Below are 1,153,433 nucleotides of genomic sequence, written 5' to 3'. Positions count from 1 at the left end.
AATTGGTTACAAATTCTGTGAAGTAATAGAAGATTTCCTAATGAACCGATAGCCGACATAGGGCCTAGTAACTACGAACCGTATTCTGTCCCAGAGCGTACGAAGATAAGGTTAGTTGTTCATAGACTATATTGAAGTTACATTTGGCGCGTGCCGCAGATACTAACAGGGAACATTTACACCTATTTTGTGCTGCAGTTTACGTTCTATTCATGATTCGAAACTAGACCACATACACTGTTTACAACGCATTATGGTGATGAAAATTTATTTATTTGTATGATGATGGAAGAGTGGAACAGAGGAAAATTCTCTCCGGCACCGGGATTTGAACCCGGGTTTTCAGCTCTACGTGCTGACGCTTTATCCATTAAGGCACACCGGATTCCTATCTCGATGCCGGATCGAATCCTCTCAGTTTAAGTTCCATCTCTTGGGTTCCCTCTAGTGGCCTACCTCATGCACTACGTCGTAGATGTATGACAGTTGGCACAATGTCCACACATGTGCAGAGGTGCACTCATTATGAGTGACTAAGTGGCCGGGATCCGACGGAGTAAGCGCCATCTTTAATAACAAAGTGATTATTTTTCGCATGTCATATATCATGATGTACCGAAATACATATGATATTTCAGTTCAGAAATTCTGCGTTATCATATGACGATGGAAGATTGGAACAGAGAAAAATTCTCTCTGGCACCGGGATTTGAACCCGGGTTTTCAGCTATACGTGCTGACGCTTTATCCATTAAGCCACACCGGATTTAATTGATTTATTTTTACGGGCAGAGTTAAGACCATAAGGCCTTTTCTTCCACTCAGACAGTATAAAATACGTAGCAAATATAAATAACACCAGCAAGAAAACAATGGAACAATAATAATAATAATAATAATAATAATAATAATAATAATAATAATAATAATAATAATAATAATAATAGGGTTTGGGGGCCTTTAGTCTACTACCTATTGTCCACCATTTATTTCATCCATTACCTTTCGTCCACTCACTTTCGTCTACGTTCTCTTGTCCACAATCGATTGGTCCATACAATTTAAGTCCATCTATACATTCTGTCCACAACTTTTATGTCCATAACCTTTCGTCCATCTTAGAATACATATTTGTGTTTCCCACCTAAAATTACAACAGAAGGTATTGTCATCATTGTCGTCTGTTTCTTAGATACGTTTCATTTTCCTTTGGATATTAAAAAACTATGAATATATTATATGTTTTCCACTTTGGATATTAAAAATTATGGCAGAGGTTGTATATACACGTCGGAGACAACCAATGTTACATTATAATGGGTGCTACTACCACTTCCACTCAGTCAACAAAGATGGAAGAAGAATATATTTGAGATGTGAGGATCGACAGAATTGTAATGCAAGATGCACGGCTGGGACTGACTTAGATGACATCGCTAAACACAGGGTACAAAGATGGCACCGCAAAACATCAACATAATACAGGTGTATAGGGCGAAGTCAGGAAAGTCATGAATTACCATAAGAGACGTGCAGAAGAAAATCCCAACGAACCTCCGGCACAAGTCATGCGTGCAGCTCTTCACGGCGTGGCGGACCGCGAAACCCTTCTGATGTTGAAGAGACATGTGAACCGAACCATCAATTCCTCAAACGTTACAAGAACTTGTTCTCAGATATAAATAAATTTAAATAAATAACATTTTCACAAAATGAAATATGTTTCATGTCATCCATTTTTATTGCCGTAGTGGACAAAACAGTCAGTGGACGAAAACATAATGGATGAAGCATGAAATTGGATTAAATGGTCAGTGGAAAAAACTTAATGGACGAATCATGAAATGGAAAAATTTGTCATTGGACAAAATAAAAGTGGACGAAACGTAGTGGATCAAAGGCCCTATAACAGCAAAATGTAGATATGTTTTGTTACATGTAATTCCAAAAGAGCCATGTCAACGAAGTGGACCTGGGGGGGGGGGACATTGTGGCGAGACTACATCAGACAAGATGGACCCATGCAGTCACGATATGGGACCCCTACGTCGGAAAGAGAGGACAGGGAAGACCACGACTCAGATGGTCTGACATGTTTACCAAAGAGGCGGGGAGACAATGGTCGAGGACAGCAAAGAACAGAATTTTGTAGAAAGAACTCGGGAAGGTCATTGTAAATAGATAACGTAATAAGTGTTAAGATATTGTAAATAGTAAAGTCAGTATTAGTGAAAGTGTAAGATAAGTTTTGTAAATAGTAAAGTCAGTTTTGAGAAAGTGTCAGGTAATAGTGTAAATAGCAATCAGTGTTTGTCAAAGTGCAAGTGTCAGTATAATGTGTGTAGTGCAAGAAAAAAAATGAACAAAGAACAGAGTGCTGAGACTAGTTAAAGTTGAACAGGGTTATTAACCATATCACAAAAGTAGTATACACGACAAGCTCGCCTGGATTGGCTCACCAAGCGAGTACATTTGAGCCATCCCTGTCGAGGGGGTTCTAACCCCATCATAGGAGGCCTGTGCCCAACATGGGACATCATGGCTAACATTCATCATTCATTCAATTCCAAAAGTTAAGCAATTACAATTAAATGCTAAAAAAGACAATTTCTATCAATTAAATGATACACATAATGAAGGACAATAAAATTGATATATTAAAAATAAAAATTATATTCTACTAAAGTTGTGAAGAAACATCATATTCTAGAGGTGAATAGCAATCTTTTGACAATCCGCTCTTAAAAGTAGTCAATGTCTGACATCCATTTTACGTATAGTTATAGACTATTATTTTCCAAATAAGTAGGGTATAGTATTAAGAAATAAAATACCTGGCGTTACAATACACAACGCTGTAGATAATAGTGTAAATAATATTTTATCAATGTAAGCCTGCATTCTTAAACCTAGTGTAAATAGTAAAAATGGTGTATTCTAATGTACACAGTGTAAATAATGTAGATACGAGCAAATATTGGGTAACTTTCGGTGCTGGACCCGGGCTCATTTCACCAGCATTATCACCTTCATATCATTCAGACGCTAAATAACCTAGATGTTGATACAGCATCGTAAAATAACTCAATGAAATAAAAATGAAGTGTATACGGCAAAAAGGATGAATAGAGTTGCTAGAACATTCAGCGTCATATGCTATTGTTGTATAAAGCTTAAAAGGCACACCGGACCTAGCTGGAACGTAAACACAGAAACAAAGCGAATACAGTGTCATTCTACAAGTATACGAGTGTATAGTGTACGTTCACGTACAGGAAGAAAAGACACAATGATATCAGAGAGTTTATTATCATAAACTTTGAGATCAGCCTGAAACTTGTCACATGTACTGCAAGTGTCTCGGCGTGGATATCCAAATGATATGTTAAATCTGGTGTTGGAAATCTTTCTTTAGTATTCATAAGACACATCGGAACGACCTTGTGAAATATACATTTCATAATTTTTTTTATATTGAGATTGTCAGGAAGACATATTCGATCACTTTTTGACTGACCATAATGACTTTTCCGTCCCTTGAATGATTTAATGTAGTTGAGCACATTTTCGAAGACATCATCAGACTTTTTGTTGTGGTGATTATGATATTTTCCTCGCTGATCTTTAGGTGGCATACCTGTAACTTGAGACAGTCCTATACTACCTGAACGCGTGTGTAAGATATCCCATGCAAGGAAATGAATGCTTTCAAACACACTGGTATTACAACCATGTCGTAAGATTTTAACACGCTTACCTTATAAGAATACTTCCTATAATGTAATTTAGCTGCTGCAAAGGAATATATCAGAAGTGTCCTATAATTTCAACAATCAATGAACTTTTGTTTTTATATGTGAATTTATTATTTATGACTGTACCTAGTGCCTCTTTATTACATTATGCATTAATTGTACCAAAGCACTTAGAACATATTAATATTTTTTCCTTAAGAATTTATGCTCATTAAAGGCTTGATTTAAATAGTTATTAGGCTATATTATAACAATTTATTTGTTTTTCTTCTTTAACTCGATCATTCATTCTCTTCTCTTATATATTATATTACTCTAATATTTATTAAGTTTAATTAATAGCCTGTCGTAAATTGTATCCATTAAATAAAATAGACTCTATGATTACATTGCATTGCAAACTCTTTGCTCTTTGCTGCGAGTTACTACAGGAATAGAAGGATAGTAGAGTAGTGGACAACTCCTGGGTCGTTACTCCTTCCTCCGCATTCGAATGTTTATTCATCCTTCTTGCCGTGTAGTCCTCAAATATTAGTTGAAGTGGCCTAATCTTTGTTCCGCGTAATTTTACCAACAAGAGTCGTGTGAGCAGAGAGGTACTTCGCTTACTAGAAGCACGTGCATCATCCGATACAGTAAAAACTCCAGTACTAATCTTGTAGCTTCCTGGGACGAAGTACGGTTCCTACTAATAACTAGAGGGTTAAGTGAGATATGGTCCACTTTGCAATAGGTCCTTTCTACGAAAAAGTCCAACGTTTACAAATGTCCACGCAGAAAATTCGTCCATGCCAAAAAGTGTCCTTACCTGAAAAGTCCACTGTCAGCAAGTCCTCTTCTTAAAAAATGTCCTACATTTAAAAATGTCCACAAATAAATTCGTCTATTTCCCTAAAATGTCCGACAAGGAAAAGTGCAAGGAAAGTGCCGAGAAATGTATTGTCATTTTAATTATCTTATACATATTACATATGTAATACAAAAGATGCATCTATTGTTCATCTTGAGGGTCACTATATAATTTTATACGGTATTATATCGCTCTAAGGTAAAATATCGAAAAATTTCATTCCTATATTTGTAATCTTGGTAATTACCGACAATGTTGAAAATTCATTATTGATATACCGTTCATTTACTGGTCGCTTAATATTTGTATGCCCACCAAGAACCTGGGTTACTAATATTCTGTTTCCGATTGCTGTTGTTGCAAATGGCTAATGAATCGCCAAATGTTCACGTGATGTGCCACCACAAGTTGCTGGAATTGAGAGTGGACTCCTTCAACCACGCTGTCTGCCATTAATTACTAATTCATAGACGTTCCATGTCTCAGGAGAAAATCTAGGGGGAACTGCTCGCCTTCGCCTTCTTGCCGGATGACCAGTAGCAATATATGTAATTTCAATGTAAAATGCTAAGTCCAAGACATCGTCCACAAATATTTCATTTAATAAACCCCAAAGAAATTGCAAGTCATTTAGCGGAATAAACAGCAGTCCCATAATTTCCTGTATTTGGTTTCTTACTTCAGGATTCTCAATATCCAAATACTGTGCCCTCAGACCCTTGTTGACTACATTTCTCCATATTGCTTGATTGAAATGGAAAAGACACCCACTCACTACTGCCTGAGGGAATGTCAGTCAACAAGAATTCATATTGGCGATTTAAAAATCATACGTTGTATAGGTAGGATTGCAAATGAGATTTAAATGTGCTGAATAATTTTTTTATCTCATTATGCGATAAGTATTTTCAGTCTTATTTGCAGTTAGGTAATATACTAAAGGAAATACAAAACCTCAAACAATCCCATGCACTGTGAAAAACTGAAAGAATTGATTTAGTACAGTCTTGAACGTACCATCACTGAAAATTGTGTCACTTGCAGCCAAAAGTTCTAAATTTCTATCCGTGGCAAACATTAACACTCGTCCTTCATATTTAACACCTGAATCAAAGAACATAACGTTTTCTCCCCTCAATGTTTTGTTGCAGGGTTCAACAATGTCAATTTCTCTTATTGATTGAGGAAGTGGAGGACGATTTAGCTTCTGCTGATAAGAAACAATTCTGATTACTGCATTTTTTTGTGGAAGACTTACGATAGTTTCTTCGTTATGAACTCATGCAAGTTCCTGTCTGACAACAGAGCCAGGAGGTTTGTTAGTAAATCATCTCTGCTGAACAACTTTGTATGTTGGACCTTTTTGTATGGACCTTTCGTATGATGGGCTTTATAATAAGGTGGACCACATAGATGTTGGGCTTTTTCACTCCATGCACAAATTGTATGTAGGACTTGAAATGTTGGACTATTTAGTTTGTAGACATTTTTTGTGGACCTTTGTACTTATGGACATTATGTTATGGACCTTATAACCTGCGGAATTTAGGTAAAACCTATTATTTTTCCTTGATAGATACAGGTTTGAGATTTAATATTTCCATGGAAATATAGGTATAAATAAAGGGATTTTACAATGCCTAAAATGCCTATTTCGACGTTAGTGCCTATTTTTAACTTTTTAAAAAATTTTTGCATTATTTTTTCGTAACTGTTCCTGTACCGTTTACATTCCAAGACGGATAACAACTCCTTCCTGACAGTGAACAACACAATAGAGAAGTACCTCTGGGCCATCCTTTCTCATTCTTACAATCATACAATCCTAAAATTCCAAATTTCAGTCGGCCTGGGTAGCGTAGTCGGTATAGCGCTGGCTTTCTGTGCTCGAGGTTGCGGGTTCGATCCCGGCCCAGGCATTTAAGTGTGCATAAATGCGACAGGCTCATGTCAGTAGATTTACTGGCATGTAAAAGAACTCCTGCAGGACAAATTATTATTATTATTATTATTATTATTATTATTATTATTATTATTATTATTATTATTCCATCTTCCTCTGTCTGTCAGCAATTTAACACAAACTCACTGGGTTGTATAGGAATAAGCATTCTCTTACATTCCAAGACAGATAACTACCCCTTCATTTTTTTCTTACCATTTGTATGTAGGCTACAGCAGCGAGCGACACATAGCCACAATAGGTGCTGATCATCTACATCTATGGACTTGTGATTGGTGAATGAAAAACACTAACTTAAAGACAGAATGTCTTCATTTTGTGTATGCATGTGTACCCTTGTAAACTTTGAAATATGTGGAAGTTTCTTTTAATCCTAGAATTTTGTATTAAATAAATGTTGAATCTTGTATTAGTGACATTCTTTAACAAAAAAGCCTATTTCTAGTTTATATAACCTAAATAAAGAAGTTTAAGAGCCTATTTTAGGCGCCTAAAAAGCCACTTTTTAGGACCTAAAATTCCGCTCTCTACTAATAACTTACATGTCCTCAGAAGCTTCATTCTATACCTCGCTTTTAAGGCAACTAGTTTAGATGGATGGATTTATTCATACAATATCAGAATTTGCCCCTAAATCAAGTGCACGAGTCTTTTGACCGTAGGTACGTACTTTATAAAGACAAGTCCTACTTTGTAGGTTCAGTCCCCCTCAGCTATGATTAAATCAAACCACTCTCCATAAAATACACAGATTAATACGAAAATGGTACAAACAAAATACATTATATCATAGGCTATATCCAACCTAACATACAAACAGGCATAAAGTGTGTAATTCAATAGTTAGGATTATCCCTTCGTCAGTTCTTATCATAAACTTCTTATCATAAACAGCTGATGATCTTGAAGAGAAACAATCCAGTATTTTGTTCGTATTCTCTATTCTCCAAGAGGTCAAGACGTGCAAACGAACCCCTATTCCGACTTAGCATGGAGGGTGGTAGATTTTTCTCCGGAGATGTTCTGGTTTTTCACATTGCGCTAAAATATGTTATCAAGTCTTCTTTTCCACACATAACGAGCAGATGCGGTCTCCTTCTTCGGTTACAATTTTATGACTCTTCCATGCCCCTCATCTTAGCCATGCTCAACCCGCTCTACTATCTTTGCTACAAGAATTTATGTAGTCACCCTTCCCCAATTAAGCATGAGATACGATTGTAAATGTAGTGAGGATTTTCCCGAACATTGGAGTTCAATCTCTTGCCTCTAGATATCAATTAAACGCATCTTCACATTACGCCATACATTTCTCCTGTTATTTGCTCCATTATCCCACAACCAACCCATTGCTATATGATGCAGACCTCTTTGCAGTTTATAAACCCATTATTTTCCGCACCCCTCTCTTTGTTGAACTCTGTAACAAATCGCCCGTAAAAGCGACTGGTCCGCAAATATAATTCTTAGCCAATATATCATCAACCTTCATTTTGAAGCCCAAACTCCTTTATCACCTCACAATTAGCAATTCTTCCAAAATTACTATGTATTAATACATGTACCGAAGTACATACGATATTTCCGTGCAGGAATTCTTCATTATCTTATGATGAAGAATGGGTAGAACGGGGACTCGAAACCGGGTTTTAAACTCTAAGTGCTGACGCTTTATCCACTCTTTCTCCGTTCTACCCACTTTTCACCATATGGTAATGTAGAATTCCTGCACGGAAATATCATATGTACTTCGGTGCATCATAGTAATATGATATACGTAAGTAATCACTTTGTGATTCAAGACGGCGCTCATACCGTCGGACCCCGACCACTTTGTCACTCGTAATGAGTGCACCTCTGTACATAGTGTTGGACATTGTGCCACTGTCACATATTTGTGACACAGTACATGAGGGTAGGCCACCAAAGGGGGAACAGAGAAGTAGAACTTAAACTGAGAAGGATTCAATCCGGCATCGGAACTAGAATCCGGTGTTGCTTACTGGATAAAGTGTCAGCACGTAGAGCTGAAAACTTGTTTCGAATCCCGTGCCGGAGAGAATTTTTCTCCGTTCTACCCATTCTTCACAATATGTTCTTCCAATGTCAAGTATTCGTTTTAAGAAATTCGTTTGTATCTTATTTAATTTTTCCAACCCCAAATTTCCGCCATAAATGACTTTACAAGCCTCATATACTATTTCCAATGTTACAGCAGGAATGCTGGCACTTTAGTGATCAATTTCAATACTTCCGCGCCCTTTACCCCGCACTTACGTTTTGTTATATCAATATGCTTAGTCCATCTCCCATTAATTAATAAAGTAACCCCTAAATATACTAAATGTTTCACATTTTCCAATATGTGCCCAGCGTAATGGTATTGAGTTATTCGGCTTGCTCATAGGTGCTCGAGGGACTACATCAGCATTTTTTCGAAGAATTTCGACGGAAATTTATTCTGCGAACATCTTGGAAGAATGACATTGTGTTAAAAAAATCCTGTCAAATCCTAATTAATCACATTGTGCCACATTAATAGCAATTGTAATTTTTCATGCCCTTTTCTTTGTTTCTTTTTTAAATTTAATTATCTATGTTTACATATGTAGGATTTATTTTTTTGAGGATATACTGAGTCCGTAAGAGCTACCTTTAATGGGGGGGGGCTGTTTGTAATTAAAAATCAGATCCATTTTAAAGATAGGCTTAATTGTCTTGATTAACAGACATAAGGTAAAGGAGGGTAAGTATGCGCACCTAGTGTATTATTTTCTGTGGAATCTATTGTATTATAAATGAAATATTGAAAAATTGTTTATGAATGACAGTATTATAAATTCAGCAGATGGACTTTAGGAGAAGATAGTAAACAAATCAAATTTATTTTTTTTAAGAGGCAAATGCACACTTTTAGCCGCACAGGTGGGTAAGAGTAAGCATAAAGAGTTTGCAGTGATTGAGTTATGAAACAAACATTTGAATTCACGCCAAAACAATTTGTTTTGTATGAGAAGACTTTTGAGGCAAACATAGAAATTTTCAGGGCTTTCAATACACTTATAATTGAGTTCTTTTTACACTATTCCAGAGCACAAAATGCCCACAACGGAAATATGAGCTTTGGTAATAAATTTAACGACAACTGTAGAACGAGAAATAATAAGCAATGATTACAAAAAGGAGTTCAAGAACAATAGTCCTTATAGTCCAATTCTGTTCAGGGGTTTCTTTTCAATTGCCGCCCAACATCCAATTCTCTTATCGATAGCGCTATATCATGTTGTTCTTTCTGTTTAAAAGATAGTAGGGAATAGATAGAAGAATGCTGTTTGCCGATAATCAATTGGAAACGGTTATGCCAACCTTCCGCAAGATTGAAAGTACAGAGTTCGTTGTTTAATGCGGCTTCAAATTGTTTCCATATTGCTGGAGGATATCTCGGTTCAGCTGGTCTCCTTCTTCCTCTTGCTGCTTGCTGCTACATAATTAAGATCGAAATAATCTCCTATATCAATCAATGTGTCCGGAATATTGTCATATAAGGCATCAAAGGCTCGAAGGTACATCTGCTGTTGGTACAAAAGCCAAACTTAATTATGAATGAACACTAGTTTTCACTGTTCTGTCTTCGGGATCGCTGTAAATTCTTTGAAGGCCATAATTTTGCACAGCACGATACACCGATTGCCCAAGGTGAAAAAGCATAATCTCATATTTGACTGAGGGAACACAGTTATCACATAATTTATTATTACGTTTACGAAGATACTTACAACAGTGGTTGGTTGTAGATTGATGTTGGAATTTCTGGAGAAATTAACAATTTCTTATAGTACCTATGTATAAAAGATCTTCCTGTTTTGGCGTAAGTAGCGCGTACACAAAAGGAAAGTATTTTCTCTGTACAGTGAATACTTGTGTCATTATGGGTGGTGAGACCTTGAACGTGCCGTCAAACAGCACACAGTGCATTGAATCAAGTCTTACAGACCATTATTAGTTGCAAAGATAATTTTAGAATTTCCTGCGTGGTCCAAATTATCAAATATATGAAAACTATCATCTCTCATACTAACCTTGAAACTATCGTGAATTTCATTCAACTCTTCCAATGTTCTTGGATTAGGAGGCAAAAATGCTTCGCGTCGTCGGCTGAAAGTGCGACGAATTATAATTGTCTCTGGCATATAGGGTAATATATCATTATCTACATCCTCACAATGTTGTCTTATTATTCTAATAAGTGGCTCTTCGGGATGAGCAGATGCGTCTCCTTTCATGGCCACTATTTTCTTTTTTTTTTTACTGTTAGCACTTCCTGATTTGGAGCATGGTTGTGTTCTGTGTGCTTAACAACTGTAGGATTGTCATCATTCTCAGTGACCGCTCTTCCTCGGCATCCTGCTTTCTTCACACACAAGCAATAAGTTCTAGCATTATTTTCATTTATTCTCTGTTTATGAAATGAAAACTCTTCATACGAAAGATGCAAACCATTTCTATCTGTGGGAATCAATTCTCCTGCCACCATAAATACTCTTACACTGAAATTCGAAAACGAGAATACACAAAACGAAATCATGGATACAGGTTACCTGGAAACAATAATAATTCATAGTTTTGATATCGTGTAATGAAACGTTCAAAATATGCTAAGGGACAATATGTCAAATTATATAGGCAAAGTTCGTGTAAGTAAGATGTACAGTATGTCAGTTCGAACGTATTTCACAAGACATTAGGTAAATTTATTAGCATGTAGAAAATTGTTATACAAAATTGTAGCATGCGACACGGAATATGTCAAACGACACAAAATCCTCATTTAGGGGTTATTACCCATTGATAAAATTGTCATGCAACTGTGACAACATATCGGTCACTGTGAAATTGGCATGTCAGAAAAGTAATACAAGGGTCAGCAAATTTATTGTCATTTCTCTTATTGATTATTATAATTATTTTACGAACTTATAGAATGTATTTCCTGGTTTCCTTTCTCGCTGAGTCAAATCGAGTTTCGGTGCATAATATTTCCATATACACTGAGAGTGTTTGTTTTACAAGTCAATTCATAATGGTATAAGTTACTTCCAATGCGACACATCAGCAATGATAACACTGAACAACAAGAATTTTTCTCCAATTTAAAACAATGTGTCCCTTATGGTTTGATTAGCGCTGAATCCGAAAATGCATCTCTTTTCTTCGTATCACGTAAGGTTTTTAAGATATACTATGATTTCAGTTTTCGATAAGCGCTTCCCCAGGAAACATCTGGCGCGGGTTGGGGGTATAAACCAAAACAAAAGCTAATGCATTTTATGAGTTTATGACTTATTTCCGGTTTCTTATTGTTGTTGGCATATTATTTCGTACTTCTAATAAATAAATAGTTATTGTCCCTTCTATTAAGTAAATTTCATAACAGTTCAAAGTGAGGTCTAAGCAATGAAGAAACAAGGATGTGGTTTTCAGTATTTAAAGAAAAAGTTTACCATTTTCAGTGAAGGCAAATTAAAAGAGGGCATTTTCATCGGTCCACAAATTCATAAAGTTATGGCTGACCCTTTGTTTGAGGAAAAACTTTCCGTTACAGAAAGAATGGCATGGCGTGCTTTCAAAGACGTTTGCTCAAATTTCCTACGAAATTCTAGGGTAGAGAACTACATAGAACTTGTTGTGGAAACCATGTTAAGTGCATATGACAAAATGGAGTGTAATATGTCTCTCAAAATACACTTTTTACATACTCATTTGAATTCCCTTCCTCCTAACTTTGGAGCGGTAAGCGACAAACATGGGGAAAGATTTCATAAAAAAATATCTAAAATGGAAAGGCGATATGAAGGAAGATCATCATCCGGCATGCTCGCAGACTGTTGTTGGTTCCTTGTAAAATACAGTCCCGAGTCTAGTTATAAACACAAGTTATCCAGAAAATTATTTTAAATGTAAGTTCAAATTCAGAGATTTTTCTCATTATATGCATGATATATTTTTATTGTTGTTGTGTTTTAAATTATGTCACATCATTTTTGTATCCAGTACACATTTTTCAAGTATTATGAGGAATTTTGAATCTCTAGTGTGTTGTAATTTTATCAGTAGCAGTGAAAAATTAAAAACAAATACGTTTTATCATAAAAATTCAATTCATTTTCCCCGGAAAATGGTACGTGATGGGGAAATTTGGATTTTAATTCACATTTAGGACACACATTTAGTAATATTCACACATTTCTATTTCGGAGCAAGACAAAAAATAAAAATTTGTTGTTCAGTGTAATCCCCTCTATTAACTCAGCGTTGCCAACTGGCTTCTTAAAAACCCACTAAAAACAATGAAGAATCGGGTGCTATATTACTATGGTAAAATGTGATTATTTTGTTGCTCGGAGTGTTAAAAATAACTCGATAAATCCCTATACCAGCAATAGAAATCTGATCAATTTTACCTGCTAAACTAACAAGGGAAAACCGCTGAATTGGCAACACTGAACTGACTTTATGGTTGAAATTATAGTTCACGTCTGACACTATAGTCGAAGTGGCAATATTTACGCTTACGTAAGCAGCATATTCATATTCATACCTCTTCTAAAGAATGTACACCTAGAAACAGGTTTCACTTAGTACTGGGCCGTTCGAAAAGTGGTATGAGCAAGTAACATCCCGCTTAGAGATTGAAGCTGTAGTCGGGTGGTCCGGCGATAGTGAGATATTTTTTCTCCTATATAAGTTATCGTATAGTTTCATTTTAGATATTTCTATATTTCTTTGAGATGTTTGTTTAACCTACGCCGCGGGGATCATTGAAGCGCGTAATAGGTTTCTTATTCACTCAGTCTGACAGGCGCCTAACGCATTTAAAACCAGTAGACGCGAGGTAGGTTACTGAACTTTAGTATAGCATAAAGGGGTTTTTCCTGTCTAGGAACGCGCTGGTAGCGTTGTTTGAATCTGGAAAACATAGTAGCGTCTGGTGAGCGCGTCACCTTAGTGGGTATTTAAAAGGACGTGAGCCGAGAGCGCGCCCCCAGACGATTACCGGCCTGTGAGCCGAGCGCGTATTTTCTCAGAATATTACCGGCCAGTGAGCCGATCGTGTGTTTTCCCCAGACGATTACCGGCCTGTGAGCCGAGCGTGTATTTTCTCAGAATATTACCGGCCAGTGACGTGTTTACTCACTAATATAGTATACGGCCTGTGAGCCGATCGCGTGAGTATTAATAATATTTCCGGCACTTGTTCCGATCGTGTATATATTATCATTCTCAGTTTTCCAGCCGATCGAAGTGATAAAGTATAGATTTCGCACTTTTTAGCTTTGTGTTTTACTCAAAAAGCGACAGCAGCGATTTTAAACTGGCGTTAGACGAGAAGCCGAAATCACACGGAAGACAACAGCCAGTATTCCGTCGCTTGGACTCAAGCAAGGGAAGTGAACCGAATAAATACACTTAGTGGAACTCTACTCCTTGGTTTCTTTTCGTGAGAACGACGAATATCACATTATATCCTACGCCCACAAAACCACAAGGTCCCTGAGAAGAGATCTCCTCTACCGGGGGACAAGATCTTCCCGCATCTGTCCATCAACTTCTCCTCTGCCGGCGACGCGGCAGAACAAGAAGAGGCCTCCACCAGGTTGAAACCCGTCGCAAGATGACTCAGATCGTCAGTTTTCGGAAATAACATTTCTCAATGTATAGACTACATTGAAAGGTGTAATTTGTCATTATACATTATAACAAGTGCTTCATCCGTCGACCATCTTCTCTATTGGATATTTTACACAATATGACCTTCAAACAATTTCAAAAACTTTCTAAACACTCGCAGAATTTCGCCCCTATTGATCGAATTGAAATCTAGTTATATGGTTCGTTCCATAGTATTTATCAGGGGCGGCTTTCGAAGGGGGGCTGCGGAGCTGCAGCACCCCCAGACATTTGTGGCTATTGTCTCGTTTTATGCTGTGAAATACATTTATTATACAGTCTCTATTTAGCGGCTCGAATTTTTTTAAGAATTTCGCTCTCATTGACATGCACGCAATCGTTAGTGAAGTCACTTCCTCCCCTGGTGCTGCCAGAGCGAAACGAGAGGCAAGGACGGATTGGTGAAGCCACTTCCTCCCCTGGAGCTGCCAGTCTCGTCTCAGATGCTTTGCGCATTTAGTTTTACCCCTCCCCCTGCTACCCCTCGCCGTGAGTCCAGAGTTTCCAGACGCTCCAAAATTTGCAGCAGTTTGTCAGTAGCGCGCAGTTTTAAATACATTTTCTTTAATGTTGTGAGTATAACAAGTGCAACAATGTTTAATTCTGTACAATATTTACAGTCTATTCAGTTCAGTACCTTAACAGTTCAGGAGAAATGTGAAATTAAGTGCCCATCAGTTGAATCTCATAATGGAAAGAGCCGCTAAACAAAATAGCCTGCAAAGCTCGCATATGTTTTGCTAATTTATCCAGTATCCCTGCTTTCTTCTCTCGATCTACACACAGTCTGTGTTAGATTAATGTGTTTCAAAGACAATTCCATCAGCTGGGGCAACAAGATGGAGTTTTAAAATAAGAACAGTAAATATTGTTTATGAGAAGGAGATATTGCTAGAATGTTTTCAAACCATAATGAAATCTGAAACATCTAACATCACAATAAATTAGGTAAGAGCCCTGGTGCGTACTCTTGAAGATCCTGAATTCAATTTCTATCTCAGTTTTTTTCATTTATTGATGCATCATGTAGATATATTATGCAACCAACTACAACATCGCCAGTTAGATATTTCTAAGGTTCAAATCTGCATATAAAAAATTAAATTATGGTTTATTACACGACACTCGCAACTGCAGGGGTTATATCAGCGTCGCCGGTGTGCCGAATTTTGTCCCATAGGATTCTTTTAAATGCCAGTAAATCTACTGACATGAGCGTGTCTCATTTAAACACATTTAAATGCCATCGACCTGAGCCGGGGTCGAACCCGCAATCGACTATGCTACCGAGGCCGACTCTGCAAATCAAGCTTTGTTAATGCCATACAGACAATACGGAACAGTGCACAGGTGAGCAACGAGATCTGTGAAAATGAAAACCCTAAAAAGTGTCGTAAGGTCGAAGGGATTCAGACAATGGTTGCGGGAGCCAAGGAAGTATGTGACCTCATTATCACACAAGCTAACACCCGATTCCAGTTCATAGATCATCTGATATTATCTTCTCTTCTGTATCAAGAAAAATTTGAATGCTACAAAAGCTCATTTCCTGAAAATGACCTAAATATATGTGTAAAGCTTTTTCCAATGTTCGATAAAGACAAACTAAAAACGGAACTCACTGTCTTGTATCAGAGACAAGAATTCAGAAATATCAGTGACGCAGTCAAGCTCTTGCAGTTTCTTCTATCTGAGAACTTGCAGGCCTCATTTTCAGAAGTTGTGGAACTACTACGCATAGCTATCACCATACCAATGACAACTTCCGAACCAGAAGAAGAGAGTAAAATCCTATCTCAGAAATATGATGAGAGAAGAGAGACTGACCGCAATAGCTATGTTTCCCATTGCAAAGATTATGTTAAACGACATATCGAATTTTAATAAGAAGATGATTCAAAAGCTTGCAACCTACAGGACAAGGCGCATGGAACTAATCTTTAAATAAGGTAAGTTGCATGGATTATTTTTGTATGCAGCCCCCCTGAATTCAATGCCCACGAGCCGCCATTGGTATTTATGAACCATTGTTGTTTCATAAGGCTTTAGTTTTAGCCATTACGTGGCTTTCCATGTTCACGTCTTGGATACACAGCCTGCTCAGCCAATTTTGTTAACGATTGGGAGACTATTCTGTCCTATAACTTATGCCATAAAGTTTCTCTCAGTTCGAACGCGATCTATATGTTTTTTTTTTTTTTTGTTTCATTTAGAAATGTACCAGTTTCTCCCACTTTTTAACTAATTTCAGGATTGCTGAATCAAATGGTTGCTGAGCGCCAGGGTATTTCAGTAGAAATATATTACGACACTTTTTGTATAATTACTTCTGTAATATACGTATCTTAAATGAATATTCGTTTTTCTAATTTGTACTGCACAGAGAGATCGCTTACATAACATAGGTTCGTGGAACACGAATCAAACCGTCTCGCACAAGCTCGCCAGTCCAGTTGTCTCTCTGTAGAAGTGGTTGTGTTGACGTTAGGTATTCTAGCGTGTTCTTCTTCTGACTCTGTTAGTGAAGTGTTTAGATTTAGATTTGGGAATGGTTTTTGCTTGCGTTGGTATGTGGAACGGTAAACCTATGAAATTTTCTTGCAAATCATATATTTACCTTTCCGCAATCGCTCTTTTTTCAGATGTCCCTACCATGAAAATCCTTTATTCTGATGTAAATTTCTGTGGTGCCATTTCAACAAGCTAATCTAGACACTGAACTAACACAATTAGAAGAATAACACGTAATCCAACGTCATCACAACTACTCCTAAATATAAACACTTCACTAACACAATCAGAAGAATAACACGCAATGTAACATCAATACAAGTACTCCTAAATCTAAACACTTTACCAATACAATCAGAAAAATAACACGCAATCTAACGTCAACACAACCAATCCTAAATATAAACACTTAACTAACATCGTCAGAAAAATAACACGCAAACTAACGTCAACACTACCACTCCTAAATCTAAATAGTTAATTAACATATTGTAATCAGAAGAATAACACGCAATCTAACGTCAACACTACCACCCCTAAATCTATATAGTTAATTAACATAATCAGAAAAATAACACGCAATCTAACGTCAACACTACCACTCCTAAATCTAAATAGTTAATTAACATAATCAGAAGAATAACACGCAATCTAACGTCAACACTACCACTCCTAAATCTAAATAGTTAATTAACATATTGTAATCAGAAGAATAACACGCAATCTAACGTCAACACTACCACTCCTAAATCTATATAGTTAATTAACATAATCAGAAGAATAACACACAATCTAACGTTAACACTACCACTCCTAAGTCTAAATAGTTAACATAATCAGAAGAATAACACGCAAACTAACGTCAACACTACCACTCCTAAATCTAAATAGTTAATTAACATAATCTGAAGAATAACACGCAAACCAACGACAACACTACCACTCCTTAATCTAAATAGTTAATTAACATAATCAGAAGAATAACACGCAATCTAACGTCAACACTACCACTCCTAAATCTAAATAGTTAATTAACATAATCAGAAGAATAACACGCAAACCAACGACAATACTACCACTCCTAAATCTAAATAGTTAATTAACATAATCAGAAGAATAACACGCAAACTAACGTCAACATTACCACTCCTAAATCTAAATAGTTAATTACCATAATCAGAAAAATAACACGCAATCTAACGTCAACACTACCACTCCTAAATCTAAATAGTTAATTAACATAATCAGAAGAATAACACGCAATCTAACGTCAACACTACCACTCCTAAATCTAAATATTTAAGATAATCAGAAGAATAACAGACAATCTAACGTCAACACTACCACTCCTAAATAGTTAATTGGCATTATCAGAAGAATAACACGCAAACTAACATCAAAACTACCACTCCCAAATCTAAATAGTTAATTAACATAATCAGAAGAATAACACGCAAACCAACGACAACACTACCACTCCTAAATCTATATAGTTAATTAACATAATCAGAAGAATAACACGCAATCTAACGTCAACACTATCACTCCTAAATCTAAATAGTTAATTAACATAATCAGAAGAATAACACGCAATCTAACGTCAACACTACCACTCCTAAATCTAAATAGTTAATTAACATAATAAGAAGAATAACACGCAAACTAACGTCAACACTACCACTCCTAAATCTAAATAGTTAATTAACATAATCAGAAGAATAACACGCAATCTGACGTCAAAACTACCACTCCTAAATCTAAATAGTTAATTAACATAATCAGATGAATAACACGGAATCTAACGTCAACACTACCACTCCTAAATCTAAATAGTTAATTAACATAATCACAAGAATAACACGAAAACTAACGTCAACACTACCACTCCTAAATCTAAATAGTTAATTAACATGATTTGAAGAATAACACGCAATCTAACGTCAACACTACCACTCCTAAATCTAAATAGTTAATTAACATTATCTGAAGAATAACCCCTAAACTAACGTCAACACTACCACTCCTAAATCTAAATAGTTAATTGGCATAATCAGAAGAATAACACGCAAACTAACGTCAAAACTACCACTCCTAAATCTAAATAGTTAATTAACATAATCAGAAGTATATCACGCAAACTAACGTCAACACTACCACTCCTAAATCTAAATAGTTAATTGACATAATCTGAAGAATAACCCCCAAACTAATCAACACACCTACTCCTAAATCTAAACACCTCACTAATATAACCATAAGAATAACACGTAATCTAAGTCAAAACAACCACACCTAAATCTATAGACTTAACTAATATAATCAGACGAATAACAGACAATCTAACGTGAAAACAACCACTCCTAATCTAAATAGTTAACTAACACACTCAGACCTAGGTACATTATATAAGCTATGTCTCTATATTAATCTTATTTACACTGCATGGTAGTCAGACCTGTACTAATACTGTGCCCACACCTGTGGAGTAACGGCTAGCACGTCTGGCCGCGAAACCAGGTGGCTCGAGTTCGATTCCCGGTGGGGGAAGTTACCTGGTTGAGGTTTTATTTCGGGGTTTTCCCTCAACCCAATATGAGCAAATGCTGGGCAGCTTTCGGTGCTGGACCCCGGACTCATTTCACCGTCATTATCACCTTCATCTCATTCAGACGCTAAATAATCTAAGCTGTTGATAAAGCGTCGTAAAATAACCTAGTAAAATAAAAATAAAAACTAATACTGTAACCTAGACGTTTTTTCATTGTATGTTATCTGTCCATACTACACAATACAAAACATTCCCACATTAGATGAAGGGGAAATGTACACACTCCCATTCCGAAAATTTTGATAACCATTTTTGCAGGTAACATTAAAATGCTACCATTACCAGTATATGTCTAAACCATCACATCAGTATAACGTATGTGCACAGAAAGCTACAGTCAACGATTTAGGCTATAAAAAATGACACCTTGAAAATACTCGAGTAATAGTAATGATTTGAATTATGTGTTAACTAGGATGAACACGAACGCTCTGCTAGATCAAAAGACTGAGAGACTACATGAATAATAGCTATGTGAAGTACATAATTTCTATAATGATGTTCTTTCTTAATGCAGCGACATTATGACTAAATATTATTTATCGAAATTTCTTGCAGATCTTATGTCTTTAGGTGTTGTTGGTGTTCATCTGGATACAAAATGCAGATGCATAAAAAATAAAATAGAATCCCTATAAATAGTCAGGATGGCAAGAAGTACCCCATTAAGCACATCGTGGAAAGAGAAGTTATGAAGATGGTAAGATTAAGGATTCGGATGTAAACTTCGAATGAGATTTATGGGCTAATAATAATAAAAAGAATTCAGAAGAAACATTTTCTTTTATTTCCTTTGTAAAATTTTTCTATTTACGTTTAAAATGATAAGTCCTTAATTATCATTTTCCCCTTTCAGATTAACTGGAAAACTCACAGTTTCGAGTAGCCATTGTGGTATAAAATACAGGTAATTTAACAGTTCACAGAATGTCTGGGTGAGTGTGTCGAACATTCTGGGTAGTGATGGAAGGCGTCGAAGGGACAAGTTCTTCCAGTGCAGTGAACTGATAAGCAACAAAGCAGTAACACTTTACATCTTTCCATAGAAGAGTCGTATCATAATTGGATGTTAGATAACTCTGTTGTTTGTTTTTATGATAAGATGCCAGGTTCCAAGTAATACTTTTTACAAGGAAACTGTAGATGAGTTGACGTCGAAATCTCCCCACAAACTGAGCAAAAAGGAACTTCACAGCAGGTAGACATATGTAACAAATTAGCTGGCCACATTAACAACAAGGGTGTAAAAACTGGCTTGAAATATTGCATTATCAGGAAATGGCACATACCTTCAGAGAATAATTAACTTCCCATTGTCCATAAATTACTTCCCTGCCACGTGAAATGCGAAGCAACATTGCAGTCAGCGCGCAGCGGCAGCGGAATAGGCATCATCTACTCAAGAACACGGCTACCCAATTTTTCATTAATCTTTTTCATTGACGCTTAAATATCACAAATTTATGGTTATTATTAATGTACAGCTAATATTTCTGCATTTTATATCTCCTCAGCAGATTTTGCAATGTGCGAAATTTAAGTCGGTGTTTTGTCATGAATTCATTAGTAGTATTTCAAGTTACAATGACGCGATCGGCCATGAATTATACGACGGCGCTGCACCAAGATCACTAAAGACGGTCATTTTCGCCAGCCACCTTCAACCCTCACACACCTATTCCAACGGGCGGGAATGATGGAAGTATATGCCCACATCAAATTCTGAAAAACTAATATTCTCAGTAACAGTAGACTACTCCTTATACTTAAAAAATAAGACAGTGCAAAAAATTACGGTCGTAGGAATGTGTGAAAAGATCAATAACCACAAAGGTCACATTAAGGAAGGAATTTTGCAATTTCGATTTCAAAAAGAAGAAAAGACGGCAGTAATTTGATGATGATAAGCCTATAGAAAGGTACAAATGTGGTTAACTAGCGGGACATGAAGCAACTCTAGACACTGCAGCCTAAACATATTTTTTGTGCAACCATGATGAAATGAGTTGCGTAGAGAATGTGCTGCGCTGCCCTACCATCCGGCACCATATGAATTCCTCTCTATTCTACAAAACCGTACATAATACCGTTGGTGTTGATATGTTATTCCTCATAGATCTATTTTTAAGAATCTTATCCCCGTCATACCAACCAACTAACGTACATACCGGGTTTCGAAACCTCTTTACAAAAAAATATGAGTCGTAGGCAACTCTCCACCAGTGTCATCTGCCAAATTTTGTACAAACCGTGAGATTTGTGATGTGATTCTGACATCACGCAAATAGAAGAGATACAAAATTTTCAAAATGGAAATGATAATGGAAAGGGAATTGCGGACTATGTTCGTTGAATGGCGGGAGAAAAACTTGAAGATTCCGAGGAAAACTCTCACAAGCTTGGTTTTATCCACTACAAATACATTTCAAATTAATAATAATAATAATAATAATAATAATAATAATAATAATAATAATAATAATAATAATAATAGGCTAACAGAAAATTCTACAAAAGCATCTCATCGGGGTAGGAAGTACCATCAATTTAAGCACTTGTAAATTTCAAGAAACTCAAAAGCTACAGTAATATACCTAACAATAAATGAATAAATTAATAATAATAATAATAATAATAATAATAATAATAACAATAATAATAGGAAAGTCTACAAAAATATCTCAATGGAGTGGGAAATACCATCAATTAAGCAATTGTTAATTTTTTGAAATGAAAAGCTGCAATAACATATAAATAAATAATTAAATAATTAATTAATTAATATCGCAGCGGGGTAGGAAATACCCCAGATTGGCCATACTCATGTTAAAAATGGTAATATGTGCAAGAGAACAACCACCAGGATCGCCACCGTCCGTCGTTTGAAAACGACTGCTAGATGGAATTACAGTTGTTCCATGCGATTGAAATGAAAGTTATAAAGTGACTTTTTATGCAGTAGCCACATGGGAGGATAGTAAAATTGATATAAATAGTTGCCGTCAAAGTATATAAGACTGAGCACCTGTTATATGTATATTATCAGGGGAAATACCATCAATTTAAGAATTTTTTGTTTTTATGAAACTCAAAAGCTGCAGTAATATATAAATAAATAAAGAGAAAAATAAATAAATATTAAATAAATAAATAAATAAATAAATAAAGTATTAATTAATAAATAATAAATAATTGATCCTACGATCAGATTTGAAAATTCAACCACTAAATCATTTGAAGTGAACGAAGAGAAAAAGGAACTCTGCGAACCCACCATTCCGTTCTTATCCGTCAACTACAGCAATAAAACCATCACAGTTACAGGTCTGTTCTTTGGAGCGAGAGGCACCATTCCAAAAATCTCTGTAGAGTGGAGGGAAAAATACAAGCTGAGGAGAGAACTTCAAGATGACATCGTCACCACCATAATAACATTTTCCTTATCGATATTTTAGCCAGCATCTTTACGGTATACATTCAATTTAAATTGTACTATATCTCTCTTTTATTGCTGATTTATTTCTTTGCTTGAAACCTCTTCACGTAATTTTTCATTTTAAAATTTATTGTGTCTCAAGATAAACCCAAACTGTTACATCAAACTATTAACAATAATAATAAATAAATAAATAAATAAATAAATAAATAATAATAATAATAATAATAATAATACTTACTTACTTACTTACTGGCTTTTAAGGAACCCGTAGGTTCATTGCCGCCTTCACATAAGCCCGCCATTGGTCCCTATCCTGAGCAAGATTAATCCAGTCTCTACCATCAAATCCTACCTCCCTCAAATCCATTTTAATATTATCTTCCCATCTATGTCTCGGCCTTCCCAAAGGTATTTTTCCCTCCGGCCTCCCAACTAACACTCTATATGCATTTCTGGATTCGCCCATACGTGCTACATGTCCTGTCCATCTCAAACGTCTGGATTTTATGTCCCTAATTATGTCAGGTGAAGTATACAATGCGTGCAGCTCTGCGTTGTGTAACTTTGTACATTCTCCTGTAATTTCATCCCTCTTAGCCCCAAATATTTTCCTAAGATCCTTATTCCCAAACATCCTTAATCTCTGTTCCTCTCTCAAAGTGAGAGTCCAAGTTTCACAACCATACAGAACAACCGGTAATATAACTGTTTTATAAATTCTAACTTTCTGACTTATTGACAGAAGACTCGGTGACAAAAGCTTCTCAACACAATAATAACAGGCATTTCCCATATTTATTATGCGTTTAATTTCCTCCCGAGTGTCATTTATATTTGTTACTGTTACTCAAAGATATTTGAATTTTTTCACCTCTTCGAAGGATAAATCTCCAATTTTTATAGTTCCATTTCGTAGAATATTCTGGTCACGAAATATAATCATATACTTAATCTTTTCGGGATTTACTTCCAACCCTATCACTTTACTTGCTTCAACTAGAATTTCCGCGTTTTCCCTAATCGTTTGTTGATTTTCTCCTAACATATTCACGTCATCCGCATAGACAAGTAGCTGATGTAACCCGTTCAATTTCAAACCCTCTGTGTTATCCTGAACTTTCCTAATGGCTTATTCTAGAGCGAAGTTAAAAAGTAAAGGTGATAGTGCATTTGCCTGCTTTAGCCCGCAGTGAATTGGAAAAGCATCAGATAGAAAATGGCCTATACGGACTCTGCTGTAAGTTTCACTAAGACACATTTTAATTAATCGAACTAGTTTCTTGGGAATACCAAATTCAATAAGAATATTATATAAAACTTCTCTTTTAACCGAGTCATACGCCTTTTTGAAATCTATAAATAACTGATGGACTGCACCCTTATATGTACTCCCATTTTTTCTCCAATATCTGTCGAATACAAAAAATTTGATCAATAGTCGATCTATTACGCCTAAAACCACACTGATGATCCCCAATAATTTCATCTACATATGGAGTTAATCTTCTCAAAAGAATACTGGACAAAATTTTGTGCGACGTCAACAAAAGTGATATTCCTCGAAAGTTACCACAGTTGGTTTTGTCCCCCTTTTTAAAAATAGGTACAATTATGGACTCCTTCCATTGTTCTGGTACAATTTCCTTTTCCCAAATAGCAAGTACAAGTTTATAAATTTCGCTATATAATGCACTTCCACCCTCGTGTATTAATTCTGCTGGAATTTGATCAATACCTGGAGACTTGTACTTTTTCAGATTTTCTATCGCAATTTCGACTTCAGAAAGTGTGGGTTCCGATATAAATGGCTCAGCAGTTTGTATTTCAATTTCGTCCCGATCATTTCTATTTGGCCTATGTATATTTAGTAGTTGCCCAAAATAGTTTTTCCATCTGTTCAGGATTGAATGAGAATCTGCAAGCAAGTCACCATTCTCATCCTTGATCACGTTTACCCTTGCCTGATATCCATTTTTAAATTAATTTATACCCTTATATAAATCATGAATGTTTTATTCTTAATAATAATAATAATAATAATAATAATAATAATAATAATAATAATAATAATAATAATGATGATAATACATTCTACAAAAATATCTCAACACGGTAGGAAATATAGGTCGCGCCAGGGAGTCCCTCACCGCTGCAAGATCGGCTGTTATCTCTGTCCCAGTGGAATGGGTAGGACATAAGAGTAAACATGCACGCCCGAGTATTTGTGCACTCTGGACAGTCACCTCCAAAAACTAAACAAATATTACAGTAGTCTATATGTGTCTTCGGTATTCCCAAGAAACTTGTTCGATTAATTAAAATGTGTCTCAATGAAACTTACAGCAGAGTCCGTATAGGCCAGATTCTATCTGATGCGTTTCCAATTCACTGCGGGCTAAAGCAAGGAGATGCACTACCACCTTTACTTTTTAACTTCGCTCTAGAGTATGCCATTAGGAAAGTTCAGGATAACAGAGAGGGTTTGGAACTGAACGGGTTACATCAGCTTTTTGTCTATGCGGATGACGTGAATATGTTAGGAAAAACTCCACAAGTTAGGGAAAACACGGAAATATTACTTGAAGCAAATAAAGCGATAGGTTTGGTAGTAAATCCCGAAAAGACAAAGTATATGATTATGTCTAGTGACCAGAATATTGTACGAAATGGAAATATAATCTGTTATATATGGAAATATATATGTATATGGAAATATGTTAATCCTTAATCAATAGATAAGACTGAGTTTTACGAAATACGAACATTAAGGGATGGAAAATGGGAGGCAGTAATGATCAAAACAATTATACGGATTTATTTTTTTTAACCAGCAGACGTGCAGCCTTTCAATTTAAAACAAAGATTCACTCATAAAATTGGGTTGGACTAGTCATCTCATCTCTCAGAATTGTTTCTAAAATGTATAATGAGAGTAAAAAAATTCAATTTCATGTAGGCTACTCCCTTGAAATAACTTCAGTTTTTTTTTTTATTTATTTATTTTTTTTTTTACTTCCGAGCAGAGAGTAGAGAGAAAGAAGTCGACGATTTTAAAAATTCACTAAACTATATTTAACTAGAGACGTAAAATTTAAAATGAAGGTTACTCTTTACAATATTGGTTAAACATTCTTAGATTTTTTAAATACCATATCCTAAGGTACTGATGAAAAGGCAGAAGGGAGTGAGAAATCTCATGTCATCCGATCCCGATGAAAGTCGATATCTGGGGATCTTTACGATCACAGAATACGAATAAGGTATTATTTAGTCCGACTTTGTCCCTAAAGTGGTGGAGTGGGACAAAAATGGGTGAAAAATTAAATTAGATATCTTAGGGGTTTTCGAGACGAAAATTACGAATATTACAATTTGTGCGAATTCAATATGGCAGTTTCAGTACTATGAATTACATTTTAAAAAATTAAACATAGGATATCGCACAGGTAACACATGTACAGTATTTAAGGGGGTATGTAACACCTTTTGATAGTAGGCCTCTACATTTAGTAAAATCCAAAGTGTAATTTCTACATATTCTAAATGAATGAATGTTGTGCTGGAATTTAATAGAGCCATCATCCAATACCTCTAGATTAATAAGCAACTTTTTAGAATCCATAAAATATAGTATTTATTGTGAATGGTAATTATATTTTTCAATTGGTGCAATTTGCGCAGGGAAAATTGGTTTCTCCGGTATTTTGTACGATTTCGAATATTTTAAAATGCTTTCTTCTCTGTTCTATTCACAATGTGCGTGTGAAGAAGTTATTACCCTTGTAATATCCATTACAATCCTATTTATTATACTCTTATATAAATCTAACTTCCGCAGCATGCAATTTTGCCCAATTAACCAAATTATATTTTGATTAGTAAGAAGAATCGTAATTTTATTAACTTGAATTGTCGCACCACCAGTAGACGATCCCTAGATTATTACTGGACAAATCTTGTATATTGATCTGGTAAGGGTAGGATTATATATATACATATATCCGCAATGCAATGCTTTTTCCTTTTAATTAAGAATTAATTTAATTTATAAAATGTAGGAGATGTATTGTAAAATCATTGCGAACGGAAGTCATTTACATTTATTAAAGATATTCTTTGAGTAGGACTGTACCGTAGTGTGTTTCATAATAAGGATAATTGATATCAGCTGCTGTTATGAAAATATGGACGACTCAGAATGTTATCGCATCTCATTCTCGCAGCTTACATAAACAATATTGGCTCGCCTACTGGAAATGTCATCGAGGTCATCTGCCAAAATCGGTGCCTCCGACTATACCATCAATTTAAGGATTTGTTATTTTTTTTTTACTCAAATGCTGCAGTAACATATTCACAAAGTTTCATACTAATGTACATACACCCGACAGAGCAAAACGATCAATTTCGTGGGCACATAATAATGAATCTTCTCTGTGTGATTTTTATAACCTGCGACTGGTTGAGTCAAGTAGAGTTTCGATAACATTCATATATAAATCCAGAGCGTTTGGATTCCCAATCACTTCAGAGACGCGTTTCCAATACGTCACAACATGAATAAGGCATTGGTAAGTATACCGACACAACATGCTGTTGTTATTATACTGATTTCATGATTCATTTTATTATTCACGTCTCACGTTACAGTCCAAATGCTAATATTAGAGGTCATAATTTCAGGAAATTGGGTTTGTTTTCTTGGTAAGGACTAAGACAGTGGTTCCCAAGCTATTTTAAGGCGCGACCACTTTTGGGCGAGATTTCAGTTTGCGATCCCCTCCCCCACTACAGTGCCAGTTTTTGACTCCGTTTAGAAAATATAAATCCTTGCAAACTCGTAAACAACTATAAAAAACGATTACTCAAAGCTAGTAGATAAGTGTTCACCAGGAGTACGGTTTTAAACAACAGATATTTTTAGTGTTTTCCGAAAAAATTCAAAACACTTACGACGGTCAGGTATGGATACTGAATCCATTGCGTTCAAATGGCTGATATTTAAAAAAAAAAATATCAAGAAAAATTTAATGAAATGTAGAAACTAGACCGTTTTTCGCAGAGCGTTCACTAGTTTTGAATGAAAAGAATATTGCGACTTTGCAAAGAAGCTTTTATATTTTTTATAACATTTGCAACTTCGTATTCATGCAAATTAAGTATCTCGTCTATGATTTTCATCAAAATAAAAGCAAGAAATCTCGAATTTTAAAATGATATCACTGTGTGTATCGAACACCGGTACTTAGTGCAGAATTGAGGGGCTAAGTTCTGAAAAAAGAGGTGCAGTTATCATATTGTAATTATTTTTTACTTTATTACTGCTGAAGGATTTCTTTAATTTTTATGTTCAAAGTTGTTTAGGTTTCTAAATGCAAAATAAATATAGGCCTATGTTAATAAGGCTTTTTTTTTCATTTTGTAAATAATCTCCTTACACCAGCGATGTCAAAGTCAAGGTTTAATTTAGTATATTCCCTGTTGTTGTTGCTATTATTATTATTATTATTATTATTATTATTACTATTATTATTAATTATTGTTAGTATTAATTATTAGTATTATTATTAATTGTATTTTTAATTAATAAGTTTATTATTGTCATTATTGAGTGTAATTACTTACCACTGCCACCGGGTATATACCTACTGCAGTGTGCATAAATACATACACATACAAGAGCACGTAGACGGTTCTGCGTGCGATCAAGCGCTCACTGGTTGCAATGAATCAATTCTGCAGGTAGTAGCAGTGAAAAAGAAAGGGTGTGCAAAGTGAACTCTATTGGCCTATCACTGCAAGATGAATTAAAATGTTTTTAAGTAATAGATAACGTGTTACATTCATACAAGACAACAAGAAATCAGAACATGTTTTGTAGAGTGTGCCTCTCTAATAAATGCAATGAATTATAAAATAGTAAGCTACAATAAATAATAAACAGATAATAGCTGGAATATAATTAATTTTTATATAATTATCTAATAACCCAACTAGTATAAAACACTGTTTTCCTGTTTTAAACTTACCAATGCAATGTGAAAGAAATTACAGGACATTGTGTATACAGAAAAATGAATAATAGGCTTGCAAAAAATAATAAACATAGTAGGCCTGTATTTTCTTTATCTTATCGGATTTAGATGAAACCTACCTTATTAATGTTATGTAATTGTTACATACCTAATAATATACTTATTATATGAACATCGCATTTCTAGAAACAAATTAAATTCCTGAGTTCTCGTCTAATACAGAAGTGTTTTCTCTTGTTTTTGCCGACACCAACCTTCTTATGTCCGGCGAAATTATGTTTTCTGCAGCATGACGTAGCATAGCACGCTTATTACCATCTGATAGTCTTGATATTAGTCTTGGTTTTGTGAGGTTCATAAATGAGAAAAATTGTACACATACGTGCTTACTGCCAAATATGGAAATAATTTGCTGCGCAAATATTCGTACCCTGGATATATTACCTGGTACAGCGAACTACCAACTTGGCTCTGTTCACGCAATTCAAAGAACCTGGAGAGAACTTTTTCTCGGCTTAACCAAAGGACATCACAATGGTAACGAACATTGACAAACTGAAAATCTATGGACGACATATCTCGACAATTTTTAGACAGAATTCGTAAAGAGTCTACGCTATTAGTATCATACTCTGTAAACTAAAGTGCAATGCAGTGCGGAAGAACCTCTAAGTATATCTAAACATATATTTATTACTATTTTAATGTCAATAAAACGACAAAATTTCAATACATCATTATGTACATCAATTAATAATTTCAGGCGTTTCACATTGTTTCTCTTTGTAACTAAATGCTTTCCGTATACAGTAAAACCTCCCTGAAACGAAACGCGATCGTTCCAGAATTTATTTTCCGTTTTCACAGGTTTTTGTTTTACAAAGGGTTGAGTTTTGGGAAAACTAAGAATAGACTACTGCAATATGCTGATTGTAGGCTGAACACAATGAAGAAATAATTTGAAACAAAAGTTACTACAGTACATGCAAAGTGAATTTTATTTTCATAATTATTAACTTACGTAATTGCAGCGTCTCTCTCTCTCTCTCTCTCGATCTCTCTGCGCCCTAGTTTCTTGGCCCCCACATTTCTTTTAAAGTGCATTACCGCGACGGTTTTTTGAAGGGAAAGTTATAGGATTTGCTTCGCGCCCTGCATCAATTCAGAGTGTAAATTGCGCCCTGATCCATCGGTTATGCAACTGAAGTTGTGTTTGATGCACTTCACGTTAGACAAATCAATCCTTGGATGGCAGGTAGCATTGTCTAAAAACAGTATGACCTTACGACCTTGACGTTTCATTGCTCCATTAAAATTCTGAAGCCACTCTTCCATGATAGAACTGGTAATGTAAGCTTTTTTTTTATTAAATCTCAGTTTTACTTTATTCGCACTGTTATTTAACACTGTATTGGCATATTAACACAAAACTCAGAATAAATAAACGGAAATGTGAAACTAAATTGACACTACAATACAATTATTCACAGTTTTATTCTACTGGCACTGTCCTTTATCACTGTATTGGCTTGTTAGCACAAAACTGACAATAAATGGAAGAAAATGCAAGAGGGTTGGAAGAAGTACAGGAGGTCAGTAACCTGCCCGGGTCTTTGACAATCAGCACAGAATAGTGACATGGTGAGAGAAGCTTCAGCTTCAACGCCTGAAAAAGAATAGCGAAAGCCTTCCAGATCATTGCATGTACTGATCCGGAGCTGCGTTCGGGCTAGGGTTGGATACCCCTTTGGTCTTTGGTTTCTTCCGAGGTTTTCCACAGCCGTGGACTGAAGCCGGATGGTCTATGGCGAGTCCTTGGCATCAACCCCTTTGATTTGATTACCCCCTTTGATTTGATTACCTGGTTGGGGTTTTCCGAGGTTTTCCCCAACCAAAAGGCAAATGCCGGGTAATATTTTGGCGAATCCTCGGATCTCACCTCATCTCACTACATCTCGCCAAAATATTGTAAAAAATTGCACAAAATTGTAAAATATTTGACTTGTTCCACATCTTAAAGCTTCACTGGTCATGTCAGATCTATGGAATAAAATAAATGAATGAATGAATGAATGAATGAATGAATGAATGAATGAATGAATGAATGAATGAATGAATGAATGAATGAATGAATGAATACGAATAAAATATCTCATAATGTCCAATGGCAGATTTTCCTAGTAACCATTATTTAAATTTTTCATCAATGTATAAATGAATTTCTTGTTTGCACACTGCATTAATGGATCCTAAGACATACTCCAAGTAACATTTGCGAAATTTAATGTCAGAAGTTAACTTACTTCATCACTACATCTTTTTAAAGAGACGTTTTAACTTGACAATTTGCAACGAGTTAGAAACTGGGTGAGAAGTAGGCCCTACACAATTTTAAAGCGATAAATGACACCCGATTATTACTATACATAATCAACGAACACTTGATTAATTAGTGATATGGAATATTTAATAACTATTAATGTACTTTGATATAGCGTAAACTTTGTTGGTAGGTTTTCCTGCCACTAGGCTAAGGTATAGTCATCATCATCATCATCATCATCATCATCATCATCATCATCATCATCATCATCATCATCATCATCTTCAACTTCATGATATAGTCCTTAGGCCTGTTGCGTTCCCGTTGAATTTGCAGTTTCTCATTGGTCCTTCCATCTAAGTCTAGGTCTGCCAATGTTCTGTCTTCCTCTTTGTGTGTACTGAAATGCTACCTCGGGAAAGCGTTCCTCATCCATTGCTTCTGTGTGTTCTTTCCAGTTAATTCTGTTACTTTCTATACGGTCATTTATGTTATATATCTTTATTTTCTGTGTTATATCTTCATTTCCCTGGTGTTCCAAGCGTGAAATCCCAGCTACGGACCGTAGAGAGCGCATTTCAACAGACTCTATTATTCTTTTCTCTTTCTTTGTTATTGTCCATGTCTCTGCACCATACATAAGAGTCGGGACTGCCATTGTTTTGTAAACTTCAACTGAGTATCTTGCCTTTTTTTGTTCTTCAAACATCGTCTGATTCACCCAAACATATGTTGCATTTTGCTAATTTGTCTTCCATGTCTATATTCTCTTTATATGTTATTTTGCAGCCTGGATATCTAAAATTACTGACCTGTTGTATTATTTGGTGATTTATTAGAATTTCTTTTTATCGTTTATGTTGGGAACTTTCAAATGTCAAATGCGAGACGTTTTACCAAAAAAATACATCTAGCTCCGCCATCGTTCGAAAACGGACCTATATTGGTATGAACTTTTTCACTCAAAATGGCCTAAGATATCGTATACGGTACCTAAATGTTTGACTTTTCCACGTGAATTACCATACCATAATATGTATGTATGTATGTATGTATGTATGTATGTATATATATATATATATATATATATATATATATATATATATATATACACTATCTACCCAAAATCAATGGGCACCCAGGATTTTACGTGCTAGACGCCATGTTTCGGCGGTTATTATGCAGTGGTATGCAGACAATAATGTTCACCGGTTGGGCTGGCCTGCACAGAGTCCTGATCCCAATCACATTGAGCACCTCTGAGACGAATTGGATCGGTGATTGAGGTTTCGGGAAATGCGGCCAACTTCCATTGTCCAACTGAGAGACATATTGCAGGAGGAATGGTGACGCATTCCAGTGGATATCCTACACAAACTAGTGGAGAACATGCCTGACAGGGTGGCTGCTGTTATAGCAACAAGAGGTGGTATCACGAGGTTCTAAAGGGGCAAAAACAGTGCCCAATTATTCTTTGGTAGATAGTGTGTGTGTGTGTGTGTGTGTGTGTGTGTATATATATATATATATATATATATATATATATATATATATATATACAGGGTGATATATTTTGTTTGTTTACAGCAAACATGTTGCAGCAAAACACGCTTTTCTGATTCAATAAATATGGTCACATTTAATTGACCATTTCATTCCATTCCGAAATATGTCTTCAACGTCAAATGTTTGAATTAACTATGTATTAGGAAATAATAACAGAATTACAAATTTAATTCTTCAATACAAATAACGAACGAAAGATATTTATAATACACAACTCTAATAACAATACACGTGATTATACACAGAGCATTAAATGATTAATGATACATTAGAACGTAAACTAAAAAATAATATTGTCCAATTAACAAAATTTCATGGAAATGAGAAAAGTTACACAAATGCGTATTTTCCATATAGAGATTATTAAATAATATATTCACCTTAAATACAATTTGAATGTTCAATTAGTTATAACAATTTATAATAATATTATGTGATCGATGTTTTTAACTTTTGACCATGTATATACAATATGATATAGTATTTAGGGTTAATAGTAATGTCACAACTTAATTTTAATGTGTTTGATTTTAAAATAGATGTATATTCAACTACAATTAATTATCAATATCAAATATTGTCACGCATGTGTAATATGACTTTATATTAGATATTGTAATTGTAATTGAAGCCTGCTAATGTCATAAGGCGAAATCGTTAACATTTTTAACAATGAATACAATGACAAATTATTATATTCTATAGTATTAGTTTGATTGTAAATGATTGATAAGTCATTCTGATGGAAAATATAAAAAGCTATCAAATATCACAGAGACTTTTTAGAATAACTAAATGAACTTTGATAATTTGTTCATATCTGGTTTCAAATCCGACGAACACAATCGCAAAACCCAGACTAAGTTATAATCTGTTACCCTGGCACGTGACGGTTGCTTGATTGTGTTTATCTTAGTAAATAATTGTTCATAGCTGTTAGTATGTTCAGCCAAACATACGCAATAAAAGTCTAGCAAATTAACTTCACTGAAGAATACAATTCTCGAACAGAGACATATAATTCGAATCCATTTGGTTGCTGTCCTGTAAATGTAATAATTATTTCTAATTGTAGGGATTGTAGAGATTCCACTGGATTAAATACCAGTGGATTACAAAGGAAAACATTTCATTCTCCAGTGACTTACATTCTAGTAGTTCCTTATAGTGTTTAACAAAAATTATATTTGCGTAGAACAGACTTCAATACTCGAAAATGAAACAAATTTCCTCAATCTAATTACTCTTCCCATAATGTACATAAGCTATGTATTATGGGTCCCTATCACAACGGCATGGCGCGTCCTCAGGTTGCGGATAGAGGAGACGGCCTCCAGATATGGAGGGTAGCTGCGAATATATTGAATAAGCAGTCGTGGACAGCCGATAAGGGGTGGTCCTCCAGCTTAGGGGTTGGGCGAAGGGCTAACAACCCATCGCCGTAAAAACAGCTTGTTACGAATCCTTCAAATAAGCCTCGGAATGGGACTGATTCTCTGGCACGACCACAGCAAAGGAATAAGGTTTTGAGATTAGGTACATGGAACGTAACTAGTCTTTATAGAACAGGAGGAGTAACATTAGTAGCAAAAGAACTAGCTAGATATAGAACAGACTTTGTGGGAGTACAAGAGGTTAGGTTAGATGGGAATGGCATATCTCAAGTAGGCGAATACTTGTTGTATTATGGGGAAGGAAACATTAATCACCAATTAGGAACAGGATTCTTTGTACATAAAAGAATAAAATCAGCAGTAAAAAAGATCGAATTTATCAGTGACAGGTTACCGTATTTAGTACTTAAGGGTAGATGGTGCGATATCGTAGTTATAAATGCTCACGCCCCTACAGAAGAGAAAGACGACCACATAAAGGATAGCTTCTATGAGGAATTGGAACGCACTTTTGATCATTTGCATAGATATCACATGAAAGCTTTATTGGGAGCTTTCAACGCTAAAGTAGGACGGGAGGATATTTTAAAACCAACAATTGGAAAAGAGAGCCTACACATAAGTAGTAATGACAATGAAGTTAGGTTAGTCAACTTTGCCACATCAAAAAATTTAATTGTCAATAGTACAACATTTCCCCATAAGGATATACATAAATATACTTGGACTTCTCCAGATGGAATGACACACAACCAAATAGATGACATCTTGATAGATAAACGGAGACATACTAGTATAATAGACATTCGAACCTTCGGGGGGACAGACTGTAATTCTGACCATTATTTGGTAATTGGAGAATTAAGGGAAAGACTATCAGTAGCCAAGCGAGTAGAGCAACAAGCTAATATTAGTAGATTCAATATTCTGAAATTGGAGGACGACGAAACTAAGCAACGTTATCAGGTTGAAATTTCAAATAGGTTTGCTGCTTTAGCAACTTCCGACGAAGCTATGGAAGAGTTAGACGTTAATAGCGTGTAGGACAATATCCGAGATAATATCAAAATTGCAGCTGAGCAGAGCATAGGCTATCATGAAACTAAGAAAAAGAAACCATGGTTTGATGAAAATTGTTCCATTGTAGTAAATAGAAGGAAAGGGGCAAAATTGAAATTCGTACAGGATCCAATTGAGGAGAATAGAGAAAATTATTTCAATGAAAGACGGGAAGCAAGTCGTACACTTAGGAATAAAAAGAGAGAGTACTTGAAGGAAAAACTGAATGAGGTAGAAACAAATAGAATAAAAACATTCGAGATTTATATAAGGGTATAAAGGAATTTAAGAACGGATATCAGGCAAGGGTAAACGTGAATAAGGATGAGAATGGTGACTTGCTTGCAGACAGTCATTCAATCTTTAACAGATGGAAAAACTATTTGGGGCAACTACTAAATATAGATAAGCCAAATAGAAATGATCGGGACGAAATTCAAATACAAACTGCTGAGCCATTTATGCCGGAACCCACACTTACTGAAGTCGAAATTGCAATAGAAAATCTGAAAAAGTACAAGTCTCCAGGTATTGATCAACTTCCAGCAGAATTAATACTAGACGGTAGAAGGGCATTATCTAGCGAAATCTATAAACTTGTACTTGCAATTTGGGAAAAGGAAATTATACCAGAACAATGGAAGGAGTCCATAATCGTACCTATTTTTAAGAAGGGGGACAGGACTAAATGTAGTAACTTTCGAGGAATATCACTTTTGTTGACATCGTATAAAATTTTGTCGAATATCCTTTTGAGAAGATTAACTCCATATGTAGATGGAATTATTGGGGATCATCAGTGTGGTTTTAGGCGTAATAGATCGACTATTGATCAATTTTTTTTATTCGACAGATATTGGAGAAAATATGGGAGTATAAGGGTACAGTACATCAGTTATTCATATATTTCAAAAAGGCGTATGACTCGGTTAAGAGAGAAGTTTTATATGGTATTCTTATTGAATTTGGTATTCCCAAGAAACTAGTTCGCTTAATTAAAATGTGTCTTAGTGAAACTTACAGTAGAGTCCGTATAGGCCAGTTTCTATCTGATGCTTTTCCAATTCACTGCGGGCTAAAGCAGGAAGATGCACTCTCACCTTTACTTTTTAACTTCGCTCTAGAATATGCCATTAGGAAAGTTCAGGATAATAGACAGGGTTTGGAGTTGAATGGGCGACATCAGCTTCTAGTCTATGCGGATGACGTGAATATGCTAGGAGAAAATCCACAAACGATTAGGGAAAACGCGGAAATTCTAGTTGAAGCAAGTAAAGCGATAGGGTTGGAAGTAAATCCCGAAAAGACTAAGTATATGATTATGTCTCGTGACCAGAATATTCTACGAAATGGAAATATAAAAATTGGAGATTTATCCTTCGAAGAGGTGGAAAAATGCAAATATTTTGGAGCAGCAGTAACAAATATAAATGACACTCAGGAGGAAATTAAACGCAGAATAAATATGGGAAATGCCTGTTATTATTGTGTTGAGAAGCTTTTGTCATCTAGTCTTCTGTCAAAAAATCTGAAAGTTAGAATTTATAAAACAGTTGTATTACCGGTTGTTCTATATGGTTGTGAAGCTTGGACTGTCACTTTGAGAGAGGAACAGAGATTAAGGGTGTTTGAGAATAAGGTTGTTAGGAAAATATTTGGGGCTAAGAGGGATGAAGTTACAGGAGAATGGAGAAAGTTACACAACGCAGAGCTGCACGCATTGTATACTTCACCTCACATAATTAGGAACATTAAATCCAGACGCTTGAGATGGGCAGGGCATGTAGCACGTATGGGCGAATCCAGAAATACATATAGAGTGTTAGGAGGGAGGCCGGCGGGAAAAAGAACTTTGGGGAGGTCGAGACGTAGATGGGAGGATAATATTAAAATGGATTTGATGGAGGTGGGATATGATGGTGGAGACTGGATTAATCTTGCTCAGGATAGGGATCAATGGCGGGCTTATGTGAGGGCGGCAATGAACCTCCGAGTTCCTTAAAGCCAATAAATAAGTAAGTAAGTAAGTATAATGTACATATATCTCCTGAGAAATCATTAAGGAGACGATGAGTGAAAGTTTTACATTTATTTTAAGATAGAGACTTGATGTTTGTATACATATCCAATTGATATCAGTAACATCGGGTTTAAGTTATATGCTGTATTTATAGCTTGAGCAGTTCAAGATTTATTTAAATTAAAAGTATGTAATTTCCATTGTTTGAAAATTTAAGAATCACTTGGAGTTATCTTGATGTCCTACCTTCCATGAACGTCACAGACGTATCACAAGCAGTGTTTATTTTTCAAACCTGTTTCCCCTATCAGGCGGACTGGTATGTGGCGAATGAGACCAATGACGTCATCTCTCATTGAGTTATAATTCCCTCACACATAGGGATGATCCAATGAATGTCCGGATTGAAAGGATTTGTAACAGATAACATTGAACTGTACCACATCAGACCAACACTACCGTCCCATAAAATCCCATTGTGTTGTTTATATTATCAGCGTTAAATGAAGCTGATTATAGCTCACTTTCATCACTGGTGGTAGACGTTAGAACTATTCTAGGCGGCAGGAAAATTTGTAACGGTGGTTGTACAGTACGGTAAGCAACAAGGGAAAGTATTGGAACTGCAACTCAGCCCTGTATCGACAGATTGAGTAAATAGTTCCAGTGATTGAGGGTCCTTCTAGCAGCCTATAATGACACATTCGGATGATAAGCAGATAATATACAATGTAATCTAATTCTGTGAATACGAGAATACAGTAGAACCCCGATTATTCGTCACTCTATTAACAGATTCTTGGGTTATCCGTCTGTCATTCTATCCTTTTTTTTTTTGTTGCAAAAAATATTTAGTACTGCGCAATATCTAAGTGGGCGGCCGGATAGCTCAGTTGGTAGAGCAGCTGGCTACGGACTGGAAGGTCCGGGGTTCGATCCCAGGTGGTAACAGGATATTTTCTCGTTACCAAACTTTCAGAACGGCCCCGAGGTTCACTCAGCGTTCTATAAAATTGAGTACGGGGTCTTTCCCGGGGGTAAAAGGCGGTCAGAGTGTGGTGCCGACCACACCACCTCATTCTAGTGCCGAGGTCATGGAAAGCATGGGGCTCTATCTCCATGCCCCCCAAGTGCTTTCATGGCATGTTACGAGGATACCTTTTACCTTTACAATATGTTAATACGTATTTTTTTAGAGAGTGATATTACAAGCCTTTGGCCTTACACATTATGATCTACTGTTCGAGTGACCTGTTTAATTTCTCTGCAAAGCGTCTTCCAGAAGTGCCAAAAGAATACATGTTGTGCTAAGTATCGAATAGAAGTGGATATAATTGAGTGATTTTGGAAAAGAGGAACTGTGGTTTGTCTCACATCGGAATAAGAGACTGGAGTTACAACTGTACAAGATTTAATAAAAAACAAGGATAAAGTGTATAAATTACTTAAATCTACAACATGATACCTATACTTTTCCTGTCTTTACACAGAAATCCACCATAGGAGATTTCCTTGACCCTTAGAAACCAGTCATTGACATTCATTCACTCATTCATAGTATTCTGTCACTGCAAGCCCAGCATTCTTCAGTCGTTTCCATTTTTTGCCTTTCTCTCAGTCTCCGCAAACGATCCATATTATTTATAAAAGTTTTCTGTATTTCTACAGTGAAAATGTAGTGTTTTGATATTCTTAAACTATATAAATTAGAAATGTAAACGGAATTTACCCCTAAAGTAATAAGTTAGCAGCTTATACTTGTTCTAAAATTTTAAAAGGAACTAGGCAAATATTTAGTTCTCGCATGTTTATCAAAAACATCTTTTCTTGTATTTAATTCTTAATGCCGTCTATTACTTGATATCTTCTTCTGCCCCTAAATCTTCTCCCGTTCACCATTCCTTCCAGTGAATCTTTCAGTAGGCAGTTTCTTCTCAGTCAGTGACCCAGCCAATTCCTTTTCCTCTTCCTGATCAGTTTCAGCATTATTCTTTCTTCACCTACTCTATGACGAGGAAATAAACAATGCCTTCAACGAACTTCATCAGAACTCACATGGTGTGATTGCTCCTGTGTTCGAGATTCTGGAAACAAATTTTCTGTTGGGTCGACGAGCAGGTAGAGGACATAGGGAACCATCATTTCCCATGTCCATTTGGAACTGTTATGACCATGTTAGCGGGGGTTATCCTAGGACAATTAATACAGCTGAAGGCTGGCATCACCTGTTAAATATTAATAATCGCAACCTTCATTCGAGTTCCTGCAAAAACTCCAAAACGAAGAGGCAGAAATTAGTAGACAAATTCTTCACCATGATACAGGTGGATCCCCGAACAAGAGGATGAGATCACATCAACAAGTCGACCGTCGAATCGAAATAATTGTTTGTCGAATCGAAATAATTGTTTCCCGTTACCGAGAGTACAAAGAGAATGGGCAAATTCAGCAATACATCCGAGCTCTGGGGCACGTGATAGCAGGAAATCTATTCTAAATGTATTACGTAATGTGCATTAATATATACATGTGAAAAGACTTAGGATTTATTTGGCACAAACGTGGGACGAAATCGTGTTGTGACAAATATTTTGGAACGATTTGTCGGGGTACAAATCTTGTAGCGGTATCAAGACGCGTTGTGACAGTATGGGACGAATTGTCGCGCTACGATTCTTCCGGGACGAATAGTCGTAGATTCGATTTTTGTGACTCTGCCAAGGAATGTGATACCTTTCTTAATAAATTATCACTCACTCCTGGCTAAGGATTTCAATAGCCACTTCCCATTAATATATACAAGGCAGTCATTCAAGGAAGACGAATTGTGGAAAGATTTTAACATCCTCAAAAGAGGGCAGTCTTTCCCAGCCATCACAAATATGCACTCATTACTACATCTTACAAAGAGACCGGTTTTAAGTCAACCGAAAAAAGGACCTACTAGCCATGCTGAATTTACCGGACAAGAAGTACTGCAAGTTTTATCGGAAAATTTGTGTTTCAAAGTAAGAAGTGGTATAAATTGATGTCGTTAAACTTACAAGCTCATTTTCCTTTAATATTTAGTTACTTTCGTACAAGCAGAATAAAGTTCCGTTACATAAAATCTGCTTAATGGTGTTCTTTAAATAAAAATACAGATTGTTATAAACCACGTAAGTTTTCTGATATTCCCTGAACAATAATACACTTTCTTTGTAATGAATATACTTTCTGGCATTCTAAAAAGTATTTTTCTCCTTGCCTCTAAAATTTCATTTTTATGACTTACAACCTCATCCATGTTAGTGTCTGAATTATATAGTTAAAGGTAAATGAAAATTATTATACCGAAGTACTTTCAAGTATTTCCAAATTAAATAGTTAAAACAATTTTGGAGACATATGATTTGTTTGAATTTGTCACTTTGAAGTTGTGTACAGATGTAAGAAGAAATTGGCTTCAGCTTGTATTGAAAGAAATTATGCATTTATTTTGTGATAATTTAAAGAAATGTCCTGTAGTATAACCAAACAGGCCATTTTTTGTTTAAAACTCCTCCATCAATTGAGCCGCAATTAATTAAGTGAGAACGAAATAATTCATCCACTTGCTCTACAGAAATGGACAGTTTCCAATCCAATTTTTGGGTTCGGGAATGATGGCAGCATACGCTCACATTAAACTCTGTTAAACTAATATTCTCAGTAACAGTAGCTACATCTTCTAATACCTAAAAAAAATAAGAGAGAGCAAAGAATTACGGTCTTAGGAATGTGTGACAGGATCATTAAAAACAAAAGTCACATTAAGGAAAGAATTTTGCAATTTCCATTTCAATAAGAAGGAAAAAGCGGCAATAATTTGATGATGATGATGATGATGATGATAATGATGATGATGATAAGCCTATAGAGAGATACAAATGTGTGTATCTGTCGGGACATGGAGCAATCCTAGGTACTGCAACCTAAACAGATTTTTTGTGCACCCATGATGAAATGAGTTGCGTATCAAATGTGCTGCGCTGTCCTACCATCCGCCACGATACGATTACCTCTATATTCTACAGTACAAAACCGTACATAATACCGTTAGTGCTGATATGCCATTACTCATAGATCTATGGTTATGAATTATACCCCCGTGAGACCAACCAACTAGCATACATTCCGGGTTTCGGTGCCTCTTTACAAAGAACTATGAGTCGTAGATAACTGTCCACCAGTGTCATCTGCCAAATCTTGTACAAACCGCGAGAAACATCTCCTGCAGAGGAATGTGATTCTGACGTCACGCAAATAGAGGAGATGTCAAATTTTTCGAAATGGTAATGATAATGAAAAGGGAATTGCGGTCTATGTTCGTTGAATGGAGGGAGAAAAACTGAAGATTCGGAAAAAAAAACTCGACCACAAATACAATTATTATTATTATTATTATTATTATTATTATTATTATTATTACATTCTACAAAAATATCAATGGGATAGAAAATAGCATCAATTTAAGAATTTGTTACTTTTTTGAAACTCAAAAGCTGCATTAATATATAGATAAATAAATAAATAAATAAATAAATAATAATAGGAAATTGTACAAAGATATGTCAACGGGGAAGGAAATACCATCAAACTGACCATTCGTTAATTTTTTGAAACTGAAAAACTGCAGTAGTAATTAGATAAAAAGAGATATAGATAAATAGAGATTAAGATAAATATATAATTAAATAAATAAATAAGTAAATAAATAAGTAAATAAATAAATAATCTGAACAGGGTAGGAAATACCCTTGATCACATATATAACAGATTGGCCATCTCCATGTTAAAAACGGTGACATGTGGAAGAGAAAAACCACAAGAATAGCCACCGTCGTTTGAGAACGACTGTTAAATGGAAGTACAGATCCTTTACGCAATTGAAATGAGAGTGATAGCGTGATCTCTTATGCAGTAGCAAGATGGGAGGACAATAACTGATAAAAATAGTTGCCGTCAAAGCCTATTAGGCTGAGCAATCTGATATATTACTCGTATATATGATTAGGGAAATACCATCAATTTAGGTATTTGTTGATTTTATGAAACTCAAAACCTGCAATATAAATAAATAAATAAATAAATACATAAATAAATAAATAAATAAGTAAATAAAGTAATAATTCATAAATAATAAATAATTGATCGTACGATCAGATTTGAAAATTCAACCACTCGACCATTTGATGTGAACGAAGAGAAAAAGAAAATCTGCAAACCCACCATTCCGTTCTTATCTATCAACTATAGTATTAAAACCATCATAGTTACTGGTCTGTTCTTTGGAGCATGAGGTATCATTCCGAAAATCTTTATAAAGTCGAGGGAAAAATACAAGCTGAGCAGAAAACTTCAAGATGCCATCGTCACCACCATAATAACGTTTTGCGTAGCGATATTTCGCCAGCTTATTTATGGTGTACAATCAATTTAAATTGTACTAGATCTCTTTTTTGTTGCTGATTAATCGCTTTTGTTTGAAACTTCTTCATATAATTTTTCATTATTGGGAACTATTCTGCGTCTTAAGACAATTAATTAATAATATTATTAACAATAATAAATTCCACAAAAATATCTCAAACGGTAGGAAATACCATCAATTTAAGAATTTGTTAATTTTTTAAAACTTCAAAAGCTGTAGTAACATATCCACAAAGTATCGTACTAATGGACATACACCCCACAGAGCGAAACGATCAATTTCATGGGAAGATAATAATGTATCTTCTCAGTGTGATTTTTATGAGCTGCAACTCGTTGAGGCAAGTGGAGTTTCGATAGAATTCATATATAAATCCAGAGCGTTTGGATTCCCAATCACTTCAGAGTCGTGTTTCCAATACGTCACAACATGAATAAGGCATTGGTAAGTATACCGACACAACATGCTGTTCATATTACTGATTTTATGGTTCATTTTATTATTCACGTCTCACGTTACAGTCCAAATGCTAATATGTGCGACCATAAATTCAGAGAATTCGGATTTGATTCTTGGTAAGGATTAAGATATAGACTTCACGCTCATTCTAAAGGGAATGGGTAAGTTTCTCTTTTTATGCAATATCTTAGCATTCTTCCAAAGCATCGCTTAACTACATGGTAGGACTACGGAGTGGAGTTATTTTTTTACGACGCTGTATCAACATCTAGGTTATTTAGCGTTTGAATGAAAGGAAGATAATAATGCCGGTGAAATGAGTCCGGGGTCCAGCACCGAAAGTTACCCAGCATTTGCTCGTATAGGGTTGAGGGAAAACCCCGGAAAAAACCTCAACCAGGTAACTTTCCCCGACCGGGATTCGAACCCGGGCCACCTGGTTTCGCGGCCAGACGCGCTGACCGTTACTCCACGGGTGTGGACTAGGACTACTGTATTTTGGGAATAATTTAGTTTAGTTTAGTTTAGAATCTGAGAATTCGTTTTTAGTCTGAATTAGGATATAATTAATATGCCATCATCCACTTACCAATAATAATTTAATCAACCGGAAGTACTTATATATTCAATTCTATGTAATCTTACAGTTATTTCTTGAAAACGCAATATAGCCACCCTCATAGCTCAGTCGGCTGAGGAGCTTGCCTGCTCATACAGAGTTGCGCTCGGGCGCGAGTTTGTTCTCCGCTTGGTCTGATTAGCTCAGGGATGTCAAGGTTAGATGCACGTACTCGACTCTCCGTGCTATAAAACACTGAGTGGTTGGAATGAATCTATTCTGCAGGCAGTAGCGGTGATCAGGAAGGGGTGAGCAAAATGAACTCTATTAGCCTACCACTGCGTGGTGAATTAAACTGTTTTTAAGCAATATATATTGTGTTACATTCACAACAAGAAATCAAAGTATGTTTTGCAGCATGTACCTTTCTAATAAATGCAAATAATTATAAAACAGTAGAATTTAATAATATACATAGACTCTTCTTAACTTACACACTTTCAGATAATAACTAGGACCCAATTAATTGTTAGCCTATATATTTATCGAATAATGCAATTAGCAGATAAACGCTGCGTTTGTGTTTTAAACTAATAAAAAAGGAAAAGAAATAACAGGACATTCTGGATATGGTAGAATGAAATAATATGCCTACAACAAATAATAAACATACATATATTCTCTTTAACTTAGGCAGTTTTAGATAATGAAGCCTATCTAATTAATTACTACGTAACTATTACATAATCATGTACTTATTATATGAAAATCACACTTCTAGAAACAAATTTAAATTTCTGAATTGTAGCCTAATTTAGAAGTGTATTTTTTGCTTTTTACCGACACCAGCCTTCTTAGTTCGGGCGCATATTATCATCTGATAATCGTGATCTTAGTCTTGGTTTTTTCAGGTTTACAAGTGAGAGAAATTGCTTATATATGTACGTACTGCCAAATATAAAAATAAATTGCACCACAAATCTTTACACCCCAGAATAGTCTATAGTATATCAGAACTTAAAGCTTTGTAAAATATGAGAAGAACTTTATGATCATAGAATGTATTTGCTGGTACATTATAGACAAAGACAATACTTTCTAACGGAAGACATGAATTGGCAAATATCCCAAGTCCATTGAAGAATTTTTTTCAGGACACCAAAGAAACTATATATGATAGGTTTGTAATACAAGAATACCTATTGAAATAAAATACTTACATAATTAAAAAACACAGGCCTAGACACGGACTTAGAATATCCTTGCTTACAGGATGGTAGTCTATGCAAAACACAACATGTCAGGTAAAAAAAATCGAATTTGATAAATTTTGGACTTGCAACTCGTAACTGACATGTAACAAGTCTACACTATTAGCAATATACCCTTTTGTTTGTACTTCATTCTGTAAACTAGATGCAGTGCATTGAGAAAGAAGCTGTACATACATCTACACATACATTTACTACTATTTAATGTCAATAAAAACACAAAATGCGAATAGTACATCATTCTGTAAATCAAGTAATAATGTCATTGCGCTTGACACTGCTTTCTTTGTAACTAAATCATTTCTACATACCAAACAAAGAGCATCACCTCATCTTTCATTCACATACGAAGCCAAGAGTCCAGTCAGCCTAAAACTTACTGAATGATTTCTTCGTCAATGTGTAATGTACAACCCTTGTGTTCACCAGTGACTTGTACCTACGTGCCCTACGTGCTCTGAGCAGCGCATATGGGTTCTGAGGCACGTTTGCTCTCTCGTTGACTTCACTGGATTAGCTGGTTTAGTTTTTCCGAGTTCTTTTTCGAACTGTACTACAAATGTCAGGTAATTTATGGTAAATCCTCGTCTTCATCTCGCCAAATACCATCTCGCTATCACCAATACCATCGAGGTAAATAACATAAACGTCGTTCAATAACCAACTAAAAACGCAATATACGAAAATACTATACATTATGCACATGCAATAATAATTATTCTCTCTAGTACTTATATAGTATTTTCGGTAAAGAAGTTTGTCTTCGTTTTCTAGAATAAATATGAATGCTTTGCTAAAGAATGAAAGATTCACTACTGTGACAGACTACATGACTGACAGATGTGCATTAGTTAATTTTCATAACGATGTTATATCTCACAGTAGCCACACCATAACAGATAACATTTCTCGAATTTTCTTGCAGATCGTATGTTTCGTGGTGGTGTTGTTGGTGTGCGTCTGTGTACAATATGCAGACGCTGATATAAAAGAAATCATAGAGAAGATTAAAGGTGAGAAGGAAAAGAAGGAGGCACCGCCCAAGAAACACCACTGTGGCAAGTGATATTATTGTTAAGGTTTCGGATGTGAAATCCGAGTAAGCTGTATGTGCTAACAGTAATAAAGACAATATAGGTGATAAATTTTGTTTTATTTTCTAAAAATACCTCTACTTACGTATAAAATTGAAAATATAATATTATGAACGTTACCCTTCCCTCTCCACATTACCTAGAATACTTACACTTTCGAGCAGAGTTTGTGTTAAACATTACAGGCATTTTGGCACCACTCAAAATGTCTGGTTCAATTTGTAAGAAATTCTGGAGAGTAATAGAAGATGTCAAAATGGACAAGTTTTTTTTAATGAACCGATAGCCGAAAAAGCAATAGGCCTAATAACTAGAGACCATATTCTATCCGAGGGTATAATATATGCAATGATATATTGTATAAATTTTTCTCAACATATTATGCTGTCCAGATGGCCCTTCATTTTTCCTTATTTGCGTCAGCAGTCTCTTACTTACACTATTTACAGCTTAAACACAGATATATAATGCTCTTACTACGTCTTTCATGTACTTTCACTTTCACTTATCTCTCTTCTAATTTAGCCTATCTCCTCCTTATCCTACTTCACTTCTCCTATTCTCAGCTACATTGAAAACTATTACTACTAGTTTTCACAATCAAGTTCATTCCCCTTTTCTCAAACTCACTAAATACATCCTTCACTTAAATAACATAATATAATTGAAATTATGTAATATTGAAGACCCAACTCTTGTTCACTATCTCAGTAAAAATATAACCTATTATTAAATTCGCTGTCTAAACATACATACGGAGATAAGGTTAGTTCTTCATAGACTATATTAGTGTGGCGTTAAATTTGAGAGTGCCACAAATAATATCAGGGAGCACTTGCATATATTCTGTGCTGCAATTGACGTTCAATTCGTGATTCTAAACTAGACCTCATAGACAGTTTAGAATGCTTGATTATAATAAAGACTGATACTACGATGGGCTTTCTTACAATTTAAATTATTAGTTCGTTGATTTATTCTTACTGGAAAAGTTAAGACCATAAGGCCTTCCCTTCCACTAAATCAGTATCAAAATGCGTAGGAAATATTAATAACAGCAGCACAGAATGCAATGGAATAATGATGATGATGATATAAATAATAATGATAATAATAACGTAAATAATAATAATAATAATAATAATAATAATAATAAATGCAAAATGTATATGTGTTTAGTTACATGTAATTCTACAGTTAAACTATTACAATTTCTATCAATGAAGTGACAAACATAATGAAGGACAATTAATATATTAAAATAATATAAGAATCATATTCTATTAAAGTTGTAGGCTATTTGAAGAACAACCATATTCTAGAGACGGATAGCAATCTTTTTGACAATAGGCTCTTAAAAGTAGTCAATGTCTGATATTCTCTTCATACATAATTATACACTATTTGCAAAATAAGTAGACTATAGTATTAAGAGATAAAATACCTTGCGTTACAATACCCAACACTGTAAATAATAGTGTAAATAATGGTTGATAAATATAGGCCTGCATTTATTAACATAATGTAAATGGTAAAAATTGTGTGCTCTAGTGTACACAATGTAAATAATATAAATTATAAATATTAGTGTAATTTTTGAAGTGGCCTATTCTTTGTTCCACGTAATTTTACCAACAAGAGTCGCGTGAGCAAACAGAAGTACTTCGCTTACTAGAATCACGCGCATTGTCCGCTACAATAAAAACTTCAGTTGCCTACTGGGACAAGTGCGGTCCCTTGTAATAAGTTACATGTCCTTAGAAGCATCGTTCTATGCCTCGCTCTTAAGACAACTACTTTATTTAAAGGAGAACTGTTACTAACTAATGTGGAAATCTCTCCACAAACAGCACACAGCGAACTTGCCAGCAAACAGAAAAAATAAACAACTAGCTGGCCATACTTCCTGCAAGAATGTGAGACAAATAAACATTTTGTAATTGATTAAATGGTGATCTTACTCGTGTTAATTATGTAAGCATGGGCGGCTGAGTTAACTTTCTCCGAAGAATATTTTCATGTCACGTGGCATGCGAAGCAAGCTTGCAGTCAATGTGGAACGCCAAACATGTGAGCACTAATACTCAAAGGTGAAGGCTATTCAAATTTTTATATAATAGATATAAATAAATTTGAAATATAGTAAACTTATTCTAACGAAAAGTGTACCTCCCCTCTTAAGGTAATGATTTATTTCAATTAATTGGAGGAAAGATGTCGCTTTTTAAAAATATGTAATCGTTTACAATAAATGCGTGAGGAATGAGATAGACCGCCTCTAGCGATCCGGTGCGGAGCCGCGATATTCGTCAAGGCTGATTGCGTCACTTTGGCTTGGGTTACGAAAGCGAGTAGTATTTCCACCTGTACTTTGAAGATAAACTTATCAGTGGATAGCAATACGATTTACTTGCCACTTAAATTACGAGTGTTGCGAATCCTAGTTTTGTGATAGTAGTAGTGAAAATGTCAAACAAAGCGAAGAAATTCGGGAAAAAAAAAAAAAAAAAATACCGGCGAAATGTAGTAAGAGAAATGGGCGAGGGTACCAGGATTTAGAAAAGGCAATGTATGTCAGAAGGCAAAAGAAAATGAGCGTACAGCGCCCAGTTCAAGAAGCAGGATAGAGTATAAATTCGTTTCAGTTTTTAGAGGAAACAGGAATACTATTTATATAATAATAATAATAATAATAATAATAATAATAATAATAATAATAATAATAATAATTTATGTAACCTGGCAGAGTTAGGCCCATACGGCATCCTCTAACACTCAAACAGGAGTAAAACTGCGTTACAAAGACACTACAAATTTACAAAGTACACTACAATTTTACACACACAACTGAGTAAGATAATAATAATATAATGTAAACAACAAGTAAGTAGAAATCAGACATAATATATAACATACAGAAAGAAAGGAAAAAGCATAGGGTAAACATTGCTAATTTCGTGGCAGTGATTATTTCGTGATACTTTTTCTTTGCTCTTTTGTGAACTAACCAATGGTGTGACGAGATTGAAATTTCCGCCAAAAGATTGCATATGTTGTCCGGTTTCCAGAAAAATACAGCTACGCTTTGTGTGACTATTGTATCTACTTCAGTGAGCTTTTATGTTTGAAGAGAGCAAGTTAGCGTCGATGTCGCAGGCGTATAAATTTTGTGCATGTTTGTAATTACATTACAGACTTATTACTAAAGGTAAGCATATGATATTTGGTACAATGATTTATTATATCTGCACATTGTGCGCACTTCCGTTATTATTATTATTATTATTATTATTATCATTATTATTATTATATCTTAATGAAATTTTAGGAAATCTGTTTGGAATTTTAGATACAGCTGTAGTCGACATATAGGCTTAGCTTTACTGATAGAAATCTTAGCTGTTTGAGGCGAAATTTTCTTGAGCATTAAGCGTTACATTTTATACTATTTTAAAAATTGTATTACAATAGGAATTTTAGAAATCTGAAGATAAGATGTCATAACAAAAGAGAAAAAGGGGACGCAATGGGTTCAGCGTAGATTCTGTTTGATTTGTTATCATGCTAAGTGCCAATGATAAGTGCTAGATAATTTACTTGCAAGAATTGTAACAGAAGATAAAACATGACTCCACCATTTTGGACCGGAGACAGAGGCAGACAATGTAATGGCATCATGTAAATTCACCAAAGAAATAGAAATTCAAAAGTGCACCTTCGGCAGGAAAAGTTATGGCTACTGTGTTTTTCGATTCAGAAGGACTCTCGGTTGTGGACACCATGCCACACGGAACCACCATTAATTCTGATGCGTATGTGGCAACTCTCAAGAATCTTCAAACTCTAGTGAGTCGTGTTCGACGACATCGAGAGAAGAAGGATGTTCTGCTATTGCACGACAACGCACAGGCATATGTCAGTCACAAGACCACAGACCAGATCAGAAAATTCGGATAGACAACACTGAAACATCCGCCTTATAGTCCTGAACTGGCACCGTGCGATTACCATCTCTTTGGTAAACTGAAGGATTCCTTCGCGGAACGAGGTTAGAAGATGACTCCCTTGTGCCCGCTGCTAAAGAGTGGCTCAGAACGTGTTGGTCCAGACTTTTACCGTGTTGGTCTACAGGCCCTCATTCCTAGGTTACGTAAGGCAGTTGAAAGGGACGGGGATTATGTGTAAAAGTGACATTTTGTTCCTAAAGGATGTATCTACATTCTGTGAAAATAGCAAAGCTGTAGGATAAAAATATAATTTTTAAACAAATGTTAAGCATTACTTTTGGAGTTACCCTAGTAATACAGGCTATAGTAAAGTCCGTAATAAAAGTGCTCACCTTTTGAGGGCAAAGAAGATCCCTTATCAATTTCAATTTTTACTTTGATTTCATTTTTATTATGTGTTGATATGTATTTCTATGTTTTCTTGCTATGAATATTAGACGGAATTACTATGTTTGAAGTCTTGAAACAATAAATGAGAATTTCATTTGACTTTAATGAATTTTTCCACAATTCTTCTACCTCTCACAAAATTATCAATGTAATATCACGAAATTACCAAGGTTATCACGAAATAACCAACCTTTTAGCTTAATTTGTAAAAGTTGTTTTTGGCACGTGTTCAAAAACGTGTCCATTCTTTTATGTCTCCAGATTTGTACAGAAAATTATCGTCTTTTAGACGAAAAAAATAGGAATGAGGATATATTTACACATTTGTATTTTAAATTAATTTTCATGAAATTATCACGAAATTACCAATGTTTACCTTAATAAATGTGAACATCACGTCAAAATAAATGAGACATACAAAGTATAAAAAATAAGACAATTTATTGATAATAATAATAAATAATAATAATAATAAAAATGATAAATAATAAGAATATTAATAATAATAATAATAATAACAATAATAATAATTATAATAATAATAATAGTAATAAAATAGTGCAGTACAAAGCATGCAATGAATACAATATTTTTAGGTAGACACAGTAAGGAAAAATTATGATTATATATAGCTCAAGTTATCACATTATAGATACACCATTATCGGGAAATATGAAAACAAAGATATAAAATAAGTTAAATATCACTAGAACATTTAAAAAAAAATGTGAATACGTGGAAACATGCAATACAACACTTGTCATAATAGTAACTAGTTTGGAAACTCGTCATAAGATAATTTTATAACGTGGATTTGAAAGATTTCAATGTTCGGCAGCCCTTGACTTCAGGCGGCAGAGAGTTCCAGTGACGAGAGGTAGCAACAGTGAAAGACGAGGAATATAGAGACGATGTGTGAAGTGGAATTTCTAGCATGTTATCGCGTTGTGATCGAGTATTAATATTATGATAGCAAGAGAGAGTATGAAAACGAGCGAATAAATAAGAGGGGGATGAAGTATGCATAATTGGATATAAGAGAGAAAGTGAGTGCAGATTTCTCCTCTCATGTAACCTAAGCCATGATAACTTCTCGAAAGAAGGTGAGATAAGATCATAGTATCGAACATTACAAATGAAGCGAATGCACGCATTATGAACACGCTGTAGTTTCTGAGCGGAATCAATCCTGAGATCACTGAACAAAACGTCGCAATAATCGAAGTGAGGTAGAATGAGTGTCTGTACCAGCGTCTGTTTTAATTTAGATGGATAATGATACAATCTTTTTAGTGAACGGAGAATAGAGAATGCCTTCTTACATGTATAATTAATATGCGTATCCCAATTGAGATTAGATTCGAAATGCACTCCGAGATTTTTTACGGTAGAGCTAAACGGGATGATTGTTTTGTTCAGTTTCGCAGGTGGAATATTCAGGTCGTTGAAATCAGGAATTAATCTACGGTTCGCGAACAGAATAGCCTGTGATTTACATGCGTTTAGGTTAAGCCCAAATTGTTGAGACCAGGAAGAGATGAAATCAAGATCTTCATTAAGACTATTAATGGTCATTTAGTGCATCAGGCCGGGCTGAAATATACAATTGAACGTCGCGTCGTCTGCATATATTTGATATCTGCAGTGCTTAAATGATTTAGAAATTCCATTTATATGAATAAAGAAGAGCAAGGAGCCTAATACTGAACCCTGAGGAACTCCTGTATTTACAGTACGCCAGGATGAAAAACGGTTATTAGATATGACAAGCTGCTGGCGGCCAGTAAGGTAGGAATATATACAGGTGATAGCACTATGAGAAAGATGTAGCGTTTGTAGTTTAGTCGATAGTAGATCGAAGTCAACAGAATGAAAGGCTTTGCTATAGTCCAATAAAACTAGTACAGTAGCCTGTCGTTTATCCATGGTTGCGCGTATATCCTCAGTAACATTCAACAAAGCAGTAGAAGTGCTATGGCCATTTCTGAATCCTGATTTAAAGTGTCTAAAAGATTAAAGATATAAGTGACTCTAACATGAATTTAAATTCGGATAATTATGTGATTCAGATATTTGTAGTAATTTTCTTTTCTATTGATAGAAAATCTACTATACTCATAACTCGTATTTACTACGTAGTCCCGGACATGGTTCTAGTTTAAAGCTTGCACCATAGAAAGGTTATGTTCTGGAATTTTTAAATGGTGTTTTATTCAAGTTTCAATTTCGCAAACTTACAATCAGTAATGGTCAGCTATTTTTTTTCATTTGTCGGTCTGCTATGAAAATCTATCTGCACAGTTGAAGTTTGCGGTTTCCGGCACGATATAGTTAACAGATTATAAATACACACACAAAGTTCCATAAACTATTTGTATTACGTTTCTGTATATATATCAGTTTAATGTTATAAAATGTACTATTTAAACCAGGTGCTCAAAATGGCGTCCATTCAGTTCAATGCACAAATTGCAAGTTGAGGTTTAGAACATGACGCTAAGCACTAGGACCTCGTCTTCAGATTCATCGCTCAGTATGTATATAAATTTATGTAGCAAATATAATTCAGCGGGTTTGGCGTGGCTAAGATTGGGAGGAAGGAAGAGTCATAAAATTGACAACGAAGAATGAGACCGCATCTGCCCATTATGTGTGGAAAAAGATTCTTGGAGACACATTCTAGCGCACTGTATAGAAATAGAGAATTTCCGTAGAAATTATCTACTACCCTCGATGCTAGGTCCGAATAGGTGTTCGCTTGCTTGTCTTCACCTCATACAAACTGACGAAAGGATAATGCTAACTGTAGAATTATAGAGTTTTATATTTGCCTCTAAGTTAAGTTAGGGTATACTTATGAGATAATGTGTTTATATGTACCACTTGCTTTCTAATGTGTGTTTTCTGAAGAATGACTGGATTGTAATCATAGATAACAAGTGAGAAACCTACGAAATAATACAGGTTGTGCACGTGCTCTAGATTTTAAGGGAACATTTTGATAATTTATGCATTTGTAGATATAATTTCTGAATAGAGCCACAGCTATGTTATTGCAAAAAAATTTTCATCCAGGCGAGACGGTTAGCATCGTACAGAATCGCTTGTGTAAAGGTTCAATAACAGAACATTTTTTTTTCACACGTGTATCTTTAAGAATTTGTAATAATTAACCCGATTATACTATGTGCATTGTGTAAGGTGCCATCATTACGATTAAAGTTTTTGTTTATGGTAAAACTTCAGATTCCTAGTCTACTGAATATTGATGCATTTTTTTTCCCCGTTCAGTGAAGCTTTCATTTTTGTCTTTGATAATATGATCTCATCTTTATGGTGTCTGTTAAATTTTAGGGCATATTATTATTTTAAGGGGTGAAGAAGGGATAGTGACGCGAAACATACAGCCTCTCCTATCCAAATGCCATCCTCACCTTCCCGTGGTCCACCCTGTTTCTACCAACGAGGAAATGGCGACCGAGTCACAGCGGTATAACTGTTTCATCAAATGCAGAGGAAATGCTGCATTACAAGCCTGTCCAGAGGCTAAAAGTGGCAGCCCCACTACTGGACTACCTAACGATAAGGCTAGTAACCTATCTTAGGGAAAACTACATTACTTTCAAGCCTCAAACAAGCAGTATAAGGATATCCCAAAAATTATGATGCAATATAAACCTAGAGGACATCGTCGACCAGGAAGACCGTTAAGAAGACTGCTAGATGGGGCCGAAACAGGTCTACAGAGGCCTAATTCGTGAAGGATGATGATGATGATGATGATTATTATTTTAACTCCGTATCCAGTAAAGCCGGTAGTAAGTATAAAATTAATAAAAATGCCAACCCGTAATATTTCATATTATCCCCTATGATTATACAGATATCTGGAAACATTTGAAGAAACATAAATTAACACATAAAAATGAATTATACGACAAATTAAATATATATGATATAAGTGGTGGAGATCATGAATATGTTAAATTGTTTAGAAGAAATTTAATACTAAAACTTTATGTGAATATCATTATTTTCAATTAAGGATTCATTGATATGGTATGTCTTTGAATATTTCAGAGAAACTGTATGGAAGTTATTGAGGCCGGATCAAGAGTCAGGTAAAGTCGCAAAAACAACTTTAAGGCAAAAGCAGACAGAAAGCCGGAAACTTCAGCATGCGTCATAGCAATGTTTGTGATTAGTTCACGTAAATTATGCTGCTCTCTTACGATTTGATTAGTGAAAAGAGAATTAGCTCTGGTGTATTATTTTGGAGTGCGGACCGAGTTCAGCCATCGCCATCTCTGTATAATTTGTTCTTAAGTTTAGCGAACATAAAATGCCCCTATGTAGGCTACTGCAGGAAACTGTGGAGTTGATTTGTGATTTGGTGATGACGTGCAAAAGGAAAACGCTATTTTGTGATGAAGGGGAATGGTGATATTGGCTATAGACTATAGACGACAAGCGCAGCGTTAGATCCTAACAATCTATAAGAAGACATTTGCTACTTGGAACAATTTGATTTATTTCTATAGCGAATTCGAAAATAATGTTTCCAGGTCTAACAGTAGCAATATCTACAGTAAATGAGATTCCAAGCAGAAGAACACGGCTCCACAGTCTGACCGCGGATCATCTCGTTAGGTCGTAACAGTAAAATGATGGGGGGTTCTCGTTTCGAGTTGAACATAATAAACGAGTGTAACGAAGTACAGTATAATTAGTACGATAATAGTACATTATGCAACGAGCCTATACTGGCAGTAATTAAGACGCGAGTATGTTTGTTTATGAAACGAGCGCTATTGTCATCAGCACTATACATTGTTTCAGATTCGCTCCCGGAAACAACACTCATAACATTATTCAGCTACTCTCAATAACTGACACATGTGTGCAATAACGAGCCAAATGACATACCGTCACCTCATTTAGGGCCTGGTTTTTGACTCCTCTCAGGAACATTAGGTTCAGGCTTGTCACATTTTTTTGTAACTTCATGTTTTACCACACGTCTTCTTATCAGTTCAATCGACGACAAATCACGGTAATAGGACGGAAATATGAGAACTGTAAATTCGTATTCCTAAGAATTCTAATTGTCCTATAGTGGCTCAAAAAAGTATACACCTGCATACTATCTTCAAGTGTAGTAATACAAAACTAGCAAAAATGATTCTTGTTTTATCTATAACAGGCTTTCGGGGCCCTTTTTAATTTTGCTCTATTGCTCACAAGTAAGCCACACGGCGTGCTACAATATCGCAGTGCTCTACGAAGGCTAAACGTTTGTTTTTACATTTGGTAAATTTCAATCCCAAATCACATACGGTTTTCCTAAAGTTACTGTACTTCTCCTTGAAATGTATTTCTTGTTTACAAACTGATGAATTTTAAGAAGGGTTGGAATTTTCTTTCTCAATTCATAAAATTCCTGGAACTTCCTTCCACCCGCACAGTTATCGAAATCCTCTAAACTTATTATCCGTCTTCGTTTCCGCATTTTTCTCAGGGTTTAAATTTTCGATCCCGTTGTGCGTGCTTCCTCAACATCTTTACGAATGTTGTAAAACTATTTCCTTTTGTGATTTGTAGTTCAAATGTCACAACATTCACAATGGAGTGACCGATTTACACAGATATGACTTAACACAACTCCGTTATCAGAAGTACTAAAAACTTATCTTCTATGGAAGGCCCAAAAGCGAATATTTCCAGCATGACAATAATTTGTATTTATATTTCATATATGAAAAGCAAAAAATATGGGAAATCAAATGTAACTGTATACCGCACAGACACAGCGTAGCCTATGGCGTCGTACTTTGAATTAGCGTTATACAATGAGTGCTGCTTCTAGTCTTCATGGTGGAAGAAATTTTCTCGTTAAATTTCAGCTAGTATGTGACCAGTACCCACTCAGCGTCGTGATGAACTTTTGGAGCTACGGTGAATAAAAAAATCCGGTTTCGCAAGCCAGCTAAAACGGCTTCAGGATTAACCGTACCTATCACACAATACCTCCGTATTGGTTAGATGATCTTTCACCTCTGCTGAGGCGTGAGGATGAAAGACGAGCAGTTCGCTCTTAGGCCTTGACCCTACGTGGACTGTTATGGATTACATTTAACACGAAACTCTTTGTTGATTTCAACATTACATTTCGTGAGAACGAACACAAAGAGCAAACGCAACTTCAAAAGACAATGGCAGAGACGGAAATGCATTCTAAGTATATTTTAGAAGTTTGTAAAATAATTACAGTAATCAATAAGAGAAGTGATAGTAAAATTACAGACGCATTTCTTATTTTTCTAACATGCCAATGTCACAGTGACCGATGTTTCATCACAGTTGCATGATAATTTTATCAAAAAGTAATAACCCTTTAGTGTGGGTTATGTGGTTTCTTGAACCGCTGAGTCAAATCGAGTTTCGAAACATAACATTTCTATATAAATTGAGAGTGCTTGCTTTCCAAGCCAATTCACAGTCGTATTAGTTCCTTCCAATACGATACAACATGAACAAGGCTTTGGTAAGTGAATAAATACAAATTATAAAATGGTTATTAACTCAGTGTTGCTAAATGCATATTTAAAACAATGCAGAAGCGGCTGCTATGTTACTAATGTAAAATGTCATTTTATGCCGCTCAGAGTGTTAAAAATAACCGCTAAATCCCTATAAGCTATCAGCAAAAGAAAGTTGATCAATTTTACACCCAAAACTAACAAGGAAAGACGAATGGGAAAACCGCTGAATTGGCAACACTGAACTGACTTAATCTTTGAAAATATAGTTCATGTCTGGCACTATAGTTGAAGTGACAATATTTATGGTTACGTATGCAGCATATTCATATTCATACTTCTTGTAAAGCATGTACACCTAGAAACAGGTTCGCTTAGTACGGCGCCGTTCGAAAAAATGGTATGAGCAAGTAACAGCCCGCTTAGAGATGAATCAAATCGTCAGTTTTCGGCAATAATATTTCTCGATGTACATACTACATTGAAAGTTGTAGTTTGTCGTCTTACATTATAACAAGCGCTTGATCTGTCGACCATCCTGTCTATTGGACATTTTACACAATTTCAAATGATTTGTAATCACTCGCAAAATTTCGTCTCTATTGATGGTATTGAAACATAGGCATATGGTTCATTCCAACTGCTGTTTCTTAAGGTTTCAGTGTTAACCGTTACGTGGTTCTTCAAGTTCAAGTCTTGGATACACTGCCTGCTGAGCCAACTTTGTTAAGGACTGGGAGACTATTTAGTCCTATAAGTTATGACATAAAGTTTCCGTCACTTTGAACGCGATCTATGTTCTTTTTTTTTTTTTTTCTTTTTTAAATTTAGAAATGTACCGGTTTCTCCCAGATGGTTGTTGAACGCAGGGGTATTTGATTAGAAATATATTGCGAACTTTTTTATATAATTCCTTTGTATTATACGTATCATAAATGAATATTCGTTGTTCCAATTTGTGCTGCATTGTCACGTACTAACTTACAGAGTGTTCGCTTACATAATTTAGGCCTATGCAACACGCGGAAAATCGTGTCCCAAGCTCTCCGTAAGAGAGTTGTGTTGACGTGAGATTACGTGTACTTCTTCTGACTGTGTTAGTGAAGTATTCAGGTTTAGGAATGGTCTTTAGCTTCTGCTGGTATGTGGAACTACAAAACTATGAAATTTTCTTGCAAATCATATTTTTACCTTTCCGCAATCGCCCTTTCTTCAGATAAGTCTCTTCCATAAAAATCCTTTGCTCTGAAGTAAATTTCTATGGTGTAATTTGAGTAAGGTGATCTGAACACTTAACTAACACAATTAGAAGAATAACATGTAATCCAACGTCACCACAACCAGTACTAAACCTAAACACTTCATTAACACAATCACAAGAATAGCACGTAATCTTACGTTAACACAAGTACTCATAAAATAAAAACTCCATCAACACAATAGAAGAATAACGCGGACTCCAACGTCAACACAACTACTCCAGAAACTAAAGACTTCACTAACAGAATCAGAAGAATAACACGCAATCTAATGCCAGCACAACTGCTACGGAGAGTGAACTGGATTGCTGAGCGGGCGGGAGACGGTTTGCCGTGTGTTGCATGATCTTCATGCCGTTCGCGAGCCGCCGATCGACCTACATTACTTAACTCAAGTCTCTGTACTAATTTACTAAATATTATTATTTATTGGTCCTATAGAATATATCTGTTATGGCAACAATTATTATTGGAGGAGAAAAATTCGCCCTGGCGCAAGGGGATCAAACCCGGGTCTTTGGTTCTACGTACCAAGCGCTCTCATCATTAACTCACGCCGAAGTCCAATCCACAGCACCGGATCAAACTCCCCTCCTCCTATATATTTTCCTTTGTGGCCTAACTTAAAGTTGGGCATGTATGTTGGCATTTTATTAAGTCAATTGCCATTATACAAGCCCAACTTGGAGTCAGGCCACAAAGGGAAAAACACTGGAGGAGGGGAGTTCGATCCGGTGCTGTGGATTGGACTTCGGCGTAGCTCAATGCTTAGAGCGCTTGGTACGTAGAATCAAGGACCGGGTTTGATCCCCAGCGACGGGGCGAATTTTTCTGCTCCACTATTAAGTATTAATTATTCAATGCACTAAACTTATCTACACTGGATGGAAGTCAGATCTGCAATACTGCTCTAAAATAGACGTCCCTTCAGCGTGTTTTATCTGTCTATAATACTAAATACAAAACCTTCCCACGCTAGATTAAGAAGAAAAGTATACACTCCCATTCCCAAAAGTTTGATTAACAATTATTTTTCCAGGCAATATTAAGATCCGATCATCAACATTTGTCTAGTCCATCACTTGAATATGAAACATGTTTTACTAGAAAAATACAGTCAAAGATATAAATATTACACAGTGAAAATACTTGAGTAATAATAATGTGTTTTCTAGGATGAACACGAACAGACAGATTACACCTATGTGGATTAGATAAATTTATAATAATGTTATTTATTTCTACAGTCACATTATAACTAAATAATATTTCTCGAAATTTCTTGCAGATCTTATGTATTCTGATGTGCTTGGTGTGCGCCTGGACACAAAATATAGAGGATTTTAAAAAAGTAATATCTAGCATATGCAGAAAAGAACCCGAATTGGTCAATATCGTGCCTCCTCCCGGCCTCCTGCACATACATAAAAAAAAATAATGCTTATCGGTTAGGAAGTGAAATCCGAATGAGCTGTATGAGTTAACAACAATAAAGGAACTGCAGAAGAAACATTTTGTTTCATTTCTTTTGTGAAATATTTATATTGACGTTTAAAATTATAAATCCTTCATTATCACCTATCCCCCTTCACATTAGGCCCACCTACAATACTCACAGTTTCGAATGGACATTGTGGTACAAATTGTGGGTAATTTAACTGTTCACAGAATGCCTGGACGAATTTGTTCCAAATTCCGGACATTGATGAAAGGCGTCAAAGGGCCAAATTCCTCTAGTGAACTCATAAACAAACAAAGCAGTAACACCTTACATCTGTCCTTAGAAGCGTTGTATCATACCTGGCTGTTAGATAATTCTCTTGCTTGTTTATTTGATATGATGCAAGGTTCCATTTTATAATTTTTACAAGGGAACTGTAGATGAGTTCAGATCGAAACCTCCACACAAACTGCGCAAAAAGAACTTCACAGCAGAGAGAAAAATGAGGAAATTAGCTGCCTACAAGACACTAAGAGTGTTACAAATGACCTGAAATATTGCATTAATAGGAAATGGCACGTACCTGCAGAGAACAGTTTTAGGACCCATTGTCCATAAATTACTTCCCTACCATGTGACATGCGAAGCAATTGTAGGCAGCGCGCAACACCAGCGGAATGAGGACCACCTGCTCAAGGCTAGGGCTATCCAAATTTCGTTAATTTTTTATATTCAAGCTTCAATTTCGTAATTTTTTTATTATTATTAATTAACAGATAATAGTTTTTGAATTTATCTGTCTGCTCCGGGAGATTTATCAATGTGCGCAACTGAAGTCGCGGTTTCGACATGAATTCCTTAGCAGTATCTCAGGTCACACGACAAAAGCCTCCATGAATCGTAGGGCGGCGATGCGCAGAAGTCGCCGTTCTCCTTCAATACTCACATACCAGCTCCAATCGGTTTATATTAATAGTTAAGGAGCAACATTTATCCCATATCTAACTGTAAATAAATCACTGTCGTAGCTCTAATAATTTCCCTCCAGTGATCGTTGCAATTTTGTTCACTTTTTGGAACTTCCGAAACTTCATACTATTCCCTCCCTTACACATACTCGGAAAAGAACGTTTGTTCTTTATACGAGGCAATGTTAATGTTTTTGCGTGTATTATGTGCAACTAAAAATATGCGATAAAATAGTGGTCGACATCGCAGTTGTCAATAAGCACTGGTAGTGAACGGACGCAAGTTGAGCGCGGCTCTGACGTTGCAAATAGAGAGGCATTGCCCTCACCAAATGTTACGGAAGGAGATTCAATCCAAGAAAGTGAAAATGTATAGGAGTGTACAACAGAAAATATTAGCAGGGGCGAAAGAATTAGTAGATCGGAATATAGGAGATCTAAATAATGAAGAAAGTACAAATAATATGACATTGAAAGAGTTACGATAAACATATAGGGACACAGTGAGAAGATTGAAGTGTTGAGACAAGAAATAGGACGAATGAAGAGGAAAATTAAGCAGTACGAAATTAATCCAAGAAAAAGGACATTGTTATTCTTCGGAGTAGAGAAAAAGGGACGTGAATTCGCAATAAAAACCGGGGAGGCAGTACGCAGAGAATACTACGAGATCTCCAAACTGGAAGTAAGAGCAGAAGACATCGAGGAGACTAATGGAATCGGATTAGGATGTAAAAGGTCTATTGTGATAAGATTTTCAAATATAGTAACCAAAGAAAAAATAGGCTATTAAGGAACTTACACAGGTTGCGAGGAACGGAAATGTGAGATGAAAAAGACCTGAACTACGAGATCAGATGTAAAAGGAACCTACTACGCCCTTTCATGAAGGCGGCAAAAGTGAATGTACACTTTGCAAAATTATATGAAGACAAATTAAAAATGAATGGAAAATTCTATGTCACAGAATTCTGTAAAGCAAATGAAGATTATCCAATATTTGGATTAAGTACGAAGAAGCGAGAAAAAGAGCAGAGAAGATCTGAAGAAATAGACACGGGGTCACAAGGTACGAATGGGCAAACTGATGGAATTACAATTGTGAGGAAGAAGAATAGTCAAGAGGGAAATGAAATGAAGGAACCGCAGTTATCGCACAATCTGGAAAGTAGGGAAATTGAAGAAAATCATTGGCGTGGATTAATATCGACTAGGCCAACTAAACAGAGGTTAAGCAAAGATCGAAATTCGAACTGGGGCAAAATATACGTCACAGGTGATGGACAGTCTGTTCAATCACCAATTGTGGTGGAAAGTAACTATCATAACAATATCGTTGAGAAGGTACGTGTAGACGACCGAGAACTGGCTGAATTGCAGATCGCGCCGGATGGAGGAAGCGAGACAGAACCAGGAAAAGCTGAGATGAAGAATACAAAAGAAAAAAACATATGTGAAGAAATCAGATAAGAGCGGCTTAAGTACCACAAATGCAATGAAGTTTAGTGACACGAGTAAAAATTCAAGTGATTCGGGAAGTGATTTAACTAGATTAGTGGGAAGGAAGGTCAGCGGCGAGAGGAGAAGTGAAATTGTTTCTGTGAGTGCAAGGGCTGAAATGGTGACAAGTGAAGAGAAGAAAAAGAAAGACGAGTTTATAACAGAAAGGGGTGAAGTGGATGTTTCTGGTCCAGAGACGGCTAAGGACATAGTAAGTAAAATAACATCTGAATTAGAGGCGCGTAATAGGAAGTTAAGTAAGACGATAGAGATAATCAAAATAGGTGAAGAGTATGGTGGGGGAGGCTAGCTAGGATAGCGGAGTATATATGTAGAAAATTAGTGAAATCTGAAAATGGAATATACACAAGAAAGATACATAATAACGAACATATTGGACAATAATGTACTATGTTTCAGTAACAAGTATTATTAGAAACATTGTGTGTTCGATATAAGTGATCTAAAAATCAATAACAGAGTTGTAAAATTGTCAATTTTGAATGATCTAAATTAAGTTGTTAGATTTTAAAGATGAGAATACTGATCAATTTAAATGGGGTAGAAAGTTAAATTATAAGAGCGTCTACAAAAGGTATATCTGTAATGAATGTAATTGTGGCACCGGTTACAAAAATTGTGAGATCAACGTTATATGGATGTAAATGTTGACATCAATAGAGGTCGACATACAGAAGCCTGTTTCAAAAATATGAACTCCTGAAAATGAAAAAAACACTGCGCAATAATTCTGAATCAGTCCTATATTCATATTACATTTTGACGTGGAACGTTTAAGGGGGCAATTGATCAAGAATAATGTCCCTTATCATTTCTGTAACAATCTACGCTCATAGCACTCCTTTCAGGGAACGCGTGGATGTTACTTGCAACATAGCATGAAGGATACGAATAAAATATCTCTTAATGCCCACTGGCAGATTTTCCTAGTAAATATTATTGAAATTTTTCACCAATGTATAAATGTGTTTAAAGCTTGCAGACTGCATTAATGGATCCTAAGACATACTCGACGTAACATTTCCGAAATTTAATGAGAGAAGTTAACTTACTGCATCATTACATTGTTTTAAAGGGACGTTTTACCTTGACAATTTGCAACGAGGGAGGAACTGCATGAGAAGTAGGCCCTACACAATTTTAAAGTGATAAATGACACTCGATTATTACAATACATAGGCTAATCAACGAACACTTGAATAATTTGTGATATGGAATATTCAATAACTATTAATGTACTTTAATATAGCGTAAACTTTGTGGTAGCTTTTCCTGCCACTACGCTATGATAGTCATCATCATCATCATCATCATCATCATCATCATCATCATCATCATCATCATCATCATCACCATCATCATCATCATCATCATCATAATCATCAACTACATGGTATAGTCCTTAGTCCTGTTGCGTTCCCGTTGAATTTATACTTTCGCATGGTCCTTCCATCTAAGTCTAGGTCTGCCAATGTTCTGTCTTCCTCTTCGTATGTACTGAAGTGCTACCTCGGGAAAGAGTTCCTCATCCATTGCTTCTATGTGTTCTTTCCAGTTATTTCTATACGGTCATTTATATTATATATCTATAGTTTCTGTGTTATATCTTAATTTCCCTGGTGTTCTAAGAGTGAAATCCCAGCTACGGACAGTACAAAGCGCATTTCAGCAGACTCTATTATTCTATTCTCTTTCTTTGTTATTGTCCATGTCTCTGCACCATACATAAGAGTCGGGACTGCCATTGTTTTGTAAAACTTCAACTGAGTATCTTGCCTTGTTTTGTTGTTCAAACATAGTCTGATTTTCCCAAACATATGTTGGTATTTTGTTAATTTGTCTTCATTGTCCATATTCTCTTCATATGATATTTTGCAGCCTAGATATCTAAAACTACTGACATGTTCTATTATTTGGGAATTTATTAGAATTTATTTTTACCGTCTATGTTGGGAACCTTCAAATGCCAAATGCGAGACGTTTTACCAAACAAATACATCTAGCTCCGCCATCGTTCGAAAACGGACCTATATTCATATTGTAAATTTAATTAGTAATAACAATGTAATTTATTCGCCACTACAATAATTCCTTTCTACAATTCGCCTTAAACGCTCTCGTCAACAATTGGATTTTCACTTAACATAGTATTCGTTACAGCACTCCACCGACGACAATGACAATTTACTTGGACTAGTACGAACAACAATGAACTGTTAATCTTAACTAATATTTACAAAGCACTATTTACAAATCAGAACTATCTGTTCTCAGTTCACAGTTCTTCTAGCTCAGTCACTCGAGTTCACAGTATCTCGAACCACAGACCTCCAGAGACAGTTCACTGTACTCGAACTCAGGTCCCTCCAACTGCGGTCCACTGCACTCGAACTCAGGTCCCTCCAACTGCGGTCCACTGCACTCGAACTCAGGCCTTCGGATGCTGACGCAGATGCGGACGCACACTCGAGTCGAACTCCGGTACACAAGACTGGCTTGCTTGCTCTGGCTTTCTCACTGACTGGCTGACTAATCAACTGAAAACTGCTGTCGTTCCTTCGCGTCCTTAATTTATAACCACAGCGACGTAGCCTCGAAAGTTCCACGCGTCTCTAGAGATGGCACTCCAGAAAAATCCAGAGCCCTCTCCTCTCTACCAGCACCAGATGCGCGCGCACTCTCTCTCCACTCTCTCGCCGCGTTGGTCCTTTCCCCTCTCCGCCGCGCGCCATGCCAAAGTGCTCCGCGCGATCTTCTCTCTTGCGGGACACTGGTCGTGAGTTCGATTCTCACGTCGCTGTCACATTGCTCCCTCCTTAGGGCTGCTCGTCCCGGGCAGTCCCTTGGTAGGCTGCTAATCGGTCCAGATGCACCACCATCATCTTCCCTCGAGGTTGTCGCTGGATGCGGTACACCACGTCGTTGATCCGGGTCACCACGCGGTATGGTCCATCCCAGGCACGCTGCAGCTTTGGTGATTTCCCTTTGGTCCTGGTAGGTCGATACAGCCACACCAGGTCGCCCTCATGGAATCCTGCAGAGTTGGCTAATCTGTCGTAGCGCACCTTCATCCTGTCGCTGGCCATCTTGAGGTGCTCTCTGGCCAGTTGGTGAACTCCATTCAACTTCTCGGTGAGTTCTGCCACATAGTCAGTCGCTGGCTGGTCGGCGCTGGGTGGCGTGCCAAACAGCAGATCACAGGGCAGGCGCAGCTCTCTCCCGAAGACCATGTTTGCCGGTGTCATCCCTGTTGTATCGTGGACCGAAGCTCTGTAGGCCAAGAGGAACAGTGGGACTCTGGCATCCCAGTCTCGCTGATGGTTGGACACCACCTTCCGCAGGTGCTCCTCCACGGTTTTGATGTATCGTTCCACCATGCCGTCGGACTGTGGGTGGAGGGGAGTGGTCCTGGTTTTATGCACCCCCAGACGCTCGAGCAATTCTCCCATCAGGTTGGATTCGAAGTTGCGCCCCTGATCGCTATGCAATTCTCGGGGCACCCCGAATCGGCAGATGAAGTTGTCAAGCAGCGTGTCGGCCACCGTCGAAGCCTCTTGGTTGGGAATAGCGTACACCTCTGGCCATTTTGTGAAGTAATCCGTGGCGACTAGCAGGTAGCGGTTCCCGCGATCCGTGACCGGGAACGGTCTAGCAACGTCGATGGCGATCCTCTCAAAAGGAGCTCCCACGTTGTACTGCTGCATGGCTCCCCTGCTGCGTGTCCTTGGTCCGCGACTGGCAGCACAGGTGTCGCATCTTCGGCACCATTGTTCCGTGTCGGTTCTCTGATGCAACCAGTAGAACCTCTGTCTTAACTTGTCCAGCGTCTTGTTGGCTCCCAGGTGTCCTCCAGGCACTCCAGCATGAGTCTCCTCCAGCACTTCCTTCACCTTGCTCCTAGGCAGGACAAGTTGTTCTATGCGGGTCCTTCCATCGGCCGACTCCCAAATCCTCTTCAGGATACCGTCCTTGACAGTGAAGGATTCCCACTGGGCCCAGTACCTCTTGTAAGTGGTGCTACGGTTTGCGATATCGGCCCACACTGGTGTCTGGCCGGACTCCACATCACGCAGTAGCTGTCCAATGTTTGGGTCCTCCAGCTGCTCCCTCCTTATGGCAGCATTATCCCATCCTGGGCTCGGCTGGGCGGCAATTGCTCGGACTGCGTGGGCGCCATCCCGCTCTTCTATTTTCAGGTTGTGTTTGCAGCCATCCGGGCACGGACGTCGTGATAGGGCATCAGCGTTGGAATGTTTCTTCCCTTGCTGGTGTTCAGAGGTGAAGTTGTACTCCTGCAGACGTTGAACCCAACGGGCGGTCTGCCCCTCCAGATTCTTGAAGCTCAATAGCCAGGTGAGTGCAGAATGGTCTGGCCTCAGATGGAATTCCTGGCCATACAAATACTTGTGGAAATGCTTCAGGGCTTCCACAATGGCAAGAAGTTCTCTACGCGTCATACAGTAGTTTCTCTCAGCCTTGGATAGTGTTCGGCTGAAGTAGGCAATCACCCTCTCTTGCCCGTCCTGTTCCAGAGAGAGTACTCTGCCGATGCCTACGTTGCTAGCGTCCGTGTCGAGCGTGAACTTCCTTCCAGGGATGGGATATCCCTGTACAGGAGCAGTGCAGAGCGCCTCTTTCAGCGACTGGAAGGATGACTTCGCCTCGTCTGTCCACTGGAATTGTCGTTTCTCCTCGGTCAGCTGGGTTAGAGGCTTAGTGATGTTGGCGTACCCAGCTACGAACCTTCTGTAATAAGTGCAGAGGCAGAGAAAGCGGCGCAGCTCCTGCTTGTCCCTCGGTCTCGGCCATCCTCTGACGGCTTGTAGCTTCTTTGGGTCCGTGGCCACTCCGTTTGTTCCTACTACGTGCCCCAGGTAGCTGACTTTCTTCTGGAACAGATGACATTTCTTCGGGTTCAACTTCAGTCTGGCTTGTCGCAGTCTCTCGAACACTTTCCTCAGGTTCGTCAGTTGTTCGCCGAAAGTCTTGCCCACCACGATGACGTCATCAAGGTACAGCAAACATGTGTCGTATGTCAGGCCTCTCATTACGGACTCCATTAGTCTCTGGAATGTAGCCGGGGCGTTGCAGAGGCCGAACGGCATAACGGTGAACTGCCATAGTCCCTGGCCTGTAGAGAATGCCGTTTTCTCCTTATCCTCCGGATGTAGCGCCACCTGCCAGTATCCTGACTTGAGATCCAACGTCGAGGACCACTCTGCTCCGGCCAGGGTGTCCAAGGTGTCGTCTATTCGTGAAAGGGGAAAGCAGTCCTTCTTGGTGACGTCATTCAGTCTTCTGTAGTCCACGCAGAAACGCAGGTCCCCATTCTTCTTCTTCGCCAGCACCACAGGTGATGACCAAGGGCTGTCGGATTCCTCGATGACCCCTCTTGCTTTCATGCCCTCCAATTGGCTGTCAATCTCCCTCTGTTTAGCTAGAGGGACGCGTCGAGGAGGTTGTCTGATTGGACGAGCATTTCCGGTGTCGATGCGGTGCTGAACTTTCTCCGTTCTCCCGTAGTCATTTTCAGACAGACTGAACACGTCCTGAAATTCTGTCAGTAGATCGTGGACTTGTCTTCTTTCTCTTTTGCTTAAATTCGCCGGCAATTCTCGAGCCAGCTCTTTCAGTGATGGGTCTAGATCTGGACGTGGTCGGTGACACTCCTCGTTTTCTGCCAGCGACGTCACAGACACCACCGGCTCGACTCTACCTAGTACAGTCCCACTAGGCACCTCCTTCTCCCGATTGGTGACATTCAGGACCCTCACCGGTACCACCTTCTTGTTCGGGAGTAGGGATCTGGCCACATAAACCCCATCTATCGGAGTTGTCTGCGAATCAAGGAGCAGGTTTCTCTTAGGCTGTCCGTCCAGTCTTGTCGTCACCACCATCTCGCAGCCTGCTGGGATTGTCACTTGATTCTCCAAGGTGAGTCTGCTGGCCATGGGTTGGTCTTCGACGTCCCTCAGGAACACTTCATCCTGACCAAAACTGAGGATACGGCGCCGGACGTCCACGGTTGCATCGAAGATCCGCATGGCGTCGAGTCCCAGGATGACGTCTTCAGTGATGTTGGCGACGAACACCCACATCTCCAGTCTCCTCTTTCCCAATGTCAGATCCAGGAAAACCTCTTTCTGGATGGGCAGGCTCTCGCCCGAGGAAGTACGTAGCTCATACCGGCGCAGCGGCGTCCTCCCAGGTAGGCCACGCACAACTTCCGGTCTGGCGATGGGGAGCGATGCCCCGGTGTCTACCAGTACTCTGCATGGGCGGCCTCTTATCCATCCGTCAGCAATCAGCCCATCGTCGCATCTTCTGTTAACCGTCTTCAAGATCAGCCGAGGGGATGGTGATGACGGCGCCGACGTGCCCCTCATCGCATCGGCCCCTTTTAGTTTTCCTGTTTGTGACCAGATCGGTCACAGTCCCTCCTCAGATGTGCAGGTTCGCCGCAGGACCAGCAGGTGGGCACTCCTCGTCTTCGGCTCTCGGGTGACTTCGGTTGACGCTCCTCGACGTCGGCCGCCGCGACGCTCCTAATCCGGTGCGAGGCCGAGACATTCGCCGTCAACTTTGCTGCTTCCATCCTGAGGGCCGCTGCCAGAGCTGCGTTGGTGGTGCGATGTTCTGCTAAGAGTAGCTGTCTTATTTCCGGGTCTCGAACTCCGCTGCCGAAGGTGTAGGCCGCCTCTCCAGCGATGAAGTCAGTAGGCAGGCCCCTGAGGGCCTTATGGGCAAGTTGTTCCACCGCCATCGCGAATTCTTGTAGGGACTCGCCTGACTGTTGGATCCTCGTTTTTAGTTGGGTCCTGAATGCTGCAGCAAGTTGATGGTCACCATAACGTCCCTCCAAGGCCGCCATTATCTCAGCGGCTGTCCCATCTTCTGGAACGCTGTGAAGAATCTCCGACGCCTGTCCCTGAAGCGCGGCCAGCAGCTGAGTAGTTTTCTCTACTGGCGTCCACCCATTGTGCTCTGCGATGGCCTCGAACTGGCGACAGAATATCGTCCAAGACGTCGTACCGTCGAACTTCGGTGTCTTGACGTTGTAATGTCTGGCTGAAGGCGATGGTTCCGCAGGGCCACTATATGGAGCCCTCAACTCTGTGGCCGCTTCTTGCATGGCACGTCGAACCTCCTCGGCAACTATCTGTTTCTGTTCTCTAGCCTGGCGATCCACCAACGCGAGGATGTACTTGTTTTCTTCAGCATGTCGGTCCATCAACGTGAGTATGTCCTTGTTTTCCTCGGCGTGTTTGTCCATCACCTCACTCGTCTTGTCCAGCAACTCGCTCGTCTGCTCTTGACGACGCTCGAGATCGCGGATTTTGCCGTCGAAATGGTCTACCTCCTGTCATAATTCGGTTACTGTCTCGTTTATAGTTGTAAAATTCTTGTTTAGGTTGTCAAGATCGGCTTTGAGTTCGTCTTTCACGATGGCGACAATTCCATCTACGTGGGCCGAAACGCTTTCAATTTGCGAAGTGACGTCATCTTTCACTCCGCTTATGTCGCCTTTCACTTCACTTATGTCACTTTTCATCTCCGTTTTCACTTCACTTATATCGTTCTTGACCTCACTGATGTGCTTGTTCATGTCGTTCATGTCGTCTTTCATTTCTGCTTTTACTGCACTTAAGTCGTTTTTCAGTTCCGCGATGGCTTGCAGAATCAGCTGTAGGTTCTCCATTGTCGATAATGTCCCGATTCTGACACCAATGTAAATTTAATTAGTAACAACAATGTAATTTATTCGCCACAACAATAATTCCTTTCTACAATTCGCCTTAAACGCTCTCGTCAACAATTGGATTTTCACTTAACACAGTATTCGTTATAGCACTCCACCGACGACAATGACAATTTACTTGGACTAGTACGAACAACAATGAACTGTTAATCTTAACTAATATTTACAAAGCACTAGTTACAAATCAGAACTATCAGTTCTCAGTTCACAGTTCTTCTAGCTCAGTCACTCGAGTTCACAGTATCTCGAACCACAGACCTCCAGAGACAGTTCACTGTACTCGAACTCAGGTCCCTCCAACTGCGGTCCACTGCACTCGAACTCAGGTCCCTCCAACTGCGGTCCACTGCACTCGAACTCAGGCCTTCGGATGCTGACGCAGATGCGGACGCACACTCGAGTCGAACTCCGGTACACAAGACTGGCTTGCTTGCTCTGGCTTTCTCACTGACTGGCTGACTAATCAACTGAAAACTGCTGTCGTTCCTTCGCGTCCTTAATTTATAACCACAGCGACGTAGCCTCGAAAGTTCCACGCGTCTCTAGAGATGGCACTCCAGAAAAATCCAGAGCCCTCTCCTCTCTACCAGCACCAGATGCACGCGCACTCTCTCTCCACTCTCTCGCCGCGTTGGTCCTTTCCCCTCTCCGCCGCGCGCCATGCCAAAGTGCTCCGCGCGAACTTCTCTCTTGCGGGACACTGGTCGTGAGTTCGAATCTCACGTCGCTGTCACAATATGAAGTTTTTGACTCAAAATGGCCTAAGATATCGTATACCTAAATGTTTGACATTTTCTCGTGAATTATCCTGTGTGTGTGTGTATATATATATATATATATATATATATATATATAGTGACAGCCGCGTCGGGAGTCGAGCACGCATCCCGCAGAAGGTAGGGCGCGCGAGAAGACAGGCGGCGGAGAGGGGTGACGTAAGGGGACGGGCGCTGGGAGCGGCAAAGGAAGTTGCGCATGCATTTAGGCAATGGAAGGTGCGGTGTGGCGCGAAGTAAGGGGGGGGGGGGAAGCTGGAAGTTTCCAAAAGCTACGCGAGCAGATTGTTGTAACGAGACGTCCAGAAACATTGTTTGCAAAAATCGAAACATCGAGAACGTGTGATTTAGTAATACATAGAAGAGCCAGTTCAGTATAGAACAGTTAGTCAGTCAGCCTCGTGAAGCAGCAGTGAACGAGCAAGGAAGCCAGCCTTCGAGACTTGGGTTCGACTTGAGGAGGACCGCAACTGAGGCAGCGCCCAGGCGAGTGCGGCGTATCCGGAAGTCTTGAGTTCGAGTGCAGTGGACTGTCTCTGGAAGTCTTGGGTTCGATATACTGTGAACTTGAGTGAATGAGCTAGATGAACTAGTCAAGGTAAACGAACTGTGAACTGAGAACTGACAGTTCTGATTTGTAAATAGTGCTTTGTGAACATTAGTTGAGATTAGGAGTACATTGTTGTTCTCAATAATCGAAGTGAATTGTCATTGTCGTCTGTGGAGTGCAATAACGAATACTGTGTTGCTGTGTGGAGTGAAATACTCATTGTGACGGCAGTGTTTAAATTCAAAAAGAGAAAGCCATGATTGTTGTGACAATAAAAGAAACATTATTGTTTTGAATTAAAAGTCACAATATATATATATATATATATATATATATATATATATATATATATATATATATATATATACATATATTCTGTATATACAGGGTGATGTATTCTGTTTGTTTACAGCAAACATGTTGCAGCAAAACACGCTTTTCTGACTCTATAAATAGGCCCATGACAAAGCTATGGTCACATTTAATTGACCAATTCATACCATTCCGAAATATGTCTTCAACGTCAAATGTTTGAATTAACTATATATTAAGAAATAATAACAGAATTACAAATTTAATTCTTTAATACAATAACAAACGAAAGACATTTATAATACACAACTCCAATAATAATACACGTGATTATGCACAGAGCATTAAATGATTAATGATACAGTAGAACGTAAACTAAAAAATAATATTGTGCAATTAACACAATTTCATAGAAATTAGAAAAGTTACACAAATATGTATTTTCCATATTGAAATTATTAAATAACATATTCACCTTAAACACAATTTAAATGTTTAATTAGTTACAACAATTTATAATAATATTATGTGATCGATGTTTTTAACGTTTGACCATGCATATACAATTTGATATAGTATTTATTTATATTTTTATTTAATTTTTATTTATTTATTTATTTATTTATTTATTTATTTATTTATTTATTTATTTATTTACCTGGTAGAGATAAGGCCATCAGACCATTTCTTCCCCTCTACCAGGGGATTACAACTACAATATTAAGAATACAATTACAATTATAATTACAATTAATATTAAACTTACAAATACAATAAAAATTAAAGTACTAAAAGATTAACTGATTAATAAAAGCTAGACAGTTTATTGTAAAAGTTAAGGAGAGAGAAACTTTTTTTTTATTAAGTAAAAATTAAACCTACTCTACGCAGTAAGAAAATGCCTAATAAGTTTGCTTTTGAACGCTACTAAATTCCGACAGTCTCTGATGTCACTAGGTAGGGTATTCCACAAGCGCGAGAGCGAGATTGTGTATGATTATGAATACGATGATGTCTTATGTGTTGGTATGGCTAGTATGCGATTATTTTGCGTGCATGTGAAGAGATTATGATATGATGACAGGTAACTGAAACGGGAGGCAAGGTAGGTAGGTGTAGAAGTGTCAAGAACTTGGAAAAGGAGAACAAGAGAATGAAAATTTCTACGTTAGTTAAGCCGTAGCCAGTTTAGAGTTTGGAAGGATGGAGTAATGTGGTCAGCGCGACGGACGTCGCAGACGAAGCGAACACAAGAATTATGAACACGTTTTAATTTTTGCGACTGGTTGACATTGAGGTCAGTCAGTAGAAAATCACAATAATCGAAGTGGGGCATTACAAGTGTTTCCACTAGTATTTTCTTGAGTGATAGCGGAAAGAATTTTCGAATGCTGTATAAGGAATGTAGTATGGAAAGCACTTTTTTGGTAATATGGGTTACTTGGTTATTTCAGTTTAAATGCGTATCAAAGTAAACTCCAAGGTTTTTAACACAGGAAGCATAAGGTATTATTGTGTCGTTTAACTTGACTGGAAGAGCAGGAGTAATGTTACATAATAGAACTTGATATCCCACTAGGATTGTTTGTGACTTTCTTGCATTGAGAGTCAAACCAAACATTTTAGCCCATGTAGATATAGATTCAAGTCCACGTTAAGATTTTGTATTGCGCCATTGAGTGAGTCAGGGGTGTTACTTACTTACTTACAAATGGCTTTTAAGGAACCCGAAGGTTCGTTGCCGCCCTCACATAAGCCCGCCAGCGGTCCCTATCCTGTGCAAGATTAATCCAGTCTCTATCATCATACCCCACCTCCCTCAAATCCATTTGAATATTATCCTCCCATCTACGTCTCGGCCTCCCTAAAGGTCTTTTTCCCTCCGTTCTCCCAATTAATACTCTATATGCATTTCTGGATTCGCCCATAGTGCTACATGCCCTGCCCATCTCAAACGTGTGGATTTAATGTTCCTAATTATGTCAGGTGAAGAATACAATGAGTGCAGTTCTGTGTTGTAGGGATATAAATTTGTAAATCGTCTGCGTAAAGGTGATTCTTATTTTTATTGGGTTATTTTACGACGCTGTATCAACATCTAGGTTATTTAACGTCTGAATGAAATGAAGGTGATAATGAGTCCAGAGTCCAGCACCGAAAGTTACCCAGAATTTGCTCGTATTGGGTAACTTGCCCCGACCGGGAATCGAATCCGGGCCACCTGGTTTCGCGGCCAGACGCGCTGACCGTTACTCCACAGGTGTGAACAAGGTGATGCTTACAGTGCTGTAGAGTCCAGGGGATGTCAATTCCTTAAATAGTGAATAGTAGTGGTGATAGAACAGATCCATGTGGGATTCCAGAATCAACGATACGCCATGAGGAAGTTTGACTACCAATGCAAACACACTGCTGACGTTCGCTGAGATAAGAGGAGAACCAAGAAACTGTGTAATAGTAATGTCACAAATTAATTTTAATGTGTTTGATTTTAAAATTGATGTATATTCAATTACAATGAAATTATCTATTTCAAATATTGTCACACATGTGTAATATGACTTTATATTAGATACTGTAATTGCAATTGAAGCCTGAGAAAGTCATAAGGCGAAATCGTTAACATTTTATAACAATGAATACTGACAAATTATTATATTCTATAGTATTAGTTTGATTGTAAATAATTGATAAGTCATTCTGACGGAAAATATAATTAGCTGTGAAATATCGCAGACACTTATCAGAATAACAAAATGAACTTTGATAATTTGTTCATATCTGGCTTCAAACCCCACGAACACAATCGCAAAATGGAGACTAATTTATAATCTGTTACCCTGGCACATGACGGTTGCTTAGTAAATAATTGTTCATAGCTGTTAGTAAGTTCAGCCAAACATACACAACATAAGTCTAGCAAATTAACTTCACTGAAGAATAGAATTGTCGAATAGAGACATATAATTCGAATCCATTTGGTTGCTGTCCTGTAAATATAATAATTATTTCTAATTGTAGGGATTGTAGAGATTCCACTGGATTAAATACCAGTGGATTACAAAGGAAAACATTTCATTCTCCAGTGACTTACATTCTAGTAGTTCCTTATAGTGTTTAATAAAATTATATCTGCGTAGAACAGACTTCAATACTCGAAAATGAAACAAATTGCCTCAATCTAATTTCTCTTCCCATAATGTACATAAGTCTCCTGAGAAATCATTAAGGAGACGATGAATGAAATTTTTACATTTATTTTAATATAGAGACTTGATGTTGGTATACATATCAAATTGATATCAGTAACATCGTGTTTAAGTTATATGCTGTAGTTATAGTTTAATTAATTCAATAGTTATTTAAATTAAAAATATGTAATTTGCATTGTTTGAAAATTTAACATCACCAAATTTTAAGCATTACTTGAAGTTATCTTGATGGCCTACCTTTCACGAACGTCACAGACGTATCGCAAACGGTGTTTATGTTTCAAATCTGTTTCCCCTATCAGGCGGAGTGGTATGAGGCGAATGAGACCAATGACGTCATCTTTCATTGAGATCTAATTCCCACAGACATAGGGATGATCCAATGAATGTCGGGATTGAAAGGATGTGTAACATAACATTGAACTGTGCCACATCAGAGCAATACTACCGTCCCATAAAATCCCATCGTGTTGTTTATATTACCAGCCTTAAATGAAGCTGATTATAGCTCACTTTCATCACTGGTGGCAGACGTTAGAACTATTCCAGGCGGCAGGAAAATTTGTAACTGTGGTTGTACTGTAAGTAACAAACGAAAGTAAGCATTGGAACTGCAACTCAGCCCTGTATCGACATATTGAGCAAATAGTTCCAGTGATTGAGGGTCCTTCTAGGAACCTGTAATGACACATTCGGATGATAAGCAGATAATATACAATGTTATCTAATTCTGTGATTATGAGAATGCAGTAGATTATCCGTCAACCTATTAACCGATTCTTGGATTATCCGTCTGTCATTCTCTCCTTTTTATATGTTGCAAAAAATATTTAGTACTGCACAATACGTTAGTACGTATTTTTTTTAGAGAGCCATATTACAAGCCTTTGGCCTTACACATTATGATCTACTGTTCGAGTGACCTGTTTAATTTCTCTGCAAATCGTCTTCCAGAAGTGCCAAAAGAATACATGTTGTGCTAAGTATCGAATAGAAGTGGATATAATTGAGTGATTTTTGGAAAAGAGGAACTGTGGTTTATCTCACATCGGAATACGAGATTGGAGTTACAACTGTACAAGATTTAATAAAAAAACAAGGATAAAGTGTATAAATTACTTAAATCTATAACATGAGACCTATACTTTTCCTGTCTTTACACAGAAATCCACCATAGGAGATTTCCTTGACCCTTAGAAACCAGCCATTGACATTCGTTCACTCATTCATAGTATTCTGTCACTGCAAACCAAGCATTCTTCAGTCTTTTCTATTTTTTGCCTTTCTCTCAGTCTCCGCATTCGATCCATATGTCTTAATGCCGTCTATTACTTGATATCTTCTTCTGCCCCTAAATCTTGTCCCGTTCACCATTCCTTCCAATGACTCTTTCAGTACGCAGTTTCTTCTCAGTCAGTGACCCAGCCAATTCCTTTTCCTCTTCCTGATCAGTTTCAGCATTATTCTTTCTTCACCCACTCAATAATGACGAGGAAATAAACAACGACTTCAACGAACTTCATCACAACTCAGATGGTGTGATTGCTCCTGTGTTCGAGATTCTGGAAACAAATTTTCTGTTGGGTCGACGAGCAGTTGAGGACATAGGGAACCATCATTTCCCATGTCCATTTGGAATTGTTATGACCATGTTACCGGGGGTTATCCTAGGAGAATTAATACAGTTGAAGGCTGGCATCACCGGTTAAATAATAATAATAATAATAATAATAATAATAATAATAATAATAATAATAATAATAACAATAATAATCGCAACCTTCATTCGAGTTCCTGCAAAAACTCCAAAACGAAGAGGCAGAAATTAGTAGACAAATTCACCACTATGATACAGGTGGATCCCCGAACAAGAGGATGAGATCACATCAACAAGTCGACCGTCGAATCGAAATAATTGTTTCCCGTTACCGAGAGTACAAAGAGAATGGGCAAATTCAGCAATATATCCGAGTTCTGGGGCACGTCATAGTAGTAAATATATTGTAAAAGTATTACGTAATGTTTTATTTCACTCAACAGACTAGATGACAAAAGCTTCTCAACCGAATAATAACACGCATTTCCCATACTTATTCTGCGTTTAATTTCCTCCCGAGTGTCATTTATATTTGTTACTGTTGCTCCAAGATATTTGAATTTTTTCACCTCTTCGAAACATAAATCTCCAATTTTTATAGTTCGATTTCGTACAATATTCTGGCCACGAGACATAATCAACATTAATAAATACATGTGAAAAGACTTAGGACTTATTTGCACAAACGTGGGACGAAAACGTGTTGTGACAAATACTTTGGAACAATTTGTCGCAGTACAATTCTTGTAGCGATATCAAGACGCGTTGTGACAAATTGTTTGGGACGAATTGTCGCGCTACGATTCTTCCGGGACGAATAGTCGTAGATTTGATGTTTGTGACTCTCCCAAGGAATGTGATACATTTTTTTAATACTGTGCCTATCAAAATTAGCACTCACTCCAGGCTAAGGATTTCAATAGCCGACATCCCATTAATATATACAAGGCAGTCATTCAAGGAGGACGAATTGTGGAAAGATTTTAACATTCTCGAAAGAGGGCAGTCTTTCCCAGCCATCGCAAATATGCACTCATTACTACCTCTTACAAAGAGACCGGTCTTAATTTAACCGATAAAAGGACCTATTAGCCATGCTGAATTTACCGCACAAGAAGCACTGCAAGTTCTAGCGGAATATTTGTGTTTCAAAGTAACAAGTGGTATAAATTGATTTTGTTAAACTTATAAGCTCATTTTACTTTGATTTTTAGTTACTTTCGTACAAGCAGAATAAAGTTCCGTAACATAAATTCTGCTTGAAGATGTTCTTTCAATAAAAATACAGACTTTTTTAATCAGGTAATTTTCTGATATCCCCTGAACAATAATACAGTTTGTTTTGTAATAAATATACATTCTGGCATTCTGAAAACTATTTTTCTCCGTGCCTCTAAAATTTCATATTTATGACTTACAACCATTTCCATGTTAGAGCCTCAATTATATAGCTAAAGGTAAATGAAAATTATTGTACTTAAGAACTCTGAAGTATTTCTAAATTAAATAGTTAAAGCAATTTTAGTGACATACGATTTGTTTGAATTTGTCACTTTGTGTACAGATGTAACAATAAATTGTCTCAGCCTGTATTGAAAGAAATTACGCATTTATTTTGTGATAATTTAAAGAAATGTAGCATAACCAAAAACGCCATTCTTTTTGTTTAAAACTCCTCAATGAAATGACCCGTAATTGATTAAGTGAGAGCAAAATATTTCATCCACTTCCTCTACAGAAATGGACGGATAGATGGATGATGTTTCCAACCCAATTTTTGGGTTCGGGAATGACAGAAGCATATGCTCACATCAAACTCTGTAAAACTAATATTCTCAGTAGCAGTAGCTACCTCTCCTTATACCTAAAAATAAGACAGAGCAAAGAATTACGATTGTAGGAATGTGTGACAAGATCAATAACCGCAAAAGTCACATTAAGGAAAGATTTTTGCGATTTTGATTTCAATAAGAAGAAAAAAGCGGCAGTAATTTGATGATGATGATGATGATGATGATGATGATGATGATGATAGTAAGCCTATAGAGAGATACAAATGTGGTTATCTATCGGGACATGGAGCAACCCTAGGTACTGCAGCCTAAACAGATTTTTTGTGCACCTATGATGAAATGAGTTGCGTATCGAATGTGTTGCGCTGCCCTACCATCCGCCACGATACGAATACCTCTATATTATACAAAACCGTACATAATACCGTTAGTGCTGATATGCCATTAATCATAGATCTACGGTTATGAATCATACCCCCGTGAGACCAACCAACTAGCATACATTCCGGGTTTCGAAGCCTCTTTACAAAGAACTATGAGTCGTAGACAACTCTCCACCAGTGTCATCTGCCAAATCTTGTACAAACCGCGAGAAAGATCTACTGCTGCGGAATGTGATTCTGACATTAAGCAAATAGAGGGGATGCCAAATTTTTCGAAATGGTAATGATAATGAAAAGGGGATTGTGGTCTATGTTCGTTGAATGTAGGGAGAAGAACTCAAGACTCGGAGAAAAACTCTCTCAAACTGGGCTTTATCGACCACAAACACAATTGTTATTATTATTATTATTATTATTATTATTATTATTATTACATTCTACAAAAATATCAATGGGATAGGAAATAGCATCAATTTAAGAATTTGTTATTTTTTAAACACAAAAGCTGCAGTAACATATCAATAAATAAATAAATAATAATAATAATAATAATAATAATAATAATAATAATAATAATAGGAAATTCTCAATAAATAAATAAATAAATAAATAAATAAATAAATAAATAATAATAATAATAACAATAATAATAATAGGAAATTGTACAAAGATATGTCAACGGGGAAGGAAATACCATCAAATTGAGCATTCGTTAATATTTTGAAACTGAAAAGCTGCAGTAGTAATTAGATAAATAGAGATATAGACAAATAGATAATTAAATAAATAAATAAATAATCTGAACAGGGTAAGAAATACCCCTGATCACATATATAACAGATTGACCATCTCCATGTTAAAAACTGTGACATGTGGAAGAGAACAACCATAAGAATAGCCACCGTAGTTTGAGAACGACTGTTAGATGGAAGTACAGATGCTATACGCAATTGAAATGAGAGTGATAGCGTGATCTCTTATGCAGTAGCAAGATGGAAGTAGAATAAAATTGATAAAAATAGTTTCCGTCAAAGCCTATTAGGCTGAGCAATCTAATATATTATATACTCGTATGATCAATTTAGGCATTTGTTGATTTTATGAAACTCAAAACCTGCAATATCATACAAATAAATAAATAAATAAATAAATAAATAAATACATAAATATATAAATAAATAAAGTAATAAAGTAATAATTCATAAATAATAAATAATTGATCCTACGATCAGATTTGAAAATTCAACCACTCGACCATCTGATGTGAACGAAGAGAAAAAGAAAATCTGCAAACCCACCACTCCGTTCTTATCTATCAACTATAGTATTAAAACCATCATAGTTACTGGTCTGTTCTTTGGAGCATGAGGTATCATTCCGAAAATCTTTATAAAGTCGAGGGAAAAATACAAGCTGAGCAGAAAACTTCAAGATGCCATGCCACCACCATAATAACATTTTACGTAGCGATATTTCGCCAGCTTATTTATGGTGTACAATCAATTTAAATTGTACTAGATCTCTTTTTTGTTGCTGATTAATCGCTTTTGTTTGAAATCTCCTCATATAATTTTTCATTATTGTAAACTATTCTGTGTCTTAAGACAATTAATTAATAATATTATTAACAATAATAAATTCTACAAAAATATCTCAACACGGTAGGAAATACCATCAATTTAAGAATTTGTTAATTTTTTAAAACTTCAAAAGCTGCAGTAACATATCCACAAAGTTTCATACTAATGGACATACACCCCACAGAGAGAAACGATCAATTTCATGGGCAGATAATAATGAATCTTCTCTATGTGATTTTTATGAGCTGCGACTCGTTGAGGCAAGTGGAGTTTCGATAGCATTCATATATAAATCCAGGGCGTTTGGGTGCCCATTCACTTCAGAGTCGTGTTTCCAATACGTTACAACGTGAATAAGGCATTGGTAAGTATACCGACTGAACATGCTGTTCTTATTACCGATTTCATGGTTCATTTTATTATTCCCGTCTCACGTTACAGTCCAAGTGCTAATATTTGCGACCATAAATTCAGGGAATTCGGATTTTTATTCTTGGTAAGGACTAAGATATAAGCTACATGCTCATTCTGAAGGGAATGCGTAAGATTCTCTTTTTATGCAATATCTTAGCATTCTCCCAAATCATCGCTTAACTGCATGGTCAAAGGACTTCGGTATTTTGGGCATAATTTAGTTTACAATCTGAGAATTCGCTTTTAGTCTGAATTAGTATAAATTGAATATGCAATCATTCACTTACTAATAACAATTAAATAAACCGGAAATATGTCTACATTCAATTCAATATAATCTTAAAGTTATTCCCTGAAAACGCAATACAGCCACCCTCAGAGCTCTGTCGGCTGAGGAGCTTGCCTGCTGATACGGAGTTGCGCTCGGACGTGAGTTTGTTTTCCGCTTGGGCTGATTAGCTCAGGGATATCAAGGTTAGATGCATGTACTCAATTCTCCGTGCTATAAAACACTGAGTGGTTGGAATGAATCCATTCTGCAGGCAGCAGCGGTGATCAAGAAGTGGTGAGCAAAATGAACACTACCATGGCGTGGTGAATTAAACTGCTTTTATGTAATTGATATTGCGTTACATTCATACAAGACAACAAGAAATCAAAGCACGTTTTGCAGCATGTTCCTTTCTAATAAATGCAAATAATTTTAAAACGGTAGAATTTAATAATATACATAGACTCTTCTTAACTTAAAAGGTTTCAGATAATAACTAGGATCTAATTAATTGTTAGCCTATATACATAGTTATCGAATAATGCAATTAGTACATAAACGCTGCGTTTGTGTTTCAAACTAATAAAAAAGGAAAAGAAATCACAGGACATTCTGGATATGGTAAAATGAAATAATAAGCCTGTAAAAAATAATAAGCATACGTATATTCTCTTTAACTTAGTCAGTTTTAGATAATGAGGCCTATCTAATTAATTACTATGTAACTATTACACAATCATGTACTTATTATATGAAAATCACTCTTCTAAAACAAATTTAAATTTCTGAATTGTAGCCTAATTTAGAAGTGAATTTTTTGCTTTTTACCGACACCAGCCTTCTTAGTTCGGGCGCATATTATCATCTGATAATCATGATCTTAGTCTTGGTTTTTTCAGGTTTACAAGTGAGAGAAATTGCTTATATACGTACATACTGCCAAATATAAAAATAAATTGCGCCACAAATCTTCACACCCCAGAATATAGTATATCAGGATTTAAAGCTTTGTAAAATGTCAGAACTTTACGATCTTAGAATGTATTTGCTGGTGCATTATTGATAAAGTCAGTACTTTGGAACGGAAGATCTGAATTGGCAAACATCCCAAGTCCATTCAAGTGTTTTTTTTCAAGACACCAAAGAAACTGTATATTATAGGTTTGCAATATAAGAATACCTATTGAAATAAAATACTTGTATAATTAAAAAACACAGGCCTAGACACGGACTTGGGATATCCCTTTTTTACAGGATGGTAGTCTATACAAAACACAACATATCAGGTAAAAAAATCGAATTCGATAAATTTTGGACTTGCAACTCGTAACTGACATGTAACAAGTCTACAGTATTAGCAACATACCCTTTTGTTTATACTTCATTCTGTAAACGAGATGCAATACATTGAGAAAGAAGCTGTACATACATCTACACATATATTTACTACTATTTAATGTCAATAAAAAAAAAAACAAAATGTGAATAGTACATCATTCTGTAAATCAAGTAATAATGTCATGCGCTTGACACTGCTTTCTTTTTAACTAAATCATTTCTACATACCAAACAAAGAGCATCACCCCATCTTTCATTCACATACGAAGACATGAGTGCAGTCAGCCTAAAACTTACTGAATGATTTCTTCGTCAATGTGTAATGTACAACCCTTGTGTTCACCAGTGACTTGTACCTACGTGCCCTACGTGCTCTGAGCAGCGCATATGGGTTCTGAGGCACGTTTGCGCTCTCGTTGACATCGCTGCATTAGCTGGTTGAGTTTTTCCGAGTTCTTTTTCGAACTGTACCACAAATGTCAGGTAATCTATGGTAAATCCTCTTCATCTCGCCAAAACCATCCCGCTATCACCAATACCATCGACGGTAAATAACATAACCGTCATTCAATAACTAACTAAAAACGCAATATACGAAAATACTATAAATTATGCACATGTAATAATAATTATATTATCTAGTACTTATATAGTATTTTCGGTAAAGAAGTTTGTCTTCGAACTCTAGAATAAATACGAATGCTTTGCTAAAGAATGAAAGATTCACTACTGTGACAGACAGCATGAATGACAGTTATGTGCATTAGTTAATTTTCATAATGATGTTATATCTCACTATAGCCACACCATAACTAGATAACATTTCTCAAATTTTCTTGCAGATCATATGTTTCGTGGTGGTGTTGTTGGTGTGCGTCTGGGTACAATATGCAGACGCTGATATAAAAGAAATCATAGAGAAGATTAAAGGTGAGAAGGAAAAGAAGGAGGCGCCGCCCAAGAAACACCACTGTGGCAAGTGAGGTTATGGTTAAGGGTTCGGATGTGAAATCAGAGTAAGCTGTATGTGCTAACAGTAATAAAGACAATATAGGTGATAAATTTTGTTTTATTTTCTAAAAATACTTCTACTTACGTTTAAAATTCAAAATATAATATTATGAACATTACCCTTCCCTCTCCACATTACCTAGAATACTTACACTTTCGAGCAGAATTTGTGTTAAACACTACAGGCATTTTGGCACCACTCAAAATGTCTGGTTCAATTTGTAAGAAATTCTGGAGAGTAATAAAAGATGTCAAAATGGACAAGTTTTTCTTTCTTAATGAACCGGTAGTCGAAAAAGCAATAGGCCTAATAAGTAGAGACCGTATTCTAGCCGAGGACATATGATATGCTATGATATACTGTATATATTTTTCTCAACATAATATGCCGTCCTGATGACGCTTCACATTCACTTATTTGCAGTCTCTTACGTACACTATTTACAGCTTAAACACAGACATATAATGACCTTAAAACCTGTTGTTACAATGTCCTTCATAACCCTTCACTTTTACTTAACTCTCTTCTAATTTAGCCTATTTTCTCCTTATCCTATTTCACTTCTCCTATTCTCAGCTACACTTGAAAAGTATTCTTACTAGTTTTCTCATTCAAGTTCATTCCCCTTTTCTCAAAACTTACTAAATAATTATTTCATATAAATAACATAATACTCTTGAAAGTAAGTAATATTGAAGACCCATCTCTTGTTCACTATCTCCGTAAAAATATAACCTATTACTAAATTCGCTGTCTAAACACGCAAACGGAGATAAGGTTAGTTGTTCATAGACTATATTAGTGTGACGTTACGTTTGAGAGTACCACAAGTACTATCAGGGAACTTACTTACGTACTTACTTACTTACTTACTGCCCTTTAAAGAACCCGGAGGTTCATTGCCGCCCTCACATAAGCCCTCCGTTGCTCCCTATCCTGAGCAAGATTAATCCAGTCTATATCATCATATCCCACCTTCATCAAATCCATTTTAATATTATCTTACCATCTACCTCTCGGCCTCCCCAAAGGTCTTTTTCCTTCCGGTCTCCCACCTAACGCTCTGTATGCATTTCTGGATTCGCCCATACGTGCTACATGCCCTGCCCATCTCAAACACCTGGATTTTATGTTACTAATTATGTCAGGTGAAGAATATAATGCGTGCAGTTCTGAGTTGTGTAACTTTCTCCATTCTCCTGTAACTTCATCCCTCTTACCCCCAAATATTTTCCTAAGCACTTTATTCTCAGACACCCTTAACCTATGTTCTTCCCTCAAAGTGAGAGTCCAAGTTTTACAACCATAAAGATCAACCGGTAATATAACTGTTTTATAAATTCTAACTTTCACATTTTTTAACAGCAGACTGGATGATAAAAGCTTCACAACCGAATAATAACAGACATTTCCCATATTTATTCTGTGTTTAATTTCCTCCCGAGTATCATTTATATTTGTTACTGTTACTTTTAGGTATTTGAATTTTTCCACTTCTTCAAAAGATAAATTTCCAATTTTTATATTTCCATTTCGTACAATATTACTTTCTCATATACTTTGTCTTGTCGGGATTTACTTCCAAACCAATATCTTTACTTGCTTCAAGTAAAATTCCCGTGTTTTCCCTAATCGTTTGTGGATTTTCTCCTAACATATTCACGTCATCCGCATAGACAAGCAGCTGATGTAACCCGTTCAATATGAAATCCTCTCTGTTATCCTGGACTTTCCCAATGGCATACTCTAGAGCAAAGTTAAAAAGTAAAGATGATAGTGCATCTCCTTGCTTTAGCCTACAGCGAATTGGAAACGCATCTCACAGAAATTGACCTATAGCGACTCTGCTGTACATTTCACTGAGATCCATTTTAATTAATCGAACTAGTTTCTTGGGAATACCAAATTCAATAAGAGTATCATATAAAACTTTTCTCTTAACCGAGTCATATGCCTTTTTGAAATATATGAATAACTGATGCCCTGTACCCTTATATTCCCATTTTTTTCTATTATCTGTCAAATACAAAATATATGATCAGTAGTTGATCTATTACGCCTAAAACCACACTGATAATTCCCAATAATTAAATCTACATATGGAGTTAATCTTCCCAAAAGAATATTGGACAAAATTTTGTACGACGTCAAGAAAAGTGTTGCACTAACATAGAACACTTGCATAATTGAAGACCTCCCTCGAATAATGGTGTAACATCAAATTTTGCTTAAGTGGGATTATAGTGGAAACAGTACGCAACATCGATGTGTTATGTGATGCTGCGATCTGCAGATCATACTCGTAATATTAAATGAGCTAGAGACAGTTGAAAGTAGCGGTCCGTGGAATACAGATGTAACATCGGTCAAGATGGCAGCCAACTACTCTGTTGTTGTAACTCCAGTGTATAAAAAAATTATAAATAAAGGACGTAAACGCAAGATTAACATTGACGAATGGAAGCATGTCAAAAGGAAATCATTAAAGGAGCATGGGAAGGAGTATATAACAAGAAAGGATATAGTGAAACGTGCAAAAAAAACCCTCCAAATTGTATAAGTGGAATAAAGATGTAACATCATTAAAAGTCTTTATTTATGTTTAATACCCGCATTGTATACAAAAGTTTCCAATGTCATTGCCAACATACAGACAAATGCATAATGTAGTCATTATTCTACTCATTATTATTACAATACAAAAAATTAGTTCTTTAGCTTAGACGTAAATTTGGTGAGATTGAAATGTTAATGCACTTCATTGTATAAATTTAAGTGAAAATGAAATAAAATTGTCTTAATTTATACATATATATTGAAAAGTTTAAGTTTGTATGGTATATTTGATATTTAAGGAAGCTGTTTGCGAATGTAAATATGCAGGATGCAAAATTCTCGACCATGACACAAAACTACGCTTGTTTACGGATTATTATAATAAGACACATGATGAGCAGTCATCATTTCTTGTTCACCAGTGCATTGAATTATGTGACATTGGGAGACGTTACAGGGAAGAAAATCTCTCACATAGGCAATGTAGTTTCAAGTATTTTCTGTTCATTCGAAGTAAGAGAGTGCAAATGTGTTTAAAGACTCGCCTTCAGGTATATGCTATCAGCTCGAAACACATACAAATATTGCAAGCCAAAATGAAAAACAGTGAACCATTAACGGATCAAAGAGGCAAGCATATGAATCGGCCTCATCGTACCACAAATGAAACTATAGACTTGATTGTTCAACATAATCAGTCATTTCCTACTCAGGAAAGTCACTGTAGAAAAGAAAACTATATGCAGTTACCTTCCACCAGGTTTAAATGTATCGACAATGCATTCAATGTTTGAGGAAAAGTATCCAGACATCTATGTAACACTTCACCAATATAGAGATGTGTTTAGATCTAGATTCAATTTAAAATTTGGGCTTCCACGATCAGACACATGTAAAAAATGTGTTAGATATTTTGTGCAACTTTCCAATGCTACAACTGCTGAAGAGACGAGAAGGATTGAATTTGAAACAAACTTACACCATAGGAAAGCAGAACAAGCCTACGCTGTGTTGAGAGAGGACATAGAAATAGCTGGGAAAAATAATAGTGTCGTAGTCTTATGCGCAGATATGCAGCAGGTTTTGTTTTCACCTATGTTAACACACTCTAATGTATTTTATCAGAGACAGTTCTCAACTTACAACTACTGTGTGAGTAATGCTGGCTCTGGTCAAGTAACTATCCATTTATGGCATGAGGGAGTTGCAAATCGAGGAGCCTCTGAAGTTGCTTCTTGTTTATTTTCCTATATCATGCAAAATTTGAAAACTTTATCTGCTACGGAAACAAGAAGTCTTATTGTGTGGTCGGATAGATGTGTGTCACAGAATAACAATCACAAAATGCTGTCACTTTTGAGGCATTTTGTTTTGTGGGGATATTTTTCTACCGTAGAGCAAAAATTTCCGTGCAGTGGACACAGTTTTCTGCCCTGCGATAGACATTTCGCACTAATAGAAAAACAAAAAAGGAGTGCAAAAGTTTATGTACCATTCCAGTGATAGTGGCCGCAAGACCAACAAATCCATTCCAGGTTACTTGCATGCAATCAGAGGACTTCAAAAATGTTGATACGTTGGACAAGAATGTCACTCATCCCAAAGAATTTAAAATAACAGAAGCAATGTGGCAAAATGTTCACCAGATGATCCATTTTCTGTTTATGTGCGAAAATCTCATGGGACTTTACAGTCATGGGTTGTGTATCCATTTCACAAGAAACAGCGTGGGAGAAATATTATACCTGTCCCTATTCCACCAGCTTCACTGGAACCTTTGTATCAAGGTCCCTTACCCATCAAAAAAGAGAAGAAACGAGATCTCACACACACATGTGTGAGTTCATTGCTGATATTGAGCACCGCAAGTTCTACATGGATTTACCTGTTTCCAACTAGAGTATAAGGAGCAGTGTCATATCGTGTGCTGTACTTTGGTAACCTTTTTCTTACATTTTACTTTTTTTTTTCTACTTTGCAGTGAGTTTTAGCATGTGATGGCCTATATTCTATGAACATTACATTGTTCTGCCCTTAAAAATAAAGAATCTTTCATTTTTGTTCATAACTTTTCTCTTACATTGTTTTCCTCCTTTGTAGAGCACGTGATGCCTATGTTGTCTGAACATTAGATTGAACTGCGATTAGAAATAAAGAATCTTTCATTTTCGTTCATAACTTTCCTCTTACATTTTAGTTTTTTTTTCTACTTTACAGTGATTCTGAGCATGTGATACCTATGTTATATGAACATGAGATTGTACTGCCCTTAGAAATAAAGAATCTTTCATTTTTGTTCACAACTTTTCTCTTATATTTTAGTCTTTTTCTACTTTGCAGTGACTTTGAGCATGTGATGCCTATGTTGTATCAACATTACATTCTACTGCCCTTAGAAATAATGAATCTTTCATTTTTACTCATTTTCATACGTTTAATTTTTTTTTTAATTGATTATACACCCTTATTCCATTGTAATGTCAAAACAATTTCTGTTATTTCAAAACTATGAACTTGAAATGTTACTATTTCTTAACTAATAAATGAATAAACCCTGAAACGAGATTATACTGGTAGCTGTAATGTTACATGACTTAAGAAGAGAATATCAGAAGTTTTTTGTTCATAACGTAAAAGTAGTATTTTGTTGGTTACACCGTTATTCGAGGGAGGTTTTCAATTTCTGTGCTGCAGTTGACGTTCTATTCGTGATTCTAAACTAGACCTCATAGACTGTTTACAATCCTTGGTTATAATAAAGACTGATACTACGATGATCTTTCTTTTGAATTTCAATTATTAGTTCGTTTATTAATCTTACAGGGAGAGTTAAGACCATAAGGCCTTCTCTTCCACTCAAAGATGCCAATTACCGCACCTCTGAAGAAGTACATGGTCTCTCCGTCACTGGCAATACACGACGCACAGATATAATAGCTTTCAAGGAATCTACAAGATCTGGATTCATAATTGATCCCACTATGCTTTTCGAAATGAATGAGGAACAGCCAGCAGAAGTGGATAAAGAAAAAAAGAATATCCACAATCCTATCATTCCATATTACCTCCAAAAGAACCAGGTAGAAGAGCTTGAAGTAATCGGACTTCTGGTTGAAGCAAGAGGTACTGCTACTCTCTTCATGAAAGATGTGTTTAAGAGGCTTGGAATACCTACATCTGTTATTCCAATTGTTATTTTAGATGCACTGAAAGGATCAATTGCTCTCCTGAAGCATCACCTATATTCGAAATGAAACCCCAAGTTCATTAGCATTCTTTACTTTTTTTGTAACACGTACCTCTCTAAAACTAGGTATATTTCCTCCAATCACGAAATGTATTTGCAGCTATATACTTGTAGGAGTTTCATTGTCAAAATATAATAAATGGTTGAATGAACTTGTAAATATTTGTCCCTTGTGGCAGCTCACGAATAGTGAGAAGATTTCTAAATTTAAAAAATACGTAGGAAATATAAATACCAGCAGCACAGAATACAATGGAATGATGATAATGATGATGATGATGATGATGATGATGATAATAATAATAATAATAATAATAATAATAATAATACTAAAAGCAAAATATATGTGTTTAGTTACATGTAATTCTACAAGTTAAACTATTACAATTAAGTGCTAAAAATACAATTTATATCAATGAAGTGATAAACATAATGTAGGACAATTAATATATTAATATAAAATAAAAGTCATATTCTAGTAAAGTTATATTTGAAGAAAGACCATATTCTGGAGTCGGATAGCAATCTTTTTGACAATCGGCTCTTGAAAGTAGTCAATGTCTGACATTCTCTTCATACATAATTATACACTATTTGCAAAATAAGTAGACTATAGTATTATGAAATAAAATACCCTGCTTTACAATACCCAACACTGTAAATAATAGTGTAAATAATGGCTGATCAATATAGACCTGCACTTCTTAACATAATGTAAATGGTAAAAATTGTGTACTCCAGTGTGCACAGTGTAAATAATATAAATTATAAATGTTAGTGTAATTTTTGTAGTGGCCTATTCTTTGTCCCACGTAATTTTACCAACAGGAGTCGCATGAGCAAACAGAAGTACTTCGTTTACTAGAATCAAGCGCATTGTCCGCTACAATAAAAACTCCGGTAATAATTAATCTTGTAGCCTACTGGGACAAGTGGGGTCCCTTGTAATAAGTTACATATCCTTAGAAGCATCGTTCTAGCCTCGCTCTTAAGACAACTACTTTATTAAAAGGAGAACTGTTAATAGCTAATGTTGAAATCTCTCCACAAACAGCACACAGCGAAAATGCCCCGAACAGAAAAAATAAACAACTAGCTGGTCATAGTTCCTGCAAGAATGTGACAACTAAAAATTTTGTAATTGATTAAATGGTGATCTTACTCGTGTTAATTATGTAAGCATGTGCGTTTCAGCCGCCCATGCTTACATAATTAAGACGAGTAAGATAACAATTTAATCATTTTTATTCAAGTGTTAAAAGTAGTGTACGAAAGATTCAACATGGATTATCAAAAATTTTGTGTTAACAAAGAAAGGCGCATATCTGGAGAGGATAGCTGAGTAAACTTTTTCCGAAGAATATAAGGCGCATATCTGGAGAGGATAGCTGAGTTAACTTTTTCCGAAGAATATTTTCATGTCACGTGGCATGCGAAGCAAGATTGCAGTTAATGTGAAACCCCGACTTGTGAGCACTAGTACTCAAAGCTGAAGGCTATTCAATTTTTTATATAATAGAGATCACAGAGATAAATAAATTTGAAATATAGTAAACTTATTCTAACGAAAATGTACCTTCCCACTTAAGGTAATGATTTATTTAAATTAACTGGAGGAAAGATGTCGCTTCTTAAAAATATGTAATCGTTTACAATAAATACGTGAGGAGCGAGGTAGGGTGGAGAAAATGGCCGACTTTAGCGAGCCCGGTGCGGAGCCGCGATATTCGTCAAGGCCGATTGCGTCAATTTGGCGAGCAGTACTTCGCCCTGTACTTTGAAGATAAACGTATCAGTGGGTAGCAATAACATTAACGTGCCACTTAAATTACGAGCGTTGCGAATCCTAGTTTTGTGATAGTAATAGTGAAAATGTCAAACAAAGCGAAGAAGTTCGGAACAAAATACAGGCGAAATGTAGTAAGACAGATGGCCGAGGGTACCAGGATTCAGAATAGGCCATGAATTTCAGAAGACAAAAGAAAATGAGCGTACAGGGTCCAGTTGAAGGAGCAGGCTAGAGTGTAAATTCGTTTCAGTTTGTAGTGGAAACCGGAATACTGTTTATACAGGATGTTTAAAAATTACGGAGCATAATTTCAGGTATGTATTTCCCACATGTAGACAATCAAAATTGTTCATTACAACATGTGTCCGGAAATGCTCTATTTCCGAGTTATGGCCTTCACAACATTGAAATTCACCGGAACGTTTTTCTTTCCGCAGGTCGTTGCCGTCAAAGGAGACATTAAGAGGGCACTCTGACAGTTTATTCCGAGGCGAAGGTTACATTCAGTGTTCTGTAGGCGTTAGATTGTGCGACATGTATTCAAATCAAGAGCTGGCAGAGATACACTTCATGTACGGTAAGGCGGACGGCAATGCTGCACTGGCTCGTCGTTTGTACCAGGAGAGGTACCCACAGCGACAATGTCCAGATCGGAAGACATTTGTACGTCTCCATTACCGTCTGTGCGAGTATGGAAAATTTAACTCTCCTGGTTTGGGAAGGGGACGACCAAGATCTACAACTCCAGAAGTACAGCAGGAGATTCTGGAGGCTGTGAACATGACTCCTTCTATCAGCACACGAAGGGTAGCGTTGCAAGTCAATGTTCCTCATACGACTGTCTGGAGACTGTTGAAAGAGTAGTCTATCAATTGTATCCTTATTATTTGCAACGTGTACAGGCCCTGTCACCAGCAGATTACCCTGCACGAGTTAGGTTCTGTCAGTGGTTATTGCAGCAGTGTGGTGTAAATCCGAACCTTCCTGCCTTAGTATTATTTACAGATAAAGCACAGTTCACACGAGATGGCATAACAAATTTCCATAATCAGCATGTATGGGAGTATGAAAACCCACGTGCAACTGTTCCATCTCATCACCAGGTGCGTTTCTCCCTCAACATGTGGGCCGGTATCATTGGTGATCGATTAGTTGGACCCCATGTACTTGTAAATAGACTTACGGGGCAGGCGTACACAAACTTCCTGGAAAACACCATACCTCATGTTTTAGAAGACACTCTACTGATCAATCAATACATTCACTTCTTGCATGATGGCCCTCCTGCACACTTCAGTCGTACGGCTCGCCGGTACTTGGATCGAAGGTTTCCTGATCGATGGATAGGTAGAGGTGGCCCAATTGCTTGGCCTCCACGCTCACCAGATCTGAACCCTCTCGATTTCTACTTGTGAGGCCATTTAAAATCATTGGTTTATTCGTCTCCGGTGCCTGATTTGGAATCCCTTCGGAATCGAATTGTGGCATGTTCTGAGGACATACGCAATACCCCTGGAGTTTGGGATCGTGTTCGCAGGTCAATGAGACATCGATGTGAGGTCTGTATTCAAGCAGGAGGTGGACATTTTGAACATCTTCTGTAATGACAACGACCTGCGGAAAGAAAAACGTTCCGGTGAATTTCAATATTGTGAAGGCCATAACTCGGAAATGAAGCATTTCCGGAAACATGTTGTAATGAACTATTTTTATTGTCTACATGTGGGAAATACATACCTGAAATTATGCCCCGTATGTTTGAAACACCCTGTATATAAGTGACTCTGACATGAATTTAAATTCGGGTAATTGTGTCATTCAGATATTTGTAGTAATTTTCTTTTCTGTTGATAGCAAATCTACTATACTCATGATTTTTATTTACTACATAGTCCCAGACATGGTTCTAGTTAAAAGCTTGCACCATAGAAAAGTTATGTTCTTGGAATTTTTAAATGGTGTTTTATCCAAGCTTCAATTTCGCAAACTTACAATCAGTAATAATAAGCTATTTTTTTGTCTCTCTGCTAAGAAAATCTTTTTGCGCAATTGAAATTTGCGGTTTCGGCAACAGATTATAAGTGCACACTAAAAGCTTCATAAACTATTTGTATTACGTTTCTGTATATCTACCAGTTTATTATTATAAAATGTACAATTTAAAACACGTGCTCAAAATGGCGTCAATTCAGTTCGCTGCACACATTGCAACGAAACGCTGATGTCTTTCGAAATCGTTCAACGATCTTTGGTTATGTTGCAGTATCAGCACAAAGGCCTGAGATGATAACTACGAGATCGTCTAATTTGTTCACTTATATTTCACAGATTAGATTATCCACAACTTCCTAGAGGACAAAGTCGAGGTTTAGAACATGACAGCTAAGCACTAGAACCTAGTCTTCAGATTCATCGTTCAGTATGTACATAAATTCTTGTAGCAAAGATAGTACAGCGTGTTTGGTGTGGCTATGATTGGGAGCAAGGGAGAATCATAAAATTGTCAACGAAGAAGAAGACCGCATCTGTCCATTACGTGTGGAAAAGAATTCCTGGGGACACATCCTAGCTCATTGTATAGAAACAGACAATCTCCGAAGAAATTATCTACCACCCTCGATGCTAGGTCGGAATAGGGGTTCGCTTGTTGTCTTGACCTCATACGAACTGAAGAAGGGATAATGCTAACTATAGAATTGTAGAGCTTTATATTTGTCACTAAGTTAAGTTAGGGTATGTGAGATACTGTGTTTTATATGTAGCCCTTGCTTTCTAATCTGTGTGTGTTTTTGGAGAGTGACTGGATTGTAATCATAGGTAAGGAGTGAGAAACCTACGCAATAGCACAGGTTGTGCAAAGCACGTATGGTCAAAAGACATGTGCTCTAGATTTAAGGGAACATTTTGATAATTTTTGTATTTTGTATGTATAATTTATGAATAAAACCACAGCTATGTATTGCAAAAACAATTTTCATCCAGGCGAGATGGTTAGCATCGTGCTGAATCGCTTGTGTGTAAAGGTTCAATAACAGAACTTTTTGCTTTTTCACAACTGCATCTTTAAGAATTTAAGAATTTGTAATAATTAACCCGATTATACTACGTGCATTGTGTAAGGTGCTATCATTATTATTAAAGTTTTGTTTGCAATAAAACTTCAGATTCCTAGTCTACTGAATACTATACATACATCGCCGCCTCTGTACAGTTTGTTCTTAATTTCAGCGAACATATTATGTCTCTATGTGCTGCAGGGAGCTGTGGAGTATATTTGTGATTTGGTGATGACGTTCAGAAGGAAAACGGTATTTTGTGATGAAGGGAAATGCTGATATTGGCTATAGACTATAGACGATAAGCGCAGCATTAGATCCTAACAACCTGTTAGAAGACATTTGCTAGCTGGAACAGTGTGATTTATTTCTACATTTAACCTTCCAGTGCTGGCGCCAAGTCTCACAGACCCGGCACAATTACTTTTACTATTTACTCTGAAGTGTTGGGGGGTAGAAATCTGTTTCTCCACCTAGCTTCCTGTTTCTTTCCATAGTTGACATATGAGTGCCGATGTGGCTATTCGTGCAGTAGTACGCGAGATAATTATGTAAAGGGTCTGTCAGATTTGGCGCCAGTGTTTGCGTTAGACAGTTTCATTTTGAAGTTTTAGTGCTTAAGAATTATTTGTGGTAGTAACGAACTGATTGGTTCAAATATCAGCGGATTATTCTGTTTACTGATGATATGAAACATTTTGCTAGTTTTTAATTAATATTTAGCTTACGATATACTTAAAAAATGTCTTATGAAGAAAATGAAAAACGAGTTGTGACTTTACTAGATACTTCTAAAATGTCTTACAAAGAAAATGAAAAATGAGTTGTGAGATTGCTAGACGAGGTTGTAAGCTGTGAGAATGATAGTGATCCCTGTGATGATGACGCCGACACTGATGAAGAGGATGGTGAAGTGGAAGTATTTTATGGCAATACAGATACAGAAAAGGAAGGTGAGCACGAGTGGTGATGATGAACAATTTAAGATTCCGAAGAAAGTTCCTAGAGTTCCCGGTTTCAAATCTAAAGATGGTACGGTACGGAGACAACACTGCTCACCAAAGGCAGTTAGGACTCGGCAGTGTAATATTGTGACGCATCTACCAGGTGTGAGGCCATGTGCTAGAGAGGCTAAAACTCCTACTGATAGTTGGTCTCTTGTTTTTGATGATGGCATATTAAATGTTATTTATTTTTATTAGTCATCTACGTTTTGACAATACAGAAACAAGAAACGATAGAAAACAATGGGATAAGTCAGCTCCAATTCGTCAGGTATTTCAAATGTTTTAGAACAACTGCAAAAAAGGGCACACAATAGCTGAATTTGCAACAGTAGATGAAATGTTGGAGGCTTTCAGAGGCAGATGCTCATTCAAACAGTATATGCCTAAAAAACCTAATAAATATGGCATCAAAATTTTTTTCCTTAGTTGATGCTAAGACATGGTATGTCCTAAATATGGAACCATATGTTGGTCAACAACCAGAAGGTCTATTTAGGGCAAAAAATGATCCTCAAAGTATAGTCGAGCGACTTTTTCAACCAATATCAGGAACAGGGAGGAACATTACATGTGATAATTGGTTCACTTCCTTTCCACTTATTACAAGCTTGCTGAATCGCCATAGAACAACCTGTGTGGGAAGAGTTCGAAAGAATAAAAGGGAGCTGCCAATAGAATTTGTGGGTTCCAAAAGGAGACCAGTGGGATCTAGTGTGTTTGGTTTCCAAGAAGACATTACCATTGTTTCTTACTTTCCGAAAAAGGGCAAAAATGTAATTTTAGCATCTAGTATGCATCATGATGACTCAATAGATTCATCAACAGGTGACAAAAGTAAGCCAGAAATTGTCACCTTCTATAACTGCACGAAGAGATGTGTCGACGTGGTTGACAAACTTTGTGCTTATTATATTAATTGTTAAAATATGTGCTGCCTATGACGTCGCAAGAAATACCAGAAGATGGCCAATGGTGATGTATGCACTACTGAATATTGTTGGAATAAACTCGCAAGTGATTTGTATCTTTAACAATCAGAAGGAAAACAGTGTCCACAGGAAGTACGTGAAGGAGTTGGCCGTGGGATTAACAGATGATCACTTGAAACGTAGAGTTGCCCTTACAAATCTTCCATGTGAAGTACGAGAAAGAGGAAGAGGTTGCTGGAACATCTTTTCAACATGTTAAGGCTGATCAGTCTCCAGAGGGAACGAGAAAAAGGTGCTTTTTCTTCAAACAGAACAGTAAAACAAAATACTTTTGTAAAATATGTAAGAAATTTATATGTTTAAGTCCTGCTCAGTTTTCATGCTCTGAATGCTGTGCTTAAATGATCTTCTGTCTCAAACCAGTATTTAAATATTATTTTTACTTTTTAAGGAAAACCATATACAATATTTCAATTGTTTGCTGATTTGAAAGTCTTTTGTTGATAAAATTCACATTAAATTCACTTTTTTCAATCTTTTAAAATTAATTAAAATAGATGTTATATAACAACAAACTGCTTATTATTTGCAATTCACCCATTTCAGTATATCCTATGGATGCTGTCAAATTGCTAAAATATTAATAAATTGGTTGGAAGAGTAAGAAATAAAATTAAATATATATGGGTCTACCAGACTTGGTGCCAGCAGTGATGTTCTGAAAGAGGGCGCCACTACTGGAAGGTTAAATAATAATGTACTATAATCTATACAAATACGTCTATCTTAAGTGCCGGGAGAGAAATTAAGTCTTCATCTCTTCTGACAGAGAATTCGACAGTAATGTTTCCAAGTCGAACAGTAGCAATATCTCCCGAAAATGTGCTTCATAGTCTGGTCGCAGATCATCTCGTTAGCTTCTAACAGTAAAACAAAGGGAGGGGGACTTCTTGTCATATTGAATATGATAAACGAGAGTAACCAAGTATAATTAGTACAATAAATAATTGAAATTTGTAATAAATAATAGGTAAATTAAATTAAAGTATATATAATAGTTAGGTTATTTCAAATCCATTGTTCCAGTCGATTTATCCAAACACAAGATTCCTACCTACAGTACTCATTGATAAAGCTGTCACCTGATGAGTTATTAATTATTATCACTGTCATTATAGCTATTATTGTCATTAGCACTATACACTGTTTCAAATTCGCTCCCGGAAACAACACTCATAACATTATTCAGCTACTCCCAATAATTGACACGTGTGCATTCACGAGCCAAATGAGGTAGTGTCACCTCATATTTCAGGCTCTGCTTTTAGACTCCTTTCAGGAAATTTAGGTTCAGGCTTCTCACATTTTTTTGCAACTTCATGTTTTACCATACGTCTTCTTATCAATTCAATCGGCGACAGATCACGGTGACAGGACGGTAATCTGAGAACTGTAAATTCGTTATTCCTAAGAATACCATCTGCCCTGTATGCGGCTGGAGGTTTTCAGAAATTTCCTATAGCAAGGTCTGAATTTAAATTTTGCGGTTAGTGTTGAGTGGGGCCTCATTAGCTTGAATGGTATGATAAGAAGCGTTGTCAAAACTACAATGTCACCTTCTGAAAGATTTGGAATCAATTTTTTCTCCAGAATTTTTTTGCAATTATTACCATTCATATCATGATAATCCGCATATTTTTTCTTTGAACCATAAATAAGTTCTATACACTCAACTAAGTTAACCCAGATAAGACTGACGTCCTATATATAGGACACCGGACGTTTCACACAAATATGTTAATAACAATGACTATGAACAGACTAAATATAAGAAGAAAAAAAATTGGAGGCAATTTATAACACATAAGGATTATGGTATCATGATTGCCGACTATGAAAATCTTACACAGCAATGTTAAAAAAATAAAACGTTCGGATCCTATGTATAGGACGTCAGTCTTATCTGTATTCTCCTTGCGAGCTCAATTATCAACATTTCTTCCGCTCCAGAATGTTGAACTCCAGGAAAAGATTCGTCGTTGTTCCTGCTGTACCTCCTATGTGCAAGATATAAAATTTTTCAGTAGGAAGAAAAAACACATTCATTCATCCTATTGCAGCCGTACATAGGAAACTGTGAATTCTTACATTTTCGAAAAAAAAAAAACATCTATTCTAATAATAAATCTGTAGCCGAAATGTTTCTGGTAATTTTCGATTTTCCAAAAATAATTGGTCCTAACATATATAATTAACCACCCTGAAACCGAAAATCGCTTTTTTGAAATTTTTGTTTGTATGTCTGTCTGTCTGTATATTTGTTACCTTTTCACGCGATAATGGCTGAACCGATTTCGATGACAATTGGAATGTAAATTAAGTTCGTTGTAACTTAGATTATAGGCTATATGGCATTCAAAATACGTTATTTAAAAGGGGGGTTATAAGGGGGTCTGAATTAAATAAATCGAAATATCTCGCTTATTATTGATTTTTGTGAAATATGTTACATAACAACAGTTTCTTTACAAATGATTTCTGATAAGTTTTATTCTCTGAAAAAATTTGATAGGACTGATATTTAATGAGATAAGTGAGTTTTAAAATTAAAATAACTGCCATCTAAGGCGGTGTATTGAAATAAAAAACAAATGACTTCGTCTATAAGGGACCTTGGACACAACAATCGAAAGCTATGAAACATAGCCTACAGACAATGTTTCTGTGTTTGTATGAAGTAATATCAGAAGCTAAATTAACCGATTTGTATAATTAATTATTATTTCATCATTGGAAAGTGTAGTTTCTCTGGATGGACATAATGCTATAATGTTATTACAGTAACTTGTGAGTGAATTGAGGACAGGTAAGATTAAAATAGCTTCTTATGCACAGAAAACTTGATAGGTTATTCTGTATATTCATTTCCTGTATTTCTTATAATAATGTTTATGAACATATTCATTTTTATCTCAGAGAATTAACGAACAACGAGAGTGTATTGATTTAATATGCAGTAATAGTACGTTAGCTTAGCAATCCATTATTTTATAATTCAAATTTTAACTATGCTCAATTGAATCATGTTAAAATACATAAAATACATATGCAATAAATGCAATGCAAAAAAATTGGGTAATGAGCTAAGCAGATTATGTTGCGCTGTTGTAAAAGTTGTTCCCCCTGGGATTCAAGAGCTCCCACAACAAATTAAAAACTTTCTAATTCGAGTACATCCGTTATCAACACACTTTTTCATAATATAATATAATATAATATAATATAATATAATATAATATAATATAATATAATATAATATAATATAATATAATATAATATAATATAATATAATATAACAATAAATCTGTAGCCAAAAATTTTCTGTTAATGTTCGCTTTTCCAAAAATAATTGGTAACAACAATTAAGAAACATGTTAAAGCAATTGTCATTGCACCAAATGAGTGGTCTCTGGATCAAAAAGATCGCATTTTAATATTTAAATACAATTTAAATTAAGTAACATATTAAACGATTTATCCTTCTATCAAACACGAATGTTCCCTTGATCAAATGTCCTATTTTAATTATGTAATTACTTTATATTTATTTCTAACGAGTGCAGCGGAGCGCACGGGTACGGCTAGTAATTACATATAGCAGATTTTATTATTTGCTGTATCACTATTTTAGTTATTTAATAGAGCAAAAATCTGAAAATCAATAAATCACATAGGAGTTATTGCAGGAACAACGACGTATAGTATGTACGGATTCATGTTTTATCTGCAACAGGTTTTCGGGGCCCTTTTTAATTTTGTCCTATTGCTCTCAAGTAAGCCACACGGCGTGCCACAATGTCGATGTGCTCTAAGAGCGCTAAGCGTTTGCTTTTAAATTCCGTAAATTTCAATCCCAAATCGCATATGGTTTTCCTAAACTTATTGTACTCCTCCTTGAAATGTGTTTCTTGTTTACAAACTGAAGAATTTTACGAAGGGTTAGAATTTTCTTTCCCAATTCATAAAATTCCTGGAACTTCCTTCTAGCAGCACAGTTACCAAAATCGTCTAAACTTATTATCCATCTTTGTTTGCGTATTTCTCTCAGCATTTAAATTTTCGATCCTGTTGTGCGTGCTTTCTCAACATCTTTACGAATGCTATAAAAATATTTTCTTTTGTGGATTGTAGTACAAATGTCACAATCGTCACAATGGAGTGACCGATTTATATAGATGTGACTTAACACAACTCTGTTATCAGAAGTACTAAAGACGTAGCTTCTATGGAAGGCCCAAAAGCGAATATTTCCAGCATCACAATAATTTGTATTTATATTTCATATGCGAAAAGCAAAAAAATTGGGGAACTCATATGTAACTGTATTCCGCACAGTCATTGCGTAGCCTAACGCGTCATACTTTGAATTAGCGTTATAGAATGAGTCTGCTTCTAGTCTTAGTAGTAGTAGTAGTAGTAGTAGTAGTAGGGTTTAAGAAGGGCGCGTTAGCTACTATGGCTATTTGCGCCCTTATCTAAAATTCTTAATATAACAAAGACATAAATAATATAATAATCAGTGTGCTAAAAAACTAAAAAGCGTTGTCACGATAAAACGAAGCACACAAATGCAGAAGACATAAGGTGATTTCTACAGAATCATAAAAGTGAGCAATTCTACCACACTAGGTGATATTCAAAACGAACAAATAAAACAATAAAACTAAGGCCACCAGAGATAACTTGTCAATCATATTTTAAAACCATAAAATTTTATAAAATATTCGGATGTATAAAGTCCGAAAGGTCAACAATGTAAAATCAAATATAAAACAACAAATGTAACCTCCGGATGTAAAGGGTCCGAAGGATAAGTAAAACGGATCAATAAAAAACTAAATCACTTTATCCAAACCCGTATTCGATAAAAATCTCAGAACTGTATTCGTACAATTAAAATCATTTCCAAGAGCGTCACGTAATGTCGGCCGAATTCCATATTGCCTCCGTGCAACGCAATAAAAAGTGTTCCACCGTAAGTGAAACATGGCACATATCGCACTCCGGCTGAGGTTCGCCACGTAAGAGATGGCCGTGTGTCAGATGACAATGGCCAATCCTCAACAGGGTGAGTAAAACCTCCTCGTGTCGTGACGCTCTTGTAGACGAATCCCAAACTCGAACAGTATTCTTTATATATCGTAATTTGTTTCCCTCTTGTACAGACCATTCTCCTTCCCATTGCCACCATATTGTATATTTCAAGTAGTTTCGAATGTCCTGCCACCTCTCGCGCCAATATACCAGATAGCCATTCAGTGCGCCAGCCCTGGCTGCAGCATCCGCGGCCTCATTTCCTGGAATCCCTATATGACCAGGAATCCACACTACTCTAATCTCATAACCAGAGCAAAGGAGAGTATGGAACAGCTGCTGAGTGCTTAAGACAAGCGGATCATCACAATTAAAAGACTGCAAGGACTGGATGGCACTTAAAGAGTCGGAACAGATAAGGAATCTGCCCCGAGGTTGCCTAATTAAAAACAATAAAACTCTGTAAAAAGCATAGAGTTCAGCAGTAAAAACACTAGTATATTGGCTTAGTCTGTATTTAAATATCTCTCCATTTGTAACGAAGGAACAACCAACACAATCATTTATCCGGGATCCGTCAGTAAAAACTAATGAATAATTTGGATATCGGGTTAAAAGTTCACTAAAAGGAAGTCTATAAACAAAAGCTGGTGTAAAATTCTTACAACATCGGCTCAGACTTACATCAAACATGGGACGTCGCATAATCCACGGTGGTATACTCCAGTGTGCGAACTGATGGTACATGTATATACAGCTCAGAGAGCAGTGCACGAAACGGCACACCTGCTGGACGAGGTCTCCCGTGGATTTTCACTGTATCGGCCGTAAAGAGACGAATGATGGAAAGAGTCGTAAGAATTGTGTTCAGGCTGCGAGCGGAGCTTAACAGCATATGAGCAGCATATGAGCACAACAAGATATTACGTCGCCGATACAGTGATGGTTCTCCTGCTTCACAATACAGGCTCGCTATCCGACTGGTTCGGAAGGCCCCTGTAGCGAGTCGTATCCCATGGTGACGGATAGTATCTAACAGACGTAATTTAGATTTATTTGCTGAGCCATAAATGAAACACCCATAATCCAGGTTTGATCGAATAAGAGCTCGGTAAAGGCGTAAAAGCACTGTACGGTCTGCACCCCATCGGACCCCTGACAAAAGGCGTAAAATGTTTAAGGATTTCTCGCAACGCCTTCTCAAATCACGTATATGCGCCTCCCACGTTAACTTATAATCAAAGATAAGGCCCAAGAATCTCGCAGTGTCTGTATATTGCAACTCCACTCCATTAAGACGCAGTTCGGGATGTAGATGTAGTCCACGTTGGTTGTAAAAGTGGACACACTGCGTCTTCTGAGTGGAGAATTTAAAGCCATTGCGAACAGCCCATTCCGATAGTACGTTGATGACCAGCTGCAAATGTCGACCGATGGAAGGAAGATATCGGGAACTGTAATATAAACTGAAGTCATCAATGTACAACAGAGAAGATACTCGGTTACCCACACAGTGGGCAATTCCATTGATAGCAATGCTGAAAAGAAGAACGGTTAATACAGAACCCTGCGGAACGCCGTTTTCTTGGAGGTGTTCGTTAGAAGGTGTGGTGCCTACTCGAACTTGCTTCTAGTCTTCATGATGGAAGATATTTTCTCATTAAATTTCGGCCAGTATGTGACAGTACCCGCTCAGCGTCGTGATGAACGTTTGGAGCTACAGTGAATAACAAATCCGGTTTCGCAAGCCAGCTAAAATGGCTTCAGGGATAACAGTACCTATCACATAATACCTCCGTATTAGTTAGATTATCTTTCACCTCTGCTGAGGCGTGTGGATATGAGATGAGCAGTTGGCTCTTGGGCCTTGAACCTACGTGGGCTGTTATGGATTTCATTTAACACGAAACTCTTTGTTGATTAGCAACATACATATCGTGAGAACGAACACAAAGGGAAACGCGACTTGAAAAGATAATGAGAGACACGGAAAAACATTGAAAGTACATTTTATAAGTTTGTAAAATAATTACAGTAATCAATAAGAGAAGTGATAGTAAAATTACAGACCCATTTCTTATTTTTATAACATGTCAATGTCACAGTGACCAATATTGCATCACAGTTGCATGATAATTTTATCAATAAGTAATAACCCCTAAGTGTGGGTTATGTGGTTTCCTGACTCGCTGAGCTAAATCGAGTTTCGGAACATAACATTTCTATATAGATTGAGAGTGCTTGCTTTCCAAGTTAATTCACAGTCGTATTAGTTCCTTCCAATACGATACAACATGAACAAGGCTTTGGTAAGTGAACAAATACAAATTATAAACTGCTTATCAACTCAGCGTTACTAACTGAATTTTTAAAACAATACATAAGCGACTGCTGTATTACTGACGTAAAATATGATTTTTGCCGCTCGGAGTGTTAAAAGTAACCCGATAAATCCCAATATCAGCAATAGAAATTTGATCAATATTACACACAAAACTAACAAGGAAAACGCAAGTGAAACCGCTGAATTGGCAACACTAAACTGACTTCATCGTTGAAATTATAGTTCACGTCTGGCACTATAGTCGAAGTGGCAATATTAAGGTTACGTATGCAGCATAATCATATACATACCTCTTGTAAAGGATGTACACCTATAAACAGGTTTCACTCAGTACGGCGCCGTTCGAAAAGTGGTATGAAGAAGTAACAGCCCACTTAGAGATGAATCAAGTCCTCTGTTTTCGGCAATAATATTTCTCGATGTACACATTACATTGAAAGTTGTAATTTGTCATCTTACATTATAAAAACTGCTTGATTTGTCGACCATCCTCTCTATTGTACATTTTACATAATTTCAAATAATTTCTAGACACTAGCATCTCTATTGATGGAATTAAACCCTAGGCATATGGTTCGTTCCATAGCATATATGAACAACTGTTGTTTCTTAAGGTTTCAGTTTTAACCGTTACGTCGTTCTCCAAGTTCACGTCTTGGATACACTCTCTGTTGAGCCAACTTTGTTAACGATTGGAAGACTGTTCTGTCCTATAGCTTATGCATGAAGTTTTCCCTCAGTTTGAACGCGATCTATATGTCTTTTTCCATTTATAAATGCACCGGTTTCTCCCACCTTTTAACTAAATTCAGGATTGTTGAATCAGATGCTTGCCGAAGTTTAGGGTATTTCAGTAGAACTATATTACGAAATATTTTATATAATTTCTTTGCATTATACGTATCATAAATGAATATTCGTTGTTCTAATTTGTACTGAATTGTTACATACTAAGTTACAAACCATCTCCCGCATGCTCGGCACTCCAGATCAGTCTTTCTGTAGGAGTGGTTATGTTGACGTTAGATTGGGCGTTATACTTCTGTGTTAATGAAGTGTTTAGATTTAGAGTTTGGAATAGTCTTTTGCTCCTGTTGTTATGTGGAACAGTAAAACTCTAACAGGTACTTGCAAATCATCTTTTTACCTTTCCGAAATCGTTTCTTTTTCAGAAAGGCCTCCACCAGGAAAATCGTTTGCTTTTATGTAAATTTTCGTGGTGACATTTGATCAAGCTAATCTAAACATTTCAATAACAGAATCAGAGGAATAACACGCAATAAAACTTCAACATAAATTCGCGCAAATCTAAACACTTAACTAACATAATCGGAAGAATAATAATTGGCTTTACAATCAAATGTGAACACAATCACATAATCAGAAGAATAACACACACTCTAACGTCAACACTACCACTCCTAAATCTAAACACTTAACTAACATAATCAGAACAATAACACACAATATAACGTGAACACTACCACTCCTAAATCTAAACACTTAACTAACATAATCAGAACAATAACACACACTCTAACGTCAACACTACCACTCCTAAATCTAAACACTTAACTAACATAATCAGAACAATAACACACAATATAACGTAAACACTACCATTCCTAAATCTAAACACTTAACATAATCAGAACAACAACACACAATCTAACGTCAACACTACCACTTCTAAATCTAAACACTTAACTAACATAATCAGAGGAATAACCCACAATCTAACTTCAACACTACCACTCCTAAATCTAAACACTTAACTAACATAATCAGAACAATTACACACAATCTAACGTCAACACTACCACTCCTAAATCTAAACACTTAACTAACATATCAGAACAATAACACATAATCTAATGTCAACACTATCACTCCTAAATCTAAACACTTAACTGACAGAATCAGAAAAATAACACGCAATCTAACGTCAACACTACGACTCCTAAATCTAAACACTTAACTACCATAATCAGAGCAATAACATATAATCTAACGTCAACACAACCACTTCTAAATCTAAACACTTAACATAATCAGAACAATAACACACATTCTAACGTCAACACTACCACTCATCAGAAGAATAACACGCAATCTAACGTCAACACAACCACTCTTAATCTGAACAGTTAGCTAACACAATCATAAGAAGAACAAGCAATCTAACGTTGGCAAAACTACTCTTAAATCTAAACACTCAACACTATCAGAAATATAACACGCAATTTAACGTTTACACAACCATTCCTAAATCTAAACTCTTAACTAACACAATAACAAGAATAATACGCAATCTAACGTCAGCACAACCACTGCTACAGACAAACGGAACTGGACAGCCGAGCGTGCGGGACGCGGCTTGCCACGTGTTGAATGGCCTTTGTGCCGGTCGTGCACAGCCAGGTCGACCTACATTACACAAGCTAACGCTCTGTACTAAATTATCTGCACTTGAATGGAAGTCAGATCTGTACTAATACTCTAATCTAGACGTCCCTTCCACGTATGTTCTGTCCATACTACACAATACAATACATTCCCACTTGAGATTAAGGGAACATTACACACTCCCATTCTGAAAAGTTTCATAACGATAATTTTTGCAGGTAATTTTGACATCAGTATTTGCTTAAGGGAAGAGGATGGTATTTGTTGGCGAAAAATGAGTAAATTAAAAAAAAAAATTCTTTAAAATGCTCTGTGATATGTCTGGAATGCATAGCACAATATTTTGTGGATATTTGTGCCCTTATCAGATGTTGAGACGCCATTTTTGAACTTCCTGCGTTATGGATTTTTAAATCACTCCAACCTTTTTATTGTTGTTTCCGGTAAATTGAATTAAAATTTTTTTTTTTCTTTAAAATACTCTTTGATATATGTGTGAATACATTGCATAACATTTCGTGGGTATTTGTGCCCTCATCGGGTGTTGGGACGCCATTTTTAAACTTCCTGTGCTATGGATTTTTAAATCACTCGCCCCCTTTTATTGGTTTATGTTAACTTCATTTTTTTTGCCACATTGCCAGACAAAAATGGATATAATTTTTGAACTATTAAAGATACATGCACAAAATTTAGAACACACATTCTTTAGACAATTAGGAAACTTTTCTCTGCAACAGAATTTTGTTAATTGATTTCATTTTAAAACTACGTCCGTTTGTTTGCAAGAAAGGAATTCAGAAAAGTGTTATTAAATTTTAATTGTTTATTTTACAAACGTAGGGACTAATATCAGAATTCTGTTACAGACAGTTTGTAGAGCATGCTTTTGCAAGTAAATTGCAAAAAACGGGATGAACCTACCTTTAAAAATAGTTTAGATATATCGATTTTAGTAAAATCCTGCATTGGGTATATTTTTTTTATATTTATTTTTGTTTGAGTTTCTACAGGTATGAGCTCTCTACATACAAAAAAATTAATATTTTACACCAAATAGGAAAAAGGTTAAAAAAATACCGTCTTCTCTCCCCTTAATCCATCACTTCAATATAAAATATGTGTATAGAAAGATACAGTCAACGATTTAAATATTATACATTGATAACACTTGAGTAGGCTAATAGTAATAATTTGAAGTGCGTATTCTCTAGGATGAACACGACTGCTCTGCTAAAACAGAAGACGGACTACAAGAATAACAGCTTTGTGAAGTAGATAATTTTTATAAAGACGTTCTTTTTTACTGCAGTGACATTATGATTAAATAATTTTTCTCGAAATTTCTTGCAGATCTTATGTTTTGTGGTGTTGTTGGTGTGCGTCTGGATTGTAAATGCAGACGACTACAAAAAAGGCGGCGGCGGCTACAAAAAAGGCGGCGGCGGCGGCGGCTACAAAAAAGACGGCAGCGGCTACGAAAAAGGTGGCAGCGGCTAAAAAAAAGGCGGCAGCGGCAATGGCAAACCCGGCTGGAGTGACGACGGCAGAGGCGAGGAGACTGAGGCATGAAGAAATATCCCCCTAAACCACATCGTGGCAAGGGAGAGCGAGTTGTAGATTCGAATGTGAATTCCGAATGAACTGTATGAGCTAACAGTAACAAAGGCAATTCAGAAGAAATATATTGTTTTATTTATTTTGTAAAATATTTGCATTGGCGTTTCAATTTATAAATCCTTAATTATCACTTTTCCCTCTTCACATTACTTAGAATACTCGCAGTTCCGATTAGACAGTGTGGTACAAATTACAGGTAATTTAGCAATTCGCATAATGTCTAAATGAGTGTTCTGAATATTCTGGGCAGTGATGGAAGGCGCCAAAAGGAAAAGTTCTTCTGGTCAACCGATAAGCAAGCAAAGCAGTAACACCTTACATCTGTCCTTAGCGTTGTATCACACCTGACTGTTAGATAATTATCTTGCTTGCTTGTATGATAAGATGCGAGGTTCAAAGTTATAGGCTACTTTTTACAAGGGAACTTTAGATGAGTTCACGTCGAAACCTCCTCACAAACTGCTCAAAAAGAAGTTCACAGCAGATAGACAAATGCAACAAATTAGCTGCCCACATTAACAACAAGGGTGTAAGAATTGCCTTCAAATTTTGCATTATCAGGTAATGGTATGCACAATAAGGTTAAAAATGAATGATCCGGCGACAAATGTCTAAGTTCCAGAAACGGAACACTACGCATGCCCGTTTCTTTAAGCTCCAGTTCACAAGATAACACAAACTATGTAAATGTGCGATTTTTTTTCTAAAAAAATGTTATAAAATAAAATGAAGGGTTGATTGTAGCTGCATCAGGGCCTCTGAAGAGTGAAACAGCAATAATATTGTTAAATACTAAATCTATCGAAACGGGGTACAACATTTATTAAAACGAAGATGAACGAGAAAGCTAAATTAAAGTATGAACCATTGTAGCGTTGGCGGCTTAAGCATAGGTTTAAACCAGATAGCATTGGTTATAATAGGTTCGAATCTCCGTTAGTCTTAAGTACTGTGAAATATTTCTAAATGAAATAATTAAATCAATTTTAGGAGACATATGATTTGTTTGAATTTGTCACTTTGAACTTGTGTACAGATTTAAGAAGAAATTGGATTCAGCCTGTACTGAAGAAATTATGCATTTATTTTGTGATAATTTAAAGAAATGTCGTGTAGCTATAACCAAATAGGGCATTTTTGTGTAAAACTCCTCAATGAATTGATTCGTAATTAATTAAGTGAGAATAATATTATTTATCCACTTGCTTCACAGAAATGGACGGACAGATGGATGACGTTTCCAACCCAATTTTTCTATTCGGGATTGATGGAAGGATATACTCACATCAGATTTCGAAAAACTAATATTCTCAGCAGCAGTAGCTACCTCACCTTATATCTAAAATAATAAGACAGTGCAAAAATTATGGTCGTAAGAATGTGTCAAAAGATCAGTAACCACAAAAGTCACATTAAGGAAAGAATTTTGTCACTTCGATTTCAATAAGAAGAAAATAGGGGCAGTAATTTGTTGTTGTTGTTGATGATGATGATGATGATGATGATGATGATGATGATGATAAGCCTATAGGGAGGTACAAATGTGGTTATATAGCAGGACATGGAGCAACCCTAGACACTGCAACCTAAACAGATTTTTTGTACACCCAGTTGCGTATCGAATGTGTTGCTCTGGCCTACCATCCGCCACGATACGAATTTCTCTATATTCTACAAAACCGTACATAATACCGTTGGTATTGATTTGCTATTAGGCCTACTCATAGATCTATCTTAATGAATCATATCCCAATCAGACCAACCAACAACCCTACATGTAGGGTTTCGAAGCATCTTTACAAATAACTATGAGTCGTAGACAACACTCCAGCTGTGTCATCTGCCAAATCTTGTACGAACCACGAGAAACATCTACTGCTGCGGAATGTGATTCTGACGTCACGCAGAGGAGATGCCAAATTTTTCGAAATGCAAATGATAATGAAAAGGGAATTGTTGATTGGCGGGAGAAAAACTTGAAGACTCGGAGTAGTAGCAGTACATTTTACAAAAATATCAATGGCGTAGGAAATAGCACCAATTTAAGAATTTGTTACTTTTTTGAAACTCAAAAGCTGCAGTAATATATCAATAAATAAATTAATAATAATAGGAAATTGTACAAAGATATCTCAAAAGGGAAGTAAATACCATCAAATTGAGCATTCGTTAATTTTCTGAAACTCAAAAGTTGCAGTAACTAACTTAAAAAAATAATTAATTAATTAATTAATAATAATAATAATAATAATAATAATAATAATAATAATATCTCACCATGGTAGGAAATACCCCTGATCACATATGTAATAGATTGGCCATCTCCGTTAAAAACGGTGACATATGGAAGAGAACAACCACAAGAATAGCCACCGTCGTTTGAGAATGACTGCTAGATGGAAGTACAGATGCTCCATGCAAATGAGTGTGATAGCGTGATTTCTTATGCAGTAGCAAGATGGGAGGATAGTGAAATGGATAAAAATGGTTGCAATCAAAGCCTATAAGGCTGAGTAATCTGTTATATATACGATCAGGGGCAATACCATCAATTTAGGCATTTGTTGATTTTATGAAACTCAAAAGCTGCAGTAACATATAATAAATAAATAAATAAATAAATAAATAAATAAATAATAAAGTACTAATTAATAAATAATTGATCCCACGATCAGATTTGAAAATTCAACTACTCAACCATGTGAATTGAACGAAGAGAAAAAGAAAATCTGCGAACCCACCATTCCGTTCCTATCAGTCAACTACAGCATTAAAACTAACACAGTTACTGGTCTGTCCTTTGGAGCGAGAGCTGCCATTCCCAAAATCTTTGTAAAGTGGAGGGAAAAATACAAGCTGAGGAGAAAACTTAGAGATGCCATCGTCACCACCATAATAGCATTTTCCATAGTAATATTTCGCCAGCATATTTATAGTGTACATTCAATTGAAATTGTAGGGGAAGGTTGCCTATATCGTACCACTTTTCAGTCTTTCTTTATTTACTTCGAAATGGGAAAGAATTTTAATTGCATATATTGTTAGATATTCGGACAGTACCATGGGACACAAATATATTTTTCTCAGAATTTTTAAATAATTATCATATATTTTTAAAAGGTATTATTTAAAACTTTGCGAGCGGTACGATTTATGCGCCCAGTTTCCTAAATCGTACCTAGAGATTGCTTAAATCGTACCCATTTGTATAATATACACACAATTTTCAAAATAAGAACTACAACAGAGGCAAGCTTCCTTACGTCTGTTGTAGTAAGCTTAGAAAGAATATGTTGAACCAATTCCTCTTCTATTTCCAGTGGAAAAGCTGTATTCCTCCTGTTGACGAATCCATTTGCAGGACGTTCCAGACCTCTCTTCACCTTGTCCATCAAATATCGCTTGAAAGTCTGTTTTGTAATTTCGTACTTACGGCAACATTTACTTAATCCCACAGCTCCGAATCGAAATTCACTGGTCAGGAAGAGTGAAATTCAAGGAAAATTAGTAAGGCAACAAATTTCTTTTATATATCCATTTATTTCATAATTAATTCATAGTAAACCACAATTTTTATAATGAAAATTATTTTTATGTTAACATTAATCAATTTTGTGGAAAACGACAAAGCAGCACAAAATAAGTTAATGTAGGCCTATTCCAAATGTTGCACTTAATTGTAGAGGATGCAAATCTCACTCTTTATTGCAATGTGTTTTATTACACTTATGCGTTGGTTTCTTAGCATTAGCCACCACTTCTTTTGGTGGTTCGAATGTGTGGCATAGCTCAGGGATGGCCATTTTCATGGTCAAGGCAGACGATAACGTATAATCCACGTTCAATGAAGGTTTAAAAGCTGTTTTATTTTTCCTTAACGTAGAAAAAACACCTTCTTCGTCTGCATTATAATATGGAATTATCAAAATCAATTTTGCAAACTTAGGTAGCTTCTTGTACCTTAATTCTCCATTTGCTAGTTTCATCTTAGATAACTGTGCTCAAATTACATCCATTCGGAAAATGTACCGACTTACTTGCACCTCATCTTGGACTTCAGCACTTTCCATACATCTTCAGGGACACTGTCTTGTTTTAAAATTGTTTAATCCACAAATGCGTGAGATTTTAGTTCGCGTACGTGTGAGCGTGAGATCAGTCCCAAATCCTTGTCTCATGCACAATGCTTGAGACTTGGCAGGTTTGAATTATCTATACTGAAATTTAAAAATATTATGCACCTAACGTTAATTGTTCATATTGCCAAAATCTTGCTGGTACGATAAGAGCAACCTTTTAAGGGTACGATATAGGAAACTAGCACTCCTAGCAAACTATTCAGATTATAACTTAAACAAAGCTGTTACAGTGACTATTTTTAACCTTTAAATAATACAAACTATCTTATATGTTAGATGTAATAAAAGACATGCATTAAATTAACTCAATGTTTCAATAAAAGCTTACGAAAGAGTAACAAAATCTTATATGAGGAATCAGAACTTACTACTACTTACAATTTATTACAGCTGTCGTCTTGGGTGAAAGGCGGGAAACTGAACGAGTGGTAGTTTCTATTTGTATTTCATGAAAAATTCCCCAGATGGTCCCTGCATGCAGTACTTTCCTCAATATTAATAGTGGTACGATTTCGGCGCCGCTACGATTTAGGCTACTTTCCCCTACTAGACCTCTTTTTTGTTACTGAATAATCTATTTTGTTTGAAAGCTCTTCACATAATTTTTCATTTTAAATTTTATTGTGAGACAATTAATTAATAATATTATTAATAATAATAATAAATTCTACAAAAATATCTCAACACGGTAGCAAATACCATCAATTTTTTAAAAACTTCAAAAGCTGCAGTAACGTATCCACAAAGTTTCATACTAATGGACATACACCCCACAGAGACAAACGATCAATTTCATGGGCAGATAATAATGAATCTTCTCTGTGTGATTTTTATGACCTGCGACTCGTTGAGTCAAGTGGAGTTTCGACAGCATTCATATATAAATCCAGAGCGTTTGGGTTCCCAATCACTTCAGAGTCGTGATTCCAATACGTTACAAAATAAATAAGGCATTGATAAGTATACCGACACAAGAATTTGTTCTTATATAATTTTTCATCGTTCATTTTATTATTCACGTCTCACATTACAATCCAAGTGCTAATATTTGCCACCATAATTTCAGGGAATTCGGTTTTGATTCTTGGTAAGAGCAAGATATGCATGCTCATTCCAAAGGGGATGGGCAAGTTTCTCTTTTTATGCAATATCTTAGCATTGTTTAAAATCAGCGCAAAACTACATGGTCAAAGAGCTATGGTATTTGCGGTATAATTTAGTTTACAATCTGAGAATTCATTTTTAGTCTGAATTAGGGTAAATTTTATATGCAATCAGTCACTTAACAATAATAATTAACATTTTTAGTCTGAATTAGGTTAAATTTTATATGCAATCAGTCACTTACCGATAATAATTAACATTTTTAGTCTGAATTAGGCTAAATTTTATATGCAATCAGTCACTTACCAATAATAATTTTTAGTCTGAATTAGGCTAAATTTTATATGCAATCAATCACTTACCAATAATAATTAAATCAACCGGCAATACTTGTATTTTCAATTCAATGTAATCTTAAAGTTATTCCCTGAAAATGCAATATAGCCACCCTCATAGATCAGTCGGCTGAGGATCTTGCCTGGTGATACGTAGTTGCGCTCGGGCGTTTGTTTTCCGCTTGGGCTGATTAGCTGGTTGAGTTTTTCAGATTTCTTTTTCGAACTGTACGGCAAATTTCAGATAATCCATGGTGAAGTCTCGGCTATCACCAATACCATCGACGGTAAATAACATGGTAGTTGATACACCGTCGTTCAATAACCAATTAAAACGCAATATACGAAAATACTATAAATGATGTAGATGCAATAATAATTACACATACAAGTATTATTTATATTACTTACATTGTATTTTCGGTAAAGAAGTTTGTCTTCGTTCTCTAGAATGAATACGAATAGAATGCATAGCCAAAAAATGAGAGATTCACTACTCTGACAGACAGTTGTGTGCATTAGTTAATTTTTATAACGATGTTATATCTCACTGCATCCACAGCATAACTAGTAGAGATGAACAAAACTAACTGCCGCTCTCGCTCGCTGTGTTCGTTGCATTTGTCTTTCGAGTCTCGTCTCGTCATTCTAGTGCGCTTCGAGTCTCGCTCATCATTCTCGAAATAGCATTTGGTCGGTGTGGAAATATTTCGTAACTTTGAATAACATACATCATTGAAATAAATAATATTATAAATGTTTAAATGAGACAAAAAGGCAAAACAGAATAGTATCTCAGTTATCAAAATGTTCTGGTTCTATTATATGATATTATCTATGGTTATATAAATAGAAAAAAAAAAACAATTCTCAAATAAATTTGCATTTCTAAGAAACACAAAACATAACATTAATATCCTTTTACTTGAGATTGCACACTTGATTTTAAACATGTGACAATTAAATTCCTAGCCTTTTCATATGGGCCTAGTCATTAAATAAAGAGTGGGGAACGGATTATTATACACTGAAACGTAGAGATGTTACTTGATTGTTTATACATATATAAAAGTTACCAATGTAGATAAAAGTTCATTCAGGTATAAACAACTGTGGCGATTCAAGGCTGCTTGACGTTCGGGACTTCGGGAGTGATCAATCTCGACGTCTCGAAACACTCGCAAGCAGTCTTTACGTCAACGACGCGACGTATACAACACTGTCGTGCGGGTTTTCGGCTTTGCGGGCGCTGTTAGTCTCGCTTTCTCGATCGTTGTTCATCTCTAATAACTAGATAACATTTCTCGAATTTTCTTGCAGATTATTTGTTTCGTGGTGGTGTTGTTGGTGTGCGTCTGCGTACAATATGAAGACGCTGATATAAAAGAAATCATTGAGAAGATTAAAGGTGAGAAGGAAAAGGAGGCACCTCCCAAGAAACAGCACTGTGGCAAGTGAGATTATGGAGGTTGACATGGTTAAGGGTTCGGATGTGAAATCCGACTGAGCTGTATGTACTAACAGTAATAAAGACAACACAGAAGTTACATTTTGCTTGATTTATTTTGTAAAATACCTCTACTTACGTTTAAAATTGAAAACTTAACGTTATGAACATTGACCTGAGCCGGGATCGAACCCGTAACCTCGAGCACAGAAGGCCAGCGCTATACCGACTACGGTACTCAGGCCGATTTTTATTTATTTATTTAATTGATTTATTCTTACTGGCAGAGTTAAGACCCTAAGGCCTTCCCTTCCAATGCACCGGCATAAAAATGTGCAGAAAATATAAATAACAGCAGCACAGAAAGTAATGCATTAATAATAATAATAATAATAATAATAATAATAATAATAATAATAATAATAACAGCAATATCAGTATGTGTCTAGTTACATGTAATTCTACAAGTTAAACTATTACAATTAAGTACTAAAATACAATTTGTATCAATGGAATGATAAACGTAATGAAGGACAATTAATATATTGAAAAGGAAAATCATATTCTATTAAAGTTATATTTCAAGAAAGACACGGATAGCTGTCTTTTTGACAATCCGCTCTTGAAAGTAGTCAATATCTGTCATCCTGTTGATAGATAATTATACACTATTTGCAAAATAAGTAGGCTACAGTATTATGAAATAAAATACCTTGCGTTATAATACCCAACACTGTAAATAATAGTGTGAATAATGTTCGATCAATATAGGCCTGCATTCTTTAACATAGTGTAAATGGTAAAAATTGTGTATCTAGTGTACACTGTGTAAATAACATAGGCCTAAATATTTGTATAATTGTTAAAGTCGCCTATTCTTTATTCCGCGTAATTTTACCAACAAGAGTTGCGTGAGCATACAGAAGTACTTCCTTTACTAGAATCACACGGATAATCCGCTACAGAAAAATTAATCTTGTAGTCTCCTGGGACAAAGTACAGTTCCTAGTAATAAGTTATACAGGGACATCATTTTATTTTTACTTGCATTTTTATTGTACCTGCATTTCTGAATGTACTTCACTCTCACCCCTTCACTAATGTCCTTGCTCCCGTCAGACACACAAACTTACGGCCGCTGTTGCGTTCGAAGTCTTCAAGCAGTGAAGTAAACACTGCAGTGTATAGTGTGTTTTAGAAATATGGTTGCGTTTTCTATAGAAGAAAGAACCTATATTAATAATATCGTACTAAAATTATATTGAAGAAACGATAAATTCAATTTCAGAGGATATGATTCAAAATGTTTTAATAATAGTCTATGCGTAAAGAATTGAAGCCTGCATTGTAATGAACGGCAACCATTTTCAGCAACTTATTTAAAAATTCATATTAGCTTATTCTGAATTGAGGTGGCTAGAAGCAAAGGAATGCTAGTGACATTTGTAATAACATGAGTTAAGTGCATCCAGTGTAAGCTAAAGTATCTAAATTTTAGTGGCAAAGGGATATTTTAATCGCATCACACATTAAAATTTAAATAAAAATTTCACAGGTTTTACGAAAGCTTAAATATTTAATCCCCATTTTCTCAAAAGTAACTTAAGTGCACTTACAGCCCTTTACTTATGACCCCCTCAATTTAAATGCACTCTCTATATTGTATGTTAACATCAATAATTAATATGCTAAATAAAGTAGACATTACATAACGAACATAGCCGCCTGAAAAGTTGAGAGCTGATGCTTTATTCACTAAGCCACACCGGATACCACCCCGGCGTCGGACAGAATCGTCTCAGATTAAGCTCCAACTCTTGGGTTCCCTCTAGTGGCCGCCCTCTCCACTACGTCATAGATATCTATGAACGTAGGACCGAAGTCCACACATGTGCTGAGGTGCATTCATTATGAGTGACTAGATGGCCGATATCCAACGGAATAAGCGCCGTCTTAAATCACGAAGTGATTTACGCATATCATATATATTATTTTAATGTACCGAAGTACATATGATATTTCCATGCAGATATTCTGCGTCATCATACGATGAAAGAGTAATGGAACAAAGAAAAATTCTCTCAGCACGTAGAGCTAAAAACCCGGGTTGAAATCCCGGCGCGGGAGAGAATTTTTCTCCGTTCCATTACTCTTTCATCGTAACATAGCAATTAACTTGAATGCCAATGTGTGGATACGCGGGAACATTTTATTCCAAGTTCTTATAAAACACAATGAGGTCACATGGAATATTGTAATATCTATGTTTCAAACTTGTGTGACATTTGAGCCTTATCAGTTCTCTTTGAAATTTGACTGGAACCTGCTCAGTGTTTACAGAAAATAGCATCATAGAAATATTCACCACGTTCCTGCATAAACTTCAACAGCTAATGTTATGAGCTATCTCAACTTGAAGAGAAACAATCCAGCTTTTGTTCATATTCTCTGTTCTCCATGAGGTCAAGACATGCAAGCGAACCCCATTCCGGCCTAGCATCGGGGATGGTAGATAATTTCTTCGGAGATTTACTGTTTCTGTACAGTGCGCTAGAATGTGTTCTCAAGAATCCTTTTCCACTCATAATTGACAGATGCGGTCTCCTCCTTGTGGAGAGAGACTAATTGACTGAAATAACGTCACCAGGGAAGGACACAATTCGGAACTTGTCTCAATGTGCTCCGAAAGAAGGGAGAAATTAATTTTTAATGACATTATCACTGTACAAAAAATACATACATAGTTAAACAGACAGAAAATCTTTTAACAATTTAACAAATTATTTTATAATAATTCTCATATATTGTTGACAACTGTTCAAAATAAACTTACTATAACCATTAATTTAATTACATTGTCTTTAGAGTACTTAATTAGTTGAAATGATATTTACTTCGTCGTAAGAAGACTGCATTTCGACCTTTAGTTTCGTTATTAATGTCTTACTCTCTTCGCCAATAATATGAGCGTGTATATCAGAATGTTTAACTTCAAAGTGACGCTTAATTTTGTACGTTTTTGCCCTACATTGATTTAGCATATTAAACATTAAACATTGTTGTCGTCAGATTGGACAAGATATACGCCCTCCCAAGATGGGTTAAATCCTGAACCGACTGTCGACGCACTTCTCTACATTCTTGTTCACAACAGTTAAGCACAAACACAGTAACCCATATGGATGAATGAATGACTGACGGAACGCATAATCCAGCACTGCCTGCAGAATATCATCGAACAGACGAGGGGAAGAGTTGATGATCGCATGCATTCGTACACCACCACAGCCTCAGCGAATGAGAGGAGTGGGGGTCCGCCCTGGGCAGACACAGAACAGCGTCCGGACTCTCTAGCCCTCACTGTGTTGGAATGGTCTGCGTTAGGGTATATGATATACTGTATTTTGTATGTACCACTTGCTTACTAAACTGTGTGTTTTTTAGACAGTGATTGGATTTTAATGATATATAAGTAGTGAGAAACCTACAAAGTAGCACCGGTTGTGCAAAGCACGTACGATCAAAAGACCCGTGCTCTAGATCGAAGGGAACATTTTGATAACTTATGCATGTGTATGTATAATTTCTGAATAATTCCACAGCCATCTATGACTAAAAAAAATTCATCTAGGAGAGACGGTTAGCTTTGTATTGAAACGTTTGTATGTAAAGGTTGTTATTTTAGGCATGATTCGCCACTGATTAACACACACATTTAGTGGGTCTAGCTGTGAGAATTCCACACAGCCAATCACTCCACATAACTATCCAAATTTTCCACATTTGTGGAATTTCACACAGTTTGGCAACACTGTTCTAACGTAAACTCTAAAACTGTAAGTATTCTTTGTCATGTGTTGAGAGGAAAGTGAATGATCATAATGTGAGGCTTTATAATATTAAATAGAATAAAACCTTTTACTAAAGAAATAAAATAAAGTTAATAATTTTTCTGTATTGTCTTTATTATTGTTACTCCATACAGCTCAGTCCGAATTCACATTCCAATTCTTAACCGTGGTAACCTCCATAACCTCCCTTGCCACATTTTTTTTCTTCCTTGGGAGGCTCCTTGATGACAGTTTCCCCCTTCTTGCCCTTCAACTTTTCAATTATTTCTTTCAAATCTGCGTCTGCGTTTTGTACCCAGACACACACCAACAACATCACAAAACATAAGATCTGCAAAAAATTACAAGAAATGTTATCTTAAGTGTGGCTGAAGAAAGCAAAAACATTACAGAATTAAATAATGGGTATATCGTTTATTATCGTAGTCCTGTCACAGCAATAAATCTTTCTGCCTGTAACAGGAAATTTCTGTTCAATATAGAAACCAAGCAATTCTTTATTAATTCTCAAATGTTTCCAGTATTTTCCGTTTAAATCATTCATCGTATATCTTTGTAAAAATATTCCTCTACAAACATACTGGATACTAAAAATATAAATTGGAATAATATTGAAAATGGCCTCGCGATAATGCTCATTGCCAAAAATTGATTGTTACGTTTGTAGCACAACATTTTTCCGAATATGAGTTCGGATATATTTTATACACAGGAACTAAACCAGGAAATCGTCGATAGTTCAATAACCAGAAGAAACTGAGACATTACACAGGATGTTTCAGAAGTATTTTGACTACCCTTGGGGGCATGTTCCTCACACCAAAATAAGAAAAAAAAAGTTCATATAAACATATGTCCGAAAATCCGTAGTGTTTTAGTTATTTGTGAAGCATCTGATAGATATTGTCAGCTTGCTAGCAAGTGTTGCAACTTTAATCAATTTAGAAACTCTTAACAAATATTCAAAATGTTCTCCTCTTCCTTCCACACACGCATGCACTCGTCGAATAATGGACTGTCGCATCCTTTCAAACACTCCCGCACGATGTCGAAAGGTTTCGGGTTAATGAACTGTATCTGTATTAGAAATTCCTCCTGAAGATAAGTTGTTGGATTGTACCTCGAAATGCGTTGAACGTAAACTTTCATTGTTATGAGTTACATTAATAACTAAAAAAATAAGGATTTTCGGACATATGTTTATATTAACTTTTTTCTTGTTTTGGTGTGAGGAACATGCCCCTAAGTTTGTCAAAGTATTTCTGAAACATCGTGTATGAGGAAATATAAAAAATCGAATATTTTAAGTGAAAAAATCAAATTATACGTACTAGTGTAAAAGATGAAATAATAGTATCATAAAATGACACTAAAAGTGAAGAAATTATCTTCAAAGAGAGCGTTGCTATATTATTTGAGTGGTACTTATATGGGAAAGAGGAAGACATAGCGTGTGACTAATAAAATTGTAAATCTGAAGTAATTATTGTACAAAGTAAAATAATGACGAGTTTTTCCCAACATGCCCGTAATCTGAGTAGACTTTTTTACTTTTACTGTTAGGTTGGTAGTACACATTCCCCTTTTGTATCGCTAGAATTCTCCACCTTTTGTCTCCTTATCAGTTTTCCTGAATTAGTTTCTGTGGAATACAGTACATAAATTGAAGTCGGCCATGGTATGGCAAAGAACAATGCTACAATATTGAAATCTGCACATTTTCACACCTGCAAATTAGAGCATTTACTCACAATGCAAGAAGAGGATCCACTCAAGAGGACAATATATTGCAACTGGATCACACAACGTTTGCGTAATGATCGATCCTTCCTTTAGCATGCTCTGTTTAGTGACGAAAGCTTATTATTTCTGGATGGGCAAGCTCATACACAAAATGCACGATACTGGTCCAAAGAAAATCCAAAATGTATGCATGAAGCTAACAACCCTAGTACTCCAAAAGTTATGGTGCGGTGTGAGATACAGGTGATATGGTAGTGAGACCGTAAATTTCCTTGATGGAAATGTAAACCAACACACATATGGGAAATTGCTGGACATCACTGTAATGGACTTCATGTATGATTTGCTACTGAACAAACGGATAAGAATGTAGTTTGAACAAGATGGGTCACGGCACATTATGCTCTAACAGTTCGCCAGAAACTAAATTAGATTTTCGGTGTGCACTGGGATGGACGAGGTGGGCCTCAGTCATGCCCTCCATGGTCACCAGACCTCACACCTCTTGATTTTTTCTATGCTGATTTGTGAAACAGACAGAGCGTACATTTATAAATGAAACAAAGTATCACTCATGTTATCCAGCATATCTCACATGCAACACTTTTAAGCGTGAGAGAAGAATATCACGGTCGAGTGAGGTACTGTCTTCAAGTAAAAAAGAGCACATTTTTAACATCTGAGGAAGCGAACGTACTGTATACAATTGAGGGGGTCAGAAGCGAAGGGGTACAAGTGGCAATTCTAAAGAAATGAGTTAAATGCATCCAGAGTAAACTAAAGTATAAAAAAAAAATTTAATGGCAAAGAAATATATTTCAGCGATATCACACATTAATATTTAAAATCTAAACCTCACGAAATTTACGAAAGTTTAATCATTTTCAATCACATTTTGTCTAAAGTAACTTAAGTGCACTTAAACACCTCTGCTCTTAATCCCCTCAATTGTATTTCGTATTAGAGTAACGTTTCTCATTTGTCAACCGACTTCTGTGTCACAGGGCATTAGAAATATAAAATAAGTATATTATTATTATTATTATTATTATTATTATTACTTCTAGAGGTCGGATCTGTGTGCATTGCCTCTCAAGTTTATTAGGCCTATGCATGGACTGTATTTCTACTGCTCGCATCGTATGCATGGGCTGTTGCTACTGCTCGCGTCGCGTCTAATCTGTTTCGTTTTCTAACCACATACAGATCCGTTCTCTAATTATTACTATTATTACTAAGTGGCGCGTCCTCAGGTTGCGGATAGAGGAGACGGCCTCCAGATATGGAGGCTAGCTCCGAATATATTGAATAAGCAGTCGTGGACAGCCGATAAGGGGTGGTCCTCCAGCTTGGGGGTTGGGCGAAGGGCTAACAACCCATCACCGTAAAAATAGCTTGTTACGAATCCCTACAATAAGCCTCGGAATAGGACTGATTCTCTGGCACGACCACAGCAAAGGAATAAGGTTTTGAGATTTGGCACTTGGAACGTAACTAATCTTTATAGAACAGGGGTAACATTAGTAGCTAAAGAACTAGCTAGATATAGAATAGACTTCGTGAGAGTATAAGAGGTTAGGTTAGATGGGAATGGCATATCACAAATAGGAGATTACTGTACTTGTTGTATTATGGGGAAGGAAACAATAATCACCAATTAGGAACAGGATTCTTTGTTCATAAAAGAATAAAATCAGCAGTACAAAAGGTCGAATTTATCAGTGACAGGTTATCATATTTAGTATTTAAGGGTAGATGGTGCGACATCATGGTTATAAATGCTTACGCCCCTACAGAAGAGAAAGATGGCCATATAAAGGATAGTTTCTATGAGGAATTGGAACATACTTTTGATCAGTTACCTAGATATCACATAACAATTTTATTGGGGGATTTCAACGCTAAAGTAGGACAGGAGGATATTTTAAAACCAACTATTGGAAAAGAGAGCCTACACGTAACTAGTAGTGACAATGGAGTTAGATTAGCCAACTTTGCCACATCGAAAAATTTAATTGTCAAAAGTACAACATTCCCCCATAAGGATATACATAAATATACTTGCAATTCTCCAGATGGATTGACACACAACCAAATAGATCACATCTTGATAGATAAACGGAGACATAATAGTACAGTAGACATTCGAACTTTCAGGGGTGCAGACTGTAATTCTGACCATTATTTGGTAATTGGAGAATTAAGAGAAAGATTATCAGTAGCCAAGCGAGTAGAGCAACAAGTTAATATTACTAAATTCAATATTTTGAAATTAAAGGAAGAGGAAGCTAAGCAAAATTATCAGGTCGAAATTTCGAATAGATTTGCCACTTTAGAAAGTTCCGACGAAGTTGGGAAAGAATTAGATGTTAACAGCGTGTGGGAAAATATCAGAGATAGTATCAAAATTGCAGCTGAGCAGAGCATAGGTCATTATGAAACTAAGAAAAAGAAACCGTGGTTAGATTAAGATTGTTGCATTGCAGTAGAAAGAAGGAAACAGGCAAAATTGAAATTCTTACAGGATCCAGTTGAGGAGAAGAGAGATAATTATTTCAATGAAAGACGGGAAGAAAGTCTTACACTTAGGAATAAAAAGAGAGGTTACTTGAGGAAAACCTGAATGAGGTAGAAACAAATAGTAAGAATAAAAACATTAGAGATTTATATAAGGGTATAAAGGAATTTAAGAACGGATATCAGCCAGGGTAAATGTGATCAAGGATGAGAATGGTGACTTGCTTGCAGACTCTCCATCAGTCCTAAACAGATGGAAAAACTATTTTGCGCAACTACTAAATGTACATAGGCCAGATAGAAATGATCGCGACGAAGTTGAAATACAAACTGCTGAGTCATTTATACCCGAACCCACGCTTTCAGAAGTCGAAATTGCGATAGAAAATCTGTAAAAGTACAAGTCTCCAGTTATCGATCACATTCCAGCAGAATTAATACAAGAGGGTGGAAGTGCATTATATAGCGAAATTTATAAATTTGTACTTGCTATTTGGGAAAGGGAAATTGTACCAGAACAATGGAAGGCGTCCATAATTGTACCTATTTTTAAGAAGGGGGACAAAACCAACTGTGGTAACTTTCGAGGAATATCACTTTTGTTGACGTCGTACAGAATTTTGTCCAATATTCTTTTGAGAAGATTAGCTCCGTACGTAGATGAAATTATTGGGGATCATCAGTGCGGTTTTAGGCGCAATAGATCGACTATTGATCAGATTTTTAGTATTCGACAGATAATGGAGAAAAAATGAGAGTATAAGGGTACAGTACATCAGTTATTCATAGATTTCAAAAAGGCATATGACTCGGTTAAGAGGGAAGTATTATATGATATTCTTATTGAATTTGGTATTCCCAAGAAACTAATTCGATTAATTAAAATGTGTCTCAGTGAAACATACGGCAGAGTCCGTATTGGTCAGTTTCTATCTGATGCTTTTCCAATTCACTGCGGGCTAAAGCAAAGAGATGCACTATCACCTTTACTTTTTAACTTCGCTTTAGAATATGCCATTAGGAAAGTTCAGGATAACAGGCAGGGTTTGGAAATGAACAGGTTACATCAGCTTCTTGTCTATGCGGATGACGTGAATTTGTTAGGAGAAAAACCCAGATACAATTAGGGAAAACACGGGAAATTTACTGGAAGCAAGTAAAGCGATCGGTTTGGAAGTAAATCCCGAAAAGACAAAGTATATGATTATGTCTCGTGACCAGAATATTGTACGAAATGGAAATATAAAAATTGGAGATTTATCCTTCGAAGGGGTGGAAAAATTCAAATATCTTGGAGCAACAGTAACAAATATAAATGACACTCGGGACGAAATTAAACGCAGAATAAATATGGGAAATGCGTGTTATTATTCGGTTGAGAAGCTTTTATCATCTAGTCTGCTGTCAAAAAATCTGAAAATTAGAATTTATAAAACAGTTATATTACCGGTTGTTCTGTATGGTTGTGAAACTTGGACTCTCACTCTGAGAGAGGAACATAGGTTAAGGGTGTTTGAGAATAAGGTGCTTAGGAAAATATTTGGGGCTAAGCGGGATGAAGTTAAAGGAGAGTGGAGAAAGTTACACAACGCAGAACTGCACGCATTGTATTCTTCACCTGACATAATTAGGAACATTAAATCCAGACGTTTGAGATGGGCAGGACATGTTGCACGTATGGGCGAATACAGAAATGCATATAGAGTGTTAGTTGGGAGACCGGAGGGAAAAAGACCTTTGGGGAGGCCGAGACGTAGATGGGAGGATAATATTAAAATGGATTTGAGGGAGGTGGGATATGATGATAGAGACTGGATTAACCTTGCACAGGATAGGGACCGATGTCGGGCTTATGGAAGGGCGGCAATGAACCTTCGGGTTCCTTAAAAGCCATTTGTAAGTAAGTAAGTAAGTACTAAATATAAACGAAATATACTTGATGACAACTTTCATGATCAAACAAATTTCAAAAATACTTTACAGAAACCAACAATATTAGTAAAGAACTTTGAAATTTGGAGACAGTAAATGAGAAAGTCTGCTTAACTCGCTATTTCAGGATGTTCTTAGCTCGAGAGTTATATTGAAAGTTTTAAACTTAAATCTACATAGTTCTATTGTAGAATTATTAGAATTTAAATAATTTGGTGGCTTTCAAATTAATAAATGTTTATAAGATTAATATGTTTTATTATGTAATTGTTCCAGTGTCACAAACCAAGATGTTAACAACAATAAAATATAAACAATTCATTTATTTCCAAATTATTTAGAAATTATTTATTTCTGCATTTCTCCACTTTCACATAGGCCTAGTGCAACAAGATGGTTATTAATATTTTATTTCATAATAATTGGGTATTATTTCTCTCGCTGAAAGTGCTTCTGACGTCTACAAAATATTATTTTCGTGAAATACTACGTAAATAATAGAAATTGTACTTCACATGTCTATGTGCGAGATTTTTAGCACTTTATAATGCTATGTTTTTCCATTAATACTTTAGAATATTTATTTATTTATTTATTTATTTATTTATTTATTTATTTATTTATTTATTTATTTATTTATTTATTTATTTATTTATTTATTTATTTATTTTTATTGTCATCAACATTTATAACAGATATGGTGAACCATCACATTTCTGTATAGGGGTTTCAACATATCTTTCTATTTGAGTTACCTACAATTAGCATGCAATCCCGACAGTCTGTTTAATTAATAACTCTCCTACTCTCAATATTAACTCAACTCTAAACAGTCAATTTCTTCTTACTGTTCTTAAATATCTACTATCTGTTAGTTCCATACTTTACTTACGCTCCTTCCAGCTTTCTATTCTTACTACTATAAATTTATATATAATTACGATTTTTCTACATCCCATCTTACTCGTCCTACTTTACAGTTTATTCTATTGATCATTATTACTCTTTAAAATATCATTCTTAAATTTTAACTGTCTACCCTATTTAAAATCACTGTACTAATATTTCCTATTTAACACTTAACACTGCACACAGGTTTACTCATTGCGATTCTCTTCTTGCTAATATACATAACTATAATAATCTTGTTAAATCTTGACATGAGTATCAAGTTCACTTTAGTTTGATCATCCATTCCTTAACCTCAGGAACGTCATCATAAACTATCTTAAAAAATTGTAACTACCCTCACTAATATCACCTTTCAGAACTTCCCTACATCATTTTCTGAGATTTACTTCTTTACCATAAACTTCTGCCTATACCTATATTAATTAACTACACAATGTTTTAAATTTCCCAACATTCATTTCAAAATTCTATAACATCCTAACTGACCTCTATATGCAAGTTCTCTTAAACACACTTTCATCACACTAAATACGATTTACGAACATTACATCACCAAACTACTGTAGGCCTATTACAATTCCTTTCTGACATATTTATTTCACGACGCTCATGCAGTACCTTCTCAGATTGTAACTTTCTTGGCCCTTAATTCTACACGTCAGCGATAAAATATTGCTCTGTGGTGAAAAAATAAATCTCTTCTCCCCTCAACCTTGTCAAATCCTGGCGTTTTCTCTGAAAGCTAACTGCATCCTCCCTTGATCTCCCGGGAAGCTCTCCTGGCTTCTCCTTCTTGCATATCTTTAGAATAATAGCGAATTCAATGTAGGGTAAAGGTTGGTATAATTGTGATATGAGCAACATTGTGATAGTTCTCTTTGAGAATTTATTACAATATTACTGAGCGAGAGGAAGATCAGATTTTTGCGTCAACGTATTAAGGCAGTAGTGTCAGAGTTGTAAGCTCCAATACCGGTTGTGGAGCTAGATCGGAACTTGAACTTGCTTATGTCTGTGGAAACACCGGAGCACGCAACCAGTCTAGTGGAGCGCTCCGCTCCGTTTAGTCCCTGTCTGACATCGCTGTATTAAGGGAATGTTCGTGGACAAGTTTCCGCACATAACCGGTTCGTCTCTCGCTCAGTAAAATTGTAATAAATTCTCAAAAAGAACTATCACAATATTGCTCGTATCACAATATTACCAACCTTTACCCTATTTCCTGTATAGTTAGTTATTGATGAAGTGATTCACTTGATTTTAATGTGCTCCAGACACATTTTCATGGATAAAAACGACATTTTTTAAATTTACTTTCCTCTTTATGAAATAAACGATTACCTTTCTTCTGGTGAGAGAATTTCTTAGATATCTTCAATAACGTCCGAGATATGTCCTTGAACTATCGAGCATGTTACTTTACTGTCTTTATAAATTAATATTTTGTGGCTCGTTTTCAACCTTAAATATCAAATTTTCTACCTGATATATATATTTTTTCAGATATTGTAATCAAATCTTACATGCTTTTCTGTTTTTTAAATCTTGAAAACATAACGTATAATCTTAGCTATAGTATTTTTGCTTACTTTTTTAAATAATACGATTCATAAATTATTAAATTATAACAAAACAGCACAATATCTGAGTAGACAAATATTTTTGAAGAGATCAGTAAAGGTATTCATTTTTAATGCAATTATTAAAAACATTTTATAGTATTAAAATTTTTGTTAATTTGTGAAAATATCTGTGACATGTAACGGTGACTGTACAATTTACTCACCAACTATTCCAAATTAATTAGGTACTGTCATTTGTTGTTTTGTGAAAATAAAAAATTCATAATAAAGCAGAAGAAATGCATTGCAAGAATACCAACTTTTATTTCACAAGGACCGAAAGACATTGATATATCAAATGTTAAATATACTTACTTGGCATAATTGGAAAATTATACTTCTCATCTTAAATTCAATTCAGACTAACCAAAAATCTTCAAATTCTAAGAGATCCTTTGATCATCTGGTTAGCAATGTTCAAGATTATCGTCGAGCATAGTGAAAAGAAATCTATGCCACGTCCCTTTAGAAGAGACATACACCTCCCTGATCTTACCAGGAATTTAAACCTAACCCTCTGAATTTACATCAACAAATACCATCAGCTGGGCCGTAACTTAAGTTATGAACTATACCTTTAACCATAAAATCAATAATGAGAAAAGCGTCTTGTTTCTAAACCTACCAAAGCCTTGTTCATGTTGTATCGTATTGGAAGGATCTTGCACGACAGTGAAGTGACTAGAAAAGCAAACGGTCTCAATTTATATGTGAATGTTATCTATCTAAACCCGACTTGACTCAGCGAGTCGTCTTCATAAAACACGCACGAAGAATACATTATCAGCCTGGTCATGATTTTCTTCGCTTGCCTCTGTGGGGTACATATCCATTAGTATGCAACTGCATTTCCGTTACCGCAGCTTTTCATTAGTAAAGAAAAAGTCCGTAGAAATTATTTATCACTCCGTCGTCATCGTCATCGTCATCTTCATAAGAAACATGCCACGAAGACCATGTTCGATTCTCGTTAAATATATTTCGATCGGCCAGTTCAAAAGACAAACAATTCAAAATTTAAAGTTTTGATAAACCTGCAATTTAAAGCTCCACGTATCTGTGAAAAATACAAGAATCAGTGAAATTACTCCAAATTCTGTTAATTCTGTTAATGATATTTTATATAAACTGTATATATAAAACATAATTACCAGAATTTGGAGTAATTTGAATGATCCTTGTATTTTTCACATATACAAGAAGCTTTCAAGTGCATGGTTGTCAAAACTTTAAATTTTGTGTTGTTCCCCGTTTGGACTGGCCAGTCGATTTGTATAATTATTTTATATTATTCTCCGTGTCCGCAGAGGCGGAAATGTAGACTACTCTTTACCAACTCAAATTTAATAACAGGACTGAAGCATTGGCAGTGATGTGCAATATAAGGAACATAAAATATGCCTATCTAATACTTTAACAAAGTCACATGCTGATATCCTATTTTTTACTAACTATACTTACTCCTGAAGAAAGAAGAGCTTGAAAATGCTATCCCCTGACATCCACAAATTGTTAATCTTGTTAAGAAATGCCCATCAAACGAATATATCTGGGAACATTTTGCCTTAGATAATCTAAGCTGGAGTGGTGTTGTGTAATCTTTATCATATATTGTCCCAAAAGCAAAAATTGCACGGTGTGATCGAAGTGGTCACAATTTTCTGATAATTATTCGACCCGGAAAAAGTCCCTTATATTATTTAAAGTTTAATTTACTGTATTTTCAATGGTAGGATTCGACTGAAAGAGCGCATACAATCGTTTTTCCTCAGTTAATTCAGCGAAAAATAGTTGAAGAATCACATTTCTATACCTAGGTTCATTTTGAGTATTATAAACGATCGCTCGGTCTTTCAATTTTTTATTTCGAATAGAATACCAGATACCAATTTTAGAATAATGAAGTGGAAGTTCGTGAAAGGTATTTTGTTTCTCGAAATTACAATAGACCTATCTGCAGGGACAGGTATTTATGGAGATGAATTTTATCTTTTGTGTTTTTTAATATTGGTGTCGGCGGAGATTGTTGGAGATTTGATTTTTACTCTTGGCGGAGATTAATGGAAATTTTGGAAAAACTCCATTATTTTGGAATTGGTGTATTAACTCAGTATGAATATTACTTTCCAAATAATTAAAATTAAAAGTTCGTTGGATACTGGTAAAGGTGCGGTACTGCCAATAGACAATATTTATTGGATTGAGACTTTATTTAACACACATTCATTAAAATAATTTTAAAAAACTTGCAGCCCTCAAACTAAACCTTTCAAATTATTATTAGCGAAATATTGAATTCTCCGTCTTTTGAGTTCACTAATGTAATCAGAACACCTGGAATACCATGTAATGTAGCCTACTTCGATATATAACAAATTCAAGTGAAAAAATTCAGAATATGAAATTCATTATAAAACGACGCAATAGTAATAATTCGCTAATGTGTTCATATTTCGCTATTAGAAATCTATTTCGCGATTTGTCGCGATTGTTTTATCCCCATATTATTAATCAGGATCACTTAATTCGTAAACATCTGTAAAAATTAATTGTATATCTATTATGTCGTGATTTTCGCGATTTCCATAAATACCCGGCCCTGCCTATCTGTTATTTCGTTAGCATAATATCTTCCTGACAAGTAAAAGCCAAGCTTTCTTTAAAAAATATTTCATGTAGGCCAATTTCCCTATCGTAATTTGGTTCAGTTACAAAATGTTTGTCCTGCGAAAGAAAGAAAGAAACAAACAAAGAAAGAAACAAACAAACAAACAAACAAACAAAGAAGGAATGAAAAAACAAAGAAAGAAAGAAAGAAATATTAGAAAAGTTGAAAAATGTAGGGAGTCATAGAAAACTGTAGTAAATAGGCTACATCAGCTACGAAAATGAGAAAATAAATTAACGGAAACGTAAAAAGCTAACGCGAATTGATGACAACAAAGAAGGTGATGCAAATGAATTCTGAATACAATACCTCAACGGGATGTAGAACTACGTCAATTTCAGCAATGAAAACAGCGTTCCCATTTGTCAATTTTGTGACATTTAACAGCCGCAATGACAGATATGTCTTCACAGTCGCATACTAATAGACATGCACCCCACAGAGGCAAATGAATAATGACATTAACAGATAATACTTCCGTGTGTTGCGAGACCTGCAACAATAATTATCAGAAATTTGTGACTGCTTCGATCACACCGTGCGATATTTTATTTTGGGAAAATACAATACAACTAGAGAAAGACATCTTAGCCTAGTTGAACTAAGGAAAAATGTTCGCGGGTAAATTATTTTCATGGGCATTTCTTAACGAGTTTAAAAATGTATGGACGTCAGAGAACAACATTTTCAAGTTCTCCTTTAATTCTGGAGTCCAGTTAATAAAAATAGGGTATCAGCATATACATTTGTAGCTAAATAGTATTAGATAGGCCTATTTCATGTTCGCTATGTAGCCGATGACGGGTACCTTTTTGTTAATGAACATGAGTTGATGGAGAGTAGCCTACATTTTTGCCTTTGAGCACCCGGAGAAAAATATAAAATAATTATACTTACTTACTGGCTTTTAAGGAACCTGGAGATTCATTGCCGCCCTCACATAAGCCCGCCACTGGTCCCTATCCTGAGCAAGATTAATCCATTCTCTATCATCATATCCCACCTCCCTCAAATCCATTTTAATATTATCTTCCCATCTACATCTCGGCTTCCCTAAAGGTCTTTTTCCCTCCGGCCTCCCAACTCTCACTCTATATGCATTTCTGGATTCGTCCATACGTGCTACATGTCCTGCCCATCTCAAACGTCTGGATTTAACGTTCCTAATTATGTCAGGTGAAGAATACAATGCGTGCAGTTCTGTTTTGTGTAACTTTCTCCATTCTCCTGTAACTTCATCCGTCTTAGTCCCAAATACTTTCCTAAGCACCTTATTCTCAAACACCCTTAACCTATGTTAATCTCTCAAAGTGAGAGTCCAAGTTTCACAACCATACAGAACAACCGGTAATATAACTGTTTTATAAATTCTAACTTTCAGATTTTTTGACAGCAGACTGGATGATAAAAGCTTCTCAACCGAATAATAACAGGCATTTCCCATATTTATTCGGTATTTAATCTCCTCCCGAGTATCATTTATATTTGTTACTGTTGCTCCAAGATATTTGAACTTCTCCACCTCTTCAAAATATAAATTTCCAATTTTTATATTTCCATTTCGTACAATATTCTCGTCACGAGACATAATCATATACTTTGTCTTTTCGGGATTTACTTCCAAACCTATCTCTTTACTTGCTTCCAGTAAAATTCTCGTGTTTTCCCTAATCGTTTGTGGATTTTCTCCTAACATATTCACGTCATCCGCATAGACAAGAAGCTGACGTAACCCGTTCAATTCCAAACCCTGTCTGTTATCCTGGACTTTCCTAATCGCATACTCTAGAGCAATGTTAAAAAGTAAAAATAATTATACGAATATATTTAACGAAACTGGAACTTGGTCATCGTGACATGATGATGATGAAGATGACGTAGTGAGAAATAATTTCTACGGACTTTTTTGCTTAATAAAGAAAAACTGCAGTGACTGGTATGCAGCTGCATGCTAATGAACATGAACCCCACAGAGACAAACGGAGAATGACATGAACAGGCTGATAATATCTTCTTCGTGTGTGTGTTTTATGAAGACGACTCGCTGAGTCAAGTCGGGTTTAGATAGATAACATTCACATATAAATTGAGACCGTTTGCTTTTCTAGTCAGTTCACAATCGTGAAAGTTTCTTCCACTACGACGCAACATGAACAAGGCTTTGGTAGGTTTAGAAACACAAAATGCTTTCCTCATTATTGATTTTATGGTTAAAGTTATACTTCATACCTTAAGTTATGGTCTGACAGGTAGTATTTTGTTGCTATAAAGTTGGGAGAGTTGGGTTTACATTCCTGGTAAGATCAAAAAGATGTATGCCTTTTCTAAAGGGACGTGATATAGATTTCTTTTTAGTAAGTTCGACAGTAATCTCGAACATTGCTAACCACTTGGTCAAAGGACATCTGTATTTATGTCTAATTTAGTTTAGAATCTGAAGATCCTTGGTTGGTCTAAATACTTCTAAAGAAGTATATTTTCCAATTATATTATCAATTAAGTTTAAAATAAAATTTGATATATCAGTGTCTTTCGGTCCTGTTGAAATAAAATTTGACTTTCTTACAATACATTCCTTCTGCTTTTTGTGAATTTTTCACAGAACAGCAAGTAACAGTAATTAATTTTTAAAAATGTTGCAAGTAAATTGTAGTCAACGTGCACTTCACGGATATTTTCCTCAAATCTACAATTTTTAAAATATAAGTCTGACTTTAAAATGTTTTTAATAATTACATTAAAGAAACTGAATATAATACACATATGTTCAAAAATATTTCTCTCTTTAAATTATATACAAATTTAACACTTAATGAACCATATTAATTAAAAAAGTAAACTAAATGCTACGTCGGAATGTGTATTATATTTCTTTCTCGTGTTAAATTCTATAGTACCTGGTAAACATGTTTCGGCCTTGTATGGGACTTCTTCAGAACTGATTGTTGCTGATCTTGGCGCCTTTTGTTTTGCTTCCTGTGGGGGTGTGTTTGTGTAGTGTAGGAAACAAAACACAAGGCGCCAAGATCAAGGCCGAAACATATTAACCAGGTACGATAAAATTTAACACGAGAAAGACATGTAATACACATTCCGAAGTGATACAGTGTTAAAAGTTGTGTAATCAAGATGTATAAATGCTACAGCTAAATTATACGTTATGTCATTAAGATTCCAAAAGCACAAAAGTATGTAAGATTTCTTTAAAATATCTCAAAATTATTTAGAGAGAAAATGTAACATTCAAAGTTTCGGAAAATTAGAGACAAAGTATTAATTAAAAGTAACATGCTCGAAAGTTCGACATTGAACATATCTAAGAAATTCTGTCGCCACAAGAAAGAGAAAAGTGTATTTCATAAAGAAGGATATGAATGTAAAAATGTCATTTTTATCCATAAGAATATATCTGGAGCAAATTAAAATCGAGTCAATCACTTCATCAATAACTAACTAAACTGGAAATATATTGCATTCGGTATTATTCCAAAGATAGCATTATAGAGTGCTTTAAATCGCGCACAAACAAAATTAAATATATATTGTGAAGTATAATTTCTAGTATTTACGTAGTATGTAGTAGTAGATCATGTAAGAAGAATGGAAAATTCAAGAATCCCAAAAATTATGATGCAATATAAACCTGGAGGACATCGTCGACCAGGAAGACCTTTAAGAAGACTGTTAGATGGGGCCGAAACAGGTCTACAGAGGCCTAATTCGTGAAGGATGATGATGATGACGTAGTATTTCAAGAAAATAAGTTTTTGTAGACGCCAGAAGCATTTTAAGAGAGAGGGGTTACACATTCAATGAAATAACACACACTTAATATGAAATAAAATACGAGTATTAATAACGACCTTATTGTACTGTGTGAAACAGGAGCAATTCAGAAAACAAATAGTTTGGACATAAATTAATTATTTATATTTTCTTGTTAAAATTCTTGTTTCCTCACACTGAAACATTTATACAATAAAAACATATTAATCAAATAAACATTTCGTAATATTATGAAAAGCCAAATAATAGAATTACTTAAATTATAGTAGTTATAAAACAGAATTACGTAGATTTAATTTGAAACATTTCAGTATAACCCTCAAGCTCACAACATTTTGCAATATCAGGTTAAGTAGACTTTATATAAGTTAGGCTATGTCACGGTGGCTAAGGGCGGGTTAGGATGACTCTTTGCACGTCGGTCATACTGAGGTCTATTGTGCACCCCGAATGTTGTAAGATGAGGATGAGGGTGTACCAGTCCACTCACCCGCTTACGCAATGGGAGCCTACTACTCCCATCCCCATAGCTCTAAGTTCATACCGCCAAGATGACCAAGCACGACAGGATCCATTCCACGGCCCTTCTAAGGTGTCGAAGCGCCTTTGGAAGTGCTCTTAAGGAATGAATCCTGGCAGAGATATTGCGGAAGGCTAGGACCCCAGAAACGGTTGGGGATATATTGTGCATGTAGTGCATGTGTTGAATTTCTTGGCAGTTTTATTATTTTGAAACATTTACAAATTATTAAAGTTATTTTATTAATATTAATAATAATAATAATATTGTTATTATTATTATTATTATTATTATTATTATTATTATTATTATTATTATTATTATTATATAGGACTTCTCATTTCAAATATTAATACTTCTATGTCCTCCCCCATTTGCTATACAATTATCACTTAAGTAATAAAGCAACAATGTCTTTATATCTGCAGATAATTTTTTTTTTTTTTTTAACTTTTAGTGTCGCTTTCTGATATTGATAATATTTCATTAACTAGACTAAGTATAACTTTACTTAGCACTTAAAATATTTGATTCTCTTTCGTTTAAATTACCTCACATTATAACGTCTCAGTTTCTTTTGAAGTCATTGAACTGTCAACGATATCCTGATTTATTTCCTGTATAAAAATATATCCGAACTCATATTCGGACAAATGTTGTGCTACAAACGTAACAATCAATTTTTGGCAATGAGCATTATCGTGACGTCATTTTCAATATTATTCCAATTTATATTTTTAGTATCCAGTATGCTTGTAGAGGAATATTTTCACAAAGAGATTTGATGAATGATTTAAACGGAGAATAATGGAAACGTTTGAGAAATAGTAAAGAATTGCTTGGTTTCTATATTGAACAAAAATGTCCTGTTACAGGCAGAAAGATTTATTGCTGACGAGAGGACTACGATAATAAACGATTACCCATTATTCAGTCCTATAATGCTTTTGCTTTCTTCAGTCACACTTAAGATAACTTTTCTCGGAATTTCTTTCAGATTTTATGTTTTGTGATGTTGTTGGTGTGTGTCTGGGTACAAAACGCAGATGCCGATTTGAAAGGATTATTTAAGTCCAAGGACAAGAAGGAGGAACCTGTCGTCAAGGAGCCTGTCAAGGAACAAAAAAAATGTGGCAAGGGAGGTTATGGAGGTTACCATGGTTAAGAATTGAGATGTGAATTCCAACTGAGCTGTATGGAGTAACAGTAATAAAGAGAATATAGAAAAATAATTAGTTTTATTTCTTTTTTAAAATGCATTAATCCTTTTCATATTATAAACCCCTACATTAAGCTCATTCATTGATTAAATGGTGATCTTACTCGTGTTAATTGTGTAAGCCGCACATGCTTACACAATTAACACGAGTAAGATCAGCATTAAATCAATTATTGAGACGCTTTTATTTATTTATTTATTTATTTATTTATTCATTTAATTAATTTTTAATTAATTAATTAATTAATTTATTTATTTGAATATACAATTTCCTGAACGCTATTTTACCCAAAAGTACATTAGGGTTATAGTTATGGACTGATAGTTTATATTATTGCAATGAGGATTCATTTGACGTGGGTAACCCAGTCTCTCTACTTGATATTAACACATATCTACTGAATTAGTATGAATTAATTACAAGTTCTGAAATATATCACATATAAAATTACAAAACTGTTTATAGCAACATATTTTTCTGAACACATTGAACAATGGTTTGTCATATATTAAATTGCACAAATGTAAATGTCCGACCAAAATAAATATTTTGTTTTCGTATACTGGACAGTGAAACAAAGGATGGTCCACAGTTTGCTGTTCCTCACAGATACATAAGTAGCCATTTTCCGTATGTAATTTAAGTCGTTCTAAATAAGACCCAAATTTCCCATGACCCGATAAAAAATGCGTTAGTATAAAATCCGGTATAATTTTATTGCTATTTAAGCGGGTGTCGACCCTTGACCCTTTCATTTAAATTCCTTTAAACAGTTGTACGAATATAATAGTACGTAGAAGTACAGCCGATTGAACCATTGTTTTGCTTTTCAGAAAATTTCACATGATTTTTAGTATCTAAATGGCCCCCTTTCCATTTAAAAGTTAAAAGTTGCATCCAAAATGGCGGCTTTTGAGATAGCTGAGGACTAGAATCGAATGTGTCATTGGTAGAGCATTTGGTCTTACAAATGAGGGGTTCACAACCAGGGTGGACCAAGCCCATCTGGAATAGTTCTGAGATATTGGGTGGTATTAATAAAGATGAGGAAAATGAGTTTGCTTCAAATTTTGTGAGCTTCCTCCTTTTCCTATTAATAAAGTTGAGGAAAATGAGCTTGCTCATCAAAAATTTCTTCCACCTTTGAGCAAGGAGTCAGCACGTAATAGTTTCCTCGCATTACTTATTAATAAAACGGAGTTTTGCTTCTTGCCCTGAAGCATTTGCTTCAAAAAACCTGAGGCACCTAAATAGGTAACTCAAGCTTGTAGAGTGAAGCTGTTGTATCGAAATGGCTGAGTTCACGGATATTCAACGGCCTTAAAAGTTGTATAAGAAGCACAGAGATTCACTTTCGAGAGATTACAAAACTTCCTACCGATTTAATCAAGAAAATGTGGATTGTTTAACCGACTATTTCTTAGGTGACACAAACCAAACCAGAGGCAGTGCATTTAAATATTTCCTTAACAGATTTGCAGAGGCTAATGCTGTTGGAACAATTGGAGGCATTCAAGGAACATAGAGAGTATTATAAGGAAAAGCGTGCAAGACTCTTTGAAAACTACTATCAAATCACAGCTGATAACACACAGAATGTCGAATACCTCTTTATTTACAACTTACACACAAATGTAACTTACATGAAATTATCAGTTCAAATATTATGCACTGGAATGAAATAGAATTTGGGAGAGGGGCACTATGACCCAGCACTGCGACCTATCAAGGTACATTGCACTAACCCTCAAGCTAGGCACATTCCCAAACTCACACCGGCTGACTACACTAAGGTTTGCTATGTATCCAGGTTTCGAGCAAGCAACTTCACTAATCCCTAGGCCAGCCCCGTCCTTACGTCGCTAGCCGGCATTCGAGGAATGCTTTGGAATAATGACTGAATGGAGAAATGTTGACAGAATGATGTAAATTCCTCATTAGGGGAAACGGGAGAACCCCAAGAAAAACCCGACTGCAACCTTGTCCGCCACAAGTGTCACTACGGATTTTTCAATTAAAGATCCCATATGAACCCGGACAGTCATTCATCTTTATGTGCTTGTTTCACATCTTTTTTTAAATCTGGTTTTCATATTGGACACTTTTTTAATTAATTGTGCCTCGGTTATTGGCACCCCAAACCCTTTTTCATACTTCTCTCTGATATTTGCAAATGCTGCAGATTTCTTTTGCCTCGATTCCGGTAACACTGACTTCTTAAATATAACTGGAAATTTTTTAATGATATCCATAAATAAAGATAAATCTTCTCCCTTTTTCCCAACGTCTTCCTCTGTATCACTCATAGCTCAATCACTAATCCTTTCGATCGAAATACACGTGGCGGCATCGCTTGTTGTGGCTGGCCTGAACCCGTCTGACGACTCTACTGATACGAATTCCCACGCTAAGTGAAGCAAACTCTGTGAGCAAGCTTTGGCATGTAAGAGCAAGCTCCGATAGTTTTTATTAATACGACATTTCAGAGCTTCCTCATAGAAAAAGCAAGCTCGTTTTGCTCATGAGGAATATGAGCATAGTAAGGTCTTCGTTTTTATTAATACCACCCATTGAGTCTTAAAGTTCCTGGCTCACGCGTAGCAACCTTCACCTTCCGTAGGAAATGCTGCCCTCTGTGGAGTAACAAATGAGTTATGGACTTTGTTTGTTATGGCAATGAATAAATCTAAGTTTTCTTCATCCGAGATTGTATTAATCCACAAACTGATCACTGGTGGACTTGGTGCACTATGGTTGTGAGCCCCTGAAATACTGGTAATACATGTAGTAATCGAAAATCAAGCATATGGAAGATATTTATATGGCTCCAAACTTTTGATTCACTCTGTATTCTACTGCATATAAACTGTCTTTTAATAAATACTTCGTTAACATTGTTATTAAGTCCATGTAGTAGTCTGTACATGAATACTATTCCTGTTGTTCACCGACTTACACACAAGTACAAGAATAAATAGATGCAAACACACAGTGCCGGACCGTGCGAGGAGAGACAGCAGCGTGAAGTGTTGATTCGCAAACTTGCTCTACGTCCAAGCGAAGCTCTACAATTTGATCGATATACTTCTAACTTGTATTCAAAGTAATCAAACACAGGACCTTATCAGGTACTCGTCTGGGAATGGAACCTGGTTCTGTCAAGTCTGAAACAGGATGTCCCGTCTGTGAAGATCTAATTTACGAATGCCAAAGAGGACATGTACTTGACTAGAACAATCATCGCATATAGGGCGCAGATAGGTCAATCTGAACCTAAATACATGGACCAGGGTTTGAATAAGAAAGTTTCGGATTCAAAGGTAGGCGCAAGCGTGCTAACCATTATACCACGGTGGACAACCAAAGGCAATGTAATAGACGTGTTAGCTTACTGGGCCGAAGCTGTGCTCCAGCGTGGGTACGATTCCCACTTGGACTGATTACCTGGTTCGGTTTTTTTCTAGATTATCTCCAATTGTAATGTGAATGTCAGGTAATCAAATGGCGAATTCTAGACCTCACCTCGTCTAATACTATCTCGTTATCACTAATTCTATGAACGGTAGATAAGCTAGTTAGACTATTTTAGTTGATATAATGCAGTTAAATAACCTAATTAAAATTAAATCCCAGCACGCTGGAACTCCTTCTCAGAACAATCACCAAGGAACTTATTATATAAACTAGGCTAAATCACATTTTATTTCTTAAATTATACTCTGTTGATCGATCAAAACATTAAATCGAGTAACTATTTGAATTTAATCCATTAATCGATAGATTAATCGAGTTTTGATCGAGTTGAAAAAGTGTTTCAATATACTGTAATACACAATTATTGTTAAATTTAACTTGTGTTCGGTGATAAGCATAAGTATTAAATGTTGTATATCTGTATATATTGCATCGTTAGCTATATTACAAAACAACTATTTTAATTACTTACTAACATATTTATTATGAGGCTTATAATTTACTGTGTCAAATTCTCCGGGAAATTTTGAGACAAACATAAATAACAAAAAGTATGCAGACTCACTAGTTAATACAGCTTCATCCAAGATTTTAAACATGTGAGTGCATTCACATGCTCCGAATTAAGTTCTCTCTTCATTTAGTAACAATGTTTCCTGCATCATTAAATACGAAAACACTTTTTTTCTGTCAAGCACTTCTCCACGATCGTTTAATTTAAATACAAACGTTTCACCGAGTTTACCTCTCAAATTATCATATGACATAATGGAGTTTAAACTTTTCACAAACCACAGGAAACTGATTTTTTTTCTTTATCAAACTAAACATACAACCTTCATACATAAAATCAGTAGAGAAACTGTAACTGCAAAAGTATAGTGGTCGAAACAAAAGACTGGCCCCTATTGTGATCGAATTACTAGATTAGAAAGAAAAGAAGATAGTTACGCTCTCACTTGAACACAGTGTAGACACGGCTATTTTTTAAGGGATGAGGAGGACGAATCCCAGAAAATATGTACTTCATATGCTTGGAAGATGAGCTGACAACAATGTGGAAGGTTTCCCATTGTGTTTCAACTTTCAATAGAGGTAGACTAGGTCATTGTCCTCATATCTCCATCTCTTTCTGAAGTGTTTGTGCAAAGATTTTCCCTACGCTACCTGGTTTACAGTTAGAAAATAACAGTACTAAAGTGCTTTTAAGTAAGCAATTTTCGAGAGAGAAATATTGTCGAAATTTTTAGTATGAGTTTGTACTAAGAAATAATAGTTAATATCAACTACAACCGATTAATTTTAATCGACTCGATTATTCGATTAAAAATTTTTGATTGTTTAATCTTACAACAGAAATCGATTAATCGATTAAATCCCACAACACTAGTTATTATTAAACTGACGGTGTTCAGCGTGGCACAGCACGGACTGTAATGATTGTAGGAGTATGAAACCTCGTAGATATGTTAATTAAGTAATACGCTCGCGAATTATGCAAAAAAATAATTGGATCCAAGTCCTGCCACCAGGTGAAAATATGGCGCTGTAAGCAGTCAGAATGTGGTATGGGTGTAGGAAAAGGCAGGAAAGTTCAAACACATGAACACCTCGCGGGGCTGTTACGTGAACAGTGACATATAAGCAAGTTATAGGGACCTGCTTGTGCAACGCGTCATTCTAGTTTTGGAAGAACGCAAGTGTGACAACAACATTATTTTCATGCAAGATGGAGCAACACCACATGTCACCCGCCAGGTGAAAGATTTGCTGCGAGAAACTTTCAGTAGCGACCACATCATCTCTAGGGTATTTCAGATGCGTGGCCTTCAAGATCCCCCGACCTAAATTCGTATGACTTCTAGTTGTGGGGATATTTGAAAGGTCGTGTCTATCAGGGACCGGACTCTGTCTGATCTAAAGGCTAGCATACAACGACATGTCGCTCTGATTTCACCAGACATGCTGCGAGCAACTGTCATGCTACGAATGCAACAGGTGAGGTGGAAGGCCATGTTGAACAGTGTTTGTTACCATAGTTCCTAATAAACGTGCCAGAACCACTCTTATAATGTGTTTGATCTTTCCTTCCTTTTTCCTGCGCTCATACGAAGTTCAGACTGGTTACAGCGTCATATTTTCACTTGGTGGCAAGACTTGGAACTAATTATTTTTTTATATAATTCGCAAGCGCATTGCTTAATTAGCATATGTACGAGGTTTCATTCGCCTATATTCATTACAGTTCGTGCTGTGTCACACTGAACACTGTCAGTTTAATTATAACCATCTGATATTTACCAAAGTTTTGTTCATGACGTCTCTCATGAGGCAGTGTGCCAAGGACAAACATTTCGTAGGGCTGTGTAGCGCTTGTGGTAATGAATAATCTCTATATATACCTGACAATTTATCATTACAGTCTAATATTATGTATACTATATTTTTACTGCTCACACAGAATACGTAGAAAAAATATCTATTTCAAATATAATAAATAACGCCTACAGTTTAAGTGAAGGACGCTGTTAATCTACGACTCCTTGCGGAGTACGTCATTAATACTTGTCACTGTTAAACTATTAGGTTCTCTCCTAGGGAATATCATTTTGTGATATTAATTTTAAACATTAAAGATATATGGATGCAATAATTATATAAGGTTTGAAGACAGAATAGTAGTTGTTGCTAAGAAATTTCAACGTGTCCCAAAATACTTCGATTTTAAAATGGTTTTATTTCAGAAAGTATGTAAGCTGCAATATTTAATAAAATTCAAATAAAACCTACATATAAAATATATTACATTACGTTATTCAAAGGTAATATTTGAACTGATGTTCCCTTGTTAAGGTTTTGCTAAAATTTCTTCTACTTCACGTGTACTGTTTACGAATAATTGCTACGTAGATATTTATAGTCGTGTTAAGAATGTCACTTCAACTTCACTTGTCATGACTTTCTTATGTCAAAAGTTAGGTCATATAAAGTAAAGTGCCCGATCTTTTCCTCGACAAAGTCAAATGTATTTAAAAATTCTGATCACATGTTATATCAGATTGGCCATTTCCATGTTATGAAATGTCAACATACAGAAAAGAACGACCACTAGGATCTCCAATGCCGAATATTAATTTTTCAGTAACGTCCGCTAGTTGAAAGTACTTCTGCAAGCTATTACCACAGTCTAGTATATACAGTCACGAAGTTCAATAGCAGTAAATATGCTTCCATAGATAGCTGCTCACCACTAGGACCGCCACTATCGCCCCATTACAGACAATACGAAATTGTACCGGCACAGTCTAATGTTCCTAGCACCCTCAAAATTCAAGCTTCGTGACTGTATACACTAGACTGTGCTATTACTCCAAGTAATTCCATCAGAGTTATAACGTGACTTCTTTTGCAGTCGCTAGATGGTAGCATAGTGAAATTATAAAAGTTCTTTTGAAAGTGCATTACGTTGGTCAATCTGTTATATGTGATCAGGGTAAAAAGAAATGAACTTTATGTTCTACACCATCACATAATGACGTACTGCTTACAGAGCACAGCAGCTCCATGCTGAAAGTGCAGAAATAATTTATTTATTGCTGGGTACATTTCGGTTCAAACCTATTACTTCCAAAAAAATACAAACATATATATATATATATATATATATATATATATATATATATATATATACTGTTTGTGTATATACACATATTATATTCACTGAAATGGAAGGAACAATAGCTGAAGTGATAGGCCTACATCAAAGAACTTGCTTAGGCTGCAAATGATATGTATAATGACGTGGTGGAATAAAAAAAATGGACGTCGTTTGGGTTTCGGAAAAAAAGAAGCAATGACACGAAATTTATAACACGAAAATATAAGCAATACTGATAATAGGCCCATATTTTATTACAAAAAATTGAATTACAATCTTAACCATATGTTGACTCAAGTACATTAATATAAGATAAGTTATTTTTATTGTAAGATGAAAAAATATAGTCCGTTGTAATTTTTTTGTCCAAACTCTATTATATAAACATTTACAGGTTAATTCGTTCAAAGTTTTCTGTCCAAGGACAATTCTTTCAGTTCAAATCCAGCATTCTCCAACATTCCCTGTTTTCCGCCCTCCTGTTAGTATCTGCACAAGTCATATATATATTAATGTTGTCTATCATCTGATATCTTCTGCCCCAAACTATTTTCCAGTTTAACAATGGCAGTTTCTTCTTATTGAAAAGTTTCGTAACAAGCTGTTTTTTCACGGTGATGGATTAATCTTGCACAGGATAGGCACCGATGGCGGGCTTATGTAAGGGGAGCAGAGAACCTGCAGGTTCCTTAAAAGTCATTTGTAAGTAAATAAGTTTCTTCTTCTCCCGTAAAACAGCCATTTTTTTTCTTTTCCTGATCAGTTTCAGCATTACTCTTTCTTCAGCCATTCTTGAAATTTTTCTTGGGTAAGGTAAATGCGGTAGCTTCCCGTCGCTTTCCGCACATCACTCCCATTTAGCTTAACCAAATAAAAAAAATCAAATCTTCCTTCTTCATTGATTTTCAGATGATGACGATGATGATGAGGTTGATGATTATGACGGTGATGTGATGATAATAATAATTATAAGAATAATAGTAATATTAACATAACAATAATGTGAGATTTAAAATCAAGTTTATAGCTACATAACTTCAGAGTAAACTTGTAAAACTGGAGGTAAGATTGAGATTATTATTATTATTATTATTATTATTATTATTATTATTATTATTATTATTATTATTATTATTATATTAAGCAAATAATATGAAACAACGCATAATCCATGAATTCTTGAATATTGCCATCTTCTAAATCCATTTCAGCCCTTAAACTTAACTTAATCGCAGTAAAAATATTTCTCATTAGTTGTCGTTCAGCCAAAGTAAGGTATACGCATGATCTTCACGTATTTTGAATCGCTGTGACTCTGAATATAAATCTTGAAAGAGGGCACGCCAATATTCGGAATACTACTCGCGGCGGCAGACCCTTCACTGCACGAAGTTCTGACAATGTGCAAAGCGTTAACAACATGGTTGTGACTGACAAACGCGTAACAGTGAAAGAATTGTCACTCCAAGTTAGAATAGGAGAAACAAGTGTGTGCAGAATATTGAAACATTTGGGCTTAAAAAAGGTTTGTGCCATGTGGGTTCCGAGGATGTAGATAGAAACCCACAAAGAAACCTGAAAAACAGTGTGCAGCGAACTTTTGGACTAGTATGATAATGGTAGAGATGACTTTCTTGCAAGAATTGTGACAGGAGATTAAGCATAGTTCCACCATTTTGAACCGGAGACAGTCACCTTACAAATCCTGATCGGACACCATGCGATGACCATCTCTTTGGTAAACTAAAGGAATCCCTTCGCGGAACGAGGTTTGAAGATGACGACTCCCTCGTGCACGCTGCTAAAGAGTGGCTCAGACGTGTTGGTCCAGACTTTTACAGTGCAGGTATACAGGCCTTCGTTCCAAGGTGGCGTAAGGCAGTTGAAAGGGACGGAGATTGTGTGGAAATGTGACATTTTGTTCCTAAAGGAAGTATTTACAGTCTGTAAAAACAGCAAAGCTGTAGGATAAAAATGTAATGTTCAAATAAATGTGCATTACATTTGGAGTGACCCTCATATATAAGTTGTTGCTAGAGAAATTAATAGGCTACTTCCATGAAGATCTCGAAAGGAAGTTTTCATAGCTTCGTGCTACATATTCCTTACATTCCGAATAATGAGAAAGTAAAGAAAAGTATTGAAGTAGACCTATGAGCAATTTTATCCATAAAAATAGTCGATGAAGAATACAATGTCTAGTCTAAACTTACAATTGTAACATTTCTGTAGTATTCTTCACAAAATTATTACATTTGTATATTACGAGCGTCTAATGTTGGATATATCTTTTCTGAACGCATCAATACTTGTAATGTCAAACGGTGCTGTTACATTTTCGTAGATCCTGGTTATAATTATACCGAGATCAATACACTGATTTCTACCACCACCGTCCACAGTGAAAATACTTTAAGCTGTAATAAGACTGTTAATGAAAAGTGAAATTAAAATTACTAAATGTTTTTGTCTTCATTCAGATACGAAAACATTAGTTTTTACTCCATGTAGAGTAGATATAAGACCGTAAATTATAATTGGAGAGTAAAGGGGAAAATTTGATGTCACGTTTTACTTTTTTCGGTACAGGACAGTAAGTTAGTTTCAAGACTCATTATATCCTATTGTCTTCAGGTTATCATTCTTCAAATTTCTTTGGACTAATGACGTTATTTTGTGCAGTTAAATTACACAAATCTACGCTACCTGAGCTATTACATGACATTTAAATCAGAAAATCTACAATATGTTTGTATATAAACTTAGAAAAAAACATAAGACAGAAGAGTTACAAATTTAAGTATTCCAAATTGTATACATTCATAGTTCCGATACAATTCTTTGCACTCAATTAAGAAATGCATTCCAAACTATTTAAAGAAAATTTTGTTAAAGAGGACATACGCGTTTTCAAAGAGTTTTCAATGAATATGCGGTTCACTTTATTACATAGCACTTCATCATGTTAACAAAAATGTCTTACAAACCCAATTATTCAACTATATTCCCACTATAATATTTGTCACAAGGCGCTCGGGTTCAAATCGCGGTTATCCATCCCGAATTTATAAATTTATTGAGTAAGAACGTGGCCCAGACAACACAAGGATTTTCTCCGGATATTCCGTTTCCCCGCGATATCCCAACAATTCTCCATTATCATTCATTACGAGCGTAATGTGCACAGACCACCTGGTGCACTCTAGATAGTCTCTGACGAAATATTTGGTCTACGCTTCTCGGCGCTAGCGAGATCTATGAGCGCTCTCGTAGTCAGGGCGAATACCGGCATGTTAAGGGTCCTGTAATTGGGGGGAGGAAATAACAAGAAAAACAGGCATTTGCCACTAACCAACCTCTAATATTATTTTGTAATTTCATCCAAGAACCAAACAAAGGTGATTTGACAATGTGTAAAAACTGCTATCAGTCCCTAGCAAGATTTTATCAAGAATTATATTGAATAGGATCAACGATGTCATAGAAACAAAACTTAGGAAAGAACAAGCTGGCTTTAGACAACATCGTAGCTGTACAGATCTAATAAATACATTTCGTATAATTTTGGAACAATCTGCAGAATGGCAAAATACTCTCTACTTAACATTTATAGACTTCGAAAGAGCATTTAACTATGTCAGTAGACATGTTATTTGGTAAACCCTAAAGGAGTATGGCATTCCACCAAAAATTATTAATATTATTAAAGACGTGTACCAAGATTCCAAAGCACAGATAATACATGAAGGTAATCTCTCAGAATCTATAGAAACGAAATCTGAAGTAAGACAAGGGTGTATTCTTTCATAAACATAATTTTTGATGGTATTAGATAGAACTATGAGAAGAAGGAAAAGAGGAATTCAATGGGATATTAATCGTTTGGAAAACCTTGACTTTGCAGATGATATATGTTTGCTAGCAGAGAGATTTAGGGATATGGAAGCTAAAGTTGAGAAATTACAAGAAGAAGTAGGAAATCTTGTATTAAAGATAAACTCCTCTAAGACAAAATAGACGAGGGTAAATTGTAATCATAAAAATAAATTGACAGTAAATGATATAGAAATAGAAGCGGATACTTTTCTATACCTGGGAAGTGTGGTTACAAAAACAGATGGAGAGGAAGAAGATGTGAAAAGACGTATTCGACTAGCAAATGGAGCATTTGTACAGCTATATCCCATATGGCGGAATAATAACATCTCACTGAAGACAGACTGTTTAACACAAATGTAAAATCAGTCCTCCCCTATAGTTCTGAAACATGGAAAATTACGGATGTAATAAATAAAAAGATACAGACCTTCGTCAACAGATGTCTGAAGCGTATTCTAAATATAAGATGGCCGGAAATGATAGCAAATGAAGAACTGTGGAGAAGAACTAACCAATCACAAATATGTTACCAAATAAAACAAAGAAAATGGAATTGGATAGGTCACACGCTGAGAAAGCCAGATGGAGCTATTGAGGAGACTGCCATTGACTGGAATCCACAAAGAGTAAGGAAGAGAGGACGGCTCTAGAAAAACATGGAAACGATGAATAGAGGAGGAAGTAGAGAGATGTGAGAAAAGCTGGAAAGAGGTGAAATGGATGGCTGGCAACAGAGTACGCTGGAGGAACTTCAGTGCTGCCCTATGTTCCACCTAGAAACAACAGAATATAAGTCAAGAAGTCTAGTCAATTTCATCCAAGAAACCTATATTTTCTATTTATAACAGTTTTCCTTGACTGATAGCATCATAATGAAATCTCAAGTTTCCTTAGGATCGACATTGAGTAACTCTCTATGCGTGTTCTTATTTTATAAAAATCCCTTTGATATACCTAATTTCTACTTCGCTAAAGGAACTATTGGTTCTACCACCACTAAAACAAGTCATAAAAGCATTATGTTTGATTACTGAGTGAGATGCGTAAGTCGAGGGAAATCCTTTCCCTTCTGACGGAAACTATGTTAAGAATTCTATCATCCTATAAAATCCACCGCATACAATCGATTTGGACCTGCGAACCTAAAACATAACCGCTATTACCATAACCACTGAACCAATGATGACGAAAATATATTTTAGAATTACTTCAATGTTACCGTTAGACCACAAGTGAATCTATATGTATTTGCTATTACAGTCTAAGCAATCATATATATTTTTTTTTAAAATAGCAGTACATTTTTGGAACAAATATAGTGCACATAATTAACAATTAAAATGAATTACGCCACATTTATATTCTAACAGAAACTTGTATGCTATAATGATTATACGGCCATAGTAACTTCAGATTATAATAATAATATCAAGAAACTGCACAATATACTATAAAGAATACAATTTTTGAGTAGCTCTATTAACTGGAATGTCAAATGTCAACAGAATATTCATTAACATACTTCAAAACATTTTAATTAATTATTTCTTTACTCCCGTTGTGTGAAATATCAGTAATGGGTAATACTGAACTAGAATAGGCGTAGGAAATAACCAGCGAGAGATAAGAAGACTAGTATAAATAGAGGGAGCCCATTTTACCAAACTACACTAGATCGACAATTCGTTCTTCCTTGAGAAAGCAAACAAAGAGTAAGATGGCCAAGCTTATGGTAAGTTATACTCAAAGTAACACGATGAACATATTTTACTTTCAAGCAAACTGCTATGTTCTGTGTAAATAAATTGGTTTAAGAATCTTCATGAAACAAAGTTATCACATTTCACTCCATTCCTGTTTTCTTTAGTGAGTAGCTATGCCCTAACGAGTAAACCTTATATTCAGGGGCTATACAAGAACACGTACATGTATTGTACAACATAATTTAAAAACAGTCTGAAAAACATACATGGCAAAAATTAAATAAACAAAATGAATAGGAACAGTAAAGTACTATGAGAGTTTTAGGGAGAAAGAAGTTTTAAACCATGAAATAAGTAAACCAACAGTGTATTCAAGTAAATTACTTAGCCAAAAACCTTATTTTATACATTTCTTAAACTACCGCAAATTTGGTAAAATATGTATTTAATGGCAATTGTTTGCAAATTTTTATCAAAAATGCTTCATTCCTTTCGTACCAGTATATTTATTAAACTGAAATGTAATACTGTTATGTATTAAATTATTAATAACTTTATATATGAAAATAACATTTAATTTGATAATTAATTCAACAAAAAAAACTAAAACTGATATACTTATTTAACCCGAGTCAAATAATTAAAATCTGATAATTTCTTAAGGCTCTATTTTCAAAAATATTTGTAAAGATCTCAAGTAACTTTCTTGTTATACTAACTTATGTCTTCTAGAGAACCAGCAGGTTTATTGCCGCCCTCACATAAGCCCGCCACTGATCCCTATCCTGAGCAAGATTAATCCATTCCATACCAACACATCCAAACAACCCAAAATCCATTTTCATATACGTCTCGGCCTCCCCAAAGGCATTTTTCCCTTCGGCCTCGCAACTAACACACTATATTCATTTCTGGATTCACCCATACGAGCTGCAAGCTCTGCCCCATCTCAAAGTCTGGATTTAATGTTCCTAATTATGTCAGGTGAAGAATACAATGCGTGCAGTGCTGCGTTGTGTAATGTTCTCCATTCTCTTGTAACTTCATCTCTCTTAGCCCCAAATATTTTCTAAGCACCTTATTCCCAAATACCCTTAACCTCTGTTGCTCTCTCAAAGTGAGAGTTCAAGTTTCACAACCATACAGATCAACCGGTAATATAACTGTTTTATAAATTCTAACTTACATCTTTTTTTAGATGAGACTGAATGACAAAAGCTTCTCAACCGAATAATAACAGGAATATTCCATATTTATACTGCGTTTAATTTCCTCCCGAGTGTCATTTATTTGTTAATTTTCTTGTTATACCTCCAAATAAATGAAATGTAGGCCTACATTAAATGAGAATAGATAAAAGCATACGACATATTCAGAAGACAACATATAGGCAAGAACGACTACGGCCATCTGCTGTTAACTAGTCTAACTACACATAAACATCGGAATATACATTTTTATTACAGTACGATTATTTAGTCCTGACAGTCGCAGGAGATGTGCGCCTGGGCCAGGCGAGTCCATTAAGGTAAGCCAAGGGGTGTTTGTATTAGTCACTCGCTTGCCTTCGGAGCGATCGGATGTCATGCGTGCGGTAGAGCAGTATGTTTTTAGTACAATTTAAACTGTACTGCATTCCTTTACCGACCGCCCTTATCTCTACTCCGAAACTCTCCCCACTACTCCTATTACTTCCCCTCTCTCGCGTCGCTGAGCTGTCAGGACTAAATAATCGGTCTGTACAAATGCAGCTGCGTTCAAATGAATGGAAATTTAATTTCTTGAAAGTGACTGCTCTAATTATACGGCCTTTTCAGCACCTTCACACTACATCTTCATCAGTTCTCAGGAGTCATTTAATCTTTTAGATATGTTCACAATTGGTTTAATTGTTGCTAAACTTATTGGCGCTCTGCATACAGTCAATTTGATAATTTCTAAAATAGCAGTAAAATATGCATTCATATTTTATAAAATTAGATTATGTGTAATAATAAACTCAAAACATGTATTATGAATGACTGTTTAAAAAGGCTGAAATATGCAAATACTGTAACTACCAAAAATTATACATATGTAGAATGTGGATGTCCTAAAAAATGTGGACACTAAGTTTCAGAGTTGAAGTATTTCTGTAATGTCTGTAATTTTATTGTAATAAAATAAGGTTTCTATTTTGGATATTAAAATAAAAAGTAGAACATATGATAACCGTAGTAAAGTTATAGAAATATGTTCAAAACTGGACCACTTCATGTAAGTGAATTTATTTTATACACTTTATATACCTAGCTAATTTTGTGAAGTGTTTAGAATATTTCAATTCAAAAGGAGAAACAAATCTTTTCAGACCGCGCTTCTGGGAGTGATGCTGGTGTGCGTATGGGTACAGACCGCAGAAGCTGATATTGCAGATATCATCAAGGAGGCGCTTGAGAAGATTAAAGCGCTCAAGGACAAAAAGGAAGACCTAAAGGACAAGAAAGAAGAACCTCCTAAGCCAGAAGAGCCTCCCAAGGAGGAACCTCCCAAGGAAGAGAAACCCAAAGACAAGTACTGTAGCAAAGATTACAAAGGATACGGTGGCTATCAATATCACGGATAAATAATGAACGGATGTCATATTCGACAAAACTGTAACCACTGAGAATAATAAAGACAATAAAGAGAAAAAATGTTTATTCTATTATATTTGTATATTTGAAAATTACCCATATGACAAGCAATATCCCATTAGCTCGAAGAAATAATTCCAATGTCTTATTTTTTCCGGGAGTTCATCAGTTGCGCGCAAGAGTAAATTTTACCTGAACTGAATGCATCAGTTGAGCGCGGCTGTCAGATTTGGGATGCATCAGTTGAGCGCGGTGGTCAGTTTTGGGATCCATCAGTTGAGCGCGGCGGTCAGCTTTGGGCTTCATCAGTTGAGTGCGGCGGTCAGTTTTGGGATTCATCAGTTGAGCGCGGCGGTCAGTTTTGGGGTTCACCAGTTGGTCGCGGCGGTCAGTTTTAGGATTCATCAGTTGAGCGCGGCGGTCAGTTTTGGGATTCATCAGTTGAGCGCGGCGGTCAGTTTTAGGATGCATCAGTCGAGCGCGGCGGTCAGTTTTGGGATGCATCAGTTGAGCGCGGCGGTCAGTTTTGGGATTCATCAGTTGAGCGCGGCGGTCAGTTTTGGGATTCATCAGTTGAGCGCGGCGGTATGTTTTGGGATTCATCAGTTGAGCGCGGCGGTCAGTTTTGGGATTCATCAGTTGAGCGCGGCGGTCAGTTTTGGGGTTCATCAGTTAAGCGCGGCGGTCAGTGTTGGGATTCATCAGTTGAGCGCGGCGGTCAGTTTTGGGGTTCATCAGTTGAGCGCGGCGGTCAGTTTTGGGGTTCATCAGTTGAGCGCGGCGGTCAGTTTTGGGTTGAATCAATTGAGCGCGGCGGTCAGTTTTGGGATGCATCAGTTGAGCGCGGTGGTCAGTTTTGGGGCTAATCAGTTGAGCGCGACGGTCAGTTTTGGGATTCATCAGTTGAGCGCGGCGGTCAGTTTTGGGATTCATCAGTTGAGCGCGGCGGTCAGTTTTGGGGTTCATCAGTTGAGCGCGGCGGTCAGTTTTGGGATGCATCAGTTGAGCGCGGCGGTCAGTTTTGGGATTCATCAGTTGAGCGCGGCTGTCAGTTTTGGGGTTAATCAGTTGAGCGCGACGGTCAGTTTTGGGATGCATCAGTTGAGCGCGGCGGTCAGTTTTGGGGTTCATCAGTTGAGCGCGGCGGTCAGTTTTGGGATGCATCAATTGAGCGCGGTGGTCAGTTTTGGGATCCATCAGTTGAGCGCGGCGGTCAGTTTTGGGATTAATCAGTTGAGCGCGACGCTCAGTTTTGGGATTCATCAGTTGAGCGCGGCGGTCAGTTTTGGGGTTAATCAGTTGAGCGCGGCGGTCAGTTTTGGGGTTCATCAGTTGAGCGCGGCGGTCAGTTTTGGGTTGAATCAATTGAGCGCGGCGGTCAGTTTTGGGATTAATCAGTTGAGCGCGGCGGTCAGTTTTGGGGTTCATCAGTTGAGCGTGGCGGTCAGTTTTGGGTTGAATCAATTGAGCGAGGCGGTCAGTTTTGGGATGCATCTGTTGAGCGCGGCTGTCAGTTTTGGGATGAATCAGTTGAGCGCGGCGGTCAGTTTTGGGCTGCTTCAGTTGAGCGCGGTGGTCAGTTTTGGGATGCATCAGTTGAGCGCGGCGGTCAGTTTCGGGATGAATCAGTTGAGCGCGGTGCGGCGACAGTTTTGCACGACCCGCAGCAATTTCCCTTCCAATTTTGTAGAGACTTAGGTAGGACTCTCTGTACATTGACAGATAAGTATGGTTAAAAATGCTGCTCTTGTAAAAATGCTCGTTCCGATAAATAGTTGAAAATATTTATTCCAGCAATTGATTGTTCAATATCTAGGTCACTTTCTTGGATAATAGTAGGCCACTCTCCATAGGAAACCAATTCTAGTAATATTTACGCGTTTCTATCTACAAAGTAATTCTTCTACATGTTTCCTCCTTTTATATGTAGGATTGGCTCTAACAATATTCCCGTTATCATTCATTTTAATATATGTGCTAGTTTCTGTCTCAATAATGACTTGAAGAAACAGATATATGAGGATGCAGTATTAAAAAATTCAGAGAAAACGCTTTGTAGAACGCCTCACATGCGTTATTAGTTTTGTCTGACGTAATAGTATCGGAAGCCTATATTTCAGGGAGGAATAGCGAATACGGTTCTATGAAATTTGATTCCAAATAATCAGCAAAGCTTGTGATACTTTCAATAACAAGTTGGTTGCTAACTAAATCTTCAACAAATGCATCTCCAACTTCATTTGGAGGAAGAAATTAAAGACTGAATACCTAGTGCAACCATTTACCGTTGTCAGTATTGTTATCTTTATACTCATTAGAAAGTCTCAAGGACTGAATCTCCACCAAGCCTGACTTACACTGCACACAAATTTTCTCACGCGTTACGTGTCATCTCTAAGCCTAGGGAAAACTGAACACTTCGCTCAACTGATGTATACCCAAAACTTATCTCGCGCCCAACTGATGCATTTTTAATCCTTTCGCGCTCAATTGATGTACACCTATTTTTTCCTCCGGGGGAGGGCTTCCAGTCAAGCAACGCAGCCTTAGGCTTATTGTACAATCTCCTTGCGTAGGAATGATTGTAGAAGTCCAGTCAGGATCGCTCCTCAAGCTCATGATTCACTTCATGATGCCATCGTATCCAATCAGCTACAGCATTCAGTTCTGACTGGAGAACGTTCCTTCGCCTGTCTGTGATGTTATTCTGCAGCCTCCTTAGATCGACGGCATCTATTTGAAATTCGTGTGCCTGAATCTGCTGTATTCTCAACCAGAAGGCCATGCCGCTGTCGATTCCACGACTCATCAAAGCGCCATCTATCCGAGGAAGCTACACTCCTCCGATCTAACAGCAGTGTACTTACTGAAGCCCCTGAGACTTCTCTGGATATGTGCAGCTCCCAGAGTCCGTGGATATCCAGAGTACCGCAATCCTGTGCGCCGGCAAATGCCGATAAATCGGTCATTGTTATTCCAGCGCGTGCTATGCAGTATTGTCGTATAGGGAACGAAGAGTTTAATAGTTTAAATTACATGTCTAAAAACAAAATGTATAGACAAGGTCAGTTAAATTACAAAGAAAGTTTACAATCAAAAAATTCGTCAAGATTATAAAACAGATTTAAAATTAGCCAACTAGAGGTGTAAAATTTGAGAGCAGCTCTGCTTAAATAAAAAATATTTTATGGAAATTTATTTGCAACCTTTAATGGCATTTGACAAAAGTTTCTTTGCGATTTAGCAAGCCTACATGTTATGATGTTAAAATCATTTCCTTATCTTTTGTCATAGGAATGAATATCATTTCTTAATATTAAAGTTGGAAGATTATCTTTAACATACAAAATTAACTCTAGAATATATAAATTAATTACAGTCATGATTTTGTTTTTCACAAATAATGGTTTACAATGTTTATTAAAAGCTGCACTGTTGCCCCATAGCAATATTCCATAGGTAAGAGTACTTTGAAAGTAAGCAAAATAAGCATCACGAATATAGTTTTCAGGTACAACAGTTTTTAATCTCTTAAGGAGAAAAGAAGTTCTTGAAAGTTTAATAGAAATATGATCAATATTACGTTTCCATGTCAACAATATTTCCTAACATATTAAACTGACTTTGTTATGATCGGTATTTTTAAGAATAAAAATCACACGTAATATAAATGCGAAAAAATGCCGTGCTGTTGTGTTTCAAACTGTTTAAAGGAAACTAAAAAAGGAGCACATTTGTTTTCTCTATCACAAAGTGAAAGAAATAAGGAAAAAGAAAAGAAGTGATGACAAATATGAAAAGTAACGATTCACTACCTAAGCAAACATACATTAATTGTGAGATTAATGAATTACTGTACCTTGGTATTATTTTTTTTTTTCAAATTTGAGTCCCAAAATATTTTTATAAAACTAATCTAGAATTTAAGTTGTTGCAGCAATGATATTTTTACATAAATCAAATGAAAGTTATGTAACAATTAAGGAAAAAGTCAAATTTCACCATATTCTCCCTTTAACACTAAACATTTCTGAATTCGATCCCAATTGCTATTTGCCAGAATTTCATAATATAGTTATCAAAGTTCTCAATTCATTCTTCAGAACAAGAGTGTATTGTTTGGCTCTATTGAAAAATACAAATAAAGGCCGTGGAAATTGTATTAAATGCGGAAGTCGAAGCGTTGACACGAGGAATGCAAATTGGAAATGTTTAGATTTATTATTTTTAATTTGAGACTTTGTTGCTTTCATTTCTTGTTTGTAATTTACGAAGTTCATGTTACTGTATTGTGATGTGTATGAAAGAATATATTGTACACTGAAATGTATATTTAAGCTGTAATAATTATTAGATGAAGCGTGCATTTCCAGAATGTTGTAAGTGCCAATTTGTGAAGTTTACAGTAGGAACAAAAATAGTTTTATACAGTACATACAACGTTGTGACTTGCACAACCTGAAATTGCACTTTGGAGCAGCACTTTCTTCATAACCTTTCCTAATATTGTCAAACAGGACACCTACAACTGATATATATGTGAAAAAATAAATTCTCCCGGTTTCGGCACTTACAATGTTATGGAAATGCACGCTTCAAATTAAGTTTTTGTACATTAGTATGTTGACCGACAATAACGTTCTAAAATGTAAGAAGATCCTTTTGAAGTTTTTGTCCTTGAAGTTAAAAATATCTGAGTTTTACTTTAAATATTTCGATCTCAAGCGTGTTGAAATGGAATAACAATGGCGGCCTACTTGGTGATTGTTCTAATCTACTACATCCACGGACACTTCCAACTCCAGCACGCAGATCTCATCTGTAGGCGGATCCTGGACCCATGTCCATCATGACCTCATGGTCAAACCATTCTGAGGCCACACGAGCGGATAAAAGACGGACGGAAGGATTTGAGGTGGACAGTCGTCATAGATGCTAATCACCGTGCAGTACTAGTGTACTTCGAAATACAATTATTGATAAGAAAAGTAAAGATGAAGACATTGAGTACATTCAATAGTGAATAGTCCTTTATTACAAGGAACTTTTCATGTGTTGTTTAACTAGTTGCGCAAGGAGGAATCAGTTTATTTTAATTAACTTCAAAATGACATTTCTCAGCTTCGATGAATTTTATTGTATCATACTCTGAAAAATGCCTTCAGAAAGAATATATTAACGTAAGACTGGCTATACCTCCAATAGAATACTTTCTATAACATTTATGGCAAATTAATGCAATTAGTTGTATGCATTTAATTGTTGAAATGAATAAGTAATAACTGTATTTAATTTCGTATTTACTTTGGAGAAAATATATTACTGTACATATATTACCGGTACTTTAGTAGAAGGGGATTAGAAGGAATTATCAATAATAATAATAATAATAATAATAATAATAATAATAATAATAATAAATGCCAGAGTAGGCAATAAAACTATATAACCTATAAAACATGTAATGGGTAAACACGGAGAAATAACGCAGAACAAAAATGGACTACTTCTAATAGATTTCTGTAATTTTAATAACTTGAGCATAACAAACACATTCTTTCCTCATCGAGACATACATAAATATACCTGGTGTGCAAGAGGTCAAAGAAGCATAATAGATTACACTATAGCTAACGAGAAGTGCTCTAATCTAATACTTGATACAAGGGTATATAGAGGCTGTGATATTGGTTCAGATCACTATCTTCTAATTACCAAGATAGCAATTCCAGCTAAATGGAAAAGAAATAAAAAAGAAAGGTGACAGGTATAACTAATATTGAAACCTTTAAGGTACACCTACTACAAGACGATTCTATTAGAGATCTATATCAGCAACGATTAAATTTATATTTAAAACAGAAACCTATTAGTAGAAATATTAATGAAGAATGGGAAGAATTAAAAGGTACAATATTGCAGGCTGCCTTGGAGTCAGTTGGTACAAGAAATAAAAATTACAATAAAAAAAGATTAAAAGTCTGGAATGACGATATAGCAAAACTTGTCAAAGATAAGCAAGATGCATATCTAAAATACTTGAATCTGAAAACGGATGAAAATTTAATTGAATATAAGAAACTAAGCGCCATTGTACGCCGAGAAGTACGTAAAATAAAAAGAACCTCGTGGGAAAAATATATCAGCGACATTGAACACGATGTACATGGTCGACAAGACAAAGCTTATAAGATTTTAAAACACCTAAATAACCAGACTAGAGACAACCTGAAACTAAACTTAATACCACAAGAAGAATGGACATCCTATTTTAAAGATCTCTGGACAGAAGAAACAGATGAAGAAACAGTTTCGACATTAATAGATGAAAATGTAGATCCAATTTCCTTTGAAGAATTAGAAACCACTATTAATAATAGTAAGAATAAGAAAACTCCGGGTGTTGATAATATTAATAATGAATTAATTAAATATGCGCCAATTCAATTAAAATATCGTCTTTTAGATTTGTTAAACATGTGTTGGAAATCCGGTCATATCCCAGAAGAATGGAGAATGGCAAAAATTTATCAAGTTTATAAAAAAGGAGACCGTCAAAACTGTGAAAATTACAGGGGTATAAGTGTTTTGGGGATTTGTTATAAAATTTATGCATCGATACTAAAATCTCGTTTTAATGTAATAATGGAAAATATTATCCTAGAACCCAAAAATGGATTTAGGAAAGGCAGATCCTGTTCCGATTGTATTTTTACTATTAACCAGATATTTGAGAAACATAGAGAATATAATATACCAACTTTTATACTGTTTGTAAACCCTGAAAAGGCCTTTGATAAAGTTAATAGAAATAAATTATGGAATATCATGAAACAGAAAGGAGTACCTCAACATTTAATAACTGTAATAAGAAGTTTGCATGTAGAAAACAAGATATTGGCTGAAACTGGAACGAGACATAAAAATGATATAACGGCAACCATAAATAGAGGTGTAAGATAGGGATGTCCACTTTCGCCTTCTCTCTTTAATGTTTATATTGACGATGCCATATTTCATTGGCAGACATATTTAGATTCACATTTTAAAATACAAGAACAAATATTAGATACGTTACTTTTTGCTGACGACCAGGTTCTCATTTCTAGCTCAGAAAATGATTTACAGAAGGCCACATTTCAACTAAGTAATATTCTTAAAAATTATAATCTTAATATATCAACAAAGAAAACTAAAGGTTTAGCTTTTAAAGGGCCAGATACCTTACGAGCAAAAATTATTTTGGATGGGAAACCTATTGAGCAAGTAAATAATTTTAACTATCTAGGCTGTAATATCTCCTATTTTAAGAAGGAAGATCTTTTTAATAAACTTGGTAAATTTAATTTTATATGTGGCACAATAAAGAGATCCCTGAAATACACTAGAAGAGAAACCAAACTAAAATTCTATAAAGTTATGGCTGTATCTATATTGCCGTATGGTAGTGAATTTTGGACTTTAACCAAGAAAGAAGAAAAAACTATAGAAGCAGCTGAAATGAGGTTTTTATATAGTGTAGCCGGTTGCACACTTTTGGAGAAAAGAAAAAGTGAAGATATCAGGAATGAATTAAATATTTTTAAACTGATGGATAAAATAGAACAATATAGGAACAATTGGAAGGAGCATGTTCAGAGTATGAAACCAGGCCGAATACCAAAAATTATTTTAGATTTTAATCTAGAGGGTAGAAGAAGTGTTGGTAGGCCAAAGAAGTGATGGATACAACTTTTTAATTGAAATCTATGAGACCGGAACGAGCCTAAAAGGCTTAAGCCGTGAAATGTTGATGATGATAGAGTTTACTGCAATGAAATATGTTAAGGTTACCGTTTGTTTTATTTTCAGAAACTGAAATGTTATCAGTGTTATCACTTTTTATTAAAAAGTACATACAGAAATTAAGAAGTAAAAGGTAAATGTCATAAATTAAAATAATTTATGTATTATTTGTAGGCTTATGCGAGAAATATTTGACAAGGACTATTTATTAACACATTTCTTTTCTGCGTCAGAATGTTCCAAGAAAGTGAGAAACAGTACACAACAAATTTCATACCATGCTGAACATTTTTTGTTTCTGTTCTTGTACTCTTCATTTTGAATGTCCTAAATATATAGTCTTTTCTCATTCTCGATCACCTCAACGTCAACTTTCTCTACATCTATATCACTCATCGAATACAATCACAATGTGCAATGCAGCACTACAAGTTAAAAAAAATTGCAACAGCCAGTACTACAATACACGTGTGATATGCCGACTCTGACTCAAGCAGACGTTACAGAGGGTTTTCTCGGGGTACTCCCGTTTATCTTTATCATTCCACCAACACTCTCCACTTTCCCTTCATCTATCATTTGCAATAGTAAAAGGGCTTACGGATTTCAGATGCTGATATAGGAAGAGTTTGGGGCTCATATAGGATGCCTATCTGTCAGCCGACGATGACAGGAAGGGCTTGGGACTCCGGCCCCTGAGACATATCAGGCTACTTGTCCGTGAAATGGGACCTAGCTCTATTAGGGAGTGATGCAGGATGGCCCACCTGTCAGCATCAGATTCATGAATGTCACTCAGGTCACCTGTCAGATTTGGACAATCGTCGCATATAGGCCTATAGACATACAAAGGGCCAAAGCATACCTAAGGTATCGAGTCCTGCTCTCGTAAAAGCCAAGATATGTCGTCTGGACACTCACCGCCAAACTGCCGCGTCCGCTCGTGTGATTGATACAATATAATTCAATAGCCCATAGCGAACTTGCGGCCATCGTGCGGCGTCCGTTCCGCTATGGGCGATGCGGCTGGCATGCGGAGACGTTCCGCTGTCGCAGACTGTCCGTCCTGTGTGAACTGCTACATTTAAATTAGTGTGCCATAGAAAATGGTGCGGCCGCCGCGCGGCTGCCGTTCCGCAGACATTCCGCTCGTGTGAACCGGGGCTAATGAAATGATACTAATGAAGGCGAAATGAGTCCGATGTCTAACGCCGAAAGTTACCCAGTAATTCTGCTTAGAACGGTTGAGGGAAAACCTCAGAAAAAACCTACAACCAAGTAACTTTTCACGACCAGGATTTGAACTTTGGGCCGCTTGTTTCACGGTCAAGAAGGCTAACCGTTACTGCACAGCGATGGACTGTTCCACTGTCTTATAGACATAAATAAGAACAACGCCGAATGCCGCAGTCGTTCTAATGTGTTTTAATTCACGTTATTAGAGTTCATGGTCCAACGTGTCATGGCTGGTTTAATATAATACGCGAGTAATACTATTCTTATGGTTTTAACATCTGGAGGCAAATACTGAGGTATAGGTATCCTACAAGCAAAACTCAGCTAGAACTCCTCGCGGTGCGCATGCTATACCCCTCTTACACCCCTGTAGTAGGTGTGAGAGCATGCTGGGAACGGGAGCATACGTCATCTGCGCGAGACAGTCACGCCCGCTGGTTTCTGCGCACTGAGGTTTCCTTGTTGGATGCCTATAGTAGTCTATTTATAACCAATCATATCATGCTGAAAGGTAAATAGGTAAAAAACGAAAAAAAAATTACAAACTACAGGTTTTATTCCGTAGAGAAGTACACAATAATAAGACCCGGATATTACGAGAGAACGAAGTTTACTCTCCTTGCAACAACGGAAAAAAGTCGGTAATAATAAATTATTGTGGGATTGCAGACACATTATTTCTCCCCCATCACGGAAATGAAGCCTTTCAAGTAATCCTGATCACGACTTTTTTGTATTGTATTATATTGTATTTTATTGTATTTTCAATAAGTCAATAACAATGATAGATTGTTTTAGACATCGTCAATGAACAATCGAATTAGAATGGTATACTGATATTTCAATTCAGGTAGGCCTACTCTTGTACATCTTGTATTATCATAAAAAGGATTGTTAAGTAGATCAATAGCCACATTACAATACCATTTATTTGATTTAACCAATCTCATCCTGGTCTTATACGATAAATAATTACTTCTTGTAGGAAAAAAGAATTTGAAGTTAGAATTTATAATATAATTATATTACCGGTTGTTCTGTATGGTTGTGAAACTTGGAACAGATATTAAGTATGTTCGAGAATAAGGTGCATAGGAAAACATTTGGGGCTAAGAGGGATGAAGTTACAGGAGAATGGAGAAAGTTACACAACGCAGAACTGCACGCATTTTATTCTTCACCTGACATAATTAGGAACATTAAATCCAGAACGATTGAGATGGGCAGGGCATGTAGCACGTATGGCCGAATCCAGAAATGCATATAGAGTGTTAGTTGGGAGATAAGAGGGAAAAATACCTTTGGGGAGGCCGAGACGTAGATGGGAGGATAATATTAAAATGGACATGATGATAGAGACTGGATTAATCTTGCACAGGGTAAGGACCGATGGCGGGCTTATATGAAGGCGGCAATGAATCTCCGGGTTCCTTAAAAGCCATTTGTAAGTAAGTAAGTAAGTATATAAGTAAGTAAGGAATAATACTATGTCGATCCATTTCCGTATAATATTCGGGCAACGAATCTTTAATTTTAATCAGACACTCGAAAATATAACACTTTATTAAAGGTAATATTTTTTCCTGAATCAACAATGGTCTGCAGTAAGCGATAAATGATGCCTTCTGTAGAGTAAGTACCGGTATCCTATTTATTTTACTAGCATTACCCCACAAATGTGTTCCACATTTCATAATACTATCAAATAAGGCATAATATGCACTTTTCAAGAATTCTTCCCTGACTAAATTTTTTAGACGTTTTAACAAAAAAATTACTCTAGAAAGTCTTACACAGATCGAATCAACATGATCATTCCATGACAATTTATCATCCAAAATAATGTCTATGCAACACTGCTGTTCACGTCCCACATACAAAATGTGTCACCTAGTACAAAGCTCATACAACATTGTTCATGAGTTGATAGAAACATTTCTACGTCTATGATTAGAATAAGAGAACGATCGTACTTCACAGGTGATGTAACAGCAGCGCGCTGTGTATTAGTACAAGCAACTACCGTTCCACAAACAGAATGGTCGAGTAATGTATGAGTATAGGCCTACTAGCAGCAAACACTGATATTGTTACTAATTTCGAAGCTGAAAATGTACAGCAAAGATTTCCAATTTTGTGATTAATAATCTAATTCATAAATGGAGATGCGGTGTTTCACAGACTTTGTTGTGATTTCGTAATATTGTTAAACGAAACACGTACTTGTAAATTAAGCTGATGATAATGTAATATTTAATTTTCATAACTTAATTTGATTCATATAGGCCTAAAACAGTAAGCCTACCTACCTAATCTTATGTTTAAGAATTTGGATCTACTATATTGTATACTATAGGGAATGTTACACAAGTTACTAAGAAATCATATTATTTCCTTTACTTCAAATCATGCTTAGCAAGTAGGAAGAAAAACCCGTAAATAAAGACACAATGGTCAGAAAAATGTGATGTGTGACAACAGATACACAAAAAAGTATATCAGTAAGAGTTCTTGAAAGAAATAATTATATATAAATTTTGTATTGTGTACTGTATGTGCATTATATAACATCAACTACAAAGAACAGAGAATTGTTCAAGAAAGGATTTAGAAGAAGGAATAAGATCCTTAAAAATTACAGAACAGTAACATCTACCTTCTGTAATAAAGAGGCAGTACATCGTTGAGCTGCTCAAAGGGGAAATTTATCAATAAATGTTTTTCTAATTTTCTAAAGCTAGTAAATGTAGTTCCTTACCTTTCTATCCGCACACCAACACCTGAAAAATGAAAAAAAGAAAATATTACAAATTATTCTTACAATACTTCTTTCAGAATAAAGACACCTATACTCAAATTAGTGTGATATTTATAAAGATATAATATTTATATCTGTAGTATACTTTTAGAGAGAAGAAGACTTACAAAAATTAATGCGATAGAACAAACTTATTCCAAATATATTTCGCTTGCAACAAATTCAAGACTAGGGCAAGCACAGTAAAGGAGAGCTGACGAAGAAAAATTCTGAATAAAGAGGAAATCTAAATATTACAGAATAAATAAAAGTTTTCTGAACGATAAGGAGAGAATATTACTCTTAACCCTACAAATAAATATTTGTTACAATCGCCATAGACATCACTCTTCTACGTTCATTAGGTCGCTGGTACTATATACAGACAACTACAGCTTTTATGTGAGTCACTTCGCGAACCTGACCTGTTCAAAATCAAGATTGGAGCCCGCGCGTCTCCTGTCATTTACTTTGCCTGCTACAAACAATAGCTCCAGACCGTTGCATTTTCCATACATTTATAAAAAACAATTTAGAATAGGTTCTGTAAACTGAGATGTTCTTTGCCTTTTCTACGCCTAAATATGCCAATAATGAAGCATTTTTGTATTAAGTATACCTCAGGACGTACGAACAAACGAACGAACGAATGAACGAACGGACGGACGTATACATGGAGAATGAGACATGATCACGTGCACTTAACAATTTAATAATAATAATAATAATAATAATAATAATAATAATAATAATAATAATAATAATAATAATAATAATAATAATTTATTTGTTTAATCTAGCAGAGCTAAGGCCAATAGGCCTTCTCATCCGCCTAGCCAGACTCTAATTCTAATTGAATACAATTGGTTACATAGTTATTACATTAATATCTAGACCATAAAACAACATGAAAGTAAATAATAAAAGTAAAAGTAAATAATGAAAGTTAGATAAGTAATATTAGTGAGACAAAAATAAACATTGACAAGAAATAGTATTAGTAGTAATAGTAGTAGTAGTAGTAGTAGTAGTAGTAGTAGTAGTAATAATAATAATAATAATAATAATAATAATAATAATAATAATAATAATGAGATAATTGAAACATTTATTCTGTGATATATATAGCCATTAAATATTGAGAAACTTGAAACAGTTATTATTATTGTTAACAAGAAGTGTTTAAAAAAAACATTTTTTTAGTCTATTCTTAAATTGGTTTAATGTCTGACAGTCTCTGACATTACTCGGTAGGGAATTCCAAAATCAAGGAACAGCCATAGTGAAATAAGATGACTATGAGGATGTTTGGTGGGAGGAAATGGATAATATTGAGGAGTGTTGTGATCGTGTGTCTAGAAAGATTATGGTAGGTGGATAAATTTTGAAAACGAGACGCAAGATAGACAGGAGTGGAGAAATGCAATATGTGAAACAGCAGGGAAAGACAGTGGATTTTCCTAAGATCTTCTAGACGGAGCCAGGACAACGTATCGAGGGATGGTGTTACGTGATCAGCCCGGCGATTATTGCAAACGAAACGGACGCACATATTATGAACACGTTGCAGACTCTGCGTCGAAGTAACGCCTAGATCAGTAAAGAGAATATCACGGTAATCGAAGTGGGGCATCACGAGTGTTTGCACTAAAACCTTTTTCAGGGAGTAGAAAGTTCTTCAACCGTCTAAACGAGTGGATTAGTGAATACTTTTTTTGCAAGTTTCTACAACTTGAATGTTCCAATTTAAACTTTTATTCATATCTAGGTTCTTTACTGATCCACTGGACGGAATTTCGGTGCGGTATATTTTATGTCACTTATATGCACCCACTGTGTTATTACTTTCAATTTTTTTCAGCGGGCGAGAAATAGTGGGTAGAATTTGCTAGAATTTGCCTGAAAACTTTTTATTCAGGAACTGGGTTCTTTTGCTTGCCGAAAACCTAAGGCACGGGACCCCCATATTATTTACTTCCCTTCCGAAGGAAGAATTTTATCGGCGTTAAAACCTTCCTGGGCCAAGACAGAACCCTTGAACTGGACAAAGCATGGTCACAGTTAGATTACCGAATACAAAAGCAGTTTTGTTTATTCTCAACATCCTATTATATGGGCTATTCCATATGAAATCGATCAGTAAAAACCCTCGAATTTTTTATACTCTAATTTTTTCCCTATTTATACAAGGTGCTGAGGAGAGTGCATTTGCAAAAATATACTATCGGAAGTCAAACGGTTTTCGTATTGTTGAGCGACAAATTTAGCGTATTTTATAAAAACAAACCTCTTTCAGCGCTCAGAACCCTGGAACCATTTACTGCAGAACATTGAACGGGAGCTCATTTTGAAGCTGACATTTGGTAGGTTATGTTAAGAAGTAATCTGATTTTACTTACTTTTAGGCTTTTTGCCAATTTAAAAAAAATGTAAAAAAATATATATTGAGAAAAAACCTTGCATTATTAAGAGGGATTCGGCATTGTTTGCTTAGTGGTATGGCAATAAGTTTCGAGGGTATTAAATAGTTTATTTTCACACACCTGGACTTGAACGGCGCAGTACCGCACGCACTGGCCGAGAGCTGAAGATAAGCGAGCGTTGGGCGTCATTTTACTCCTGTGTTTATAAAAACTTGTGATAAAGCTAGCCCAGCTTTGCGCTACTAGACGAAACATCACATGTTTGTCTCCTGGCCTTGCTTATCTCGGCTAGCTCCCGTCTCACAATCAGCTGGTTAGTTCACGCGCGTACTATCTATTTTCTTTATTTGATATTTTCAATACTTTCTTATCAACATACCATTAGTAAAAAAAATATGTGTTTCTTTGTACTTTCAATGCGGAATCTAACTATATATTTTTAAAATATTTTTTCCTAGGCAAAGGCGTCTTAATGAGTAAAAGTCTAAATTTCTCCATTTCCATAAAAAGTAAGAAAATCTGTTTATATGTCAATATGAACTTTAACTTCTCAGCATCAAAATGAACCATGATTTTGATTATTGGGTTTCGGAGCTACAACAGTGTAAAGTTCCTAATTATATGAAAATACGATAAATTTAAATATTTTTAATTTAAACACTATGAAGTTCTGATGCCTCAAATTTCGCACAAAGCACTGTATCACAGTTCTCTACATAAAAATAATTTCATTGTATTTAGACATTATAAGGTTAATTTTCTCTATATTTAGGTCGATTTGAGATGGAATAGCTCATATAGATCTCGCAAGCACGGAATACCGAGGAAAGGAATGGAAATGAAACACTGCGATAAGGAAGAGCGGGCGACAGGAGAGGTCACGAGATAACTTGAATGATATTCAAGAGTACAGTAGGAAGAGAAATGACCGATAGAATCAATCTTGCGATGTGATAGTTACATTACAACTTTAATTTGTTTCATTGCATGTGAATACGTGTCTTGTATCGCACGGTATTATTATTTCATTCGTAAACATATGTTGCGCGTTTAATTAGCTTCGAATTTTTCTCTTGCTACGTTCTTTATTTCCACAGCGATGTCCTCATTTGTTCATGTTCTTGGAAGAGACAGTACAGATCTCGTTAGCACGAAATACCGACGGAAGGGAAGCGAATCAAACACTGCGAGAAGGAAGAGCGGGCGATAGGAAAGGTCACGAGATAACTTGAATGATATTCAAGAATACAGTCGGAAGAGAAAAGACATCGATAGAATCAGTCTTGCGTTGTGATAGTTACATTACGACTTTAGTTTGTTCCATTGCATGTAAATGCGTGTCTTGTATCGCACGCTATTATTATTTCATTCGTAAACATATGTTGCGCGTTTAATTAGCTTCGAATTTTTCTCTTGCTACGTTCTTTATTTCCACAGCGATGTCCTCATTTGTTCATCTTCTTGGAAGAAACAGTACTTCCATCGGCTCGCGCCTCTCCCCACTCGACGTGCCATCATAAATACGTCAAAACAGACAGCAACGCCACCATTGCTTTTCGGTAATCATTCCTTGCGCGAGCTATAACACATTTAAAGTTAGTCTAAACTCATCATTTGTATTTAAACTTCATGTGTAAAACTTATAAAGTAAGATGAAAAACAAAATAGTACTACAGTGCGATTCTTACGACTGTATATGCAGTTCCTGCAGGAAAAAAAAGCCCCGATTATACAATGCGCACGAATGAGCTAAAGAAAAACTATTATTAATCAATTAATGCAATTAAAAATAATCTGACTTACCGGTACTACATTACATCAGATGATCGAAATTTTCATCAGAAAACAACACTAGCTGAAGGTTTAAAGTACCACGTCTAACTGGAGAAACAAACTGCAATAAACGATTCTGGCACCGGAATCTCTAGGACTTATACTTTGTATTTCGGTCATTATCTAACGTCTAAATTTCAGGTTTTTGTTACTCTCTGAGCAGAACAATAAGGCATATAATGTTGGCTTGTTGTGCCACTTCACTTAGGATTAAGAAATTTATAGGAGATTTTTGAGATGTTCACTGATTTCCTGAAACTTTTCACGCATTAAAATTTTATAACTTTTCGACCTTTTGGCACTGAGCCTCTCGTTTTGTATTTATTCACTAGTTTATTAAACCAGGAACGAGTTGGAACTCTAAGTCGGGGAAAATGTTCACAAAACTCTCACACATTCCCTGCAGATACAACACACCGCACCGCTATTTAGTAGTTAGGCCTAAAGCAAAAAGCCATTAATCAATCACAAGACTACACGTGTGCATTAAAGAAAACGAACATAGACTGAGGAAAGCCAGGGACTACTTAGTGGGCGAATACATCCCGCTAAGATATCAAAATAATAAATGCTCGCAATAAAGCATCAGTCGTTTGTTGTTATGCATGAGTCATCCCACGGGAGAGCCAGACTGGACCGAAAGCCAGCGTGAATGAACTATGTATGTGTACAACTGTAAGAATCACACTATATCTTTTTTTCCCCGAATTCATTTAACGTACATAAAAAAATATGACATTGAAAAGCAAACAAATAACATACAAAGTATCAACATTTCAAGAAAGAAAAAATTCAAACTCTCTCGTTAGCAGATGACTAGATTCAGGCTCATAGGATAGCCTACTTTGCAAAACTCAGTACACAAAATTAGAGATAACATCTAGGATTAAAAAATTTCTACTTCTAAGTCAAAATCATAGAAAGAGTCAAATTAGAAGGAAAAAGATAATTAATTATAAAATAATTGAAAAAAAAAATTCTTTCGACTACTTCGGATGCACAATTTCATACCAAAATGAAAAAAATATGTAAACAAAAAATTGTCATAGTTACTTCAAATAACAGGTGTCATCAGCAAAATTATAAAACCACCCCAAATTCTGAACTATACCAGATTGAATGACGAGGTTCTAGCTGATATGTACAGTAGTGGCAAAAAAAAAAAAAAAAAAAAAAACCGGACCGAACTTTGTAGCTGATTTCAGAGCCTTGTTCACTCCAGAGCACGATAGATTGGTAACTAAGACTTTCGTGGTTCGAATCCTGCCTGGGAAGGAAACTTTTTTTTGTTCCTTATTCAAATTTATTCCCAATACTTCTCGATTGCAGTGATATTTTACTACTTAATTAACTTATTATTCCCAGAACATGAATTTTACCAGCTTATTTTCTAATGGGTTTCGAAATGGACTACGTCAGCAGTCGAAACTACAATAATTTCAATAGATTACTCAATATGTTGTGAATGCGGGCGTGGCATGAGCAGTGGCTCATTTCGGGGACTTTGATATTCCCGTCGGTCCGGTTTTCTTTGCCACTATTGTACATCTATTATCAGACAGTACATCTTACTAGACAATATGTGTCAGAGGAAGAACAATTGTTTGTTTACATCTGCAGTCTGATTAGTGTAATATGTTACTAGTAGGTTATTTTATGACGCTTTATCAACATCTTAGGTTATTTAGCGTCTGAATGAGATGGTGATAATGCCGGTGAAATGAGTCCGAGGTCCAGCACCGAAAGTTACCCAGCATTTGCTCATATTCGGTTGAGGGAAAACCCCGGAAAAAAACCTCAATCAGGTAACTTGCCCCGATCGGGAATCGAACCCGGGCCACCTGGTTTTGCGGCCAGACGCGCTAGCGTTACTCATCGGATGTGGACTGTTACTAGTCAATAGAGGGGGAAGGGAACTGGCCACCCTATCCCATTATCTCCTGGCTTAGTTGCCTCATGAGTGATGCATTATTATTATTATTATTATTATTATTATTATTATTATTATTATTATTATTATTATTATTGTCAGTTACGAGGTTCAAACCTATCTTCGGCCAGTTAACAAAACAACAATGACTAGATTGAAAAATACAGCACTTACTTTCGTTTGGATGTCAGATTTGGGCACTAACAGAAGACAAGCAGAACAGCACAGAAGAAATTAAGGAAAAAAAACTGCAAAATATACAGAACTCAAAGTCACCTCAGTTTTGGACAAACTCAAAATTACCACTGTAATTGGACAACTTTCATGATATGTACAGAAGCAGATTACCACATTTAATCCTGAAATATCACACTGTGGAAGAAAAAGTCTAGATCGACCTTTGAAGAGTCTTCTAGACTGAAGGATTATGGGATCGGAACAGACCATGGGTCCATCGCTGTGGAGTAACGGTTAGGACGCCTGGCGAACGGACCTGGGTTCAAATCCTGGTTGGGAAAAGATACCTGGTTGAGGTTTTTTCCAGGATTTCCCCTCAATCCAATAAGAGTAAATGCTGGGTAACTTTCGGCGTTGGACCCTGAACTCATTTCGTTGGCGTTATCACCACCTCATTCAGAAGCGTCGTAAAATAACCAATAAAAATTAAAAAAACAAGCCACGGGGTCTACAACCACACTTCCTTTATGATGATGATGACGATGATGATGATGATGATGATGATGATGATGATGATGATGATGATGATGATGATGATGATGATGATGATGAGATGAGATGATGATTATGCTATACCACCTAATCCTCTGTAGATAATTACTCGCCTACCTTCTCGGATTCAATATTGCAATTCTTGGAAGCTAAGATATTTTCATCGAAAAGACAATCAAGTTATTTGGCAAATTAAAACTTAATAACTGGAGTTACAGGCGTATAATTGAAATCTAGAGTCGTAATGACATAAAACCCTAAATATAGAAAGAAACAACAACAAAAATATCAGAAGAAAAGAATGTGTCTCTTTCTTCGTAGAAAAAAAATCAAAGTACAGTTAACAAACATTAGTACCGCTAGAAAGATAGCACACAGATAATAATTGTGGGGTCCGCTGCAAGAGGGAGCTATGCCACTTTAACCATAAAGCGAGAAAAATAAGTCTGTTATGAAAAGGGTCGTATCCTAGAATTAGTCAGTGCTCTGGCAATGGCTCCTGCACTGCTACAGCTACATAGTTTAGGGAAAGCGCAACAGATGGTAGAAACTGCCCAAAGAAACATGAAATTTCACGGATCAGAATTTTGTGGCATAGCTCCCTCTTGCAGTGGAGCCTTAAACTGACCTTGTTAGTTCTTTTTACAGTGAAACTACTTTGTATACATATTGCTGAGCGTGCTAACATAAAGAAGTTATACAACACTCGGGATACCGTAGTGAAAAAACTGATAAGTATTGAAACGAGTTAATATGTTAATCATAGGACTTCCCAAACTCCGAGGAAATTTCATTAATCGAAATTAGATTTTAACTCAGGTCTGCAGAAAAGGAAGCCTAAAATGACACATTTTCTAAGTTAAGGCGGTTTTTATGACAGATCCTCAAAACATTATTATTATTATTATTATTATTATTATTATTATTATTATTATTATTATTATTATCATCATGTTTCATTAGTTATCATTATTATAAGCAAACAGTACATTTATTAAACTGCTACGCAGCAACTTCTCATGTAGGGTCAAGGTTTATCATTGGAGGAGTGATAACAGGAGGAAGAAGCATAAATTGTATAATTTACAATTCATTTTAATATATCAATATTCCTGGTAAATTATTAATAAGTATTTAATGAATTTCAATCTTAAGGCATATAAACTTGCAAATGTTTATTTGCTATTTAATAACAATATATGAACGTTTTCGCCGTTTAGGGCATCTTCAGAAATAACAAAACATATTATCTGGACCTATGATAACATATTATGCAAATAACAAGGAAAATAGAGAACAATATATGTGGTACATGAAATTCATGAGCTTTATGTAGATATAACATGAAACAGGATGAATATTGAGATAATCTTTGAATTTGAACTTAGACTGGACGAATATTTTATTTTATACATATAGCTCATGTTACAATTAATATACAATGTTTAAAATTTTTCAATGATGTTAATTTTAAATTTAAAATATGATAATAAAATATTTAAAGTAATCATGGTTGAAAGTTGTCGTAAGTTACAAGATAGTATGCGTAGTTAATGTTCTTGTGTTTTGTAATTATTTCGCTTAGAGAGGCCGTTGGCATTTGAATGAATGTTGTTTGACGCTGATGACTACTTTACAATTGATATACAGTGATTAAATTAGTCAATGTTAAAATTTAATTTTATAATGAAGATAATAAAATATTTAGAGTAATCATGGCTGGGAATTGTCGTAAGTTCAAGATAGTTTTCGTAGTTGATGTTGTGTGTTTTGTAATTGTTTCACCTGAAAATAGAGATTAAGAGATAATAATAAATGCAAAATATAGACAAGTTATTATATAGAGACGCAGATAATAATAATTATTATTATTATTATAAGATTACTCGTTAAAAATGTTGTTTATGTTAAAGAATTACCGTTGGGTGTAATTAGTTGAGATATTGAATAAATGATTGTGAATGTAGTGGAATGTACGATAAATTTCGTAATAGATAAGTCATGAGTTGGGTATGATTTTTAATCATTCATTGAAAATTAATAGAAAGATTAATATTATAATTCGTAATAATTAGATGAACTATAATACCAGATATATGTAAAAGATTTTACGGCAGCAGTAATAATTATTATAAGATTACTTACTTAGAGGTCATTGACTTTGAAATGGCTACTCTGATGTGATGACATCCTATTACGTGTTCTCAGGTTTATTGAAGTATAAATGAAGAAGTTCTATAACTGAAAGAATATTAACTATTAATTTACTTTCAATTTTGATATGGGGATATAATTGTTTTAATGAATTTTGACGGCATTCGAATACTTACATTTGTGTGTACTGGTGTTGATGTGTTGGAGGTTTTAAGAGAACTGAAGCCTAGATAATCGTGTGTATTGAGGCATGTAACGGCGCAAGAATATGAAAGGAACTATTTGAATGGCATATTAAGATCAATGTGAATAGGTCTGTTTTAAATTGCATACAGTGAATTTTTAAAGTTTAATAAGTTTTCGTTGATTATATTTTGATCTTTATTATGGTAGTAGGCAATGAAGAATTCTTCTGCTGCATTTATGAATTTATTGTCATTGTATGTTTTTAGGATACTTAATGTGTTCTGGTGATGACCTAATTCATGTCCAGTATTAATTAAGTGTGTTGCATATTTTGATTTTTCTCTATTATTTTTGAAATCGTTGACATGTTCCTTATATCTTGTTTTTATATTGCGTTTAGTTTGGCCTATGTATTTCTTACTGCATGTGTGACATTTAAGCATATATATGCCTTTGCTATTTAATTTATCTATAGGATTTATTGTGTTAAGGATATTATTGTTTAACTTATTATTTGTTTTGAATGCTATGTTTATGTTTTCTTTATTAAAGAAGTTTTTTAATTTGTTAGATATGTATTTATTGTAAGTGAGTGTTGACCAAAATTTTGATTTATTATTGTTTGTTTTTGTTAAGGTAGTGTTTGTCTGTCGTTGTGTATTGTTTTCTTTTTTCCGAATTATGCCTTATGCCTTAAGATTGAAATTCATTAAATACTTATTAATAAATTGTATAAGATTTTCTGATGATATGCGTTGTTAGCAGAAGAGGAAATGATACTAAAGGACATGCTACTGGAGCTAAATGACAGCTGTGAGCAGTATGGGATGAAGATAAATGCAAATAAGACGAAGAGCATGGACATAGGAAGAAAAATACAGAAGATAAACTTGCGAGTTCTAAATGACGCAGTAGAGCAAGTGGACAGCTTCAAATACTTGGGGTGTATTTTAGGCAGTAACATCAGCTGCTGCCAGGAAGTCAAAAGAGGATAGCTATGGCCAATGAAGCTTTTAATAGAAAAAGGAGCATCTTTTGTGAACTCAGGAAAAATAACTAAAGAAGAGACCAGTGAAGTCCTTTGTATGGAGTGTGGCATTGTATGGGGCAGAAACATGGACATTACGTCGAAGGGAAGAGAAGCGGATAGAAGCATTTGAAATGTGGATGTGGAGAAGAATGGAACGTGTGAAGTGGATAAACAGAATAAGAAATGAAGCTGTGCTGGAAAGAGTGAATGAAGAAAGAATGATGCTGAAACTAATTAGGAAAAGAAAAAGAAATTGGTTGGGTCACTGGCTGAGAAGAAACTGCCAACTGCAGGATGCACTGGAAGGAATGGTGAACGGGAGAAGAGTTCAGGGTAGAAGAAGATATCAGATGAACCTCCGGGTTCCTTAAAAGCCAGTAAGTAAATAAGTATATAGAAGATAAAACAGAAATAGTAAACAAAGTTGGTCGACAAGAACTGTGGTCCATCTTGTTAAACTTGCGTCAGAACATTCTCAAAAACTGGGAAGCACGTCACCAGTTGCCTACATTAAAGCTATCTATAAAATATTGGAACGTATTCGTTCTGTGTAACTTATAAGAAGTAGACTGTAAGCAGTTGTAGCAAAGTCTGAAACATAAGATGTATTAGTTCTGCTTTTTTTTAAGATATGGCATTAAAAATATAATTTTGTTACCCAAACGCAAATCAGCAAGCCTAAAGCTCGTAGCTAGAACCTTCGTCACGTTTCTCGTAGGTGTCTCACATGTATCATTACCTAGTAAACCGCTTTACATTTTAAATTCTGCTTTAATTAACTGTGACTAATTTCTCAAAAGAGAATCCCGTTATGTTCGTCACTCGCGATGATATGAAGCTGTTTATTCCGTGAGCCCAAGTGCAGCTAAGCGTATCATAAGCACATGTAGTGAAGAGTATTTAAAGCGACATCCTATTCTGCGACAGCTCAGTGAACACTCTAGAACAACAGAGAAAACCATGAGTAAGTTACTGGTAAGTTGATTCCATCCAGAGTATTATTTTACACCTAGGTTTGATGATTTAAAAATTTGGAGAAAGATTTATTATTATTTTGAAACTCATTTCTAGGCTTCGAGAATTGGGACCCGATACAATAAGTTCATTGTGCATGTACTATAGGTTGTTGACTCGCTGCAGGAAGTGAAAGGTAGAGATGTGTTGAGGTAACAAAGTTGCTATTTAGAGTAGAGTACGGTAGTATGGGGAAACACGCCAAAAGAATTGGAAAAGCTTTTATTCTCCTGTCTTTTATAAGCATTTGTGTTTAATTATACACAATGTTAATGGAGGAAATAAACATGTAGCAATTTTAATTTCTTCATTTATCCTATTTGTCGTCTTTAGAAAGTGCGGTTACAGTACCGAATTACAATGCACTACAAGATATATTCTCAGTATCTCAAACGTAAATCTTTTTCGGTTATTTTTTTTATTTTATTGGGTTATTTTACGACTTTGTATCAACATCTAGGTTATTTAGCGTCTGAATGAAATGGTGATAATACCGGTGAAATGAGACCGGGGTCCAGCACCGAAAGTTACCCAGCATTTGCTCGTATTGGGTTGAGGGAAAACTCCGGAAAAAAACCTCAACCAGGTAACTTGCCCCGACCGGGATTCGAACCCGGGCCACCTGGTTACGCGGCCAGACGCGCTGACCGTTACTCCAAAGGTGTGGACTTTTTCGGTTATCTGTCCGTTCCATTACTCTTTCATCGTATGATGACGCTGTATTGTAAAAAGCTGCGCTCTACGTCGCATGAAGTAATAGGAGGAAAACGAAAAAACCCAACATCATTGCAGTCTCTAAGAAACAATCCTTTATTCTCGGGTGACTCTATGTCCACTAATTTGCTGTTTATATTACACAATGCTCCATATCCGATATTTTTACATAAAATTGATTTCCACTTGTTTTACACCTTTAATAACCGGTGTACTCGGTGTCTCATTAATTCTCTGTGTAATTTTCTCAACTAATTTGAGGGCTTCCGGAATCTCTTGTTCTGACTTTTCTAACCGTGTAATAGTTTCAGACACAGTTTGAAAATGGGTTTGTATGAAAACCAAATTATTCGTCAGAATCTTCAAATCCAGAGCTTCAATTATTCTGATTGCAGATTATCTGCAAAATTGTACGGGAGCGTTTGGCATAATAAATAGGCCTACCTGCATTAAGCCATGTACCCCATCTAGTAACAATGGGATCTGGAGGTAGAGGTAGAGTGGGTGTTAGTTCCTTGAATTTCGCAACCCTCGACGTAGCATTCTATTTCTTTGCGTATTTCAGCCGTGGCGAGAATGCGATCGTGCGCCGAGCCACTGTATAACCTACAACGTGCATAGCACCTATGGAGGGAGGCGGACACCCGAAGGGGAAGTAAAGCAACTGTCTGACATGTTAACGGTTTTCCTTACGTCAAGCACTTCATAAAATTTTATACACTACAAGGCTACAAACTAATGTTTAGTACGTGTAACGAAGAAACAAATGAACAAGAAAACATAGGACACATTATCACAACCTAAAATTAACTGTCTTCAGAATGTCTCTGCGACAAAGTTTCAAAATCAGGAATTATGTCACTTACTGCCAGTCGTAGTTGATCACAAAGATATTTGTCTGTCAGTCGTGATCTAAATTTGGTTTTTACTATTTTCATTGTTGAAAATAATTTTTCACAAACGTAAGTTGTAGCGAACATGGCTTCAAAAGAGCAAGCGAAAGAACGAAGCTTCGGATAGGCCTATTTATTTTTTGGCAAAGATTTGAAAAGTTCAACATTTGTCAAGTCCTTACATCTAGCTTTCATTTAACATCATATTGTAAATCTGTGAGTTTAAATTGAAGATCCAACCGCATTATTCGTACATCTGCTGAAAAAGGATCGACGTACAGAGATGATGATGATGATGATGATGATGATGATGATGATGATGATGATGATAATAATAACAACACTTAACCATTTAATGTTTTTTATCAGTAACATGTAGTACTTATAACGCCGTATGTTATACAACCGTTTTCCTCGCAATACTTGTGAACAAATCATACATTTAATATTCTCATCATATTGGCAGCAAAAAATGCGTCCTCCCATCCTACTTGAAACTTTCGTTTTTATAAAGGTACATAGTTTCAAGAGACACATTGCGACGATACTCTACTCGCAGTCAGAGACAAATAAAAATGGAACGGAGTTTGATTCCAGTGAGTGAGAGGGTGGGGGTTGGGGAAGGTAGGAAGCAAAGGAAGTGCACAGCTATCATTGCGAGCCACAATGTGCTCGTGAGTCGCATTTTCGCCACGGCTGGCGTATTTGTTGGCATTCATTCTACAGTACCGCCATCCACTGTACGCTTTACCACTATACTCAGAACGCCTTCATGCGAATTTCCCACTGAACTGCTCTATTGGATAAGAAATCTCGAAGCCTACGAGTCATTTCATGTTGGTGACCAACATGCTCGATTAGATTTGCAGATAGAGGTTATCCGTCTACAAAATAACACATTTACCAAAAGCAAATTATTAATATTGTTAACTTGGACATAGGTATAGAAACAACTTTGTAAATTAACATACCCAATTCTACATAGTTTCACTATGAAAATTGCATCAATGTTTGGCTCCACCTACATAAGCGAAGAGTTTTTCTTCTCGCAGATGAAGCCGGTTAAATCAAAATCGAGATCCAGGTTTACAGACGACAATTTGAAAGATCGGCTCACAAGCGCAATGACTGATATTATTCCCGATTTCAGATAACTACAGATCGATTATTTAGTCCTGACTGCTCAGCGACGCGAAAGAAGGAAAGTAATAAGAGTAGTGGTGATAGTTCCCGAGTAGAGATAAGGGCGAACTGTCGGTAAAGGAATACTGTACAGCTTAACTGTACTGGAAACACAACGCGTGGCATCCGATCGCTCTGACTGCAGGCGACAGACTAACCTGAACATCCCTTGGCGTAACTTCATGGACTCGCCTGACCCAGACGCAAATTGCTGGCGACTGTCAGGACTAAATAATCGTACTGTACACTTGTGGGATAATGATGAGTGGTTTGATAAATATGATGGATTTGTTTTCTACTAGCCTATTTCCTAATGATACATTATTTTTAATTTCTTTCTTACACTGCAATATGCATTCTTAAGTTTATACTCGTAGTTTAAAAAGTGTGTGTCACAATATGATGTAGACCTAAAATATTTTGCAGCCCACCGAATAAAAATTGAAACAAATGCGGGAATTATTTACTGTAATTTCCATTGTTGCAATGTACACTCGTCAACACAAAATATGAGCAATTTCTGTAGCCAGAATTTCTCGTAAGTCCACCTTCAGACAGCGCCTGGTTCACACGACGAGAGAAAGGATGTTTATTTTGCATCTAATTTACTCCTTAAATATATCTTTTTTCTAAATTATTTATAAAATTTGATTTATAAGCAGAAAGAGAACAAAGAAACAAAACAAAAAAACACATAGCGGAGTCACAGGCTAGCATATACAGTCGTGCAGCTTGAGTTGTGAGGGTGCTAAGAACAATAGACTGTGACGGTATTATTTCGCATTGTGTGTAATGAGGCGATATTAGCGATCCTAGTGGTTAGCAACTATCTATGGATGCATATTTACTACGTATTGAGCTTCGTGACTGTATATACTAGACTGTGGCGGAGTATTGCACTCATACCCTCTCTTTGATTAAACCGCCACGTGAACCCTGGGTTTCGATGTAACAGTTACGTGTTCTTACAATAAGAGTTATTTCAAATATTGACAACACATTATTGAAACTCTCCCGCCGCATAATACATTCGTTCACGTGTAAAAATAAGGCCTCACGAAAGGTTACGAAATTTTCCCCAAGGGGATTTAGCCTATGGCTGCTGATCATTATTTGTGTCTAACAAGCAAACATTTTGATGGGGGCAGATAAAAAAGTAAATTTTTTTCTTCAACCATGTTGATAAAGTCAAAACAAATGCTTATACAAATTTTGGACACTCGACCACTATTAAGAGGCCGTCCAGAAAGTGATTTTCCCTTGGGTCGTTTACAGAAAAAAGCACAATTTCATGGAAAGATTTATTGGAACAGATACAGCAATTGTTGCGCTATTTTTCAACATATTCCCCACCAGAAATGAGACATTTGTCATACCGGTTCGGATCCCAGGCGGCAGACTTTTACGATACAAGGATACAAAAACTGGTCCCACGGTATGGCAAATGTCTCAGTTCCAGTGGGGAACATGTTGAAAAATAGCGCAACAATTACTGTATCTGTTTCAATAAATCTTTCCATGAAATTATGCTTTTTTTCTGTAAACGACCCAAGGGAAAATCACTTTCTGGACGACCTCATAATTGCGGTATAGTGGCCAAAATTTGTATAAGCACTAGTTTTGACATTATTAACATGGTGGAAGAAAAAAAATTAACTTTTTTATCTGCCTCCATCAGAATGTTTGCTTGTAAGATGATACCTTCGGTTTGCGCAAGCAACCACTGGTTACATACAAAGTCTGCCAGATGGCTATACGTCACTATGCTTGGAGGGAGATTGCAAACTCAGTGAAAGGCGTAACTACAAAATTGAGCACAGCTGATGTAGGGTAGGAACGAGTACAGGCCTACAGTGTTTGCTTGCCTCGTATCGCTTCCATGTGGTGAGAACCAGGGGCGGATTTCGAAGAGGCTGCGGAGCTGCAGCACCCCCAGACATTTATGGCTCTTGTCTCGTTTTATGTTGTGAAATACATTTATTATACAGTCTCATTTAGCGGCCCGAATTTTTTAAAAAATTCGCTCTCATTTACATGCACGCAATCATTAGTGAAGTCACTTCCTCCCCTGGTGCTGCCAGAGCGAATCGGGGGACAAGGACGGATGGTGAAGCCACTTCCTCCCCTGGAGCTGCCAGTCTCGTCTCGGATGCTTTGCGCGTTAGTTTTACCCCTCCCCCTCCTAGCCCCTTTCCATGAATCCAGAGTTTCCAGGCGCTGCAAAATTTGCAGCAGTTTGTCAGTAGAGCGCAGTTTTAAATACATTTTCTTTAATGTTGTGAGTATAACAAGTGCAACAATGTTTAATTCTGTACAAATATTTACAGTCTATTCAGTTCAGTACCTTAACAATTCAGGACAAATGTGAAATTAAGTGCCCATCATTTGAATCATAATGGAAAGAGCCGCTAAACAAAATAGCCTACAAAGCTCGTATATTTTTACCATAAGCAGTTTCAACCAAAATTCAATTAAAATAATACCAGCCAAATTTCAATTCAATTTATTAATATTTATGCATATTGTTACAGACACGCAAGGCTGTATTAAACTCATGGACTCGACAACATCCATCTTGTACCAATAACGTCAAACCACCGATACATAGTAACATATATCTATGATTGTCACATCAATCTATTGACCAAAATCGAATGAAATGCTTTAACAATACACATTGTTAATAATATAGACATGTTAGTGATAAAAACAATACTCTGTTTTAGTTCGTTGTTAAATATCAAGATCAACAGAAGCAGCCCCATCTAACGAAGTCAAAAACTGGCAAACATAGCCAACAAGTGCTTACAGTGTTTTAAAGTGTTCTATAACGTTCATATTCCTTTGATTACATTTATAGTTTCATATCACTTTTAAATAATTTTAAATCTTTTAAACTGTACTACATGGACTGCAAGTGATTTTAACTTAATGTAACATGTGTATCATAGACCAACTTAGGTTAAGTTAGAGCAATTCACATTAGCAAGATCCGAAAATCATAATAAGTTCCACACCATAAGGCAAGATTTTCATTATAAATGTTCATTTAACACTCTACATCTGAAGATGATACAAATGTATCGAAAACGTTAATGTAAATTATTAACTTTAAGATAAGCATAGGTGGCACAGTAAATAAATAATTATAGTCGCATATTTTTGCTAATTTATCCAGTATCCCTGCTTTCTTCTCTTGATCTCCACACTGTCTGCATTAGATTAATGTGTTTCAAAGGCAATTCCATCAGATGGGGCAACAAGAGTTTTAAAATAAAAACAGTAAATGTTGTTCATGAGAAGAAGGAGCCATTGCTAGAATGTTTTCAAACCATAATGGAATCTGAACATCGCAATAAATGAGGCAAGCGTCCTGGTGCTTACTCTTGAAGATCCTGAATTCAATTTCTGGCTCAGTTTTTTTTTCATTTATTTATGTATCAGTAGATATATTATATAACCAACTACAACATCGCCGTTTAGATATTTCTAAGGTTCAAATCTGCATATAAAAAATTAAATTATGGTTTATTTAACGACACTCGCAACTGCAGGGGTTATATGAGCGTCGCCGGTGTGCCGGAATTTTGTCCCGCAGGATTCTTTTAAATGCCAGTAAGTCTACTGACATGAGCCTGTCTCATTTAAACACACTTAAATGCCATCGACCTGGGCCGGGATCGAACCCGCAACCGACTATGCTACCGAGGCCGACTCTGCATATCAAGCTTTATTGATGCCATACAGACAATACGGAACAGTGCCAGTTGAGCAGCGACATCTGTGAAAATGAAAACCCTAAAAAGCGTCGTAAGGTCGAAGGGATTCAGACAAGGGTTGCGGCAGCCAAGGAAGTGTTTGACCTCATTATCACACAAGCTAACACCCAATTCTAGTTCATAGATCATCTGATATTATCTTCTCTTCTGCGTCAAAAAAAATTTGAATGCTACAAAATCTCATTTCCTGAAAATGACCTAAATGTATGTGTGAAGCTTTTTCCAATGCTCGATAAAGACAAACTAAAAACGGAACTCACTGTACTGTATCAGATACAAGAATTCAGAAATATCAGTGGCGCAGTCAAGCTCTTGCAGTTTCTTCTATCTGAGAAGAGAGTAAAATTCTATCTCAGAAATACGATGAGAGAAGAGAGACTGACCGCATTAGCTATGTTTTCCATTGTACAGACTATGTTAAACGGCATATCGATTTTTAATAAGAAGATGATTCAAAAGTTTGCAACCTACAAGACAAGGCGCATGGAACTAATCTTTAAATAAGGTAATTGCATGGTTTATTTTTGTATGCAGCCCCCCTGAATTCAATACTCACGAGCCGCCATTGGTGAGAACACAGTTTATGAATAACACTTGCACGCACTCTGCTCGCTTCCATGCGGCGGGAATCTCAGCGTTATCGTGTGCTACACGGAAAAGGGAGTTCTCTGCGGGTAGGGGAAAAAATTCTCTGTACATATCTGCAGTGCCTGGGAAAAGTGACATAAGTCAATTTCCACAAACATTTTTATTAATTTATTGACAACTTACGGAACATTTGCTCGCTTGGGTATAGATACATAAGTATTTCTCCCATTACAATAATTCATACAAAAGAAAATCAAATCGACATAAACCAGTGTAAAGACAGTTTTCCTCCTTCTCTTGTAAAATTAACATTTTTCACTTGTGCCACTTTTCCCGAGCACTACAGATATTTATGGACGGTGAATAGAAAATGAACAGAAGGAGTACTTCTACGAAACCTGTCCACACATCAACTTCGTTCACAAATTCTACCTATAGGGCAAAATCGTCTAATTTCGTGATACTAAGATTTTGTGCAAAAATAAGGTTGAAAATTAAAAATAAAAATAATAAAAGGGTTGTTCTTAATGTACGTTCATTATTAGGGTAAAAGAAGTTACATGTCAGCATTTTTACCTAAAATAAATTTATATAATAATTACAAACAAGGAATACAAATAAACGAAAAAAAAATAGCACTATAGAAAAGTTGGTATAATTTCGTAATAGTACAAGGATATTTTCATGATAGTCTTTAAATTCAAAATATTTAGGCATATTGAGACAAATTTTAAATTCCTCAGTCAGATTTATACCTACAACCTAACAATTAAAGTTTTTCGGTACTTTGAAAGACCTTGATATGTTTCATGAAACTACTGATTCCAACTGACGCCCTGAATCAATCTTTCACCATGCTTGTAGTCCTCGAAATTTCTTGATCAAAATCCGAACAAATCATTTGGCATATCATTCTGCTTTTCTTTAAGCACACTTCTTCTTTATATGGCTCCTCAAGATGATTCTGTTTCGTTGTCTACATCTTTTAACTCACTTGAAAAGCTGGAAATGTCATTCTCCTGCTATTTTAGTCTCTTCCTGGCTCTTGTCGAACTTTCTAAGAAAAATACGAGGTTCCTCTGCGGCAGTTTTCGTTTCTTTAAGACAAAATTAATTGTCTCCTTCATATCACTTAAATTGTAATTTTTTCACATTTGAACCTACGATTACTATCACCGTGACAACGCTTTTTAGTTCTTTTAAGCATTCTGATTATTGTATTGTGTTTCTGTTTTGTGAAGGATTTTAGATAGGGGCGGAAATAGCCATAGTAGCTAACGCGTCCTTTTTTAAACCCTACTAACTAACTAACTAACTAACTAACTAACTAACTAACTAACTAACTAACTAACTAACTAACTAACTAACTAACTAACTAACTAACTAACTAACTAACGATTACTCTCTGTCATCTGCAACATGCACAAAGTCCACACCTGTGGAGTAACGGTCAGCGGTGGCCCGGGTTCGATTCCCGGTCGGGGCAAGTTACCTGATTGAGGTTTTTTCCGGGGTTTTTCCTCAACCCAATATAAGAAATGCTGGGTAACTTTCGGTGCTGGACCCCGGACTCATTTCACCGGCATTATCACCTTCATCTCATTCAGACGCTAAATAACCTAAGATGTTGATAAAGCGTCGTAAAATAACCTACTAAAAAAACATGCACAATATGCACAATATTTCAGAGATTCTAAGAACACACACAGATATTTTACGTTTCATGCATTGGTATTGCTTCCACCAGAGAGATTTGTTATACCATATATAAAATTTAAAGGAGAAAAAAATGGCCTCGTGGAATGGGAAAAACGCTAAGAAAATAATCTCCCAAGATAAAGCTTTGTTACATAATCTGTGCATTGATAACCTTATATTTCGTGTGCACCCATTTTTCCGAAATAAATTTTCCGACTGACTTTTCCGAATGACCATTTTTCCGAAACCTACTTTTCCTAATCTTTTTTTTATTTTTTCGAATAGCCATAATTCCGAATGGCCTTTCTTTCGAATGGTCATTTCTCCCAATGATCATTTCTTTTACGCGTTCACTGTTTACCGAAATTAATAATACAATACATTATTAGCACAGTTTCCGTAATAATCGTACAAAATTATTAGTGTTCATTAATATCTTGAAATTAACAAGTACCAGTGGATGTACAAATTATTACTTCAGGTAAACGGAGTATGATATTCTTAATGAATGATTATATATTGTATATTTCAAAGGCAAAATAGTCCTGGTGGAAAGATATATTGGGAATGTATAAGACTGAGACAGAAGTAGTGTTCATCAAAGCCGTAACAGACAGAAATGGTGAAGAAATAGTCATTATTAAAGGTGCTGATGTGTCGCATCACTCTCATGCTCCGAATAGAGAGGAAGCACAAGTAGAGTTGGTGAAAAGTAACTTGAAACGAACGGCACAGTATCACCTAGAACTTCACCCAGGGCAGATTTTAAGGAACGTATTACATCAAATTCCTTCAAGTGCCTTCAAGCGATGGATAGCAGTACAAAAAAGAATCAGGGTAATAACACTGGAATATGAAACATACAAGGAAGAAAACGGCCACCTTCAGTACTTAAGAAGATTAGGGTACAATGTTAGCTTCTAAAAAGGTATGAAATATAGGCCATGATTTCTAATACATTCATTTTTAAGTATAAAATGTCAATAAATTTAATGTGCTCTCAGCTTTACTAATTTTTCATTTAATATTCTTGATTTTGGAAAACAGGTCGTATGGTAAATGGCCATTCGGAAATATGGTCATTAGGAAATGAGGAATTCGGAAAAATTGACATTCGGAAAGTTAGTTTCGGAAAAATGACCTGAAACCTTATATTTTTCAGTAAGAAGTGTACAATGTCAGTACTTACCATTGAAAACAACTTGAACCACAAAACCGAGCAAAATATATATGAAAAAACCTTTCTTTTGACAATGGAAATCAGATGGTGTATTCACTCACAAATTCAAATTCAAAACTCTTTGAGTAGTTTTCAAAAACATCCGCTCGCATCATCGCAAGAGTGCAATGAAAAAAAATCTATGTTATAATACTTCTTCTGCCATTTATACGATACATCAGAATTACATTTATTGCTGGTATAATTTCGTCATGAATTAAAAAGTATATATCACGAAATTAGTCGAGTTTGCCCTACTAGACGGAATTTTAATTCTGACGTTTAGTGCAGAAATTCGACAACCTAATAGGCAATCTGAAACACTCAGAGGAAGTCTGTTTCACTTTCTCAATAGCAGTACTAAAATGTAACAGGACAAGTCGGAATAGAAATCTAGTCATTTTGTCAGGAAGTCGTGAGCTGTATGATCTAAATAATGCTTTTTTGTTATATACAGATCGGAGTCACACTCCTGGTACTTGCATTTGTGGGTCCCAGCCTGTCATTGGAAAATGAAACTGCAAGTGCTCTAAAGGAAGATGTCTCACACGGAGATCCTGAAAAGAGACACCACTGGAACATCGGATCCCCTGATGCACAAAGTGGAAATTTCAATTCTGGTGATTTTTCACGAAGCAATGAAACGTCCAACAAAAGCGTCGGGATTACAATGGATTTACCACAGATTATTTTAAAACGACAAGAAGAGCGAAAACAACAGCGACAACAGCGACAACAACAGCGACGACAGCGACGACAACAGCGACAACAACAGCGACGACAGCGACAACAACAGCGACGACAGCGACGACAACAGCGACGACAACAGCGACAACAACAGCGACAACAACAGCTACAGCGACTTCGTAATTTTCTACGAGAATTTAGTACCGATAACCCCACTACTCTTCTACGTTCGTGAAACACAATGTGTAAAAGAAATTGATATTTCTATGTTCTGCATGTATGTATAGTTATCACTAAAACCTTACTTTTAGTAGATTTTAAGCAAAGCGTATTGGGTATTTGGGGAACATCACGTGTCTAAGATTCATATGTTGTCACTGAAGAAAATGTGAACGGTAGGTATAAAAATATGCTGATAAAAACATTCATACAAACATTTTAATTACGTCTATAAAATATCTTCAATGTGATCAGGACGTTTAATTACAATAATAACACACGTTAATAATAATAATAATAATAATAATAATAATAATAATAATAATAATAATAATAATAATAATTACACTCTTCAATATTGTAAAATATTTTGTATAACTGAACTGAACTGCGCCCGTGCACGAGCTTCTGTTCTTTCGGACTGCAATGCCTAATGTAAGTGAAGCCCTAGATCATATATACAGTATAACAGATAGTTCATCCCTAGGCCTATGTTAAAATCGGGAGCACTTTGAATGGAACAACCGCCAGAATCGCCACCAGTCTGCCGTAAACGAACACGAGATGGCAGTACAGTCGCTAATGCAATTCAAATGGGAGTTACGACGTGACTCCTTATGTAACAACTAGATGGCAGCATAGTAAACCTGACAAAAGTTATTACCGTCAAAGCCTATAAGGACGAGCAATCTGGGTATATAATATGATCTAGTGTGAAACCTAAAGTACGTATTGAATAAATAAATTTGAAATAATAATAATAATAATAATAATAATAATAATAATAATAATAATAATAATAATAATAACAATATGTGGCACTCCTATAGTATTATTAATGTCAGTAAATCAATATACTACTATTCGTCCTTCATAATCCAGGCACGTATTCTTTGATTAAACTTGTTGTTGGACTTGTCACGTTCTTATTGGCCATTTAGAATAATTGCACCTATTATAGTATGATATGTGTGTTTGCCTGTAGTCCTTACATGCAATTGTAATTTCATTAATGCTGCTTATGTATGTCACTACTTTATTGATTCTATATATATTTTTGATATTACTTGAATTCTTGGCTATTTCACAGTAATTTCATTTCAATTATTTCGAGTAATTGTTTGCCTTTATGAGTACCTATATAAAGTTATATCAATATTTGTGCTTGGACTAGACATTATTTATTAAAAATATATTAGACAATAATCATTACGAATATAATACATGCTTTTAGTGTAGAAATTATGTTGATTGTTATTTAAAATCAATATTTAATTTTAAAATTGGACGAAAAAGTAAAGATTAGATCCAATCCATCATAAAAACTTAAGATCGCCAAAAATCTCTGTCCAGAACATATTATTTGTTTCTTGTTGTAAATGACATGTACTGTGTAATCAACAGAACAAATAAATAATAAATACATGAAATTTTATTATTACGATAGTGTGACTATAATGTCTTACAGGCGACGTAAACATTGCCAGCAGAAGAGGAGAGAAGTTTAATTGCTATTCAACCAATGGCAGAGGTCTCATTCCTGGCTTGTCTTGAAGTCGGGCTGGGTAGAACGCTTCAGACTACCCAAATTCAAGGTAAGCGTGGAATGAGAATGTGCCTTCTTTCTTCAATGAAAATTTCTCAAATACATTTTTGCAGCTTACAATAACAGGGTCATCTATTGGGAACTAACGGAACTATTTCAAAGTTTGTCAATTTGTTATATCTTTGGTTCTGATTTTTCCCGTAGTTACAAAGTTCGCTTATACGATCAGAAATTGGAGGTCAGATATCTTTCAAAGTCAGTGTACAATTATAAAAAAACAACTTAGAGATTTCAGCTATATAATATGTTTTTTTTTAACTTCATTTCATATGAATATGTACGGTAGTGGCAAAAAAAAAACCGGACCAACCCTTGTAGCTGATTTCAGAGCCTTGTTCATTCAGAGCACCATAGACTGGTAACTAAGACTTTCTTGGTTCGAATCCTGCCTGGGAAGGAACCTTTTTTTTGTTCCTTATTCAAATTTATACCCAATACTTTTCGATTGCAGCGATATTTTACTACCTAATTAACTTATTATTCCCAGAACAAGAATTTTACCAGCAATCGAAAAGTATTGGGAATAAATTTGAAAAACGAACAAAAAAATTTTCCTTCTCAGGCAGTATTCGAATCACGAAAGTCTTAGTTACCAATCTATCGTGCTCTCGAGTGAACAAGGCTCTGAAATAAGCTACAATGGTCGGTCCGGTTTTTTTTTTTCCCCACTACCGTACAATATTTGTGAAATATATTCGGCTAAAACAGAAGAACTGGATAAAGCGTACTATAGAGCAGCACTGATACTACGCTGGCCAATAGTCCCGGCCCGTACCGAGGCGTGTGAAATAAAAGACAATCCAAATGTTTATAGTAAAATTCACGACTACATTCTTAAATAATTGACTGCACGAGTCAAGATCAAGGATTACGGAGTATAAAGACGGTGTTTCGAAAGCTCTAAAACAATATAGAAATTTAGGAAAATTACTGTACAGTTGACTATCCGTCAACTAACTCAACCTAACCTTGTCACATTCCTAGGCATCATGTCACTTATCTATTTCGTCATCAAATTCGCTCTATCATTTTCACACTCCTCGGTCTCATCTCACCTTACCCACGTAACCTTTAATTAGCAATATTTACGCAAATACACGCCAACAGAGAGTAAAACATAGTCGAACACGAGGTCCTTTGTTAGTAATAAAACAACAATATGTAATGCTAAAGGCAATAAAAGGTAGGTGTATCAAACAAGGCCCAGCTCTTAACAAGGTCCACCCCTTCTTGTGCTGAAAATATATGCCCAGCGTTTCTCAAACTATGGTCCGCGGACCGCCTGTGGTCCTCGAGGTCTGCCCTTGTGGTCCTTCAAAAAAGATAGAAGAAAAAATAAAATTCAAGCCAAATACGTATCACACTGTAGCTTAAAATCTCAGAGTCTGGAAATGACACATGGCAATCGAATTTCACTTTTTCTCCCAGTACAGCATTTTATGAAATTGATTACCCTACCCGTCTATCGACTTCCCACTCTACTCTCAGCAACAAAAGAGGGATTTAAAACACCATATAGTGGTGTTTTTCGACATCTTTTCCCTGCACATCTGGCGTCGCGCCTGTAATCCAGCCAAGGACCACCCGAATTCATAACAGAGGACCAAAGTACCGAACCTTAATTCAATTTTAAAATATAAGTATACTGGCATTAAAATATGCTACGAAAATGATAAATTTGCTTTCGAAGGGAACAAGAGTAAGGGGTCCGCGGAACTGTTCTGACTTTAAAAAGTGGTCCCCACTCCAAAGTTTGAGAAACGCTCGACATGCTATACCTGCTAGATGGCAACTAGTGCCCATTTAACAGTGCTAATATCACAAGTCAGCTTAACTGGTTTGCCGCCATTGTATGTTGCTGTGTTTGAGTTTTTTGTGTGGCTAATTATGGAAAGTGGAATTATTTCTGAAGCCATTTTTAAGTAACATTTCAGGTATTATACACTTCTCGAAGTCCCGCGCCGTGGCGTCGTGGTCTAAGGCATCCTGCCCAGGACTCGCGTTACGGAATGCGTGCTGGTTCGAGTCCTCATGGAGGAAGAAATTTTCTCATGAAATTTCGGCCAGTGTATGGGACCAGTGCCCAGTCAGCATCGTGATGCACTTGGGGAGCTACGATAGGTAGCGAAATCCGGTTACGTAAACCAGCTGTAACGGCTGGAGGGTTCATCGTGCTAAACACACGATACTTCCATTCTAGTTGGATGATCGTCCACCTCTGCTTCGGCATGTGGCCGTGAGGCCAGCAACTGGCTCGTCGGTCTTGGCCCTTCGTGGGCTGTAGCGCCACGGATTATTATACATTTTTCGAAAGCTGTTTTATTACTTTTGAAGATAATATAATTTTATATTTAAGCTATAACTGGTGGCGAGGGAGTAGTGAGCACGAAACTGAAGAAAAACTGCAGCTCTTTATTAAGGCCCGGATGGGCCTTGTTTGGTGTATGAAGTGTCAGAACGATTACACGTTGAACTTCTCTGAGCTAAGCAAGAACTGATAGAGTTGAATTTCATATAACCTTGTCTTCTCTCTTTTGCTAGTTCTTTTACTTCTTGACAAAACCTATATTGTATACTCTTGCCTTGTAATAGCTCCCTATTCAACCTTTCCTCATATACCGGTGGTACTCGTTAATTTTTTGGTATTTTCAGGCTAATTTTGTCGAGTACCATTTTCTAGAATTTAATACTCTACTGTCATCGTTAATGAAATGTCTCACTGCAATTATTTATTTCTTTTCCCCTATTCAAGATTATTCTGTCTCAAAAAAAAAATGCTGTCAATTTACCCTAAGTGTCAGATCAAAAAGGCAACAACTCAAATTATGTCTGGAAAAACAAACTTCCAAATAAAATTCCGAGATCATGGTAATTACTTCAAATTCTCTTAATGATGTTTTATGTGTACAAGTTTCGCATTAGAGTAATGTCAATTGGATTTTTCAGAGAAATATGGAATTTAAAAAAAATGTATTTCCCTTTCGAGCAGAGCCGTCGATAACCCTACCTAATCTTTTGGGAAACAATGGCGCTACCTCTCAGTAATGTCCCTTGATCACGTACTGTAGCCTATAGCAGATTAGCCACCTGCATGTTAAAAATGGAAATATTATGTCAAAGAGAACGGCCGCTACGCTTCGGCACTGTCAAAAATGAACTTTCGATCACAACCGCTAGATAGAAGAACAACTGCATCCTATTACTCCATACTAGTTCTGCGAATCCTTTTTTTCACTGTATCGTATGCTTTTATTTTCCACTTTTAGGATGTTTTATTATAAGTACCAATTCTCTTTGGACTCATTCCGTATCATATATCATATAATATGGTACCAGGGTTATAACGTGACTTCTTTTGCAGTCGCTAGATGGCAGCATACAGAAATTGGTTGTTGTCTTGAAAGTGCATTAAGCTATTAAATGTGATAGGCTTAATGCTTAGAACGAAGAAGGTAGATAGTACAAAAATTCTCCTGGGGATGACGTCACAGGCAAACGTCAGGCCCATATGTTGGCTACAATGTGTACAGATCGAGAGCCGAGGCCTGGCATGTGAGCTACGCGAGTGGAGAAAGGAAGGGTGATCAAAAACAAAGTTCGTTTCGGCTTGGTTAGTATTACACGAATTTACCGACACGAAGTTCATTTTTCTCCATGTCCACTGGTGATGTAGCTACGGTGAGTGATAAGGTCACAGGACGGCTCTTGCCTCCTGTAGGCTACTATATTTCGTTCCATTTGGTTATCATCGTAACGTCAAGGTTGAAAGCTACGGTACCTTCTCCTCCAGTTTAGTGGTAAAAACAATATCGATTTAATAAATAAAAACTTTTCTGACATTATTTGTTTAAATTTACACTAGTACAAGTACATATCATTAAAAGAAACAAAGATAAGAGGCTTGAAAGTTAACGATGTGCGCTCTTTTGATAATAACTTGATAGCATATATTTATGAAATTAATATGAAAAAATATTATATAAAAACGTATGCCGCTGTTTAAATTTAACCATAAAACACACACACAAATTTGAAACAAATCAAAGGCATGAGCGTTAAACTTTGAGAAAATGTGTATGATTTCACGTGCAATGACCCCCTTACACACTTAAACCAATTTTATTTCGAAATTATTCTACCTGCATCTCATATATTACTATCCGCCAGGAAAATAACTTTTCCGCGCACATATACTGTACAATATATAGGCCTACACATATCTGACCACTGTGCAATATCTAGATAGTGTATGCGGGACGACTTAAGAAAAGTGAAGTTGTTTCGTATCAGAGTATAAGGCACGTGCCGTATCGTCCGTCTTTTGTGTACCTGGCGAGTACAGCAACGTACAGAACGAAGGGACCCCGGTCCGTTCATAGTAACACTGCAACGCAATGTGTGCAGTTGTGTTATCCTGCAGGATAGGCGAAGACGATTCAGCTTCGACAACTCACGAGACTATATCGTAGTTTACTGCAACGCTAGTAATTCCATCAATGATGACCAGGTATGTGCTACAGTACGTCATTTTTCTTTTCATTCTGACTGTACGGAGATACAGTAGCTTGTTGACGTCGTCTGTTTACGTTTAAAACCTGTTCAGCCAATGATCTGAATGTAAAATTGTAACATATAGTAAATGTGCACCTACTTTCAACGATAAGTCATCCCGCATCCACTGTCTAGCAATAACTAAAACTTTATTCTAAGCCTAAACTAATCCAATTTATTATAACAATGCGTTAGTGATTCCGTTAAGACTGATATCAATAATTAAATTCTTTCCATTAATTCATAACAGCGGAATGACAGCTATGTCTTATTGCAACTACAGCAATTTACGCCAACGGTATGTTTTGTTGCAATTATACTCGTATGATACTACTGTCCGTAACCCTCGAGTTAACAGACAGACAGAGAGACAGCTGTGAGTACTGGGTTCGTGCAGAAACTAAGTTTTCAGTGTGATGGCGTGGAAAAATACCATTTTATTTTCTAAATATTTCTTTCCAAGTGAGCATTGTTACGCTATGTCGAGATATTTTATAGATTTCAGCAGGCTCATAAGTGAGGGAAGCTTGCCTTTAGCACCCTTCCTAAAACCTAAAGTAACCTTTGAACGTCATTTTCCTTGACCTTGAGGTCAGACTCCTGTTAGAGTATAGACTCGATAAAGATAGTTATGTGTCTGCAAATCGGGTGAAACCGTTAAATGAAGCACAATGCTTTAACTCAAGCGAGACACTCTAAATGAGGCAAAACTCTTCGTTAACGAGAATAATAACTGGGACATAAAATTGAAATATTGTGAATTAGACTGCTGAAACCTTCACATACTGTCCAGACCATAACCTCAACGTTATCAGTACAAATAGAATATCAATAAATGCAAATGAAACCGTTACTAACAATACAACTTCTTCTTTAATTTAAGACCAAACATACTGCTTTAACGAGTAACTGACTTATGTTTGCAGTCTGAGTTTATGGTTAGGTTTTCAATGTCCACATTTTCGTCACGTATTTTTCTTTTACACACAAACATACAAAAGAATAACTGAAACATAAAAGATATAAACTCGTTTATAAATCTATATATATAATTTGAACTGGTAATGGAAATTACGGGAAAACGGCTGAATGGATTTTAATAAATGACCCCTCATTTTTAAGCTTGGAACCCAAAGTTTTTCGGAAAAATAGTAGTTTTCAGTGAAATGTCAATTTTCCTACATCATTTTCCTTTTTTCCAAAATCCATCTTTCGTCAGTTTTGAGAACTAATATTAATTGCATTCACGGCCGACTTCATGTTCACTTCCTTAAGCGAAGCGAGCATCAAGTCGGCCGTGATGCATTTCAGAATAAAACAAAACACACGCTACAATAAACAATAGGCTATTACACGAAGGCCATGACCTACAGGATTGCTGACAGAGTTCAGACGGCTCAGATTCTTTCCCATCATAATGCCAATATGTCGATCTTCATTTGTGCAATTTTTTGATAACGTATAAAAAATAATTTACAGGTCTGATTCTCTGGTCTGTAGTTTTCCGAGTACAGCTGTGTATTGGATATTAAGAACTACAAAACTTAAGAATGCTTGATGACATTATTACCATTAAAAATGAAATATTATTATAGTTAATGCAACACATAATGCTATACTGATATATGAAAGTGAAAAGTTTTGGGGCTTTATGTAAGTAAACGCAGAGAAAGAATATTTTATATTAGATCTTCATTTCTATAATTTACTGAGTAACGACTATAGGCCTATATAAACTTATGTTACTGAAAACTATAAAACTTACGTAAGGTAACAATATTGTTATTCAAAATGAAATATTTTAACAATTATTAATCAAGTGGTGTGGGTCCTTTTCATATATGTAATGGCAGTGTGATATAGATATTTATATATCTCATTCTCTAACTTTCCTTGGTAGTAATTGAGTCATGCTTCCTATTTTAGCTGCGTTTTTAAACTACATCAAAATTTATTTCATATTTCTTTGGTTTAATTGATTAGATTTGTGATCGCTGCCAAGCATATTTTGTTGTAGGAAAAATAGCATGCCATTTCACTTCTTGCTTCCGTGATGAGTAAGTTTATTTCCCGCAACCAGCAACAAATGAAACACTGAAGCTGCTAACGATTTACGATGGACAATTTTATTTAGGGCGCATATAAGATTTTACAACTCTGACATATCATTCGCCTCATTTTCCAAATATCAGCAATAAATTCCTCACAATAGCTTATATTACAGAAAATATGAAATAACATTTATTGTTACACAAATTAATCCAGCAGTATTTGATAGATCAGTATTGTCTGGAAGAAGCGCAAAAAAATTACAATTCATAAGAAAAGACCAAAAGGTATTACTTATTGATAAAATAAGAGGCCTGCAAGATTTTGTAGTCTCTTGATCACCTCAGTAAGATCTCGTAGTGGGAAAAAGTGATTCTGCCCTCTACATTTCAGGGTAGTTCACGAAACATGCAGCAGCTATACCAAGATGCTAAGTCTTTTGTTCAAAGCATGACAAACCTTACATTTTCTTAACTTTCACATACAATCCGCAATGACCCGAAATGGCTACTGCACTACTCCCACATGAAAAACCACTGATCATCCTGACATTGTTACTAGCGATTTCGCATTGAAACTCAAGAACTGAAGACGGATAGGTTCAAGGAAAAGTATTTGGCAAAAAAAAAACATGCAGAGGGAGTATGTTTCACTATTATGGAAGCAAATAACTATCAAAATGTCTGGTATTCTTCATTGAAAATAAATCTGAACAATTTTTATTTCAACTTTTTATGGACTTAGTTTGCAGCAATTGCTGCACAAGCCACTAGTATAAATATATGTTCCTCATTCACGAAGATATGAAGCTATTTATTCCGTGAAGCCTATGCAACTAAGCGTATCATGAGCACATGTATTGAAACATATTTAAAGCGACATCCTATACTGCGACTGCTCAGTGAACACTCTGGAATTAGAGAGAAAACCATGAGTAAGTTACTGGTGAGTTGATTCCGTCCAGAGTATTATTTTAATGTATCCAAAATGCAGAAACCAATCCGAATTTAAAAAGTGGCCTATATGTTATTATGTCCAATAGGGCAAGTCCGTGTTGCTTGTGGAAAGAAAGACCTGTGAAATGAGTTCATAAATCAGTTAAACTATTACTTTGAATAATTACGCTATATCTGAAACATTTGAAATCCATAAACATTTGTTCCGAATTTATTTTTCTTGAAAGGCGGCACTGTGTTTTTATTTTTTGACGCGGACCAGAGAACGACCTCATATTCTTGAGGTAAAAACGATGTTTATGCTTTGGGATAATTACAGTATTAATAGTGTTTTTCATGGTATGTAATATTATTAACTTCAACTTATATTTTTAATAACATGTTAACAAACATTTTTAAATATGTTTTATATTTAACTGAATGTAGAGCGTCTTAATGAGAGAAAGGACTACGCTGTTCATGAAGGTTTTATCTAAGTTGAAAGTGTAAGAGGAGGGGGATAGTTTCGAAGCATCTTGTGACTGAAAGTATATTTCAGTAATTTTTTATATTATTCATCTCAAAGAAGCTTGAATCACATCTTAAATATTTATTAAAACATTTAGAAAACATAATATTTATTGTTGTTGCAAGTTTGAAAATTACCACATAGGCTATCTGTCCCATAACAAGTAATATTACAATTACTTTCAAGTTCTTCTGAATCTTGAATAACACACAGTATAACCCCATTAATACGCTCGTCAAAAATATTTACATTTTTTTTTTCATAATTCAAAGTTCACTGTGCCATGATGAAGCGTTTCCCTCATAGGCCTAACTCATAAACTCGTTAACTTGTTCATCTTCTCTCTCTTTTATTTTATTGCTGAAACTCATGTTTACAATATCATGCTCTTTCAACTACATTCCTTAATAAACAATTTTTTTTTTAAATTTTGTTGTAGATATTTCATATGGTATGGTATGGTTTATTCTCACTCAAACCTTTGGTCCTGCTGGCCCTTCTCATTATAGTATTCGGGCCAGCAGTCCCTTCCATATACTATTTACAACTTGCACAATACTCGATGTTAATGACCGACTTCTCTTCATCATTTAATGTTCACCCTTTATGTCTTTCATGTTCGTTTACCACAATTCCTATATTTCTGCGTTTATTAAATATTCCTTCTTTCCCTCTAATCCTACTTTGTACTATTTCCTATTCCTAATAACAACATAACAATTACTTTTTCTACTCTGCATTTTCACAGACCCAACTTATTTACAAATCACTACAATCATTTTACTGTACTATAGTCTTAACTAGGCCTACCCTCTATTATTTGCTTTACATCTATCTATATTACTTCTTTGTCCTACTGATACCTATCTAGTCTAGTCCTACTTTTAGCTCCTCTACTCTTCCTATATTTACAGTACGTCCTATTCATTCCTACTAATTAAATAAACTCATCATGACCCTTCTCATACTTAAACACTATTCACCCATATTCACTGCACCCTTAATTAATCCTTCATTCCACTGATACAACATTTCCTTAGATTGTATGCTGGTTTGTTCTTGCTGCTCTCCGCCTTATTTCCTCTCTCTGCCCTATTTACTTTCCCTATACTTTCACTTCTTACCCCTAGCCCCTCTTTCTTATCCCTAACGTCTTTCTTTTGCACCTTAACCTTTCCCAGCTCTTGGCTAACGTTGCCTTAATTTCTTTCGCTGACACCATACACGTCTACACTACCGCTCTTATTCGTTTGACACATTACATTCTTGTTGTGACCTGGTGGTGACGTCACTACAGATTTCCTCCATGCGTCCATGCCACTTTTCCCCACTCGACTCCTCGCGGTCTTCCCTCTGTCTTCATTTTTCGTCATCCACCGGGCGGGGTCGTCGTTCTGCCGCATGCTTCTCGATCGGAATTTGCTGTTTTAGATATGTGACCATTTTTTTAAATAAATTTATTTTTATCAGACAATCTATCAAAGGTAGACAAGTGATTTTGCATCATATTGTAGATATGACATGCATAAATGCACACAAAAAATCATCACAGAATGCTGGATACTTTTTGAGGTATGAGGGAAACGCTTCATCACTGCACAGCGAACTTTGAATTTTGAAAAAAAAATATATATATATAAATATATTTTTTTATTGTAAAAACATATTTATCATATATCAGAAGGACAGTGTTTTACACATACTAATTTTCATTATTGTACAAGATACAGTAATGGAGGGAAAAAAATGTTGAATATTTCCAAAATTTTACTCCTTTAAGCTGTACCTAACCTCTTAAATAGTTTTAAACGGGACAGCGCCATAGACGGGAAATTATTTATGAAATGGAGAAAAGAATTTAGGCACCACTTCTGAGGAAACGTATATTAGCTACAGTACAAAATTCAAATGTGAGCTCATTTTATAGGAAGAATTTTTTTTATTGTTGTTTCCCGTGTGTTTGTACTGCTATTATGAATGATAACTTTTCTATACTGTTCAAGTAACTACAGATAACTTCACTTGATGCACCACTAGGAGAAACAATTTTTTTCTTAAGAGACAGATATTCCCGCTTTACCTTTTTGCACTATCAAACTTACTGCTCACTCCACAGAATTCAAAGAATGACTAAATTTTACAGAAAGGACAAGAACGTATTGACAGGGAGACTTAAGTGTCAAAATCCTTTCTGACAAAGGAAAGTACGGTAAATAAAACTCAAGTTTCGCGATTTTTACGGACTCTTTTACTCATTTCCGAATCCGAAGAAAGCGCTACAAATGGGATTTGGGAGTGTTATAAGAGCCCCTTAACAGCGCCACTAGTGGCTCATTAGTGGCGCTGCGAACGCGTGTTTGAGGCTCTGCTTTACACTAGGTAATATTTCGGTCTTCCAGTGAACATGGATATAGAAAGAGATGTACTTTTGGCAAATTTGCTTATACGAAGAAAGAAGAGACGTAAAAATATAAGAAGAATCTGGGTCCATCCGTTGGTTTTGGAAAGACTGAATCGAAAACTAACTTATATCACACTTTGTTTGATGATTTACATCAGGACGATAAAAAGTTTTTTTTTTTTTTTTTCGCATGTTTAAGAAATCTTTTCAAGAGATTCTAAATGGAATTAACAATGAAATTCGAAAAAAGACACTGTGGCACAAAAGGCTTTATATTGTCGTAGTGGTATAAGGAATCGGTGGCCAAACAGTCGTCCGTCATCAGCGCCACTCGGCGCCACTAAAATAGTGGTGTGGCTGTGGCCCCGTCTGATACCTACAATTTAATTCTTGGTATCACGACGAGAAGCACCATTTTAAATGGCCACCACCAGAGGCAAAGCCAACCACTCAGAGCGTATGCAGCGCCACTATTCTGTGGCTGTGGCTATGTCTGAAGGCTCCCATTTATATTCATTATTTACAAGCAGCAGCGCTTCTAAAAGTGGTCTCGTCTGAAGGGGCTCTAAGAGCGTAAAATTATGAAGGATTATATATGAACAGTCTTACTAATAAACCGTGTATACTTTTATACGAAACTTATGTAGAGTTGAGACAGAAAATGTTACTAATAAACCGTGAATAAGCTATGGACGTATAAATAGGCTGTAACTATACAATGGGAATTGCTTTGCAGTAGGTAGTTATATACACGAAACCCCTTGTTTAAGCGTTGTATATAGAGAAAAAATGGCCGCCCCTCTAACAGCTGTTCGTATCGACTGTCATTTTATGATGATCGTTACCTTGTAACCACAGAAGAACAAACCAAAGATCATAGAATTATTAGAATTAATATTGCTGTAGCTTGTACCCTTTGACCAAAATGTATTGTGGTAATCGATTAGAGCCAGTTGTACTATCGATATTTAACACGCCACACTAGAGCGCTCTACCGGATGCAATAGAGAACCTCACATATTCTATTACCTTTCGTAACGAAGTAATGACGAAACTATGACGTAGCTGTGTAACAGTCATACTGTTACACACGACGTATGTAGTGATTATTAGTAAGGAATTTACGCACGACTTATAAACGAGCTACTCATTGTATAAGTATAAGACAGTTAAACGTCTGTATATAGAGTTTTTATTAGTAAGACCGGAAGTGTCCAGGGACTAAAATAGCGTAATGAACGGGACAGCGTTATAAGTGGGAGCGTATTAACGAGGTTTTACTGTATAATGAAACTGTAAGCTACCTTAATTTATCACAGGTAACATTGTTTTTATCCTTCAGAGTTATTCATCTGTAATTGCGTTAAAATGTCTGATAATTCATTTGTGCTGTTAAAGTATTTAAAAGAATTTATTTCGTATAACTACATCACCTGACAGAGTAGGCTTCTTTTTGCCGATAATATTTGCTCTGCGGGCCATAACTAAACCTTTGACGGACCAAATACGGTCCACAGACAGTCTATTGGAAATCGCTATCATAAATAATATTCATAAACAGTCTTACTAATAAACCGTGTATAGTTTTTGTACGACACTTATGCAGAGTTGAGACAGAAAACTTTAGTAATATACCATGCATAAGCAATGGATGTATAAACAGGCTGTAACTATACAATGGGAATTGCTTTGCAGTAGTTATATACACGAAACCCCTTGTTTAAGTGTTGTATATAGAGAAAAAATGGCCGCCCCTCTAACAGCTGTTCGTATCGACTGTCATTTTATGATGATGGTTGCCTTGTAACCATAGAAGAACAAACCAAAGAGCACAGAATACTTACAATAATATTGCTATAGCTTGTACTCTTTGACCAAAATATAGTGGGCAATCGATTAGAGCCAGCTGTACTATCGATATTTAACACGCCACACTAGAACTAGTGTATAATATACGAATATCTTGTGCAAAAAGTAATGTTTCCCCGCCGGACTGCTTCATATTGCTTCCATGTGATGACAACTAGTTTCTCAATATTACTGCTTCCGTGTGTCGGGAACCACAGCGATCTCGTCTGCTAGACCGGAAAGTGAATTCCCCGTGGGTATGGATAAAACCTCTTCGTACCCATTTTATGCACGATGAATAGGATATGAATGGAATTTTGACGGGCAAAAAAGAAGTATTACTCCGACGAAACCTGTCCACACATCGTCCTTGTTTACAAAGTCTACCTAAACTAGCCGAAATTTCTTATCAAGTCGACGATATAATCGTTCTGCTAATTATGTGCGTACAGGAAAGAGTAAGCAATCTGAAGTACTCTAAAGAAACTTCCTGCACTGTTTCTGTATCAGTTACAAATTATAACAGGATGTCAGGATAGAAATCTGGCCATTTTGTTCGTAAATCATGAATTGTACGAACTAAATAATGTTTTTATTTTGTATACCTACAGATTTGAGTCTTACTACTGGTGCTCGCATTTGAGAGTCCCATCCTGTCATTGGAGAATGAAACTACAGGTGTTTTGAAAGAAGGGGCTGTACCAGTTCGATATGTGGCAGGGGATGGAACGTTCCCTCCCAAACGCGGCTTGGATACCAGAGTTGATACTTCAAAAGTATCTAGGAGTTTTCCTCCATTCAATAAGCAATCAGCAACGGAGCTAATATGTTCACAACCTCGTAAAGCGCTTAGCTATGGATTTACACGATGTTCAAAGAGGCCTATCCGTTCCCCACAACGTTCAAATATCCGTTCTCCTCAACGTTCAAATATCCGTTCTCCACAACGTTCAAATATTCGTATTCCACGACGTTCAATTTTTGGTATTCCACGACGTTCAAATATTCGTATTCCACAACGTTCCGTTCTGTCATTGGAGAATGAAACTACAAGTGTTTTGAAGGAAGGGGCTGTACCAGGCCGAGATCTTGCAGGGAATGGAACATCCCCTCCCAAATGCGGCTTGGATATCAGAGTTGATACTTCAGAAGTATCTAGGAGTTTTTCTCCAGTCAATAAGCAATCACTATGCGGGCTAATATGTTCACAACCTCGTAAAGCGCTTAGCTATGGATTTACACGATGTTCAAAGAGGCCTATCCGTTCTCCACAACGTTCAAATATCCGTTCTCCTCAACGTTCAAATATCCGTTCTTCACAACGTTCAAATATTCGTACTCCATGACGTTCAATTTTTGGTATTCCACGACGTTCAAATATTCGTACTCCACAACGTTCCGTCCTGTCATTGGAGAATGAAACTACAAGTGTTTTGAAGGAAGGGGCTGTACCAGTCCGAGATCTTGCAGGGAATGGAACATCCCCTCTCAAATGCGGCTTGGATATCAGAGTTGATACTTCAGAAGTATCTAGGAGTTTTTCTCCAGTCAATAGGCAATCACTACGCGGGCTAATATATTCACAACCTCGTAAAGCGCTTAGCTACGGAGTTACATGTTCAAATATTCATACTCCATGAAGTTCAAATGTTCGTACTCCAAGACGTTCAAATATTCGTACTCCACGACGTTCACTTATTCATACTCCACGACTCCTGAGAAAACTGTACCCAAGAAAGGAAATCACCACTTCTACTACGGCTTAGCAATATGTAGCAAACAAATACAAATATATCTTGAAACACAAAGCATCACTTCAAACATGTGCCAGAACCATAATATATTCCTCGTCAAAAATGAAGGCAGATACAAGTGAAGAATATCACAACAAAATTACTCAATATTGCCAACTGTGCACTTATTCTAAGTACGTATCACAATCTGTGAACGAAACTAGGTCATTCCATGCAAAAAAAGTATGCTTTTGAACCATGATGTCTCAAAACTTAAAATATTGTAGTAAGTTATTTTGTATGTTCTAAATATGAATTTATATCCTACATAGTTTGGCAGCAATCAGCATTTAAAACATTGGTTTAGCAAAGAACACGGTTTCATTCATTGAAGTTTTCTTACTATGTAAAGGAAGATGGGAAAGTGATTTCAATGCAATTCGAAAGAGGAGAGCCTTGTTTATAAATTTCCTCAAAATGAAACAATTATAATTTATTTAACTAGTTACCGCCGTAAAATAATTAAAAATGATATAGAACAGAAAATGCAATTCATTTATACAGATGAAAAAACATGTGTTTAATTCTTTAGGGTATATTGATTCCACTATGAAAATGTCAGAATATTGACTTAAATATCATGTGTTTTTAATAAAAAAAAGGCACCGGAACAAAGGAGTTCAGTAGATAGGCTCTTCCGTCATATAGAATGTTGCGCGATTAAGGTCAGGGAAACGGTCGTTTGAGATTACTCATCGTTATGAAGTCTCGCGAATGTTGCGACCACCACACATAGCAAGCGAGTTTCAACCGTCGGACCAAAAATTAATAATTTTATTAATTCAATTATTCATAGTTTTTTTAGATAACGTCATAAAACTTGAGAGATGGATTAAGAATAAAATTTTATTCAATACGAATGAAATTCGCATGAATTTAAATTGGCGCATTGAATATAAAACTATTTCTTTTTTTCAATGAGGTGTTTTTATGAGCATCCCTTAATATTATTCAAATTAGTCTTTAAGGTATTAAAACATGGTTGTTCAGGTTTACAATGGCGTCTCTTTAGTTTCGATGACACTTCATATAGGGTGTCTAGAATATTTCAAATTATGGATAGCATGTAACTGCCACCCATTTTTCAGTCATCCGTATGACTAAAATATTAATGATATGGCGGTCATACTTGGTAGTTTAATTTATTCTTATAATAACATTATTATATTAAAAGCCCAAAAACACATGACACCACTGGCATATTGTTAAAATTTTGTATGGAATGACCCAATTGATATTTCTAAGCTCAGCAAATCGTTAATATTTTACTTAAGCAGAACGTATTGAGCATTGGTGAATATCATATTCTGAGATTCATATGCTGTCTCAGAGAAAATGTCAACGGTACGTTTAAGGGACACTAGGACTGAGTTTTTTTAATTGTCCAAAATATCATTTTTCGGTTTTTCGTACGAAAACATTCCTCGGGAACTTAGGAAGTTAGCAGTAACCAGTTTTTTTTCCTCTACGTCGTCTTTGATTTCCAAGAGCAATTTTTATATAGGTCTGCACCATATGTCAGTATTTCATATCTTTTCACAAATTTGTTTTTTTCTCGAAACTACATTTTTTATGTTCAAAATGCCCCATGCGTATGCAGGTTTCACGAAACTCAATGAAAATATTCGTACCTACATGTCTATGCATATATTATCTGAGATCTAACGTTGAGACGTTTTATTTATCTTAAAAATTGGAAGCTAAAATAATTACTATGTACATAAAAATGAATAGGCCCTAAATGTCTGATTTTTTTTTAATTTATTGTGCCTAAATTATTAAAGTAGATATCATGAATTTCTCAGTGTCAAAATATTGCGTGTGAGTCTGGGTCCATATGAAAAAATATTAATTTGCTATATTTGAGTGCAATACGGATGAACATTCTGATTACATCACTAATTTCCATAATTAAAATAAAATTATCTTCGAAACTAACAGTCCGATTGGCTCGAAATTAGCACACACCTTGGTCTTAATGCATCTAACAAACATCTAAAAAATGAAATAAAGCGGGTTAAAATTGTAGAAAATTAAAAACTCAGATCTAGCATCCCTTAAACAGGTACTGATAGAACATTTAACTCAATATATTAACTATAAAGATATCTTCAATGTAACAAACACTTCAATAATAATAATAAGAATAATAATAATAATAATAATAATAATAATAATAATAATAATAATAATAATAATAATAATAATATATGAATTACACATCACATCGGGAACGTGATGTCTACACTGATCGAACTATTAAAGCTATCAGAAGAAATATAACGTGTAATATTAAAAAAAATGGAAATAATCATTTCTAATGTATATCTTTATCTAGTAAAATATGTGAAACTCAGAGTTAAACGGATGTAGAAAGTTGAAGTACGCATACGCCATAGGAATTCATTATCAACATTTTTACTAAACTATTCAGCACAAACATAGGCGGAGAGAGAACCGTTTCCTTTGGGGGGCAAAGCAAAACCATAGAATCCCCATATAACGGGGTTATGGGGAACATTATTTATCTCCTCCCTCCGTTATAGCTTGATCGTGGTACAGTACATCGGAATATGATCGTTTAATAAACGTATTTTCGGAGGCATGTTTCTTACAATATTACATTCATATTCGCGATGATTCGGACCGAGTTATATAGGGCTTGAACTGTAGGTCTACTACAAATTATAATAAGGTAAAACTTAAAACCATCTCCCTCTTTTTCTCTCTCGTACAGAAATACGTGCATACATCAATAAAACTATGTAACAGTGCTAAGAGAAACTTTTTTATATGAAGTTTACCTTCCAGAAGATATCACATGAAAAAATGTAAACTCTAAATATTTTACTTAATCTCGTCTTTAAGTTTACACATTATACCGGGAACACTTTTCTTTTTTATGGATTATTTTGCAGTGTTATTCATATTTCTCTAAGCGACGGCCTGAACACCCGCAGACCTTCAACACATGAGTATAGGCTGTTACAAAAGGAACATTACAGTGCCTCCATTCTTCAAATGAGGTACAACAATTCTTATACTTACTTACTTACTTACTTACTTATTGGCTTTTAAGGAACCCGGAGGTTCATTGCCACCCTCACATAAGCCCGCCATTGGTCCCTATCCTGAGCAAGATTGATCCATTCTCTATAATCATATCCCACCTCCCTCAAATCCTTTTTAATATTATCTTCCCATCTACGTCTCGTCTCCCTAAAGGTCTTTTTCCCTCCGGTCTCCCAACTAACACTCTATATGCACTCAGCAATTCTTATACATTCAGAAATTTAAAATAAATACAGTATTATAGTCCAGACACATGATCTGAAGATATTAATTCATCAATTTAAGCACAGAAACTTAATAATAAACAAAAGCAAAAAAGATCTCTTGTATTTAATACTTTCTAACGTTAATAGAAAAAAAGAGCGGACACAAGTTTTGGGGGGGGGGGCAGTGCTCCCCCCCATACTTGCCATAACTCCGCCTATAGGCACACATTATTAGATTCGAAATAGCTTATTCCAGCTTTACAAATATCAGGACTACTATTTATGGGACATTTCTTACATAGACAATCAGGATAACTCCATCTTTTATGGTTGTACGTTGACCAGTAGTGTATGCAACTGTAATTTAATTAACGCTATGCTTATATATTTAATTAAATTATTGATTCTACGTTTTTGTATTAGCTTTCTGTTCTTCAGTATTTGATAGTAATCTCATTTCAATAATTCCAGTACTCTGATTGCTTTTTTTTATCAATATGTAAAGCTAGCTTCCACATTTTCATTTGGACTATAATGCTTTTCACACGACTTAGTTCTTACGCCTCATCTTCTCCGTGCCCACAATATTTTGTCTTGGCTGTGTAATATTTAACTTCTTATAACTAACAGCAACTGTCTCTTAACATTACAACTCGACAAAACTGCTTAAACACGATAGCTCGTGTTGTTCCTGGGCAGCTAAAAAGCAGCGATCTCCATGAACTAAGTCGCATGAAAAGGGGTCTATGGTCCTTTCCAGAAATCTGTGGAGTAACTTGGCGCATATGGGGGCGGAGTCTATCTGTACCGAAAAGTATTGCGGGCAGCATAAGCTCGAGTCCAGTAAGGGGTAAGATGCTCGTGAGAGTGAAGTCCAGATAGAAATTATCCCCTCCTGCAAGCGATTGCTCGCTTCGTTCAAGCAATGCCTTCTCCAGAGCAGACATTGGCCCTAGCCTTCCCACATACCACTTGCGCAGAAGTCTTGTTTCGTCTTTCTACTCCACAGATTCCTGGGACGGACCATAGACGTTATTTGTTAAAATATGTATCATAAATAATCGAGACCAGCCGTGGCGAAAATGTGACTCGCGAGCACATTGTGGCTCGCAATGATAGCTATGTATTTCTCTTGCTTCCTACCTCCCCCAACCCCCACCCTCTCACTCACTGGAGTCAAACTCTGTTCCATTTGTATTTGTCTCTGGCCTGCGAGTGGCGCATCGTCGCAATGTCTCTCTCGAAACCATGTACCTCTACAAAAACGAAAGTTTCAAATGTATGATTTGTTCACAAGTATTACGAGGAAAACGGTTGTATAACATAAAACGGCATTATACTACATGTCACTCATGAAACATTAAAAGGTGAAGTTTATTATTATTATTATTATTATTATTATTATTATTATTATTATTATTAGTATTATTATTATTATCTCTGTACGTCGATCCTTTTTCAGCAGATGTACGAATAATGTTGTTAGCTCTTCAATTTAAACTCACAGATTTACAATGCGGTGTTAAATGAAAGCTAGAAGTAAGGACTTGACAAATGTTGAACTTTTCAAATCTTTGCCAAAAAATAAATAAGCCTATCCGAAGCTTCGTTCTTTCGCTTGCTCTATTCAAGCCATGTTCGCTACAACTTACGTTTGTGAAAAATTATTTTCAACAATGAAAATAGTAAAAACCAAATTTAGATCACGACAGACAGAAAAATATCTTCGCGATCAACTACGACTGGCAGTAAGTGACTTAATTCCTGATACTGAAACTCTGTCGCAGAGACATTCTGAAGATAGTTAATTTTAGGTTGTGATAATGTGTCCTATGTTTTATTGTTCATTTCTTTCTTCGTTACACGTACTAAACATTAGTTTGTAGTCTTGCACTGTATAAAATTATATTTAAGTGCTTGACGTAAGGAAAATGAAAATCCTTAATAAGTCAGACAGTTGTTTCACTTCCCCTTCGAGTGTCCGCCTCCCTCCATAGGTGCTATGCACGTTGCAGGTTACACAATGGCTCGGCGCACGATCACATTTTCGCCACGGCTGATCTAGACGATTATAAGTCTACATACCTACTTCACGTATTATAGTGGAAACTGTGTTATTTGCTATTTAAGATCTATATTTATTTTTAAAAGTGGACAAACACAGTAAAAATTAAATCCAATTGATCTTAAATATTAAAATAGGCTTACGCTTCTGTCTAGAGCATATTATTCACATCTTGTTAAAAGTGGTATATACTTTACGTGGTGTGTCTAAAAAGTTCGGTGAATGGTGTCATATCTGAACGGCAACTTGGCGCATGTGCTTGCTCATGGTTATTCAGAGACTTGAGGAGAATCAATACACAGCATTCAATGCATGTGACTGGCAGTGTAAACACACTGTGACCAGTTGAACGTAGTCAGTGTGAGAAGAAGTGTCACAGCGCAATGGAGCAACGTGTAAACATCAAGTTCTGCTACAAATTGGGGAAGACTGCAACGGAGACACATGGAATGTTGGTGCAGGTGTACGGGAGGGAAGCCGTGAGCAGAAAATGTGTTTACGAATGGTTTAAACGCTTCCGTGAAGGGAAGGAAACAATTGAGGATGAGCCACGTTCAGGTCGGCCATCGACATGCAGAACCCCAGAAATGATCGAGAAAGTACGACAGATGCTGGTACAAGATCGGCGACTGACTCTAAGATCGATTGCGGAGGAATTGGACATTAGCAAGAACACGGTGCACACCATCGTCCGCGATGATTTGGATAAGCGGAAGATCTGCTCCCGATTTGTGCCGCACAAGCTCACAGACGAGCAGAAAGCAAAACGGATGGAAACTTCTGGTGATTTAATTTCCATGTGTGACCAGGATCCATTGCTTCTGAAAACCATCGTCACGGGAGATGAGACCTCGTGCTACCAGTACGATCCGGAATCAAAACGGCAATCGATGTCATGGTGTTCACCGACTTCCCCGCGACCAAAACTAAAAAAAGCCGTCTGCAAAAATCCAATGTGAAAACACTGTTGATCGGCGTCTTCGACAACAACGGCATCATCCACAAGGAATTTGTTCCTGCAGGTCAAACCATTAATGCTGCATTTTACCAGTCCGTTTTGAACCGATTGCTACAGCGTATCCGGCGGGTTCGTCAAGAGTTGCACAGGACTATAAAATGGATGCTGCTCTATGTCAATGCCCCTGCACACTGTGCGATCATTCACCGAACTTTTTAGACACACCACGTATAACCAATAAATGATAAAATACTGCACAGGAATTATTACGAAGCCGCTTGTCCTATATATCCCAATCCAAGATAAAAGACGGTACTGAATATTAGAATGTTTATAAACTGTTAGAAACTCAAGTCTGTTAAAAAGCGATGATTAACAAAGTGTACTTAAAATCCTAAATTCTTATCATAGCATTAACAGAGCGAGTTGGCTCATGTGTTCCTCACAGGACTCGCATTCGGTAGGTCCGCGGTTCAAATCCCCGGACCGACTAACTTTATTGTAGTTTTTCCGTGGTTTTCCATAGTGACTATGGAAATTGGCAAATTCCGGCTCGGAATTTTCATTATCACTGTCCATTTCCCTTCCTCTTCTCTGTAGGAAAAGAATTTAGATTTCATATCATATCATTCACCATCATCATCTCATTCCATAGGCATATTCAGGTCATGCCGCATGTCTTTGGCCACTTACGGGAGGGGCGTCCTCTCCGAAACCGTCTCTGCTCTGGGTTCCAAACCTTCAGCAATATCTCTGCAGGAATTAATTCCTTAAAAGGACTTTCAAGGACGCTTCGACGCTTTGAAAGGACCGTTGGAATGGATTTTGTGCTGCTTGGTTACCTTGGCGGTATGAACTTAGGATGCGTAGTGTAGGGGGTCCATTGGGTGAGCGGGTGAAGGTCTCATGTGGCCGATGGGTTGGTATACCTCATCCTCACCTATAATACAGGGTGTGCCTAACCCGCCCCCTAGTCACTGTTTCCTAATCCTAATCCCTATTACAGCATTACTCATATAAGTAATATTGTAAATCCATAATTCAAGTTTAAAATTATATTTACCTTCTTGATACTGCAATTCCTCCAGGATGAAACTGGATCAGCTGGCCTAGACACAGAAGACAACGACTGCAAGTTCTTTCCGTACGCACTTATCACTCTGACTGCAACGAGGAAATAATACAACAATTTCACTTAGCGCCCGCTTTAACAACAGAGGTATTACTTTTTTATCGAACAAGAGGTAATGAGATATTAAAGACGTGATGAGATGGGATAGGAGGGGAGGCAGAAGTATTTGGAGAAAATATTTCCATCAGTATTATTATAGGCTATATTATAATCCTCAGAATTTGTGTCCGAAATTGAACTTGCATTCCTTTTTGGCAAGAAACTGACTAATTTGCGACTCAATACTATTAGAAAAAGAATGAAATCGTAGACACGCGAGTCATTCCACGTGAACTCGAGTGTCGACACACGAGAATTCTGTAATTGACAAAAATAATGTATTCTGCATTAATTAATCTTGCTAGGGATAGGGATCAATGGCGGGCTTATGTGAGGGCGGCAATGAACCTCCGGGTTCCTTAAATGCCACAAGTACAGTAAGTAATGTATTCTGCATTATTCTATATACACTTTTAATACTTGTATAATCACTTATTCATTTTATATCTTCTTTATGTCTTAATAATGAGAAAATTACCTGGATGACTAGTTTCGAAGTGTTATTCTTCATTGTCCAAAGCCAGGTAATTTCCTTATTATTAACACAGTAAGGAAAATATAAATGAAGTGAATCAGTGAAAAAACGTATGTTTATTTTATACATAAATGCACGTCTCCACTAATAAACATTTAACAACAACATGTTAAATGTTAAACTGTTTACTGTTAACATCCCGACATTTGATTGAACATGTTGATGCTAATTTTATTTAACACTTTGTCCACACTATTAAACATGTTAAACTTTACTATCTTTGCACAGTCCACCATAAACAGTCTAAGAGATTTTAATGTAGATAGTGTCTTATTTTCAAATCTTGGAAAATGGACTCAGATGAAGATGATTTGGCTTTTGCAATTGCCTCTGTAGCTTGTTACAAGGCCTTGAAATGGAAGAAATGAGAATGTGGATGCGGCAATATCTTACTAAAAGACACAATGCAAAAGGCATTCTAAACGAGCTTAAAGTTCAAGATCGATTTGGATTCAAAAACTTTCTGAGAATGTCAGAACACGATTTTAATAATGAAGTGCTGCAAAAAATATTTCCTGTCGTATCAAAGGAAGACGCACAATTAAGAGCAGCCATTTCACCTCATTTAAAAAGTTACAGCGCGATTGATGGACTGTCATAGGAGCTACGACATGATAAATGTTAAAGGAGCGGCTAATATCGCGTGGTTTTTTCCGAAGTTTTACGAATGTTAACATACGTCACAAAATACGACAATTACTGTCGTTAACATAGCATTAACGTTTAGCGTACCACGAGGATACGAGAACAGTTAAATAATAATTTCAGTCCTCTAAAACAGTCGGCCTTCTTTGGTTTGTCTGTGTATTATTTTGCAGCCACATCCCACAAACAAGGCTTTTCCATAATCAATTTTATTCTAACGATATTTTCTTTCGCCCACTCCACTACTTCGAACAACTTACACCCAATACCAATGATCGTAAAAAATTATCAACAGGTGCTTCTAGTTACGCGCCACAAAATCGAAAGTTAGTTGCTATGGAAACTGTACGAACTTTGCCGGATTGTACCGACATTGCACGAGCAAGTGAACTGACTAGACACGTTTTCCATTGCTGCTGGAAAACACGCCAACATGTTAAAAGTGTTAACTTCAACATACTCAGTTAACATGTTAAGTCAATTGAGACATGAAATGTCCATACTTACTTATTGGCATTTAAGGAACCCGGAGGTTCATTGCCGCCCTCACATAAGCCCGCCATTGATCCCTATCCTGAGCAAGATTAATCCAGTCTCTACCATCATATCCCACCTCCCTCAAATCCATTTTAAAATTATCTTCCCATCTACGTCTCGGCCTCCCCAAAGGTCTTTTTCCCTCCGGCCTCCCAACTAACACTCTATATGCATTTCTGGATTCGCCCATACGTGCTACATGCCCTGCCCATCTCAAGCGTCTGGATTTAATGTTCCTAATTATGTCAGGTGAAGAACACAATGCGTGCAGCTCTGCGTTGTGTAACTTTCTCCATTCTCGTGTGACTTCATCCCTCTTAGCCCCAAATATTTTCCTAAGAACCTTATTCTCAAACACCCTTAATCTCTGTTCCTCTCTCAAAGTGAGAGTTATTGTTGGTTTAAAAATATCCTCCCGTCCTACTTTAGCATTGAAATACCCCAATAAAACTTTCATGAGATATCTAGGCAAATGATCCAAAGTGTGTTCCAATTCCTCATACATAGAAGCTATCCTTTATATGGTCGTCTTTCTCTTCTGTAGGGGCGTGAGCATTTATAACTACGATATCGCACCTTGAAATGTCCATATACATGTTAAATTCAATATGTTATATTTAACACGTTGTTGTTAAAATTCAATAGTGGAGACGAGGCTTAATACAAAGGACCCCATGTGTGGATTCAATTTCATATGTGGCTATTGCCATCGACGTGGCTCCGGCGGTAGCGCTTTTGTCTACTGAACCGGAGCTGCTCTCAAGCGTGAGTGGATTCCCTTTTGGACTAATTTGGCTGATTTCCTGGATGACTTTCTTCGAGGTCTTCGACAACTGCAAGGCAAATATCGGTAATAACATGGCAAATCATCTGCCTCTTCTCACAAAATACCATCTCGTTATCACCAATTCAATCGACGCTAAATAAACTAATCGTTAATAAAGCATCGTTAAATCAACTAAAGAAACAATGGCTGCTAACAAGCTAATCAATTTAACCTATGAAATCTCACTCAATATTTTAAACTCACCTAAATTGTATGACACCGTTAACGCAAAGGTCATAGCGTTAACATCTGTACTGTCTCGATACTAGACTACTAGAGATTGGTGGTGGTGAGATTGGTGTATTTAACTCAGTCTTGTTGTAACTCTGTATTTAGTAGCATCGAGACGGCTAAGGAGACGAACTACTGGTGGTGTGTTACCGAGTTAGACATTGAGTGGCCAGATAATACGATTTTATGATTCGTGTTTCAAACAGTTAAAAAAATCATTAAGACGTGTTACTCGGAACATGCTTCCAAAATTATAACTACTACAAATCATAAATTTGTCCGGGAGTTTAAGAGTGTATTATCCATATAGAAAAAAATAGGACCTTCAAAGAGAAGACGAAAATGAATTGTACTAGGACTTAGTTCTTGCGCTATTCCTTCCTGTCAGTCTAATGAAAACCAACAAGGTCAGTGACAAACCAGGTTCGTCTTCTGATAAGACTGTTACAATGTAATAAAAGTCTAGTTTTGTTGGGAGAAACTTCAGTAAAAAAAATTGAAAATTGATATAAAATCATTAGCTATCTCCCAAGAGAAATTTAAAAATGTACAAGGTACGCTTACGGAAAAACATTTTCAAGTAGTAGTGCCACAACGGCACGGTTGAAAGCTACCGTAGCTAACTCCCCAGTTTGGCGCAAAATTCTAACGAGAGTATATTTCAAAATATTAATAAAAACTTAATATTAACAAGACTTATATCTTCACATCAAACCTTACTTAACTTTATCGTTAACGGTGAGGATACTTCTCAATAATGTTCAGAACGAAGGAGGTAGAGAGAAAAAAATCTCCTGGTAACGTCACTGGAAAATGTCATGCTCATACTTTGGCGACATTGTGTATTTGGTTCCATTTGGTTATCATCATAACGGCACGGTTGAAAGCTGCGGTACCTACTCTTCCAGTTTAGCGGTATAAACAATATCAATTTAATGTTTAAAAATTTTCTGACATTATTCCTTTAAATGTCCACTTTATGAGCTTTAAAATGAGCTTCAGTACAAGTCCCCATCATTAGAACAAATGAAGATAAGCGGGTTTTAATTTAACGATGTGCGCTGATATAGTAATAATTTCATAGCCTACATTTACGAAATAAATGGAAAAAATGCGGTAATTCTATAGAAAACGTTGGTGGATATAACGGACATCAATGACGTCATTGGGGACAGTGACAGGTTAGGATTGCTTTGTTGAGGTTTTGGTTTGCCTTGCATATTACACGCGTTTTGGTAGACGTACCAAAAATCTAGAAAAACAAAATCTAACCTGTCACTGATCCTGGATGTCCGCCATATTGAGTCAATGTTTTCTACTGAATTATCAAAAATGCTACAGAAATGTGCATGCCTATTTAAATTACTAGGCTTAATACAACACGCACACAAATCTGAAACAAATCGAAGACATCAGCATCAAATTTCGAGATAATGTGTACGATTTGACGTGGAATGACTCCGTTACGAACCTATACCATATTTTCTTTCGAGATTATCCTACATACTACTTGCCGCCAAGAAAATAACCTTTCCGCGCATATACTGCACATAATGTAAACGTGCTGTAACCTGGCCACTAAGGAATAACTAAAACTTTAATCTAAGCCCGAACTAACCCAATTTATTATAAGAACACGTGAGTAAATCCTTATAAGACTGATATCAATATGGAAATTTGTTGCATTAATTCATAACAGCGGAATTACAGCTATATCTTACTAGAACTAAAGCTTTACTAATGGTGTGTTTTGTTATATCATCATCATGATACAATGCGCTACTAGTATATATTATCCTACATGTTACGTTCTATTTTCTATTTTCTCACCTTTAAAATGCAACATATAACTTCGAAATTTGAACCACCATCTCTCTACGTTCACCGATAATTTAACAGCTGATTTCTTTAATACAGAGAGTAGATGAAATTCCATGGCCATCACAGTCGATTACCATTGAAGCAAAGATATTCATCCCAACTTAGAATATGATGCAAGTCCAATAAGTTAGTCTCAATTTCAATTAGAGATATCGTATATTTTATTTCGATATAGCGTCAGTGAGATAAAACTTATAAAACTACAAAATTTGGAGTAGATACTTATGCTGGTCAACCAAGTTCCTTGAAAGGACACTAGGAGTAGTGATTTCCTGGACGATCGTGATTGAAAAATAAACATTGTTCTTTAAAATTAACACATCCCGCGATTCTAGCACTCGTAGACATACACCTATTACCTAGGTATATTCGAGACTTAGCTTTCATAAACAAAGTATCCCAAATCGCTTACAGGAGTGACTACATTGCTAGAAATTTACAAATGAATATCCTTTAGCCATTAATGTAAGTTTTGAGGTATAGCCTATCAATCTACACCGTATATATCACAGTACGCATAAATACCAACCTTTTATAACAAGTGTTTTCAAGCCAAAATGAGTAAGATTTTATTCTAGAAGGGACTTTATGAACTCATTTTCCACCATGTACCACACAGACGATTTAAAAATGCAAAACTATAAACCTCTTTTCTTACAATTTAAACGTTTGTGCATTCTCTTAAATATTATAATCACTGCCTTAACTCTCTAACCCTGTACATTCATCGAGAGTTGTAGAGTTCCATGCAATATTAGTTATCTTGAGGTTTTTAATTTATTTATTAATACATTATCTCTACAAACCTTGGTATCGGTTACAATACCGTGCTCCAGGCCATCTACTAGAAACTTTAGGAACTCTTTGGTAGGGAGGACCCTAACGTTGATTTTTTACTAACAAATTGAATCCAGATGTTTTCGTTTTAAATAAAATATCTCAGCCCTGTTATAATGAAGTAGAAAACAACCCTACAATTTGCAAATCAAGATTTCAGGTATAACTCCCTGTAAAGTTGATTTGAATAATTTCCCTCAAAATTATTCAAATCAACTTTACAGGGAGTTATACCTGAAATCTTGATTTGCATAATACACGTCACTGTTCGTTAACAGAAAACCACAATTTAAGTCACACGGAGTTAGTGTGCACTCGAAGTTGGTTGCTTGACGGTTGTCGGCCCACTTTGAGGTCAGTGGATATAGAGGGAAAAATTGGATCGGTGTCGGTTAGAGTTCCCGAGTAGCTCAGTGGTAGAGCGTTGGTACGTTAAACCAAAGGTCCCGGGTTCGATACCCGGCTACGGAACAATTTTTCCCTCAAAATTATTCAACCCTACAATTTAATTTATAAAGTTATAGAGAACCAGTATATAAGATTCGAAGATGGAGAGATAATTTACTTTATTTTGACCCCGTCAGAAACACAGGCTGCTTCAGGCTGCCACTTTATTTTGCGCAATCGATAAGTAATTTTCAAACACCATACGTACGTGAAAAATTATCTTTATGTTTCATTTGTAAAAGAGATTAAAATTCGTAAGTGCACATAGAGTTTGTGAACTACAAAGAAGCCTAATATAAAAAATAAAATATCTACTAGCCTGATAAATTTGAATAAGCAGCTCTAATGGGAAACAAATACAACAGAAATAGGCCTAAGCGAAACAAGAATTAAGGGTATAAGTTTAACAAGGAAGAAGTTTATGTGTAATTCTATTAAACAATATTAAACAGGCGGAAAGACGTAACTAAATTGAAATTGAAATTATTTGTTATAATCAATATGTAACTTAGTATTACTAGGATACATAATAAATTAACGTTATCTAGCCTATACAAGAAAACTGACTCCAGTATAAGATGTTTAAGGTGAATGAAAACCCAGTACATTAAGTTATATAATTTGTAGAAGACCAGAAATTATACGCCTTCAGCCAAAATAATTAGTACGGTAAAATTATAACAGAAAACCATTTACCTACATTAAAAGACACAACACATTCCAGTTACAAAGAAAATATCACATCATACATAAATGATAGGTATATACAAAAACTACATACTTCAGTCCATATGCTGCACAAAAAATTTATAAAATCATCCAGTTTAAAATAAGAACGTACAAAAAAAAAAGAATATTTATAAACCGTACACAATAAATCCCCTTGTTCACATATATAGAATGTATATTATCCTGGATCAAACCTAAAAAGAGATAAGTCGAAATTATTTTTTTAGAAAAGTACACATAAATGGCTGCTCAGGGAAATATAGTACTACCACAGTCTAGTATATACAGTGGCGAAGCTTGAGTTTTGAGGGTACCAGGAACAATAGAATGTGCCGGTACTATTTCGCATTGTCTGTAATGAGGCGATAGTAGCGATCCTAGTGGTTAGCAACTATCTATGAATGCATATTTACTACGTATTGAGCTTCGTGACTGTATATACTAGACTGTGGTACTACGTACGAAAGGCATATATCAGAATGGAGTTATGAACGGAAACAATGAATCTCCAAATAATATGCTGCAGAAGTAAATTAACTGAACCCTTGCTGAGAGAGGACAACAGCCTATATTCAACAGAAATTTGGAAGCAGAGGCCAAAAGAACGGAGAGACCGACAGACCTAGAAAAAGATTATCTATTGAACCTGAAAGGATATATAGGAGCAAACTTTCAAAACGTGATATGTCCATTTTCAGAAAATGTACTTCAGATGCCAAAAACAAAATATTTTCTGCGGTGAAATATTAAAGATTTTTTTTGCTATAAATTATTATCAAATTTCACCACAGAAAAAATTCCCTTATTACAGAGACACATATTTTGTAGCATTTTCTGAAAAGGGACATGTCAGGTTTTGAAAGTTTGTTCCTCATATAGTCTCGAATTTAAAGATGATGAATATGACGATATTTTGTTATTATTAATATGTCGATGCGATAAAACAACGAGTTATAGTTCAGTTTCGTTACGAAGGAAACAAATCATTGAAATTTTCGCATATTTAAAAACTTGAACGTAGTAAGCGACATCTCTTAAATGCGATAGTAACTAATTATTGTGCAAAGCCGTTCTCGGTGATTGCGTGGTTACTACACTGTGTCTTCAAAGCAGGTAGCTTCTGTTTATTTCAGTTTAGTGATTCATGTTGCTAAATGTCATAAAAACTTTAAGATAAGCTTTTCATGAATGACATACGAGTAATATGGCAACTCCTCCCTGGCCAATTCGACAAGTGTTGTACTCCAACCTTCTCTAAACCTCAGCCAATTTGTTCCCAGCATGTTACGAAAGGTACGAGTACACTCTGTTCCATAAATCTTTTCAGGGGGAATTTTAGTATAGGTACAGTATTTTATTCTTTATTAATGTACGTTCAGTGGCATACAAAAAGGCGCTCTAGAGCTCCCCATATGTAGAAGTCTGGAGGGGTTAAATCCGGAAATCGAGGCGTGAACTCCGCAGCACGCCTTCTTCGTCATATCCATCATTGATTGAGTGTGCGATAGAGAAAATTCCTCACATTGACATGAAAGTCAGCTGGAGCCCCTTCTTGTTGGATGTAAAACCCATATTCATTCTCAAAGACGTCATTAAGACGTGGAATCGTGGTTTCCAACATTTGCAGGTATTTCTTACCCGTGACACTCCTTTCGAAAAAGTACAGCCCAATTATTCTTCTGGAAGACTCACCACACCATACTCTTACTCCTGGAAGATTGACGGCTTTTTCTTGAAAATGTCCGGGTTTTCGTTAGCCCAGTACACACAACTGTGACGGTTAATTGTGCCATTAAGTTTAAATGTGGCTTCATCTGACCGAACAATTAAGTCTTGAAAATCTTCCCTTTCATCAAACATGTTCAAAAACTACTCACATAATTCCAGTCGTCTATTCGGGTCGTGCTCATTTAGTGCGTGTACAAGTCTCGCAATGTAAGGCATCCATTTTTGAGCTAGCAAAATTCGATGAACACTGGATTTGCTGATACCAATTGACTTCTTTGGAGATTGTGCAAAACCCTGCATGACTGCATCGATACGCTCGTTATCGGTGGAGCTTCTCTTTCTTCCGCGCCGCCCTTTTAACATATCTTCCACTGTTCCGTCGACTTCAAACTTGACTCGGATTCTTGTGATAGTTAACCTTGTTGGTGGTTGTGTTCCAAATTCAACCCTCCAACGTCGTTAAACCTCAACAACATTCTCCACTTTCCAATAACATTTCAGTATCCACTTACGTTCATCGAACGATAATTACACCGCCATTTTTGTTTATAAACAGATGAACATGTTTCCATACTTTCCACTGCCTTCTGAATAATCATCAACATCCGTCACGAATTACTCCTGTGTAGACCTGTTTCGGCCCTATCTAGCATTCTAACCGTCGATGCCTACTGGGTTGATATTGCATCATCATTTTGGGGATTCTTGAATTGTCCATTCGTTTTACATGATGTAGCCAATTTAGTTTGTATCTGTTTATTTTTTCTTCTACTAACTCTACTTCTAATTTTATCCTTATACTACTTTTCTGAGGCTTGAAAATATCATAAACCACAAAAATCATATTTCTATCCGATCTCTTTGCTGTGAAATAGTATTTCAAAGAGTGTATACATCAATTTGGGACACTAAGTATTAATGGATAAAGGTAGTAAGTCATGAATTTATCTTTTACTAATAAATATCTTGATAATTGCATGACTGACTATCTTTATCCATTAATACTTCAGATATATTTCTGTTACTATCTTCTCCATCGTCTAGTACTCTTGCCAATCATGTTTACGCATTGAAACTCAGTCGTGGGCGATAGAATTTTACCAGTGGAAATTCTTACAAATGTTGCTTTCGAAAAGCAAACGAAGCTGAGCGTAACGTGTCATATATTCATAGCGTGTAAAAGATTAAGCCTACTACTTGTAAGTGATATGGATCCGGGGAAAATTATGCGACCAAACCATACCCAAGTCAAATTTCAACTTTGCTAGGCATTATCGTACCTTATCATCATAACTTCGGAGCCAATTAATTTCGCTCCCACCTGAAATTTATTTATTTATTTATTTATTTATTTATTTATTTATTTATTTATTTCTTTATTTATTTCTTTATTTCTTTCTTTCCTTCTTTCCTTCTTTCTTTCTTTATTTCTTTATTTCTTTATTTATTTTTTCTGTCTTTATTTATTTATTTATTTATTTATTTATTTATTTATTTATTTATTTATTTATTTATTTATTCTGGCGAAGTTAAGGCCATCAGGCCTTCTCTTCTACTTAGCCAGAAACAAAAGAAGCTATCACCTATCAGAGTAGCATAGTCCAGAAATTTCTACATTTCCTTATTTCGAGGTGTTACTAACCAGACATTTATTTATCATTCGAACAATTTCATGGACTACTGCTGTTTTAAATTTAAAAGTTTGCTCGTGAAATGCCACATGTACACTATAATTAACAGGAGAGTTATCACGACCTTCAGATAATCTCTAGTATCAGTCTCGTTCAATCATACAATAGACTGTCTGTTGCTATTGTGTATGATATTTTGTCAAACTGTGATAATAACAACTTCTTCGTGTAATTACGCTCATTATAACGACATTAGTCAGACCTCCTTGAGCTGGCGACATTACTATGAGATTAAAATTTAGATAGCTGGTAGTTCATTCCATATTTTTGTTAACTTAGACGGCATTGAAAATATTTTCCCCAAGTATTCGAATTTTTGAATGTCAATTCCGCGACTTTTTATCAAAGTGACTGTATTTCGTTCTCAAGTAGATGTTGGTTGGTAAATGTTTTGGCTAACGAAACGAGACTGAGAAAATTTTGTTTGAAATTCATCAATAAATAAGCAAATAAAGAACGATATAAGACCAAAATAATGTATATATCTTAAGAATAATTTCAGAATTAATTTATAAGAATAAATTAGAATAAAATTAATAAGAAATAAACGTAATAAATTAACGCCATCTCATCTACAGCGACTGTCATAGCCATATTGTCCTCAATTTCTATTAGTATTTGTTTCATTCGTTTTTATAGTCTTCATTAGCCAATTTCTTTTTCGAATAAATTGTCCTCTTTATGTCATTTTACAGGTTTCCTCAGAATCTTAGTTTCTTTCCCCTTTCTAGAGATTTCCAATTAACTGCTCTTTATAACAGTTTATCATGTTTAATCCTTTGCCTATAAGCAAACCAAGTGATTTTGTTCATTTTATTTTCAACCATTATTTTATTTACTTTCATTAAGTGTTTTAGTTTTCATTATGCTGCACAGTGTGTAAAAACGCTAATTTAGCTGGACAAAATTGTACCTTCTCTCCTTTCCAACATATATTTATGAAACTTTCTATAGATGTTACGGGTAGCATATATTTCTCGCGTGCAAATTTTTATCATTATTATGTAAGAGTAACAATCCATTTATAGAGGATTGTTTTAGACAAAATTAATAACTTCTCTCTTGTCTAACAAATATTCATGAAACTATGTACAGGGGTTACAGTTGTGTCCAATCTCTTATTACCTTTGTGTAAGAATAACTACTCCTTTATAGAGAGTGGTTTTAAAGAAAATTAATAACATTTCTCCTATATAAGAGATTTATACGAAAGTTTGTGAGGGAATTACAAATATGTAGGCCTACAGCCTATATATATAATTCTGAGGGGAAATTTGCGATATTTTTTGTACGCCTAGTCCAAAATGAAAAACTTATTTCTAAATAACATTTAAGCCCCGGGAAAGTGTAATACATTAAAAATATATTATTAAACCATTAAATCATACTCGAGTTTTACACTGTGTCTTCTGAGATACGGAAATCGACTACCAGCGCGATACGTCATGCCATAAAAGATAAACTTCAGACTTCCACTGAGTCCACAGTTTGATGACATATCAAACGAAAGGTGGTGATACTTTATTGTTATATTAACATTAGTTTTTGTCTTACATAATTGTTATAATCCAAAAATCGATTTTTGTTCAGCTAGAATTGAAATTTTTCACACTGCGTCGTTTGATGTCCTATAAAACAGTTTGCACCTATGCAAGATTCAAGCTTTAGTTCGATTTCATGTTGACAATTTTCGAAACCTAATAGAGTTACGTCATGATTAAACACTTCAGCATTGCATGTCTCTTTCTTAATCCTCAAGAAAACGCCGAACAGTTGTCGGATCACGGAGTACGCGCGACTGAAAATTATTAGTTTCAGTTAATTGTGCATGTTTGCGTAAGAAAACAAAAATAAGAATCGCCACAACAATAATACTTAAAGAAATACATAAATTCTCTTGAGTCTGTGTCAGTTTTTTCATCGCGTTCATCGCTAAAGCTTGAAAATTATTTTGAAAATTGATTTATGCAAGTGTTAAAAAAGATACCTTTGTGATGTGATAAGGGTAAAAATAAAAAATAATAAGAATTTTTGTTTTATTCTACAGAATGTATCTGGATTAATAAATTTTATGAAAATAAACCATATAGGCTATACTTAGCGAATAACAACCACAGAAATATAATTATAGAGATGCACAAGAATAAGACCGAACTTACAGGGGAATTGCGCTCACCGCGGCACAGAAAATAATTTCGGATATAGCACGTTTCCACAAAAAGAGAAAAAAGGTGTCATTACAGAAAATAACATGGAATATAAAAGTTTGTGAGTCCATGTGAGTCTCTAATGTACTAGGCCTATACGCTTCGTTAAAACTTGAAAATTATTTGTAAATTGCATAGTTATAAAAGTCATAAAAACCTTTTGCGATACACAGTAAGTTAATATTAAAGTAAGAATAAAAACATGAATGTTATCATGAGAACATACTTGTATTAATAGATTCCATCTCAGTCAATCAAATTCATCACACAATAACCACCAATTAAACGTTGTTACAAAGAGAGCTTTGTACGAAAGCTGAACTCGCAGTGGAGGTTGGGAGCGATAAGGCAATGTTTGTACTAACCTACAAATAACAAATAGCTGACACAGTTGTAAAAGGGGTGCATCCTAACATCCTTTGTACAGTCAAATCCATAAATTAATATTCATTTGTGCCGAAATCAGGAAGTCGAAATTGATTTTTGTCCTGCTAGATCGCGCAAATTGCACACTGTGCGCTGGGTCAAAGCCAAACTTCGGCCTATACGTTGTTACATTCTTAACCGCAAATAATTAGTGGAAGTATATTTCTAAGCAATAGAGGACAGTGAAAGAAATAAAAGATCCCTTATGCATTTCAGCATATTTCGTATTGTATTTACGCATTGCAAAAATCCGATGTTTTTAGGTTCGGTATAAGGAATTTACTTTTTTTAACAGCTGAACGTATCAAGGTATGACAGTAATCAAGCGGCTACAGAAAGTAGGCCTGCTGTGTTTAGGCTACATGAGTGACTAAGTGACTACCCGATTTTCAAGAAGGGATAGCGGAAGTATGTACTTCAACACACCATACATGAACTTTCACGGCACATAAAAATTAATAAATAAAACATGATTATGAGTGTAAAAATTCAATCATATTCTACATTAAACAGTTATATGCGCGCAAAACACACACACACACACACACACACACACACACACACACACACACACACACACATATATATATATATATATATATATATATATATATATATATATATATATATACTGTACACAAATGCATATATACGCCTATTGTATATTCACCAACGAAGAGTAACAATGCATTGAATTTCAACCAATCACAGTCGTTTATCACTGCAAACTTATAGTTGTATTATTATCGGTTTTGTTTTGTCGCTACTGATTGGCAATTGTTTCCCGACACATAGACAGTTTATAATAATAATAATAATAATAATAATAATAATAATAATAATAATAATAATAATAATAATAATAATAATCTTCTTCTTTTTCTTCTCCAAGCCTTAAGCCTTTTAAGTCTTGTTCCGGCTCCAAATTAGTTGCACTCATTGATTGATCCATCTTTTCTAAGGTCTACCAATGTTTCTCCTCCCTTTAGGTATATAATGCATAATTTGTTTAGGATATCTATCCTTGCCCATTCTCTCTACGTGTTCCAGCCATTTTTGTCTATAATTTGCTATCTGTTCATTTACATTCTAAATTTGTAATTGGTTTCTTATATTTTCATTTCTAAATCTGTCTCTTCTTGTTACTCCCAGTACTCAGAAACCTCAGCTCTGTTGCCTGCAATCCACTTTTATCTCTAGATCACATTATCCATGTCTCACTGCCATATAGCAATAATAATAATAATAATAATAATAATAATAATAATGATAATAATAATAATAATAATATTAATAATAATAATCATCATCATCATCAGAGATAGTATCAAAATTGCACCTCAGCAGAGCATAGGTTATTATGAAACTAAGAAAAAGAAAGATTGTTGCATGGCAGTAGAAAGAAGGAAACAGGCAAAATTGAAATTCTTACAGGATCCAATTGTGGAGAATAGAGATAATTATTTCAGTGAAAGATGGGAAGCAAGTCGTGCACTTAGGAATAAAAAGAGAAAAGGGAAAAACTGAATGAGGTAGAAACAAATAGTAGAAATAAAAACATTGCAGATTTATATAAGGGTATAAAGGAATTTAAGAACGGATATCAGGCAAGGGTAAACGCGATCAAGGATGAGAATGGTGACTTGCTTGCAGACTCTCATTCAATCCTGAACAGATAGAAGAACTATTTTTAGCAACTACTAAATGTACATAGGCGAAATAGAAGTGATCGGGACGAAATTCAAATACTGCTGAGCCATTTATACCCGAACCCACACTTTCCGAAGTCGAAATTGCGATAGAAATTTTTAATAAAGTACAAGTCTCCAAGTATCGATCAAATTCCAGCAGAATTAATACAAGAGGGTGGAAGCGTATTATCTAGCGAAATTTATAAACTTGTACTTGCTATTTGGGAAAAGGAAATTGTACCAGAAAAATAGAAGGAGCCCATAATCGTACCTATTTTTAAGAAGGGGGACAAGACTAACTGTAGTAACTTTCAAGGAATATCACTTTTGTTGACATCGTACAAAATTTCATGCAATATTCCTTTGAGAAGATTAACTCCATATGTAGATGAAATTATTGGGGATCATCAGTGTGGTTTTAGCATAATAGAACGAGTATTGATCAGATTTTTTGTATTCGACAGATACTGGAGAAAAAATGGGAGAATAAGGGTACAGTGCATCAGTTATTCGTATATTTCAGAAATACTTCTGACTCAGTTAAGAGAGAAGTTTTATATAATATGAAATGTTATGTTTTATTTAACGACGCTCGCAACTGCAGAGGTTATATCAGCGTCGCCGGATATGCCGGAATTTTGTCCCACAGGAAATCTTTTACATGCCAGTAAATCTACTGACATGAACCTGTCGCATTTAAGCACACTTAAATGCCATCGACCTGGCCCGGGATCGAACCCGCAACCTTGGGCATAGAAGGCCAGCGCTATACCAACTTGCCAACCAGGTCGACTATATAATATTCTTATTGCATTTGTTGAAGAACGTGTTTGTGATCATTTCATTACTTTGGGCGAAGTGTTGTAATTTGCTTCCCCCTGTTGTTTCTTGTTCAGAGACTGTAGGATTCGTTTACTGACTCGCTGATGTCGAGTTTTTGACCGACTTTGCTGTTGAAGTCCCCCATTACAAAGTCTATTTCAGATCTGTGCGCTTGTAGGGTGTCGTCCAATGTGTCATATAGATCGTTCACTTCCTCTTCTGCACTGGCCTGTATGGGTGCGTATACTTGTATTACTGTTATTGTTTTTTTTTTTTTCCGAATTTCAGTTTTATTAGTGTTTCTCTTTAATTTATGTCGATTATTTCTTCTATGTTGTTTTTTACCCTTCTTGAGATGATGAATCCTACTCCCTTCTGTCCTTGAACGCCTACGTAGTGGAATATGTCGCCATTGTTGGTTTCTATTGTGTTTGTGCCTTCTCTGCGTACTTCCCCAAGCCTAGCATGTCGGTTGAAACATCGTTTAGTGCTACTTGCAACTCCACCAGCCTCTATTCAGTGAGCAGAGTTTTTACATTAATTTAGTGTTGCTCTTTTTATATTCAGTCCTAGTGCCTTATTTATGGTTGTATCCCTCTATTTGACTTGGTCCTTATTTGGTGGGTGCGCGATTTTCGCTTTCTCCCTAATTGTTGTCCGTGTTTCGTTAGTCCCGTGCTTACGTGGTGGTTGTCTCTCTTTTACGTGATGCTCCTTCTGGTTCTCTCCTTGAGAATCGAAATCGAAAGAATCTTATCGCGACGTTGCTGGGCCAGAAATTTGGGTCGTTTACTTCCTCTAGTTTATCGCAGTCAAAGCCTATTCTGAAAGTTCTACTTCTTCCTCTGGTTTCTAATTCTTCGCAGTTGATTGTGACCGTGATTCCTTTCTCTTCTAAGTATGCAATTACATCTTGCGTCTGCGTTCTTCCCGTAGCCTCCCTATGTATAGCCATGTCATTTTGTGGCTGCTTTCTGTTGTCTGTTTTCTTTTGTGCTCGTCCCGTTTGTTTCCAGTTCCTTCCTTCCTCGCCTTTTTACTATATTGGTTCATTCTGGCTCTGGTACGTCTAGTACATTTACGTGGTTTTCGTTTTTTTTCTTGCTTCTTGTGCGGTGTTCCCTCCGTTTGCGTGGTGTTCCGACCTGGACCCTGTTTAGTTGGATTGGGATACTGTGTTGTCGATTTTCCCTGTTGTTTAATTTCCTTTTGTACTGTATATTTTATTTTATCTTTTAGTGTTTCTGCGAGTGAGTCCATCATTGTTTATTTCTTGCTTTAACTTTTCTGTGAATCGGTTTTTTACCTCCTTGACGAGGTTGTAACTGCCGTTGGCAGGTGTCAGGATATGCTGGTTCTGGTCAAGGAAGCTAGATGTCGCTATCGAACAGTTCTTAGTGATTCGACTTATTCGACTTATCGACGGACCTTGGTTCTGGTGTTTCTGATTTGCGTCTAGAGCCCAACCATCAAAAGGTTCCACTTGAGTAAGTAGTTAGAATTTCACTCACCAGGTGGCAGTGGTGTTACAGTTTTCGTATTAATAGAATCTTTTGTCGCTAGATGGCGGCAACACTAAAGCCGAAAATAGTGACTTGTCAATATAAGTAAAACTCAAGCCATCATTTTTACCAGAAGAAATCCAAAAATACCAGATCACCTCAATCTCTTCTCCGAAGATATCTACTATAAACAATCTGTAAAATACCTTGGCATCACACTTAATAAACAACTTCAATTTCATCACCATGTTGAAGCAGCTCGTAACAAAGCATTAGCCAGATTCATTCATCTATATCCATTGTTGAAGTCACCTTACATCAGACTGCCCTTGAAAAAAATCCTTTACACTTCTGTTATAAGATCTCACAAGACCTATGGTTGCGAAATTTGGAGCAATGCAAAATTCCAAATTATCAGACGTCTTCATGCTATACAGAGAAAAGTATCCCTAACTATCATTGGTGCAGACTATAGAACCACCAATAAACAACTACAAGACATGCTTGAAATAGAATCATTCTACATTATACAGAAATTTACAGAAAACTTTCATAAGGACTTGCTGTACCACCCCAATCCTCTGATAAGAGCCCTGGCAACAAGAGTATAAAATAACAACTACTGTCAAAATCGGTCACCTCAAGTAAAAATATAAATGTTCCTGTTTGTTAACCATCTCTGTTAAAATAAAAGCCTTTTAAGGCTGACACTTATGTACCATACATGTTCCTGTTAATAATAAAAAAAAGTGACTTGTGTTTTTGTTCAAGTTAAAAGTTATTGTATTCGTGTTAAAATGAGGTGTTAACAGTTAAATAATGGGGAAAAAATTTGTTTGCAAGCTGTGCTACAGGGAGTATGATTATTATAATAACCTTAGGAAGCATGTAAATAGATCTCATCCTGGGACAGTAGACGAAATTGCTCCTAAACTGAGACAAACTGACTTGAGTAAATACAAGTTTAAATGTTCTTATTGTGACAAAATGTTTATTCAAAAAATTCATGGATTGCCTTCTAACTCAGCTCTTCATGAAAGTAAAAAGTGCCCTTTATGTAATTTTACTTGTGGATCAACAGAAGAATTATGTAATCATTCTATTACAGTTGAGAGAGAGAGAGAGAGAGAGAGAGAGAGAGAGAGAGACTGTAGAATTTCAAAATAGGGATCAGTATGATAAATGGAAGTGTAATATTGAAAACGAGTCATTTTCCAAATATGCTAAAGTTAAAAGTTATTCAAATTTGAAAGGGTGTACCCATGAATATTTATCATGTCACAGATCAGGCTATTACATATCTAAAGGAAAGAGCATCAAACATCTAAAAATACAGGGCACGAACAAAATTAATGCCAATTGCCCTGCTTGTATTAAACTAGTTGAAAATGATGACGGAAAGTGCACTGTTGCCTTCTTTAAAACCCATGTAGGTCATAAAAATGATTTAGGCCATTTGACACTCACTATATCAGAGGGGGGTCAATTCGCAGCAAAGATAGCTTCTCAGGTACCATTTAATGTAATTCTGGATGAAGTCCGTTCCTCTATAAGTGGTACTAATCTCTAGAGACAGCATCTCCTCACTAGAAAGGATCTGTATTTTTTTTATTTTATTGGGTTATTTTACGACGCTGTATCAACATCTAGGTTATTTAGCGTCTGAATGAAATGAAGGTGATAATGCCGGTGAAATGAGTCCGGGGTCCAACACCGAAAGTTACCTAGCATTTGCTCATATTGGGTTAAGGGAAAACCCCGGAAAAAACCTCAACCAGGTAACTTGCCCCGACCGGGATTCGAACCCGGGCCACCTGGTTTCGCGGCCAGGATCGCTGACCGTTACTCCACAGGTGTGGACAAGGATCTGTATAACATTGAAGCTTCATACAAGCTGAATTCAAAATCCATCAGGCATCAGAATGATGCAATAAGTGTAGAGGCTTGGGTACAAGAAATGCAGGATCAGGAAAATTCTTGTCTCATTTTACAAGCCTCAGAATACAAATTCTCCGAATCGTCCGTTGCTTAAACAAGAAGATTTTGTGTTAATAATAATGACTGAAGCGCAGTGTGAAATGTTGAAAAAGTATGGCAGTGATTGCATTTGTCTAGATGGTGCGCACGGAAACCTCATTTTAACACGAATACAATAACTTTTAACTTGAACAAAAACACAAGTCACTATTTTCGGCTTTAGTGTTGCCGCCATCTAGCGACAAAAGATTCTATTAATACGAAAACTGTAACACCAATGCCACCTGGTGAGTGAAATTCTAACTACTCACTCAAGTGGAAGCTTTTGATGGTTGGGCTCTAGACGCAAGTGTGATTCTGGTTCTGGTTCTCGGCCACGTGTTTCTTTTCCAAGGCGGTAGATACCACTACTTGTCTTGCTGCGGAACTTAGATTTACCTTTGTAGTGGCTTAGCTCCTGTACTGTAATACTGTTTTTAAAAGAGGATTCTTTTAGAGTTTTTTTTACATAAATTGGAGGAGACAAATGTAAAGGTATTTAAATCGTGATATGTTTAGCGCGTTGGAATAATTTAAAGTGGTAGAACACAAATGCTAACAGTGCTAGAATTCTGAACATTGAACGGGGCGTCATATGACACCTTTGGAGATGATATCAGGAATTTTGAGGTCCAAAATAACAACATCCAGGTAAACAAAGACTATAAATGGTACACAAGAGAGATTTGTATACCTAAGGGTCTTAAAAGAAAGAACTTCGACAGCTATAGAACTAAGAAATATCGCCTCGTAGTCCTAGATATTCCAAGTGCATTTGATAACGCCTGGAACGCAGCAATTATCGCACGAAGTTAAAATTACCTGCAAATATGTACATTATCACGGATTTCCTGATAAAACGAGAAGCATCTTTCATAGTAGGGAACTACTCTCGCATGTGCAACATGTGGAAATTTCACCCTACGTCGAAGACATTATCTTCATCATACGGGGTAATTCATATAAAAGTAGTAGAAGAGACTTTAGACGTAACTCATTACTGATTCCAAACATACTAACTAAAAACAGTAAAAAACAAATCTGCCTCTATGCCAATGTTCAGTCATAATCGGCAACTAATGCCAACCACCTAACAGTGTCGTCTTGTAACCTTCAAACATTATCAAGTACCTTGTCGTCATACCAGATAAGCTAAACTGATATCCCCTCGTAAAACACCTGGAAATTATATCTACAAAGGTCTAGCGCAACATGGGGCATTTCCTTCAGTAATTTACACTCACTGCATTGTGCCAGTCCTTACATATGCCGCAGATGTTTGAGCTAAATCCTTTTCCAAAAGAGCTACTATTACAAAACTGAACCAAATTGTAAGATCCTTCCTTCTTTTGCTCGTTAAGTTATACAGAGTTGTTTCAAATTTTTGGACTATAAGCTATCACCGGAAACATACCCACTGAGTTCGCACTGAAAGTATAACAGGATCGAAAAGCTCTTCAACCCGATCTTCCATCAAACGCTATCGTTGTAGAGTTGAAATATATAGAAATTCAAATTAAAATATTGAGTACCGGTATTCATCTAAAAGGTAACAGTGTTGATTTTCCCGAAGTAGGACAAGCTGATTTTTCCATTTACACAGATAATTCTAAAACAACCAATCACGTTGGGCCTAGCACGGTCGTCTTCAAAATGTTGGAAGACATTAATTTGTTCCCAACCACAGAGATTAAGTCAACAGCGTACTGTATTTCAAGCGGAACTCACAGGAATTCAAGTAACAACAGATTGGAACAATTTACATCACACACCTCATGAAATGCTATTCACGTAGACTGACGAGGATCTCTACTCGTCCTAGGAAACAGGAAGTGTCTCCATCCTTTAGCAGTCGACATAAGAACCAAAGCAATTAATATAAATGAAACTTTCTCAGTCGAACTTCACTGAATTCAAGGTTCTTCTGGAATAAGTAACAACAAAAGAGTTCATTTTTGCCAAAATTATCACAAGCAACAAGCTTATTATACAGTATAAATCAGTTTCGCTATCATTCGTGAAAGTCTGCTGCTCGATTACTAAGTTACATCAATATTTGGAAAGCAATATACAATGTTCACTACAACGTCGCCTCACATACTAAACTAGTAATTCCTTTTACTGAACAAAAACTATCTCTATCCCTCTGGCCAAACTTTATCACCAACTATGGAGGATTCAAGTCATACCTGCAGAGAATGAAGAAAGCACCGTCACACTCTTCAAATATACAGAACGAAGTACAGTGATCCTTTTACGCTATCTGGCCGCGCAAAATTCGATCCAGTATTAAAATGATGTAGAAACATTAAAATAACAATTTGTACATACGTTAAGCATTTTCTTTATTCATATTGACATGATTTGAATTCAATTTAGGCTTAATATTAACTGTAAGTCACAGACATTATAGGCCGGGTATTCTATAGCCAACAGCACTGTAGGACTTCAGGTCTTCATCACTGCATGTATGAAATATATAAGTAAAGTACACGGAAGAAATCAGTTACATTATACATTTTATTTTAATTGCACTCTTAACTTCACACATGAGAAAATATTTGAATAAAACACTAGCCTACATGGTTTCTTTCATGTTAATCAAGTAAGATATTTCACTACAACCAGTAGATAAGTACAATTTTCTTTCCATACAGAAAGTAGTGGGTGCGTCAAATTTTAACAAGTTTATCATAACAAAATGCATAATACATTCAAACTAGATACACTATTTATACAGGGACATCATTTTATTTTTACTTCAACTTTTATTGTACCTGAGTTTTTGAATGTACTTCACTCCAACCTCTTTTACTACCGAAGTTCCAACTGTCCTCCACACACTGAGTTAGTAATTATAGTACGTTTCAGAAATATGTTCGCGTTTTCCAGTGACGAAAACTTCCAATATTGAATCATATTTTCGCACAGGTACTGTCGTCCGTTTGCCTACGTCGCATACCGATTTCCCCCACCTGCTTCTGCTCGCTCCACTGTAAAGACTAGTGGCTGGGCTTTCTTAGCTCTTTTCTGAAAACATTAATTTCTGTTAGGAATTAATTGGAAGTCTACGTAATATTATACAACTGTTTAAAATAACTTAAATAAAAGGGCCTCGTTAAGTAATTAACTTTCACGTGATCCCCCCCCCTTTCTACGATCCTGCGACATAATCACTTGGACAGACAGTAGATAGCATGTCTGAGTAATTTTATCTGTGCGGGTCGGGTAGAAGTGAAGACTGAATTTACAGTCCGTAAGTTACTCTTTTATAGAGTAGGTACAGAATTATTTCAACATGAGTTACTAAGTATGGAGGACGAAACTGGTAACTGGAATTAGATGCAATAGTCTATAGTGCGATAACAGGCACAAAAGAACTGAAGCCTGTATCGAAATGAACGGCCACCATTTCCAAAAATGTGTTTAAATATCCATATTATGATTATTTTTCATTTTAACTTCATTCTCTATATCGTACGCTAATGTGCTGTAGACAGTATAATATACACTGCATAATGAATACGTTCGCATGGATAACTCAGTTCGTGAGTAAAAACACTTATTGTTAATACTGTACTTTGATTAAACAAAACCTAATGAAAATTATCACACTCAAAATCGCGATATTTCCCACTTTACGTAAATGGATGAAGTACTTTTCTTCCCTCCTGTACCAAGTAAAGTGATTTGTTTGTATTTTACGCCATTATCATCGAACTACAGTAGTAGAAGGAGGTAGCAAACGGTGTTTCCGGGTTTCAATCATTAATCCAAAGGTATAGCCAGGTTAATATTAAAAATGTTAGTAAAAATAAAATGATGTCCCTGTATATTCACAATGATGATTTCACTTCTACAGTCGCAGAGAGGCGCGTTCCATTCCTGCAGCTATGTGTTACTTTATGTTGTCTATCTAAGGAGGGTGGTATTGTAATCAAATATTCATTTTGAGGGATGTACCACACATTTATCACTTCAGTGTTTTCTATTATGACATATCTAGTTTTTTATTATAAATTGTGAAGAAAATTTTACAAGTATAAAGTAATGAAAAAGATGGCATAACGTACACTAATAATGAACAGTTGTCACTGCTAATTTTCCCTTTAATGTAATTCAGTGTTAAAAGTGTTTTCAATAATATTTAGTTCTCAGTGCTGCTGTAAGCTTCATATTAAGTTCCTGAAGCGGGCGCGGGGTCTTGATAAACAAAGAACTTCATTGAATATAGGTCCACTTCTATTTCGCGTTTTCTTTGTGAGATTGCTTATTACACGATCTGACGACACCAAAAGCATATTCAGCATTTGATGTCAAGCCACTTACGGAAACGTTTTCTATATTTTATTCATATAAAACAAATTTCTCTCTAGTCACTTCTTGTGACTGGAATTTACTCAGGACTCGGTGACAAGGAGGGGCGACTCGCCCATAAGACCTGCGGAACTGCAGCACTCTCTGCTTTGACAGGAAAATAAAAATAATACTTATTTTAACTTGTAGAAGAATTCTTATAGCTTTTATTGGTAAATTGCTTTATATTTCATCTGACCGGGAATATGTACTATTATCTTATGCATTCTCTGTACTGGAATTGACACTGCATTCAAAGTCCTGGGATCTGCAGGGTGGGACAGATCATAGAGAGTGTGTCTTGCTAGGTCAGTGGGTAGAGAGGTGGAGGGAAGCAGAGGGAAATTGCCGCTGTTTAAAACCGATATTTCGCTGCAGTGGCTTGCAGAGCCAGGCGACAAGGGAAGATCTTTCCTCTCCTCCCACACCGCTATTGTAATGCTACGTCAAATGGATTCTCTATTCCCTTGAAACTTAATGACAATATTTTTATTTTCTCTTCACATACTTATTGTTGTAGAATCTTATCGAGTTAATATAAGAAATTAATATTCTCTTTTGCCTTATTATTACGCATATATCCAGTCTCCAGCAGAACCTAATATTTGCCTTAACTCAAAATTATTGCAGGAGTATAATCCTTTTGATATAGCACGTAAAATACGAAAGAGACTTCTTTTCCAGTTTTAGAAAATTGTTGATTATCAGTATATCTGAGTGTTGCTTTGGTATGACGTACCGTAGCTTAACCAGTGCAAATGTGCAAGCATGAGTGTGTGTGAATTACAGAATATTAATTTTATTTTTCTCAGCTTTCTCTTTCGGAGAAAATTGATGTAATGAAGCGAAATTAAAAGGGTCGTTCGTTACCAGACTTAAATCTTACTCAAGCTTCATCCAGCCGAAACAGAAACAATGAAATTTACGCTGAGCATTTGTGGTTGCCTCCTCTTCGGTGATGATACGGCATAGACTAGGAGTGGTGTGACAGATTTAGGATATTTGCCCCTAAAAATTAAAAAGCACGAATCTTCGCAATCTCACCAGAAAAATGTTGTTTCATTGGCTATGTTAGGCAAAACTAATATTGCTGCGCAATTGAGTGAAACTAACAGAACAAACATTCTCAAGCATAATCAAGAAGTGAGAAAAAATCGTGAAATTATTTTTAAAATATTGATTGTATCAAATTTTGTGGCCAATATGAACTTCCCCTTAGGAGACATGATGAAAAAACGATTCGAAGGACTCTGGTGTATTTCGTGGGTTGCTACAGTTCGTGAGTAATCTAAACGGGCCTCTCAAAAATCATTTGGAACATGCCACTGTTTAAAGGTAATTCTAAGACAATTCAGAATGAACTGGTAGACTGCATGTTGAGTGTCTGCCGATCAGAAATTCAGACTGAAATCGATGGTATTAGTTTTTTTTTTTTTTTTTTAGCGATTAGCAAATGATGCCACATACATCTCCCAACTAAGTCAGAAAGTTTTCGATATGTAGTGCCTTTATTTTTGCCCTATTCTTATTAATAATGGTATCAAGAAGTGAAATTTGTATGTACCAAAATCTACTGCAGCTTTCCCAATCCACAAGTTCACGAGCCGCCACTGGTGACAAGAACGCAAAATTAACATTCATAACAGTATGTTTAAAACGGATTATCTGTAAGTTTTCAAATCATTATTTTACAGTAAACAGTTAAATAGTTCATCACTTCTTTCTACTTTGTCATCTGTATGGCGCCAAACATGAACAAGATCGTTCCGCGATCCCTCTTCTGAGAGTACTAAAACCTGAAAAAAAGCCAAAGTTGCAAAAAGCAGCAGCTAATTTTTATGTAGAAGAAAGAATAAAGTATTGGCTTTAGTCTTCTGACAAAAATTTTGACCAATCGTTGACAATTCTAAATTTCCGGGTGTAAAAATTCTCAAAACTAGAAGTTAAAATAGCAATAATTTCTCAGTTTTCAAGCAAATTTCACTTTAAAGCAGTAAGTTGTGTGAGATTTTTAAAATATCACAAACATAGCACATATCTACTTGATCTCCCATATCCACCAGTAACTGATGAAAAACGTCGGAAAAAACACGTCCTTTCAAGCACAGTTATCGAACATAAATTTTGAGCTCGGCTTCAGGCCGGGGATACGATAAGAAACACCATACTTCTGACTTCTTTTGCAACACAAGGGCTGTACAAATAAGAATAACTATAACAAATCTGGTATCCTTGGATATTGTAGTACAATGTAATTGAAAAAGTCATGAAACTACAATATGTGAAAAACGAACAATATATCAAGAATTAATTAAAGAAACAAAGCAAAATAAGAACAAATAGTAAGATAACATAAAGTTTTGGGCAGAAAGAAGAAAAAAGTTTGAAACCATGACATAAATAAATCAACTGAGAATTAAAATAAATAATCTTCCCAAAAACGTATTATTAAACATGTAAATCTTAAATTCTGGCAATTAATACTCGTAAATATCGTGATATACCATCTGGTGAAACAAGACATGTGTATATTTTTATTCTCAAATTAAAGAAAACATAATATTGATGATGCCACCTGTTGTACTTACCACTTCTGCAAATATGGCCCTAATTTATCTTCATGGATGATAATTCCAAATCACATATATTGCTAAAACAGTCTTTTAGTAACTGAAACGAAAAATATTCAAGTATTGCAGTAACTTGTCCGGTCCCCAGATCTAAATCCTATTCGAAACCAATGGAATACATTACAAAGTATACTTTTAGAGGAAATGAAGAGAACTGACATACTGAACCAGTTACTTCATGTTCCTATGCAAGTTTGACAAATGTATTGCTATTGATCAATGTGTAATGATTCCTTAAGACACCTGATACCTTTTCGATCGGCTCTGTATATCCTCCTGGGTGCTGAGAGTACAGTATACTATACCAAACTTCATATACTTCAAACTTATGGTATAAGATGTATGTACAGAGACCCGAAGTATAGTATGATATACCTGCATTTGTACCCTAACTGTAACCTGCAGAATTTTTTCAGTATTTTTCCTCATGTCAGTGACTTCTTTTTAAGTGCAGAATTATACTGAATTTTAGAAATAAAACAGCAAATGTAAGATAACAAAAAGTTACAGCTGCTATTTCTAGGGGTTACTATGAAGATATAGCCTACTGGTCAATCCAAATACGATATTTCAATTTAGGCATGGTAATAATTTTAATGTTTTAGTACGTATAATAACGGTTTTTGTTTTGTTTATGTAACTTTGGGTGGGCAGTTATCACATTCAAGAAGTTATTCCATTCTAATTTTTAAGAATATGTACTATAGCATTCTTACATTTCATACATACTTGTGAACTAAATAAAAATGAAGGTGTACCTTAGACAATTTTGATAGCCATACTTAATTTTTAAATTATGATAAAGCATAATCTACACAAATAATGCATGAAGTCATCCAATTTGGTATAATCGGTTGGGGATGAACAACAAAACTTTTCTTCACTGATATTGCTTCAAGGGCGGATAATTAAAACTTACTTAGGCAAGTCAGTTGATTATCCAACACATTGATTTATTCCAATTTTAATGTTATCAAACTGAACAAATATACAAATGTAGACCTACATTATTAAAATATTATCGTCAAATATATAGAGAACCGTATGTTTATTCTACTAGAATAACTTTGATATGTTCTTTAGCTGAATGTAAATTTTACAAAACCACTGGACTAAATCTGCAGTGCTTGGGAAAAGTGACATAAGTCAGTTTCCACAAACCTTTTTTCATAATTAATTGACAACTTACGGAACATCTGCTCGCTTGGAAAAAATACATAAGTATTTCTCCCATTACAATAATTCATACAGAAAAAAAAATCAAATCGACATGAACCAGTGTAAGTTGTCAATAAATTATTATCAAAAAAGGTTTGTGGAAACTGACTTATATCACTTGTCCCGAGCACTGCAGAAATGAGAGTCAGAGTTAGGGGGTGAAGATTATACAACTCCATATTGATAATGAATTCAGAACAAGATAATTTTAATTTTGATCAATATATTTATTAATTCACACTTATATTCTGTTCTTGACTGGATCACCTTTTTTTCTCAGTATTTCCTGTTTTGCACATTGTACGAGTATTAAATTCTGTAATTTTAATGAATTATTTTAGTAAAAGAATGTTATGTATAGGAACTGCTCCCCACCGAACACGAGCTTGCTCAGACGGGTGTGGGCTATGTTAATTCTATATTTTCATTTTTTACTATAGTACACCTATGTAGCAATAAATACAATACAAAATACATTACATATTTAATATGTAAATTGCATGTAAAGTTCTTCCAGGTAATTTACATGTCCAAATCTTGTCAGAAAACAAGCATCCTTTCCTTGTGCACTATTCCAATCCAATATTCCAAATTCAGCGTACTGTTGTGACACGTTACATTAGCTGCGTACACTGCGGTCAGCAAAGAATGCACCAATGTTCTATATACATCTATCTCCTGTCTAGAATACCTTGAGTTTTATATGTTGTCAGCTACTTCAAATTGATATAGAAATTGATAACTTAAACATGGCTACGCCTACACTCCACATACCTATTTCCTCCAAAGCCAATTCATTTACATATTATAAAAGCTAGGCCTATATGAATTTACACATACGACTCAACAGGTGTAATTTTTTATCCATTTTTAAATTTATCTGAGTAAACATTCCTTTACACTTCAGCCATATGTTTATGCAAGTCCTGACGTAGAAGTTGTTATCGGTACAACCTTGTAACATAGAATAGGCACATTCAAAGTGTGCGTGGTCAGTAACAGTAAAAAAACTAAACAATGGAAAGTCGTGCAATGATGTACTCCATTAAATTTTTTCTATAGATAAGAACAACACGAAAGTTATTAGCATACAAAATAACTATGACAAAACTTTCTTACATGTGATGTAGTGCACATACCGGTTTTTTTTTTGGGGGGGAAAAATGTATTGTAATACTGCGGAAAATCGATTTCGAATTGAGATGCTGGGGAAAGTCCATTTCGAAATTTCCAAGGAATACGCGTTTTCATCAGCTTTAATATTATTAGTATTAGTATTAGTATTTATTTATTTAACCTGGTAGAGATAAGGCCGTTAGGCCTTCTCTGCCCCTCTACCAGGGGATTACAACTATAATATGAACAATAAAATTACAATTAACATTAAATTTACAATTACAATTACAATAAGAATTAAAGTACGACAAGATTACCTGATTAATGAAAGCTAGACATTTTATCATAGAAGTTAAGAACAAAGAATATTTTTGTATTTACTGAATTACAAATTAAACCTACAATAACAAAAATCTATAGTAATGAAATTACCTGATACTGAAATATTTTGTGATAGATTAAGAGAACTATTTACAAGAAACCATGTCTGAACGAGTCTCAATTACTGACCAAGTGCCTAGTAAGTTTGCGTTTGAATTCAGTTTTATTTCGACAGTCCCTGATGCTAGCAGGTAACGAATTCCAGAGTCTTGGCAGGGCTATTGTGAAAGAGGATGAGTATGAGGAGGTGCGATGGGATGGTATTGTTAGTATTGTTTCATGGCGAGAACGTGTGTTCAGATTGTGGTGGTAAGAAAGGTAAGTGAAGCGGGACGACAGGTACGAAGGAATAGAAGAGTTCAAGATTTCGAAGAGAAGGAGAAGTGAATGTAAATTTCTTTTCTTATCTAGTTTGAGCCAACCTATTGTTTCCAGGGATGAGGTAATATGATCATATTTTCGAACATTGCTTACAAAACGTACACACAAGTTATGAGCACGTTGAAGTTTCGTTTTGTTGTCGCTGAAAAGGTCAGTCAGTAAAATGTCAGCATAGTCAAAATAGGGAAATACAAGCGTCTGCACAAGGGACTTTTTTAAGCAAGAGGGAAGATGAACATTTATCCTTTTTAGCACATGGATAATAGAATATACTTTTCTGTAGGTTTCTGTGATTTGCATGTCCCAGTTGAGATTATTATCCATGTGAATGCCAAGATTTTTTACTGAAGAACTGAAAGGGATATGCACTGTACTTACTTTAACGGGGGAAATGTCGAGGTGCTTTACAGCGTCGGTTTGCCGTTTGTGTCCTAATATAATTGCTTGTGTCTTTCCAGGATTGATATTAAGATGGAATTTCTTTGTCCATGTCACAATCGAGTCAATGTCATCGTTCAATTTATCTATAGCGTCATTTATTCGGTCTAAGCGGGAAGAGATGTAGCATTGAAGATCGTCAGCATACAAGTGATAGTTACAATGCACAATAACAAGTGATTCATCTGTAGGCGATTCATCAAATCCATATTAGAATAATGATACAGCGGATTTTCGGTCCCTATACTGAACGTTAGGTGTACTGTACGTCAGTTGCAGGGAGGTCACTGAACTCAGTGCTAAGCTTCCTCTGTACACCAAGGGACGTGACGTCATGTCGCTGTGTCGGGACCTAAAATCCGCTGTCTGATAATTGCGCGAAACGTGTATGCTGAGAGTGATTGTTATTGTGAGCAAGGTTAAGATTGCAAGTATGTTTGGTACTTGACATAAAATGTTGGCATTTCTTTTCATTCCTGTCTTCTCTCGCTTTTATTAATGCCACACTCATACTTTTAAAGTAATACAAGAAGTGTCACTATTTTACTCAACAAGAGGAGTGTCGACCTGTACGTTTCCTTCCATGTACGATTGATTGTGGCACATATTGTTAGAATTAACTTTTGTCTAGATCAGCGTTTCCCAAAGTGTGGGTCGCGACCCCTTGGGGGTCATGTAAAGAGCTGAGGGGGGTCGCGAGATGATTTAGAAAATAAAACAAAAAATGCCTTATTGACATGTTTATGTTGTATTCAGAAACATAAAAAAATTAAACATAAAAATAAAATAAAGTTTCAGCAGTTATAGCTAAAGTAAAAAATAATTAATGCTATAAATGTATGTTTTTGAGAAAGTAGCTTCTCAAATATTCGCTCTATATTCAATATGCACACAATTGTATCATTTGTAATTTAAAAGAGATTTCTCGCTTTTATTTTGATGAAAATCAGAGACTGGAGAATTATTTTGCATAAATACGAGTTTGCAAATGCTATCAAAAGACAGAAGACAGAGGACGGACACTGGAAAGTTTTCTTTTCTCGATCGTACTTTCAGGGACTGGAATGCTTTACCTGCAGACTTACTAAAGGCTTTACCAACAACCAAAAACGTATTTAAAAATAGGTTTAGGGACTTTACTAATAGACGGTAATTATACACAGTATGTAAAGGATGTAAATGATATTTTGTTATTGAAGTGTTGTATCAGTGAAATGTGTTGTGTCAGTGACGTGTGTTGTGTCAGTGAAGTGTGTTGTGTCAGTGAAACGTGTTCGTGTCAGGGAAGCTTTATAGTTTATAGTGGCAGTGCAAAGTATTTTGAACAGTGAAATGTTTTTGAAGTGTTCGTGAAATCAGGATAGAATAAGTGAAATGTGTCGTAGTTCCAGTGCAGTGAGTGAGTTGACAGCGAAATGAGTGTAGTGTGGAAAGGTACTTGTGCAGATATGAACATATCATACTCGTGGGTTTTAGTTCGAACTTAGATTTAAGATACAAATTAGATTTACTTTAAATGTTATTTTAAGTGATCGTGCTTCATTTAATTTAGGATATATCCTATTATTATTATTATTATTATTATTATTATTACTATTATTATTATTATTTATTATTGTTAGTATTAATTATTTGTATTAATTATTGGTATTATTATTATTAACTGTGGTTTTAATTAATAAGTTTATTATTGTCATTATTGAGTGTAATTAGTTACCACTGCCACCGGGTATATACCCATTGCAGTGTGAATAAATAAATACATACATACATACATACATACATACATACATACATACATACATACATACAAAACTTAATGGTTTCTTTTGCAAGCTTGATGCATTCTTACAATCTTTTGATCTAAGACTAATCGACGCTGTGAAAAATTATACTTTTAACCTTCCACCGTTAAGAACATATTTTAATAGATTTTCCTTTTTTTTTAAATTTCAGCCAGTTGAATGCACTGTTAGAAACGGATTCAACATCTACACTGTCATAATTGTTTAGAGCAGACCATTCCAACACAGCGTTTGAGGACTGGGGCGCCCTGACGCTGCCCTGTGTCTGCCCAGGGCGGACCCCCACTCCTCTTTCTCATTGCGGTTGTGGTGGTGTACGAATGCATGCGATCATCAACTCTTCTCGTCTGTTCGATGATATTCTGCAGGCATTTTTGGATTATGCATTCCATCAGTTATCCATTTATACATATGGTGTACTATCGTTTGTGCTTAACTGTTTTGATAAAAATGAAGAGAAGTGCGTCGACAGTCGGTTGAGGATTTAACCCCTCTTGGGAGGGCTTGTATCTTGTCTAATCTGACGACAATAATGTTCAATGTCTAAGGGCAAAAACGTATAACATTAAGCGTCACTTTGAACTTAAACATTCTGATACCCACGCTCATATTATCAGCGAAGAGAGTAAGACATTAATAACGAAACTAAAGGTCGAAATGCAGTCTTCTTACGACGAGGTAAGTATCATTTCAACTAATTAAGTACTCTAAGAGCACGCATTGTATTCTTCACCTGACATAATTAGGAACATAAAATCCAGACCTTTGAGATGGTCAGGACATGTAGCACGTATGGACGAATCCAGAAATGCATATAGAGTGTTAGTTGGGAGGCCGGAGGGAAAAGGACCTTTGGGGAGGCCGAGACGTAGGTGGGAAGATAATATTAAAATGGATTTGAGGGAGGTGGGATATGATGGTAGAGACTGGATTAATCTTGCTCAGGATAGGGACCAATGGCGGGCTTATGTGAGGGCGGCAATGAACCTCCGGGTTCCTTAAAAGCCAGTAAGTAAGTAAGTAAGTAAGTAAGTAAGTAAGTAAGTAAGTAAGTAAGTAAGTAAGTAAGTAAGTAAGTAAGTAAGGGCAATATAATTCAACTAATGGTTAGGTTATAGTAAGTTTATTTTGAACAGTTGTCAACAATGTACGGGAATTATTATGAAAACGTTCGTTAAATTGTTAAAGGATTTTCTGTCCGTTTAACTATGTAATGTATTTTTCTATAGTGACAATGTCAATAAAAATTCATTTCCCTTTCTTTCGCAGCACATTGAGCCAAGTTCCGAAAGAGCTGTCCATGCAAACTATATTGTTGTCCTAAATATTGTCAAAAGCAGCCGGCGTTCTACGGAAGAAATGTTTGTAAAGGAGTGAATGATTTCAACTTCAGAGATATTGTGTCCTTCCCTGGTGACGTTATTTGAGTCAATTAGCCTCTCCACAAACAATCTGTCGCCGCGTGTAGGAACTTTGTGAGCATTTTTATGACGCCCTTTTCTGTAAATGTTGAGCAGGCTCCAGTCAAATTCCAAATAGAATTGATAAGGCTTCAGTGTCACACAATTTTGAAAAATAGATTTTACAATATTCCAGGTGGCCTCGTTGCGTTTTATAAGAACTTGAGTTTCCGCTTATCCACGCAATGACATGCAAGTTAATTGTTATGTTTGGCTCTACACTTTGCGAACACATATTCTCAGTCATGAACCTGAATAAGAGTAAAACTAGGTCATGTTTGTTCGATGTTGCGTTGGAAGCAGTGTTACGCATTCATTCTGCTCAAACAATTTTCCCCGATATAGCTGAAAGGGAAAGAAATAAATTATTGTCTTCCTAACTATAGAAAAAAGGACAATTTCATTTTGTTGTATTATTTTGTAATAGCCAATTGTAATTCTTGAATTCTTCCTATGTATCATAAAATGTGCCACCAATATATGAGCCGTTGAAAGCAGAAGTGGTGTTGGTCAGAAATGAGTAATGAGGGTTAAAGTAAACATTCTGTAAAATACAGCGCAAACTAGCAATTAATATTGAATTTATTTAAACTATCAGTAGTCGGTGGATAGCACGAAGGCCGTATTAATTGCTACATTGCGCTGTATTTTACAGAATTTTTACTTTAAATCTCATTACCCAATTTTGACTTTACATCATTTCTGCTCTGAACGGTTCATATGTACCTTACTGGCTCCCTCTACCCGTTGCACTCGTGCAACCCTCACAGCGATCGATATTCCGTCTCTTTCCCACTCACTTGCTGTCTCTCTCTGGGGCTCGGCACAGCTCCTCCGAACCCAGGGCTGCCCACTTGGAATGGTCTGGTTTAGAGTTTCTTCCGGAAGATATTCAAAAAGCTGATAATTAAAATTGTGCAAAGTTAATTGTATGTCCACAAAAACAAACTAAGAATTTGTCATGTCATACGATACGCAGCTAAATTTTCCGTGAGTTCTTTATTGCACTGAAATGAAAAAATTTTCTTCTTGTCCAATAATGTCTACCAGAAAATACGTTTCCTTATAAATTCGTCGATTTTACCTCTGGCTGTTATGTTAACATCTTGGCTTCGCAAACTACTATTTCAAGTGTTTTAAGTGTTTGAAAAAAAATATATCAGGAAGGAAGGCCAGTCTAAGAAGCCAAAAAGAATTGAAATATTATATTACGATACAAGGTTGAGAAGTGACTTTTACAAAATCGAGGAAAAGTTTGAAAAACGAGCAGAGCGAGTTTTTAAATTTCCGATATTTTGTAATACACTTCACAAATGTGTATTGTAGAACATATTTTGCACGTTCTTATTTTAAAAATTGCAAATAAAATATGTTTTGCATTGAAAGTTTAGAGCAATATTATTCCAAAGCCTTCGCAAAACTGTACTGTAATTGTAACTAAGTAACAATAAGTGCACTGTAATGGGTCTATTTCAGTATAGTTTTATTAAGAAAAATTGTTTCCCTAGCAACAATTTTCTGTGTATAATTCTAACTTTCAAGGTCTAACAACAATAGCTGTAAATACAGGAAAAAAAAAAAAAAAAACACGATCGTACGAAAAATAGATTTGCATATTGCAATTTCTCGTCTTGCAGGTATCGACACATTAGAATTTGGGTGGTATCTATTGTTTTTGAGTAAAATTATCGTTGTTCACGATCTTACAGGCATTTGTATATTCCGAATGGGGTTATTTACTGGTATGTTAATGGAGGGAGTTGCGAACAAATGTCTCACTCAAAAGTGGGTGGCATCTTCAAAAAGTTTGGGATCCACTGGTCTAGATAATTTTGTCAACTTAGGAAACACTGCAATCAAGTTCATTAAAATGTGAACTAACTAGGAGAATAGAAGATAAAGTTTCTGGTTCTTCAGGTTATAGATTGTAACAAGCACTAGTAATCTTTCCACATGAAAAGTCACTTACTCAGGAGCTTCTCGTACGATCACGGAATAAATATCTGGCCGATAAGAGAACCAATCTTCATGTTCACTTAAACCGTTTATGCATGTGAACTGATTTACATGAACAACACAATGTCAGCGGACAAGGTCAGTAACGCTCTGTCTCACAATAATTCATTTTTAAAAATAAGCATAATGTATTAGGAACGTATATAGGTCATTCACGAGGATTTACCGTCCCTTATGGAGCTTATTTCCGAAGACATTCTGAGCAAGAAATGTCACATAAACATTTGTCCTAATCACAATATTTTCAGAAATACACTAATTTGAAGTTGTTTGTAAAATATCACTATTCTTTAGTTTTAAGGGTAAAAGAATATTACAGATAAATAATGAACTATTCAGGAGTATCATTTCTTTAATTAGCTAATATTCTGAAACTAAAAATGTGTTGTGAATTCCATAGTTGCTTCGTACAGAACTTTTTTTTAGATTTTTAACCACAAAATTATATTTTCTTACGAATTTATCACAACAATTGTTGCAAATCATGCCACTCTTATAAATTATTTAAGACTGTACATTAGGATGCATAATTAAACTGTAAAGAATCAAGTTCCTAAAGTCGTATGATTTGTTAAAAATCGAAAAAAAATCTGTGCAAAACAATTACCAATTTAGCTTCAGAACACTAGCCAATTAAATAAATGACACTTCTGAATAGGTCATTCTCTATTTGTAATATTTTGTTACCCTTAAAACTAAAGAAAAATGGTATTTTACTAACAACTTCAAATTAATGTAACTTTTAAAATATTGAGATTAAGACTCATGTTTATATGACAATTTTTGCTCAGAATGTCTTCGGAAATAAGCTCCATAAGGAACAGCAAATCCTCGTGAATCATGCTGTATAATGTTATATGACTGGTAAAAATACATCATTGCAAATCACAGAATAGAATAGAATAGAATAGAATAGAATTTTTTATTTTCGCTACAGAGTTAAGGCCATAAGACCTTCCCTTCTACTCAACGAGCCTTAATGAATACAATAGTGACATAATACATATCTAAATTAAGAATATTTACAGAATACTAAGAATTCTACAGCAATAAACTTCAGTTAAATTTTAACCACTAAAACATGTTTATTTAATTTGAGATAAAGCCTATACGAAAAAGTAAAAACTTAATTTATGAGCTAATGTAATTCAATTCAATCTATATGCAATATGTAAAAAATTATAATTAAGTTGAGATAGCTAATTGGTTGTGATGAGAATTAATTTAATTAGAAGTTTACTAGAACTATGTTATATGGAGCAAAATCTAAATCTAAAATATATTGATATAATGAGAATATTAATGTAATGAAATTTTGCCATTAGAGATTCTGTATTCTATTTAAAGAAATTAATGGTAATAATAAGAATGAACAGATGTTAGTTTCATTATAAGTAACAAATAGTAATCAGTAATTACTCTGTTAAGCAAGAATTTATGTAATTTTTATCTAAATGAATTTACTGTACCCTTATTTCACTCGGAAGAGAGTTCCAATTTCTAGCAACAAAAAGTGTATAGGATGAAGAACATAAAAGATGTCTTGTGGCAGGGTATAATCACAGTCTAGTATATACAGTCACGAAGCTTGAGTTGTGAGGATTGCTAGAAACAATAGACTGTGCCGGTATTATTTCGCATTGTCTGTAATGAGGCGATATTAGCGATCCTAGTGGTTAACAACTATCTATGGATGCATATTTACTACGAATTGAGCTTCGTGACTATATACTAGACTATGGTATGACAAATTGTTGAGAGAAGGAAGATGTAATAGGAAGTAGCAGACGTGTATTGAATATGCAGCATTAAATACAAAGCATCTTGCTTGGATGTGATGCCTTCGATCTTCTTCTATCAGGTGCGCGAGTACTATAATCTCTCTCTTCTTACAGCGCCACCACCTAGCCAGATGTTATTCTACTCGGAACCTCATAGCGCAGCGTTTCTCAACCTGTGGTCCGCAGGCAGAATAACATTTTTCTCGCAAATCATCATGTGAGTTTTTTAACGAGTTTCAACAACAAGAAAAATAGAATGAATTTAAATACAATTATGCTTTATCTTGTGTATCTGTGCTCTGGATCTCCGATCATGCGCAGTATTTTGAATCTAGAACTTTGAATATACCAACGACCCTACCCTTCTTTGGGTACGAATGTAAACAAAAATATATATTTTTTTAATTTATACCGAAAGAAGAGTAACAGGATGGTCTTGCACATTTGCAGAGCGAATAGTTCATGTTGTATGTAACAAACAAATTATAATACATATCATATTGGTGGAAAGTTAAAAAGTTTTTTCAGAAAAAAAAAATTCTCCCCTCAAATGTTTAACACCCTCTTATGCGGTAACTATTGCGAAAAAGATCGTGATTTTTGTCTATAACGATAGGAAAACTAATAAAGAATAATTTATTCCTCTGAAGTTTTTCAATAGTGTGGACGGTATTCGTGTAAATTTAATTTTGAAAAACCTCTAATTTCAAGCCACTGCACGGCGTGGGAGAACAGCTCATCTAGCGAGACACACCGAGTTCGTTCACCTCTTCCATCTGTGTCACGCGAAGAGTGTGTTAGCGGCGATGCTGCCGGACTGCTGAAACTTCAAACTTAATTTTCTAATTAACCGTGAATTTAATCGCAAAATGTAATATAGACTTTTCTATTCATTTACGTGCACCCTATCGTCCCTTCCAATCTGCAAGGTTATTTCACGTCCACCTTATATATATATATATATATATATATATATATATATATATATATACATACACACACATACATACATACATACATACATACATATCTCTGTGTGTGTGTTTATCACTTAAGACGGAGGCGCACGGCAGCGGCTCAAGACGTCGCACTGCGAGACGGGAAATCGTGGGTTCGATTCCCATTGGATTTGTTCTATTGATCTAATTCTCCCGGAGGCACTATGGCTGTGAGGGATTCCTCAGCTAAGAAGTGATACCTCGTATCTGCAAATTTGCAGGTATGTCAAAAAACTGTTTCAAAAATTAATTTTTCTCAAAATAGACAACTTTTAGAAATATTTTTGCTTTGCAAGATCTTCTGCTCGGGGACAAAATATTAAATAACTGTTTAACTTTGTAAATATAATAATAATGTAGTTAATCTAAATAATAATAATAATAATAATAATAATAATAATAATAATAATAATAATAATAATGCAGTTAACTAAATGATCATTTTTGTAGATAGAGGTATCCACTTCTTAGTCATCCATATAATACATATAAATGAGGGCCAGCGGTATTTCCTTGGAGGTAAAGAAGGTAAGAACATAGGGCTGTCATTCTTACTGCTACCAATTCCGATTGAATTCAAAGATGAGAGCCTTAACCTCTTGCTCTCTTGTGTGTCTCCATGGCCTGTAATATATATTTTTAGTAGGTTATTTTACGACGCTTTATCAACATCTTAGGTTATTTAGCGTCTTGTCTGTAATATTGATAACTTTATCAGTTAAGACGAGACAAGTACTTCGCTGTCAAATGCTCGGCAATGAGATTTATCATCCCGAAGGACGAAGAAAAGTTTAACATTAACACAGTTAAAGTCACCGGCGTAGCTCAGTTGGCTGAGGTGTTTATTTGTTGATTTGAAGTTGCGCTCGGGCGTAGATTTAGTTCCCGCGTGGGCTGATTACCAGGTTAGTAGAGATGAACAATGATCGAGAAAGCAAGATTAACAGTGCCCGCAAAGCGAAAACCAGAACGACAATGAATTACGTCGCATCGTTGACGTCAAGACTGGTTGTGAGTGTTCCGAGACGTCGAGATTGATCACTCCCGAAGTCCCGAACGCAGAACAGCCTTGAATCGCCATAGTTGTTTATATCTGATTGAACTTTTATCTACTTTGGTAACTGTTATATATGTATAAAAATGAAGTAACATCTCTACCTTTGAGTGTGTAATAATCCGTTCCCCAGTCTTTATTTAATTATTAGGCCCTTATTAAAAGGCTAGGAATTTTACTTTTCATTATGTTTAAGATCAAGTGTGCAATCTCAAGTAAAAAATATTAACGTTATGTTTTATACTTCTTGGAAATGCAAATTTATTTGAGAATTGTTTTTTTTTTCTATTTATATAACCATAGGTAGTATCATATAATAGAACCAGAACATTTTTGTTAGCTGACATACTGTTCTGTTTTGTCTTTTTGTCTTATTTAAACATTTATTTCAATGATGTATGTTATTAAAAGTTACGAAATCTATCCACGTCTCCAAAATGCTATTTCGAGAACGATGAGTGAGACTCCAAGCGCACGAGAATGACGAGACGAGACTTGAAAGACAAATGCAACAAACGCAGCGAGCGAGAGCGGCAGTTAGTTTTGTTCATCTCTACTGGTTAGGTTTTTCCGAGGTTTTCCCCAACTGTAAGACGAATGTCAGGTAATTAATGGTAAATCCTCGGTCTCATCTCACTATCACGAATCCCATTGACGCTAAATAACCTAGTAGTTGTTACAGCTTCGTTAAATATCCAAGCAGAAAAAACTTTGTAATCCTGTAGGCGATGTACATTAAACATTGAGTCTACAGAGACAGACTTGACGACAGTATCTTTGTTTGCTCGGAAATAAATGCCTCTTATAAAATAATTATGGTTTTACGTGTATTTAAAGCTATACAGTGAAATTGTACAATTGTTTCAAGATTTACTTTTGGATACTACACTCATCCTATAACGAGGAAGTTTTATGCATAACTATTAAGACAGCATGGCGCTAAGAAGGAAATCCCCATATTTCAAGATTTGTAGATAGCAGAAACGACAACTAATTTCTCACTGTGACAAACTTAACGAAGGGTGACAAGTTAGTGTAACATTTAGTAAATAACATGTCAGGTACTTAACACAATACAATTTATATCACACAGTTCAATTGTATACGATTACCCTAACAGCCTGTCACTCTTATTCATAAATAATGATAACTTACGTCGTTGAAATTAAATACCGGACTATCTAACTAACTGTCCTGCCAGCTTTAAAACGTGGTTAAAACAGGAGAGAATAGGCATATATTTCCAATAATTCCGTTTCGTTTAATGTGCGTGGGAAGGGCGACGCTAGGAGGTTTCATCTGCATGTGATATAAAGCAAAGGGAAGTGCGTAGGCTATACCATCCCCCTCGCGTATGTGGTACCTAAGAGGTTACGTCCATTTTCGGTTTTCCCCTTCAAAATTTCTAGAGCTCCTTCAGTGAAGCAGCGTAACCCGAAGTGAGACTAGTGGCCAACAGGCTTGGAGCTCACGTATTTAGTTACTAACAGCCCCCAACCCCTTGCAAGGATGCGTTTTGTGTACCTTTTAAATTTGTCCTCCCATTCTCCTCTCTTTTTCGATTTTAGATTTTCGTAGGCTATATAGCCTAATATTGCACACTGTGTCCCGTAGAAACACTACCACAAAGAAATATAAATATCTCGTCACTCAGTGAATTTATAAATTTGTTTCTCATCTTGTCTTATGTAGAAACTCTCCAAGTTTGGTAACAAAATTATGACTCCGGTGCGCATGCGCGTGGTATGACAACACAGAGTTAAAATGGCGGAATTCACGGTACATCAGAAAATGAAATGTTATTAGTTAGTCGAATTGAAGTTCCCAATTGCAATGCAAAGACGATTTAGGCAGGAATATGGTGCAAATGCTCCAGAGCGTCATATCATTGTGAAATGGTATAATCAGCTGTTGGAAACAGGCTCTGTGTTAAGGAAGAAGGGAAGCGGCAAAAAAGCAGTGTCCGCAGCTAAAGTCGAAGATGTTAGGCAAGCATTTCAGCGCAGCCCAAGGAAATCAATTCGACGTACCCGGTATGGCATAGTTGCGCCCCGCGGTCAATTGGGAGGCCTAGGCATGGCATAATTGCGCCCCGAAGAAATCAGGTAGCAGATGGGACATGGCATAGTTGCGCCCCGAAGAAATCAGGTAGCAGATGGGACATGGCATAGTTGCGCCCCGAAGAAATCAGGTAGCAGATGGGACATGGCATAGTTGCGCCCCGAAGAAATCAGGAAGCAGGATGGACATGGCATAGTTGCGCCCCGATGAGCATAGTACACACGAAAGTGATTGTCATAAAATAAATAAATTACTTTAAAATATTACAGTGATAGCTGCATTGTAATCAGGTAGGCCTGGCGTATGATCAATTTTGCTATTTAAAATAACACTTTTTTATTGATCACACACAATAAATGAACTGCATTTTTTGTTTCTACATCGATATCTTAACCCTACGGTACAGGGTTTCGAAAATTGAAACTTAGAACCATTATCAATTATTAACTCTTCACCCTTTTCACTAAACTTAACATTCATTTTAAATTAACCTCACTATACGCCACAGACGGTATGAAAACCACTAATAAAATGTCAAGACTGCTAAGGCCCCATATTCCAACGGCTCACTCATTTGAATATGTCAGTTAATAAAGTACTGCCAACTTCATGGTGTTCATTTTAACGGTAGGCTATCGATAATCACTGCATAAACAGTAGAAAAACAGTTAATAAAATACTGCCAACTTCATGGTGTTCATTTTAACGGTATCGATAATGAATATAAATCGAATAAGAAATCAATAAGGTTGGTTCATTACGAGGCTCGAGTTTCTATAGTGTCTTTTTCTCTACCTATTTCATCGGGGCGCAACTATGCCAAGACCTTTTCTCTACCTGAAGGGAACGGGGCGCAACTATGCCATGCCTTTTTCTATACCTGATGGGAACGGGGCGCAACTATGCCCTGACCGACGGGCCAGTTCAGAGCTGGGTATTCCGCAGTCGACTGTTCACAACATTGTCCATAAAAGATTGCGACTTAGAGCATACAAAATCCAACTTGTGCAAAAGCTGCAGCTTGTGCTTCCGTCACACCTGTAATACTGTGGAACACATGGAGAGAGATGGAATCATCATCATCATCATCATCATCATCATCATCATCATCATCATCATCATCATCCTCATCATCATCATTGGCATTACGGCCCTTGTAGTTTAGCCTTAGCCTCCCTCAGAACATCCGACCAATTACTCCTGTCTAATGCTCGTGTTCTCCATCTTCTAATTCCAACTTTTGTTAGGTCAGCCTGAACATCATCCAACCATCTCAATTTAGGTCGTCCGACATTCCTTCTTCCTACTGGCAATGCATCTAGTAGAGCTTTGGGTGTGCGATTGTTCTCCAGCCTGGCTACGTGTCCCAGCCACTCTAACCTTCTGAGTTTTATGTCAACAACAATGTTAATATCTTTATATAATTTGATAATAGTTTTATATATTCTTAGATAGAATACCGTCTTGATATTGCCACCAGAGGCACACATGTGGAGATCTATTGAAACTTGGTGAAGTTTTCTAACATAAAATATAAGTCCGGTTATTCTGTCATTATTAGTTTAGGAGATATTCAGGTTTCTTTGTGGTAGTGATTCTACGGGCCACAATGTATAATATTTTATTGCCTCTCACATAGAAAATAACATTTTTATCACCATCCCATTGAATTCTAAGGTACTACTTCCAGCTGTGTTCCCGCAGTGTTGTACTTTTTAAAAAATCTGTAGACTTACTTTGGTCAGCCTATGATATAAATGAGTGCCGGGGGTATTTTCTAGTGCGGTAAAGAAGGTAAGCTAGTAGGATTGACAACACTACTGCTACTAATGCTGACTGTCTGCAAATTTAAACAGATTGGACTGACAGCCTTAATCCTACTACACAATCATCTTTCTCAAAATTACATTTTTTCTCCAGATATTCGTGGAGTTTTGAGAAGAAAGAATAGTCAATAGGAGCAAGATCGGCAGAGAAGGGGGGATTTTCAATAAGTTTATTTCCTGTATTGTGAATTGCATCCATAAAAATGAGAATTCCGTAGGTTGGAGCGCTGTCTTGATGGAAGAGAATTTCACAAGACATATCGCACCCTTAAAATAATACTGTCGTCACTACCAAAAGTTAGTTTTGAGTAAATGCAAAATAAATATTTCAAACTCATATGAAAAATGAGGATTACCAAGTATCAGTATGAATCCTGCAGACTTTGTCCTTTCATTTAAAGATACGACAGTTCTACAGTTTGATAGAGCATTAAATAATGATTACAAAAGCGCCTATAGCTCAAAATTCAATTAAATTTTTGGGAGTTACGGCAGTATTATTATAAGGGTGCGATATTTTGTCTTCTGTTCTACGCGATTTTAATACTGCGTAATGTTGGATAACAATTGTCTGGCCTCTATTGAAGCATTCAACAATTGAAATTCATTTAGCATCCTAGAATACTGTGGTCATAATCTTTACTGCTAAGGCGTGTACTCGAATCTTGCGAGGTGGATGAGAACCTTGATGTCGCCACTTCATGATTTTAAATCCGCACTCCGTAGACTATTAAAAAGACGCAGGGGCGCGCAGTAGCGTCGCGGTTAAGGCGCAACGCTGTAAGCCGAAAGGTCGTGGGTTCGGTTCCTGATGGGATAATGAATTTCATCCATTGATCTAATCCTTTCGGCCGAACTTTGGCCCTGGACTTTACTCGGCCTGTAACATGAATGAATATATTCTTGACGGTAAAAGCGGTGGGCATGTAGGACTGAAATCCTACTGTCATCAATACCGACTGTCTGTACAGGTGGGAATGTTAACCTCCCGGCACTCTGTGGGCCTCGCAACTACGGCATGTAACTCGTACGTGTGCTATGAGCACTCCCACCTTCTTGACTTGAGTTGCCAGCTGTCAGTCCCTTTAATATGACATTCACATTACTCCATTCCCCGTGGCGACGGCCTTGTGAGTTGTATTATTCAATAATTTATCCAAAAACGTCCATATATTTATTTCACGAATCATAGGAATTGAAATATTTTTGTGTCAAGAGAGCGACAAAGTGAAGTGTCTCATTTGTTCTAAATACGCAGTGAGGCTCCACATAATCTCCAAATGAAAATAATTGCATTAAAGAATTCTACTACAATTAAATATTCCAACAAATAATGCGGGAACTATTTAAATGTGATAGATTTTGAATGTTGCGTGTGTTTGCAACAAATGTAATGACAATCTTCGGACCTACATGCATTTGTAAGCAATCTCTTTCTAAAATGAATTACATTAAAAGCCAGTACGCGACTATCACTTGATATATATCTTTTAAGACTTTTTACGTCATCATTTGTGCTAAATATAACTTACTTAGTTATGGCTTTTAAGGAACCCGGAGGTTCACTGCCGCCCTCACATAAGCCCACCATCGGTCCCTGTCCTGTGCAAGATTAATCCAGTCTCTATCCTCATATCCCACCTCCCTCAAATCCATTTTAATATTATCTTCCCATCTACGTCTCGGCCTCCCCTAGGGTCTTTTTTCCTCCGGCCTCCCAACTAACACTCTATATGCATTTCTGGATTCGCCCATACAAACGTCTGGATTTAATGTTCCTAATTATGTCAGGTGAAGAATACAATGCGTGCAGTACTGCGTTATGTAACTTTCTCAATTCTCCTGTAACTTCATCCCTTTTAGCCTCAAATATTTTCCTAAGAACATTATTCTCAAACACAATAATCTCTGAATTTAAAGGTCATGTTGAATATCAGATAAGTTTTGTGAAATTATATCAAATAAATCAGTATTTTATTTTTTCAGTCATTCACTTATCATTTATCAATGGCAGAAAAAGATTCTGTTACGTCGAAAGTACAATTGTTAAAAATCACGAATATTTTCGACTTGCATGAAGTCATCTTTAGGTGATATTTTGACAAACAATATTTGAAAACTAGGTGAATATTTAAATACATTTAAAACACTTGTATCTGATCTGACCATGTATGCTTTACATGAATTGGTGAAGTAACATATATGGTTTTAAAATAACATACAGAATGGAGAGTCTTCCATTACTCATAAATTGTGATACAATATGTTAAGGCATATGCAGTGTGCTTAGAATATAAAATTAAAATCGTTTAAAAATATTCTTAAAATTGTTGACTAAAGTTGTTCAGTGTGACGTTGGAAGGCTATATGAAGTAAAATATAAAGGATTCTCAGTCTATTCGCCGTGGTGAGAAAAAATTAATCGAAAGGCCATATATTTTTTAAAAAGTATGTTATTTTAAAAACATGTATGTTACTTCACCAATTCATGTAAAGCAAACATGGTCAAATCAGTTACAAGTGTTTTAAATGTATTTAAATATTCACCTAGTTTTCAAATATTGTTTGTCAAAATATCACCTGAAGATGACTTCATGCAAGTCGAAAATATTCGTGATTTTTAACAATTGTACTTTCGATGTAACAGAATCTTTTTCTGCCATTTATAAATGATAAGTGAATGACTGAAAAAATAAAATACTGATTTATTTGATACAATAATCTCTGCTCTCTCTCAAAGTGAGAGTCCAAGTTTCACAACCATACAGAACAACCGGTAATATAACTGTTTTATAAATTCTAACTTTAAGATATTTTGACAGCAGACTAGATGACAAAAGCTTCTCAACCGAATAATAACACGCATTTCCCATGTTTATTCTGCGTTTAATTTCCTCCCGAATGTAATTTATATTTGTTACTGTTGCTCCAAGATATTTTAATTTTTCCACATCTTCGAAGGATAAATCAAACTTGTTAAAAATAAGAGTTGCCAGAAAAGTAATTAAGATAGATGTGAAGTACAAACGGCATGAAATCTACAATATTCAGCGTTCATACTGAGGTAATAGAATTAAATTTTGTTAAAGAATACCATAGTGCAGGGATGTCGAACAGCGCTCTCGAGCTGTGAAATGAAGAGTCTTCACTCCTCCCTTACCGTGCAACGGTTGAACACAGATAGCAGGCAGACCGGGAGTAAACAAAAGCGAAACTGCGGCGGCTGGTACTCCGATAACTTTTATACATCTTACTAATTTATTAGGAGCTCATTTTAGATTTGCACTTATAAACTCTGATGACCAAAGAATGTAGGCCTACATGAGGATGAATGTTGCTGCTGCTGCAGCAGCTGCTGATAATAATAATAATAATAATAATAATAATAATAATAATAATAATAATAATAATAATCATAAACCATGTTTCAAATATCAACTATATGTGTATGTGTTGTAGCAGCGCAACTTTAAGTTCAGAAACGTAAACTGTTTTGATGTATAAAATTAATTACTTTTAGCGTGACTTGAAATTTGCTCACAGTTTTTGTTATAGATTCAAAAATATCTTCGTCTCGAGTTCGATACTTTAGTGAAATTACATCTACAAGATCTCCATGAACATTGAAATCTGAATGACACTCATGAATATAGCTAGCTGCGCCGTATCTTTGCGGTCGGTACTTGCATCAAGAGCTGCACTAACTCTCATTTTTTATTCTTGCTATCAGTTGTCACTCCAAGTTATCTCCCATTTCTGATATGCGCTCTGCAATAATATTACGAGACAAACTTATCCTATATTTAAAATCATTAACATGTTCCGGACATATCTCTTTTGCAACAGCTATGAGACTGCCTTTCACAAATTCTCCGTCAGTGAATAGCTTTGAAGCCGTTGCAATAATTTCACAAATTTTATAGCTAGCACGAACCAAGCTTGTTCTACTAACACCCGATGATGATGATGATGATGATGATGATGATGATGATGATGATGATGATGATTGTGGAAGGTTTTCTGAATTCAGTCTTGATTTTAATTCCTCTACAGGCTTTTCACGAGCGGAACTGGATAACTTTTCTGGTCCATAAGCTTCTTCAGTATGTGTTGAATTAAAATTCCTTTTAATATTATGATGGCTTAGGTATCCAAATTCCTTTCTACATATTAAGTAATGTGTCTTTCCGTCCTTTAAGATAAAGAAATATCTATCTATCTATCCACTTATTATTGAATCTTCGTTCCATATCCATACCAGCCGCCAGAGTTGATAAACACACTGCGTACAGAACACTGCTACTGCGACTCAAGTTGACCGTACTGACTGTCGTTTGAGTTCTGCTATGGTACAAACAGTATTAATCGTTTCACAGTTTGAGAGCGCTGTTCGACATCCCTGTTATAGTGCATTGAAGCCACCACTGAAACTCAGCAAACATAGCCCATGTTTGTAAACACAGAGTGCACGATCACAACATATCGTCGCAGCTGGTGGAAAGAGGTAAACCCACCCTCCCTTCTTCCAACATCACTGATTTAACATAGTTCAAAGTGTGTCACCTGAGGAGCCTGTAATTTCAGCATTAGCTTGATTGGTCAACCAAAGATCTTCCTTCATTAAATCATTCGCGTGATAAAATATTTACAGTCTCATCAACACAGATAATCATATCATGTTTCAAAGTCACTTGTTCCTGAGATTGGAGAATTATTGCAGTAAGTGGTAAACATTATTAACAGACATCGGATTCTAGGGCAAATGCCTATTTTGTTTCTTTAGGAGAAAAGTAAAAATAATTATTAATATTTGTGTTTCATGGAAATTGAAAGGTATTCAAAGAATTTTATAGTGCCCTAAAATGCCCTAAAACGGTTATTAGAGCCTAATTTGTTAATATTCGCCTAAAATGCCTAACTCACTGTAAAGTTTCGCATTTTACTCTTACTTTTTATAATTTATACATGCATTCACTGCGAAATTTAAGGCATTTAAAAAGTGGAAAGTTTGCTTCACACCGGCCATGAAACCATTGATAAAGGAAACAAAATGTTTTGAATCTCACGACACTCGCAATAGATTTCACCGAATTTAACATGTTTGGAGGCATAAATGCCGACAAAGAACCAACCTTAGTTTTGAAGCAGGCAACAATCACAACATGTGCTGCTACCGATTCAGAGATATACTATACTACAGAGTGTCATAAAATCACAATTTTTGGAGAAAGAGTGTTTTTGAAATATTTATGAAAAGTCGTAAAACTGCGAATTAGTAGGGTAAACCGTTACAAAATATTTAAAAGAATGGCCCTCCTAGTGTTAACACTACCAGGAAATGCAACAATAAGTGGAACTTTGTATTTTTGTCCAATTGAATCTCAATAACAACGGTTCATTTGAATGCTCGTTAACAGTTGCTCTTTCCCTCACCTTATTTGTGTTGAGAAGTTTTGAGCGGTAGGACGTTTTCCTGTGAAGTTTAACGCGATAATGCCGAAAAATATAACTGCAAAATCTACATTGATCCGGCAATGGCTAACAGAATATTCAGAATTCACTTATGACGGAAAAATAATATTCTGCAAGATTTGTAGCAAACAGGTATGTAACAATAGTTGAAATATATAAATTCTATTAATTTTAATGAGTAGGCCTATAATATTTATACATTGACTGAGCTATCCTGAGGTATAATTCTTTTTAAGACCACTACACTTTAACCTTTTAAATTCCGATAGTTAAAGTATTTGCAGGTCATTAAAATTTTGATTGTTCGAACCCACTAACTTTGTGAGAGAAATACGGCAATATAACAATTAGGATTTTATTTTAATTCAGTTTACTTTACATTTTTAGATTTTGCAAGAAAAGAAGTGCCACCTAAAGCAGCATGTGCAAGGAGCGGCTCATAAGGCTAAAGCTCAGCAGGAAAATCAACTGCAACAAACTTTACTAACACAGCCTACTTCATCCAATCTCAGCAGCAATTTCTATGCTGATTTAACCAGAGCGTTTGTTGCTGCTAACATTCCCTGGAATGCAATTGAAAATCCGGTTTTAAGACAGTTTTTACAAAAATACTGCAAACAAAATATCCCATCTGAGTCGACCCTAAGAAAAAAATTACTTAGACAGAATATACAATGAAACTTTAGCTTCCATTCGGGAGGATATTGGTGATTATTACATATGGGTCTCTGTGGATGAAACCTCAGATCCTATGAATAGTTATATAGCAAATATGGTAGTAGGAAAACTTAGTCCTGATGGACCTTCGATTCCACACCTCATATGTGTTAAGGAACTTTCGAAAGTGAATAGCCAAGCTATTGCTTATTTTGTAAATAAAGGCCTACAGTCTTTATACTCAGGTAATATAGACGATTCTAAAGTTCTGTTGTTTTGTACTGATGCTGCCTCATACATGGTTGCTGCAGCTCCACTTCTTAAAACATTTTATCCTAACCTCACGCATGCAACCTGTCTAGCACATGGCCTTCACAGGGTTTCTGAAACAATCCGGAATGAATTTCCTCTTGTCAATTCGTTTATTTCTAACACGAAAAAATGTTTTTGTAAAGCCCCATCCAGGATTTCAATATTCAGAGAGAACTTTCCAGATATCCCACTCCCACCTCAGCCGGTTGTTACACGATGGGGAACCTGGATTCAGTCAGTGGTGTATTATTCTAAGTATTTTAAAGAAGTGGTCACAGTTATTGATAAATTACCTGAAACTGATAGTGTAGCGTGTGTGAAAGCAGTGAAAGATTGTCTGAATGACTCACGAGTGAAAAACGATATTGCCTACATAACATCAAACTTTTCTTTCATACCTGCAAGCATTGAACAATTAGAACGTGAAAAACAATCTCTTTGTAGCCAAATAGCAATAGTAAAGGAAGCTCAAGTGAACATACATTCTGCTTTGGGCGAAACTGGGAAAAAAGTTAAAAATAAGTGGGACAACGTATTAAATAAGAATGTAAGATTTTCATTGTTAGAAAAAGTATCAAGAGTGATATCGGGGGAAAGTGTGAATGTTCCAGTAATTATTGATGTTTCTATTGTACCTAATTTAAAATTTGCGCCTCTCACATCAGTTTCGGTTGAAAGAAGTTTTTCTGCTTTCAAAATTATTCTCAGTGACAAAAGGCAAAGGTTAACTGTGGAGAATTTAGAAAAAATTCTGGTGGTGTACTGTGCAGATAATTATAATAAAGTCTGAGCATGGAACTGAATTTCAATAACTTAAAATGAGTAATCTTGATATCAATAATCATTATTTCATTAGTTTCAATATATTAAATTTGTGCAGCTCTGTTTATAAATATAATATAGTATTCTTTTTTAATGTTTAAACATACTTTTTTGTGCGTATTTTAGTGTATAACTAAAAATTTCAGTGAAAGAAGTAAGTATGATACCTTCATGTGCCTAAAATGCCTATTTTCATTAAAATAGAGCCTAATTTTACAAATTTTGAGCTTATTTTAGGCGCCTAAAACTGCAATTTTTAGTGCCTAAAAATCCGATGTCAAATTATTAACTACATCAAAGGAATGTCACTAAAAACAATAATATTTTCAGATCTACAGTTTATGTCCTGCAAATGATTCGAAACAGTTCATGCTCAGCTACTTCTGCACACTGACTGTGACAGATGACTGTGGTTAGATTATCATGTAGTAGCATACATTTTAGCTTTTATGACTTAAAGGCCGCCGTTGATCACGTAATGATATTTTGTGCGAGATCGTGCGTATTTGCTTGCTTTCCGCACAAAACCAATACGCGGTAAGTGTGAAATACCACATTCAGTATTCCCAACGTAACACACATAACAATTTCCCTCTTCTTACCGCTTAAGCGCCATATTCATTTTACTGCTTTAGGATTTTAACATATTATTTTTAGAGACGTTTAACATAGTAATAATTATAAATTGGAAACTTACCACTGCAATTTCACCTAAATTGCACTGTTAATTATTGTTTTTAAATATTTGCAAAAATTAAGTAAACTCTACAACACCACAAAATTTACTGCATTTGTGATGCAAGTAACATTAAGGAAGCCGTGAAAAAATCAACAAGATTCCAGATGCCGATGTTATTACTGCAATATGTTATATAAATAATATTGTTAAAATATTAAAATGAAAAATAAATTATTACATAACCTTACCGTTTGTTTTAAGTTCGCATTTATAGACTGGAGTAAAAAAAGACAGAGGTATATCACGGCCTGCTGGAATATAGTAAACACAGAAAACATTTTATAACAACAATGTTGAAGATAAATATTTTTGTTTTTAAAAGTTGCCGTCATTGAACAGAAACCAAGATGGAGATTTCATTGCAACTAATTAGAAATTCCTCTTTCAGGTATGTAATAAACGATCTTCGCACAAAATAATGTACGATACACGAGCGGTATGTTTGTTTTCATGTTCTCGGAAATTAAAAAAGCTCAACTACGTTTCGCTTTTTCAATGTTTTCCTCGAACATGAAAACATCAACATACCGCCCTTGTAACGCATATTACTATTATTATCGATCGCGATTGTTTTAAACTAGCGGGAGTTGTACGCACGTCCTCTCTGTAGCTGACCTTTTAAATATTGGTTGCAGTCTGTTCAAATTACTATTTCAATGTTGGAGCATCAATGTCGCAGTGTTGTCAGTCGGTGAGAAAATTTCCGCAAAAAGGGAAATTTTGGGTACGGCGGGAGTTTTTCACAATTAAGGATCGAAATGGGGATTTTTAGTATTGGGTTATACCGGGACATCATTTTATTTTTACTGACATTTCTAATACCTCGCTATACCTTTGGATTAACTGCTGAGAACCGAAAACATCGTTTTCTACCCCCATTCAAGACTGGAGTTCGACGATACTGGCGTAATAAACAAACAAATCACTTTAACAGGTATAGGAGGGAAAAAACTTACTTCCATTTACGTAAACTAGGAAATATCGCGATTTTGAGTTTGATAATTTTCATTAGGTTTTTGTTTAATCTAAATACAGTACAATACTAACAATAAGTGCTTTTACTCAGGAACTGAGGTAGGCCCTATACATGCTGACGTATTTATTACGCAGCGTATAGTATACTTCTACAGCACATTAGTGTACAATATGGAGAATGAGTTAAATTGAAAAATAATCATAATATGGATATTTAAACACATTTTTGAAAATGGTGGCCGTTCATTTCGATACAGGCTTCAGTTATTTTGTGCATATTATCGCACTATAGACTATTGTACCTAATTTCAATTAGCAGTTTCGTCCTTCGTACTAGTAACTCATGTTAGAATAATTCTATACCTACTCCATAAAAGAGTACCTTACGTACTTTAATTCAATCTTCACTTCTGCCCGATCAGAAAAGATAAAATTACTCAGACATGCTATCTACTGTCCGTCCAAGTAGTTTTGTCACAGGGTCGTAGAAAGGGGGAAATCACGAGACAGTTAATTACTTAATGAGGTCCTTTTATTTAAGTTATTTTAAACAGTTGTATAATATTACGTAGACGTCCAATTCCTAACAGAAATTAATGTTTTCAGAAAAGAGCTAAGACAGTCCAGCCACTGGCCTTTACAGAAGGGCAAGCAGAAGCGTGTGGGGGAAACCGGAATGCGACGTAGGCAAACGGACGACAGTACCTGTGCGAAAATATTGAAAGCGCTTTCATCACTGGAAAACGCGAACATATTTCTGGAACGTACTGTACTCACTCAGTACTGTTTACTGTAACCGTACGACTCTAACTGCAGATACGGTCTTGGTTCTGTGTGGAAGATGGGTGGAAGTTTACTAGTGGAAGGAGTGGGAGTGAAGTACTTTCAAAAACTCAGGTAAAATAAAAATTGAAGTAAAAATAACATTATGTCCCTATATACAGAAGTATATGTTATTTCTTTAAATTTTTCGAGTTATGAAGTTAGTGTAGTTTAAATTTCCACTTATACACTTTTTAAAATTATGTAGGCCTAAGCTTATACTTTTTATATTTATAACTTTTCTCGTTTCACCGTTTATATAGAGCAGCCATACAGGTTTCTTGATAGTTGCGCTTGAGTGGTATATATCTTTGAGCAGCACAAGCCATGCCATTTCAGTTACTATCATGGCGTGGGCAGATGAATATAGTGTATTTTGTTGTTAAGCATTTAAAAAAATGACTGTGATTACATCGCTGTAGCAATTTCGTAGCCATTTTAGAGTAAGTCGATGCGAAAGAATTCCTGATAAGAAAACCCTACTGATATGGGTGAGAATTGTCAGACAAACGTTCAAATTTCAAACAGAAGTCGTTCGGTAGATGTCGCAACGTCCGGGCTCCCGAGAATATCGCAGCAGCACAGTCTAGTATATACAGTCACGAAGCTCAATACGTAGTAAATATGCATACATAGATAACTGCTCACCACTAGGATCGTTAATATCGCCTCATTACAGACAATTCGTAATAGTACCGAGACAGTCTATTGTTTCTAGCACCCTCACAACTCAAGCATCGTGACTGTATATAGCAGACTGTGGCAGCGGTAAGGCACGCTGTTATATCTTCACGACGTTCATCCATTATACATGCTCTGGTGCTGGGAATATCTGACCGGAGTGTCAGATAAATTTTACACCTAGACCTCAAGTTCCATCCCTACAAAATTGTGGTAGTTCGGAACTTCAGCAACGTGACTGGCTAAACCACCTAGATGCTTTCGAGAACATACTGGAAAATGTTCCAGGTGATGCTGTTGTGCTGAGTAATGATTAAGCTCATTTTCATTTATCGGGCCGCGTCAACAAACATCCTATATTGGTCCCTAGAAAACCCTGGAGAAATGCATCAGCGACCTCTACAGAATGAGCGTTTTACTGTTTGGTGTACTGTTGCACAATTTGCTTTCTTGAGGAAGAAGGACGCACAATCACTCTTTGAGGAGTTTATAGCTCGTGAGGGCAAGCATTTGGACGATATTATCTTTAAATCAAAGTGATGTCAAAATGGTAAACATTCTTCTGTAAGATGTAAAATAAAATTGTGAATAGGATCTATGTTTCTCTTCTTATTTAGGCCTGTTTCTAATCGGGAAATCATTCTGCCGGACCCTGTACAACAGAGGATGAGATACTGGAAGGTTTTTGCGGTCATTGCAATTTCACATATACTACATTCCCAATAAACCCAGCAAAGAGGGCGTAAAAATATAAGCCTTTGTAGATGCTGGAACATTTTATGTCAGTAATATAGAAATTTACGCTGGCCGATAGCCTCATGATCCTTATAAACAAAGCAGTAAACCGAATTGTTACTTCTATATTGAATACAGGAAGAAATGTGACAATGGACAAATATTTTACATCAGTGACCTTAGCAACTGAGCTTCTCTAGCAAAATACCACTGTTGTCAGTATATTGTGTTAAAATATAAGAAAGAAATACAAGCGATTTTTATCAGTATCAAAGATATAACAGTAAGTTTGCATTTTCGCAGACAGGGACATTAAGGTAAGATAAGTACCTGTATGTGGTAATCTTTTGCCATGACAACTGTGACGTTGCATTTTGTTTTGTTTCTAGAATTGTTTTTATTATCTTTATAATTAACAAGTCATTGTCAATGAGTTATTGTATTTCGTTTCTTTTAGGAATATGTTATTTTTCTTGTTTGTTCATTGTGTACCTATATGTGTGCGTGCAGGACTACATGTTTAAAATTGAAATGTCCTTTATTTCTCAAAATTAACTATTAATTTCCCTTTACGACGGTAGGTAATGAGTTCTATCATATTTATTTATTTACTTATTTATTTGATTTACTACTTTATTTATTTATTATAGATTTATATTTTTATTAACTTCCCTATTTATCTACATTTTAATTTAGGCCTTTGTATTTTATTTATTTATTGACTATCGATATATCTATATATCGATCTATCGGTCTACATGTAGATTTATCCATCCATAGCTCTATCGATTTATACACCTGTCGATGTATCTACCCAAATATATTTATTGATATATTTGTCTATCCATCCAACAATCCATCTACCTACCGATTTATCGATCTATCCACCTTCCATTTATCAATCTATCCACCTATCATGCTATAGATTATTCATCTACCGATCTATCAGTGTATCGACCTACTGAACTATAGATCTATCGATCTAACAATTTATAGATCTATCGATCTAACAATTTATAGATCTATCCATAGATAGATCTAGCAATCTATATATTTATTGATATTTCTACCGACATCGATTTATGTATCGATTGGTCCATTTATTTATTTGTTAATTGTTTATTTATTTGTTTATTTATCTATTTTCTATTTATTTACTTATTTATTTATTTCTTAATGACGGCGAATTGATTTCTTTGGGCTTACATAAACACTTTAATGACGGCGAAGTTATCAACGACCGACGATCACGAGGACGTCCGTGTGATTATCTGTCCACAATCATCTTTTCACTTAGTATTTCTTAATCAGCCTCTAAACCAGCGGTCATCAGCACAGTGCACCCTCGGGCTAGCGTCTCTTACCCGCGAATATTACATTGCACTGCATGCAACCGTGGCTGCTGGCGGGTATGCCGTCTCCCTATCCCTTCTGGACGATGGAGCATATTTCGTTGCACCCCTTGCACTTTACCCATTTCAGCGAGTGCTGACGATCACAACTCTGAACTATTGACTAGTTAGGCGAATTGAGTTTACCGACAATTCTACAAAAAGTCTTCGAATTCTTCCTGCATTATATTTCCCTTATATCTAACCTGTTTTCACAATAGTTCGCGTTGTTTCTTCGTGTAGCGCTTCATAATATTAGCCGAAGGAACTCCGCTATGCTTCCTTTATGTTATGTTTAAACAACAACTCTTAACGATAACTAATCGCAAAACAACACAGTCATTCCACTATTAACTGCTCTAAATATACTTTCTACTAAAAAAATGTCATTTTTCAATAACTAATGAGTTTTATTACGTAATTAGATATTGCGTTCCTTAATGGACATTCGTTATATACCGTCGCTAATTACAAGCATAAGTGGCTTCATTTTATCTGCAGCCTGTCCAGAACTTTTACTTCACAAGTTCTATTGTTCTCACTAATTGCGTCAGACTGACAGATATTTGAATAACATGTCAAGGAAAGGGACAACACGAAGTCGAATTTTACAACCCCCCTCCCAAACTAATTTATAAACATGTAACAAACTCCAGCATGTCATTTGTAAAATTTATACACGAGTGTAGGGCAATACACTTTTAGCTGAGAAATAAACATGAAGTTCTGTACGGTAAGTATATTGATGTTCCATATCATTAGAGAGAAGACTTAATGATGTCTGTACCAAGTTGCGATAAACATTAATTTAATTATTCAGTTAACGAAATTCTTAAGTTATAGTGGCTAGTTATTGCCTTCGGTGTTTTCGTAGTTACCAAATTGATCGTCGGATGCAAGATTCGTGCGTTCAAACCCGGCCAGCTCAATGGAATTTATGGGCGATGAAATCATTTACGTGGCTTCCTTCGGGAAGAAAGTAAAGTTGTGGTGCCTTGTCATATATTTAGAATACTCTCTTTCACAAGGGCTCCACGCACGACGCTAAACAGTCTCTGAAGTTTGAATATTCATTGAACAAAATACTGCTACTAGATTTGAGATAAGTTTAAAGTCTATGAGATGACATGATTGTAATGGAATGTCAGTAGATTGATTGGAAGTAACAATGATAAAGCAAATATTTTAAAGAACGTATAGAGCAGGCCTGCAGAACCCGTAAGTAGGGGAAATATGACGTCAGCCTCTCTCCACTTCTATTGGGGATGATAGATTTCCGCGTAGAGTTCTTTACATTCTATGCCCGTGCAAGGTCCATCAGTGGCGGAACTGTAATTTTCAAAAATAATTGTAATAAATTCATTGTATTTATAATGCGTTATCTCATTTCAAGGTTTACAATTATCCTAGATTTCCTGTAAGTAGTTTCTTTTAGATTTCTTTGCACCTAACCTGCTTTATATTTTCGAAATATTTCCTCCTATCATCACCTACATAAACATACATTTATAGCATTTAAGTAATGAACTTTGAAAGTCACTATTAATTTCAATTCAAAATGAACATAACGAGTGCCGTCCTTAAATTAGCAGTATATAAATAAATAATCAATATACAGTTCGCAATAATGGACTTACCCGAAAGTTTGTGCATTCCATAATTCTTAATATGGGCTTTGTTGAAATGTGGTTAAATATTCAAATGACGAGTAGAAATAAATTGGATGGGACAAAGTAAACAAGCAATTCTTTCGTCTTCAACAACAAAATAATCACATTCCCATTTCCTTTGGAAGTAGAATTTTTTCACGGGTTCCAGTTCTCTTTAAACTGCAGTACGCGTATATATATACTGTATACTTATTTATTTATTTATTTATTTATTTATTTATTTATTTATTTATTTGTTTATTTATTCATTCCATTAATTCATTGATTCAATCATTCATTCATTTAGAGTGCGTTACAATGTCGAATGACGGCATTGACATCAAGTTCTATAGCTATCACTCGCTTATCAATGTACAATTTATTTATCGTCCTATTACTAGTAAAATTAGTTAAGATCAATAATGCAAGTTTTGTAAAAACAGGAATTAAAACTTTATTAATGCACGAAAAAATCAGAATAAATTCTTTAAATAAAGTAATTGGTTTTTTGCCTGCATGCAAAATTAATTATTTATTTCATTTTAGTAGAATACAGAACACGGAAAAACAAGTCGGGGACTGTACTTTACTTATTTTACACAAAAAGTGGACTTAATCGGTTTCATTAGTAATAGGATGATATATATATACATAGGTAGACCTTCTTACATTATATGCACACATACATTTTAAAATTTATTTTACATGTCTTTTAACTTATTTATTTCCCTCATTCAGTTTTCTCTTACTTTCTAAAGGTATGTTCCTAAGGATTTTATTATCTGTTCATTTTTAATTCTTGATAGCGTATTGTAGGCCTATAACTGCCGCCGCGAGAATGAATGTTGATGCAGCCGAGCGTAATCAGAACGCTAAGACCGCACTGGTAGAAAAGGTGGGTGGGGTAAGAAGGGACAGTAAGGCAGTCGCTCTGAGGAGCTATAGTTCTGCAGGTCTGTTATAGACTATTCCAACTTAAGAAAAATGCATTGGTCTTATGGGTTTTGGCTAGTACAATGTTGCCGCAAGATGTCTCCGTTAGAAGAAAGAGTGAGATATACCCATAGTATCTCTGTCTCACTCTCTTCCTAACACGTACAGCGTTCCAGTAAGTTTATCGCACGAGATAGGTACGTTGAGTCTGTTCAAATGATAAAAAAACTATTAATGCCATAATGATGCCTGCAAAAACATGCATTATATATATATATATATATATATATTGTAGCGCTGGCCTTCTATGCCCAAGGTTGCGGGTTCGATCCCGGACCAGGTCGATGGCATTTCAGTGTGCTTAAATGCGACAGGCTCATGTCAGTAGATTTACTGGCATGTAAAAGAACTCCTGCGGGACCAAATTTCGGCACATCCGGCGACGCTGATATAACCTCTGCAGTTGCGAGCGTCGTTAAATAAAAACATAACATATATATTATAATTAGACTTCGGATATTTAGGCCACTAAACAACTTTTAGATACCTCAACTTGGCTCCATAATGATCGAAAGTAGCCATTAAAATACAGTTTTAAGCACCTAAAAAGTTACTGTAATTACAAATAATGATAATAATAATAATAATAATAATAATAATAATAATAATAATAATAATAATAATAATAATAATAAAACTGTGTCAAACATCAATACAGTTATTTTATTGGGTTAAGAAATGCTTATAATACAGATTTAAGATTATATGCAGCACACGTTTTCCGTTAATAAATATTAAGAAGCGCTTATAATACAAAATTAGGGTTATGTACAGCACGCTTTTTCTGTTATTAACTTCACACTGTAATCAAACAAGAACCTAAGTTACATACCTTATGCCTTTCTTGTTTTGCTGACAGTTAAATTTGTGTACTTTATATAATAAGCGCAGACAATGTTGTACGTAATTTAACAGTGTGAAATTTTAGCCTCAAATGTACCACTCCCACTTCTCTGTTAAATTTATTAGCGGGGATGTTTGACAAGAAAGTGGAAGGCTATTCCATCAATTTAGCTGTTACCCCGTTATTTGTAAATTAAATATATGGTAATTTTAGAGGTGTAACACAATTTTAGCACATGAAATTATGTTCTATGAATTAAAGGAAACTAATTAATTCCCAATTCTCAAGAAAAATACTTATAACAGCCCCCATATGCTCAATGCTATTTTCTTAACATGGAATCCTCTGTAGATATTAACCATTTCATTTTGTGCTCTGTTTTATGCTACTTCTCTATAACAAAAACGCGAATTTATCGTTCTGCAAAATTGATTCCGTTTGTAGGCGTAGACTTGATAATTTTGGAAAACAGTCATTTTTATCAAAGTTCTCTCGTTTCCTCCAACAAGTATAAATATTTATATATACATCAACACATCTCATTACACACTTACCAGTCCTCTTACATTACATCAACAATCTCATTACACACTTACCTGTCCTCTTACATAGTAACTCATGTCATCTCTTAAAAACGTTTTCTCAGTTTTGAGTATAATCCAGAGGATGGCGAATGAAGAAAATGAACCAGATTAGTGATTTATCCTGGAAAATCTCACGAATATACAAGGATCATTTATTAAAATTTCTTATTCCAAGTAGTGTTTTGAACTCTTTATGTAAATTTATTAATAATTTATTTCATAAAATATAATGTCGTAATGGAATTAATCAAAATCTTATTGGAATTTATATGAGAAAAAGCTAAATAAAGCTAATGGGTTCATACCCCATTTATAGAGGAAATCCTCTCTCCTCTAATGACTAACAATTCAACAAAAATCCTCTTCTGGCGTTACTCGAGGATATAAAGATTGGAAAATCCCGCTCGCACAAAGAAGTGTTTCCAGAGCCATTTACAGATACTCTGGGAGCCAGACTGGATGATATAATTTAGGTCACTCAGTTGGATAGCGAAATTAGTAATTTATGACAGTTAAGCCACTCATTTGGTTTTAATTGGATTACAAATCCATGAGTAGATTATTAATTAATTTAATCCTTCTCCCATTCACTTGTAACTACACTGAGCTAAATATGTTACGTGTGTGGGTTGATTTAATGTCTCCCATCTGCATAAATACGCAATTGAACAGAAACCCTGTGCCCTAAGTTAAATGTCAGGAAGATAGCGCTAAAGCCCAAGGTGAAAATATTATTTCTCTAAATATAGACTCATGATTTTAGTAAAACTCTTATTTAATGGGAAGTTTAATGATACAGTATGAATTGCAAGATTATAGTGCATCATCGGTAGAATTTGTGGTTCAAGATGGATGGTATTTGGCACGGCGACTTCGAGGATTCGTCATATGTTTCGAAGGCATTACAGTTGGAGAAAACCTCGGAAAATATCTAAACAGATAAATCAGTTCAAGCGTGATTCAAACTCACGTCCGAGAATTACAAGTCGAACTCACTACCATATTATATTAAGTTTTTGTCCAGTTGGCATTATTTTTATGACGATTATTAATTTATTATTATTAACAAGTATATCTCTTACTGAATTCCGATCTCCAGCATTTCATCTCTCGTAGGTTGACAGGTCTGATGTTACATGCGATTATCAAGAATGACGTAAGACCTTTAGTTCAGTATTCCGCCGATACAGTTGAATGCTTGGTCACTTACTACAATTATTTCATATTTTATTATTTAAATAAGCTAATCTTATATTTTCTTATAGTTTTCTCAACAGTTATTCTTTAATTTGTGATTGTGAAAAAAAAGGAAATATCACTTAGAAGAAAATTATTTTAAAAGTACAAAATTGAAACTGACTGAAATTTAGGGTAACTCCAAATTATTTAAAAAAAACTAGAAATTTACAACATTTCTAACTATACTAAAGGTATAATTAAATTATTGTATTAACAAAATGAATAGAAAAATACAAAACAAAGTTTTATACGTTGGTGGCAATGTCTGTAAATACGTGTTAATCTGCTGGACATTGACAAATAAAATTATTAAAAGGAATTCTGACTGCATTTTCTTTATATAAGATTATTTTGGAACTCAGTAAATCCAGTGTGGTCAATATGATGTCCCCCCCCCCCACTGAAAAAACTTTAGGAAGACCTATTTTAAAGCTAAACTGATAACTAACTTACCTTGAAGTTAGCAGACCTTCAATTATGTAATTTTCTTAACATATTAGGAAATACAGTTTATAATCATTTCATTATTAGCCAAATTCGAAATCATGTTACTATTCTTCTATTTCATTGAGGACAAAGATGTTGAAGAACTTCTACATATAATTTTTATTATTTTTTCGGTAAACACACTTAGACCTATGGCTTATCCAGTTATCTTCAGACACGATGAAAAAGGTAATGGACTACGAACGTACAAGAAGGTATGTTATCCGCAAAACATGTTTCATTATAGTGGTTTATGTTGCATATCTCTTAGAATCTTTTCAGAAAGGAATCCACGAATATTTCATAAGAAAGTTTTCTCATTAACTTAACATCGCATAGTTTTCATTATTTTGCTAGGAATTTATTTCGTGTGCCACTTGTCCTTAAATTCAGAGTAAATTGTGAGAAATATTTTCATTATGCTGGTCAGGAAAGGACGTTGATATCATTATCATCTTCGTCATCATTATATCTACCATCTTCATGTTTTAAAATCTTTATTGACTACTTTAGTTCTTGCAACATGTCTTCATAAATCTTTCAATGATCTTGTTGCCCTTGAAATAAACTTCTAATATCTTCCCTGAGGTTTGTGTGTCACTTTCTATCCACAGTTTCTTTCCATTCTGTTCTGTGTTCTTAGTTATAGAATGTATTTTTGGTTCATTTAATATATCTTCTATAATGACCCAAAGTGTACACTCATATGTTTTCCAATCCCGCCTCATCTATTATTGTGACAATCCAGATATTGTATTATCTTATCGATTTTGCAAATTATTATAATATATTACTCATACAGAGTGAACCGTAAGTAATGTCATTAATTGGATGGGATTATTCCTTGAGTTATTTCAAACAAAAATGTTAAATACAATTTTCTTCGTTTTTACTTCCACTTCAAGATAAAAATTGTTTTATATGAAATATTTCATAGCTTATTTTGGGAAAGCCTTTGGTTTAATCCTCAATAACCTCAGTCAATTTAGCAGATCAGTGTATTATGATAATAAATGTTTGAAAGAAATATAGCTTTGTCCTTTAAATGTGCAGATTTTTCATTTGAACAAAAATATAACCTTTCATTCTGTAAAGAAATTTTACAATATTACATTTGTTCAGATCAAATTTCTGCGCATTTAAAGGACAAAACTAAAATCCTTTCAATAACTTATTATTATAATACACTGCTTTCTTAAATTGACTGAGCATATTGGGAATTAGATCAATGACTTTCCCAAAACACGCTATGAAATGTTTCATATAAAACAATTTCGATGTCGAAAAGGAAGCAAAAACGATCAAATTACATTATATATATTATTTTAATGTACCGAGGTACATATGATATTTCCATGCAGATATTCTGCGTCATCATACGATGAAAGAGTAATGTAACGGAGAAAAATTCTCTCCGGCACCGGGATTTGAACCCAGGTTTTCAGCTCTACTTGCTGATGCTTTATCCACTAAGCCACACCGGATACCCATCCCGGTGTCGGACAGAATTGTCTCAGTTTAAGTTCCAACTCTTGGGTTCCGTCTAGTGGCCGCCCTCTGCACCACGTCATAGATGTCTATAAACGTAGGACCGAAGTCCACACATGTGCTGAGGTGCACACATATATATATATATATGCGTAAATCACTTCGTGATTTAAGACGCCGCTTATTCCGTCGGATCCCGGCCAACTAGTCACTCATAACGAGTGCACCTCAGCACATGTGTGGTCTTCGGTCCTACGTTCATACACATCTATGACGTAGTGCAGAGGGCGGCCACTAGAGGGAACCCAAGAGTTGGAACTTAAACTGAGACGATTCTGTCCGACACCGGGATGGGTATCCGGTGTGGCTTAGTGGATAAAGCATCAGCAAGTAGAGCTAAAAACCCGGGTTCAAATCCCCGTGCCGGAGAGAATTTTTCTCCGTTCCATTACTCTTTCATCGTAAAATTACATTATACTTTTTTGTTTGAAATATCTAAAAAAAATAATAACCCCGTTAACTTAATGACATTATTTACGGTAAAAATTTCCTTCTGTTAAACAAGTACTTAGGTTATTGATTTTTAAAATTCTAATATATTCCTTCACACACTATTAAATCCTGACTCATTCCTTTACAACGAACTGTTCACGATTTGTACAATTTTATTCCATTTTCTTTATTACATTTATTTTAATGGCCGAAAGTTCCAACACAAAATTTGAAGTTGTTGTTTATAAGTTCGTGATATTACTTTCTTTCAATATTATTTTCGGATTTATTTATGACTATGACACTTTTACTACGTCATACTACTTTTTACCAATAAAGCGACACGGAAGGATGTATTTCAACGAATCCTGGCTGTTTATTGCTACAATTTTATCACTTCCCTAGTATTTGTTAGTTTTTGTCACTTCCCTAGCATTTGTTTCTTTGTTTGGCAGCATCTCAAACTGCAAATTCTTTATAGTACTATAAAACATGCATTGCGATCGTCATTTGTTCCCGCATAGATAGTCAACTGAAAATGGCGGCTCCGTTCAAACGTTTTGGTGAAGCTAACATTAGTGAAATTAAGTCAATTAATACTTTATTGTATTAGAGTACTTTATTTCTTCTAATTTGTATATACACTATCTACCAAAAACTAATTGGGCACTGTTTTTGCCCCTTTAGAACCTTGTGGTACCACCTCTTGTTGCTATAAACAGCAGCCACCCTGTCAGGTATGTTGTCCACTAGTTTGTGTAGGATATCCATTGGAATGCGTCGCCATTCCTCATGCAACATGGTACTCAGTTGGACAATGGAAGTTGGCCGCATCTCCCGAGACCTCAATCGCCGGTCCAGTTCGCCCCAAAGGTGCTCAGTGGGATTGAGGCCAGTCCAACCGGTGAACACTATTGTCTGCATACCACTGCATAGTAGCCGCCGAAACATGGGGCCAACTTCCATTGTCCAACTGAGTGCCATGTTCCAAGAGGAATGGCGACGCATTCCAGTGGATATCCTACACAAACTAGTGGAGAGCATGCCTGACAGGGTGGCTGCTGTTATAGCAAAAAGAGGTGGTACCACGAGGTTCTAAAGGGGCAAAAACAGTGCCCAATTACTTTTTGGTGGACAGTGTACTTTCTTCTAATCGTATATATATATATATATATATATATATATATATATATATATATATATATATAGTCATTAAATCCCACTCGAGTTTTGATTTTGTCTAGATAAATCAGAATCTCTAGTGAGATTACTGTCGATAACTTCGTCATTAGAGAAGAGCAAGGTGTCTAATGTGCTGTTTCTAGCTACTTGAGAGCTTCGTTTCCAACACTATATTTATGTATCCATATAAATTAGGATTGGGAGTGGCATAAGTCAAGTTGGTTGTGTTGCTCCTTCTTTTACCAAGTCCACATAAGATTGTTGAAGCCTACTCTGTTATGAATTTTATCTAACGCAGATCCCATTTTTATAAAAGTCTACACGTAGTACATAATTACTATTATTTAGGTCGGTATTCCATCATGACCTATGATACTTGCAATTCTGTTAACTAAACTTAAATCTTTTACAATGACAAAAAATGATAACTTAATTTCAACAATAAATACATATTATAGGCCTATAGTACGATTTGGAACTTTCACAGTAATGAATGTGGTGTGAAATGTTTTAACATTTTTCCAACGTTTTGGGGCTGCATATAGACTCCTTCATTAAAGAAGTTAACGAAAAGAAAACTTACCTATTACAGACTTAACCCTTAACTTGGCAAAGCTTCATTTCTCACACTAGTTTATTAAACCTTGTCGGACCGTAAAGAAAACAACTATCGCAATATCCATATATTATATGTTGTACAATATTATAGTAGTGTGAAATTTTAATTTCCCTACTAATTTTTTCTATTGTTCTATTAAACTTATAGCATATAGCCTATTAACCTGTTGTATCGTATAGGATACTTTGACAATTTAAGGGTTAAGGAAAAGCTAGTTTTCAGGAATTGTTATGAAGAACTAATTCGTTAACAAGAGCCAGTCTCTAAAACTTGTTATGAAGAACAAATTCATAACCAAAAGCTAGTCCCCAGAATTTGTTATGAAAACGAATTCGTTTACATAACCTAGCCTCTAAGACTTCCTTTAAATAATTATTGTGTTACCAAGTTACGTAAGTTTGTACTCCGAATAACGATCCGGTTGTCAAGAAATACAGTATCTCTAAGATCTCATATGAAAATTTCTTATCGTTGAGCATAATCATATTCCTTCCCGTTAGAAGCATATATTTTTGTTTTGTTTTTTAATATTTTCAAATTAAAAACCTTCATGGTTTTAATTCATTCACTCAAAGGATTATGGAATTTATCTTTTGTTTCCCTTAAAATAACTCTCTCGTCAGCAAATAAAATTGTAATAAAATATAGTAATATGTCATTTATTCCTGTGAAGACCTAGTGTCATAACAAAAGTTTGTATAAAGGACTTCCAACAAATTACTTGTTTTTTATCAACAGATAGTATAGATAATTTGCTACGAAAAAGAAATTCATTACCTAAAGCAAATCTCGAAGGTTTGCTATAGAGAACCACCCAACCAACACTTTCACTGCAGGATATGTTCGAAGCAATAATAATGTACACTACCAGAAACCAGTTCCCAGGATATGTTTCAAAGAATTCGTTTTTTGATTCAAGTAACAAATAACTGCTTTCAAATGTTGAATGTTTCTACATCTATTGACTTATATGGCGCACAATCTCAAGAAACATTGCACCAAATGAGCATATGTATATGCTTCGTAATCCAGCTACCTATAAACTGGAATGAAGTTATCCGATTCGAAGTATATGTGACGTCACAACGCAGGTACAGGTACGTTCGTATACAAAATAGTTACGCATCCTCTGCCTTTTCCTCTAGAAAGTCAAAACCGGGACGCAGTCATAGTAAGTAGTCTTATCGAGCACTGCTCTTACTAGTCGTATTATTTAAATAACTACATCTTTGTCGCTGATCGAAGGTTCATTGCAGAGGTAAAATGCCTTAGATAAGACGCTCAAGCGTGTAATATTGCAGGGCATAATTGAGGATATTTAAACTAATATTTTCACTGTCAATATAGACAACATTACATATAAAAGTAAAAAATAAACGTAAACGTGACAAGAACAGTGCACTGAAAGACATTGCAATACCAAGAGGCACAGAAAGTGTGTTAAACGTAATCTAAAAGAACCAGTGCTATCACAATCTGAATATTATGAAGATATTAACTCGACGTCTAGCATGGATTTATGTAGTCTACCATGATGTTCAGTGCCAACATCCCAATTATAAATTGTGTAATCAAGATGTATAAAAATATTAAATAATCTACGTTTTAGTACATAGAAAATTAGTGAGTTTTCAGTGATAAGCGACATAGCCTAAGTAATATCCTAATGAAATACGAAAAATTATCAGGCAATAGGAATATCTTGTACTACATCATGTACCAATAACGTCATATACACGACATTCAAACATAGCTGACCCTACTAATCGATAGTGATATAATTTGTTGATGTAAGTGTAGCTTCTTTAGTCATTACTTCTATGAATAGATGGCGATAATAATAGTCGTACATAAATATACGCGCATTATAGAATTCAATTCTTCATACCACTTTACTCATTGTAAAACAGTTGGAAACTGCTGATATTGTCAACTATGAGAATAATTTATGCTTAATCTACATAATAATTTTCCCTGGCAGCATTTAATGGTTACAATAATGGTGCCACCTATTGAGAACTAGCGGAACTATTTCAAAGTTTGTCAATTTTTTCTATCTTTGGTTCTGACTTATCCCATGGTTGGAAAGTTCGCTTACACGATCACAAAATCGTAGGTCAGATATCATTGAACAACAGTTATTGAAAGAATATATTGCAATATAACATCATTTCAAGTGACATCCGCATATCTTTAAGTTTCGTAACTTACAAATGCACGTTATTATTCACTGCAAAGATCACGACGAAAGTGAACATCACGGTTCCAACATGTGTTTACTAGCATAGCTTCAGAATATCGGGAGTTGACTGTACTCCACGGACACGCAGCGACGACGTATTTGTTTACATCCTTATCCGTTGCATTACCTGTGTTCGGTGTACTATATACCCAATGTGTCCTTAACTTCAGTCTTTAGGTAGCTGGAATACGAAACCTATATATATATATATATATATATATATATATATCTGTGTGTATATGTGCGCGCGCGCGCGCGTGTGTGTATATATAATTCTAAGCCTGAAGCTTCTATTCACCATAAATTAAACGACTTACATTGTGTAAAGAATTACAACGGTAATTCTTTGTTTACAGGTGTTGCTGTTAGTTCTACTGACCACCATAGCAGATGCATATCCAAAATCCGAAGTATATCCCGATTCGAAGGAAAAACAATCTGAAGAAAAACCACTCCTTGACGTAATAATGGACGATATTAAAGATATAATAAAATTTCTACCAGTTGGTTCATCCCACAACGCAGAAGGAATTTCAGATCTACCAGCAGAGACGACAAATTTAGTCAACTCAATGGCAATTGCTCCAACGAAAATGAGAGGAAGGCTGGAATTACTGGCAATTAGGCCAATTGAATTGGAAGAAGAGGCTCCAAACTCGTCACATTCAAATCCCAGGAATTCAGCAGACACTACAGAAAGTTCACACGGCATACTGCCTATCCATTTGGTAGGAGATATAGTTAATTCACTACTGCCAGTTAATCCACTGCATGTAGTAGAAGGTATAGGAAACATGGCAGGACATGCAATGTCACTTCCCATGAAAGTGGCATCAATCCCCGTAAAAGCTGCAGAAACCATATTGTCACTTCTAGTAGAAGCTGCAGAAAATGCTTTGTCAAGTCTCAACAAAGTAGGAGAAAGTCCCATGAAGTTGGCAGGAAATGTAGCATCAGTCCCCGCAAATATGATAGAAAATTTAATGGCCAACGTTCATCCCATACGGATGGTTGAAAATGGAGAGGAAATAATATATAATGCAATCGATAGTGTCATTCAAAAGATAAAGAATTTCGTGGAAATCATAGTCATGAAATTCTTGCAATTAGGAGAAAAAGTAAGGAGCCTATTATTTACTACTATCAAGAAACTAGTAGGAGAGATAATTTATTTAGGCATAATTAATTCCTTATCAATGGCAGAAAGAGCAGCAGGAAGTATCTTAAGTGGGTTTAAAAAAGTTGTAGGTAAGGCGATTGAAGCAGTGTATTCGATTATATTGAAGTTGCCTGATCCGTTTAAAACAATTTTGAGTAAGCTACCAGTGTGGCCTATTTTAGATTATGTTTTACATTTAAATCTTAAAACAAAAGATGGGAACAAAAGACAAACTACCGAAACACCTGCCATAAGTTCGGAAATGAAACCTGTAACAAATGATCTATTAATTACTACTTTACCTGCACAAGAAACAGCTCTTACAAATGGACAAGCAACAACTCAGGTACACCAACAACAAACAACAAAAGCACCATCTTCGTCTTCACATATAGGATCGAAAGAGGAATCGTCAATGTCAACAACCGCTGCACCTGAGCAAGTAATATCTCATACAAATGGACAAGCGACAACTCAACTACAACAACAAACAACAAAAGCATCAACTTTGTCTGCGTATATAGGATCGGAAAATGAATCGTCAATGTCGACAACAGCTGCACCTGAGCAAGTAATCTCTCATACAACTGGACAAGCAACAACTCGTGTACAACAACAAACAGCAAAAGCATCATCTTTGTCTCCACATATAGGATCAGGAAAGGAATCGTCAGCTGCACCTAAGCAAGAAATATCTCACACAACTGGACAAGGACAGATATCTCCTATTCTGTCTACAACAGCATCACCTTTGTCTCCACATATAGGCTCGGAAGGGGAACCATCAATGTCAGCTACATTAATGCATTCAGCTCCAGAAGAGGTTACGTCAGCATCAGTAACGACTCTAAAACCAGACATTCCGCAGGTGATAGATAGTTTCCAACCTCATAAAGACGATATTACAGTAGTACAAAATGACGGGAAGGGAACTACTTCACAAAATCCTACACAACAGACATTGTATACTGATACATTCCTGGGAGAAACCAAAACGTTCTCTGTAGAGGAAGAAAATTCACAGACACCAACATCATTACCCCCTAACATGGGAGTAAAAAATCCTACGCAACAGACATTGTCTACTGATACATTTCTGGGAGAAACCAAAACGTTCTCTATAGAGGGAGAAAATTCACAGACACCAACATCATTACCCCCTAACATGGGAGTAAAAAATCCTGCGCAACAGACATTGTCTACTGATACATTTCTGGGAGAAACCAAAATGTTCTCTATAGAGGGAGAAAATTCACAGACACCAACATCATTACCTCCTAACATGGGAGTAAAAAATCCTACGCAACAGACATTGTCTACTGAGACATTTCTGGGAGAAACCAAAACGTTCTCTATAGAGGGAGAAAATTCACAGACACCAACATCATTACCTACTAACATGGGAGTAAAAAATCCTACGCAACAGACATTGTCTACTGTTACAGTTCTGGGAGAAACCAAAACGTTCTCTATAGAGGGAGAAAATTCACAGATACCAACATCATCACCCCCTAACATGGGAGTAAAAAATCCTACGCAACAGACATTATCTACTGATACATTTCTTGGAGAAACTAAAACGTTCTCTATAGAGGGAGAAAATTCACAGACGCCAACATCATTACCCCCTAACATGGGAGTAAAAAATCCTACGCAACAGACATTGTCTACTGATACATTTCTGGGAGAAACCAAAACGATCTCTGTAGAGGAAGAAAATTCACAGACACCAACATCATTACCCCCTAACATGGGAGTCAACAAACCAGCAGCATAGATGACATCTCCTAACACAATCTTGAATGCAATTCAAGAAGAAGGTTCAAAGACGACATAAAATAGGCTAATATTTTCAACAACTTCGGACAAAGAATGAAAACAAATCGACATATTTTTAACTGGAACTCAAATAGGTTTTCAGCAAAAGTATAAAATCTCGTAACTACTGTAAGTGTTCTCAGGACATACGAGGTTTTGAATTTTTGCAACAATATTTCCATAATACTCTGTTATTTATTATTAATACATCCGCTTGCCATAACAGGTGACCATATAGGTCCGGAAAACAATTTCAGGAAAATACATAATATATGGAATAGACAGAAATAATATAGAAGAATATTCATAGATTTAAAAGATAACATCTCAGATTTTGAAAATAGCTTCTTAACCCTTAAATTGGTAAAACTTTATTTCTCACACTAGTTTATTAAACCGTGTCGGACTATAAAGAAAACAACTATCGCAATGTCCATATTTTATATGTTGTATTGTGTAATTTTGGTTATTTAATTTTCCTACGAATTTTTTCTATTGTTCTATTCCAATTATAGCATCTGTATCCTATAGGATACTTTGTGAATTTATGGGTTAACAAAACAATTTACAAGTAAATAAGGATTAACCCATATAATATTACTTTCCGCTGCAGCAGGAGAAAATTCACAGATTCAAGTTACACCACATATAACATTGAGACAAAGAATGGATTCGATTCTGTTAGAAATCAAAAGTTATTGATTCAATGTATCATCACAGTAGTTGAAAATTAGGTAACGGGGTCCGTGAAGTATAATCGAGAATTAAAAACGTATATCTATCTTACAATGCAATTAGAAAATGGAATTGTTATTGGTAGGATATTTCATCTTCATGGAAATTTGATACAAAGTATAGGAACTCTACAATAGCAATATTTAATTACGGTGTATATATTACAGGTTATAAAGTTAATAAATTAACTTCTACATAACCGATACACTTGGAAAAAATTAAGCATATAAATTGCAGCATGTGAGAGATAATAAATAATATTAAGATTTAAAAAGTAGAAAATAAATTTTACAACATTATTTAGATTTAACACTACCCGTCTCAGTATAGGGTTGCATTCACAAAACCAGATAATTAATGTAAGGCTTGTTGTAATCAAATTCTTACCAATAGTTACAGAGTACATTAGGAAAAGTAGACAGGCCTAAATAAATAAGGAAATAGGTAATAATTTTCTCATTTCAGGATAAAATATCAAGTGAAGACATTAACTTAATGGCAATTACGTTAAACACTATAGATGCAGATTCACAAAAATATATCTGTAACATTCAATACATGTACCACAAAGTTTGAATACTTTATTTCATATTGTTTTATTTCATTTCATGAAAACACTGGAGCTGGGTTTATTAGTGCATAAAAGTGGGTAATATTTTATAATAACTGTTTATTGTTTGCACAGAACTTTGAGGTTGAAATAAATAGTCATGTGTAAAAATATTATTATTTAGAATTTGTAGCTCATATTTATATCATGTTTGAAAACAACGAAGTACTGTTGCAACAGATTCTCGTAACGTTATTGAATTTGTATTGCTGTCCATGTATCAATTTAATTGTATAAAACAGACGCAATGTAACCAAATAAAGAGTTAAAATTAATTTCCTGAAGCACTGTTTACAGAGAGTGAGCCTATATGGCTGGCTATTCGAGGCCGATCTGGGTGGACCCTTACTTACACTTGGGCTCATATCGTCCCATTCTGCAAAAAGGCGGCAAATGACCGGAGCTGAGCATTGTAATGTAATGCTCGCAGCGAGCAAATGTTACATTACAAAGTGTCAGCGCGGCGAATGCTCGGTTCAGAAGTGCTCCGATATTTTGTTAAGTCTCGTTGAGATATCGGACGTTGCGATCGCAAGTGCTGCTTTTATTGTCACGGGATGGATGGGTTATTTACAGGAAAAGAAGTGAATGGAAATTTTAGTGGCAGCCAAAGCTATATAGAGACAGAAATATTCATGATACATTAAAATTATTCACTATTTTAAAAAAAAAAAAAGGAATCAGTAGTCAGAGTTGCGAAAACACTACTTTCCTTTCAAATCAGAGTGAAGGGAATACAGTTTTCACGACCTCACTTCAGAGTGGCGGGAATATTATTTTCACCTCACTTCAGAGTGGCGCGAATACTATTTTTCACGACCTCACTTCAGAGTGGCAGGAATACTATTTTCATTTCACATCATAATGGCGGGAATACAATTTTCACGATCTCACTTCAGACTGGCGGGAATATTATTTTCACGACCTCACTTCAGAGTGGCTGGAACACCATTTTCATTTCATTTCAGACTGGCAGGAACAAAATTTTCACGACTTCATATCAGAATGGCGAGAATACTATTTTCACGACCTCACTTCAGAGTGGCGGGAATACTATTTTCACGACCTCACTTCAGAGTGGCAGGAATAGGGGAAACCCGGGCAAAGCGGATAAGATAAGAATAAACAATGCCACAGGCTATATTTTGGTGCTCCCGAAATAAAAACTTCATGACTTTGGTAGTGACACATGTTGTCCACATATCTACAAAACAACAATTCGTTTCTTGTACCTACGGAGAGTTTTTTTTAATTTTATTGGGATATTTTACGACGCTTTATCAACAATCTAGGTTATTTAGCGTCTGAATGATATGAAGGTGATAATGCCGGTGAAATGAGTCCGGGGTCCAGCACCGAAAGTTACCCAGCACCTACGGAGAGTGATATGATTTGAGAAAGAAAATATAGTTAATTATTCGCTTTGCTCGTGTACACTGGCAAAGCGAATAATTAACCCGGGCAAAGTGAATATCCCTAGAACATTTTCACCTTTCTACTTAATTTCTAATCACTGATAATAAAATTTAGTCAACACATAAACACGATGTTAATGAGCCATATGAGATTATAAGAAATGTTATTACAACCCTTTACAGCACGTTAAATTAGTACAAAATAAAAATTTGAACAAGTCGACGTTTCGCTGGCACTGAACACTTGGATTTCTTCTGCTTTTTCTCCTGCCCATAAGTTACTTCTCTTTCAACGTTTTTAATCGGTGGAGATGTAAGAGCTTCAGAGCGCTGACATTTTCTTCATTTAACTAGTATCTTTCGAGCATCCACTTTTGGCACTGGTCTAAATCAAAAGAACTGACTTGGGTTCTCCTGATGAAGATGTTGAGGGTTTTGGTGTAACCGGAACTGAAAATCTGAGTGTAATTGATGTATTGAATATTTCGTCAATCTCTGAAGATGCCGACATCACAGAAGTGGTTGATTCTGAGTGAGCATTAACTGTTTCTTCAGCTGCTGAAGAAGCTGGCACCGCAGAATTTGTTAAATCTGAGCCAGCTGTCGTTTCGTTGATTTCTGTCTCAAGTGGGCGATCTGTAAGTTGATCTGGAGCAAAACCTTCATCAACAAACACATTATGGTTGTATGGCCAGATAGCATATTTTGGAGGATTTTATTTCTTCAAGTGCTTTCTTCGTGGCTTCTTCAGACCATTTGGCTTTCTCCGTCTTCCTTTTGAAAAATTAAACCATCTGAAAACACATTACGACCTTTTTAAATAAAAATTAAGATCAGTGTTGCTGATTTATAATTTAATTAGTGTGACTTAATGCCTCTACTATGTAAAATGATTTAACACGCTTTATTACAATAGAAAAATACATACAAAAATACAGCTGACACTTATACAGTCAAATAAAGATGGCAGGGCAAAGCGGATAAGTTATCCACTTTGCCCTATTCACTGTGTCCGCAGACTCCACTTCGCTTTTCATTTAAGGTTATACAAACATAAACGTCAATAATCTTCGTAAGTACGGCATTTTAGAACTAATTCTATCGCCTATATATTACTATCACATAACAAAGAGTTTCCGCAGTACTATACGTTGTGCGTATGTTTCTCTTACCTTGAAATATTTTAAGAAAACAGTCCATTTTCTTGAAATACACGCTGACTACTCCTCTTACTAGGTAGAATGACGACAAGTCAGTTCCAGCAGCAAAATCTGGTAGGGATTCTTCCCCAACATAGCAGAAAGCGCTACCTGTTGGCGTTTCTAAGAAATAGACATTATTCTCTTTGCCCGGGTTATTCGTTTTGCCCGGGTCTCCCCTAGGCTACTATTTTCATTTCACTTCAGAGTAGCGGGAATACTATTTTCACGACTTCACTTCAGAGTGACGGGAATACTATTTACATTTCACTTCAGAGTGGCGGGAATACTATTTTTATGGTATCGATTCAACGGATAATTTTCCCCGTTCCGCTTTCTCTGAATTCTCTCCGACATGTAGCTCCAAAATGTTGGAGGTCTATACGTCTGGACACCCACAAATACGACACCAATTTCGATTTAGGATTTAAGAAAATATAGCTTACGGTTTGATTTTCATAGGATGGTGTATATCAAGATATTAATAACCTGCTTATAATCCCCTATATAAGATTAATCCTCTATATAAGATTGCATTAATATACCAAATAGATAGGTAGAAGCTAGGAAGCTTTTTATTTTTATTTTTAATTTACGAGTAAGCTTACTTACTGAAACAAAACTGCTCCAATTTCTGGTATTTTGAAAAGGCTTAAAATATCTTTGCATATATTTTGCTTAATCCCTTTCGTTCCATAAGTTACTGAGCCATGCTAAGAAAAAAAAAATCTTTTTGTCTTGTTGAAATGGTACATACAGTATATTTTTATTAAACTGAAATATAATATTGCTATGTATTAATTGTTAATAACATTGTACATGAAAATAGCAGCACCTAATATGATAATTATTTAAACTGGTAGAACGAAAGAAACTATCAGTGGAAAGTAGGAAGAAAAATGCAAACTTAAAAAGTAACATATTTTATTGGAAATAGAACTGAATCGGTTTTATTCTAACACAAATTTTAACAAAACTTTGTTTATTGCTAATGCCTGCTCTATAGGGATAAATATACAATTTTGTATAAAAAATACCACAAGTCAAACGGTATTTATGTTGTTACATTTGCGCTTGAAAATTAGGTTTCGTGGAGAATGCCCATAAGTCAGTGAGAAGGCTGACACAGAACGAATAAAACTATAGCCTAAGCTGTTGTGTTTGGTAAATTAATTATTTTGTGTCTGAATTTGGATTTGTTACAATAAGTTAATGTTGTTGTCATTTGTGTAATGTATTGTTGTATTAGATTATTTCATGTAGAACATAATTATTTATGTCCTTAGTGACATTTCATATAGGTTTGAGTAAAATTTGTTTGCAAGAAGTAACTATACGAAGTCAGCTTCTAAATACTGTTAATTGAGAATCAAATTCGTATTATTTTTGGACCAAATTTTAAATTAATTCATGAAATAAAGAAATTATTTTGTTAAATCTTTACCAGAATTAGAGAAACCGCATAATTCAAACATTTTCAAATAGAAATATTGAGTCATAATCTATTTAAAAATATTATTTTGCATACAGAAATATTCGTTAGGCCTATGTTTTTACCAACATTTCCCATTCAAAACATTCCAATTCTTTAACTCATGCATTTCTTTTAAACAGTTTCTTGTGTTTTCCCAAAACTTTGTATTTCGTGATTTAAGGGGTTTCTAAAAAAACGATTGTAATGAGAGTATGGATATTTTCAACACGTGTACATCAAAGATGAAAAATAAATAATCTTCAGTTTTTTATTGCACATTTCTTTCGTAGATTCAAATGTAAGCCAAAAATCCATAAAATGTCTGGCCTTTTTTTCAAGTCCTTAAAATTCCCCTCCTAATTACAGAAGTTCCCTTCTTTAAACAAAATTCCTTAAAACTGGCAACACTGATGATCAATGTCACCTTCGTTTCTGAGATTAATTATTTCAGATTGTATTCGAGCTACTACAATTTTTCGGCCAAAAAAATTGGCGTCGTTATTTATTTATGAGTATTATTACGAAAAATTCTGAGAGTTCAAATGAGGGGTTTGGGGGGAAAACCAGAAGGCTCCAATTTTTTTCATTTTTGAGTTATTTATGCACAGAGGACAAAAAAATACGCTCTATCGTTTGGTCGAAGAACCAAGTAGTTCCAAGAATTACATTCACAGTTATAATGCATTTTGGACCTGCCTCTTCTGTACATGCTTATTGTTTGGCAGTAAGTTTTTCTTCATTATCTCGAAAAGTACTGAATTGGAACTGCCTGGTTTTTCCCCCAAACCCCTCAAATACACAGACTATTTGTTTCATGTTCTAAAATTATTTCGAGTACTCTAACTGCGTTCCTTATTTGTAGTATGTACTAATGTTATATCATTTTTAGAAAATATATGAGCGTCTATATTTAGGAACAAAATAACCCTAACATTCTGTATTGGGCCATACAAAGAATCCTGGTAAAGAGCAACACTATACGATAACAGGTTATTCAAATGTAAAGGAAATTGAAACTCTTTTTCCTTAAGAAGTAAGTTTATACAGTGTGGAAATGAAATAACCTTGCAGATTGAAAGGGACGATAGGGTACACTTAAATTAATAGAAAACCAATATTACGTTTTGTGATTAAATGCACATTTAATAAGAAAATTAATTTCGAAGTTTCGTCGCTAACACATACTTCTCGTAATACAGATGTAAGAGGTCAACGAACTCTATCTCGCTGTAAAATAGGTAAGCTACTCTCTAGCTATGACGCGACGTTGCAATCTACTCGCTCCGTGCAATGGCTTGAAATGAGTAGTTATTAAATTAAATTTACACGAAAACCGTCCACGCTATTGAAATACGTGAGAGGGATAAATCATTCTTTATTAGATTTCCCATCGATATGGACAAAAAATCACGCTCCTACTCGCAATAGTTACCGAATAAGAGGGTGTTAAACATTTGGGGGGAAAAAAAATTATGAAAAATTATGAACTTTCCACCAGTATGATATTACAGTTTTTTTTTTTGTAAAATGCAACATGAGCTATTCGCTCTGAAAATCTGTAAGGCTATTTCACTTCCATCCTGTACTAAAAATAATACAGTTTTGTTCTTAAAAGTGAGGTATTGTTCAGATACGAACCAATTTCTGAAAATATTCCACACTATTAAGTAGCTCTTCTACTTTCGTCTCGCAACTTACTTCACATTGCAATCTCCATAATTATTGTGAATTTTGTCTAATTTCCTGGACTTTTTGTAAAAGCATCGCAATATTCGCATAGTTTTCTAAGAACTTTGATCTATCACGACGTTTTTTATCTACCACAGAACTGATCTGATCAATTTTTACAAGCTTCTACAATGAAAACAAATTGTAGACTCCTCACCTCAATCCATTTAGAGTTTTGAATCTTTTCAGTACGCTTGAACAATCTCTATTACATTTATATCACAGTCTAGTATATACAGTCGCGAAGCTTAATACGTAGTAAATATGCAAACATTAGATAGTTGCTCACCACTAGGATCGCTAATATCGTCTCATTACAGGCAATGCAAAATAGTACCATCACAGTCTATTGTTTCTAGCACCCTCAAAACTCAAGCTTCGTGACTATATATAGTAGACTGTGTTTATATTAAGACTACACAAGGCCAATTCGCCTTAAATTTATGAAGACATAAGCATTATTTTTTTTATTTTTTTTTTAATTTATTTATTTTATGTCGCTTTAACTTAGGAAGTCATATCGCGACAATACGTACATAAAAAATTCTTACAGTTTACATTAGTTTACTGTATTACAATAATCATTTAGATACATTTGTAAATGTTGATAGCTTTCAGAAATTTAATTAAGTTTGAACTGAATGATGGGTTGTTTAGAACTGTTGATAAGTCTTTTGGTATATGGAATTGATCTCGATGAAGGTGATATAGTGGACATTCAGAAATTAAATGTCGTACAGAGATCCTAATGTGGCAATTGGTGCATGTTGAAGGAGGAGTTCTGTCTAGAAGATAAGAATGTGTAATTCTGGTGTGGCCAACTCGCAATCTGGTGATTATTACTTGGTCTTGACGTTTAAAATTCTGTAGTGGATATTTCATTCTGCAATGCTGTACTATTTCGTGAAGTTTGCTGGATGATGACTCTGTCCATGATGTTTGCCAATGGTTGTGCAGTTTTCTGGTTATATATTTAATGGCGTCTGTATGAGGAATAGATGTGAAAAAATGCAATGGAAGTCTTGTAGCTTCTTTTGCTGCGGCATCTACAGTTTCATTTCCAGGAATGCCCTGATGAGAAGGGATCCATATTAGAGTTATTTTTCGTCCTTGTTTCATCAAGTCAGTGAGGAGCTGATGGATTTCTTGAATTAGTGCGTTTGTAGAGAATATATCTTGAAGAGCTTGTAAACTTGATTGAGAATCAGTGTGAAGAAGATAAGATTTATCAGTCTCTGTTTCCAGAATCTATTCTAAAGCTTTTTTGATGGCGTATAACTCGCATGTGAAAACTGAATAAAGAGATGGCAATGTGTACAACATCGTGTGATAAGCATTATTATCCGTATGAATGTACACAAAAAAAACAGTTACTCAAGAACAGCTTGAATTGCTTGTCATTTGTTTTATTTGTCATAGCAACAATAGGAAAACATTTGAAACAGATGTGAAAATAAAATCAATTTCATTAATAAAAAAACTGCTTCATTATGTAAAAAAAACGCACTTTTCAACAAGATTCTGGAAGTTTAAAATACGGATTTAATGTTTCTAATTATGTCAGATGAAGAATATAAAGCGTGCAGTTCTATGTTGTGTAACTTTCTCCATTCTCCTGTAACTTCATCCCTCTTAGCCTCAAATAATTTCCTAAGCACCTTATTCTCAAACACCCTTAGCATCTGTTCCTCTTCAAAGTGAGAGGCCAAGTTTCACAACCATACAGAACGACCGGCAATGTAACTGTTTTATAAATTCTAACTTTCACCATTTTTGAGAGCAGACTGTATGACAAAAGCTTCTGAATCGAATAATAACAGGAATTTCCCATTTTTAATAATAATAATAACAATAATAATAATAATAATAATAATTACTATTATTATTATTATTATTATTATTATTATTATTATTATTATTATTATTATAAGAAGACGAAGAAGAAGCAGAAGAAGAAAAAGGAAGAAAAACTTCAATATCTCCCCATACCACACATGGGAGAAAAAACGTACTTAAATAATAGAAAATAATCTAAAAATTGTAACTCACCATTGTAGAGGTACGATGTTAGCTCACCAAACGGCTCCAAATACGTCCCTGGAAAACAAAAGACCACCACCTTTAGTAAGACTTGAAGTTTGTGTGAATCATCCCGAACCCAGACCTTCACCTTTAAGAGCGTCAGTCTTTAAAACATACTCGGTCAGTCAAGGCCTATTGTTCTAATTAAAAACAATTGACAATAGGTAGCCTATCTGTCATAATATCAATATACCAGATGAAACAATACCTTTGTCTCTTACAAACCAAACCGGCGGTATGTCCGACATAATTTGTACAAATAATGATGCAATTCCTTGTTAATTCATCATATTCCAATACGCACTTACACCACTTAGCTGCTCCCTCATCTCACCCACTCTAACCTTGTAACATTCGTCGACCTCACGTTAATTAGCTATTCTTTAGCAAGCAATATTTAATAAAATATATGTTGGCGGAGGGTAAAACAGTACAACACCATCCCCACGATCACAAATTACCATTAATATGTGCCAAATACGATAAACCAAAAAAACACAAGAGCTTCAATCACTCCATGATAACTACCGTACACCGCACACTGAAGTATCCAAGATTATACACCTTAAAGTTGTTAAAACTAACTACATGAAATGAAAATTATTGCTTTTTGAACCATTTTTAATAGTTTGTAGGCTACATACTCTTCAATTCAAGGAGTTGTGAATAAATTTTGTCGAGAAAACGCGCCAACAGATAAAGTAAATAATTACCCAAGGATAACGTTTAACATGTTTCTATTATGATGAAGGATGGGTAGATCGGAGAAAAATTCTCTCCGGCACCGGGAAAAATGATTATATGATAAGCGTAAGTAATCACTTTGTGATTCAAGACGGCGACTTTTTTCGTCGCACCCCGGCCACTTAGTCACTCGTAATGAGTGCACCTATACATAGTGTTAGATATTGTGCCACTGTGACACTGTACATGAGGGTAGGCCACCAAAGAGAACAGAGAGGTAGAATTTAAACTGAGAAGGATTCAATCCAGCATCGGAGTAAGAATCCGGTGTGGCTTAGTGGATAAAGCATCAGCACGTAGAGCTGAAAACCCGGGTTCGTGTCCCGGTGCCGGAGAGAATTTCTCCGTTCTATTCATTCTTCACTATATGATAATTCAGAATTCCTGCATAGAAATATCATAATATGAGCAGAAGTGGTGTAAGTCAAAATTGTGTAATGAGGTTTAAAGTAAAAATTCTGTAAAATACAGCGCAAAGTAGCAATTCTAATATGTCATTCGTGTTATCCGCTGACTACTAATAGTTTAAATAAACTGAATATTGCTTGCTACTTTGCTCTGTATTTTAAAGAATGTTTACTTTATTCCTCATTACCCATTTCTGACATACATCACTTCTGCTCTGAACGGCTCATATGTACTTCGGTACATCATTGTAATTCTTAATATGTTTCTATTAGTCTTGAACAGTCTATTTTTTAACAAATCATTCCAAACCAATGTGAATATGGTGTTGATTTTGTATGGTCTTCTTCTTCTTCTTTTCTATAGGCATAAGCCTGTTTGTTTACACACGCTACGTCAATGATGATTACGTCTCATTCCATCTCTTGAGAGGTCTGCCCACTTCTCTTTTTCCTCTAGGGCGTAGGTTCTTTGCTGCCTTAATAAGTCTCGTGTTGTCAGTTCTATCCACATGGGAGCTCCATTCCCTTTTCTTCGTTGTGATGAAAGTCTCAACATCTATAATATTACATTCTTTCCTAACATCCTGGTTCCTAACTCTGTCAAATCTTGTTTTGCTTACTATGGCTCTTAAAGTATTCATTTCTGCTGTTCTCATGAGTCGTTTCGTTTGGCTAGTATCTGCTCTCGTATCCGCTCCGTATGTCATTATTGGTCGTACACATGTTTTATAAATTTTTACTTTGCTTTCTGTGTTTAGATATTTGTTTTTCCAGATGACATCTCGTAAGTATCCTGATATTCTCGATGCTTTAAAAACCTGAGTTCTTACTTCATCAATCAATCTACGAGAACTAGAAATGTGTATTCCAAGATATTTAAAATCCATAACTTGTATAATTTTCCCATTAACTTCCAATTTACATCTTATTGGATTCTTAGATATACACATACATTTAGTTTTATTTGTAGAAATTTCCATATTAAATTTTTCTGCTGTTGTCGCGAATCGATGAAGTAATCGTTGAAGTTCATCCTCTGTTCTGGCAATCAGAACTGCGTCATCAGCATAACATACTATGTTAAAATTTTTATTTCCCATCTGGTAACCTGGAAGACACTTTACATTTTGTATAATTTTATCCATTATCAAATTAAACAATAAAGGACTTAGAGAATCTCCTTGTTTTATTCCTTTTGCACACTTAATTCCTTCCGTAAATTTCCCATTTATAGAAATCTTTGTTTCAGTATTTGTATTTATATCCGTTATCACATTTATTACTGTTCTTGGTATTTCTTTCTATGCAAGATTTCTACTATATCTTCTAATTTAGCTCTATCAAAGGCTTTTGTCAAATCTATAAAACATAGAAAAACAGGTGTTGTATATTCAATTGCCTTTTCTACTATTTGCCTTATTATAAATATTGCATCTGTTGTGCTTCTATTCGGTCTGAATCCTTGTTGTTCATCACTAATACATATATATGACAGAAGTTTTCTGTGTAATATTTTCGTTAGTAACTTTAACACAGAAGGAAGGAGAGTAATTCCTCTATAATTCTCTGGGTCGTCCCTATTTCCTTTTTTGTATATAGGTATAGTAACACTTGTTTTCCATTCATTGGGGATTTTCTGATTTTTTCGTATAATATTAAATAATTTAGTTATTTCCTCTATTAGTTTCTTTCCCCCATATTTTAGGAATTCGTTCTTTATCTCATCTATTCCTGGTGCCTTTCTTCAATTTAATTCCTTTATAACCACTTGAACATCTTCTTCTGTTATTTGAAATTCTTCATTTTCTTCCTTTATTATTTCTTCTATAATTTGTGTCTCCTGGTTATCATTGTCAAGTATAATGTTATCAGAATAGAGATGTGTGAAATGCTGTTTCCATGTCGATTCATTAATTTTATTTATTTTTATTGTTTCATTTATCTCAGCTCTTCTATTTCTTAACATTCGCCAAACTTTTTTTTGCGCACCATATAAATCCGACTCCATTCCTTTTGTAAATGCTTCCCAATGGGATTCTTTTATTTGCCTTATTCTTATTTAGTTTCATTTCTAATTTTCTTATATATCTCTCTATCTTCTATTTTTTGTGTACTCCTAAATTTAATAAAAGCTTGCTTCTTCTGTTGGGCTATTTGTTTAACTTCTTCTGTAAACCATGGCGTTTTATACCCTTCTGAAGGAGGACAAACTCTCACCTTCCTCTTTCCTAGTGTCTCCTCAGCTGTGTTTAAAATGTTGTTTCTTATCTTATGCCATGCTGTTTCCTCATTATCATTAATATCTATTTTATTTTCTTCGATTTTATATGCTAAACGTCTGGCATATAGATCTCTAATTGACGTATGGTCCATTGATTCTATGTTAAATTTATATATATATATATATATATATATATATATATATATATATATATATATATATATATATATATTCTGGCTTCTGCCTTTTAATTATTTGAAGATCCCATCTTAGCTTACCAAGCAGTAGCATATGATCAGTGCCTATGTCTGCCGAATTCAGTGTTCTCACATCTAATATTTCCGTGGGTTTAAACATTCTGTTGGTTATTATATAATCTATTACCGATTCCGTACCTCGGGAACCTCTAAAAGTGAATTTATATTTTAAGTCATGATCGAAGAATGTATTGTTAATCCTTAAATTATTTTGACAACAAAATTCCACTAGCATGTCTCCATTATCATTAATAATTTCTTCATTAAAACGTTGATTAATTCCATTAATAACCTTGTTTCCTATTCTAGCGTTCAAATCCCCCATTATAAGTATTCGATCATTAGTAGGAATTCTATCTAATTGATCTTGCAGATCTACATAGAATTTTGCACGTTCTAGTTTTGGTTTACTTATGTCAGGAGCATATACACTAAATATATAGAGGAGATTTCCACTGAAATTCAATTTTACTACCATCATGTTTTCATTAATATAATCTATATCTACAATATTTTGTTCATATTTACCATGGAGTAAAATTCCAACTCCGGCTTTCGCTCTCTTGTTTTTGTCTTTACCACTATATGCAAAAATGTATGGTAATAGAATAAATATAGGAAATGCCTGTTATTATTCGGTTGAGAAGCTTTCGCTCTCTTGTTTTTGTCTTTACCACTATATGCAAAAATGTATGGTAATAGAATAAATATAGGAAATGCCTGTTATTATTCGGTTGAGAAGCTTTTATCATCCAGTCTGTTGTCAAGAAATCTGAAAGTTAGAATTTATAATATATTACCGGTTGTTCTATATGGTTGTGAAACTTGGACTCTCACTTTGAGAGAGGAACATAGGTTAAGGGGTTTTGAGAAAAAGGTGCTTAGGAAAATATTTGGGGCGAAGAGGGATGAAGTTACAGCAGAATGGAGAGAGTTACACAACGCAGAACTGCACGCATTTTGTTCTTCACCTGACATAATTACGAAAATTAAATCCAGATGTTTGAGATGGGCAGGACATGTAGCACGTATGGGCGAATCCAGAAATGCATATAGAGTGTTAGTTAGGAGGCCGGAGGGAATAAGACCTTTGGGGAGGCCGAGACGTAGATGGGAAGATAATATTAAAATGTATTTGAGAGAGGTGGGATATGATGATTGAGACTGGATTAGTCTTGCTCAGGATAGAGACCAATGGCGGGCTTATGTGAGGGCGGCAATGAACCTCCGAGTTCCTTAAAAGCCAGTAAGTAAGTAAGTAAGTAAGTAATTTTCTTGTGTTTACCCTATTGCTCATCGTTGTTTACATAAACAAAAAAAAAATGAAAAACATTTAATTTTCAATATATTTTGGTGTAAAGAGTACTTTTATGTTTTCATTTTTAACACACAAAGTAATTATAATAATTAAGAAAAAAATAACAAGATTAGTTCATATTTCCGCTTGTCATGTATGTGAAATAATATTATCGGTTATTCCATACTTGAAATAGTGCATAAAAATTAAAATTATGTGATTGAGCATATGATAACCTCGTCATTAAAGAAAAATCAAACATCAGTTCCGTGTGTGTTGTATGAAATACAGAGAGGAAGTGAAATAATTCTACAGATTGAAAGAGGTAATAGAGTACACTCAAATTAACAGAAAACTTATATTACATTTTGTAATTTAAAGCACGGTTAATTAGAAAATTGAGTTGGAAGTTTCAGCAGTCAACCAAACATCGCCGCTATCACACTGCTCTTTCTTCTCATAATATAGATGTAGATACGTGTGCAAATTATTAGACTCAGCACCACATTTTTTACATTTTCATAATTATCATGACTTACTGGCCACAAAATAATTCTGTAGGACTCTATGCGGCAGGATCAAAAAAAGTCCTAGAAAACCGAATTTTTCCACAAATGAGGGATTGGTTCCCTGATGGTGAATGTGTCTTCATGCAGGATGGAGCACCCTGTCACAAAGCCAGATCAGTAACTAATTTTCTAGCTGAAAATAATGTAGACGTCCTTCCCTGGCCAGGTAACAGCTGAGACCCAAATCCTATTGAAAATATTTGATCTATCGCAAAGAGAAAACTAAAAAAAAAGACGACTACCACCACAGGAGCATTTACCCAAATATGGCACAGGGATGAAGACATCAAGAAACAATGTGAAAATCTCATGAACAGCGTGTCAAACTGCATAAAATTGGTGATAAAGAACAAAGGGTTTCATACTAAATATTAATTGTTGGAAACAGTGTGTAATAAATGAGTTTTGTAGAAGAAATGTTACTTGAATCATATACAGTATATTATCGTTTGACTCTAATAATTTGCATATGTCTTATAAGAGGTCAATCACCACAGATCTGTCTTCCTAGGTGAACTGCCTCCCACCTCCCTCTTTGACTACAATGTTGTTATCTGTTCGCATTGTTCAGTGGCTTGAAATCTGTGGTTTTAAATTAAATTTACACGAAAATCACCCACGCTATTTAAATACGTCAGAGGCATTAGTGATTCTTTATTAGATATTCCATCGATATGGACAAAAATCACGTTCCTATTCGCAATAGTTAACCGAATAAGAGGGTGTTAAACATTTGGAGAAAGGAAATCTGAGAAACTTATGGACTTTCCACCAATATGGTATTGCACATTTTTGTTACATACAACATGAGCTATTCGCTCTGAAAATCTGCATGGCTATTTCACTTCCATTCTGTATATAGGCCTGATTATAATAATTACAGCGTATTTCTAGAGTTGTTTCATCCCCACTTTAGTTTGATCACTGAGTAAGGAACGCAAGTCAGACGTCAGTCCCGTGTAGCCTATGTTGTGGGCAGATATTGAAGATTGGCAAAAAATAATAATTTAATACCATATACAAACCAAAACAAACAACTTTGAATTTATTTTTAGTTTGCTCGCGTGTTAATGGCACATTGTTACATAAAATATTATGAAGCACCGAGGCACGAATGTTCGTGACAGCCATGGCCAACTCTGCGGGTTATGTTAGAACAATAGTAACAACCGATAGTGGCTACTGGTGCGACCTTCAACTATGCTAGCTAATGAAGCCAATTATGTGCCTGTGTCATAAGGTGTGTACTCTTTGAATTCATAAGCTTCTTTAGACCTGCAGTACTTGGGTAATACAATAAAGAGACAGGACTGACTTTTCACAAAAAAATAGCCGAAATACCATTTTTCGGTTTGTTTATACGAAAATATTCCCTTGAAAATTAGGAAGTTGACAGTAAGCGGTTTTTCGCCCCACCGTCTTGTTTGATCTCTAGGAGCGATTTTCATATAGGCCTGCTCCATATGTCAGTATTGTATCTCTTCTCACAAATTTGTCTTTTCCTAGAAACTACATTTTTATGTTCACATGCTCCATGTGCATGCAGTTTTCATCAAACTCAAAGAAAATATTCGTACATGTCCATGGACATATTATCTAAGATCTAACGTTGAGACATTTTAAGTAGGTATCTTGAAAATTGGAAGGTAAAAAATTATTATGTAATTTTAAAATTTGGACAAATAAATGTCTGATTTTAAAAATAGGTAGATTTAAATCCCTTTAGACTAGTACCTCATATTTCCGAAAGTTAAGAAAAATCACTGAATGGAATGAAGTTTTCAACAAATGAATCAGTAATGAGTTGTGTGGAGGAATGTTCTGCAAACTAAACTAAACATACCCTTTTTAAAGCCTATAATTGCTTTGTGACCGTTTTGCGAGGTCTCCTGAGTTAAAAGGTGATTATGTTGAATAAATACAATTTTTTTATATATTGCCGGATAATATAATGAACTCAAGTTTAACATGAATTAGGAATTATTTACACAGTTGCTTCCGAAAATGGATACAAAAAAAACAATAGTTAATTTAATAAAAGTACAAAACGAAAGCTCTCTTGCAGCTTGCCTCCTCCTGATGCCGCTCCAATACTTAATTGAATCTTCGTTGCGTGGTTTGAGTTCACTGCTGTAATGTGTGAGCCGGCAAACTGAAGATCATGGCTTCATTAAAGATCGGACTCCTCTCTCCTTTCTTCGTGGAAGTTTTCTCCTTGTGAACTTTCTTCCCGTGCTGAAGTAGGTACACATTAAATGAGAAAGATTTCATCCATCGAAATAGAGTTAAGGAAATGATCCCAGGATGGAAGCAGTATTCCCTCGCTGAACCGCAATTCCAATGCGTTGACGAAGGAAATTGATACATCTAGGATCGTCGATACGGGACAGTAGGCGTGTACCAATTTGGGTCAGTAGATCTTTAGCGTCTCTACACCATGGACCAAAGGTCTCAACTGCAAAAGCAACGAAGATGTAATTTGATGTTAAATGTTCATATTTACGTCGCTTAGCATGATAAGCGGATTCAGCAGCAGATCCAGCACAATTGACAGAAATTATCAATATCGCCTCGTATTATACATATTAATTAAACATAGAGACAACAAAATTAAAATAATTAAATGTACGTGCACACGAGACAAATCAAAACAGTACTTCAATAATCACCAACAATTAATCATCAACAAGAACTATTGAATCTCATGGTCCGTTCCGATTTCATCGTTATTTCAGCTAAACTGTCTCGACATCACATTTCTGGACGTCCAAAATTGTGCATAATCCAATTACTACTCGTGATGCTCTATCCCCGTACTGACGCATGTAGTTCCAAATTATCCCAACAAGTTTAATTAAATATTTCAGTTGGGCTCTAATATCTGTATTGAGATTCTACCATCTAAGCACCTTCCAGCTACAGTTCGCAGGAATCTCGAGAGATGTGTTTTTTGTTGGAGTCTGCACTCCGAGCGAGCCATATTGCAACTGGGAACTGCAGTCACTATAGCAGTGATCGCCAAAAGCTGTGTCGTGACACATGCCCCTGTCTCCACTCAAGCGTAACCATGGCATCATACCCCCACCCTCTGTTTAGAGCCTTCACTTTTTTTCCACCTTTTTCGTTTCTCTATTTCTGTTTTCTGTTTTTCCGCTTTCATAAACTAGTACGTGCACAACACCCATGCCCAAGGCAGGACTCGAACCCACAACCTTTCGGACCAAGAGATAGAGACATGCCGTGCCCCTACCGCTTGAGCGACACTTCGATGTAAGACAGAAATTTATCAGCAGCGGACGTACACATGTAATGTTACAAGTGTGTAGGATAATATGTTTCGGTGTCATTTCCAAAACATAAAACAGATAATATGTAAAAACTTAATTTTAAGGAGCATGGGAGCAAAATATTTCTTATGTGCAGATGGGAAAAATATGAGATACTTAATTTGTTGTAAAATTTTAAATGAAGTATAAAAGAACAATGTACGTTGTCATTATTATTTTTGATATAAAGACTACCAAGCCCTTAACTGTAAATTGAATATTTTATTAATAAACGAACAATAAAAAGTATCGGCTTTTATGTCATAATCGGGGTAAAATACTTCGACTTTTTTTTCGACGTATGTTTTTTAATTTGAATATTTCATTCATAAACAAACAATAAAAAGTATCGGCTTCTATGTCTTAATCGGGGTAAAATACTTCGACTTTTTTTCGACGTTTGTAGTGTAATTTGAATATTTCATTAATGAAAAACAATAAAAAGTATCGGCTTCAATATCTTAATCGGGGTAAAATACTACGACATTTTTTCGACGTATGTAGTGTAATTTGAATATTTCATTAATAAACAAACAATAATAATTATCGAATTTTATGTCTTAATCGGTGTAAACTACTTCGACTTTTCTTTCGACGTATGTAGTGTAATTTGAATATTTCATTAATAAACAAACAATAAAAAGTATTGGTTTCTGTGTCTTAATCGGGGTAAAATACTTCGACTTTTTTTCGACGTTTGTAGCGTAATTTGAATATTTCATTAATAAACAAACAATAAAAAGTATCGGCTTCTATGTCTTAATCGGGATAAAATACTTTGATTTTTTTTCTAAGTATGTAGTGTAATTTGAATACTTCATTAGTAAACAAACAATAAAAAGTATCGGCTTCTATGTCTTAATCGGGGTAAAATACTTCGACTTCTTTCTCGAGGTATGTAGCGTAATTTGAATATTTCATTAGTAAACAAAAAATAAAAAGTATCGGCTTGTAAGTCTTAATAGGGGTAAAATACTTCGACGTTTTTTCGACGTTTGTAGCGTAATATGAATATTTCATTAATTAACAAACTATAAATAGTATCGGCTTCTTTGTCTTAATCGGGGTAAAATACTTCGACTTTTTTCGACGTTTGTAGTTTAATTTGAATATTGCATTAATAAACAAACAATAAAAAGTATCGGCTTCTACGTCTTAATCGGGGTAAAATACTTCGAATTTTTTTCGACGTATGTAGCGTAATTCGAATATTTCATTAGTAAACAAACAACACAAAGTATCGCCTTATATGTCTTAATGGGGGAAAATAATTCGACTTTTTTTTCGACGTAGATGTAGTGTAATTTGAATATTTCATAAATAAGCAAACAATAAAAAGTATCGGCTTCTATGTCTTAATCGGGATAAAATACTTTGATTTTTTTTCGAAGTATGTAGTGTAATTTGAATACTTCATTAGTAAACAAACAATAAAAAGTATCGGGTTCTATGTCTTAATCGGGGTAAAATACTTCGACTTCTTTCTCGAGGTATGTAGCGTAATTTGAATATTTCATTAGTAAACAAAAATAAAAAGTATCGGCTTGTAACTCTTAATAGGGGTAAAATACTTCGACGTTTTTTCGACGTTTGTAGCGTAATTTGAATATTTCATTAATTAACAAACTATAAATAGTATCGGCTTCTTTGTCTTAATCGGGGTAAAATACTTCGACTTTTTTCGACGTTTGTAGTTTAATTTGAATATTGCATTAATAAACAAACAATAAAAAGTATCGGCTTCTACGTCTTAATCGGGGTAAAATACTTCGACTTTTTTTCGACGTATGTAGCGTAATTCGAATATTTCATTAGTAAACAAACAACATAAAGTATCGCCTTATATGTCTTAATGGGGGAAAATAATTCGACTTTTTTTCTCGACGTAGATGTAGTGTAATTTGAATATTTCATTAATAAACAAACAATAAAAAGTATCGGCTTCTATGTCTTAATCTGGGTAAAATACTTCGACTTTTTTCGACGCATGTAGTGTAATTTGAATATTTCATTAATAAACAAACAATTAAAAGTATTGGTTTTTATGTCTTAATCGGGATAAAATACTTCGACTTTTTTCTTCGACGTATGTAGTGTAATTTGAATATTTCATTAATAAACAAAAATAAACAGTATCGGCTTCTATGTCTTAATCGGGGTAAAATACTTAAAATTTTTGGACGTATATAGCGTAATTTGAATATTTCATTAGTAAACAAACAATATAAAGTATCGGCTTATATGTCTTAATAGGGGTAAAATACTTCGACTTTTTTTTTTCGACGTAGATGTAGTGTAATTTGAATATTTCATTAATAAACAAACAATAAAAAGTATCGGCTTCTATGTCTTAATCGGAGTAAAATACTTCGACTTTTTTCGACGTAGATGTAGTGTAATTTGAATATTTCATTAATAAACAAACAATAAAAAGTATCAGCTTCTATGTCTTAATCGCGGTAAAATACTTCGACTTTTTTTTCGGAGTAGATGTAGTGTAATTTGAATATTTCATTAATAAAAAAACAGTAAAAAGCATCGGCTTCTATGTCTTAATCGGGGTAATATACTTCGATTTTTTCTCGACGAATGTAGTTTAATTTGAATCTATCATTAATAAACAAACAATCAAAAGTATCGGCTTCAAAGTCTTAGTCGGGGTAAAATACTTACACTTTTTTTCGACGTATGTAGTGTAATTTGAATATTTCATTAATAAACAAACAATAAGAAGTATCGGCTCCTACGTCTTAATCGGAGTAAAATACTTCGACTTTTTTCGACGTATGTAGCGTAATTCAATATTTCATTAGTAAACAAACAACATAAAGTATCGCCTTATATGTCTTAATGGGGGAAAATACTTCGACTTTGTTTTTTCGACGTAGATGTAGTGTAATTTGAATATTTCATTAATAAACAAACAATAAAAATTATCGGCTTCTATGTCTTAATCTGGGTAAATTACTTCGACTTTTTTCGACGCATGTAGTGTAATTTGAATATTTCATTAATAAACAAACAATAAAAAGTATTGGTTTTTATGTCTTAATCGGGATAAAATACTTCGACTTTTTTCTTCGACGTATGTAGTGTAATTTGAATATTTCATTAATAAACAAAAAATAAACAGTATCGGCTTCTATGTCTTAATCGGGGTAAAATACTTCAACTTTTTTTCGACGTATATAGCGTAATTTGAATATTTCATTAGTAAACAAACAATATAAAGTATCGGCTTATACGTCTTAATAGGGGTAAAATACTTCGACTTTTTTTTCGACGTAGATATAGTGTAATTTGAATATTTCATTAATAAACAAACAATCAAAAGTATCGGCTTGTATGTCTTAATCGGAGTAAATTACTTCGACTTCTTTCCGAAGTAGATGCAGTGTAATTTTAATATTTCATTAATAAACAAACTATAAATAGTATCGGCTTCTTTGTCTTAATCGGGGTAAAATACTTCGACTTTTTTCGACGTTTGTAGTTTAATTTGAATATTGCATTAATAAACAAACAATAAAAAGTTTCGGCTTCTACGTCTTAATCGGGGTAAAATACTTCGACTTTTTTTCGACGTATGTAGCGTAATTCGAATATTTCATTAGTAAACAAACAACATAAAGTATCGCCTTATATGTCTTATTGGGGGAAAATAATTCGACTTTTTTTTTCGGCGTAGATGTAGTGTAATTTGAATATTTCATTAATAAATAAACAATAAAAAGTATCGGCTTCTATGTTTTAATCTGGGTAAAATACTTCGACTTTTTTCGACGCATGTAGTGTAATTTGAATATTTCATTAATAAACAAACAATTAAAAGTATTGGTTTTTATGTCTTAATCGGGATAAAATACTTCGACTTTTTTCTTCGACGTATGTAGTGTAATTTGAATATTTCAATAATAAACAAAAATAAACAGTATCGGCTTCTATGTCTTAATCGGGGTAAAATACTTAAACTTTTTTTCGACGTATATAGCGTAATTTGAATATTTCATTAGTAAACAAACAATATAAAGTATCGGCTTATATGTCTTAATAGGGGTAAAATACTTCGACTTTTTTTTGGGACGTAAATGTAGTGTAATTTGAATATTTCATTAATAAACAAACAATAAAAAGTATCAGCTTCTATGTCTTAATCGGAGTAAAATACTTCGACTTTTTTTCGACGTAGATGTAGTGTAATTTGAATATTTCATTAATAAACAAACAATCAAAAGTATCAGCTTCTATGTCTTAATCGGGGTAAAATACTTCGACTTTTTTTTCGAAGTAGATGTAGTGTAATTTGAATATTTCATTAATAAAAAAACCGTAAAAAGTATCGGCTTCTATGTCTTAATCGGGGTAATATACTTCGATTTTTTCTCGAGGAATGTAGTTTAATTTGAATATTTCTTAATAAACAAAGAATCAAAAGTATCGGCTTCAAAGTCTTAGTCGGGGTAAAATACTTACACTTTTTTTCGACGTATGTAGTGTAATTTGAATATTTCATTAATAAACAAACAATAAGAAGTATCGGCTTCTACGTCTTAATCGGAGTAAAATACTTCGACTTTTTTCGACGTATGTAGCGTAATTCGAATATTTCATTAGTAAACAAACAACATAAAGTTTCGCCTTATATGTCTTAATGGGGGAAAATACTTCGACTTTTTTTTTCGACGTAGAAGTAGTGTCATTTGAATATTTCATTAATAAACAAACAATAAAAATTATCGGCTTCTATGTCTTAATCTGGGTAAATTACTTCGACTTTTTTCGACGCATGTAGTGTAATTTGAATATTTCATTAATAAACAAACAAAAAAATGTATTGGTTTTTATGTCTTAATCGGGATAAAATACTTCGACTTTTTTCTTCGACGTATGTAGTGTAATTTGAATATTTCATTAATAAACAAAAATAAACAGTATCCGCTTCTATGTCTTAATCGGGGTAAAATACTTCAACTTTTTTTTCGACGTATATAGCGTAATTTGAATATTTTATTAGTAAACAAACAATATAAAGTATCGGCTTATATGTCTTAATCGGGGTAAAAAAGTTCGACTTTCGTCTTCTATATCTTAATCAGGGTAAAATACTTCGACTTTTTTTTCGACGTAGATGTGGTGTAATTTGAATATGTCATTAATAAACAAACAATAAAAAGTATCAGCTTCTATGTCTTAATCGGGGTAAAATACTTCGACTTTTTTTTCGAAGTAGATGTAGTGTAATTTGAATATTTCATTAATAAAAAAACAGTAAAATGTATCGGCTTCTATGTCTTCATCGGGGTAAAATACTTCGACTTTTTTTCGACGAATGTAGTTTAATTTGAATATTTCATTAATAAACAAACAATCAAAAGTATCGGCTTCAAAGTCTTAATCGGGGTAAATACTTAGAGTTTTTTTCGACGTATGTAGTGTAATTTGAATATTTCATTAATAAACAAACAATAACAAGTATCGGCTTCTACGTCTTAATCGGAGTAAAATACTTCGACTTTTTTCGACGTATGTAGCGTAATTTGAATATTTCATTAGTAAACAAACAACAAAAAGTATCGACTTCTGTGTCTTAATGGAGGAAAATACTTCAACTTTTTTTTTTCGACGTAGATGTAGTGTAATTTTTTTAATATTTCATTAATAAACAAACAATAAAAAGTATCGGCATCTATGTCTTAATCGGGATAAAATACTTCAACTTTTTTTCGAAGTTTGTAGTTTAATTTGAATATTGCATTAATAAACAAACATTAAAAAGTATCAGGTTGTATGTCTTAATTGCGGTAAAATACTTCGACGTTTTTTTCGTAGTAGATGTAGTGTAATTTGTATATTTCATTAATAAAAAAACAGTAAAAGTATCGGCTTCTATGTCTTAATCGGGGTAAAATACTTCGACTTTTTTTTCGACGAATGTAGTTAAATTTGAATATTTCATTAATAAACAAACAATCAAAAGTATCGGCTTCAATGTCTTAATCGGGGTAAAATATTTCGACTTTATTTCGTCGTATGTAGTGTAATTTGAATATTTCATTATTAAACAAACAATAAAAAGTATCGGCTTCTATGTCTTAATCGGGGTAAAATACTTCGCCTTTTTTTCGACGTAGATGTAGTGTAATTTGAATATTTCATTAATAAACAAACAATAAAAAGTATCAGCTTCTATGTCTTAATCGGGGTAAAATACTTCGACTTTTTTTTTCGAAGTAGATGTAGTGTACTTTGAATATTTCATTAATAAAAAACAGTAAAAAGTATCGGCTTCTATGTCTTAATCGGGGTAAAATAATTCGACTTTTTTTCGACGAATGTAGTTTAATTTGAATATTTCATTAATAAACAAACAATCAAAAGTATCGGCTTCAAAGTCTTAATCGGGATAAAATACTTCAACTTTTTTTCGACGTTTGTAGTTTAATTTGAATATTGCATTAATAAACAAACAATAAAAAGTATCAGCTTCTATGTCTTAATCGGGGTAAAATAATTCGACTTTTTTTTCGTAGTAGATGTAGTGTAATTTGAATATTTCATTAATAAAAAAACAGTAAAAAGTATCACTTCTATGTCTTAATCGGGGTAAAATACTTCGACTTTTTTTCAACGAATGTAGTTTAATTTGAATAGTTCATTAATGAACAAACAATCAAAAGTATCGGCTTCAAAGTCTTAATTGGGGTAAAATACTTAGACTTTTTTTCGAAGTATGTAGTGTAATTTGAATATTTCATTAATAAACAAACAATAAAAAGTATCGGCTTCTACGTCTTAATCGGAGTAAAATACTTCGACTTTTTCCGACGTATGTAGCGTAATTTGAATATTTCATTAGTAAACAAACAACAAAAAGTATCGGCTTCTTTGTCTTAATGCGGGAAAATTCTTCAACTTTTTTTTTTCGACGTAGATGTAGTGTAATTTGAATATTTCATTAATAAAAAACAGTAAAAAGTATCGGCTTCTATGTCTTAATCGGGGTAAAATACTTCGACTTTTTTTCGACGAATGTAGTTTAATTTGAATTTTTCATTAATAAACAAACAATAAAAAGTATCGGCTTCTATGTCTTAAATGGGGTAAAATACTTCGACTTTTTTTTTCGACGTAGATGTAGTGTAATTTGAATATTCCATTAATAAACAAACAATAAAAAGTATCAGCTTCTATGTCTTAATCGGAGTAAAATACTTCGACTTTTTTTCGACGAATGTAGTTTAATTTGAATATTTCATTAATAAACAAACAATCAAAAGTATCGGCTTCAATGTCTTAATCGGGGTAAAATACTTCGACTTTTTTTCGACGTATGTAGTGTAATTTGAATATTTCATTAATAAACAAACAATAAAAAGAACCGGTTCCTACGTCTTAATCGGAGTAAAATGCTTCGACTTTTTTCGACGTATGTAGCGTAATTTGAATATTTCATTAGTAAACAAACAACAAAAAGTATCGGCTTATATGTCTTAATGGGGGAAAATACTTCGACTTTTTTTTTCGACGTAGATGTAGTGTAATTTGAATATTTCATTAATAAACAAACAATAAAAAGTATCGGCTACTATGTCTTAATCGGGGTAAAATACTTCGACTTTTTTCGGCGTTTGTAGTTTAATTTGAATATTGCATTAATAAACAAACAATAAAAAGTATCAGCTTCTATGTCTTAATCGGGGTAAAATACTTCGACTTTTTTCGACGTATGTAGTTTAATTTGAATATTTCATTAATAAACAAACAATAAAAAGTATCGGCTTCTATGTCTTAATCGGGGTCAAATAGTTCGAATTTTTTTTCGACGTAGATGTAGTGTAATTTGAATATTTCATTAATAAACAAACAATAAAAAGTATCATCTTATATGTCTTAATCGGGGTAAAATACTTCGACTTTTTTTTCGAAGTAGATGTAGTGTAATTTGAATATTTCATTAATAAAAAAACAGTAAAAAGTATCGGCTTCTATGTCTTAATCGGGATAAAATACTTCGACTTTTTTTGGACGTATGTAGTGTAATTTGAATATTTCATTAATAAAAAAACAGTAAAAAGTATAGCCTTCTATGTCTTAATCGGGGTAAAATACTTCGACTTTCTTCGACTTATGTAGTTTAATTTGAATATTTCATTAATAAACAAACAATAAAAAGTATCAGCTTCTATGTCTTAAATGGGGTAAAATACTTCGACTTTTTTTCGACGTAGATGTAGTGTAATTTGAATATTTAATTAATAAACAAACAATAAAAGTATCAGCTTCTATGTCTTAATCGGGGTAAAATACTTCGACATTTTTTTCGAAGTAGATGTAGTGTAATTTGAATATTTCATTAATAAAAAACAGTAAAAAGTATCGGCTTCTATGTCTTAATCGGGGTAAAATACTTCGACTTTTTTTCGACGAATGTAGTTTAATTTGAATTTTTCAGTAATAAACAAACAATAAAAAGTATCGGCTTCTATGTCTTAAATGGGGTAAAATACTTCGACTTTTTTTTCGACGTAGATGTAGTGTAATTTGAATATTTAATTAATAAACAAACAATAAAAAGTATCAGCTTCTATGTCTTAATCGGGGTAAAATACTTCGACATTTTTTTCGAAGTAGATGTAGTGTAATTTGAATATTTCATTAATAAAAAAACAGTAAAAAGTATCGGCTTCTATGTCTTAATCGGGGTAAAATACTTCGACTTTTTTTCGACGAATGTAGTTTAATTTGAATATTTCATTAATAAACAAACAATCAAAAGTATCGGCTTCAAAGTCTTAATTGGGGTAAAATACTTAGACTTTTTTTCGACGTATGTAGTGTAATTCGAATATTTCATTAATAAACAAACAATAAAAAGTATCGGCTTCTACGTCTTAATCGGAGTAAAATACTTCGACTTTTTTCGACGTATGTAGCGTAATTTGAATATTTCATTAGTAAACAAACATTAAAAAGTATCGGCTTATATGTTTTAATCGGGGTAAAATACTTCGACTTTTTTTCGACGTATGTAGTTTAATTTGAATAATTCATTAATAAACAAACAATAAAAAGTATCGGCTTCTATGTCTTAATCGGGGTAAAATACTTCGACTTTTTTTTTCGAAGTAGATGTAGTGTAATTTGAATATTTCATTAATAAAAAAAAAACAGTAAAAAGTATTGGCTGCTATGTCTTAATCGGGGTAAAATACTTCGACTTTTTTTCGACGTATGCAGTGTAATTTGAATATTTCATTAATAAACAAACAATAAAAAGTATTGGTTTCTATGGCTTAATCGGGGTAAATGCTTCGTATTTTTTAAAGTATGTAATGTAATTTACAACTATGTGACCAGCCTGGTACATTTTTCTAATTTTAAATATCTTTTGATGTAAAGTACACGTTCTTTTTATGGTACATAAGAAAATATATTTTAATTTTATTAATAATGCAAACATAATGAACAGGAGGATAAAAGATAACACGGAAAAAAGTGTGTGCAGTTAATAAGTAGAAGAATAAGTTATTATATTGGTTTTGTTTTTTGGTCACAGCCCGTTTCTGCATTGTTATTCGCTGCATTAAATGAGAAGGTACCCACTCCACCTCTCTCCCTGCGATAGTGGTGTGCGGGTTGCATTTCTATTATATCATAATTTCATCATGTTTGGCAACCACTGCACTATAGAAATTCATAATAGTTTCATTTCATACATAATTTTCTTTAATAGAAACCCATGAGCCAACAGAAGAATGAAATGTCTATTTGAGGTTAAGATAGATGAAATAAAATAAATTACAATTACGGTTAAAATAAATTCCATATAATAATCATAATATTAAGAAATATAGCAACATCATTTTATTTTTATTTCAATTTTTATTGTACCTGAGTTTTTCAATGTACTTCCCTATCACCCCCTCTGCTAGTAAGCCTCTATCCGTTCTCCACACAGAACCAAGGCCGCATATGAGTTACTGAGTATAGTACGTTCCAGAAATATGTTAGCGTTTTCCAGTGACGAAAGAGCTTTCAATATGGAATCATATTTTCGCACAGGTACTGTCGTCCGTTTGCCTACGTCGCATCCCGGTTTCCCCCCCACCCGCTTCTGCTCACTCCTCTGTAAAGGCTAGTAGCTGGGCTGTCTTAGCTCTTTTCTGAAAATATTAATTTCTGTTAGGAATAGGACGTCTACGTAATATTATACAACTGTTTAATATAACTTAAATACAAGGGCCTCGTTAAATAATTAACTCTCACGTGATTTCCCTCTTTCTATGACCCTGCGACAAAACCACTTGGACGGACGGATAGCATGTCTGAGTAATTTTATCTTTTCGGATCGAACAGAATTGAAGATCAAATTTACAGTACGTAAGGTACGTACTTTTTTTTATAGAATAGGTACAGAATTATTTCAACATGAGTTACTCGTACGAAGGACGAAACTGGTAATTGGAATTAGGTACAATAGTCTATAGTGCGATAATATGCACAAAAGAACTGAAGCCTGTATCGAAATAAACGGCCACCATTTTCAAAAATGTGTTTAAATATCCATATCATGATTATTTTTCAATTTAACTTCATTCTCTATATTGTACGCTGATGTGCTGTAGACAGTATAATATAGGCTACACTGCATAATGAATTTGTCCGAATGGATAGCTCAATTCGTGAGTAAAAACACTTATTGTTAATGCAGTACTGTATTTTGATTAAATAAAAACTTAATGAAATATATTAAACACAAAATCGTGATATTTCCTAGTTTACGTAAATGGATGAACTACTTTTCTTTCCTCCTGTACCTAGTAAAGTGATTTGTTTGTGTTTTACGCCAGTATCATCGAACTCCAGTCGTGGAAGTGGTAAGTTAATCCAAAGGTATAGCCAGCTTAATATTAGAAATGTTAGTAAAAATAAAATGATGTCCCTATATTTCAACTAATAACTACAGCTGAAAAAAATATTGGTTACAGGCTATGCTGCATCGTAAGTAAAGCTCTGTGTTAGAAACTGTTTGTGTGCACGCGCGACTATTACGGTAGCGATTGCTTGTACAGTCCGCTTCGTATGAATGACCTCATAATGGAATTTACTGTACATTTACAGGATATTACAAAAAAATATCATTATCAATTAAGTCATACACAATTTCCCCATGTTCTGAATTCAGTCCTCTTTATTATCTGTTCTTTGTTGGATTTTGTTTCGGCATTCTGACACAACCTCACGTCACTCAAGCAGGTCGAGTTCACCCTCTCTGCTCCTTAGAGACAGTGGAGACATCCGACAACGCGACGCATTTTGTAAACATTGTATATAGAAATTATTTACTACCCTGATATCAATACTTTCATTCAGCCCTACCTAATAAACAATACTTTTGATCCAAATATACGGTTTCTGGAAGGAAAAAAAATTGACAATAGACACGCACATTTACAAGAAATCAACTTGCGACAAATTAAAAAATATAATTTCAAACGATTTTAAAATTAATTTGAAAATAATTTAACTAACTTTGAAGTATTTAAAATAATTTTAAGTGTTTTGGTGTGATTGAAAACAATCTATACGTAATATTCAGAGCTAGAAAAAGAAACTCAAAATAAAGTTTTGACAGAGATGAAAAAAAAAAGAGGGAGAGAGAACAGACAGAAGATTTCGAGGGGTCACACAGTGTGCAATAACGCAAATCTAGCTGGACAAAATTCATAACTTCTCTGCATTCCAACGGATTGTTATGAAACTTTGTACAGACTTTATAGAGAACACATTCTTTGTGTACAAACTCTGACTACGAGTGTATAAGAGGAACTACCACTTTATACGGAGTGGTTTTAGAAAAAAATAGTAACTTCTCTCCTATCTAACAGATTTTTATGAAAAATTGTTGCGAAGTTAGAGGTAGGATATATTTTTTGTGTACAAACTCTATTTACAGTTCCAAAAGAGGAAGTACACCATTACAGGGAGTGCATTTACACAAAGATCAATTTCTCTCCTACATAACAGATTTCATGAAACTTTGTACAGGAGTTACAGGTAGCATATCCTTTTTGTGTATAAATTCTGATTACATCTCTCTATGTTACCTGTAGGCCTAGTAGTTATACAAAGTTCCATAAAAACATATTATATAGGAGGGAAGTTGTTAATTTTGTTTAAATGCACCACTATAAAGAGGCAATTTCTCTTATAAAACATAATCAGACTTTGTAGACAAAAAAATATATTCCACCTGAAACTTCTGCATAAAGTTTCATAAAAATCTGTTAGATAGGAGATAATTTATTAAATTTGTTTAAATGCATCCCTAAAAGGAGTAGTTCCACTTATGGAATCGTAAATATAGTTTGTGCACAAAAAATATGTTACCTGTAACTTCGGTACAATGTATCATAAAAATCTTTTAGATAGGAGAGAAGTTATTAATTCTGTCTAAATGCACCCACTATAAAGGGGTAGCTTTTTTGAGCAAACGTAATCAGCGTTTGTACATAAATCATATGTGCCACCTGTAAGTCATGTACAAAGTTCCATAACAATGCATTAGACTGCAGATTTGCGTTCTGATTCACTGTGCGTTTGTTAAGGTTATATAAAAATGTGTTCAATGTATTTTTAAACTGATATTCCATATCATGTGAATAATATTGCAGGCCTAAAACACTCTCACAGTGATTAAAGACTTCCTTAGTCAATGATTCTTTTCTACTGTTAAGCCAAATATGGAACAGTTATCGTACGCCCCACCGCTGAAAAAAATAATTACTGATAAATGCGCAAGAATGCGCAAACGTTAAAACAAGGATTCAACACTCTAAATGATGCCGTATTGAATGGTAAAAGAATTGTTGTAACCGGACGTGACCGGCTGTACTTAAACTCACATTATATTTGAAGAACTTAAAAAACGTAAGTTTTTCAACTGTAATATTTAAACCCTACTGTAAGAAGGAAAATCTTTTAAAAACTTGTAATTGAAGTTGCATTAGTAAGAACGTACCTATTTAAACAAATTCAATGTTTCAGAACACAATAAATCACTAACAATTCGCTCTTTTTCACCCACATAGTAAGCCTATCTTTCTACGACTGAACCGGAGCGAGAAGTGTTGGGAAGAACTTAAAGTTTATACCCTTCTAAATATAGTTTGCCGCTGATAAGTCAGTAAAAGCTATTACTCACAACATTCTTCAAATATTAAAGAACACGAATTCATATTCAGCTATGCATAACTAAACGAGACGAAATTTGATTTTTGTTCACCTAGATCGGGAAAATTGCACACTGTGGGTCAATTCAAAAGGAAAACACTTAAAAATTTAAAGTTTTGAGAAAACTGCATTTTAAAATTTGATACTGCTGTGAAAAATAAAAGGATCACGGAAATTACTCGAAATGCTGTTAATGATGTCTCATATATACTTTAAATTCCAGTTAGACTGATCTTAATTGGGTTTTCACAGCACATGAAGCTTTAAAATGCAGCTATTTCGAAACTTTAAATTTAGATTTGTTTCCCCTTTGAACTGCACAGTCGATTTCCACCTTTTTTCGTGAAATTCTTTTGTGGCAAATCGCAATGTACGAGCCCATTGGCTTCAATTTATCTGCAGTCTGTCCATAGCTATCACTTCAAGTATTCCATTGTTCTCACTATATACGTCAGGGTGATAGATAACTGGGAGACACGTCACGGGAAGGGGGGACACGAAGTCAAATTTCACAATCCCCCAAGCTGATTTATAAAAACGTAACATATTCTAGAATGCCATTTGTTAAACTTCTGCAGAAAGTGTGGAGTAAAACATTCGTGACTGAGACAAAAAAATGAAGTTCTGTACGGTAAGCATAATAATTATGGTGTCATACCATTAGCGACAAGATTAAAAAATGTTAGTACGAATTCATATAAATATTCAGTTATTTATTTCACAAATTTTGTAAGCTACAGAGACTATTTTAGTCGTCTTCTGTATTCTCATAGTTACCAAATTGGCCACTGGATCTAAGATTCGAGGGTTTAAATCTGATGGAATTTAAGGGCGATGAAATCCCTTACATGTCTTTCGTCGTAGATTTACGTTACGTAAAAGAATACTCTTCCTCATATAAGGTGCCAGGCATTTCAATTTCGACAATAAACCACCTTTGCAATAGGAAGCTCCGTTAAACAAATACTGTTACTAGAATAAAGACAAGTTCAAAGTCAATGAGATGTAGGGATGAAGTTCAAACACCGAATTATATAGTTAACTACATCGGGTAATATACAAGTCGTTGTTTTTACATCAACTCAGGATAGTACAGGGACTACTATAGAGCACTGCTGTGCTTGAATCAAACCATTTATCGGTATAATCAGGTGACTAAAACAGAGTGTAACACATATGAAAGCGACTTACTTCATTCTCTTCTTTATAGAAAATGGTGATACATTTTAAATAGAAATGAATGGTGTACTTTTAAGTGTCATTAATTTTGTTTGCAATGTACAACTTTGTACATTCGTAAACTGTCAAATATAAACCTGTTTCAATTTAAGGTTCAGAACCATAGTGGACCAAGCGCCATTTACTAAAACCGTAGAAAACAAGGGTTAAATTTAAGTTTTACCATAATTGAATGGAAACATATAGCAATTTATATCTGCAGTGCTTGGGAAAGTTGAAGTAAGTCAGTTTCCACAAACCTTTTTTGACAATTTATTGACAACTTACGGAACATCTGCTTGCTTAGAAAAAAATACATAAGTATTCCTGCCATTACAATAATTCATACAGAAAAAAATCAAATCGACATAAACCAGTGTAAGTTGTCAATAAATTATCGAAAAAGGTTTGTGAAAACTGACTTATGTCACTTTTCCCGAGCACTGCAGATATAAAGTATGCACATTCAAACTAAATGAAATGTCAATCTTCATTAGACTATGGTATTCACTTAACTTTAACCCTTGCTTTCTCCGTTTTTAATAAATGGCGCTTGGCCCACTATGGCTCTGAACTCTTCAATTGTCACACAAACAAAAAAAAATGTTCTTTCGACATCACACGATGTTATTGGTGAGAATTTTAAATGGTTTTTATTCATTTTAATCTTATGCCTGTTCACTATTTAGTTCATATTGCACTTTATAGAGTTTCAAATATACAGAATTTTTTTCAAGGACACTCTTCAATCTTAATTTAATCCTTTTACTATTAACAACAGCTGATCGCATAGAACTTAAAGTTATTTTACAACACGAGAGTAAATAATGCTGTGTCCGCATGATTGTTGGAGTCGACAATTTTCTACACGTATTCTTTTCAATTAAGTGTTTAAAACATTGATTCTCAAGTTTATGGAAAATAATATTCGCATATAAGTTGTTAGTATCAGACGTAACTCATAATTGAAAGTGGATTGATACGAAATTGAATCAATAAACAATTTCAGATTTTCGATGTGTCGTTTAGAGTCACAAAAGTTTTGTAAAACATGAGTTCATGACACTTATTAACTTACACACTTCACACCATAATATATTTTCGTCCTTGAAAAAATAGTCATCTCCGAAGACTTTTACAAGCACAGGTAAAGTTGTAGATTTCATTCTCGGCATTTTAATACATCTTCACAGTACCTATACTAAGTCAATATTGAACTTCTTACGAAAGGTCCATTTCTTAAACAGAAAATAGGCGTGCTGTGCCGAAATAACCTATTAGAGTGCAGTAAAAAATACAAAACCTGCACCCATTAAACTTGGAATGAACAGAGCTCCCTTTATGTGACGTCTTTCTCTTTGCATACGAACCTGAAAAGTACATCAGTAAAGTAAAAAATAGTCAGTGTTTCTTAAACCTGTAGCCACCTCAAGACAATTTTTTGGTGTTTAGACTTCGTTTTCTAATGAGGTGTTAAGAAGGTAATGAGCAGGCTTCGAGACTTGGGACCCGATACAATAAGTTTACTATGCATGTACTATAGGTGTTGATTCGCTGCAGTAGTGAAAGGTAGAGATGAGCTGAGGTAACAATGTTGCTATTTAGAGTAGAGTACGGTAGTATGGGGAAACAGACACATATGCACATTCTGAAAGTAAATATGCATTACACAATGACAATGTCAAAAGAATGTGAAAAGCATTTATTCTCCTTTTATAAGCATTTGTGTTTAATTATACACAGTGTTAATAGTGGAAATAATCATGTAGCAATTTTAATTTCTTCATTTATCCCATTGGTCGTCTTTAGGAAGTGCAATTACAGTACCGAATTGCAGTGTACTACAAGATATATTTTCAGTGTCTCAAACGTATATCTTTTTCGGTTATCTGCCAAATGTAGTTTGTACTCTGAAAAGTGCGCTCTACGTTGCATGACGTGATAGGAGCTAAACGGAAAAATCTCATATCACTGCAGTCTCTAAGAGACAGTCCTTTATTATGTCCACTAATTTGCTGTTTATATTACACAATGTTCCATATCCGTTATTTTTACATAAAATTGATTTCCATTTCTGTTTTACACGTTCAGTAACCGGTATATTTGGTGCCTCATTAATTCTCTGTGTCATTTCCTCAATTAATTTGAGGGCTTCCGGCATCTCTTGCTCTGACTTTTCTAACCGAGTGATAGTTTCAGACACAATTTGCAAATAGTTTTGTTTGAAAACCAAATTATTCGTCAGAACCTTCAAATCGCGTTTTTCTTTGCATATTTGTTGGCATTCATTCTACAGTACCCCCACCCACTGTATGCTTTACCACTATACTCAGTACGCCGTTATGCGAATTTCCCACTGAACTGCTCTATTGGGTCCGAAGTCTCGAAGCCTAGTAATGAGATATTAGTAGATTGATTAGAAATAAAAGTGAATGTTAAACAAGTTAAAGAATATATGAGCCTGTAGCCCTATACAGGGAGGAAGGGAACTAAGTAAAGTACTTTTCAGAGATGATATCATTGAGGTCTTTTGTGAATGGGTAATAATAGCATTTTAGTTGAATGTTGTAGGTCTAATGCGTATTCCAGAAAAACGAGACGCTCTGGAAACATGATGTTGGAGGTTTTGTAAAGAAAATGTTAACAAATGCCTTTTTTATTTGTTCTTTGCGTATTGTTGATTTGGTCGTAATTTCATTGGAGATCGGTAACAAAGTGTGGGACAAGAATACGTGGCAACCGTGCATTCAATGATATTTGAAGCAAGTCGGAAGTAAGACTATATCCTAGTTGATTCATGTTGACACAGAATGTTTAGAAAGACATGAAAATTCTCACCTTCTCACTTGCACCATCGTTGTCTTAACTTGCTGATAAATATCATATGGTGTTCGGGGAGGGGTGAAATCCCTATACGTGTACTATATTGCCGCTGCATGAAGTAGTGGCAGAGCCGTCTTCTTCTTTGCCGTAGTTTTCCTCATCCCCGCTACATTCGCTATCCGAATAATTCAAATTAATTACAGATTGGTCCAAAAATTGGTCCATGAAACCATCTTTCTCCTAAAATATTTATCCACTTTTTGCACATGCTCATACGTATTTTTCAGTTTTCAGCGATATCCTTTAACACAGTTTTCTCATACAAAGCTATAACATCACTAGATTTAAACGACACGTTTTGTTTAGCAGCGTCTTTCCAAATTTTCTCCCATACGAGTTCAACGGCGCTAAAGTCGCAATGATAAGATGGTAGTCGCACTATATCATGTTCGTGTAATTTCGCTAGTGTGTCTATTTAATAGGCCTCAATGTGACCTTTTATATTAATCATAAAACACTGATTTTGTTGCAAGGGGGTAGTAGTACTATTCTATTCTGTGGTGTTATGGTAGAAGCTGATATGTACAATTTTGGCAAAATATTTTATCTAGATGTGTTGCAAATGTTTTTAACGTTATGGCACAACATGGCATGTCTACTCCCATTAGTAGCTAAAACTAATGCTAATAAAACAATTTCTTCTAATGTAGGTATTGCTGATTTTTCCTGAAAGAATCAACTTTAAAACTGCTCTCATGTAAAATAACGAAAATGCACATATCAGCTTATGCCATAACACCACAGAATTATTTATTTTCAGGCAACAATGCCTGAATATCTGATTTTATCATTGGAAATACTAATGTCTTGTTAATTCCATACAGTTGCAGTGGTACAATTCGTTGTCCATAACTATAATATTATTCGGGAAATATTAGAACCAGTAGATGTGAAAACCATTTTTTTTAACATTATCATTCATTTCCTTCTGGTAGTCTCCGGTGTATTCAATAATTGGAAAAGACACGACATTCGAAACGAATCCAGTGTACAGGCATGTATAATACCATCTTAGAAAAACTTTGTCGCACAGATAGGTACTTTATAAGTCTCAGAAAGGAGGCAGTACGCATGATCAGAGGACTAGCGATCTGGTTCACAAGAGAACGACTAGTTCATGTAATAAAATTAGTTTTGTTTCGTTGTATGTCTGATCATGCGCACTGCCACCTTTCTGGAACTTATAAAGTGACTGTGCGACAAAGTTTCTAAAGTTGTTCTAAAACTGTATAATAATGCACTGGTTCCCAACCTTTTTTGACTGACGACACACTTCACTGAACGCCCTCGATACGCTACACTACTAATAACAACCAGTGCTTTTCTTCTGGGGAAGAAAGTGGTGGAACTCTGTGTAGAATATTTTATAGCGGACGGGGAGATGATGTGGCATGTGGCACGGATGAATGACGTATAAATTCCTAAAAGCATATTAAATGGAAATCCTAGAGGCCAAAGAAGCCGTGGACGACCAAGAATAAGATGGCTGGACGGAGTTATGTAAGATGGGATATAGGAATTGGAAAGCAATTTCGCAGGATCGAGACAACTGGCGGAAAATCGTGGAAGAGGCCAAGGTTCACAATGAGCTGTAGCGCCAAGAAAGAAGAAGAGAAGAAGAGGAGATGATTACTGTTCACTGCACGGGAATTTTGTTGTTCTTAACCTCCTTTACGTCTCACTAAGAATTTCAAGGTCTAAGCGGAATCCAAAGAAGAATTATATTAAAAATATTGTAATTCACACATATTTCGATTCTATGATGAAAAATATAACAGAAAGGTGCCGGAACGCCGTTACACCACATTCCGCCAGAAAAAGGCACTGATAACAACTATGTAGTGTCGGACATCCAATGTTGTGGATAGGTCGATGTTAACACGCAATCTAAAAAAAAAAAAAAAAAAAAAAAAAAAAAAAAAAAAAAAAAAAAACTCGCGTATTTAAATTAATGTGAAGTCTGCGCTTGGTGGATTGCACCGTTTATCCTATACCTGGCTTATGGTTGACAGACCAACACGTAGGGCCAACGGGTTTCAGTGTGCAACAATAAATTGATATGCTCATCTGCTCACACGTATATACTGAAAGTGACCAATATGTTCTCACGATTCTAAACTCTGTTTATTACTAATTGGGAAAAGTAAACGAATTATAATCATTGTTATAGATGTTCACTTCCATTCGAATCACCGCCAGGCAGAAAAATTAAACTGATCATTGTTGCAGGTCTTAAGTTTCATAGGTAGAGTCACCAAAGACTTCGTTTAAAAAAAAATGCGGTGTAAAGAGACTATCTGGATGGCATAACATTTATTTTTCATTTCCAAAATTTCGCGACACACCGGTTGGGAACCCCTGCAATAATGCATCGCTGCCCTTTTCCTAAGGGAACTTAAGTGGGAGATCATAATCACTGTCTGGTTGTTTAAAAGCCCACACTTGGTTGTGTGTGATTTAAGTTCATCCAGGTTTCATCCAAATATGTAACTGATCGACAAGTAGATTTCAACTCCTTCATTTTTCTAAGGAAATAAAATTTTTACAAACCACGCGAGATATTTCAATCAAACACATTCGTCTATTATTGTTCAAGACATAGTAAAAATTGAAGTTATTTTAATATTTCTCGCAATGCCGGTCTACTTCCAGCAGGAACTGAAATAAATCAGCTTCCTTTAAAGCAGCGGTCTCAAACATGAGCTAATCGGGCAGATCTCGCTCCTTCCGGAATAACGCTTACCTCACGAGGGCAACTAGATAAGCGTTCGGGTATGTTCGTGACAGTGACGTCAAACACCGCGTAATATGAACAGATCGACTCGGTCACTTACAGTTACACATTGCTTTCCGTTAGCGTCCGTAGAGAAATGGCTCTGTCTAAAGTGGCTAGGAAATCTGAAAACTATGCGTTACGAGAAAGTTTGGAAAAACATTATTTCTTTACAGAGAGTGGAACTAATAAGGTTGAGATAAAGGAATTTTTAGACAGTCTTTAATAATCCAGTACCAGAGCTTATCGATGAGGAATGAACATAAGATTTAACCTTTCTTAGTCATATCACTGCGTGTTAGTCAAAAGCCTACAAGGGAAAGATAGATTAATAACTAACATGTATGATAAAATCAAAGCTTTTATCATGAGGCTCACGTTATTGGAAGTCCAGCTGAAACTCGGGAACGTTAAAGGGTTATCTGGTTTAACAGAACAGTAACATCTTGGATACAGAGAAAATTTTAAAGATCTTAGAATATCATTTTAGCATAGATTCAAGGAGTTTCATCTTTTTAAAAAGGATTTTGAATTGTTTACAACTTCATTTTCGGTTATGTATAATTTGTATAGTATAATTATGTACAGTGTGTGTTTTTTTTTCATTTATGCAATTTTGTATAGTTGATTACCTTTCGTCATTTTTAATTTTTTACACTTTTAATTTTAATTTTCAAGCTCTTTAACATGAATGTTACAATGTACAAATAAGTTATTTTATCATTTCCAAATATGAATGAATACAAATGTAAGTTATTATATCATTCCCAAATATGAATGAATACACATACGGTATATGGAATATATCCATTCAGAAAGCTTACTTTCATTTTCCTCAAGGAGAGACCACCCACACTATCACACGCTACGGATTATGTACATATATGCCTAACGTGAAATATAATACGTTAATAACATGTTAAAAATCAAAGGTGATGTGGGTGTACGTCTTATCACAGAAGCATTACAATCAGCGTTCCCAACGTTACATCATTCTACGATCGGGTTCTTTCGATTTCGCAATGGCTAACGATGCTCTGCCCCAGTTCAGTTTTAACCTTGAGACCGCTGCTTAAAAGCCTGTTTCATATTTTCTAAGCTAGAGAGAAAATGTGTTGTGTAATTAGAATAAACTGTTCGCCTTATGGCAGACACAGTGAACGAATCGACGACTATTTTCTTAGGGGTTCTATTTGACCGTTTATTTCCCGGAGCACATAATGCTGATTCACTACGTCAGAACACTTGTTCTCAACAAATATCTGTACACCATGCAGAGGCATAAATCTTATGCCTGTGTCAGCAGCAGTTCTTTCTTGATAAAGGCGATAGATATTGTTGGAGATCCGATTTTTGGCGCTTCTATTTCTCAGTCAATAAATTATGTACAATTAGAGCCGTTTTCATACAAATTTAATCTTTGCTTTGTTTCCAACACCAGCTTGAAAAACCACAAAAAACTAGTTCAATAATAATACATAAAAATACATGTACCACATACGACTTCCGAATTCATGATTCTTCGAATCTATTTCAGCTCAAAAATTAAACTAACTGACAATAGGAACACCATCACTGATACCATCACCGACTGGTTGAAGCGGCTTAGGAACAGAAGGTTGAACACAACGTTTAGGTCCTTCGGTAAAACGTAATCCTAAATGACAGTTTTGCATTGTGATGAACAGGGATGGAAGCAAAAACTTTTTCTTTCTATCCGCCTGTGTCAACATAAACCAAAGCACGTATAGAGTGTGAAGGAGGCAATGCACAGCAACCAATGTCCTTCTGTGACTCGTGCAGTTACATATATAACGTTACGAAACAATCGCTACTGTTACGTGAACACGTTTTGCCACGTTGCTATCTGGGCGCACTATTTGTATAAAAATATCAACCATTCAAAAACGAACACAACGATATTAGACCCTTATATTTAACTTCCCTCCCTCATTCATCTCTGAAAAGGATCCTACTTTAGTCCCCTTTCCCTCAGTATACCTTTTCATTTGGTGCTCTGTCCTATGCAACTACCTCTCTAAAACGAAGCCGCGGACTTAACGTTCTGTAAAATTGGTTTCGTTTTAGACGTTGATTGTACTATTTTGGAAAATAAAAATTTTTTTACCAAAGTTCTCACATTTCGTCAATCTATAAAACTTTATTATATTAACGCTCTTCATTATACCCTTCCCTATTACCTCACATATCAACTTATTGCAACAAAATACTATGCTGAAGGTGGAAAGGAAACCCAATGAAAATAATCAGATATATTAGCAAGTGAACTTAAAAATCTGAGTATACACTGGCGTCATTCGAAGATGCCCAGTTTGAAACCCCCGCTCGAACAAGTCAGTGTTTCCAGAGCCATCTATAAACGTTTGAGCGAGGTTATCTGATATTTGGGACAAATTAATTGGCTAGCAAAGCTGGTTGGTCTGTATCATATGACAGTTAACGCAAGCAATTCTTGTCATATAAACGAATACTGTCAAGATACATAGTACATTGAACGGCTGTGTATATAGCTGCAATTCTAATTTTCAGTTCTCTTGAGAGAATGTGGAGAATCAATTTAATTTTAATTTAGATCTAATAACATTACAGTAGATATAGTATTACTATAGACTACAGCTAAAATCCTAAATTTACTGCACTCTCTTATGAGTCTAGTAACATATACAACATTGAATTTAAATTTTCCTGCATTGAGGTTAGCTTTCTCGAAATTATGTTTATTTTACCTAAATATGAATTAACATACATCTTGATTACACAACTTTTAACACTGTATCACTTCGGAATGTGTATGATAAGACTTTCTTGTGTTAAATTCTAACGTACCTTGTTTACATGTTTTCCCCTATTTATGGGTCATCTTCAGAACTGGTCGTTGTTGGTCTTGGCGCCTATTGTTGTTTCCTGTGAGGGTGCGTTCGTAGTGTAGAGTCAAAGAGTGTATGTGTTTTGAAGTTGAGTTGTGTGTTGAGAATAACGTTGGGGTGTGTTTTCGTGTGTCTGTATATTTGATATTGTTCCACTGTGTTTAGTTTCTGGCTTTTTGGTTGGATGTGTAGTATTTCCATGTCTGTGTTGATGTCTCTGTAGGTGTGGTTGGCATTTGTGATGTGTTCTGCATATGTGGAGGTATTTTGTAATTTTGTTATGGCCGTGATGTGTTCTTTGTAACGTGATTAAAATGATCTGCCTGTCTGTCCTATGTAGAAGTTATTGCAGGTGTTACATTTGAGTTTGTATGCGCCTGTGTGGTTGTATTTGATTGTTTGTGTTGTTTGTGTGTTGAGATGAACATACACAACAACAAACAGAACAAATAATACTCTACAAAAACATCTCAAATAAGTCGAACCATGTAAACAAGGTACGGTAGAATTTAACACAAGACAGTCTTATCATACATATTCCGAAATTAATTAACAATTTACAAATTTGAGGTTAATTTTTCTGAAATTAAAATTAAGGTTAACTTTTCTGAAATCGAGGTTGAAAAGATACAGTCCGCTACCAATTTATTCTCAATGACTCACTATTAATATTGAGAACTAGATAACAAGTGCTAGTTTCCAGGACCTCAAAACTTATTGGAAGAGCTATAGACTTTTAAGTATTTGTCTACTTTTGTCTGTTTCCATGAATAATAAATACCTATTGCACTGTCTATTTCTACTATTTTTATTGCCATTATGCCTGCCTACTTTAACCAAAATAAATGCCTAAACATCCGGGCTATAGTAATAAGTACAACGCTCATCCTATAACCACAGCCATAAGGAACTTAATCGGGAACGGAAGGACTCACATCTGCGTATCCTGGGCCAGAGACCATGTGAGAATCGTAGGGAATGAAAGGGCCGACGAAATTGCGAAGTCCTTAGCGCAGTTACACAAGAAATACAGTCACACCAGTCTTCCTATTTGCTATATCAAGAAGGAACTTAAAAATGAAATGGCACTTGAATGAAACAACTGGTGGCATAAATGGAAAGATCACAAGAGATTTATTTATTCCCACACTGCCCCACCGTCAAAAATACATCTCACTGGCATTCATCCTCACACAACATTTTGTAAGCGGACACTAAAAATTAAAAAATTACTTTGAATGATTCAAAATTCCCTCTCCAGAAGGATACATGTGTGAATGTGGTGAACCACAAAAGACCTGTTCACCTCTTAAATAACTGTCCTCTTCATAACAGGAAGAGATGTAACTTTATTAGTCATTAAGAATCTTGTGATACGAACTTCTCCAAACAAATTGCGGAGATATTCAAAAGACAGTGTTACAAGTCGTCGTTCAACAATGTCATATTGAAAATATTTAAAACTTTATAATTACTATTAAAGTAAAATAACCAAAACCCTCATGCACCTAGTGTGATGGAATAGGGCTATCCACATTGGAGATTAATAATGATAATAATAATAATAATAATAATAATAATAATAATAATAAAAATAAAAATAATAATAATAAAAATAATAATAATAATAATAATAATAATAATAATAATAATAATAATAATAATAATAATATGCTATTGAGAAAATAAACATAAAATTAGTCTTATAGTATTGAGTATTAAACATTTTGAGCATTTACGCATCTAATATTATATGTTAGGAGAAAATCCAGAAACAATTAGGGAAAACGCGAAAATTTTACTTGAGGAAGTAAAGCGATAGGTGTGGAAGTAAATACCGAAAAGACAAATTATATGATTATGTCTAGTGACCAGAATATTGTACGAAATGGAAATATTAAAATTGGAAATTTATCCTTCGAAAATGTGGAAAAATTGAAATATCATGAAGCAACAGTATCCAATATAAATGACACTCGAAAGAAAATTAAACGCACAATTAATATGGGAAATACCTGTTATTATTCGGTTGAGAAGCTTTTGTCGTCTAGTCTGCTGTCAAAAAATCTGAAAGTTAGAATTTATAAAACAGTTATATTAGCGGTTATTCTGTATGCTTGTGAAACTTGGAATCTCACTTTGAGAGAGGAGTTTGTAATGCAAACTGACGAAGGGATAATGGTAACTACTCAATTATACACTGTTATGCCTGTTTTAGTTTAGAATATAATATTACATAATGTTTTGTTTGTGCCATTCTCATTTTAATGTGTGTTCTTTTGGAGAGTGGTTGGATCTAACCATAGGTGAGGGGAGTGAAATCTACAAAGTAGGACTTGTTTTACACAGCACGTACGGTCAGAAGACCCGTGAATTGGATGTTAGAGAAAATTCTGATAATATAGCACATCTTTATGTGTAATGTTGCTCAATAAATCCATCTATCTATCTTGAGAGAGGAACAGAGATTAAGGGTCTTTGAGGATAAGGTTATTAGGAAAATATTTGGGGCTAAGAGGGATGAAGTTACAGAGAATGGAGAAAGTTACACAACTCAGAACTGCACGCTTTGTAATCTTTACCTTAGCCTACATAATTAGGAAAATTAAATCCAGACGTTTGAGATGGGCAGGGCATATAGCACGTATGGGCGAATCTAGAAATGCATATAGAGTGTTAGTTGGGAGACCGGTGGAAAAAAGACCTTTGGGGAGACCGAGACGTAGATGGGAGGATAATATTAAAATGGATTTGAGGGAGGTGGGATATGATGTTAGAGACTGGATTAATCTTGCACAGGATAGGGACCGATGGGGGCCTTAGGTGAGAGCGGCAATGTATCTGCGGATTTCTTAAAAGCTATTAGATAGTAAGTTGTTGTAAGTATGCATCTAATATTATTATGGAGACTTTAGGTCTGCTAGTTATGCTAAATGAATGTGATGTTATACGATTCAAAATAATAAAGAAAGAAGACATAGATGTAGTAATTGAAACAATAAACACCTTTCACAGATTTTACTTTTTCCATTGTTTTTATTTAGCATCTACTGCTTGCATACTATATACCTTCATACTATAAAATCATACCCTCCCAAAAGCTGTAATATTCTCAATGAAACCATAAGCTAAATTTACACATTCTTTTCAAATTCAATGTCCAGAGAAACGCTAAATAGCTAATAATGTTCATTTTCAATGTGTGTATGCAAGAGCAGATAATAAAAGTAGCGAGAAGATAAGTTATAAAATCAAATTTTTTAAAACATTTAAAATTACGCAGAAAAAAACACAAAGATGATATGTCTGTTTTACATTAAATCGTAGAGTTTATTTTATTAACATTATTTTTTAACTCTTGGATTTAATTTTAATCAAATATTAAGTGAACAAAGGCAATAAGAAAAATATATGTTGTGTTTTATATATATCAAATTATTTATTGAAAAAAAAACTCCCTTTATGATAATGCAACAATTTTCTTCACCCAACTGGAAATACTGTAGTTCCTTCCCATTTTAATTTTTAAAGTAGTAACCGGTAAACTTACATAGAACCGAGCTGTCTTTCAATGCAACCACAGTCTAGTATATACAGTCATGAAGCTTGAGTTTTCAGGGTGCTAAGAATAATAGACTGTGTCGGTAATATTTCACATTGTCTGAAATGAGGCGATATAGCGATCCTAGTAGTTAGCAACTATCTATGGATGCATATTTACTACGTTATGAGCTTCGTGACTGTATATACTAGACTGTGACGCAAAGGTTTTTGTTATGTTTACATTTCTCGTTCTCTTTTCCCTTCCTCCGACAAACACATATGCGACGTTTTCAGTGTACTTTACGTATCTGCCTCTCTCCAGACAATAACTTTTACAGGGTAGTCAGATTGTATTACATTTAATATTCCTTTATAGAACGAAAAGGTATATTTCTTCGGGTCAAATTTCTTCATATTTAAAGGAAAAAATTTAAATTGTTCAAATAAAATTTTATTATCATAATGCTCTTGTCTCTTAAATCGACTAAGCATATTGGCAATAAATTCAACAGATTTCCCAAAGTACGCTATGAAATGTATGTATGTATGTATGTATGCATGTATGTATGTATGTATGTATGTATGTATGTATGTATGTATGTATGTATGTATGTATGTATGTATGTATGTATGTATGTATGTATGTATGTATGTATTAACACAACAATTGGGTATACACCCGGTGGCAGTGATATATAATATACAATAATTACAATTACATCAAATAAAATAAAATTAACCTAAATGAAATAAAATAAAATAACCCCAAATCTATAAATAGTAGATGCAATAAACTTAGGAAATGTTTTATATAAAATAATTTTTTCTCGAAAAGGAAGCAAGACAGAGCAAAACTGTTTCCAACTCTTTTGTTTCAAATATTTCAAAGAATATTATTCTTTGAGATATTTGAAACAAAATCCTGAAATCACGCTTCACTTAGGATTCTCTCTCTCTCCTCTCTCACCCTCTCTCTCTGAGTATACAGAGAATGCCATAATACGACATTATTGAGAAAATTAAGTTATAACAGTCATGGATTTTATCCAGTGTTCCAAGGTGTTACCTTATATGATCATTTTCTCATTTTTAACACTTTCTAATTGGACAATTCTGTAGCCCAGTTGGCTATATATACATATAATGCTAAGGCTGCCCATTAATAATTAAAATATTTATAATGTATGGAGAATATCAATGGCAATTCTTTATTTACAGGTGGTGCTGTTAGTCCTAGTGTCCGCGATAACAGATGCATATCCAAAATTCGGAGTGTATCCTGATTCAAAAGAAAAACGGTCTGAAGGAAAACCATTTCTTGAAATAGTAGTGGACGATATTAAAAATATCATAAAACCTCCGACTGCTCGTTCATCGCACAACGTAGGCGGAACTTTAAATCTTCCAGCAGAGATGACAGGTGTGCTCAATTCCATGGCAATTGCACCAACGAAAATGAGGACAAGGCTGGAATTATTGGCAATTAAGCCAATAGAATTGGAAGAAGAGGATTCAAATTCTTCGAATCAAATACAAACTACAGAAAGCTCACACAACATATTGCCACTCATTCCAAAGTTGTTAGATGATGTAAATCCCATTAAACTTCCAGAACTTGCAATATCACTTTTAGTAAATGGGATAAAAGATGCAATATTAGCTCCCATAAAAAATTTAGAATCTCTTATTTCAGCTCCTATTAATATTATTAAATTTGTGATTTCAATTCCCATAAATGTTATAAAATTTTTAATATCTATTCCCGGAAAAGTTGCACAAACTCTAGTGTCGATTCCAGGAAACATTTTTGGATCTGCAATAAATGGTACAACATTTTTAACATCTCTTCCCATAAAGGTTCTACAAACTATAGTGTCAGTTCCACTAAAAATTTTTGAATTTCCAATAAATGCCATAAAATTTTTCATATCTATTCCCGGAAAAGTTGCACAAACTCTACTGTCGATTCCAAGAAACATTTTTGGATCTGCAATAAATGGTACAAAATTTTTAACATCTCTTCCCATAAAGGTTCTACAAACTATAGTGTCAGTTCCACTAAAAATTTTTGAATTTCCAATAAATGCCATAAAATTTTTCATATCTATTCCCGGAAAAGTTGCACAAATTCTACTGTCGATTCCAAGAAACATTTTTGGATCTGCAATAAATGTTACAACATTTTTAACATCTCTTCCCATAAAGGTTCTACAAACTATAGTGTCAGTTCCACTAACATTTTTTGAATTTCCAATAAATGCCATTAAATATTTCATATCTATTCCCGTAAAAGTTGCACAAACTCTACTGTCGGCTCCAGCAAACATTATTGGATCTGCAATAAATAGTACAACTGTTTTAACATCTATTCCCATACAAGTTGTACAAACTCTACTGTCAGTTCCAGTAAAAATTTCTGAATTTGCTATAAATGCCATAAAATTTTTCATATCTATTTCCGGAAAAGTTGCACAAAATCTACTGTCGGTTCCAGGAAACATTTTTGGACCTGCAATAAATCGTACATTTTTAACATCTATTCCCATAAACGTTGTACAAACACTACTGTCAGTTCCAGTAAAAGCTTCTCAATTTGCAATAAATGCTACAAAAAATTTAATATCTTTTCCCGTAAAAGTTGCACAAACTCTAGTGTCGATTCCACTAAACATTTTTGGATTTTCAATAAATACTACAACATTTTTAATATCTACTCCCGTAAAAGTTGCACAAACTCTACTGTCAGTTCCAGTAAACATTTTTAGATCAACAATATCTGTTGTCTTCAAAGTTATAAAAACTATAGCGTTAGATTCCGTAAAACTAATACAATCTTTAATATCGTTTTCTAAGAAAGCAGCAAATAATATAATGTCGAAAGTAAAAACTGCAATCAACAATTTTCATCCCATACAATTAGCAGAAAACATAACATCAAGTATAAAGAGTGTGACAGGAAATATAACATCGAAGGTAGGAAGTACAATCAACCATTTTAATCCCATACAATTGGCACAAAACGTAACATCAAGTATAAAGAATGTGATAAAAAACATCATGAAATTCATACCTATTAATAACGCCGTACAAATAGCACTCAACATCATTTCTACCACTTTCAAGAAAATAGCAGGAGACATAGCTCATATAGTCAGAAATGGTTTTGAATCACTGGCACAAAATGTAGCAGCAAATATAAAGAACCTCCAAACATTATTAGGTAACGGGATTAAAAGAGTGTATGCGTTTACATCCAGCATCCCTGAGCCGATTAAAACAATTATACGTAAGCAACCAATTTGGGCTGTTTTAGATCATGTTTTTCATTTAAACCTTACAACACAAGATGAGAACGAAGGAAAAAGTACAGAAACACCTTCCACAAGTCCGAAAGTGAAACCTATAACAAGTGGTCTAATAATGCCTACTACACCTGCACAAGAAACAGATCTTACAAATGGACAATCAACAACTCGCCTTCAAGAACAATCAACAAAAGCGTCTTCGGATATAGGATCGGAAGCGGGACCGTCAATGGCAACCACCGCTGCACCAGAACAAGTAATATCTCATACAATTGGACAAGCAACAAATAATCAACAACAACAAACAACAAAATCATCACTGTCAATGCTAACCAGTGCTGCAACAGAACAAGTGATATCTCATACAACTGGACAAGCAACAATTAATGAACAGCAACAAACAACAAAAGCATCACTGTCAATGCCAACCACCGCTGCACCACAACAAGTAATGTCTGATTCAACTGGACAAGGAACAAATAATCAACAACAACAACCAATAAAAGCATCACTGTCAATGCCAACCACCGCTGCACCAGAACAATTAGCAGCCCATACAAGTGGCCAATCAACAATGAATGAACAACAAACAACAAAAGGATCACTGTCAATGCCAACCACCGCAGCATCACAACAAATAATATCTGATACACCTGGACAAGCAACAACTAATCAACAACAACAAACAACAAAAGCATCACTGTCAATGCCAACCATCGCTGCACCACAACAAGTAATATCTGAGACAACTGGACAAGCAACAACTAATCAACAACAACAACAAACAACAAAAGCATCACTTTCAATACCAACTACCACTGCACCACAAGTAATATCTGATACAAATGGACAAGCAACAACTAATCAACAACAACAAACAACAAAAGCATCACTGTCAATACCAACCACCGCTGCGCCACAAGTAATATCTGATACAACTGGACAGGCAACAAATAATCAACAACAAGCAACAATAGCATCACTGTCAATGCCAACCGCCGCTGCACCACAAGTAATATCTGACACAACTGGACAAGCAACAACTAATCAACAAACAACAAAAGCATCACTGTCAATACCAACCACCGCTGCACCACAAGACGTAATATCTGATACAACTGGACAAGCAACAACTAATCAACAAACAACAAAAGGATCACTGTCAATACCAACCACCGCAGTGCCACAAAAAATAATATCTGATACAACTGGAGAGGCAACAAATAATCAACAACAAGCTACAGAAGCATCACTGTCAATGCCAACCACCGCTGCACCACAACAAGTAATATCTGATACAACTGGACAAGCAAAAACTAGTCAACGACAACAAACAACAAAAGCATCACTTTCAATGCCAACCACCGTTGCACCACAACAAGTAATATCTGAGACAACTGGACAAGCAACAACTAATCAACAACAACAAACAACAAAAGCATCATCTTTATCTTCACATATAGGAACGGAAATGGAACTGTCTATGTCAACAACAGCTGCACCTGAGCAAACAACATCTCATACAACTGGACAAAGACAGATGTCTTCGAGTTTGACAACATTATCTCCACATATAGGATTGCAAGGAGGATCGTCGATATTAACTACATTAATGCAATCAACTCTACAACAAAGCACTTCAGCATAAACAACAAATCTAAAATAGATATTTTACAGATGACAGTTTACAATCTCAAAAGTGATATTACAACAAGAAATTCTGTAGAAATGTCACAAAATAATGGAAGAGAAAAGACACCAAATATTATGATACCGTTGTGAGGAAATTCTGCACAAGCAGATTGTCTACTAATTCATTTCTGGGAGAATCACAAAAGCTTCTTGTCCGAGGAGAAATTTCACAGGAACATCAATATCACCTAACATGGGAGTTAGCAATCCAGTAGCATAGACGACGTCTTTTAACAAAATCCTGAAAATAAGTCAAGAAGAAGGTTCAATCATAACGACATCAAATACTATTTACAGACAACTTCGGACAAAAAACAGTAACATTAGACACTTTTCTGCAGGAACTCCTAAAAATATTTCCTAAATACTCTGTTGCAAAAAAAAATTCACGAATTCAAACAACATCTATGATTATGGAAATAACATATCGTCGACTTATAAGCAAAACACATTAGGTTAAAAAATATATATTTCTCAGGAAAAGATATTTTGAAAGCTCCTAACAAAACTGTATTCTCAAAATATTATTTCTAATAAGTCATATCTCTTTATGTCTATTTAATTTTCCAATTCTAAGTTCATACATATACATTATATATATATATTTTTTTTTTCCAGACGTAATATTCTTGACAATGTGTTTTGCTTTTAAGCCGACGATATTAACAAAACGAAGAGCAGGACAAGTCACTACGTTCATTAATATTCCATTATAGGAGTTGAAAATTCAAAGATTCGAAACAAGAGTAATAATGGATGCAATTCTGGGAGAAGCTGAAAATTCAGTAGTCAGTGGCAAATCAATTAAGCCTATATAATTAAATGCGAAGATACTAAACACTTAAAAACGAATATGTTACTATATAAATAGAACAAATGGATTATTATATGTAATGATTTAACTTTGTGAAAATTTGATATAAACTGTAAGAACTCTAGAACAATACTCGTATTTAATTTATTTGTATGAATACTCCATACATTTACATACAATATGAGCACGAAACTTTCAAAATAATTATTAAGCTTTAACGGTACTTAAGGAGTTAGGTACAGCTTACAGCAGTAAATTTTTTGGAAATATTCAACATTTTTTTCCTCCGTTACTGTATCTTGTACACTATTGAAAATTGGTATGTGTGAAATGTCCTTCTACTATATGAAAAAAATATTTTTACGATTAAAAAAAATTATAAATATATATATTTTTTTTCAAAATTCAAAACGGTGGCAGTTCACTGTGCAGTGATGAAGTGTTTCCCTCATAACTCATAAACTTGTTAACATTTTCATGTTCTCTCTTTTTTATTTTATTGGTGAAACTCATGTTTACAACATCATGCTCTTTCAACTACATTTCTTAATAAATAATTTACATTTTATTTTGTGTTAGTAGAAAATACTGGTATTTGACCATTTTTGAAAGAAATTTATTTTTTATCAGATAATCTATCAAACGTAGAGAAGTATTTTGATCATATTGTAGATATGACATGCATAAATAAAAACAAAAAATGTTATCAAAGAATGCTGGATAGTTTTCGAGTTATGGGGGAGACGCTTCATCACTGCACAGTGAACTGCCACCCTTTTTATAATTTTGCAAAAAAATATATATATATATATTAATCGTAATAATATTTTTATCATATAGTACAAGGACAGTGTTTGTACATATTAATTTTCATTATTGTACAAGATACAGTAATGAAGGAAAAAACTGTTCTTTATATCCTAAATTTTACTGCAGTAAGCTGTACCTAAACCCTTAAGTCAGCATATGAATGGAATTTATAATAGTGTAGAAATAAAGTAAGATTTTCTGGTATCATAATTTCACCAGAAGTAACAGAGTATATTAGAAAAGATAGGTTTTTTGATTTATAGACAGAATTTAATTTGTAGACATAGTTTAATTGCACTAATGTGAATGACTACAGATATTGATTCATGAAAATATAACCATAATATTCAACACATGTATCACAAAGTTGGAAAATTTTACTTTACACAGTATTCTTTTATTTTATGAAAACACTTGCGCGGAGTTTATGAATGCATGTAAGTGTATTATATTTGATAATAACAATTTATTGTTTGCACAGAATTTTGAGGTTAAATTAAGTAGCAATTAGTAGTAATATCAGGGAACAAAAACTTCTGTTGATATAGATTCTTCTAATGTAGTTGAATTTATATTATTGTACATGTATCAATTTAAATGATTAAAACTAGTATAATGGTACGAAATAAAGGGAGTCACAAGTTAATTTTTTGAAGCACTGTTTTCAGAGATTAGACCTATATGTAACAGACTATTTGAGACGCGACGTGGAATGGATCTATGCATTTGTGCTCATAATGTCCAATTATCCACCTCACATGCAAAGATTGTTCCGGTCCGATAGATGGTCTGGGTGGCACTCGTCAATCCAATGCTTACAGGTGGACCATCCTGCCTCAGCTCCTCATTGCCAGGTTTTATCCCCACAGGAGCATCTGAAAAGCCCAGGGTCAGGAACTTCAAAATTTTAAATTCAGTATCAGCATCCGAGACCCGTACTAGCCCAAGACTTCGCCTCTGTCTATTTTTAACTACTACAGATGACTGATTAAATGTGGGAAGGTGGAGAATGTTGGTGAATTGAAGAGTGAAGCGGCAGTAGGTTAACATGAGAAAAGTTCTCTGCAGCGTCGACGTTATTCACCATATGTTCTATCATGACAGGATCAGGAATGGAATCCCGGCCTCCTGGATGAAAAAAGTACCACTAGTGCCGAGTCATAGACACGGCACAGAATATGTAGAGTATGTAAGACAGCATGTTACATCGAAGTTAATTATATTTTACGTGAAAAAAATAAAACGAAATAAAGTATATTAATTACATTAATTTAAAAAAAGCAAGAACAGCAATTTTAAAAAAGATTATAATATCAATATTTCATTATGTGTTTCATTCATTAATAGTGATCTGCCCAAGGGCAGGTCTTTCACTGAAAACGTAGTGTTCTCCAGTCAAATTCCTATTTTCTGCCTTCCTCTTTGTCTCGTCATATGATCCATTCCGCATTAATAAGATGTAAATTTTACATTTCATATTCGTTTAGATACATTTTCGAGAACTGTTCTTGCTAACTAATACAACAGGTAGGTTTCCCCTTTTCCCTTTCCCCATCTTCCCGGGTGTTGATGAAGAAATGTAATTCAGAATAGCCGAATGTCTCAGCAACCAAGATACTGTGCAAATATTTGAAAACAACGCACTAATTAAGATTTAATCATCAGGCTACCACATTTTTATTTTAAATCCAAGGACAATATTGCGCGCCATCGTACGATCACAACATTAGTCTTACAGTTGTTACTGCTGTTATTGTTTTGTACTTGGTCATTTAACGACGTTGTATCAATTACTGAGTAATACTTGGAATTGGCGATAGCGAGATGGTATTTGGCGCGATGAGGCCGAAAATTCGCCATATATTACTTGACATTTGTCTTACGGTTGAGAAAAACCTCGGAAAAACTCAACCATGTAATCAGCCGAAGAGGTAATCGAATACATGACCGAGCGCAACTCCTGATCTGCACACAAAGAGGCTACCACATGAGTTCACCACATTTCACCCGCCGCAGCTACACTCGGTACCACCACTAGCTTTAACCGGTCCCTTTTCATAGCCTTAGTGATGACAATCAAAATGGATTGATCTGGTTTCACACACAAACTTGAACGTTGTGAAGTTCGTATTATGTTCATACATAAGAAATCCATTTCCTTCCACTTTCGTGGTGGAACACGTAAATTTTGGTTGATAGAACTTCTTCACTAGGTCAAATGTACAGTGCATGAACTTAAACTCTGACAGTGTTACGGTAAAGAACGCAAAAGTGCCTTCTTTTAGTCCAATTACCAAATCATTCTCCTCTGGAATAATTTTGAAGAAGTGGACAATTTTGACACTCATTTCCAACTTGAAAACTGTGACGTCAGAATGCGTTACCCTTCTCGGAGCGGAGCTAGTAGAGCACGTCAGGGAGGGTAATGTTGTGTCTCCGCTATTTAAACATCTCCATTCCTTTCATTGCCACTACCCCTACTTTGCTTTTATAGCTATGCTTCCCCTCTCAAGGAGCTCGAGAGCAGACACACATGGTGCCACAGAGCCAGCAGGTGGAACTATGAGTGAGCACAGCACTTTTGTACTCGTATATTTTTGTCGCCATGTGTTCGGTAACAGAAGTTAAAAAAAAAAAAAAATATATATATATATATATATATATATATATATATATATATAAAATAACCTTTCAACAACTTACCACTAAGGGCACGTTTATGTTTTTATCTTTCTGATCTGATATTTTTATATTACACACAGAAAACTCTTTTAGCGTGCAAAATTATATATAAAAGATTGATCAAGCTAATGCACTTTCAAGACAACTTCTATCAATTTCACTGTGCTGTCATAATAGCAACTGCAAAAGGAGTATGTTATAATCCTGATGGAAATGCATGGAATAATAGCTTGCAGCAGTACTTCCAAGTAGCGATGGTTACCAAAAAATTAATTTTCAACAGCAGATCCTGGTGATTGTTCTTTTTTATATGTTGCCATTTCATAACATAAGATATATGTACAGGGTGGAAGGTAAGGTAGTACATTAATTGACAGGAGTCATAGAACTCATTATTTAGAGGAAGTTTCGTCAAATAAAAAAAAATTACACGCCTTACGGATAGTGAGATAATTACAAGTGTTTCGAAAGCGCTGACGGCAATTGCAAGAAATGTTAAATGTTATGTTTTATTTAACGACGTTCGAAACTGCAGAGGTTATATCAGCGTCGCCGGATGTGCCGGAATTTTGTCCCACAGGAGTTCTTTTACATGCCAGTAAATCTACTGACATGAGCCTGTCGCATTTAAGCACACTTAAATGCCATCGACCTGGCCCGGGATCGAACCCGCAACCTTGGGCATAGAAGGCCAGCGCTATACCAACTTGCCAACCAGGTCGACCAATTGCAAGATGCTCAACGCCGCATAAGTATTACCCCACACCCCATGCGGTCAGCGACTTGAAGGGGGTGAATTAAGTTCAACTACCTTTCATCGTGTATCTTGCAGCAGGTGAGGGGAGGACGGCAGCAAACAAATGTACTGAGCTTCGGTGCAATACTTCGCGAGCTAATCTGGGGATAAATCATCGCACAAAAATGACCTACGTAAACTCCGGATAGGGACATAACTGTTATTTGTTTAGTTTGTGTAATTTAATGTCAGAAAATGTAAATTAATAACCCGAATGAACAAAATAGCTCGTGTCCGGGCGCAATTCAACAATGAATGCAGAATTATCAACTTGCAATGCAATACACTAATGATGTCTTATTCAATGCATATTGTCCATCTTGATATATATCGACAGGCCAGTTGAAAAGGGAAACAACTTAAAATTTAAAGTTTTGAGAAACCTGAATTTTGAAGCTTCATGTTCCTGTAAAAATATAATAAACACACACTAATTTGAAACTTATAATATATATATAAAACATCATTATCAGGATTTGGAGTAATTTCAACGATTCTTTAATTTTTCACGGCAGGATAATGTTTTAATATGAAGGATTATCAAAACTTTAAATTTGGACTGGGCCGTCGATATGCATCATGAGGTTGGATTTTGATGTGATTCACGACTTTGACAATATTAGATAAATATTGGAAGGTGATTTAAAAATAAACAATAAAAGGAAAGAAGGAAACTAAAACAGAAGAAGAGACTTATTTCTAACATCCACACAGATTATGCACTAATAAACATTAACAATAAAATTCATATTACTAAACAATACTAGATTGGAGGCAGTGAATGATGTAGCCAACAAGCATAAGAAGTCAACTTAAGTCGACATGGGATAAGCAATGGGGAAGAGACAAACATGCAACCTCCATGGAGAGAAAATAAATCTTCATTTCTACGCCGGAAATCAAACCGCAATTGATGAATTTAGAGGCATACAAGCCTCAAGTGTTCGCGAGGTACCATATCTTTATTTCCATATATCGACTCAAACATGGATCGGGTAATTTGTAGTTTGCGAGATATTGTGATGTAGGGTGTTAAACTTATCTCCCCGTATGGACAATTCTTTCACGATTATCAACCGACTGGCCACAAACAACTCATTCCCCTACCTTCAGCGATAGGGGCGATATGAGCCTCAACAACAACACACCTCAACAAAAGACTCATCTAAAAAACTACACGGGAACTACAATAGAATAAAAGCGTGAGCATGTATCTCTGCCGGGCATTAGCAGTTGGACAAGCATCAGGTCTTCGCCATGGAGTTTTTTAAGGTAAAGTCTATGAAACACTATGTAAGTAGAGGAAAACTTATCAATTTTGACTGCTGACCACAACATTTAATATATATGGTTGTTCTAAAGTGAGTTTCCAGTTAGTACATATTAACAATTTGGTTCCACATAGCCTACACATCATTGTGCTTGAGAGGGATACGTTTTCTTTTCTTTCGACATAAATTTCCTTGCTATGGTAACTACATCACGCTTGTATAAACAATTTTGGTTAAGAATACAGACTGCAATAATAAATCGTTTTGCTTTCACGAGTTCGTATTGGCCTCGTTCAGTGCTATTGCGAATGTAGCAGACAATGTTCCAAAACATTCATTGAAAAATTAACCTTGCTATATAAAATCACTTTGATGAACAATATGAGGAAACCGGTAAAGTCTGTGTGATATATCTTGTCTCACTGTGAAAAGAGAGAGAAAGTAGATATGTCTTACTTCGTCTGTGTTGTTATGGTGATGGGGGAGTGGAATGATGTCGTCCATCCAGCCAGTGTCGGAAGGGATTAGTTGCTACATTCTGTAGCGCAAAATAAAATTACAAAATATCTCTCTTCGTACTGTGTAGTTCCGTCACTGAGCTTGTCTTTCAAGAAACTGAGTTCCGGTAGCCTGTACAATAACAAGATTTTGAAAGGAATCCTGAAAATTTACAACCCTCTTTTAATCTCCACCCTCATTTGAAGGGACTTGGTTTTATTGCTACCGAGACAAGATAAACCTTACCAGGTATAGTTATCGATAACAAACGACCGGATAGTCATGTTTAACTTTTTTGTTTCTTGTTTCTTCTTGTTATAATAAACTCCCATTTATTTGCGAACAAACTGATGTTTTTGCAGAAAATAAAAATTTACCAACGTTATGGCAATTTCAAACTTTGAACTTACTTTAGAATAACATTGTATATTGCGAAAGAATTCGTCTTCAACTGTCCAATTTTTATAAAACTTTGACATGGTTCGTTTTCACCAACTGGTAAATTTACTGGTTATCTTAGTCTTCTAAATCTCTGTTAATAACATTATTTCGAATAGCACTCAACTCTGTATTCATCAGAAAATTTACTATACGAGTTTTCTAAAACCTACATTTCAGTTTCAATTTACTTTGAATCTTAAAATTCTCATTTTGAAACTAGACCAGCTGTGAGATACTGCTCGAAACGAGGAAATTTGAATGAAAAACTGACTTGCACCAAACGAGCTCTTTTCCTTTTTCATTTTTCCTCTCCATTTCATTTATTGTATTCCATAGCTCTTGCATTAGCATTTAAGCTTTAAGATGTGGAACAAGTCAAAATTTTACAAGATTACAATTTTTTGGCCAGATGAAATGAGGTGAGGTCAACAATTCGCCGTAGATAACCTGGCAATTGCCTCATGGCTGAGGAAAACCTCGGAAAAAACCCAACCTGGTAATCAGACCAAACGGGGATCTAAGCCAAGCCCGGGCTCAGCTCCGGTTCAGCAGGCTAGGGAGTCTGCCGACTGAGCTACGTTAGTGGCTCTACAAAAAATATTCAGTACATAGCAAGCAGATCATTCAATTTACAAACGTAAATATTTATTCATCAGTTGAGCTACAAAATATAATACATAGGAAGGAAGTTAATTCAATTTAAAGCATACATCGGCAAAACTACTTTCCGAATATATCAGCAGAACGCAACAAGCTCAGCATTCAAATGGAAGGGATGAAAGGGGTTGAGTACGCCTCCCCTTTCCATAGCAGTCAATATACAGTGCCGGACTGTAATCTTAGAAGTAAAACGTTGATCACCGTGGTTATTATTTATGTTATTATTTTTTTGTCACTTTTCACAAGGTTCGTTGAAAAATGACTGATGAAGTATAACAGAAAAAACCGCGACAGTAACTGAAAGAGAAATGGTATTTCAGTAACTGATCAGTCAGGAGTCAAATTACATATCGCTAATTTTAACTGTAAAGTGAGATGCTCTTCTGTAATTGCATTTTTTTTTTCTGATTTTGCAATGTTCATTTTTAGTAAAAAAAATTATTCACATATCATAATATGATGTGGAGCCGTACATGGCTGTGATTTTTACTGCATAAGACTTCAGATTAGTGTATTTTAATTTGTTTAGCAATTTGAAAATATTGATACCTTCGAATCTTTATAACGTGTTTCCAAAAAACATGTCGTTTAAGAGATACGGTATACAACTTTATTGTAATTCAGATTTTACTATTATTATTTCTAAGCCAAAAAGATTTCCATACAATTGGAAATCAGTTTCAATTTTTTTAATTGAACGAATCTTCTGTTATGAAAATCTATTTGTAGTTCATTCAAGAGATCAATGTAATATTGTAATTTGATATCTCACATATAGTATTTCCAAATGAGGGAATCAAGGAAAATTAAATGTCTTCTTTTTTAATAAATTCCATAAATGTGTAAGTAAAAGGAAAGAACTGATATTGTTGTACATATGAACTATATTTTTTATTATCCCCTTGAAGCTACTGATTTAAAATATTGAAATGTTCCGAAATTTCGGAAAGGAATGTCAAATCTAGCAGACAATTTTCCTCCAACGTGGGAATTTCTGTTTCCTATAACAGTAATTATTTATTAACATATTGAAATCCTAGGCCAGTGTAATATATTTCAAACATAAGCGACAATTAGGCCTACCGATACTTAAAGAAAATTACCACACCTTCCTTCATAAAAACAGCAGTCATTTTACGCTTGCCAAAAACCGACGAAGCATTTTTTCAAGACTAAGTCACCTTACAGCTCTATAATACTGAAAATCTGGTATTCTTCCCCCATATCCTCTATGAGTTTTCGTAATTTCCAATGTTATAATTTGACTTTGATTTTATTTGGGTCATGGTATCAACAATCAACTCCATAACATATTTCATTCGGTCAGCACGTCTGGCCGCGAAACCAGGTGGCCCGGATTCGATTCCCGGTCGGGGCAAGTTACCTGGTTGAGGTTTTTTCCGGGGTTTTCCCTCAACCCAAGATGAGCAAATGCTGGGTAACTTTCGGTGCTGGACCCCGGACTCATTTCACCGGCATTATCATCTTCATCTCATTCAGACGCTAAATAACCTAAGCTGTTGATAAAGCGTCGTAAAATAACCTACTAGAATAAATAAAAACATATTTCATTTTTGTTGCTTTACTCCACAATGCCTCTTGGTGAATTATAGAATGGATGAAAATCATATTATTATTAATGTTTAATTGTGAAATTACAGGAAAGTAATAAATTCTAGTATAGTTATAATAATAATAATAATAATAATAATAATAATAATAATAATAATAATAATAATAATAATAATAATAATAATTTATATATCTATTTTACAAGGATCGATATTCTGTTCGAAATTCAAGTTTCTGTGGGGTTTTCAATGGTCTTGATAATGACACGATACTATGAAGCCAAGCCACCAGTGACATTAGTTACGTTGTGTAGAACGAACTGCAAGTCCGTTGTGGGTGCGGGTATAGCCTCTACTACTCCCCTTCACTTGCTTTGTTTACCAGGGGCTGCTCGCGAGTCTCGAGTCGACGTACGATTTAAAGGCATAAACAATTCAATCTTGAGTTATACAAAAACTGATAATATATAGCATGCAAATTACTTCAATTTACAAGCATAAACAATTCATCAGGTAAACTATGCAGATGTGATTGAAATGAAAACTGACAGAGTTGCAACCAAAATTAAAATAATAAGTGAAAAGAAATAACAAACGGCTTTAATTGAAGCCATCAATATACTCTTACGTAGCAGTTCTTTTCTCCACGTAGCGAGTTTTCTTCGTGACTACCATTTTCTCTTATGTTTACTAGGTTTTGCATCGCTTACGAGCAATTTCATATTATGCCATTTATCTTGGATAATCCTATTTTACCGGTCAATCTTCCACAGATAAAATATGAACTGAGATACTGTTAAAAAAATCAAGATAATGTTGGTGAAATGCAAAAAAGCGTTATCATGATTTTTTTATCCAAAAACCTGGATAAAACAATTACCAACGTTGGTGAATATGGTCCAGACTTATTCAAGTAATTCAAATATAATTTTCACGGTGACTTAAATTATACATGTGAATTCATTAGTATGCCAAGCTACCCATGTGGTAAGTGCATCATTCAATGTATCTGCCCAACACATAATTCAAAATGACTCTGATTTAAGTATTAACAATTACTTCAGATATTGGTTGGCAAAATTTCAGAATACAATTAAACATTAATAATAACGACAGTTGCCCCCTCAGTGTTCAAGCTGCAAACTCTCCAAGTGGTAACGGCATAAAAACGAGTTCGGTTCGATTGCTCGCAGCCATGTTTAGATTTATCAATATTTCTTAGAAATTGAATGTGAATTCCTTATCTGCTGTTTGTGATGTCTCTAGCAATGTCTTCGAAACATACTAAGCACACATTCGGGAGTTAATTATCGAAGTGAATGATTTATTTTTATTTCAAAATATAAAACAGCGTGTTCGCTTACATGAATTCTTCATTACTTGTAAAGTGCAGTAGTTATAGTAGTAGTAGTAGTAGTATTAATATTAATAATAATGGTAGTAATCGTAGTACTAATAGTAGTAATAGTCATAGTAGTAGTGGTAATAATAGCTGCAGAGCGGTGGTAATAGTAGTAGTAGTAGTAGTAGTAGTAATGGCACCAGCAGTAGTAATAGTAGTAGCAGTGGTAGTAGTAATAGCAGCAGTAGTAATAGTAGTAGTAATAGCAGCAGTAGTAATGGTAGTAGTAATAGCAGTAGCAGCAGCAGTAGTAGTAGTAGTAATACCAGTAGTAGTAGTAGTAATACCAGTAGTAGTAGTAGTAGTAGTTGTAATAGTAACATTAAACAACTATTAGATAATAGTTGGTTAGCACAAGAGTTTAAATATCAACGATAATAATTATGAAGATTCTAAACTTGTAACTTAAATGGATCAAATTAATTGTTGCGCAAGCAATAATAATAATAATAATAATAATAATAATAATAATAATAATAATAATAATAATAATAATAATATCAATAATAATAAATCCCGAATCAGAAATAAAACAAAATGATATTAATCAGTTATTATTTATGCCATAGCATCATGGTACAAAGGCGGCATCGCTTATGGAGCTTGGTTCGAGCCCTAATGAGAGAACACACATGTTAATGAGATTTAGGGGACAGTATAGAACAGATGCCCTTTCAACATCGTCATGAATTTGGGGAGCAACAGTAGCGGCGATACCGCGAATCAGCTATATCGGCTGCGGAGGATCATCGTGCTAACCACAAGATATTCCTGTATTCTTTCACCTCCTCACTTAAAATAATATTAATAATAATAATAATAATAATAATAATAATAATAATAATAATTTAAAATTAAATGAACCTTATAATGCTCCTTGTTATAATTGCGTAACATCGTGATTTTATCACATTATTTCCACAATAAATTAATATTTACCGTGAATGGCTGATTTATAATTATGTAACAACGTTAGGAACGCATTTGATTTCGTTACAATTGAAATTTAGACTGTCAGGTTCTTTTGTGTTCCAACAATACTATAAACAGTACCGCGACCCGACTTAGGAACGGTTACATGGCGGTCAGGCCTTTGATTTTAGATGATAATGTAGAATTTCAACAAACTTATATTTAATTTTGCATTTTCAACAATAGCCTACTTCTTCTTTCCTTGTGGCAAATGCAGTAAGTTGTCAGCTGTGTATCAGAATCGTTTCCGTTCACATTAAAATGGATAACTGGTTGAAAAATGAAGTTTGAAAGGGAAGCAGGGTTTCAGTGTTGCCATATTTAGCGATAAGTCGCCAAATCTCGGGAATTCTGAATCAGTCTCGGCGACAAATTTTGTAAAATACGATTAGGACTTTTCTGCTGATTTTTATATTCTTCCACTTTTTTTTCTTTCTTCTAAGTTAAAATATTCAACTGAAGTCAAGCATTTCTTAGTTTTAGAAGAGGCACGGGTGCATGAATGAGTAGTCTAATGATTCATACGTGAAAACCCTGATCGCATATATTTATGATCAGTGATCAGGAGTGAAAGATGCTGATTCAATTATCCTCACGGGTTAGGTCTCTCTCAATGCTACAACTTTAACACCCATAAACGGTGGCAACTGTAACTGACACATGACGAGTCGCGAGCTGCAGCTGATGTAATCTTGGTTCTTCAACGCAGAGACTTTCCAGTCCGAACCGACCCGAGGCAATTGAGTTTTGGAATTTTGTGCCGACAGTTCGTGTGAAGGAAATGAGACTGTGGTTTTTGCTCGTTTTAATATATTTTAATATATATTTAAAAAGTGTTACATTTCACACAAAAAAATTGTGGTCAAAACGCTTAGGTGAAAATTTCCACACTTACAATTTGCCAAAAAGTATAGGATTAAGCGCGGTGTATTCACAATCAGCTGTTCCCCACCTTCCACCTTATTATCACAGCTGTCGACAATACACCCAGACTCCGCAGAAGGAGACGACGAGGAAGTGATATTTTTCTCCGCATATGTGTGTTTTTTCTTAATTTTATTTAGTGATATTTATTATTAATTTCTAGCGATATTTCTGGGGATTTGTTAACAAATTTTGGAGAGTTTTAGCTACTTTTTGTTGAAAACTTTGCGAGATTGTAGGGCGAAGTGTTGGCAACAGTGCAGGGTTTAACAAAATCGCAAGTTAGTTTTGTGTCAACAGGTCATTCAGCATCTAGTGATGTGTGTCAATCCGACAAAAGTGAACCGTGTGTAAAGAAAAGAAAGTACGATGATAATTACATTAGGTATGCATTTTCATGTATAGGTAACAAGGACTGTCAAAGACCACAGTGTGTTGTTTGTGGCGACATTTTTGCTAACAGTAGTCTGAAACCATCTCTACTTAAACGCCATTTAGAAACTAAACACTCCACTCACGTAAACAAATCTGCTGATTTTTTACACGAAAAGGTAACGAGTGGAAAAATGATTTAACTAATTTTGTATCCGCTGCAAACAGTGGCAATGAGAATGCTCTTGAAGCGTCTTATCGCGTTAGCTACAGAATTGCTAAAACTGCAAAACCTCACTCAATAGCTGAAGATTGTGCGGCCATGTATAAATTATGTAGTACAGTACATGCTTGGAGAATCTTTCACAAAAAAAGCCAATCTCATGGTCCGTTCCGATTTCATCGTTATTTCAGCTAAATTGTCTCGACATCACATTTCTGGATGTCCAAAATTGTGCATAATCCAATTACTACTCGTGATGCTCTATCCCCGTACTGACGTATGTCGTTCCATATTATCCCAGCAAGGTTAATTAAATTTTTCAGTTGGGCTCTAATATCTGTATTGAGATTCTGCCTTTTAAGCGCTTTCAAGCTACAATTCGCAAGAATCTCATCTCGAGAGATAAGTGTTTTGTTGGAGTCTAACACTCCGAGCGAGCCATATTGCAACTGGGAACTGCAGTCATTATAGAAATTCATTATAGTTTCATTTCGTACATAATTTTCTTTAATAGAGCCCCATGAGACAACAGAACAACGAAATGTCTATTTGACGTTAAGATAGGTGAAATAAAGTAAATTACAATTACGGTTAAGATAAATTTCATACAATAATCATAATAATAAGAAATATTTCAACCAATAACTACAGCTGAAAAAAATATTGGTTACAGGCTATGCTGCGTCGTAAGTAAAGCTCTGTGTTAGAAACTGCTTGTGTGCACGCGCGACTATTACGGTAGCGATTGCTTGTACAGTCCGCTCCGTATGAATGAACTCATAATGGAATTTACTGTACATTTACAGGATATTACAAAAAAAAATGTCATTATAAATTAAGTCAAACACAATTTCCCCATGTTCTGAATTCAGTCCTCTTTATTATCTGTTCTTTGTTGGATTTTGTTTCGGCATTCTGACACAACCTCACGTCACTCAAGCGGGTCGAGTTCACCCTCTCTGCTCCTTAGAGACAGTGGAGACATCCGACAACGCGACGCATTTTGTAAACATTGTATGTAGAAATTATTTACTACCCTGATATCAATACTTTTCTTCAGACCTAACTAGTAACCAATATTTTTAATCCAAATATCGCAGTTCCCAGAAGGGGAAAAAATTGATATTAGACAAGCACATTTACAAGAAATCAACTTGAGACAAATTAAAAAATATACAATTTTCAAGCGATTTTAAAATTAATTTGAAAATAATTTAACTAACTTCAAAGTATTTAAACAATTTTAAGTGTATTACTATGATTGAAAACAATTTATACCTAATATTTAGAGCTTGAAAAAGAAACTCAAAATCAAGTTTTTTACAGAGAAGATGAAAAAAAAGAGGGAGAGATAGACAGAACAGTTCGATTGGCCAGTTCAAAAGGGAAACAACTAAAAATTTAAAGTTTGAGAAAACTGCATTTTAAAGTTTCATACTGCTGTGAAAAATAATCACTGAAATTACTCGAAATGCTGTTAATGTTGTTTCATAATTAAATTAATTTTAAATTTCAATTAGATTGATTTTAATTGGATTTTTCACAGCACATGAAGATTTAAAATGCAGCTATTGCAAAACTTCAAATTTAGAGTTGTTTCCCCTTTGAACTGGATTGTTAATTTTCACCTTTTCTCTCAAAATTATTTTCTGGCAGGCCTATATATCGTCGCGTATAAGCCTAACTGGCTTCAATTTATCTACAGTCTGTCCACGTATTCCATTGTTCTCAAACGTTCATCTATCATTTTCTGTATTATATCGGAATTATTTGAATTTTCAGTTGAAGCTGTGTCTTCTGTGATATGAAATATTTTATGTTTAAGTGTATCTGTAGCTTTCTGCATTTTTTGTTTTGGATATTTTTTTAGATACTTTTGTCTTCTTCATTGGCGATTCTCAAACATCACTAAGCTAAGCTCTCAGGCATCTTCAATATATTATTTTTAAAGTTATTTCTTACTCGAAAGCAATCTGAACTCAGCATAGTTCTATGTAAAATATAATAGATTATAATTGTTTTTCTCATTTTTAAAGTAAGCTGTTATAAATAAATAATTGTTTAAAAAGCGACCCTCTAAAACAACCCCATCAATAAATCAATTAATATAATATTCAATTTGTTCCCATTTCAAATGACACCAACACTCCACATCTGTGATGCATAGAATCTTAACAATGAGCACTTTCATACTGCGTCATGCATGAATTTGTGATATAATTAAAAGAGTATAAACAGTAAAATATTAAAGTATTATCTCAGAAAAAATTACAGACCTCTTATTTTAATCTGCAGAACATATTTTTGAAGATTTAAGCAAATACTAAATGGTCACAATTCGTATACAGGTGTTTGATTTGACGTGGAATGACTCACATGCACACAACACAACACGATACCTACTCCGAAAGACTTAGGAATTATTGTTAGATAAATTAAAGGGAACCTGCTAAGTATTGAAGGGACATTACGTGCTTTTAGAATTAGAGGTTATCTGTTTATTTACGTACACCGCACCACTGATAATGTATTACTCACTATCGCTGCGGCTATCGCAGCTGTATGCACCGGTGCGCGGTCTCACTCAATCCGACCCAAACACACCATCAGTAAGTTATGTGCACAGCGACTGCTTATTCGAATAGCATTCTAATACCAACGCAGCTCTACGTAAAACATTTCAAAGAATATAATGATATGTTATCTCCTTTTTAGAAGTAGGCCCCTGATATATAATAATATATTTTAAAAATATAACCCCCTAAAAGGGGCCCATTTTATGTTTTGATTGAACACTAAAAATTAGTATATAATACTGCAGTTATTACACTTAAAAGATATAAATACGGAATTTCTACGATTTGTAGAATATTTAGTACAACTATTGTCATAATACGTTGCACCTTAATTTACGGAAAAAGTAGAGTTTAATATATGACTAAATAATTGTGTCAGCCCGAAAAAATAACTCATGGATTATTTTATTTAATCAATAGAATATATAAAAAAATTGGAGCAAATACTAAGTTGTCATGTTTCGTAGGTGTTCGATTTGACATGGAATGACTCAGTTACGTATATAATGCAGGGGCGTATTTTGCGGACTATCGGGGCTACCGGCGGTAGCCCAAGGAAATTACATAAGAAAAAGTTTATAATATAATATAATGTAATAATATTGTATTATTAGTTTTACCACAGTAATTAAAATTAAAGTAATTGTTAGATTTATATGCGTTCTCTGCTCTCGAAAAGAAACAAGTTGTCAAGGCGGCATCGCTGGAGAAACCGCTTGCTACGTGAGTTAGCCTGTGACCGTTCCGCGCACGCTGTCCTGTCCCCCGCTCCCTTCTGTTTCCATCATGCCGTGTAGGCCGGGCGAGTTGCCGCTCTCGTGATCGGTTTCTTCGAAGGCGCGAAGCAACAATACGCTTAGTACGCTAGCTCATGAATGTGATTTTGTTCTTGCAGTGCAGTATTTTAAATTTGTGATTTGTTCGAGTGCCTAAGAGTTATATTAATTGTGAATTATTAAGTTTTTAATTTCCCAATTAAGTGATATTGTGAAAAATATGGCAGAACAAGTTTCTGGAGAGGTTTGTGTTGAAAATGACTGTGTAATAGAAGGTTTATTAAAAGTGCCTTTTAACCGTCGTACATAACAATGAGAAAGTTGAAATTGTGAAAATGGAAAGACCAACTCCTGAGTTAAATTTGTCCATGGACGTAAAAGAAAAACAGCGTGAGTACACACGCCATTTCACTTCAACATCATATGGTAAGTGGAATTGGTTGTGTGGTACTTCTAAACTGTCTAAACTATTTTGCTGGCCATGTTTGTTATTTAGCCGCGAAACTAATGTGTGGTCAAAAGAGGGGTTTTCTAATATGAACTCCCTTCGAACGGCAGTTCTAGAATACGACAAATCAAAAGCTCATATTTGTAGTAGCATGAACTTTGCAAACTTTGGGAAGACAAGAATTGATTTACAGCTAGATAAGCAAAAAGCTCTACACATCAACCGACACAATGCTCTTGTGAAAAAAAAAAATCGGGAGATTTTACTGCGTCTTATTAACGCAGTCTGCTTTCTAGAAAAACAAGAATTGGCTTTTCGAAGTCATAACGAGAGTGTGGAATCAGACAATAGAGGAAATTTTATTGAATATTTAAGTTCCTTAAGTGAATTTGACCAATTACTGGCCAATCATCTTGAGAGTTCAACAGTAGTTCGTGGTACTTCTCCCGCAATTCAGAATGACTTAATATTTGCTATAAGTGGGGTTATGATAAAGAACATAAAACCTTTTGTGGCCATTGTTGTTGATGAAACAAGTTACTGCTCTAATCAGAGTCAATTGTCCACTGTTTTAAGATACGTCGACAGTACTGCCAATGTTCAAAAACGATTTATAGGATTCACAAATGTCAGTTCGGACAAAACTGCTGCTGCTTTGTTTCAGCATGTGGAAGGTGTTACAGCAGAATACAATGTCGGCAATAAGTTAATTGCACAGACATACGATGGTGCTTCAGTTATGGTGGCAAATATTAATGGCTTAAAAGCAAAAGTTCAAGAAAAGTATCCTCAAGCACTATTTGTCCATTGTTACAGCCATGTTCTCAATTTAGTTTTGCAACAAACTACTTCATCCATTCCAGAATGCCGCATTTTTTTCAAAACACTGTCGGGTTATCTGCATTTTTCTCATCATCTCCTAAAAGATCAGAAAACTCAAGGAATTTATGAACAAGAAACTCCCAAAAGTAGCACCAACTAGATTGAATTTTACATCTCGGCTTGTAAATACAGTTAAGAAATAGAGAGAAAAACGGACTGCTTTCTTTAAAAATATAATTTGTAATGACTCTGAAGAAAACTGGGATGATGCTGTAATTGTGCAGGCTCAAGAATATTTGAATTTTTTCACACAGTTTCAGAATATATTTCTTCTTGAAGTCTATGCTAGAGTGTTCGCACATACGGATGTGCTCTACAATATTCTTCAGACAAAATGTCTAGACATAGCATACTACTTGCAAGAGGTATCAAAGTTAAAAAAATACTATATCCGAGTTCAGACGTAGTGGGTTTCCGTCCATATGGAGTAATATGGAAAATGAAAATTCTTCAACCAATACAATGGAACCACCACTAAAGCGAAGAAAAGGAGATGATGAATTGAAATACAGGCAGCTGTACTACAGCATACTAGATCGTATGCACATGGAAATTACTGACAGATTTTCTGATTATGGAAAGCTTCAGTTCACACATGTTCTAGATTCTCAAAAATCTTCTGCTTATAGAGAAAACTTCCCGAATGAGGCACTAAACAAATTATTTCAGTCCTGTAACAGTCACTTTGATCAAATACGTTTGAAAAATGAATTAAGTGTAATATATTCAGCAGAAATCTTTGATTTTTCGAACAAACCTATCCATGAAATATTGTCTGCCATATATGAAAACCTGCTGAACCAAGTTATTCCTGAAGTCCTTAAATTGGCAGCATTAATTGTGACAATACCAGCTACGTCAGCATCGGCAGAAAGAACATTTTCTGCGTTGAAGAGAATAAAATCCTACTGTAGATCAACTCATACACAAGAACGTTTATCCGGCTTGGCACTAATATCCATTGAAAAGTCATTTCTACAGAAACTTTGCAAGTGGCCCAACTGTAATTTCAATGACGAAGTCATTAACGTATTTTCGTCCCAATCAAGACGTCTGGAATTCACATATAAATAGGTAAGGAATTTTATTATAGGGATTTTAAAATATATTTTGTGTAATAATAGGGTCAGTGGTAGCCCAAACCCTTTAACCAGTATACGCCACTGATATAATGTTACTATTCTACTGCTACGTGAACATGTTTTGCCACGTTCGCATCTGGACGCACTTATTTGTATAAAAATATCAACAACCGTTCAGACGATCACAACGATATTAAACCTTTATGTTTAACTTCCCTCCCTGATTCATCTCTGAAAAGAATCCTACTCACAAATAAACCTTCACCTGAGGTAAAAAAACAAAGGAAATGAAACTAATATTATTGGAATCAGCATACCAAAATATGAACAATACTCAAATTTCGTAACTCGACTGCAATTATTAAGTGCGATACACAGCGCAGAACACGAGGCATTCAGCAGTAAGAAAACATATCTTCAACAAGTGATTAATACATAACAAGGAAAACGATGATGTGGTTATGATGTTACTTAATGCATCGTACTTCCAGAATCTGTGTTTGTTTTATCCAGGAAAATAATTTGTCGCACAAAAGTGATAATGTTTCAAACAAATTGTCAGTACACCACCCGCACTTCATAAAGGTTGATATTACATAGGTCATACATATGCCTTGTACATTTTGGATACAGTACTACGTAGTGTTCTGAAAACGTTGTCCACTCCTGGATGCCAATTCAGCTAACGCCCAATCATACCGATGAGTCTGTTTGAATTGTGGAGAAAAAGAACTGCTGGTGAACCAGCGACAGTAGTTTCAATAGCTTGTTGTATTGTTGTTATTTTATCAGATCAATCGTCAAAATTATATTATTGGAAATGTGTCGAATCATATGCTTGTACATTCGAGAAAATTACCTGTTCAAAGGTTGAAACTTATAAGTCGTATTTAGGGGTATGATTTTCACCATTATTTTTTCAAGACCATAGTGACCTTCTTCTAAATCTAACAATTGATTAATTGTATTTCCATCGTGGTGGACACCATACGAGTCCAACAGCAGAAGACTGCATTTTGCAAAATTAGGAAGGAATATTTCTCGTAAGAATTCTGCCTATACATTTTTTTTGGCAATTTTTCCTAACAAGTCCATTTTACTACAAGGTTGTCAGTCTGTAAAATGTGTTCTGCAACTCTTACACTTATACCTTTTGGTTCTTGAAGAATCAGTAGTAACTTTGGCATCAGTTTTCCAGTTTTAGAAACTATAGTGTAGGAATATGTAGTTGCTATTTTGGATTGCACGACACCAAACACGTTACCGGTTCCTTGACGTTCTAAGGTTCTGCTGAAAGGCATTTCCTCATAGAAACCACATTCATGTGCATTAAATACATGATCATCATTGTACGTGTCCATAAGTCTGAAAGTTTGGATATATTGATCAAGAGCTCCCTTGTCGTGTACCTGACTCTTTGTTACAATGATATTTTGCGGCTGAAAATTTTATAATGCTTTTTAATGCCATGTAATCGGAAAGGACTTGCATTGAAGTTTTTTTTATCTATGTATAATAAATCACGAGCTGTTGTCAGTGCAATTCTTTTTATTTCACTCTCTTTTACAATTCATTTGATGGCCGCCGCAGACAGAATTCCTCAAATGTTCTTCGATGTACATCTTTAATTTTATTCATAACATTGATTATTGTTCAACATCTTCCTTCATTTTGTAGAGTTAACTTTTGTGTGTTAGCCATGTTTCATACTGCTCCAATACCTATGTTTAAATTTTTCTTTTTGTTCATCGGTGCACCTGGCAGATTCGAATACTCTATTAAGTCTATTACCTTACATTTTTCTTCAAAGTCAATGTAGGAATGTTTAGGGAGGGGACGGAGCGTAGAGAGAATCGGAATTTTGTGCAGTACTTGATTCCTCTTCTGATGTTGTAGTCATTTTTTTTCAGTCTCGCATTCTCGTACATGACGCATGTTATCATCATCATCATCATCATCATCATCATCATCATCATCATCATCATCATCATCATCATCATAATCTCGTCATCATCATCTCGTGGTTAATTTTCATCACTGTCCAGAGTATGACTTTCTTCAACCGCTTCCGATCCATAACTCTTTAATAAATCGTATATATCATCAACAATTCCAAGTTCATTTCGCGACATTTCACGGTCTATCTCCTTATAACCCTCTCCTTTTAGTTTATCCAGAATTTTAACCACTATATTCACCGGGTTCATCTTGTTCAGCTCACTGTACATAACATTACACAAACAACTGCGAGGTACAACTGACAGTGTGTCTAGAACAGCACTGTAATCGCTCTGGCATCTAGCATTGCTGCGTGGTAGTCTATGAGGGCCGTATTCAAAGACATTTTTTGCGCGGGCTTTCGGTGGATTATCAGCGTTTCTCGTATTCATAAACCAGTGTTAGCGATAGGATATGATTTGAATTCTGTACTAGTAACCAGTGGATAGCCGGGGCTAGCTTAGTCGCTCGTAGCGCGTGCTGCGAAATGTCTATGAATACCATCCTTAGTGTTTGCAATCAAAGAAGCCCATGTCAACTTGCATCTTGATTGATCGCGATCTTTGGTGTTCATTGCGTTCGAGTTGTAAAATAAACGTATTTTGCATTGATTTTAATGCTCAATCGAACAGTAATAAAGGCATTAGTTTTGTTTCTTACCCCGCCTGAAGGTTTATTTGTCAGTGACCTTTCCCTCAGCATACCTTTTCATTTGGTGCTTTGTCCTATGTTACTAACTCTCTGTAACACAATCGCGGATTTATCGTTCTGCAAAATTGGTTTCCTTTTTAGACGTTGATTGCAATATTTTGGAAAATACAAATTTTTACCGTAATTCTCACATTTCGTCAATCCATAAAATTCATTATATTACGCTCTTCATTGCACCCTTCCCTATTACCTCACATATCAACTTATTGCAAGAAAATAGTATGCTGAAGGTCGAATAGAAACCCAATGAAGATACTCAGATATATTAGCAAGTGAACTTAAAAAAATCTAATGAGTATACACCGGTGTCATTCGAAGATGTGAAGTTTGAAATCCCCGCTCGCACAAGTCAGTGTTTCCAGAGCTATCTATAAACGTTTGACCGAGGTTATCTGATATTTGGGAAAATTCGGTCGAGCACAATTAGTTGACTAGCTAAGTTGGATGCTCTGTATCTTACGACAGTTAACGCAAGCAATTCTTGTTGCCATGTAAACGAATGCTGTCAAGATACATAGTTCATTGAACGGCTCAGTATATAGCTACAATTCTAATTTTAAGTTCTCTTGAAAGAATGTGTAGAATCAATTTTACTTTAATATGCATCTAATAACATTACAGTAGATATAGTATTACTATATAACTAAAATCCTACATTTTAATGCATTCTCTTCTGAGTCTGGTATCATATACAATACTGAATTTACATTTTCCTACATTGAGGTTAGCTTTTTCGAAATTAAGTTCATTTTTCCTAAATATGAATTAACAATTTACAAAATTGCGGTTAATTGTTCCGAAATTAAAATTAAGATTAGCTTTACTGAAATCGAGGTTGAAGAGATACAGTCCGTTGCCAATAATTATTCTCAATGACTCACTGACTCACTATTAATATTGAGAAGTAATTAGATAACAAGTGCTAGTTTCCAGGACTCCAGAACTTATTGGAAGAGCTAAATTTATAACAATAGTTTCCAGGACTAGTTATGAACTAATTCGTTTACAAAACTTAGTTCCCAGGACTTGTTATAAAGAAATACTTCGTTAATAATTGTCAGTCTCCAGGACTTGTTATGAAGAACTAATTAACAAGGTTAAGCTCCAGGACTTGATATCAAGAATTAATTCGTTAAGAAAATAAAATATCCAGGACTTGTTACGAAGAACAAATCTGTTAAGATGAAACAAATTCCAGGATTTCTCATAAAGAACTGATTCGTTAAGAAGGACCAATTTCCAAAACTTGTTATGAAGAAATATTTTGTTAACTAACTTAATATTAATCTCCAGAACTCTCTATGGACAACTAAATGTAAGTTAATGATATGATCCCCAGGACTTACGATGCAGTACTAATTCATTAAAAAGACTTAATATCCTGGACTTGTTATGAAGAAATAATTCGTTAAAAGTCCCTAGTTTTCAGGACTTATTATGAAGATCTAATTCCTTAACAAGAGCTAATCTCAAGGTCTTGTTACGAAAAATTAATTGATTACTGAGAGCTGGTTTCCAGGACCCCTTATCAAGGACACATTCTTTAACAAGAGCTAGTTTTCAGTACTTTATATGAAGGATAAATTCTTTAACTACAGTGAGTCTCCAGAATGTATGAAGAACGAATTCTTTAACAAGATCAATGCTCTTTCCAACGAAAGAATAAAGTGATGTAAATCACAGAACACCAACAAATATTTTCGCATAGCAACAAAAAAAGAGTCACTACCAATTCAGTGATCTTAAGACCATATGCATTTATTTACATCACTTCACTCTTTTATTGGACAAACTCAATCGTTAACAAGAGATAGTCCCTAAACTTTTCTGTGAAAAAATAATTCATTAACAACTCCTAGTCTCCAGGATTTGTTATAAAGAACAAATTAATCACGAAGAGAGAGTCCCAAGGATCTGTTATGAGGTAATATCCAGGACATCCTTTAAATATCCATTCCGTCATCAAGATTTAATCTCCAAGACATGGTCTGAAGAAGTCATTTCCAAGTGGCCATCCTGGACTTCGGAGCGCGTTTGCCCTCTCGGAGCAGAGCTGGAAGTGCAAGTAGTAAGAGAGGATAATGTTGTGTCTCCGCAATTTAAACATCTCCATCCCTTCCACTGCCACTACCCCTACATTGTCTTTAGACCGATCATTTATTCCTGACAGCTCAGCGACGTGAAAGAGAAGTAATAGGAGTAGTGGGGAGATTTCCGGAGTAGACATAGGACAGAGCCGTCAGTAAAGAAATGCAGTACAGCCTAACTGTACTGGAAACACACTACTCTACCGCATGCGAGACATCCAATCGCTCTGAGAACAAACGACTGACTAACCTGAACACCTCTTGCGTAATTTAATGGACTCGCCTTACCCAGGCGCACATTCTCAGCGACTGTCAGGACTAAATAATCGTACTGTACTTATGCTTATCCTCTCAAGGAGAGCAGACACGTGTGACGTCACAGAGCCAGCAGTTGGAAATGTTTGCTCTAGAATCTCTTATCGGGATCGAATCCGTTAACACGTTTAGTGCTTGTCTCTGCGACTTAAAGTAACTACTAGTGCTTCATCAACAGATAGAGTAAATTATTTGCTACGAAAGGACCAAATAATGAATTACAAAGAGGTAGTCTGGAGGACTATTTCAACCACGATTTTTTGTCCAGGACATGTTACAAAACACTAATACATTGGCATGAGCCAGTTTACAAGACTGGCTTCCCCTAGAATTAACTTCTGATGATTCAAGTAACAAATGGATGTTTTCAAAGTTCAATATTTCTGCGTCTATAAATTACACGGCGCAGATCTTGTAACTACTGCGAGTAGGATCGTGATCTTTGTCCATATTGATTGGAAGTCTAATAAAGAATAATTTATCCCTCTGTCGTATTTCAATAGCGTGCACGGTTTTCGTATAAATTAAATTTAAGAAAGAACCTCTGAATTAAAGTCAATGAATGATTTGAACTGGTGGCAACTTAGAGACAGAGAACAACTCACGTACCGAGTCACACAGAGTTCGTTGACCTCTTACATCTGTATCACTAATAGAGTGTGTTAGCGGCGATGTTGACGGATTACTGAAAATTAAAACTTAATTTTTTTAATTAGCCGTGCATTTAATCATAAAACGTAATACAGGTTTTCTATTGATTTACGTGTACCCCATCGACCCTTTCAATTTGCAAGGATATTTCACTCCCACCCTGTATATTCCGTAAGTAAGTATTTTACTCTGGTAGAAATTCCTTTAGTAATGAGCAACAAAAAAGTGAATTTTGCTGTGTTTAGAATAGTTTTCTAGAAAAAACGTGCATTTTAAAAGATATGAATTGTGTTATCGTACAAAGCTATAATCACTAGGGGAATGCACATTAGGTTGTTGGTTGTGATGAATAACCTTTTTACTTGGACTGTTTTGAATAGGGGAGTGGGAGGTCATTGCTATGAAGGCCTACATTAAAATCTTAAGAAAAATACAGACGACATACCGGTTAATTTTTGTGTTTAAACTATGTTAGAGAAAGAAGAATAAACCATGCTCATTTCACGATAAACAAAATAAATTACACAACTTAAGATTCTTAATACTAATAAAATGTTTCGAGAATAAAGATAATGAGATACGCTTAAATCAAACTAAACTTAAAAGATTAAGAAATATTTCCATAGTCTCATTACAATTGAAAGTAAAAAATAGTGATGCTTATTTCTCATTGTTGTTTAGTCAAGAGTCAGACAGGATTCAACCTCAAAGTGACAATATTAAGGTATCACTCATGAGGAAAATAAGCTAGGAGATAATGGGGTATGGTGACCACTTCCTATCCTCCTTCATTGCGTACATCGCCGATTAGTTACATATTACACTAATCAGAATTCAGACGTATACAAAAATTATTCTTTATATGATACATACATATATCGTCACGTGAGATGTACTGCTGATAATAGACAAACAAATCAGCCAGAGCCTCAATCATAGGCAACTCTGAGGTTATGGTTATGTAAATACAAATTGTGGAAATCGCATTTGACTAATTAATACTGTTTGAGAGTGATTTAATGAATTATTATTTTATAACACTTCAAGAAAAATTCACCGAGAGCGTGGTGATTTTTAATTTTTACTCGTAAGAATGTATTCAAGGAAATTGTGTCAAAAATTGGATTTAGTGCCCGTATTTTCAGTGATTCCCTGGCCTCCATTAACGCTAATAGTGATGTAGAGTCCGGATGTTAGGCAAAATGCCTTTTTTAAACTGAGTTTATGTATAAAAGGCCTATTAGAGATAAACACGTTTCTATACATTTGGTTACGATAGGCCCAATTTTTATTTTGTCTTTTTTGCCTATTTTAGCTCCCTTTGCCTTTTATAAGGTTAAATGCCTTTTTTGGCCTTTTTACGTCGTTATTATACATTTCCTATATTTTAATGCATTTTAAATAAACCACACATAAATTATATTAAAAAACAAAAAAGAACGGATGTACAAATTAAAAATATATATTTATCTCACACATATATTTGCTGATAATCTTATTCTCCAGCAATATATGTTTCCAAGAAGTCGTAAAATTTCTCCCCACCGATTCCATCTTTTATGTCACTTAACAAAGATGTTTCAACAGTATAACCCTCAGTGCTCAGGTCACTTCGGGGTTTACCAAAGAAAGAAAGGGGATGAGGGAAGTATTAAAAGCAAGTCTCCAGGCACCGTTACTGTTGTCGCTTGTACGCACAAGTCACGCATACTTTGAAATCTCTTATCCCTTCTAACGTCCCTCTTTTTGAGACAATACATAGTCGCTTTTTTCCGATCTCTGAAAGAAAGTAGAGACAGTTCTTCTGAAATAAGTTGTTTTAAGTTTGCTCCAGTCACTTCAGTAGAAGTAGAAAGATCTTTTTCCTCCATGAAAAACGTTCTCTCTGACAGACGGCTCACTATGACAGTTGACAACTTAAAAAAGCATCTTGTTGTGACATGTAACCAAAGAAAGTGAGTACGGTATGGGATAGTTTATTAAGTATCTGTCTACTTTGTCTGTTTCCATGAAAAATAAATACATATTGCACTGTCTATTTTTACTATTTTTAGTGTTTATATGCCTGCCTATTTTAATCAAAATAAATGCCTAAACATCCGGGCTCTAATAATAAGTATAACTCTCACCCTATAACCACAGCCATAAGGAACTTAGTTGGAAACAGCAGGTCCCAGATCTGCGTATCCTGGGTCAGAGACCATGTGAGAATCGCAGGGAATGAAAAGGCTGACGAAATTGCTAAGTCATTAGCGCAGTTACACAAGAAATACAGTCACACCAGTCTTCCTATTTCCTATATCAAGAAGGAACTTAAAAACGAAATGGCACTTGAATGAAACAACTGGCAGTGTAAATGGGTAGATCTCAAGAGATTTATTTATTCCAAACCAATTGTGGAGATATTCAAAAGACAGTGTTGCAAGTCGTCGTTCAACAATTTCATAACCTTACGTATCTGCCTCTCTCCGGGCAATAGCCTAACTTTCACAGAATAATCAGATTGTTTTACATTTGAAATTTCTTTATAAAACGAAAAGGTATATTTCTTCTGGTCAAATTTCTTCATATTTAAAGGACTAAATTAAAATTCTTCAAATATAATTTTATTATCATAATGCACTTCTCTCTTAAATTGGCTAAGCATATTGGCAATAAATTCAACAGCTTTCCCAAAGTACGCTATGAAATGTTTTATATAAAATATTTTTTTTCTCGAAAAGGAAGCAAAAAAGAGCAAAACTGTATCAAACTCTTTTGTTTCAAATATCTCAAAGAATAACTACCTGAAATCAAGCATTAATTACGATTCTCGTTCTCTCTCTCTCTCTCTCTCTCTGAGTATACAGGGAATGACATAAAACGACATTATTGAGAAAATTAAGTTGTAACAGTCATGGATTTTATCCTGTGCTCCAAGGTGTTACCTTATATTACCATTTTCTCATTTTAACACTATCTCATTGGACAATTCTGTAGCCCAGTTGGCTATAACTTATATACATATAATGCTAAGGCTGCCCATTAATAATTAAAATATTTATAATGTATGGAGAATATCAATGGCAATTCTTTATTTACAGGTGGTGCTGTTAGTCCTAGTGTCCGCGATAGCAGATGCATATCCAAAATTCGGAGTGCATCCTGATTCAGAAGAAAAACAGTCTGAAGGAAAACCAATTCTTGAAATACTAGTGGACGATATTAAAAATATCATAAAACCTCCGACTGCTGGTTCATCGCACAACGTAGGCGGAACTTCAAACCTTCCAGCAGAGATGACAGGTGTGCTCAATTCCATGGCAATTGCACCAACGAAAATTAGGACAAGGCTGGAATTACTAGCAATTAAGCCAATAGAATTGGAAGAAGAGGCGTCAAATTCTTCGAATCAAGTACAAACTACAGAAAGCTCACACAACATATTGCCACTCATTCCAAAGTTGTTAGATGATGTAAATCCCATTAAACTTCCAGAACATGCAATATTATTTTTAGTAAATAGGATGAAAGATGCAATATTAGCTCCCATAAAAAATTTAGAATCTCTCATTTTAGCTCCTATTAATATTATTAAATTTGTAATTTCAATTCCCATAAATGCTATTAAATTTTTAATATCTATTCCCGGAAAAGTTGTACAAACTGTAGTGTCTGTTCCGGGAAACATTTTTGGATCTGCAATAAATGGTACAAAATTTTTTACATCTCTTCCCATAAAAGTTGTACAAACTTTAGTGTCAGTTCCAGTAAAAATTTCTGAATTTGCAATAAATACTATAAAACATTTCATATATATTCCCGTAAAAGTTGCACAAACTCTACTGTCGGTTCCAGGAAACATTATTGGATCTGCAATAAATAGTACAGGAATTTTAACATCTATTCCCATGAAAGCTGTACTAACTTTAGTGTCATTTCCAGTAAAGATTTCTGAATTTGCAATAAATGTTATAAAACATTTAATATCTCTTCCCGTAAAAGTTGCAGAAACTCTAGTGTCAGTTCCACTAAACATTTTTGGAATTTCAATAAATGCTACAACATTTTTAATATCTACTCCCGTAAAAGTTGCACAAACTCTATTGTCAGTTCCAGTAAACATTTCTAGATCAACAATATCTGTTGTCTTCAAAGCTATAAACACTATAGCGTTAGATATCGTAAAATTAATACAATCTTTAATATCGTTTTCTAAGAAAGCAGCAGAAAATATTATGTCGAAGATAAAAACTGCAATCAACAATTTTCATCCCATACAATTCGGAAAAAACATTACATCAAAAATAAAGAGTGAGGCAGAAAATATAACATCGAAGGTAGGAACTGCAATCAACCATATTAATCCCGTAAAATTGGCACAAACCATAACATCAAGTATAAAGAATGTGATAAAAAACATCATGAAATTTATACCAATAAATAACGGCATACAAATAGCAGTCAATATCATTTCTACCACTTTCAAGAAAATAGCTCGAGACATAGCTCATATAGTCAGAAATGGTTTTGAATCACTGGCACAAAATGTAGCAGCAAATATAAAGAACCTCCAAATATTATTAGGTAACAGGATTAAAGGAGTGTATGCGTTTACATCCAGCATCCCTGAGCCGTTTAAAACAATTATACGTAAGCAACCAACTTGGGCTGTTTTAGATCATGTTTTTCATTTAAACCTTACAACAGAAGATGAGAACAAAGGAAAAACTACAGAAACACCTGCCATAAGTCCGAAAGTGGAACCTGTAACAAGCGTTCCAATAGTTCCTACTACACCTGCACAAGAAACAGGACTTACAAATGGACAAACAACAACTCGCCTTCAACAACAACAAACAACAAAAGCGTCTTTGGATATAGGATCGGAAGCGGGACCGTCAATGGCAACCGCCGCTCCACCAGAACAAGTGATATCTCATACAACTGGACAAGCAACAATTAATGAACAGCAACAAACAACAAAAGCATCACTGTCAATGCCAACCACCGCTGCACCACAACAAGTAATGTCTGATTCAACTGGACAAGGAACAAGTAATCAACAACAACAACAAACAATAAAAGCATCACTGTCAATACCAACCACCGCTTTACCAGAACAATTAGTAGCTCATACACGTAGACAAGAAACAATGAATGAACAACAACAAACAACAAAAGCATCACTGTCATTGCCAACCACCCCTGCACCACAACAAGTAATATCTGATACAACTGGACAGGCAAAAACTAATCAACAACAACAAACAACAAAAGCATCACTGTCAATGCCAACCACCGCTGCACCACAACAAGTAATATCTGATACAACTGAACAAGCAACAAATAATCAACAACAACAAACAACAAAAGCATCACTGTCAATGCCAACCATCGCTGCACCACAACAAGTAATATCTGAGACAACTGGACAAGCAACAACTAATCAACAACAACAACAAACAACAAAAGCATCACTTTCAATACCAACTACCACTGCACCACAAGTAATATCTGGTACAAATGGACAAGCAACAACTAATCAACAACAACAAACAACAAAAGCATCACTGTCAATACCAACCACCGCTGCGCCACAAGTAATATCTGATACAACTGGACAGGCAACAAGTAATCAACAACAACCAACAACAGCATCATTCTCAATGCTAACCACCCCTGCCCCACAACAAGTAATATCTGATATAACTGAGGAAGCAACATCTAATATACAACAACAAACAACAAAAGCATCACTTTCAATACCAACTACCCCTACACCACAAGTAATATCTGATACAAATGGACAAGCAACAACTAATCAATAACAACAAGCAACAAAAGCATCACTGTCAATACCAACCACCGCTGCGCCACAAGAAATATCTGAAACAACTGGACAGGTAACTAATCAACAACAACCACAAACAACAAAAGCATCACTGTCAACGCCAACCACCGTTGCACCACAACAAGTAATATCTGATACAACTGAACAAGCAACAACTAATCAACAACAAACAACAAAAGCATCATCTTTATCTTCACATATAGGATCGGAAATGGAACCGTATATGTCAACAACAGCTGCACCTGAGCAAACAACATCTCATACAACTGGACAAAGACAGATGTCTTCGATTTTGACGACATTATCTCCACATATAGGATTGCAAAGAGGATCGTCAATATTGACTACTTTAATGCAATCAACACTACAACAAAGCACTTCAGCATAAACAACGACTCTAAAGCCAGATATTTTACAGATGACAGATAGATAGTTTACAATCTCAAAAAGGCATACTACAACAAAAAAATTCTGTAGAAATGTCACAAAATAATGGAAGAGAACCGACACCGAATATTATGATACCGTTATGAGGAAATTCTGCACAGGTACATTGTCTACGAATGCATTTCTCGAAGAAACACAAAAGTTTCCTGTATGAGAAGAAATTTCAGAGAAACAACAATATTACCTAACATGGGAGTTAACAATCCAGTACCACAGATGACATCTTCTAACAAAATCCTGAAAGCAAGACAAGAAGAAAGTTCAATGACATAAAATATTATTACGGACAACTTCGGAAAAAAAAAAAACAGTAACATTAGACACTTTTCTGCAGGAACTTAAAAATATTTCCTAAATACTCTGTTGCTAGAAAAAATCACGGATTCAAACAACATCTATGATGATGGAAATAATACATCATCGGGTTACAAAACACATTAAGTAAAAAAATATTATTTCTCAGAAGAAGGTGTTTTGAAAGCTCTTAACAAAACTGTATCCTCAAAATATTATTTCTTGTAAGTTATTTCTCTTTATGTCTATTTAATTTTCCAATTCTAAGTTCATACATAGCCTATATATTATATGTGTTTTTTTCAGAAGTAATATTCTTGACTTAATGTGTTTTGCTTGTAAGCCGACGATATTAACAAAACCAACAGCAGGACAAGTCACTAAGTTCATTAATATTCCGTTATAGGAGTTGAAAATTCAAAGATTAAAACAAGAGTAATAATGGATACAATTCAGGGAGAAGAGATAGATTTGTCAACTGAAGACATTACCACAGCAGCTGAAAATTTAGTGATGTAGTCCGTGGCAAATCAATTAAGCCTATATAATTACGTGGGAATATACTAAACACTTAAAAACGAATATGTTATTATATAAATAGAACAAATGGATTATTATAAGTAATGATCTAACTTTGTGAAAATTTGATATAAAGTGTAGGAACTCTAGAACAATACGTATTTAATTTATTTGTATGAATACTCTATAAATTCACATAAAATATGAGAACGAAAATTTCAAAATAATTATTAAGCTTTAACGGCACTTGAGGAGTTAGGTACAGCTTACAGCTGTAAATTTTTTGGCAATATTCACCATTTTTTTTCTCCGTTACTGTATCTTGTACACTATTGAAAACTGATATGTGTGAAATGTCTTTCTGCTATATGAAAAAAATATTTTTACGATTAAAAAAATTATATATATTTTTTTTGTTTTCAAAATTCAAAACGGTGGCAGTTCACTATGCAGTGATGAAATGTTTCCCTCATAACGCATGAACTAGTTAACATTTTCATGTTCTCTCTCTTTTATTTTATTGGTGAAACTCATGTTTACAATATCATGCTCTTTCAACTACATTTCTTAATAAATAATTTACTTTTTATTTTGTGTTAGTAGAAAATACTGGTACTTGACCATTTTTGAAAAAAAAAATATTTTTTATCAGATAATCTATCAAACGTAGAGAAGTGATTTTACATCATATTGTAGATATGACATGCATAAATAAAAACAAAAAATGTTATCACAGAATGTTGGGTAGTTTTCGAGTTATGGGGGAGACGCTTCATCACTGCACAGTGAACTGCCACCCTTTTTATAATTTTGCAAAAAAATACTATATATATATTTTTAATCGTAATAATATTTTTATCATATAGTAAAAGGACAGTGTTTTATACATATTAATTTTCATTATTGTACAAGATACAGTAATGGAGGAATAAAAATGTTGTTTATATCCAAAATTTCACTGCTGTAAGCTGTACCTAACCCCTTAAGTCAGCACATGAATTGAATTTATAATAGTGTACAAATAAAGTAAGATTTTCTGGTATCATAATTTCACCAGGAGTAACAGAGTACATTAGAAAAGATAGGCTTTTTGATTTATAGACAGAATTTAATTTGTAGACATAGTTTAATTGCACTAATTTGAATGACTACAGATATTGATTCATGAAAATATAACCGTAATATTCAACACATGTATCACAAAGTTTGAAAATTTTACTTTACACAGTATTATTTTATTTCATGAAAACACTTGCGCTGAGTTTATGAATGCATGTAAGTGTGTTATATTTTATAATAAGAATTTATTGTTTGCACAGAATTTTGAGGTTAAAATAAGTAGCAATGTGTAGTAATGTCAGGGAACAAAAACTTCTGTTGATATAGATTCTTCTAATGTAGTCGAATTTATATTATTGTTAATGTATCAATTTAAATGATTAAAACTGGTATAATGGTACGAATTAAAGGGAGTTACAAGTTAATTTTCTAAAGGACCGTTTACAGAGATTAGGCCTATGTAACAGGCTATTTGAGACGCGACCTGGAATGGATCCATGCATTCGGGCTTATACTGTCCAATTATTCACCTCACATGCGAAGATTGTTCCGGTCCGGTAGATCGACTGAGTGGCACTCGTCAATCTGATGCTTACAGGTGGACCATTTTGCTCAGCTCCCCATTGCCAGGTTTTATCCCCATCTGAAAAGCCCCAGGGCCCGGAGCCTCAAAATGTTAAATTCCGTAACAGCATCGGAGACCCGTACTATCCCGAGACTTCGCCTCTGTCTATTTTTAACTACTACAGACGATTGATGCCATGCAGGGAGTTGAAGAATGTTGCTAATTGAAGAGTGAAGCGACAGTAGGTTAACATGAGAAAAGCTCTCAGCAACATATACGTTGTTCACCACATATTCTATCATGACAGAATTAAGAATGGAACCCGGGCCTCCTGGATGAAAAAAGTACCACTAGTGCTGAGTCATAGACACGGCACTGAGTATGCAGAGTATGTAAGACGGCATGCCACAACGAGGCAAATTACTTTTTACGCGAAAAAAATTAAAACGGAATAAAGTATATTAATTACTTATTTAATATTTAAAAAAAGCAAGAAGAGCGATTTAAAAAGGATTATAATATCAATATTTCATTCCGCATTCCATTCATCCATAGTGTTGTGCCCAAGGACAGGTCTTTCACTGCAAACCCAGCATTCTCCAGTCTTTCTTATTTTCTGCCTTTATCTTTGTCTCCTAATATGATCTGTTCCGAATTAATGAGATGTAACTTTTACATTTCATATTCGTTTAGATACATTTTCGAGAACTGTTCTTGCTAACTAATACAACAGGTAAGTTTGCCCCTTTCCCTTTCCCCATCTTCCCGAGTATTGATGAAAAAATATAATTCAGAAAAGTTGAATGTCTGTGCAACCAAGACACAGTGCAAATATTCGAAAACAACGCACTAATTAAGATTTAATCTTCAGGTTACCACATTTTTATTTGAAATCCAAGGGCAATAGTTCAGTGCCATCGTACGATCATAACATTAGTCTTACAGTTGTTACTGCTGTTATTGTTGTTTTGTACTTGGTAATTTAACGACGTTGTATCAACTACTGGGTTATTATTGGAATTGATAAGAGCGAGATGGTATTTGGCGAGATGAGACCTAGGATTCGGCGTCGATTACCTGACATTCGTCTTACAGTTGGAAAAAACCTCGGAAAAATCCAACCAGGTAATCAGCCCAAGCGGTAATCGAATCCATGTCCGAGCGCAACTCCTGATTAGCAGACAAAGAGGCTAAAATATGAATTCACCACATTTCATCCGCCGCAGCTACACTCGGTACCATCACTAGCTTTAACTGGTCCTTTTTCATAGCCTTAGTGATGACAATCACAAACTTGAACGTTGTGAAGTTCGTATTATGTTCATACATAAGAAATCCATTTCCTTCCACTTTCGTCGTGGAACACGTAAACTTTGGTTGATAGAACTTCTTAACTAAGTCAAATGTACAGTGCATGAACTTCAACTCTAACAGTGTTACGGTATGGAACGCAAAAGTACCTTCTTTTAGTGCAATTACCATATCATTCTCTTCTGGAATAATTTTGATGTAAATGTGCAATTTAGACATGCATTTCCAACTGCCCAACGTGTGACGTCGGAGTGCGTTACCCTTCTCAGAGCATAGCTAGTAGAGCACATGAGGGAGGATAATGTTGTGTCTCCGCTATTTAAACTTCTCCATTTCTTCCAGTGCCACTCTCCCTACTTTGCTTTTATAGCTATGCTTCCCCTCTCAAGGAGCTCGAGAGCAGAAACTCATGATGTCAGAGAGCCAGCAGGTAAAACTATGAGTGAACACAGCCATGTGTTCGGTAACAGAAGTTAAAAAAATATATATAAATAAAATAACCTTTCAACAACTTACCACTTACCGCAGCTTTATGTTTTCATCTTTCTCACCTGATGTTTTTTATATTACATACAGAAAACTCTTCTAGCGTGCAAAATTACATATAAAAGACTGATCAACCTAATGCATTTTCAAGACAACAACTTTTATAAATTTCACTGTGCTGTCATAATAGCAACTGCAAAAGAAGTCACGTTATAATCCTGATGGAAATGCATGGAGAAATAGCTTGCAGCAGTACTTCCATGTAGCGATGGCTACCTAAAAATTAATTTTCAACAGGAAATCCTGGTGATTGTTCTCTTTTATATGTTGCCATTTCATAACATGGGATATATACAGGGTGGAAGATAAGGTAGTACATCAATTAACAGGAGCCATAGAACTCATTATTTAGACATTTAGAGTAAATTTTGTCAAAAAAAAAATTATAGGACTTACGGATAGTGAGATAATTACAAGTGTTTCGAAAGCGCTGACGGCAATTGCAAAATGTCTCAACGCCGCATAAGTAGTACCCCACACCCCATGCGGTCAGCGACTTGAAGGGGGTGGATTAAGTTCAACTACCTTTCACCGTGTATCTTGCAGAAGGTGAGGGGAGGACGGCAGCAAACAAATGTACTGAGCTTCCGTGCAATACATCGCGAGCTAATCTGGGGATAAATCTTTGCACAGAAATGACCTACGTAAACTCCGGATAGGGACGTAACTGTTATTTATTTAGTTTGTGTAAGTTAATGTAAGAAAATGTAAATTAATATCCCGAATGAACAAAATACCTCGCGTCCGGACGCAGTTCAAAAATGAATGCAGAATTATCAACTTACAATGCAATACACTATCAATTCAATACTAATTATGGCGTAATAATTTTAATGTAAGCAAGAAAAACGTACAGCAATAACAAGAAATAACGTGAAAATTAGGATTTTTTTTTTCAAATTAGTGAAAACACTAAGGCCCGGTTGCAGAAACGCAAATCAAATCAGTCCCTGATCGCCAATCAGTTAATGTCTGATTTATTTGATTGTTCATTGCGTTGCACAAAAGTGAATGTCCAATCAACTTGTATCAATTTATTAATTGCTGATTTGAGAAAGAAATACATTTGACAACAGGGCTATTTAACAACCACAACCAATTTGATGCTCTTTAAAAGTCGCAAAACGAATGCATCAAGTGGGCGGTGACTAGGAAAACAAGTGAATGTTCAAGTGAATGTTTTGCTTTTTTGTTGCTTTTTGTAGAAAAGAAACAGGCGGATTCTATTTGTATATAAACTAAAATATAGTGAAAAAAATGAAGCCAAAAAAAAAAAACGTGAGGGGGCTTCTGTTGTGGGATTTGCTAGGGGAGTCGACAAGAAATTGGAATATGCATAGCCTCCATAACCCTAAATAATTCCATTTCCCATCTCTCTGTTTACAAATGGAGCTCGTAACCTACTCATTAAAAATATTGTTTTGTCATGTGTAGAACCCTGCCAACGGGCTACAACATTCCGGAATTTCAATGATAGTGTAGACTATATATTGCCTGTATAGTCACAGAAAAGAAACATTTTCTATTTCGATAAAGTTCGGCATCATTTCAACCAGGTGACTGGATGGGGATGTGAGCAGTCTATACAACCAATATTAGGCTACTCTTGGAAATCCTGACATGGGTGAAAATTCTCCCTGGACTTCAAATCGTTCCTTGTTTGAAGTTTGGGGATTTATGAGACCCTGCCATAACAAAGCAATTTCATACGTAACATTCCTAACTACTCAGCAAATAGTTGATTTGTGGACCCTAACAAGATAACCCAAGACCGCCTGAAAAATTCCAACAGCATAAAATCTCAGCATTATTGGAACTTGGTTCATAGGAGAAAGTGAAAGTTTTCGATTTGTCTGTCAGCGTATATTTGTTTCAATTTTTGAAAGTAACAAAACACACGAATCCTTACTTAACCTAAATCTTTGCTCAAATTCTCTGTCATTATACATAAAAACAATTCGGGTGGTATTCATAGACATTTCGCAGCACGCGCTACGAACGTACTAAGCTAGACCCGGCTATCCACTGGTTACTAGTACAGAATTCAAATCATATCCTATCGCTAACACTGGTTTATGAATACGAAAAACGCTGATAATCCACCGAAAGCCCGCGCTAAAAATGTCTATGAATACGGCCCTTAATGTCTATCACGGAAACGCCTTCTTCTTAATGATATTTTTTTTTCATTCTAAAATTTCTTCATCAGAGGAATCCATTATGTCGAAAACAATATTGTTACGCTATAACTATTTACTATATACATTACAGTAACTGCATTATAAACAGAACAACATAAATAGCCTACTTGATCGATGATCAGTGACTTAACCAGCAAAAATCTTTTGATCAAATCTGATGGAAGACTGATCTCCGATCAAACACTGATTGTTCTTTCTGCAACAGAAATAGAACTGATGACCAATCAATCCCTCCTTGATTGCCAATCACATTTTGATCGGTGTTTCTGCAACCGGGCCTTAGGACTGAAGTTTCAGTTACAATTAATGAAAAAATAAAACTGATGTAACTTTGTGAACAAGATGTAATTAACATTACAGTTTATTGTTTTACGAATCAGTAATTCTGGGCGTTAATAATGAAATAAAGAGTAATAAGCTCTGTAAACCACATTCCAATCACATGTTACAGGTACTGTTCAAAATGTTCACCATCAGCGTGCGTGCAGCTTTCACATCTTCTAGTCCAATTATGACGTAGTCTGGCCAGTAGTTCTTCACTGTTCCGAATCTCTTCCGCGGCCTGGATCATGTCTGAGAACTCACGATTTGTGAACTCTGGCATCTCGTGGTTTTGAAATAAACTAAACTGTATCGCTGTACGTCCAACTGCACACTAATGCAATGTAAACATCACAACAGCCGATCAATTGCAAGTACTAGGCAAACTGTCTGCCGTCCGGACAGCGATGCCAGATTTTTAGACCTTCTGTACGTGACCCGACAATCGATGTTTCCAATGTTCTTTCAATCGATTAATTCGAAATCTGTGAATTTTCTAATTAAAATACTGCTGCAACGTGAACATAATAAACGTTCTGTTCGTTGTTATACAAGAAATTAAATAGTATTTTAAACAGTATTCGTAAAATTCGCGATCGAAATGTCGGCATAAAAGCATTACGATTACAGAGATTAGTTTCTTCGCCTTTACTTCGAGCAGATCAAAAATTAAACATAATTAATTATTCAATATGACCCTCACTTATTTTATTTAATGCTATCGACACCCTTGGATAAGATGCCTAAAATATTTTTAAAGGATACTGATATGCTCCTGAAATCATCTTTGAAACAAATTTTAGATCTGCCGCATGACACACCAGATCACATGATATATAGTTCCCCTAAAGTTAAAGGCTTTGGATTATTTCGAGCTACGTGGAAAGCTTACATTCAACGACATAATAATTGCCTTACTTGCAAATCATCAATAACTGACATGTTAATGCATCAAGAGGTCTAGAAGCCGAGCCTAATTACTGTCTTAATAAATTAGGCACAAAAAAGAGAACAATTACTTATGGAGACTAAAAAAATAACTAGTACAACGCTGAGAAATATATTAAGAGACGAGGAATACAAAAAATTGCGCAAACTCAAGCTGAAAGGCAGAGGTGTGGCATTATTTCAGGAATACACGCCAGCTAACCGTTGGATAAAAACAATTGATGGTCTCTCTGTATCCGAGTGGATGGAGACAATTAAAATGATAGGACAAGTGTCAAACGTGCGTGCCATGCAGGTCGGTCTCAGGATGGCTCCCAGTGCAAATATTGCACTGAGATAGAAACCTTACCCCACATCCTGGGATTCTGCCAACATGGAACTCTCATCCGGAATACTAGACACCACGCAATACGATAATTTATTGCCAAAAGTCCTTCCTTCTACGAAGTTCACCAAGAAGTCCACTGCCTTGCAAAAGATGGAAGTTCTCGGCGAGTTGATATCATTGCCATTGATAGAGGAAATGACAGAGCAATTATCATCGATTCCACTGTGCGCTTTTAAACTGCAATAGAACAACCTGTAGCAGTACATGAAGAAAAGAAGGCCATTTATGATCCTACAATTCAATACTTTAGGGATTATTATCATATACAAGGACAGATTGAAGTATTTGTACTATTGTTCGAAGCAAGGGGAACAATTCCTAAATTCTCAGTTGAATGTTTAAGTCTTTTGGAATTCCTTTAAAAATTTTCAAAATTATTGCTATATACGTAATGAAATATTCTGTTCACATTTTACGTAATCACTTGTACACCTAAATGTCTTTATATTCTATCTGATTACTAACAATTATTGAATAACAATACTTTCCCAAGGGTAGCTTCCATTTGAAAATAATAATCATAAATACTGATAACACAAATGTTTATTTTTATTTTTATTTGTTTGGTATCCTGTGTCTTTTGGCAACCCTTACTGAAGGGCAGCTACCCTTGTGGGATTTATGTATTCTTCAAAAACCTCGCAAAAACGAGCAAATGGTATTATACTTTTTTGTTCGTTATATTTCAAGGAATCACATCCTATAATTAATGTACTATCTTACCTTCCACCCTGTATAGCTACTATTGGTTATCTACCCAACTTCTACTGCTGCTACAGACAATTCCATTTCAAAATTTAAAACTCCTTTTTTCCAATCGAAAGCAAGAACGAAACAGTGCAATAAACGTATTAATAGTGTAGATACGAGAAATAACTTCTCACCATGTAGTGGAGAAACTATTAACAGTTTTGACTGTCACAAATCCTTTATAATTCGCGTTTGAAAACAGGAAAAATTTTGGAGGTTCATTAAAAACCAGGTACATTCTGGAACAGATTTTAGCCGGGGACACAATAATCGCATTTCTGTTTTCTTGTGAAAAATGAATCAGCAATACCTTATTTAGATATTGAGAAAGTTTCAATTCTCTGTGACGCTCGAGAGCACAAAAATTACGCGATATATAAATGGCTGCACCCTAGAATTTTAATTCCATGCAAATTTCACAAGCTGTTTTCTTACCCTTTTTTCAGCACATTTCGTCACGTTCGAAGTGTGAAGGCTCTTACAATGTTGATGTTAGAAACAAAAAATTTTTACTGGTTGCTTTATATACTGTGGATAACAAAATATAGCGTTAGTTTCATGATTAAACGAATACTTTTTGAAATAAAAAATTAAATATTTGCAGTGCCAATAGAAAATGTTTATTTTTAGATATGCAGTGGTTATAAAAAATCCCCCCTTTGTATATAGACATAGGGAAACCAACGTTTATTATTTAATTAAATATGCCACTGGTATTGCAAAAAAATCAGACATTTTACTGAAAAAATGAGCGATATATTCCATTTTTAAAAATGGAGATATGCAAATTTTTAACACAGTCTTCTTAATAACTCGTAAACTAATTGACTCGACACAGAAATTAAACTCGTCACATTATTATTTATCACACAGTGATTATGTATACAAAAATCAAGGACGTAGCTTGAAAAAATATAGAAAATGTAAGTTTCACCCATCACCTCCCTTTTAATCTAAGAAGCACATTCGAATTTCTTCCTACAACCGCTTTTGTTAACATTGAGTACTAGTCGTATTGACATAAAGTAAAGTGAAGTCGTAAACAATTCTAAACACAATAAACAATTCAGGCACCACTTCATTTTTAATAGCCGAATTTCTCTACTCCTGATTATTACAATAAATAAAACGCATTAAGATACTTACTCGTGATTAAAGTTTGGAATTAAGAAATGAAAAAAAAAAACATAAATGTAAGCACAAACCTAAATTGAAACAAATCATGACTTCGTGCTTTACGAGTGTCTACACATTACGATGATGAATGGCTGTAATCATTGTAACTATTTCAAATAAAAAAAATTATCCTTGTTTCTGATAAAATACATATTTTTCTTTCCTAATGAAGTACTTGCTACCAAATTCTTCTATTAGGGGACTGATATCCATGCACGCAGCTTTGTTTTGTTTTCGTATGTTCACTGAATAGCAGACCTGGACTGATGCCCCCGATCTATACTGCATACATACCTACACTGTTGCGGGTCGCTGGGAGTCTTTAGGTAAGCACACGCAGGACTCATAACGTAATTATTGGCTGACGTTCCTGATGTTGCGTTCTACATCACCACCGTTAATTATAATTGATATTCAGGGAGTAGGTATTTTTTTCCATACATAAATAGGCCTACATTAGAGAACTACCGACGATCGAGAAACAATTGAATTAATTTTAAAAGAATTTTATTGATAATGGTGGCAAAAATCGGAACTACATTTCATGCCACACATCCCGAACGTTATCACAAGTATTCATTATACTGCTACTGCTACTGCTGCTGTTGCTGTTATTATTATTATTATTATTATTATTATTCGTTACACTGCGCAAAGGCAGAAAGCAGTTTAAATTAAATGTTGAACCACAGTATATATACACCACATGTCTTTTGTTTATATTAATATAAAGGTAAACATTAAACTCAAAATCATTGAAATACATTACATCTGCAACCAAATTTGTCCTAATCAACGACCTGTATCTTTATTTATTATTCAAACATAACAGGATCACCAACGTCTAATCAATGAGCAACTGAACAGAAGTGAGTGATTAATGTGTACTATATTTCCAACTAAAATTCTAAATCGCCTACACAAAAAGATCATTTTTTTTCTTTTTTCTTTCCTTTTGCACTGAGGAGGGACCCGAAGGCTTACACTGCAGCCTGAGGCTTATTGTGCTTACCACTCCTATTCTTGTGAATGACTGGGTAGCCGAACGGCCGCGCTTTTGTACATGCACAGCAAGCCGCACCGTGAATTTAACCTGGATGATGATATGTGAATTAATGATGACAAAATGAGTCCGCGGTCCAACGCCCAAAGTTACCAAGCAATTTTGTTTCAATTGGTTCAGGGAAAATCCCAGAAAATGCCCGATCAGGTAACTTGTCCCAATCAGGATTTGAACCCGGGCCGGCTCGTTCATGGTCATACATCCTAACAATTACTGCATAGCGATTGACAGAAATATCACCTTATAATTTAATAGCTTTAAATACTTGGAGTGTACTATAAGCAGTAACATGAGCTGCTGCCAGGAAGTCAAGAAAGAAAAATGGTTTATTTAGACGACGCTTGCAAAAGCAGAGGTTATATCAGCGTCACCGGTGTGCCGGAATTTTGTTCCGCAGGAGAGTCCTTTTACATGCCAATAAATCTACTGACATGAGCCTGTCGCATTTAAACACACTTCAATTCCATCGACTTCGGCCAGCATCGAACCCGCAACCTCGCTATGTTTAATGTTTACCTTTATATTAATATAAACAAAAGACATGTGGTGTATATATACTGTGGTTCAACATTTAATTTAAACTGTTTTCTGCCTTTGCGCAGTGTAACGAATAATAATAATAATAATAATAATAATAATAATAATAATAGCCAGCGCTATACCAACTACGCTACCGAGCGCGAAGGAAGTCAAAAAGAGGATAGTAGGCCTAATGGCAAACGAAGCTTTTAATAGAAAAATGTCCATCTCCTGCGGACCTCTGGAAAAAGGAATACGGAAGAGACCAGTGAAGTGCTTTGTATGGAGTGTGGCATTGTATGGGACAGAAATATGGACATTACGACGAAGTGAAGAGAAGCGAACAGAAGCATTTAAAATATGGCTGTGGAGAAGAATGGAACGTGTGAAGTGGACAGACAGAATAAGAAATGAAGTTGTGTTGGAAAGAGTGGGCGAAGAAAGAATGATGCTGAAACTGATCAGGAAGAGGAAAACTAATTAATTGGGTTACTGGCTGAGAAGAAAGTGCCTAATGAAGGAATGGTGAACGGGAGAAGAGTTAGGGGCACAAGAAGATATTGATGTAGGCAGCATTAAGATATATGGATCATGAAGAGACAAAGAGGAAGCCAGAAAACGGGAAAGATTGGAGAAAGCTGAGTTTTCAGTGAAAGATCTACCCTTGGGCAGAATACTGAATGAACGAATGAATGTATGAATGAATGAATGAGTTCTCCGCTGTGGCTAGAGACTAAAATTTCCGGCTACTATTTCAGTGCGTTTGGATTCGATTCGCGGCAGCAAAGCTGAAAATTATCCCACTTTATACTGTCCTGGATATGTTCTTCGCCTTGTGTTGTCATAAAGAGTGGTCTCGCGCAACGCTGACCACATTATTAGAGAGTTCCGCTGCTTATCAATGCTCATTTCGGTTAATGAGACATATGCATGATATTCGAATAAATTCTCCGAGAATCTACTCCTGAGTAAACTCCCTTGCTAGGTTAAGTGAATACTCTAGTTAAGACGGAAAGTCGTTAGCCAAGTATTCGTTTACATCGTCGAGTAATTACTTTTGTTTAGATGGTTTTGAATAAATAAACAAAGTTCTAACTATGTAAATAAAGTTTGAAGGTTTTGAATATGTAAACAAAGTTCTAACTATGTAAATAAGTTTTGAACGTTAACAATTATCTGTACCATTTATATCAATTGTTTCTGCAACACCTCTATTTTCATTCCATTCTCTTAAATCGACATACTGAGCTATAATCACATGAGCCGTTCAGAGCAGAAGTGGTATAAGTCAAAAATGGGTAATGAAGGTTAAAGTAATCTTTAAGCCCGGTTCAGACGGTGCGTGTTTCTGTGATGGATTTCAAGGTGGCTCCGTGGATGGCTAGCTTGCTGGATTTCGAGGGTAGGTTCCTTGCTATTTTTCGTGATGGTTTGCAGGCTGGAAACCAAAGATGATCATATAATATCACCACTGAAACCATGTCGCCATGTTCGTTGTTTTCCAACTAAATCTGTTTTTTCTATATTCTTTAGTTTTTAAGAAACAACAATTAAATATCGGACTTTAGCTGTTTTGCACTTATGGCTTAATTACTTTATTACGACATTTACTACTGTTAATGTAGGACTTCAGTTGTTTTCCACTCACGGTTTAGTTTCTTTTTGACCATGAGTGTTGGCAACAGATGAAGCAGCAGATGATTTTCCAATTTGATCTGTGAAAAGAGCCAGCTCCGTGTGAACAACTACCATCACCGTAGGCAACACGGGAGCCAGCCAGTCAGCACGCAGGCGACCCATCCGCGCAGCCACCTTGGAATCCATCACAGAAACAGGCTTTACTTTACTTTTATAGGCGTTTCCACTTTCAGCGGTTGTCTTTTATTCCCCTTTTTCATTGTTGTCGGTCATTCCAACATCCATTTTCCAACCCTCTAGCCTCCATGGCCTCAGCAACTCCTCTCCGTGTAAGTCGAGGTCGTCCCTTTCTTCTCCTCCCTTGGGGTGACTAATTAAAAATTTTTTTAGGCCATCGTTCCTCGGGTATCCTCTGAACATGTCCAAACCACTGAAGCCTTTGACTTTCCAAACTGTCGATCACATCTTCTTGTATGTTCCACTTTTCCAAAATCGTGTCATTTCTGACCCTCTGGTGACGAGATATGCATAAACTCCTTCTTAGTCCATCCATTTCCATAGATCTAACACAGTCCTTTTGTCTTTCTGAGAGAGTCCAGCTCTCCCCTCCATAAGTCAAGATACTCTCTACAATTGCATCAAGTATCATTTTCTTTGTCTCCATTCCAACCTCTGTCGTCCACGTCGCAGGGGGCGGGTAACGGGAAGTAGAGGATTGCTTGTTGGGGTGAAGTACGGTGGAGACTTCGTGTGCTCCAGGCCGCTACTGTAGCCGTGAAGGCCCAACAAGAACCACGAAAACCGGCAGAAGAAGCTCTGGTCTGGTCCTCCAAGTAGGGGGTTAGGCAAACGGTTGGCACCCCTTTACTGTAAAGTAACTCTCGCTACGTTTCCCCAGAATAATAATAATAATAATAATAATAATAATAATAATATTAATAATAATAATAATAATTGGCCTAATGAAGTTAAAGTAATCATTCTGTAAAATACAGCGCAAACTACCAATTAATATTCAATTTATTTAAACTATTAGTAGACAGTGGATAGCAAGAAGGACATATAAATTGCTACTTTGCGCTGTATTTTACAGAATTTTTACTTTAATCCTCATTACCCAATTTTGACTTACACCACTTTTGCTCTGAACGGCTCACATTTGAAGTAGTCCCACCTTGCTCAATATACTTTCCTACGTCGTAATACTCTAATAAAATCTGTCATTTTCTTCAGTTTCAAACTTTACTCTTCAGACATGTGATACCAACAAAGGAGACTTAAAAATTGTACAGAAACTGTTCTGCGAAAATTGAATACTCGACACGTATTACACACGAAATTTTCATTCCTCAATGAGCAGCGAGACGAGTTACACGTGATTGACCGCGAGCCAGCTAACTTAGAAAATGCAGTAGTAGCAAGCCGTTTCATAGTGAGTAATAAGTGGGGTGAAGAACCTGCTGAGAATTCGAGTGTTTGTTATTTACACTTATCTTGACCATCGGAGGTTGAGGAAAAAAACTGCCCTCGTACATCGAAATAAATTAATAAATTTTGTTGAAATTCTACGCTTGTCTGTTGCTTACTCCGAATGAAACATTACAAATAAATTAACTTGAATGATTGGATATAACTTGCTTATTAAGAAAACGATGTTATAGGAACTGTAAGAAGAGCAAATGATTCGGAAAAAACATTATCCAAGAGAGGAATAACCATTCGAAAGAAGACAATAAATGAAGCGTCGGCTGGAACAACGTTGTAAGTTACACAATTTTCATTCGAAGTGTTTCCGTGTAATAATATTGTATGTCATGTTACTTTGCTATACTCCTTGGCTTGCAACTCTCCATCAATACAGTACGTGAAATTTGTCCACTCAAAAGTTGTACGTGTACACATTCTTGCAGTTCCTGTAAATTTTACCAAATGTAACTTATAACGTTGTTCCAGCCGACGCTTCAAATAACTTAATAGTGTGACAGCGCGTGTTTAACATAAAATTACCATACCAAGATTAAAATTCGTAACATTCACGTGATGATGTCAGAGAACGTTATACCCACCCCTGATTTCGACTACGAAACCGTTAAATACCTCCCACATATCTCGACTATTATTTGCCCTGCCTAAGCAAAAATTAGCGGTTTTAGTCAGACACTCTGTAGCTATCATCAGGTAGTAGGCCTATATCTCACATAAGGATATGTTTCGGTGGAAGAACAATTGAGGAGCGTTTTTTCAAAAGTCGCTAAACGCCAAAATGTTCAAAATTGAGTTTTTGGTGGTTTTATGTTAACATTTATTTTATGCGTATTCCTGTAAAATCAGTTTTAGTAAAAGTCGACAAACGCTGTTGTTGTAAGGCATTGCGAAACTCGATATTCGTCTCTTCATTAGTTAAAGCATAAGTCGATAAACGCCAACCACATTAAAAAAGGACAGAATATTTTTGTAAAATTCATACTTGGATTAAGACAATGCTTTATTTTATGCAACAGGCCACAGTTCGATAGCAATCTATATTTAGAGCAACAGTGTACATGTAGACCTAACAGATATATAACTCAATTTAATTAAATATGTTTAAATTTGTTTAGATCCAAATTACATTAGAACAACAGTATGAAGCAGAATATTAATATTTATGTGCCAGGCATGTAAATAGAAAGATCCAACATTTATGTTACGCGTATTCCTGTAAAATCAGTTTTAGCAAAAGTCGACAAACGCTGTTGTTGTAAGGCATTGAAAACTGCGATCTTTTGCGAAACTCTATATTCGTCTTTTCATTACTTAAAGCAGAAGTCGATAAACGCCAACCACATTAAAAAAGAACAGAATAGTTTTGTAAAATTCATACTTGGATTAAAACAATGCTTTATTTTATGCAACAGACCACAATTCGATAGCAATCTATATTTAGAGCAACAATGTGCATGTAGACTTAACAGATATATAACTCAATTTAATTAAATATATTTAAATTTGTTTAGATTCAAATTACATTAGAACAATACGAAACAGAATATTAATATTTATGTGCCAGGTGTGTAGAAAGATCTTGGCTCACGATACGATTCCTCTTGAACTCAATCAATCAGCTTTTGTCTTGCTCTGCGGGATTAATTTTATTATCGCTGATTGTCAAGTCATTCTGAACAGCTGTGTCTCCGCTTCTAAACGATTGCAGTGAGAGCATAGTATTGTAAACTACCATAATATGGAGTCTGCTCCTAGTGATTCTAAAAATTGTACAACTGTTGTCGGTAATGTAGGCGGTAGGAAGTCTAGATCAAAGGTAAATACATCTATAAAGACTACAAAGAAAAGCAAGAGCTCTCATATTGTGTGCTCATATCGGCTTCCTGGTATACCCAACAATCCAAAAGCTTTGGGGGGAAAGGAGTGCAGAGTAGCTGAGTCTTCGGTGGAATAGAAAAAATCTGCCAAAAAAGGAAAAAATTCTGTCTCCTGCAGAGTACTATGAAATTCTGAGTGAACATGATACTGTCAAAATATTGAATAAAGACTGGGAAGTAAAGGATATAAAATCTAATATACAAAAAAAAAAAAAAAAATGTCTTGAAGCCTAAGATGTCCTTCAAAATTAAAGCCCGAGTGATGACATACAGAAAATCAAACAAGAAAGTGCTCTTGTCAGTGGCGGACACCTACACTGGAGATCCCATTGAAGTTGAAGTAATGAAAAAGAAGACCTGTAGCCGGGAAATAAGGAATGCAGCTACTTTCCTAAGAAGAATATGGTCAGTCAGAAGAAGAAGAAGAAGAAGAAGAAGAAGAAGAAGAAGAAGAAGAAGAAGAAGGTTGTCCTCAACCTGATGAAGTATTTTAGAATATCAGAATGTGCTAAAGCTTTCTATAAAGACACTACTGCGAATTCATGTTAAATTTTATTGAATGTTCGTAATATTTTGTGCACAAATTTAATTTTGTTTAAGTGTGGGTATTTCAGGTTATTTCGGCAAACTTGGACTTACCCTTTTTCTATATTAGTGATTCAATATTATTATCAATAATGAATGAATAGAGTTTTTGTGTTCCCCCCCCCCCAAAAAACTGTAATATTATTGTATTTTGTATTTTGTTCTTTGTTGAAAATAAAATGTAACAATTACAAGTTAATACAACACAAATGCATTTAAAATATGATAAAATCACATATAAACAAAAAATAAAATATCAAAAAATTAACTAAAAAAAGATTTAAAAAAGCTCAGGTTTAAATGTCAACAAAATATGTGTTGTTTTCATATCTTGGCGTTTAGCGACTTTTTAAAAAGCTGTGAACTTTACATTTTTTTTTTTCATTTTATAATCTAAATTTGAAAACATCAATTATGTAACACAATTACTGTTTTATTAAATAATATGATATAAAAAATGTTTATATAATCTGAAGTTTGACTAGTCAGCAATGTATACAATGGAACTGGCCACCCTACCCCATTATCGCCTGGCGTAGTAGCCTCATGAGTGATGCCTTATTGGTGTCACTTATGAGATTCAAACCTGTCTTCCAACGTTGACTATAAAACAAACACGTCATAGGCCCCGCACATAAGCCTTAATTAAAACACATGTTAAGCATAAATGCCTGTTATTATTCGGTTGAGAAGCTTTTATCATCCAGTCTGCTGTCAAAAAATCTGAATGTTAGAATTTATAAAACAGTTATATTACCGGTTGTTCTATATGGTTGTGAAACTTGGACTCTCACCTTGAGAGAGGAACATAGGTTAAGGAACTTTGAGAATAAGGTTCTTAGGAAAATATTTGGGGCTAAGAGGGATGAAGTTACAGAAGAATGGAGAAAGTTACACAACACAGAACTGCACCCATTGTATTCTTCACCTGACATAGTTGGGATCATTAAATCCAGACGTTTGAGATGGACGGGGCATGTAGCATGTCTGGGCGAATCCAGAAATGCATATAGTATGTTAGTTGGGAGGCCGGAGGGAAAAAGACCTTTGGGGAGGCCGAGACGTAGATGGGAAAATAATATTAAAATGGATTTGAGAGAGGTGGGATATGATAGCAGAGACTGGATTAATCTTGCTCAGGATAGGGACCAATGGCGGGCTTATGTGAGGGCGGCATTGAACCTCCGGGTTCCTCAAAAGCGAGTAAGTTAAGCAAATGATTAACATTATGTCTAACGAATGAAAAAGATACACGTGACGATAGCAAAAAGTCTTATTTACAGTTACCACAACCACAAATAACATAATCGCTCGGTACCTTACTAAGGAAAAATAACGGTATGCCACCAAGGATTGCGTGCATTTTATTTTTCTCGACGACTCTCCCTCTTAAGATAGCTGATGAACGTCGAGTATTCTGATAATTACAATAGTACAAATTATGGGTTACGTATGTCTATTGTCATAACGTCACGTACTAACTTATTCCAAGGATAAAACTTGCAGCCTTTATGACAAACAAGTGATAACTGACTTGCAATAACTCGTCAAATGACGACGACCAATTGTTTAACTGTTTAGATTCTTCTTTAAAAATAATAATTATCTTTTCTTTTATTGTCGCTAGCAATAGCATTAAAGTTGCTCAATTTATTACGCAATTCTTGTCTGTCTAGCGGAGAGGGTTTAAAATGTCCGCTATAAAGTAAGAAATAAAGCAAATGGTAAAATGTCTAAGGAAGGAAGAAAGAAAGGAAGAAATGCAATAAGTAGGGACCGGATTTTTATGTAATATCAAGGTGTGAAATATATATATGTGTGTGTGTGTAAGAAAAATAAGCTGATTATGTACCAAAATATGTAAAATCATGAAAATATTTAATGTCAATATCTTACAGGTATAGGAAAGGTAAGACTCTCCAGTTGTGATTTCATAGATCACCCGACTTTTTTTACCGCACAGTTGACACATTACTATTTTTCCATCTGTAGTCAAAGCTTCGTCCATTGCAATCTATGATTTTATTTTTGTCGTTAGGGTTGAAGATATAGGGACAGTTTTAGTTTGTTAAAACCAGTAGATACTGAAACTAGAGAACTGAGTGAAATGAATGACACCAGAGTACTGCAAGCACTATTTCGTTTTACTGGATTAGGAGAAAATAAGAGGAGATGTGGGACACATGAATTTTAGCTGGTCCCTGTAAGAAACAAGTACCTACTAAAACCAGCTATAGGTATTTACAAACTGTTGTTTGAAAAGTGACATTCCTGTATCATTCAGAAGGGTAGGATTATTCCAGCCAAGGACCATACTTTCTAATTGCTCGGAAAATCCCATTTCCATATAGGTCTACTAAATTTAAAATAAAGAGATCAAGCAATAACCTGAAAGTCTCATGTCAGACATGACATGGGTTTTCCCTGGAAGGATTAGGAAGAGGGTGGGCAAGGTTGCAAATTGCATGGGAACGGCTTGTTAAGACGTGTGCAGAACAATTATAGTTCGAGACAAATCATGTCGTCCTCGTCCAATCCACCGCATGAAGGCAATGAGTGATTTTTACGGTACAAGGTAGTTGTATGAGAAAGGTTGCCTTTTGTTCACTCATATTTGCAGTGGGCAGTATGGGATAAGTGCCTCTATTACGTCCTGGAACTAGGTCGTTATGTTTCGTCCCGAAATGTATCCTTTCTTGGGTAGGTAAAAAGGTTTTTTAAATCTGTGTATTTCAAATTGTAAACTACCACAGCAGAAGGTTTTTTTTTCAGAGAAGTAAAAATGAATAAAACCCCTAAATATGTAGATTTATGTAATACCAAGCCATAATATGTAATGTGGGGTAAATATGTAAAAATATGTAGTATCATATTTTAATATATTAATGGTAATTACAAGATTCGCAAAGATTTGTTATTTATATACGGTTAGGTTGAAAGGAATATAATATGTAATTGCATAAAAAAATCCCGTTCCTAGCAATAAGAAATGAAGTGCAAAATATCCGAAAAAAAATCAGTAAAGAAACAAAATATAAAGAAGGAAATGAATAAGGAAGAGGAAAAGTGTCTGAGAAAAAATATTAAGAAGATAAATGGAAGCAATTATTTTCCAGATGTTAAAAGTATATTAACTATTCAATTATGTTATTAAATTGGGAAGCTTTCGTTAATAATATATTATGTGTTTAAAATTATGGTTTATTTAACGACGCTCGCAACTGCCGAGATTATATCGTCGCCTGAATGCAAGAACTAGGTAACTTGGTTTTTCATATTTTGTGACATTTCCTGTTTACTTATTTATTGCAGTAAGGAATATGTCTCGTTTTCTTTTACCTATTTCTTAAAATGAAAAATAGATGTCGCTGGTATCGTTCGATCAGTTACCTAGATCCTGGATTATATTTTGTGCGATTTTTGCTATGCTGTAAAAGAGGTAACTAAAAAACGCAAATTTCGAGTTACCTAGTTCTTGCATTCAGGAGACGATATAGCGTCGACGGTGTGCCGGAATTTTGTCCCGCAGAAGTTCTTTTACATGCCAGTAAAACTACTGTGTGGAGCCTGAAGTCCTTATTACTCGAAAAATCAATCAACAGAAAACTTAGATTCGAAGTCTTCGAGTCATGCACATTTCCAATACTCTTATAAGGATGCCAGACGTGGTCGTTAGTAGATAAAATCAAACCATCCATTCAAGTATGTCAAAGGAAAATGCAGAGAAAGATACTGGGTATCTCACTCCAAGACAGGATCTCAAACGAAGAACTACGCAACCTCTCCAGCGACGGGGATGTCTTGGAAAGGGCAATAAAGCTAAAATGGAAGTAGGGAGGACACGTGGCAAGGCTAAATCCAGAAAGATGGGCATACGCAGCTACAATGTGGGATCCATACACGGGGAAGAGAAGACAAGGACGACCAATGCAGACATACTCGCAGCGAGGGCCGGAAAACAGTGATCAAGAATAGCAAGAGACAGGAAAAAGTGGAAGGAACTAGAGTAACACTTAAGTGAAGTGAATATTGTACAATCTAAAGTGTAAACAGCTTGTAAGAGGAAAGTTAGTGTCAGTGATATATATATCAGAGTGCCACAAATCTTACTTGAAATGGCTCACCAGGCTATTCATTCATTCATTCATTCAAATCTACTGATATGAGCCTGTCCACTTAATGCCATCGACCTGGGACGAAATCGAACCCGCAACCTCGAGCACAGAAGGCCAGCGCTATACCAACTGCACTACCGAGGCCGACTATATTATGTGTTGTCTTACATTGAATCCTAACTTGATGTGTGTCACTACAGACAACTTCAGTCATAAGAAGAAACTACAACAAATTTGAATTATTTCAATGAGAAGAAACAACAACAAATTTGAATTATGTCAATGAGAAGAAACTACAACAAATTTGAAATTATGTCAATAAGAAGAAACTACAACAAATTTGAAATTATGTCAATAAGAAGAAACTACAACAAATTTGAATTATGCCAATGAGAAGAAACTACAACAAATTTGAAATTATGTCAATAAGAAGAAACTAAAACAAATTTGAAATTATGTCAATAAGAAGAAACTACAACAAATATGCCGGCAACAGAAAACAGACACTAGACCTACTAAGAAAACCTCCATACACTACATGAACAAACAGTTGATAACATGTTGGAGGAAAACTTAATACTGAAAATTAGGTTTTGGAATCGGAAGGAGACGGAAAAATGGAATAAGAAAACATGAGTTGGGCGTTGTGCATCGTAGAAAGTATAAAATTTGGGAGAAAAAAGTGGGAATATTAGATTGGAAAAAGTGTTCTACAATCTTCTGTCCTTCTGTCTTCACATTTTTATATCCTCGCTTCGGAATTTATTGGTCATAGAAACTCAAGCGATCTGTACAATACAACATATTTTGCTATCCGTAGTGGTCCTGTACTTTCCAAAAATGTCTGTGTTCACACCCACAATAGAAGAGAGATAAATTGCAAAAATTATTGTAGAGATACGCGTGTACTTTGGTCAGTATCAGGAACAACCTTGAAGACAAACTCAAACTATAGAAAGCTTCTGATTACGTTCTCTATATGTACATAACATGAAACAAGTCACAAATACAGTAGTTCAACTCTCGTACCGTGACAACTTCGTATCTAAAACAAGATAGTTACAAAGAATTCTACCACTGTTAACTGCAGTTGAACAAGAAATTTACAAATATTTACCATGTAGGTCTGTAGGTGTGATAACTTTTTCAGTTTCACGTGTTACTTTTCTCTCCTTCCAACGTGAAATGTTAATGCTAGAGGCTCAAATTAATAAACCTTACCAAAATTTCAATATCTGACGTTATTTGCTTAGCAAGAGAAATAAGTTAGTACTATTTTGACACTACTTGCTAACAATGGGTCAAACTCTAGCACTGATATGATATTTGCCAGAGGGGTTAAAAGTTAAACATTTATAAAGTACATTTATTTCTCTCGATATGACTTCTTTCATTGATTTCACTTCTATTCTACTCACAGTTGACTGAAAAATAGGTGTCCGAATTGGATGAGTTTCGTTAAAAAGTGAGTATACCTCTTACTACGCATATCTTGTCACCAAATTCTACCATCACCAGGATTTACAGTAAATTAGCTCATTTTCTGTCAAGAAAAGTTTGTTTTATGTTGATTTCATGAATAAAACCTCCTTCACAACACAAGGACAAATAAAATCTATCAACAATAAATTTTTTAACCTAGGAACCATAACCATAGTGCTGCTTCTGTACGACACAAAGTGTTACTAATATAATAGTAGTAGTAGTAGTAGTAGTAGTAGTAGTAGTAGTAGTAGTAGTAGTGGTAGTAGTCAGTGGCGTATACTGGTTAAAGGGTTTGGGCTACCGCTGACCCTATTATTACACAAAATATATCTAACAATTACTTTAATTTTAATTACTATGGTAAAACTAATAATACAAAATTATTACATTATGTTATATTATGAACTTTTTCTTTTGTAATTTCCTTGGGCTACCGCCGATAGCCCCGGTAGCCCGCAAAATACGCCCCTGGTAGTAGTAGTAGTAGTAGTAGTAGTAGTAATAATATTATATCATAACAATGCCAGTAACAATAACGATAATAATAATAATAATAATAATAATAATAATAATAATAATGTAATAATAATAGCAGTAACAATAATAATACAATGTATTGAGCTGTTTTGCAGAAAATTTAAAATTTTATAATTTATAATTAGCACACTTCCGAAAAAGCCAAGGCTTGTACTCGAGATTGTTCTTGAAAACGTGAAAGTAAAATTATATACATTAAGATAATACACATATATAAACAGAGTGCTTTGCAAGATCAAAAAAGATTAATGGTAATACAGTAAAATCTTGCTGAAACGTACCCTCTATAAAAATGAAACCTGCACAAACGAAAAATAAATTTGGGTACGGAATGATTTCCTATGTAAAATAATACTTTTAAACGGAAAACTGCCTAACGCGAAAAGGAATCATTTCTGGGCACCATTTAGGTAAAAAAACCTGACTAAAACGAATAATTTTAAGCGTAACTGTTGCTAATTTTTTTCAAAACCATTTTTAATTTTGCGATAATACTGTACGAAGCATGACATATTTTTTTGTGTGCCTGTACATGGATGCAAGACTTCCGTTATTCTTTGTCAGGCGTAGAGGGTGAAGCTTCTCTAACCATGTCACTATTTTGTGCTTATTGTCAAGGACCCGGGCAGGTTACTGACCTCCTGTACCGTTACTTCTTCCAACCCTCTTCCATTTTCTTCCATTTATTCTCAGTTCCAATACAGTGATAAAGAACAGTGCGAGTAGGATAAAACTGTGAATAATTGCAGTGTAGTGTTAATTTAGTTTCACATTTCCGTTTATTGTTTCTGAGTTTTGTGTTAATTTCCCAATACAGTGTCAAATAACAGTGCGAATAAAGTAAAACTGCGCGATTTAATAAAAAAGCTTAGATGACCAGTTCTATCACGGAAGAGTGGCTTCATAATTTTAATGGCGCAATGAAACGTCAATGTCGTAAGGTCGTACTGTTTTACACAATGCTACCTGCCATCCAAGAATTGATTTGTCTAACGTGAAGTTAATTTATTTTCCATCAAATACAACTTTAGTTACACAACCGATGAATCAGGGCGCAATTTACACTCTGAACTGATGCAGGACGCGAAGGAAAGCCTACAACGTTCCCTTCAAAAAAGTCGCGGCAATGCACTTTAAAAGAAATGTGGGGGCCAAGAAACTAGGGCGCAGAAAGAGGGAGAGAAAAAGACTGCAATTACGTAAGTTAATAATTATGAAAATAAAATTCACTTTGCATGTACTGTAGTAATTATTTCTTCATTGTGTTCTTCCTACAGTGAGTATATTGAAGTAGTCTATTCTTAGTTTCGCCAAAACTCAACCCTTTGTGAAACGAAAACCTGTGAAAACGGAAAAAAAATTCTGGAACAATCGCGTTTCGTTTTAGGGAAGTTTTACTATACAAAAATGCGCGAAATATTCCAAAGAGTCCATTTTTTAAATAAAATATTGAATAAATAACTTCTGCATTTCCTTTCATTAATTTTAGGTAATAATAATGATAGGTAAGGTAATAACTGCCTCCCATTGGAGGTAGCCCAGAAGGACTCAGTATACTCTCCTAAATGAATTTTGCAATATTAAATATTAATATTAACTCTATAGTCTCGGGCCGAAATTAAATCTGTTCCTCAGACCAGGTTCAGTATTACACTTAGTGGGACAGAAATATCATATATTTCTCGAATATATAGAATATATTCTCGAATATATATACAGAAATATCATATATTTCTGTAGAATAAGTACGATAATTATAATCAGATGAGTATTTAGTTTTATTTTTGTGTTCATAAGTTAAATATATAAAGATAAAGATAGCCTATTATACAGTTAATGTAATCACAATAATATTTCCGTGCTATAATCATGGCCTACGTGATAAATTCTCAGAAAAAAAAAAAAAAATTTGGTAAGTGATGTCTTTACGTATCACTTTCATTCGAAAAACAGAAATAGTAATACATTCTACTAGCGATGCAGAGAAAGACAGGTTTGTAAAGCCCGTTGTGTAACCAACATAAACGTAGATAGCATTATCATTGAGAAAATGGTGTGACGGAACATACACACGAGGCCAATGCAGCTCCAATCGAAGCCAAAATAGTCACTGAAAGGGTAAAGAATCTGTCGAATGAAAATTCATCGCATCTAGTACGAGAAATAACAGGAGGGATAGGAAATGAAGAGGTTCTCGCTAATCTGAGTGCATAATTTAATAAGAATAATAAACAGAGAACAGAACCGCTTTCGTCCTCCGAATGTAAGAAATAAGTCTATCATATGACATCACACTAGAGGTGAAAGGTTCCTGTTGTATGATTCCGGGCAGGGTAATGAAGACAAAGTTACTACATTTTCAACAGCCAGAAACATAGAATATCTTCGCATTGAATTCAGAGTACATTTATATGGACAGTAACTTTAAGATAGACCCTCCCCAGTTCATGGAACTAGACTAGACGGCATTTCGGAAGGCGGTCAGCTGCTAAATGCGCCGTAGCATTTCTGGTATGTGACGTCACAAGCTTGTACAATAAAACCGACGGAATCAGTCTATAACAAGTACTTCCCAAGTTCGTTTGTTCACATGTGAGTGTTTCAATACATTGAATAAGTAAAACTAACATATTTTATTGTGTGTGTAAGATAAATAAATGGAAGAAGAGACTGTAAAAAGACAAGTATAGCTGGCGCGGAAAATAGTGTTTAAGGTGTATAATTATTTTAAAAATGTTGACGAGCAGAACGCTGCCGGCCATCTTGATGCTGGCTGCAACGTTGCCAACGCGCAAGAAACGACTGCAGAAGCATGTGGTGTGGGATTGACAACAGTGCAAAGAATATTGTTAGTGAAGGAAAGAGGGTTTGTATGGTGTTATGTTTACTATAATCAACGGCTAAGGTCATTATTGTCTTCTTATAATTTAAATTCTCTCCTGTGCTATTTGTATTGCACGTGTGCGTGAAGCACGATGTGGCAATGTTGTACGCTGCCTTGCCCTCTCTATCTGACTCTCTCGACACAAACGCTAGCAGACTATCGCCTTCCGAATTGCCGTCGACTCTAGTTACCTTACACGGAACGGTACACAATGTTGCATTTCCATTAGTATTACCAGGAAGACGGAGGATACTTATAGCCGTATCTATGATATTTTACAAACTGAAGCCAGGCAGTAAGGTCGCCAACTGGAATCTATGGATTTCGAACTATCCAATTTAAATTCTGCACATCGTAGTTTCCCTAGCAGCAATAGTAAAGGCTGTCAATTTCATTTTTCTCAGTTGGTTTACAGAAAAATTGTTCCTTTATGATTGAAAGAATACAGAGTGAATCACGAGGATTTACGACCCATTACGGAGCTTATTTCCGAAGTCATTCTGAGAAAAAAATCGTAAACATGTGTCCTAATCTCAATATTTTCAGAGTTACACTAATTTGAAGTTGTCAGTAAAATACCTTTTTATCTAGTTTTAAAGATAAAAGAATATTACAAATTGAGGTTAAATTATTTATAAGTATCATTTCTTTAATCGGCTAGTGTTGTGAAGCTAAATATGTGTTTTTAATTGTTTTGTAAAAATTTTGTTTTTCAATTTTTTACTACAAATGACATCATTCTTACGCACTTATCACAACAATTATTACAAATTATACAACTTCAGGAAATTGTTCCTTTACAATTTAATTATGCATCCTAATGTACAGTCTTGAACAATTTACAAGAGTGGCGTGATTTCTAACAATTGTTTTGATAAACGCGTAAGAAAAAAGTAATTTTGTACTTAAAAATCGAAAACAAATTCTGTAGGAAGCAACTATGGAATTCACAACACATTTTTTGCTTCAGAATACTAATTAAAGGAATGACACTCCTGAATAGTTAATTCTTTATTTGTAATATTATTTTATCCTTAAAACTAAAGAATAATGGTATTTTACAAAACACTTCAAATTAATGTAACTCTGAAAATATTGAGATTAGGACAAATGTTTATACGACATTTTTTGCTCAGAATGACTTCGGAAATAAGCTCCGTAAATGACCGTAAATACTCGTGAATCACCCTGTATGTAAATATTGACGAACAAACGAAGAGGCAACAAATGCAAGAGGTTTTATCTCTGCCTTTTATTCTGTTGGATGACATTCAAAGGACACACCAGCACGATTTCCACCACCTTTGCGGAATTCTTAAGATAGGATATTACCAGGGGGGCCACAGATCCAGCAACATAGTTCAAGATTTCCACTCGAAATTTCAAAGGATTGTTTCTAGACAACATGTTAGCATTTGGAGATTTTTAGACAATTTTATACAGTAACAAAATGAAACAGAGAATGCAATAATACAAATTGAAAATGGCCATGTAAACGTGATTCACGGTGACTTTAAGGAAATTAGTTGTAACATTCACAGTGTTTATTTTTCCATCTCGCAACATATTTTGAATGGTTTGCTTATGAAGTTAACTGTACACTTTCATGATCACTGATTATCTGATTTTCTATAATCTGTAAGGAGAATGTCAGGCTATCCCATGGAGAATTCTTGGATTCAACTTGCCAAATAATTACTTGCTAACATCAGTACTTCAACCGGCAATCATAATAAGCGAACGGGATATTAGCATTGAAAACAGAGAACAAAGTAGGTTTCTCATGAGTACATCAGTTCTCCTTCATACTTTAACCATAGTCTAGTATATACAGTCACGAAGATTGAGTTGTGAGGGTACTAGGAACAGTAGACTGTGCCGGTACTATTTCGCATTGTCTGTAATGAGGCGATATTAGCGATCCTAGTGGTTAGCAACTATCTATGGATGCATATATACTACGTATTGAGCTTCGTGACTGTATATACTAGATTGTGTTTAACTCTGCCATCACTTAAAATTTAAAACATCGTCATTCATGTTGTTATACAGTGTGTATGAGATCAAAGGCTATAGTCGTGATATCAATAAGCAACATTCAACAGTTAACAAGTCCTTAAACAAATACACTCAGTGTTTCACGTGGTAATTCTCAAGAATTCAAGTCAGCAATTTTATTAGTTACTTATGTTAATTGTTTGCGAAATATTGCTTTGCAAATACAATATCAAAAGAGTACAAGCTCTCCCTTGTTCTCACTATCACGCAAGTGTAGGCTAATGTTTTGCAAATTTGTCCGGGAAAAATCTGTTAATAAAAAAAACCTATTGCCAGCATACACTTTCCTGACGAAGATGATCTAGAATAAACGGTATTTTGAAATTTAAAACCTCATTTCTCGTTAAATAAAAATCCTCATGCACCGTGTTAACATCGAGGTCTCAGCAACCATACACCACTAAAAATTGTAGAACAATCGTAGGTGATCGAATAAAAGATGCAGTATATAATAATAATAATAATAATAATAATAATAATAATAATAATAATAATAATAATCAGTTTCTTGTTTATGCGGATGACGTGAATATATTAGGAGAAAATTCAAAAACGATTAGGGAAAACACGGTAATTTTACTTGAAGGAAGTAAAGGGATAGGTTTGGAAGTAAATCCCGAAAAAACAAAGTATATGATTATGTCTCGTGACCAGAATATTGTCGAAATGGAAATATAAATATTGGAGAATTATGCTTCGAAGAGGTTGAAAAATTCAAATATCTTGGAGCAACAGTAACAAATATAAATGACACTCGGGAGGAAATTAAATGCAGAATAAATATGGGAAATGCGTGTTATTATTCGCTTGAAAAACTTTTGCCATCTAGTCTGCTGTCAAAAAATCTGAAAGTTAGAATTTATAAAACAGTTATATTACCGGTTGTTCTGTATGGTTGTGAAACTTGGACTCTCACTTTGAGAGAGGAACAGAGATTAAGGTTCTTATGAAAATATTTGGGGCTAAGAGGGATGAAGTTACAGGAGAATGGAGAAAGTTACACAACGCAGAACTGCACACATTGTTTTCTTCACCTGACATAATCATTAGGAATATTAAATCCAGACGTTAGAGATGGCAGGGCATGCAGCATGTATAAGCGAATCCAGAAGTGCATATAGAGTGTTAGTTGGGAGGCCGGAGGGAAAAAGACTTTGGGGAGGCCGAGACGTAGATGGGAGGATAATATTAAAATGGATTGGAGGGAGGTGGGATATGATGATAGAGACTGGATTAATCTCGCACAGGATAGGGACCGATGGCGGGCTTATATGAGGGTGGCAATGAACCTGCGGGTTCCTTAAAAGCCATTTGTAAGTTTGTAAGTAATAATAATAATAATAATAATAATAATAATAATAATAATACATTTATGAAATATTTTGCTCTTTTGTTGCAAGAGAGACTATTCTAAATATGGCATGTACATCATCTCATTTTTCCCAAACACTTTGCCTACCCCTGTAGTGGCTGACTGGTCGATCTTCGGCCTGTCATGCATACGGGTCGGGTTTGAGTCCCGGTGAGGCCTGGGATTTTTTATTGAAAACTCCGTAGTGACACTTTTGGCGGACAAGGGCGCAGTCAGAGTTTTCTCGGGGTTCTCCAGTTTTCTCTCATATTAGGCATCTATATTATTCCGTCGTCATTTCTCCATTTCGTCTTCAATCCATAGAATTACCCGATTGCCGGAGAGAATTTTTCTCTGTTCCACTCATCCACTTAGAATTTCTGCACGGAAATATCATATGCACTTCGGTACATCGTAATAATATATTACCACTCTTGCACGTGAAAGTAGAAATAACCTATTTTGATTGGATCGGTAATTGCAACACATACAGAATGTTGGAAATGTCCGTTTTTATACAGGAAAGATATTCGTATGATATGGAAATATCCGGTTTTGATTCAAGATACTGATTTTATCACGCTGTTTCTCATGGAAATGCCCGAGTTAAGATAAAAACAGTAACATATTTAGAAAGCTATCTCCTCTCTAAACGTACCGAAACCGTAAAGAACTCATTTTTTGTTTTTGTTGGAAATAACCGGTTTTGATCGCAACCTCCACAGTTCATCAATAAAGGTACAGTTTCCCTGAACAAGGATGAGACGATTGAGTATTCCTAAGTCTCAGATGTGAGACAATGCGCATGATCGGAGACCAGAGCACTGATACACAAGATAACGAATATTGAGTTACTTAAATTCAGACTATTTGGTTTGTTACTAGCATCGTTCCGAAATTCACTTCAAAAACTGCAAAAAATATGATAATATTACGTAAATGAAAGATAAATATATACATAAATCGTGTAGTTAAATCGACATTGGACCTTCATGACTAGATCGACACTCCACACAGAAAGGAAAGCTTTCATGTCGTTTCAATAGCTCAGACGGTAAGACTTCTGCGTGTTGTGTAGAAGAGTGCGAGTTCGATTCTTAGTCTATATAACGATTTTTTTTTGTCTAAATAACGTTGAAATAACTAAGTGACGTTGAAATAGAGTTTTACAAAGTCCTGAGATTAAGTGTTAATGATCGCAAACAATACAAAATTACAAGTTATAATATTATAAACGTTAATCTAATAAATGCATTTATACACACATATACAATGTAAATGCATATATATTAAAAACTAACAATTAAAATGAAATTATAAAAATATATTTAATAATAGACAAACTTTTACAAAGGTTTAGAGTCCTTAGGCTATGTAATTTGTTGAGTAATTATTACAATATTTTATTAATAGCTTTCCCATATGTGTAAGAAATGCACTCGCACAAAACAATTTTTGTTAAAAGTATGGCTTTAGATTATTTCATTCTCACACCTTCAGTTAATTTTAACTATTTTATCTACGTGTTTGCAATAGTGTTTAATTTAGTATGCATTCAATTTTATTCATGCTATGATTGAATGGAAAAGCACTGTTGCAGTTATTGACTAATTACATATATTAATACTAATTATTAAATGCATCTTTTAAGTAACCAATTGCAGTATCTTTTGCAAAATCTTGAATGTTTAAGTTGTCAATAATATTTCTGTACTATATACTATAATACGTTAAAAGAATTTTCAATAGATTTGGGATCCTCTACTTTATAATCATTGGTTTTAGTGAAAAAATATTTTCTTTCTTAGGATATCTACAAGTTTAAATTTAATAATATTCGGAATAGATTTAATTGCATTATCTGAATTTTGTACTTTTCTATTCAAATATATTCTATTTCCCTCTTTCATAATTTTTGATAAATTACACTGTACTCCTTGCAGTATTTAAGAACATGAGGATCATTACATTGCAACTCATTACATATAGATTCTTCTTTTTAATACATGAGATTTTGAAGTCCCTGCGTTATCTACATGTTTTTACTTTTGAATTTTTTCACAACATTGAGTGGAGAAAATCCACTGAAGTGATTATGAAATTAAGTGAAAAATGCAATACATTAACTCTTAATATCAGTAGTACCAGTATCATATACGTTTTTCCAAGATTCATTTTGTAGACATAAATGTAAATAATCATTAGATACAACATTTACGATCCTTTCTTAGTTTTTAAATTAATATTTTGAAATTGTTCAGTGACATTGGAAACACTTAGGATTTGTTTATCATGTTCAGACAAGCCATTGATTATAGGTTCTGTCGAATAGGAATTCAGTCTAATTCTGTGTACAAAACATTTATCAATGGCTGTGCTACTTCAGCTTAGATTTAATTTGATTAGTTTCCCAACAGTTGGACTTCCTGTTATAGCCTGTTATTTAGATATTTAATTTAGGGTTGATTTATTAACTCTTACTACGCAAGATGCCTCTTATTTCAATAATTCTATATCACGTTAAATAGTCATTGTATTATCGTCATCCCTCATTTCTCATCGTAATGGCGAACCGACGTGACATGAGACAGCGAGTTATAGCTCTAGTTGAGGCTGGATATGGGGCTAGATCTGCTGGCCGTTTGGTCGGTGTTCCTGGAAGTACAGCCGCGAGGTGGGTTATCGTTACCAAAATTTAGGGGAGGTCGAAAATCGCCCTATTCCTGGGCGTCCGCGGATTTCTTCATTGGAAGAGGATGCTCTCTTATTCGAGATAGTTCGACAGGACCCCTTTCTGACTGCTAACGAAATAAGAGCAGTATCTAACTTTCCCGGCTCTTCACAGACTGTGATCAGCAGGTTGAGGAACCGCGGTATTAGGAGCCGGAGGGCTGCGCAAATGGAAATATTGGGGGAAGCACAAGCTGTCGACCGTCCTGCCTTCGCTACCAATCGAGTGGATTTCGATTGGAGAAATGTAATTTTCTCCGACGAAACAACCATCTCGAGTGATTACGAAAGTCCTGTCCGTGTCTATCGTGAGGATGGTCTCCGACATGACCAGCGCTATGTGCACCGACGTGAAAGATCGGGGCGCTTTAGCATATCGTGTTGGGGGTGGATGTCTTACGATGGACCTGGCGTTATAGAAGCATCTATGGCCGGTTTAATGCGGGAACTTACGAGCAAATTCTGGAAAATATATTCCTTCCCTCCGCCCGAGAACGTTTTCCCGAAGGAACATTGCTCTTCCAGCAGGATAGCCATCCCGTGCACTATGCTGCAAGCATTCAAAGATGGTTTCAAAGGAGACCCGAGATCGAAATCATTAATTGGCCTCCGAAGTCACCTGATTTGAATGTCATCGAAAATTTATAGGTGGAATTGAAAAAGAGAAGGATAGTCCCTATGCCCACCGACGCCCTCGAAATCGAGACGAATTGTGGGATCAAGTTGTTGACACCTGGGAAGATCTCGCCGGGGATCAGAACTTATTTCACAATCTCGTGACATCCATGCCGGATCGACTTAGTTCTGTAATAGAAGCTGATGGCATGTGGACAAGATCTTAAGTTAACAGGTCTCTTTTTGTTTCTTATGATTTTTGTTTGAGGAAGAATACTTTTAACTTCCAAGTAAGTTTTATTTTTTTTTTTTGACGAGGTTCAGCCAACTTGTAAAACCCAGAAATTGGGCATAAATTATGCCATATTTTTCGACAAATTAGACAGTCGAGGAACTCTGAACAAATTAATTACACCTCAATAAAAAAGAAGTTTTACCCGGGATCGAACACGAGACGTTTCGGTTATACAGCGGAACCAACAGGCTACTATATGAGCGACCGAGACAAGACAGTGACAGCAGCAGTCCAGAATGTAGATCCCTTAGCAGGCATTTGCCATTCGGTACAGTGAAGCAATGATATTTTGTGACTCGAGCTATGTTGTGAAATCCTGGCCTTAAATGGCAGTCTTCTTCGTGATCCTTATTCTGGTCCTTGTCCTTGTTGTGGTCCTTGAAACAATTCTTGTACTATTTGTCATGTTATGTATCGTTACGTCGATATCGAGTGAATCGCGCTGTAGAACTTTAACTTCCGACGACCAAGAATCGTCTCATTCTTTTTAAGGGTAACTGTACGATCACACGTCGCTACTTTTGCAGCGATGCAGTACAAAAAACTGCGCAACTCTCGTACTGCGACGTGTGAACAACAGTGCAACCCGAAAAGTAGCGGCTGCCGAACCTGCTGCCCGGTACTTTTCCATGCTGCACGCAACTTAAAAGTAGCGACGTGTGAACAGGGTTCTCAGGGTTGCAGCCGCAGCATTTTTGATATCGGTTTTGTTGAAACTTTTGCTGCGGTTGCAACCAGTGTTACCACCCAAATGTGTCAATTATACTTTTATTGTTTGGATATATTTTAATGTTAAATGTGATGAAAATAAATTATTTGTAACAGTTATTAAATACACAACACAGTCTGAGCATAATTGCTTACGATATAATTCATTTTTTAAATTTTCCGTAGCGTAGTTCCAAACAGGAGGGTTGCCAACATTGATTACGTGAATATACTGTTGGTTATCATTTAAGTATATACGCGTTTTTAAAAGCTTTATAGTAAAAATAATGTCAATTTCTGAATACTAGATACGACAGATAAGCAAATAATAGACAAGGAAGCTTTTGCATGAGTTTCTTAATAATGCGAACATAACCACAAAAAGTATATATTGAGAAGTCAACACTGAGATGGGAACCTGCAGCATGACTGCGGCTGCAAAAGTAGCGCCTTGCGTGTGAACAGACTCGCAACCTCCAGTTGAAACTTTTGCAGCATTCGGGTTGCGCAGCACGAAAAGTAGCGTGCAGCGCGCTACTTTTGGCTTACGTGTGAACACGACACGCAACTTTTGTAGCTGCAGTATAAAAGTAGCGCTGCAAAAGTAGCGACGTGTGACCGTACCTTTAGCATTACGTGGGTTTTTAACATTCCTCAACCTCTAGAGCAGAGGTCGTGAGCACAGAGCACGCTGGGGCTAGTCTCTCTTACCCGCGGAAAACGCAGTGCACTAGGGTAGACTCCGTAGCTGCTAGCGGGTATGCTCTCTCTCTCTCCCTGTTACACGTCAGTGCACACGGGAGAGCACCGCATATCCTTTGCACATTTCAGCGAGTGCTGACGACCACTGCTCTAGAATACTGATCGACCTCAAGTATTCCGATAATATTACACTCAGAAAAATTAAGCTTGTTGTTCAAGAATGATATAGTCAACTTGTTCCTAGACGGTTACTTGCAGTTTTTATGACAAACATATGATAACAAACTTGAAATAATACAAAATGATAATGAAAAGACGTTTCAAGTTTTCTTTAAAAATTTCCAGCATTATTTCCTAACAAAGTTCCTGATTCCAGGTGAAATTCTACGCCATAAATTTGAAACTGCCTTATAGGCATTATGCTATTTAATCTAATGTCATATTTCATCATGCCTGGACGTTCAACTATGTTTCATGAGGTTAAGAATGTACTGCACTGCTGTCATGACAAAGCGTCGAATGATAAATTGGGAGCATAATGACAAATGGAAATATTTAGTGATGTCGCATCAGAAGAAAACGTAGTAAAGAAATGCTTGGAAGGCTCTCCAATATCATTATTATACAGACTTTGACTGGGAGCAAAGTCATATTTGGGTGATGTTGAGCTATCTTACGAAATATTATGGAATATTGGACCGTAATATGATACCCTGACCTAATTTGAAATCCCAGTTTCTATTATGAAGTAGGTATTGAAATTTACTGTTGAAAATTGCAACTTGCAGCATCCTTCATCTTAAGAAACTGGAGAGTCATGTATGTATCTGCACAACTAACACATATTTTTGTGCAAGTTTAATTAAAGTGATATTATTGAAGTTTTCTGTTTCAACATACTCATGTGGATATACTGTATTATTATAAAGGTAAGGAAATATTATTTTTATATTGCACTAGTGTAGGGGTTCCCAACCGTTGTGTCGCGACACGCGCAGTCCCATGGAAATTTTGGAACTGAAAAATACCTTTTATACCATCCAGAAACTCCCTTTACAACGCATTTTTATTTACAACGAAGTCTTTGATATGGTACATTTTATTTTGAGACAGACTTTACCAATGAAATGTGAAGACCTGCAACAATTTTTTTTTGCCTGGAGATAATTCGAATGAAAGTGAACACCTGCAACAATGCTTAGTAATACCTTTACCCTTCGCTCTTAGTAATAAACAGAGTTAGGATCATCAGAACATATTGGTCAGTTTCAGTATACAGAACTGTAAGCGGGTGATAAAGTACTTTTGATAAAATAGTCGCACTATTTAGATTTTATCATAGACAAATTTTGAATTTGAAAAAGACAATCTGAATCGAGTTTTGGGATAGATCACAGCAGTGCTAATTCAAATAATGTGAGCAAAAATTTCCTCAGGGTTCACAAAAACGTACTGTGTTTCGTAAATATAGCGATGAATACTTGCAATATGGTTTTACGTGGCGTGGAGATGAATATAAACAAAATCCCCAGTGCCTTATATGCGGAAATGTTTTGTAAAATCAGTCGATGGTGTCTAATAAACTAAAAAGAAATTTAGAACTGCCGTTTTCAAAGTCGTTGTGACTGGTTGTTATTATTATATTAGTATTATTACTAATAAAAAAAAACAAATAAGTGTGTCGCGATATCGTGGACGTTCGGTAAAGTGTGTCGTCAGTCATAAGAGATTGGGAACCACTGCACTAGTAAATAGTAGAATAAACAAAGTATTACATTTATTGTGCACTGAACATAACCTAAAAAATTAATTATATTATTATGTAATAAAGGGTCTAATATGAGACCTGTGATGGACACTAATTTGAAAGAAGATCTCAAATTAGATTAATTGATGTTGATAAACAGTAGGATCAGCAGATAAGATTTAACATTTAAAACTCATATTAAATAGTAATAATACAGACTTTAATTGAAAACCATGATGAATTTATTCGTTCCGTTGTGTTTTCTGACGAAGTCACTTTTCATCCTTCTGGTAAGGTGAACAGACATAACCTCAGTATCTGGGGGGTCGAAAATCCGCGTACCTACGTGGAACTTGACTATAGGCTTCATGTGTGCCGTGTTAACAAGGAGGGGCACATTGAACATCTTTAAGGTAAGGAACTAAAATTTTAGAGAATTATATTAACTATTAAGTTTCCGCGTTTACATGTGAAACAATTGAAATAAATTTAAAGAATAAAGCCAGGAACGGAACCTTTTTTTAATTGGTTTATTTTATGACGCTTTATGAACTGCGACACTTATCTAGCGTTTGAGTGAAATGGTGATGTCAGCGAAATAAGTTCAGCGACTAAAGTTGCCCAGCATTTTTCCTTCATGAATTGAGGGGAAAACCCCGGAAAACCTTAACCGTGTGTGGGACGCCCGAGAACCTCAGAGATAGAAGAATGATATGAGAGTACGGAACAGGCTATTAAAAGGAACCTTGGAGTAGAAGAAGGAAAAGATATATTTTATATTTTAGCAATTGTTAGGCTATAATACCATAAAAATGCATACAGTTTATCTTCGTGATATGATAGCGGTACTTTCCCTTCGCCATTATACCTATCAACTCAGGAGCGTATCATGATGAGCTTTAAAGTACAATTACAGTACGAATAACTGGATACAAAGGAAAATAACTATATTCCTTTTGTCAAACTGTCATTAACATCATCGGCCTTTACGTGCGTTGGACCCGGGACGAATCGGTCCGGTTTGGCCCATTGTGCGCCCCTATATACGATACTTGACCAAGTCTGACAGGTGATCTGGGTGACATTCGTTAACCCTACCCCGACAGGTGAGCCATCGTGCCTCAGTCTCTGATAAAGCCAGGTCCCGCTTCGTGGATGAGTAGCCTGATGAGCCCCAGGGGCCCGGAGGCACAAGCCCTTTCCACATCAGCATCGGAAACCCTTACTACTCCCAAGACTTCACCTCAGCCAATTTTTATTATTGCAGATGATAGATGAAATGAGGGGGGAGGTGGAGTGTTGATGGAATGATAAAGGGAAAGAAGATTACTCCGAGAAAACCACTCTGCAACGTCTGCTTTATTCGTCGGGGATCGAACCCGAGTCGCCTGGATGGAAGCCAAGAGCGATAGCACTATAATCACAGATGCGGCCACACCAGTGTCTTACATTGGTGTGAAATATGACGCTCAATATTGACTTTCTTACAGAGAACGGCACTATTAAATACTTTACCTTATAGATATTACAATCAAGAGACAATTGATTGAAACGAAAGCACAAGAAAATGTATTTAGAAAACAAATAATTTTATTGCAATCATATATAAGAAAATCACAACATAAAATGTTTCACTTTGCAACTCAATTACAAAAAGTTAATAAGAAAATCTCATATTCTGAAATAAAGTAATACTGCAAAAGTAATCGTTCACTGACAAGCAAACATTCTGATGGGGGCAGATAAAAAAGTTAATAAGATCAAAAGAAGTGTTCATACAAATTTTGGCAACTCGACCGCAATTACGAGGGTCGTAAAAAATAAATTCGTCAGGGGTCGTTAACAGAAAGAAAGCACAATTTCATTGGAAACATTTATTGGAACAGACACAGCAATTGTTGAGCTATTTTTCAACATATTCCCCACCGAAATTGAGATATTTGTCATATCATGGGATAGACAGACAGTTGCAGACGGCTGTCAAACGCTGATTCCGATCCCAGGCGGCTGACTTCTATGACATGACTGGTATGACATATGTCTCAATTCCAGTGGGGGATATGTTGACAAATAGCGCAACAATTACTGTATCTGTTTCAATAAATCTTTCCATGAATTGTGCTATTTTTCTGTTAACGGTCCCAGGGAAAATCATTTTCTAGACGGCCTCGTAATTGCAGTCGAGTGGCCAAAATTTGTATAAGCACTTCTTTTGACATTATTAACATGGTGGAAGAAAAAAAGAATAACTTTTTTGTCTGACCCCATCAGAATGTTTGGTTGTGAGATAAACAAAATATTAATGCACGGTGAAGTTGACATTTAACTACTTGTAGGATAACTTCTCGAAATTTTTTAAGCATGAATTTCACAAGTTTTTCTGTGATTTCTGGGCCTATTTCATTAGTGATGTGTTCCATTCAAGTTTCTCTGTTTGTAATGTTTTCTTGCCTCATTTACAACTTTAATCTACTCTATAAATGGTCTATGTGATTCAAGTCAGGAGACTGGGATTGTGTATGCAGCACATGAGACGTATTATATAGCGAACCTCCTTAGTGATCAAAGCAGTATGCTTTTGGTCATTATCTTGCTGAAAATAGAAGTCAATTTCCATGCCTAAGTTTTGGACACAGGGTTTCACTTATTGCTTTAAAATATTCAAATACACCATCTTATTCATAGTTCTAGGTAACACATGGAAATTACCCACACTAGCCTCCGACATACACCCCATATCATTATAGTGTTCCACTGTAGATTGCATATTGTTACTACTAAGCCCCTGGTTTTTCATTCTCCACACACGCCGCTTTCCACGTGAATCCATTGACTGAAATGGAGACACATCAGTAGGGACCGGATTTTTAGATTTTTAAAAAGACCGTTTTAGGTTTTTGTAACAGATGAAATAGGTTTTTCTGGTTGTATGTCCAACCTGTGAAAGGGATCGCAAAAACTGCCCGATCGTTAAAAATGTAACCTTACATGTATTCTTTAAAAAAAAAAAACAAATATTTATTTATTTATTAAGGGAATATCGACCACGAAACTGATCTTTTCAAGAATCAAAATATTTATCAAAATTTATAAGATTCGAAATATTTTCTCCTTCCCCTTCAACATTATTTGTAGTTTGAATAAATGATTGTAACAATTAACATTTTATCAAAGATAATTTACCTTAATATAACTACATAAATTTCAATTTTCAATAGATAAAAGATACAGTACACACACAAAACTTTTGAATTAAATTTGTTCAAACTTGATCAAGAATTATTTTTAAAAGTAACAAACAAACAAAACAACATTATTTACGGGTACTGTTCCTGGTTGCAATATATGACCACATACTTTTCAAGAATCTCGACTGAAAATTTTTTTCTATTATCTCCCAAAATACACTTGAAGGATGAAAAGACTCTTTTGACAGCACATGAAGTCATAGGTGTAAATTTCATAGCTGCCACTGCAGCAGATACCCACGGTAACGCATGCACTCTTCTAACATGACGAAAACAGCCATTCAGAAACTTGGTAGAGAAGTGATTCTACTTCCCCCATATTCTCCCGATCCTGTTCCCTTAGAATTCCACCTTTTCCGTCCTCTATCAAACAATCTTCAAGGGAACACCTTTGATAACAAAGATGATTTTCAAATTTGACTTGACGACTTCTTTAACTCCAAATCAGCAGAATTCTTCTTACCCGGAATCCAAAAACTACTCTGCTTTAGCAGAGAGGTATAGATAATGTAGGAGAATATATTAGTGTTTCAGTTCTGTCTCTTTGATGTAACCCATTCAATCCCAAACTCTCTCTGTTATCCTGGACTTTCTTAATGGCATACTACTTAAAATCATTTAATTAGGAACATTATTTTCGTCACATAACAATAATTTGTATTTATTTCTTATTTTGCGTAATGTAGGCCTACTTATTATTAAATAGTATTTTTGTCACATAACAAAAATTTGTATTTGTTTCTTATGTACAATATAATTATTGTTGAAGTGTATTGTTCAGTCCTAGTATATATACTGTAAATTGAAAAAACTGTTTTATAAGTCATAAATTATTTTATTTTATGCCATATATAAGGATTGAAATAACATCTGAAAAGACTTCAGTATCTTAAGTCATATCCGTTACCTTAATTAGTCACATTCGTTACCGTAACAAGAAAATATTCAAACTTATGTAAGTAATTCATAAATCTAACTTTTGGATATAAAGTCATTATTCTCGGACTTTAAGTTGACTCTAGGTAAAATACTGTTGTATGAAATGAACTAGAATCGCAGAAATATCATGTAATAATAATATTCCTTCCGTGCGAGTCACATCCGTTACAATACTTATCACCCCTGTATATATATACATACATACATACATACATATAATCAACCAATCAATCAATCAAACTCCTGTATCTCTTCATGAGGAGCATAGGGCATTCACAAAGTGCCTCCATCGGACCCTATTTGTAGCCAACTTCTTCACTTCGCTCCATGTTGTCCCCTCCCTAGCAATTTCCTCCATAACTGTTCTCTTCCATGTATTTTTTGGCCTTCCTCTTGTTCTACTACCCTGGGGGTTCCAATCCAAAGCCATTCTTTCTACTGCTCCATCTTCTTTCCTGATTGTGTGCCCTATCCTATTCCACTTTCGTCTTTTGATTTCTATTGTGATTTCTTTCTGATTTGTTATCTTCCATAGTTCTGAGTTTGTGATTATATCTGGCCATCTAATTTTTAAGATTCTTCATGTATTAACAAATGTTTGCAGTTTATTTTGTATAATAATTTTACTTGTTTTCCATGTCTCACAGCCATATAATAAGACTGATTTCACATTACTGTTAAAGATTTTAATTTTTGTAGATCTAGCTATAATATAAGATTTCCATATTGGGTACAACTGGACAAATGCGCTATTTGCATTTTTTATTCGTTTTTTTACATCCTCAAAGGCTCCACCAACCTTGTCAATTATACTACCCAAATATTGAAATTCTTGAACAGTATCAATGGTATTATTATTTATTATAACTTTATCTGTCTTTTTACTCTTTAATCTCATTTCTTTAGTTTTCTTTACGTTTATTTCCATATGAGCTCCTTTTGTTACTTCTAATAAAGTATTATATATCTGTGTGTGTGTGCGTGCGCGTGTGTGTGTGCGTGCGTGTGTGTGTGTTTTTTATAAATGAACATATGAATAAGATTTTAAATACAGTTCTGTTTTTATTAGAGTGAATCGGAGGGTGATGACTATCGAGGGAAGATGTTTATTTCTTTGTAGTTTCACATTCTTCGAAGCGAGAACCCCACGCGCATATCTTCATGATCACTGAGACAGTTGAATGCCTGTAGAGTGGAAGCTAACTCATTTTGCCGCGTGTTCTTGTTCTGAGAAGAAGAAAAGCAAGAAAACAGCTCATTTTTCTGCTAGATAATAATTGCAAAGTTATGTTAAAATTGTAATACACCCTTGAATTCGTAATAACCAGGGAACGGATTTATATGGACTAAAAATATATGAAATATGTAAATATATATGCAGTTATTTTTACCAAAATATGGAATTAAATATGGATTTTTACCAAAATATGGAATTAAATATGGACTTAAAATTATAAAAAAATGACTATGTACGTTAAATATTGGTACATTTTAATCAAACTAAACAAAAAATATAATGGACGTACCTTATCTTCCAATGTAGTTTCAACAAAACACAATTTTTATTGTCTGTTACCATAACAATAGGTTACAAACATTTCTTTCAAGTGCTGAAAAGTGAATCTTCTTCTATTGTCTCTGAGGATAGATTTATACTGACTAAAAGAGCGTTCGACGTCACAAGAAGTAACTGGTACATAATTCAATTTCACAATGTCTGCTGGGGATAAGTCCAAGTTAATCTTCACTGTTGATTCACCACTCATCACAGCAACAACCTTTTGTAGTTCTTCATATCCAGGGTTTTTTGAAAGTACAGTGTCCACCTTAGCTCTTACTGCATCTGCAACTTTACCTCTACCACGATTCAGTTGTTCCACAGTACTATTTATAATTTCAAAACTTTCAGATAGTGAAAGGTGCCTATTTTGGAGACTTTTGAGCGTTTTTATGATGCATGAAAATGTATGCTGAATGTGAGCTAAGTCATTCTTCACACTTATGTCACAGGTAACTGTTTTCGCAGTATCAATTGAGATTGCATCTTCAGAGTCCAATGCAAGGAGAACATTGTTAATAGAGTCTATATGTTCGGCATAATATTCAACTGCTTCTAGCCATGTACCCCATCTAGTTAAAATTGGCTTTGGTGGCAATGGAATTTCAGGGTACATTTCTTTCAACACGTTAACTCTACTGGGAGCTTTGAGAAATACTTTTTTCACTGATGAAATCAACAAATCTACTTTAGGGAAATTGTCTCTGACCACTTCTGCCACACGATGAAATGCATGCGCCACACAAGTAAAATGAGTCAATTTAGGATATACAACAGATAATGCTTGTCCAGCTTTGACCATATAAGGGGCAGCATCGCTAATAAAGAATAACACATTATCGTACATAATACCCTTTGGCCACAGGATACCCATAGCTTCGTTGAACAGTTTAACTATAGTTTTGTTATTGCACTTTTCTAGAACATCACAATGTAAAAGAATTCGTTCAGAATATTGTTCACTTAACAAACCGATAACTACATTACCAACAAGTCTACCTTCTTTGTCGGGAGTCTCATCAATGGAAACCCAAATTGAACTATCTTTAATTTCATCTCTTATCTTCTGTATTGTCTCATCGTAGATGGATGGAGCATACGTCTTCCTAAGTGTTGACTCATCCGGGATTGTATGTTGAGTATATTTTTCAAGGAATTCCCTGAAGACCTTATTCTTTAGTTTGTAGAGAGGAATATCAGCAGAGATGAGAGAACGGCACAGGTCGATGTTAAACTCAGATCTTACATTCGATGTTGTTGGTTGTGTTAAAAACAATTGTCTCTGCTTGGAATTTAGTTGTTTGTTGGCCTGATGTTTACTAGTTGTAATGTGTTGTTGCACCAGGAACTTTTGTGTAGATGATACTGCACACTGACACAAATTACAAAATAATATTTTATTGTCAGTTGATAAACCATCTTCTTTAAATTCTGAAATGTAACTTGTTAGTTTTGATTTTAAATTGACTGAATGACGTACTTTTGGCATATTTACCGTCTTTATAGTATGATTTACAAAACTGAACCTATGTGTACTCTGACTGGCATTTAACTGTTGAGCTGCACAACTGAAGTCTGTTAAAAATTTTAAATTAAATTAATACAGTTTTGTAACTTACTTTCCCATTGTTGATAGGACTGCTAATTTTCAAATAACTCTGATGTTAAAGGGATTACTGAACATGTGTTTAAATCTCTATTGTTGAAATGTATTTTTAAAAGTTAATGGAATTTTGTTTTGTTTTATTGTTAAACCTAATATAATATGGACTGTTTTATATGAAATATGGAAAATATATGGAAATTAACGAAAATATGTACTAAACTCTAAAATATGGAAAAATATGGAAAATAAAAGTAGGATTTTTCAACCCTACACATTGTGAAACATAAAGATAATGCAAAATATAAATTATATTAGCTTTATAAGTAAATATGTATTTACATATAAATCCTTTCCCTGGTAATAACTGTCAAACTTTTTTAATCACTATTGTAGTAAAGGTTCTAAAGTTTGTATTGTTAACAACCAGCAACCTTGTTCCGCCATCTTAGGTTGCGTCACAGCACTAGGCATCTTACCCAGATACTTGGGGAAATGATCACTTTTTTTTCTGAGTAAGACGACAACTTGTTGCAAGAATTTTGTTTTTTGTTTTATTGCAGGGAATGTGTAAACATTACGTAAGATCCTCTGATAGAAGTCAGTGGATTGAGGATAGTCTTTAACTTGCGATGGAACATGTTATAACAGAGGGTATGAACTGTTTTAGAGCATCGCAAGCATACGGGATTCCTTACCGTACCCTTAAACGCCACCTAAAATGACTGATGACAAAAAAAATGTACTGGATTGAATTCATTGTGTGCAAGAAGTGATTTCACGAGTCTTGTACACGGCAATAAAATATGTGCAATGACTGTGTTGCTAAGTAGTGAGAAACGAGTGAAAAAGTGCCCGTGAGCTTTAGATTAAGTCAATTTTGTTATATACATGTATCAAACCAAGTTCATGTAAAATACATATATCAGTAAATGTGTTAATTGCATTTGCCATCTTGCCCGACTATCGGGGAAAGATGCCTACAGTGCAGGAAGAAGAAAACCTGTATTTATAAACATGGTAATTATGTTTTCTGTTATGTAACAAAAATATAGCATCAAAATACCTTCCAGACTTTGATATTTAAATTTGAAATTCAAAACTAAATGAACAGTATCTTAAATTTTCAAAGAAAAATTCAGGCATCTTCCCCCGATCCACTCTAGAAGCATATTTAATTAGGCATAATTTTATTATTTTCACATTGACATTTTGTAAAAGTAGCTGTGCAAATATCACGTCCGTTACGTTGGAATGGCCGTTTTACTGATTTCAAGAGCTTTTGTCACAGCGAAAAATCGCTAAGATCTTTTACATTAAGCCAGTATTTTGCTAGTGTGACTCTTGGTGGCTATTGCAAAGTTAGTCGCTGGTTTCATGCCAGGTATTGTCGGATAGCGCAGCTGGCAAAGGTCATAAGAACCACCGTATTTTTGGACGGAGTTACGCAACAATAGATCAACCGACAATTTGAAAAAATTGAGATATTTGCACAAATCTGTTGTTGGCTTGATTATTTAACTCGGAAAAAATCAAGAAAGCTATATCTGCATTTTGCTGCTATTTATTAAGTAAAATTCGTTTATTGCATAAAAAGTATTTATTTATTTGATTATTTATTTATTTTTCTTTGCAATATTAATTGAACTGCTGGTCTGTTATTAAAAAATCGATTAGCTTTTTTTTTAGAACTTTTGTGCTATTGTTTGTAATAGTATGAATGTTCCAATAGATACTTCTTGTATAAAATGTTTAATAAAAACCAGATTTATTTCAACGATGAGTATCTCGAAAACAGGTTCTTGACGGCTGGTCTCTTATTGCGTAACTCCGTCCATTTTTCCAACAAACAATGTCTTATTCAATTCATATTGTCCATATATATCATGTGGTTGGATTTTGATGGAATTTATGACAATGAAAATATTAGATAAATATTGCAAGGTGGTGATTTAAAAATAAATAATAAAAGCGAAGAAGGAAACTAAAACAGAAGAAGAGACTTATGTCTAACACCCACTCACAATTATTCACTGCTAAACATTACCAATAAAATTCACATTAGTAACCCTTTCAGTCAAAAATTCCTTGACTCCTTTTAAGTTTTCGAGAATTGCCCAATCTCATTTTTACAGCATGATGCCTAGATTTCCAGATATGACTTGTCCACTTGAAAGGACAAGATGACTGAAAGGACATGTCAACAACTGTTTTGAAGCGGCATTAAAGTTGCTGTCCTCTGTAGAGGACGCAGTGAATGAAAGGGTTAAACAATACTAGATTGGAGGCATTCAATGATGTAGTCAGAGTAGCATAAGAAGTCGGCTTAAGTCGACATGGGATAAGCAATGGGGAAGAGACACACATGCAAATTCTATGGAGAGAAAATAAATCTTTATTGCTACGCAATAAATCAAGCATGAAATCGATTAATTTGTAGGCATACAATCCTCAATGGTGTTCGCGAAGCACCATATCTTTATTTCCATATATGGACCCAAACATGAATCGAGTAATTTGTAGATTAACATGTTGTAACGAAGTTCACGAGATATCTTAACGTTGGGTGTCAAACTTATCTCCCCATATGAACAAGTCTTTCACGATTATTAACCGACTAGCCACGAAACTACTCACTCCCCTGCCTTCAGCGATAGGGCCGATATGAGCCTCCCAACAACTCACCTCGACAAGAAACTGATCTAAAAAAAACTGCACGGAAAATACAGTAGAATAAAACGGTAAGCGTGTATCTCTGCCGGACATTAGCAGTTGGACAAGCATCAGGTCTTCGCCATGGAGTTTTTGAAGGTAAAGTCTATGAAGCACTATGTAAGCGGAGAAAAATTATTAATTTTGACTGCTGACCACAACATTTAATATATACAATATGTATGGTTATTCCAAAGTAAGCTTCCAGTTTGTACTGTACATATTAACAGTTTGGTGAAAAATCTTGGAAAGGCACTTATATTAATGCGAATACTGGATTACAGGTAATTACAGAGTGGTTTGATTCAAACGCTCTTTCCTTTAACACATCCAAAACAACTGTTGTTCCGTTTTCACTAAAATCTAGTGGTCTTAAAACTCTTCAATCTTCTTTTAGGCTCAAAATTCATCATTCTGATTGTTCTTCTCAAAATGTTATTGTGAATGTCTCATATTAACCGAATCCTCAGAAGTTAAGTATTTAGGCATTACAATCGACCAACACTTACGATGGAATAAACATATTAGTAATATTACATATTTATGCAATAGATTACGTAAAACAATTTATATCTTTGTTAAACTTCAGTCATATTTACCAGTTAATAGTTTACGTCTCATTTATTTAGCTTTATTTCAATCCATTCTCCAATATGGAATTTTAGGATGGGGAAATGCTTATAATTCTAATCTCACTCCTCTAATACTTATTCAGAAAAGAATAATTAAAATATGCCTTAATAAACCAATTGATTACTCATCCGAGCTTTTGTTCACTGATTTTAATGTTTTCAAAGTTAAACAGATTTATTATATTGCCTTATTAAACTTCATACATAAAAATAGTAATAAATTCAAATTGTATCATCATAAATATGGAACTAAAAGATCCGATTTTATACGACCAGCAGAACCAAAGTGTTTCACAAGCACAGCTCTTAGCCATGGTACCTACTTTGGTCCAAGGTTATATAATAAAATAATTGAAAAATACCCAAATTTGGAAAATTTTAGTATCAGAAATTTCAAAAATAGCGTTAGGAATTTAATTGTTAAAACATATATGTTGATTTAATATGTGTATGGATGTGTATGATTTGAAGTGTTAAAATTGAAATTGTATTTTTAAAGTTAATATATTCTTTTTTTTTTTCCTTGACCCACTTTGTGTCAAATAACTTCGATTGTATTAAGTATGTGTTTAGATAACTCCCTGAGCACGAGTTTTTACTCCTTCAGGGAAGAATTAAGGCTGTATTATTGTACTTGTTATTTTACTAACAATAAACAACAAAAACATAGCCTACATATCATTATGCTTCAGAGGGATTGGTTTTATTTTCTTTCGATGTGCATTTCCTTGCTATGGTGACTACATTACGCCTGAACTCGTATAAACAATTTTGGTTAAGAATACAGACTGCAATAATAAATCGTTTTCCTTTTACGAGTTCGTATTGGCCTCGTTCAGTGCTATTACGAATGCAACAACAATGCATGGATTGAAAAATGGACCGTGCTGTATAAAATCATTTCGTAAACTGATGAACAAATTTGAGAAACCGGTAGTTACCGATAACAAACGATCGAGTAGTCATGTTTCACTTTTTTTTTGTTTCTTGCTTCTTCTTGTTATAATAAACTCACATTGGTGTCTTTGCAGAATCTAGAAACGTATGGCCGTTTTAAACTGGGAGCTTATTTTTTGGATAACCTTTTATATTCCGAAACAATCCGCCTTCAACGACTACATTTTTATCAAAATTTGACATGGGCCGTTTTCACCAACGGCGGAAAATTTACTGATTATCTTAGTATTTTTGTATAAAACTCGGTTAATAACATTATTCGGATAACACTCAACTCTGTGTTCATCAGACCATTTACTAGCTGAGTTTTCTGGAACCTAGATTTCGATTTCAATTTACTTTGAACCTTTAAATTATCAGCACCATCTATAAGATACTGCTCGAAACTAGACAAATTTGGATGAAAAACTGACTTGCACCAAACAAGCTGTTATCATTTTTCATTTTTCCTTTCCATTTCATTTATTGTATTCCATAGATATTACATTAGCATTTAAGCTTTAAGATGTAGAACAAGTCAAAATTTTACAAGATTACAATTTTTTGGCGAGATGAAATGAGATGAGGTCGAGGATTCGCCATAGATAACCTGGCATTTTACTTATGGTTGAGGAAAACCTCGGAAAAAACGCAATCAGGTAATCAGACCAAACAGCGATCTAAGCCACCTGCGGTTCAGCAGGGTAAGGAGTCTGCCGACTGAGCTACGTTGGTGGCTCCACAAAAAAAATTCAGTACATAGCAAGCAGATGATTCAGTTTACAAACCTAAACAATTATTCATCAGTTGAGCTACAAAATGTAATATATAACAAGGAAGTTAATTCAATTTAAAGCATACGTCGGCAAAACTACTTTCCGAATACATCAGCAGAACGCAATAAGCTCAGCATTCAAATGGAAGGGATGAAAGGGGGTGAGTACGCTTCTTCTTACCACAGTAGTCAATGTACAGTGCCGGACTGTAATCTTAGAAATACAACGTTGATCACAGTGATTATTATTGACGTTTTCAATATTTTTTTCGTCACTTTTCACAGTTTCGTTGAATAATGACTGATAAAGTATAACAGAACAAAACCGGGACAGTAATTCAAAGAGAAATGGTATTTCAGTAACTGATCAAAGTGGGATACTCATCTCTAACACGGGTTTTTCTTTCTGGTTTTGCAATGTTCATTTTTGTAAAAAATTGTTCACATATAATCATATAATGTGGAGCCATACATGGCTGTGATTTTGGCTGCATAAGACATGAGATTAGTGTATTTTAATTTGTTAACAATTTGAAAATATTAACACATTCGGAAACTTTATACTGTATTTCCATAAAACACGTTGTTTAAGAGATACGGTATACAACTCCCTATTGTAATTCAGATCTTATTATCATCGCTTCTAAGCCAAAAAGATTTCCATACAATTGGAAATCAGTTTCAATTTTTAAATTGAACGAATCATTTATTATGAAAATCTTTATGTAGTTCATTCAAGAGATCAATGTAATATTGTAATTTGAAATATCATATACAGTATTTTCAAATGAGTGGAAGCAAGGAAAATTAAATGTCTTCGTTTTTAATAAATTCCATAAATGTGTAAGTAAAAGGAAAGAATTGATATTGTCGTACATATGAACTATATTTTTTATTATTCCCTTGAAGGTATCGATTTAAATTGTTGAAGTGTTCTGAAATTTCGGAAAGGGATGTCAAATCTAGCAGCCAATTTTCCTGCAATTTGGGAATTTTTGTGTCTATAACAGTAAATATTTATTAACATATTGAAATCCTAGGGCAGTGTAATATAATATTTCAAACATAGGCGACAATTACTGGTACGTAAAGAAAATTATACGCACCTTTTCCTTCATAAAAGCAGAAGTTATGTTACGCTTGCCAAAAACCGACGAAGCATTTTTTGAAGGCTAAGTCACTTTATAGCTGTATAATATGGAATGGAAAATATGGTGTTCTTCCCCCACGTCCTGTAGGAGTTTTCGTAATTTCCGATGTTTTAATTTGACTTTGATTTTATTTGGGTCATGATGTCAAAAATCAACTCCATAACATATTTCATTTTTGTTGCTTTCCTCCATAGTGCCTCTTGGTGAATTATAGAATGGATGAAAATTATATTATTATCAATGTTTAATTGTGGAATTACAGTAAAGTAATACATTCTAGCATAATAATAATAATAATTTATATATATTTTACAAGGATCGATATTCTGTTCGAAATTCACATTTCCGTGGGATTTTCAATGGTCTTTATAATGACATGATACTATGAAGCCAACCCACCAGTGATATCAGTTACGTTGTATACAACGAACTGCAAGTCCGTTGTGGGTGGGGGTATAGCCTCTACTATGTACCTATGTACTCCTCTTCATTTGCTTCGTTTTCCAGGGGCTGCTCGCGAGTCACGACGATGATGATGATGATGATGATGATGATGATAATAATAATAATAATAATAATAATAATAATAATAATAATAATAATAATAATACTTACAAACAGCTTTTAAGGAACCCGCAGGTTCACTGCCGCCCTCACATAAGCCCGCCATCGGTCCCTATCCTGTGCAAGATTAATCCGGTCTCTATCACCATATCCACCTCCCTCAAATCCTTTTTAATATTATCCTCCCATCTACGTCTTGGCCTCCCCAAAGGTCTTTTTCCCTCCGGTCTCCCAACTAACACTCTATATGCATTTCTGGATTCGCCCATACGTGCTACATGCCCTGCCCATCTCAAGCGTCTGGATTTAATGTTTCTAATTATGTCAGGTGAAGAAAACAATGCGTGCAGTTCTGCGTTGTGTAACTTTCTCCACTCTCCTGTAATTTCATCTCTCTTAGCTCCAAATATTTTCCTAAGAACCTTATTCTCAAACATCCTTAATCTCTGTTCCTCTCTCAAAGCGAGAGTTCAAGTTTCAAAACCATACAGAACGACCGGTAATACAACTGTTTTATAAATTCTAACATTCAGATTATTTGACAGCAGACTAGATGACAAAAACTTCTTAATCGAATAATAGCAGGCATTTTCCTACATTTATTCTGCGTTTAATTTCCTTCCGAGTGTCATTTATATTTTTGTTACTGTTGCTCCAAGATATTTAAATTATTCAACCTCTTCGAAGTTTAAATCTCCAATTTTTATGTTTCTATTTCGTACAATATTCTGTTCGCGAGACATGATCATATACTTTGTCTTTCCGGGATTTACTTCCAAACCTATTCCTTTACTTGCTTCAGTAAAATTTCTGTGTTTTCCCTAATCGTTTGTGAATTTTTTCCTAACAATAAGGCCTAATAATACTAAATCCCGAATCAGAAATAAAATACAATGATATTAATCAGTTATTATTTATGCCATAGCTCCTTGATACAAAGGCGGCATCGTATTATGGAATGAGAATTGGTTCGAGCGCTATCCTGTGAGAGAACGCATATGTTAATGAGATTTAGGGCACAGTATAGATCAGGTGTCCATTCAGCATTGTCATGAATTTGGGGAGTAACAGTAGGTAGCGCCGATTCCGCGAACCAGCTAAATCGGCTGGGGAGGATCATCGTGCTAACCACAAGACGCACTGCAGTACACTGGTTTGAAGATTTTTCACCTCTGCTGAGACAAGTAGACGTGAAACCAGCATGGGCTGTCGCGCCGAGGACTAAACAGTTAAAATAATATACGTTCAGTGGAAACTTATTTTAATATTATCCTTATCTACACACTTAATGTTATACCTGAAATGTAAGAACTGCAACTTTTTAGATTTACTGCAAGTACCACAAAAACTGGAGGACCGACCTCGGTAATTAAGGGGACTGTGGGAATATATATTTTTAATTTTGCTATGTTCTTCCCGAATATTATAATACTAAGTTCTAATCATGAACATTAATAAAGTAAGACAGAATCAGAGAGAAATGAATTATCAACACCGAAAACAAAGATGAATTATTAGTATTTTGAAGAATTATAATTATGGACGTGATTTTATTATGACTATTTTACCCTGATTTTACCCTTTTGTTGATGGCGTACAAAATTTTGTCCAATATTTTTTTGAGAAGATTAACTCCGCATGTAGATGAAATTATTGGGGATCATCAGTGTGGTTTTAGGAGTAATAGATCAACTATTTTGTATTCGGCAGCTATTGGAGGAGAAATGGGAGTACACCAATTATTCATAGATTTCAAAAAGGCATATGTCTCTGTAAAGAGGGAAGTTTTATAGCCTATAAGCTTAATAATCTTATAGAAGTTGATATTCCCAAGGAATTAGTTCGATTAAGTGAATTAAAATGTGTATCAGTGAAACGTACAGCGGAGTCCGCATAGGCCAAAGGTGCGGTCTCTGAAACCGATCCCAAAAATTTAATGTGGAAATGATCCAATTCCCGCAACTTTACGAATGTGAACGTTTGTGTACTTTCTGAAAGGGAAACCGGTGGCGCTGTTCACTTAGTGATATTCAATTATTTCGTGTAGTACTGGAGATAGTACACATAGTATATGGCTAGTGGTATCGTAGACCGCATGTTTGTGTAACTGGACTGTTTTTTCTCCGTTCTGGCAATGAATTCTACACAAGGCCCTTCGCAAAAATTTAGTGTTAGTGATGAAAACTTTGACGAGACAGTGCTTCAGTAGATAGAGGATGAGGATAGTGAGTTGACTCTGCAGGTGAACAAGATTTCGTCCTTGAAAGTGATCAACAATGGTTGCCTATTGAAAGTGTACTGTATATAAAGTACGAGTAGGTAGTGTTTATGAATATTTTTGCTTTAAACAATATATATTATTTCTTTTTTATTTCATGTAATCATTAAATGTATAATATTCCGCTAATTTCATTCAAAATTGAACATTAATACATATACAGGGTGTAAGGGGTATAAGTGCCGTCCTTTTCAAAGTCATCGGGGACGGTCTACAGGATCAAAAAATGTTCATACAACATAGGATCTAAATTAGATAGTTTTCCCAGAAAAATATTTCTTCTCCTATTTTATTCGCGTTATACTGCTTATATCGTTAGTGAAATTACGATAATAATGACATCAGTAGGTCTAATTAGCAAAGGGTTAATATTAGTTTAAATATATATTTTGTATGTTCTATTGCGTTTTCGTGAAATTAAGTAAAATTGCAGGGTAAACTTTGTTAATATTGTGGCATGAGAAACGTGGCAACGTATTCAGCAGGCAGTACTCTGCACAGACATAGGCACGTACATGTCAGCTGAGTTCAAGCTCCCTGTCCATAGGTCTACTGCCGAGCGGATGACAGTTCGGCACCAACTTATTCGATAAACAACTTACAATGTCATTCACAGTTCTAGGAATATTATATGTTATTAATTTATAGAGAAAGTCGTCGTAATTCAAGTGAGGCAAGAAGATGTACCGTCAATGTTTTCCGGAATGAAGGTTACCTAATCGGCGAACTTTTGCAGCGGTTTCTCAACGTTCATTAGGTACTGAGAGTCTCTTACCTCGTTTCGCGTAGTAGTAGGTTATTTTACGACGCTTTGTCAGCATCTTAGGTTATTTAGGGTCTGAATGAGATGAAGGTGATAATGCCGGTGAAATGAGTCCGGAGTCCAACACCGAAACTTACCCAGCATTTGCTCATATTGGGTTGAAGGAAAACCCTGGAAAAACCTCAACCAGGTAACTTGCCCCGACCGGGAATCGAACCCGGGCCACCTGGTTTCGCGGCCAGACACGCTAACCGTTACTCCACACTTTGTGGACCCTCGTTTCGAAAATCACACAAACAGAAATTTCTTTAAAAATGGTACTGCTTTATGGAAGCGGGAGAGATTAAAATGTTGGATTTAAGAAAAAGTTCGTGTAATTTTGTGCAGTAAACCATTATTGTTTATTTTTATACGTACAATAAAAAATGGACCAATATTCCCAATGAAATGGAAATTTACCATAAAGTTCTATTAATGTGATTGAAAGTTTGGATTTGTTATTCGTTTTATGTAAACAACGGTCCGCCCTTACATTAGCTCTTTTGTACCGGCATGTCTGTATTCGCTTGAGCTGCACCGTGTACTTGTAACTCCCTCCTATCCAGCAGCGTTACCAAACGCCTAATATTGAAACTTTAATAATTAGTTTAATATTGCAATTAGAAAAACAATTGTAAGGAAATTTTTTCTTCCTTATGACATGAAGAATAATCAGTTAAAATAATGGCACTTATACCCCTTAGAGTATTGATAGAGGCATCTACATTTGTGTACACAGTACTTCCAAACAGTAGTTGTCACGTCATTGAGCATTTATGATTTTACAAAAAAAACATTGCAGTATATTACATCTCAGCTTTTTAAATTAAGCGAAGAGATGTAAAACAACACCATCAAAGTTAATTCACATCCATAGCTTTATTCTTGTGCACACAACAATACTAATATAATATCGGAATCAGAGACCGCACATCTGTTTTCAAAGCTCATATTACGTAAGTCTGTTGTTTAGGGTTAAAAAGAAACGCTTTAATACGCGGCGGTACGCTGACCTGTAACTAACGAATAGTTCAGAAATACCTCAAGGACATGGTACAGTTTGTTCAAAACATTCATTTTTATTAATTACTAGCTAAAAGTTCCCGGCATTACTCGGGTTTTCCTCTTTGCTTCAGACTTGAGGAGATCTCGGCAACTCAAGTATAGAAAAACAAAACGAATTACTGTCTTTACTAAGCTTTTCTAGTCCCTAAAGATGAATCTTTACATAGTGTCACTTAAATGAATTAATGACCTTCTTAGCCAAAACACCTGCCAAGATTAACAGAATTTAAAACAGCTGATGATCAGACACCGAAGAGAAAAGATGCTATCATGTACCTTACTTTTTTTTGTTCTTAATTAGATTGTCTTGTAGTTTAACTAAAGAAAAACATTCCCTCGGTCCCTTTTCATCCGTGTAGCATAGACTCAATGTTCTACAGTGATCTAAAGCTGTGCTGACACAAATTTAGTGTAATTTCCTGTTTACGTGTGCTTTCGCTTGACGTTTAAAGACAGTTAACGATAAATAGGTAATTCTCTTCTTCTCAGTCTGAACCCTTTGGGGTCTCATGGTGAGTTACAATTTACCTCTTAATCGCTGGTATCAAAGAATCAATATGGAAATAAAAAAAATATATATATAATAGGATTGGAGAATTTGAACCCCTTGACCGCTTTACGTCTGCTTATAGCATACCCGTTTTCTTAAATATGACTCGAAAAATGATGTCTTACAAATACTCGTACATAATACTGTATCTTAATTATGTCATTTTTATTTTATGTTACAGAACAGGCCCTACAATATATAATCACGGAATTAAACATTTTTGGACTTGAAGGATAATATTTGAGGGAAACTTATTTTAAAAATTAACAGATTGTTATTTCCAGTAGGCTTAACATACATATTATTGTACATTCACGACATGATAATATAGATATAATTTAGCAATAACACATATTCGGACATGAACAACAATATTTTGAAAGACATACATATTAGCATTAATACGCTGTTATTTTCAGTGAGCTTACGTATGTACAGTACATTCACATAATTGTATGGTAACTTTGTTTGAGACAGCATAAATAAAATACTACGGATATTATTTATATAGTAAAACCCCCTTTATGTCGGATTAAAATAAAATAACATATCTAAAATAATGCAAACAAATTATCAAAACAATAAAAAAACAGGCTCGAACCTGGGTTCCTCTACACCAAAGTAATTCACCCTACTACTATGCTACAGAGCTATCTAGTAAAGCAATTGAATTTACGTGTTATGAATGCCTTCATGTTTGCTGTCTATTATGTTTGATTTTGAATAGGCTACTTAAATATTAAACAAAAATATGTTCTATGCTATATTATATTGTAAATTCAAGCCACATGACACATTCAATCAAAAGATCGTCCCTCATTTACGTAATTTGAATTTAATGTTATTTTATTTAATATTTCAGTATAATTGTATGGTAACTTTGTTTGAAACAGCATAAATAAAATACTACGGATATATTATTTATGTAGTGAAACCCCCCTTTATATTGGTTTAAAATAAAATAACGTATCTAAAATAATGTTGTATTTAATTATGTGATTGTTATTTTATGTACAGAATACAGTATAATCTGGCAATGAATCATTTTTGAACTTGAAGAATAATATTTTGAGAGAAGGTTATTTTAAAAATTAACAGATTGCTATTTCCAGTAGGCTTAACATATATACTGTACATTCACAACATGATAATATCGATATAATTAGGAATAACACATATTCGGACATGAATAACAATAATGTGAAAGACATATATTTTAGAATTAATATACTGTCATTTTCAGTGAGCTTAAATACGTACATTAACATAATTTTATGGTAACTCTGTTTGAGACAGCATAAATAAAATACTACGGATATATTATTTATGTAGTAAAACTCCCTTTATGGCGGGTTAAAATAATATAAAGTATCTAAAATAATGTAAATAAATTATCAAAAAATGTTTAAAAAAGTATTGTGCGCAGGTTCGAACTTGAGTCTCCATACATTAAAGTCACTCACCTTACCACAACGCTATAGAGAGCTACGTGTTAAAGTGCTTGAATTTAAGTGTTATGAATGCTTTCATATTTGCTGTCTATTAGGTTTGGTTTTGAATTTATGTTATTGACCATGACAAATTCAATCAAGAGATCGTTCCTCATTTACGATATTTAAATTTAATGTTATTTTATTTAATATTTCAATAATAATATGGGCGCTTTTACAACGGAAGAATATGTGACTGGATGACGTCAATAAAAGACAACTGACTGTAGAATAGGCCATTTTAATATCATACATGCCTTATTTCTTTTTAATTTTTATTGTTTTCAATAATTTAACGTCCATCTGTCCAATTTTAATGTAGCCTATGTTCTTCTCCGGGTTATGAAGGTAAATGTGCAAACTTTGGCAAATATTGGTCAAAGCGTGTAGATTTGTATTGAGTACATACATACATACATACATACATACATACATACATACATACATACATGTACATGTACATACATAGCCACATTGATTTTTATATATAAGATATAAAAGTTTATAAAATCCTAATTGTTCAAGAAAGCATGTACTGTTACGTTAGGTAATAGAGCATGCTGATGAAGGAAAAAACACATGTTGTAACGCATTTTATTTATGGTTCATAATTTTAAAATTAATTAATTTTATTTACAGACAATAATCGCTGTGATTATTACGTCTTTACTACTACAAGAAGCTTCATCACAAGTGGAAACAACAGGACCTTCTCAAGAAATTACTCCAACAACCACTGCATCTCCATGCAACAACAATGGAGTTCTCAAATTAACAGTAGGGAGGTTGATTGACAATTTTAAATCTGCTGCGATCAAATCAATTAATGCCACAGTTGGGAGGATTGCTGAAATAACTCCAGGGGGTTTGCTGCAGCCTTTGAAAAATATATTGGCTGGAGTAAATCACAGAATTATCGAGATAATAACGAAATCAACAGAGGGAATACAAAATATTCCTGAAAGAAACACGTCCTTACCTATAATAAGAGGGACACTTATTGATGTCAAAACCAGAATAGACAGAATAATATATGAACTGATTAATACGATACATAATTTACTACCAGATTTTTTATTTAGTAAAGCCCAAACTTATATTTTCGACTTATTGAACGATATTCATGATCGCATCAGTGCAACTGTAGACGAGATACTCAATATAATTATTGGATGTCTCAAAGTGCAAAGGACAACAGAAGTGCCTACCACTGTATCCCCATGTAATAATAAAGGCATTATTGATCTGACTATAGGTCGATTACTTAGGGGATTAAAATCGACTCTTAGTAGGGCTACAGAATTGACAGTAGGTGTATTTGCCGAAATTATACCCTCTGTTCCAATCCTTGATCAAATAAAAAAATTAGTTGAGAACTTATATAAGTCAATCCACGTAACGATTACAAACTTCTTCGATGATATGTTGAAATTCCCGGAGAGAGAAACTTCTTTCGAAAAATTTAGGGGTTTTGTAAAAAAAATTACGGATGATATAGACAACGAAATAACCAAGTTAATAGATAAATTAAAAAATAATGTCCCAGAAAAAATATTTCCCGGGCTACGCCAGAATATCGAAGGTATAAAAATAATGATAAAAGATCCTATAATTGCTACGACTAATGAAATATTCAACATAATATTGGGATGTCTACATACGCAAAAGGAACCAGAAATCAATACCATTTCAACAGTATTCGAAGAATCTCCTTGCAACAATAATGGTATATTTAATATAACAATAGGAAGGACTCTTGCAGCATTAGAATCAATTGGTACAAATACAATAGCCCTCACGATAGGGACGATTGCCAAAATAGTGCCTTCAGGCTTCGTATTTGGATCGGTAAAGAAAGCGTTCCAAGAATTTGATGACAAGACGAAAAGAGCGATTGAAAAATTCTTCGAATCTATACGAAATATCCCAGAAAGACAGACTTCCTCACCTAGAGTGAGAGGATTTCTAAAAAATATGACTCTTAAAGTAGATGAAAGTATTGAACATCTAATAACTATCCTAAACAAAATAATACCAAATATTATCTTTCCAAAAGTGCGCGAAATGTTAATATCTTATGCAAAGAGCATAAAAAGTTTGCTAATAGCCACAGTAGATGAGATGTTAAATATATTGATAGGCTGCCTTAAAACAGGCCATAAAACACACAACAATGAACAATCAACGGGTACTCCAACAAAATTACTCACATTTTCAACAAGTACAGAAATATCTCCAAATCCAATGACGCAGGAAATAATTCAAGAAAATGGTCAAATAAAGGATAATGATGAGGTATGGATAGATACACCTGCAATAACAACAAAAGATGAAACAAGTACTTCCATCGCATATAGAGCAACTACTGAGAACGTTACTATCGCTGGAACTATAAAGTTCACAGATGATACTCTACAGGAAACAAAAACTTCACCAATAGCATCTGTGACTCTCACTGGAAAAACATCAAATCAAAATTTATTTACTACTCTAAAATATGATTCAACAGACTCTATTGCAGTGAAAACCACACCTATAACAAACGTTTCTGAGACAATAGCTCAAAGCACTTTAACTGTTGGGACTGGACTGTCAAAAGAATCTATTGCAGAACAAACCACATCTACAAGAATAGTGTCGGAGGCTACAAAAGCAGATACTACTAGTATTACAGTGTCAACAATTTCTGCTGCACAAAAAACACCTTCAACAACAGTTTCCAACACCATCGCTGTAGAGACAACATCTCAAGACATTACTACTGTTGAGACTATACCGTCCACACAATCCACTCCAGAACAAACTATTCCTATAACAAATTCTGAAAATTCCGTTGCTGAAGTAACAGCACAAAGCGCTAATATCGCTGGAATTAAAATGTCAACCAACACTTCCGCAGAAGAGACTGCAGCTACAACAATTTCTGAGACAAAAGCTCAAGGCAATAGATCTCTTGGGATAGAAACGTCAAGAGAGTCTAACGCAGAACAATCTACACCTACAACAATATTGGGCACTACAACAGTAAAAACATCTGAGAATGCTACTATTGCTGGCGCTATAGTGTCAATAGAATCCATTACAGAAAAAACTACACATACAACAGTTTCCAATAACATCACTGTAGAGATGACAGATCAAGGCGTTAGTAATGGAGAGACTACACAGTCCAAAGAGATCGCTCTAGAACAAACTACACTTACTATAAATGATATCACTGCTGAGGTAACAGCACAAAGCGTTACTATCTCTGGGATCACAGTGACAGCTGAAACTACTGCAGGACAAGCTATGTCTACAACAGTTACTACTGTTGAGACTACTGTATCAAATACTTCGGGAGGGCTAACCACAACTACAACAATAGCTTTTAACACTACCCCTACAGAGACAACAGCTCAAAGTGTAAACCTTGCTGGAACTACAGCATCAATACAAAATATTGCAGAACAAACCGCAAGTACAACAATGTCTGACGCCACTACTCTGGAAACAACAACTAAAAGTGAAACTATTTCTGAAACTACTATGGCATCAGATACTACAACTAAAAGCGATACTAATGCTGAAACTACTATGGCATCAGATACTATAGCTGAACAAACCAAAGAAGTTATAACAGATTCTGACACAACCATTGTAGAGACATCTCAAGGCGTTACGACTGGTGGGACTATAGTCTCCACAGAACCCACTGCAGGACAGAATACTTATACAACAATTTCTCACACCACCGCTGCTAGGACAACAGATTACAGCGTTACTACTGCTGGAACTACAAAATCAACAGAAACAACTGCAGAACAAAACATACCTACTACAGTTTCTGATACCGCCACTCCAGAAACAAGAGCTGAAAGCGTTACTAATGCTAGGGATACAATGTCATCAGAGAATACAGCAGAAATAAACACACCAACAACAGTTTCTGATAGCACCAATCTAGAAACAACACCTGAAAGTGGTACTAATGCTGAGACCACTGTGTCAACAGGTCGTGCAGTAAAGCAAACTATGCCTACAACAGTTTCTTATAAAACCACTCTAGAGACGAATGTTCAAAACGTTACTACTGCTGAAACTGCAGTTTCAATAGATTCTGTAAAACAGACTACACCCACATCTGACAACACCAATGCCGAGGAAAAGACTCAAAACGCTACTACAGCTACAGCTATAGTGTCAACTGAAATTACAACAAAAGAAATCACATCTACAACTGTCCTTGACAGAACCACTCTAGAAACAGATACTCAAGATGTTACTAATACTGAGGCTACAGTGTCAACAGGTAGTACTACACAACAAATTACATCTATAGCATCAATTTCTACGATTAACCCTGTAACAAATACTACTGCTGGGATAACGGCATCCATAGAACACACTGCAAAACAAACTATACCTACAACAATAATTTCTGACAATCTCACTACTGGAAAAACAGTTCAAAGTGTTCCTAATTTTGGAAATATAGTGTCAGCCGAAACTTCTGCAGAACAAACTACACCGACAACAGTGTTTGACCAAACCACTCTAGAATCGACAGTTCAAAAAGTAACTAATGCTGGGACTACAGTGTCAAGAGATACTACTGAAGAACAAATCACAACAACTACTGAGACTACAACTCTAGAGACAAATAAAATCTTTACTAATTCTAGTACTACCGGTTCAGTATCAACAGATCAAAACACAGAAACAACAATTTCTAACATCATCACTACAAACACAACAGCTCAATCCGTTAATAGTGCTGGAACTGCAGGGCCAACACATACTACTTCACAACAAACTGCACCTACAGCAATAATTTCTAATACAACTACTGAGAAAACGGCTCAAAGTCTTATTACTGCTGGAATTTCATCAGAAACTACTTCAGAACAAACTACACTTACAACTGTTCTTCCCACTACAACAAGAGAAGCAGTAAGTCAAAGCGTTATTAATGCTGCAACTACAATGTCAAAAGATAATATAGCAGAGCAAATGACTACTACAAGAGTTTCTGACATCAATACTGTAGATAAAATATCTCAAAGCATTACCACAGCTAGACCTACAGTGTCAACAAGAGCTACTTCGGAACAAAGTACAGCTAAAATAGCAATATCTCACAGCTCAGATGCTGATACATCAGCTCGAAGCGTTAATACTGCTGCAACTGCTATGTCAACAAAAACTACCGCTGAACATACCACACCTACAGTTGTATCTGATACAATCACCCAAGAAACAACAGCTCACAGCGTCACTAATGCTGAGACAACAGTGCTAAAAGACACAACTGCAGAACAAACAACATCTATAACCACTATGTTTGTTACGGCGGCGTCTGTACAGAGTACAGTGCAAGGTATTACTACTTCTGGAACATCGGCGCCCACAAAATTTTCAACAGAACAAATAAAGACTACAACAACAATAATTCCTGGCACTGCTACTGCTCAGGCAATAGCTCAAAGTGTTACTACTGCTGGAAGTACAGTCAACAAACACTAACACAGATCAAACCACACCCATGACAGTTTCTGACATTAGCACTTCGGAGATAACTCAAAGAGTTACTAGTGATAGAACTAAAGCGTCAGCTGAAACTACTTCAGAACAAATAAAAACTACACCACGTTTTGTCACTACTACTGTAGAAACAACAAATGAAAGCGTTATTAATGCTACAATGACAGAGTCTGTAGATACTACTTCAGAACATATGACATCTAGAACTACTTCTGACATCACTACAAAAGAGACAGAAGTACAAGGAGTTACTACTATTTAAACTATAACGTCCACAGTATCCACAGGAGAACAGATTACACTTATAACATTTTCTGGCAACACCAATGCTGAAACAATATCTAATACCGATAATGCTGTTGAAACTACAGTGCTAACAGAAACGATTACAGAACGAACCACACCTACAACGGTTTTCGACATCATCACTCTAAAGACAACAGCTGAAATTATTACAAATGCTAGGACTACAGTGTCAACAGAGAACAGAGCAGAAATAAATACACCAAATGTTTCTGATAACACCACTCTACAGACAGCGACTCAAAGCGTTATTAATGCTGTAACTATTGGACCAATAGAAAATACAGCAGTACAAACTACATCGACAGCAAATCCTGGCAAAACCAATGCTGATACAAAAGCTCAAAGCATTACTACTTCCGGAAGTACAATGTCAACAGAAACTGCTGCAGAAGGAACCATACCAAAAACGATTTCTGTTAACACCACTCTAGAAACAACAGTTCAAAGCATTACTAATCCAGGGACTACAGTGTCGAAAGGTTATATTACAGAACAAAATATACTTGCAATAGTATCTGACATGACCACTGTAGAAACAAGAGCTCAAGGTGTTACTACGGCTGGGACTACGTCTTCCACAGAATCCAGAGCAAAAGAAACCACACCCACAACGACATATTCTGACACTACCTCTATTCAAACTACTCAAATCGTTACTACTTTTGGAACTAAAGTGCCAACAGAAAATATCGCAGAACAAACAACACTTTCTGTAACAACTCAAAATCTAATTAATACTGGGACTGCAATATCAACAGATAATGCAGCAGAATATTCCACATCCACAGCTGTTTCTGGAATTAGAACTTTAGAGACCAAAGCTCAAACCGAAAGTAATGATGTGACTACAATGTCAACTGAAGCTACTGTACAAAAAACTGGAACATCAATTAAAGTTTCGGACACTACCACGATAGAAACAACAGCTGCAAGTGTAGCTACTGCTGTTACTAAACTATCAACAGAAACTACTTCAGAACAAAATACGCCTAAGATAACAATTCCTGATATCACAATTGTAGAAAGAACAGCTCATAGTATTCCTTCTGATGGGACAACGGTTTCATCAGAATCTACTGTAAAACAATCCTCGTTTACAAACACAGTTTCTGACACCATCATCGTAGACACAAAAGCTCAAAGTGTAACTACGTCTACTACTACAGCTTCCAAAGAAACTTCTGCATAACAAACTATACTGACTACAGTAACTCTAGGTGGGAGAATTACTTCAACAACACGAGTAATTTTTTTCTACACAATGTTCTTCGAACGAAAGTACACCTAATAGATTGATACAGTTGAGAAAAAAGCTTCAAAATTTCCTGCAACTATTCCATAAACACATTCCACTACGAAGACAAGTGCATGTATTAGATCAACACAAGATTACGTGAGAAATTCAAGAGGAACTATTCCACTAATGCTTTAACAATTCTTACTAAAGAACGAACTACATCCTCTACAAGAATTGTTTGTCACTAGTACTTCAGAAACTTTTGCTGTGACTAGTTTCAACTCAGCCTACTGGAGGACATCGTACACAAACACTAGTTGGGGAAAGTTCTTGTACAAAACCGATAACAACGCTTGGGATTACTGTGTGGACACTACCTACTAAACTGTAAACTACAGCTACGAGATTATTAGCTGAAACAATTATGTTATCTGGTATACCGGTACTCACTAATACTGAACTGGTATTGCAAACTTACACTACTTTATAAATATGAATAATATTGCTTAAGTACTATGAATGGTAAGGTATTGAAGCCTTGTTATGTTTATATACTTCAGATAACTGTATTATAATAAATAAAGGTACTACTCATTTTATAATAAGCATTTAGTTAAATTCGTGGTAAAGTAAAGCAAAGATTATTGCAATAATCATACATATTAATTTGTGGAAGATATAATGCCAAATGTTTATTCCGAAAATGCTAAAAAATGTTCGGGGTTATAAGTTCTGTGTAATGAATGTGTTTATAATGGTTAATTACAGCACTCCTACTGAGATTATATTATTAAAATAGACAGTGAATTATTATATCCATTTCATATTCTAAAGGTCCAAGGGGTTCTCAATTATTCGACCATGCTATAATTAAGTTCCTACGTCATTTCTAAACAAATAGTGTATATGGTACTCGGTGCTTCAATTCACCATAACAACAATAACCTGATAACCAATTCATTCATGTTCTACGAATGTACAGTATGATGTTTGAAGGAAACGTTGTGTCTTTAAAACTATATATCGGTATGTATACTTTTTTTATAAATGACATAGGAACTTAATTAAAAATACTGTTCACAATAATTACTGCTCGCTGACTTTATTTCAAGTATAAAATGTTAGCCAGTTCCAATAAATTTATGTGAAAGAGACTATGTTAACTGAATTAAATAATCCATTTCAAACTTTAAATATTCCTTTATGAGTATTTAACGGAAAATCGAAATATTACTAATATATAGAGTGACAAGTAAATGAATTGTTATTATTATATTTTAAATCAACATAATTTCTATACTACTGATATATCAAATTTATTAGCAAACAATTCTATGTTTTTAATATACAGTAAATATGTGAATATGCAACAATCCATTGGAACTGAATGTTGAGTAAATTTTATTGAGCATTTTGTTTATCATCCTTACATATCTTCGTAATGCAGGATTGATAATTTGTGTGTACGTTTTGTAAGCAATGTTCGCAAATATGATCATCTTACCCCATACCTGGATGCAATAGGTTGGCTTCATTTACCTTTTTTTCCACCATAATCTGAACACATTCTCTTGCCATGAAACAATATTAACAATACCATCCCGTCGCACCTCCTCATATTCATCCTCTTTCACAATAGTCCTGCCAAGACTCTGGAATTCGCTACCTGCTAGCATCAGGGAGTCGAAATAAAATTGAATTCAAATGCAAACTTACTAAGCACTTTGTCAGTAATTGAGACTCGTTCAGACATGGCTTCTTGTAAATAGTTATCTTATTCTATCACAAAATATTTCAATATCCCGTAATTTCATCACTATATAAATTTATTATCCCAGGTTTAATTTGCACTTAAGTAAATCTGTCTTTGTTAACTTCTACAATAAATTGTCTAACCTTTATTAATCAGGTAAACTTTTAGTTATTTATTGTAATTGCAAATTTAATATTAATTGCAATTGTAATCTTAAAATCGTGGTTGCAATCCCCTGGTAGAGGGGAAGATAAGGTCTGACGGTTAAATAAATATATACTATACTATAATGTATGTGTACAGTATATAAAATAAATTTTGCACTATTTATATGTTTAGCAATATTAAAAGCAAATAACAGAGAAGAAGATAATGAGTCATTCACATCTTCCCCAACGAATCGAATCCATGTAGGCTATACTCGTTTGACAGATAATCATGCATCTAATTTATCAGCACAAATGATTATTAGCAATATACGGAGTGATTCGTGAGGATTTACCGTCCCTTACGGAGCTTATTTCCGAAGACATTCTGAACAAAAATGTCATATAAACATTTTGTCTTAATCTCAATATTTTCAAAGTTACACTAATTTGAAATTGTTTGTAAAATACCATTATTCTTGAGTTTTAAGGGTAAAAGAACATTGCAGATACAGAATGAACTATTCAGGAGTATCATTTCTTTAATTAGCTAATATTCTGAAGCTAAAAATGTGTTGTGAATTTCATAATTACTTCGTATAGAATTTTTTTTTTTTTTTTTTTTTTTTTTAATTTTTAACTACAAAATTACATTTTCTACGCATTTATCACAACAATTGTTACAAATCACGCCTGTCTTGTAAAATTCTTCAAGACTGTACATTAGGATGCATAATTAAATTGTAAAGAATCAAGTTCCTAAAGTCATATTAATGATTTGTAACAATTTTTGTGAAAGTGCTGAGAATGATGTCATTTTTAGTTAAAAATGGAAGAACAAAATCTGTATAGGACGTGCCACCGATTTTCGCATGTGAAATAAGTAATGAGAAACTTAAGTGCGAGTGTCTTTTGTAGCAATTTATAGGCGATAAGCTGGCACTTTGATTGGTAGATTGTTGATGTGACGTGTATTTAGGAGGAGATACCGTTCTCAGCTGCAGTGGCAACAGAAACTCACTGACTGGACACTGTACTCAAGGACACACCGCAGGAAAGTTAAGTGCTAGTATCTTACTTTTGCCGCCGTCTGGGCAGCAAGACTGACAGCTGTGGTTGGCAGATTGCTGAAGTGACGTGTATAGGAGGTGGAACCATTTTCAGCTACACATCAATAGATGCTCGCAGACTGTGCATTGTACTCAAGGACACGCGCCAAAAACCCTGGCGTCAGCTATACACATTTTTAGCTTCAGAACACTAACCAATTAAAGAAATGATACTTCTGAATAGTTGATTATCTATTTGTAGCATTCTTTTACTCTTAAAATAAAGAAAAAAAAGGTATTTACAAAAAATTTCAAATTATTGTAACTTTGAAAATCTTTAGATTATGACAAATGTTTATGATATTTTTTCTCAGAATGTCTTCGGAAATAAGCTTCGTAAGTGAGGTAAATCCTCGTGAAGCACTTGCATGAATTTTTATTCATTTATTCAGTGTTTTGCCCAAGGGCAGATCTTTCACTGCAAACCCAGCTTTCTCCAGACTTACTATTGTCTGCCTTCCTCTTTTCACATGATGTTTTTAATTATAGAACGAATATTAAGTCCCTTTATAAGTTAAAACAAGCGTTGGAGTTCAGTTTTCTCAATTTTGTCAATACCTAATACGTAGTTACATTCCTTATTTCCCAACAATTATTTTGGTAGTCAGCCTCCAACAAGTTTTCACGACAAAACTTAAATTTTCTGATCTGACAAACAATACACAAATTACATAATTAGGCTATATAGCGACGTATAACTGAATTGCAAACATGAAGTACTCAGTTGAAAAAACCTCTCGTATAGTTCAGAAATAAGTGGGGCAAAGCATTTGATGATTTTTCATATTTTTCTATGAAGATTGAAAAATTGTTCGCATATATGAAAATATGTAACATCAAATCACAGGCCAACATGATTTTTGTCTCACGAGTACCAATAGTTGTACTTGATGCAGTTTTTATCGTGTTTTCAAATATGTATTCGGAATTTCTCCATCACCAACAGTTTTTTTTATTTCAACTTCAATTTTGTAAAATAAACGTTTCTTCGTCAATTTGTCCATTGTCAAATAAAACCTCCTAGAACATTATAAATATGATGGAACCAATGGTACCGTTGCTACTGTTGTACAGGTTCAGACATACAAAGACATGTACAGACCGCAGCCTGCTGAATACGGATCCACAAACATGTACAGACATGCACAAACGTGAACTAGTTTAGCGCGCATTCATCAGAAAGATGTCAGTTGTGAGATAGCAGAGAACCATTACACATGTCATTGTGAGTGTTCTTTGTGTCTGAATTATTGTGTATTACTTATTTACAAATTCCTTTCAATTAGTCGTTAGTTACAAAATGCCTAGAGTTTGTTTAAATCATCCTAATAACTTTTGTTATATAATATGTGGTGAAGTGACACTCAAATTTCAAAGGCGAAACCTTACTCCATTAGTGAAAAGGTGTTATGAATTTATTTCTGGGTGTAAAGTGGGGGACCAAAAAAGGGCCTGGACCACATATCTGTTTATCGTGTTTTAGGCTTCTAACTGCATGGAAGAATGGCACACGTCACATTCCATTTGCTATCCCTATGATGGGAGGGAACCCAAAGATCACTCCTCTGACTGTTATTTCTGCTTAACAAACATTAAAGGGATTACGTCAAAATCAAAGCATACAGTGGTGTACCCTAACTTGCAATCTTCAATGAGACCAGTACCACACTGCGAACAATTGCCCATACCAAAGCCACCAGAACATGTGACAGATGAAGAGAGCTCAGATTCTGATGGAAGTAAGGAAGAAAAAGAAACAGAGTTTGGTGACACAACTTTTGAATAAAGCTGTTCATCTGAGCCTCATTTATTGACTCAAGATGATCTTAACGATTTCATAAGAGATTTAAAGTTATCCAAAACACAGTCTGAAATGCTTGCTTCCCGGCTAAAAGGATGGAATCTTCTTCAAAAGAATACAGAGATATATATGTATCGTAATCGTCATTCTCAATTGAAAGAATATTTATCTGAAGAAAATAGCTTAGTGTTTTGTAATGACATTTATGGAGACATTTGGTATTGAACATAACCCAACAGAATGGCGCTTGTTCATTGATTCCTCTAAATTTAGTTTAAAAACTGTGCTTCTACATAATGGTAATAAATACCTATCAGTAGCTGTGGCTCACTCTGCTGGTATGAAAGAAACATATGAAAACTTAAAATTTATGTTGGAAAAGCTTCAATATGCAGTGTGTGAATGGAATATTTGTGGTGATGTGAAGGTAACTGCACTTATTCTTGGTCTGCAGCTTGGTTACACAAATTACTGTTGTTTTTTGTGTCACTGAGATAGTAGGGACAGAAAAACCATTACATTAGAAAAGAATGGTCTAAACGCGAATCATTCATTCCTGGACAGAAAAATGTGAAACATGATGCATTGTGTAATCCTAAAAATGTGTATCTACCTCCGTTACATATCAAACTAGGATTAATGAAAAATTTCGTCAAAGCCATGGACAGTACTCCTGTTTCATGTACTTGAAACAGAAGTTTCCTAAAATTAATAAAACAAAAATTAAAGAAGGAATACTTGTGGGTACACAAATACGATCACTAATGCATGATGTAAAGTTTGAGGAACTATTGACTCCACTGGAGAAAGCAGCTTCGCCAAACTCCCGCCATTCAAGTTCCAATCTACATGACGTAATAGCTAGTGAAAAGAGGTGGAGAACATACCGCCACACCCCACACTATGTTCAAGCACAGAAGCGGTCAAACTAAAAATTACACCTGTACTTCATTACCACACTTCGACTCTCGTAGAAATTTTAACTGTTTGTAAGCATTTATTCTATACTTATTCGTAAACTAAATTGTCAGAGGGGATTAATCAAATTCGTTAAAGTGTATAACTCTCTGGGTTTCTATGTCCATGTGACCATAGTGGCAGATAGACTACCACCCCTGAAGAAAAATGACAAAAAACTCAAAGCAAGAAATATACAACATTTCTTACCAGTTTCTTTCATACAAATTAATAGACTAGAATTAAATATACAATACAGTCATTTCTCTGTTTCTATCTAGTGCTTATCTGAGAAAAATAAATACAGGGTGTCCACCATGAACCTGACACATTTGAAATTTCTGTATAATTCATACTGCTTGGGGTAAAAAGAAAAGAATGCATGCAATATCAAGAGTAACTCACCAAGTTTTATTTAAAAAATCAGTACACCTCAACATGAGATCCTCTCGTTGCACGAAGAACATCTAGCCTGCATTCAATTTCCTGCCAGGTCTTCTGAAGCATCTCGGGCGTAACGGAATTGACGGCATCTCTTATGCGGCAGCGTAGCTGTTGAAGATCACGAAATTTGTGGCCTGTATACACTTTGTTCTTGACATATCCCCACGAGAAAAGTCTAGAGGAGTAATATCCGGTGATCGAGGTGGTCATCTTGTCGGTCCATCACGTCCAATCCAGCGACCGGGAAATTGTGTGTCGAGAAATTCGCGAACGATCAGGCTCCAATGTGGTCGGTCGCCGTCCTGTTGAAAGATGACGTTCGGCTGCAAATGCATTAACTGAGGCACAACAAATTGATCCAACATGTCGAGGTAGGTATTGCGCGTAACTGTTTGTTCTGCAAAGAAAAAGGGCCGATGATCAAATTGTGCATCAATCCGCACCACACATTTAATTTCGGGCTGTCACGAATGTGTTCCACAATGCAGCGTGGGTTTTCTGACCCCCAAATACGCGCATTATGTGTGTTGACTTTGCCCGATAAATGAAAAGTTGCCTCATCAGAAAAAGCAATGCAAGTTAAAAATGTTGGGTCTTCATCAATGTGCTGTAACATGTCGATAGCAAATGCCTGCCTCTTATTACCGTCATCTGGTTTCAGTTCATGAACCAACTGCAATTTGTATGCATGAAACCCAAGAGAGCGATGCAGTATCTTATGTACCGTGGACTTCGGCATCTGCAGTTCTCGTCCCGCTTGTCGAACTGACTTGCGTGGACTTCGTTCATACGCCTGTCTCACTGCTGCTACACGCTCCTCTGATACGCGCACATTACCGCCACCATGCAATTTCACCACACTTCCCGTTGCCAAAAAGTGCTGTTTCCATGTCTTAACCCATTAATGCCCATGGCAGGTTTTCCTACCATTGAAGTTTTAAATTTTTAACAATGTATAAATAATTTTTTTTGTTATGAATACTGCAACAATGGATTCTAAGATATACTCCGCACAGTATTTTCGAATTGTAATGACATTAGGTAACTGACTCCATCAGTACATCGGTTCGAAGTCACGATTCAACTTATCTTCAAAAGATGGCTTGCAACGAGAGAGAAAGTGGGTAAACAGTACACATTTTAAAAGTAATAAATGCCACCTGATTATGAAAATACATAGTCAATAAAGCATACTACTTGAATAATTTGTGATTGATATCATTTCATAATTTATAACGTACTTTATTGTAGCCAAAACTTTGATGGCAGGTTTTCCTACCAGCGGGATATAACTTAGACATTTATATTATACCTATAGTGATTTGAATATTTTTTCAGTTCACGGCTGGACACTGTCAATGAAATATCTGATATGATGTAAATACGGGGTAATGAGAATCGCAGACGACTGAATGTTGCCATTCTTCCTCCACGAGAGCAACCTGAGGCCGAAACAGATGAAGACTCTGACAAGAGTGATGATGAAGTGGAAAATGATCCTGTTCATTTATCTCGGCGTATTCTGTAGAGTGACGCCCAATTTTATTCTGATTCTGATAACGAAAGTAATGCACCACCATCACCACACCACCACCACCACTGGGGAGCATAGTTGGATGCATTCCGTATCCGACAGAGTTCATAGACTCGATCGTGGACCGAAGTAGGACCTACTGCATTCAGAAAAATCTATCTATTGACTCTATACAATAAAAGAGAATATTTTAGTTTTTCTTGGCATTCTTTTGATTTCTGGCTATAATAAACTTCCACACAGACGACTTTATTGGAGTATATTACCAGATTTATATAACATTTTGATTTCTGATTCAATGACGAGATATACTTTTGACGATATTATGAGACGACTACATTTTGTCGATAATATGGCAACTTCTAATGATCGCTATTACAAGGTTAGACCAATTTTCGATATACTAAATAAATCATTCAAATTCTGTGACATTCCAGAACACCTGGGCAGTGACGAACCAATTTTCCCGTATTATGACAGACATGGAACCAAACAGTTCATTCGAGAGAAACCAATAGGGTTTGGTTTCAAGCTCTGGTCTCTTTGCACAGCAGATGGCTCTATGCTGCATGCGGAGCCATATTGTGGCAATAATACGAACCTACCATCTTCAGGGAAAGGACAGGGGTTTGATGTTGCTTTTGAACTTCTAAAGATGGCTGATATCCAAAAGGGCAGTCATATATTTTTGATAACTATTTCACGTCCATTGGTCTTCTGCATGATCTAGCTGCTGAAGCATTGGAGCAACAGGAACAACTCGCGACAACAGGGTGTATGAGGCTCCTCTTACAAATAAATTAAAAATCCCAAAGAAAGAGAGGGCAGCTGTGGAGACTGGTGTTGCAGGTTATGTAATTTTAGTGCGATGGAATGACAACAGTGTAGTTACAGTCGCCAGCAATGTTGCTAAAACGACTCCGATAGGAAAAGCTAAACATTGGAGTTCCAAGACAAAGAGGAGGATTCAAATAAGCCACCACATTCAGTTGCACTGTATAATAGATATATGGGTGGTGTGGATTCCCATGATTAATATGTAGCAACCTACAGAATAAGAATAAGATCCAAGAAATGGTGGTGGCCCTTGTTTGCATGGGGTCTAAATGCCGCCGTCGTAAATGCGTGGAAGCTTTATCACACCCTAGGACATGATATCTCACTTCTAACTTTCCAACAGCAATGCAGTTCGCAACTCCTAATCCAGTACGGGAAACCTAGAAATTCTCCTCGCTCAGCACTTCAAATTCGAGAAGCAGCTCATCATAATGTTCGTTTCGACAGGACTGATCACTGGATCATCCGTAGTGAACACTCTAATGCAAGATATAAGCAATGTGGACATCGTGCAACATTCTTATGTGAAAATTAGTGTACCACTGCATCCAGAATGCCAGAAAATCTACCATACTGAAAATTCAGTAGCACATTGTAAAATGTATTGTTTTTATATATATTTTTTTCTATGTAAACACTTATTTCAAATATCTGTAGCCTTTGTGCAATTTATATTTTATGTGAAAGAAGTTAAAAGTTCATAACAGGTATGATTTGCAAACATATTGCGAAGTTTTGAATATAATAACTTAATAAGTATATTTTTGATGTCTTTATTTCCCAGTGGCAGGAAATCCTGCCACTTCGATAATAGGCCCACAATAGCCTAATAATGTCCGGATTTTCTGGAAAAATATTCAGATGCTCATTTCATATCACTGTGATCGTAGGAAATGAATATTAGTTCTAAAAACCACAAAACATTTTCTGGGCATTAATGGGTTAATGGTGATCCGTGATGGTGGGTCCTTCTGGAACACGGGCCGAAAGTTGCATTGCACTTGAATCACCGAATTTGTTTCAGCATACCACCAGATCGCTTGTGCTCGCTCTTGCGCTGTCGCCATTTTGACTTAAGCTACCGCAGCGCCACGTACAACCTCTCGCGCGGGTTTTTAAAAATAGCCAAGGAAATTTCCACAGTTTCTCTACATATTGCAATGCATGTTACCAACTTATTTCCATTTATTGATTTTTGGCAGCCAAATGAAATGTTGCAGGTTCATGGTGGACACACTGTATTTTTAGCGTTGCTTCTGATCAGCTTAAACAAGTTTTTGACTTGTAAAATAATGTATGACAGCGAATATAACTGTTATGTTAATGAGGATATTTATTTAGTATCTTGTTTTCTTGTTTGTTACCAGCATTACATGAACTGACAAGAATTATACCTCACGAGGAAAGATACAGATAGGCTAGCTGTAATATGCAAGGTCAGTAAATACGTTATCGACATAACTGTACATTCATATATTTATCGTGAAACTCATGGACTACACGTAAATACGGTTCACGAAATATACCTTCTCAATATTTCTATCCATTACCAATAATTCTTAATAATTACGTGTACTTGATAGACTATCACATATGCAGGAGGCCAGTTTGCCGTCTTAAAATTTTTTGATTAGTTTATTTTTGAAAGGCATTGATCATCTACTTTCTGAGTGATAAGAAGGTGATAATGCCACGCGAAATGAGTCCAGTGTCCAGTGCCTTAAGTTACTAAGTATTTGCTGTTAACGACTTGAGGGAAAATCTCGGATAAAACCTCAATCAGATAACCTCAGGATTTAAACCCGAGCCCTCTCGGTTCACCGACAGATATGCTAATCTTTGCTAGACAGCGGTGGACTGCCGTCTTAGACAATGCCCATATTGCATAAGGGTCGATGATTATGAAAATGATATCAGTGATAATGGGGAAGTGGTGGAAAGATATAACTCTAATTGTTGCCTTATACAGTGTAAACGTCCAGTTATTAACCCTTCCCGCTCGAATGAGTCCATTTGGAATCATTAACATTTCTGTAAGTTCTAAATAATATGATTTGTCCAATGATTCCATTTGGTATCCTCAGAAGTAGTTTCGTTCTTTACCACCGAGTGCAGTGCAGAACCAGCAGATTCCTTGGCCAGCTGTTATTATAGGTATCCTACAAGCAAAACTCAGCTCGAACTCCTTGCACCGCGCATGCTATACCCCTCTTACCCCCATGCTGCAGGCATGAGAGCATACTGGAAACGGGAGCATACGTCATCTGCGCGAGACAGTCACGCCCGCTGGTCTCTGTGCACTGAGTTTTCCTTGTTGGATGCCTATAGGAAGAGGATTGCTTTTTTTTTTTGTTTCTCTATGGTGTCTCTATGACCTTGTGTACCCATAATTGTGGAAAATCAAAAAGAAATTCAGGTCAGAAAGGATTCAGGAGTCCCATGAAGTTAAGTATTTAAGCATAATTTTCGACAATCATTTAAAATGGAACCAACACATTTATTACCTTTGTAATAAATTACGTAAAATAATATTCTATTTTGTTTATTGTAAGTTTATTACGCACAATATACTTAACTTTATTTCAATCGGTAATTATGTATGGAATTATAGGATGGGGTAGCTTATTTAAATTCAATTTTAATCCACTTTATTTATTACAGAAGAAAATAATTAAAATATGTCTCCTTAAATCTACTGATTTTCTATCTAAAAAATTTTTAGAGTTTAATGTTCTTAAAATAAGACAAATTTATTATACTGTATTAATAAAATTCATAGTCTTATGGAACATGAAATTTGAATTCTAATTTGTACTCCTCACACCAAAGGAGTATTATTTACACTTCTGGACCACAAGAGGAACGAGGATATACTGCAAGAACTCAACATGCAACCATTAGAAGAAAAAATTACAGAATACAGAAACAGATGGCTTGAACATATTTTTCGTATGGAAGCTGGCAGGACACCCCAAGAAATGCTAAAATACCACCCTCAAGGACGACGACGACCTGGACTTCCACAGAAACGTCTATTGGATCCTGTATAGCTGGAACCGAAACAGGCCAACAATGGCCTAATTTCGTGCCTGCAATATGATGATGAGGAATAAAATTCATACATAAAAATCGAAATAATTCTGTATTGTATTCTCATAGTTATGAAACAAAAGGTATGAATTCTTTAAGATTGTTTGAACCAAAATCCAACACTGCTACAGTATTTAATCATAGTAGTAACAACATATATAAGTCGTTCAGAGCAAAAGTTGTGTAAATCAAAATTGGGTAATGAGGTTTAAAGTAAAAATTCTGTAAAATGCAGCGCAGAGTAGAATTAATATGTCCTTCTTGCTATCCACTGACTAATAAATAAATGGAATATTCATTGCTACTTTGCTCTGTATTTTACAGAATATTTACTTTAAACCTCATTACCAATTTTGACTTACACCACTTCTGCTCTGAATGGCTCATATAACAAATTTATATTTAAATATCCTAATCTTGTCGATTCTAATAGTTCTAGTATTAAATTAAAAAAATTATGTATGGATTTTATACAAATTGAAAAATTGTATATTTAAATTTATATATTCTTATTGCGTAGTAGACATAAGGCAGATTGTATTATATACATCTCAAATTCAATTCAGGAATCCGCCCCTGAGCACGAGTTCTACTCTTTCAGGGGCGAGCTAAAGTTTTTCTTTTTATATTATATTTTATGTTACAGTTATTAGCTAAATAAATAAATAAATAAATAAAGGTATCATGCTGAAGTATGACCCAAATCAAAATTTTTCTTCAAAAATCCTATTTTTAACGCCGAGCGTCCAATCCTGCTAACCTTTGTAGAAAGATGATGGATGGTTGTTCTTCACATTCAACTAACGGCACGCGATTTCACTAGAATTGTCTCTTTTAATTATTCGTTACAACAAAATAGAATTCAAGACATTATTAGATCATTGGTACACTACGGAAAATAGAAAAATAACAGATAGTCAATGTATCACAGCACAATTGGAAATTAGTGAGAAGGAAGATTATCGCATAAAATATAAAAAATAAAAGTAGCAAAACTGTCCGTCCACTCTTTGTAAGTAGTAAATGAAAATTTAAAACACGAAATTATCATCAAACAATGTCGAAATTAAAAATCTGGTGTGCCTAATAATTTAAAAATTATTGTATAAATAAGCTCCTAACTAATGAGAACCTCTATTATCCGTGGAAATGAAGGGGTTGACTGAATGGTTAATCGAAAAAATCGGATAATCCATACCATAAAATATTTTCATAAATTAAGTGAATAATACTTGAACTGTCGTAATTTCCTTCGTAGTCTTGTGTTTAACACGTATGGTAGTGAATCAGAAGTTATTAATTTAAGATCGGTTGTCAACGACGTGTTTTTAAAGGGTAAGAGTATTCCTTGTAATGGTTGTCAGCACAAAGATTGGAATAGTAGAGGTCTCATGTTGTAGATTTACATATTGTATACACTTTATATTTGATTTTTATTAAATCGCTCACAGCTGTAACATAAATCTGGCATTCTCATGCGAGATGACCCACAGTTCCTCTTTCCCCAAACCACTTAATTATTTGCATTTTATTCGATATTTAATACAACACTTCTCTTTTAACACTCATGGAATACATTTTATATAGAAGTTGTACAGTACCACAACTCGAACAGTAGACCAATCTGTGTAAGTGTAAATGCTTATAATAACACTATCTAGAAAAAATACGTACTAATATAACGTACAATAGTACTTCATATGTTTCTGTAGCAAAAAAAAAAAAAAAAAAAAAAAAAAGCGAGAGAAAAACAGTCGGATAATCCGTCAATCGGTTAATAGGGTGACGGATAATCGGAGTTCTACTGTACCACATAACATGGAATGACGAAATATTCCACACCCAATTTTCTAGGGATAATAGAAGAAACAAAGACAATTGTTTCTCGTTGAAATATCTATTTTCTATAGATTACTGCTATGTATTTAAACATATGTCATCGAATTTCGACGATTTCATCACTGTGCTAAGCATGTTTATTACATTGCATTTCAATGATTTATTGTAGTCTCTTCTTTATTTTCTACATTCTTCGTCACAAACCTTCAAAATATTCTTAAGACTTTGTATTCAAGAGGTATCTGCAGTATTATTTAAAATGTCGGTCCGGAGAGACATCTGTTCGCGGAAAAAGGATGTTATGCGAGAAACGAAACAGAATCCCAATAATACACCTTGTCCCGCTTAGAGAGATCGAGAAATAAATGTTCACCGTTTAAAATCTGATAAAGACATTGTTGTGATTTACATCTGAGAAAATGCAGAAACTGTCCAAGTATATGCAACAATGGTTTAAAAACAGCTACACGTTCATGCGCATGCGCACCAATATTTAACGCGGAAACAAGCCTGACGCCATTCATTAGACGAGTAAAGCATTTCGTCACTGGACCATTCTTCTTCATCGAGGCAACAGTCACAGGGAAGGAATGTGTATCTGGACGTGTTGCAGCACTTTTGTTATTGACCAACTCCCCCCAGGATCGGTTTTTCCACAATATGGGGCTCCACCCATTGCTATGAAGCAATGTATGACTTCTTGGATGCAAACTTTCCCCATAGGTTTATCGGAAAATGAGTTCCCCTTGCCTGGCTAAGTGACTAGGTCACCGGACCTGACCCCCCCCCCTTTGATTTTGGGGGGGGGGCTTTGTGAAGGTTGTTGTGTACCATCTTGATAGATCTGACTCTTTGGAAAAACTGAGATAACGCAATTACAAATGCAGCTGCGCTAGTCACTCCACAAATGTTTCGGAACACTAGGCAGAAGGTTGAGCACCGTTTAGATGTCTGTAGGGTAACTCTAAGCGTATACATCGAGTTGTATTGACCATTCTTCGAAACTCTGAGAGTTTTTACATCAAGTTATGTAAAAATTTATGTTACAAAACCATTATTTACACTTCAAATTATCATATATTTCTCGTTCCCTCTAAGAGGGACACGGTGTACAATAATAATCTGTATAATCTGCAGCTTATTCAGTCAGGAATATGAACTTCGAAATTCATTTCCTCCTAAAAGTTAATAAGATAATTTTTATGGCATCTAAACAATCCATAACCATCGGCTCTCCATAAGTAAGAGAAGCTTGGGCAAGACATAATCACACGATATGATGAAAAAAAAAAGCACTAGGAAGTGAAAGTAAAGTAAGCTTGGCTTGCCTTTGTGAAGACTGAACCGGGACGATTCAGTACACTTAGACACTGTTTGCGATGATTGTCCAAGTCTGATGGGTGGCCTGGGTGACATTCGTGAGTCCGACGCTGACACGTGGGCCATCCTGACTCAATACCTGATCGAGGCAGATCCCGTTTCGCGGACGAGTAGTCAGATAAGCCCCAGGGGCCTGGAGCCCCAAGCACTTTCTATAACATCATCGGAAACCCGTATTACCCCAAGACTTCACTCTAGTCTGTTTTTACTATTGCGGATGAAAAATAAAATAAGAGTGAGATAGAGAGTATTGGAGGAATTATAGACGGACAGGGGAGTACCCCGAGAAAAACTCTATGCAACGCCACTTTGTCCGTTACAAATTCTATCACGACCTGAACAAGAATCGAACCCAGGCGTCTGGATAGAAGACCAGCTAGCGTTTCAGCCACAGACGCGGCGAGGTAAAGCAAGAGCTAACTTAATACTATTCCTTAGAATTCTTAAATCCGAATATTCTAATTGATTGTTCTATAATGTCCCTCCGTTGCGACGGTGGCCCCTTTCAGAAAGGTTACTCGCACGTACAATCATAATGTGATCTCACTAGTCAATGCAAAATCATTAGACCATTACTGTGTACTGAAAAATGAAGTAAGGTGAAACTAGGAAGGAAGGCGCATATTTTACCACACTACAATTCATCAGAAAATAGAGAACATAGCTTGCAATACATGGTAAGAAAACAGTCTACAATAATTTAATTTTTTCATGAAACATAATCAATAATATACAATAGATGCATATTTGAAAGTTTTTAAAACTACATTTCTTTATGAGAACTGTGCTCCAAAACCAGACCAGACCACGCACTATGGATTAGGGTAGGGACGGAGCGGTTCGATTCGGAGCAGGTACTGTGACGTCATTACTCGGTTGATCCGAGTACAGTACCGAGTACAAATTTGTGGCGGCAAATTAAAAATTTGGATAGATTAAGTCGATTTTAGAATCTACTTTGAAAGTGAAACGAAGCGTGTTTTAAAGGCGTTGTAATAAAGCGCTTTCACTTTGCCAATTGACGAGAAAAAAAAGTGTTTCTCTTCATTGCAAAATGCCGGTTACAAATTTTATTTGCGTGAGTACAGCTATTTGCGGAGTTATTTTATATGAAACGCCTATTTAACCTTCAGTGTTGTTATATATGACAGACGAAATAAAAACGATAAAATAATTTTAATATTAATGGTTAATAAATTAACATGTGAGGTAAACGTTAAACGCTGCAGCTAAGTAAAAAGGAAGATAGAAAGAAACGGGCTCCATCAAGCGCTGCCTAAAGCATTTAAAAATAACACAGAGAATTAATTACTATTACGGAAAGTAGATAAACCAATCAATAAAACGTGGAACCTTGAACTGAAGAACGTAATGTTTATTTATTTTACAACATGACTAGTCTTCCATACAAACATTTTCTCTTTGGTGAAGAATAATATTATTGATAAATTAAAGTAATTAGGTAACATAAATCATACAAATAAATACAAATAAAATGATAACTGATGCGGTAACATAAATCCACTAAACAGAAATAGAAAACATAATGCACTTCCTTTTTTAACATATTTCAATATTAATCATGAACTTGTAAAAATTTCTATGGTTAAGTACTCTTTGTCCCTTGTGGCAGCTCACGAATGGTGAGAAGATATATAAATCTAAATAAATAAATAATAATAATAATAGTAATAATAATAATAATAATAATAATAACAATAATATTAATAATAATACTTACTTATGGCTTTTAAGGAACCCGGAGGTTCATTGCCGCCCTCACATAAGCCCGCCATCGGTCTCTATCATGAGCAAGATTAATCCAGTCTCTACAATCATATCCCACCTCCCTCAAATCCATTTTAATATTACGTCTGGGCCTTCCCAAAGGTATTATTTACTCCAGCCTCCAACTAACACTCTATATGCATTTCTGGATTCGCACATACATGCTACATGCCCTGCCCATCTGAAACGTCTGGATTTATGTTCCTAATTATGTCAGGTGAAAAATAAAACGCATACAGTTCTGCGTTATGTAACTTTCTCCATTCTCCTGTAACTTCATCCAACTTAGCCCGAAATATTTTCCTAAGCACCTTATTCTCAAACACCCTTAATCTTTGTTCCTCTCTCAAAGTGAGAGTCCAAGTTTCACAACCATACAGAACAACCGGTAACATAACTGTTTTACAAATTCTAACTTTCAGATTTTTTGACAGCAGACTAGATGACAAAAGCTTCTCAACCGAATAATAACAGGCCATCTCCTATATATATATATATATATATATATATATATATATATATATATATATATATATATATATATTCTGCGTTTAATTTACTCCCGAGTGTCATTTAGCTGTTTTATCTACTATGTCAAAACTACATTAGCTTTGAAGAGTTTGTCTTGAAATGGAATTGAGGCAAGTTTAAATTTACTGTATACCGTTATTTATCTTATAGTGTCACCAGTAACATATCTATGGTTTTTTAATTTTGATGTAGCCTACTTTTCAGCAATATGGAACGGGACTTTTGAACCACCCCGTATTTTTAAAAATACAATGATTATTTTACATTTTTACATTTTCTGGAGATCTAGAATCAATAATACATAAATTGTTGAATATTCCAAATTCTTAACAAAGATCGGTATACGATTTTGATGAGGGTAATTGTATTATTCCCCTCTGTGGTAATAATGGGGCTAAGTTCTAATAAATCTTGGCAGCAAAGGGGTTAAAAACAAACCCTGTGTGTGAAATTCAATACAAAATATTAAACGAATTCGTAATTATGTCAAAATAATTTCTGAAGATATACCACAATTAAATAATAAAATATGCAAATGGGGTGGTAATGGTGATTTTAACCCAGAACCTCACGCACAATAGTTTGTTACATCATAAATCCACTCGATGATAACTTCTAATGGTGTGTTAAGTTACAATTGATTTGTGGTCAGTGAACGTTTCGATGGTGCCGCTATAAAAAAGTAATTTGTCATAAAATGGCTGACGTCTCGTGCTTTTAAATCTATTTTTAAAACCTCGAAATAGCCTACATCTAGGTTCAAGGTCACGATTTCTCAAGATAAGGTTTATTTTGAAATAGTGCCCACAGGAAATCCGAGTTAATATTTTATATGAAATATTGTTTGTCTTGATGGATTTCTTTCATTTCGTGTTTCGGTGGACAAATTTATGCATTGTTTGCGCAAACACCGATAACAAAATTACCAAGTTCAGGCTATAAGCTGTATAAATAACTAGTAATTGCATAGCCAGGCGTAGACTAGTCGGCTAAATGGTCGCCGACATTCGTTGCAAGCACCTTCGTGACAGTCAACTGTTTCTCCCTTATCGAATGCGACAATTTTAAACCAAGACTTTTGAAAGCTAAAATGATAACACAGTTTCGTGACGTAAGCAGGCAATACTTTTCTTGTCAGAAAAACAGAGATACCGTACTTCACAATAATTTGAAGGTTAGTTCCTTGAACTGAACCTTAAGAAAAATGTTTATATAACATAAAACACCTTCACTGTTACAAGTATTTCACTTAAATGTATACCATTTTATTGTATATCATATAATACAACTGATATTTTCCCTGGTTATAAACATAGTGAATAATATAGTTGTCCTGTATACAGGGTGTCAAGTTTATACCTTCAAATATTTTAGATGTAATCGGGCATGCTGTATTAAACCTCATTATGTAAGGAATTTCTCAATTGTCTGTGTCTTTTTTAGAAAAGAAAAAAATCCATAATTTTAGGTTCGTTAATACTTTCAAGCGATTTGCTTTTTCTACGAACCCCTGACTAGTTAAGCGAGGTCCAGGCTTGTGGAGGTTATTTACCATGAAGGTCTTTTTACTGTAACAGTTAACCAAATAATTTAACGTGTATCCAATCACAAACACGTTTTGTGACACCTTTCCACATTAACACACAAGATTCAAATTTCGAACAAAGCCCACATTTTCATTCTCACAAGGATGGTAGTCTACAATAAAACAAAAGTGTTGAAAGTAATGCTTGTTGTTATTGAAATAAAAGAAACGTACGAAATAAAATTCAAATTTATTATTTTCTTAATTATTACATTTTTTTTTTAGAAAAAACTGTGTCGCATTACGAAAGGAAACACCGTCACGTTGCTGTATACGATCCTCGAACCAAGGACGAAGAGAGCCATTAGTCTATTTGGAATTCAAGGATTTGTAAATTGTTGCCAATACACCTTCCTTGTTACGTTTGCTGTTTCTTTTGCTGTTCCCTACATTAAATGAATATTGTCTAATTCAGTGTCAATACAATTGAAGAGTTCCCTGCAAAAAGGAGATAGCTCCTTTTTTTTTACAAAGTTGTGGAAAACAACAAAAACAGTTTAAAAAAAATAATATTTTGACTGGGCTTCTTTACATTTTTAAAGTATATCCCGGGTATCCGAGAGTTTCATTTTATTACTCACTCATTTATTACAATCACCAATTAGGAGAGTAAAACATAAACAAATAATGGAGCTACTCCCTCTTTGCAATAAATTTGGATATAATTAGCCACATTTTACACTGAACACACATATACTGTATTATGCGAATGTCATAAATTACAACACAAGAACATATCAGATATATAGCCTTACATTATGTACAGTAACGTCATCTGGGGTGAAATCGGACTCCGGGGTGACTTCGGACATTTTTATATGATTTTATTTAAGCAAATATAAAAAACTGTTTATTGATATATCTTTTCACGCAAATTTTTGTATGTTCTAACAAGAGAGTTTGCTGATTAAATTAAAATATTTGTACGTCAACAACGAATGTCTGGTGGCCAGACAGCGTCAATAATTAAAATTGTTACTTCTGTCGGATTTTAACTAGGCCATTTAGGAATATGTATGATGAGACTTTCTTGTGTTAAATTCTAACGTACCTTGTTTACATGTTTCGATCTATTTATGGGTCATCCTCAGAACTGGTCGTTGTTGGTCTTGGCGCCTCTTGTTTTAACTTAGAAAGCATGATGGAATATTCAGATTGTCAATTTCTATAAATGAATACAATATAATATTTTATTACTCAGTCAATGACAAATCAAAGTAAAATAATGACTTATTTTATAGTCATTAAGTTTATATACATGAATTACAATACATTCACCACTCATTGGACTGAACAAGTGTTCCACATATTATGAAGTTTAATTACTACATGGTTTTTAACATTTTTAACATTATTTAAGTTTATTACCTGTAATATTACATTTTAATAATGGATGTTCCTGTACATCATTAATTTTAAATAGTACTCACCACCAATAGCTACGTATGTGACATTGAGATATTGTATAACTCTGCCTGAGGATGCCTGAATAGGCGAAAACGTTCGCAATTTTGTAATTCATGTATATAAACTTAATGACTATAAAATAAGTCATTATTTTACTTTGATTTGTCATTGACTGAGTAATAAAATATTATATTGCCTCTTGTTTTGTTTCCTGTGAGGGTGTGTTCGTGTGGTATAATGTAGAGTCAAAGAGTGTGTGTTTTAAAATTGAGTTGTGTGTTGAAAATTTCGTTGGGGTGTGTTTTCGTGTGTCTTTGACTCTACATTATACCACACGAGCACACCCTCACAGGAAACAAAACAAGAGGCGCCAAGACCAACAACGACCAGTTATTATTATTACTCGTATTCCGTTGTCTTCTGCATTGCTATTATTTATTATGTTTGCTATGTAAGCGATAGGTTTGGAAGTAAATCCCGTAAACACAAAGTATATCATGTCTCATGACCAGAACATTGTACGAAATGGAAATATAAAAATTGGAAATTAATCCTTCGAACAGGTGGAAAAATTCAAATATCTTGGAGCAACAGTAACAAATTTAAACGACACTCGGGAAGAAATTAAACGCAGAATAAAGCTTTTGTCATCTGCATAAATATTATAATTTTTTAGTCCTACAGAATACATCTGTTGTGGTAACAAATAATATTAGAGGAAAAAAATTCGCTCCGGCGCCAAATCACCTGAGTGCGCTCCTTGTATAATATACAGTAAATGACTTGACTACTTAATATAAAACAAATATCAACATACATGCCCAACTTGGAATCAGACTACAAAAGGGAAAAAACACTGGAGGAGAAGGGTTCGGTCTGGTGCTGTGAATTTGACTTCGGCGTAGCTCAATGGTGAGAGCACTTGATACGTAGAACCAAGGACCCGGGTTCGATCTCCGGCGCCGGAGCGAATTTTGCTTCTCTAATATTAATTTTTGTCATCTAGTCTGCTTTAAAAAATCTGAAAGTTAAAATTTATAAAACAGTTATATTACCGATTGTTCTGTATGGTTGTAAAACTTGGACTCTCACTTTGAGAGAGGAACAGAGGTTAAGGGTGTCCGAGAATAAAGTTCTTAGGATAATATTTGGAGCTAAGAGAGATGAAGTTACAGGAGAATGAAGAAAGTTATACAACGTAGAACTGTAGGCATTGTATTCTTCACTTCACATAATTAGGATATTAAATCCAGACGTTTTTGATGGGCAGGGCGTTTAGCATGTATGGGCCAATCCAGAAATGCATATAGAGTATTAGTGGGGAGGCTGGAGAGAAAAAGACCTTTGGGAAGGCCGAGACGTAGATGGCTGAATAATATTAAAATGGATTTAAGGGAGTTGGGATATGATGATAAAGACTTGATTAATCTTGCACAGGATGGGGACCGATGGCGGGGTTATTTGAGGACGGCAATGAACCTCCGGGGTCCTTAAAAGCCGTAAGTAAGTAATTAAATATTTGCTACGTAATGTTACACTGGTTGAGTGGAAGAGAAGGCTTAAGACCTTAAATATGTCAGTAAAAATAAGTCAATTAAATAAATGAATAAGCATTTAAAATTGTAGAAGAGGTCATCGTAGTGTCATTCTTTATCATTAGAATGCATTGTGAATTGTCTGCGTGTCTAGTTCTGAATTAGCTACACACAAACAAGATGTAATAGGTCCCTAGTACCTGTCTTGCCAACGAAACATGACGTCACGTCAATATAGTCTATGAACAACTAACCTTATCTTTGTACGCCCTGGAACAGAATACAGTCCCTAATCATATCTCCTGTCCATGTGCTCTCGATAGGCGAATGACGTATGAATCAGGCGTAGGGCAAGGATAGTAAACTGTACTCTGAAAATACTAAGCGTTCAAAATACATGCAATCATCTCATGTAAGCAGGAGGGCAAATGTCAGGACGGGTAGAGTCAGATGGACGGATAAAGCTAAAAGAATAACTGATTGACGATTAGAGACTGGTGGGCCTATTGATGATGGAGATAGGTAAATGGATAAATAGAATGACGAATAGAAATGTAAATGATATACATTATGTAAATATGTTACTATTTATTATTATTATCATCATCTCAACTTTATTATTATTATTATTATTATTATTATTATTATTATTATTATTATTATTATTATTATTATTACACTGCCGAGCAAAAAAAAACGCAACAGCTGAATAAATTTGAAATATCAAACCATAATACAAATTATAACATTACTGTGTGCTTCTATGGACCTATTTGTGTGAGGCAAGTGTTACTTCATGTTTTGGAAAGGTAAGTATACCCATTGGGTGATTTGTGACACCCTCTTTGTCACTTCTTGTCCCTTACTCTATATTTATTGCTGTGCCATTAAAATTTACAACCCTAAACACAAACAGCCTCAACAAAGGTACAACACTATTGTTTCCTTTTTTGCTTATAATGGAATTCTGTGATATTGAACTCGGTTTTAAACAACATTTAAGAGAGTTAAGATGACGTGAAACCCCAAGAACGCCGCTAGAGCAGTCGCGTTGGTAGAGGGTGGCTGCAGCTTCCGTTATATTGCTCAGGTGTGGTAGGAAAAGATCAACTTCTTGCAATAGATGACCGGTGTTTGCGCCTTCAAGTGCAGCGTAACCGTCACACCACTGCGGTCTAAGCCAGAAATCGACTAGATCAAGTGCGAGATGTGAATGTCAGTGAGTGGACTGTGAGGAGGAGGTTACATGTTGTTGGCCTGATCTCCAGAAGACCTGCTCCTGGCCCAGAACTTACAAGACCACATCGTCAAGCTCGTTTACAGTTTCCATGGGAACATCAAGAATGGCTGACGAACAGTGGGGAACAGTTTTGTCCTCAGAATAGTCCCGATTCTGCCTCAGATCTTCAGATGGAAGAGGAAGAGTGTGGAGGAGGACTGGTGAAAGGTATTCTCCATGCAACTTTTCATTAAGGACAGCATTTCATGGCGGTTCAGTGATGGTGTGGGCAGGCATCAATTTGACTGCACGAACGGACCTTGTCTTTGTGGAGGGTGAGTCTCTTACTGCCCATCGCTAGATTGAAAAAATCCTTGGGCAACATGTTCTTCCTTTTGCATCATTTATTGGTGACAATTTCATGCTCTTGCAGGACAATACACTTCCTCGTGTGACGCGATATGTCCTCCAGTACCTCAATGAAGTAGGGATCCAACTCATGCAATGGCCATCACGCAGTCCGGATCTTAACCCAATTGATAATCTGTGGAACATTTTAGGAAGGAATGTCAGTCACCATGCTCCAGATACTCTTCAAGAGCTACAGGGCCATGTATGCAACACCCGAGCCACATAACGTAAGCTGCGATCATCCTCTACCAACGCGACTGCTCTAGCGGCGTTCTCGGGGCTTAACGGCACCTTAACTCTCTTAAATGTTGCTTAAAACTGAGTTCAATATCACAGAATTCCATTATACACAAAAAAGAAAACAATAGTGTTGTAACTTTGTTTTAGTTGCTTGTGTTTAAGGTTGTAAATTTTAATGGCACAGCAATAAATATAGAGTAAGGGACAAGAAGTGACAAAGAGGGTGTCACAAATCACCCAATGGGTATACGTACCTTCCCAAAACATGAATTAACACTTGCCTCACACAAACAGGTCCATAGAAGCACACAGTAATGTTACAATTTGTATTATGATTTGATATTTCTAATTTATTCAAGTGTTGCGTTTTTTTTTTGCTCGGCAGTGTATTATTATTATTATTATTAATATTAATATTAATATTATTATTATTATTATTTACAAGCCATGCCTAGTTCAAGACGCATTAATTCACATTAACAAGTGACGAGATTCTTGTCAGTACAATCCAAAGTTTTTGTACAGATATATATATATATATATATATATATATATATATATATATATATATATAGGGAGGCAAAGAGGAATGCAGAAAATATAAAATATTGGAAAATGCTGGGTTTGCAGTGAAAGACTTGACCTTGGGCAGAATATTACGAATGAATGGAAATTAATGGAAGACCAACTACAGATATCAGCTTATCAGCTTAACAAAATAATGTCACAATATAATTTAGAAGTGCATAGCCTTTCAAGGTAAATACAGCATAAGATCAAAAATAATAATAAATAATAAAGCCATTGAACAGGTTCGAAGTTTTAATTATCTAGGATGCGAAATTTCATCTATCCATCAAGGTGTGAGGAAGGAAACATTACTTAAATTCTACAAAACAATGGCTTTACCTGTATTAATGTATGGATCAGAAAATTGGACCATGAATACCAAAAATAAGAGAATGGTTGAAATATCGGAAATGAAATTCTTATGTTATGTAGCTGAATATACTCTAAGAGACCAAGTACAGAATGATGTTATACGGAATAAACTGCATATAACTGACTACAATAGTATGATTCGAGAAAATAAAGAAAAAAAAATGTTTCCAACATATACAAAGAAAGACACTATCATGACCAGCTAGATGCCTTTATGAATACAAACCAAAAGGAAAACGCAGTATTGGTCGACCACGACTGCGATGGGAAGACGACCTCTGAGTCGGAACGGATAGGAATTGGTCCACTTTGAAGTAGATGATGATGAATTAATGGAGTTAATTCACTAATAATTTTCTGCCCAAGGGCAGGTCTTTCACTGCAAACTCAGCTTTCTCCAATCTTCTATTGTCTGCCTTCTTTGTCTCCATATATAATCCATGTATCTAATGCCGTTTATATTCTGATAACTTCTTCTGCCCCGAACTCTTCTCCCATTTACCATTACTTCGACTGAATTCTTCACTAGACAGTTCATTCTCAGCCAGTGACAAAACCAATTCCTTTTTCTCTCCTGATCAGTTTCAACATCATTCTTTCTTCACCCACTCTTTCCAACACAGCTTCATTTCTTATTCTGTCTGTCCAGTTCACACGTTCCATTCTTCTCCATATCCACATTTCCGATGCTTCTATTCCCTTCTCTTCGTCGCAATGTCCATGTTTCTGCCCCAAACAATGCCACACTCCACATAAAACACTTCACTAGTCTCTTCCTTAGTTTTTTTTTTCAGAAGTCCACAGAAGATGCTCCTTTTCCTATTAAAAGCGTCCTTTACTATAGTTATCCTCCTTTTGACTTCCTGGCAGCATCTCATGTTTCTGCTTATAGCAGCAGTTCCCAACCGGTGTGTCGCGTAACCCCATGGAGTGTGTGTCGAAATTTTGGAATTGAAAAATAAATTTTATGCCATTCGGAAAGTCTCTTTGCGACGCATTTTTTATTTACAACGAAGTCTTTGATATGGTACATTTTATTTTGAGACTGACTTTACCAATGAAACGTGAACAATAATTCGAATGAAAGTGAACACCTGCAACAATGCTTAGTATTTCGTTTACTCTACCCTCTTAGTATAATAAACGAGATTTTAGAATCCTCAGAACATATCGGTCAGTTTCAGTATAATACTGTATTATATGGACGGGTAATAGTGCGACTATTTTATCAAAAGAGGTTCATTTAGATTTTACCATATACAAATTTTTAATTCGAAAAAGACAATCTGAATCAAGTTCTGGGTTAGATGATAGCAATGCTAATTCAAATAACCTAAGAGAAAATTCTCTTCAGGGTTGAAAAAAACCTACTACGTTCCTTAAATATAGTGATGAATTCTTGCAATATGGTTTTATGTGGTGTGGAGATGAATATACACAAAATCCCGAGTGTCTTATATGCGGAAATGTTTTGTCAAATCCGTCGATGGTGCCGTGTAAACTAAAAATACATTTAAAACTGCCGTTTTCAACTTCCTACTTGTGTCAATCAGCATTTTCTACCATGAAAATAGTGAAGTCTAAATAAAGGAATAGACTGTTGCATCTTGAAGATTATTTACGTGTTGGCTTCTCAACCATAAGGCCACTCCACATATAGAGAAACTTTGTGTAACCCACCAAGCTCGGACTTCACATTAATTTAAATATGTGAGTTTTCAGAAACGATTATAAAAATCTTTTATCCGAAATCTAGGATAGATAGTTTGGGATTTTTGACATATGCCATTGTTTTTTTCTAATCCCTTTCAAGTTGCTGCTTATTTCTTAGAATTTTCGATTGCGTATTAACATAACCGATCTACAACACTGGATGTCCGACACTACTTAGACGTTATCGGTGATTTTTTCTGGCAGAACGAGCTGGAACCGAAATATTTGTGAATAATTATGTTTTTAATATAATTTTTCTTTGAATTCTGTTTAGACGTTGAAAGTCTTAGTTGGATGAAAAGGAAGCTAAAAACGATAAAATTCCTGTGCTGTGAACAGTAATCCCCCGCCCGCTATCTACACAGACTACCACCATCTCTTTCTCCAAAGAAAAAGCACTGGTTATTATTATATCATTATTAATAAAAACAAATAAGTGTCGCAATTTCATGGGTGTTCAGTAAAATGTGTCGTCAGTCAAAAAAGTTTGGGAACCACTAGCTTATAGTACTTTCCAAGTATTTGAAGTTGTCCACTACCTCTACTGCCTCATTTAGAATTTGCAAGTTTATCTTCTTTACTTTTCTTCCTATGACGATGGTCTTCGTCTTGTTTGCATTTATCTTCATGCCATAATGCTTACAGCTGTCATTTACCTTCAGTATCATATCCTTTACTATCGTCTCCTCTTCTGCTTACAACGACATATCATCAGGAAATCTCTTGCACTTTATTCTTCTTCCTCTTACTATCACCCTTCATACATAAAAAAAACAGTTCTTCACTAAATCCTCCAAGTAAATGTTGAAATGTGTATTACTGTAGGTGATAAAGGGCATCCTTGTCGTATCCCTTTCCCTATTTCACTTCCTTCTGAGGAGTACACGTGCAAATATTTTGATATATGTTTAAGAAGAATGCATGCAAACAATGCTATATTTACTTTTCCCTTTGCTATAATGTTTTCCGATGAATGTGTCATGTATTTTACTGTCTGATGTTTTATGAATGATCGTACTATACAAAGCCTGTGAGTTTAGACTATACCCACGTCTTTCGTTCACATGTACTACAACATAAACACACTTTCTCAGTCAGTTAAGGGTCAGTAACGTTGCAAGAAGATCACTCACCATTATTACACGTAATGGAAGAATTCAAGGGCTCCCTGAAAAAGGGGGTGGCTCCACTTTTTGGTCAAATTAATGTTTCGCTTGTTTCATACGTTAAAAATATGCCCGATCTTTTAGTGCAAGAACGGTGTGATTCCGAACGAATAATAAGTTAGAGTAGAATTGGAGCTGAGCTACCAAGTTTTTCGTTGCAAAAAGATGACAGCTCCTGGAACTGTATACGCAGTGAAGTGTAAGTAATGTCAGTAATTTCAGGGGGTTATGCTTTGAGATATTTCAAACAAAAAAGTTCAATAAAATTTTGCTCGTTTTTACTTTTTTCTCGAAATAAAAATTGTTTTATATGAAATACTTCATAAAGTGTTCTAGGAAAGTCGTTTATTTAATTCCAAATATGCTCAGTCATTTCAAGAGAGCAGTGTATTATGATAATAAATGATTCAAATAATTTTAGTTTTGTTCTGTAAATGTATACAAAAATTTGACCCCGACAAATGTAACTTTTCGTTTTGCAAATGAATTCTACAATATTACATTTGTTTCCATCAAATTTCTTCACGTATACCGTCAAATGGGATGAAATCGGACGGATTTAGCATACTTTTAATTGGTTATTCATGGTGTACTGAAATTTTGATTTAGCAATACGGTATATCGTGGGGGAAATATTTTAGGTATGTAGTTTTGAAAGAAAATAATATTTATAGTAATCGGATCATTTTTTTAAATAATTTAAAGTGTCCGGTGTCACCCCATGTAGTGGGGTGATTTCGTACACTGGTATTTTTTCAATATCTGTCCGAAATCGCTCCTTCATGAGGTGAAATCGGACAGTAAAATGACTTTTAAAAACATTGTTGTCATTAAACTTCCAGTTAAAGTTTTTTTTTAACACTCAATATTATCGTTACATTTCGTACATATTGTTTCAATATTAATACAATTATTAAGACATTACATCCTTACATTTCTTACATGTAATTACAAAATTAATGCATTTTATGTCATTAACAGAAATCATTATTACAATGTATGAAAGAAAATATTTGTTTCCTAATATTTTCAACTTGTTTTACAAAACATTTTCTTTTGGACAATAAACCTTCCCATTTCTTCCTGCGGTTTTTTAAGGACTTTGGCAATGTTTTCTTTCGGAACTCTATCTTCATCATCAACAGTAGGAAAAACAAATATGGACTAACTATTGCACTACGACAGCAGGAATTTCACTTATACATCATTCACTCCTACATCTGTCACAACACCAACATACTTTCTCGTCTTCAGTTTTCTTCCTTCCTCATATTAATAATTCACCACTACAAAAGCTTCTATTGTCAGTACACTTCCTGTGGCTGTTCTTCAGGTCCTTCTTCCTCCTGTTCCTGTTCCAAAACACTGATTTCAGATTCTTCTTGCCCTTCAGTTTCCCTTTCTGTCATATCTCGACCTAGTACAGATTTTCCAGGTGAGACGTTTATTCCTCTTCTTTGTAGTCGGCTACCACTGCTTGCTGTGTCATATCTGGCATGTTTTAACCTTTCTTCAAAGCTGTCGAACCAACAGTTGTTGCTTTCTTCCTGATTACTGTCACTGTCTGGAAGCTCATTTCCTCTTCTGAATTTAGAACGGCTTGTCCTCTTATTAATCCAGTGTGAACATTGTTGACCTTATTTTCAATTGTTGTACCTTGGCACATGATAAAATTCTGAAGCTCTACGATAAGAATACTTTTCTGCCTTGACAGCTATGAACAGCAGCTTCCAGATTCTTAGGGACGTAATTTCTCTTACATGTAACTCGAAGCGGTGTCTTGTATTGTCCGATATCACCCCACACTGATACAGTCACAGACGTTATCGCTCTTACAACAGACGAATGACTGCATAGAAAACCAGTAACTGTCGCACAACATCGACAGTAGATTAAAGAAAGATGTGATTTATTTCAACGTGATTTTACGTCAACAAGCTAAACGACAAAGAAGCAACTAAATGACCTGTAAATCTTGATTACACAACTTTTAACACTGTATCACTTCGGAATATGCATGATAAGACTTTCTTGTGTTTAATTCTAACGTACCTTGTTTACATGTTCCGACCTATTTATGGGTCATCCTCAGAACAGTAATAATAATAATAATAATAATAATAATAATAATAATAATAATAATAATAATAATAATAATAATAATATAGCAAAATGCAGATGTTTTTAGATGCATGTAATTCTAAGAGTTAAACAATTATTACAATTTAGTGTTAGATAAGATAATTCGTCACACTGAAGTCCCGGCAAAATTCCTATAGTTTCCATCTTAATTTAGTTCGGTTATACCATTTTTACTTATAACTTTTTTACACGTCTTACACAATCATACTTCAAACACCAGAAGATATGAAACGTCACTTGTACGTTCTAAATCAATTTTTCTCAAAATTAAGTTGGAGGTGTAAATGTAAGAATGCGAAAATACAGCACGTGTGCATTAATAAGATGTGACCTACTTTGGAGTTCCCGGAAATTCGAAGCTGCCCATGCTTACCTCCAACAACCCTCTATGTGTTCTTTAATGATAGTGTTTTAGGAACAGTGAAATATTTTATAACACACCATGATGTAACTGAACAAATTACGGAGAGTTATCACCAGACAGCGGATTTTCGGTCCCAAAACAGCGACAAGACTCCACGTCCCTTGGGTTACGCAGGGAGCGTAACAATGAGTTCAATGACCTCTCTGCAACTGATGTACACCTAACTTTCAGTATCGGGACCCAAAATCCGCTGTCTGCTTATCACGATTTGAGGACATGGTTTATTCCTTAGGAGCAAGCAGTTAAAATAAGGTTGTAAAATAATCACGTATTATTAAAGGCATATCATACGGGAAGAACAAGGTAAGTCACTGGCACTGAAATTTGAAATGCAATATATCAGCCTGCTTTGTCTCTAAGAAGCAAACATTCTGATTGGGGCAAAAAACGTTCATGTTTTTTCTTCCACCATATTAATAATGACAAAAGAAGTGTTTATACAAAGTTTAGCCACTCGACCGCAGTTACGAGGCCGTCCAGAAAGTGTTTTTCCCTGGTGCCGTTTACAGAAAGAAGAACAATTGCATGGAAAAATTTATTGAAATATGTACATACACCAATTGTTGCGCTATTTGTCAACATATCCCCCACTGGAATTGAGACATTTGTCATACCATGGGACCAATTTTGAATCCCTGTGTATGTCGTCGAAGTCAGCCGCCTGGGATCGGAACCAGCGTTTGACAACCGTCTGCACCTCTCTGTCGATCCTATGATATGACAAATGTCTCAATTCTGGTTGGGAATGTGTTTAAAAAATAACTAAAAAATTGCTGTGTCTGTTGCAATAATTGAGGCGATTTCCGGAAGATGGGCCTATAGTCCTATAAGCCCTTTTTCCGGAAATTCTTTAAACGTAACCGCTACATTAGGTAGATTATTCCACCAAAATTTTATTTCATTATCTCAACGCTAGAGGTCGGGAGAGCATTTTCTTTGCGAGCATAAAGTTGTTCAGATTCATTGCTAATACAGCAAGTGTACAGTAGGTTCAGGCTGCGGTTGTTAGTGCAATAGCCGTTCTATTCATACCATACTAATGGGCAAAAAAAAGAGACTATCTTACGACAATTCTAAGAGAAAGAAAAGAAGAGAAAACGGCAGAGCGGTCAGACCTATTTCAAGCAACGGAATTGACATAAAAAACAACATTTTCAGCAGTATCATCGTGTTGTCAAGAACAATGCTATCTCAAAGTACCTATCAGTAAGCAAGAAGAGCTTTTTGGAACGTTCTGTAGTGATCAAGGTAAGGAATATAGGATTCATTTTTAAGCCTATGTTGAAGAAGTTAAATACACACACTCGGAAGGCAACATTAAATCCAAAGATGCTCAGGGAAAATATTTGGGAATATTTTCTCCATATAGATGGCACTAAATTTAAAGTTTATTGTGGTTTGATATTAAACCTATATCAGGTATCAGTTAAAAGACTCATTGTTATTCAAGATAAAACACTGGTCAATGATTCACCTGTGGAAGGAAGAGGCAAACATTCACAAAATAGAGACTAATATTTGGCAAACGTTAGAAGAACGCCTAAGCACAATTCCCAGCCAAGAAAGCCATTACTGTTGACAAATCTTCTTTGAGGTATTTCGAAGATCCGAATCTAAGTGTCAGAATACTGTACGATCTTTTCTCGAAGAAATTCTTAGAGGATACAGGTAAAAAGCTCCAAATGAGTTACGTAACTTCAAATATTTCAAACAACACTGTAACTACAGCTTCAAACAGACTAAAACTGATGTCAGACTGATTTCTGGAAAAAGGGCACATAATGGCTTATAACAAATAATATTTTAAAATGAAATATATTGATAAAAATGCTTTGTATTGTGAAAGTGGGTTCATAATTATATTCTACATATATTTAATTTATTCTTGTATACAAAAATAAAGTGTTCATTGAAACAAATTAAAACAAAATCTTTAAACTAGGATTACTCGAATCACCATATTGTCTTATGTGCCCTTCTTCCGGAAATGGCCTCAATTTTTTCCAATGAAATTGTATTTTCTTTCTGTTCAAGGCCTCTGGCGTACTTATTTTTTTACGACCTTCGTAATTGCGGTCGAGTGGCCAAATTTTGTATAAGCACTTCTTTTGACATCATTAACATTGTTAAAGAAGAAATTTTAACTTTTTTATCTGCCACATCAGAAAATGTGATTGTAAGGAACTAAGATTTTCTACAAATAATTCTGCATTCTTCAAGAATTTATGTTATAAATATGAGTAATGTTTTATAATACTTAAAAAGTGCTTAGTTCTCAAGTTGTAAATTTCTCATGTGAAAATTTTACTAAACTGACTTAACTCGTTCCCCCTATATAGTCATCATATGTTATTTCGGTTTAGGTGTAAGTGGAATAGAGAGAAAGTTGAAAGTGAGCGCAAATATGAATGAGTGAAAAGTGAAAAAGGGTTAAAAGAAATGAACAAGTGACAGAATAAAATTAGTACTGACATTTGAACGTTGGAACAGTAAATGAATATAAGAGACAGAGAGGAGAAAAGGTCAAAGAACAAGTAAGGCAAATAATTCAATATGATAATTTGTAGAGAATAAGTGAAATTGAAATCTTAGTGAATAGTAGTTAGAGGAAAAAGGGGGTTTGAAAGGCATATATAAATTTAGATATATTACGATTAATGATCAAATAGAGAATAGCAAACGAAATGTAGGAGAAATACTGAAAGGGAGATTGAACAAGTAATAATAAAAAAAGTACATAGTTTAATTGGTAGAAGTTGTGTTGACATGTACTGCAAATATGTGTTAATGTAAGTGTTAATGGTGGCACCGGATACAGAAATGTGAGGTACACCATTACATGTAAAGAAGTGCTGTGACCAAATATATCAAATATATCAAATATGTTATTTCAGATAATATTAAATTACATTTGAGTTATACGTTTTCCTTAAAAGTAGGCGTACATGTTTGTGTTCAGATCTACTTAAAAACTTATGAATTAAGTTTTACTGTATTGAATAAATTTTGAGAACACGCGAATGATGTGGAAGTTTTCGGACACACTGTATAATACAGTTTCAGCGATATTTGTTGAAGAAATAAGAAATGCCCTTGGGCGTAAGATTTTTTCCCTTATATCGCATTCTCAGGTGCCCTTTATCTCGTAGATTTAGTACTCAATGATAGAAGCCGGACAACGTTGAACACGTCATCTGTCGATTGATATATGATGACAGTTACCTCAAATGGCATAACTAAGCTGTTTACATTACGTACAGACCTCATTCACCACTTTGACCGTATACTGGTGGGACGATACTACAGGAAGCCGCCAAAATGGAGATCAGGAAGGTAAGGAGTAGCCTATGACCCATTGTGAGTTACAGTCACTGAGGGATATACGTAGTACTGTATACAGTGAAAGTATTGTGATGCTGCAAAACATCCATTTCAAGACTTCCACAGAAATAAGTTTTCCAGCAACTGCGATACACGTAAAAAATTTAGGCATATTATTTCTTCGTATACAGCAACCTCTCCTAAATTACTGATAAGATGTTTTTAGTTTAGATGGTGGTAGTAGTAAGGATTAGTAGTAGTAGTAATAGTAATAGTAGTAGTAGTAGTAGTAGTAGTAGTAGTAGTAGTAGTAATAGTAATAGTAGTAGTAGTAGTCTATTTTCTTACAGTACCATGAAAATGGTTGCATGCGTCAGAAAACGTAAAAAAACATAAGATAAATACATATCTAGATCAAAGAAGCTGTCTCTAAAACCTATAATTCTAAAACTATTTAGAGAATAATAGTATTTGTCGATTAAAACCTTTCAATATTTCTTTGGCAGAGTTTGCCAGTTCTTACGTGTGCTTTACCTTATTCCAAAAGAAAATTAATTTCTCGGAAAATATAGGAGATAGTCAAACAAATTTTCACCTATCAGTAACTTGGATTAGTCTATTTTCTTTTCAGTTGGCAATAAATTAAACACTGAAGTGACAGATTAGTTGTATTCTTATTCATCTGGTACCATTTTGTCAGACATTATTTGTCAGAAGTTAATGAATACAGCAACCTCTCTTAAATTACTAATAAGATATTTTTAGTTTAGGTGGTGGTGGTAGTAAGTAGTAGTAGTAAGTAGTAGTAGTAGCAGTAGTAGTAGTATTAGTAGTAGAAGTCTATTTTCTTACAGTACCATGAAAATGGTTGCATGCGTCAGAAAACGTAAAGAAACATAAGATAAATACATATCTAGATCAACGAAGCTGTCTCTAAAACCTGTAATTCTAAAACTATTTAGAGAATAATAGTATTTGTCGATTAAAACCTTTCAATATTTCTTTGGTAGAGTTTGCCAGTTCTTCCGTGTGCTTTACCTTATTCCAAAAGAAAATTAATTTTCTCCGAAACTATAGGAGATAGTCAAACAAATTTTCACCTATCAGTAACTTGGATTAGTCTATTTTCTTTCAGTTGGCAATAAATTAAACACTGAAGTGACAGATTAATTGTATTCTTATTCATCTGGTACCATTTTGTCAGACATTTGTCAGAAGTTAATGAATATAGCAACCTCTCCTAAATTACTGATAAGATATTTTTAGTTTAGATGGTGGTAGTAGTAAGAAGTAGTAGTAATAGTAGTAGTAGCAGTAGTAGTAGTAGTAGTAGTAGTAGTAGTAGTAGTAGTAGTAGCAGCAGTAGTAATAGGAGTCTATTTTCTTACAGTACCATGAAAATGGTTGCATGCGTCAGAAAACGTAAAAAAAAACGTAAGATAAATACATATCTAGATCAAAGAAGCTGTCTCTAAAACCTATAATTCTAAAACTATTTAGAGAAGAATAGTATTTGTCGATTAAAACCTTTCAATATTTCTTTGGCAGAGTTTGTCAGTTCTTCCGTGTGCTTTACTTCATTCCAAAAGAAAATTAATTTTCTCCGAAACTATAGGAGATAGTCAAACAAATTTTCACCTATCAGTAACTTGGATTAGTCTATTTTCTTTTCAGTTGGCAATAAATTAAACACTGAAGTGACAGATTAGTTGCATTCTTATTCATCTGGTACCATTTTGTCAGACATTATTTGTCAGAAGTTAATGAATACAGCAACCTCTCTTAAATTACTAATAAGATATTTTTAGTTTAGGTGGTGGTAGTAGTAAGTAGTAGTAGTAGTAAGTAGTAGTAGTAGTAAGTAGTAGTATTAGTAGTAGTAGTAGTATTAGTAGTAGTAGTAGAAGAAGTCTATTCTCTTACAGTACCATGAAAATGGTTGCATGCGTCAGAAAACGTAAACAAACATAAGATAAATACATATCTAGATCAAAGAAGCTGTCTCTAAAACCTATAATTCTAAAACTATTTAGAGAATAATAGTATTTGTCGATTAAAACCTTTCAATATTTCTTTGGTAGAGTTTGCCAGTTCTTCCGTGTGCTTTACCTTATTCCAAAAGAAAATTAATTTTCTCCGAAACTATAGGAGATAGTCAAACAAATTTTCACCTATCAGTAACTTGGATTAGTCTATTTTTTTCAGTTGGCAATAAATTAAACACTGAAGTGATAGATTAGTTGTATTCTTATTCATCTGGTACCATTTTGTTAGACATTATTTGTCAGAAGTTAATGAAAATTTTATTTTGTTCGCAGTAACGAACAGGTGACAAGAACGTATACATTGCTAAGCAATTTACCGAATACTATTCATTAAATTTAGTGTGCAATTGCAGTAGAAGTAGCAGTAGCACCAGCATTCTTCAATGTAATGTAATATTTTTAGAAAAGCGTTGAAAGAACTGTTAACTGTAAAAACAAATTTAAATTCAATACGATGTCGATACCTTTACTTTATGAGTGCCAGTATTCGTCCATGTAATATTGTTAGAAAAGCATCTTGCTAGAAACAATTTATATTTGTTGCACTTTTCTACACTTTTCCCTTTTCCCTGGAGTTTCAAGTCTTGAGGACCCTGCGTCATCTTCATCTACACGGTCTTTTTCTTTTCCAATATCGGTAACAGTGCTCTTATTAATTTTAACACAAGCAGCAGTTCTCATTATGACTTGTGCCAAAGTTAAAATAGACCCTCCATTATCTTTTTTCCTCTCAAAATAAGTGGAACTCCACAGATAGACACGGCAATGGTCCGTGTGCGAGACGAGGTACGAACGCTGTCTTTATACGGAATACTGCGGACATTGGTAAACATAAGGGCTGAACAAAGTTTTTATGGCGTGCGGACCGAAACATAAATAATTAACATATATAATTTTAAATAATATATGAGTAGTTTAATATCAAAGACGGACATCTGTCGTCTCCATACTTTTGATCTAGAGGCAATTTTTTAATTCACAGTGTTCTTTGTAATATTTAACACAATTTATTTTATAAATGTAGTGTTAGATTTTGCGTATGGTTTCACTATAACTGGAAAGAGCATGAAAAATTGTATAAAAAACCACAGCTATCTAAATTTCGATTGAAGTCAGATGTCCGTCTTTGATATTAAGCTACTCATATATTGTAGTATATGCAAAATATATAACAAAACAAATCCGTGATTAAGTATAATATATACGTGATACAACTGAAACATAAAACAAACTTCTGGAGGAAAAACTCTAAATTTATCTACATAAAACTTCTCACTCTAAATAACTAGTTAATTAAATTGAATTCAATTTAAACCAAAAAACACGTAAATTTAGATATGAGTGTGGAAGTCTTAAACAAGGCTTAATTGCATTTTAGATTTGACCTCCCATCCCCAGCCACTCTCACTTTAAACTTAAATATGAAAGAGCATTCAATTGTTTATACACCACATTCATTTGTTTCCGCATCTTTTCTTTTCTATCGTCGCCTGGCAACCTGAATTTTTCTTATTGTTGATTAAAACCGAAGAGAATAAAGCTACAAAAACTTATTGAGCATTTCTTGTAATGGTTGTGTTTGTGTATTAAATTATTTTAAAATGGTGTATACCCTTCAAGAGAGAACATAAATCATCCCTGTTGATTAAATTTAGGAAATACACAAAATAAGCTGTGTTTTCATCCTACAATCAACTGATAATAACAAAGCTTCTTATAATCACTACAGAATGCCTCGTAATTAGATGAATTTTGTTTTATCCTATGCACTGTTCTGATCGAAATGTCAAATTCTTGAGAGATGGTTCTGATTGATTCACCTTTTTTTAACCGTTCCAATATTTGAAACTTCTGCTTCAACATAAGTACATTTTTTTGTTCCATGCCTTGCTGCCAACGTGTATGAGTATGTGCACACTACAGCACTGGTTCAAATGGTTAGCCCTGTGCAGCACGGGACAGGATGCTTTGAATTACCTTGTATCGTGAAGATATAAGAGTGAGCGTCTATTTGTGGAGTTCCACTGTACTCTCGTACGTTACAAACCATCTCTCGCGCTTGACTCTTTAATGCTAGGTTTACACGGCGACAGTTTAGAGCGAGAGAAGATCTAAAGTATCAGGAGAGCTCTCTAACGGAGTGTTTACACGGTGACAGAATATAGCTTCTCTAAACCCATTAGGGAGCTCTCATGAGATTTATATAACTCCAAACTCTAATGTTACTCTCCGGTCCGTTTACATGGTGGAGACAGTTTAGAGTGAGAGAAAGTGTTACGAGCATATAGAAAAGAACAGGCTGGTCATTGCGTTTACAACAATTGCAGAAAAACAACGTTTTTCGGCCGCCGTAGTGTGTAATTCTTCTGAATTGAAGAAGGCAGAGGAGAAATAGATCTACGTGGGAAAAACCCTGGATATATCGCCGGAACACGCATGGAGCTTACACATCGGAACTATAATTGGCAAAAAAGACACAACTATGAGGATTGTCATTAGTAAGGAAAGGCTGTTGGTCACATTACACTTCCTAGCAACAGGTTTATACCCTAAACACATTATTTTATTGTTCTTAACAGAATAAATTATGAATAATAATAATAATAATAATAATAATAATAATAAATAAACATATGAAAATGGTAGACTACATTGCTCATGTAAAATATATTAAGTTTCTTTCATTATGTTCGAAAAGATATGGTGTATGAATTGAACAACAGGAAGGTAGTGCCTGAGTTTATAATATGTAATATCTTTTCATATAAGAAATGACAACCATATATTTTAATATAATTAATACGTAGAATTTTTGACCATACGAAGCATTTAATACGCAACGATGAGTCCTTTAAATGCCCCAAATATCAATGTCAATAAGTGTTCTGCTACAAATATCTAGAACCGAACAGCGCTCTGGGCGGCGGAATTGCGTCTCTACATTTACACGGCGAGAGTTTAGAGAAGAGAGGGCTAGAGATTATAGCTGAGTATAGCTCGTGCGGAACCTGGTGAAACTTGGAGGGAGAGAACAGTATTGTGGTGTGGGATCGACTACCGACAGATGTCATGTGACGAGATGCAAGCGAGACTGAACAAGCGTTACCCTGTGGAATGTGTTTAACAAGAATTACAAGAATAAGGACCTTGAGAAATCAGGCATTGTCAAAATTAGCTGAGACTGTTGAGGCGTCTGAATTTGGCTTTTAGTTTTGTTAATTTATTGTAATTTGGCCGTAATTTTAGCAAGGTCCATTGTTTTAGTTGTTAATTATTTTGTGGGTTTTATTCTTGCTTATCTATTTGCTGGAGGAGGTACAGCGAAAGCTCCATAACATACAGTAAGTGTTAACTGTAATAATAGTAATAATAACAACAATAATAATAATAATAATAATAATAATAATAATAATAAAGATAATAGTTCATACTTACTGGAGGTTTGGAGCTTTAGCTGTAGCTCCTCCAGCAAATAAATAAGCAAGAATTATTATTATTATTATTATTATTATTATTATTTTATTATTATTATTATCATCATATTTTATTATTATTATGACTATTATGTTATTATTATCATTATTGTTTTATTTTTATTATTATTATTATTATTATTATTATTATTATTATTATTATTATTACTGTGCAATTATCACCATTCACTTGATGTGGAATATTTTCTATATTCCTTTAATACTATTGATAATGCATCATATTAATAATAATAATAACGCTCACCTAGTGCATTACAAACAAATCACATAACTGGTACAGTGGGGTCTGTGCCGGTATCTGTTAACAAGAATATAGGCCTAGTTATAATTTAACAAAACGAAATAGGCACAACTATTACACTGTATTAGTAGAACCATTATAAACACAATATAATGAAAGAAGATGAACAATGTTATGTGAAAAATTGGTTTTTTTTTTTTTTTTTTTTTTTGAACACACTGTCTCTTTTGAGGAGCTTAAACGCAATCAGTCATTTTCATCGCAAATTGTTCACACTTTTTTTTTTACATTGGAGGTAAATTGGACTTTGGCCCTTGTAGCAAGAATATTTTTTTCTTCCTCTTTAATTTTGGGGGGCACAAAGTACATCTTCTTCTTCTACAAAAGACCTTTCCGGTTTCGAACACATGTAATTTACGTGTTATGAATCTGAGGTGCATGAAAATAGTACCAATGGAAAGAGAAACTCCAAACGTTTAGTTTCTTGACTTAAAAATGTTCCATATGTCCCCCCCTTAGTAACACGGCACACATCAAGCCTATAGTTAAGTTCCACGTAGGTACGCGGATTTTCCGATCTTCAGATTCTGAGGTTATGTCTGTTCACCTTACCAGAAAGTTGAAAACTGACGTCGTCAGGAAACACCACGGAACGAATAAATTCATCATCGTTTTCAATTAAAGTCTACATACTTGTGCAAAAATTTCTTCGTAGCACTTTGTCCTCTGGTATTAGGACTTGCAGCAACTGTAGTAGGTATGGATGGAGTCGCAACCGCTTGCGAAGAATCGTACCTTTAAATCTGTGTACCATTTACGGATTTTAGGCCCACTGGGTGGATCTGCACCAAACTTTGTTCGGTAATGTTTTTGCACATTAATAACCGACTGGTTCACATGAAAATTAAACTCTTCTGTCGCCTATAGCAACCATTTCGCCTCAACAATGAACAAATTTGTTTATATGCACTATTATGAGGCGTGTTATCAAGTAGGGAAACAATGTTAACACAACTAAACTTTTTGAGTTTCTCTTACCATTGGTACTATTTTCATGCATCTCTGATTCATAGAATGTAAATTACATGTGTGCCGACTTGAGCTATAATTTACACATTTTTGATCAAAACTATCAACTCCGTCCTTCGTGCAATTATAGTATTCTATACGAATAAATAAATAAATAATGACTCACCCAACAATATTAGTAACGCAAGTGCTATGCGCGGTCAGGTTACACAACTGCCGACACACTACTCAAAAGTTAGATGGGTGATGATGTCATAAAAGCGCACTGACCAGCCTATTCTTCTCTAAATGCTTTCTCTCAACACTTTCATTCTAAACTGTCTGCACCATGTAAACGGTCCGGAGAGTAACTTAGAGTTTAGAATTATATAAATCTCATGAGAGCTCGCTAATGGGTTTAGAGAAGCTATATTCTATCACCATGTGAACACTCCGTTACAGAGCTCTCATGATTCTTCAGAACTTCGCTCTGAACTGTCGCCGTGCAAACGTAGCATGATTATTACTTTAGACCTGTATTTCAAGAGTTATGCGCAAGCTTGTATAATCTCGTACGCAACAGTCGCGAGAGTTAATGAAAAAGTTGAACTTAGCTGACTAATTTAGAGTAGCTATAATGAGAGCTGACAGTATATGCGAGTTCTCTATTAAGGGTGTTTACACGGCGAGAGCAGTTTTCAAGGCCGCTCTATTTAGACTCTATACTTAGATATTAGGGTCAACGAGATACCTGCTCTCACAACCGTTTACACGGTGATACTCAGCTATAATCTCTAGCTCTCTTCTCTAAACTGTCGCCGTGTAAACGTAGCATAAGGGACATCTTGTACAATATTCTTTGTTCTCCGCCTGCCTTTTCTTCCTTCCAACATAGCACAAGTCACCTATTTAGAAACTCTCGCAGAAACTAGGAAACACACACTAGTCACACACTCCACCTATGACAACGAAGATAATACGTGTAATATAATTTAAATACAATAATTATCGATACACTAAAACAATAATAAAACTAAACAATACTTTTAATTCACACAAAGCACGCGCTAACCAGCCAACTCAAAGTCATCCCGGGCATTGTATGCACGTGCAACTTGTAAACATACAATAGGCACGGCAACACCGTCCCATGGTTACGCGTCTCTCGTGATTGGTTGATTTGAATGGTTAAAAAAGTTATGTTTTATTTAACGACGCTCGCAACTGCAGAGGTTATATCAGCGTCGCCGGATGTGCCGGAATTTTGTCCCACAGGAGTTCTTTTACATGCCAGTAAATCTACTGACATAAGCCTGTCGCATTTAAGCACACTTAAATGCCATCGACCTGGCCCGGGATCGAACCCGCAACCTTGGGCATAGAAGGCCAGCGCTATACCAACTCGCCAACCAGGTCGACTGATTTGAATGGTTGTCATGGTAACATGCTAAAGGTGCCATTTCTCAGATCAAAGGTAGTTTTGGATACAGCATAGTTTGACACTGTATGAAAATCTTTCTTTTTACATAAATTCTGAATTATTGTTTTTGTAAGACTATTTAACTTAACGAAAGCTATGATTATGATTACGTTAATTAATCAATTGAAAAAATAATTATGACTTTATGTAATAAAAAACTTTCACCTACAATTTAAAACTACTAATAAACAAACTGTATAAGAATTTGTATTAAGTCGTGACAAATAGGTTGTGAGAAAATGGTATCAGACGGGAGAAAAAAAAACTAAAAATCGTCACTTCAGAGTTTGATTATTGCCAACCGAAAGACAGAAATCCTAGTTGGTATCAATCAACTCAGTCTGTTTTATGATTGGTCAAAACTTTGTTTGTTATCTGCTACAGTTCTGGAGAAAATTCAATTGTTGTCAGGTAATGTAAAACCTAAGACAAAGCATACGGGACAGCTGGCAAACTCTAACAAGTGTTCTTACTCTGTGCCAGGATAATTATTTAATTATCTATGAATTGTGTCTAAACTGCTCTTTATTTTACCGTCCTAGCAAACTTAGCAATAGCTACATTCACAGCTGTGAATTAAAGGTTTTTAACTCACAGCAGTGAATTTCTTTTTAAAATAACTCTCTCCATATCAACCAAAGCATTAGTAACAATAAAATCCATACTTTAATTCATTTATATCTTCTTCACAAACAACACATTGCAAAGAAAAGGCCTAAAATGTAAAATTATATTTAGATACCACTATAATGGATAAATATTATACAGAGTGTCTCAGAAGGAATGTAAAGTACTTCAGGATGGTGTAGTTTGAATTAATATACAATGATTTAACCTGATATACCTATGTCCAAAGCCTAGCGATTGGGAAGAAATTAAGGAGAGAAATACTGGAACATCTTGCGATTACGTGCACTGCACCTGACGTGTTACGCCATCTTTGTCCAATTCCTTGTCCACATATTCACAAATAACTACTGTATTGTGAGTTAACACACAATTCTGCTGAAAGAACATTTGAAGTCTCTCTTAAAGAGGAAGTTCTGACAAAAAGTGAACCAAAGAATTCTGGAAAAAAAAAAAAAACTATAGATATATTATAGAAGCCGTTGATAGAAATGCTGACCTAAGAAAGGTCAATCTAAAATCACTCATCATACATTAGTATCCCACACTTGTTAATGATTGGGTTCTCACAACCAATGGAGATTTTCTACAGCCCAGTAGTGGGCATTATGACGATTCACTACTCCAGTGTTATGAAATTTTTCTTCATTTGTCCATAAATTTGGATAGGAAACTGAGATCATCATCACTAATTTTAACCTTTATTTCAAAAACAAAATTCAAACTTTCCTCATAATCTGCATCTCATATGTAAATCTTGTACTAAATGTAACTTGAAAAGATGGAATTATATTTATGCTGTTTCAAAGTTTGATGTATGTAACATTTGGACACATTACTCTTGCAATATCTCCTAGGGATACCTGTGGGTTTTGGTAAACATAGCTCACACTGCGAATGAATTATCCTCATAAGTCACTTTCTTATCTTCTGGTTGTTTGTTGTTTTGCAATTCTTTATCACCAATTCCTTTAGTTCAAATCAGAAGCAAATATTTCTCAAAGGCTGTCCTCGTTTTCGATAACGTTCAAAATACAGCCTGCAACTATCTCGTGAATTTTTCCTGCACCCTCCATAAATAAGGATCATAATGTCTACATACATATGCATCACTTGAAAACATGCTGCAGTCTTTATTACGACCTACCTAGTTTTTGTATTCAAAATTTATCTTGCGACTGACACTAACTCGTAAATTTGTAAAATGCGGTACTTTCTGAATAGACTAATATAATAATGATGATGATGATGATGATGATGATAATAATGATAATGATAATAATAATAATAATAATAATAATAATCGTAAACATAATAATACTGTCTTGATACCTTTTATAAATGAAACACACGGACACTGTAAATAACGTTACAAATATATTCACAACTAAATTTAATTTAAAACTAAACTCAAAATAGTTATACCTCCATCAATTGCAAAATAACTGCGAAAAACAGACACTGGTTAACTGTATTTTACTGCAGACACTATTGTTGTTTAGGCCATGACTTAAGCAAGACAAAGAGAACACGTGTGCAACCTGACGGCGGGCGGGAGAGAGCTCATAATATTATAAAAATACAAGTAATAAAGAAAGCAAGTGAGAAAACATGCTTGCAAAATGCGATACCGGCCGCAGAGAGGATTCATGATCGTGGTATTCATATTCAATTACACAACACAGTAGTAATTAGTTTTAAAATAAATCCTAATGACATAGTTTAGGAAAACACTCCAAATAAAAAACCCTCTAAAATTTATCTTTCCCCTGAAAATCCCTCTAATATTTTTAGCCCCCCAACCTCCCCTTCAAAAAGTGTTTTTCCCCCAAATTTGGGAGGAAAACCTCAAGTTGGCAACACTGCATCAACAGTATTTGCAGCAGCAGAATCTTGTTAGAAATACTCATTCTTTCTCCCATCATTTAACAAATTTTGAAAAAACGGTACGAGTATGTTTGTACGGTATCTGTGTCTATTTACTGTATAATTAAAAAGGATGGCCCATCGTAGTCAGTCTTCCTTAAGCTACGTCACGCGGTCGAACATCTGTACCAGCGTCGTGGTACTACCACTGAAGATGGAGGAGCATTCCTCCGAAACATGTATGGTTTTTAACCGATTTTATTAATTTTATTCAATCATTAAAAAGTGTTCATATAACTGTATTATATTACCTTTATTATATATAACTATCTTACTCATGAACACTGTTGTATCTGACCTAACTTATGTAATTTAATCATGGCCCTATTATTCGCCTTGCAGTTACAGCACACCAATGTAATGGAATTTCATGAATTAGTCGGAAATTATCTGTGCTCCAATATGTATTGTTCTGTGGAACTACGTGGCCATGCTAATGAAACCATGCCACGTCAGAAAAAATTATCAAAAGTGGATTAACAATGCCGTCAACAAAGTTTTATAAAACCCAATTACAGAAATTCAATTGCTTTTTATCGTCGCGGGGCCGTAATACTGTACATTCACGATAATCACTGTTAGCGTATTCCGAATCTCACCGGACCGGTGAACAACAGTGACGTCACGCTGCAGCGAAATAGGAACAAAACTGCTGGAAGGTTCGATGGCTATCAAGGCGGCTGTACAAGTTGTGTCTGTGCTACGCTAGCAAGAGTTTTCGAAATTTTCGTACTGTCATCTCGTTCAAAGAAAAGACAGCATAAACAATTTATTACTTGAACCAGTAGTAATAACTGGTCCGTTGAGGTGTTCGCTCATAAGCCATTAACGTATTGTTTTTACGTTGTGCTCATTGCAAACAATACAGCAGAACCAAAGCAGAACACAGCGCCATGACACAACAGGGCACGATGTCATTCGTCTGCAAATTCCAGCCCTATACAAGAACCAATCAGATTCACTGATGGCGGCTGATGGAGACTTCCACCAACTCTGCAAGCTGATGGCACCGGTGCGACGAATAAATAATTATCTAAATAAGCAAGTAAAAACTAAAATAAGTACATAAATAAACAAATAAATAAATGAAAGGATGAATGGATGCATGAATAAATGAATGGATGAATGAATAAATAAAATTAAGTGAAAGACTAAATAAAACAATAAATAAGTAAATAAATAAACAAATTAACAGTTAGATAGACAAATACATAAGTAGAAAGAATATATAAATACATAAATAAATAATACATACTTTAATAAATGAAAAATGATTTTTTTTAATATGGCACTGATTTCTTTGAAAGTAATATCTAACAAAATTAATCATTTCACTGTGCTTCAAACTTCTTACAATATGGAATTCATTATCATGGAAGCAAGTAACGTTTGGTAGCAAAATAACATTACCAATATAAGCGCATCTTCAGAATCTTCTAATACTTTCTTGTCAGTTATTTTAAGTTAACGCATTTTCCGTTGGTATATTAGTTTTTCTACTGTATTAGAACAAACATCAAAAACATTTCATTCCATATCAAAAATAAAAAGGAAACTTTCAGTAAAGTAGAAAGACATGCGACGTGACAATATAAACAGCAGTAAGAAGTCGAGTGTACTTCGCATATCACGTGACTTTCAATGTTGTATCACCATAAGTTGTCTTGCGGTTACATTACTGATCATTAGATCCGAGGATCGAGTGTTCAAAGTCGGCAAACGGCGTTGGATTTTAAGGAGCAGTAAATTAGTCTATTCACAGTGGCCTGTTCCGAGAGGTAAGAAAAGCTGGTAAGCCAATGTCGTAGATTTACTGCATTTAAAAGACTCTAGTCCCTGGCCAAGATTTCAGAAAAAATTCGTCAGCCGTCACTCACCTATGTAGAATTTTAACATTGAGTAGTCTCTACATTGCCATAAGTTGAAAGCGTCGTCAAATAAAATGCTGTTCCTCTTCCTTCTACTATTACGAACAGTACAACTACCACCACAATCAAAACCAAAACCACCACCACCACAACTACCATCACAACCACCACCACCACAACTACCATCACAACCACCACCACTAACTTACTTCATGATTTTTGTCTAGACATATAACCTACAGGCAAAGGTTTGGTACGTCACTTCCTCTTCATGTGGTACCAAGCGGAAAATAACCTGTAGTTATAAAGGTTATTGAAGTCCCAACTATATTACAGGATATTAACACAGTAACTGATAGTACATAATTTGTGTTACAGACTACACTGATGACTCTTCTCGCCATACTAGCTTGCGGTGCAGTTACGGCTGCACCAAGACCGCAAGCAATGACGTTTTTTCAGAATGTAATTGGCTTACTCGGCCTAGGAAAAGAGACATCACATGCAAATGTTTTATCTGAAAACACAGCTAATAATTCTGCAACGAATTCTACAACATCTATATCAGGAGAAACAGTAGTTACGAAGGATACAATTAACCTAGAAGATGAAAGAGATATAGGGGATTCTACAACAGCTAAACCGGGAGATAAAGCTGTAGCAGGGGATTCTACAACAGATATATCGAGTGATAAAACTGCTGGAGCAGATTCTACAACTAAGCCTGGAGGGGCACCTTCTTCAGCAGATTCATCTACAGTTACAACCGGAGGCACACCTGCTTCAGGAGATACAAGAGCTAGACCAGGAGATACAGCTACTGTAGGAAATTCGACGGAAGCTAAACAGAGAGATAAAACTGCGCCAGAGGATTCCACAACAGCTACGTCCGGAGAGCAAACTTTCACAGAACATCTCACAACAGCTCAATCCGGAGACGCAATAGCTACAGGCGAATCTACAGAAGCTAAATCGCGTACCGATGAAAGAGATTCTACGACAGCTAAATCTGGCGGGGCAACTGCTTCAGTGGATTCAACTACAGTTAAATCCGGAGGCTCACCTGATTCAGGGGATACAACAGCTAAACCAGTAGATTCCACAACACCTAAACCAGGAGATAAAAATATAGCAGGGGATTCCACAACAGCTAAGTCCGGAGAAGCAATTCCTGAAGATCATTCTACAACATCTAATCCCGGAGATATAACAGCTGCTGGGGATTCTACAACAGCTAAATCGGGTGATAAAACTGCTGGAGGGGATTCTACGACAGCTAAACCCGGAGGGGCATCTTCTTCTTCAGATTCATCTACAGTTAAAACCGGAGGCTCACCTGCTTCAGGGGATACAAGAACAGCTAAACCAGTAGACACAGCTACTGCAGGAGATTCCACAACACCTAAACTAGGAGATAAAAATACAGCAGGGGATTCCACAACAGCTAAGTCCGGAGAAGCAATTCCTGAAGGTCATTCTAAAACATCTAATCCCGGAGATATAACAGCTGTCGGGGATTCTACAACAGCTAAATCGGGTGATGAAACTGCTGGAGGGGATTCTACGACAGCTAAACCCGGGGGGGCACCTGCTTCAGCAGGTTCATCTACAGTTAAAACCGGACACACACCTGCTTCTGGAGATACAACAGCTAAACCTGGAGATACAGCTACTGTAGGAGATTCCACGACAGCTAAACCGGGGGATAAAACTGCAGCAGAGGATACCACAACAGCTAAATCCGGAGAGGAAATTTCTACAGAACATCTCACAACAGTTCAATCCGGAGACGCAACAGCTACAGGGGATTCTACAGAATCAAAATCGCGTGATAAAACCGCTGAAAGAGATTCTACGACAGCTAAACCTGGAGGGGCAACTGCATTAGTGTATACAACTACAGTTAAATCCGGAGGCTCACCTACTTCAGGGGATACAACACCAGCTATACCAGTAAATGCAGCTACTGCAGAAGATTTCACAACACCTATACCGGGAGATACAAATATAGCAGGGGATTCCACAACAGCCAAGTCCGGAGAAGCAATTCCTGAAGATCATTCTACAACATTTAATCCCGGAGACGTAACAGCTACTGGGGATACAACAGCTAAACCAGTAGATACAGCTACTGCAGGAGACTCCACAACATCTAAAACGGGAGATAAAAATACAGCAGCGGATTCCACAACAGTTAAGTCTGGAGAAGTAATTCCTGAAGGTCATTTTACAACATCTAATCCCGGAGATATAACAACTGCTGGGGATTCTACAATAGCTAAATCGGGTGATAAAACTGTTGGAGTGGATTCTACGACAGCTAAACCCGGAGTGGCACCTGCTTCTTTATTGGATTCCACTACAGCTAAAGCAGGAGTCTCACATGCTTCAGTGGATTCTACTGCAACTAAACTAGCAGAGACACCCGATTCAGGGAGTTCTGCAACAGCTAAACCCGAAGATACAATTCCCTCAGAGAATTCTACAACTACTAACCCCGGAGGATCACATATTTCAGTGTACTCCACTACTACTAAAACCGAAATTTCTACTGCTTTAGTGGATTCCACTACAGATAAACTAGGAGAGCTACCTGCTTCAGTAGATTTCACTACAGCTAAATCCGGAGATCAACCTGTATCAGGGTATACAATAGCTAAACCAGAAGATACAGCTATCGCAGTGGATTCCACAACAGCTAAACAGGGAGATGCATCTGCAGCAGTATATTATACTACAGCTAAATTCGGAGAATTAACTGCCGCAGGAGAACGTGCAACAAATGGATCCGGACGTTCTACAACTGGGAGAGGATCTACAGCAGCTAAAGCCGAAGGTCTATCTGCTTCAGTTGTTTCAACTACAGCTAATTCCGGAGGCCCACCTGCTTTTGGAGATAACACAACAGCAAAATCAGGAGTTACAGCTGCTGCTGGTTCAAGGGAATCTACAACAAATAAACCCGGAGATGCAAATGCTGTAGGAGATTCTACAGCTGCTAAACCAGGGGATACAACTGCTGCAGGGGAAACAACAGCTAAACCTAGGGATACAACTGCTGTTGGGGATTCTATAGTCGCCAAACCTGATGATTTACCCATAAATAATCCACAGCGACAAGATTTGCTAGGAAAACTAAGTGATGTATTTGCAAATGTTTTAGGCAGGATTAAAAATTTCTTTTGTACAATTCTTAATATTCCTTCTATTGTAGCGGAAAAAATTATACACGGAATAGGTAATATTACTGAAAAAATTACAAATATTAATAATGTATTTGCAAATGCTTTAGGCAGGATTAAAAATTTCATTTTTACAATTCTTAATATTCCTTCTATCGTAGCGGAAAAAATTATACACGTAATAGGTAATATTATTTTAAAAATTTACAAATAATTTCCGCGGCACTACAAATAAAGCAAGCCATTCTACTGCAACTAGTCCTACAATCACAGATACAGCAATATATTCTAAAACTCCTAACCCGGAGGTACAACTGGTGCAGGAGATTCCATAACACCTAAACCTGGAAGTATAAGTGCTATACGGGATTCTACAGTCAAGAAAACTGACGATGTATTTCATTATTTAGCAAACTCTATTGCTAAAATATTGAACCCTTTCTCTGGATAGTGAAACCAATTATGTCCTGTAAATCTCCTGATCCCGTAAATTTAATCAATAACCCAATAGTCCTTGCGATCACTTCCGGTATAACTCATATCACTATCCTCACAACATAGCTAACTACAGAATGAAAACATAATTACTTCCTACGTCTGGCCAAATCAAGTAGCATCATTAATAAAGAAATACCTTCCTATCAATACTGGATGGAGAAATTTTCGGAAGTGTACAGTATGTAGTTAAGGAGTATTATGTAACTATAATTGAACATCCTACCCCTTTATCTTCTGACTTAGTTGCCTTATGAGTGACATCTTATTGGTGTTACTTATAAGTAGAGTCCTGCCGTATTCATAGACATTCTTAGCGCGGGCTTCCGGTGGATGATCAGCGAACTAACTTCTTTTGTATTCATAAACCAGTGTTAGCGATATATAATAGGATATATGAATCCTGTACAAGTAATCAGTCGATAGCCGGGGCTAGTTTAGCACGCTCATAGCGAAGGCTAGCGAAATTCTATGAATAGCAGCCAGAGACTCGTAAAGCACACACTCATAATTTGTTTTACAGGGGTAGGTATATTTATGGTGCAAGAAAGCCAGGACTACTAACATTTTTGTTTACTAAATTCAAAATTGTCATAGCTTCAATGGGCAACATAGAACGTCTCTGAGAGCATGTTGAAATTGCATAGACATTTAATATTGTTTATCATATTTTTGTAAATGTATCTTTATCTTAGCTAGAATGGTTTTCTCATTGCATGTGAGGGAAAAATGTGACCCCTCCTGAAAATAAAGGGATTAATTCCTGAATATTTTTTAGGTTTTGTCTATTCCTGGTAAAGATGATCTTTTATGTAGGCCTATATTACCTGGTTTCAAATAAATACTGTGTTACTGTTTTAATTAAACCCAAGTGATAATTTGTACATGGGTATTATTCCTGTTCACCGACTTTACACACATGCACGCGAACAAATAGATGTAAGCACTCCGTACCGGAGACTGCTTGCTTCGCTGTTGCGTGAACTGCTTTGAGTCGCAACTTGCAAGGTAAAATTTAGGAAGAGTGCACAAAAAATGGGGATGCCACTTGTGTATATGTTCCAATCAATACGGATTGGCCCATATGGAATATGTCCCAACAATAGCGAATACCTCCTCAATCACCAGACTTAAGCCCCATCGAACATTTGTGAGAAATTTTGAAAAGGAATGTGAGAAAGCAGAAGTGTACAACAATAGGGGATTTCAAACATGTAGTGAGAGAAAAATGGGCTAAAATCAAAACAGAACAGTGTAAAAACTTGGTAAAATAATGAGAAGGAGATGCAAGCAGTAATAAAGTCGAAAGTTTATGCTACAAGATATTGATTGTTTTTCAAAAGTGTAAATTATTATTATAATCAAAGTGTACATACAAGTCTGTTACATAGAAATCGGACATGTTTTAATTTGTTTTTATTTAATGTATTCCGAAGTTTATATTTTATTTTTTCACTTTAACATATTTCAAAGTTCATCTGTAATAGTTTTTTCATTTTGAATTAAAGTTGTATTTTCATACGATAAATTAAAGTTTTATTTTGAAAACAGAACTGTACAAACAACACTGTTATATACTTTATGTGAAACATCATCATACACACATTCCCATCAGGTAATCTACGGTCAGGAAACCGTCGTTGGTACTTTCGAACAGCATCTCTATAATTATCATTCCAACACCCAGAAACATTCACCTCGTCAGCATATTCTGCAATATGAGTTTTCAGACTCTCACGGTGACTGTGATCAGAATTAGGCTTTTGTGTATTCCACCATGTTATGGAAATTGACATTTCAAGTTCCAAAACACGGTGTAATACCCAAAGTCTAATCCTGATGTATATATAACGTTTTCCCTTTAGAATCGCCCATATTATCACCCTTCAACGTATGGCTCTTTACCCCTTAATCACCATGCAGCTTCATTAAAAGTTTAAAGTTATTTCTTAATTAGTTATTGTTCATGTAATTCATTTTGACATATTTAACTTTTTTTAAATATAAACAGTTATTATAGTTAAGGAAACAAACTTTTTTAGGGGAAGACGTAAAATTATTTACAATTGTTTAAAAAAAAATCAAAGAAATTTCGCTGTTTTATACATATCGCTGACTAATAAGGTCCCTGAGCCAAATAACGCCATGTATACTTTTAACGCCACCCTATTAAAATTTGTTAACGACACAAGTTTTCGGTAGTGCACTACTGTAGGCTGCATTCGCTTGCAATATAGTGATGAAATGAGTTACTAGCTGTCCGCTGACATTTACGAGTGACATTATATTCCGTCATTTTCCTGTTATGTGTTGATAGTGAATGGCTGTTCTTATATCAAGGTAAGAGGCAATATTTTATTTTGTGTGTTGAGCAAATAATAACTATATTAAACTATATATTTTCGTGATCCTTAAACATTCTTCTATGTATATAAAGTATTTGCTATCTATAAAATTTGAAAATGTTAGAGAAACAGGCATCTCACGTTATCAAGTACTCAGTAGCGCTTTAACGCTAGGTTATGTTAGTACTAAGACTGACAGTACAGTATCATTGTGAAAACATCAGGAAAATCACTAAGCTTTCAACTTACAAATGTTCAGAATGTGCAGTGATGATATTGGTTCAATTGCTTATCGAACTCTTATTTTTTTTTTATTTTACATAACGTAATTTTTTTTTTGTGTTACTTATTGGAAAACATTCATATTAAACTAAGGTAAATGCTTTTGTGTTTAATAACTTTCTACTGCGTCACATTGACTATTTTTTTAAAGCAAGGAGTCACTGGAAAACATATTTTCTAATCCATCTGGTGTTTCAGTTTCAGATCAGGAATCTTTCATTAGTATTGAGTAATTTTGTATCTTTTATTAACAGAAACTCAAATTTAGTCGCTTAGTTCAATTTGTGTTGCTTAGGAAAAATAATTCATTAACAATTATAAGTGTATAGGTTACTAGAAAATAGGTGGCGTTAATTGGACAACCTGTTCCTAATAACGCCAGTTTACAAAGTTTTCCTATTTGAGTTCTAATTCTTGTTCGGTATATAATATATCCATTATATCCATTTTCATTGTGGTATTTTGTAAAGATAAGATTACAGTTTCTATTTCATAATTTTCGTGGTTGTACATATCTTATTTCCAGAGCAAAAGTGACTGAAGTGTTAAGATGGCGTTATTTGGTACGTGTACGTTACTATGTAGGGGGTAATTTAATGTATCTTATTATCATAATTTAATGCAATGTTATGTGAAAGGTGTAAGAATTGCTAACGATATTTTTTCAGTTTCTAAACTTCCTCACTATTTCAATTTTCTGGTAGTAAACATCTCTTATCCTTAATATTCAGTTCCATTTTTGTCTATCTTCTGCTCAACTTCAGTCATTTTAGGGCATATAGTTCGCTTTTCACGTAAGTGCCAGGTGTAAGGGTGATTGTTGATACATTTCTAAGGACTGGACGATTCAAGTGATTTCTGTTAAAGTGAAGAAAAATGTCACGAAATTATGTGAACAGTGCTGACACCTTTCGCTATATCGCGTTATCGTTCTTTAGTGGTATAAATAACATTCAAGTTATCATTTAAACTCTGTTATCGTACTTTAACGTTATAAATAACATTCATTATATCATATTTTAATTTTGTTATAGTTTTTTAGCGATATAAATACTATTCAAGTTACCGTTTATATTCTGTTATCCTTCTTTAGCGATATAAGTAATATAAATTTAATGTTAGACTTGAAACAATACAGTTGCATAATACTACTGTTAGTGTTTGCTTCTTATATTATTATACAGTATTGTACTATCCTGTAACACAATAAAATGAAAAGGAGTGACGAGGATTTGAACCTGATACATTGACATCTAAATTCCGACATTCTTCTGAGTTACGGAGACACAAGTAAAAAAAGCATATGCGAAAAAAATTGGTTCAATCCTCCTCTAAGGCGTCCTGATGATTTGTGGAAGCTCGTCCAGGATGTCTGGGATGCCGTGGCTGAGAACTGAAAAGACTAGTCGATTCCATGCCCACTGGACTGCAAGATGTGATCAAGATGGGAGGAAGATGGACTAAAATATTGAATCGTGTCTTTTTGTTTTGTTTTTTGAACTTTTAATTGTTTGTTATATTTATGCCACGAAAGATATTTTCGTTGAGAATAAAATTTTTCCTTATATCTATTTGCAGTCATAATGTCATAATAAATAATGATAAAGTCATGGCATAATGCATTCGTGAACCTGATGTTAGTTACTAAAACGGTCATAAGGGAGACAGGAGCAATTATATTTTCTCTCTCTTTTAAAAATAAAAAATATAAAAAGCACTATGTTGTATTCGAACGCATGACCTCACGAATAACAGCCCGAAACGCTACCATCATGCTAAAACAGTAACACATAGAAAACTTCAATTATAACTCTAGATATCAGGTAACGTGGTCCAACAACATGTAACATCGCCTGTCTCCGAATTGTAGCGAAGATAGCCGAAGGTTACTTAGTTTTTAGACAGCGGTCACTTTTTCTTTTGACAGCTGTAGGCCTACAAGTCGGAGCCTGGCTGGTAGCTGGTAGCCTGACTGGTTACCTTGCTGGAAGGATTGACTAAACGTTACGCAATGAAGACGTGCAAGACGAAGCCTGTTCGGTCAATTGCTACCTAACCTGTTAACCAATTGGTAGCTAATAGAATCGATCCCCTAATTTTTACAGCTACCAGTGACCTAAATGCCTTTAATGTGCATGCGTCCTAAGAGTCTGTACAAGTTTGCCACGTGCTAAACGCTTACTGCTATTCATTCGACGTGTATAATAGATTGTGAAAGATAAATGTCAAATAATAATAATAATAATAATAATAATAATAATAATAATAATAATAATGATGATGATGAAGATGATGATGATGATGTTCACTGCCAGAAAAAACAATACAAAAAAAATGGTAAATTTACAAAATTCTAGCACTCCCCTAAAAGAGTGTGTTCTCGTGCTCAGAGTAGGATTCGATACATAATAAATTTACATGAATAAATTACAAAAAAATAACATCTAAAATTGATAATTACTCATAACAAAATGCCAGCATACATTTTTAAATTTCAAGCTGTTGGAGATAAATAGATGTGCGAATTTCTTTATAAATTCTAGAACCGATATTAGTACTATGGTAGAAAGCAGTGCTCGTTAAACATTTGGAATCAAACAATTGTATTGTATCCATGTCTTTGGTTTTGTGTTTATGAGTATAGGATCTGAAATATGTATGATTTTCATGTATAAAATTTAATAATGCACTGATATAAACTTGTTGTATTTTCCAGAATTTATATTTTGAAAACAATTTTTCGGTAGGATAAATATTAATGTTTACAATGTTTGGAATCAGGCTCAACCCGACCACCAAAACCGATATCTTATTGTGAAATTGTGAGATGAAGTAGGAGTTGAAATGGATACTAATAAAGGTAAAGGTACCTCTTCACATGCCATAAAGGCACTTGGAAGGCATGGAGGTAGAGCCGCATGCTTTCTGACCTCGGCACTAGAATAAGGTGTTGTGAAATGGATACCAATTATATATGTGGATTTCTAACTGACAAACTGAAGTTTTACAGAAAGTGATGATTTTAGAAATTTGAGGTAATAATCAGTACTAAACTCTTGGCAATTTATACAAATTAGTTTATCAATGTTCTGCTTGCATCGGAATGAACTATATGGGATATAATGAAAGGATTTTATTATGAGAGAAGATGCTTTCTAAACCAGTGGAATTATTTACACGGTAACTTCCCAAAAATTTAAGATATGTTTAGGAGATCCTGAAGAATAATACTGTCCATCCTGGCACTTTTATAAATTGTCAATATTTTAAAGACAATTTTGAAAAATAATACTAAGTTCAGCTACACTGACTGGCAGGTGTAAAAAAAAAGCTTCGTTTTCATCACTTCGACTTTCTACCCAACGAGCGACTTCCTTGGCTGAATCTTGTACGTACCATAAGTCGGCGAATTAATTACCGGTACGGAAGAAATTGTGCTGTGTTGGTCCTCAGATTGGAATTAAGTAAACAAATGAGTTACTCTCTACCAAAAATGTCAAAGAAATTTATAAACATGCACTCTGAGGTGATGTTACATAATTTGTTTATGAAAACAAAATTACACTTTATTTTTATGTTTCTTCCGATTAGCACTATCTCCTTAGAAGCAAGTAAGGAACTACAGAGTGTCCGAAAAGTCCCTCATCATAAGAGGAATGTATACAGGGTGTTTAAAAAATACGGGGCATAATTTCAGGTATGTATTTCCCACATGTAGACAATCAAAATTGTTCATTACAACATGTGTCCGGAAATGCTTCATTTCCGAGTTATGGCCTTCACAACATTGAAATTCACCGGAACGTTTCTCTTTCCGCAGGTCGTTGCCGTCAAAGGACACATTAAGAGGGCACTCTGACAGTTCATTCCGAGGCAAAGGTTACATTCAGTGTTGTGTAGGCGTTAGACTGTGCGACATGTATTCAAATCAAGAGCTGGCAGAGTTAAACTTCATGTATGGTAAGGCGGACGGCAATGCTGCGCTGGCTCGTCGTTTGTACCAGGAGAGGTACCCACAGCGACAATGTCCAGATCGGAAGACATTTGTACGTCTCCATTACCGTCTGTGCGAGTATGGAAAATTTAACTCTCCTGGTTTGGGAAGGGGACGACCAAGATCTACAACTCCAGAAGTTGTAGAGGCTGTGAACATGACTCCTTCTATCAGCACACGAAGGGTAACGTTGCAAATAAATGTTCCTCATACGACTGTCTGGAGACTGTTGAAAGAGTATCAATTGTATCCTTATCATTTGCAACGTGTACAGGCCCTGTCACCAGCAGATTACCCTGCACGAGTTAGGTTCTGTCAGTGGTTCTTGCAGCAGTGTGGTGTAAATTCGAACTTTCCTGCCTTAATATTATTTACAGATGAAGCACAGTTCACACGAGATGGCATAACAAATTTCCACAATCAGCATGTATGGGCGTATGAAAACCCACGTGCAACTGTTCCATCTCATCACTAGGTGCGGTTCTCCCTCAACATGTGGGCCGGTATAATTGGTGATCGATTAGTTGGACCCCATGTAGGCTACTTGTAAACAGACTTACGGGGCAGGCGTACACAAACTTCCTGGAAAACACCATACCTCATGTTTTAGAAAACACTCCACTGATCAATCGTCAACACATTCACTTCTTGCATGATGGCGCTCCTGCACACTTCAGTCGTACGGCTCGCCGGTACTTGGCTCGAATTAAGGTTTCCTGATCGATGGATACGTAGAGGTGGCCCAATTGCTTGGCCTTCACGCTCACCTGATCTGAACCCTCTCGATTTCTACTTGTGGGGCCATTTAAAATCATTGGTTTATTCGTCTCCGGTGCCTGATTTGGAATCCCTTCGGAATCGAATTGTGGCATGTTCTGAGGACATACGCAATACTCCTGGAGTTTGGGATCGTGTTCGCAGGTCAATGAGACATCGATGTGAGGTCTGTATTCAAGCAGGAGGTGGACATTTTGAACATCTTCTGTAATGACGACCTGCGGAAAGAAAAACGTTCCGGTGAATTTCAATGTTGTGAAGGCCATAACTCGGAAATGAAGCATTTCCGGACACATGTTGTAATGAACTATTTTGATTGTCTACATGTGGGAAATACATACCTGAAATTATGCCCCGTATTTTTAAACACCCTGTATAGTAATGCTTATTATTTATTATGTTGATAACACTGGCTCGTGTTGAGATTATTTTACTTTGCAAATGGTAGGCTTCGCTGATAATTTCAACAGGCGTTACACATATTTGAATCCGACTGTCAGGATGATCTTCAGCCAGATGAGCAGAACATTCAACTTACACTGATGGACGTTCTCTTTCTTCAGAATATTACGGTTTGGTATGTTCAGTTCCAAACCTGTGTGCCGTAAGGACTTCTTTGGACTCATATGAAACTTTTCAAAACTTTTGACGGACCTCCGGTGACGTGCTTGGACATTCCGTTCGTAGTTTAATATGTAGTCGATCTCGATTCCTTGAATGTCGCTCAGCGATAGAGTCACAGTATGTTGCCGCACCTGTCTGTAGGGGTAACGCCTGTTGAATCATCAGCAAATTTTTCCTTCAGAAACAGGGAACAAAAAGGACAACGTATAATGCTATGGTGCGGCGGAATTTCAAACGGCCGCATCATTGAGTCCTTAGAGTGACAAGTGAAACATTAATATGTTGAGAGAGAGGCTTATAACTGACAAGCAAACATTCTGATGGGGCCAGACAAAAAAGTTATTTTTTTTCTTCCATCATGTTAATAATGTCAAAAGAAATCATTATACAAATTTTGGCCACTCGACCGCAATTACGAGGGCCGTAAAAATTCGCCAGGGGCCGTTAACAGAAATAAAATACAATTTATTGGAACAGACAGAGCAATTGTTGAGCTATTTCTCAACATATTTCCCACCGAAACTGAGACATTTGTCATATTATGGGATCGACAGAGACGTGCAGATGGCTGTCAAAGGCTAGTTTTGATCCAAGTGGTTGACTTCTACGACACATGGATACAAAAATTGATCGTACGGTATGATAAATGTCTCAATTCCAGTGGAGGATATGTTGACAAACAGCACAACAATTGCTGTATCTGTTTCAATAAATCTTTCCATGCAATTGTGCTTTTTTCTGTAAACGCACCAAGGAAAAACCACTTTCTGGAGGGCCTCGTAATTGCGGTCGAGTCGCCAAAATTTGTATAAGCGTTTGTTTTAAGATTATTAACATGGTGGAAGAAAAAAAAATTAACTTTTTTATCTGCAACCATCAGATTCTTTGCATGTGAGTTGGATCTGAAGAACGAATGATCATGCAGGAAGATGCTTCAGCAAATTATGCTCTACTCGTGTGGTATTGATGAGACGCCACTTTTCCCGATAAGTGGATCGGCCGCAGAGGACCCAAATGAAATTGACTTACATTGGTTTCAGGGCTCACCTTAAGTCGCTAGTATAGGTCTACCAATGGAAGATTTCGTGATAGGGCATATCTACGTACGAGGAATATGGAAGTGTCATGCTACTGACGCGGATATGTATTACTATACTGAATTATGAATAACATACAAATCCTGTCCTTAAACATGTTTCGGTTATACAGTAAAACATTTTTATAGGTTTTTCACGTCATACCTACATTTTTCACACTTATACTTTTTTTTCTGAAGTCCCGGTAAAATTTCTATACTTTCCATATTAATTTATTTTGGTTATAGGCCTACCACTCTCATTTATAAGTTTTTTACACTTACACAATACTATTTCAAACACGAAGAGATACTAAACTTCACTTATACGTTCTAAATCTTTTTTTTTTCAAGATTAAGTTAGAAGTGAAAATGTAAGAATGCGAAAATATACAGCACGAGTTCATTGATAAGATGCGGCTACTTTAGAATTCTCGGAAATTCGAAGTTGCCCACTCTTACCTCCAACAATCTTCATGTGTCCTTTAATGATTCTCTTACTTATGTGTCCTTTAGGGTCCCTTCAGACGAGGCCACTTTTATTGGCACTGTGAACGTGCGTTAGTGGCACTTCTAAATTTTTGTAGAGGATTTTTCAGTCTTCAAGTGAACATGGACGTAGAAGAAGATACACTTTGACAAATTTGTTCATACGGAGAAAGAACAAATGTAAACATAGAAGAAGAGTTCGAGTCTATCCATTAGTTTTGGAAAGACAGAATCGAGACTATTCCATACGTTTTTTTTTTATGATTTACATCAGACAATAAAAATATTAATTTAAAATTACCAAAATGAGGAACGATATGGCATTAAAGATATTTTTGTTTACTTTTTTAAGAATTCAAAGTTAAATATAATAGGCACCAAACATGAAACCAACCATAGCACGTACGAGTAATTCAACCAATATACTAGAAATAGGTGTCTGTAGGGTAATGGCAAAGTCAAAAGCCGTGGCGTAATTGAACTCAGGTTCGAACCTGAGATCAGTAAATTATTCACCTCTTTGTTAATATTTTATTCAGTACATTATTTTACATGTGTTATTTTATTGTAACGTGAAATAAAGGGGATTTTACTAAATAAATAATATATCCATAATTCCCATTAGTCCAGCAATTTAGTAGTATATGGTTATATTATTATTATTATTATTATTATTATTATTATTATTATTATTATTATTATCGTAATTCTATATTATTCTGTCGTCAAATATTTTTCTAATTAAGCCTGTACACTGTAATGACGGTGTATAAAATTGGTGGCCCATCAGTCGTCCGTTAGCAGCGCTACTGACGCACGTTCGAAGCGCTACTAACGCGTGTTCGCACTGCCACTAACGCGCCACTAAAAGTGGCCTCGTCTGAGGGGACACTTAATGATTCTCTCTGTTTTAGGAACAGTGAAATATTTTGCACCAAACCATGATGTAACTGAACAAATTAGAGTTATCACCAGACAGAGGATTTTCGGTCCCAACAAAGCGACAAGGCGTCATGTCCCTTGGCTTATGAGCAGGGAAAGGATTTATATGTAAATACATATTTACTTATAAAGCTAATATAATTTATATTTTGCATTATCTTTATGTTTCACAATGTGTAGGGTTGAAAAATCCTACTTTTATTTTCCATATTTTTCCATATTTTAGAGTTTAGTACATATTTTCGTTAATTTCCATATATTTTCCATATTTCATATAAAACAGTCCATATTATATTAGGTTTAACAATAAAACAAAACAAAATTCCATTAACTTTTAAAAATACATTTCAACAATAGAGATTTAAACACATGTTCAGTAATCCCTTTAACATCAGAGTTATTTGAAAATTAGCAGTCCTATCAACAATGGGAAAGTAAGTTACAAAACTGTATTAATTTAATTTAAAATTTTTAACAGACTTCAGTTGTGCAGCTCAACAGTTAAATGCCAGTCAGAGTACACATAGGTTCAGTTTTGTAAATCATACTATAAAGACGGTAAATATGCCAAAAGTACGTCATTCAGTCAATTTAAAATCAAAACTAACAAGTTACATTTCAGAATTTAAAGAAGATGGTTTATCAACTGACAATAAAATATTATTTTGTAATTTGTGTCAGTGTGCAGTATCATCTACACAAAAGTTCCTGGTGCAACAACACATTACAACTAGTAAACATCAGGCCAACAAACAACTAAATTCCAAGCAGAGACAATTGTTTTTAACACAACCAACAACATCGAATGTAAGATCTGAGTTTAACATCGACCTGTGCCGTTCTCTCATCTCTGCTGATATTCCTCTCTACAAACTAAAGAATAAGGTCTTCAGGGAATTCCTTGAAAAATATACTCAACATACAATCCCGGATGAGTCAACACTTAGGAAGACGTATGCTCCATCCATCTACGATGAGACAATACAGAAGATAAGAGATGAAATTAAAGATAGTTCAATTTGGGTTTCCATTGATGAGACTCCCGACAAAGAAGGTAGACTTGTTGGTAATGTAGTTATCGGTTTGTTAAGTGAACAATATTCTGAACGAATTCTTTTACATTGTGATGTTCTAGAAAAGTGCAATAACAAAACTATAGTTAAACTGTTCAACGAAGCTATGGGTATCCTGTGGCCAAAGGGTATTATGTACGATAATGTGTTATTCTTTATTAGCGATGCTGCCCCTTATATGGTCAAAGCTGGACAAGCATTATCTGTTGTATATCCTAAATTGACTCATTTTACTTGTGTGGCGCATGCATTTCATCGTGTGGCAGAAGTGGTCAGAGACAATTTCCCTAAAGTAGATTTGTTGATTTCATCAGTGAAAAAAGTATTTCTCAAAGCTCCCAGTAGAGTTAACGTGTTGAAAGAAATGTACCCTGAAATTCCATTGCCACCAAAGCCAATTTTAACTAGATGGGGTACATGGCTAGAAGCAGTTGAATATTATGCCGAACATATAGACTCTATTAACAATGTTCTCCTTGCATTGGACTCTGAAGATGCAATCTCAATTGATACTGCGAAAACAGTTACCTGTGACATAAGTGTGAAGAATGACTTAGCTCACATTCAGCATACATTTTCATGCATCATAAAAACGCTCAAAAGTCTCCAAAATAGGCACCTTTCACTATCTGAAAGTTTTGAAATTATAAATAGTACTGTGGAACAACTGAATCGTGGTAGAGGTAAAGTTGCAGATGCAGTAAGAGCTAAGGTGGACACTGTACTTTCAAAAAACCCTGGATATGAAGAACTACAAAAGGTTGTTGCTGTGATGAGTGGTGAATCAACAGTGAAGATTAACTTGGACTTATCCCCAGCAGACATTGTGAAATTGAATTATGTACCAGTTACTTCTTGTGACGTCGAACGCTCTTTTAGTCAGTATAAATCTATCCTCAGAGACAATAGAAGAAGATTCACTTTTCAGCACTTGAAAGAAATGTTTGTAACCTATTGTTATGGTAACAGACAATAAAAATTGTGTTTTGTTGAAACTACATTGGAAGATAAGGTACGTCCATTATATTTTTTGTTTAGTTTGATTAAAATGTACCAATATTTAACGTACATAGTCATTTTTTTATAATTTTAAGTCCATATTTAATTCCATATTTTGGTAAAAATCCATATTTAATTCCATATTTTGGTAAAAATAACTACATATATATTTACATATTTCATATATTTTTAGTCCATATAAATCCGTTCCCTGCTTATGAGAGAGCGTAGCAATGAGTTCAATGACCTCCCTGCAACTGACGTACAGCTAACGTTCAGTATCGGGACCGAAAATCCGCTGTCTCGTTATCAGAATTTCAGGACATGGTTTATTCCTTAAGAGCAAGGAGTCAAACATAGCTTTGTAAAATAATCACGTGTTATTAAAGAACTATTATACGGGAAGAACAAAGTAAGTCAATGCCGTAACATTGTCGGCATAAATATAAATTTATCTTGTTAAAATTTCACTAAATTGACTATCCTGTTCTCCCCATATTGTCATCATATGTTATATCAGATAATAAATATTAAATTACTTTGGGACATTCGTTTTCCTCAATTGTACGTGTTTGTGTTCAGACCTTAAAAAACGTATAAATGATGATTTACTACATTGAACACATTTTGAAAACACGCCTATGATACGGAACTTTTCGGACACGCTTTATAACGTAGCTTTAGCCATATTTCTTGAAGAACAAAGAAGTGCCCTTGGGAGTAATACTTTTTCCGTTATATCGCATTCACAAATGCCCTTTATCTCGTAGATTTTGTACACAATGATTGAAGGCGGACAACGTTGAACACGCCACTTGTCTATTGTTATAATATGAGGATTGTTTCGTCAAATGGCATAACTATTCTGTTTATATTAAGTACAGTGCTCATTTGTCACTTTGACAGTCTACTGGAAAGACGATACTACAGGTAGCCGCCAAAATGGCGATCAGGAAGGTAAGTAGTATCCTATGACCCATTCTGAGTTACAGTCACTGAAGGATATATGAAGTACCGGTATATAGAGAAATTTATTGTAATGCTGCAAAACACCCATTCCAAGACTTTCACTAAAATACAGTTTTTCAGCAACTGTGGTACACGCAAAAAATTTGTTGCGGCATGTCATTTCTTCTCTCTCTTAAATTATTAGTAGGATATTATTAGTTTTCAGAATCTACCGCTAGTAGTAGTCGTCTAGTACTGGTAGTAGTAGTTTATTTTTCTTACAGTACCATGAAAATGGATACATGCGTCAGAAAACGTAATAAAATTTAAGATATACTGTATATATTATATATGTATAAATATGTATGTATATATATATGTGTGTGTGTCTTCCATATGCTAGTATATCTAAAAGCTAATTCGAAAACTATTTAGAGAATAACATAATTTGTCGATTAAAATCTCTCTAATATTTCATTAGCGAAGTTTTCCAGTTCTTCCGTATGCTTTACCTTACTTCTAAAGGAAATTAATTTTCTCCTGAAGTATAGAAAATAGTTGATCAGTAACTAGGTGTAGTTTATTTTCTTTCAGTTGACAATAATATTAATCGTAATTATAATTGTAATTGTATTCTTAATATTGTAGTTGTAATCCCCTGGTAGAGGGGAAGAGAAGGCCTGATGGTCTTATCTCTACCAGGTTAAATAAATAAATAAATAAATAAATAAATAAATAAATAAATAAATAAATACAATAATTAAACACTGCAGTGACAGATTTTTATTATTTTTTTATTTGGTACCATTTGCCACAATTAAATTAGAAATTTTATTCACAGTGTTTGTTACTAGTTTGTCATTGCAGGTAAAAGATTTTTTTTACATAACATCTTAATTACTGTTTTTAAATCACTATTTAACTGAACAGAAAGTAGATTATGTTTATGCTAATATTAATCAATTGAAACAATAACTATGAGTCATGACTTTATTAAAAAACTTTCACCAATAATTTAATACTTACTACCATAGAAGGCGATGAAATTAGAATACGTTTTGTTTACATTCGTGTCTGCGTTTTTAGCTCATTGATCAATATATTATTATTAATACTCCTTTCTAACGTCATCAAGATCTGTACTAGTTGCACATTTATTCGTGTGAGTGTTAGTGCATCAACATCTTCTGTATTTATGTGTTAAAATTTCTTTCTGGAATCCACACATATCATGAAGACATTGTTACTATTCAAAGTAAACACGCTTGTAAGTGATCTTTCTGGCTATCAATTTAGAGGCTACTATTCCTTTTTTCCTTCGTTCTACGCAGAGTTTTGTGTGTTTACTATCTCTATGACTATTTACATTTTCAATTTTTCGATTCTTGCTATATTTTGATTATGTCCAACATTGATGTCGCCACATCATCGCCTATTTATATTTCAACTCCACCTGAAAATCTTCATCATTCCTCAAGATCAGTTGATTGATGAAATCAACGAATTGCAAGTTGCAATATCAACACCTGTCTTACAGGGAATCTCTCCGATATTTTAGCTTTTGATAATCTTGATACAAATACTACTACTACAGATAATGATTTTAATCTTAATACATCGGTTACTACTAGTTGTGTTGATACTTCCGTAATTCGTCTGACATTGTTACCTGACATTTATGCCCTTCTGGCTCTGCTAAGCTTTTCAAAGATTTTACTCGTTTCATATAAAGGTTACTGAACAACCGTCTGTCTTTCCAATCCCCACCAAATCTCTTTAGAATCCCCATCAGTTTATTCCAATCCACTCTGTCAAATGCCTTTTTTAAGTCCACAAATACTATAATTATACACTTCTTTATTTTTATCTAGTTATATTTCGCCATTCTTCATAGTAGTTCAATTGCGTCGCTCGTATCTTTTCCCTTCCTGCAGCCAAACTGCTCTTCTTCCAACTGTTCTTCCATTTCAGAATATAAACAGCGATTCAGTTTTTAGGAGAAACTTCGCCGAATGTGATATGAGGCTGATAGTACTTAACTCGTTACATTTCTTGGCATTATGTTTCTTCGGTATTGGAAGCAACACTGTGTCCGTAAAATCTTCTGGCCATTCGCCTTTCTCATATATTTCGATACATAATGACAAAAATGTTCTTCTTGTCTTCACCCATGCATTTCATTGATTTAATGGGTAGTCTATCAACTCCTATGCTTTCCCATTCTTCATTTTTCTAAATCCTTTTTCGTCTTCTATAACTAAGTCATCTGGAAGATTTCCTGTCTTATATAACTCTTCTGCATATTTCGTCCATCTGTTCAGTATTCCTGGTTTGTCTGTTATTTCATTTCCGATTTTGTCCCCTATCAACCACATTGATTTCCTATTCCTATTTGTGAAGACCAAATATTTTAGTACTCAGTACATTAAATCATACCTTCCTTTTCTCTCTAGATCCTCTATTCCTTTACATATCTCTTTCATCCAGTCTTCCTTCACCTTATCAGTTTTTCTTCTTAGTTCTTTGTTAAGTTGTCTGTAGTTTTTTCTATCTTCTTCTGTGTTGATGTTTCTCTATTTTCTCCTTTCCTCCATCTTCCCCAACATTTTCCCTGTTACCCAAGATTTGTTCATTCTCACACCTTCTCTGTATCCTATTGTGTCTTCTGCTTTTGTCTATATAAAGATTTCTATTCTCAGGTGTAGATTCTAAAGTAGCGGCTCACTCTTGAAAATGAGCTTCAAATTTTTGGATAACGTGCACAATACAGCATGCAACTATCTAGTAAATTTTTCCTATCTCGATATCCATCATTTGAAAACATGTTGCATAGTGCTTAAGTAACAAACAGACAAATGCTATGAAAATTTCTTTCTTTTTTTTTTTTTTTTTTTTTTTTTTTTTTTTTTTGTCATAGAAACATCATGACCTACCTAGTTTCTTATTGAAAATTTATTTTTCAGTTGACGCTAACTCATAGATTCGTTAAATGCAGTACTTTCTCAAAACACTAATATAATAATAATAATAATAATAATAATAATAATAATAATAATAATAATAATAATAATGACAATAATACCAATAATAATAATAATCATCATCATCATCTTCATCATAATACTGCCTTGAAACATTTTATAAATGAAACACACGGACACTATAAATAACGTTACAAAATAGTTATATAGTCACAATTAAATAAATTTAAATCTAAATTCAAAATAATACTACTTCCATCAACTGCAAAATAACTGCAAAAAAATAGTCACGACAGAACACTAATATTCGTTGTTAGATAGTAACGAAGATTCATCACTTTCGAACAGAATAACTGGCTACCACATGCTCGCAGTGAAACGCCGACCTGTCACCATGAACTCTGATTGGCTGGTTTGAAGAGTTACCATAGGGACCCATTAAAGTCGCTGAACGGGCTGAAGCGTAATATCTTCCTAGTAACGACTGTAAGAAGTTAATTTTTCTGCATGTGAATTTTCTGAGAGTGCAGTTCTTGAGTTGAAGTTTGCCTACAGTAAGGCCAGAAAATTGTAATAATAATAATAATAATAATAATAATAATAATAATAATAATAATAATAATACGGTGAAACCCATTCAAATCGGAACCTGAATAATCCGGAATCCTATTTATTTCGGAATACTTTATAGGTTCCGGCGAAATTCGCATGTATTATGTGTAAATTTTCTGAATAAAACGGAAACTGTCCAACGCGGAAACGCAAACTGTCTACTATTGTTCATAACAGAAATCATATTTTGTATACACTACTTTAATGTAAACTATATTTTCAAATAATGTGTAATTTTAGGGAACGTATGAAATATGTAGGTCGCTAATATAAAAACAAGTTTTATTTGCAAAGTTTTAGAGGTTGCAAGGGTATGTTGGTCTGGTGGTCATAAATTTTATTATCCTATTGACTAGGTAGACAAGTCCATTCAAAGATTGTCAATGCTTTACATCTGTATACTGTCGTAACAAGAGAGAACGCGCGTGTTGTGACTTCGTGAGAAAAAAAAGTTGCATAGAAATGTGGCAATATCATTAAGTGATGAAGTAAAAGTTATCGAGTTAAAAGAAAATGAGAAACGAAGCGTATGGAAAATAATGTTGGTATTCAGTTTTGGAAAACTCTGGTGGAACACTTTGAAAAATAAAGGCCGTATCATGAGTGAGCGGCTTGCCGTCAATAAAGGTGACATAAAAAGGAAACAGAAAACAACCGGTTATATGGAAATAAATCACTATTCTGCTAAGCAAACCCTTGAACTGGCAAAGAAATTAGATAAGCCAGAATTCAATGTGTGGCTTCTAGTATATTTAAATTAATAATGTGCAGTGATATACAATACGGTATTGTAGTATAGTGTTAGATATTAAATTTAGTGTTATCAGTAAACGTCAATAGTTTTTAATGAGTGAGTTACAATAAAATTCATACAGAAAATGAGATTTTCATCAAGATGATCACGAACTGAATGAGACACAGAAAGCTGATTTAGTATCAGTAGTGTTAAACGGAATATTTTGTACTTACTCTAATTTGTGGCTTGCCACTTTGTTTTTCATTTATGCAAGTGATAAAATATTCCATTTTAACTTCACATCTGAATAACACGAAAACCTGTCCACAACGGAAAAAAAAAATAGGAACATGTCAATTCCATCTTCAACACGTTTTACTGTAATAATAATAATATTTCGAAATAAAAATCGAAAGCTAATATTAAGTGTCAATATTACAGATAAATTCTGTAGGACAAATTAATAATATCTATAATATTCTCTTAGCTAGCAGTGCATAATAACTGCAGATTCCCGACCAACAAGTCACTCAGCTGAGTGCGCTCCTAGTATAATGGCAGTTGACATTGGATACACGTCAACATATATATATGCCTAACTTGGAGTCAGGCCACAAAGAGAAACATCGAAGGAGGAAGGTTCGGTCCGGTGCTGTGGATTGAATTTGGCGTAGCTCAGTGGTCAGAGCGCTTGGTACGTAGACCCAAGGACCCGGGTCCGATCCCCGGCGCCGGAGCGAATTTTTCTCCTATTACCATTCAAATAAATCTTTTAGGGTGCTATTCATAGATATTTCGTTAGCCCGCGCTACGAGAGTGCTGAACTAGCCCCGGCTGTCGACCGGTTACTTTTACGGTATTCATATTATATCATATCATATCACTAACACTGGTTTATGAATACGAAAAACGTTAGTTCGCTGATCATACACCGGAAGCCCACGCTAAGAATGTCTATGAATAAGGCCCATTGTTTCTATTTTGGTTAATATTATTATTAAATTTAACAAAATTACTGTATTTTGAAGTGGCCTCACACGCAGTTTAAGTTAAAAGCCTATCTGAAAGTAGTTTAAAATGGTAACTCCAGTTTCAATTGGACATCATCAGAAATGTGCTACAATGGGAAGTGTAAGAATAAATAAATTGGTTTAAGTAACATGACGAACGAAGATGATACTGCTGGTTGTCTTGAAGAGCAAGGCTAACTTATTCTTCTGTTCCACTTCAATGTTTGAGCATATTTCTGAGTTCCGACTTCATAAATCCTACTGGTTCTTTCTTCTATCTTGCCCTGAAACCTTTTTAGGATAGCTATAAGGCTATCGTCCTTACAGTTCCTAGAGTGCGTTCAATTTTCTCAGTACAGTTTCACAGAAACACCTTTGCACTGATCCTCTAACGCTTCCTATTAATTTGTTATCATAATTTTTTTTCTTTACTGAGAAAAAATGTTATCTTCGCTTGCTAACAGTCAATCACAACTTTCGTTTAGAAAAACTAACCGCTTCCCTTCATCACCACATGGAGGGAAAGCTGCTACATTGCCTCTCATTTGCCTAGGACGTCGAATCTTCAAATCCGCCACTGACTGCATCTCGTGCGGTATAGTAGGAGCAAGCGATTTTGGCAGACGGATTTTGTTAATCGGAACTCCAGAGCGAGTTACTCACCGATGCAAGGTCGGCTGATATCTCTGCAGCAAGCAAACTGAAGCTGGAATGGATAGGACATAAGGATAAACATACAGGCTCGAGATCCGAGTGGACTTAGATTGACAGTCACTCCCAAAAACTACATGGAGAGAGAGTGAGAGAAATAGCTCGTCCGGCCTTAATTAAGGATGACCACGACGATCCGGAAATTAATAGCAAACAAATATAATCAATTAAATATGAATATTGTTATAAAAATAAAATGTAATAATAGCTAAACTATAGAACTACAGTAATCTATAATGTGTGCATGTACATATATGAAAAGTGACCAGTTCCTGACACATTTTTCGAGATAATTCCAGTTGCCGCTGCATAATCTTTCCCTTGTTACTCTAAAGTATAAAGACAATCTATATAATAAAAAAATTATTCTATAATGAACAGACTGACTGATTCGTCAACTTAAATCTCCTTAAACCCTATAGCCTACGTAGGTTTCTGTTAATCCTTAGTCAATAGATAAGACTGAGTTTTACGAAATACGAACATTAAGAGATGGAAAATGGGAGGCAGTAATGATCAAAATAATTATACCGATTAATTTTTTTAACCAGCCTTTAAATTTAAAACAAAGATTCACTCATAAAACTGGGTTAGACTATTCATCTCATCCCTCAGAAATGTTTCTAAAATGTATAAGGAATGTAAAAAAATTCAATTTCATGTATATTCCCTTCAAATAACTTTTCAAGTGTTTTTTTTCTGTTTTTTACTTCCGAGCAGAGAGGAGAGAGAAAGGAGTTGACGATTTTAAAAATTCACAAAAGTATATTTAACTAGAGACGTAAAATTTAAAATGAAGGTAACTCTCTACAATATTGGTTAAATATTCTTACATTTTTTAAACACTACTCTATCTCCTAAGGTAGGCCTACTGATGAAAAGGCAGAAGGGAGTGAAAAATCTCATGTCATCCGATCTCGATGAAAGTCGATATCTGGGGATCTTTGCTATCACAGAATACGAGTAAGGTATTATTATGTCCGACTTTGTCCCTAAAGCGGTGGAGTGGGACAAAAATTGGTGAGAAATCAAATTAGATATCTTAGGGGTTTTCGAGACGAAAATTACAAATAATAATATTTGTCCGAATTCAATATGGCAGTTTCAGTACTATGAATTATATTTAAAAAAATAAAACATCGCAAATATACATAAACAAATGTAACACATGTACAGCTGTCAAAAGAAAAAGTGGCCGCTCTCCTGAAACAATGTTCCCTTCGGGTATCTTCGCTACAATTCGGAGACAGGCGATGTTACATGTTGTTGGACCACGTTGCCTAATATCTACAGTTATAATTGAAGTATTCTGTGTGTTATCGATAGCATAATGGTAGCGTTCAGGCCTCTTATTCATGAGGTCCTGCATTCGACTACAACCACGTGCTTTTTATGTTCTTTTTTGTTCTGTTTTTGAGAGAGACAAACTATACATAATGGCTCCTTTCTCTTTTACGATTATTTTAGTAATTAACATCAGGTTCATTAATACAATATGCCATGACTTTATCATTATGATATTGTGGCTGCAAATGGAAAGAAAAAAGATTTTATTCTCAATAAAAATATCTTTCGTGGCATAAATAAAACAAATTTACTGGCGTCGGCCTTAAAACATTCAAACAATTAAGCGTTCAAAAAACAAAACAAAAAGCCACGATTCCATATTTAGTCTATCTTCCTCTTATCTCGATCATCTTGCAGTCGAGTGGGCATGGAATTGACTAGTCTTTGCAAATCGCGACTGTTTTTAGACACGATATTCCAGGCATTCTGAACATACATACATAAGTGTTCTGTCCATGGGCAGGTCTTTCATTGCAAACCCAGCAATCTCCAATCTTTCCTATTTTCTGCCTTCCTCTTAGTCTCCGCATATGATCCACATATCCTAATGTCGTCTATTATTCTTTTCAACCAGAGACCCAACCAATTCTTTTTTATCTTTCTAATCAGTTTCAGCATCATTCTTTCTTCACTCACTTTTTCAAACACGATTTTATTTCTTATTCTGTCTGTCCACTTCACACGCACCGTTCTTCTCCACATCCACATTTCAAATGCTTCAATTCGTTTCCCTTCATTTCGTCCTAATGTCCATGTTCCTTCCCCATACAATGCCACACTCCACACAAAGCACTTCACTAGTATCTTCCTTAGTTCTTTTTCCAGAGGTCCGCAGAAGATCCTTCTTCTTCTATTAAAAGCTTCCTTTGTTCATGTTTGCAGTTTTTCTTAGGAAGGATAGGCCTAAATGCGGTAACATCCCGTTGCTTTCCGCACACCACTATCTCTTTCGCAACTTATTAAATTCCAGGGGGTCCAAGCGTGGAGATGAGGAGAGTGGATTTGACTAATTGGGCCCTCCGGACTTCACCGAAAGTCACGGCAAGGGTTAAATATTAATTCTATCAGGATGTTTGACCCTATCAGAGATCGAGAAATCTCAATTAGCCTTTGCCCCCCGCATCCTGGACTAGCTTCTACGAATCATCAGAAAATCTTCCAATTTTTCCGAAAATGTTTCCACACTTTTGCCCTCGTAGCTCAGCGGACGAACGTCGGAATTTAGATGTCAACGTCTCAGGTTCAATTCCTCGTTACTCCTTTTCATTTTATTGTGGTTCAAGATAGTATAATGTAATAATACAAAAAGAAAAACTAATAGCAGTATTATGCAACTGGATTTTTCCAAACCTAATATTAAATTTATGTTATTTATATCGCTAAAGAATGATTACAATATAAATAACTTGAATATTATTTATACAGTATCACTAAAGGACGATAACACAATATAAATGATAAATATCGGTTTGTTTAATTAATATAAGATATTATATAATACGTATTTAATTATCTAAATAAAATAACCTATTTTACAAAGAAAGATGTTTATTTGTGTTATAATAATTACTTACATAAAATACAGATTATTTATATTGCAAAAGAACAATAACAATATAAATAACTTCAATATTATTTTATAATGCTAATGAAGGAAAACAACATAAATGATAACTTGAATATTATTTATATCGCTAAAGAACGATAACAATATAAAAAACGTGAATATTATTCATATCGGAATTTCACAGATTTATTACAGATGTATTGAAGAAATTGTAGAAGAATAGTAATTAGTAACAGTGTCCTAGTTATTCTTCTTGGAGCCAAATTTGTAACTTTTAAAAGTGTGGTTACTATGTTGAAGTGTATGTGTTGCAATGGATGCTTGATTTGTTATGTATGTGAGTCAGTTATGGGATGCTTGATGTCGTCGCAATGTCGTAATTATAGTTTGATTGTGCTTGTGTGACTATTGTGTATTAATTTATTATGTATGGTACAGAAATCTGCATATTTGTGTTATAGAAGTGTTACGTATGTGTGTTGTTAATGTTTTTGTATGTTTCAAATTGATAACTGATATTTGTTTTGCAATCGCAATGCCTAATTTACGGATTGTTTATGTTTTGTTTACATCGCGTAAGCTAATTTAATTTTCTTTTCCATTTCTCTTTATGCTTATCTTTTTTGTGTATAAACCTATAGCCCTAACATACATATGTAAAATAGGGCTAACCCCCATTGGAGATACTGTAACTACAATAGTAATAATTATTATTCATATCGTTATAAAACGATAACAGAATACAAATGATGGCTTGAATTTTTTTCATATCTCTAAAGAACGATGATAAAATATAAATAACGTGATATCCATCAAGAACGATAACTGGATATAAATGGTAATTTGAATATCATTTACATCGCTAAAGAACGATTAAAAAATAAAATGAAAGCTTGAAGAAGGCCCGAACCCAGAACCTTTGAATCATTAAACAAGCACTCTACCGCTGGTCTGCGAGGAGCAGATATGGAATACTTTCATAGTTCCGGAACTGTTTGTACAAGCACATGCATCGTGTAACATCGCCGCGACCCGAAGTGGAATTTGAAAATATTCGCTGTTTACGAGTGCGGCCACTTTTTTTTTTTTTTTTTTTTGACAGCTGTACAGTATTTAAGGGGGTATGTAACACATTTCGATAGTAGGCCTATACATTGAGTAAAATCCAAAAATGTAATTTCTACATATTCTGAATGAATTTTGTGCTGGAATTTAGTATAGTCATCAGTCAATACCTCTAGATTAATAAACAACTTTTTAGAATCCATAAAATACAGTATTTATTGTGAATAGTGATTATATTTTTCAATTGGTGCATTTTGTGCAGGAAAAATTGGTTTCTCCGATATTTTGTATGATTTCGAACATTTTAAAATGCTTTCTTCTCTGTTTTATTCACAATGTGCGTGTTAAGAAATTATTGCCCTTGTAATATCAATTACAATCCTATTTAATATACCTTTATATAAATCTAACTTCCGCAGCATGCAATTTCACCCAATTAACCAAATTAATATTTTGATTAATAAAAAGAATCGTAATTTTATTAACTTGAATTGTCGCACGACCAGTAGAAGATCCCTAGATTATTACTGGACTAATCTTGTACATTGATCTGGTAAGGGTAGGAATATATGAGCAATGCAATGCTTTTTCCTTTTAATTTAGAAAATGTAGGAGACGTATTTTAAAATCATTGCGAACGAAAGTCATTTACAATGTAAATTTTACATGTATTTAAGGTGTTCTTTGAATCGGACTGCACCGTGGTGTGTTTCATAATAATGATAATTGATATGAGCTGCTGGTATGAAAATATAAACGACTCAGAATGTTATCGCATCTCATTCACGCAGCTTACACAAACAATATTGGCTCCCCTACTGGATTAATTTAATTTGTCTTACCTTCTAATTTAGCATGTTCTTTATGACATAAGGAGTAATGTCGTTGTTTATTAAATTTATTAATGCCTAATAGGATTTTCGAGCATAATATTCATCGTATGTTCTCCCCTTCTAAAAAAAAAAACTCTTCCTCCCATTTCTCATGAAATAATCGTTTTCTAACGCGTACACACTGCTTGATAATGTCATTATGCCACCACTGATATTGCTTATAAAACTGATATAGAACCTGCCCACGCTTTGGAGCTACGTGAGGGAGAAACGGGGACTGTGAAGATGATGTCACTCAGAGCGATAAGCTCTGTGAAGGTCAGTGAGGCACAAGTTCTCAAGCGAGGTACGATGCCCAAGTCTGTCTTAGACAAATACAGAGCGATGTCTGTGCGTCGCTTACAAGCCTGGGCAAAAGGAATAAATCTGTTTTGCGCAAAGAAATATTTTCACAAAGTAAAATACTTATACTTCGGTAAGAACAGATTACTCGACCTGAGCTTATATGAGTTGTTTGTTTTAATTTGTGTCTGTTTAAAGACATTTTAAGTTTCATAAAGAAGTTTTTCTAACTGAAGCCGACCAATATTTTAATCATTTTTAACAACATTTTAACTACAATGGTAATTTGTGCCAGTTATGCACGTAAGCCTATAATGCTGACAGTCCTAAGTCTGGAAATGATAAGCAAAATGTTGGTTATAATAGCGTATTTACAAACGGGAAGCAAGTTCACTCTCTCAGGTAAAGAAGAGACAATTTATGTAATGTAGCTCATGTAAACAGGAGGTAATTTACGTAATTTCTTTACCGTGTCCAAACTGAAATAGCTATCACTGAAGGTAGCCAGGAATATGACAGTTGTGTAGAAGTCGTAAATCTGTTAAGTGTGCATGCTAAGAAGTCACCGAACTTCACACGAGGAAATTGAACAAACTTTCAACTAATACGTTCTTACATTGGGGGGGGGGGGGACGCAAAATTGTGTTTCATGAAACAGCGCCTGAATTTTGACGTAAGTTCCACATGACAACACCCCACTCCGTGCTGCACCCGTTCCTCTAGTTTTGTCTGTACTGTCAACAGTGGCTCATTCTGCTATCCTGTAATATCTGCATAGAACTGTAGTTTGACGTTCATAACAGATATTTTTCAACAGCTGAACAAATTAAATTGCCATTTCAAACACGTGATCAGAATATAGTTGATATGTATGATGCGATCAAATCTTTTTTCCATAATGATAAATAAATGTTTGGAAAGTGCAATTGAAAAAAATGAGTTTCATAATTTTTCTCGTCTGAAGTCACTTTCAAATGTTTCTGATTCAAGAACAGATAAATACTGCGACATCCTGGAAACATTACTTTCAGAATGTAGAGATAGAGAAGGTTTTGTGATTTTAAACGAATGAAAAATGATTTTTCTCTATTTGCAAATCATTTTAACATACCCATTCTGAAAGTGCGATCAGACTTAAAATTTGAGGTTGCTGATCTCCAAAATGACACCTCTGTGAAAAGCAAGCATAATGATTGTGTTGTATTTTGTGTTAGTCATTCACACACATTTGTTGTAATCACTTGTTTTCTTTGAATATTCTTATGGCTAATTAAATGCATTAGTTTTATTCCTGAGAAATTTCGATTTTTGTACCTTTGGTGTCTTAGGCCGGGTGCACACAGAATCAGACGCGGCGCGGCGAAACATTTTGTCTCATGGTACTCGTCTCCCATTGATTTCTTATTATGTGGTACAGAATCAGACGCGGCGTTGCGCGACGCGACATTTTGTCTCATGGTACTCGTCTCCCATTGATTTCGTATTATGTGGTGCACACAGAATCAGACGCGGCGCGGCGGGACATTTTGTCTCATGGTACTCGTCTCCCATTGATTTCTTATTATGTGGTACAGAATCAGACGCGGCGTGGCGCGACGCGACATTTTTTCTCATGGTACTTGTCTCCCATTCATTTCTTATTATGTGGTGCACACAGAATCAGACGCGGCGCGACGGTCACGAGCAGACACAAGGAGACACAGAGAGACAACATCGAATGACTGCTAGAAGTTCGTCGCGAGGAGATTGATAGCTGCAGTATACTGCGTATGCGTTAGCAGTGGCTATGATTGCACGCTTTCACCATATACAGACACTATTATTGTTGTTGTGTAGTGCACATTATTCATAATGGAGCTCGATGCGGATAAATTAGTTGTTTTAGTACAAAAAATGTAGTTTTATAAAATCTTTGTAACAATATCACGACAATAATGTGGTTTCTAAAAATATGTGAGAAATTGCAAATGAGATGAAAGCACCAGGTGGATAATAATATTGATGATAATAATTTGTAGTAGGTCTATTTCTATGCTTTATACTTTCAGTCATTATTGATTTAATATACTATTTTTCTTGTGAGTCGTGAAGTAGCCATAAACATACAAAATGACGTTTGTGCATTACATTAGTTGTATTTAATTTTACAATTCTTTCAATTCTTTATATTTTAGGGGTATTAGGCAACCAAGGAAATAATAACCAAAAATATAATGGAATTTCTCATATAGACAGTCCTCTTTCATTGACACCATTTTCTAGCCTAGGCCAGTTTTCTAAACCCACACAGTCAGCAAATCAGTTGTCGCGAGCAGACCGTGTTAAGCTGTCGCGAGGCGTTGTAAAGCAAAACGTCGCGTCTCATTCCTCTTTAACGTTATTTTGTGAATAATGTATTGTTATTTTGTTTTTTGTTGTTGTTGTTTTTTTGCTGGCTACGTGGTAGAAAACGCCTGATGTGCATAACTCTGCCAGAATAAATAAATAAACAAATAAAAAACTAAATAAATAAATAAATAGGAGAATGGATTGAATAAATCAATTAATCAATAAAACAATGAATAAGTAAATAAACAAATAAATAAAAATAAATAAGTAAAATAAATAACCAAATAAATAAACAACTAAATGAACAAACGAATAAATAAGATAAAATAAATAACTAAATAAATAAAAAATAACCAATTAAATAAGCAAGTAAATAAATAAATATTAATAAATAATTACATAAATAAATAATTACTTAAACAAGTAAATAAATAAGTTCATAAGGTAGTAAATAAATAATCAAGTAAATAAATAAATTAGTAAGTGGAAGGATGTTTGGATGGATGGATGGATGGATGGATGGATGGATGGATTGACTGATTGATTGATGAATGAACAATCGAATGAATAGAAAAGTAAAGAAATTAATAAAGAAATGAATTGATGGATGGATACATGGATAATGTGAATAGAGAATTTTTAACAAAAAAGCCGCCCTAAATAAGGGTTCGAATAGATCGGCCTATTAATCAATTCATAAAGAATAATCATTAATACCAATTGTGTGACAATTTGAATGGAAAAAGAAAATATTAAGATAAATGATACGAAAACATAGGATATAATTTACAATAAAAGTTTGTTGAGTACAAATGATTACTAATTATAGCTAAGGATGATTTAACACATGAGATCCTATGGCATCAATCGTTGCATCAGAAATTTTAAATTGTTTAAGTTGATTTAAAGTTTCTCGTGGGATCGTGCTACGGGCACCGAACAAAAACTGTAGAATGTGTCCAATGAATGAATGAATGAATGAATAAGTGAATGAATGAATGAATAAGTGAATGAATGAAGGAATGAATGAATGAATGGATAAACAAATTAATAAAAACATAAACACATAAGTAGATAAAATGATAAATAGATAAATACATAAATAAATAAAACACACTTTAATAAATGAAAAATGAAAAGAATTGGTACCGGTATTTTATATGGCATTGTTTTTCCTGAAAATAATATTAAAATTAATCATTTCACTGACTTCGAACTAATGGCAATATGGTATTATCATTATCATGCAAGTAAGTAACATTTGGTAACAAAATAACAGAACTAAAAATGCCTATATTTAGAATCGTGTAGTACTTCCTTTCCAGTTACTATTAGTTGACGTATTTTTCCCTGCCTTACTAGATTTTCCAAAAGAATAAAAAATCACGAAAAACACTTCACTCCATACTAATAACATAAAAAGGAGCCATTCAGAAAAGCAGAAAGACGTGTAAAGTGACAATATAAACAGTTGTAGGAAGTCGAGTATACTTCACCTATCACGTTACCTTCAACGTTGTTATAATTACTGTCAACATACGAGTAAGTGGTCTTGCAATTACTTTAATGATCATTGTCTCCGAAGATCACGTGTTCATAGTCGGTAAAGTACTGTGAGTGGTTTCTTCCGATACGTAAGAAAGGAGGAAAATGATTATCGTAGATTTACTGCATGTGAAACAAACCAGTTCTTGACGAAGATTTCAGAAAAAATTCGTCAGTCGTCTCTCACGGCAGAATTTGAACACTGAGTAGTTTTTAGAGTACAGAAAGTTGAAAGCGAAGTCAAATAAAATGCTATTCTTATTACTTCTCCTGTTACTAATAATGCAAATAACGTGACCACCACCACCACCACCACCACCACCACCACCTCCTCCACCACCACCACTACTACGTATACTACAACTTTACATCATGAAACAGCTTATAGTTATTAAAGTTGCAGAAGTTCTAACTAAATTATATTAACATAGTAACTGATAGTACATAATTTGTGTTACAGATTATACTGATGTCTTTTCTGGCAATACTAGGGTGCAGTACGATAACGGCCGCACCTACAACAGCTAAATCTGGTGATAAAACTGCTGAAGGGGATTCTACGACAGATAAACCTGAACTGACAACTGCTTCAGTCGATTCAACTACAGTTAGATCCGAAGTATCACTTACTTCAAGGGATACAACAACAGCTAAACCAGGAGATATAAGTGCTGTAGGAGATTCTACAACAGTGAAACCGGGAGATGGAACTGCAGCAGGAGATTCCACAACATCTAAATCGAGTGATAAAACTGCTGGAGGAGATTCCACAACAGCCAAACCTGAAGGGGAAACTGCATCACTGGATTCAACCACAGTTAAATCAGGAGGCCCACCTACTTCTGGGGATACAACAGCTAAATCAGGAGAAGATACAGCTATTGTAGGGTATTCTACAACAGCTAAATCGAGTGATAAAACTGCTGGAAGGGATTACACGACAGCTAAACCTCAGGGAGCATCTGCTTCATTGGATGCAGGAACAGTTAAACCCGCACAATCAAATGCTTCAAGGGAGACAACTACTAAACCAGGAGATACTGGTACTATAGGAAGTTCAACAACAGCTATTCCGGGAGATAAAATCACAGCAGCAGGGGAGTCCACAACAGCTAAATCGGGTGATAAAACTGCTGGAGGACATTCTACAACAGATATCCTTGGAGGGGTAATTGCTTCAGTGGATGCTACTACAGTTAAATCCGGAGGCCCACCTGATTCACCTACAATAACAGCTAAATTAGGATCTACTGCAGGGGATTCTCCAACAGCTAAGTCCGATGATAAAACTGCTGAAGGGGATTCTACGACAGCTAACCCTGAACTGACAACTGCTTCAGTCGATTCAACTACAGTTAGACCCGAAGTATCACCTACTTCAAGGGATACAACAACAGCTAAACCAGGAGATACAAGTGCTGTAGGAGATTCCACAACAGCGAAACCGGGAGATGGAACTGCAGCAGGAGATTCCACAACATCTAAATCGAGTGATAAGTCTGCTGGAGGAGACTTCACAACAGTTAAACCTGAAGTTGAAACTGCATCAGTGGATTTATCTACAGTTAAATCAGGAGGCCCACCTGCTTCTGGGGATACAACAATAGCTAAATCAGGAGAAGATACAGCTATTGTAGGTTATTCTACAACAGCTAAATCGAATGATAAAACTGCTGGAAGGTATTATACGACAGCTAAACCTGAAGGAACATCTGCTTCAATGGATGCAGGAACAGTTAAACCCGCACAATCAAATGCTTCAAGGGAGACAACTACTAAACCAGGAGATACTGGTACTATAGGACGTTCAACAACAGCTATTCCGGGAGATAAAACCACAGCAGCAGGGGATTCCACAACAGTTAAATCGGGTGATAAAACTGCTGGAGGACATTCTACAACAGCTATACTTGCAGGGGCAACTGCTTCAGTGGATGCTACTACAGTTAAATCCGGAGGCCCACCTGATTCAGCTCCAACAACAGCTAAATTAGGATCTACTGCAGGGGATTCTACAACTGCTAAGTCCGATGATAAAACTGCTGAAGGGGATTCTACGATAGGTAAACCTGAACTGACAACTACTTCAGTCGCTTCAACTACAGTTAGATCCGAAGTATCACTTACTTCAAGGGATACAACAATAGTTAAACCAGGAGATACAAGTGCTGTAGGAGATTCTACAACAGTGAAACCTGGAGTTGGAGCTGCATCAGGAGATTCCACAACATCTAAATCGAGTGATAAAACTGCTGGAGGAGATTCCACAACAGCTAAACCTGAAGGGTCAATTGCATCATTGGATTCATCTACAGTTAAATCTGGAGGCCCACCGGCTTCTGGGGATACAACAACAGCTAAATTAGGAGAAGATACAGCTATTGTAGGGTATTCTACAACAGCTAAATCGAGTGATAGAACTGCTGGAGGGGATTCTACGACACCCAAACCTGAAGGAGCAAGTGCTTCATTGGTTGCAGGAACAGTTAAACCCGAACAATCAACTGCTTCAGGGGAGACATCTGCTAACCCAGGAGATACAGTTATTATAGGAGGTTCAACAGCTATACCGGGAGATAAAACCACAACAGCTAAATCGGGTGATAAAACTGCTGGAGGACATTCCACAATAGCTATACATGGAGGGGTGATTGCTTCAGTGGATACTACTACAGTTAAGTCCGGAGGCCCACCTGCTTCACCTACAACAACAGCTAAATTAGGATCTAATCCAGGGGATCCGACAAGATCTAAATCTGGTGATAAAACTGCTGAAGGGGATTCTACGACAGATAAACCTGAACTGACAACTGCTTCAGTCGATTCAACTACAGTTAGATCCGAAGTATCACTTACTTCAAGGGATACAACAACAGCTAAACCAGGAGATATAAGTGCTGTAGGAGATTCTACAACAGTGAAACCGGGAGATGGAACTGCATCAGGAGATTCCACAACATCTAAATCGAGTGATAAAACTGCTGGAGGAGATTCCACAACAGCCAAACCTGAAGGGGAAACTGCATCACTGGATTCGACCACAGTTAAATCAGGAGGCCCACCTGCTTCTGGGGATACAACAACAGCTAAATCAGGAGAAGATACAGCTATTGTAGGGTATTCTACAACAGCTAAATCGAGTGATAAAACTGCTGCAAGGGATTACACGACAGCTAAACCTGAGGGAGCATCTGCTTCATTGGATGCAGGAACAGTTAAACCCGCACAATCAAATGCTTCAAGGGAGACAACTACTAAACCAGGAGATACTGGTACTATAGGAAGTTCAACAACAGCTATTCCGGGAGATAAAACCACAACAGCAGGGGATTCCACAACAGCTAAATCGGGTGATAAAACTGCTGGAGGACATTCTACAACAGCTATACTTGGAGGGGTAACTGATTTAGTGGATGCTACTACAGTTAAACCCGGAGGCCCACCTGATTCACCTACAATAACAGCTAAATTAGGATCTACTGCAGGGGATTCTACAACTGCTAAGTCCGATGATAAAACTGCTGAAGGGGATTCTACGACAGCTAAGCCTGAACTGACAACTGCTTCAGTCGATTCAACTACAGTTAGACCCGAAGTATCACCTACTTCAAGGGATACAACAACAGCTAAACCAGGAGATACAAGAGCTGTAGGAGATTCCACAACAGCGAAACCGGGAGATGGAACTGCAGCAGGAGATTCCACAACATCTAAATCGAGTGATAAGTCTGCTGGAGGAGACTTCACAACAGTTAAACCTGAAGTTGTAACTGCATCAGTGGATTCATCTACAGTTAAATCAGGAGGCCCACCTGCTTCTGGGGATACAACAATAGCTAAAGCTATTGTAGGTTATTCTACAACAGCTAAATCGAATGATAAAACTGCTGGAAGGGATTATACGACAGCTAAACCTGAAGGAACATCTGCTTCATTGGATGCAGGAACAGTTAAACCCGCACAGTCAAATGCTTCAAGGGAGACATCTACTAAACCAGGAGATACTGGTACTATAAGACGTTCAACAACAGCTATTCCGGGAGATAAAACCACAGCAGCAGGGGATTCCACAACAATTAAGTCGGGTGATAAAACTGCTGGAGGACATTCTACAACAGCTATACTTGCAGGGGCAACTGCTTCAGTGGATGCTACTACAGTTAAATCCGGAGGCCCACCTGATTCAGCTCCAACAACAGCTAAATTAGGATCTACTGCAGGGGATTCTACAACTGCTAAGTCCGATGATAAAACTGCTGAAGGGGATTCTACGATAGGTAACCCTGAACTGACAACTACTTCAGTCGCTTCAACTACAGTTAGATCCGAAGTATCACTTACTTCAAGGGATACAACAATAGTTAAACCAGGAGATACAAGTGCTGTAGGAGATTCTACAACAGTGAAACCTGGAGTTGGAGCTGCATCAGGAGATTCCACAACATCTAAATCGAGTGATAAAACTGCTGGAGGAGATTCCACAACAGCTAAACCTGAAGGGTCAATTGCATCATTGGATTCATCTACAGTTAAATCTGGAGGCCCACCGGCTTCTGGGGATACAACAACAGCTAAATTAGGAGAAGATACAGCTATTGTGGGGTATTCTACAACAGCTAAATCGAGTGATAGAACTGCTGGAGGGGATTCTACGACACCCAAACCTGAAGGAGCAAGTGCTTCATTGGTTGCAGGAACAGTTAAACCCGAACAATCAACTGCTTCAGGGGAGACATCTGCTAACCCAGGAGATACAGTTATTATAGGAGGTTCAACAGCTATACCGGGAGATAAAACCACAACAGCTAAATCAGGTGATAAAACTGCTGGCGGACATTCCACAATAGCTATACATGGAGGGGTGATTGCTTCAGTGGATACTACTACAGTTAAGTCCGGAGGCCCACCTGCTTCACCTACAACAACAGCTAAATTAGGATCTAATCCAGGGGATCCTACAAGATCTAAATCTGGTGATAAAACTGCTGAAGGGGATTCTACGACAGATAAACCTGAACTGACAACTGCTTCAGTCGATTCAACTACAGTTAGATCCGAAGTATCACTTACTTCAAGGGATACAACAACAGCTAAACCAGGAGATATAAGTGCTGTAGGACATTCTACAACAGTGAAACCGGGAGATGGAACTGCATCAGGAGATTCCACAACATCTAAATCGAGTGATAAAACTGCTGGAGGAGATTCCACAACAGCCAAACCTGAAGGGGAAACTGCATCACTGGATTCAACCACAGTTAAATCAGGAGGCCCACCTGCTTCTGGGGATACAACAACAGCTAAATCAGGAGAAGATACAGCTATTGTAGGGTATTCTACAACAGCTAAATCGAGTGATAAAACTGCTGGAAGGGATTACACGACAGCTAAACCTGAGGGAGCATCTGCTTCATTGGATGCAGGAACAGTTAAACCCGCACAATCAAATGCTTCAAGGGAGACAACTACTAAACCAGGAGATACTGGTACTATAGGAAGTTCAACAACAGCTATTCCGGGAGATAAAACCACAACAGCAGGGGATTCCACAACAGCTAAATCGGGTGATAAAACTGCTGGAGGACATTCTACAACAGCTATACTTGGAGGGGTAACTGCTTTAGTGGATGCTACTACAGTTAAATCCGGAGGCCCACCTGATTCACCTACAATAACAGCTAAATTAGGATCTACTGCAGGGGATTCTACAACTGCTAAGTCCGATGATAAAACTGCTGAAGGGGATTCTACGACAGCTAAGCCTGAACTGACAACTGCTTCAGTCGATTCAACTACAGTTAGACCCGAAGTATCACCTACTTCAAGGGATACAACAACAGCTAAACCAGGAGATACAAGTGCTGTAGGAGATTCCACAACAGCGAAACCGGGAGATGGAACTGCATCAGGAGATTCCACAACATCTAAATCGAGTGATAAGTCTGCTGGAGGAGAATCCACAACAGTTAAACCTGAAGTTGAAACTGCATCAGTGGATTCATCTACAGTTAAATCAGAAGGCCCACCTGCTTCTGGGGATACAACAACAGCTAAATCAGGAGAAGATACAGCTATTGTAGGGTATTCTACAACAGCTAAATCGAGTGATAGAACTGCTGGAGGGGATTCTACGACACCCAAACCTGAAGGAGCAAGTGCTTCATTGGTTGCAGGAACAGTTAAACCCGGACAATCAACTGTTTTAGGGGAGACAACTACTAAACCAGGAGATACAGGTACTACAGGAGGTTCAACAATAGCTATACCAGGAGATAACACCACAAAAGCAGGGGGTTCCACAACAGCTAAATCGGGTGATAAATCTGCTGGGGAGGAGTCTACGACAGGTGTACCTGGAGGGTCACCTACAGTGGTTTTCACTACAGCCATTAAACTGGCACCAGTGGATTTCACCACAGCTAAACTAGCAGTGTTGGCCTATTCAGTGCATTCCACAACAGATGAAGCCGGAGGCAAACCTGCTTCAAGGTACACTACAAAAACTAAGCCAGGAGATACAGTTACTGAAGCGTATTCTGCAGCAGCCAAAGCTGGAACTACAGCTGCTTTTGGTGAATCTCCTACAGTTAAACCAGGAAATACAATTTCTTTAGGGGTTTCTACAGCTACTAAAGCCGGAGGTGCACCTGCTTCAGGGGATGCAACAGTTAAACCCGAAGATAAAATCTCTGCAGGAAATTCCTCAACTGCTAACGCGGGAGGTACAATTGTTACTACGGATTCCACAACTCTTAAACGCGGACTTACACCTGCTTCTGAACGTTCTACAATTAAATCTGGAGATGCCATTGTTGCATTGAATTATACAGTTACTAAACAAGGCGATACAAATGTTCCATTTGAATCAACAACAGCTAAACCTGGAGATGCAAGTACTGAAGGGGAGTCTATAGTTCCCAAACCTGATAATTTATCCGTAAATAATCCACATCGACAAGGTTTCGTAGGAAAACTGAAGAAGCGTGCATCTGACGTAATAAGAAATGTTTCGGGCAGGATTAAAAATGTCGTATATGGAATTCTTGATTTTCCTTCTGTCGCAGTGAAAAAAATTATACACCTAATACATAATACTATTGGCATATTCACAAATATTTTTCGCGGCACTAAAAATAAAGCAAGCCATTCTACTGCAACTAGTCCTACAATCACAGATACAGCAATATATTCTAAAACTGCTAAACCCGGACGTACAACTGTTACAGAGAATTCCGCAATACCTAAACCTGGAAATACAAGTGCTGTAGGGAATTCTACAGTCAAGAAAACTGGCGGTATATTTCATTCTTTAGGAAACTCTATTGCTGGAATATTCAAACCTTTCTCTGGATAGTAAAACCAATTATGTCGTGTAAATTTCACGATCCCTTAAATTTAATCAATAACCTAATAGACATTGCGATCACTTCAGGTAAAACTCGTATCATTAGCCTCACAACATACCTAACTACAGAATGAGACCATATTACTTCCCAGTAGAATTATTAATAAAGAAATAAGTATGTATCAATATTGGATTGAGATATTTGCGAATATGTATGTATCTAAGGAGTATTATGTGACTATAACTCAACATCTTGCCCCTTTATTTTCTGACATAGTTGCGTTATGAGTGATGTCTTAGTGGTGTCACCTATAAGTATAGTCTTGCGTTGATTATCTAAAGCCTCTAAACAACCCCCAACAATTGGTGTGTATGAATTATAGGTCGTGGGCATTCGACCCTGCAACATAGTTCAGGCCTGGTGTTCAGTGAACATAGCAAAAGAGCACAAAGCAATGCGTTCTAATAAAATAATTTGGTAGCAAATACTTCATTAGGAAAAAACAAAATATATTTTTGTCGGAAAGGAGACATTTAAACTATGAAACACTTAAAATTTTTACAGTCATTCATTGTAAAGTGTAGAAACTCGTACAGCACAAATTCATAATTTATTTTAGTGTAACTTTGTGCTGACACTTGTAGTTTTTCATTTCTTAATTTTAAAATTTAATTATATCTAAAGTTTCTCGATGTGTTTTACTTATTTTAAAAACCTTGGATAGGAATATTTATGGCGTAAGAAAGTCATGACTACTATATATATATATATATTGTATACTAAGTTCAAAATTGACATAGCTTCAATGGAGAACACAGAGCGTCTCTGGGAGCGTGTGTTTGAGATTGCATAGACATTTAATACTGTTTATTAAATTTTATAAATGTATCTTCATCTTAGCTAGAATGGTTTTCTCATTGCATGTGGGGGAGAAATGTGATGGATCCTGAAAATAAAGAGGCTGATTCCTGAATATATTTTAGTTTTGTCTATCCCAGGTAAAAATGACCTTTTATGGATATAAGTTGCCTTCAAATAAATACTATTTTAATGTTGTAATTAAACCCAAGTGATAATTTGTACATGGGTATTATTCCTGTTGTTCACCAACTTATACATACATGCACGCGAATAAACAGTTGTAAGCACACACTACGGAGACTGCTTGCTTCGCTGTATCATGAACTGCTTGAGACTCGCAACTTGCGCTCCGTATCAAGCGAAGCTATAGTGAATAGGCAGTAAGATTGACGTACACTGTATTCAAAGTGACCAAACGCAGGAATGCTTATGAGGATCAAACCTGTCTTCGGAGAGTTGATTAAACAATAATTTTATTAGGTCTAGTGATAAAATACAGTAAGAGTGTTGCAGAGTGAAATCTATATGAAACGGAAATGAGAGGTAGATCTGTAGGTATAAATCACTTTGTATAGATTATATAACTATTAGATCAAGAACGCTTATATTACGGAGCTCCAAGTGTTTAGTCAATAAATCATCTTTCAATAAGATGTGTCTTATGTTACTGTATGTCTATTCTGTACAACTGAAGATCTTATTTTAGACCAAGTGATCGTCTTCACTAATGAATGTCTATAAGAACAAGATTATGTACAGTATATGATGTTATTCAATTTACACGTCCTTTTCCGTCTAACACACACACACACACACACACACACACACACATACATATGAACCGTTCAGAGAAGAAATGATGTAAGTCAAAATTGGGTAATGACGTTTAAAGTAAAAATTCTGTAAAATACAGCGCAAAGTAGCAATTATGTCCTTCGTGCTATTCACTGACTACTAATAGTTTAAGTAAATTGAATATTAATTGCTACTTTTCCCTGTATTTTACAGAATGTTCACTTTAACCCTCAGAATCATTTTTTGACTTACACCATTTCTGCTCTGAGCGGTTCCTATTATAAATTTGTAGGCTATACAGTCTGGTACAGGAGGAACTGTCCATAAGTTGAGGAGTGATAATATGAGTGATTCCAAAGCGAAAACATATAAACATATGTCTTATTTCCAACGGGTTCCGAGAAAACCAATAGCAGCAATGAGGAACGGGAAGAGTGCAGGTGATAGTAAATTACGTTATCATTATCTACATGTTATCAGGATCACTGGTCTGCTGGAATATGCAGAGGCCCATCTTGTGGAAAGTATATACCAGCTCGCCTTGGTAAAGGAACATCCTTCACATTTTATGATAACACATTTTGTAGGAACTCAAGATATTGTGCTCAGTTAAAACGTTTGTCTAAAATTACTGAACCAATGAAATGGTCATGAATAATACATCATACGTTAACTGCAAAACGACCATAAAATTACTGTCCATAATAACGTAAGAATTTTCATCTGCCCAAAGCTGATGATTGCATATATTATACATTCAGTTAAGAATAAATGATGATTCATCCTTAAACAGAATTCGGAATCAATCGGTGGGTAGCAGTAATCAATTAACAGAAATCTAGCCACATGGCATCATCTCCTTCATGAAGGTTTTGCACATGTTGGTTATAATACGGATAGGCTTTGCTTCTGTATTGTGCGCCGTACTCATGTTTCTGGAATATCAAATTGTGCATCAATTTTTCTAGAGCTAGTAGTTGGGCTTCGTTAAATTTTTTGAAAAATGTTTTTCACTTTACTTACATCTTGTTAGCCCTGTCATTCGGAAACAGTATGATACTGGCAACAGTACTACGTGCACGCAATACGTCAATCTCATAAGCACCTTTCTCTCAGATAATCTGCGATCAGAAAATCGTAATTGGGATTCTCGGACAACAGCTCTACTATTACAATTCCAACACCCACAGACATACAGCAAGTAGGCATATTCTGCATGTGTGAAAACCCGTGGCATTGTAACTTCACTACACAGAATGAACTCGTTTTTAGTAAACTGCTACAAATTTCCTGACACAGATTCGAATTCGGCAAGCCAGAATGTTAAGACTCGTCTGTTCACTCCTCCATACGCAAATAATATGTACAGTCTTAGAAAAAAGTTTTGTCATGTATCTTGTTGGTGGAAATGTTGGATAATTGACGCGCGATTTAGATGTGTCAGTTTGTATGTGCGCTATCTCCATTGACTTCAAGCCGAGTCGCTCTTACTGCTACCTTTCAACGTCTTTTGGGGTAGAGCAGTCAGTAGCGTCCTGAGTTGCGGCCTCCGGGGCCAGCGTTCAATTCTTGAATAGGTAATTTTTTTATTAACGTAACTAATTTCTATACATGATACCTCCCTTCATTCTTTTTTCTGTAGTGGAACGAATTATTTCCCAATTTTGTCTCGACTACAAGAATAAAAACACGCTTGGGAGATCAATTTTCTTCCCGATATGAAACAAAGGTAAACAAACAAATCAAATCAAACCAAAAAGTACACATATGGACCTAATACTGTATCCACATGCTACTGGCGTTCATCACCGCCGAGGCACTGTGTCCACCAGATCGCGGAAGTAGTTATGGTGCTCAGCAAGATCTTCCCAGGTAGCCAGAACTTGATCCCACAACTGATCTGGATTTTGAGGTGGGTGGTCTCGATATTTGTCGATCCTCCTCTTTTTCAACTCAGCCGGTACGTGTGCGATAACGTTCAAATCAGTTGTCTTGGGAGGCCACGGTATAAGTTCGATCTCGGGCCTTCCCGCAATATATTTCTTAGGACGTGACGATTTAAGTGATTTCTGTTGAAGTGAAGAAAGATGTCACGAGTTTATGTGAACAATGCTGACTCCTTTGATATTTGTGTTGATCACGTGAAATTTTTTCACAAAACCTCTATTAATCAGAAAACTACTACAATTATTTAATTGTAAAATTAGGAACCAGGATAAAAACCTACACTCCGCAAGAATTCAGCAAAACTTGTGCCAGCAAACCAAGTAATTGAATTAATAGAAAAGGACGATCAATGCTCTTTGCAGTGCCCATGATCTGGTAGAAAACAACAAAGAGTATAAATGGCAGATACTTTTGTATGGTTCTCCTATCAAGCAGCGAAATTATGAAAGAGGGAAAAGAACAAGCCAGAAGTGGTCCGTTCTAATATTCCGTCCCCAATGCGCCAAGTGCCACATGCGTAAGGGCTGCCAACACCTGAACCACCGAAAGAATTGCCCATTACTTCTGATGAGGATAAGGAGGAAATACCATAAGATGTAGTGGGCCTCCTGAATTCTGTACATCAAATAATTCTGATTTTCTTGCAAATGTACCGTCTAATGAGTCACGGATTTACTCAAAATGAGGTAAGATATCCTGTAAGAAATTTGGGTCTCTCTGAGAGTAATGCTGATATTTTAGCATCACGATTACAGCAGTGAAAGTTACTTACTTATGGTCATAAACGAGACCAGATGTCCATTGCCGCCCTCACATATGCCCGACATCGGTCCCTATCCTGAACAAGATTAATCCAGCCTCTACAATCATATCCAACCTCCCTGAAATCCATTTTAATATTATTCTCCCATCTACGTCTCGGCCTCTCCGAAGACATTTTACCCCCCAGACTCCCAATTAACATTCTATATCAGCCGTCGGCAAAGCAATATCAACCGAGGAGTATAGAGCATTCCGTTCGGATCCCAGTGGCGGACTCTCAACAAGAGCACCTAACTGACGCAGACTACACAATAATAATAACAATAATAGTAATAATAATAATAATAAATAATGTATGTATTTATTTACACTGCAAGTGGGCAAGCACCCGGTGGCAGTAGTATATACAATATAAACAATACAGAATAAAATGATAAGCAATACACAATAAAATTTACAATACACAATACAATTTCACAATACATATACAATTTTATACACAATACAATAAGAATACACAATACAATTTAACACAATAATAATAAAACATAAATAAAATACCCAATTTTACAATACAACCTACATAATTATGTATACGCCCTACATAAGTTTCCATAGTCTTTCATAGTGACACTATGATGCATTTCACTGACACTTCAGCACACATTTCACTGACACTCTGTAACACATTTCACTGACACTATAGAACACATTTCATTGACGCTATAAATTATCACTTATCGGAACTGTTCACTGCACTGTAAAACCATAACTTCACTCACTCACCTCGCTTCACTGATACAACAGTTCAAATAAGGGTTAAATCCACCTTTAGGTTGCCGAGGCGAAGTGTCATGGCGGACGCGCGCAAGGTTACTACGTAAATCAAATTAAGCATATATGCATGGCAGCCAACACTACACCCCTTAGCGATGAGAGAAGAGCTGCTATCATGTATTTCCATTGCCAATATGTTGTAACTGTATGAAATCATGGACGTAGTTTACAGACAGAACACCAGAGTCGCATTGACACGATGCTTCCAGCTCAGGAAAACCGTACGGCAAAGAAACTGTTGACCAAACAAATTATTACCCGGGTTCGATCCCAATATAAATGTAATTCCGTGGAACATGTATAAGTACCACAGATATGCAAATAATCGTAATACTAGGACATATAATGCCCCAATGACAGGAAAGGTAATGCACTGAGGTCATAGAGTGAACTACGAGAACAGACAATGGACTGGTAGGACGGACAGCGTAGTTACAGCACAGAGATAAGACAGAGAGGAAAAAGACTGAACTGCAAGGGCAGAGAGTGTAGTGACAGGACAACGACTGGACTGATAGCACACAGAGTGGACTGAGAGGTCAATGAGTGGACTGAGAATGCAAAGAGTGCACTAGTAGGAAAGAGAGTGTAGTGATAGAGCAGAGATTGCACTGAGAGCACATAGAGCGGACTGAGAGGACATACAGTGGACATAGAGGATATAGAGTGGACTGAGAGGACATAGACTGGACTGAGAGCAGATAGGCTGGACTGAGAAAAGATAGACTGGACTGAGAGGATATAGAGTGGACTGAGGGGATATAGAGTGGCCTGAGAGGAGATAGAGTGGACTGACAGGAGATAGAGTGGACTGAGAGCACATAGAGTGGACTGAGAGGACATAGAGTGGACTGAGAGGATATGGAGTGGACTGAGAGGAAATCGAGTGGACTGAGAGGACATAGAGTGGAATGAGAAGAGATAGACTGGACTGAGAGGACATAGAGTGGACTGAGAGAAGATAGAGTGGACTCAGAGGAGATAGAGTGGATTGAGAGGACATAGGGTGGACTGAGAGAAGATAGAGTAGACTGACAGGAGATAGAGTGGACTGAGAGGAGATAGACTGGACTGAGAGGAGATAGAGTGGACTGAGAGGACATACAGTGGACTCAGATGAGATAGACTAGATTGAGAAGAGATAGACTGGACTGAGACGAAATAGATTCGACTGAGAGGACATAGAGTGGAATGAGCGGAGATAGAGTGGACTGAGAGGACATAGAGTGGACTGAGATGACATAGAGTTGACTGAGAGGACATAGAATAGACTGAGAAGACAGGGAGTGGAATCAGATGACATTGAGTGTACTGAGAGGAGATAGTGGACTGAGAGGACATAGAGTGGACTGAGAGAATACAGAGCGGACTGAGAGGACATAGAGTGGACTCAGAGGAAATAGAATGGACTGAGAGGAAATAGAGTGGACTGAGAGGACATAGAGTAGACTGAGAAAACATGGAGTGGACTCAGATGACATATTGTACTGAGAGGAGATAGAGTGGACTCAGAGGACATAGAGTGGACTGAGAGGACGTTGCGTGGACCGAGAGGACAGAGTGGACTCAGATGAGATAGACTGGACTGACAATAGACTGGACTGAGAGGACATAGATTCGAATGAGAGGACATAGAGTGGACTGAGAGGACATAGAGTGGACTGAGATGACATAGAGTTGACTGAGAGGACATAGAGTGGACTGAGAATAGACAGACTGGACTGAGAGGACATACATTCGACTGAGAGGACATAGAGAGGACTGAGAGGAGATAGAGTGGACTGAGAGGAGATAGAGTGGACTGAGAGGACATAGAGTGGACTGAGAGGACATAGAGGGGACTGAGAGGGTATAGAGTGGACTGAGAGGAGATAGAGTGGACTGAGAATACATAGAGTGGACTGAGAGGACATAGAGTGGACTGAGAGGAGATAGAGTAGACTGAGAGGACGTAGAGTAAACTGAGAGGACATAGAGTGGACGCAGAGGAGATAGACAGGACTGAGAGAAGACAGACTGGACTGGGAGGACATAGATTCGACTGAGAGAAAATAGAGTGGACTGAAAGGACGTAGAATGGACTGAGAGGACATAGAGTGGACTGAGACGAGATAGACTGCACTGAAAGGACATACAGTGGACTGAGAGGACATAGAGTGGACGCAGAGGAGATAGACTGGTCTGAGTGGAGATAGACTGGACTGAGAGGAGGACATATATTCGACTGAGAGAACATAGAGTGGGCTAAGAGGAGATAGAGTGGACTGAGAGGACATGGAGTGGGCTGATAGGAGATAGAGTGGACTGAGAGCACACAGATTGGACTGAAAGTACCTTACAGTGGACTGAGAGGACATAGAACGGACTGGGAGGGTATAGAGTGGACTGAGAGGAGATAGAGTGGACTGAGAGGACATAGAGTGGACTGAGAGGACATAGAGTGGACTGAGAGAACATAGAGTGGACTGAGAGGAGATAGAGTGGATTGAGAGGAGATAGAGTGGACTTAGAAGACATAGCGTAGACTTAGAGGACATAGAGAGGACTGAGAGGACATAGAGTGGACTGAGAGGAGATAGACTGGACAGAGTGGACATAGACTGGGCTGAGAGGACATAGAGTGGACTGAGAGGAGCTAGAATGGACTGAGAGGACATAGAGTGGACTGAGAGGACATAGAGTCGACTGAGAGGAGATAGACTGGACTGAGAGGGGAAAGAGTAGACTGAGAGGTCATGGAGTGGACTGAGACGACATAGAGTGGACTCAGAGGAGATAGACTGGACTGAGAATAGACTGGACTGAGAGGACATATATTCGACTGAGAGGATATAGAGTGGACTGAGAGGAGATAGAGTGGACTGAGAGGGCATAGAGTGGACTGAGAGGATATAGAGTGGACTGAAAGACGTAGAATGAACTGAGAGGCCATTGAGTGGACTGAGCCGAGATAGACTGGACTGAAAGGACATAGAGTGGACTGAGACGACATAGAGTGGACTGAGAGGACATAGAGTGGACGCAGAGGAGATAGCCTGGACTGAGAGGAGATGGACTGGACTGAGAGGACATAGATACGACTGAGAGAACAGAGTGGACTGAGAGGAGATAGAGTGGACTGAGAGGAGATAGAGTGACTGAGAGGACATGGAGTGGACTGAGAGGATATAGAGTGGACAGAGGGGAGATGAATGGAATGAGAGGACATAGAGTGGAATGAGAGGACACAGATTGGATTGAGAGGACATAGAGTGGACGCAGAGGAGATGGACTGGTCTGAGAGGAGATAGACTGGACTGAGAGGCATACATTCGACTGAGAGAACATAGAGTGGACTGAGAGTAGATAGAGTGGACTGAGGAAATAGAGTGGACTGAGAGGATATGGAGTGAACTGAGAGGACATGGAGTGGACTGAGAGGGGATGAATGGAATGAGAGGATATAGAGTGGAATGAGAGGACACAGATTGGACTGAAAGGACATAGAGTGGACTGAGAGAACATGGAGAGGACTGAGAGGAGATAGAGTGGACTGAGAGGAGATAGAGTGGACTGAGAAGACATAGAGTGGACTGACAGGGCATAGAGTGGACTGAGAGGGAATAGGGTGGACTGAGAGGAGATAGACTGGACTGAGAGGACATGGAGTTGACTGAGAGGACATAGATTGGTCTCAGAGGACATAGAGTGCTCTGAGTGGACATAGTGTGGACTGAGAGGACATAGAGGGGACTCAGATGAAATAGACTGGACTGAGAATAGATAGACTGGACTCAGACGACATAGATTCGACTGAGATGACATAGAGTGGACTGAGCGGAGATAGAGTGGACTGAGAAGACATAGAGTGGACTGAGATGACATAGAGTTGACTGAGAGGACATATAATAGACTGAGAAGACAGGGAGTGGACTCAGATGACATAGAGTGTACTGAGAGGAGATAGTGGACTGAGAGGACATAGAGTGGACTGAGAGAATACAGAGCGGACTGAGAGGACATAGAGTGGACTCAGAGAAAAATAGAATGGACTGAGAGGAAATAGAGTGGACTGAGAGGACATAGAGTAGACTGAGAAAACAGGGAGTGGACTCAGATGACATAGTGTACAGAGAGGAGATAGAGTGGACTGAGAGGACATAGAGTGGACTGAGAGGACATAGCGTGGACTGAGAGGACAGAGTGGACTCAGATGAGATAGACTGGACTGAGAATAGACTGGACTGAGAGGACAGAGTGGACTCAGATGAGATAGACTGGACTGAGAATAGACTGGACTGAGAGGACATAGATTCGACTGAGAGGACTTAGAGTGGATTGAGAGAACATAGAGTGGACAGATGACATAGAGTGGATTGAGATGACATAGAGTTGACTGAGAGGACATAGAGTGGACTGAGAATAGATAGACTGGACTGAGAGGACATAGAATGGACTGAGAGTTGATAGAGGACTGAGAGGGCATAGTTAACTGAGAGGGTATAAAGTGGACTGAGAGGAGATAGAGTGGACTGAGAGGACATAGAGTGGACTGAGAGGACATAGAGTGGACTGAGAGGAGATAGAGGATTGAGAGGGCATAGTTGACTGAGAGGGTATAGAGTGGACTGAGAGGAGATAGAGTGGACTGAGAGGACATAGAGTGGACTGTGAAGACATAGAGTGGACTGAGAGGACGTAGAGTAGACTGAGAGGACATAGAGTGGACGCAGAGGAGATAGACTGGACTGAGAGGACATAGACTGGACTGGGAGGACATAGATTCGACTGAGAGAACATAGAGTGGACTGAAAGGACGTAGAATGGACTGAGAGGGCATAGAGTGGACTGAGACGAGATAGACTGGACTGAAAGGACATACAGTGGACTGAGAGGACATAGAGTGGGCGCAGAGGAGATAGACTGGCCTGAGTGGAGATAGACTGGACTGAGAGGAGGACTTAGATTCGACTGAGAGAACATAGAGTGGGCTAAGAGGAGATAGAGTGGACTGAGAGGACATGGAGTTGGCTGAGAGAACACGGAGTGTACTGATAGGAGATAGAGTGGACTGAGAGGAGATAGAATGGAATGAGAGGACATAGAGTGGATTGAGATGACACAGATTGGACTGAAAGTACCTTAGAGTGGACTGAGAGGACATAGAGTGGACTGAGAGGAGATAGAGTGGATTGAGAGGAGATAGAGCAGACTGAGAAGACATAGAGTAGACTTAGAGGACATAGAGAGGACTGAGAGGACATGGAGTGGAGTGAGAGGAGATAGACTGGACAGAGTTGACATAGACTGGGCTGAGAGGATATAGAGTGGACTCAGAAGAGATAGAATGGACTGAGAGGACATAGAGTGGACTGAGAGGACATAGAGTGGAATGAGAGGAGATAGACTGGACCGAGAGGGGATAGAGTAGACTGAGAGGTCATGGAGTGGACTGAGACGACATAGAGTGGACTCAGAGGAGATAGATTGGACTGAGAATAGACTGGACTGAGAGGACATACATTCGACAGAGAGGACATAGAGTGGACTGAGAGGGGATAGAGTGGACTGAGAGGACATAGAGTGGACTGAAAGACGTAGAATGGACTGAGAGGCCATTGGGTGGACTGAGACGAGATAGACTGGACTGAAAGGACATAGAGTGGACTGAGACGACATAGAGTGGACTGAGAGGACATAGAGTGGACGCAGAGGAGATAGCCTGGACTGAGAGGAGATGGACTGGACTGAGAGGACATAGATACGACTAAGAGAACAGAGTGGAATGAGAGGAGATAGAGTGGACTGAGAGGAGATAGAGTGACTGAGAGGACATGGAGTGGACTGAGAGGATATAGAGTGGACAGAGGGGAGATGAATGGAATGAGAGGACATAGAGTGGAATGAGAGGACACAGATTGGACTGAGAGGACATAGAGTGGACGCAGAGGAGATGGACTGGTCTGAGAGGAGATAGACTGGACTGAGAGGCATAGATTCGACTGAGAGAACATAGAGTGGACTGAGAGTAGATAGAGTGGACTGAGGAAATAGAGTGGACTGAGAGGACATGGAGTGGACTGAGAGGACATGGAGTGGACTGAGAAGAGATAGTGGACTGAGAGGGGATGAATGGAATGAGAGGATATAGAGTGGAATGAGAGGACACAGATTGGACTGAGAGGATATAGAGTGGACTGAGAGAACATGGAGTGGACTGAGAGGAGATAGAGTGGACAGAGAGGAGATAGAGTGGACTGAGAGGACATAGAGTGGACTGAAAGACGTAGAATGGACTGAGAGGCCATTGAGTGGACTGAGACGAGATAGACTGGACTGAAAGGACATAGAGTGGACTGAGAAGACATAGAGTGGACTGAGAGGACATAGAGTGGACGTAGAGGAGATAGCCTGGACTGAGAGGAGATGGACTGGACTGAGAGGACATAGATACGACTAAGAGAACAGAGTGGACTGAGAGGAGATAGAGTGGACTGAGAGGAGATAGAGTGACTGAGACGACATGGAGTGGACTGAGAGGATATAGAGTGGACAGAGGGGAGATGAATGGAATGAGAGGACTTAGAGTGGAATGAGAGGACACAGATTGGACTGAGAGGACATAGAGTGGACGCAGAGGTGATGGACTGGTCTGAGAGGAGACAGACTGGACTGAGAGGCATACATTCGACTGAGAGAACATAGAGTGGACTGAGAGTAGATAGAGTGGACTGAGGAAATAGAGTGGACTGAGAGGACATGGAGTGGACTGAGAGGACATGGAGTGGACTGAGAGGACATGGAGTGGACTGAGAAGAGATAGTGCACTGAGAGGGGATGAATGGAATGAGAGGATATAGAGTGGAATGAGAGGACACAGATTGGACTGAGAGGACATAGAGTGGACTGAGAGAACATGGAGTGGACCGAGAGGAGATTGAGTGGACAGAGAGGAGATAGAGTGGATTGAGAAGGCATAGAGAGGACTGAGAGGAGATAGAGTGGACAGAGAGGACATAGAGTGGAACGAGAGGACATAGAGTGGACTGAGAGGAGATAGAGAACTGAGAGGACATAGAGTGGACTGAGATGGTATAGAGTGGACTGAGAGGGCATAGAGTGGACTGAGAAGGTATAGGGTGGACTGAGAGGACATGGAGTTGACTGAGAGGACATAGAGTGGTCTGAGAGGACATAGAGTGGTCTGAGAGGACATAGAGTGGTCTGAGAGGACATAGAGTGCTCTGAGAGGACATAGTGTGGACTGAGAGGACATAGAGTGGACTGAGAGGACATAGAGTGGACTGAGAGAAGATAGAGTGGACTGAGAGAACTTGGAGTGGACCGAGAGCACATAAAATGGGCTGAGAGGAAATAGAGTAAACTGAGAGTGCATAGATTGGACTGAGAGCACATAGAGTGGACTGAGGGGGCATAGAGTGGACTGCAGATGAGATAGAGTGGACTGAGAGGACATAGAGTGGACTGAGAGGAAATAGAGTGGACTGAGAGCAGATAGAGTTTACTGAGACGACAAAGAGTGGAATGAGAGGAGATAGAGAGGACTGAGAGGAGATAGAGGGGACTGAGAGGACATAGAGTGGACAGAGAGGACATAGAGTGGACCGAGATGACATAGAGTGGACAGAGAGTAGATGGAGTGGAAAGAGAGGAGATAGACTGGACTGAGGGGAGATAGAGTGGACTGAGAAGACGGAGAGGACTGAGAGGGGATATAGATTGGACTGAGAGGATATGGAGTGGACAGAGAGGACATAGAGAGAACTGAGAGGAGATAGAGTGGACTGAGAAGCGCTAGATTGGAATGCGAGGAGATAGAATGGACTGAAAGACAGAGTGGACTGAGATGAGATAGATCGGACTGAGAGGACATAGAGTGGACTGAGAGGGGATAGAGTGGACTGAGAGGATATAGAGTGGAATGAGAGGAGATAGAGTGGACTGAGAGGACATAGGGTGGATTGAGATGACATACAGTGGACTGAGAGTAGATGGAGAGGACTGAGAGGAGATAGAGTGGTCAGAGAGGACTGATAGGGGATATAGATTGGACTGAGAGGAGATAGACTGGACTGGGAGGATATAGAGTGGAATGAAAAGAGAAAGAGTGTACTGAGAGTAGATAGAGTGGACTGAGAGGACATAGAGTGGATTGAGAGGTCCTAGAGTGGTCTGAGAGGAGATAGAGTCAACTGACAGTAGATAGAGTGGACTGAGAGGAAATAGAGTGGACTGAGAGGAGCTAGAGTGGACTGAGAATAGATCGAATGGACTGAGAGGAGATACTGGACTGAGGGGAGATAGAGTGGACTGAGAGGACATAGAGCGGACTTAGAGTACAAGGAGTGGACTGAGAGGAGATAGAGTGGACTGGGAGGACATAGAGTATATAGAGTGGACTGAGGGGAGATAGAGTGGAGTGAGAGAAGATAGAGTGGACTGAGAGGAGATATAGTGGAGTGAGAGGAGATGCAGAGGACCGAGAGGAGATGGAGTGGACTGAGAGAACATATATTGGACTGGGACAATATAGAAGGCTTTGAGAGGATATAGAGTGGACTGAAAGGACATTGAGAGGACTGAGAGTACATAGAGTGGATTGCGTGGACATAGAGTGTACTGAGAGGAGATAGAGTGCACTGAGAGCACATAGAGTGGAAGCATAGGAGACAGACTGGACTGAGGGGATATAGATTCGACTGAGAAGAGATAGAGTGGACCGAGGGGAAATAGAGTGGACGCAGAGGAGATAGCCTGGACTGAGTGGAGATGGACTGGACTGAGAGGACATAGATACGACTGAGAGAACAGAGTGGACTAAGAGGACATAGAGTGTACGGAAAGGAGATAGCCTGGACTGAGAGGAGATGGACTGGACTGAGAGGACACAGATTCGACTAAGAGAACATAGAGTGGACTGAGAGGAGTTAGAGTGGACTGGGAGGAGATAGAGTGACTGAGAGGACATAAAGTTGACTGAGAGGACATGAAGTGGACTGAGAGGATATAGAGTGGACAGAGAGGAGATGAATGGAATGAGAGGACATAGAGTCGAATGAGAGGACACAGATTGGACTGAGAGGACATAGAGTGGACTGAGAGAACATGGAGTAGACTGAGAACAGATAGAGTGGACTGAGAGGAGATAGAGTGGAGTGAGAAGGCATAGCGTGGACTGAGAGGACATAGAGAGGACTGAAAGGACAGAGTGGACAGAGAGGAGATACACTGGACAGAGAGGACATAGAATGGTCTGAGAGGACATAGAGTGGTCTGAGAGGACATAGAGTGGACTGAGAGGATATAGAATGGACTGAGAGGACATAGAGTGGACTGATAGGAGGTAGAGTGGACTTAGAGGAGATAGAGTGGACTGAGAGCACGTAGAGTAGACTGAGAGGACATAGAGTGGGCGCAGAAAAGATAGACTGGACTGAGAGTACATAGTTTCGTCTGAGAGAACATAGAGTGGACTGAAAGGACGTAGAATGGACAGAGAGGACATAGAGTGGACTAAGAAGAGATGGACTCGAATGAAAGGACATTGAGTGGACAGAGAGGATATAGAGTGGACTGAGAGGACATAGAATGGACTGAGAGGACATAAATTGGACGCAGAGAAGATGAACTGGTCTGAGAGGAGATATTCTGGACTGATAGGCATAGATTCAACTGAGAGAACATAGCGTGGACAGAGAGTAGATAGAGTGGACTGAGGAAATAGAGTGGACTGAGAGGACATGGAGTGGACTGAGAGGACAAGGAGTGGACTGAGAAGAGATAGTGGACTGAGAGGGGATGAATGGAATGAGAGGATATATAGTGGAATGAGAGGACACAGATTGGACTGAGAGGACATAGAGTGGACTGAGAGAACATGGAGTGGACTGAGAGGAGATAGAGTGGACTCAGAGGAGATAGAGTGGACTGAGAAGACATAGAGAGGACTGAGAGGAGATAGAGTGGACTGAGAGGACATAGAGTGGAACGAGAGGACATAGAGTGGACTGAGAGGAGATAGAGAACTGAGAGGACATAGAGTGGACTGAGATGGTATAGAGTGGACTGAGAGGGCATAGAGTGGACTGAGAAGGCATAGGGTGGACTGAGAGGAGATAGACTGGACTGAGAGGACATGGAGTTGACTGAGAGGACATAGAGTGGTCTGAGAGGACATAGAGTGCTCTGAGAGGACATAGTGTGGACTGAGAGGACATAGAGTGGACTGAGAGGACATAGAGTGGACTGAGAGAAGATAGAGTGGACTGAGAGAACTTAGAGTGGACCGAGAGGACATAAAATGTACTGAGAGGACATAGAGTGGACTGAGAGTGCATAGATTGGACTGAGAGCACATAGAGTGGACCGAGGGGGCATAGAGTGGACTGCAGAGGAGATAGAGTGGACTGAGAGGACATACAGTGGACTGAGAGGAAAGAGAGTGGACTGAGAGGAGATAGAGTGGACTGAGACGACATAGAGTGGAATGAGAGGAGATAGAGAGGACTGAGAGGAGATAGAGGGGACTGAGAGGACATAGAGTGGACTGAGAGGACATAGAGTGGACCGAGATAACATAGAGTGGACTGAGAGTAGATGGAGTGGACTGAGAGGAGATAGCCTGGACTGAGGGGAGATAGAGTGGACTGAGAGGACAGAGAGGACTGAGAGGGGATATAGATTGGACTGAGAGGAGATAGACTGGACTGGGAGGATATAGAGTGGACTGAGGGTAAATAGAGTGGACTGAGGGGATATGGAGTGGACTGAGAGGACATAGAGAGAACTGAGAGGAGATAGACTGGACTGAGAATAGACTGGACTGAGAGGACATACATTCGACTGATAGGACATAGAGTGGACTGTGAGGAGATAGAGTGGACTGAGAGGACATAGAGTGGACTGAGAGGACATAGAGTGGGCAGAGAGGACATAAGCGTGGACTGAAAGACGTAGAATGGACTGAGAGGCCATTGAGTGGACTGAGACGAGGTAGACTGGACTGAAAGGACATAGAGTGGACTGAGAGGACATAGAGTGGACTGAGAGGACATAGAGTGGACGCAGAGGAGATGGACTGGACTGAGAGGACATAGATTCGACTGAGAGAACATAGAGTAGACTGAGAGGAGATAGAGTGGACTGAGAGGAGATAGAGTGACTGAGAGGACATAGAGTTGACTGAGAGGACATGGAGTGGACTGAGAGGACATAGAGTGGTCTGAGAGGACATAGAGTGGTCTGAGAGGACATAGTGTGGACTGGGAGGACATAGAGTGGACTGAGAGGAGATAGACTGGACTGAGATGACATAGAGTGGACTGAGAGGACATGGAGTGGACTGAGAGGGCATAGTGTGGACCGAGAGGAGATAGAGTGGACTGAGAGCACATTGATTGGACTGAGAGGGCATAGAGTGATCTGAGAGGAGATAGAGTGGACTCAGGGGAGATAGATTGGACGGAGAGGACTCAGAGTGGACTGAGAGTACAGAGAGAATAGAGAGGGGATATAGATTGGCCTGAGAGGAGATAGACATGACTGGGAGGATATAGAGTGGACTGAGAAGAGAAAGAGTGGACTGAGAGGAGATAGAGGGGACTGAGAGGACATATAGTGGACTGGGAGGACATAGAGTGGTCTGAGAGGACATAGACTGGACTGAGAAAACAGGGAGTGGGCTGAGAGAACACAGAGTGTACTGAGATGACACAGAGAGTACAGAGATGACATAGAGTGGACTGAGAAGACAGGGTGTGGAATGAGAGAACACAGAGTGTACTGAGATGACACGGAGAGTACTGAGATGACATAGAGTGGACTGAGAAGACAGGGAGTGGACTGAGAGAACACAGAGTGTACTGATATGACATAGAGTGGACTGAGAAGACATGTAGTGGACTGAGAGAACACAGAGTGTACTGAGATGACACGGAGAGTACTGAGATGACATAGAGTGGACTGAGAAGACAAGGAGTGGACTGAGAGAACACAGAGTGTACTGATATGACATAGAGTGGACTGAGAAGACAGGTAGTGGACTGAGAGAACACAGAGTGTACTGAGAGAACAGAGGGTGGACTGAGAGTACATAGAGTTAACTGAGAAAACATATAGTGGACTGAGAAGATATAGAGTGGACCGAGAGGACATAGAGTGGACTGAGAAAACATAGAGTTTGCTGAGAAGTAAGGGATTGGTCTGAGAGAACACAGAGTGTACTGAGAGGACAGTGGATGTAATGAGAGAACATAGAGTGGATTGAGATGACAGGGAGTGTACTGAGAGGACATGGGGTGGACTGAGAAAACACGGAGTGGACTGAGAAAACGGGGAGTGGACTGAGAGGACATACAATGTACTGAGATCAGAGAGAGTGAACTGAGAGGACATAGAGTGGACGGAGAAGACAGGGAGTGGAGTGAGATGACATAGAGTGGACTGAGAGAACTTAGAGTGGACTGAGAAAACAGGGAGTGGACTAAGAGGACACAGAGTTGACAGAGAGGGCAGAGAGTGGACTGAGTGTCAGAGAATTGACTGGTTGGACTTTGTGTGGACTGAGAGGAAGCAGATTTTACTGAGAGGAGAGAGTGGACTGGGAGGACAGAGAGTGAACTGAGAGCACATAGATTGCACTGAGAGGACAGAGTGTGGACTGAGAGTTTAGAGAGGGGACTGAGACGTCAGAGATGGGACTCAGAGGACAGAGAGTGGACTGTGATGACAGAGAGTAAACTGAGAGAACATAGAATGGACTAAGAGTTCAGAGAGTGGAATATGAGTACAGAGAGTTGACTGAGAGAACAGAGAGTGGACTGAGAGGCGAGAGAGTGGACTGAGAGTACATAGAGTGGACTGAGAGGAACCAGATTGGATTGAGAGAAGAGATAGTGGACTGAGAGAACAGAGAGAGGACTCAGAGGACAGAGAGTGAACTAAGAGAACATAGAGAACTGAGTGGTCAGAAAAGGGATTAAAAGGACAGAAATTGGACTGAGAGGACATAGAAGAAAATGACAGAGTAGAGAGAGAGAACAGAAATATATGTTGATCTCAAGAAAGTTATTCCCCTCAGTGAGACTTGTAATCTTGCTAGTTATTAGTAGGGGAAAGAAAAAAAAAAACAAAAACAAAAGCAGAAAATGTAGATATAAGTTTCTTGCTGTGATATTTACGGGCTACTGTTTGAACTCAGTCAGGGCATTCTTTCTTGAGTTCGAAACTAGTAAATTTAAAACATATCGTTATGGACATGAAGGAACTGAAAAAAAAAAGCTATTTCTGTAAACATAATATCCCATGTCCATCTATTAGCAGGTCATAGTTGGAATCCTGTCAGGACATTATTTCCCTAGTTCGATCCTTGTAAACTTATTAGTGACAGGTACAGCCGGTACAGGTATGAAGAAAATGCTAAAAAAAAAAATTGTAGAATTTGTAAATATTAACGCCGTTACTGGAATAGTAATAGGCTGTACTTTGAAGTAAAGAATAATTTTCCTAATTCGAGCCTAATCTAAACATGTGACATTAGTATGGCTATTAAGGATTTAGTATTCTAAAAAATGCATGTCAAGTCACAGCTGATAACATACGAAATGTCGATTACCTCTTTATTTATATCTTACACCAAATGTAACTTACATGAAATTATCAGTTCTGGTGGGCCTATTATGCAATGGAATGAAATGGAATTTCGGGAGAGGGGCACTATGACCCAGCACTGCTACATATAACGATCTATTGCACTAACCCTCGAGGTAGGCACATTCCCAAACTCAGATCTGCTGACTACAATAATGTGCGCTATGTATCCAGGTTTCGAGTAGGCAAACCCACTCATCCCTAGGCCAGCCCCTCCTTACGTCACTAGCCGGCATTCGAGGAATGCTATGGAATAATGACTGAATGGAGAAATGTTGACAGAATGAAGTAGATTCCTAATCAGGGAAAACGGGATAACCCCGAGGAAAACCCAACTGCAACCTTGTACACCACAAGTGTCACTATGGATTCTACAATTAAAGATCCCATACAAACCCGACTCTGTCAGAGAGTTACGCCTTATGACTTGTTATAAAAGTTTCTTCATTTGTCCTAGAAGTTCGTTTTTTTATGATGTGTAGTACTCAATTTCTTACAAGTAGGCCTAGTCCAACCGTTATTTTGTTCGATACTTGCTTTGGTTTTTTTCATTTGTCTTTTAATCCTAGTATTTTTTCAATTCTCTTTTAATCCTAGCATATCGATATATACGAGTAATTAAGTTTACTGTTACCCTATTTTTTTAGAAAGGAGAAAGTTACACAACAGAACTGGATGCATTGTATTCTACACCTGATATAATTATGAACATTAAATCTAGACGTTAGAGATGGGCAGGACATGTAGCATGTATGGGTGAAACCAGAAACGCATATACAGTGTTAGTTGGGAGGCCGGAGGGAAAAAGACCCTTGAGGAGACCGAGACGTAGATGGGAAGATAATATTAAAATGGATTTCAGGGAGGTGGGATATGATGATAGAGCCTGGATTAATCTTGCTCAGAATAGGGTCCAGTGGCGGGCTTATGTGAGGGCGGCAATGAACCTCCGGATTCCTTAGAAGCCAGTAAGTAAGTAAGTAAGTAAGTATGTTTATAGGCACCCTAACCATTTTTTTGATACTTCTAATTTCTGCAAATGCGGCGGATTTATTTTTGCCACCAATTCGGTAACAATGACTTCTGAAATATAACTGAAAAATGCTTAATGAAGTCCATAAACAGAAATAAAATAATATTTCCCTTTTTCTCAACATTAGCCTCCGTGTCACTCATAGCTAAATCACTAATCCTTTCGATCGAAATACACGTGCCGGTATCGCTTGTTGTGGCTGGACTGACCTCGACCGACGACTCTACTGATACGAACTCCCACGCGAGGTGAAGCAAACTATGTGAGCAAGCTACAGCTCGTACAGTAGGAACAAGCTCCGATAGTTTTTATTAATACATTTCAGAGCTTCTCGCAAAAAGACCAAACTCGTTTTGCTCATGAGGATGATGAGCACAGTAAGGTCTTCAATTAAATTAATACCACCCTAATATTTAGATGCAGTGCAAGTAGTAAATTCCGTATAAAGGAAATAATTAGTTCGTGAGTTTTGGCAAGGAAAACTTGTAATTGAACAGTTTCTTAACTGTATAATTCCCTATAGAGTTCAAATCGTGTGTGGGACAAATTGACTGGTTGACGATTTTTCCAGGGTTTTCCCTCAACCCTTTTAGAGCAGATGCTGGGTAGCTTTCGCCGCTGGACCCTAAACTCATTTCGCTTGCATTATCACCTTTATATTAGCCAGACGCTAGATAGCTATTATAGTTGAAGCGTAGGGCAGAATAACGGTCTATGTTACAATTTTTAAAACCGAGTTTTAATGGAAATTGTTTTTCAATTTCAGTATCAGAGGCGCTTCTACACAAGTTACAACCATGAATTTCTTGCTAGGAACACTATATTTTTAGTCACTTCTACCAAAAGCGTATAGTATTGTAGGGCAGCGTCTAGTAGCTACTTCTGAGAGAGGTGTTGAGGAACTAGGATACCGTAACCTCTCGACCTATAAGTGCGATATGCCGAGCTGAGATAACATTCAGTAGGGTATATCATCCGTTGAAAAACATTACCGCTCCATAGTCTGTAAAGAAACATTTTAAATCTCTGCCTCTATGTAAGTCACAGTTTGCGTTTAGAAGGAAGAGAGAGAGCAAAATGTTGTAATGTTTTTAATACTATACTAAAAGCATGGGATTTCTGCGGAAGATATTACATGATCGAAGACTCATTCGAGGACGACCGAACATTATTTATTTGCGTTGCAAGAATATGACAAAAGTTAAACGCTTTAGAGCAGAGCAAAGACAAATTGTCTCTATGAGACTTCGATAGACACCGATTTGAATTTCCAAAAAATAATGCCAGAAAAGATAAGATGTTAGAAGGAAACAAGTCAAAAGGCTAATAATAGTAGATATAGGTTTCGAAACTGATTTCGTGATGGTGGTCTCCTCAGTTATAAAGTTGACTCAACTAGTGGTGACTACCACCAAGAAATGAATTCCTCCAGCTTAGAGAAATGGTTGAGAGAGCGAGTACCTCCAAACTTGCCACCTGTCTCTGTAACAGTGCGAGTCATCTATGGGCGAAATAATTCGAGTAAGTGGAGATGAGATGATGGAAGTGATAGTGATGATGGTGGTGGTAGTGGAATGAAAGTCCTAGTGCTAGTGATAACTCTGTCTTAGCTATGCCTTTGGAGTGAAAAACACATGGTTTTATGTGACAATAATAACATATACAAGTTAGACTATGTAATAAATTGGGTATAGTATAAGCAGTAATATGTGCTGTTGTTAGGAAGTCAGGAGGAGAATAGCAATGGCAAAAGAAGCTTTAATACAATAATGAGCATCTTCTGCCGACCTATAAAAAAAGAAGAGGAAGAGACTAGTGATGTGCTTTGTGTGAAGTGGGGCATTCTGTGATACTTAAACATGGACATTACGACGAAGTGAAAAGAAGAGACCAGAAGCATTTAAAATTCGGATATGGAGAACAATGGAGCGTATGAAATGGAGAGACAGAATAATAAATGAAGCTGTGTTGTAAAGAGTAGGTGAAAGAATAATGCTGAAACTGTTCAGGAAGAGAAAAAGAAATAATTGGCTGGGTCACTGGCTGAGAAGAAACTGTCTACTAAAGTATGCACTGGGAACGAATAGTGACCGGAAGAAAAGTTCGAGGCAGAAGAAGATATCAGATGATGGACAACTTTATGATACACGAATCATCTGCGGAGGTTAAGAGGGAGGCAGAAAGTAGTGAAGATTTGAGATTGGTGGGTTTGCATTGTAAGGCCTGCCTTTGGGCAGAAAACTATGAATTTTCATTCATTCATTCATAGTGTTCTGCCCTTGGGCAGGTCTTTCATTACAAACCCAGCATTCTCCAGTCTTTCCTATTTCCTCTCGTCCTCTTTGTCCCCGCATATGATCCTTATATCTTAATGTCGTCTATCATCTGATATCTCCTTCTGCCCCGAACTCTTCTCTTGTTCACCATTCCTTCCAGTGCATCCTTAAGTAGGCAGTTTCTTTTCAGTCAGTGACCCAGCCAATTCCTTTTTCTCTCTCTGATAAGTTTCGGCATCATTCTTTCTTACCCACTGTTTCCAACACAGTTTCGTTTCTTATTCTGTCTGTCCATTTCACACGTCCCTTCTTTCTCCACATCCACATTTCAGATGTTCATAGTCGGTTCTATCCACTTCGTCGTAATGTCCATGTTTCTGCCCCATACAATACAATGCCAGTAAATCTACTGACATGAACCTGTCGCATTTAAGCATACTTAAATGCCATCGACCTGGCCCGGGATCGAACCCGCAACCTTGGGCATAGATGCCCAGCGCTATATATATCATATTCATTCATAGCGTTCTGTCCAATGGTAGGTCTTTCAATGCACACCCATTATTCTACAGTCTTTCCTATTTTCTGCTTTCCTCTTTGTCTCCTCTTATGATCCATATAATACATAATTTTTAAGAATGTAATAAATGGCATTTAACTGCTAATTCACACAATACTCAACTTGGATAGTCTATGTCTATATTCGTAATTTACATATCCTCAACGTTCAAGAACGTCGTAAGGAATGTGTGCAGTATACAACACTTGGGAATGAGCTTATTATCATAAATAAAAACTTGCTACTACATCCATACAGTGAAATCTTGTTCTCCTTATCGAAATTATAATATAACTTGTGCTGCTTATGTATATAGAGCAAATATTTTTCGTACGCTAGTACCAGCTTTTGTAGATGTTAATATAGCTCGCTTATCGCGATTACGTCATAATCAGGACTAAGGAGTCCAGCTCGCTACTAAACGCGGCCCTACACGAGGTACTTTACAAGTGCACACAAATATGTTGCAGTATCAGTACCGCAGGCCACAATACAAAACTATTCCTTTCTAAGCGAGGGGAGAGTTATGTACAGTAAAAAGGTAAAGGTATCCCCGTAACATGCCATGAAGGCACTTGGGGGCATGGAGGTAGAGCCACATGCTTTCCATGCCCTCGGCACTAGAATGAGGTGGTGTGGTCGGCACCACGCTCTGGCCATCTTTTACCCCGGGGAAAGACCCGGTACTCAATTTTATAGGAGGCTGAGTGAACCTTGGGGCCGTTCTGAAAGTTTGGCAACGAGAAAAAATTTTGTCACCACCTGGGATCGAATCCCGGACTTTCCAGTCCGTAGTCAGCTGCTCTACCAACTGAGCTACATACAGAAATATCTGACTGATAAGTGATATATTTTGAAAGCAGTGTGCCGTAAAAAGTAGGGACTGCTCATATTTGAAACTCAATATTAAAAAAAAAAATCATTATAATGTTCAATGAATATAATACGGCATGTTGAGTTCGTGTAATATTAAACGATGAACGTGATACGTAGACTGTAAAGTATGAGTGTAGTGATCATTGACTAATCACCCAAACATAACTTCGACCTTGTTGAGGCACGACACTGCACAGCTACGCGAACTTTCAACTACGTCAGGCTCAACAGTATGATATATCGTCGCTTAAGAACCAATACCGCGTAACTGACAAAATGTAAATTTTACAGGAGAAGGAAAAAACCGAATAAAAACCATAAAAATAACGCAATAGTCTTGAAAAGTGGTGTATGGCTATGAAATAGCATAACTAATTTGTAACTGAGTGAAAATGGATGATCATGGCCGTAGACATTTGGCCATGTCACTTACGCGGTATTGGAACTCTGCCGTTGACTACATTTTGTTAGTTACGCGGTATTGTGAGGCAACTTTAGCAGCTTCAGGACACATGCTGGCAAGCGTTTTCTTTGCGTGAAAACTGCCTTCTGGAAATATTATTCGTGCTCTTGTATATGTCAATGTGTTATCTGAATTGTTGTCCTACCATCTGACTTGAGGTCAAGGTCGGTAGGCTGTAGCTTGAATCAGCACTAGATTACGTTCCAGAAATGATTGCTGCATTCTTAGTCAATCAAATGCTGAAACTATGGGAAAGGAAAAAGAAGACACAGTTCAATGTTTATTGTTGTTATAATAATAATAATAATAATAATAATAATAATAATAATAATAATAATAATAATAATAATGACAATCTGATACAAGGTACTTTATTTTCACACTACGTATATGAATAGATAAGTAGAATTGTTGCTAAAACGTTGCTGACAAATATAATTTTATAATAAAATAATTAATAATAATAATAATATTATTATTATTATTTTTATTATTATTATTATTATTATTATTATTATTATTATTATTATTATTGACAATGGACTTGACTGACTTGCGAATAATGAAAAGAAAATCATATAAAAATATGATAATGATGATAATTTTTCAGGCACAGTATTCGTTAAACACAATAAAGAAATAATTATAGGCCTATGCTGAAATCACAAAAACTAATCCTTGAGTAACCCTAGTGTGGAATACTATCATAAAAACTATGGCACAATCGGTTCTATATACAATAATGTGACTGTAATTTAGGCAGGCTACTAATGCCCTTTTTTTCTGTGCTTTTGCACGAGAACATTACTTTTTTTTACTGAAGGGACGCCATCAGTACTATTAGCTAACCAATATTGCACAGTTCATTCTTTAATTCCCAATGTACACAGAAACATCTTTTTGCAAACCTGAATTTTTTTCTCATCAACTTTTAGGTTGTAGACAAATGTTCTCTTTCTTCTCGATTCAGAATTTGTACTGTCAGGTCTTTTCGTAGATTTGATACGTAAACGGTCCTCTGTTCCCAAGTCATAGATTTCCAGAATGCCTGAAAGATGTCTTCTCTCATTAGAAATTAAATTACAGCCCATTACTTTCGAATTTTGGCACATTTTATAACTACACTCTGGCCCCAAATTCCTTGCATCTCTTTTCGTATCATGTGTTACTTTGCCATCTTTCGATCTCTTGTAGCTAAGATAAGCTGCCTGTTCTATTCTAAGTTTTCTATTTTTCATTTTCTTCCACTTACCCTTTTGTGGCTTTGAACTTATTTTTCTTTTCTGTCAAATTTCCATGAAACGCTTGTAGATTCTTCTCTTTACCTTTTTCTGACGAATGTAAAGATGTAGAATAAGTAGCACTCACGAATTCTTCGCGGTCGTCTACATCTGAAGACGCTTCCGAAATTTGGTGTAGATCCCTCATTGACATGGTATTGTCTTCAGTTTCTGTCCTATCCTATTTCTAGCTGTATTATTTTAATAGCGTTGCTTTAAATCATACCAGACTGCATAATACGATCATAACATTACCGGTAACACTGGACGGATAATCCCTGATCTGCAGCAGCCCATTTCCAGAAGGACGGTTTTCTTTTGCATTTGAATTATCAGGCAGTACACCTACGAATAAGGTGAGATTACTAGTGTTTATAAATGTGATATAAATGGCTTAAAAACATGTGTAGTAAATATTATCATCAATTTAGATCTTCCTCCTACCGGAGGAAATGGAAGGAACCAAGCTCAGCACCACTAAATGTAGCGCAAATTATTTTAGCGGCCCCGTTCATGATTATTTATATTAAGTACTTAAATTAAGTTTGCTGTTATGATTCCGTAACTGAAGAAAAATAAACGTTTAATAACTGTGATACTTCTTATGCCATACCTTTGTTAATGTTCACAGAAGTTTCTCCCGTCTTAAATGCAGAACATAGCACAGATAGGATTTCGTTCTCGCTAAACTGACTGTCGTCTGATTCATTGTCCATTTCTTTTCTTGTATTTGTAGGCCTATATAATAATAAAATATTAAATGTACTATATTTCAGTGAATGAACTTGGAGATTCTGCGGCAATTCAGCTCAACTAACATTCAATTGACATTAGTGAAATAATTATATTATATTTACCTTTTAAATAATTGAAACTGAACACTTCTTTAATCTTCTCAGAATATTACACACTGCTGACACAATTTTACAAAGCAGTAACGAGAACCAGCTTCCGTACTGAGGGCGCCAGGGAGTAGACGTAATATCTGTTGTCAGATACGCGGTATTTCCTACAGACTTCTCGTGACTTCAGTTACGCGGTATTGTACCCCCCTCCTTCGCACGCAGGCCATTCATGCAATCAAATTCCCGCGCTTGTCAATGCATGCAGACGACAGTTGAGGTACCATCTGTGCAAAAAAACAGTTTTGACCAAAAATGTCAGTTACGCGGTATTGGTTCTTAAGCGACGATATGTTGACTTACTGCAGCCTCCTCATATAACAGACGCAGTGGAGATGGGGAAGCACCTTCAATTGCCCACGTGCAGGTGTTATACTATGTTTAACATAGGTACAGTACTGATGTACGAGGGTTTCATTTATCGTGTAGGCAAGGGTATTATAAGAAATCATTGATTTAGACATCGAAGCCCATGTCACGCCAAATATAAACTGTAAGAAAACCGAAAAAAAAAGATAGGTTTGTTCCTACGTTAGGCAATTATATGGAAATACCCTCCTTTACAGTTTATGATATTTCCTTATTTTTTATGTTTATATTGGTGTTGTAAAATAATTGCATTTGCACGCGTTTTTTATGTTTTACCGTCATTGCATTCATAATTACCTAAACATTGTCATGCAGTTAGGTACCAGTACTGGTTTAACATTATTTATTAGTTTCTTCATATACTGTTTACTAACATCTGTAGTTTATTATTGTTTATACCAGAATGTGTTAGGATTGTTCAATATGTATTACATTCTATGTGTACAACAATATTGGTATGATTTATTTACTTGTTTCATGATTAATGTCTCACTTTCCCTGCGGATCACTTTCCCTCATACTAGGCCTATCCTTACCATCTGTGTCAACTGTTCTTATTGGATTACATTATTCCACTCTAGAAAATAATGCCCTTCCAGGTGTGATACTAAGGATATTTCAGTAAGATGTCGTGAAGTATAATAATCTTCCAATTTTTTGCCTTTCCCTTCACACACACACTTATAACTCATAAGTTCACAATGCTCGAACTTAGGAGTTAATGCCCTTCAGCCTTAAATCAATTGTCGATTACTATTTAGAACAGGAACTTTACAAATTCTGCATTCTTTAGAGTACCAACGCCTTCATACCCATACTAATGTCATATGTTTACACTAGGCTCGAATTAAGATAATAATTCTCTGACTTACTTCTGAGTACGACCTGTTACTATTCCAGCAAGGGCGTTTATATTTACTAATTCTGCAATTCTTTTTTTAGCATTTCACACCGCTACCTGTCATTCATAAGTTTACAAGGATCGAACTCGCGAAATAATGTCCTGACAGGTTTCTAACTATGGCCTGCTAATACGTTCACATGGGACATTATGTTTACAGGACTACCATTTTTTACAGTTCCTTCATAACCATAACGATATGTTATAAGTTTACTAGGATCGAAATCAAGACAGAATGCCTTCACTGAGCTCAAACAGTGGCCCGTAAGTTTCACAGCATGAGACTTACCGTATGTCTAGATTTTCTGCTTTTGATTTTTTATAGCAATTTATTACTTCCCGTATTAATCACATGTAAGATTACAAGTCTCACTGAGGGGAATAATTTTCTCGAGCTCAACCTATATTTCTATTCTCTCTGTCTACTCTGTCATATTCTTCTGTGTCCTCTCAGTCCAATTTCTGCCCTTACAATTATATTTTTGTCCCTCAGTTCCCTATCTTTTCTCAGTCCTCTCACTGTCCCCTCAGTCCACTTTTTGTTCTCTCAGTCCATTCTATGTCCTCTCAGTCCACTCTCTGTCTTCTCAGTCCACTCCCTGTCTTCACACTCCAATCCATGTCATCTCAGTCCACTCCCTGTCTTCTCAGTGCACTCTATATGTTCTCAGTCCAATCTAAGTCCTCCCAGTCCACTCTATGTCCTATCAGTCCACTCCCTGTCTTCTCAGTCCACTCTATGTCATCTCAGTCCACCGTATCTTTTCTCAGTCCGCTCTATGTCATATCGGTCCACTCTATATCATCTCCGTCCACGCTATGTCATCTCAGTCCACTCTATGTCCTCTCAGTCCACTCTATGTCCTCTCAGTTCACTCTATGTTCTCTCAGTCCACTCTATGTCTTCTCAGTCTTCTCTATGTCATCTCAGTCCACTCTATGTCCTCTCAATCCACTCTATGTCTTCTCAGTCCACTCTATGTCATCTCAGTCCACTCCCTGTTTTCTCAGTCCACTATGTGTAATCTCAGTCCACTCTATGTTTTCCCAGTCCACTGTATGTTCTCTCAGTCCACTCTACGTCCTGAGTCCACTCTATGTCCTCTCAGTCCACTTCAAGTCATCTCAATCCACTCTATGTCTTCTCAGTCTTCTCTATGTCATCTCAGTACACTATATGCCCTCTCAGTCCTCTCTATGTCTTCTCAGTCCACTCTATGTCTTCTCAGTTAACTACGTGTACTCCAAGTACACTCCCTGTCTTCTCAGTTAACTCCATGTCTTCTCACTCCACTCTAAGTCATCTCGGTCCACTTTATGTCTTATCAGTCCAGTCTATATCATCTCAGTCCACTCTATGTCCTCATAGTCCACCCTATGTCTTCTCAGTACACTCTATGTCAACTCAGTCCACTCCCTGTTTTCTCTTTCCACTATGTGTCAACTCAGTCCACTCTATGTATTCTCAAGCCCCTCTATGTCTTCTCAGTCCCATCTATGCCTTCTCAATTCGCTCTATGTTCTCTCAGTTCAACCTATGTCCTCTCAGTACACTCTGTGTCCTCTCAGTCCACTCTCTGTCCTATCAGTCGACTCTATCTCCTCTCACTCCACTCTATCTCCTCACAGTACGCTCCGTGTACTCTCTGTCCACTGTATGTCCTCTCAGTTCACTTTCTATTCTCTCAGTTCACTTTCTATTCTCTCAGTCCACCCCTATGTCCTGTCAGTCCACTCTATGTCCTCTCAGTACACTCTGTGTCCTCTCAGTACACTCTGTGTCCTCTCAGTCCACTTTATGTCCTCTCAGTCCACTCTATCTCCTCTCAGTCCATTCTACGTCCTCTCAGTACACTCTGTGTCTCCTTAGTCCACTTTCTGTCCTCTCATTCCATTCTATCTTCTCTAAGTCCACTCTATCTTCACTCAGTCCACTCTATGTCCTCTGAATACACTCCGTAGCCTCACAGTCCAACTTCTGTCCTCTCAATCCACTCTATGTTCTCTCAGTCCACTCTATATCTTCTCAGTCCACTTTATGTCCTCTCAGTCCACTCTATCTCCTCTCAGTCCATTCTACGTCCCCTCAGTACACTCTGTGTCTTCTTAGTCCACTTTCTGTCCTCTCATTCCACTCTATCTCCTCTCAGTCCACTCTATCTTCACTCTGTCCACTCTATGTCATCTCAGTACACTCCCTAGCCTCTCAGTCCACCTTCTGTCCTCTCAGTCCACTCTATGTAATCTCAGTTCACTCTATTTCCTCTCAGTCCACTCTATATATTCTCAGTCCACTCTATGTTCTTTCAGTCCACTCTATATCTTCTCAGTCCATTCTATGTCCTCTCAGTCCACTCTATATCCACTCAGTCCACTCTATGTCCCCTCAGTCCAGAGTATCTCCTCTCAGTCTACTCTATATCTTCTCAGTCCACTGTATGTACTCTCAGTCCAGTCTATGGCCTCTCAGTCGACTCTATGTCCACTCAGTCCACTCTATGTCCTCTCAGTCCACTCTATCACCTCTCAGCCTACCCTATATCTTCTCAGTCCACTCCACGTCCTCTCAGTCCACTCTATGTACTCTCAGTCCACTCTATGTCCTCTCAGTCCACTCTATCTCCTCTCAGTCTAATCTATATTTCTCAGTCCACTCTATGTACTCTCAGTCCACTCAATGTACTGTCAGTCCACTCTACGTCCTCTCAGTACACTCTGTGTCCTCTTAGTTGACTTTCTGTCCTCTCAGTCCACTCTATCTCCTCTCAGTCCACTCTATCTTCTCTCAGTCCACTCTATGTCCTCTCAGTACACTCCGTAGCCTCTCAGTCCACCTTCTGTCCTCTCAGTCCACTCTATGTTCTCTCAGTCCACCCTATATATTCTCAGTCCACTTTATGTGCTCTTAGTCCACTCTATATCTTCTCAGTCCACTCTATGTCCTCTCAATACAATCTGTGTCCTCTCAGTCCACTCTGTCCTCTCAGTCCACTCTATCTCCTCTCAGTCCATTCTACGTCCTCTCGGTACACTCTTTACCCTCTCAGTTTACATTCTGTCCTCTCAGTCCACTCTATCTCCTCTCAGTCCATTCTACGTCCTCTCAGTACACTCTGTGTCCTCCCAGTCCACTTTCTGTCTTCTCAGTCCACTCTATGTCCTCTCAGTCCACTCTACATCCTCTCAGTCCACTATATATCTTCTCAGTCCACTCTATGTTCTCTCAGTACTCTCTGTGTCCTCTCAGTCCACTTTCTGTCCTCTGAGTCCACTGTATGTCCTCTACGTCCACTCTATGTCCTCTCAGTCCACTCTATCTCCTCTCAGTCCACTCTATGTCCTCTCAGTACACTCCGTAGCCTCTCAGTCCACCTTCTGTCCTCTCAGTCCACTCTACATCCTCTGAGTCCACTCTATGTTCTCTCAGTCCACTCTATAATTTCTCAGTCCCCTTTATGTCCTTTCAGTCCACTCTTTATCTTCTCAGTCCACTCTATGTCCTCTCAATACACTCTGTGTCCTCTCAGTCCACTTACTGTCCTCTCTAACCACTCTATGTTCTCTCGGTCCAGTCTATGTCCTATGAGTACACTCTGTGTTCTCTCAGTCCACTTTGTCTCCTCTCCGTCCACCTTATGTTCTCTCAGTCCACTGTATGTCCTCTCAGTACACTCTGTGTCCTCTCAGTCCACTTTCTGTCCTCTCAGTCCAGTCTATCTCCTCTTAGTCCATTCTACGTCCTCTCAGGACACTCTGTGTCCCCTCAGTCCACTTTCTGTGCTCTCACTCCACTCTATCTTCTCTCATACCACTCAATGTCCTCTCAGAACATTCTGTATCCTCTCAGTCCACCTTCTTTCCTCTCGATCTACTCTATGTCCTCTCAGTCCACTCTACATCCTCTCAGTCCACTCTATGTTCTCTCAGTCCACTCTATATCTTCTCAGTCCACTTTATGTCCTCTCAGTCCACTCTATGTCCTCTCAGTCCACTCTATGTTCTCTCAGTCCAGTCTATGTCCTCTCAGTACTCTCTGTGTCCTCTCAGTCCACTTTTTGTCCTCTTAGTCCACTCTATGTACTCTCAGTCCACTCTATGTCCTCGCAGTACACTCTGTGTCCTCTCAGGCTACTTTCTGTCCTCTCGGTCCACTCTATCTCCTCTCAGTCCATTCTACGTCCTCTCAGTACACTCTTTGTCCTCTCTGTTCACTTTATGTCCTCTCAGTCCACTCTATCTCTTCTCAGTCCATTGTACGTCCTCTCAGTCCACTCTGTGTCCTCTCAGTACACTCTGTGTTCTCTCAGTCCACTTTGTCCTGTCAGTCCACTCAATGTCCTCACAGTCCACTCTACATCCTCTCAGTCCACTCTATGTCCTGTCAGTCCACTATATATCTTCTCAGTCCACTCTATGTCCTCTCAGTACTCTCTGTGTCCTCTCAGTCCACTTTCTGTCCTCTGAGTCCACTGTATGTCCTCTCTGTCTAATTTATATTCTCTCAATCAACTCTATGTTCTCTCAGTCCACTCTATATCTTCTAAGTCCACTCTATGTCCTCTCAGTCCACTATATATCTTTTCAGTCCACTCTATGTCCTCTCAGTAGACTCTGTGTCCTCTCGGTCCACTTTTTGTCCTCTCAGTCCACTCTATGTCCTCTCAGTCCACTTTCTACTCTCTCAGTCCACTCTGTGACCTTTCAGTCCACTCTATGTCCTCTCTGTACACTCTGTGTCCTCTCAGTCCACTTTCTGTCCTCTCAGTCCACTCTATCTCCTCTCACTCCACTCTATCTCCTCACAGTACACTCTGTGTCCTCTCAGTCCACTGTAAGTCCTCTCAGTCCACTTTCTATTCTCTCACTCCACTCTATGTCCATTCAGTCCATTCTATGTCCTCTCAGCACACTCTGTGTCCTCTCAGTCCTCTTTCTGTCCTCTCAGTCCACTCTATCTCCTCTCAGTCCACTCTATCTCCTCTCAGTACTCTCTGTGTCCTCTCTGTCCACTTTCTGTCCTCTGAGTCCACTCTATGTTCTCTCAGTCCACTCTATGTCCTCTCAGTACAGTCTGTGTACTCTCAGTCCACATTCCGTTCTCTCAGTCCACTCTATCTCCTCTCAGTCCATTCTACGTCCTCTCAGTACACTCTGTGTCCTCTCGGTCCACTTTCTGTCCTCTCAGTCCACTCTAACTCCTCTCAGTCCACTCTATCTCCTCTCAGTCCACTCTATGTCCTCTCAGTACACTCTGTAGCCTCTGAGTCCACCTTCTGTCCTCTCAGTCACTCTACATCCTCTCAGTCCACTCTAAATCTTCTCAGTCCACTTTATGTCCTCTCAGTCCACTCCTTATTATCTCAGTCCACTCTATGTCCTCTCAATACACTCTGTGTCCTCTCAGTCCACTTACTGTCTTCTCAGTCTACTCTATGTTCTCTCAGTCCAGTCTATGTCCTCTGAATACACTCTGTGTCCTCTCAGTCCACTTTCTGTCCTCTCAGTCAATTTTATGTTCTCTCAGTCCACACTATGTCGTCTCAGTACACTCTGTGTCCTCTCAGTCCACTTTCTGTCCTCTCAGTCCAATCTAGCTCCTCTCAGTACATTCTACGACCTCTCAGTACACTCTGTGTCCCCTCAGTCCACTTTCTGTCCCCTCAGTCCACTCTATCTCCTCTCAGTCCACTCAATGTCCTCTCAGTACATTCTGTATCCTCTCAGTCCATCTTTTTCCTCTCAGTCCACTCTATGTCCTCTCAGTCCACTCTACATCCTGTCTGTCCACTCTATGTTCTCTCAGTCCACTCTATATCTTCTCAGTCCACTTTATGTCCTCTCAGTCCACTCTATGTTCTGTCAGTCCAATCTATAACTTCTCAGTCCACTTTTCTTTCCTCTCAGTCCACTCTATGTCCTCTCAGTCCACTCTATGTCCTCTCAGTCCACTCTATATCTTCTCAGTCTACTCTATGTCCTCTCAGTACTCTCTGTGTCCTCTCAGTTCACTTTCTGTCCTCTCAGTCCATTCTATGTCCTCTCAGTCCACTCTATGTCCTCTCAGTCCACTCTATATCTTCTCAGTCTACTCTATGTCCTCTCAGTACTCTCTGTGTCCTCTCAGTTCACTTTCTGTCCTCTCAGTCCACTCTATGTTCTCTCAGTTCACTCTATATCCTCTCAGTACACTCTTTGTCTTTGAGTCTACTTTCTGTCCTCTCAGTCCACTCTATCTCCTCTCAGTCCATTCTACGTCTTCTCAGTACACTCTTTGTCCTCTCAGTTCACTTTCTGTCCTCTCAGTCCACTTTATCTCCTCAGTCCATTCTACGTCCTCTCAGTACACTCTGATTCCTCTCAGTCCACTTTCTGTCCTCTGAGTCCACTCTATGTCCTCTCAGTCCACTCTACATCCTCTCAGTGCTCTCTATGTTCTCTCAGTCCACTCTATATCTTCTCAGTCCACTTTATGTCCTCTCAGTCCACTCTATATCTTCTCAGTCCACTCTATGTCCTCTCAGTCCACTCTATATCTTCTCAGCCCACTCCATGTCCTTTCAGTCTACTCTATGTTCTCTCAGCCCACTGTCTATCTTCTCAGGCCACTCTATGTCCTCTCAGTCCATTCTATGTACTCTCAGTCCACTCTATATCCTCTCAGTCCACTCTATATATTCTCAGTCCACTCTATGTCCTCTCAGTCTACTCTATCTTCTTTCAGTCCACTCTATATCTTCTCAGTCCACTCTATGTCCTCTCAGTCCACTCTATGTCCACTCAGTCCACTCAATGTCCTCTCAGTCCAGAGTATCTCCTCTCAGTCTACTCTATATCTTCTCAGTCCGCTTTATGTACTCTCAGTCCAGTCTATGGCCTCTCAGTCGACTCTATGTCCAATCAGTCCACTCTATGTCCTCTCAGTCCACTCTATCTCCTCTCAGTCTACTCTATATCTTCTCAGTCCACTCCATGTCCTCTCAGTCCACTCTATGTACTCTCAGTCCACTCTATCTCCTCTCAGTCTAGTCTATATCTTCTCAGTCCACTGTATGTACTCTCAGTCCAGTCTATGGCCTCTCTGTCGACTCGATGTCCACTCAGTCCACTCTATGTCCTCTCAGTCCACTCTATCTCCTCTCAGTCTACTCTATATCTTCTCAGTCCACTCCATGTACTCTCAGTCCACTCTATGTCCTCTCAGTCCACTCTATCTCCTCTCAGTCTACTCTATATCTTCTCAGTCCACTCTATGTCCTCTCAGTCCACTCTATGTACTGTCATTCCACGCTCTGTCCTCTCAGTCCACTCTTTGTCCTCTCAGTCCACTCTATCTCCTCTCAGTCTACTCTGTATCTTCTCAGTCCACTCTATGTCCTCTCAGTACACTATGTACTCTCAGTCCACTCTATATGTTCTCAGTCTAATCTATGTCCTTTCAGTCCACTCTGTCTCCTCTCAGTCTACTCTATATCTTCTCAGTGCACTCTATGTTCTCTCAGTCCAGTCTCCGTCTTGTCAGTCCTTTCCCTGTCCTCTCATTGGATGTATAAGTTCCTAATTTTACGATAATTTGCAATTCTCTCATACATTTCCCAAAGAATTACTTCTATACTGGAATCGATCCCGGTTATTAATGTGTTGGATCACACTTGCTGTACCGCACGGGTTTACTGTGCTGGAGGCATCGTATCAATGCGACTCTGGTGTTGTGTCTATAAACTACGTCCACGATTTCATAGTTACAACTTATTGGCTTTTCAAATACATGATTGCAGGCTTTCTCTCATCGCTAAATAGTGTAGTGTTGGCTGCAATGCATACGTGCATAATTTCGAATGACGTAGTAGCCTTGCGCTCGTCCGCCATGACACTTGGCAACCTATCATTGGATTTAACCCAAATAAGTCAAGTAATTACATCCTTATGCATACTTATAAACAGAACAACATTTAAACTAAAAATTTCTAGTCTAAGGCCCTCTTAAACGCTATTTTTAAATAATTTACAATTCAAACCAAGGAAGTAACTCGTCAGGCTAGATAAATACACGTCACCTTAAAAAATTAAATGTTGAATGTCACCTTAACTTTAATTTGCACTTCATACACAACTTTTTAAGTTATTCTTGAATCTCCTTAAGGAAGGACGGCCCTCAAAGACCGCTGCAGGTAGGTCATTCCAATCATTTATAGTTCTATTTAAAAATGAGAATTTACCTACATCCGTTTTCTGTTTCCTACATTTGATTTTAAAATCATGATCGTTCCTACCATAGTACGTTGGCTTTTCTAACCGAGCCGTTATGTCTACCCATGCCTTCTGACCTAGATGTGCTCTATACAATGATGTTATTCTAGTTTTCCTACGTCTGTTTTCCAAAGTTTCCCATTTCAGTTCTTTTATCGTATCGTTTCCATCTTCTCTTTTACCTTTAACGAATTTAGCTCCCCTATACTGGATTCTTTCTAAGGAATTTATCTGATATATTCTATAGGGATCCCAACATGTAGTTTCGTATTCCATTAACGGTCGCACTAACGTTAGATATGCTATTTCCCTCGATTTGGGGCTAGCCTTTCTCAAGATTCTCATAATAAAGTGAAGTGCCCTCCATGCTTTACCCGTAACATTATCAACATGCTCTCCCCAAGAAAGTTTGGAGTTTAAATACACTCCTAGGTATTTACAACATTGTTCTTGCGGAATTACAACACCACTGAATTCGTAATTAAGACTAGTTTCCTCTCGGGTTTTACAAAATGTTATAGATTTACTTTTAGAACCATTTATTTTCATCCTATGCATTAACGCCCAGTTATAAATTTCATTAAAGTCTGTTTGAATAGCATCTACATCTGAATTATTTCTAATCTTTCTATAGATAATGCAAATAGCCTCACATTTGATGTAATATTCTGGCATAGGTCATTTACGTATATTATAAAGAATAATGGACCCAGAACGCTGCCCTGTGGCACCCCGGAACTTATAAATGATTTATTTAACCTGGCAGAGTTAAGGCCATACGGCCTTCTCTAACACTCAACCAGGAGTAAAACAGTGTTACAAAAAAACCACTACAAATTTACAACGTACACTACACAAAGTACACTACAATACTGATTTATAGATGGACAGATTATATTTTACTTCACCTTTATTTTTACTGTGCTAAAACAACCCAGGAAAATACGTCACAAATTACCACTCTTAATACAACTCGTAAATTTTCGTCTGCTAGTCACGATCTTTGTTTACATATTACAAGTTTTCGTTCAGAAAGCAAGTGTTCCGAAATATATTGAATATAGAGCCTAGCGGCAGGCGACCTATGATAGGATTACACATATTTTCTATTTTCTTAATATTTTATGTTTGTCTTTGTGAATGGGACTGGAATTTATCAATGTCTATGATATCACACCATTCAAATAATTATTTACTTACAAATTTATTGTTATGTATAGTTTTTGGATTATGACCATAGTATGTATTTAGTAAATACTTTGATGCTAAGATACGGACGGCTTACTTAAAAAACTGAAGCTAATCATTATTGTGGATGGTGATAATTTATCATCTTACGTTCAAATTAACCAGAAAAACCCAATTTAATTCCATTTACATACTTTCAGTGAAAATTTGTTTTTCAGTGTTATCTAGCAATATGACATCACAAAACTTCGCACAATGCTGTACTTGGAGGTAAGAAGGTTTTTAAACATTTTGAGGAAATTAAAATAGTATGTAAATAATTTTTTGTTCCGTAACCTACATACTTTCGCCTACAATGTTTAAGAATAGGCCTATATTTAACACTGCACATTATGTAATGGCTGAGGAAAATACACACACAATTTCAACAGCAAATAATGAAAATTATTCTTTTAGTTTCGCATGTAAAGTAAATGGTGAAATTCTGTAATACTATAATATTATGCAGAATGGAAATTATAAAAAAAATATTCAGATTGACGGAGGCCATAGGATACTTTAAATTATTCTAAAAATCTACTACTCATTTTGTAATTACGTGGATGGTTAATTACATTAGAAAGTTAGCTTCAAATACTGCGTAGTTTGGAAACAGCGAATCGTCAACTCACCTACGAAGACACATTCGCACTCGATCTGAACAGCAGCGTTCCGTCCCTCAGTCAGTCCAGTAGGCTTGCTAGACTTCCTAATGACAGGAAATAAAGACATGCATTAGTTTTTCATTTACTTTCCAAGGAAACAGTCAATTTATTGAAAAATCGACAATAGTACATCGTTCTTTATCCCTTATCAGTTTCTATAATAATAACAATAAAATCAGAATCGTATGGATATTACTTATCAAGTAAAACTGTGTCAACATTTAGGAGAAATTTACTTTTTCTCGGGAAAATACTCCTTTAAAAGCAATATACTACAAATTTTTGTTGCACTCTATCCAAGGAATAAGTTGTTAAAATCTGCACAGTTAGGCTATATTAGTTCCACTCTGTTTTCATTGTAATAATTATATGAGGTATAAAACTAAAAACGTCTCGGCTTCCCCAAAGGCTCTCTTCCCTCCGACCTCCCAACTAACATTCTATATTATGTATTTCTCGATTCGCCCATACGTGCTACATGCCCTGCCCATCTCAAACGCCTGGAGTTAATATGCCTAATTATGTCAGGTGAAAAATACCATGCATGCAGTTCTATGGTAAGTAACTTTCTCCATTCTCGTGTAACTTCAACCCTCTTAGTCCCAAATATTATCCTAAGAACCTTATTCTCAAACACTCTTAATCTCTGTTCCTTCCTCAAGCTGAGGGACCAAGTTTCAAAATCCTAAAGAACAACCGGTAATATAATAGTACATTATGCAACGAGCCTATAATGAATGTAATTAAGAAGTGAGTATGGATATTTATGAAACGAGCGCAAGCGAGTTTCATAATTTTCATACGAGCTTCTTAATTACCATTATAGGCGAGTTTCATACGACTTTTTATGCTCGACCATATTTCTAACTTGATATTATTAATTTTATTGTATCTGACCGTATGTTGTGAGATGTGCGCATACGCGAAAGTATTGATTTTTTCCGAGAAACAGATGTCCACATTGATCTTGCTAGGCCATAAGAACTTACAGAGATAATATTGAAATAAAATTAGACATTGAAAAACGAGATGACAAATTGAATTTATTTGAATATTATTTACAATTAACGCCAATTATTATAGTAACAGAACATAACCTTCTGCGACAGTATTGGATTACCATCCTCCGTGACTTTTCGCTAATTCTCTTTCGATTGCATATCCGAGAATAATCGATACTTGCGGTTTTATAATGGTAGAAAGCTGACCTGTCATTGGCTGAACAGTTGTAACCTGAGTCGTCATTGGCTGAAAGACCTGACCTTTAATGAGTAGGTGTACTTTAATGACATGCATTAAAGGTCTGCTACCAGGTGTATAATTACTACATTTCGGCATGGTCGAGCATAAATGTTTTATAAATTCTGTCATATTTTTTGACAGCAGACTAGATGACAAAGCTTCTCAACCGAATAATAACAGGCATTTCCCATATTTATTCTGCGTTTCATTTCTTCCCGAGTGTCATTTATATTTTTTACTCTTGCTCCAAGATTTTTTAATTTTTCCACCTCTTCAAAGGATAAATTTCCAATTTTTATATTTCCATTTCGTACTATGTTCTGGTCACGAGACATAATTATATAATTTGTCTTTTCGGAATTTACTTCCAAACCTATCTCTTTACTTACTTCAAGTAAAATTTTCGTGTTTTTTCCTAACATATTCACGTCACCAACACATACAAGAAGATGATGTAACTCGTTTAATTCCAAATCCTCTCTGTTATTCTGATCTTTCTTAATGGAATATTCCAGAGCAAAGTTAAAAAGTAAAGGTGATAATGCATACCCTTGCTTTAGCCCACAGTGAATTGGAAAAGCATCTGACAGAAAATGGCCCATACGGACTCTACTGTACTTTTCAATGAGGCACATTTTAATTAATCGAATTAGTTTCCTCGGAATACCAATTTCTATAAGAATATTATATAAAACTTCCCTCTTAACAGAGTCACATACTTTTTTGAAATATATGAATAACTTATATACTGTACCCATATACTCCCATTTTTATTGCAATATCTGTCGAATAAAAAATTCTGATCAATAATCGATATACGCCTAAAACCATACTGATCATCCCAAATAAATTCATCTACATAAGAAGTTAATCTTCTCAAAAGAATATTGGACAAAATTTTGTACGACGTCAAAAAAGTGATATTGCTCGAAAGTCACTACAGTTAGTCTCCTTCCCTTTGTTAAAAATAGGTACCATTATGGACTCCTTCCATTGTAATGGTACAATTTCCTTTTCTCAAATAGCAAATACAAGCTTACAAATTTTGCTAGATAATGCGCTTCCACACTCTTGTATTAATTCTGCTGGAATTTGATCAATACCTGCAGACTTGGACTTTTTCTGATTATTTATCCCAATTTCGTCTTCAGAGAGTTTGGATTCAAGTGTAATCAGCTCAGCAGTTTGTATTTGAATTTCGTCTCGATCTTTTCCATTTTGCCTACGTACTTTTAATAAATATCTAAAATCGTTTCTCCATCTGTTCACGATGGAATATGAGTCTACAAACAAGTCCCATTCTCATCCTTGATCACGTTTACCCTTGCCTGATATCTATTCTTAAATTCCTTTAAGCCCTTATATAAATCTCTAATGTTTTTAATTTTACTATTTGTTTCTACCTCATTCTCTTTCTCCTTTAAGTAATCTCTCTTTTATTCCTACATGTACGACTTGCTTCCCGCCTTTCATTGAAATAATGATCTCTACTTGCCTCAACAGGATCCTATACGGATTTCAATTTTGCCTGTTTCCTGCTTTCTACTACCATGGATCAATCTTCAGCAGACCACGGTTTCTTTTTCTTAGTTTCATAATAACCTATGCTCTGCTCAGCTGCAATTTTGATACTATCTCTGATATTTTACCACACGCTCTTAACAGCTAACTCTTTCTCAACTTCGTCGGAACTTCCTAAAGCGGCAAACCTATTTGAAATTTCGACCTGATAATGTTGGTTAGTTTCCTCGTCCATAAAAGCAATAATAATAATAATAATAATAATAATAATAATAATAATAATGATAATAATAATAATATGAAAATATATATTTTCGCTGGCAGAGCTAATGTCGTAAGGTCTTCTGTTCCATTCAACCAGCAAAGTATACATAGGCCTACATATGAACTTACAAGCTACAAGGAATACAACTGAGTTAGATATGTTACGTGTATACCCGTACAAGAGTGACTTATGAATTAAACAGTAAAATACTGGTATTAATAAATTAAACAATGAGATACGAACTGTGCAGCAAAATTACACTTATATATATATATATATATATATATATATATATATATATATATATATATATATATTTCAAGTAATGTTAGATAATAGGAAGAAGTAATTATTATCAGACAATTGTTCAAATACACCGCTATCAGGATGCATGTCTAAAGAACGAAGTTTCTATGTAATCAGTGAGCGTTAAAGTCAGTACAAATAGAATGAATTGCTAAGGTTATCTTTTAAGCTATTTTTAAGAAATGTTTATTGTCTTGCAGTCCCTGATATCCTACTTTCTGGCAAGGAATTACATTGTCATGAGACGGAGACTATAAAAGATGAGTAATTAACAAGAAAGATGTTCTATTAAGTGCTAGACTTAGCGTGCCAAAGTTAAGTGATCTAGTATTTATATCGTGGTTATAGTATAGATAAGAGAAACGAGACGAAAGGTAATTCGGTGACAAAGGTATGCAGAATTCGAAAGAGTAAAAGAGAAATGTGTAAACTTCTACGTTCTTTGAGTCGGAGCCACGAAAGACTTGAGAAGGACGGTGATATGTGATCATATCGCCGGATTTTGCACACGTATTTGACGCACATATTCTGAACTCGCTGTAGCTTGTCTGACAGTTCAGAACTTACGTTACGTATAATACGAAGCCTAGTTGATAGGCGGATTGGTTACCCTGCTGGAAGGAATGCCTAAAAGGTACGCAATGAAAAACGTGCAAGACGAAGACTGTTCTGTTCGGTCGATTGCTACCTAGCCTGTTAGATCGCTGGTGGCTGGTAGTAGGCTACAGAACCACTCATTTTTTCCAGCTACTAGCGACTTAAATGCCTTTACTGCACATGTGTCCTGAGAGTTCGTACAACTTCCCCACGTGCTAAACGCTTACTGCTATTCGTATCGACGCGTGTAATGGATTGTGAAAGTTTAATTTGAAATAATAATAATAATAGTAATAATAATAATAATAATAATAATAATAATAATAATAATAATTTATATTACATTAAAAATAAAATAATAACAATATTATTATTAAATTAATAATAAAAATGTCTCTCGCCAGACAAGTATAATACAAAAAAATTGTAAATTTACCAAATTCTAGCACTCCCTTAAAAGAGAGTGTTCTCATGCTGAAGGGAGGTTTCGATACATAATAAATTTACATACACAAATTATAATAAAATAACAACTAAAAATTAATAATTACTCATTACAAATTGCTTACATACATTTTTAAATTCCAAAGTGTTAGATGTAAATAGATATATGTATTTCTTTATGAATTTGTTATAAATTATAGAACCGGCAACAGTACAGTAGAACTCTAATTATCCGGACTAATAGGGGATAGTATGATCCGGATATGCAGGAATCCTGATAATTGGGTCGGACATGAAAAGAGTCTAGAAACAATAGTAGTTAAGCTACTCCATGTATTAAAAGTGCAAAATGACTATAGACCTACAGTTTATAATGAACAAAGTTACACATATTCAAACAAAATAGTATTTTAAATGGATTAAAATTATAAGAACTCTTCATTTTCCATACAGAACAGAACTTTACTTATGTATGGTAGTACAGTACACGAAATAAAAAACCTAAACATATGCAACTTTCTTTGAATAAAGAATTTCAAACTGTCCTGAAACATGATCCGGATATTTTGAGCTCGGATAATTGGAGTTCTACTATACTATAGTTGGAAGTAGTGCTCGTTAAACACTTCGGTTCAAACAAATGTATTGTATCTATATCTTTGGTTTTGTGTTTGTGACTATATGATCTGACATGTGTGTGTTTTTATGTATAAAAGTTAATAATTCATTGATATAAATTTGATGTATTTTCAAGACTTTAAATTCTAAAAACAATTTTCATTAGGTATTCAATGTTTAACAATGTTTGTAATCAGGTTCAACCCGACCACCAAACCCAGTATCTTTTTGTGAAATTGTGAGGTGAAGTAGGAGTTGGAATGGATAATAATAAACAGGCTTAGGATTCGAGACAATTAAGAATGAAGTGAAGTTAAAAGTGCAACGGATTATAGATGGAGTGAGGTGGCGCGGTGAGTTTTGTTTACCTGTGCGTTAGAGTACCTACAATCCGGTTCGTGATCAGAGATACAGTATTCTTCCGTCTCTCCCTAGGAAACGAACTCAGGCCATTACAGTTCATTTTCAATATATAGTGAACAGCTTTTCGAACTAGTTGTAAGTAGCAATGAGTTCAATCACCTTCCTGCAACTGATTTACACTTAATGTTCAATATCGGGACCCAAATTTTGCTATCTGGTTATCACAATTTGAGGACGTGATTTATTTCTTAAGAGCAACGAGTTGAAAATAACTTTCTAAATAATCACGTGTTATTAAAGGATTATCACACGGGAACAACAAGATATATCAATGTCGTAAAATTTTCGGCTTTGGAGTTTGAAATGTATTATATCAGCGAGTTTTGGTTCTAAGCAGCTAAGATTTTCTATAAATAATTCTGCACTTCTCAAGAATGTGTGTTATAAATCTAATTACTGTTTTATATACTTGAAGACAACTTAATTGTCAAGATATAAATTTCTCTTATGAAAATTTTACTAAATTGACTTAACTTGTTCTCCCAATATAGTCATCATATGTTATTTCAGATAATATTAATTCATTTAAGTTATACGTTTTCGTCAAGTTCAGACATTCTTAAAAACGCATAAATAAAGTTTTACTGCATTCAAAACATTTTGAAAACATGACTATAATGCGGAACTTTTCGAACACTCTGTATAACAAAGTTTTAGCAATATTTGTTGAATAACTAAAAAGTGCCGTTGAGCGTAATAACTTTTCCGTTATACCGCACTCGCAGGTAGACTACTCTTTATCTCCTAGATTTTTACACAATGATAGAAGGCGGTAAACGTTGAACATGTCACTTGTCGATTGATATATGACGAATGTTTCTTCAAATAGCATAACTAAGCTGTTTACATTACGTACAGACCTCATTTAGCACTTAGAGAGTCTACTGGAGAGACGATACTACAGGACGACACCAAAATGGAGATCAGGAAGGTAAGGAGTATCCTATGACCCATTGTGAGTTACAGTCACTGAGGGATAGGCTATATCAATTATATAGAGAAATACTATAATGCTGCAAAACGTCCATTTCAAGACTTTCACAGAAATAAAGGTTTTCAACAACGGTGATACATGTAAAAATTCGTTTGGGCATGCCACTTCTTCGTATATAAGTCGCCGTCGCGTCTAGTTCTGGTAGTAGTAGTTTATCTTTCGTACAGTACCATGAAAATGGATGTGTGCGTCCGAAAACGCAAAGGACGTAAGATAGATCTTATAAGCTACATCTGAAAGCTATACAATATTTCTAAAACTATTTAGAGAATAACAGCATTGGCGATTAAATCTCTCTAATATTTCTTTGTCAGAGTTTGCCAGTTCTACTTCTAAAGAAAAGTAATTTTTTCCAGAAGTATAGGAGATAGTCAAACAAATTTTCAAAGATCAGTTCCTTGAATTAGTTTATTTTCTTTCAGTTGACAAAAATTAAACACTGGAGTGACAGATTATTATTCTACTTTTTTCCATCTGGTACCATTTGTCAGAACTTGATGAAAAATTGTATTCACAGTGTTTGTTTCTAGTTTGACATTGTAGGTAAAAGCTTTCTTTTCACATAAATAATCTTAATTACTGTATTTAAAAATCATAATTTTACTTTTTTATTTTATTTATTTATTTATTTATTTATTTAATAATAACATATACATAAAAACGTTACATTAAAATACCCCGAAAGAGCAAAGCTCGTGTTCGGGGACAGTTCCGTTACATAGATACACATACTTTGTAGACAAAATACTTAAGAAAAAAGCTCACATAAAGATTGTAATAAAATTAGTAAATAATAATACTAATAATAACTGAGTGAAAAAAGAGACGATGTTTAGATTGATGGATTAATATTAAATTATTATTAATAGTATGATTAGTGCAGGTCATGTTGATATAGTAACCAAGATAAAATAGAAAAATACACTTAGGATAGAAATAAACTTGTTTTACAATACATGGTACATAATATATATACAGGGAAGTCTGTCATATAAATTTTTTAATTCTGGATCTGAAAATTTCATTGCTTAAAGTAGTCAATTCTGGATGAAATTTTATTATCGAATTATATAGCCGTGGACCATAATTTGTACTGTGTAGTAAAGCAGCAGATGTGAAATATTTAGGTTCAACTAATTTAAGAATTTCATTTCGTCTCGTATTATGAGCATGTGGCTGAGCTACAAATTTCGTTCTATTTTTATGATAGAATTTCATTAAAGAGTATTTATAAATTTGGTCAATTCTAAAAACATTCAATTCAGAATGGATCAAATTTGTTGGATAATCCAGTCGCCTTTTCAAACAAATTTTGATTATACGTTTTTGCAACATAATTAGAGGAAGAAGAGCAGTTTTTGTAATGCCTCTCCATCCAATTATACCATATTGGATAACAGATTCAACTAGAGTCAAATAAACCAAACGTAATACATGAGTAGGCAAGTAATGGCGAAGGTTTACAAATTTGTAAATTGTTTTACGTATCCTGTTACATAAAAAGGTGATTTGTCTATCCCATTTCACGTGCTGATCAACAATAATTCCCAGGTATTTCACATCTACAGATTCTTTCAGGCAAGGGCATTTACAGGTTGTAGAGAGTTTACAAAATGAGTTGTGGATTATTAATTTTAAATGAGAAAGTGATTTCAATTTGTTCAATCCAGAGACTGTTAAAGAAAATGGCACCAAAGTAGTTTTAGTTATATTTAGAGATAGAAAATTTGCATCAAGCCAGTTTTTGATCAAATTTATACCTACATTGGCATGTTTATAAGTGTCCTCCCAAGTTAAACCACTGAAAATCACCACCGTATCATCAGCGTAAGAATAACAGGAGCCATTATGTACTTTCAAATCAATGTTTAATAAATCATTAATATATATTAAAAATAGAATAGGACCTAAAATTGTTCCCTGAGGGATACCTATATCAATATTTACATTTTCACTGATATTATCATCAATTTTGGTTACCTGAGTTCTTTTGTTTAAGTATGATTGAAATAACTTATGCGCAATACCCCTGACTCCTATATCAAATAATTTGTCCAGAAGTAAACGATGGTTCACCGTGTCAAAAGCTTTCCTTAAATCTAAGAAAATCCCTAAACATTTAGAACCGTTATCCAACTCCTGCTTAATTTTACCAGTGACTTCAATAATTGCGTCATCCGTAGATAATTTATTTCTGAAGCCATACTGATGTTTGGAGAGAATTTCATTTTTCTCTAAGTAATTTACTAATCTGTTTTTTAAACATTTTTCTAATATCTTTGAGAAGCTAGAGAGCAAGGATATAGGTCTATAGTTATTCAGACTTTTTCTTTCCCCTGACTTATGGACCGGTACAACTACAGCATTTTTCAGAGATTCTGGGAAAACTCCTTGGGTGAGACATAGATTGAATACATAAACAAGCGGTTTTAATATATGTTTAATGATAATCTTTAATGTGTTATTTGTAATTTTGTCGATTCCCGGTGAGACATTATTTTTTTAAGGATTTAACAATATTATAAATTTCTTCTTCGGTTACTGGTGATAAAAACATGGAGGAAGATGCGTGCTTATTATGGCCACTGCAATAATTTTTCGTGTTAAATGCCGATTTGTTGATGTTCGATGCAATGCTATGTCCTACTTTTGAGAAATATTTATTAAATTCATTAGCTATGTCTTTTTTGTTTTTAAATATTTCTCCCTCTTCATTTAAAATCTCTGATATGATACTATTTTGGTTCACATTTACGTCTGTGGCTTCATTAATAGTTTGCCAAAATTTCCTAGGATTATTTCGATACTTCTGAAATTGAGATTGATAATACTGAGTTTTCATGTTTCTTATAATAAGAGTTAAGTTATTTCTGTATTTTTTGTAATAATTTATTAGATTTATATTATCAGGTTCTTTTCTAATATTTCTGGCTAATTTGTCTCTTATACGGATTGACTTAATGATACCTGTGGTGATCCAGGGTTTTATTTTTCTTAATTTAGAAGATACTTTAAAGTAAGATACATCTGTGCTTATGTCTATATAATTAGATATTAAATTTTGGAATACTTGAAAGCATAATTCAGCATTTTCACAGTTAAGCACGGAATCCCAATTTTCTTTTTCTATAAGCGAAATTAGCTTATTGTAATTTATGTTTCTTTTTATATGGAGAGGATACTGAAATGTATTAGAGTTTTTAATTCCAATTTCGAATAATGCAATAACTGCATAGTGGTCGGTAATAGCACTACACAAAACAGCAGGTACAAATTTCCAGTTACTCTTTGTTTTACAAAATATGTGATCAAGGCAAGACTTAGAATCAGGCCGAGTGATAGAGTGTAAAAATTTGACAAAACCATATTCGTGTAAGATATTCATGTACCTATTGCCAGTACTGTCTAATTTGTCTTCTAGAATTTGTATGTTAATGTCTCCAACAATGATTTGATTGCTTGTGTCTTTAGAATTAAACAAAAATAGTTCAAAATTGTCTAAAAATTCATTTATACAATTGTTTGGGGATCTATATATCGCCACAATGGAGAATGGAGTATTATTACATATAAAATTAAGATGAATAGAATTACATTGTGGGATATCTACATGTACTATTGTGACATCAATATTATTTTTGCAGTAGACAACTAAACTATCGCATTTATTATATTTATTCGTTTTGACAAACTTTTTATAACCTGGTAAATCATAGCCAGAGTCATGATTTAACCAAGCCTCCGTCAATATAATGAAGTCGAAAGGATTATTAAAATTTTGCATAGTGGCACAGAATTCCAGGAAATGTTTATTTAAGCTGCGTATATTTAAGTGAAATAATTTAAAATCGTGTAAATTGTTACCAATGTAACTGTTGCAAGAGTTAAAGTCTTCCAAAACTGCTGTGCGAGTGTTATTATTAGCGGAATAATAATTTAGCTCATTTATTAGACAATCCATTGTTTAGAAATATTAACATTAAAAAGGATAACAAAAATCAGACAGTAAGACAATTACAATGTAATTAAGTCTTGGAAAGAATTTATCTTATAAGCAGGGCTCGTTTCATCCTTACGAATAAATACCTTGCAATCTCTCGTCCATACAAAACGGTACCCTTTCTGATTAGCTGCCTCTCTTGTTTTGTTTAGTAGGTCACGGGTAGCAATTGTCAAATGTTCACCAGCAGTCAGCCTCCCATCAGGTAGCAAAGGGTTGATCCTTTGTAGCGGAATTCCTGGGCCTTCTGGGTGTTTTCCTCGCTTCTAACTTGAATTTCTGGAGCCATGTGTCTCGACTAATTCTTTTGTTGAACCTGACGACAATAGGCTTCGTCTTGCCGGGTTTTGCAGGTAGCCTATGTACAACACTTAAGTCAGCGACAAGCTCCGGTCCTCCGATGACTTCCGAAATATTTTGGACAATCATAGGAACGGATTCTTCCGGAGTTTCCGGAATCCCAAACACCAGTAGATTGTCCCTACGCGTGTACTGCTGTAGTTCATTTACTTGTTTCCACAAGAGTTCATTTTCCTTTTTTAGATCACGCACTTCCCCCTGTGTTGTTTTCAGATCATCTTTCGTCTTACACAACTCTTCGCTAAATGCATCAAACTTGTTTGACATGAACTGAACTGATTGCTGTAATGCACTTATCTCCAATTGTATACTTGATTTAAACTCATCAAACATTTGTTTTAGAGTAGATGTTACTTTGCTGTCTCCACTCACTTCATTTCCGCTTTCACTTTCCACTTTACGGTTATTTTTTGGTCCCCCCATTGTAAAAGCTTTCGCTGGAATACTGGGAGCAGCATAAGAAAACACGTCCACTCTCAACTTGATACCTATGTTTCTGTTTATGTTAATTAATCAACTGGAAGAATAAATATGACTTTATGTAAAAAAAAACCTTTCACCTACAATTTAAAACCACTAATAAAGAAAGTGTATAACATTTTTCATAAAGTCCTGACAACTAGTTCCTGAGAAAATGGTACCAGACGAAAAGAATCCAAAATATTGCCTCTTCAGTGTTGCATTATTACTAAATGAAAGAAAAAAATCCTAGTTACTTATTGTTGGTGTCAAACAATGCAGTGTGTTTTATGATTGGTCAAAATATTGTTAGTAAAGCAAGGCATATGGAATAGCTGGCAAACTCTAACAAGTGTTCTTACTCTATGCAGGGACAATTATTTAATTATCCATGAACTGTATCTAAACTGGTCTTTATTTTATTTTCCTAGCAACCTAAACAATGGCTTCATTCACTGCAGTGATTTAAAAGTTTTTAACTCGCAGCAGTACATATCAACCAACACATTAGTAACAATAAAATTCATACATTCATTCATTTATAACTTCTTAACAAGCAACATATTACAAAGAAAAGGCGCAAAAATTAAAATTACATTTACATACTATTATAATGGATAAAATATTAGATACGCAGTCTCAGGAAGAATGTGAAATACTTCAGGATAATGTAGTTTGAGTTAATTTACATCGAATTAACCTGATATACCTATGTCCGAAATCTAGCGGTAGGGAAGATATTAAGGAGAGAAATTCTGGAACACCTTAAGGTTCCGTGTACCTATTATACCTGACGTCTTACGCCAGATTTTTTCGCACAGCGTAGCATCTGAGTACAGCAACACCAACGCAACACACACAACTAAATAAACCTTCAATAGATATTTAATTCGTGTATTCACATAGTGAACATGCAGACACGCTATTTGTTTATAGGTTTTGTGATGGCATTGCATTTGCTGTTGATAAATACAGACGACGTTTCTCCAATGGAAGGGTTCCATCTAGCTGTATATTTCCATATTGTTACCGGATGTTATCTGAAACTGGCAAGCTACTGTTTCATTGAGATCGTAAAGAAAAACGCTAACGGTGTCCGATATCAATTTACAATTTATTAAATTCATAAGAAGGGCAAACTTAGTAATTTGTCTTGTGTAATTATTTTATTTCTTATAGAGTTTGTACTTGATTATGAAATAAACTTATTGGAACAACATAAGATGCAGCATTTTCAATCATGTATCATATCACAATGTTCTAACTAAACCATATAAATACGTCTGTAATGACTCTCTCAATTTAAAAGTTCGTCCATCAATAACATCCCAAACGTTATATTTCCGACAAAGGTATCATAAGTTAAATCGATGTATATTAACTCAAACTACATTATTCTGAAGTATTTTACATTCCTCCTAATACACTTTGCACAGCACTAGAAACTAAACATATTTTATGCGCTCGTAAAAATTATCACTCTCGGCATCAAGTTGGGCTCTAAACTTTCACTCGCGGATAAAATCTAATTTTACTCTCCTATACTATAAGTTACTATTTCCCTTGGCAAATTATTAAACAATTTTTTCTCCTGGCATAGCCCAAAGGTTGTTCATATTTCCTAGTACGGTGTTTATCAGTTGTAAACATATATACTTATGATTTATGAGTATTATAATCATGAAAATCTTGATTCTTTAATCATTCCACTGAATAAATGTGAGAAATTTAAAAATATGAAAACAAAGTAATGTAAAAAATGTTGTGATATTTTTTCCTTTTAATTCGGCATACAAGAATCTTCGTTGTGAAATCTAAAAATCTACCTCATAAGAATTATTTTTTCACTAACATAGGCCGTATTCGTATTTACTGAATTCCTCCATACAAAGGTATCATACATTAAATAATAATAAACTAATAAATTCATTCATTCATAGTGTTCTGCCCAAGGGCAGATCTTTCACTGCAAACCTAGCATTTTCCAGTCTTTCTTATTTGCTGCCCTCCTCTTTGTCTCCTAATATGATCCATATATCTTAATGTCTGATATATTCTTCTACCCCGAACTCTTCTCCCGTTCACCATTACTTCCAGTGCTTCCTTCAGAAGGCAGTTTCTTCTCAATCAGTGACTCAGCCAAATCCTTTTCCTCTTTCTGATCAGTTTCAATATCATTCTTCCTTCTTGCACTCTTTCCAACACAGCTTCGTTTCTTATTCTGTCTGTCGAAACTAATAAATAATATACACTAATTAGATCTTTGGTCGATAGAATACCTCCTAATTAATTACATTATTGCAAACACTGTTTTATTTATAATTTTGCAATTACATATATTGGGCCATTACAATATAACAATTCATCAACACGAGGAAACAAAGAGGAAGGCAGAAAATAGAAAACATTGGAGAAAGATGGGTTCGCAAGTGAAATACCTGCCCTCGGGCAGAATACTAAATGAATGATTAAATTAATGATATAAAACTAATGGTTTGATGGTGATTTAGTCAACATTCCATCATAATTGAATACAAAATTAGACTCTAAATTTACCTTCTTTCTTAAAATGAAGAGAGGCCGTTTCCCCTATGTTTACAGTAAGTTTGTTTTCATAACACCACTTATTAAAATGCATCCTGACAGTCTCAACTTTCGTTTTTAATTGCTTAGGCCTACTCACAAATACCTTTTAAGAAACCCGAAGGTTCATTGATGCCCTCACATAAGCCCACCATCGGTCCCTATCCTGTGCAAGATTAATCTAGTCTCTATAAGCAAATCCCACCTCCCTCAAATCCATTTTAATATTATCCTTCCATTTACGTCTCTGCCTCCCCAAAGGTCTTTTTTCCTCCGGTCTCCCAACTAACATTCTATATGCATTTCTGGATTCGCACATACATGCTACATGCCCTGCCCGTCTCAAACGTCTGGATTTAATGTTCCTAACTATGTCACGCGAAGAACACAATGCGTGCAGTTCTGCGTTGTGTAACTTTCTCCATTCTCCTGTAACTTCATCACTCTTAGCCCCAAATCTTTTCCTAAGAACCTTATTCTCAAACACCCTTAATCTCTGTTCCTCTCTCAAAGTGAGAGTCCAAGTTTCACAACCATACAGAACAACCGCTAATATAACTGTTTTATAAATTCTAACTTTCCGATTTTTTGATAGCAGACTAAACGGCAAAAGCTTTTCAACCGAATAATAACACGCATTTCCCATATTTATTCTGCGTTTAATTTCCTCCCGAGTGTCATTTATATTTGTTACTATTGCTCCAAGATATTTGAATTTTTCCACCCCTTGGAAGGATAAATCTCCAATTTTTATATTTCCATTTCGTACAATATTCTGGTCACGAGACATAATCATATACTTTGTCTTTTCGGAATTTACTTCTAAACCTATCTCTTTACTTGCTTCAAGTAGAATTGCCGTGTTTTCTCTAATCGTTTGTGGATTTTCTCCTAACATATTCACTTCATCCGCATAGACAAGAAGCTGATGTAACTCGTTCAATTCCAAACCCCCCTCTGTTATCCTGAACTTTCCTAATGGCATATTCTAGAGCGAAGTTAAGAAGTAAAGGTGATAGTGCATCTCCTTGCTTTAGCCCGCAGTGAATTGGAAAAGCATCATATAGAATCTAGCCTATACGGACTCTTCTGTAAGTTCCACTAAGATACATTTTAATTAATCGAACTAGTTTCTTGGGAATACCAAATTCAATAAGAATATTATATAAAACTTCTCTCTTAACTGAGTCATATGCCTTTTTGAAATCTATGAATAACCGATGTACTGTGCCACCTTACCACCTGTAATATATTCAAAGAGGTCGTTTATATAGGAGAAAAATTAATGGTCCTAACAAGGAATCTCGCGGAATACCTAAATTCTTATCATATTCAAATGACGAACTATTGTTTACTGTTACTCGTAATTTTACGATATTTTTAATAACATCTTAAGAACCTATTTATCTGAAAATGATGGACATACAATGAAACAATTTCTTCTTCCTCTCCTGTCAATCGAAATTTAGGTCTCCAGGGCATTTTGCGAGTGTCAGATCTGGTCTGTCCAACGTTTCCATGGTCTTCTCCACCCTTTACATTCCTCATGAGGTTTCTTTTACATCAGTTATTTAACGACGCTATATGCACTACTAGTTTATTTAGCGCTGATAGAAATGGTAATAGCGAGATAGTACTTGCCGACTTGAGGCCGAGGATTCTGCATGTGTCATCTGATATCACCGGGAAAAACCCGGAGAAACTCAACCACGTAATTAGCCATACCGAGTGCAGCTCCGGATAAGCACGTAAGCACGTTATTATCTGAGTTTACGCAGATGGCGTGGAACGTGTCTGACAAGCAAACATTCTCTTGGGGGGGGGGGCAGATAAAAAAGTTTTTTTTCTTCCACTATTTTAATAATGTTAAAACAAGTGCTTGTACAAATTTTGGCCACTCGAGCGCAAATTACGAGAGGAGTAAAAAAAAATAAGTATCCCTGTAGCCGTTTACAAAAAGAAAACACAATTTTATTGCAAAAATTTATTGGAACGGATACAACAATTATTGTTGAGCTATTTTTCAACATATTCCTCACTGGAATTGAGAAATTTGTCGTACAATGGGATCGACAGAGAGGTGCACACGGCTGTATCACACACTGGTTCCGATCCCGGGCGGAAGTCTTCTACGACACAGGGATACAAAAGCAGATCACACGATATGACAAATGTTTGACTTCCGGTGGGGAATATGTTGAAAAATACCTCAACAATTCCTGTATCTGTTCCAAAAATCATTTCATAGAATTGTCTTTTCTTTCTGTAAACGATCTCAGTGAAACTTATTTTTACGGCCATCGTATTATTGTGCTCGAGTGGCCAAAATTTGTATAACCACTTGTTTTGAGACTATTAACATGGTGGAAGAAAAAAATTACTTTCTATTTCTCACCATGAGAATGTTTGCTTGTGAGAACTCTTTTGGGAGTATTCTGTCATCCATTCGGTTTAGACCTAGTATACAATTCTACAACTTCTGTGTTTTATCTTACTTGGAATTTGGTCTCTTTTGTATTTAATATTAAAGGTCTAAAGATTCTAAGTTGTTGTACTTCCAGCCTTTATCGTCTTTCTTCCTGATGATCAATGTTTCGGAAACCGAATATAAGTCTCAGTTTTGCTGTAGGCCTAATTTCAACAGATCTTGAATTTTTTTTTTAATTTCGTCTAATAAATTCATTTCCACTATTGCATTCACTTATTTCGTTACCTAAATCTTCTTTACTAAGTATACTTTCTTGGCCTGACTTTTCGAGGGCTAAAATCGGGACGGATCCGTACACTTAGGCATGGTTCGGCTCAGTCTGCGCTCTATGTATGCGATGACTGTCCAAGTCCTACGGTGGTCTGGGTGGCATTTCGAAGCTGATAGTTGGCTCATCCTCTTCCAGCCCTTGATGGAACCAGGTCCCGTTTCAAGGACGAGTAGCCTGATAAGCCTCTGGGGCCCGGAGTTGCAAGCCCTTCCTATATCAGCCTCGGAAACCCGTATAATCCCCAAATTTCACCGCAGACTACTTTTACTATTGCGGATAATAGATGAAATAAGAGGAATGGAGACTTGGTGAAATTATAGAGGGAAATGATTGTACCCCGAATAAAACCATATTCCACGACTTGATCGGGAATAATATCCGGTCCGCTTAGATGGAAGACCAGTGCCCTAGTACTTGCGGTACTGTGTATACTAACATAGTTTTGTCAAAATGGTTTCAAGTCGTCACTTCATCTATTATGTGGTTGCTGGAAGACGTTACACATAGGCCAGTTTAACACTAATCGCGTAATTTCCGTCTGGTGTAGATGAGATGTAGTAAATAAGTAAATAAGCAAGACATCGTTATTGTTAATAGTATATTTATATTATTATTATTATTATTATTATTATTATTATTATTATTATTGCAATTATAACTAGAATAGCAAAATTATTAGGGCTATACTACACGAACGTTAAAAACGTTGCGTTGACAACGTTCTTTTATAGGAACTTAATTTTTGATAATATAATCGCTTGTATAATTGCATGACTAAACTACACAAGCGTTAAAAATGCTGCGTTTGGTTGCGTTCCTTCGACGTTGAGGAGTTCCAACGCAGAGGTCTGCGTTGGCAACGCCATCTTTTGCAAACGTATTCATACTACATGTGCGTCACCAACGCAACGTTAACAACAGACTGGATATTGCCAAGCAAATGCAGTTTTTATTACCTACTCTTGGTGAGAATGAAACCATTTCGAATGTACCTCCACCTAAACAAGAAAACATACCGGATGGTATTATTTCTCAGGCTACTTCGGGTCATGAGAGTAATGTAAACGATACCAAAACAAAATCTTGACCATCTCTTCGCTCGACAGGGACAGGAAGAAAAGAAAAATCTGAAAATATTCTAGTAACTGCAACAAGAGATGTTACAAGTATATTATCAGAGAGCGTGGCCATACAAAGACAAGACAGAGAGAATGACAAAGATGGAAACAAAGCTTTCCTATTATCATTTGTCAAAATCATGGACAATTTACCTCCAGAGCTTGCAATTGAAGCTCGATTCAAAGTTTCTGAAGTGTTCAGAAACCTGCATGTCGAGGAATGGACAACATCAAGAATGTCCCAATTGTCAGATATGTCGCCGTTGAGTGTTATTGCCGATGGTTCAAATGATTCTGAGGTCATTGTTAATTTCAGTCAGTACTGATTTCTGCAGCTTGTAATTTATTTTCAACATATTATGCATAAAATAAAAATATAATCATTTTCTGCACCTTGTAATGTTCTTAATTTTCAACATATTAGGATGCATAAAATAAAAATATAATCATTAAAAATTAAGGCAAATTTTATTATTTACCTTAATGTTACAACCAGCTTTTCGACAGGATGAACTGATTTCCTCATTACAGTAGCAGTTTTCCTAATATTATGAGACATTAAATTCAAAAGATCATCAAAACGTTTTATTGACATTCTGTAACAGAGAAAAAACTTGTCGGTATACTGTCGGTGATTTTAAAACGCAGTACAGTGAAACCTCTCTTTAATGACACCCCATAAGATACGGACACTCCTCATATACGGACGGATTTTTATGTCCCAACTGAAATGATCTAGAAATAATGATAAATTTAACTCTCGTTTACGGACACATTCAGACACAAACACGGAAAGCTGTTTCATAGTCCTAAAGCTTGCTTTATCTCCTGACTGCAGACAGAACTTGGATTTCAAGACCTAATGAGTTACAAAAATGGAAAATTTAGTGCAGAAATTCCTTAACATGAAAGAAGACAATAAGGTCCGCAATCGTGAAATTGTATTCGATACACGATAGGGTTAGTAGGATTCTTCTCTTCACTTCAATTACTTCTGTTTCGAGAGACATGGCACCTGAACATAAAGGTTAAGTTCAAAACAGTAAATTACAGTACTGCACAGCTGTAGACCTAGAATAAAAATGCATGGTATAGTACTGTATTTTCCTTTTTCGGTCTTATCTACTGTAGTTCAAAGTTGCAAAGAATTTACTGTAGTATAGTGTACTGTATTTAGAATTAAACTACAGTAATACATTTCATTTAAAGTGTGAAGGGATACATAAATGCATATTATAAATTTACTGTTAGATTGGGGAGCTTCCCTCCCAATAAAGGACACCTCCCAGATGCGGACAGATTGTTACGTCCCTTCGATGTCCGTAAATGAGAGGTTTCACTGTATAAAACTTTCCTGCCGAAAGTCTCTTAATGTTTGCGGGATGAATTCACAATTTCCTTTTCCTTTTTTTTTTTTTTTTTTTTGAGACAGACTTACAAATTGAACACATAGCAGAGCTACATACGCAGCTTGTATAACATCCATTGCAGTTCTGAAATCAAACACAGCGTCCCTAACGCAACGTGTAGTTTATACATGTTTAGTGCGTTACCAACGCCTGTCAACGCAACATTTTTAACGTTCGTGTAGTATAGCCCTTAGGCGTAAGTAAGACTTCTCAAGGATGCATTTCAAAGTGGCATTCGGTTTTCGGGGTTTGTAATAATCATTTCACTAAATACTTATATAGCCCATAAGTATATGAACTGGTAAATAGATAAATACATAAATAATGAATATGTCACATCAACGGACGTATATACGTCACCAAACATCGTAAGATGAAGATTACATAAATAATACATACTTGAAAAATGAAATGAATTGGTATTTTAATATTACATTGATTTCCCTGAAACTAATATTAATATTAATTTCAATAATTCCACTGTGTTTCAAACTCCTAGCAGTACGGAATTCACTATCATGCAAGCAAGTAACAATGGTACCAAAATTTGGTCAGTAATATAAGCGTATCTTACAATTTCATTCCATTTATTTGGAGTTAATGCATTTTCCCTTGCTATATTAGTTTTTTCTATACAATCAAAACAGTCGCCAAAAACATTTCATGCCATATTAAAAATCAAAAGGAAACTTTTAGTCAAGGAAATATATATATATATATATATATATATATATATATATATATATATATATAAAGTAACAAGGTAAAGAGCTGTAGAAAATCTAGTGCACTTCGCCTATCACGTGACCTTCAATGTTATGTCAACATAAGTGATCTTGCAGTTACATTGCTGATCGTTAGATCCGAGGGTCGCGTGTTCAAAGTCGGCAAAGAGCTTTCTTTTTTTAAGGAGCATTAAATTAGCCTCCTGAGAGTGGCTTCTTCCGAGAGGTAAGATAAACTGGGAAGTCAGTGTCGTAGATATACCGCATGTAAAAGAAACCAGTCCCTGATCGAGATATCAGCCATCTCAGAATTTAGACACTGAGTAGTCTCTACAGTACAGTAACTTGAAAGAGTCGTCATATAGAATGCTGTTCCTCTTCCTCCTAATACAGTGAAAGCTCTTAAGTTCGACAGAAATCAAGTTCGACATTCCTATAATTCGACTGCTTACGTAGAAGAATTAGAAGACACGCCCCTATTCGGTCACTAAGAAAGGGGTTTGCCATTTGAATGGGAATTGGTTCTGTTTTTTGTAGTGATACTTTTGTTAAAGGAAAACAGAATATTTTATTGATTAGGACATCCATATTTAATCACTGATTTTAAATTAATGAACTCTTCTTTTTCTATTTGAGAATTGGAGAATTGTGCCATTTGTGAGACGGAACTGCCGAAAACCCACTATGGTACTAGAAGCGCATACACAAGTCTCGGGGCGGACAGGAAATGCAAGTACAGTACTGTATTCGTTGATGGATAACCAAAAAGAATTTGCATTCATTTCTCCAGCCACACCCACTACCCTTATCGGACTGAACTTTCAATTATGTTTTGTCGAACTTAGGAGAGTCCACTGTACTAAGAATAATACAACTACCTCAATCACCACCACCACCACCACCACCACCACCACCACCACCACCGCCACAAGCACTACCTATACTACTAATTTATTTAATGATTTTTCTCTATAAATAGAACTTGCAGTCAAATGTTTGATACCTGAATAAAACTACATATTAAGATTTAAATTAACATGAATTCCCTTGGTTATATGTCTAATTTAACTACCGTACTGATTTCAGTTCCATTAAGACGAGTCCACACCTGTGGAGTAACGGTCAGCGCGTCTGGCTGCGGAACCAGGTGGCCCGGATTCGAATCCCGGTCGGGACAAGTTACCTGGTTGAGGTTTTTTCCGGGGTTTTCCCTCAACCCAATACGAGCAAATGCTGGGTAACTTTCGGTGCTGGACCCCGGACTCATTTCACCGGCATTATCACCTTCATTTCATTCAGACGCTAAATAACCTAGATGTTGATACAGCGTCGTAAAATGACCCATTAAGACGAATATCATTTCATTTTCGACTCCCTTTATATTGGTGGTATCTTGCGGGAACAACTTTGTAGTTTAAAAGTTACAGTAGCCCCAACTACACTACTATATTGGCTATTCCATATGAAATCGATCAGTGAAAAACCTCGCATTTTTTTATACTCTAATTTGTTCCCTATTTATACAAGGTGCTGAGGAGAGTGCATTTTCAAAAATATACTATCGAAAGTCAAACGGTTTTCGTATTGTTGAGCAACAAATTTAGCGTATTTTATAAAAACAAGCCTCTTTCAGCGCTCAGAAGTCTGGGAAAATTTATTGCAGAACACTGTACGGGAGCTCATTTTGAAGCTGACATTTGGTAGGTTATGTTAAGAAGTAATCCTTATTTTTATTGTACACAGAGAGACAGATAATCTGATTTTACTTACGTTTAGGCTTTTTGCCCATATGTAAAAATTAAAAAAAATATATATATTGAGAAAAAACCTTGCATTATTAAGAGGGATTTGGGCGTTATTTTACTCCTGTGTTTATGAAAACCTGTGGTAAAGCTAGCCCAGCTATCCGCTACTAGACGAAATATCACGTGTTTGTCTCCTGGCCTTGCTTGTCTCGGCTAGCTCCCGTCTCACAGTCAGCTGGTTAGTTCACGCGCGTACTATTTATTTTCTTTATTTGATATTTTCAATATTTTCTTATCAACATACCATCAGTAAGAAATATGTGTTTATTTGTACTTTCAATGCGGAATCTAACTATATATTTTTAAAATATTTTTTCCTAGGCAGATACGTGTTAATGACGAAAAATTTAAATTTCTCCAATTATATAAAAAGTAAGAAAATCTGTTCAATATAAACCTTAATTTCTCAGCATCAAAATAAACCATGATTTTGATCATTGGGTGAAAGGGTTTCGCAGCTACAACAGTTTAAAGTTGCTAATTTTATGAAAATACGATAAATTTAAATATTTTTAATTTAAGCACTATGAAGTTCTGATGCCTCAAACTTTGCACAAAGCATTGCATCACAGTTCTCTAAGTACAAAAAAGTTTCATTGTATTTAGAAATTGTAAGGTCAATTTTCTCTATATTTCTGTCGATTTGAGATGGAATAGCTCATATCCTAGTAACTGATAGTACGAAATTTGTGTTACAGATTATACTGATGACCTTTCTCGCCATACTAGCGTCCAGTACAATAAAGGCTGCGCCTAGGCCTCAATTAATGAAGAAAGTGGTACAGAAAATACAGGATTTCTTTAATAGGAAACAGGAGACAACCACTACGTCAAAACCTAGAGAGAATATTATGCAAAAAATTAACAATGTAATTAACGGATTATTTGGCCAAGGAAATAAGTCGCTACCTGCAAATGCTTTACCTGAGAGCACAGCTAATAATTCTGCAGCGGATTCTAGACGAATAGTGGCTACAGGGGATACAACAACTAAACTCGGAGATTCAATAGCTGCAGGGGATTCTACAACAGCTAAGTCCGCTGATAAAACTGCTGGAGGGAATTCTACAACAGAAAAACCTGGAGGGATATCTACTTCAGTGAATTCAACTACAGATAAATCTGGAGGACCACCTGCTTCAGAGCACACAACAAAAGCTAAAGCAGCAGATACCGCTAATGCAGGGGATTCCACAACAACTAAACCGGGAAATAAACCTGCAGCAGGGGACTCCACAACACCTACATCGGGTGATAAAACTGTAGGAGGAGATTCTATGACAACTAAACCTGGAGAAACAACTGCTTCAGCTACAGTTAAACTCGGAGGCCCAACTGCTTCAGGGGATACAGCAGCTAACCCAAAAGATACAGCTGCTGCAGGAGATTCCACAACAGTTAAATCGGATGATAAAACTAATGGAGGGGGTTCCACTACATCTAAACCTGGAGGGACAACAACTGTTTCAGTGGATTCAACTACAGTTAAAGCCGGAGGTGCGCCTGTTTCGGGGGATACAACAGCTAAACCAGGAGATTTCACAACAGCTAAATCGGGAGATAAAGTTGCAGCAGGGGATTCCACAACAGCTAAACCAGGAGATTTCACAACAGCTAAATCGGGAGATAACGCTGCAGCAGGGGATTCCACAACAGCTAAACCAGGAGATTTCACAACTAAATCGGGAGATAAAGCTGCAGCAGGGGATTCCACAACAGCTACGTCTGGAGAAGCAATTTCAACAGAGCATCCTACAACGGCTAAACATGGAGACTCAACAGTTGCAGTGGATTCCACAACGGCTAAATCGGGTGATAAAAGTGCTGGAGGGGATTCCATGACAGCTAAACCTAGAGGGACAAATGCTTCAGTCGATTCGACTACAGTTAAACCCGGAGGCTCGCTTGCATCAGGGGACACAACAGCTAAACCAGGAGATTTCACAACAACTAAACCGGGAGATAAAGCTGCAGCAGGGGATTCCACAACAACTAAGTCCGGAGAAGTAATTCCAACAGGGCAATCTACAGCAGCTAAACCTGGAGAAGCAACAGTTGCAGGGGATTCTACAACAGTTAAATCGGGTGATAAAAGTACAGGAGGAGATTCCACGACAGCTAAACCTGGAGGTGCAACTGATTCAGTCGATTCAACTACAGTTAAACCCGGAGGCTCACATGCATCAGGGGACACAACAACTAAACCAGGAGATTTCACAACAACTAAATCGGGAGATAAAGCTGCAGCAGGGGATTCCACAACAGCTAAGTCCGAAGAAGTAATTCCAATAGGGCAATCTACAGCAGCTAAACCTGGAGAAGCAACAGTTGCAGGGGATTCTACAACAGTTAAATCGGATGATAAAAGTGCTGGAGGAGATTCCACGACATCTAAACCTAGAGAGACAACTGCTTCAGTCGATTCAACTACAGCTAAACCAGGAGGTTCACTTGCTTCTGGAGATACAACCGTTAAACCAGGAGATTTCACGATAGCTAAATCGGGAGATAAAACTGCAGCAGGGGATTCCACAACAGCTAAGCCCGGAGAAGCAATTCCAACAGGGCATCCTACAACAGCTAAACCCGGAGACACAACAGTTGCAGAGAATTCTACAACAGCTAAATCGGATGATAGAAGTGCTGGAGGAGATTTTACAGCAGCTAAACCTGGAGGAGAACTTCCTTCAGTGGAATCCATTACAGCTAAAACTAGAAGGCAACCTGCTTCAGTGGATAACACAGCAACAAAATTAGAAGCTACAGATGCTGAAGTTGATTCCACAACAGCCAAACCCGGGAACACACTTGCTTCAGGGGATTCTACAAAACTTAAACTAGGAGAAACAACTGCTTCAGGGGATTCTATAGTTGCTAAACCTAATGATTTATCTATACATACTCCGCATCAACAAAGCTTGTTAGAAAAAGTTACAGGCAGGATTAAAAATTTCTTTAAATTAATGTTTGAAATTCCTTCTATGTTGTCTTCTATGGTGTTGGGAAGAATTAAACACGGAATAGAAAATGCTATTGAAAGACTTAAAAATATTTTCCAAGGTAGTACAAATAAAGCACTTCCTTCAATGGATTCCACTACAGCTAAAACCGGAGGGCAACCTGCTTCAGGGGATAAAACAGCAGCAAAACTAGAAGCTACAGTTGCTGAAGTTGATTCCACAACAGCCAAACCCGGGAACACACTTGCTTCAGGGGATTCTACAAAATTTAAACTAGGAGAAACAAGTGCTGCAGGGGGTTCTATAGTTGCTAAACATGATGATTTACCTATAAATACTCCGCATCAACAAAGCTTATTAGAAAAAGTTATAGGCAAGATTAAAAATTTTATTAAAGCACTGTTTGCAATTCCTTCTATGGTGTTGGGAAGAATTAAACACGGAATAGAAAATGCTATTGAAATACTTACAAATATTTTCCGCGGCAGCACAAATAGAGCAATCGATTTTAGAGCACCTAGTCTTACAGTCACAAATACAGAAATTTATTCTAAAACTGCTAAACCCGGAGGTACAACTGCTCCAGGGGATTCAACAACAGCTAAACCTGATGACAAAAGTGCTATAGGCGATTCTACAAACAACAAACCCGACAATATAAATGTTGCCGGGGATTCAACAACAGCAAAACCGGGAGACTCACGTGCTTCAACGGTTTCTAAGAAAGTTAAACTAGGCGATACAACTTCTGCAGGAGACTTCACGACAACTAAATCTGGAGATACAAGTGCTATAAGGGATCCTGTAGTTAATAAACCTGATGATACATCTTTAAAACTTCAGCAGGATCACGGTTTATTGGGGGCAATGCTCGATAAGGTGAAAGATATTGTAGAAAAGTTTCCAGAAAGAATTATAAATGATGTGGCAAATGTTAGAAATAACATGAAAAATAATTTAGACAAATTGGGAAATATTTTTAATGGTGTTAAAAACAGAGACATTGATTCTGTAACAACTAGTCCCATAGCCACAGGTGCAGCTAAAGATTCAAAAACTGCTAATCCCGAAAACATAGAAGCTCATAAAGATTCCACAACAAATAAAAGTCCAGATGCAGAATCAGCTAAGGTTTCAACAACAGCTAAATTTGGGGATACTGAAACAGCAAAGGACTTAACTACCTCTAAAGTAATAGATGCAAATGCACTGAAACATTCCACAATAGACACACATGGTGACACCACAACTGTTAAATTCGAAGATCCATCTGTTGCAAGAGCTAAACCCGAAGATACAGCACTGACCACAAATGGTAACACCACAACTCTTAAAAACGAAGATCCGGCTCTAGGAACAACTAAAAACGCACCTAAAACTGCAAGACAAGGAATAATCTCAGGAACAATTCGTTCTATTGTTAATCCTCTTGTTGGAGCAATTACTACTTTGTTTGGATAGTAAAACCAATTATAGCCTGTAAATCTCCTGATCCGGCACATTAAATCAATAACACGATACTCCTTGTGATCACTTTGGGTAAAAGTCAAATCATTAGTCTCACAACGTATCAGACTACAGAATGAAACCATATTACTTCCCACGTCTCGACAAAATTATTACCGTTATGAATAAAGACATAAGTTCGTACAAATACTGCATGCAGAACTTTATGAAAATTTATGTAGCTAAGGAGTGTTAAGAGACTATAACTCAACATCCTACCCATTATCTCTTGACTTACTTACCGTATATGTATGATGCCTTATTGATGTCACATATGACATAGAGTCCTGCGTTTAGATACCTAGAACATCTAAACAACCCGCAACAGTGTAAGTTCGTATGGAGTATAGTTTGGGGGTATCCGACCCTATTACACAGTTCAAGTTTGCTGTTCTATGGACATAGCAAAACAATACAAACCCAGGCGCTCTAATAGAAAAATTTAGTAGCAATACTTAATTAGGAAAGAACTAAACGGTTTTTTATTACAAAGAAGGAGAAATCTTAAATTTCAAACAATTAAAATATATACAGTCATTCATAGTAAAGCGTAGAAAATCGTATAGCACACACTCATAATTTATTTTAATTTCAGTTTGTACTGGCATTTATATTTATTCGTTTTTTTTTTTTTTTTTTTTTTTTTTTTTTTACTTTTAATTAGATCTAAATTCTAAAGTATCACGATGTGTTTCACTTATTGTAAAAATCAGGGGTGAGCAAATTCAAGCCGCCAGACAATCACGGCGACTAATATTTCTGTGTGGCGCCTGAATTGTTTATTGAGCTGAAAATTGTTTAAGACTTCCATTTATTTTATGTCACTACGACTAATACATAATATTAACAAAAGCGGTTGTAGGAAGAATATACTTTTTAGATTAATATAGTTACAGTTGTCGCGCATCTCATGATAATGCTACTAAATAGCTTCAATATAGAACACAGGGTGTCTATGAGAGAATATGTTTGCATTACACTTCCATTTAATATTGTTTAATATCTTCCAGTAAATGCACCTTAACCTTAGCTAGAATGGTGTTCTCATTGCATGTGAGGGAAAAATGTGATGGCTCCTGAAAAAAAGGGGTAGGCTCCAGAATATTTTTGAGTTTGGTCTATCCCTGGTGAAAATTATCTTTTATTGCATATAAGCTGCCTTCAAATAAATATTAAGTTACTATTGTTATTAAATCCAACTGATATTTTGTACATGTGAACTGTACCTGTTGTTCACAGACATACACACACGCACACGAATAAGCAGATGTAAACACACAGTACCGGAGACTGCTTGCTTCGCTGTTGTGTGAACTGTTTAGACTCGCAACTTGCTCTCCTTACCAGATAAAGCTATACCGTATACGTAGTATGATCGACGTACACCTAACCTATATTCAAAGTGACCAACGTAGGACTCTGCCGAAGAAGTTGAAACCTGTCTTCGAACAGTTGACTAAAGAGCAACAACAATGGTATTATTAAAATTTATCTTCTAATAATTTGATATAATGTTATTAGGCCTAGTGATAAGATAAGAGTATCAATGAGCTAAATCTATGTGAAACAGAAATGAGACGTATACAGTATGTGTACTTATAAATCACATTTTTTAGATTATACAACTATTAGAGCTAGAACGCTTCCATTTCGGAACTCCAAGTGCTTAGCCAAAAAACCAACTTCCAAAAAGCTTTGTCGTATGTTATTGTGTGTCTACTCTGTACAACTGAAGATCTTATTTCAGACAGTGTGATAGTCAGCACTCATTAATATATGTGGGACTAGAAGAAGAAGATTGTGTATATTACCTTATTCAATTACCACGTTCCTTTTCATGTAAAACACAATGGACGTATGTACGCTATATATAGGGTGTTTCCGGGCTATTGTTACAAACTTTCAGGGTTGATGGGGAAGGGCACATGTATCAATTTGAAATAAGGAATCCTGATCCAGAAATGACCGAGTCGAAAGTTACAAGCAAAATTAGTTGTATGGAAATGAAATAATTTTATTCCTCTGTACACCTTATTTATGTGTATTTATCTGTACATCTTACACATACTGTATTCATCTGACGTTGTTTACGTTGTATACTTACAGTATATCATTCAGTGCGCTGTCTGAGGGATGGGGACAGGAAACTACACTAAAGCAATGCAGACAGCGTAATGCAGGTATGCTCAAAATTGTAAAAGCTCCGATTACATGGATGATGCTGCACTGCATAACACACACAGTATACGAGCTGGGCTCCCCAACTACATTGCAGCACCGCCTGTGGCATCGCTCTCATATGGATAATAAATTGAATTTGAAAAAGGAAAGAATATACACTGTAATATTCAGTTATTGCATTGTGTATTATAATTAATATAGTTATGATATTATTATTATTATATCATAGATAATGTTATTTTCATATTCCACCATACATTGCGGTCTGTTCAACATGTGGATTCTTTTCTGCAAGTAATCGGAAATCTATTCCCAACGAATTTACTCAATGCGCAGCTGGCTCAAAAAATGCTCATCTGTTAATCGGGATCTATGTTTTGATTTTGCAACTTTCATTCTCTAAAATAATTGTTCGCCCACATAAGTCGAGGCAAAGGTAGCTAACATAGTGGTAGAGAATAAGCTCATCTTGGGATATTTCGTTTTGTTAATTTTTAATACTGTACTTCTATGCTTATCAAGTCATATTCTCTGCATTTAGTTCTCAATCCTACTTTACTTTGTAATTCAATTAACTCATCCTGGAACTGCACTCTCACGGATTGTACTAAATTTACTACGAAAGGATTAACAAAAAGATTAATATCACTTTTCATACGTCTAAAATCACTAAATCTATGTTCTGTGAATTCAAATTTGAGTTGTTCCAGTACACAGATATAATTAACTATATTGTGTTCAGGCACCATACATCTCTTTACAAGTTCACCATCCGTGAACTTAGCTAATTCCCAACACACTACATAACTTGCTCCTAAACATAGACTCTAAATTCTTCGACTCTCTTCAATGTTTGGCCTTTCATTAAGTGCTTTCAATTCTTGAAACTGTAGTGCCTCTGAAAAATTATTTTATCATAACATATTTCTGTTGAAATAAAATCACCACCACAATAATAATAATAATAATAATAATAATAATAATAATAATAATAATAATAATATATCTAACAATAGTAATAACAATACTACAACAACTACTACTACTACTACTACTAATAATAATAATAATAATAATAATAATAATAGTAACCATAATAATAATAATAATAATAATAATAATAATAATAATAATAATAATAATAACGTTGGTATATGAATACATATTACAGAAAACAGCTTCCCTGTCACTTCGGCATGTTCTGGATGGCAGAGCGTATGATGTCATTTTATGTTGTTCAGTAGTATTTCTGACAGTACCTTACAACATAGTAAACACTTTACCGAACGCAAAACAATATGGCATATGTCGTTTGCTTACAGAAGGTATTGACTGTGTCATTGTCCCGCAATGTTCGTACGTTACTAAGTACTTGAATTGCCTTCCGCAGCCATCCGTCGAGCTTCGAACGAGGAACAGCACGCTCTACATTCGAAGGTTGTGATTACAGAACGTAATCGCGAGTCAGAGAATGAGCATACCTGGCGTAATGTGTAACGGACATGGTCGGTCCTGATAGGGTCTATGCAGCTGTAAGTCTAGGAACACGACTGTACATACTAAGCTTTCAAGAACCGAAAGGGGAATTTGGACCTAAAGTAAAACAACGTGTAGACAATAATAAGCCATTTCATGTCGTGGTCGATGCAAGTAGTTCCGGTAAACTGACAAAAATCACGTGAAAAAATGGTTAAGAAAGGCAGACTACTACTTTTGGATTCCTGGAGTGGTCAGAGAGATAACACTATATTTACTTTTGAAGGAGTAAACAATACTGTATATGGTAAGACAATTAAAACACAAATTATCCCTCCAAAAATATATAAGATTTTTGCAACCCTTAGATGTGTATATTTTAGGGAATATAAAATATTGTAATTCGAAGGCTAGAAGAGTATTTCATACATAAAATTATCTGTGAAAACATTCCAGATACATTATACGATAGGGGCTTCATAATGATATTGCATTCTGCTGCCTATCAATAGTTTCATTCACATGTCTTCAAAGACATTCTAATATAAGTGTGGCAGAGGTGTGGATATGTGACGGAGAAACGTGTGAGAAAGTTTGATAACATTCTTGCAACAATGTTGCATGTTGGAAATAGTGTGTGTTATAGAAGAGTGTGAAAAAAGCAGCTTATATAAAATGTTTGTACTGTTCAATGGCTCTTTGTTCCGACCACTTCATTTTGAATCTCACTATTATAGCCTATTTAAGGTGAGTTACAAAGTTAGTACACATTTTAAATTCAAATTGAATTTGTATTGCAGCAGGAGTATTAATGTGAGTTAAGCGAAAAAGAAAACAGACTAGAACATTAATGCGGGAGCTGTGATACGGTGTCACGGAACTATAACAAGAAGCGGCATAAATAGCATAGATTTTCAAGTCATATTTCGTAAACGGGGAAAAAACGAAACGAACGATTATCACTACGTCCTTAACGAACGAAAATTAGCTTAAATATGCATTTTCACTCAAAATCAAGCTACACAATTCTCTTGTGACACAGATTCGAATTCGGCAAGTCACTGCAGTGACGGACGGTGGGTTTGAATGTTGAGAAGGCAAAGACGTGACTGATGAGAGTCTGCATTTTATGTAGACTATAAAAAATATAGGGCCTGTCACGTATATCATTACCAAGCATCGAATTTATAGGTTTTAAAAAACTAAATGAGTTGTTTCCATCCAATAATTTAGGAATTTTTTAGAATTTTAAATATTATATTTAGGAATTTATAGAATTTATGGAAAAAAAATAAAAATAAGCAACATACTGTTAATATAATAATACTGTTAGACTTACATTCAAATATCCGTAGTTATAGGCCTAATATGTAATATTTTGATAGAAGTTCAGAAGAAAACCTCCTCATACAAATCCTCTAGAAGTGGTAATTTTGCTCAATTAAATGTATCATGTCTAATAAAAAATCCACACCATTAAGCAAAGTTAATCATACTACACGAACAAAAATGTTGAAGTCTGTATAAATAGTTCACTATTCAACGGTGACGAATCAAACTTCAGACCCTGTAGAACTGTCCATAGGTGACTTTTATGTGTTAAAAAATATAGGCCTAGGGCCTTTCGCGTACCTCATTACCAAACTCAGAATTTTTAGGTTTTAAAAATTAAATTAGTTTTTTGAACCCATATTTTGTTTTTTTTTTTTTTTAAGATTTTAAATCTTATATTTAGAAATTTATAGAATCACATGATTGTGCTACGTCTGACTCTAACATATTGTGTCTTTGATTTTAAAATTCGTTCGATATTTCCACAAACTGCCGTCCTTGGTATACACTTTCGCCGCTATATGGATTTCCTTTCAAAGAATGCCGCCTAGAATAAGGAATTAATGAACATCAAAACTATTTCAGCAAGTTTCGCTGTTCAAATGCATAAAATAAAGATACGTAAGTTAAATAAACAAATTAAATCTCTTTAGATTCTGACAAGCAAACTAGGCCATTTTTGATCCTAACCTACGAATTAGATCTTTTTTAGGTTCTATTAAATTTAAGAATGTTATTCGTTGTTACATAAAACGAAAAGGAAAAGCGATATTTCGAGAGTGACGAAATAGCAACAAAATACGTTCGAACCTAAGAATCCGGGACTTCCTCATTATTATTACGTAGCCTACTTGTACAGAAAATTCACTCGACAATTCTCTTCCTTCGCAGTCCGATCAATTAGTCACAACATACTGAACAACTACTTACTAGAAGAAACTAGAGACAAATCTGTATCTAATTCTAAACTCTCAATATATTTAATACATCTACTGTATTAATAAATATATCACGTAACACACAAGAAAAAATATCAGGCACACCCGCAAACAAGAGGAAAAAATCTAGCAACATGAAACGAAATTTTACGCAGGGTGAGAAAATTAACAAGATGTGACACGATTTTCTAAAGTCTAAAAGAAAAAAAGAAAGAAAGACAAATATTGCCAATACGGCCAAAAGCAGCCGAGACTAACGACACACTTGTCAGCGGTGAGTAGGACGTATGCAAATTCGTCTTCTCCCGCATGTTATAGTTAGGTTTAGACACTCCGCTAACTGCTAATGTCATTGTTACTGGGAAGGAGAGTCATATAGTTGTCTCCCCTGTCCTCCTCTCGCATTACTGCAGGCTACTACATGTCGACTGTAGAAGTTACAGCGCTATCTGGTTTTTTCGGTATGAATTATTTGTAGGCCTAATATCTATAGCGAGCTGGCATCACCAACTGGATGTGGTCTGCTTGACGTAACTTGCATTTTCCTCTTATTGAATAGTAAAATTAATAAAGGAAATTCAACTGAAATGAATACTAGCATATTATATTGTGGTAAAATATTAGGGAAGGCCCCTCCCCTGAAAATCCGCCCCTGCAAGCCGGAATGGTAAGATTCATCCCTTCACTCCACTATCCGCAGGTAATATGCATACATGCAAGTGACAAACATTACAACGGTAATAGTATAGCTTAATGTCATGATTTCGTCTGCATAAATGTCAATAAGTGACGCATTGACATGGGAAAGGTCGTAACTGCCAAAAATTCGAATTTTTAGGTTTTTCATTGAGAAGGTAGTAAATGGCCATGCCAATGGCGCAGAGTAGGTAGTATGTCCGTATGTAATGAAACGAAGTTGGAAACGTAGTCACTAGATATTGTAACTTGTATGTGCACAGCTGTTGGCGCGGAGAAGGTAGTAACTCCTTTCACAACATCAGAGTGTGTCTAAACAAATATGGGCTGATAACTGCGCAGGGCAGAATAAGAATCGGATGGTTCTAATGGTCCTGATTTACATTATTGCCAAGAAACGTTTTGATTCAGTGGACTTGAAATTCCTGATTTCAGAACATTCCTACATGCCATGTGATAGGGAATTTGGCATCATAGAGAAAAGAAAAAAAAAAAGGATGCAAGACCATGGTTCCAGAAGAGGTAAGGCCTAATAATGTAATAATTATGAAGGATGAGGATTTCTTCAACTTTTCTGCAGAATGTGACAAGTTTTTAAATACAACTCCTATCAAAATCAGCACCCTCAATTAGATTAGACTCTCAAGAGCTGATTTTCCTCTAATAAAAACAAGACAGTCATTTAATGACGAAATGTGGACAGAGCATAGGATTTTTAAGAAAGGAAAGTCATTAACGTCAATCACTAACTTGCAGTACTTGCAACGCCTTGAAAGAAGACCAGTCGTCCCTGATACCAAAAAGAGAGATTTGTTATCTATGTTAGACTTCCTCGATGAAAAGTATCATGCATTTTACCGAAAAATTTGTGCATAATGTATAAATAACGTTAATTCTCAGTTTGGCTAAGAAGTGATTTCAATGTTGTATTTTCATAAAATAGGATTTCACAGATAAATCTGTGCCAGACTTTTCAAATTTCATATGTAACTCAAACATGAGTGTATGCCTTTCATTTAAAGCAGTTTCTGTAATAATGTAAGTGAGAAAGTGTTCATAAATTTGTTTTTTGCTTCCCCTGAAAAATTTTGTTTTTGGCAGTTACTACCTTTCCCATGTCAGCGCCTCAATTATGAGGAGAAAGAAAGGGAGACTCATACCTGTTATTTTCAAATACCTTTCCCTCGGAAACTGCTGAGAATAAGATGTTCATAAAAATATTAGTTTTTAATCTATCACGGTGACTGTGATCCAAATTAAGCTTTTGTGTTCTGGAACTTGACATTTCCAAGTTCCAAAACACGTTGCAACACCTAGAAGTCTAATCCTGATGTTTATATAATCTTTTTACTTTAAAATCGCCCATATTATAATCCCTCAACATATGGTCCTTTCCCCCTGTATAACCCTATATACTGCATTGAAAATTCCAAGTTACTTATTTCTTAATTAGTTATTATTGATGTAATTATATTTCTAAATGTTTCATTTGTTGAAATATAAATACAGTAGGTGTTATAGTTAAGGAAACAAATTTTCTTATGAGAACAAGTAACATTATTTAAATTTGGTTCTTATAATTTTGTTTAAATTTCGCTGCTATAACCATACTGCTGAAAAATACTGTGTAAAGCAGCTATGGCCAACCGGGGACGATCTAGCCTTCAAACGAGGTGCGATAGTGACGTAGAATAGTTCTTATGCGTGTGCTTGCACTGTCGCACCTCGTTTGAAGGACAGATCTGCTCCTGCAGAGCATGCCTGATGTAAGGAGTAATTTTATACATGTTACCATAATTTTATATAACAGTATGATAAAGGTATAAGAACTTTTAACGCTGTCTTTTTCAGATTCTAATCTTCCTTAATATTTTAATTTTCTGGTAGTAAACATTTCTAACCCTTAATTTTCAGCTATTTTTTGTTTCTCTCCTGCTCAACTTCAATCAATTTTAATGTATAAAAGTTCGTGTTTCACATAAATATCAGGTGTAAGGGTGATTGTTGATATATTTTTAAGGACGTGACGATTCGAGTGATTTGCGTTAAAATGAATATCACGAGTTTATGTGAACAGTGCTGACACCTTTTGCTGTGTGCTTGGATAAGTGAAATTTTCTTTATAAAATCTCCGCTAATCAGAAAAGTCTATCATTATTATTTCACTGCAAATTAAGGACCACAATAAAAACCTAGATTTCGCAGGAATTCTTGAAAACTGGTGCCAGCAAACAAAATATTTTAATTAATAGGAAGGAACATTCAATGTACTTTGCAGTGCCCATCATTTCGAAGAAGCCCACTAAGTGTATAAATGACTGCTAATTTTGTATGACTCTCCTAAAAAGCAGTGAATTTGTAAGAAGAAAGAAAAGAAGAGGCGAAAGAGGTCTATTCTAATATTCCGTTTTCCATGCGTCCAGTACCAGATCCGGAAGAACTTCCAACACCTGGACCACCGAAACAATACAACATTACTTCTGATGAGCATGAGGAGGGAAAACGAGTAAGCGGTGGTGGATCTCCTAAATCCTGTACATCAAATCTACTGTCTAATGAGCCACACAGACTTACTCAAAATGAGTTAAGTGTTCTCATAAAAGATTTACGTCTCTCTGAAAGTAATGCTGAGATTTTAGCATCACGACTACGGCAGTGGAAGTTACTGGAAAAAATGCAAACATTTCAATGTACCGGAAAAGGAATCAAAAGTTCTCTCATTTTTCACCATGCAAGACACTCTTGTGCCATGCGCAGACATAATTGTCTAATGGAGGCTCTTAGTCATAGGTTCACAATCCGAGATCTTTCCAGAGATCATCAATTTGATGGAATCCCACAGACTGAAGAGAAAGCAAAATTTTTAAGCAAGTCTATTCACAGTTCTTGGGGAAAAATAGAGCAACAAATTATAAGGAGACTGTGAATGAACTGTTGTCGTTCTATGAAAAACTTGGTTGCAATATGTTGTTGTATATTGAAAAGTAGAGTCCTGTTATTTTAGAAGGTTACTGCTGTACCGTCACGATGAATTATCCATAGTTACTGTATAAACGCCAAGCCAAACAAAAACGCTCAACATGGGATTAAGTTATTTCAGAACATGGTCTGCAAAATGTTATGTAAATAAGAACATTCAAATATCAGATATAGGTTTCAGATTTATTGATTTATATTTCTTGCTCTGTGTGAATTATTTTAGTACAAAGATAATAGTCTCTTCATTCAAGCATGTTATTTTTTTAGTATTTTAATGTTACTCTTAATATTTTATGTTTGTATTTGTTTATGACGCTCGAATTTATCAATGTCTATGGTATCACATCTTTCAAGTAATTATTTACTTAAAAATTTGTTGTCTTGTATAGTTTTTTAATTATGAGTACAATATGTATTTAGTGCGTACTTTGATACTGAGATACGGACGATTTGTTTCAAAAACTGGAGCTAAGTTTTATTGTGGATGGTGCTATTTTAACTCCTTATGCTCAAAATTAACGCCGTCTGCTTTTCTTATATAAGAACAGCACACGGCGATGCTCAAACTAATCTCAACAACCCAATTCGATTTCATTTATACACTATCAGTGAAAATTTGTTGGTCCGTGTTATCTAGAGGTGTGAGGACATCACAGAAATGCTGGATTTGGAGGTAAGGTAAGGTTTCTGAATATTTTGAGAGAAGTAAAATAGTATGCAACTAATTTTTTGTTCAGTTATCTATATACCTTCACCTACAATATTTCATTGATGGCAGTATAAACAGAGAATGAGACATCAGAATACTTTTAACACTCTATATTACGTATTGGTTGAGGAAAACACACACACAGTTTCAAAGATCAAAAAATAAATTTTGTCTTTTAGTTCCACATTATTTAAAGTAATTTGGTAAAATACTGTAATATTATATAGATAGAAATAATATAAATATGAAGATTGAAGGGGGCCAAAGGATACGTTAAAATAAATATAAAAACTTATTACGCGTTTTGTATTTAAATTCATGATTAATTGCATTAGAAAGTTAGGTTTAAAGTCGTTGTTTTGCAACAGCGCATCGTCGACTCATCTAAGAATACACATATACACTCGGTCTGAACAGCAACGTCCCGTCCCTCGGCCATTCCAGTAGGGTTGCCAGATTTCCTAAAGACAGAAAATAAAGATACACATTATTTTTTTTAGTTAAATTGCCAGAAAACAGTCAATTTTATTTTAAAACACTCCAAAGAGATCCAGCGTTTCTTATTCAGTATCAGTTTGTATAATAATAAGATTAAAAAGCATAATCTGACGGATAGTACATATCAAGTAAACCTGTTAACATTTAGGGGAAAATAGCTTTTTCTTAGAAAAGTACTCATTTGGAAATAATATGGTATCACAATTTTTTCTTCTATTCTATTCAAGGAATAAGCTGTTAAAATCTGCACAGTTACACTATATTACTTCCAACCTGTTTTCATTCTAATATTTATATGAGGTATAAAACTAAAACTTATGACAAAAATTAAAATTAGGTTTCTGGGTAATGCACCTGTTCTGAAACTTGAAATTTCAATTGAATTACCCAATAGCCTAATTCTAATCATAGTCACCGCGAAAGCCTAAAACTCATATAGGCCTAAATCTGTTTAATGTTTACTCGAAAATACAGAATGGAAGTGACACAATTATGCAGATTAATCACAGCAATAGAATATATAAAAATAAATAAATATCTATTATACGTTTTGTAATTAAGTTCATGGTTAAATGAATAAATGGTTATATTTAGTACAATCCTTATCATCCAATTTTGGTAGTACCTCCGTCAAGAGCGAAACCGAGCGTACATTTATGGTATTGTCTCAAATTACGCAAAATCCATTTTACACCCACCCAAATATCACTTAACATTACGAGTGTTTGCACTAAAATATTTTTCAGGGAAAAGTGTAGAAAGTTCATCAATCGCCTAAACGAGTGAATGATTGAGAATACATTTTTGCAAGTTTCTGCAACGTGAATGTTCCAATTTAAACTTTTATATATAGCTAAGTTTCTTTACTCATTCACTGAACGGAATTTCGATGCCGTACATTTTAATCGGAGACAGATTTGGTATGGTAAATATGTAAATATGGACAAAAAAGTATCGTCCACCCCATTGAAGTAATTGTTTGAAAATACAAAGTGACATTTCAATTTTTCTCTTTTGTTATCGTACATACTATTTGCTAATTATAAATGTTAACAAATGTTTCAAAATTAAACATTTTTGTAGTAAAATTTTTGTAGTAAAATTATGGTCTGCTTAATATGTGACGACGAGTCTGAAGAAAGTGATGAATAACATTTTCCTGACACTTAAGTTGAAGTAATTGTTTTAAAATGTGCAATTATATTTCTCTTTTATTACAATACATACTATTGTCTGATTAAAAATTAAAAAAAAAATCCAAAATTAAACATTTTTGTAATGGAGGGTTAAAAAGATCCACTCACTGTCACTGTCAGAAACTTTTATTTAACTGGAATAAAGGAGTAACATAGAGAGGTGAGTATTGGAATATTTCAGTTTTAAAATACACGCATAACAATCCGCGCTACAAGATTACTTATATTGTTTCTCCTTATTCCGGCCGCATTTTTCTATGACATATTGCAGGCTCAGAGATATATTGCATCCACCGTAGTTATGGTAATGCTGCTGCTGATGATGGTAAAGGCATTTTCAGATTTCTAGTGGCTGCCATGCTAACCTATGACTCCGAAGTTCGAAGATTCATACCCGGCCGAGGGCGATTGATTTTTAATGGACAACAAAATCATGCAGTAGAATCTAAAGCTACAGTATACTTCCTGTATCATAAATTTAGGCTAGTAAAATGTACCCCTTACAGAGATATACAAGGAAACTTTTCCGGCCACTTGAATTTTCACACTAAAATAACCTCTCCAGTTAAAACGGCCTTAATTAAATTACCACCACTATTTAAGAACATGACATCCATTACTTCGTAAAGGTAAGTACAAGACGAAGCTTGGCTGGTAGCCTGATTGCTTACTTTGCTGGAAAGAATGGCTAAACTGTACCCAATGGACACGTGCAAGACTAAGATTTTTCGGTCGATTGCTACCTAGCCTGTTAGTCTGCTGGTAGCTGGTAGAATGGGTCCCCTCATTTTTTCCAGCTACCAGCGACCTAAATGCCTTTACTGCGCATGCCTCCTGAGAGTCAGTACAACTTCCCCAAGTATTAAACTCCTACTGCTATTCGTTTCGACGCGTATAATGGATTGTCAAAGATTAATTTAAAACGACAATAATAATAATAATAATAATAATAATAATAATAATAATAATAATAATAATAATAATAATGTTTATTGCCAGAAAAATACAATACAAAGGAATTGTAAATTTACAAAATTCTAGCACTTTCCTAAAATAGAGTGTTACCGTGCTCAAGGGAGGGGATCCGATATATGATAACTTGACATTCATAAATTACAATAAAATAGCATCTAAAAATAAATAATTACTCATAAAAACAATTACTCGCACACGTTCTTAAATTTCAAACAGTGGAATGAGGCTCAACCCTACCACCAAATCCGGTATGGTATTGTGAAATTCTGAGATGAAGTAAGAGTTGAAATGGATGGCTATGTGAAATAGATACCAGTAATAAATAAATTTTAAATGAAAAATTGATGTTTTACAGAAAGTGACAATTTTATAAACTTGAGCTAATTTCGGCTATCAATAGATTAGATATCATTTTAACAATGTTATATCTGCACCAGATTGAACTTTATGGGTTTTAATATTATGACAGAAGACGCTTTTCAGAAAAATAGAATTATTTACGTGGTAATTTCCGCACTGAAATTGTCCAAATATCTAACATACATTTAGGAGATTATGAAGACCTACACAGTCCATCCTGGCACTTTTACAAATTGTTGACGTCATATTACATAATTTGTTTGTGAAAACAAAACTGCACTTTTCTTTTACGATTGCTTCGACGAGCATTATTTCCTTAAAAGTAGATAAAGAACTACAGAGTGTCAGAAAAGTCCGACACCGCACGAGGAATACATAGTAATACTTAAAATCTACTTTCAATTTACAGGTTAATCCTATTGATACTGGTGGTTCGTGTTGAGGTTATTTTACTTTGCAAATGTGAGGGTTTTCTGACGATTTCAACAGGCGTTACCCGTAACACCCGCAACACACGGTCACTATCGCTGAGCGAAATTCAAGAAAACTGTATCGACTACACATTTACTACGATCGAGATGTCCAGGCACGTCGCCGGAGGTCCGTCAAAAGTTTTGAAAGAATTCCATATTAGCCCAAAGAAATCCTTACGGCACACAAGTTTGAAACCGAACATACCAAAGAGCACAATCAGTGTATTTTGCATGTTCTGCGCCATCTGGGTGAAGATGATCCTGAGAATCGGATTCAAACATGTGAATATTTCCTTCACCAGACAGACAGAATGACAATTTCCTCACCAACGTGCTATTCTTCAATGAGGCAAACATTATATTTGAATAGAGAAATCAACAAAGCACAATCTCCGATAATGGTCTCCCGTAACCTCACATTTGTGCTTCAGGAGCAGGGATCAAAAAGGACAACGTATAATGTTATGGTCCGAAATTTCAAACGGCCACGTCATTGAATTGTTCTTCTTTTCCAATATAGTAACATTTGAAACACATTCATATGTTGAGAGAGCAACTTATAACTGAGTTGGATCTGAAGAGCAAACGATCATGCAGGAAGATGCTTCAGCAAATTATGCTCTACTCGTGTGGCACTCACTTGACTCCACTTCTCCTGATAAACGGGTCGGCCGCACAGGACCCAATTGAAATTCACTTCATTTTGGTTTCAGGGATTTCCTTACGTCGCTGGTATAAGTTTACCGAGAGAAGATTCGTGATCTGGCATACCTACCAACGAGGAATACGGAAGTGACATGCCATTGACGCGGATATGATTACTATACAGAACTGTGAGTAACATAGAAATCCAACACAGCGACAAGACGTCACTTCCTCAATGACCTCCCTGCAACTGACATACACCTAACGTTCAGTATCAGAACCCAAAATCCGATGTCTGGCTATCACAATTTGAGGACATGGTGTATTCCTTAAGACCAACCAGTTCAAAATAAGTTTGTAAAATAATCACTGTTATTAAAGGAATATGATACGGGTAGACCAAGTAAGTCAACGTCGTAAAATTTTCGGCATTGGAGTTTGAAATATAATATATGAGCGAGTTTTGATTCAAAGCAGCTAAGATTTTCTACAAATATTCTTTCATTCTTCAAGAATATGTTTTATAAATTTAAAGTACTGGTTTATAATTAAAGACTGCTTAATTGTCAAGATATGAATTTATATTGTGAAAATTTTACTACATTGACTAACTTGTTCTCCCCATATGGTCATCATTAGTTATTTCAGATAATATTAAATTACATTTGAGTTATACGTTTTCCTCAATGGTACATGTTTGTGTTCAGATCCAAATACAAATGAAATTTTACTGTACTGAACACATTTTTAAAACACGGCTATAATGTGCGCTTTACGGACATTCTGTGTAACACAGTTTTAGCGATATTGGTTGAAGAACAAAGAAGTGGCCTTGAGCATAATAATTTTTCAGTTAAACTGCAGGTAGGCTATTCTTTATCTGGAACAGAAGGCGGCAACGTTGAATAAATGTCACTTTTCGATTGATATATGACGATTTTTTCGTCAAATGGTAGAACTACATAAGGTTTAGACTACGTAGAGAACTCATTTCCCACTTTGACAATCTATTGGAAAGACGATACTACAGGAAGTCATCAAAATGGCGATCAGGAAGGTAAGAAGTATCTTATGACCCATTGTGAGTTACAATCACTGAGGGATACATAAAGTATATAAAGAACTTATTTTAATACTATAAAACACCTTTTACAAGCTCGTCTCGTAGTTCGATAGATAATGATGCAAGCATTCTATATACAGGGAGATTATTTTATTTTTACTTCAATTTTTATTGTAGCTGAGTTGAATTTTTTTGAATGTACTTTATTCCCACCCCTTCTACTAATGAAGTTCAACCGTCCTCCACACAGATCCAAGACCGCATATACAGTCACAGTAGCCTTACGGTCATAGTAAACAGTACGTTCTAAAAATATGTTCGCGTTTTGAAGTGACGAAAGAGCTTCCAATATTGCATCATTTTCCATTTGCCTACGTCGCATCCCGGTTTCCCCCACCTGCTTCTATTCGCCTCTCTGTAAATGCTAGTGGCTGGGCTGTCTTAGCTCTTTTCTGAGAACATTTCTGTTAGGAACTGGACGTCTACGTAATATTATACCCACACAATTGTTTAAAATAACTTAAATAAAAGGGCCTCGTTAAGTAATTAACTGTCACGTGATTTCCTCCCTTTCTACGACGCTGCGACGTAACCAATTGGATAGACAGTAGATAGCATGTCTGGGTAATTTTATCTTTTCGGATAGGACAGAAGTGAAGATTGAATTTACAGTACGTAAGGTCTCTTTTATGGAATAGGTACAGAATTATTTCAACTTGAGTTACTGATACGAAGTACGAACCTGGCAATTGGAATTATTTACAATAGTCTATAGTGCGATAATATTCACATTAGAACCGAAGCCTCTATAGAAATAAACGGCCACCATTTTGAAAAAGTGTATAAATATCCATATTATGATTATTTTTCAATCTAGCTTAATTCTCTATAGTGTACGCTAATGTATGTGTATGTATTTATTCACACTGCAAATGGGTATATACCCGGTGCTGTAGACAGTATAATATACACTGCGTAATGAATACGTCCGCATAGAAAGCTCGGTTCGTGAGTAAAAACACTCATTGTTAATACTGTACTGTATTTTGATTAAACAAAAACCTAATGAAAATTATCAAACTCAAAATCGCGATATTTCCTACTTTACGTAAATGGATGAACTACTTTTCTTCCTCCTATACCTAGTAAAGTGATTTGTTTGTATATTACGCCAGTATCATCGAACTCCAGTCGTGGAAGGGGGTAGCAAACGGTGTTTCCGGTTCTTAATCGTTGATCCAAAGGTATAGCCAGGTTAATATTAGAAATGTTAGTAAAAATAAAATGATGTCCCTGTAGGTAGCCCATACTTCACGCTTGTATTAACTGAAGTACATATTTTTAAAGGCTGCATTATTTAATACCCAAAAGTGTTTTATCTATCCGCTTTTGTCTTATATTGTCTGTTCCTTGACATGCAAGTACAGAGCTATTATTATCATACGTCCAAGAAAAGAGCGGCCGGCCAGCCGCGCCCTGAGTGGTTTCCGCCGAGCGCATAACCATTTCTCCGGCGCTTCTCCAATATATAACAGTGTTCAATAATTTGGACTTACCATGCTCACAGTCGTTGCTGAAAATGGCCCCCATTTGCCGCCACACACAACTGACATTTTCTGATGAACGAATGAACAACACTCTGAAGTTCCACATCATTGATAGCTTGGACTTCTTCTCATGTATAGTCTTTTAGGGCCGTATTCATAGACATTCTTAGCGCGGGCTTTCGGTGGATGATCAGCGAACTAACGTTTTTCGTATTCATAAACCAGTGTTAGCTATATGATATGATATGAATCCTGTTTAGCATGCTCGTAGCGCGGGCTAGCGAAATGTCTATGAATAGCACCCGTAGTGTTTTATAGAATGAGGGTTTTTCCTATATATTCTACCTTTTAGTGTTCCCCATAAATAAAAGTCACAGGGTGTTATATCCTGGCATCGTGGAGGCCAAAAATTATCACTGATTAGTCTCGTACCGAAAATACGCCTCAATTCCCTCATTGACATGGCAGCTGTATAAGCAGTGGCGGAATCTTATTGGAAATAAACTGACTACGTTTTCTGCTTGATTTTCGATTCTTCACTGAGTCTGTTTCTTTAAATCTTTTAGCGAGGCGTCTAATTGTTTTGGCAGAAGGCACAGGTCTGTTTGGAAACTTTATTCGAAATTTTCGTCTTATTTTCGCATACGACCTTTTGCCTTTTATGTACGTATTGTACATCTACGCACGTTCACACAGTGAGAATTTCTTGCTAGGGATTACCTTAATACACAATAATCACTAAACTTTATACACTAAGGTTGTACACTTGAAGAATCGAAAGTTTCATTATACGACTTCTAAGCACACTGAATGCCATATGGCTACTGATGTGAGAAAGGATTAGGTGTAAGCGGAATAGTGAGAAAGTGAAAGTGAGCGCAAATAGGAATGATTGAAAATAGTGAAAAAGGGTGAAGAGAAGTGAACAAGTGACAGCATAAAATTAGTTCTAACATTTGAACATATGATCAGTAAATGAATATAAGAGAAAAATAGGAGAAAAGGTCAAAGAACAAATAGGACACATAATTCAATACGATAATTTATAGAGAAAAAGTTAAATTGAGATTTTAGTGAATAGTAGTTAGAGGAAAAAGGGGGTTTGAAAGGAGTATACAATATTAGATATATTAGGATTAATGAGGAAATAGAGAATAGCAAATGAAATGTAGGAGATTGACCAAGTAACAAAAAAGGTACATAGGGTAATTGGGAGTATTTGTGTAGACGTGTATGCAAATAATGTGTTATTGTAATAATATGTTAATGGTGGCACCGGATACAGAAATGTGAGGTACACCATTACATGAAAAGAAGTGCTGTGACGAAATATATCATATATCATATATCATATGGCTACTGGAGCTCGATTGCGCGGGAAAAACGGTTAGCGCGAAGCGGAAACCACGCAGGGCGTTGCCGAACTGCCGGCCGCTCTTTTCTGGGACGTATGATAATAACAGCTCTGTATTGCTCGTATAGGAAACGCGTCTTCTTCCTGACAGCAAAAGAGGCAGATATCTTTCTTTACGTTACCCCTCCTGTTTCTCAATCTCCATAATCCTAACATCCACCAAGCTATGCCACTTTACTGCTCTATTGTTTATTCTTGCATATTCTTCCTGCTAACATATTTTTAAGTCCTTAAAATTACTTAATCATCCAGTGTGTTGTTTTGTGTAGACATAACGGAGTAAATAAAACCACACCTCGTCAGAGAAAACAATTAACTCTGGATCAACCGTACCGTCACCAATAATTCGTTAAGCCCAATTACACAAATTCACACGACTTACGTTGTTACGTGACTATACATAATTCCTTACACCACACTCGCCCTGTTGGGCGTTAAAATAAAATTAATTTAAAATCATCGCTCCAACCTTTTCTTGAACGTCCAACTCTTCTTCCTTCCGGTTTCAGAGTCAGTAACAGAAGGAACAAGTAATACTTCATAAAATTCAGGATTTTATCTCATCTCACTTTTGACGTGAATATGTCTATAAGTTCGGTACAGTTCTAAGTGTCATCCCAGAAAGTCTACCGACACATTTTCAGACCAGTTTTGTTGCGATATTCACATTTTATTATAATTATTTCATTAAGTAGTTTAATGTAATAAAATATTGATTTATGGTATCAGTGGCATAATAATTTATTTATCTTGTTATGATATATATACATATATATATTTCTTATATTAGATTGATTTTTTATTTAATTATTATTAGAATTTTTATATTTTATATTGTTGCTTAATTTCTAAACTACATGACATATTCCAATGAAGTAAACGGCGATCGACATACGAAGGATCACTGTATTAGGTTGGCCTTATAGGCTTTGAGGTTAACAACTTTCGTCAAGTTTACTACTCTGCCATCTAGTTGTTACATAAGGAGTCACGTTATAATAATTCCCATTTGAATTGCATTAGCGACTGTACTGCCATCTCGTGTTCATTTACGGCGGACGGGTGGCGATCCTGGCGGTTGTTCTCTTCAAAGTGCTGCCGATTTTAACATAGCGATGAGTTATCTGTACCATATATGATCTAGGAATGTATCCAACGTGACTTTCAGTTGGGGCGTGTGATGTCATCTAGCGATACGCGGGAGGAAGTTGAGGCATGATTTGGCAGGTCGCGGAGCAGCCGAGACAGCGTAACTATACTAGATGTGATGTATCTTGTCTCACTGTGAAAAGAGAGAGAAAGGAGATATGTCTTACCTCGTCTGTATTGTTATGGTGATTGGGACAATGGAGCGATGCCGTCCATACATCCAGTGGCGGAAGGGCCTGCTTCCATGAAAATAGAGATGTCGTCAGTCTCCTCACACTCATCTGTATCTGTACCTGTATCCGATTCTTCTAAATTTATTACAAAACTGTCCAAGAGTTCATCCATATAAAAATCCTATAAAAATCTTCAATATACCGAACATGTTCACACGCACTATTCCAATTTTCAGGTGTTATTTTTTCCAACGCGGCTTCAAACAGTTCCTTAGTTTTGATAATTTTGAAATCAGTGTTGTGTTTTGCTACGTCACTTTTTACTTGCGCCCATATCAATTCTATTGGATTAAAGTCACAATGATATGGTGGCAAACGCAGTACGGTGTGTCCATGCTGAACAGCAACTGTGTCGATTTCGTATGTTCTGAATCTGTCTTTTGATCTTTTAACAATATCATATAAAACTGGTTTAGTATAACACGGATCGTACGGAATATTGTGATAGCGTAACCATGCTTGCATTTCTTTTTTTTTTTTTTTTTTTTTTTTAGCGGAAGAAACGGGAGCTTTATTTAGTTCAACTGAATGGTAAGATGCATTGTCCATTACTACCACTGAATTCTGTGGTATATTAGGGAGGAGAGTATTAATAAACCAGTTCTTAAAAACATTCCCGTCCATTTCTTCATGGTAGTCTCGTGTAGATTTGGATTTGAAACACAATAAACCATTAGGTACAAATCCAGTCTGCGATCCAGCGTGAAGCACGATAAATCGTTGGCCTTTGCCTATGGGGACTCGTAGTGGTGATTCTAGGTCGCCCTCAGAATTTTCACACATCCATATTTTATCTTTAGTGTGATTTACGTTGATCCAGGTCCCGTCAAAATAGATAATGGGGCGGTTAGAAGATCGATATTCTCTTATTTTCATAAAAAAATGAAATCTCTTTACTACAACATCACTCCTTTGCATTAGCATTTTCCGTCCTTGATTATTTTTGACGTAGCGAAATTTCATTTTCTTCAATATCTGTCGAAGAGTCCATTTGCCGCCATCAAACAATTTCGCCTCTTTTAGAGCCTCCCTCATATTATCTAAACTTGGCAAAAACTTTGATTGATACAAATTGTAAATTGTATGGCGAATAGCAGAACCGGTAAATGAATCTATAACAGTTTTATTTGGTGTTCTGTTGGGTCTCTTCTTTCCTGGTGTTGACAAAACGTTTCAACTTTTTTCCGCCTGTTGTTTTTGATTTAAAATACGAGAAATTGTTCGCCTAGATACACCAGTCGCAACCGCCGTTCTACCTAATACATTTGATACTGATATTGTTTCGCTTCCGTTTTCAGTGCGTCTAATTCTTCTTCAAAGAACTTGTGCACCAAACATACGATTTCCCTAGCGTCTTACTGTAACGATTTCCCTTGTTTGCCTACACCAGCTAGGAGCACCAAAATCAAAAGCACAAATAACACAAATAAATTGAAAGGGATGTAAAAATCACTTACAAGTTGATACATTCTGTAGCACAAAATAAAATACTCAGTAACAAAATATCTCTCTTCGTACTGTGTAGTTCCGTCACTGAGCTTGTCTTTCAAGAAACTGAGTTCCGGTAGCCTGCACAATAACAAGGTTTTGAAAGGAATACTGAGAATTTACAACCCTCCTATAATCTCCACCCTCATTTGAAGGGACTTGGTTTTATTGCTTCTGAGACAAGTTAAACCTCACCAGGTATAGAGAATACTACTACTACGATAGAACTTTGCAGTCGTGTCAAATGATTCGTAACAAACCAGGTTATATTTATATATATTCGAGTATGTATGTATGTATGTATGTATGTATGTATGTATGTATGTATGTATGTATGTATGTATGTATGTATGTATGTATGTATGTATGTATGTATGTATGTATGTATGTATGTATGTATGTATGTATGTATGTATGTATGTATGTATGTATGTATGTATGTATGTCCGACCTGATTATCCGACATATGCTTCAGAAATGGAAAAGGTTATGAATGAAGAAACATTTGATCCACTAGTAACTCCGAATGAAGTTGCTTCAGTCATTAGCGGTATGACAGTTGATACCTCCCCTGGTCCGGACCATGTTCTCGTACGAGCAATCAAAGACACTCAGCACATGAAGTCATAAGCCTAATTGCAACACGAATGCTCCAGTCAGGAATAGTTCCCCCTAGCCTCCAAAAAGCAAGGACAGTTTTGGTTCCCAAGACAGGGAATAGTCAAGAGATATCTAACTGGCGTCCAATAACCATCACTTCTGTACTTCGTAGGGTAATCGATCGTATTTCGGACAAGAGATTGAGAAATTTCATATCATTTAATGACTACCAAACTGGTTTTTCTAAAACACCAGGGACGCTAATAGATACTTCAATTCTCCTATGAGTTCTTCATGCTGCTAAATCAAAAAAGACTGACGTAACAATTGTCTTTCTGGACAACACGAAAGCTTTTGATAGTGTTGGCCATGTCCACGTAAGAGCTACTTTGGAAAGTTCTCCTGCCCCAACACAACTTACCCAAGTTGTGATAGCCCTACAGGAGGGAAACACAACACGAATTGAATTAGGTCACACAAAAACTAAACCAATTGTTCTAAAGAAAGGAGTCATGCAAGAATCTCCTCTGTCGCCAGCTTTATATAATTTAGCAACAGATCATATTATAAATGAGTTATGCGAGCAGACAATAACATCAACTTTTGGATTTGAACTTATACCAGGACTGCCTCCTTTAACTGTTCTCGGCTTTGTCGATGATACCGTAATTATTGGTAAAGACGAAGTTTCCGCTATTCAACTGACAAGAATGGCTTATCAAAGATTTACAGACATTGGGCTAAAATTAAATCCTAATAAATTCGTAATTATAAATATCTCCAAAGGTAAGCTTGTCGGACACAATCTCAGTATATATCCTGATTTTGAAATTAAATCTATTGGTACAAACGACTCTATTCGCTATCTGGGAGTAAACTTCTCTGACTCAATAGTTTTCAATCCCCAGTCAACATTGAAAGATCTAAATAATAAACTTGAAACTCTTGCCTCGTCATCTTTTCTTCATGCAGACCAGAAATATTGTGTTCTAAATACCTCCATCTGTCCTTCCTTAATATCTCAATTTCAAACCATCCCTTCTGAACTTATACCAAAAAAGTTCTTGGATGACGCCGACAAATTAATAAAAAGTGCACTGAAAGAGGTACTGAATCTGCCTACAGACATTCCTGATGCAATGATTTATAGTCCTAGGAAGTACAAAGGACTAGGAATTTTTCGAACAAAATGGGAAGCACTACTACAATAATTAATGCCCTTCGATGTTTACACAAATCTCAAAACCCATACATCATACAAACACGTCAGATTCATGAGGAGAGCATTAGATGTGCCCAATCTCTGAACATTATTCCAGAAGATGCCTTATTTCATAAGAATGAACATTTCTTAAATGTTACAAAGATTCGTAACCTTCTGAGGAACAGAGAATTTGATATTTGGTGTCGTCATCCACAGAAAGGGAAAGGCGTAGTTTTATTTAAACAATATCCTGGCGCCAACAAATGGATTTGTAAACACGAAGGACTCTCCAACAGCGAATGGCGCGATGGCATTAAAATGGTTGGAAATGTTACTGCAGTACGTGCTGTGCCGGGAAGATCTCAGGACAACCGTTGTAGGCATTGCCACAACGAGGTTGAAACTCTTGCACACGTCCTGGTATCCTGTCCGCACGGCGAAGCTCTGCGAAACGCTAGACACCACCAAGTACGATCAATTATAGTCACTGCCCTTAAACATGCCGATTACAACACCTTTGAAGAAGTACATGGTCTCTCCGTCACTGGCAGTACACGGCGCATAAATATAACAGCTTTCAAGGAATCTACAAGATCTAGATACATAATTGATCCCATTGTGCATTTCGAAACTGATGAGGAACAGCCAGCAGAAGTGGATCATGAAAAAAAGAATACCTATCTACAATCCTACCATTCCCTATTACCTCAAAAAATACCAGCTAAAAGAGCTTGAAGTAATCGGACTTGGTTGAAGCAAGAGGTACCGCTACTCTCTTCATGAAAGATGTGTTTAAGAGGCTTGGAATACCTACATCTATTATTCCGATTGTAACCTTAGCTGCATTGAAAGGGTCAATTGCTCTCCTGAAGAATCACCTATATTAGAAATCAAACTAAGTTCAGTAGCATTCTTTACTTTTTTGTAACACTTACCTTTCTAAAAATAGGTATATTTTCACTAATCTCAAAAAAAAAAAATTATTTCCAGGAAATTATTTGTAGGAATTTCATTGTTAAAACAAAATTAATGGTTTTTCATGAACTTGTAAAAATTGCTATGGTTAAATACTCTTTGTCCCTTGTGGCAGCTCACGAATGGTGAGAAGATATATACATTAGATGTATGTATGTATGTATGTATGTATGTATGTATGTATGTATGTATGTATGTATGTATGCATGTATGCATGTATGCATGTATGTATGTATGTATGTATGTATGTATGTATGTATGTATGTATGTATGTATGCGATTTTCTTATGTCCGGCGCAGATTTCTGTAAGCAGAGCATTTTCTTCGTTTGTTCCCAGGTGATGCTTGTAGCAGCATTAGTTCTGGTCTCAGCGTGTGCGATTCTGGCCGACTACGGTACCACAGCCGCTGCCAACGCAACAGGGAAACCTGCAGGAGGCAAAATCGTCCTGAACCATTTCGCAGAGGCAAAATCTCCTGGTCTTTTCCAGGGAGTTATCAATGGAATCCTGTCGGTGTTTAAATCAATTACTTCTGGAATAGCTGGCCTGTTCAGACCTAAAGGGTTCTAACCATTATAGCATCAGCTAACACTACTACTGGAAGTTTGGGCTTGCTTGGACAGCTGTTTAAACATGTAAAAATGGAAAACAAGTTTAAAGAAGATTCACTATGGGTTTTTTTAAAGAAATTAATAGGACTTTGATGGAATGTTAGTGATCAGCACGAATAGTTCTCCATCAGATATGTGCTGAACTAGAGTCAATGACTATTCACAAGTATAATTATATACGCATAGTGTTTCAATGAATTATTTGCATGAATTGGAAGTGTGTTCTTGGTAAGGAAGACAATACAAATGTCCCAATAGGCTACCACTCTGTCGAAACACATTAATCTTCAAAAATTAAAAAAGAAAGTAAGGAGGGGTTTCTATGAATAGATATTAAAATATTTTCCAAACAATCGGTTTTACAGTGACGCTGCTTCTCCCGAAGTAAAACATTTAGATCTCCTCAAAGTAGTTCAACATTGCATTTTCATTAGGTGAAGTTTAATTTCTCCAAAATAAAGCTGGTCGTTTAAAAAAAATACATCATCAGGTATATAAGTGTTACAAACTTCTTTGTTTTTTATCATGTATAATGCAGTCCTTAAATTTCAGGTCGCATTAAAACGGACTCGTCTTGACACAAAAGGAAACTACTTGCTTGAAGACCGCTAATCTAAGATGTATTCAGTAAAATTTTATATTAAAGATTCCCTTTAGTTCTCTCCCAAGAACAAGTTCTCAGATGCTATACAATCTACAATTTGTCAAAAGTACTTAGTTTCAGCCTATCTAGATTATTTAACAAGAAAATTCAACTTAAGAATTTAAGTTTGTTACATAATATGAACTGAATCCTTTCACGTAGAACTAGCAGTACACGAGTAATGTTTCCTTTTCCAATTAAAATCTAGAGAACGTCTGATGGAGAACTACATGGAATTATATACGAAATTAAATTGTAATATCACTGACAACACTATTAAATGCGTCTCTGTTACAAGGAGGAATTGTTTCAATTTATCGAATAGTGGCAGCTATTATATTATACTCAGCTCACCGGCCCTGTGTAGAATGCAAAAGGAATGCATCAATTGTTACTTACTACAAAGCTACTTGAAACCACGTCCCTATTCGCCAGGTTCTGAACTGATAACATGTACAATACAAGTTTCATAAAAACATTGGCAATCGCTATACTTATATTAATCCTGCGGCAGCTAATGGTCAACACTTCTTATCTGTTCCACTACACCACATTCTCAGCTTCCCTTGTGATGTTTTACTCCGGCCAGGGCCGATGAGGTGAGCGAGTCTCACACACTAAATGTCGACAAAATTTGACCTTGCAACTTGACTCAGCACTTTTTTCTCCCAGTACTTCGGTTTTTTCTTGCTGTTGACAATGTTTAAAATTCTGTAAGTTATACATCAGTAAGATTGGTCAACATTTAAAATGAATTAAATAAACCATACTAAAAGATAATATATCAAGCTTCAATTACAATAATGGTATGTGATCAAAATTTGTTTCAGTTTGAATAAAGCAGAAGAGAAATCACAAGCAGAGTTTCAGTAAAAGCTCTCACCTCTCCAATTCCTGATGTCTCACGCCTTAATTCCTACTAATTCTCGAATGCCCAAAATAGTGTTCTATTATTTTATATTGTATCTGTTGTGTTTAAGGAATGAAGAAATGAAAAACATGGGAGCAAAAGCCAAGAGAAAATAGAGAGAGGGGATTTATGAAATCCATTGCATTGCGTGAAACGTCTTTATTTTGGTTATATAATTTTTTAGAGTTACGCAAAGATAGATCTTTCTCCTCCTCCTTCTCCTCCTCATCATCATCATCATCATCATCATCATCATCATCATCATCATCATCATCATCATCATCATCTTCCTTGTACAGCACAGACTCTAGGTCTGTTCCGACCTCACATTTACCGCAATCTTTTTCTAGGTCTTCTCATGTCCCGAATTTCTTGTGGTCTGTAATTTGATGTCTGCTTTAGAATACGAGCGTCCGGCATTTTTTCTAGGTGATCATTCCAATTACCTCCATATGTTGTTAATTTGTTTGGTATACTTTCCATATTAACTTCATTTTTTCTTTCAATGTGCAGACTTTTATTCTCTAAAAATATTCATGTGAGCAATTTTAATCTGTTTTAAGTCTTTATTCCCTGATTATCCACATTTCGCTAGAATACAATAGTGTGGGAAGAGCCACTTTAACTGTTTTTATTTCCTTGTTTTGTATTTATATAGCCGTAGTGTCGCGGTCTAAGGCATCCTGCCTAGGACTCGCGTTACGGAATGCGCGCTGGTTCGAGTCCTCATGGGGGAAGAAATTTTCTCATGAAATTTCGGCCAGTGTATGGGACCGGTGCCCACCCAGCATCGTGATGCACTTGGGGAGCTACGATAGATAGCGAAATCCGATTGCGAATGCCAGCTATAACGGCTGGGGGGGATCATCGTGCTAACCACACGATACCTCCATTCTGGTTGGATGATCGTCCACCTCTGCTTCGACATGTGGGCGTGAGGCCAGCAACCGGCTGGTCGGACTAGGCCCTTCACGGGCTACAGCGCCATGGATTATTATTATTATTATTATTATTATTATTATTATTATTATTATTATTATTGTATTTTTATATTTATTCTTAAAGTCTCACATAGATTTTAAAATCGGTTTAGTTGCGTGACTATTTCACTGTTTCCATTGCATGCTATTTCTATACCCACACATCTCAAATTTGAAACTTGTTTCAAAGTTCCCTCTTGAATTAAAATTTTGATCTCACTTGTTATCTATCAATAATAGCCATCAATTTTGTATTATAAAAACATATTTAAAAATTATATTTTTTACCAATGTCCTTTAAGGAGAAGAGCGCTGGTTGCAAACAGAAGTGTCTTCCTTGTCAAAAATGACCAGCATATAATTTTCAGATATAAGCGAATTCGGTTTGAATTAATGTAAGAATTAAATAAATAGTATCACAAACATGATAAGTACAACCTTACGAATGAATAGGTATTGGTGCTAGACGAGCCGTGTGGAATGACTCAGAAAAAGAAGAGGAAATCAGAGGAGAAACAATTGAAACCTACACAATCTGCATCACTGCTAGGGAATTTGGGGCTGAGAAGAAAAATCTACGTGAGCTCCAAGCCTTTTGACCATTTGTCTCACTCTCTCTTTCATCGTTTCATTTAAGAGCATAAGATAATTTTGTAGGGGAAAAACCGAAAATAGATGTAATCCACGTGAGAGAGGACTGTGTAGAAAATCTTATGATACATTAAATAGATAATAGAACGAGACGGACCTTGTGGAAAACCATAAGGCATGAACTTCACCATATGCTTCTCTTTCACGTCAAAGTAAAGAACAGTAGAAAAAAAGTAAGTAAAAGGAGAGAAGAAATAGAGAAGCAAAAGGGAAAGAAGGGTACAAAGAATGAAAGGCGTAAAATAGGAAATAAATACGTAGAGATGAGGATGACATAAATGAGAAAGCTCGAAGGAAAAGGTTATATGAAAGCAAAAACAGGAAAATAATGACGAAATATAGGGTATTTCAAAAGTCAGTTCAAATATTAAACCGCCATAAATATTATAATATTTGAGATAGGGAAAAAACAAAAACATCACAGTGTTGGGCAAACATCGGAGTTTACAAAACATTGAGAAGTTGCCCGCCGTTCTCTTGTTCAACGTACAGCATTCTGTCTGCGACACCATGCACAGCATTTTGCAGATGTCTTGGAATATTGGCAATTTCTTGCGAGATGGCATCTTTCAGTTGCAGTAGGGTTGTTGGATGTGTCAGGAAAACTCGTTCTTTAAGGTAACCCCACAACTAAAAGTCCGCCGGATTGAATCTGGAGATCGCGGAGGCCACATTGTTAGAAAGTGCCTACTGATTACTTTGGTCGGAAAACGGTCCTTAATTACGCGTGTTAACGCCACCATTAATTTTTAGTAGGTTATTTTACGACGCATTATCAACATCTTAGGTTATTTAGCGTCTGAATGAGATGAAGGTGATAATGTCGGTCCGGGGTCCATCACCGGAAGTTACCCAGCATTTGTTCATATTGGGTTGAAGGAAAACCCCGGAAAAAAACTCAATCAGGTAACTTGCCCCAACGGGCAATCGAACCCGGGTCATCTGGTTTCCCGGCCAGACGCGCTAACCGTTACTCCACAGGTGTGGACAATAATGGAATAAGTCAGTTACAGCAAACGGGGAGCGCTTGTACAGCATGTTACAGAACTTCGTCATCCCTAGACTGAGGAATCACGATATGGAAAACATAATCTTCATGCAAGATGGCGCTCCACTCCACATCTTTATCTCTGAAAAACAATTAATTACGCAGATGTTTGGCGATCGTGTCGTCAGTAGGCACAGTCATGCCTTTTCGATCTAAACCACGCCGTAATGCATGTTCGGATTTTCTATTTCAGTGTATTTCAGTGAAATATAACTTTATTGCGTATCATTGCTACGTTTTATTTAATGTAATGTGACCATAAGTTCCCTTCACTTCTTGTTGCATAATATGTTGCATAAATAATTACAAAACTGTGTTATTTTAATGTGAAGAGAATTTTACATGTTAACATAATCTGTTCGCATCAACATTTTAAGTTTAGAATGGAAGCTATTTTGAGGTTTAATAAGAAAAGAATTTATATAGTGATTTTAATTTAGCACTTCTACCTTCCTTAATTGTAGACAGAAAATTTATTATACCACTCCTATGAAATTAATGTACGTACGATTGTGTTACTTCGTCTTTTAGGTAGTAGATAAATACAATAATTCAGTACTCAATTGTAGTATTAAAATACAGACAAATTGAATGTGCGGGGTATCACACATGACATTATGCTAAATTATAATGTATAATTGCTAAGTTATGAATATAAGATATAGTTAATATAACCTATAATTTCCATATGAATGACAGGGCATTGGATACCACTAAAATTAGACAGAAAGGAGCAACTGGGAAAGTAAACATAACCTATAATTTCACCATATCTAAATATCCGTATGGTGCAACTGAAAATAATTCAATCGTGCATAAATGAATGTACAAGAATTTCGCAATATTTAATCGAAATAAAAGCAGGTATTACACATACGAACAACGTAATTTTCACACCAAAAATAATATTAAACCTTAACTCGCAAGTGAATTATGTCTGAAGTGTCCCATAATCATTGTTTTAAATTTTATTAATGTAATTACACTACATTTTAGATAAATATATGTTACTCTTTATGCATTTCAACTAATTCATATGGTTGAAACGCCGTCCTTCGTGATCGGGTTAAGCGAATTACATGGTCTGCCTTACGGCCTGTATTAGATCACGATGGCAATGACACTGTCTATTGTTCCTAATACAGCGCTCCAAGCGGCTAGCAACTACCGCTAGAAATGCAAAAAATTATCCCAAGCTTCGTGACTGTATATATTAGACTGTAATAACACTGTTACTGGATGCAAGTAGGGTATGTTAGTGGTTAATGTTACTTTGTGTAAATGTGTTTTTGTATCTCTTTTAAAGTGTGCATAGCTATAGCAAAAATCTGTGATGGTAATACATGGCGATGATTCGTGATGCCTCATGGTGATTATGGTAACTGATGGCAGTTGCGACGTTAACGATTCGTAGCAGAAATATAGTTGTTACATAACGTTGGAGTTTGTGAACAAAATTACACCTCTTTATTAGCAACTACTGTTCTAAATTTAGTTTAGGGAAAACTACCTTGATTAAATGCAGAGCGCTACTTGACGAATGGCACTTGACGTACACATTTCCACAACAACTTTGTTTCTGTCTTTACGTCAAAACGGCAGCTTTCTTTCTTTCTTTTGGACCTCTATTAATGCAAATATAACCATCGGGCACGTCAGCATTGCTATTTGGAGAACGGTCCAAGGAAGACGTCTGGCGCGATGTACTTAACTCAGGTAGGCAAACTGCATGACAATTATTTCTACAAACCGCAGGTTGTCCCATAATATTCCATTTTTTTTTATTTTATAATTATTGTTACTTACAATTTTTATCAATCTTAAAAATACATGACGACATATACTATAGTTTTTACTCATTTTGCAACATGTATTTCCAATCACTAGAAAGTTACATTCAATAAATTACTTTTTATGTAAATATTCGAGGATTTCCACTTAAACTAATGCAGCATTTTCAAAACGTCTACAAGTAAGAATTTCCGTCACATACCAAAACAAATAAAATTATACAACGTTCAAAGTTATACTACAGTTGTAATATGAATTTAATTTTGCTTGAGTATACACTGCAGTTTGAACATTGTCATAGAGCCAAAACTATGTAAAATTAGTCGCTCAGCATAAAGCTGAATACTAACTACTAAACCCGACAATTTCTATGAAAATTGGAATATAAATTATTCTAACTCAGATTTTAGATTATACGGTATTAAAAATACTTTATTTAAAAGGGGAGTTACAAGGCGGCCTGAATTAAATAACTAGAAATATTATCTCGCGTATTATCGATTTACATGAAAAATGTTACAAAACAAAAGTTTCTTTCAATATGATTCCTAACAAGTTTTATTCTATGAAAACGTTTGATAGGACTGATATGGATATACAAGAGTTTTAAAATAATACTGTACGTTTTATCACCGCCACCTCTGATTATAGGCTATAATGAAATGAAAACAAATGACTCCGTCTATTTAAGGCGGCCTTGCATACAACAAATGGAGAATATTATTCATTTAATACAATTTTATACGGATATATTTCTATTCCATGATGGGAATATAATATAAATGTTTATCAATATTAATATACAGAGAATGTGTGTTTGTATGAAGTAATCTCAGAAGTTAAATAACGAATTTGGATAATTCCTTCACTATTTCAAATTTATACTTTCTCTAGATGTATGTAATCCTACATATGAGGACTGAGATAAGATTAAAATAGATCTTTACGCACAGAAAACTTTATATTCTGTCGAAATATTGTATAACTTCATTATTTAAACTTTATAATATGGTCTACATAAAATACTCTAATTTTCATACACTTCAGTTTGTTTTTGTTCACAGAACATAATAGTATTTTAAGAGTTTTGTCGTAAAAATGAGTATTTTAATGGACCAAAAATACATACATATTGAGTGAAAATAAGTATTTTACCACTGAGCTCTTATTTTAATAAATGTCACGAAATGGCGTTCCTGCACTCATAACTTACCAAAAAAAAAATGTTTCTCTCTTCTTAACTTTTACAATAAACTGTCTGGCTTTTATTAATCAGTTAATCTTTTAGTACTTTGATTTTTATTGTATTTGTAAATTTAATATTAATTGTAATTATAATTGTAATTGTATTCTTAATGTTGTAGTTGTAATCGCCTGGTAGAGGGGAAGGGAAGGCCTGATGGCCTTATCTCTACAAGATTAAATAAATAAATAAATAATTAATAATAATAATAATAATAATAATAATAATAATATTCGTTTCCTGTGTTCCTTAAAATAATAATTATGTAGAGTATCTCATTTCTTTATTTTCATAAACAATTACGAGTATATACAACCAAGCGAGTTGGCTCAGACGGTAGCGTTTGAGACACGCATTCGGGAGGTCCCGGGTTCAAACTCCGTGGCCAACCAATCTGACAGGCATTTTTCATGATTTCCCTTAGTCATAAAGGCAAATTCCGGATTGGAAATATACATCCCATGATTCAGCACCGCCTTAATCACCAATACCAAAAACATTAATCAAAGTCTATAATCAGTTACATGAACACAAGCCATCTACAACAAACAATAGATACAGGAACTCAACAGGAGTAAAAATGGCATATTGATATACCCGCACATTCTAAACATGCGATATGACCACAGATGTTAAAGTGTGAATAAAACTTTGCAAAGGAAAAAGATACACAGTGACGCCAACATAAAAAAAATTATCTTCGTACACAATCCACTGTATACTGACATTAATTTGGAATGATTTATTAAAGGATGCATTCAAGACTAATTTAGAAAAATGTTAAACGAATTATCCTTGCACCAAAAAAAGGATGTTCCCTGAACCAAATGATCCTATTTTAATTATTTGCATGTAATAAAAATTAAGAAACGTGTTATAGGAATTATTCTTGCATGAAATGAGTGCCTGCTGAACCAAAATGATCGCATTTTAATTATTTAAATATAACTTCAATTAACTAACATATTAAACGATTTATCCTTCTATCAAACACGAATGTTTCCTGGACCAAATGTCCTATTTTAATTATGTAATTACTTTATATTTATTTCTAACAAGTGCAGCGAAGCGCACGGGCATGGCTAGTTATAAATAAATATGTATTTATTGACTCTGATAACAATGTTCAGTGAGACAGATAATGATATCATTATTATTTACTATATTTTGAAAAATTTCATCAACTTTAGTATTAAGACCGCGAACATTTTGGTGATATATCTCAAGATGATTACTAGAACTACATTTTGAAAGTTAAAGAGACTAAAACTAAGAGGCACTAACCAGTGAATCAACAGAATCCGAACTAGCTGAGGGAGCAAAATGTTGCAATAAGACACCCTGCAGGCCAAACATCAGTACCGGTATTGTTAATTAAATCAAAATCCTCCTCATCAACAAAGATGTGGAAACAGAAATAAGATCGAAATTTGGTTTTCAATTTTCTAACAATAAGAGACCTTAATTTTAGCTGATTCAAGAGTGATTCCTCAATGTTATTCTTGTTTACATTAGAAATGAATCTAGACACAAATAAGGATTTAGTTCTAATTCTCTCTGGGGCCATTTCTAATTTAGTATTAGTGCAAGTTCCAACTTTAGATTCGCGTTTCTTAAATTTACTTTTAATTTTATTACCATTTGAGAACCTTCAGGATCAGTATGAATATTATTTTTAATAGTAGACACTGTAACAGTGCCATCATCAGAACGTACAATAGGTGAAATGACCTCATTACAATATTATGTAAGTACGTTGTACTGAGGAAGTGGAATTGAGACAGCAAAAAATGCTGACGTTAACGTTAAATTCCCTTGATTTTTTATTTTAGCAGTGTCAGACACAACACTGCTATAAGATTTCTCAACAGTATTCACAGCTGGCTGGTGACCCACTCTGGAATCCCGAACAGTCTTTGGAGGACAGGTATTTCTATCCATGATTTCAACCTTTTCTGCCATTTGAATTTTAAGGGCAGCATTTTCATTTATTAAATCAACCATTTCGTATTCAAGGTTCTTAACATGATGCAAAATAACACATAATATATATAAAATAGAAACATTATTCAGCCTTACGGTCTCAAGTTGAACAGACAACGACTCCGTTGATTGAAGACTAGGTAGATTAAGTTCCCTTGAAGGTGAGATGATCTTATCTGCAATGTTATTGGTTTTAACAGGAGTATTATCTTCATCTACAACCTTAGATGCACTCACACACTTATAGGAAGAATTACCTCTCTCCATGAAAATCTCTTATTCAACATCACCTAGATTTAAACAATCAAGATGGAATCTAAGACCATAAGGCCCTGCGCACTTCAAAAACTTGTGCTTGCCGTAGAAAGCAGAATTACATGCAGTACATAAATATTTGCTAGGCGGCATTATAACACCTATATAACAATACACGAGTTAAACAAATAATAATAATAATAATAATAATAATAATAATAATAATAATAATAATAATAATAATTACTTACTCATGGCTTTCAAGGAACCCGGAGGTTCATTGCCGCCCTCACATAAGCCCGCCATTGGTCCCTATCCTGGGCAAGATTAATCCAATCTCCATCATCATATCCCACATTCCTTAAATCCATTTTAATATTATCCACCCATCTACGTCTCGGCCTTCTCATAGGTCTTTTTCCCTCCGGTCTCCCAACTAACACTCTATACGCATTTCTGCTTTCGCCCATACGTGCTACATGCCCTGCCCATCTCAAACGTCTGGATTTAATGTTCCTAATTATGTCAGGTCAAGAAAACAATGCGTGCAGTTCTGTGTTGTGTAACTTTCTCCATTCTCCTGTAACTTCATCCCTTTCTTGCCCCCAAATATCTTCCTAAGAACCTTATTCTCAAACACTCTTAATCTCTATTTCTCTCTCAAAGTAAGAGTCCAAGTTTCACAACCAAACAGAACAACCGGTAATATAACCGTTTTCTAAATTCTAACTTTCAGATTTTGTGACAGCAGACTAGATGACGAAAGCTTCTCAACCGAATAATAATATACATTTCCCATATTTATTCTGCGTTCAATTTCCTCCCTAGTGTAATTTATATTTGCTACTGTTGCTCCAAGATATTTGAATTTTTCAACCTCTTCGAAGGATAAATCTCCAATTTTATGTTTCCATTTCATACAATGTTTTGGTCACGAGACATAATGATATACTTTGTCTTTTCGGGATTTAATTCCAAACTTATCGCTTTACTTGCTTCAAGTAAAATTCCGTGTTTTCCCTAATCGTTTGTGAATTTTCTCCTAACATATTCACGTCATCCGAATATACAAGAAGCTGATGTAATCCGTTCAATTCCAAACCCTGTCTCTTATCCTGAACTTTCCTAACGGCATATTCTAGAGCGAAGTTAAAAAGTATAGGTGATAGTGCATCTCCTTGCTTTAGCCCACAGTGAATTGGAAAAGCAATAATAATAATAATAATAATAATAATAATAATAATAATAATAATAATAATAATAATAATAATAATAATAATTTATTGCTAGAACAAAGGTGCATAATGTGTTTTATGTAATAATTACTCTAACACCCTCAGGAACATGGCCACAATTTTTTGTTGGTTTAGATTACGACGCTTTATCAACTCCGTTGGTCATCTAGCATCTGAGTGAAATAAATGTGATAATGCCAGCAAAGAGAGTCCAAGGTCCAGCGCCGAAAGTTACCCAACGTTTGATCTTAATAGCTGGAGGGAAAACACAGGAAAAAGCCTCAGCCTGGTAATATATTCCAACCAGGATTTTAACCCAGACCCGCTCGTTTCAAGATCAGTTATGCTAACCGTTACCCCAGAGCGATTGACTATGGTCAGGAAAAAACTAAACTACAGTGAATGGAAGTCAGCTGCATATTAATGTTCTAACCTTGATGTTACTTCAGTCTGTGTTACCTATCTATAGCAAGCAATTCAAAACCTTCCAAGGGAAATGCACACACTTATTCCCTCGGCAATCACGTTCGATCTACAACAGTAATCCACAGGTGCAGACAGTAGTAGTGGTAATATTAATAGTGGTGATAATAGCGATTCTAGCAATAATGGTGGCGGTAATGATAAGATAGTAGTATTACCAATAGTAATAGCAATAGTAGTATTTCATTTAACGACAATTTTTAAATCCAGAAGCTATTTAGCGTCGAAATTCGCCAAGACGCGCGAGAAATGATCTACAAATTTTGCATCAAGGTCTCTGCCTTTACATTATATAAAATATATTTTATTCCTCCTCATCAGTATTTGATCTTATTTCAATTAAGGATAATTTCTATTTGCAGGTGACATTCGTAGCTGCAATTGTAGTTACTGCATTTCAAGACACTTCAGGAGGTCCACTCTTTTCGATGATAAGTTCTCTTGAGAATGGAATCGGAGGGCTACTGAATACGATTACAGGCAACAGCAAAGATGCGTTTTCTGCTGATGTGCCTGTATCCAGTACTTCAATCAGCAAGCAGTTTACTGAAAGCACTCAAAATCCTATTATGACTACAAAACCCAGCAACAAAGAACCAAAAAATAGCACTCTAAGTCCTTCAACAGAAAGTATTGAAGCTCCTACAGCTAGCAGCATATCAGCTTTAACAGAAGACACAAAAGCTATCCCAAGGAATTCTTCTGGAAATGTTCCAGATTTGTTTTCTTCTCTTTTTAATTTAGCTGGTAACGTCTTAGGAAATATTTTACAGGGAAATGCGGATGTGACTACTATGCGCAGCACAACTACTACAGCAATGCCATCAGCTACTGCATGGTCTATTGAAGTCAAAAAAATCATCAACACTATTTTAAATGCCATCAGAGACTTCTTGATGAAATTCGTTGATACCATCGCATCGGGTGAACAAAAGATTATAAACTTTGTAGGCCTGTTCAAGTTATAGAGAACTTGGCATTTTAAAGTTATCCAACATATGGAAGTGAAATAAATGTAGCAAATAAAATAAGTTACTTTACTTAAATAAAATAATAGTGCAAACAACCTTACCAACAGACTGGTTCCAAAAGTATCTATGAATTTTCAATTAAACCCTTCCTGAATTTCTTAATTTGGCATTTGTAATGAGAATGATCCTGCGCAGAATTCATTGTGACTGATTATAGGATGGTAAAACAAGATTATTACTAACAGAATCTAATTCTGAAACGCATGCAGTAAATTTTCCTTTCTAATCTTTTTTATTAAGCAAGAATGCCCTTTTACTTGCCGCAAATGTAAGTCTTGTGATCAAACTTTACTTCCCTTCTGACGGAAACAACGCTAAAAATTTTCATTGTTATTTTCTTTTTTCATTTCTTTCGGAGGAGGGCCCTTTGGGCAAGCACAGCAGCCTTTAGACTTATTGTGCAACCTTCTTATATTGTAATGTCTTTTGAAGCCTTAGGATCTTTTTTTCTCAAGCACGTGATTCACTGCTTGATGCCATTGTATCAATTCAATCACAGCATCTAGTTCTGACAGGAGACCATACCTTCGCCTCCCTGTGATGTTCGTCTGCAGCCTTCTCAGATCGATGGCATCTGTTAGAAAATCGAGTGCTTGAATCTGCTGCATCCTTAACCAGAGGGGCATGCAGCCGTCGATTCCGCGATCCATCAAGGAGCCATCTATCCGAGGGAGCTAAACTTCCCCGTTAAACCGCAGTCCGCTTACTGAAGCCCCTGCGGCTTCTCTGGAGTATGTGCAGTTCCCGCAGACAGATGCCATCTGTAGGCGGATCTCGGAAACACGTGCGCCATTTCCTCCTGGTCAACTTGTAACTAATTAGGGTGATTAATGAAATAGTGCTAACGAGTCCGAGGTAGAACGCCGATTCCAGCAATTCTGTTTGAAGTGATTCAGGGAAATCCTTGGAAAAACCTCAACCATGTAACAACCATATTGTATTCTCTTACCAATGTTTCATTCACACTATCTTTTTCGTAACATAAGACATGCAGCTTGTAATACACATAAGGACACAATGAATAAAAGTAAATACATATATGTATGTAGTTTTTTAGTTGGTTATTTTACGATGTTGTATCAACTACTAGGTTATGTAGCTTCGATGAGATTGGTGATAGTGAGATGATATTTGGCGAGATGAGGCCGAGGGTTCGCCATAGATTACCTTGCATTCACATTATGGTTGGGGAAAACCTCGGATAAAAACCAACCAGGTAATCAGCCCAAGCGGGGATCGAACCCGCGCCCGAACGCAACTTCAGATCGGCAGGCAAGCGCTTAACCAACTGAGCCATGCCGGTGTATGTATGTATGTATGTATGTATGTATGTATGCATTTTATTTTTATTTTAGGTTATTTTACGACGCTTTATCAACATCTTTTAGCGTCTGAATGAGATGAAAGTGACAATGCCGGTGAAATGAGTCCGGGGTCCAGCACCGAAAGTTACTCAGCATTTGCTCATATTGGGTTGAGGGAAAACCCCGGAGAAAACCACAACCAGGTAACTTGCCCCGACCGGGAATCGAACCCGGACCACCTGATTTCACGGCCAGACGCGCTAACCGTTCTCTACAGATGTGGACTGTATGTATGTATGTATGTTTGTATTGCACAGGTATTTATGTTGGGCTTATGGTTATGCCTATATATGTGGTGAAGACATGAGACACTGGGTTTCTTTATGTGAGGGCTGTACAGAAAAAGATCGACTCAATAAACTGTTAGAAAAAGTTTCAGCTCGTATCAGGAAGTTAAATATGGTTAATAAAAATATTGTAAGCAGTTGCGTAAAGATTCAAACTCTTTAAGCTGTTTTTGATATAATAACTGCAATGAAGAGGCTATAGTTATTTGGCTGTGTACTTATATTAGAACTGTCATTGAGGTGATGTAGAAATAACCCCTCAAACAACGAACGTAGATAGGCCTAGGAAAATATTAGCTGCCCATATTTACTTGCTATAACTTATAAGCATATGGAATTTAAGAAGGCCCTCGTAGTCGGGAAGATTATTCATTCACCGAGCTATGCCAGCTGGGTTAGCAATAACTACTCAATGCCGAGACCATTCCATTTTTAACAATTTTTCATTAAAGCTATTTCTTGTACTTGTCTGTATATTGCGGAGGTATAACAATGCTCATAGTATCAGAGTTTTCACATAAGTTCAAAATAGTTTCCTTGTCAGTATTTTTCTCTGTTACACACCAGACTTGAGAACCTACCTTCAGGTTGCAACAACTTGACATTTAGAGGCACGGTATTCATCTCTCCTAGCCTTACACCGTATAGTACATGAACTCCGCTTTTCAGTTTTCAGGTCTTGATCAGAGCAGGAGCGTTATTTCAGTTTTTCTTCGAGGCAGATTTTTTGGCTATATCTTTAGTCTACTGTATATTGCGAGGCGTATTTACTCCCTATTTACTCTGAAATTAACTATTTATTTTCCATGCCGTAAAGTGGGATAAGTTTCACCGGTAGGGTATACTTGACATTAAAAAAATTTTAAACATGATATGAGATGCAATGAACATATTTCTAAAATGTATTATTTCTCCTCTTCTTAAATATTTTTATTATGTACTTTAAGTCACAAATAGGCCTGATGTTTGTTTTTTTTATGGTTAAGTTAACCCCACTTTACAGTACATATTGAGTTTCCAAACATAGCCTAGTTTTAACTTCCTATTCTATTCATATGATACGTAATTTACATGCATTGTTGCTAATATGACGTAGGGGATTAGATAAATTAATATAGAGGAATAAGTAGTGAAGTGTTAATGAGAAGATGAATTGAATAAAACAGTGAGAAGAAAAGCAATAAAAGTAGTGAGGCTAATAAGAGTTGGAGATAGTAAATAATATTTAGGATTGCATGTAATTGAGAGAGGAAGAATATGGGAAGTGAGGAGGTAGAAAGTGAGTGCAAGTAGTGAGAAAGAACCGTTAAAGTTATCAAATAAAGTGAAAAAGTGATAAGTGAATAGAACAAGTAATAGCAAGGAAGTATTACAAACATTAGAATATTGGAACAATAAATGAGAAAAATAATATAATACGATAATGTAGATGAGAAAGTAGAAAAATTAGTGAATACTAGACTGAGAAAAAAAGAAAATTAGAGATAACAGTAATGAAAGATGACAATGATAGTAGTAGAGATGGATGAGTAGATGTAGACGAGAAGTTTGTAAACAAGAGTAAGGTAGAAGTATTGCATAGTATTCGGGAATGAGACTGAGGGAAGATAAAGAAGGTAAAGAGTTGAAAATACTGTACATCAGAGAGGATGGAGGAAGAAATAGACAGAAATAGGGTTTATTCATTCCTTCATTTATTTTATTCCATAGATCTTACATGAGCAATGAAGCTTTAAGATGTGGAACAAGTCAAAATTTTACTATATTACAATTACAAATCTTACAAATTTTTACAGTTTTACAATTTAGTAATTTTCTACCATTTTTACAATTTTGTGCATTTTTTACAATATTTTGGCGAGATGTAGTGAGATGAAGTGAGATCCGAGGATTCGCCAAAAGATTACCCGGCATTTGCCTTTTGGTTGGGGGAAACCTCGGAAAAACCCAACCCGGTAATCAAATCAAAGGGGTAAAATGAAGTGATGCCGAGGACTCGCCATAGAATCCGGCTTCAGTCCCACGGCTGGGGAAAACCTCGGAAGAAACCAAAGACCAAAGGGGGATCCAACCCAAGCCCGAACGCAGCTCCGGATCAGCAGCCCAGCGAGTCTGCCGACTGAGCTACATCGATGGCTCTACTAAAAGTATACAATACAAAGCCAATCAGATTATTAAATTTACAAACGCAAACGATCATTCATCAGTTGAGTTATATGTATAACTAGCCGTACCCGTGCGCTCCGCTGCACCCGTTAGAAATAAATATAAAGTAATTACATAATTAAAATAGGACGTTTGATCCAGGGAACATTCGTGTTTGATATAAGGATAAATCGTTTATTATGTTACTTAATTTAAATTGTATTTGCATAATTAAAATGCGATCATTTTGATCCAGAGACCACTCATTTGATCATAAAAATTATTTTAGGAAATACAGGAAACGAATGTACAGAATAGCCTATCAAGTTTTCTGTGCATAAGAAGCTATTTTAATCTTACCTGTCCTCGATTCACTCAGAAGTTACTGTAATAACATTATAGCATTATGTCCATCTAGAGAAACTACACTTTCCAATGGTGAATTAATAATTAATTATACAAATCGGTTAATTTAGCTTCCGATATTACTTCATACAAATACAGAAACATTATCTGTAGGCTATCTTTCATAGCTTTCGATTGTTGCTGTCCAAGGCCCCTTATAAACGAAGTCATTTGTTTTTTAATTCATTACACGGCCTGAGATGGCAGTTATTTTAATTTTAAAGCTCATTTATCTCATTAAATTTCAGTCCTATCAAAATGTTTCAAAGAATAAAACTTATCGGAAATTACTTTTAAAGAAACTTTTGTTATGTAACATTCTTCACAAAAATCAATAATAAGCAAGATATTTCGATTTATTTCATTCAGGCCCCCTTATAACCCCCCTTTTAAATAATGTATTTTGAATGCCATATAGCCTAAAATCTAAGTTACAACGAACTTAATTTATATTCCAATTTTCATCGAAATCCGTTCAGCCATTATCGCGTGAAAAGGTAACAAACATACAGACAGACAGACAGACAGACATACAAACAAAAATTTCAAAAAAAGCTATTTTCGGTTTCAGGGTGATTAATTTTATATGTTAGGACCAATTATTTTTGGAAAATCGAAAATTACCAGAAAAATTTCGGCTACAGATTTATTATTAGTATAGATACAAAACAAGTTAATTAAATTTAAGGCATAAACAATTCAACCAGTTGTGATATACAGAAATTGATAATACATATCATGCAACCTACTTCAAATTACAAACACAAACAATTTGTCAATAGAGCTATACAGATTACTATTCAATTTAAAGCATATACAATTCATCGGCCAAAAATATACAAATATATACAATACAAAGTAAGCAGATTAATTTAATTTACAAGCATACTTTCATTAAGCTATACAAATTTGTGCAATTAATATCAAGTAGATTAATTCAATTTATAATCATAAACAATTCATCAGTTGAGCTATACAGACTACCATTCAATTTACAGGAGGCCTATATACAATTCATCAGTAGAGCTACACAGACTAGTAATCATTTTAAAAGCATATGAAGAGCACAGGAAAAGAACGTGCTTTGTCCACTTTTTTTCAAAAATGAGTTATGCATGCTATGAGATGCAGGATTCCATGTAGTTTAAAGTTATTAATCGACCAATGTGATAATGTGAATAGTCGAAGTGCTACAAGAGATTTTAGATTTGGCGTACAGGGAAAGAACGTGCTAAGTCCTCTCACTACAGGGAAATAATGTGCTCTGTCCACTGTTTCTGTGATTTAATTTTTAGTTTCCTTACGGATTGGCATGCATGTTATAGCAGGAAGAAGGGAATTGGAGTAAAAATAATATTGCATTGTTTTGCATTATTGTTATAATGAGAAAATTCGTTCTTGCTGCATAAACTTTATGTACAAGTATAAATCTTTTTAGTTTGAGAAATTCAGTTTAGAAGTATAAGTGTTGTAAATTTGTCACTTCAATTTTAATATTATTATTAAATAATATTATATTATTGAATGTTGAGTACTTCATCTGAGGATGGAACTCAGAGACCTTCGACTTCTAACAGTGTTAAGAAAAAGAAAGTACGAGGGAGAATGACTGCAGTCATGAAGAAATTAAGGGTTCAATCACATGAAGTAGGAGAAGACTGCAACTGTTAGTTAAAGTGTTTCGAGGAGGTAAGTGCTGAAGAAAGATAAAGTATTATAAGGCAATTTAATGATTTAGAAGACTGGAATCAACAATCATTACATATGACTGGGCTCATTACAATAATTCCAGTTTATCGAAAGCGATCAGTCATTATAGCAATGGAAGGACCAATAAATTGTATCTCCCAGAAGAACTATCAGTGAAAAAGATGTATGAAATGTTCAAGAAAAAATACCAAAATTTAATAATTTCATATGAAACATACAGAATAATGTTTAACACCAAATTCAATATAGCATTTGGATATCCCAGGAGTGATACATGCATGTGATAAGTACACAGCTGAGATGGAAGTGCTGAATGCAAGACTGACTGAAAATAATTTAGATGGCAACATGAAGAAACAAGTTTTGGAATAAATTAATAAGATCACCAGTAACAACAAGGTCCATAAACTCAAAGTTGAAATATTTTATACCAGAAAGAGGAATGCTCGTTTAAGAAGTCGGAAGTTTGAAGAAACAGAAGCAATTTTCATGGACTACGAAAAAATGTATGCTTACCGTACATTAGTATCAATGATGTCTATTAGTATTACAGAAGGCAATTATCTGTTTACTCTTTCAATATTCATCAAATTTCAGATGAAACTTCAGTGTTTTGTAGTTGTACTGAAGATAATGGTAGAAAAGGAGCCAATGAAGTCGTATCCTTTTTAAATCACTTTGTGACAGGAATAATGGACAACAAAGCGGATATCTTGAAAATTTTTGTGATTCATGTTCAGACCAGAGCAAGAATTATATTGTTCTGAAGTATCTTAATTATCTTGTGAACGAATTGAAACTTATGAACAGAATGAAACATTCGTTTATGGAATGTAATAAAATATAGGACTAACTAATACAAAAGCAGTAACAGAACTTCCAATGGGTTGGGTGCGGATCATGGTAAAAGCTCGAAGTAAACCTACGCCTTTTGATGTTGTGGTGTTCAATCAAGATATGATGGGAAGTTGGGAGTCATTTCTGCAGAAGAAATATTTGAGGAAATACTCATTTCTTACATGCCCATCAGAGGGGTAATCATCACAAAAGAACACCCTAACCTCATTCAACATCGTGATATGTGTAATGGAACTAGGATTTCATCGGTGGTGAGAGCTTCACTGCGATTTCGAGAGCAGCAATCTGAAGAATACCCATGTCCTGCTTACAGAGGCAAAACACAAATTATTTTGAATAATTTATTTTATATCTGCTAATAATTTAAATATCGGTAACATTATTTCTAACAAAGAAACTTCTCTGGTAATATCGAAGGAAAAGTATTAGGACCTCCAGATTTTGAAGGAATTTCGTGGACACGAAGATAGAGTGTTTTACACAAACCTTCCACACTAGACTGGGCTGTGCAGTTTGGAACAAAAGTGATCATTGTTATTATTATTATTATTATTATTATTATTATTATTATTATTATTATTATTATTATTAGGCTCCGTGCATTTTGAGTCAAAAGTGAGCATTATTATTATTATTATTATTATTATTATTATTATTATTATTATTATTATTATTATTATGTTCTGTGCATTTTGGGACAAAATTGCACAAAACTGATCTTTATTATTATTATTATTATTATTATTATTATTATTATTATTATTATTATTATTATTATTATTATTATTATTATTAGGCTTTGTGCATTTTGGGACAAAAGTGATTTTTATTATTATTAGTTCATGTGTATTTTGAGCCAAAAGTGATCTTTATTATTATTATTATACCTTGTGTGTTTTGGGACAGAATTGATCTTGTTTTATTCTTATGAGGCCCTGCGCATTTTGTGACAAAAGTGATTATTATTATTATTATTATTATTATTATTATTATTATTATTATTATTATTATTATTATTATGCCCCACTCCACTTCATTACAGAAAAAGTTAAAAAAGGAAAGAGAAAATGTTTAACGTTATGTTATCATTTAAAGTTTTGTCAATCCCGTGATTCTGAAATTCTGCATTCAAAATTGCTATATACACAATACGCACAAACACACATACAAACACGTTTCCGGAAGAAAACAGCTTCACTTGTAATATTTAATCTAAAATTAATTCCTCCGTACATAAGAAGCACGTTTTTTCCCTGTAACTTATGACATTACTTTACGTAAATGTCAATAAAACTACAATTTCCAAAAAATAAGGATGCTAACTTAAATTCAAATTCATTCAGATAACCTGCTCTTTCATACTGACTTAAGTGTTCATTAATATCTCCGTTAGTATCCATGGAATTTGGTTTCAAACTTTGAAATTGCTCTCCTGAAAAATTTGATAAAGTGGACAAAGCACGTTCTTTTCCTGTGCTCTTCATATACAATTCATCAGCCAAACAATACAAACATATACAATCAAATTACTTCAATTTACAAACTTATTTTCGTTAAGTTATACAAAATTGTACAATTCATATGAAGTAGATTAATTCAATTTATAAGCTTAAACAATTCATCAGTTGACCTATACAGTATACTATTCAATTTACAGCACATACAATTCAGTGAAAATATACAAAGTATGACATTTTAATTAAGTTTATATCACCAATAGTAGATAAGGAACTTAATTCATAACAGGCAGAGCTCAATTTAACTTTAGGTAATTTAGGTAATTGGAAGATATGGGGAGATGTAGATGATAGGAGAAATATATTAGGATACTAGCCGTACCCGTGCGCTCCGCTGCACCCGTTATAAATAAATATAAAGTAATTACATAATTAAAATAAGACGTTTGATCCAGGGAACATTCGTGTTTGATATAAGGATAAATCGTTTATTATGTTACTTAATTTAAATTGTATTTGCATAATTAAAATGCGATCATTTTGATCCAGAGACCGCTCATTTGATCATAAAAATTATTTTAGGAAATACAGGAAACGAATATACAGAATAGCCTATCAAGTTTTCTGTGCATAAGAAGCTATTTTAATCTTACCTGTCCTCGATTCACTCAGAAGTTACTGTAATAACATTATAGCGTTATGTCCATCTAGAGAAACTACACTTTCCAATGGTGAATTAATAATTATACAAATCGGTTAATTTAGCTTCCGATATTACTTCATACAAATACAGAAACATTATCTGTAGGCTATCTTTCATAGCTTTCGATTGTTGCTGTCCAAGGCCCCTTATAAACGAAGTCATTTGTTTTTTAATTCATTACACGGCCTGAGATGGCAGTTATTTTAATTTTAAAGCTCATTTATCTCATTAAATATCAGTCCTATCAAAATGTTTCAAAGAATAAAACTTATCGGAAATTACTTTTAAAGAAACTTTTGTTATGTAACATTCTTCACAAAAATCAATAATAAGCAAGATATTTCGATTTATTTCATTCAGGCCCCCTTATAACCCCCCTTTTAAATAATGTATTTTGAATGCCATATAGCCTAAAATCTAAGTTACAACGAACTTAATTTATATTCCAATTTTCATCGAAATCCGTTCAGCCATTATCGCGTGAAAAGGTAACAAACATACAGACAGACAGACAGACAGACAGACAGACATACAAACAAAAATTTCAAAAAAGCTATTTTCGGTTTCAGGGTGATTAATTTTATATGTTAGGACCAATTATTTTTGGAAAATCGAAAATTACCAGACAAATTTCGGCTACAGATTTATTATTAGTATAGATGTGATTGAACTAATCAAGAATAGTGGTGGACAGTATGCAGATATGTGAGGGAAACCACTAGCTGAAAGGCGTATGATGATGATAAATATGAATATGAATATAACGTAGAATCAAATGAACACATGTAATTTTATTTGTGAAGACATTTTAATTTGAATTAATAAAAAGAATGGTACTTACATTTACTTATAACAACCATTAATGTAACAATGGCTAACATCTTGGTTTCATTTGGACAAAGTCATTAACTATATCTAGTTTTTTTATTTCTAACGCGTTAAAAAAATTATAGTTCTCATATTTTTCTTTAGTAGTAGGCCTACTGCTCATTTAGACTATTAACGTAATATCCACTCTGAACTCCTAAATGAGTATAGAGAAATACAACAAGCAAGGACAAGATACACCATCCGCCGAACAAATAAAGACATCACTAAGGCAGCGATCATCAGCACAGTGTACCCTCGGGCTAGAGTCTCTTACACGCGGACAAGAGACTGCAATATGGTGCATCCGTGGCTGCTGGGGGTATGCTCTGTCCCTCTTTCTGCTGCATGACGCGGCATATTACGATGCACTATTTATCCGTTACCCATTTCAGCGACTTAATTCATGGAGGGCGCAGCTTTTTAGCCGCCCTGATCAACAGCGCCGTTCGCGCTTAAGCATTGTTGCCTAGTTGTATTGTTAAGAGTCAGTCGCTGTTAGTGGTGTTAATTTAAATATAAGATGCGCGCAGACAAAATATTGTAGACACGAAGATGAGTCGTTTGAACGAAGTCGCGTGGAAAGCATTAAAGTACAACATTATGATGGACGTAGCACTACACTCTATACCAGATGTCTTTGAAGCAGACCATAACAAGAAGGGTCTCGATGCATCTCATGTTATCACTGCGCTCCCATTGGTTGGCGAGTCATTACTTAGCTGAGAGCGTTGTAGACACAGACAGGTATGTTCAAAGACATATTAATTTTCACTTTTCTTTATATGAACGTAGTCGGTCACTTAATTCATATACAGACATTTAGTATCGTGTGAACCGCGCTCTCTTGCATTTCGTTCCGTTGTTTATATCTGCTCCAAAGACATCTAGTACTGTTGTCCAACCAGGAGATCAACCGTGAAAGGAATGTGCTTACTATTGCGCCATCTATTGGAGCGAAGTAGACAGATAATATTATCGTTATAACGTCAGTTTAAAAACCATGCGCTCTCCTGCATCCTATACGGAGGGATTAAAAGACCAGAAGATCTAATTTTGTAACTAGGGTAGTATAAATATGTGTGTAACAATGTTATTGTTTGTGCTATGACAGCGAGCCAATAGCGATACGAGTACCCACGTGTGTGACCTTATGACATCTTATGACATTAACATTCATTCACAGCATTACCCCGCTTCGTTTCATCCCGTAAAGACTTTCTCGTGGTTGGAGCACAGTATAGAGTGTAGGAATCAGCCTCTCTCTTCAGAATTGAGACGGTCAGAAGTAAAGGGATGTAAGTGCACTTAAATGTGATTAAAAGTTACTAAGCTTTCGTAAATTCAGTAAAGTTTCAATTTTAAAAGTTAATATGTGATGTGGTTAAAAGATATATACTTTTACCACTGAAATTTTAAATATTTTATTTTATCCTGGATGCACTTAAATATTTTTTTTTTAGAAATATCACACTCCTTTGCTTCTAACCGCCTCAATTATAATTAATAAATTCTATAATGCCCTCCTATATTACATAGCAGGCATTTCAAAGTAAGATGAGCTATTTGAACTAAATACTATTAGGAGAAATATAAATATAATTATGACTCTCTTTTCTTGCAGCGACAAGTTGTTAGCCTTCACATTTCTAACGGCGCGGAGTTAAAAGAATGAATTCGTTAAATGAGAATAAATGACTCAAACACTCGCAAATCACTCTTCCGATGTTGCAGCCATACACAAAGAACTGGAAATTTCACACTATATATTATCTTGTAACAGAAACGAAGCGTGGTAAGGCTAGATACATGAATTTATTTTTTTACGAGTTATATAGGACTCGCATCCTGCTTTTACAGTTACACACATCTCTTTGGTATTGGACGACAGCACAGAAGCAATATCTCCATGATGGGACACTACAAAGTAAGTACGCACTTTGGTAATAGTATAAATAACGATGTAGCCACCATATCCAATAAGTTATTATGGAGAAATTGTTCCGTAATATTTCACGAAAACAAATTTTATTTTCCATATTTGTTCATATTTCCTGGTACACTTCATTTTAAATATGTTTCATATTTTATGGTTATTCTCGTCATAAAATAGTTTAAATTTGATTTTACTAGTGTCAGTATTACAAAACTGAGTTCTGATATTCTGGGGGTTTGAAGTTGCGACCCTCTAAACGAGAGCCCAATTCCTTAAAATATGGAATTAATTACAAAGAAAATCCTATTTACTAAATGTGGAACTCTTACTTTGTATAACAATCTACGATTGTCGCCTGGTCAATTTCAAAAACAGTGTTTTGTAACCCACTCTTTCGCAACCAGCAATTGTCATATAAATAGTAAGATGAATCAATTCGTAGCATCAGTGAAAAAAGTCATAATTCTTTTAATAATTGTACCAAAAAGCTTAAACTCTTATTCTATGCCTTTCATATTTAAGCAATAAATCTTTAACTGTACTCTGTATAAAAATTTGACACAATACAGATATTCTTTATATTCTTTTCCTCCATTTTTATACAATTTTAGTCCATATTTTGAAAATGTTTAGCCCATAGGTATGTACATATTTAGCCATTTTTATTACATATAAAACCTAGCTTTGGAATAGCCTAAATAACGTATGTGGCCACCCAATGCAACACGTTATTATGGAAAAATTGTTCTGTACTATTTCAGAGAGCCTAGTTAATAAAGTTTCAATTTATTGTTAATTAATTCAGTATCGGATATCATTAAACTTCATCTTGTACAGAAACCAAGCAGTGATTTTCATATAGGCCTACTCGTATGACTTTGAGAGGTACAATCGTCACCTTTTCAAATAGCTCTAATGTGTATTCCAGTGGTCGTCAGAACTCGCTGAAATGGGTGAGTAAGGAGTGTATCACAATATGCACCGTCGTGCAGAAGGGAGAGTTAGAAAGCATCCAAGGATGCCTCTCTTATCCGCGGTTAAGAGACGCTAGCGCGAGGGTGTACTGTGCTGATGACCGCTGGTGTATTCCGAAGTCTTACACACCTATATTCGCAAAAATAAATAATTCATTCGAATTTATATAACTTAAGGAACATTTCTAAAAACCTGAAGAAAATGTAATGCTCCTGCTGTTGTTATATTTATTTTTTTATTATTTTGAGGTGATTTATAAATTATGACTGTTATCTAGCGTCTGAGTGAAATGAAGGTGATAATTCCAACGAAATGAGTAAAGTGTCCAGCGCCGAAAATTACCCAGTATTTTTTCTTAATGGGTTGAGGGAAAACCGCGGGCAAATTCTCAACCAGTAACTTTTCCCAATCAGATTTTGACCCGGGTCCGCTCGTTTACGGTCTGGCATGATAATAGTTACTCCACAGCGATGGACCAGAGTTATTTTGTCTGTGAGTTTAAGTACATTTACTTCTTGTCTTATATCCTTAATCTTTTGTTTATCCAACAAGTGTAAACCGCTACATTTCCAAAAACAATCTCACCTTCACTGCTTCCAACTATTTCATAATTTATTCACACATCATAATCTGTATACTCGGTCACAACACGACACTCTACTATTAGTCTCTCTCCACAGAACTTCCGCGTATTCTTCTTTACAATAAACAATATCCGTTCTTGTAATTCATTACCTACAAATGTTAGGGGCTGCCTGACCTTAAACGCTTTCAAGTCTAACGTGAAAATCTTATTTGAGAGCGTACAGTGGCCCAGGGTATACGTTAGAATTCACAATTGTAACTAGTTTAATTTGTCATACTTTTTAAACAAGTATTAAAGTTCGGTAATCCTCTGGCTTATGCATATTTTTCTGTTTCGATTTTGTCTTAGGTATATTTATAAATTTCTTTAGTATTAACATTATGTATATTTTCCTTTTTATCCTCTGGCTGAGTAGAAGAGAAGGACTCACGGCCTTAACCCTGCCAGAAAAAAAATATTATTATTATTATTATTATTATTATTATTATTATTACTATTGCTATTATTATTATTATTATTATTATTGTTGTTGTTGTTGTTGTTGTTGTTGCTTCTCCGTGAGTCCAACAATCGGAGCCATTCAGCCATTACCTTGTAAAAAAAATTACGCCTACTTCACTTTATTTCGTTGTATTTTGAAGCATACTTTTAATTATGCCACAAAGCACCCAAAATATTTACTTATTCGTTTTAATTGTACAATGGAATTAACAAATTATATTATTTCGTTATATTTTTATTTTTGTTATATTTTTACGGAATCATTTTTTAATGCATTCCTTTTATTTTGTTTCCTTCAGCACTCTTTGACATAGTTATGGGCACATGAACATTATTGATGGTACATTGGAGAAGGACGAAATGAATTTTGTTGCACATTTTATAAAAGCAGAAATAATTGTCAAAAATTATTATGACATTTTCGAGCGCAATAGGTGATCCATGTTTCATTCTTTACAGCTTTGCACGGAAGTTAGTTATAGTGCTTTTGAATATCTCTAGTGTGCCATAAAATAAAATAATGAAACATTATTAGCACAACTGCAATGCATACTGGTTACTTTGAATTATATTCTTATGGCTAACAACAATTAACGCTCTCCGTAGCGCCATAAGAAAGAACTTCGATCCGTAGTTTCAACCCATTAGTGCTCAGTGGTAACTTAAGTTTCCGTTTGTTTTAAAATACTGTAATAAACATAACATTAGGTTGAGACTATTTTTTTGTAACAAACCCTAGATCATACATACCCAGACTGCTCAGCCTTATAGACTTTGGCCGTAACAACTTTTGTCAGGTTTACTATGCTACCATCTAGTTGTTACATAAGGAGTCACGTCATAACTCCCATTTGAATCGCATTAGCGACCGTACTGCCATCTCGTGTCCGTTTACGGCGGACGTATGGCGATCCTGGCGGTTGTTCTCTTCAAAGTGCTACCGATTTTAACATAGGGATGAGCGATCTGTTATATATATATTTGATCCGGGCTAAAACTCTTCTAGACGTATGTTCTCATCATTTCAGGCACAATCCTTTATTTCAAAGTCAAATGTTGTGGAATGCAGACACGAAATTCTGTAGTGATTTTGAGTTTGTCTACATACATGAAACTGAAATGTATTTACTGTTGTTAAATCTTGCTGCTTTATTCCAAATCTCACTAAAATACATTTCAGAATGTTTACTTAATATTTAAAGCTAGTTTATGACAATGGTTTTATTGTGCGTATATCCTCAATGTTATGAAATAGTGTGGCAGTTGTCAGTGAGCACTACAGTATGCAAAGTGTGACATTTCGTTCCATATGTCAAATGATAATTTATTCACTGTGAACCAGATTTTAAACGCCGCTGAAGAGCACAATGGACGCAGAACAGTTATTAGAACCATCAAGTCAGTAGGAATCATTTCTCATAATGAGTCGCTTGATGCCGTCACAGATGAAATTTCCGACTTTTCAGACAGTGAAATCAAAGGACATCTTCTTCGAAGAATATTGAGAGCAAAGAATATTACTGAAGATGAGGAATCAGAAGAGGATGTTTAGTGTTCACACATGAAACAATTTCGGAAATTGTGGAATCAACATCTTTAGCAGGAAAAATCTGACTACAATGTGAAGATTGTATCGGAGGCAAGACGGAGACGAACATTTGAAGTTACATTACATTCTATTCGTTTCGATAATAATACAAAAAAGTATGCTCCATTTTACAAACTTGGATTCTTTTTTTTATTATTTATTATTTCTTCACATGTCTCCTGGGGTTGCACTATCCACGAATGTTACATAATATGGAAGACACCACGCAAAACAGTTCATAAGTGAAAAGCCAATAAGATTTGTTTCAAACTGTGTGTCACAGCTAAACCAAATGAGTCTGCGTTAGTGTGTTACATGTTGTGCCCCACTGCGCATCACATACTATGTTACCAGTACTGGCCTAGGTTAGGGTGGTGATGTACTGATTGGATTAAACGTGTTCCGTGTTTCATTAAAAATTATCTATCTAGTGTTCAGTGGCAATTGAAGTTGCCTGGAAATTTTAGCATCTTCTGATGCCTACAAAACAGCTTAGTATTTTTTACATTACATGAGCGATGCATATAACAAGTATATGTGAAAAAATGTAGAAAATTAAAACGAAAATAGTTCTGAGCACTAACAGGTTTTAATGTAATTTTTTTATTACAACTATTGCCTCAGAAATTTGTTCAGACAGTTTTTCTACGCCCTGTATAATACTGTCTTAGGACTTCTCTAAGTTGTCAGAATTAGAAATATACCACAGTCTAGTACATATAGTTACGAAGCTCAATACGTAGGGAATATGCATCCAATGACAATTGAACTTTAATTGTTAGCCATTAGGATCGTTACTATCGCACAATCTATTGTTCCTAATAATCTCAGTTGCTAACAGCTTGGAGCGCTCTTTCACGAGAAATGCAAAAAATCACCTCAAGCTTCGTGAATCCCTAAGTGAACAAGAACCTCTGACTTGCCAAAGGGGCTATGTGTCCTGTCAGTGCCGGTAAGCCGCTCCAAAAATAGTAGTCTGCGGTCTTTGAAGCTTTTTTCTGCAGGTCTCTCCTAGTCTCTCTGTCCTTCGCCTTGGTTGTCCAACAGCTAACCAAGGTCTTCTTCAGATCGTCCATTTGGTTTTCCGACTTCCTACTCTCCTCGCTCTGTCATGTTTTTTTTTTTTTTTTTATTTTTTACCTATGAAATTGAGGCTCTAAAATTTATTTAAAGTCGCTATTATACGCTTTCGTACTTTATTTCATCTGGTATTGTTACATGATAATAACTGGCCAAGGTATGTGTACTCCTCTATGTACTCAAACTGTTGCTTGATTGTGTTTTTTTTTATTCAAAATGTAACTCTTGGCTCCATAACAATATTTAAATTCTCTGAAGACTCTGTTCTTTATAAAGTAAAATATTACGTCTATTTTTTTAATTCCTTATCTTCAAATACTTGGGATGTACTATAAGCAGTAACATGAGGTGTAACCAGGAAGTCAAAAGGAGTATAGCAATTGCCAAGGAAGCTTTTAAAAGAAAAAGAGCGTCTTCTGCGGATCTCCGGAAAAAAACTAAGGAAGAGACTAGTGAAGTGCTTTGTATGGAGTGTGGATTGTATGGAGCAGAAACATGGACATTACGACGAAGTGAAGAGAAGCGAATAGAAGCATTGGAAATGTGGACACGAAGAAGAATGTAACGTGTGAAGTGGACAGACAGAATAAGAAATGAAACTGACTGGAAAGAGTGGGTGAAGAAAGAATGATGCTGAAACTGAAAAGGAACTGCCTACTGAAGAATGCACTGGAAGGAATGGTGAACGGGAGAAGAGTTCGGGGTAGAAGAAGATATCAGATCATTGATGACATTAAGGTATATGGATCATATTAGAAAATGAAGAGAAAGGCAGAAAATAAGAAAAATTGGAGAAAGCTGGGTTTGCAGTGAAAAACCTGCCCTTGGGCAGAACACTAAATGAATGAATGAATGAATATAATAATGTGTAAACTTTTCTAAAATTAATGAATTTTATCACAACATACAGCAAAACAATTCATCTCATATCTTGTTGGATAAGTCTACGTTAAGTATAGGCCTTTGCCTATTAAATGAATAAACCTAAAGACATACTCTGTTGTATTAATACTGAACTGCCATTTGCTACTGTACATATTGTTTTAATTGATATGTGAATAGATCCTTAAACTATTACGTCCTCAGACTTAATTTAAGTGTAACTGCGGATATAATTATAATTATAATTATAATCAATTCAAATTCAAATTCTACTAGAAATTTCAGGCATTAACGTCATAGAGATTAACTTCATCGGTCACACATGAGTGTGATGTATTGTAGTAGTACAATGTAATTTCTGTAAATATATGAAACCGGACTGCACTAACGATCAAGGATGTTTTTTCAGCACCTCATTATCAAAAAGAATTTAAATGTACGATTAAATGTTGGATTCCATCCACTAATGAACTCAGTTCGTGGAACGTTTCACAAGGCGAGCAACTTTCTCATCATGCTTTTGCGTAGATAGACTTCGAAACAATGGCACCTGTTTGCTCATTGACGTGAATATCAGTGTTATGCAAACAGAATATACACCGGTCAGAAATATGCACACAGTCATAGGCTAGATAAAACCCAGATAATTTCAAATATCCTAAGGAAATTTCGAAACGTGGGTTTATTCCTAAAATCGAAGAAGCGTTACGTTTATGCAACGATTAACAAATATTCACAAAATCGTCATAGTAATATTAGGAACATAAAACTCAGGAAACATATTAGATCTTTAAAGAAGCATTAAATTGATGAAATATTAGAAAAATTGTTACTTGATAAAGTTCTGTCAATAAACATGAATTTTTATCAGACCTATCTTTTTTTTTCTTTGCTTGTTTAAATCATTTGTATGTTTCTTTAATTATATTCATTCATTCATACTTTTCAGTCCAAGGGCAGGTCTTTCACTACAAATCCAGCATTCTCGAATCTTTCCTATTTTATACCTTCCTCTTGGTCTCCGCATATGGTCCACATATCTTAATGTCGTCTTCTTCTGCCCGAACTCTTCTCTCGCTCACCATTCCTTCCAGTGCATCCTTCAGTAGGCAATTACTTCTCAGCCAGTGACACAACCAATTCCTTTTTCCCTTCCTGATCAGTTTCAACATCATTCTTTCTTCACTCACTCTTTCCAATACAGCTTCGTTTCTTATTCTGTCTGTACATTTCACACGCTCCATTCTTCTCCATTGCCACATTTCAAATGCTTCTAGTCGCTTCTCTTCACTTCGTCGTAATGTCCATGTTTCTGCTTCATTTAATTCTAAACTCCACACAAAGCACTCCACTCGTCTCTTCCTTAGTTCATTTTTCAAGAGCTCCGCACAAGATGTTCCTTTTTATATTAATAGCTTCCTTTGCCATTGCTTTTCTCATTTTGACTTCCTGGCAGCAGCTCATGTTATTGCTTGCAGTGCACCCCAAGTATTTGAGGCTGTTCACTTACTCCACTGCCTCATTTAGAATTCGCAAGTTTATTTTCTTTATTTTCCTTCCTATGACCAAGGTCTTCGTTTTATTTGCATTTATCTTCATCCCATACTGCTCACAACTGTCATTTAGCATATCCCTTAGTATCATTTCCTTTTCTGCTAACAACGCCATATCGGGGCCTGGGTTCAAACCCTGGTTGGGACAAGTTACCTGGTTGAGGAATTTTCCGGGGTTTTCCCTCAACTCAATAAGAACAAATGCTGGGTAACATTCGGCATTTGACCCTGGACTCATTTCGCTGACATTATCACCTTCATCTCATTCTGACGCTATATAGGGGAGAGTCGGGTAGTATCGGACATCGGGTAATATCGGACAGTGCGTTTCACCCGATGTCCGATACTACCCGACTCTCCCCTAACCATAGCAGTTAAAAAGCGTCGTAAAATAACCAACTGAAAAAAACAACGCCATATCACCAGCAAACCTTATGCACTTTATTCTTCTTCCTCTTACAATCACTTTCCCATTTTCTGAAAAAAGTTCTTCACTAAATCCTCCTAGTAGATGTTGAACAGGGTACGTGATAAAGGGCATTCTCGACGTACTCCTATTCCTATTTCACTTCCTTCTGATATTTCTTCTCCTATCCTGACTTTGACTCGTCGTTTCATATAAAAATCACTTAATAGTCTCCTCTCTGTCCAATCCACACTTATTTTCTTCAGGATGTCCACCAGTTTATTCCAGTCCACTCTGTCAAAAGCATTTCTAGGTCCTCGAAAGCTACATACACTTTTTTATTCTTCTCTAGGTATCTTTCGCCGATTGTTCGTAGCAATCCTGTTGAGTCTCTCAACATTTTCCCTTCCTAAAGTCAAACTACTCTTCTTCCAATTGTTCATTAAATAATTCATTCATTCATTCATTCATTCATTCATTCATTCATTCATTCATTCATTCATCAATTCATTCATTTTATTCTATAGATCTTACATGAGCAATGAAGCTTTAAGATGTGGAACAAGTCAAAATTTTACAACATTACAATTACAATTTTACAAATTTTTACAGTTTTACAATTTAATAATTTTCTATAATTTTTACAATTTTGTGCAATTTTTTTACAATATTTTGGCGAGATGTAGTGGGATGAGTTCAGGTCCGAGGATTCGCCAAAAGATTACCCGGCATTTGCCTTTTGGTTGGGGAAAAGCTCAGAAAAACCCAACCAGGTAATCAAATCAAAGAGGGGTAATCAAATCAAGGGGGTTGATGCCGAGGACTCGCCATAGACCATCCGGCTTCAGTCCCAACGGCTGTTAGAATATAAACGTCGATTCAGTATTCGCAGGGGAAAAAAATTAAATTATGATTTAACGACGCTCGCAACTATCAGCGTCGCCGTTGTGCCGGAATTTTGTCCCGCAGAAGTTATTTTACATGCCACTAACTCTAGTGACATGAACACACTTAAATGCCATTGACCTGGGCTGGGATCGAACCCGCAACCTCGGGAACAGAAGGCAAGCGCTATACCAACTGGACCACTTAAGGCGACTCGCAGGAGAAACTTCGCCGAGTGCGATATCAGGCTGATAGTCCTGAAGTCGTTACATTTCTTGGCATTAGGCCTATTTCTCTTCGGTATTGGAAGCAACACCTTCTCCGTAAACTCTACAAATCATTCGCCTTTCTCATATTTCGTTGCATAATGATAGAATTTCCTTATTGTTTTTACCAAAGCATTTCACTATTTCAATGGGGAATAATAACGTAATCTTCATCTCACGATGTTTGGTGACGTATGCACGTCCGTTGATGTGACATATTAATGAATTTAAATGCTATTATAGTCACAATCATGCCATGGTATGAGATGAAGATTACGTTTGTAAGTTTCTTTCAACCCATATGCAGTGCTGACTAGATCAGACGCTATGGACAGTACTCTATAACAGAGTCGCCAGTATGAAAGGATAATTCCAAGCCTTTGGCTTGAGACGAACTCGATAGCTCAGTGGTAGAGCGCCTGACCGGAGAACAGGAAGTCGCAGGTTCAATTCCCGCTCGAGGTTGTGAAATTTTTCTTTCATACCATTTATTTATTTATTTATTTATTTATTTATTTATTTATTTATTTATTCTGGTGTAGTTAAGGCCATCAGGCCTTCTCTTCCACAACACCAGGAATACAAATACAATAATATAAATAAACAGAAATAAATACACTATAATATACAAAGTAAAGCTGCTCAAGAAATAAAGAGAGAGAAAAAAAACACTATAAACAAAGTAAAGCCACACAAAAATATACAGGTTGCATGGCATGATTGTGACTATAATAGCATTTAAATTCAGGGGATTAATATTTATTAATAATCATATGAAGTTATCATAATTTTGAAATACGGCGTATATGTAAACTGTACCATATGGTGGGCATCATACCAGAAGGGCGTACCAACAAATTTTGAATTATTGATATAGGCCATTTCAATGACATGTAATTATATTTGAAAACAACCGTTTCGGGATTACAATGGACATGAGAAATAATCGAAGAATATATCTTTCTATACCTCAAGAAAAATAATTCCATATTTAAATGACTCTAATATAAAACTTACAGTTTTCATATGCCATTCTGGCATCATGCCCTAAATATAATACTGCAATTAGGCCTAATATGTAATGGAACGTACTAGACTCATATATTACATTACATTACATTACATTACATTACATACATACATACATACATACATGCATGCATACATTAGTACATTAAATAAGTTCTAAGAAAAAAAGAGAGACATTATATGGATATAAGTATTTGTTGGTTGTAATTTCAGGCAAAATAATGATTTCAGTGTTATTTTCTATTTTTTTATTCATCGTGTTTTTAACAACCTTACCGGTGTTGTGTTGGTAGGCCTTGTAAGTTAAACTTACAATACACGTGCAGTAAGTAAATAAATAAAATCAACTTTTATTTATTTACTTAAAAGTAACGAACATCAGTGTCGCGCACCATTATGTGCTATGAGGAAGTAACTAAATCTCTTATTATACTTGTACACTTTGTAAATTAATTTATTGGAGTGGAGATTTGTAAGAAAACAGGAATTAATGTAGATAAGATGTAAGCGTGAAAACCATATCTGATTACTTCCGGTTGTTGCTCTGAGCGCAACTCGTGGGGTCGTAGTTGAACGCGAAAACATCCATCGAGTGAAATATATATTCAAGCATTAACCTATTCCGGTAACAATTTATTTACAGTGATATATAATTAATTGTTAATTATTTATATTGATGTCTAATAAATGTGTCACGTACCCACTTTGAAGACAAAACTAAACTGTCTATAATTTATTTTATTAAAACATTTACACAATGGCCGCCGAATAGCAAATGAATAACACCTACCGACAAATACGAATAACAACAGATGAGTGACACTATCGTAACAAACACATGAAAATGTTAGCGTTCAAAAGCAAGCTATTTAAATTAAAAATGATTAATAATAATTTATTTTTATTAAGATCGGCCAAATATAGTATCCCACGTGTTAAGTGCATAACAGAATCTAGGAAATAGAGATGACTCGACCTCGTCTTGTCTAACTTCTCCTCGATTCTGTTACAATGCACTTATCACGTTTGTATCGCATTATAATATTTTCGCTTTGTCAATGTCCTAAGGCCACAGTCATGAATTAGTATATGGTATATGGAATACTTTTTTCTCTCTTACTTTCTATTTAACATTCAGTGTTGTCTTCAACATCATAATCCCACGTTGTTGACCTTCCAAAATTTGCTCTCATAATAAGTTTTTAGTGAGTAAAATAAAATACCAGCCTTTGACAATGCAGAAAGTTGAGTATGAAAATGAACTACAAAACAGTTATCTGACCATGAGAGGGGAAAAGCCTCCATGTTATGAACGACAAGGTTTCGATGACTTCATACACGGGTGGTAAAGATGGAATTTTCCAACATTTAATCAGATAAGCTAATTCTAAAGTAAGTGAGATTATATTAATTTATACAAAACACAACATTCCACCTTTCCTAAACCGGACAAGCACTTGCCAAGCATTCTGAAGAGACTTCACACCTTAGCAATGACGTTACTGAAGGTAAGAAAAGTTCACATTTTCTTGGTCAGCTGTTTCGATTGAAGCAATATCAAATGAAAAGTATTTTTCATACGTAAGGGATAAATTACATTTCAAAAACAAAGAAACTCACTGAAGAATGTATAATAATCAGAATTACAAATAGGCTTAGTCACTTAGGGCTAAGAAAATACTTCTCTAGGTTGTTGTTTAGTCAACTGTCCGAAGGCAGGTCTGAATCTCACAAGTGATATCAACATGGCACCACTTATGATGCAACTAGGCCAGGAGATAATGGGGTAAGGTGATCAGTTCCTTTCCCCCTCCATTGCATGCATTTCTCGTTATAATGAAGGATTAGACTCGGACTCAAGCCTGGACGAAGATGAATTTTTTAAATTTTGTCCCAACTTGCAACTCAAATTGTACAGGGACATCACTTTATTTTTACTAACATTTCTAATATTAACCTGGCTATACCTTTGGATTAACGATTGAGAACCAGGAACACCGTTTGCTACCCCCTTCCACGACTGGAATTCGATGATACTGACGTAAAATACAAACAAATCACTACTAGATATAGGAGGGAAGAAAATTAGTTCATCCATTTACGTAAACTAAGAAATATCGCGATTTTGAGTTTGATCATTTTCATTAGGTTTTTGTTTAATCAAAATACAGTACTGTATTAACAGTAAGTGTCTTTACTCACGAACTGAGTTATCAATTCGGACGTATTCATTATGCAGTATATATTATATTGTCTTCAGCACATTAGCGTACAATATAGAGAATGAAGTTCAATAGAAAAATAATCATAATATGGATATTTAAACACATTTTTTAAAATGGTGGCCGTTCATTTCGATACAGGCTTCAGTTCTTTTGTGCATATTATCGCACTATAGACTATTGTACCTAATTCCAATTACCAGTTTCGTCTTTCGTAGAGGTAACTCATGTTGAAATAATTCTGTACCTACTCTATAAAAGAGTACCTTACGTACTGTAAATTCAATCTTCACTTCCTGCTCGATCCGAAAAGATAAAATTACTCAGACATGCTATCTACTGTCATGTGACAATTACTTAACGAGGCCCTTTTATTTAAGTTATTTTGAACAGTTGTATAATATTACGTAGACATCCAATTCCTAACAAAAGTTAACGTTTTCAGAAAAGAGCTAAGACAGCCCAGTCACTAGCTTTTACAGAGGGGCGAGCAGAAGCGGGTGGGGGAAACGGGGATGCGACGTAGATAAACGGACGACAGTACCTGTGCGAAAATATGATTCAATACTGAAAGCTCTTTCGGCACTGGAAAACGCGAAATATTTCTGGAACGTACTATACTCACTAAAGTACTGTGTGTAGGACGGTTGGACGTTTACTAGTAGAGGGGGTGGAAGTGAAGTACATTCAAAAACTCAGGTACAATAAAAATTGAAGTAAAAACTAAATAATGTCCCTGTACAATACTGAAAATTAGTAAATAAAAAGCTATAATCATTTCGGTCGTGCGATCATAATGCTGTCATGAAGGGTAACAATCTCATTGTAATTAAATAGGAAAATTTTCAAGCTGTGTATTTTTTGTAAATAAAAATTCTTCAACAATACAGTCATAAAACTAAAACATAAACAATACATAATAATACTTGTATGTCATGTAATATGTTTCTTCATTAAGAATTAAATGAAAAATACTGTGTTCGTTAGACAATTTTGACGTGTATAAAACACTTAATACACAGACATTCACATTTTGATACAATGTAATAATATATATTAATTAAAAGTGGGAATGGTTTTATTAAATTATTGTTCAGACAACATTTAAGACAAAGTTGAAGTTTTAAGCTTAATTATGTATTGAACACGTAAATAGTATCGTGAGATGGCTGTAAGATTTCATAGTAATGCGAAGCAGTAAGTAATTCGATGTCTCAGATCATTATAAAAATGACATTTTTAAGAAAAGAAACTGACCTGAAATTTATAATTAACAATACACTGAACAATATATCCTTATGGGAAAAAAGATATAATTTGAGGCAATAATTCGATATTATTAAAAGTCTGATTGAAGTTCACGATTTTGGTCGTATTATCACGTTGGAAGTATGATATTGACAAAGAAGATTGAGGATTGTAACCCAGTTGTTAAGAAAGAGAAAGCTACATTGATGGAGGTATGAAGAAAACATAGGAAACAAGACTGAGAAAATCGTGTAGGACTATTGGCAGCTGAAGAAAAATTATCTATGCATGAACAAAATAGTAAAATAAATAGGAAAACAACTACACACTTAAGTTACGACGACGACGACGACGACGATGATGATGATGATGATGATGATGATGATATTTTGAACGTTACTCAATGACAGCGGGGAGGAAACAGAAATATCAAGTGAGCTGTTACTCTGACATTGCTTTTCAAATCTTTCAATATATTCGCCACAAAGTGAACCGAATCAAAGGTACCTAGTCATTTAAGGTGTAATATATCCTCAATGTGAGATAAAGGAGATCAGACTTCTTAATGGGAGATTTCAATGGTGAGTCATACTTGGTGCAACATTTTTTAAATTTATTTCTCATAAAATGTATCATATTCTTGAGTAGTAAATGAATTTCAAAATTTTATAAGTGTTGTCAAATATAAAATGCAGAAAATTTCCTATCCTAACCTAGAAAACCTCTGTGGTTCTAGCTAATATGTACATCTATTATCAGGCAGGAGATCAGACTTCTTAATGGGAGATTTCAATAGTGAGTCATACTTGGTGCAACATTTTTTAATTTCTTTCTCATGAAACGTATCACGTTCTTGAGTAGTAAATGAATTTCCAAATTTTATAAGTGTTGTCAAATATAAAGTGCAGAAAATTTCCTATTCTAACCTAGAAAACCTCTGATTGAGGTTCTAGCTGATATGTACATCTATTATCAGGCAGTAACTCTCATTTCACAGTATGTGTCAGAGAAAAAACAATTGTTTGTAACCGTCTGAAGTCTCATTAGTGTAATATGTTTCTAGTTGGTGAAAATCTTCCCAGTGAAAATGACCGAAGCATAGGCCTAGTACTGATCGAATATAGTGTTGAAGTACAAAAAGCCTGAAAGCTTTATATCATTTTCTCTATACACCTCCATGGCTTGTATATGGATACCTTTACTTCGCGAGATCGTAAGGATAATACATTTAACTCCGGATGTAGTGAAAATCTATGGACTTGCAAATTTCGCTCACTATATCCGAGGTTCACTAAATCTGAAGTGTTTCTCCTCTAACCTTAAATGACAAGATACATTAAAGGTGATATATTACAGTTATATGAACACTAATAGTTAGTGTTCATTTAACTGTTATATATCACCTTTAATGTATCTTATCAAATCTATGAACACTGTATAATTGACCTAACATGTGTGTTTTATCTTTAAATACTTAAATGACAAGAATGAATGAAATTGTGAACAAGAAAATAAAATACTCTACAGTAATTAAATTATTTCATTTTTGTGGAATAGATTACACTGAATACTGTTACAGTTGATTTACTTAAACTATGCTGTCGACCCACGCCCGCTTGCGAAAGACCACGTTCAATGTCACTTATAATCGTCTTATCTTCCAAAGAAAACACTTTACGCTTCGACATTTTTATACAGTACATTCACTGTTCGAACACTAGAAACAGACTGATCAGACAGAAATGACAAAGGCTTTTATGGTGTGACTGAGTACTCAGTGTTGGAATTTCCCGGGTCACTTAATGGAAACTGGGAGTGGGTTGATGGAGTTTGAAAGCCATCGGAATCTTATCTTTATTTGTGCTCTGAACATAATGTTCGTCCCCTTTTAATAAAAGAAGGCAATTTTATTTTTTGTTCTTTCGATGCTATCCGTCATAATGGAAATGTTTCTGAGAACAAAAGGCAACCCTTTCACGGTGGAGGATTTTAATAACAGTAGAGTAGTGTGCCTGAGAATAAAACGGCACTCCTTCAATGGTGGAGTGAGAAAGGTCGTCACGCGTTGCCTGGATTTACAGTACAGCTCATTGTCTAGGAATCACTAATCCTACCTTTGTCCTTCGACTAAAGGAGTAAAAAACTTAGAATGTTGCTCTCAATACATTCTCCCAATTTTATACAAGAATGTCAGACTTCAAATAAGAATTTGTCAAGATACAACTTGTAACTTCAATTTTTAAGGTTCACTATGACCGAAGCGACGGTTCACTATAAACGGAAATAATGATGTACTTTTTAATATAAACGGGTCGTGTCCAACGATTTAGGTTCACTATAGCCGAATGTTCACTATAACCGAGTTCACTACATCCAGAGTTGACTGTATTTCGAAACACTCAGTTACTAATAAATTTATAACTCTTAGCTCTTGTTATAAGGGTAAGAGATAAGGTGTATCATTTCTTAATATTTCTCTTTAAAAACCAATGCTGTTATAATCTTTATCTTAAGCAAAGAATAACAAATTTCCACGAGGTATTGTTTTAAAATAGTACATATAGAAGAATGATTATAAAAATAACTTCATCAATATATATTTTTTCTTCAATAATTCATGCAAATTTCCTTCACATAAATTATATTTGGTTTATAATTTCAGGTGGCGTTAATAGCCTCGATCGCAACTACCTTCCTTGGTGACGCTTTAGCCAATGCAAATCCCAGTTTCGGTGGAGTAGTCCTGTATAACATTAATAATGCAAAGCAGGGCTTCATCAAGTTGATCACCGCACCAATACGCGTTATACGTTGGTTGATCACGGCACCAATAAAAGTTATACGTTGGTTGATCACGGCACCAATAAACGTTATACGTTGGTTGATCAAGGCACCAATAAACGTTATACGTTGGTTGATCACGGCACCAATACGTTTTGTACGTTGGTTGTACGATGGGTCACGGAGTCTTTTAGACAAAGTGAGGAAAATAGTTGAAGTGCCCCTAAATATCATTTTAAGAAGCGTATATACAGGAATAAAAATTCTGCTGCCAAAATTAATTCCAATAAGCTTGCGTGCTTATCTTCTTCCCCTCGGATTCGCATTTAAGAACTTAAAACGGGTAAGAAAGTTTCTACCGAAACCTTCACATAGAGCACAACATTATCAACGTTTCGCAGTAAATCAAATACCGGTACGACCATTACCATACGCAGCGAGACAAGGAGCAGTAAGAACAGGGTGAAGTTGAGGTCGTATTAGATGGCAGCATTCAGAGCAATATATTCCAAGCAATGCTCAATTTCTATTAAAGAACGCAGCCGTATATTGTTTAATACTTACACCTTGTAGTTTCCAGATAAAGTATATTTCATTTACACTTTCGAGAAGGGTTAATACATTGTCAACCATGTTTGCTCTAATACAAAATATAATTTGTTACAAGAATTTACATACAACAATTTATTATTGGCGACGTGAATTTATAAATAAACTTCAACATCATTTTTATTTCTTATTAAATGTTTGTTGTGGCTGAAAGTCATATTATATCCATCATTATTAAAAGCTGTATATTTTATTAATCTAAAAATAAATTGGTAAAATAATCAAACTTTCTGAAAGTCTACTTCATTTCTAATTTCTTTTCAGGTGGGTTAGTTTCTGTCAGAATACTTCCTCTTTCTCCCACATTAATTCATCGTTCCCGCATTTTAGTTGAATATATTGGCGCATTCTACATGACGGTCAAATCTTCGTATATAATTAAATTAATTTATGTTTTATTTAACGACGCTCGCAACTGCCGAAGTTATATCAGCGTCGCCGTTGTGCCGGAATTTTGTCACGAAGAAGTGCTTTTATATGCAAGTAAATCTACAGTCCCTCGCATTGAAGCACACTTAAATGCTATCGATATGGGCTGGAATCGAACCTCGGGCACACAAGGCAAACACTCTACCGACTGCGTCACCCAGGCCGACCATCTACTCAACCACTTGAGTAAAACAAAAAGAGAGAAACAAATTTGAGGGGAATATGTCCTAAGTAAATACATTAAGACCAGCTAAATGTTGAAACGTTATGGAGACGTAATTCTTTATTTGTTTAGTCAGTATTTGTGATACACGGTCTGCATGAATAAGTATATATGTTGGAAGTACACTAAATGGGGTCTTTTTAGAGATAAACCAGGAAAGTGAATTAAACATAAAAGTATAGTATCATTGTGGTCTTTTGTGAAAATGTTTTGAGAAAAGTGGCATGCATGCAATGCAACGCAATGCAATGCAATTCAATGCAATACATAACATACATACATACATACATGCATACATACATACATATATACATACATACATACATACATACATACATACATACATACATACATTCATACATACATACATACATACAGAAAAAATTAGGAGGTATTATTTTTTCAAAACACCCTGTAACAGTACTAGTGAATTACAGGAAAATGGTGATACCTATGATGCCAGAGAAGACGGGAATGCAACATCTTTTAATTATGCTATGAATTACTTAAATTCGCCGACTTACCAATATGGAAAGTTGACGACCTAATCATTTGGCTACCAGAGGAAAAGCATTCTTTGATAAAGTTTGAATTGTTAATTATGACTTATCTGGGTCTCTTCAGAACGTCATTGGTCTTTGACAGCACAGTTTCTTATTGCAGTTTTTAGAAGAGAGATGAAGTAAATTGGATTTAATTAGCTCACGTGATATTTTCTTAAGCGAAGCTTTTACCTAGCAGAGTTCAGCAACAATAAAACACCAAGTAAGTTTATTACTAGGACATTACCACATCGTTCTAATTTTCCGATACCAGAAAGCAATATGGGATTACTCGTCAAAGAACTTTGTACGTAAAGGTAAAGTCAATATAGTTCAGACCGATTATTTAGTCCTGACAGCTCAGCGACGCGAAAGAGGAGAAGAAATAGGAGTAATGGGGAGAGTTCCGGAGCAGAGATAAGGGCGAGCGGTCTGTAAAGAAATGCAGTACAACTTTGGACACAACGCAATACCCCATATGAGTGATATCCGATCGCTCTGACTGCAGGCGACAGACTAACCTGAACACCTCTTGGCGTAACTTAATGGACTCGCCTGACCTAGGCGCACATTGCCGACGACTGTCAGGACTAAATAATCATACTTTTCCGTTATCTTTATATCTACAAAAGCTCTGCTGCTTTAATACGAGTAATAACGTTGAAGGAGACATATACACAAAATGTTCTTGTAAATAATAGCCTACAATGATAAAACATTTGTTTCCTAGCTCCCTTCAATTAAGAGCTGCCAAAAAACAAAGGATGCAAAAAATGTTATTAATACAACTTTAAACATGGAATTGACAGTTGTAAATGTTATAATATAAAAAGGGTAGTAGGATGTGTTAGGCCTACACAGATGATTTTGTTAAAATTGACACCAAGTCTTTCACAACCGCCGTGATTACAGTCGTGACGATGTCTTTGTTTCAAATAAATTGGCGAAAGAACTGCACAGAGAATGCTGAAATAATGCCTTTAGCACAAATTATCATACCCATTACTTTTATGGCGAGAAGAGAGTAGTTTTGTTAGAGTAAGGAATGATTGGTGCGATTTTGATGGTGTTTTTTTTCTCATGGACCTCGTTTGGCAAGCCTACATCCGTTTCATTTCGAGATATGATGTGATCGATGGGCCGGATCAATGAGGATCATGTCGATGCGTCAACTGCTACCAACTTCTGAGATGCCTTTGTACGGGGATTGATCAAGAAAGACTGAGACTTTTACCAGCATGCAGTTTCCTCTCACACTACTGTTACAGGAGTATACAGTATCGTCTACACTGAGGAAGCACAATGCAAAGAAAGACCACAACTTCATCGACATGGATGGAGACTGCTTCATGACAACACACGACCTCATATCGCGAATCAAGTCACACAATTTCTTGCTAAATTCATCATAATCTGTGTACCACATCCACCTTATAGCCCCGATCTCGCTCTCTGTGACTTTTTTACTCTCGTCACTAAATGCTAAGCTTCAGGACTTTCGATTTGAGAACTCTGAAGCAGTGCTCAAGAAATGTGAGACGACTCTGAAGAACGTGACAGAGAATGAATGACCTGCATCAGTGTTCGAGGAATGGAAGAAATCTATAACAAGTGCATTCAAGTAGAAGGGAACTACTTTGAAAAATATCATGTAAACATCAAAGTAGCCAAATAAATTTTGGAAAAAAAAAATTCTAAGTCTTTCTTGATCAGCGCTCGTACAAATCGTGTCGCTCTCATGGGCGACAGACAGCAAGGTTGAGTTTAGTGCAAGGAAAACCGACAAGTTTTAACCTCTCTCGCGCCAATGGGATTGCTTTCCGAGAGTAAAAGTTCAAATACTGTGTATTAGCGCAAAGAAGACCAACAGGCCTTAAGGACTCCCGCGTCAGTCATATTGTTTCCAGACAGTCATGGTTTTAAATACCTTATTTTTCCGGCAACTTCTTTTCACCTCAATTGCAGTCCATGATACCGATTCAATAATATTTCTTCGTATACCGTGAATTACAGCCCTGAAACATTCATTTTAAAGTATGCAGAAACCAAATGCTCCTACCGATCAGACTAGAGTGGGGATTAAGTCATTTGTCTTGTGACTTTTGGAGAGTAGAGAACTGCTCTTCTGAAGTACGACATATTCCTGATAATGTAATTGTTCTATTCCTATTAATTTAGCGTATTTAAAGTCAATCTGAAAGTGTAAAATAGCTTACCTTTCAGTCACGCTTCTCGTTATCAGTTAGTGGGTGTAGAACAATGACGTCATGCGGTACACGATAACGGAAGCACTGTGTTTCCTGTCTAGACTTTCGTCTGAATACCTATATTGGCCTCTCCTTGTGATATCTGACATTTCGAAGATGTTCTCCGTGCAGGCAAAAATCCAAGACGTGTCCAATAGTTTCAAACTTTCCGTGGCATCGCCTACAGTGGCTACCGTCTTGAGATCTTCCAGGAATAATCCGAAGACCTGACACATTGACGATCTTCTTGAGAGCCTTTTTCCATTATGTGCTGGTTACACCTTATGGCTTGCCCTCCCATTTCTTGGCGGGTGTAAATTTTTTATATAAAGCCACCACTTTGCTTTTATTCGTATACAAAACCAAGATTCAAATTCCTTCTCACGCAGCAATTTTCTTGCTCTACTGGAAGTTTTTGAATGGCCATTCAGAGTATTATTTTCGATAGTTATCTTAAATATATCTAATCAAAGTTTTTGCAAACATTAGTTTGTTCATTTAGGACATCACATGTGTGGTTCATATAAAAATTTTCTGCGGACAGTAATGTTTGGGATAAATGTGTATGTTGGAGAAATACTTCTCATTTTGCTCTAAACTTTTCAAGTATTTTTTTTTTTACGCTCAATATAGGTCATATTAATGGCAGCTGCAGAATTTCTTTTAGTATGCTCTAGATAAGATCAGCATCATTTAAAAATTTCTTTAGTATGAAATCTATGGCGTGTCAAGAAGTGGATAAATGAGACTGGATGTACATACATATTAGTTTAGTTTCTGATAAGGTTGTAAGAAGGGCTTCAATCCAAAACATCGAATTAATTTTTTAAACTATAAATATATTTTCTAGGATTAAGCACATTCCTAATATTAGATGAGACTACCAAGTATCTAACTGCTTCATTACATTATAGAAGTGGAATTGTATTTCCGACAACTATATTTATAATAGTGTCCCGCTCCGTGGTCTCAGGGTACGTACAGACTAAGCCTAGCTGGTTGCTAAGCTCGAAGCTGGTAACCTAGCTGGTCGCTGGGTAGAAAGTCGAGGTGATCAAAACGAAGCTTATTTGCGCCTGCCAGTAAATTTAGCTAAACTTACTGTGCTTTTCAAATTGTCTTTAAAAACAGTAACAAATTGTAGAAGTGTCAGGATGTACCGTATTGATTTCCAGGATCTCTTAAGCGTACCTTAGATATTTTTATACTTTCAGTGCGGAAGGCAATAACGACGTAAATAATTGCACTTTTGTGGACAACGTCTTCTGTCATAACAAAACCCTTTCATTAAATCCCACAGAGTTCATTCTAATGCAAAGAGGACATTGATAATATGTATTAATTGTCAAATGACAGTACCTATAATTAACTCAAGTTTCTAAAGTCGTCATTTACTGTAAAACATCAATTTTTCATTTAGAAATGTACTAATTTATTGGTATCCATTTCACACCATCTCATTCTAGTGCAGAAGTCAACAAAGCATGGGGTTCTATCTCTATGCCCCCCAAGAGCCTTTATGGTATATGAAGGGGTTACCTTTACCTTTATTAGTATCCATTTCAACTCCTACTTCATCTCACAATTTCACAAGAAGATATCGGTTTTGGTGGTCGTGTTGAACCTGATTCCAAACATTGTAAACATTTGAAATTAAACTTTGAAAATCCATTATACACATCGAAATGAACAGCAGTAGGCGTTTAGCACGTGGGGAAGTGTGCACAGACTCTCAGAACGTATGAGCAGTAAAGGCATTCAGGTCGCTGGTAGCTGAAAAAAAATGAGGGGATCCATTCTACCAACTATCAGCGAGCTAACAGGCTAGGTAGCAATCGACCGAAAAGTCTTCGTCTTGCACGCTATCATTGCGTAACTTTTAGGCGTTCCTTCCGGTAAGATAACCAATCAGGCTACTAGTCAGACTTCGTTTTATACATACCCTTAGGCATCCTGCCTAGGATTCGCGTTGTGAAGTGCACGCTGGTTCGAGTCTCATGGAGGAAAAAATTGTCTCATGAAATTTCGACCAGTGTATGGGATCCAGCATCGTGATGCATTTGGGAGCTAGGATAGGTAGCGAAATTAGGTTACGAAAGCCAGCTAACGGCAGGGGAGGGGGATCATCGTACTAACCACATGATACCTCAATTCTGGTTGGATTATCGTCCATCTCTGCTTTGGCATATGGACGTGAGGCCAGCAGCCGGGTGGTCAGTCTGCTCTTAAAGGGCTGTAGCGCAAGGGGTTATTTATTTATTTTATATTAATACGAGTGGTATTGTATATCTTGTTTTCTTGTCTATATTATAACATATACATATGAAATTTCATTGGTTTATATTTTCAGGTGGCGTTTATACTTGCGTTTACAACGATTGTTCTTGGAGACGGCATACTCATAATTAATGGATGGCCCATTATTATAGATTCCAAGCATCCTGTGAACATACGATCAACATTACCAGCTGTTGTGATAAGCAGTCCCATTAGAAGGTTTTCATATTGGTTGTTAGAAGTATTGTCTGGATTGATAGACAGATTTCATGAAGCAGTATCAAATGTTTTAACTATACCCCGGAACTTTTTGAAAGGAATTGAAGATCGTGTTCTTGCAAAACCCAGACAACTGCAGCAAGATATTCGAAAATTCTTCGACAGAAAGGTCTTACCCATTATTGCAGTGCCTCGGTTTTTTATTGATATGATCTTCCGCTTTATACTTTCACTGGCAACTAAGCTGGAAGCAATACGTTATAAAATCAGGAAAAGCATCACAAGTCATATTCAAAGCTTATTTACAGGAATAGTTTCCAGTATCAGGAGAAATCTTCAAAGAACACTAAGAAATCTGTTTTCAAGAATATTCTAAATTATTTCAAAATACGTTTCAAAATGGTAGGCTAACTGCGCATTATACCCAAGTGAATAGTCTATACGCTTTCTACAACAGGGACCCCAAATCAAACTCCTATGAACCTAAGTCAAATTTGTGATGGACATAGGCGATGATGGAACAGGTTTTATGGAGGTGCTTCCATTTTCTGTAGAATTATTCCAAAATAATTCCTACAAAATCATTCTTATCAGAAAACAACTGGAAAGTATTCCACCATATTATCTTTAACATGAGATCAACTACAAGAGATTACCTCGCCAGAAATTCTGCGTAAAAATTAACCATGATAATTCCTGAAGTCTTTTTGATGCACCAATAATCTATATATTTATTGTCAGTTTCTACAGTCTTAAAGAAAATATTATTTTACCCACGAGGGTATAAACTAAACTAGTCTTCACAGATACCGTTCACGAGGAAAAAAATAGTGTTTCTTTCTACACTAAGGCATGGATTTAAGGTCCGGCGAGACTAAGTAAGTAATACTGAAGAAGTAACACAATATTAAAGAAAGTAGCACAATGAAAGACTGAAAGTTTAGATGAGACGCGAAGGCCTGACTAAGTCATCAGAAATAGCACAGTGAAATCATAATTTGTGAAATGTGTTACTAGTCAGCGATATATACAATTATTCCCTGTTCTAGTTACCTTAGGAGTGATGGCTTACTGGTGTCACATATGAGGTTCAAACCTGTTTTCGGACAGTTGAATAAACAACCACTAGAAATCTGATTATATATTTTCTGTTATTTTTTCTGGCAGAAAGAATGTAGCACCGAGTAAAAATTTCCTTGATCCTAGAGCTCTGAAATTAACAGAGCAGGATCTCAAAATATTTCTTCAACAATATCTCATTGAAAAACATAATACAGTATTAACAGCTGATCTCTCTATGACTAAATGCTGCAAACTTTAGGGAAACAAACAGTACCCATTACCTTCAATGCCCAAAAAACTTGTAAAATAGTTTCCTTTTGAAAATAAAACGTTAGAATATTTAAATTTAGAGCCTTATCTAAGTCTATCACTAAAAAAATAGACAAATATTCCCGAAAAAGACTTTTTCATTGGTATTCTCAGTTTGCCTGGAACGTCTGAAATATTAATTCCTGAACTAATTTTATTAATTTGAAAGGGATTATGGACATTGGTTTTATGTTGAGATTTTAACTGTCTCTTTTATGTTATTTATAATTACTGCATAAAAATTATTATATAGAACGATTTAAAATTTGAATCTTGCAGCTTCTTAATATACAGATATTGTAACAAGATGCAGTTATAAGAGAGACATAACCTTGCCTACAATTAATTCCTTTTGTATGAATTTTGTGTTTTATTGTTCATTTATTGTTCATTGCTTGTAAACATGTAAATAAAGATAATGAAATCATTAATGTTTGTTTCTCCATTATAATCAAACCACATTTTTATTTCAGTAGATAATTGTAGTACATTATAAAACATCGGAAGTTTAAACATAGAACTATATATTCATTGATTTATTGATCAAATTACTCAATTGAACATATAATACGAGTGTGTATTTTGCTTCGATTGAATAGATTTATTAGTTATATTAGACTCACTGGTTGCTTATGTACAGTTGTCAAAAGAAAACGTGGCCGCTCTCCAGAAGCAAAGTTCTCTTCGGGTATCTTCGCTACAATTCGGAGACAGGCGATGTTACATGTTGTTGTACCACGTTGCCTGATACAGTTATAATTCAAGTAATTTTTTTAATTGGTTATTTAACGACGCTGTATCAACTACGAGGTTATTTAGCGTCGATGACATTGGTGATATCGAGATGGTATTTGGCGAGATGAGGCCGAGGATTCGCCATAGATTACCTGGCATTCACCTTAAGGTTGGGGAAAACCTCGGAAAAAACCTAACCAGGTAATCAGCCCAAGCGGGGATCGAACCCGCGCCCGAACGCAACTTCAGACCGGCAGGCAAGCGCCTTAACCGACTGAGCCACGCCGGTGGCCTATAATTCAAGTATTCTTTGTATTACTTAATAGCGTAATGGTAGCGTGCCGGCTTGTTATGCGTCAGGATCTGTGTTCCAATACAACCTAGTGCTTTTATGTTCTTTTCTGTTTTGTTTTAAAGACGGAGATACAACATATACATAATTGCTCCTTTCTCTTTTATGGTTATTTTAGTAATTAACATCAGGTTCATGAAAGTATTATGCCATGACTTTATCATTATTTATTATAACATTATGGCTGAAAATGAAAAGAAAAAGAGACTTTATTCTCAACAAAAATCTGTTTCGTGACATATACAAAACAAACTTACTGGCGTCTGCCTTAGAACATTAAAAAAAATTAATCGTTCAAAAAACAAAACAAAAACCCATGATTCAATAATTTAGTCTATCTTCCCCACATCTCGATCACATCTTGCAGTCGAGTGGGCATGGAATCGACTAGAGTCTTTTCAAATAGCGACTTTCTCAACCACGACATTCCAAGCATCCTGGACATACATAAGTGTTCTGCCCATTGGCAGTTCTTTCAATGCAAATCCAACATTCTCCAATCTTTCCTCTTTTCTGCCTCCCTCTTAGTCTCCGCACATAATCCACATATCTTAATGTCGTCTGTTATTTGATATCTTCTTCTGCCCCGAACTCTTCTCCCGTTCACCATTCCTTCCAATGCATCCCTCAGTAGGCAGTTTCTTCTCAACCAGTAACCCAACCAATTCCTTTTCTCTTTCTAATCATTTCCACCATCATTTTTTCTTCATCCACTTTCATTTCTTAGTCTGTCTGTTCACTTCACACGTTCCATTTTTCTCCTCATCCAAATTTCAAATGCTTCTATTTGTTTCTCTTCATTTCATCGTAATGTCCATGTTTTTCCCCATATAATGCCACACTCCACACAAAACACTTCACTAGTCTCTTCCTTAGTTCTTTATCCAGAGGTCCTCAGAAGTTGCTCCTTTTTCTGTTAAAAGCTTCCTTTGCTCATCTTTGCAGTTTTTCTTGGGAAGGATAAATGCGTTAACTTCCCATTACTTTCCGCACACCACTGTCTCTTTCGAATCTTAATAGCTCCCAGGGACCCAAGCGTGGCGGTGAGAGAGTGGATTTGACTAATTGGGCCCTCCGCACTTCACCGAAATTCACCGCAAGGGTTAAATATTAGTTCTATCAGGATTTTTGACCTGAGCAGATACCGGGAAATCCCAATTAGCATCCTGGACGAACTTCTACAAATCATCAGAAAATCTTGGAGGGGGATTGGGTCAATTTTTCCGCAAATGTTTCTTTACATGTGCCCTCGTAGTTCAGTCGGAAGGACGTCGGAATTTAGATGTAAACGTCTCAGTTTCAATTCCTCGTGACTCATTTTCATGTTATTGTGTTTGAAGATAGTATAATGTAATAATATATAAAGAAAAAACTAACACCAGTATTATGAAACTTTATTGTTCCAAACGTAATATTAAATTTGTTATTTATGTCGCTAAAGAACGATAACAGAATACAAATAACTTCAATATTATTTATACAGGATCACTAAAGAACGATAACAATATAAATAATAAATATCGGTTTCATTAATTAATATAAGACATTATGTAATATATAATTAATTATTTAAATAACATAACCTATTTTACAAAGAGAAATGGTTATTTATATTGCAATAATTACTTATATAAAATCAGAGTATTTATATCACGAAAGAACAATAACAGAATATAAATAATTTGAATATTATTTATATCGCTAAAGAACGATAACAGAATATAAATTATAATTTGAATATCATTTATATCGCTACAGAACGATAACAAAATATAAATGATAACTTGAATATCATTTATATCGCTAAACAGCGATAACAGACTACAAAATATAATTTGAATATTATTTATATCACTAAAGAACGATTAAAAAAATATAATGAAAACTTGAACAAGACCCGAACCCTCATTCTTCGAATCATTATGCGAGCACTCTGCCGCTGGTCTATGAGACGCAGACATTAAACAATTCCATAGTTCCGGAACTGCTTCTACAAGGACATGCATCGTGTAACATCGCCGTGACCCGAAGCGGACTTAGAAAATCTTCGCTGTTCACGAGTGCGGCCACTTTTTTTTTGACAACTGTACCTGCCTGCCTAACAGACTGATTACTTGATTAATGTACTGTACTTACAGGTCTACATAGAGTGTTGAGAAAAGATTCCAATATTTAGAGGGGAGATAGTGTACATCAAAAAAATAAAATTAATGTCCTATAAACATGGGTCCTAAAATGAATATCTTCTGAGAAACGAGCAAATGTTTACCATCACTGTGAGAGCAGCACATCTTCCACTGTGAGCTCTTTGCCAAAAAACAATTGAGAAAACAGAATGCAGCTGTTTTTCACTGTGTATTACACAGCATAACTTGTTTGTGTTTTTATCAAGAGGACGCTTAAACAGACGACAGCACGTTAGAGTTCGTAGTCTTACTATTGTACGTAAACTGGTTCTACACTACAGTAATTATTACCAAAGCTCGGAACTTGGGGACTTGTGCCTTTGCATGTGGCTAAGCGACTGGACTTCCATGTCAACAACTTCCGCTTCCAGCACGGAGGTACAGTCAGGTCTGCTATAAAAGTAGTTTCTGGCTGTAACAACGTATTGATAGTATTATGGTAGGTTGAAACACGTAATTTTACAGCATTTGTATAATGAAAATAAACACGAGAAATATATCAGATTTACTGTTCTGCTCTATACATTTTATTACAGTGTATGACTACGTACATTCGAACATTTTCGAACCCATAACTTCTTCGCCTGTTAGTTAAACATGATTTGAAACGAGAGAAACTTATTTCCACTTCACATGAAGTGACGGGAACAAACTTAAAATACTGAATGTTTTTCACTGTTACTGTTTTCTATTTCATTTTCAGCAGATGCTAGCTGATCTCGTATCTGAGAAAGATAAGCATATCCCAAATTTTTCTCGAAAATAGTTTTCAATTTGTGTGTCACTACTAAGGCAGGTCTCTCTGCGACTTGTTCCATGGCTGTGGACAAATTTTCCACCGATTTAAGGGACTGCAATGTCTTTCACCGTTCCAACCTCTAGTTTATGTGTGGCACAATTTGCAGAATATAAACTTTCCATTCGAAGAAAATAATGTATCTCCTCCGAAGTCCTCCACGAAATTCTGTACCTGAAATTCAAACAAATGTATTTTCAAACTTCTATAATACCCATTCGAATAACACGTGTTTTACAATTCCTTAAACAAACGTTTTCCTGTAATTCTCTGAATGTCATTGGCTTCGTCATGATACAATTCCCTCGTCCGTCTTCTTGTCGTTCGATGTGATCACTTTCTTAGTACACACGACTGTCCCTGAGCACTTGCAGCGTGAGCTTTGTGTACGTTGTACCCGTACCCTTACTCATGCACACGACACACAAGTCCCCAAGTTCCGAGCTTTAATTATTACAGTACCAGTCGGGTAAGTTAGTTTCGTATCTGTTGAATAGGAACATGTTTTGTTTCTTGCCAAAGAGCTCATAGTAGAAGAGATATGCTGGTCTTACAGTGACGGTAAACATTTGCTCATATCTCAGAAAATATTAATTTTAGGACCCATGTTTATAGGACGTTTATTTCTTGTTTTGATACATACTACCTCCTTCCTAAAAATTCAAACTTTTTTTTCAGAACATCCTATGATGTCCCATCGCGATTACTGTGATTCCGTGTTAACAAACTTAAGTTCTAACTTAAATGAGAGATTGCAACGTTTTCATAATGTATGTATAAGATTCATCGGTAACAATCGGAAATTTTACCATGTAACACCGTCTCTTGAGCTGCTCTCTTGCGATCGAGAAACGAAGAATCATACACGCTCTTTCACTTCTATACAAAATTTTACATAACTCTTCTCCAAATTACTTGTCTTCACGCTTTCAGTTCCTAACTACTTCACGAAATCTCTCTTTTCTATTCCTCGTTACAAAATTTCCTTATACTCATCCTCCTATATTGTACTATTGTCTCGCCTCTGGAATACGTCACCGACGTTAGGGATTGGCGGACAGTGTCACAGTTTAAATGTAAATTAGAAAGGTATGTTTTATCTTACGAAATCCGTTTCTGAGAAGTTGCTAGATTTATGCTGAAGTTTTATCTTTAGTATTTTGGCAATAATTTCCTTTGTTAGCTTAACACTTTCCTTTGTCTTCGTGCCAGGATACTAGAACAGCTTATTGTCCCTTAGTTAATAACAATGATGCTGAGTGACACTGTTATCTTGTATCTGTATTTGTTGTATATGTTTTCACTTTTTGTGTTCTTTTTTTGCATCATTTAATATGTTACGCTAATTTCTATTATTTTCAATTTCTATTATATATATATATATATATATATATATATATATATATATATTGTCTGGCTCAATTGTATTGACTTGCTGATTACATTCATTTCACTTTATTGTTTTACTGATTTGTCAGGAAAACTAAGATTCATATAGGAAAAACATTGGTTCAGACATCCTTTGTTATAACTGTGAAGTATGGACTCCGAATGCTGAATGTAAAAGGAAACTTTTAGCAGTGGAAATGGATTACTATTCATGAAGGAGTGCAGGAGTATCTCGGATGCAAGTAATCAGGAATGAAGAAATAAGCAGACGGATGCAGGCGGAAGAGACAGGTCTAGAAAGGATTGAAAGAAGAACACTACGATTGTTTGGACATCTGAGGAGGATGGATCAACAAGGCTGGTCTAAAAGGATATTTGATTGGTCACCAAGTGAAAGAGGAGCATGGGCTATCCCGAGAATAACACCAGAGAGGTCATCAGTGCTAAGGGACTTGAAGAAGAAGATGCCTTGGACCGAACGAGGTGGCGATTAGGAGTGGAAAAGCGTTATTAGCTGCATAATTCCGGACCCACCACCACCACTACTGATATGTCTTTATTGCATTGAATTAAGTAATTGAATTGAGTTCGACCGGATTAAATAATTTTATTGGACAATTTAGCAGACATAATTGGCCGACAGATTGAAATATATAACATGATTTATTGCCACCCAACCGTTCGTTGGGCCTTCACATTCCTGTATTCGGGTCAGCATTCCTGTTCTTATAGTACTTACAACATTTATAAATTTAGTGGGCGACTCACGCATTTCTCCTTTTTATTTTTAGTGGGTTATTTTACGACGCTCTATCAACATCTCAGGTTATTTAGCGTCTCAATGAAATGAAGATGATAATGGCGGTGAAAAGAGTCCGGAGTCCAACACCGATAGTTACCCAGCATTTGGTCATATTGGGTTGAGGTAAATCCCCGGAAAAAACCTCAACCAGGTAATTTGCCCCGAAGGGAATTCGAACCCGGGAAACCTGGTTTTGTGGTTAGACGCGCTAACAGTTACTCCACAGGTATTAGACTCTTCCCTTATCCAACACTATGTCCTTCCGTATCCATTCATTTAACTTAACACTTCCTCTATTTCGCACTTCAATCATCTATCACTATGTACAGTTCTAAAACTATCTAAATTTAATTCCCCTATAAACAATACTTCATTAACTACTTAATTCTGTATCTATTTTTCCTACACGTATTATTCATTACCGTTTCTATCTCTTCCTTGTTTTACTCTTAACACACAAAATATTTTTCGTATTATCTACCCCACCTGATACTACGTTTCTTTCTTTCTTACTTCTTAGCCCTTACTGACATACTTAATGGCTAATTTCTACTCCTAGTTCACTTTACTTCTTGCATCAGTTCATTATTTAATTTATTACATTTACACTATATTCTTACACTTTACACATTATACTCTTATAATCTTCTCACCCATTGAAATATATATATATATATATATATATATATATATATACACACACACACACACACATTACGGTATATATAGTGAAATTATTTATTATTCCGTCTACAACCGTCACTATTTGATTGGATTATTAATCTTTACGTTAATAAACTCAATTGTCTTATAGTTTTATGCGGCGACTAAGAGAAAGGCAGAAAATACGAAAGACTGGAGAATGCTAAGTTTCTATAGTCCGTTTGGCCAGTTGATAGATTCTGTCCGCGTCAAATTTTAAACCGTAGTCACGTGACGAGGTAATAATAGAAGAACCAAACGATGTTTCAAAACTATGACAACCAGAAGAACTTCTGCAAACGGATTAGGCTGTAAGATTTCTTTTACAGAAATTAGAAGTCATTGCAAAGGAGCAGCGGAGTCCATAAACTCGCCAAATATAGTATAGCGAAAGACCTGCCCTTGGGCGAATACTATGAACGAATGAATAGTTTTATTGGATTAACTTACCGATTTTATGTGAATAAGTTATTTATTTGATTGTAACAATAGGCTTAGACCTACTTAGTTTAACACTGACATGATTATTTGACGAGTGGATTGTATTTATTGATTTGATTTCGACAATTAATTTAATAGGTTTGCTCGTAGAATTTACCTATTGTTCAATTTTATTTATTGTTTTGTTTCAATTGACTGCTTGAATGGATTAAGTGGTTCCTTGCTCCATTATATTGCTCGATTAAAGTTGACCAAGTGAGTCACTAATTTCTTTAGCACATAATTATGCAGACATCAGTAAGCGTTTTATTCATTTTCACACGGACGAGAAACGGCCGATGAAGTTTGTTGGAGTTCTCCTGTTCAGGCATCGTACCATTTCACTTATAAATCTGTAATATTCTATTCCCAACTTTATTTCCCCTCCGAATGAAGTAGGTTAATATTAGAATAGGCTATTTTCACCATAAAAATTAGTTATTTTCTGCTTGTCGTTAAGCTAATGAACGTGGAGTTTACGAAAACATCAAGCCTACATTATATAATCCTCTCTTTACACGATTACGTCTACCGCGCCATAACTGTGTGGTGTTAAAGTCGCGACGCTCTTATTCCCGGCGTGACTCCTCCTCTTTGCTTACGTCTTAGGAAGTGAAGGCTCTATAAAGTCTAGGTAGGTAGTATCGTTCGCCATTTTTGTTCATTCGTTGCCGAGCTACCATACGAGGAATCTATTTGCCACACCGTTAAACATCATGTCGTATCTCCTATGATAATAAATCAAACGCACTGTAATTCAGCAAATAATTGAGCGGCAAATAACGTCCTCGTGTACTTTCTGCGAACGCCAACGAAAGAGCCAAAATGGCGGGCGATTAAATTAAGCATTTATCGAGCCTTAAGAAATGAATATCGTTTTCAACAGCGAATCACAAGACGCATACGTTTAAATGTAACCGACCTGCAACGCGATTGGCTGCCGGAAATTACAGCGACGGGACTATAACTGCCAACTAGCTTTACGAAATGGCCGCTGGTTGGAGTCTTCGTCATGAATTTGTGGAAATAGCAAAATCTTACATCGCAAGCTATCTATAACAGCTGGGGAGGGGGTCATTACACTAACACACGTTGCCGCAGAACAGGTTGGAAGATCCTTCACCTCTGTTGAGGCATGTAGTGTAGATGCGAGGCCAGCTGTGAGCTGGTACGTTTTGACTTTTCTTCGTCTGTTGCACAAGTAAGTTTCTTTATATACAGAGTGAACTGTAAGTAATGTCGTTAATTCCAGGGGCTATTCTTCGAGATATTAAAAACGTTTAATACAATTTTGCTCGTTTTTTTTCTTCCTTTCCGAGATAAAAATTGTTTTGTATGAAATATTTCATAACGTGTTTTTAGAATAGTACATTAAGCAATGAGCCTATAATGGTAGTAATTAAGACGTGAGTATGTTTATGAAACGACCATATGTCTTAACTTTAAATTATTCATAAGTATTCATGTTATTCTTATCTGACTGAGGAGCAGAACTGACCTTGTGCAATACCTCGTAAATTGTGAGATGTGCGCAGACTCTAGAGAGTAAAATAAACATTAATCTTCATATAACCTTGAAATTGAATTAGACATTGAAAAACGAGATGACAAATTGAATTTATTTGAATATCATTTACAATTAACGCTAATTATTATAGTAACAGAACTAGTTGTCTTTCGATTGCATATCCGACAATAATCGATACTTGCGCTTTCATATTGCTACAATGGTATTTTCTGATTGATGGAACACCTGAACTTTAATGAATAGGTGTACTTTAATGAGGTCCATTAAAGGGCTGCTACCAGGTGTATAATTACATTTCGGCATGGTCGAGCATAAATCCATTAATGTAATTCCTAATATGCTCAGTAAATTTTAGAGATGAGTGTGATAATACATGAATAATAATAATAATAATAATAATAATAATAATAATAATAATAATAATAATAATAATATGAAAATGAATTATAGTTTTGTCCTTTAAATGTGCACAAATTTGATCCGAATAAATGTAAAGTCTTAAAATTCCTTTTCAGATCGAACAGCTACATCTCGCTCTCACTAATTCTATCGACGGTAAATAACTCAGAAGTTGTAAAGTGTCGTTCAACAATTGACAAGAATTTAAATATGTTCCAATCACAACAAAAATATTGTTTTTGAAGTTTACAGCGTGTAACCCTCAATGCTGTTTCATCTTTCAGAGAAGTAGGCCTGTCATGAACAGCTGACAACAGTTTTTCATCTAATAGTCCTGATTCCCAATTGAAATATGGGTAGAAGATACACAATAGCACATGTAAATGCTGACATTTGAAAAGGAGCTTTCTCTGGCCAACTAACAGCGCACAATCTGTTTTTGTAATCTAAGATTCACATTTACACAAAAAGTAGTCCAACAGTATCCAAAACGCCATTCGTTGCTAAGCCAGTTCAGTGTAAGCTAGCCCCTTTTATAAAAACTGTAATGATCAAGCGAGCAATTTGAACACTGCGAATTCAACACAGAAAATAGATGTTTAACAGTTGTCCTACGTTGTTTCAGGTGGATGCCACATTAGAATCCGGTTATTTGCAAGAGTCTAATGTTAGTTCAAAATGTCTAGGCCAATGACTTTTAATCAGGAACCACTGTGTTTAATTAAATAGGTTCAAATTCTGCTCTTGTGACATATCGAAATGCTTTTCGCTGAAATATAGACATATATATATATATATATATATATATATATATATATATATATATATATATATATAATGTGCCGGACAACAGCCATTGGCCAATAAAAGTCCAGCACAGTGATACAATTAACACATTAAAATGAACAACTATGATACAAATTAAATAATAATAATAATAATAATAATAATAATAATAATAATAATAATAATAATAATAATAATAAGGGACCTTATTGTTCCAAGGCATACGAAGATAACGTTACTTGTTCATAGACTATATTGACGTGACGTCATGCTTCGGCGCTACACAGGTAGCCGTACTATTAGGAAACATAATGTCTTGTTTGTGATGCACAGTATTCACATTCTATTCATGATTGAAAACTAGACCCCTCAGACTGTTCACAATACATTTAAGTCATAAGAAATGATACTACGATGACCTTTGCTATAATTCAAATTATTTATTCATTTATTTAATTGATTTATTTTTACTGGCAGAGTTAAGGCCCTAGGCCTTCTCTTCCACTTAACCATTATAAAAATAAATAGCTGTAGTATTATTAAATAAAGTACGAGGGATAGTCTAAAAGTAACCGTAATATTTGTTTTATTAATTCAATATGTATAATAAGACAGCAAACACTTCATCAATTTTCAACATAATCCCCACTACATTCACCGCAAATATTCCTGCTGTACTATGTTGAAAAGTGATGAAGTGTTTGTAGTCTTATTCTACACATTCAATTAATAAAACAATTATTAAGGTTACTTTTTTACTCTCTCTCGTACTTTGCATTACAAAATACAACACTGTACAGTAGTGGCAAAAAACCGGACCGACCCTTGCAGCTGATTTCAGAGCCTTGTTCACTCCAGAGCACAATAGACTGGTAACTAAGACTTTCGTGGTTCGAATCCTGCCTGGGAAGGATTTTTTTTTTTTTTTTTTTGTTCTTTATTCAAATTTATTCCCAATACTTTTCGATTGCTGATAAAATTCATGTTCTGGGAATAAGAAGTTAGTTAAGTAGTAAAATGTCGCCGCAATCCAAAAGTATTGGGAATAAATTTGAATAAGGAACAAAATAAAGTTTCCTTCCCAGGCAGGATTCGAACCACGAAAGTCTTAGTTACCAGTCTATCGTCCTCTGGAGTGAACAATGCTCTGAAATCAGCTACAAGGTTAGGTCCGGTTTTTTTGCCACTACTGTACATAAAAAAGAGTTAATAATGAATTATCAATGTAGGCCTATATTCTTTATGGTAGTTTAAATATAGCGTATTCTAGTGTACTGTACATAGTGTAAATAATTGAAATTTTAAATATTAATGTAATTGTTAAAGTGGTCCATGTTTTGTACTGTCCAACTTGACCAAATAGGGATCGCGTGAGCAGCCAGTCAAGTACTACTTCGCTTGCATATTCACGCGCTAGTCCACTTAAAAACTCCACTAATACTTAACCTTGCAGCCTCGTTGGAAAAAGAAGAATTGGAGGTTTATTTAAAAATATTACGAAATTCCTAGAAAACTTATTATTAATCTTTCTCTAATATAGGCTTAGCCCTACTTCTTTTTCTCCTTGAATACTCCGTTAAGTATACCCTTGAATACTCAGTTAAGTATAACGACTGCACTCGTTTCAAAACGCGCAATTTGTTTTGAATAACTTCTACTAGTAACTAGGAGTTTCGTATTCTTATATAATCCTGAGAGTTGGAAGTCTAATTATATGTCATTTGTTTATTTTTACAGATGGCCTTAATAGTCGTGTTAACGGCTACTTCTTTAAGCAACTTCTTAATTACAGTAGATGGAAAGCCAGCTGTACCTTCTCAAGTAATGTCTAATAAAATAAAAACGCCGGGACGTGTCATAATGGCCGCCATAACACTTCCAGGTCGCATCATAATGGACGCGGTAAAACTTCCAGGTCGTATAATAAATAGAACAAAAGAGCTTGGAGATCGTATACATTATATCATTGAAACTCCAGGCCGCATTATACGGAAAGTCATACAAATTCCTGGTCACATCGTACAAGGCGCCATAAAACTTCCAGTCCGCATTGCACGAGATGCCATAAAACTTCCTGTCCACATCGTACGAGGAGCCATACAACTTCCTGGCCGTATTATACAGCGTGGTGGCGACGTCATAAGTCGAGCTGTGGAGATACCTATCAATATCACACGCAGAATAGTTACTACACCAGCCCGTTTCGTTAGAGAAGTCATGTCCAACATAAGAAACATCATCCAGAAGGGACAGAAGACAGCGGCCATGAGAGTCCGGAAAGTGCTGGATAGGTTGTCGTCTCTGACTGATGTTCTCATTAATGTCGGGAGCAAACGAGCGGAACGGAAGGAAAAAAGGTTGGAAAATGTGATAGATGGCATTACTGGGAGGTTTCAGAAAGTTGCGAGAGATATGGAAAGATTTCGGCAACGTATATAACTCAATATACCGCCAAACTTTGGAATGAAAATTCTATTTGAATATGGATAATCTTCAAGAAAAGTAGCTCAATAATATAGGCTGGAAGGTGATTAAAGACAATGATTTCAAGGAACGAATCCTTAGCATAATATAATAAATGGGAAAGTCATTATTTTTTGTTCGTTTGCACATAGATTTCCCAGTAATAATTATTTTACGTGGTAAAATTTACCCAATGATCTTTAAAATACGTATAAAAATAATAATAATAATAATAATAATAATAATAATAATAATAATAATAATAATAATAATAATAACAATAATAATAATAATAATGATTTATTTAACCTGATTTATCTAACACTCAACCAGGAGTAAAACTGAGTTACAAAAAACACTACTAATTTACAAAGTACACTACAATTTTACACACGAAACTGAATAAGATAATAATAATAATAATAATAATAATAATAATAATAATAATAATAATAATAATATTGTAAACAATAAGTAAGTAGAAATCAGACATAATATATAACATACAGAAAGAAAGGAAAAAGCATAATAAAATGTGAACAGCAGGTCAAAATAAATGAGCCATACAAAGTATAAAAAAATACACATTTAATAAACGTCTTAAGGGGTCTTGGTTCTAATAATTAACGTGGCATGGGGTTTATGGAACCTTCACGGTTTAATAGTGTTGTAAGGGGACCAGACAGGTTGAACTGGGTCGAAATTACGAGAATAAAAATGCATATTCTAATTCCTTCGTATTTCAAGATTTATATTCTGTAATTTGAACTTCAAATTTCATCGGGAAGTTTTTTTTTTTTGTATATAAACACAGTAGAAGTTGAAGACCTCGTTGCAAAAAACGGTCAAGACTATTTTTTTCAAACTCGACATTTACTGTGCACTGCTTAGATAAATAAACGTTGCACACATTTGTGCAAGAATCCATCAAGTCCGACTTTTAGCAAAAGTTGAAAGTTTTTAGTTGAAAAGGAGACTCGACTGTTTCACAGATCTTCCCACTAGACGGAAGGTAGGTCAATATTCTCTCCTTATTTCAGTACCAATTTTAACTACAGCTTTGGTCCCCCCAAGATCAGACACTAATGGCGCGTTTGCCTGGTGATCCGGAGTTGCACTCTGGTGCGGATTCGATTCCTGCTTGGGCTGATTACCTGATTGGGCTTTTCCGAGATTTTTCCCAACCGCAAAGCGAATGTCAGGTAATCTGTTCGCCAAATACTATCTCGATATCACCATTTCACTGATGCTAAATATCCCAGTACCGGTAGTTAATACGGCGTCGTTAAATAACCGATTTAAAAAATATATATTATAAGGTATAGTACCCAAATAAGAGGCAGACCCCTAATAAGAGATACCTTGTTAACTTCTCCGGTATAATTTGCCATCCCTCGACAACTATGGTAAATCAATGTTTGTGCTTCTAAGGCATCGTGTTATTTGTCTAACCACAGTTGAAAGTAAGCAACGAAGCTGAGAGCAAGAAAAGTAATTTTTCATACTTTGAACTTATTACTGGGTTTTGTTAAGGAAGAGAACAGCAGGTAATGTAAGCTACAACAAATTTATTATTAATTTTATAAAATTGCTAGCAAAATGCTGCATATAATAAGGCAGATAGCAAATAAGGAAGATAACTTATGACCTTAGGTAGCTATTTCAATTTTATTTACTCCGTTCCCTAATAACAGATACCTAGGGGTCCTATTAAGAGATAGTGTCTCTTATTCAGAACCCTTATTTAATAATATTATGATGGTCACTTTTGAGAGTTTACGAAAACCTTTAATGCTTCTGGTCGTGTCAGTTTATCTGTCAGCAACTACGTAAGAACCAATGAAAGATTAATTGAACTATTAATTAAAATTAATTACGAATTAGGTCAATCATTGATTATCCATTGTCCTCAATTATTCATTACAAAAATTACTAATTTAAATGATTAAGTTATCATTATTAATGACTAAAATTAATTATTAATTGAGATGACAAAAATATCAATAGATAAAGTCAATTAAAATCAGCTAGTCCGACAATATTACCTTACTTAAAGATGAAAACTTAAGTGCTTAATTCGTAAAATATTCTCTATACATTTCAAATAAAAATCTTGTGCAATTATTAAAACTATTAAATTTAATTGCGATTCCTGATTTCGAAAATTTCGTTGGACCTGTGTAAATATCACCACTACAGACAGTGCCAGTGTTTGTGGCGCGTGTTCTTGAGTAAAAAGCCAGTCAGTGAGCACTTGTTGCCAGTGTAGCTGAGAATGGTAACACCCAACATGTCACGTAAGCAATCTGCCAATCACAGTTGTCAGTCTTGTTGCCCACTGACTGCGTCAAAGGCAAGACACTCGCACTTTGCGTTTCTGGGATGTATTCTTGAGTACACTGACCAGTCCACTGACTGGTCAGTGTACTCAAGAATCTATGGCATCTGTTGCCACTTCGGCTGAGAGTGGTACCACCTCCTAAACAGATGTGACGTAAGCAATCTACGAATCACAGTTGCCAGCTTTAATGTCCACGTACTAGGGCAAAAATAAGTTACTCGCTCTCAACGTACCCATTACTTATTTCACGCTCCAGAAACGGTGACTTTGTTATACAGTACCACAGTTAGGCCTACAGAAGTAGCAGCAACAGCAGCAGCAGCAGCAGCAACAACCACCACCTCAAGAGCCGTAAGCTTCAACGAGTGGGTAGTCGCATGTAAAGTCATCCAGGGAGGAAAAGGAGCTATCATAATATCAGTTCTGACCAGAAAAAAAATGAGAGAAAGTTTAGATAAGGAAAATCAAAGAAAAGACGGAGCTCGCAAGAAGTTGTTCGAAAAACAAAAACAATCACACAAAAACTCGGTCCAAGAAGCACTGCTTGAGTTCGTCCAGTGATGGAGAATCCGATGTGGAAATGGAATTAATTAATTCTAGTGACTCGGAATATGGAGAAAATTATGATGATGGAGGGTGCTCGTTTTGCACTGAATTGTTTTCAGAGCGGACAGGCGATGAGGGGTGGTCCTCCAGCTTGGGGGTTGGGCGAAGGGCTAACACCCCATCACCGTAAAAACAGCTTGTTACGAAACTTTCAAATAAGCCTCGGAATGGGACTGATTCTCTGGCACGACCACACCAAAGGAATAGAGACTGGATTGATCTTCCTCAGAATAGGGACCTATGGCGGGCTTAAGTGAGGGCGGCAGTGAGCCTCCGGGTTCCTTAAAAGCCAATAAGTAAGTAAGCAAGGACACCAGGACTCAGGGGGGAGAAATAGATTCAGTGTTCAAAATGTCGTCGTTGGGTACACGAAGACTGCAGCACTGATGATGAACCTTTCGTTTGTCCAACTTACTCATTACAGCGAAATAAGAATTGTGTCAATTAAAGGGGTTGGCAAAATAAGTGCAATCAACTTAAAATTAAAATATGAAGATCGAAATTTAATATTCTATCAATTTTCTTTCTCTAGCAAAATATTAACGTTAGCAATAGTAGCCTAAATAAGATTAGTATATTCATGTCTGATTTGACCGACTTTGTGTTGTTTTCGTAAACCATCTTAATTTCACTTCGTAAAATGACAAATAAAAACAGAATTTCTGTTGACAGGAGTTAGGTCACTGTTGCACTGACCTCTTCAATTTTAAAATGTTCCTGAATTTATTAAAGTACCTACATGACTTCACAATGTTATATATTGCTTCAATTTTCACCCAAACGATTATAATTTTTGTCTCTGTTCAAAAATGAACTTAAATAATACAAGTATCTCTTATTTGGAACCCCTTTTAAAACCATCAGTATTTCCCAGTTTTACTTTTTTTATAATTTAAAGTAATAATAAAAACTGACTAAAATTTGTATTGTCAATTCTAAAAGTAGACGAAATGCTCTACGTATTCCACTCATTCAGATTAAAAATATCTATGCCCATCCTCATTTATAAGCAGTTAAAAAAAGTGTCTCTTATTTAGGTACTTTACCTTAAGCTGACTTTTATTGGATCCACTAAACACTTTCAGCTTTAAAACATAGGACAATAATAAGCATTTGAAAATATGTAATATACGTAGGCTAATATATAATTTTATATGCATTGATTAACCTCTCAACGGGAACTCACCTGAGACTCAAGTAAGTTTCGTAGATTTGCTTTCAAAAGAAATAAATTAAGTTCAAAATGACAAAAGAAAAGCTGTTGTATTTTCGAAAAAAAAAAACACATTCAAGTCCAACATTAAAAAAAAAATCTATGGACGAAAGGGAACAAGAATACTGGTAACCACATAAAAACCCATTAATTTCCTAATTATTGTGTAAAAATCAGTTTGAAATTAATGCTCATTCAATTTTTGTGGTATTTTATTTATTTCCAGTAAAATTTTCATTTATGGACTTCACCGGTTTTTGTATCGAGGTCTTCAATTTATCGATCACTTAGAACTTTAAGTCAATTTTTCTCTGTTCGATATTTGTTAATTTTGAATACGCTCCATGCTGAAATTATTAAATACAGAAATATATTTATTTTTCTACTTATTATCCACCATGTGTTCTCTCTGTTAATTATAAAATAGTTTTTATCATATGAAAACTTTAATTCAAAAAAAATATTTTTGAAAAAAGAAAGTAAAATTTCAGTTATTTTGAAAAAATTAAGGAAAACAATAACATGAGTAACAGCAATTCTATTGTAGGCATATTTAATAGACCGGTAAAGGTATCAACAAAATTGTCGTAAAATTTCAACTTTCTATCTTAAATATTTAAAGAACTCAACGTTCCAAAACTTCGTAAATTTAACATTGTCAAGATTGGAGGTACCCGGTCCCCTTGTAGGGGAGTCTGTACATCAGACTTTGACCAAAAATGAAAGTATGGTTTTGATCGTTTTTCGAAAGTATAGTATGTGTAAAATATGATTTTATTTCTCCTAATTGTCATCTTTCAGCCCTATCTTCAGCAAAAATATTGTAGTAATTCTAAATGCAAAAAATATTGTCAATGAAATTGTTTTTTTTTTTTAACCGCTCAGTGAAATTTTAAATTTGTTTATCTGATTCTGTACATAAAAGTACGTTACATATGTCCTCTTTTTCCTACATTTGTATCTTTTATTACTTCTAAGAAAAGTGCTCTCAAAATTTAGAAATTTAACATTGCATTATATGTAAACTTTGACACTATTTTTCTGCACTTCTTCTTTTTGTGACATTGGTCCACTTTTCTCAGAAAGTATTGTACCCAGAGGAATGAAATTAATATACAATATCAATGTAATGGCATTTTACACAGTAGGTTAAAAAATTAAGATTATTTCCACCTTCAGCAAAAATACAAGATAATTTGTAGTAATTATTAATGCAAAAAATGTTATCAATGAAATAAAAAATTGCCAACCGTTCAGTGGAATTTTAGATCTATTTAAACGGTTGTATACATAAATGCATGTTACATAGGCTATGCCCTATTTTTCTACACTTGTATCTTTTAACACATCTGAGAAACGTGTACCCAAAATTGAGGAATTTAACATTGTAAGATAAAGAAGTACAGACTCCCCTTAATACATTAACTATTAATAATCACATCAAGTAATGAATATTCAGCAACGCTGTTACAAGACGTACCCTTCAACCTAACACCTGACTACCGCGGGACGTAAGTATTGTCACCTTGTGAAAAAGATCTGACATTGAATATATAACCGCCCCCACTACAGTGGAGAAAAAAAAATATGGTTTATTTAACGACGCTCGCAACTGCAGAGGTTATATCAGCGTCGCCGGATGTGCCGGAATTTTGTCCCGCAGTTCTTCTACATGCCAGTAAATCTACTGACATGAGCCTGTCGCATTTAAGCACACTTAAATGCCATCGACCTAGCCCGGGATCGAACCCGCAACCTTGGGCATAGAAGGTCAGCGCTGTACCGACTCGCCAACCAGGTCGACTACTGTGGAGAAAGTATGTTTCTACGTGCTAACCAATGCTACTGTTCACTGCAATATTGCAACTTTTTCTAGAAACAAAGTCCGTTTCCTACTAAATAAGTAGAAATAACGCAAATTCACAAAAGAAAAATTCTATTCTTTTGGTCTTAAGGATTAACTCTGTAAAGTTACTGTCACTGAATATCTTTCAACGTAGACTACATATTGAAATTAATAAACTCCGTGCAATGAGATTTTATGATTTGCCAGTGGATGTGTTATGGTGTATTTTTTTATTCCATTCGTGTGTTAATAGTACATTATGCAATGAGCCTATAATGGTAGTAATTAAGACGCGAGGATGTTTATGAAACGAGCGCAAGCGAGTTTCATAATTTTCATACGAAAGTCTTAATTATCAATATAGGCAAGTTTCATACGACTTTTTATGCTCGACCATATTTATAACTTGAAGTTATTCATAAGTATTCATGTTATTGTTATGTGAGTGAGTGCAATAGCCTACCTCATAAATTGTGAATGTGCCCAGACACGAAAGTATTGATTTTTTCCGGGAAACGAATGTCGACGTCCTTGATATAATCTAGAGAGTAAGGTAAACGTTAATCTTGATATAACCTCGAAATTGAATTCAACATTGAAAAACGAGATGACAAATTAAATTTATTTGAATATTATTTACAATTAACGCAAATTATTATAGTAACAGAACATAACTTTCTGCGACAGTATTGGATTTCCAGCCTGCGTGACGTTTCGCTAGTTGTCTTTCGATTGCATATCCGAGAATAATCGAAAACCTGAACTTTAATGAATAGGTGTACTTTAATGACATGCATTAAAGGGCTGCTACTAGGTGTATAATTACTACATTTCGGCATGGTCGAGCATAAAATATTAAGTATGACTGGAACGTTCGGAGCTACCTACTGGTTGTACCTTCAAGATAATTCTTACTGTAGCCTACTTAGGAAACTACTGCGCAACATACAGATGATATAAAATGCCAAATAATACTGGTGGTAGAGCATAAATAACTCAAGGAAAAAGTAAAATGTTGCTTTTGTGTAACTGTCATGGTTTTTCAAGTAAAAAAAGGGTTTTGTGAGTGTAACGTTTTTGGAAAAGAGAATAGACAGTCATTATTTAGAGCGTATACCGAATCTCACCGCTGAGCAATATGATGGCATCACGGTGTTCCAAATTTCAACGATGACGTTAATGATGCTCTACCGCTGTCGCACCGGTTCCATCAGCTTGCAGAGGTGGTAGCAGTATCCATCAGCCGCCTTCAGTGAATCTAATTGGTTCTTGTATAGGACGGGAATTAGCAGACGAATGACATCGGCATCGTGCACTGTTGTCACAGCGGTGTGTTCTGCTGTATTGTATGTAATGAGCACAGCGTAATAGTAATATGCGTTACAAGAGCGGTATGTTGAAGTTGAGAATTGAAAGAAAACATACCGTTCGTGTATCGTACATTATTTTGTGCGAAGATCGTTTATTACATACCTGAAAGAGGAATTTCTAATTAGTTGCAATGAAATCTCCATCTTGGTTTCTGTTCAATGACGGCAAATTTGCAAAACAAAAATATCTATCTTCAACATTGTTGCTTTAAAATGTTTTCTATACTCCAGCAGGCCGTGATATACGTCTGTCTTTTTTTTTTCTCCAGTCTATAATTACGAACTTAAAACAAACGGTAAGGTTATGTAATGATTTATTTTTCATTTTAATATTTTAACAATATTATTTATATAACATATTGCAGTAATAACATCGGCATCTGGAATATTGTTGATTTTTTCACGGCTTCCTTAATGTTACTTGCATCACGAATGCAGTAACTTTAGTGGAGTTGTAGAGTTTATTTAATTTTTGCAAATATTTAAAAACAATAATTAACAGTGCAATTTAGGTGAAATTGCAGTGGTAAGTTTCCAATTTATAATTATTACTATATTGAACGTCTCTAAAAATAATATGTTAAAAGCCTAAAGCAGTAAAATCAATATGTCACTTAAGCGGTATGAAGAGGGAAATTGTTATGTGTGTTAGGTTGGGAATACTGAATGTGGAATTTTAGACTTTCCGCGGATTGGTTTTGTGCGGAAACCAAGCAAATACGCACGATCTCGCACAAAAAAATATGTTATGAATGAATATGCCAACGGACCAGTTATTACTACTGGTTCTAGGAATAAATTGTTTATGCTCTTCTTTTGAACGAGATGACAGAATGGAAATTTCGCAAAATCATGCTAGCGTAACACAAACAACTTGTACAGCCGCCATGATAGCCATTGAACCTTGTAGCAGTTTTGTTCCTATTTTGCTGCAGCATGACGTCATTGATGTCCATGGTCCGATGAGATTCGGAATACGCTGTTATACGATTACCGAAAACCAATGGTGGCGTTGCTGTCTGTTTTGACGTGTGTATGTAGGCACGCCAGGGGGGAGAGGTGCGAGCCGATGGAAGTACTGTCTCTTCCAAGAAGATGAACAAATGTGGACATCGCTGTGGAAATAAAGAACGTAGCAAGAGAAAAATTCGAAGCTAATTAAACGCGCAACATATGTTTACGAATGAAATAATAATACCGTGCAATACAAGAGACGCATTCACATGAAATGGAACAAACTAAAGTCGTAATGTAACTATCACAACTCAAGACTGATTCTATCGATGTCATTTCTCTTCCGACTCTTGAATACCATTCAAGTTATCTCGTGGCCTTTCCTCTCGCCCGCTCTTCCTTATCGCAGTGTTTGATTCGCATTCCTTCCGTCGGTAATCCGTTCTTGTGAGACCTATAAGTGTTGAGTGCAAGGTCATTGGCAATAACATTTACGTTCAGTCGAAATGTAAACAGATAAGTAAACTAATATCAATTTTAAAAACATGATTATTTTACAAATTAAAAACAAAATTATGAGATATAATTCAATTTGACCAGATATTTTGTTCAGAAGACTGATATGTACTGCCTATATAATTTTGAGAGTTTATATCGTTTATACAACTTGAACAGGCCTACTCAATTGACTTTGTTATGTTCGGGGTAGGCCATCGGTGCAGCTCAGGCAGTAGCACCTACCTGTGTCTTCTAATTGGGGGCTACGCTCGGGCGTGGATTTCATTTCCGCTTGGGCATATTATTTGTTTGGGTTTTTCCGAGATGTTCTCCAACTGTAAGGCGAATGTCATTTCTCCAACTGTAAGACGAATATCAGGTAACCACATGGTGAATCATCACCCTTTTCCCGCTACCAAAAAATCCATCGACGCTAAATGACGTAGTCGTTGATGTAGCGTTATTAAAGAACCGATTAAAATGAATTACCGGTGATTAATATTTGTATAGCCCTCACAACGGGATAAAACTTTTGATAATACAGTATAAATCAAGATAAAGAAACGAAAAATTATACTCAATAACTAAAAAGGATGGCCTTCAAAAGCTGCAGAACTCAAATAAATAAACATGACTATAATTAAAATATACGATAGGAAAGCAATTTTCTCACGGATTCAGAAGATAGAGGTTATTATTACCAAAGCTCGGAACTTGGGGACTTGTGTGTCGTGTGCATGAGTAAGGTTACAGGCAAAACGCATACAAAGCTCACGCTGTAAGCGCTCAAGGACAGTCGTATGTACTAAGAAAGTGGTCACATCTACGCACGAGGAAACTGTGCCATGTTGAAGCCAATGACAATCAGAGAATTACAAATAAACGGTCTGTTAGAGAAATTAGAAAATACGTGTTATTCGAATGGGTATTATAGAAGTTTGAAAATACATTTTTTTTAATTTTAGATACAGAATTTCATGGAGAAATTCGGAGGAGATACATTATTTTCTACGAATGGAGAGTTTATATTTTGTAAGTTGTGCCACACACAAACTAAAGGCTGGAAACGGCATTCATTGAAAGACATTGCAGTCCCTTAAATTGGTGGAAAATTTGTCCATAGCCATGGATCAAGTCGTAGAGGGATCTGCTCTAGTAGTGACACAAATTGAAAACTATTTTCGAGAAAAATTTAGGATATACTTATCTTTCTCAGATAAGAGATCAGCTAGCAACTGCTGAAAATAGAACAAAACAGTGACAGTTAAAACATTTATTTTAAGTTTTCTCCCGTCATTTCATGTGACGTGAAATTAAGTTTTTCTTGTTTCAAATCATGTTTAACTCACTGACGAAGAAGTTCTGGGCTCGAAAATCTTCGAGTGTAAGTAGTCATACACTGTAATATAATGTACAGAGCAGAACAGTAAATTTGATATATTGCTGATGTTTATTTTTATTATATATATATATAAATATATATATATATATATGCTATAAAATTACGTGTTTCAACCTACCACAATACTATCAATATGTTGCTTCAGCCATAAACCACTTTTATAGCAGACATGACAGTACCTCCGTACTGGAAGCGGGAGTTTGTTGACATTGAAGTCCGTCGCTTAGCCACGTGCAAAGACACAAGTCCCCAAGTTCCGAGCTTTGATTATTACTAAAAAGAAACTGTTTCAATAGTCCCCTATCACTGCTTAAAACATAGTAAAAATAAAAACGGCGTACACACAGTAGAATAGCCTCTCATTCCAATGAATTCCGTTTAATATTGGTAAACCAGAAAGCGACAAAGCAAGCAATTAAGATCACATTCACAATAGTAAGACTATAGTGTTTTTTTTAATCTAAACAGACGAGAAGTAACAGATATTGCAGCTTCAAAACAGGACAAGACTCATGTTTTATCAATGTTTGTAACAATTACGTCATATGCACCTTTTTCTCCATCGTCATCGCCATCGTTGGAAGAATTAACAGCAAACCATGTACTCTAACAAGGGTATAGTCTATCGCTAACCCTATAAATACATAGATGATCTCATAAATACTTGAGGGAAGAACTTCAGTTACCATTGTTGAGAAAATAACTAACGACACTAAATAGGTCTACTGTAAAAATGTTGTTTCTCATGTTAGAAAAATAGCAGAAGACTATTGGAAACTGAAACAGGTGTAGAATCGAATACTGACAGAGCTAGTGAAACTGAAAATATTGCAATGTGATTACATTATGAGGCAAATATGAACTACAGTATGCAGCATATATGTACAGAGTGATTCACGAGGAAAGGTAAAAAATTTAGGATACGATATCTTAGGCCATTTTGAGTGAAAAAGTTCATATGAACATATGTCCGTTTTCGAACGATGGCGGAGCTAGATGGATTTTTTTGGTACAACATCTCGCTCCAATGTGAATCAGACATTACCATATGCTGCTGACGTGAGACGTGAGACAAGGTCACCGATCGCAATGAATGACGCAACATTGGAATCTGCATTCTGAGCGATGTAGATAAGAGACGTTCATTCACCTCACAAGCTGGGTGGGGCATTAAAAATGTCCAATCGCCTTCCCTTGTCTGATGTAATGACACAGAACCCACACATAAAACAAATAGTAGGCCTACACTATCACTTATCGGTTCATAGCACTTCAGTCAGCTACCTACAGTAGAGTAGTTGTAAGGTACAGTTATCGGAAGTGTTAAGTTCTGTTTTTCAAGATGCCTCATAAATTTTCGACTGCAGAATACGCCGATATTGTGTATGATTGTGGTTTGTGCGATGGAAGTTCCTTGCGTGTCGTCGCTGAATATGAACGACGCTTTCCGAACAGAAGGGGACCATATCGAAGAGTATTTACTGCGTATGTGGTTGGACGAAAGACTTAGTATACCAAAGGTAGGTGGAAACGAGATAGGCGTTAATCGATCGTATTTTGGATGCTGCACGCCGCATAAAGAACACCTACGAGCAACTCTCCCGAGCGACGAGCGCGATTAAGGCCCGAGCACAACAGTGCATTGAAGCAGAAGGAGGTACCTTTGAAAATGTGAGAAACCTAGACCCCGTCTAGAATATTAGGTATGTATGCATACGTGAATATAAACTTTAAATTTGTCCGTTATCTGTCTCTAAATGCAAGTTAGTACAATGGAATTCCAGAAGATTTTGTGGAATCAAAGAGCCATTATCTCTGTAACCGTTCGAAAACGGACCTATATTCATATGAACTTTTTGACTCAGAATGACTTCAGAATTCACATCCTAAATTTTTTATCCTTCCTCGTGAATCAGCCTGTGTGTGTATATATATATCATAATTTGCATAATTTAAAAAAAAGTTTTAAAACTAAGGGGGTGAAATTATTACCTAGTATTCTTATTCATTTTGTGGTGCTTAAAATTTATTTACGGTAAGAACCTACATAATTTTGACAGTGTAGGAAATTATTTATTTACCGCCCAAACATTAAATGAACTTTCTTTCAAATATATGTCTGAAATAAATGTCTATTCACGGAAAACTTACCATAACATAATGATCTGGACGCCACAAATGCCAAGGAAAATGAACAAACGGATCTGGAGATGCATCCGTCTGTGCAAAGATCATGGAGGAATAATGTTTCCGATTCATAACAGGCATGTCAAATCATTGTAAATTTATATTGATTGCACGGGTATACGGACTTTTCGTCCGTAGATGACAGCAAATTAAGTTCTATATTACCAAAAAGAGAAGCACTGCAGACCATTTTTCACACTGAATATTAATCTTCTAAATAAAATGTCACTCATTCATATACACTAGATGGCAGGTGTAATCAGAGTGTGTAGCAAAAGCACTGTGTTCGTCTATTGTTAAGTATGGAAACACATCGCCAAGACACTCATCGTCATCTGGAAATAGTGAGAAGCTGGTGACTGGTGACGAGCAGAGATCTGCATCGGACGTTTTCGCTCGAGCGCCAAGTAGTTCTTAGCATAATCCGATAGGTAGCGCACATGCATGATGGGTAAAATTGTCGCGAGCGATAAATCCTCGAATGGTATAAACCGAGCGTTAGACATTCGTTCTTGTTACAGTGATGAACTTGTAGTAACATCATAGATGTTTATCATTTCAAAACTTTGCAGTGTTTAACTAACCTCTCCATAGCACAACTACAAAACTTGCTTCAAAATGTAATACAAATGTTGTAGGTAAACGCTTTCCCCCCCCCCCCCCCAGACAGGAGTGATTTTGTTTTTGCCACATCTCATAGATGTTATTGGATGTAAATGTAATTATTATAAACGGAGAACATAATCACGATAATGCAAGAACCATATCAAGTTTTCTAGCAATAAGAATAATAATAATAATAATAACAATAATAATAATAATAATAATAATAATAATCTCTAATAATTAGTGTATCAACCTTTGCGTCTGTAACAGTTGTGCAGCATGGTTATTCGTTTTATTATATTTTCTGTGACATTATTTCTGTACTAATATTGTTATTAATCTACTGCTGTATCAATAATATTTTGTAAAACGTTTCTACATTGTCGCAGTATATAGGCGTAATGCTATGTTTGGACTTACCATATTATATTATATACCCTATGTGGTTAATCAAATATTGAATAATTATTTATTAATTAGCAATAATAACTGTATATCGAGGTTTTTCGTAATATTTTATTTATAACTTCATGTTACTGTTTTGGTACGTTCCATTAAACGTTTTTCATAAACGCAGAAAATTAAACCTTATTTTTACCGTGTGGGCAAAACATATGTGTATCTTACCGCCGATCTTATCTCATTCGAGGGTGCGACATTCGACCGAGTTCAAGTGAGCAGCACTCTGGTGACGAGTCATGATGTCACTATCAGACACCAGGAAGAAAGTGCAATGCATGCAATGGAAACATCCAGGAAGTCCCCGACCCAAGAAATTTCGTGATGTTCCATCTGTAGACAAGTAGATAATCACCGTGCTTTGAGACAGTTCAAGTATACTGCTAATGCACTGGCTTCCGCAAGAACGGCCGTCAACAGCGAGGTGTACTGAGAGACTCTTCACTTAGGATTCAGCACGACCCCACACCAACAACACTACGACTGCAACATTGCCATCGCTGGGGTTCACTGTTGTGACTCTACCGCCATATTCACCGGACTTCATTCCGTCTGATTTTTTCTTTATTCAACAACATGAAGGGTTCTCACAAGGCCCAATTCGTAAACTACTAGAAACTGCAGACTGCTGTCCATGAGTGGTTGTGTAGTACCCCTAAAGAATAGTTCCGCGATCTCATTATGAAGTTATCAAGAATAATGCAACGGTACATTGACGTTAGTGGCGAGTATAATGACCAGACAGTGTATGCGGGATGACTTACGGAAAAGTGAAGTTGTTTCGTAACAGAGTATATGGCACGTGCCGCGTCATCCGTCTTTTGTGTACCTGGCGAGTACAGCAGCGTACAGAATGAAGGAACCCTGGTCCGTTCACAGTAATATCACAGTTTAATATATACAGTCCCGAAGCTTGAGTTGTGAGGATGCTAGGAACAATTGACTGTGCAGGTACTATTTCGCATTGTATGTAATGAGGCTATAGTAGCGATTCTAGTGGTTAGCAACTATCTATGGATGCATATTTACTAAGTATTGAGCTTCGTGACTGTATATACTAGACTTTGGTAATATTGCAACGCAATGTATGCAGTTGTGTTATCCTGCTCAAGTATTTAGTACGCGATGAATAGTGTTCTACTGATCCATTCATAATGTCGAAGGTAATACGTTCAATTCGCTCGGAGATACGAAGTGCAATTAATTATGGGAGTTACATTTTATGTATTAACGAAACAATATCATGTGTAATGTATGTAAGATTGATCAAAAACCAGAACAACTCAGGCATTAGAGAAACATTGCAACAGTACATCGCACAGGAAATGCGTTGAAATGAAATCTGAGGAACCATCTACATCATCATCATCATCATTTAGTTGTGCGGGTCTAAACGAAACGTTTTGCAAAGACATGTGCAACATGATGCTCAGTGCAAATATTCCCCTAAAGAAATTGAGTAAGTCTTATTTTAAAAGTTTTCTTCAGAAATTCTCTCGATACAAAAACTGTTTAAGCGACAGGCGAAGACGATTCAGCTTCGACAACTTACGAGAATATATCGTCGTTTACTGCAACGCTGGTAATTCCATCAATGACGACGAGGAATGAATCTTGCAAGGTATGTGCTACAGTACGACATTTTTCTTTTCCTTCTGACTGTACGAAGATACAGTAGCATGTTGTCACCGTCTGTTTACGTTTAAAACCTGTTGAGCCACTAGTCCAGGCATGTCAAAACCCTGCACATTGTGCACTTGTCTCTGTGCGATGTGCAGTTCCTATTCCCCTACCTGGAGAGAGTGAATCGGCTTGGAGGGGAACGCGACAAGGCTGTACATTACCTGCAATAGCAGAACAACTTTGGTTTCAGTAACACAGATCAGTACGGGTGCTCATTGAGCTGTGATTGTGAATGCGTTATGAAAAATATAGTGAGGAGTCCACAGATATAACGAAGAAAAGAAATCACGAATCATATAACGTAACTGTTATGATGTTTTCCTCAGTCAACAGTAATTATTTTAAAACGAAAGGCTTTCATCATATCATGTGGACCTAATAGTGATGTGAGAATTTAAATCAGATTAGTGAAGTTCTCAAAATATGATATTCGCCAGCTCTTATTTCTTAATTAGTACTCTAACGGCAAAACAAACATGACAATGATGTTGTTTTGTAGTCTGTACTAACACAGCCATCAATGATTAGACGACTTACAACTTTTATTTCATAAGCTGGTAAGTGATGAGAATACTGAGTGAAGAATACATGTGAGGGTCTTTAGGTTATAAGGGAAGGAAGAAAGCAAATATTTGTAAGGCGGAAAAATTTTCTGGAAAAATAATACATAATGGCGAATTTTCCATCTCACGTTACTATATTATCTTAATATACTTACGTTAATAAATCTTTAAACCTGACATAAAGAAAAGGTCCTCGCTTTACAGCTTGTGAACTACTCTTTTAACTCAATTCAGTAACGCTCCCAACTTGCTGATACTTGCTCTCAACGTCTTCCAAATAAACTATATATAAATTTAAATTCAAGCTTAATTTATCCAATTTATTAATAATAATGTGAATTTATAATAATATACAGCAAGGAAATGATTCCAGAGTAGAAGCCTCACAATGTCCTATTGCATGTAATTGGGAGTAAAATATTTTCTCTAACATTTGTGCACTAATGGTCCCAATAATGCTTGAGGAACAATGAAAGAGTATTACTTTGAAGTAATCAGTACCTACTACGTAAAATGAAATACTGTATTCGTTTTTTGTTGTTTCGAAATTACTGCAATATTTATATTTTCTTCAAATACTGTATACAAAACATGTAAATAAATGATTCTTTACAAGCGACTGCTTTGTGAATTGTAACTGAGTAAGTCTATTGTTTCTTGTGTTACAATTATTGTCAAATATAGACACTGACAATAATTGTGTTTTTTCCTTCTGCTAAGTATGTTTATAATGTCTAAATGTCAATTTAATTGAACACTATAGCCTGACCACTGACATTAAAACCTGCGCCACAAACCAGTGTTCGTTGGTGCCCAGGTTCTCATAGTGGGGGAACTGTTGCGCTCCCTGATCGACGTCTCGCAGCGAGTACGTTCTAAACCAGTGATCATCAACTCGCGTATGAATGGGCACGGGCAGTGTTTGGCACATGCGTGCTTACTGTACCGGGCAGAGGACCGGTTTGTAACGTTGCGTTGTAATGAACAGAAGCTGTTCTTGCTATCCATTCAAACAAGAGATGTGAGGAGCAGAAAACACTTCAAAACGTAGGCCACACTCAAGAAATACAACTTACAGATACATTATACGACTCACAGTAATGAATATGGCAGATACGAAGGTGAAAAGCATGCAGCATTAATTCAACAATTGAAGGAAAATGAGCTAGAAGTTGTTTAAGATCACAATGTTAGTAAATCGGCTGTGCGACTCAGTTATAAAATTTCACTTGTAATAGTACGATATTATAAACCTTTTAAAGATTGAACATTTGAAGACTGTTTAATTACAGCTGAAGAACTTTTCTCAAGTATAGGAGTTTGAATCTATCAGTTTGTCTCCTTCCACCGTGATGCATCCCATCCGAGGTCCAGCCGAAGACGTTCAGGTGCAACTAGTAATTATTTATCGGTCTGTCATTTGTTCTTTGGCAGTAGATGAAAATACTTATGTAAGCGATAATCCCCAACTGGTGATTTGTGTAAGAGGCATTATTGAAAACCGTCAGATTAAAGAGAGCTCTTATATATTGTTCTCATAAAGGATACTACTACTGGTTCCGATATTTTCATGTTGAGGCTGTAGAAATTATTTTGGACTTCCTTGGAATAAACTTATATCCCTGGCAACCAATGGTGCTCCTTCCATAGTTGGACGTAAAACGGGTGTAATAAGGAATCTAAGGGACGTAGTGAAAAGCGTTAATGTATCCCATGAAGTTATTTCTATTCACTGCATTATACACCAACAGAATTCATGTGCAAAACAAATCAAAATGGTGTTATAGAAGTAGCCCAGTTGGAAAAACCACCAACACAATTATATCGAAAAGTCTTGCTCATTGTCAATTTAAGTCTTTCTTGATGAATGCAATAGCGAGTATGGCGATCTGTCATATTATAAGTAAAGTACGGTGATTAAGTCGTGGAAAATTATTGAATAGGTTCTTTGAACTGAGGGAGGAAACATCATGGTTCACGGAGAAAGAAGAAAAGTCTGTATCATAAGTGAAAAATGAAAAAATGGATTTGTGAACTTGCCTTCTTAATGGAATTATCTGAATGCTTTAAATTGTTTTCTACAAGGTAACAACAAGATTATTACACAGTTATATGACAGAGTGAAGGCGTTTAATATGAAAACACCTCTAATTATGGAACATTAGCTTAACTAAAAGGATAAGTTACAGCACATTTTTCAAAATTAACAACGATATAGGCATACTAGTTTCTTAAGACTCTGGACTTCGAAGAATATATTCACACATCATGACGATCTGCGCCAGGAATTTGAGTCGAGATTTATTTATTTTTTTATTTTTATTGGGTTATTTTACGACGCTGTATCAACATCTAGGTTATTTAGCGTCTGAACGATATGAAGGTGATAATGCCGGTGAAATGAGTCCGGGGTCCAACACCGAAAGTTACCCAGCATTTGCTCGTATTGGGTTGAGGGAAAACCCCGGAAAAAACCTCAACCAGGTTACTTGCTCCAACCGGGATTCGAACCCGGGCCACCTGGTTTCGCGGCCAGACGCGCTGACCGTTACTCCACAGGTGTGGACGATTCGAGATTTAAAGACTAGAAAAATTTTCAATTTGGTATTCGATTATTACTTCTAATTAGAACTTATTGATTTATTTTACGATAGTGAATTGAAGGACAAATATCAAAACAAAAGAAGTTATCTGACTTTTACATGAACTTTCCATGTCTTAGATTTCCACGATTGTACAGACATCCATTTTTGGATTCACATATCTGTGCGAACAGTAATTTTTTTCCTATGATGAAGATAAACAAGCCATGTCATGGAAGCCAAGTATCGGATCACAATTTAAAATGTGCTGTAACATTATGCACTATACAAACAATCGTTCCAAACGTTCAGAAATTCCTGAGGGAAAAGAGAATTAAACAAATCCCGAAAAATCAGTGCTAATGCCAGTGTTGAGTGAACTGAATGGAGTTAAATTTCTGCATTACTATTCCTAGGGTTTTTATGTGTTTTGTTCAACATTTTCCTTAACAGAAGCAGTTTACACATTTACAGAAATTACCGAATAATTAACATGAAATGTGTATTACATTTCTAAAACTAATTATAAATTTATTAACTTCTAACTTTGTTGAAAATAGGCTACAATGTTTTTTTTTTTTTTCGAGTTGCTTAAGGTAGTTTATTTAGTTATTCCTATTCAGCCCATATCTTTTTCCATCAGAAAACAATCATAACCTGTGCAGTAAATTCATACTGTGGTCCCGCCGCTGAACGTCTTAAGGTTGACGCTCACTGGCACGAACCGACCGGAACGGAAATTTACAGCAGTCCGTCTTCCGCGGAAGCTCTGACGCTCACTGCTCGGAATATTCCGGTACCAGTCGACAGGTAGTCTGGTTTAAACATGGAGTGGGATAGTAGTTCCGAAGATTATTTTATTTTACTGAGTCTTTAGCTGATGAGGAAGGAAAAAAGAAAAGAAAAAAACAAATTTTGGGTCCATAACTAGAGCCCGGATTTTATATAATGTGAAAATGAGAACTATGTAGACTACATAAATATGAAGCTAAAAATGACGAAGTATGTAGATAAATATGTAATAAATAAAAAAACCGTTGGTAATTTAAAATCTAAGCTTTATTAGATGTATTTTTGCACACTAATAAAAAATTACAGGTGCACATGTGATTGAACCTCATTGTTTGGAGGCGTAATTAATAATTAAATATTTTTACATATTTTCTGCGGTTATTGATCGTCTCCTCAACGGCAACCCATACGTAGGAATCATCAAGTCCATCTCTAATCGTTTCCATTGTGTCAGTATAGCAGGAGTTCAAATATTTTTTCCGGAGTGTTGATTTATGCGAAATATTGAAGTTGCAGTATTTGCGTAGGAATGCTTGGAACTTTGGAACTCCAAGTTTATGCCACTGTATATGTTTGCAGCAACCATTGCCATACACAAATTTTTATTAAATTCACTTGTAGAAGACGAATGTTCCAGCACCACTTGTGTAAGAAGAACTTTTTCTTTTGGACGGAACACGTTTTTTATTTCTCACATGAAGTCCAATTTTTAAATGCTATTCTAATTGTGACTTCATGGAGCACCCAATGCGTTTGTCACACACTTTGGACTGCACGATTTTATCATTTTAATAAAGGAATCGTCAATTGAAATCCAGTCTTTTAATTTGGATGCGAATGGCAGTAGGTTTGCTACTTGTATTACCTGACGTCAAAATAAGTTTCTTAAAAAAAAAAACAGAAAAAACTATTGTTTTCTTTTAGAGCAACTGATTGGGGGTGTTTGTGCGAAACGGTCATACCCACAGGGTAATTTTCATTCTGTCCTTCACTACTACCATTAGCATTGTTATTTGTACCTACTTTACTGTTACTTCTCAAGGTATATAGCCTACAAACTATTAGCATTGCAAAGAGATGTCCATTTTTTGACAGAATACGTTATTATTTTCAATTATCAAATTATATTTTTGCACTAGAGACGAAGGGATAAGCTTTATAAACAATTTTAACAAATAAGTTAAGCATTACGTAGAGAGTATTTAATATTGAACAAATTTATAAGTATACGAGTACGCTGTTAAAATTTTATCATAAAAATCCTAATAATAAGTTTGTATTACAGACACATAATTATGACACAAGACGAAATATTAATTCAACATTAATAGAACCTAAATGTCTAACATCTGCTGGTCTAAAGCATAGCATTAATTTTGGCCCTCGGTTATACAATGCTTTAACTAAATTACACCCAGAACTTCTAACATGTAACCCATTAACATATAACAAGAAAATTAGAAACGTGTTAACATATTCAATTTGATTAAATAAATTTATAGCCTATGTGTATGAATTAATCAACCTATATTATATTTGTATTCTATAATTTATATATATATATATTGTCCTACTTTTCACGTACGATATTATTCTTCTCTAGTGTTAATATTATATTACATAATTCCATTACCGCTGTAATTTAAATTTTAGTTCCTATTTTATTTTACTTATTTATTTTTATTATTTTTTCTATATTTCTCTTATATTAATATTGTATTATATAATTTCTGTAACTGTAATTTTAATTTGATTTCCTATTTTATTTTATATTCTCTTATAGGCCTATTAATATTATATCTTAACTGCGACTGAACACGAGCGCTGCTCATTCGGTCTCAAATTTTGTTAATACTACTGTATCTCCTTTTTTATATTGATTGTATTATTTTATTTTTATTTGTCGTGTTTGTTTGTAATTATATTCTTTATTCTGTATATTTAAATTTAAATTTAAAATTAATACGATTCGGGGACTTTTAACTTTCCTTATAGCTACGTATGTAGGAACGGAATATGTAATTACATACAATCCGGGCTCTAGTCATAACAATATAAAAAAGTGTTTTGATTAATTTAACCATATTTGCCCACATTTGTGTAAAGATCGAGTAATGGTTTTTTTTTAGTACTTTCGTATGAGCGAAGAAAAATGTTTAAAACTTCATCTGTTATTAGCATCTGAAATAATGAAGGGAAACATCACTTTTCGAAGGCCAATCAGCACAGAAGCGCGATTAGCACTGTTAAAATTAACTTTTCATCACCCATTTTAAGAATAATCTGTCTGGACAACGCACCAGCACATGTTGAGTGGGAAACAAAGAGTTTGTAATACTTACTAGAGACACATACCCGTGAGTGGCAGGCAAGGAAAATGTCACAAATTGAATCGGCTAGCATCCGCCATTAAAGGGAGTGTTTGCGGCGCGAAATTCGGAAACAGTACCACAATACATTGATGTAACCTGGTGATACACACTGTTTTAAACATCATTTACCAAAGATGGATCGTGATTAAATAAATATGAGTGGTAGAGGAGCGCTGTATTTACTGTAATATTATATGATTCGCCTATGGCGATATTATAAAAAATAAATTAAATGACCCATATATACTCGGGATAAGTAAGTGAAATATTTAACAATGGAAATGCCAACATGAATTTTCAATATTACCAGTATTGTTTAAGCCATAATAATAGATATCTACTGTAATATTTAAAATAATCTATATTTTTGTCCTTTCATGCAAAGGAAGAGGAAAAATGTTTAGTGGTGAAATATGAGAGTATCAAAATTCTGGAAGCACTGATTTAAAACAAAATAAGAATACATTTTTATCATCATAAAACAATCTATTAATTGTATAGTTGACGACCATAGATTAGAGTTCAGTAAAGGCTTTTTAATGCAGCAGTAGTAGTAGTAGGCCTCGTAGTAGTAGTAGTAGTAGTAGTAGTAGTAGTAGTAGTAGTAGCAGCAGCAGTAGGCCTATAGTAACAGTAGGCCTAGTAGAAGTAATAGTAGACCTAGTAGTAGAAGTAATAGTAGGCCTAGGAATAATGGTAACAGTAGGCTTAGTAGGTAGTAGTAATAGTAGGCCTAGTAGTATAGTAGCAGTAGGCCTAGTAGTAGTAATATTAGTAGGCCTAGTAGTAGTGATATAATAGAGGCCTAGTAGTAGTGATATAATAGAGGCCTAGTAGTAGTAGTAGTAATAGTAGGCCTAGTAGTAGTAACAGTAAGCCTATGAATAGTGGTAATAGTAGGCCTAGTAGTAGTGATATTAGTAGGCCTAGTAGTAGTGGTAATAGTAGGCCTAATAATAGTGATATTAGTAGGCCTAGTAGTAGTGGTAATAGTGGGTCTAGTAATAGTGATATTAGTAGACCTAGTAGTAGTGGTAATAGTAGGCCTAGTAATAGTGCTATTAGTAGGCCTAGTAGTAGTGGTAATAGTAGGCCTAGTAATAGTGATATTAGTAGGCCTAGTAGTAGTGGTAATAGTAGGCCTAGTAATAGTGATATAAGTAGGCCTAGTAGTAGTGGTAATAGTAGGCCTAGTAATAGTGATATTATTAGGCCTAGTAGTAGTGGTAATAGTAGGCCTAGTAATAGTGATATTAGTAGGCCTAGTAGTAGTGGTAATAGTGGGCCTAGTAATAGTGATATTAATAGGCCTAGTAGTAGTGGTAATAGTAGGCCTAGTAATAGTGATATTAGTAGACCTAGTAGTAGTGGTAATAGTAGGTCTAGTAATAGTGATATTAGTAGGCCTAGTAGTAGTGATATAATAGAGGCCTAGTAGTAGTAGTAGTAGTAGTAGTAGTAGTAGTAATAGTAGGCCTAGGAATAGTGATAACAGTAGGCTTAATATATAGTAGTAACAGTAGGCTTAGGATTAGTGGTAATAGTAGGCCTAGTATTGGTGCCATTAATAGTGGTAGTGGGCCTAGTAGTGGTGGTAATAGTAGGCCTAGTATTGGTGGTACTAGTAACCCTAGTATTGGTGGTATTAGTATGCCTACTAGTAGTGGTGGTGGTAATAAATTGGTTGCCATCGGCTATACTTTCAACAATAAACTAGAAGTACATACTGAATTAAACGGGAACATAAATGATTTAATTTATTCTGAAACAAAACAGTTTTATACAGATGCTGCCTGAGGATTTTCTTGTGCACTTTGCTATTACAATCTATTGTAATATGATGGCACCTAACGCTTACATACATTGTTGAAATAAACCGTATAAACCTGATTAATGTGTTTCTGGAAAAACTTTATCCAAGAAATGTTCCGACATTCTGTAAACACATTCAAAGGAGGAACTGCATTTAGAATATTCTTTCAATGCTTTCCTGGGCATCCTACAATAGTCTATGTTAGAAAAATTATTTGCGGCGTAGTATTTCAACATTTTCTTTTCAAGTGTACATATATTTATTCATATTCCTCAAATTAGCATGAACTGTTCGCAATCCCGGCGAAGCATCAACTCCCTTTAATGGCGGCCGAACAGAGGTTCAATTTTGTACGCTACACTAGCGCCGTTGGTGTCTCTAGTTATATATTACAAACTCTTTGGTGGGAAAGTACTAAGAACAGCCAACACGCTTTTCTCCGAAGACCAGCGAAGACATACGAATGCTGACGATCGTCATCGGAAATTCCGCTAGGGTCGTGTCGCGAGAATCCTGTCCGTCAGGACCGGCAGCCGGTTGCTTCCTTCGGACAAGTGAGCGTTTTCCGTTTAAAATACATGCATACGTCTCTCGCAGAATATTTCCGGTTTGTTCCGTTCCGGTCGGTTCGTGCCAGTGAGCGTCAACCTTTACCTGCCCTATTACGACTTTCCGCGGGCGAGCGGGCAAGGCTTGATGACGACACAGTGCTCTGAGTTGAGGACCACTGTTCTAAACTATTCGAAACAGCTCTCGTGTCCGCGTCCAATCTTTCACTTTTCAGTCAATTATTAATATTCCATTTCGACGTATTGTGTATAGTTAAAACAGATCGCAATTTATAATAATGGAAGGGGAACCAAATGTGCGCGGCAGACTTTTGAAAAGTGACGAGCGTAAAATTATTTATCACGTTGCGAAGTATTTATTAGTTTATGTACAGCTTACAGCAGTAAAATTTGTGGAAATATTCAACATTTTTTTCTCCAGTACTGTATCTTGTACAATAATGAATATTGGTGTGTGTAGAACACTGTCCTTCTGCTATATTAAAAATATTTTTACGATTTTAAAAAATAATTTATATGTATTTTTCATTTACAAATTCAAAATGGTAGCACTTCACTGTGCAGTGATGAAGTGTTTCCCTCATAATTCATACACCTCTAAACTTTTTCATGTTCTCTCTCTTTTATTTTATTACTGAAATCCATGTTTACAATATCATGCTCTTTCATCTATATTCCTTAATAAATAATATATATTTCTTTATTTTGTTTTAGAAGAAAGTATTGTTACTTGACCATTTCATTTTTCAACAGACAATCTATCAAAGGTAGAGAAGTGATATTGCATCATATTGTAGATATAACATGCATAAATACACACAAAAATTTCATCACAGAATGTTGGATAGTTTTTTAGTTATGTGGAAAATGCTTTATCACTGCACAGTGAAATGAATTTTGAAAAAAAAAATGTGAATCATTTTTTTAAATCTTAAAAATATTTTTTTCATATAGCAGAAGGACAGTGTTTTACATATACCAATTTTCATTATTGTATGAGATACAGTAATGGAGGAAAAAATGTTGAATATTTCCAAAATTTTATTGCTGTAAGATGTATCTAACTTCTTACAAGAGAAAAAAAAAAGAATTTAAGTATAAATAATGTATAATGTATAATGTTATCACATCAACAAGGAAGCTAAGGAAGTTTCGGCCAGCTTGATAAAAAACGTTTTGAAGGAAGGGGCAGTGACATTGTCTACCACAGTTGGAGTCCGACTAGTGTAACCCGGTCTAGCGAGCTGCCCGTATACTGGGTGTTCATTTCAAAGTGTGTCATGACGTCACTGTTGTTGGGTCACCGATTTGAAGCGAGTTTTAGCTTATATGTTAGAGAAGTTGCCTATTATTTAAGGCGTTCTTCAATCTGAACTTGAGAACGAGTACGGTATAACTTGAACGTTGTAGCAACAGATGGAGGTCTGTATGGTCTGTGTGCTACCATAACCTCTTTCGAACTGTGTTTTGCGCCGGCAAGTCGTACGCAGGGTATTTGTTATCATTGGTTGCGTACGGTAACATTCCACAACACAAATCAAATGCTCCGTGTCCATGTTGACCGTCGAAGTTAATGTCAACAAATACGTAAGTAATCGTCTTAACCCTCTCCCCATATCCCGACAGTACGTATTTCCAAACAGTTCACATTCCTGCCACTACCGGCGTTACCGTACGTATCGGTACGTATTCTTCAGAATGAACGCCGTACTTGCTAGGCAACTTCTCTGCCTCATAGGTTATACACCTCTGCTGAAGTGTAGGAAGATTGAATTCTCTAGGCTCATCGGCTAGCCACATGACGGCATACAGCGAGCCATGACACATTTTGAACTGAACACCCAGTAGTGATGACATCTCCCCCTCCATGGCCACGTGAGTACTGAAAAAGTTGAAGGTCTTTCTGTAGTCGGTCGAGCTATAGAAGTGCATCTCAACTGGTAAGAACTGGTAAGAGCAACACGTGAACGACGCAATCTGCAAAGACCGGCGCGCAGTGCACATACACTGCACTTTCAGTGTCTGATTTCTGACATGCCTGCACTAGTCTGAATGAAAAAATTAACATTCAACGATAAGTCATCCCGCATCCACTGTCTAATAATGACAGATGCCATGCTGCATAATAAGTAAGTTATTAAAGATTAACCTCACAAATCATTTTTATTTTTATGATGTCGCGTAGAAACGCTAAATTTTAACGAAAATTTTTCGCCGGTTAAAATGAAAATGCTCAATTTTTTTTCGAACTATTGTGCTATTGACGTTTCCTTTCTGCAGAAAGACAAAAAGAATAATTTTTCACAGATTTTTACCTATACTTCGTATGTTCATGTGAGATCAAAATCTTTAGGTGCCAGTACTGCTATCTTAAAGAGGAAAGGGATTGATCTTCACTTTATCGGAAAGCTTCCATCCGAGAAAGGCAGAAGTGGCATTTATCAAGACCATATTATATGCGTCTTCATAGTAAAATAAAAAAAATGACTAGAAATTTGTTTTTTGCACAGGAGATGCCACATCTTCTTCTGTCACTACCTGAACTTTTAATTATTAGTAGAGACTACTGTAACTGTGTACCACGACAAGCAGATACGACAGGACAGTTTCTTCCCAGTAACAGTATACATAATTTAAACTTTCTGATGACTGGATTCTAAAAAAGAAAAAAAAAACGGAAAGTTTCTGACATCTGAAGAGCAATAAAATATTTGTGAAGTATACAATCAGAATTTTAACAAGATCTGTGCCAAATGATCATCGAAGCTAATATTCTATTTAACAAGGTGAAAAACATTTATAATAAAAATCTTATTATTTATATATATAGGCTACATAATTTAAACTTTCTGATGACTGGATTCTAAAAAAAAAAAAAAAAAAAAAAAACGGAAAGTTTCTGACATCTGAAGAGCAATAAAATATTTGTGAAGTATACAATCAGAATTTTAACAAGATCTGTGCCAAATGATCATCAAAGCTAATATTCTATTTAACAAGGTGAAAAACATTTATTATAAAAATCTTTATTATATATATATATATATATATATATATATATATATATATATATATACTAATAATAAATCTGTAGCCGAAATTTTTCTGGTAATTTTCGATTTTCCAAAAATAATTGGTCCTAACATATATAATTAACCACCCTGAAACCGAAAATCGCATTTTTGAAATTTTTATTTGTATGTCTGTCTGTATGTTTGTTACCTTTTCACGCGATAATGGCTGAACCGATTTATATGAAAATTGGAATATAAATTAAGTTCGTTGTAACTTAGGTTTTAGGCTATATGGCATTCAAAATACTTTATTTAAAAGGGGGTTTATAAGGGGGCCTGAATTAAATAAATCGAAATATCTCGCTTATTATTGATTTTTGTGAAAAATATTATATAACAAAAGTTTCTTTGAAAATGATTTCCGATAAGTTTTATTCTTTACAAAATTTTGATAGGACTGATATTTCATGAGATAAATGAGTTTTAAAATTAAAATAACGCCATCTAATATGGTGCAATGAATTAAGAACAAATGACTTCGTCTATAAGGGGCCTTGGACAACAATCGAAACAGGGGCCTTAGACATCAACAATCGAAAGCTATTAAACATAGCCTACAGAGAATGTTTCTGTGTTTGTATGAAGTAATATCAGAAGCTAAATTAACCGATTTGTATAATTAATTATTATTTCACCATTGGAAAGTGTAGTTTCTCTAGATTGACATAATGCTATAATGTTATTACAGTAACGTCTGAGTAAATCGAGGACAGGTAAGATTAAAATAGCTTCTTATGCACAGAATATTTGATAGGCTATTTTGTACATTCGTTTTCTGTATTCCTTAAAATAACATTTATGTACACTCATTTTAATCTCAGAGAATTAACGAACAAGGAGAGAGTATTGATTTAGTATGCAGTAATAGTACGTTAGCTCAGCAATCCATTATTTTATAATTCAAATTTTAACTATGCTTAATTGAATCGTGTTAAAATACATAAAATATATGCAATAAAAGCAATGCAAAAAAATTGGGAAATGAGCAAAGCAGATTATCTTGCGCTGTTGTAAAAGTTGTTCTCTGGATCAAACGTCCTATTTTAAATATGTAATTACCAGGGAACGGATTTATATGGACTAAAAATATATGAAATATGTAAATATATATGTAGTTATTTTTACCAAAATATGGAATTAAATATGGATTTTTACCAAAATATGGAATTAAATATGGACTTAAAATTATAAAAAAATGACTATGTACGTTAAATATTGGTACATTTTAATCAAACTAAACAAAAAATATAATGGACGTACCTTATCTTCCAATGTAGTTTCAACAAAACACAATTTTTATTGTCTGTTACCATAACAATAGGTTACAAACATTTCTTTCAAGTGCTGAAAAGTGAATCTTCTTCTATTGTCTCTGAGGATAGATTTATACTGACTAAAAGAGCGTTCGACGTCACAAGAAGTAACTGGTACATAATTCAATTTCACAATGTCTGCTGGGGATAAGTCCAAGTTAATCTTCACTGTTGATTCACCACTCATCACAGCAACAACCTTTTGTAGTTCTTCATATCCAGGGTTTTTTGAAAGTACAGTGTCCACCTTAGCTCTTACTGCATCTGCAACTTTACCTCTACCACGATTCAGTTGTTCCACAGTACTATTTATAATTTCAAAACTTTCAGATAGTGAAAGGTGCCTATTTTGGAGACTTTTGAGCGTTTTTATGATGCATGAAAATGTATGCTGAATGTGAGCTAAGTCATTCTTCACACTTATGTCACAGGTAACTGTTTTCGCAGTATCAATTGAGACTGCATCTTCAGAGTCCAATGCAAGGAGAACATTGTTAATAGAGTCTATATGTTCGGCATAATATTCAACTGCTTCTAGCCATGTACCCCATCTAGTTAAAATTGGCTTTGGTGGCAATGGAATTTCAGGGTACATTTCTTTCAACACGTTAACTCTACTGGGAGCTTTGAGAAATACTTTTTTCACTGATGAAATCAACAAATCTACTTTAGGGAAATTGTCTCTGACCACTTCTGCCACACGATGAAATGCATGCGCCACACAAGTAAAATGAGTCAATTTAGGATATACAACAGATAATGCTTGTCCAGCTTTGACCATATAAGGGGCAGCATCGCTAATAAAGAATAACACATTATCGTACATAATACACTTTGGCCACAGGATACCCATAGCTTCGTTGAACAGTTTAACTATAGTTTTGTTATTGCACTTTTCTAGAACATCACAATGTAAAAGAATTCGTTCAGAATATTGTTCACTTAACAAACCGATAACTACATTACCAACAAGTCTACCTTCTTTGTCGGGAGTCTCATCAATGGAAACCCAAATTGAACTATCTTTAATTTCATCTCTTATCTTCTGTATTGTCTCATCGTAGATGGATGGAGCATACGTGTTCCTAAGTGTTGACTCATCCGGGATTGTATGTTGAGTATATTTTTCAAGGAATTCCCTGAAGACCTTATTCTTTAGTTTGTAGAGAGGAATATCAGCAGAGATGAGAGAACGGCACAGGTCGATGTTAAACTCAGATCTTACATTCGATGTTGTTGGTTGTGTTAAAAACAATTGTCTCTGCTTGGAATTTAGTTGTTTGTTGGCCTGATGTTTACTAGTTGTAATGTGTTGTTGCACCAGGAACTTTTGTGTAGATGATACTGCACACTGACACAAATTACAAAATAATATTTTATTGTCAGTTGATAAACCATCTTCTTTAAATTCTGAAATGTAACTTGTTAGTTTTGATTTTAAATTGACTGAATGACGTACTTTTGGCATATTTACCGTCTTTATAGTATGATTTACAAAACTGAACCTATGTGTACTCTGACTGGCATTTAACTGTTGAGCTGCACAACTGAAGTCTGTTAAAAATTTTAAATTAAATTAATACAGTTTTGTAACTTACTTTCCCATTGTTGATAGGACTGCTAATTTTCAAATAACTCTGATGTTAAAGGGATTACTGAACATGTGTTTAAATCTCTATTGTTGAAATGTATTTTTAAAAGTTAATGGAATTTTGTTTTGTTTTATTGTTAAACCTAATATAATATGGACTGTTTTATATGAAATATGGAAAATATATGGAAATTAACGAAAATATGTACTAAACTCTAAAATATGGAAAAATATGGAAAATAAAAGTAGGATTTTTCAACCCTACACATTGTGAAACATAAAGATAATGCAAAATATAAATTATATTAGCTTTATAAGTAAATATGTATTTACATATAAATCCTTTCCCTGGTAATTACTTTATATTTATTTCTAACAGGTGCAGCGGAGCGCACGGGTACGGCTAGTATATATATATATATAGTCCACACCTGTGGATTAACGGTCAGAGCGTCTGGCTGCGAAACCAGATCGCCCGGGTTCGAATCCCGGTCGGGGCAAGTTACCTGGTTGAGGTTTTTTCCGGGGTTTTCCCTCAACCCAATAAGAGCAAATGCTGGGTAACTTTCGGTGCTGGACCCCGGACACATTTCACCGGCATTATCACCTTCATATCATTCAGACGCTAAATAACCTAGATGTTGATACAGCGTCGTAAAATAACCCAATAAGAATATATATATGTATATTTATTTATTTATTTATTTTTATAAATACATAATCAACACACTTGCGTCAGATACCACACTTCAGCATTATTTAAGTAACAATAAATTGTCATGAAAAAAGTATTACATACCGCTACCATAAGACAAAATGTTCCTGGAAGGAATATTTCGGTTTCAATAGAGAAACCATAGATGTGTCAGGTAGATATGTGGCAAACGTAGAAGCAAGCACACACTCACCTGATTGCCCAGGTAATATAATATTCAATTCATACTTCACATATCGGTTTTGTTTATTGCTTATAGTACCCGTAATAAAAGAATTCGGAAATGTCTCATTTTTCCCTACATCTGACTGTCCCTGACACACTCCTTGTTGTTACCACGTGACACACTTCTTCTTTCCATAGCAAAAAACTTTACTTTCCCCACTACAATAATGCAGTTATGTGTTGAGTTCATGGCTGTGTGGAAGGATTGAAGGCTTCGTGTCTTGTGGAGAGAGCATTGCATTTGCAGTAAGTATATTATTGTCGTCTGTTTTTATAAAGCTCTTCATTGAATTTCTTGGTTTCAATTGTGTTTCTTATTGAAATCTTCGAGGAGAAAAGCATTCTTTAGTTGCTTAACCGTTTGATAAAGTAGCAGCACATCCACCTGAATAGGCTTTGGTTCCACGCAGGTAGTAGAGATTTATATTCCTTATAAGGTCAAGTAGGGCTATTATAATATAAAAATCAATGTTTTGTTGTAATTCTTCTATCAAAGCATATACAATTATGAGAAAAATTAACTCTCGTGCTACTTTAGGCATATATGAATGGTTTGGAGTTAAATTTATTTTTATTTATTTAATAACGGATAAAATGATAACAAAACCAGTGTATCATAATAGCCTTATGAGTGGGTTACTGTGATAAACCTATAGGGCTATTTTGAACAGTGCCATAAATCTGACCATATTAATCAGAGCAATGAAATAAAGCTATAATGATACACGTCATATCGTCGTCGTTCCTGCAATAACTCAATATGTGCAAAATATAATTTTTTTTCAGAAGGAAAAAACGCATTTATTCATTGTATGTCTGTAGTACATGGGAGATTGCGAATTCTTATATTTTCGAAAGAAGGAAATATAATTACATATAGGATATTTTATTATTTGCTGTATCACTATTAGTTATTTAATAGAGCAAAAATCAGAAAATCGATAAATATGTCACATAGGAGTTATTGCAGGAACAACGACGATATGGTTAATGTATCGCCTGTAACAGTTTGGTTCTAATCACATTAAAATTTACTAACTTTTGTGAGGGCCTCTTTTTCCCATTAAATGTTATATGATTTACTAAACTTTAACACCTTACTGCCAATGTTATAAATTGCTGCAGGTCAAAATAGTTTATTTTTGTACGTAAAGAAATAGATTGAGAAAATTATGATACAGGTACCCTTTGTATTGCTAAAATAAATTAAAATAAGTTTTTAAATAATGTTGAATGTATTTTCCAAAGGTGTGTTAAATTTTAGCAGTAAGAAGAATGACTATTAAGCTAAAATTGCCAAGCAAATAAATAAAATATGTCTAATTTTTTAACTTATAGGCCTACTCTATTGTAAATTTCAAATTTCCAATTAAAACACCTCTCAAGAGCTGATAAGTTATGAAATACTCGCAAGAGGTAATAAATTATTTCAAGTTAGAAAATTAATAAATCTGGCCATTTTCTTTCAAAGTAGACATACTCTCATATCAGCCTTTCCAGCTTATGGTAATAGCCCTAAAAAGCGTATCATAATGTCCCTTGTAGGGTATCATCATAGATATAAAAGTGTATCTTAACAGTCTTTCATACTTTAATTACTGCTAGACTGCTCAACATTCACAGCTTTTGTTTAGAGAAAAATAATGCTGACACTATTCTGAGTAAAAATAAAATTTAAAAAAATATTCTACTTTTATTCATTCAAGAACAACAAGAAAAGTAAGCGAATAACACAGCAACGTTTTTTCAAGCAACGAAACTACCGTTCTTTTAATATATTTATTATCCTGATAATTATTTTTTTTTTAATTTCGTTCAATAATGTTCCTTAAAGAGCATAAAATGTACTTCCATAATCGCAGTTTTAAACATGTTCATACACGATACATTTTTAAGTTTGTATCAAATTAGCCCGACTTTTTTTTTTTACTGTTTGATATTAGACCTACTTGACACTATAAATATTTTAATTCCATTTTCTTGTACTGTATTGTTTTAAGCATATATCTTGTCAGTCATACTGAATAGTACTAACCACGGAGCTTCGCTGTTCTGAATGTTTAGTGTCGGCTAAAATATTCCCACTATCATGAGCACTGAACGGGATAAATCGCTAAATTATTGGCGGAAATAATTAAAGAAGGTTTAGTTGGTAAGAGAAAATAATTTAGAAATTAAATGTTTTGAGGAACATTCCATATCTCAGTAAGTTTAAATCATTATTCCTTTACTTATTTATACATATGCTTAACTAATACTAATATTAGTATCTCACAAACGTCAATTTCAATATTTCATTATTATTGTAGAAATAGAGTAAATTAAATTTAAGGAAATTCGCAAGTGTCAAAAAATTCCGCTTTTAAATTCATTCGTTCAGCAGCTCTCTACAGATTTAATGAGACGTGATACAATGGAACCCGTTTCAGGCGATTTCTAAGTTTATTTATTAACTAGCTGTACCCGTGCGCTCCGCTGCACTTATTAGAAATAAATATAAAGTAATTACATAATTAAAATAGGACATTTGGTCCAAGGAACATTCGTGTTTGATAGAAGGATAAATCGTTCAATATGTCACTTAATTTAAATTGTACTTAAATAATTAAAATGCGATCATTTTGGTCCAGAGACCGCTCATTTAGTGCAATGATAATTCCTTTAACATATTTCTTAATTGTTATTACATGGAAATAATTAAAATATGATCATTTGGTTCAGAGAACATCCGTTTTTGGTGCAATTTGATCCCATCAAAATTTTGCTTGAAATGAAACGTATCGGAAATCATTTTTAAAGAAACTATGGTTATGCAACATTATTCACAAAAATCAATAATAAGCGAGATATTTCGGTCTATTTAATTCAGACCCCTTATAACCCCCCTTTTAAATAAAGCATTTTGAATGCCATATAGCCTAAAATCTAAGTTACAACGAACTTAATTTATATTTCAATTTTCATATAAATCGGTTCAGCCATTATCGCGTGAAAAGGTAACAAACATCCAGACAGACAGACAGACAGACAAAAATTTCAAAAAAAGCGATTTTCGGTTTCAGGATGATTAATTATACATGTTAACACCAAAATCGAAAATTACCAGAAAAAGTTTGGCTACAGATTTATTATTAGTATAGATATAGATGTCCCGCGCCGTGGCGTCGTGGTCTAAGGCATCCTGCCTAGGACTCGCGTTACGGAATACGCGCTGGTTCGAATCCTCATGGAGGAAGAAATTTTCTCATGAAATTTCGGACAGTGTATGGGACCGGTGCTCACCCAGCATCGTGATGCACTTGGTGAGCTACGATAGGTAGCGAATTCTGGTTGCGAATACCAGGTATAACGGCCGGGTGTATCATCGTGCTAACCACACGATACCTCCATTCTGGTTGGATGATCGTCCACCTCTGCTTCAGCATGTGGGCGTGAGGCCAGCAGCCGGCTGGTCGGTCTAGGCCCTTCACGGGCTGTAGCGCCACGGGTTATTATAGATATAGATACTGTAGATAGATATAGATGGATGAATATCGGAACGTAATATGTTTGATTAATATAGAAAGATCAATGTTTAATGTAAAACACTTAAAAGAAGTTTTCATAGGCATTCACATAGACGTTCCATAATGTTAGTATCTGACATCATCAGCTGGTTGCATGAATGTAGGAGATTTCCTTAGAATAGGGCTCCTTAGTACATACAAATACGTTATAATTTAATTCATGATTTAATATTATATTCTCGAAAAGAACATCATTGAATTCTTAAGCTGCAAAATATTTATTTTTGTAAATATCGTGTTATTGGAGAAAATATTTAACAATTTGATTACAATTTGTTATATGTATTTCCAAAATACATTATAATATTTAGAAGATTTATATAGCATAAACCTTGGGTGTTAATTGAAAATTTTCAGCGTACCATTAGGCTGACCAGATTTTTTATGGTCCAACAGAGGACATCGACATGTTCAAGAAAAACCACAAACACTTACCTAGTCATTCTCCATTGAAATGTTGAAGAAAATACATGTACCAGTAGATACAACGATAGAACTTTGCACATTAAATTTATAGGGTATTTTAAAGGTTTGAATTAAATGCATAAACGCACGTAACTTCTGTATATAGATAATTATAGCTACTAAGAATTCAATTTCAGTACTGATGCATGCATGGCAGTCTTCCACATGATAGGTCCATTGTACACACTGAATTCTAACACACACATTTTACAAGTACTTGTCTGAAGAATGTATCTTTTTAAGGATCTGTTCATTCCTATACAGCTTCGCACTAAGTTCTGAGGAATGAAAGTTTTGTTTTCTTTTCTTCACTTGTAGACCTAATAAAGTTTTAACTGTTTCAACTTTTTTTTTTCTGACTTTTTATCAGTCCAGACTGAGTTCACTGTGGAGAAAAGTCTTTCAACTGATGAATTAATAACTGGAAGACACATGATTAATGACACTATTTTGAGAAGATTTTCGAACGGAATGGTTTTTTTTTTTTTTGAAATGTTGAAATATATCATCGCACTTTCCATCTGTTGGTTTGTCACAAAATTTCTCATTTTTTAACTACTTACAAATGGACGCTGCGTCAATTCTAACGCTTCCAAGCAACGCGAATGCTAAGACGACCAAAGACAAAAATGCTATGTTCTTCTCAAAGAGTGCAGAATATCTCATACTGTGCTCGCTGGTTCTTCTGTTTGATACTCAGAAGCGTTCAGAAATGTGCATGAATCGCAGGAATTCCATCACGATCCTTAAATATGTAGGTTTAAAATTTTATTGAAACAAAATCAAAGCTTCTGGGGACAGAAAGTGGACATTTACTCCCCGGGTACAGCAACTCAAAACTGGTGACTGTCCCCGGAAATCGGGACGTCTGATCAGCCTAGCGTACCTTGCTGTATTAATCAGAGTTATTTGTCTTACATAATATAGTCTAATATGAAAAGAAATATAATGTAAGGTAATAGTATATTACGACACAAGGTTGGAAAGTGCTTCTTTCAAAATCGAGAAAAAGTTTGAAAAACGAACACAGCGAGTTTTTCATTTCCGAGATTTTGTAATGCACTTCACAAACGTGTATTAAACATTTTTTTGCACTATCATATTTTTAGAATTGCAAATAAAACATATTTTGCATTGAACATTTTCAGCAATATTATTTCAAAACTATACTGTAATGGGAACTAAGTAACAATAAGTGCACTGTAATGTATATATTTCAATATAGCTTTGTTATGAAGAATGGTTTCTGTAGTAACAAGTTTCTGTGTGGGATTTCTAACTTTCAAGGCCTAACAACAACAGCTGTAAATACAACAGAAAACACAATCATGCAAAAAATATTATACACTGATGTCAATTCTTGATTTTTGTTATTCTCGTCGATATTGATATTCATTTCTTCATGGATTTCATTGTAAAAACTCGATATGAAGCTCCCGCTTAAAACGCTTCTCCACTTTTAACAATCATTTTTCCCGGCCCCTTGACCTATCCTGCATATAACGTTCCTGATTTTAAAGTTTTCCCGCTTATTATGACTTTTTCCCCAGGTCTCGAGCAAATATTATTACATAATATAATGCTCTCTGCTATAGTCCCGTCGCTCTTATTTCCGGCAGCCAATCACGTTGCAGGTCGGCTACATTTGAACGTGTGCGTCTTGTCATTCTCTATTGATGATGTAATGAATTTCCTAAGGCTCGATAACTACTTAATTTAATCGCCCGCCATTTTGGCTCTTTCGTTGACGTTCGCAGAAATCATACGAGGACGTTATTTGCCGCTCAATTATTTGCTGAATTACAGTGCGTTTGATTTATTATCATAGGAGCTACGACATGATAATGTTTAACGGTGAAGCAAATAGATTCCTCATCTGGTAGCTCGGCAACGAAAGAACAAAAATTGCGAACGATATTACCTACCTAGACTTTATAGAGCCTTCACTTCCTAAGACGTAAGCAAAGGGGAGGAGTCACACCGGAAATAACAGCGGCACGACTATACCACAACTTGCCTTAAAGAACTTAGCATTACGCAATTCAGCACACCTGCAATGTTCCAATTCTTTTCCGACAACGTCACTGTATACTGTACCAGGAAGAGTTTCTCTTAATAAAGTTGTCATTAACACCTGGATCTCGCATGCTAGGGCTTTTAAAGAGATATAAATCTAACGATACTGATAATTCTGACGAAATCGGTCTCCTCTTTGGCTCATGACTGAAAAAATTTCTCGTCGACAAGACCGAGAAACGATTTGGTGGGTAGCTCAGTAGAAGCGACTGACTGTACTGGTGAGTGTCGACGTTGACTTTCATGACTTCATCGCAGTCGACGACGATCTCGTTACTGCTGAACAACGTACACTATCGAAAATCATTGCTAACCACAGAACAAAATAGTGAAGACAATGGAGAGGACGATGGTGACATGTCGCCTCCGCTACTGTCGAAGTCAGCTGCTCTGAATGCGTTGTCCACTGTCAGAACATAATTGACTCTGATGTGTCGGAAGATTTATTTCGTAAAATCCGTCAGATTGAGAACGATGCCCAAAGTCAGGAGACAGAAGAGATACGATGATATCTTGAAAGAAAACTTTAATAGCCTATAGTAATTTGTTTTCATGTAAAACCATCTATGATATATACACTCGACAATAAAATACAGTAAGTGTTTCATCTTGAAAGCTTGTAACTAGAGCCCGGATGTTTAGGCATTTATAACAGTTAAAATAGGCAGGCAAAAAGGCAATAAGAACGTAAAAAAGGCACAATAATCTTCGAAAAAGGCATTATAAATTTTAAAAAGGCATAATATATTTCAGCAATAAATTTAAATTATATCAACATAACTCACATATTTACTTCGTAGGTGACATTATGTTGACTTACAAAATACTTTTTCTTTCTGATTAAATGTCTTGTCACAAACCTTACACAACAAAACTGTTTCATCGGTTGAAAATACATGGGCACCATGAAGTTAAATTATAACATCGCATACGGAACAAATAGGCCTAATACTCTACAAAAACATCTCAACGCACATACAACACAAACAAATATAACCACACAGGCATATACAAACTCAAATGTAACACCTGCAACAACTTCTACATAAGACAGACAGGCAGATCATTTCAAACATGTTACAAAAAACACAGCACAGCTATGACAAAATTACAAAACACTTCCACATATGCAGAACACATCACAAATGCTAACCACACACACCAATATATCAACACAGACATGGAAATTCTACACATCCAACCAAAAAGCCAGAAACTCAACACACTAGAACAGCGGTTCCCAACGTGTGCTCCGCGGAGCCCTTGGAGCTCCGCGAATGATTCTCAGGGGCTCCGTCCGCGGCAGTTATGAAGATGACAAAAATTTCTGCTTCCATCTAGTCTCTAGCGAGAAAAACGGAAACTACTTCCATGAAGCGAAAATACTTTCTCAGAAAATGTTTGCGTTTTCTTTCTAGATGGAAGCACCAATAATAGATCTACTCGTTACTGGAACTATCTCGATCTTTCTTTCTTGCCAAGTAGGCCTACTCAATGATTCTCGAAATTTATTTTATGTTTTATATACCATGCAGGCAGCGTTTGTTATTCGTGGTACGTGGAATCTAAAATCTATTGACTGTTACGTTGTCTAAATATATATATATATATATATATATATATATATATATATATATATATATATATACACTTGCATGTTAATTTGATTGCTAAACTTTCGTTGAAATGGAACTGTGGCTTAAGACGGGCTCCGTAATACCCGGGAATCAGCAGCTACCAACCAGTGCTCAGTCAAAGGGGAATAACAGCAGCTGTAACCTCACTTTAAAAGAAGATAATGCAAATTCCTTGAGATTGAGTTTGGAATATGCTGAACAGGATCCTGCTTCAGAGTCTATGGTGCCTAGTGTAGAAGTACTGAAAGGAATTAAAAAACGAAAATATTGTGATTCATATTTTGACATGGGATTCACTGAGTTTGCTGATGGATGTCCACAGTGTGAGATATGTAACAAAGGTTTGTCAAGTAGTTCTATGTTCCCTGCCAAGCTTATAGATGGCATTTCAAACCTTATCCTGACTTCAAAATTGAAACTGCAGACTAGGTATTTTAAAAGAAAAACTGACGAACTCAATGCAGTTCAGACAATATTTTTATCTCACGTAAATAACAAATAACGAGAAACCACTGGAAGCGTCGTACTTGATTAGTCATGACCTGGCTCTTGCTGGTAAACCTCACTCTTGCTGGAACTCTATGAAACGACTATTAGTGAAGGTAGTGAAGTGCATGGTGGACGAAAAAACTACAAACTTGATCTCCAGTGTGCCCTTATCAAATAACACTGTGCGTAATCGAATACAGAATCTATCAAACGATATTAAAAATATCATAATTTCCCGATTAGCTGTGTTAATGACGTTTATGCGGTACGAATTTTCAGGTCCTTTCTTGAAGATATTTTGTTCTGCAAGCCATTGCCATCCTCCACAAGCGGTACTGAAATTTCATTGAAAACCTTGGGACAATTGCATTGACGTGTGCACATATAGCGCAAAGGCCATGGTAGGTCCTGTTTCTGGCGCTGTTACAAGGATCAAGAAAGTTAAAAAAAAAACTGCACAAGTAGTCATTGTGCACTACACCAACACGCTCTCGCAACGAAAAAAATGCCAGCGTTATTAAAGCAAGTACTACGTACACAACGTCGTCAAAATTATCAACTTTGTTAAGGCACGACCTTTGCAGTGTAGGCTACTCAGTATTCTATGCGAAGATATGGGAAATATAGGCCTATACAAGTCATTGTTATTACACATAGAAGTGCGTTGGTTGTCACGTGATAAAGCGTTGTCCCGTTTACTTGAACTTCGAACGGAAGTTTCTTCACTTTTGAATGACCAAAACAGTTTGCTAGCAGATTATTTGATTGATCAGGAATTTTTGTGCAAATTATGTTACTTGGCAGATATTTTTTCAAAATTAACTAATTCAATACATCCATACAAGGTAAATGGAAGATTATATTCGATGTCAATGAAAAAAATTGCCGCGCTGAAGAAAAAGATAGCGTTCTGCATAGAAAGCGTCGAAAATAATTGATTTCAAACTTTATAGAAGAAAATAACACAACAATGAATGACTCATTCATAGCAATAATAAAAGAACACCTTGGCAATTAGCTTCAATTTAATGTGTAACACTTTTATTAAGCCGCCAATGCTTATCTACTGCAATAGTCATTTACACGAGTAAGTTTTTACATGAACGTTTTCGATACTTACTCATGTAAATGACTATTGCAGTAGATAAGCATTGGCGGCTTAATAAAAGTGTTACACATTAAATTACAGCAGCTTATCGGTAACAAAACAAAAATGAAATTCAAAAATGAAATTGAATTAGCTTCAAAATTTGAATTCATACTTGCCAAGGGACACTCAGGAATAAATTCGGAAGAAGTATGAGTGGATTGTAGATCCATTTCCAGTGAAGTCAAAACCAGCAGTTCTCACTGCGGTAGAATATGAGGTCCTTATAAAATATATGATTTCTGACAGCCACTGTCAATCATCATTTAAAAGCAAACCACTTCCGGACTTTTGGGCTCAGTTAAGGGATGATCTTTTGATATTAAGTTCAAAAGTTAAATTTATCTTACTGCTTTTGGTACTACGTATCTCTACGATTCGGTCTTTTTGACAAAAACAAAATATCGAGCTTGTTTGGACGCAGAAGACAATATACGTCTTCAAACTCACTTCTGTGACAACGGACAGTGACAAACTCTGCTGCAAGAAATAGGTACATTCTTCACATTAACTTCGAGTGTGCATGCAACATTGTAACATGTATTAAATATGAAGAGCACAGGAAAAGAACGTGCTTTGTCCACTTTATCAAATTTTTCAGGAGAGCAATTTCAAAGTTTGAAACCAAATTCCATGGATACTAACGGAGATATTAATGAACACTTAAGTCAGTATGAAAGAACAGGTTATCTGAATGAATTTGAATTTAAGTTTGCATCCTTATTTTTGAAAATTGTAGTTTTATTGACATTTACGTAAAGTAATGTCATAAGTTACAGGGAAAAAACGTGCTTCTTATGTACGGAGGAATTAATTTTAGATTAAATATTACAAGTAAAGCTGTTTTCTTCCGGAAACGTGTTTGTATGTGTGTTTGTGCGTATTGTGTGTATAGAAATTTTGAATTCAGAATTTCAAAATCACGGGATTGACAAACCTTTAAATGATAACATAACGTTAAACATTTTCTCTTTCCTTTTTTAACTTTTTCTGTAATGAAGTGGAGTGGGTCATAATAATAATAATAATAATAATAATAATAATAATAATAATAATAATAATCACTTTTGTCACAAAATGCGCAGGGCCTCATAAGAATAAAACAAGATCAATTCTGTCCCAAAACACACAAGGTATAATAATAATAAAGATCACTTTTGGCTCAAAATACACATGAACTAATAATAATAAAAATCACTTTTGTCCCAAAATGCACAAAGCCTAATAATAATAATAATAATAATAATAATAATAATAATAATAATAATAAAGATCACTTTTGTGCAATTTTGTCCCAAAATGCACAGGACATAATAATAATAATAATAATAATAATAATAATAATAATAATAATAATGCTCACATTTGACTCAAAATGCACAGAGCCTAATAATAATAATAATAATAATAATAATAATAATAATAATAATAATAATAATAACAATAATAATAATAATAACAATGATCACTTTTGTTCCAAACTGCACAGGACCTAATAACAATAAAAATCACTTTTGTCCCAAAATGCACAGCCCAGTCTAGTGTGGAAGGTTTGTGTAAAATACTCTATCTTCGTGTCCACGAAATTCCTTCAAAATCTGGAGGTTCTAATACTTTTCCTTCGATATTACCAGAGAAGTTTCTTTGTTAGAAATAATGTTACCGATATTTAAATTATTAGCAGATATAAAATAAATTATTCAAAATAATTTGTGTTTTGCCTCTGTAAGCAGGACATGGGTATTCTTCAGATTGCTGCTCTCGAAATCGCAGTGAAGCTCTCACCACCGATGAAATCCTAGTTCCATTACACATATCACGATGTTGAATGAGGATAGGGTGTTCTTTTGTGATGATTACCCCTCTGATGGGCCTTGTAAGAAATGAGTATTTCCTCAAATATTTCTTCTGCAGAAATGACTCCCAACTTCCCATCATATCTTGATTGAACACCACAACATCAAAAGGCGTAGGTTTACTTCGAGCTTGTACCATGATCCGCACCCAACCCATTGGAAGTTCTGTTACTGCTTTTGTATTAGTTAGTCCTATATTTTATTACATTCCATAAACGAATGTTTCATTCTGTTCATAAGTTTCAATTCGTTCACAAGATAATTAAGATACTTCAGAACAATATAATTCTTGCTCTGGCCTCAACATGAATCACAAAAATATTCAAGATATTCGCTTTGTTGTCCATTATTCCTGTCACAAAGTGATTTAAAAAGGATACGACTTCATTGGCTCCTTTTCTACCATTATCTTCAGTACAACTACAAAACACTGAAGTTTCATCTGAAATTTGATGAATATTGAAAGAGTAAACAGATAATTGCCTTCTGTAATACTAATAGACATCATTGATACTAATGTACGGTAAGCATACATTTTTTCGTAGTCCATGAAAATTGCTTCTGTTTCTTCAAACTTCCGACTTCTTAAACGAGCATTCCTCTTTCTGGTATAAAATATTTCAACTTTGAGTTTATGGACCTTGTTGTTACTGGTGATCTTATTAATTTATTCCAAAACTTGTTTCTTCATGTTGCCATCTAAATTATTTTCAGTCAGTCTTGCATTCAACACTTCCATCTCAGCTGTGTACTTATCACATGCATATATCACTCCTTGGATATCCAAATGCTATATTGAATTTGGTGTTGAACATTATTCTGTATGTTTCATATGAAATTATTAAATTTTGGTATTTTTTCTTGAACATTTCAGACATCTTTTTCACTGATAGTTCTTCTGGGAGATACAATTTATTGGTCCTTCCATTGCTGTAATGACTGATCGCTTTCGATAAACTGGAATTATTGTAATGAGCCCAGTCATATGTAATGATTGTTGATTCCAGTCTTCTAAATCATTAAATTGCCTTATAATACTTTATCTTTCTTCAGCACTTACCTCCTCGAAACACTTTAACTAACAGTTGCAGTCTTCTCCTACTTCATGTGATTGAACCCTTAATTTCTTCATGACTGCAGTCATTCTCCCTCGTACTTTCTTTTTCTTAACACTGTTAGAAGTCGAAGGTCCCTGAGTTCCATTCTCAGATGAAGTACTCAACATTCAATAATATAATATTATTTAATAATAATATTAAAATTTAAGTGACAAATTTACAACACTTATACTTCTAAACTGAATTTCTCAAACTAAAAAGATTTATAATTGTACATAAAGTTTATGCAGCAAGAACGAATTTTCTCATTATAACAATAATGAAAAACAATGGAATATTATTTTTACTCCAATTCCCTTCTTCCTCCTATAACATGCATGCCAATCCGTAAGGAAACTAAAAATTAAATCACAGAAACAGTGGACAGAGCACATTATTTCCCTGTAGTGAGAGGACTTAGCACGTTCTTTCCCTGTAGGCCAAATCTAAAATCTCTTGTAGCACCTCGACTATTCACATTATCACATTGGTCGATTAATAACTTTAAACTACATGGAATCCTGCATCTCATAGCATGCATAACTCATTTTTTAAAAAAAGTGGACAAAGTACGCTCTTTTCCTGTGCTCTTCATATCTTAACTACATGTTATATCATTTTGTAGATTTAAATAAAATTATCTCCAGTACTTTTTTTACTATTGTTTCGCTTACTAAAGTAATATATCTTATTATTCATACTTTCATATTACGTATCGTGTGTAATAGGGTAAACTAGGGTCCGTTGGACAGTCGGGCATGTTGGACACTCTGTACTAGTGGGTAGTACCAAAAGCCAGTAAGATAAATTTAACTTTTGAACTTAATATCAAAAGATCATCCCTTAACTGAGCCCAAAAGTCCGGAAGTGGTTTGCTTTTAAATGATGATTGACAGTGGCTGTCAGAAATCATATATTTTATAAGGACCTCATATTCTACCGCAGTGAGAACTGCTGGTTTTGACTTCACTGGAAATGGATCTACAATCCACTCATACTTCTTCCGAATTTATTCCTGAGTGTCCCTTGGCAAGTATGAATTCAAATTTTGAAGCTAATTCAATTTCATTTTTGAATTTCATTTTTGTTTTGTTACCGATAAGCTGCTATAATTTAATGTGTAACACTTTTATTAAGCCGCCAATGCGAAAACGTTCATGTAAAAACTTACTCATGTAAATGACTATTGCAGTAGATAAGCATTGGCGGCTTAATAAAAGTGTTACACATTAAATTGAAGCTAATTGCCAAGGTGTTCTTTTATTATTGCTATGAATGAGTCATTCATTGTTGTGTTATTTTCTTCTATAAAGTTTGAAATCAATTATTTTCGACATATCGTGTGTAATAGGGTAAACTAGGGTCTGTTGGACAGTCGGGCATGTTGGACACTCTGTACTTTAACGTGTTACCTCGCCACTTGTGGGCATCACATTCTGCTAGAAGTCAATGATGGTAGTAGCCCCACTCGTACTACGTATCTCTACGATTCGGTCTTTTTGACAAAAACAAAATATCGAGCTTGTTTGGACGCAGAAGACAATATACGTCTTCAAACTCACTTCTGTGACAACGGACAGTGACAAACTCTGCTGCAAGAAATAGGTACATTCTTCACATTAACTTCGAGTGTGCATGCAACATTGTAACATGTATTAAATATGAAGAGCACAGGAAAAGAACGTGCTTTGTCCACTTTATCAAATTTTTCAGGAGAGCAATTTCAAAGTTTGAAACCAAATTCCATGGATACTAACGGAGATATTAATGAACACTTAAGTCAGTATGAAAGAACAGGTTATCTGAATGAATTTGAATTTAAGTTTGCATCCTTATTTTTGAAAATTGTAGTTTTATTGACATTTACGTAAAGTAACCAAACTGTACTATTACTTGTAAAAACTTACTCCTTAACATTACAATCATTTCTGGCCAGGTGGCCGCAGAGAAATGTGAGGAATGTAGGGTAAACATTGGTAATTTCGTGATAATTTCATGAAAATTAATTTAAAATGCAAATTTGTAAATATATTCCTATTCCGATTTTTTCATCTAACAGACGATAATTTGCTGAAAAAATCTGGAGACATAAAAGATTGGACACGTTCTTGAACAAATACCAAAAATCACTTTTACAACCTAACCTAAAAGGTTGGTTATTTCGTGATAACCTTGGTAATTTCGTGATATTACATTGATAATTTCGTGAGAGGTAGAAGAATTGTGAAAAAATTCATTAAAGTCAAATGAAATCCTCATTTATTGTTACAAGACTTCAAACACAGTAATTCCGTCTAATATTCATAGTAATAAAACATAGAAATACATATCAACACATAATAAGAATGAAATCAAAGTAAAAATTGAAATTGAAAAGGGATCTTCTTTGCCCTGGAAGGGTGAACACTTTTATTATGGACTTTACTATAGCCTATATTACTAGGGTAACTCCAAAAGTAATGCATAATATTTGTTTAAAAATTATATTTTTATCCTACAGCTTTGCTATTTTTACAGAATGTAGATGCCTACTTTAGGAATAAAATGTCACTTTTCCATATAATCCCCGTCTCTTTCAACTGCCTTACGTAACCTAGGAACGAGGGTCTGTAGACCAGGACGGTAAAAGTCTGGACCAACACGTCTGAGCCACTCTTTAGCAGCGTGCACAAGGGAGTCATCTTCTAACCTCGTTCCCGCGAAGGGATCCTTCAGTTTACCAAAGAGATGGTAATCGCACGGTGATAGTTCAGGACTGTAAGGCGGATGTTTCAGTGTTGTCTATCCGAATTTTCTGATCTGGTCTGTGGTCGTATGACTGATATATGGCTGTGCGTTGTCGTGCAACAGTATAACATCCTGCTTCTTCCGATGTCGTCGAACACGACTCAGTCGAGCTTGAAGTTTCTTGAGAGTTGCCACATACATGTCAGAATTAATGGTGGTTCCGTGTGGCATGATGTCCACAACCAAGAGTCCTGAATCGAAAAACACAGTAGCCATAACTTTTCCTGCCGGAGGTGCACTTTTGAATATATATTTCTTTGGTGAATTTGCATGATACCACTCCATTGTCTGCCTCTGTCTCCGGTCCAAAATGGTGGAGCCATGTTCCATCGTCTGTCACAATTCTTGCAAGTAAGTCATCTAGCACTTATCATTGGCACTTAGCATGATAACAAATCAAACAGAAGCTAAACTGAACCCATTGCGTCCCTCTTTTCTTTTTTGTTATCACATCTTATCTTCAGATTTCTAAAATTCGTATTGTAATACAGTTTTTAAAATAGTATAAAATGTAACGCTTAATGCTCAACAAAATTTCGCCTCAAACAGCTAAGATTTCTATCAGTAAAGCTAAGCCTATATGGCGACTACAGATGTATCTAAAATTCCAAAAAACATTTCCTAAAATTTCATTAAGATATAATAAATCATTGTACCAAATATCATATGCTTACCTTTAGTAATAAGCCGGTAATGTAATTACAAACATGCACGAAATTTGTACGCCTGAGAAATCGACGCTAACTTGCTCTCTCCAAACATAAAAGCTCAATGAAGCTGCTACAATAGTCACACAAAGCGTAGCTGTATGTTTCTGGAAACCGGACAACATATGCAATCCTTGGCGGAAATTTGAATCTCGTAACACCATTGGTTAGTTCACGAAACAGCAAAGAAAAAGTATCACGAAATAACCACTGCCACGAAATTACCAATGTTTACCCTACACGTTACAACAGAAATGCTCATAAAAACTGGAGCAGAATGTACATAATAGATCAATAAGAAATTGCGGATCAATTTAAAAAAGAAAACATTTAAACTATGTCTTTGTTTAATGGAAGACACAAGTTTAAACTTTCATAGAAACCTTATAAAATAATAATAATAATAATAATAATAATAATAATAATAATTATTATTATTATTATTATTATTATTATTATTATTATTATTTTGTCCGCGGCCCCCCGGTAGAGAATCACAGGTTTAGAATGCACATTAAGTCAGTGTAAATCTAAATCATCCATCCATCCTGGAGCAGACATTGAAAACATATCCAGACAACCAAGCAAGACCATGATTTCATTCTTCTAACTTCAATAATAATGTTTTTTATACAGAGACACATTCCCGACAAACCGGTTAGCCACTGACACTCTTAAATCCTTGGAAGCACTGCAGCCAATTTGATTCCACATACTTTCTCATTGAGTCCCCTTTATCGAAGGGGTCCTGGATTGATAATATTCAAATTGATTCCCAGTCATTCAATGGATTCATGTTTGTTCGTATCCGAATTGATTCCGAGATTTTCCTTCCCATTTTGTAGACTCAAGACTGTCTACTTACAAGGTAACAACTACTTCACGAAGTTTCTTGTGAATAGATATGGTTAAAATGTGTGAAATTTGTCAATAGAATAATGACCTAAAATTGAAAAACTTCAAACATACGTGTGTTTAAAAATATGTTGAACTTGTCAATAAAATATAGAACTTAGCAATTATTAAAAATCTTCACATAATGTTGCGGAGAAACTTGCAACACACGGAAAACGGCTAATTTCTCCGCTACGATGATTTATTATATTTTGTAGTTCAATATAGCTACTACTCTTTCGCTTTTTTTCTATTGTTGGTATTTTCGTTGCTTCGAAGCTTTATGTAGGTGCTACATTCAATTTCGTTTATAATTTCAATAATTTCTGAAGTTTGCGAAATAACAATGAAAACATTCCAGCGGCTCGACCATGACAAACTAGCATCGACCGGTTTAAGAAACTTGCCGATAACAGAAAAATGAGAAAACAGCGCTAAACGTTCTCAGAGAATTAACGAACGAAAGAGCATTACAATAACTAGAGAGTGTAGTCGAGAGTTATTACGTAGTAATAGTATGTTAGTATTTCATTAGGATCCAAATGTTGAGTTTTTGTGCTCATTTTAATTGTATTCGAATAGGTAAAATGGACAAAGTACGCAATAAATTCAATTAAAAAATTTGGCTGATGAACCAAACGGATTATTGTTCCGCTGCCGGAAAAGTTTTTATTCCTGAGATTCAAGAACATTTGCCAATCGATTAAAATATATTTATAGGAGTACATCTGTTACCAACAGAATTTTTTAAATTTTATAATTAAATTATATGTAAGATAGTAGGCCCACAACATCTTATTAGAAATGGCATCGTTTGATGCAGAAGAAATTCACGACTGCAATTTTATACCAATACTAGCCGTACCCGTGGGCTCCGCTGCACACGTTAGAAATAAATATAAAGTAATTACATAATTAAAATAGGACATTTGATAGAAGGATAAATCGTTTAATATGTTACTTAATTTAAATTGTATTTAAAATATTAAAATGCGATCATTTTGATCCAGAGACCATTCATTTGGTGCAATGACAATTCCTTTAACATGTTTCTTAATTGTTATTACCAATTATTATTGGAAAAGCGAAAATTAACAGAAAAATTTTGGCTACAGATTTATTATTATGTTTATATTATATTATGAAAAAGTGTGTTGATAACGGATGTACTCGAATTAGAAAGTTTTTAATTTGTTGTGGGAGCTCTTGAATCTCAGGAGGAACAACTTTTACAACAGCGCAACATAATCTGCTTGGCTCATTACCCAATTTTTTGCATTGCATTTATTGCATATGTATTTTATGTATTTTAACACGATTCAATTGAGCATAGTTAAAATTTGAATTATAAAATAATGGATTGCTAAGCTAACGTACTATTACTGCATACTAAATCAATACACTCTCATTGTTCGTTAATTCTCTGAGATAAAAATGAATATGTTCATGAACATTATTATAAGAAATACAGGAAATGAATATACAGAATACCCTATCAAGTTTTCTGTGCATAAGAAGCTATTTTAATCTTACCTGTCCTCAATTCACTCACAAATTACTGTAATAACATTATAGCATTATGTCCATCCAGAGAAACTACACTTTCCAATGATGAAATAATAATTAATTATACAAATCGGTTAATTTAGCTTCCGATATTACTTCATAGAAACACAGAAACATTGTCTGTAGGCTATGTTTCAAAGCTTTCGATTGTTGTGTCCAAGGCCCCTTATAGATGAAGTCATTTGTTTCCATTTCATTACAGGCCAATAGGTGGCATCGTTATTTTAATTTTAAAACTCATTTATCTAATTAAATATCTGTCCTATCAAAATTTTTCAGAGAATAAAACTTATCGGAAATTGTTTTTAAAGAAACTTTTGTTATGTAACATTTTTCACAAAAATCAATAATAAGGGAGATATTTCGATTTATTTAATTCAGACCCCCTTATAACCCCCGTTTTAAATAATGTATTTTGAATGCCATATAGCCTATAATCTAAGTTACAACGAACTTAATTTATATTCCAATTTTCATCGAAATCGGTTCGGCCATTATCGCGTGAAAAGGTAACAAACAAACATACAGACAGACAGATAGACATACAAACAAAAATTTCAAAAAAGCGATTTTCGGTTTCAGGGTGGTTAATTATATATGTTAGCACCAATTATTTTTGGAAAATCGAAAATTACCAGAAAAATTTCGGCTACAGATTTATTATTAGTATAGATTAAAATTCAGGGACACGCTTATCACTTAATTGGAAGTGTTCTTTCACCTGGGAGTAACGATTCTCAGTTATTACAGATTAATATATTTGATTTCAGACGCGACTAATTGTCTGTGAGGTCTAATATAGTACCAAGTATAAAGTGGAATTAATTCCACAACTACAGAAAGTACTGCATGATAATAATAGTTTTTAATACAACTGTAAAAATAATTCAGGAGCAAACGAATTAAAACTTATAGTAAGCTAATTCTTCACTAAGTAATAATAAAATCATAATAGGTTCAAGTCAATTATGCCTACTTGTAACAAGTGCAGAGAAGCGCAAGGGGCTAAAATAATAATAATAATAATAATAATAATAATAATAATAATAATAATAATAATAATAATAATAATAATAGAGAAAGAATGTTTTTTCAGTTCATTCCTTAATCACTTGAGGACGTAGACAGAACCAGTCCCAGAAAAGTTGTGACTTCTATTTTTGTCATCATCAACGGCAAAGATCCAATCTACAACTCTTCTGAACAATTCACTATTTTTTATCTTCATTTAGAAAAGGTTCGTTTTGAGACATGTATTAATTTAATTTTAACGTGTAGGCCTACAGCATATCACTTTTAAATGATCTTTTTGGTAAATAAAAAATTTGTACCGGAAAATATTTTAATGTACAATAGCGAAAATCGTGGCGTAGTGATCTAAGGCAGTGTTTCTCAAACTATGGTCCGCGGACCACCTGTGTTCCTCGAAGTCTGCCCTTGTGGTCCTTCAAAAAAGGCAGAGGAAAAAATAAAATTCAAACAAATATCTTATTACTATATAGCTGAAAATCTTAGAGTTTGGAAATGACACATAACAATCGCTCTTTCACTTTTTTTGCCAGTACTGATATTTTATGAAATTTATTACCCTATCCCTCTACTGACTTCCCACTCTACTCTCAACACTAAAAGAGGGATTTAAAGCACTATTAACGTGGTGTTTCTCGCCATTTTTTTCCCTGCACATCCAGCGGCGCGCCTGTAACCCAGCCAGGGACCATCCGAATTCATAACACAGGACCTAACCTTTTCATATATTTATGACTTTCTTAATAGATTTGCCGACACCCAGTCTGCACATTGAAATGGTCATGTACTGTACGACGTACACCAATAATACAACTCTGAGGTCACAATTTGAAGCTTATTTTCCAAATAAATATGACGAATTTTTATGGGTTCGTGATCACTTTCATTGCGATTTGAAACTAACAAACTTCCATTGAGTGTAAGAGAACAGCTAATTGAACTCTCGAATGAGACCGGACTTAAAATGAAATTCCAAGCGGAAGGTATGATTAATTTCTGTACCCCATCACAAGTGAAAAGAGAATATAGTGAACTGTACAATGGTGCTTTAGAGATTATAATTCAGTTTGTTTCTACGTATCTGTGTAAGAAAGGGTTTTCAACACTCACTCTAATAAAAACAAAGTATGTTAACAGAAATCGACTCGATGTATCTTACGATCTCCGACTTAAGCTTGCCAGCAAACATCCAAATATAGAACAACTGTGCAAGAATCGGCAGGCTCATCCATCTCATTAATGTGAGTACCAATATTTATTTATTTAATTTAATAAGTTAAAGATAATCCCAACTAATTAATTAATTAATTAATTAATTATATTTTAAAATATAAGTATGCTGGTATTAAAATATGCTACAAAAATGGTTCAATTTGCTTTCGAGGGGAACAAGAGTAAGGTGGTCCGTGGAACTATTCTGACTGAAAAAAGTGGTCCCCACTTCAAAAAAGTTTGAGAAACGCTGGTCTAAGGCATCTTGTCTAGGACTCGCGTTAAGGAATGCGCGCTAGTTCGAGTCCTTATGGGGGAAGAAATTTTCTCATGCAATTTCGGCCAGTGTATGGGACCGGTGTCCAGCCAGCATCGTGATGCATTTGCGGAGCTACGATAGGTAGCGAAATCCGGTTGTGAAAGCCAGTTATAACGCCTGGGGGGATCATTGTGCTAACCACACGGTACCTCCATTCTGGTTGGATGATCGTCCACCTCTGTTTCGGCATGTGGGCGTGAGGCCAGCAGCCGTCTGGTCGGTCTAGGCCCTTCACGGGCTGTATCGCCACGGATTATGATTATTATTATCATTATTATTATTATTATTATTATTATTATTATTATTATTATTATTATAGCGAAAATATGTTAATTGTTGAGATATTCTCTTATTCACTAGCTTATAATTTTATTGTTGCAGTTTTAATTTGTGGTACATCAATAAAAAGAAATCTTTCTTTGTTCTCAACTTCTACAATAAATTACCTAGCTTTATTAATCAGGTAATCTTATCGTCCTTTGATTTTCATTGTAATTGTAAATTTAATATTAATTGTAATTATAATTTTAATTGTATTCTTCATATTTTACGTAGTTGTAATCTCCCCTGGTAGAGGGGATGAGAAGGCTTAATTTCCTTAACTCTACTAGATTAAATAAATACTATTACTAGCCTATCTGTTTCAAACATACAAATCATAAATGAAAACAGGAGGGTTAATATTAGTAGCAAAAGAACTAACTACATATAAAATAGAATTTGTGGGAGTACAGGAAGTTAGGTTAGATGGGAATGGCATATAACAAACAGGAGATTACTTGTTGCATTATGGGGAAGGAAACAATAATTACCAATTAGGATCAGGATTCTTTACACTAAATCCAGAAATTTGAGATTGGCAGGGCATGCAGTACGTAAGGGCGAATCCAGTAATGCTTAGAGTGTTAGCTGTGAGGCCGGAGGAAAAAAGACCTTTGGGGAGGCCGAGACATAGATGGAAAGATAATATAAAAATATATTTGAGGGAGATGGGATATGATGGTAGAGGCTGGATTAATCTTGTTCAGGATAAGGACCGATGAGGGACTTCTGTGAGGGCGGCAATGAACCTCCGGGTTCCATAAAAGTCATTCGTAAGTAAGTAAATAAGTAACTAAATTCTAATTTTTGGGCTTGTGTAGAGTGCTTTTTGTTTCTAACACAGGAAATGAAAGATCATCGTATTAATCATTGTACACTCATAATAAATTAAAGGTTCAGAGCCATAGTGAACCAAGCGCCATTTATTAAAAACGGAGAAAGCAAGGGTTAAAGTTAAGTGAATACCATAGTTTACTGAAGACTGATATATCCTTTAGTTTTCATGTGTATACTTTATATTACTTGCTATAGGTTTCCATTGAATTATGGTAATAACTTCATTTTAACTCTTGTTTTCTACGGTTTTAGTAAATGGTGCATGGCCCACTATGGTTCTAAACCCTTCAAATGATTTTATTTAGGTCTCTTTTGAAGTGCCAAAAAATAAATTATGAATCCTAATATCATTCGCAACGTGATTAAGCAAGTGAATGTGTTGCATTTATTATGATTCGTTCTTCAATCTCTTGACATTATTTATTCTTTTATATAAATTTAGTAAGTAAGTTTGTCTTTTAGCTATTTAGTTTATAATTTTTTCCAGTTTTATTTGTTTTACTAATATTTATCGATTCTGAAAAGATATGTACAGATGGGAAGGTAAAACATGAGAAAAACACAGCTATGTGCCGTAGACTATGATGACATCATCTTTGTAGAGCTCGTTGGGGGGGGGGGGAGCCTTCCCTTCTGCGCATTTTAGTTAAGACCTGAGTGAAACATGGTATGTCAAATAGACCTTGATGACATCTCTGTATCAGACCTTTCAATCTGCCTGTTTGGCTCATGCCCAATTTTCTCGCTAACACGCATTCTCTAATTCAAGAGTAAGTTTTCTATTACTTTTGAGATTTCTTCAAGAGCAGCAAGAAGTTTCATTTCGGCAAAAGTAAGTATTGTCAAGCAATTAAAATGTTTAGATACAAAAATCTTTAATATCCTTCGTATACATTACAGGATACAAATTGCAAATATAAACTCCTGTAACATGCATGTCACATTTGCTACAAAATTATCAATAATATAAAAGTAAGTACATAATTAACAATATATTGTAAAAGGCGATAACTGACAGTATTTCACAGTTGGAACTTAAAAAACAAGATGTAAAAATAGGATCATAAACATACAAAATATTGGCTTTATAACATAAACACCATTGCTTGTAATGTAATCAAAACATTATCTAATTCCAATGTTACATGCAACAATCGTAGAGAAATGCTGAAGAAACTTTATTCCTTCCAATTTTAAATGATACACTTACGGGACACACATCAGAGCGTATCCGGATGTCATCATCTGACTTCATAATAGTTTTAGCTGTATAAGAATATAAATAAAGTCTTGTCCACAACATTTATCTATTTACTTTTACCTTCAGAAAAAGAAAATCAAGTACGCAAATTATGTATCATACAGTATATTTACATAATATAACATATTTCATTATATCTATAAGTTCCCACTATCTGCTTCATGTACGAAGTCAACGCTTTGTTTAGCCATTATTCATTTTTAACTACTGTAACCAATTACTAAGTTTACAGACTTCATGAAGCAATGATAGAGAGAAGAAAAACTGACAAGCTCTACAAGGTAGGCCTAACTAAATTTTTAATTATAAGAATTTTATGTATTTCGATATAGTTTTCTTAAAAGGTCTGTTATAAGGAATTTAACTTTCTTCTTCTGCATTAACTGCTTTATCCATTTACATAATGACTTTAGATTTCAAAACATACTGATCATTTTAATTAGGCTGTCTCAAAATTTGTAAACTGAATAAGTGATTTTAAAACTGCGAACGACTTAATTTATTTAGACAGATGAGGCTAAATCATTAATTACAACTTAAATCAATCGATTTCCTTAATACTATACTATCGCTTTAATTATCAAAAGTTGTGTAAACAAATATATCGACATTTAAGATTTTCCGAATCAACTGAATAAATTTCAGATTTTTCTCGTATGAGTTGTTTGAGCTATTCAAATAAACTGGAGCTCACTGACCATCTATATGAACTTTCCAGCGATACAATCCTGAAGATAGATTCTGTAAATAATTTCGAGAAATACACAGGAAATTAACTTTCAAAACACATTATCGAAATTAAAATTTCTTCTCACACCAGCGGAGATAACTTGTTCAGAAGAAAGCAACAGCAAGGAATGAGGGATTCCTATGCGAAACAAATATTGAAATAAAAAAATAAAAATTGAACAATTTAAAATTCATTTTTCTATGTATGTTGTGACTTCGGGTAGGCAGATATCTACACAATATCATCCACAGCAAAATTATCCAATACCAGTTAATTCAAGTTGAAAAGTGTCATACATTGAGGGATAGCAGTGTGGGTGATTCTAAAGAATTTTTTTTATAAATATATGTCCTATGCCTAAAGGTTTTCGAAGAAAACAATCGGATCTATCAAGAATGAGATCAGTGTAAGTGATAGTAAAGTAAGAGGTTGTTATCTATATGCTGTTAATTGTCCATTTCTCTTTACATAGCATGTTGAAAAAGTGCCACCATCAACCTCGATGCGCCTTGCAGCTCGTGTAGCCAGATGCCGTTTCATAATTTTGAGCTGGATCGGACATTCCTAATTCTATCACAAGCATTTAAAACGCGGGCAAGCAATTGCTCCCTTATTTCCAATTTGCGCTGATAGACATCGCTCTTTAGCTAACCCAATAAACAAGAATCTAATGGTGTACGATCGGGTGAACTCGGTGGCCAAAAAATGACATCACTGCGACCGATCCAATGCCCAGGATAGGTTTCATTGAAGTACTAGGGCACTGACCAGCTGTAATGTGCATACCAGCCAGTGTTGCTAAAGGAACATTCTCCAAGTATTCTGGTAACACATATGCACACGCAAATAACCAACATGATAAAGGCAACAGTACAACCTAATGTTTTGGTTGCATCTGCATCAATGTGATAAATTATACAGAATAAGAAATGAAAACTTATGCCAGTTATTTTCAAATGGCCCTTCCCTCCTGAATCACCCTGCATTTATGAAATTTCACTTAAATTGAATATATAAACGGGACTGACTTAAAAAGGATATTTAATTCATGACTACACTTCTTAAAAATATTTTTAAGTTGCAAGTATAAAATTAGGTCTAACTGAACCGCACGTATTACCTGTTCAGGAGAGAACTCTATGTTTTCTTCCAGAAATTAGTTACAGTGGATAAATAATTATTATACACAAGCGTACTATTCATTCTCCCTTTCATGTATTTGCTTCGTACAATTACGAACATAGAATGGAAATATATAGCGCCAAGTTTATATTAAAATACAGAGTGTTTCAAAAATACGGGGCATATTTCAGGTATGTATTTCCCACATGTAGACAATCAAAATAGTTCATTACAATATGTGTCCGGAAATGCTTCATTTCCGAGTTATGGCCTTCACAACACTGAACACAACACCGGAACGTTTTTCTTTCCGCAGGTCGTTGCCGTCAAAGGACACATTAAGAGGGCACTCTGACAGTTCATTCCGAGGCGAAGGTTACATTCAGTGTTGTGTAGGCGTTAGACTGTGCGACATGTATTCAAATCAAGAGCTGGCAGAGATAAACTTCATGTATGGTAAGGCGGACGGCAATGCTGCGCTGGCTCGTCGTTTGTACCAGGAGAGGTACCCACAGCGACAATGTCCAGATCGGAAGACATTTGTACGTCTCCATTACCGTCTGTGCGAGTATGGAAAATTTAACTCTCCTGGTATGGGAAGAGGACGACCAAGATCTACAACTCCAGAAGTACAGAAGGAGATTCTGGAGGCTGTGAACATGACTCCTTCTATCAGCACACGAAGGGTAGCGTTGCAAGTCAATGTTCCTCATACGACTGTCTGGAGACTGTTGAAAGAGTATCAATTGTGTCCTTATCATTTGCAACGTGTACAGGCCCTGTCACCAGCAGATTACCCTGTCAGTGCTTCTTGCAGCAGTGTGGTGTAAATCCGAACTTTCCTGCCTTAGTATTATTTACAGATGAAGCACAGTTCACACGAGATGGCATAACAAATTTCCACAATCAGCATGTATGGACGTATGAAAACCCACGTGCAACTGTTCCATCTCATAACCAGGTGCGGTTCTCCCTCACATGTGGGCCGGTATCATTGGTGATCGATTAGTTGGACCCCATGTACTTGTAAACAGACTTACGGGGCAGGCGTACATAAACTTCCTGGAAAACACCATACGGTACCTCATGTTTTAGAAGACACTCCACTGATCAATCGTCAACACATTCACTTCTTGCATGATGGCGCTCCTGCACACTTCAGTCGTACGGCTCGCCGGTACTTGGATCGAAGGTTTCCTGATCGATGGATAGGTAGAGGTGGCCAAATTGCTTGGCGTCCACGCTCACCTGATCTGAACCCTCTCGATTTTTACTTGTGGGGCCATTTAAAATCATTGGTTTATTCGTCTCCGGTGCCTGATTTGGAATCCCTTCGGAATCGAATTGTGGCATGTTCTGAGAACATACGCGATACTCCTGGAGTTTGGGATCGTGTTCGCAGGTCAATGAGACATCGATGTGAGGTCTGTATTCAAGCAGGAGGTGGACATTTTGAACATCTTCTGTAATGACAACGACCTGCGGAAAGAAAAACGTTCCGGTGAATTTCAATGTTGTGAAGGCCATAACTAGGAAATGAAGCATTTCCGGACACATGTTGTAATGAACTATTTTGATTGTCTACATGTGGGAAATACATACCTGAAATTATGCCCCGTATTTTTGAAACACCATGTATACAGTATAAATGTGAATTAAAAACTGATGTAATGAAAATTGTGTATACATCATGCCATTCATTTTGCGTTAATTTCTCTCTTATAGCAGTATTAATGAAAGCCATGAGGATTTCGTGTATGAACCTACTTCAACATGGGGAAATGTTCATGCAGGGGTCACGCAAAGATCTCTATTAGGACCTCTTCTTTTTCTAATTTTTATAAATGTTCTTGGCCCCTTAATAAAAGGAACAGATTATCCTGTACTATTTACAGGTGACACAAGTATCATAATTACTGACAGCAACTTTGCCACATTCAAATATAGAACAGAAATACTTTTCCTTAAAATTTATGACTAGTTTACAACCGATAAACTAGCTTTAAACATTAATAAAAACTAACATAATTCAATTTAAAACCTCTTCAAATATAATCTCTGAAACATGAGACACAACAATCAACAATATACCTCTACTAGAAACATCAACAACCAAATTTATTGGTTTGCATATTAATAATAGATCTACATCAATCTGCAACCATCATATTAATGAAATAACCCCCAAACGTATCTCAGCATGCTTCGCAAATAGGTCGTTACAACAATTCGTAAATAGGAGTATCTTAAAGACAATATATTTGCCTATATTTATTTCATTATGTTCTACGAAATAATATTTTGGGGACAGTAAAAATATATTATTACAAAAAGAGAAATTAGAATAATAGTTGCAGCAAAGGCTATAGAATCATGTAGACCATTTTTTTTAATTAGAGATTCTGACTTTAACAAATCAGTACATTATACTCTTCAATAAATTTCCTCTAATGTAATAAAGAAATTTTCCAACTAATTTAGCCATACATGTATAAATACCTGCAGAAAGAATGATTTTCAAACGCCATCATCAAACTTACCATGCTATCAAAAGGAGTACCTTGCATAACAATAAAAATTTGCAGTAGTCTTCAAGACATTGAGTCATAATCAAAATCCTGCATTATTAAAGTAGAACTAAAAATTACCGTACTTAATATCTCACAATTTCTATTCTGTAGATGAATTCTTGACATTTCACATATTGGTAGTGTAAATATTTTAATACTATGAAATGGTAAATATATTCTATTGTATAATATGTTATTGCCATTAAAGTATTAATTCTGTTACATTTCATATTTGCATTTTTATATTTTAAACGAAAGAATTTGACAGGTTCCTTATTCTATACTCTAAAGCAATTGTAAGATATTATGGAACGAATAAATATGTCTGTCTATCTGTCTGTCTGCCTGTCCGTCCATCCATATATCAATTTTAATAATTGTTATATTACATCTGTGGATAATATTAGGTTTCTCGAATTTTTTGTCGACAACACTTTACAATGGTATGCCTATATTGATTTTATTTTAAAAAAAGCTAAATACCGTGAACTTTGCTATTTTAACAGCTTAGGTCTACGTTGAATGTACATTCTTTCTTATCTATATATTATTCTCATTTTAACCATGGTACCTTTTAAGGAGAAATGCTGTAAATATTAGCAGAGTCTTTATTGCTCAGAAACGAGTTATTAGAACGATTTTGTTATTTAAAGTACAAAACCTTGTAGTTTTTTTTCTTTTTTAGGAATACAGAATATTGGTATTTCTTTGTATAGCCTATGCTTCTATTTATAAATGTTTACTGCTGTTTACGCATGACGAAATTGAATATAATAAAATTTACGAGTAAACTGTCATGATTTTAATACACGTAATGCAGAAATGTAAGAATAGAAAGTCACAGACAGAAGAAATATGATATGCCTAATTATTGTAGTAGTTTATAGTTTAATAAGTTAAAATCTAGGGAGTTGACCACCGTAATTGGCGGTGATTTAAACTCATTTCGTATCGGTGTATTGAATTATGTTCAATTACCAATTGAGAAATTGAGAGTAACTTCAATTTTGTGTTCCTAAGAAGTGTTAATTACTTTTTAGTGTTTGCGTGTATTTAATTTTTAATAAGTAATTCATTATGACGTGTGTTTGAGCGAAGTGTAGACATCAGCAGTATGTATACAAATAATTGAAGGGTTGATAGGAAAAACAACCCATGTCAAAAAAAAAAAACACTTTTTTCAGGGGAGCGAAAAAACATTATATCTCGTTATGTAAAAGGATAAGAAACTTAAGGTATATGCATAAATACCCCAATGCTTTATAAATATATTGCTTGTATTTTAAGCATACACAGACGCCACATGATTTTAGCTTTCCATTAGTACCAATATCTCATTTTCGGCTAAAACTGACATGGGTTGTTTTTCCTATCAACCCTTCAATTATTATTATTTATACTTGCTAGTATAATAATATATTATTGAGATATTTTTACATGCCAATAACTTCATACTTGCTGATTATTCGTATTATTGACAGCAATCTTTTGTATATTGACAGTGATTTTGGCTTCTGAATGTGAATTAACATAGATGTTACAATTTTGGATCTCATTGAATACTACAATAGATCAGGAAATAATCAGAGTCAATGAAATAGTCGTATGAATATAAATGATGATAATGATGATGCTAATAATAATAATAATGTACTTGAATATAAAATAAACATAAATAAGTATAAAGCATGAACATGGTACTGGTGCAGCATGGTTTGCTGAATTTAATAATAATTCGGAAACAATACAATTCAAATTGCAATCATTAAAATCCCAGTGTGACGTCAGCATGCGTAGTCCAACGTATTTGTGTCAGCGTCCACACATACTGCAACTTGAGAGCTCTGAATCCTTTGACTGTTTCGCAGGAAAACCCGCTACTGATGGATCGCTGCGCATCATCGGTCCGCAACGCTGGGTCGTAACATCAAGGTCGCCAGCTGCTCCCAAGCATCCTTCCTTAAACTTTTGTTAAAATTCCTTGTGGTGTTTGGCATTTCACAAAATTTCTTTACCTCTGTATAATTTCATAAAGTGCAACGTGTTTTGCTCGGTCCATTCCATGTTCACTGCCCACACAGACAACGAATGGGTGTTAATTGATTGGTTTATTGATGGATGATTGATTGACTAATTGATTGACATTAATCCTACGCTAACAAGTGGGCTATCTTTCCTTGACCCTGCAGGTAAGGTTTCATCATCTACTAAAGAGCCCGAATAGAACCTGGAGCCTCAAGCCCTCAGAACCTAGATTAACATCGGAAACCCGTACTTGCCATAAGTATAGGGGTTGAATCATTTTGCAACGCAACTTATTTGCGTACATATTGCGAGTTAAAAGGTTTCATGGGTTAAATGAGGGGATAGCTAAGCGACATAAGGCCAAGGAATGAGACAAGTTTGGAGTGGATTAGATGAGGGGATAAATAATGTGAGAGGAGGCATACTACGTAGGAACTAAAACCCCGATCGCATTTTTTTTTGTTTCAATATGGTCGAATGTGCTTTTCGCTTCGCTAGTTATGTACGAGTATTTTTGTAGTGGGTTTTTTCTGAAGTCAAGGGCTGCCGAACTTTAATTTCCTTAAATGTAAATTAGAAAAATATCTTATGATGAGTTGCCAGACCTAACGCGTTGCAAATATTTAATGGAATGTGTTCCACTGTATTTATTTTTATTTTTTTGTTTCTTATTTTTATTGTATAAATCGTGTTTATTTATCACTTAACGCAATATGTATCCCACTGTGTTGTTTTTTATTATTAACTTAATCTATTTTTGTGTACATTTTATTCAATTATCGGTTTCTGGTTTAATTATGCGAATCCTACTTAATATGTATACTAATGTGTTTATTTTTATTTTTACTGTGTACATTTTTTATTGAATTATCGGCTTCTGCTTTTATGTGATTCGTATTTGATTCTAACAATATTAATATGTATTCCATTACGTTTATTTTTATTTTATGAGGTAAATTTTTATGTAACTACCTCTTTTGATCTCATTATGTACCCAAATTATATCAGTATGTAATTACTTAATTCCGATCCAGTTGTATGTTCAACTATGTAAGCAAGTTGACTGTAAGAGAAGGCCTTACGGCTTTAACTCTGCTAGGTTAAATAAATCCATTATTATTATTATTATTATTATTATTATTATTATTATTATTATTATTATTATTATTATTATTATTATTTCGCGACGCTGTATCAACATCCAGGTTATTTAGCGTCTGAATGAAATGAAGGTGATAATGCTGGTGAAATGAGTCCGGGTCCAGCACCGAAAGTTTCCCAGCATTTCCTCGTATTGGGTTGAGGGAAAACCCCGGAAAAAACCTCAACCAGGTAACTTGCCCCGACCGGGATTCGAACCCAGGCCATCTGGTTTCGCGGTCAGACGATCAACGTCTATGGTTATCTAGCGTCTGAATGCTATGAAGGTGATAATGATAGCGAAATGAGTCCAGAGTCCAGTGCCGGAAGTTACCAAGCAATTGCTCTTAATGGGTTGGCGTAAACTCCCGGAAAAAACCTCAACCAGGGTTTGAATCCGTGCCCGCTCGTATCACGGTCAGGTAAGCTAACCGTTACTCCACAGCGGTGGACACTAGTGATGTTTCTAGTCGCCCATTGTTCTGATGATAATTTTTTCGTAAAATTGATAAGCAATGTTATGAAAGCAATAATTAATTTCATGGCAGCTGAACGTTTCTTTCGTAAAGACGAGCTCTTTTCTCTGAACCAAAAATACAACGCCAATGCGGTTATAATTACGTACCCTAGCTAGCGCTTCACGACGATTGCCACGAAATTTGATTTCGTCGATTTCAGTGATATTTCCTAAATCACATTATATTTTTCCTTCATTTCGCTGTAATAATCTGATATAATATCTTATTAAATCTGTATTTTCTTCTAGTGCATTCAAAAGACCGCCGTTATATTCGTAAACCTTGCATTTGAAATAATGCTTACAGAATATAGTCGCGAATTTACTAGCGAAATTTCTATTGTCTTATTTCGGTACGGCCAGGTCACTAGTGGCGAGCATAGTCGGCGCTGCTGTGCGGTCCGCTTTATCTAGTTCTTCCGAGAGATGAAATGAAGGAGAAGTGAAGTGTTGGAATGAAAGAGGGAAACAGAGTACCCCGAGAAAACCCTTACGCAACGTCTATTTTTCCATCATACATTCCATGTAGACCGTCTATGTCTTCATGGAAGGCCAGTGCACTAGCACTGTAGCCACACATGCCACACGAATGAGTGTTACACGTCCAGCTTCCGTGCACGTCCACACTTACTGCAACTTAAACGTTCTGGATACTTTGATTTTTCCTTGGAATAAACGACAAGTGGTGGAACTCAACGCCCCTCGGTCCGTAACGCTCAGGTTGCGGGCTCACGCTATGCGCCGATGTTGCGAAGTATCGTTCGCTGTCCAGATAGGATCGCAGCGCGGTTGTACGCACCTTTAGGTGTCAATGCTCGTGTAGAACACAATCGAAGAAGGCATTGTAAATTATGGTCAGAAAGTTGGCTTCTGTGATGGGCTCGACGCCGAGACGCTGGCTGAGGAGGTAGTACTGTGCGTACTACCTCCTCAGCCAGCGTCTCGGCGCTCCGAACTAGTATGCAGGCCAGTTGATGGCTGGGTTAGCCATTGACACTTTTGAATCCTTGGAAGCACTGTAGCCAATTTGATTCCATAAACTTCCGTATTGATTCCCATTTATCGAAAGGGTCCTGGATTGCTAATATATACGAATTGATTCCCTGTCATTCAATGGATTCATGTTAGTTCGTATCCGAGTTGATACCGGAATTTTCCTTCCCATTTTGTAGACTCAAGACTGTCTACTTACAACGTAACAACTACTTCACGCAGTTTCTTGTAAATATATATGGTTAAAATGTGTGAAATTTGTCAATAAAATAATGACCTAAAATTGAAAAACTTCCAACATACGTGTGTTTAAAAATTTGTTGAAATTTTCAATAAAATATAGAACTTAGCAATCTATACTAATAATAAATCTGTAGCCGAAATTTTTCTGGTAATTTTCGAATTTCCAAAAATAATTGGTCCTAACATATATAATTAACTACCCTGAAACAGAAAATCGCTTTTTTTAAATATTTGTTTGTATGTCTGTCTTCATGTCTGTCTGTCTGTATGTTTGTTACCTTTTCACGCGATAATGGCTGAACGGATTTCGATGAAAATTGGAATATAAATTAAGTTCGTTGTAACTTAGATTTTAGGCTATATGGCATTCAAAATACATTATTTAAAAGGGAGGTTATAGGGGGGCCTGAATTAAATAAATCGAAATATGTCGCTTATTATTGATTTTTGAGAAAAATGTTACATAACAAACGTTTCTTTAAAAATAATTTGCGATAAGTTTTATTCCTTGAAAAAGTTTGATAGGACTGATATTTAATGAGATAAATGAGTTTTAAAATTAAAATAACTGCCATCTAAGGCCGTGTAATGAATTGAAAAACAAATGACTTCGTCTATAAGGGGCCTTGGACAGCAACAATCGAAAGCTATGAAAGATATCTACAGAGAATGTTTCTGTGTTTGTATGAAGTAATATCGGACGCTAAATTAACCGATTTGTATAATTAATTATTATTTCACCATTGGAAAGTGTAGTTTCTCTAGATGTACATAATGCTATAATGTTATTACAGTAACTTCTGATATAATATAATATAATATAATATAATATAATATAATATAATATAATATAATATAATATAATATAATATAATATAATATAATATAATATAATATAATATAATTTAAGTTATTTCAAAGGTTCAGTACCGTAGTGGACCAAGCGCCATTTACTGAATACGTAGAAAACAAGGGTTAAAATTAAGTTATTACCATAATTCAATGGAAACCTATAACAAGTAAAATAAAATATACATATTAAATCTAAACGATGCCAATCTTCATTAAACTATGGTTGCATGTAATAAAAATTAAGAAACATGTTAAAGGAATTGTCATTGCACCAAATGAGTGTCTCTGGACCAAAATGATCACATTTTAATTATTTGGATGCAATTTAAATTAAGTAACATATTAAACGATTTATCCTTCTATAAAACACGAATGTTCCCTGGATCAAACGTCCTATCTTAATTATGTAATTACTTTATATTCATTTCTAACGGGTGCAGCGGAGCGCACGGGTACAGCTAATAATTATCAAAAAGCTTCACTTAATATTGCTGAGAAACTTTCAAGACACGGAAAACGGCTAATTTCTCCGCTACGGTGATTTATTATATTTTGTAGTTCAATATAGCTACTACTCTTTCGCTTTTTTCTATTGTTGGTATTTTCGTTGCTTCGAGCTTTACATTCAATTTCGTTTATAATTTCAATAATTTCTGAAGTTTGCGAAATAACAATGAAAACATTCCAGCGGCTAGACCATGACAAACTAGCATCGACTGGTTTGAGAAACTTGCCAATAACAGAGAAATGAGAAAACAGTGCTAAACGTTCTCGTAGAATTAACGATCAGGAGAGCATTACAAGAACTAGAGTTGAGAGTTAATACGCAGTAATAGTATGTCAGTATTTCATTAGGATGCAAATTTTGAGTTTTTGTGTTCATTTTAATTGTATTCGAATAGGTAAAATGAACAAAATACGCAATAAATGCAATGCAAAATATTGGCTAATGAACCAAACTGATTATGTTCCGCTGCCGGAAAAGTTTTTATTCCTGAGATTCAAGAACCTTTGCCAATCGATTAAAAACATATTTATAGGAGTACATCTGTTACCAACAGAATTTTTTTAAATTTTATAATGCAATTATATTATGTAAGACAGTAGGCCTACAACACCTTATTAGAAATGGCATAGTTTGATGCAGAAGAAATTCACGACAGCAATTTTATACCAACATTTAAAATTCAGGGACAGGCTTATCATTTAATTGAAAGTGTTCTTTCACCTGGGAGTAACGATTCTCAGTTGTTACAGATTAATATATTTGATTTCAGACGCGACTAATTGTATGTGAGGTCTAATATAGTACCAAGTTTAAAAGTGGAATTACTTCCACAACTACAGAAAGTACTGCATGATAATAATAGTTATATTCATAGTTTTTAATACAACTTTAAAAATAATTCAGGAGCAAACGAATTAAAACTTATAGTAAGCTAATTATTCACTAAGTAATAATAAAATCATAATAGATTCAAGTCAGTTATACCTATTTGTAACAAGTGCAGAGAAGCGCAAGGGGCTAATATAATAATAATATAATAATAATAATAATAATAATAATAATAATAATAATAATAATAATAATAATAATCGAGAACGAATGTTTTTTTTTCAGTTCCTTCTTTAATCACCTGAGGACGTAGACAAAACCAGTCGTAGAAAGGTTGTGACTTTTTTTTTTTGTCATCAGCAATGGAAAAGATCCAATCTAAAACTCTTCTGAACAATTCACTATTTTTTATCTTCATTTAGAAAAGGTTCGTTTTGAGACGTACTAATTTAATTTTAACGTATAGGCCTATAGCGTATCACTTTTAAATTACTATTTTGGTAAATAAAAAAAAATTGTACCGGAAAATATTTCAATGTACAAATAGCGAAAATTTGTTCATTGTTCAGATATTCTCTTATTCTAGAACACAATATTTCAATAACCGGTAATTTCATCACTAACTTATCATTTTATTGTTCTAGTTTTAATTTGTATTAGTGAAAATAAATATTTCATTGTTCTCAACTTCTACAATAAATTGCCTAGCCTTTATTAATCACGTAAACTTTTCGTACTTTGATTTTCATTGTAATTCTAAATTTAATATTAATTGTAATTATAATTTTAATTGTATTCTTCATATTGTACGTAGTTGTAATCTCACCTGGTAGAAGGGATGAGAAGGTCTAATGGCCTTATTTCTACCAGATTAAATAAATACTATTATTAATTAATTACCTCCATCTGTTTCAAATATACAATTTATAAATGAAAACAGGAGGGGTAATATTAGTAGCAAAAGATATAGATATAGAATATAATTTGTGGGAGTACAAGAGGTTAGGTCAGATGGGAATGGTATATAACAAATAGGAGATTACTTGTTGCATTATGGGGAAGGAAACAATAATCATCAATAAGGAACAGGATTCTTTATACTAAATCCAGATGTTTGAGATGGGCGGGCATGTAGCACGTAAGAGCGAATCCGGAAATGCATATAGTGTGTTAGCTGTGAGGCCGGAGGGAAAAAGACCTTCTGAGAGGCCGAGATGTAGACGGAAAGAGAAAATAATTATGGTTTATTTAACGACGCTCGCAACTACAGAGGTTATATCAGCGCGCCGGTGTGCCGGAATTTTGTCCCACAGGAGTTCTTTTACATGCCACACACTTAAATGCTTTCGACCTGGGCCGGGATCGAATCCGCAACCTTGAGCATAGAAGGCCAGCGCTATACCAACTACGCTACCGAGGTCGACTGGAAAGATAATATAAAAATGTATTTGAAGGAGGTGAGATATGATGGTAGAGACTCAATTAATCTTGTTCAGGATAAGGACCAATGGCGGACTTATGTGAGGGCGGCAATGAACCTCCAGGTTCCTTAAAAGTCATTTGTAAGTAACTAAATAAGTAACCAAATTTTAATTTTTTGGTTTGTGTAGAGTGCTTTTTGTTTCTAACACAGGAAATGAAAATTCATCGTATTAATCGTTGTACACTCATATTAAATGTTTTTATTTAGGTCTATCTTTTGAAGAGCAAGAAAATAAATTATGAACGCTAATATCATTCACAACGTGATTAAGCAAGTGAATGTGTTGCATTCGTTATGATTCATTCTTCAATCTCTCGGCATTACTTACTCTTTTATATAAATTTCGTATGTAAGCAAGTTTGACTTTTATCTATTTAGTTTATAATTTTTACAGTTTTATTTGTTTTAGTAATATTTATCGATACTGAAAAGATATGTACAGATGGGAAGGTAAAACATGGAGAAAAAAAAACACTGTTATGCGCCGTAGACTATGATGACATCATCTTTGCAGAGCTTGTTGGGAGGAAAGCCTCCCCCTCTGCGCGTGTTAGTTGAGACCTGAGTGAAATATTGTATGCAAAGTAGACCTTGATGACATCTCTGTAGCAGATGGCGAAAAAAGGAACAGCCTTTCAATCTGCGTGTTTGGCTCATGCTTTTCTCGCTAACACGCATTCTCTAATTCAAGAGTATGTTTTCTACTACTGTTGAGATTTCTTCAAGAGCTGCAAGAAGTTTCATTTCGGCAGAAGTAAGTATACTTAAGCAATTAAAATGTTTAGATATAAAAATTTTTAATATCCTTTGTATACATTACAGGATACAAATTGCAAATGTAAATTCCTGTAATATGCATATCACATTTGCTACAAAATTGTCAATAATATAAAAGTAAGTACATAATTAACAATATATTAGAAAGGCGATAACTGACAGTATTTCACAGCTGGAACTTAAAAAACAAGGTATAAAAATAGGATCATAAACATACAAAATATTGATTTTACAACATAAACACCATTGCTTGTAATGTAATCAAAACATTATCTAATTTCAATGTTACATGCAACAATAATAGAGAAATGCTGAAAAAACTTAATCCTTCTAATTTTAAATGATACACTTACGGGACATACATCAGAGCGTATCCGGATGTCATCATCTGACTCGATAACAACAGTTTTAGCTGTATAAGAATATAAATAAAGTCTTGTCCACAAGATTTTTCTGTTTATTTTTACCTTCAGAAAAAGAAAATCAAGTACGCAAATTATATATCATACAGTATATTTACATAATATAACATATTTCATTGTATCTATAAGTTCCCATTATCTGTTTCATGTACGAAGTCAACGCTTTGCTTAGCCGTTACTCATTTTTAACCAACCAATTGAGGCATTGATATGGGAAAGCATGTAAGTCACAAAAATCGAAAATCCGTTTTTCCACGGATAAGATAATACGAACCCACACCAGTGGCATGGTAAAGCCAGTATGTCGCTAGCATAAATCGTTCAGTTTCAGCAGCTCATCAAAGGTGACATTAGCGTTAAGTAACGTCCTTTGTAACAGACCCACAAACGTTTTTTTGCTTGTCCTGTAAAATTTCGTTTTTGTGACTTACATGCTTTCCCATGTCAATGCCTCAATTACTAAGCTTACAGATTTCATGAAGCAATGATAGAGAGAAGAAAATTGACAAGCTCTACAAGGTAGGCCTAAGTAAATTTTTAATTATAACAATTTGATGTATTTCTATATAGTTTTCCTAAAGGGTCTGTTATAAGGAATTTAACTTTCTTGTTCTGCATCCACTACTTTATCCATTTAAAAAATAATTTTGGATTTGAAAACATATTGATAATTTTAATTAGGCTATCTCAAAATGTCTAAACTGGATAAGTGATTTTAAAACTCAAAACGACTTATTTTATTTAGACAGATGACGGTGAATCATTAATTACAACTTAAATCAATCCATTGAATTAATATTAGACTATCGCTTTGATTATCAAAAGTTGTGTAAAGGAGTATATAGACATTTAAGATTTTTCGAATCAACTGAATAAATTTAAGATTTTTCTCGTATAAGATGTTTGAGCTATTCAAATAAACTGGAGCTCACTGACCATCTAGGCCTATACGAACTTTCCAGCGACACAATCCTGAAGTTAGATTCTGTAAAAATTTCGACACGTATACAGGAAATTAACATTCAAAACACATTAGCGACATTAAAATTTATTCTCACGCCAGCGGAGATAGCTTGTTCAGAAGAAAGCAACAGCAAGGAATGACTAAAAAGTTCGGATTCCTATGCGAAACAAATATTGAAATAAAAAAAAATTGAATAATTTAAAATTCATTTTTCTGTGTATGTTGTGACTTCAGACAGGCAGATATCTACACAGATCATTCACAGCAAAATTATCCAGTACCGATTAATTCAAGATGAAAGGGTCATACATTGAGGGATAACAGTGTGGGTGATTCTAAAGATTTTTTTTATAAATATATGTCCTATGCCTAAAGGTTTTCGAAGAAAACAATCGAAACTATCAGAATGAGATCAGTGTAGGTGACAGTAAATTAATAGGTTGTTATCTGTATGCTGTTAATTGTCCATTTCTCTTTACATAGCATTTGGAAAAAGTGCCACCATCAACCACGATGCGCCTTGCAGCTCGTGTAGCCAGATGCCGTGTTGATAATTTTGAGCTGGATCGGACATTCCTAATTCTATCACAGGCATTTAAAAAGCGGGAAAGCAATTGCTTCCTTATTTCCAATTTCCGCTGATAGACATCGCTCTTTAGCCAACCCAATAAACAAGACTCTAATAATAGTGTACGATCGGGTGAACTCGATGGCCAAGAAATGACAGCACTGCGACCGATCCAATGCCCAGGATAGGTTTCATTGAAGTACTAGGGCACTGACCAGCTGTAATGTGCATACCAGCCTGTGTTGCTAAAGGAACATTCTCCAAGTATTCTGGTAACACATACGCACATGCAAATGGCCAACATGACAAAGGCAACAGTACAACCTAATGTTTTGGTTGCATCTGCATAAATGTGATAATTTAATAAAAAAAGCCGCCCTAAATAAGGGTTCGAATAGATCGGCCTACCAATCAATTCATAAAGAATAATCATTAAAACCAATTGTGTGACAATTTGAAAGGAAAATGAAAACATTAAGATAAATGATACGAAAACATGGGAAATCATTTACAATAAAAGTTTGTTGGGTACAAATGATTACTAATTATAGCAAAGGATGATTTTAACACATGAGATCCTATGGCATCAATGGTTGCATCAGAAATTTTAAATTGTTTAAGTTGATTAAAGTTTCTCGTGGGATCGTGCCACGGGCACCGAACATGAGACCAAAAACTGTCCAATGTGTGATGTGGTATAGTGCTCCAAGATGTTGACACCAAGGTTCATATATGACTTGTTTTTCACGACACACCTCTTGTGGCTGTTGCTCGTGCATCTCGAAACGGATTGTGGGGTCAAGAATGACACCCTTATCCTTCTGCCGATCAATTATGATGAATAAGAATAAGAAATGTGGACTTATGCTTGTCATTTTCAAATAGCCCTTCCCTCCTCAATCATCCTGCATTTATGAAATTTCACTTAAATTGAATATATAAATGGAACTGAGTTAAAAACAATATTTAATTAACGACTCCATTTCTTAAAAATATTTTAAAGTCGCAAGTATAAAATTAGGTCTAACTGAACCGCACGTATCACCTGTCCAAGAGAGAACTATGTTTTCTTCCAGAAATTAGTTACAGTGGATAAATAATTATTATACACAAGCGTACAATTCAATCTCCCTTTCATGTATTTGTTTCGTACAATAACGAACATAGAATGGAAAGATATAGTGCCAGGTTTATACTAAAATATACAGTATAAATATGAAATTAAAATTGATGTAATGAAAATAGTGTATACTTCATGCCATTCATTTTACGTTAATTTCTCTCTTATAGCAGTATTAATGAAAGCCATGAGGATTTCGTGTATGAAATTTGTTCTCTATCTTGAACAATGTTTTACACAATGGTGATAAGACGTTACCGGTACAGCTATGTTACAGATATCTACAAAATGCTTTGATTTCAAACTGTAATTGAATATTTAGTATCAAAATTATACATAGTCCTATTTTTTTAACCAACTGTAAAACAAAATTTCGCTGTCTTAATAAATCTGAGCTCAAAGAGATAAACATTAAGTACTCGTATGCATTTTTATATATATACACAATAAAAATAATGCCAAATCGTTTACCGAAGCATAATTTTCAAAATTCATTTTGCGTAAAAGTCTAGTCCTTAGCAGGTAGATAACAACAAATGACTATAAGCAGTGTGACGTCAACTTATCTCGCCGGCATTATCACACTGTGGCAGTTATACCGTCGTACTTTCACGCATGCGCAGCACTACTTCCCGCTTGGGTTGTTTCTGCCGTCACCGTTCTGGTTGTAAAATACCGGTACACCTGGATAACTCCCTCCCACTGGATATTGCACGAAGGGGCGTCCGTAGACGCCGGGATAAGCAGGAATTCCTGGAGCAACTGCAGGATAATTTCCTTGATATACGGGTGGAAATCCTCCAGGCAAGACTGGAGGAACACCTCCATAATATGAAGGTATCCCGCCTATGTATCCACCGGGATATGCGCCTGGATAAGATCCGGCCACTACTCCAGGGTAGGATCCTGGGAAGAAACGCATGTTTACACTGCCATCCTTATTCTTCTGGTCGCCTGCTGATAGTGGTTGTTGAGGTGCAGACATAGTACAGAAGACAGCAGCAAGGAGTACCAACAAAGCAAATATCTGCAATTTTAAGCATTGCTACATCAAACATTAGGTACCTACAAAGTTTTAAGACAGTGGGGCTATAGGTCGAATGGCGCTTGTGTTAGCTTCTTATTATGACATTATTATGCTATTATGATATACAAAGAATGCGATGTGAGATTTAGAAAAAAATTGATTAAGTTGTTCGGCACATAAGAACTGAACTCACAAACCATGTCATGAATTCAAATCTATTAATTATTGTCCCCATTTATAGGCCTCCGGTCCATACTTGTAGGGTAACAGTTAGCACGTCTGACCGCGAAACCAGGTGCCCGGGTTCGAATCCTGGTTGAGGTAAATCAACCCAATATGAGCAAATGCTGGGTAACTATCGGTGTTGGACCCCGGACTCATTTCACCGGCATTATCACCTTCGTTTCACTCAGACGCTAAATAAACTGAGATGTTGATATAGCGTCGCAAAATAACCTAATATAAAATTGTAGTCCTATTACAGAGGTCACAGTTGATTTCATCTTAATGTCGCCCCCATACAGGAAATTAAATTCACTATGTCATCAGCCTAACAAATAATTGAGAAACTTAAATTATCACTACTATCGGTAAGTATACGCCATTAAACCTTATGAACGTAATGGAAATGCGATATTAAAGAATCGAAATTTTCCAATAAATGTTCACAAATAAATTGATTAAGTTATGTTTTCCATAATAACACAAATACCGAATAAAATAAAATTATGTTTATTTCCTAGAAGTTAAACTGAAGTGCTTCGTTCTCTAAAATTAGCGATGAATTGATTGCTGTCATTAAGACAGCTTTTAAGTTTGAATAACTTCCCTCCATGCCAAAATAAGTGAATGGGGTGTATATAAACTAAAAATATATAACGTATCTCATAAAGACACCTAGGTATATATTATTAATGATTTGTCTTCCAAATTGTCTCGAATTTCTTACGTCTATGGGTACCCAGGAATTTTTTTAATCACCTGAATTTTTTGACGTAATGGTAAAACTGTTCAAAACTGATCATATGAGATAAGAAATATTTCTAATATGTCGTTAGCTCATCCAAAATACCATCTATTAATAAAAAATAACATATGCGTTATATACAGTAACAAGACTGTGCCACCGGCGTGGCTCAGTCTCTGGGGATTACCTGGTTGGGTTTTTTCCGAAGTTTTCCCCAACCGTAAGGTGAATGCCAGATAATCTATGTCGAATCCTCTGCCTCCTCTCGGCAAGTACTATCTATCACCAATCTCATCGACGCTAAATAACCCCGGAGTTGAGACAGCGTCGTTAAATAAACAACTAAAAAAAAGACCGTGTTAGGTCAGTCAGTAAGTACGTTACAAATCGAAGTAGCGACCTAGATTTTTAGGAGTCTAAAGTTATCAGATAAATGACAGTATTATCCAAGTATTAGTATAATCTATTTGCGCAAAAGCGAAACGAAGAAGCAGCTGTTGCAAGTTGGCGGCACCTCTGCACCAGTGTACCATTGTCGACCACCGCTCTATTGTATGATTTCTCAGAGCAAAAGTTCTCGCAACAAGTGATATTCATAAAGAGATGTTGTGCGTCTATGGTGAGCATTGTCTGTCACGTCAAACTGTCTATTGGGTGCAGAAGTTCTTTGAAGGGCGAGCAAGAACCGAACACCGAGTCTTCTGCCAGTAAAGATTGTCAAAGAAGCAAATTTTTAATAGGGTGGTGATTTCATCTCAGCAGACAGGATGGAGGGGCAATATGCTAGTTGAATATCGTAAGTGATGAGCAGTCTTAGAAACTTGGTACCAAAACATTGCTTTCAGGTGAACTAGGCACATAGATCTACTGCACTAGCATACTATAATCGGTTTATATAAACAACACACAATTATGGTTGGATAATCGTCACAACATTACAATAATATGCAGAGCAGAAAAGCAGTTGCATTACGTACTAACGTTCGCAGTGAAGTCGTGAAGTTTAATGAGCGGTTTTCAATGTGACAGAAGTTAAATTCTCCAATCGCAAGAAATTATATGCAATGATTGAAGAAATTGCTGGTAACCATAGTAACAATTGGGAAACGTTTTATTGGAAATTATTTAATGTGAACATTTAATTTATAAAACGAATAGTAGTTGAGGAACATTGTGCTATGAAAAAAAAAAAAAAAAAACATGCAGAACATCTCTTTTACATGGGAAATACAACAATGAAACTGTCTTCTTTAAAACCTGAGTCAACTATACGAGTACACAGTTTTTTTTTTCGATATAGGTGAAATCAGGCAAATATGGGCACTCAGATAATAGTCTCTAGTCATGAGTTTTGGGTGCATCATTACCAGTCCGAGATAAAATGTGCATCAATGTTCGGATCAAATTGCCAATGGTACACTGGTGCAGAAATGCTACCACCTTGCGACTGTTGCTTCTTTGTTTCGCTTGTACGAGCATCGATAATACCGCCATCTAGTGGTAATAGCTTCAGGCGTCTCATTAAAAATGTATGTCGCTGTTTCAATTTGTATCATACTTACTGTATCTTCTTCTTTCATTAAGATAATTCATCGCCTAAGTCAGAGCTCCTGAAAAAATACGAAAATGTAAATTTGTAACCTAGTTATCGCGATGGGAGATGTTGAAAAAATATATTGATAATGAAAGCAACAGTAAAGATATTCATCTCACGTTAAAATATTGAGACAATGATGTAAGAATAAAGGAGAACGCTAAGTTTCCATGAATAGTTATGACGAATTGAACATAGCTGCTTGTTTCGAATCCCTAAATTTATTCTAAAACCTGTTTTATTCAATTATTACAGGGTGATTCAGACCACCCGTAACAGTCATTTATTTCGGAAATTAATGCATGAAAATTTCCAAGACAAAACTATTTATAACTAAACCACATGTGAACTTTCACTTGAGCTTGATTTCATTAATCAGCTCTAAGAGGAAGTAGGGTCAGTGGCGTATCACTTTAAAATTTCAAATGGGAGTCGGGGTCAAATAGGATACCATTTGATAGAGCTCTTCAAAACAAGCAACTTTCATAGGAAACGTTTTTATTAATTCCTACTCTTTCAATGAGAAAACGTACGAAAAGGCAATGGCTGATTCGGATCACCCGTAAGTCATTTATTTCGGAAACTAGTGCATGAAAATTTTTGAGACAAAAATATTTATAACTAAACCACATGTGAACTTTCACTAGAACTTGATTTCATCAATCAGCTCTAACAGGAAGTAGGGTCAGTGGCGTATCACTTTAAAATTTCAAATGAGAGTCGGGTCAAATAGGTATCATTTGATAGAGCTTTTCAAAACAAACAACTTTCACAGGAAACGTTTTTATTAATTCCTAATCTGCCAGTAACTTGACCACGCCGAAGTATTAGGAGTCACTGACAATGTTAGAAGAAGAGTACGTGTGTGTGTTGCTCAGAACGGCAGTAGTTTGAAAATTTATAAAAAAAAAATAATGGAATTGTCAAGCCTTTCAGTAACATATCAACATTAATTGTCTTGTTTACATTTTCGTCTTGTAACATTTCTGAATATTGATGACATTATCTTGTACGTTTTCTCATTGAAAGAGTAGGAATTGATAAAAGCGTTTCCTATGAAAGTTGTTTGTTTTGAAGAGCTCTATCAAACGGTACCCTATTTGACCCGACTCCCATTTGAAATTTTAAAGTGATACGCCACTGACCTTACTTCCTGTTAAGGCTGATTGATGAAATCAAGCTCAAGTGAAAGTTCACATGTTGTTTAGTTATACATATTTTTGTCACGAAAATTTTCATACACTAATTTCCGAAATAAATGACTTATGGGTGGTTCGAATTACCCATTGGATTTTCGTACGTTTTCTCATTGAAAGACTAGGAATTAATAAAAACGTTTCGTATAAAAGTTGTTTGTTTTGAAGAGTTCTACCAAATGGTACCTTATTTGACCCCGACTTCCATTTGAAATTTTAAAGTGATACGCCACTGACCCTACTTCCTGTTAGGGCTGATTGATGAAATGAAGCTCAAGTGAAAGTTCACATGTGGTTTAGTTATAAAAATTTTTGTCTCGAAAATTTTCATGCACTAGTTTCCTAAATAAATGAATGTTACGGGTGGTCTGAATCATCCTGTATAGGCCTATTCAGTTAAGACCGATTATTTTCAAACTAACAAATTACAATTAAGTTCATTTTAATTTTTACATCTGAACAAGTATTCCAATATACATTTAACCACACATAGTAATCATACAGAAGAGGTTCACCTACTTGACTAGCAAGCTAGACCGCAGCTGAGTTGGCTAAATCGTGGGGAAATTTATTATTTAAATATTTTATATAGTTTAAAATCTTAGATTACTTTAAACATAAAAAAACCAAACTGGATAGTTAAATTTTGGACAGACACTAATTTCGATGCCACTGTCGTAGTTTCTAATAAAAATTACTTTGAGCCCTCGAGAAAATTCCTGTACCTATAGCTGAAGAATATTTTACATAGCGAAAACATTTTCTTTCACAAGATTTTACCGATTAATAGGAAGTTACAAAAGTAGAAAAGGCGAAGGTTTGTCGAATAATTTTCATAACCATGAATTGTTATAAGAATTAATGATTTTTCTTCCACCAACCATTACCATAACACAAAAAATTTTATTTAAACAAATACGAACTTCAAAATGGAACACTGTTAGGGCAAACAAAATTATTTCTCAATTCGAGTATGAATTATACTCACATGCAGATTTGTAAGGATATAATTGTCCAAAGAAATAATGTCTTAATATTCACCACAATATCGGATATGCAACATAAACATTCGGATTTTGGTCACGACATTAACAAGGTCTCCAAAATTTTGTTTTGTAATGACTCGTAACACGGAAACAAAAATTTGCGACTATTTTAACACTTCTATTTGTTAACAAAATAGCATATTTAAACAGATCTGCAAACTGTAGTCGGACATACTATTGCAATTTTATTTACAGCTGCGCCTTTTGGAACAAAGTTTCAATATCACATAAAATAGCGGTGACAGAGGCAAAAAATGCTTCTCTTACGTATTTATGTAATAATTTTCAAACGTGGTAGACCGGCACTAAATTTACTTTAGAACAATTACCTCTGATCTTCTGATTCCCCTTCATTTTCATTCCGTTTCAATTCGATTGTTTCTCTGACTTGCACATTTAATATAACAAACATATTATATAAAGCATATAATACTCTCTGTTTTTATTGTGATTAAGGTAATAAAGAGAAAAATATTTTTATACCGTACAATTGAAGGGTTCAGAGCCATAGTGGGCCAAACGCCATTTATTAAAAATGGAGAAAACAAGGGTTAAAATTAAGTGATTACCATAATTTATCGAAACATATAGCAAGTACTAAGAAGTATGCACACAGAAACTAAATAATATGTCAATATCCATTAAACCATGGTATTTATTTAACTTTAAACCTTGCTTTCTCTGATTTCAGTAAATGGCGCTTGGCCCACTGTGGCTTCAAACCCTTCAATTATTATAATTAGTCAGAAATATTAGATAGGTCATCTGAGTATTATTTAATATCAATTTATAATAATATAGGTCAAATGTTCTGTACATTTTAAATTATGCACTAAATAGATGTAATTATAATAAATAAGCAGGGTAGACATTTTATGCAGGCCTATGTGTAGCTCAAATTACATTTATTTTTCTTACTTTGCTTTGCCTGAAATATATATAGCTACGATGATGAGGATGATGATAATAATACAGAAAGGGTGAAATTATAGCATAAAGTTGAACTAGACCTACAATACCAAATGCTCTAACATCGTTCTTTACAACTAAAAGTTTCACCTGAACTTACTGGGATACGAACCGAGGTTTAAGGCCTATAAATGTGGAAAGTCCACACTCTAGCCTTACGAGTAACGAACAATACATTTAGTTGCGTACACTTGTATAAGCTAGAAAAGATTGTAATTCCTGCTTTGCGTTGATCTTTAAGAAAATAAAATTTACAGATGGTACTTACGAGACGATCAGCCATTGTGCCTGAATGTTCCAGTAACATACCTATATGAACACTTTTTCATACGTCCCAAGCTGCAAATAAGCCATGGCAATGACTCTTATCTTTTCACTAGTTAGACCGGTTACACGGAATATACCCGTGACTCAGAGACACCAGTGGAGGATTCATAACTTGAAAATAGTTGTCACATATGGTGAAATAAATTTTGAAGTGGCCGTACGTTGAAGATGACAAATACTAAAATTCCTCTTTACACATTTTATTCATTTTTCAGTGATTACGTTATATATAACGTTAGTAATGTTATTTGCGTTTATAGCCTAATATCAACTACAACTTTCAATATAAAGAGAAGTGAAATCCTAATCATGTAAATAAACTCCATTTTCTGAATTGCACAAAAAAAAAAAAATATTTCTTGCAATCCGAAAATTAATGTCACCCTGACTCTGGAGAATAAAAGTAATGGGGACTGGTCCTCCAGATTGGGGGTTTTAAACGGGATTAAGAACTCTACAATGTAAAAATCCAACTGTTACGAAACCTAACAATAAGCCCAATAAAAGAAAAACGATTGTAAGGTTTATTAAACCAAGATGGTTTTCATGAAAGAGACATGTAAAACAGATTCTCAGAGAAAGAATTCCGAATACAATTCACTAGAAAAAAAATTGATAGCGTGAGGAGAGAAAGTCAAGTAAGCGATCACTGTAATCCGTATCCGTGGGAGAAATCTCTAGATCGTGGGCAATGGAGGCGAATTGTGGGGGATGATAAAGTTCACCCCAGGTTACAATTTCCTTGAAAGGATAAGAAGAATCCGAAAAAAATAGATATCTGGCTTTAATTGCAAAATATACGGATTAAATACATGTACAAATTCCCGCATTACATATCTTCGTACAATATAATCGCTTCCGTATTTTCAGCTACTTACAATAATCACTAACATATAGGCTAAATAGGAACACATTTTAGTAGTATATGATATTCTGAGAAGAATATGTTGCTTGTCAGACTCCAAGAGTAGAAAGAAAGCGTTCAGTTAAAAACTAATTCATAAATAATCCTCGATTAATAAATTTGTGCTTAGGAGTAATAATACGAAGGGCGTCCTTTCTACTTAACTTGTTCTTGCTGGCTTTTGACTAATTTTTCCCAGAAACGAATTCTGACTGTACATTTTGTGATTCCAAAGACGTATGATACTACAGGGTTGTTTCCGATCTCTGAAAACGACTTTTAAATGACGCCACACGACAGCTGAATTGTGGTGAGAGATGACAGACCAGTAGTGAGTGATCTTATAATCAGAGTGCACGGTGTCTCACAGCAGTAATGCCCGAGAAAATCGAGACTTTTTGGATGGGGTACATTACGACTCTTTCCGATGCCAAGTACAGTTACGTAAAAATCATAGGAGCCTGCAAAAACATGGTTTCTTCATTTCCAAGAAAGGCATCTTCAGTGTACTTAATAAGACTGGCAAAGCTCGGATGGGATTAATTCTAGAGAGGAAAAAGCAAGCAAATCCACTCCCGGCCACAAGCCGCACCCCCCGAAATGATACAAATTAAGGAGGGGAAGGATACCCAAACTGGTTAAATTTAAATGAACAAGTAATGGCTAAGGAACGGGAGATCATGCCTTACTCTCCGCCCTGCTTGTATATTAAGAGGATGACTCGCGAGTCAAGAAATGCCGACCACTGCATTGGGTGGGTTGTTAATATGTTTTAATAAGGAGATTTTTATTATACGCTTTTAGAGCAAATTTCAGAGAGTAATGAAAGGTTTCGCAACTCCTTCCCATCCAATTATACTATACTGCATAATGGATTGAAGCAAAGCTAAGTAAATCACTAGAAAATAATACTTTATAAAAATGAACGAAGAATAATACATAAATGTGATATCATTTAACTTTATATTTCAGATCCGCCACTGAGACGCAAGAACGGAAGTGTCCAGGTTGACACATTACCCTTGGTTCTACTTCTTGAAGGTCCTACCAGACTGATAATAGGACTGCTTTTTACGTAAGTACACTCATTTGTGGTGTAATCAACAAGCATTTACCCTTGTATCATGACGTCATCCACGGACATTTTTTTAGTATATTAGAATATAGTATTTAGCATCAATATCCCATAATTTAAGTAATTTTATCATTTGGATCATCATTAATAGAGATAATTTTATGACAATTCACATTAATATTGAAGCAGAATACTCCAATGATATTTCACAATTACACGTTTCATATTAACTCGATTGACGCATGGTTGTTACTTCATATATATAGAGTGAACCGTAAGTAATGTAATTAATTTCGGAGGGTTATTCTTTGAATACAATTTTCCTCGTTCTTGCTTATTTTCGAGATAAAGATTGTTATGAAACATTTCATACCGTGTTTTCGGAAAGCTATTCATTGAATTTCCAATATCCGCAGAGCAATATATTATGTTAACAAATAATTGAAAAAATTTCAATTTTGTCCTATAAATGAGCAGAAATTTGATCAGGACAAATGTAACATTTATAAATTCATCTGCAGAACGAAAAGTTAAATTTATTCGGACCAAATTTCTGCTCATTTAAAGGACAAAATTAAAATTCTTTAAATCATTCATTGTCACAATACACTGTTCTTTTATAGTGACTGACAATATTGGGAATTAAATCAATGGTTTTCCCAAAACACGCTACGAAATGTTTCATATAAAGAAATTTGTATCTCCAAAAGGAAGTAAAAACGAGCAAAATTGAAGAGATGGATTCTAAAGTATCTGAAGCCTTTTTCTTTAAGATATTTTACTTGCTTTATTCACGTTTTAATTTACTCTTTTCAAGCCTGTATATGACTGTGTAAGTTTAACAGACTCTTCTAAGTCTTGACTTAATGTCTGCATATGTTTTTTTAACCGATCTAAGGGCGTCAAATTTATCTTATCAGTTTTTGTCATTTCTATCAAAGCTTGTAATCTGGATTTAGGCCAGTTTGGAATTCACCTCTTCAATTTATTGCTTTAAACTTTAACGGTTATTAGGAGAGAAAAATTCGCTCCGGCGCCGGGGATCGAACCCGGGTCCTTGGTTCTACGTACCAATTGTTCTAACCACTAAGCTACGTCGAAGATCAATCCATATCACCGGATCGAATTATCCTCCTCTAGTGTTTTTCGCTTTGTGGCCTGACTTCAAGTTCGACATTATATACGGTTCTGTGGATTGAACTTCGGCGTAGCTCATGGTTAGAGCACTTGGTACGTAGAACCAAAGACCCGGGTTCGTTCCTCGGCGCCAGAGCGAATTTTTTTTCCTCTAATAACTGTTGTTACCATAACAGATAATTTCTGTAGGACGAAAAATTTATCTTTACGTAAACGTCTTTTGTTTGAACATCTCAAAAGAATAACCCCCTGAAATTGATAACATTACTTACATTTCTCCCTGTATAGATAGCCTATATGCATATTTTGAAGTTAAGAACATATTTTTTGTCTATATTTTTAATTTTTTAGTTGATCTTTCTCTCTACGTTTTCCACGCCTTTAAAAAGTATTTTGTAGCCTGAGAGTGGCTGTGAAGGACGCCTGCTTGTGATAAGTGACGCAACACATTATACTGTAAAACCCGCCGATAGCCTCAAGGTGCTATTTCCGAACATGTTAGATTGTGTAGCTCATGGCCACTGACAAATAGGGGTACTTCTGTGACAGAGGAAGTTCAATATGTCTTCATTAAAAGTGTGCGAAAGAACTTGGTGTACAAAATCAATGTACCAAATAAAACTATAGGAGAGACAGAGCCAGGATCTGAGGAAAGTCTTGAAAATGATAAATTAAAACGTGAATAAAGCAAGTAAAATATTTTAAAGAAAAAATCTTCGGTCACTTTGGCATCCATCTCTTCAATTTTGCTTGGTTTTGCTTCCTTTTCGCGATATAATTTTCTTTATATGAAACATTTCCTAGCGTGTTTTGGAAAAAAGCATCGACTTAATTCACATTAATCTCAGTCAGTTTAAAAGAGCAGTATATTGTGATAATTAATGATTGAAAGAATTTTAGTTTTGTCCTTTAAGGGGAGAGGATGGTATTTTTTTGGTGAAAAATGAGTAAATTAAAAAAAATTTCTTTAAAATGCTCTGTGATATGTGTGCAATGCATAGCATAATATTAATCACGCGACCACTTTTATTGTTGTTTCCGGTAAATTGAATTTAAAAAAAATGTTTTTCTTTAAAATACTCTTTGATATATGTGTGGAATGCATTGCATAACATTTCGTCGGTATTTGTGCCCTTATCGGATGTTGAGACGCCATTTTTAAACTTTGTGCGCTATGGATTTTTAAATCACTCGCCCCCTCTTATTGGTTTACGATAACTTCATTTTTTTTGCTACATTGCCAAACAAAAATGGATACAATTTCTGAACTATTAAAGATACATGCATGAAATTTATAACACACATTCTTTAGACTATTAGGAAACTTTTCTCTGCAACGGAATTTTGTTAATTGATTTCATTTTAAAACTACGTCCGTATGTTTGCAACAACGGATTCAGAAAAGTGTTATTATATTCTAATTCTTTATTTTACTAACGTAGGGACTAATATCAAAATTCTGTTACAGACAGTTTGTAAAGCATGCTTTTGCAAGTACATTGCAAAAAACGGGGTGAATCTACCTTTAAAAATGGTTTAGATATATAGATTTTAGTAAAATCCTGCATTGGGTATATTTTTTTTCAAATCTGGGCCCCCTAATAATTTCTTTTGCAAAATATTTATTTTTGGTTGAGTTTTTACAGGTATCAGCTAGTAGATAAGAAATGCTGGTCACGTACAGGCTCCCACAGGCTTCCCATGTGACGTCATAGGGGGCGTGGCAAGTGACGTCATGGGCGTGGCTAAAGTATGACGTCACGAAGGGGGTCGGGGGATTAAATTATGACGTAAGAAAGGGGCGTAACTTAAATTACGTCATAAATGGCAATCTAAGAGTTCAAGGTTAAAGTGTGACGTCATGCACACGTGCAGGTATGTAATTGAAGTTGGGGCATGACGTGTTCATACAAGTTTGTATATGGGGGGGGGGGTTGAAATACACAAGTTCATACATGTTTGAAAATCCCACAATCGCTATCTGCTATGTGTGCAAATATTATGCTGATTCACATCCGGCGATTGTTCTCGCACTGCTATCTGCTATGTATGCAAATATTATGCAAGCTCAAATCCGGTGATTGTTCAAGAATTAATCTATCACACCTAAACACATACATTTTTCTTCTTATTATTATTAAGATTCTAATGTAATGCTATTTTAATTGATGGGGAATGGAAAATGGGGAGGTTGGGTGTTGGAAATTCGCAAGTGTAAATTGGAATGGAGGGCATAAATGGTTGTACTTTAAGACAATTGCTGATAAAAAAATTAATATAGCACACTAGTAAATTAAACAGGATGTGTCTTACATCACGAAGGGGCATAACTTAAAGTGTAACATCATAAATTTCAAATTCACAAATGAAGTTGGTGCGTGATGTAATAATTTGAAATGCACGTGTTCATACAAGTTTATATAGTTAATTGTATGTGGGGGGGGGGTAAAATACACAAGTTCATACATGTTTGTATATTTGAAAGTGAGTTGTGAATGTTAAAAATCCTACACATGCATATTCGCTATCTGCTATGTGTGCAAATACTATGCAAGCTCACATCCGGCGATGCAATTGCTGAGCAATGATAAAAAAAATATTACATGATGCAAATAATATGCAAGCTGTTAATTCACATCCGGCGATTGTTCTCGCAGCGTCTTATGTTACACAAATATTGTATAAGCGCTATCTGCTAGGTGTGCAAATATTATGCAAGCTCACATCAGGCGACTATGCAATGGCTGAGTAATGATAAAAAGCATGTTTTCGATTATGTAGCGTGTTATATTACACATATATTGTATGATGCAAATAATATGCAAGCTGTTAATTCACATCCGGTGAAGACGCAAGTGCTGAATAATGGCCACCTGTGGTATGTTATTTTACACAAATACTGTATTGATAATCTTCATCTGCTATGTGTTATGTTGTGCATTGTGGATTGGGGATGTTGATAAAAAAATCAGTAACAAAATAAAATTACATGTATATATACGTCATGAGCGTGGCTAAAGTATGACGTCACGTGTGGCTTACCTCACTAAGGATGTAAATGAAAGTGTGACGTCATAAATTTGTAATTCAAGTTGGAAATAGGGAGAGGGGGTAAAATTTGAAATACGAACGCTCATAGTGGTGTGACGTCTTGAACAAGATTAAAGTGTGACGTTATAAATTTGTAATTGAAGTTGGAAATGGGCGAGGGCTGTTTATAATTTGAAATACATACGTTCATAGTGGGGTAACTTAAAGAGTAATGAAGTTGGAATTGGGGAGGGGGGGAATTTGATAAAATTCTAATGTAATAGTAATTCAATTGATAAATAGTAATGGGGAAAGGAAATTCGCAGTTGTTAATTGAAATTGGAATGGGGGAATTATTGATGGCGTAAGTGGTTGTACTTTAAGCCAATTGCTGAGTAATGGATAAAAAAATTAATCTAGCACATTTGTGAATTAAATACATACATTCTTCTCATATTATTATCATTCCAATGTAATACATTTTGAAGTAAAATTGAGTGGTTTGTTTAGCGTATTTAATTTAAGTCATACATTATTACCAACATTAAATTCATCAGAATGTGACATTATTATTTCCTAATACAGTAATTGTAGCAGATAAAAATCACGCCTGCTCAATGTAGGTGTATATGTTGTGTAATGTTGTTACATATGCATAATCGCTATGTGCTAAGTGTGCAAATATTATGCAAGCTTGCTGAATCACTTCCGGCGACGATGAAATTGCTGAGTAATGATAAAAACATGTTTTTGAAGCACCTGGAACGTGTTATATTACACAAATATTGCATGATGCAAATAATATGCAAGCTGTTAATGGACATCCGGCGATTGTTCTCGCAGCGTCTTATGTTATACAAATATTGTATTGATTACAAGTAAATAATAGCTCTCTGCTATGTGTGCAAATATTATGCAAGGTTGCTAATTTTACATCCGGCGATGAAATTGCTGAGTAATGATAAAAAACATGTTTTTGATTATGTAGCATAATGACCACCTATATTAAGGCTATGAAATTGATATGTAGTAGTAAATCAATATGGATTCCTGCTCGATGCTTACACGTTTGGGAACCGGAGAATATGTGAACAAGATTTACAATATTGGAGGGTTTTAACACCTGGAAACCATATTTAATAAAAAGCATGGAGAAGAAAATAACTCGATACGGGACAACAATCCTCGCAATGCTAGAGGAATTTTCAGTTTTTCTACCACAACGATTTAGCAGTATGTCGGACGCATTGTTGAATAAGGTGAATGATGAGTCAGACATTGTTCTACTATACAAAGGACAGGTGGAGATAGGTAATGGAACGAAAATGCACAAGTTGGAGTTTCAGAAAAAGAAAGGTGAGTAACAATTGCTTAATTATATCAGTATAAGTGTGAATGTGTGAGGAGTTATATGTAATTGTATCATATAGAGCTACAAACATATCGGTTGGAGATAATATGGCTGGATGATGAGGTGAATTATTTAGAAGTGTAATGAAAGAAGTATTGCAGTATGGAATAATTGACATTGAACAAGTTTAGACAGCAGTGGGAGGGGGGGAAGATGATGAATAATATGCTCGAATTTATAGAACTATTACATTATCATATATTTTATAATACATATTTTATATAAGATCTTTGTCAAAAAAACTTTGGTAGTGTAATAGCAGCCATAGCATTAATAATGTCTCACAATATTTATTTCGTATTTTAATGTAGATGATACTGCATCTCCAACCTCGGTTTGAGCCGAAGAAGAAGAAGAAGAAGAATAAATCGCACAATTTAAATGCTCTGAGTGTAAAAAACAGTGACCATGAAGAAGCGTGGTGAATGTTAAGCTTGATTATGAAGAATGTTCGAATTGTAATAAATGTTCTTTTTGGAAATTGTTCTGCACTGTAATTTCTTCTATGTCTTAACCATCCATTTCCATCGCACATAACCAAAGGGTTGGGTTCGTTTAGAGTTCCAAATGGGGAATGGGTTATTAACTTATAACACTCTCCTTTCAAATATTAGTAATCCTTTTCCAATATTAAGAATTGGTATATAGGTTTTCAAATACTAATAATCATTAAGAATTGGTGTATAAGTTGAGATTATTCTAAAAATATATGTTACAAGAATATAACATAATTCCAGTGGTAGCTTATTGATTTGGGAGTGGTGGATTTGAAATGTTCATTACATGTTTGTATGATAAAGCCTGAGGATGACTGAAAGTCGCGGATATCACAATTGTGAGAATGTCAATGATTAAACTGAACCTAGTCATTGGGGATGGGGATGTACTTGGTAAAAGAAAATAGTAACAACATTAAATTATGCGTATATATTTATTCATAAAAAGAAATACAATGCACTGAGTATTGAAATATATTTTCAGTTAGTGAATCCCAATTGTGATAATGTTTTCACCAAAATTGAAGAAATTTTACATTGTTTCTGCAATGATAGAAACACAAGTTCCTTTTCTTTTCAACATCAATAAATTAGGAAAATCAATTTCTTCCAAATTATACACATAACTGATGATAAATCATTGTTCCAAGAATTCTTTCTTTTCCACACCCTTTTTATAAACACAACCGATATGAGTAAAAGCACTTTATACATAATCCAATAGGAAACCTTGTACATCAATGGACGTCCTGAAACAAAATAAAAATGTGTAGCATGATACTTATTGTAAATTATATGTCGCAGAAAAAAGTAACACATACTTACATTTTTAAACATATGATATGAGTAAAAGCACTTTATACATAATCCAATAAGACACCTTGAACATTGTGTTCGAACAATGCTGTTACATCCTTTTTGAGCACATCTCCTCCTCCGTTTCAATGGGATATATTGAACCCAATGACTTATACGATCATATCGAGATTCACTGCTGTTATATGTAATCGGAGAACAAGTTAGTCTCACACCCGCTTTCTTTGTGATAAACATTGCAACTGATACGAAAATGGCATTCTTGCTACATATATGTTACAACTTGTTGAAAATCGTAATCTTGCGACATACATGTTACAACTTGTCGCATATCGTAATCTTGGGACATATATGTTACAACTTGTCGAAAATCGTAATGTTGCGACATATATGTTACAACTTGTCGAAAATCGTAATCTTGCGACATATATGTTACAACTTGTCGAAAATCGTAATGTTGCGACATATATGTTGTAACTTGTCGAAAATCGTAATCATGCGACATATATGTAGACCTCTATCGAAACAACATGGTGGTTCTGCTATTTTTGTGCAAGAAAGTCTAAAATTTGATAGTATAATTAATCTCTCAGCGGTGATTAAATCTTACTTATTTGAAGTATGTTCTACGTACATTTCTGCTATGAACTTATTTTGTGTGGCTTTTTATAAAGTTCCTGATTGTAATAGAACTGATTTGAATATATTTTATAATAGTTTGAATGATCTTCTGGAATCAACTTTTAAAATTGATAAAAAGATTAATATTGTATTAGCTGGGGATTTTAATATCGGTTTTCTTTGTACTGATCAGGATGCTAAAGATATCATTAATTTATTTATAAGTTTTGGTGTTAGACTTACTATTTTTGAACCAACTCGCCCTGGTAATAATGGAAATATAGGTACATGTATAGATATGTTGTTACCAATGTTGATGATAATCTTTGTACAGCAGGTGTTGTTCCTACTATATTCTCTGATCATGAGGCGATATGCTTTAAAATAAATAGTACTTATAAAATTTTACCTGATAATACTATAATGTCTTCAAATCCTATGCGTGTTTTTAATGACTTAATTATATCTTATTGTGTTTATTTACTAATGAATTTAAATTGGTTTAATATATATACATTGGATAATGTTAATGATGAAGTTAATTATTTTCTTTCACTTTTTATTGATGTAATAAACAAAGCTTTTCCCTTTGTTGATAATACAATCGTGCCAAATACGAGGAAATATAATTATAATAATTGGTACACTAATGAGCTCCATAATCTTAAACAGAGATGTCTTTTATTTTATGATTTATATGTTTATCAAGGTATTGATGAGTTTAAAGATATCTATCATGAAACGAAAAAATTATATAAAAGAAATTTAAGGTGTACAAAAATTAATTACTTTTCAAATTTAATTAATACTTCTAATAATAAAACCAAAATGACTTGGTCAATTATTTCTAGTCTTACAGACAGCCAGCCTAAATCTAAAGTTTCTTCATCAGATATTGATGCTGACCAATTTAATAATTTTTTTATTGATAATGTTCATTTCACTGTTAACCTCACAAAAAATCACCATGCTCAAGATTTTTTAGTTAATAGAGTCAAACCTATTCAGACATTTGCTTTTAAACATTTTGGTGTTGATGAAATTTATGATGTTATTTTAGGTATGAACAATAGCCCTTGTCTTGATGTGTATGGCATTAATTCTAAAATATTGAAGATTGCTTCGGTATACATTATTGTATATTGCCCATATTTTAAATTGCTGTATAGACTCTGGAGTTTTTCCTGATTCTTTTAAGTTTGTTAAGGTAATACCTATTTTTAAAAAAGGTTGTAGAAATGAGATATCTAATTATAGACCTATAAGTATAATACCTACTTTGTCGAAGGTTTCTGAGATTTTGCTTAAGAAACAAATTTACAATTACTTTGAATCTAATTCTTTGTTCACCAACTGTCAATATGGTTTTAGGACTTCACATGGTACTGTGGAGGCTGTGGTGTCCTTTGTTAAACGTTTTTTTTTTTTTGTGGGTATTGAAAATGGTTATCATATTAGTAGTAGTTTTTATGATTTCTCAAAGGCTTTCGACAAGGTTTCTCATGAAACTCTTTTACTTAAGCTTAAAAATTATGGTTTTAATGGTCTTAGTGTAAAATTTTTAGCGTCTTATTTGAATGATAGACATCAATCTGTTTTGACAAATGGTAAAAGGTCACAGTATCAGGTATTAAAACATGGTGTGCCTCAAGGCTCAATTTTGGGAACTTCATTGTTTATTATTTATGTTAATGATCTTCCCGACTATATTCGGGATGGATGTTCTCAGTCTTTCATGTTAGCTGATGAATTAGGAGTTAATACTATTCATAAAAATAGTGACATATTGTCTATGGAACTTGCTGATGTATCAAGTAGGGTTTTTGATTGGTGCAGTGCGAAAAACCTTATGATTAATTCTAACAAAACTGTTAAATTAAACTTTGATATTAATCGTCTTACTACTGTTAGTAATACTGCTGTTAGGTTTCTGGGCATCTTTCTTGAGCCTAGATGGGATGGAAAACTCATGTTGACTATGTTGCTATGAAATTAAGTAAAGGCCTATATATGTTAAGGTTGTTAAGGAATAACTTACCTAACAAGGTATTGTTTACAATATTTCATAGCCATATACAAAGTCATTTAAATTATGGTATTATTCTTTGGGGTCACCATACTTCTGCTCAAGCGCTTTTCATATTACAAAAGAAAGCTTTAAGATTAATTTATGGAGTACCAAATACGACTCATTGCAAACCTCTTTTTATAAGGTCACAAATCTTGACATTGCCGTCTATGTATGTATTACTTAATCGTAATGTTGCGACATATATGTTACAACTTGTCGAAAATCGTAATGTTGCGACATATACGTTAAAACTTGTCGAAAATCGTAATCTTGCGACATATACGTTACAACTTGTCGAAAATCGTATTCTTGCGACATATACGTTACAACTTGTCGAAAATCGTAATCTTGCGTCATATACGTTACAACTTGTCGAAAATCGTAATTTTGCGACATATACGTTACAACTTGTCGAAAATCGTAATCTTGCGACATATACGTTACAACTTGTCGAAAATCGTAATCTTGCGACTTATACGTTACAACTTGTCGAAAATTGTAATCTTGCGACATATACGTTACAACTTGTCGAAAATCGTAATCTTGCGACATATACGTTACAACTTGTCGAAAATCGTATGTTGCGGCATATACGTTACAACTTGTCGAAAATCGTAATTTTGCGACATATACGTTACAACTTGTCGAAAATCGTATTCTTGCGACATATTCGTTACATCTTGTCGAATATCGTAATCTTGCGACATATATGTTACAACTTGTTGAAAATCGTAAACTTGCGACATATAGGCCTATGTTACAACTTGTCGAAAATCGAAATCTTGGGACATATATGTTACAAAATTGTCGAAAATCGTAATCTTGTGACATATACGTTACAACTTGTCGAAAATCGTAATCTTGCGACATATACGTTACATGTCGAAAATCGTAATCTTGCGACATATACGTTACAACTTGTCGAAAATCATAATGTTGCGACATATATGTTACAACTTGTCGAAAATCGTAATCTTGTGACATATATGTAGGAAGAATGCCATTTTCGTATCAGTTGGAATGTTTATCACAAAGAAAACGTGTGTAAGACTAACTTGTTCTCCGATTACATATAACAGTAGAGAATCTCGATATGATCGTATAAATCATTGGGTCCAATATATCCCATTGAAACGGAGGAGGAGATGTGCTCAAAAAGGGTGTAACAGCATTGTTCGAACACAATGTTCAAAGTGTCTTATTGGATTATGTATAAAGTGCTTTTACTCATATCATATGTTTAAAAATGTAAGTATGAGTTACTTTTTTTTGCGACATATCATTTACAATAAGTATCATGCTACACATTTTTATTTTGTTTCAGGACGTCCATTGATGTACAAGGTTTCCTATTGGATTATGTATAAAGTGCTTATACTCATATCGGTTGTGTTTATAAAAAGGGTGTGGAAAAGAAAGAATTCTTGGAATAATAATTTTTCATCAGTTATGTGTATAATTTGGAAGAAATTGATTTTCCTAATTTATTTATGTTAGAAAGTAAAGGAACATGTGCTTCTATCATTGCAGAAACAATGTAAAATTTCTTCAATTTTGGTGAAAACATTATCACAATTGGGATTCACTAACTGAAAATATATTTCAATACTCAGTGCATTGTATTTCTTTTTATGAATAAATATATACGCATAATTTTATGTTGTTACTATTTTCTTTTACCAAGCACACCCCCATCCCCAATGACTAGGTTCAGTTTAATCATTGACATTCTCACAATTGTGATATCCGTGACTCTCAATCATCCTCAGGTTTTATCATACAAACATGTAATGAACATTTCAAATCCACCACTCCCAAATCAATAAGCTACCACTGGAATTATGTTACATTCTTGTAAGATATATGTTTAGAATAATCTCAACTTATACACAAATTCTTAAGGATTATTAGTATTTGAAAACCTATATACCAATTCTTAATATTGGAAAAGGATTACTAATATTTGAAAGGAGAGTGTTATAAGTTAATAACCCATTCCCCATTTGGAACTCTAAACGAACCCAACCCTTTGGTTATGTGCGATGGAAATGGATGGTTAAGACATAGAAGAAATTACAGTGCAGAACAATTTCCAAAAAGAACATTTATTACAATTCGAACATTCTTCATAATCAAGCTTAACATTCACCACGCTTCTTCATGGTCACTGTTTTTTACACTCAGAGCATTTAAATTGTGCGATTTATTCTTCTTCTTCTTCTTCTTCGGCTCAAACCGAGGTTGGAGATGCAGTATCATCTACATTAAAATAAGAAATAAATATTGTGAGACATTATTAACGCTATGGCTGCTATTACACTACCAAAGTTTTTTTGACAAAGATCTTTTATAAAGTATGTATTATAAAATATATGATAGTGTAATAGTTGTAAAAATTCGAGCGTATTATTCATCATCTTGCCCTCCCTCCCACTGCTGTCTAAACTTGTTCAATGTCAATTATTCCATACTGCAATACTTCTTTCATTACACTTCTAAATAATTCACCTCATCATCCAGCCATATTATCTCCAACCGATATGTTTGTAGCTCTATATGATACAATTACATATAACTCCTCACATATTCACACTTATACTGATATAATTAAGCAATTGTTACTCACCTTTCTTTTTCTGAAACTCCAACTTGTGCATTTTCGTTCCATTACCTATCTCCACCTGTCCTTTGTATAGTAGAACAATGTCTGACTCATCATTCATCTTATTCAACAATGCGTCCGACATACTGCTAAATCGTTGTGGTAGAAAAACTGAAAATTCCTCTAGCATGCGAGGATTGTTGTCCCGTATCGAGTTATTTTCTTCTCCATGCTTTTTATTAAATATGGTTTCCAGGAGTTAACTCTCCAATATTGTAAATCTTGTTCACATATTCTCCGGTTCCCAAACGTGTAAGCATCGAGCAGGAATCCATATTGATTTACTACTACATATCAATTTCATAGCCTTAATATAGGTGGTCATTATGCTACATAATCAAAAACATGTTTTTTATCATTACTCAGCAATTTCACCGCCGGATGTAAAATTAGCAACCTTGCATAATATTTGCACACTTAGCAGATAGCTATTATTTACTTGTAATCAATACAATATTTGAGTAACATAAGACGCTGCGAGAACAATCGCAGGCGTGATTTTTATCTGCTACAATTACTGTATTAGGAAATAATAATGTCACATTCTGATTAATTTAATGTTGGTAATAATGTATGGCTTAAATTAAATACGCTAAACAAACCACTCAATTTTACTTCAAAATGTATTACATTGGAATAATAATAATATGAGAAGAATGTATGTATTTAATTTACAAGTGTGCTAGATTAATTTTTTTATCCATTACTCAGCAATTGGCTTAAAGTACAACCACTTACGCCATCAATAATTCCCCTATTCCAATTTCAATTAACACTTGCGAATTTCCCTTCCCCATTATTATTTATCAATTAATTACTATTACATTAGAATTTTATCAAATCCCCCCCCCCCGCAATTCCAACTTCAATTACAAATTTATAAAATTACACTTTAAGTTACGCCAATATGAACGTATGTATTTCAAATTATAAACAGCCCTCGCCCATTTCCAACTTCAATTACAAATTTATAACGTCACACTTTAATCTTGTTCAAGACGTCACACCACTATGAGCGTTCGTATTTCAAATTTTACCCCCCTCCCCATTTCCAACTTGAATTACAAATTTATGACGTCACACTTTCATTTACATCCTTAGTGAGGTAAGCCACACGTGACGTCATACTTTAGCCACGCTCATGACGTATATATACATGTAATTTTATTTTGTTACTGATTTTTTTATCAACATCCCCAATCGACAATGCACAACATAACACATAGCAGGTGAAGATTATCAATACAGTATTTGTATAAAATGACATACCACAATTGGCCATTATTCAACACTTGCGTCTTCACCGGATGTGAATTAACAACTTGCATATTATTTGCATCATACAATATTTGTGTAATATAATACGCTACATATTCAAAAACATGCTTTTTATCATTACTCAGCCATTGCATAGTCGCCTGATGTAAGCTTGCATAATATTTGCACACCTAGCAGATAGCGCTTATACAATATTTGTGTAACATAAGACGCTGCGAGAACAATCGCCGGATGTGAATTAACAGCTTGCATATTATTTGCATCATGTAATATTTTTTTATCATTGCTCAGCAATTGCATCGCCGGATGTGAGCTTGCATAGTATTTGCACACATAGCAGATAGCGAATATGCATGTGTAGGATTTTTAACATTCACAACTCACTTTCAAATATACAAACATGTATGAACTTGTGTATTTTACCCCCCCCACATACAATTAACTATATAAACTTGTATGAACACGTGCATTTCAAATTATTACATCACGCACCAACTTCATTTGTGAATTTGAAATTTATGATGTTACACTTTAAGTTATGCCCCTTCGTGATGTAAGACACATCCTGTTTAATTTACAAGTGTGCTATATTAATTTTTTTATCAGCAATTGTCTCAAAGTACAACCATTTATGCCCTCCATTCCAATTTACACTTGCAAATTTCCAACACCCAACCCCCCCCCCATTTTCCTTTCCCCATCAATTAAATTACCATTACATTAGAATCTTAATAATAATAATAAGAGAAAGAATGTATGTGTTTAGGTGTGATAGATTAATTCTTGGACAATCACCGGATGTGAGCTTGCATAATATTTGCATACATAGCAGATAGCACTGCGAGAACAATCGCCGGATGTGAATCAGCATAATATTTGCACACATAGCAGATAGCGATTGTGGAATTTTCAAACATGTATGAACTTGTGTATTTCAACCCCCCCATATACAAACTTGTATGAACACGTCATGCCTCAACTTCAATTACATACCTGCACGTGTGCATGACGTCACACTTTAACCTTGAACTCTTAGATTGCCATTTATGACGTAATTTAAGTTACGCCCCTTTCTTACGTCATAATTTAAGCCCCCACCCCCTTTGTGACGTCATACTTTAGCCACGCCCATGACGTCACTTGCCACGCCCACTATGACGTCACATGGGGAGCCTGTGGGAGCCTGCACGTGACCACAATTTCTTAACTACTTGAGCTCTCTACATACTCCAAATAGGAAAAAAGTTTAAAAATATTCCGTCCTCCCCCTTAAATGACCAGAAATTTGGTCCGAATAAATGTAACTTTTCGTTCTGCAGAGGAATTTTTAAATATTACATTTGTTCGGATCAAATTTCTGCTCATTAATTATAAGACAAAATTAAAACTATTTCAATTATTTATTATCATAATACATTGCTCTCTAAAATTGACTGCGCGTATTGGGAATTCAATGAATAGCTTTCCCAAAACACGTTAGTAAATGTTGCATATGAAACAATCTTTATCTCGAAAAGGAAGCAAAATCATGTTAATACGGCCTGAATGCAGTCATCAACTGCATCGAAGCAGCTTGCGGCAAGGAAGGAGTTGTCGTCAAAGATATAAAAGAATTGAAAACGTCCTGGCAAAGAATGCTACATCAACAAAGTGCTAGAAGGATGTGATGTTGATATCGAAATTAATCCCAGTGTGTTACCAAAATTGTTAAGTACTGTCCTCTTACTTCGTATGTGGAGTGCGTGTTATCCACAGCACTATGTTACTCTATGTGAGAGATAAGTGCATTATAACAGAATCGAGGAAAAGCTCGAAAAAAACGGGACGCAGATGATTTTGTTTTCTATTTCCGAGATTCTATTATGCATTTAAACACTTAGGGTATACTATTTTACTGCACGATGATCACAGATTACATTTAAATCCCCTAAATAAATTTTATGATCATAATTTTCTATTTTATATTCAATTATTCAATGTCTTTCATTACAAACCCAGCATTATTCAATCTTTCCTATTTTCTGCCTTCCTCTTAGTATCCACATATGAACCAAATCACTTAATGTTGCCTACTATCTGATATCTTCTTCTACCCCGAATTTTCCTTCCGTTTACCATTCCTTCCAGTGCATCCTTCAGCAGACAGTTTTTTCTTAGTCAGTTGTCCAGTCAATTTCCTGATCAGTTTCAGCATTATTCTTTATTCACCCACTCTTTCTAGCACTGCTTAATATTTTATTCTATTTGTCCATTTCACACGTTCCATTCTTCCCCCTATCCACATATTAAATGACTCTAGTCGTTTTTCTCAACTTCGTCGTAATGTCTATGTTTCTGCCTCATACAATGAGACACTACACACAAAGCATTTCACTAGTCCCTTCCTTAGTCCTTTTTTCCAGAGCTCCGAAGAAGATGCTACCTTTTCATTAAAGTTTCACTCCGTTTCTCGAATCTGTGGAGTAGCTATTCGAGACGAAACAAGTCCTTTGCCCAAGTGGTGAGTGGAGGGTGTCAGTCCAATGATCGCTCTCGGGGAAAGCACCGATTGAAGACAAGCGTCTAAAATGCCACCCCTACCTATCACCTTCTGTCACGAGTATCTTACCCCTTAGCGGCCGTGAGGCGATGCAGCCCGTAATACACTCTCGCACTGATAGAATCCGCCCATTCGCTTGTCATATGCGTCAATTTACTCCACAGATTCCAGAAACGGAGTGTATATCGCAAATCGTGTGTCTGCTATAAGCTTACCATTTGCATGCAATAAGCAACGCGATTACAAAATATAGAAAAGGGAGGAAAAAGAACTATTATTATTTTTTTGCCATAATTATACCTGCTGTAATTATTGCATTCTTGATTCCAATGGTCATCTCATTTGAAGGAGTGTGATATATACAATAACTGCAATTTAGGTGTGGATAATATTTTTCAAACATAATATCCAGAATGAAAGAAATGAAAGACATAAATTTACTGTGCTGTGAAGTACAGTTACAGAGCTGAAAGAAATTAAAAACTTGATACCTAATATGCTGTGTAAAATAACTACTTTCAACGTAGACGCTCAATGTGTGCGTAAATTTATTCTAATAATTGGAAGTTAACATACCAATTAAGTTTTGCTATGTTTGAGTGTACATCGTGTATTAATTTACTAAAATTTCTTAAGTATATAGTTATAATAACCACTTTCATATGTTAAAATGAAAACTAAGTTGTATATTACCTAACTGACTAGTTTCAGCTTTCTTTCAGCTGTTCTGATGATATTCTAACCTATAACCAATTATTTCTAAAATTTTGAGTAGGCCTACCACGATCTTCGTGACACGGTATCATTTATGAAATTCTGTGTCATTCAAATTGTCTAAAATGATCGTTTTTTAAATTGTTAAAATTATCTCCATCTGGCTCTTCATTTTCGAGCAGTTCCAGATGTAACAAAACGTTAGGCTATTTTGTATTGCAACTAGTTAACCATTAAAAATTTAAAGAAGGTAATTTCTGTCACTAAAGTAATGACAGCTTTACTGGTTCGTTAGGGCTAACGATGCTTGGTGAGCTATAAAAATAATTTAATGAACCAGTAATTAAATTAATGAATCATTAAAACCATAGCGAAGCTTGGTGAAACTGGCTATAAGTATTCAATGTTCAGAATCAAATAAATATCCAGGAGGTCGATTCACACCCAAACTCGCATTTCTTTCTGTGTCATAAACATATATCACATAGCCACGTAATGATATGACAAAATACTCGTACTATGGATGCTATACGACAGGCATGTCAATTGATGCCCACAGGAGCAAGCGCGCGCTTTAGAGCCCAGGAGAGCCTGAGCGCTTTACAGCGGAAAGGAAGGAGACAGACGAAAGAGGTGGTATATGCTGCTTGGTCGAGCTATATTCAGGGATGGCCAGCACTCATTCAATAGGTAAAGGAAAGAGAACTTATTAAAACTGTATCCATGTTAATTTTTAGATTTTCCTGAGAAGTATAAGTGCATTATAAGAATGTAAGTTTTAATTTTAATGCCCATTTTTCAAAGTTTAATTTTTTTTATTCAAATGAAAAAATATTTTCTCAACTTTTCGTACAGAAAGTGAAATTTTCAGGTATAGGCCTATTTATTTAATAGCCTTACAGAATGTTTTCGTAAATCTAATATACCGTATATACGTATTACTGGAGATACTGTATTGAAAATTTTGCAAATATTCGCATGGAAATTGTATGTAAGGAAATGAATTAACAAAGCAACTACTGTTACATCATAAGCAAACGATACGTCCCCATGTGTTGTAAAAATGTCAGCTCTATAGCTTCAGCATATTTCGAGAAAATAACTTAATATTCTGATGATAGGAAGTTGCTCACAAATATCACCTTAAAAGCATAATGGGATAAGAGTTTTCTTATGTAATATTAGTTACACTTAAAACAGATACAGTACCTAGGTAACTTTGCTTTGTACTGTAATATTGTTTTGATTAGTTTATTGATTACTTTTGTAAGGCTAAAGATACCATCAATATAAATTCCAACTTATCATGTCATACTCAATCTCTTTCTTTGAAATATCACTTTCTTTATGAATGATGTGTTTCATCCACTTAATACAGTATAATAATATACTACTATGGAATTTAAGTGAATATTCCTTCTTAACTCTCTATTATGTTATTAAGATTTAAAACACAAGTACAATATTAAGAAATCATGTTAGTACTTTTGTTTTACAGACAATATAGATAATATTAAACAGAAAGAAGCCATATAAAAATAACGACATAAAATTTCACGTTCCGTTTGAAGTTTGTGCACCACTGTTCTCTTAATCCAACAGGTTGCTTATTCATATGCACAACCCTTCTTCTTTCCATACTTAGAGAGCGCTTGCTGCCCGTGCACGACGTCAAGGTCAGAAAAATGCGCTTGCTTTGACATCACTGCTATACGACATCTCGTGATACCATCGCTTAATTTTGAAAAGAAAAAAAAAACGTTGCCATGAGTTGTGCTCCTACCTTCGTATAAACTGTTACATATAAACTTAAATAACACAAGAAAATTTTATGCCACTATTTCAGTTTTGAAGACAAGCTGGAAGTACTGAATGACTCGCATAACCACAGGTGTCAAGTGAAGGAGGACATTTGAAAACACAAATCTAAACCTAAAATTTTCTTTAAACACACAAACTAAAGAATTTATTTAACGCCGGTAACTTTATTATTGGAAATAAATGTTCTTGTAACTGCAATTTTAAACATACAAGTCACTCAAGGACTAAGCATTGCTTATGTAGTGATAATGGAGAAATTATATGAAAGGAATGTTAGCAAGAAGAAAAATACTTTGGGGGCAAAACTGATAAAAAGCAGGTTTGCTTAAGGATAAATTTGTTGGTTATGTCCGGGTTCGAACACCATTTCTCTTTAGCAAGAAGTCAACTAACTGATTGAAGGCAGAGTCTGTAATTTAATTATAAGACGATAATGAAGTGAAGTTAAAATAACATTGAAAGAAAAACATGGTTCACACCAGACTCTTTCATCAAAAATTGCACAGAATCTGCCGGAAATAGAACATCGATCCGTTAGGAGATAAGCCGTAAATTACCTGACAACATATGAACAGAGAGTATATTTGAAGGGTTCAGAGCCATAGTGGGCAAACGCCATTTATTAAAAACGGAGAAAGCAAGGGTTAAAGTTAAGTGAATACCATAGTTTAATGAAGATTGACATATCATTTAGTTTTAATGTGTATACTTTATATTACTTGCTATATGTTTCCATTGAATTATGGTAATAACTTCATTTTAACCCTTGTTTTCTATGGTTTTAGAAAATGACGCTTGGCCCACTATGGTTCTGAACCCTTCACTTTACACTTTGCATAATTAATAAACTTTCTCTTTATACAACAAGGAATAATGATCCAGGCCTATGGAACATTTATTTTAGAACTCATTCAGATATAACATTTCAAACATATTTACAAAGTAGGCCTAAAACTTGTTTCATCAATTATGTACTAATTGTAGTTATTTACAGACCATTTTTAACTACACAAGTTATTTAGAAATAACGACATAATATGGTCATAATTCAATAATGGTAACATTTAATACCTAACAATTTGTTATAAGATAAGAAATCGAAGAACTACAAAAAAAAAAAAAACCTGCCGCACAGCCACTTCATACCCTAAATAATTTATTTTTCACAATAAATCCGAGATCGACCTTTTTCGACGTAACAGCGTTAAGAAGGTATATTCATGATACAATAAAGTCCAGTGCTCCATTTTTCGACGAAACAGTACATACGTATACAAATTTCCTTTCTTCAGCTACGACACTTGTTCATGCCGCGAAGTTATTGCGACTGCTTTGAAGAAAAACACAACACGTGTTCAGGTGAGTCAGTTGCTTCGTGACTGTTGTCAGAAGATATGACCTTGACAATGCACAATGCCGCAGGAGGTATTTTTTAATACAGTATATATCTGCAGTGCCTGGGAAAAGTGACATAAGTCAGTTTCCACAAACCTTTTTTGATAATTTATTGACAACTTACGGAACATCTGCTCGCTTAGAAAAAGAGACATAAGTATTTCTCCCATTACAATAATTCATACAGAAAAAAATCAAATCGACATAAACCAGTGTAAGTTGTCAATAAATTATCAAAAAAGGTTTGTGGACACTGACTTATGTCACTTTTCCCAGGCACTGCAGATATATATACATATATCTTTTTTCAGACTTCCTAATAATAATATATAAATAGCAATGAGTACAGTAAAGAGACAATGAACTACAAAACCTTATTAGGTTGATAATGCAACAAACGACAAAGTTATATTATTCAAGCTTATAGTAAATTAAGGAGGAAAGGAATTGGCCACTCTACCCCATTATCTCCTGGCCTAGTTGTCTCATAAGTGGTGTCTTGTTGGTATCACTTGTGAGGTTCAAAACTGTCTTCGGACAGTTGATTAAACCACAACAACATAGTAAATCAAATAACTGTTACAAAACTCCAAAATGTACATAGCTAGTCAGTAAGTTACAAATTCAAATAACAATGTACATTTTTTTAATGACAAGCCTCTGAAGCTATCACCGCTAGAAGACAGTCTTATCTGATATTATTGTTACTATATTATTAGCAGGGAAAGGATTTATATGTAAATACATATTTACTTATAAAGCTAATATAATTTATATTTTGCATTATCTTTATGTTTCACAATGTGTAGGGTTGAAAAATCCTACTTTTATTTTCCATATTTTTCCATATTTTAGAGTTTAGTACATATTTTCGTTAATTTCCATATATTTTCCATATTTCATATAAAACAGTCCATATTATATTAGGTTTAACAATAAAACAAAACAAAATTCCATTAACTTTTAAAAATACATTTCAACAATAGAGATTTAAACACATGTTCAGTAATCCCTTTAACATCAGAGTTATTTGAAAATTAGCAGTCCTATCAACAATGGGAAAGTAAGTTACAAAACTGTATTAATTTAATTTAAAATTTTTAACAGACTTCAGTTGTGCAGCTCAACAGTTAAATGCCAGTCAGAGTACACATAGGTTCAGTTTTGTAAATCATACTATAAAGACGGTAAATATGCCAAAAGTACGTCATTCAGTCAATTTAAAATCAAAACTAACAAGTTACATTTCAGAATTTAAAGAAGATGGTTTATCAACTGACAATAAAATATTATTTTGTAATTTGTGTCAGTGTGCAGTATCATCTACACAAAAGTTCCTGGTGCAACAACACATTACAACTAGTAAACATCAGGCCAACAAACAACTAAATTCCAAGCAGAGACAATTGTTTTTAACACAACCAACAACATCGAATGTAAGATCTGAGTTTAACATCGACCTGTGCCGTTCTCTCATCTCTGCTGATATTCCTCTCTACAAACTAAAGAATAAGGTCTTCAGGGAATTCCTTGAAAAATATACTCAACATACAATCCCGGATGAGTCAACACTTAGGAAGACGTATGCTCCATCCATCTACGATGAGACAATACAGAAGATAAGAGATGAAATTAAAGATAGTTCAATTTGGGTTTCCATTGATGAGACTCCCGACAAAGAAGGTAGACTTGTTGGTAATGTAGTTATCGGTTTGTTAAGTGAACAATATTCTGAACGAATTCTTTTACATTGTGATGTTCTAGAAAAGTGCAATAACAAAACTATAGTTAAACTGTTCAACGAAGCTATGGGTATCCTGTGGCCAAAGGGTATTATGTACGATAATGTGTTATTCTTTATTAGCGATGCTGCCCCTTATATGGTCAAAGCTGGACAAGCATTATCTGTTGTATATCCTAAATTGACTCATTTTACTTGTGTGGCGCATGCATTTCATCGTGTGGCAGAAGTGGTCAGAGACAATTTCCCTAAAGTAGATTTGTTGATTTCATCAGTGAAAAAAGTATTTCTCAAAGCTCCCAGTAGAGTTAACGTGTTGAAAGAAATGTACCCTGAAATTCCATTGCCACCAAAGCCAATTTTAACTAGATGGGGTACATGGCTAGAAGCAGTTGAATATTATGCCGAACATATAGACTCTATTAACAATGTTCTCCTTGCATTGGACTCTGAAGATGCAGTCTCAATTGATACTGCGAAAACAGTTACCTGTGACATAAGTGTGAAGAATGACTTAGCTCACATTCAGCATACATTTTCATGCATCATAAAAACGCTCAAAAGTCTCCAAAATAGGCACCTTTCACTATCTGAAAGTTTTGAAATTATAAATAGTACTGTGGAACAACTGAATCGTGGTAGAGGTAAAGTTGCAGATGCAGTAAGAGCTAAGGTGGACACTGTACTTTCAAAAAACCCTGGATATGAAGAACTACAAAAGGTTGTTGCTGTGATGAGTGGTGAATCAACAGTGAAGATTAACTTGGACTTATCCCCAGCAGACATTGTGAAATTGAATTATGTACCAGTTACTTCTTGTGACGTCGAACGCTCTTTTAGTCAGTATAAATCTATCCTCAGAGACAATAGAAGAAGATTCACTTTTCAGCACTTGAAAGAAATGTTTGTAACCTATTGTTATGGTAACAGACAATAAAAATTGTGTTTTGTTGAAACTACATTGGAAGATAAGGTACGTCCATTATATTTTTTGTTTAGTTTGATTAAAATGTACCAATATTTAACGTACATAGTCATTTTTTTATAATTTTAAGTCCATATTTAATTCCATATTTTGGTAAAAATCCATATTTAATTCCATATTTTGGTAAAAATAACTACATATATATTTACATATTTCATATATTTTTAGTCCATATAAATCCGTTCCCTGATTATTAGTATTCCAATACCATGTGAGGAAGTATTTACTTTCATATTGATGTTTATGTCGTTATGGAAATGAATGCATATACCCAAATATTATGTAGGCTATTAGTTAAATATTTGTTATGACCTACCAATGGATGAGATTAACACTTACTAGAAAACAAATCTTTGCAATAATGAATGGCGTCACAACTCTTAGATTATTCAAATGTGAATAGAAATTGTGAAAGTCACATTTATTCTACTAATTATAGTGTGTAAATGATTTTATAACACTTCTTAACGAAGAGGGAATTACAATAATCTTATGGTAACGCAGTTAATGAGGCATCATCATCATCATGACCACCCAGGAGAAAACCTCCAAATAAAATTTGTCAGTGCATATAACTTATTGCTGAAGTTAACAAATGCATTCATACTTCCATACTTTTATTGCATATAAATCCCCATAGTAGTAATAAATATATTTTTAACTTTCATCTGAGCTCAAGATTCAGTCAGTGTTAAACGTGTCCGAAAGAGTTATTTTTTTTATTTCCTGGTTTCTCCAGAAAATAGTTAAAAACCATAGGAATTGTAAAAGAAAGAAAGAAAGGAAAAACAATAATTAAGTAGATAAAATTACAAAAAATTAGCTCCAATGTAAACCCACACGCATTTCATCTAATTGTAGGGACAGAGATTTGTTAAAATTCTTTAAAAACACCTTAAATCATTCATATTTTTTAATTTTATCCGGCAAGCCACTATTTATTTCTAAGCCATACACCATATTCGTTTTGTTGAAACGTGTCAATCGATGTGCTAGAATATTAAAATTATCCTTAAAACGAGTGTTGTAATAATGAAAATCATTATTTCGATAAAAATGGCTCTTATTAGATTGTATTAATTCCATAAGCTTAAAAATATATAAAGCATAATCTTTAAAATATCAAAACTCTTAAAATATTAATTGATAAAAGAGTTCTATTCTGTCAATACTTAACATAAAAACACAATAAAACATGTTATAACAACATTTAAATAGATTTAAAACAAACGTTTTCGCCAATTTTGATTGGCATCTTCAGGTCGTGTATGTCGAATAGAACATGTTATGATAAGTGAACTCTTGGTATAAGTTATAAGGTTAAAACAGAAGTTAAAAATATAATATACTTAAAAACAGAGAATAAAACTAGCAAAAAGTCACCACGATGTATGCAGAAGCACTATGTTGAAAGGGGCGTGTGTGATCCAAGGAAACGGCGCAACTCTTCCGTCATTGCAGGTACAGCATTCATGACAGATTTAACGATGCTACAAGCAGGTCGGTCGTGTGGCCGGTTATGGAAAGCAGGAAAAATCCTGTAAATTGTAAGGATAGAGTGAAAGAGTATTTAGAAGTATTTAAGTATTATTTAGATCTTCTAAACCAATACTTACAAAAAGTTGGAAAAGCGTCTTGAACCCATGAGGTCGGTGACACGACTGAGCTTTACATTAAGTTGTAGCGTATGACAAAGCTGTATACCTGGCAAGACTAGTGGATGGGTGAAAGTCACTTGCTCATGATCTTAAACAGAGGGTTATTCGAATTTGGGTATTGTTCATTAAGTAACGGGCTATCATTATTATTAGAACGGATGCTAATATATAGTTCTTCTGCAGCATTAATATAATTATAATTATTAATAGTCTTTAAGACCTGAAGGGATTCTTCTATGACAGTAAGTTCGTGATTAAGGGAAATGAGATGCGTGGCAAACTTTGCTTTACTCCTATTGAATTTGAAGTCAGAGACGTGTTCTTTGTAACGCGTGCGAAAGTTCCTTTTTGTTTGGCCAACATATTTATTGGGAAAGTTTTTACATTGCAAATGATAGATGCCGCTTTTGGCAAATTTGTTATAATTTTGAATGTTATTGGGAATTATATTATTAAGTTTGTTGTTGGTACGGAATGCTACGTTAATTTTTTCTTTTCTAAAACGGTTACCTAATTTGTATGATACATTTCCGAAAAATGTCATGGGCTTCCAGTGGGTGGTTTTATTCTTTTTGACAGAACTTATTAAAATGCTACTAGTTTTGGTTTCTGCTTTAAATTTATTTAAGCGTTTTCTTATCAAATTGGTAATTAAGTTCTTATTAAAGCCATTGATTTGTTCTAAATTTACAATGTATCTATATTCAGCCTCATAATTCTTTTTATTTAGAGGGACTTTGAGCAACCGGTCATGGATTCAAGACGCTTTTCCAACTTTTTGTAAGTATTGGTTTACCGACCTGCTTGTAGCATCGTTAAATCTGTCATGAAAGCTGTACCTGCAATGACGGAAGAGTTGCGCCGTTTCCTTGGATCACACACGCCCCTTTCAACATAGTGCTTCTACATACATCGTGGTGGCTTTTTGCAAGTTCTATTCTCTGTTTTTAAGTACATTATATTTTTAACTTCTGTTAATAACCTTATGTACCAAGTGTTCACTTATCATAACATGTTCTATTCGGCATACACGACCTGAAGATGCCAATCAAAATTGGCGAAAACGTTTGTTTTTAAACCTGTTTAAATGTTGTTATAACATGTTTTATTGAGTTTTCATGTTAAGTATTGACTGAATAGAACTCTTTTATCAATTAGCATTGGACTTAACGGAACCAATATGCCTTTAAAATTACTTAATGCCAGTCAGGCAAAAATCATGAACATTTTTATGAATACAAAAACTAAACTCTTAACAACAAAAGCTAACATTTGGTTCAATAAGCAATGCCTTATGTTAAAAGGTCATTCCCAAATACGCCACCATTCAACTATGTAACAAATCCGCCGTATCCCAAAGAACTAAACACTTCTCGCAGTTATACTGGGTCAGAAACGAAATAAAATTCCAATATGTTAAGAAAGAGCACCTTAACAACAAATTGTATGACCTTCACTTACAGCTTAACAAAAATTTAGGTCAGCTTGCAGATATTGCTTATTCCACTTGCACTGAGAGGGTTAATGCCCAACTAGAGAAAAAGTACTCCACATTAATGAGAAATTAAATGAGTTAATTCTCACTCAAAAGCCCTCAATAGATCAGACAACTGATACGAAACAACAAAATAATATTGTCAATCTAACAACTCTTCAACTAACACCGGAAGAAATTCAAATCTTGAACTAGGGTTATAAACATAACTATGCCACCCATAATGTTAAGAAGGTCATAGACGATCTCATTATCGAAACTGAATCCACTATCCAAAGTAGCTCGCATCATAACAAGGATTACTTAAGATTCCAAGCAGCTAAAATTATTGAAAATTATTCTACAAACCAATCTTTAAATACACATACTCAACAAGCCAAAATTGTCAATAATAGAATCAGAAAACTAGGAAAAAAATTAAAAGAAAATGATATAATCCATGTCAAAGCAGATAAAAATAATGTCATTGTTTTAATGACCAAAGAGGTTTACGTTAATAAAACCAACGACTTTATTAATAAAAATGGTGTAATAGAATTAAAAGTGATCCTACTGATTCCTTCCAGAAACAGATAAAACAAGCCATTAAATCTGCTTCAACAATTATCCCGAATTCTAATGCGCATAAATATACAGTACAAAACCCCAGTACACCAGTTTTAAGAACCCTCCCGAAAACACTTAAAAGTGTACTTTCAATGAGACCAGTCGTGAATAGCGTTAAGGCCCCTAATCCCAAAATTAACAAATTCTTGCATAATTAAAAAAATTGCTTTGCAACTTGAAAACAAATATTCTTTAAATAATTCGTTACATCTTATTGATAACTTGAAATCAATTAAGTTAAATAAGAATACCAAATTAATATCTTTGGACATTGAAAACCTATATTCCAATATTCCCATTAACGAAACTATAGATAGGCCTACTGTAAAAGATAAATTAAGATCCAAAAACACTGATCATAGTATCATAGAACAAATAGCCAACTTACTTTCCGTTTCCTTAAGACAGAATTATTTTTCTTTCAATGACAAAATTTATCAACAAACAAAAGGCTTAGCCATGGGCGATCCCCTATCTGGTCTCCTCTCGGAAGTGTTTGGAATGTAAATAAGTCCCCAATTTAACTACTCAGTATAATATACTCTTCTATGCCCGTTATGTGGATGATACTCTCATACTTTACAATAGTAATAGTGCAATCCATGAAGATATTCTCAAAGGTTTTAATAACCTACAACCCAATTTAAAATTTACTTGTGAAACAGAACATAACAGATCTATAAACTTTTTCGATTTGAACATAGCCATTCGAGGCTCCAAATTTTGTTATAATATTTATAGGAAACCCACAACCACCAGTCATTCCATTCAATTTTATTCCAATCACCCCTACACACAAGATTAGTAATTTCCGTTTTTTAGTTGACCGGTTGCTCAAAGTCCCTCTAAATAAAAAGAATTATGAGGCTGAATATAGATACATTGTAAATTTAGAACAAATCAATGGCTTTAATAAGAACTTAATTACCAATTTGATAAGAAAACGCTTAAATAAATTTAAAGCAGAAACCAAAACTAGTAGCACTTTAATAAGTTTTGTCAAAAAGAATAAAACCACCCACTGGAAGCCCATGACATTTTTCGGAAATGTATCATACAAATTAGGTAACCGTTTTAGAAAAGAAAAAATTAACGTAGCATTCCGTACCAACAACAAACTTAATAATATAATTCCCAATAACATTCAAAATTATAATAAATTTGCCAAAAGCGGTATCTATCATTTACAATGTAAAAACTGTCCCAGTAAATATGTTGGCCAAACAAAAAGGAACTTTCGCACGCGTTACAAAGAACACGTCTCTGACTTCAAATTCAATAGGAGTAAAGCAAAGTTTGCCACGCATCTCATTTCCCTTAATCACGAACTTACTGTCATAGAAGAATCCCTTCAGGTCTTAAAGACTATTAATAATTATAATTATATTAATGCTGCAGAAGAACTATATATTAGCATCCGTTCTAATAATAATGATAGCCCGTTACTTAATGAACAATACCCAAATTCGAATAACCCTCTGTTTAAGATCATGCGCAAGTGACTTTTACCCATCCACTAGTCTTGCCAGGTATACAGCTTTGTCATACGCTACCACTTAATGTAAAGCTCAGTCGTGTCGCCGACCTCATGGGTTCAAGACGCTTTTCCAACTTTTTGTAAGTATTGGTTTAGAAGATTTAAATAATACTTAAATACTTCTAAATACTCTTTCACTCTATCCTTACAATTCACAGGATTTTTCCTGCTTTCCATAACCGGCCACACGACCGACCTGCTTGTAGCATCGTTAAATCTGTCATGAAAGCTGTACCTGCAATGACGGAAGAGTTGCGCCGTTCCCTTGGATCACACACGCCCCTTTCAACATAGTGCTTCTGCATACATCGTGGTGACTTTTTGCTAGTTTTATTCTCTGTTTTTAAGTATATTATATTTTTAACTTCTGTTTTAACCTTATAACTTATACCAAGTGTTCACTTATCATAACATGTTCTATTCGACATACACGACCTGAAGATGCCAATCAAAATTGGCGAAAACGTTTGTTTTTAAACCTGTTTAAATGTTGTTATAACATGTTTTATTGTGTTTTTGTGTTAAGTATTGACTGAATAGAACTCTTTCATCAATTAACATTGGACTTAATGGAACCAATATGCCTTTAAAATTTCTTAAAATATTCCCTACATGATGTACGATTATCAACATCTGACATGCATTTTACAATATGCTTCTTAGCAATAAAAAGGATGTCGCAGATAGCAATGTCAAATCGTGATAGGTTTGGTGTGCAATGGCTCTTCTGCTATATAACTTTTCGTTCTGCAAAGAAATTTTACAATGTTACATTTGTTCAGCTCAAATTTCTGGACATTTAAAGGACAAAACTAAAGTTCTTTCAATCATTTATCATAATACACTTTTTTCTTAAAGTGACTGAGCATATTGTAAATTAAATCAATAACTTTTCGAAAACAAGCTATGAAATGTTTCATATAAAACAATTTCTATCTCGAAAAATTGTATTAAACTTTTTTTGTATCAGATATCTCAAAGAATAACTCCCTGAAATTATGATATTACTTATGGTTCATACTGTTTCAGCTTAGTCCAGAACACTAGAACATTTTTTCTTCACTCGGTGCATACTAAAATATGCATATATAATAACGATTCAAGAAAATAAAACATAAAACGTAATGTATTTCGTAACTCTGTCTGTGCGGATTTTTATCCTTCCTGGCAGTCCCAAGCCCGGATAAAGGAAGAGGAATTTTTACCTAGGGGATTACACTGATATCGAGTTTGTGTATGTAAAATAATTATGCCTTAGCATGAAATGCAAGTGCTACCAGCAAATCCTATCACTGGGAAGAATAATGACGAATTCTCGGCGCCTCAAAACGGGGACACCTCGACTATGGTATGGTACACCTGAGAGAAGTAGTAGGGTTTTATATCGCAAAACTAACAACTAGAGATGAACAAACCCAATTGCCGCTCTCGCTCGCTCTGTTCGTTGCATTTGTCTTTCGAGTCTCGTCTCGTCATTCTCGTGCGCTTCGAGTCTCGCTCATAACTCTCGAAATAGCATTTGGTCGGCGTGGAAAGATTCCGTAATTTTGAATAACATACATCATTGAAATAAATAACATTATAAATGTTTAAATGAGACAAAAAATATAAAGCAGAACAGTATCTTAGTTATTAGAATATTCTGGTTATATTATATGATGTTACCTATGGTTATATAAATAAAAAAAATTCTCAAATAAATTTGCATTTGTAAGAAACATAAAACATAACCTTAATATATTTTTACTTGAGATTGCACACTAGATCTCAAACATATGAAAAAAAAATTTCTAGCCTTTTAATAAGGGCCTAGTAATTAAATAAATATTGCGGAACGGATTATTATACACTGAAAGATAGAGATGTTTCAAATAGGCTACTTGATTGTTTATACATATATAACAGTTCCCAAAGTAGATAAAAGTTCAGTCAGGTATAAACAACTGTGGCGATTCAAGGGTGCGTGACGTTCGGGATTTCGGGAGTGATCAATTTCGGCGTCTCGAAACACTCACAAGCAGTCTTTACGTCAAGGACGCGACGTGCAGAGCATTGTCGTGCGGGTTTTCGGCTTTTCGGGTGCAGTTAGTCTCGCTTTCTCGATCGTGTTCATCTCTACTAACAACCTTCCAGCTGTAATAATAACAGTTGAGAAATTAAGGACCGTCAAGGCTAAACTAAGACGGCCATAGCGTCGAAGATGTCGCAATATGATAAAAGAAACGGATTGTTGCGAAAAGCGTCGAACGTACAATGTTAAAAATTTTATACTCGTGACACTTTCTCTTTCTTCATTTGTTTTTTTCTTTTGATCTCAAGGCGGTACCTAACAAAACATTTTAATTCAACACACGAAGTAACTATCTTTTTGTGGAAGTGGGTGTTCGTTTTCTAAAAAAAATTACACATAAAATTGCACATAATTTTCTATTATCAAGTTCTGATAGAAATTCTAAAAATAACCTTGTTTTTCTAAATGCTTATTCAGATAAAAGAAGTAAATTATCGACGCAAGGACATCGACAAGTAGTATCTTTTCTAAACTGTAATTTACAGCTTCGAAAAATTCAGACAAATTTCTTCCTTTACTTTGTGCTGATAAAGATATCGTACTAATAACTGGTGTCATCCTACACTTACAGCAATTCATGACACAGCACCATTCTCTATAAACTAAAATTTCTGAACGTAAAGAAATGGAATTCGTTCCTTTATAAAAATTGTTTCAAACTTATTTTGAGAATATTGAAATTTTATATAAATAAAACTTCCGTTAATCACGGAGTTTTTCGGTGAAGCCAAAGTAATACACTTCAGTTATTACTTACATGCCGAAGTATGTTTCTCTGTATTACTGGAGATTTATGTTTATTTTCACTAAATGAATATGTTATCTTGTCAGTGGAAATATAATTATATCAATTTAAGTTTACTGCATAAAATAACTATTAATAAATTTTTAGTTAGCGGTGATGATGCGAAACTGAACCTTACTCGCTTTACAAAATATATGAATTACGGAATATGAAAAAGTCTTTCAGATCTAGCAAACTTTCCGAGGTTTCCTATCTCTTTGAAAGCTGGAAAAAATCCAGTGTCGATGTCGGCTAGCTAGACCTGGGAAAAAAATAAATATTTCCGAAATTGAAAAATTGCTAGATAAACTGAAAGATAAAGGAATTAGGTGGTTCGGATTTGTTATGAGAATAGCTGATGAGAAATCACCAAAGAAGTAGCTGACACTGAACTTAGTGGACAGAGGGGTCTCAGAGGATCTAGGACAAGATAGAAAGATCGGATGAAACAGGATGTAGAAAGGAGAGGAACATGGAAGTTTTTTTGTTGATTAGTCCACTGTGTAATAACTACTTATTAGATTAATTTTCTAGATTTTGTCTTTCATAATATATCAAGAATGTTATTTAATGTTTTCATTTTTTTCCACGGCCCCATGAAATTCGATGTTGAATATATCAGAAACAAAAAAACAATTCACTGTAGAAGAGACTATTTTAATACTGTATTATAACCGCATGTTTGTTCGTACTAATTTTCATTTCTTTTCTCAATAATTTAACGTCCATTTCTTCAATTTGAATGTATCCTATGTTTTTTCTCTTGTTTTTAAAGGCTTAATATGAAATCTTTGACAAATATCGGTCATAGTGTGTAGATTTGTATATAAAAACACACACACACACACACATATATATCCACATCCACTGTTATATTATATTAGATTATGAAGTGTCTACAGGTGTCTTATCACAACTGACGAGTATATATTCAAGTGTTTTGTATTTTCTTTAAGGGACTTATTTGACAGAAATACATTTCATATGTTTGTCTTTCATCCTTTAGATATCATATTTGCAAATTTTTAGCGAACAATCCATAGTTAAGAGAAAGTGTCTCACATTTAACACGTGTGCTGAGAACAGTGTAGCAACCTCTCTAAATCACCTCAAATAGCGAAATTTTCTCTAATGAAAAGAAATATAAACATTGTGGGAAATCTAACCTACTTACTTGAACCACACGGGAACTAATCTTCGGCAGTGTGCCAATGTTGTACTTACAAAAGAGCCGGTAACTACACCTGTTCCCATGGCAACCTAAAAGCTCACAAGTATGTTCACTATCGTCCATTATTTTTAATTTGTACATTGACGATCCTACCAGAAACTGGTAGAGTGGATAGAGTTGGTAAGTAGTAGTTATGGAGATAATAACTGTTGATGGTAATAGTAGTATTGTGCTGGTAATATTATGATTGTGGTTGTAATAGTAATAGTAGTTGTAACTATAACTATACTAATAGTAATAGTAATCCAATAGTGTAAAATATATTTACAGAGACAAAATATTCATTGAAGTGAATAATATGAATGGCAATCACATTGCTGGAAGTCATATGGTTATATTCGCAAAAGCGCCTAACTAGAGCGTCAACTTCTTCGTCACATTTGCGCAGCATGTTACATATCTTTCAGGCGTATTATACTTACTATACTATTATGTATATATTTAAACAGCAGCAGCAATAATAATAATAATAATAATAATAATAATAATAATAATAATAATAATAATATTTTAAAACAGTTTCTGAGGCTTGTTCCTAGGATCTACGAGCAATTTAAAAATACATCTTGAAGTGGGCTGGAAGAAACATACATATATCTACTGTACAATAGAGACAAATGAAATGGCTAGCCAAAACAGACATTTAGAGGAAGAGAAAGGTTTTCTAAAATATGGGAGAAGAGTGCATTTATATCTTCAGAGAAAGAAAATTGATATGGGAAAATCAGGAGGAACTCCTACATCAGAAGAACAAGAAGAAGAGAACGTTAAAACAGAATGTACTAATAAGGGGAGAAGTAAAGAACTATTTATGAACAAAAGACACCAATTAACTGGTATGCTATTCCTCAGAGTATCCCGTAAATGTTGTCATCCATCTGCATATGTGAATAATAAAAAGCGTGTATTAACTTTGTATACTTATGTATGTATTATGTACGTGTCTGTTTCATGTTCATGTCAGTTCACAACTGAATATTATTTTTTTAACATATTGCAAAACTCCCATAGATTACAATGAACATATACGCATACTCCCCTTGTGCATAGTTATCGACTCGTTCACATTGTTCAGTTTGTTGGATATGACGTCAGTATTTCCGTGGCAAATGAAGTAGAATTTTCATTACACAAAATCCTTTAATTTGCTTTAGTGTAGGTTGAATACGGTCGTTATATGTCAAAATGCATTAACAGGTCGTGGGAATTTTTCCAAATGACTTACAAATAACCGTTATTATACCAATAGACAAATTTGCTGACTGTATTCCAAGCAGGAGTGGTGGAAATAATTCACAGTTCAATTTAACATGCGCCAGAGAAATCTCTCCGCATTGGAGACAGCGGAGTGTATGCGCTAGCAACTGGAGTTATGTTGGTAGTAGCTGGAACTTACGCTAGGAACAAAACGTAAACTGTGTACTCACCACCATCTTAACAGGTGCTGGAAGTATTTTCCTCGTTCTTGAAGGCACAGTTCGACTCTTTCACACTTATTTACAAAGACTTTCACTAATGTTTCTTGCGTAATCGACTGTACATAATTAATTATATTCGTCTTAAGTTCATTGATTGTTTTAGAATTATTACCACATGCCTCAGATTTTGCTGCATCCCAAAGGAAATAATCCGGGTGTTAAATCGGGAGACCGCGATGGCCAGAGTCTTTTAGTGATTATTCTTTCGCCAAAGAATTCTTTTAAAAGTCCAAGCGCATACACTTCGCTGTTTCAAGTGCGGAGAGACTTCCCAGGAGCACTGAAATATTAATTTTATTTTATAAAGCTTCATTTATGCCCCATTAGAGGTACAAGAAATGTCAAACGTGTTCTGTGATTATTATTATTTTTTAAGTTCTGTTTCTCTGGGTTATTTTTGTCGAAGCGCCATTGCTTGTCTGGAAATTCAAGAGCGACGTTGTACTTCAACTAAACATTTACAATCATTCTATTGGTATCTTAAGGACAGTATAGCAGCAACGTTGGCCCTGAGTAAAAAAAACTTACTTTACAAGTCATATAAAAATATTGATGGCAATAAGGAGGCAGATAGCACTACTAAATGACCTCTGAAACAATCTTCTAAAGGAGTGGTTCTGAACCTTTGATAGACCGCAGTCCGTAAAAATCTTTTTCTATAAGACGAGGGCCTGGTCCCACTAAATTTACTCGAAAATACCTTTCCAAATTTTTTTTAAATTTATATTTTAACTAACGTAAGTATTAATAATTAAGTATGGCGTAATGTTAATACTTAGAGTCCTACAGTAGAGCATCGATTATCCGAAACAATTGTTCGGATAACTGATTTTTCGGATAATCGATCATTTACGAAAACAAATTGTACCGGTATCATAGGAGCAGCATGAAACAAAGAAACACTGATATTAAAGACAAAACTGCACATACAGTAAATATTTTGTATCATACGTCTTACAAATAACATAGAGAACAGACTAGTCTAGTTTGACAAGTTCAAAACGGCCATTAAAGTAGGCCTACAGTTTAGGAAAAGAAGTCCAAACTTTTTTTTTTTTTTTTTTTTTTTTTTTTTTGCTTCAGAGCTGAGACATTTTTTTGCCGCTAAATCTCGCAAACTGCGCTAGCGAAACTTCAACATGGCACGCGCACAAAATTAAATTTTCCGACTGGAACACTTTCGGTTAACCGATGTTTCGGTTGAACGGTATTCAAATAATCGATGCTCTACTGTAGTATACACTATGGAAACGGTGTGACATATTAACAAAAAATTAAACAAATTATCAATCACTAGATTAATGAAATTTTGTAGCATGTTGTAGTTTCCTCAAGCCAATGTCACTCATTTATGCTAATTTCCATTGAAATATTATCCCTTTCTGACCACCAGAAACCTAAAAAATATACAATATTGATCCTTGTATTACCAAATTGATTTCAATGATACTGGTCTGAAACATAAAGACTAATGGGAAGAATTATTATGCACTGTAACTCACCACAGAAGTCAGCTGAGCAGGGGAGCAGTAGAAGGCTGTCAACATGTCGACGAAACACACACACGCGAAATGCTTTTATGTAGAATGTAGCCTATGTAATTTTAGGTATAAAAATAGTTGTAAGTTATTGAAAAATTTGACCTCAGTTCTTAGTTTATTTTTTATTACACCTGAGAATTTTTAACGTTTCAGCGAGGCTAGCGAGACTGTTTTTACTGTTTTCTGTTCGTTAGCTTGTTAATTCTGGGATGAAATGAAATGATTACCAAACGAAGACGGTCAGAAAGTTGTAGGCGGTTGCTATGCTTCGTTTTAAACACAATCATGGGACAAAAGACAGTTTCACAAAGATATGTGGGGGGAAAACAAAGAAATTTGGTTGCTATTTCATGTAAATTTGGATATTTTTCGTCCCTATACAGAATTTCGAATTACTCGTAGATTTAAAAGTACGTTCCAGTCCCTTGCTTGATGATAATTCATGAAGTTGAAGGGTTTCGTCATGGGAAAAGGCTGTCTCTTTGTTTTCAACAAAAGAATTCACAATCCACATGTTTTGCCTCCAAGGATCCTCATGTTCGAGCTAGTACTTTTCAAACGATAACAAAACCTTCAATTCGATCTTGCGAAGACATAGTATTCACTATAACTATTCAATATCAAGAACCGAATACAGACTGTCCCAGTCTTCAATTGTTGTAAATTTAAAATCTTTATATTTCCAAGCTAATTGTTCACTCACACCTGCCATAGATAATATTTCATTCAGTTTTGAGAGCAGAGGATTCGCCGCCCCTTGTTGTAACCGGTTTGCAGGTAATTTTTATGACCTGTCATAAACAGCGTTATTCTCTTTCCGGAATGTTGAAAGATTTCTGAGTCTGAAAAATTCGTAATGATTAAAAAATAAGTGGCTTGGTTATTGACATTTGCTATACAGATGTTATTTAGTTACATTTTCTAATTCAGTCCCCTGGGGCAAAATAATGGTAGCCATCAATTGGTATTCAACATAAACTTACGATATTACTGCTCATAAATAAATTTAATAGTAATAATAATAATAATAATAATAATAATAATAATAATAGTAGTAGTAGTAGTAATAATAATAATAATAATAGATATATGTTTTCCTGGCTTTTAATTATAAGTTCACAATTTCTGAACATAAAGCTTTTCTACTTTTGTTGCAAAATAGTAATATGCGTTACAAGAGCGGTATTTTGATGTTTTCATGTTCGAGGAAAAGATTGAAAAAGCGAAACGTAGTTGAGCTTTTTTAATTTCCGAGAACATGAAAACAAACATACCGCTCGTGTATCGTACATTATTTTGTGCGAAGATCGTTTATTACATACCTGAACGAGGAATTTCTAATTAGTTGCAATGAAATCTCCATCTTGGTTTCTGTTCAATGACGGCAACTTTTAAAAACTAAAATATCTATCTTCAACATTGTTGCTATAAAATGTTTTCTATATTTACTATATTCCAGCAGGCCGTGATATACGTCTGTCTTTTTCCCCCCCCAGTCTATAAATACGAACTTAAAACAAACGGTAAGGTTATGTAATGATTTATTTTTCATTTTAATATTTTAACAATATTATTTATATAACGTATTGCAGTAATAACATCGGCATCTGGAATCTTGTTGATTTTTTCACGGCTTCCTTAATGTTACTTGCATTACAAATGCAGTAACTTTTGTGGTGTTGTAGAGTTTACTTAATTTTTGCAAATATTTAAAAACAATAATTAACAGTGCAATTTAGGTGAAATTGCAGTGGTAAGTTTCCAATTTATAATTGTTACTATGTTAAACGTCTCTAAAAATAATATGTTAAAAGCCTAAAGCAGTAAAATGAATATGGCGCTTAAGCGGTAAGAAGAGGGAAATTGTTATGTGTGTTACGTTGGGAATACTGAATGTGGTATTTCACACTTACCGCGTATTGGTTTTGTGCGGAAAGCAAGCAAATACGCACGATCTCGCACAAACACTTTTATATGTACAGCTCTTTTATTCGTCCGAGAAAACAGGTTTACTAATCAAACGAATACCGTTTACTCCCTCTAAATCGGACAACGCGTGTAATCACAGCGCCTTCTCTAAATTGACTGTGCACCCGAAATTGTACTCCTGCAATCCGCGCGCCCTCCCCTTTCTGTAGCGACACCTCCCTACTTGGCACACCCAGTCGCGTAGTGCGGGATATACACACATGTTGATACATAAATGAACGAAATTCATCAGGAACTTCCTCTCGTACGAATGCTTCAAACTCCTACCGAATTTCTTTACGGCTACTTTTCTAGCTCTGCATCCTTACCGGCCCGGCAGACCTAATTATAAGACGTTTTCGCGTCAGAAAAGTGACTGCTGTAATGTAAAGATTTTTTGTGAAGTCGAAGTAGACTACGGGAATATTTCTTGAAGTATGGAACAAGAAGAAGAAAAAAAAAGAAGAATCAACTCTACCACAAGTAGAAACGTTTATATACAACAAATTTCATACGACCGCTTGCTATTAGATCTAAGTTTGATAGACTGAAACCCGGTCAACGGTAATAAATACTGTATCTTTAATAAGAATGAATTGGAAAAGAAGTAAAATTAGGAATTACGTTTCGCAGATATGCAGGGTCTGAAGGCTGGTTCACAATAAACCGGAAACGAGAATCGGAACGAAAACGAAAACGGTAAAATTGTTAAAATGTGTACATTTAAATATGAGCATTCACAATTAACGAAAAGCTTGCCGGAGCCCGGGATCGGGAACGGAGAGTTGGCCAAGTTTCAACTTCGGCGTTCACGTTTCCGATCACAGCCCACTAGATTCATTCTATTGCCATCTAAAAGTTATTTTGTCGTCGTATATTTTGTAGCAAGAAGACCGTGACATAACCTATGCACTATTTTGTTCTGTGCTTTGCATCATAGAGCAAGTTTTATTTGATGAGATTCTAATATTGAGTGTTGAGGAAAATCCTCACGTTTACGATAAGCGGCGCGTCTCGTATAAAGATGAGAAATAGCAGCATCTTTGAAGACCGATCGTAAGTGAATCATATTTTATTACTGTATTGGTTGTATTACACACTACATATCCATGCTTCAATTCAATAACTACTGTTGTGTTCATTTTTGTTCTATTACAAATGTTTCTTCTCTAATTAGTTTACGTCATGGTAGACTTAAAATAGGTTGTGATAATAAAGATGCATGGGCATATTTATAGTACCGTACCTAATGAAATGTTTCAGTTGAAATTTCGAAGTTGGTTAACCTGTGTTTATGTTGGCTGCCTTGTACTAATGAAAGAACGCCATTGATCAATTATACACAAGTAACATCAGAATGCGTAATATCGACTTTACATATCGTTATTGACATGCATATCGATATACATAGTCGTCTACGTTCTCGGTTTATTGTGAATCAAAAATTTTCATATTCACGTCCTTTGCTTCTCGCTTTCATTCTGGTTCTCGTTCCCGGTTTATTGTGAACCAGCCTTAAGAGAACACTTCCGCGAACGTGAGGTCTCCAAGCTAAATTTACCGGGCATTCCCCACCTAAGTCAAAACTCAGCATTCCTAGTTATCAAATTACTGTGAATAATGAAATCCGGCTTACATGGGTCTTTATCTGAGAGAACTCGTACCTAACCAATAATTTTGCTGTCTCTCTGATAATAGTCAACTATTTACCAGTACATCCAGAGTTTCAGACTGATAAAGTTAATTTGATATGGTTGACGTAACGTAAGCAAGTAGAAAAAATAGTGACCGTCTCTCTGATAATAGTTAACTGTTACCAGTACGTCCAGAGTTTCAGACTGATAAAGGTATTTTGTTATGTTGACGTAAAGTAAGTATATAGAAAAAATAGTGTAGCAATTTCCTTATTCAAGTCTCATACAACAAAACTATTTATACTCGTACTTTTTAAAAATTAACTTGGAATTTTACTAGATTGTAAACACGTGAGTTCTAAAACGGTGTGTACTAATGATAGCATATAACTTACAACACGAAAATATAACCCGCTATTTATATGTTATAACTGTTAAGTTTATGCAACGCCTAAGACATAGAGAAGAGATAAAATCGTAAATTTTTATCCCATTTGTAGCATGAATGTTTTTCATTTTTAACGTTATATCCTGTATTGTATTAAGTACAAGATCAATGGCATGTTAATGTCATGTCACGGGAGACTTGCCATCAATCCTAATTTCAGAATGAGAGATCCCAAACTACTGCTTTAAAGAATTCTTCCATAGCGGGTTGGAAAACATTAACAACTCTCTCAAGCTCTTTTCTCATGTAGCTGGACAGATAACAGATATCAATCCTCCTCTGTGTGTCGGAGGACGTTAGAATCCTGACAGGAAGCCTGGACACTTCACCATGTAGCTGTGAGGTTGATAATGGAGAATTTATTGAAATATGATACAGGAAATCACTGAAATGATATTCCAATGAGGACACGAAAACTGTTTGATGTATAGACATTTTTCATTTCTATGTTCTAAAATGTTTCACTTCTGGGTCATTCCACAGTAACTCACGTTATAGTCAGACACATTTTATGAATGTATTAGATGTAGTAAAAAAAAAGTAAATGAAGTTTTCTTGGCTTATTTATTGCATTTAGGAACATTCTTCAAGGGAGTAACCAGTAATCGGGAATATAGTTAATTATTTGTGATTTATTAATGAAATAGTTGTTGTAACTCACGTTACACAAAAAAGATACTCCAAGCAAATACTTCAAATCTCTCTGAAATTAAAAGCCTTATATATTTCTAGTTTTATCAGTATTACTGTTTTATATTTTTAGAATACAGTCACTTTTTTAATCATAGATAACAAAATGAGGAATAAACAGAAAATAATTTTATTAGAAAGTGATAATAACTCATTTTGTCCGTAAGTGTATATTTGTAACCATTATATTTTGTTACACAGTGATTCATAAATCTTTGGAAAATATAGAAAAATAAACTTTTTTAACAATTGTCTTTTATAATATTGTCACTGTATGGTGTATGTCACACCTATCATTTTAAATTTTCACTGCATACACAATGACAAATGAACATTATATTTCAAAAGAACTTCAAATTCAAATGTGTTACACTAATACAAACCCATTCACACTTGATATGAGGTATTTTTGTCAATTCTGTAAAGCACTGTCCTCTTTCATCAGCAACTGATGTAGATAGCTTGCATAAAACCTGGTTTATTTTCACATAATGATGTGTCTTCTGCATTGATTTTAAAAGCAATCAATAACTATTAGCACTCTTGATACACATTATTTTAACGTTATCTTCATTTACGGAACTTTGCAACATATTTGAAACTTCGGTTATAAAGACACACATAGGCCTATTAGTTACGTAAGGAAATAAGCATTAACTTCCTAGCGAATATATTTCACAGTAAAAGTTCTAGTACGTTAAAATTATTTTATATTAACAATTTTATTCTCGGACGATTGCTACACAGACTACACATATTCCAACCTTTTAAGATTTTCTTACTCTCAAATTGATCCTAGAATAAGAATTATAACGCGCCACAATGATAAACCAGCCCAAAAGAGGCGAAATTATAGAGCAGGGATGTCAAAATCCTGCACATTGTGCAGTCGCGCACATTGTGCTCTTGTCTCTGTGCGATGTGCAGTTCCTATTCCTCTACCTGGAGGGAGTGAATCGGCTTGGAGGGGAACGCGACAGGGCTGTACATTACCTTGCAGTAGCAGAACATCTTTGGTTTCAGTAACACAGATCAGTACGGGTGTGCTCATTGAGCTGTGATTGTGAATGCGTTATGAAAAATAAAGTGAGGAGTCCACAGATCTAACAAAGAAGAGAAATCACGAATCATATAACGTAACTGTTATGTTTTCCTCAGCCAACAGTAATTATTTTAAAATGAAAGGCTTTCATCATATCATGTAGACTTAATAGTGATGTTGGAATTTAAATCATATTAGTAAAGTTCTCAAAATATGATATTCGCCAGCTCTTATTTCTTAATTAGTACTCTCACGGCAAGACAAACATGACAATGATGTTGTTTTGGAGTCTGTACTAACACAGCCATCAATGGTTAGACGACTTACAACTTTTATTTGATAAGCTGATAAGTGATGAGAATATTGAGTGAAGAATACATGTGAGGGTTTTGAGTTTGTAAGGGAAGGAAAAAAGCAAATATTTGTAAGACGGAAAAATTTTCTGGAAAAATAATACATAATGGCGAATTTTCCATTTCACGTTACTATATTATCTTAATATACTTACGTTAATAAATCTTTAAACCTGACATAAAGAAAATGTCCTCGCTTCACAGCTTGTGAAGTACTCTTTTAACTCAATTCAGTAACGCTCCCAACTTGCTGATACTTGCTCTCAACGTTTTCCAAATAAACTATATATAAATTTAAATTCAAGCTTAATTTATCCAATTTATTAATAATAATGTGAATTTATATTAATATACAGCAAGGAAATGATTCCAGTGTAAAAGCCTCACAATGTCCTATGGCATGTAATTGGGAGTAAAATATTTTCTTTAAAATTTGTGCACCAATGGACCCAATAATGCTTGAGGAACAATGAAAGAGTATTACTTTGAAATAATCAGTACCTACTACGTAAAAAGAAAAACTGTGTTCGTTTTTTGTTGTTTCGAAATTACTGCAATATTTCTATTTTCTTCAAATACTGTATACAAATCATGTAAATAAATGATTCTTTACAAGCGACTGCTTTGTGAATTGTAAGTGAGTAAGTCTATTGCTTCTTGTGTTACAATTATTGTCAAATATAGACACTGACAATAATTGTGTTTTTTCCTTCTGCTAAGTATGTTTATAATGTCCAAATATCAACTTAATTGAACACTAGAAGTGCAGAATAGATCTTGTACATCCCTCCCGCTAAGAACTGGTAAGAGCAACACGTGAATGACGCAATCTGCACAGAACGGCGTTCCGCGCACGTACTGTACACTGCACTTTCAGTGTTTGATTTCTGACATGCCTGTTATAGAGGGTTAGATCTCAGCAACTGCAGTAAAAAGGCCGGGCTGTGAATGAATACGGAAAAAAACTCGAGTTATAAGTTATAACTGAAGGTAGGAATTTATACTTGAGGATATTAGGTTAGTTGTGCTTAGACTGTCGTTACGTCATGAATGACGTGAAGCCTTCGGTATGGCCAGGTTACAACTGAAATGTGTTTTGTATCGCAGCAATTAAATGGGGATACGTTTCTCGCGCGTAGGGTTCAGCGTTATGCTCCGGCAATTGGTTTGTTTACTTTGCACTGCGATTCGTTGATTGGTTAACCACATAAAGCTACAACCTCAACCTACTTATACCATGGCAGAGTTCCATAACAGGTACCCATGCACCTGCAATGCTAGCTATGCTCACTCTCTCTTTCAACAACGAACACTCTATGCATACTTAACCTTGCAGTCTCTGTGGGTAAATTCCTATCTTTGGTTATAAGAAACAGTCAGTGACTACACATCCGAGTAAACTCAGCTGAACTGCAATATGTATCGGCGTATGTCTACCTGGGTCAATTAGTTGGCTTCCTTAACAACATGGCCAAAGAACTGAAAAAACGGCCCTAGCATAGAAAACATTCTGGTCGCTAAAATTCATCCTATTAGACAAGAATTTGAACCACAGAATAAAATTCGAAGCACTAGAATCTTTCATTCTTCCAACTCTTTTGTAAGGAAGGCAAACTTCGAATCTAACCCAAACCCAAAAGAAACATCTGCATATCTGTCAGAAGAAGATGGAATGGGAAATTTTAGAAGTATGCCTTCGAGATAAAATCCCAAACATCGACAAGAGAACTGGCAAACACTGATGACAAAGGACAACGTGCAACTAGTCGGAAACGGGTAGGTCACGTAGTGAGACTCCAGAGTAGCAGATGGGCACAGATCTCTACTATGTGGGACCCTAGCATCAGTTGGAGACATCTGAGCGAGACAAGTGACCAACAAGTTTGGAGGTCACATATTGTTTTTCTCAGCCCCGAATTCCCTTGCAAGGACGCATTTTCGCGTACCTTTTAATTTATTTCCTCCTATTTCCCTCTCATTCATTCATTTATTCAGTTTAAGATTTTGAGGCAGACCAGAAAAAACCGGAATGAATGGGGAAATCTGCAAAAATAAACCCTCTCAGAACAAACAAATGTGAGCAAACAGTTCAAAAACTGTTAAGTGAAGTATCTCTGGATAGTTCTAAAACTGTTAAAGTTATTCGTAATATTTATATAATAGGCCTATGTGGACTAGCTCACCATATGAGTCTTCAAGGAGCTGTCCCTTTTAGGAGGCCTTATCATTTCGTGGAAAAAAAAATGGCTAATTCATTCATTCATTCCAAAGTGACGGAACATTTGAAAGCCCTGCAACTTTGATAAATAAGATAACAGAAAAATAACACAGGCTTGTTCATAATATAATGGGGTTTATTTTCACAGAAAAGTTATTTACATAACTAGGATAGAAAGTGATAATTTTAACGCCTCGTACGGAATTTCGAAACGAGAGCGCGAAAGACACTTTCGTACAGGTTACGTACAATATTTTTTGGCACAACTACATGGAAATTCTATGTGAATTAATTAACTTGTTAAATAAATAATGGGCTATTGAGATTTTTGTAGGCTAAGAGTCACGGCCTACTAATACTACATTGACTTTATAGTACGTCTAGTTATAACTATATTATGTTACTATAACTTCTCGGTATTCGTACGGAAAAGTTAATCGTAACAATGTTTTTGCCGTAGCATACAGTAAATAACTTCCCAACCAATAAGGTGTTATGGAAAACAGCAGTTTCCATGTATTCGTATGTGTGCCAAGAACTTCTGTTTCAATACTGTTGCCATGGCAAATGAAACAAATAAGCAGTAATTCAAGGTACACTTGAGTAAGTTGATGTTTTTTCTGCAAATTTGTACCAGAAAATAACGGCTTCACTTCCATGCAAAATTCGTCTTAAGTAGTATTCCTCTGAATGCAATATAGATTGTTCTAGCGCACTGAAAAGATTCAAAACTCTAAATGAACTGAGGTATGGATCCTGCAATTTGTCGTCATTATGGAAGCCTGTACACACATTTGAAGAGACCGGTTCCGTATCAGATAAGAAAAAAGGTTGTGGCAGGCCAATGTCCGTAGAAAACTATGTGAATGATGCGAAGATTTTGCAAGCTCAGGAAATAGACAAAATTCAGAATATGAAATGTGCAATGTGAATAAAGCTGCGAGATGACAGCAGATCAGCTATTCAACAGTGTGAAGTAATCTCAGAAATTAGTTTGTATCTCAATAAAGTCCACTCTTCTATGAAAGAAAAAACTGTATTATATTTCTGTAAACTTACTTTTTAACAATGAGGATTTAAAAATCTTTCGTGACCACTGAATAACTCTCTCATACAGGGTGTAAAGGGAAGTGTCATTATCTTAACTGATGATTATTCATGCCAAAAGGAAGAAAAAATGTCCTTACATTTTTTTCTAATTGCAATATTTAACTAATTATTAAAGTTTACATGTTTGAGAATAAGGTTCTTAGAAAAATATTTGGGGCTAAGAGGGATGAAGTTACAGGAGAATGGAGAAAGTTACACAACAAAGGACTGCACGAATTGTATTCTTCACCTGAAATAATTAGGAACATTAAATCCAGACGTTTGAGATGGGCAGGGCATGTAGCACGTATGGGCGAATCCAGAAATGCATATAGAGTGTTAGTTGAGAGACAGGAGGGAAAAAGATCTTTGGGGAGGCCGAGACATAGATAGGAGGATAATATTAAAATGGATTTGAGGGAGGTGGGATATGATAGAGACTGGATTAATCTTGCACAGAATAGGGACCGATGGTGGGCTTATGTGAGGGCGGCAATGAACCTGCGGGTTCCTTAAAAGACATTTCAAAGTGAGTAAACGGCATGCAGCACGTATGGGCGAATCCAGAAATGCATATAGAGTGTTATTTGGGAGGCCGGAGCGAATAAGACCTTTGGGGATACCGAGACGTAGATGGGAGGATAATATTAAAATGGATTTGAGGGAGGTGGGATATGATAGTAGGGACTGGATTAATCTTGCTCAGCATAGAGACCGATGGCGAGCTTATGTGAGGACGGCAATGAACCTCCGGGTTCCTTAAAAGCCATATTTTAAGCATTTTAAGTAAGTTATTAAAGTTTACAATATTAGACGTTTTGCAATGTTGCTGGATGGGGAGGAGGGGATTTAGAAGTACACAGTACAGCTCAAGCGGATACAGACATATCGGTACAAAACAGATGCTCTGTTCTATTGCAGGAACGGACCATGACAATACTGTTGTTTACATAAAACGAACAGCAAATACAAACTTTCAATCTCATTAATACAACACTTTGGTAAATTTACATTTTATGTAAAAATATTGCTCCATTTTTAATTGTACGTCTAAAAAATAAACAATAATGATTTGTGCACAAAATCACACGAACTTTTTTTTTTAATGCAACATTTTAATCTCTCCTGCTTCCATGAAGCAGTATCATTTTTAAACAAATTTCTGGTTATGTGATTTTCGAAACGGGATAAGAGACTTCTAGCTTGTAATAATCGTTGAGAAACTGCTACAAAAGTTCGCAGATTAGGTAACCTACTTTGAGAAAAAACACGTTGACGGTATATCATTCTTGCCTCACTTGAATTATAACGACTTTCTCCATAAAATAATAACATATGACATTACTAAACTGTGAATGACATTGTAAGTTGTTTATCAAATAAGCTGTACTGAATTGCCATTCGCTCGGCAGTAGAGGTATGGACAGGGAGCTTGAACTCAGCTGACTCGTACTTATGTCTATGCAGAGCACTGCCTGCTAAACGTTGCCACGTCTCACACGCCAGAATATTAACAAATTTAAGCATGGATTTGTATTTAATTTCACGAAAACGTAATAGAACACACAAATATTTAAAGTAATATTAGCTCTTTGCTAGATATGTCTACTGTTGTAATTGTTTTCGTAATTTTACTAACGATATAAGCAGTATAAGGCAAATAAAATAAGAAAATAAGTATATTTTCTGGGAAAACTATCACGTTTTGACCCTATGTTATGCGGACATTTTTTTATCCTGTAGACTGTCCCCGAGGACTGTGAAATGGACGGCACTCATACCCCTACACCCTGCATATTACCAAAGTAACAGAACGGAAATATAGTATAAAATGTTAATTTTAAAATTTTAAAGCTACAATGAGCGACATAATTGTTGAGCAAGCGAAAATGTTTGAAGATATGAAGCGCGGTTCATAAGAGGTTATAGTTTTAATTCATTCTTAGCATAGATCTGTACTATTTGATCAGAAAAGCTAAGTCTAAATTTTGTTTCTGGGTCTGAACATACAAATAAACACGTTCTTAATGTTAGTAAAAGAAATTTATCGCTACATAGTCTCATGATTATAGTACTCAATTCATATGTTTCTGAAATTTTAAGTCTCATCGTCTGATTAAAGGATATTACCCGTAACTAATGTTGTATATTTACGTACGCACCGGATTTTACGAATTACATACTTGATTTCAAAACTAATAACAAAAATAAAAATATTAATTTTTAAAAAGTAAATAGAATTAACAAATGGTGCAAAATATTCAAAGTCAAACATATTAATTTTCGGTAAAGAAAATGAAAACTTGATGTCTATTTTCTACTCCTTTAATAATCTTAAGTGAACTGTCTAGAAAAAACTCAATGCTCATAAAACAAAAGGCAGCTTATAAACAACAACTTACAGATAATCTTCAACATTTAAGTATAAGTATGATTCAGAGTTAATATAAACAGGGAGCCTATCTCTCTGCCGCTAGTAAATGACAGTGAAGTGATCACGAATACTCCTAGTCATACCTACTTTCCGTGCATAAGTTAAGTGTATCTATTGAATGTTTTATCATCCGATAATGTTTTCCTTGCGGTTTGGCCCCGAACAACAAGAACATGGTAACCAACAACAAAGACAATTATTTTATCGTTCCTATGATAGTGCAACCGTTAGTTCTGACGTGAAGAACACGATGATAACTACAAACTTACGCAAATAGCGAAATATTCAAGAGGACGAATGTATAGGGGTTTTCCGCTACAGAAATAGTACTTCATTATCATACTGCAACGAATTCCACTAGTATGCAATGTGAGTAGTTTCCGAAAATTTGCAGTCGATTTCCATAGATTAGTGTCACATCAGTTATTTATTTTCTTTGTCTTGTCAAAACTGCTGATAACCACAGTTCAATTTCCTACATAATATGAAGAGTAAGGAATATAAACAGGGAATGTCAGAGAACAGCGCTATTGAGAAATTCAAGTTTTAATAATTGCGACATTCATGGTGCATCAAACGTTTAACTTTACTTTGTATGAAGATTGCTACATTTAAACCATTTCATGATTGCAGAGTTCTGTACTCCCGATTGCCAACAACAGAATGAGCTATACTCCGTAAAATCTCTAAAAATTGACATTCCTTCTTCTTTCACTTTCCTTCATATATCCTTATGTAAATGCAACACAAATTAATCAATATTCTTACGTTTATTTAGCGAACTCAAACTGTGTTGTTTCCGCATTTGAATGTAAAGTAACTTATCATTATAAAAGCGTTAGGCGATACAAAAGAGTAAATGCAACTACACACCAAAATGTTTTCAGGAGTAAAATTCTTATACGGAGCAAAGTTGTCATACATGCAAAATTATATGTAAATTTTCGAATTCCATGTAGCAGTACATAGATGCAATGACATTAAAAATACGAATATATCAGTTACTTCAAGAAAATGAGAAGAGATTTGAGAAAATAGCTACATTTGATTGCGTGTAACGTCTATACATGAATTACGATAATGGAATTAGGTTAAATAAAAATAATTTTCTCTGCTTAATGAATGGAATGAAATATGAATAAGAGTAACTACCACCACCATCACCACTGCTAGTACCACCACCACCACCACCACTGCTAGTACCACCACTACTACCACTACTGCTAGTATCACTATTACTACCACTGCTGCTGCTGCTGCTGCCGCCGCAGCCGCCGTCGCCACCACCACCACCACCACCACCACAACCACCACTAGTACCCATAATACCACCACTACTACTACTACTACTACTACTACTACTTAACCAAAGTCGAATTTCCGTTCCACAAAAACCTTTCATTTTTATTAGGCTATTAGTGCTGGTCCATTACAGATGTTACACATCAAAATAAAATTTGACAAGACACTCATGAAGTTTCCCGAAGCTATACGTGTACGATGTTGTATATAAAATAAACTGATAAAATTAGAAAACAGAAAAGAAATATTGAGATAAGTACTAATTGGAATGAAATGGGACATTAACAATTATTTTACTTCATTAATGAACGGAAAAAGAACCAACTTCTTCTGCAGGGCGACGTTAGCCTAATATAGTTACTAATCCACTGAGAAAGGAGAAATGGAGGAAGAATGTGATAAGTGAAATTCCTCGAATATGCAGTCTGATCTATTTGGGTATGGATAATATTAATTTATTGTTATAAAGCTATTATGATAGCAGGAAAAATTCTTGCTGGTTATATTATGATTAAAAGATGGGAGTTTCCATATATGACAATCAAAAATGCATACTGAGAGGACAAACGAAAATCGTAGATGATTAAAATGGCTATTACAAATCAATAGCGGGCGCAATGTGTTCTTTGGTACGATATGCTAAATTTCAGTGTTTTAAAAAGACTTCAAAGGGAATTTCGACGTGAGTATGGTGTGCGTTATGTACCTAAATACGATTCCATAATGTTGTGGTATCGAACATTGGTAGGGCTAGTCACAGGTTCTGTGTTAAAAAAAATCAAATAAAATATGCAGGAGGTCGCAGGCGAAACCCAGTACGAGAAGCAGCTATCTCTTAGCTTGGTGCCCAAACTCCCCAGATCTAACCCCCTCCTGACTTCTTCGTGTGGGGTTTTGTTAAAGACATTGTCTATTCGCAGAAACCCAGGAACACTGATGATCTAAGGGTAAAAATTATTCAAGCTTTTCAACAAACCATCCCTCTTATGTTACAACGGACATGGACTGAATTGCATCACCGTTATGAGTTGTGCAGGGTGCGCAATGGGGGTCACGTTGAGCTCTGAGGAATCTCCCATTTTTCAGTGTTGTATGCGCAAAGTTTCAACAAAGTTCAGTAGGTAGTAAATGTTTTACAGTATTTTTTTTTATTTTATCCATACTCAAACGGATCACTCTATATTTACAGCTCTGATGATATCACAGATAAATAGACCAGGCAGTTTCCTAGGAATCATCAAATCCAAAGATCAAACCAGACTTCTCCAATCTCCTTCACAAGTCTGTAGTCGTGAAAAGGAGAGAGAATGTTGTATCTAGTTCATTATGGTCAACTGATATCACCGAATCTCTTACGTCAGTCGCTGAAGTTAAATTATAATGTGTAAGAATCATATGAAAGGTGTTAATAAAGTGAAGCTTGTAAACTTGAGACAGCTCCGGGAAAAAGTACTGATAATACGATTTTGACCACAAATAGCACTCCAGTGAACGCATGGGGATCGATCGTATTAGAGTTGACGGAATGGTATGCCCACGCTCTAGAACGAACCTACCAATGATGCCAAGTGAGTAGCTGAATATTCTATCTGCCCCATAAACAGCAAGATCGACAAGAACATGAAGAAAAGAGTACAACATCTACACAGAATTTTAAAAAATATAAAGCGTAACTTCAATTAAAATTGAATGAAGGCATTTTGGGCACAAAGCTCAGATATGTCAAACCTTGTACTTAGAAATAAATATGTTTATGGAAACAAAATCCTCTTGCGACTACTGTGAGAGTTATAACGACATTGAGAACATTTTTAAATTACACCCAATAGTTTTAATCATACATATTATGGTTTATGTAACACCTCATTTTTTAACAGAACAACTTTATTTATTTATTGATTGATTTATTCATTGATTGATTTATTTATTTATCTAATACGGTATTTAAATATTTAAATACTTAAATATTTCTTTCTTTATTTATTTATTTATTTATTTATTTATTTATTTATTTATTTATTTATTTATTTATTTATTTATTTATTTATTTATTTATTTATTTATTTATTTATTTATTTATTTATTTATTTATTTATTTATTTATTTATTTATTTATTTATTTATTTATTTATTTATTTATTTATTTATTTATTTATTTATTTATTTATTTATTTATTTATTTATTTATTTATTTATTTATTTATTTATTTATTTATTTATTTATTTATTTATTTATTTATTTATTTATTTATTTATTTATTTATTTATTTATTTATTTATTTATTTATTTATTTATTTATTTATTTATTTATTTATTTATTTATTTATTTATTTATTTATTTATTTATTTATTTATTTATTTATTTATTTATTTATTTATTTATTTATTTATTTATTTATTTATTTATTTATTTATTTATGTCTATAACAGGGCAAAGTTCCAATTACAAGAGACAGTACAGAATTGTATTGTTGATTAAACTTGTTTGTCTTTATGTTATGATGGCAGTTTTATTGATGAAATCAACATAAAACATCAACATAAAACAAGATATCCTTAACAGGTAGACAACAAGAGGTAAAGCACACTTTTTAGCGAAACTCATGCAAATCAACCACCTATTTCTTAGTCAGCTGTGAGAAGAACAGGAATGAAATTCAGAGAACGTGAACTGCAACCTTCTATCAAAGTCGCCTTCCATTAACTCCTGTAACGATTGGATATTATAAGGTGATATTCCATATTGTGCATTATTCTCCAGGCAGTTGATTTCAAGATATCTAACGTAGACTCTATTTTAAAGAGAGAAGATTTTTTTACCGATAGCAAAATGTCACATTTCAAATCATTGACAGTGGACCATCTACTGTTTCTTTTCATTTTTCTAACATATCCATGTCTTAAGCGAAACTTGAGAGGAGAAATTTATCAAAATCAAAACTCTTGAATTATCCTGTTCTCCGATATAACTGAGCTCTGTTGTGTGTACACACTAACATTGTAAAGTAAAGTTAAATTTGCAAAGTAAAGTAGAAAAAAAGTTGTACATTATAATTAATTTATCTCAGACACAACGATTTTATATACGTACGAGTACTAAGTAATTCATCTCACTTATCAGATGAATCTGCGAAATACACAAATCACAAAGGAAATCATGTGACGATCTTTGGAAGTTACATCTCTTAATTTCTTATTGAAATTATTATAGGTTATTCCACGTGCATAATTCCCGGAATAGTTTATTCCTAGATGCCATTAATAAACAAAATCCGACCAACAGTTCAGAAAAGTTGCTCTACATTGACGGATAGGAGACGTGGCAAGTCCAAAATCACTTTTGAGTTTCAGTAATGCTGAAAACTCTCATTTTTATTTTCAGAAATGAAAAAATTGGACTGACACTTGAAACTCAAATTTTTATTAGTGCGTAGCGTATAAATTAACACTGAAGTGAACAAAAAATGAAGATGAAAACAGAAAAAGAAATTACCCATATAACAGGAGCGTTTTGAAAAATTGCAAATCAAACCGTAGAGACCGAATATCTACATCAGAGTGCTGCATTGAAGTTAAATCGCTCGCTTGAACTCGGTCGAGTGTCGCACCCTCGAGTGAGATACGATCGGTCGTGATACGCTCGTAATAAATAGAAGCACAGTACAAGGTCATCTCACCGTCATGTCTTATCTTGTATGGAAGGCGACAGATAAGATACACATATGTTTTGCTCACGCGGTAAAAATAAGGTTTTATTTTCTGCGTTTATGACAAACGTTTAATGGAACAGTCAATGGAACGTACCAAAACAGGAACATGAAGTTATAAATAAAATAGTATGAAAAACTTCGATATACAGTTATTATTGTTAATTAATAATTATTCAATATTTGATTTACCACATATATAATATGATAGGTCCATACATAGTGTTCCGCCTATATACTGCGACAATTTAGGAACGTTTTACAAAATATTATTGATAGAGCTATAGATTAATAACAATATTAGTACAGATAATTATTATTATAATTATTATTATTATTATTATTATTATTATTATTATTATTATTACTAGAAAACTTGATACAATTCTTGCATTATCGTGATTGTGTTCTCCGTTTATAATAATTACATTTACATCCAATAACATCTATCAGATGTGCTAAAAACAAAATCACTCCTGTGTAGAAAAAAAAAAACAAACAAAAAATTTACCTACAACATTTATTACATTCCAAAGCAAGTTTTGTAGTTGTACTATGGAGAGGTTAGTTAAACACTGCAAAGTTTTGAAATGATAAACATCTATGATGTTACTACACAGTTCATCACTGTAAAAACGAATGTCTAACGCTCGGCTTATACCGTTCGAGGATTTATCGCTCGTGACAATTTTACCCATCATGCATGTGCGCTACCTATCGGATTATGCTATGAACTACTTGGCGCTCGAGCGAAAACGTCCGCTGCAGACCTCTGAATATGCTTGTAAGCTTCATGGTTCAATTTCCCCTCTGAATCTCGTCGAGTCAGCTTCTGGATTTGCGTGCGCGGCGAGATGCGAGAAATGCTGCATGGCAAACGTGTGGTTGCGCTGGTGTTTGGACCAGCGCAGCTGTAGTCACGTGATCGTGAGATAGCCGACACGCAAAATACTACCGGAAGTTAGCTCCAATCTGTAGCTGAGATCACGCCTTTAGCACGTGTACGTGTGTGTTATTGATTGTATTTATTATGGTTCCTTACAATCCTGTAAATGTGCATTTAGTCTTTCTTTGTGTTTTAGTCTTAATATATTCATCTCTGAATGTGAGCAGTGTTCGTTTCCAAAGAAAATGAATAGTATTCAATATATTTTACAAATACATTTTTCAGTTTTAATCTTGGAAGGTAAGTGTAAAATAAAGAAGCTTGGAAGGCCGTTACCTCAACTCGATTTACAACAAGCACAAACAAGCCGAGGTAAGATATTTTTCAGGGCTTTCAAATGTAAAAAAATATGAAAGAAACAGCTGAATTTGCGGTTGTGAATCTACAAATAAATTATTTTGTTTCCTGTGCCTGCCATTTGTTAAGGTTAAAGATATGAGCTGGACATGGACTGGTGTTTCAGAAAATTAAGAAGCATGAGGAATCTATAGCTAATAAGAATTCTAGCCTAGATTTATCAGTCCTTGGAAGAACAGATATTAGGCAACAACTTAGCCCAGCTTTCAGGAAAAATATTGAAAGATAGTGATAGTGATAGATTTACTGATATTAGTTCACAAAAGTACAAAACTTAATAATTTTATAAAATGAACTAGGCTATATACAAAGAAATAGATGTAGGCCTACCTAATAAATATACAATTTCCTAAACTAATTAATTTATCGCAAATTATATTGAAAGATAGAATGATAACATAAGAAAAAATCGCTATGTTTTTGAAAGATGATTCATCACCATCATCATCATCATCATCATCATCATCATCATAAGGCAATTATCTACTTTAAAGTAACTGTAGTCATTTTTTTAATTTTTCAGAAATAGGATATTGTTTAAATTGTTAGAAACCATGTAATATCATAAAAGTAGTGAACCCTTTGTCATTTTAGGCACGAACAGCCACTGCATAACAACCTGACAGAAACCTCTGAAAATAAAAAAGAACCAAGCGAACATGGATAAGAAGCAGGCTTACGAGTCCAATGCAAGGTGTTTACGATAACTGTTATCGTCTCTGAAGTGGGAAGAATATCTAATATTATAATGTACCAATGGTAGCCAAGAAATGTTGCAAACCACAAATATGACAAGTGGATACCCTACCAAACAGTGGATGAAGGCTATCTTCCACCACTGTACTGGAGGAGATAAAATATCTGTGAAGGCGGCGATATAACTCGCAGTTGTCTGCATAAAGACAGTACAGTCGATCGAGGTTGTAGCATCAGCACGCAGACCGGCACCATGAAGGCGCTCAAGGTACAGGAAACCTACTTTTCTTACTTTCCATTCCTCTTCGCCGTCATTCTAAATTATTTTAGGTTAACTAAAAACTCCACTAAAAGTCCGAGGGACTCATAATTTGCACTTCTCGAACACAACGGTTCATTTTAGTACGGCGCACACTGCAGTGGTCCGAACCGCTTAAACCCCGGACAAAAGTAGTAATTCCTTTTATAGTGGTGATATTAGCTTGAAATTTGGTACATTTATTACTAACAACATGTACCTAACGTGTTCAAATCTTAATGGCATTTGGAAATGAATAAATACCCCTCGTGAGGGGTGAGGCAATTATGCATTCAGCAATAAGGGCCAAATTAGATATTTTTATCACACTCCTGTTATTTTACTGCAAAACTCCATAAATGCAATAATTACAGTCATTTTATGTACACGATTTCATTTGCAACCTCTAATATAAGGACTGAAAAGTAGCATATGTAATCTAGAAGTTCATAATATTATTAAAATTATATGTAACCTGTATATATACCAAATTCAATTAAGAATTTATTGCATTTGTGTCGGCGAGTACATTCTTTCATTTAATAACGTAAATAATACGTTCATATTTTCTCAGTTTTGTAGGAGTATCCGAAATGTTAGGTATCATTTAATAGTAGTGGTAACAAAACTTCCATGAACCTGTACACTTGTAAATTTTATTACATTTTTGTCTTAATTTCTATTGGGATATCTACATTTGCATACGTTTTATTATTAAGTCCACGGCTAAGCAGAAATAAAGTATGCATTTTTCTACTTGCCGAGGTGTTCAGTATTTGCATCTTCGAAGTGTGCCTTGGATGCACCGAAGAGATTAATAGCTTTAAATGCAGACAAGTTAAAATACATAACTGTTTGAAGCTCGCAATTAAAAAATATAACTGTTTGAAGCTCGCAATTCAAAAAAATATATAACTGTTTGAAGCTCGCAATTCAAAAAATATATAACTATTTGAAGCTCGCAATTCAAAAAAATACATAACTGTTTGAAGCTCGCAATTAAAAAAATGCGTAACTGTTTGAAGCCCGCAATTCAGAAAAATACATAACTGTTTGAAGCTCGCAATTAAGAAAATACATAACTGTTTGAAGCTCGCAATTAAAAAAAATTAAAAAATATTAACTGTCTGAAGCTCGCAATTCAAAAAATACATAACTGTTTGAAGCTCGCAATTCAAACACCAACAGTGATTCGGATTTTGAAAAAGGGCTGACAAAATATCCTTACATGATAAACTAAAGAATTTCAAAGACTTAATTCTCCAGTCTGTCATTCGTCCTCACAAGCTGATATTTCAATTCTTCGTCTTCATCCACCTATTACCAATAAGGTTGGTTGAGTGGAAGAGAAGGCCTTATGGCCTTAACTCTGCCAGCGAAAATAAAACATTATTATTATTATTATTATTATTATTATTATTATTATTATTATTATTATTATTATTATTATTATTATTATTATTATTATTATTATTATTACCAAAAACCAAGCACTTCGAAGACATGTTTTGTTTTTATTTTCCTTCGGTTGTTCTTTCAAATTGGAAACTAATGGGTCAGAAGTCAACGTTAACCTGCTAAAGAGGACTCATCTTGAAATTTATTCTCTGAATAAAAGTTTCTCGAAATTTTCTCACATCTTTGTTTTTAGATCTTAGTATCTATAATTACAAATTTAGGAGAAATAATAGTTCACCAAGCGTATCTAATAAAACAAGTGAAGATATGACGAAAAATATAATATAGTCTACATTAATGTAAAACAATTTAAAATATATAATATTTATACATAAGGAATAGAAACCACAAGAGTCAGAGAATGGGAATATATCTAATCTGAAATGTGGATTAAACATTATGATAAAGTTAAACGGCATATAATGAATAAATGATTAAAGGTTTCTAACTGGCATACATTTACATATTTTTCTTTGCAAGGAAACATTATCATCAACTTACGAAGAATAGTTGCAAACGAAAACATGTTAACAGAAGCCTTACATAAAATTAAGTTGATTTTACGCCTGGATAGCCTACACCTGGCTGAAGAAGCTCCTACTTCGCAGCAAATACGTGGTGTAATTTCCGTTAGTTTGTATTTTCCTCTTAAACATATTTCAAGTTCCCTTTATGGAAATTTGTCATTGCTCGTAAATGTTTGGAATCCATTATAAAGACTTAGAAATCTTTAAGGATGAAGACGGTCGAATTTTAGTTAAAATGCCTACTTTTTCTTCAGAGATAAACTAAAACAAGTTAAATATCTTCGCGTTTTATATTAAATATGAGCGTTTTTAAGCGGTGTTATGGTGTCCAAAATATGTTTTGCACATTGTGAAATATTTGAAGGATCTAGAGCCTAAAATGCATATTTCTATTTTATTAATGTGCTTTATTTTTTCTTGAAGCAATTAAAGAGAAAGTTTTGAATATTAGGCGGTGTGTTTGTTCAAAGACCTTGTAACAGTTTGGTTGTAGCAATGAATAAATTCCTGGAAAGTGACTGGCTTTATTAAGTACTTAAGCAGGCAGTACGAATGTGATGAATGGAGAGGATGTACTAATCCTTAAAGAAATAAAGATGATAAATTTTTCTAGATATAAATATGCACTCATTTCTTCGGTGGCATTACAAAACAGCTTTTTCCGCTCATAAAATGATTCTGTATAAAAAGTTAAAGTTTCACAATAAATAATTTAGACTAAAACCTTGTTATGCAATGCAATGCCAAATTTATTAATGATAATATGTTAATTGTAAATTCATTGTTAAATTAATTAATTTAATATTAGCACATAATTATCACCACCAATAAGCTCGATGGATTCATCAACAATTATTCATAATTTAAGACATAACACAAACATGGTTTCTAATCACAATAATTTATTGCCGCTATTGTCACTATATACCGTAATGCAAAAACTCAATAACTAATTAAATGTTTATAGTTATTTTAGTTTGAGCGGGCAGAAACATATTTTGAGTGCATAAAATCGTATTTTTAGCTGCCTGAAATTGTATTTTTAGAAGACTAAAACTGTATTTTTGTGCATATTTTGATAATTTTAGAGCCTTTTTAGATGCCTAAAAGCTGGTTTTAGGGCCTAAAAATTCTAGAACAATCCATAAGATAAGTTTGGTACAGAGTAGAGTGAAATATTCTAAAAGCTAAGGACATATCGTATCGAAAATGTGAAACATGAACTTAAATTTAATATTCTGGTTCCAATGACAGCGGGCGATTTGGAGATGAAATATTATTGAAATAGGGGAAAAGAATTTTCAGAAAGCGGTGCAAACATCATTGAGATTTTAGAACACTGACTTCTGGTATTAAATCATATTAGAATTAGTACATCGCAACAATGAATTTGAGAGTATCTTTTGGAACTGTGACACTTGAGGGAAAGTCAATCTTGCTTCAGCTGTCTTCATAATGCAACAAAACATTGAGAATAGCGCACATTTAATTTAAGTGCTGAGACCGAATACAAAGGACTAAATATGAACTGAAAGTGAAAGGAAGCTATTTAGAGATATTTCTAATTTCTTTATTTGTTTAAAACTTTCAATTTTTGGTATGTCACAGTTAAGTAAGTAAACCTTAAATCCAAAGGAAAAAGTGTTTGAAGTGTTAACAAAAAAAATCGCATACGTATTTACTAAAATTAATATAGCTCAGTTGGTTTTTAAAATATTCACAAAATTCTTTCAGCATTTTACTCACAGAAATCAATGTACAAAATGTTTAGACTATATCTTTAATATTTTACCTCGGTACAATACAAGCTTATGAACATGATTAATTATTATTTTATAGTCAGTGATTTGAATATTGAACATTATTTTCACATTGTACATAAAATATAAAATGTTAATGTATACAAAAATTGACTTATAATCTGCTAAAAATGTATTCAAACTTTCATGAACATCCTTTTTGTGGTTCCCCAGTTATATTAATTTTTGTAAGCATCATGTCAGAAAATCAAACTTGGAGGAAATCGACAAAAAATAATTGCGTGTTATTAAAATCTTAACGCGCAGGCCATATAAAAATAGCTACTAATGACCTCCAATTGTGAAAGAGGGCCAATAAAATTATATATATATATATATATATATATATATATATATATATATATATATATATAGTGATTCACGAGGATTTACAGTCCTTTACGGAGCTTATTTCTGAAGACATTTTGAGCAAGAAATGTCATATATTCTCCTATACTCAGTATTTTCAGATTTACACTAATTTAAAGTTGTTTGTAAAGTACATTTTTTCTTTAGTTTGAAGGTAAAAGAATAATACAAATGGAGAATGAACCATTCAGAAGTATCATTTCTTTAACTGGCAAGCATTATGAAGCTAAAAATGTGCCGTGAACTCCTTAGTTGCTTCGTACAGACATCTTTTCTATTTTTAACTAGAAAATTACATTATTCTTACGCAGTTATCACAACTATTACAAATCACACCACTTCCACCGACTTAAATATTTGCAGTTCAATTTTGCATTATAATTTACAGTCTTGGAGAGATTACAACACATTAAAAAAAATGACGCCGTCCGCTTGAGTACACTTGGCCGCACGCTTGTGAACGGCACTCGTCGCTCTACGTAACTGCATACGACTATCTTTGATTTCCGTAGTGCTCGCGCTGGCTTCTAACTGCACGCTGACCAAGATCACGCGTTCACAGCAATGCGTTCCAATAACGAAACGTAACTCTGTAAATATTGAGAACAGGGCCCATGTTTATATGAAATCTTTTGCTCAGAATGTGTTCGGAAATAAGCTCCGTAAGTGGCGACAAATCGTCGTGAATCACACTGTATAGTGTTCTACACACATCAAAGAACAATAACTTTCTTTTTCTTTTGGAAAAATTCAACTTTTTTGCCAAATTTCACAAGCCTCTCATTTTACATACACATCAGAATTCAATCAGTGTGTTAAAAAATTCCCCCCTGTTTTCTTCTACTTTATTTGAAATTTATAAACTAGGCTATCAGTTATCAGATAAAACCTAAACTCAAACGTGAATGATCAGCATCACGCTTTCGCCTGCTATTTCAAAATTGTTATAATTTTGTGTGTATGTGAGAGTGTGTTTTTAACGGTTCCTGATGCCTCTCTGTTGTTAGTTCAAAGAGTAAGTTCCTTTTCCTTTGTTTAGCATCGAACCTGAGTCCAACTCCGTAGTAAGTTACTCTCTTAATTTACTAATCTAGACCTCCAATTCTCTTCTGAATTAGATCTAATTGTTTCTCTTTTAAGGATAAGCAATTCACCAATAAATAAAAAAACAATGCAATTTGAGTCCATATTAAAATATTTAATAATAATAATAATAATAATAATAATAATAATAATAATAACGATATGACATAAATGAGGATTTCGAAGAATCTCCAAGTGAAAAATAACTTACCACTATCTCGAAGACGTTGGTCTAGCCTTGAAAAATGTTGTATAACAGGGAATATGACGTCGAAGATGTTGCTCCGCATAAATTGGCGCATAAATGAACCAAGCATTCCTATCCCAGTATCTTTCAATCCTGGTGAAATTAATTTAGACAAAGTTTGGGTACTTTTCTTCTGCTTTATTATGCATTTTTAATATATTCAACAAACGCTATTCAATTTTTAAAATTTTTAATTAAAATTGTGCGATCGTTATGTATTTTCCTGATTTGTTTAATATATGATTTTTTTACTTATTCTTACTTTAAAGTGTTTTTAAGAACTGTATTTACAACATAACCTAAAATACTTTACTTATCTCTTAGATAAATATTTTTGTAAGATTAAAATGCATTATTACTGTAACATTTTCATGACTGACATTATTTTTTATGTAAATAAATTCTACAACTAATATTATAGTTCTTGTTGTTAAGATGTGGTAAACGCACAAGCATGTAATATTTAACCAAAATATCTAGAAAACGTTTCGAGTTTTCATGGAAAACAGATGTAAATTTTAAAGCCTCGGTAAACGATCGACAAAGAATTAATTCAATGGGACAGTGAAATAACATGAGGGAAAGTTGAAGGGAGTAACTAGTACACTATTATTAGAGACATCTATCTTTTCACATCAAGAAACACAAAAGTGCCCTCTATAACGAAAAATTAATTTATGTAATTCTTTTTACTCATCAATGTGTAGGACTACCCCTTTCCTCCATTAAGCATGAGCACTATCAAGAAAAATATGTTTACATTATAACGAACTTTAATTTTGTTTACGAAAAGGTTACATAATTCTTTTCCATTTCGATTGTATACACTCATAAAATTCTTTCACATTTTTCTTGAAAAAACTGAACATATTCAAACGTATAAATCTGTAAACAAATAATGTCACAAAAAAAAACAAATTATAATTAAGAAAACTAACAACACTACTGGAAAATGAATTCTTAAATAAAATTCTCTGGCGTTCGTTTACAGCGAAAGAATTCATACTTTATGAAAATTGTCATGATAATGAAACTTACACAATATCGCGATACTTGAAGTGTAACGAACAAATTTCCTTGCTTACAACCGATAATATTCTAAATGACCATGAGCTAGTAAAGTAAAACTGGTTGCTGAGTGAGGAAATTTGCCCTTGTATCTGAAATTCAACGCCAAATTAATAAGCGATTTATCTATGAATAATGGTAGGTTATGTAACACTCAAATTCCGCAACCATGATTTTGTCACGTATTTAATTCTTCAAGTAATTTAACATTTTAAAAATACTCCATAAATTATCTACAGATTATAATCATAATTCCTTGAGTTTCATGTCAAGCATAATTTTAATATGAACTAAAATATTATGCAGTAAAACAGAATTCGTGCACACAATAAAAGAACTTGAAAATAAATTACAATAATTATATCCACACTATCGCTCAGTATTGCAGTAATGTTTTATCAAATGACAGTCTTACTAATAAACCGTGTATGGTTTTTATACGAAACTTATGCAGAGTTGAGACAGAAAACTTTACTAATAAACCATGCATAAGTAATGGATGTATAAACAGGCTGTAACTGTACAATGGGAATTGTTTTGCAGTAGTTATAATTATACACGAAACCCCTTGTTTAAGAGTTGTCTATAGAGAAAAAAATGGTCGCCCCTCTAACAGCTGTTCGAATCGACTGTCATTTTATCATGATGGTTGCCTTGAAACCACAGAAAAACAAACCAAAGAGCACAGAATAATTAGAATAATACTGCTGTAGCTTGTACTCTTTGACCAAAATATATATTGTGGTAATCGATTAGAGCCAGTTGTACTATCGATACTTAACACGCCACACTAGAGCGCTCTACCGGATGCAATACAGAACCTCAGATATTCTATTACTTTTCGCAATGAAGTAATGACAAAACTATGACGTAGCTTTGTAACAGTTATACTGTTATACACGACGTATGTAGTGATTATTAGTAAGGAATTTACACACGACGTAAAATAGAGCTACTCATTGTATAAGCAGAGCGTATAAGTATAAGACAGTTACACGTCTGTATATAAAGTTTTTATTAGTAAGACCGTAAGAGTATACGTATAGTGTGAAAAAGACAAATTAACGTATTTTTTACGAACTTATACGTTGTAAGGATCTCAAAACCTACAAATTAGTTTTTTGCGAACTGTCTCTTTGTCCATCTGCACCTACTTAAATCTATTTGACGACGTTCCTATTGTAAATTTTTCAGTCATATGTAATAAAATAATTTCAATTAAAAAGTAATTGATTTTCATTCGATAACCAAGGCACAAAATCATTCAATTAGATTAACAACTTTAATGACTTTCTTTATACATTTCATGAAGTTACTTATGAAAACCATAACCCGAAACACACACACAATTAATTACAAATTACTTATTACGTAGACAATTATATCTTGAATTAAAATGTGACCAAGCAGGGCGTTTAGGACTTAATTAGATCCATATTATTCTATCATTCAGGAAAAAGCAAAACATAGCACAAATGTTCTTATACGTTCATCTTTACCGGGTATATCAAACACTCAAAATCTATTCTTGCCTTACATTATATCAATCGCATGATATACGGAATATTAATATTTAAATATCGTACACAAAAATAACAATCTGGAAAATCCTCATTCAACAGCATTTTTCTCCAACTTTTTCTTTTGTTTTACCATATTATTTTGTATGGTTGCCAAATAACACTCATTTTATGCCTTATGTAACATGTTAGCCTACTCACATTATGCTCAATTAGTGACAATGTTTTCCTTTGTCAATTTATTTAATATTTTTATTCAACAACACTCATCTCATTCCTATACAGAGTGGAAGTGAAATAGCCTTGGAGATTTTCAGAGCGAGTAGCTCATGTTATATGTAACAAAAAATTATCATCTCATATTGGCGGGAAGTTAAAAGTTTTTTCAACAGTAATCTCACTAGAGGTTTTGATTTATCTTGAGAAAATCAAAACTCGAGTGAGATTTAATCCACTATTACACGATTAGAAGAAAGTATATAAAGATTAGAAGAAATACAGTACTCTAATACAATAAAATATTGACTTCCTAAAATTCTATTTCACTAATATTACCTTCACCAAAAAGTTTGAACGGAGCCGCCATTTTCAGTTGACTCTATATATGGTAAACAAATGACGATCGCAAAGCATATTTTTTAGTACAGTGAAGAATTTGCAGTTTGAAATGTTGGCAAACAAACAAACAAACAAATAATTTCAAGAAAAATTGTTCCTGGGCCGGGTATCGATCCTGGGACCCTTCGCTTTTCCCTTATATCCACAGAACACAAATGGGCTGACAAGACGCCAGAACCCAACTTTGAGTGCACACAGATACTATGTAACTTAAATTGTGGCTTTCTGTTAACGTATCTCCAGTAACGAAGGATCCCGGGATCGATACCCGGCCCCGGAACAATTTTTCTTTGAAATTATTCAAGCCTTCTTTACAGGAAGCTACTACCTGTAAGCCAGATTTGCATAAAGAAACAACTGCTAGGGAAGTGATAAAATTGTACGATAAACAGCCATAAATGGTTGAAACACATCCTTTCATACCGTTTTATTGGTCAAAAGTAGTATGACTTAGTAAAAGTGTAATAGAATTTTTTTTCAAATGTTTAACGACCTCCTATTCAGTAACTATTGCGAGTAGGATCGTGATTTTTGTCCATGTCGATAGGAAAACTAATAAAGAATAATTTATCCCTCTGGCGTATTTCTATAGTGTGGACAGTTTCTGTGTAAATTTAATTTTAAAAACCTCTCATTTGAAGACACTTCACAATGAGAGTTGGTTGCAACACAGCACCAGAAAACAGCTCATCTAGCAAGACACATCGAGTTCGTTGACCTCTTACATCTGTATCACGAGAAGAGTGTTTTAGCGGCGATGTTGCCGGACTGCTGAAACTTGAAACTTAATTTTCTAATTAACCGTGCATTTAGTCACAAAACGTAGACCTTATATAGGTTTTCTATTCATTTCAACGTACCCTATCGTCCCTTTCAATCTGCAAGGTTATTTCACTTCCACCCTACAACTTATATCACTATGTTTAATAAGCCATAATGCTATTTCTTCCATTCTAATCTATTAATGACATGATATTTATCATATTATAGTTCCAGAAAAAGTACAGACATATAATCATTTAAAACCTTACATTACACACTTTATAATTTTACACATAGATATACAATTTTAATACAATTTCTACAATTTAAATATTTAATACAAGATGTTTTTTTAGCTTGCATTTGCGTCTTATTCTAATCTATTAATACGTGCCTATTTCTATTGTAAAAAACAAAGTGACGCAAAAGTAACTACCCATTGTTAGGGGTGTGACATTTTGGTATTAACTATATAGGCCTAAGCGAAATGTGTTAATAAAACCTTAATTTTATGCACGGACAATGCTAATCCCTTAGTGGAAGGCCAAACCTAAGTCAAGTATATCCGCGAATTTTCGCGAAATTGATATAAATACACGATGTAGTGGAAGACGATCTGATCGCAGGCTACAGTTCTGTGAACATATGATCAATAATGTTATTATAATGAAGGGGGTTCTAATTTCTATTCTAAGATACTGTGGAATGATGTATGGACCTTTAAATTGTCTGGTTATGTTAACCGACAGAATATACGTGCTGGTATTACTCGACAGAGGCTTATATTCCCAAGAAACTAGTGCGATTAATTAAAAATGTGTCTCAGTGAAACGTACAGCAGAGTCCGTACAGGTCAGTTTCTGTCAGATGCGTTTCCAATTCACTGCGGGCTAAAGCAAGGAGATGCACTATCACCTTTACTTTTTAACTTTGCTCTAGAGTATGCCATTAGGAAAGTCCAGGAAAACAGAGAGGGTTTGGAATTGAACGGGCTACATCAGCTGCTTGTCTATGCGGATGACGTGAATATGTTAGGAGAAAATCCACAAACGATTAGGGAAATTTATCCTTTGAAGAGGTGGAAAAATTCAAATACCTAGGAGCAACAGTAACAAATATAAATGATACTCGGGAGGAAATTAAACACAGAATAAATATGGGAAATGCCTGTTATTATTCGATTGAGAAGCTTTTATCATCCAGTCTGTTGTCAAAAAATCTGAAAGTTAGAATTGATAAAGCAGTTATATTACCGGTTGTTCTTTATGGTTGTGAAACTTGGACTCTCACTTCGAGAGAGGAACATAGGTTAAGGGTGTCTGAGAATAAGTTGCTTAGGAAAATATTTGGGGCTAAGAGGGATGAAGTTACAGGAGAATGGAGAAAGTTACACAACACAGAACTGCACGCATTGTATTATTCACCTGACATAATTAGGAACATTAAATCCAGACGTTTGAGATGGGCAGGGCATGTAGCACGTATGGGCGAATCCAGAAATACATATAGAGTGTTAGTTGGGAGGCCGGAGGGAAAAAGACCTTTGGGGAGGCCGAGACGTAGATGGGAAGATAATATTAAAATGGATTTGAGGGAGGTGGGATATGATGATAGAGACTGGATTGATCTTGCTCAGGATAGGGACCTATGGCGGGCTTATGTGAGGGCGGCAATGAACCTCCGGGTTCCTTAAAAGCCAGCAAGTAGGTAAGTAATTTTCTATTGTCTCCTCAATATGTATTTCCTTAAGAAAAATATAAAGTGTGTCATATTCTATCAACGTACACCGAGATACTGCATTATTTATATTTACTGTAAGTGCTGTAACTATTTTTGTAGTCCACCGCTATGGAGTAAAGGCTGGTCCATAATAAACCGGAACGGAAATGAGAACGAGAACGGAAATATTGCTAAAATAAATGTACTTAAATGTGAGCATTCACAATTAACTTTCACGTTTCCGTTCCCTGGCTCCAGCAATATTCTCATTAGGATAGGACTGTACCATTTCAATCCAAAAATTTCTCGTATATCATGGAAAACATGTTTTGCAGCTGCATAATTTAACAAATCAATAAATTGTTCTTGAATTAAATTGTCCTCTGAAGGCAGATCACTAATGGTGAGTACAAACGGTTTGTTGATAAATTGATTAAAGAAATGAACCTAGCAACAATCGCAAACAGACCAGCACTTTAACTGAGTGAGCCCTTCACGGTTACCCTGGAACTGCAGGGGACCGTGAACACCAGTTTGAGAACCACTGATCTCGATGAAACATTATTACGTATAATAATGTCTTACACTGATACAAAGTCTTAATTCATAGTCACAGTCTACTTGAAACATATACAAAAGTTTTTTACAATATACCGAAGGGTTTTACAATATATAAGCACCATACAGGGGGTTAATCATACTGATTCTTAATACAAGACAGAAATATTCTTGCAGCGTTGTTCAATGTCATAACTTAATCTATAGAATAGAAGGCGTGAGAAATTAGGTACTTCTTTAATTAGGTTAAATAATCTTGTGTTTTGGGTTTGACTTTTTATAATTATAGGGAGGCTATTAAAATGTTTACTGCCATATAACGCATTCCTTTTTGATAGCACGATACACTTGCCGATGGAGTATGAAAATCAGTTTTTTGATGAGTATTTATACTATAAACTGTTGAACAAGTTGCAAAGTTTTCACGATTACATAAGAGGAAGTTTATTAATGAAAAAAATATATTGACAAGCCATGAACCGTTTTTCATGGTAAAGTGATCGGAAGTAGATATAATCAATTAAAGCGCCACCAAGGTTTCCAGACCTCACTACCATAGATTTCGTTTTTCTAGTCGGATCAGACCTAGTCAAAGACAAAGTGTATGCCACGAAATGAAGTACACTGGACAACCTTAATGCACCCATCGAACAAGTCTTTCATTTAATTTATTCAGACAGTCAACTGTGCCAAGTCGTTTGCCTCAGTGTTCTAGTATGCATTTACATACATGGAGAGTCAGGAGCAAAAGTACATGATGTGAGGAGTGATAATATTGGTGATTCTGAACAAAAACGTTTTTATGAACATATGCCCTGTTCTTAACAGTATCTGATATACAGCTGTTTGAAAACCACAGGCGTCAGTCTCATGTCCTTCACCAGTATAGGTCTCGCAAGTACGGATTACCGACGGAAGGAATGCGAATCAAACACTGCGATAAGGAAGAGCGAGCGACAGGAAAGGTCACGAGATAACTTGAATGATATTCAAGAGTACAGTCGGAAGAGAAATGACATCGATAGAATCAGTCTTGCGTCGTGATAGTTACATTACGACTTTAGTTTGTTCCATTGCATGTGAATACATGTCTTGTATCGCACGGTATCATTATTTCATTCGTAAACATATGTTGCGCGTTTAATTAGCTTCGAATTTTTCTCTAGCTACGTTCTTTATTTCCACAGCGATGTTCTCATTTTGTTCATATTCTTGGAAGAGACAGTACTTCCATCGGCTCGCTCCTCTCTCCCCTCGGCTTGCCTACATAAACACGTCAAAACAGACAGCAACGCTACCATTGGTTTTCGGTAATCGTTTCTTGCGCGAGCTATACTCGCATGCGGATGCAACCAAAACGATATTAGGTTGTAGTAGGATCAATGAAACGTATCCTGGGCGTTGGATCGGTCGCGGTGGAGTCATTTCTTGGCCATCGAGTTCATCCGACCTTACTCCATTGGATTACTGTGTGTGAGGTTGGCCTAAGAGCGAAGCCTACAAGCGCAAAGTGGAAACAAGGGAAGAAATTCTCGCTCGCATTTTACATGCTTGTGCTCAAGTAAAAAAAATGCCCGAATCAGTTCAGATCAGCAACACAGCAGCTGTCTACAAGAGATGCAAAGTGTACTGAATTTGACGGTGGACTTTTTAAACATGTTCTGTACAGAAAATTACACAGAACATAAGGTAGGCTACCGGCGTGGCTCAGTCGGTTAAGGCGCTTACCTGCCGGTTTGAAGTTGCGCTCGGGCGCGGTTTCGATCCCCGCTTGGGCTAATTACCTGGCTGGGCTTTTTTCCGAGGTTTTCCCCAACCGTAAGTTGAATACCAGGTAATCTATGGCGAATCCTCGGTCTCATCTCGCCAAAAACCATCTCGCTACCACCAATCTCATCGACGCTAAATAACCTCGTAGTTGATACAGCGTCGTTAAATAACCAACTAAAAAAACATAAGGTAACAATGTTTTAATTTACTATCACCTGCACTTTTCCCGTTCCTCATTGTTTCCATTAGTTTTCTCCGAAATCATTAAGTACAGGACATATGTTCATATAAACTTTTTTGTTCAGAATCACCAATATTATCATCTCTCAAACCATGTACCTTTCCTCCTGACTCAGCCTGTATTTGAAAGTCCTCTAAGTTTATTTCGAATAAGTTTATACAAAAAAAAAGTAACACAGTTCTGTTGTTAAAAATGGGGTTCATTTTTACAGAAACTTCTGCTTCAGTTGTTTCATTATTATTGCTATGACAAATTAAATAAATAAAAGCAGCTCAAGATATTCTTGAGTGGATTAATGTGCGTTTTTAACTCAAAACAGAAAATAATGGTTTTGTCTCAACAAATTCAAATTTCCCTTATCCAGTGTTACCATATATGTACGAGTAATAGAGATTGTTACAATGCACTAAAAAATTCAGAACTCATATTGGATTGAGGTATGAATCTACAATTTGTCGTCACTGCAGAAGATGGTAAAATTCTTAAGAGACGGTTCCATGGCAGACTGACAAATGAAAAATGTTATGGTAGACCAAAGACCGTAGAAGACGATGTGAAAGCCGCAATGGTTTTACAAGAAGTCCAGGAAATCAGACAAAATTCAGAATATGAAACATACAGTGTGAATGAAGTTGCGAGGCGACAGCATATGAACTACTGAACAATGTGACATAATCTAAATTCTTTTTACATCTGATTAAACCCCGCTGGTTCATTAACAAAACTGTATTGCTTTTTCTGCAAACTTATTTCCTAACAAAGTTAGAGGATTTTCGAACCTTCAAATCCACTGAGTTTCAGTAAATATCCACATTAAAATTAATAATAAGCAGGAAGGAACAACATCACATAATTTTATTTGGCCAATATGTCAAAACAAATTCACAATCTGTCATTTTGGTGTCTTTAAACTCAAACGAAAAGTGAGTTCGACAGGAAGATATGAAACATGAGTAATATTATTTTATAAAATGTTTAAAAATTTTCATTCGTCAAGTCTGTCGCATACACAATGTATTTCACCATTTCTAAAGGTTATGAATAAATGCTGCATAGTATGGCAAATGAGTTGAAACTCTAAATATTACCTATAGGGTAAGCAAGGGTGAATAGGGTCAAAATTCATATTTACTCTAATAACTCACATAACTTAACATCAAAGCTAAAGTGTAATACTTCGTCAGAAAGATTGTTGTTTTAGCTACAAGTATAAATGTCTATATTAGAATTAACTCTGCAACAATTTATCATATTTAGAAATTAAACATAGTACTGCATGACCCTTTTCACCCTAAGCAGCCAGGGTGAATAGGGTCATCAAGAAGGGCGAATGGAAACATTCTTACTTTTCATTTTTATTCGTAAACTTGTACAATTTAAAATATTTATGAAGATTCAGATCCAGACAAATTATACAGAGTGAGTCGTAAGTATGTTGGGAAACGCGTGAGCGTGCTCTTGGATCAAAAATAAGAACAATTCCTTACATGAAAATTTGACGGAAAATGCTTATTTATTGGAGAAATGGTCATACTTTCTTTTTGTTCTTTTTTTTGTTGTGTCACAAGTACATGTTGGAAAACTTGTAATTTAACGTTTACAAAAGACGCTCAGTGTGTCCCTCTCCATTGTTTCACATGCCTGAGCACGACGTACACACGACTGGCGAGTTCGCTCAAACACCATGTTGTCATCATGGATCAATTGGCATGCATTTCCAACACGTTGCAATAGCTAATCTGCATTATTCACTGGTGTTGAATAGACGACTGCCTTCAAGTGACCCCCAAAGGTAAAAATCTAATGGGATTAAGTCGGGTGATCTGGGTGGCCAATGCACTGGACCACCGCGTCCAATCAAAACAAAAAACAATGTACTACTGTACTGTTACTGTGTTGTTTGTAAACAAACACTGGCACAAAATCAAAACAAAAACAACACAATATGATCAGATGCTTATGAAAACGAAAATCACTATTTCCGTCAAATTTTCATATAGGGAATTGTTCTTATTTTTTATCCAAGAGCACGCTCATACGTTTTCAAAACATACTTATGGCTCACCTTGAATATTTAATACTAATTAATCATTACAAGCAACGAATGTCCTGTTTTAATTATTCAATGAACATCTTCCACAAATAAATCTCTTCTTCCTCTCAGCTCTAACACAATTTTCATGGCACCACTCATTCCCCTTTCCTATGCATTGTACCCAGTTTCCGAGCTTTAAAGAAACATGATCACTCTATTTAACATTAAAAAACCACATGCAGTGTTACATTCACCTGATGATTTATCTCCTGCCGATGATGATAATGATGATGATAATGATGGGCACCTTTTCGAACATCGAACATTCAGTTCAAACCCACAAGCTGAAAGTTTAGGCCTAAGTATTCTATTTGTAAACTGCTTTTATTGGTCAACTGAGAACACGGTTTGTCCTCCCCTATTCTTTACCTGTTGGTTGACCTCACTTTCCAGACGTCTTTGTAGGCAGTAATGTGGTACATTGAAGAGCTTCGTACTTCACGATAAGCTTGTATTGCTCTCTACATATACTCCTCCAATCATGAAGACTGCGTCTTCCTTCTGTATTTCCACATTTAGGATAAATATAAACCATATTTCAGTGAAATCAGTTAAAAATATTCCGACCCTTTTCACCCTTAAAATAGTGACCCGAATCGCCCAAAGAGCAGTAATATTTTGCATCGTAAGGTTTGCCATACTGATTGGTCTTAGAAGCTCAGCATATGGGTAACCTATCGTTTAAGAGTCCACTTTCAACTTAATTACTAAATCATATAAGTATCACAATAATAACTGGTAAAACGCAGATTATATAAATACTACACTTTAAGAAACTAAACAAAATATTGCTACTTATCGTTACAATAACAATTTTCTACCTCAAACACTGCACCGAAAACAATGCAGTTATATTGCTTTCCCGCCTGTCTGCATTGAAGAAGTTCCCAACTTACGCTAGCTAGCGCACAATCCAGTATTCTTTGCTCTTTGGCTTACAGAGCGGTGTTTTCAAAACTGACCCGATTCATCTGGTGACCCGTTTCACCCTTGTTTACCCTATATAGCGTATATGGAGTAAAATGCAGTGCTGTTATGAAGGCCATATGGGGCCATACATCGTATGGGAACCTACAACTTTTTTAATTAATCGTATGGGGAAAAGTAAATTTTGTCTGTACGGAGTCATACAGCATATAGGTGCCTAAGTTTTGTACGCGAAGATCTGTACAGATCTTAGATCATCTTTTGCCGTTCCTAATGTATTTTGTTTGATGTTCATAAAAAAAAATTGTCCACCTCTACAGCACTGGAATCCAGAATTATACAAAATAATGGTTGAAAAACAAGAAGTGTTGCAAATACACACTCTAAGATTCATCGAGACAAGGGTACATCTACGGTGGGTTACATCAAGCTTGTTGTACAATTAAAATATAAAGCGAAAAAAATGTATTTACTTCTTTAATATTAAAAAAAAATATTAAATGACAGTCGGAGAGCTAGAGAGAGGAGAGTAAAACATATATCAAGGGAGAGAACATGGGGTGTGGCGTATGGCCAAGAGAAAAATTACCATGACAGCACTGGTAAGATGTATTTATCATACAACAATAAACGAAAAAATTAATCATTAATAAAAACATGCAAACTTTTGGCAAGCATTCGTGAACCTTTCAATGTAAAAAAGTTATTCTAACATTGTGTTAATACTGCATGAAAATATTCTCAGACAGACACGATATCTTAAGGCAGAAATGAAATATATATATATATATATATATATATATATATATATATAAAATAAATAAATAAATGGAAAAAATAAGGTTACAACATTCACAATTCTATTGCTCACATTTATTTGCCCGTTATTTCATTCTTGTTAATTGAATACTTTTGACATATGATGAATGTATGCGTATATTAACTAATTTTGTGCCGGTAAGGTAATATAAAAGAAATAAGTGAATGGAACGTGTACTAATTTTTACCGAAAATCTATACGGATATGCAGGAAAAATAACGCCCGAACCGTCTTGAACAAATTTTATTGGGAGAATCTAGGCCGTTGTTACATTCAAACACTTCACAGAAAATGAAAGGCGACCATGATCTATACAATAGTCAAGATATAACATTGACTTACGGATAATGTAATGTATACGATAAAGCAAAGTAAATAAATATGATAAGTAACATGCAGAAGAATATAAGTAGGCTACCAATAAAATAATGTCTAAGTTAAGAAATAATTATAATTTATTTTGCCGCAGGTGGCGTTCATTGTTACAATCCTTGTTTACTTGAGGACAGAAGTCATAGCAGCACCACAATTTGGGAAAAACTTCCGAGATGCAGTTTCTAATGGACTCGACAACGTTAAGAAATTGTTCGAAGGGTCAGGAAACACGAAAGGCACAAGTAATCGTAACCAACCAATAAATTCCGACAAAACTAAATCAGATATAACATTTAAAAATACAACAAATATAACAGAGAGACCTAGGACTGAATCATATGAAGATAATATATCGGCAGTACCAGATCGATTTACAGGTACGCAGGAAGATAGAACCGTAGAAAAATACAAGACACCAGCAACAAATACAAAAGATACGACACAAACAAGTGACAACTTAAGTGAAGACGAGAAATTGGTCGCGGAAGCAAACACAAGCACAGAAGGTGAGACAGAAGTCACAGACGAACATACCGGAACGGAAACAGAAGAGACAAAAAATTCTGAACAAAAAAACCAAGCACCACAAAAAGAGACGAAACACGCAGAAATGGGGACAGCATCAGCACAAAAAGAGACAACACCTGCAGAAGGAGAGACTTCACCACCTGAAAGAGAAACGAAGGCAGAAGAAGCAGAAAAAACCACAGGAAAAAGAGAAACGACGTCCGGAGGAGAACCGTTAGCACAAGGACAGACGACGACCGACCGAGGAGATAAGACTAACGAAAACGGAGAAACGGGCAATAGTAAGGGAGAAGGGTCGTCCAAAGGTACAAATACAATATCCAAAAGAGGGTCGACATCCGCACAAGGAGAGACGAAGTCGACGAAGGAAAGAACAATATTCACCGAGAAAAAGACGACACCTGAAGGAGGAGAGCCGACATTCACAGAGGAAAACAGGGCAGAAGAAGGAGAAGGTACAACAGCAGAAACAGGAGAAAAAGTAGTAACAGAGGAGAATACTACAGCAAGACAAGAGGGAGATGAGAAGGTAGAAGAAGGAGCAGAGTCGTCAGCAGAAGGAGAGATAACAGGAGTAGGACAAGAGAGAAAAGCAGGAGAGAAAACAGCAGTAGTAGAAACCACAGCAGAAGGAGGAAAGTCCACAGTAGAAGATGTAGCCACCACAGCAAAAGAGGGAGAGACCACAGCAGCAGGTGAGAACACAGGAGAGAAGACAGCACGAGAGACTACAGCTGAAACAGGGGAGACGAAAGAAGAAAGAGAAACAAAGGAAGTTGAAGGAGACACAGCAGCAGATAGAGTAACAACAGTAGTAGAAGGAGAGACGACATCAGTAGGAGGTACAGCAGAAGGAGGGACGACATTGGAAGAAAAAAAGTCGACAGAAGGAGGAGAGATCATAGCAGGAGGCAAGACCACAGCAGCAGAAGGAAACTCAGCGGAAAAGGGAGAGAACACATCAGAAGGAGAGAAGACAACAGCAGAAGTAGGTAAGACCACAGCAGTAGGAGATGCGACATCAAAAGGAGGGGAGATTACAGCAGCAGGTGAGATCACAGGAGAGACGACAGCACGAGAAACCACAGCAGAAGCAGGAGATACTAAGGTAGGAGGAGAAGCAACAGATACAGGAGATTCTAAGGAAGTAGGAGAAACAACAGAAGAAGGAGGAGGAGACACAACAGCAGATAGAGTGACAACAACAGTAGAAGGAGAGACGACATCAGGAGGAGAGACAGCGGAAGTAGGGACGACATTTGAAGAAGAAAAGCCGACAGATGGAGGAGAGATGATAACAGGAGGAGAGACTACAGGAGCAGAAGAAACCTCAGCAGGAGGGGGAGAGAATATATCGGAAGGAGAGGAGACCACAGAAGTAGGAAAGACCACAACAGTAGGAGACGCGACAGCAAAATTAGGGGAGACTACAGCAGCAGGTGAGAACACAGGAGAGAACCCAACACGAGAGACCACAGCAGAAGGCAGAGATTCTAAGGAAGGAGGAGAAACAAAGGAAGCAGGAGACACAGTAGCAGACAAAGTGACAACAACAGTAGAAGGAGAGACGACATCAGGAGGAGGGACAGCAGAAGGAGGAACGATATTGGAAGAAGAAAAGTCGACAGATGGAGGAGGGATCATAGGAGGAGGCACCACAGCAGCAGAAGGAACCTCAGCAGAAAAGGGAGAGAACATATCAGAACAAGAGACAACTGCTGACGTAAGAAAGACCACAGCTGTAGGAGACGCGACACCAAAAGGAGGGGAGACTACAGCAGCAGGTGAGAACACAGGAGAGACGACAGCACGAGAGACCACAGCAGAAGCAGGAGATATTAAGGAAGGAGGAGAAACAACAGATGAAGAAGGAGACACAACAACAGATAGTGTGTCAACAGTAGAGGGAGAGACGACATCAGGAGGAGGGACAGCAGAAGGCGGGACGACATTGGAAGAAGAAAAGTCCACAGATGGAGGAGAGACCGTAGCAGGAGGAGACATCACAGCAGCTGAGCAAAGCTCAGAAGAAAGGGGAGAGATCATATCAGAAGGAGAGGAGACCACAGCAGAAGTAGCAAAGACCACAGCAGTAGGTGACGCGACAGCAAAAGTAGGGGAGACTATGGCAGCAGGTGAGAACACAGGAGAGACGACAGCACGAGGGACCACAGCAGAAGCAGAAGATTCTAAGGAAGGAGGAGAAGCAACAGAAGCAGGAGGAGAGACAGCATCAGATATAATGACAACAGCAGTAGAAGGAGAGACGACATCAGGAGGAGAGACAGCAGAAGGAGAGACGACATTAGAAGAAGAAAAGTCAACAGATGGAAGAGATATCATAGCAGGAGGCACCACAGCAGCAGAAGAAAACTTAGCAGAAAAGGGAGAAAACACATCAGAAGGAGAGAAGACAACAGCAGAAGTAGGTAAGACCACAGCAGTAGGAGACGCTACGTCAAAAGGAGGGGAGACTACAGCAGCAGCTAAGAACACAGGAGAGACGACAGCACGAGATACCACAGCAGAAGCAGGAGATCCTAAGGAAGAAGGAGAAACAACAGAAGGACACACAGCACCAAATAGAGTGAGAACAGTAGAAGGAGAGACGACTTCACGAGGGACAACAGACGGAGGGACGACATTGGAAGAAAAAACGTCCACAGATGGAGGAGGGATCATAGCAGGAGGCACCACACCAACAGAAGGAACCTCAGCAGAAAAGGGAGAGAACATATCAGAAGAAGAGGCAACAGAAGATTTAGGTAAGACCACAGCAGTACGAGACGGGACATCAATAGGAGGGGAAACTACAGCAGCAGGTGACAACACAGGAGAGACGACAGTTCGAGAGACGACAGTTCCAGAGACGACAGCAGGAGGAGATACTAAGAAAGGAGAAGAAACAACTGAAGCTAGAGGAGACACAGCATCAGATAGAGTATCAACAGCAGAAGGAGAGACAACATCAGGTGGAGGGACAGCAGAAGGAGGGACGACATTGGAAGAAGAAAAGTCGACAGATGAAGGAGAGATCATAGCAGGAGAAGGGACCACAGCAGCCGAAGAAACTTCAGAAGAATTGGGGGAGAACAAATCAGAAGGAGAGGAGACCATAGCAGAAGTAGCAAAGACCACAGCAGTAGGTGACGGGACAGCAAATGTAGAGGAGACCATAGCAGCAGCTGAGAACACAGGGGAGACGACAGCACGAGGGACCACAGCAGAAGCAGAAGATTCTAAGGAAGGAGGAGAAACAACAGAAGCAGGAGGAGACACAGCATCAGATCTAATGACAACAGGAATAGAAGGAGAGACGACATCAGGAGGAGAGACAGCAGAAGGAGAGACGACATTAGAAGAAGAAAAGTCAACAGATGGAGGAGATATAATAGCAGGAGGCACCACAGCAGCAGAAGAAAACTTAGCAGAAAATGGAGAGAATACATCAGAAGGAGAGAAGACTACATCTGAAGTAGGAGATTCTAAGGAAGGAGGAGAAACAACAGAAGTAGGAGAAACAGCATCAAATAGAGTAACAACAGTAGAAGGAGAGACGACATCACGAGGTACAGCAGACGGAGGAACGACATTGGAAGAAAACACGTCGACAGATGGAGGAGCGATCATAGGAGGAGGCACCACACCAGCAGAAGGAAGCTCAGCAGGAAAGGGAGAGAAGATATCAGAAGAAGAGACAACAGCAGATTTAGGTAAGACCACAGCAGCAGGAGACGAGACATCAAAAGGAGGGGAGACTACAGCAGCAGGTGAGATCACAGGAGAGACGACAGCACGAGAGACCACAGCAGAAGCAGGAGATATTAAGGAAGGAGGAGAAACAACAGATGCAGGAGGAGACACAGCAGCAGATAGAGTGTCAACAGTAGATGGAGAGACGACATCAGGGGGAGGGACAGCAGAGGGCGGGACGACATTGGAAGAAGAAAAGTCGACAGATGGAGGAGAGATCGTAGCAGGAGGAGACACCACGGCAGCTGAGCAATCCTCAGAAGAAAGGGGAGATATCATATCAGAAGGAGAGGAGACCACAGCAGTAGGTGGCGCGACAGCAAAAGTAGGGGAGACTACAGCAGAAGGTGAGAACACAGGAGAGACGACAGCACGAGAGAACACAGCAGAAGCAGGTGATTCTAACAAAGGAGGAGAAACTACAGAAGCAGGTGGAGACACTGGAGCAGATATAATGACAACAGCAGTAGAAGGAACGACGACATCAGGAGGAGGGACAGCAGAAGGAGGGACGACATTGGAAGAGGAAAAGTCGACAGATGGAGGAGATATCATAGCAGGAGGCAAGACCACAGCACCAGAAGGAAACTCAGCAGAAAAGGGAGAGAACACATCAGAAGGAGAGAAGACAACAGCAGAAATAGGTAAGACCTCAGCAGTAGGAGACGCGACATCAAAAGGAGGGGAGACTACAGCAGCAGCTAAGAACACAGGAGAGACAACAGCACAACAGACCACAGCAGAAGCAAGATATTCTAAGGAAGGAGGAGAAACAACAGAAGCAGGAGACACAGCAGCAAATAGAGTGACAATAACAGTAGAAGGAGAGACGACATCACGAGGAGGGACAGTAGAAGGAGTGACGACATTGGAAGAAGAAACTTCGACAGATGGAGGAGAGATCATTGCAGACGGCACCACAGCAGCAGAAGAAACCTCAGAAAAAAATGGAGAGGACATATCAGAAGATGAGACAACAGCAGAAGTAGGTAAGACCACAGCAGTAGGAGACGCGTCAGCAAAAGGAGGGGAGACTACAGCAGCAGGTGAGAACACAGGAGAGACGAAAGCACGAGAGACCACAGCAGAAACTGGAGATATTAAGGAAGGAGGAGAAACAATAAATACAGGAGGAGAGACAGCTGCAGATGGTGTGTCAGCAGTAGATGTAGAGACGACATCAGGAGGAGGAACATCAAAAAGCGGGACGACATTGGAAGAAGAAAAGTCGACAGATGGAGGAGAGATCGTAGCAGAAGGAGACACCACAGCAGAAGTAGGAAAGACCACAGCAGTAGGTGACGCAACAGCAAAAGTAGGGGAGACATTAGCAGCAGGTGAGGACACAGGAGAGACGACAGCACGAGGGACCGCAGGAGAAGGAGAAGATTCTAAGGAAGGAGGAGAAACAACAGAAGCAAGAGGAGACACAGCATCAGATATAATGACAACAGCAGAAGAAGGAGAGACGACATCAGGAGAGACAGCAGAAGGAGGGACGTCATTAGAAGAAGAAAAGTCAACAGATGGAGGAGATATCATAGCAGGAGGCACCACAGCAGCAGAAGAAAACTCAGCAGAAAAGAGAGAGAACACATCAGAAGGAGAGAAGACAACAGCAGAAGCAGGTAAGACCACAGCAGTAGGAGACGCTACGTCAAAAGGAGGGGAGACTACAGCAGCAGCTAAGAACACAGAAGAGACCACAGCACGAGAGACCACAGCAGAAGCAGGAGATTCTAAGGAAGAATGGGAAACAACAGAAGGGGGAGACACAGCACCAAATAGAGTGACAACAACAGTAGAAGGAGAGACGGCTTCACGAGGGACAGCAGGCGGAGGGACGACATTGGAAGAAAAATCGTCCACAGATGGAGGAGGGATCATAGCAGGAGGCACCGCACCAGCAGAAGGAACCTCGGCAGAGAAGGGAGAGAACATATCAGAAGAAGAGACAACAGAAGATTTAGATAAGACCACAGCAGCAGGAGACGTGACATCAATAGGAGGGGAAACTACAGCAGCAGGTGAGAACACAGGAGAGACGACAGTACGAGAGACGACAGCAGAAGGAGGAGATATTAAGGAAGGAGAAGAAACAACTGAAGCTAGAGGAGACACAGCAGCAGAGAGGGTATCAACAGCAGAAGGAGAGACGACATCAGGTGGAGGGACAGAAGGAAGGACGACATTGGAAGAAGAAAAGTCGACAGATGGAGAGATCATAGCAGGAGAAGGGACCACAGCAGCCGAAGAAACTTCAGAAGAATTGGGGGAGGACATATCAGAAGGAGAGGAGACCATAGCAGAAGTAGGAAAGATCACAGCAGTAGGTGACGCGACAGCAAATGTAGGGGAGACCACAGCATCAGGTGAGAACACAGGGGAGACGACAGCACGAGGGACCACAGCAGAAGCAGAAGATTCTAAGGAAGGAGGAGAAACAACAGAAGTAGGAGGAGACACAGCAGCAGAAATAATGACAACAGCAGTAGAAGGAGAGACGACATCAGGAGGGACAACAGAAGGAGGGACGACATTGGAAGAAGAAAAGTCAACAGATGGAGGAGATATCATAGCGGGAGGCACCGCAGCAGCAGAAGGAAACTCAGCAGAAAAGGGAGAGAACACATCAGAAGGAGAGAAGACAACATCAGAAGTAGGAGATTCTAAGGAAGGAGGAGAAACAACAGAAGTAGGAGACACAGCATCAAATAGAGTAACAACAACAATAGAAGGAGAGACGACATCACGAGGAGGGACAGCAGACGGAGGGACGACATTGGAAGAAAACTTGTCGACAGATGGAGGAGGGATCATAGCAGGAGGCACTACACCAGCAGAAGGAAGCTCAGCAGGAATGGGAGAGAACATATCAGAAGAAGAGACAACAGCAGATTTAGGTAAGACCACAGCAGCAGGAGACGGGACATCAAAAGGAGGGGAGGCTACAGCAGCAGGTGAGATCACAGGAGAGACGACAGCACGAGAGACCACAGCAGAAGCAGGAGATACTAAGGAAGCAGGAGAAACAACAGATGCAGAAGGAGACATAGCAGCAGATAGAGTGTCAACAGTGGATGGAGAGTCGACATCAGGGGGAGGGACAGCAGAGGGCGGGACGACATTGGAAGAAGAAAAGTCGACAGATGGAGGAGAGATCGTAGCAGGAGGAGACACCACGGCAGCTGAGCAAACCTCAGAAGAAAGGGGAGATATCATATCAGAAGGAGAGGAGACCACAGCAGTAGGTGGCGCGACAGCAAAAGTAGGTGTGACTACAGCAGCAGGTGAGGACACAGGAGAGACGACAGCACGAGAGACCACAGCAGAAGCAGGTGATTCTAACAAAGGAGGAGAAACTACAGAAACAGATGGAGATACAGCAGCAGATATGACAACAGCAGTAGGAGGAGAGACGACATCAGGAGGAGGGACAGCAGAAGGAGGGACGACATTGGAAGAGGAAAAGTCGACAGATGGAGGAGATATCATAGCAGGAGGCAAGACCACAGCAGCAGAAGGAAACTCAGCGGAAAAGGGAGAGAACACATCAGAAGGAGAGAAGACAACAGCAGAAGTAGGTAAGACCACAGCAGTAGGAGATGCGACATCAAAAGGAGGGGAGATTACAGCAGCAGGTGAGACTACAGGAGAGACGACAGCACAAGAGGCCATAGCAGAAGCAGGAGACACAGCGGCAAATAGAGTGACAACAGCAGTAGAAGGAGAGACGACATCAGGAGGAGGGATAGCAGAAGGAGGGACGACATTGGAAGAAGAAAAGTCGACAGATGGAGGAGATATCATAACAGGAGGCACCACAACAGCAGAAGGAAACTCAGCAGAAAAGGGAGAGAACACATCAGAAGGAGAGAAGACAACAGCAGAAGCAGGTAAGACCACAGCAGTAGGAGACGCGACATCAAAAGGAGGGGAGACTACAGCAGCAGCTAAGAACAAAGGAGTGACGACAGCACGAGAGACCACAGCAGATGCAGGAGAGTCTAAGGAAGAGGGAGAAACAACAGAAGGAGGAGACATAGCACCAAATAGAGTGACAACAGTAGAAGGAGAGACTACATCACGCGGGACAGCAGACGGAGGGACGACATTGGAAGAAAGAATGTCCACAAATGGAGGAGGGATCATAGCAAGAAGCATCACACCAGCAGAAGGAACCTCAGCAGAAAAGGGAGAGAACTTATCAGAAGAAGAGACAACAGCAGATTTAGGTAAGACCACAGCAGTAGGAGACGGGACATCAATAGAAGGGGAGAATACAGCACCAGGTGAGAACACAGGAGAGACGACAGTACGAGGGACGACAGCAGAAGGAGGAGATACTAAGAAAGGAGGAGAAACAACTGAAGCTAGAGGAGACACAGCAGCAGGTAGAGTGTCAACAGCAGAAGGAGAGACGACATCAGGTGGAGGGACAGCAGAAGGAGGGATAACATTGGAAGAAGAAAAGTCGATAGATGAAGGAGAGACCATAGCAGGAGGAGAGACCACAGGAGCCGAAGGAACCTCAGAAGAATTGGGGGAGAACATATCAGAAGGAGAGGAGACTACAGCAGAAGTAGGAAAGACGACAGCAGTAGGTGGCTCGACAGCAAAAGTAGGGGAGACCACAGCAGCAGGTGGGAACACAGGAGAGACGACAGCACGAGAGACCACAGCAGAGGCAGGAGATACTAAGAAAGGAGGAGAAACAACAGAAGCAGGAGGAGACAAAGCAGCAGAAATAATGAGAGCAGTAGAAGGAGAGACATCAGGAGGAGGGACAGCAGAAGGAGGGACGACATTGGAAGAAGAAAAGTCAACAGATGGAGGAGATATCATAGCAGCAGGCACCACAGCAGCAGAAGGAAACTCAACAGAAAAGGGAGATAACATATCTGAAGGAGAGAAGACAACAGCAGAATTAGGTAAGAAAACAGCAGTAGGTGACGCGACAGCAAAAGTTGAGGAGACCACAGCAGCAGGTGAGAACACTGGAGAGACGACAGCACGAGAGACCACAGCAGAAGCAGGAGACTCTAAGGAAGGAGGAGAAACAACAGAAGTAGGAGGAGACGCAGCATCAGATATAATGACAAGAGCAGTAGAAGGAGAGACATCAGGAGGAGGGACAGCACAAGGTGGGACGACATTGGAAGAAGGAAAGTCATCAGATGGAGGAGAGATCTTAGCAGGAGGGACCAGAGCAGCAGGCGAATCCTCAACGGAAATGGGAGAGAACATATCAGAAGGAGAGAAGACCACAGAAGTAGGAAAGCACACAGCAGTAGGAGACGCGACAGCAAAAGTACGGGAGAATTCAGCAGCAGGTGAGAACAGAGGAGAGACGACAGCACTAGAGATCACAGCAGAAGCAGGAGATTCTAAGCAAGAAGAAGAAACAACAGAAGCACGAGGAGACACAGCAAAAGATAGAGTGACAACAATCGTAGAAGGAGAGATCTCAGGAGGAAGGTCAACAGGAGGAGGGACGACATTGGAAGAAGAAAATTCTACAGATGGAGAGATATCATCAGATGAAGAAGAAAAAAGAGCTGCAGGTGGGATTGATTCAACAGAAGAAGGAACAACAGTATCAGTAGAAGAAATCATGTCTTCAGGTACAACATCGTCAGAGGAATTATCGACAGCAGCAGCTGTAGTGACATCGTCAAGAGATGTAACATTAACTTCAGGAAAGACAATACCACCAGGAGAAGAAATTTCCAGTGGTGTGAAATCTACGTCGGCGGAAAAATCTGTTGGGGGAAACACATCGGATGGACAAGGGAATCCAATTTCTGAAACGAAGACTAGAGCTCTTCCACGATGTCAGAAGGAGGGCTTTTTTGGTCAAGTTGTTGGTGGTATAAGAGGTCTTTTAGGTCAGTCTAGTAAACAGCAAAATTGTATTCCTGATTCTGGTTAGCACATACTTAACCTACGACTGCATCGGAAGCGACAATAACAGCACATCTGAATAACTCATTCTTTCCTTCGTGTTCCACACAGAATGGAAAAATGTTGCCATGTTTTAAATAAGGTTAGAGAATTCTTTACTCAGCCCAGTGGAATAGACAGTTTTCTCAGTTCTGGTCAACGGTTTCCGAATGTGTTACTTTGTTCTTCCTTATATTGTATTTTATGTGTAACAGAATTTTGTTGCTTTTTGTATAACATTGCAACAATAAACATTATTATAACACAGTACTTCATGTAATTCGTATTGGTACTTTATAATAGCATGCATGTATTGCTATGCACTTTCAATGATTAATTAGTGGTTTGGTATATAATTACAGTTACTATATATTGAAATAAATGCAATCACATTCTATCCTATATTCTCCACGTGGTTATATCTTGGATATTATTTATGTTAATCTGAATACTAGCCGCAGAGTACATCAGTTAATAAGCAATGGCATACGAACTGGAAGATCCCGTGTATATCTAGGTTCGGGGCGGGATTTTTACCATTACCAAATTTTCCAGAAAGGCTCCAGTTTCTAAACAGCCTACTGTCAAATTAAGGACCGAGTCTTTCCCGTGGGTTTACTAGCAGTCGGCGTGTGGTGCCGACCACATCATTCTATTCCATTGTCAATGTCATCAGAGCATAAATTTTATCTCGTTGCACTCTATGAACCTTCATGGCATATAAAGGGCCTCCATGCATTCCTCTTGTTCCGTTTGTATTAATCTTCTATTCCTCTGGTTCTCCTTGCATCCCCCGTCTTTCCTTCTATTCCTCTAGTTTTCCCTGTATTAACCTTGTGCTCTTTGTGTTGCCCTTGTTATTCTTGTCGCTCTTTGTTTTTCATGTTGTTATTCTTGTCATCGCCTTGTTCTCTTTGCATTCCTCTGTTCTTTTCATATCCTTGTTCCCATTGTCGCCTCCTTGTTCATCTTTTATTCTCCTTACTCTTCTTGCATTCCTTTTGTTTTCTTTTCATTCACTTTTGTCATTCTATTTCCCCTTTTCTCCTTGTATTTCCCTTGTTCTCCATGTACTTGTTCTCTTTTCATTCCTCTTGTTCTCCTTGCATTATCCTTCTCCTTTTTGTATTCCTTTTGTTCTCCTTATGTTTCTCTTGTTATGCTCGCATTCCTCTTGATGTGTTTGTATTCCCTCTTGTTGTCCTTGTTTTCCCCTTGTTCTCCATGTATTCCCGTTGTTCTTGTCAATCACTTGTTCTCCTTATTGCCCCCTTGTTTGCCTTGCCTTTCCCTTTATCTCCCTACATCCCCCTCATTATTGTTTCTCTTCTTCTCTTTATATTTCCCTTATTCTCCTTCCGTTGCAATTTTCTTCTTGTATTTTCCTTGCCGTCCCCTTGTTCTCTTATTTCGTTGTTTACCTTGTATTTCCCATGTTCTCTTTGTATTCCTCTTGTTCTCCTTATATTCCCCTTGGTTTCCTTGTCGTTCCCTTCTTATTTTTCCAACCTCCTTGTTATCCTTGTATTCCTTTTTCATCACTCCTTTAATCCCTCTTCCATTCCCCGTCCTTCCTCTTACATTTCCTTTGTTTTCCTTGTAGTTCCCTTTCTATCCTTGTCGTCTCCATGTTCTCCTTCCATTCCCGTTGTTGTTCTTGTATTTCCCATGTTCTCTTTGTATTCCTCTTGTTCTCCCGTATCTCCCTAGTACTTCTTATACTCCTTTTGTTTCCCCTTGCTTTCCCCGTGTCTTCCTCCTCATCCCTTTGTTCTCATTCTATTTCTCTTGTTTTCCTGCTACCTAAGTAATATGGCATATGATATATTTCATTGTCAAACAACTTACATTTTGGTCACAGTGGACCTAAAGTGGCTCTAGCTTCGCCCCCAAATACTATGTTTTGGGCAGCACAATGTTATTCAATACGCTAGCCGGTCCTATATATTGTACTGTACTTTTCCACACTTTATATCCTTGGTATTAAGAATTTCAAGATCATTATTGCGAAGAAATATTATTTAAATACAACATAAATGGAAATATAAGTGATGGTAAGTTCCATTCCTTCAACATATTGTAAAGTGGTTGTTTTCTGAAAATATACAGTGAATTAAGTTTGTTTACTGAAACGTGATTGAATCAGAAATACTCATTTAAGAGCCTATTTTATTTCTATCTTGTATCATTAAAAATTGTATACAAAATAATTTGGCACCATGTTTTTAAAAAGTTTCTTTTCTAATCGCACATTTTCTTCTTTAATTTGTTATGAAATACTTCTCCGGTAAACGTTTGGGTGCCATTCCTAGTAGGCTATATTATATCATTTTACTATTTTCTTAAACACCGTCAGAAGGGAGGGTCGACCGACCTATAGACCGATTGATCTTTTAATCATTTACAAAAAAGTGTCATGTTTAAATAGTTCATTGTACCTCATTTTCTATTATGGATTTGGTATATTTAATTTTCACATTAAAATTAAACACATTTTTGTGTACTAAATGCATACAATTCGTTAAAAGATATAATAGAGTATTAATATACGAATACATAAATAAGTTAAATAAAAATACCGGTGAAAGTGTTAAAACCGTGTATTGAAAAGTGCAGGAAATACCCCACGCCACCAGTCCCGTTGCTTGTCTGGCAAGCGCTGCGAGTCTGTAGTTTCACTGAGTGATCTGCTATCGAGAAGCTGAGTTACTGTATTATCACGTTGCAGTTTTATTGACTGATTTTAATACATTAGTTTTTTCGTAATTTACAATGAGTTACGAGGAAGATCAAGCACGGATTTTATCTCTAATAAAATATGTCGAGGAAGAAGAAGAAATCTTAGGCGGGGAAAGCAGCGAAATTGAAGATGCAGTTGAAATATTGAATTATAATATTGTAACTTTATTCCAACTCAACAATGTAACTTTTTATTTCAACACAACAATAATTACTTTCTACAATTTAATTCTATTCCCGTCAACAATGGGATTTGCACTCCACACAGTAACACAGTATTCGTTATTGCACTTCACAGACGACAATGACAATTTACTTGGATTATTAAGAACAACAATGAACAGTTAATCTTAACTAATGTTCACAGAGCACTATTTACAAATCAGAACTGTCAGACAAACTCAAGTCGAACTCCAGTCTCGAAGCTGGCTTCACTGCTACACAAGACTGGCTGGCTTGCTGTCCACTGACTATAACAACACGACTAACTCATGTTCACTCGCGTGTTGTATTTATAACCAAACCATAGTTACGAGAAATTTCTACGATGCTAGATTTCCACGGATGTCCAGAGATAGCATTCTCGAATAATCTGGATTTCTCTCCTCTCTGCCGCAGTCGCTCTCTCCCCTCTCCTCTCTTCTCCACTGCACATGCCCCAGGAAGCAGATGCGCGCGCAACCTGCCCGAACCACGGCCGATCTAGCCCTTCTTCTGCCGCTCGTGAGATCGAATCTCACGTGGCTGTCACAATATTGAAAGTGAACAAGAGTGCAGAAGAGAAAGAAGATAGCAGTCATGAAGACATTCCTCTTTCTCAAATATCATACAAAATTTATGGGAAAGATGAACTTACAGTGTGGAAAACAATTCAGCCTCCTCAGAATTCGCGTACTCGCGCCCACAACATAGTGTCTCATTTGCTGGGCGTAAAACGTGCAGCTAAAAATGCTAAATCTCCGATGGAGGCTTGGAATATTTTTTTTACTACAAAGTACTGTCATATTCACCAATTGTGAAATCGACAGAATAAAAGAAAATTACAGTAGGGAAAGAAACGCGAACTCAAAAAACTTAACTGAAATAAAAGCTCTGATTGGCTTGCTTTTTCTTGCTGGATTGTTGAAGTCGTCTCATCTGAATACGGAAAACTTATTGTCTAGAGATGGAACTGGAATATAAATATTTCCCTGTGTAATGTCGCAACAAAGATTCAAGTTCCTCCTCAGATGTCTCCGGTTTGATGATAAAAGTGACAGAGAAGAGCGAAAGAAGGTCGATAGATTGGCACCAATTAGAGAAATTTTTTACATTTTTGTGCAAAATTGCAAGAGTAACTACACCGTTAGCGAGTACTGCACTATAGACGAAAATTTAGTAGGATTCCGTGGAAGATGTTCATTTAGGCAATTTATACGAAACAAACGGTGTTCATTTAGGCAATTTATACGAAACAAACCAGCTAAATATGGCATCAAGGTATTCTGCTTGGTCGATGCTCGAATGTATTATACCAGCAATGTCAGACAGGGACTAAATGGAGTGGAGCGCTCCACTAGACTGGTTGCGTGCTCCGGTGTTTCCACAGACATAAGCAAGTTCAAGCTCCGATTTAGCTCCACAACCAGTATTGGAGCTTACAACTCTGACACTACTGTATTATACCCTGCAGATGGAAATTTATGCAGGAAAGCAGCCAGATGGCCCATACTAAATCAGCAATTCTCCTGGAGATGTAGTGAAGAGACTAATTGAACCAATTTCGAAAACTGGTCGTAATATCACTTTGGCAATTGGTTCACAAGCATCCCCGTGGCGGAAGAGTTACTGAAAACTCATAAACTTACCATTGTTGGTATGGTGAGGAAGAATAAGAAAGAAATCGCTCCAGAATTCCTCACAACGAAAAATAAGGAAGAACATACCAGCACATTCGCTTTCAGAGAGGGAACTCTGGTATCGTACATTCCCAAAAAAGAAAAAGTGGTTCTTGTATTGTCAACAATGCATCACGGCAATGCAATTGACAAAGAATCTGGAGATGCGAAGAAACCAGAAATAGTAACATTTTATAATGAAACTAAAGGTGGTGTGGATACAGTAGATCAGATGTGTGAATCGTATTCTTTATCTATGAAAAGCAATCGTTGGCCTCTTACCATATTTTACTTCATGCTAAATGTCAGTGGAATCAATTCTCAAATTGTTGCTCAAGCTAATACAGACTCAACAAACCGAGGCGAGTGTATTTGAGAAGACTTGGTCTCAGTCTTCATGAACATATGCAGCAGACGGCTACTATCACCACATTACCAAGACTCCTGACAGAGAAAATACAACAATTTGCAGGTACAACAGAGCCGATGAATCAAGATGAGGAACCCCTACAGAAGAAGAGAAAGTGTTGTAATATATGCCCAAGAAATGTCGACAGGAAAACAAATCTTTCATGTGCAAAATGCACACAACAAGTGTGCAAAGCTCATAGTGAAACTGTGTGTAAAAGTTGTGTATAAATAGTCAAAATTTGTGTTCTTGTTGATACTGTCCATAACATTTTCACTGTTATTTTTTGTTAGTGAAATGAACAGTTAATTTCAATTAGGCTTACGATATATGTTACACAAGTTACCGCACCGGTTCCTGTAATTTCATCAGGTAAGCTGTATAAAATTTAATTTGTGTTTGTAACTACCTTGTATGTATATCCAAGGGTTATTTTCAATAATATGGAGTTTTAAAAAGTACATGTAAGTATGATATAACCTTACATAACCAAAAATATTGATTTTGCTTAGTACTGAACGACATTTTATTGGTGGGGTCAAAAATGACCCCGTGCCACCTCTCATATAAATCTTATAAGCGCCACCAGTCTAGGGTTAAAAATAAGCTCTATTCTGAGGATTATAGCCTCCAATCCCCATGTTATTGACCTCAAACAATAGGCAAGGAATTTAGGGAAAGGTAAGGGGTTGGTAAAGTGCGATTCTGTAATAATATTTTCCACTGCACGTAAATCAATTTGGATGGGGTCATAAAATCCACCGCGCCACCACTCTAGGGTTAAGTAATATAAAGAACTGTTATAATTTATAGATCTATAACTGCATAAAATTAATACAAAACCGAATAACACGAAAATATAACTACATTATATTGACATATTCTCTGCAACTTCACTTTTAATCGCTTTTAAATTTGTTTGGTAAACTTACATTGCTCATTTTACATGTAACTTACTAGATTTCAAATTCTTTTGCGCCAATAAAGCAACATATTGTGCCGAACAAAATTTGAGTACATCGTCACGTTATTTTGATTTCGTGTTTATAGTTTTCCTTTTCCCAAAAGTAAAATATTTAATAAAATCGGCAGTTCTCACTTCAGTGTGTCTTAGCTTATCCTGTCCTATAAGTATTCTTTGACTAAGAAGTCATCGAAGGCGAAAAGAGCAAAATCACAAGAAATAACATAGAAAATCATTCACTTGTTACAAGGCTAAGACAATCTGAATTAACACTTACATTCGACTTCCTTCCAGTCTCAAAATGCCATCCTCGTCTCCGACACACTTTCTGTAACCATAAAAAATATACAATACAATTTAGACTTGTTATACAATTTATCGCCACTTATTAAATGTATTACATGAACATTACACAACTTTCAGAAACAGAAAATTTCGACAGTACGACTTCCTGTCCGCATCCCAGCTCTGAAACCCTAATAGGAATGCTAGTCACGTGGTTAGTCGACAGTGATAAGAACGCACAGCAGACATGGTGATTAATCTGTTAAAGAGCATTACCACCTATCTTACAGCAGCAACGCCAATAAGAGTTGTAACAAGTCAATGTTTTCATTTAACATATTATAATTTATTTTATCAGTAAGTAGAACCAATTGTTTGTACTATCTGTCCATTGTAAATTGACAGGTGTTGATTCCATGAAGTAGCAGTGTGTGCCACAGGTCAACCCCTCCACGAATGCTTTGATCCCTTAATGCTCCATGCACGGCCGACTCTAGTAGAAGGTCGGAAGGTGGAAACTTGGAAACATGTGCATCAGGCATCAGTCTTCTTACGAGCATGTGGTATATGCGATTTAAACCTTGTTTTCGCGTATTGAAGAGTACCTATTTACAATTTACAGTATGCTGAGTTTTTCTTTGTAAGTTCTGGCATGAAATCAGCCAAGCATGGGTTTCTATAATGGTCCTCGGAAACATTTGAAACAGCAGACGATATAGAACCAGAAAGAAACGAAATGGTAGATGTACAGGTAGCTCCATTTTTTCAAAACCCTGATACTTTTAGCTTTAAAGCTGATACATTCAGTCTTCTGAACAAATCAGCTTATGCCTTTTTCAAGGTATCCTTATATTCTAGTTACCTTGGGTATCTTCAAAGTTACATTGCTCACTGTGTATTGAGTAAATGGTAGGGAAAGAAACCAACAATCAAGATATTTATTTTTACACTTCGAATCGAGGAGGACTTTACTCTTCCTTCAGATTTTTTACTTTACATTGCAACAATTGCCTAATGCATTATAAATACACTGATTTCAAACAGTGTTACTGAAGAAAACTATGTAAAATGTGAAAATCAATAGAAGTTGTTGAAGTTACACTCAAAAACAGTGCTGTGTAGTGATGTTGGCTTTGTAAACGATGTGTGCCCATGTGCGATTAAGTTAAACTTGCTGTTAAAATTCTTTCAGGCATTATGAACATAGTTAAATAAGAATATTCAAAGGCAAGGAATGATATCATAGCTGCCAGTAAACCAGTGTATGGTAAGAGAAAACTGCAGATATTTTTAGAAAAAGATATGAAAAATTTAGGTCTAAATAAGATAGAACGTATTTAATATAGTGTACGGCCTAGGCATTGTACAGTATGTATTGAGTATTGCATGTAATGTAACGGAATAATGTTTTGATAAACAATATAGAACTGCCATATAGATGTTAGAAATAAGATAAAAATATCTAATAATAAAGACATGACTCCTTTTAAGATATTTATAGTGTCTTTTTATAAATGAATATTACTGAAGTTTGAAAAACATGGGCTAGCCTAACTGGATAGAGCCATTCGTTTTGGTTGAAAACCAACTTAGACCTATGACTTAAATAAATGACAATGGAACAAAATGTATTCAATATTCATGCCTATGAATTGTACCGGTACATGTTTGAGTTTTGTACATATAATGTATGGAATATTTTTATAAATAATATAAAACTATAGAGGTCTACAATCTTAGAAAAAAGTTTTCTCGCACAGATCCTTTACAAGTCCCAGAAAGGAGGCAGTGCGCATGAACAGAGGACGAGTAACCTGGTTCCCAAGCACTAGTTCAGATAATAAAATTAGTTTTGTTTCGTTGTATGTCTGCTCAAGCGCACTGCCTCCTTTCTGGGATTTAAAAAGTATCTGTGAGACAAAACTTTTTTCTAAGACTGTACATCTACTGTATTATCAGGCAGTACATCTCCCTTGACGATATGTGTCAGATGAAGAACAATTATTTGTATACATCTGAAGTCTGATTAGTGTAATATGTCACTAGTCAATGAAGTATGCAATGGAGGGGGGAAAGGAACTGGCAACCCTACTCCTGGTTTAGTTGCCTCATGAGTGATGCCTTATTGGTGTCACTTCTGAGATTCAAACCTGTCTTCGGACAATTGACTATACAACAACTGTATAAGTTTCTTGATATATATAACAAGAAGATCTGAGGGGAAAACCATGGATTTTCATGGACGAAAAGAAAGAAGGCAGTAGGCCTAATCACTGAAAAATGTATTAACACACAAGATTCAGAATGTCATAAAACCAAAAACGATATGGAATTAAATATTACGAAATTTAATCATAAGGCAAGACAAAAACAATTTTAAAATATTTAAAATGTGGTTAAACGGAGATTATACGAGTAAACAGTTGCCACTAAACCTGTTCTGAAATATTACGATGAAAATGAAAATAGACAAGCAGACGATTGGAAAATTACTAATTGCAATTTGCTCGCCATATAGTAGGAGCGATTTTAGCAGAGAATTGCTGAAATAGGCTAAACCAACTACAGATGGAAAAAATGGATGCAGAAATAATGAGATATCAACTTACATGGAAGGAACAGGATGAAAATAAATTCTGAGAATAGCGATGAACTAATAGAAGGGTAAACGGGATTAAGAAAGATCAAGAAGTAGAGGACATTAATTATTCTGAGTCTAGAGACAGACAAACTGTCCCAGGCTCAATCCTTGTTTAAGAGAAAGAAGAAATACTGTAACAGTTTTAGAGCTGCTGTACATAAAAGGAGTAGAAATTAATTTTGCAATCCAATGTTACCATATATCCATTATTACTCTTATCTTCACACAACAAACATCATACAGTATGTTTATTTATATGCCTTACTTTTCCCTATCTTGTACCTATCCTTGAAACTTTCAGAATCAATAATGCCAGCAGTGATGATTAACTGTACCCTAAAATAACATGTTGAATCTTTCGTATACTACTTTTAACACTTGAATATAAATAAATGAGGCTCTGAGGATGGTGTCAAGTAGCACCGAAACAGCTGTAAGCCGCACATGCTTACATAATTAACACGAGTAAGATCACTATTTAATCAATTATTTATAAAATAACAGGCTTTCTCTCCGTCCTATTATTTCATTTATGATCGGTTTATCACTAAAATAGCATGTATTTAAACATGCAGTTAAGATAATTTCCTTCCCTATCTGAGATATGCTGTAATAATTAAAGTCCATTGCTGGAATGCACCTGAGAGTAATGAGTTAAAATTTTTATTCGAGATTATAGTGCTGTTAAATAATAAGGTCAGTGTTTCTCTGACGCAATCCATCACTGATGACAAGTTGTTGTTGGTTAATTGTCCGAAGACAAGTTTCAACCTCACAAGTGACACCATTAAGGCATCACTCATGGGGTAAATAAGCCAAGAGATAATGGGGTAAGGTTGCCAGTTCCTTTCCTCCACCATTGCATAGATTGCTGACTAGTAACACATTGCACTAATCACATGATGGCAAGTACTGTCTTCCTCCGACGAGTTTAGTGCTGGGAGCTGAGGTATTCTTGCCATCGGTGCGGGGGGGGGGGGGTTGCAGGTAGATTCTTTTGTTGCTATAGCCAAGCCGAGCCGAGCGGAGTGGGAAGTATTAATCGTCCAAAAATATGCGGTCTTCAGTCTTCTCCCTGATGTTAGCTATGTTAATATTATATGAATTACTAATTAAATATTTCACCGTTACAAGTCATTTTTAAGGAAACATGCTGTGGAAAATTTTTGGTTTTATTCTATTGGAATTTTAGAATATTTGTGATTGGTATCGTGAAAAACAGGTTCCTATAATGTCATGCAAAAATCATTTGTTGGTGATATCTTAAAATACTAAATCAAGTAGTTATACTTCCCAAATGAGTTCAGCAGTACGGTATATTTAAATTGATTACTTTACAAATTTAATTCAATTCTACTAATCACTAAATTTTATAGTATGATTCTTCTTTTCATTTATATTATTGTAGTTGTATTATGATTTTTTCTTTTTATTTATTTTATTGTATTTGTATTTCTGGTGGTGTGATGGCCTTAACTTCACCAAAATAAATAATAAATAAATAAAATTTCCTACAGTACTTTCCTTCTCTGAACACGTAAGTATGAATGGTTGTATCTCTATCTCACCAAAAATACGTTAGAAAACTAATAGGCATACTGCTCTCGTGAATTGGGCGAATTTTTTCAGTATGATTGTACTACCTTCCAGACTGCCGCTGTCACTGTTCCCTCCCACTCCAGTACCGTGCTAGACTAGTCGGAACCGCATTCCTCTCAGCACTAAACATCTCAGAGGATGACAGTAGTGTCTGTTCATGATTCTAATTCAGGAACTTCACATGTGTTTTGGTACTTAGAAAGCAACACAGTCCAGAAGGGCATTGACTAATTTCGCAAGCACTAAGCACAAGTATCATTCTTGTCTAGTGGTACATACGGTTACAGATGCTGTACAATGAAAACTTTCTATGTGGCAGGGGGGGGGCTATATCACAATCTTTACAATTCTTGTAAATTGTAAAGTTCTGATTCACAATCTGAGTTTGTAAAGCTGAACTTTGAACTTTACAAAAAATGCCACATCTTTAAAATTTACATTTTACACACTTCACAAATGGTTCATTTTGATTCTCTGTACACTACTTTTAACACTTGAATATAAGTAATTGATTAACTAGCAGACTTACTCGTTTTAATTATGTAAGTTTGTGTGGCTTACAGCTGTTTCGGTGCTTATCATACCATCCTCAGAGCCTACTAGATCTCGGCGTCATCTCGAACTTCTCTGCCTGTTATGTGGGTGCGTTTGATTGTTGAAAGGTGTTGAATAGTGGAGTCAAATAGTGTGTATGTACTGAAATTGATCTGTGTGTTTTGAACAAACCCCGATCAAATTCTCAACACATAGATCAATTTCAGTACACACACACTATTTGACTCCACTATTCAACACCTTTCAACAATCAAACGCACCCACATAACAGGCAGAGAAGTTCGAGATGACACCGAGATCTAGTAGGCTCTGAGGATGGTGTGATAAGCACCGAAACAGCTGTAAGCCACACAAACTTACATAATTAACACAAGTAAGTCTGCTAGTTAATCAATTACTCACAAATGGTTGTTTCACAATTAAGAAATAATTTTACAAATCTGTAAATTTTTTGTGAAGATAGCACCTTTTCTAAAATATGCGCTATATTATGCATAAAGAAAATAAATGTGTATTTATTAAATTAATTTCATAAATAACTTGAAATCATTAAGATTCAAACAAAAGCAATACAAATTAATTGTAGTGTTATGTAGCAGCTGTTGCAGTGAATCAGATAAAGATATTGAATTTGAACATAGAGGACCTAATATTTTCTGGTCAAGAACTAACAACACATTCGTACCAATAATTATATGAATGTAATGAAAAAATTAAAAAGTCCCGATACAACAGAACCACAGCTGAAGATATATCCAACATCCAACAAGGAAAAATGGAGCCTAACCTCAAAAAAATAAAAATAAAATAAAAAATAAGCTTTGCACTGAATGCATATTGGGTGTCACTTCCATGCAATAGCAGACATTCAAGGAGTTTCGAAACCATTAGTGTGCAGATATAATTTTTCTTGCTTGTCTCTGTCGAAACTGCAATTTTACTCGAATTATCTTATTCTCATGTAGAGCCCAGATAACTTAAAAGTTAGTATTGCAACATAGTATGGTTCCAGATCAGTAAACATTTCTCTTATCTTAGGTAGAATTCCCATTGTTACTGGGTACTTTGTTAAGGTCTGATGAGCATTGCCTCTGAATATATGTATGATAAGCACATAATATATATTTTTACTTCCTTGTACAACATGTGCTCAATTCTTAAGGTAAGTTTATGAAGGAGATGAATTTGCTAGGTTTGTTGACAAATCCAGCCATAAACTGCAACTGTTGGGTATGATATAGCAAGGTCTATTACATATTTCAGCGACTACCAATTTTCCTACACATGTTACACCATGTTCAACTGAGTTTGATTTACAGAAAGGTTTTGCCAAATTTTTGTTTCACTCGAAAATATTAAAGCATATAGGCTATTTTCATTTCCTGTACAATTTTTGCTTTGCTGATGATTTGTAAAAAATGTCTTTAATGTAATGTAATTTTCCTGTGCAACAGATATGAAGTCAATTATTTAAATGTTCCCTTCCGTGTAATCATAGAGTTGTTTCATTGTTATTTGGTTCTCGTGTGATCTTTGGAGACTTGCTCTTACTGCCAACTTTTTTACCAAACCACCACAATCTCATTATATGTATCTTTTCCATATCTCACCATCTTATCAAGTTATCTTAAAGAAATATCTGCACATCAGAAATTTAAGAAAGCTCTTTATAACATTTTAATAAAAAACTGCTTTTACAGTATGAACGAATTTATTGAAAATTGTCATAACTGAATAGAAAAAGAACGCCTTACTTAAAAAAATTTTACTTCCTCTTTTCCAGATCCTGACTTCGAGAAGGATGTCTTCTTAAGAAAGACGCGATGGTTGAAATTGACTCCTGATTTCAAGACATACTGCAAACGGGACTTACAGTCGAAATCGACCGACCTGTAGTTTTCTTCAATCAAGTTCCAAGTTTTGTATATTTGAATTTGTGTTGCATTTAATTATAGTTATTACTTTTATGTATATTATGTAATTAATTATTAGTTTGTAAATATGACATGTCCCATATCATGTATATGATCAGTGGATGTAATAAATGATTATGATTATGATTATGTATCTTTTCCATGAACTGTAATGGAAAAATGCCACTTAGCTGCAATGATGATATATTTCTTATGATGACGTAAAATGTTCACGTTGTCCTTGTACAGCACAGCCATTTGAAATATAATTCACAATTTTGGGTCATTTTTCAAAATTTCGCATCAAAAATTATCAAATTTTCTTTTGATATAAATAAAGAGGTATTGGTACTACACTGTGTCCAAAGTACTTGGACATGGTAACAAAGTTGACAGTTAAATTTTTTCAACATAAAGATTTTTTTTGTTCTACAGAATATAGCCCTATCGGCTATGGTAACAATGGTTATTAGAAAAGAAAAATTGGTTCCGGTGCCGGGGATCGAACCTGGGCTATGGTTCTACATACCATAAAGACATATTCTTCAGGACCAAAAAAAAATTAATCTTTAAGTAGATTCTTCGCCCAACAGTGCGTAATACTGTGGAATCTCGGCCACTAAGTCACTCAATTGAATGCACTCCTAGGATAATGGCAGTTGACTTAATATATGTCGAACTTGGAGTCAGGGCATAAAGGGAAAAACACTAGAGAAGGGGGATTCGATCCGATGCTGTGGATTTAATTTCGGTGTAGCTTAGTGGTTAGAGCACTTGGTACGTAGAACCAAGGACCCAGGTTCGATCCCTGGCACTGGAGCGAATTTTTCTCCTCTAATAACCATTGTTAAATTTTTCATCTTTAAATAAATATACAACAAATGGATGCACTCTAGCCTGGTTCCTAGTCCAATTAGGACCAAACTTCATCTTACACAGTGAAATATTAATTTATGAAAAAATCTCACAACGACAATTTTTGTATGGTACAAATTTTGAGATGGTCAGAGCATGTAGCACGTATGGGCGAATCCAGAAATGCATATAGAGCAGTGGCAGCTTCTCAAGGGGGTTGCAGGTTTGTACACCCCCCCAGTAATGTTGCTTATCTCCCGGCTCTGTTACTATTAAAAATATAATTTTATTTTACAATTTTCATTCATGACTATCTGCAGCTGGCGTCTTGTTTTGTACGTCTGCAGGAGCCTCCGAGCCTCTTGGTTTGCAGAGATGTTGAAAACCTATGGAAGGTATAGTTTATAGAGATGTTCGGCTAGTGCGGGGACAGGGGGGTTAGAGGCGTGGTCTACTGCTTTCCTCATTGAGAACGGTTTGTCGCACTCCCTGGTATGGACACCAACGTCAGTGCAGAAGAAACTAAATTCACTGGGAAAGTATCTGTTTCAACTAGACATTTGTCCGAAGTAATAAGCACGAAAAATGTATTCATTAGGCTTGTGCAACGAACAGTCGCATATTTCGCATATTACTTTCTCAATCTACTTGCACACAAACGGCACAATACATAAAGGAGCTTGCATTTTGCTTTAAAGTTCTAAGAGTTGTCGTTCTGACAATAAGTGCTGCTATCTCCCAACAGCCTACGAAAGCTGCATTTGAATTTTATGAACGAAAACGTTGCACTTGGTACTTGGTAGCATTCTGATGACGATTCTGTGCTCAAATGTTTTTCATGAGGGTAAATCGCAATATAGAGAGCTCCTCCCACGACCCCCTTCCACTTTTGGATTTTCTGTATAAATAGGTATGCTTGTATTTAGTAATTTTACTTATTAATTGCATATAAATTAGCTTTATATGTATTACGCCCTCAGGTATACACGGTTTTAAACTTTAAAGTAAAGTATGTTTAACTCCTCTTCGATATTCATTGTGCACCACCATATTTTCAAACCACCAGCAGCCACTGATATAGAGTGTTAGTTGGAAGGCCGGAGGGAAAAAGACCTTTGGGGAGGCCGAGACGTAGATGGGAAGATAATATAAAAATGGATTTGGAGGAGGTGGTATATGATTGTAGAGACTGGATTAATCTTGCTCAGGATAGAGACCGATGGCTGGCTTATGTGAGGGCGGCAATGAACTTACGGGTTAATTAAAAGCCATTTTTAAGTAAGTAAGTAACAAATTTTGATATGATTCATAAATTAACTTTTCACTTTTTCGTTACACGAAAGTATACAGAAAAAGTATTGTGCTCTTGCAAAATATTTATTTCAAAATTCCCAGTATCCCCAATACCTAAGCAGTTTTTTTCCATATGCCACCAATCTGTCTACGTAAAAAACATTTTCTAGCCTTATATACAACTCCAATCTAAAATTCTTCAAATGAAAAATTTGGGGGCTAAATAGAGAAAAAAATACTTAGTTTCCTCTAAAAGATTCATTAAAGAGTACACAAAAGCACACGTTCAATTGAAAAATAAAATATTTTATGAATTTAAGATATGCCACAGGAATTAATTTTCAAAACTAACATAACCACAGGCATTATAAAAATATTTTAACAAAAAAAATACTAAAACTGAATAATGAAATTGAATTTAAGAGATTGGAGAGAGAAAGAATGACATTCAAGCACTAAAGCATACAGTCAGAATTCGTTCCCTGTTAGAAACGCCATGAAACTTGAATCACCGTTTGCATTCACTTCTAAACATTTTTTTTTGAGAGGGACTGTACATAAATTATTTTGAAGCAAATGATTTGTTCACAACACTTTTCCAAATTTCTATCAATTTTAAACACTGATTTCAGTAAAAGCACCTCTAATCTTGATCTCAGCTGGCACGTCTAAGTCGAGGTGGTGAACATTAATTCAACTTTGCCTAAGTTCAGCCGGGGACTCAGTATCTCGCAGTATACCAGCATCCCTTGCACAGGAAACGGTCATCGAAGCACAAAGTTGGCATTCATGGAGAACAATACGGCAAGAGAAGCTGAAGGAGTAGCCCTCCCAGTACGGTTGGTACATGGGAGCAGCACCACTTTTTAACAATAAGGGTGTATTGATAATTATTGATGTTAAATAATTACTAGAAAGTGTATATAATTCTTCAATTATTGATTTTCATTAAAGACATTCAATCAAATAAAAATGTTATAACAACAGATCCAGAATTAAAGCTAACAATATTCCATTCAATAAAATAAATTATATCATTAATAATAAAATAAAAACCTAGTAGGAGCTTGTTTGGGAGTTCTGAGAAGACAGCTCCTCAATCTTTCTAGGTTTGCTCGGCACTTGTAACTCAGACAGACAGAAATATTTTATCACAGAGTTTCAATACAGCATACAGCCGGACAGATCTGATAGAATGATATGCTATGATGAAGGAACAGACAGTGTTGAAACAAAATAACTTAAAGTTATTTGTACATATTATTTAATAAGTTTTAACGTTTTCGACTACAATTTTGTAAACGAGGTGCCTCCAACAGATGCCGTCTAGCTGCCAAAGACATCGGAACTTTTTAACCGTGATTCTCAATTTTTGTGTTAGTGTTACGCAGGTGGATAGATACCTATAGAGAAAGAACAAAAAGTAACTATTTATTAGATGTGTCAATCTCATTTGTAATGGTAGAATAATAAAAATAACATTTCCTGGTCTACATTTTAAGAACTACATGTTTAAATAAGTTTCTCTTAGAACACTTTGTGCTGGACATCCAAGTGGATGACCAAATGTCACACAATGTCTTATGAAGTAATATTTGAGATAAAATGATCTTTTGAATATTCAATCCAGTTTTACTGATCTACCGGTAATAAAAATATCGGTCATATAAACCAAAAAGAAGACATGCTCTTTCAAACTATGGATTTATTTGTATATTTTTCTTAAATTTTACCTATAATAAAAAATCCTTCATGATATGAAAGGCTCAGTTCATATTAGATACTCATTACAGTTGATAAGGAATTGAAAATTGAGAGTTCATTAGGAATTGAAGCTATATTATTAAGCCTATGCTAAAAATACTGGTATTTACACTTCACTTTCCTTCCTTTGCAAGGCATAACTGCAGCTTCTTTACAGAGGATTTGTTGGATGTCTGAAGAAATATTAATCAGTTTGCAGTGTTTTATATATGTTGTTGTTGTTGTTTTCTAATGCCAGGCGTTTGACAATAAAGTCATTTGACCTCTTGCACTCCAATATTTTTCAAAGATATTATCATGACTAGCCACTGAAGCACAGATTTTGAGGTGTTCCGAATCCATTTCTTGGTTTGAGTTGCACAATGGGCAGTTAGGGGACTGATATATTCCAATTCTATGCAGGTGTTTGGCCAAACAATCATGACCTGTTGCCAATCTAAATGCAGCTACAGACGATTTTCGTGGTAAATCGGGAATTAACTGTGGATTTTGATGCAGAGAGTTCCATTTTTTCCCTTGGGATTGAGTTACCAAATTTTGTTTGTTGAAGTCTAAGTATGTAGATTTAATAAATCTCTTCACAGAGTAATACGTAGATTTAGTAACAGGTCTGTAAGTAGCAGTGCTGCCCTTCTTTGCTAAAGCATCTACATTCTCGTTTCCCAGGATTCCACAATGGGATGGTATCCATTGGAATACAATTCTTTTATTGAGTGATAATAATTGAGAGAGCATTTTAGTTATTTCTGCTGTTTGAGATGAACGTGTGTGTTTAGAGACGATGGATAGAATAGCTGCTTTGGAGTCTGACAATATAACTGCATTCCTAAATTTATTGATGTGGCATAGAAGATTCCTGAGACATTCACTTATTGCAATGATTTCACCATCAAAACTTGTTGTTCCATATCCAAGAGATCTATAAAGTGAGAAGAGACAGCACGTAACACCTGCACCGGCACCTTGTTCTCTGGAGATTAAGGATCCGTCGGTGTATAAATGAAGCCAGTTTTGTGGAAGGTACCTAATATTAATTGTCTCTAAAGACAATTGTAGTGTTTTATATATAGGCCCTGTATTAAATCTGAAAAACCAGTAATTCTGATGTAAGTAGATAAAACCATAGACAAATCATATTAAGAAATATTTTATAGGATATTTCCATTTGAAGCCTTTAGTCCTGGTTTCATACAGGGCTATTAACCCGGCTCGAAATGCTCAGGGGGTTAAAACTGTAACTGAGTATATTCGAGTAATTCTTGGCAGGCGCGTCCTAGTCACGGGGGTGGACGCTCTTAGGAGTGCCTAAGTTCTGCCAAGGACCCAGTCTCGTGGGGTATAACACGAAACCCTTGCCCAGGGATACGGGTGAAGACCTCAACAGCAAATTGGCGGAGAATATTAATTCGGTACGACAAATTTGGTGGAAGCGGCAACCCTCCTATTGGGGATATAAAATAGAGGGGGAGATGAAGACTCCAAAGCCTAGGAAGGCAATCATCTAGGAGAAAGTACTCCAAAATCAAACTCTGGCCCTCCTCGAAGGGGGTTTTGCAGTCGGGCTGGTAACCCACTCATAGAAAAATTAATTACTCATAAATCTCAGAAGGGGAATAGCCGGACGGATCCAACGATGACGACACAAGCGCGAAAAAGGAGATTGATCAAAGGTATTGACGAAGAGCTAAACATAGCCTCCTGGAATGTGAGGGGAATATGTAATAAAGAGGCTGAATTGGAAAAAGAATTAATGAGAGGCAATGTAGACATTGCCTTAATTTCTGAAACAAAAAAGAAACTTCAAGGATCGAAGGAATTGGACAATTATATATTATTTTATAGTGGTGTGCCGCAAGAGAAACGAGCTGCTGCAGGAACAGCAATCTTAATTCTAAAGAAGTATAGGAATAGAATCCATAGCTATACAATAATCAATGAAAGACTACTCAGTATTAGAATAAAAATAGCACGTGGATATTTAACAGTAATAAGTGTATATGCCCCTGAAGAAGGGAGAAAAGAAGAAAGCATACAGTTCTACAAAGACCTACAAAAACATTTAGATACGGTCAATAAAAATGATCAATTAATATCGGGAGGAGATGTAAATGCAAGAATTGGCCAGTCACCAGTGAGAGATATAATAGGGAATAATGGAGAACAGACTTTGAATGAAAATGGCAAAAGTTTGAGAAACTTTGCTGTTTTTAATCACTTAACAGTGACAAATTCCTTTTTCAGACATAGAGATATTCACAGATACACGTGGACTAGCAGAGGTCAGAAGAGTATAATAGATTACATCTTAGTAAATAAAAGATTATCGTCCCAAGTGCTAGATACAAGGGTTTACCGAAGCTATGATGTTTCTTCAGATCACTTTATGCTAATGACCAAAATTAAAATTTTGAAAAGATGGCTGAAGTTAGGAACTAAGAAAGAAAATGGAAGTAAGAAACAAACATTTAAGGTACATCTATTAAAAGAAGATAGTATAAGGAGATTATACTGTCAACGTTTGGATAAATATTTGGATCAGCGAGGAATTAGCCTAAACGTTAATACAGAATGGGTAGACCTTAAATAAATCATAATACAAGCTGCAACAGAAGCTCTTGGAAAAAGAAATAAGAAATTAACAAAGAGAGGACTTAGTATATGGAATGATAAAATTGCATCACTAATCAAAGATAAAAAAGAAGCATATTTAAAATACTTAAATTCGAACTCTGAAAGTGATTTAACTGAATATCGGAAACGAAGTGCTCTTGCTAAAAGAGAAACAAGAAAACTACATACACAGAGTTGGGGCAGATATATCAGCAATTTAGAATATGATGTTCATGGAGCTCAAACATCGGCATATAAGATAATGAGACACTTGAATAAATCGGAAAAGAATACAGTAGAATTAAATAATATCGCTGAAGATGACTGGCTAAAATATTTTAAGGAGCTTTGGACCTACCCTATTGATGTCAAGCCACAACAAAAAAGTAACGAATACAATGAAGTAGATAATATTACAATGGAAGAATTAAATGATCCATTTTTTAATCTTGCGTACACCACTTTTAACACTTGAATATAATTAATTGATGATCTAGTGGACTTACTCGTGTTAAATATGTAAAATATGTACATATTTAACACGAGTAAGTCCACTAGATCATCAATTAATTAAATGATATATTAAACACATTCAAAGCTAATAAAACTCCAGGCAGCGATGAAATGAATATAGAGTTAATTAAATATGCATCGCCTCAATTAAAAATGAGCTTTCTAGATGTTTTAAATATATGCTGGTCCACTTAGCAAATTCCAAGTGAATGGAAAATAGCTATAATACGGCCAATATTTAAAAAGGGCAAAAGAGACGAATGCAAAAATTATAGAGGTATAAGCCTTCTAAATACAAGTTATAAAATTTTTGCTAAAATTATAACAAGACGTCTAAATATCATATCGGAAGTTCTATTAAATAACGAACAACATGGATTCCGAAGAGGACGAGCATGTACAGACTGCATATTCATAGTAAAGCAAATAATTCAGAAAAGAAGAGAATTCAATCAAGAGACACACCTGCTATTTATAGACTATATAAAAGCTTTTGATAAGGTACTACGAGAAAAGCTATGGGACATTTTATTACATAAAGGATATCCACAACATCTAGTGGAAATGATAAGGCAAATGTATGAAGGGACGGTCATCAGTATAGATAAAAGAAATCTTAAAAATATTTTAAATGTCAAAAAAGAAATTGTCAATTTAGGAGTAAGACAGGGCTGCCCATTATCGCCTACACTTTTTAATATTTATTTAGACGCAGCAACAGCCGAATGGCAAGCGCAGTTGAAATATGATTTTAAAGCAGGATCGACGATTTTAAATACTATTCTATTTGCCGATGACCAAGTAGTCTTTGCTGATAAGGAGGATAAACTGCAGCTAGCTCTCTTTCAGCTAAACAAAACAATGTCCAAGTACAATCTAAATGTCTCTCATGAAGAAACGAAGGTCATGGCCTTTATTGGGAAATATCAGATACGTTCCAAAATTATCCTCAACAATATGATATTAGAACATATGCGACATTTTAATTATTTGGGGTGTGATATATCTTTCGATGAGGAGCGAGATCTCAAACAAAAGGTGCATAAATTTCAAAGTATATGTGGCACCATAAAACGAACATTAAAAAACAAAACACGAAGAGACACGGTTTTAAAATTTTATAAAACAATGGCAGTACCAGTATTGGCTTATGGAGCTGAGACTTGGGCCATGAACAGAAGTGATAAAAGAATATTAGAGACAGCTGAAATGAGATTCTTAAGATATGTCGCTGGCTGTACTCTTAGAGATCATATTAGAAGTGAAGATATAAGAGCACATCTGAATATTTTTTGTTTGAATAAGAGAATTGAAGAAAATCAAGTTCAGAGGAAGGAACATATATCCCGGATGCCGGATGAAAGATTAGTAAAACAGGTTCTGCAATATCGCCAAACAGGGGTGCGTGATATCGGCAGACCTAGGCGTCGTTGGGAAGACAACTTCTGAGACGAAACAGGCCAAATGGCCTATCTTGTTGTTGATGATGATGATGATGATGATGATGATGATGATGATGATGATGATGATGATGATGATGATGATGATGATTTCCATTTGAAGAGTCCACTGCAAGAATGATGGATGTTACTTTCTTGTCGAAAATGTACCAAGACTGTGAATGCATAGCTTAAGACATATAATATAATGTACATACAGAGTTATATGGCATTAACACTGATAGTCATTGTCCAGTAATGATCGGAAAATCACAGTTAAGCTTTGAGCGCTAAGCATTTCAAACTTTCAATTGCTTCTCCTGCAAAATGTATTCCAAATGACATCCATCATTCTTGCAGTGGACTCTTCATTTATGTTCGCCACATGGCCAGTGAGCCAGAAAATTTTCTCTCTTGAATGTTTAATTACAGGTATACATGTGACTAATAGACCACAAACACTGAACTTTTGTTTATCAATTTACATTGCAACTACATCTACTACCATTCAACCAAATATATCTGCTACCAAAGAACTGCCTAAGAGATGGAAGAGGTTTGATGACTACACTTCAGTTCAAAAAAATTTAAGGAATAATACAGAATACATAGCATCTGCAAAAATTAGTAAATAATGAATACGGATAACATTTAATCCTTTGCATTAACTACAATTAAGATTAATATGCTTAAAAATATCAAGAATCAACAGCAGAGAGCCATTGCCCCCAATTTTCAGATTCTGCTGATAGGCCTATATGTTTTTTTCTCTTATATGGAGAAGGTACCCGAAAGCTTATACAGCAGCCTGAGGCTTATTGTGCTTATCACTCCTGTTCTGTGAATGATTGGGTAGCCGAACGGTAGCACTCTTGTACAAGTACAGCATACTACACCATGAATTTAACCCGGGCTGTGGTATGGATGATGATGATATGTAAATTAATGATGGCGAAATGAGTCCGATGTTCAATGCCGAAAGTTACCCAGTAATTCTACTTCAATTGGTTGAGGGAAAACCCCAATCAGAATTTGAACATGGGCCCACTAGTTTCACAATCAGACGTGCTAAATGTTACTCCACTGGCTTGGCTGTTACATTGGTTACTAATAAGTTTACATTTACTATTATTTCTACCGCAAGTTTTTCCAGAAGAAACAAGTTACTAACGGTACCCAAAGGCACCAGTGTTTGGGGGGGGGGGGGAATCTGTTTTTATAGAAAAGTCGAAAACCCAAGTTTTTCTGTTTAAACCAGATATGTTTGACAATATTAAGAATAAACAATCGGTTTTGTAACATTCAATTCCTCCACGGTGTCCTGCCCAAGGGCAGGTCTTTCACTGCAAACCAGCATTCTCCAATATTTCCTATTTTCCCCCTTCCTCTTAATCTCCGCATACAATCCATCTATCTTAATGTTGTCTATCATCTGATATTTTCTGCTGTCCCGAAATTTTCTTCCATTCAGTATGCACCCTTCAGTAAGCACTTTCTTCTTAGCCAATTCCTTTTTCTCTTCCTGATCGGTTTCAGGATTATTATTTTTTCATCCACTCTTTCTAGCATAGGTTAGTTTTATTTTGTCTGTCCATTTCACACGCTCCATTATTCTCATATCCACATTTGCAACATTATAGGTACTGGTTATTTAACAGACATGAAGTATTAAAAACATATAAGTTACACGTATTTCTACATATTTCTTCCGTAGTTACTTTTCTTTTGCACAAATAAATATATGATATAGCCTAGACGAATTTCTATCACGCTCCTCAGTATTTCAATAAAACATAATAAAAATTAGTTTCACTACTGGACACACCAAAAAAGAAAACCATTTTAAATACTTTCTCTGTGTCCATTGCATTTCTAAGTTTAAAATGGATATTCTATATGTTCAAATAATGTGTTTAGCAGTAATAGAGGAAGCTTTAGCTGCGAATTTTCCTGTTGCTCTTTTTGAAGCAATCCCTTGAATTGCCTGATCTGGCATCTGTGACAAGTTCAGTGTTGACTCTGTTGAACTGCTTGCAATGCTGCCTGGTAACAATAACAAAAATTATTATCATCCATTTTCAATAACATAAAAATATGAAAACTATATTCATCCTTGTCTCAGAAACTTATGATAAATAATGAAAACTAAAAAATTTCTGATATTATAAATTGATATAAAAAAATCATACTTTATTTAAACAAAGTTCAGTACTGGTAACTACATATTTATTTTTTCCTTCTTCTAAGACACTCATCTGAGACACTGATATGGATAAATATAATATACTGATAATTATATCTTACCTGATGTTACTTCACATTTACTATCACCTTCACTTATTATAAAGGAACTCTTAGATAAACGTTTCTTCATTCTTGTCACTAGATCTTCAATTTCATGTTCACATTTCTTGTACTTGGCTCGCTTCCCCTTCTAGAAACTTTTTTTTAATTACTTCAAAATATTTCCAAAGTGTATCTGGCTATCGACCCATAATATAGCAAGAAGGAGTGACATGACTAACTCCTCCTCTTTACAACAACTGTTAAAAGTTAAAATATATTTACATTCAAAGAAACTTTCTTTGTCCATTAAAGTAAATTGCAAAATTGTAAAAGTAGCTACTTATTTTATAGTGAGGTTAGTTGAGGACGAAAACTTGAGCGTCCCCAATTAACCTCACTGTATAGATACTGGTAATTGTTTTAAAAAACCAGATGATCTCTTGAAGTCAAATGGTGTAAACCAAGCTTGTTAAACCTGCCACCCTGAAAGCTGACTAGGAAATCTGATATGAAGACAACATTATTGGTAACCAGACAGAATCAGAATCATTACTAAAATATCAAAGTACGAGACAAACTAATAAAATCTGACCATAACATCAAGGAACGGGGTCAAGTGCGACTAAAGAAGAAACCTTCATCTACAGTAGTAAGGAGAATGCACTTCAGCTAGAATTTTTGATTCCATTACAAGATGTAGACTGGATTTCAAAACTAAGAAAAAAAAATTATTTTGTAGCTTAAACTGCTGATTTTGAGAAATCTATACAGCTTGAATTGCTGATATAAATAAAGAAGCAGGACATCATTAAATATTTAACAAAAATGACAGTATAATAATTATTGAATTTAGTATTCCTATGAAACTAGTTCCATTAATTAAAATGTGTCTCAGTGAAACGTACAGCAGAGTTCGTATAGGTCAGTTTCTGTCAGATGCGTTTCCAATTCACTGTGGACTAAAGCAAGGAGATGCACTATCACCTTTACTTTTTAACTTTGCTCTAGAGTATGCCATTAGGAAAGTCCAGGATAACAGAGAGGGTTTGGAATTGAATGGGTTACATCAGCTTCTTGTCTATGCAAATGACGTGAATATGTAAGGAAAAAATCCACAAACGATTAGGGAAAACACGGGAATTTTACTGGAAGCAAGTAAAGATATAGGTTTGGAAGTAAATCTCGAAAAGACAAAGTATATGATTATGTCTCATGACCAGAATATTGTACGAAATGGAAATATAAAAATTGGAAATATATCTTTTGAAGAGGTGGAGAAGTTCAAATATCTGGGAGCAACAGTAACAAATATAAATGACACTCGGGAGGAAATTAAACACAGAATAAATATGGGAAATGCCTGTTATTATTCGGTTGAGAAACTTTTATCATCCAGTCTGCTGTCGAAAAATCTGAAAGTTAGAATTTATAAAACAGTTATATCATCGGTTGTTCTGTATGGTTGAGAAACTTCGACTCTCACTTTGAGAGAGGAACAGAGACTACGGGTGTTTGAGAATAAGATTCTTAGGAAAATATTTGGGGTTAAGAGGGATGAAGTTACAGGAGAATGGAGAAAGTTACGCAACACAGAACTGCACGCATTGTATTCTTCACCTGACATAATTAGGAACATTAAATCCAGACGTTTGCGATGGGCAGGGCTTGTAGCACGTATGGGCGAATCCAGAAATGCATATAGAGTGTTAGTTGGGAGGCCGGAGGGAAAAAGACCTTTAGGGAGGCCGAGACGTAGATGGGAAGATAATATTAAAATGGATTTGAGGGAGGTGGGATATGATGATAGAGAATGGATTAATTTTGCTCAGGATAGGGACCAATGGCGGGCTTATGTGAGGGCGGCAATGAACCTCCGGGTTCCTTAAAAGCCAGTAAGTAAGTAAGTTGAAACTCTACCATTCAAACACAGAGGCTACTGCAAACAAGCTAAGGAAATATTACAGTATTGGTTACCAGCAGTGCTGTCACGGTAATTTTTTTCTTGGCCATACGCCCCACCCCTTGTTTTCTCCCTTAAAATATATTTTACTCTCTTCTCTCTATCTGACTGTAATTTAATGATTTTTTAATATTAAAGTAGAAGTAAAGAAATGTTTTTATTTTACATTTTAATTGTACAACATGCTTGATTTAAAGAATAGCTACACCATGTAGCCCCACCATAGATGCACATTTGTCTCAATGAATCTTGAGTGTATATTGTAGCACTTCTTTTTTCAACCATTACTTCATATAATTCTGGATTCCAGTGCTGCAGAGATGGACAATTCTTGTTTATAAACATCAAACAAAATACATTAGGAACAGCAAGAGATGATCTAAGATTTCTATAGATCTCCGCATACAAAATTTAGGCACCTATATGCTGTATGGCTATGTACAGACAAAATTTTCTTTTCCCTATATGATTAATTAAACAAATTGTAGGTTCCCATATGATGTATGGCCCCATATGGACTCCATGACCGCAATGGTTACCGGTATTTTGTTCTCACAAAAAAGAAATAACCCTTCAATAGTAGCTTACATCTTAAAAATTGCTGAAAATATTATTATTACTAATTAAATAACACGTGATTTAACAGAACTCTTCTTTCATTTAAAAAAAAGGTTTTGGAAATATTTTGTGTCTTCCTCTCCCTAAAAAATGTCTGTGCTAGGCTTCACGCGCTCGAGTGATGTCAGTCCCCCCTACAGGTGAGCGTTTTGAATTTGTATTAGCATGAACCAATATACAGTAATACCTCCTGTTTTATGGCTCAGCGTATAATAGTGTGCTTCATTCTGAGCCACTTATCACTTCTGTGTAACCTACCAGAACAACAAAATAATGTCCAGGATGTGGCCCCTCTTATTGTAGACGTACCGAACAATAGACATCCTGAAGTACGTTTAAATTAATAATTCACATTACTTTAAAAAAGGAGAAAATAAATTGCGACAAAGCACAGAGATATCTCTGGCATTCCCTAAAGAACGGCAGTCCCATACGTCCTCCTTACACCCACGAAGCAGCAGCCTCGCCATCCATGATATGCATGCATCAGTTTGGAGGGTATTAATACGTTGTATTACCTCTGATTGAAGTTTTGGCTTATAAGTTATGTAACTTACATCTATTATAAAGCAGTATATCTCACTTGATAGTGTCAGTGATAGAACAATATTGTTTGTACACAACTTAAATCTGATTAGTGTAATATCACAGTCTATTATATACAGTCACGAAGCTCAATACGTAGTAAATATGCATCCATAGATAGTTGCTAACCACTAGGATCGCTAATATCGCCTCATTACAGACAATGCGAAATAGTACAGGCACATGTCTATTGTTCCTAGCACCCTCACAACTCAAGCTTCGTGACTGTATATACTAGACTGTGGTAATATGTTACTAGTCAGCGATGTATGCAATGGAGGGGGGGGGGAAGGAACTAGCCATCATACCCCATTATCTCCTGGCCTCATGAGTGATGTCTTAATGGTGTCCCTTGTGAGGTTCCAAACTGTCTTCGGACAGTTGACTAAACAACAATAGCTACGTTGTAGGAACTTCGCATGATGAGTATGACAAATCCACTACAAGTTATATTGAGGGTTGTAACTGCTGCATGTGAATGAGTTCATGTAGATCTAACTGCATAGGGGGGGGGGGGGAAACGTTGGTTGGCCACCTTCAATAATCTATCTAATCCTTTAGAGTTTAGAAGTTTAGACTACGGATCCCTTACGTAAGGAATATAAACCAGTATTATTTCCTCTTTCTCCTATTAAGTTGGTTTCTTTTCTTTGGCCCAGGAAAATATTTAATTAATTTTAATTTAATTCATTTCAATTTAGTTTAATTTAATTTATTTAAATTTAATTTTAATTTTAAAAATTTAATTTAACTTCATGTTATTTCATTTTAATTAATTAATTTTTTCTAATTTATTTATTTTAAATTTCAATTCAATTCAATTTATTTTTATTTATAAGTTATTTCTTTAATTTGTGTCGCAAATTGTTGACTGGTTGTAAACAAAAAATGTATGCACCCTGGAACAAATAAACCAGAAATTGACACAAGTAGAGACTAGAGACCCACGTTGTATTATACTGTACAGTAAAGGATTTCTGTTCTTTTCAAAACTGCACCCTTTCGTCCCTTTCCCTTTCCACATCCATGAGGACATTTTATTTCTAGCATGTACCATTACAATAAAAGTAATACTACACGCCTTGCTAGCTGTATGTTTGCAATATAATACATTATGCATCGTTTCTGTCACTCTCTTGGCTTCTCCTAAAGGGCATGTCCATGCTCAGTGCAACAGTTGCATCCCTCCTGTAACTTGTAGTGGACTCGTCCCACATCTCGCGCATGCGAAATTGGAAGGAGGTTTCTGTTTTTTGTGGATACAAGAAGGACATACGGGACTCATGTTCTTCTGTACTTATATCTCCTATAGTAAAACTGTGCTGAAAAAGAATAGTTAACCACATCACATTATGTTGAATTCAATAAGTAAAAATCTTCTGTAACTAATTTTGTTTCCTAGGGTGACTGTGTTGCATGGTATCAATTAAAGTATCTGTTGGATATTACTTATACCAAACCCTAGTGTCTATGTATAATTAACAACTTTCCAAGCCATAATTGAAAATTGTTTACCTCATACCAGTCGTAGCAGATGCATCTCACAAGCGCATTAACAATATTTAACACAAATCGCATACCGGTAATTATATAAACAATAATACTACAATCACGCAACAAAACCCATTAAACACTGAGAGAGAAACGAGAAGCACATTGTTTCTTCTAACCGTCAGCATAGAAAACACACACCACGTCCACCCACACAGAACAGTTGTTCATATCACAAACAACCATCAAATTATACGCTGGTTCATGTAGTTCGATTGGTTAGTCACAGATGGCTATTCAGTCAAGACAGAAGTACATGTCACTGTAGAGTGTAAATGTAGTCAGTCAGGGGTATAAAGCTTTTCAAAGGAAAACGGAACGACACTGTCAAGGAATTTAATTTCTATGATTATACCACAGTCTAGTATATACAGTCACGAAGCTCAATACGTAGTAAATATGCATCCATAGATAGTTGTTAACCACTAGGATCGCTAATATCGCCTCACTACAGACAATGCGAAATAGTACCGGCACAGTCTATTGTTCCTAGTACCCTCACAACTCAAGCTTCGTGACTGTATATACTAGACTGTGATTATACTCTTAATATTCCTCTGATTGAGGTTCTGGTTGATATGTACAGTACATCTATTATCAGGCAGTACATCTCACTTGACTAGGCGGATCATACATCCCGGTTTGATCGAGACGGTTCCGGTTTGAAAGTCCTGTCCCGGTAGCCCGGCCGGTTTGTGAATTGTTGGGGGAAAACGTAATAAAGGAATTAATCATTAATCTTCAGGAAGCGAATACTACTGCTACTGCTACTGCTACTGCTAGGCCTATAGATGAGGAGGTGAGACCTGGCATGTGAGCAGTACGAGAGGGGAAAGAATAAGCTATCAGAAAGAGAGTTTGTTTCATGGTGGTTAATATTATACGAGGGAGAGTCAAAAAGTGACCTTAATAATTATTGTTTTATTAATTGAATATGTACAATAAGACTACAAACACTTCATCACTTTTCAGCATAGTCCCCACTACGTTCAATTCAAGTGTTCCTGTTATACTACGTTGAAAAATGATGAAGTGTTTGTAGTCTTATTGTACATATTCAATTAATAAAACAATTAGGCTATTAAGGTTCCTTTTTCACTCTCCCTCGTACAAATCTAACGACACGGAAGTTCATCTCACAAGCAAACATTCTGATGGGGGCAGATAAAAAAGTTAATTTTGTTTCTTCCATCATGTTAATAATATCAAAAGAAGTGCTTAGGCCTATACAAATTTTGGCCACTCGACCGCAATTACGAGACCGTACAGAAGGTGATTTTTTCTGAGGCCGTTTACAGAAAAAAAAACACAATTGTAGTGAAAGATATATTGAAATAGATACAGCAATTGCGCTACTTGTGAACATATCCTCCACTGGAATTGAGACATTTGTCATACCATAAGATCAATTTTTATAATCTTGTATCGTAGAAGTCAGCCGTCTGGGATCGGAACTAGCGTTTGACAGCCGTCTGCACCTCTCTGTCGATCCCATGATAAGACAAATTAATGTCTAAATTCCGATGGACAATATGTTGAAAAATAGCTCAACAATTGCTGGGTTTACAGTGAAAGACCTGTCCTTGGGCAAAAGACTGTGAATTAATGAATATATAACAGATAAAGGCGATAATGTCAGCGAAATGAGTCCAGAATTCAGCGCCGAAAGTTACCCAGAATTTGCTCTTAATGAGTCAAGGGAAAACCCTGGAAAGCCTCAACCTGGTAACTTGTTCCAACCAATCTGGATCCCCTCGTTTCAAGGTCAGGCATGCTAACTTTATTCCACAGCGGTGGACCATAAGCTCATGAAATTTAATACTAATATCCAGTAATAAACAAAGAAATCATAATAATGATAATGATAATAATAATACTTTATTGCTAGAACAAAATAATGTACATAGTATGCAAATCTAGCTTTCAGGATAAGCTCCCTGTGAAGCAGACTTGAACAATTTCAAAGGAAAAATTGTTCCGGGATCGATAACCGGCCCCGGAACTTTTTTCCTTTGAAATTATTCAATGTAGGCCTACATATTGTTTTTTATACAATAATCACTCTAGCACCCCCAGAAAGAGTAAGTTATATACTCGTGCTAAGGGGGCATTCCACATAATTTTAAGACATTTTATGAAATAACAGAATAAAAAGAAAAAAGAAAAAGAAAAACATATATCACAATAATTGGAACTTTAAATTTTCTCTCTAAACAGTAATCTTTAATTGTTTTTTTAAAGCAGTATTATCAAATTATATGTTTGGGAATTTAGTTATTACTGTATCTTGTTATAAAGCCTTGGACCGAAGTTGCTACTGTGATTATATGCTACAGTTGTAGTACATTTAGGTTCTGCCAAACATATGTTGTCTAATCTTTTGGTTTTATGTTTACGTATGTGAATACAAATTAAATATATTTCGGTTTTCATGTACTAAATTCAATAATATATTGCTATAAATTTGATGGATATCAAATACCTACCGTACTTTAAATTCTGAATACAACGGTTCTGAAGGATAAAAAAGAGGTTTATTAAGACGAATTTCTATTATTCTTTTCTGTAGCAGTGTTATTGGCATGAGGGAGGTATATAATTGCTTATATATCAGAGAGAGAAAAAAATGGTAGCCTGGTCGATGTATCCTGCATAATCGCCAAAATAAGTAACGAAATATTCAAAATCGACTGCAAATAAAACAGCTACATACAATATGTATTAGTAATCGATCTCAGGGCGGTCTATGGTATGTGTAAAGGTCGTATCAGGCTCCTCACCTCGGAAATCCGCACTTTAGGACGTGATATTCTTAAGGAAAATAACAAATAATAAATTCATAATATTCAGTAAATGGTGGCGAAGGTGAATGATATTGCTGTGACGTAAGCCGTCCTTCCCACTATGTTTCAAATACATCCTTGCTATTGAATTAGTTAGTTAGTGGGGTTCAAAAAGGGCGCGTCAGCATCTATGGCTATTTGCATCCTTATCTAAAATTCTTTACAGAACAGAGACATAATATAATAATCAGAAAATATCTTTTAAAGGCAAGTTAATTTTAAACTAATATCCTTCAAAGCTATAAATAAAGAGAGCAATAATTTTCTTTAAATCATATTAAAAATTTGCTCAATTAAATCCCTTGAATAAAAACCAGCCAAAAATGGTATTCCACACAAAGCAAAATGCTTAAAAGAACTAAAAAAACGTTGTCACGTTGCTATTGAAAGTATTGCGAGATAAGTAGTGCCAGTGTTCAAACATGTACAGACCTGTTGGTCAGTTACGATATCAAATCATGACGATAATATGTATAGAAATGTGACACCTGAAAAAGAATGTTTCCTGGAAAATACCAGCGAAAGTCATGTTCGCCATAACATGTGCACCACTGCAATGAATAAACACCTAGTAGGCCTACATGACAAAATATTAAACTATAGACCTATTGCAACGGCAAGTGACTTTACTCATTGCTTATTTATTTATGCTAATCATTTTGATTAGATTGCACGGAAACGCATGAAATATACGTAGTTTTAAACATTCAACTATCCATGTAACTACTTTTGTTACTATTTTGCTATCAGCGTATTCCGAATCTCACCGAACCGTTGGATATCAATGACGTCACGCTGCAGCTGCCTCTCACTTATTCCCAATTTTTACAGTATCTTTTATTTGTAAATTATTTGCTTCTATGCTTTGATTTATAAACTGACATAAATGGGTAGTTGAAGTTCAATAAATACTAACTGGCAATAGGGACCTACGTAGGCCTATATTACAATTTATTGTGCTGACCAGAATAACAGTTCCTCTAAAACCCTGTTTTGTTTGACATAATGTCAGCCCCTTTTAGTAGGAGACGTATTTTATATTGACACATTTTATAATATTTGTGCTACGGAATAAACTCTGTTACTCACTCAGTATTAAATTTATTGGTTGCTTAAAAAATTGTCAGTATTGTAGTCTAGTTAGAATTATATGACCCTTAATCGATAATAATTCGCGGTATTTCTGAGTGGCACTGCAAGTGTTCCTATTTAACGCATAATTCTTCTGCGCCTTTTTTCCACTGTAACGAATGATACCTAACGAAGTACAAATTATGGATCTTAAATTTTTTTCCCACAAACAGCACATTACTCAACATACGTCACTAGCACTTACGTTCTACAATAAAAGCAATTATGATAACGCCCTCATATCAGCATTGTTACTTGAACTATACCTAAAGTAGTTCGAAATACCATGTAATTAATGATATGGCCATTATCTTGACAATATCAGTTTCTTACTGAAAGCGAGAATGAAATATTCACTTTTTAAAATGTGTATTAGGCTTCTAAAACAATTTACAACACATGAGTGAAACATTAGGGGCCTATAAAATACATTGAAGGTGATATGTTACAGTTATATGAACACTTTGTAAGTTTGTTGAAGATATTATTCAGATATGTTTCGGAGAATGCTTCTCCATCTTCGGTGACAAATTACACCGACGAAATGGTTCAGATGTTCGAACTGTGTTCTTGCTTGGTTTAAAGTAAACCATGTTTGATAAAATACACATATTTGGTCAATGCTACAGTGTTCATGAAGTCGATAACATACATTAAAGGTGATAATGTTACAGTTATATGAAAATATAACATACAGTTATATGACCATATAACTGTAACATATCACCTTTAATGTAATTTATTGACTTCAAGAACACTGTAGTATTGACCAAATATGTGTATTTTATCAAACATAGTTCATATAACTGTATTTATTTTTATTTATTTTATTGGGTTATTTTACGACGCTGTATCAACATCTCGGTTATTTAGCGTCTGAATGATATGAAGGTGATAAAGCCGGTGAAATGAGTCCGGGGTCCAGCACCGAAAGTTACCCAGCATTTGCTCGTATTGGGTTGAGGGAAAACCCCGGAAAAAACCTGAACCAGGTAACTTGCCCCGACCGGGATTCGAACCCGGGCCACCTGGTTTCGCAGCCAGACGCGCTGACCGTTACTCCACATGTGTGGACATATATAACTGTAACCCCAGGTCACATATAGATTGCTCATTCCTATGTTAAAATCGGTTGCACTTTGAAGAGAACAACCGCCAGGATCGCCACCTGTCCGCCGTAAACGAACACGAGATGGCAGTACAGTCGCTAATGCAATTCAAATGGGAGTTATGACGTGACTCCTTATGTAACAACTAGATGACAGCATAGTAAACCTGACAAAATTTGTTACCGTCAAAGCCTATAACGCAGAGCAATCTGCGTATATATGATCTAGGCTGTAACATATCACATTTAATGTATTTTATCGACTTCATGAACACTGTAGTATTGACCAAATATGCAAATATGTGTATTTTATTAGGGCCTACTTTATCATAAATAACGAGCACATTAAAATTTACAGTAGAACCTCTATTATCCGTAGTAAAAGATTTCCATAAATTAGGTGTGTATTTCCTTCGTGGTCTTGTGTTTAACGTGCTATGTAGTGAATCAGACGTTCACTAAAAGTTCGGTTGTCAACTACGGGTTCTTAAGGGCCAAGGATTGATGGTTGATGATTGTCTACGGAAAGATAGGAATAGTAGAAGTCTCATGTTGTAGATTTACATACTTCATGCATTTTATTCTTGTTCTTTTTTTATTAAATCGCGTACAGTTGTAACGCCAATCTCCTACTCTGAAGCAACATTAACCACAGTTTCTCCTCTCCCAAATCTCTCAATTATTTGTAATTTGTCTCTACAATTAACACAACACGTTTTCTCGAATAGTAAGGATAAGGACAGAATGGTACACGGGTTTCTGGAAGTTGTTGGGGTAATTACTTTGAAAGCAGGTATGTAGTGACTATTTTACAAATAGACTATTTCTGTTTCCGATAGCGAAGCATTCCTATTACATACTGCGTAAGTATAAAGGCTTGCATTAAACTACGTAGAAACATAACGTACAGTAGCTACTTAATATTTTTTTCTGTCGCAAAAAAAGTCGGATACTCAGACAATCGGTTAATAGGGTGACGGATATTCGAAGTTCTACTGTATATTACGTTTATCCCACAAATGAAGCTGCCCAGTAAGTTAAGTCGCATTCAGAAAAGGCTCACTCTGTATACTACCAGAATCACTCGCCTTTCCTGTGCCCTTCCTAGCCCCTCCAAACGCTCTTGCTTGTTTTATTCTTCTTCTATTGCTCTTTGTCTTCTTCATGGCTCGTCCCTCCGTCTTTTGCAATTTTCTTCAGCTTTGTCTACTCAACCAACTATGCATTCTATTTCTTCTCATTCTCATAAACTTATTCTTCCGCTTTTTTCTTCTCATTCCCCTTCCTCCTTTTTTCTTATATTCCTTGACCTTCCTTTCTCTCTTCTTTCTCCTTCCTTTCTCTCTTCTTTCTTCTTTATCTTCCTTCTTCTTTTTATCTTCCTCCTCCTTCCTTTCACTCATTTTTTGTTCATTCTCCTCCCTTTCTCTCACTTTTCTTTTTCATCTTCTCCTTCCAATCTCTCTTTTTTCTTTTCTTCTCCTTCCTTCATCTCTTCTTTCTCTTCCTTCTCCTTCCTTCCTCTCTTCTTTCTTCTTTCTCACTCATTTTTTCCTTCATTCTTCTCCCTTTCTCTCACTTTTCTTTTTCATCTTCTACTTCCAAACTCTCTTTTTTTCTTTTCTTCTCCTTCCTTCCTCTCTTCTTTCTTTTTCTTCTCCTTCCAATCTCTCTTTTATCTCTTCTTTCCTTTCTCTCTTCTTTCTCTTCCTTCTCCTTCCTTTCTCTCACTTTTCTTTTTCATCTTCTCCTTTCAATCTCCGTTTTTTTTTCTTTTCTTCTCCTTCCTTCCTCTTTTCTTTCTTTTTCTTCTCCTTCCAATCTCTCTTTTATCTCTTCTTTCCTTTCTCTCTTCTTTCTCTTCCTTCTCCTTCCTCTCTTCTTTCTTTTTCTTCTCCTTCCAATCTCTCTTTTATCTCTTCTTTCCTTTCTCTCTTCTTTTTCTTCCTTCTCCTTCCTTCCTCTCTTCTTTCTCTTTCTTCTCCTTCCTTCCTCTCTTCTTTCTCTTCCTTCTTTTTATCTTCCTCTTCCTTCCTTGCATTCATTTTTCTCTTTATTCTCCTCCCTTTCTCCCACTTTTCTCTTTCATCTTCTCTTTCCAATCTTTCTTTTTACTTCTCCTTCTTCTCTTCTTTCTCTTTCTTCTTCTTCTCCATCCTTTCTCCCATTTTTCTCTTCCAAATTCTCCTTTTCTTTCATTTTTCTCTTCGAAAATGTTAATGTTAGAGTGTTAAATTGATTATCGACTTGCAAGGTTTAAGCCCATAAGGATTATGAGCAAATAAGTCCACTCTTTGGTCATGTGATCAGTATGACGTAACGCGACCGCCAAAGACAACACAAGTCACGGGATAAATATCCAGACCTTGTGGGAACAAGATAAATCTCCTGAAATTAAGTTATAAAATGCCATGCAATAAATACGTTCCGCCCCAAAGTAGGATAGCACAACCTACGCCTTCTTGGCAGACCAACACACACCAATTCCTGGAATCATATCACCAAACATAAAAAAACTATAATTTTAAGTTTAACTACAAAAGTTGACAAAAGTTACGACTACTGATAGAAGAGTTTTTTTTTTTCTTTTGCTAAATGCCTTGTTACTTATCTCGTGCAGATTGCTACTGTGCGTCCATAAAACAAAGAACAATTTTGCAACTTGTGCAGAGCAAGTTGTAAAGACAAATATTTATGTAGTGTGTACTTCTGAGTCATGAGTTTATTCAGAAATTATATTATATTATATTATATTATATTATATTATATTATATTATATTATATTATATTATATTATATTATATTATTATGTGAATACAGTAATGGTGGAACAAGAATGCAGAAGAAACTTAACTACTAAGAAATAAATTATTGTTGTCTATGGCAAGAGTACCTTTCTGATCATTTTTCACTTTATAAGAGGATAACATAATAAACAATTGCAGTGGTGAGTGCAGATGTAGATGTAAGCTGGTGGGACAAAGAGCATCCTTAAGCACTTTAGTACAAAAAGGCTTCTTGTACATCCGTAAGGGAATGAGTTGCGTGCTGTGCTGCCTCCTAAACCGGCCGTACCGTCCGCCATGCTATGCATTCTTCTCTATATTTCTGTATAAGAATCGTTATGACTCCGTCAGACAAACAAAAACCTGAGGGACTTCGGTGCCTCCTATTCTGATCTATGAACCATCTAGAATCCACCACACCACTGCCATCTACCAATCTTTAAAGAAATTCCGAGGAAGATCTTCCGTGACGGAAGGTTGATTCGGCGTCGCGAAAACATAATACTCAGTAATTGAAGAGTTCAGAGCCATAGTGGGCCAAGCGCCATTTATTAAAAACTGAGAAAGCAAGGGTTAAATTTAAGTGAATACCATAGTTTAATGAAGATAGACATATCATTTAGTTTGAATGTGTATACTTTATATTACTTGCTTTATGTTTCCATTGAATTATGGTGACTATTTCGTTTATATGACGTCATTCCATTTTCGACCAATGAAGTGTAATGAAATTTTGAATTCCAACCAATCACAGTCAGACTTTGCGATAATTTCTGCAGCTAGATTTATCGCTGTCAATTTATCGCATGGTCGTTCTTTTGTTTAGTCGTTGTCGCCAACTGTTTCCCCGTAAATTGATGATCATGAATACATTAAGATGCAACTACACGGTTAAACTTTTCTTTCAACTTTAGAGAAATGAATGCAAGATTGATATTTAATATTAATTAATATATTTACGCAGTGAAGACCACGTTCAAAACGGCGCACCATGTAGACACAAAATATTTATGCATCTTAATTGAACGTACCTTTTAAACTTGATTCTATTCTTCCCAGATTGCACGCATACGCGATTGGAATATTGAACTGTGTAGATGCAGCTTTAGTTCCGTTACACACTACAGCGAGAATGCGTTTGTCGAGCTATAAAAAATGCTTTCGTGTAGCACTCATTGTAACTAACGGTCGAAACAAGGCACAGCTGACATTGGTCCTGTTTCCACAGGTAGGCCTAACGTAACCTATAAAATTGTAGCCTATAACATTTGTATTGAAATTAAACAATTAATAGACGTTCAAATTTATGTAACATCATCGCATATCAAACACAAAGACCTTGCATAGTAATAATGTCTTTGATCAAACTGCCTTTCGTATGGCGTAATAAAATTCGTGTTTTAATTAGGCCTATCTATACAGAGATGGCTTCACTGTGTAGCAACATGTCCCACTGTGAATACATAATCATTGGTATATAGCTGTCCCCACGGTTACTGTTAAATTAAATTATGATTTCAGCAGATAATGAAAATGTATTTGTTATAATAATAAGAGAAAAGTGCAGTACATGTAATTAATAGACATCGGATTTTTAGGCACTGAAAATTGCAGTTTTAGGCGCCTAAAATAAGCTCAAAATTTGTAAAATTAGGCTCTATTTTAATGAAAATAGGCATTTTAGGCACATCAAGGTATCATACTTAGTTCTTTCACTGAAATGTTTAGTTATACACTAAAATACGCACAAAAAAGTATGTTTAAACATTAAAAAAGAATACTATATTATATTTATAAACAGAGCTGCTCAAATTTAATATATTGAAACTAATGAAATAATGATTATTGATATCAAGATTACTCATTTTAAGTTATTGAAATTCAGTTCCATGCTCAGACTTTATTATAATTATCTGCACAGTACACCACCAGAATTTTTTCTAAATTCTCCACAGTTAACCTTTGCCTTTTGTCACTGAGAATCATTTTGAAAGCAGAAAAACCTCTTTCAACCGAAACTGATGTGAGAGGCGCAAATTTTAAATTAGGTACAATAGAAACATCAATACTTACTGGAACATTTACACTTTCCCCCGATATCACTCTTGATACTTTTTCCAACAATGAAAATCCTACATTCTTATTTAATACGTTGTCCCACTTATTTTTAACTTTTTTCCCAGTTTCGCCCAGAGCAGAATGTATGTTCACTTGAGCTTCCTTTACTATTGCTATTTGGCTACAAAGAGATTGTTTTTCACGTTCTAATTGTTCAATGCTTGCAGGTATGAAAGAAAAGTTTGATGTTATGTAGGCAATATCGTTTTTCACTCGTGAGTCATTCAGACAATCTTTCACTGCTTTCACACACGCTGCACTATCAGTTTCAGGCAATTTATCAATAACTGTGACCACTTCTTTAAAATACTTAGAATAATACACCACTGACTGAATCCAGGTTCCCCATCGTGTAACAACCGGCTGAGGTGGGAGTGGGATATCTGGAAAGTTCTCTCTGAATATTGAAATCCTGGATGGGGCTTTACAAAAACATTTTTTTGTGTTTGAAATAAACGAATTGACAAGAGGAAATTCATTCCGGATTGTTTCAGAAACCCTGTGAAGGCCATGTGCTAGACAGGTTACATGCGTGAGGTTGGATAAAATGTTTTAAGAAGTGGAGCTGCAGCAACCATGTATGAGGCAGCATCATTACAAAACAACAGAACTTTAGAATCGTCTATATTACCTGAGTATAAAAACTGTAGGCCTTTATTTACAAAATAAGCAATGGCTTGGCTATTCACTTTCGAAAGTTCCTTAACACATACTGGGTGTGGAATCGAAGGTCCATCAGGACTAAGTTTTCCTACGACCATATTTGCTATATACCTATTCATAGGATCTGAGATTTCATCCACAGAGACCCATATGTAAGAATCATCTATATCCTTTCGAATGGAAGCTAAAGTTTCATTGTATATTCTGTCTAAGTATTTTTTTCTTAGGGTCGACTCAGATGGGATATTTTGTTTGCAGTATTTTTGTAAAAACTGTCTTAAAACCGGATTTTCAATTGCATTCCAGGGAATGTTAGCAGCAACAAACGCTCTGGTTAAATCAGCATAGAAATTGCTGCTGAGATTGGATGAAGTAGACTGTGTTAGTAAAGTTTGTTGCAGTTGATTTTTCTGCTGAGCTTTAGCCTTATGAGCCGCTCCTTGCACATGCTGCTTTAGGTGGCACTTCTTTTCTTGCGAAATCTAAAAATGTAAAAGTAAACTGAATTAAAATAAAATCCTAATTGTTGTATTGCCCTATTTCTATCACAAAGTTAGTGGGTTCGAACAATCAAAATTTTAATGACCTGCAAATACTATAACTATCGGAATTTAAAAGGTTAAAGTGTAGTGGTCTTAAAAAGAATTATACCTCAGGATAGCTCAGTCAATGTATAAATATTATAGGCCTACTCATTAAAATTAATAGAATTTATATATTTCAACTATTGTTACATGCCTGTTTGCTACAAATCTTGCAGAATATTATTTTTCCATCATAAGTGAATTCTGAATATTCTGTTAGCCATTGCCGGATCAATGTAGATTTTGCACTTATATTTTTCGGCATTATCGCGTTAAACTTCACAGGAAAACGTTCTACCGCTCAAAACTTCTCAACACAAATAAGGTGAGGGAAAGAGCAACTGTTAACGAGCATTCAAATGAACCGTTGTTATTGAGATTCAATTGGACAAAAATACAAAGTTCCACTTATTGTTGCATTTCCTGGTAGTGTTAACACTAGGAGGGCCATTCTTTTAAATATTTTGTAACGGTTTACCCTACTAATTCGCAGTTTTACGACTTTTCATAAATATTTCAAAAACACTCTTTCTCCAAAAATTGTGATTTTATGACACTCTGAAGGGCAGTACAGCTAATCGGTTTCAGACCGAAAACAGTCATTTTTATAGTATAGTATATCTCTGAATCGGAGCAGCACATGTTGTGATTGTTGCCTGCTTCAAAACTAAGGTTGATTCTTTGTCGGCATTTATGCCTCCAAACATGTTAAATTCGGTGAAATCTATTGCGAGTGTCTTGAGATTCAAAACCTTTTGTTTCCTTTATCAATGGTTTCATGGCCGGTGTGAAGCAAACTTTCCACTTTTTAAATGCCTTATAAAAAGTATGAGTAAAATGCGAAACTTTACAGTGAGTTAGGCATTTTTAGGCGAATATTAACAAATTAGGCTCTAATAACCGTTTTAGGGCATTTTAGGGCACTATAAAACTCTTTGAATACCTTTCAATTTCCATGAAACACAAATATTAATAATTATTTTTACTTTTCTCCTAAAGAAACAAAATAGGCATTTGCCCTAGAATCCGATGTCTGGTAATTAACAATGTTAAACCTGTATTTCGCTTTTCGCAATTGGCATTACTGAATAATAACATCGAATTTCTTCATTGCAATAATCAATATTCATCTACGAGTATTTCAACTTCACAATGTCTGAATAGGTTAAGTATTCGTTAATATACAATTATTAACATTTTGTGATCGAATTTTAGGGATATATTATTTAAATTTTTATTTTATTCACGAAATAGTCCTAATAAATGTCACTCGAGGTCTGAGATTTCCCAGATAAATCCACTCGCTTCGCTCGTGGATTTATCGGCAGATCTCAGATCTCTCGTGACATTACTACAGATAACTTCATTTTAACCCTTGTATTCTACGGTTTTAGTAAATGACGTTTGCCCACTATGGTTCTGAACTTTTCAATTATACCTTGTTTTGAGAGACGGAGAAGATAATGAATTGGTAATTTTGGAGTATTTGTGGAATGATAAAGGAAAACGGGAGAATCCCGAGAAAATCCTCACAGCCTTGGCTTTGTCCACCAGAAATTAAACTCCTCCAACGCCGAGATTACAACTCCGGTCCGCGGTCGTCGTAAGCCAGCGTTCTGTCAACTGAGCTACTAAGACGACTGATAACAGTAATAACATCAATGGTAGCGAAAGCAGCAGCAATAATAATATCTAGGTTCTTCAGACAAAATGATATCCGTCCATAGTAAAGTCGCTATATGATCATTCTAACTAAAGCGACTATAAATAAAATAAAACAAAATATATAGGTTCCAGTAATATCTTCATTTCCTCACCTTCGACGAATCTAAGTACTTCCGAGATATTTTACTGCGAGATTTACCAATAAATAAAAACTATACACATTCCTCGAGTTAACTGCCTCACAATTGCTCTGAATAGTAAAGATAAGTTCGAAAGACCCTGTAGTCTGAAATTTGCATGTAAGTAATAATTCTGTGTGACGTAATAGTGGAAGCCGGTCACTTGTAGATTGTCTGTCGATGTGCCCAGTGCACCAAACACTCAGTAACAAACATTATTTCTTGCTTGTGAACGACAAAATGACGGCACAAAAGGTAAGATTCCTAGAATCAAGTGTAAATAGATTTATTATTATTATTACTATTATTATTGTTATTATTATTATTATTATTATTATTATTATTATTAGAGGTCTTCATAAATTTAATTGAAACGGGCCGCTGCTAAACGAATTCGATTCCCGGCAGGGCAGTGTACTTATTCAGCAATATTAGGCTATACTCGTATATACAGATGCACTACACTATCAGAATTTGCCATTAAATCAAATGCACGGGTCTTTTGATCGTACGTGCTTTACTTTGTATGTTTCACCCCCATCGCCTATGATTAAATCCAACCACTCTCCATAAAACACACAGATTAATGAGAAAATGGTCTTAATGTTACTTGACTTATTTCGCCTCTAGAAGTGGCCTTAAAGCAAAATTGTCATTAAGCTCTGTACTCCTAAGTTAGAAATTAGTCTATCCTACAGGTAAAGTTATCCAATATTACAGGCAAAGTAGACCCATAGGGTAGCGGGAAGTTAAGGCGTGGGTACCTGTACAGACAATAGACATTAATGGCTGTAGGGACGTCTATCATACGTGCCAGCCGCCTACACTTCCAAGGAAATACCCAAGGTAGACCTGCTCTGTTAGGTGCTAAGTTAACCCAAGTATCATACCATAACCCTATGAAATTTAAAACTTTCTTCCTCATTTCACGTTTTGGTGAACAAAATACGAGAATTTTATGGGACAACGTAACGATTTTCAAATAAAGACTTCATGAGAATTCCTGAGACTGTTTGTAGTCTGAAAAATCATACGTGTCTTTTCTATGTTTCGTTTATTAAATTTTAATATCAATTTATTTATTTATTTATTGACTTATTTATTTACTAATTTTTATTTACCTATTTACTTATTTATTTACTTATTTATTTATTTACTTATTTATTCATTTATTCATTTACTGATTTACTTATTTATTTACTTATTTATTTATTTATTTATTTATTTATTTATTTATTTATTTATTTATTAACCAAAATTAATAAATCCAAAGCACCTTCACAAACAGAAAGTGTAAAAAAATTCTAAAAAATAATTCATAATTAAAATCATTCAAATAAATATATCATCGTTCTTCCTGCAAAAACTCCAATGTGCAAAATATAAAAGCTTTCAGTAAGAAGAAAAAGCACATTTATTCATCCTATAACAACCGTAAATATGAGGCTGTGAATTCTTACATTTTCCAAACAAAGAGATATAATTACATATAGGAGATTTTATTATTTGCTGTATCAGTATTTAAGTTATTTAATAGAGCAAAAATCTGAATATAGATAAATATGTCACATAGGAGTCATTGCAGGAACAACGACGATATAACATACTTATTTATTCATTTATTTCCTTGTTCATTTATTTATTCACTTATTTACTTATTTATTCATTTATTTACATATTTACTGATTTATTCACTTATTTATTTGTTTATTTATTTTATTTATTTGTATATATATTTATTCATTGAATCATTTATTTATTTATTTATTTATTTATTTATTTATTTAATTTGCCTACTTGTACACTTATGAGCTTAGTTTTCAAATATCAAGTAGACGTGATCAAATTTTTCTGTCATTAGGCTCATTTGAAATAAATAATGCATTTAAATTTTATTTACTTTAAGCGAAGTGTTTTCAGTGCGATTTCAAAGTTACTTTGTTAGGTACCGTATCGATATTATTTTATAATACAATTAATCCGTTTTAGGCCTTGCAAGAAGTATGATGGAATTGGTTATGGTATTGTAGTAAATTAAAAAATGTTTTTAATATTTTATAGATGTACAAAATAAATTGCCAGAAAATACATCTTTATAATGTGCTTTAAAGATAGTAATATGTTTCAATCGTTTTCTTACCGAAATATACCGGTATCATTCTAAATGTTATTTTATAATGATCTGAAATAATCTTATATATATATATATATATATATATGTGGCAAAATCAAGTTCAAATATTTTAGATTCAAACAGTCCGAAACTTACTTATCTACGAAACAGATCTTTGTAGCAATTATGGATGTTTGTCATAGGGTGATTGAAGAAGGTACTCAGGAAAACAACGAACACCTTTTCTTAGTATAACCACACATACCTATTAGGGAATGAGTGATTAGATATCCTAGTTAAGGACGTTGCTTTTATTTCAGTGATGTGATACACTGACGTTCAAAGATATGTGACCTACGACTTTATGATCGTGTAAGCGAACTTTCCAATCACGGGATAACTCAGAACCAAAGATATAAAGAATTGGCAAACTTTGAAACATATCCGGTAGTTCTCAACAGACGGTGGAAAAAGTGTCGGGAAAAATAATTATGTACATTAAGCATAAATTGACAATATCAGCGGTTTCCAGCTAAACCCAGTGCTCTCTCTATTTACATATATTAATTTTTTTAATTTGTTTTCCGGACCTATATGGTCATCTGTTATGACAGACGGATGTATTAATAAAACAGAGAATAAAATTTGTTTGCGAATTAGAGAAATACTAATATATTTAAATTTAAATACATTTACTTATAAATTACAAATTTCCGTATGGATGACGATTAATTATTTATTTATTTTTTTTTTTTAGCTTCTCAGCTCTGTTACAGATTTTTATAAACGATGTAGGTAATTCCATGTGAACGTCAACTAACCAATGAGAATCCACAATACATTGATAGTCAAAGCACAGTCTAGTATATACAGTCACGAAGCTTGAGTTGTGAGTGTGCCAGGAACAATAGACTGTGCCGTTACTATTTCGCATTATCTGTAATGAGGCGATAGTAGCGATCCTAGTGAATAGCAACTATCTATGGATGCATATTTACTACGTATTGAGCTTTGTGACTATACATACTAGACTGTGGTCAAAGCTAAAATTTCATAGTATTTTATCCTATGCTCAATTTTTTCATTTCGAGGAGCTTTCAATTTCTCTCATCTCTGCTTATGATTCGATTATTGCTCTCGAAGTTATCAGAGGATAGTATAAAGCGCTAAGCAAACATGGCAGGATTTGGATGTGACAATATAGAAAGAATAAATAAAGCTATAGAGGATTTAACATCAACGAACACTAAAAGAATTAAATGGGGGTAAAGGCTTCATGTGTACGGATTGCTGCGGGAATTAACTTACAGCGAACGCGGGATATCTTGCAATAGGTGAGATCATACGAGAGTGGGTGCTGGTGGGAGGAAGAAAGTTGATTGCCGCTTGAGGTAGGGTAGAGAGAAAAGTAAGTGATTATGGTAAAGGAGAAGCGAACAATTCGTACACTAATTTTACCTCGAGTCCATAATAAAATTGTTATTTAGAGATATGAATAAAACCTATTTCATAATTAGGCCTATTGTATTGTGTATTGTGATATTACAACCTCAAATGTTTAACCATGAAATTCATATATTCAAAATGTTGATATGTATTTATAATCTCTATTTTCACAGGAAAAAACATCTGAATATATTCATGCAGTGATATCCAGTTGTTAGCGTAGGAATTACCTAGTCGAATTTCACAATTGTAAACAAATTTTCACCAGTAATTAAATTTCGCTTTCGAACTCATGTTTCTTTTCATGAGATAATTACTTATTATTTATTCATTTATACATAGATTTCTATCCAAGGGCAGGTCCTTTATTACAAACCCAGAATTATCCAATCTTTCCTATTTCCCACCTTCCTCTCAGTACACGCATACGATCCATATATCTTAATGTTGCCAATCATCTGATATCATCTTCTTCTGCCCCGAACTTTCTTCCTGTTCACCATTCCTTGTGCATCCTTCAGTAGGAAATTTCTTCTCAGCCAGTGACCCAGCCAATTTATTTTCAGAATTATTCTTTCTTCATCCTCTCTTTCTTATTCTGTCCGTCCATTTCATACGCTCCATTCTTCTCCATATCCACATTTCAAATATGTTACCAGTCATTTCTCTTCACTTCGTCGTAATGTCCACACTTCTGTCCAATACAATGCCACATCCCACACACAAAGCACTTCACTGTCTCTTCCTTAGTTCTTTTTCCAAGGCTCCTCATAAAATTCTCCTTATTCTATTAAAAGCTTTTTTTGCCATTGATATCCTCTTTTTGACTTCCTGGCAGCAACTCATATTGCTACTTACAGTACACCCCAAATATCTGGAACTGTCCTCTTGTTCTACTGTATTATTCCGAATAATTTACCTTCTTTATTTTTCTTTCGATGAGCATAGTCTTCATTTTATTTACATATAACTTCATCCCATCCAGTAGCACAGTGATGTCAATCAGAGCACAAGGGTGCCTCATCGCCCGTATGCGCTGTTCAGAGCACGTACGGCACGCAGATGCAAGTCACTGGTGAACTCAACGGTTGTACATTGAGGAAAAAGTCGTTCAGTAAGTTTTAGGCTGACGGAACTCTTGACGTCTATGAATGAAAGAGGAGATAATGTTCTTTGTCTGATATATGGAAAGCATTTAGCTACAAAGAGAAGCAATGTGAAACGCCTGAAATTTATTAATTGATGTACATAATGATGTATTGAAACTTTGTTGTTTTATTGACATTAAATAGTAATAAATATATGTTTAATGTACTGTAGAGATTCTTCCTCACTACATTGCATTTTAAGTTTACAGAATAAAGTACAAAAAAGAGTATGATGCTAATAGCGTAGACTCGTTACGAATTCTGTCTAAAAATTGTCAAGATACGTTGTCCATAGGTTTTCAGTTTGACAATGTTCCTTACCGTTGTGATGTCCTTTGGTTAAACCAGAAAAAGTTCTGTGAACAGGGCCAAGTTGGAAGTCGCTTCGCCGGATAATATATCCAGGGTACGAATATTTGCGGTGCAAATTATTTATATATTTGGCAGTAAGCACGTATGTGGGCACTTATGAACTTCACAAAACCAAGACTAAGATCAAGATTATCAGATGATACGTCATGTTGCAGGAAACATAATTTCACCGGACATAAGAAGGTTGGTGTCGGCAAAAACAAGAAAAAATATTTCTATATTAGACGAGAAGTCAGAAATTTAAATTTGTTTTACAAATGTGCTGTTCATATAATAAGTACATTATTAAGTATGTAACAGTTACATAGCAATTAATTAGGTAGGCCACATTATCTAAAATCGCTAAGATAAAGAAAATATATTATGTTCATTATTTGTTGCAGGCCTATTATTTCATTTTTCCATATGCACAATGTTCTGTAATTTATTTCACTTTTGTATTGGTAAGTTAAAACAGGAAAACGGTGTTTTTATACTAGTTGGATTATTACATAATTATATAAAAATTAATTATATTCTAGCTATTATCTGAAACTATATAAGTATTAAGTTAAGGAGAAACTACGTTTATTATTTATTGTGCCTACTATTTTATAATTCATTGCATTTATTAGAGAGGTACAGTCTACAAAACATGTTCTGATATCTTGTTGTCTTGTATGAATGTAACACATTATCTATTAAATAATAGAAACAGTTTAATTCATCTTGCAGTGATAGGGCAATAGAATTTACTTTGCTCACCCCTTTTTATTCACTGCTGCTGTCGCAGTGCAACCAGTGAGCACTTGATCGCACGCAGAACCGTCTTACGTGCTCTTGACCTTGACATCGCTGCAGTAGCACATCCTTTAGTATCGTGTCCTCTTCTACTAACAACGTCATATAATCAGACAAATTTTATCTTATGCACTCTATTCTTCTTCCTCCTATTATCACCTCTCCCATATTCTAGAAACAGTTCTTCACTAAAAACTCCAAGTAGATACTGAACGGAGTAGGCATCCTTGTCGTACCTCTCTCCCTATTCCACTTCCCTCTGACCTTTCTTCTCCTAACAACTTTGATCCGTTGTTTCATATAAAGATTACTTAATAGTCTCCTCTCTTTCAAATCTGGAGTTCTCATAACAATTATTTTGATAAGAAGCATTCTTTTAGTTGAATTAAATTGCCGAAAAATGATTATTAGCACTTGTGATATTATTTACTTTTGATATTTTTTGAACTGTGAATGGCACAGCATATTCCACAAATGACTGAGGAAAACTATTATATTTACTCTTTCTTACTATTGTTGCAGGTGATCTTAATGCTTGCTGTGGTCATCTGTGCCTTGTTGAGTGGGGTAATTGCAGATGCGCAAGCTAACACAACTACAGCTGCGACGAAATCAGAAAACACAACTACACCAAGCACAACTGCGACAACAGCAAGCACCACAACAGCCGAAAGTAGCACAACACAAGGAAGTAGCACTATTCCCGGGACGAACTCAACTCCAGAGAAGAAGCCAGGTATTTTCGAGAAAATGGGGCAATTAATGAATGCGATGAACCCAAAGAACTTTGCGCACAACATCATTGAAACCATCAAAAATTTCTTCAAGAAAAACGACAAGAAGGATGTGTACCTTGCGAAAGAACCCGTGACGATGATGTCCGGCAATTTCTCCACCACGACCAAAGTTACTCCTGTAGTGATCGGACACTTCCGCCTGGCGAAGAAATTATTTGGGCTAGAATAGATAAAAAAAATCGCAAATCGGACGCGAGTGAATACAGAATGACCCACTTGCAGTGCAATATTAACATCACTCTTAAAACTACAGGAATATATTTAGAGACAGACGAAACACAGCTGTAATGGAAGAAAAAGGCAATAACAATCGCAGAAGAAACCAAACTTTTCGAAGAGAAAGGCATCAATAATCGCTTCATTTACCACAAAAATCATTAGGTCATTTTCTCCTGCGAATATGATTCTGAACTTTTACACTGACTGGATGATCCTGTAGCTGTAAGACTCTAATCTCACCTATGTAGATGATAATTTACTTCATGCTTTATTTTGCCATACATTATGTACCCAATATTTATGTGCACAAACATCATTAAAAACAATCTAAAATTATAAAAACAATATTAAAACCTTGCATTAGCAGCATTGTATGGAATGCAGTTTCAGAAACAGTGTTATATACTTCGCAATATTCCATTGTCGAAAAGAGAAAGAAGAATTTAAAATATTGTATTCCATAATTTAACAAGATGTTAACTTGGCGATGTGATGGAAACATAAACATGGGCATTATATAAATATTAATAGTAATAACAATATATTACCAGTACTCGTAGTTAAAAATGTAAGTAGCAAGTATCGAAGGTAACTGCAGAAATGGTTGTATCCAATATAAAATTTTGAATGTACCTGACACTGATCCTGTCCTTAAACATGAATCTGATTTAACTCTACTCTGAAATGGTGGCTTCCACTCAGTAATCCATGTTCGTTTTCCTTAAGAATGATCCTACTTTTTTTTAGGTAGAATGGGGTGTATGGGTTATTTTAAAGTTAGTGACGAGCTGTGAAGATGATTCTCGAGCTACCCGACCGCAATATATCAGTTACTTAGCTGACATCCACAACTATCTGTATAGATTCTCTAACTTCATATACATATTTTATACCGGGTGTTTCTGTGGTGAAGTTACAAACTTGCAGGGATGATGTAAAAGGCCGAAAGCATCAAGACGTTGCAGCAGATTTGTTGTTTGTTTGTAATTGAGGAATACGGTTATATATTAGGGGAATGGGCTTGCACAAATGACAGTTAAGTATGTTGTTTTCTTTTTTGTGAAGTTGGTAGGCATAGTGCACGAAATCTAGTGACATGCGCATAGTACCTCTCTTTCTACTAGTGCACGGTTCCTAGGTAGTGGATTTTGAGGTTGCTATACATGAAGCAACTGATTCATCATGGGGTAAGGCAACTCAACTCTTGGATTGTCGGTTTCATCTTTGCCAGGCATGGTGGCGTAAACCACAAAGTTCTGGTCTGCAAGAGCGTTCAAAGACAATTCGTCTCATGCTGGTAAGTGGCTTACACATTGTTTTTGTTTGTCCTATTTACCTTCACAAGAAGTAGATGACTGTTATGTTTTTGAGATGACTTACATTAAGCCAACATGCCCAAAAATTGAACAGTTTAGCGACTATCTTATAGATTACTACATATCTGACGAGGCCGCATTCCCTCCTATAATATGGGCCGAATAGTTCGAAATCACCTACATAATCAACGTATTTGAGATGTTTCATAGAAAATTCAACAACTTATTTTACAATTCATACCCTGATATTTTTAAATAATTTCAGCTTTAAAACCATTTAAACAAACTTATTTGAAAATTAATAATATACAGTGCGTTCGCTTCCCCCTGCGGCCGGGCGATGAACAGCAAGCACGCGGAGCAGCAATAATATAGCCTACCAACGTGCTGTCACCCGTGCTTAAGAATCACTCAACAGCTGTCCATCATTTTGCAGTCAGCTGACCTAATTGCGTTCCGTTTCAACAATCAGTTTGCTTTACTGAAGCGCTTTAGAAAAAACGCCTCAAGGCCACGCGTGGTGGTTTCCGTGAGCAGTACGCTTGTCACAAGATGTCAAGAATGCATCAATGCAGCTGGACACCACTTTCAGCATCTTTTGTAACAAGGTTAGTACTCAAGTGATAACAATAAATGAGTAGGATAAGCTTGAGGATTGATACACGTCGCTAACTAATGCTCCGCGCTTGCTGGCCGGCCGCTGGGGGAAGCGAACGTACTATATATGCAGGCCTGTAAAAGAAGAAAAATACGAAATCAAGAGATTATTCATGTGCCTGTCCGCAGTCTGGAAAAGTGGGATGGAAAATTGTACCCTAACATCGTAACATAGTACCAACACAAAACAAAAATATTCTTGAATTTATATATGACTTAGTGGCGCAAACACATTGCTGTGCTACAATAAATGGCGCAAGAACATTATGACACTATCGCCAGTGGCGAAAACATCGTGCTCCATCAATTTGAGACAGAAATCCGGGTCCGTAAACGACATACAGATAATAAAATTTGAGCATTATTTTGTGAATAAACGGTTCACTTTATGCAAAAAAAAAAAAAAAAAGACAAAGACATAAACTGCTCATCTTTTTAATATCTATCGCGACATTCACAGTAAACCTTACAATTTTAAAGAAAAATTAAAACAGCGGCAATGAAACTTTCCACACAATTTATTTTTAAGGGTTGAACTATGCGTTGTAGAAAAATATTTCATTAGAATTATTGGTTTTATTCCATACTGTTAAAATGTGTGCACTCAAACCCTTAACACACTTAAAGTCGCGTCATTATTGTTTTTAGTTATTTGTCATGTAAGTGATTACTGAAGTGAGGAAATGAAAGTGAAATGCTTTTTCGTCTTTGTCATATTACATACATAGGTAACATCTGTAGATAAAGTATTATAACCGATAAATAAAATATTCATGTAATTATTCCATACCTTCTTAGGTAGAAACAAATTAATAATAATAGTAATAATAGTAATAATAATAATAATAATATCCATTGTTAACTGTTGGTCTTCAATTAGTCTTCATTACTGTGTGGATTCTTAGTCAAAACTGGCTATTTAGCACAAGACGAATTCCCAGTTATGTGGATTTTTTATTTGTTATTATACGCCGTTTTATCAACTACTATGGCTATCCACTGTCTCAATGCTAGCGAAATGAATGAATGAAATGAATCCTGTCTCCACCGCCGAAAGTTATCCAGCATTTTCTCTTAGTGGGTTGAGGGAAAACCCCGAAAAAACCTCAACCAGATAACTTGTCCCTAACAGGATTTGAACCCGAGACCGCTCATTCAACTGTCAGGCATACTGACCATTACTTCACAGCGGCGGACCATTATGTGGATAGAATGGCCATGGGCCACCTGTAATAAAATAGTAGTAATAATAATTTCTCAATATATTGCATTATTAACTCAACTGTAGTGGCATAGTTGACATTATCTGGACATAGTGAATTACAACTTTAGAGTACCGTTACAAAGATAGGACTAGTGTTTTCAAAATAACGTATTTTATCATTTATTTACAAGCATATTTGAATAGGATAAAATTTTGCCTGTTTCGAATGTCGCATGCAAGTTATCAGTAAATATTATGGCAGTCGTATAAAAGACACCTAGTAAATCAACTAAAAATTTACATATTCACACATAATCAGCTTTACGTCAGTGAAAAGTAGAACTGTAAGCTGTTGCTGATTTGTTCGAATAATGTCGATTGGTATCAATCGTCTATTCCGATTTAATGGTCGTATCATTAGGACATCTGGCGTATCTTTGACCGGTGTACTTCATCTTGCCTTTTAATTTGTGAAGTGATATTCGTCTGGTAACTTGATGTGACTCCATCTGATGAAGGCCCACTTTTGCAGAACATATTATACAGACAGTCTCGGCCTACCAGCAAAAGTACGTCGTGAAACACTGCGCATATAATACTTAATTACACATTGCATTTAACTTTTGTAATTGGATATTAAAAAACGTTAGTAACTTGAAAATTTATGGATTGTCGATTGGTTTTCTTTTCCAATGAAGCCGAGAATCTTGAATAAGGAGTCACACTATGGTGAAAAGATAGGAGTGTGCCGTCAATGTCCATAGAATTATTGGACTATTTTTCAAATTAACAATTAACAGTGTGAGGTAGCCTATATAAGTCACATTTTATACCTGTTATGAACTATTAGAGGCCTATGCGATATGTTTCACGGCATATTTGAGCAAGGTTACACCACAGCTCGTGTTGCTATCGTACTCATGACGGAATTATGCCGAGCGTTCGCGGCAGTGATGCCAACTTAGCCATTTTATAGCTAAATCAAGCCTTTTTAAAGTGGCAACTAGCCACAAGTTTGCAAAAAAAAAAAAAAAAAAAAAACAAGAAAAAAAGGAAAAGAAAAGAAACAGCATTATGTATGTATGTATGTATGTATGTATGTATGTATGTATGTATGTATGTATGTAGGGGAGACTCGGCTAATTCCGCAATATTAAGAAGTAAATCTATCATATTTTTATCAAAATGTTTGTTGAAAAATATTATCAAGGTATGAAGACATGGACGAAACCTTTCATTACCAAACGAGATAGAGAGACCTATTAAAATGCAAATATATTTAGTTGTACATACATTACAATTGAAAAAGAACAACTAGGGTAATTCCACAACAGTGCAGATAAATCCGCAATAGGACTTGGCTAATTCCGCAGTAGTAAATAATTATGAAATACATTATGAAAGTAACACAAAAGGAACAATTTCTATGTAACACTGCTCCCTTCCTTTCAGCTGTGTAGCAAAACACGAAAAACAGCCAACTTTCGATGTTTCACTGTATTGCCGACAGAGGTGTCGACCAATATCCTTGATTTTTCTATAGCACTGCAGAGGACATGCCTCTTGTTGACAGCCTCTCAAAACTTACGTTCACGCTATTGTAAAGACGCAGTAAAATCATATATTCACTACTGCAGAATTACCCGTATTGCCGAGTTTCCCGTATGTATGTATGTATGTATGTATGTATGTATGTATGTATGTATGTATGTATGTATGTATGTATGTATGTATGTATGTATGTATGTATGTATGTATGTATGTATGTGTGTGTGTATGTATGTATTTACACTGCAAGTGGGCAAGCACCCGGTGGCAGTGGTAACTTAGTTACACAAAATAATTACAATAAAATGCCAATTATAAGGGTGACGTTATAATCTTGTAACTGAGGCAACAATGTTGGATGAAGGTAACCATTGCAAGAGTGGAAAAGCTTAACAAAAATAAAAATAGAAACACTGATGGCAGTCCTAGAGTGCCTTGCATAGAAGCCAGACGTTTTCTTCATATAAAATTGAATGAAAGACTATAAATGTAACAAATTTATCTGTAATGCACACCTGCATGCCTTTTGACAAGGAAAATGGTCGCTGTCGTATAGTTTGAATTTGTCTGTCATTCGAGTTAATGTGTGATTCACACGGGGAAATAATAAGCATCGAGTTCCGAGGATGAAGTACACTATCTATCAAAAAGTAATTCGCACTGTTTTTGCCCTTTTAGAACCTCGTGGTACCACCTCTTGTTGCTATAACAGCAGCCAACCTGTCAGGCATGCTCTCCACTAGTTTGTGTAGGATATCCACTGGAATACGTCGCCATTCCTCTTGCAACATGGCATTCAGTTGGACAATGGAAGTTGGCCGCATCTCCCGAGACCTCAATCGCCGGTCCAGTTCGTCCCAAAGATGCTCAATGGGATTGAGATCAGAACTCTGTGCAGGCCAGTCCAACCGGTGAACATTATTATCTGCATATCACTGCATAGTAGAAGCCGAAACATGGGGCCAACTTCCATTGTCCAACTGAGTGCCATGTTGCAAGGGGAATGGCGACGCATTCCAGTGAATATCCTATCAAACTAGTGGAGAGCATGCCTGACAGGGTGGCTGCTGTTATAGCAACAAGAGGTGGTACCACGAGGACCTAAAGGGACAAAAACAGTGGCCAATTACTTTTTGGTAGATTGTGTATATCACTAAACGATATATTCCCTACGAAGCCTTTATGACTTAGCGATAGAGCTCTTTCTCCTCGTTACAAAGAGAGGGGAATCTCTTTAAATAAAACGCACGAGTGTAAACATAGCGCACACGATGTTTCCCGAGCTATTTCGAGGTGAGACAGTCTCCGATTAGCGACCAATTACTATGTCAAAGAGTATACACAGAGATTACTGTATGGAAAATACAACCGTGAGTTCGAAACACGCTTAGACTAGGGAATAGTCATAGACAGACAAGAGTATCAGCATCGAGTTTACCCGCCTTCACTGGAGTCCCAATTAACGCAGAAAGGGAATGACGATAAAATTGCTTGGTATTATAGAAATATGCAAAGGGCAGAAGCAAAATACTAAACCAATAACATTGTCTTAGATATCCAGTATTCCATGTATTGACATTCAATGCCCTATTTAGACAACACATAAAATTATTCTTAAAAGAATAAGCCATTGACAGGAAATTACAAACCACCATTGTAAAACACTGAAAGTAAATCAGAGTTTTAGCCTATCAGTTAATAATCAAAATTAAAGGATTACGCAAAACATTTGCGACAAGATTTTAACATTAACAAAATATCTTAGAACGGCTATGAAAAGCAATTTGGTGAATACCAGAATATATAAACATGAAGGACACATGTGGACTCTTTTTATACGGTCATTACATTGCACAAGTTTCTTTTACGATGTCGCCAATAACCTATACATAGCTATTGTTATGTGCGGTATCTGGGTTCAGAGATAGTAAGTCTACAGAGACTTTACGACCAAATTTAAAACAACTTTGTAAAGCATATATTAACGACGCTAACAGCATAACAAAGGAAATTATAAAACGAATCCATATTTTAAAATCGACCACTTTCTTTTCTGATGCAGAAGGTTTTGAGGATTTCCAGACGTCAGTTCAGTTAAGAAAGCGTCAGGATATCAACATGATTAAGGTAGGGGAAAAAGATTGTCTCATATAAAAAGTCTAGAATGAATATGGGTAAATAGTTATAATGAAATGCATTGCTAAATTTAAAGAATATTATTTTATATCGGAAAATCATAAAAGCGGCAGTTTTACTTGCAAAAATAGCTCTTTAAGGGTAATGGAACGAAAGCACTGTAGAAGTTCTAGACTTCTCATTGAATCTCTTACAGTTCTTAAAAATATTAAATTAGTTCAAATTTTAGATTTCGGTGTTTACGACACTTCACTAGTAAATTCGATGTTCACTACTTAAAATTCGACCGAAGACAACAGAATTTTGAGACAACGAATATTCGAAACTTGACTTCTGAGTGGAAATAAAGCTGTCAGATCCATAACATAGGCTATATTTTCTCACATACACCCCTCTCTTCGATTAATGCCCTCTTAAGATTTGCCATTAAACATTTAATTAATCTAAGTACCGCAAATTTCCCTGCCTTAGTAACATATCATTCTTACTAATGAAATTGACTATATTACATTACAGAGAAAAGACAGGAAGAAAGTATAAAGTATAAAGATTGTTTGTGAATCAACAGTATTTGGGGCACTTATTCAGGTGAATTAAATAATTTAGGTATGTGAAATATGTCCTATGTCCTATTATAAAGTTATTTACCGGTGAGTTATTTAATGTTTTCTTTTTATCTTCTAAATTAAATGTTTGAAGCATGCTTCCATTATTCATCCCTTTCCCCTCAAGTTGAAACAAAGCGGTATGTGCATAGATAGTCTCTCGAAATGAAAGTGAATTAAAAAAATATATATTTGCGTTATCAGTTACTAATGACTACTTTATAAATCCTCTCAGGAACTACTCTTTCATCATTCCTCCCACTACTTTTCAGCCAAAAATTTCAGGAAAAAATGTCACGTAATACACAGTTTATATCCAACATGTCTGCCCTTCAACAAGAGAAAATATGTACCAACTATTTATCACTCACATTAAAATTAAATTCTGTTAGTACCATCCCCACCCATCATCATATCATAACGGGTTCTGAATTCCACTTTAATATCTCCTATTTTCTCACACTAGCGAAATATCAGAGACCAAAAGTAGAGACCGTTAAATTTTACCATAAATTATTATATTTTCTGTGCATAATTTGAGATAAATTGACTCCTAAATATTGAATATGAAGAAAATCCGTTGACTAATTCAGGAGTAATGGCTACGCGCAGAGAGATAAACAATTTTCCCCAAACAACATTTTTTGGTACTGGGGACTCTGAATATTAGGATTATAATTATTTATTAGGGAGAAGTTAAGATCATTAGGCCTTGGCTTCCGCTTCATCATAAATCAACCTGAAGTACAAAGTAATTCGTACAATATAATAAATTATTGCATTCAATGAGATTAGTTAATGATAGATGCCACAGATGTAATAATATAGCAAAGCTTACAATTTGAAAACATAGACTACTCGTCAGGGGCGTACGCAAGGGCAGGGGGTTTACGGGATTTGAACTCCTCGCTGAACTTTAAAAGAAAATGACATATTTAGATATAAGTATTTTTATTCATAATCGTTTATCTATCATATACAAATAATTGTTGACTAAATATGTATATATATATATATATATATATTATTGTGTAAGTGTAATAATGTTATAATAATGTTTTATTATACAAAATTAAACAGAAGTTAAAATTTGTTCAAATTGGATGACTGTGAAAAAATTACGTTTCTAAGATTTGATACGGATATTCATGAATATGTTCTATTAGAACATAGTATAATATTAATAAATATAACATTATTAATAATATTGTTAATAATATTAATATTATTAATACTACTACTACTACTACTACTACTACTACTACTACTACTACTAATAATAATAATAATAATAATAATAATAATAATAATAATACACAAAACTTAAAAATTGACATTGTAAATTGTAAACAATTTTGATAACGACAAAATTCTGCGTACACCACTGCTACTCGTAATATATAACATACCGTAATACAGAAAAATAACGTTCAGAGAGTTAACGAAACAATATTACAAATAAGAATAAATCTTAAGCTAAATCCCTAAGGGGCAAAAGAAGATACTAAATTAAAATGGAACACTAGCTTACACACAGGCGTAAGTACGAGTAGGCCTATAATAAACATGTATAGCTCCTATTCAATAACAACTTTCTAAGCTTCTTCTGAAACGACGATAGGGTTCGACAGTCTCTGATCTCGCGCGGGAGAGAATTTCAAAGTCGCGGGAGTGCAACATTAATTAATGATGAACAATATGCGGAAATTCTATGTGTGTAGGTCTATAATTTACTTGAAAACCTTGAAATGTATATAGTAGAACCGCAATACTTTTTCTTTACATAGGCCTATGCGTTTTGTATAATGAGAAAATTAAATACGAATTGTAATCAATATCTCTGTAATTAAAATCTCATTAAAATATCCAATTCTCTGCTCCTTACTACTTACTGTCGATCTTACGAAGACAACTCACGCGAACCCAGAAACTATTTCAGGTTAGAATGATAACAGGATTTGAAAGAGGTCCTTTCTGACCACCATCAGTGTCCACAAAAAGAACGCAATATAGGGTGCTGGATTAATTTGTTTACAGCGGCTTAGGTATGATGAAGGAGGTCAAGAGGAAGAATTTTAATATTTGGACACATTTTCTCTAGTCGGGTTTATAGATGTGAGTCGCATACGCGTCAGTGAAGAACTCGCTGTCATTTACTTCAAATTACTGAGGCTCTGGTTTTTCTAAAAATGTCAGGAATTTTGCGAATAATCGCTGCAGCTCTACTGAAACTATGCGATCAGATAGTTCTTCTATAGTATTGTGGTGCTCAGATGCTGCCGTGTGCAAAAGATCTAGCGAAAAACGTCAAGTATAGTACATGGAACCGCAAGACGTTCCAGTATTTCTTCCCAACCGTTAGACTTCGGGCATACAGTAGGTATTTATATCAGATAATATCAATGTAGTTTAACCCTAACTACAATATCCTGAAATATTTTACATTCCTCCTGAGACAACCTGTGTGTGTATGTATGTATGTACATGTATGTATGTATGTATGTATGTATGTATGTATGTATGTATGTATGTATGTATGTATGTATCTACTGTACTGGCAAATAAAACGGACCGACCAATGTAGCTGATTTCAGAGCCTCGTTCACTCCAGAGCACGATAGACTGGTAACTAAGACTTTCGTGGTTCGAATCCTGCCTGGGAAAGAAACTTTTTTTTGTTTCTTATTCAAATTTATTCCCAATACTTTTCGATTGCAGTGATATTTTACTACTTAATTAACTTATTATTCCCAGAACATGAATTTTTACCAGCAATTGAAAAGTACTGGGAATAAATTTGAATAAGGAACAAAAATAAGTTTCCTTCCCAGACAGGATTCGAACCACGAAAGACTTATTTACCAGTATATCGTGCCCTGGAGTGAACAAGGCTCTGAAATCAGCTACATGGGTCGGTCCGGTTTCTTTGCCACTCCTGTACGTGTGTACGCATGTATGTATGTATGTATGTATGTATGTATGCATGCGATTTTCTTATGTCCGGCGCAGATTTCTGTAAGCAGAGAATGTTCTTCCTTTGTTCCCAGGTGACGCTTGTGGTAGCATTAGTTCTGGTTTCAGCGTGTGCGGTTCTGGCCAACGGTACCACAACTGCTGCCAACACAACAGCCAAACCTGCAGGAGGTAAAATCGTCCTGAACAATTTCGCTGAGGCAAAATCTCCTGGTCTTTTCCAGAGAATTAGCAACGGAATCCTGTCGGTGTTTAAATCAATTACTTCTGGAATAGCTGGCCTGTTCAGACCTAAAGGTCAGGTATTCCATTCTGCTGTCGAAATTGTTGAAACTAAGAAACCCGAAGTTGCAGGTACAACTGCGAAGGCGGGAGCAGCAACCGCCAAGGCAAGCGAAACAGCCGCCAAGACAGGCGGAGCAGCCGCCAAGGCAGGCGAAGCAACCGGCAACACTACAGCTGCTGCAGCCGCTACACCATTAGTTAACGCTACTATTCCAAATTTGGGCTTGCTTGGAGAACTCTTGAAGCCTGTAAAGGCGGAACACAAGTTTAAAGAAGATCCTTATGCTTTCTTAAAAAAATTAATCGGAATTTGATAGCATATAATTGATGAGCAACAACAGTAGAGCTCCATCAGAAATGTGAATGACTATTCACAAGTAATAAATTAAAATTATAATGGTATACGCAGAGTGTTTCAATGGATTATTTACATGAATTTGAAATGTGTTTTTGGTAAGAAAGAGAATAAAAATGTCTCAATAGGCTACCACTTTGTCGAAAAGACATTAATCTTCAACAATAAAAAGGAAAGAGCGGTTTCTATGAATAGACATTAAATTATTTTCCAAACAATCGATATTACAGTGTCGCTATTTCTCCCAAAGTAAAACATTTAAATCCCCTCAAAATATTTCAACATTAAATTTCCATCAGATGACATTTAATTTATCTAAAATAAAACTGACCATTTAAAAAATACATAATCAGGTATATAGGTATTACAAACTTCTATGTTTCTTATCATATAATTATAATGCACTCCTGAAATTTCAGGTCGTCTTGACACAAAAGGAAACTACTTGCTTGAAGACCTCTAATCTAAGACGTATTCAGTAAAATGTTATATTAATAATTCCCTTTATTTCTGTCCCAAGAACAAGTTCTCAGATCCTATAGTGTTCAACGGAGCACTCTGCATATATGAAGTATTGCTAACTATTTTTGCACATTTATTAATTTACACAACCTAGAATCTATAATGTTGTGAAAAGTAGGCCTACTTAGTTTCAGCCTATCTAGATTATTAAACAAGAAAATTCAATTAAGAGTTTAAGTTTGTTACATAATATGAATTGAATCCTTTCACGTAGAACTAACAGTACACGAGTACTGTTTTTCTTTCCCATTTAAAATCTAGAGAACTTCTGATGGAGAACTACCTCGAATTATGTACGAAATTAAACTGTATTATCACGGACAACACTATTAAAATGAGTCTCTACTACAAGGAGGAATTGTTTAAATTTATCGAGTCGTGGAAGTTAAATGTGGACGAAATTTAATCTTGCAACTTGACGCAGCACTTTTTTCTCCGAGTACTTCGGTTTTTTTCCTGCTGTTGACGATCTTTAAAATTCTGTAAATCATATATCAGTAAGATTGGTCAACATTTAAACTGAATTAGATAAACAACACTAAAACATAATAATATATCAAAGCTTCAGTTACAATAGTATTGAGATGTGACCAAAATTTGTTTCAGTCAGATTAAAAGTTTGAATAAAGCAGAAGAAAAATCACACGCAGCTGCAGAGTTTCAGTAAAAGCTCTCACCTCCCCAATTCCTGTTGTCTCAAGCCTTATTTCCTACTAATTCTCGAATGCTCAATATTGTATTCTAACATTTTACCTTTCAATGGCTATGTTTAAGGAATGAAGAAAGGGAAAATATGCTAATATAGCCAAGAGAAAATAGTGACAGGGGATTTATAAAATCCCTTGCATTGCGTGAAAGGTCTTTTTTTTTCTTCGGAGGAGGGCCCATAGGCAAGCACCGCAGCCTTAAGTTTGTGCAAACTTCTGTATTGGGATGATTTTGAAATTTTTAGGACCGCTCATAAAACACTTGATTCACTTGTTGCCATTTTATCAATTCAGCCACATCATCCAGTCTGCGTGAATAGGAACGACCCTCCGCCTCTCTGTGATGTTTCTCTGCAGCCTCTTCAGATAGATGGCATCTGTTCGCTATTCACGTGCATGAATATGCTGCATCTTCAACGAGAGGGACACATCGCCGTCGATTCCACGACTCACCAAGGCGCCATCTATCCGAGGGAGCTACACTCCCCTTGTCTACAGCAGTCCAATGTTTGAAGCCCCTGCAGCTTCTTTAGGATATGTGCTGCTCCCGCAGACATGCCACCTGTATGCGAATCCTGGAACCACGTCCGCCATGAATTTACATTTTTGAAAGCGTTTCCCTAATAACTCATAATTTTTTAGATAATTTCATGAAATTTTGCAACGATTTCATAGAGAAAAAAAACTGATCTATAGCACTGTTATATCTTTATTCGTTCTTACTTTATAAATTTGTGTGCAAAATAGTGAAAAATTTTAGTTAGAGAAAAAAGCCAGAAAAAATATTTCTGATTTATGTAGGCTAATGAAATTATAAAGGTCGATTTTGTTAAGGAAAGTGTCAGAAGAGAACAAGCTCGCTAATGGACTATTCCAAAAATTAATATCATTTCCAATGCATATTTGTGTGCCGTTCTTCTTTATTATTATTTTGTTAAGGAAATGATAGTGAATAAAATTAAGTATGAAAACGTTTAAAATATTGAATATTATATGAGATATTTGGAAAACAGTTTTTCCTAACGCAGATCGCAACAGCCAATTTATTGAACCGTAAACCGTCAAAGGCTAATTTATTTTTAATTATAAAATTTATTTAATGTTGTACAAGACTTTTGCAAACATTACACCAGGCTTCAGAAAGAATGGGGTTCAGCTTAGAAAATAATACATTTTTGTATATTACTACTGTAAATGTATACGGGACAATATTGTACATACACGGAATTAAAAAATGGGCCGAGTTTTGATTACAGTCCTCCTCTATGCAGGCAACAAGCAGTCCAGAAGTAGCATATATTTAGGAACTCTTGTTTACTGCACATGCGCAATGCGTTGCATCTGGAACTTATTAGATGGCCCAAATTATATTTCTGGGACTGTACATGACTCCTTAAGTTTCCCAGTTAAATATAATTGTTTCATCAACAATATACTATTGTTGCCACGAGAACACCACCTTCAAGAAACTATCTTCAATACGCTTTTTCAAGATAAAATATGAAGTGTCATTTTGACATATATAATTTTTTTTCCGCTTATGTTTTATTCTGCCACTTTCGTACAAAAATAGCGTGTAACACACATGCGAAAATGGCAGTTGCAAAATTTGTATGATTGGAGCATTCGCTTTGTTCGTGTCCTTTCCGCACTTGTATTATAATATACTATTTTATCACTCTTAATACTGTATAATTGAATACCTCCCTCGAAATAAGGGTCTAAATCAATTGTGAAGTAATATGGCTTAGATCCTTATTCCTGGAGGTAATCAATTTTATAACGATTTTATTTTGTATTCTCAAATCGATCAAACTCATGTTGTAATCAACTCCCAGCTATTAACGGCAATTAATAACGGTTAGCCGAAAAGTTGATGTAACTTTACATAACTAATGCATATGAATACAGACTCTGCAGTCAAAAAATAGCTAGTTAGTTATTTTAGAATTATTAAGTTTTAGGCCTTACACGTAAAATCGTGTTTACTATAACATGCCTATAATTTGGTTGTTACAATAATTTTGAAAGAACTAGTGACGTTATCATCACTGGAGACTGGGTTTTCCCGGAATCTATTCTGACGTATTTACAACCGAGATCATTATGACATGTAATTAGAAAGCTAACGCGTATCAATACATATATATGGCCTTATCTGCCCTGCACAATGACAGAAGACATTCAGAAGGCTAAGGAGCAACAAAATGAGGACTTTAATAATCCTGGTAAGTAAACTGACATGAATAATATTTTATGTTTACATTTCATATTAAAGTATTATATTTGTTGTCCTGAACATTTATTAAAATTTAGTCGATATAAGTCAATATAATTACAAAAAGGAAAAGTTTTGATAGTTGTAAGTTTAAAAGTAAAATATTTGGAAAAACTGTACATTTAAATTACATAATATTTTATGTCAAATTTTGTACTACGAGAGCACTACCCCGTAAATGGAGAAATTAAGAAATGGAGAGGAAAAAAAAAGGGAAAAAAGAAAGAAATCAAGAAATGTACGAAGAAAAATAACAGAAGAAACAGAGAAATCGGTAAATGTAGAAAAAAAGCAACTACAGAGCGTTCGCTTCGAGTCTGGGCCAAGAGAGCGGGCCTAATCGCAATCGTGTGATATTACCCCACCTCATGGTCACATAACACGCGTGTATGACACACAGTTTAGTTCCACAGTTGCATTAACTCTGCACTGTCGTTACTTTTTGTGTTAGTTTTTTTTTTTAATGTAATTTCAGTGCGTGTGCCGAAATGTTCACTACTCTACAATGTGACAAAACGAGTATATGAGAACCGATTTATGTCGAGACGTGTATAGGCAATTTAGAGATAGATTTCCTATTGTTCCAGTTTTAAATAGAACAGTTAGAGAGAAAAACTGAATAACACTCTATATTTATGCGGTACAATAAATTAAAAGAACATTCTACAGTAGGTCTATGAGAAAGCCAGAAGAGAAACTGTAATGAAGTTCTACAGGACAATAGCAGCTGTACGGTACGGAATGTTGGACCTTGACTTCAAAACAAAGACAACGGTTGGTGGTGACAGAAATGAAATTCGTAAGAACTATCGCAGGATATACTGTAGAAAGACGGACCACATCCAGAGTTGAAGACATTAGAAATATAGACCCTAACTACAATTGTAGGCAAAAAAGACCTTAGACGTCAACAAAGACGACGGAGTCAATAGTTTTATGAATTATTTGAAACGGGAGAGTCTATTAATAAGGTCAATTATGATGATAATGATGATAGTGGTGGTGGAGTAGTGGTGGTGGTGATCGCTGAGTGTTAGAATTCTTAAGTCAAAAATTCTAGCGAAAAAAAAAAATCGACGAAATTGGTACAACATTGGAATGTTCTCGAAAGAAATCTCTACGTCTTGTTCCACAGGATGTAGCAGCTTCAACACCCTCAGCCAAAAAAGCTACAGAACTTTTAAGACTGAAACTGAAAGGATATATTTAAACAATTACGGGCGTATAACAACGTATATCGAGTAAATTTATGTAATTTGACAACACTTCGAATGCATTCATTATCAAATAAAAGTATAATTGTGCGGATGCTGTTACTAAGAGAAGTTAACTATGTTGAACTATGCGGGAGGTTACAGATCGAAATTGTCGCTAAGACGTGCGCCGCTCGTCACACATGCATGTGCTTCATCGATCCAGAGCCGAGTCGAATGCTCTGTAGATTTAGCTTTCTTTGTAGGTATCACCTAAAAGTTAAACTAGTTACTATTGTGTTTAGATAGCTTGGCAGGTGTTATGCGTGAACATATGAGTAGGGGTGATGTGGGGTGAGTCAGTTTCTCTGCATACTTAGGCCCAATTGTATAAAACTCCCTAATTAAAGATCAACTTTGATCGAAGATCGGAAAGTGAACCGAGTTCAGACACTTCTTCTATTGTATAAAACTTTTCTGCGATCAAATTACCTTGGTTCAAATGCAATCTAAGTTCACGTGAAAAGGATTTGGCAACATCGCATAAACAGGTGAAGTATGTGATGCGCGGGCCATGTTGTACAGGTTGTTCAGTGTTGCCAATGTAGCGACTTTAACTCTTTTCCAACCACAATTTCTTTTATCTTTTACATGGCTTGAATAGGGATTTAGCGACCTTTTTAGCACCCCATAGTGACAAAATTTAATCTTTCTTCTTTGTTGATAATGAGAAATCTAGCGACTTTTCAATTACTTTTTGGCGACTTTCCGTGCACTCTGTTGGAGACACTGGTTTGTTTTGTGCTTTGTAGATAATGGCGGACAATAAGAAGATTGACCGTTCTCCAAATTGTTATCATGTTATGGTGTTTGATACTGCTAAACATAATAAAGCTTTATAAAACGACAATTTTCGTTTGGTAATACAGTTAATTGAAAATTAATGTACCTATCATATCCATTAATAATTAATGGTTGTTATAAACATAATATAATATATATTGTTATGTTATTTGATACTGCTGAACAAGATAAAGCCTTATAAAATATAAGAATGTTTGGGTATTAAGGCAAGAAATTGAAAAAATATATATACAGTAAATGTATCTGCCATATCTAATGGTTATTCTTTTTGCACAATCTGTCACTAGTATATTTCAAACAGAAAAGAAATAACTGAACTTGGATCATCTAACTTAGGCCCAATTGTATAAAACTCCCTGACTAAAGATCAACTTTGATCGAAGATCGAAAAGTGAACCGAGTTCAGACACTTCTTCTATTGTATAAAACTTTTCTGCGATCAAATTACCTTGGTTCAAATGCAATCTAAGTTCACGTGAAAAGGATTTGGCAACATCGCATAAACAGGTGAAATACGTGATGCGCGGACCATGTTATACAGGTTTGTTCAGTGTTGCCAATCTAGCGACTTTAACTCTTTTTCAACAACAATTTCTTTTAACTTTTATATTGCTTAAATAGGGATTTAGTGACCTTTTTAGCACCCCATAGTGACAAAATGTAAGCTTTCTTTGTTGATAATGAGAAATCTAGCGACTTTACAACTACTTTTTGGCGACTTTCCGTACACTCTGTTGCAGACACTGTTTTTTTTTTTTTGTGGAATGTAAATAATGGCGGACAATAAGAAGAAGGCTGACTGTTCTCCAAGTTGTTATCATGTTATGGAGTTTGATACTGCTAAACATAATAAAGCTTTATAAAACGACAATTTTCGTTTAGTAATACAGTTAATTGAACATTTATTAATGTACCTATCATATCCATTAATAATTAATGATTGTTATAAACATAATATAATTATAGGTTATGTTATTTGATAATGCTGAACACGATAGAGCCTTATAAAATATAAGAATGTTTGTGTATTAAGGCAAGAAATTGAAAGAAATATATATAAATGTACCTAACATATCTATTAATATTAATAATAATGGATATTTTATTTGCACAATCTGTCACTCGTATATTTCAAACAGAAAAGAAATAACTGCACTTGGATCATCTAACTTAATCGGAGAAATTTCTTCAGTCAAAGTTGACTTTAGTTTGAGACAAATTAATCTCAGATTAGACTTTATACAACACAAAATTCCAAGTTCAGCTGAAACAAGGATCAATTTAACCTCTGAGCTAAGATTAAATGGTTTATACAATCGGGCCTTAATCGGAGAAATTTCTTCAGTCAATGTTGACTTAAGTTTAAGACAAATTAATCTCAGATTATACTTTATACAACAGAAAATTCCAAGTTCAGCTAGAACGAGAATCAATTTAACCTCTAATCTAAGATTAAATGGTTTATACAATCGGCCCTTAGTGGAGTAGATGGGAAGGAGAACTGACGTAAGTTATAGCTGTGTTGAAGAACATTGATCACTTATCTGCAATCCATGGGCAATCACAGTTTTTTAATTCACTTTTATCTAACCACTCTTATTTAACACATTGCAGTCTTCTCTTTTCACACTTCCACTCACTAAAGTAAACTAAACTAAACTAAACTAAACTAAACTAAGCTAAACTAAACTAAACTAAACTAAACTACAATGTTCTTATTAATTCCATTACGGTACTCATATTCTTGCAATAGTTAGTGTACTACGCACTTGCACAAGGAAAAGAGGTGAACTCTACTGGAGTTGCATATTTCACACTCTCCCATGACTCATACAGAAATTTTTGGCCTTTGGTAGTCATAAATAAGTATTTTATGTCTCGTAGTATTGTTCTGAAGATATATTCGTACTTCCGTTCGACATAGCTTTGCCAAGTTGCATTTTCCTCCATGACCACAATAAAAAATCAAACTTGATTCTGCCTTACTTACTTACTTACTGGCTTTTAAGGAACCCGGAGGTTCACTGTCGCCCTCACATAAGCCCGCCATTGGTCCCTATCCTGAGCAAATTTAATCCATTCTCTATCATCATATCCTTCCTCCATCAAATCCATTTTAATGTTATCTTCCCATCTACGTCTCGGCCTCCCTAAAGGTCTTTTTCCCTCCGGCCTCCCAACTAACACTCCATATGTATTTCTGGATTCGCCCATACGTGCTACATGCCCTGCCCGTCTCAAACGTCTGGATTTAATGTTCCTAATTATGTCAGGTGAAGAATACAATGCCTGCAGTTCTGTGTTGTGTAACTTTCTCCATTCTCCTGTAACTTCATCCCTCTTAGCCCCAAATATTTTCCTATGCACCTTATTCTCAAACACCCTTAACCTATGTTCGTCTCTCAAAGTGAGAGTCCAAGTTTCACAACCATACAGAACAACCGGTAATATAACTGTTTTATAAATTCTAACTTTCAGATTTTTGACAGCAGACTGTATGATAAAAGTTTCTCAACCGAATAATAACAGGCATTTCCCATATTTATTCCGTGTTTAATTTCCTCCCGAGTATCATTTATATTTGTTACTCTTGCTCCCAGATATTTGAACTTCTCCACCTCTTCAAAAGATAAATTTCCAATTTTTATATTTCCATTTCGTACAATATTCTGGTCACGAGACATAATCATATACTTTGTCTTTTCGGGATTTACTTCCAAACCTATCTCTTTACTTGCTTCCAGTAAAATTCCCGTGTTTTCCCTAATCGTTTGTGGATTTTCTCCTAACATATTCACGTCATCCGCATAGACAAGCAGCTGATGTAACCCGTTCAATTCCAAACCCTCTCTGTTATCCTGGACTTTCCTAATGGCATACTCTAGAGCAAAGTTAAAAAGTAAAGGTGATTCTGCCTGGCAGATAATATATTAATAAAATCTTGTTCCAACTACACATAAAATTTTCCTCAACTTGCACGAACATGCAGTGTCAAATTTCACACTAATTATGTAAGTACAATATCTATATTAAAAATAAATATTTATGTATTGTTATGTTTTCAATTATTATGTGTCAGAGAACATAAACACATTGGACAGCACTGGCACGATAATAAAATTGTCAATAACATCAAGTGTAGAACACTTTTCTAAATAGCAGTCCTCATTTTCTGTTATAATTGTCTTGAAAAATGGCTTCACATATTTCACACCGCCAAATGATTATGTCTATGTTTCTCTACCAGATCGCAGCCTTGATGGTGACAGTCCTTGCTACTCCCCGTCGACATGGTGGTTTCGGAGGAGGTTACAATTTCGGAGGAGGTTACAATTATGGAGGAGGTTACAATTTCGGAGGAGGTGGTTTCGGAGGAGGTGGTTTCGGAAGACCCTTCGGCCATAGACCTTTCGGTCATTTTGGGTGAAAGAGGAAACATACTGTATTAATAACTCTGTAAAGTATACGCTTTTACTACATGCATATACTTTATTGCAAATGGATTTGTTAATATCACAATGAATAACGTTTCTATTAGACTGTGTGCTTTAACGGCGAATGTATTCTAAAGAATAATTTGGTTTTTCAAACCATATGTTGAAACTTTATATCTCCTATATTTGCATTTTATTATAAGGGTAATATTACCAGCTTGATCAGTTGTTTGTTGCAGCCAAACATCACGAACGAAATAAATTAGTCGGCACTTCATGTAGGTTATGTTAATGAAGCCTATAAGGAATTTCAAAGAAGCTAAAATAAAATTTTGAACACATAATTTTGAAAGCAAACTTTTTCTTCAAAAATATTTACATTACACCACTGTATCCTACCTACTTCCCTTCTATGTTCATATAATTAATAAGGTTTTTGTTTTTACTTTCCTTCTCCTTTTTAGTGCATATAGAGTGTTAGTTGAAAGATCTGAGGGGAAAAGATCTTTGAGGAGGATGAGAGAATAATATTAAAATATACCTGAGGATGGTGGGATATGATGGTAGGGACTGGATTAATCTTGCTCAGGATAGGAACGGATGGCGGGTTCCTTAAAAGCCATTTGCAAATAAGTATTTGTTTTGCACAATAGTGTGTTTTCTCGTCGTTACAGCAAACGGCAGTCATGATTTAAAATTTATTTTACTGAATTCAGAGTTGCCAACCTACATAAGTGCTATATGTTGAAATATTACAAATAACTGCTTTAGTGTTGTAACGAAAACCATTGCCTTCTATGTATGCCACAATGCATGTAAAATTCATACGCAAAAGGCAGTGTTAATTTAAATATACATTATACGAAACAAAACACTGCATTTGAAATGTACTGAAATTTATTTATGCAATTCAAACTTCACTTAACAAAAATAAATAAAATTTATTCCAATTGAACACGAAATGCTAGAAGTACCTGAATCATATTATTCCTTCACATTAAAGTTGATGGTAAAGTTTGTATGTTGGCCAGACTGTTAACATCAGTCAGCAGTTCATAGTGTAACGTACTGTATATTAAGATTTTTAAAAGTGTTATTTTCAAAATATACTATCGTGCAAAAGATACTGTACAATGCACGTTTGTGAAATGCATTACAAAATCTCGGAAACTGAAAAACTCGTTCCGCTCGTTTTTCAAACTTTTCCCGGTTTTGTAAAAAGCACTTCCCCAATCTTGTATCGTAATATACTATTTTACCTCCCATGTAGTAATGACTTACTGATTACTGCGGTGTAGAGGATGAAGAATTTTCCTCAGCTAAAACCTAATATCACAGTCTAGAATATACAGTCACGAAGCTCAATACGTAGGGAATATGCATCCATAGATAGTTACTAACAACTAGGATCCCTACTATTACAGACAATGCGAAACAGTACCGGCACAGTCTATTGTCCTAGTACCCTCATCAATTCAAGCTTCGTGACTGTATATACTAGACTGTGGTAATACTGAGAAATAAAAACAAAATCAACTATTAGAAAAGTATAAGGTATACAGAGAAGGAACGCTGTCCCTATTACAGTATTTAAATAACGTTCATTACCAGTCTATCTGACGAAGGGACGAAACTGACGAAATGACGAAAGTTATTTTAGTTTTAAAGTAGGCCTACTTAAATAATTGTAAATTAACAACATTTTTAATCATACCAAGATTATTCTTCCTCCTGACAATCCAAAATCTGCATGATATGAGAGCGGAGATGTTGCTGTAAGCAGTAAATAGTGTTCAGTATTAGTTTTGCTTAGCAAATATAATAATCTTGTTTACTAAAATAGCGAAAACACATACAGAAAATATAAATATTTCAGAGTACGATGACAAGAAAACAGATATTGTTTATTTTTGTTAAAAAGAATACACGCATTGAGAAATCAATGGTAAGTGCATCCGTTGCATTTAATGAAGAAAATTATCTACTGGGTTTAAGTGAAAGTGAAATCTGTACCCAGTAATCCCATCTGTGTTACCTTCATCAAGTGCTGTTACTGGCGAGTCAACTAACAAAATTGTTGGACTGGAAATCAAATACGAAAAAAAAAAAAAAAAAGAGATGAGACACTAAATATAATTGGTTGTGCTTCGATCGTACTCGGGTTGATGCATTACATTTTGTAAACTGTGTGAAATGCATTTAAAAATGACCTCGAAGCTTTTCAGAAATAGGTGGTGTATTCATATCATTGCCCTTTAAAAACTTTATAAAAGCTATTGGAAGACGCATTCGTCTATTTTAATCCTTGAGTGATTACTAATTGTATAACATTTACGTGGGTTATGTAAAAGAAGAGAATTAATCAAACAAGAGAAAGGAAGAGGAGCAGACGGAGGTGTGGAAAGAGAGAGAAACAATAGTAAAAATGATAGGATAATAAGATAACCAAATAAGAAAGCGGAAGAGGGAAGAAAGAGGAGGGGAAGGAGGTGGAGAAAATAGAGAGGAAAAGGGTAGAATAGAGGGAATAACAAGAAAATTAAACAAGAGAAACGGAAGAGAAAAAGGAGAATGCAAGGAAAAGAGACAGATACGAGAATCCAATAGGAAAGTAACAAAGAAACTGAAGGGAGAAAGAAAGGGCGAGAAGAATGGTTGGAGGAAGAAGAAGCGGTAAGTATAGAAACAGGAGTGGAACAGAGAGGAAGACAAGAACAAAGATTGGAAGCAGAAAAGAGAAAGAAGTACATTCAAAGGAAAAAGTAATAGGCCTAAGTGAAGAAGAGAAAATGAAGTAATATTGACAAAATTAAGTGTTACTGGTAGAGGAATATTAAAAAATTAACACTTATAGAAAAAAAGGAAAATACTGCTTTCTTTCCGACCCGTCATTAAGAACAGGTTCTTAGGATTGTTTTTGGCGTTCTTATCACCAAGTCGCTATTTGAAATCGCAGGCTATTATGTCCGGAATCCAACTGAAACGTTCTTAATGTATATTTGTTTGAAAATGATACTAACAGAGCTGTAAAAGTTGAATTTGAATACAAAGGCCTGTATGCGGAATTTCCACTTAACAGCTCAATTTAACAGGGGGCAAGTACTTCTGAAGGCCGAAGATAAGAAGTCAAGTGACGTAATTTTTACCAATCTGTCGCATATGTTTTTCTTACAAACATGAGACTCAAAAACACAAGGCTTTTGACATGATAATAACTTAAGATAAGAGGGATCGTTTAGCAAACTTCAGTGCCATTAGTAATCACACTTTTAACTAAATGTTGGAAATGAGTCAATGGTGGCATTCAGAAAGAGAGAGGGCAAAGATAGAGCTTAAATTTACAGAATTAAACTTCATGTTACATTAAAAATTGTGTGCTGCAATCTAAAAATTATACGTGCCTCAGAACTTTCTAAATGGATGATGACGATGACGACGACGACGATGACGATAGTGGTTGTGGCGGTAATGATGATGAAGGGAACCGGAAAGGGAAAAATGAATTAGTGAAACTATAGTGGAAACTGTAGTACAATCTACATATTCAATTAATGCCGTCACGTTTTGAAGTTATGTTTACATTCAGTATTTCAACCCCCTTCCGCTGTTATGCTAGTAAGTATGTATACAAGGCACAGAGATAGCCATTCCGTTGAGCAGTGGTGCGCCGCTGCACTTCTGAAATGTTGGCATGCACTGCAAACGAGTTCTAATTTGTAATGACGGCGCAGCTACTACTCTAGTATGAACACCACTGAAAACCGGAATACACAAGACAAGCAAGTCAAGCCTCACGTACACGGTAGGGGCGGGAGGTGTAGATGTTTGTTTTATTGTATGACTATAGAATGAGACGGCATTAATGAAATGCAGTGTACTCCACAATACCATTTCTTTGCAGCTTAAGTCTCACTGATCTCGGATCTCGGCACAAAATGTGCGTTAATCCAAAATTATTAGATATTTCCACAAACTTCAGTTCATCACTACAATTTACAGGACTTCAATTTTCTTCGGTATTTGGTACTTTTAAAAATCAACCATTTTTTACGATTGCACTATACTGAAGTACAGTATAATCGTTTCATTTACCACACTTTCGGTTTCAAAATCTACTCCAGCGCGTAAATAAGAACCGATATAAAAATAGTCTAGTAGAATTGTAAAATTCGTCAAGGCGACATATGCCTCTCTTATTAAAAATGTAATAGTTCCATATAGTTGTGTATAATGTCCTTCTCAAACCGCGCCATATACCACTCAATTCCTTTCTATCTTGCATTACTATGTTTCGTCCCTTAGAGGAAACAATTAGCTATGCTTAGGGAAGAAATTTTACGAAGGTCATATTTTATATGTTACTCATTTAGGATATATTTCTACGTGTAAATAAGTAGAGAACTACAGTTTTATTATATAAAAATATGTATTTTTTAGAGCAAGAATAAAAATTATTAAAATTCTAAATATAGATACTGAGTACAAATAATTATATGCAGACTGCGTATAAATACCTCTCAAAAACTGAAGTATAAAATATACGTCCATGATGTCATGTAATGTTGCGATGCTAATCAGCGCCTGAAATATACATATATTATTTTGACAAAACCCTTATTTTCACAATGTACTATTTTCATCCTCATTGACTGGCTTATCAATGTGGAAAGAAGGTCCTTGAAAATAGCGAATTATAACTTACATAATCTACATGACGTAGCAATCACTTTATAACATAATGCTTAATAACATACCAGCTTCATCTGCTTTCTATTTCTATTTATAGAGTAAAACTTCTCCTAACGGACACCACTAAATAACGGACATCTTTCAATCCCTTGGCAGAAAGACGTGGCGTAAAATGAAAATACAGCATTACTACTTAATAACGGATGAGGAAGATGAATATTATTATATCCTCATCGCCAATTAAAACTTCCGAATAATGGACACCCTGAAAAGAAACTCTTGCAATTTCTGGAATTCAAATCAATATTAGACAGCATTTCTTATTGTGACTCATCGTACAGTGTTGGTAACTTAATGTATGTAACTGTATTTCTTCTTAAAAGCGCATATTTCTTATAGCGTTTCTTATGAAGTTTGTTCCATATGTGTTAAAATATCACAGAAACTTTACTATTAACATTAAATGAAAAGGTTGAGGTCATCAATGTCTACGAAAACGAAAAACTTAATGGCCGTGCGGTTTGCTGTTGGAAAAAAAACAGATCAGTAACACGTTTTTGAAAAAGATATATCCTTCAGCAGTGGACTGAAAATGAAAATCTTGCTGCTAAACTCTCTTTTCCCAACACACTTGACTTGTCAGTATCAATGGGGCAAATGTGAGGAGAAACACTTAAAACGTGCGCGAAAACGCAAAAAAAAAAAAAAAAAAAAAAAAAAATTGGGCTGAGAGAAAGCAATTATGTGAGCTCCAAGCCTGTTGGCCATTTGTCTCACTCCATTCCATTGAAGGAGATAACCGAGAATAGACATAGCCTAATAGCTACCATATGAGGGGGGAAATAAGCTCGATATAAACTGCAACAGGTCCCTATTTGGCTTGACAACTTTTAACCCTAGCAATACCAATATATTTTAAATAACATACAATACTTAAGGAGGGGGTATTTTGTGACCACTACAAAATGTTTAATTTTGAAGAATTTTTTAACATTTTTAATCAACAAATAGTATGTGCTATAATAAATGAGAAAAATTGAAATGTCATTGTATATTTTCGAACAATTACTTCAACATAACAGTCTCGAAAAAGTTACGCACCACTTTCTTCATACCCGTCCTCATATATTGAATAGATAACAGTTTTACTACATTTTTTTTTTTTAATATTTGGAATCAGCAAGTAGTGTATACTGTAATCAGAAAGAAAAATTGAAATATCATTGTATATTTTCGAACGATTACTTCAATAAAGAGTGGATATTTTTTGTCCACCTTGACATATTTTAGTAAAACTATCAGTGAAAAAAATTAAACAATAACACAATAAGATAGAAGAATTTATAACTGGCAATAAATAATATTTTCATATTTTTAATCGATTGATTGTTTATTCTATACATGACTATTTACATGGATGTGCACGTCAATTACATAATAAATAAGAAACACAATAAAATTGAAAAACACTACAAATTAAAATAATTTAAAATAAATAATATAATCAAGTAGTATTGCATATATCATAATTTGTAATTTAAGAATTCTTTTACTGAATAAAAACTTTGATCAGTTAAAATCTGTTTAACTTTCACTTTAAATGGTGTACAAGATAAAGTTTGTATCTGCAATAGTAATTTATTCAAAAACACAATGCCAGTATAGGCAGGCGATTTTTCATATTTCACAAGTGTATGATTTTTATTGAAAACAGAAGTGCATTTCGTGTGTTATAATTATGATAATCTAAATTCTTATTGTTTTTATTCCCATTCTGTTTTAAGAAATTAGGCATTTGTAAATATAAATGGATGGGAATGTTAGAATTTTATATTGTTTAAAATAAGGTTTGCATGAGTCAAAATTTTTTAATTTAAAAATGGATCGTATAATATATCATATACATATTTAAAATATAAATTTCGGAGAAGGGAGCACAAAGTACCTCCCCGTTAGTATTGCTAGGGTTAACATTTGAGTGTTTCTATCGTGCTCGCAGCAATAACAATGTATGTTCATAAAATAAAATGCTTACCAATTTCATGTGATATGTAATAATGTAAACAAATTAAAGAATTCCGTGCATATATTATTGTGCATTAAATTAAATACAAAACCAATTTGTTTCACAAATGAATAGGTCTACTATATCCATACTGTAATAGTATTTTTGCATTGTAGCGTATAGTAGTGGAAACGTCTTCATGGGTGTCCATTATAGAGAAGTTCTGTACGATGTATAAAGAAAAAGAACTGTGAACCTGCAAAAAAAAAAAAAAAAATACTATTTTAAGAATTTTTCGGAAATACTAGGGGTTGTGTTATACAATATCATGGTTCCTAAGAAATTTGTCTTAGATTAGAATGATGTTTTATAGGAACTAAAGAATAATAATTGTTCACTCTTTAACTATTTATACAGAATTTTACTGACTTATCATTCGTAGTTTGTGAGATTTGCGAATATTTTTAAGACATTCACAAAAATGAGCTTCGTGCAGTCAATAAATACCGCCAAGAAAAATGCTATAACATTCAGAAGAATCCATCAAGATATGTGTGCTGGGAGATGCCCCTTCATATCACATGAGAAAAGATACGGATCTGTTGCGAAGCGTATGAGAAAATTTCGTCGGTTTACAAGCAAAACACATTCAATAAAAAATTTTACTTCTGAGAAAAACGCGTTTTTATTGTAAAAAAATTGAATCCTAAAAATATTATTATTTTAGTAAGTTGCTCCTCTTTATATGTATTTCAGTTTTCAATTCTGAGTTTATACACATACATCATGTTTATTAATCATTATATACGTCTTTTTCTCACAAGTAATATTTTTTACTTCATGAGTTTGGTTATAAACTCACGATATTATATGTCAGCTTCACGACGCTGGGTTTTAACGTTCTGGTCTACTTAGACACCGGTGCTAGTTATTTGCTAAGAGGATTTTGCTAGTTTAGATTTGGGTCTCTTAATTTTAAATAATTGATTAAATGGCGATCTTACTCGTGTTAATTATGTAAGCATGTGTGGCTTACAGCTGTTTCGGTGTTACTTGACACCATCCTCAGAGCCTACTAGATCTCGGCGCTATCTCAACTTCGCTGCCTGTTGTGTGGGTGCGTTCGTGTGATGAAGAGTTGTGTCAAATAGTGTGTGTGTTCTGAAATTGATCTGTGTGTTGAGAATTTGATTAGGGTGTGTTTTAGTGTGTCTGTATATTTCATATTGTTCTAGTGTCTTGAGTTTTTTGTTTTTGGGTTGTATGTGTAGGATTTCCATGTCTGTATTTATGTTACTGTATGTATGGTTAGCATTAGTTATGTATTCGGCATATGTATATGTATTGTGTCCTCTGGTTATTGCTTTAATGTGTTCTTTGTATCGAGTTTGGAATGATCGGCCTGATCTGTAAGCCACACATGCTTACATAATTAACACGAGTAAGATCGCCATTTAATCAATTTTTTATATTCAAGTGTTAGAAGTAGTGTACGAAAGATTCAACATGGATCTTAATTTTAGTTTAAAATTCTCCAAAATCAAACAGAAGGGACCAGATGAATCCAATCTTGAAAGATTATTATTATTATTATTATTATTATTATTATTATTATTATTATTATTATTATTATTATTATTATTAATTTTACAGCAAAATAGTTTCTGGTGGTGATAGATTCTTATCTAATCTTAGAACACAGTAAAATAAAAATCAAATACATGAAATGTCTTGGTCACAACAAAGTGTTGTTAAAGTATAAAAATACCTACCAACTTAGTTCACTGTCGGTTACCTTGTTAAAAGTTCCATTCTTACAATAGCTTGTAGCTCTTGACTTTGAGATGAGAAGTCAACTAGTGTGCTGTAAAATTTTATTGCTGACTGATTCTCTAAAACTGTCAGGAGTGCAGCAGCTTGTTAGCTTTTATTCTACCACAAATTTTTCACACTTTATGGTAAACTGCAGGAAGTCTCAAGTGTAAAATTCAACAGACATATCTTTTATGATCAGCTTTATACCACGATGGCTAGAAAGAGCAGATGGTGGACTTCTACCTTGTGCGTTAGTACTGAGACATTTGTTGTTTTATTTTTAAAGTTTAGTATTTCTACACTTTAAAAAGTCACTGAAATGAGTAAAAATGCTGAAAAAATTCTGCAGGTTGCAGTTAGGGCACATATGTAGGTATATTATACTATACTTCGGGTTTCTGTAAATTTATCTTATATCATAATCATATATGAAGTATGGTATAGTATACTATACTCTCAGGATACAGGAGGATAGGAAATTCGAGATGCAACATCAAATTAAAAGATACGGAAACTTATTTTGCTCATTATGTGATACCTCAGCTCATATTATTCTTCAATATGTCAAATATTTTAAGAAATTCGTCATTCTGAAACCTGTAACTCACGATTACATAATTTCTCACTCAAGTTTATTTTCAATACTGAATAATATCTCTAGATGAAGGCGTTATTAAATAAAGTACTTCTACTATCACCACCAATTATTACTACTGCTATAGATGGGATATGATGATAGAAAGTGGATTAATCTTGCACAGGATAGGGACCGATGTCGGGCTTATGTGAGGGCGGCAATGAACCTTCGGGTTCCTTAAAGCCATTTGTAAGTAAGTAATACAATTATTATCAGCATTAGCGTCATGCATTAAAGGCGTTATTCACGGTTCAAGTTTGTTGAGTATGGCGAAGTTCGAAGTTAGAAATCGAAGAGATTTTTAGTCTGTTAAAGTGTTAAAACAAAATCGGAAACAGAAGCTTATAGATGTGGTGAATATAATTATGGGAATCCGTGCTGGTTTATGCAGAAAAAATCAGTACTGCCGCAATTCTGAACTTCCTGCATCTGTTCTTTAAAAATAGGAGCAACTGGGCATACAAATTACAACAAAATCCAACTTCTACTGCAGCTTCAGCTTCTATAACTTTATTACCTCAATCTGCGGAAGACCCTGATGTTATAGAAGATGACTTGCTAACCACTGATTTTCAATTGAACTAACAAAATACATTTAATTTATCTAACATATTTAATGTTATCTAGATGGAACTCAAGGGAAAAATTATTTCTAGTTCTTTAGCACATGATTTTAATTGTTTGTGAGTGTGTTTCTTGATGGATATTTTTTGTATTGTTGGCAACACCGCATTAGTGAATTTGACGCTGACATGCGGGCTATTCTTTCTGTATCTTAGAGGAAAGGCTTCATCAACTACTGAAGAGCTGAAATCCAGAGCCCGGAGTCCTAGCCTATTCTTACTATTACAGACGATAGATGAAATGAGGAGAATTGGAGAGTTTTAATGCAATGAAAAAAGGAAATGGGAGTACCTCGATAAAACCTCTCTGCAATGTCTGTTTTGTTCACCACAAATTTCACACAGATCTTACTGGGGATCGAACCCGATCCACCTCTATGGAAGGCTAGCGTTCTAGCTCTGAGCCATAGACGCGGTTCTCTCTCTCTCTCTCTCTCTCGTTACATTAGTTTCTATCATTGACAGCTTGGCTACAAGTTCCTATCATAGAGAAAAAGATAGACAAGTATTAATTAATTAGTTAATTAATTAATTAATTAATTAATTAATTAATTAATTCATTCATTCATTCATTCATTCATTAATTAATTAATTAATTAATTAATTAATTAATTAATTAATTAATTAATTAATTAATTCATTCATTCATTCATTCATTCATTCATTCATTCATTCATTCATTCATTCATTCATTTATTTTATTCCATAGATCTTACATGAGCAATGAAGCTTTAAGATGTGGAACAAGTCAAAATTTTACAATATTACAATTATAATTTTTACAAATTTTTACAGTTTTACAATTTAGTAATTTTCTACAATTTAACAATTTTGTGCAATTTTTTACAATATTTTGGCGAGATGTAGTGAAATGAGGTGAGGTCTGAAGATTCGCCAAAAGATTACCCGGAATTTACCCTTTGGTTGGGGAAAACCTCGGAAAAACCCAACCAGGTAACCAAATCAAAGGGGTTGATGCCGAGGACTCGTATATTAACCGATTTTAAATATTCTTGTTCTTCATGCTTTTGAAATATTGATAATACGAAAATGTGAAGTCTTGATTGTTCAGTCTTTGACTTATTTATTGTAGCAAAATATCATAAGGTTATTTTTACTAATACCCCAGATCACATATAGATTGCTCATTTCTATGTTAAAATTGGTTGCACTGTGAAGAGAACAACCGCCAGGATCGCCACCCGTCAGCCGTAAACGAACAAGAGATTGGCAGTACAGTCGCTAATGCAATTATTCAAATGGGAGTTATGACATGACTCCTTTTGTAACAACTATACGGCAGCATAGTAAACTGACAAAAGTTGTTGCCGTCAAAACCTATAACGCCTAGCAATCTGGCTACATATGATCTAGGCTAATACGTATTAGTGAAGGTTTTCGTCCTTATTATGGGCATCATCAAAATTCAAATTTTGAAATATTGTCTTGTAATTTTATCCTCACAGGAGAGAGATGAATACACTAATGTATTTTTGTCACATGCAAATGTAAATTGTTGTACCTGTAATATGCTGATTTTGGAGTAAAAATATACATTTCATCTGCATACTTCAAGGATAAATTCGATGGTGTTGTTGGGGAAAGGGAGATAAATCATAAAAATGAGTTTTGAGATAAATGAACAATAAACTTCGGATCCTTATTGCAGATAAATTTTTACGCAAATAAAACACATCAGATGCTAGTATTCTTTTATTTATTTATTTATTTTTTGCACACTTGTAGAATTTAACTTGTGTAATCGCGAGGGGAACAAAACTCCTTTTACACAAAAAATGGCTTAGGCCTAACCCCCTTTACCCGAACATCATCGATTTGACTCGCGGATGTGGAATATGAACAGATTATATGGAATACTTTATTAAGAGAAAAGGTTGTAAACCTGTTCCTCTAGGCTGTATCTATGTGATCGCACGGACAGACCTGTATAACAAAAGAAAAACGGAAAACGAGACGGATTGACAAAAAAACACTTTTTCGGTATCAGAAATATTGGAAACTAGCATATTTGTAAAAAAAATCTCGAAATTTATTGTTGGAGTGTTACAGTACTTTCTATACAGCTTACTTTGAATAATTAGAAAGTTTCACTGAGCAATGGCAGTGTCGTTAACTTGCCGTTATTCGTCTCAACTACATGAGCGTGGTCATAGATTTCGAGAAATGTGGACCACTTTGTTCGTCAGACACTATCCACAGAGCACTAGAGGCGCTGGGTCTACATTGCACTCGTAATTAATCATGATTAACTGTTGAGATATCACAGAGAAAACGAAGTATCCGGAGAAAACCCCTGTGTTGCCTGGACCACGGGCTTACTCAACACAAGTTATAAATTCATAGTGGATATAAGCTAAGCGCCTTAGCACTGAATCACCGCACTGTGGCGATTCCTGTACATGTAATAAAAATTTTGTATTAACTAAAGCCGCCCTAGATAAAGGTTCGATATATCGGCCCACTAATAAATTCACAATGAACAATGATTAATAATACATTATGCAACGAGCCTATAATGATAGTAATTAAGACGCGAGGATGTTTATGAAACGAGCGCAAGCGAGTTTCATAATTTTCATACGAGCGTATTAATTACCATTATAGGCAAGTTTCATACGACTTTTTATGCTCGACCATATTTCTAACTTGAAATTATTCATAACTATTCATGTTATTCTTATGTGAATGGGAAGGGAACTGACCTTGTGCAGTCTCGTAAATTGTGAGATGTACGCAGACGCGAAAGTATTGATTTTTTCCCCGAAACGAATGTCGGCGACCTTGATATAATCTCGTTAAACTTGATATAAACTTGAAATTGAATTCGACATTGAAAAACGAGATGACAAATTGAATTTATTTGAATATTATTTACAATTAAAGCTAATTATTATAGTAACAGAACATAACCTTCTGCGACAGTATTAGATTTATAGCCTGCGTGACGTTTTGCTAGTTTCTTTAGATTGCATATCCGAGAATAATCGAAAACCTGAACTTTAATGAATAGGTGTACTTTAATGACATGCATTAAAGGACTGCTACCAGGTGTATAATTACTACATTTCGGCATGGTCGAGCATAAAAACAATTATGTGACAATTTGAAAGAAAAACAAACATTAAGATAAATAACAATAAAACATAGGAAATCATTTGCAATAAAAGTTTCTTGAGCAGGAATGATTACTAATTATAGCTAAGGGTGATTTTAACACATGACATCCCTTTGGCATCAATAGTTGCATCAGAAATTTTAAATTGTTTAAGTTGATTTAAAGTTTCTCGTGGGATCGTACCACGGGCAGCGAACATGAGTCCAAAAACTGTCCAATGTGTGATGTGGTATTGTGCTCCGAGATGCTGACAACAAGGCTCATATATGACTTGTTTTTCACGACACACCTCTTGTGGCTGTTGCTCATGCATCTCGAAACGGATTGTGGAATCAAGAATGACAACCTTATCCTTCTGCCGATCAATTATGATATCAGCACGTCTAGTAGAGCCATCAGAAGAGACGCAACCAACCTCCTCATAAACCTCATAGGAAGCATTCTGACGGATTGAAGCTGCGATGAGAGAATGAACCATATTATGTCTGTTGATTCGGAGCAATTCTCCATGATGGCAGAAACCCAAGACGTGAGGAAGCGTTTCTTGCTCGTCGCATCTTTTGCAACGGGTTGAGTCAAGAGTTCTACCAGGGAGAGTACGTACAGGTATTATATTACAGTTCATCTTAATGGCTTGCGTCCACTGACTGCTCGAAAGTCCCTTTTTGGTTGATATCCACGAATTACCTCTCTTCCAGTGAGAATAGAAAACAACTCCCAAATCTTACTTAAAGTGACCATGTTCAGTAATCGACTTCTACCATTGCATGTTCTCCATTATGAGTAAGATTTTCTTTTTTATTGGCCAATGGCAAGATCCTCAAATTTATCGTCATTTGCCCTGATTGCAGGCCCACAGATGTCGCTAGTGGCAACAAGCGTACGTTATTTAGTTCATTAAAGATTATCCAGAGTGCATTTCAGACGGTTGATCTAGATTACTCTCTTAATTAATGATGGGATTTCACAAGGGAACCGGAGTATTCAGAGAAAAGATTTGAACCTGGACCTCCTGACTTCCAAGCCTACCTCGCTAGCACTGAGCCATCGTGACTGTTTGAATAACAAGACAGTAAAATGAAGACGACTACTGAAATTAAAAGTAACAGACAAATAAACTGTTAGAGAACATTATTGAGCATGTTATGTGATTTGTAACTGACCGTTTCCAAATCTGGATTAGTGGAAATTGTGATGAGTCATGCTCCAGACGTCATAGTGAACATATTTTCATATCTCTTTCAAGTAGCATTTCGTTACCTTGACTCTATTGGTATGTGTATTTACAACGGAAATACCTGCTTAGAAGGGCTTGTTGAGCAACGGAGCTCCTCGTACAAAGTGAGTAACAAGTTCCTCAAATTTCCCACAGATGTCAGTACAAGAGTCCACGATGAGAGGAATTTCGGTGCGTAGAACATAAATCTGTCACGTAAGCCAATAATTCATCTTGTCTCGCGAAACATGCAATTTTGTTCTCCTTTTTATAAAGTATAAAAATATATCGTGATGGTGCATCAAATATATTTTAAGTTTTAAGATTTTCTTTGAAATATATTTGTAATATATTTTATTGTCATTTCAGTCATCAATTTATCAGGTATGTACATATGAAAGTTAACAACCTATCAATTTATGAAATATGAACTAGTTTAAACACAAACGTTTTCGACGATTTAATTAATCACATTCAGGTGATTGAGTACAATGAATGATATAAATATTTGAACACAAGGTCTAAGAGTTGTACCATACCATACCATACTACAACAGAAACATGTAATTATATAATTAATGAATGATACAACTGTATATTGAAACAATAGTGAACGTCAATGTAGGTTAAATAATACTGCTGGCCTCACTTCCACATGCCGAACCAGAGGTGGACGATCATCCAACCAGAATGGAGGTATCGTGTGGTTAGCACGATAATTCTCCCAACCGTTATAGCTGGCTTTCGTAACCGGATTTCTCTACCTATCGTAGCTCCCCAAGTGCATTACGATGCTGGGTGAAACCGGTCCCATACACTGGCCGAAATTTCATGAGAAAATTTCTTCCCCCATGAGGACTCGAACCAGCGTGCATTCCTTAACGCGAGTTCTAGGCAGGATGCCTTAGACCACAACGCCTCGGCGCGAGACAACATTAATCAAAGGATAACTTTATAATATATATTAAATAGTAAATTATTGTAATATTTACTTATTATAATTATTTAGTAAACGTCATACTGGACAAAATATTGTAGGCCTATACTACACGAAAGTATGCAGATTCCTTACACTCGTGTAAATTATCACTCTCAGCTACAGTAAATATTCCTCTTGTGAGTAAAGTCATACTTTACTCTCTTCTATCACAAATTACTATTATTCTACTATTATACTAGTACCATAAAAATGTATGGATTTTATAAACAGTTCTACATAGGGAATGTAGATCTTCTTAACATCTGAAATGAAGTTAGGCCTGCTTTAACCGACGTATATGGTACAGTAACTTCAACGCATACTTCATTGTTTACTACAATACTGTATCACTACCTTGTCTTCATTAAAACATAATATTATTACTATTAGTCCTAATGTTAAAAATAAATCCACAACCTACTCTATTGTACTAGAAATTCTTCTTTCTTTATTCTGGCAGTAGAATATTTCTTTTGTATAAAATATGTATTTTGTTATGGTATTCGAAAAAAACTAATGTACAGTATATTATGTAACCTGTATGTAGCATGGACTATTTACACTCGTGTTAATTTCAGCACTCGCCTATCGTTTGTGCAAAAAATTTCACTTTAAACACAAGTTACATAAATAACTAATAGTTCCTAATTTGTAGTTACTGTATATTCAAATTTCTCTATAACCTTCTCTTTTGTAATTTTGCGTACCTACTTCACAATCCTACTTTCTCCGTGCATTGTATTGGTAGTTGAAATTATTGTTTGATCATTATGCTTGTTATTAATCAAATGCTTTCTTTGTATTCAAATGAAATAAACATTACATGCATGTATGTCTTTCGAGATTTAATAATGATAATTAGATTAGAAATCCGGCTATCGTTCGCTCCTACAAGATCACACCTGGATACTTAAGTGTACATGGATAATATTTGTTATCTTTCCCTATGTAGTCAACTTTCAAAGACTGGACTCTTTAACACCTCCATTATTGTAACGATTTTCAACTTAGACTTACAAGAACAGGGTGATTATCTAATCATATAGTCACCATGAAGAAAACTTACCATTTAAGACAACAAAAGACAAAAACAATGGGGCGCACATACATACACTTAATGCTTATGGGAGATAAACATCGAATTCCGTATAGAGAATCGAATCCTGGACAATGCATCCGCAGGTGTAAAAGCTGATACATCACACATAGTTTAATTATTTTGTTCATCTAGGAATTAATATACATAGGGTACATACGTTGGCTAAAATGTGATATCTCGTATCTGCAAAAATTGTCATTTAGTCTAATTATATTATTATTTAGATTAACATTATTATTATTATTATTATTATTATTATTATGTTCACAAAATTGTACAGTTAACTAATATAATTTGTCCTCCGAATAGAAGTCTTTGCAAAGCATTAGCATATAAAAGAAGTTTCCCTATTTTGAGAAAAGTTAACTTTTATAACTTTTTTATTTATTTGCAAATTTACAGATACGAAATATTACTTCTTAACCGTCGATATAATCTTATTAATATTAATATAAATTTTTAACAATTTTTATTAAAGTGTAAAAGTCAAAGATACAAAATGGGCCATTTACAAAGATAAATATATCATTTCACTGAAGTTACATTTCATACTAATATAATATGAAAGAGTAGTAAATTCTTCCCAGAACACTGTTCATTTCTCACTTCCGTCAAAAATTGATATGTTTCAAATGAGGGGGTTATAAGCAAAGCAGTATAAGTGCACTTAAGTTATTTTTAAGAAAATGTCGTTGAAAGTACTTAAGCTGTCATACATTTTGTGAATTTTTTTTTATTTAAATTTTAGTGTGTGATGTGGTTAAAAGATGTATCTCTTTGCCAGTAAGTTTTATATGATTTAGCTTGCCTTGGATGCACCTAACTCATGTTCTTAGAAATGTCACTTGTACCCCTTTGCTTCTGATTCCCTCAAATGACTTAAAAACTCGTAAAATAAAAGGTTAGCTTCATTAAAAATTGTCTTGTATAGTTTCCATAACCTAGTTTCAAATGGATATTTTCTTTTAAATAAACTTTAAACTGTAGCGTCTAATTCTACACATCTCAGATAATTTGTTGGCTTAGATTTACGATACGTAAAGAACCCTAAACGTGTGTCCCTGCTCGAGAGAAAATTTACAGGGCAACGTACGTCGTATTAACTTTTTCGATTTACGAACTGTTATCTTTAAAGGACAAATTCTCTGTTGATACTATACAATTCTATTCAGAACTACGTAATTTAAATCTATAGCAGCCTGTGACGAACAAGCGAGAAGAAAAGAAATAAGAAGGCGTGCGAAGCAGATTAAGCCAATATGCTACAGTAGGTATAATACTAACTGGATAACAGGAATATCGACGGAAAGAAATGAATCGAACACTCATTACGGATAAATGTATCTTATCAGATTTTTTTCATTTTATCAATAATTTTAATGGATTAATTTACACATACATAGGGAAATGTAGAAAAATATACCCCCTAATACTGAAAGTGAAACAATTGCTCAATTATGGGAGTCCCAAGGATGAAAATTCTGAACTCATATTTATTCCATTTTAAATGAAGGGTTCAGAACCATAGTGGGCCAAGCGCCATTTACTAAAACCGTAGAAAACAAGGGTTAAAATGAAGTTATTACCATAATTAAATGGAAACATATAGCAAGTAATATAAAGTATACACACTAAAACTAAATGATATGCCAATCTTCATTAAACTATGGCAATCACTTAACTTTAACCCTTGCTTTATCTGTTTATAATACATGGCGCTTGGCCCACCAAGGCTCTGAATCCTTCAAATGTCATTAGTTATAGTTGATGACAGAACATGACGGCCTTCCCTCATTCACTCCATTACACCCTCATCATGATTTCATAGCGACTTCAATGTACAATGTATGAGAGCTATAAGAAAGAGATGTCGCCCACAGTGGAAACGCTTTCAAAAATAATGCAGGGATGAGTATTGATAACCTTCCTACCAGGAGAGAAGGCCTTTATGTTTTGTCACGAAGTTTACCAGTTCATATTGTGAAAGAGAAGTAAATTGTACTCTTAAGATTAATCACTAAGACATTGACCTTTCACGCTGGAGATCCTTATTACAATCCCGAAGAGAGCAAGTGTATTTTTTAAAACTAACTCGAATTGATTTCTTTAAGGCATCAAGTTTTCTCTACCAACATTCCATCAATTCATCTTCATCTCATCACCATCATACCTATAACAAACGACAGAGTAATGTGAAAAAATATTGAATACATATAGCCTCTACTATATTTGAGTTCATTACCTGTAGAAGCACTCAATTTCTTCAAAAGTAGGCTGAGTCTGAAATAACAGTCGTTTATCTTGATAATCTGATAATGAAATGAAGACAATATGTTCTGAAACAATAATGATTGAAGATCAAATACCGTGAGATCCAACGAGAGGTGGAGTTTCCAGCCGCGCACACAAGGTCACGAATGGTATGGGAAGGTGTGACGGGAATTCTGCCAGAGTCGGCAGCCCAGTTGAATGGAATGCGGTAGTATTGGTCGCAAGTTATATTCATTTTGACATTATTTGTGGTTAAGTATTTTCGCAAATACAATTTGCTAATGCTCCTTATTTCAAAAAATCAATTAAAAAAATTGCTGTTAACAGAGAAAATTTAAAGTTCAATTATTATATCTGTAATTTTTCTTCTTCTTTTTCTTTTTTTTTTTTTTGTTTACTTTTTATTCTGTTATTTAATAAAATGTCTTAATATTATGTGGAATGCCCCCTGACTATATAACTTACTCTTTCTGGGGTGCTAGAGTGTTTTTATATAAAAAATCGATATGTAGAAAGGTACCCAGAAACTGAAGGACGTTTTAGAAGATAGTATTCGGAAACATGTATTCTTCACAATCGTATTCCTATAAAATTCTTCATAAAAGGAGATATGAGGACTGTTGTAAATAAAAAAAAAACTTACTTACGAGTTAAAATAATATTCGTGTGTCCTTGGAACTGAATCCCAAATTTTTTTAAAGACGTTTATCCCTACAAACAGAATATCTTAAGGTTAATAGCCCTAATGGGATGTTTCATTCGTTTTGTTATTTATTGATTTAGAATATTCCTTTATCATTAATTAATTTATTATCAATTATTTCATTTATTTATTGATTCAATAGAATGTTTTACATATACGGCAAGCAGTGTCAAAACCGGACTCTTGACAGTAAACTCCACTTTTCGCTGGATCTCCGTGCAGCATGCACTGTTTTCAATGTACTACGTGCTATTGTAATGTCCGTTGAAAATATTTTTCACATAGGTCCGTTTAATGTTTTCCATTGGAAACTGCATTATTTCCTGGCAATGGTTTCCCGTCTTTATTGTTGTAAAAGGCGAAGGGATATCCGCCGTAACCTCCAAAGCCGCCGTACCCTCCAAAACCTCCGTATCCCCCATATGCTCCGTATCCTCCAAAGCCTCCGTAAGGATATCCGTAGTATCCGCCTCCGTAAAATCCACCACCACGTGGGTAAAAGCCACCTGGGTAGTAACCGCCTCCAAAGAATCGCATATCAACCTTGCCTTGGTTGTTCTTCTCGTCACCAAATTGTGGGGTTGCGTTCGGAGGCGCCGCAATGGTTGCCGTAGCAATGACGAGGACAAGAATGGTAATGCTCTGGAAGAAAATATCGCAAGGTAAAACAACTTTCTGAGGTTTTAGAAATGAAGGGAGTAAGAATGTACCTTACTCAAAAACCGAGAGAATTTAAATTTAATTTTCAAACATATATTTATCAATTATACAACCACCTTCAACACTGGAAATAGCAAAATTTATGGGGAATTTTAAAAGATATTCACAGCCACCTGTCAATGGCAAGAACAGCTAAACAAACATTCTACTCTAGGTTATATTATTTTGAACAAATTCTTTCAGATTGTGAGAAATATCTTTAAAACGCCATTTCCCATCTTGAAACACTATACATCTGTATACACTGAAACTGTAACACACGGTACCTCTCCGTTAAATATGGTTAATGAATTCAGAGATTCAAATATTAAACGCTATAAATGAAAAAAAAATCACTAATTGAAACCAAACTTACTATGAACTTCAAATGTCAATAATTCATTATTATATCAAAGATTGAGTAAAATAATGTGAAACAGATTAACTGCTTTAATTACTTGCAGAATCACATTTCTAATGTCGTATATACCTCTAAGTAAAATTATTAAAATTCCTACAAAGAATAAAATAATGAAATACACTACATCGAGATTATACATAGCTTTAGTTGTTTCACTTCTTACTTATGGTATCGTAAATTTGAACCTGAACAGAATAAGAAAAAAACTAATCGGAATGTATGCAATTCTTAAGAATAACATCTAATTATACCTTGAGATATCATATCTGCAAAACCAATATTAGATAAAACGTCAGAGGACTCCTATGCGAAAGCTTGGGAAAATCATTACAAATCTCGTAATATTAACTTGAATCGCAGATCCATAGACAGAGTCAGTCAACATTTGATGTAATTTTTAGAGCGTTATAATGGATGCTTTAAATATATTTTTAGGGGATGAGAAATAAATGTTAGGTGTACAGCTCGAACGACCACTGATATAAAGTGAGGGAAAGAAGACAGAGGACGGACACTGGAAAGTTTTCTTTTCTCAATTGTACTATCAGGGACTGGAATGCTTTACCTACAGACTTACTAAAGGCTTTATCAAAAGCCAAAAATGTATTTAAAATAGGCTCAAAGACTTTACTAATAGACTGTAGTATATTACATACACTATTTAAAGGGTGTAATTGATATTTTGTTATTTGAAGTGTTGTGTCAGTGAACTGTGAAGAGTGTTGTGCCAGTGAAATATGTTGTGTAAGTGAAGTGTGTTTGTCTCAGTGAAGTTTTATAGTTTATAGTGGTAGTGCAAAGTATTTGAACAATGGAATGTTTTTGAAGTGTTAGTGAAATCAGGATAGTATCAGTGAAATGTGTCGTAGCTATAGTGCAGTGAGTGAGTTGTCAGCGAAATGAGTGTAGTTTTGAAAGGCACTTGTGCAAATATGAACATATCATACTCGTGGGTTTTAGTTCGAACATAGGTTTAAGGTACAAATTAGATTTACTTTAAATGTTATTTTAACCGATCGTGCTTCATTTAATTTAGGATGTTCCCTGTTATTATTATTATTATTATTATTATTATTATTATTAATGTATTATTAATTGTATATTTTATTAATTGTGTTTATTATTAATTGTCATTATTGAGTGTAATTAATTACCTCTGCCACCGGGTATTTACCCATTTGCAGTGTGAATAAATACATATACATACACTTATTAGTCCTTAAAATATAAATTATTACAGTATTGATTCCGTTATTAGATATGTTGAAAAAAATATAATTTGATTATCAAATTTCACTTTAATTAAAATTCATAATTTCTTCCAATATAACTTACTCAAAATTATTACATCATTATCATACAATATTATACTTTTAGTGTACTTGAGTTCTGAATGTCTACATATTTCTCCTTTCGGAACATTTTTGTTTCTGAGATGTGTGCACTATTTGAAAATTTAATGATTTTTTTTCTTCATATTGTATGTGAGTAAACAAACGACTTGCATCTAAAAATTATGTCCCAAACTTTAAAATCATTGTAAATGACCATTATAGCGCTGTAAAATTTACATGTAACAGCTATTTTTATGCATTCGCAGCTCAATATTTGTAAATTTATAATGATGTTTCCATGAGTTCACGCATTAGTCCTCTTAAATATTTGACATATAATTTCCAAGTACAATAGCTCAGATCAAGCACAACTGTTCCAGTATATGTAACGCACAGAGTATTTTACAGCGGCAAAAATGTTATACAAGTTCGATGATATTACATTATTAAAATGCTAACATTAAGTTGGGGAAACGGTTTTTAAGATGGAGCAGAATGAATTCCTATTCTTGAAGAAGAAAAATAAAAATAAAAAATAGAATATATATAATGATCGTAATTTTTCGAAATATTTGGAGAACATTTGACTCTATATTTGTAACCTAATTTTCAATCATATGGATACAATCTCAGTAGAATATAAATCAACCTAATGTTTCACCTTTAATCTCATAAAAACTCACTTTATCAGTATATTGCAGTTTGTACAGTGAAATGTTTTATCCAACCACAAAATATACCTCCCACGTGTAATTTCGAATTTAAATAATTTAGTACTTCATTCACCAAGCTAGAAGCTGTATTCTCTATCGATTTTGTTTTCTAAATTCAAAGTGCTCTGAAATTGTATCGTCGATTTGCTAAAGGGAACATGTCAAAAATCAGTCGGAAGTGTCGGAAAATCGCAAAAACTATAACTAAGTTAACAAATTAAAATGTTCATATATTTTTTTTTCTAATTAGATCACTATGGATACATACATCCAGGATCCATGAACATTTTGATTTTCAAGTCTGCTACGGTTTTTTTACGATTTTCCAACACTTTGTCATTTTGGACGTGTCGCCTTTTGCAAATTGAGGACAGAATTAATATATTGTTGGGTTTAAAATAAAGATATTATTATAATATTTCTCTAACACTTTTGAAAATGTTGTTATAGCTTCTCTAGATGTTATTGCTCCTTCATATAATTCTCAAATTTCTATCCATAACATTCTCTATTTCCACTCACTTCAGCATCAAAAATTATTTTCTATAAACGTACGTCTTATAATTGAGAAATAAAAGATGTTAAAGAAATTACATAACAATTAAAGGCTACGGCTCACTTATATAATTTTGTACTTTCAACTATTTAAATGCAATAGCTCTAACAAAGTTCTATCTCCAAGTTTGACCACTGAATTCTTAACTAATATTAGATATTGCGAACGCTATAGAACATGACAGAAGTTAAACATTTTACTGTAAGAAATAGGTCTAGTTATCCTAAAACGCAAGTTGGAAGATTTAATTTAATTGATATTCGTATTAACTCTGAGAATAACACTTACCAGGTTGTGAACCATGGTGTGTCGAGAGAATGCTCTTCTTCTGGATGCAGATAACCAATTAGCGTCGTTGCATTGCGTGTTGCCATTTATAGCCCCTCGCACAAGAAGTGAAACATCTGCACTGATTCACACAATGACAATTCGCACTTCCTGTCCAGTACATGTTACAGAAACTGGAAGTAGCGAAGTGACTAATCCAAGCTAAGCCGCCGCTCAACATAACGCTGATTGCTACGTAACATCGATGATTCTGTCCTGTCTTCACTTACCAGTAAAGTAATTTCTCTAGTTTTTAGATTGTTCCGTTTAACTCTGCGTTTTTTCCATGGATTAGCATTCAACATGTGTGTCTCCCAAATTTGCATTAAACAGAATTATGGGCACACTCCTGGATAAAATGTTTGCTTTTCTAAAACAAGACGTCTAGTACAATTTTTATAGGTAATGTTAGTCACATTGCTCTGTTGATGACATGGATTACGAGTGGAGGAAACACAATTTTAAACCTAACTAGCTAACTAGCTATGTCGGAAAGGACTGACGCAGTGAATTTGTTGTTCTGCCATTTGTCGAGCAGGAAAGAAAGTACGTAGGATGGTTGCGCCAGTGAATAACCGGGTCTAGTAAATGACCATCTTGTAAAAAAAAATCTGTTTAAAATAGGAGTCAGGGCTGCAAAACCAATCTGAAACTCCGAATTACAGCAGATCAACTACGTCTTGAAATATTCTCTCTCATCATGGAAAATAACCCATTCTCACATTAGAAGTTACCTATCGCACAAACTAGTACCTCATCTATACTAATAATAAATCTGTAGCCGAAAATTTTCTGGTAATTTTCGATTTTCCAAAAATAATTGGTCCTAACATATATAATTAACCACCCTGAAACCGAAAATCGCTTTTTTGAAATTTTTGTTTGTATGTCTGTCTGTCTGTCTGTCTGTCTGTCTGTATGTTTGTTACCTTTTCACGCGATAATGGCTGAACGGATTTCGATGAAAATTGGAATATAAATTAAGTTCGTTGTAACTTAGATTTTAGGCTATATGGCATTCAAAATACATTATTTAAAAGGGGGGTTTATAAGAGGCCTGAATTAAATAAATCGAAATATCTCACTTATTATTGATTTTCATGAAAAATGTTACATAACAAAAGTTTCTTTAAAAATAATTTGCGATTAGTTTTATTCTTGAAAAATTTTGATAGAACTGATATTTAATGAGATAAATGAGTTTTAAAATTAAAATAACTGCCATCTAAGGTCGTGTAATGAATTAAAAAACAAATGACTTCGTCTATAAGGGGCCTTGGACAGCAACAATCGAAAGCTATGAAAGATAGCCTATAGAGAATGTTTCTGTGTTTGTATGAAGTAATATCGGAAGCTAAATTAATCGATTTGTATAATTAATTATTATTTCACCATTGGAAAGTGTAGTTTCTCTAGATGGACATAATGCTATAATGTTATTACAGTAACTTCTGATATAATATAATATATATAATATAATATAATATAATATAATATAATATAATATAATATAATATAATATAATATAATATAATACAATATAATATAATATGTAATATTATATAATGTAATTTAAGTTATTTGAAGGGTTCACAACCATAGTGGGCCAAACGCCATTTACTGTATACGTAGAAAAGGAGGGTTAAAATTAAGTTATTACCATAATTCAATGGAAACTTATAACAAGTAAAATAAAATATACACATTAAATCTAAATGATGTCAATCTTCATTAAGCTATGGTTGCATGTAATAAAAATTAAGAAACATGTTAAAGGAATTGTCATTGCACCAAATGAATGTCCCTGGACCAAAATGATCGCATTTTAATTATTTGGATGCAATTTAAATTAAATAACATATTAAACGATTTATCCTTCTATCAAACACGAATGTTCTCTGGATCAAACGTCCTATTTTAATTATGTAATTATTTTATATTTATTTCTAACGGGTGCAGCGGACCGCACGGGTACGGCTAGTTGTGAAATATAAAGGAACATATCGTCGTTGTTCCTGCAATAACTCCTATGTGCAAAATATAAACATTTTCGGTAAGAAGAAAAAACACATTTATTCATCCTATGACAGCCATACATAGGAGACTGTGAATTCTTACATTTTCGAAACAAAGAAATATAATTACATATAGGAGATTTTATTATTTGCTGTATCACTATTTAAGTTATTTAATAGAACAAAAATCTGAAAATCGATAAACATGTCACATAGGAGTTATTGCAGAAACAACGACGATATTTTCTTGGGGAGGTGAAGGAAACGGATAAAACGGAATCAGAAGTGAAAGTTGTGGAAAGATGTGGAATGGATACTTGGAAGTGACCAAATGAAATTGACCAGATATAGTATAAAGATCGTAACACTGCCGCAAAAATTAGCATAAAATATATATTTATTCAGTGCGTGAAATAAATTTGTAAATTAAAACTAGGCCTAATTGAACAGTTTAATTTTTATATAGGTAGCCTAAGAAAAGCAATTATTTGCATATATTTAGTACATTATTCCTTCAATGTAGCCTCTTGCGAGTAATTATAAAACAAATTTGTAATGGAAAATCAAACCGGTAATAAGGCATACTTATAGGCCTAAATTTATATAAAATATTCTTAAATATTAAAAAATTTCTCTGAAAATTTATATTTTTATTCTAGTTCTTATATTTAATATTACTGGAGCGAAAACCATAATATTAACCATATTATATATAGTACACAATGATATATCATTGCATACATATAGAATCCCAAAACACAGTTAGTTTCAACTATTCATCATTTGCCACTTGGGGTCATTCACTAGTGCTCATCTGGTCGACTACTAGAACAATATGGCCATTCACTAGTGATTTTCAAATCATAAAAATATGATCACATAAATTTAACCAATATGAGAGAAAAGTAAAAATTCACTCATTAAATGAGTAGTGCCGGTCTTCAGGAACCAGTGAAGCCTATTTTTATAAGTGGTTATATTCAAATATTCTTATCAAGGTGCTTAATTTGTCATTCACTAGTGCAACTACCCTATTAGTACGTATTAGTAGCTGATTTCCTTGATAAAACAGGATCTTTCATAGAACAAATACCAAGATATGAACCAGCACTTTACTCCATATTGAAAAGTCACATAAAATTAAAAATCACAATTATGAATGACAACACACTTCAAACAGTAGCCAAAAACGAAAAATAAAAATGTCTAATAAAAATTACTAACGTCATACCTAACCTGCCACGGAAAACAGCTATAACATATTTTCGATTAACAACAGGTCTTGCAACTGTCTTGCAAAACATCTTTACAAAATCAATATTTTCCTTTCACCGAAGTTCATCTTATGCAACCATTCGGAGAAAGAATTGGATGAACACCACCTGAACAACTGCATCGCTGTCAAACAGGAAAACTCTGACTTCAGAGTATTGGAGAGCAAAACTGCTAATGACTTTAGTGTTAGATGCAGCATATTAGACAACTACAATTACAACTGCAACTGCTGCTACTACTGTACTGCTGCTACTGATACGACTGTAACAGCGGTTCGTGCACCCAAAAGTGGCACATCATATCGGTATTTTGTGTTAACGTCGCACTCAGTATGTATAACTTACTGCACAATTGTACAGCATATAACAGAAATCTGTGGACCGAACACAGTTCCTTGCCCTCTTTAAAGATGGTGGCTGCCGCCCCTCACTTGACGATACGAGGGGTGGGGGAGAGGGGAGGGGAGATAGGGAGAAGGAGAGAGGGGGGAGAGAGAGAGAGAGTTTCATCGGGAATCAAAGCCGCATCCGTTGTATGTGTAGGTGAAACGTTATCAGAACGGGGAAAGTTGATACTACCTTTTTGTTTATATTTTTATTATGATTTAATTTGTTTCAAAATCAATTTTTTCCATTTATCAGTTTCATTTCCTCCTTTTCCACGACCTTACTTTGTATTATTTATTTATTCTTTTGACATCGGTCGTTTTCAAACTTAATTCTATTATTCATAATATGAATTGTAGGTGTTGTAGGACTAAACTTGCCGCTTATTTAGAGTATATTTAACACCTATTATTATTATTATTATTATTATTATTATTATTATTATTATTATTATTATTATTATTATTATTATTATTATTTTCTAGGCATTAATCTTGTAAGCAATTTTATTCGGAGTTCTGTGTATTTTACTATCAATTGTTTGGAAATATAAGCCGTTGCAGTTTTTATTAATGCAAGTTACTTTTAAGTAATTATCAAATACAGGATGTAAACAATATAAGCTACCGAAAAATACTGATGATAGAGCATAAATAACTGAACAAAAAGTCAAATAATGTTGTTCCATAATTGTCAAGATTTCCCAAGAAAAAAATGTGTTTTGTGAGTTTAACTTTTTTTAATGAGAATAGACAGCCATTAATTTAATTAAAAACTGCCCCCTATTGAGGGTAGCCCTTACGGACTCAGTATATCCTATATATATATATATATATATATATATATATATATATATATATATATATATATATATATATATGTATATATATACAGGGACATCATTTTATTTTTACTAACATTTTTAATATTAACCTGTCTATACCTTTAGAGAACCGGAAACACCGTTCGCTACCCCCTTCCACAACTGGAATTCGATGATATTGGCGTAAAACACAAACACATCACTTTACTAGGTATAGGAGGGAGAAAAGTAGTTCGTCCATTTACGTAAACTAGGAAATATCGCAATTGTGAGTTCGATCATTTTCATTAGGTTTTTGTTTAATCAAAATACAGTACTGTATTAGCAAGAACTGTTTTTACTCACGAACTGAGCTATCCATTCCTACGAATTCATTATGCAGTGTATATTATACTGTCTACAGCACATTAGCGTACAATATAGAGAATGAAGTTCAATTGAAAAATAATCATAGTATGGATATTTAAACACAGTTTTGAAAATGGTGGCCGTTCATTTCGATACAGGCTTCAGTTCTTTTGTGCATATTATCGCACTACAGACTATTGCATCTAATTATAATTGCCAGTTTCGTCCTTGGTAGTAGTAACTCATGTTGAAATAATTCTGTACCTACTCTTACGTATTGTAAATTCAATCTTCACTTCTGCCCGACCCGCACAGATAAAATTACTCAGACATGCTATCTACTGTCCGTCCAAGTGGTTATGCCGCAGGATCGTAGAAAGGGGGGAAATCAAGTTACAGTTAATTACTTAACGAGGCCCTTTTATTTAAGTTATTTTAAACAGTTGTATAATATTACGTAAACGTCCAATTCCTAACAGAAATTAATCTTTTCAGAAAAGAGCTAAGACAGCCCAGCTTTTACAGAGGGGCGTGCAGAAGCAAGTGGGGGAAATTAGGATGCGACGTAGGCTAACGAACAGTACCTGTGCGAAAATATGGTTCAATACTGAAAGCTCTTTCGTCACTGGAAAACGCGAACATATTTCTGGAACGTACTATACTAACTCAGTGCTGTTTACTATATGCAGCCTTGATTCTGTCTGGAGGATAGTTGGAACTTCATTAGTAGAAGGGGTGGGAGTGAAGTACACTAAAAACTCAGGTACAATAAAAATTGAAGTAAAAATAAAATGATGTCCCTGTATATGTAAACATAGATTAAAAAAAAAACAAAACAAAAAAAAAACAAAGAAAAGGGCATACTATATTGAAGCAATCGTTTGTTATAGGCCAGCCAAGCTCCGATTACCGACGGCAGCAGTCCGAACTACTGAGCTCGTTGCATGTTTCCTGTTTATAGCGAAAGCAGCGACCTCATCTCCAAACGGTAATAAGAAGTTGGTGGGCCTATACTCTGTTGTGTATGGGTAGCCTATGTGTTGGGTGCTAGGTCATTGACAATGGCATTCACGTCGATATGTAAACAAATATTAGATTACTATCAATCTTAAAAATATGGTGCTTTAGAAACTGAAAATAAAATTATAAGAAATAATTAAACTTCACTAGATATTTTGTTCAGTGGATCGATATGTACAGTCTATATAATTCTGGCAGTTCATATCGTTTAAGCAATGGCAAAACAAGCTTTTAGTAGAAAAAGAAGCATCTTCTGCGGACCTCTAGAAAATGAACTAAGGAAGAGACTAGTGAAGTGCTTTATGTAAAGTGCAACATTGTATGGAGCAGAAACATGAACATTACGACGAAGCGAATAGAAGCATTTGAAATGTGTATATGGAGAATGATTGAGCGTGTGAAATGGACAGACAGAATAAGAAATGAAGCTGTGTTGGAAAGAGTGGGTGAAGGAATAATAATTCTGAAACTGATCAAAAAAGAAAAAGGAATTGACTGGTTAACTGGCTGAGAAGAAACTATCTACTGAAGGATACACTTGAAGGAATGGTGAAAGGGAGAAGAATTCGGGGCAGAAGAAGATATCAAATATGTTGGAAATTCCTGGTCAAGTAGTGACTATGACGAAAAGTTACTACGACATATTACACACTACAAAGTAGATAAAATCTATTCGCGTTCAGAGAATGGAACCCTGACCAGTGAATTTGTAGCTGGAAACGCTGTCTTGAGTCGTAGCTTATCTCTTATGTATACAAATTAATAAAAAGCAAAGTAACATAAGCACCAATTTATAATAAAAATATACCCAATTTATACAAGTTTGGAACCTTTTTTTATTTAAGTATAAAAGTCATAGATACATAAAAATAATTTACAAAATATTACAAACATTTTTATCACAAATATAATTACAAAAATTGCATATATCAGTTAAGATGCATTCCACACCAATATGTGAAGGAAGAATACTAAATCTCTCCCAAAATCTTGTTTATTTTCTAACTTTTATTAAATGAGATCAATTTTAATTTATTTCAACACTCGCAACAAATAAAATGATTTAAAACTTATTTCATTCAATATTTCACTCAATTTTCCCTTTCTGTTAGCAAACATGTTTCAATTAGACAAGTTATTTATTTTTTCGTACTTTTTCGTACTTATTTCTCCACATTATCAAGGTTTCCTACGTCATATTCAAAGAGGGCACGTTTGACTGTAACATTGTTAACAATTTACCGGCCAACGCAACACTAAATTCTTTGATTTACGAGAGGTATCTGTTAATGTGATACCTGTAACGGAGAAAACAGCAAGAAAGTAAAATTACGACGTGATACACAATACATTCATAACTCATAATATATTCAAATCCGGATAACAGACAGGTCATTAAAATAAAGTAATTTTGATTAAATGTTGACTGTGAGCGACTGGAATTTTATTGTTAACATTTCCCTCTATTTCAATCATTTTAATGAATTAATAATTCACATAAACATATAAAATAAGTAATAATAATATTATGAACACTATAGAAGTAAATAGGACGAACAATTATGAAAGTTATTAGGACAATTAATGTGGAAAAGTGGTTCTTCTAATTGCAGAAATTGTCACTGTTAATTTGAATTAGATTCGAGGATGAACAATTGCAGTATCAACTGAGATCTTTGTTTGAATCTTGAGAAACAAAGTTGAGTTTTCTATAAAAAGATTACGTTATGTATTTCTCAAGACACGTCCCTTTGTATCCTGTACACCAAATTATCATCAACATCTTCTTCGTCTTATTTTTCTTCATGCTTGAAAATATGAAATACTGGGGGGTAATGCGACAATAGAGCATGTATAATAAACCGTATACAACTTCCAAAATTTTGACTTCTATCTCTGCAAAAACACTTAATCTTTCAACATCAAGATAAGTCTGTCATATGAACTGTTTTTTATTTTATATACGTTTTTGTCATGTATCTGCTAAGTCTTTTCTTTTCTTGTATCTCTGTTCAATGCTTCACGATGGGAACTGCATTATTTCCAGTCACTGGTTTCCCGTCCTTGTTATTGTAAAAGGCAAAGGGAAATCCTCCGTATCCTCCTAAACCGCCGAAACCTCCGAAAGGATATCTGGGGAAGATTCCGGCCCCTGGAAACAATCCACCACCTGGAAACATGCCACCTCCTGGGAACATGCCACCTCCTGGGAAGAATCCGCCTCCAAAGAATCGCATATCAACTTTTCCTTGGTTGTTTTTCTGGTCACCAAATTGAGGGGTAGGAGGTGCGGCTGTGGTTACCGTGGCAACGACGAGAACAAAAATGATAATGCTCTGAAAGGAAATGTGTAAACAATATGATATATTCATATTTCCAGATATCGAAACAAAAAGCAAGTGTACAGTGGCGTTCAAAGATACCTTACCTCTACTAATCGATAGTGGTCGATAATTTGTTCGTGTAAGTGTGGCTTTCTTAGTTATTACTTCTATGAATAGATGGCGAAGATGAAGTTTAGTGTAGCAAAAGTACATAAATATACCAGTATTATAGAATTAAAAATTTTATTCTCTTCTAATGATTGTACTCGTACAAAGCACTAGGTTTAGCCGGAAACCGCTGTCACTGTCAATTACGAGAATAATTATTTATACTTAATCTACAACACCATTTCCCCAAACACTTTCTTATGTCCCAATAATAGTGCTACCTACTGAGAACTAGGGGAACTATTTCAAAGTTTGTCAATTTGTTATATCTTTAGTACTGCCTTATTCCCTGGTTAGAAAGTTCGCTCACACGATCATAAAATTGTAGGCCAGATATCTTTGAATGCCAGTGTACGTATAATGGAGAAGATTGGACTTAATTTATTTGTTTTGTTTTTAAGGGGCTCGGAACGCTCTAAATCTGTAAAGAAAATTATATCTTATTTTCTCTGTTTTTAACAAATGTAGAAAATGCAATTTTACCATCATGTGCATTTTAACACAAGGATTTCCTGTCAGACCTAATATTTTAAAAGAAAAAAATTGACAGTGAAATCTTGATTTCGAAGAGTGTAACGTAAATACGTCTTGTATTAAAATTTTTTTTTTTTTGACATCGAAGTTTATAAATAACTCTTTATGTTGTCTTTTACTGTATTAGCAAATTTATTTTCAATTATAACATACACTATAGCCTACACGTTCAAAATGCCACTTAAATTTGAAATATTATTCGTAATTCCTACGTAAAATAGTTATATAAAGGTTGAACCTGGATTTATCTGTATGAGTTGAACTAAATCCGATAGTAACAGAATGACAGTGTCCGTGGGAAGAACGCTTTTACAGCCATGGTGAAATATTAAACAATATTGTTTTAATTAATTTGGCATGCTATCTACGAGTATTTTGCTATTTTTCTCCACTGATACAACAATTTCAAAAAATTTACAAGCACATATTTTGCTGGTTAAATCTGATATATTTCTAACATTTACTATTAATCAAATGCCTAATCTATTTATGTCAGAGATCTTAATAATTATTTATCTTATTTAGTTGGTCATTCAACTACACTGTATGAACTATTAGGTTATTTAGCGGTAACGATATTGGAAAAAGCGAGATAGTTTTAAGAAATGAGGGGGGAGTAATTGACATGGGATTACATGATATTCGCCTTACTATTGCAGAAAACCTAACAAGGTAATCAGCCCAACCGGGAATCAAATTCACGCCCGAGGGAGTACAGATCTACATCAGAAGGAAAAGACGCTACCGACTCAGCTACGTCGATAGCTTAGCTGGTTTTAAAATATAAAATAATACTCCTCAGTACGTATTCTCATGATTGCAATACTATATACAATGCATTCTACTTTCAACCTAAAATGAGAGCGCTGTGTAAGTCGAATTATATTTACAAAAGGCTATAGTTCGTAAGCAGTTACAGTAGTTATAATTCAGTATGTTCATGAAATTATGCTTATAACATTTTATTTCGTAAGTACTTTTAATTCAGTCCTTTTATTATTACTTTTTATATATAATAGTTCATAAATATTTGCAGTTCAAAACTAGAAATGGAAACCGTTTAATCATGCACTCTAGCAAAACAAAATAAATAAACTCCATTTTATAGATGATTAGTTCATAATCGACAATCTACACACGAGAATGCTTACGATTTCAAAATTTATTAAACGATTTCAGAATGGATATATTATTATTATTATTATTATTATTATTATTATTATTATTATTATTATTATTATTATTATTATTATTATTATTATTATTATTATTAAGTGATTATAAGCTTCTTAGTGCTGACTTCACATTGTTACAACAGTTTGTATTTTTTTTAAATTAGTCGTCCATTGTATACTTCAAAATTTTTTAATCACTCACCAAATTATCAAAGAATCGTAAATTTGGACGTCCTAATGGTCTCCTACCTACCATAATTTCTTCTATTAGTATTTCAATCTACCTGTTCGGTGTGAATCCCAATGACACCTGCAATGCATTTAATGGAATGGATATATCAACGTAAAAAAAATCGAACAAAAGAAGTTGAATTTGAAAACGTAATTAACAGGAAGCAAAATTATAGTAAACAAACATTTTTGGAATAGGTGTTCATTTCTAATTACCTGGGCTGTAATATGAAACAAAAATTAAAAATATATTTATGAAGAATACAAAAGTCATATAAACCTGAATAACATTTCTTACAACTAATTAATTTATGCGGTAGGCTAGAAGTATACAACATATCCTGTCATGTGACAGTGAAGTTCGGACTCCAAATGATAAAAATAGAAAGAAAATATCTTAAATTAAATATTTTTAGAAAAGAGATATGATTTGGAATAGATACATTACCGGTAAATATAAACCATGCTATTTAAATAGAATTCAACATGAAGCAAAACTATAGTAAACAAAACAGTTAGGAACAAATACTTATTTATAATTACCCGGGCTATGGTATAGGCCTATCAGATGAACATTTTTAAAAAAGGTTTATAAAACATAAAATTCACAGAAACCTGAGTAACTCTTCCAAAAGTTAATTAAGTTTTGCAGTAGAAATGTGAAACACAATCTGTGAAATTCTCAAACTAAATGGCAGAAACAGAAACAAATCTACCTACCGTAATTTCTTCTATTACTGTTTCAATCTAGTGTTCGGTGTGAATCCCAATGACATGTGCAATGCATTTAATGGAATGGATATATCAACGGAAGAAAAATCGAACAAAAGAAGTTGAATTTGAAAACGAAATTCAACAGGAAGCAAAAATATAGTAAGCAAAGCTGTTTTGGACAGATATTCATTTTTAATTACCTGGGCTGTAATATATGAAACAGACCTTTAGAAAGACTACTACGTAGGTGAGGACGAAGCAGGGCTATTGAAGTCTATTTTGTGATTCATGATGCTAATGGTGATTCTCGTAAAACAGACACTTTAAAACACTTACCGATGTGTGAACCATGTTGTTTGAGAGTATACTTTTCTCTTAGACTGCAGACAACTAATAAGTATGTCTTCGCTCCGTGTGTGAATTTATAGTCCTAAACATAAGGTGAAACATATGCACTGATTCACACATTTCAACTAGCATTTCCTGTCCAAACATTATACGGAAATCGGAAGAAGCAAAAATTGTGACTAATGCAGCTATAACCGCCACACAGCACAAAGACCGGCTTACGGTATCACCTGGAGGACTCCCCAGTCTGCACTTATCAACAAATTTTTCGCACACCTGTACGTTGCGTACGTTTACGCTAACTGGGCGCAACTTTGTGTAACTCGCAAAGGTTGACTAATCACCAATTCTTGTGTTGACACATCTGCATTAAACAGAAGCAGAAAAAAGGAATATGTATTTACCAATGACAGAATGTCAATCTGACGTCTTTATCTGCACTTCACGGATAAGGCTTATTGTCTGTTCCGACTTCACAGTTATGACTCTGTTGTTGGTTCGTCCATCTCCTCTTTAGTCTTCCCAGATCTCTCGTTTCCGAAGTGTCTGTAATTATATACTATTTTTTTGGTAATGCGGTTCCTAGCATTCTACATAATATGTATTGTAACAAATCATCAACATGTGGTGTTGTAGGTATGTAATTCCCCTCATTAAAATGTTTGTCAGACCTAGATGATCCAAAGATACTATTTCTCCAGAGGTTGGAGGCGAAATAGATGATAATGTTGGAAGTTATCAAAGAAGATGAAGATAGAGATGAAGAAGTAGAAGAAGATTAAAACGATAAATAAAATAATATCATGCCGATGCAAAATAAATAGGCCTACAGTGACGAAGATCAATGAACAAAAGTTGATAAAAGTGAAATATGGAGATTATTATTATTATTATTATTATTATTATTATTATTATTATTATTATTATTACTGGTAATAGTAGTAACAGAAGTAGTTATTTAACGACGCCTTTAACTGAAGAGGCAACTCAGCGCTGAAATTCAACATGGGGAATAATGGCCGGCAAATTGTTCCTGAAGCCCTCAGTCAGTGACATTTTTTACGCCGCAAACGAAAATGTAGGATACGAGAATTACATGTTTTCGTTAATAGTGGTGATGATGCTGTTAGTGGTGGTCATCACTATGTTAAATTTGGTGGTGGTGATGTTGTCAATGTTGGTGATGTTAATAGTGGTGGTAGGGGTGTCAATAGTGCTGAAGATGGTTAGTGATGGTGATCTTGTGTTAATTGTTCTGATGATTGTGTCAATCTTGATGTTGTTAATAGTGGTGATGGTGTTAGTAGTGGTCATTTTTGTGTCAATGGTGGTGATGATGTCAATGTTGGTGATGTTAATAGTGATGATGATGGTGTTAATAGTGTTGACGATTGTGTTAGTGGTGGTGACCTTGTGTTAATGGTTCTGATGATTGTGTCAATGTTGGTGATGTTAATAGTGGTGACGATGTTTTAATGTTGGTCATCATTGTGTTAATGTTGGTCATGATGGTGTCAATGTTCATATTAATAATAGTGATGATGGTGTTAATAGTGCTAACGATGGTGTTAGTGGTGGTGATCTTGCATTAATGGTTTTTATGATTTTGTCAATGTTGGTGATGTTAATATTGGTGATGATGTAGTGGTAGTGATCATTGTGTTAATGATTTTTTATGACTGTTGATAGTGATAGTAATGAACTAATGATAATGATTCCATAAAGTAATAAGAATTAGAGGAAGTTGAAATTTTCTCTGAGGACATGATGGAGACCTTGAAGGTTTAAAGGAAGGTAGTTTACCGAAGAATACATTTTATGATATTTTTCAGAGAAGCTCTTCAGACCACAGGAATAGTCTATGACCTCTATAAAACGAATCTTTGAGACAATTCTTTACAATAACTGATTTATGAACAAACATTTCACATAGTTTTTCGAAAATCAAAATACTGTCCACTGACAAAGAGTAGCCGTCTTTTTGTAAGAACGCAAGATATTACGCTTAGACCTATAAAACATAATGTAAGAAATACCCAAAAGAAACTGAAAACAGAAAGGGAAACCGAACTTCCCCTCCACAGTATGAAGTAAGAAAATTAATAAAATTGTGTAACTAATTTTCATACGTCATGCCATTCCTTGTTTGTTCCATGTTGAAACAATGTCAGGTAGGAATCTGATCAGAGATAACGCACAAGGGTAAGTATAAATACAAATACTTTCACTGCAAGCAGATGACTATTCAGGACAGGGTGACAACTGAACAACATGAAGTTCTTGTTGGTGAGTAAATAACAGTAAATAACTTACAATGTATAATTTCTTTAGACTTCGTTTTAATATGCAAAAATTAAATAGATCGGATGAAATAGCTTTTTATGACAATAGAATATATTGAATGAGATATAGGAAGAAACCAAATGGCATTATAAAACATGTCCCCATACGTTTTTTTATATACAGTCAAGATCACAAGATCTGACGTAGCTAAAATTTTTATCGTTCGTGAAAGTCCGTGAGCATTCATGAAAATAATTTAAAAAATGTAGGCCTACAACAAACTATCTACCGCGAGGAAGATTAAGTGATTATGGCAGAATACTTTTAGCCGCTAGCTCTAATTCACCACCACCACCACCACCACCACCACCAACACCACCACCGCCGCCGTCGTCATCTTCATCTTCATCTTCTTCTTCTATGATCATTGCCAGAATCCATGTTTTAAACCCTGTGCTAACTACTAGGTGTGTGTATGTATGTATGTATGTATGTATGTATGTATGTATGTATGTATGTATGTATGTATGTATGTATGTATGTATGTATGTATGTATGTATGTATGTATGTATGTATCTCTTTAATGTACACGCTATGACCGTTATTTACTACATTTTGTACCCTGAACCTTCACCCAGTTTCGACCGCTTTAGGCTAAACTTGAAGCAAACCCTAATTCAAACAAAAACAACTGAACGTAAGGCACATGACGAAATGTTTTGTTTTCGGTGCCTTATCTTCAGCTGCTTTCATTTGAACTACCTCTAGCAGGCGTTCTGGCCAAGAAGGCCACTATATAATTGATGTTTTCTTTAATATTAATGTTTAAGGACGACCAAAACTTAATAAATATTTTTGTTTCGGTGTTATATAATTGCGTTTCTGAGGTCTCCGAAAAGTCTAACATTTAGTTTTTTTTTCTTTCTTTTTGCGCAGAAGTCCGAAGGCTTGCATCGCAGCCTGAGGCTTATTGTGCATCATTCAGTTTACTTAATAATAGAAGCAAAATAGTAAACGAGGGCAAAATCTGATACTTCAAGCTACTAAATTATACATGAAACTTTGTTATTTGAGTTGGTAGCGTGTAATACGTAAATCTATTATCGACTACATTGAGAAATCACTCCCGCTGAATTTACTTTCAATATAATATATGTGGATACCCACAATTGTGCATAAATTCCCAATTCTGTAAGTTCTCTGATTGAAGTTCTGGCTGATACGTACATCCATTATCAGGCAGTAGGCCTACATGTCACTTGACTGTACGTGTCAGAGGAAGAATTGTTTGTACACATCTCAAGTCTGATTAGTGTAATACGTAGCTAGTCGGCGATGTATGCAATGGAAGGGGAAAGGAACTGGCCACCCTACATCATCTCCTGGCTTAGTTGCCTCATAAGTGGTGCCTTGTTGGTATCACTTGTGAGATTCAGACCTGTCTTCGGGCAGTTGACTAAACAACAACAACAAACGATGTTGTTTCTCTGTCATTTGTTCCGAATTTCATCTTTTATAAATTTATCCATTTATCTAATATTTGCTTACACCATAAGAAGTTTACTTCCATTAAGCCTGCGCCCTTCTTTCTTGCCTCTCTTTTGTAGAATGTATGACATTTCCGGATATAATACAAAATTCGGTGCAGATGCACCATATGAGCCATAGTAGTTTATGTGGCAATGTATGGATAGTAATTATTGCAAAGCCATTATCGATTGAATTGTATTATGTTAATGCAACTACTTATATATTTCCTGGGCCATCGAACACATTAGCCCTTAATCAGAATAAAAAATATATATATATATATATATATATTCATTTGCAGCAAAATGTATTCTATCATTTATTAAAATGAAACTATATTATTTCAGTTGACAGCATGTCATACATAAATCTATTTCATTGAGAAATCACTCCCGCTGAACTTATTTTCAGTGAAATACACGTGGACAGCCACTGTAATACATCACTTCCCATAATTCTATACAATAGATGATTATGTTTCCGTAGTTCGTTCCGAATAACTTCATTTTTAAATGTTACTATTTATCTACGTATTGTAGCAAATCTATTTAATTGTGAAATCACTCCCGCTGAACTTAATTTCTGTGAAATAATTGTGGACAGCCACTGTAATACATCACTTTCCATAATTCTATACATTAAATGATTATGTTTTTGTGTAGTTCGTTCCGAGTAACTTTATTTGTAGACTAAATTGTACTATTTATCTAAGTAAATTTGCTTACATTGTAACAAATCTCAAACAAATCATTTGATTTTGTGCTCTTCTTTCTTGACTACTCTTTTATAAAACCAATGTATGAGGAACAAATCTAACATCCGTGTGTGTGAAATTCTGCATAGTCTCTGTCATACAATTAATCCCCACGAATATTATCCATGTAATTTTTAAGAACTCGTAGCAAACAGAACGGCTTGAGAGCTATCAAACGAAACCAAATTCGAATTGAACGACCTACGCATAAATTCTGTGTTTTTTGCTTCTTGTCTCTAGGTGCTGCTCGCCATTGTGATTGTGGTGGTGAAGTCTGCACCCCAATTTGGAGGCTTTGGAGGCTTCCCATTTGGTGGAGGGTCCCCATTTGGTGGAGGTTCCCCATTTGGACACAGACACAGGTTTCCGCACCGTGGACCTTTTGGACTTGGTCCCGTCGTCTCTCCACACAGACCTCCGCCATTCTTTGGCTGAACTGAAATTTTAATTAGTAAATAGTGAAATAAAATAATTTGAATGTATAACTTTTTCTTTGCAACTGTATTATTTTTATGAGAGTTAAGCTTTCACGGTGATTGTATTCAGAAACAACTTTTATGTATTCCACCGTATGCTGGAACTTAACATCTTCAACGTTTCGTAATTGCATACAGGTGTATTGGACTCAGTTGTTTGCAATATTCAGGCATAACAGGCACAATGGAGTAGTGACCTTTCAGACCAATTTCTTTGAAGCTGAAATCTTTATGGCGATCCGAAAGATTTGGGGATGCAAAGTGTCAGCATAGGGTGTAATACCCAAAACTCTACAGCATTTCTGTGAATTTTCTCATGAAGTGAGATACGTCACTACGTATTAACAGAGAGATAAATGGTTACACGAAATAATTAATTAATTTTGTATTACTCTCTGTGACGCCTAACTGTTTGAAAGAGAAGAATTTCTAGAGCAGGCATAGCCAACATCAAACAGAACAGAAGAGAATGGATTTCACCAGATAACACAGACCGCTCCAAAAACCCCAATCAGAGACACATCCAGACCGCTCCCCACCAGAATGTTCATCCCACGGATACCCCTCAATTACCAGCAGATACCACTTTTTTCTAATGTACCCGTCCTGCTAGAAACAGAGCCATGAACGTTGCACAGAAAAGCAGTATCTAGCTCATCGTTTCCTCTCGATATCACCGAAGCTCAAACAACTTATCCTGAAACCATTTTTTTAAACAAATGAATGCAAAGTTGACTGAAATGGAGAGTGTTCCAAAAATGACATGTGTGATGACTCTGATGACAGGGTAACTGAAGAACTCCCGATGTAAACACTCATCTTCCGAACTCGTCTACCGAAACCATCACTCCAGCTAATGCCCGGAGAGTGTACCGAAGTCGTAGACTGATAAGATCAGATATTTAGCATCTTAGTTCCAGGAGATAAAAATAATCGACAGGTATATATACTCCAAGTTCTTTTTTGTATTCCCCTTGTTCTCTTTTGCATGCCCTTTGTTCTCTTTTTTATTTCCTTTGTTCTCTTTTGTATTTCCATTGTTCTATTTCATATTCCCCTTGTTCCCTTTTGTACTTTCCTTGCTCTCTTTTGTATACCTCTAGTTCTCTTTTGCATTCTCCTTTTCTCTTTTGTATCTTCCTTTTTCGCTTTCGTATTCCCCTTTTTCCCTTTGGGTTCTCCTTGTTTTCTTTCGTATTCCCCTTGTTCTCTTTCTTATACCCCTTGTTCTATTTCGTATTCCCCTTGTTCTCTTTTATATTCCCCTTGTTCTATTTTGCATGCTCCTTATTCTCTCTTTTATTTCCCTTGTTCTCTTTTGCATTCTCCTTATTCTCCTTGTAGCGGCGACAGTGGTTTGCATATTTATGTCAATTTCCAAGTTCCCCCCCCCCTCACCATGCTTAGTGAGGAGAAATACGTAGTTCTACGTCAAAATTTGTTTTAAATTACCCACATCATCATTCTCCTCTTTGAATCTAGCAGTATCACTTCTATAAATTCAGCGCACCTTGAGTTCAAATTCCGACAAGATTCTGGAAATTAACTCTCTCGAATTGGGTTACAGTTTGTGTCCATGGTCTTGTATTGTATTGTAAGTGTTGTTGATCTGTTCCATTGTTAGGGATATTCATTACCCTTACGAAGATGAGCACGATATAGTGATAGAGGACTTTAGTTAAAGCCGGCTCCTTGTGTATATTTGCTGGAATATGTTTCGTCCCTACAGTGCTGCCTCGCTTCACCGTTCCCTTTCAGCCATTCTACCAGTATGCCATAGCTACGTATTTTACCTCTTAGATATTCTTTGAGTCTTCATATTATTCTCGTCAGGAAGAGGAAAGGACCTGGAGGGCTTAGGTGCCTCATCTGCAGATCCTTATGTCAGCAACACCACACCACGCCACAACTGCCATCTACTGATCTTTATACAAAGTGAACAACATCTATCTGCCCCTGGTAGAGGGGCAGAGAAGGCCTGACGGCCTTATCTCTACCAGGTTAAATAAATAAATACTAAATAGTAAATACTAAATCTATCACGGTGGGCGATGAATCCGGCGCCGTACAAAGATAGGTGGTGTCATATTTTTCGAGACGGGGACGATAATGAAAGTTAAACTGTAAAGAGTCCTTTTAGAAACGCGAGATAATAACGGGAGAAACTCGAAATTCATCACAACCTTAGATTAATCCAACACAAATACACAGGCCTACAACAACATCACTGCCGAAATTTGAATTCAAGTCCTCGGCCGTTGTCTTCTCTGAATCCAAAAGTCTCAGTTCTTGAACACCGATTTCACTAATCCTGTTTTGGATGGAAGACAATGTTGTAAAACGGAGTAGGCTACAAGAAAGCCAGATTTCCTGTATTACCGACTTTTATTTAATGTTTTCATACTACTTACAAGTAGTTTCGGTAGCCTACAGCTTAAACGTCTGACTGATGATGAAAGGATCTCGAATTCGAAACTTTACTATTGTCTCATTCGTTTTTTTCTTTGCTATATTGTTATGTAATTCATTTTAGCCGTTATTCTTGTACTTTTAAATGATAGAGAAACAGATATTGCAGTATCTGACAAGGATTTTCTCTTTCAGGTGTCAGCTTCCGGCACATTCTCGAGCATTTGAAGGGTTCAGAGCCATAGTGGGCCAAGTGCCATATATTATAAATACAGAAAACAAGGATTAAAATTAAGTGAATGCCATAATTCAATTAAACATATAGCAAGTAATATAAGGTATGCACATTAAAACTAAAGGATATGCCAATCTTCATTAAAGTTTGGTATTCACTTAACTTTAACTCTTGTTTCTCCGTTTTTAATAAATGGCGCTTGGCCCACTATGGCTCTGAACCCTTCTTTTATCCCACTGTGCGTCATCTCGTTTCCAATTATTACAGCACACGGCAAAAGAATTGAACATGTTCTAGATGGAATTTTATTCAACGATCGTGGCTTCCACGATACATCAAATGTATGCCTAGCTAGCTGTTACGTACACAATTCATAGCTGGGAAAGACTGATAAATAGTCTGAAACAACTTATTTTGTAAAGCACTTATTAATATTAAATTAGCTGTCAACTCTAATTTCTGTGTGTTACGATTGTGCCAATTCCAAACGTTTCGAAGACAGCAGCAGATAAAACTGACATACGTATTAATCACTGATACTTTGTGCTTTTCAGTGCAGAAGGTTTTTACGTTCTTATCTAGGAACCAGTCGATATCCCCATGTGCACAGCATGACCTATGGTAAAGTCAGATAATTTCTCATTTGCTTAGAATGAGCTATCATTATTGTGCAGTTAGTTCACACTATGTTTCAAGTTTCGTTATCAAAATCAAATTAGATTTATTTGTAAGTTTTCTACCTACTTTGGAAATATCTTCATTTTCAGTGCGAATTAAGAGTTTTACAAGGTAAGCGGTACTTAACTATGTAAAAATTGAACATTAAACCAAAAAGATAAATAGAAAATTTCGTCGACAAAACTGAGACACGTACGATATCTAGACAGGCAAGTTCTTTTTTTCATTAATGAAGTCCAGGTTATATCAATGGACCCAGATAATAGCAATACTTAAAAAAGAAAAAAAGAGGGAGAGATCAAGACGTTGGACAAACTCGGAATAAATAGGAGCATACATTTTCTACAATGTCCAAGATAGTCCAACAAGCCACATTCATCAAGTACAAGTTACATATTTATTTGGGTGTTTCTTTTTCGGGTATGCGATGAGTAATAACCACGCTATAGATCAGAAATTAAAATATACCTTATTATTTTTCAGGTAATATCCATTTACGAAATGCAGTTTCATAAAATATGAACACAAGATTCAGAAGTTCTTTGCACACTAGGCCTATAAAATTAACGTTTACTAAAGAGAGTTAAAAGTCTCGCGCAGTGACGTCGTGGTTTAAGGCATCCTGCCTAGGGCTCGCGTTACGGAATGCGCGCTGGTTCGAGACCTCATGGGGGAAGAAATTTTCTCATGAAATTTCGGGCAGTGTATGGGACCGGTGCCCGCCCAGCACCGTGATGCACTTGGGGAGCTACGATAGGTAGCGAAATCCGGTTGCGAATGCTAGCTGTAACGGCTGGGGGGATCATCCATTCTGGTTGGATGATCGTCCACCCCTGCTTCGGCATGTGGCCGTGAGGCCAGCAGCCGGCTGGTCGGTCTAGGCCCTTCACGGGCTGTAGCGCCACGGATTATTATTAGTATTATTAAAGAAAGTTGAAAGTATTTTCTTCTCTTTCTTATTCTCGTTATCAATATCGAGAGCAACTAACGGGGATTTATGCAACTCTTGGCTGGTCAGTTCCAGGGTGAAGAATAGTGTTATCATTTGAAGTGTAAAAGTTCAGTTCAGGAATAGTAACCAACCCGTCTTCAGCCACTCACAAGCAAACATTCTACCATGTTAACATTGTCAAAACAAGTGTTAATACAAATTCTGACAACTCGATTATTACGAGGCCCCTCCTCCCAAGAAAGCAAATTTTCCTGGTGCTGTTTACAGAAAAGAAACACTATTTCATGGAAAGATTTATTGGAACGTGTACAGTAATAAGTTGAGCTATTTTTCAACATATTCCTCATCGTAATTGAGACGACATTTTTCATAGCGTGATATCAACAGGGAGGTGCAGACGGCCGTCACACACTAATTCCGATCCTAGGCGACAGACTTCTACGACACAAAAGTTGATCCCACGTTATAACAAATGTCTAATTTCCGGTGGACAATATGTTGAAAAGTACTTCAACAATATCTGCATCTGTTTCAAAATTTTGCCATGATATTGTGTTTTCGTTCTATAAACGGCCCCAGAGAATCTTACTTTTTGGGGACTCCTAGTAATTGAGGGGTTTGCCGGGAAAAGGGCGTATACGTCAATATGGTGAATTGAGATACAGCCAATTTAAGATTTTAAAACGCACCTGAATAAAATGTTATACAGAGTGTGAATAAAATTATACATTAAATTAAAAATCTTAGCGAGTATAAATGTTTTGTAGCATTTAGACAATTTATATTATTAAATTTCCTTATAATTGTACAATATAAAACTTCGGTCTATACATGTAGATGTAGATTTCAGATTTAAATTTCACACGGACTTGAAACAAAGATACATTTTATGACATTTATTATCTACTTCTAAAGGAATTTACATTATTTCATATATACTAAATAGACATTAAGTACGCAAAGCAAAATCTCTGAATATAACAGAAAAAGAAAATCTCCATTTTGTGTGAACATAAATAAATAAAATTTATACTTTGTATAATCCTGATAACAATAAGCCCAAAAATCTGAATATTGTAACAAATCTCTTTATGGAACATAAAATATTTCCGTCTGAATCTCTGAGTTTCATAAGTTTGTTTACTCTTAAAGCAAGGACAATAATGAATATAAAAAGCAGTCAAAGGAGACAACTCGACTGACTAAATTGAACTATGGATGACTTCCTTCAATTTGACATTCAAACCATTCTCGACTTTCTTGGTCCAAAAAACGGGAACAAATCTCTCATGTGACTTTCCTTTCGAGGATTCAAGGGCACACGCTGAACAGACTTCGTTGTTATAGAAATATTGAAAAATCTGCCTCTGCCAAGACGTACTTACTCTTTCGAAGCACTTCTGACTGCAACAACTTTCAATTACGTTATTTTTCTTACCAGGTACAAATTTTCCACATCAAGAAACGTTCGGTTCTCCCTTAATCTTACGCCTTTTTGATGTCTTTCTTTCTGTTCGTCTTGTCCATCCTCAGCCGCTTCCGTCCCGTCATATTTGCTTAGTCTCTACCAAGAGAAAACATACACAGTACAGTAAGCGTAACGCGTAGCACTAGTTGTAGACTGACTAAATCCTGCAGGCACACAGTCTTATCCTGCAGGTATGTACAGTAAATCAAAACAAAATTTCGCTACTATAATTAGCGAATTATTCACTATATTTTAAACCGTTTTCCCGAAGAAGGGCGTATAGGTCTATCCGCCGTTCTTCCGGCAAACCCCTCAATTATGCTCGAATGACCAAAATTTGTTTAAGCACTTGTTTTGACATATGGTGAAACAAAAGAAAAATAATTAACTTTTTGATCTGCCTCAATGAGAATGTTTGCTTGTCAGTCTGAAACTTCGTACAATTATCTCTCTGATTACTGTTCCCGGGGATGAGTTAACCGTTACATTATTCAACAGACAGCAAATTAGCCCTGTGCTCCAAGTTGAGCTCATTCACATTGCCTATGAATTACAATTATTCTCCTACAGCGCTAAAACAAGCATCAATATAAATCCAAAAAGAAACAGGTCATGGGCCTAGTTGCTCTTCCACTGCATACATTATAACTTGTTTCACAGTAAAGTATTCACTTCTATTGCCCTATGGCGAATTTGAACTTGCCACTTTAAATATTACATTCATAAGGGCTGTAGTTCCAATCCACTTAACATCAAGATGGAAGCCCACTCAGGTTTTAGATTCTAACCTCAGAGGATCGCGCTACCCTTCCACAGAGGAAGTCCGGATAGCCAAGCCCTACGACATTTAGCTTGTCTTAACTTGTGCTTAGCGATAGGCTGACTTCGCCTACTTATGCGTTCCTATAGCCTGTTTTCGGAAAAATTCTCTTGAAATTGTTCTATGTTTGTTTCACGAAATTGCTAAATCAGATTGATCATTGAAGGCCACATTTTCGACATACTTTATAGGGATACGAGAATGCACACAGCAAAATTCAGATCCAGGCCTACTTTCTTTCCTATATTAAGGAAATAAATCATATCGAAGTTACATAAAATTCTGGTTGTACAAATTTCTGTTCACATGTGACATATGAACTACAAGAGTTTCACAAGTGATAAGAAAATTTAATACTTCAAAATGAATTCACAATCTTTATCAATGCATTACAGATCATAAGAATAATCAAGACATTAATTGATTACTAAATACGAAGAAGAGTCAATAGATAAGTTACAAATTGAAGTAGCGACTTGCATTATTTAATGAGGCGCTTGAAACTATCACCGCTAGAAGGTAGTGCCGTTGATGTGCTCACAAGAAAAACAAAGTAGCAGTTGCAAGACGGCGGAAGCTCTGCACGAGTGCACCGTTGGCGACTGGATTCGAGCATTGATGCACGCTTTGTTTTGGGCTGGTAATGATGCACCCAAGACTCATCACCTGCAACCATCCAGGCTAGAATATCCCCTTCATCCTGTCTGCTCGGATCAAATCGTCAAGCTGTAGCATATTTGCCTCCATGACAATCTCCACTTGTCGACCGACTCGTGCTTGATACTTGTCCACCATTCAGAGAGTTTCTGCATTGCACCCAAATGTACCTTAGAATATCCTTCACTGCCAGACATTTTGTCCAGAAAGAACACAACGGAGCGCTCTTCAATAATGGAATACTTGTGCAGAGATGTCGCCATCGTGCTTTTTTGTTTCAATTGTGCGTGCATCGATCATCTTGATATCTGGAAAATACTGCCATTTAGTGGTTATACCATCAGGCACCTCATTAAAAAATGTAGATCGCTACTTCGATTTGTAACTGACTGACTGGTCTGCATATAAACAATATCAAGAATAATATCTAGAGAATAGAAATAATCAATACATCATAATTGTCATACCTGATACATATTTCATTCTGTGTACAGTATATTATAGACTACACTGTTTTCACAATGGATCATAAAAACAAAGGTTAATTGGTGCTTTTATGTTTTAACAATTTAATTACTATTTCTTCAAATCCCGGAATTGGGAGAAATTATGAAGCTTTACAAGTGCAGTGTATGTTGAAATAATAAGTATTTTACATGAACTACAAATATAAAAGAGAACAAAATGTTGTTCATTAGAAAGTAACAATAAGAATTTCCTACCTGATGAGCTCTTTCACAGCAGTATACCAAAAATTGTATTTTAGGTGGATGATCTTTTCTAACTAATGTAAATATTTAATTAAAAGCAATTAAAAATAGAAAAATATAAAGAAAACTATGTTTATAACATGTCGTTTTTTACAGTACAATTCCTGTCCGAGCTATATGAACTCCTTTGTTTAACGACACTTAATAGTAAAAAGAGAACAATGTTCGTTCATGGCAAATAATAAGGAACCATTTCTACATAAATGTTTATATTTATAAGTATTATCATAAAAAGTAATGTAGGAAGAACAACTATCTTGCAAAAGGTATAGACAAGAAACAAGATTATTTTTAAGTTTCAGGAGTAATAGCGGCCAAGTACTTCTTTGTGGGTATCTCAATACATACAGTAGTAACAGCTGTCAATTTGACCACTCTAGCCGAAAAATGGCGGCCATGGACGAGGTGGCCTTGGAAACGGAAAAGGTGGTCTATAAAACGGAGGAGGTGGCCTTGGAAACGGAAAAAACTGCCTCGGGTAATAGGACCTCGGTGTATATAGACTCAGTCTGAGCTGGGCTTCACGATGGAAGATGTCATCGTCGCTAATCACCAAAGTAAAGATCGCCAACACGACCAGTGCCAAAACCTGAAATAACATACTATTAGTATTGAGTTTCCGCACATATTATTTATTGCAATAAGCACAAGTTAACAAACTTAAGTTGGAGTTGATATACCTAGGACACTAATACCAACATTTTTACTACCAATCAATACATATCCAATTATATTATACAGGATGGACCGCTCGAATGTACCTAATTTCAATTGTATGTGACTGGTGAACAGTTGAAGATAGAACCTTACAGCTTACGGTAACGTTTATATGAAAGGAAAACTCAAGTTTCGAATCCTATCGGTAGATGGTGCGCAGACACGGTTTCTTTTCGTAGATTGTATTGATTGTCAAAATGGCGACACCGCAAATGATGCTCCAAGCATTAAAGCATTAAGAAGTGGCACGATACATTTTCAGCTACAGGATCGGTGTTGAAGGAGCATAGTGGTAGTCGTAGAACATCCGACGAAATGGTTGCAAATGTTCAAGCCGCATATGAGCGAAGCCCGCGGAAGTCATTAAGAAGAGCTTCGCGGGAACTTCAAGTACCAAAATCAACATTGCAACGAATTATCCACAAACGTCTCAAACTGTACACATACAAAGTGCAGGTAATGCAACGTCTAAAGTCGGATGACAAACCCAAACGAGTGGAATTCGCCAATACGATTTCTTTCTCTGGGGCTACGTCAAAGATAACGTGTACGCCACCCCAGTCAGAGGCCTTCGTGATCTTCGGGAGCGCATCATACAGATTATTGAGAGCATTCCAGAAGACATGCTCCAACGTGCTTGGCAAGAAATCGTTCATCGCCTCAATATCATCACAGTGACAGCTGGAGCTCACGTTGAGATATGGTGATGTGCACATCGAAACTTGAGTTTTCCTTTCATGTAAACGTTATTGTAGGTTTCTATCTTCAACCGTTTACCAGTCACATACAATTGAAATTAGGTACATTCGAGCGGTCTACTCTGTATTATACCGGATTCACCTCACCGGCCCTATGAAGAATGCAAAAGCAATGCATCAACTGTTACCACTCAAAAAGCTACTTGAAACCACGCCCCTATTCGCCAGCTTCCGAACTGATAACGTCTACAGTACAAGCTTTATGAAAACATTAACGAATTACTATAAATGTATTAACCCCTGCGGTAGCTGAATGGTAAGCTCTTTAGTCTATCAATACACCTTATCAATTCCACTATATTCCATCCCCCAGCTTCCCCTGTGATGTTCTCATCCGGCTAGAGCCGGTGAAGTGAGTCCCATTCTGTACGTCACTTTCACTATATGTTTCTGAAATCATCGCAATTTTAACAACACGTAAAAATTTATCTCAGAAATTCCGTAAATATATACCATCCATCATATCAATTCGTAATACTTGTTCTGACACATTTTCTATTCCAGTGACGGGCAGACTGCCCTGGCGACCCGAGTCACGCTCCTCCTGCAGCGTAAGGCGTAGGCCTACACACGGCTCTCGCTTCAGCTTTCGTGTCTCAGTGACGTGCTATGCCAGTAACGCGAATTAGGTTATTGACGAAGGACGTTAATATATTAATTAAGGATAGAAAAGAATGAACATAATTTATTGATAAAAGTATTAAACGATATTTATAGATTTCCCCACAGGAAACATTTTACAAATTGTGAAACAGAGGCAAATTCTTGCACATTTTTGGAAAATTAACGTTACACTTATCTTCTAAGTAATGTGTTTATATTTATAAATGTGTTATTGAAATAAATGAAGGGAACAGGCGGTCATGTGGTTAACACGGCACAGGACTATCACTGAGATAACAAGTGACAGCACGTGATAATGAATAAACATCTAGTCCCATGGACGGAAGATAAATCTCTTCTATTACCCACGTCGGGAATAGAATCACGGATTTCTTGGAAGTAAAGTGAATAAGCTATCCATTGAGTTAAAGCTGTGAACTCTTGAAAAGTTATGAAATCTAAATAATAATAATAATAATAATAATAATAATAATAATAATAATAATAATAATAATAATAATGTAACTCTGAAAGATATAATAATAGTAATGGTAGGACTATTCGTTCTTTACAGCACTGTACGAAAAATACTGAGATTGTATTAGATTTCACCCGCACTCCTTTCCTTGTCACATACTCACCAACAAGTTTGTCATCATGACAGTCCCGACGTAATGTTACTGTTTGCTCCAATACTGCGATAGTCTCTATTTATTGAAACGAGATCATTAGAGTCTTAATTGTGTTTTACACATCGCACTGTTAACATCTCGCACGAACCCCATGATGGTTGATGTTGTATTAGAGATAAAGACCTAATGCTCTATTAATAGGTTTCCTGGCTGAGGATTTTTCCTATTATGAATTTACGCTTCCGGATAATTTCCATACTTCATCGTATTTCGGACAGTAGGATTGCTCACAACGCAATACAAGGAAATGTTGTCATCTATGGTATTTTTAAGTGATATTATTACAGACTTCGCCATGGATGAATGGATGTAATGTTTCGGATTGTGATAACAATCTGGCTGACTTTTCGGGGGCTAAAAGTGGTTTCGGATTGTGTTGGCAATCTGGCCGACTTTTCGGGGTCTAAAAGTGGGATGGACCTACGCACGCCCACATGTAGGCCTAAGTATAGGCCACCAAAGTTCCGATTACCGACGGTAGGAGTCCGAACTACTGAGCTCGTTGCATGTTTCCTGTTTGTAGCGATAGCAGCGACCTCATCTCCAATCGGTAATAAGAGGTTGATGAGCCTATACAGGTCTCGCAAGCAGGGAATACCGACGGAAGGAATGCGAATGAAACAATAAGATAAGGAAGAGCGGGCGACAGGAAAGGTCACGAGATGGCTTGAATGATATTCAAGAGTACAGTTAGAAGAGAAATTACATCGACAGAATCAGTCTTGCGTTGTGATAGTTACATTACAACTTTAGTTTGTTCCATTGCATGTGAATACATGTTTTGTATCGCACGTATCATTATTTCATTCGTAAACATATGTTGCACGTTTAATTACTTGGAATTTTTCTTTTGCTACGTTCTTTATTTCCACAGCGATGTCATCATTTGTTCATCTTCGTGGAAGAGACAGTACTTCCATCGGTCCGCTTCTCTCGCTCCCTCAGCGTGCCTACATACGCACGTCAAAACTGACAGCAACGCCACCATTGCTTTTCGGTAATCGTTCCTTGCGCGAGCTATACATATTCTCTTTTCATCTAAAGTTGAAGTAGATGTAAATAAATGCACGTGGCATAGTGGTTTCTGATTGGCTGTTAGAAGCACAATGACTCCAAGCTCATACTTGTCAACTTCTTGCTCACATTACAATAGTTCCTTCTACAATAATAATACCGATATGTATACTATAGGCATACATTCATAATATGGAATATGGGTTAAATTAAAGATGTTCATAAACATTTAAACAATATGTTTATATTATTAGTCTTAGATACTGCATGATTAGTTATTGTAACAACATTATAGCAACGTACATGCGTTGTAAGTGTGGAGCTCCCTACTGTAGGTCACGTGACTTGCTTGACATATAACAGCCGATAGACAATAACACAGTGCAATGGCTCAAGCTGACCAGCCCTCTACAGTCTGCATCTCGTGTGGAACTCCTTGAGTAGTTGAGAAAATAGGATGATGTGAGACGTTTTCCATTCTTTCTGCAGCAAATATCCTTCTCTTGTTATGTTATTAACCCTACGAGAGCATACTACAGGTTGTTTTTTCTTAGTTTAATTAAAGTGCTTCCCTTTCGTGATGAAATTTTGTCTGCAGCATATCAGCTTGGTAGCACGTGCAAACGCGTAGTAATACATTTTCATTTTGTTTATGTCTACTTCAAACTTTAGCGGGAAGGAGAATAGACGCACCGTTCGTTTCTTTTCACAGCCTTCAGCATATAGTCACTGCTAACCTAACTTCTGTTAAATGTGATCGAACACTTGACTTTACATTATATATGGACGTGAGTAGGTAGTATAAACTGGTACCTCATTTATTTTATGAAGACATTCTGAAACTCAGCAGTTATCGCAAACTGTGACGTCACGAGCTTTCATTAATGAAGTATTCCGATGGATTTAGAGATAAATTAAAAAACACTGACCTATACGATTATTCTATTTTCAACAAACTCTGCAGGGGCTGAGGTAGGAGTGTTTATCGGCTGGGACACGGCGATATCAGTGCCAACTTTAGAGGTAAAAAGCAGAACCTCACCCTGATACTGGTACAGCTAGTTTGAAGGTCACTGAAGCTGAGATACCAGGCTAAACTGGCTTCACCATCCCCACACATTACATTCATTTCCAGCCGTCAAATCCGCATAATATGTATTTGGTGGTGGTCTACCCTATCTCAGAGGTCTACATAATTTGTTATGTCCCCGTTAAAAAAAGAAGAACGTGTTTCTTTGTTTGCGTCTCTAGGATTTTTTATAGATGCCATTTTAACATGGGATAAGCACATCGAATACATATGCACTAAGCTATCAAGAGTTTTATATTTGTTAAAGAAATTAACTACTTGCGTTTCTCAAAATTATTTAAGATGTGCCTACTTTTCTTTCTTTCAGTCGATAATTCGATATGCCCTAATTTTCTGGTGAAATGGAACCAAAATTGGAAGCGTCTTGATTTTGCAAAAGAAAGTCATTAGAATTTTATGTAAATCAAACTATCTGGAATATTGTCGGCCTCTTTTCAGACAATCACGGATTTTAACAATCATAAATGTGTATATATATATATATGATCTAGTACTTTACACTCGACAAAATAGCGACAATTACTCATTAGTGGCCATATACATGATCATGAAATTAGAAATAGTGAACAAATTAATATTCCATATTGTAGATTACACAAGAGCAACACAAACTTTTCAATTATGGGGATGAAATATAATAAGCTCCCAAGTCAATATTACAAATTACCACTCAATAGCTTCAAAACTAGATTTTACAATTGGTTATTAAATAATCCTTTTTATTCTGTTGCCGAGTTTTTCAACACAAATTTGTATGAAATTGTATTTTATTAAATATGTTTAATTGCAATTTAGTTACTTTTCTTCAATTTAAAAGTTTCAAATTATTTCATGTTTTCATTGTATTACTTAAATTTTACTGTTTCTTTTATTAGTGTTTTTTAATAGTACATTATGCAACGAGCCTATAATGGCAGTAATTAAGAAGCGAGTATGGATGTTTATGAAACTCGCTTGCGCTCGTTTCATAATTTTCATACGAGCTTCTTAATTACCATTATAGGCGAGTTTCATACGACTTTTTATGCTCGACCATATTTCTAACTTGAAATTATTCAGATTTTATTTTATTTTATTATTTTATTTGTATCTGACAAGATCGGAAGTGACCTTGTTCTAGGTCGTGAATTGTGAGATGTGCGCAGACGCCAAAGTATTGATTTTTTCCGAGGAACAATAATGTCACTGACCTTGTGTAATCCCGTTAAACTTGGTATAACATTGATTATTAAATTCGACATTGAAAAACGAGATGACAAATTGAATTTATTTGAATATTATTTACAATTAACGCTAATTATTATAGTAACAGAACATAACCTTCTGCTACATTATTGGATTTCCAGCCTCCGTGACTTTTCGCTAATTCTCTTTCGATTGCATATCCGAGAATAATCGATACTTGCGGTTTTATAACGGTACAAAGCTGACTTGTTATTGGCTGAACACCTGTAAGCTGAGTTGTCATTGGCTGAAAACACCTGTACTTTAATGAGTAGGTGTACTTTAATGACATGCATTAAAGGACTGCTACCAGGTGTATAATTACTACATTTCGGCATGGACGAGCATAAAATGTATTTACATGTTTTTTCAATGTATTCTGACGAAGCTTAAAACTGTATGTCTAATGGCCAAATAAATTGAATTGAATTGAATATGAATGATCTGGAATGTAATAACACTGTCATTTATTAATCTTTAGATACATCGCAAGGAACACCCACCACGGAGGCGATCTATTCGGCTCTATTTTTCGAGACATAGATGATAATGAGAAATACATTGTGGAGAGTGTTGGTGGAATGACAAGGGAAAAGCGGGAGAACCCAGAGCAAAACCGTCACAACCCTGACTTTTTCCACCGCAATATAACTTTTACAACTTCGCCACCTTCGGGATTCGAAATCGGGTCCGCGAGTGTCGTAAGTCATCACTCTGCAACGTAACTACCAAGACAGCCAACAGCCCCTGCAATTTTCTGCCTATCAACAGCTGAAGTGAACTTGGAGGGCGTTGGTCTGTCCCCTTCCTGTCGCGGTGGGAAACAGCAGTTTGCCACAGGTGCGTGCATGTTGGCTTGAGGAAGTGGCCGACAGGATAATCCGTGCACGAATGTAAACAAACGAACATCGCGACAAGGACCTTATCGTCAAGACAGCTGAATGTCACTGTCCTCATGTGCTGTCCGCTTTGTTATGCTGACCCGTCAAACTTGTTCGTTCCGCCACACAAACAGAACGCCTTGCGCCTTGCTGTGGAATTGTTCGCACGTGATTATTTTGACGAATTCGAGAAATTAATCACCAAGCGAAAATGTGTCATGAAATTTCCGGCGTGGATTGGGAATTTACGCAAGAATTTGAACCACTCGTGTAACACTCACCGTTCTTACATTAATGAATTGATAATTTATTTCATCATTGTTTTAAAATTTGCTCAAAATTCAATGTCCGCTTTTTTTAATATAATAATCTGCGATCTACAGACAAGATTCTTTCTAAAATCAAAATAAATAGCAGAAGCAAAATTACGAACAATGGGGTTAGATAACAAAATAATATTTATTCTATAATCACTTAACTTCAGAGAGCAGTGGCTAAGAATCCAGTCTCTATAGCTCGCGCAAGGAACGATTGCCGAAAAGCAATGGTGGCGTTGCTGTCTCTTTAGACGTGTGTATGAAGGCACGCCGAGCGGGAGAGAGGTCGGGCCGATGGAAGTACTGTCTCTTCCAAGGAGATGAACAGATGAGGACATCGCTGTGGAAATAAAGAACATAGCAAGAGAAAAATTCGAAGTCATTTAAACGCGCAATGCAAGTTTACGAATAAAATAATACCGTGCGATACAAGACACGTATTCACATGCAACGGAACAAACTAAAGTCGTAATGTAACTATCACAACGCAAGACTGAGTCTATCGATGTCATTTCTCTTCCGACTCTACTCTTGAATATCATTCAAGCTATCTCGTGACCTTTCCTGTCCCCCTCTCTTCCTTATCGCACTGTTTCATTCGCATTCCTTCCGTCGGTATTCCTTGCTTGCGACACCTATACTTATGAATGTACATCCTTTGACACGGAAAATGGTCGCTCTTCGGTAGCTTGAATTTGTCTAAGTGTCGTTCAGATTAACGTGCGATTCCCTCGGGGAAATATTAAGGATCAAGATCTGAGGATGAAGTCAAGTTGTAGCAGTGACGTATCTATAGGTATGTCACGAAACGACATATTCCCTACGAAATCTTTATGGCTTAGCGATAGAGCTATTTCTTCTCGTTCCGAAGAACGGACTTCTAATCTATGTAAAACGCAAGCGTGTAAACACAGGTACACGATGATTCCCAAGCTGTTCCCGAGATGACACTTTGTCTCTCAACAGTGACCAATTTCCTTGTCGAAGGATGCACTTTACCATTTTACAAACTTATACCACACGCGATCTTTGGCTCAGAACAGTGTAGAAGTAACAATTATTATTATTATTATTATTATTATTATTATTATTATTATTATTATTATTATTGTTGTTGTTGTTGTTGTTGTTGTTACATATAATTCAGTAATATCTTCTGTGCTTTGAATATTTTAGCATTCTATAGTCTATATGTTACATTTTCTGCAGTTATCATAAACGGAACCAAATTCGCTTACTCTATAAAACGGTTAGTTGAGGAGCCAAAGTTGAATTCAATACTGGACCGAGGCCAATAAGGATTCACCTCAAAATTATAGAATCTATATTCATGATGATTCTGTAGGATCACACCTGGATATAAACGAACGTGAAGCTTTCAAAGATATGAATCTCCGAAATGCCTCATCCTCGTAATATGGCGACACATAACCATACAATAAAGTGTTCAAGGCAACTGTAACCCCTGTACCAGTACGTTAATGCAATCGCGTGGGCAGAGTCATTAACTAATCCATGACTAACCTCACGTAAGCATGACCCATCAGTCTGTGCAACATGAGAATGCACTCTGCTTCTCCGATATAATTCCATTGCGACACCCCAGCAGTGACCTAGAGGTCAAGGGTCTGCAACCTGCACAACGTAATGCCACTTTCGCTTACAATTTTAGAACCAATTAGAATATTTAAATATATTTATCGCCAGTCTTCCTGAATTTCCTTTCATTAGTTTTATTTACTGATGCACAATACTGTGATGATAAAAATTTTAGTTTGAAAATAATCGCCGAAATCCATCATCATCAGCATCATCCAAAGAATCCAAAGATTAATACAAATTAAAATAGCCAAAGCGTACTAGAAAGATATCCTTCCAAGCTTCATATTATGTATTTGCATGGGTTAAGCTTATTTAATAATAGACAATGTCCGACAGTCTCTGACATGTTGTGGTATAGAGTTCCAGAGATGAGCTGCAGAGACGGTGAAAGATGAATAGTAGAAGGATGTTCTGTGTTTAGGAATGGAGAGTGTGATATGGTGTTGTGAGTAAGTATTTATTTCGTGATATGAGGACAAATGTTGAAAACGAGAAGCCAAGTAGCTAGGGTTAGAGGCTTGAAGAATATTGAAGAGAAAAGCGAGAGAGCGAATATTCGCTCTTTGAGACGGACCCAGGACAGCATATTTAGTGAAGGTGTGATACTGTCAGATCTACGGACGTTGCAAATAAATCGAACACATGCATTATGAACACGCTGTAGTCTGTCTGTCAGTCTCATGTTAAGGTCAGTGTAGAGAGTGTCACAGTAATCAAAATGAGGTATCAAGAGCGACTGCACTAAATTCTTCTTGAGAAGAACGGAAGGAAATTTCGAATCCTTTTTAATGCGTGAATTTTCATAAAAGTTATTTTACATGTGTGTGTGATTTGAGTATTCCAACTTAAGTTTTTGTCCATATAAATTCCTAGATTTTATACTCTATCACTGTAAGGGGTAATAGTTTAATTCATTTTAACAGGAGATAAGTCGCCTGTGTTTAATTTACTTCAAAGTCGTTGATGTCCCATTATAATTGCCTGTGATTTCTCCGAGTTCAATTTCAGTCCAAACTTTTTCGTCCATGAAATAATTAATTTTAGGTCATTGTTTACTTCATTATTTACATAACAATATTGATGAAGTGGTTCAAATCTACTAAGTAGCACCCCTGCAAGGTTAAGAACTGGTCTTATCCAGCAGACAGAAAACCACCGGACGAAGTTAACAATAGATAAATTGGAACTCTGGGAAAATGCATACCTAGGTTAACGAAATACTAATAGCAATATGTACTGGCCATCGAATATACGTACACATAATAAAACTAACCCTCACTACAGCAAAAGGGTAATACGAAACGCCATCAATAACAATATTTGATTCTGAGCGTTATTAACTCGATTGAGTCACTGCAGACTACCCCTTAACTCTCCATTCCCCACTCTACCTCCACCTGAGACTATTTTTTGGTGCGGTACGAGCAGGCAGTAAAGTCGTGACGGTTTATATCACGCGAGCATCGTAGCTTTTGCGAACTTTCGGCTCTCGTTGGTCGAATGAAGTCTACCACTGTTGCACAGAGCCTTACTGAGCGTTTTTTTATAAGGCGGTGATAGACGACTCTACTTGCGTTATGTCTTCAAGAGCCACAAACAGTGCAACTTGCAGCAAATTAAAACATCGTTCATTAACCCTTTCCAGCCCAAATTAAATTGAAAATTAAAAACAATATTTTGACATGAAGGAGAAACGCTGCCCGATAGTGTTTTGTTTCGGGATTTCAGGGGTGCCAGCTATCTTAAAAATAACTAAGAATATGGTTATGATAACATATGGAGCCATTTGGTATTTTACATGCATTCTCAGAGCAGGTAAAGCGTATGATGCCATATGGAATCATTGGGCTGGAAAGGGTTAATGTAGTCATACCTATCTTCACCTGTTCCTTCTTCTTATTCTCAACTACAGACTTTTTCTTTCTTTTCCTTTATGAAAGGAGACATTTTATCATCACGCCATCTCGAATATAATTACAGATTCGTCAGGCAGTGAGAATAATAAAAGGCCATCGCTTGAGACAATGGAGGGTAAACATTAATAAAATAACACAAATACAACTACTAGAACTATGTACCCTACATAGTTTGAAAGAACTCGCCACTTCCATTTCCGGTTACCTAATATAGGAAAGCATATGAAGAGTCCACTGCAAGAATGATGGATGTCATTTGGAATACATTTTGCAGGAGAAGCAATTGAACGTCTGAAATGCTTAGCGCTCAAAGCTTAACTGTGATTTTCCGATCATTACTGGACAATGACAACCAGTGTTAATGCCATATAACTCTCTATGTACATTCTATATGTCTTAAGCTATGCATTGACATTCTTGGTTCATTCTTGCAGTGGACTCTTCATATAAAGAGTGAACCGGAAGTAACGTCATTGATTTCAAAGCATTATTCTTTTGATATATTTCAAACAAAAACTTTAATACAATTTTGCTCGTTTTTTTTTTCATTCCTTTTAGAGAAAAAAATTGTTTTTTGTGTAACATTTCATAGCATGTTCTGGGAAAGTCATTGATTTATTTTCCAATTTGCTCAGTCAATTTAAGAGAGATGTGTATTATGATAATATATTATTGAAAGAATTTCAGTTTTGCCTTTTAATGTGCAGAAATTATATCCGAACAAATGTAACATTTTAAAATTCCTTTGCAGAAAGAAAATGACAGCTAGGCCTATCTCAATCGTTGTAAGTAAGAGAAATCTTGCTGATCACAGAGAGTTGGAGACCCCTGCCAGCCTATCTGATCTGTCTCCTGCGACCTTTGTTTGCAGCATCTCTCTCAATTAGTTACAAGGGAAATTCCTTCACTTGACCGGACATGCAACGGAGAGTGAGTGACAGTGAACATGGTGACTCAAGGACTGTCATGTCAACTATCAGAAAGAAACACGTCTTTTTGCGCAGTACACAATTGGAAAAATAAATGTGTAAGTATATGTACATATTTTTATTCAGTGACTTCTTGTGAAATCATTTTACCTAGTCCTCCGATATATGTTATGAAAATTTATGTAGACCTCTAAATTAAAAAGGCCAAACATTGAATATTGAAAGACCAATGCGTAATTTTAGAACTTCGTGGAAGTTATATTTGTACATTAGAATCCCTTTTGAAAGATGGACGTCAATATTATATTAGACCTACATTCATTCGTAGGTTGGTTTGGTATCTACTCCATATCGCGGTATTCTAAAGCCTTGGTTTTTCTGAACCGACTAATGAGAGATGCGAGAGAAAGCGAGTGGTTTCTATGAAGCCTTGGTTTTTCTGAACAGACGCATGCGACGTGCGAGGTGCGAGGCCCGCCTTGCACAAATCCGGACTACACAAGAGATAGTGAGTGGTTTCTATGGCTGCGAGGTGCGCAGACCTCGCATCTCGCAGTTATAGAAACCACTCACTATCTCTCGTGTAGTCCGCATTTGTGCGAGGCGGGCCTCGCACCCCGCATGTCCCATGCTTCGGTTCAGAAAAACCTTTATGCTTAATGTGATGAGGATGATGACTATAATTCGATGAGGATAATTAATACATATAATACGGCGACAATTGTGACTATAATGCAATAATGACAATGACTATAATACGATGATGACAGTAACTATAATGTGATTATTAGGGCTAGGATTTTGTTGAAACTGCATCTTTTTTCTAGTAAGCCAGAAACATAACTGCTTTAGTATTTATATGTCACGTGATAAACTGAGTGTTTAAGACATATTTGTTTCGGTATTTTTTTTTATTTTTTCTGTTTCAACTCATAAGAGCACCTTTTCTTTTATTCGGTCATTTTTTAGGCATTTTCATTTAATTTTGGCCATAAATCCCCATTATTAATACATAATAATGTTTATTTCCTTTGATATTTTCTTTACACATTTTGTCCATTAATACCCATTATTTTGTATAGTATTTTAATCGTTTTTCTACACAAAAATATTTTCATTTTAACGTAGTACACCCCATGAAATGGATCAGCCCAACCAACCCTTCAGTATAGACTCCTCTATACCTGCTAATTCCGGATAATAGTGGCCTTGTGGTAGACTACATGGAATCTATAAGTAAAGTAAATCCATGGCGCTACAGCTCATGAAGGGCCAACACCTACCAGCTGATTGCTGATCTCACGTCCACATGCCGACGCAGAGGTGAACGATCATACATGAAAACTACATCAAGTATAATAATTAATTAAAGTGTACTACTTAGAAAAAATTATGTAAAATTTAATTTAATTACTGGTCTAAATCTTGAGTAGTACAAACCCTCTTTTCCTACTAAGGCAATTATGTAAGATCAATTTTTAGGGCATTTTTAAGAGAATTTTTTTTTAAGATTTTTAGGTCATAAATGCATTGTTTTTAGGACATTTTTTCATGATTTATAGGTCATCAAAATCCTAGCCCTAGTGATTATAATTGTGAGTATAATGTAATGGTAACAGTGATTATATTTCGATGACAGTGAGTACAATGCGATGATAGTGACTATAATTCATAATGACAGTCACTATCACTAGCATTAGTACGAGTATTATTAATGTTAGTGACGAGTATTATTAATGCTAGTGACGATAATGCGACGAAAATACGATAATCATTATGATATTAATGATAATGCGGTGGTGATGATAGTTATGACAATGGAATGATCATTATGATGATAGTGACGATAATGGGATTATGAAAGTAATTGAGCGGATGTGATTATGTTCGTTCCACTAAAGCCATATATATGCAGAGATACATTTCTAGGCTTCAATTCCTTTTTCTGAATTTTGTGACTGGAGATAATAATCATAGGCCTATTCCTAGTTCTGAGTATGTTTATTTGTTTTCTCGGATGTGGACAGATGAGCGGATGTCACTCGGCATCTCATTGCTGTTTCATTGTGGTCACCAGCACAGTACGAGTCAACCGCAGAACACTCATATCCTTCCTAAAAGAGCTTCATCACAAGACCACAAACCTCATCCTTGCCATGACACATTTGGCTATATAGGCTAGTAGCCACCGAAACAAGTCAGAGTGGCACAGTCCTTCATAGTAGGTTATTATTATTATTATTATTATTATTATTATTATTATTATTATGACGATGACGATAATGATGGTGAAAGTGTTGGTGAAATCTCTGTTCGGTTGTATTCGATACTATCATTTACGCCAGTATGAATAAGCGATTAAATAAACGTAAAGGTGAATGGATGAATGAAAGAATAAATCAAAAAACGAAATAATGAGCTAAAATTGCATAGCGAACTAAAATAACAAGTATTACAGAAATGAGGAGTGTGCTTATAGTATAAAAGTTAGACAACTCTATTTTTTGCGATTTCGAGATATTGATTGTTTCTCATAAAAATCTTGTGCGCTGAATGCGATTCTGGAACTGTTTAGGTCCCAAAACGGACAGAACAGAGCGAAAATAGCACTTAATTGTGCGCTTTAGAATCAAAATGTAGACAACTCCACTGTGGCTTGGTTTCAAATTAGGGCAATTCCTTCAGTAGCCAATGAGAAGTCCACATTTGTACCGCGTTTTCCCATCACGCATCCCGAATCCAACATGGCCGATTGTTTATATAATCGGTTTGTGAATAAATAAGTACTGTTTTACGTAAATTTGCTTCGAAACCGAGTTAGAAGAAACTTATAAGTATTCAATTTCACTTTAAATGTGACTTCGTTTGGTTTCAAAAACAGACACTCCATGACTTAGTTTCAGAGATGAACAACTCCACTATTTAAACTTAAATTTCGACCTGAATATTAATTTTAATCACATTTTGAGACTGAAAAATATTTATGTGACCCATGAGAATGTTAAAAGAAATGTACGTATAACGGTAACATAGGTTTCCAAGGGTCTAGTTTTTCGCCTATCCTGTAAAAATAGAAAAAGTGGAGTTCTCCAGTTTTCATATCAAGCTCCTCAAATGAATTCAGCTATATTAATATATGAAGACAACAGACAGGCGAGTTGAGTTGAGTTGAGTTGAGTTGAGTTGAGTTGAGTTGAGTTGAGTTGAGTTGAGTTGAGTTGAGTTGAGTTGAGTTGAGTTGAGTTGAGTTGAGTTGGCAAAGGAAAGAGTGAAGGAAGTAATATACTATTACAGTAATTAATTTGATGAAAAGAGAAAAAGAAAGAACCAAAAATGAATACATGAATAAGTGAATTGCTGAATGATTGATTTATTCATTGAATTATTGAGTTAATTATTGGTTGAACGTATGAATCAAGAAACAAATGAATTAAGAAAACAAAATTATGAGCTAAATCAGTTACTCCCAAACTTCTTGAACGAACTACCTACTTTTGGGCGAAACTTTTGTTTGCAACCTCCCTCACCATTACGTTCCGGTACTTATTCCTAGTTGAAAAACAGAAATCCCTGTAAAATTGAGAACAACGATAATTTTATTCAAAATCAGCAGATGTCGCCCAAAGTAGAACTGTTCATTTAATTTCCTGCACATTTCTAATATATATTAACTATTCTTTTAATGACGAGCACTTAACTTACGTCATTCACCCAAGAGTTCTCCACCCTCTAAGAAGGACCTGACATAGGCCTAAGTATTAAATTTTTGTCAGTATACCGTTGCTCTTGGTGCACCATGGAATGACAAACAGCGTACCAGCATAATGATTATAATTATTGAAAAAACAATAGCGATAGAAGAAACGAGACTACACCAAGAAAACATACCACAAACTCCATCGGATGAACCACATTGTTTGTCACATTGGAAAGCCCAAGCTCTCTAGCCATTCGGCTAACTTGTCGTCAAAGGTAGTATTCATTTTCTAGCGTAGAAAACAATAATATAATACAGGGTGATCCGTTTGGGTATGGATAAAATAAAAACAACCTAAAACATTTATTACTGAACTTTATTGTTGAAACTTTGTGCATACAACACTGAAAGATGGGAGATTCCTCAGAGCTCAACATGACCTCCATTGCTTACCCTGCACAACTCAGAACGGTGATGCAATTCAGCCCATGTCCGTTGTAACATAAGAGGAGTGATTTGTTGAAGAACTTGAGTAATTTTTACTCTCAGATCATCAATGATCCTGGGTTTCTGTGAATAGACAATGTCTGTAACAAAACCCTACACGAAGAAATCAGGAGGGGTTAGATGTGGGGAGTTTGCGGGCCAAGCCAAGAGATAGCTGCTTTTCTACTGGGTTTTGCCTGCGACCTCCTGCATATTTTTTTAAACACAGAACCTGTTTCTACAAATGTTCGATACCACAACATTATGGAATCGTATTTGGGTACATTACGCACAACATACTCAGGTGGAAATTCCCTTTGAACTCTTTTCACACTCTCAAATTTAGCATACCAAAGAACTCATTGTGCCCGCTGTTGATTTCTAGTAGCCATTTTAATCATCTACGAATTTCATTTGTCCTTTCAGATTATGCAGTGTTGATTGTCATACATGGAAACTCCTATCTTTTAATCATAATTTAACCAGTAAGAAATTTTTCCTACTATCATACTTCCTTACTTACAAATGGCTTTTAAGAAATCCGAAGGTTCATTGCCGCCCTCACATAAGCCCGCCAGCGGTCCCTATCCTGTGCAAGATTAATCCAGTCTCTATCATCATACCCCACCTCCCTCAAATCCATTTTAATATTATCCTCCCATCTACGTCTCGGCCTCCCTAAAGGTCTCCTACTATCATAATAGCTTTATAATAATAAATTAATATTTTCCATACCCGAATGGATCAGACTGTATAATTAAAGGTATTAATTGATATAGTATTTCAGCATTAGACATTTTAATTACATTCAATTCATTTTAGGTGAATACAGCTCCATTAGTCAGCAGTTGCGTAACGCATTCGATCACCTGCACATTAACTCAATGACGACATTATAACACCATATAAGGCAATCGGTAATTTCATTCCATTCGACTGAGTCTAAATTAAAAGTCGTGTAAAACCCGGCAACTTGCACCACGTGGTCTTATCAGCCACCGCTGAGTATAGATGTTACTCACTACTGTTTCTGTTTCCGTTTCCGCAAGGGCCCAAACGACGGCGAACGGGCCGCAAACCTTCCCGTCAATCAGATAGGGATGTTCTCTGATGCCGGGGACTTCCGCAACCTTTGTTTTATGTGCGCAATATGTGCAACTTGTAAGACTATAAAACATGTTGTCCCCATGGCGACCACAAACAGTCATCTGTCGTCCAGCTCAGATAGAGGTACTTCCAACTACATAGCACAACATGATGACCATAGTTCAAATCTCAGTAAGTACACAGCCTTTGAAAAATTTCAACCTGAATATTTAGCATCTGTAAAGTATCTTCAAATGTTTTCAACATTAAACATGTTCAAGATTTAAAATAATTAGATACAATTATTTTAATTGTTGTTAACTTATTCTTTACGAATAGGCCTATTTCAGTAAAATGTTAGTCTTTTTAATTTTAAGTAATTAATGAAATAAAGTTAGTTGGGAGGCCGGAGGGAAAAGACCTTTGGGGAATCCGAGACGTAGGCGGGAAGATAATATTAAAATGGATTTGAGGGAGATGTGATATGATGGTAAAGACTGGATTGATCTTGCTCAGGATAGGGACCAATGGTGGGCTTATGTGACGGCGGCAATGAACCTCCGGGTTCCTTAAAAGCCAGTAAGTAAGTAATGAAATAAAGTATATGGTGATAATGGTCATGGTGATGATAATTAATACAATTTTACCATTGTTATTATTATTATCATCATAATTATTAACATTATAAAATGTGAGTGGCTTAATTAAAAACGTTGCAAATCATTCTCCATTACTAAATGTAATACACATATTTTTGCCCATACTTTAATTTAAAATTTCGTACAGTATGCAATGTTCATAACAACATAAATCCCTGATATTAATATTAATAATAATGTAGAATTATGTGTTTATCTATTAAATATTATATTAAGTTACAGAAGTTATTCATAGCTGTGACAAGAATTGCAAGAAAATTCTGCCATCCGACAGCTAATTCAAATACAATTTTTTCAAAGACCGAAACCTTGTCCTCTTTGGTAAAAAGCCGTCAAGTGTCTCACCTACGGTTTACTCTTTGTTTCTGATTCGAAGTAAATAATTTATTTAACAAGCAACCAAGAAGTAAATAAATTATGCCTAATTGCCTAACAGTCAAAAATACCTTAATATTAAAAAATAATTATCGATCACATTTATAATAAAGTAATGTCATTTTTAAGTTATAGACATCTTACTAAAATATTTACGGTAATTCTATGTAATATGTGAATCAGTCTCAAGTGGCAAGTGACTATTGTTGCGCAGACACACCTGCACTATCTATAGTAAGCGACCAGTCTGAGTGAGTTAGTCCAAACGCTTGATAACACCACAAAATGTGTCACCAGGAAATCAACTTATTTACCTGGTTACCAGGAGCATTTCCTGAAAGCCACTGAATTTAAACGCAATACTTTTCTCGTACTTTGTGTTTACTTTTGGTATCTAGGTATAAATTGTGATTATTATTATTATTATTATTATTATTATTATTATTATTATTATTATTATTATTATTATTATTATTACATACTAATTGCGTAAACCTAGACGGACTGTTAGCCTAATCGTGATGGTGTTGTGTCTACTTCACATTTTGGATTATCTGGGTTTAAATACTTCAAATTGAATTTGGATTTGGTTTAAATAGAGAGAGTATTTGGTTAGGGTTTTCACTTCTGTTTTCTCTACCTTCATTACTAGTGAAGGGATTTATGTATCACAGTCTTCAATGCATTGTCTAATTATCTTAAAGCCTTGAAGGGCCAAGAGAAAAAGTTTAGAACTACGATTATATACCCATTTGCAGTGTGAATACACACAAACACACACACACACAAACATACATACATACATACATATGCCTACATACATACATATGCCCACATACATACATACATACATACATACATACATACATACATACATACATACATACATACATACATACATACATACATACATACATTGTGAACTCCTGTTATGTAATAGCTGAGACTAGCATAGAGGTATATGTCGCCTATTTTCTCAAAATTGAATGCTCTTATTGATATAAATGTAGCTTGATTTTAATAAAAAAAACATCATCAGAAAAAAGTGTATTTCCAAGTTAAGATATATAATTATTTCCAAATTTTGGAAAATGAATTATTTCGTTCATTACACAAACAAAAAATACAAAACAAGAAGCCTGCGCATGTTCATTAAGGACACAACGGATAGCAATATCTGAACTGAACAGTCTTCCCTCCTTGAACGCACTTTCGTCTTCATTACTAAGATCATGTACGCAGACATAAATAATATGAAAGTGTTTTCTTCTCTCACGGATTTTACGAATTTCAAAATATTTATTTTCTGAAGTTTGACTGGAACCTCACAAAGACTAAAATCATTTATGTACTTAGAATAATAATAATCCTCATCATAGCATTCGTTATCATCTTCATCATTATCACTGATATAAACGCTCATTAACAGACCAGAACGTCTTCAGAAATTTGGTTCCCAACATTTCTGTTACGAGCCACACATTCATCCACTTTGCAAGTTTCTAACACCTTGATATCGTTGTTTTCTTTCAGGATGTTTCTAGGCCAAACTAGTTCTTCTACCTCCTGGACTATTGGAGAAAATAAAACTTTTCTTGCTAGTTTTTCGTCTTTCATTCTTACAAATAAATTTAAGCACGATCGAGGCGAATGTTACTGAATATACAGGGTGTTTCATTGACTGCATTAGGCCTACAAACGTTCAGTGGTGGTAGATATGATCATTATGAACAATTTTGATACACGAACTCATGTCCGGAAACTATTCGGTAGTAACAAGTCAGTGTTGTAATCAGTGTTGCCAGTTAATATCGAACTCAAAGTCATCTTTCCCAAGCATGATTGCATCTTCCGTTTCTGGAAACGTTAGTGAATACTCATAAACATGGTATGAGTTAGCTGGCATCTTAATTTATATTTGATTGATAAAACCTATGAGTTATTCTTCCAAATTAATATCAGTAAGTTCTCTTAATGTGAATCTTTCCATCATAACAAGAAGCTGAAGAAACCAATATTATTGTCTGTACGTAATGCTTAACTCAAATAAGTTTAACGTCATACAAGAAGAATAGCTACATTTAAATTGATGTGAGATTTTAGTGTTTTGGTCATGAGTTCGATGCCAAATGGCTATTTTTATCTACGCTATAAACTAAGTCCTGTACAATAGTCGCATGAACTTGAAAATGTTTATGGTATTTTGAATCGTAAAGATTGTTTAACAGAGGTGCATCTATTTAAGTAAAGTAAGACTTAACGGGCTACCATTTTTATTTCACACTTTACGGGCTATACAACCGTTTCATTTAACATCTCATCTCACTCACTGTCTTTTTTTTTCGTCATTCATTGAATAGTGACAGCTCCTTATAGGCTAATATCGATCTCGCGATTTTCCTGGTATAACTCTTTGGCTTGCTTGTTCTGCTTCTACCGATATTTCGTTAGAAATTTCAATGCAATCCATTTCTACAAATTAATCTCAGACAAAACCACTTGTAGTAAAGACTTCTGTTTCATTTTCCTACCATAGTAACCGATTATGACGTTTTCTCTGCCATAGTAACCGATTATGACGTTTTCCCTGCCATAGTAACTGATTAAGATATTTCTCAATTGTTACATTATCTACAAATTGTCAATAACTTCTGTTCCAACAACATGAAAATAGTACATTATGCAACGAGCCTGTAATGATAGTAATTAAGAAGCGAGTATGGATGTTTATGAAACGAGCGCAAGCGAGTTTCATAATTTTCATACGAGCTTCTTAATTACCATTATAGGCGAGTTTCATACGACTTTTTATGCTCGACCATATGTCTAACTTGAAATTATTCAGATGTATACATTTTATTTGTATCTGACAAGATCGGAAGTGACCTTGTTCTAGGTCGTGAATTGTGAGATGTGCGCAGACGCGAAAGTATTGGTTTTTTCCGAGTAACAATAATGTCATTGACCTTGATGTAATCCCGTTAAACTTGGTATAACCTTGATTATTGAATTCGACATTGAAAAACGAGATGACAAATTGAACTTATTTGAATATCGTTTACAATTAATGCTAATTATTATAGTAACAGAACATAACGTTCTGCGACAGTATTGGATTTCCAGCCTCCGTGACTTTTCGCTAATTCTTTTTCGATTGCATATCCGAAAATAATCGATAATTGCGGTTTTATAACGGTACAAAGCTGACTTGTCATTGGCTGAACACCTGTAAGCTGAGTTGTCATTGGCTGAAAACACCTGTACTTTAATGGGTAGGTGTACTTTAATGACATGCATTAAAGGACTGCTACCAGGTGTATAATTACTACATTTCGGCATGGTCGAGCATAAATACAATTATTAATTTATTTTCTCTTAATATATACGATTCAAAATACTATAACGTTATATAATACACGACCATTAAAAGAACTCAATATGCTCACATGGATAAGTAAACTCGCTCTAGCTCGTTTAGTTAAATTCCATGCTTGCATGTTAAGTTCAACATAACGGTCTTATAACGTAAATAACTATTACAAGCATTACCATGGCAACGTAAAACTTATGTTAAAGAAAATAAAAAGTTTAACATGGACCCTTAATCACTATAAAATGTATAGGTATGGTTTTCCAATGTGATACAGAATGCTATCTGACTACTAATATGAAGGCTTGTAACTATTAAACGAGCCACCGGAGCATCTCAGTCGGCTAAGGCGCTTGCCTACCGATCCAGAGTTGCGCTCGGACGCGGGTTCGAGCTCCTCTTGGGCCGATTACTTGATTGGGATATTCCCGAGGTTTTTCTCTACTGTAAGGCGACTGTCAGATAATCTGTAGTGAATCCTCGGCCTCAGCTCGCCAAATATCATCTCACTATCACAATCCCATCGACGCTACCACCCCTAAAACGTTGTAACAAAGTTTCTGAAACACCCTGTATAGCAACTGCAACATCTCTTTGTTACTATATTTCAGTTCACTCAACGTTAGTTTCTTTTTATTTCAGACCGCAGCCATTCTGGTACTAGTTGTTGTCACAGCAACATTCGCAGCTCCTCCCGTCGCAGATTATGGAGACCAGAAGAACAACAAAGACAAAGTAGACATGCGCTTCTATCCTGGCGCTCCAGGCTTTGTTGGCGCCTACCCTCCCAATGGCGGTTACCCAGGCTATGGCGGTGTTCCAGGTGTCCCAGGCTACGGTGGTTACCCAGGCTACGGCGGTGTTCCAGGTGTCCCAGGTTACGGCGGTGTCCCAGGCTACGGCGGTGTCCCAGGCTACGGCGGTTACCCAGGTTACGGCGGCGGTTTGCCAGGCTACAGAAGATTGGGTGTCCCTGCAATAGGATATCCTCTTGGAGGGGGTACACCCTTCATTTTCTACAACAACAAGGACGGAAATAATGCTAATGGAAACAACCCTGCTTCCAATTAGAAATATTAATTTCTAAGGCTAGGATTATCAGAGCGCCCATGACGGTGGAAAGGATTCATTTAAGAATCGAAGTCTAAATATATCTTCTTTTCTTTCTTCCTTCAGTCCATTCTTTCCTATTTTCAAATTTATTTTCCCCTTTCATTGATTTTTCTTTTCAGTTTATTGTTTCTTTATCCTTTCTCGCTACTCCTACAGTCAGCTTAAGATCTTCATCGTATTCATTCAGTTTTCTAAATTGTGTATATGTGCCGCGCTCAGCATCTAATTGTAGCTTATCGTATTTCCTTTTTGCCCTTTCTAAGTAATACAATTCAACGTCGTACTATTTTTATATGATTTTCTTACAACAGTTCCATTGCTTCAGTAATACTCTAAGTGCCATATAATCTTCTTCAAAATATATTCAACTTTGTGCGAGTTATGTAAATTCATTTTTGTAGATACAATGCCGTAGGATACGGCTATTACCTCCAATTAGATGAAATATCTAAAGATTCAGCTAATAGATACTTTCGTTTACGATACTGATAATTTATGAATATTTATCAAATTGACGTCATTTCAAGCCATGTTCAATATTCAAAGTTTCTGTGTAGACTAAATTGTCCTGCACTCTATAGTATAAACGAAACAACAAATGTTACATTTCACTGCAAGCTGAAATGATCTCGAACATGCAATCGCGTATCATTTTTCTAAGAAATGTGTAAGGACTACTGAAAATTCTGCTAATTAAATTTAAATATATTCAAGCTTCAAAAAGGATGCAATTCAATATCCCAAACATGTATTACATTTTAGTTTCAATCATTATAACTATTTATTGCAGTGATATAATTTTATATTAATAACAAATATATTTTCTACATACTTCTGTTAACTTGAAGAATAACCTCATGTAATTTATGATAATTAATCAAGTATTTACAACGGAAATATAATGAAAAAATTTGCCATTTACATGTAGGCTAAACAAAATATATGCTGGTCATTTGAAAATTTTTTGTGTATATGAACTGTAATGAAGTTCCTGTGTGTGTGAATTATACTTTATTGTACATTGCGTATTTTACAAAGTTCAACCAAAATTATACAGGCCTAATGCATTGTAAATTGTATTACGTCATGTTGAACTGTGATTATTTTCTAGTAAATCAGTGCTGAAAGAAAACCTTCTAACAAGTGTAATGTAATGTGCATCACATATTTCATTTAAAAAGATGTGTACCTTTTAGTAATAACCAGAAAGGCATAACAATGAAGTACAAAATCTCTTTGTGATAAGTTTTGTATGATATGTAAATTTATTCGTGGCAGTATTTTCACTTTTGTTGATTAAAAGGAAGTAATTTACTTAAATCTTTTATTTATTTCATCACCATTCTTGTTCCTCACTAATCCAATAGATTAAACTTATCTGTAGGCCTACTTATTATAGATGGCAAGTTTTTCAATTTAGTAGGCCTATAAAAAATTTACTTCTGAAGAAAGAATTTATGAGTTGATAGAAAGCTAAAAGACTGTAAGTTCGTTTACTCATTTTATAAATAAAAGTCAATTTCATTATTATTATTATTATTATTATTATTATTATTATTATTATTATTTACTGCAGAGTTTGTAACTGTATAGGCTTAATGGCGGACTCGGATATTCTATTCTATTGGTTGAAATTTTATAATGTTATACTACAATATCGGTACTTTATAATACGTATTCGTAAATATGAGTACATTGCAAGACAAAGCTTTTTCATTATAGCATTATATATATTACAACTGAAATGATTTGTAACTTCTTGAGTATGAGAATATACGTGAGTGAGTGAGTGAGTGAGTGAGTGAGTGAGTGAGTGAGTGAGTGAGTGAGTGAGTGAGTGAGTGAGTGAGTGAGTTGTTGTAATAGAGCTTATCTGAGTGATCTATTATAAGAGAAACTGAATGGTTGACTTTTAGAGAAGCTATCTGAGTTAGTATTAGACACAATGAGTGACTTGACTATAAAAGAGACTGTCTGAGTGACTATGAGAGAGACTATCTGAGTGATTTGACTTTAAGAGAGACTTCTGAGTGACTTACTGTAAGATATATTGTCCGAATGACTGAACATAAGAGAGACTGTCTGAGTGACTGAATATAAGAGAGGCTATCCGAGTGACTAGTAACTGAATATAAGAGATACTATCCGAGTGACTAAATATAAGAGAGATTATCTGAGTGTGTGACTATAAGAGAGACTATCTGATTGACTATGAGACTACCTGATTGGCTGATAATAAGTGAGACTATCTGAGTGACTATGAGGGAGACTATCCAAGTGACTGACTATAAGAGAGACTGTCTGAGTGACTAAATATAAGAGAGATTATCTCAGTGTCTGACTATAACAGAGACTATCTGAATGACTGTGAGGGAGATTATTCAAATGACTGACTATAAGAGAGACTGTCTGAGTGACTAAATATGAGACATTATCTGAATGTCTGACTATAAGAGACACTATCAAACTCAAAACATAAAATTATTTAGGGCCAAATTAAATAAGTACCTACTTTCTCATGCCATCTATTCTGAAGGTGCGTTTATGACAAACAACACAGCATGGATATTTCTGGCTTGTATTAAGTATCGATACTAACTCCTTGTGCTGTACTAGTAGTCTATATTATAAAAAAACTTCTGTATATATTTCAACTAGACTGTGACTATAATTAAGGCTTTGTATAGTATGATCATGATTTTAGTTGTTTTTAGTTGGTTGTTCAACGACGCTGTATCAACTACGAGATTATTTAGCGTCGATGAGATTGGTGATAGCTAGATGGTATTTGGCGAGGTGAGGCCGAGGATTCGCCATAGATTACCTGGCATTCACCTTACAGTTGGATAAAACCTCGGAAAAACCCAACCAGATAATCAGCCTAATCGGGGATCGAACCAGCGTCCGAGCGCAACTTCAGTCCGGCAGGCAAGCGCCTTAGGGGGTTAGGTACAGTTTACAGCAGAAAATTTTGGAAATATACAACATTTCTCTACTCCATTACTGTATCTTGTACAATAACGAAAACAGGTATGTGTAAAACACTGTTCTTCTGTTATTACTTACTTACTTAGGAATGGCTTTTAAGGAACCCGAAGGTTCATTGCCGCCCTCACATAAGCCCGCCATCGGCCCCTGTCCTGTGCAAGATTAATCCAGTCTCTATCATCATATTCCACATCCCTCAAATTCATTTTAATATTATACTCCCATCTACGTCTCGGACTCCCCAAAGGTCTTTTTCCTCCGGTCTCCCAACTAACACACTATATGCATTTCTGGATTCGTCCGTACGTGCTACATGCCCTGCCCATCTCAAATGTCTGGATTTAATATCCCTAATTATGTCAGATGAAGAATACAATGCATGCAATTCCGCGTTGTGTAACTTTCTCCATTCTCCTGTAACTTCATCCCTCTTAGCCCCAAATATTTTCCTAAGCACCTTATTCTCAAACACCCTTAATCTCTGTTCCTCTCTCAAAGTGAGAGTCCAAGTTTCACAACCATACAGAACAACCGGTAATATAACTATTTTGTACATTCTAACGTTCAGATTTTTTGACAGAAGACTAGATGACAAAAGCTTCTCAACCACATAATAACACGCATTTCCCATATTTATTCTTAATCCGGGTTTAATTTCCTCCCGAGTGTCATTTATATTTGTTAATGTTACTCCAAGATATTTGAATTTTTCCACCTCATTGAAAGATAAAACTCCGAATTTTATATTTCCATTTCGTACAATATTCTGGTCACGAGACACAATCATATACTTCGTCTTTTCGGGGTTTACTTTTAATCCTATAGCTTTACTTGCTTCAAGTGAAATTTCCGTGCTTTCCCTAATCGTTTCTGGATTTTCTCCTAACTTATTAACGTCATCAACATAGACAAGAAGCTGATGTAACCCGTTCAATTCTAAACCCTCTGTGTTATCCTGAACTTTCTAATGGCATATTCTAGAGCAAAGTTATAAAGTAAAGGTGATAGTGCATCTCCTTGCTTTAGCCCGCAGTGAATTGGAAAAGCATCAGACAGATGCTGGCCTATATGGTCTCTGCTGTAAGTTTCATTGAGACACATTTTAATTAATCGAACTAGTTTCTTGGGAATACGAAATTCAATAAGAATGTTATATAAAAATTCTCTCTTAACCGAGTCATATGCCTTTTTGAAATCTATGAATAACTGATGTACTGTACCCTTCTGCTATATGAAAAAAATATATATATTGTTACGATTAAAAAAATTATATAGCTACATACTTACTTACTTACTGGCTTTTAAGGAACCCGGAGGTTCATTGCCGCCCTCACATAAGCCCGCCATTGGTCCCTATCCTGACCAAGATTAATCCAGTCCCTACCATCATATCCCACCTCCCTCAATTACATTTTAATATTATCTTCTCATCTACGTCTCCCCAAAGGTCTTTTCCCCTCTGGCCTCCCAACTAACACTCTATATGCATTTCTGTATTCGCCCATACGTGCTACATGCCCTGCCCATCTCAAACGTCTGGATTTAATGTTCCTAATTATGTCAGGTGAAGGATACAATGCGTGCAGCTCTGCGTTGTGTAACTTTCTCCATTCTCCTGTAACTTCATCCCTCTTAGCCCCAAATATTTTCCTAAGAACCTTATTCTCAAAAACCCTCAATCTCTGTTCCTCTCTCAAAGTGAGAGTCCAAGTTTCACAGCCATACAGAACAACCGGTAATATAACTGTTTTATAAATTCTAACTTTCAGATTTTTTGACAGCAGACTAAATGACAAAAGCTTCTCAACCGAATAATAATAGGCATTTCCCATATTTATTCTGCGTTTAATTTCCTCCCGAGTGTCATTTATATTTGTTACTGTTGCTCCAAGATATTTGAATTTTTCCACCTCTTCGAAGGATAAATCTCCAACTTTTATAGTTCCATTTCGTACAATATTCTGATCACGAGACATAATCATATACTTAGTCTTTTCGGGATTTACGATTTTATATATATATATATATATACATTTTTTTTTTTTCAAAATTCAAAATGATGCCAGTTCACTGTGTAGTGATGAAGCGTTTCCCTCAACTCAAAAACTATCCAACAATCTGTGATGAAATTTTTTGTGTGTATTTATGCATGTCATATCTACAATATGATGAAAAAAACATCTCTTTACCTTTGATAGATTGTCTGATAAAAATAAATTCTTTTTAAAAATGGTCAAGCATCAGCATTTTCTTCTAATACAAAATAAAAAATATTATTTATTAAGGAATGCAATTGAAAGAGCATGATATTGTAAACATAATTTTTAGCAATAAAATAAAAGAGAACATGAAAAAGTTAACAAGTTTATGAGTTATGAGGGAAACGCTTCATCACTGCACATTGAACTGCCACCATTTTGATTTTGAAAAGAAAAATATACATTTTTTTAAATCGTAATATATACATATAATTTTTTTTCATATAGCAGAAGGACAGTGTTTTACACATGCCAATTTTCATTATTGTACAAGACACAGTAATGGAGGAAAAAAATCTTGGATATTTCCAAAAGTTTACTGCTGTAAACTTTACCTAACCCCTTAACCGACTGAGCTATGCCGGTGGCACTATTGTGATTATTTTGGCATGTTCCATGTTCCAGCTGTGAAACGATGTACGAATACCATGGAATATAAATAAATAAAATACAATACAAAACAGTGGATCTAAGACAAGACTTAGGAGAGTCTCTTAAAAAACTTACGGTACACAGTTATTTATAGGCTTGAAAGGGATACATTAAAACGTGAATAAAGCAAGTAAAAATCTTACAAAAAAGGACTTAGGACACTTTGGAATCACCTTCTCAAATATAAATAAATTTGTCTTATGTTATCCTACTCTGTTTTGTCCTACCTTATTCTTCCATTCTAACCTGTTCTTATTTATTTTCCTTCACTTTCTCTCATCTACTTAAGTATCTTCCTCTATTACATTCAATTGTAATAATAATATCCCATATTACCTACTCATTTCATCTTTGTTCTGTAGTATTTTCCTTCCCCTCGCCTCAATTCAGGGTAATAGTCTCGCCAGATATGAAACCCTTCAGTATATTTCAGAAGTCATATAGTAATATCGAGCAAAGCAGGATGTGACAATGAGATGGTGTTGAGATTGTAATGGATAACTAGCGAAATGATGTCATGAGAAAGGGGTATACTCCGAAAGCATCTAAGTTTGAATTCGAACTTGGAATACTCCGACGTGGAAAATCCATGAACATTCAATACTTGTTATTGAAATGAAAAATGAACCAACACGAAGAATCACAAGGCCGTGAATAGTTGAAAACGTGATTTCACTGGTATGTCTTATTAAAATAAGAGCCGAGGCCGAAAAAATGTTTTGTGAAGAAGCTTTGAGGAGAACTTACGATGATTCACAGTGCTCAAAACATTGCTTCAAGGATGTAAGCAGGAAATGCTGATTTCCGCCCATCTCTGTGACAAATAACAGCCTGTTACAGTCATTTGTTTGACGTGTATTGAAATTCGTTGGCGAGGTAACGTCAAAACGGATCTTTCATTTGCTGCAAGGTCTTCCATTTAACGCGGCCATGAATCTAAATGCATGTGAATGGGTTTCACTCAAAGCAATGCAAATTGGTACAATCAACACAACTGGTGATGAATTCGGCAATGTGAAGGCGCGTGGACCTTCCTAAATTTGCGTACGTGAGCCTGATGGAGCGCTAATAGTGGGACTTGATGAAATGTCGTATTTTTTTCTGAGAAATCACAGACAATGCAGGATGCAATACAAACTCGTTTCGCTTCAACGCGAACTAATATAGCCTAATTTTGTTTTGAACTTTTTTGCATTTTCTGGTTTTTTATTGACTATTGGTCATCTTTTAGAAAATGTTATACTTTTTGTTGCATTTTTTTTCTCTTTTCTGCTTATGAATGGACTCTTTTTATGGAATTGTCGTAGTCTCTATTCGAGAGTCTACTGCAGATTACATCTTAAAATAATTTTTTCTTGTGGTTGCGTCAGCCTTGACTCCTGTTCATGTGTGTCACGTGCTTCCCCTCATTCAACGTAACAGAACAAATACTGCAGCCGCAGTGCCCGCAGTCAGCATATTGTATCACACAAGTGAAGACGTAAAAATGTTGAAAAACAAAGCAAAGTTTATTTTTTTTGCAACAATTAGTGACTGAGTTTGGTGACAATATATTTTCTACAGATCGAAGTACCTATATTAGGCCTATTATTTTGTTTGTATTTTACTATTATAATCATGGTCATTTTTTTTAATTTTAATGTCACATTTTTTAAAATTTAAGCTCATTTTATAGGTCATTTTTCTGTGATTTTTAGGTCATCTACTTACGAGCCCTAGTTATTAGAAACTTCTCTTTCGACAGCAAATAATCGCAGAAAATCTGGGTTCTAATTATAGATACTGTAAATATTATCTTCTGCTACTATTCATTTGGTCTTTTTTTAATATTTACTAATTATTTTAATGTCCATCGAATATGGTTACTCTTAGCCTATGGTTGTGAATTTCATTTGTCACGAGTACCTACTAGACAAAAGTCGTCATTCCATTAACAATCACAGGAAGCGTAGATGGCTACTGAAGTCGAAACAGATGCTGAACTCTCGGAGCCCTCTGATTGAGGGATGGTGGCTATTGTTGTAAATATGAGGAAAAATATTCACCAAGAAAGCCTTACTATGAATTAATGTTATCTCCTTTAAGCATTACTTTCTCCCTGTCAGTAAAAACGTTAAACCGAGTACCCGAAGATCTTCGGGTTCATGTCCAAATAGTCTTAACTTGCAAAAGGATATGTCTCAGCAGAGGTAAACTATCGTAGACGTGATCAGGACGATGATCCCCTCAGTCTTTATAGGTGGTTTTCGGAACCGAATTTCGCTACCTAACGTAATTCCCCAAATTCTTCACGATGTTAGGTTCACACCGGCTCCACACACTGGCCGATATTTCATCACAGAATTTACTTCCCCACGAGAACTCGAACCAGCTCTCATTTCGTAACAGAAATTCAGATATTATGCCTTAGACCAGAATGCTATGGCGCGAGATTATCTAAAATTAGTAACGCCTGTAATTTGAAAAGCATTTAATATTCTTCGCTTTTATTTCCTCTTGATTGGTGAAATGAATTCCCATGTAACACCTCGCTGGCTACTCTACTCCACGATAGTTGCTTCAACTACCACACTATGCGATCAGATAGTCTAATTATTGTAGTCCTAATGAACTGTTACTGCTGCTGCTGAAACATGATAAATATGAAATATATGCGTTTAAAGCCTTGGTTTTTCTGAACCGACGCATGAGAGATGCGAGGTGCGAGGTCTGCATACCTCGCAGTTATAGAAACCACTCACTATCTTTCGTGTAGTCCGGATTTGTGCGAGGCGGGCTTCGTACCTCGCAACTCGCATGCGTCGATTCAGAAAAACCAAGGTTTTACTAATGCCACCAGGTTGTCTTTCGTCAATATGAGATATATTGCGAGAAGAAAATTTTTACATATATCACTTTACCTTGCTATATTTAAAAATAACTCCTCTAGACATGGTCACAGGGTGACAGTCTGAAGAATTCAAGGTGAAACTAACGCACAGTTTGTTCTGGTGATTTCGAAAGTGAAAACTCGCCATTACACTACCTTATTATTACAGACCAATAGTGACAACATCATAAAACAAAACAAAAAATCATCAGCATTTGTCCAGCGCTTAAAAATCCTGCAAAGATTCGTATATGCAAGGCATAACAAAAGCCTAAATTAAACTAACCTAACCTATCACAGATTCTTATATGTAAAGCAGTGGTCGTCAGCACTCGCTGAACTGGGTAGAGCGCACGGATGGAAAGGAAATATGCTCTGTCGTGCACAAGGCATGGAGAGACAAAATACGCGCCAGCAGCCACGAATGCACGCACACTAGGGCAGTGTACTGTCGCGGGTAAGAGACGCTAGCCCGAGAGTGCAGTGTTCTGATTGAGACGGTTCCTCGTATAGGATGAGGAGATTTTGATTAGATTAGTATTTCGTGTTAATATTCTTATATGGATAGGATGCGCGGACGTGTAAGTTAGTTTCAAAATCTGAGACGGAAGTAACAGGTGGACAGGAAGGCCGAAGGGAAGCCAGGCTGACAGGAAACATGTGTCCAGGCGTGGAGTTGACTGATGAGGGAATGTATGGACTTTGCCTGCGGGTGGTCAGTAAGATGACGCCAAGCCAGGTTCCAAAAGGGATGATCTGGTATATGTCAGAGAATTGTCAGGACGCCGGAAGTAGGGGGATGTTCTAGTTAACGAACAATTTTGAAGAACGCGTCTTAAGTGACGTAAGTGTAATCATGGCCAATCAGGATTCTTAATAGAGACACGTGATATATAGATAGGAGGGCGAAATTCTATGTTTGGTGGTTGAAAGTAGGGGATAGTTTTGGCAGATAGACAGAAGGCATATAGAACGCGTACGGAGAAGTTGCACTCCACATATTCTCGGCAAACCTAACTCGGAAGTATAACAATTTACGGACTTAGAATTTTTTAGTGGGTGTAGTAAGAAGTCGTGTGTTGCATTATTATTATAAGTCTGAATTCTTTCCTCTCATCACGTTATCAACTGTCCATTATATTACTGGTGTTTTATAGTACAAAATATATAATTACGTGAACTCAGAAATTAGTATACCAACTTGTAGGAAGTGAGAGCGAGATATTATACACTTGGACGCGCATTTCTGCTAATCTGAAACGAACACTTAATAATAATAATAAACGTTCTCATAGTTCTTACCAACAACTTCTGGTGTGCGCCTACATCATTTCAACCTACGAGCACGTCTCCCAAACCCCATGTCCCGACCGTTTTTGCAGCTGACCTGGGAACCTCATACCTCTACCGGAGTAATCTCGAGGAGGCTGGCGCCCAAATTAATCTGTGTACATAGTTAATTATTTACATCGACGTGCCATCCTCGAGATACTTTCCATATACGAAGGAGCTGGCAACCGAGGGCAAGGAAAGGCGTCGTGGACAACGACGACGACGACCAACAACGACGACGACGACGACGACGACTGTTACATGATGAGCGCTGATGTAAAGCATAGCGAGAGTGTGCACTAGCTTGAAACTTTCGTAATGTCACAAGAGTTCTATTGGTATGACTGAGGAGAGAGCTCTAAACACTTGAAGGTGTAAAAGCGGACTATGATGAGAACTAACCCTGCGCTAATCAGCCGAATTCCATTTGTGAGTTGGGGACATCTGCAACCCTGAGCGCATGGTTACAATCAATTTTGACATTGACGAGAAATTATGAGTAATTTTTTCCTGCAGTCCTCTCATTCTGGACGGGATCCTCTTACGTGCCGTAAATGTGCAATAAGGATTATATAGTCCTTCAAATTCATCGTCTTTAGCCATCAAAAATACATTGCCAAAAGTATTACGGTTTAAATCACGTATAAAATGAGCAAGAAAGTATGTGTAATTTACGTGGCACCGTTTATTAACCCCTTATCACGAGTGTGTAGTACTACTCTCGTAATTACGGATGATAGCCACGACCTCCTTCGCTTCGACACAGCTGATCTGATAAGAGGAGTGGATTGTAATACGCAGTTCGAAAGTGACTCACAAGTCAGTCAAGGTCGCTTCAATAGCTTTTCCTTTGCTGTCGAGGGTTTAATGGGAAGCACAAAATTGAGAACATACATACATACATACATACATACATACATACATACATACATACATACATACATACATACATACATACATAAGTGTACTGCCCCAGGGCAGGTCTTTCTGTGTAAATCCAGCATTCTCCAATCTTTACTATTTTCTGTCTTCCTCTTATTTGTTAGTCTCCGCATATCATCCATATAGCTTAATGTCGTCTATCATCTGATATCTTCTTCTGCCACGAACTCTTCTCCCGTTCACCATTCCTTCCAGTGCATCCTTCAGTAGGCAGTTACTTCTCAGTCAGTGACCCAACCAATTCCTTTTCCTCTACCTGATCAGTTTCACCATCATTCTTTCTTCACCCACTCTTTTCAACACAGCTTCATTTCTTATTCTGTCCGTCCATTTCACACGGTCTATTCTTCTCCATATCAACATTTCAAATGCTTCTATTCGCTTCTCTTCACTTCGTCGCAATGTCTATGTTCCTGCCCCATACAATGTCACACGCCACACAAAGCACTTCACTAGTCTCTTCCTTATTCCTTTTCCAGAGGTCCGCAGAATATGCTCTTTTTCTTATTAAACGCTCCCTTTACCACTGCTATCCTCCTTTTCACTTCCTGGCAGCAGCTTATGTTACTGCTTATAATACACCCCAAGTATTTGAAGCTGTCCACTTGCTCTACTTAATAATTAATGTAAAGATGCTTAAATCCTTAATACACTGAAGTTTGTCAGTATGTTGCAGTGAAGGCAGCCAAATATTCCTATGCAGTTTCTTTCATTGACTAATCATGAGTATAGACGGTGAAATGATACGTATTAGATTGTTTCCAGGACAATTCGTCCCGTCAATGACGTCCTGAAATTTACTACCCTCTGTGGTTTATAGTCACGAAAAGACTGAAATCAATATTCTGGCTTCTGAACCACCTTATCGGGCGGGTTCCGCATCCCCGTACCAACCTCTTAGAAACGACTTCTTGGAACAAAACCTGCCTGAGGTGAACGCCTCCAACTGTAGCCGACAGCAAAGGGGAAGGAGAGAAAAAGAAGAACCTTTAACTACGAAAAAGGGAATGTTGTGGTTTGTGTACAGCAAGACAAGTCGAGCGTGTCCACCGCGACAAAGAGAACAGTAGAGTGCCAACAAATTACAACGTCAAGAACTTGTAAAGGCTGGTCACAATAAACCGGGAACGGAAACGACAACGAGAACGAGAACGGAAATAATTTTAAAATAAACGTATTTAAATGTGAGCATTCACAATAATTGATTGCGAATGTTCACATTTGGATATTTATTTTAACATTTTCGTTCTCGTTCTCGTCGTTTCCGTTTCTGGTTTATTGTGTACCAGCCTTTAGTTGGAATTAACTAAAAGGACAAAATTAATAACATTGCTTCTTTATTGATTTCGTAGCAGCGAATGTGCGGCTTAACAATACAAATGCAATGATTTTACACAAACTTATGGTTAAAGGTATACGCGTTTTTGTAATAATTTTTAATATTACTCTCCAAACATGTATCGTCATATTATTTAATACTCAACACTCGTGATTGTAGTTCATTTCCCACGTGATTCATCGTGGTAATATAATAAATAGTTATTGACTTGTAATTTCGTTTAGTTTGTCCATGTTACACTCGTATTTTCTCGAGATCTAACCACGTTTACTGACTCTGTATGTGTGTTTCCTTCTATTGAATCGTATTCAGTGTCCACATCCACAGGTTTCCACGTACTCGCGATGGTAGAGATTCTCTGTTTGTTGGGCTCCCCGTGATGCGCCGCTTTTGGATTTCTTCCTCTCTCTTATAAACCCTGCATTCGTCTTGCTTTATTATGGGCTTAAAGAATTCTTTTTGTGCTTTTCTTTTATCCGATATGCATTTCTTATATTTTTGACTTGGATTTTTCCTGCAAATATTTCAACTTTTCCATTTTCGTCGCCTATTTTTTTCGTGATTCTCACAACTTTTCACTGTTCGTTTAGATGTGATTTGGCGTTTTCTGGTTAGATCTCGATCAGTCGAATCGTTTGAGACCCATATCACCGTCGTATCACATTGCAATCTGGAGATTTACTAACAAGAAAACTCGTGATTCCAGAACCAAAAATGGTGGACGTTTCTCTCGCTCCCCGAGCATACGCGGGACTTCGAAGTAGCTATTGCTAGGTTTTTTTTTTTTTGTATTTGTATTTATTTGCTAAACATAAAATATAATATGGACAGGTAAAACTTTAGCTCAACCCTGAAAGAGTAGAACTCGTGCTCAGGAGCGGATTCCTAAATTTAAATTAAGAAGTATATAATACAATTTGCCTTATGTCTACTTCACAATAAGAATATATAGGCCTAAATCTGAATTTACAATTTTATAAAATCCATACATAACTTTTTAAATTTAATACTTTTTTATTTAAGTAGGTTATTTTACGACGCTGTATCAACACCTTAGGTTATTTAGCGTCTGAATGAGATGAAGGTGATAATCCCGGTAAAATGAGTCCGGGGTCCAGCACCGAAAGATACCCAGCATTTGCCCAAATTGGATTGACGGAAATCCCGGAAAAAACCTCAATCAAGTAACTTTCCCCGACCAGGATTCGAACCTGGGCCAACTGGTTTCGCGGCCAGACGCGCTAACCATTACTCTACAGGTGTGGACTAAATTTAATACTAGAACTATTAGAATTGACAAGATTAGGATACTTAAATATAAATTTGTTATATATTCTTGGGCCTAAATTACTACTATGATTAAATACTGTAGCAGTATTGCATTTTGGTTCAAACAATCTTAAAGAATTCATACCTTTTATTTCATAACTATGAGAATACAATTCAAAATTATTTCGATTTTCATGTATGAATTTTATTAATACAATATAATAAATTTGTCTTATTTTAAGAACATTAAAGTCTAAAGCAATTTCTGAGATGGAAAATCAATAGGTTTATGAAGACATATTTTAATTATTTTCTTCTGTAATAAAGATGATTAAAATTGGATTTAAATAAGCTATCCCATCCTATAATTCCATACATAATTACCTATTGAAATAAAGTTAAGTAAATTGTGCGTAATAAACTTATTGGAAAGTAATTCCTCAATAAAACAAAATAATATATTTTACAATTTATTACAAAGGTAATTGATGTGTTTGGTTCAAATTTAAATGACCGTCAAAAATTATACCTAAATATTTAACTAAAAAATTATTGGAACCGATTTTAAATATTAAATACGTATCCACGTCAAAACAAAATCATATTTTCGGATATGTATAAGGGCGGCTCCATCTCGGAATCTTCAACCACGAGCTACGACTGTTCAGAAATTCGGACTGGACATAGAAAGGCTGTAAGTATCAATACATTTGAATATTAAGGCTGGTTCACAATAAACTGGGAACGAAAACGAGAACGAGAACGGAAATGTTAAAATAAATGTATTTAACAATATTTCCGTTCTCGTTCTCGTTTCCGGTTTATTTTAAACCAGCCTTAAGTCTTCCCTCCAAAAAAGTCTATGTCCCTAGCTCAATCCAGTAAGAATTACTGTAATTTTATTTATAATAATAATAATAATAATAATAATGATTTATTTAACCTGGCAGAGTTAAGGCCATACGGCCTTCTCTAACACTCAACCAGGAGTAAAAACTGCGTTATAGAAACACTACAAATTTACAAAGTACACACAAAACTGAATAAGATAATAATAATAAAATGTAAACAACAAGTAAGAAGAAATCAGACATAATATATAACATACAGAAAGAAAGAAAAAAAAGCATAATAAAATGTCAACAGCAGGTCAAAAATAAATGAGGCCTACAAAGTATAAAAAAATAAGAATTATTGATAATAATAATAATAATAATAAATAGAATAGTAATGATAACAATAATGATAATAATAATATTAATAATAATAATAATAAATAAAATAATAATAATAACAGGCCTAATAGCAATAATAATACTAATAGTAGTAATACAATAGTGCAGTACAAAGCATACAATGAATACAATATTTTTAAGTATACACAGTAAGGAAAATTATGTTTATATATAGCTCAACTTATCACATTAGAGATATACCATTATCGGAAAATATGAGAACAAAAATATAAAATAAGTTAAATATCACTAGAACATAAAAAAAAAATTGTGAATACGTGGAAACATGCAATACAACACTTGTCATAATAGTAAGTTAGTTTGGCAACTCGTCATAAGATAATTTTCTAACTTGGATTTGAAAGATTTCAATGTTCGGCAGCCCTTGACTTCAGGCGGCAGAGAGTTCCAGTGACGAGAGGTAGCAACAGCGAAAGATGAGGAATACAGAGATGATGTGTGAAGTGGAATTTCTAGCGTGTTATCGCGTTGTGATCGAGTATTAATATTATGATAGCGAGAGAGAGTATGAAAACGAGCGAATAAATAATAGGGGGATGAAGTGTGCATAATTCGATATAGGAGAGAAAGTGAGTGCAGATTTCTCCTCTCATGTAACCTAAGCCATGATAACTTCTCGAAAGAAGGTGAGATATGATCATAGTATCGAACATTACAAATGAAGCGGACGCACGCGTTATGAACACGCTGTAGTTTCTGGGCGGAATCAATCCTGAGATCACTGAACAAAACGTCGCAATAATCGAAGTGAGGTAGAATGAGTGTCTGTACCAGCGTCTGTTTTAATTTAGATGGATAATGATACAATCTTTTTAGTGAATGGAGAATAGAGAATGCCTTCTTACATGTATATTTAATATGCGTATCCCAACTAAGATTAGACTCGAAATGCACTCCGAGATTTTTTACGGTAGAGCTAAACGGGATGATTGTTTTATCCAGTTTCACAGGTGGAATATTCAGGTCGTTGACTTCAGGAATTAATCTACGGTTCGCGAACAGAATAGCCTGTGATTTACATGCGTTTAGGTTAAGCCCAAATTGTTGAGACCAGGAAGAGATGGAATCAAGATCTTCATTAAGACTATTAATGCTATCATTTAGTGCATCAGGACGCGCTGAAATATACAATTGAACGTCGTCTGCATATATTTGATATCTGCAGTGCTTAAATGATTTAGAAATTCCATTTATATAAATAGAGAAGAGCAAGGGGCCTAATACTGATCCCTGAGGAACTCCTGTATCTACAGTACGCCAGGATGAGAAACGATTATTAGATATGACACGCTGCTGGCGGCCAGTAAGGTAGGAGTACATCCAGGTGATAACACTATCAGAAAGGTGTAGCGTTTGTAGTTTAGTCAATAGTAGATCGAAGTCAACAGAATCAAAGGCTTTGCTATAGTCCAATAAAACTAGTACAGTAGCCTGTCGTTTATCCATGGCTGCGCGTATGTCCTCAGTAACATTCAACAAAGCAGTAGAAGTGCTATGGCCATTTCTGAATCCTGATTGTAAAGGGTCTAAAAGATTAAATTCTATTAGGTAGTCTGACAACTGCTTATGAATGACGCGTTCCAGGGCTTTGGATAAAACGGGAAGAATGGAGATTGGCCTATAGTCTTTTGCAGAAGTTGGTGAATTTACTTTAGGAAGTGGGCGTACCAAAGCTGTTTAGGCCCTAGCTTCAATCATAGATGTGCAAAACCTATAATATTACATTACTAGTTGCACAAGAAAGCTCTGTTTTCTACGATTTGTTTCTCTAGCACTTACGGCCCTTTTTATATCCAGTCATAAAATATTTATCTGAATGAGATGATTCCACGTAAAATATACCAGCAATTTCGTGTCCAAGTCAAAATTCAATTCTGAGTGTAACTCAAAAGGCTCATATTTCTCGTCTAGTGAACAAGTCTTAGTCTCACCCATACCCTCCCCTTTACTGAATTCATATCTTAATGTTCACACTGCTGTCCTGTATAAAGTTCCATCTATTAACTCTTTGTAGCTGAAAGGGTCAGGCCAAAAGTCTGTAATCCATCGTAAATAAGACTAAAAGAAGGCAGATCAACTCCTGACCCAAGATCACCATTGTCTCTGTCAGAAGTTTCCTTCGTGAGAACTTGATTATCAGACTGACGTAATAGCTCGGTCACGCAAACCTGCCAAGCAGAGAAAATTCTTCCATTCCCTGCCGAGCGAGTCCAAGCGGTGGCCTTCCGCGAGAAACTGAGGTGCCAGCAATGTCGAGACTGGCAAAACACCGCAACCTGTGACTCAATTGACACGCTATCCATACATTGCCGCTGTTATATAACAAGATTCAATTACTGAAATTAGGATATGTCCTTGAATCTTCTCTTTTTGACACCCCAGAAGAACTAATTCTGAAGGTTGGATATGCCATCGTCGTCACGAGAAACTAAACTTACAATTTTTGCATCTTGTGAGATTTGCGATGGACAAAACAATTTTGAGACATACTTTCTTTAAGAATTTTGGTTCCTTGCCAGCTGGTACTTTTACATGGCGTCTCTTCTCAACTACAAGATCCTCCAAAATGGCAATGTGTGTGACTACGAACTCAGCAGAGCCGAGTCAGGATCCCGCCGAATACTTGAAGACTCTCTTCTACATGATTGAGTTTTTCATCTTGTGTTTCTTCTGGATTGCCGTGGGTACTGTAGTATTTTGCGCCACGTTAACCACATGACCAGAGATATTTTGATATTTTGCTACAGATGGTTATCTTACGTGGTCTATAATGAAAAGCCTCAAATCGGATCAAGGAGAGAAATAGGGTAAAAATGAAATGAAAGATACGCCCATTCTCGGATCCTTACAAGGGATCTCGGGAGTTATGGAAGATACGCTGCGAAATCCAATCATGTTGGTTAGTTCTCTCAGTACTGATGTAATATGAAAATATTTTAAGAAGTCTTAATATACCGTCATTTCCTATAACTATGGTCCTGGAACACAACTATGGTCCACGATACAACCATTCAAAGAACATTGTAGAAGGAACATAGATAGCTGCAGTGACTTGACTTCAAACTGCAGTACAGCAAAAATATAGATAAACGAGATACTACGTTATGGAGTACAAAATTTGAATGGACCATAGTTGTGTTCCAGGACCATAGTTATGGGAAATGACGGTACTCCAAATAATAATAATAATAATAATAATAATAATAATAATAATAATAATAATAGTATTATTATCGTTATTATTCCCTACTCAAACATGAGCCATAGTGGCCAAGAAGATTTTCCGCGTTGAAATTAAGGTGTCCTAACGCGCGGTTCACATGAGTCACGGCAAATTGCACGTCACATAATAGTTCAACTTTTGATTGCACAACTTTATTCTGGAAATATGTATTGTGAACAGGCGCTCTTAACTCTGGGCATGTACGATGCTTAATTCCTCGATTTAGAAACAAATATTCTAGCCAAGCAATCTTTTTATCCAATACTGTACAGATACGGAAATAAAATTTGCAGCTCCCTTATTATATGCTTCGCTTACAACACACTGTACATCTGCAATAAACCGGAGCCCCTGTATATATGCTACTTGTGGAAAGTCGTGAGGAATTGTTGCCTACATACAGGTGGACTCTCAAAAAGACTCGCTCCAAGTTCTAATTCCGTATCTGTATTGAACTGTCCGTAGTCTATTACACAATACAATTTTTGTTTCATAAATGAACTTAGATAACAATAACTATTGTGTATCAGTCGTGAAGGAGATCTTAGAGTAGTCAGCCATATGTTGTAATATGAATTCTGTGACGTTTCACAAGTCACTGCACCTGCCAGCAGGATTATAACGCTCAAGACCTTGTCGAGACGTCAGTTATTCCTGGCTAGCTCAACAATTTACTTTTTAATATAAGGGATTGTGTTAAGAATTGAAGTAGTAGGCCTATTATATTTAAATACAACAGAAAAGTATCCAGACAGGACGCAGATTCAGTTTGTTTGTAAGTTCCCTTGCAGCTAAATACACAATAACTATAATCATTATCGTACTGTACATAAATGGGCTAACAACCGACACTGAAAATTCCAATGTATCTTTAAATCAACACACGAAATGGGACTGATCCCAATTAATAAACTAAATTAAATAATTTCTGAACAAATATATACGTTACGTCAATAAACAAATTCACATAGTTTGGCTATTGATTAACGGAAAGAATGTAACACACACGTACAAAAAATAGTGATATGTAATTGGATGCACATAGCCGGTAAATTCAATTTTTAGATTTCATGAAAACATTATATGGCAATCGAGGTAATAGTGACTACGAGAAAATAAGGTAAACAAAAAGGATAGAAACCTTAAGCCGCGTATTCACGAAGCGAGGCTGTTTCGTGATCCTTGTTCCGCTCAGTGGATACCTTACCTCGTAATTGTGCGCGGCAGCCTCATCCGTGAGCCAGTTCCATTTGGTTTTTGGATGTGAGTCAAAAGTGTCCTGCAGTGATTAACTCGCTCTGTGTGGATTGTTTGTTGGTAAAGATGCCACCACATAAGCCGATGTTAACTGTCTCTATTGCCACACCCCAACCGGTGGCTCACGTTGCTTCGCTTTGTCGACTCACTACCAAAAGAACAAAACAGCGAGGCAAACAAGCGAGTCTGCAGCGAGAGGCGGCCGTGCAAGGGAATCTTGATTCACGGATATGCGGCTTACAGTACAAGACGTACAAGTGCAGGTGAGCAGGTAGGAAAGACCTAAACAGAATAAAAAAAATAATCTGGAATCGTGTTTGGTCCGATGAGAAAATTAAAAAATTATGAAACAGATGGATGATGCCAAGATGGGATTTAATGGAATGAAGAAGAGATATGTGTGTGCTCCAAGGAGGATACAAGGCAGAATATGGTCCAAAGGGGATAATATAAACATGTATCCATCAGGATGATCATGATATGAGGCGTTCCATAAGAGATGGGCGTGCCCGCCAAGGGTCGAATTTTGTGTTTTTTACTCCACCGAATATTTAAGACACATATCTGCAACATAACCCTGGCAGACGTTGGCGGGCTCTCCCTTACTACATCGAAATTATCATTGTTTGTAAGGTTGGAGATACTGCGTACCCTGTGACAGGTTCATAATATTAATATTATGAACGTCATTCATTGTCTCAGTGTTGTTGTAACCACACAGAGGAGGACAACCGTATTACGTGTATTTATGGACACTATGGTAGCTTATTATGATTAATAGTGACAGTGATAATCAAAAAGGCATATCTGGTTATTGTAGGAAACGTCAGAGACATGTCGAAAAACGTAAAAACGTTCAAGCTAAGATTAAAAGGATCGAAGGTGAATCGTACATTAGTAAGAAAACTAGCAGTGACCGACTCAAAGGAACATCTTCACGAAGATTATGTAATGAATTATTAGCGCTTCTGTTCCCAGAACAAGTGAGACCACTTTTGATAGCAAGGGTAATAACATGACAGGCATGTACTTTGTTCATTAATAATTTCAGACACTTTGTAAATGTCACGTCACAGTGCGATTAAGTGTTTTTATTGATTAATTTATTATTATTATTATTATTATTATTATTATTATTATTATTATTATTATTATTATTATTATTATTATTATTGTCTGCCACTATTGAGTTCATTCTACGCCGTTTGCTTTTTCTAATATAGACCTACTGTTATCAAATTATTTCCATAATATTGATGAATGCATAATGTCATCTATGATCACTATTAAGTTGGAATATTAAATTGGACATTTAGTTGCAATTTTCAATAAAGGTATTCGTTTTTCAGTGTACAAAATAATTATCATTATTTACAGACGTGTCCTTGGTGGATTCGCCCTTATTTCGTTTACAGGTAAAATACTTTGAACATCGATTATCTCTACAGGTAAATTTGGCGGGTTCTCCCTCCTCTTAGAGAACGCCTCATATAATAAAATTATTCTTTCTTAAAGATAGGAGTCCATGACTTTCTGATGTGGAGACGCATTTCTTCGATAGTTATTTTGCTCTTACAGTTTTCTATGTTGTTCAACTCAACGGTTTCTTACGTAAAAATTTCGTGTTTTTGGATAATACAACACTGATGATTGAAAGTGTGAACAATTGAGATACCGTACATCGAGAAATATCTCAACATAGAGCTCAAAAAGCCAAAATTATCTCAACCTAATTCATCATAAAATGTTTTAAGTTCATATTTCAGATATACTCGTATTTCCGTTCTTTTTAATAAGTAACAACTTAATTGGACGTGAAGTAGTAACGACTTCAATTCGTCTACACAGATGACCACTCCAACAAAACCTTCTTGATTCGTGTTGTCAGGACGACAAGTGGCGATTCAATAATGGATGATGTGAAATTACAATAATAATGCATTCACAATGTCAGGCATTAGCAGCAAATTGCAGGCAACCCTAATCGAGTTACTCGTCGAACCTGAAGAATTGCACAGCTTGAGGTACTACTCACTTCATTCATTGCGGCTGCCCACAGTATTAATGCATACCACTACGGTATGCGTGGAACAAGGGGATAAAGAAGGAACCTCTGATAAGTCCATTGACTGGCGAAAATTTCACCGTCATGTTTTACATATACATAAACAACATTATGTTATTGACAAAATAAATAATATATAAATGGCACATATACCCTCATACATTCTAGACCTATATAATAACCAATAAAATGGATATTTTGCATGGATCTTATAATTATTCTATTCATCGTGCACAACCATTAACACGGCGCATCGTACGTTTTGAAAATCCAAAACTTTACTCTACCATTATTTTAACAGTTGCGCCAGAATTAGGGGCGCGATAGTGTCGCGGTTAAGGTGTAACGCTCCAAGCCGGAAGATCGCGGGTTCAATTCCCCCAATGTAGTCATGGACTTTCTTCATTGATCTAATCCTTTAGGCCGCATTATGTCCCTGGAATTTACTGGATCCCTAACAGAAATGAGTACCAAGGGTATTTCCTTGTAGCCGAAAGCAGTGGGCACGTAGAACTGAAACCCTTACTGTCATTTAAAGTATAATTCGACCCTTATTATGTAAGTTTTCTTCAATATTATGGTAAATAAAGTATTTGCTTTATTTTCCAGTTTTCCAAAATACATACACTATCTATCTACCAAAAAGTAATTGGGCACTGTTTTTGTCCGTTTAGAACCTCGTGGTACCACCTCTTGTTTGCTATAACAGCAGCCACCCTGTCAGGCATGCTCTCCACTAGTTTGTGTAGTATATCCACTGGAATGCGTCACCATTCCTCTTGCAACATGGTACCCAGTTGGACAATGGAAGTTGGCCCCATGTTTCGGCGGCTACTATGCAATGGTATGCAGACAATAATGTTCACCGTTTGGACTGGCCTGGACAGAGTCTTGATCTCAATCCCATTGAACACCTTTAGCTCGAATTGGACCGGCGATTGAGGTCTCGGGAGATGCTGCCAACTTCCATTGTCCAACTGAGTACCATGTTGCATGAGGAATGGCGAAGCATTCCAGTGGATATCCTACACAAACTAGTGGAGAGCATGCCTGACAGGGTGGCTGCTGTTATAGCAACAAGAGGTGGTACCACGAGGTTCTAAGAGGCCAAGCAGTGCCCAATTACTTTTTGGTAGATAGTGTAGCTTGTGTCCTCAATAACGACTTAATTATTTAGGCCTTTATAACAGATAATTTTACTTTCTACACCGTGCGCCATCTTTATTGTCTGTTTTTTTTTCTATTTCAGATTTTTCAACATTCGCTATCTTCTGAGCTACTCCGGTGGCTGTACAACTGTTCAAAATTTAGACACAGACATGGAGTTCCAGACTACTTTAGCAAAGCATAAACAAATACGGATGAAAAAAATGGTAAATATTATGTTTTATTTAACTGCGCTTGCAACTGCCGATGTTATATCAGCATTCGCCTGTGTGCAGGAATTTTTTCTCCACAAGAGTTGTTTTACATGCCAGTAAAGTCTTGGTTTTTCTGAGCCGACGCATGCGACGTGCGAGGTGCGAGACAAATTCGGACTACACGAGAAATAGTGGGTGGTTTCTATAGCTATGAGATGCGAGGTCTGCGCACCTCGAAACTATATAAATCACTCACTATCTCTCGTGTAGTCCGGATTTGTGCGACGCGGGCCTCGCGCCTCGCATCTCGCATGCGTCGGTTCAGAAAAACCGAGGCTTAAATCTAGTGACATGAGCTTATTGCATTTAAGCACATTTAAATGCCATCGACCTGGGCCTGAGTCGAACCCCGCAACCTCGGGAAAATACAGATGACGAATTGCTATTTTTTATCCCTCTTTGGTGAATGTTAGGCATGTCTTTCATTGGCTAGTCAGAGATGAAGATCAAAGAATCGCTGATATTTAGATTAAAAAATTGTAAGTACTGTATGTTTTTGGTTACCTTCAGTAAAATACAGGTTCTGAGAATAACTGACAAAGTTGGAATGGACTACTTTACATAAATAGAATAAAATAATTATTTCAAAAAACATGTTTTCTTCCCTATTCCAGATCTGAACAGTTATCTTCGAGATCAATATTAGGAATGAAGTTGGTAATGATACTCAATTATCTTTATTAGTTTCATACAGGAGAGCACGTACAATTCGGACAAACGAGGATTCTACAGCCCTCTTCTACTTTTTATTGCTTTATTTCACGACGCTTTATCAACTGCTATGGTGATCTATCGTCCGAGTGAAATTACGATGATAATGCCAATGAAATGAGTATAGGTTTCAGTGCCGAAAGTTGCCAAGCATTTACTCTTAACGGGTTGAGGGAAAACTTAGGAAAAACCAATGGATTGAAGGAAAACTCCGGAAAAACCTCAACCAGGTAAGTTGTCGCAACCAGGACTTGAATCCGAACCAACTCGTTTCACGGTCAGACATGCTAACCGCTAACCATTATTCCACTGCGGTGGAAGCTTCTTTTGTTTTTTTTTAGTTAGTTTTTTAACGACGCTGTATCAACTACTAGGTTATTTAGCGTCGATGAGATCGGTGATAGCGAGATGATATTTGGCGAGATGAGGCAGAGGATTCGCCGTAGATTACCTGGCATTTACCTTGCGGTTGGGGAAAACCTCGAAAAAAAAACCCAACCAGGTAATCAGCCCAAGCGGGGATCGAACCCGCGCCCGAGCGCAACTTCAGACCGGCATCCAAGCGCCTTAACCGACTGAGCCACACCGGTAGCTACTTCTCTTGTTCATTTGTCTCTAAAAATAGGGTGAACCATTCAGTATGGAAGAAAAAATCTGGTTTTAAAGTTATTTGAGAAAAGTTCAAGAGAGAAGCTCGTTACAAATTTAGACACTAATTCTGTTCGATCTCTTAAATTCTGAGATTCTTCTTATGTCACTTAAATTTGTCTCTTGTCTATTCCTCGAAACTCTTACTCAAAATAATTTGTCCATTACATAGACAATTCTGTACAATATTAAACCATTTCTTATAGAGAATTAAGTTTCCATTTTCGTAACTGTTAGGATTACAGTATGTAAATTTCACGTGCCTACATATTCGTGTACCTGAGTCCTAAATTTTTCTGAAGAATTTTCAGATTTTAGATATGAATGTTATGATTATCAGAATCATAAAAAAAAAAAAACAACAAGGTTTAGGCCGAGGGGCGTGTTCCGCTTTCACAGAATAATCAATGTCATCTATTTAAAATCGTTAAGAATTTGTTACGATACAATTAATTTAAAATCACCGTTCTAACGTATTTCTGGACGTTCAACCCTTTTTCGTTCCAATTTATAATTATATCGTTTCTTTGGCAGTTTTGGAAATTCATGTAGCTAAGATATATTCTTTCTAACGATTTTTATATTATTCAATAACGGACTTAAGAATATTTAAATGTAATTCTTCCGGAATTTCTTGGCTGGATTTATTGTTCACTAATTTATATTCCATTATATATCTCAGCAATCTCATTTCAGCAGATTCTATCCCTTATGTTGATGTGAGCTCTGAAGTTTCAGAGCTGTAAGTAAGGGACGGAACCGGTACCCTTTATAAAATTCCAAGAATGTGTCTCGTCTCACATTTTTTAGAGAGTTCGCTTTATTGTTCCCGTCATCTTACGAAATTTTACTAATTTATTTTTCAAGTCCTTACTTCTTTTTTGTACGTTCTAATACAGCTCAGGTAAGAAACTTAACTTGTTCTAGAATTTTGTTTTGTATTGTTATTATTTTAATACGTAGTGGCTCACAGATACGATTATGAAAATACAGTAGTGATTCATATTTCAAATATGTCTGTGGGTTCGTATTGCCTGCTTGATTTCATTTATCACTTAATGTTTTGCAAGGAATGGAGTTTAAAAGTCGTTGCAACCAACTTCGTGTAAATCGTCTCTTTCTGACATTTTTTTAAACAAAGACCCATTAATTTTCAAATGAAAAGACTGTATTCCATGGGAATCATTCCTTGATAATGAGTCGGAGATACTGACTATGAACAAAACCCTTCCAATAGCTACAAGAAATCGCTGTACACTGTACACATACAATTAATGGAATACCCGAAACCAGTTTTTTGGCATTATAGATGAAGAAAAAGTGCATTTCCACGAAAAGATAGAAATATATTTGTTAAAGCATCTTAACATTTTCTTTTTAAATTTCGTGTAACGAGAAAATTAAATCTAATTGCAGTAGTGAGGGGAGAGATTCTCCACTTCGCCACCTGTTTCTGCGAAGGAATGCCACTTTTATCGTTGTCATCATGCGGGTCTCAAGGTGAGTAACATTGCTGTTCGTTCTAGAAATTGCACGCCAAACAATTCCAACAAAATTACGGCGAAACAAGTGTTATATGTGGAGTGTCAAATAAACTGTACTCGGAGATTGCAACATAAGTGCATATGTTTCGATATTACTTACTTAATTACAAATGGCTTTTAAGGAACCCGAAGGTTCATTGCCGCCCTCACATAAGCCCGCCATCGGTCCCTATCCTGTGCAAGATTAATCCAGTCTCTATCATCATATCCCACCTCCCTCATATCCATTTTAATATTATCCTCCCATCTACGTCTCGGCCTCCCTAAAGGTCTTTTCCCCTCCAGTCCCCCAACTAACACTCTATGTGCATTTCTGGATTCGCCCATACGTACTACATGCCCTCCCCATCTCAAACGTCTGGATTTAATGTTCCTAATTATGTCAGGTGAAGAATACAATGCGTGCAGTTCTGCGTTGTGTAACTTTCTCCATTCTCCTGTAACTTCATCCCGCTTAGCCCCAAATATTTTCCTAAGCACCTTATTCTCAAACACCCTTAACCTATGTTCCTCTCAGAGTGAGAGTCCAAGTTTTACAACCATACAAAACAACCGGTAATATAACTGTTTTATAAATTCTAACTTTCGGATTTTTTGACAGCAGACTAGATGATAAAAGCTTCTCAACCGAATAATAACACGCATTTCCCATATTTACTCTGCGTTTAATTTCCTCCCGAGTGTCATTTATATTTGTTACTGTTTCTCCAAGATATTTGAATTTTTCCACCTCTTCGAAGGATAAATCTCCAATTTTTATATTTCCATTTCGTACAATATTCCCGTCACGAGACATAATCATATACTTTGTCTTTTCGGGATTTACTTCGAAACCGATCGCTTTACTTGCTTCAAGTAAAATTTCCGTGTTTTCCCTAACCGTTTGTGTATTTTCTCCTAACATATTCACGTCATCTGCATAGACAAGAAGCTGATGTAACCCGTTCAATTCCAAAATCTGCCTGTTATCCTGAACTTTCCTAATGGCATATTCTAGAGCGAAGTTAAAAAGTAAAGGTGATAGTGCATCTTCCTGCTTTAGCCCGCAGTGAATTGGAAAAGCATCAGATAGAAACTGACCTATACGGACTCTGCTGTATGTTTCACTGAGACACATTTTAATTAATCGAACTAGTTTCTTGGGAATACCAAATTCAATAAGAATATCATATAATACTTCTCTCTTAACCGAGTCATATATCTTTTTTAAATCTATGAATAACTGATGTACTGTACCCTTATACTCTCATTTTTTCTCCATTATCTGTCGAATACAAAAAATCTGATCAATAGTCGATCTATTACTCCGAAAACCGCACTGATGATCCCCAATAATTTCATATACGTACGGAGTTAATCTTCTCAAAAGAATATTGGACAAAATTTTGTACGACGTCAACAAAAGTGATATTCCTCGAAAGTTACCACACTTGGTTTTGTCCCCTTCTTAAAAATAGGTACAATTATGGACTCCTTCCATTGTTCTGGTACAATTTCCCTTTCCCAAATAGCAAGTACAAGTTTATAAATTTCGCAATATAATGCACTTCCACCCTCTTGTATTAATTCTGCTGGAATTTGATCGATACCTGGAGACTTGTACTTCTTCAGATTTTCTATCGCAATTTCGACTTCTGAAAGCGTGGGTTCGGGTATAAATGGCTCAGCAATTTGTATTTCAATTTCGTCCCGATCATTTCTATCTCGCCTATGTACATTTAGTAGTTGCGCAAAATACTTTTTCCATCTGTTCAGGACTGATGGAGAGACTGCAAGCAAGTCACCATTCTCATCCTTGATCACGTTTACGCTTGGCTGATATCCGTTCTTAAATTCCTTTATACCCTTTTAGAAATCTCTAATGTTTCGATATTACTGGAGAGCGAAATTTAGATATACAAAAAATAACATGAAAATAGTGATGTTGCTTTTCTGCAAGCATTGTACATAGAAATAGGCTATATAACCTACCGTGGATCTATTTGGTCTGAATCCACTTCGTGCATCAGCAAGAAGTCTTCAAACTAAGGTTGTAATCTCTCATACACAATACTTAATAAAATTGTTATTCTGAATTTAATAATGCTACACTTCTATAGTTAAATGCATATAGAGTGTTAGTTGGGAGACCGGAGGGGAGGCCGAGACGTAGATGGACGATAATATTAAAGTGGATTTGAGGGAGGTCGGATATGATGATAGAGACTGGATTAATCTTGCACAGGATAGGGACCGATGGTTGACTTATGTGAGGGCGGCAATGAACTTTAAAAGCCATTTGTAAGTAAGTAATACTTCTATAGTTGGAACATTTTATTCAATTTCCCTTTTTAAAGAATGGACGTATTATTGCCTCTTCCCAATCTTTTGGTAGTCGAAGCACCCACTCAAAAAGAGCCTAACTAGGTTTTTTTTTCAAAAATTACTTTTTTCATTTTATTGTACTTCTTTAGGAGGCTCATCAGGTCAGAGAAAAAGATTCCAGTCATAATCATAATCCCAGCATAAAACACGTACGGATGCTATTCATAGATATTTCGCTAGCCCGCGCTACGAGCGTGCTAAACTAACCCCGGCTATCGATTGGTTAATTGTACAGGAAAAAAAGTTAGTTGGCTGAACATTCACCGGAAACCCGCGCTAAGAATGTCTATGAATACGACCCGTAATGAATATTTCTGCTGGTAAAAGAAAGACCCAATTATTTTGGGACGTTATTGTAATATCTTATTTCAGTTTGTAGAAGAATGGTTGTGACATTTATAGTTGGGTCCTTCTTCTGCCACCTTCTATTCATAAGACTGTTATTTCAATAATATAACACAGTAAATTAACAATAAGGTACATGTTGTACTTTGGAGTTCCAGTTTTCTTAGTATGTCTTCTCATCTGTTTGAATTTATTTAATGTAATAGCTGAGAATTTGATTTGTGTTAAAATTATACCAATAATAAGTATTTAAGAGAAATTTTATTTTTAAAATAGTAGTATTTTAAAAGAAGGGCCTACTTCTGTTATTTTCAAACCCTTTTAAACTCTTTTCAAGCAGGCACAGAAAGAATAGAATTACATCATATCTTCTTGGAAGTGGTTTAAATACAGAGTGGAAGTGAAATAATCTTGCAGATTTTCAGAACGAATAGCTCATGTTATATGCATAACAGTTATATTACCGGTTGTTCTGTATGGCTGTGAAACTTGGACTCTCACCTTGAGAGAGGAACAGAGATTAAGGATATTTGAGAATAAGGTTCTTAGGAAAATATTTGGGGCTAAGAGGGATGAAGTTACAGGAGAATGGAGAAAGTTACACAACGCACAGCTGCCCGCCATCGATCCCTAACCTGTGCAAGATTAATCCAGTCTCTATCATCATATCCTACCTCCCTCAAATCCATTTTAATATTATCCTCCCATCTACGTCTCGGCCTCCCCAAGATCTTTTTCCCTCCGTTCTCCCAACTAACACTCTATGTGCATTTCTGGATTCGCCCATACGTGCTACATGCCCTGCCCATCTCAAACTTCTAGATTTAATTTTCCTAATTATGTCAGGTGAAGAAAACAACGCGTGCAGTTCTGCGTTGTGTAACTTTCTCCATTCTCCTGTAACTTCATCCCTCTTAACCCCAAATATTTTCCTAAGAACATTATTCTCGAACACTCTTAATCTCTGTTTCTCTCTCAAAGTGAGAATACAAGTTTCACAAACATACAGAACAACCGGTAATTTTCTAATTAACTGTGCATTTAAATCACAAAACTAATATAGATTTTCTATTCATTTCAGTGTACCCTATCGCCCCTTTCAATCTGCAAAGTTATTTCACTTCCACCCTGAGTATGATGTTAAAAAATTGATTGTGTGTAGGTATTTGATAATGAAATATTAATTTTCTTGTTCCTCCTATGCAATTTTAAAATGACGAGTTAGGCCCTTCTTTGAATAAACCTTCAGTTGTAAACACTTCGTCTGAAATAAAAACCACTATATCACGAAAGGAACTGTCCTAATGAACAAGTGAAGATGATTATGAAGCGAAAGAATATAACAATGATGATCTGAAGATTGAACTATCAATCACGCTGGAATCTGATAATGAATATATATATATATATATTCACAGTGATACTTGTAATCTCAGAGATCAAAAGCCTATCCTTCTCATTGTAAATCCATCACCACGCAACTCCGTTTATTATTGCATTTCTTCTGTTGATTTGGAATGTACTGTACTTCAATTAGCAACATTAACATGTACAAAAACACGTCTGAACTTTGTTTGCAGACTCTACTCCGGACTTCTGAAAGAAGCTTGTGAAATACAACACAGGCCCATGTACAAGGCAACGGGAACGAAGAACGAGCAGCCTAGCGAAGTTTTAATCCTAAGCACAAAGACTCGTCGCGCTGAGACGCAGAAATTACACAGAAGTCAGGACGTCCTTGTGATTTTTTCCAACAGATCTGTGCGTTGTTTACGGGTATTTAATCACAGAATATTTGAAAATCAGAACTCTGGTTTAAAAATTAGCAATTGAAAAGTACATACAGGCTTAGGCGGAATTAACATTATCTATAGTAATATCACTAAAAGTTTTGATTTACGTAGAGAAAATCAAAACTCTTGTGGGATTTAATTGATTACTACACGATTTTAAGAAAGATTAGAAGAAATAAAGTATTTTAATACAATAAAATATTAATTGATTTACTAATATACTAAACTGTCTTGAAAATATAGGTATTATTGTACCATCTCATCATTACAAATATTACACTATACAATCTTCATTGAACTCTATGGACGATTACTAGTCAAGAAAGATTTGTTGATTCTGTAGGACCAGAAAATTAATGTTTACGTAGTTTGTTGATTCAGTTTCATTTTTATTAGAACAGTTGCATTCCACTTCCATATTATCAATATATATTAATGTCTGATACGTGACTATCCATAATGTCATACAGTAGAAGCTATAACATAACCTAAATAATATAAACAAGACAAATGATAGAAAAGTTTTAAATTAAGGATGAAGTAATAAACATGAATCATTATAAAATATACAATTATTGAAAGTACAACGTTGGCAAACAAAGAAACAAATGCTAGTGAGGTGATAAAAACAAACAAATGCTAGAGAGGTGATAAAACAAATGCTAGAGAGATGATAAAACTTGCAGGATAAGCTGCCATGATTGGTTGAAACACGTCGTTCCGTACCGTTTTATTGGTCAAATGTAATATGACGTAGTAAAAGTGTAATAATCAACAGTAATCTCACTAGAGGTTTTGATTTATCTAGAGAAAATCAAAACTCGAGTGGGATTTAATTGACTATTACACGATTAGAAGAAAGTATATAAAGATTATAAGTAACAAAGTACTCCAATACAATAAAATATTAATTGACTTACGAAAATAAACCTGTCTTCAAATGTATTATTGCACCATTACGCTAGATGGCAGTTGTGCCAACTATGGAATCTTCATTGAACTCTGTAGACGGTTACTAGTCAAGAAAGCTTTGTTGATTCAGTTTCATTTTTATTAAGACAGTTGCATTCCACTTCAATTATCCGAATCCCAATAATCAACGTCACTTGACAGATGATTTTCAATAAATCTTAATATTAAACAATCTCTGATACGTGACTATCCATAATATCATATAGCAGAAGCTATAACATAACCTAACTAATATACACAAGTGTTAGAAAAGTTTTAATTAACGACGACGACATAAAAAATAAACATGAATAATTTTAAAAGGAATAATTATTGAATGTACAATTTTCAAATTTGAATGTGGTTGGTGGTTCAATTGATGTTATTTGGACGTGTGCACAATAGAAGTGGAACTGTTTATTTAGGCCTACATGGTGTATTCAACCTATTCAGGATTTCCGAATGGTGCTCTTCATTTATTTGTAAATCGGATTTCAGAAGATGCATAGGTATGATCAGTGATTTTTATTAATACTTGTTCTTGAATGCCAATGCGAGTCATATTTGAAACTGCTGTGCATCGACTGGAGTGGTTTGTAATTTATATATATTTTTGACGTCCAGACCAGCGCAAATTCAAATGTTGGCAAACAAAGAAACAAATGCTAGGGACGCGATAAAATTAAACAAATGCTAGGGACGCGATAAAATTAAACAAATGCTAGGGACGCGATAAAACTGTGCGATAAGCAGCCATGATTGGTCGAAATACGTCCTTTCGTACCGTTTTATTGGTCAAAAGTAGTATGACGTAGTAAGAGTGTAATAGTCATAATAAAATTATACTCTATGGGCCGTATTCATAGACATTTTTAGCGCGGGCTTCCGGTGGATGATCAGCGTTTTTCGTATTCATAAACCAGTGTTAGCGATAGGATATGATTTGAATTCTGTACAAGTAACCAGTGGATAGCCGGGGCTAGCTTAGTACGCTCGTAGCGCGTGCTGCGAAATTCTATGAATAGCACCCTATGAAATCAGGTATACCTACCATCGCTGAACTTGAGACCAAATCAATTCAGTAAGTTGTAAATTGAAGTAGTGACCAACATTTTTAATGAGACACCTAAAGATATCACAGCTAGATGACAGTATTATCGATGGACTATTTTCATTCTCTACCAAAGGACGTCAAAATCTTATAGCCTAAGTGCTTCAAAAATCTCCGTCGGAATATGGCAACAGTCTTATGAAGACGGATGATAAAATAGAGAACTAATTAGTTTCTACAGACCTTGTTAACTACAGTATTTTGTCACATAAGCCCCTTCCTCTCGTAACTTCGCCTTAAAATTTTTAATTAAAATAATATTAAATATCGCACACTACTATTCATATTGACGAAAGTAACAAGTGGGATGGGATATATTTTTCTATTTATCAACAGTGATTACGATTGAATTAAGGGAACCTATGTATGTAAAATGTTTCTTGTTGTGAAATAACTTACTTGTATAAAATGCGTGATTTCATATATTCTTTCCGTCTAATAAATTTAATTTTTATGTCTGCCATCATTACGACTAACTTTTCCTGCTGTTTATTTACTACTTGCTTGCTTTCCGCCGAGTGTTTCGTTGGCACATGACTAGACATCGGATTTTTAGGCACTAAAAATTGCAGTTTTAGGCGCCTAAAATAAGCTCAAAATTTGTAAAATTAGGCTCTATTTTAATGAAAATAGGCATTTTAGGTACATCAAGGTATCATACTTATTTCTTTCACTGAAATTTTTAGTTATACACTAAAATACGCACAAAAAAGTATGTTTAAACATTAAAAAAGAATACTATATTATATTTATAAATAGAGCTGCACAAATTTAATATATTGAAACTAATGAAATAATGATTATTGATATCAAGATTACTCATTTTAAGTTATTGAAATTCAGTTCCATACTCAGACTTTATTATAATTATCTGCACAGTACACCACCAGAATTTTTTCTAAATTCTCCACAGTTAACCTTTGCCTTTTGTCACTAATCATTTTGAAAGCAGAAAAACTTCTTTCAACCGAAACTGATGTGAGATGCGCAAATTTTAAATAAGGTACAATAGAAACATCAATACTTACTGGAACATTTACACTTTCCCCCGATATCACTCTTGATACTTTTTCCAACAATGAAAATCCTACATTCTTATTTAATACGTTGTCCCACTTATTTTTAACTTTTTTCCCAGTTTCGCCCAAAGCAGAATGTATGTTCACTTGAGCTTCCTTTATTATTGCTATTTGGCTACAAAGAGATTGTTTTTCACGTTCTAATTGTTCAATGCTTGCAGGTATGAAAGAAAAGTTTGATGTTATATAGGCAATATCGTTTTTCACTCGTGAGTCATTCAGACAATCTTTCACTGCTTTCACACACGCTGCACTATCAGTTTCAGGTAATTTATCAATAACTGTGACCACTTCTTTAAAATACTTAGAATAATACACCACTGACTGAATCCAGGTTCCCCATCGTGTAACAACCGGCTGAGGTGGGAGTGGGATATCTGGAAAGTTCTCTCTGAATATTGAAATCCTGGATGGGGCTTTACAAAAACATTTTTTTTTGTTAGAAATAAACGAACTGACAAGAGGAAATTCATTCCGGATTGTTTCAGAAACCCTGTGAAGGCCATGTGCTAGACAGGTTACATGCGTGAGGTTAGGATAAAATGTTTTAAGAAGTGGAGCTGCAGCAACCATGTATGAGGCAGCATCAGTACAAAACAACAGAACTTTAGAATCGTCTATATTACCTGAGTATAAAGACTGTAGGCCTTTATTTACAAAATAAGTAATGGCTTGGCTATTCACTTTCGAAAGTTCCTTAACACATACGGGGTGTGGAATCGAAGGTCCATCAGGACTAAGTTTTCCTACTACCATATTTGCTATATACCTATTCATAGGATCTGAGGCTTCATCCACAGAGACCCATATGTAAGAATCACCTATATCCTCCCGAATGGAAGCTAAAGTTTCATTGTATATTCTGTCGAAGTAATTTTTTCATAGGGTCGACTCAGATGGGATATTTTGTTTGCAGTATTTTTGTAAAAACTGTCTTAAAACCGGATTTTCAATTGCATTCCAGAGAATGTTAGCAGCAACAAACGCTCTGGTTAAATCAGCATAGAAATTGCTGCTGAGATTGGATGAAGTAGGCTGTGTTAGTAAAGTTTGTTGCAGTTGATTTTTCTGCTGAGCTTTAGCCTTATGAGCCGCTCCTTGCACATGCTGCTTTAGGTGGCACTTCTTTTCCTGCGAAATCTAAAAATGTAAAGTAAACTGAATTAAAATAAAATCCTAATTGTTGTATTGCCGTATTTCTATCACAAAGTTAGTGGGTTCGAACAATCAAAATTTTAATGACCTGCAAATACTTTAACTATCGGAATTTAAAAGGTTAAAGTGTAGTGGTCTTAAAAAGAATTATACCTCAGGATAGCTCAGTCAATGTATAAATATTATAGGCCTACTCATTAAAATTAATAGAATTTATATATTTCAACTATTGTTACATACCTGTTTGCTACAAATCTTGCAGAATATTATTTTTCCATCATAAGTGAATTCTGAATATTCTGTTAGCCATTGCCGGATCAATGCAGATTTTGCACTTATATTTTTCGGCATTATCGCGTTAAACTTCATAGGAAAACGTCCTACCGCTCAAAACTTCTCAACACAAATAAGGTGAGGGAAAGTGCAACTGTTAACGAGCATTCAAATGAACCGTTGTTATTGAGATTCAATTGGACAAAAATACAAAGTTCCACTTATTGTTGCATTTCCTGGTAGTGTTAACACTAGGAGGGCCATTCTTTTAAATATTTTGTAACGGTTTACCCTACTAATTCGCAGTTTTACGACTTTTCATAAATATTTCAAAAACACTCTTTCTCCAAAAATTGTGATTTTATGACACTCTGAAGGGCAGTACAGCTAATCGGTTTCAGACCGAAAACAGTCATTTTTATAGTATAGTATATCTCTGAATCGGTAGCAGCACATGTTGTGATTGTTGCCTGCTTCAAAACTAAGGTTGGTTCTTTGTCGGCATTTATGCCTCCAAACATGTTAAATTCGGTGAAATCTATTGCGAGTGTCGTGAGATTCAAAACATTTTGTTTCCTTTATCAATGGTTTCATGGCCGGTGTGAAGCAAACTTTCCACTTTTTAAATGCCTTAAATTTCGCAGTGAATGCATGTATAAATTATAAAAAGTAAGAGTAAAATGCGAAACTTTACAGAGAGTTAGGCATTTTTAGGCGAATATTAACAAATTAGGCTCTAATAACCGTTTTAGGGCATTTTAGGGCACTATAAAACTCTTTGAATACCTTTCAATTTCCATGAAACACAAATATTAATATTTATTTTTACTTTTCTCCTAAAGAAACAAAATAGGCATTTGCCCTAGAATCCGATGTCTGCACATGACTATCACAGGCAACTAATGTATAAGGGATCCTATAATAATCCGTGACTCCCAGCCGTTATGACTATAGATGGCTTACGAAACTGGAATTTGCAAAGCTTCCCAGTTTTATAATGATGCTGAGTGAGCACTGGTAGCAAACACTGATCGAGATTTCAAGAGAAAATTTTTCTTCCCTCATTCTCATAAGGACTCAAATCAGCCCTTATTCCGTACCCTTAGTCCAAGCCATAATATATTAAACCACGCACTTATGATGTGGGATATAAATCGAAATACGTACAGAAAATAATAGTTGAGGACCAAACTCCGCTTGCTTTAAATAGAAACCGTCAGATGACTGACACAAAGATACATCAATAATAATAATAATAATAATAATAATAATAATAATAATAATAATAATAATAATAATAATAATCATCATCATCATCATCATTATATGCGGAGACTGACAAGCAAACATTCCAATGGGGGCAGACAAAAAAGTTACTTTTTTTTTCTTCCACCATGTTAATAATGTCAAAAGAAGTGCTTATACAAATTTTGGCCACTCGACCGCAATTACGAGGCCGTCCAGAAAGTGATTTTCCATGGGGCCATATACAGAAAAAATCACAATTGCATGGAAAGATTTATTGAAACAGATACAGCAATTGTTGCGCTATTTGTCAACATATCCCCCACTGGAATTGAGACATTTGTCATACCATGGGATCAATTTTTGTATCCTTGTGTCGTAGAAGTCAGCCGCCTGGTATCGGAACCAGCGTTTGACAGCCGACTGCACCTCTCTGTTCGGTGAGGAATATATTGAAAAATAGCTCAACAATTGCTGTGTCTATTCCAATAAATTTTTCCAATGACAATGTGTTCTCTTTCTGCTAACGGCTCCTAACTAACTTATTTTTTTACGGCCTCGTAATTGCGGTCGAGTGGCCAAAATTTGTATAAGCACTTGTTTTGACATTATTAACATAGTGGAAGAAAAAAAACTTTTGTATCTACCCCCCCATCAGAATGTTTGCTTGCAAGACGAAGGCGGAAAATAGGAAAAAATAAAGAATGCTGGATTTGCAGTGAAAGATCTGCTCTTGGGCAGAACACTATGAACAACGATGATGATGTTGGTAATGATGATGATGATGATAATAATAATAATAGTAATAACAACAACAATAGTAATAACAACAACAATAATAATAATAATAATAATAATAATAATAATAATAAGTAGTAGTAGTTCACCTAAACTCTCTTTAAACTTTTAGGGCTATATTCATAGACATTTTTAGCGCGGGCTTCCGGTGGATGATCAGCGTTTTTCGTATTCATAAACCAGTGTTAGCAATAGGATATGATTTGAATTCTTTACTAGTAACCAGTGGATAGCCGGGGCTAGCTTAGTACGCTCGTAGCGCGTGCTGCGAAATGTCTATGAATAGCACCCTTAAAAGCTAGCAAGAGACACTTAGCTTGGATTAATGGAATATAGCCGAATGAAGATGAATCTGTTAAGTTACTCAGTAAGAATCACATGGGATTCGCTGAGATTTGAATTTTCTTCTCTGTTTAGAAAGTGATCACCTAGCTGACTGATCTTCGGTTAAGTATCAGAACATAACGACACTATATTTGAATAGTACCACGTGTGCGAAATTATTTACCGTCTTTCTGAATTCTGAGATCAATGATCTATTGCCAATTTGTCCACAACATAACTCTAGAGTTTAATCAGATACTTTAACAAAGAACAGTCAGCTAGTTAGAGATACGATTGGACACTATTTTGGGAAATCTTTAAAAATTGTATGGTTTACAATCGACGTATTTGAAAGAAATAAATGATGCAATCGAGTTAGTTCAATCAGTGATATAAAAGTTGATCTCTACTCAGCTACAGACGGAAGAACATTACAGAAGACATATGGGAAAGTCAATCGATTCTGGAGCATCAACATAAAAAAAAATTCTTTCCTGCATGCTTTTTCACTTTTTTATTTAGTTTCTTCTCCTCTTCTGTCTTATTTTCTATTTTTAATCTGAGATTTCTCCTTTTCCTCTTCATATTAATCTTTCTCTTCTTCACATTATACTTCCTTTATTTTGTTTAAATTATTCTATGCGCTTCTTCTTCAAATTCTTAAAACCGTCTTCTCCTATTTCGGTTTATTCCTCATCTTTTGGCCTGACTTTCTGAGGGAAGGGACCGGGACGGATCCTTACACTTATGTTCGCCCTTTGTGCGTCCTATATATATATACAATGATTATCTGAAACCGACAGATGGAATACGTGGCATTCGCGAATCCTATGCTGACAGGTGAGCCAACCTGCCGCAAACTTAAAAGAGCCACATTCCATCTTCAAACGAGTACCTCATAAGCCCCAGGGCCTGGAGTCACAAGGTCTTCCTGTATCAACACCGGAAAACCGTACTATCGTCAAGACTTCATCCCAGGTTTTTTTCCAACTGCTACTTCGTCTCCTCAAATTCCATCATGTAGTAACCAGGGATCGAACTCGGGCCGCCTGGATAAAAGACCTGCGAGCTAGTGTTTGAGCCACAAACAAGATCCCTATTTCTTAAAATTAGGTGGCAGTGGTGATAATATGACTATGACGATGATGATGATGATAATGATAATGGTACAGTATATTGTACAGGATAATTTGTACGGGATAATTTGTAAAACATATGAAGAGAAATGTTTACACTCAAATCACAAAAAATTTATTTTAACAATTTTTTCTGTTCACAAACTTATTTTCTGTATAAAAAGGTAAATATCAAAAACAGTTAAAATGAATTACAAACGTTTTAGAGTGGTCTCACTGTTCCTAATAATCTTTAAGCGTAGATCATAGCAACCACTTGCCGTAGTCCAAATCGCAAGTCCTTGTCTTACATCACAAGAAGGGCAGCCAGTTTCGAGTCCGTCAATCAACGCGGATGAGCGGGACCTTAGCCCCAGTATCCGCCACCCCATCTGCCACCCCAACCACCGTAGCCGCCTCCCCAACCTCTGCCTCCCCAACCACCGTAGCCGCCGCCCCAGCCTCTGCCGCCCCAACCGCCGTATCCGCCCCATCCTCTACCATATCCTCCTCCCCAGCCTCCCCTGCCGTAGCCGCCCCATCCCCAGGCCGATTCGGCTGTGCCCAGCGACTCGTCTTGTGGAGCGTCCACCGTGGCGGCAGCTGCCTGTTCGCCCGCGGGAAGAGCTTGGGCGAGAGCGAAGATCGCCACTACGCCAAGTAGCAGTACACCCTGTAAACAACAGTTATACATGTGTAGATTAAATGCTGATATTGACAATATTGCTATGCTACGAAGAAAGAAATAAGGACTGAGATTCTATTAATAAATCAGAGAAAGGAAAAGGTATAATCGCAACATCTTTAGTCTTAGTTGGTAGGTCGCATAACTTAACCTGACTAATAAAATGTAAAACACATTGGTACAGATGTGATTGTCGAGTCGGGATATGAAATACCCCTAAACACTATAGCGTAAAGAAGCTTTTTGTACATAATTAATGAAATAAATTCCAAGCAGACTGTGCTGAGTGGCTAAACTACTTTACCATCCGCCACACGCTGTATCTCTTTCAACCCTTCAAATCTATACAGAATGTATCCAACTTTTAGGGTCAGAATTATACAGATGATACAGGACTCTAAACTGAGCATCTTGACATAAGGAACCAGTGCTCAGAAATGGATATTTCGTACGCCACGAGATCTTCAAAGTGTATGTGAGGGACGTTTCTGTAAGCGGCTTTAATTTTCATAACAAAAAACTGCTGATGCGTCGTCGTTGTAATACATGTACTGAGACAGGTGGTCGCAACTTTCAACATGGTTCTGAGCTTGAAGTTGTTGTTATGAGATGTATGTTGTTTTGGAAATAAAACATTAAAATATTTTGTTATTTGCAAGAGAATGTGGTCGTAACACTGCCCTGTTCATATCTATGATGAAATGGGCAAAGATTCTTACCTGACTGCTACATACAACAGACACCAGAGATGTTTAAGAGATTGGAGCAAAATGTCATGCATTCTTCTGGATGAATCAAGGATAGTGACCACTACTTTGAACAGTTGCTACGTGATGTAAGTTGTTTGTGTAATAAATTAAAGCAGCTTGCAAAAATATTCTTCAAACTTATTACTTGTTCAAGACCTTATAGCTCCTTAAATATGCATTTCCGATCACTGAGTCCTTATGTCAAAATGCTCAGTTTGGAGTCCTCTAACATCTGTATAATTTGGCCTTAAAAGTTGGAGACACCCTGTATATCGTACTTATGGTGGTGTTCTGTCGTTCTATCATAGATCTATATATATGTATGAGTCGGCATATCCCCAACAGACTGACCAATACTCTGTGAGGCTTCGGAACCTCTGTATACATAGAACTATGAGTCGCCTATTACTCACCAACAATGTCTCCTACCAATCTTTGGACAAATCACGAGGAATATCTACTGCGGCGGACGGTAGCTCTAAAGTCAAGCAAACACAGAAGATGCCATACTTTACGAATTTTGGAGTCTGTTCGTGGAAAGAAAGAAAAGCGGGAGATCCCCGAGAAAACCCTAAAACTTTGTATATCTCCACCACAAGTAGTAGTAGTAGTAGTAGTAGTAGTAGTAGTAGTAGTCGTAGTAGTAGTAGTCGTAGTGGTAGTAGTAGTCGTAGTAGTCGTAGTAGTAGTAGTAGTAGTAGTAGTAGTAGTAGCAGTAGTAGTAGTAGTAGTAGTACAGTAGAGGTAGTTGTAATAGACACAGGGTCATTATTGTTGGCAGTAAAAGTAGGCTATCCTAGTAGTAGTGTTTTACCTAATGTTGTTCCAATTACTTGAGTTTTATACTTAAAAAGTGATACATATTCAAAATTCCAAACATACAAAGAGATCTAGTTTTATTTTTATTTAATCTTTCTTTTATAATAGAAAGATCTTACTCAAACAATAAGTTCATGTGGTGAAAATTAAGCTATTTTGAAACGACAACGGCAAAAGATAACGGAGTACTCAAGTAAAACCATAGTCCCTTTGCTCACCACAATTTCCTTACGCGGTCTCCGTGATAGGAAAGCAAGAGTTCATGGTCATTGGTAGCCTACAGTTTAACAATGGTATTTTTCTTATATATTTAAAGAACTATGAGAACCTGAAGGCCCTGAAGTCTCGCCTAACACTGCACCCAATTCCTTTAGTTTAATTGAACATAAAAGCGTCTTTGAAATGACTTAGTACAGATCATGAATTCCAAACCCTGGCCACGTGGCTTCAAGGTTCAACTTCCTACTACGACTGCTGAATCCCGATCGTTGGTTTGTTATGTTTCTTGCTCTCACGTCTCCTCCTTGTAATTCAATCGTTTGTATTACGCTACCAGTCCCGCTCACTATTCACAAACCTGAGGACACGCACGCTTGTATGGCAAGCATAACAGTGAATCGTCGTTTCACATGCAAAGTGGTTGAGTAGCAAGGTAAGGTGCGCCAATTTGAGTGTTCGTGTCTTACACTGGCATTGAACTCTCTGTTACACACACCGTAGTAAGGTTATGAGGCGGTGCAATGAATCGCGAATTCATAGTCACGACAGTTCATTGAATAATACATTACATCACAATCGTAAAACGGCCTACCTGAACTATAAAATCCAGTAGCATATTTGTATTCATTTTACAATTCCTGTAGGTTACAAATTGAAATATAGAGTTAACCAAAAGTCGCGAAAGATTTCAAATTCTTCTAACTCTGTTAAGAATTACTTTTATAACAAAATAATAATACAGTTTTGTTAAAAAATAATAGAAATTTCTTAGAATATGACACAGCGTCGATAGTAGCTTGCAACTTTATTCACGCTGCATATTCAATATTTTGAATTTAGTCTACTTCTTACTTCTGTACATGTTTTTTTTTATTTTACATCTTGATTACACAACTTTTAACACTATCACTTCGGAATATGTATTATACGTCTTTATTGTGTTAAATTCTATCGTACCTGGTTAACATGTATCGGTCTGTTTTGGACCTTCTTCAGAACTGGTTGTTGCTGGTCTTGGCGCCTTTTGTTTTGTTTCCTGTGGGGGTGTGTTTGTGTATTGTAATGTGGAGTCAAAGAGTGTGTATGTTCTGAAATTGAGCTGTGTGTTGAGAATTTCATTTGGATGTGTTTTGTGTGTCTGCATATTTCGTATTGTTCTAGTGTGTTTAGTTTCTGGCTTTTTGGTTGGATGTTAGAATTTCCATGTCTGTGTTGATGTCTTTGTGGAAGTGTTTTGTAATTTTGCTATGGCTGTGATGTGTTTTTTGTAACGTGTTTGAAATTATCTGCCTGTCTGTCCTATGTAGAAGTTATTGCAGGTGTTACATTTTTATTTTTGTTTTTTATTTGCCACGGAACCTCTTTTCATATTATTTACAAGCTTCTATAATGAAAGTGCAGAGTTCACACCTCAATCCATTTAAAATTGTTCATCTTCTCAGTGCGCCGAAAAAGTGTCTATTACATTACCACATTCGTAGTAACACAGAATATAATCAATCTTATTCGCATTTGTAGAGGCAAACCCATTAGAAAGACATTAACTCGTTTAAGAATAGTTTGAATTCCTGTTTATTTCTTTTGCCACAACAGCAATAGTAAAACAATCGAAACAGAACTTTTTGCGAAAACAAACCCCATTCTTTTATTAAATAAACTGTATTATTTTTCTACAAGCTTATTTCTTAACAAAGAGGACTTTTAAATCTTTCGTAACTTCTGAATAGCTCTACATGCCTAGGCCCACATATTGTTTGAATACGTTCACAAATTCAGTAGCCAAAAGTTATTAGTGACGAAGCATTAAATTTTAAGTAATATAGTGGCTTACAAAACATAAATCACTGTAAAAATATTAAGTACTTTTAAATACGGTGTCAATGAACTGAAGTATTCGCAACCAAAAATGACACACCGATATGTGGAACTCTTTGCAACCACAACGTTGTCGTGATATAATATATGAGACATAATTAATGGAAAAATAATGGGATGTCAATAGCGAAACCGCGAGTATCACGTTAAAATCAACCACCAAACACCCGTCTTTCACATCACAAAATCCATCGGGATTTTAACCCGGTTTCAGGTGTGAAAATCTTACGTTTTTGACGTTTAAAACATGAAAAATGTACTATCAGTAAAGATAAATAAGACTTGTGCGCAAATGTATGAAACAAATCATAAATCAGCTAATATTTACACTACAGATATATGAAAAGTTGCAGCTATAATTCAAGGTAATTTTAACAGCATTATATTGAATCATATAGAAATATTTTAAGAGGTGAGCTGTAACTTTTAGATTCATAGTTTTTTACTCACTATTACATAAGTAAAGTCAACCCGTCACAGGCCAAATCGGCCCAGGTTAAGGCTTCAACCTGTACAAACAATCGGCATTTAATGGCAGTAGGGATATCAGTCCTACTTGCCTGCCGCCTTTACTCCAAGGTAATGCATCTGGTACTCATTTCTGTTAAACCCCAGGACCACAGCGGGGCTGGAAGGATTAAATCAGCTGAAAAATCCATGACACCATCGGGAATGGAACCCGCGACTTTCCGGCTTGCAGCAACCGCGACGCAAGTTCTTCTACAGAGAGTTTTACAAACGTTTACTCTTATACAGTATGGTCTACTCTTCAAGGGGCCTAAATTCTATGCAAAATGCCTTCTACAGGTGTCAAAGAAAAGGAGTTGTGCTACGAAAAGTAGTGCAAGTAATGAGTGGTTTGAGAAAAGAGAAACTGTGGTTCATCTCACGTCAGAATACGAAATAGGAATTACAACTGTGCACGATTTAATTAAAAACAAATATAAAGTGTAATAAATATGTAAATCTACAACATGAGACCTTTACTACTCCTATCTTTCCACAGATAGTCGTCATAAGGAGCTTCCCTGGCTCTTAAAACCCGTAATTGAAAACCAGACTTAAATTAGTGAACTTCTGATCCACTACCTCTAGTGGCAAAATTTCATTACATTAATATTTTCATTATATCAATATATTTTAGATTAATATTTTGCTCCCTATAACATAATTCTGGTAAACTTATATTAAATTAATTCTCATCATTTTAACCAACTAGCTATCTCAACTTAATTATAATTCTTTATATATTGCATATAGACTGAATTGAATTAAATTGGCTTATAAATTAAGTTATTACTTTACTTTTTCTTATAGGTTTATATCAATTTAAATAAACATGTACTAGTCGTTAAAACTTAACTGAAGAATATTGCTGGAAAATATTTTTTAAGTGTATTGTAAATATTCATAATTTAAATATGTAACTATTATATTGATTAAGGCTGGTTGAGTGGAAGAGAAGGCCTTATGCCAGTGGAAATAAAACATTCTATTCTGTTCTACCTGACATGTTAAAAACACAAGACCACGGAGAAAATTAGGAAACTGTATTATGCACTTAATTTATGAAAACCTTATACGTTACGGATTATCCGATTCTTTCGATTAACCGTTCACTCCACACCCTTTATTACAACGGATAATAGAGATTCTACTGTATATGAAATTAAAATCCATAACGTTATCTCCACCGGCAAAATTTATACATGTTAGATTAGAGGTATTTATTGAGTCTAAAAATAAGTCAAAAAAGGAAATTAAAATAGTTACAGTAAACAGAAAAATAGTATAAAGAAGAAGGTTAAAAAGAGCCAAGGAAACTATGTTGAAAACCAACTAGTGAAAGAAACAACTTCCCAGGAAATGCTATAAAATATAAATCATACTAAAGTGAACAGTAAGTCGGAAGAAAGTGTAAAGAGATAAGGGATAAGATTAAAGGAAGGCATTAAAAATGAAAGAAGAGGATGAATATGAACTATTTCGAAAATGAAGTGATTAAGAAAGGAAACAAAATGAATCGTTCAAGATAAATTAAAAAGGAAAAAGAATTACGATGATGCGGAATTGTCTGCATGGAACTTGTCAACAACAGGCCTAATATTAGCCCGCATGTCAGCGCTGTTATATACGGATGACTTTGCTCTCTGAGATGCAAGCAGATAGAAACACGTCACGCATAGCAAGTAGCAGCTCTGTTTGTTCAAGTGCTGGGCGGTGCTGTACCGCACAGCTGCGAACTCACTGGCTGGCGCTCACGATGTCCACCAAAGACAAACTTTACGTGGAGTGCGAAAACGTCATATGTCCTACTGAAATAAGGTGAACAAAATTTAAATCTTTCTAAATCAAAGATTAACTTTATACATGATATTACCTGCACGTTATTTCAGCACGTCAGGAAATAGTCTATTTAAATGTGTTAACAAATTAAAAAATATGCTTAATACTAGAAGAGGGAAACTAGAAACTAGCATGACTGTATTTTTTTATATAAAACATTTTTAGTCGTTTGAAATTGAACTTCGTATGCTTAAAAAAAGAGTACACAAATTAAACATAATTTCTAACTTCGTCACCTTTTTTTTTTTTTTTTTTTTTTTTTTTTACAGTTTACACGCATATAAATAATCCGCTTTTCTTGCTTACATGAAAGTCTAAAGCACAGAACTCTTAGGACTATAAAACTGTGACAAAACGAAGTAATAATATTTCTACTCTTTCACATTTGTAGATTTATTTTGTTTACAAAAGAAAAAAAGGTGTCCTATTTTATAAAATGACGACTTTCCAAAAAATATTTCGGAATTTAGTCAATTTCAAATATGTGCTATAGAAAGCAAGTAGCAGGCAGAATTTTACTGGGGACTTAAGTTTCCCTGAGAGTCTAACGGATGGTCAAAATTTTGTTTAACAAATGAGATAAGAAAATTATGACACACTGTAGAAGCTAAGCCCCAAAATGTAGTTAGTGTGTAGTGGCCAAAATTATCTCGGGATATTTAATGTATTTGAGCACTAGTCAATTTAAAAAGACATTTTTAAAAATCTTAATAACTCCAATAAAACTAAATGTATTTAGCATTACTGTACAGTAGGCTTGTTTCAAGGTTATTATATTGGGACACTTCAAACCTATCAACATTAAACTTAAAACACAAAATATTTGCAGATTGGTTAGTTGAGGACTTCTTACCAGGGAGACAAGTTCGATGACCAATAGATCCTACAAGATTGCCAGTAAAAGAAAGCAATGCAACAGTAGGTAATTTTTCTTACTTTGTTTCTAGACTCCCTTTCATTTTTATTTCAGCATTTTTCATTACGGTCATAGTATTACACTGACTCTGAATTCCCTTTGCTGTTAAAAATATTAAATAAAGAACTACCTACCAATCAATACATTCCTCCGCTTTAAGTAAATTACAGATCAAATCGTATTACATAACCTCAACTTTTTATTGAAATTCATTTTTAAACAAAATTGGCTATCGAGAGATGGTGAGATTTTTATGTGGTGAACAAAAACCAACGCCAGAACGCAGTATTTTGGAATAATATATCATTGCTCGCTTTGCCCAATACACATTTACAGCTGAATTATCTACTTAAAAACATGAATAGCATATAATTATTTTTTGACATTTCTTTAACTTTCAAGGCCATTCAAAGTCAGTAAGATGATATAGTAGGAATGGAGCAATGGAAGAATCAGAATGACTGTATATTTCGAGATAATCTAATTAAAATTCACCTTAGCTACTCATTTCACTACAAAGTTCGTTACTTTTGTTGTACAAAATTACAAACTTAAAAGAAAACTACTGTTGAGGAGGCTTAGTAAAAATGAAGTAGGGGTGAACAGGGCAAAAGAGATGTCAGGAAGATGATTTAAATACATACGTAAAATCCACCAGGAGCGGAATGTCGGCCGGTCTATGGATGCGAGTGTTATGGAGCAACTGGAGAATTGGTGTAGGCTTAAAAATAGTTTCCGAGATACTCAAAAATTACATTGTAATTACTTTACCACAAGACTCAAGACTAATTCTTCTCGAATTTCTCTTCAAATTGTAAATTGAAATACTAACAGAAAATTCATTAGAAAAGCCCTATGAAAGAGGAAATGAGATCATAACTCACCGCCGTGCTCTACCAGACATATAGAAAAAGAAAATTATATGACACGCCAGTTACTACAACCCAGCTATTCAGAGTGAGTGGGTTGACATGAACATACTTAAAAATTACGATTAAATCCATTTCCACACTAATTTAGAGCAAACAATCCAATACATTTATAAATGATAATGGACTAATAAATAAAATGAGAGTGATAGTGGAGAACTAGTAAAAGTTGTACCATAACAATTTTATTTACAACAAATTTTATACGTTCTACAATTCTTAAATTACAAGTTAAAACATTTATCAGAAAAAAAACCTAGTGAAAATAGAATGATACCATAACAGACCACCAGGTTCTAATGCATGTCAGAGGGAAGTAAAAGAAAGGAAAACAAGAAAGTGAAAAAAAGAAAAGGTGTACAATTTGCCAGTTACCAAACTAATCTATTCAAAAGTCCTTCTGATAATGTGCCGATGATGGAACAACTGTACCATAACTTCTCTATTTGCCACAAATTTCAAATCAAAAATTTTGGGGGACGACGCTGTATCAATATCTCAGGTTATTTAGCGTCTGAATGAAATGAAGGTGATAATGCCAGTGAAATGAGTCCGGGGTCCAGCACTCAGTATTTGCTCATATTGTGTTGAGGAAAAACCCCAGAAAAAACCTCAACCAGGCAACTTTCCTCGATCGGGATTCGAACTCGGGCCACCTGGTTTTGCCGTTATACACGCTAATCGTTATTCCACAGGTGTATGAACTTTCAAATCAAATTAAAATTACTAGCATAATAGATGGAATCAAAATGTAACATGGGCACTAGGCACTTGTTAAGGACAAAGTAATTTTGAATAATGTCATAGCATGTTCCGATAATGGGATATCTGCAGCCCAGAACAAAATAAAATATATGGAAAAATTATAGAATTAGAAATCTGAGAAAGAAGATGGCAAGAAAAAAATCATATGGAGGGAATCGATCTCTAGCCCCTTTCATGTAGTAGTTAGCTGAGTTACTATTGAATCATCATCACAATAATGAATAACTTGAGTAGTGAAAACATCCTCGTTAAATTAGCTAGAATAAAGAAAGTACAAAGAGTTAAGCCATGATGCAGAGTCACTGATCTCACTTACCATGAAGCGATTCATCCTGTATTGAGATGGATCTCGTTGCTCGTTTCAGGAGCTTCTTTGACTTCGAATCCAAAATTCTGTCGATTTATATAGAAACGAGCCGGGTGGCGCACACCAGCAGCCACTTCACTGTGTACTATGCATGGGAAATCACCGCGGCCGAGAGGTTGCCTTGGAGACGATTGGCTCGTCCTCTTCTCCGCCTCCCCTCCATCAGAAAAGCTCTCGCTTTCTTTACGGTCAAGAAAAAAAATACTCGAAATTCAGACCAAAGTGGGGATGAAGTAAAAAGGAAGCTTATCTACACTTCCCCTGCTACTCATCTCCGCATCCCCCTCTGCCCCTTTCCCTTTCGCTCGTGCACCCTTCTGTCTGGGGAATCTCAAAAAAACCTCCACAACATTGGAGTTGTTAACATCCGACGTAAGACCTTGAACTGTGGGATGAAATAGTTTATATCTTTTACACACTCAGATGAAGAGGAGTCCGCTTTAAAGGTAAAACGGCGTATATCCAATACTCTGATCGCCTCGTTGCCTTCAAAAAGAATTGAAGCCAGTACATCTTAAATAAGAGGTATTTAATTGTAATCAGATTTGACGAGATAAATATCTATTACCTGAGATAAACTTAAATATGTAATTATTTTTAACCACCGGAGGGGTAAGTGAGGTCCAATTTCTTCATTTTTATGATTATATTTATTTTGATTTCAAGTGAAACATAAAAGTCACAAAGGTGGCAAAACTTTCCCTATACGTTTTAAACTTTTGAGACACTGTTTCGAAAGGTAGTACGGGTTCCGTTTATAGTTTATTTTCTTGAACTAAGATCCAATAGAAAAAGCAAATGAAATAATTTAATATGCACCCAAATGTAAACATGAACTTTCGTTTCATGGATTACACACAAAAGGCATTCTCACAACGCCAAAGTTAAAACATTTGATTTCACATAACCGTAAATTGAACGATTGAAGTAGATATTATGCTGTACCGCTATGCAATTGTCCATGTCACTTTCTAAACGGCGCGGCGCCGTGCTGAACAAAACTTATTTCCGACGGTATCTAAACCGAGTCTACTTATGATTGGTACAATATAGGCTATTGCTCTATGGTAGTTTCCTGCAATATTCTCTTATGATGTTTAATAATAATAATAATAATAATAATAATAATAATAAATACAATAACATGTTGTTTAGTTAACTGTCCGAAGACAGATCTTAATCTCACAAGTGATACCGACAAGGCACCACTTATGAGGCAACTAGGCCTAGGAAAAAATGGGGTAGGGTGGCCATTTCCTTTCCTCCCTCCATTGCATACATCGCCGATTAGCTACATATTACACTAATCAGAATTTAGAATCATACGAATAATTCTTCTTTCTTTCTCTGACATATATCGTCAAGTGAGATGTACTGCCTGATGTATGTAGCCTACGTACATATCAGCCAGAACCTCAATCAGAGGTATACAATAAGATATGGAACACAGTGAACCTCGTTTTAACCGTGACAACGCTTTTTAGTTCTTTTAAGCATTCTGATTATTGTATTGCGTTTCTGTTTTGTGAAGGATTTTAGATAAGGGCGCAAATACAAGCCATAGTAGCTGACGCGACCTTTTTAAACCCCACTAACTATGGAATATCAAACTACGATTGCAACACTATTGGTTAAACTCTATACACAGGATATTCTATTACGAATCCGACAAGATTTACCAGAGTGTTCGGGGTGATCATTCTAAGCAAGAACACATAATGCACCAAGGATTGATTCGGCTTCATTACCAAGATATGGACTCAAAATGCAATTGCATCAGAGGTATCGTACGAACACATGAAATGCCTGGCTTAACTCTTGCGAGATTCGTCAGTCGTTTGTTTTAATTATGTACCGATAGAGCATTAATTATCCGGTATAACTGATATCGTTATTGTTATCGGCCGTGATAACTGATGTAACATCGATCTTTAGTTTGTGTCAGAGAGATATGGATGAAACGTGGTACGCTATTTGCCTCGAATGTATTCAAAAGAGGAATACACCGATATGCTGCTTTTGTCCACCACATTTTTACTCGCTCCTCAATGACAAAATGAAGACCGACGCGACGTTACTCACATCTGTTATCTCAGCCTCTCACAATGACGTCAATGACACTGACTAATGCACTCTCTTTTGGTACTTGGCAAAAAAAAAATCGGGATAGGCTGCGTCGGGGACATAGCGTCAAGTTTTGCGCGTGAACACATCTTTGATAGAATTGCTGTTAAGATAAAAGTCAGCAGTGGCAATGGACATCTATTCTTTCCGGATATCTTGAAGACTAGGTGCATCTTCACTGTACTGGGACTTGTAGAATTATCCATCTTGTATGCATTGAGACAAAACATGTCAGTTGCTATGGTAACCATCGTTATCTACCGTTTGCTATCCGTTGCTTATACGTCCACTCCCATTTGTACTGCATATGCCTTCACATTGTGAGTTTTCTCTCTTCACTCAACTTCACTCGGAATTTTTCTATTTAACTTGTCAACGGCTGATTGCTGGTCAATTGAGATTGTAACCTGGTTCGTTACCAATCGTTTCACATCACTGCGAACATTCTATCGCTTCGTATTCTCGAATTACACTGCCTCGACTGCAGGGCCAAGTCGCCTAATCGAGCTTAAAATCTCCCATCTCGCGTAACGCTACACCACGTCACCGGCTCCAAATCAAGGTCACGTTGTATACATTGATCCTTACCTGTCAATTGCCGTTTACTACTTCATTGGAATATGTCGTGCAGTTCAGAAATGAAAGGCGCGACGAAATAATTGATCTGAAAATATGTCGGTCGACTTTCTGGGATGACACCTTCGTACTGGACAGAACTTACATATTCATGTTAAAAGACAACTGAGAACCTCTTAGGAGTCAAACATAATTTCACGTGTTCGTTTGATATCTGCAGCACAATGGCATTTCAATCCATATCCTGTGAACGAAGCCGAATAAATTCATAGTGTATTATGAATTCTTGCTTAGAATGACAATTCAAACACGCTGTCGGATTTGTAAAGTAATATCCTGTATAACATCCATACTTCAAAATCAATTTAAATATATCTTGGAAACATACCATCTCGTAATTTATATAAAACCTATATAGTCTATATATATTTCATCTACTAAATACATACTGTACATAAAATCAAAGGTTCAATGTGAAACATACCGGTGTAATTTATAATTTTTCTGTAGAACTCTCAATATATAGGCCTATGTCTTATATAAGAATTATTTACGGCATTTATAAATTGTATGTCTAGAATCTCTACAATTATATTATATTACCGGTTGTTCTATATGGTTGTGAAACTTGGACTCTGACTTTGAGAGAGGAACAGAGATTAAGAGGGTTTGAGAATAAGGTCCTTAGGAAAATATTTGAGGCTAAGAGGAATGAAGTTGCAGGAGAATGGAGAAAGCTACACAACGCAGAACTGCACTCATTGTATTCTTCACCTGACATAATTAGAAACATTAAATCCAGACGTTTGAGACGGGCAGAGCATGTAGCACGTATGAGCGAATCCAGAAATGCATATAGAGTGTTAGTTGGGAGACCGGAGGGAAAAATACCTTTGGGGAGGCCGCGACGTAGATGAGAGGATAATATTAAAATGGATTTGAGGGAGGTGGGATATGATGATAGCGATTGAATTAATCTTGCACAGGATAGGGACCAGTGGCAGGCTTATGTGAGGGCGGCAATGAACCTGTGGGTTCCTTAAAAGCCATTGGTAAGTAAGTAAGTAAGAATCTCTACACTCGTGAAAATAAATTATGATAATAATAATAATAATAATAATAATAATAATAATAATAATAATAATAATAATAATAATAATACTTTATTGAAATTAGGCCTACGTGAAAATACTAAAAAAACTTTTGTTTTAGCTCTGAAACGTTAGGGCACTACTGAAGTTCCATGAAAGACAATTTCAGTTTCAATAATTCTTTACCATAGATTTATAAACTCGAAGATTACTGATGAGTTTGTTGTCGAGAATGTTTCCAGCCAGATTTCCTCTGAATGTAGTAGTTTTATTTTCCATTATAATTTCACTATTGCTCCATATATTATTTATATATTATTTTTAATAGCTTCGTCAGTTGAAAATGGACACTAAATAACGATGTTCTTTATTCTTCTATTCTTATTACATCAAGCTTATTTCATAAAATTTGTGACTCGAGGTATTTTGTACCAATCAATCCTTTCTCTTCAATATGTGATTTTTCTGAATATGTTTCCTTTTACAACTCAACTCAATTTGTCATTTGGTAACACAAACGTCAGTAATTTTACTTCAGTTCTTGGAACTCATTAGAGCCTTAGTGACAAATTTTCAACATCCGTATCCTGCACCGTGTAGAAAAACATACGCAATATATTTGCACACTTTACATACTTTTCAAAAGGCTATTCAAAAATTTTTCTGATACACTTCCGCACGCAGGTCGATGCTACGGTAACCTAACGCCCACAGGATTTTCCCTGTGGTTGGATGGCGCTTCAGTACAAGCAAATATGGACACAAGAAATTTGCAGATGTGAAGGAAAGTCAAGCCAATGTTGACGCCTTGGACGTTTCCTAACACCAAGATAGGGATACATAATCACTTATTTTTATATTATTCTTCAGTCCCAATAATGTCACTGATCGAAAGTCCTGCTACCATTGGACATCTAGCAATTCATTCATAATTCTCTGGGGAATTGGAATGACAAAAACCGACTGAAGCAGCAATTGATAATGATCATGATGATGCATTACATTTTCGAAGATATTGTAGATATACCAAAGAAGAAAAAAACAAAAAGGATTGCAGTGTGAACAGTTCAAGAAACATTTTCTACTTTAGAAAGTAGCACTATATGTAAGTACAATATTACTATAAATGATCTTTCCGATTACGAATTTGAATAATTATCGTTAGGAGTCACTTAGAAACATGATATTGGTATCAATGGAAAGAGAAACTCAAATATTTTTTGTTATCCATTCGGTTAAATCACATGTGCTACTCTCAAATCAGGAACATTTAGAAAACATGAAATTGATATCAACAGAAACTCCAATTTTTTTTAATTTTCACTGAAAAATATGAATCATGAAACAGAAAGAGAAACATTTGGTTCGCAACCGTAAGTAAGTCACATGTGCTCAATGTGAGCTCCTTGTGTCACGCGACACACATCAAGTCTGTAGTCAATTTCCTGCCATACACGTTGTAGCATTGGGCCATACACCAGTGCAATGACCTCTCTGATTTGGACACGAAGATCCTCAATGGTAGGTGGCTGATACATTTGTTTTATAAAACCCCACAGAAAAAAATCACAAGGAGTGAGGCCGAGGGAACGTGGAGGCCAATGCAAACATTCTAAATCTTCACGGCCAGCACGTCCAATCCATCTCCTTGGAAGTCGTGTATTCAGTTCGTTATGACATGAGAGTGGTAATGGGGTGGTACCCCATCCTGCTGAAAAATGAGACGGTATGGATGGAACTTGAAACGTTTCCGTAAAATCTTCCACACAGTTTGTTGGGGAATGTTTAGTTCTCTACTGGCTTTTACGCTATATTTCTGTGGACTTCGTGTGAAACTCTCTCTCACACGCTCCACATTTGCCTCATTTACTGATGGACGACCGGTTGACTTCCGCTTACAGATGCATCCCCTCGTTTTGAAGTCAGCGTACCAATTACGGATACTGGGCCCACTGGGTGGATCAACACCAAATTTTCTTCTAAAATTGCGTTGTATAGTGACAACAGACTGGGATATGTGAAAATCTAGCACAAAAAATGCCCTCGTTTGCAGCCATTTTTCTGTTGTATCGTCTCCTAGCAACGAAATTAATAAATATGCGACAGGTTCACCAACATAACAAAAATATTTGAGTTTATCTTTCCATTGATACCATTATCATGTTTCTAAGTGTCTCCTAACGATAGTTATTCAAGTTTGTAATCGGAAAGATCATTAATAGTAACAGTGTATTATGAAGACACAAAGGCGTATTACGTGCACTTTAAAATGTTTACTATTATTCTTTTATTAAATTGGTTCATATAATTGAAGACCTCCCTCGAATAATGGTGTAACATCAAATTTTGCTTAAGTGGGATTATAGTGGAAACAGTACGCAACATCGATGTGTTATGTGATGCTGCGATCTGCAGATCATATTCGTAATATTAAATTAGCTAGAGACAATTGAAAGTAGCGGTCCGTGGAATAGAGATGTAACATCGGTCAAGATGGCAGCCAACTACTCTGCTGTGGTAACTCCAGTGAAAAAAAAAAACTATAAATAAAGGACGTAAACGCAAGATTAACATTGACGAATGGAAGGATGTCAAAAAAGAAATCATTAAAGGAGCATGGGAAGGAGTATATAACAAGAAATGGTATAGTGAATCGTGCAAAACAACCTCCAAATTGTGTAAGTGGAATAAAGATGTAACATCATTACATAGTCTTTATTTATGTTTAATACCCGCATTGTATACAAAAGTTTCCAATGTCATTGCTAACATACAGACAAATGCATAATGTAGTCATTATTCTACTCATTATTATTACAATACAAAAAATTAGTTCTATAGGTTAGACGTAATGGTTTTGAGATTGAAATGTTAATGCATTTCATTGTATAAATTTAAGTGAAAATGAAATAAATTTGTCTTAATTTATACATATATTGAAAAGTTTAAGTTTGTATGGTATATTTGATATTTCAGGAAACTGTTTGCAAATGTAAATATGCAGGATGCAAAATTCTCGACCATGACACAAAACTACGCTTGTTTATGGATTATTATAATAAGACACACGGTGAGCAGTCATCATTTCTTGTTCACCAGTGCATTGAATTGTGTGACATTGGAAGACGTTACAGAGAAGAAAATCTCTCACCTAGGCAATGTAGTTTCAAGTATTTTCTGTTCATTCGAAGTAAGAGAGTGCAAGTGTGTTTAAAGACTCTTCTTCAGGTATATGCTATCAGCTCGAAATGCATACAAATATTGCAAGCCAAAATGAAAAACAATGAACCATTAACGGATCAAAGCGGCAAGCATATGAATCGGTCACATCGTACCACAAATGAAACTACAGACTTGATTGTTCAACATATTCAGTCAGTTCCTACTCAGGAAAGTCACTATTGCAGAAAAAAAACTATATACAGTTACCTTCCACCAACATGTATCAACAATGCATTCAATGTTTGAGGAAAAGTATCCAGACACACTTGTATCACTTCACCAATACAGAGATGTGTTTAGATCTAGATTAAATTTAAAATTTGGGCTTCCACGATCAGACACGTAAAAAATGTGACAGATATTTTGTACAACTTTCCAATGCTACAACTGCTGAAGAGACGAGAAGGATTGAATTTGAAACAAACTTACACCATAGGAAAGCAGAACAAGCCTACGCTGTGTTGAGGGAGGACATAGAAATAGCTACGCAAAATAATAGTGTCGTAGTCTTATGCGCAGACATGCAGCAGGTTTTGTTTTCACCTATGTTAACACACTCTAATGTATTTTATCAGAGACAGTTCTCAACTTACAACTACTGTGTTAGTAATGCTGGTTCTGGTCAAGTAACTATGCATTTGTGGCATGAGGGAGTTGCAAATCGAGGAGCCTCTGAAGTTGCTTCTTGTTTATTTTCCTATATCATGCAAAATTTCAAACCATTATCTGCTAGGGAAAGAAGAAGTCTTATTGTGTGGTCGGATAGATGTGTGCCACAGAATAACAATCACAAAATGCTGTCACTTCTGAGGCATTTTATTTTGTGGGGATATTTTTCTACCGTAGAGCAAAAATTTATGTGCAGTGGACACAGTTTTCTGCCTTGCGACACACATTTTGCACTAATAGAAAAACAAAAAAGGAATGCAAAAGTTTATGTACCATTCCAATGGATTGAAGTGATAGTGGCCGCAAGACCAACTAATCCATTCCAGGTTACTTACATGCAATCAGGGGACTTCAAAAATTTTGATACGTTGGACAAGAATGTCACTCATCCCAAAGAATTTAAAATAACAGAAGCAATGTGGTTTAAATGTTCACAAGATGATCCCTTTTCTGTTTATGTGCGAAAATCTCATGGGACTTTACAGTCATGGGTTGTGTATCCATTTTACAAGAAACAGAGTGGGAGAAATATTATACCTGTCACTATTCCACCAGCTTCACTGGAACCTTTGTATCAAGGTCCCTTGCCCATCAAAAATAGAAGAAACGAGATCTTACACACATGTGTGAGTTCATTACTGATATTGAGCACCGCAAGTTGTGCATGGATTTACCTGTTTGCAACTAGAGTATAAGGAATAGTGTCATATCGTGTGCTGTACTTTGATAACCTTTTTCTTACAGTTTACTTTTTTTTTTTCTATTTTGCAGTGATTTTGAACATGTGATAGCCTATGTTCTATGAACATTACATTGTTCTGCCCTTAAAAATAAAGAATCTTTCATTTTTGTTCATAACTTTTCTCTTACATTTTTTTCCTCCTTTGTAGAGCACGTGATGCCTATGTTGTCTGAACATTTGATTGAACTGCCATTAGAAATCAAATCTTTCATTTTCGTTCATAACTTTTCTCTTACATTTTAGTTTTTTTTTTCTACTTTGCAGTGATTTTGAGCATGTGATGCCTATGTTGTATGAACATTACATTGTACTGCCCTTAGAAATAATTAATCTTTCATTTTTACTCATTTTCATACGTTTAATTTGATTTTTAATTGATGATACACCCTTATTCCATTGTAATCTCAAAACAATTTCTGTTATTTCAAAACTATGAACTTGAAATGTTACTGTTTCTCATCTAATAATTGAATAAATCCTCAAACAAGATTATACTGGTAGCTGTAATGTTATATGACTTAAGATGAGCCTATCAGACGTTTTTTGTTCATTACGTAAAAGTAGTATTTTGTTGGTTACACCGTTATTCGAGGGAAGTCTTCAATTGTATTGCATTTCATAGCAGCTCCTCAGTACAAATTCAGCGCACCCTGATTCCATGTTCATTATAAACGTGAATATTTACGATCTTGACATAATTTAACAAGTACTGAACTCGTACTGTGACTTCTTACACGTTGACCATGACATCTGATGGCCTCATGATAAGGATTAACAGTTTCTGTGGTTCTGTGCTAGCATGCTGATTTTCATCCAGGCGATCCCCGCCATGGAGGTAATTGAATTTGTGATGGACAAAGCAGACGTTCCACTAACACCACGGTCTAGTATATACAGTCACGAAGCTTGAGTTGTGAGGGTGCTAGAAACAATAGACTGTGCCGGACTATTTCGCATTGTGTATAATGAGGCGATATTAGCGATCCTAGTGGTTAGCAACTATCTATGGATGCATATTTACTACGTATTGAGCTTCGTGACTGTATATACTAGATTGTGCTAACACTCTGTCTTCTTCTCATTCTATCCATTCTCTGCAATAGCTAAAATAGGCTTGGTGAAGTCTTTGAAGTAGTACGAGTTTCCGATGAAGATATAGGATTTAAGAGCATAGAGACTCCGGGCCCTGGGGTTCGAAGTCACGTTTGGGAATGAGATTTTACTCTGCAAGGCTGATGCAGAATGACCCGCCTCTCAGTGTTGAATTCATGAATGTATCCAATTATACCCGCCGAACTTGAGAAATTGTTGTACGAAGAATGGGTGGATAAAGGCCTTAGCAGGGGCGGCTTTCGAAGAGTGGCTGCGGAGCTGCAGCACCCTCAGACATTCGTGACTCTTGTCTCGTTTTATGTTGTGAAGTACATTTATTATACAGTCTCTATTTAGCGGCTCGAATTTTTTTTAATTTCGCTCTCATTGACATGTACGCTATCGTTGGTGAAGTCACTTCCTCCCCTGGTGCTGCCAGAGCGAAGCCAGAGACAATGACTATGAGTGAACCCACTTCCTCCCCTGGAGCTGCCAGTCTCGTCTCGGATGCTTTGCGCGTTAGTTTTACCCCTCCCCTGCTGTCCCTGGCCATGAATCAAGAGTCACCAGGCGCTGCAAAATTTGCAGCAGCTTGTCAGTAGCGCGCAGTTTTAAATACATTTCCTTTAATGTTGCGAGTATAACAAGTGCGGCAATGTTTAATTTTGTATAATATTTACAGTCTATTCAGTTCAGAACCTTAACAATTCAGGAGAAATGTGAAATTCAGTACCCATCAGTTGAATCTCATAATGGAAAGAGCCGCTAAACAAAATACAAAGGCTCGCATATTTTTTGCTGATTTATCCAGTATCCCTGCTTTCTTCTCTTGATCTCCACTCAGTCTGTATTAGATTAATGTGTTTTAAAGACAATTCCATCAGCTGGGGCAATAAGATGGAGTTTTAAAATAAGAACAGTAAATGTTGTTCATGAGAAGAAGGAGCCATTGCTAGAATGTTTTCAAACCATAATGGAATCTGAAACATCTAACAACATCACAATAAATGAGGCAAGTGCCCTGGTGCGTGCTCTTGAAGATCCTGAATTCAATTTCTGGCTCAGTTTTTTTTTTTTTTTTTTTTCATTTATTGATGTATCATGTAGATATATTATAAAACCAACTACAACATTGCCAGTTAGGTATTTCTAAGGTCCAAATCTGCATATCAAATAATTAAATTATGGTTTATTTAACGACACTGCAGGGGTTATATCAGCGTCGCCGGTGTCCCGGAATTTTGTCTCGCAGGATTCTTTTAAATGCCAGTAAATCTACTGACATGAGCCTTTCTCATTTAAACACACTTAAATGCCATCGACCTGGGCCGGGATCGAACCCGCAACCGACTATGCTACCGAGGCCGACTCTGCATATCAAGCTTTGTTAATGCCATACAGACAATAATATGAAACAGTGTATAGTTGAGCAGCGAGATCTGTGGAAATGAAAACTCTAAAAAGCGTTGTAAGATCGAAGGGATTCAGACAAGGGTTGCGGCAGCTGAGGAAGTATGTGACCTCATTATCACACAAGCTAACACTCGATTCCAGTTCATAGGTAATCTGATATCTTCTCTTCTGTGTCAAGAAAAATTTGAATGCTAAAAAAGCTCATTTCCTGAAAATTATCTAAATGTATGTGTGAAGCTTTTTCTAATGTTCGATAAAGACAAACTAAAAAGTAACTCACTGTGTTATATCAGAGACAAGAATTCAGAAATATCAGTGACGCAGTCAAGCTCTTGCAGTTTCTTCTATCTGAAAGCTCACATGTCTCATTTTCAGAAGTTGTGAAACTACTACGCATACCTATCACCATACCAATGACAAATTCCGAACCAGAATGTTGCTTTTCGTGTTTGAAAAGCGTGAAATCCTATCTTAGAAATACGATGAGAGAAGAGATACTGACCGCATTAGCTGTGTTTTCCATTGTAAAGACTATGTTAAACGACATCGGATTTTAATAAGCAGATGGTTCAAAAGTTTGCAACTTATAAGACAAGGCGCATGGAACTAATCTTTAAATAAGATAAGTTGCATGGTTTATCTTTGTATGCAGCCCCCCTGAATTCAATATCCACGAGCCGCCACTGGGCCTTAGTGTGTGGATTCGTTCCTGGTCCGATCCTCGTTACAAAGGAAAGAAGATAAATGAGATTTTCGATACATATGTGAAAATCTAGCTACGGTTCAAATTTCCTCTCTCACGAGGATGTGAAAGAGTAAAACTCGTTTCCTGAAGGTAATTGTTACTTTGTTGATGACACTAACAATGACAATTATCTACAATGGCGACGACACTGGCTACGATTATGATAAGAGTTACGGTGACAACGACAAGGACTGTGCTGACAACGACAAGGACTGCGATGATAAGGGCTACGATGACAAAAAACTGCGATGACAATGACAAAGACTGCAATGACTACAGGGACTGAGATGACGACAAGAACTACGATAATGACAGGGATTGCGATAACAGCGACAAAGTCTGCGATGACGACAGGGACTGCGATGACAATGACAGGAACCGCGATGATTATAACGACAAAGGTTGCGATGACAACGACAAGGACTACGATATGACAGGCATTCCGATAACAGCGATAAAGTCTGCGATGACGACAGAGACTGCGATGACAATGTCAGGAACCGCGACGATGATAACAACAAAGATTGCGATAACAACGACAGGGACTGCGATGACAACGACAAGGACTACGATGACAACGATAAGGACTACGATGACGACAGGGATTGCGATAACGACAAAGTCTGCGCTGACAACTACAGGGGCTGCGATGATAATGACAGGAATTGCGATAACAGAGACAACGTTTGCGATGACGACAGAGACTGCAATGACAACGACTGGGACTGCGATGACAACGACAAGGACTACGATGACGACAGGGATTGCGATAACAACGACAAAGTCTGCGATGACAACGGCAGGGATTGCGATAACAACGACAAAGTCTGCGATGACAACGACAGGAACCGCGACGATGACAACGACAAAGACTGCGATGACGTAGACAGGGGCTGGGATGACAACAAGGACTGCGATGATAACGACAAAAACTGCAATTACAATAACTGTGATGACAACAAGGGATGAGATGACAACAAGGAATGCGATGATACCAGAACTATGATGTCAAGGACTGCGATGATTACCATAATTACTACCATGACGACCACAATAATTAATAAAATACCACGCTTACAACAGTGACTAGGACGAAAATAATAGCAATGAATGACTAATACGACAATGACGATAATAATTATGGCGCCAATTACAATAATGATAATGAAGAATACTCAGGCAATTAAAATGGCGATTACAAAGATAATGATGATTATAACAACAATCACGTTATTATTACTAAAATTATCAAATATTGTGAGAATGAAATCCAGTTCATTGCATACGATGTTATTGTTTCGCTGACATATGAATTTAATTTAATTCTCTTTTAACTTTTCTTTTGAAGTAGAGTCGCTATTGAGTGGCGAAGGGGCGATAAATAAATAAATAAATAAAGAGCACCAACGTGAAAACAATAGTAAGTACTCAGGGTAAACGTATACCATTGCCATGATGTCCAACACTTAATGCCACAGACTATCGACCCTCGATCCCTTTGCGTTGGTGAGAATACTCCAGCAGACTGCATTATGTATTATATGACTTCAACGTTAGAAAGTAAACATTTCTTAGAGATAGTCGAGAATTCATTGTTCCCGTATTTGCAGAAATATTTCTCATCTTGACTGAACTTTGGTTATTCTGTATTCCCCTGCTGAAAGAAAGCATTGCAATACAAAGCAACGACCTTCAGGTGAACTCAAGCTTTCGTCATGTGTGTATTGAAATGGGTTTTGTGTGTTATTACGATAGATCCGGCACTTAGGTCTTCAACAGGGCTGGGAAAATCGCACAGGCACCGTACAAGACTATGGGATGACACATCAAAACGCATCCATTTCCTCACTCCTTTGCAAAGCGTAACTTAACAGTATCCATTTATTTATTTATCCACTTATTTACTTATCCACTTATTTATTTATTTATTTATTTATTTATTTATTTATTTATTTATTTATTTATTTATTTATCTATTTATTTATCTATTTATTTATTTATTTATTTATTTATTTATTTTTCCCTTATTCATTTATTTATCCACTTATTTATTTATCCACGTATTTATTTATCCATTTATTTATTTATTTATTTATTTATTTATTTATTTATTTATTTATTTATCCACTTATTTCTTTATCCACTTATTCATTTGTCCAAGTATGTATGTATGTATGTATGTATGTATGTATGTATGTATGTATGTATGTATGTATGTATGTATGTATGTATGTATGTATATGTATGTATGTATGTATGTATATATATGTATTTACACTACAATTGGGTATACATCCGGTGGCAGTGGTATATAATATACAATAATACCATTACAATAATACAATAATTACAGCAATAAAAAAATAATATAAACGTAAATTTACTTCTAACTATAAATAAAAAGATGCAAAAAACCTAGGACTTAAATAAAAACTATGCTATAATAACGCCTACAATAAGCAAAAGTAAACCTAACCTATTTCATATAACTATTACCAATTTAAGTAATTACATATCACTTTAATTAATTACGTATCAACTTAATTACATATCATCTTAATTAATTACATACCACCTTAATTTATTTACATATCAACTTAATTACACATCATCTTAATTAATTACATACCACCTTAATTTATTTACATATCAACTTAATTATATATCATCTTAATTAATTACATAACGTCTTAATTACATGACACTACTTAGTTAATTACACTGCACCTACAAATTACATTGTAAGTCTAATCTTTTCAACCTTTCCTTAAATGTATTGATTTTGAGAGGCCCACCCTGAAAGATTGCCGCAGGTAAGCTGTACCAGTCTATTATTGTGCGGTTAACAAAGGAAAATTTTTCCACGTCTGTTCTTTGTTTTCTACATTTAAACTTCCTAATATGATCAGCTCTGCCTAAGTATGAAGGTGTTACTAATCTAGAATTGATGTCGGTCCGTGCTTTGTGTCCCATTTGTGCCTTAAACAATACGGTGAGTCTGGTTTTTCGTCGCCTTGATTTGAGAAGTTCCCACCCTAAATCTTTTACTATCTCTTCATCATGTTCCTTTCCCATTTCGACATATTTTCCTGCCTTGCGTTGGACCTTTTCTATTGAATCGATTTGGTTTTGTACGTATAGATCCCACCCTACTGCTCCATATTCCATAATTGGGCGAATATTTATTCACTTATTGATTTATTCACTTACTGATTTATTCATTCATTTAATATTTATTTAAACATTTATTTAAATATTTATTTAAACATTTATTTATTTATTTATTTTCTCATCAATCTTGCCTGGACATTATAAAATATATTTATTTAAATTTGCAATCATATGACTTATTACAAATTAACACATGCTAAAACATGTTAATAGAAAGGAAAGTATGAACGTTTTCGCCTGTACAGCATCATCAGATACTTTGTTGTTATACGATATCTAACATAAGTTCACAATGTGGAATGTATTCACTCTGCTAATAACATGTTAATTTATATACTGTATAACAGCAAGAAATGAAGTCATGAGTTTTAATTAGTGAGTGCTTAATGTAATTTCAGAGAATATGTTAATTTTAATTTAATAATTTGCATTATAAATATTAATTTGTCAAATTCATACGCGATATGGCATATTTGTACGTAAAACTCATGTTACGTATTTTGTCACATGTGTTTATTAATATTGTTAAAAGTTAAAATTGATGAAAACTTATCGTTATGATTATACATGTATGTTAAAATGTGATATAGATTTAAAATTCATGTAAAAACGTTATGAACTTTATAATTATTAATTGTATATGAATATTTGTGATGTTATGATGACGTGTCTATGCATATAAACTTAGCCTAATACTAGGTAAAAGGGTCTGTTCCGATTTCATATTTCAAAATTAGTTAATCTAATGTTTCCTTGCTGCACAACATTTCTTCGTAGCTACTATTACAGATAATCCGCTTCACTACATTCATTAAACTAAACACGTTTTAGCCATTTATTTCTGTTGTCAACGATTGTTGAATTCGGGCTTTTAATGTTCACCTGTTGTTTTATGTTATCACTTCCCACGTAACCTTGAAGCTTGTAGTTTATTACTGCCCTTGAAGACATGCAATAATTTGTAATAAATCACAATTGCATTAAATTAAGAAAACTATTGCATTCATTTATGGATAAATATATTCACTTCACCGATGTATACAAACTCAACGATTGACATTATTCATTTTAGTCGGTCACATGATCTTGTCAAGCATTAAGATGGCGAATATATTCTGTTATCCGAATGACAAGTGAAATGGCGCTGGACGGATGGGACGGAACACAACTACGCCTATAGATTATAACTTTTGCTACCTTGTTTTTTTTTTAGTTGGTTATTTAACGACGCTGTATCAACTACTAGGTTATTATTTTAGATTGGTGATAGCGAAATGGTGTTTGGCGAGATGAGGCTGAGGATTCGCCTTAGATTACCTGGCATTCACATTACGGTTGGGGAAAACCTCGGAAAAAATCCAACCATTTAATCAGCCCAAGCGGGGATCGAACCTGCGCCCGAGTGCAACTTCAGATCGCCAGGCAAGCGCCTTAACCGATTAAGCCATGCCGGTGGCAGCTACCTTGTTGCTTGGATAATTTTTTATCTTGTCTCTTTCAAAAGTCTTAGCAAACTTTCATGTTGTGGGCCGCAAATGGCAGTGAGACTGTTGATCATCTTACGTATAGTTTTCATACTCTCATTACACGTAAGGACACGTGTGTACGATCCTTTATCAACTTGCGTCCCTCCACTCCTCCCTATTTTTCCAATTATTATACATAACACTTTAATCCCTTGTTTATCCTCTCTTGCTTCCATCCTTTCGTCCACCAATTCAGGTAAATTTATCCAGCCATCCTTTCATTCCTTCCTCTATTCATCCACAAATCTCTCCGTCCATTCACCCATTACATACGTAATAGAACACACAAATATTTATTTAAACTAATATTAACTCTTTGCTAGATATACCTACTGATGTGATTGTTTTCGTAATTTTACTAACGATATAAACAGTATAACGCAAATAAAGTAACAAAATAAATATTATTTTCTGGGAAAACTATCAAGTTTTGACCCTATGTTGTATGGACATTTTTTGATTCTGTAAACCAGTGGTCGTCAGCACTCGCTGAAATGGGTAGAGTGCATGCTGGGTAAGGAACTCTGCTCCGTCGTGCACAAGGGATAGAGAAACAGCATACCCGCCAGCAGCGACGATCACACGCTAGAGCAGTGTCTTGTCCACGGGTAAGAGACGCTAGCCCGAGTGTGCAATGTTTTGATGACCGCTGCTGTAGACATTCCCCGACGACTGTGAAAAGGACGGCACTTATACCCCTTACACTCTGTATATGTCAGTCAATCCAGCTATACAGACCGATTATTTAGTCCTGACAGTTCAGCGACGCGAAAGAGGGGAAGTAATCGGAGGAATGGGGAGAGTTCCGGAATAGAGATAAGGGCGAGCAGTCGGTAAAGGCAAGCGAGTGAATAATCCAAACACCCCTTGGCGTAACTAAATGGACTCGCCTGTCCCATGCGCACATCTCCGGCGACTGTCAGGACTAAATAATCGTACTGTACATTCAATCGTTCATCAAAATATCTGTTCATCCAACTATCAATTCGTTTGTGAATTTAATGATAGGGCCTATATCTGTCCATTTACTCGCCTCTCCGTCCGTCCTTCTACCAATTCATAGGCCTATTCATATCCGTGTTTAATGCGGCAAGCAGAAGGATTTCTGGACATCCATGAGTTCACAATCAAACTAAAATCGCCCGGCAGGCGGTACATAGACCCCATCGTACTAATGAAGTCCTTCCTGAGGGTCAATGCCACATGCATAAGGTCGTAAATTTATCAGTGTTCACCACTAAATCCGGGAGGCGGAATTTAATAATAATCGCAAGGAACTGATGTTGTAATGACATGTTAGACTGTGCGCGCAAAACATGAACAGTCGTGAGACAGACTCGCATGCTATGGAAGGAAGAGATGCGGAATAAATATACGTCATAATGCACTGGAAGCCATCATCATCTCGGTTTTTACAGAACCCATCGGACAAAAACATTAATTCTCACCAATACACGTTACAGATCAGAAAAAAAAGGCTTTTGCATGCTTGAAGTATCTAAGTTATAATATGGGCCTATAACATCTTCAGAAGTAATTCAGTGTCATAATGAGTAAAAGGGAAATTGCCCATAACAATCTACCGCCTACATCCTGTTTATAATTCAATTCGGAGATTTATACACCAGCTACTTAAAAAAATAAATACTTATATATAAATGAAGCGAAGTTTCTTGGAAAATTGTAAGAATCACGAACAATAAACTGAACACTAATATTTACACAATTTAAAACATGATCACACAGTTGATCCTAACTTGATAGGTCATCATGTGGACAAAATGTAACTGCTCCGAAAATGATGAAGATCTTTGCCATATGTAAAATCTCTGATCTTATTGAAGCCTATATAGCTTGGTAGGCCTATGTGTAATATGTATTTTTAAACATGCATATGTGCATGAATGTACAGATGCATGTATACGTGAATTTGTGAATGTTAAAAAAAATGTTATGTTTTATTTAACGACGCTCGCAACTGCAGAGGTTATATCAGCGTCGCCGGATGTGCCGGAATTTTGTCCCGCAGGAGTTCTTTTACATGTCAGTAAATCTACTGACATGAGCCTGTCGCATTTAAGCACACTTAAATGCCATCGAACCCGCAGCCTTGGGCATAGAAGGCCAGCGCTATACAAACTCGCCAACCAGGTCGATTGAATTTGTGAATATATGAAATGTTTTATATATATATATATATATATATATATATATATATATATATATACGCAAATCGAGACCGAGCGGCTTCGATAAAACTCCCTCGAAACAGAGCGGACTCGAAAAAACCCCTCGAGACCGACCGCCCTCGACGAAGTCTACTCGAGATCGAACGGATTCGACGAAACCCACTCCAGACCAAGCGGATTGTACAAACTCAATAGCGATTGGACTTACAGAAACTGGTCGGATTAACTAAACTGACTGACTGAAAGTTAGCCTATGTAAAGTTAATCATAAATGAAAAAATAGCCCTATATAAATATACTTTCTTTGGTACGAAGTTACACAAATTAAGTTTTGTTTTATCAGTTAACAAAGTGATGATATCGTTTTACTGGGATAATTGTGGAATTGGATTATAGAGTAACGTAAATATTCGGAAAGAAGTCATTCCATAATTCTTTTTACCCTCTACTGTTAAATTCCTTAGGACTACAGAATACGAAAAGGTATTCGAAAGAAACTCATTCCATAAACCCCTTTACCCCCTAATATTAAAACGCCTGGAACTACAGAATAAGGTAAAATATTAGGAAAGAAACTCACTCCAAAAGCCCCTTTATTTCGTACTGTTAAAGTGCCTGGGACTACAGAGTATAAGGTATTCGGAAGGAACCCACTTCATAAGCGTCTTTATCCCTTACAGCTAAAGTGCCTGGGACTACAGAGTAAGATAAGGTATTCGGAAGGAACTCACTTCATAAGCCCATTTATCCCTTACAGTTAAAGTGCCTAGGACTACAGAGTAAGATAAGGTATTCGGAAGGAACTCACTTCATAAGCCCCTTTATCCCTTAGGCTACAGTTAAAGTGCCTGGGACTACAGAGTAAGATAAGGTATTCGGAAGGAACTCACTCCATAAGCTCCTTTACCCCAACTGTTAAAGTCCCTGGGACTGTAAAGCTCACGTATTCGGAAGAATACTCACTCCAAAAACCCCTTTATCCTCCTACTGTTAAAGTCACGGGACTTTCGGAATGTCAAGTCCCGATGGCTTTATATAAAATCTTCTAGATATTCATTACATTAAACTACATTAACGATCAAGAATATGCAAGATGAAAATCAGAACATAATATACATATTATTCATATTGCAATGACATACCTCTATGATACAACACGAATATTAATTGCACTTAGAAAGCGTAATCCGTTGCAATGTCACATATCCCAGCTTCACGGTCATACGGAGGCGTTTCTAACTTACCATGACTTGCTCATCTTTCATGATTTCGTCAACACAAGTAATACACCCCCGTACAGCAAGGCAATGCTGCAGCAGGTGCGACGAAAACAAACGAAGATCATATGATGACGCAGTTTCTGTAGTCATGGTATTAATCCTTTTTGTTCCTTCCAAGGAAATTGATACAAACTTAGAGAAATGTGGGCAGACCGCAAACAGCAAGTTAAGTATTCCTTTATACATTTAGCCTTCTTTCTTCAAAAGATAAGTAATATGGCGAGAGAACATGGGCGTACAAATCAATATATCCTTCAATACAGACAAGGCATGGTTATTATATCTTTTCAACTGCATTAGTGTAGGCCCACTGTAAGCCAAAAAGCATCAATGTGTATATTTAGATTTCTGTATTGTATGCCTAAATACGTCTCAATGATAATTGGTAAATTACACACTTCAATGATAGTACGCGAAACACGAGTTCTTCACAACTCTGCAACATGCCACAATATCCATATTCTTATTCCACAAGGATAAAACTACAAAATAGTATTTTACAACACCAATTATAGAGTGTGATCCCAAAACTCGCTCAGTTCATTTGGTCATTTTTATGAGTTATACAAACAATTCTTTGAGACCTCTATAATTTTATTTTAAGGTACGAATTCTAAACGAGGCAGTAGAACAAGTGAACAGCTTCACATGCAGGAACTAGATCTAGGACGAAAAACAAAAGAACCACAAAAACGAAAATATAAAAGCTTAAATATAAGGCTGCAAAATATTTCACAAAGATATGATGAATTCAAAGACGAAGGACGTGTTGTTGAGTATTTGCGTGCCTGTGATTACAACATTCAAATCTGAAGAAATCCATCCAAGACTCGGTTTCTGCAATAAAATAGGCCTACACTTTTTCAGGAGATATGTAAACCATTCAAAACTTCGTTCCACCTAAATTAATGCATTATGAAATAAAACATTAATATATGTGAATTTTCTTTGTTCTAATTTTCTCTTGGGTAAATTTATTTGAGTGCATTTTCTGGTGCGTCAATCGTCCATGGGTAAAATTTCATTTGCGTAAATATTCTTTGTGTGACCCACACCGAACCCTTGGAACCAAATATTCGCAATTATCTCGCAAACGGCTCTTTTGTTGACCCATATTTACTGGAACTTTTTTGCTTATATTTTCGTATACTATGAATCGTTTCAGTTTTAGCTATTAATTTTGATACACCCTGTATATTCAGGATATAAGATGGTGGTCTGTATCTTTGGTCTGACTATATTTTATTGTGTAGACATTTCATCAGCAGCCGGAAACTGAAGTCAACAAAGTCGAGGATCATATAATTCAAAGTTATTAAACTCCTCATTATGTAATTTTATTCATTTCTACGTCAGTTCAACTGCCTCTACTAGACGGATCTTCCAGGCTAGTCGCTGGCGGAACACATCAATCTATGTTTCCCACAAAACGAAGTAACGGATAACGTAATTACTTCACTCGTTACCATTGCTAAAATTGTTGCTGTGTCACCGTAGGTAAAAAATCTACACTCCCCTTCCATGTTCACCCAAGATTTAGATTTTCAAAAAATGTTATACAGAAGGTGAACGCTAAAAGCTGTCAAACTTCAAATGACTGAAGATGTCATTATTTAAAGGAAGAAGGTGTATGAAAAATTAACAAGATATTGCCTGAAATCATATTACCACAGATTTGGTCCTAATGATAGTGGGCTTTTTTGAAATTTTTTGTACTGAGAAAGGGAACGTTCTGCTATTGAATTCATGTAGAATGGTTGTTATCTACGAGATTGTAAGCTGACAATTGTTTTTTAAGTTTTAAAAGTTTTTAGATTATTATTACATCACCGTACGTTGGTGCACTTTATTCATTTTCTATAATGCTGAAGGTAGGCTAATTAAATTTCAATCTCTTATTGTCAAAGTACATTAAAGTAAAACCATATAACATATAATTCAAACATGCTCAAATGAATGTCATTAAAAAATTAATTTCTCCTTCTAAACAATGAACACAAATAATAATTTTTAAATACTTTTTAATATAACTCCATTCCTCTGAGATTTTAGCTGATATGTATATCTATTATCAGGCAGTACATCTCACTTGACGATGTGTCAGAGGAAGAACAATTGTTTGTATGCATCTGAAGTCTGACTAGTGTAATATGTAGCTAGTTGACGATGTATGCAATGGAGAGGGAAAGGGACTGGCCACCCTACCCCATTACCTCCTGGCCTAGTTGCCTCATAGGTGGTGTCCTTCTTGATATCAATTATGAGGTTTAGATCTGTCTTCGGACAGTTGACTAAACAACAACAATATAACTCCATGATGAATTTCTTAACCATAAGTTAAATAATTTCTAAAAAAAATATGTATTAATGGAATTATTAAAAATATCTTCAAAATTTAAAAATTAATTTCTGACTTATAATGAAGGAGAAAACGACGATTTTAGATTCATTCAATAGCCAAAAGTTCCATTATTCAACACAAAAAAACTTCTAAAAGCTATCTTTAGAGCAAAAACTATGGCAATCTGATTTCAGGATCTTTTTTATAATTTTTCATACGCCATAACACCATCTTCCTTTAACGACGCCGTATCAACTGCTACATTACTTAGTATCAATGGAATTGGTGGAAGAATGATGGTATTTGACGAGATAAGGCCTAGAATTCGCCATGCCTTACAGTTGGAAAAAATCTCAGAAAAATCCTATTCAGCATTCAGCCCTTGCGGGAATCAAACCCACACGAGCGCAGTTTCAGATCAATATTTACCACTTGAGCTACGCTGGCGATTAATCACAGGTGGTACAGAACAGTCGCTGAACTTACTTTATTTAATTTCTCAATAGTGAAAATATTATGATGCTTCAGAAAAATCCATTTTATGGTTTTGCTTAAATGCACAACTTCTCAGCATGCTTGCTGTCGAAAAATAAAATTTTTACAAGCTGATGGTCTGTCCGGCGGCTTCTGTTTGGTGATTTCTCCTGAAGCATTGGACGGAATTTGTCCATATTCGCAAACTACGAGTCAATTTATTGGAAATGGTTCACATGATCTATAACAATTTTAATAAAACAATTGGTATTTATTTGGGGAAAAAACAAGAAATGACTTTCTGCTCTAAATCAACACGACCTTTTTTCGTTTCCTTACATAGTACGAAAAGATAATTGAAGTGAGCTGCACAATATATCTCCAGACCGATAAGATTCTGAGAAATTATCATACAAGAATTATTTCAACTTTTTTACCGTTATGTCCTTATGTCTAGTTTTAACGTCTGTTACAGTCCTATGTCTGTCATCTGGGAACCTTTCGTTCGTATATTTCCCTACCCTCTGAGTTAGTCGTTGTAATTGACAAGATGTGTTAAGCAAGTATTTTCTTGGCACATAATTAAGTTGGTGCATTCTTGGATCGCCATTGTGCTCCGTGCAAATATTCTCAGTCTTCATATTTGTTTTAAAGAATTAATTATATTGTCTAATTTGACAAACAATAGTTTCCTGAATTTTGTTAATGTGTAATCATTAATAATTAACCAAAAAATTTAAGAAAAATAAAATCACATGCAAAAAATAATTTCAAACATGGAACATACATGAGGGGGTAAGAAGCAAAGGGGTATAAATGCACTTAAGTTATTTTTTAGGAAATGTGGTTGGAAGTACTTAAGATTTCGTAAATTCCGTGAAATTTTTTATTTCAATTTTAGTGTGTGATGTGGTTAAAATATGTATCCCTTTGCCACTTAGCTTTTCCTGAATGCACTTAACTCATGTAATTAGAAATGTCACTTGTACCCTTTTGCTTCTGACCCCCTCATATGTGATCCTCGCGAACACTAATGTTGCAATTGAGGGCGCGACTACCGTAGGGTTAACTGAAAGAGCATTTCATCAGTCTCTAGTAAAATTAACAATCGCTTTTAAAGTTACTTAATGTTACTTGCGTCGCTGCAATACTACTCGCCTAACCAAGAAACCTCTTATTCCTCCTCTCTCGTCTACCCTACATTCCTTGCTGCTATTAGAACAGTGTTTCCCAATGGGTGGTCCGCGGACTATTTCTTGAGTGATACTAAATTTCCATGTGATCAGCTGAATAACTTCTCTTAGTTGTCTATAGCAGCCTATTTACTTGAGTCTAGAACGACTTTGACAGAATTATTTTAAATATAAACAAAATAATAACGCAAATTGGGACTTTGATGGTGACAGTAGTAATGCTACTGCTAGTAGTGGTAGTGGAAGTGGTAGCGGTAGCAGTATTGGTGGTGGAATAATAATAGTGGTGGAAGTAGTAATAGTGGTAAATTATCTTATTTAATGAAGCTCTACGATATAGGACCTGCAGATTTACTTCTCTCTCGCTGAAAGACACACAAGCAATTATCACTATTAAAGATCCCTCACCCTCGGCCATGTTTGAACCCGCGGACTAGCATGGTAACAATACGACTACCGAAAACGATGCGAAACAGGCATCGTTGAAGAAAGAATAGTAGTGTCAAGGCTTCGTGGAATCTTACAATTCTTCATAATGATGATTTAGCAATTCATTTCATTACGAAATGCTAAGAGAGATTGACGAACTGCGTCAATTTTAAGGGACTTCCAAACTACAAGGTGTTCCAGTAGAATGTGACGTTACTCATAGCCTAATTGTGGAACGATCAAAATGAATTAACAGAAAATACTTTAACTGGAAACATTGTTGCAGAACGCAATTTATTAATCTGTGCTTATTTTTTTTAATTACATTTTTTGAGTGACATCCTCGACAACGAATACATTCTTGCAAACTACTCTGAAAGCTCATCATTAGTGTCTGCAATAAAACACGATCAGTGGCTCTAATTTCATTATTTGCGTTTTCTTTTAACTGCATTATGGTACGTGGTATGTTACAGTACACTTTACTTTTCAAATACCTCCATAAGAAGAAATCGGCTGACGTAAGATCAGGAGATCGTGGCGGCCAGGTGATGTCTCCAAATGTGAAATTATGCGCCCAGGAAACAAGATTCGTAGACAATTGATTAACGTGCAGTGTGTGCTGTCGCTCCATCCTGTTGGAACCAAAATTCATTACGGTGATCCATTTCAAGCAGTTCCACTCTTCCCAACATTTCTTCATACCGATTTGCGTTGACAGTCAAAGTGCGGTTGCGTTCTTCAAAGAAGTATGGGCCGATAATTCCAGAGGCAGAAACGCCACACCACACTGTTACCTTCTCACTATGTAGTGGCTGTTCGCGCACTTGCATAGGTTGATCTTCACTCCAGAATCGCAAATTCTGTTTATTAACGAACCCAGATAGGTGGAAGTGTGCCTCGTCCGATATATCTTGATCAGCATTTAACATTTCACTGAACTCTCTACAAAACGCTAATGGAGCAGGTTTATCAGTGTCATTCATTCATTCATTCATTCATTCATTATTTCCATAGATCTTACATGAGCAATAGAGCTTCAAGATGTGGAGCAAGTCAAAATTTTACAATATTACAATTACAATTTTTACAAATTTTCACAATATTTTACAATTTTTACAATTTTACAATGTAGTAATTTTCTACAATGATGAGATGAGGTCCGAGGATTCGCCAAAAGATTACCCGGCATTTGCCTTTTGGTTGGGGAAAACCTCGGAAAAATCCAACCGGGTAATCAAATCAAAGGGGGAAATGAAATGATGCCGAGGACTCGCCATAGACCATCCGGCTTCAGTCCCATGGCTGGGGAAAACCTCAGAAAAAACCATTCAATGAGACCAAAGGGGAATCCAACCCAAACCCGAACGCAGCTCCGGATCAGCAGCCCAGCGAGTCTGCCGACTGAGCTACATCGATGGCTCTACTAAAAATAAACAATACATAGCCAATCAGATTATTAAATTAGAAACGCAAACGATCATTCATCAGTTGACCTATATGTATAATACAAAACAAGTAAGTTAATTAAATTTAAGGCATAAAAAATTCAATCCGTTGTGATATACAGAAATTGAAAATACATATCATGCAAACTACTTCAAATTACAGACACAAACAATTTATCAATAGAGCTACACAGATTATTGTTCAATTTAAAGCATATACAATTCATCGGCCAAAACTATACAAACATATAGAATACAAAGTAAGCAGATTAATTCAATTTACAAGCATACTTTCATTAAGCTATACAAATTTGTACAATTAATATCAAGTAGATTAATTCAATTTATAATCATAAACAATTCATCAGTTGAGCTATACAGTCTACCATTCAATTTACAGCATATACAGTTCATCAGAAGAGCTATACAGACTAGTATTCATTTTAAAAGCATATACAATTCATCAGCCAAACTATACAAACATATACAATCAAATTAGTTCATATTACAAACTTATTTTCGTTAAGCTATACAAAACAGTACAATTCATATGAAGTAGATTAATTCAATTTATAAGGTTAAAAAAATTCATCAGTTGACCTATACAGTACACTATTCAATTTACAACACATACAATTCATCAGTTATGCTAAACAACAGATTAAGTCAATATAAAAACATATTTTAGTTGGACTATATAAAATTGTACATGTCATTTTAACTAGAATAATTCAATTCACAAGCAGAAACAATTCATCAGTTGTGTAGAAGGTTTGAGTATGTAGAAATTTGGTTAATTCTTTTCTAAACTTTTTCTCATGGTTCTTCAAATCTTTAAGATAATTAGGCACAAAGATGGTTCGCAATTTGGAATTTGTATGGATGGAATCTGAGATCTTCGTATAAAATACGGCAACACCCAGAAAGAATGGCCCGAACGACACCAAACTCGGGAGATGTGTAGAACCTAACGTTGAGCATCGGGACCGAAAATCCACTGTCTAGTAATGACAATGATTATGTTGGTCCGGGAGCTGGTGGTTGAAGTGATTTTGCTTCATCCATAATTTGTTAAGGATTAGTAATTCTTATGTCTTATTTTTCTACAGGTGATAAATAGCGTCATCTTCAATTCAGATCTCTTACTTAATACAATTTAATTTCGTTAAATATCTGACATGAGGTTGTTCAAGGTTGTGCTACCAGATGGAGATGCCGATTCAGATGTACTCCACTCTCTGTACAATGTTCGAGACCAGAAGAGCTCAAAAATCATGGTACACTTAGGATGAGAAGATGTCCCTTAGCAGATTCTCTGCGGTGTATTCGAGGATGCAAATCCGTCTGTTGAATTCTCGCTTCTCATTTCTTTCTCTCAAAGTATCAATACGCACAAGAGATCTAAGAACTGCAGTGATGAAAGAACACCATCCGCCTCTCCACAAATAAAGAATTATTGCTCCAACAGAATTATATGGAACATGAGGTAATATCGACCTCGAAGAAGCGAAGGCCCCCGGTATATAGATCAAATAATGGCAGATGTGTGGTAGGAATAAAGAGCAGTTGTTTGCAGCCGATCTGGACAACTACATGGATTTAGCAAGTACTAATTAGGAGGCAATCCTTCAATTCACAACTCACAAGCACTGTAATCACTGCTCGCCGACCTTTAAGGCAGAAAATTGTAAGTTATCCGTAGAAGCCCTTAATCCAGTCAAATGTATTCATCGTCACGACTCCGGCTAACAAATGTTTGATTTCTGGAGGGAGGGAAGTAGCATGCTGCGTCTGAGTTTCCTTCTAGGAGTATGCAAACTTCACCCGGATCGGGCTAAGAAATGACGAACCCCAATTGGAATCTAAATATTACGTAACGCGGCCATGTACAATTGTATCAGTCTTTGTAATGGTAATCTTTACTTATTATTCCATTACAATTACAAACGTTATGGACACGACGCGATAGGCCTTATTGGGGCATTTACGGAATACAAATAGCAGAGAACGTCTTCGGACAGTTGACTAAACAACAACTAAGTACTTGCAGCAAATAGGTATGTCACAATGTTACATTCTACATAAGACGGACATCACAGTCATAGTAATGGCAATTCTTATTTCAAAGATCGTTTCAAAGTACAAAGCGATATGGGAGGCAATAATACAAAGGCTAGGAAACTGATCAAATTGTAGCGATAAACAGCATGATTGGTTGAAATACATCCTTTCGTACCGTTTTATTGGTTAAATGTTATGTTTTATTTAACGACGCTCGCAACTGCAGAGGTTATATCAGCGTCGCCGGATGTGCCGGAATTTTGTCCCGCAGGAGTTCTTTTACATGCCAGTAAATCTACTGACATGAGCCTGTCGCATTTACGCACACTTAAATGCCATCGACCTGGCCCGGGATCGAACCCGCAACCTTGGGCATAGAAGGCCAGCGCTATACCAACTCGCCAACCAGGTCGACTCTGTTTTATTGGCCCAAAGTAGTATGATGTAGTAAAAAAATGTAATAATAATAATAATAATAATAATAATAATAATAATAATAATAATAATAATAATAATGCAACAAAATCCAATTAAAAACAAAAGTCACATTATCTAAACCCGGGGAGTATTTTGTCAGTGCGGGAAATAAAAGCGTACTTCTCCGTGCCCCGGCGTACGACCACTCGCGGCTCGCCAACAGATTTTGTTAGGCAGAGGCTGGAGTGGGAGGAATGCTCTGTATATTAAAAATGAAAGTTTCAAAATAAATACCGTTACTGATATTTCTAGTTTTCTTTTGAGACAATAAAAATGTCAAATAACCAGTATCAATGCCTATATTGCAAATATAGATACTTATCCGCATTAATAGTATCGCAACATACCTTTCGTTATGTGTTCTACTGGTACAAATCTATACACATAACTTTCGACTTAACTTCCCTTTCGAAGGGGTTCATTTTCATAGTCCTCGATCGGATATGCATCAGTGAACCTTGGATATAACAGTTGGTAACAAAAAATATACCTCTGAGAACGTGTTAAAGTCAATAATTCAGCCAGACATTCTGTTGCCCAGTCAGTCTATCATCCACAGTCACAAATACAAACATTCAATGGTGCAGACAGTCATTCAAGCTATCAAGTCGAGGGTCAATCAACTATCTATTCTTTAGTCGAGGAATGCTTTGTAGAGAAACTATTAGCATATAAATCTTAAACTATCGTGACGACCTCATTTCAGAAGGAATACTTGCCAAGTTTACGTAATTTTGGAGCCAATTAATGTTCATAACTTGAAGGAAAATTTATGTTTAAAACGGCAGACGATTTTAAACAGACCGAATAACCTTATGCATGATGGAAGAAGAACAAGAAAAATAAAAGTTACATATCTGTAGTTCAGTCTTTGTCTGACGTGTAAGACGTAATTTTCAATCCGAAGGCACATCCTGTTGAGCATCTCCTTGAGCCCTTTGACTTAACTCGCACCCACATCCTGATTAGATAAATTCGTGCTGTAGCAATTCCGTGTGATGCACTTATAGAACATGCAACGTAAACCTGTAACTATGACGACCCAGTGTCATTTACATGCAGATGTATTTTGTTCCCTCAAGGTCCTCCAACTTGTTATACATTGATTATACCGACACGTACAAACCATGGACAAGATTTTTACAACGCATTGTAAAATGTAGTTTATTACACTCTCGCTACAGCCTCTCATTTGTACAATCCCATCATTATAGTGGTAACATGCCTGTTAATTGACCATTACAGATTCTAAGTTTACACAACGGGTGTATAAAATTTTTGCTTCCATTTGCTGAAATACTCAGATTTCATAATAATGCCAAATAGGCTATATTTTCCCAGATTACTATACTTTTGATTTTAACGTCTATATTTGACCTACGTATATTAGTAGAAAAAATGAAGAATTCGGTGAAATTGTCTGTTACGCTACCGTCATTCGAATTTGATCGACTTGGAGACGCTGACATACAGGTTAAAAAGTAATTAAACCGACAAACTCCAGAAGGTTATATGGGACACCAAAACAGTTTTCTCTAATGTCATATTGTGCTGTGAGGCACTATTTCACGAGGACACCAGATCTTAATGTAACACAAACCATTGTCATGCTTTATTGATTGAGTCTCTTATAAAACATTTATACATCGATATCACTGTAAAAGATGTTCAAAAACACCACCTTACAAAGATTACATCGGCGGGACATGGATTGTCTAACGCGGTGAAAGACTTTAGGATTATCTTTTATTTCCCCTGCTGCAGCAAATATCGGAGCCACCAGACCGGTTTAATAAAGCACTGCACTGGGTCAAGACGTACGACAAAATGTGAATTTGTAGAACTAAAGAACGCATACGCCTTCTGCCGGTTTAATAAAGCCTCTGAGAAAATATGGCATTAAAGAAAACAGTTTGTTTTAGTGTTCCATACAACCTCCCGGAGTTTGTCGGTTTAATTACTTTTCGCCCTGTATATACAATAAACTCTATAATGTGAACGACCGATTTCTATACGCAGTGGGAGTCCACATATATACGTACATAACCTATTTGGAAGAGTTTATTAAATCCATCACGGGGGATGCAATGTACGAGGGTTATTTATAAAGTAACTTTCATTTTCTTATAGAGCACGCAGTAAACGGCATGCGAGGACGTCTTTTCAGTGAATATTGCGTGATTCAGTTCGCTTCGACCTGTAGTATACAGAGAGGATAGTGCGGCTGTTATTTCCAGTGCTACGCGTGTCCACAATGTGTGCTCTAATTGATAATTCCGTCAGCTGTGAGATACGCTCGATAATGCGATTTCTTGTGGCGAAAACTATAAAGCAGTTGAAATCTTTCATGTTAAGCTCTGGGGTTGTTTTTTTGTACAACGTCCGCCCGCATATTGCACAGTGTACTGTGTCCGAACTGCAAAATTTCAACTGGAAAGTCTTTGGCCATCCTCCATACAGCCATGATTTGGTGCCTAGTGATTATCATTTTTCATACATATGAATAAATGGCTTACATCGCAACGCCTTGACGATGACGAAGAGTTGTATTTCAGCGTCTTAGGTTGGTTTCAGTCACAGACGGGAGACTTTTACGACAAAATCTCGTTAAACGCTGTGATAAGTGTCTCAATTTAAGCGGAAACTATGTAGAAAAGTAAATAAAAGTTTGTGGTTTCAAACTGTTGTTAACAAATCCTGTAACAATATCGCCATTTTTTGTTATAATAAAACAGAAGTTATTTTATGACTAGCCCTTCTATTTTAAAGGCAATGTTATTCAGTTGTGCTTTGACGTGTGCACAATATAGGCCTATGCGTAACTATAGAAAGCGTCAAAATGAAGAAAGTGGAAATAATGAAATTATACAAACAAAACATGTGGTAAAAAGCAACAAAGAACAAAAATAAGTACATAGCTATATATAGACAAAACCAGAAATACAGTTCTAGGGGTAAAACAAAAACGAGTAGGCTACTAAAAGTAATAAAGAACTTATGAAATTGTGTAAGTAAGTAAATCTATGGCGCTATAGCCCATGAAGGACCAAGACCGACCAGCCGGTTGCTGGCCTCACGTCCACATGCCGAAGCAGAGGTGGACGATTATCCAACCAGAATAGAGGTATCGTGTGGTTAGCAGGATGATCCTCCCAGCCGTTATAACTGGTTTGCGAAACTGTATTTTCGCTACCTATCGTAGCTCCCCAAGTTCAACACCGGTGGGCACCGGTCCCATACACTGGCCGAAATTTCATGAGAAAATTTCTTCTCCCATGGGGGATTCGAACCAGCGCGCATTCGGTAACGCGAGTCCTAGGCAGGATGCCTTAGACCACGACGCCACGGCGCGGGACATGAAATTGTGTAGACAATGTAAATTAGAATGCGAATCCTTAAAAACTTTAATCACAAACATATTTTATCGAGTCTAAAGCAATAACTCATACAGACTTCTCTGCAAATCAACTTCAAGAGATTGTTGAACAGTTAAAAGAATGCTCTGGGCATAGTAAGGATGTTGTTAAATAAAGACACACTTAAATTTTAAGGCAAATTGTATTTATTTACCCTAATTCCATTAATTTAATTTCTTTATAAACTACACGATACACGCAATCTTTAGAATTTCCTCAAATCCCGTCACTTTTATCAACAGTAATCTCACTAGAGGTTTTGATGTATCTAGAGAAAATCAAAACTCGAGTGGGATTTAATTGACTATTACACGATTAGAAGAAAGTATGTAAAGATTAGAAGTAACGAAGTACTCCAATACAATAAGATATTAATTGACTTACGAAAATACAACTGTCTTCAAATGTATTATTGTACCATCTCAAGATTACAAATATTACGCTAGATGCATGCTAGATGGCAGTAGTGTCTTTATACAGACACTGTAATGATTACTATTCAATAAATCTTAATATTAAACAATCTCTGATACGTGACTATCCATAATATCATATAGCAGAAGTTCTTTTTATCCTCTCAGAGCAGAAGCTATAACATAACCTAACTAATATACACAAGTGTTAGAAAAGTTTTAATTAACGACGATGACATAAAAAATAAACATGAATAATTTTAAAAGGAATAATTATTGAATGTACAATTTTCAAATTTGAATGTGGTTGGTGGTTCAATTGATGTTATATTGGACGTGTGCGTAATAGAATTGGAACTCGTTGTTTTAGGCCTACATGGCGTATTCAACTTATTCAGAATTTCCGAATGATTAATTTTAAAAGGAATAATTATTGAATGTACAATTTTCAAATTTGAATGTGGTTGGTGGTTCAATTGATGTTATATTGGACGTGTGCACAATAGAAGTGGAACTGTTTATTTAGGCCTACATGGTGTATTCAACTTATTCAGGATTTCCGAATGGTGCTCTTCATTTATTTGTAAATCGGATTTCAGAAGATGCATAGGTATGATCAGTGATTTTTATTAATTCTTGTTCTTGAATGCCAATGCGAGTCACATTTGAAACTGCTGTGCATCGACTAGAGTGGTTTGTAATTTATATATATTTTTGACGTCCAGACCAGCGCAGTTTCAAATGTTGGCAAACAAAGAAACAAATGCTAGGGACGCGATAAAATTAAACAAATGCTAGGGACGCGATATAATTAAACAAATGCTAGGGACGCGATAAAATTGTGCGATAAGCAGCCATGATTGGTTGAAATACGTCCTTTCGTACCGTTTTATTGGTCAAAAGTAGTGTGACGTAGTAAGAGTGTAATAGTCACAATAATAATAATAATAATAATAATAATAATAATAATAATAATAATAATAATGAGACAAAATTCAATTAAAAACTAAAGTCACATTATCTAAACTCGGGGATTATTGTGTCAATGCGGGAAATAAAGTCGTCCTTACTGCGAATCATGCGTGCATTATGCAGGCATGTTTGACAGGTTTGTAATACAACCACAAACTGATCACAATAAACTGACAGCAGCGATCAGCTTGCGAAAGACCTTGTCTTTTGTTGGAATGTTTATACAGGTTATAACAGTTTAATTTATGGTATATCAACGTTTACAATAACCCTTACATGCGCTTCGAACATATTGTAAAATATCCATATTATGTACGTAGTTTTCCGTAATTTTTATTTAACGATCCATTCAAATAGAAGAGGCTATTCAAACATGAGTTGAAGGTAGTATAATAAAGTAATGGCGAGGAAACAGAAATAGGAAACTACTCCACTCTTAGTTCGATTACATCGATCCGTACTTGTGGCGCAATGTCTATTCGAGATCGAATATCAATCTGTAGCTTGTTTAAACGTTTTCAACTAACGGTGTAAGCTACGATTAGATCATTTCAAACGCTCATAAACATTTCAGCATTACATGTACAGGATAAAAAGGCAAATCCAGTAAAACGAATTAGTGATTAATTTTTTTCAGAATCTCTACATCTTGAAAACGGAACTGGATTATGAAGATCTAAAATTGGCTTCTTAAGTATATGGTGGAAACATTCAGTAGCAACAAAATACACAAAATTCATTGTTGCACTCAAGAGCCAATAGACGAGCTTCCATTAAATTCATTTTATTAAACAATAAATTGATTAGATAGATCAAGGTTATACTCACGGATGTAACAGACATTTCGACTTTTATTTAATCGTTAAATTTCACTGATCGCTTCGTAAATCACACAAGCGTCTAGGAGTGAACATAAGCCCAGTTCCTGGAAGTATATCACCATCATTTCAAAAGTTTTACGTATATGATACATTTTCATCCCTATTTCCAATACTTACTTACTGGCTTTTAAGGAACCCGGAGGTTCATTGCCGCCCTCACATAAGCCTGCCATCGGTCCCTGTCCTGAGCAAGATTAATCCATTCTCTATCATCATATCCCACCTCCCTCAAATCCATTTTAATATTGTCTTCCCATCTACGTCTCGGCCTCCCTAGAGGTATTTTTCCCTCCGGCCTCCCAACTGACACTCTACATGCATTTCTGGATTCGCCCATACGTGCTACATATCCTGCCCATCTCAAACGTCTGGATAATGTTCCTAATTATGTCAGGTGAAGAATACAATGCGTGCAGTTCTGTGTTGTGTAACTTTCTCCATTCTCCTATAACTTCATCCTTCTTAGCCCCTCTCAAACACCCTTAACCTATGTTCCTCTCTCAAAGTGAGAGTCCAAGTTTCACAACCATAAAGAACAACCGGTAATATAACTGTTTTATAAATTCTAACTTTCAGATTTTTTGACAGCAGGCTGGATGATAAAAGCTTCTCAACCGAATAATAACACGCATTTCCCATATTTATTCTGTGTTTAATTTCCTCCAGAGTATCATTTATATTTGTTATTGTTGCTCCAAGATATTTGAACTTCTCTACCTCTTCGAAAGATAAATTTCCAATTTTTATATATCCATTTCGTACAACATTCTCGTCACGAGACATAATCATATGCATTGTCTTTTCAGGATTTACTTCCAAACCTATCTCTTTACTTGCTTCCAGTAAAATCCCCGTGTTTTCCCTAATCGTTTGTGGATTTTCTGCTAACATATTAACGTCATCCGCATAGACAAGCAGCTGATGTAACCCGTTCAATTCCAAACCCTCTCTGTTATCCTGGACTTTCCTAATGGCATACTCTAGAGCAAAGTTAAAAAATAAAGGTAATAGTGCATCTCCTTGCTTTAGCCCACAGTGAATTGGAATAGTAATAATAATAATAATAATAATAATGATAATAATAATAATGTGACAGCTGCACCGGGGTTCGAACACGCGTCCGACAGGGCGCGCGGCAGACGAAACGCTGGTACGGGGAGCGTCTGGATGCTGAGAGGGTAGAGGGGCGGTGTACTACTGCGACGCGCGAGGGGAGGCTGCGCGCGCAGCTGCTACTTGCGGAGTGAAGGGGGACGGACCCTCCCGAATCTTCTAGAGGAGTCCGTCGAAGTGGAGATATCCAGATAATTCGAGAGGACACCCGTAGAAATTTCTCGTAACTGTGGTTTAGCTATAAAAGAAGAAACGCGAGCGAACTTGAGCAGTTTTCAGTTTAGTCATCCAGTCAGTCAGTCAGGCAGTGGAGAGCAGTGAAGCCAGCTTCGAGACCAGAGCGCGACTTGAGTTGTGTCCGTAACTGTGGAGCCTGAAGCCCGGAGTTCGAGTGCAGTGGACCGCAGTTGGAGGGACCTGAGTTCGAGTACAGTGGACTGTCTCTGAAGGTCTGTGGTTCGAGATACTGTGAGCTTGAGTGACTGAGCTAGAAGAACTGTGAACTGAGAACTGACAGTTCTGTGTTGTAAATAGTGCTTTGTAAATATTAGTTAATATTAACAGTTCATTGTTGTTAACAGTCCAAGTAAATTGTCATTGTCGTTTGTGGAGTGCAATAACGAACGCTGTGTTGCTGTATGGAGAGCAAGTCCTATTGTTGACGAGAGCGTTTAAGGTGAATTGTAGAAAGGAATTATTGTTGAGATAATAAAATTACATTGTTGAGTTGAAATAAATTTACAATAATAACAGAAATTGTCCTCCAGAATGAATTACACGAGATCTTATGGGGAAATACATTTTTAATAGCAGACATTCTTTATAAAGGACACGGGCAGCTAGATATTCTTTACTTCAAATTTCCGAATAGCAGACACGAGACTCACTAAAAACATTGACAGTCATTTGCTAAACCTACTAGTACTTTCTTAGATCTTAGAAAATGTCTCTCTCGTGTGATTCTTAACTTATTGCAAACATCTCCTACTCTGACAACAGAAAAGATATGATGGGGATTTGTTAGAATGCCATAGGGCAGCGTTTCTCAAACTTTTTTGAAGTGAGGACCACTTTTTAAAGTCAGAACAGTTCCGCGGACCACCTTACTCTTGTTCCCTTCGAAAGCAAATTTATCATTTTCGTAACATATTTAAATACCAGAATACTTACATTTTAAAATTAAATTAAGGTTCGATACTTTGGTCCTTTGTTATGAATTCGGGTGGTCCCTGGGTGGGTTACAGGCGCGACACCAGATGTGCAGGGAAAATATGGCGAGAAACACCACGTGTATAGTGCTTTAAATCCCTCTTTTGTTGCTGAGAGTAGAGTGAGAAATCGATAGACTAGTAGGGTAATAAATTTCATAAAATGTCAATACTGGGAGAAAAAGGGAAATTCGATTGCCATGTGTCATTTCCAAACTCTGAGATTTTAAGCTATAGTGTGATACGCAATTCGTTTGAATTTTATTTTTTCTTCTGTCTTTTTGAAGGACCACAAGGGCAGACCTCGAGGACCACAGTTTGAGAAACGCTGCCATAGGGGAACCGGAGCTCCAGGAGAAAAATCCTTGTGTTACCTGTACTATGGGCTTACCCAACACAAGTTGATTCGAATCTGGGTTCACAGGATTGTAGGTTCAAAACCCAATGCTCTAGCCACTACATACCGTGATGGCTTAAATTGCATATTATCGTTGTTTTCATGAAACCTCCTAAGTGACAGTAATGAAAATAATTTTTCAGGAGGAAGAAAAAACTAATTAAAAATTAATGGGCGTATATAAGAATATGAAATCATTCAGCAGAAAACGTTGGTGGATATGGCGAACATAAATGACATCATCGAGGATCAGAATAGGCCTATTGATATTTAATTAATTTTTTCTTCCCCTGAAATTTATTTTCTTGTAGGCTACTGTCACATAGAAGGTTTTATAAAAACAACGACGATATTATAGAAAATTCTTTGTTTACTCTGTAATTAACGTATGTTTTCGTGTTGTTTATCTTTTAAAGGTATTGAATTATTGGCATGTAACGTAGCACTAACTTCCATTTTCTGTCTAATGCAAGCTCGTCGATGAGCGTTAATCAACATGAAGGGGTTAGGTACAGCTTACAGGAGTAAAATTTTTGGAAACATTCAACATTTTTTCCTCCATTATTGTATCTTGTATAATAATGAAAATTTGTATGTGTAAAACACTGTCCTGCTATATGAAAAAAAAAAATTCAAAATTCAAAATGGTGGCAGTTCACTGTGTAGGGATGAAGCCTTTCTCTCATAACTCATAAACTTGTGAACTTTTTTATGTTCTCTCTATTTTATTTTATTGCTGAAACTCATGTTTACAGTATCATGCTCTTTCAAATATATTCCTTAATGAATATATATTTTTTTATTTTGTGTTAGAAGAAAATACTGATATATTTGACCCGTTTTAAATGAATTTATTTTTTATCAGACAATATATCAAAGGTAGAGAAGTGACTTTGCATCATATTGTAGATATGGCATGCATAAATACACACAAAAAATTTCATCACAGAATGTTGGATAGTTTTTAGTTATGTGGGAAGCGCTTCATTATTGCACAATGAACTGAATTTTGAACAAAAAAAAATGTTTTTTTTTTTTTTTTTTTTTCAAATTGTAAAAATATTTTTTTCATATAACAGAAGGACAGTGTTTTACACATATTAATTTTCATTATTGTACAAGATACAATAATGGAGGAAAAAATGTTGAATATTTCCAAAATTTTTACTGCTGTAAGCTGTACCTAACTCCTTAAACATTATGGGCCGTATTCATAGACATTTTTAGCGCGGGCTTCCGGTGGATGAACAGCGTTTTTCGTATTCAGTGTTAGCGATAGGATATGACTTGAATTCTGTACAAGTAACCAGTGAATAGCCGGGGCTACCTTAGTACGCTCGTAGCGCGTGCTGCGAAATGTCTATGAATAGCACCCTATGAGAACTGGAATTTAGAATTCTTCAAGTAGGAAACAAGTCTTAACTACATTACCATTCAGAATAATATAGCGCGGTTCTTCGATCACAAAAGACGAAAATAAGAAAAAAGGACGTCCTCGTAAACAAAGCAAACACGAAAGATAAAATGTCAGCATTCATGTATTTTATGGCATTTACATCGTTTCGCAATTAGGCCAAAAGATAGTGATGAGCTCACACGATAATATACTGTATGTTCGTGGCGAGTAGAAGATAGTCCACAATCCAGATGTTCGCAGGCGGGCGAAACAAGGCCACAGCGCGGACCTTACTCTTCTGAAGTGAGTCGTAAATTTAACCGGACAGTCGGAGCTTAGGAAAGGGCAGTTTGCGTAGACATAATTCAAATCCGGGATCTGAACGCAGAAATTACCGTACTCGTCTCTGTACAAAATTTTGAGATCCAAAGCCAGCTAATCAGAATCTAATTGCTACTAAAAATCAAGACCTTCAAACACAAAAAAATCATCTTTTCAGTTCTAAGAAATTCACACGTAAAAACCTCTGTAGAAATTGAACATCTAAGCAATTCTTTTAAGGTACTTATGATACGAAACAGGTTGAACATTTGAGTTCCAATAATTTCAGACGTATGAACTTTCAGCTTCAGATTTAAATTTCAGACTTTCAAATCTATATAAGCTATAAAAAATAACGAATTAACACTTGAGTATTAAGCAATTAAAATATCCAAATTGAAAAAAAAATTCGAGATTCTGTCAATGAAATTTAAAAATTTCAAGCTTTCAAATGTAAATACGAGGGCTATTCATAAAATAACTTCCGTTTTCATATATACCGTGCGTAACAACAGAGACAGTGGCACCGCATACAGCGCGTCGTACTGCAACCAAACTGCAAGAGTTCAACTGGGAAGTATTGGATCACACTCCCTATAGCCCAGATTTGGCGCCTAGCGATTACCATCTCTTCATACACATGAAGACGTGGCTTGGCTCGAAGTGCTTTGACGATGACGAAGATTTGAAAACCAGCGTCGTAAGTCGGCTTCAGTCGCAGGCGGCCGAATGCTATGATTGCGGAATTTCAAAGCTCGTCAAACGCTACAAGTGTCTCAATGTGACTGGAAACTATGTGGAAAAATAAACTAGAGTGTATACTTTCAAACTTATTGTAACCCAATTCTGTAACGTCATTCACAGGTTTGTAAAAAATAAACGGAAGTTACTTCATGAATAGCCCTCGTAAAAATGAAGTCAAACATATGAACATAGATAATCATATGTTTAATCTGTATACAGTTCAAAGAATATTTTTACTTCCAAAAGTAATGGCGTTCAAAACGTACGCCCATGAAATACAGAAGCTTTAATAGAGACATTCAAACTCACAACATACTGTAGTTGAATATTTGACTTTAAAATTTCAAATATTTCAACTTACATGAAAACAGATCAAATTCTGTTATATATGTGCACAGTAAAAAGACAGAGTGGATCATTAACAGAAAAAGCAAAAGTAGCTTATTACAAGTATTTTGATTGCGAAGCAGGTGATGAAAACAAATCGTGGGCCCTTCATCCTACTCTGCATAATGTGTTATTCTACCTCATTCAGTGGGTGTATGGCGACAAACCTCGAAATATACCTTTCGCGATTCCTATAATCTGGCGTTAACCCAGCAGCCATACTGAAGACTGTTCTAAAATTGGAGGCCATTCAAAAATAACAAAATCTAAAGTTGCGAATCCTAATGTTTCATCTGTTATTCAGCCCGTAACACACAGACCTGACCTCCCCATCCCTAGTCCGCCTTCACAATTAGAAGAATTCTCTTCACGAGAAAAGCAAATAAATCAATCGTTTGAACCATGTGCTATATCCTTTGATCCTTAGAGTGAAAAAGGTTTTGCTTGTCTCAGAAGGAAGTTTCCAAAGCTAAGTGATGCGAAAGTGAAAAAGGAAATATATTTTATCGACCCTCGAATAAAAAAACTTCTGCTAGATAAAGACTTTCAGAAAACGTTAAGTTCTAAGGAACTAGCAGCTTGGACGGCCTTTTGTGCGGTAGTTAATGGTTTTCTTGGCAATACTAAAGCTGGAAAATTATCAACAATTAGTGCAAGAATTGTTAGATATTAACAACCAGGATGGTTGATGTCGCTAAAAATACATTTCCTCCATTCCCACTTCTATTTTTCCCTCCAAACTTGGGAGCTGTGAGCGACGAACAAGGGGAGAGATTCCATCAGGATATTTAAAAAAATGTAGCTGAGGTATCAAGGAAGATGGAATCCTCATATGATAGGCGACTACTGCTAGTTTCTGGCTAGAGAAAGTGACACGGTCCAGAACAGGAAAAAATAAGCAACTGTTCCATTTTATACAAGAGAATAAATAATAGCTTGTATGTTGTATAATTCAGTTTATTGGCAAACAGGCTTACAAGAGTGTTTCTTTAGATCAGGGGTCGTCAGCAGAGAGCATGCTGGGGCTAGCCTCTCTTGCCCGCAGAAAACTCAGTGCACTATAGTGCTCTCGTAGCTGCTAGCGGGTATGCTCTCTATCTCTCCCTGTTGCACGACGGTGAGCACCGGACGGCACCGCGTACCCATTGCACATTTCAGCGAGTGCTGACGACCACTGCTTTAGATGATACTCTTCTTTTTACTCATAATTTAAAATAATTTATAGAGTTAAATTAAAGTTTAATTAGTTATTAATTAAAGAAACTAGAGATTGTACTACATACATGGGAAATAGTGGCCACTCTTTCGATATCAGCATAAATTTAGAGCCCTCCGTTATTTCTTTCTGTAAAATTCATGTATTCTCTTATTTATTTTGCTTAGTAAAACAATTATATTAACGTTAACATTAGTATTACATGTAAAATAAAATAGAATTTTGCGGCGAAATCTACTGCACCTCTGTAACACAAAAATGTTACGATTTACGACATTTTTACTATCATTTTCGTGTTCAGGAGAAACGATTTGGTAAAGCTCACCTGATGTTGTCCATATTACAGTAAATAAGTTGAGATTAGTGTTATTAACGGCTATTTTACTTAGGCTAACTGGTTCGTTTCTTTAATTTTCATTTATTCTGTTTCCTTTGCTGAGATTTTTAATCCGTGTTCTTATGTAAATTCAGCTTCCTGTAAGTTATCTTCTCTATATCACATTATATAGCAGTAAGTTGAGTAAGCTTATTTCTACAGATCGGAATATCTCATATTTCTTTCCTTTGTCACTTTGTTATTATTTCGTTCAAGTTTATGTTAAGGAGTCTCTTTGAAAGGAAATATCCTTGGCGTTCCTCTGTGTTAGTCACATAGTTGATAATTCGGAATTCTCTTTTCTAATGAATTATTTTATTCTCGTTGTAGATAACTATTATTGCTTTCATTAGATGTGAGGTCGCCCTCTTTTACGTTATCCCGAACAGCTGATCTCTTTGTATGTATTCAAGGACGTTTTCATAATCAATCAAATTAATTCTCTTCTCTTTTATATCAGCATTTTAAGGCAGAATGTAAGTTCTGAAAATCAGAAGTCTTTCCTGAATTCGTTATGTGTTCATATTATCAAATGCTCTGAATAAGCTTGAAGTTTAAAAGATTTTAAAGTACGTTTCATAGAAAATATTAAAAATACTTCTTCTTTTGATCAATTATTTAGTTTCTCATGTTAACTATTAAATTTCTGTCCCCGTTACATAATCATACTCTTACATTACACTTCTCGTCGATTCGCTCAACATACATCGTCGTTGTTCCTGCAATAACACCTATGTGACATATTTATCGATTTCCAGATTTTTACTCTATTAAATAACTTAAATAGTGATACAGCAACTAATAAAATCTACTATATGTAATTATATTTCTTTGTTTCGAAAATGTAAGAATTCACAGTCTCCTATGTACGGCTACCATAGGATGAATAAATGTATTTTCCTTCCTACTGAACAATTTTATATTTTGCACATAGGAGTTATTGCAGGAACAACGACGATATACACACAGATATGTAATAGATATAATTTATATTATTTTAGGTACCGGTAGTCATATAAAGTGTAGGCCTACCTGTCGAATTCGGTGATTCTTTTGTTTAGTTAAAATTCCATCAAGCATATTATTCAATAGTGTGGAAATAGCACTTATCTCAGAACAAAATCTTGAAAATTAGATTACATACGATACCTACATATTTATAAATACTTCATAAATATAAAGTACCGGTAATAGTTATTATGTTCTTGGAGCAACAGTAACAAATATAAATGATACTCGGGAGGAAATTAAACGCAGAATAGATATGGGAAATGCCTGTTATTATTCGGTTGAGAAGCTTTTATCATCCAGTCTGCTGTCAAAAAATGTGAAAGTTAGAATTTATAAAACAGTTATATTAACGGTTGTTCTATATGGTTGTGAAACTTGGACTCTCACTTTCAGAGAGGAACAAAGATTAAGGGTGTTTGAGAATAAGGTTCTTAGGAAAATATTTGGGGCTAAAAGTGATGAAATTACAGAAGAATGGAGAAAGTTACACAACGCAGAACTGTACGTATTGCATTCTTCACCTGACATAATTATAAACATTAAATCCAGATGTTTGAGATGGGCATGGCCTGTAGCACGAATGGGCGAATCCAGAATGCATATAGAGTGTTAGTTGGGAGGCCGGAGGGAAAAAGACCTTTAGGGAGGCCGAGATGTAGATGGGAAGATAATATTAAAACGGATTTGAGAGAGGTGGTATATGATGGTAGAGAAATGATTAATCTTGCACAGGATAGGGACCGATGGCGGGCTTATGTGAGGTCGGCAATGAACCTGCGGGTTCCTTAAAAGTCATTTGTAAGTAAGTAAATACAGTTATTATGTACTTGTGTATTATTTACTCTTAGTTTGAAGCGGTAATATAAATTATTATTGTTTTGCAGTATAGTCATTATTTCCTCCGTTAATTATATACAAAATGTAAAAATGTGATTCTACATGTTAAATATAACAAACCTTTTATGAAACTTTTCCTTCGATGAAGTGCAGTTAAGCAGAAAAAAATAGTATTTTTCCAATATTTGCAGCATTCTATTTCGGTAACGGCCAGAGACAAATGACTGATTGCTATACAAGCAGACAGATAAAATTAATCTGAATAGTTACTGTCTTAAGTGTTTTTTTGAAAATTAAACTCTTTAGCCATGAATTTAAATTGAATAATTGCGAAAATCGTTAAAATAAATCTTAGAACGCAGCGCATTATCACGTACCTGTGACAGTATAGTAGAGGTGGAACGTGTGCTTGAAACGGCTCACTAAGCCACAGAAAATGAAGTAAGCTTACTGAGAAAAGTCTGCGAGAGTTTTCTACGACATTGTCGATCTTGTGTCACTGTCAATGGAGGGCATTTTCAGCATCTCGAGAATTTTTTTATCTTTATTTTTTCCCTTTTTCATTTCATTTGTCCTAAATGTAAAACATTAACTTCGATTTTCAGATTCCAAGTTTTGTTTTCTATTTGGTGCATCATTTAAACAGGAAAAATGTACTTTAATTTAATATTTTTTTCAGTCTAAAATTACATGCAAATAATACTGTGTGCTGCAATGATTTATTTTCAGGAGTGTTAATTTAATGCAAGACAAATCGTCAGTAAAAATTATTACAATTTATTTATATCCCAAGATGCGTATTTTCGTTTAAAATTACGATCGCTAAGCCAAGAGTGCATTTCCTCATTCCCTTCCTACTCTAAAAAGAGAGGGAGACGAATGCTAGGAGTTGCTTTTGTTTACGTCTGCTACGGGTCTACATCATCTTGAACTACTCACTATGCTCTGCCACAATGCAGACCGCACTTGCTAGAGTTACTGCAGTAGCCGTTATGTTATCAAATGTTTCATAGGAACATAACGATTTCCTCTAAAACGGTGAATGTTAGAAAAAACTTAATAAGCGCTTTTAAGTCTATCTGCCATTCTCTCACAACAACGGTAACATTTGTGCTTGTATATTAAAAATTTACGGTGAAAGAGAGCGCCCTTGTCTTACCTCTTTATTTATAATAGGTAGCTGTTTTGTTCTAATTGTTTTTAATCCGTTATCTGTTACAATTTTATTTTCTACTACATACAGACTTCTTGTTATTGTTATTAAATATTGTAATAAACTTTTTTGTTTCATTACATTTCATTTTCTGTTTATATTAACTATGTCAAAGGCCTTTCCAAAATCCACAAAGCCAAAAAATATTAGTGTGTTAAACTCCCTATATCTTGATCGATTGTGAACACACAGTCTGCGCTAGCTCCGTCTTTTCCGTAACCATTTCGGACTTCTAAAATTATGTTATCTTTTACTATATTGAGCATGTTCATTTTTTATTACAGCATAGATGCATGTATTTTATAAGATAGTGAATCTAAATATTACAAGTAAAATTCCATAATATATTGGGTGTTCAGTTCAAAGTGTGTCATGGCTCGCTGTATGCCGTCATGTGGCTAGTCGATGAGCCTAGAGCAGTAGTGTCAGAGTTGTAAGCTCCGAAACCGGTTGTGGTGCTAGAGACGTCCAGTCGGAGCGTGAACTTGGTTATGTCTGTGGAAGCACCGGAGCACGCAACGAGTTATAGTGGAGCGCTCCGCTCCGTTTAGGCTGTGTCTGACAACGCTGGCCTAGAGAATTCAATCTTCCTACACTTCCGCAGAGGCGTATTACCTATGTGCGAGAGAAGTTGCCTAGCAAGTACGCCGTTCATTCTGAAGAGTACTTACCGATACGTACGGTGACGCCGGTAGTGGCACGAATGTGAATTGTTTCGAAACATGTATTGAGGTGAGTTTTTTTCTTACCGTCGAGACATGGGGAGGGGGTTAAGTGGTTACTTACGTATTTGTTGACATTAACTTCGACGGTCAACATGGACACGGACCATTTGATTTGTGTTGTGCAATGTTGCCGTACGCAACCGATGACAACAAACACCCTGCGTACGACTTGCCCGAGCAAAACACAGTTCGAAAGAGGTTAATAATAATAATAATAATAATAATAATAATAATAATAATAATAATAATAATGTTTTATTTTCGCTGGCAGAGTTAAGGCCATAAGGCCATAAAGTACCACACAGACCGTACAGACCGCCATATGTTGCTACGACGTTCAAATTATATCGTACACGTTCTCAAGTTCAGATTGAACGCCTTGATTAATAGACAACTTCTCTGACATAAAAGCTGAAACTCGCTTGAAATCGCTGACTCATCAACAGTGACGTCATGACATACTTTGAAATGAACACCCAGTATTTAGCCTACACTTTGTATAATACATCATTTTGATTCTGATTTAAATGTAGATTGTAGACTGAATATAACTTGAATTATGCACAGACAAATTTTGACGCATAAAGTGGAAAGGAAATGACATCTCGGTGTATGCTAGGTTAGGACTGAATTTCATGCTTTAAAGTAAGTAGGCCTATTTCACGAGGAGCTGAAGTTGCGTTTTATGTGTTGCGTATATCGTAATCGTCTTAAAATTTGTAATGCGAAACTGCAGATTGCGAAATTCCAAACTTGGTAATTTGTTTGCACATGGCTTACTCACTCTTTCAACAACCTGCAGGTGCAAAGTACAATACTGGCTCGCTCTTTAAGTGCAATCTTCTCCTCGTCAGTAAGGTTCTGCTTTTTGTTTCTGTGTAATTCCCCATTGTAGAAGAGCATCGGCCGGTCACTTTGCTGTGCACAAAACTATTCAAAGTCAAAGTAAATATTATTATGATACTTCTTGGAAAAATTCCCCAAGCTCAGCACATTAGCAACATGATAAAATGCAAACACACTTCAAAGAAATGTTGTGCTAATGATGCAGCTAGGCATAACTACGTAATATTTCTGATATTATTACGAGTAATTCAAATATTTATCTACATTACATTCAATCGATCAGTCATTCATGCACTTTTAATCAGTCATAAATGCAGTCAGTGGTACATACCTTCATGTAAATATTCAAAGCTCCATTCATTTCTACATTCACCAAATTTATGTATGTATTCATTACTACATCCACTCATTTATTAAAACATTTGTTTGTTTATTGATTCAATATGTGTATTGTAATTGTGTGTTCATCCTGCATTATTACCTTACATTATAGGGCTATACAAAGTGTTTCAATAAAACAGGCGTTCTTATTCTCTGCGCAAAAATGTTCTACGCAAAAATGTCCTACGCAATTTTCATAAACATGAATAGGTGTGATGAATCTCAATGTGCAGTACTGTTAAGGCATTTTATAAAAATAGTGATTTGTGGTCGCTGTTAGAAGGTAATATCAGCGCAGTTTTCACCTTGGAAGACATGTTCCGGAGCATTCAATCAGGTTGTGCCGTTTATTTTCGGCACACTACCATTTATTTCCCTTTTCTCTCTATCCTTGTTATCTTTTTCTTTTGTTTTAGTTCTCATTACTCTTCATAGATGGCTTACGTCCTCTCCATTTTCCGTGTTACTTTCTCCTCTAGATTAGTTGTTTTCTTTTCTTCCATTAGAAGTCTCTATTTCCTCTCGTAGAAGTAGCGAGTAGTGTATCATGTGATTTAGTTTTGATTTATTATTGGACACTTCAGACCGAGGGAGCATAAAATATTTTTCGAGGGGGCATTAAATATTTTGTATATTATTGGACACTTTAGACCAAGAGAGCATAAAATATTTTACGAGGGCGCATTAAATATTTTGTAGTAGCGTCAGTCTTATGGAATGACTCGTTGAGGTAGGACGTATCGCAGCGGGGTTAGCTGCTGGGTTGGAGTTGTGTGGGTTCGATTTGGATGACTCGTTGAGGTAGGACGTGTCGCAGCAGGGTTTTCTGTGTGAGAGTAGCGGCAGATATCCAATCAGAATGTGGTGACCGTGATTATCGGCTGTGGATATTCGCTATTGGGTCGCGAAAGTGGAAAATTTTGGAAACTACGAGCCTTGTAGTTATACGGGAATCGAACTGGGTTCGAAAATCTTTTCTGGGAGAGGGGCAGTGCAGTGAGAAGCCAGGAAAGCGTTTGACTAATTAACGGTGCTTCGTAAATTTCAAGCTGTGATGTGACACCGAACCAACAGAGAATCGAACGAGGGCTGTTATTTGGTATTTGTAACAGTCTACCCTGTTTGTGAATCAGTACATGGATTGTGAGACCATTCTGGAAATTGAAAGTGAGAAACCCATTGTTGCGTGGACCGTGAGGGCTGTCCAACCAGATTGTAACAGGTTTGATGTGTGCTTACAGAGTTGGTTATGTATGAGTTACCCTAACAAGTAAGGTATCAACAATGTGGAGTGTTTGTACATGGTTTTCCTCAATCGGGGCTATAGGCTGCTAATGGTATGACTACTCGTTATTTAAAGCTATGCTGTGAAAGACAAGTTTGATGATCAATATCTATTATTCTTTTTTGTGGGCAGAAAACAGATGGCATTGCAAGCCCTAGTTCTGACGAAAGCCACGTCGACGAATGAAAAGTAACAACCAATTTGCTTTATTAACGTAAATTCTCAACCACCAGAGTTTTAGTATAACGACGCAGTGTGATCCATGGCATGGTTATTCGATATTTTGAAACATTGTTTATTCAATATTTTTAACAAATTATGAGAGCACCCAGACCCAGTCGTTTCAAGCTTATGGGTGCAAAATTTTGAATCAGTTTATTGTCAAGAAGTTCAGACTCCTGAGGTTATAAGACAAGAATTAATAGACAAGATTATATATTAGAATTTACAATCCCATTAGTGTTGTAAAACGGTTTATCAAGAAACCACATTTTAAGAACAGGTTTAAATTTACTTAGCTTCATAGTATGGACAACCTTTGGTAATTTATTGAGTATGGGAGTTATGGGAAGCAATTTGAATAATAAACCTGCAGGTATGATGGTATTGAGGTATTGGCTAAAATTGAGATCAAGCTTCCTTACATTCATTGTGAATGATAAGTCAAACTTCCAACTTGACGGTTTTGTTAACGAATGAAACTGTCGTTGCTAGTGTAGGAATAATCTTCGTCAATTGCATCAGCGGCCGTTACATAACCAAATATTCACAGCAAATGATGTGTGGCCTCTTCAATAAGAATAATCGATCCTTACGTTTTGAGGATGAGCAAGAATGAACGACAGCATCATCTGCCAACATGATAGACGCATTCCTCGCTCTGGAACTTAAAAGATTTCGTACAGAGAGGCCATTTTGGTTCCAGCAAGACGAGACTACATGTAAAATTTTCGGCAAGCATGTCATCTTCAGGAATTGTGACACTGCTTCGCCCCCCAGGTCACTTGACTTAACTCTTTGTGATCACTTCCTGTGACGGCGCCACTAAAAAACAAAGTCGGCCATAGACCACTGAGAAGTTCAGAAACAACATTCGTATGGACATCAGCACAATTTCTATTAAGATGTTGGAAAGTGTGATGGTTGATCGTAGCAGGCTGTATGAAAATGAACGCCGTCAAAATGGTCTCCTACAGAACGTAATTTTCAAAACATGAATGTAACTGAGATTTTTTTCACCAATGATAATGTGTAAGATTATAATTCTTTGTTACATGTAAAAACGCACGCTTTACTGAAACACCTTGGAGTACATGAGTAACAAATTAACACACTACACTACTGTCCGTCCGAGTGGTTATGTCGCATCCCGGTTCCCCTTCCATTTCTGCTGGTCCCTCTGCAAAGGCTAATGACTTGGCTGTCAGACTCTTTCCTGAAAATATTTGCTGTATGTAATTGCAAGACTACGTAATATTATAAAACTGTTTAAAATAATTTAGTCCCGCGCCGTGGCGTCATGATCTGAGGCATCCTGCCTAGGACTCGCGTTACGGAATGCGCGCTGGTTCTAATCCTCATGGGGGAAGACATTTTCTCATTAAATTTCGGGCAGTGTATGGGACCGGTGCCCACCCAGCATCGTGATGCATTTGGGGAGCTACGATAGGCAGCGAAAATCCGGCTTCGCAAACCAGCTATAACGGCTGGGGGATCATCGTGCTAACCACACGATACCTCCATTCTGGTTGGATGATCGTCCACCTCTGCTTCGGCATGTGGACGTGAGGCCAGCAGTCGTCTGGTCGGTCTTGGTCCTTCATGGGCTGTAGCGCCACGGATTTACTTTTACTTTTGTTTAAAATAACTTAAAGGAAAGGGCCTCGTTAATTAACTGTCACGTGATTTCCCCCGTTTCGATGACTCTTCGACATAACCACTCGCACGGACAGTACGTTACACTACATTATATTACATGAGACTAAGCTAAGCCACATTAGGTTCTGCTTCACACTATACAACACACAAGAAACTACATACATGCATAGGACATAAATATTCCTACATAATACACAAACGCTCACATGTACGCAGACACGCACACACATACAAATATTAATATGTAGGAAATGTCAGTGGTTTCCAAAGTGTAAAAATCAGAGGGGGTCGCGATATAATTTGCACAACAAAACGAAAGTTTCTTATTAACATACATTTATTTTGCACTTAGAAACATAAACATACAAATAAAAAGTATTTCAGTCGTTATAAAGTGAAAAATAATTAATGTAATAAATGTGCTTGTTTTGAAGACCGTAGCCTCTCAAATCTGGACTAAGTATTCAATACACATAGAATGATATCATTTTCAAGTTCGAGATTTATCGCTTTTGTTTTGATGGTAATCATAGACGAAGAAACTTAATTTGCATTAATACGAAGTTGCAAATATTATCAAAGTTTTAAGAGCTTCTTTTGTAAATTCGAGGTATTCCTTTACAAAACTGGTCAACGTTCTGCGAAAAAAAGGTCTAATTTCAACATTCCACTAGTAGATACATATTTCAACGAGTTAGTCCTTCATATATTTTTTTTAATTTCCGTCAGTTGAACGCAACTGATTCAGTATCAATTTGTGATTGTCGTAATTGTTTTCAGTTGCTTCCAAAAATACTCAAAAAGCTGTTGTTTAAAATCGTACTTCGGGTGGTATTCACTGGTTTTGAATAAAATGATAGTTCTTCACGATTTACAGAGAGTTTTATTTTTCGAATAGAGTAAAAAACCGATACAATAGTGGTGGGGGCTGAAAACTGAAGTCTCGCCCAAAAGCGGGTCGTACCTTTAAAAAGTTTGGGAACCAATGTTCTAATTCATCCATGTATGTTACTTGTTCCATTATTTAATTATCCACATTTAGTTCACTCATTATTTTCTTTGAAGACATTTTTATTGACGCATTTTGTTGAGAGTTAAGAATTACATAGGTGTGATTTTGACGATGTTGTTTCTTTGCAAATCGTCGTTGTTCCTCCATAACTGCTATGTAACATATTTATCGATTTTCAGATATTTGCTATATAAATATTGATACAGTAAATAATAAAACCTTCTATATATAATTATATTCATTTGTTTCGAAAACGTAAGAATTCACAATCTCCTATGTACGGCTGCCATAGGATGAATAAATGTGTTTTCTCTTCCTACTGGAAAATTTTTTATTTTGCACATAGGAGTTATTGCAGGAACAACGACGACATAATTTAATGACGTCTACGATAGCATTATCATCTATGAACAATAACTTAGATACTTAACTTACGTTCTATAAACATTTGCAATATGTAACTCTGTAACAATGTGACCATCTACATTACAACATTTAGATTTCAAACAAGATCCCATGAAACTTTACTATAAAATGTAAATTCCATTCAGTGGCCATCTAAAGTGTGAAAAATCGCTGAGATTACATGATAATGATGTAATAGTGTATTGAGAATGGTAGGATTAACGAAGTTCTCCTGAAACCTGCACTCGATTTATCAATTACAAAACTCTCAAGATCTGTGGAGCATAGAATTACATTTTCATTTGCTAAGAAGCTGTTTGCTGACCACAATACAGGTTGGCCGTGATATTTCTTATACTCGTACTCGTGGTAAAAGTATTCTTTTAAGTATTTCGCTATCCTCCGCGATCTCATTCCGGATTAGCTCCATGTCATCACCGTACAATCTCACCGACCCTGGAAAGACTGTGTACACAATTTATGAACGGCGTTAAATAACCAACTATTTATTATCCCGCCAAAGTTGTTCGAGTTTTACAAATGGCAAAACTGAAGTTCTCCTTTCCATCGCTAAAACTTATGCGATAAGGAATATTAAATGTCGGATGATCAAATGGAAGCAGGACAAAAACTTCGAAACTTTTTCTAAGAGAACAACAATCAGATATTTCAAAATAATTGTGGCACTGTTGACTTTTAGTTTGCAAGATATGCATTGAATAGGGAGAAAAGGGCGGCAGCGGTCACATAAAATAGGGGAATTGCATGTACAGTTCAAGGCCATGAAGTTCTGAAGTCTGACAACTTATTGTGCATACGAAACGTAGCTGAGATGCATTGACGATGAGAACCTGCTCACCTTCTAGATTAGTCTGCTTCATGTGGGAATAAACACGGTTCCGCCTACATTAGAAAAATATCATCACACCTGCAAGTTTCAAGTTCTGTCTTCTGTAAAATTATTCACAGTTCATAGAGTACCAACTTATGTTCAACAGCTGCCACTCATGGGTAGTGAGACAGGTAGTCCTGTAATTCATTTTAAAATAAAACTTACCACGTTGCTCAGTATCGACTGACAACATCGCTTGGGAAATATTTCAGTTAGTCTAAGGCAGGCCTGCACAAACGCCGCTCATTGAACGCGGCCGCTCTTCGGAGCGGGAGAGCCGTCAAACAGCTCGCCGGAAAGGTATGTCGGAATCAAGACTTGTCTTGCGTCGGAATGACGTACGCCTGGTGTAGGTAGAGGATAGTCCACGCAGCAATCTGGTGTAGTGTGTATTATCAGTAGCTATTTCACTTTGCCTATCTACGGCTACATAATGGAGGAATCTAAAAGACGGAAAAGTGATCATCAGACAAATTCTTTCAATATTGCATGGGAAAATGCTTATTTTTTCACAGCAGCTGGCGTCAATACTCAGTGTCTTATCTCTCACAAAAGTTTGAAAGAAAGAGGAAAACATAATATAATGCGTCATTACTACACCACACATAGAGATACCATGGTTTTGTTGGTGAAGATCGCAGTAAAACGGTTCAGGAGTTGAAAGTAGCATTATTACATGAGGTAGGTTACATTAGAATTTATTAATCTTCAACAATTTAAACTTGTGATGAAGTCATGTTAAATGATTATGTGCAAATATTAATTGAAAACCAAAATGAATTTAATTCTAGGTTCCAAGATCCTGTCTTAATTTGAAAGAAGTTTGAAGTTATCATAATAAATTCCTTCAACACCAGTTGAAACAGTATGTATGTATGTATGTATATATTTATTCACACTGCAATGGATATATACCCGGTGGCAGTGGTAACTAATTACACTCAATAATGACAATAATAAACTTAATAATTAAAAATACAATTAATAATAATACTAATAATACTAACAATAATTTATAATAATAATAATAATAATAATAATAATAATAATAATAATAATAATAATAATAATAATATTAGGGAACATCCTAAATTAAATAACGCACGATCACTTAAAATAACATTTAAAATAAATCTAATTTGTATCTTAAACCTAAGTTCGAACTAAAACCCACGAGTATGATATAGTTTAGTAGGTTGATCATGATTAACTATATACACTTTAATATTTTTATCTTTTTGGTATATCTAACATGCCTTTATTTTTGGGTTATAAATCATATAAAGTATTTATAGCGAGAGAATCTATTTTTCGTTATAATTATTATAGAAACTTTTTTTTATTTATTGTTCTTATTTTGATAATTATGCTTTATTGTTCATATCTGCACAAGTACCTTTCAAAACTACACTCATTTCGCTGTCAACTCACTAACTGCACTGGAACTACGACACATTTCACTGATTCTACCCTGATTTCACTAAAACTTCAAAAACATTTCACTGTTCAAATACTTTGCACTGCCACTATAAACTATAAAGCTTCTCTGACAGGAACACTTTTCACATACACAACACACTTCACTGACACAACATAATTCTTCACTGATACATCACTTATTTACTATTTACAAATGGCTTTTAAGGAACCCGAAGGTTCATTGCCGCCCTCACATAAGCCCGCCAGCGGTCCCTATCCTGTACAAGATTAATCCAGTTTCTATCATCATACCCCACCTCCCTCAAATCCATTTTAATATTATCCTCCCATCTACGTCTCGGCCTCCCTAAAGGTCTTTTCCCCTCCGGCTTCCCAAATAACACTCTATATGCATTTCTGGATTCGCCCATAATTGCTACATGCCCTACCCATCTCAAATGTCTGGATTTAATGTTCCTAATTATATCAGGTGAAGAATACAATGCATGCAGTTCTGTGTTGTGTAACTTTCTCCATTCTCCTGTAACTTCATCCCGCTTAGCCCCAAATATTTTCCTAAGCACCTTATTCTCAAACACCCTTAACCTATGTTCCTCTCTCAGAGTGAGAGTCCAAGTTTCATAACCATACAGAAGAACCGGTAATATAACTGTTTTATAAATTCTAACTTTCAGATTTTTGGACAGCATACTGGATGATAAGAGCTTCTCAACCGAATAATAACACGCATTTCCCATATTTATTCTGCGTTTAATTTCCTCCCGAGTGTCATTTATATTTGTTACTGTTGCTCCAAGATATTTGAATTTTTCCACCTCTTCGAAGGATAAATCTCCAATTTTTATATTTCCATTTCGTAGAATATTCTGGTCACGAGACATAATCATATACTTTGTCTTTTCGGGATTTACTTCGAAACCGATCGCTTTACTTGCTTCAAGTAAAATTTCCGTGCTTTCCCTAATCGTTTGTGTACTGGGTGTTCAGTTCAAAGTGTGTCATGGCTCGCTGTATGCCGTCATGTGGCTAGTCGATGAGCCTAGAGAATTCAATCTTCCTACACTTCCGCAGAGGAGTATTACTTATGTGCCAGAGAAGTTGCCTAGCAAGTACGGCGTTCATTCAGAAAAGTACTTACCGATACGTACGGTAACGCCGGTAGTGGCAGAAATGTGAACTGTTTCGAAATATGTACTGAGGTGAGTTTTTTTCTTACTGTCGGGATATGTGGAGAGAGTTAAGACGATTACTTACGTATTTGTTGACATTAACTTCGACGGTCAACATGGACACGGAACATTTGATTTGTGTTGTGGAATGTTGCCGTACGCAACCGATGATAACAAATAACCTGCGTACGACTTGCCCGCACAAAACACAGTTCGAAAGAGGTTATGGTAGCACACAGACCTAAAGACCGCCATCTGTTGCTACGACGTTCAAGTTATACCGTACACGTTCTCAAGTTCAGATTGAACGCCTTCATTATTAGGCAACTTCTCCGACACAAAAGCTGAAACTCGCTTCAAATCGCTGACTCATTAACAGTGACGTCATGACACACTTTGAAATGAACACCCAGTATTTTCTCCTAACATATTCACGTCATCCGCATAGACAAGAAGCTGATGTAACCCGTTCAATTCCAAACCCTGCCTGTTATCCTGAACTTTCCTAATGGCATATTCTAGAGCGAAGTTAAAAAGTAAAGGTGATAGTGCATCGTCCTGCTTTAGCCCGCAGTGAATTGGAAAAGCATCAGATAGAAACTGACCTATACGGACTCTGCTGTATGTTTCACTGAGACACATTTTAATTAATCGAACTAGTTTCTTGGGAATACAAAATTCAGTAAGAATATCATATAATACTTCCCTCTTAACCGAGTCATATGCCTTTTTGAAATCTGTGAATAACTGATGTACTGCACCCTTATACTCCCATTTTTTCTCCATTATCTGTCGAATACAAAAAATCTGATCAATAGCCGATCTATTACGCCGAAAATCGCACTGATGATCCCCAATAATTTCATCTACTTACGGAGTTAATCTTCTCAAAAGAATATTGGACAAAATTTTGTACGACGTCAACAAAAGTGATATTCCTCGAAAGTTACCACAGTTGGTTTTGTCCCCCTTTTTAAAAATAGGTACGATTATGGACTCCTTCCATTGTTCTGATACAGTTTCCTTCTCCCAAATAGCAAGTACAAGTTTATAAATTTCGCTATATAATGCACTTCCACCCTCTTGTATTAATTCTGCTGGAATTTGATCGATACCTGGAGACTTGTACTTTTTCAGATTTTCTATCGCAATTTTGACTTCTGAAAGCGTGGGTTCAGGTATAAATGGCTCAGCAGTTTGTATTTCAATTTCGTCCCGATCATTTCTATTTGGCCTATGTACATTTAGTAGTTGCGCAAAATAGTTTTTCCATCTGTTTAGGACTGATGGAGAGTCTGCAAGCAAGTCACCATTCTCATCCTTGATCACGTTTACCCTTGGCTGATATCCGTTCTTAAATTCCTTTATACCCTTATATAAATCTCGAATGTTTTTTTCTTACTATTTGTTTCTACCTCATTCAGTTTTTCCTTCAAGTAACCTCTCTTTTTATTCAATAACAAAATATCATTTACACCCTTTAAATACTGTGTATAATTACCGTCTATTAGTAAAGTCCTTGAGCCTATTCTTAAAATACATTTTTGGTTGTTGGTAAAGCCTTTAGTAAGTCTGCAGGTAAAGCATTCCAGTCCCTGATAATACGATTGAGGAAAGAAAACTTTTCAGTGTCCGTCCTCTGTCTTCTTTCCCTCAATTTATATGAGTGGTCGTTCCTTGAAGAGTAATTTGGCGGCTGCAACCTATTTTTTATTTCTCACCAAGCAGACTCACCTCTGTATGTTTTGAAGATTGCGCATAATCGAATTCGCGTTCTCCTGTCCATGAGTGTGTCCCATGTTAAGGGTGAATTTTTCCGACTACACTTGAGAGCCCGTTTTTGAATCTTTTCCAGTGTCTAATGTTCTAATCTGTAAGGATCCCAACATGCAGCACCATATTCCATTACTGGACGTACTAGTGATTTAAATGCAATATAACCTGCAATGCCATACGATTTACAGCTTGAACTTATTGATCTTCAATGTTGCCTAAGGGCTAAAGACCGTTTGAATAATACTACTAGCCTGGTTGAGTTTTACAAGACTAAACCTCAGCAATATTATCCACAACTAAACAAGGTGGCTGTGAAAATGATTGCTGTTTGGCTCAACATTTATATTTGTGAGCAAGTGTTTTCTATAATCAACTTTAATAAAGGCAGGCATCGAATATCTGCAACTGATGTTTTATTACGATCAGTAGGCTAAGGTTCCTTTCAGCTCCCAACAGCATAAAACCCCGTTTTGATGTACCGATAAATAAAAATATAACAAAATGATATTGTATATGTAAGTAGCTACAGAATTTCTATTATTTAGGTGAAATAAATATATCTTTATTAATTAATAATAGTCCAAGATAGTTTTGTAAACACTGAACGGGAATTCATTTCGTACTAGTACTTTTGTGTACATTCTGTGCGAGATCACCTCTTCTTCCAGTACACCCTTCTACAGAGCGCAGCCAATATCTGCATTCCGCTCATGAGCTGTGAGCTGGCTCGGAGAGCGCAAACCTTGTGCAGGCCTGGTCTAAGGCTATCGCAGACTTTGAGATCACTTATTGAAAATACAGGGTGGATCCCTCGGACTTCTCTGATTTTAACTTGATTTTAAAATTTGTCTGTGTGCAGATATTGTGTTCCAGCTGGATGTAAAGGAGAAAAGAAATAATCACGTTTCTGTAGTAATTTTCTGAATTCTGATTCATCGCTGGAGGCGCTGGTGTAGTTTAATTTACAACATGGCGTCAATGCAAGAGAAAGCGCTGGCAGTTTGTATGGTTTGCGGAAAGCAAGTCTGTAACCACTGTTCAAAGACAATTTAGACTTGTGCTCCATAAGGATCCACCTGATCCGAAGTCTATCAGACAATGGTTCGAAACGTTTTTAGCTACTGGCAGTGTACAAAAGCGGCATGTGAAGGTCGGCGCGCATCTGAAGAGCGAGTAGAAGAGGTTAGAAATGCCTTTGCTCGTAGCTCGCAAATCCACTAGGCGTACACCACGTGAACTGCAGATGCCCCGAACAACTTTACTACACAAGCGACTGCGGTTATACGCATATAAGGTGCAGATTCTTCACTAAATCAAGCTGACAGATAAACCACAGCGACAGAATTTCGCAGCTGACATTCTGGAGAGAATTGACCAAAACCACGATTTCTTGAGTCTCGTCATGTTTTCGGTCCAGGATCATATTCTAGATAGCCCTAAAGTAAACGTATGCTGTGATCTGATGAAGGACATGCTAATTGGACTTTTTCCTTCTTGGAGCCTACTGTCACAGGTATTACATGCTTGAACAATTCGCATTTCCTCAAATAGCACAAAAACAGCCAAACATAATGTTTCAACAAGATAGATCACCACCTCACTGGAGCAACATTGTTCGTACAGCTCTGAACAACGCCTTTCCAAACCGTTGGATCGGACGCGGTGGTCCCTAGCTTGGCCTCCTCGTTCCCCCGACATAACTCCTTTAGATTTTTTCTTCTGGGGCCATGTGAAGGACATTGTGTACTACACCACGATACCTGAGATTAACATCTTATTTGCACGCATCGTAGATGCAGTAGTAACCATCACATATGCTGGAGCTAACCTGGTCAGAAATTGAATATCGTTTGGATATTGTTCGTGCAACCAGCGGAGCCCATGTAGAAATCTACTATTTTTTCCATGAAAATATTTAAGTTCTTTCTGATAAAATAAAAAAATAATCCTCGTGTTTTTGTTTGTTTGTTTGTTTTAGAAGCATGGAAATCAGGGAAATTCGAGATTCCCACAGTATCATGTATGTAATTCTATTTGTCGCAATATAGATATACACCTACACATAGTTGTAAGTTTGTTTGGGAATAGAAATGAGAGAACTCTGAACGAGTACAGATGTTATATTATGCTTCTGCCCTGATCACACACATAAACATTTATATATATATATATATATATATATGTACTACACAGCACTGCGCTATGCTATCCTATACCATGCTTATATTAATACTTATACTAATAACTAATGCTATACTACGAGTATGTATCATTACATACTAACGCAAATTGTATCTTTCCAAAAAAGATGTAAAATTTCATTACAGTTATTTATTACAGGTGTGAAGATACAAAGAATAAAGATGTAACTCTGATTACGTTTACGAAACCAGGGTTAAAATTGTAACCAAGATTAAAATGAAATTTCTATGCATAATTCATAATTATCACCTGTTACTTAAACATAGTTAGCTGACATCTCATTTAACAAGGGTAAAGTCTGTGATGGTATACTGTTTCTACAAAATGACGAAAGGAAAGCATCCATTCCTCTGCAAAGATAATAGTCAACGTCTAAAAACGACTGCTCTTACTCCGTTTTATATCAAAATGAACGTAACCAATATTTTCGTATTGCATTTGTTTGTCTTCGGGTGCTGTTATGTTTACAGGTTGCCTTTATTTGTTTTTCAGTGCTGTTAATTTCTAATCGTACGGAATGGAAAATTAAAAGCGAAAATATTTATATCCCAATGTGGATATGAAATACTGACAGATTTCATCACCCTATTTAAATATGGGGAATCCTTAATATTCTATATTTTAAAAAAATTGAATATCCATAAAGGAAACGGATAAATAAGATTAGTAGGAATGTGTGTAAAATCCAGGGTCTCAATTATACCAGGAAAGTATGTAATATCCTAAGAACAATCCATAACCTCTCTTAGTTCAGCCTGCAACGTAGGAAAAAAGATAATCGAGTTGACCCATTAAAATGCTCACAATATCAGTTGCATAGAATCGTAATATAAACATCTGATTCATGGGAGAAATGGGACTGCTTGTGGGTTATTCCAAGTGGTCCATTTGTTGCAGCCGAAATGACACGACAGATTTAAATAAAAGAAATCCTTCTGAAATTTTCTATCATCTAATTCCTCTTAAGAATTCTCTTTCCGCTAATAAAGTTTTACGCTCATCATCATCCCTATCCAAGTACAATACTAGGCTAATCGTTTTCGAAATAATCAGCTGTAGATCTGGCCACCATTTTGTTTTAATAGGCCCGCTAATTACTGGTTATCTCCTTTAACCTCACGAATATGGTCGGTTAGAGATTACCGTAGTTAACCTCCTGTTTAAGTCCTAACCGAAGTTGATGCACCATAAAAAATGCATAACCAGGGGTTAGGTGGCAATTTTAACCGGTGGTTACGCTAACAGACTCTGATGCACGTAGCCATGAATACATTATATCTACAGAAAGCAGGATAATTAGCACGGTATGGAGTCGACCTGGTTGGCAAGTTGGTATAGCGCTGGCCTTCTATGCCCAAGGTTGCGGGTTCGATCCCGGGCCAGGTCGATGGCATTTAAGTGTGCTTAAATGCGACAGGCTCATGTCAGTACATTTACTGGCATGTAAAAGAACTCCTGCGGGACAAAATTCCGGCACATCCGGCGACGCTGATATAACCTCTGCAGTTGCGAGTGTCGTTAAATAAAACATAACATTTAGCACGGTATGGAAGAAATCGCGTAAATAAAAACTTTAGGCCTACAACATTCAAAGTCACCATGTTTTCGTCATTGAGAAGATCTGAAATTCATTAAATGCGTAATTGGTATTAAATATAAATGAACTCTTCATTGCGAAGTTACCAGTAAATACCTTACATAATTTAAATAACCTGAGTGAAATTGTCAGAAGAAATGAAGGTGTATCGGTATCCAAAAATAAAATGTGTGTCCCTTCGGCACTTGTTCTCCAACAAAACTCATAGGAATGGTGAACGATTGAACTCTCTCTCTCATCGTAAGATAAAGTCATCTTTGTGAGTCACTAGGAGCTTTGGAGAAAATATCGTGGATATACAAGAAAAAGGTCAGATTTGCTTGTAGAAGTCCAGGAGAGCAAAGCAAACAGGTGCGCGCTGGGAATTCACGTCAAGGGTGTGAGGACAGGCTTGTCTGCGGCTCACCATGACTCGGGAGATCTCAAGGACGGGGCACTGCACCGATGCGCGGCCTTGTGGAGACATTGCCCAGCTGCTGAGCGATACCTGCTACCTGCTACACAACTCACTTTCAGGTCTCTGCATTTCATGGTCATCATTTCAACGTTCTTCTAATTATCACCCACTTTGCATCTTGTCGCCATCTGAGCGGTTGCCACACTAAGTACATTTTTGCATCATCTTACGTCGGGAACTGATGTCATCCTTTGTTGTTTTGCAAATTCTCGCATTCTAAACGCTTGCATCTTGCCATCTTCTCAATGGTTGCCATTTCCTAGCGGTTAGCATTAGTGAAGGGCAGAATCTAATAATCTGTTCTCGAACAATTTATTCGAATGCAAGTTCTCGAATACTTTCATTATTCGAAATAATGATTTGTTTACTCACCGGCAGGTTTTCGCTTCTCTGTTCTCTTAGAGCGTGTTCCGAATCTCAGTGCTGAGCAATCTGATGGCATCACGGTGTTCCGAATTTCAACGATGACGTCATTGATGCTTCACCGGTGTCGCACCGGTTCCATCAGCTTGCAGAGGTGGTGGCAGTCTCCATCAGCCGCCATCAGTGAATCTGATTGGTTCTTGTATAGGGCGTTAATTAGCAGGCGAATGACATCGTGCACTGTTGTGTCATGGCGCTGTGTGTTCTGCTTTGGTTCTGCTGTATTGTTTGCAATGAGTACAACGTAAAAACAATATGTTAATGGCTTATGAGCGAACATATCAACGAACCAGTTATTACTACTAGTTCAAGAAATAAATTGTATATGCTCTCTTTCCTTTGAACGAGATGACAGTACGGAAATTTCGAAAAATCTTGCTAGAGTAGCATAAACAACAACTTGTACAGCCGCCATGATAGCCATCGAACCTTCCAGCAGTTTTGTTCCTTTTCCGCTGCAGCGTGACGTCATTGTCGTCCAACGGTCCGGTGAGATTCGGAATACCTGTTATCCAACATCCAGCATGACACCAATAACGATGATGATGATGATGATGATGATGATGATGATGATGATGATGATGATGATGGTGACGACGACGACTCCATTTTCTCGAATTAACACAGAAAAAATTATTTATAATCCTTGAAGTAAGATAGTTATTTGATTTTATTCATTAAATATATGGTTTAAGAAATTTACGGGTGCAATATTGTTATTATGACAGACCTTTTGTAATACATTGATTCCGTAGAATTCGTCCATACATATTTAAAAGCGGTATCCTTTAATATTTTAAAGGCGAGAGAACTTATACTTGTGAAGTCATAATTTTGGAAAAGGGTAAATCTTAAGTCTAATATAGCAACGAGAAGTAGAACTGATTTTGCATGTAATAGGCCTACATATCTCCAATGAAATTATTTTTCTTTCCATATAAACTGTATCGTTTCATTTGTAGATTTATTGCACCCAAGGGACAAGTTGAGTCAGTGTTTGTTTTCGAGTTTTCAAAATAGGCTACCAACACAGAGAAACAGAACCGAAATCATAAAAAACTATATTTAAACTAGAAGAACATGTTTCGGACTAGAGGTTATTTGTTTCCACTGGAGAGAGACGTTTTAGAACAAAACATTTAGTGAGAACGAATTTTTATTCTTGCTTGTGAGTTCATAGTGTACTCCCTAAAAATAGAAGAAGTGTCGTACACAGAGACACCGGGTGACATCGCTTTTATCTAGAAGCGAAAATGGATACAAATTTTGACAGAGCTAAAGAACGATTATATTAATTGCATGGGGAATTAAATATTTGTGCTTTAATTTTGTAATCTATATTAGGCCCTAACTAACGTTCAAAGAAAAAATAAATAAATAAACACTAACATAAACGTAAACTTATCTAGAATTTTACACAAATCTGGGTTCCTTTCCTGATTTTTGGTGTGTGTAGAAAGTTTACTGCATTACAACAAACTATTTCGCTGTAAAAAATACTGCTAGAAGCGTTTTATTTTTTCATTTTCTTATAATTTCGTCTATTTTTCTATCAATTTCGTCCGAAGTTGTGTTAAGTATGACGGCGACTTCTTTGTATCAGTCTACTTTTGAATTCGATTTTTAATTAATAGCTTTCGCATTCCATAAATTAGCAAGTTTCCGAAAACCCTCAATTACATTAATGTAGAAAATTTCCTTTTTCATGTCATTTTGGCTACTCTACGTTCTTTCCTCACGATAGCCTATTTCCACTACACGGCAGTTTCTAAACAAGTGCAAAACCCTTTGATGATTATCGTCTTCGATCGGAACTCTGAAAACAAAACACAAACAGTCGTCACCAACTTGAGTTTCCAATATGTCTTATGAATAGTCTCAGTTGTGTTGTGAATAACATGATGATTTTGTTTTGTTTCTGTTTCGTCCGTTTGGTGGAAAACCGCCTTAACATTAGAAAGTACAAAGAAAATCGTTTGATTCGATTTGTAGTCGTATGTCATTGTATTTATTATTCCAAATAGGAATCTATTTTGTTTACTGAAAACTATACTTTTATGTGATCCATTTCCGAATTAATCGTCTGACAGTTTCTGAGTATAAAAAGCATCCGTCCGAAAGTCGCTGTATACAGATAGATTCGGTATCGCGATTGCTGAGAAGTTGCATTTCCGCAAAAATATTGAAATATATTTTTGTGTATCGTATAGGCCTATTTCTAGAATTGTAATTGTGAGTACCAATTTAACAGTCTCTTATATTTACAGATGTATCTCAGTAAATATGAAATCCATGATATAATTATATAGAGAAATGATGCCCCACGCCCACCTTCTTTCATCGCATGCATAATTCGCATGATCTACTAGGAATCTATTTTAAATCCTTAACGACGGATTCTTAACAACTAGCCTGCATGTCATCAACACACAAATTCCGCTATGATTCTCTCGGAGAGTTACTTAGAACTGCAAGGAATTGCAGCCGAGGAAAGTAAGTAGCCTATAATTTAGAGAAGTGTTATTAAAGGAAGCTTAACATTTTTCACGACTTCCTCGCACTTGACAATCATGTACAAGATTGGAAAAGAAATAACGTAAAAAGTTTTAACAACACATGCAACAGTTTTAAATGCACTAAGTTCAACTGTCGTGACCGCAAAATGCATTTCTTTGTTCTGGACATGAAATGTCTAATTTAAGAAAATGTTGCATTTCATGAAACAATGGTATTACAGTAGTGTGCAATTTAATAAAAACAAAATTGTTATTTCATGAAGATAATTTTCTTGTAGTATAATTTCACCTTAAAAATGAACGAGTTGAATGGTGAGTCAGAAGATGTAACAATGTTTACCATCCTTCCACTAAAACACAATTTCCAAGTTTATGTTACCTTAAAAAAACTAATCAACACCTTCTTTCAAAATTACTTACGATATTTAGAAAGTCCGGCAAAATTTTAAATTATCAACCCCATAGAGAACATGTGGGTTGGTCAGAAGTAAAGGGGTATGAGTGTACTGAAGTTATTTTTCAGAAAATGTGGTTGAAAGATTCCGTAAATTCCGTGAAATTTTTTATTTCGATTTTAGTGTGTGATGTGGTTAAAAAAATGTATCCCTTTTCCACTAAAATCTTAGATGCTTAGCTTGCCCTGCATGCAGTTAACTCATGTTCTTAGAAATGTCACTTGTATCCCTTTGCTTCTGACCTCCTCATATATTATGGACAATACTTAAGACACAACTCAGAACAAGAGATATTACAGTAAAAAAATTGACAGAACATTTGATAAAAAGTATGACAGAGAGACTAATAATTATTATTACTATAAATAGAGTGTTAGGATATATAAAAAAACATTTAAACGTCAAAGGAGATCATCTTATTATTTACAGTACGATTATTTAGTCCTGACAGTCGCCAACAATGTGTGCCTGGGTCAGGCGAGTCCATTAAGTTACGTCAAGGGATGTTCGGGTTAGTCAGTCGCTTGCATTAAGAGCGATCGGATATCACGCGTGCGGTAGAGCGGTGTGTTTCCAATGCAATTAAGCTGTTACTGCATTTCTTTACTGACCGCTCGCCCTTATCTCTACTCCGGAGCTCTCCCCACTACTCCAATTACTTCCCCTCTTTCGAGTCGTTGAGCTGTCAGGACTAAATAATCGGTCTGTACAGCGATTCCAACATTCAAATTCCTTTAAGGAAAATAGTAAATATATTAATTTTCATGTTTATCCCAGTAATTTACACACCACTGTACCTACTGATCTGAAATTTTAACTATGAGAAAGCAGACAGAAGAAGAAATTTCAGAGAAGAAATTCCTAATTATGTTCGAGAGTCAAACAAAATACGAATAACAAGAATACATGTCTATACTTAACAGTAAAATAGAGGACTTAAAGAATAATTTTATAATTTACGCAAAGAGAATGTAAATGAGCAAAATTGTTATTTAATGGGCGTTATACCATTGACACACTTTGATACTTTTTGCCCCATTGGTAATTTTAGCCTTAATACACTACACAGAACACATGCACGACACCGAAGCTCAACCCAAGAAAACAAGGTCATCAGATTAACGATGAACTTCCAAACCTGAAGAGAAACTCGTACCTACAAAGACTGATACTGTCAACGTCTGAGTATATGACGGAATATACAATAAATTTAGCACACACTTCTAAGGAGAAGGGAGATCTGTGTAGGTTCAAAATGAGATGGGTTTACCATTAATAAAACTGAAGCCGAACCACGTCAAAATTATAGAAAAAGTACCCTAAAATGTTAAAATAATAACAGCTGTTTATAAATAAAAATAAGAAGGAATCAGATGTAAGACCACAGAAAATACAACAAGATCAGTTTTTCTTATTAATTTATTATTTAAAAGCGTATTGTTGTGGTGGTGATGAATATCGTGTTGGTGTAAATAATGAAAGTGATTTGGTGGTGGTGGTGGTGGTGGTGGTGGTAGTGGTGGTGGTGGTGGTGGTGGTGGTGGTGGTGGTGGTGGTGGTGGTGGTGGTGGCGGCGGCGGCGGCGGCAGTAGAGAATAGTGTTGCAGTAATTATGATAATTACAGAATTGGTGATTACTGTAATAGTGTTTAAGACAGTAGTAGTAATTATTGCGGTAGTGTTCATGATAACAATGGTGATTTGGATGATGCTGGAAATAGTGGCGATTACAATGGTGGTGAAGCTAACGTTGGTAATTATTCTAATAGTAGTCATAGTAATAATAATGGTCATGACAATTATTTATTGATTTGTTTGTTCGTTTATTTATTTATTTATTTATTTATTTATTTATTTATTTATTTATTTATTTATTTATTTATTTATTTATTTATTTATTTATTTATTTATTTATAATCTGTGCTTCAGTGGCTGACCGTAATATCTTTGAAAAATATTGGAGTGTAAGAGGTCAAATGACTATTGTCAAACGCCTGGCATTAGAAAACAACAACAATAACATTTATTTATTTATTTAATCTGACTGGGTTAAGGCTATAAGGCCTTCTCTTCCATCCTACCAGATAGCACACATAAATACAAAAAAATACAAACACTGATAAAAATATTACAAATTTAATTAAAGCCCTATGGAAGCTGAAATGTGCAAAGGGTTCGCGGTGCATACCGCATACCCGCTAGCAGCTACGGAGTGCACCCTAGCGCACTGCTTTTCCACGGGTAAGAGAGACTAGCCCCAGCGTGCTCTATGCTGACGACCTCTGCTCTAGAGGGTGAACAGGGTCAAAAGAACACTGTAGAGCTCTCATCGAGCTAATACGAGAAAAAAAAGAAATAAAAACAAAGGTAACAATGATGATAGTGACAATTAATAATAATAATAATAATAATAATAATAATAATAATAATAATAAATGCATTACATATTAATTGTCAATTTTACAACAGCATACTTACAATATTTATTATGTTAGGTTAAGCCGAAGTTGCGCAACCTGACAGGTGTTCAACAAGCAATTCCATGAACTAGAATGTGAGCCTTTAATTTAAATTTGAATTTTGATATTGTCCGACAGTCTCTGATATTGTCAGGGAGAGAATTCCAGAGGCGTGGAATCGATATGCTGAAAGATGATGAGTAGAAGGATGTTCTGTGCAGAGGAATAGAGAGAAGGTACATGTTCCGGGTTCAAGGTAGTGAAAGGTAAACAAAACGAGATGCTAGGTGAGAGGTTGTGAAGGTGTGTATGATTTTAAATAGTAATAAGATGGTGATGGTGGTGATTGCTGTGACTATTACAATTTTATTACGTCATACTATTTTGACCAAAAAACGGTACGGAACGATGTGTTCAAACTAATCCTGCTGCGTATCCTACAATTTTTATCACCTCCCTAGCATTTGTTTGTTTTTATCACATCTCTAGGATCTGTTCCTTTGTTTGCCAACATTGTACTTTCAATAATAATTATACCTTTTAAAATGATTAACGTTTATTTCATCATTCCAAATTAAAACTTTTCTATCATTTATCTTGTTCATATTATTTAGGTTATCTTACAGCTTCTGCTGTATGAGATTATGGATAGTCACGTATCAGAGACTGTTTAATATAACTGATAAATTATGGTGGAATGCAACCGTTTTAATAAAAATGAAACTGAATCAACAAAACCTTCTTGACTAGTAATCGTCAATAGAGTTCAATGAAGATTGTATAGTTGGCACAACTGGTAAGAAGAGAACAGCTCATCACAACAAACTACTATCATCTAGCGGAATATCTGTAAGACTTTTTCAAGACAATTTACTATTTTAGCATGTCCATTAATATTTTATTGTATAGGAGTACTTAATTTCTTCTAATCGTATAATAGACAATTAAATCCCACATGAGTTTTGATTTTCTCTTGATAAATCAAAAGTTCTAGTTAGATTACTGTTGATAAATAATTATTGGATCGTAATAAAAGCGATTAATGCAGTAATAATAAAAGTGTCCATTATTGTTATGGGGGTGATGCCAAAGATGACAAGTATGATTGGATGATGATGATGATGATGATGATGATGATGATGATGATGACGACGACGACGACGTTGTTCAAAACTATGAAGATTTCTATTGCGCAGATATCTATAGAAAACGAACAAAATAATACTTATAACATTTCAAGCTTTGTTCATACAGGTTTTCCTGGTTTTTTATGATTTGTATAATTAATTTAGTAAAAATAAATAAATATCAAATAAGTATAAGAACATAAAAGTCCTCAGAACAATGGACATTGTCGTCTAAAGCCATTAGTAGAAACACAGCCTATGCAATGCAATGTGCGGAGACTAATACGCTTGCTACACTCCGACACGAGTAGAGATAAGACAAAGTAGCAGCTCCCACGCTTACAACCCATGTCCTTGAAGCATGAGGCACAACTGTCGGGGAATCCCCAGCAAGACGAAGTATTACCTTGCATTGTGCAACGCTGCTAGCCCACTCAGGTATAACGACCTAATCTGCTCATACGCACAACACTACCAACGCTGACGTAAGCGCAAAATACACAATTAACCTCAAATTCGCCTTAGAACACGGAGAAACCAAAGTCGGGTGCAATCGCCACCCACGGAGCTTTACGAACACGGATCATCTTCCATGAAATTCTTATGCTGGGGTGCAAGAAAACAGACCTACAAATAATGTATTCCTCTATTAGTTAGTGGACCTTTAAAGTTAGTGGATTGTCGGGTTGCAGAAGAGGAATTTAACGGGCCGCTAGTTACTAGATCGTTAACCAAGCATCTTCGGATTTCATAAGTGACGCAATAGTATGTGAATGAATAAAAAGTGAACATCGGCTGCTAGACTGATGTGAGGCATTGCTTTTATTGTTGTCAAAATTTGCAATAAATATAGACTAATACGAATCAGAAAGAGATCAGGAACAGAAGTTTTAGTGAGAAAGATAAATATGCCTATTTGTTATTAAAAATAGCTCACGAGTGCATTAATTTTAGAGAAAATAAAAAGACAGAATACAGAGCATATAACCTCGTCGTCAGACGATAAACTAGAATCTGTAATAAAGAAATAAATAACTTCGCTATTCGAAGAATTAATGAATACGCGTATATGAATAAGTAAATAAATAAGTAATCGAATTACCGTATATCGATGGCTAAGAACAGATACCTCTATCTACAAAAATGGTAATTCACTTTAACTACATTATTATTGTGTTCACAAAATTGGGCAATGTACTACGAATATACTCGTGATATTTTGTTATGAAATAGAAGATCTTCCAAAGCAGAAACATTATATAATGTTGAGCCTTGAATCTAAATATTTAAATAACCTTTCAGTATAATGTAATATTATGTATGACTCATTAATTTTGTTGTTTTAATAGAATATTTTCATTACCTGCAAGGAGGGCCAGACTTTATAGCGAGAATCATTATTCCTTTGGAGTTAATGTATTCAAGTCTTTTTACTCTTGCCATTTTTTTTTTTTTTTTGGTTACATTTCCAGGATGTTGCCTGGGCAATCCTTTTCTTCCCTTTCTTACTAATATTTTCTGCATTCTCCATTCTGTTCTTATAACACTGACTGTAAGACACTTCTTAAATACCGATATTATTATTGTGATTAAGAATTTACTTCAAACCACAGAACAGAATTTTTATTATATTATTTCAAACATCTATACCACAACACTGAACAAAAGTATCCATAACTTGAACATGAAACTACAGCTCGCAAGATTGCCAACTGCTACAAAATTTATTGTATGGTCACAAGTCGTGGATTTGGAACCTTTCTCCAGGGAACGGGATATTACTACTCTTGTCATTCATTCAATATTACAGTGACATGTGACCTTTTAATGTGGAATGATAGCCTGACGCTTGAAAAACAACTTCTGAATAAAATGTCAATTTAAAAAAATTTTGGACTTGTGCCCTTCCTCTTTGGGACGATTCAATTATAAAAGAAGTTTGTCTATTTTAAGAAAATAATTTCTAAAAGAGTTTTTTTTCTTTACCTGCAAATGTACAGATACGAGGTATCACTTTTAAACTAACGATATGCAATATTATTTTTATATCGTGTATTACACAAAATATCGCATGCCTGAATCTCATACAGGTAACATTATGATGAATCAAAATATATAAACTACTCTCCAATACACAAAATGTACGTAAGATGGCTGTCTAACGAAGGAATAATAGTACATTATGCAACGAGCCTATAATGATAGTAATTAAGAATCGAGTATGGATATTTATGAAACGAGCGCAAGCGAGTTTCATAATTTTCATACGAGCTTCTTAATTACCATTATAAGCGAGTTTCATACCACTTTTTATGCTCGACCATATTTCTAACTTGAAATTACCGGTATTCAGATGTATACATTTTATTTGTAACTGACAAGATTGGAAGTGACCTTGTTCTAGGTCGTGAATTGTGAGATGTGCGCAGACGCGAAAGTACTGATTTTTTCCGAGGAACAATAATGTCACTGACCTTGACGTAGTCCCGTTAAACTTGATAATATTATAATATTATAACCTTGATTATTGAATTCGACATTGAAAAACGAGATGACAAATTGAATTTATTTGAATATTATTTACAATTAACGCTAATTATTATAGTAACAGAACATAACCTTCTGCGACAGTATTGGATTTCCAGCCTCCGTGACTTTTCGCCAATTCTCTTTCGATTGCTTATCCGAGAATAATCGATACTTGCGGTTTTATAACGGTAGATAGCTGACCTGTCATTGGCTGAACAGTTGTAACCTGAGTCGTCATTGGCTGAAAGACCTGACCTTTAATGAGTAGGTGTACTTTAAAGACATGCATTAAAGGTCTGCTACCAGGTGTATAATTACTACATTTCGGCATGGTCGAGCATAAATATTATTATAGGAGGGAAATCAGATCTCTAAGTTAGTGAATTCTTTAACGGACCAATAACACTAAAGATGTTTCTTGCAACGCGTCTTTCGAACTTATTGGTCCGTTAGCGGCTAACGAATGAATAAATGCGTCTTGCAACCCACCATTAATCTCCTGTAGAAATAAGGCATCATTTCTTTGGAATAGGTGTGCATATCACCGATTTTTCCTTTTGTAACAATAATTGGGTTATCCTCCATTATGTTATGTATTTAGTAATAGTTTTAACTTACATATATTTGAACAGCATTCAGAATAACTGGCTAGTAAAATATGACTAGTCTACCTTGCACCAAGGAAACAATATTCGGGTATTCCAAAATTGGAATTTTTCGACATAGATACAGTGAAGATCTAAAAATTCAAATTACATTCTTCAGTATCGTTCTTAGAGAATACAAAGCATTAGGCCTACATATTGGATGGACTTTATAGGCTAGAACAGTCTTCCACGAAATCATTAAGTCAGCTTAGTAAACTACGAAATAATATTAACACTAAAGCCTTATAAGACAACAGTCGTTCATAAATTGAATGAAACTGACATGTTGTTAGAGTTCAATTCTATCGATAGGAAAGAAATCCAGCGTGTGTCTAGAGATCTTTTGAAAATTTATGAAATGTGCCAAAAAAAAAAAAAAAAAAAAAAAAAAAGGTATGATCGACAGTTCCAACACTTCATAGTTATAAGGTAAGCTAATATGTATGTACGCAATGCCTACCCACTTCACTTTACGCGATTCGAGTCCCGCATATTGCAGATAGATGGTACAACTGTGATCCATTTTCTAGTTGCACACCATTCTGTACATGATGTGTATCTGTGGAGAGTTATGTCGTGTACTAGGGTAAGTGTATGTGTAAGTGTTCGTGTAAGTATAGTACAGGGCTGGGCACCAAGAGCGGATTATACTCTCTCACGGGGAGCCATATGACTTCTCTTCTTTCCCGCCGAACACCGCACAGCGTTGATGCCGTCACGGATGAATATTGAGCGTGCCCGTTTAAAGTTTGGATTCGCTCCCGATGCCCAACCCTGATGTAGTGTATGGAATGAATGAATGAATGATGATGATGATGATGAAGTTGAGGAAGGGAGAAGGGGAAACCCGGTGCCGGCACGTAGCCTACTCCTGTGGAATAGCACCAAGGGGGCCACCAGGCTTAACGTCCCGACGGACGAATCACTATCAACAGTGACATTTGCCTTCTCTTCATATGCACTTCGAAGAGATTTGGGATTTAACTCAGGCATATTGGTGCACAATCTAATGATTTGTAAGCTAATATGTTGCATCTGTAATATAATTTATAAGTCACTGCCTTTCAATGCAAAAAACTGACATTCTGAATCGGCGCTCAGAAGAGTTACCGTTTGAATTCAGTCACGTAGGCTATCTAAGTATCATCGTAAAGGGGAGAATGATGGTCGAGTTCTTCATCAGACATTTTAGATAAATCTACGAACATTTGCACACACAAAGAAGTTCCTTTATTTTGTTTTAAAGTCTTTAAAATGGATTGTGTTTCCAAAATCTGCCATAAAAGTGCTAAATTCCATCGAAGGAAGAGGGCTGCAAACTAATCTAGGCCTATTCAATAAAATATGTGAAGATACGGGTTCTAGTAGCAAGCACCTTTCACGATAATTCTTTTTCGCTTTTCAGACCGGCCTTTTTTGCTGATAGTTTTTAACTATTACAACACCTAAAATAACAGTTTGCAAGATCGAGATGTTAACATAATAACAACTAAAGAATAAAATCAACGGATTTATAAAGAAACTGATTTGTGGTCGACATCATTAATTGGCAAAAAGAAATTTGGTTAATTCCAGTGTATTCAAGAACTCTTGGAAAAATTATTACCTATGTACCGTAAATTCTGAGTATGTTTTTGCAGAAATACGATCAAGTTTGCACATTTTTTAATAACAAGTTTTTTTAGTATTTTTCGGAAGAAAGTTTTTTAGGAGTTATGTTCAACTATTGAAATTCCAACAAATATTAAGAAAAAACTAGTTGAAATGTGTACAGATGGTATGTTGAAAGTAGACCTTTTCCCCTTAGCGTAGGCCAGTTATGGGCCAAAAGAATACAAGAATACCCCGAACTTGCAAAAGAAGCTCTTAAACTTTTCATACAATTTACACCTTTGTATTTATGCAAGTTTATGACTGTCATAAAAAAGCTACGAATAGCCTTGAACATGAAAATTATTTGAGAATGTAGTTGCTGAAAAACAGGCACTTTTATCACATTATTTTAACTACTGATAATTTTTTATTTTCCCTTCGTTTATGTTTACGTTCCTAACTACAAAATAATTGTATCTTAACAAGGCGCTTTTAGTTTTATTTTGTGAATCTTCGATATCTCCACAACTCTTTTACAAGACTTTCTAGGGTTGCGACCCCCACTTTGGGAACCACAGCGCCCTCTCCCTTCAGGATAATAAAATCTATCACGCATGGATGCCGTTCATCATGAGATCCATAGAAAGATTGTAAAATAATACTATATAACTTTATTCATATATTTACATTATGAATTATAATATCTATCTGTCTGTCTGTGTCTGTCTATCTGTCTGTCTGTCTATCTACCTACCTATCTGTCTATCTGTCTGTCTATTTATTTATTTATTTGTCTATAACAGGGAAAAGCCCAATTACAATAGGCAGTACAAATATTTGCTTAGAACATAAAATTGTAGGATAACATGAAAAAAGAGATAAAACAGATACAAATGCAAGATACAAGTGTAAATACAAATGAAAAATAAAAAAACAGATACTACCTAAATGAAAAACACAGATATAGATATAAATGAAAAATACAAAATAAAAATAAATGAAAAATAGATAAATATAGATCTCATAACCAAAAGATATAAAATGTAGCTATAAATGGCAAATTACAGAGTAACAAATAGATAGCAATATTATTTAAAATCAACTACCTTCAGTATATTAATAAGAAAATGTTTATATTTCACGTAAGAAATACTGAAATCTAGATCTCATGTTTGACATATTTAATTGAATTCATAATGAATCCGCACTGTCGTGGTCTAAGACATCATGCCTAGGACTCACGTTACGGAATGAGGGCTAGTTCGAGTCTTTTGGGGAAGGAATTTTCTCACGAAATTTCGGTGAGTGTATGGGACCAGAGCCCACTAAGCATCATGATGAATTTGGGTAATTACGATAGGCAGGGAAATCCGATTACGAAAACCAGCTATAATGGCCGGCTGAAACATCGTACTGACAACACGTTACCCCGTACTAGTTGGATGATATTTCAACCCTCTGCCGAGGCATGTGCATGGATGAATATATAATAGGATGCGAAACTTACTGAGTTTCCCGTAACACATACTAGAGGCGCTGTTGTAGAATTTGATCTTGCTGCCACCTGTTGGGAGGAGGGGCGTTATTACATCTAGCAGCGCACCAAGTAGGGAAAAGAGTAACTAATTACCCATGCATTTAGCAGCGCACCTGGTGACGAAAATGTTAAACTGTGCAGAAAGTATTCCCTCCCACATTCATCGATATTCAAAACTTACCCAATTTAAAATAAAACATTTACATTTTTATTCCTCACAGCTTCTACTGAAAACTCTTACCGGAGCCAACAGGAAAATAAAAGAGACGATCTATTTTACACTACCTAATTAAAATATAACCAGACAGAGACAAAAAAATAAAGCAAAAGGTTAGACAGTTGGGATTGTATTCTTTGGGTATTTATTGTACAGCGCAATGGAAAAGTCTGCAAGAACTACTTAGATAGTTCAATTTACTATATTACTATCACTTTACTATACATTCAACAACACTATTTTACAACGTCCATAAACATCACTGTTTAACATACAATGCTTATACACACGTAGTATCACTTTATGTTCACTAATTAGCAAGTTTCTGTCTACCATCTTGTCTCTTCGAGCAATATCTCGAACGGATAAATAGACAACTCTGGGTAATGTATCCAACACGTAGTTATAATATTCACCACCTACGACGTTGGGCGCTGATCATCTTATTTCAGCCCCCCGCCGCCAGATGGTGCTGACCGCAGTTTCGCATCGTATTATATATTTATCCATGGCATGTTGATGTGAGGCCAGAAGTCGGCTGGTCGGCCTTGACTCTCCTTGGGCTGTCGCGCCAAAGGTTATATAATTACAATTAAACACATTTGGTAAACTTATTGCGGTACGAACACAAGAACCTCGAGTAAACATGTTTCAATACCGTCTCTGTTCAACACAACCTTTCAATTCAGATCTCCGGTGTGGAAAATCGACTCTTTAACCAGATCGCAGCACTTAATTAAAAAGTACACCCCTATATTTATTAAATAAACACGAAGCACATAAGCCAATTGACTACCTCGGTGACCTCTTTTTCAACAGTTTCTTAACTAGCACTCTCTATTGATTTTGTTCTTTGTTCTGAACGTTTCAAGTTTTCGTAATTGACCGCGTGTTTAACGAGAATTACATTCAGCCTTGGATCTGAGGATTTTCCAAATACCAGAGACAGTGGCTTTATAGTCTTCTGCCTGGGGGCAGGTTGTAATATTCATCTCTTCTCTCTACTCTGTACCAGACTCGGTCAAGAATCACACAAGTCATTTAAAATAACGATGAGACGTGATTCGTAAGACAAAGGTAAATAAAACGCCTCCACTAGGGTGAAGCTGTTCCCATTTCCTCAGCAAATTCCCTCGTTTTCCATTCAAGACCACACGTACGTCTATCAATGACTTCGCACTTTCCTGGCTAGTATTAGAATTAACGTCATAATGTATTGTGTGTAGAAGAGTGGATAAGGTCTGATATAAAAATGACGGCACAATACAAAAATTGTTTGTTAAATTAATATTTCTATGACAACAGTGCCATAGTTGAGAAATCCATTATGCTATAGTTATAAGAGAATTTATAGCCTCCTGTTTGCAGATGACGAGGTATTTTCAGCGAGAAATTAAAATTATGTATAGATAGGCTTGCCAAATCCTGAACACACGATTCCGGGAGATTTCTTGGATGCTATGCTCCTTACCAGAGGGTGAAACTCGTGTGGGCACGTTCCTCTCCTCTTTTTCCGTTGCCTCACTTAACCTTTAAAAATTTCCTTAGATAATATATTACATAACATTATATGTTACCATAAGCACCATACGTAAATATTCAATCTTTTTATCTTCTGCATCTCAAACAGAGGAACTTAAAATTTATGAATAAAAAATGGAAACATTTGGTAACAATACAGAGTGTTTCAAAAATACGGGGCATAATATCAGGTATGTATTTCCCACATGTAGACAAACAAAGTAGTTCATTACAACATGTGTCCGGAAATGCTTTATTTCCGAGTTATGGCCTTCACAACATTGCAATTCACCGGAACATTTTTCTTTCCGCAGGTCGTTGCCGTCAAAGGAGACATTAAGAGGGCACTCTGACAGTTCATTCCGAGGCGAAGGTTACATTCAGTGTTGTGTAGGCGTTAGACTGTGCGACATGTATTCAAATCAAGAGCTGGCAGAGATACACTTCATGTACGGTAAGGCGGACGGCAATGCTGCGCTGGCTCGTCGATTGTACCAGGAGAGGTACCCACAGCGACAATGTCCAGATCGGAAGATATTTGTACGTCTCCATTACCGTCTGTGCGAGTATGGCCTGGTTTGGGAAGGGGACGACCAAGATCTACAACTCCAGAAGTACAGGAGGAGATTCTGGAGGCTGTGAACATGACTCCTTCTATCAGCACACGAAGGGTAGCGTTGCAAGTCAATGTTCCTCATACTACGACTGTCTGGAGACTGTTGAAAGAGTATCAATTGTATCCTTATCATTTGCAACGTGTACAGGCCCTGTCACCAGCAGATTACCCTGCACGAGTTAGGTTCTGTCAGTGGTTCTTGCAGCAGTGTGGTGTAAAACCGAACTTTCCTGCCTTAGTATTATTTACAGATGAAGCACAGTTCACACGAGATGGCATAACAAATTTCCACAATCAGCATGTATGGGCGTATGAAAACCCACGTGCAACTGTTCCATCTCATTACCAGGTGCGGTTCTCCCTCAACACGTGGGCCGGTATCGTTGGTGATCGATTAGTTGGACCCCATGTACTTGTAAACAAACTTACGGGGCAGGCGTACACAAACTTCCTGGAAAACACCATACCTCATGTTTTAGAAGACACTCCACTGATCAATCGTCAACACATTTACTTCTTGCATGATGGCGCTCCTGCACACTTCAGTCGTACGGCTCGCCGGTACTTGGATCGAAGGTTTCCTGATCGATGGATAGGTAGAGGTGGCCCAATCGCTTGGCCTCCACGCTCACCTGATCTGAACCCTCTCGATTTCTACTTGTGGGGCCATTTAAAATCATTGGTTTATTCGTCTCCGGTGCCTGATTTGGAATCCCTTCGGAATCGAATTGTGGCATGTTCTGAGGACATACGCAATACTCCTGGAGTTTGGGATCGTGTTCGCAGGTCAATGAGACATCGATGTGAGGTCTGTATTCAAGCAGGAGGTGGACATTTTGAACTTCTGCTGTAATGACAACGACCTGCGGAAAGAAAAACGTTCCGGTGAATTTCAATGTTGTGAAGGCCATAACTCGGAAATGAAGCATTTCCGGACACATGTTGTAGTGAACTACTTTGATTGTCTACATGTGGGAAATACATACCTGAAATTATGCCCCGTATTTTTAAACATCCTGTATATGAAAAAGAAATTAACCAAAGAATGGGTAACTACCATAATGTCAGCTTATAATAATACTACAGCATCCAAATGATAATACAGTAAAGCTGGCAAAATTACTGAAGATCAATTATTTGTATTTCTTCTGCGGATATTTCAGGTTAGTTTGTGGTTCTTCTAATCCCTCTCGAATTTGTACTTTGCCTCACTCCTTGCTGCATGTAAAAGCTTTGAGTTTTTAAGTACACTGTCACATAATTCAGTGCACGTCATGCGATAATTATGGCATTCTTGAAGTTCAGCCCTTAGCATTTCTGTGGTAATTTTTGTCTTTCTTCAGTAAATGTCGTTCACAAGTTGCATTAGAAACTGGAACTGATAACTGATAATACAAATGACTAATTTCTTACGTTCACTTCCGCTGTTTTTGTCCTGTTCTTGAGTCTAATTAAAAATTCCACTCAACGCGTGTCAACTCTGTCATTGTTACTACACAAGGATATTTGTATTCCTCTCACAAGGCAAAAAAATCATCCTACAGTTTATCCATATTAATATCAAGTTGTAAATTTTCACAGAGAATTATAAAGCCATTCCATTGAATAGGTTGCTTTAAAGTTATAACCCCAATCAGTTCGAAATTAGAATTATCAAGATCACACCACTTGTCTAAATATGACAGGCATTTCTCCATAAACATATCATTACTTCATGCAGTATTGTACTGGATATATGGTCAGCTTCTAACAACTTAGTGCTATTATGAAATACCTTCACATGTTTAAGAGAATCAGACGCACAATTTGGGGAACGGAGTCTTCTTCTTCTTCAGTTTTAAAAGCTTCCCAAAAATGATCCTCGAGCACGCGTCTTCTCCTCGTGACAGAAAATATGATCTTAGTGTTTGTCAGCTTAAGAGAATGCATTAGAGGGCAGGCAAAAGGGACAACCATCTGGTTAGAAGATACCTTAACACTTCTCTGTATTCTAGATTGACAAATTCAAAAAATGACTTAAGCTCTTTCGTTCTTTTGGCGCATGCTGAAAACTCGCTAAATACCTTTAACACAAGAAGCTCCATATCAAAATTAAAACTTTTCATTCCATACTTGACACAGTTGTGTATTATGTGACACTTGCAGCTAGCTTTGATTATGTTCGGCATACGCATTTTCAGTTTTTGATAAACAGATATATTCTTACCAAAGTACACTGAAGCATTATCTGCAGCAAACGAAATATTAGCAGCATTCAAATCATTACTTTCAATCGTATTTAATATTTATTTGCTTATATTTTCCGCTCGTTTCTTCTTTATCCTCACAAGAATCCAGAAGACCAGTTTTGATTCCTTCTCCTTCTTCTATTGAAAAATATTGCACGATTACGGGAAACATTTTCAGGTTTCCATCATTCGAAGAGACTGTAGCAACTGGAAAATATTTTTCCTCTTTTAGATCTTGAATAAGTTTTTCTTGTGCTGTAGGCGCAAGTACATTTTTCACAAGCATACTAAAGCACATTTCACTTTCTTTGTGATGTTAATAATAATAATAATAATAATAATAATAATAATAATAATAATAATAATAATAATCAGGGAACGGATTTATATGGACTAAAAATATATGAAATATGTAAATATATATGTAGTTATTTTTACCAAAATATGGAATTAAATATGGATTTTTACCAAAATATGGAATTAAATATGGACTTAAAATTATAAAAAAATGACTATGTACGTTAAATATTGGTACATTTTAATCAAACTAAACAAAAAATATAATGGACGTACCTTATCTTCCAATGTAGTTTCAACAAAACACAATTTTTATTGTCTGTTACCATAACAATAGGTTACAAACATTTCTTTCAAGTGCTGAAAAGTGAATCTTCTTCTATTGTCTCTGAGGATAGATTTATACTGACTAAAAGAGCGTTCGACGTCACAAGAAGTAACTGGTACATAATTCAATTTCACAATGTCTGCTGGGGATAAGTCCAAGTTAATCTTCACTGTTGATTCACCACTCATCACAGCAACAACCTTTTGTAGTTCTTCATATCCAGGGTTTCTTGAAAGTACAGTGTCCACCTTAGCTCTTACTGCATCTGCAACTTTACCTCTACCACGATTCAGTTGTTCCACAGTACTATTTATAATTTCAAAACTTTCAGATAGTGAAAGGTGCCTATTTTGGAGACTTTTGAGCGTTTTTATGATGCATGAAAATGTATGCTGAATGTGAGCTAAGTCATTCTTCACACTTATGTCACAGGTAACTGTTTTCGCAGTATCAATTGAGACTGCATCTTCAGAGTCCAATGCAAGGAGAACATTGTTAATAGAGTCTATATGTTCGGCATAATATTCAACTGCTTCTAGCCATGTACCCCATCTAGTTAAAATTGGCTTTGGTGGCAATGGAATTTCAGGGTACATTTCTTTCAACACGTTAACTCTACTGGGAGCTTTGAGAAATACTTTTTTCACTGATGAAATCAACAAATCTACTTTAGGGAAATTGTCTCTGACCACTTCTGCCACACGATGAAATGCATGCGCCACACAAGTAAAATGAGTCAATTTAGGATATACAACAGATAATGCTTGTCCAGCTTTGACCATATAAGGGGCAGCATCGCTAATAAAGAATAACACATTATCGTACATAATACCCTTTGGCCACAGGATACCCATAGCTTCGTTGAACAGTTTAACTATAGTTTTGTTATTGCACTTTTCTAGAACATCACAATGTAAAAGAATTCGTTCAGAATATTGTTCACTTAACAAACCGATAACTACATTACCAACAAGTCTACCTTCTTTGTCGGGAGTCTCATCAATGGAAACCCAAATTGAACTATCTTTAATTTCATCTCTTATCTTCTGTATTGTCTCATCGTAGATGGATGGAGCATACGTCTTCCTAAGTGTTGACTCATCCGGGATTGTATGTTGAGTATATTTTTCAAGGAATTCCCTGAAGACCTTATTCTTTAGTTTGTAGAGAGGAATATCAGCAGAGATGAGAGAACGGCACAGGTCGATGTTAAACTCAGATCTTACATTCGATGTTGTTGGTTGTGTTAAAAACAATTGTCTCTGCTTGGAATTTAGTTGTTTGTTGGCCTGATGTTTACTAGTTGTAATGTGTTGTTGCACCAGGAACTTTTGTGTAGATGATACTGCACACTGACACAAATTACAAAATAATATTTTATTGTCAGTTGATAAACCATCTTCTTTAAATTCTGAAATGTAACTTGTTAGTTTTGATTTTAAATTGACTGAATGACGTACTTTTGGCATATTTACCGTCTTTATAGTATGATTTACAAAACTGAACCTATGTGTACTCTGACTGGCATTTAACTGTTGAGCTGCACAACTGAAGTCTGTTAAAAATTTTAAATTAAATTAATACAGTTTTGTAACTTACTTTCCCATTGTTGATAGGACTGCTAATTTTCAAATAACTCTGATGTTAAAGGGATTACTGAACATGTGTTTAAATCTCTATTGTTGAAATGTATTTTTAAAAGTTAATGGAATTTTGTTTTGTTTTATTGTTAAACCTAATATAATATGGACTGTTTTATATGAAATATGGAAAATATATGGAAATTAACGAAAATATGTACTAAACTCTAAAATATGGAAAAATATGGAAAATAAAAGTAGGATTTTTCAACCCTACACATTGTGAAACATAAAGATAATGCAAAATATAAATTATATTAGCTTTATAAGTAAATATGTATTTACATATAAATCCTTTCCCTGATAATAATAATAATAATAATAATAATAATAATAATAATAATAATAATGATAATAATAATAATAATAATAATAATAATAATAATAATAATAATAATAATAATAAGAATAAGAAGAAGAAGAAGAATCCATCGCTGTTGAGTAACGGTTAGCATGTCTGACCGTGAAAAGAGCGGCCCAGGTTTCAAATCCTGGTTGAGACAAGTTACGTGGTTGAGGTTTTTTCCGAGGTTTTCCCTCAACCCATTAAGAGCAAATATTGGATAACTTTCGGCTCATTATCACTTTCGCCTCACTCAGACGCTAGATAACCACAGAAGTTGATAAACCGTCGTAAAATAGCAAATTAAAATGTAATAATAATTATCAAATGCTCACTTCTTTCTTGAGTAAAAAAAACGGATTAATCATCAATATGGTACTGTAAAAACATAGATTCCTTAATACAGTCCAATTTCTGTCTTCAAATACAGTAACTAATTTCTGTGTTACCAGTTTATAACATAAACGCACGTGAGAATTCGCGCACTGCAATAAGACGACAAATGACGATAAGTATCACGGCGACGTAATACATTTTGAATCGAGTGTTTGTTTACCTCCTCATCGTTCTTAACCAGAATTTATTAGCAAAATATCATATCCAATTCCGCCGAAGTAGTATTTTGTAATATCCTCTTTTCCACCGGGATTGGATACAAACACTTTCGGCGAGTTGACGACAGGTGTACGGTGTAACTGACTGTCTCTATGGCCGATGGATGTCGCGCAGTGCATGTCTACAAGCTAATAAATTTGCAATGAGGATACCAGGTGGCGCAGGTTGCTTTGTCATGGAAAAATTGTGTTATTAGCGCAATTTTGACTACAAAATAACCTTAACAGACATTGAGCCTATATTATTAGCAAATTTCCTCTTTCAATGTTATTTTTTCTCTTTCCCATTACCAGTAATTACTAAAATCGACCATGCGTGTACAAATTATAAAGATGAAGTAGATTTAGTAAATACTGTGACGTCGCAAAAAATAAATTATGAAATTTTTTTGGGATACAGTAGGCCTATACACATTCTGAGAATTCCTAATACCGAAATATTCGTTTTGGCTATTCAGTGTACAGCGATTTCTCCTAAAATGTTGATTATATTTTCTTAATATTCAGTATTTTTTTTTTCGAGGGCATTTTCCGCGGCTTCTGCAGTTTGACCACACACTTCTTACTTCCCTTGTCTTCCGACAGAAAGCAGTGTAATCAGCCAGTGTAGTTCGTTACTTGCCTGACAGATGGCTGGCCCATCGAGGAAGATGACATAATATATCGAAGCCATAGTGATACTCATACTATCTACGAGAAAGTTTATTCAAGAATGATGCACATGATGTATAGATCTGACGTATAGATCTCATAATTTCTATTAAAAAAGTAATGGATCTTTTGTGAATTACACGGTATTAAAATAATAGAATGTCAGTGGATAACATCCGATATTCAGATGACATTGTTCTAGATAACTGCATAGAGCACTTGTAGCAATTTATACATCGAATCTATAACGTCAGTGCAAAATAGTCTATGGTCTCAAGATACACACCTAAATAAACAGAACTGATGATTATTAGCAGGGAGGTAGGCCTATATGTCTGTAACAATAAATGAAAAAATAATAGAACGAAAGTTTTTTGTTGGCTCAATGATAAATGGAATCCGAAGATTTATATCAAAGCACGCATCTAGATCGCGAAAAGAATCAATGACTTTCTTGTGCAGCAAAGGTCTCTCCATGAAAACCAGGCAGAGAGATGCTACTATTAACATTTTCTCAATCCTGCTCCACGAGATAGATGTTTCCACTATAAAGACAACGTCCATGAATAAGCTGAAACAAGACCAACAGCAATATCTCAGACCTTAATACAAAAAGCAACGTGGCGGCCATTGAAGGTGAAGTTTTAAAAAGTGAAATAATCTATAGATATTATGAATAATTCCCACATTACAAACCAAATTAAAGATAACATTAGAACAAAAATCAGAATAATTACAGGAGAAATTTTGCTCGTCAATTCCCATTTCAACAGAAGTTGTTTGGAAAGCGTGAATACAGACGACACAGCTTTGAACAACTTCTATAACATATGTTATATCATTATGAAATAAAAATATAATTGTATATAAACATTTATCAACAAAACTTTTAGCCTCTGTCTTTAGCTACACGGAAGGTAACAGATCGAAATTGCCGCTATCTGTATCCCGCGCCGCCCGCCACGCATGCATGCGCTCCATCGGCCCAGCCCCGAGTCAAACGCTCTGCGTTAGGATCTAAAGTTAAGTTAGGAGCATCGAAGAGATTCAGACTACGGTAACATAAGAACCTGGAATTTTTATGGAGCAATAGAGAATAAATTACATGAAAATCATTACTTCTAACATATATAAAATAGTCACTCCGATCCAATTCTATGCCCTTTCCATTACCATTTACTTTTTTTTTTTTTTTTTTTTTGGTTTTCCTCGCTCATCTTCATTTCGAATTGTTTACTTTGTGAGCCTTATTATACTTTTACTTCTTTTACAATCTATTCTATCAGCATTATCGCCATTATCGTTATCCTCGTTATTTGTAAGCTTTGTATCATAGGCCTAATTTTCATTGTCATTAGGCCTATTATTATTATTATTATTATTATTATTATTATTATTATTATTATTATTATTATTATTATTACTGTGTCATTACTACCCTGTGTACTCTCATAATCCATAATTATCATAACGAAATTTACGTCCCTCCCGCCATTCTCTCTGTTTTTCGTATATACATTATTTACATTCGGCTAGAACACTGTTCCATATCAACTTAGCAATACACATTATATTCAACAGATGATTTTCGTAATAAAGAGTTATTCAGAAGTCACGAAAGATTTGAAAGTCCCGTTATGTTATGGAGTACGATTATAGAAAAATAAAACAACAGTTTATTTATAAAAGAACTGAATTTATTTTCATAGTAAATTCTGTTTCAATCGTTTAACTATTTTTCTATAGCAAACAAAATAAATAAACAGAAATTGAAAACATTCTTGAGTGGGTCAATATGTGCTCTTTTACAAATTCATACCAGAAAATAATGATTTTACCTGTACAATTGACGTTATATAGTCACTATGAAAAGCAAAAGAGACTGTTTCAGCAAACTTAGAAGATCACAACTCTAAACGGACTGATGTATGGGCCTTGAAATTTGCCGTCGTTGTGGAAGTTTGTAAAAAATTTAAAAAGATCATTTCTGTGGCAGATAGAAAATGTTGTGGTAAACCAAAGTCCGTAGATTTGAAAGTTCTCTGAATTTAATCTAATTTCCTGGACTCTCTGTAAAACCATAGCAGCAGTTTCTTCTAAGACAGTGGCCCAGCCAATTCATTTTTCTTTTCCTGAGTAGTTTCATCATTATTATTTTTTCACCCACTCTTTTCAGCACACCTTCATTTCTATTCTATTTCACACGCTCCATTCTTCTCTATATATTCATAGGATAAAGATATAATACCTAATATGAGAAGCATAGTATAAAAGTTCGACAACTCCATTAAGTTATTTGGGATTTTGAGATATTGATTGTTTCTCATAGAATTTTTTGTGCTGAATGCGATTCTGGAACTGTTTAGGTTCAAAAATGTATAGAGCAGAGCGAAAATAGCACTTAATTGTGCGCTTTAGAATCAAAATGTAGACAACTCCACTGCGGCTTGGTTTCAAAATAAGACAATTCCTTCAGTAGTCAATGAGAAACCCACGTTCGTATCACCTTTTTCCATCACGCTTCGCGAATCCAACATGGCCGATTATTTATATAATCAGTTTGTGGATGAATAAGTACTATTTTATGTAAATTTGCTTTGAAACCGAGTTAGAAGAGACTTACATTCAAAAGTAGACAATTTAACTTTAAATATGGCTTTGGTTTTAAAAAACAGACAACTCCACTTCAAATATGGTTTCATTTGGTTTCAAAAACAAACAACTCCATGATGTAGTCTCAAAGATGGACAACTCCACTTTTTAAACTTAAATTTCGACTTGAATGATAATTTTAATCACATTTTGAGACTGAAAAAATAATTCTATGACCCATGTGAATGTTTAAAAAAATATATACGTATGTATACATTGGTTTCCAAGGATCTAGTTTTTCGCCTCTCCTGTAAAAAAAAAGCAAAAGTGGAGTTACCCAACTTTGATACCAAGCTTCTCATATATACTATACTATTATCGTTTTCATTTCAATAGAACTTGATAGGAGGTGACAGGCGGCATTGGCGATAACGTTGAATATAGATTGGACAAGATCTTGTAAATCAGTAAGGAATTTTAATAATAATTTTATAGAATTGAGAAAAAATTGAATTATCCCCTTTTTTGACATTCCAGGACAGATATAACTCAATCCAGGACACAAGACACACCATTAAAGTCCAGAACAATTCTGGAAAATCCAGGACATCTGGCAACTCTGCATGCTATGAGAATGAGTGAGTGAGTGAGTGAGTGAGTGAGTGAGTGAGTGAGTGAGTGAGTGAGTGAGTGAGTGAGTGAGTGAGTGAGTGAGTCGAACACACTGTACAACCAAGAATGTTCAAATTGTATCACGTAAGCAGTCAATTTTACAACGGACGTATAGGGACGCGTAAGATTAGAATTCTAAGTGGAGGGCTGCTGCCCAAGAACACATCCTGCATACCAAACACAAACGTTGCCGGAGCGGGCCATCAAGAATTCATTCCAGTGATGTAACTTACGTAATAACCAACATAAACGATGCGTTTGTAATGCAAGAAACTTAAGTTCTGAGGATCCAGATGCATAAATCTATGCACTAGAAGAGTAGAAGAAAAATATAAATATAAAAATAAAAGACCAATTAAAAAAAAAGAGATAATTTGAGATGCAAAAAGGAATTAAGTACAATACGATAGAAGTGACGGAAGAAACAAATAACGAAGGAATAATAGAGTACAGCATTCCACTACGTAAAATGTTTCAGAAATCGTGTTGCTATAGAGAATTTAGAAATTTGTGAAGAAAATTAATGAAAAGCTCTGGTGAAAATGGAAAAGGTGTAAATGGAAGAAGTTAACGAAGAGAATAGGAAAAATTAAAGAATGAGAGAGGAAAGTGTTGAATTAAACAAGAAAAATTAATAAGTTACATTTAAAGGATAATAAAGTAGAAAATGTAGTAAGTATGGAGAAGTAAGAGAGAAAGAAGGAAGGAAAGAAAGAATGAATGAAGATGAGAAAGTAAGAATGAATGAAAGAAAGGAAGAAAGATTGAAAGAAAGGAAGAAAGATTGAAAGAAAGAAAGAAAGAAAGAAAGGAAGAAAGAAGGAAAGAAAGAAAGTAAGAATCAAGAAAAGAAAGAAAGAAGAAAGAAAGATTGAATGAAAGAAAGAAACAAAGAATTAAGAAAAGAAAGAAAGAATTAAGAAAAGAAAGTAAGAATGAATGAAAGAAAGAAAAAATTGAGGAAAGAAAGAATGAAGGAAAGAAAGAATGAACGAATGAAGAAAAGAAAGAATGGACGAATAAAGGAAAAAATAATGAACGAATGAAGGAAAGAAAGAAGGAACGAATGAAGGAAAGAGAGAAAGAAAGAAAAAATGAATGAATGAATGAATGAATGAATGAATGAATGAATGAATGAATGAATGAATGAATGAATGAATGAATGAATGAATGAAGGAAGGAAGAAAGATTGAATGAAGCAAAGAAAGAAAAAATGAAGAAAAGAAAGAAAGAATGAAGTCAAGAAAGAAAGAATGAATAAAGGAAGGAAAGAAAGAATGAATGAAAGAAAGAATGAATGAAGGAAAGAAAAAAGAATGAACGAACGAAGGAAAGAAAGAATGAATGAAGATAAGAAAGAAAGAATAAATAAAGGAAGGAAAGAAAGAATGAATGAAAAAAAGAATGAATGAAGGAAAGAAAAAAGAATGAAGGAAAGAAAGAATGAACGAACGAAGGAAAGAAAGAATGAACGAACGAAGGAAAGAAAGAATGAACGAACGAAGGAAAGAAAGAAGGAACGAATGAAGGAAAGAAAGAATGAATGAAGATAATAAAGAATGAATGAAGGTAAGAAAGAAATAATGAATAAAGGAAGGAAAGAAAGAAAGAATAAATGATGGAAAGAAAGAGTGAATGAAGGAAAGAAAAAAGAATCAAGGAAAGAAAAAAGAATCAAGGGAAAAAAAAAATCAAGGAAAGAAAGATTGAATGAAGGAAAGAAAGAGAGAATGAAGAAAAGAAAGAAAGAATGAATAAAGGAAAGAAAGAAAGAATGAAGAAAAGAAAGAAAGAATGAAGAAAAGAAAGAAAGAATGAAGAAAAGAAAGAAAGAATGAAGGAATAAAAGAGAGAGATGTACGGGCACTTTGCTGCAGTGAATCGAACTTCGGTCCGCTAAATTTGTAACCAAACGATAAAAAGCGTTTCTACGTAGAGTAGGCTACCAACACCGGAATCAAGCTAATTGAAAATATTGGTTACACGTTGTAAGAACTACATTGCAAGATACATTTAATGGGATAACAAATAAGAGTCGTGTCTCACCTCAGCGGCTGTAAGAACTGATCCTTCACCGACCATTAAACAGTAATTTAAATCACAAAGAAAAGAAGGTGCGACATAACATTCAGCAGTCACAAGTTGAAGAACGTTACCTTGAAGACAAAGCAATTTCTTGTAACGCTTCTGTTCGATCTGCCCAACCCGCTCCTATGCTAATTAGAGTAAGTATTGCTAGGAAAGAAATCCGCACATACGTAATGCTGCGTTAATGATGCACTGCAAAAACACACAAAAATGTTCACTCAAGGAAGTTACAATGTCTTAGGGTGCTATTCATAGACATTTTGCTAGCCCGCGCTACGAGCGTGCTAAACTAGCCCCGGGTATCGACTGATTACTTGAACAGGATTCATATCATATCATATCATATCATATCGCTAACATTGGTTTATGAATACGAAAAACGTTAGTTCGCTGATCATCCACCGGAAGCCCGCGCTAAGAATGTCTATGAATACGGCCCTTACAGACTTAGAACTACATGATATAACAGACTACCCAACGAAGGTTTCTCATACTCCCATCCAACATCGCCTGAATCACTTTTCAGCTACTGAACCTTCCCAATTAAATTAACACGTAGGAGGAAGTATGTAGTATGATTTAAAATAAACTCCTCAAGCTTCATAGCAATAAAAACAATAAAAGTAGTAATAATAATTTATACTCGTGAAGATAATTGAAACATTATTTGTAGTGAAGCCAGAAGTAATAGTGATGATCATAACATGTTAATGCAGATAGTAGTGGTGATGGTGATAATTTGGCCATGATGGTGGCAAAAACAGTTACTGTGTTCTGACAGTGTCTTTGATATACGATAGATGACGTTGGAGATGATGTGCAAAATAATTCCGGTGCAGATATTGGTGAATATGATGATGGGAACACTAAGGATGTTACTACATGTTGATGAAAATGACTGTGATGTTAATTATGATTTTTTTTAATAATGACAAAATTAATAATACGAAAAATGGTTATGGAGGTAGTAGTAATTATTGTTTTCATAATGGTGATAGTTCTGGTGATTGTGGTGATAAAGATAGGATTAATTAAAATTGTAATTGTACGGTGAGAGTAATGAAAATCGTAGTTGTAGAGATGGTGAGTTTAATGAAAATTATACTTGTGGTGATAGTTTAATGAGAATGATAGTTTTAGTTATGTTCAGATAATTATATGAGAATGGTTAATGAGAATCGTAGTGGTGGTTGTAAGGTTAATGAGAATGGTAACGTCGGTGACGGTAATATCAATGAGAATGTTAGTGACGGTGGCGGTAAGGTTAATGAGAATCATCATAGAGGTGACACTGAGATTAATGAGAATGTTAGTGATGGTTTAGTGAGATTAAGAATGGTAGTGGTGGTTGTGATGAGATTAAGGAGGGTGGTTGTGAAAGGATTAATGAAAATGGTTTAGTGGTGATGATTTAGTAAGATTAATAAGACTGATAGTGGTGGTTGTAATGAGATTAATGAGGGTGGCTGTGGTGAGATTAATGAGAATGGTAGGTATAGTTTTGGTTGGTTTTGTGAGATTAATGAGAATGTTGGTGATGGTTTAGTGAAATTAATAAGAATGGTAGTGAAACTAATAAGAATAATAGTGATGGTTGTGGTGACATTAATGAGAATGGTTATGGTGAGATTAATGGGAATGGTAGAGGTAGTGACGGTGATATTAATAAGAATAATAGTTGTAGCGGCAGTGACAGTGAAATTAATGAGAATAATGGTGGTTGTAGTGAGATTAATGAGAACAGTAGTAATGGGTTTGGTTACTTTGGTGAGATTAATGAGAATGGTAATTATGGTTGTGTGAGGCTATGAGAATGGTAGTGGCATTGCTAATGCATGCAACTAATTGTCAATAAAGTATCATTTTGCCATTCGATCTGTGTTTTTCATTTTTTTTTAATTCTAATGGGTAGCGACTTTTGGGCCACTTTGTATATAGTTTTCAACAAATTCATCTATTCGAGTAGGATAACATTATGGTGTGATACGACGTAAATATATAAATTTAATAAAGCAAAACAGACATGCAGTCTTGTCGAAGAAAACTCCAACGTGGACTATCCAGACTGCATAAATTGCAGCATGTGTTTCACCCCACCTACTCTCTCCGGAGAAGGAAATGGGAGGGGGAAGTCTGATTGGCTGTCTTATTAGATTACGAATCAGACATACGACCTTCTAGTCTGAGGTTCGAGCCTAGCCGAAGGTTACAGCTGTCTCGCCCGGCCTGGAACGCATCGTTATACGGCCAACCCATTCCATTTCCTGATCATCTTAAATGCATGCTGGGATTGGTCCTGGAAGTGGTCCATGTGTTTTGTGTTGTACTTGCAAATTTTGTCGTGATTAATTAATTCTTACAGTTTGGCAATTCCTTATTTTACGACCTTCTAAAATGATAGATGTTATTCAGAGGCGGTGATACGAAAGATATAACAGATAAATTATGGAATTAATCCATTCGTTCAAACGTTCATCTGTCTGTGCCCTTGCATTTACTCATCTATTTCTCACCTTCTCATAAAAGTGTCTACAAAGTGGGTCTTGAAATGATTAGGCCTAAACTTTTCTTTTATTTTATTACATAGCTTTGACGTAAGACAAGGATGTCTTTATATGATGTATTTATATGAACCGAATAATTAAAGAATGGAAGCAAACTCGCCATGGATATATACAAATTAACAGACACCTTAAATTGGATCCAATTCTCTTTGCAGACGATTTGGTATTATTAGCACTTTCAGAAAACGATCTCCAAAGATCAATATATAATTTGCAGCAAGTAGCAGCCATATACAATATGGAAATTTCAACAGATAAAACAAAAATTATGGCATTCTGTGGGAAATACGCAATACAAAGTAAAATTTGTCTCGATAATAAAATATTAGAAAGATGTAATAGTTTCCCATATTTAGGTTACAATCTTTCCATTTTTGAAAAATTGGCCATGCCATAGAAAATTAATAAATACACAAGAGCTATGGGCATTATAAATAGTGTGATGAAACCATCCTTGGTTCAGAAACACACCCGCATACGTCTCTACAACACATTGGCACGACCGATGCTCAGCTATGGCAGCGAAGCATGGACAATGAGGAAAGCAGATGAAAGCAGAATAACGGCTTGTGAAATGCGATTCATGCGAAGAACAGCGGGCCATACTAAATGGGATCTGAAAAGAAATTGTGAAATTTTAAAGGAACTAAAAACTCAACCAGTTTTAGATTACATTGTTCAATATCAGTCTAATTGGAAACATCATTTGGAAAGAATGAGTAATAGTAGACTCCCAAAGGCAATTTATGATTATGTACCACATGGCCAAAGATATGTGGGTCGTCCTGCTAAGAGATGCCGTGAAAATTTTATGTGAGACCGTAACAGGCCTTGTGGCCTAACACTTGTCAGGCAGAAGAAGAAGAAGACATAGCTTTGAAATAACTTAAAGTCACGAACGTACCTATGGAAACTAGCGTTACTTTAGTACGGAGATATTTTTAAAGCTGACTGTAAAAAGAGACGGGAACCATGCAGAAACACCATTCAAAACATGTACAAGAGATTTGAAGAAGGAAGAAGAATATTGGATCCAAAGTGACCACAATATCCTAGGATTCGCACCCTTGAGAATACTGATATATACTTAATGCTGCGATAACATGGAGCCCTAAAAATTAAACGCGGAGAGCAAGTCAGTAGTTGCAAATTCAAAAACAACTGCAAATCTAGTTCTTCAGGTAAAGCTCCCTGTGAATCAGACTTGAACAATTTTTCCCTTGATATTATTCAAGTCTGCTTCACAGATAGCTTTACCTGAAAAACTAGACTTGCATAATATATACGTTACTGAGGTACGTTAACAGAAAACTACAATTCCAAGTCACACAGAGTTTGTGTGCACTCGATGTGGGTCTCTGGCGTCTTGTCAGCCCACTCGAGTTATGTGAATATAGCTATGCCGAGAAAAATATATTTTCTTTTTGTCTCATTAACCCTTTGCGGCAAGTTGGTTGTTCAGAAGAACCACGGTTTTCTTTCTTCCTAAATTTTATGGCACAGATATTCCACCAAGGAACCATCTCTTGAGTATACATACAGGTGCCATCTGTGTTTTGAAATTGTGTGTAGAGTTAAAATGTTGAAAAAAATTGATCGAAGCTTTGTTATGATCCATAAAATGAAAAACATAAAAAATAAATTTGTGCTGCAAAGGATTAAATAAGTATGTAGGCCTATATCTTTATTGAATTGAGATATAATATTACTATGTATTAAATTGTTAATAGCTTTGTACATGAAAATAGCAGCACCGAATTTGATAATTGATGCAACTGGTTGAACGAAAGAAAATTGATATAGATATGTAACTGGAATCAAATAATGAAAACCCAATAAATTTCTTAAAGCTCTATTTTGAATTATTTGTAAAGGTCTCAAAGCAATTTTCTTCTTATGTTACCAAATAAATAACATATACAGCAGTGGAAAAAAAAACCGACCGACCTTTGTAGCTGATTTCAGAGCCTTGTTCACTCCAGACCACGATAGACTGGTAACTAAGACTTTTGTGGTTCGAATCCTGCCTGGGAAGGAAACTTTTTTTTGTTCCTTATTCAAATTTATTCCCAATACTTTTTGATTGCTGGTAAAATTCATGTTCTGGGAATAATAAGTTAATTAAGTAGTAAAATATCGCTGCAACCGAAAAGTATTGGGAATAAATTTGAATAAGAAAAAAAAAAAATTTCCTTCCCAGCCAGGATTCGCACCACGAAAGTCTATCCGTGCTCTGAGTGAACAAGGCTCTGAAATCAGTTACAAGGGTCGGTCCGTTTTTTTTTTCTTTGCCACTACTGTACATTAAATGAGAATGGATAAATACATTCAAGAGACAAGATATAGGCAAAGATATTTTAAGTCTTTTCAAAATACCAAAAATTGGATCAATTTTGTTACAGACAGCCAAAATATGCTTATCCCGCGTTAAATGTTCATCAACAATCAAACCTAAAAATTTAACTGATGCTGATTTTTGAATTACAGAAGCATTAAACTTTAATTCTTTGGATTAATATAATAAAAAGAAGGTTTAGTGAAAATATTATGTACAGTTTTTTTTAATTCTTTCTTAGTAGTAACCTGTGTTTACGTGTCGCATATATCACGACTTTCTTCTTTTCTCTTTCGAACAGTATGCCTTGATGCAGGCAGAGAACTCTGTTGTCAGCTTTCATGAAATATCTGTTATAGTTCCCAGTCATGATTTCAAGTTGTTACGTAAGGTACAAATGTCACTGAACTTAAACTTCTCGGGTTCTAAACCAAAATTTCCGACCTGGAAAGCAGACACACTGTTAGGTCGATTAATCGTGAATATAAATCTACTTTTCAGAACACAAACGATAATTTTATTCCATTTCATATTAAGAGAATGTCATAACTAAATCACTGCAGTTCTGGTAACCCTGCAATCAACTCAATTTGGTAACTTAAAGACTACGTAAAACATAGAGTAAAATTATAGATTCCAATGCTTCGACCTTGAGATATATCGACAAAGAGATAGTCCAAAATTTATGAATAACATAATAGCACGTTTTCCCCTCCCCATCTCTTACACATAAATAAAATAGTGCGATGCGAAGAGAACGCATTGTTTTATTCTAGATTCAAGGACTCCGCCCACCGCGATCTTCGTATAAGAGGCAGACACACCCAGACTTGCTGACGAGCTGCCTTAGTTAGTTCAAGGTCAACAAGAAACGCTACAAGGCCAAGGTTGAGCCATGTTACAGTTGCTTAAAAATGTAACGAAATGTACTCAGATATGCAGAATGCTGAGACGTCAGGTCATGAGGTCACCAGGTCACTAACAAGAATATGTACGGTTGTATCAGATGACCAATTCAATGGCTGCAGAATTTTTTGTACTGTCTGTTTGGAAGTATGACTATATAAGAAGTGATCAGATTTATACTACACTGTCATGGTAAATTCCAGTCTTCTTCCTACTCACACTTAAATTGGTGTACCCCTCACATATGTCTTATTTTACACCTCTTCCACACTTTTCATTTTATACCTCTCCCACACTTTCCACTTCACACCTCATTCACATTTTCTATTTCACACATCTTCTACACTTTTCATTTTCACACTTCTTCCACACTTTCCATTTCACACTTCTTCCACACTTTCCATATTTCATATCTCTTCCACACGTCCCGCGCCGTGGCGTCGTGGTCTAAGGCATCCTGCCTAGGACTCGCGTTGCGGAATGCGCGCTGGTTCGAGTCCTCATGAGGGAAGAAATTTTCTCATGAAATTTCGGCCAGTGTATGGGACCGGTGCCCACCAAGCATCGTGATGCACTTGGGGAGCGAAATCCGGTTACGCAAACCAGTTATAACGGCTAACCACACGATACCTCCATTCTGGTTGGATGATCGTCCACCTCTGCTTCGGCATGTTGCCATGAGGCCAGCAGCCAGCTGGCCGGTCTTGGCCCTTCGTGGGCTGCAGCACCACGGATTATTATCTCTTCCCCACATTTTCATTCTGTACTTCTTCCACAATTTTCATTTTGTATCTCTATCACACTATTTATTTTACCCCTCTTCCACACTTTTCCTTTTATACCTCTTTCACATTTTTCCTTTTATACCGCTTCCACACTTTTCCTACCTCTTTCACACTTTTCCCTTTATACTTATTTCGCACTTTTCCTTTTATACCTCTTCCACACTTTTCCTCTTATACCTCTTTCACACTTTTCCTTTTATACCTCTTTCACGCTTCTCATTTTATACTTCTTCCACACATTACATTTTATTACACTTCTTCCACACATTTCATTTTATTACACTTCTTCCACACATTTCATTTACACTTTTCCTTTTATACCTCTTCTACACTTCAGCATTTAACCTCTTATAATTTCCTACATATTTATTTCCCCTTCTATATTTCCTTACATTTTACACTTCTTTTTAACTTAAAATGCTATATAGTTTATAACTGTGTCTTTTGTACTTAAATCTTACTTCGTGTTTTTTCTTCGTCTTTTATACGTCTTGACCATAGGTAAATTATTTCTTCTTTTACATGTTTTTCTAATTTATTCTTTCCACATTTTCACCCATATGTCTTTCTAGTTTATTAGGTGTTATGATTATTAGATGGCCAGATTATGTAACTCGATACGATCGTGGGCCGCTGGTGCAAGCGGCGCGGCTGAAAACCGCGCAGAAAGAACAACTTAATTTGCAGTATCCTAACGTCATCTCATTTGTACGTGGATACCTGCACTCCTAGCAGAGAATACTAATGCGTTTCCAGATTTTTTTTTTACCTCTGAGATTCTTCTTGGCTTTTAAAACGATGGCTGTCGATCGTAAATGTTAAATATATATTTAACGATTTTCGAAACTGGAGAGTTGCTCAGGAACTATGAGATTATGGTGATGGAGCAATAACGATATAATAATGACAAAGGCTATTTAAGAATGACAAAGAAGTCGAATTTGTCCCTCTTATTTGTCTTCAGTTCGTGTCTTGTGAAGTTCGAAACTCTAAGATGAAAAATGTGGAAGAGCTATCAGCAGAAGAGTGCTACAATGCAGAGTAACAAAGCGATGATAACGACCTGATGACGAATTATTTCCATTGTGGTATTGGAAATTGCAAAACATATTTCTTCAGCTGCAACAGAACATTTTCTACCAAAATATTTTGGACATTCAAAAATTTTAATAACAATCTTCAATCGACGAACGCAAAATGATAATCGAAGCATCTGATTTCATATGCAACGTGCTCACAGAGCAAGATATCAATAACACCATCACTAAAATAATAGCTTTCAGGAAACCTCGAGAGGGCAGCATTGAAAATAACTTTGAGAGAAGTATTATCGACTTTGCTTCATAGGTCCAGCCCTTGATCACATATAACAGATTGATCAGCCTAATGGATTTTCAAGGCAACCACTTTTATCAACTTCCATTTTGTTGCCATTTCATAACATGGGAATGGCCAGTCTGATATGTATGTGATCAAAGGTTCACCCTACGTGTGCCACAAGCTAGCCGTGTCAGAGTTGCCGCTTCGGAGTTGTTTTCCTTTCTTTTCTATTTCCTATTTTTAGCTGTAGGGTTACTCGCAAGACAAGTTTGTTGGTCAAGGATAAGGCATGTTTTAAAAGTTAAATAATTTTCTTTCAAAAGAACAAAACATTTGAATCAGGGATTGCAGAAACAGCACATGTCATTATTTGTGGCGAAATGAGTTTATTCGAGTTTCATGGACTGTTGATATAGGGCTATCATTCCATACAGAAACCACATGTCAGTATAGCCCGTGAAATCCTGGAAGCACGCAGAAACAACTCATGTCAAAGACATGTGCCGACACATTGGTTCCGATACCAGACGCAGACATCTACGACACAAGGATACAAAAATTGATCCCACGGAATGACAAATGTCTCAATTCTGATGGTGAATACATTGAAAAATAACTCAACAATAAAACTTTCCATGAAATTCTGTTCTCTTTCTGTAAACGGCCCCAGGGAAACTTTTTTTTTACGGCCTTCGTAATTGCGCTCGAGTGGAAAAAATTTATGTAAGCACTTCTTTTGACATTATTAAAATGATGGAAGAAAAAAGATTAATTTGTTTATCTGCCTGCATGAGAATGTTTGCTTGTGAGTATAAAGGAGAATACCATATTTACCTTCTTCATTGGCATATCCAGACAAAATCAAGCCAATTCAAAGAGAGAAGCTTGACGATATACGCAAACTAATGCGTTACATACCACATGAATATCAACAATTTTACAATAATATTCTTCAGTGGCCTATTGTGGAAAAATAAGTTCATTTATATGCTGAATTTATGTTTTAGATACACAGTAGGCTTATGCTTATAGTATATATATTTGACAAATAAACCTTAGTGGAACTGACATTATTATACTACAATTTTGATTCCTTGCAGAAACAGCACATGTCAAGCTAATATATATTGATTTATTTCATTAACAATTCAGGAGACAGTGATGGATAGAATTGAGAGACGAACTCTTCAATGGTATGGACATGTCAGAAGAATGGAGGAAGATAGGTGGCCTAAAACTCTTTTGGAATGGTCACCTCATGGTAGAAGGAAGCGGGGTAGGCCAAGAACAACCTGGAGAGGACAGATTCATAGATTGATGAGTGACAGGTCTCTGGAAGGAGATGAATGGCTTGACCGGGAAGATTGGCGAATGGGAATACAGGGTAACCGCTGAATAGTGGAGAAACCCTCAAAAGTAAAAGTAAGTAACAATTCATTAGATTCCAATAAATTTGATATCAAACGACACAACTATTAGGCGTCTGTCTGAAGAAGCCAGTACTATAACCAATGGTGTGGTCTACCACCAGTAATACCGTTTTTTGTGTTTACCTAAAAAATTTAGTTTTCATGACATGTGCTGTTTCTGCAAACCCCGATTCATTTATTTATGTATATTATAACTATAAGATAGCCCTCACTCCTGGATTATCATTTTCAACTCAGAAACATGAAAATTAGCATCATAAGACATCAATTGCACGTCCAGTAGCAACAGATCTTGTTGAATTAGCTAATTCCTGTATTTGTCGACAAAAATGTAACCGATTCAATTTGTCATTAGCATTTAGTTGTTACATAACTTGCATTCTGTAGGGATGAAATGAAAGGTCAAAATTAGGTCGCCCGAAAATTGCAACTGATAATAACACTTCATTGGACGTTCTCCTCCATATGCATCAAAATCCGAAAGTATCTACTACAAATTTGGCGTTAGAATCTAATTTAAGCCAAAGTTCCGTGATGAAAATCCTTAAAAGTGCCAAGCAACATCCTTATAAAATTCAACTTTTGCAGGAACTTTCAGAGGATTATCCCGACAGAAGAATGCAGTTTTGTGAATTAATGATGCAGCGCATTAACAACAATCTGGCTTTTTTTTTTTAGATAAATTGTATTCTCAAATGAAGCCACATTGTGCCTGAATGGATTTGTCAACAGACACAATTACTGATACTGGTCAAACGAAAATCCACAATGGATGGAGGAGAACCACATGCAGTATCCAAAAAAACATAATGTTTGGCCTGGTATTATTGGTGACCATATTATTGGTACGTTCTTCTTTAGAGAAAGGCTAAATTCTAATAGATACTTGGGTTTGGTCCAAAATCAAGTAGTACCAGCCATCGCAAACTTGTTTCCACATCCAGTCAACCATCGTCTACCCAGAGATGATATATATTTCCAACAAAATGGAGTTCCAGCTCACTATGGACAGAATGTTCGTGAGCATTAAGACCAGATTTTTCCACAACTATGGACTGGTGGGAGAGGTCACGTAGAGTGGCCAGCTAGATCCCCAGACTTGTAGCCTTTGGAGTTCTTTTTGTGGGGCCATTTGAAGTCAGCAGTATATTGAGAAAGACCCAACAACTTAGAAGATCTGGAGCATCCAATAATGGAAGTGGTGCAAGATATTCCTAAAGCCTGATTAAATAATTTCTTAAATGATTTCTATGTTCGACTTGCACATTTTCAAGCAGCTGAAGGCTATCAGTTTGAATAGAGAATTTAAAAGGTGAGCTAGCTTTGTTTTGTTTTTGTTAAAGAAGGAGTATTTTATTATTTTAATATTCGATACACTTTTCTGTTTTCTGGATTTAACAACACTGAATCTGTACAGAAGTATCAAATGTGGGTACTTACTGAAAAGTTCTTAATGTGCATTATTCAAAAATAAAATATATATATATATATATATATATATATATTGGGTGTTCCATTTAAAATAAAAGAGTTGGAGTTACTTCCGCTTAAACCGGAAGTAGAAAATCTCGGTAATACCATTATTGAGTCCTAGTATATAGTTATCCCAACACACCAAGTTTCATGTCACTGAACCACATGTTTCAAAAGTTATTTAAGTGGTGCGGGATTTTTAACTAATCCTGAATATATACATTATTTAAACAATGAGTTAAGCAGGTTATCAGGGATTGGGCTCTTAAGAAACACAAAAACTACTGGAACTCAAGTGAGGGCTGCAGACAATGTAAGGCCCTCGTAAGAGATTTCAATAAGAACAGGTTAGGTGACTTGTTAAAACTGAACAAGTGTAGTCGGATTCTTTACAGGACACTGTGCCCTCAAGAAGAACTTGCACAGGATAGGACATAACATTAACCCAGTTTGTACTCGCTCACAGGAAGATGAGTCTGTAGCTAATCTGATATGTGATTGCAATGCACTCGCTCATCAAAGAGCTCTCATCTTTGTAAAACGTTTTCCAAAGCTTGATGAGTTATCAAATTTCCCAGTTCGTAGTTTCAGTTCATTAAGAACATTAAACTATTGTACTGATAGGATATTACGACGGGGAAGCTCAATAGATCCTTTAGGTTGCAGTGATGAGGCTGTCAAAGCCTTCCCCCATTTTAAATTAAATTCAACCCTCGAAACCTCGCCCTGAACGCAGGTACGAATAGTTATATATGAGCCGTTCAGAACAGAAGTGGTGTAAGTCGAAACTGGATAATGAGGTTTAAGGTAAAAGTTCTGTAAAATACAGCGCAAAGTAGCAATTAATATGTCCTTCGTGCTGTCCACTGACTACTAATAGTTTAAATAAACTGAATATTAATTGATACTTTGCGCTGTATTTTATAGAATGTTTACTTTAACCCTGATTACGCATTTTTGACTTATCACCACTTCTGCTCTGAACGACTCATACGTCTCAATGGTAACGATGGTGCACCTGACATTATTGCAGCAATGTAGAGACGAATATTGTAGGGATATCAGTACTCGAGGGAAAGATTGACCCGCAGCTATAATTCTCACACAGAGGGGAAGAGAAGGCCTGATGACCTTATCTCTACCAGGTTAAATAAATAATTAAATATAAGTGATCGAATCTAGTGATGAGCAGAAAATCACTGACATGTGATTTTATCACGGTGATTGAAAAATCACGATCACATCTGTGATTAAACATCTCTTTAAACAGTGATCACAGCTGGAGGGCTAAACTGCTCACCAACTGAGACAGTTCATGTTCTTTTCTCACTGCGTACGCTGCGCTCCTGTGCTTATGCTACCTAGTGACAAAACTGGGAACAACTTCGCTCGCGAACTGTGAGCGCCCGATTTTAACAATACATTCAGTACAGCCAGCTAGATTTGAAGCTGAATTTGGTAGATTTCAATTTCTTAAATCCGGAAATATAGTCAGCCGACAGCCGAAAATCTGGCAGGATTTTACATTACTTAATTGATTCGATTATTTTAAGCAGTGGCTACAATGTTCAATAGCAAAATTACAATAATAACAAAATTTTACCAAATATAACGATGATTAAAAAAATAAAACTGTTTCATTAATCTTCTGAGTGATGTGTGAATTATGTCAAAATTGCTAATTTTTTTTTTTTTTTTTTTTTTTTTTTTCCTATATAATATTTCGCTTCAGGAATACTGGACAAGATCAAATGAACAATCATTATATTGGGTAGCCAGACGACAAATGTTCAGTATGTCTATAGCATTAGATCAGCGGTGATCAAAACTCGAGCTGCAGTGATTACATGCGACAGATACCCTATGAAGTTAGGAGACGGAGGAAAGGTACTTGGCATGAGAACTACAACCAGTGGTGGTTCCTGTACTAACATCATGATCAATCCCGCGGATAAAAATCTTAAGCTTTGCTGTATCAGTAATGTCACTGCTGTCATCAAGAGCCAGTGAATAATATACGATTTTGCTTGCTTCTTTTCTTAACCTTCCTCTTGAATATAATCAGGAATTTTCTAAATTCTCCTCTCGATACTTGGTCGAGAAATTCGTAGTTTTCAAAATTAAAAACTTCTTATGGACAAGTTATTTAAGCTATTTTAATCATTACTCTTTTGAGAAATTCGAATAGCACCGAAACAGCTGTAAGCCGCGCATGCTTACATAATTAACACAAGTAAGCTCGCCATTTAATCAATTATTTAAATTCTATTCTATTAAAAGGCTTTAGAACACGAGATAGTTCACACTCTATTAGGTACCGGTACTGACTTCCTTACATTTATTTATCTCATCTTTCTCTTTCTGGCTATGATTTAAGTCATGTCAATTCCTTGCGTTTAACAGTTCGTTGGCACATAATATTGAATCAGTTTTTCTATAATATTATTATTAAATGAATAACTAATAAATAGTTACCCTCATCTAAATATTAAGAAGATTAAAACTGAGATAAAACCTAATAGTTTTATCCTTCTAGAGAGAACATCTAAAAATACCAATATTCATGCACGTAGAGAAGAATTATAGAAATACATACTGTACTTAGTGGTCAATAATAATAATAATAATAATAATAATAATAATAATAATAATAATAATAATAATAATAATAGGCCTAATACATTATTCAGCGTGGCAATTAATGTTTCTATATACTCCTAATTGAACCGTTGAGCAAAGTAAACATATTACATTTTGTCCGACAGAACAACAAAAAAGTTCTTCTTCTCATTCTTTACGAAACCACCTCTTACTGCTTATAGAGACAGAGTTTGTAGAGCTATAGTCGGAGGCACCGATTTTGGCAGATGACCTCGATGACATTTCCAGTAGGCGAGCCAATATTGTTTGTGTAAGCTGCGAGAATGAGATGCGATAACATTCTCAGTCGTTCATATTTTCATAACAGCAGCTCATATCAATTATCCTTATTATGAAACACACCACGGTACAGTCCTACTCAAAGAATACCTTTAATAAATGTAAATGACTTCCGTTCGCAATGATTTTACAATACGTCTCCTATATTTTCTAAATTAAATTAATTCTTAATTAAAAGGAAAAAGCATTGCATTGCGCATATATGTGTATATATATATATATATATATATATATATATATATATATATATAATCCTACCCTTACCAGATCAATATACAAGATTTGTCCAGTAATAATCTAGGGATCGTCTACTGGTGGTGCGACAATTCAAGTTAATAAAATTACGATTCTTCTTAATAATCAAAATATAATTTGGTTAATTGGGTAAAATTGCATGCTGCGGAAGTTAGATTTATATAAGAGTATAATAAATAGGATTGTAATGGATATTACAAGGGCAATAATTTCTTCACACGTACATTGTGAATAGAACAGAGAAGAAAGTATTTTAAAATATTCGAAATCGTACAAAATATCGAAGAAACCAATTTTCCCTCCATAAATTGCACCAATTGAAAAATATAATTACCATTCACAATAAATACTGCATTTTATGGATTCTAAAAAGTTGTTTATTAATGTAGAGGTATTGGCTGATGACTATACTAAATTCCAGCACAACATTCATTCAGAATATGTAGAAATTACACTTTGGATTTTACTAAATGTATAGGCCTACTATCAAAAGGTGTTACATATCCCCCTAAATACTGTACATGTGTTACCTGTGCGATATCCGATGTTTAATTTTTTTTAATGTAATTCATAGTACTGAAACTGCCATATTGAATTCGCACAAATTGTATTATTCGTAATTTTCGTCTCTAAAACCCTTAAGATATCTAATTTAATTTTTCACCCATTTTTGTCCCACTCCACCACTTTAGGGACAAATTCGGACTAAATAATATCTTATTCGTATTCTGTGATCGCAAAGATCCCCAGATATCGACTTTCATCGAGATCGGATGACATAAGATTTCTCACTCCCTTCTGCCTTTTCATCAGTACCTTAGGATATGGTATTTAAAAATCTAAGAATGTTTAGCCAATATTGTAGAGAGTAACCTTCATTTTAAATTTTATGTCTCTAGTTAAATATAGTTTAGTGAATTTTTAAAATCGGCGACTTCTTTCTCTGTCCTCTCTGCTCGGAAGTATAAAAAAAAAACTGAAGTTATTTCAAGGGAGTAGCCTACATGAAATTGAATTTTTTTTACTTTCCTTATAGAAACAATTCTGAGAGATGAGATGAATAGTCTAATCCAATTTTATGAGTGAATCTTTGTTTTAAATTTAAAGATTGCACGTCTGCTGGTTAAAAAAAATAAATCGGTAGGCCTATAATTATTTTGATCATTACTGCCTCCCATTTTCCATCCCTTAATGTTCGTATTTCGTAAAACTCAGTCTTATCTATTGACTAAGGATTAACATATTTCCATAGGGTAAACTAGGGTCTGTTGGACAGTCGGGCATGTTGGACACTCTGTACTTTAACGTGTTACCTCGCCACTTGTGGGCACCACATTCTGCTAGAAGTCAATGACGGAAGTAGTCCCACTCGTGGCTACTTCCGTCATTGACTTCTATCAGAATGTGGTGCCCACAAGTGGCGAGGTAACACGTTAAAGTACAGAGTGTCCAACATGCCCGACTGTCCAACAGACCCTAGTTTACCCTATACATATATATATATATATATAACATATTTCTATTTCGTACAATATTCTGGTCACGAGACATAATCATATACTTTGTCTTTTCGGGATTTACTTCCAAACCTGTCACTTTATTTGTTTCAAGTAAAATTTCCGTGTTTTCCCTAATAGTTTGTGGAGTTTTTCCTAACATATTCACGTCATCCGCATAGACAAAAAGCTGATGTAACCCGTTCAATTCCAAACCCTCTCTGTTATCCTGAACTTTCCTAATGGCATATTCTAGAGCGAAGTTAAAAAGTAAAGGTGATAGTGCATCTCCTTGCTTTAGCCCGCAGTGAATTGGAAAAACATCAGATAGAAACTGGCCTATACGGACTCTGATGTAAGTTTCATTGAGACACATTTTAATTAATCGAACAAGTTTCTTGGGAATACCAAAGACACATATAGACTACTGTAACATTTGTTTAGTTTTTGGAGGTGACTGTCCAGAGTGCACAAATACTCGGGCGTGCATGTTTACTCTTATGTCCTACCCATTCCACTGCGACGGAGATAGCAGCCGATCTTGCAGCGGTGAGGAACTCGCTCTCCAGTTCACATTAAGAAAATCCATCTGCCAAAATCCCTGGCGCGACCTATACATGATAACGCCACTGCTTGCCTTCAGTACGTGAATGTACAGGAAACTCCTCGTACCCGTTTGAATATCTGGATTACACGATGTAATAACGACACCCACTTTGGTCGCCGGTGCATTAGATTAACAAACTTTAATCTGTTTTTAAAATTATGAAACGCCTATATTTTCATCTCAATATTGTGCTTACACTTTGTGAAGTACAAACACACAATTTCTCGCCCTCTCCTGCCATGTACGAAAATTCGAGAGCATTGAAACAGTGAGACACTCTGATGAGCAGAAAAGAATGAACTATTGAGTATTCACCTCGAACAAGTTCGCAGTTCAATCACTGTTTCAATATCTAAGATCACCGTGATCATAAATGAACAATCACAGGTCGAACAGTGATCACAAAAGAGCAGTTTATCTCATCACTAATCGAATCTCAGCAATCTGCTAACAAAGTAGGCTTGGGGCGTGAAGTATTCTTCCCACAACGTCAGGGCGATTGATACGATTGCTGCCATTGTCATGCTAATCGGATTCGCTCGGCCTTGGCAGCAGTCACGCACAGCATCTTGTGGCCAACGGGAAATACGACATTTTTACAAATACGCAAAAAAGCAGAACAGGAGACGCAGCAAACTGCGCTGTTTACAAATAAGTGGGGCAAACACCCTCGCACACAGAAGTCGTCCTTCCTCCGTGTGTTGCGTCTCAACACTGCTCTATCTTCATTCTTTGTTGGTATATTTCAATATCCCTTCTCCTTATTCTTATATTTTATCGCATTTTTTTCCTTTTCCATACACTTCTTTATTTCCCCAGTCCATTTCTTATCACTGCAACTGTTCTCCTTTCTTTTCCACCTTTTCCTTTTTCCCCTCCTTCCTTTTAAGCTCTTTCCTTTTCTGTCATTCATCTTCTCCCTGCAGTTCACTCCCCCACCCTCTTGATACATTTACGTCCTCCTTACTTCTCTTTTTTAAATTTTCATCCTCCTGAAACCCTTACTTCAACTCTTACTCCTTTTTTACCTCATTTCTTCTTTCTCATGCTCCTTCATCCTTTAATACCTTCCTCATTTTTCTCCTTACTCAATCTTTATCTCAATAATTCATTTTCACCATCTCCTTCCTATACGGTCTATGACCTGACTCAAAAATTGCAGCGTGTCCATAATGCCTATGTTTGATTTATATGTACGAGTAATATTCGTCTCTATGATCATATCTCACCGTCTTTCAATTAATTTTCTTGATTCTATCTGGCTTAAAGACGCAGTTTCCATTGCATTTCTCTTCTCTATCAGATTCTGCATACATCAACCCCTAAATATCTTGCATCACGATTTCATAATCTATCCACATATCGTAATCTGTATTCCCGGTCACAACACGACACTCTATTGCCACTCCCTTTTCATAGAACTTCCGCGTATTCTTTGTCTTTTACAATAGACGCCATCCGTTCTTGGAATTCATTACCTACAGATATTAGGATTGCCCATCTTAAATGCTTTCAAGTCCAAAATGAAACATCTTATGTTAGAACGCACAGAGTACCAGGGTATACGTGGTACAGTCATTAAGTTCTAATACTGAGCGCATAGTGGCGTTGTGGTGCACTATTGCGCATAGGTGGCGCCATGGTATTATACCTTGTCAGTTAGTCTCTCGACCCAACAAGAGACAGTTGAGTGCATGCACTGTAAGCAGAACTACGGTCTTTGTTGTGACGGTTATTTGAATGCGCGCGTCGGAACTCGAGTATGTTGCCGTTTGAGCAATGGGCAAACGTCACGTTCTGTCAGAAATTAGGCGAAACTGCTATAACCGATCATAACTGGAGACGAAACATGGTGTTTCCTTTACGATCCGCAACTGAAGCGACAATCCGCCACCTGGAAAACGCCATTATTTCCACGACAGAAAAATCCGCAACAAGACAGGTCAAAAGGGAAGGTGATACTTTAACAGTTTTTTTATTCAAATGGAATTGTTCACATAGAATTCATCCCACAAGGTGCAACTGTAGACAAGATCCTCTACAAAGAGATTCTTGGCCGTTTAAGCAATTCAATTCGTAGTAAGCGTCCTGAGCTTTGGCATAGGAAGAATTGGCTGTTGCTACACGACAACGGCCCTGCACATCGCTCCATCCTTGTCCAAGAGGGACTTGCAAGGCAACAGGTCGCTGTTTTGCCACACTCTCCGTACTCACCTGATCTCGCACCATGCGATTTTTTTCTCTTTCCCCTCATGAAATCAATCCTACGAGGGCGTAATTTTTATGCGGCCGAAAAGGTCATGACTGCCTCAAGAGAAGCCGTACGGCATCTTCCTACCAACATCTTTCAGCGGTGCTTCCAGCAGCTACACCAACGTTGGCAGACGTGCATAGCGGCCAACGGCGACTATATTGAAGGAGGACGTCGATCTGTTTAAGTGTACGCCGTATCACGCGGCATCTTCTGAGACATCCTGATTCTTGTGGGTGCCTACCCTTCAGGCGTCAGTGTCAGAACTTAATGACTGTACCACGTATATTAGAATTCACAAAGTTTATAAAATAATCATGTGATTTAATTTGTCAACTAGTTTAAGTGTGTATTTTAAGTTCGATAATCATCTGACTTATGCATATTTTCGTTGCGATTTTGGTTTAGATAAACCTATAACTTTGTTTTGTATTAACATTATATCATCATGCATTTTCTTTTTATCTCTGGTTGAGTGGAAGAGAAAGTCTCACGGCCTTAACTCTGCCAGAAAAAATAAAGTATTATTATCATCATCATCACTATCACTATTATTATTATTATTATTATTATTATTATTATTATTATTATTATTATTATTGTTATTATATTTCTATCTTCATTTCCCTCTAACTTCTCTTACTTCCACTTTTCTTCTTTTCCTTTGTATCTATTCCATCTCTTAATCCATTCTATTACTATTATTTTTCTTCCTCTTTATGCAATTACTTGTACAGCTGTCAAAAGAAAAAGTGGCCGCTCTCCTGGAACAAAGTTCCCTTCGGGTATCTTCGCTACAATTCGGAGACAGGCGATGTTACATGTTGTTTGACCACGTTGCCTGATATCTACAGTTATAATTGAAGTATTCTGTGTGTTATCGATAGCATAATGGTAGCGTTCAGGCCTCTTATTCATGAGGTCCTGCGTTCGACTACAACCACGTGCTTTTTATGTTATTTTTTGTTCTGTTTTTGAGAGAGATAAACTAGACATAATGGCTTCTTTTCCTTTTACGATTATTTTAGTAATTAACATCAGGTTCATTAACATATTATGCCATGACTTTATCATTATGATATTGTGGCTGCAAATGGAAAGAAAAAAGATTTTATTCTCAATAAAAATATCTTTCGTGGCATAAACAAAACAAATTTAATGGCGTCGGCATTAAAACATTCAAACAATTAAGCGTTCAAAAAACAAAACAAAAAGCCATAATTCAATATTTAGTCTATCTTCCTCTTATCTCGATCATCTTGCAGTCGAGTGGGCATGGAATTGACTAGTCTATGCAAATAGCGACTGTTTTTAGACACGATATTCCAGGCATTCTGAACATACATACATAAGTGTTCTGTCCATGGGCAGGTCTTTCATTGCAAACCCAGCAATCTCCAATCTTTCCTATTTTCTGCCTTCCTCTTAGTCTCCGCATATGATCCACATATCCTAATGTCGTCTATTATTCTTTTCAACCAGAGACCCAACCAGTTACTTTTATCTTTCTAATCAGTTTCAGCATCATTCTTTCTTCACTCACTTTTTCAAACACAATTTTATTTCTTATTCTATCTGTCCATTCACACGCACCGTTCTTCTCCACATCCACATTTCAAATGCTTCAATTCGTTTCTCTTCATTTCGTCGTAATGTCCATGTTCCTTCCCCATACAATGCCACACTACACACAAAGCACTTCACTAGTCTTCCTTAGTTCTTTTTCCAGAGGCCCGCAGAAGATCCTTCTTCTTCTATTTAAAGCTTCCTTTTTTCATGTTTGCAGTTTTTCTTGGGAAGGATAGGCCTAAATGCGGTAACATCCCGTTGCTTTCCGCACACCACTATCTCTTTCGCATCTTATTAAATTCCAGGGGGCCCAAGCGTGGAGATGAGGAGAGTGGATTTGACTAATTGGGCCTTCCGGACTTCACCGAAAGTCACGGCAAGGGTTAAATATTAATTCTATCAGGATGTTTGACCCTATCAGAGATCGGGAAATCTCAATTAGCCTTTGCCCCCCGCATCCTGGACTAGCTTCTACGAATCATCAGAAAATCTTAGAGTGTGATTGGGCCAATTTTTCCGAAAATGTTTCCACACTTTTGCCCTCGTAGCTCAGCGGACGAACGTCGGAATTTAGATGTCAACGTCTCAGGTTCAATTCCTCGTTACTCCTTTTCATTTTATTGTGGTTCAAGATAGTATAATGTAATAATACAAAAAGAAAAACTAATAGCAGTATTATGCAACTGGATTTTTCCAAACCTAATATTAAATGTATGTTATTTATATAGCTAAAGAACGATTACAATATAAATAACTTGAATATTATTTATACAGTATCACTAAAGAACGATAACACAATATAAATGATAAATATCGGTTTGTTTAATTAATATAAGATATTATATAATACGTGTTTAATTATCTAAATGAAGTAACCTATTTTACAAAGAAAGATGTTTATTTGTGTTATAATAATTACCTAAATAAAATACAGATTATTTATATTGCGAAAGAACAATAACAATATAAATAACTTGAATATTATTTTATAATGCTAATGAAGGAAAACAGAATATAGGGTAAATGATAACTTGAATATTATTTATATCGCTAAAGAACGATAACAATATAAAAAACGTGAATATTATTCATATCGGAATTTCACAGATTTATTACAGATGTATTTAAGAAATTGTAGAAGAATAGTAATTAGTAACAGTGTCCTATTTATTCTTCTTGGAGCCAAATTTGTAACTTTTAAAAGTGTGGTTACTATGTTGAAGGGTATGTGTTGCAACGGATGCTTGATTTGTTATGTATGTGAGTCAGTTATGGGATGCTTGATGTCGTCGCAATGTCGTAATTATAGTTTGATTGTGTTTGTGTGACTATTGTGTATTAATTTATGATGTATGTTATGGAAAGCTGCATATTTGTGTTATAGAAGTGTTACGTATGTGTATTGTTAATGTTTTTGTATGTTTCAAATTGATAACTGATATTTGTTTTGCAATCGCAATGCCTAATTTACGGATTGTTTATGTTTTGTTTACATCGCGTAAGCTAATTTAATTTTCTTTTCCATTTCTCTTTATGCTTATCTGTTTTGTGTATAAAACTATAGCCCTAACATACATATGTAAAATAGGGCTAACCTCCACTGGAGATACAATAATAATAATTATTATTCATATCGTTATAAAACGATAACAGAATACAAATGATGACTTGAATTTTATTCATATCCCTAAAGAACGATAACAAAATATAAATAACGTGATATCCATCAAGAAAGATAACTGGATATAAATGATAATTTGAATATCATTTACATCGCTAAAGAACGATTAAAAAGTAAAATGAAAACTTGAAGAAGGCGCGAACCCACAACCTTTGAATCATTAAACAAGCACTCTACCGCTGGTCTGCGAGGAGCAGATATGGAACACTTCCATAGTTCCGGAACTGCTTGTACAAGCACATGCATCGTGTAACATCGCCGCGACCCGAAGTGGACTTTGAAAATATTCGCTGTTCACGAGTGCGGCCACTTTTTTTTTTGACAGCTGTACATCTTCATTCCCAGTTTTTGTACCATTTCCCGCACTGCTAATATTAACAGTTCTCTTAAAGCTCCCTCCTCCTGTATCACTTCATATTCTAATTTCTGCCTCCTTTTACTCTTTTCACCAAACCCAGTCTCCTTCCTATTTACATATTCTAATCCTTCCTCTCCACCCTCTTACTCTTTCTCCTACTCTCTTACTCTTCCTCCTCCCTTCTATTCATCCCCTTCCTACCATTTGCCTCATTCCTTTTCTCCTACTCTTTCTCCTCATTCTTTCTCCAAACTGCAACACTTTCTACTCCTTCCTTCTTCCCTTATCCCACCTGTAGCTTCCATATACTCCTTTTTACTCATTCTTTTTCCTTCTTCTTCCTACTACGCTATCTCATCAGTCATCGCATATTTACGCTCCCTATTTTTCCTTCTTTCTTCTACTCTTTCTCGTTTTCATGGCTTCTCTTTCCTCCTCTTGTCTACTCCATGCTCTCTCGTACCCGCTTCCTCATACCCTTTCCCTCTTCTCGTTATTTCTCATCGTGTCCTTAAAACATTCACTAATAATAATAATAATAATAATAATAATAATAATAATAATAATAATAATAATAATAATAATAATAATAACGATAATAAAAACGAAAAAGCAACCCTCAAAATTAATCAACCAATCACATTAGGCAGAGGAAAATTAAAAATAGATTGCTTAGGAATTGCAATTTTAACTAATGACATCATAACAGCTCAAAAAGAGATTGAACTATTAAAATAAACCGCGAAGAAAATCGGTCTCAAGATATCCTTCGAAAAAAGAATACATTACCTGCAACAAATAAGCACCAAAATATATGGTAAAATTAAACGAGTCCCACAATTTAATTACCTCGGTGAAGTGATTCAGGAAATTGGAGTTGAACAAAATTAGACGTCAAAAAATGGTGAGTGCATATCGGCACTCAAAATATTTACAATGAAAAGTGCATACCCAAACAAATTAAGACATTATAACACTGTCATTAAACTAGAATGTCTCTATGGAACAGAAACGTTAATTTTGAATAGAAAGGCAGATATCGAAAACATTGAGAAAAAAAATACAAAATCATAAGGAAAATTCTAGGCCCAAAAGTCATAAGTGAATAATACAGATTCAGAAATAAAGAAGAAATAAAAAAATACACAGACATTCATAGTGACATTAGAAAACGAAGGTTAAAATTTTACAGATATATCAAAAGAATAAACCCCGACAGATACACAGAACAAATAGTTGAATTTTATAAAAATAGGACAAAACAAACAGATACTATAAAATGGATTGGCGAAATAAAAAAAGACTTAAAATTGGTAGAAATGTCCACGCCTGTGGAGTAACGGTCAGCGCGTCTGGCCGCGAAACCAGGTGGCGCGGGTTCGAATCCCGGTCGAGGCAAGTTACCTGGTTGAGGTTTTTTCCGGGGTTTTCCCTCAACCCAATACGACCAAATGCTGCGTAACTTTCGGTGCTGGACTCCGGACTCATTTCACTGGCATTATCACCTTCATTTCATTCAGACGCTAAATAACCTAGATGTTGATACAGCGTCGTAAAATAACCCAATAAAATAAAATAAAAAATAAAATTTGGTAGAAATCACACAATAAGACATCTTAAACAGAGAAATCTTAACAATCAAAGTTCATAAATAGCGAATTGACAAAGAGGAATAACCAAAGAACAACGAAGAGAGAAAAGAAGCCCACAGCCAAAGAATGAAAGAACTATGGGGAGAAAGAAAGGTAAATAAACGCCTCTAAGTACTTTGCGTAGTCCTGAGTGCGGTTATTCGCAACTAAAATAATACTAATAATAATAATAATAATAATAATAATAATAATAATAATGTATTTTTTATTCTGGCAGAGTTAAGGCCGTAAAGTCTTCTATTCCAATTAACCAGAAGATAAAAATTAAATACATAATAAAATAATATTAACAAAAAAGAAAATTATATACCTAAGACAAAATTGAAGCAGGAAAATAAGCGTAAGGCAGAAGAATTCGAACTTAAATACCTACTTAAATTAGATGACAAATTAAAATATATGATTACTTAATGAACTAGTTACAATAATTATGAATTACAATATATACCATGGGACACTGTGCGATGTAAAATAATATTTTTCACTTTAGAATTCAAAGCGTTTAATGTCGGACACCCCTTAACATCTGTAGATAATGAATTCCAAGAATGGATTAAGGCCCAACTTTTGTTTCAATTCCAGCAGAATTTATGCTGGCATACTGTAGATATGAGACTTTTCGCGGTTTGATATACTGTACGAGTAACATCTAAATCAGACGTCTCCAAAAGCCTACTCGCGAATAAGCCCCTGAACGGAACCGAAGCCAGTACGTAATGAGCGCGCTCCGCCTCACCCATCCCCACCTGTACTGAACTCAATGTTCATGTGCAAACGAAGAGTAGTGGCGGACTGCCATTATCATTGTGTTGGTCGGAGTGTTCGACCGTTTCACAATGTTTTCTAATCATGGACGTAGTACATTCAAGGATGAATAGGAAGAGACATTTTTTGTGTTGGTGGGGAGAATATAAAATGCTTAATTTGTTCGAAAATTCTTAAGGGTGTGTTAAAATTCAACATGCGACGACAACACTCGACTCTTCACAAAGAATATCATACAATTACAGGCATGTTGGACATGTGAAAATAATTTATTTTGGGGCTATCTGTATAACTGTTGATTATTCATAATAATCAGTAGATTATAATACATTTACATTCAGTTCCGCACGACAGACATATGTTTTTCATTTCATTTTGGGTGAAATGCGTAGGCCCACAAATATTTTTATAAATATAAAACAAGAAAATACAAACACAAATCACACACGTGTCCTCAGTTTAAACAGAAAAAGCTTCTTTCTAGCTATGTTCTAGCTTGGAACATTGCAAATCAATGAAGCCCTTTACAGAAGCATCATTTGTAAAATAGTGCATACAGGACGTTACTAAAATACTGTGTCCAAAACAAAGTCAAAGTTTAAGAAAATTAAATTGTTTCCAATTACAGTTCAGAGAAGGAATTTCAAGATTGTAAATGTAATTCAATCTGAAGTTGAAACCACAATTAACCAGTTTGTAGCTTATTCACATGCATTGGACGAAAGCACAGATAGAAATGACAAAGCTCACCTAACCATTTTCATCCGAGGAGTTAATGAACATTTTACTGTGTCTGAATGTCTTCTAGATGTATTTACAAAATACAACTGGAGAAGATCTATAGACCAGAAGAGGTTGAATTTGCAATGGTTGTGTCAATATCAACGACGGGGCTCCAGCTTCATAGTATTTCAAAATAAGATACGAAAGTATGATATTTCTTATTCTTTTGATCATATAATTTGTAAACATAAGCAGAACGTTGCCACGATCCCCCACTGATCGCTCCCATCTGTTGAGGTACGAGTCTCTCTCCCTTCTCTAGCCTTACAGCATACTGTGTTCGGCGGGCAGCATCGAGAGCACGAATGACGATACGCTTTTTGGAGACCTCTGATCTAAATGATGAATACTCAGCTTCTGTGAGAAATCAGAGGCAAAATGGAAACACAAATTCTGTAAATTAACTTTTTCTGGTACCAAAACTCTTTTCCCGCACTTCGTTTACTGAGAGACCAAGCATACTACCAGAACAGAGTTAAATCCAATCTAACATGAAGAGGATTGAGTTATGAGAATATATTATACCCACATTCATGGAATGCCATGGCTAGTCATAAAGAAAATAATTCACGAAAATTACACGTTACAGAGAATGCAAAATCACGACTTCTGCTTGACTTTAAGGACGAGTATACTTCATGGCTTCGTTGCAGAACCAGTAATTAAATAGGTCCATTTAAAAGTCCGGTTTATAATAATTGAAGTCTAAGTTATGAGGGCAACTGAAAGGAAATGATGCTATCATTTATCAGCCATGAAGAAACGGAAAATCGCTCTATTAGATAAATCTAATATTACAAGAAAGGGAAGTTCCACGCATAATTGTCAACGTATTATAAGAAAATATCCGAAGCTCTACCCACACCACATAAAATATTTCAGGTATTATGTGATCATATAAGTTGGTATATCGACCTCTACATAACACGTTAAACAAATTTTAATTCACTTAAGGTATTCCACTAAAACATTTTGTTGGTCGGATGATAGGCTGGCTGAGCTAAGAGTATTATTAATAGCTGGTCGATCTGTTGGTTGGCTAGTCGTTCATTCAGTTAACTGGTCGGTTGATTGGTCCGTCGACTAAAGGAGGTCTGTAATTTGGCTTTTCTCTTGGTAATTTGCTATTAGATTGGTTGGTTTTTCAGTCAGCTGGAAATTTGGCTGTTCGAGTGGTTCATAATTGAAGAGTCCCCTGCAAGAATGATGGATGTCATTTGGAATAGATTTTTCAGGAGAAGCAATTGAAAGTTTGAAATGCTTAGCGCTCAAGACTTAACTGTGATTTTCCGATCATTACTGGACAATGACTATCAGTGTTAATGCCGTATAACTCTCTATGTACATTCTATATGTCTTAAGGTATGCACTGACAGTCTTGGTTCATTTTCGACAAGAAAGTGACATCCATCATTCTTGCAGTGGACTCTTCAATTAGAATGTTTGTTTGATTTGTAATTTCAATGTTGAGTTGATTCTATAGACTGATGAACTTCTTGGTGTTTCTGGTCATTTTATTAGTCTATTTGGTTAAACGGAGCTTCTTTTGGTGTATTGGTAGTCTTCTTTGGTTGATGGATAGGCTGGTTGGTTTTCATGTTTCTCATCAGTTGATCGAGTACCTTGATTTATAGTTATTTTCGTTTTCTTGGCCGGTCGATTTTCAAGTGTGTTCGACCGGTTTATTTTCTTGGTCTAGTCATCGATAGGTCAGTTGGCTTTTTTTTGCGGGGGAAAAGGTCAATGGGTTGATTGGTAGGCTGGTTGGAAATCTGGGTTGTCGGTTGGTTTTGTAGGTTGTTATGCACAGCTTTTTTTAGTGTGCAGTCATACACAATTTGTGCAGTAATAAACCAATATGTGCAGTAATAAAAGTTAAAAGACAACAACAGAAACCAAGTGAAAGCAATAGTCTTGTATTCATGGAAATTTGCATTGTATAAGTTACACACAGTTCAATAAACAGAAAAGCACAAGTAATTTGAACAATTGTAGCATAAATATGCAAAGTTGATGTAAGGAATTAACTCGTAATAGCCAACAGTATCTTAGAATTTTGGTGTCGATTTGTGCAGTAATAAAAATTGCTTTAAAAACTGTTGTTATGGTTGTACAGTTGATACATTGCTTTCATTGATCGATCGTTAAGTTCATTGGGTTCTTTGATTGGCCAGTGAGCTAGTTGGATTTCACTTGATTAATATTTCGAACGATTTCTTTTCTAGGTCAGACTAGGTCTACTGTTCATTTAGATTTTTTGTTTTGTCTGTCTAAAGAGTTTTTTTTTCTTATACAATCGATTGATACGTCCGTCGGTTGATAAGTTGGGTGGGTTTCTTTGTGGGTCGGTAGGTAGGTTGGTTGGTTGATTTTCTTGGTTGGTTGAGTAGTTAGTTTTTTGCTTAGTAAATTGATTAGATTGTTTTGTTGCTTGAATGATTATTTGGTAGACTGGTTGCTAACATTTCCAGGTATGATTAATGAAGTTATTTTTGAACGCTGCTTACCTGATAATGTGCACAATTTAATTTGTTATGTGTGGGAAAATGTCGCTGCAATTCATTACCCCCTCACCCACGACAGAGCGATAAGCGAGAATGATGATTAGTTAATTGTGGCATGAGCGATAGTTGGCCTGAAAAATTTCGCTTGGTGCTCTCCCTTTCAGGGATGGATCCGTGTATTTATTATAAATCTACAACACGGGTTTCTTAGTTCTACCGCCTATTCTGTTAGAGCTAAAGTATTAGTATAATAAGAATTTTACTGCCGTTGATATTCTGTCGTCCTCGAGCGGCATTGAATAGCAGATACTGTAAGCTTTGAAGAAAAATATAAAAGTTTTCTTGAAGTATTTCTTATTTTTTTGTCTTAATAACCCCACAGACTACGAAGGTTTTCTAACGACTGTAAAGTTCTTAAATTCTTTTCTACCTGCAAATCACTTCCTTTTCTAGTTTTTTATGGTTTTTAAAATTGTATAGTAGTAATACAGCCTTGTGGAATGCATGTAATACTAATTGTAGCGCCTAATACGGTCTGTACATCATTACTACTTTAATAAGTCGGTACAAAGTTCTGAGGGTATGGAAACGCCTTCACTGTGAAGTTACTGTATGTAACTACAAATGACAGTTACTTCTAGGATCTCTGTACCTTGCAATTAGTGACAGTTAAAACAAAGAAGCTAGATTAACTGCGGCTTAATAATAACTTACAAGCAATTAGCGTCGAAAAAATGACAAGACATCTGTTATTTCAAAGGACATTTCGCCGCACTTGTGAGCTGAAGTCCTGATACAAGCAGGAATGTACAAAATGAACATTGATGTGATTTTGCAACGTGAGTCAGTTAAGTACATAAGTTTGCTTTATAACTATTTTCAGAAATCAACACTTTTGACAGCAGTCCGCCGAGTTAACTCTGTGGTAGCGCGTCTGCTTCCAGACTAGCCGGCTCTGGTTCGATTTCCGTCGGGGTCAGAGATTTTCGTGTAAAATTTCTACCTCACGACTAGGAGAGGTGGTGGTGCACAACTTCTAATCACTATATTGTGCACCGATATGCCTCGGTTAAATCCAAAATCTCTCCGTAGTGTATATAAAGAAAAGGCATATTTCACTGTCGACAGTGATTCTTCCGTTTGACGTGGACTTTAAGCCTGGCAGCACTCTTGGTGCTATTCGAAAGGAGTAGGCTATGTTCCTCACCCATTCCTTAAACTACACTTACACACACTCATTCTAGTACACGACATAACTCATCTTCCTGCAACGCCACGCATAGTATTTGGCAGCTAATGTCTAGAAATATTTCAAATTTATTGCGAAAAGCATATTTCAGTTGCCGTAGGGTTGTTGGATGTATTTGTTGAATAAGAGAACGGCTGAAGTATTCTAATAATGAGTGAAATCCAAACCTCATTGATTGTCGAACACCAAAGCACTCACCGCGAACGAACAATTTTCTGAGGTCAGCATCGCGACGAACGCGAATCACGCAAGTGAAGTGGGTAGACATTGCATGCACACACTTCTTTGACAGCAATGCCTGTGCAGATCAAGGCAGACGCGAATGCGAACGCGAACATGAAACATTTTCGAACTTCTAGGCTCATACCAATAGTGTTTTTTTCTATCTCAAATATTATAATATTTATAACTCTTTAATGTTTGAAGTGACTTTTGAATGAATCTATACCACAACTTATAATACGTCTATTACAACTATTGATACCACTACTCTGCTGCCGTAGTATTTATATTGCTCATTTTTCCTATGGTATATAATTTTAAACAAAATAATATAATTGTTTTAACAACCGCTTAAACCTTGCAAAGAGGCAAAAAATAGTACTGTGAAAGATACGCTTATTAGCTTCCAGGTTAAATTGTCCACTTCAAAATGACCAGAGGAAAAATAGCCACAAACAAGAATGTCCAGAGCAAAATGTCCAAGGGAAAAAGTCCAGTAAAAAATGTCCACATACAAAAATGTCCACAACAAAATGTTCAGTATAAAATTGTCCACTAGCAAAAGTCCACAACAAAATGTCCAGTATAAAAAAGAAACCAACAACGGATAGAGGCAATCGTCAGGAGATATCATGAGTACAAAGACAGGAATGATATAAAACGCCACCTTCGTGCAGTATCTTATCACTTAAAAATGCATGGACAGCCAGAAGAGGAAGGTCAAGATCAAGAGATGAAATAAAAAAATCATTGTAAATCGGATATGTCTGTGTATTTACACATTAAAAATTATGATCTCATGTATAGGACTTTTACATAAAAAATTCATTGTAAATTGGAGATTTGTGTGTATTTATATATTAAAAATTATGTTCTCATGTATAGGAAATTTTACATTTGTAGGCATTTAACCAAATGGACACTTATATAAGTGGACAATGTATTTATGGACATTTATGTAAGTGGACATTTATGTTTGCGGACGTATTGAAATAGATATTTTAACCTCTAACCGCTTATTACTGTTATTCAAGCAAACAAATTCATAACGTTAATCAAAATCGTCTTCTTCTTACACTCACTTAAAACCATAACCATAAAGGGAAAACATATGGTACAGATCAAAGAAAAGAGGGACATATTCTTGCTTACTGAAGGTTTGAACGAAGTTGACAATTTTATAAAATTTAAGTATTAATTTTTATTGCAGCATTTATCAAAATTAATACCAAACCATAAAAACAAAACATACATCTCATACTACTTTCTCTTGACACTTTATGCAATTACAGAACAAAATAATGAATCAGAATGTTGAAACAGAAGTCATTATTATGCCACAATCTTCCATATAAAGGCTGGTTCACAATAAACCGGAAACAGAAATGATAACGAGAACGAGAACGGAAATATTGTTAATTGTGAATGCTCACATTTAAATACAATTATTTTAACAAGATTTCCGTTCTCGATCTCGTTATCGTTCCCGTTCCCGGTTTATTATAACTTTAGGAATTCGTGAAGCTGTAGTGACGTAAACATATTACTAGTAACAAAATACCACCGCGTTTCCACATCGACAGCCATAGGAAGTTAACTGTCTGCACTGAAAGAAATGTTCTGCTTTCCAAATCTGAGCTTGCAATTCTGTGCGTGGGAGAAACACTATTGAATAATAATAATAATAATAATAATAATAATAATAATAATAATAATAATAATAATAATAATAATAATAATAATTTAACAATAATAATAATTTAACACAAGACATTTTCTAACGAAAACAAGTACTATAAATGCGGAGGAGGCTTTGAAAAAATTCGCCAGATATGTAAAATAAAAAGAAGAAAAATATAAATTGTCATGAATATGTATCGACAGATCAAGCAGAGATATTCCCTTTGGTACCAAAATCAGAGCGCTAGCGCATCTCAGTCGCGAGATGTAGGCCTACTGCTCGAAAATTTTCGCGCACGCCTAAAATGGCCGTCAATCGCCCCCAAACTCATGCTTGCATCGTAGTATATACCCAAACGAACAAGATCACATTTATTTCAAATTGTGTTTTTACTTACGAAGGGTGTCAGAATGGATTACCCTGCAAATGTTACATCGTTACACCGAAGTTTCAAGTTCCCGTGCTGGTATGCCATATATGTCTGAGACATACAATTCTGCCCAAGTGCAAGTCTTTCACTGCAAACCCAGTATTCTCCAAACTTTTCTATTTTCTGCCTTTCTCTTAGTCTCTGCATATGATCCATTTATATTAATGTCGTATATCATCTGATATCTTCTTCTGCCCCGAACTCTTCTCTGGTTCACCATTTCTTTCAGTTTATCCTTCAGTAGGCAGAAGCCAGTGGTCCAACCAGTTCCTTTTTTTTTTCTTTCTGATAAGTTTCAGCATCATTCTTTCTTCACCCATTCTTTCAAATGTTCACGTCAAAATAAGATGAAGATGATGATGATGGTGATAATAAATAATAATAATAAGAAGAAGAAGAAACAGTAATGCTCTTAGAATTTTCTGCAATATGGCATCGTACATCCTAAATCTGATTTGTGAACTATGTTACTAAAACCTGTGTGATGAATCTTGTCTCACTGTGAAAAGAGAGAGAAAGGAGATATGTCTTATTTCGTCAGTGTTGTTATGGCGATGGGGGAGTGCAGCGATGCCGTCTATTCATCCAGTGGCGGAAGGGACTAGTTGATAAATTCTGTAGCACAAAATAAAATAACAAAATATCTATCTTTGTACTGTGTAGTTCCGTCACTGAGCTTGTCTTTCAAGAAACTGAGTTCCGGCAGCCTGTATAATAAGAAGGTTTTTAAAGGAATCCTGAAAATTTACAACCCTCTTATAATCTCCACCCTCATTTGAAGGGACTTGGTTTTATTGCTACTGAGACAAGATAAACCTAAGCAGGTATAGACAGTGATGTATGCAATGCAGAAGGAAAGGAAATGGGCACCGTACCCCATTATCTCCTGGCTTAGTTGCCTCATGAGCGAAGCCTTATTGATGTTGCTTATGAGGTTCAAACCTGTCTTCGGACAGCTGACTGAACAACAATGTCCAATGGGCAATTTCTATGAGGTTTCGTTATGATCAAGACGAGTCTAGTTGTGAAGACAAAAGAAAACATCAGAGCAAAGCCGTACACCTGTCCGCGCGCGCACCATCAAGGCTTCCTTGGGCATCGGAGCTCCAAAGAAAAATACAGAACCTAGTAACACCAGCAAACCGCTCCACTACGCTGGTTCAAGGCTAACGGTTTACATAACATAACTAACTCCACCTTACACGATGGCAAGTAGGAAAAAAATAATCAGCCGATAGTCTATATAGGTTCAAGACCACACCCATGGACTTGAAAAGTGAAACCAAGGCCATCGCAAAAGTCGGCATCGCGTTACCTTCCGCTTACAGCAACACAGGCACAAGTACCACATCCTGGTAAACTCCAGAGAGTTCCTTGTTTGTAGATGACGCATCAAGCTAATCCACATTCCGTGAGGGAAATGTATCGCTCCTTATATAGATCGAAATGTCTATCAAACATAGATCAATTCGCTGGGAGTAAAGAATAGAAAAAGTTATCTATTTAAAAACGCATCTGTGTCCGAATTCCGGTTAGGAGAGAAAGATTTATTTCTTTTTCGAAAGGAATGGATACATCTTCCTCCCCTTGCTGTTTTTTTTTTTGCCATGTGTTATTTTGAGAATAATATTATACAATTCTTTCCATATGAGCACAGAGACCTGCTTGCAAAAACCTGACGTTCAAGAAGCCAACGCGGACACATTCCTCGAAGGAAATAAAAAGACAAATTTATTACCTATAGCAGCAATTCATTTTAACATACATACATACATACATACATACATACATACATACATACATACATACATACATACATACATACATACATAGGCATACATACATACATTACATACATGTTCTGCCCAAGGGCAGGTCTTTCACTGCAAACCTAGCATTCCCCAATCTTTTCTATTTTCTGCCTTCCTCTTAGTCTCCGCATATGATATACATATATTAATGTCGTCTATCATCTGATATCTTCTTCTGTCTCGAACTCTTCTCCCGTTCACCATTCCTTCCAGTGCATCCTTCAGTAGACAGTTTCTTCTCAGTCAGTGACCCAACCAATTCCTTTTTCTCTTTCTGTTCAGTTTCAGATCATTCTTTCTTCACCCACTCTTCTGTCTGTCCACTTCACATGCTCCATTCTTCCCCATATTCACATTTCAAATTATTCTATTCATTTCTATTAAGTTAAATTTATAAATAGCTACTTCCAACTCAGAAATATTAAAAGAAGCGGAGATTAAGGTCTTTTTAGAATACAAGTGTAAATATTAGCAATTAACTAACAAGGACGCTTCATCAATATGAATATACTTCAAGCTTCCTAATGGAATTTCCCAGAATTTCATACTAACAATGAGGTACATTGCGGTCAGCGAATAACAGAATACAAAAACGTAATAGAAGTGCAGTTACGTAAGTAACGGTATAGCAAAAATTGCAGAACTTTTCACTTCGATATCCTGCGAGCTGGATTTGGATTATTTTGGACAAAATTAATTATTGTAGATCATATTTTTCTGTGTCCATTGTAATGTTGCGCTAATTCCCCAATGTCCTTTTAATGTAACTACTAAATTAAAAAGCTGTTAGTGTACCAGCAACACAAAACTAAATTGTCAAAATATTACGTAATTACACTATTTTCTCACCAATAATATTATTATTAATATCAGATCGAGTTTCGTGGGCTGAAATCCGGCCAAAGGCTACAGATTTTTAAAAGCGATAAAATGTCATCCTAAGGTTTACTTCGGAAGTAAAGTAAAACAGGAAGTCACAAGTACATTTTCGGAATAGAGGAAACGATATTCCCTGAATGGGAGACTTTGGGGAAACATTTAAGACTATTTCTCGCCCAAAGTCTGGAGATACGTACATATCATTACTAAACTTTCAAGAATTGTACCCATGTTGTTCCGTCCTTACCCTCATGAGCATGTTGTTCTAAAAGCAGACGTACACAAATAGCATACCTCCCTTGTCATAAAATTAACATAGTGAAAGGTTATTCCTTGTTTAAGGCAAGACAAATACAGGGACATCATTTTATTTTTACTAACATTTTTAATATTAACCTGGCTATAACTTTGGATTAATGATTGAGACCCGGAAACACCGTTTGCTACCTCCTTCCACGACTAGAGTTCGATGATACTGGCGTAAAATACAAACAGATCACTTTACTAGGTACAGGAGGGATGAAAAGTAGTTCATCAATTTACGTAAAGTAGGAAATATCGCGATTTTGAGTGTGAAAATTTTCATTAGGTTTTGTTTAATCAAAATACAGTACAGTATTACCAGTAAGTGTTTTTACTCACAAAATGAGTTATCCATGCGAACGTATTCATTATGCAGTGTATATTATACTGTCTACAGCACATTAGCGTACGATAAGAGAATGAAGTTAAAATGAAAAATAATCATAATATGGATATTTAAACACATTTTTGAAAATGGTGGCCGTTCATTTCGATACAGGCTTCAGTTTTTTGTGCCTATTATCGCACTATAGACTACTGTACCTAATCCCAATTACCAGTTTCGTCCTTCATACTTAGTAACTCATGTTGAAATAATTCTGTACCTATTCTATAAAAGAGTACCTTACGTACTGTAAATTCAGTCTTCACTTCTGCCCGACCCGCACAGATAAAATTACTCAGACATGTTATCTATTGTCCGTCCAAGTGGTTATGTCGCAGGATCGTAGAAAGGGGGGAATCACGTGATAATTAATTACTTAACGAGGCCCTTTTATTTAAGTTATTTTAAACAGTTGCATAATATTACGTAGACGTACAATTAATTTATAACAGAAATTAATGTTTTCAGATAAGAGCTAAGAAAGCCCAGCCACTAGTCTTTACAGTGGAGCGAGCAGAAGCAGGTGGGGGAAATCGGGATGCGACGTAGGCAAACGGACGACTGTACCTGTGCGAAAATATGATTCAATATTGGAAATTTTTGTCACTGGAAAACGCGAACATATTTCTGAAACGTACTATAATCGCTAACTCAGTACTGCGGCCTTGGTTCTGTGAGGAAGACAGCTGGAACTTGGTTAGTAGAAGGGGTGGGAGTGAAGTACATTCAAAAACTCAGGTACAATAAAAGTTGAAGTAAAAATAAAATGATGTCCCTGTACAAGTGAAGGGACACACAACTATTTCGTATGGGGAGAAGCCTACTTACTTTCTTACAGATAATTAAATCGAATCCCTTAATTTATATTCAATAGTACAAGCAAAAAAGTTATTATTATTATTATTGTTATTATTATTATTATTATTATTATTATTATTATTGTTATTAAATAAATGTAAGAATCAAAATAGGTTACAAATCTAAGAGATGTTGCAGTATTAATGTACAACTGACAACTGACTTCTATTAGGTATAGTTGAGTTTAGTGACAGTGCTGTACACACTTCAACAGCGAATCTTCATTTGTGATACTTATATTACGAAAAAATTTAACACAAAGTATTCTGCTACATTTCTACGGAATTATCCTGGCGTTCAATAGCCATCTGAGACAAAAATCCAGAATTTAGTGAAAAAAGTAAAAGAAAACGGTTCATTTTTAAATAAAAAACGGAACATCGTTATAATTGAGGACATAGGCTATAGACTAGGACAGTTTCCCATGAAATCGTTAATTAACTGGACAGGCAGGTGTTCATAACTGAATGAAAACCAGAGCGTGCCTAGGTTTCAATTCCATCGATAAAAATAAATTCAGTGTTTCTAGAAATCTTTTCAATGGATGTGAAATGTGTATTGCAAAGTATGATCGACAGTTTCAGCACTTACTGTAAGTCAATCATTAAATCTGTAAGGTAATGTTTAAATATAGAAACATTATTGCCGAAAGCTGATGCACTAAATCACCTCTAAGCGGGCTGTTACTTGTCCATGTCACTATGTGGTCTCATTCTATGGACGATCATCATCAACAACATTCTAGTGCTGGACATCAGTGACCTGTTACGGTCTCCGCCCGTCCCTTCTTGAATCATCCTGAACTCCTACATCCAAGCCCCATAAACATAAGCCAGAACTGTCATGTGAGGACTTAGAAGTATATGGCCCGTATTCATAGACATTTTTAGCGCGGGCTTCCGGTGGATGATCAGCGTTTTTCGTATTCATAAACTAGTGTTAGCGACAGGATATGATTTGAATTCTGTACAAGTAACCAGTGGATAGCCGGGGCTAGCTTAGTACGCTCGTAGCGCGTGCTGCGAAATGTCTATGAATAGCATCCTTAGAGTTTATCTCTATGGACTGCATCCAAACAAGCTTTCTGCACATCCATGATTGAATGAGTTACGTGCTGATTATACAGGGACATCATTTTATTTTTACTCCAATTTTTATTGTACCTGAGTTTTTGAATGTACTTCACTCCCACCCCTTCTACTAATGAAGTTCAACCGTCCTCCACACAAGAACCAAGACCGCATATATAGTCATAGTAGCCTTACGGTCATAGTAGAAAGTACGTTCCAAAAATAAGTTCGCGTTTTCCAGTGACGAAAGAGCTTTCAATATTGAATCATTTTCGCAGAGGTACTGTCATCCATTTGCCTACGTCGTATCCCGGTTTCCCCCACCAGCTTTTATTCGCCAGCTAGTGGCTGGGCAGTCTTAGCTCTTTTCTGAGAACATTAATTTCTGTTAGGAATTGGACTTCTACGTAATATTATACAACTGTTTAAAATAACTTAAATAAAAGGGCCTCATTAAGTAATTAACTGTCACGTGATCTCCTCCCTTTCTACGACCCTACGACAAAACCACTTGGACGGACAGTAGATAGTATGTCTGAGTAATTTCATCTTTTCGGATCGGGCAGAAGTGAAGATTGAATTTACAGTACGTATGGTACTCTTTTATAGAGTAGGTACAGAATTATTTCAACATGAGTTACTAGTACGAAGAACGAAACTGGGTATAATATACACTGTATAATACATACATCCGAATGAATAGCTCAGTTCGTAAGTAAAAACACTTATTGTTAATACAGTACTGTATTTTGATTAAACAAAAACCTAACGAAAATTATCAAACTCAAAAGCGTGATATTTCCTAGTTTACGTAAATGAATGAACTACTTTTCTTCCCTCCTATATCTAGTAAAGTGATTTGTTTGTATATTACGCCAGTATCATCGAACTTCAGTCGTGGAAGAGGGTAGCAAACGGCGTTGATCCAGAGCTATAGGCAAGTTAATATTAAAAATGTTAGTAAAAATAAAATGATGTCCCTGTACTACGTATCTAAGCATACTCCACCGCCCGCCACACTACGCATTCTTCTCCACCGTTCTAATCCATTTACCATATCTCTGGAGCTGATCAATCGTTCTTAATAGATCTGCCATATATGAGTCGTTATATCCCCTTCAGACAAGCAAGAAGCTGTGGGGACTTAAATGCCTCTTACGCAAAATTAAGAGTCGTCTAGAACTCTCCACCACTGCTATCTACAAGCCTATGGACAAACCGTGAGGAACATCTACTGCGGCGGAAGGCGGTTCTGATAGTTAAAATAATTACAACAAATAAAAAAAAAATTCTGTCACACAAATACAGGGGATACCATATTTTACAAAATGGAGATGGTAATGAATGGAAAATTGTGAGTGTGTTGGTGGATGATGAGAGGAAAAACGAGGGAACCCAGAGGAGAACATTTACAACCTTAGCTTTGTTCACTATAAATACTAATCTGCTATCGTCGAGATTTGAACTCGAAATCGCGGTCATCTTCAGCTAGCGCTGTGCCAACTGAGATATCAATATGGCTATAATATACATTGTAGTACAGATTCCACTTTCAAATAGCTCATTATTTCTTAGTAGTATAATAATGCTCACAGTCTCATAAATCTTATTTTTGACAACCGACTTTTGTGAGATTTCTTTAACATCATTAGCTCATACCCATAAGCAAAACTTATCTTGCGAGGACATACTTTGTATGTCTTCGTACCAGTGGCGAAGCGTAAAATCAATTGCATACACTACGTAATTACTTCAATTTTTCTCAAGAAATTGGGCGTAACTAAACATTATTCCTTATTTTGTTATTATTATTATTATTATTATTATTATTATTATTATTATTATTATTATTATTATTATTATTATTTTATACGGAAAAAAAGGTCTATTCTTTAACTTTCAAAATGTAATTCTGTGGACTTATCAGTATATTTATATGTGAAATGTGCGCTCTCTTAAATTAGGCACTGGTCTGTTTCGAGAAAATATAATTTGCTTTTCCTCAAACTTATAGGTATATCGGAAAGGTTACAATTTAAGTTTTTGAACACACCTCATTACAGTCACCCATTTTCACATTAATTAAAACAACAAAATACAACTTTATCTTCTCACTGTCCCGAGCAAAACTTGAGAACTTCACGTATCACGAAACCATGCTACACTGAAAGCTAAATTGTGAAGGGTACGGATTTTTGAATTGTGAATAAACGGTGACGATTTGACTGTTATGCTGAAAAATATCAATTGTCGGAATGACCATAAAATAAACGGCCAAGTTGGCAGGAAAATTGTGCATCAGTTCACCACTGCCGTATAGCATGCAACGTTACATTCTGCTTTTATGGCACCAAAACTAACTGGTATTTCACCCTAACACACCCCTTCTCGTTAGCGCTTTTCTGGGATCTGTGAACTGTAATACATACCGAGACTTCAGAAGGCATTTTTGTCGAACGCTGCATACAGGGCATATAACTGCATGCAGTGTAACCCGGTTAGATTTAGACTAAATACAGCAGTATTTAAATTTTCGCGAAAAACAAAACTAAAAAAATATATATAAATAGAATAATAATAATAATAATAATAATAATAATAATAATAATAATAATAATAATAATAATAATAATAATAATAATAATAATAATAATAATAATAATAATTTCAATTATAGAGAGTGTTTTTTAAAATAACAGGGCATGCTCTGAATATGTGCCACTGGTTTGTACGTTGAATGGTTTGAAAAGTTAATTAATTGAGTCTGTAACTGAAACAGATGTCAAATATTTTTCGTCGATGAATTTTATGTACGACAATGATAGAAGAATCGGGTGAACTCCAAAGAAAACCTGTCCAAAACAATATTGTCATACAAAAAATTCAATTTGGATTCGTCGAGAATTTAACGCAGATTTTCTTTCAAGAAAGATAGCACTTTAATAATTATTCTAGTAGTAATCATTAGGCCTATATTAAAATTCTATTGGAAAATGATAACAAGTACTAAATAAACTTTATGATAAATACAAGTTGGGAATCAATAGAATTATTCATTTGAAATATACTGTTCATAACTGACTGTATTTAAGAAAATCTATTTAAAAAGAAGATTGGGAATACAAGTGGACGTAACGAGTGATTGAAGAAATCACGGTAAATTTATGTCCTATTTTCGAAAGATTTATTTTGTATTTCATTGTACCTCTCTCAGCATTGCTTCTACAACATTTTTCACAGTCAGAAAACAGATTGACGTTAATATATTTTAAATGTTATTCCATCGTGATCAAGAAATAAAACACGATCAGGAAATAGTCTAACCTGAATGAACTGCAATGTCCTTTGTTTTGTATTCATTGCGAATATATTCGCACACGACAGTAAAAAAAATTCGCATATCACTTAGCTTGACAAATTGAAAACAAAAGAAAAACATCTTATTGTCTAGCAAACAGTATCCAGTAACATAACAAAAGGACAAAGAGAAGTTGTTTAAAAATGTTGTTGCCCTTACTGGAAGACAAAAAAATTGCCGGATAAGAGATATGCCATTGTTGCAATGACAGGAAGGGCATACATGAAGATGTAGGAGATCAAGTGGACCAAACCTGTATCCACATCCCCTTTGCACACAAAGGACACTGCTTACATCCCTATATGCGAGGTCCGGGTATAAATACAGCTCCAGAACAATATAGGTCATCAGTACATCGTCTGTACACTGTCAATTGCGATTTGCAAGTAACAGCCAACAACTCCCAACATGAAATTCTACGTAAGTACAGCAAAATATCCTAAGTGGGTCAGTTACATCAATCAGACGTTTTCAAAATATAATGCTTAGTTTAGCCTTCAGATACAAAGCATATCGTTTAACTCTTATCACACATAAAATAGATTCACATTATTATTATTATTATTATTATTATTATTATTATTATTATTATTATTATTATTATTATTATTATTATGTACGCAAGGGCTGATTAATGAAATATTCTGTGTAGTACTGAGAGGGAATCTGATATCATTTTAATCCAAAGCGACGATAATTCTACCATGTTTCCATCTAGAAACGGACGAAAAATTATACATAAATTAGTAATTGACGTACAACTTCACTTTTCTAAGGAGGGCGCCACCACTGTGTTTGCATGGCGGTCAAATGCCGTCATGCAGAGCTGTGGATTAGTTCGACAAACGTCCGTCGGCACAGATATATCAATTTAATACTATCTGAATTAACTGCCACAAATTATTTTCTAATGATATTATATTAATTGTAATTTGTGTAAGAATACTTATTTCTAGTTACCAATTTCTTATATATGAGTTCGATGGCAGATAGAAAAATCATGTATTGTGACTTACACTTCTCCTATATTGTGCTAAGAGGTAATCTTCCACCATGCTTTCCCAATGTCCAAGGACATTATTAAAATATATGTCCAATATAAAAACAGAACTAACAGAAAGACTCAATTTTTGAAACTAGATTATTTTATTATTTTGTTATACACAATGTCTAAGCCGCCAGTTTTAAATTGATAGGCTATAGAGAACTCTTTGTTATATACACTCACATTGGGATCATAAATTTGAAGAAATGTTTACAAAATAATCGTTTATAAATTGTAAAATACATAATTTTGTACGTTTTGAGATCTGAAGAATCTAAAAATGAAAATCTAAGCAAATACTGAAATTTATAGGCTATATATAAAAAAGCAGACTATTTATAAATGAAAGCGTAGTTCTTAAAACACGTTCACAATATTCTTCAGCCCCTGTAACTTTTGTATACACAATTTCTTCATAAAATTAAAAACAGGAAAGCTACAAGTAGTGTTACATAATTTTATTCATCTGGTATACGAGTATGTCTTGCTTAGACACGCTCAGGGTTTGTAAATCCTTAGAACACAAACAGATATTAAACATTGAGTTATAACAAATTTGTATTTTTATTGAGTTTACACGTGATATGAAAGTAAGATTAAAAGAACTTAATTATTTAGTGATCATTAATATAAAACCCATCTGGAAATTATTTGGAAGTAATGAGAGAATGAGCGCACTTATAAGCCTAGCTGTCTTTAATTAAAACGTTATGATTCCTTAAAATAATTGTAAACATATGCAGGAAGAAGAATATGTACAATTTCGAATAGGATTTATCTCCTCATTATCTCAGATGATAATAACGTATTAATTCTGATATATTCCAGTGATTTCTATACATGGAAGTTGGTTCTATATAAATTTGCTTTGAAAGTAGAGTAGCTTCAGATATTATAGTTAAACACAAACAAAGATATAGTAAAAATTTAATCCACTTAACTGTTGTAGAACGCAACAAAGTCGACGATGATGTTAGATAATTTTTCTGCATGAAAACAAATATCAGTACAGAAAATATAAGATTCATTAATTTCTTTTAATTTCAATGAGTGGTTTCAAAATGTTGCAAGAAAGTTCTCTCACTATTCCGTGTTGTGTTACAGTTGTTTCCTCCTCAAAAGTCACGCGAACACATCTAAAATACACTTATAGTAGCATCTGAACCTGATTTTTTTTTAATATATTTTGACCTACTCATTTCTCATTTCTGCACTCATTTCTTATTGAATACAATTACTTTGAGACGAGAGATACTTTCAAATCTGAAATTATGGAAAATGAGTTCAGATTTAACTAATTTAAATCATGTGTGTGTGTCTAATGCCTAACCACTTCACTTTGCGTGAATCGGGTTCCGCATACTGCGGATAGATGGCAGAACTCTGATCCATTTTCAAATTGCACACCACTTCGGCAGGCCACGTTATGCATGATGTATATCTGTGAGGAGTTATGTCGTGTACTAGAGTGAATGTATGTTAAGTATTCGTGTAAGTGTAGTGTAGGGAATGAGTGAGGATGATGATGAAAGTGAGGAAGGGAGAAGGGGAAACCCGGTGCTGGAACGTAATCTACTCCTGTCGAATAGCACCAAGGGGGCCGACAGGCTTAACGTTCCCATCCGACGGACGAATCACTATCAACAGTGACATATGCTTTCCCTTAATATGCACTAATTTAAATCGTAAAATGTATCAATATTACTCATTAATACTTCATAGTGCTGCATCAACATTGTTTAATTCCCTCTGATTTAGAAGAAAAATTCCAACAGCTTTATTGTATAAACAAGCCCTATCAATCATGGCACATAGACTAATTTTAACCGTGACCTTAAAACAAAATCAATAACTCTGCAATCTAGTATTATTATACTGCAACACCTGTGGTGGCTGAGTGGTCAGACCTTCAGGCTGTCACGCAGACGGTCAGGGTTTGAGTCCCGGTTAGGCCTGGAATTTTTTATTAAAAATCCATAGTAACACATAGTGACACTTATGGCGGACAAGGTCGCAGTTGGGATTTTCTCTTGGTTCTATCGTTTTCCCCATATTAGACATCTACATCATTTCTCCATTTCGTCATCATTCCCCGATCATTGGCTGGCGACGCATGGAGGGGGCTGGGCTAGGGACCGGGACTGGCATAGGGACGAGGGGGGGGGTTGCCTGCTCGAAACCTCGGTACCGGTACGTAGCGAACCTTAGTGTACCCTGGTAGTGTGGATTTGGGAATGCGTCTAGCTTGAGGATTGGCGCAATGGATCGTAACAGGTCGCAGTATTGGGCCATAGTGCCCCCTTCCGTGAATTCCATTCTTTTCCATCATTATATTATTCCATCGATGTTCGCCGGTTTGGTTGATCGGAAACAGCCGAAACTAGCCGAACTGTGTTTCGACGTAGTCAAGGTCGGCCTCAGCGAGTCATAGTAGCTACTAACCGGTTTCGTGGGAAGTTAACACGTTTATTGCTCTATACTTGGTTTTGTGCGTATTATTGTGTCAGTTGATGAGATATAATTTATAACGAAGAACATCCATTTACGACTGTTATGTGAAAAAAATCGTGAGTCTCAATTTTTCATAACCATATCATTTATTTTTTTATTTATTTATTTATTTATTTATTTATTTATTTATTTATTTATTTATTTATTTATTTATTTATTTATTTATTTATTTATCTATTCATTTCTGAAATAAATTTGACTTTGTTGTGACTAATAAACTTCTTCCAGGACTCCTTTCTCGACTTACATTATCAAGGATTATATTACTGCCTGAGGGGAAAAAAAAGAGGAAGGCAGAAATAGGAAAGATTAGCGAAAGCTGGGTTTGCAGTTAAAGACCTGCCCTTGGGCAGAACATTAAATGCAAATGTAATGTGAAAAAATATTTTACCAATCTTGAAAGAGGAAATTTCGTCGTAATTATTCCGAGATACACGTTTCATCATCACAATAATTATTTTTTTAAGTGCGATCACATGGTATTCTTATAGGGTATAGGCAAAAAGTAAACAAGACATAAGCCCAATCCTGTTTGACGACATAGAGTACCGATGAGAGTAAAGAATAAACACTTCGATCGTCTGATGTAACTGTGCTTACCATTTGATAATTTCTATCAATTAAAACAGTAACTAACATCCGACGGCAAAACAATATCAGATCAACCTAACTGATGGACACCCGTTATTGTATACAGTACGCAATAAGTAAAGCTCAGCTCATGCGCTCTGTAAAAGTTCTAATGTTCGAATCACCTTTATTAGGTGTTTGTGCATTATTACTATAATACCCGATGTTGTCTTAAGTATCTGGGTTTATCTTCATGTCGATATACTGTACGTCACGAAGTACCTAATCTTGCATCGGTTTGAGAAAAGTTTGAGGCAAATACTTTAGGTCAAGAAATCCAAGGACCGTAAACTCCATGGCTTACTTGTAGTTTTAGTTCAGTCTTACATCATGTGAATATAGTCACAATTATTATCAGACGTAAGGAGAGAACTCTAAACATCATCTCACATTAGATTCATACTAATGTAAGAACAATGGAAATCAACTTCACCAATTATACAAACATAGTTCAGTTTCTTATTAATAAGGATATTTCCCAAGTCACTAAATTAAATTTTAAGTAATTTCTTATTGTTAACATAAGCAATACTGCACATAATACATTTGACTGGTTGACGAGGCTCCCAGTATGCAATACTCAAACTTGTCTAATCTTGTCACTGTAAAACAAGAATTGACACCAGAAGATTTATTATTGGGCGTGGATATTTTGTCACAATCTAGCTTTAATTTATTAAACACTACTATTAAGCCTATAGATACTTACTACTGTATATCAAACATGCGCATTTCCCTGCAAACAAATCACAAGCCATATTGAACTTCTTCCCCGAATTTTTTTTTACAGCAGTACACCTAAAGTGAGATGCACTATAATCTATATAACCTTTATGGCATATAATTGAACTGCGTAAGCTGTTCGATATTTGTCACGTGTTCGGATCATTTCGTGAGTGAGAAATCGTGTGTGGCAAAGCGTGACTGGTTTTCCTTCCTGCGACGGGAGGAGTCATTGGTTCGGCCCCTAACGTATGCCTTATAAGCAACAATATACTTGTTCGCACGTGATGTGATATCATTTCAAAACCTGTTCTTTGATGTAATCGATAATAATTCTTAACTTCACATCATTTTAATTTACAGAATCTATTTAAAAGCATTGAGATGACAAAAAGAAACAATGGTGAAATGACAATAGCAGGGAACCTAACACATCGCTAATGTTTTGAGATGTATCCCTAATTTATTAACTCATATTTATCATAATTTAAAACGTGGATCAGAGAGAACCGTTAGCCACACGGCGCGACGGCTACAACGCTGGTTTAGCTAGATACCAGAGAGTCCAAGTGAAATGTACGTTCCTACGATCTGTACGGTGACGGGGTAAATAATCACGGGGGTTTTTCTGGGGTTGCCAACTATATTTAAATCTTCTCATATTTTATCAAACAAACTAGCATAAAATGTAGGCCATAGGTGGCTATTTCCTTTCCTCTAACTCGCTAAATTCCGCAGCAGATCCAGGTTCACCTTCAAGCAACTAAAAGTCCGCATGTGAATGTTTCAGGCCATTGCCCTCATCGTTCTTTTCGCCGTGGTGGCCTGCTATGCCGCCGAAGCTCCCAAGGAGAACCTCAAGGGATCTGAGGCAGTCTACTTGGCTTCTCCATATGCCTACAGTGCCTACAACGTCCCCGCAGCCGTCTACCACCCATACGGATACTACTACCGCTAAACCAGTCCTTCCGACCTGGCCAGCGATAACGGACTCTCGCCTGGAACTTGGCAACACAACAAACACGCATGGAAGCCTGTTAGGCTAGCTACCTTCTTCGATGTTTTGGCACAGTATACAGTTTCTTTATTAAAGTCTTATATTTACATGACGTGTTTCTCATTTCACTCCTTTCTTCCCTATGCCTTATCCATAACGAAAGTGAGAGGTTTCCGACAAAAAAATTAAATTTAAGAACAATAATGATAACAATAATAATAATAATAATAATAATATTTATTTATGTGCTGGACAACAGCCATTTGACAATAAAAGTCCAGCGCAGTGATGCAATTAATACATTAAAATGAATAACTATGGTACATATTAAATACTTGAGTTAACAACAAAATAAAGAACAATAGATTGCAATAATTAATTTGCAAGAATTAATACTATAAAATATTAGGGAAAGGAGTTGATTCTTACTACCAATTTGTGTTTAAGGATTATACAAATAATATTAGCAAAGACATTGCCATATTCTAATACTTCTATACATTGAATGGATCGAAATCGCCTACATGTAAGTTAGCATGTTTAATACATCTGGAGACCGGCGAGGAAGATTTAGATTTCTAATATAGAAGAGTTTGTGATGTCTCATGTCCTTCATAGGAATACGAAGGCTGACACTGTTTAACAAAGATTGACAATTTAATGTCACCTTTAAGGACCTTACATAAGAATAAGTAATCAAGATCATGACGTCTGGCATACAGGCTTCGACATTTAAAGTGCTCGCATTTTTATCACAGTTATACCCAGAGTAATTAGGCAGAAATCTGTACGAACATAATGAAATAAATTTCCTTTGAATATTTTCCAGTTTTGCCGAATCAGAACTAGTAACAGAGTTCCAAACTACAGATGCATATTCAAGTTTCGATCTCAATAATGTATAGTATAGTATCAAAAGAGAGTCAGGTACTTAAAAATAATAAGTAATTGACCAAACTATTCCTACCATTCTTATTACATGGTTATAAATATAACCAATGTGGTTGCGAAAATATAATTTATTGTCAATTAATACACCGAGGTCTCTAATACAATCTTCTGTTAATTAATACATTTTTTAGACATAGTTATATTTTAGTGTAGAGGTTTTCCTTCAAAATGATGATGATGATGATGATGGTGATAATAATAATAATAATAATAATAATAATAATAATAATAATAATAATAATAATAATAATAATAATGGCTATCTTACAGTGATCCCCTGTAATCTACAAATCAGTGACTGAATAAATACTAGTGCTTTCGTAAAAGACGAATATTTTCCCTGCATTAAAAATATTCGTAAAATAGAAACTGAGTAAAAATTAGTATATTATCGTGGATCAAATTTGTTGTCAAACGAAAGTATGCATTATTGTTGCTCGCTGTAGCTGTTCGGTTATTAATTGCTTACTTACAAATGGTCCCTATCCTCAGTCAGTAAGATTAATCCAGTCTCTACCATCATATCCCACCTCCTCAAATCCATTTTAATATTATCCTCCCACCTACGTCTCCGCCTCCCCAAAGGTCTTTTTCTCTCAGGTCTTCCAACTAACACTCTGTAATCTATATACATTTCTCGACTCACCCATACGTGCTATATGACCTGCCCATTTCAAACGTCTGGATATAATGTTCCTAATTAAGTCAGGTGAAAAATATAATGCGTGCAGTTCTGCTTTCTCCATTCCCCTGTAACTTCATCCGTCTCAGATCCAAATATTTTCCTGAGCACCTTATTCACGAACACCCTTAGCCTCTGTTCCTCTCTCAAAGCGAAAGTCGTTCTATTATTATTATTATTATTATTATTATTATTATTATTATTATTATTATTATTATTATTATTATTATTATTACGACAGTACTAAATAATTGTTAATCTGTTAACCAACAGCGATTATCAATAGTAGGTTAGCAGAAGGATGATTGTTGTAAGAAAGCAATAATAATAATAATAATAATAATAATAATAATAATACATATAGTAAATATTTTGTTTTTGTTTAGTCAACTGTCTTCGGACATACAGGTCTGAACTTCACAAGTGATACCAACAAGACACAACTTACAAGGCAATTAAGTCAGGAGATAATGGGGTAGAGTGGCTAGTTTCTTTCGCCCTCCATTACATACATCGCCGACTAGATAAATATTACATTAATCAGACTTCAGATGTGTATAAATAATTGTTCTCCCTCTGACACATATCGTCAAGTGAGATGTACTGCTTCATAAAAGACGTAGCCTACATATCAGATAGAACCTCAATCAGAGGTAGTAAATATTTTATCAGCATGCAAATTCTAAAGTTATAATGTTAATATATCATATCTATTATTGTACAGTTTGGCACTTTTAGTACATTTGGAGACAGGAGAAATAGATTTAGAATTTCTGCAATAGAAAAGATTTTGCTTTCTCTCTCCTTTTGTAAGAACACGAAAGCTAACGTTGTTTATGAAAGATTCACAGGTTATATTATCTTTAAGGATCTTATAATAACATGGCATCAAGATCTTCAAGTCTGGAATATAAATTGTGATATTTAAGATAATCACAACTTTTTTTTCGTAACTCTCTTGTGGTCAGCGAGCAGAAATCTGTACAAACATGACGATATAAATTTTCGCAGTATCCTCCGAATCAGTTGTAACAGAATCTCAGCCTGCAAAAGCATATTCGACTTTCTCTCTACTCAACGCATTGAATACGTGACAATCCACAAAGTATGAAGCTGCATAAATAGGAAACTACAAAAATGAATATTAAATATAATAGAAACAAAAATACATAAAAAAAACTATTATACACATCTCTTTTTCTTCCCCTATGCCTCATCCCCATCGCGGTCGAGAGTTCAAAACCGCACTGTAGTTAAGTAGAAAAAGAAGACAAACAAAAAACATAAGCAATAAAATATCATAGATTACAAAAACAAGAGTCTATTTGATAAAAGCAATCACATTGAAAAAGTTTATAACCAAGTAAATAAGACTAATATTTAGCAATTAAATATGTAAACCTATATTAAATTCCCTTAATAATTTCCTTAATTTGAAGTTTAAATTTAATCGTACTTATGTTATCTAAAACAGGGTATAGTGAAATTAATTTGCTGTGTAGTTTTAAGCCATAGTTGAAGCCATGTTTCATATCAGCAGCCGTTAAACTTCTGAATTCTGTGAAAGAAATAATATATTCCTTCTCGTATTCGAATTTATTATATTGGTTTCAACATAACGAAACTTTATACTAAAAACAAAGAATGTATGGATCACCCGGTATACAATAAATCGCGCTGCTCACAGTATCATCAAGAACGAAAAAAAACTGACAAGAGTGTAGGCCTACTACTGTTATGACTTGAAGGAAAGTGAGAGTAACTAATATATTAAGTGTGTGCTTTGTGACCGTGGCGGCAAAAGGGATCATCAGAGATTAAATGAAAGAGTTATTGTGCAACATCTTTGGATTGCTTTCATTCATCTCATCGCTGTTTGAACGGTCGATCAATTTTCTTGTTCTTGCTGACGCGCAGTATATAAGCGCGGATGTCAAATGCAATTCGTTTAAATAATTGCTCTATCTAGTGTAATCTATCATTCTTCAACACTTTTATTTATGTTCTGTGTTTGTGGTCTTGTTCAATTTATTCATTTTGTAATCCCTTTTCCTGATTAATTTAACTACTGAGCATAGCAATATCATTTCAGTGGATTGAAATCTACACCTGTCTTTTTTATGAACATATAATTTTCACCTCAATAAATAATGTACAGTGTGGTAATTAATTTGTAAATTAAAATTATTGTTTCTGATCTAGGTTTTTTATTGCGTATTATTCAATTACTCTTTACCATGCGACCATAGAAAAAAACAGATTTACGAATATTAATTGACAGAGAAATATGATCCAATTTCACAGAATTGCTCGAATCTCAATATCACGATCGGTAGCATAGTCGGTATACAGTTTCTTCTTTATAGACATAGCAACGGAAAGAAATTTCTAGGGGACTATGGTGTAAAGAGGTCATGTCAATTGATGTTCAGAGGCGCAAGCGCGCGCTTTAGAGCTTAAGAGAGCCTGAGCGCTTTACAGCGGAAAGGAAAGAGATAGACGAAAGAGGTAGTATATCCCGCTTTGTCGAAGTAGATAAAGGAAAGAGAACTTAATAAAACTGTATCCATGTTAATTTTTTAATTTGTCTGAGAAGTATAACTGCATTATAAGAATGTAAGTTTTAATTTTAATGGTCATTTTTCACGAGTTTGTTCTTTTTATTCAAAAGGAATATTTTCTCGACCCTTTTTTATAGAAACGTGAAATTTTCAGATATAGGCCTATTTATTTAGTAGTCTTACAGATACTGAAACAATGTTTTCGTAAATATAATATACCTTAAATACGTATTACTGAAGATAGTGTATTACAAATTTTTAATATATTCGCATGAAAAATGTTTGTATGGAAATGAATTAACAAAGCAACTACTGATACATCATAAGCAAAAGATATGTGCCCATGTGTTGTAAAAATGTCAGCTCTATAGCTTCAGCAGGTTTCGAGAAAATAATTTAATATTCTGATGATAGGAAGTTGCGTATCAATATCACCTTAAAAGCATAATGCGATAAGAGTTTTTTTATGTAATATTAGTTACAGTGAAAACGTATACAGTTCTTGATAACTTTGCTTTGTACTATAATATTGTTTTGATTAGTTTATTGATTACTTCTTTTATAAGGCTAAAATGCAATCAATACCAATTTAAACATATGTCATACTCATTCTCTTTCTTTGGAATATCACTTTCTTTATGAATGATGTGTTTCAGTCACTTAGTACAGTATAGTTGCACTATTATGGAATTTATGTGAATATTCCTTCTTAACTCTTTATTGTGTTATTAACGTTTAAAACACAACTGCAATATTAAGAAATTAGTGTTAGTGCTTTTGTTTTACAGACAATATATATATATATATATATATATATATATATACCAAACAGAAAGAAACCTATATAAATAACGACATAAAATTTCACGTTCATTTGAAGTTTGTGCACCACTGTTTTCTTAATCCAACAGGGTGCTTATTCCTCCTTCCATGCCTAGCGTTTGATGTCCGCATACAACGTCAAGGTCGAAAAAATGCGCTTGCTTTGACATCACTGGTGTAAAGTTTCACAGAATTTCTCCCATCTGAATATCAAATATATATGAGAGATACCCCATTGTCTGTTGTATGCCGTATGGTTGGGATAACGTAAAATATTCCTAAGGGCCAGTTGAAATATGAGTATGTTATATTTTCTAGTTTTTCTTGAATCTGAAGACAAGCTACGTGACACTCGGCGTAATTTATAATATGATATGGGTTTATTAGAATGAAAGAGTAACTTTCTGATATTATTCGAAATAATTATACACTATATAGAGTGTAAGAACTAGAGTTGAACAACGATCGAGAAAGCAAGATTAACAGCGCCCGCAAAGCCGAAAACCCGCACGACAATATTGACTACATCGCGTCGTTGACGTAGAGACTGCTTGCGAGCGTTTCAATACTTCGAGAATTGTCGAGTCTCGAACGTCAAGCAGCCTTGAATCGTCACAGTTGTTTATACTCACAAACCAGACTGAACTTTTAGCTGTTTTTGCAACTGTCATGTAAGTAAAAACAATCAAGTAGCCTATTTGAAACATCATCTCTACCTTTAAATGTATAATAATCCGTTCCCCAGTCTTTATGTAATTACTAGACCCTTATAAGAAGGCCTGGAATTTTCTTTTCGTATGTTTGAGATCAAGTGTACAATCTCAAGTAAGAAAATTATTAACGCTTTATTTAACGTTTTTTCATGTTTCTTAAAAATGCAAATTTGTTTTTATTTTTTTCTATTTATATAACCATAGGTAATATCGGATAATAGAACCAGAACATTTTTATAACTGCGATACTGTTTTGTTTTGTCCTTTTGTCTCAATAATTAAACATTTATAATGTTATTTATTTCAAGATGTATGTTATTCAAAGTTATGAAATCTTTCCACGCCGACCAAATGCTATTTCGCGAATGCTGAGCAAGACTCAAAGCGCACAAGAGTTACGAGACGAGACTCGAAAGACAAGTGCAACGAATACAGCGAGCGAGAGTGGCAGTTAGTTTTGTTCATCTCTAGCCCTTCGTTACTCGCGTTAAATTTCGTAACGCCAGTACTCACCTGGATTACAATGGTAATCCACATTTGTTTTTGTTCGCAGACATGGTTTAAACATTGCAATTAGATTTAAATGTTAAGAAATATATTGTTTTCAGTTATTACAGTAATGAGAATGGATATGTTACGCATAACGGAACGTATTAAATATAAATATTAATAATGAAACGTATTATAGTACACAAATTGCATTCAAGTGACATGTTTACATAATGTTTCCACACTGGACGTGTCTATGAGTCATAATTTATTGTTGCACCATAGTTACGAGTTAGTTCACTATCATCATAATTATGTAGGTTATCTTGAATTGTTGCTCATTCGCTGTTTGAAGGTCACCTGATCTCTTGATGTAAACTCTCCCACAGGAAACGCAAGTTCACTACTGCTGACCTTTGTTACGTCATATTTGATAACTAAATACCTCACTCAGGGGTGTAGCAATGAAAAAATTCAGGGATGTAACAATCATTCACACTTCACATATAATATTTTACAGATGTTTTTGCAGTTCAGATTTAACGCACATGATAGCCTAATCTACATCTGATTCAATTATCTAAGTAGGCCTACGCATTTCTTCCATACAGTTCAAACAAATTACATGTTTAGTAAGTCAAAGAAAATAGAGGCCAGCGTCGTGAATTTCTGCTTACATCATAGGCTGAGCATAACTGTTCCAGGACATTCACAGCACATTTAGTTCTATTATAAAATGATATTATTTCATGTTTCTAGCTGCCTCCCGTTTCCTCATCCATTGCCTTATCATAATGCATGGTTGATAATGCTAACAGTGTTTTTTTTCTTTGGTACATACGAAATAATTGTGCAGCGTTCATTGAATCCAAACAATGTACTGTTAACTTGCCTGTCTTAGTAGTTGTGAAATGAGGAGGGATATCTCTTTTGTTTTCTTTCTATGTTCCTACAAGTATAATTTTGTCATTTTCTAGAAGATCTAAACACAGAGGTATGTTCATGAAACAGTTATCGGTGGTCACATTTCTTCCTGTTCCTTTGATGGGATGAACCAGCCACTTCACCACTGCATGTGCACTGTTACTTCGGTGAAATGGACAGTCTGGTTGAATACCAGCATAAATTTCGAAGTTATGAGTGTAATATGTTTTCACATCCACCTTAGCAAAAATTTTGATCCAACATTTTGTTGGTTTAGTAGGTATATACTCTTCATAGGACATCGTCCTCTGAATGCAACCAACTGCTCGTCTATAGTTACATATTCGCTTGGACTATAGCACTTTTGTGAGTTCTGAACAAATAACTCTAATACTTCACGTATAGCAGCCAATTCATAAATTTCTTTCCTTTCCTTTTGTCATAAATGTTATCAAAGAGTAGACATCGTAACAAAAATTAGAATCTATTGTAGGTGATTGTCAGGTAAATTGACTCTATTCCTGTGCCATTTTTATCCCATAGTTCTCTTACGTTCAGTCTTCCCGATTTCAAGGCGCCAGCAAAATACAAAATACCCAAGAGTGCCTCAATTTCTACGTCATTTGTTAATTTGCAATCTCTGTCACGTCCGTAATTACGCTTCACTTTTTCAATACAAATATTAGTACCCTTACAATTACATTGATTATTGTCTGATCAATAAAGCAGTCAAAACTCTCTGTGTGGGTCCGCGCAATTCTTGCAACCCTTTTAGGGCTCGATAAATGAATCACTATATTTTGTGCTCGTCTTCTCCCTCGTTGAGCTACTGGTTCTTCCTGCCAAATTATAGTCTTTTTTCTATCCGTATAGCAGTTTCCATCATTTATAGACATTAGTCTTTCATCATCATCACCACCACCACCACCACCACCACCACCACCACCACCACCACCACCACCATCATCATCATCATCATCATCATCATCATCATCATCATTGTCTTGTTCTGAATTAGAATCGTGAACTTCATTCTAAACATCTCCCCTGTTGCTTTCATCATCATTTTCACTTTCAATGCCATCATCCATATCTTCATCCAGCCATTTGCAAATGTTGTTTGTAGTTTCCGTAAACATTGGAGCAAACTGCGAAGAGGATGGAACGATGCCACACATTTTTTCATAAACTTACTGCATTGCATCACTTATAACCATATTAAAAACTATTTCACTTACCTGAACAAAAAACTGACGTCAGTACTCGCGTGGATTACAATGGTAATCCACTCGGAAAAATTGTGCATCACTTTATAAAACTTCGTATAACTTTCCAAAGGGTTGCGACAAATACGTCTAAACACCAGTAATGCCTCACTTAGACTGTGACGAGAAATTGCATTGACGCTGAACTACGCAGTGCTGCAGGCAGTGACGTAATAGAGGATTAAATATCAGTGGATTACTATTGTAATCCACGCGAGTACTGAAGGGCTAGTAAGAACTGTGGAATATTTCTTGAAACATTGTAATTTATAGTTCCATCGCATCGTAGAATAATATATATGAAAGATATGTGTATGTGTGTATGTATGTATTTATTCACACTGCAAATGGGTAAATACCCGGTGGCAGTGGTAACTAATTACACTCAATAATAACTACATAAACACAAGTAATAAAAAACACAATTAATAATAAACACAATTAATAAAAAATACTGTAACTTTTATTTCAACACAAGAATGTAACTTTTATTCAAAATAACAATAATCACTTTCTATAATTGAGTTTAAACACTCCCGTCAACAAAGGGATTTCCACTCCACAAAGCAACACAGTATTCGTTATTGCACTCCACAGATGACAATGACAATTCACTTGGATTATTGAAAACAACAATGTACTGCTAATCTCAACTAATGTTCACAAAGCACTATTTAAAAACAAAACTCTCAGTTCTCAGTTCACAGTTCGTTGCCTTGGCTAGTTCCTCTAGCTCATTCACCCAAGTTCACAGTATATCGAACCCAAGCCTTCTAGAGACAGTCCACTGCACTCGAACTCAAGTCTCCCAACTGCGTTGCTCCCGCCTGGACCCTCGCACAGTCTCGGACAAACACTCAAGTCGAACTCCGGTCTCGAAGCTGGCTTCACTGCTACACACTGCTTGCTGACCAAAAACTGACAACTCTCTTCTCCTCGCGTCCTGTATTTATTACTAAACCATAGTTTCGAGAAATTACGATTTCGCGATCAATCTACAGATGCCGAGAAGATGGCGCCTATCTAGACTTCTCTGGATTTCTTCTCTCAGTCACCAGCTGCTTTACTTCCCCCTCTCCCTTCGTCACAGCACATGCCCTAGGAAGTAGATGCTTGCGCAACTTCATTTGCCGCGTCGCCCGATCCTTCCACGCGCGTCCTGCCCTCTATGGGACGCGTGATCGAGTCTCGACGGGGCTGTCACAATACAATTAATAATAATTAATAATAGTAATGTCATTAAAATGTAAACGAATATTCTGTGATATGAATTAATTCTTATGCTTCAACATATGAAATTTAATGCAGATTTCAATTTTGTAAAACTTTATACATAGGCTAATGCCATTTAAAAATATTTTCTCACGCTCTGTGCAACTAAATGTTTTTTTTTTCTTGAACCATGTATAACTTATGTATATAATACGTTACAGCGAAATTAAAAATTAGAAAGTTATGAGTAACATTCTACACATTCTTACATGTTACCTAATCTTACACAGTATTTTGTAATCCAAAAGACGAAAGATCTGACCAAGTTATGTAACTTTTAGCCATTTCAATTCCTAGAGATGAACTCATAGAGGAATACATTGTACAGTTCACATATTTCTTGAATCTGAACAACAAGACTTATGGTACACCCGATATATAAAATGTGTTGTGTGACCATGGCAATGCAAAGGAATTCCCAGAGATGAGCTGACAGAAGAATGTGTGAGGTAGTTCGTCTGGCATTCCGCCGGTGACAATTTGTTACTCTTCGTGATGCGTATTTCTTTTTCGGCGATGATTGCATTTCCGATAAGTCTGTCTACTCACTTATCGTGACCAACTTTAGTAATCGTCTGATTAAAAATGTAGATGACACTGGCATACCGCAATGTACCATTTTTTACAAAACACGCCTAATTATTACAATTTAATCGAAACAGCATTACAAAAATATATTTTCATACGAAAGACCAACTTGAAAAGAAAATAATATTAGAATAGTTTACTGTTTAGAAAACACTCCAGAAGAAGTTGCGGGAAATTCCCTTGACCACGATTCCCTCTTCGGGGATAAAGGTTTCTATTGGTCCTTTCAGATTGAAGTTGTTACTGACGCTGGAACAGACATATATAACACTGATTCAGACATAATATTTACCTCTATGGAAGAAGATCTGCCTTATAGGGCTAAATTAATAGCAGAAGAAAACATTCTATTATATTACACTTTCAGATAAAATTGCAATTTTATCACATTCTAAGGAAAATAGAAAAATATGTTAGAGATCGAATGAAATAAATTGAAACTTTAAATAAATATTATTAAGATGAAACTATTAGTGGTGAGTAAAACACCGATATCTTTCCAATATCAAAGTTGAAAATGTTACAAGAGAAGAACTTAATCAGTTCTGTTATCTTGGCAGTTTCATTACAAATGCATAATATACAGTATAAATTAGAAAAGTAATTGCTTTTAGCTCAGCAAGCCTTAATCTTGAAATAAAAACGCTTACTATCCTTTTGCTATAAAACATCTAAATAAGAAACATATCTATAAAAAAATATTATCTTAAGCATATTATTCCAGGACAAGGAAGTTCGCAATTTAGAAAAAAAAAATCGTTTAAAAACCATGGAAATGTGGGTCTCGTGCAGAATGTTAAACATCACACAGATAAACTGTCGAATAGTGAAGTTTTATAGTGGTTAAATGAGAACAGAACATTGAAGGAAAAATTAGAGAAAAGAATAAATGTAATTTATTGGTCATACAATCAGGCATGAAACTTTTTCAGTAAATAAGTTGCAATACAAGTAACATTTTTCAGCGATTATCACTAATATAAAAGGCAGATATTATACATTATTTTCACCTAACATCTGGAATAATTAATTAACATCTAGTGTCTCCTATTCATAAATGGAATAATTATTTAAACTGCTGACGTAGTGGAGTCCGAAAACGTGTTAATAAGCCATATTTGGAAGTGCGTTAGTACGAAATCAATCAAACGAACTCAAAGGTAAATAATAATTTAATTAATTAAATCAAATAGCTAAAACTAGCCAATCAAAATAAACCAAAGCAACTAAATCAAAATTACCAATCAAAACAATCAATAAACTAACCAAGCAATTCAACCTAAGAAATTGAAATAATAAACCAACGAAAGAATGTGACCAACTAAACAAAATCCACTAACCAAGCAAGTTAACAAACCTGAATTAGGCTACTTAAATTCTCGTATCTTCTATTCTGAAGATGAATGTTCGTCATTCAAAGTATGCGTAAATATAAATGTAATAATCCTTTGTACAGATACGGAAATAAAATTTTGAGCTTACAATACATTGAGCATGTGCAGTAAATAAGAGCCCCTGTATAGGCTATATGCTACTTGTGAACAGTCATGGGAAATTGCTGCCTTCAGACAGGTGGACTCCCATCAAGACTCGCTCCAAATTATAATTCCGTATCTGTGTATTATTAACTGGTAATCAATGTACTATATATTGTACGTCAAACAAATACAGTGCGTATACTAACTGCCTCCGCAGTGAAACAGGCGGCAATATTCGACCCGGCAGCCATGTAAAGTTTGTACTGTGTAGCGCCTGGTTTGAACGTAGGAATATTACATCTCCTCTCTCGCTCTCTCCCACTCTCAACTATTCAATGCGGCCAAGGTCATTGACTCTACCTGCACGATACCAACACAACTCCTCGAGTCTCCGCGTTCTGCTTGCCACTTTTCCTGCGGAGCCAGTTAGTACATGCACTCTATTAATTTAACAATTCTCTGTTAATTCCATACATTACTGTAAGGTAACCAAACATATTATCATTTTTATGTGTTAAATGTAAGAATTGTGCATGTTCCTTATTCTAGCTAACATCAAAAATATTATGAAACAAATAAACATGTGTCTGTCTGTACAAAAGCCAGGAAAATAAATGATCCAACCAAACAAACAAATCGAATCCAATCAATCATTCAATCTTAAACCAACCAAGCCATCAAAATTCAGAATTATAACTACACACTGTCCGACCAGCATAGCAATTTAAATCGTAATGTATCACATTTGAAAGTGTTAGCAACCGATAAACATAGTACCACTATTATAAATTATTTAACGAATAAATCAAATTATTCTGAAAGAAAGAAAACAACTGTACTGAGAACATGTCGCTAGTATTCAATACCTACAATTCTGAACATGAAGTCAGTTCTAAAAATCCTTTCAAAGTAAATTTCATCTTTGTCTCCGTTTCCAGAATCCATGCTCCAAAGTGTAGGAGCGCCTGTCTGCATAATGAATAGCAAGGGATATTCTGGCTCGTTGACAGACACGCTGTAAGCTGCGATTGTCACGTTTCATGGCGACGCTTCGGATCGTGGTAGGAAAACCCCTAAGCAAGGTCAGACAGTTACACAAAACGAACTTATCTTGCGTAGACGATATACGAAAATGAAACAAAACTAAGTACACAAGATTTCAATAGATTTTCGTGAGATACATTTATACAACCTACACTCCCTCGAAAAGATCTCCAAAATATTTAGATAGTATCAATAAAATGTTCGCGAATTTAGCCTATAGTATTTGCAGCAACTAACACACTGAAAGGTTCTTATATAACACACGTAAGCAATGTATCGTCAATGGTTTCATTAGATTACATTTGTAGTAACTGACCTCAGCAAAGCGTCGCAAGATTATAATTTGAAATGAATTAATCATGTAGCCTTTTATGTGATTACGTTTGTAGGAATTTGATTCGGCGAAGATTTACAAGATCATATTTTCATCAGTTCACTAAATTAAATTTGCATATATTTGTACACTCACATTTTAATCACATCACGAACTTGAATTAGAGGGTTTCGTGAGATTATTTTACAGTATTATAAGGTAAAATATTAAACGTTTCGTGAAATACATTTATTATTTAATGAGATTACATTTGCAACAATTTGCGAAAATACATTTCCAGGATTCGATATGATTTCAATTCTATAAATTTATAATCTGATTAGGTAATTGAGAAATTCAGATGGAAGCTTTTGTTAAGTTTACATTTTTGACGTTTAATATTATAACTTACATTTCGATATTAATTTTTGAACGTTTCAATAAAAGTGTTGCAGACTTTTAGGACCGTTAGAAGGAGACAAAAGAAGCAATTGAAGACCTAACATTCTAAATATGCTAAGTGCCGATTTTTCTAATTTCATTTTGCTCAATCTAAGAGAGGAACATCCATATGAGCATACGATACTAAATTGTCTTTGTTGTAGCTCAGCTGTAAGTGACTCATTCGTGCGTCAAAAAACGGTGTTGTAGGTGTACCAACATGCATTGAGCAGTGTGTTTTTTTATCAAAATCTCAAAATGTTGTTTTTGGCACTTAGCACATTTACAATGTTATATCCTCAATTGTAAGATAGGAAACCATGAATGAAAACGTCTCAGTTTCGGGTTTGAACTCATAATTTGATTGCTGTCAGTAAAATTTGAAGAAATCAGGCAAATTTCCCTGCAGGAATACACACTGAAATTCCTAAATCACAGGGTAATTACCAGCAAATTGACAAAAATCCTCCAAAATCAGTGAGATTTAATTTATACTAAACTCGTAATTCACAAACATTAACATCAATGTAACAGACATCAGATTAATGCCTCTGTAAATCTGTGTAACTGTGTCAACTGCCTCGGCCTCACTTCATTTCACCCACTTTGATCTGATTTCCTGGTTGGGTTTTTTCGAGGTTTTCCCCAACCGAAAGGCAAATGCGAGGTAATCTTTTGGCGAATCCTCGTGCCTCATCTAATCTCACTGGATTTCGCCAAAATATTGTAAAAATTGTAGAAAATTACAAATGTGTAAAATATTGTAAAAATTGTAGTTTTAATTGTAATCTTGTAAAATTTTGACTTGTTCCACAACTTAAAGCTTCATTGCTAATGGAATATAATAAATGAAATTAAATTAAATACAATGAGACATTCTAATTTAAAACACTTCAATTTATGAACTTAATTTGATGTATGCTTACGAACAAAGCTTTGTGAAATATGAGGTTATCTAAAATTTTGAGATATAATAATAATAATAATAATAATAATAATAATAATAATAATAATACGCATGTAAGAATTAAATATTTTCAAATTGATAGAGTAGAGCAATATAGAATTGGATGGAGAAAACACGTTCTAAGAATGCGAGAAAACCGGAAATC

General features: G+C 35.5%; 14 protein-coding genes and 10 long non-coding RNA genes across 28 annotated transcripts; 17 read left to right on the top strand and 7 right to left on the bottom strand.

The window, feature by feature from the left end:
- The first annotated feature begins 43,048 nt into the window (after positions 1-43,048).
- Positions 43,049-46,137, top strand: LOC138700517 (uncharacterized). The gene is made up of 2 exons (XR_011332373.1): positions 43,049-43,147; positions 45,918-46,137. It is a non-coding gene; the product is annotated as an uncharacterized lncRNA (long non-coding RNA).
- A 10,760-nt stretch (positions 46,138-56,897) lies between these two features.
- On the top strand, positions 56,898-59,791 carry LOC138700516 (uncharacterized). The gene is made up of 2 exons (XR_011332372.1): positions 56,898-57,027; positions 59,570-59,791. It is a non-coding gene; the product is annotated as an uncharacterized lncRNA (long non-coding RNA).
- Positions 59,792-80,330: 20,539 nt separating this feature from the next.
- Positions 80,331-83,258, top strand: LOC138699897 (uncharacterized). Of its 2 annotated transcripts, XR_011332117.1 has the most exons (3): positions 80,428-80,537; positions 82,543-82,679; positions 83,039-83,258. It is a non-coding gene; the product is annotated as an uncharacterized lncRNA (long non-coding RNA). The 2 variants fall into 2 exon arrangements; XR_011332118.1 differs by lacking the exon at positions 82,543-82,679 and having other exon boundaries at positions 80,331-80,537.
- A 29,060-nt stretch (positions 83,259-112,318) lies between these two features.
- LOC138700515 (uncharacterized) lies at positions 112,319-114,381 on the top strand. Its single transcript, XR_011332371.1, has 2 exons — positions 112,319-112,482; positions 114,155-114,381. It is a non-coding gene; the product is annotated as an uncharacterized lncRNA (long non-coding RNA).
- Positions 114,382-118,225: 3,844 nt separating this feature from the next.
- On the bottom strand, positions 118,226-127,582 carry LOC138699895 (uncharacterized). The gene is made up of 2 exons (XR_011332115.1): positions 127,484-127,582; positions 118,226-118,463 (listed from the first exon to the last, which is right to left on the bottom strand). It is a non-coding gene; the product is annotated as an uncharacterized lncRNA (long non-coding RNA).
- A 3,978-nt stretch (positions 127,583-131,560) lies between these two features.
- On the top strand, positions 131,561-135,064 carry LOC138699896 (uncharacterized). The gene is made up of 2 exons (XR_011332116.1): positions 131,561-131,690; positions 134,830-135,064. It is a non-coding gene; the product is annotated as an uncharacterized lncRNA (long non-coding RNA).
- A 12,596-nt stretch (positions 135,065-147,660) lies between these two features.
- Positions 147,661-155,583, top strand: LOC138699894 (uncharacterized). 2 transcript variants are annotated; one of them, XM_069826094.1, is made up of 2 exons: positions 147,661-147,795; positions 150,117-155,583. In XM_069826094.1, exon 2 carries the CDS (start codon positions 150,583-150,585, stop codon positions 152,077-152,079), a length of 1,497 nt encoding a protein of 498 aa, XP_069682195.1. In that variant the 5' UTR covers positions 147,661-147,795; positions 150,117-150,582; the 3' UTR covers positions 152,080-155,583. The 2 variants fall into 2 exon arrangements, with proteins under 2 accessions (XP_069682195.1, XP_069682197.1); XM_069826096.1 differs by having other exon boundaries at positions 150,117-150,452.
- A 17,806-nt stretch (positions 155,584-173,389) lies between these two features.
- LOC138700514 (KIN17-like protein) lies at positions 173,390-185,901 on the top strand. The gene is made up of 2 exons (XM_069827115.1): positions 173,390-173,459; positions 184,029-185,901. The coding sequence occupies exons 1-2, from the start codon at positions 173,445-173,447 to the stop codon at positions 184,491-184,493; spliced, it is 480 nt and encodes a 159-aa protein (XP_069683216.1). The 5' UTR covers positions 173,390-173,444; the 3' UTR covers positions 184,494-185,901.
- A 77,361-nt stretch (positions 185,902-263,262) lies between these two features.
- On the top strand, positions 263,263-279,415 carry LOC138699893 (uncharacterized). Its single transcript, XM_069826093.1, has 2 exons — positions 263,263-263,332; positions 274,774-279,415. The coding sequence occupies exons 1-2, from the start codon at positions 263,318-263,320 to the stop codon at positions 277,351-277,353; spliced, it is 2,595 nt and encodes an 864-aa protein (XP_069682194.1). The 5' UTR covers positions 263,263-263,317; the 3' UTR covers positions 277,354-279,415.
- Positions 279,416-286,601: 7,186 nt separating this feature from the next.
- Positions 286,602-847,822, bottom strand: LOC138699892 (uncharacterized). The gene is made up of 4 exons (XR_011332114.1): positions 847,643-847,822; positions 825,489-825,539; positions 545,342-545,418; positions 286,602-286,652 (listed from the first exon to the last, which is right to left on the bottom strand). It is a non-coding gene; the product is annotated as an uncharacterized lncRNA (long non-coding RNA).
- LOC138699891 (serine-rich adhesin for platelets-like) lies at positions 309,241-327,294 on the top strand. The gene is made up of 2 exons (XM_069826092.1): positions 309,241-309,322; positions 323,215-327,294. The coding sequence occupies exons 1-2, from the start codon at positions 309,308-309,310 to the stop codon at positions 326,947-326,949; spliced, it is 3,750 nt and encodes a 1,249-aa protein (XP_069682193.1). The 5' UTR covers positions 309,241-309,307; the 3' UTR covers positions 326,950-327,294.
- LOC138699890 (mucin-22-like) lies at positions 404,813-420,664 on the top strand. The gene is made up of 2 exons (XM_069826091.1): positions 404,813-404,866; positions 415,650-420,664. Exons 1-2 carry the CDS (start codon positions 404,852-404,854, stop codon positions 420,513-420,515), a joined length of 4,881 nt encoding a protein of 1,626 aa, XP_069682192.1. The 5' UTR covers positions 404,813-404,851; the 3' UTR covers positions 420,516-420,664.
- On the top strand, positions 551,602-571,482 carry LOC138699889 (autotransporter adhesin BpaC-like). Its single transcript, XM_069826090.1, has 2 exons — positions 551,602-551,721; positions 567,701-571,482. The coding sequence occupies exons 1-2, from the start codon at positions 551,707-551,709 to the stop codon at positions 571,421-571,423; spliced, it is 3,738 nt and encodes a 1,245-aa protein (XP_069682191.1). The 5' UTR covers positions 551,602-551,706; the 3' UTR covers positions 571,424-571,482.
- On the bottom strand, positions 724,565-734,841 carry LOC138699888 (galectin-3-like). The gene is made up of 2 exons (XM_069826088.1): positions 734,703-734,841; positions 724,565-728,662 (listed from the first exon to the last, which is right to left on the bottom strand). Exons 1-2 carry the CDS (start codon positions 734,739-734,741, stop codon positions 728,261-728,263), a joined length of 441 nt encoding a protein of 146 aa, XP_069682189.1. The 5' UTR covers positions 734,742-734,841; the 3' UTR covers positions 724,565-728,260.
- Positions 790,925-819,346, top strand: LOC138699887 (mucin-19-like). The gene is made up of 2 exons (XM_069826087.1): positions 790,925-791,012; positions 809,093-819,346. The coding sequence occupies exons 1-2, from the start codon at positions 790,998-791,000 to the stop codon at positions 819,209-819,211; spliced, it is 10,134 nt and encodes a 3,377-aa protein (XP_069682188.1). The 5' UTR covers positions 790,925-790,997; the 3' UTR covers positions 819,212-819,346.
- A 12,988-nt stretch (positions 847,823-860,810) lies between the features above and the next one.
- Positions 860,811-868,275, top strand: LOC138700513 (uncharacterized). The gene is made up of 2 exons (XM_069827114.1): positions 860,811-861,010; positions 867,137-868,275. Exons 1-2 carry the CDS (start codon positions 860,936-860,938, stop codon positions 867,578-867,580), a joined length of 519 nt encoding a protein of 172 aa, XP_069683215.1. The 5' UTR covers positions 860,811-860,935; the 3' UTR covers positions 867,581-868,275.
- Positions 868,276-874,378: 6,103 nt separating this feature from the next.
- On the top strand, positions 874,379-881,843 carry LOC138699886 (uncharacterized). Of its 3 annotated transcripts, none has more exons than XM_069826085.1 (3): positions 874,379-874,482; positions 878,144-878,240; positions 878,418-881,843. In XM_069826085.1, exons 1-3 carry the CDS (start codon positions 874,474-874,476, stop codon positions 878,666-878,668), a joined length of 357 nt encoding a protein of 118 aa, XP_069682186.1. In that variant the 5' UTR covers positions 874,379-874,473; the 3' UTR covers positions 878,669-881,843. The 3 variants fall into 3 exon arrangements, with proteins under 3 accessions (XP_069682186.1, XP_069682187.1, XP_069682185.1); XM_069826086.1 differs by having other exon boundaries at positions 878,424-881,841; XM_069826084.1 differs by having other exon boundaries at positions 878,144-881,842.
- A 244-nt stretch (positions 881,844-882,087) lies between these two features.
- LOC138700512 (uncharacterized) lies at positions 882,088-888,049 on the top strand. Its single transcript, XR_011332370.1, has 2 exons — positions 882,088-882,166; positions 887,521-888,049. It is a non-coding gene; the product is annotated as an uncharacterized lncRNA (long non-coding RNA).
- Positions 888,050-906,979: 18,930 nt separating this feature from the next.
- On the bottom strand, positions 906,980-911,091 carry LOC138699885 (uncharacterized). Its single transcript, XM_069826083.1, has 2 exons — positions 910,892-911,091; positions 906,980-907,522 (listed from the first exon to the last, which is right to left on the bottom strand). Exons 1-2 carry the CDS (start codon positions 910,904-910,906, stop codon positions 907,172-907,174), a joined length of 366 nt encoding a protein of 121 aa, XP_069682184.1. The 5' UTR covers positions 910,907-911,091; the 3' UTR covers positions 906,980-907,171.
- A 6,518-nt stretch (positions 911,092-917,609) lies between these two features.
- Positions 917,610-922,418, bottom strand: LOC138699884 (glycine and tyrosine-rich protein-like). Its single transcript, XM_069826082.1, has 2 exons — positions 922,280-922,418; positions 917,610-919,133 (listed from the first exon to the last, which is right to left on the bottom strand). Exons 1-2 carry the CDS (start codon positions 922,292-922,294, stop codon positions 918,810-918,812), a joined length of 339 nt encoding a protein of 112 aa, XP_069682183.1. The 5' UTR covers positions 922,295-922,418; the 3' UTR covers positions 917,610-918,809.
- Positions 922,419-934,226: 11,808 nt separating this feature from the next.
- Positions 934,227-938,359, bottom strand: LOC138699883 (uncharacterized). The gene is made up of 2 exons (XR_011332112.1): positions 938,044-938,359; positions 934,227-935,913 (listed from the first exon to the last, which is right to left on the bottom strand). It is a non-coding gene; the product is annotated as an uncharacterized lncRNA (long non-coding RNA).
- Positions 938,360-952,372: 14,013 nt separating this feature from the next.
- Positions 952,373-959,167, top strand: LOC138699882 (annexin A7-like). The gene is made up of 2 exons (XM_069826081.1): positions 952,373-952,528; positions 957,383-959,167. The coding sequence occupies exons 1-2, from the start codon at positions 952,505-952,507 to the stop codon at positions 957,809-957,811; spliced, it is 453 nt and encodes a 150-aa protein (XP_069682182.1). The 5' UTR covers positions 952,373-952,504; the 3' UTR covers positions 957,812-959,167.
- Positions 959,168-996,073: 36,906 nt separating this feature from the next.
- On the bottom strand, positions 996,074-1,005,775 carry LOC138699881 (neuropeptide-like protein 31). The gene is made up of 2 exons (XM_069826080.1): positions 1,005,580-1,005,775; positions 996,074-996,633 (listed from the first exon to the last, which is right to left on the bottom strand). Exons 1-2 carry the CDS (start codon positions 1,005,592-1,005,594, stop codon positions 996,328-996,330), a joined length of 321 nt encoding a protein of 106 aa, XP_069682181.1. The 5' UTR covers positions 1,005,595-1,005,775; the 3' UTR covers positions 996,074-996,327.
- A 127,346-nt stretch (positions 1,005,776-1,133,121) lies between these two features.
- Positions 1,133,122-1,138,887, top strand: LOC138699876 (uncharacterized). The gene is made up of 2 exons (XR_011332109.1): positions 1,133,122-1,133,292; positions 1,138,572-1,138,887. It is a non-coding gene; the product is annotated as an uncharacterized lncRNA (long non-coding RNA).
- Positions 1,138,888-1,153,433: the final 14,546 nt, after the last annotated feature.

The sequence above is a fragment of the Periplaneta americana genome, chromosome 5 (assembly GCF_040183065.1).
Source record: "Periplaneta americana isolate PAMFEO1 chromosome 5, P.americana_PAMFEO1_priV1, whole genome shotgun sequence".
NCBI lineage: Eukaryota > Metazoa > Arthropoda > Insecta > Blattodea > Blattidae > Periplaneta > Periplaneta americana.
This window is presented reverse-complemented; position numbering and strand designations above follow the sequence as displayed.

Excerpts from the sequence above, each read along its gene's own strand:
- LOC138699894 (XM_069826094.1), top strand. The coding sequence starts at position 150,583 with ATGCATCAGTTGAGCGCGGCTGTCAGATTTGGGATGCATCAGTTGAGC.
- LOC138699888 (XM_069826088.1), bottom strand. The coding sequence starts at position 734,741 with ATGTTACTGGAACATTCAGGCACAATGGCTGATCGTCTC. Across the intron at positions 728,663-734,702 it reads GCACAATGGCTGATCGTCTC|ATATTTGCTTTGTTGGTACT; the intron begins GTAAGTACCATC and ends TTAAAATTGCAG.
- LOC138700513 (XM_069827114.1), top strand. The coding sequence starts at position 860,936 with ATGTGCCCAGTGCACCAAACACTCAGTAACAAACATTATTTCTTGCTT. Across the intron at positions 861,011-867,136 it reads ACAAAATGACGGCACAAAAG|GTGATCTTAATGCTTGCTGT; the intron begins GTAAGATTCCTA and ends CTATTGTTGCAG.
- LOC138699882 (XM_069826081.1), top strand. The coding sequence starts at position 952,505 with ATGATGACCATAGTTCAAATCTCA. Across the intron at positions 952,529-957,382 it reads TGACCATAGTTCAAATCTCA|ACCGCAGCCATTCTGGTACT; the intron begins GTAAGTACACAG and ends TTTTTATTTCAG.